Consider the following 975,175-nt stretch of genomic DNA (forward strand, 5'->3'; position numbering starts at 1 on the left):
CAAATGAAGAACAAAGGGTATTTCTGTAAGAAAATTGGCAGCTCTAGAGCTATTTGAATAAGTGACAGGTGTGAAATAACTTAGCAGTACAGGAGCTAAAATCGGTATCATTATTTCAGCTATATATCCTACATTGTTTTCTTTAAATTAAGCACTGCTTGGCATATATTAAATCACCTCACAAATGGGTCCTTTTACTAAGCTGCGGTAAAAGGGGGCCTGCACTAGTATTAGCGTGTGTTTTTGATGTGCACTGAGACCCCCTTTTAATGCAGCGGGTAAAAGCCTGTCTGTTGTTTTGGAAAAGAAATGACCGTGCAGTAAATGAACCACTTGCCACTTGGCCATTTCGGGGGAGGCACTTACCGCCACCCACTAAGGTGGTGGTAAGGGCTCCTGCATTAACCCAACAGTAACCGGACAGTGCGCGGCGCTGCCCGATTACCACTGGGTAAGCACCAGTGCTACAGAAATAGAAACTTTTTTTATAGCACCGGAAATGGTGCGTGCTGGGGTTGGTAGTTCTGGATTAGCGCACGGCAAGCCTGTTGCCGCACAACAAACCTTTAGTAAAAGGGTCCTGTGGTTTCACCCTTCTTAGGACCCTCACTACTTCTGCATTATAGAAATAGGAAATTATTGTGCTAAATAATGTGACAATGATTACTATGGGGACTTCCTACAGAAGCCCAGTGGTGACCAATCAATACACAGCCACTTTTTTCAGTAGACATCATTACAGTTCTACATTTTTAAATTCCATAGCATAACTTACCTTTGAGAACATTTTTTTACAGTAAATGCTACATTTGAATTGCTCTTTGGATTCATGATAATTACAAATACATCTATAGGGTGAGGCTAAAAAAAAAGTAACCCCCCCCCCCCCCCTCCAGATGTTTTTGCCGTTTTCTCAACAACCGCTTTGAATTTAAACAAGAATTTTTATATAATTATTTAAAACAAAAAGAACAGCACCACGGGCCTTTAAAAATGGAACACAGCTCTTTAATGAATGAGCCTTGACAAAAAGACCCGACACGGGCCGTGTTTCGGTGATTAGCACCTGCGTCAGGGGTCACAGTGATGACGTGGAAAACTTGGGGAATAACTCAAATATATTCCTCTACAATATATTATTCCTTACCCACAAAGTACCAAGGCACTTTCACTTTCTGTATCCATTTGGATACAGAAAGTGAAAGTGCCTTGGTGCTTTGTAGCTTTTACTATATGAGACATGGGGTAAGGAATAATATATTGTAGAGGAATATATTCGAGTTATTCCCCAAGTTTTCCACGTCATCACTGTGACCCCTGACGCAGGTGCTAGTCACTGAAACACGGCCTGTGTCGGGTCTTTTTGTCAAGGCTCATTCATTAAAGAACTGTGTTCCATTTTTAAAGGTGCTGTTTTTTTTGTTTGGACTTTAGTTTGTACTTCGTTCCCTCTCTTTTGTTATATATAATTATTTAGTCATCATACTTAGGTATTACTATTAAACAACATTTAATTATCTTAAGCTATGTTGATGTTACTGACATTTTAGAATTACTACCTAGAAATGTTTGCGCATTAAAAATGTTTGAGCTATAACACAGTAAAATAATGTCATTCAAACGATTCAATTAACAATGTGGCAGAATTTTGCAGTCACTGTGAATGCTCAAAGTGCCAAATTCTATAAATGGTGTCCTATTCAATTCCCACTGCTGCTCCTTGTGATCTTGGGCAAATCACTTTAACCCTCCATTGCCCTAGGTACAAAATTAGATTGTAAGCCCTCCAGGGACAGGGAAATACCCAGTGTACCTGAATGTACCTCAACTTGAGCTGGTACTGAAAAAAGTGTGAGCAAATCCAAATAAATAAATAAACTAAAAAGCACTGTTTGCAATAGATATAAAATAAAATAAATACCTAGCATATCCAACTACAGAGTATGAAACATACATAAATAAAAGCATAAAATGTGCTTACTTACATTCTATACAGCACTGCTGTAAAAAATGATGTCACACATACGTATCCAATGAACTAACGGAGGCCATTTAATCCTATCACAATCACATTGACATCTTTTGAATAAGACATACAGTCATGGTGTTTAAAATCTTGAAAGAACTTTTTCATATAGACATCTAAAAATCTAACAGCAGACCTCAATCATCAAAGGTCATTCTATAGCCGGAACCTATGAACTATTGAATGCCAGAGTCTGCACAAATAACTCAATCCCTGCAAAGATTTTGAACATGTAAAAATGGCTGGGTGATCACACTAAAAAGTCTGTAACTTTGTCATGTTTAAAGATAATCCTATTCCACTTGGCACCTAAATGTAGATAGTAACAGCAAATAAAGCTATAAAGTTTCATGTTGAAATTCCAAGCAGTTGCTGAAAAAATAGTAAAATAGTATGGACACACAAAAATACATTGAAGAAGGGCACAGACAGCTCTCAGACAATACATACTACAAGAAACTAACTGAGGATCCCACACAGGATTATACAAAGCAGCTGAAAGACCTTATCAGAACATTTCCTAAACAAGTACAGCCACATCTGAAGAAACTCATACCAAACCAGCCTTCAGTGGGCACATTCTACATGCGACCCCAAATCCACAAACCTGAAAACCCTGGCAGACCAATCATATTGGGTATTGGCACACTCATGGAGGAAATATCTGAACTCATAGAGGGAATTCTGAAACCTCTGGTGCACAAAACAAACAGCTTCATACAAGACACCACAGACTTTCTGAATAAATTGAAAAATATCAAGCAATTACCACCGAGTACCCTTCTGGTCACGGTGGATGTAGAATTACTATACAGCAACATTCCCCATGCGGATGGCATAACTGCATGTGAGAAGCTCCTAAAAATATCCACACTGGACCATCAATACTCACCAGAAACTATTACAAAATTAATCAAATTTATTTTAACTCACAACTATTTCCGCTTTAACAATGATATCTATCTATCTACAAATAATGGGCACTGCAATGGGCACCAGGACAGCACCCCAATATGCCAACCTCTTTATGGCTGAACTGGAAGAGACATTTCTGAATATATACCAGACCAAACCCCTAAAATACTACCGGTACATCGATGACATTTTTATGATTTGGACTGAGGGGGAAGAAACTCTGAAACAATTTTACAATTCCTTCAATACATACCATCCTAGAATCAGATTCAAAATTGACTACTCCCCAGAAAAAGTCGATTTTTTGGACACCACAATCTCAATCAGTGATGGCTATATACAAACATCCATATAAATGAAACCCACAGACAAATGCAGCTACCTCCACAACTCCAGCTTCCACCTTTCACATACAAAAAGATCCATTATTTACAGCCAAGCCACAAGATACCACCTTATCTGCTCTAACCCAGGGGACAGAGACAGACACCTTGAAATCCTGACTGCATCATTCCAACAGAAAGGCTACAACCCCAAAATAATCTCCAAGAATATTGCCTCCTCCCTCAAAAAACCCAGGGAAAATCTGCTACAGTACAAAGAAAAAAAAGCCACAGACAGAATCCCCCTTATAGTGACATACAACCCAGAGCTGGAAAAATTAAGAAGAATCATAATTAAGAAGAATCATAAAAGATCTACAGACTCTACTCCAGGAGAATGAATTACTGAAAGAGATATTCCCATCCCCACCAGTGCTGGCCTTCCGACATCCACCCAACTTAAAACACAAGCTAATTAGAAGTAAGCTCCTAACACAGACTCAAAAAGAAGAGAATGGCACACATCCTTGCAATATATCCAGCTGCAAACTATGCCAAAACATTTCACGGGACCCCATGGTCATTCACAAAGGAAAATATTCAACACAGACTCAAAAAGAAGAGAATGGCATACATCCTTGCAATATATCCAGCTGCAAACTATGCCAAAACATTTCACAGGACCCCAGGGTCATTTACAAAGGAAAAATATTCAACATTAAAGAATCTATCACGTGCTCATCTTCCAATGTGGTATATATCATTCAGTGTAAAAAATGCAACGAAGGCAGCTACATTGGAGAAACAAGTCAGATGCTAAAGAAGAGATTTAATTTACATAGACACCATATGAAAAATGCTAGTACCAATTAGGATGTCACCTCTGTGGGGCAGCACTTTACAAAACCAGAACACTGTACCTGTGATTTCATGGTAAGAATCTTGAAAGGGAACTTTAAAACAATACAGGAACGTAAGACCTTTGAAGTCAGAATGATTATATATTTTGACACCCACCAGACAGGACTTAACAAAGATCTGGGTTTTCTAGCCCATTATAAACCATAAAATTCCACTGCTCTGTCACCCTCTGATCACCATGCATATCTCCCTTTCGCTCATCCATCCAGCTCTCCCTGTCTCTCACCTAACCCACCCTCATCCTGTTAGACTGTCACTGAAATGCTTTGATGTTTCACTTATATATACTGTCATATACCAACATTTGCTTATTTCCGATCTGACGAAGAAGGGCAACCTTCAAAAGCTAATCAAGAAATGTATTAAGTTATGTTCAATAAAAAAAGGTATCATCTCATTTTCTTTTCCATGTTTTATTTTGTTTTATTTCTATTGATTACCTTTAAAAGTGGACTAACATGGCTACCACACCTCTCGACTGAAAAAATAGTAAAAACCTCTAGGGGGTTACTCTATATATTACATAGTGATGTGCATGGAAAAAAAATGGGGATCATTTTCAGAAAATAGGCTTTTCCCCGCAGATTTTTGTTGATTTCTTTTTCAGCTTATTCCAGTGGCGTTCCTAGCCTGGATGACACCCAGGGCGGATCGCCGATGCACCCCCTCCCCGTGTGCAGCGTGCCCCCCCTACAAAATGACACCTCCCCCCCCCCCCCGGGGCAGAGGGAGCTGCAGCGAATGAGCAAAGTTAGCGAACTCAGAGCTGACAGGCGCGCGCCACGGTACCCCCCAGCGGCGTGCACCCTACCGCCCCCCCCTTGGTACGCTACTGGCTTATTCCATACATTTATGTTAATAAAAATACTTTGACACACTTTAAGATCTTTCAAGCAGAGAAATCAACTGTACACGTGTTAACTAATAGGGCGATGTACATGAAATCAATTTTGTGCACACTTTTGTGCATAGGGGCCTTTTTACTAAAGCTTAGTGTTTGCTATCCAGATTGTGTGATGAATATCACCTTTATCCTGACAGTGTTGGTGGTCACTGCTGAATCTGGATTTTCAGCACCAACCACTATCTGGAAACCAAAACTAAATATCTGGATTTAATTCAGATATAATGGCTGGCATTAAAAAAACAAAAGAAAACACTAACGTCCTGGATGAATATCAGAAAAATATGACCACCTGAAACTTACGGGCACATAGAATCAAAATAGACAATACAATAAAATAAATACAATAATCACTACAGCATAATACAATAGGACAGAATAATTAACAAAACAAGTCTACTACTTAAAAAAGACATGTATATAGAAGCAGCAATTAAAGTTTAGATACCAGAATCCCTAAAAACATAAAATAATAGCTATTTCCAATTCCAATCACATACCTCCTCCTCCTTCTATAAAACCAGCACCTTCCTATAAAGCAATATAGACAGAAGGCTAGAGTAAATTCAATAACCATTAAAAAACAAACAAACACAATCTGGACTAGATGGCTCTATAAAGCAACAAAGTAAATACCAGGCATTTGACCTTGAATACACAATGCCTAACCAGGGAATTCCTGTTCAAAGACTCTCCAAATTGCATCAGAATAACTTGAGTGAAAGTAGATGATGGATTTCTGAAGAAATAGCATGTTATCGCCTAGCTGCAGCAATTTAAAAAAAGAAAAAAGCCTAATCTTGTATTCCTGTCAATCTTACTTCCTCTAAAGACAGTGCCTGTAATAAAACTTTTTGGAAAGGTCTGAACATTCAGGATGGGGACATTATTACATTCATGTTATGTCCCCCATCTCCCCCCACCCTCATTATTTTTATAGCAATAAATATAACCAGTCTGTTATATTGTCAAACAATACCCTGAGAACTTAATATTCAAAAAACCTACGTTCCTAAATGTGTCTTCTATTTTCAGCCCAGGCTCTCTCCCGTTTACAGGTCCTACAAAATACAGCAGCCAAAATTATTTTTGGTAAAAAAAAAAAAAGATTGGCTTATGCCTTACACCTTGTTTGTTGAACCTGCATTGGCTGCCAGTTAAGGCTTATACTGTATTTCCTATAAATTAGCCTACTGGGTCTACAAGCATTTTGAAGGATTCTGCCCAGAATATATAACTACATTACTTAAATTTCCTGCTTCACCTTTGCTTTCTCAAAAGGGTTGGTACTCGCCTTCTTTATTTTCCTTCTGTGTTGGGACTGAAATAGAGAAACTCTTTACAATTCTTTTTTATAGATCTTGCGGTCCGGACTTGGAAATCATTGCCCTTAGGTATTAAAACTGTGCCCATTTATTTGTCTTTTCACAAAAAGCTCAAAACTTACTTTTTTTCTGAGTTTTATTTTCTTTCTAGTGTTGAGATTGTTTCTTTTTCTTTTGTTTGTAATCTGCATTAAACCAACTTTGTTGGGAGCTGGTGGACTATAAATACAATGTCACCATCATCACCAGTAAAAAGACCACAAAGTTTTCAGTTGAAGATCCACTTAAATTTAGGATCCTACAAGTTATGTTCTTCAATTTTGGCCTGCCATTCATTTGCCTAGATTTAGGAGCCTATTTTAGGTGCCTAGAACTAAAAACTCAGTGCTAAGCTCCTAATCGTTTTCTCTGCCGTAAATCCACCCTCTTGACATTCAAAGGCCTGCTACTCAAATAATTTATACTCCTAACTTTGAAACTTATGCTGCTAAATTGACCTCTTGGAGAATGTAACCCTTGTGTTAGAGTGTCTGCCCCGTGGCATGGGAAACGGGTAAACAATCAAATTCTTGGCTGGTGGGACCAAAGCCAGGACCAGATGAATGAACAAGTGAAAGCGCATAGGGCTAGGCTGATCTTTATATGCCCTCCCCCACTAGGGAACCTATCAGTTCTTTATCCTAGATTCCCCTGAAGAGGTCAAGTGAAATAAAGCACATACACAAAATATATATTTATAAATAAAAGCAAAGGCCAATGCGGAGCAAACTCCTGAGTCTCCTGAACCGCAGAGATTCTACAGGAGTGGCTCAGAGATACAATTCTGCCCTCTTCTTTTTATTGGTAAGTAATCAAAGCCACATCATCATTAGATTCAGGAACGAATCACATGTTATCAGCATCATATGGAAAACATTACTCATTAATTATTACCTTTCTTATGAAAGTTCAGCAGAATCATGGAAAATTGTTGTAATATCAGAATATGTCAGCAATTGTCCATCTAGCATATTAGTAACAAATCTGACCACCCCCTATATTTTATCTTTCTAATTCATGTGTCAGTGTCTGGTCAGGTCATTTAATGCTGGCAAAGCTATGATTTCCCAAAAGCAAGCTATAATTAAATTCACTGATCATGGACACGGCCTGGTTCCGTGTTCTTTATCATTCTGCTAGCCTCAGCTGTTGATTTAGAAATATGTGTTATGTCTAGCATCTATTTCAAGTTATTGCAACATTAGCTCAATTTCCAGTAAATTATTATTATTTTAGTTGCTGTAAGCAGAATCATCTAGCTGCAAGCTTTTTGTCTCCCCAATTTAATTGTTACATTAAATTCCTGGGCAGCTCCTCATAATCATTTTCAACCTGGACCCAGGGGTCTCTATTCTCAGATAGATTTTCCAGACCATCACAAGCAGTTCAGATTTTTCTAAAGTTCTCCACAAAATAACTCAGCCAAATCCAATGTGCTTCTATCTGAACCAGAACCTTTACTTAATGTCTTTAAGGCATTCCAACATTTAATGGTGGCATGGCATAAAAGTGTTATCAGTTATCTCTAGATGTTCTGTGGGCAGTTGCAGCCCTACCATTAGGCCACCTGAGGCTGGGGCCTCAGGCAGCATTTTTGTGAGGCAGCATCGCCCCCACCCTTCCTTCCCCAACCCCGTTCCCTGAAATTACCTTTTCTTTTTTTGTTTTTGAAAAGAAGGCAGCGGCAGTGACTCCCATAGGCTGCCCTGCCGCCAATCCCAGCCCCTTCTCTCTACTGCGGGCAGCCCACCTCCGAGGAAACAGGAAATTATGTCAGAGAGGCAGGCCTCCCACAGTAGAGAGAAGAGGCCGGAACTGGTGGCAGGACAGCCTATGGGAGTCGCTGCTGCTGCCTTCTTTTGAAAAACAAGAAAAGAATAGAAGGGGATTAGGGCGGCAGTGGAGGATCCAGGTGGTAGCTATTTTCTGCCTCAGGCGGCAAATTATCTTGGGCCTCCCCTGCCTTTGGGTCACTATGATGGGCATAATCGAATGGCGTCGGCGAAATAGATTGCTGGCGATCTATTTTGGCGGCGCCGCAAACAGCTAGCCAGAACCGTATTATCGAAAAAGATGGCCAGCCATCTTTTCTTTCGATAATACGGTTTGGACCGGCCAAATGCCAGAGTTCGCCGTGTTTGAGATGGCCGCTTTTGTTTTTCAGTGATAATGGAAACTAAAAGCGGCCATCTCAACCTCGGATAAATCGAAGGCATTTGGTCGTGGGAGGAGCCAGAATTCGTAGTGCACTGGTCCCTCTGACATGCCAGGACACCAACCGGGCACCCTAGGGGGCACTTCTAAAAATTAAAAAAATATATACAAATAGTTCCCAGGTGCATAGCTCCCTTACCTTGGGTTCTGAGCCCCCCAAATCCCCCCAAAACCCACTCCCCACAACTCTACACTATTACCATAGCCCTTTTGGATGAAGGGGGCACCTAAATGTGAGTACAGTGGGTTTTTGGGGGGGGGGGGGTTGGAGGGCTCAACAATTACCATCACAAGTGTAACAGGTAGGCGGGGATGGGCCTGGGTCCGCCTGCCTGAAGTCCATTGCAACCAACAAAAACTGTTCCAGGGACCTGCATACTGCTGTCAGGGAGCTGGGTATGACATTTGAGGCTGGCATACAGGCTGTCAAAAAAGTTTTTTATTTTTATATTTTTAGTGTGGGAGGGGGTTGGTGACCACTGGGGGAGTATGGGGAGGTCATCCCCCATTCCCTCCAGTGGTCATCTGGTGAGTTGGGACACCTTTTTGAGGCGTGGTAGTGAAAATAAAAGGACCAAGTAAAACCGGTGAAATACTCATTAACGCCGCTTTTGTTTTTTCCATTATGCGCTGAAGCCGGCCATCTGTTAGCCATGCCCATGCCCGCCCATGCTATGCCGCTGACACGCCCCCTTGAACTTTCGCCAGCTCGGTGATGGGAAAGCGGTGATGGTGTCAAAAAAGGGGGGTTCGATTATACCAATTTGGCCACTTTTGAGAGATCGCCGGCCATCTCCCGATTTGTGTCGGAAGATCGCCAGCGATCCCTTTTGAAAATAAGCCTGATAGATTGTGATGCAAATGCCTTATTAGAAATTCACAGCAAAATTCCAGTCTTTCTTCTTTTCTCCCTTTTGGTAATAGAGCAGAATAGAAGGGAAATAGAGGGGTCCTCAAACCCTCTAATGCAAACAGGGCAGTAGTCCTGGCACCTGTACACTTCAAACTTTCTCCTGCCAGACTGTACTCTGCTGATCAGCATGATACAGCTAATAGGCTATGTACCCCAGGTACTTTGCTGACAAGGCAGATAGAAATCTCTCATTTTCCTCAGTTAGCACAGGGAGTCTCAAATACAAGACAGTTTACTTCTGCTAGATGATAAGCATATTGTTCTTCTTTCTTAGATAGAAACATAGAAAAATGAAGCAAAGACCATATGGCCTATCCAATCTGCCCATCTATGCCATCTACTCTCCCTATCACTCCCTTATGATGTATTTGTCCCAAGGTCTCTTGAATTCAGATAGTTTTTTCCTCCATCACAAGTGTTCTATGAATTCACCACCCTTTCTGTGAAGTATTTCCTCAGGTTACTTCTGAGTCTATCTCCTTTCATCTTCATCCTATGCCCCCTCATTCCAGAGCTTCCTTTCAATTGAAAACTCATCTCCTGCATATTTATGCAGCATAATGTAACCAACTGGTTAAAAAATGTATTTAAAAGTAATTAAATATGTACCTGGGCACTCCCAGGGCTTTGGGCAGACCCTGGTAGTTTTTTTACTTGGAATCCTACAGCAGTGACATCCCACCACAAAAAATCACACGTTTTGCGTGATCACAGTCGTTCCAGGCTGCAGAGAAGTGCAGGGAGTCCAGGGAAAAGAAGAAGGAAAGGCCTTGGATTGAGAAGCGGCCTTGTTGGGCCACTGACTGACATCACTTACATGCATGTGTGGAGACGTGGTGCATGATGACATCAGCAGCCACATCATTCTTGCACGCAAAAGGGAGACGGGAGAAAGCTCAGTAAGATCCAGGAAGTCCCGGTGTACTAGCAGAGGCCCTGGGGGGGGGGGGGGTCCCTTGATATTGCGTGCCACATTTGGGCATGATTCACATATAAAATGCAATTGCACATACGCAGCAAATGCCATGTTTTAGAGCAAAGTTGCTGGGAAGCAAAAGGGGGGCACAAAGGAAGCTAAAATGGCACAAATTTTCACGCAGGTACCCTGCAGTAAAGGAGACCAGCACAGAGATTAGCTCCTTACAGTAAAGTTTAAAATACAGTTTTTATGTGTTTAAAGCATTTTTAAAGCCATATTAGAGGTGCTGAGAGGTCACTAATGTGACTTTGTGTGGTTGCTAGGTGACAAAAGTGCTGCAGAAGCTTGAATTTTATGGAAATAGTACAGAGTCAAAAATAAAATTCCTAAATGTTGTCAAAGTTAAAATTTTTAGATAAAAGCAAAGTGTGGCTGCTAACCTGATTTAGTAAGGTTCAACAAAAAATGAAGTTTGGAAACATCATTTTATAAAAGGTTTTAAAAGTGACTTAAGCTGCAAGCTGATTAGCTGCACTACTCCCTGAAGGAACCTGTGTCTCAGAACACTGTTTCTAACAAATAGCAATGAGACAGGGTACCGTTGGGGAGATGTTGAGAGAAGTTTGAAGAGGCAGGAGATGCTGAAAGTATGTGTGACAGAGATAAAAAGTTAAGGGATCCTTTTACCAAGCTATGGCAGCCATTTGTGCTGCATGCCAGGGCTCTTTTTACCGCAGCAGGTAAAAGCCCTTAAAAAAAGACATGGCCATGTGGTAAGATTATTCTTACCGCGTGGCCATATGGAGGGGTGCACTTACAGCCACCCAATAAGGGTCAGAGGTGGGAGATTCAAATCTAAGGCACTATTACAAGGAGGAATCTAACCAATTACCACCGAGTTAGTGCCGAATTAGAAAATACAGAATTATTTTCCGTAGCGCCGGAAATAGCATGCACTCAAGGCAGAACTACTGCCGGCTGCCACATTGGGCCGGCAATAGTTCCGGGTTGCTGCATGGCAAGTCCATTGCCGCACAGCAACCCTCTAGAAAAAGGGCCCCTAAAAGAATTAATATGATTTGACTAGTATTTGTTAAGGAGCTCTAGTTAACTTAGAATTAGAGTGTATGCAGGCTTTTTGGAAGTCATTTAAAAAAAAAAATAACACTTTCTTTAGTGAAAGAGAGTAAGGGATTGTCTATCATATCTCCCTTCTCCCGCCTTTGTTTCAAAGTGTACATATTGAGATCATTAAGTCTGTCCCCACACACTTTATGATGAAGACCACTGATCATTTCAGTAGCTGCCCTCTAGACTGATTCCATCCTGTTTATATCTTTTTGAAGGTGCCATCTCCAGAACTGTACACAATATTCTAAATGAGGTCTCAGAGTCTTATATAGGGGCATCACCATTTTTCTACTGGCTATTCCTCCCCTAGGCACCCAAGCATCATTCTAACTTTTGCCATCACTTTGTTTACCTGTTTGACCACCTTATAATCATCACATATGTTCATACCCAAGTTCCACTCCTCTTTCATGCACAAAAGTTCTTCACCCCCTAAACCATACCATTTCCTCAGGTTTTTGCAGCCAAACTGCATAACCCTGCATTTTTTAGCATTAAATCTTAGCTGTCAACTTCCAGACCATTCCTCTATCTTCACTAAGTCCTTCCTCATGTTATCCACACCATCAGGGGTGTCTACCCCATTGCAGATTTTGGTATCATCCTCAAAGAGACAAACCTTACCAGACAGCCCTTCAGCAATATTGCTTACAAAAATGTTAAAAAGAACCAGCCCAAAAACCAAACCTTGTGGCACACCACTAGAAACATCTTTTTCCTCAGAATGAGCTCTATTTATCACTACCCTCTGTGGACTTCCACTCAACCAGTTCCTAACCCAGTCAGTCACTTTAGGACCCATACCGAGAGCACTATGTAAGCCACATTGAGCCTGCCATGAGTGGGAAAGCGCGGGGTACAAATGTAACAAAACAAAACACTAAGAGGCCCTTTTACAAAGGTGTGTTAGGCAGCACACACCTAAAAGAGACTACCGCCAGACTACTGCGCACCCAGTGGTAATTTTAGATCTGGCACGTACCCATAATGCCTAGATGATTTATTTATTTATTTCCTCCCATGAGCATCATTTCTGGCAGTAATTGACAGTTGGCACATGCCAACCGGTCACCACATGTATAGCGCATGAGCCCTTATGGCTAGATCAATGGGTGATGTTAAGGGCTCAGGCTGGTTTTGGATGCGCGCCGGTTTTAGTTTTACCGCATGCCCTCTTCCCATCCCATTAAAAAAAGCCCTTTTTTGCAGATGCGGTTAAAACTGTCCCGGCGCACGTCCAATACACTCGCCATTTACTACTGCAGGTCACTTTTGACCCCTAAATGTATTTATTAATCATCTATATGGAACAGTGTGAAAGGCTTTGCTAAAATCTAAATACACCACATCTAGCGCTGTCCCTCAATACAACTCTCTGGTCACCCAGCCAAAGAAATGAATCAGATTTATCTGACAAGACCTTCCTCTAGTGAAACCATGTTGCCTTGAGTCCTGTAATCCATTGGATTCCAAAAACTTACTATTCTCCTGTTACCTGGACCACAAAGTCTATGGACAGGGTGCCTGGGTGTAAATAACAAAGTATATCAGTTATCCCCTTCTCTTTTTTGATTATCTGAACTGCAGAGGTTCCTCAATTCCTTGGCAATATACAAAGCAGCAACATTCTGGTTCTCTTATGCTTCCCTATCACTTTAATGCCTTTGTTTGTGCCAGTTGGGGTGACTAAGCAAGGCTTTTACTTACTTTCTGAGTCCTCCATTATTCAGGCTTAGCATAAAGGTTCCTTTATTTCTGAAGGGTCAGAGGTGGGGTAGGAGATTCAAATGTAAGCCACCATTACAAGGAGGAGTCTGTTTTGTAATCAGAGGGGTGTTTGTGCTGCCACCAAAGCCATCCCACTGATTATACTAAACAATCAAATTGTTTCACAATTTTCCTGGGCCTTCTACTTCATTCTGGAAATGCACGAAGTTCGAAAGTTCACACAGAGAACACAGCTTGCTTACATGACTACCTGTGAGGTCAGACAGAATGTTTTATTCTATTGGTGGGACTACATCAGCATTACTGAAGATCATGTTAAAAGCTTCCTTTTAATGAAATTAAAACAGATTTTATCACTAAACCTACAAATTCTTTTTTATGCCAAGCTTAAATCATCAAACCTCTTAGCAAAGTAAATATTCCCTTACTCAGGGAGGCTTCTCCTTCTCTTAGAACTCCCTCAGCACTACAGTTAAATTAATGGTGAACAGCCCACGCACACAATAACAGAAAAAAAGCACAGAAGAAACATTTCCACTGTTGCCTTTCTACTTACTCCCAAATTAAATCCAAGGCATCCTGACAGAATAAGGGAATAGATATGGTAAAATCAAAGAATTAAAAAGACCACCAAGGGATTGAATTTCATGATGGAATTTCCCTCCAGATTCTATATATGGTGCACAAAATTGTGTGTACAAATTTGAGCATGTGCCCAATTTGTGCTTATAATTTAATTGAATAATGAACCAATTAGCGCCAATAATTGGATGCTAATAATTATCAGCACTAATTGGCAATAATTAGAATTTACACACACATATTACTAAGTGCTGTTCTATAAAATGTGCACGTAAATTCTGAGTAGATCTGAAAAAGGGGTGTGGTCTTGAAAGGGGCATGGCAGGTCATGGGCATTCCAAGAGTTTGCGTGCACTGTTACAGAATATGCCATTGGGATGTAGGAGGGGCCAGCATTTTTAACAGACTGGTCCCCCAGACATTCTAGGAGAGCAATGGGGCCCCCTAGAGGGTACTGTAGTGGACTTCAAATTAATGCTCCCAGGTACACACCTCACAGTTGCTCCTTTATCTTGTTTGCCGAGCCCTCCAAAACCCATCCAAAACCAACTACCCCCCCAACTGTACAGCACTACAATAGCCATTATAGGTGAAGTGGGTACCTATATGTGGGTACAGTAGATTTCTGGTGAGTTTTGCGGGGCTCACAGTTTCCACCACAAGTGTGGCAGGTAGAAGGAGATAGGGACCTGGGTCTTCCACTGCATAATGCACTGCACCCACTACTACACAATTCCAGGGACCTGTATGCTACTCTAATAGACTTGGCTATAACATCTGAGGCTGTCATAGAGGCTGGTAAGTCTTTTTTTTTCATATTGTTTTTGGAGGTGGAGGTGTCAGTGACCATTGGGGGGGATATTGGAGGGTCACCCCTGATTCCTTCCAGTGGTCATTTAGGGCACCTTTTTATGCCTTATTCATTCTAAATACAGGTCTAGCACAAAACATCTTAGTTTTAGTTCTGGACTGCTTTGTTTTGTTCCATTATGGCTGAAAAGCTACTTAGGAACACCCATATCCAGCCTTTAACATGCCCCCCAACACACCCCTTTGAGATTTAAAGACATCTGAAAAGCAGGTTTTGAAAATACAGGTTTTTGTGAGAAAAACATCCAAATGCTGATTTATGTAATTTTTTAGACATTTTTCTCCTTCAAAAATGAGCCCCATGATATGCTAGAATGAATGGCTATTAGTGAATCAAGACAACATTCAAACTGCATTGCATAACAGATTTCCCTTAATAGCTAAGTGATATGGTTTAAAGAGTCAGGATGTTCTGTATTTTCTTCACATTTCACAAATGCAGCTTATTCAAGTTCTGCAGGTTTCTATAATTCTGCAGCCACAGAATTATGCCAGTGTCCTGGAATCTAATAAGAACATAAGAATCTGCTACTTTACTGTATGTTAGACAGCCACATTCCACACTCTCCTTCTAAAATGCTGTTTCTTATAATAGGTGAATGAAGCTTGAGAAATCAACTAAAATAGTTCCATATCAAAAGCTTTTCCTGCAGAAACAAATTCAATATTTTTAAATACTGCTTTAATATTGCTATGTACACCATCAAAGAGTGAAGAGACTAAAGGCTGAGAATTTTATTGAAATTAATTTGCCTGTGAGGAAGAAGAGTGGGAGTCTAAATGTTCTTTGCTAGTGAAGTAGGCCTCCTCACAGAGACTTAGCAATGAAGCCATATAGGAGAGGTATTAGTAACGTTCAGACACTCATAAGTACATAGGATATGCCAGGCTGGGTCAGACCAAAGGTCCATCAAGCCTAGCATCCTGTCTGACAGACATGAAGTCAAATTACTAGGAAATAAGTACCTTCCAGATCCCAGAGGTAGGGGTGGATAATTGTGACAAGATATGAGGCAGTGCTCTGAGCCACATGTTTGTAGTGGCATGGTGGTTGTGGGAAGGAGGGGCCTGTGTAGTTGGGACACAGGGGGTAGTGGAGGTAGGCATTTCACATTGCATGTGTTCAATAAATGCTGCGCATATGTTCACTGAAAATGTCTCTATATGAAATCTTGTGTGTGGAGACCCAGCTGGTGTGGTGTCGTGTCAGCTCTCCTGGGGAGCAGGAGGGCCATCATTCTCATCTGGGTGCCTGCTGCTTTTGGGGCACTGGCAGGGGCTGCCTTTGTTATTGGGCAAAATTATACAATAAGCCATGAAGATCTTGCAGACCTTTTCGGGGGTGTAGAGTAATTCCCTCCTTTCCCTAAGTGGTCGAGGTAGCGAAATCTGTTCTTGAGCTTGCCAAAGGGCGTTCAATGATGTTACGTGTGGTGCAATGGGCTGCATTTTAGTGCTCCTCTGCCACATTTTGGGAGTGAATAATGGGTGTCATGAGCAAGGTGCATTGGGGGTACCCCTGTCACCTATGAAGGAGGGAGTAAAGGTTACAGACATGGTGTGTATTGGCAGTTATAGGCACCATGGAGTGAGGGAGATTGGAGCAGAGGGCTATTAGTTGATGGGAGCATCGGTGGAAACCTTTGGAGGAGTGGGGGACATGGAGAAAAGGGGGGAATCACAGTCATGGTTACCCAGGAGTCAGCCACCTGTGATTTCACCTCCTGACCAGTTAAACCATGCTGGGTTTGCTGGCTGCCTATATTCAGCAGCACTTAACCAGGTAGTACTGCTGAATATTTCTGCTAACCATCTATTCCCTACAAGAACCATGATTGGGAAATAGTTATACCGGGCTATAATCTGTTCAGGAAAGACAGTGTAGGAAGAAAGGGAGAGGGAATGGTATTATATGTTAAAGATAATATTAAAGCCACAGAATTGTAGGACCTACAGAGTAAGGAATCTGGAAAAAGGGAATAACAAATGTATTTACATAGGTGTGATATACAGGCCTCCTTCACAGAGATTTAATTGAAGATATTCAAAATACAGCTATGAAAGGGGAAGTATTACTAACAGGTGATATTAATATGCCAGATGTTGATTGGGGGTATCCCTATTGCTGGACCTTTTAGAATCAAGGAGATCCTGGATTCTCTACAAGGGAGCTATTCCAGCAGTTGATAATAGAACCCATGTGGGATAGGGACATACTTAGTGCTTAGTGCTTAGTGCTTACTAATGGGGAGAGTGTTTCTGATGTTATAGTAGGTGATCATTTGGTATTCAGTGGTGTGGTTTAATATTAAGATAGGTGTGGAAAGGGTTCATTCAAAAGTAAAGGTTCTAGACTTCAAAAAAAAATAACTTTGTTCAGATGGTGGATTACTCAAGGAATTATCTGGATGGGAAAATTTGGGAGAAGTTGGAAATCAGTGGGCAAAACTGAAAGGAGCTATTGTAAGGGCAACAAACTTTGTAGTAAGGAAAGTAAATAAAAGTAAGAGGAAAAGAAGGCCACTTTTGTTCAGAAAAGTGGTAGCTGAAAAGGTAAGGAAAAAGAGGTTAGCCTTTATAAACTAGCAGAGAACGCAGAAAGAGGAAGGCATGCAATAATATCTAGATAAGCTAAGAAAAGCTGGTAGAGTAGTCAGGAAAGCAAAATGCAAATGGAAGAAAAAAATAGTGTCACGATCCCAGGCTTTAAATAAACAGGCACAAACTCTGGAACAACGTGAGCCCTTGGCCTATTGTCGTTGGGCGGCAGCAGGAGGCAACCCCCCCCCCCCCCCCCCCCAAGCAGCACTGGACAGGATTCAGGATGCACTTGGCTTGACTGGAATCAAATGCTGGAACGGACTTGGCTTGGCTGGACTGGAACCCAATGCTGGCATGGACTTGGCTTGGCTGGAACTGGATTCAGGATACTCAAGCAGGATTCAAGATTTTCAATCAAGCTTGGCAAAAAAAGGATACAGGATACTCAAGCAGGATTCAGGATACTCAAACAAGCTTGGCAGGAACAGGAGCTGAAAGCAAACAGGGCAGAGACAAGCAGGAAGGGGACTAGAGCTGAAGACAAACAGGGCAAACATAAGCAGGATACAAAGCTGATCCACACAGACAAACAACAGAACTAAGGCTGAAGCTAAGGTAGAGGGGACAAGAACAAGGAAGGCAGACTAGGTAGGACACAAAGCTGACCCACACAGACAAACAACAGAACTATGGCTGAAGGCTGAACTTAGAACACAAACAGACCGAGAAGAACAGAAGCAGAAGTGCACACAGGCTATGAACAAAGCAACAAGAAATCAAGGCAGAAGTGCCCACAGGCACACAGACAATAAACAAGGCAGAAGTGCTTCACTGCACATGGACTAACCTGGTGACCATCGGAAAGAAGGTGAGGCAGAGAGGGATCACGACCACAGTCATGACAAATAGCCAATATGGTAAAATGGGGGGACAAGACATTTTTTAGATATGTTAATGATAGGAGGAAGTGCAAAAGTGGCATTATGAGACTCAAAGGTGAAGGAAAGGAACATGTAGAAGCTGATAAAGATAAGATGGAATTGCTTAACAAATATTTCTGTTCCATGTTCACAGCTGAAAGACTGGGAGCAGGACCACAGAAGTCAAGCACAAATAGGAATGGAGGGGTGATAGTCCCTGAACAATTTTCAGAGGCCTATGTTCATGAGTTGGTGGCTAAACTAAAAGTGAACAAAGCAATGGGGGCCAGATGGCATACATCTGAGAGTACTGAAGAAACTTAGGGAAGTTCTAGTGTCTCCACTAGCTGACATTTTTAATGCTTCTGAAGTCAGGAGTGGTCCCTGAGGAATGGAGAAAAGCAGATGAGGTCCCTCTCCACAAAAGTGAAGGAAGAGGTTGGGAACTACAGACCAGTAAGTCTGACTTCTGTGGTAAGTAAATTAATACTTTTAAAGCAGAGAATAGTAAATTTTTGGAATCCAATAGATTACAGGGCCCAGGGCAGCATTGTTTCATGAGGCAAATCTTGTCAGATAAATCTGATTAATTTCTTTGACTGGGTGAGCAAGTAGTTGGATTGCTATATGTAGTATATTTAGATTTTAGCAAAGCCTTTGACACACTTCCATATAGACAACAAATAAGTAAAATGAGATCCCTCGATATGGGTCCTAAAGTGACTGACTGGGTCGGAACTGGTTGAGTGGAAAATGACAGAGGGTAGTGGTAAATGGCACTCATTCTGAGGAAAAGGATGTTACCAGTGGTGTGCCACAAGGTTCGGTTCTTGGGCCAGTTCTTTTTAAACATTTTTATAAGCGATATTGCTGAAGGGCTGTCTAGCAAGGGTTGCCTCTTTACGAATGATACTGAGTAGACACCCCTGATGGTGTGGATAACATGAGAAAGGAATTAGCAAAGCTAGAGGAATGGTATAGAATTTGGCAGTTAAGATTTAATGCTAAAAAATGAAGGACCATGCATTTCAGCTGCAAAACCCCAGGGGAAAAGTACAGTTTAGGGGGTGAAGAACTTTTGTATACAAAAGAGAAGCAGGACTTGGGTGTAACCATGAGATGATCTTACAGTGGCCAAACAGGTAATATAAGAACATAAGATTAGCCATTCTGGGTCAGACCAATGGTTCATCTAGCCCAGTATCCTATTTCCAGCAGTAGCCAATCCAGGTCACAAGTACCTGGCAAAAACACAAATAGTAGCAACATTCCATGCTACCAATTCCAGGGCAAGCAGTGGCTTCCCCATGTCTGTCTCAATAGCAGACTATGGACTTTTCCTCCAGGAACTTGTCTAAACCTTTTTTAAACACACATATGCTAACCTCTGTTACTACATCCTCCAGCAAAGAGTTCCAGAGCTTAACTATTTGTTGAGGTAGAAAAGGTGACAGCAAAAGCTAGAAGGATGCTTGGGTGCATAGGGAGAGGAATGGCCAGTAGAAAAAAGGAGGTGATGATGCCTCTGTGTAAGACCTCATTTAGAGTATTGTGTTCAATTCTACAGACCACACCTTAAAAAAGATATAAACAGGATGGAGTCGGTCCAGAGGATGGCTACTAAAATGGTCAGTGGTCTTCATTATAAAGCATATAGGGACAGACTTAAAGATCTCAATATGTATACTTTTGAAGAAAAGTGGGAGAGGGGAGATATGATAGACACATTTAAGTCCCTACTCAGCATAAATGCTTAGGAGGCAAGTCTCTTTCAATTGAAAAGAAGCTCTGGAACGAAAGTGGATAGATTCAGAAGTAACATGAGGAAATACTTCTTCAAGAAAAGGGTGGTGAATTCATGGAACGGCCTCCCAGTGGAAGTGGTGGAGCTGAAATTAGTATCTGAAGTCAAGAGAGCTTGGGCAAGTACATAGGAGCTCTAAGGGAGTGATGGCGAGAGTAGATGACATGGATGGGCAGACTAGAAAACCATATGGTCTTTATCTGCCTAAATCTTTCTTTTGTTTCTAAGTTGCATGGTGGTGGAGTATTGCTGTTGGTGGATGTTGGAGGTGGAGCATTCAGTGCTGTTTCAGGAGCGGTGAGGGAGATCGATGCTATTGGGAGCAGTTATTTTACAAAGCTGCTCCCACACAAAACTGTGTGGGAGCAGGACAGTCTTTTTCCCCTAGGTGGAGCTGTGAAAAATCACTACTCCTCTTTGATGTGGTAAGAACTCCACATAAAGTGCTGCATGTCCTTAAATGTATTTTACATGAGGCTCGGCAATTGGAAATTGAACACGTACATCTCAGTTCCTATCTCAACATTTCATATAAAACTGAGCTTTATGTATCATTACAAAATAGGCTTAAAATAGGCACATACTGGCCTTCCCAACTGAGGCAAGCTGTTATAAAAATAACCTCCACATAGGTGTGGAAACAAAGCACTATACACACAAATATGCAAAATGCAACAAAAGTAATCATTTCAACAAAGTAACTGAGTATGCAAAATCAAGAAAATAACAGAAAGTTTCCAGAATACTTTGTTTAGCTCTGAGTCCGTTAAATGGCACCTTAGAGTAGGAGAATAAATTTAGGGGGTAATTCTATACAGATTGTCAAAAGTTAGATGCCAAGATACAGCTTGCTAAGCACAAATTCTACAACAACCTCTCTGTGCCCAGATTCTGTTACAGAATATTAGTAGAAGTTGGTATTTACATGCCAATATTTAGGCACGCCCACTTAGACCATATCAATAGCAGGAATAAATCTGTGTGCCTAAATGTGACACTTTAGCATGTAAATGTTGGTCCCATCCATGCTCCATCTGTGCTCCTTAACTGTGAATACCCCTTTGCAGTTACATGCTAAGGGGTCTTTTACAAAGGCGCTAGCGTTTTTAGCATGTGCTAATAATTAGCACGCTCTAAACCCTAGGAATATATGGGTGTCTCTAGTGTGTAGCACAAGGTTATTTTTAGCATGTGCTAAAAACACTAGCACGCCTTTGTAAAAGGAGCCCTAAGTGAGTTGCATCCGTTACAGAATAGAACTGAGCACTCACCTGGCACTTACACAAGGTGGTAGTATTCTATAAATTTAAGCAAGCAAATAGCACTTAAATTTAGGTCAACAAAACCAGAGGGAAACAGGAACACAAGCAAAATAGTAGGGGAAACAAAGAGGAGCATTTTCGAAAGGGACGTCCAAGTTTTGATGAGGACGTCCTCGCAAAACGTCCCAATCCAGGGGTGGGGAAACTCGTATTTTCGAAACAAGATAGACATCCATCTTTCATTTCGATAATACGGTCAGGGACGTCCAAATCCTTAAATTTGGTAATCCCTAGATTTGGTCATCCCTAGACTTAGTCGTTTCTGATTTTCGACGATAATCGAAACCAAGGACATCCATCTCAGAAATGACCAAATGCATGGGAGGAGCCAGCATTTGTAGTGCACTGGTCCCTCTGACATGCCAGGACACCAACCGGGCACCCTAGGGGGCACTGCAGTGGACTTCATAAATTGCTTCAAGGTACATAGCTCCCTTAACCTTGTTTGCTGAGCCCCCCAAAACCCACTACCCACAACTGTACACCAGTACCATAGCCCTTACAGGTGAAGGGGGCAACTAGATGTGGGTACAGTGGGTTTGTGGTGGGTTTTGGAGAGCTCGCTGTTTCTTCCACAAACGTAACAGGTAGGGGGGATGGGCCTGGGTCCGCCTGCCTGAAGAGCACTGCACCCACTAAAACTGCTCCAGGGACCTGCATACTGCTGTCATGGAGCTAAGTATGACATCTGAGACTGGCAATCAATATTTTGAAAGATATTTTTTGAGGGTGGGAGGGGGTTAGTGACCACTGGGGGAGTAAGGGGAGGTCATCCCCGATTCTCTCCGGTGGTCATCTGGTCATTTCAGGCACCTTTTTGTGCCTTGGTCATAAGAAAAACACGACCAGGTAAAGTCGTCCAAGTGTTCGCCAGGCACGTCCTTGTTTCTTTCGATTATGGATCGAGGATGTCCAAGTGTTAGGCACGCCTGCCTTCGCTATGCCTCCGATACGCTCCCTTGAACTTTGGCCGTCCCTGCGATGGAAAGCAGTTGGGGACATCCAAAATCGGCTTTCGATTTTACTGGATTTGGACGACCCTGGGAGAAGGACGTCTATCTTCCGATTTATGTCGAAAGATGGGCATCTTTCTCTTTCGAAAATGAGCCCAAAAGTGTAGTGGGCCCAGGTGGGAATGAAAAGGTGGAGTCTCAAACCAGAGGAAGCACCTATTTATTCAAGGACCCAACGTGGCCTGTGTTTCAACTGAATGCCTGCTATAGAGGTAGTATTATGTTAACCTCCTTAAATGACTCGGTCTGAAAGTCTCCAAATACAAAACTAGGTATGTGGTCTCCTATATCTACATCTCTTCACAAAAAGCAAGGTATCAAGTTATAGAATGAAGGCATAACCTCAAAGAACCTCTAATGAGCTAGAAGAAAAAGCACCTACATTTTAGTATTTATTTTATTTATTGGGATTTATTAACTGCCTCCAGACTAGGCTCACCAGTGGGTATCATTCGTATGATGTACTTTGGAGAGGGTGTGCTCATACGCCACCTGCCCACATTTTAGCACCAGTTTTCGGCTGGAAAACTGCTGCTAAAATGTGGGCACATGGCGTATGAGCACAAGACAAAAGCAGTCAGGTCCCTTGAAAAAGCTGGTGAGTGAAACGGGTCCCCGTCGGGAGCACTGCATTAAGCTGAGTGTTGAATGTTTGTGCTTAAATGTTTGATAATTGAATCTGATATTTTGAACTGCAGGATTACAAAAAAACAAAAAAATGGAGGTTTTTGACCAATGATTGAGCATAGCGCCTGTTAAGTGCTTAAAATTGTCTATGCTGCGGCACTAAGCATGGTAGGCTTCTGAGGTCTTTTCCTTGTCAAAAATTCTAAAAAAAAAAAAAAACCCTTTTGAGTTCATTGTGATTGTACCACAAGAGTGGAAAAATTACTTGTGTACAGTTTCAAATATTCTGGGCCATTTCCTTTAAGGGCCTTGAAGATCAGACCTAGAGTTTAAAATTTAACCCTGTATTGTACTGGTAGCCAGTAAAGTTTTTGCAAAACTGGTGTGATGTGGTCACGTCGCTTACAACCTTCTATGAGTCTTACTGTAGTCAGACCAGTGTAGAGTGCATTACAGTAATTCAGTCTATGCTATCATGGCATTCACAACTGAGACAAGACTTGCCTAAGAACAGAAGTCCTAATCATGTATAACATAGATGGGATCAGTGGAGGTGGGGTGGGGTCTATTTTCTGTATTTTTGCTTGCAGTGTTTTTGTTTTCTCTCTCTCTCTCTCTCTCTTTCTCTATGCATCTGCTGTCTGCTCTTTCTACTATAACTGTCAAACTCCTAACAACAAACAGAACGCACTAATTATCCTATCAAGACCATCTCTGTGTGATTTCTGAGGAAGAGAAGGGACCTGGCAGATGGTTTTACAGATTCAGGGCCTTCTCTGTTTACAAATTTCTTCTATAGTGAATTGTAAGAGAAATCTCAGAACAGAAACAACCAGAAGAATGAGAAGGATCTGTGAGTCAGAGAAGGGGAAACCGTCTGACGCTCAATTTTCACTGGACTTCATCATATTTCCCAGATTCATCACCAGCAACCATGCTAGTTAGAAACGAATAAATATTAGCCTGCTTTGCTACTATATGGAAAAGTATTGATGAAATAAGATAGAGTGTGTGTACCCTCAGAGCCCTTAAACCTGAGCCTTCACTGTTCACACTGACAAGTTTCTTTGCTTTTCTTGTGTTCTTTGTTTCAGCCTACCATTATCTCCCACACTGTGGCTGTCAGCGTTCAGGAAAAAAAAAAGTGTCTCCTCTTTCAGCCACCTACATATTCCCTGGTGGTACAAAAGATTACAGTTTCTGATCTGCCAGAGAAAAAATAGATTTACCAGACAACATTAGTTCAACCCCATTTTCCATAATAGTGACAGTGGGAGTATGGTAAGAATAATTCAAAGTTAGAAAATTACTTTAGAAATATAACTTTTTGCAGTGTTAATGGAAGCTTGGCCATTCTGCATATTGGTGCTGTGAATATTCAATGCCTCATTTCTTTTGACATGATGTACTGTACTTGCAAATAGAATTCTCCCTTTCTTTCTGAGTAATATAAGTACATACGTGTTGCCATACTGGGACAGACTGAAGGTCCATCAAGCACAACATCCTGTTTCCAATAGTGGCCAATCCAGGTTATACGTAACTGGCAAGATCCCAAAATAGTATAATACATATTATGCTGCTTATCCTAAAAATAAGCATTGGATTTTCTTTCAGGAAGCTAGCCAAACCTTTTTTAAATCCGCTAAGCTAACTAACTTTGTCACATTCTCTGGCAATGAATTCCAGAGTTTAATTGCATGTTGAGTGAAGAAATATTTTCTCTGATTTGTTTTAAATTTACTACTTTGTATCTTCATTGCATGCCCCGTAATCCTAGTATTTTTGGAAAGAGTAAACAAGCGATTCATGTCTACCAGTTCCACTCCACTCATTATTTTATACACCTCTATCATATCTCCCCTCAGCCATCTTTTCTTCGAGCTGCAGAGCCCTAGTCATTTTAGCCTTTCCTCATAGGGAAGTCGTCCCTATGAGAACACCTATGCAAGTAGTCTGCAGAACATGTAACACAGGATTATTCAGCCTCTATCACACAACTGCTTAGTGGCAAATTCCATCTGAGACTTACATGTGAAGGGCAGCTCTGTATCTGAGTGGTCACATTTACATGTCATTTGAGTGTGTAAATGAACAGAATATTGTCTAAGTACACATATGTGTAAATGGCAGCAAAGCACTATTCTGTAAGGACACACATAAGTTAACGAAAAAAAAAAAGAGGGAAGAACTAAACTCCACAAAAACGCACAAGTTAAAAACAGTGAAGATGACCAAAATGAACAACCAAAGAGGAAACCTGGTTCTCAATGAATCATTACTCGTGACAGTGATTGTGACACTCTACGTTGTAAACATAATTATATAATGGGTTTTTGATTTACTTGTATGTGTATTAAAGAAGCTCATTCTATGACATAGGCTCTATATTTTGAATATCTATTATTGTTTTATTAAAGACTTGAGGTCCGATATTCAGCCAGCAGCAGGCAGCGCATTCATTATCCGCTCCCGGCATCAAATCTAGATATTCGTGTCGGGCCATATCTGGCAACCAGCATTGAATATCCAGATTAATTTTGGCCACTAAAACATTAGCCAGCTATGCCAATATTCAGCACTAGCTAGTTAACGTTTTAGTGGTCAAAGATAGGCTTGTTATTTAAGCAGCCTATTTTGACCACTCAACATAGCCCGTTAGGAGCCAAATATCTGCGTCTAACTGGTTATGCCACGTGATATAGCTGGTTAACGGCTAGCCACTAACTGGGATATTCAGTGGGAGATTTATTTATTTACAAAAATCTATAATCCACCCAGATTGTATAATAAAATACCATCAATGTGCTCAATAAATGTAAACAGAGCTTTAATCTTGATCTGGGAGCCCTAACCCCCCCACCAACTATACTTCAGAGAATGCTCTCTGAAACAGCAAAGCCTTTATCTGTTTCTTAAATTCTGCCAAAGAAGTCAATTGCCGTACAGAAAGAGGAAAACTATTCCACAACTGAGGTCCAACAACGGAAAAATATCTGCACATGAACAGCCTGTAGTCGAATACTGCGGACAGAGGGAATAGTCAACAATTCTTGATCCTACGATCGCAAAGATCTTGTAGGATAATACTTCTGCAACTTTTGAACCACAGCACAAGGAGCCTCATCATGCAGTGCCTTAAAAACCAATACCAGCAGTTTAAATTGAATCTGCCAGGCAATGGGCAATCAATGCAATTCTTTCAAATGTGGGGTAATATACTCAAACTTACTTGCTCTAGGAAGGAGGTAGCCTGGTTCTCAAAGGGCCATCCACCCAATATTTAAAACTATTTTAATTATTTTTTATTTATTTATTGCATTTGTATCCCACATTTTCCCACCTATTTGCAGGCTCAATGTGGCTTACAGAGTTTTGTTATGACATAGTTAGTCCAGGATATCAGATACAATTGATAATATACAAATCTTAAGTGAGGAAAGAGAGAAGGAAAGTGTAAGGCAGGTTAGTCTAGAAGGTGGAATTTCATAACTGGGTGGGTTGGTGAGGTAGTTTTGTAGGCTATCCTGCTTATAATCAAAAGAGAAAAACGCCTATATTGCGACCCAAATCGGGAGATGGGTGTCTTTCTCCCGTGGGCGCCCAAATCAATATAATCGAAAGCTGATTTTGGGCGTTTCCAACTGCAATCCATCGCAGAAACGGGTAAGGTTGACGGGGACGTGTCAGAGGCGTGGTCAAGGCAGAACTGGGGTGTGGTTATCGGTCGAGGAAAGATGGGCGTCTTTAGCTGATAATTGAAAAAAAGGCCATTTTTACCGCGATTTTGGGTCACTTTTTGTGGACCCTTTTTTTTCACAAACAAGTCCCAAAAAAGTGCCCCAACTGACCATATGACCACTGGAGGAAATCGGGGATGACCTCCCCGGACTTCCCCAGTGGTCACTAACCCCCTCCCACCAAAAAACACCCACTTTAAAAACTTTTTTTCCAGCCTCTATGCCAGCCTCAAATGCCGTACCCACCTCCATGACAGCAGAATGTGTTCTATCCTGTGACAGCCTTTCCCTGGTTCTGAGGTGGCTCTCGGGTGAGTGTGACACCTTTTCTGTTATGTGCACTGCAGAGTCACATCAGCAATGCATTGTGGTGGGTGTAGGGTATTGGGCTCCGTGATTCCACTAGCTTGTGGCAAATGTTCACGATGTAGGCTCTACTCCCATGGTGCTTTTCCCCCTGCTTACTGGGTCAGAGTGTGCCCTGTTTTGTTTCTGGTAGTCCATGAGGTAGTGGCCATTTTTGTAAGCCAGTTTTAGATCCCTTTCACGTGTTAGCCACGTTATATAATTTAGTTCTTACCTTGAATGTTGCTGAAAGAGAGCATTGTACAGCATTCTGCCAGCTCTGACCTACTGCTCATCTCAGTACCAGGGGGACTCCTTGCCAGTGGGGCACAACCTCTGATCTGCAGTTAACTGTGAGTAAGCGTGCTTATTCCAATAAAGGACGTTTTCGGAGACATTAGTCTTCAGGTGTCAACTGGTGTGCCAATGTTATATAGCAGCAACAAGTCCTAGAGGCATGCGTGTATGCAGGTCCCTGGAGCACTTTTAGTGGGCACCACAGTGCACTTCAGCCAGGTGGACCCAGGCCCATCCCCCCTACCTGTAACACTTGTGCTGGTAAATGGGATGTCTCCAAAACCCACTGTACCCACATGTAGGTGCCCCCTTCACCCCTATGGTAGTGTTGTACATTTGTGGGTAGTGGGTTTTGGGGGAGGGGGGTTGGGTGCTCAGGACCCGTAGTAAGGGAGCTATGCATGTGGGAGCGTTGTCTGAAGTCCACTGCACTGACCTCTACGAATCGTGGCCCCTCCCATGACCAAATGGCTCGGATTAGGACGTTTTTGAGCTGGGTGTTTTTAGTTTCCATTATCGCTAAAAAAAACAAATGCTCAGCTGAAAAACGTCCATTTTTTTTCGAAAATACGGTCTGTCCCGCCTCTTCACTTACCCGTTTTCAGACATAGACGCCCATGGAGATAGGCGTTCGCGTTCGATTATGCCCCTCCACGGGTTCACTTTGTAGGCTTTGTTGAAGAGATGTGTCTTCAGAGATTTGCGAAAGTTAGTTATTTCGTCAATAGTTTTCAGGGTTGTAGGTAATGCATTCCACAATTGCGTGCTCAAGTAAGAGAAGGTAGTGGCATGTGTCAGCTTGTATTTTAATCCTTTACAGCTGGGGAAGTGCAGATTGAGAAATTTGCGAGATGATCTTATGGCGTTTCTGGGAGGTAAGTCCACTAGGTTTAGCATGTAGCTTGGGGCGTCTGCGTGAATGATTTTGTGTACAATCGTGCAGATTTTGAACGCAATGCATTCCTTGAGTGGGAGCCAGTGAAGTTTCTCTCTTAGGGGTTTTGCACTTTCATATTTAGTTTTTCCAAATATGAGTCTGGCGTATCTCCCGCTGAATATCCACAGTTAGGCATTTAAACCCTATTTAACCAACCTGGAGCCGTTCCTGGCTGAAATATCGGGTGGATGGCCCTTTGAGAACCAGGCTACCACCTTGGATGTTTATTTTTTGTCAACTCCACTGTTTTTTCCTAGGGCACGTAACATGGCAAAACATCAAATGCAAGGGGGTGTTCATATGGGACATGGGTAGTGCTTCCACTTTAGCATACCACATACTGAATACTGTAAGTTATGTGCAGCCTTGTCAAGTTTAGGCACCTGCAGTTGCATCAGGTCTACGGTTGCCCTAACTGCGAGTGCATAGATTTTAGGAATTCCAATACCAGGTTGTGCTAATATTCAATAATGGAAGCCAGGTGCTCAGATAGTAACATAGTAGATGAGGGCAGAAAAAGACCTGCACGGTCCATCCAGTCTGCCCAACAAGATGAATTCATATGTATACCTTACCTTGATTTGTACCTGTCTTTTTCAGGGCACAGACCGTATAAGTCTGCCCAGCACCATCCCCTCCTCCCAACCACCAGCACCGCCTCCCAACCACCAGTCCTGCCTCCCACCACCAGATCTGGCACAGACCGTATAAGTCTGCCCACCACTATCTTTGCCTCCCAACCACCAACCCCTCTTCCCCTCACCGGCTCCACCACCCAATTTAGGCTAAGCTTCTGAGGATCCATTCCTTCTGCATAGGATTCCTTTATGTATATCCCACGCATGTTTGAATTCCGTTACCGTTTTCATCTCCACCACCTCCCGCGGGAGGGCATTCCAAGCATCCACCACTCTCTCTGTGAAAAAATATTTCTGACATCTTTTTGGAGTCTGCCCCCCCCCCCCCCCTTCAATCTCATTTCATGTCCTCTCGTTCTACCGCCTTCCCATCTCTGGAAAAGATTTGTTTGCGGATTAATACCTTTCAAATATTTGAACGTCTGTATCATATCACCCTTGTTCCTCCTTTCCTCCAGGGTATACATGTTCATGTCAGCAAGTCTCTCTTCATACGTCTTGGAATGCAAATCCCATACCATCCTCGTAGCTTTTCTTTGCACCGCTTCAATTTTTTTTACATCCTTAGCAAGGTACGGCCTCCAAAACTGAACACATTACTCCAGGTGGGGCTTCACCAATGACATGTACAGGGGCATCAACACTTCCTTTCTTCTGCTGGTCACACCTCTCTCTATACAGCCTAGCAACCTTCTTGCTACGGCCACCGCCTTGTCACACTGTTTTGTCGCCTTCAGATCCTTGGATACTATCACCCCAAGATCCCTCTCCCCCTCAGTACATATCAGACTCTCACTGCCTAACACATAAGTCTGTCATGGGTTTCTACTCCCTAAGTGCATCACTTTGCATTTCTTCGCATTGAATTTTAATTGCCAAACCTTAGACCATTCTTCTAGCTTCTGCAGATCTTTTTTCATGTTTTCCACTCCCTCCTGGGTGTCCACTCTGTTACAAATCCTAGTATCATCCGCAAATAGGCAAACTTTACCTTCTAACCCTTCGGCAATGTCACTCACAAATATATTGAACAGAATTGGCCCCAGCACCGATCCCTGAGGCACTCCACTACTCACCTTTCCCTCCTCCGAGCGAACTCCGATGCCGCTATAGGATAGGTTCTCATTACATGGCACTAAGGTGCCTAAAAGGAGGCTCCAATTATAGAATTACCCCCTCAATATTTATTTATTTTTTTTGGGGGGGGGAAGGATCTGACCCTTGCAGGTGCTAATATAATTGAAGAGTTGAGTTCCAAATCCTGTTATGTACAAAAACCTGTTCTCTAGATAAATGCTAAATTTTATTTTCAAGAATTATATCCAACTTAATAAAAATGTTTTCGCTGAATATGAATGAGTCCTGAGGAAATTAAAAAGTCATAAGATAGGAGATAATGTCCAATTGTGGATTAAAAACTGGTTAAAAGATAGAAAACAGAGAGTAGGGCAGGGATTGTCTCTCTGTGTCAGGTTTTAATAATAATAACAATAATAATAAATTGTCAATATTCTCAATGGAGAAGGGTAGATAGTGAAGTTCCCCAGGGGTCTGTGCTGGGACTGTTGCTTTTTAACATATTTATAAATGATCTAGAGATAGGAGTAACTAGTGAGGTAATTAAATTAGCTGATGACACAAAATTATTCAGAGTTGTTAAATCACATGAGGATTGTGAAAAACTGCAAGAGAAACTTGGAGACTGGGCATCCAAATGGCAGATGATGCTTAATGTCAGCAAGTGCAAAGTGATGCATGTGAGAAAGAGGAACCCAAATTATAGCTACGTGATGCAAGGTTCCGCATTAGAAGTCACTGCCCAGGATAGGATCTAGGCATCATTGTTGATGATACGTTGAAACCCTCTGCTCAGTATGCAGCAGTGGCTAAGAAAGCAAATTGAATCCTAGTAATTATTAGGAAAGGAATGAAAAACAAAAATGAGAAAGTTATGATGCCTTTGTATCACTCCATGGTACAACCGTACTTCGAATACTGTGTGGAATTCTGGTCACCGCATATCAAAAAATAATAATAATAATAATAATGGCATTGGAATTGGAAAAGGTACAGAGAAGGGGGACAAAAATGATAAAGGGGATGGAACAACTTCCCTATAAGGAAAAGCTAAATCAGCTAGTGCTCTTCAGCTTGGAGAGGAGACAGCCAAACGGAAATATGATAAAGTTCTATAAAATACTGAGTGGAGTGGAATGGGTAGACATGAATCACTTGTTTACTCTTTCTAAAAATACTAGGACTAGGGGGCACACAATGAACCTACTAAGTACTAAATTTAAAACAAACTAGAGAAGGCGAAAGGATCAAGATGGCGTCCGTGAGAGGAAGTGCTGCCTGAAGCTCCGAGGCTCAAGTTGAGCTGTCGCAGCGTTTCTCTGTCTTTCACCCGTAATATGGTGAAAAGAAAGGGGAAGATTGGGGCTAAAGCCGCCCCTAGCCCTGCGGACACCTCAACACCGCGGCAACCGACTTTAGAAGAGTTCAGACTTCGGCCACTGGGGTCTCAAGTCCCTACCTTGGTTGGATCTCCAGAACGTTGGAGATCTTGGCATGGAAGCGGTGTTGTTGAGCCCGCCCCATCAGACTGCACTGCCGAGACCGGGTGGAGAATTAGAGCCTGCCGGAGAGCCTCAGTCGGAGTGTTCTGAGACGGGTAGCGGCCCTGTAGGCTTCTGTACGCTGGATGGTAAGACATCTGAGCAGAGGGCGGAAGAGTTGATTCTTTGCCCTCCCCCATCTTGGCACCTCCACATGTGGGACCCGGCGTGATAGTAAAACCAGCAGTCGTTACCCTTGAGGCCCTCTGGGATGCGATCCAGATTTAGAACTGGTCCCTGCTAAAAGTTTCGTCTTCATTGAATACTGAAGTGAAGGACATTAAAACTCAACAGCAACTGACGGATTCGAGAGTTAAAGTTCAGGAGGAGAAAAGTGAGTCAAATTTACTTGAAATTAAAAAATTGCAAACTCTTGTTGGTAATATAGGTATAGACAGAGGTAATATGCAAAGGAAAGTTGAATACCTGGACAATCAACTTAGGCATAACAACCTAAGATTTTTAAACTTTCCAAAAAATCCTTTGATACCACTGTTGGAAATGCTATGGAAATAGATATATTGGGAATACCAAAAGAAGCTTTTCCTCCGATTGTAAAAGCTTACTATATTACAGGAGCTAAATCAACTTCAGTGGAAGCTCCAGAATTAAATATAACATGATTTCTTGAATCATCTTTAGAGACTGTTACAGAACGCACGACTCTCCTAGTGTCTTTTGCCTTCAAAACCGACAGGAATAATGTATTAAGACTTTACTTCAGATTCATGGCAGCTCAATTTTATGGATCAAGAATACAAGTTTTTCCTGATATTAGTAAGTCTACACAAAGAAAGAGAAGAGAATTTTTGGGACTTAGGTCTCGAATTCTCTCATTGGGAGGTACACTCAAATTGAAATTTGCATGTAGATGCCTTATGTCCTTAAACAATGTTCACTATGTATTTTTTGACCCAGCAAATTGAAGCATTTTGTAACTGCTAAAGAAAGCGGTGGCGATCTAATCTCGAAAGCTCCAGAAGGGAGCTAAAACCACTGGTAGAGACTAAAACCTCATCCTCTCATTATAATATTTAGAGTTTTTCTCTTAATTTTCTTTATTATTATTACTTTGTATTTTGATCACTATGTTGTGGACTAAGTAACTAGTTATTTTCTGAATCCTTGAATATGTAAAGGATGGATAATATTTTTCCTGTGGATGTATTACCTGATTTTCCTACATTTATTTTATGTGAATGTATATTTTTGAAATTCATAAATAAAGGGGAAAAAACTAGAGAAAATCTTTCTTCATTTGTGTAATTAAACTCTGGAATTCATTGCCAGAGAATGTGGTAAAAGCAGTTAGCTTAGCAGAGTTTAAAAAAGGTTTGGATAGATTCCTAAAAGAAAAGTCCATAAGTCATTATTAAGATGTACTTGGGGAAAATCCACTGCTTATTTTTAGGATAAGCAACATAAAATGTATTATACTGTTTTGGGATCTTGCCAGGTGCTTGCAACCTGAATTGGTCACTGTTGGAAACAGGATGCTGTGCTTGATGGACCTTTGGTCTGTCCTAGTATGATAACTTTTATGTTCTTTTGTTCTTATCATATGTCTTATGAATAAACGCCTTTTAGTGCAAATATCCCACTGTAGCTCCTTGTGACTCTGGGCAAGTCACTTAACCCTCCATTACCACAGGCACAAATAAGTACTTCTATATACTATATAAACCGCTTTGAATGTAGTTGCAAAAACCACAGAAAGGCAGTATATCAAGTCCCATTCCCTTTCCCTTTCCATCCTGTGGCTAGAAAGGCAGTCTGTTTCCAGTATGAACTCAGATTAAAAAAATAAATAAAAAGTACTTATGTTTTGAAACTCACCTTTTATTGATAGTCCATTGAAAGATATGTATTATGTGAGGTGTTTGAAACCACACAGGTACCTTGTTTAGATGAAGAGTCATCTGGGGCTCCTGAATCTCTGATAGACACTGATGCAACATTAGCCCACAATGCAGAAGTCATTATCATGAGAGTGTATTTCCTGACTAATGTGATGCCATATTGTGTTCCCATCCTGTTAAACAGTATGATTGCCGACAAGTTATCTAGTTAAAAATCCTACTTAATGTAAACTGAGGAACATGGATTTCAGGGTCAATACTGTATCAGCAATTATCACCAGTCCCTGTAAAGTGATTGGAATATCTCCTTACATTAGACATCTCAATTGACCTTTAGCTTCTCACATCACATTAATGGGAATCAATTATCCATCAAGCGATCTCTTTTTAAGCAGAGTCATTTCCAGTTCTTACATGATATTTTAAAAAGCTTTATTTTAAGAGCTTCAATACAGTAGAGGTCATAAAATAGAACTTCATTCATTTAATATGCTGATCATGTATTGAATTTAAGAATGTCATATTAGAATATTCAAAACCATCAGAAAGAATTTAAACTAAGCAAGACACCAGTCTAGTTAGATATTGTGATATTTCTAACAAGCGCTTATCACGTAAATATATTTTTTTTAATGTGCTGCAGTATATATCCCTTTTTACAAATGCCTTATTGTTATTAGACATCTTAAAAAGTTCTATCAAAATGTCTTTGGAATACAGATGGAAAGATAAGGAGGGAGATTTCTGCAAAACTGTTTAAACACTGATGTCACTCATTGAGAGGTCCTTCTACTAAACTGCGGCAACTTTGCTTTTACTGCTCGAGTAATGCAAAAATTGCCATGAGGTACGTGCAAATGTTATGCGGTAAATGCAGGGGGGTGTGCCCTGCATTTACTGCATAGGGCAGATGGTTACTACAGAGGTACTGTGTTACATGCTCCCATTATATCTTTTACTGCATGTAATGCAGTGCAGGCTGATAGCAGCAAAAATCTATAAACACCAGGCCACAGCAGCTCTCCCAACCCCCTCTCACTCAGAACCTTCCTCCCGATTCATCTTCCACCAGCCCCCCACCATGACCCCGAGCACCAACACAATAAGCACCCTTCCCTAAGCCACAGCCTGGAACCTCCAACTCATACCCCACTCACTCACTCACTCACACACACACACACACACACTCAATCACTCTGACCCTCCCTTAGAAATTCAGGGCCATCTGAGCCCCTGGCAACAGTCCCCCAACCCCGCCCCCTACATCTCAGATACCCGACCCCTGTCACAGGATCCTGCCTTCTGCCCTACCTGGGGGTCTGTTGAGAAATGAGGTCATCCACAATTGCAGCGGCCCCACTCCACTGCTGCCTGGGACAGCGCCTCATCCAAAATGGAGCCTGACCCCCTAGCTGTTGTCTCAAAGTACTAAGGTAGTACCTTGGTACTACCACGAGACAACTAATAAGAGATCAGGTGCCTTTTTGGAGGAGACACTGAACCAGGCAGCAGTGGAGAGGGACCATTGCTACCATGGATGACCTCATACCTCAGTGGACACCCAGGTAGGACACGGGGAGGGGTTGAGAGGGTGGGGAGAGTGTAGGAAAGGGGGCAGGTTTCTGTGGCATAGGGTGGAGTTTCTGAGCAGCAGGGGTAGCATTTCTTTGTCAAGGGGCGGACTTGGACTGGTGGAATTCAGAGGACTGATGCTGGGAGCTCAAGAGACCCAGAATTTGTAAGGGTGGTTTAGGGTGATTGAGTGGGTTGTCCAGGTATGGTGGAGGTTCAGGGAAGGGTGCTTATGGTGTTCAAGCTCAGAGTAGGGGGGAGATGGGACATGGATCGAGAGGGTGGTACAGAGTGGGGAAAGTTGGAAGCATCACCTTACTATGTGAAGCAGCCATGCAACCAGACTTCCAGTAACACAGCTGCACTTACTGTATGACCTCCTCTTGAGGTGGCGGTAAATTTGGTTGTGCTAATGGCCTTCGAAAGACAGAACATGGTAACAACCCATGTACCAGCTTTCACAGCTGGCCACACCTTCACCTCCCGCACCTGATACGCCCAGATCCAGCCAATTCTCAAGTTGACAGTTGACAGTAGCATGGGCCATGCCGAAAACACCATGTAAGCTGCTTAGTAGAAGGGTCCCTGAATGTTCTTGTTTTTTGTTAATTATTATATATGAACTTTGAATTTGTTTTAAGCATGGATGTTCTTCGACTACTGAATTATTTTGTTGGGGGGGACTGTCTATTTATTTTGGTTATATATTAGAACTGTTTAAGTACTGGCAGTTTTACTTGTGTTATTTTATTAGAGTTTCATTATGTATTGTCAATTTATTATTGTTAATTTTTATTAGAATGGTAAACAGACACAGACTTTCGTTGAAGTGGCAACCAGTCAAGTCATGATTGTGCAGTGGAGTAATAGAATGTAGAGGCTGGGAGTATGAGGGAGAACTGTCTCCAGGATGTGATTAGCAAAGAAGCAAGAGCAGCTCATCTCCAAAGGGCAAGGGAAATAAACCTCTGTCAGATGAAAATATTTCTACAATACTTATCTTTTATGGGTGCTAAGGTGAGTGAGAGTACAGAAGTCCATGAATGATGAAACCTCCAAGACAGTAGACATTGGGAGGAGATAACTAGACATTGGAATTGTGTACAGAAAATAATATTTTGGCCCATTTTATTCTTCTCCTGATCTTGGACTTCTTTCAGTTTGTTCACACATTCTTTTTAATAAAAGAATTCACTACACAAATCATCACTACACAAATTAATTCATAGATTAATGCACATTACTTTAATTTTGAGCACAGTAAGAGGCCCTTTTACTAAGCTGCATTAAGCAGCTAGCACAGATCTTACAATGGAGTAGACAATAGTGCAGAACTTGGAGTTAAAACCAGCAATGAAGGGCCAAACCCATGCTAGACACTTAATGCAAGTAGAGGGTGGGAACTAAGCATGATGGAGGTGGGACAGAGACAATGGGCTGTCGGTGACAGGTAGCAATGTTGTGAGGCACCCCACTCCAAACATATCAGCCCCCTCTCCTTCCCCCTCCCATGGTCCTATTCCCCTGCACCCCCTATATCAGAAGCCCTCCCAATCACCCCCGATCCAAAAGCTCCCCAACCCATCACCCCTGACAAAATGCCCTATTATTTGCCAGAAAACATGACCCCACTCAAAGACCTACCCTTGAGGGGTGGAGTGTGCAGCCACATTATAGCTGGATGTACTACTGAAGCTATGAACTAGTCTCCCAGTGTGTTACCTCAGTCGCAGATAACACGGGATCCTGTGCGATCTGCCCCATTCAGATAACACACTGCCTGTGTGGTATGTGCCCTGTGTTTTAGATGCAGAGAAGATGCTGAGCATGCCTCCTGCATTTTTCTGAATAGGCTTTACACTTACTGCACCTTAAGTTTTGCATTTAAGGTGCAGTATGTGCAAAAGCTTCAGGTGGGAGTATACCCAGAAACTAGGGATATGCAGTTGGGAGGTGCATTTGGTCCATATGAGCCTAAAACTTTACCATTCAGTATTCAGCTGCTGGTTGTCAACTTCACTGACTGCCACTAGTTAACTTATATATTCTGTGCTGGGCCTTATCCAGGCACAGACACTGAATTTCCACGACTATGACAGGGTACAGCCAATATTCACTGCTGTACCCGCATAGCTACCTAGACACAGGACTGCATTTTATGTAGTCCTACATGCCTGGTTAGCTATATAGGCACCAGCACTGAATATCATTGGTGCCCACATAACCCCCGGCTCTTCCCTAACACTACCCAGATAGTGACCTAGTGGTCAGAGCAGATATGCAGCAGTGCTGTTAAGAACTGCTGAATATCAGCTCTCGGTCCAGTCAACTGCCTACTTAAACCATGCTGAATATTGACTCCTTAAACTACTGCATACAAATTGCTTGCACATTTATATATATGCAAAATTAATGCGCGTTCAAATGAATCACGTGTGCAAAAAAAGGTCCTTGCACACTTACAATGTATGCAATTAAAAAAACACCAAAAAATCATAACACAACATAAAAATCACAAAACCTTTGTTGAAAATGAAGCCTAACCGAACTGTCTTTGGCCATACACAACCTATTGTACGAGCAGTGTTAGCATCATATCTATGTCAGAGGCATAGCCAGCCCTCCGATCTTGGGGGAGCGGTGGGCCGAAAAGTGAACTGACAGGACAATATATTCCTTCCCTCCTCCCCCATGTTAAAATTAGTACCTTTGCTGACAGGGATGCCGAAGCCCTGCTGGCTAAAGAAATTCCCTGCCAAGCACTCCCTACCTCGTGCTGCTGCAGTAACCCAGAGGTCAGTGAGTGGCCTCCAACCACCAACACCGGGACTCCTCATGTGTGCTCAGTTCTTGCGAGACATCGGTGGTTGGAGGCAACCTGATGATTTCCAGGTTACTTTTCAGCAGCATGAGGAGGAAAAGTGGCTTGGCAGGGAATTTATTTGGCTAGCGGGGCTTTGGCATCCCCACAGGCCATTTAATGGGTGCAGTATGGGATTTGAGGGGGCCTGAGCCTGCACGCCCCAAGGCACCTCCATGGCTACACCACTGAAATATGTTATATGAATGTTCCATTACATGCATATTAAGGTGTTTCATTCTTATTATTCTGACATTGTATCAACTCTATGTTATATGAATGCTCTTCAATGCTGCCTATTACTATGGTATCACCTGTATTCTGATGACATTTATTATATTTCTGTTATATGATTTTTACAGTACTATTAAATGCTTATATTTCTGATACTGTATCATATTAGTCCTATCAATAGGATTCAATTTGGCCTCTTCAAGTTTATCTCATTGACTGTATTTATGCTTATATTTGGTCATTTTATTTTTGTTATGCAGTTAACTTTGTAAGTTTTAAGTTAAGCTGTATATAGAAATTAGGAAAGATGGCAAATTAGTATAATAATGAGTGATTTCAATTACCCCAGCATTGACTGGATAAATGTTATATGAGGGAGTGCCATGGAGATTTAATTCCTACCTGTAATAAATGACTGCTTCTTGGAGCAACTAGACCAGGATCCGACAAGAGGGGGGACTATTTTAGTCTAGTCCTTGGTGGAGTACAGGGCATAGTATGAAAGGTAATGATGTTGGGTCCACTGGGAAACAATGATCATAACATGATCAAGTCTGAGCTACTATCTGGAATGAAGCCACAAAGGAAATCTACTGTTGCAACATTTAATTTTCAAAAGAACGACTACAATAAAATGAGGAAAATGGTTAAGAAGAAACTAAAAGGATCGGCTGCAAGGGATACCATCTTGAAAGCTCAGACCAAATGCATTCCATGTATTTACAAAGGTGGAAAGAAGAGAAAATGACAATCAACATGGTTAAAAGGTGAAGTGAAAGAGGCTATTAGAGCCAAACGAATATCCTTCAAAAAATGGAAAAAGGACACAAACGAAGAAAATAAGAAGCAAGCACTGGTAAGTTAGATGCAATTTTAATAATAGAGGGCAAATGGTTGAAATATTTGAGATGTTGAGTTGATGTTTGGAAATTGTTCTTGTACAGTCTGTGTCCTCTTCACTGAAGCAAATGATTTCTGATGTCCACTTAGGTCCATGTCTAATTAAAGTTTGTATAAACATTGGGCAATTTAACCCATACGGTTTGCAATGCAAATTCCACTACACATTTTCTAAATTGTCCATTTTGGTCCATATGAAATAAAATGCTTTGTGAGAGTGTGTTTTATGTGAGAAATAGCACAGAATTCTGAGAAACTATCAAAAACACCACATGTCAGGAATTTAGAGATATTTTTTGTGCAAAGCAACTTTTTTGCAAAGTCATTTTACAAAAGTAGCCACAGCAGATAATAAACTTTCACATGTTTAAATGTTCTATCAATTTTCTGCAGTGCAAAACCATGAAAGTAAAGCAGCTCATTTATATAAAAACTTACAAAAAAAAGCTCACAAACAATGCTTCATGGACCTATTATCATCTAAAAAGTATTTATACATCTGTTGGTGTAGTTATTTTTACTAGAGCTGTGAAAAACTTTAATGAGGCTGTTTGTGCAGCAGCGGTGCAACGAATTAAAGCAGCCTCACAGAGGTACCCCAGACCCCTCTGTTCTGTGAGACCTCAGATCCCTAGTGGCCAGTGAGCCCAAAGGTCCACCTCTCTTGACCTATTGGGGGCATAAAAGTAACCCATTGACAAGTCCCTTCCCTTAAGGAGTATGAGGGTCTGTCCACACTTTAATTAGTCTGAGGGTCGGCCTGCCCTAGCTCTCCTCCCTAAAGGCTCCGGGGAGCAATGGGAGCAGGAAGATCCTCACTTGTTCTGACCCCAGCAGCTGCCTCTTAAAAATGTTCTCTCTCAACCCCTAGCAGAAGTCTCCTCTTGGCAGTCTTACTCCTGTCCTCATTACTGCTCCCCCTCCCCCATCATTTTCTAGTTTACATGTCACCACTATATAAACAGGTTCTCTTTTATGAATGTTTCTTGCTTGTTGCCACAGGCAATAATGGGAGAAAAATTTTGTGTGAAACTTAGCTAAGGGATGTAAATGATCCAATAATGTGTACGCACTTTGAAAGTTTTTCTGAAACTTTTACTAAGCCGCGGTAGGCTGTAAGCGCGTGCAGCATGCACCCAAATGAGACTACCGCCAGGCCAGCACACCTTCCTGCTGGTAGTTTCAGATTTGGCATGCTCCCATAATGCCTGGATGAATTATTTATTTATTTCATCCTACGCACGCCGGTTCTGGTGATAATCGGCACTTGGCGCATGCTGAACGGTCACCGTGCGTGTAGCACGTGAGCTTTTACTGTTAGATCAAGGGGTGGTGTTAAGGGCTCAGGCCAGTGTTGGGCGCACACTGGTTTCATTTTTACCGCAGGCCCTTTTCTCGTCCCATTAAAAAAAAAACCCTTTTTTGTAGACACAGTAAAAACTGGCCCAGTGTGCGCCCAATACATGCGCCTACACTTCCACAGGTCACTTTTTGCCACAGCTTAGTAAAAGGGCCCCAAAGTGCATGCACTTGTACCTGCTGTTTGAAGAGGTGTTCTGAGGGCAGGGATGCAAATAGTTATGCAAAGACATTTGGAAATTCAAATATAGAGATGGCAGATGTAAATGTGAGCAAATAGTTTTCAGACACCCCAGTGTTACTTCCACTCCCATGTGGAACCCCTGTGATGCAGATCATCCTCCTAGATATGAACCCTGCTACAGCTTGCACTTTAACCTTCCTCTCCAAAGCCATGATCATTAACCAAGGTCAATATATTGCATCTAAAGTCAAGAGATGTGCTGACTAATAGTTACACATTTGCTTCGTTTCTTCAAAGTTCTCTAGAAGCCTTTACACTTTGCAAATAAACCAATCTTATCTTTTTCTTCTTTTTATAGTTAAATTTACAGTAGTTCTCAATTCCCAACAGAGATTCACAAACAGCCATGGACTCACAAATCATATTATCAGTACACACAATCTACAGCAATTCTTCTTCTAACTCCCACATCTCATGCAGAACTCACTGTATCTATCTGAAATTCTAAGATTGCTTTCTTTTCTTTTCTACAAAAAAACATGGAGGCTCCAAAACATTTGACCCCATTAAGAGAGAACACTAATGAGCATAATTCTGAAAAGGTTGCCAAAATTAAGGTGCTAGGTTGCTGCACCCTAAGCACTAATTCTATATCAGCAATTACGTATGCAATCTCCATTATAAGGTATTAGCATAAGTGGACATTTACTTGTCAGCATTTAGGGGCCTTTTACTAAGGCACGCCGAAAAGTGGCCTGTGGTGGCGTAGGCACATGTTTTGGACGCGTGCAGGTCAATTTTTCAGCGCACCTGGAAAAAAGGCATTTTATGTGGCCGAAAATTGACTTGCGGCAAAATTAAAACCAGCACATGTCCATTTTCGGGCTGAGACCTTACCACCATCTATTGACTTAATGGTAAGGTCTCACGCGCTAACTGGGTGGTAAGCGGCCAGCACGTGTAAACTGCCAATTACCACCGGTTAAGTGCCACGTGATAGAAAATATGGAATTACCGCCCGGGGCATACGGTAGCTGGGTGGTAGTTCCAATTTGGCATGCTTTGGACACCTATAGGCACCTATGTGCCTTAGAAAGGCCCCTTAGACACTGTAGTTTATGCTATGTCACCATTATGCATATAACTGACAGTATTCTAGCATCTTAGGGGTCCTTTTACTAAGGTGCACTAATAGATTTAGCATGCAGAACAGGGAGATATGGTATTTATTTATTTATTTATTTATTTATTTATTTATTGCATTTGTATCCCACATTTTCCCACCTATTTGCGGGTTCAGTGTGGCTTACAATACATTGTGAGTCATGGAATTACATTGGTTACAATATGGTTATGGGTTATATTGAGAAGAGTTATGGGAAGTCAGTCGAAGTCATACATGTTTTGGGAAAACAAGTCAAAGTCAAACATAGCTTGGGAATGGAACAGTAGAATGTAACAATGGGGAAGTGATCGGCGATAGAACAATGGCGAGAGAACATTAGGGTATAACAGTTCCATCTGTGGGTAGGGTTTTAAGTGTGGTGAGATTAAGGGGAAGAGAGATCAGAAGAGAGTATATTGCCCTATCTCTGTTAGTGCGTAAGGACTTCATATGTTTTGATTCTTGCCATAGCTTTTCTCGAAGAGGTGAGTTTTCAATAGTTTGCGGAAGTGGGTTAATTCATAAATCATTTTCAGGTTGCGTGGTAGTGTATTCCAGAATTTCGTGCTTGTGTAAGAGAAGGTTGAGGCATGCAGTGCTTTGTATTTTATGCCTTTGCACTTAGGGAAGTGGAGATTGAGGAAAGTTCGGGATGATCTTTTGACATTTCTGGGTGGCAGGTCTATTAAGTCAGACATGTATGCAGGGGCCTCACCATGAATGATCTTGTGGACCAAGGTACATACTTTAAAGGTGATACGTTCCCTGAGTGGGAGCCAGTGCAGTTTCTCACGTAAGGGTTTTGCACTTTCGTATTTTGGTTTTCCGAAGATGAGTCTGGCTGCTGTATTCTGGGCTGTTTGAAGTTTCCTCAGTATTTGTTCTTTGCAGCCTGCGTATAGTGAGTTGCAGTAGTCCAGATGACTGAGTACTGGTACTATACTATTTTTGAAAATGAACAGAAGAAAATATTTTTTCACTCAACAAACAGTTAAGCTCTGGAACTTGTTGCCAAAGGATGTGGTATCAGCAGTTAGCATATTTAGGTTTTTAAAAGTTTAGACAAATTCCTGGAGGAAAAGCCTATAGTCTGCTATTGAAATAGACATTGGGAAAGTCACTGCTTGTCCCTAGGATCAGTATCATGAATCTTGCTACTATCTGAGATTATGTCAGGTATTTGTGACCTGAATGGGCCACTGTTGGAAGCAGGATACTGGACTAGATGAACCATTGGTCTGATCCAGTGGGCTATTCTTATGTTCTTATACATATGTAAATGATTATAATAATGGCATATACATGCCTCTGTGTGCACATATATGCCTAAGCAATATTCTAGAACTATGGATATTTCTCCGATAGAATGTAGTTTACAGATGGACATGCACATGGGTTCTTATAGTTAAGGTCTAAAACCTTGGCTGTTGGAGGCACTTTTTTCCTTTACATTTCTATGTAAATGTCTGGTTGCTTACAGGAGCAATAACTATGTTTTTCTTGACCCCTCCTAATTTGAATTGTTTCTTGTAGATAAACCTGTGCTTCAAGGAGGATTTATTTTTTCAGGTTTTTGATAATAAAGGGGACTTTATAGTTTAATTCAAGAAAACAAACAAACAAAAGCGACCAGTCAGAACAGCTAGCAAGAAAATCAACGGCAGGATCTAAGGGAATTTCGAACTGTAAATCAAATTCATCAACTGACGAGGCAGACAACGAAAGTGGCCCAAAACAGCCCAATCAAAAGGTAACACATAGCCACACATCGCCTAACCCAAGGAAAACATACTGAGAAATAGTGCAGGCAGACAAGATCTCAAACAGTCATGCACAAACAAAAACCAAGTCATGCACTAACCTCATGCACACACACACATATATATAACCCCAAGATATTAACCAAAGACTAAGCCTGAAATAACACACAAGACCAGAACACCAGACCCCACACCAAAGAAAAAAAAGTCTTATCACGCATCCAGTCATCAGAACTCGGTCTTATTAGTAGCTCACAGCGAAAAGAAACCAAAATGAATACCTTCAAACTACTCCTAATAATCTACTCCTTAACACTGATCCACTTAACACTAACCACCCCTCTTGCAGAAAGTTACATTATACGCATGCTATACAATCATCAAAGATTGATCAGATACACCACACCTCATCAAACTGACAACAACTTAAACAAAGGAATAACACCAACATGCGGACAACCATTACAGAATGCAATGAAGGGTCCAAACAAACTCACCTCAACAAAGAAATGACAACTAATAAAAGTCCACACAACACCAGACGCAGAAGACCCATTCCAAACAATCCAAGTGGGCTACATCAACGCCAGATCCACAGTAAACAAACAGCAATACTAACAGACTGAATCATGGCAGAAGACCTTGACCTACTCTTCATCAATGAAACCTGGATCCACGACCAAAAGGACCCCATAATCCTAGACCTGTGCCCTCCAGGATACAAAATCACACACTGGATCAGAAAGGAAAAGAGAGGCGGAGGCATAGCACTAATCTATCGATCCCACTTTACCACCAAAACCACTGCCAAGTCCATGACACCTCATCTTGAAATTGCCTCAATCAGAATCCACAACAAAACCCTACATGATCATTTGAATTGTGTCTTGTTTTACAGACCTTCAGGTAATTGGAACGAAGGCCAGACTAACTTCATGGACTTCATTTCAAACACATGTGTAACTAACTCCAATGTACTAGTATTAGGAGACATCAACCTTCACTTAGAACACCCAAACTCAATCAACGCATGAGAATGTAAGGAATTCCTCCACCTATGGGATTTCAAATGGCCACAAATGCAAGCAACCCACATCAAAGGGCACACAATTGATCTTATCTCACACAAGTTTTCAACAGACCAGAACCTAATAATAACAGATATTAAATGGACAAAACCCCCCTGGACTGATCACTACAAATTAAATTTATCCCTACACTGGAAGAAGGGATTACACCAAATACAAGAACACACATCCTACAGCACAAGAGGTCAAGTAGGCACGAAAACATTCTGGCAACAGATATACAACAATGAACGGACAGCACAAACAGACTCCATATATTACCTCGTGGAATGGAATAAAAGATGCAAATGCATACTAGAAGAAATAGCACCCTTAAGAACAAGATCTTCATGTAAGCATAACTCAATACCATGGTTCAATGATGAACTGAAAAAGCTAAAAACACAATCCAGGAAACTCAAACGAGCATGGAGAAAAACAAAAGACGAACACACACTCAACACATGGAAACAATCACAAAGAAAATACAAATACGCAATAAGACAGACCAAAAGATCATACTATAAAACTAAAATAGGGACAGATTACAAAGACACAAAGAAATTATACCAACTCGTGAACAAACTCCTAGACACCAATTTCGTCAATACATCAAATACAGACATCCCATCTGCAGACAAACTTGCTAAGTATTTCAATGAAAATATTGCAAACCTACGCAACTGTACTGCTATGGATTTACAGCCTGTCTCACTGACACAGACTACTCAACAATTACCGTGGATTCTTTTGGATTCATATTAGATAAATGAAACCTTTATTAGAGGTGCTAAATTCTACTATGATTAAGGTATATACAATGGTTAGCTATATAAACAATCATTACATCACTGGTCTCTACATCTAAGCAATGCTAAGAGTTCTTAGACCAGGAAAAGAAGCAATAATACACTATATACATACAACATCACTTTCTTTAAATCCCGGGTCTGCATTGTCTTTTTACCAGTAGCACACATTCATCAACATTCCCACAGCTCAGTAGTTGATGTCACAGCCCCTCTAGCCCAAGGGCACTGGACTGAAGACTCATTTCTGGGTGGGTACTGGGCGGTACTTCTAGTTCAGCTGCATCATCATTTATAAGGGTTTATTTTGTTTTTTGCATTAAAGAACAGATGGAACTAATGTTAAGATACTGGTTTACCTCACTTCCAAATGTCCTGGGCATATTGACAGGGCAGCTCACCTTGATTGGATTTCATAGAGTAAAGCATTGTAAGGCCTTTAATTAGTAGTAATATCAATAACTGATCTCAGGGGCAGTGGAACATCTTTTGGATTGGAGAGGATAAACCAATCCCCAATCCCACTCCAAACTCTCTGGTTGCTAATGCTGTGCTGGGCAAAATAATGGTGGGGTCATGGCCCCTGTGGCCTACCCCCTTCCGTAGCCTATACTTGATCTTCATTGGATCATTACATTGCTAAGATAGAATTCTGGAACAGCTATTAAGCAAAAATCTAACTCCCACTCCCCATTCAATGGGTAAGACATTCAAGTTCATTGAATATTTGATATTACCACTCATCAATAGCTTATCTAAGTAGCTTAAAGTCATCAAACATTAGCTAAACAACAATATTTTAAAAATGGAAAAAAAGAAAGGAAGCTGTAAGAAAAAGCTACATATTTTGGCACAGGAAAGAAAGATAAAGACAGAAAAAGTCATTGTGCCCTCTTCCCCCAGCCAGAATAACTACCATATGTCTCTCAAGACAGCATTCAGGAATCAAAAGCTTTCATGAATAAATGTGGTCTTAAGTCCATTCAGCCTGAAGATAGGACCCGAAGTGGTGAACTGGATTAGGAACTGGTTGACGGACAGACGCCAGAGGGTGGTGGTGAATGGAGTTCGCTCGGAGGAAGGAAAGGTGAGTAGTGGAGTGCCTCAGGGATCGGTGCTGGGGCCGATTCTGTTCAATATATTTGTGAGTGACATTGCCAAAGGGTTACAAGGTAAAGTTTGCCTTTTTGCGGATGACACCAAGATTTGCAACAGAGTGGACACCCCGGAGGGTGTGGAAAACATGAAAAAAGATCTGAAGAAGCTAGAAGAATGGTCTAACGTTTGGCAATTCAATGCGAAGAAATGCAAAGTGATGCACTTAGGGAGTAGAAATCAAAGGGAGACGTATGTGTTAGGCGGGGAGAGTCTGATAGGCACGGACGGGGAGAGGGATCTTGGGGTGATAGTATCTGAGAACCTGAAGGCGACGAAACAGTGCGACAAGGCGGTGGCAGTAGCTAGAAGATTGCTAGGCTGTATAGAGAGAGGAGTGACCAGCAGAAGAAAGGAGGTTTTAATGCCCCTGTATAAGACGTTGGTGAGGCCCCACCTGGAGTATTGTGTTCAGTTTTGGAGGCCGTATCTTGCGAAGGATGTTAAAAAAATGGAAGCGGTGCAAAGAAAAGCTACGAGGATGGTATGGGATTTACGTTCCAAGACGTATGAAGAGAGGCTTGCTGACCTGAACATGTACACCCTGGAGGAAAGGAGGAACAGGGGTGATATGATACAGACGTTCAAATATTTGAAAGGTATTAATCCGCAAACAAATCTTTTCCGGAGATGAGAAGGCGGTAGAACGAGAGGACATGAAATGAGATTGCAGGGGGGCAGACTCAGGAAAGATGTCAGGAAGTATTTCTTCACGGAGAGGGTGGTGGACGCTTGGAATGCCCTCCCGCGGGAGGTGGTGGAGATGAAAACGGTAACGGAGTTCAAACATGCGTGGGACATGCATAGAGGAATCCTGTGCAGAAGGAATGGATTCTCAGAAGCTTAGCTGAAATTGGGTGGCGGAGCAGTTGGGGGGAAGAGGGGGTGGTGGTTGGGACGCGAGGATAGGGGAGGGCAGACTTATACGGTCTGTACCAGAGCCGGTGATGGGAGGCGGGACTGGTGGTTGGGAGGCGGGAAATACTGCTGGGCAGACTTATATGGTCTGTGCCCTGAAAAGGACAGGTACAAATTCAAGGTAAGGTATACACATATGAGTTTGTCTTGAGCAGACTGGATGGACCATGCAGGTCTTTTTCTGCCGTCATCTACTATGTTACTATGTTACTAGTAGTTAATTTCTTATTGACAGAACTTGAGTGGCTGTGCATAAGCTGCTTACATTTATAAGTGAGTGCATTACATATATTCCATTGGTGAACCTGTACACCATCATCAATGCCAGAATAATACCAGCTGATGCTCACTGCCTCAGCCTTGGCAGACAAAAATTAGCATCACAAGAACATAACAAGATTCTACTGGGCACATCATGAAGGATGGAAAAAAATTTACCACTTAAGTAATTCCAACATTCTGCTCTTGCACTACAGTAGGCGATATAGATTCTCTTACAGAACTGAAATGTATGTGCAATAAAATTGTTTTCTCACAGATTTATGACATGCCCAGGGGGTTCTTGTTTTGATCTTATTTTAGGGAGAATATTAAAGGAAATATACCACTGGGAAACGGCATTTAATTTGCATAAAAATTGCTGATATTTATTTATACCTATTTCATCTAGAAAATGCAGGAGAAATATGCTGCAACTACAGGCTGTAAGACAGTTGAGATATTTATTACTTTCTTTTGTAGTGCGTAATAGAGAGAACTAAGGCAGCAAATATTTATTTGTATTAGGCAAATACTAACATATGACAGAAAGAAATTGGGGGGACCTATACAATAAAGTGTATGTTGAGGACCTTTTTGCATGCAATAAAAATAGCAAGCTATGTGGAAGGAGGGTAGTTTTTAACATGGAACCTAGCGTAGGTGCATATCTTGTGCCTATGTAATAAAGCATAAACTGAGAGAATTGTCAACAAGACAAATCTGATACATTCTCATTAGCAGTATATAATAGTCTGTTAATATTAGACTCTCATACAAGGGAGATCATGCATCACATAGAACATAAATCCCTATTTGTGACCTTTTCTCTTATGTATAATCAGTCCTTTGCTCTACAAACTTCTTCTTCAACAGTATCTTATATCAACAGTTAATGCAGCAAACTTGTCAAAGAAATATAAAGTTTAAAAATGACCTGGATTCCAAAACGTTGCTCCTGCATGATGTGGAGGGGCATAATCGAATGTCGCCGGCCAAATAGGTAGCCGGCGATCTATGTTGGCGGCGGTGCTACAGCTGGTCGGAACCGTATTATCGAAAAAGATGGCCGGCCATCTGGTTTTTTTCGATAATACGGTTTAGCCTGTCGGAGGATACAACACATTCTGCTGTCATGGAGGTGGGTACGGCATTTGAGGCTGGCATACAGGCTGGCAAAAAAGTTTTTTAGTTTTATTTTTTTAGTTTGGAAGGGGATTGGTGACCACTGGGGGAGTATGGGGAGGTCATCCCCCATTCCCTCCAGTGGTCATCTGGTCAGTTGGGGCACCTTTTTGAGGTTTGGTCGTGAAAATAAAAGGACCAAGTAAAGCCGGTGAAATACTGCTTAACGCCGCTTTTTTTTTCCATTATCGGCGAAAGCCGGCCATCTGGTAGCCACGCCCATGCCCGCCCATGTCCCGCCTTCGCTAATCTACTGACACGCCCCCTTGAACTTTTGCCGGCGAAGCAACAGGAAAACGGCGATGCAGTCAAAAATGCCGCTTTCAATTATACCGATTTCGCTGCTTTTAAAAAATCGCCAGCCATCTCTCAATTTGTGTTGGAAGATGGCCGGCGATCACTTTCGATTATAAACTGGATTATGTTTTGGCCAATCAGCTCTGCTTCAGCAAAAACCTCTTCTGCCACAATCTGCTGCTGATATTTCAATGCTATTAACAAACTTGTAAGTTTTATATTAAACTGTACCAGCTGTACAACGCCTTGGGTGAATCTCTTCATTAAGATATTTTGTTTATGGTATTGTAAACCTATTTATTGTAAACTACATTGAACTTGAGCATGATCAGGATAATGTGGGGTATAAATTTCAAAAATAAATAAATAAAGGAGGTTAATAAACCCAATAAATAAATAAATGTCTGATGTATATGAATGTTACTCACCTTGAGCTACTACTGAAAAAAAGGTGTGAGCTTAATCCAAATACATAACAGGGCACACTCTGCATACAGCCTCTAGGACTGGAAGGGAGAGAGAGAGACCAGACTGAGGGAGGGAAGAGACAAAGACCAGATTGTATGGTGAGTAGAACAAAGAAGGAGAGATGCTGGACTTACAGACAGAGAGAAGAAATTATGCCAGACCTTGAGGGGGTGCAGGGAATAGAAAGGGAGAAATGCTGGACCTGGAGTGTGGGAGGAAGGGAAGGGAGAGGGGAGGGGAGGGACAGGGCACAGACAAGAGATACTGGGAATGGAGTAAGAATAGAGACAGAGACAAGAATGCTGGAAAAGGGTTGAATACGGACACTAAGAGAACAGATGCTGAACAGGGACAGAGAGAAGAGATGCTGGACAGGGCAGATAGAGACGATGGTGAGAAGATAGATGGCAGACATGGAGAAAGAAGAAATCTCAAATGGACACAAACCAAATTGAATGGAAAAATAAAATGCTCAGACTTCAAAGGTAGAAAAAAATATTTTGAATTTAACAGTTAGAACATGTCAGCTTTGGGAAATTAGCAACTCTGATATCTTGCATTTTCATTTCTGTTTCTCTAATATTGCTGTATATGCAGAGTCTGACTCCTTGGATTTTCCAGTTCAGATTTTTGCCTTCATATCTCTATTACTGGTCTGTGAGTCCTTGCTTCATATTTGTTAATGGTCTGTCTATGTTTTGCACATGTGAGCAAAATGAGTTATTCTGTTAGCATGTAGTTTCTGTGTAGATGTCTGTAGCAATCCCATTCTGTTTTCTCACTAGATAGTTTATTGGGGTTTTAGGGTCTGGTGTAATATTTACAGTGCTGCCTTTTCACTGACAAGGTATGGTACAATAAGGTTCTGAGTGTGTTTCTGCACAAGCACATAAGTACATAAGTATTGCCATACTAGGAAAGACAAAAGGTCCATCAAGCCCAGCATCCTGTTTCCAACAGTGGCCAATCCAGGTCACAAATACCTGGCAAGATCCCAAAAAAGTACAAAACATTTTATACTGCTTATCCCAGAAATAGTGGATTTTCCCCAAGTCCATTTAATAATGGTCTATGGACTTTTCCTTTAGGAAGCCGTTCAAACCTTTTTAAAACTCCGCTAAGTTAACCGTCTTTACCACATTCTCTGGCAACGAATTCCAGATTTAATTGCACGTTGAGTGAAGAAAACGTTTCTCGGATTCGTTTTAAATTTACTATATTGTAGCTTCATTGCATGCCCCCTAGTCCTAGTATTTTTGGAAAGCGTAAACAGACGCTTCACATCTACCCGTTCAACTCCACTCATTATTTTATAGACCTCTACCATATCTTCCCTCAGCCACCCTTTCTCCAAGCTGAAGAGCCCTAGCCGCTTTAGCCTTTCCTCATAGGGAAGTTGTCCCATCCCCTTTATCATTGTTGTCGTCCTTCTATGCAACTTTTCTAATTCCACTATCTCTGTTTTGAGATGCGGCGACCAGAATTGAACACAACATTCGAAGTGTGGTCGCATCATGGAGCGATACAAAGGCATTATAACATCCTCATCTTTGTTTTCCATTCCTTTCCTAATAATACCTAACATTCTATTTGCTTTCTTAGCCACAGCAGCACACTGAGCAGAAGGTTTCAACGTATCATCAATGATGACACCTAGATCCCTTTCTTGGTCGGTGATTCCTAACGTGGAACCTTGCATGGCGTAGCTATAATTCGGGTTCCTCGTTTCCATATGCATCACTTTGCACTTGCTCACATTAAACGTCATCTGCCATTTAGACGCCCAGTCTCCCAGTCTCGTAAGGCCCTCTTGTAATTTTTCACAATTCTACTGCGATTTAACGACTTTGAATAACTTTGTGTCATTAGCAAATGTAATTACCTCACTAGTTACTCCTATCTCTAGGTCATTTATAAATATGTTAAAAAGCAGCGCTCCCAGCACAGTCCCCTGGGGAACCCCACTAACTACCCTTCTCCATTGAGAATATTGACCATTTAACCCTACTCTCTGTTTTCTATCTTTTAACCAGTTTTTAATCCACAATAGAACACTACCTCCTATCCCATGAGCCTCCAATTTCCTCTGTAATCTTTCATGAGGTACTTTGTCAAACGCCGTCTGATAATCCAGATACACAATATCAACTGACTCACCTTTATCCACATGTTTGTTCACCCCTTCAAAGAAATGTAGTAGATTATTGAGGCAAGATTTCCCTTCACTAAATCCATATTGACTTTGTCTCATTAATCCATGCTTTTGAATATGCTCTGTAATTTTGTTCTTAATAATAATCTCTACCATTTTGCCTGGCACCAACGTCAGACTGACCGGTCTATAATTTCCCAGATCTCCTCTGGAACCTTTTTTAAAAAATCAGCGTTACGTTGGCCACCCTTCAATCTTCCGGTACCATGCTCGATTTTAAGGATAAATTACAAATTACTAACAATATTTTATTTATTTATTTATTTATTTATTGCATTTGTATCCCACATTTTCCCACCTATTTGCGGGTTCAGTGTGGCTTACAATACGTTTTGAATACTGGAAATGCAAATGGTCATAATGTGATTATAGGTACATTGTGAAGAGTTGTGGGAAGACAAAGTCAAAGTCGAAATATCATCTAGGAATAGAAACAATAGAATGTGACAATGGGGAAATGAATGGGCGATAGGACAATAACGAAGGATATTAGGGTGTAACAGTTTTATCTGTAAGGGTGGTTTTAAGTGTGGTGAAAGTATGGGGAAGAGATTTCAGAAGAGATTGAATACGTGCTTTTCTATGTGTGAATTCAGGTGTTTTGGTCCTTGCAGTAGGTGTTCTCGAAGAGATGAGTCTTCAGTAGTTTGCGGAAGTCAGTTAGTTTGTAGATTGTTTTCAGGTTGCGTGGTAGTGTGTTCCAGAATTGTGTGCTCATATAGCTCCACATGCTCAGTTTTCAGTTCTATCAGTACTCTGGGATGAATACCATCCAGTCCAGGAGATTTGCTACTCTTCATTTTGTAGAACTGTTCCATTACATCCTCCAGGTTTACAGAGAATTCATTAAGTTTCTCCACTCACCAGCTTCGAATACCATTTCTGGCACCGGTATCCCACCCAAATCTTCCTCGGTGACCGAAGCAAAGAATTAATTTAATCTCTCCACTATGGCTTTGTCTTCCCTGATCGCCCCTTTTACTCCTTGGTCATCTAGCGGTCCAACCAATTCTTTTGCCAGCTTCCTGCTTTTAATATACCTAAAAAAAATTTTACTATATGTTTTTGCCTTCAACGCAATCTTTTTTTCAAAGTCCCTCGTAGCTTTCCTTATCAGCGCTTTGCAATTGACTTGACATTCCTTATGCTGTTTCTTATTATTTTCAGTCGGTTCCTTCTTCCATTTTCTGAAGGATTTTCTTTTAGCTCTAATAGCTTCCTTCACCTTACTTTTTAACTATGCCGGCTGTCATTTGGTCTTCCATCTTCCTTTTTTAATACGCGGAATATATTTGGCCTGGGCTTCCAGGATGGTGTTTTTGAACAGCATCCACGCCTGATGTAAATTTTTGACCCTCGCAGCCACTCCTCTAAGTTTTTTTTTCACAGTTCTTCTCATTTTATCATAGTCTCCTTTTTTAATGTTAAACGCTAACGTATTTGATTTCCTATGTATACTTACTTCAAAGCTAATATCAAATCAGATCATATTATGATCACTGTTATAAAGCGACCCCAGCATTACCATTACCTCCCGCACCAGATCATGCGCTCCACTAAGGACTAGGTCTAGAATTTTTCCTTCTCTCGACAGCTCCTGTACCAGCTGCTCCATAAAGCTGTCCTTGATTTCATCAAGGAATTTTACCTCCCTAGCGTGCCCCGATGTTACATTTACCCAGTCAATATCGGGGTAAGTGAAATCACCCATTATTATTGTGTTGCCCAGTTTGTTTGCATCCCTAATTTCCTTTAACATTTCTGCATCCATCTGTTCATCCTGGCCAAGCAGACGGTAGTATATTCCTATCACTATCCTTTTCCCCTTTACGCATGGAATTTCAATCCACAGTGATTCCAAGAAGTGTTTTGTTTCCTGCAGAATTTTCAATCTATTTGATTCAAGGCTCTCGTTAATAAACAATGCTACCCCTCCACCAATTCCATTCACCCTATCAATATGATATAATTTGTACCCCGGTATGACAGTGTCCCACTGGTTATCCTCCTTCCACCATGTCTCAGAGATGCCTATTATATCTAATTTTTAATTTAGTGCAATATATTCTAACTCTCCCATCTTATTTCTTAGGCTCCTGGCATTCGCATATAGACATTTCAAACTATGTTTGTTGTTCATATTTACAATATGCTTAGTACTTGACAGTATTAATTTGCAATCTTTTGTCTGATTTTTATTTTTATTTAAGGACACCTGATCTACAGTCTATTTTGCAACCTCACTATCAGGATACCCTATCTTCCCTGTTTTGGTGATATCTTTGAAAGATACCTTATCCCGAACCATGCGCTTTTGATCGACTGTCGGCCTTTTTTTTTTTTTTTTTTTTTGTTACATTTGTACCCCGCACTTTCCCCCACTTTTATTTTAAAAGCTGCTCTATCTCTTTTTTAAATGCCGATGCCAGCAGCCTGGTCCCACCCTAGTTAAGGTGGAGCCCATCCTTTCGGAATAGGCTCCCCTTTCCCCAGAATGTTGCCCAGTTCCTAACAAATCTAAAACCCTCCTCCCTGCACCATCGTCTCATCAACACATTGAGACTTTGCCTGTCTCTTGGGCCCTGCATGTGGAACTGGTAGCATTTCAGAAAATGCTACCCTAGAGGATCTGGATTTGAGCTTTCTACCTAAGAACCTAAATTTGGCTTCCAGAACCTCTCTCCCACATTTTCCTATTTCATTGGTATCCACATGTACCAAGACAGCCAACTCCTCCCCAGCACTATAAAATCCTATCTAGGTGACGTGTGAGGTCCGCCACCTTCGCACCAGGCAGGCAAGTTACCAGGCGATCCTCACGTCCACCAGCCACCCAGCTATCTATATGCCTAATGATCAAATCACTAACTACAAGAGCTGTCCTAACCTTTACCTCCCGCAGTGGCGTTCTGAGGGGGCGCTGGCACTCGGGGCGGATCGCCAATGTGCCCCCCCTGTGCAGCACGACCCCCCATGCAGCGTGACCCCCCAGCGAAGGGACACCCCCCACCCCGACAAAAGAACCCCCCCCCCCAGGTGCATGCCGCTGGAGGGGTGCCGTGCGCCGGTCAGCGTTGTTGGTTTCCATGCTCCCTCTGCCCCGGAACAGGTTACTTCCTGTTCCGGGGCAGAGGGAGCATGGAAACCAACGACGCTGACCGGCGCACGGCACCCCCCCAGCGGCTGCACCCGGGGCGGATCGCCCCCACCGCCCCCCCCCCCCCTCCCTTGGTACGCCACTGCCCTCCCGGGCAGCACTTGGAGACATATCCTTGGAGTGAGAGGATAGTACATCCCCTGGTGGGCAGGTCCTGGCTACAGAAGTACTTCCTACGTCACGAGGGTGATGCTCTCCTTCTAGGAGACCTCCCTCCTCCAAGGTAGCACAGGGGCTTCCAGACTGGAGGTGGGACTTCTCTACAACATCCCTGTAGCTCTCCTCTATGTACCTCTCTGTCTCCCTCAGCTCCACCAAGTCTGCTACTCTAGCCTCAAGAGAACGGACACATTCTCTGAGAGCTAGGAGCTCTTTGCATCGGGCACACACATATGACATCTCACCAACTGGGAGATAATCATGCATGTGACACTCAATGCAAAAGACTGGATAGCACCCCTCTCACTGCTGGACTGCTGACTCCATCTTAGTGTTTTTGAGTTTTTCAATAATTTAAAGCTTGCTTCAGTATTAAGGATAATAGCCTAATATAAAAATGTATTTTAGTTTGTATAGTATATTGTATAATTTATTTAGTGTTTCCTTCTTAGATGGTAATGAAATGTATTTAAAACTCTGTGAGCACTCCTTGCTTGTTACCCTAATTACAATAACTGACTATAAATGAAGAGTTGTCCTAGGGGTGGGCGGGAAGACTGAACTAGATCCTGCAGTGCCTACTAGATTCTATCTGTTAATGCTGTGGTACAAAGTTTTTAAAACTAAGTGGAAAAGACTATGGAGATTAGTTGATAAAATTTGCTTTTTATATTTTTATTTTGCCTATCACTAACCTACAATTCCTCCTTTAAACCCGTCTTTTATTTCCCAAAGCAAAATAGTGTTCACTTACCAGAGAAATGTTCTATTCTCTCGGAACTTCTCAGAAAGGGGGGAAAGGGAAATGGGACTTGATATACCGCCTTTCTGAGGTTTTCGCAACTACATTCAAAGCGGTTTACATATATTCAGGTACTTCCTTTGTACCAGGGGCAATGGAGGGTTAAGTGACTTGCCCAGAGTCACAAGGAGCTGCAATGGGAATTGAACTCAGTTCCCCAGGATCAAAGTCCACTGCACTAACCACTAGGCTAATACTAAACTAGGACCTGCTTTCTTTTCCTTCTCTCTCTCTCTCTTTTTATTCCCCCTTAATACTAAACTAGATCCTGCAGTGCCTGCTAGATTCTATCTGTTAATGCTGTGGTACAACGTTTTTAAAACTAAGTGGAAAAGACTATGGAGATTAGTTGATAAAATTTGCTTTTTATATTTTTATTTTGCCTATCACTAACTTACAATTCCTCCTTTAAACCCCAATCTTTAATTTCCCAAAGCACAAAGCAAAATAGTGTTCACTTACCAGAGAAATGTCCTCTTGTCTCAGAACTTCTCAGAAAGAAAGTTCAGTGGGGCCTTTCCACTTTATATAGTTTGTGCTTACATGTTAGTGTTCGAAAATACATATGAGATGGATGTCCATTTGGGATGTTCTGACTTGAATATCCTTTTGAAAATGCCCCTCTAAGGCTGGTTGACCAAAAGTGATGGATGGCTGAGCTGGCTAGATGCCAGCTACTAGACAGAAATCCCAGTGTAGGATTTGAACTCAGGTCATAAATACAGTAGACAAGCAACCTACCAATTGAACCAAGAGGCCTCCTGGTTAATTTACAGATACTAGTAATCTTATGTTTGATGTTAATCACTGCCAATAGACCATGGTTCCTGTCATTGTAAGGAGGGTAGGGATCAAATGTAATAAAGAGGCACCTTGACTTTACCTGACAAATGTATCATGAGGCAATTGGGCAATTAACTCCATGGCTCAAAAGCATCTCAGCTTCATTTGGCACACGTCCTAGAACCCTGATCCCTGGTGTGCCAAGGACCTGAAGGTGTAGGGTTCATGGATCTTCTGCTGACAGGTGGAGAAGGCCCCTGGTTACACATTCAATCCAAAAGGAACTTAAAAGTCCACATAGTTGCTGTAGTCCTTTTGCTAATTTGGATTAAGGAATCAACCTCTGCAGCAACTTCCCAGGTGTTAGGGATCCTAGTGGGGCCCAACACTATGCTATAGGATTATGAGGCCTATGTACTCTGCATTTTTTCATAAACACAGTGTGAGTGAAAAACCTTTAGTGCCTAAGCCCCAAAATTTATGCAAATTGCATAGGAAACTAGTTTTAAAACAGTCAACAGTTTTTCTACAAGCGGCTAACTCTTTTTAAAAAATACTCAGCAGAATTGCCTGGACAGTGTTCATTTTAGATGAATTTCTTGGCCATTAATGGGTAAAAATCAGTAAATAGTGATTTTGTTCTCTAACTCATTCAATCTGCTGTGTGCATTCTGTCATTTGATAAATCCCTTATGCTTTTCTGGCAGAGCATGGTAGAACGCCTGATGTTTCGATCTCTGTGTTCAGCATGTTCTTTAATACAGGATTACTTCTATTTGATTACTTGGCACTGGGAACTGCATTTCATTGTTTCAGAAAATTTACCTCTGCTTCGTTTAATAATGTATTTAAGAGAAATGGCCATGTATACAAGTTTTAAAGAATACCTTGCTTCAGAGAGATACATAGAACATTAAGGTATTTATGTATTTTGGATTCACAATATAAGACAAGATATGTAAAAGATGTCAGACAGTGATGCCAATTTCTACTCAATAGTTTCCAGTATAATCTGAATATGAAACGCCTGCCATCTAGTGTCACTCAGATTCTTATTCATTTTGCTCAGGGCTTTATTTATTTCACCATTTTCACTACAGTTCTTTAGAGAAATGAAAGCCTTTCTGCATTGAAACTGGCGCTCAGGATAGTGCTGCTGTCATCTTGGTTTGACTATTTGCTCGAAATACCAGCTTTTTCATAGCCGAAAGACAGCAGGATGGCTGATGCTGTGTACTTCCAGAAGCTGTTACAGTGCCCTGTAGGGCATCCTAGCTGTTGCCCTAAATTGAGATGACAGTGTTGCTCATATTAAATTGCCTTCGTGCTTGGCATGGCATGCTGGGATCCATATCTATTAATGCAGGAGTGTCCAAAAGTCCTGCTAGGAAAGCAATTTGTTCCTCAGTGGGGTGTCAGAGAAGCAGCTGGTCTTAGAAGCCATGAGAGGTGATGTTGGGGGCAAGTTGTGTTTTTCTTGATTTAATGGAAATTTTTACAGATCTTTCTCCTTGCTTATCCCTACCACTTGTCAACAAGGCAGCACATATCCATCTTCAGCCCCCTCCCAAGTCTCCCCATAGGTCTGTCATCTCTCTCTTGTGGAGAGACAGCCTTTCACACAGCCTGAGCTTCCTGCTAGACACTCTGACAAACATGTTATTAATGGATTCCTTTTCTAAAGCCCTGGAGAATCAGTATGATTTGGAACATTTCTATTAAATGACAGGTTTGGGGTTTTTTTTAAGACACAGAAGCCCTTCTTCTGAATTTTATCAAATGAAGCTGTGTTTTCAGCTGCTTTGATTATATGCAAAAAGGAACGGAATACACCATTTTCCAGTAGAAAAAAATAAAGTTCCAATTCAAGAAGTCTAATACAACGGAAGCCATTATCTTAGCATGACCGCTTAGAAATTTGGTTCAGGTCACCTAAAGTTAGGCCCCTGAATTCCAAAAATCCCAATAAAGTGTGTGTGCTAAGTGCAAATTCTGTAATGACATTTAAGTGCTTAATTGCTGTTATAGAATATTAGAATAAGTCTACAGTTATGTGCATAACTTTAGAAGCAGCACAAAGTAGAAAAAAACCCTATGAGATGAAATCCAAACAGACATAAAGTAGGTCAAGGGTTGTCCTTATTTGTTCTTCTGTGCTTGCACACTGAAACTTTTCTTACAAGTGGTATTGCTGGGTTTTCTTCACCTGACGGGGGTATTTGCCAAATTTGGTATTGGCGGTTTTCCAGAATACCCCATGGCTAGCATGACAGAACTGAGCATGTCAGGTCCTTTTTTCTACTGTTGGTGCTTTGCAAATAAACTTTTCTCTTGGAGCCCTTTTTGGCCTTTTGTGGTTTGTGTTAGGTGCAGGCACTTACACTAGCTCTACAGCATGTGTAAATATGTATAATTAAATGTAGCAGTTCTGCACATAACTCACAATATTCAAAGTTTAGTGTGGCCACCCCTGCCCTGCCCATTCCCCTCCCATAACCACATCCCTCTCGCAGTTACGTGCTATAGAACTTACATGCTAACATTATAGAATAGCGTCTAACTATTGTTACACGCTGTGATAAGTAGAGGTCCTGCCCTTGAGCTCTCCCAGTCAAAGGCCGGTGTAATGACCTAAAAGAGCCACTAGAGGGAGTTCCATCTTACAGATGACAGCTAAAAGTCAGAAGGCTGGAGGGAATTAAGGGTAGGAGGGCCCACCACAGAATGTAAGAGGGCATTTCCCTTTAAACTGGTGATCCTAGTTAAGAAGGTTCTAGGCCCTTCCAGAAGCAAGAGGAGGGGCCCAGAAAGGGATGAAAAAGCTATTAGCACTTCCCAGGAGGAGGAATTCAGAAGGGAAAGGGGCCTTGAAGAAGGATGGAGTCCTGTGGTTATCCAGAGAAGCTGACTGGAATGGCCTGAGAACCCTGTGGCATGGACTCTAAAGAAGATGCTAAGTAAAGCTGGAATAAAGAAGGTACTTACCTGAAAGACTCAAAGAAAGAAGAGTTTTTTCAATGTACTTTGTGATAGATGCCAGTGTGAAGAAAACACTGGATTAGCATAAGACTTGGACTAACAACCGGGGGGTGGAGGACAGAACCGTAAGGTTATGAAGAAAGTTAAAGACCTGTCCAAGGGGTAGTGGCTATTTTAACTGAGACCCCACTTCTCTAGTGAAAGAGGGCTCAGTTGGAAGATCACTGTCTGTCTGAAGAAGAATCTCCCCCAACAGAGTGGTTAGTGAAGGCTAGGTGGAGCTGATCTGCATATCAGTAGCCTAATTTGCATAGCATCTGAAGCCTGCTACCCAAGTATATTTATTCATATGAGAGGTGCCAGGGGGGTGCATAAGATATACCAGAGCTGGACTACTGTAATATTGTTTATATTTGTTGTACTATTATAGTTAGTCCTGAATACAGCTGCTCGGTTGATTTTTTCTTTAAGTAGATTCGATTCAGCTTCAGAATTGTTGCAAAGACTTCACTGGCTACCCATATACGCAAGATCTAAATTCAAACTTTGGGGTATGTTTACTAAGGTGTGTTAGCATTTTTAACGTGCCTTTAAAGTTAAGGTGGGTTAGCGTTTAATGTGCGTTAACCATGCTAATGTGCTTATAGCGCCCTTAATAAACATAGGCATTTGTACGTTGACATTTAAGATTATGGTGAGGCCCCTCTTTATTTGACGGATTGGATTACATTGCTGCATATGAAAACTGGAGTTACAACTAGAAAGTTAATGTTATTAGCTTTTCATTCTGCTGGATGTGTTATCAAATTTAGGATATTTAATTCTTTTCTTTATTATCAAGTTGTTTCTGTATGGAACACATTACCATTACATCCTCATATCTTGTCCAATTATTATGTTTTTAGGAACACTCTTAAGACATTTTTATTTACAAAATCAATATAAACTGATTTTAATTCTGGATTATGTATGCTGATTTGTGATCAGATTATTTTTGTTTTTATTGTGATCCACATTCAGCCATTCGTGGATGAGGTGACTCAGGTGAGGGACCAGATCCAGAGGGAGGAAGGAAGGAAGGAGAGCCGGCTCGTAATCAGGAACAACCGGCTCGCAAGTCGGTACAAAATGTAACAACCGGCTCTTGCGAGCCGGTGCGAGCCGGCTCCAGCACACCACTGGTTATAACAATGGCAATCCAGAATGCATACCACATTCACTTAGCCATACAGTGAAGGTTCAGACAGTCAGTGTGGGAGGCAAGGCAAGGTCAATCCTATTCTATCTTCTTAAAGGTGCAGTGGTTCACAAACAAATGGAACTGACCCCGGGCCTTTACAGTAGTGCACTCCTATGGCAATCCAAGTTAGAGGCAAAATCCAACATACAGAACACAAAGAGGGGCATTTTCGAAAGGGACGTCCAAGTTGCGATTTGGACATCCTTGCAAAACGGAAAAATCTAGGGGCGGGGAAACCCGTATTTTCAAAACAAGATGGATGTCCATCTTTCATTTTGAAAATACCGTCAGGGACGTTCAAATCCTTAAATTTCACCGTCCCTAGATTTAGACATCCCTAGACATGGTCGTTTCTGATTTTCGGCAAATTTCGAAACCAAAGATGTCCATCTCAGAAATGACCAAATGCAAGGCATTTGGTCATGGGAGGAGTCAGTATTTGTAGTGCACTGGTCCCCCTGACATGCCAGGACACCAACTGGGCACCCTAGGGTGCACTGCAGTGGACTTCATAAATTGCTCCCAGGTACACAGCTCCCTTACCTTGTGTGCTGAGCCCCCCAAAACCCACTACCCACAACTGTACACCACTACCATAGCCCTAAGGGGTGAAGGGGGCACCTATATATGGGTACAGTGGGTTTGTGGTGGGTTTTGGAGAGCTTGCTCTTTCCTCCACAAATGTAACAGGTAGGAGGGGTATGGGACTGGCTCCGCCTGTCTGAAGTGCACTGCAGTATCCACTAAAACTGCTCCAGGGATCTGCATGCACTGTCATGGACCTGAGTATGACATCTGAGGCTGGCATAGAGGCTGGCACAACATATTTTTAAAGATGTTTTTTGAGGGTGGGAGGGGGTGAGTGACCACTGGGGGAGTAATGGGAGGTCATCCCCGATTCTCTCCAGTGGTCATCTGGTTATTTTGGGCACCTTTTTGTGTCTTAGTCGTAAGAAAAACAGATCCGGGTGAAAATGTCCAAGTGTTCGTCAGGGACGTTCTTGTTTTTTTCGATTATGGGTCAAGGACGTCCAAGTGTTAGGCATGCCTAAGTTCCACCTTCACTATGCTTTCGACATGCCCCTTTGAACTTTGGCCATCCTTGCGACGGAGTGCAGTTGGGGACGTCCTAAATTGGGTTTCGATTATACCGATTTGGACGTCCCTGGGAGATGGACGTCCATCTTCCGATTTATGTCGAAAGATGGATATCCTTCTCTTTCAAAAATGAGCCCAATAGTCTCAGAGCTGGATATAAATAGCAGCAGTACAGAGATAGTTCTTTTATTGAAGATGAAAGCAATCATTGAATTTAAAAATCGCCTGACACGACCACATTTCAACACATGTAATTCCTTACCCCTGACGCAGGCGTACACCAAATCATGGCTGCATCATCTTCAATAAAGGGACTATCACCGTATTGCTGCTCTTTGTGGTTTATATCCAACTCTGAGATCTTCTGTAGACTGCTATAGGATTTGCTGCTGCTTAAATGAAGTAGTGGCCAGAGCACTTTATGAGGAGAAGGAGGAGGTCAAGAGAACTATGATCTGAGATATGTTGTAAAGGAGGAGGAAGGCACTTAGAAAAGTAGTAGCCTGAGTTAGCTGTGAGGAGAAGCGGAGGGGGACAGGAGAAGTAGCAGTCAGCGCGGACCACAAGTCAAGGTTAGTCCAACCATCTAGGAACAGAGGCAGCAAATCTATGAGGTATAGGGCAGCAATAGCAGCAGCAGACCGTTCATTAAGATAAGGAGAAGAGCCTGAGAGAGACTGGGGGAGGAAAGATTAGGGGAAGGGGAATTGGGACACTAGAGGCTAGATTCAATATATGGTACCTGGAAAATCCATGCAGAAATCATTTTCGCATAAGGTGGAAGGAAGAAGTGAGACTGAGAGAGAGAAGAGGGTAGAGAGAGGCTCCTTAATCTCCCATGGCCAATTCATTACCATATTGTCTCTACATGCTCATACCACCCCCCCCCCCCATTCAGATACACACAGTCATTCATTCCCTGCCCCTCCCCCTATATGCAAACTCCTCATCCATCTCTCATGCAAATAAGCTGGGTGGGGGTGGAGGTATACTGCACAGTATTATAAAATATTCTGCCATTCATAAATGCAAACACTCTCTCTCTACAAACACATAGATATTTAAAGAAAATGCATGATCCATGGCAATAATGAATTGTGTTATTTAATATTAACTGATTTAATGATATTTTGTGCAACAAAGGAAAAAGCTTCAGGGAAATATATAATTCATCTTCAATTCAGCTGGGGTGATTAGCAAGAATTCATTCCACACCTGATTCAGTATAATTGTCTCCAAACAATACCCAGGAACAGGTACAGGCATAGAAACAGAAAAACAGAAATAAAGCTGCTGGGGGGGGGTCTGGATAGATTCACAACTAACCACGTCTGTGCAAATAAATAATGTTGTACGCAAATGCTTCTGCAAACTTAAGCTACCGATGGAAAGTATGGTAGCCAAACAACTTACAGATTATATAAACAAATCCTATATAATAAAACCCACCTCCAACGTTCTGAAGCTGGCAGCGTGGACAAAAACCTTGAAGCATTCATGCTTCTGTATCCATCTCCTCAAAAGATGACGTCTTCCGACAGTGGCCAATCACAACATGGCAGCGCGAGCAACCTGCAGCTGCACATGAACAACGTCTGCTATCAGCACGAGACCAACCTGGTGCGTTTCATGCACTTCAAACCTATCGGCCTGCTAGGCGCCCTGCGTACTTCCGCGAACGTCAAAACCACGAGGCCCCGCCCCTGCCGCCCTAGCCGCAACACCACGCCCCCAGGTCCAATGACAGCAGCACAAGACCACGCCCCTGCCGCAACGCAACACCACCCCAGGATGAACGACAGCAGCACGAGGCACCAAATAACATGACAACCAACACAAAAAATATATATATTACAACACCAAAATGTAAATTAATCATTAACATGACAACACAATTATCCTAAATAGCCCTTTCAAAACATTAATTGCAGAAAACAAATACCTTATTAGCGCCCATTCCATTGGTCTCAGAAACGGGCCTTTTTTACAAAAAAAATATATACTGCACACAACACAAAAATGTAAATTAATCATTACCAAGAGAACACAATTATCCTAAATAGCCCATTCAAAACATTAATTGCAGAAAGCAAATACCTTACTACTACTACTACTACTACTACTATTTAGCATTTCTATAGCGCTACAAGGCGTGCGCAGCGCTGCACAAACATAGAAGAAAGACAGTCCCTGCTCAAAGAGCTTACAATCTAATAGACAAAAAATAAAGTAAGCAAATCAAATCAATTAATGTGAACGGGAAGGAAGAGAGGAGGGTAGGTGGAGGCAAGTGGTTACAAGTGGTTACGAGTCAAAAGCAATGTTAAAGAGGTGGGCTTTCAGTCTAGATTTAAAGGTGGCCAAGGATGGGGCAAGACGTAGGGGCTCAGGAAGTTTATTCCAGGCGTAGGGTGCAGCGAGACAGAAGGCACGAAGTCTGGAGTTGGCAGTAGTGGAGAAGGGAACAGATAAGAAGGATTTATCCATGGAGCGGAGTGCACGGGAAGGGGTGTAGGGAAGGACGAGTGTGGAGAGATACTGGGGAGCAGCAGAGTGAGTACATTTATAGGTTAGTAGAAGAAGTTTGAACAGGATGCGAAAACGGATAGGGAGCCAGTGAAGGGTCTTGAGGAGAGGGGTAGTATGAGTAAAGCGACCCTGGTGGAAGACGAGACGGGCAGCAGAGTTTTGAACCGACTGGAGAGGGGAGAGGTGACTAAGTGGGAGGCCAGCAAGAAGCAGATTGCAGTAGTCTAAACGAGAGGTGACAAGGGTGTGGATGAGGGTTTTGGTAGAGTGCTCGGAAAGAAAGGGGCGGATTTTACGGATGTTGTAAAGAAACAAACGACAGGTCTTGGCAGTCTGCTGGATATGAGCAGAGAAGGAGAGAGAAGAGTCAAAGATGACCCCAAGGTTTCGAGCTGAGGAGACAGGGAGAATGAGAGAGCCATCAACAGAAATAGAAAATGGGGGGAGCGGGGAGGTGGGTTTGGGGGGCAAAATGAGAAGCTCGGTTTTGGTCTTATTTAATTTCAGGTGGCGTTGAGACATCCAGACAGCAATGTCAGACAAGCACGCTGAAACTTTGGTTTGGATGCAAGGTGAGATATCAGGGGTAGAAAGGTAGATTTGGGAGTCTTCAGCATAGAGATGGTAGGAAAAGCCATGGGATGAGATTAATGAACCAAGGGAAGAAGTGTAGATAGAAAAGAGGAGGGAACCAATAACAGAACCCTGAGGTACGCCGACAGGCAGAGGGATAAAAGTAGAAGAGGATCCACCAGAGTGAACACTAAAGGTGCGGAGGGAGAGGTAGGAAGAGAACCAGGAAAGGTCAGAGCCCTGGAATCCAAGTGAGGACAGGGTATCGGGAAGTATGCTGTGATCGACAGTGTCAAAAGCAGCGGAAAGATCAAGAAGAATGAGGATGGAATATTGACCTCTGGATTTAGCCAGTAATAGGTCATTGGAGACTTTAGTAAGCGCAGTTTCGGTTGAGTGGAGAGGGCGAAAACCAGATTGTAGTGGGTCAAGAATAGCATGTGAGGAGAGAAAATCAAGGCAGCGGCGGTGAACAGCACGCCCAAGTAATTTGGAGGGAAGGAGGGAGATGGGTCGGTAATTTGAGGGACAAGTAGGGTCGAGTGAAGGCTTCTTAAGGAGAGGTGTGACCACAGCATGTTTAAAGGCAGCAGGGACAGTCGCAGTGGAAAGTGAGAGGTTGAGAATGTGACAGATAAAAGGAATAAGAGCAGGAGAGATGGCATTAAGAAGGTGGGTGGGAATGGGATCAGAGGAACAGGTGGTACATTTTGAGGAAGAAAGGAGAAGTGTAGTTTCCTCAATAGTAACTTCAGGAAAGGAGGAAAGGGCATGAGGGGAAGGAGAGAGAGGGGAATGGACTAGTGGAGGGAGAGGTGGTGAGGTAGAGAAAGCAAGGTTTATCTTTTGAACCTTGTTGTGAAAGAATTCAGCAAGGGTCTGAGGAGATAATGAAGGGGGAGTTGGGGGAGGGGGCACCTTGAGGAGAGAGTTCAATGTGGTGAAGAGAAGTCGAGGATTAGAGCCAAAGAGAGTTGGTCAGTTGGATATAATAATCCTGTTTGGCACGTAATAGAGCAGATTGGAAGGAGGTCAGCATGAACTTAAAGTGTAAGAAATCAGCAAGGGCCCGAGATTTCCGCCAGAGGCGTTCAGCGGAGCGGGTACAGGAACGTAGGTAGCGGATATTAGAAGTCAGCCAAGGTTGGGGTTTTGTACGCCTTACAGGGCAGGTCATCAAAGGTGCAAGAGTGTCTAAGGCAGAGGATAGAGTATTGTTGTAAGAAGAAACAGCCTCGTTGACAGACGTGGATGGTGCCACAGTAGAGAGGAGGTTTGAAACATGGGAGGATAGAGATGAAGGGTCAATATCATGAAGATTCCTACATAAATACTAGCGCCCGTTTCATTGGTCTCAGAAACGGGCTTTTTTACTAGTTCTCAATATTACACGAATCACAGTCATGTTCTCACCCCTTACACAGCACAGAAACAATACTACTCACTCTCCTAGCCAAATTCAAGCAGGAAATAGCAACAGGCAAAAATATCCTCCTTCTCCAATTCGACATGTCTAGTACATTCAACATGGTAAACCATAATATATTAATAAGATTACTAGATAACGTCGGGATTGGTGAAAACATACTTAGCTGGATCAAAGGTTTCCTAACCACAAGAACATATCAAGTAAAATCAAACTCAAACATATCATCACCGTGGAAAGCAGACTGCGGAGTACCACAAGGATCACTGCTATCACCGATCCTTTTCAACCTAATGATGATCCCTCTAGCCAAGACCTTATCCGGCCAAGGCCTTAACCCTTTCATCTATGCAGACGATGTCACAATATACATTCCTTACAAATCTAACCTGACAGAAATCACCAACGAAATCAAGATCAGCTGGAACATCATGGACTCTTGGGCAAATGAATTTTAACTAAAACTCAACAAAGAAAAAACACACTGTCTTGTCGTCCTGGTTCTCCTCTTATCTCTCCCACCGTACCTTCAGAGTATATTCTCATGGTTCTTCCTCCACCCCCATCCCGCTCTCTGTTGGAGTTCCTCAGGGATCTGTCCTTGGACCCCTTCTCTTTTCAATCTACACCTCTTCCCTGGGCTCCCTGATCTCATCTCATGGTTTCCAATATCATCTTTATGCTGACGACACCCAGCTTTATCTCTCCACACCAGACATCACTGCGGATACCCAGGCCAAAGTATCGGCCTGCTTATCTGACATTGCTGCCTGGATGTCCAACCGCCACCTGAAACTGAACATGGCCGAGACCGAGCTTATTGTCTTCCCACTCAAACCCACTTCTCCTCTCCCTCCACTCTCTATCTCAGTTGATAACACCCTCATCATCCCTGTCTCATCTGCCCGCAACCTCGGAGTCATCTTCGACTCCTCCCTCTCCTTCTCTGCGCATATCCAGCAGATAGCCAAGACCTGTCGCTTCTTCCTCTATAACATTAGCAAAATTCGCCCTTTCCTGTCTGAGCACACCACCCGAACTCTCATCCACTCTCTCATTACCTCTCGCCTTGACTACTGCAACCTACTCCTCACTGGCCTCCCATTTAGCCATCTATCCCCCCTTCAGTACGTTCAGAACTCTGCTGCACATCTTATCTTCCACCTGGACCGATATACTCATATCACCCCTCTCCTCAAGTCACTTCACTGGCTCCCGATCAGGTACCGCATACAGTTCAAGCTTCTCCTACTAACCTACAAATGCATTCGATCTGCAGCCCCTCCTTACCTCTCTACCCTCATCTCCCCTTACATTCCTACCCATAACCTCCGCTCTCAAGACAAATCCCTCCTTTCAGTACCCTTCTCCACCACCGCCAACTCCAGGCTCTGCCCTTTCTGCCTCGCCTCACCCCATGCTTGAAATAAACTCCCAGAGCCCATAAGCCAGGCCCCCTCCCTGCCCATCTTCAAATCCTTACTCAAAGCCCACCTTGTCAATGTCGCCTTCGGCACCTAACCACTATACCTCTATCCAGGAAATCTAGACTGCCCCAACTTGACATTTCGTCCTTTAGATTGTAAGCTCCTTTGAGCAGGGACTGTCCTTCTTTGTTAAACTGTACAGCGCTGCGTAACCCTAGTAGCGCTCTAGAAATGTTAAGTAGTAGTAGTCTCATCACAACACAACGTAGACAACCCCACAATTATCAACACCCCAGATTACACCCTCCCTATCTTGGACAGCCTGAAAATACTCGGTGTTACAATAGACCGCAATTTAACACTAGAGAGCCAAGTGACATCCACAACAAAGAAAATGTTCCACTCAATGTGGAAACTCAAATGCGTGAAACAATTCTTCCTGAGGGAAACATTTCGCAACCTGATACAATCAATGGTACTAAGCCATGTAGACTACTGCAATGGGATTTATGCATGATGCAAAGAACAAACCTTAAAGAAACTTCAGACCGCTCAAAACACGGCAGCTAGACTTATCTTCAGAAAAACGCAATTCGAAAGCGCAAAACCCCTCCGCAAAAAACTATTCTGCCTCGCAATCAAAGAACGAATTGCTTTCAAAATTTGCACTCTGGTTCACAAAATTATCTAAGGTGAAGCCCCGGGATACATGACAGACTTGATCGACCTACCAAATAGAAACACATCCGAATCAACTCGAACGTACCTAAATCTGCACTACCCAAGCTGCAAAGGACTCAAATACAAGTCAACTTATGCATCCAATTTTTCCTACATAAGCACACAACTGTGGAATGCATTGTATTGTATTGTATTGTAACATTTATAACCCGCGCTTTCCCACCTGTAGCAGGCTCAATGCGGCTTACATAATAAAACAAATTTACAAGATAGCACAAAATGGATAAAACATTTGAATAAAATATATAAAGAGGTGGACTAAGAAAGGATAAGGGAGGAAGGTGGTAGAGGTAGGGAACGGAAGAGGGTGTAAGTTGGGTAAAGTGTTGTGAAAAAGAAAGAATGTATAATAATGGTTCGGAGAGGGATGAATTCAAAAGGGAAAAAAAAAACATATTACCAAAAGCCTTGAAAACTACATATGACCACCTACACTTCCAGAGAACACTAAAAACTTACCTGTTTAAAAAGGCATACCCTGCCAATCCAACATAAATGCCTAATCTCTGCAACACGACAAAACTAAAATACGTAATGGACATAACACAACTCTTCCACTGTACGATTCCCTTATGTGGCTGTACCACATGAACTTTATCTTACCACATCATCACTTTGTATTTGTTTACACCAGAGTCTGCAAATGCCTCTCTAGCACTATGTAAACCACATTGAGCCTACAAATAGGTAGGAAAATGTGGGATACAAATGTAACAAATAAATAAATATCAGAGATCTACTGGATACAAAACACTTCCAGATTATCGTCCAAACACTAGTCATAACGATCCTAGATTACTATAACATAATGTATCTATGCCTCCCATATAAAATAATAAGGAAGTACAGATTGTCCAAAATGCAGCAGCCAAACTAATCGGAGGAGGAAAATGGAGAGAACACGCTGCTCTATTCCGTTAACTAACACTAGATTGATTCCCCCAAATAAACACATATGCCACCTTAAAAGATCATCCAATACAACATTGAAAAGCAAGGACCCAGAACTGTGGAACTCATTACCTATAAAGATCAGACAAATACCAGACTATCTGAGCTTCCCTAGAAAAATTAAAACATGGCTTTTTACAAATACTGTGAGCCACAAACAAACTCAACCTAGAAGTCAAATGAACTTCAGCCACGGAATCAGTGACTCAGTGAGCTTCTGCAGAAAATTAATAGTCATGGCTTTTTTACAAATACTGTGGGCCACAAACAAATTCAACTTAGAAGCCACATGAACTTCTGACACATACTCAGAGGGTCTTTTACAAAGCGGTGGTAAGCCCAACGTGGGCTTACCGCTCGCTAATCTGGAAATACTGCTGGCCCAACGCGGCTGCCAGCTGTAGTTCTGGCTGGAGAGCATGCCATTTTCAGCACTCCGTAAATTTTTTTTCTGTAGCACAGCGGTAACCTGGTGGTAATCAGGCATTACTGTGTACTGCCAGGTTACCACCGGGTTACCGTGGGAGCCCTTACTTCTACCTCAATGGGTGGCGATAAGTGTTCCCCACCGCATGGCCAAGTTGTAAGGGTTATCATACTACATGGGTATTGGGGGGGGGCATTTTACCCACTGCAGTAAAAACTGCCCTGGTGCACAGGAAAAACAGCCCCCACCGCTACCGCAGGGCCCTTTTTCCTGCAGCTTAGTAAAAGGACCCCTCAGTGACTCCAAAAGGAGTCGATCGAAGGATACATACAAACATGTCTAAGTAATGACAAGGCTACCATTACCTTGCATTTACTTTTCAGCCACCATGTTCTGACAAGCACAAACTTTGCTCTAATTTTAACAATTTTGTCCTTTGTTTTATGTAACGATATTTACCTCTGTTTTAATTTACCAGTTTTACAGTTATTCGAGTTTCAATGTAAAATGTGTTTCTAACTGGATTTGTCTTCTACCTAGAACTTAAAAGTTGAGCGGACTATAAATTCCAAAATTAAATTTAATTAATTAAATTAAATATTTCCATCATTATGAAATAGATTTTTGATGGAAATCAACTTTTGTATAAAAAATTCTGCCAACTCAGAAGTTGATGGTCCTCTTTCAGATTCAATAACCATAGCTGACATGGAGGGGCATTTTCGAATGGGGACACCCATCTGTAAGGGTGCCCATCTCTAAGGACGTCCCCGTGAAGGAGCAGGGCATCCTGTATTATCGAAACAAGATAGGCGTCCATCTTTCGTTTCGATAATATGGTCGGGGACACCTAAATCTCAACATTTAAGTCGACCTTAGAGATGGTCGACCTAAATGTTGAGAAGATCAACCTTAGAGATGGGCGACCTCGGTTTTCACCAATATTGGAAACCGAGGACGCCCATCTTAAAAACGACCATATCCAAGCCATTTGGTCGTGGGAGAAGCCAGCATTCGTAGTGCACTGGTCCCCCTCACATGCCAGGACATCAACCGGGCACCCTAGGGGCACTGCAGTGGACTTCACAAATTGCTCCCAGGTGCATAGCTCCCTTACCTTCGCTGCTCAGCCCACCAAACCCACTCCCCACACCTGTACAACACTACCATAGCCCTAATGGGTGAAGGAGGGCTCCTACATGTGGGTACAGTGGGTTTCGGGTGGGTTTTGAAGGGCTCACATTTACCACCACAAGTGTAACAGGTAGGGGGGAAAGGGCCTGGGTCTGCCTGCCTGAAGTGCACTGCACCCACTAAAAACTGCTCCAGGGACCTGAATACTGCTGTGATGGAGCTGGGCATGACATTTGAGGCTGGCATAGAGGCTGGAAAAAAATGTTTTTAAATTTTTTTTTTGGGGGGGGGGGGTAGGAGGGGGTTGGTGACCACTCGGGGAGTAAGGGGAGGTCATCCCCGATTCCCTCCAGTGGTCATCTGGTCAGTTCGAACACCTTTTCTAGGCTCGGTTGTGAAAAAAATTGGACCAAGTAAAGTCGGCCAAATGCTTGTCAGGGATGCCCTTCTTTTTTCCATTATCGACTGAGGACGCCCATCTCTTAAGCATGCCCCCGTCCCGCCTTCAATACGGTGCCAACATGCCCCCATGAACTTTGGTCTTCCCCGCAATGGAAAGCAGTTGAGGACGCCCAAAATCGGCTTTCAATTATGCCGATTTGGGCGACCCTGAGAGAAGGACGCCCATCTCCCGATTTGTGTCAGAAGATGGGCGTCCTTCTCTTTCGATTATGCCTCTGATAATTAAAACTTTAAGATCTAAAATAGAGTATGTGTTGCATTATTTTCTACTACTACTACTATTTAGCATTTTTATAGCGCTATAAGGCGTACGCAGCGCTGCACAAATATAAAATCAACCTGTGTTGCTTGATTTCTAAGGAATCAACCTGTGTTACTTGAATTTCCCTTTCATAACCATGATCTTGCATGGTCTTTCTAGCTTTTTACAATCATTTTTAAATTATCAAGAGGTTTAGTGAACCATGGTGAGGGATAAGTTTGATCCTGAACCCATCTTAAAGGACATTTGGATTTATAATATAAACTTTCCTTTCTCTCTTCTCCTCTTTCCCCTCCCCATCTCCCTTTTCTTTCCTTCTCTTTTCCTATTTCCCTCCATCTCTTTCCCCTCTTCCCCCTCCCTCACCCTCACCCTCCTTTTCCTTTTCTTCCTTTCTTTTCTCCTTTTACTGCCTTGTCCCCCTCTTCCCTAAATTTAAACAGTTTAAAAAAAATCAGTATTTTTTGATGTTGCAGTTTGCCTATGTTTATTATATACTTTCAAACACAATTTATTGTATCCTTATTATCCTGCCGTCTACTGGAACATAACGGAATTGAAAATGTATGGATGCTCTTTTATTTATTTTCTCTGTATAATGTAATTTCTTTTAAACATATTTTATTGTATGTAAACCGCTTTGAGGGTCTGACCCTGTGGTTAATCAAATAAACAAACCTTGAACCTTGAGAACTGGCCAATAGTATTTATTTATTTATTTATTAGAATTTACTATACCATCTTTAACTGCCACATTGCAGATCAAAACAGTTTGCAATCTAAAATCCAATAAAAGGAAAGGCTAAAGCAGCTAGGGCTCTTCAGTTCGGAGAAGATATGGCTGAGGGGAGATATGATAGAGGTCTATAAAATACTGAGGGGTTCTTTTACTAAGCTGCAGGGAAAAGGGCCATGCAGTATCAATGGGGGCCGTTTTTCCTGAGCACCAGTGCCCTTTTTACTGCAGCTGGTAAAATGCCCCCCCAAAAGATGGCCACATGGTAAGATAACTAGTATGGGATATCAACCTCCACCTGGAAGACCAAAAAAACAGACAGCACCAAATACTGCGACCAATTCCTCAAACTATGGGACTTCCAACGATCACCATTGAATACTATGCCATAGACCTACTAGCTTATAGATTCTCACAGGAAAACAACTTCAAAATACAGGCCCAAGATGGACACAACCCCTTGGTCTGACCACTTCAATCTAAACCTAACCCTGTATTGGAAAGAACACAAAATCCCACCTCCACAAACATGGAAAGATCAATTCAACCAAATTCTGGACCACCATATATAAAGATCAATGGTCACCAACAACAAACACAGATGAATTCCTAGATGAATGGGATAAAAGAAGCACCAATACACTGGATGAAATAGCCCCAATGAAAACAAAAACCGGACAAAGATGAAGTACTACCCCATGGTATGACGAAGAAGTGAAACGGAGACTTGAACGAGCATGGATGAAAAACAAAAATCAAACAAACAAAACCGCATGGAGGGATGCGCAAAACAAATGCAAGATCAAAATGAGACAGGCTAAAAAACAATACTACAAGGAACAAATAGACTCAGACTGTAGGGACACAAAACAATTATACAAAGTTATGAACAACTTAATAAACATCAAACCTTTGATAACAGCGAATTATGCCCCCTCATCAGAAAATGATCTTGCTAGATTCTTTGAAGAGAAAATACTCAACCTAAGAAATAACCAAAAACAAAATGACACAAACCCTGAACCCCTCATAGATGAACTTGACCACCCTCCAGAAGAAGTCCCAGTTGACAGTACATAGACCACCTTCACACAACCCACCAATGAAATAGTAGCACAAATGCTAAGAAAATTCTCCTCTACCCACTGCATGCTAGACACATGTCCCAATCACATAACAAAACTTGCTCCTAACCGATTCATAGACCACCTCACCTCTTATCCGACTAACATGTTCCAAGAAGGCCATTTCCCTCAGAAAAAAGACAGCACACTGCTTACACCTATCCCAAAAGACCCCCCAAAAATATCAATGACACCTCAAACTACAGGTCTGCATCATCCATACCGCTAACAACCAAAATTATGGAAGGCATAGTTGCCAGCCAGCTAACTGACTACATCAACAAATTCTCCATACTAAATGAATCTCAATCAAGCTTTAGATCCAACCATAACACCGAAACAGTGCTAATCAAACTATTAGTGAACTTCAAAAAAGAAATATCACATGGAAGAAACATTCTCCTTCTACAGTTCGACATTTCAAGCACATTTGGCATGGTTGACCATCAAATCCTCAAAAGAATCCTTGACAAAATTGGCATAGGAGGTGGGAAGGTGCTCAAGTAGATACTAAGATTCCTAACCATCAGATTCTACCAAGTAAAGATGAATACCACCCTCTCCCATATGTAGAAAGCTATATGCGGAATCCCACAGGGCTTGCCACTCTCACCAATATTATTCAATTTAATCATGACCCCCCTCGCCCGGACACTATCCAAACAAGGATACAACCCACTCATATACGCCGTTGGCATAAAAATCTTCAAATCTTTTAAAAAGAATCTGCATGAAATCATAACTAGGATTACAGAAGCAATAAACTTAATGGAATCCTGGGCTTCAAAGCTCAAACTCAAACTAAACAAAGACAAAACACAAAGCCTGATAATCACTTCACCCCACAACACTGGCCGATTCCCAAACATCTCCATCATGGATGCATCCCTCCCTATATCTGACAATCTAAAAATCCTAGGAGTCGCCATAGACTGCAACCTGACCCTTGACACACAAATATCAATCACTACAAAGAAAATGTTCCACACCATGTGGAAACTGAAGCGCATTAAAAGCTACTTCCCAAGAGATGCATTCCACACACTAGTACAATCCAGGGTCCTCACTCTTGCTGACTACTGCAATGGAATCTATGCAAGGAACACTCACTAAAAAAGCTGCAAACAGCACAAAACACAGCACCAAGACTAATATTCGGAAAAAAAGGCTTTGAAAGTGCACGCCCATTACTCCAAAAACTACATTGGCTCCCAGTCAAAGCACGGATATCCTTCAAGATATGCTTGCTTGCCTGCAGAATAATCTTTGGCCTTGCACCAGAATGCATGTGACACCTAATAGAACTACCTATATGCAACGCAATCAAAGGCGCTAGAATCTATCTCACCCTGCACTTTCCCAAATGTCAAGGAATACTGTACAAATCTTCGTACTCAACCAACTTCACATATATCTGCCCCAAGATATGGAACACATTACCAAAAGTCTTCAAATACATGAACAACTACTTAGCATTCCAAAACACATGAAAGCCCACTTCTTCAAACAATCCTTCTCTGATGACCCCCCATAAACAAATCGACCAACAATGATACACGATGGCATCAGATCTCGAACAGGAACTGTACCAGACAAGCGCCAACACATAACTCTGTAGCATGCATAATTAAAGTAACTTGTAAGCCACATTGAACAGATTCCATATTGGAAAATGTGGGGTATAAATGCAGAAATAAATAAATAAATAAAAATAACTCTTACTGCGTGGCAGTGCGATGGGAAGCACTTACCGCCCCCCATTGAGGAGCCAGTAAAAGCTCCCATATTATCTTTGCAGTAATTGGGCGTTGCCGCACTAGGGAATAAAATTTACTGGAGCACCAGAAATGGTGCTTCCTCCAGCCAGAACTACCACCAGCAGCCACATTGGGCCAGCGGTAGTTCCGTTTTAGCGTGCATGTTGGACTTAACACCACTTTGTAAAAGTCCCCCTGAGGGCAGTGGAATGGATAGACATGCATTGATTGTTTACTGGTTCCAAAAATACACTAGGGGGCATGCAATGAGGAGTGTGAAAGATTACAAAAAGACCTCATGATACTGGGGGATTGGGCATCCAAATGGCAGATGAAGTTCAACGTTGACAAGTGCAAAGTGATGCATGTGGGAAAGAGAAACCCTAATTACAGCTATACGTCATGCAAGCTTCCGCTTTAGGAGTTACGGACCAAGAAAGGGATTTGGGAGTCATAGTTGATAGGACGTTGAAATCTTCAGCTCAATGTGCTGCGGTGGCTAAGAAGGCGAACAGAATGTTGAGTATTATTAGAAAAAGGGATGGAAAACAAGCATGAGGATGTTATAATGCCGTTAGATCGCTCCACGGTGCGACCACACCTGGAGTATTGTGCTCAGTTCTGGTCGCCTCATCTCAAAAAAGATATAAAGGAATTGGAGAAGGTGCAGAGAACTACTACTACTACTACTACTACTTAACATTTCTAGAGCGCTACTAGGGTTACGCAGCGCTGTACAAATTAACAAATGAGGACAGTCCCTGCTCAGAAGAGCTTACAATCTAAAGGACGAAATGTCAAGTTGGGGTAGTTTAGATTTCCTGAGAGGAGGTGTAGTGATTAGGTGCCAAAGGCGACATTGAAGAGGTGGGATTTGAGTAATGATTTGAAGATGGGTAGGGAGGGGGCCCGGCGTATGGGCTCAGGGAATTTGTTCCAAGCATGGGGTGAAGCGAGGTAGAAAGGGCAAAGCCTAGAGTTGGCGGTGGTGGAGAAGGGTACTGAAAGGAGGGATTTGTCAAGAGAGCGGAGGTTACGGGTGGGGACATAAGGGGAGATGAGAGTAGAGAGATAAGGAGGGGCTGCAGATCGAGTGCATTTGTAGGTGAGTAGGAGAAGCTTGAACTGTATGCGGTATCTGATCGTAAGCCAGTGAAGTGACTTGAGGAGAGGGGTGGTATGAGTATATCGGTTGAGGCGGAAGATAAGACGTGCGGCCGAGTTCTGGATGGACTGAAGGGGGGGATAGATGGCTAAGTGGGAGGCCGGTGAGGAGTAGGTTGCAGTAGTCAAGGCGAGAGGTAATGAGAGAGTGGATGAGAGTTCGAGTGGTGTGCTCAGAGAGGAGGGGGCGAATTTTTGCTAATGTTATAGAGGAAGAAGCGACAGGTCTTGGCTATCTGCTGGATATGCGCAGAGAAGGAGAGGGAGGAGTCAAAGATGACACCAAGGTTGCGGGCAGATGAGACAGGGACGATGAGGGTGTTATCAATTGAGATAGAGAGTGAAGGGAGAGGAGAAGTGGGTTTGGGTGGGAACACAATAAGTTCCGTCTTGGCCATGTTTAGTTTCAGGTGACGGTTGGACATCCATGCAGCAACGTCGGATATCACCCCTCAGCCTCCTCTTCTCCAGGGATGATAAAAGGGATGGGACAACTACCCTATGAGGAGAGGTTAAGGCGGCTAGAACTCTTTAGCCTGGAGAAGAGGAGGCTGAGGGGTGATATGATAAAGGTCTACAAAATAATGAGTGGGGTAGAGCGGACAGATGTGAAGCGTTTGTTTACACTTTCTAACAATAATAGAACCAGGGGACACAAGATGAAACTAGAATGTGGTAGGTTTAAAACAAATCGGAGAAAGTTTTTCTTTACTCAGCGTGTAGTTAGACTCTGGAACTCATTGCCAGAGAAGGTAGTGACGGCAGCTGGCCAAGCTGAGTTTAAAGGGGGTCTGGACAGATTCCTGAAGGAAAAGTCCATTGATCATTATTAAATTTGGGGGTTTTGCCAGGTTCTTAGGGCCTGGATTGGCCGCTGTCGGAGGCAGAGTGCTAGGTTTGATGGACCTATGGTCTTTTCCCAGCGTGGCGGTGCTTATGTACTTATGTACTAGGCAGTAAACTTAAAACAAACTGGGGAACATAAGAACATAAGAGTAGCCATACTGGGTCAGACCAATGGTCCATCTAGCCCAGTATCCCGTTTCCAACAGTGACCAAGCCAAGTCACAAGTACCTGGCAGAAATCATTCAATGCGTAAAAGAAATCTGGATGTCGTTGTCAGAGAATGTGGTAAAAACAGTTAACAATGGGGGTTTTTTAAGTTTTGGATAATTTCCTAAAAGAAAAGTCCATTCCTCCGATATTCAGCGTTATTTAACCGGTCAGAACAGCCGCTGACTGGTTGAATAGCGCTTAACCGGCTATCTGCCGATATTCAGCGGGGAATAACCGGCTATCCCCTACTGAATATTCCAGTTTAGCGGCTAGCAGATAACCGGCTACATTGTCCGAAATAGCCGGCTATCTGCTGATTTTTAAATCGGGTTTTGCGGTCAAAAGAACCTGGTATATCTTTGGGTGGTTTAAAGATAACTGGCTAAGTCTTAGCCGATTATCTTTAAACTGCCTAAAAATAAACCAGATATTCAATACCGTTCACCAGAAATGGTCCAGCATTGAGCATTCAGGCTCAGCGACAATCGCAGGAGTTAGCCGGTCTAACTCCCTCAGTCTGAATATTGGCCCCCAATATGCCATTATTAAAATAGACTTGGGGAAATCCACTGCTTATTTCTAGGAATAAGCAGCATAAAATCTGTTTTATTGTTCTGGGATCTTGCCAGGTTCTTGTGATCTACATTGGCCAAGGTTGGAAACAGGATACTGGGCTTGATGGACATTTGGTCTGTCCCAGTATGGCAATGCTTATGTTCTTATACAAATTCAATAAGTATATTAGGAAAGTAAAATCAATCATCCAAAATAGAAATCAGACATTATTTTTTAATTTATGTTTTGTTTCTAATTTGCTGGTTTGTTTCTATATTGTCACAGTTAAGTAAATTTTCATCAGATTCAGGGGCCTTTTACCAAGCTGTGTTAAGCATCAAATGCAGGGTGCAGAGATTGGTGAGGGAGACCTTCTCCAAAGCCTTACATAACTACACAGTCTGATCACTTGTCTCTTACACGCCACTCCCAATGAAGGAAGTGACTGGAAATAACTGCAGCACACAATGATGTATAATTGAAACTCCTCTGTACTGAGAAACCTGTATCAAAAAGTCAATGTACAGTATCTTTGAAGAACACTCCTACAGTATTTACAGTTCTTACAATATGGCTGTACATAGACACTAATGGTCTGATATTCAGCCAGCGGGATGCAGCCCGCATAAGTGCTGCAGTCAGTGCAACTTCAGATATTCAATGCCAGGCCATTTCCTGTGACCGGCGTTAAATATCCGATGTCATTTTGGGCCACCGGAACTTAACCGGTTAAGCCGCTATTCGGCACTAACAGGTTAAGTTCCTAGCGGTTAAAGATAGGACTGCTATTTATGTGGTCCTATTTAACCACTTAACCCAGCACTAAATGTTGCATAATATAGCTGGTAAGCCACTATCCCCTGGATTCTATATATCACACTGCAATTTACACATGGGCATCGAAGCATATTCCATAAAAATGTGCACAATTTAATTAGTTAACAAGCTAATAGCACTGAATGTTAACCATCAATTATCAGCATTAAATAGCATGAATTAGAATTTATGTGCACTACTTGCTAAGCAAATTCTGTAATGTGGTGTGCATATATTCCAAATCGCATAGTTAAAAAGTGGGCATGGTTTTGGGCATGGAATGGGAAGGTTGTGGGTGTTTCTAAAATCTATGCACGATGTTATAGAATGCACCTGCTCTGCACCTAATTTAGGTGTTGGGATTTACGTTGGCGTAATTGACTGTGACTAAATTTATTCACGTGGACCAGCGTATTCTATAAAGTACACCTCAATTAAAGCGTACTTTATTGCATACACTTCAATTTCTGCATGGAAATCTCAGCATGATATATAAAATCTAGTCCTATATGCTAACCATGAATACTCAGAGGAGATAACCCAGCTATCTCCCATGAAATATTAGCGGTTAGCCGGCCAAATGTTATTTAATTAACCAGGAGCTGTTCTTGGCTGGATACATCGCGCTAAATATCAGGGGACTTCTTTCTTTGGCTTCCCTACATTCTCCACTCTTTCAATTGCACATTTGCCCTCTCATTTGTATTTGGAACTCCTTTCTTTTTTAACTTTTGGAGGACACCTCTTCCCAGCACACAGTTGTTTTAGTTCCACACGGGTTCCACCTTTTCAGCTTGGTTCCAGCACTGTACCACTAGGCTCCTCACTAGATAACCAGTAGCACGATTCCTTCCTAGTGAAAAACTTCCAGGTTTTCTCATTTCCATCGATCTAGACCAGGGCAGAGGTACCCATTAAGCACAATAGGCACATTGCCTAGGGCCCATAAAAATGTTTTCATTTTTTTTAAATTAAAAAATGTGAGGCTGTGTTGTGAGTTTCAGGATATTTTCAAAACTTGAGTGAATCAGTAGTTAAAATATAATGCCAAGAACTTCAGAGTGATGCACTTGGGGTGTAAAAATCCAAAGGAGACATATGCGATAGGAGATGAGAGATTGATAAGCACAGCTTGAGAGAGGGACCTTGGAGTGATGGTGTCTGATGTGACAAGGTGATGCCAGAAGAATGATAGGCTGCATACAGAGGAGTAAAACCAGCAGAAGAAAGGAGGTGTTGATCACCCCTTTTATAAGTCGATGGTGAGGCCCCACCTGGAGTATTGTGTTCAATTTTGGAGGCCATATCTTGCTAAGAATGTAAAAAAGACTTGAAGTGGTTCAGAGAAAAGCAATGAAAATGGTATAGGGTTTGTGCCGCAAGATGTATGAGGACAGACTTGATGACCTGAAGATGTATAACCTGGAGGAAAGGAGAGACAGGGGTGATATACAAACAAACCTTTTCCAGAGACAGGAAGGCAGTAGAATTTTGGTTACAGTTGGACCAACTCAGGAATAACTTCAGGAAGTACTTTTTCACAGAGAGGGTGGTAGATACCTGGAATAGCCTGGGATGTGGTGGAGATGAAAACAGTAATGGAATTCAAACCTGCATAGATAAATACAAAGGAATCCTGTATGGAATGAATGGAACCAAACAAACTTAGCAATGCTTAGATGGTAACTCAAGTAATTGGGAAGCAATGCCAGTGTTGAGAAGACTTGATTAGGGCACAGACTGTAGAAGATTCAAGTAACTGGGAAGCAAAGCCAGTGTCCAGCCATGATTAGGGCACAGCCGTATGGTCTGTGCCCTAATCATGGCTGGACAGATTTGGATGGGCTGGAGTGGGGTTTTAATGACAGCTTCTATAGTTGGAAAATGCCCAGAAAATGTCAAGGACAAATCAAGATCAAGAATGCATATGTAGTATACCATCATACCTTATGCTATATCATGTTGGACAGACTGAATGGATCCTACAGGTCTTTATCTGCTGTCATCTACTACATAAGTATTACCACACTGGGAGAGATCAAGCCCAGCATCCTGTTTCCAACAGTGTCCAATCCAGGTCACAAATACCTGGCAAGATCCCAAAAAAGTTCAATACGTTTTATGCTGCTTATCCCAGAAATAAGCAGTGGATTTTCCCAAGTCATTTTAATAATGGTCTTTGGACTTTTCCTTTAGGAAGCCAACCAAACCTTTTATAAACCCTACTAAGCTAACCACCTTTACCACATTCTCTGGCAACAAATTCCAGAGTTTAATTACATATTGAGTGAAGAAACATTTTCTCCGATTTGTTTTAAATTTACTACTTTGTAGCTTCAACTCATGCCCCCTAGTCCTAGTATTTTCGGGCAAGGGACCAACGGTTTTTCCAAACTCCCAGGCTGATGCAGCAAGAATTACATCTACTGGGGGTGAGCCGATTGCTGCAGTGAGCAGGAAGTAAGTCTTTATGTCCAAGAATTGGTGCCTTCCTCACAATTTCCTTTATTTTTGTGTAGTAAACCATCTGACGTGACCTTGGACAGTCTTTGGGCTCTAATTGTAAACTTGGGCAAGGAACTGTGTCCTCAGATTCAAGAGTTGGAGCAACATATTATCTTTCAAGAGAAAAAGCTGGAAACTGTTGACTCTGAATTTAAGCAATTAAAAGAATGGGTTGAAAAACAGGAGAAAGAAATGGAAAATATTCAGAAGACACAGGCAGTTATAATTAAAGATACATCTGATCTTTGCAGGAAGATAGAAACACTGGGGAATATAACAAGAGCTAATAACTTACGTTTTTTGAATTTTCCTAAGGTTTTTTCTATATCCCCAAAAGAGATGTTAAAGCGTTACATTAGGGAAATCCTAGAGGTTTCGGAAAATAATATACCCCCGTTTTCTCAGGTGTATTATCTACCAACAAAAGTTTTGGAGGGTCAGCAAAAATACTTGGCTCAAGATAATTTACCTTTCAATGTCTCAGATATTTTAGAGTCTTCGGACACTGAAATTGCGAAATGCTTTAACTGTTACTCTTGCTCCAGATAAAAGCTGGCTGATGAATTCTTCAAAAATCGAGAAAACCCCTTTTTGGGTTTTAAAATCCAGATTTTTCCAGATGTAACAAAAGAAACTCAGATGAAACACCAACAGTTTATTTTACTTAAACCAGGTGTCCTTCAGATAGGAGCTACATTTTACTTACAATACCCCTGTAAATGTGTAGTTAGGCACCAAGCTGTAAAATATATCTTTTTTTAACCTTCTCAACTCACAGTTTTTCTTGCAGGCAAACTGATTGTGGTGGTGTGATTTTACCTTCATGATAGCTCTAATTAAGTATGGGATTTCTTAGTATCTCAGGTGTTAAATCTTCTAATTACGCAACCATATGTAGTCTTGGATCCAGAGTTGTGGACTTGAGTTAAACTACCTTAATGGACATCTTCAGTAATAGGAAAATTTTTTCTTCTTCTTTTTTCTTTTCCTTATAACTAATTATGTTGGATAGTTATACTTTTCTATACAAGAGATTTCTTGGTTGGAAAAATTTTAAATGATGAATAAAAATTTTTATTTAAAGGAAAGAGTAAACAAACGATTCACGTCTACCTGTTCCACTCCACTCAATATTTTATAGACCTCTATCATATCTCCCCTCAGCCGTCTTTTCTCCAAGCTGAAGAGCCCTAACTGCTTTAGCCTTTCCTCATAGGGAAGTCGTCCCATCCCCTTTATCATAATGTTACTATGTTATGCTGCTTTCAGGGTTGTACTACCTCTACAAGGGCATAAAAGAGAAAATTTATCCTCAGCTGCAAGGGTTTTAGTGACACCCAGGTCACAGGTGTAACAACAGAGGGACAATCAAAGCGAGATGCGTGACAGGCCATATTCTCCAGGATTGTAGTTGTCTTGTCTCTCTTGAACACATTTGGACTTTCTGCTTCAGTTTCTTTCAACTGAAAGATTAGTATTATAAATGTAAGGTGTTCCTGTTTCACCTCCCTTCCAGGTAACAGAACCAGTGTGTTATATTCAGTACCTGTGTGCAGGACTGAATTATTTATTTCTTATTGTGAAACCTCCTCCTGGGCATAATGAATGATACAAAGAGCTTGTTGCAGTTAAAACCCAAAGTTCCCTTGCCAGCTACAAATATTTGTGAGCTATTTACATATATTTTTTCTGATAACCATGGTAATTTAGAAGTCGGGGTTATCCTGAAAACCAGACCTCATTGAGGGACCTTGAGGACTGAATTTGAGAACCGTTGCCTTAAGATAATAACCATGCAGGCTTCAGCTTTAATGTAATGGCTTTTTCTCATTTACCTTATCATCCCTTGATGACTGTTTTGCAGCGTAAACTGCCAGTGTTAGTATAACAGTGTAGTCAGAAAATGCCAGCATGCAATCCACGGACTTGGTATACCAGCTAATATTTCTACATAGTTTTGGGTGAAATCTATGCAGATTAGACACATGTTGCTCTTTTCACACTACATTGAGTTTTTTTTTTATGTGGTTAAAGTGCACTGTGTATTTAGGGTATAATTTTATAAAGCACTTTCCATTCCATCGGGAATTTTTAGAGTGCACTAAATTGAATTAATGCACGCTAACCAATGGAAGGCATGCTAACTTGATTAGTGCATCTTAAATCAATTTAGTGTGCACTACATTTTAAGGCACACTAATGAACAAAATGTGCACTAGCAAATGCACACCCCTACTAGTTAAATGAGTCATCGTGCCCAAGGAATTTTGCTTCATCCACCCATATCCAGATATTGGAGATGTTAGCAGGTTGACAGCATATTAGACCAGCAGTTCAGAAAGATGTGCAGCTTTATTAGAAACAATCACCCAACGTGGACACTTTTCACCCACAGGTTATGTCAGAGGTAGAAACTAATATTTAAACATCATAAATTAAAATCATAGAAATCATAAAATTAAAATCATTTAAATCATATAAATAATACAAATACTAAAATCACATAAAACGAAGAGATGGAGCTAATATTTCTTTAAGGTTCTCATTTCTCTTAAATGCAGCCATAATTTCTTTATGCTCAAAAATGGTATGCATTGTACAATTTCCAAGTGTTTCTTGATGATTTGTATAATATCTTTCAGTGCTTCTTTTTCTGTATTTAATAATGTACACTGTCACTACTGTGGTTTACATAGATGCTGTGCACAACAATAATATGTTTGATCCTGTTTAAAAGTTGGGCTCACTGCTGTGAAACATTTTGAAATATGTGGCTGCGCACCTGGGAAGCAGTGACCATCAAACGGTTTGTTTTGATATAACGGCTCATGTGGTTAGCGGCCACTCTAAACTCAAAGTCCTGGACTTCAAGCGAACTGACTTTAACAAAATGGGGGAATACCTGAGGAAGGAGCTGATGGGCTGCGAGAACGCACAACACGTGGAAGGACAGTGGTCCAAGCTGAAAGAAGTAATAAACAGGGCCACAGACCTTTATGTAAGGAGAGTAAATAAAAGCAAGAGAAAAAGGAAACCGATATGGTTTTCAAAGCAAGTGGCTGAGAAAATAAAGGCTAAAGAGTTAGCATTCCAGAAATACAAAAAATCTCAAGTAGAGGAACACGGGGAGGAATACCGGATGAAACTGAAAGAAGCCAAGAGAGAGGTACGTCTGGCGAAGGCGCAAGCGGAAGAACAAATAGCTAGAAATGTACGGAGGGGAGACAAAAACTTCTTCAGGTATATTAGTGAAAGGAGAAAGACTAAAAAGGGGATTGTGAGACTAAAAGATACAGCAAAACGCTACATAGAAAATGATGAAGAAAAAGCCAATTTGCTAAATAGATACTTTTGTTCTGTTTTTACTGAAGAAAATCCTGGAGAAGGACCGAGAGGGACTGTCAAAAGTACACCTGAGAATGAGGTGGATAGAGCACCGTTCACGGAAGAGAGTGTGTATCAACAACTTGGAAAGCTAAAGGTAGACAAAGCCATGGGGCCGGACGGGATCCACCCCAGAATACTGAGGGAGCTCAGAGAGGTTCTGGCGGGTCCTCTTAAAGATTTGTTTAATAAATCCTTGGAGACGGGAGAGGTTCCGAGGGATTGGAGAACGGCGGAGGTGGTCCCTCTTCACAAAAGTGGCGATAGGGAAGAAGCTGGAAACTACAGGCCGGTAAGCCTCACTTCGGTAATTGGAAAAGTAATGGAAGCCATGCTGAAGGAAAGGATAGTGAATTTCCTGGAAGCCAATAAGTTGCAAGATCCGAGACAACATGGTTTCACCAAAGGGAAATCGTGCCAAACGAATCTCATTGAATTCTTTGACTGGGTGACAGGAGAATTAAATCAAGGACGTGCTATGGACGTCATCTACTTAGATTTCAGCAAGGCTTTTGACACGGTTCCCCACAGGAGGCTTTTGAATAAACTAGAAGGGCTGAAGATAGGACCCGAAGTGGTGAACTGGATTGGGAACTGGTTGATGGGCAGACGCCAGAGGGTGGTGGTAAATGGAGTTCGCTCGGAGGAGGGAAAGGTGAGTAGTGGAGTGCCTCAGGGATCGGTGCTGGGGCCCATTCTGTTCAATATATTTGTGAGTGACATTGCCGAAGGGTTAGAAGGTAAAGTTTGCCTTTTTGCAGATGACACCAAGATTTGCAACAGAGTGGACACCCCGGAGGGAGTGGAAAACATGAAAAAAGATCTGAAGAAGCTGGAAGAATGGTCTAACATTTGGCAATTAAAATTCAATGCAAAGAAATGCAAAGTGATGCACTTAGGGAGTAGAAATCCAAGGGAGGCGTATGTGTTAGGTGGGGAGAGCCTGATAGACACGGACGGGGAGAGGGATCTTGGGGTGATAGTATCTGAGGACCTGAAGGCGATGAAACAGTGCGACAAGGCGGTGGCCGTAGCGAGAAGGTTGCTAGGCTGTATAGAGAGAGATGTGACCAGCAGAAGAAAGGAGGTTTTAATGCCCCTGTATAAGATGTTGGTGAGGCCCCACCTGGAGTATTGTGTTCAGCTTTGGAGGCCGTATCTTGCGAAGGATGTTAAAAAAATGAAAGCGGTGCAAAGAAAAGCTACGAGGATGGTATGGGATTTGCGTTCCAAGACGTATGAAGAGAGACTTGCTGACCTGAACATGTATACCCTGGAGGAAAGGAGGAACAGGGGTGATATGATACAGACGTTCAAATATTTGAAAGGTATTAATCCGCAAACGAATCTTTTCCGGAGATGGGAAGGCGGTAGAACGAGAGGACATGAAATGAGATTGAAGGGGGGCAGACTCAGGAAAGATGTCAGGAAGTATTTCTTCACAGAGAGGGTGGTGAACGCTTGGAATGCCCTCCCGCGGGAGGTGGTGGAGATGAAAATGGTAACGGAATTCAAACATGCGTGGGATAGGCATAAAGGAATCCTGTGCAGAAGGAATGGATCCACAGAAGCTTAGCTGAAATTGGGTGGCGGGGTGAAGAGGGGTTGGTGGTTGAGAGGATAGGGGAGGGCAGACTTATACGGGGTCTGTGCCGGAGCCGGTGATGGGAGGCGGGACTGGTGGTTGGGAGGCGGGAAATACTGCTGGACAGACTTATACGGTCTGTGCCCTGAAAAAGACAGGTACAAATCAAGGTAAGGTATACACATATGAGTTTATCGTGGGCAGACTAGATGGACCGTGCAGGTCTTTTTCTGCCCTCATCTACTATGTTACTATGTTACTATAGTGATTTTTTCACTGTCACTTAATTTTTTAAGCTATTATTGTCTGTCTGATTAAGTATGATTTTACATTGATTTGGTTTTGATGTTTTCTTTTTAAATTTGGAGTCTTCAATTTTAAGGTTAACTTTTATGTTTTATATGATTTAAATTATTTTAATTTTTATGATTTGTATGATTTTAAATTTACTGAATTTTAGTTTCTACCTCTGACGTAGCCTGTTGGTGAAATGTGGACACGTTGAGTGATTGTTTCTATTAAAGCTGCACATCTTTCCAGATTGGTGGTCTACTTGTCTTCTATTATTACACCTAGGTTGGAGATCTTCATCTCTCCTTTCTGCTATGACAGCATATTTGCCATGTGGGAGCTGCAGATTTAACCACTGGGGACATTACCAGTATTTGCTTTTACAAGTGCCATGTTAAATTTGCAGATAGCGTAGAAGCCCTTACCTCCAGGTTCTATGTAGTGCGACTAAAGTTGTGTGCACAAATACAGTCGTATTCTGTATTTGTGTGTGCAACTTGATTAGTTAGCAAGCCAATCAGCGCAGATAATTTCTACTTAAGCAATTATTGACACTAATCGGCATTAATTAGAATTTACACATAGAACTATCTAAGGGGGTCCCTTTACTAAGGTGCGCTGAAAATGGGCTGTGTTAGTGTAGGCGTGTGTTTTGGGCATGCACAGATCCATTTTTCAGCGCGCCTATAAAAAAGGCCTTTTTTTGCCAAAAATGGACATACAGTAAGATCAAAATTGGCACGCAGCCATTTTGAGTCTGAGACCATACCATCAACCGTTGACTTAGTGGTAAGGTCTCATGCATTAAGCATGCGGATGACGATTGCCGCCTGGTTTCTGCCATGCACCAGAGAATAAAAATTATTTTCTGGCACGCATAGCAGACGTGTCAAAAATGAAATTACCACCAGGGCCATATGGTAGCTGGGCAGTAACTCAAAATTTACATATGTTGGGCGTGTGTAGGCAAAAGAGACCATAGTAGATCAGGTGTCCTTAAATAAAAATAAAAATCAGACAAAAGATTGCAAATTAATACTGTCAGGTACTGAGCATGATGTAAATAGGAACAACAAACATAGTTTCAAATGTCTATATGCAAATGCCAGAAGCCTAAGAAATAAAATGGGAGAGTTAGAATATATTGCACTAAATGAAAAATTAGATATAATAGGCATCTCTGAGACCTGATGGAAGGAGGATAACCAGTGGGACACTGTCATACCGGGGTACAAATTATATCATAGTGATATGGTGGATCGAACTGGTGGAGGGGTAGCATTGTATGTTAAGGAGGGCCTTGAATCAATTAGATTAAAAAATCTGCAGGAAACAAAACACATCTTAGAATCCCTATAAATTGAAATTCCATGTGTAAAGGGGAAAAGGGTAGTGATAGGAGTGTACTACCGTCTGCCTGGCCAGGATGAGCAGACGGATGTAGAAATGTTAAAGGAAATTAGGGACGCTAACAAACTCGGCAACACAATAATAATGGGTGATTTCAATTACCCTGGTATTGACTAGGTAAATGTAACATCATGCTAGGGAGGTAAAATTCCATGACGAAATCAAGGACTGCTTTATGGAGCAGCTGGTATAGGAGCCAACAAGAGAAGGAAAAATTCTAGACCTAGTCCTTAGTGGAGGACATGATCTGTGTCAGGTTCTCAGGTTCAGAACCTGCGGGGCCAGGCTCTGGAGCAAGCTGCCGAGGAGTGACAGCAGCAGGCAAAACCCACCAACCAACACTGGGCAAGCACACCGGCAGGAACTGCAGGCACCGCCCAGCGAGCCGGAACACCTGAACTGGAATCCCCCGGACTGGAGGACACAGGACTGGAACACTGGACGGGAACACACCGGACTGGAACACCCCTGACTGGAGCTCACCGGACTGGAGCACACTGGACTGGTCCGTACAGCTTCACCTGCACTTAGCCACTGCCCCCCAAGGGTTGAGCCCTTGGGTTCGAGTGGCCAGCAGGACTTACCGGATACAGGATGACACAGGGACCAGGATACTAGAACAGGCTTGCAACCGAAGTGCTCCTAAATCCTAAACTGACATAAGTGCTCCCAAGCCCTAACCAACAGAAGAGTTCCTAACAGTAAACTAACAAAGTGTTCCTAACCACAGTGCACCTATGCGCTGAACTACCACAGTGTCCCACAGCACTAAACTACCAAAGGTGCTTCCTAAGCACCAAACCAACATAAGTGCTACAAAAGGGAAAGCAGGAGGGCCACAAGGGAAAAGCAGGAAAGCTACACACATAAGCTAACGCAGGTGCTTCTAAGCACCAGGCTACAGCAGTGCTCCACAGCACTAAACTAACCAGGGGAACACAGTGGGGCCACAGGGGAAAAGCAGGGAAGCTAAATACATAAACTAACCCAGGTGCTTCTAAGCACCAAGCACAACAGCTCTACAACCCTAAACTAACTAAGGTGCTCTTAAGCCCCAAAATACCAGCAGTGCTCCTAAGCACTAACCTAACACAGGTGCTCTGAGCACCAAGCTACAGCAGAGCTCTACAACCCTAAACTAACAATGGTGCTCCTAATCACCAAACAACTGAAGAGCTCCTAGCACTAAAAGGGAAGACAGGGGAGCCATGAGGGAAGAAACAGGGAAGCTAAACACATAAGACAGCAGTGCTTCCAAAGCACCAAACACAGCAGAGCTTCCAAAGCCCTACACACACAACAGAGCTTCTAAAGCCCTTACATACAGCAGTGCTTTCAAAGCACCAAGAGGGAAAAGCAGGGGAACCACCAGGGGAAAGCAGGAAAGCTAAACACACAAGTTACAAGTGCACACTGCACTAAACTAACCTGGACCTAAAGCAAGAGTAGCAAAAGCAAACACAACCGTTGCAAAGGCCCTGAAGGGAAGAACACCACTTCCTTATCAAGGCCCTCCCAGATGATGTCACACTCCCTAGACCCAGGCAGACAGCACACTGAAAACCCGAGAGGCCTAACCCACACCAATGCAGCACCGTGAAGCTCTTGAAGCCAGTACACCCAGAGAGAGGTAGAGCCAACTCAGTCCACACACACAGCTGCAGTATAGTGAAACAATTAACCCCATGCTGGCAGCAGCCAGCACAGAGAGAGAGAGCTAGCTCAGAAAGGACAGACAGAAGAAACGGAAGCCAGCTAAGAAGCTGACCACCAGGAAAAAGGTAAGTTTGAGAGGGGTTCTGACCACGATCATAACAATCTGGTGCGGGAGAAAATGGTGCTGGGGCCACTTGATAACAGTGATCATAATATGATCAGATTTGATATTAGCTTTGGAGTAAATATATGCAGGAAATCCAGTACATTAGCGTTTAAATTTCAAAAAGGAGACTATGATAAAATGAGAAGAACAGTGAAAAAAAAACTTAGAGGAGCAGCTGCGAGGGTCAAAAATTTACATCAGGTATGGATGATGTTCAAAAATACCATCCTGGAAGCCCAAGCCAAATATATTCCACGTATTAAAAAAGGAGGACGGAAGACCAAACAACAGCCTTCATGGTTAAAAAGTGAGGTGAAGGAAGCTATTAGAGCTAAAAGAAAATACTACCATGGTGGGCTTCGAGATAACATAGGGGAGTTTAACTATGAAATCTTAGCTAGTAAATGGAACCAAGAGCTATCTATTACTCTCCAAGATCATAAAGTAAAATCCTGTCTCTTGAGTGTCCAGAAACTTATGGAAAGTGTTATGCACAGAGAGATTCATTAGAAGTTCATTATGCGAATGTACATATCCCCGCACAGAGCTTTCAGAGCACCATTGAGATCTGATGATGTATGTTTGAAGTGTTCCGGCTCCTCTGCAGACCTGGGCCATATGTTTTGGTTTTGCTCATGTGTCAGTAATGTGGAGGATACATTGGCGTCCATATCCGCGCCAACTATTTGATTTTTTCACTGTTTCTCCATTTTTCCTTAAGGGGCTGAGGCCTTTTTTAAAACGAGTAGTTCTTATTGCTAAGATGGTGAGGTATTCTGCAATATTGGTTATCAGCAGATGTTCCTTCTTTACAGCATTTTTGGTCTGCCATGATCCTTTTTTGTGCGTTGGAATGCAGGGGTGTTGGTGACTTATCTACTGCCAAGGGGGGCATTTTTTGTCAGACCTGGTCCCTGTTTTGGGATTCCTTGACTCCAGTGGTTCACAGTAGGATTTTAAATTCTTAGTTCCTCCAGAACCAGTTTTGTGGGGGGGGGGGGGGGTTCGGGGGGGAAAGATTGGGGTTTAAAATGTTGAAACTTTAGGGTCTCTACATATTAATATTATCTTGTTTTGGTTTATATTCTTTATGTGCTATGTATGGCCCTAATAAAATTCTTTAAATATATTTTTAAAAAATTAGGTGTATTAAAGCAAGAAGCTGGCAAAAGAATCAGTTGGACCGCTAGGTGACTGAGGGGTAAAAGGGGCAATCAGGGAAGACAAAGCCATAACAGAGAGATTAAATGAATTCTTTGCTTCAGTCTTCACCGAGGAAGATTTGGGAGAGATACTGGTGCCAGAAATGGTATTCAAAACTGACGACTCAGAGGAACTGAATGAAATCTCTATAAACCTGAAGGATGTAATGGGTCAATTTGACAAATCAAAGGGTAGCAAATCTCCTGGACCGGTTGGTATTCATCCCAGAGTGATAAAATTGAAAAATGAACTTGCGGAATTATTGTTAGTAATATGTAATTTATCTTTAAAAGTCGAGCATGTTTCTGGAAGATTGGAGGGTGGCCAATGTAACACCGATTTTTTATTTATTTATTTATTTATAATTTTCCATTAAACTCACAAGCACAAACTTGCATAAGTAACATGAGAACAATATCAATTAAGGCATAACTATGAGAAATAAGGCAATTAAATTCTCTTCTTAGACCACTAAATAATAGGGGAGAATCCAGAAAGTTGAGAAGAACACATTATCATAACATTTCAAAAAAAAAGAAAAAGGCCTGGACGTAAACCACGGTATCTTATACATTTCTCTCAAAACTTTTGCCTGGGGATCACTGGGCAATTTTCTTTAAATCAACAAAACTCTTAAGCTGTTCCGGGTCATAAAAGGTATACTTAATACCTTTATATTTTATCAGACATTTACAAGGATAGGATAATAGGAAAGTAGCACCTAGTAACTTAGTCTCTTCCCTCAATGCAAGAAATTTCCTACGCTTATCTTGAGTCGTTCTTGTTACATCTGGGTATATCCACACACGGGCACCAGGAATTCTTTTGAGGCATTTCTAAAATACAATTTAAAAATAGAATTAACATCTCTTTCAAAGACGAAGGATACCAACAAAGTGGAACGTGATTGGACTTCCGTCAAAGTCTGTTCCAAGAATAAAGTCAAATCTTGTAATCCAGTAGGTTGTACAACTTGTTTCTCTAATTATCTCTTTTGCTCCTCTGTTTGCGGTATTGGGAGATCGTATAACTTATTAATCGGAGGAATCATATCAGAGGAGAAATTGAGAATTTCGATCAAATATTTTTTAAAGAGTTCAAGAGCACTCAATTCTTGCATCTTTGGAAAATTTATTACTCTCAAGTTAAGTCGCCTATTGAAGTTTTCTAACTGGTCTAATTTGTTATGCAAAATAATTTTGTCCTTAATCAAGCTCTCCGTTGTATTTTTTAAGGTGTTAATGTCTCGTTGAAAATCATTTCTTTGAGAGCTTACCTCTTGGTGTATTTTCTCTATTGATTCATTGAGAGTCGACTTTAGCTACCAGGGAATTAGTTTCTGAAGCAGTTTTAAGGATAGTTCTGTTCAAATGCTGTAACATTGCCCAGATACTTCCCAGGGTCACCTCCGCTGGAGTCGAAGACTCCTGGTGTAATTCCTCTGCAGCCATTCCGGGAGAGGCGCCATCCACCGAGTAAATCTCGGCGCTACCTTCAGACGTCGTTGAAAACTCCGCCTCAGCCCTAGTCTCTGCAGGACACAGAGGAGGATTGAGATCGGGCAAGGAAAGGGTGGTATCATGCCCCAAGGGAATCGTCGCTCCTCCGATCGTTCCCGTAGCAGGGCTCCTCTGTGCCTTTTCCCGCGGCGTACTTGTAGTGAAGCCTTCGAGAGTCATCTGGACTAACCGGGCAGGCTCCGCTGTGGACGGCAAGCGTTTGACCACCCCCTTCCGTTTGGTATGTGGCATTTTTAAAGGTAAATGGTAAAGAAGAAATGTTTAAATATATCAAACAGAAGAAAATCCAGAGAGTCTCGAGGAGCTCTATCAAGCCGCGTGCACCATCTTGGCTCCTCCCCCGTAACACCGATTTTTTTAAAATGTTCCAGAGGAGATCCAGGAAATTATAGACCGGTGAGCCTGATTTCGGTGCCGGGCAAAATGGTAGAGACTATTATAAAGATTACAGAGCATATTCAAAAGTATGGATTAATGAGACAACGCCAACATAGATTTAGTGAAGGGAAATGTTGCCTCACCAATCTATTACATTTCTTTGAAGGGGTGAACAAACATGTAGATAAAGGTGAGCCGCTTGGTATTGTGTATCTGGATTTTCAAAAGGTGTTTGACAAAGTACCTCATGAAAGACTCCAGATGAAATTGGAGAGTCATGGGATAGGAGGTAGTGTCCTATTGTGGATTAAAAACTGGTTAAAGATAAAAAGCAGAGTGTAGAATTAAATGGTCAGTGTTCTCAATGGAGAAAGGTAGATAGTGGGGTTCCTCAGGGGTCTGTGCTGGAACTGCTGCTTTTTAACATATTTATAAATGACCTAGAGATGGGAGTAACTAGTAAGGTAATTAAATTTGCTGACGACACAAAGTTATTCAAAGTCATTAAATTGCGGGAGATTGTGAAAAATTACAAGAGGACCTTATGAGACTGGGAGACTGGGCGTCTAAATACTACTACTACTACTACTATTTAGCATTTCTATAGCGCTACAAGGCATACGCAGCGCTGCACAAACATATGGCAGATGACATTTAATGTGAGCAAGTGCAAAGTGATGAATGTGGGACAGACGAACACGAATTATAGCTATGTAATGCAAGGTTCCACGTTAGGTGTTACTGACCAAGAAAGGGATCTAGGCGTCATCGTTGATGATACGTTGAAACCCACTGCTTGGTGTGCTGCAGCGGCTAAGAATGTTAAGTATTAATAGGAAAGGAATGGAAAGCAAAAATGAGGACATTATAATGTCTTTGTATTGCTCCATGGTGCGTCTGCACCTCGAATATTGTGTTCAATTCTGTTCACTGTATCTCAAAAAAGATATAGTGGAATTAGAAATGGTACAGAGAAGGGCAACAAAAATGATAAAGGGGATGGGACGACTTCCCTATAAGGAAAGGATAAAGTGGCTAGGGCTCTTCAGCTTTGAGAAAAGATGGCTGAGGGGAGATATGTTAGAGGTCTATAAAATAATGAGTGGAGTGGAATGGGTAGCCATGAAGCATCTGTTTACTCTTTCCAAAAATACTAGGACTAGTGGGCATGCAATGAAGCTAAAAAATAGTAATAGTAGTAGTAGTAAATTTAAAATGAATCAGAGAAAATGTTTTTCACTGAACTTGTAATTAAACTCTGGAATTCGTTGCCAGAGAATGTGGTGAAGGTTGTTAGCTTAGTAGGGTTTAAAACAAGTTTGAACTGCTTCCTAAAGGAAAAGTCCATAGACCATTATTAAAATGGACTTGGGGAAAATCTACTGCTTATTTCTGGGATAAGCAGCATAAAATGTTTTGTACTTTTTGGGGATCTTTCCAGGTATTTGTGACCTGGATTGGACCTTTGGTCTGCCCCAGTATAGCAATACTTATGTAGTAAAAGGGCTCCTAAGCATATTCTATAACGTGATGCACCTAAATTCTAAGTGGCATAGTTGAAAAGGGGACATGGTCATGGGCATTTCTAAAATCTATGTGCATTGTTATAGAATGTTCCCAGTCCACGTATAATTTAGGCATTGGCATTTACATCATGTTTTATTTGGTGTAATTAGCCATGACTAAATTTAGTCGTGCGGATGAATGCTGGTCGTATTCTATAAATCGTGTGGAGCTTTAAGCATATTCTATCAAATTTAGGCGTACTTTACAGAGTACACCTAGATGTGTTTTTGTTCCATGCAGAATTTTCAGGCGCCGTGTATAGAATCTAGCTGTTGGCGCCTCCTATTTAGGAGGCAGTAAGTGGCTCCATGCTAATTGCAAAAATGTTGTTTAGCATGTGTTATTTGCAGTGCACTAATTGCAAAACACTTTCCATGCCCATTCTCTGTCTGTGACATACCCCCTAACATAAAAAGCACTTAATGCATGGTTTATCTCACACTAACTGCACAAATACCACAAAACCCCTTAATGCAGCTCTCCGCTAGAAGTAGCACTCAAAGGGCCCCTTTAAGCGGCAGTAAGCCCAACGCGGGCTTACCACTCGCTAACCAGGAAGTACTGTTGGGCTACCGCAGCAACCTGGCAGTACTTCTCACCCCTAACGTCTCGTCATATCCACTGCTACAAAAGTATATTTATTTTTGTAGCGCCGGGATGTACCCAGTGGTAAGATTACCACCAGGTTAGTATGGGAGCCCTTGCCGCCACCTCAATGGGTGGTGGTAAGGGTTCCCCTCCCCCCGAAATGGCCGTGCAGAAAGTGCTTTACTTGCCACATGGCCATTTCCTGCCAGAAAGAAAGACTTCCCTTTTACTTGCTGTGGTAAAAGGGGGCCTCGACGCACATGAAAAACACGCACTGATGCCAGCGCAGGCCCCCTTTTGCCACAGCTTGGTAAAAGGGGCCCAAACATTAGTGCTCAAAAAATCAAGTGTAAGCACTATTGTATATAGGGCACTTTGGGATGAGCATCCTTTATGGAATAGCTGTTAGAGTCGATTTCCGTGTTGAAAGTTCAGCGCCGGTATTTATGCCAGCTTAAATCTAGTGTAAATGCCAGCATCCAACTCATTGCAAATTGGCATGTAAATGGCACTATTCAATTACACTGTGCACAACTTTTCAGCATGCCTGTTCCCTGGCCACGCCCCTTTTGAGTTGCATACAATGGGATTTAGTCACCTGTTATAGAATAGCATACAGGCAGATGCGTACAAAGCCAAAGCGATGCCAATTAACTTCAATAATTGATTGTTAAGGTTACTTAGTTGATCGTTAATGGCTTGTTAACCAACTGTTTGCATGTGCATCTTGGATTCACACTCAAGGGCCCTCCAGAACTACCACCAGTCCAATGCAGATGCCAGTGGTGGTTCCACCCTCAGCATGCAGCATTTCCAGCACTAGCAGAAAGATTTGAAAAATATTTCCACTGGGGGTTACCCGGCAGTAATCGGGCTGCGCCGCACACTGGTTAATTACCACCAAGTTAGCACGGGATCCCTTACTGCCACTTCATTGGGTGGTGGTAAGTGCTCCACCCCCGCATGGCCACACAGTATGTTCAATCTTACCGCATAGCTATTTCTTTTTTCGGCCTTTTACCCGCTGCGATAAATGGGCCTCAGCGTGTGGCAAAAATGGCCCCCACTGCTAGCGCAAGGCTCTTTATACCACAACTTATTAAAAGGGCCCCTGAAATTTTGGCAACATATATAGAATTAGGAGGTAGGTGTTTAATATAGCTCAATAAAATGGCCCCCCATTTGTTGTGTTATTTGAGCAAGAATTTGTCAAAAGAAAATATATGTGACAGCGTGTGCTTGACTTTGTTGGAGTTTTGCACAGCTTCTAAGCTGCATTTTAGCATAGGATGTTATTCATATTCACAGAAGTTGGTGAATATCTTTTGAATGTGAAGTTTTCTAAGTCATGAATCTGGTTGAATTCTTTTCTTCTGAAATTACAGCCTGAATATATTTGCATTTGATTAAAACATGACATTCTGTTTCTCAAATCTTATTTTTAAATTTAGAAATGAGATCTACAGGTTTTGTCCAGTCTGGAAATAAACTTCAGGAGCTACAGCTTTCTAAGGGAAAGAGCAGTAGCTGTTTATTTCAATATGGATTGTACAATTTTCTGATCGTGTCACAATTTTTTATGAGGCCATTTATCTGAGCGCCTTTGTCATACATATATATATATATATACCTTACATCAGCTCTAAACAAGTCATGCATCTCAAGTTTACAATAACCTAGCTTTTGTTTGTGTAACAAATGATTCCCATGATATTGAAATATAAAGGCTGGTTTAATAAAGTAAGATGAGAGTTTAAAAAATACAAGCTTAAAATATAGGGGCTGCTGAGCTCAGAGCTCAGAGCTCCTAATTCAATGAAAATAGTATAAAACTGTAATAATGCATAAGTATAGGAAAGAATGGGTTATGGACTTTTGTTTGTTTGAGCAATGAGGAGATTTATTTTATTTTTAGTTACATTTGTACCCCGCGCTTTCCCACTCATGGCAGGCTCAATGTGGCTTACATGGGGCAATGGAGGGTTAAGTGACTTGCCCAGAGTCACAAGGAGTTGCCTGAAGTGGGAATCGAACTCAGTTCCTCCGTTTCCCACCTTTAGATTCACCTTTAGTTTGGTTTCTTTTGTGTTGTTGCCTGAAAGCCTTGTAACATGTTAGTTTATTTATTTGTTAGGATTTATTTGACATAAATGAGAAAAACTCAGACTGGATTGGTTTGTGGCCATGACATGGAGTTATGAAATGTGCAGAGTACTGGCCTAAGCAGTGCTGAGCCCAGGGATTTGTCTCACACTAAAGACAAAAATAGAAAGTAAAACCCACTTACAAAATAAACTTGTGTCCACAGAGTATACCCTGTACTATCAAAGAATAAAGTAGTCATAGTGATAAAATTTGTATGTTATATAAAGAGCCATACCCACAATGAAATTAAAGACAAAAAGAGTGACAAAGTGGGATAATCTGTTTTGGAACAGGTATGGCTGCAGGGCTATTGTTGAACAACAGCTATAAAATTGTTCGTACCCATGAAATGCCAAATTATGCCCTGTGGCATCTGACTTCCCAATTTGTGTCTAAGAAGACATTCTCAGCTTGTGTCTTCTGTTCAGTGTCACAATGGTCCTTCCTCATTTCTCCATCTACCCAGCATTTCATCAAAACCATTGCCCCAGGCACGGGGTAATGTGTGCTTACTCTATACCCGTTCCCAAATCCCAACGGTCTACGAGGTAATCTCAACACATCACTTCCTCCATGGTCACCTGCATTTTATTATTGAAAACAATTTTGCCTAATATCTGAGAGATGGATGTTGTCTACACCCTAACAACCCAGGCTTTCAATATTGACCCACAGACACATGATCTGCTATCCACCCAGCTGAGTTGTCCATACACTAATCTGTCTTTTCACTTTATGCCCCCTGCTCCAGTTCCTTACACTGCACCAATCTGAGTATAATGTCTGACCACAGAAAATGTGCTATACTGAAAAACTATAGTAACTCTAGGAGATCCTTTTTATTAATTGCAACCATCGCCTGCAGAATATTCTTCTCCAAGTCATTCCCTCCCAGATGGGATTATATTGGTGTCCGGTTTTGTTGTGACTCTTGCCTTATACCACATCTTAGTGAATATGTGCTTCCAGTGCCCATAATCAGTGTGTTATGCCATGGGTAGCTAATCCCAAGTGCTGCTATAGGGTCACCTGTCCAAAAATGAAGACATGCTTCAAAATGCAACCTGTCCTTCAGTTTTAAAGAAGGCCTGCAGAACAAGAAAAACAAACCAAAATTAGCTATCAGAGGCCTATTATCCTGGATTCCAACAACTAATTAGCATCTAGGGCTCTTCAGCTTGGAGAAGAGACAACTGAAGGGAGATGTGATAGAGGTCCATAAAATAATGAATGGAGTGGAACGGGTAGACATGAATCGTTTGTTTACTCTTTCCAAAAATGCTAGGACTAGGGGGCATGCAAATTTAATACAAATCGGAGAAAATTTTTCTAAACTTGTAATTAAACTCTGGATTTCGTTGCCAGAGAATATGGTAAAGGCAGTCAGCTTAGCGGGGTTTAAAAAGGGTCTAGACGGCTTCCTAAAGGAAAAGTTCAAAGACCATTATTAAATTGACTTGGGAAAATCCACTGCTTATTTCTGGGATAAGCATCGTAAAATGTATTGAGCTTTTCTGGGATCCTCCAAGGTATTTGTGACCTGAATTGGCCACTGTTGGAAACAGGATACTGGGTTTGATGGGCCTTTGGTCTGTCCCAGTGTGGCAATACTTATGTACTTAAGTACTTATGATATTAATTAGTACCCATTAAAATTTGCATGTGCATCTGGCTGTGCGCTATTCTATCCTGAAAGGCACCCAACTACCATATCATATATCTCAAAAAGGGGCATGCCCATGGGAGGGGCATTAGCGTGTCAGGGGCATTCCAAAGTTACAAGCTTAAATATAGAATACTGGGGAGGAGTGGCCTAGTGGTTAGGGTGGTGGACCTTTGTCCTGAGGAACTGAGTTCAATTCCCACTTCAGGCACAGGCAGCTCCTTGTGACTCTGGGCAAGTCACTTAACCCTCCATTGTCCCAGGTACAAATAAGTACCTGTAAGCCGCATTGAGCCTGCCATGAGTGGGAAAGCATGGGGTACAAATGTAACAAAAAAAATAACTTGGACACCAGCATTTATACCAGGTTTCAGCAGGCATAAGTCTGGCAGCTGAAGTTAGGGCATTGGAATCAATGCTAAAAGCTATTCTGTAAAGAGAACATGCCAATTTTTTGTGGCAACCATTTTTGAGTGCCATAAAATCCAGCCCATTATACTTATCTCATGTACGATTTATGTGCAAATTATTTGCAACACCTGATCCTTTGAATTATGTGTGTGAATAATCTGGCCTGTGCTGTACTGGTGGTTGCACTGAGCCTCAAAGAGTGACTCCCGAACTGTGTGACCTCCATGCTCGGCCTGACAGTTTGCTTTAAAAACTGTGGCAAACTGGAAATTTGTGAGACAATCTAGACTAAAATGTACCAGGAAATGCCCACCACCTTTAGTAGGAGCATATGACAGGTTTATAGAATATTGCCCCTCACCATTAAGAAAAGTCCCTCTCTAACTTACCTGGGCCATCTTTAGAACACTGATCCTGCCCGGGGATGGCTGGAGTCAATACCTGGGAAGTTTAAAAGACAGGGCCAGGCTGAGGGTAAGGAGGTCCAAGGAAGAACTGAAGCCTAGTCTACGCCATTACTGAACACCAATCTTTTATTTGAAGAATTGTGAGCCTTGTTCTGCAAAGAGAGAAAGAGAAACCTAAAAACTGTGTTTGTGGCGTGGCTGTCCCAGGCCAAAGACAGTGTTTTGGGCCCTGTAGGCCACAGGCCCATGCAAACTCTTTTCCCCCTCTGAAGATAAGAGACTTTTCTTTTGTCCTAGGTCTGTGAAGGAACATGCCTCAGATTTAAGTCAATAAAAGCCCTTATTTTATGTTTACAATCTTGTCTGACTGTGTTATTGACAGGGCCATCCCATAACCCTCACCTTGGGTCTCACAGGGCACTCAGGTAATATAATATAATTTCAGTTTGCACACGCCTTCTGTGGCAAAGCCCACACACAACATGTGTTACAATTGGCCTAAAAGAAGTACATGCATAACACCTGAGTTTTGCGTAGTTTGTCAAGGTCAGAACAGTGGCATCCAAACTGGGACATTCAATATGTACAAAATAAGTTACAAATGGCTTACTGAACAGCAAATCCAAAGAGAACCAATTTCACATTTCAGATGCTTTTGAACACCATCACTCCTCCAAACCCCAGCTCCAAATAGGCAAGTAACTAACACTTATATGCACCTTGGCACGTGCATAAATGCTGATGAGGAAATGTTTGTGGTATGTGAGTAATTCCATTGCAAGATAGAAAATATATATGAAGGATAAATGCAAGTTTAAGATTTTCTTTGTGTGTGTGGGGGGGGGGGGGGGGGTTAAGCTTTAGTGGAAGAATATTTAGTTTATCTGTAAGAGCTAGTGTAAGTAGATGTGCCTGGAAGGCCCCCTTGGACATTGCAAGATAGGAGGTTAGCACTATCTATGGGAAAAAGGGAACATTTACATGTGACTCGGGATCAGTCATATGCACCAGTAGCTGCTATAGGCTGTTCAAATGATATCTGTTTTTAAAATGTTTTGGAAGCTTGTGAAATCATGACTTTTTACAGTGTCCTGTGGCTAGACCATGGGGTGAAGTAGTGATGTATGATAACTATTTGTATGTTTATTATTGATTGATCTATTGATTTGATTTATTATTTATTATTGTATTTTAACACTGTTGTTTTGTGAGTTGCTACCAAGGGCGCTCTATCCCACTAAATCCCTTATTACAGGTTCAGAGCAGGTTTACAACAAAGAAAACTCACATACAGTACATTAATACAGTACACATTGTCCCATAATTCACATATAATTAGCTATCCATGCTAACACCCCCTTTGTTTCCCCAAAAAAACCCTCAATGGTAGTAGTGGCCACTAAATACAATAAATGAAATTAAGGGGTCTTTTTATATGCGAACTAATTGCAGTAGTGTGTTAAGTGCCATGCAGCCCATAGGTATACAAATGGCTGCATGGCGTTTATCATACTCTAATTGTTATTGCATGCTAAATCCATCAGTGCACCTTAGTAAAAGGTCCCCTAGATGAGTTAAGTAGTTTTCAGATCCGCCCAGAATACACCCTCTTCAAAATTCTGCATTCCACAGGTATACATATATACAATAAGTTGAAGGTTTTCTAATATCACTATTTAATGCGTAGGACTTACAAGAAGGAGGTTACAGTCCTGAGTTTATAAAGAAGATAATATTAACCTTACCAAGTTCTGGGGTTTTCCTTCCTTGGTTGGAGTAGAACCAGAAACAGATGCTGTGCTGCCTGCTATGGGACTCATGTACAAAACCTGGAGTGGATTCATTTAAACCCTGTCAGTGGAATTCACAGAAAGTTGCTGGACTCATTCTGACTTTACCAGCTGTAACTTCCACAGACTATTTTGAACTCTGAGTTGTGGCTGATGCAACTGTGGAATGATAATTGAAAAACAAAGCCAAGCCAGAGATTAGAGGTTAGGAAGTTAGGTTACCTGGAGGGGCATTTTTGAAAGAAATGTCTAAATCAGAATTTGGACATTTTACAAAGACGTCCAAATTCTGAACAGGAAATAAGGTCATTTTCGAAAAACATGGACATCTATCTTTTGTGTTCGAAAATACCATGGACGTCATGTGCTTCGGACATCTTTTGTGATTTGTACGTCCTTTGTTTTGGTCCATTTTCGAGCAAAAGACGTTCAAATGCAAGACATCCAAAACAGAGAAGGAATGGCTTAATGGTCAGTGCAACGGGCTTTGATCCTGGCAACATGAGCTCAATTCCCACTGCTGCTCCTTCTGATTTTGGGCAAGTCAAATGCACAAGAGGCATTTTTTGATATCACATCTAAGTCTGAATTTGGACTTTTTTGTAAAAATTCCAAATTAAGAACAGGAACGGTCATTTTCTATTAAAAAAAAAACTCTATCTTTTCCTTTTGAAAGTGTTGTTTCGAAAAATGGTTTGTGATTTGGGGGAATAAGGGAGGTGATCCCTGAGTCCCTCCAGTGGTCATCTGGTCATCTGGTCATTTGTGGCACCTCTTAGGTGGAGTAGAGGAGTAGCCTAATGGTTAATGCAGCAGACTTTAATCTGGGGGAATGGATTCAATTCCCACTGCAGCTATTCGTTATAAAAACAAGTCTAGCTCAAAACATCCAAGTTTTATTCTTGGACGTCTTTGTTTTGTTCCATTATTGCTGAAAGACATCCTTGTCTTAGTTACGCCCAAGTCCCGCCTTGAGCATGCCCCTGGCACGCCCCCTTGAGATTTGGATGTCCTTCTGACAGACTTTGAAGAAAGACATCCAAAAAGAGGTTTTGATAATACTGATTTGAACATTTCTGTGAGATAAACGTCCAAATGCTGGCTTGTGTCATTTTTTGGCTGTCTATCTCTTTTCAAAATGAGCCTGCTGGTGACAGGAAATGAAGGCAGAAAAAGACCTGCGTGGTCCATCCAGTCTGTCTAACAAACATATTCATTATCAACTCATGATTGAACCAAAAATCCAATAGTATTACTAACAACATTTTACTCATTAAGTTTCACTTTAAGATGTCTTCCCCTATCCCACTGAGATATACAGGACCTGTACTCATAGCATACGATATGAATGTGATATAAAATATGCATACTTGATGTGTTCTTGCCATTTTCAGGGCACAAGGGGTCTTTTACTAAAGCTTAGCTCAAGTTATCTGCAGCAGGGCCCATAGGAACAAAATGAGCCCTGCTCCAGATAACTCAAGCTATGCTTTAGTAAAAGACCCCCCTCAGACTGTAAAAGTCTTCCTGGAACTGGCTCTACTTCCCAACTACTAGAATTGCCAACGAAGCCCAATCAAACCCATCCTGATCTGTTTTGCCATATATATGACACAGACAGTAGAAGTCTGTATGGCACTGTCTCCCCATTGCTGAAGTTGCCATCTAAGCACCACTCCTGTCCATCATAAATGAACTCTTAGCTGCTGATGTGTTAAGTTTGTTTTTTGTTTTTTTTTAATTAATTTTTATTGTCACCAATGCGATACATAGGCACATCTACAATGTTGCAGGTAGTATCAAAAGCAATTCCATACAGTAGATAGCCTGAACAGCATCCAATAGTAAACAAAGATTTAACAACTTAGGTTTTGTAATGCCATAAATGTGTCGGCTTTTTAAAATACCCCCTATCCATTCATCTCAAACATCCCATTCCCTCCCATTCCTTCTCACACCAGTCGCTTCAGAAACACACCCTGCCTCCTCTTTCTGTTTAGGGATTCTTTATTTGTATCCCACACAATAATCCACAATACTGAGCTCTGATTCCCAGGAAGTGCAGCAAGCAAGAGAATTTCCTAAAAGAAAGGTAATCAATAGAAATCAAACAAAATAAAACATGGAAAAGAAAATAAGATGATACCTTTTTTATTGGACATAACTTAATACATTTCTTGATTAGCTTTCGAAGGTTGCCCTTCTTCGTCAGATCGGAAATAAGCAAATGTGGTAGATGACAGTATATATAAGTAAAACATCCAAGCATTTCATTGACAGTCTAACAGGGTGGGGATGGGTAGGAGGTATGCATGGGAACATCAAAGCATTTCAGAGGTAGTCTAACAGGATGGGGGTGGATAGGTGAGAGGAGGGTGATAAACATAGCAATACAACTTTATGGTTTATAATGGGCAAGAAAACCCAGATCTTTGTTAAGTCCTGTCTGTTGGGTGTCAAAATATTCAATCATTCTGACTTCAAAGGTCTTACGTTTCTGTATTGTTTTTAAAGTTACCTTTCAGGATTCTTACTATGAAGTCACTGGTACAGTTATCTGGTTTTGTAAAGTGCTGGCCCACAGGGGTGGGAACCCGGCTGGCACCAGTATTGTTCATGTGATGTCTATGTAAATTAAATCTTGTCTTTAGCATCTGGCCTGTTTCTCCAATACAGCATCCTTCATTACATTTTTTACACTGAGTGATATATACCACATTGGAAGATGAGCATGTGAAATATTCCTTTATGTTGAATATTTTTCCTTTGTGAATGACTGTGGGGTCCTGTGAAATGTTTTGGCATAGCTTGCAGCTGGATATATTGCAAGGATGTGTGCCCTTCGCTTCTTCTTCAGTCTGTGTTGGGAGTTTACTTCTGATTAGCTTGTGTATCAAGTTGGGTGGCTGTCGGAAGGCCAGCATTGGTGGGGCTGGGAATATCTCTTTCAGTAATTCATCCTCTTGGAGTAGAAGCTGAAGATCTTTTATGATTTTTCTTAATTTTTCTAGCTCTGGATTGTATGTCACTATAAGGGGGATTCTGTCTGTGGCTTTTATTTCTTTGTATTGTAGCAGATTTTCCCTGGGTGTTTTCAGGGAAGAAGCAATATTTTTGGAGATTATTTTGGGGTTGTAGCCTTTTTGTTCGAAGGATGCAGGCAGGATTTCAAGATTTCTGTCTCTGTCCCTTAGGTCAGAGCAGATACGGTGGTACCTTGTGGCTTGGCTGTAAATAATGGATCTCTTTGTATGTGAAGGGTGGAAGCTGGAGTTGTGGAGGTAGCTGCATCTGTCTGTGGGTTTCTTGTATATAGATGTTTGTATATAGCCATCACTGATTGAGACCGTGGTGTCCAAAAAATTGACTTTTTCTAGGGAGTAGTCAATTTTGAATCTGATTGTAGGATGGTATGTATTGAAGGAATAGTAAAATTGTAAAATAGTAAAATTGTGGGCCAGCACTTTACAAAACCAGATCACTGTACCAGTGACTTCATAGTAAGAATCCTGAAAGGTAACTTTAAAACAATACAGGAACGTAAGACCTTTGAAGTCAGAATATTGACAGGACTTAACAAAGATCTGGGTTTTCTAGCCCATTATAAACCATAAAGTTGTATTGCTATGTTTATCACCCTCCTCTCACCTACCCATCCCCACCCTGTTAGACTGTCAATGAAATGCTTGGATGTTTTACTTATATATACTGTCATCTACCACATTTGCTTATTTCCGATCTGACGAAGAAGGGCAACCTTCGAAAGCTAATCAAGAAATGTATTAAGTTATGTCCAATAAAAAAGGTATCATCTTATTTTCTTTTCCATGTTTTATTTTGTTTGATTTCTATTGATTACCTTTAAAAATGGACTAACATGGTTACCACACCACTCTACTAAAAGAAAGGAAAACTGGGCTACCACCTAGCTTCAAATTGAAAGGAGAAGAAAGATATTTGCCAGCTCCTCTGGCAGAGTTGAGCCACATTCTGCCTGATAAAAACAGAACAGAGATAAGGAAGAATCCCAACCCCAAACCAGACATAACCTGTGCAAATTTCACTCAGAGACTGGGAAAAGGGAGTGAACTGGATTGGGGATCAGTCTTAGAATATAAAAAATGTGGTACTGGAATCTTGAATTCAATTATGATTCTAAATGACTGTAAAGATAATATAGTCTTGAAAAAGACTGTTGTAAAGTGCTAATCTGGAAAAATAGGCAGCAGAAGGCCTGCACATAAAATCCATATTACAAGACTCCTGAGGCAGGCATCTACGTCGAAACATGGTACTGTGTCAAGTCCTTTTTTGAAATAAAGACCTTTTGTTTGGACACAAACCTTCATCCTGTTGTTTTTTTGTGGACGTGTCCTGTTGGTTACACTACTCCTTTCCTCCTGCTGCCATGTTTGTAGTGTGGAATCTTCCAATATTTACATGCTAATCATATGCATAAATTATTAGAATAAATGATGAAGGAATAAAATTCTATCTTTAAATTTTCATGACCACTTATATATGAGATCTAAATGGATCCTCAGGTGGCCCTTAAGGGAAAGGGGACATGTGTTTTTTTACAGCTACATTCAAAGTGGTTTACATATTATACACAGGTTCTTATACCTGGGGCAATAGAGGGTTAAGTGACTTGCCCAGAGTCACAAGGATTTTTATCAGGGTTGAGGCACCATAATCTCAAACTGTCCATCTCATGGCCCATTCTCCACAACCGGAAGATTAAGGTGCATCGACCCTGACGAAAGTCTTTGAAATATGAATTCATGTCGGGAGAGGTGGCCAATTGTATACAACACAAAGGAGCTTTAAGATGTGTGTGTATGAGTAGCACACTTGTAAATGCCAAAATTCTATGTATTTTACAGGTAGGTATACATACTTTATTCTATTCAGAATATGTATTTTATTTATTTATTTCAATCTCTTCTATACTGTTCAATCCAACAGTTCATGGTGGTTTACACTTTCACGTACACAATGTACAACTTACCAACATAAAAACATACAAAAAAAACTTTAAAACATTTTAACTAACTGCCATCATGCTCTTTATTTATTTATTTAGTTAGTTAGTTAGTTAGTTAGTTACTTACAACATTTGTATCCCACATTTTCCCACCTATTTGCAGGCTCAATGTGGCTTACATATTTCCGTAATGGTGATTACCAGTTCCGGAAAAAAAGAAATACATAGTTAAGGTAGAGGAGACAGAATGGAGTAAGTATTCAGGAAGGAAAGTTCATCTTATAATAAAAATCGGGGTAACTTAGTTTGAAACAATCATGAATATTAAACTTCAAAATTAGTATGAGCGATAGGAAATAAAGAATTAGATATTGTGAAAGTCCAATCCTTTCTCAACTCCGTAAGCACAAAAAAGTGAGTTTTGAGCTCTTGCTTAAACTGAATAATTTCTTGTATTTTTCTTAGCTTTAATGGTAGACTATTCCATAAAATGGGACCTGCAACATAGAGGGCTCTGTTTACTAAGCTGCGCTGTAGGTGCGCTAGTGTTTGTAGTGCACACTAATGCTAGAGTGTTTTTAGTGTACGCTAATGCTAGAAACACCCATATATTCCTATGGGTGACTCTAGCGTTAGTGTGTATTAATTTTTAGTGCACGCTAAAAATGTTAGCACACCTTAGTAAACAGGGCCAAGAATATGGTAGTTCTGTACTTGTTTAAGCATATAGCACGATGTGAAGGCACATCCCAAATACACTTGCTGTGCAGGTCTCAATGAACTTGAGGGCTGATAAATACTTATCTTTGCCGATAATGTCTCTGACACCTGGCCTGTTAAAATCTTGAATACCAAAAAAAGTATTTTAAATTTAATACAGAACTCAATTGGTAGTCAATGTAAAGATTTTAATTGTGTAATGTGCTCATATCTACCAGCATTCATTAGAACTGTTTCCATTGAGTTTTGGGTGATTTGTAAAGCTTTAAGTTGTGATTTAGAAAAGCCAAGTAGCAAACTATTGCAGTAACCAAAGTACAGCATTACATAGTTTTGAATCACAGTCCTGAAATTTTGTGGAATTAGCAATCTTTCTTGATGCCTTAACAAGCATAATTTAAAGAACACATCTTTCACAATCTTATTTATGTGCAACTTCATGTTCAGATTTGAGTCCAGAATAATCTCTCAAACGCTCTTCTATCACTATTACTGAGCCCTCAAATTGAAAACAATCTGCAATATCCACTGAAATAAAAGGTGACAAACAACAGCAAAATCTTAGTCTATTTAGCTTTAAGCAGTTTGCTTTCAACCAACACATTGTGACTTTCAAAATCATTGTTAATTTACTAAAAATTATCTGAATTGAATCATCAATTGGAAGCAAAAATTGGATAACATCAGCATAAAGTCTAAAATTCAGATCCAGAAAATTTAACAATTGACACAATGGCAATAAAAATATATTAAAAAGCACGGCTGGCAAACATGATCCTTGTGGCACTCCAGTATTCAATTGCTTCCATCTAGACATATCTTCACCTAGAGCTACAGAAAAATAACTGTTCTCTAAAAAAAGGAGGCAAACCAAAGCAATACCTTATTACTAATCCCTATTGATCTTAATCTAATTATCAAAATTATGTGATTTAATTGTGTCAAATGTCGAGTTACTAACAAAAAATGTTTACCTTCACTAAATCCAATTCAGATTACATCAAACATTGACACTAATAGAGTTTCTGTGTCATGATTCAATCTAAAACCAAATTGATTGGCATCCAAAGTATTGTGTACTGTTAAAAAAGTCTGATAAACCAGTATACACAATTCTATCTATTACTTTCGCCAGAAATGGTACATTGGATATTAGTCTAAAATTGTCCACTTGTTCCTTATTTCCTTTTTATCTTTCAGAAGTGGTCTAACCACTGCTTTTTATATATATATATATATATATATATATATATATATATATATATATATATATACACTCAACTGGCATACCACCTGTATTTAAACTTTTATTCACAATTTCAGTAAAATCTGGAGCTACCAGATCCTTCATTGCTTTTAAAATTACTGGTTGACAAACATCAACATAAGTACATAAGTATTGCCATACTGGGAAAGACCAAAGGTCCATGGAGCCCAGCATCCTGTTTCCAACAGTGGCCAATTCAGGTCACAAATACTCGGCAAGATCCCAAAAATGTACAAAACATTTTATACTGCTTAGCCCAGAAATAGTGGATTTTCCCCAAGTCCATTTAATAACGGTCTATGGACTTTTCCTTTAGGAAGTTGTCCAAACCTTTTTTAAACTCCGCTAAGCTCACTGCCTTTACCACATTCTCTGGAAACGAATTCCAGAGTTTAATTACATGTTGAGTGAAGAAAACGTTTCTCCAATTCATTTTAAATTTACTACATTGTAGCTTCATCGCATGCCCCCTAGTCCTAGCATTTTTGGAAAGCGTGAACAGAAGCTTCACATCTACCCGTTCAACTCCACTCATTATTTTATACAAGTCTATCATATCTCCCCTCAGCCGCCTTTTCTCCAAGCTGAAGAGCCCTAACCACTTTAGCCTTTCCTCATAGGGAAGTCGTCCCATCTCTGCACCTTTTCTACTTCCACTATATCTTTTTTTGAGATGCAGCGACCAGAATTGAACACAATATTCGAGGTGCGGTCGCACCATGGAGCGATACAAAGGCTTTATAACATCCTCATTTTTGTTTTTCATTCCTTTCCTAATAATACCTAACATTCTATTTGCTTTGTTAGCCGCAGCAGCACACTGAGCAGAAGGTTTCAACGTATCATCAACGACGACACCTAGATCCCTTTCTTGGTCCGTGACTCCTAAAGTGGAACCTTGCATGACGTAGCTATAATTCGGGTTCCTCTTTCCCACATGCATCACTTTGCACTTGCTCACATTAAACGTCATCTGCCATTTAGACACCCAGTCTCCCAGTCTCATAAGGACCTCTTGTAATTTTTCACAATCCTCCCGTGATTTAACGACTTTGAATAACTTTGTGGCATCAGCAAATTTAATTACCTCACTAGTTACAGTAGCTATTCTTAGCTTGATTAAAAGTCTTCTTGATCACATCTGCTGTTACCAAAGTAAACTCAGACCATTTTTCATCCTCGCTCAAAGCACATATAGGTTCTACTGGTAACTGTGAATAATCAAATTCATCTATTTTTCCACTTTTGCCTGAAATACCACTGCAAACTCATCACAAGAAATATTGGGTAAAGAATTATTATTACTTTCCACCTCATTAGTTAATCTAGTAACAAAAGCAAACATTTCTTTGATGTTAAATGAGGCCTTCTCAATGGACTCATTGAAAAAAGCACACTTAACCTTACTCACTTTCTCTCTATAATCCACTAATTTCTTCAAATATCCAATTTGTGTATCTCTAAAAGGAAACATTCACCAATGCTTCTCATTTCTACGTAATTCACATTTCAACACATGCAAATCCTCATTAAACCAAGGTGTTTTTTAATTTCTTACTACTTTTTTGTTGTCTAAAAGGAGCCACTTCATCAATCACACTAGATAAAATATTATTCCAACCATTAAAACAATCCTCAACTGTATCTTCTTTGCCTCAACTTCAAACATCTCGAGACCCATTTTCAGCTTTTCCTGCAATTCTTGCAGTTCAAATGAGTTTCTCTTTTTGACCCAGTTCTGAGATTTATTAAACCATAGTTTTTTCTTCCAACTCAATTTTAACAGTTACTACTGCATTATCAGACCATGGAACAAAATAGATGTCTTCAATATAATATGTATTCCCTCTTGCACTATTTATTCACACAAAAACAAGGTCTAAAGTATTGATATCACACTATCAATAAAGAGTCTAAGCGGGTTACATAAATTCAAAACATATACTGAAAAGTTAAGAAGGCTTACAAAATTAGACATTCAGATATTTACCAAAAAAATAAGTTTTCAATCCCTTACAGAATAATAAATAACCTGAAATCACTTGAATTTGTGTAGGTATAGAGTTTCACAATTTACTGGCCTGAAAAGAAAAGAGCCCTCATGAACCCTCTTATAATGAACTTTCCTAGCAAACGGAAACCCCAACAACAGAGCAAAATAGAATGAGAATTTTCTTGAAGCACAGGATAAGCTATCAAATTTGGAAAGAGAGAAAAACAGTTCCCTTGTAGTATACTAAATACTATGCAAGCTGTCTTAAAAACTATCTGAACAGAGATTGGTAGCCAATTTAGCTTTTTAAGCACTGGTGTTGCACGATCATAATGCGAACCGCCATAAAATCAATTTGGCTGCAGTATTTTGAAATAATTGCAACTTATTAAGTAATTCTAAAAGTAATCCATAATACAAAACACTACAATAATCCATCTGAGGTAACATAATGGCCTGAACCGCGAAAATGTTCAATTAAAAAAACAGATCGCTCTTAATTGACGTAACTTAAAAAATATCGTCTTGCTCAGATAACTAATCTGTAAGTCCATCATCAATTATGAATCCAAGATAATTCCCAAAACCTTGGAAGATTTTTTTAACCTTCAACTGTTCTCCAGAAGCTATAGTCACACTACAAGGAACTGAAAAGACATCATTACAAAAATATAGCAACTTAGTCTTAGCTGCATTGAGTTTCAAAAGATGGGAATTAGCCCAAGAATGGACCAAAGCAATGCAATTAGAAATGGAAATCTGTAATGTGGAAAAATTTGATATTAAACAGAGTCTGGGCAGGACATAGGTGAGACTCATACAAATGTAATATATGGAGTAATATAAGTAACACACATATCTCTGGCATTTAGGCAGAACATTTACACTAGCTCTATGCATTTATGGAACAGGCACCATATATGTGCATTATTATAGAATCACCTCCTGAAAGGGCTGTTTGGAAGCACAGAGGACATAGAGTCTGCATGACTTTGAAGTGTTTTATCCCAAGTTAAAGATTCATCTGTTTTTAGAGCATGCATGGAACTGCATAGGAGAACTAAAATCCCTATAATTTCACAGTGGCCATCAACTTGCTGGACCCTGTTAACCATGTGGCTGGCCAGAGTAGCTTAGGGTTAGTCAGGAGCAGGGCAGGCAGTCAGTATGGCTTTTTATTAGGTCATTTAAAATATAATAAGAATTCTCGTAGGCGTTCTGGAGGGGGATTGGATGGGTGGGGAGAGTGGGTCAGGCTAGCTACAGGGTTATAAGTAGTAGCCCCCTGAAGATCAGGGCATTCCTGCTCCTTGGACATTGCTTTAGCATCATGGTCAGATTGAGCATGTCAGAGATGTTGGTGGAAGATAGTGCCCAGGAGGAGTTATCGTTGTGCGCGAGTGACTTCTTGGATGAAGGTAGGAGCCCCGAACAGGTTTGTTTTCCTCCCCTCTCATCAGATGCTCACCAATTGCCTGCCCAGCAGTCAAAAAAAAATTGCTCACACAGCAATCATGGTGGAAGCGGTGGTGGGGACTGGTGAGAAGCGCATCAAAAAGGGGGCCTCTTCCTTGGGGGGTAAAAATTAAGTTGGGCCTGTTTGTGTTAGCTCTGTGGTGCAGGGTTGTCTCTGAGAGGTGGGGGTGTCTCCAGTTTGCCCTACCTTGCCTGGTTGAGTGAAGACCCCATCTCAGGTGGCATAGGCGTCCCGTATAAGAGGCTTGGGGAGGCTAAGCCTCCCCAGCCCAGCTGTGACCTTCCCCGCAGCCCCGCCTCCCTCCCTCTCCAAATGTAGCCCAAGACTCCTGATGAAATCTTCTGCTACCGTCGCTTCTATTGAGCAGCGCAGAGGCAGCCAGGAATGACACCTAGGCTGATCCGCTACCGCCGCTTCTCTCGGAGCCAGCATAACATAAGAAGAAGAAGAAGTGCGGGGCCGCAGCAGCGTTCAGACATGCGCTGTCGGCTCTGCCAGTCTCTGCCCCGTGACGTCAATTTCCCGTTCCGGGGGCAGAGGACAAGCAGAGCTGACAGCGCATGTCTGAAGGCTGCTGCGGCCCCACTCTTCTTTTTCTTCTTTTGTCAGCGCTGTTGTAAAGAGGCCCAGGCTGGAGGGAGAGAAGAGAACATGGCCACTGGCTGGAAACAGTAAGAGGAGAGAGAAGGAGAGCAGGGGAGAGCCAGGGGACATGGACAAGAGCAGTGGAAAGCCAGAGAGCGATAGGGAGAGAAAGAGGGGCCATGGAAAAGAGCAGGGGAGAGCCAGGGACATGGAAAAAAGCAGGGGAGAGCCAGAAAGAGATAGGTAGAGAAAGAGGGGCCATGGAAAAGAGCAGGGGAGAGCTAGGGACATGGAAAAAAGCAGGGGAGAGCCAGAAAGAGATAGGTAGAGAAAGAGGGGCTATGGAAAAGAACAGGGGAGAGCCAGGGACATGGAAAGGAGCAGGGGAGAAGCCAGAGAGATATGGGGAGAGAAAGAGGGGCCATGGAAAAGAGCAGGGGAGAGCCAGGGACATGGAAAAAAGCAGGGGAGACCCAAAAAGAGATGGGGAGAGAAAGAGGGGACATGGGCAGGAGACAGAGAGAGAAGCTGCTGGGGAGAAACTGGGGAGACCCTAGCTGTCAGACTGAGAAATGCTGGCTGGATGAAAGCAGGGAGAAAGAGGAAAAATGCTGGAAGGAGGGAAGAAACTGGTAGGGAGGGAAAAAGGAAAGACACGAAGGATGGGGTGAGAGAGGACATGCTGAATGGAAAAGGGTCAAGAGAGAACTGTCTAGAAGGAAGGGGAGATAGAGGAAGACAATGGACAGAAGGATTGGGAGAGGATAATGGGTGGAAGGATAGAGAGAGAAAGAGGGATGACACTGGATGGGATGGTAGGAAAGAAAGAGGGAAGGTGCTGGACATGGATGGAGGGGAGTGAGGAGAAATGCTGGATATGAGTGGAGGGGAAACTGTTGAATTTAAGAGCTGGATCGGGATACTGAAGGATAGGGACAGGGCTACAGATGGTAGACAGGACGCATAAGGACACAGGAGGATGGTGGACATGATGAGAGAAAAAATATCAAATGGAAAGAAGACACTGCATAAAACAGAAGACACTGGGACCAAAGCGAATAGAAAAACTAAATGATCAGACAACAAAGGTAGAAAAAAGTATTTTATTCAGAATTTATTAACTGGAATATGTCAGGTTTTGGAAATGTGCATCTGTGATGTTTTGCATGTAAATTTCAATTTTTCTAGTATTGCTGCATGCTGAGTCTGACTTCTTGAGGTAACTTTCCAGTTCAGTATTTTGCCTTCATATCTGTTGTGTCATGTGTTTTTCATGTGTGATCAAGGTGCAGTATTCTGCTAGCGTGTAGCATTTTCGGCCCTTTTTGAGTTTTTTTTTTTGTTTTGTTTCACTAGGTTGTGCACTGGTGTTTTAGAGCCCGGTGTAATTAAAGTGCTGCCTTTCCACGCATAAGGTTTAGCTCGTCCTGTCCTTGGAATTAGTACTGTTACGGTTTGGTAAGGCTATGAGTGTGTTTTTGCATAAGTTTGTGTATAGTGTTTTGCAGTGGAGAGCTTGTGTATTGGCCTTACTGAGGTGGCACCAAATCATCAGAAAGGGTTTTAGAGCCTAAATCATGACACACTACCTCTTGAAGGATCTACATATGGTCATTCATAAAAGGAGCTCATTGTGAACACTTTCCACCCTAAAAGGGTGTTTTGTGGCTCTACATGAGAATTGTGATATTATGATCCCTTGTTTCATATTGTTGATGGTCTGCATTTTCCGTATGGGTGGTACAGTAAGGTTTATGAGTGTGTTTTTGCACAAATTTGTGCATAGTGTTTTGCAGTTGAGCAATTGTGGTTAGTACATGCTTTGAGCAACCACTTTATTTTTTGACATATGATACATATTTAATATCTAAATTTAATAAAAGGTATTAATTGTGACTTATTTTTACTTTTTTTTTTTTCTGTGTTGTCAGACAATTATGGATGTAAGCCCTGCCCCTGGCCCCATCTCTAATCCCGCCCCCTTTAGCCTCCCCAAACAGTTGGGCCAACGACCGCCTGTGTCAGGTGGCCTCGGGTCCTTGAACTGCCGGTGCCAGTGGGCATGTCAGGAGCAGGGGCTGCTGCTTTACAGGCCTCTCCTTCTCTGCTTGGTGATCTGGAATGCTCACTTCTGGCCCAACTGCCTCAGGCCCCACCTCCTGCAGTGTCGGGTGTCAGCAGTGGAACTGTGGAGTTCAGGGGATCGTTTCCTGCTGGGCTTGCTTTAGAGGGGGGAGGTTGTCCCACTGCCTTCATGCATGGGAGGGGGGCTTCTGTTCCAGGGCTTGCACCTACTGACCCTGCTAGCTGGTATGCAGCCCTTATATAGCTTTGGGTTGCAGTGAGGCAGTGCTTGACAGCAATACTTCTGGCCTTCATGGGTGGGTTTTCCCTCAGCAGGCCCATTGGGCCTGTGGATGGGTTTCATCCCACTAATGGGTGGCCATCCTCAACCTGGGCTTTCAAATGGGGGTGGGGCACTAGTGGTGGACCCTTGCACAGTTTCTGCCGGTGTACCTTTTGTGTTGCAGCTAGTTGGTGGACAGGGGCCAGAGGCACCCAGCACAGACCAGGTTACGACAAGACTTGAGCCATCTCAGCATTTGGAGGTGGACCACGGCCCTCAGGCAGCCTGTACAAGTGGTTCTTCAGGCCAGAATATTGCTGTGATGGAGGACACTGCCGCATCTTTGGCAAAGGACATGGCAAAAGGATCGGCTGCGGAAGGCCCTCCTTCAGTCCCTAGGACATCTCTGGTGGGAGCTGGCACCTCTGGACCAGGTAAAAGACCTGCGCCTATGTTACCTTACTCCGATACTGGATGTATTCCAGCACCTTGGTGGATGGTCTTGGCTCAATTATGATGAGGCCTTCCATGACAAGATGGAGGAGAACCTCCATATGTCATAGAGAACACAGGATGCTAACCTGTGGTTAACTCACATAGGCCATCGTTCACTGCCAACTCCTGGCACTGGTAAGGATGGGGCATCAACATCAATGACAATGTTGATGTCAATACACACTTATATACCACCACCCTCCCCCAGTAGATCCGGTGTGGTTTACTCATCAAGAATAATAATATAAAAACAATCTAAAATACAGTACCAAAAAAAAATTAAAAATCATCAAATTGAAGTTAGGAAAACAAATGTCTTAATTTTCTTATGAAAAAAGAAGTAATTAGCATCTATCCTTGATTGATTATATTGTTGGGTAGTGCCACATATTCTCCTATATCTTAAAAATTGTGAAAAGGGACAACTGTTCTTAAGATGAACCAGATGCATACTTTTATATGCTAAAAAAAGATTTCTATCTGTGGGTTTGGAATAAACTTCCATGCTCAGATAACTGCCTTCTTTTTTAATCCACACATCTAGAAAATTGAAATGTTCATAATAGAAATTACAGTCAAACTTGATGGTAGGATAACATCCATTAAGTTCTTCCACAAATTGGAATAACAGCCAGTAGTATTCCGTAACAAAAATGTCATCTATGTAACTCCCCCAGTATACAACCTTATTGTACCCTGGTGTGGGATAACCACACCTGATTCACTTCTACCTCATTTGACCACAACACAATCTTGTATTTGTTATCAACCGAAATGGCAAACGCCATTACGGTACTTTGTAAGCCACATTGAGCCTGCAAATAGGTGGGAAAATGTGGGATATAAATGTAACAAATAAATAAATATCCTAACATCAGTGGAAAGAGCATTCCAAAAAGGAATCATACAATTTGAAAAAATAGTCTTAGCATTCAGTCTGGATAATCGGACATACTTATGTTCATTGGGCTGGATACAGAGTGGCGCGTTGACCTTGTGGTGTCCATCTATGCCTGTTGGGTCAGGGAATTCATATCTCTTGGCTTGGGGAGTGCAGAATCAAATGGTGTCAGCTGCCCCCCCTTTTTGTATTAACTGCACACTAAACCATGACATCCACACATCATGATCATTCATCTTGGGGGAGAACGATGTCGTTACCTGGACAGGCAAGAGACTTATAGACACAATTAAGGATGATCTTACATTTGTACTGTCTTGGTTTTCCTCTTCCAAGATTGTATGGTCTGACATGATTCCCAGACCTGCTCACCTACCTACAAGAAAATGGACTAGGGGCTTGACCAAAACCAATAGACAGGTGGGTGTCTGGTTGCTGGCACGGGGGGGGGGGGGGGGGCAGCCAGATCCAACATGACTGGGTGGATGCACAGTGTGTTAGGCTTTTCAATAGTGGGAGCATTCATTTGTATGATATTGGGTTACATCTTTTTTTTCCCCGAAATTTTATTGAGGTTTTCAGATAACAAAAAAAGTAATATAAACAGTAAAGTGGAACAATAAAGATAGGACATATTGATAATGGCTGGAGAAGTGATTCAGAACAGTATCCTGCTTATAATCGAAAGAGAAAAACGCCTATATTGCGACCCAAATCAGGAGATGGGCGTCTTTCTCCCGTGGGCGCCCAAATCGGTATAATTGAAAGCCAATTTTGGGCGTTTCCAACTGAAATCCGTCGTGGAAATGGGTAAAGTTGACGTGGGGGGGGGGGGTGTCGGAGGCATGGTGAAGGTGGAACTGGGGCGTGGTTATCGGCCAAGGAGAGATGGGCGTCTTTAGCTGATAATTGAAAAAAAAGGCGTTTTTACCGCGATTTTGGGTCACTTTTTTTGGACCCTTTTTTTTCACATACAAGTCCCAAAAAAGTGCCCCAACTGCCCAGATGACCACCGGAGGGAATCGTGGATGACCTCCCCGGACTCCCCCAGTGGTCACTAACCCCCTCCCACCAAAAAAAACCCACTTTACAAACTTTTTTTCCAGCCTCTATGCCAGCCTCAAATGCCGTACCCACCTCTATGACAGCAGAATGTGTTCTATCCTGTGACAGCCTTTCCCTGGTTCTGATGTGGCTCTCGGGTGAGTGTGACAACTTTTCTGTTATGCGCACTGCAGAGTCACATCAGCAACGCATTGTGGTGGGTGTAGGGTATTGGGCTCCGTGATTCCACTAGCTTGTGGCAAATGCTCACAATGTTGGTAGTTGGTAGGCTCTACTCCCATGGTGCTTTTCCCCCTGCTTACTGGGTCAGAGTGTGCCCTGTTTTGTTTCCGGTAGTCCAAGAGGTAGTGGCCATTTTTGTAAGCCAGTTTTAGATCCCTTTCACGTGTTAGCCACGTTACAGAACTTAGTTCTTACCTTGAATGTGGCTGAAAGAGGGCATTGTACACCATTCTGCCAGCTCTGACCTACTTCTAATCTCAGTACCAGGGAGACTGCAGTTAACTGTGAGTAAGCGTGCTTATTCCAATAAAGGACGTTTTCGGAGAGATTAGTCTTCAGGTGTCAACTGGTGTGCCAATGTTATATAGCAGCAACAAGTCCTAGAGGCCTGCGTGTATGCAGGTCCCTGGAGCACTTTTAGTGGGTACCGCAGTGCACTTCAGCCAGGCAGACCCAGGCCCATCCCCCCTACCTGTAACACTTGTGTTGGTAAATGGGAGGTCTCCAAAACCCACTGTACCCACATGTAGGTGCCCCCTTCACCCCTAAGAACTATGGTAGTGTTGTACATTTGTGGGTAGTGGGTTTTGGGGGAGGGGGGTTGGGTGCTTAGCACCCGTGGTAAGGGAACTATGCATGTGGGAGCGTTGTCTGAAGTCCACCGCACTGACCTCTAGGGTGCCCAGTTGGTGTCCTGGCATGTCAGGGGGGCGAGTGTACTATGAATCGTGGCCCCTCCCACGACCAAATGGCTCGGATTAGGACGTTTTTGAGCTGGGCATTTTTAGTTTCCATTATCGCTAAAAAAAAAACAAATGCCCAGCTGAAAAACGTCCATTTTTTCGAAAATACAGTCTGTCCCACCTCTTCACATACCCGTTTTTGGACATAGACGCCTATGGAAATAGGCATTCGCGTTCAATTATGCCCCTCCACATATACTAGCATTGAGAACAGATAAGAAATATTAACCAATTGAGTGACTATAGTCCGTTAAAGGAGACCATGTCAATGTTTTTTTGTTGTAGGATCCAGTAAAACTTGCAGAGGCTGTTTCCAATTTGTGATATGATAAAATTGACTGCCACCAGAAATGTTCATTGAGCATTGATGCGTTTTTCCAGTTCGTTAAAATCGTAAATTGTCCGATAGTTATCAAAATATCAAATAAAGCTTGTTGTTGTTCTGTTAGATATAGTTTAGGGGAACAAGATTTAAATATGATTAGTGAAGCATTAAGCTTGACATTGATGTGAAATACAGAACATATGGTTTCCCAAATTTTTTGCCAAAACATCTTAATTTGTTTACAATCATAAATCATATGAACAAGCGTGCCTACTTGTGTTTGACAATGTCAACAAAGGTTGGAAGTTGCAAGCTTAGCAATGCGAAGTTTATGTGGAGTCCATGTAACCCTATGATAGAGAAAAAACATTGATTGCATAATATTGGCAGAAGCAAGAGGTTAATCAAGGATCTCTACATGCATGGATGTGTAGATTGTGATAGAACATGGTCAGCATCTGCTTCCCATACTTCTCTAAGTGAATGACTATGTTTGTAGTAATAAGTAAGTAAAATTTTGTAAATAGATGAAGCAACATGTCCATTATTAATCAAGGATATAGCAGTCTGATAAATAGAGGGTTCATGGAAATCAGTGATTCTAAGTGTGCTTGTAGACTTAATACAGTGAATAAGTTTCATCCATTGAAAGAAGTGTGTTTTGGGGATATGCTTATTTGTATGAAGTTCTTGAAATGTTAATAAAGTGTTCTTCCCTTTTGCACAAAGGTCTTCAACGGTCCAAATTCCGCAGTTAATCCAGGACTTCCATAAGAATGTTTTTTGGTTGATGCGGAATCTGGGGTTGTTCCAAATAGGTACTGTAGGTATAGGGTGGAAGGGATTGGAGAATCTAATGTTTTGTCTAGATTAATTAGGCAAGTTTTAGTATTATGAAAAACAGAGTTACCAATTTCAGGTGAGGTAGGCATCATGTAGATAGTTAAATATAATGGTATTGGTGAAGATATGAGTTGTTCAAATTGGAGCCAGACTGGTACATCTTTTATATCCAGGACTTGATTGAGAGATTTTTCCTTGGTGAGGGGCTGTAGGCCACAGCTTTGTCCATTGGTAGGAGGTTGGGAGTCTTTGATGGATGTCAAAGACCCCCTGTGTGGACACCTGAGCTACAGGGGTTGTGGCTTTTGGGGAAATGAGCCATAATGGAAGGCAATGACAAGACTAGATGATATGAATGGGTCATGAGACCCGGGTAATGGACATGGAGGTTCATGCCTGCATCAGGGCTCTTGCTGACAAGACGAAGCTAAAAGGATAAGATCAATTCAAAGTGGGCTTGCTGCTTTGCTGACAAGATGAGCAGCAGGGGAGTTGGGTATTCCTGAGCATGTTAACTGTAGTTCAGGAGTGTTATTATTCTGAGTTGAGTTTCAAGTTGAAGTGTTGTAATAAACAAAGCTGTGGCCTACTGTTTAATTCCAAAAATGTGTTGTGGAGTTATTTGTAATAACATGGGTACAGTTCCAAATATGTGTTAACTAAAGGGTATTGACTAAGGAGATAATGGGTAGTTGGGGGGGAGGGATAAGATGGAACTGGCGAGCTAGTCCCAGCTCCAAGGTTTAAGAAATGAGGCAGTTCCTACTGTAAGACTTGAACAACCAACAAGCCACTGTCCAAATGTTGTTAACCATAGTCCCAGTCCCAAAATGCTCAAGATCTGCTAATAGTCCTGTGATAATATTTATCCCAGGCATATGAAAGGGAAAGGGGATGGGCAATGGAAGGTTAAGTGACTTGCCCAGAGTCACAAGAAGCTGCAGGAGGAACTGAACTCTGTTCCCTAGGTTCTCAGCTCACTGCATCAACCATTAGGCTACTTCTCCACTCCACCTATGAAAGAACATCAAAATATAAGAAAGTTATTTGAGGGAATTTTTAATTGTAAATGCCATGATTCTACCATCATTGTCCTTTCAAATGCTGTAAAAGAACAAGACAATCTTTAGACTTATCTGTCAATCAGATCAATAATGTCATTAAACGAAAGACAGAGAGAAAAACTGGAAAGTGATCATTTTGAAATGTTGATATCGTGGCATGAGGAGACAGAGCGAGAAAGAAAGAGCCACTGACAAGGCAGAGCATTTACACCAGGGTTAGTGCTTTGCTTTGCTTGTTAAAATTGCAGCATCCTGGGAGGGTCACATGCTGTTGCTAAGGTGAAGAAGATTAATGGCACTTCGCATGCTGGTGGCTAGTGCAGACCACATTGACCCCTGTGCAAACTGAGTCTGACAGGAGTTTGTGAAGTGCACCCTTAGGCTAATTTACTCTTGCAGAAATGATTCTGTTGGGAGTCAAAGAGCAAAGTATCACTCTGCAAACTAACAACCAAAAAACAGCACTGAATCAAAAGTGTGTCAGGAGACTCTGGTTTCAGTTATCCTTATAATGAAATTCTGGACCTAGGCCTTGAAAAAAAGCAATGAATTATCATTTGTTTCACTTTGAACAGAAAGGAACGGTTTAGATTTTTTTTTTTTAATGGATGCTAGGTATGTTTATACAAAAGATATAATTCTAGTGACTATCCACTGATGGCAGAGTCAGCAGTAAGCAGAGATTTTACACTGAGCTCACAAATATGTTGCCATATCCTTTGGTGAGGGAGAAAGAAAGAACTTCATTAATTTCTGTTTTATGGATGTAAAATCACTTTGGGGGCAGCAGGAAACCATGCAAGTAATTAACTTTGCAGTCACCAACAAGTCTCCCTGGGCTGGCAGGGAATTCATAACGAGGCTACCTGACATAGTGTTATTGTGTACTAATCATGTCCTTATTCTTAAAGGAGATCTAAACGATAGCTAAACAAGTTTCTGCATAATAATAAAAGGCTTGTTGTAAATCTTGCATTTTAGAATAAACTTTGGTTTTCATTAGAAAAGTATAATGATACCACAAAATTGCAAGGCGCCCTTTGAAAAAACAGGTGTACTTGTGAAAATTTTGTATCAAACCATTGTCCTTGTGGAATGAACCTCTCCTATTACAGAAGAGACACATTATTGGCTCTAGTAAGGTACTGTGGTACTGTTCTCTAATACATTCCTTATGGTGTCATAGTAATTCACTATGGTATATTATGTTTACTGAAGTAATTTGTAGTAACATAGATGATTATTTTTTTTATTTCAGTCTTGATTATCTAATTTTTTGTGCCAATTCAAATTATAAACAAATTAGAAACACACATTATAACATTAAAAAGTGCAACACCACTAACCCCTTGATACGTTTTCACATACTGAACCCTTGTTTCCAACCTATACTAATAATATGTGAGTTCATGTTTATGCACTTACCCCCAGATTACATAAGAACATAAGAGTAGCCATACTGGGTCAGACCAATGGTCCATCTAGCCCAGTATCCTGTTTTCCAAACAGTGACCAAGCTAGGTCACAAGTACCTGGCAGAAACCCAATTAGCTGCAACATTTCATACTACCAATCCTGGGGCAAGCAGTTGCTTCCCCATGTCCATCTCAATAGCAAACTATGGACTTTTCCTCCAGGAATTTGTCCAAACCTTTTTTAAACCCAGATACACTAACTGTTGTTACCACATCCTCCGGCAAAGAGTTCCAGAGCTTAAATATTCGTTGAGTAAAAAACTATTTCCTCCTATTAGTTTAAAAGTATTTTCATGTAACTTCCTCAAGTGTCCCCTAGTCTTTGTACTTTTAGAACGAGTAAAAAATCGATTTACTTCTACTCTTTTTACACCACTCAGGATTTTATTAGACCTCAATTATATTTCCCCTCATCTGTCTTTTTTCCAAGCTGAAGAGCCCTAACCTCTTTAGCCTTTCCTCATACCAGAGGAGTTCCAATTCTATTAAAAATGCTAAAAATTGTGTGTGCAAATTTGGACACACTCCCAATCTGCATACACAATTTAATTGAATAACAAGCTAATTAGTGCTAATAATTAGCTTGCTAACAAGCTATTATTGGTACTAATTGATTTAATTTAATTGTACATGTGTAAAATTAGGCGCCATATCCGCTCCTAAATTTTACATGCGAGTCTAAAAAGGGAGCGCAGAAATGGGAGGGTTGGGGCAGATTGGGGGCGTACCTAGAATTTATGCATGTAATTAAAGAATAAGGGAGTTCTGCACCTAATTTAGGCACAAGGATTTGCACCACATTTCAGTTGGTGCAAATGGTTGCACTTAAAGTTTGGCGCGATTCCCAGGCATAAGTGCTATTCTATAATCCAAGCCTAACTTTAAGCATAGTTTATAGAATAGCATTTTTTTCAGCACAAGTTTTTTTAGGTGCTATATATAGAATCTAGCCCTTAATTCGCTGTGGTCTCTGTTTACTACAGTGCAGTAAAGCTTTGCAGTTGCTGTACATTTATTTCCAGAACTAATGAAAGGTAATTACAGAATTTCTGTGTTTAAGCATTGAGGGCATTTCCAGTAGTTTTTGATTTTGGGCTGTCATGTAGCAAGCACAGAGGAAAAATGGCTACCGTACATTAAGAAGGTCAGACAGAGTAGGGACGGACTATGGTTTCCCAACAAAGGAGAAAAAAGGCACTAGAGGTAAAGCATTAATTGACAATTATTTTAATCATCAACATCCAAGTAAGTCAAATCAGTATTTCTCAACTGCTATATAAAGTCCACCAGAAAGTAATGTAATAGAACTGCAGAACCATGTCAGAATCAGTATAATCTGAATAAAATCTACATAAGTCTTAAAAATTGGCAGTATTGTAGGTTCTTTTTGAGATTTCTATTATGGAAACTGGTATAGTGTAGATACATATTCCAATCATTGAGTTTCGTATATACAGATGTCTTAAATTCATTGGTGTCCTTCTTGATTAGAATGTCCAAAATGTTTATCTCCTGATGGTGGTGTTGCATTGTGAAAGTAAGGTTGTTATCTCTGGTGTTAAACCAAGAGTGAAATTGTTGTAATAAATCAAGATCTCCCTTCCAGAGAAGAAAAATATCATCCATATATCACTTGTAGAAGCAAATGTGATTTTTGAATAGATGTTCTTGCGATAAAGAGTTTTCAAAGGATGCAACTTACAAGTTAGTAATATTGTGGGTTTTTTATTAAACCACGTTAAGCACTAAAACACACTTATGTGGAAAAAAAAGTCCTACCACAAAATGCTTTAGTACATTTTGTAGTAATTTTCCCTTATGTGCTTCCTAACTGTCTGGTATTTTATTATTATTATTATTATTTATTTTGAAAGGGGGCATGTCGGGGGCAAAAAATGGGTGTGGAAGTGCTATTCAGATAGCGTGCTTACATAAGTGTGTACTAACCAAATAAAACAAGGTTAATGCAAGCCCTTAGCGCCTCTTAAATAGGAGGCGGTAAGTGCTCCCGTGTTAATTATTTGCAGTTGCCTCTAATGACAATAGTGCTCATGACCTGCCAATAAAAAAATTAAAAATGTCCTATTTTATGGGAATGTCCCATGTTAGGATGTGCTGAACCCATTTTATATCTCATCTTAGCAAAAGGGCCCCTTAGTTTCCTGTGTTCCTGCTGAATTATTTTTCTCTAGTCCATTCAACTAGGTCTGATATAGATGAGCGATCTCAGTCACTGCTTTCATCTTTGGTGGTGGCTTATTTGAACCTATTGGTTAAGCACCCAATCCCCCAAGGATGAACACACTTTGGATCTGGTGTTTGTTACTGAATCCCTGGAAATTCAGTATGAAGGGGGCATGCGATGAAGCTACAAAGTAGTAAATTTAAAAGGAATCAGAGAAAATTTTTCTTCACTCAACGTGTAATTAAATTCTGGAATTCGTTGCCAGAGAATGTGGTAAAGGCGGTTAGCTTTAGCAGAGTTTATGAAAGGTGTGGATGGCTTCCTAAAGGAAAAGTCCATAGACCATTATTAAATTGGACTTTGGGAAAATCCACTATTTCTGGGATAAGCAGTATAAAATGTTTTGCACTCTTTTCGGATCTTGCCAGGTATTTGTGACCTGGATTGGCCACTGTTGGAAACAGGATGCTGGGCTTGATGGACCTTTTGTCTGTCCCAGTATGGCAATACTTATGTACTTATGTACTAGGAAGGGAGACCAGTAATATTGTCTGGCTATTTATTGTTTTTTTTACATGAAGTAGAGTGTTGAAAGGAAAATGGAAGGCTAAAAAGGAAGTTAAATCGATTAGAGTGAAGACTGATATTGAAAAATGGAAAACATTTAGCCTTGGCAGCTCAGAGAACTAGTTCAATAGATTCAATTTAATTGCAATTAGAAGACTAGCAGCAAGTAGTAAATTCTTCCTTAGATAAAGTTGCTTTACATGAAGTCATTCCACTGATAATATGTAATGGTTTCAAACACTCTGTGAAAAAAAAAACAGAAAATTAAGTTACATAGTTTAGAAAGCTATTGAAGAAAATCTTTAGAAACAAGTAAAGTACAAGAAAGTACCAAGGGTCATCAAGTTGGGGTAGTAAAGAATCCTTTATTGATGAACCCAACACAGGCCGTGTTTCAGCATCAATCGCTTGCGTCAGAGATCAAGCAAAATCCAGACTCTAAATCATATGCTAAAAAATGGTCTTGCAGCTCATGAAACTAGAGAACCTGAATCAAGTATAATTTGTTAGCTTTTTACCAAAAGTTTGCTGCAATTCACTCAGGCTAACAAATTATTCTTGATTCAGGTTCTTTAGTCTCATGAGCTGTAAGACCTTTTTTTTGGCATATGGTTAAGTGCTAGGACTACTACTACTACTACTATTTAGCATTTCTATAGCGCTACAAGGCGTACGCAGCGCTGCACAAACATAGAAGAAAGACAGTCCCTGCTCAAAGAGCTTACAATCTAATAGACAAAAAATAAAGTAAGCAAATCAAATCAATTAATGTGTACAGGAAGGAGGAGAGGAGGGTAGGTGGAGGTGAGTGGTTACGAGTCAAAAGCAATGTTAAAGAGGTGGGCTTTCAGTCTAGATTTAAAGGTGGCCAAGGATGGGGCAAGACGTAGGGGCTCAGGAAGTTTATTCCAGGCATAGGGTGCAGCGAGACAGAAGGCGCAAAGTCTGGAGTTGGCAGTAGTGGAGAAGAGAACAGATAAGAAGGATTTATCCATGGAGCGGAGTGCACGGGAAGGGGTGTAGGGAAGGACAAGTGTGGAGAGATACTGGGGAGCAGCAGAGTGAGTACATTTATAGGTTAGTAGAAGAAGTTTGAACAGGATGCGAAAACGGATAGGGAGCCAGTGAAGCGACCTGAGGAGAGGGATAGTGTGAGTAAAGCGACCCTGGTGGAAGACGAGATGGGCAGCAGAGTTTTGAACCGATTGGAGAGGAGAGAGGTGACTAAGTGGGAGGTCAGCAAGAAGCAGATTGCAGTAGTCTAAACAAGAGGTAACAAGGGTGTGGATGAGGGTTTTGGTAGAGTGCTCAGAAAGAAAGGGGCGGATTTTACGGATGTTGTAAAGAAAGAAACGACAGGTCTTGGCGATCTGCTGGATATGAGCAGAGAAGGAGAGAGAAGAGTCAAAGATGAAGCCAAGGTTTCCAGCTGAGGAGACAGGGAGAATGAGAGAGCCATCAACAGAAATAGAAAACAGGGGGAGTGGGGAGGTGGGTTTGGGGGGGGGAATGAGAAGCTCGGTTTTGGTCATGTTTAATTTCAGGTGGCGTTGAGACATCCAGACAGCAATGTCAGACAAGGACTAACTTGCTTGACCCCAAGGGGGTGTGTCGGTAGGGTAGTGAAGGCGGGACGGGGGCGGGATGGGGGCGTGCTCACGAGATGGCCGGCTTTGCCCGATAATGGAAAAAAGAAAGCCGGCCTTGATGAGCATTTCGCCAGCTTTACTTGGTCCCTTTTTTTTCACGACCAAGCTTCAAAAAGGAGCCCCAACTGACCAAATGACCACCGGAGGGAAATGGGGATCACCTGGCAAGATCCCAAAACAGTACAATATATTTTATGCTGCTTATTCTAGAAATAAACAGTGGATTCTCCCCAAGTCCATTTTAATATTGGTCTATAGACTTTTCCTTTAGGAAGCCATCCAAACCTTTTTTAAACCCCGCTAAGCTAACTGCTTTTACTACATTCTCTGGCAACGAAAATCCAGAGTTTAATTACATGTTGACTGAAGAAATATTTTAAATTTACTACTTTGGAAGGGGGTTGGTCTTTACTCCCAGTCCTTGATGATATTATGGTTAAAACATATTTGGGCCCAATTTTCAGTGGCAACTATGATCATATTAATTTAAATGCCATTCTCAGTATTTAAATTGATATGTATATTTAGGGAAAGGGACTTGATATACCACCTTTCTGTGGTCTTTGCAACTACATTCAAGGAACTTTATATAAGATACACAGGTACTTATTTGTACTTGGTGCAATGGGTGGTTAAGTGACTTGTCCAGAGTCACAAGAAGCTTCAGTGGGAATCAAACCCACTTCTCCAGCAGCAAAGTCCACTGCACTAACCACTAGACTACTCCTCCACTCCTATATGGACAGTCAGCAATGCTGACTATAATGCAATCAACACCAATGCTACTATCTATTTAGTTTACGCCTGCTATTCATGATGACATTCAAAGCTTTGTGCCATCAAAATCCTAAATATCTAACATGCCAGTTACAGTGGTACATTCTGGGCAGATGTTTACACTCGTCTCAAGGTCATCTTTTGTGTGCCATTACTGCAAGTAATCCTAATAGCTATTTCTTTTGTTTCTACCCCACACAACTATGTTGAAAAGACGAGTCTGACCACAGTGGTCCATACCCACTGCAAATTGGACACATGCCCCAGTCATCTTCTCAAGTCTGCCCCAGATCGCTTCATAGCAGACCTTACATCCCATCTAAACTTCATGCTACAACAAGGTCTCTTCCCTGAGGAACATGGCAACATCCTACTCACCCCAATAACAAAAGACGCCAAGAAAGGCACAAACGATCTCACCAATTACGGCCCAGTTGCGTCTATCCCATTAGTAGTAAAAATGATGGAGAGCTTCGTGACTAAACAGCTTACGGAATACCTGGACAAGTTCTCAATACTACATAATTCACAATCAGGATTCTGATCCCACCATAGCACCAAAACTGTCCTAGTCACCCTCCTGGCCAAATTCAAGCAGGAGATTGCCACAGGCAAAAGCATACTCCTCCTCCAGTTCGACATGTCGAGCGCATTCGACATGGTAAACCACAGCATACTACTAAGAATACTAGGCCACTTCGGGATTGGAGGAAATGTACTTAACTGGATTAATGGTTTTCTAACCACCAGATCTTATCAAGTAAAATCAAATTCAAACATATCACCACCGTGGAAAACAGTCTGCGGAGTACCTCAGGGATCACCATTATCACCAATGCTCTTCAACATGATGATGATTCCACTGGCACAGTCCTTATCCAATCGAGGCCTTAACCCATTCATGTATGCAGGTGATGTTACAATATACATCCCCTTCAGACATGACCTAACAGAAATAACCAACAAAATCAATGATGGCCTGAACATCATGGACTCCTGGGCAAACTCATTCCAACTGAAACTGAACACTGAAAAAATACACTGCCTCATCCTCTCCTCTCCATATAACAAATACAAACCCATAACCATAAATACTCCAGGACATACCCTCCCTACCTCGAACAGCTTGAAAATACTCGGCGTCACACTTGACCGCAACCTTACCCTAGAGAGTCAAGTAAATTCTGTAACAAAGAAAATGTTCTATTCAATGTAGAAGCTCAAACAATTAAAACCTTTCTTCCCAAGAACAACCTTTCAATACCTAATACAATCAATGGTCCTAAGCCATGCAGACTATTGCAACGGAATCTATGCGGGCTGTAAAGAACAACTCATAAAAAAACTTCAGACCGCCCAAAATACAGCAGCCAGGCTGATATTCAGCAAAATATGCTTCGAAAGTGCTCAACTCCTCCGAGAAAAGTTGCATTGGCTCCCAATCAAAGAACGGATCATCTTCAAAATCTGCACTTTAGTCCACAAAATCTTATACGGCGCAGTCCCAGGATACACGACAGACCTTATAGACTTACCAATAAGAAACAAAGTCAGATCGTCAAGATCCTACCTAAACCTACACTACCCAAATTGCAAAGGACTGAAATATAAAACAACTTACGCATCCGGCTTCTCCTACATAAGCGCACAACTATGGAATGGCCCAAAAGCTGTGAAAACACTCCACGACCACCTGAACTTCAGGAAATCACTAAAAACCAACTTCTTCAAAAAGGCCTACCCCAACGACTCCACGTAACCTTCTTCACCTACCAACACAGCATATCTATGATCAAACAGGACAACACACAATCTTCACTCCTTCCGACCCGCCACTTATACCTCATTCGATCACTATACAACTATGTATTTATTATCAACCGACTGGGCAAACACAATGTAAGCCACATTGAGCCTGCAAATAGGTGGGAAAATGTGGGGTACAAATGCAACAAATAAATAAATAAATACCTTGATAATATGGCAATGGCTCAGGTATTCAATATATCCCTAATGAATATGCATGAGAGAGATTTGCATGCCTAACACCCCCATTCTATATAAATGTTTCTCATGCATATTCATTAAGGATATCCTGAAAATCTGACCTGTTAGTAGCAGTTGAAGAACAGGAGTGAATATCACTGATCTAGGCAATTTTCAATAGCATAAAACAAATCCACGTTTACAATTTAATTAAATCCATGGGTATATTACAGATATGTAGTAGGAAATATAAGCATGGAGGGGCATTTTCAAAAAAATGTCTAAGTTCAAAAAAACATCCTGCTCATAATGTCCAAAAAAATGATCATCTCACCTCCATAATCAAGCAGGAAAAACGTCTATATTTCCTGTTTGATTATGGCTGTGAGATGGCCATTTTTGCACTGAAAATGTCCTAAATGAATAGCCATTTTCCAAAGTGAAAGGTCCAACTTTTGAATGGCTAAAACCAGGAACATGAATGTCTGACTATCATCATTTTCAGAAATTTGGCCACACAGACATCCCTGCAAGTTTAATAGAGATTTTCTAACCCACCTAACAATACAAACCACCTAGACGACTTACAATCTAATATAAGGGAAGAACAAAAATTCAAATAAGCAACAACAAAATACACAAAATTGCAAGAAGTGTGGAATTACAATTGTTGATAGGAAAGAGAGAGGGACGGGAAGTACTACTACTACTTAAGATTTCTAAAGCGCTACTAGGGTTACGCAGTGCTGTACAGATTAACAAAGAAGGACGGTCCCTGCTCAAAGGAGCTTACAATCTAAGGATGAAATGTCAAGTTGGGGCAGTCTAGATTTCCTGAATAGAGGTATAATGGTTATGTGCCGAAGGCGACACTGAAGAGGTGGGCTTTGAGAAAGGATTTGAAGATGGGCAGGGAGGGGGCTTGGCGTATGGGCTCAGGGAGTTTATTCCAAGCATAGGGTGAGGCGAGGCAGAAAGGGCGGAGCCTGGAGTTGGCGATGGTGGAGAAGGGTACGGAAAGGAGGTATAGGCGGTCGGTGGCCCAACTGTTTGGGGAGGCTAAAGGGGGTGGGGTTAGGGGTGGGGCCAGGGGTGGAGCTTAAATCCATAATTGTCTGATAACATACAGAAAAAATAAATAAATAAAAATAAAAGTCACAATTAATACCTTTTATTAAATTTAGATATTAGATATGTATCATATGTCAATAAATAAAGTGGTTGCTCAAAGCATATTCTAAGCACAATCGCTCAACTGCAAAACACTATGCACAACTTTGTGCAAAAACACGCTCAGAACCTTACTGTACCATAAATATTACACTGGGCAGAACCTAATACATCAATATACCACCCATACGGAAAATGCAGACCGTCAACAATATGAAACAAGGGATCATATCATCACAATTCTCATGTAGAGCCACAAAACACCCTAATTCATGTTTAATGTGGGATAAAATGCCATAAATAAGTAAATAAATATAAACTTTTAATGTTGAGCACCTGATTCTCAAAGTGGACATATTCCAAACACTATAATAAAAATAAAATTATCTTTTCTACCTTTGTTGTCTGGTGACTTTTTCTGATCATGCTGGTCCAGTATCCGATTCTGCTGCTATCTGTCCTCAGTGCAGGTCAGGAAGTCATCCTCGTTAAATATCTCCCTGGCAACCCAGGACACTTCCAGCCAACCCCCCTTGCTCTCCCAGCAGTAAGGTAAACAAACCATAAACCAATTTCTACAACTGGTTACACAAGGCTAGAGGGCTTTCACTGCAGCTCCTGCTGTGAGGATGGAGGTAAATCAACAATTTAAACCCCTCAGAGCACAGCAGAGGAGGCTTAGCCTCTCCAAGCCTCTTATACCGGGCGCCTATGAGAGGAGAGATTTGACCTGTGAGCGGAGGTTTCGGGTAGGAACGTAAGGGGAGATTAGGGTGGAGAGGTAATGAGGGGCTGCAGATCGAGTGCATTTGTAAGTAAGTAGGAGAAGCTTGAACTGTATGTGGTACTTGATCGGAAGCCAGTGAAGTGACTTGAGGAGAGGGGTGATATGGGCATATCGGTCCAGACGGAAGATAAGACGTGCGGCAGAGTTCTGAACGGATTGAAGGGGGGATAGATGGCTAAGTAGGAGGCCAGTGAGGAGTAGGTTGCAGTAGTCAAAGCGAGAGGTAATGAGAGAGTGGATGAGAGTTCAGGTGGTGTGCTCAGAGAGAAAAGGGCGAATTTTGCTGATGTTATGGAGAAAGAAGCGACAGGTCTTGGCTATCTGCTGGATATGCGCAGAGAAGGAGAGGGAGGAGTCGAAGATGACTCCGAGGTTGCGGGCAGATGAGACGGGGAGGATGAGGGTGTTATCAACTGAGATAGAGAGGGGAGGGAGAGGAGAAGTGGGTTTGGGTGGAAAGACAATAAGCTCGGTTTTGGCCATTTTCAGTTTCAGGTGGCGGTTGGACATCCATGCAGCAATGTCAGATAAGCAGGCCGATACTTTGGCCTGGGTTTCCGCAGTGATGTCTGGTGTGGAGAGATAAAGCTGGGTGTCGTCAGCATAAAGATGATATTGGAAACCATGAGATGAGATCAGCGAGCCCAGGGAAGAGGTGTAGATTGAAAAAAGAAGAGGTCCAAGGACAGATCCCTGAGGAACTCCAACAGAGAGCGGGATGAGGGTTGAGGAAGATCCATGAGAATGTACTCTGAAAGTACGTTGCGAGAGATAAGAGGAGAACCAGGAGAGGAAAAAGCCCTGGAACCTAAATGAGGACAGTGTGGCAAGAAGTAAGTTGTGATTGACAGTGTCAAAAGCGGCGGATAGGTCGAGGAGGATGAGGATGGAGTAATGACCTTTGGATTTGGCAAGGAACAGGTCATTACAGACTTTAGATAGTGCCGTTTCTGTCGAGTGTAGAGAGCGAAAGCCGGATTGAAGCGGATCGAGGATGGCATGAGAGGAGAGAAAATCAAGGCAACGGCTGTGAACGGCGCGTTCAAGTATCTTGGAGAGGAAGGGCAGGAGGAAATGGGGTGGTAGTTGGAGGGACAGGTAGGGTCTAGTGAAGTTTTTTTGAGGAGCAGTGTGACTACAGCATGTTTGAAGGTGTCAGGGACAGTTGCAGTGGAGAGAGAGAGATTGAGGATATGACAGATGGGGGGGGTGACAGTAGGAGATATGGTGTTAAGTAAGTTGGTGGGGATGGGATCAGAAGAACAGGTGGTGCATTTCCAGGAAAAGGAGGATAAGAAGGCCTGGGTTGGTTGGTTGAGAGAGTGGGTTAAAGGGTGAAGAGGAGGAGGAGGCTTGGTGGTGAATTCGAGGTTGATCTTCTACACCTTGTCGTGGAAGTAGTCAGCCAGTGATTGAGGAGAGAGTGAGAGGGGGTGGGAGCGGAGGGCACTTTGAGGAGGGAGTTAAGTGTGGCGAAGAGACGACAAGGGTTAGAGCTGAGAGAATTAGTCAATTGGGTGTAATAGTCCTGTTTGGCAAGGAATAGGGAGGCCTGGAAATAGGATAGCATGAATTTATAATGAATGAAATCGGTATGGGTGCGAGATTTCCTCCAGAGGCGTTCAGCCGATCGGGCACAGGAGCGAAGGTATCGGATGCAAGGGGTCAGCCAGGGCTGGGGATTAGTATGCCTTGTGGGACGGGAGATAGATGGTGCAAGGGTGTCCAGGACAGAGGAGATAGTGGCATTGTAAGCGGAGACAGCCTTGTCGACAGACTCGGAGGACATGATGGAAGGGAGGAGATTAGAGATACTAGAGGATATTGTGGGAGGGTCAACAGCCTGGAGATTCCTGGAAGTAGTGGTTAGTGTTGGGCAGGACTGAGGGGGAGGGTGATGAAGTGTGAAGGTGATCAGGTGATGGTCTGAGAGAGGAAGAGCTGAGGCGCAGAAATTGGAGGGTGAGCAGGTAGAGGAGAGGACGAGGTCAAGACAATGGCCAGTTTGGTGAGTAGGGGTGGTGGAGCTCAGTTGGAGGTTGAAGGAGGAGGTCAGAGTGAGGAACTGAGAAGCGTAAGAGTCGGATGGGTCATCAGCGTGTATGTTAAAGTCTCCAAGAATGAGGGACGGGGATGAGGGTTCAAGAAAAACAGAGAGCCAGGCATCGAAGGTGAGGTGTGTAGGCAGGAAATTCCATAGTTAAGAGCCAAAACAGAGGAGTAGCCTAATGATTAGTGCAGTGGACTGTAAGATAAGGGATTCAAACCCTACTATAATTCTTTTTTTTTTTTTGTAAATGTGATCCCGCCATAAAAATATCTACTGTACCTGAATGTACACCACTTCAATAGCCTTCAGGCTTTCAGGTGTCTTATATATTTAGGTACAGTAGGTATTTTTCTATTTCTGGAAAGCTCAGAATTATATAAATTGAAGTGGGACTTGAATGTGTCCCTTGGTTCATAGTCCACTGCACTAACTACTCCTCTGACTTGGCTGCTGCTTTATAAGAACATAAGAGTAGCCAAACTGGGTTAGACCAATGGTCCATCTAGCCCAGTATCTGTTTTTCAAACAGTGACCAAGCCAGGTCACAAGTATCTGACAGAAACCCAAATCGTGACAACACTCCATACTACAAATCCCAGGGCAAGCTGTTGCTTCCCATGTATGTTTCAATAGCAGATTATGGACTTTTCCTCCAGGAATTTGTCCAAACCTTTTTTAAAACCCAGATATGCTAACCGCTGTTACCACATCCTCTGGCAAAGAGTTTCAGAGCTTAACTATTCGTTGAGTGAAAATATATTTCCTCCTATTTGTTTTAAAAGTATTTCCATTTAACTTCCTCGAGTGTCTCCTAGTCTTTGTACTTTTGGAGCGAGTAAAAAATCAATTTACTTCTACATCACTCAGGATTTTGTAGACCTCAATCATATCTCCCCTCATCTGTCTCTTTTCCAAGTTGAAGAGCCCTAACCTCTTTAACCTTTCCTCATATAAGAGGAGTTCCATCCCCTTTATCATTTTGGTCACTCTTCTTTGAACCTTTTCTAATTCCGATATCTTTTTTGAGATACGGTTTGGTGCTGAATATCTGTGCCTAACTGGCTATGTCGTGCAATATAGCTGGTAAGTGGCTAGCCAGTATCCGGGATATTCAGCAGGAAATAACCAGTTATCTCCCACTGAATATTGGTGGTTAGGCAAGTTACAGACCCAGTTGCCTAGTATGATAAAACAGTAGATGATGTAATCGTGTCAGATCCTTCTGGATCCTGGCACTCATTTGATGTCCCATCTTTTGTACAATTTCAAAAATTACTATCAAGCCTCTCCATCACTTATTGTTCATTAGACCCTATACCCTCAGCTTGGCTTAAAATTCTCTCCGTGGGTCTAACAGCCCATTTATACTCGATGACAATAAAAGGTCTTACAGAAGCTCCGTTTAAACTATACTTGAAGAAACCCTCACTCAACCCCCTCTCTCCAAGTAATTACCGTCCAGTTTCCAACCTTCCATTTCTGGCTAAGATATTGGAATCTATTGTGTTTTCACAATTATAATCGTTCTCAGAATCTATTAACACATTACATCCTAGACAATCAGGCTTCAGGAAAGGCTACAGCACAGAGACAGTACTAGCAGCCCTCCGAAGCGAATTACATTCTAGACTTGAACATGGTCATATCACTTTGATTATCTCTCTGGACCTATCAGCAGCGTTCGACCTGATTGGCCATAGCCTACTACTTCAACATCTGTGGGAACTGGGCGTCTCTGGCACAGTCTACAATTGGTTCTCCTCCTTCCTTAGCAACTGTTCTTTCAAAGTAGTACAGAACGCGTTCACTTCAAAATCCCATTCCATTTCTTGTGGGGTACCACAAGGATCAGTCCTATCACCACTATTGTTTAATTTGTTTGTCAGTCCACTGGCGTTACTCATTCAGTCTTTGGGAATTAGCTCGTACTCTTATGCAGATGACTACCTTTTGATTCATTATGTAAACCCATTGAGCATAGATTTAAAGCCAGTTCAGGACTGTGTCAACAAGGTCGCTAGGTAGCTCTTCAAACACTGTTTGATATTAAACCCTGATAAGACCATAGTGTCCTGGGTAATGGGCCATACACACATTGTTTAACAGACAAATAGTTCCGGTACAATCGTTTAAATATCTAGGTGTGATTATAGACTCTGCTCTTTCCTTCAATGACCAAATATCTGATGTAGTAAAAAAGTCTTTTTACCATCTAAGGAAATTGTGTTCTACCAGAAATGCTATTGATAAAGATTCCTTACGTATCCTAGCTTATGCCTATATTACAACACGTTTTGATTACTGTAACATTATTTATGCAGGTATTATCAAAACCAACTTTAAAAGGTTACAAACAATTCAGAATACGGCTGCTCGTATCATCTGTTGAGCCTCAAGATATGACAGGGCCACACCAATTCTATATCATCTTCATTGGCATCCGATAGTTTATAGAGTAAAATTCAAGGTTCTCATTTGGACATACAAAGTACTCCATTTAACAACTCCATATTACCTTGCCAATTTTACTATTCCGTACACACCAACATGATGACAATAGAATAGTGATCCCTCCACCCTCAAGGGCTAGGTGGGAGTCCACACGTACCTCAGCTTTTTTCTTTTTATCCCCCGCACTGTTGAACTCCCTTCCAAAATCAATCAGGGAAGAAGAATCATTCACTCATTTCCATATATCTCTAAAAACTTATTTTTTTAAAATTGCTTTTGAAATATGATCTCTTCTGTTGATAAAGAAAACCACACAGGTATGACAAATTGTTTACGCATTAAGGAGGGCTATAATTTAGATAATTATGTATGACTGATGAAAATGGCTGTCGTTATTATCTCTTGTATGGATGCTTCGTTTGTGCTATCCTAACAGAAAATGGATTTCCCAGTTTAAATTATATACTTTGTTATTGTATTTTTTTAGATGTGTAAACCGTTCTGATTTGCAATGCAATAAGTGACGGTATAGTAAACAAATAAACAATAAACTATTTAGCCGGCCAGGAGCCATTCCTGGCTGGTTAAATAGTTTTGAGTATCGGGGGGAGCAAATTCAAGGAGATGTGGCTTGGGTGTGGTTAAGGAGTAGGTGGGTCAAAAATAAATCCACCCAAAATGCAAAGTAATTTAAATGGGCAGGAGAGGCTCCAGCCTGCTTAAATTGTACTCTGCAGGCCGGATGCCAATATTCAGCAGCACTTAACCAAGCAGTGCCACTGAATATTGGTACTAACTAGCCATTTATAATGTGGGCCAGAGAGGGGTGTTCCAAGGACGGTTAGGGAGGAGCTATCGTTATGTAGAAGCCAGCACCAGTCCAACTTCCCTTCAAATTCCACATATTCACATGTTTACAAATGGAGGAAAGAGAAATGTGCCATATTGTTATTCTACAAGTGTGCACTTTTCAACCTGCTTTTTGTTTAACCCATTAGTGCCCAATGTTACCATAATAAGCCATATGGGAACAAATTGATTTGTATGGGAACAGTGGGCACTAACGGGTTAAAGCAAAACAAACAAAACTGTATTCATTTATTGCATTTTCCCATTCATTTCCAAATGAATGCACACCCTGAAGAGCTACAGACATATCTGTAATCAAGAAAATCTTACTGCTGTTCCAAATAACTCAAGAGCTGTCAAGGGCTTGGTGTGCACTTTGAGTACAGAAAGAAATTAACTGCTCGGGCACTTGTGGGTAGATCTATTAGCTGTGCCTAAAGCAATGCCAGAAAACAATCAATAAGGGGTCAATTCAGTAAAGTGTAGGTGATTAATACATAAGGTATGAAAATGTGCAGACACTGACACATAAGCCGAAAGGCTATTTATGTGGGAGTCATGATAAGACAGAGGTTTGTATGACCAAACAAATATTTTGAGCTACTACTGAAAAAGGTGTGAGCAAAATCCAAATAAATAAAATGTAATGCAACCAATGAATACTTAGTGTGAAAGTCATAGCTCACAGGTGTGCCAATGCAAATTAAGAAAAGCAGCCCAGGGCAGTATCACCAAAATATAGGTAAACCTGTGAATAGACACCTTGAAAGTGATTTGTTTCATGCCAGGAACACTGCCCGACAACTCATTAGTTTCATCATCGGTCTCAAAACATTTCAGAGTAATCCACTTTAATATAAAATATTTCAGTATCAGGATATTGTTTTGTTACCTATATTTTGGTGATACTGCACTGGGTTGCTTTTCATAATTAATTCTTAAATGCCCCCACAGAAAAAAGATTTGGAAGTTTTTGGGACATTTTTAAATTTGGTGTCCATTCTACTTACACATGTGAAGGGAAATCTTATAACAGGTCTATGCTGATAGGGCAAAAATGCTTTTATTAGACACCTGAAACTCAATTTTTAATAGAATAATGCAGAGGCTTTTGTAAAATACATATAAGGATGTATAGGCATGTACATGTATTTTCCAGCACATACAGAAGGAGCAGCCATTTCACAAATTTACATGTGCACAAAGAGCAGAATAACCTCCGCATTTTTCCATGTGTACATGGCAATTTTGTAATAATATGTGTAACTTGACTGAAGGAGTAGCCTAGTGGTTAGTGCAATGCACTTTGGTACTGGGGAACTGGGTTCAATTCCCGCTATGGCTTCTTGTGACTCTGGCCAAGTCACCTAATCCTCCATTTTCCCTGATACAAATAAGTACATGTAATATAGTAGGGAGCTCATTTTCAAAAGAGAAAAACATCTAAAAAGTGGCATAAAGCAGCATTTTTTTTCTCACAAAAGACATCTAAATCAATATTTTCAAAACCAATTTTAGATGTTTTTCTATGAAGTCTGTCAGAAGTGCATTCAAAACACAAGGGGGTATGTTGAGGGTGTATTAAGGGCGGGATTTGGACATTCCTAAGACTTGGTCATTTTACAGCTATAATGGAACAAAACAAAATCATCCAGGACTAAAACTAAGATGTTTTGAGCTACACCTGTTTTTATAATGAACAAGGCACAAAAGGGTGCCCTAAATGACCAGATGACCACTGGAGGGAATCAGGGGTGACCACCCAATACCCCCCCCCCCAGTGGTCACAGACCCCCTTCCACCCCCAAAAAATGTGAATAAAATATGACTTCCCTGCCTCTATGACATTGAGATGTATATCTGGGAGCATGTTTTTGAAGTCCACTGCAGTGCCCCCTAGGGTGACCCATTTATCTCCTGGGATGTCTGGGGGACCAGTCTACTAAAAATGCTGACTCCTCCTACATCCCAATGGCTTGATTTTGTGCATTTTGCACTTTGACATTTTGTTTTTGAAAATGGACCAAAAAAACAAAACATCCAAATCACAAAACCTTGTTCGAAACAGTATTTTCTGTTTGGAAGAAGAGGTACTTCCTGACCTCATTACATTGAATCGTTTTGTCATAGCAAATGGGACAGTTTCCTATTTTGATTAAGAAAACTTGATCACTGCACATAATACTTATGTATTATGTGACCCCTGACACAGGCACTGTGCGCCAAAACACAGCCTGTGTCGGGTCTATACTTGAACACCTATTTTTTTCAATAAATAAAATTGTATCCCGTTTCTGAAGGCCCCTGGTGCTTTTTTGTTGGATTTTGGAGTGTGTTTTGTACTTTGGACCCTCTCTGTACTGCTAAATAAAGAAAATAAAGATAGACATTTTTCTTTTTTGAAAATGAACTTCTTTTCTATTCAGATTTTGGACGTTTTTTTGCAAAATGTCCAAAGCTGGACTTAGACGTCATATCGAAAATGCCCCTCCATGTTAACCACTTTTGAATGTAGTTGCAAAAACCACAGAAAGGCAGTATATCAAGTCCAATTTCACTTTCCCTTTCAAGTATAACTGCCCACATGTAGCCAGTCCCATTTTACAAACCTACATGTCTAAATGCCATCAACTGAGTAGTGGGGCTGCAATTTGTTTTTGCTTTTTGGGGGGGAGGGGGGGGTATTTGTTTTTTATTGAGAGAGAAATAAACAGCAGAAGATTAAGGAGAATTACTTTGTTTAATAATACCCACTTAGGTGGTATTCTATAAGTCATGTGTAAAGTTCAGCACAGTTTATAGAATAAATGTTTTCTTAACCTTTGTTTTAAAAGCCCTGGGCATAACAAGCACCGGGATCCTTTTACAAAGCTGCAGTAGACAGTGGCTTACACAGGTCTTTCCCACATGCTAAAGCCATTTCTACCGCAGCTAAAAAATGGCCAATTTTCCATTTTCCAAATTAATGGCCATGTGCTAATGTTAAAGAAAGTAGTGGAGGACCAAAAATAAAACCTTGGAGTCAAAGTTTATTATAATAATAAATAAGAAGAAAACAAGCCACCTTAAATAATACGAAAATAAGCCACCATCTCTATATAAAAAGAAAAACTATACAAAAAAACAGTAGGAGTTCAGAAGAAGGACATGTTTTGGTGCAACCACCAGCATCAGGAGTCACAACAATCTGAATGGTTCTAAACACAAGTGTCTGTTGGTGGGGGTTAAATAACCCTCAATACAAAAATATCAGTATAAATGCTTTCTCTGCTAAACAAAGTTTAGGGCTAGATTCCATATATGGCAACTAAAATATCAGCGCCAAAAAATACCCACTTATGTGGTATTCTATAAGCCATGCGTAACGTTCAGCGCATTTTATAGAATAAATGCTTAAGATTGCATGTAAATTTAAGTGCTGCCAATTGCACCATAAAAACGTGGTGCAGATGTCCACGCCTAAATTTACACATGGAGCACCCATATTCTGTAATTACGTACATAACTCAAAACCACACCCCTATTCCACCCCAAAATGCCCATGACCCTCCCATTTCTGTGCCCCCTTTTTTGTACTGCATGTAAATTGTAGGTGCAGATCCTGTACCTAAATTTATATTCGCTAGTCCCAATTAAATCTAATTAGTGCCAATAATTGCTGTTAAAAAGCCAATTATTGGAACTAATTGACTCATTATTCTATTAAATATGTGCACAAATTGGGAACATGTCTTAATTTCTGTTCTTAGTGACTTTTATAGAATCAGGAGATTAGTGTATAATGACCATTAGCGCACAACCATGGAAGATTCGGCATCTCTCTCTCCCTCCCCCCCCCCCTTTCCCTGATGGATCCAGAATATCTTCCTCCCCCTGATTTCTTGAGGTCCCCCCCCCCTGGCAGAAGTGACATTTTTCCTCCCCATTTCTCTCTCCCCTTCCCCAGCAGATCCAGCATCTCTCCTTCTCCGTCTCTCCCACCAGGATAAGTTCATCAGCTCTTGAGTCTCTCTTCCTTCCTCTCCCGGTCCAGGCGGCATCTCTCTCGCTGTTTGTCTCCCCCCCCCCCCCCCCCCATGGGTCCTTCCAGCATCTCTCCCTTTCCCCCTGCACCTCCCGAGTCCTGAAATGTGCCTTTGCTGACAAGCAAGGGAGAGACATTAGATGGGCCCAGGAGGGGGTGGGCAGGAGTAGCCAGAGGCAACAGGAGAGACGTTGCACCAAGAGGGAAAAGGAGAGCTTGAGATGCCAAAGTGCCTCATCATCAGGGACAAAAAAATGGCTTTTCTACTGCTGATTTTGAGGGTCTTCTGGCAGCCAGCCTGGACATTGAAATACCGGCCAGGCCGGCTGAAAACTGGCTATTTGGAGACCCTAGTGAAGAGGGCATTTCTTTACTTGCGAAGACTCAGACCTGAGTGTCATAAGCAGAGTCAGATTCAGATTTATGCATGAGCGACTTGAACTATAATGTAGAAGCTTGATAAGAGAGAACTGTTGAAGATAAGGGAACCAGTGGCGTTCTCAGCCTGGATGGCACCCGGGGCGGATCACCGATGCGCCCCCCCCAGGTGCAGTGCGCCTCCCCCCCCCCCCCCCCCCCCCCCGCCTGCGAAATGGCCCCTTCCCCCCCCCCCCCCCCGGCAAAATGACACCCCCCCGGGTGCACGCCGCTGGGGGGGGGTGCCACGGCGCACGCCTGTGGGCTCCGACTTCGCTAACTTCGCTCGTTCGCTGCAGTTCCATCTGCCCCGGAACAGGAAGTAACCTGTTCCGGGGCAGAGGGAGCTGCAGCGAACGAGTGAAGTTAGCGAAGTCGGAGCCCACAGGCGCGCGCCACAGCACTCCCTAGCGGTGTGCACCCGGGGCGGACTGCCCCCACTGCCCCCCTCTTGGTACGCCACTGAAGGGAACCCACTGTTAATGTGACTGTTACTATGCTAAGCCTTGAGGCTGTCATCAAATAACCCAGAGTAAAATAGTGAAAGTATGTCAAATCATCCGTGTAAATAATTTCAAATATGCTTATAATTGTAATTGGACCATCAGTAACTGAACAGGTCAATGCTTGCATAGGTCAATCGTTAGTCCATAAGTTCAAATAATCATCGCACATTGGATTAAAATGTGACACAACCTCATGCCAAAACTTAACTCTGTGAAAACTTATAAACATGAAAAAGTTGTTAAATCGCAAGAGGATTGTAAAAAATTACAAGAGGACCTTACGAGACTGGGAGACTGGGCATCTAAATGGCAGATGATGATTAATGTGAGCAAGTGCAAAGTGCAAAGTGCAAAGTGATGCATGTGGGCAAGAGGAACCCGAATTATAGATACGTAATGCAAGATTCCACGTTAGGAGTCACCGACCAAGAAAGGGATCTAGGTGTCGTCATTGATGATATATTGAAACCCTCTGCTCAGTGTGCTGCAGCGGCTAAGAAAGCAAATAAAATGTTACGTATTATTAGGAAAGGAATGGAAAACAAAAATGATGATGCTATAATGCTTTTGTATCGCTCCATGGTGCGACCGCACCTCAAATATTGTGTTCAATTCTGGTCACGGCATCACAAAAAAGATATAGTGGAATTAGAAAAGGTGCAGAGAAGGGCGACGAAAATGATATAGGGGATGGGACGACTTCCCTATGAGAAAAGGCTAAAGTGGCTAGGGCTCTTCAGCTTGGAGAAGAGAAGGATGAGGGGAGATATGATACAGGTCTATAAAATAATGACTGGAGTGGAAAGGATAGACGTGAAGCATCTGTTTACTCTTTCCAAAAATGCTAGGACTAGGGGGCATGCAATGAACCTACAAAGTAGTAAATTCAAAATGAATCAGAGAAACATTTTCTTCATTCAATGTGTAATTAAACTCTGGAATTTGTTGCTAGAGAATATGGTAAAGGCAGTTAGCTTGTGGGGTTTAAAACAGGTTTGGATGGCTTCCTAAAGGAAAAGTCCATAGACCATTATTAAAATGACTTGGGGGAAATCCACTGCTTAATTCTGGGATAAGGAGCATAAAATGTATTAAAATTTTTTGGGATCTTGCCAGGTATTTGTGACCTGGATTGGCCACTGTTGGAAAAGAGATGCTGGTCTTCTTGGACCTCTGGTCTGCCCCAGTGTGGCAATACTTATGTACTTATGACCAAATGACCACTGGTCCAGTAGGTTTTTGGTGGGTTTTTAAGGGCTTCCCATACAATATAAGAGGGTAATTATGAGATGTGTACCTGGGACCTTTTATGTGAAGTGCCCCCTAGGGCACCCACTGCTCTGCTGGGATGGTTGTGTGACCAGTCTACTAAAAATGCTGGGCCGCCCCTCATACATCCCAATGGCTTGATTTTGTGTGTTTTTCACTTGGACCAAAAAGATAAATGCACTGAGCACAAAAACATCTTGCAAGTGGTCATTTTCAAAGAAGAAAAAAAAAAGAGAGGTTTTGCAGTGTAAAAAATTGTTATCTTCGCCACTCGGATTCTGGATATTTTGAGCAAAATGACCAAAGTCGGACTTGGACGTCATATCGAAAATGCCCCTTCATATCTTATACATTCTGATATGTTAAATAGTTATTTAATGAAATAATATTTTTAAATTAAGTGTGAAAGTATAGATAATCAACTATTGAATGATGGAAGGAGAACACCTTAAGAAGTCTATGTTTGTTAATGTTCTCCAAGTTTGTAAGTCCAACATGAACATGGGTTTCTTGTGTGATGTGAATTTTATAAAGATAACTCAAGTACCTATATTCCTTAACAACATAGGCACCCAGAACTATCCCCAATAGCACACAAATTCTCATGCACAAATTTACACCTGCAAGCACCCAAGAGGTGTTGTACTTACTTATTTTATAAAAGCTGCATTTACATCACAACTCTGACCCTGCTCTGCCCAAACTATACCTTGGGACAGGGGCAGCCCAAGGCAATCTGGCACCCAAGGCATGAATGAGATGCCGCCCTCGCCTGGTCTGGCATCTCTCCCCTACCCTCCTCAACCCTCTTTCCTGCATCTTATTTTATTCTTTTCCAAAAGGCAGAAGCAGCAGTAATTCCCATAGGCTGCCCTGCTGCGGTGCCACTGGCACCAGCGGCCACTTTGATCTACTGTGTCCCGCCTCTGAGGAAACAAGAAGTTACATCAAGAGCTGTGCTGAAGTAGGGAGAAGAGGCTGGTGCCGATGGCAGGGCAGCCTATGGGAATTGTTGCTGCTGCCGCCACTGCCGCCTTTTGGAAAAGAAAAAAATGAGGTAAACGTGGGGAAGAGGGTAGAGGAGGGAAGTGCCGCTCCCTGGAGAGTGCCACCTGAAGCCCCCACCTCAGATGGCCTAATGGTAGGGCCGCCACTGCCCTGGGAACATCTATATGCCATATTGTCAGCAAGCACAGTATAGGCATGTTTTCAGCCACATGATTATATAAAAGCCTTTTTTTAAGTGTTTAACATACTTTATACTTCTAAAATATTTATAAAATTATTCTTTTTTTTTTTGTCTGTACAAAAAATGCTTAGTACATAAGGCTCTGAATTTATAATTGTTCCAGACTTGTGGTTTATCTTTATCTATTGGACAGATTTCTTTAAAATATCTCAGCAGAAAATAATGCTGTTCTCTAGCTCTTCATTTTGGTCTGTGACAACAAAGAAGCACTTAGAAAGAAGCATTGCTCTCTAGTAATTAACCATACTGGTATACTAAATGCTCTTGGCTTTTCCTCAGGGTAAAGTACTTAGCTATCTGACATCATCCAAGTTAATTAACAGATCTAAAACCCACTTCCTTGTGTGCTTTTACAACTTAATTAGAGCTGCATAAAACAGTTTGCATTAAGCCCAGTTCACCTTGGCTCACCCCACAGATTTTTCACATAGGCAAAGCACTTTGAGCATGGTCTTATGTTCATAGTTGATAACACGTCTACAGATTATGGTAAACTGTGTGGCTAAACTTTTATTCATGTATTATAAGATAATCATGTAGCATGGTTGCCCATTTCCTTGTTAGTCCTCTTGAATGTGTGAAAATAAAGGTCAATCAACAAATAAAATTTATATAAGGTGATAATCATTTAACTGTGTTCAGTGTATATTTCTTGCTGTTTAGAGTTGACACTGCCTTCCTGAAGTCAAGACTAAATAAGCAGGTCAGAGCAAAATATGTTTTTTTAAATGAATATATCACCATTGTATTCTAATCTATGCTTTCTTAATATGTCTCTTTCAAATTATGTTTCAAATTTATAAAAAGCTATAAATAAGTTGAAAACTGCATTTCCCCTTCTTCCAATCACAAACTCAGGCAAATCTGTGTGGTAGACTCAGTGGGAAGCTTTAATTCTATATAGTCCCTCTAGAACTCGTCAGTCTCCTCAACTAAACCAGCTCATAATCCCAATTTGTTGTACTATAATTCATGAACATATCAGACATTTGACCTTCTCTGTCCAAGGACCACAACTCTGGAATGCCCTTCCAGGCTCCCTGAGACTGCAACCATCCCTAGCAAAGCTTAAGGTTGACCTTAAAACCTATCTTTTTAATGATGCTTTCTTCTTACATTTATTGCTTCCAGGATATTCACTGAACTTACAGAGCATCCCCTACTTTTGTGTCTCTATGATCTTTCCTATCATTATTGTAATTCCACCCCCTCCCTCAACTCTGCCATTAGTCTGTCTACTCTATTTTACTTCTTTTATGTATTAGATTGTAAACCGCCCTGAAGGCTGCCATAGGATGTGTTAAAACATTTTTAATAAACTTGGAACTTGGATGGCCAAGAGTGTCTTGATAGGACGGCAGAGGCTCAGTTGGTGGATAGATGGGATCTATATAGGTTTATGTTGTATGGGTGATATGGTATGTATATCTGTGTATAGCCAGAGAATGTAGATGTGTATCTTTGGGGATGTCGGGGGGTGTGGGGTGTGACTATGTATTGGGAAGTTTATGTTTCTAGCTCTTGATGTATAAGCATTCTGACTCCCTCCCCTGCATTATCCCCTTCCCCCTGCACTCACTTCCTCAACCTCCCACCATCACTGCACTCTCACATTTTCTCTTCCAACCCACTCCATTTGCCCCTTCTTTCCCTCCCCCAATGCTGGGAGCTAAGAGGAGGAGGCTGGAGGCTGATTTAGGGACTAGGAGAAGGGGACTGTAGGTTGATGATGGGGATGGAGGCTGGTAAAAGGAGTTCGGCATTAGTGCTGAAGCTGGAATTATAAGGCGATTCTGGGGCTGGGGACTTGGAGAAAATGACTGGAAGCTGATCCTGAAAGAAGTGAGAGGACAACAGATACTGTGAGGGAAGAGAAGCAAGGGCATATGCAAGGATAGATGCTAGGGAGGGCTTTCTATATGTATGAGGGAAAGGCAGAGGCAATGAATGCTTAGGAAAAGGGAGAAAGAGGCAGGAGGACAAGTACTGAGGATATGGGGATGCAAGAGAGCAGGGACTCAATCTTAGGTGAAGCCCTCTAGGATTACATGGGTGACCAGAAGAGGAACAGACACAGTGAGGAGATACAGAAGAAGACAAATCCTAAAACTGGCTGGTTATTGGGAGTATATGTGGAGAATCAGTGCTTGGGTAGGATTATGATTGAGAACTCAGGGACTGGGTAGGATGCAAAAGTGGGCACTTGTGGTTTAGGTGGGGGTATAGTGGGGACTAAGAAACAGCATGGAAGGAGAGTGGAGACTAGGTGATGGGGTGAAGAATATGAGTAGGGCTGTGAGAATGAGTGCAAATATCATAGTAACATAGTAGATGACGGCAGAGAAAGGCCTGTATGGTCCATCCAGTCTGCCCAACAAGATAAACTCATATGTGCTACTTTATGTGTATACCTGACTTTAATTTGTATCTGCCATTTTCAGGGCACAGACCTTAGAAGTCTGCCCAGCACTAGCCCCGCCTCCCACCCACTAGCCTCGCCTCCCCCCACCGGCTCTGCCACCCAATCTCCTCTAAGCTTCTGAGGATCCATTCCTTCTGAGCAGGATTCCTTTATGTTTATCCCACCCATTTTTGAATTCCGTTACCGTTTTCATCTCCACCACCTCCTGCGGGAGGGCATTCCAAGCATCCACCACTCTCTCCGTGAAAAAATACTTCCTGACATTTTTCTTGAGTCTGCCCCCCTTGAATCTCATTTCATGTCCTCTAGTTCTACCGCCTTCCCATTTTGCGGATTAATACTTTTCAAATATTTGAATGTCTGTATCATATCACCCCTGTTTCCTCCAGGGTATACATGTTCAGGTCAGCAAGTCTCTCCTCATACGTCTTGTAACGCAAATCCCATACCTTTTTTGTAGCTTTTCTTTGCACCGCTTCAATTCTTTTTACATCCTTAGCCAGATACGGCCTCCAAAACTGAACACAATACTCCAGGTGGGGCCTCACCAATGACCTATACAGGGGCATCAACACCTCCCTTCTCCTGCTGGTCACACCTCTTTCAGCAACCTTCTAGCTACGGTCACCGCCTGGTCTGAAGGATCTGGAGGGTTTGGGGAAGGGTTGGGAGACAATTAAAAGGGACAGACTCCTACAAAGAGGGTGCAAGACAAAGGAAGGGGACAAAGGAAGGGTGTTATTAGGAAGGGTATGGAGTCCAGGTGTGCGGATGTTATAATGCCGTTCTATCGCTCCATGGTGCGACCGCACCTGGAGTATTGTGTTCAGTACTGGTCTCCGTATCTCAAAAAAGATATAGTAGAATTGGAAAAGGTACAGCGAAGGGCGACGAAAATGATAGTGGGGATGGGACGACTTTCCTATGAAGAGAGGCTGAGAAGGCTAGGGCTTTTTAGCTTGGAGAAGAGACGGCTGAGGGGAGATATGATAGAAGTGTATAAAATAATGAGTGGAATGGATCGGGTGGATGTGAAGCGACTGTTCACGCTATCCAAAAATACTAGGACTAGAGGGCATGAGTTGAAGCTACAGTGTGGTAAATTTAAAACGAATCGGAGAAAATTTTTCTTCACCCAACGTGTAATTAGACTCTGGAATTCGTTGCCGGAGAACGTGGTACGGGCGGTTAGCTTGACGGAGTTTAAAAAGGGGTTAGATAGATTCCTAAAGGACAAGTCCATAGACCGCTATTAAATGGACTTGGAAAAATTCCGCATTTTTAGGTATAACTTGTCTGGAATGTTTTTACGTTTGGGGAGCGTGCCAGGTGCCCTTGACCTGGATTGGCCACTGTCGGTGACAGGATGCTGGGCTAGATGGACCTTTGGTCTTTCCCAGTATGGCACTACTTATGTACTTATGTACTTATGTAGGTCTTTGATGGAGGTGAGAGAGGGTAAAAATGGGGGAAGTAAAGGGGAATAATGAATGAACGAGAGGTGAAGAGGGGATAAGTGACAGGGAAAGAGCTGGGGCTGGTATGGGGATGAGAGACCAAGGAAAGTAGATTTTTGTTACATTTGTACCCTGTGCTTTCCCACTCATGGTAGGCTCAATGCCGCTTACATCGGGCAATGGAGGGTTAAGTGACTTGCCCAGAGTCACAAGGAGCTGCCTGTGCCTGAAGTGGGAATTGAACTCAGTTCCTCAGGACCAAAGTTACCACCCTAACCACTAGGCCACTCCTCCAAGATGAGCTTGGAGAAGATATACATACAGAGGGTAGAAATGAGGAACTAGAAAGTAGGTGAAAGTCAGGGTAATAGGGTACTGGGGAAGAAATAAGACAAATGTGGGGAATGGGAAGACTAGGGAAGTAAGAGTAGGAAATGGAAAGCTAGTAAGTACAAAGGAAAGAGGGAGCATGAGAACTGAAGGGGAGACAAAAAAGAATATAATGTAACTAGAGATGGATAAAAAGGCAGATGAGAGAAATTGAGAAAAAAAGATGAAACAGAAAAATCAGCATCAGAGATAGAAAGAGGGAGAACGAGAACTGCAACGGAGACACGGAAGAATGAAATGAAGCTAGAAGTGAATAAAAAGGCAGATGAGAGAAAAGGAGACAAAAGATGAAACAGAAGGATCAGCATCAGAGAAGTGGGGTGGAAGATAAGAAGACAGGTCATAGAAACAGAACATGGAAATGAGATCCTAGAGAAACCAGGGCCAACTCGATTGGAAAAATAAAATGATCAGAAAAGACAGGTACCTTCTAGTGTTGCGGTATTCTGGAGTTATGAGCCCAGAGATCTGCACAGTTCATACTACAAAATTGGCCTCAAGAAGGGCAGCAAAAGCAGAAGTTGGCTTAGGGTGCCACAACCCTTTGAGCTGGCCTTGCTCTAAGTATTCATTACAACTCAAAAGATAGTTATCTGAACTGCCCAGAGGAAAAACTCAACATAAAGGTTCCCAAAGAGGGAATTTTATAAAAGTTGCTTCAACTGGAAAGCCCAGTGGCACCTATTTTGAGACTATTTTATAACTAAAGATAGGCACCTATATGTCTTTATAAAATTACCTCAGAAAGCTGGCTCAATAGCAACTAAAATACCCACTTACATTTGCATATTTCTGACTGCTTCACATAAGTCAACTAGTTAGTCATTAATCCTAAGTAGACACCAAACACTTTACTCTCCTTCAGACACAGATCCAGGAACTGGAATTTAATGGTACAGTTCTCCATACTGTCTGTGGATTACTATCATTCATGTCAACAGTAAAAGTTTGCTGTATAACTTCTTATATATGATATAATATAGTTTTAGTGAATCTGGACCTGTGTGGAATTTCTACATCTACATCCAATAGTAGTTATTAAGTTAAATACTTTGTTAGTATCATGTTTGATAGCAAATAGCGCTCATATATTCTGAGTGAATCCTAATTTATTTATTTATTTGTTACATTTGTACCCCACATTTTCCCACCTATTTGCAGGCTCAATGTGGCTTACATAGTACCGTGAAGGCGTTCGCCAACTCCGGTAGAGAACAAATACAAAGTGATGTTGTAGTCTAATAAGGTTCATAGTTACAGACACATTGGGAATAGTAGAGAAGGAGAGATATATAGTGTTCATTACGAGGTTTGGTTATGTTGTGTTGCAGGATTTAGGCAGTTAAGTTGGGTCGGTAGGGTATGCCTTTTCGAACAGGTGGGTCTTTAGTGATTTCCGGAAATTAAGATGGTCATACATTGTTCTCACAGCTTTTGGTAATGCATTCCACAATTGTGTACTTATGTAGGAGAAGCTGGATGCATAAATTGATTTATATTTAAGTCCTTTAGAGCTTGGGTAGTGGAGATTTCAAGTATGTTCGTGTTGATCTGACTGTGTTTCTGGTTGGGAGATCTATGAGGTCTGCCATGTATCCCAGGGCTTCACCATAGATAATTTTATGGACCAGGGTGCAGATTTTGAAAGCTATGCGTTCTTTGATTGGAAATCAGTGCAGTTTTTCTCGGAGGGGTTTAGCGCTTTCAAATCACATTTTTCCAAATATAAGTCTGGCTGCTGTGTTTTGAGCGGTCTGAAGTTTCTTTAAGAGTTGCTCTTTGCATCCCACATAGATTCCATTGCAGTAGTCAGCGTGGCTTAGTACCTTTGATTGTATTAGGTTGTGAAAAGTTTCCCTCGGGAAACTCTGTTTCTTATTTTAATATCCACACCCACGGTTGGTGCCAATGGAAGTGGGATTTATTTAGAAAAGCTGTAAGCTCTGAATTTCTGCAAACAAAACAGTTTGCGAAACATAGAAATTTATACAAAATCACGTGGACTTTGAAGCTTGTCCTCTATATGGTTCCAAATTATTTTCTAGTTTTTATTTTTCAGCAAGCAAACATGGTTAAGAATGGAGCAGAATATGGTATGATCTGATTTAAGAGCTAAAGTGGAGTGTGGACAACCAAAACTCAAAGTACTAGATTTCAAACATGCTGACTTTAATAAAATGGAGGGATACCTGAAGAAAGAGCTGATGGGATGGGAGAACATAAGAGAAGTGGAAAGACAGTGGTCCATGCTGAAAGGAGTTATAAAAATGACAACAGATCTTTATGTAAGGAAAGTAAACGAAAGCAATTGAAAAGGAAAATTGATATGGTTCTCCAAACAAGTGACCAAAAGTAAAGGCAAAAGAGGGGCGAGAAGCTAATATTCAAGGACCAGGAGAAGGACCTTGGACTGATAAGGCCCGATATTCAGCGCCATTTAACTGGGCAGGAACGGCTCCTGGCTGATTAAATAGCACTTAGCTGGCTAAGCGCTAATAGTCAGCGCAAGATAACTAGTTATCTCTGCTGAATCTTAGCACATGGGGGGGGGGGGGATTCTATATATGGCATCTAAAAAACCAGTTCTGAAATCAGTGCCATCTAAAAGTATTCTATAATTGGTGCCTAGATTTAGGTGCCGATTATAGAATACACAGCTGGTATTTTAGCGCCTAAATCTACACACATCCATTTACACCAATGAAAATGTAGCGTAAATCCTAGCATATAGATATAGACACACTGGGCCATATTCTATAACTAGGCGCGTATGGCAATACTTATGTACTTATGTACTGATGCACATTTTAGAATGCCCATGGAACACCCATTCCCCCGACTATAACCATACCCCTTTTTCCGGTGTATGTTAGAAGTTCAGCGCACATCATTACAGAATACACTTAGCGACGTCCTAATCAGCGCCAGTTAGTGCTCATTATTGCTTGTTAAGTGTTATGATTAGCTTGTTAGGCTTGTTAAGTTATAGAATCCGCTCCGATTTTGGCACTGATCTCTAGGCGCACTATATAGAATCTGGGGGATAGTGAACCTGTGAATATTTAAGCTGGTTGTTTAGTGGACAAATTGGACTGCATAAATAGCAGCCTATCTTTGCCCACTATTAACTTAACCAGTCAGCACTGAATATTCACATAGCCAGTTAAGTTAGAGCCGGCCCCAAAAAAAACCCCGGATATTCAATGCCAGTCACCGGAAATAATCTGGCATTGAATATTCTGGATCAGCACCACAAGCAGCAGCTAACTGTCCAGCTTATTTTCGAAAGTGATAGCCGGCCATCTTCCAACACAAATCGGGAGATGGACGGCCATCTCCTAAAACCGGCCAAATCGGTATAATCGAAAGCCGATTTTTGGACACACTCGCCGGCATTCCATCGCGGAGGCGGCTAAACTTCAAGGGGGCATGTCGGCAGGGTAGTGAAGGCAGGATGTGGGCGTGCTTACGAGATGGCCGGCTTCAGCTGATAATGGAAAAAAGAAAAACGGCGATGACGAGCATTTGGCCGGTTTTACTTGGTCTATTTATTTTCACGACCAAGTCTCAAAAAGATGCCCAAACTGACCAGATGACCACCGGAAGGAATCGGGGATGACCTCCCCATACTCCTCCAGTGGTCACCAACCCCCTCCCACCCCCCAAAAAAAACTTTAAAACATTTCCTTCCTAGGAGGGGAAGCCAGTCGGCCAGCTCGTAAAAAAAAAAAGGATCTTGCTGATCAGTTATGTTATGACTTACTTGTTCTGGAGTGCTGTATTTTGTGATACTGTTTTGAGAAATGTTCAAGAAAGACTTCATACAAATGAAACAAGTCCCTGCCGTTCATTTTCCCTTGATGGCCGTCCCTGACGTGCACTTCCCTAGCCATCTTTCTCTCCAAAAGTGCACTTCTCATAATGGCGGGCTTTCTCCTCAAACAGGGAAATCAAAACAGTTTTGGCTCACAGTTTTTTTTTAGTAGTAACAGTGGGATTTGAACCAGCCACTTTTGTATTAGAAGAGCCATGATGTAACCACTTGGCCACAGATCTACTTGCTTGGCTGTCCCTCCCTTTTGATTATACCCCTTCAGGTCTCTCTCAGCCAATCACAGTGCATTAAGCTGTCTGTGAGTGGCTGAGAGAGACCTGAAGGGGTATAATCAAAACGCAGGGACACCCAAGTACGTGGGGCTATGGCCAAGTGGTTACATCACTGGTCTTGTAATGCAGAGGTGGCTGGTTCAAATCCCACTGTTACTACAAAAAAAAGCAGTGTGCATAAACTTTTGATTTCCCTGTGCAGGGAGAAAGACGGCCATTAAGAGAAGTGCACTTTCGGAGAGAAAGACGGCTATTAAGGGAAGTGCACATCAGGGACGGCCATCAAGGGAAAATGCACGGCAGGGACTTTTTTCATTTGTATGAAGTCTTTCTTGAACATTTCTCAAAACAGTATCACAAAATACAGCACTCCTGAACAAGTAAGTCATAACATAACTGATCAGCAAGATCTAAACATCCAGAAGTACCAGTGCACTACGAATGCTGGCCCCTCCCACGGCCAAATGCCTTGGATTTGGCCGGGTTTGAGATGGCCGGTTCCAGTTTCCATTATCGCTGAAAAACAAAGTCGGCCATCTCAAACCCGGCGATCTGTGGCATTTGGTCAGCCCCAACCGTATTATCGAAACAAAAGTTGGCCGGCCATCTTTTTCGATAATACGGTTCCGGCCAGCTGTTGCGGCATCGCCAAAATAGATCGCCGGCAATTGATTTCGCCAGCGCCGTTTCATTATGCCCCTCTGTGCTGCCTGCCACCAGCTGAATATCAAGAAGGAGGATCTGAGGATCTCAAGGCAGTAAAACAATGTAACAAGACAGTGGCTGTAGTCAGAAAAATGCTACTACATAGAGGTATAACCAGCAGTAGAAAGGAGATTTTAATGCCCCTAGAAATACAAAAGAACGCAAGAAGAGGAACACAAAAAAGAACATTGGATAAAACTCAAAGAAGCAGAGAAAGAAATATGGCTGGCAAAAATATAGACATAAGAAAAAATGAGATATAAAGATAGGTCACAAGACTTTTTTTAGGTATATTAGTGAAAAAAGGAAGGCTAGAGATACGATACAGATGTTTAAATATTTGAAAGGTATTATTATACAAACAAATCTTTTCCATACATGGGGAGGCAGGTACATGAAATGAGATTGCAGGCTGAAAGACCTAGGAATAATGTCAGGAAATACTTTTTCACAGAGAAGGTGAAGGATGCCTGGAATGTACTCCTGGTAGAGGTGGCTAAGGTAAAAACCATGACAGAATTTTAAAAATGCATGGGATAAACACAGAGGATCCATAAATTATTTATTTATTTATTTATTTATTTATTTATTTATTTATTTACTGCCTTTATTAAGAAACTCACTCAAAGTGGTATACAGTAAGAATAGATCAAACATGAGCGATAGGCAATTACAGCAGTAAAAATATTCAAATAACAATACAAAGTATGGCATAGTATATTACTCACAATAAGTACATAAGTATTGCCATACTGGGAAAGACCAAAGGTCCATCGAGCCCAGCATCCTGTTTCCAACAGTGGCCAATCCAGATCACAAATACCCAGCAAGATCCCAACAATGTACAAAACATTTTATACTGCTTATCCCAGAAATAGTGGATTTTCCCCAAGTTCGTTTAATAACAGTCTATGGACTTTTCCTTTAGGAAGCCGTCCAAACCTTTTTTTTTTAATTAAATTATTTTATTTATTCATTTTGTATTACATTTATGTCCAATACATAAATGGGAAAGAAAAGAGAAAATATCAATTAAAACAAACATTAAGGAAAAATATCATCTTTGTTAGTCCACAATTGGGGGATCCAAGATCAGGAAAACAATCTCAAAGAAAATAAGAAAAACACAGAATGGTTAATCTTACAATTCATATTTTCTGAGGGAGGAAGGTTAATCGGTAATTGCAGCCGGTACAGTGGTAACTTAAAGGCAGTTGCTGCAGAGGGTCCTTCATCTGTTCTTTTAACCCCACAAACTCTTATAATTTCCTGGGTTCAACAAATAAGTAATCAGGAAATAAAACACTTACAAGGGAATCGCTCTAGGAAGGTCCCACCTAGGGCAATGATTCTTGGCTTAAAAGCCAAGAGTTCACACCTCCTAGTCTGCGATTCCCTTGATATGTCAGGAAATATATTTATCTTTGAACCCAAAAAAACTATCAGCCATATGTTGGAAATACAATTTCAAAACATTGTTCCTATCTAAATCAAAGGCAAAAGTCACTAATAATATAACTCTATATACAGGGTATTTTAGGAAAATGTATCTTTCTCAAGTTATTTTTCGTTAATTGGTTCTCCAGAAGTTCCAATTTTTTACAAGAAACATAATTGTCCTTCATTACCAGATTAACTGATTTTCGTAGAGAAACCATTTCCAAAATCAAAGTCTTTATTTTTTTATCTTGGACTTCCACTTTGTTAGATAAGTATTGATATAAAATTTTTGACATCTGAAGAAGAGAGTTATTCACACTCTGCAGCACTTCCCATAGTGCGTCCATTGTGACATTGTTTGGCTTCACCAGGTCCAATTTCTCCACAGAAACTGCTCCAGATATCGTCGGGGGGAAGAGCTCACTCTCCAATCCCCCAGTTGGTTTATTATCCGGAGTCAATGCTGCGCCAGGACCTCCTCGGATTGCGTGAAAATCCTAACCCACTTCGGGCGTTTCCACTGTCAACCTCCATAGCGAAGCGTTACTGTTTCCGGATCTTGGAGAGGTCATGCCAACAGGGGGACTCAAAGTCACTCCCTCTCCACTGAGATTCGGCAATAAAGCCTTGCTGTTCCCCGAAGCAGGAACCGATATCCCCGACGTTATGACCCCGAATCTCTCCAAAGTGGACTGAGAAGTGGTGGGAACCCCTAATATCTTCCTTTCTAAATCGCCGGGCTCCTTGCATGATATGAGGTGTCTTCAAGGTCACATAGAGGCATATTTTCAAAGCACTTTGGGAGGCTAAGTTCCATAGGTTTCTATGGAACTTTGGGAGGCTAAGTGCTTTGAAAATGAGCCTCTTAGGGGCTCATTTTCAAAACATTAAAACATACAAAAAGCAGCACAAAGTGGCAGATAGATGTTTTGGGTTTTTTTCCAAAACATTCAAATCACTATTTTTGAAACCCATTTAAGATGATTTTCTATGCATTTCGTATGCAGTGTGTCCAAATCACAAGGGGGCATGTTAGGGGTATGTTGAGGGTGGAATTTGGGAATTCCCAGAAGCTGGGTGTTTTTCTGCCATAATAGAACAGTAAAAACGTCCAGGGCTAAACGTTAGATGGTTTGGTCTAGACCTGTTTCAATCACTACTAATTCACAAAAAGGTGTCCTAAATGACCAGATGACCACTGGAGGGATTAAGGCAAGACCCCTCTTACTTCTCCAGTGGTCACTGACCCCCCCCCTCCCACCCCCAAAATATGTGAAAGAAACAGCATATACCAGCCTCTAAGACAGCTTCAGATGTTATGGCCAGTCCTATTAGAGCAGCAAGCAGGCCCTGGACTAGTCTAGCGGTCAGTGCTGTGCACTATAGAGAAGGGGACCCAGGCCCAACTGTTACACTTGTGGTGCAAAGCATGAGCCCTCCAAAACTCAGCAAAAACCTACTGAACCCACATATAGGTGAAACCTGCAGCCATAAGGGCTATTGTAGTGGTGTATAGCTGGGTACAGGTTTTTGGTGGGTTTTGGAAGCCTCAACATACAATATAAGGGGGTAACAATGAGATGTGTACCTGGGACCTTTTTTGTGAAGTCACTGCAGTGCAACCTAGGGTGCACCATTGCTCTGCAGGGATGTCCATGTGGCCAGTCTACTAGCAATGCTGCCCACCTCCCCAATACATCACAATGGCTTGTTTTTGCACATTTCATTTCAATAATGGTCCAAAAAGATAAACACACTAAACACAAAATGTCTAGCAAGTGGCCATTTTCAAATCAAAAAGCTGGACGATTTTATGGTTTGAAATGGCCATGTTCACTGCTGGAAAACTTTTTTTTTTTTTTTTTTTGGATTTAGATGTCTTATCAAAAATGCCCCTCCAAACCAATTAACTACAGAAATTTGTAATTTTCAAAAAAACAACGTATCCTTCACAGAGCAGGCTCCATCTCACTGTAGCATTAAATCCAGAATTCTTTGCTTTCAGGATCTGTGTTCATTTGGTTCATTCAGTGCACAACTCTGTATGATGGGATGTAGGTTGTTGCTCCTACAGTAATCATTAGGGTTTAGTTTTAGTGTAGTTTAGTTTAATATATACCACTTTTCAACCAAACAGCAAAGTGGTTTACAAAAGAGCATCAATATGAACAAATGACAAACAATAAAAACATAAATAAAAACAAATCAGAAGATAACACCAGGTATCCACTGTTAATGGAGGAGTGGCCTAGTGGTTAGGGTGGTGGACTTTGGTCCTGAGGAACTGAGTTTGATTCCCACTTCAGGCACAGGCAGCTCCTTGTGACTCTGGGCAAGTCACTTATCCCTCCATTGCCCCATGTAAGCCGCATTGAGCCTGCCATGAGTGGGAAAGTGTGAGGTACAAATGTAACAAAAAAAAAAAAATTTTATCCATTTGTGAGCCCTTGAGCCTAGGCCGAGGCTTAGGAAGGATCTTGGCCAAGGCCTAGGGTGGACCAAACAGGCGCTACGCAAACCCACAGCCACAAAGCCCCACACACTCAGGACACTCAACCAGCACCAGCAGAAAAGGGAGATAGACCACTCAGGCGGGCCTCACAGTCGAACGGGAACCCACTCATACAGAGTCCAAGCGTACAGGCCTCACGGCCGATCTGGAGCCGAGTCACACACTAGGGAAGGGAAAAAGAACAATGAGGGGTCCCAGGAGGGACTGGAGCACATGCAATGCACACAGCGCTAGCTAGACACAAGGGAAGGGTGACAGACAAGAAGCTGGCAGGTACAGATTGCGACCAGGGGAAGAAAAAGCCAAGGACAGAATGGGACACAGACTCTATAGGAGCGAAGCTCCTCAGGAACACTCTAGGCTGTAACATACAGCACACAAATACACTAGGCTGTGCCACATAACACCCAAGGGAAAAGGGAAGCCACCTAAAGGAATACACAAGGCTGTGCTACACAGCACTCAAGGATTAAGAGAAACCACTTATAGGAATACACAGGACTGTGCCACTCAGCACTCACTGTTCAAGGCAAACAACACACAAGGCTGTGCCACAGAGTCAAATAACAGACACTAGACACAAAGGGAAAAGCAAGCAAACAGGGAAAGCTGCCTTTACATACACCCGACAGATAAGGAGCAAAGCTTATAGGACTCAGGAGACAACCATAGCAGACAAAGAGTTAAAGCAGGCTAAAGGGAAGGGCTGCTAACAACACTCAGGTCAGGAAGAAGCAGGGCTTACACTGTAGTCAGTGGTTTAAAGCTCACAAAGGAAAAACACAATGTTCCTACCAGAACTCAGCAGCACACAGAGACAGAGCAGACAGAGCACCCCCAGGTGCACAGGAGCAAGGTAATCAGGGAAAGCAGCTTAGCTAGGGAAACAAACAAGCATACGCTGGGAACAACCAGCACACAGAGAAGCTACGAGCAAAGAGAGGAGTAAACAACTCCCAAGAAAGGACGGTGTGCTACTAGCACAGACAGGGAGTAGGTAACAGGCTTCAGATGACCGGGATCAAACACTAAAGCACAGACTGAAGGGAAAGGTAGGCTTAAATAGATCTAACCTCTGATGTCTGCTGCTTCAGACGTCAGCGCAATCCCTAACAGGCCAATCAGAAGCGAGTCCCAGTCATTCCCCTACCTGTCTTAGCAGAATCATAACATCAGCCCCCCCCCCCTTCAAGGGCCCCCCTCTACTTTGAGACTGGGGTTTAGGCTTATGGGGAAAGAGGCAATGGAAACATCTGACCAATACCAGCGCATGCACATGAGTAGCGGCCTCCCAGGAATTTTCCGCTGGTCCACATCCTTTCCAGGAAATGAGATACTGAAGATGTCCTCTGATGCGCCAAGCATCAAGGATATCACGGACTTCATATTCCCCTTAGGAAGCTGATATAGCAGGACTAGAAGGCAATGCGGACAAGGAACCTTTTCTTAGAACCACTGGTTTGAGCAAGGACACATGAAACGTGTTGTGTACCTGTAGAATGGGCAGTAATTTAAGCTGATAGCAGACTGGGTTAACTTGTCTCAGGTTGGGGTAGGGGTCTACAAATCGTTTCGCAAATCGAGATTCTCAATTTGCGACATGATTTGTGGGCCCCTACCCCATCCTGAGACAAGTTAACCCAGTCTGCTATCAGCTTAAATTACTGCCCACTCTACAGGTACACAACACGTTTCATGTGTCCTTGCTCAAACCCGTGGTTCTAAGAAAAGGTTCCTTGTGTGCTTTGCTTTCTAGTCCTGCTATATCAGCTTCCCGAGGGGAATATGAAGTCCGTGATATCCTTGATGCTCGGCGCATCAGGGGACCTCTTCAGTATCTCATTTCCTGGAAAGGATGTGGACCAGCGGAAATTTCCTGGGAGGCCACTACTCATGTGCATGCGCCAGTATTGGTCAGATGTTTGCATTGCCTCTTTCCCCATAAGCCTAAACCCCAGTCCCGAGGTAGAGGGGGCCCTTGAAGGGGGGGTGATGTTACCAGCCTCTCCTTCTCGGATACGAGGAGATGAATGGAAGACCACGTTTAACACCCGTGATGGGCACTATGAGTACCTAGTGATGCCCTTTGGCCTGGCTAATGCCCCAGTGGTCTTCCAGTCCTTCATGAATGATATTTTCAGAGATGTCCTGTATAAATTTGTAATGGTTTATCTAGACGATATTGTAATATTTTCTAGATCAGCAGAGGATCACTATGAACATGTGAAGACCATATTGCAATGGTTGAGAGAAAATCAACTGTACGTGAAACAAGAAAAATGCGAGTTTCACCGGTCTGAATTGCCTTTCCTAGGATACATTATTTCGAACCAAGGACTATGGATGGATCCCAGTAAACTGACCGCAATTTTGCGGTGGCAACAGCCGACTGGGCATAAGGCTCTGCAACGCTTCCTGGGATTTGCAAATTATTAGAGGCAGTTCATTCAAAATTATTCATCACTGACCGCTCCTCTTACTGCCTTGACCAGGAAAAATGCTGACGCCCGTAACTGGTCACCAGAGGCTTTTGAAGCATTTGAAAATCTTAAACGGGCTTTTCCCGTGGTGCCAGTGTTACAACATCCTAATCTAACAGGGAAATGTTTTGTGGAAGTGGATGCTTCGTTGGTAAGTAATGCTTTTAATTACATTTTTGAGGGGTGGGAGGGGGGGTTAGTGACCACTGGGGGAGTAAGGTGATGTAATCCCTGATTCCTTCCAGTGGTCATCTGGTCATTTAGGGCACTAAATGACCAGATTAGGCCCCTCGGAGATCTAACTTGGAGAATATTTGGGCACCTTGAAGATGATCAAACATCTCAGAAATAAGTGGTAAGGGATATTTGTCCTTCATTGTAATAGCATTGAGCCCTCTATAGTCAATACATGGGCGCAAACCACCATCTTTTTTCTCCACGAAAAAAAATCCTGCACCCGCTGGCAATTTTGAGGGACGAATGAACCCTCGGGCAAGGTTGTCCTGTATATACTGGGTCATGGCTCCAGTTTCAGGACGAGATAGAGTATACACTCTACTGTGAGGGGGTTCAGTTCCAAATATTAATTCAATGGCACAGTCATAGGGGCGATGAGGAGGTAAGGTCGCCGCTCGTCGTTTCGAAAAAACATCTTTAAAGGACTTATACATGGCTGGTAACATCAAACTCGTTTGAACCAAGGGGAGTAAAGCTGGTACTACTACTACTACTACTACTTGACATTTGGTTATGCAGCGCTTGTCCAAACAGACTTTATGGCAGGCTGGTCCCCAAGCCAACAACTGACCCCGCTCCCAGTCAATGCGGGGGTTATGCAGGCGAAGCCATGGAAATCCTTGAATAAATAAATCAATTGCAGATGGGAGTACATAAAAGCAGATAATTTCCTTATGTAAAACTCCAACTTGTATCATCATAGGCACAGTTCTGGCGCGTAAAACTCCTTGAACTAGACACAATGCCGCTGACACGGAGATGGGATGTGGCAGATCTTCAGTAGGAATTTGATGGCTCCATACGAGGTTTTTGCTGATGAAGCTGCCTCCAGCACCAGAATCGACTAGAGCTTCTAGACAGGGAGCTCCCTTAATAGACAACAAAACTGGAACCAAAACTTGCATCCAGGGAGAGAGAGACTTCCACCCAGATCTTGTCTCCCTGGCCAGGATCAGGGCTGTTGGTTCCCGATTTCCTCCTGTTCAGGCAACCACAGACAAAATGCCCCTCTACCCCACAATAAAGGCAGAACCCCTTGGAGCATCTTCGTTGCTTCTCCTGGGCCAAAGTAAACACACGCTCAACCTGCATAGGTTCTGGCCCATCTCACAAAACCTGAGATTGGGATGAAGGGCCCTTATGTGGTACCCTTAAGTCAGCCCGTCCAAACTGCTGACTGGCGAGATCCTCATAGGCACGCTCTCTGAAACGAATGTCCACCTGGGTGCAGAGATGAATGAGGTCATCCAAGTTGGAGGGTAGCTCCAGCCCCAGAAGGTCATCCTTGATGATGGAAGATACCCCATGCCAGAATACAGCAGTAAGGCTCTGATTATCCCATCCCAGTTCTGCTCCCAGAGTTCGGAATTGAATGGCATACTCGCCCAGGAAAAGTCGACCTTGATGCAGATTCAGAAGTTGGGATGCTGCCGAGGAAGCCTTCCTGGGTTCTTCAAAAATAAGACAAAATTGTTTTAGGAACTCTGTCAAACTGTCCAATGTGGGGCCCCTCTTCTCCCATAAAGGGGAGTCCCAGGCAAGGGCGGATCCCAAAAGCAGGGAGATGATGTACGCCGTCTTCGCTCGATCCGAGGGAAAGTCCTGGGCATGTAGCTCAAAAACAATTTGGCATTAATTTATAAAGCCCCGACAAGTCCTGCTATTACCATCATAACGAGGGAGCTGGGCTACACAAATGCCTAGGCCACCCGACAACGGTCCCTGTGGCCTAGGGGTTGAAGGGTCCCCACTAGTCCCAGTAGCTGTAAGAGTGTCCACCTGTTGATTCAGCACATCAATGGCTCCCACAACCTGTTGTATCTGAGCATGCAGTTGCTGGAGTAACTGGATAGCGGAGGGTTCGGTTGAGCTCATGGCTTTAGCACTCTGTTAATCCATTCGTGAGCCCTTGAGCCTAGGCCAAGGCTTAGGAAGGACCAAACAGGCGCTACACAAACCCACAGCCACAAAGCCCTGTACACTCAGGACACTCAACCAGCACCAGCAGAAAAGGGAGATAGACCACTCAGGCGGGCCTCACAGCCAAACGGGAACCCACTCATACAGAGTCTAAGCGTACAGGCCTCACAGCCAATCTGGAGCCAAGTCACACACTAGGGAAGGGAAAAAGAACAATGAGGGCAACGCACACAGCGCTAACTAGACACAAGGGAAGGGCAACAGACAAGAAGCTAGCAGGACTGTGCCACTCAGCACTCAAGGGTCAAGGGAAACAATACACAAGGCTGTGCCACAGAGTCAAATAACAGACACTAGAAACAAAGGAAAAAGCAAGCAAACAGGGAAAGCTGCCTTTACATACACCCGACAGATAAGGAGCAAAGCTTATAGGACTCAGGAGCAACCATAGCAGACAAAGAGTTAAAGCAGGCTAAAGGGAAGGGCTGCTAACAACACTCGGGTCAGGAAGAAGCAGGGCTTACACTGTAGTCAGTGGTTTAAAGCTAACAAAGGAAAAACATAAATAATGTTCCTACCAGAACTCAGCAGCACACAAAGACAGAGCAGACAGAGCACCCACAGGTGCAGGGGAGTAAGGTAATCAGGGAAAGCAGCTTAGCTAGGGAAACAAACAAGCATACGCTGGGAACAACCAGCAAACAGAGAAGCTACGAGCAAAGAGAGGAGTAAACAACTCCCAAGAAAGCATGGTGTGCTACTAGCACAGACAGGGAGTAGGTAACAGGCTTCAGCTGACCGGGATCAAACGCTAAAGCACAGACTGAAGGGAAAGGTAGGCTTAAATAGATCTGACCTCTGATGTCTGCTGCCTCAGACGTCAGCTCAATCCCTAACAGGCCAATCAGAAGCGAGTCCCAGTCATTCCCCTGCCTGTCTTAGCAGAATCATAACATCCACATCCCAGCTCAGCAACCATCATCCACCCAATAAATACAGAACAGCAAAGAAATGATTATCAAGGCATGATTAGCTGAATATGGGGAACTAGGTGGCCAAATAATGATAACCAAGACAAATTGCTCAATATACTGGCAATAAAATCTTGAATCGAATATGGTAGACAATAGACAAACAGGTACAGAAAAGGGAAGTGGAGTGGAGGAGTGGCCTAGTGGTTAGGGTGGTGGTTAGGGTGGTGGACTTTGGTCCTGAGGAAGCGAGTTCAATTCCCTGCCGGCACAGGCAGCTCCTTGTGACTCTGGGCAAGTCACTTAACCCTCCATTGCCTCATGTAAGCCACATTGAGCCTACCATGAGTGGGAAAGCACAGGGTACAAATGTAACAAAATAAAATAAAACACCTCCAATGGCAAAGAGTGCAGAGTCTACAGAGCATCTCAAGGAACAATTAATAGCATTTTACCTTTAATAATACACAAACAGGAATAAAATAGGAAAGAGAATAACAAGGCACCCAGAAATAAAAACAATTCCTAGAACAGGGCTAAAGGTCAGGAAATCAGGAACAAGATAGGAATAATGAAGCATAGAAATAAGGATTCAGAACCAGGAATCAAAAATCAGGAAGCAATGACCAAGCCAGGAACAAGAAATACCCAGACCAGATGGTCCCAAGAAGTCCAATCGAGACACAGAAAAAGAAAGCACAGCAGATACAGACAGCAGAGTTCTGGCTAGTGGCAAACCCAAATATGAATCAGGTCCCTCAGGGAGAATGGAGGGAAAACCCCCAAGGAACAAGACTTGGTAATGCCTGACGAGAGAGAAGAGTGGCTAACAGAAATCACCAGGTCCTATTCACTGAAAACTCACAGAAGTCCCGAGGGAGAACAAATGTAGCCAGTAGGAATTCCCAGGACCTGCCAGCCAAACTTCTGGAGGATTGTTGTATTCTATTCTTCATATACCTTCCGCTGCTGCCGCTGTCCTACAGCTTCTTTCTAGCTGTGGACGGCACTGTCTGCTCTGTTGTTGACAATAGAGACAAGAGAGAGTGCCAGCCTGATGGGGCAGCTCTCTCCTGTCACACTCACCCATCTGATATCACCTGCAAGACATGTAAGTCATCGAGAAAGTTTGCCACGTAATTTTCGACTTGTGATTGCAGTTTTTAAAGTTAGTGTTTGAGATTCTGATATTGTGATAGATTTAGTTAATATTTCTTTTTCCATGACACTCCTGGAACAGTTACTAAATCCACTTATCTTTTGGTAGTATAAAATTATGTGCAATTTTATAACAAGAACACACTGCTAATTTTTGTCCCTGTGCACCATGTGACTGTCACCACTGCAGAGGTATAGAACATTAGAAAAACACAGAGATTCTCCCTAGGGGTGAAAGCTACAAAAGACCTTTTGATTGAGGTTATGTATACTGAATAAATAACACCATGGTGTCATTTTTATTAAGAGATTTCTTTCCCATCAAGTGACATTTTAATGACTGATCAGAAGTAGTAACCACTTTCTTTTTGCTGTAGGCCCTATAACGAATTTAGACAAGTCATTAACTACCTAGTAGCAGAGCAACATATTGGACATTATTCACTGAATACAGAATGAAGTTAAAAACTTGAACTGTATCATTATATGGCAAAAAGCATTTAAATCTAAAAGGCAGGCAAGGCAAATCACAGGTCTCAGAATTCTACAGTTCTAATGGCACATAGGATTGATTCCGTTCAATGAACCTGAAAGAAGTTCACAGGGTCAGCATTTTGATCTCAACCAAAATTCATGTTTTAGGCACCCCAAATTTTCCAGATATTGGTTTCCAGCTGATACATATGTTAGATGCTTTAAGATCCTAACTACCCTCTACCTAGTGTTTTGAAATACACTTATCTTTGTAGATGGAAATCTGTCCAGTGGCTCTCAGACACTGTTTTCAATTATATGGAATGACCTTTGTATCAAGGATTTTCAGAGCTCCCATCAGGTCACAGTTCTGCTACAAGGGCTCTAACTGAGATTACATAGCTTACTGTGCTCACCATAATGTTTTTATGGGTCTTCAGGACATCAAGCATGTTTGTCAGGAAGGGGTTTTTTGTTGTTGTTGTTGTTGTTGTTGTAGTTCAATAATTTGTTTTTTAGTTTGTTAACCTGGAAAGCTGTATTGGACAAATGTTTATGATGTTTTATTTTTTTTCAGCTGGGTCCCAGAGGTAGAAGGAGATAAAAGACTTCCCCAAGGTTAGATGGAGAGTCAGCAGCAGAGGGGAATCTTGAACTTATGCCCCAGGATTTCCAATGAATCAAACAAGAGCACTCTAACCACCAGGCATCTGCTCCTTCCTCTGAAACAAATTAAATCAGTGGGATGGTTCGGCATGTGATCATGTCCTGCAGTTGATTAATATGTGTGTTAGCGAGGGAGCAGCAGAGAGGGACATTAGGAGCTTACTGCTTCTGTTTTACCTTGGAGCGCAAGACAAAACAGTACATGTACAACAAATAGCCATGTACATAAATCTGTATACACACATGTAGAGATGTGAGAAGAAGTGCTAGTATACATGTATGTATCCAGCATACACAGATATAAAGGGGGACATGATTTGGGCAGACCTTAAAATTAAAGGTGTATTTCCTATTCTGTGATGGAAATATGTGTATACTTCAAAGCTTTGCCCATTGGCATGTATAACTGTCAGTTAGCTGCTTGTTTGGACCAGGGGTTTGGAGGAATGATTGAGGGGAAATTTGTGTTTACCTCTCTAGTGTTCCAAACCACCTCAAACCACAAACACTCTGCTCCCTATTTGGCTTCCCTTAGACATTCAGTTTTGCACAATTCAATACTTACATGTGTGAACACTTGCATTTACATACAGCAAAATCTGCTGCTTATTGTAATACATATCATTTTTATACTACTACTACTGGATTTCTACATTGCTGGACAGTGGTAATAAGTATCCAGGTAAAATATGCCCCTGTCTCAGACAGCTTACAATCTAAGGCATATGTTACCAGCATACAGGCACACTTAGGGGCTCTTTTACAAAGCCGTGCTACCAATTCTCGGTGCGGCAAATAAGAGGAAGCCCATTCAATTCCTATGGGCTTCCTCTCATTTGCTGCATAGGAATCACTAATGCGGCTTTGTAAAAGAAGCCCTTGAGTCATTATAGAATATTAGTGTAAAGCCACATTGGTGCCACAATTTAGGCATGCCTACTTATGACAGGTGTAAGTGGGCTAGCCTTAGTGCATCATTCAACGTGCACAACTGATGCTACTTGGAGACATGTCACTTGGAGACATGCCCATGCTCTGCCTATGTGTACACCCATGACAGGTGCGCACCAAACAATTTATTGAATAGCACCTAGCACTTGCAGTGGAGCGGAGGAGTGGCCTAGTGGTTAGGGTGGTGGGCTTTGGTCCTGGGGAACTGAGTTCAATTCCTGACACAGGCTGCTCCTTGTGACTCTGGGCAAGTCACTTAACCCTCCATTGCCCACCGCATAGAGCCTGCCATGAGTGGGAAAGCACAGGGTACAAATGTAACAAAAAAAACCTGCCAATTATTTGCACCAATCATCATATAGCATTGTGCCAAACTGCTGACCAGTGGCATAGCTAGGGTAGTTGACACCCGGGGCTGGTCATTTTTTAACACCCCCCTCCAAAATCTAGTACTAGGCATGCCGAGAATACAAAACACTCAGGACATATAGAGCAATTCTACCATACCATAAGCAGTCATTTCTACGAATCACACAAGGAAAAGGAAAGCATCTTAAACACTACAGTGAGCACTAGAACATCAATTCACCTATTGTAAAACGAAACCAGACAGAATAGTACAGATTGTCGATCCTGCACAGTCCATGCCAACTGAAAGCCATGTCTTTTTCACAAACACAGATACACCCTAATCCACTATAGAATAATAATAAACTTTCTATTTAGGCAAAAATTAAACAACCCCCAAGATGCCAGACTCTGCATACAATGGAACACCACAGAAACAGAAAATGTCCCCAAGTACTGTGCAAAATATAAAGACAGCAGATGTAAATTTGAAAAACATGTACCAATCACCATTTTACAAATTAACAAATAGAAATAAAACAAATATAGAAAATAAAATAATACCATTTTATTGGACTAATACATTTAGCTTTCAGAGGCCAAAACATCCTTCCTCAGGTCAATACAGTATAGTGCTGTTACAGGATCCTATCCTGACATGAGGAAGGGGGTTTTGTTCTCCGAAAGTTAGCCAAAATGTATTAAAATTAGTCCAATAAAAAGATTACCTTGTTTACATGTTCTATTATAAACATTTATTAACACAGCTACAATACTACTTCATCCTAAAGCAAAATATATATTTTATTTACAGTTTGTTGTCTCTGGTTTCTGCTTTCCTCATCTTCTTTTCACTGTCTTCCTTCCATCCACCATCTGTCTTAATTCTCTCTCTGCCATCCAGTGTCTGCCCTCTCTGCTGTTCCCTCCATCCAATGTCTGCCCTCTCTCCCTGCTCCTTCCATCTACATCTGCCCTCTATCTCTGCCCCTTCCATCCACCATCTGCCCCTCTCTGCCCTCTCTCTCTCCCCCTTCCATTCACTGTCTGCCCTTTCTATCCTTTCCATCCACTGTCTGCCCTTTCTCTCTGCTCCTTCAGTCCACCATTTGCCCTCCCTCTCCCAACCATCCAGGGTCTGCCCTCCCTCTCACTCCCCCTTCCATCCAGGATCTGTCTCCTCTCTCTGCCCCTTTTTTTCAGCCCCCAGTTCCAGCCCCACTATCCTACCACTCCCCAGTTTCAGCCCCAGCCCTTTTCTCCCACCAGTCCTGAGCTTCAGCCCCCAGCCACTTCTCCCTGTCCCCTTTTCAGCCCCCAGTTTCAACCCCAGTCCTTTTCTCTCACCAGTCCCGAGCTTCTGCCCCAGCCACTTCTCCCTGTCTCCTTTTCAGCCCCCAGTCCCCACAGTTTCAGCCCCTGCCCCTTTTCAGCCCCCAGTCCCAGTACTAGCCCCTTATCCCACCTACGCTCCTTTTCAGCCCCCAGTTCCAGCCCCCTTCATCCACATGCCTTGCATTAGGGCCCCCCTTTTCAGCCCAACCCATTCTCCCACCTGACCCAGGCATGCCCCCATTTTCCCTCATGACCCCTTCTCAGACCCTAGTTCCAGCCCCCTTCTCCCATCTGAGAACCCCCTCCCAACCCGTCCCCTTCTCCCATCTGAGAACCCCTCACCTCCCCGTCCCCTTCTTCCATCTGAGAACCCCTCCCCTCCCCTTCTGAGAACCCCCACAACACCCCACCCCCTTCTCCCATCTGAGAACCCCTCCCCTCCCTAGAGCCCCCACAACACCCCACCCCCCTTCTCCCATCTGAGAATCCCCTCCCCATCCCATCTGGGAACCCCCTCAACATCCCTAACCACAACACCCCTCTCCTCTCCCATCTGAGAACCCCCACCCCAACCTGCCTACCAGTGAGCTCCGTCGAGAGAGCCCTCTTCTCCTGCTCCCACCCTGCCTTAAAAAAATTTTTGTGAAACGGAGTCACAGGCAGGCAGCGCCTCGTGTCTGCCCTGCTTGTAAAAGAAGTAAACCTCCTCCTCCTCGTCAGGCCTTTCTTCACAGGGTCCCGCCCTCGCAGAAATAGGAAGTTACCTCAGAGGAGGGCGGGACCCAGTGAAGAAAGGCCCGACGACGACGAGGAGGTTTACTTCTTTTACAAGCAGGGCAGACGCGAGGTGCTGCCTGCCTGCGACTCCGCTTCACAAATTTTTTTTTTTAAAGCAGGAGAGCAGCGGGAGCGGAGCACCCCCCCACACACACACCTGCTGACACCCGGGGTGGACCGCCCCCACCGCCCCGCCCTTGCTATGCCACTGCTGCTGACTACCCTGTTTGTGATGGCAGTGTTTAATAATGAAGGAGAGTAACCTGTACAGAGTGTGGGTGTGGCTCTGGCTGCCTTGATGGGTAGACTGGATAGATCATGCAAGTCTTCATCTGCCATCATTTATTATGTTTCTATGGATAAGCGCTACTATTCTACCAAACTAGGGGTTGTGGCAGCCATTTTGGAGTCTCAGCTGCAGGGGGCAGGAGCAAGTGGGTTTCATTCCTGCCCCCGTTGCCCCACTGGACAACCAGGGACTTTGGTAAGCCCAGGGCAGGGCCTATCATGAGTGGCAGGGGGTTGGGGGTAATGCATCACAGGGGACTATCCTTACAAGGATGTCAGGGGTCTAGCATTGCAGGGGGGGACTGCTCTTGTGAGGTGGTGAGCACAGGACACATTTTTTATGCAGATTAGGTGATCCTCCTGGTAAGCCATATTCTTGGCTGGGAGGTGCATGGTGGAGGTGCCTAGCGCTCCCACCAGCTGCCTTCCAGGTGCTGAGGAGGACTTGCAGCCCATCTGCATATCCTCATAGCTTTCTCCAGTGACTACCAGGTCCACTCCATCCACTCAAGACCTTCTCTCCTGGTGCCCAGCGCTACCACCAGCTACCTTCCAGATGCTGTTGAGGACTTGCAACCCATCTGCATATCCTCACAGATTTTCCAGGGTGATTCCCAGGTCTACTCTGATCCTCCCAGGGTCTTAGCTCCAGGTGCCATGCACGATATAAGCATTTTCTCTATACACTTTGTATTTTCTCTCAGTTACTTCTTATGGCTCCAGTACACTTTCTCTTCTTGGTACTGTCTATTCCCAATCTCTTTCTCCATCTGAAACCACTGTATACTACAGGAACACATTGCCCACCTTCTGCTTTCATCATCTCACTGTCTCTTTTGTCTTCTCCCTTCATCTCAGCTCTCAGTCTTCAACATTTCCTTCCTTCCATTCAACCATCTCCATTCTATCTGAGTGAATATCACCTTCATCACTGTACTCATGCCTCTCTTACTCTTTTCTGAACTCTCTTGCTCCTTCTCCTGCTTTCTGCTAGGGATATCAATCCTAATCCTGGTCCTCCACGTCAGCTCTCATCCTATTTGTGCAGGTTACACCATGATACCTCCAGTCTAATTTCTGTTCCTCTCCTCCCCCCTTCTTCCCTGCCTTTCAATGTGCTCTGTGGAATGCCTGCTCTGTCTGCAACAAACTTTCCTACATCCATGGCCTCTTTATCTCTCATACTCTCCATCTGCTTGCCCTAACTGAGACTTGGCTTTGCCCTGAAGACTCTGCTTCAGCCGTGGCCCTGTGTCATGGAGGCTACCTTTCTCCCCACACTCCCCACCAGGTTGGCCGCTGAGGTGATGTCGGGCTACTACTTTCACCCTCCTGTAGATTTCAACCTCTTCTTCCACATCAGTCTCACTGCTTTTCTTCGTTTGAAGTCCACTTCATCCATCTATTCATTCCTCTGCCTCTCCGAGTAGCAGTCATTTATCGACCCCCAAATAAATAAGTCCCTTTCTTCCTTTCTCACTGACTTTGACTCCTGGCTTCCCTTCTTTCTTGAACCTTCTTTTCCTTCCCTCATTCTTGGGGATTTAAACATTCATGCTAATGATCCCTCTGACTCTTATGCTTCTCAGTTTCTCACTTTGACATCCTCTTTCAATTTTCAACTGTTCTCCTCTACCCCCACTCACCAGAATGGCCACTGTCTTGATCTTATCCCATACTCATGCTGACTTCATAAATTTCAAATTCTTGCTGACCTCCTTCCAGTCTACTCTTTCACTTTCCAGACAGGACTAGTACATCCAGCTGACAAATTCTCCTGGCTCAAACCCTCGATGTCTCTTTGCTACACTGAACTCTCTCCTCAAAGTGCCTTCACCTCCAACTTCCCCTTCACTTTCTCCCCAAAGTCTGGCTGAGTACTTTCATGATAAGGTTCACAAGATTAAACTTGAATTCTCAAACAAGTCACCTCCACCTCTCCTTTTCTTAGTCCATTCTCTCAAACCTCCATCAACCCTTGCCTCCTTTTTTTTCCTTTTCTGAAATCACCGAAGAGGAAACTACACATTTTTCTTTCCACTTCAAAACTAACTACCTATTCCTCTGTTCCTATTCCCACCAGTCTACTTAGAACTATCTTTCCTACTGTCATCCCTTTTATCTGTCATATGCTCAATCTTTCACTTTCCACTGTGACTGTTCCTGTTGCCTTCAAACATGCCATAGTCACACCACTCCTCAAAAAACCTTCATTGGACCCTACCTGTCCTTCCAACTATCGCGGAACAAAAAAAGGAGGGGAAAAACTCATGTAAACATGAACAACAAAAGAAAAGAGTGAGGTGGATCGAAAGAGGATAAAAAATATAAAAAAGTCTTTATTATAAAAGTCATAAAAACATTTTTATCACTTTTATAATAAAGACTTTTATATATTTTTTATCCTCTTTGGATCCGCTTCCAACTATCGCCCCTCCTCCCCCCTCTCTTTCCTATCCAAGATACTTGAACGTGCTGTTCACCGCCATTGTCTTGACTTTCTTTCATCTGAAGCTATTCTTGATCCAATTCAATCTGACTTTTGCCTTCTTTATTCAACTGAAACAGCACTTGCTAAAGTCTCCAATGACTTTGGAGATCTGGCCAGATCCAAAGTTCTCTATTCTATCCTCAACCTTCTCGATCTATCTGCTGCTTTTGACACTGTTGATCACCGCCTACTCCTTGATACGCTGTCCTCACTTGGATTTCAGGGCTCTGTTCTTTCCTGGTTTTCTTCTTATCTCTCCCATTGTACTTTTAGTGTATACTCTGGTAGGTCCTCCTCCACTTCTATCCCACTATCAGTTGGTGTACCTCAAGGATCTGTCCTGGGCCCTCTTCTTTTCTCCATCTATACTTCCTCCCTTGGTACTCTGATCTCATCCCATGGTTTTCAGTATCACCTTTATGCTGATGACTCCCAGATCTACCTCTCCACACTAGAAATTTCAGCAGGAATCCAGGCCCAAGTATCAGCCTGCCTGTCTGACATTGCTGCCTGGATGTCTCATTGCCATCTGAAACTAAACATGACCAAGACTGAGCTTCTTATCTTTACCCCTAAACCAGTGGTGTGCTGGAGCCGGCTCGCAAGAGCCGGAAGTTAAATTTATTGGCATCTTGCGAGCCGGTTGTTAGCCAGTGCGAGCCAGCTCGCCTCTGCTCCCCATCATCTCCAGTCTGCAGCTCCCATCCCCGATAGCCCTCTGTGGATAACACTCTCATTCTCCATGTCTCATCAGCTCCTAACCTTGGGGTCATCTTCAACTCCTCTCTCTCCTTCTCCGCATATATTCAACAGACTGCTAAAACCTGTCATTTCTTTCACTATCACCAAAATTTGTCCTTTCCTTTCTGAGCACACTACCAGAACCCTTATCCACACTTTTAGCACTTCTCATTTAGACTATTGCAAATTGCTTCTCACAGGTCTCCCACTAAGCCATCTCTCTCCCCTTCAATCTGTTCAAAATTCTGCTGCAGGACTTATATTCCGCCAGTGTCGCTATTGCTCATATTAGCCCTCTCCTCAAGTCACATCATTGGCTCCCATCCATTTCCGCATACAGGTCAAACTCCTCTTATTGACTTACAAGTCAAAAAGAGGAGTTTGAAAACGGTAACAGAATTCAAAAATGTGTGGGATAAACAAAAAAGGAATCCTGTTCAGAAGGAATGGATCCTCAGAAGCTTAGCGGAGATTGGGTGGCAGCGTCGGTGGTTAGGAGGTGGGGCTAGTGGTTGGGAGGCGGGTCTAGTACTGGGCAGACTTCTACAGTCTGTTGCAGGGGCATAGCCAGACACCCAATTTTGGATGGACCTGGGCCCAAGATGGGTGGGCAGAAGAACTCCGCCCTGTCCCACAAGTGATTTGGTCTCTCCCTCTCTCGCCTGCATGCCATATGATCTTTAAAAACATCCCCCTCCCCTGAATACCTTGTAAATAGCAGATCTTCGCCTGCAGCGAGCAGCGACTGATACATGCTATTTGCACCGGCCCCACAGTCTTCCCTCTGATGCAACTACCTGTTTCCGCATAGGCGGGAATATATCAGAGGGAAGGCTGTGGGGACGGTGCGAATAGTATCAGTCGCTGCTCGCTGCAGGTGAAGATCTGCTATTTACAAGGTACTGTATGCAGGAGGAACAGTTGTTGGGACATTTTAGCTGGTGGGGCTTGAGAATTCCTGCCAGCCACATCATAGGTGTACTGCTACTGGGTGGGCCTGAGCCCAAAGTGGGTGGTCCTGGGCCCACCCAAGCCCACCCTTGGCTACGCCACTCTGTTGCCTGAAAATGGTAGATACAAATCAAGGTCTGGTATACATATAAAGTAGTGCATATGAATTTATCTTGTTGGGCAGACTGGATGAACCGTACAGGTCTTTTTCTGCCGTCACCTACTATGTTACTATCAAGCTTATTTTTGAAAGAGATCGCCGACCATCTTCCAACACAAATTGGGAGATGGCCGGCCATCTCCTGAACCCGGCCAAATCGGTATAATCAAAAGCCGATTTTGGCCGGTGCCAACTGCTTTCCGTTGCAGAGCCAGCGGAACTTCAAGGGGGCGTGTCAGCAGTATCAGCAGGGTACAGAAGGCAGGAAGGGGGCGGGATGGGGGCGTGGTCACGAGATGGCCAGCTTTGCCCGATAATGGAAAAAAGATGGCCGGCTCTGACAAGCATTTCGCCAGCTTCACTTGGACCATTTATTTTTAGGACCAAGCCTCAAAAAAGTGCCCCAATTGACCAGATGACCATGGGAGGAAATCGGGGATCACTTCCCCTTACTCCCCCAATGGTCACCAACCCCCTCCCACCTAAAAAAAATTAAAAACATTTTTTGCCAGCCTCTATGCCAGCCTCAAATGTCATACCCAGCTCCCTGACAGCAGTATGCAGGTACCTGGAGCAGTTTTTTGTGGGTGCAGTGCACTTCAGGCAGGTGGACCCAGGCCCATCCCCCCCCCACCTGTTACACTTGTGGTGGTAAATGGGAGCCCTCCAAACCCCCCCCAAAACCCACTGTACCCACATGTAGTTGCCCCCCTTCACCCCTTGGTAGTGGTGTAGAGTTGGGGGGAGTGGGTTTGGGGGGATTTGGGGGGCTCAGCACCCAAGGTAAGGGAGCTATGCACCTGGGAGCTATTTTAATTTTTTTTTTTTTAATTTTTAGAAGTGCCCCCTAGGGTGCCCGGTTGGTGTCCTAGCATGTCAGGGGGACCAGTGCACTTCAAATGCTGGCTCCTCCCATGACCAAATACCTTGCATTTCGCCAGGTTTGAGATGGCCAGCCCCGGTTTCTATTATGGCCGAAAACCGAAGCCAACCATCTCTAAACCGGGCTATCTCCACATTTGACCTAAATGTTGAGATTTAGCCGACACCAACCGTATTGTCAAAAGAAAAGATGGCCGGCCATCTTTTTCGAAAATACGGTTTGCTCCGCCCCTTTGCAGAGCCGGCCATCTATTTGGCCGGCGCCATTCAATTATGCCCCTCTATGTTACAAGTGAATTAACTCTGCTCCTCAGTACCTCTCCACTCTTATCTCTCCCTACATTCCTCCCCGGGAACTCCATTTACTTGGTAAACCTCTCTTATCTGCACCCTTCTCCTCCACCGCTAACTCCAGACTCTGTTCTTTTTATCTTACTGCACCATATGCCTGGAACAGACTTCCTGAGCCGGTACGTCAAGCTCCATCTCTGGCCATCTTCAAATCTAGGCTAAAAGCCCACCTTTTTGATGCTGCTTTTAACTCCTAACCCTTACTCACTTGTTCAGTACCCATGTTTTATCATTACCACCTTAGTAATTCCCTTATTTATCCTGTTTGTCAGTCCTAATTAGATTGCAAGCTCTGTCGAGCAGGGGCTATTTCTTCATGTTCAAGTGTACAGTGCTACGTACATCTAGTAGCACTATAGAAATGATAAGTAGTGGTAGTAGTAGATCTAGCCAATATTCAGCTGGGGCCCACATAGCTAACTGGCTGAAATTAGACCAGCTTTTAAGCTGTTCTAAATTTGCCTGGTTAGCTATGCAGGTGCTGATACCTGCATAACTGCCGGCTCCTCCCCAACCCCATCTCCTCTACACCACTAACTTGCCCATTTTTGTAATGGCCAGTCAGAGGTAATTTTCAATGGTACTGCCCGGTTAAGTGCTGCTGAATATCGGCGGTTGGACAGCCATGAACAATTTAAACATACAGGAGCCTTTCCTGCCTGCACTTTGAATATTGGGCAGTAAATATCTATATGCTAGAGAGGAGAGATATGATGCAGACATTTATATATTTGAAAGATAACACTAATGCAGAAGAAGGAAGCTTTTTTCAATGGAAAGGAAATTCTAGAACTAAGAGTCACAACATGAACCTCCAAGGGCGTAGACTCATGAGTGTAGTCAATGATACCCTCTCAATGCAGCTGGTAGTGACAAATCAGCAGTGCAATGTATGAAGTAAATTCAGAAACAAGAGGGTTAGTTCACCTGCATACAGTGACATTTACAGATCAAAACAACATCAAAACTACAAGAAAGCATTGAAATAACCTGCATGGAGTGGAATTTACAACCCCAAACACAGTTGTACTGCTTTTAAAGGTTGGAGAAAGTACATGGGGAAAGAGGGAGGCAGTAAACAGATCTAACCAAAGGACAGAAGAGCAAGGAAAGGAATGGAATCTGAATTTTACTTACACTTTATTCAATAGTAGCCCAAAGAGAGATGCATTTGGATACAATGGGTATTTTCCTGTCCCCAGAAGGCTTAAAATCTAAAGGGCTCTTTTACTAAGCTGTGTTAAAAGATAATGGGCACTTAACATTGGAAACATGGCCTACCACAGAATACGCTAAAGTGATGTACATTAATTTTACCATTTGTGTGTACTAAGCATGCAGGGGTTTTTTTTTTTTGAGGGGGCATATCACGGGCAGAGAATGGGTATGGAAGTGCTAAAGTGCTAGCATTACCGGTTCACTAACTGATTAGCGCATCCATAACATGGGAACCCATGAGTGCTTCTTAAATAGGAGGTGGTAGGTACTCCCACATAAATTTTTTTAATTGGCTGCGTGCTAATGCTCGCTCCCAGCACTAGCTCAGTCCCCGCGTGGTACGGACAACTCCTCCAGACCCAGGCCACAGGCAGAAATTTCCTATCAAGATCTCCAGTCAGTCTCTCCAACTCACACAGTCACCGGTTTCACCATTCGAGATTGGGAGTGGGTAAATTGTCCAGAACAGAGATCCGCGGATTGGAAAATTAAGTGGGACTTCTTTACAGTGTCTCGCCTGTCCATGGAGCAAGCGTCATCACCCCCACTTCAAAGAAATCACACAACACTCCAAGCATGTTGATTTAATGCAAACTTAACTTTTACTGAACCTTCTGCAACCAACTCCATATGTATAGAAGAACTCCTTCTGTCCATACAAAACTGTGTATTACAATCTCCTCCCATGCTTTTACTAAACTTCACCTTCTAAGGAGCCCTTTTACAAAGGCACACTGAAAGTTGGCCTGCAGTAGTGTAGACACATGTTTTGGGCACGTGCAGAATCATTTTTCAGCGCACCTGTAAAAAATGCCTTATTTTTATTTTTGCCCAAAGGCTATGGGACTCATTTTCAAAAGAGAAAAATGTCCAAAAAAATGGCATAAATCTGCATTTGGACATTTTTCTCATTAAAAAAAGGTCCAAATTGGAATTTTCAAAACCAATTTTTAGACATTTTTCTATGAAGTTCGTCAGAAGTGCATTCAAATCACAAGGGGGCATGTCATGGGCATGTTAAGGGTGGGATCTGGGCGTTCTTAATGCTTGGACATTTTTCTGCCATAATCGAATAAAACAAAAACATCCAGTGCTTTAAGTTGGACAATTTGGTGTAGACCTGTTTTATTAACGAATAAGCCACAAAAAGATGCCCTAAATCACCAGATGACTACTGCAGGAATAAAGGAATGACACCCTCTTATTCCTTCAGTGGTCACTGACCTTCTCCCACCCATAAAGATGTAAATGAAACAGTACATACCAGCCTCTGACACTTGCAGCCATAAGGACTATTATACTACTACTACTACTTATCATTTCTAAAGCACTACTAGACGTATGCAGCGCTGTACACTTGAACATGAAGAGACAGTTCCTGCTCAACAGAGCTTACAATCTAATTAGGACAGACAAACAAACAGGACAAACAAGAGATAAGGGAATATTAAAGTGAGGATGATAAAATAAGGGTTCTGAACAAGTGAATAAGGGCTGGAGTTAAAAGTAGCATCAAAAAGGTGGGCTTTTAGCTTAGATTTGAAGACGGCCAGAGATGGAGCTTGACGTACCGGCTCAGGAAGTCTATTCCAGGCTTATGGTGCAGCAAGATAAAAGGAACAGAGTCTGAGTTAGCAGTGGAGGAGAAGGGTGCAGAAAAGAGAGATGTACCCAGTGAACGGAGTTCCCAGGGAGGAATGTAGGGAGAGATGAGAGTGGAGAGGTACTGAGGAGCTGCAGAGTGAATGCACTTATAGGTCAATAAGAGGAGTTTGAACTGTATGCGGAAATGGATAGGAAGCCAGTGAAGTGACTTGAGGAGAGGGCTAATATGAGCATAACGACACTGGCGGAATATTAGTCGTGCAGCAGAATTTTGAACAGATTATAGTGGTATATAGTTGGGTACAGTAGGTTTTTCATGGGTTTTGAATGGCTCACCATATAATTTAAGGGGTAATGGTGAGATGTGTACCTGGGACCTTTGATGTGAAGTCCACTGCAGTGCCCCCTAGGGACGCCCCACTGTTCTGCTGGGATGTCTGTGTACCAGTCTACTAGGAAGGCTGACTCCTCCTACGTCCCAATGGCTTGATTTTATATGGGGTTCTTTTGGGGGGGGGGGGGGAATGGTCCAAAAAGATAGATGTACTAAGCAAAACAATATCTAGGAAATGATCATTTTCAAAGAAAAAAGATTGACAATTTTTCTGGTTTGAAAATGATCATTTTCACTACTTGATTTTTTGGACATTTTCAGCAAAATATCTAAAGTCAGATTTACACGTCATATTGAAAATGCCCCTCCATGTGCTTTGAAATTGAGCCTTTTAGTCAACAAATTGAAAAAAAAAGAAGAAATGATATAGTTTATTCCACAAGCTATAATATGCAAAAGGTGAATGTTATGTTTATTTCTCTGTAGGTAACATTTGCCTTAATGTTAAATTTACAAAGCTATAGATCCTTTCATAATACCATACAGTAGTTTAAATGTAAAAAGCTTAGTATACTGGCAAATTATAAACAACATATAAATGAAAAGGAAGTGGGAGGCAGGCAGGTATACCTTGACAGAGGTCATGTTGCCATGATAACGTACTTTGGGGTTTGTACTGATCTGTACTGCTCTAATCTCACGCTTAGCTTAAATAGAAGTTGGCTGAGTAGTTTACATTTCATTCTTTCTACTCAATAATTAAAATTTCAATCATGCTCTGCAGTAATAATAATATTAAAAGGCAACACATTTCTGAAATCTGCAGATTAGTGTCAAAGGTTTGAGACCTTCATTAGACAGCAAGGCATTTTGCCGAGAATTCTTTATTTTGCCTCCGCTAGCTCCACTTCAGCAATACGGTAGTCTAGAATAGTTTGCTATACTTTAAAACTCTTTTTGATAATTAAAAAGTTTGCTTTTTAATTTGTGTAAGTCAAGGTATTCTGCTTAACATGGACGACAACTTATTATCCAGCCTGTGGCAGTTAGCAATTTTTTAAATGCTAACCATCACCAGATAAATTAGGACCCAATATTTAATGCCTGGTTGTGTTCAGGCACTAGCATTGAATATCAGCAGCTAAGCAGAGTGTGTCCTTGCTGAATATAGGCCAGGACCATATCACAAAACATCCCTCCCCCCACCCTGGCAACACCCTTTCCCAGCCGCCCCGAGGAAGGCAAGACTCCCTCCCATTCCCCCAGCAAGATGCAGACCTAACCCCTGCCAACCCATCCCTTATAAGGAAATACTCCTTCCAGTCCCCCTCACAGGTCCATACCCCCTCCCTCCCACACCCAGTCAGAATTGCCCCCTCCCCCCACCACCTAGGCCTACCTGAACCTGGTGGCTGCCACAACCTCTAGCTGCAGTCTCACAGTATTACCGCTAGAGTTTATGGTGGCCATTTTGACCATGGAACCACTAGGGGCATGAGCAAGTGAGGTTCACTCCTGCTCCATCAGTCCACTGGGAGTCCCGGTAGGCCTGAGGGGCCAATTCTGACTGGGGAGAGTGGGAGTGGGATCTGGACGTGTGAGGCAGCCTGGGAGGGAGTCTTGCCTTGTCATGGGGATGGGAGGGGGTGTAGACCTTGCCAGGGGGTGTGAAGGAGGGGATGAATTGGAAACGTGCCAGCCAGTACCAGAAATTAGGTGCGTGCCAGTTATTCAGTGCCGGCACCCTTATAGTTAATTTGGAAATTTAGGACTGCTTTTTATGCAGCCTACATGCTTGGTTAGCTACGAGGACACCACCATTGAATATTGCCAGCACCCACATGACTCCCAGCTCCTCACCCGACTCCACCCCTGTAACACCCCTGTGCTTCCTGGCTCCAAAATTACCAGTTGGTGCCAATATTCAGCAGCACTGCCTGCTTAAAGTGCCACTGAATATTAGTGGTTAGCCAGTTCCAAGTAATTTAAGCTTTGAATATCAGGTTATAAGTATATAATAAAAGAAAATCTGTTATGTAGTAGATAGTTAATGTTAAAAAAAGAAGGTCCATATTTAAACTCTGTGATTGGCATATCTTTTATACACCAGCTGCAGCATTTAAACATTCACCCAGATATTTAACATCGGCCAATATCAGGATATATGCACTGAATATCCAGATATAGCAGATACCAGAGTCATTTTCCAGATTACGGCAATATTCAACACCAGTAGCCAGATATTCTGCCTAGAATAGTCAATGGTTATACATTTTATAAATAAATAACAATGTGAATATCTTAGGACTACAAAAAACTGAATATCACTGCTGTTGTGATAGGGCTGGTGTTATGATTCTGCCGGTTTGGCTGAGGGGGAGGGGGGGACGTCTCTTCTGATTGGCTGCCAGGGGTGTGCTGACGTCAGGGGATAGTACTTTAGCCTGCAGCTGAAGAGTTTCTCTGCTTTTGCGTTACTTACTTGGTGGTGACAGGAAAGCCTGATAGTTTCTCTCAGAACGTGCTCTAGGTTCTGACAGGGATCTGTGTTGTATTAGAGTATTCTTTTCCTTCCCTCTGGGTTAGCTGCTGCTGTGTGTGTGTGGGTAGCTCTGTAATCAGGGTCAGCTGCTTGTTTGTTTAGTGGGGGCTGGGCATTGCTCAGCCTCAGGGGTTCTCCTTTGTTTGTTTTAAGGTTCTCCTTTGTTTGTTTTAAGGATTTCTCTTCCCAGTGTCCTGGCCTGCTGGCTCAGTGAGTTTAACCCTTTGTGTACTGTGTGTATTGTATTCCTGCCTCTGCCAGTGTGTTTGTTGGATGGGCCCCGCTCCCTCTCCGGAGGGGAAGCGTTCTCTCTGATTGTTTGTTGATTTATGGCACTCTCTCTCTGCTGGCTCTACAAGCTTAACCCTTTGTGTTCTGTGTGCCTCTGTCTACAGTGGGTTTGAGGCAAAGGCTTTCTGCCTTCCTTTTGTGTCTGGTTCCTCTGGCTTCTGCCTGGGGCTCCTACCCTGGTGGGGGGGGGGGTTTGCTGTGTTAGTTCCCCTGTCCTGCACTAGTCCCCTGGGTGGGCGTGGCCCGCTCTGGTCCTTTGTTTCCCCCTCTGCCCTATTGCTGGTGTTCAGCGCGTGTCTGGCATCTTGGGGCCCTCTGGGATCTTTCACCCCTCCCTGTGTGTGATTGGGTTCCAGTTCAGCCGTGAGGCTCGCACGAGTGGCTCTGTGTGCGTGGGTTCCGGTTCGGCCGCGAGGCCCGCCTGTATGCCTATTTCCCTTCTTCCTGAGGGACTGTGGGGAGGGGTAGCTTAAGGGGTATTGTGTAGCTGGGGTGTGCGGTGGTGGGTCGGTCTCCCCTTGGCCTGGGTCGGCGCCCTGCTGGCCTCGGCCAGGGCCCAAGGGCTTACGACCAACCCAACGGATTACAGCTGGATTCTATAAATGGCACTGAAATGTGGGCACTGGAAAATGCTGGTGCTATGTGCAATTCTATAAAAGGCACGCGGCCTCAGACTTAGTGAGCCAAAAGATAAGTGCTTCCTGCATTATTTTTCAAATTTACCACCAGTATAATGCAAATTGCTTTGATGAATTAATTATTATTGAAATAGCAATTATATGTGGAGTTATATATTATATGGATGGAGGGGGGGGGTTGTCAATGACTACAACAATCACCAAAGGGTTTTTCAAATAAATCACCACGAAGAGAGCTGTGGGGTGTTAACCTGGTTATAGATGAGACTTTTTTCCCCCTATCTTTCCATATATACATAGATTTTCATGGTGAACCCTTGGTCCATTATTTGTTGAATTGTTCTTTTGATATGAATGGACAGTATTGTGAGCCTTTGATGGATTAAGTATTCTTAGTTTATAGAATAGACAACATAAAACAAAGAAGGAAAAAACCTCCACGAATGGAATGACCCACAAAAGAAACAAAAAGTGGAGTCAATCAGACAAAAGTAAGAATCAGATGATTCTTTAATAGCTAGTATCCAAAATCAGATGATTCTTTAATAGCTAGTATCCAAAATATTCAAAGACCCCGACACAGTGTCTTACAGCTTAAGAACATGCCTGCATCAGGGATCAAAATAAAATCTTGTTAGATGACAGTAGATGGAATCATTAATTGGTTCTTAATTCTAATTCTCCTCAACCAAATAATGTAAATAGAGCACTGCAAGTGATATCACTTGATATGCTACTCAAACAGGACACAACGCTCACAGATTCTGTGAGTGGCGTGTCCTGATTGAGTGGCATATCAAGTTAATAATTCTATCTACTGTTATCTACTAACAAGATTTTCTTTTGACCTCTGATGCAGGCATATTCTTATGCTGAAACACAGCTGTGTCAGGCTCTCTGAATATTTTGGATACTATCTATTAGAGAATCATGTAGTTACTACTTTTGACTGATTGACTCCAGGTTTTGCTTCTGTTATAGAATAGACCTATTTCCCTGCCGAAATGCAGTAGGGGGTGGTGGTGGAGAGGCGGTGCAGCAGTGGGGTGGGGGCTGGGGGGGACCAATGACCTTTACTGCCCAGGGTCCCCGACCACTGTCAGTCCACCCTTGCAGTGGGGTCAGATCAGGGGGATACTAATTTTGAGGGAACCTAATCAGGGGTTTGATACATGGGGGTCAGCTGTTATGCTACTGGACTGCTGGTAGCCCAGCTGCACTTAATACCACCACTTGAGGCTATACTATTGGCAGTCATGACTGGATTATCGGCAATCATGACAGCTAGTGAGCAGGACCATCCCATTCGCTAGCTGTCAATGGCTGCCACACTCAATCACCTATAACCCACCCCTACTCATGTTAAGTAGCTAGTGCAGGATTTTTATAGTGCTGGATGTTTTTAACTTTTGGTAGCCATTAATGGCTATTGTGCACTAAACCCCTTATTAGCTGTTCAGTACAGATTAGGTAACAGTCCCATCAAGAAAGCAAGACAAAGGCAGCCCCAGAATGAAAGAAAGAACTTTATGAAGTTACTCACGATTCATGGAAAACACATCATTTGGGCTTCACAGAAAAACTGGCCCTGCAAGACAAAACAAGGGTGAGAACTCCCAAAAATTGCTAATTGAAATATTCTCAAAAACTGAATGCTTTGTAAATAAATAAATGCTCTGGCCCAGGTTATGTCAGATGACATTACCCACCTGTGAGAACTGCTATCCTGCTTGTTCTCAGAGAACAGCTGTTAAATCCAACACAAAACCTGGGCATTGGTAGCTGTGACACAAGGATGTTTAATGCTGAATTCAGTCGATCAAATTCACTGGTACAGTGCTTAAACCCCTTAAGCCTGCTAACTGCTCAATGGTTAATAGAGCCCATAGATATGTTAAAGGGACAGTATTGAAGAAAAAAAGGTGTATTGTGGAATTAAGAAAAGGAAATATTTTACTCTCATCAGTGAAGTGGAACTGTACAAATGTATAAAGTTCAAGCCCTCTTATGAGCATTCCTAGACATGTTAACCTTTTCCCACTGTTATACAGTAAAGCCAAGATTTTCTTGGTTACACTCTGGTGTGGTATGAATTGTTGATTATTTTGTAGATCCAGACTGGAATCAGTGGTGCCTCTTCAGCCTCTATGGCAAAATTATTTTTACAATTTATAAACACCTGAAAATAGAAACCCTCAATATAATAAAGTCAACCCCATGTAAATTGGCAAAGATCCTGTGATGTAGCTTCCCTATAACTCAGGGGTTCTTAACCTTTTTTTGGTTCCTGCACCCCTTTAACTGATCAATGAAACCCTCACATCCCTTTCCAAAACCATGTGACTACTGACAGCTACATATGTCGCTGTTTATTTATTTAGTTTTTGGGATTTATTAACCGCTTTGATGAAGAGATTCACCCAAGGTGGTATACAGCAGGTACAATTTAACATAACTTAAGATAGCTACTAACAGTGCTAACTCTTAACATTCTGCTAAAATTACTGTAGTATGCAGTTATTCCTAATTATTACAGATAAACATGATGGAGTTGTCATAAATTTCCCTGAGGTTAACGGAATAAAATCAAAGAAAATGTTAGAATAGTCTTTCATTTACCAAGCAAATTCTGTCTGGAATGACGGCCTTTTTACAAAGCCACGCTAGCAGCTGCCAGTGCGCTAATGCCGACACATTCACCTTGAATGGGCTGTGTCAGCATTGCCGCGCGGCTCTGTAAACAGTGGGGTAGGTTACAGACTAATTCTTTTTTTCATAAAAAAAATTGAAGACTCCTCTGTTTGGGAAATTTCTTAGGATTTGAGTTTTAATTTACAGATGTTTTGCTGTTGTTTATTATAGCATTTTTATATGATTGTACATAGACCCTCAGGTAATTTGCAGAATATAAATTTGATTTGTATTTCTATTTGTTACACTATGAATAACTGTCCTAATAACTGCCTTCACTCTTCACTAAAATTTTCTCATATTTCATCAACCTTCTCCACACTCTGTTTGACTTCTTGCACCCCTGGTTAAGAATGAATGACAACCTGGATAGTTGGATTTTGAATAAGGTGAAGACAGTGAATATACTTAAATGGCAACCTAATCAATAGGGAAATACTAAAGTCAAATCTGGAGGTAATTAATGCATCACATACTTTATTAAAGCCAACTTGATGCAAGAAAGGATGAAGTTGTTTAAGGAGCAGCAAGGACATAAGCAATATTTACAGGCCTGGTTAATGTACTAGTCACTTAGAATGACAAGATCTTGAACCTTGGGCTGTAAGTTAAATGCACTAAACCTAATCCAGCCAATCAGCTAACCACAAGTTTAGCTGAATTTAGTTTTTAAAAAGGTTTAACTGCAACACCTGGCTAATATTGGACAAAGATGAGGTTCAATTATGTAATCCTTTCATTCCTTCATTTCGTAAGGGGATTCAAAGTGAATATAGCACCAGTATTGATACTCACACTCCTGAATAAATCTACCTAGTGGCTGTACAATAAATATTAAAGAGCATGGGTTGGAGTCCTGCAGCAGTCCATCATAAGAGACAAGCCCAGCCTTCATACTATAAATTCTTAAGGCCAAAGGTGCTGCAACGATGTGAATTTCTTCCGTAAGTACCTGCCATGGTGACATCATCATACAAAATATATTATAAGATAGCAATTCTATAAATTGGTGCCTCAGTGTAGGCATCCCAATGCTATGTGCTTAGCAGTGCGTTTATTCTACCAAAAAAGGTGCCAGTACTCAAATGCTAGGCCACTCTTCAGGAGTGGGGTGATCACTGAGGGACCCACCCCACAATAGCCAGGCCCCCTGCAACCAGTCACAAAATCTATGACGAGGCAGAATTGGTGTGTAGAGCCTGAGCTCTTTCAGTAAAACTTGGGGTCCATGGGTCAACTTTAACAGACAATGGAAAAGGTGCCAGTACTCAGTACCCCCAGGTACCCCCTCAAAAAATGTCCTGGTGTTTAGCGCCAATTCTATAATGGAATCCTATCACCAAGATTCCATTTTAGAATACTAGCTTATGCCAGCATTGGCATGCCCATGTTTAGGCACGCCTTCTAATGCCATGTCAATGGCAGGTGTAAGTTGGCATGCCTAATTGCGCCAAGTGATGCACATAACACTGGCATTCGCAAGCTTTATTCGCCACTTCACAAACAAACCCAGATCCAATGACACACATGAGGCAATTATATTTCTCAAACTGGCAAGACACTGTCCGCAGCTTTATTTACTAAACATCAACTTTACAAACTTAACCTTTTTCAAACATATTATCATAAACCATTTTCACCATCCATGTAGCTAGATGGTAATGTACTAGCTTCACCATTTAACCTCCTACCTTCATACCTTTACTCACCCCATGACCCGTGGTACCACAGGGTCAAGCCCCATTCCAGTGGCAGTGACACACGTGAGACCAACGTTGTTAGGCCTAACTTAGGCCCTATGATTTGAAATTCTGCCCAAATTTACAGAAATAAACGTAATACCTCGCAACCAAGCTGCGACTCCCACAACCTTCCTGGTTCCAAAATACCCCCAAAAAAACAATTTTCACCAGGGTGGGCAAATTTCACCCACAAAGATACCCTCCCTCTCCTCTCGTCACACAACTTTTCCTTCCTGCCCAGTGTCCCTCATTCTCTCTGACTAACGCTAACCCCGCCCTCAAAGCATATTTATCCAATCCCTGCTTCCAAAACATTTTCTTTCCTCCCAATTGCCTCCCTTTTCTCAAATGTCATAATGTTCCCAACCCTTAATACATTTACATTACATTAATTATCTCTGGTATTTGAATTCCAGTGCTGTTAAATGTGTATATTTTTTATACTGTTTTATGGTAGTTCTATTATTAGGTTTCAATGTACTGTTCTCAAGTTTACCTCATTTTTGTATTTATGTCTATTCTTTGTTATTTTACTATTGATATACTGTTAACAAAATTCAGTGCTTTTTTTGTAGGAAAAAAGATGCCTGTACTCATTATAGGCAGGGTCAGCATCTATGGCTCTGCCACTATAGTAGCCATACCCTCAGTAGCCACACCCCTTATACCAGCCATCACGCATATAAACAGGCATTATTGAAAATACTATACCAGTAAAAGAGAAAAAAATAACTTGTGATTCTTTTTCATTATAAATAATTTCTGTAAGCTGTTACAGTTCCAGTATACCCAGTGCAAAATAAGACAGCAGATGTAAATTCTCAGATTGGACATATACCAAACAATAAATGAAAATAAAATGATTTTTTTCTACCTTTGTTGGCAGGTTACTTTGTTTTTCTGATCATGTTGGTCCCATTCTCTGATTCTGCTGCTCTCTATCTGTTCTCTTAACTCTGTTTCCAGAGCTTTTCCATTTATTTCTTTACTTTCCTCCTTTCTTCTTCATGTCTTGCCCTATATCCATAAGTAAAAGCTGGGTCCTCCATGGAATTGACTGAAAAAGGTATAACGTGGATCCAGCTTTTGCCTATTTTCTCCATCCATGTGCAGTTTTTCTCCTCTCCTCTCTTCCCTTTCCCTCATTTCCAACCATGTGCATCTTCTTCTTTTCTCTTTCCTCCCCTTCATCCATGTCCAGCATTTCTCCTCTCTCACATCCCTTGCGTCCATGTCCAGCATTTTCCCCTCCCCACCATCCATGTCCAGCATTTCTCCTCTCTCTCTTCCCTCTCTTGTATCCATATCATAGTAACATACATAAGTACAGTGCACTCCATTTAAGTGCATGTCAGATAAGTGCATGCTCTGTTTAACTGCATGCCATGCATGCCATACTTCGGTCCCGTTTTTGGCGCCATCAATTTCTATGGGGACAAACTTCGGTTTAGCGCACCACTGATAAGTGCAAGATTCGCTTATATGCATGGTTTAAGACCGCTCCTCTGTAGGAAAGACTCCGCATAAGCGCAATTGCAGAATATGGAAGCCAATTGGCACGTGACAACCAACGAGATTTCAAATGTACTGCCCCATTAACTGCCACAGGCAGAATAAGTGAAAGAATGTTGTTAGAGTGTACACTTGGGTCGTCGTTGCGGCGGAACTGTAAGACTTTAACACTAGCTGAACAAATAGAAGTTCTTAAAAAATTAGAAAACAAACAAAGTCAAGCATCTATTGCTAAAGAATATAGTGTCAATCCCAGTCAAATTTCACATGTCTTGAAGCAGAAAGATCAGCTTCTGGAAGACTGGCAAAACAATACAAATCCACAACGGAAACGAAAACGGGCGGGAAAAGCTGAGGAGGTAGAAGATGCTCTTCTTCAGTGGTTTTCTTTAGTCAGGAGCAGACAGTTTCCTGTCAGTGGTCCACTGCTTATGGAGAAAGCTAACCAGCTAGCTGAAAGTCTTGGACTAACTGAATTCAAAGCCACTGTTGGATGGTTGGAAAGATGGAAGGAGAGGAACAACATAAAATTCAAGAAACAGCATGGTGAGAAACAAGACGCTGATGACTTTGGTGCTGAAAATTGGGTTATTTCAGTTCTTCCTACCATCTTGAACGATTGACATTTTCAATGCTGATGAAAACAGTCTCTACTGGCGAGCAATTCCTGATGGAACACTTGCATTCAGACATGCCGAAACTACTGGAGGTAAAACGTCGAAGGGCCGACTGACGATCCTTCTTTGCTGAAATATGGATAGGAGCAGTGGCGTACCAAGGGGGAAGCGGTGGGGGCAGTCCACCCCAGGTGCACGCCGCTGGGGGGTGCCACGGCGCGCGCCTGCTCTGAGTTCGCTGACTTCGCGCATTCGCTGCAGCTCCTTCTGCCCTGGAACAGGTTACTTCCTGTTCCAAGTCAGAGGGAGCTGCAGCGAACGCGCAAAGTCAGGGAACTCTGAGCAGGCGCACGCTGTGGCACCCCCTCCCCCCCCCAGCGGCGTGCACCCGGGGGGGGGTTCCACGCTGCATCGGGGGTGCTGCACCCGGGGGGGCGGGGCACCGCCCCGGGTGTCCGCCCCCCTAGGAATGTCACTGGATAGGAGTGAGAAGTTGGAACCCCTCGTCATTGGAAAGAGCAAACAGCCCCGTTGCTTCAAGAAAGTTAAGCGACTTCCTGTGTCATACGAGGCTAATGCAAATTCATGGATGACTGGGGAAATTTGGAAGCAGTGGCTAAAGAAGTTAGACACTAGAATGTGGGCACAAAAGTATCAGATTTTGTTGCGTTGTGATAATTTTATTTAGATTTTGCTCACACCTTTTTCAGTAGTAGCTCAAGGTGAGTTACATTCAGGTACTCTGGATATTTCTCTGTCCCAGGAAGGCTCAAAATCTAAGCTTGTACTTGAGGAAATGGAGGGTAAAGTGACTTGCCCAAGATCACAAGGAGCAGCAATGGGGTTTGGACCAGCCACCTCTGGATTACAAGACCAGTGCTCTAACCACTAGGCCACTCCTCCACTGTGTTGCACACAGGCATGATGTCAGGCTGTCTAACGTCAAGGTGGTCTTCCTGCCACCAAACACTACCTCTCTGATCGAACCTATGGATCAGGGCATAATAGCCAATTTCAAACAATATTATTGGGCTCTTGTGCTACGTCGCCTGATGAGCGTTATGGATGACCAGACTGGCAAGGATAAGTACATAAGTACATAAGTAATGCCACACTGGGAAAAGACCAAGGGTCCATCGAGCCCAGCATCCTGTCCATGACAGCGGCCAATCCAGGCCAAGGGCACCTGGCGCAAGCTTCCCAAACGTACAAACATTCTATACCTGTTAGTCCCGAATTGTGGATTTTTCCCAAGTCCATTTAGTAGTGGTTTATGGACTTGTCCTTTAGGAAACCATCTAACCCCTTTTTAAACTCTGCCAAGCTAACCGCCTTCACCACATTCTCCGGAAATGAATTCCAGAGTTTAATTACGCGTTGGGTGAAGAAAAATTTACTACACTGTAGTTTCATCGCATGCCCCCTAGTCCTAGTATTTTTGGAAAGCGTGAACAGACGCTTCACATCCACCTGTTCCACTCCACTCATTATTTTATATACCTCTATCATGTCTCCCCTCAGCCGTCTCTTCTCCAAGCTGAAAAGCCCTAGCCTCCTTAGTCTTTCTTCATAGGGAAGTTGTCTCATCCCCACTATCATTTTAGTCGCCCTTCGCTGCACCTTTTCCAATTCCACTATATCTTTCTTGAGATGCGGCGACCAGAATTGAACACAATACTCAAGGTGCGGTCGCACCATGGAGCGATATAACGGCATTATAACATCCTCACACCTGTTTTCCATACCTTTCCTAATAATGCCCACCATTCTATTCGCTTTCCGAGCCGCAGCAGCACACTGAGCAGAAGGTTTCAGCGTATTATCGACGACGACACCCAGATCCCTTTCTTGGTCCGTAACTCCTAACGTGGAACCTTGCATGACGTAGCTATAATTCGGGTTCTTTTTCCCACATGCATCACCTTGCATTTGCTCACATTAAACGTCATCTGCCATTTAGCCACCCAGTCTCCCAGTCTCGTAAGGTCCTTCTGTTGCAGGAATTGATGCATGAATTACCCCTATTGTTAGCAGAATCTGTGGTACTTCAGGAGTCAAACAGCACACACCAGAGTGAGGGAGAAATCTTCTTTATTTGCCAGCAAACAGAGTAGGACATCAGTTCTAGCTCTCTTCTCTCTCTCTCAGCTCTCTGGATGTTATGGCTTCTGTCTCAGCTCCTTCTCTCCTTCTGCTGTCTCTCCCTCTTCTGTCTATTCCTTCTGACGTAAGCTGCTTCTACTCCCTCTTATATACAGTTCTAACCTCTAGCCCCCCTTACTTTCCAGATGGTAAAGAATAGATTGGTTACCTTGCCTCAGCCAATCATTACTTTAAAAATATCAGTTACATAGGTTTGATATTTCTCAAACTGACCTATGACCTGGGGCCTCTCACGCTAGACAATTTGGCACCAGTCTCTTACATTTTCATTATGATTAATTTCTCAGCTATAGCTTAAACTGAATTCATTTAGGGACTAAGGGACATTCTCATATTCCTAGTCAACTTCATACTAACTACTAACTGAACTCTGGCATTCATTAAGGGGTCAAGGGCCAGTCTTACTTAATAGCATACAGCTATAGTTTGTTATTACTTTCAGGACCATTCCTACATTTACCTATAATTAATCAAGACTTTTTCTGACCCTTTTCACCTATCAGCTCCATACATTAAACCAGCCAGGACTGCAGAAAACTCAAACCATATGCTGACCTTTTCACTGCAGCCCTACTTAGAACGTAAGGCAAAGAGTTGAACAAACATTAGATTTAAAAAGGTATTCTACATATTAACTACACAGAATAAACATATTCTAAAATAAGACATATTCTAAAATACACAGAATCAGTATTCCTTATAACAAAATCTACATATCAAGAACTTCTAAAATTATTTAACCAGCTTTAAACTACTTTTAAACTACAGCATGTCTGGCTCATGCTTTGTTCATTCATAATAGTATACAGATGTGCTAGCTAGCATTAGCAATCCATCACTCACAAGGGTGAAAGAAGTTTCTGTCTCTGACCTTTCTAACCTTTAGCCTGGCAAACGTAAAACTTCTAAATAATCTAAACCAGATGACATTCCTCCATCACTTGCAAAACTGAACCAAACTTTTAAACACCAGATTTTTAAACAGAATTAACAATATAATTTCTTATATATGTATAATTATGCCCATGCTGTCTCACTTCTGTAATTGTTCACAATCCTGTCGCAAGTTAACGACTTTGAATAACTTTCTGTCATCAGCAAATTTAATTACCTCGCTAGTTACTCCCATCTCTAAATCATTTATAAATATATTAAAAAGCAGCGGTCCTAGCACAGACCCCTGAGGAACCCCACTAACCACCCTTCTCCATACTGTCCATTTAACCCCACTCTCTGTTTCCTATCCTTCAACCAGTTTTTAATCCACAATAGGACTTTTCCTCCTATCCCATGACCCTCCAATTTCTTCTGTAGCCTTTCATGAGGTACTTTGTCAAACGCCTTTTGAAAATCCAGATACACAATATCAACCGGCTCCCCTTTGTCCACATGTTTGTTTACTCCTTCAAAGAATTGAAGTAAATTGGTCAGGCAAGATTTCCCCACACAAGCCGTGCTGACTCGATCTCAGTAATCCATGTCCTCGGATGTGCTCTGTAATTTTGTTTTTAATAATAGCCTCTACCATTTTCCCCAGCACCGATGTCAGACTCACCGGTCTATAATTTCCTGGATCTCCCCTGGAACCTTTTTTAAAAATGGGTGTTACATTGGCCACCCTCCAATCTTCTGGTACCACGCTCGATTTTAAGGATAAATTGCATATCACTAGCAGTAGCTCCGCAAGCTCATTTTTCAGTTCTATCAGTACTCTAGGATGAATACCATCCGGTCCAGGAGATTTGCTACTCTTCAGTTTGCTGAACTGCCCCATTACATCCTCCAGGTTTACCGTGAAGTCAGTAAGTTTCTCCGACTCGTCCGCTTGAAATATCATTTCCGACACCAGTATCCCACCCAAATCTTCCTCGGTGAAGACCGAAGCAATCTCTCCGCTACGTCTTTGACTTCCTTGATCGCCCCTTTTACCCCTCGATAAAAGGATAAACATGCTGTTGAACTGGCTCATAATCTATCACTGTTGGATTCCCTACATATGCAGAAAGAAACCTGGAATCATGTTACACAGGCAACCATTGTGAACTGCTACAAGCAGGCAAGCTTTGTTAAGGATGTGGAGAGGGACGAAACAGATGCAGCTGTTGCAAATGCGTCAGATGAACAGGTTATTGACATCCCAGCTGGTGTGAAGAGGAGTTTCATCGCTACATAGATGTTGATTACAATCTACAAACAGCTGATGACAGCACTGATGTTGAGATATGCGCCTACACGCAGGCAACAATGGCTGATGTTGAAACAGATGATGAAATGAGCAGCGAGGCACATGCTGATGAAATTCAACAACCTCCTCCTGTCACTTTTGCAAGAGCGCTGGAGAGTCTCAACACCATGCGGGCCTATCTGGAGGCCACTGGATGTCAGTGCTATGAGTCCAAAATAAAGGGTTTGTTTATGTTTGTTTATTATTAAGGGGCCTTTTTACTAAAGGGTGTTGAACCCTAGCATGCATTTAGGGGTCCTTTTATAAAGCTGCGGCAAAAGGGGGCCTGCGCTGGCACCGGCGTGTGTTTTTGACACATGCTGAGGTCCCCTTGTACCACAGCGGGTAAAAGGTAGGTCTTTGTTTTTTGGAGGAAATGGCTGTGCGGCAAGTGAAGCACTTTCCGTGCAGCCATTTCGTGGGGAGAGCACTTACTGACACCCATTGAGGTGGTGGTAAGGGTTCCTGCGCTAACCAATTACTGCCTGGTACACTCTGGTGCTACAAAAATAAAACTATTTTTGAAGCATCAGATATGACACATGCTGGGGGTGGGAACTACCACCGGGCTAGTACTTCCCTTTTAGCAAGCAGTAAGCCTGATTTAGGCTTACCGCCGCTTTGTAAAAGGATAGGAGGTAGTATTCTATTGTGGATTATAAACTGGTTAAAGGATAGAAAACAGAAAGTAGGGTTAAATGGTCAGTATTCTCAATGGAGAAGGGTAGATAGTGGGGTTCCCCAAGGGTCTGTGTTAGGACCGCTGCTTTTTAACATATTTATAAATGATCTAGTTAAGGTAATTAAATTTGCCAATAATACAAACTTATTCAAAGTTGTTAAATCGCAAGAGGATTGTAAAAAATTTCAGGACGACCTTAAGAGACTGGGCATCCAAATAGCAGATGATGTTTAATATGACGAAGTACAAAGTGATGCATGTGGGAAAGAGGAACCTGAACTATAGCTATGTGATGCAAGGTTCCATATTAGAAGTCACTGACCAGGAAAAGGATCTAGGAGTCATTGTTGACAATACTTTGAAACTCTCTGCTAAGTGTGCAGCGGCAGCAAAGAAAGCAAATAGAATGTTAGGTATTATTAGGAAAGGAATGGAAAATAAAAACGAGGATGTTATAATGCCTTTGTATCGCTCCATGATGCGACCGCACCTTGAATACTGTGTGCAATTCTGGTCACCATGTCTCAAAAAAGATATAGTGGAATTAGAAAAGGTACAGAGAAGGGTGACAAAAATGATAAAGGGGATGGGATGACTTCCCTATGAGGAAAGGCTAAAATGGCTTGGGCTCTTCAGCTTAGAGAAAAGATAGAGGTATATAAAATACTGAGTGGCGTGGAACAGGTAGACGTGAACCATTTGTTTACTCCTTCCAAAAATACTAGGACTAGGGGGCACACAATGAAGCTACAAAGTAGTAAACTTATAACAAATCACAGAAAATATTTCTTCACTCAGCTTGTAATTAAACTCTGGAATTTGTTGCCACAGAATGTGGTAAAAGCAGTTAGCTTAGTAGGGTTTAAAACAGGTTTGGTTAGCTTTCTAAAAGAAAAGTCCATATGCCATTATTAAAATGTACATGGGAAAATGCACTGCTTATTTCTGGGATAAGCAGCGTAAAATGTATTGTACTGTTTTGAGATTTTGCCAGGTACTTGTGACCTGGATTGGCCACTGTTGGAAACAGGATACCGGTCTTGATGGAAACTCGGTCTGCCCCAATATGGCAACACTTATATACTTATGCATAAAAAACAGGCTACTACACAAAGGGCCCCTTTTATCAAGCTAAGGCAAAAGGGGGCCTGCACTGGCATTGGCGTGTTTTTTTGACGCACGCCGAAGCCCCCTTTTATCACAGTGGGTAAAAGTTAGGTCTTTCTTGTTGGAATGTAATTGTATTTTACATGCATTGCCTGTCACCTATTATTTCTCTGTGATTACTCTGTGACCTCTGATGTGAATTACTTAGAGAGGTCACACAGCTATGCAACTTCCTGTGGGGGATAGACACAGCAGATGCAGCACATGCAGCACATGGAGCACATGGAGCTCATGATCTCTCCTAACCTGAGAGGATCTATGGTGGTGTGAGCATCCATTACCATCTAAGCACATGGAAGGAGCTGATAATACAAATGTATAGTAATATGTATATATAAGCCTGTCTGATTATAATCTAACTGCAAACTGTGAGTAAACAGATGTTTTGTTACTTCAACTTTAAAGTGACTCAGCAGTGAATTATTCAGGGGTGAATGAGAGAGAGATGAAGAAAGAAATTAACATTTCTAAAGCTGAAGCTGTGTGTACTAAAATCTGCTAATTATTTACTACAAATAATCCAACAAAAGGGTTATGGGCCCAGGGCTCAGGAATTGAAAAAGAAGAGAAATATTACCAGGCAGAAAAAAAGGCCACATTTTTCTCTTAAGTTTTAAAGGAAAGATTCAGTCTGTCTCTCTCTCCCCCCACACAGCAGACAGAAGGCTAAGAAAATGGCTGAGGGAAGAAATTCACCATTTTTCTATTCTCTCAAGGTGCCTAAATTAACTGAGTTTAATTATCGGCAGTGGGAATTAAGATTCATATGTTTCCTTCGAGCAAAAAGATTAGATATATGCTTAGACCAAGACAGAACAGCTGAAAATATGGCTGAATGGGACAATGCAAACTATTATGTGAAGTGCATGCTTTTGGAAGCTCTCTCAGAGAAACAAGCCATATTAGTGGAGGGAAAAGATACACCAAAGGACATTTTATATAAACTGAGAACTATGTATGCAACTACATATGCAAAGCAGCAACCAATTTGGCTGGCAGAGTTGAATGAAACCAAATTAAGGGATAAAAGTAAATGTAATGATCACATTATGTATCTTATGTCTTCATTTCAAAAGCTAGAACTTTCTGGAATTCCCATGTGTGATGCATTGAAAAGAGCATTTCTTTTTACCTCACTATCAAAGAAGTTTGATGTTTTTAGGTCTGTAAATGAGGCCATTGAAGGGCAATCTTTTGAACAGGCAACATCAAAACTAAGGCAGGAATGCATAATAAATGATTCTGAGGAGATGTGTTCTCAAAGTCAGTCAGAGAGAAATGAAACAAATTTCTTGGCAAAGAACAGAGGAAGGCGGAGCTATGGGAAAACTCCACCCAAGGGCAAGCTGATTTGCTACTCATGTGGAAAGGAGGGACATGTATCTAAATGGTGTAAGGAAACACAAAACACTCCCTCTAGCTCACCTAAGCCAATGGAACTAAAGAATTTTCAAACCAGGAAATGTATGAAGGACAAAGATAAACACAAGGGCTTTCTAATGGCAGAAAAATCTTTGACTATGGTAAATAATAATTCAAATGAAAGTACTTGGATTTTGGATTCGGGGAGCACATGCCATTTAACCAATTGTAAGAATTTCTTTCAGGAAATGTGTCCAGAGGAAGGTATTCTTAAAACTGCAAACGCAGGGACTGCTAAGATCCAAGCAAAAGGTATTGGATTCTTAAAATGCAAAGTGTCTAATGAAGTTAAAGAAATTCCTGTAAGTGATGTCTTGTATATTCCCCAAGCAGTTTGCAATATGCTTAGTGTATCTACATTAGATAAGAAGGGATTTGTGATTCATTTTGAAAACAGTAAGTGCACAATCTCTAAAAATGATGAAGTGTATGCTGAAGCTTTTATGCATAATGATGTTTATAAGCTGAACATTTCAGGTGAAGCCTCACATATGGCGCAAGTAAGGAAGAATGATGGTAAATATAGTCCGGAAATCTGGCACCGCCGCCTGGGACATCGTGATTCTAAGGTGATCCAGGATCTTTACAGTAAGCAACTGGCCACCGGCATTCAGATAAGTGCAGATGCTGGTAAAATGGAGAAATGCATAGACTGTGTTACTCAAAAAGGTGTAAGACCCTCATTTCCTGCATACACAGGAAATAGGAGTAATAAAGTACTGGACTTAATACACAGTGACTTATGTGGACCGTTTAATATCCCATCATTGGGAAATAACAGATTTGTGCTAATATTCTTGGATGATTTCTCTAGATATTGTGTGGCCTATTTGCTGAAAGAGAAAAGTCAAGTCACAGACATGCTGAAGAAATACGTAGCCATGGTGAGCAATAAATTTGAAAGAAAACCAAAGGTTCTTCAGACCGACAATGGTGGTGAGTTCACTTCACAAAGCATGTGCACATTTCTAGAACAAGAAGGCATTCAGCATATCACAACAGTAGCTTATACACCAGAGCAAAATTCTGTTGCAGAGAGAAAATTTAGGTCACTTGTGGAAATGACCAGATGTATGCTGTCAGATAGCAATCTCCCTAAAAGACTATGGGGGGAAGCCATTCTCACAGCAGTGTACCTACAAAATAGAATGCCAACTAAAGGCTCTGAGCGCACACCACATGAGACATGGCATGGTAGGAAGCCAAACCTGTCACACATAAGAACATTTGGAAGTACAGCATATGCTCATGTACCAAAGCAAAAAAGGCATAAGCTGGATTCCACAACAGAAAGGGGCATTTTAGTTGGCTATGCTCCAGGACACAAAGGATATAGAATTTTGAATCTGAAAACTGGCATTGTTGGCATAAGACATGTTACATATTTTGATGAAAACAAAAGGGTTGATAAAGGCTGGATTATCCCAGATGAGCCTTATCATCCAGAATATGAAACTAGAACCATAATAGACATGCCAGTGTATATAAATGCCATACCAAGGCAGATGTCTGAAAGCAACTCATCTGTATCTAACGAGGAACAGGCAGAGGAAGCAGACACAGAAAGGATCATTGAAGAAGACAGTACAGTTGGAGAAGGGGAATCAATTGGAGAAGGACTCTCAGATTTAGAGGATGCGGAAAGGTCAGACCAACCTGTTGTCAGACGCTCATCCAGGGAAAACAAAGGTGTTCCACCCCCAAGACTGTCTTACCTAACAAAGTCAGCAGAAGCTCAAGAGCCCTTAACATGGGATGAGATTGAGAAAATGCCAGCAGAAGAAGCTGCTGAATGGCATAAAGCTGCACAAGAAGAAATTGATGCATTGGATAAAAATAATACTTGGATTCTTACAAAATTACCTCCTGGCAAGAAAGCTATAGGATGCAAATGGGTATTCAAGTTAAAAAGGAATGCACAAGGAAAAGTGGAAAGGTATAAAGCCAGATTAGTGGCAAAGGGATATCTTCAAAAATATGGAGAAGATTTTGATGAAGTGTTTGCACCTGTAGTGAAACACACGACAATAAGAACACTTCTGAGCATTGCAGTCTCAAAAGGCATGCAAGTCAAACACATTGATGTGAAAACAGCGTTTCTTCACGGAGATATAACTGAAGACTTGTACATGGAACAGCCAACAGGTTTCATAAATACAAAACAAAGACAGCTAGTGTGTAAATTAAACAAAGGTCTTTATGGATTAAAGCAAAGTGCAGAATGTTGGAATGAAAAATTGCATGAAATATTGACAAATTTAGGATTTAAGCAAGGTGAAGCAGATAAATGTTTGTACACTAGGTGCACAAATGGACAATATGCATACATTTTAGCTTTTGTTGATGATCTGCTCATTGCAAGCAAAAGTGAGCAAGAGTACAAGGACATTGTAAAGTGTTTAAACCACAATGTTGAGATAAAAGAACTTGGAAATGTGTCATACTATCTTGGTATAGAAATTGAGAAACAAAATGATGGTTCTTATCTTCTAAGCCAGAAGCAGAAAATAAATGAGCTTATTGAAAGTTTAGGTATGCAAGATGCCCAAGTTGTAAGCACTCCCATGATCACTGATTTTCTGAAGGATGAAACAGTAAGAGAACCTTTACCAGATAACATCCAATATAGATCAGCCATAGGTAAGCTTTTATATCTAGCTACCACATACAGGGCTGATATAGCAAATGCAGTAGGAATTTTGAGCAGAAGGGTCAGCTCACCTACCAAATCAGATTGGACTGCAGTTAAAAGGATGGTAAGGTATTTAAAGGGTACCATTGATTGTAAATTAAAGATTTCAGCCAATAGTAATCCAAAACTAATATGTTACTGTGATTCAGATTGGGCAGGGGATCATTCTGATTATAAATCCACAAGTGGATATGTGTTTATGTATGGAAATGTACAAATTTCATGGGCCAGTCATAAACAAAGTATTGTGAGTTTGTCTTCTACAGAAGCTGAATACGTGGCCGTATCGGAAGCGTGCAGAGAACTGATGTGGATTGAAAAACTTTTGCTGGATTTTGGAATAGCTGAACAGAGACCAATCCAGATAATGGAAGATAATCAGAGCTGCATCCGACTGTCACAGAATGACAAGGTTCAGTCACGCACCAAGCACATCGCAACGAAATACCACAACGTGCGAGAGTTGGCGAAAGAAGGGGTCATCAGTCTACACTATTGTCACACCAGTGAGATGACAGCTGACATCATGACCAAACCGTTACCCAGAGAACATTTTGTGAATCTGCGTATAAAGCTTGGACTTTGTATGAATAAATAATTGCATGACAGTTATGCATGAGAAGGGGTTTGTTGGAATGTAATTGTATTTTACATGCATTGCCTGTCACCTATTATTTCTCTGTGATTACTCTGTGACCTCTGATGTGAATTACTTAGAGAGGTCACACAGCTATGCAACTTCCTGTGGGGGATAGACACAGCAGATGCAGCACATGCAGCACATGGAGCACATGGAGCTCATGATCTCTCCTAACCTGAGAGGATCTATGGTGGTGTGAGCATCCATTACCATCTAAGCACATGGAAGGAGCTGATAATACAAATGTATAGTAATATGTATATATAAGCCTGTCTGATTATAATCTAACTGCAAACTGTGAGTAAACAGATGTTTTGTTACTTCAACTTTAAAGTGACTCAGCAGTGAATTATTCAGGGGTGAATGAGAGAGAGATGAAGAAAGAAATTAACATTTCTAAAGCTGAAGCTGTGTGTACTAAAATCTGCTAATTATTTACTACAAATAATCCAACATTTCTTTTCTGCTGCAAATGACTGTGTGGCAAGTAAAACACTTGCCATGTGGCCATTTCAGGAGGGAGCCCTTACCGCCACCCATTGAGGTGGTGGTAAGGGCTCCCGCGCTAACCTGGCGGCAACTGGGCAGCTTAAGGCACTGCCTGATTACCACCAGGTACACGCTGGGGTAGCCTGGTGGTACTTCCTTTTTAGTGAGCTCACCACCACTTTGTAAAAGGGGCCTTCTAACTTCAAAGCGTTTTGCAATATTTTGCCTGTTTGCATGTGCTAAGTGCACATTGACAATTTAAAAAATATATTTTTTAGAGGGGGTGTGTAATGGGTGAAGAATGGGTGTGGAAGCATTAACTAGCTAGGAGATGCGAAGGCGGTAGAACGAGAGGACATGAAATGAGATTGAAGGGGGACAGACTCAAGAAAAATGTCAGGAAGTATTTTTTCACGGACAGAGTAGTGGATGCTTGGAATGCCCTCCCGCGGGAGGTGGTGGAAATGAAAACGGTAACGGAATTCAAACATGCATGGGATAAGCATAAAGGAATCCTGTGCAGAAGGAATGGATCCTCAGGAGCTTAGTCAAGATCGGGAGGCGGGGCTGGTGGTTGGGAGGTGGGGATAGTGCTGGGCAGACTTATACGGTCTGTGCCAGAGCTGGTGGTGCGAGGCGGGGCTGGTGGTTGGGAGGCGGGGATAGTGCTGGGCAGACTTATACGGTCTGTGCCCTGAAGAGCACAGGTACAAATCAAAGTAGGATATACACAAAAAGTAGCTAGTGTGTTCGCATTAGCATGACTAACGCTGAGTTAATGTGAGAGCACTTAGCATCTCCTAAACAGGAGGTGGTAAATGTTTCCACAATAATATTTTCCATGTCCTGCATGTTAAGGGACAAATTAGTATGGGACCAGCAAAAATAAAAAATGAAAAAGCTCCATTTTACTGCCACTTTATTTTTATAAAATGGCCCCTAAATTTGTTATACTGCAATTCATTTGTTTTGGTACATGGCTCCAAGACCATTGCTATACTATACTATACAGTGCTTCTAGTCCGCAAAACACCTGATCAGTTTGTTGCGGATTACATAATGAAGACTGGATCAAAACTTCCAGGAAATACAGTAAAAATTCAACATTAAAACAAAATTAAACTTCAAAATATTTCTTAAATAACCAAGATTTTAGCATTTTACGAAAAACCAAATAATTCTAAATAATATGAATTTCCAGAGGTAAAAGATTCCAAACTACTGGTGCCTGATAATGAAATGAAGAATTAAATATAGATTTATATCTAAGCTGTCTAATGGAAGGAAACTGCAGCAACATAAGCAGAATTAGAATAAAGTAAATTGACCCAGTTAGCAAGATAGAAAGGTGCTAACCCATATAATATTTTATGGACAAAAGAGCAGTTTAAACTGAGTCCTTGCTTCAATCGAGTGGAGTAGCTGATTCAAATCTAGAAACTGACAATATTAAGTGTACTGCAGTGTTCTGTACTAGTTGTGTTTTACTTACTAATGTCCTTAAACTACCTACAAATATAATGTTGCAGTAGTCCAATCTACTCAAAATTAATGCTTGAACCAGCAATATAAATTCCATAAAACCAAAAACGTTACATATTAATCTTAGCATTTGCATAGTATAAAAAGATTTTTGAACCATCCGTCTGCTTAACATGATCAGAAAAGGTCAGTAGACTATCCACTTCGACTCCTAAAATTCGTGAAGATTTCTCAAAGACAAAAGAATCAGTTCCTATCTGAAAATTTGGGGGAAAGCTTAGACACTCAGATCCTAGCCATAAAAACGTAGTTTCTTCTCTATTTAATTTTAAACGATTGTTGGTAATCCAACAATCTACAAGTCTGACACAGTCCTCTAAACTATTCAAAGTAGTGGCCCAATCTTTAACAACCAGTAACAGCAAAGTGATATCATCTACATATATATAAAATGGTATTTTCAGCTGCTCAAGCTCCTGTCCCAAGGGTTGTAACATTACGTTAAAAAAAGTGGGAGACAGTGCCAATCCCTGGGGTACTCCACACCCCGGCATCCAACTCATGGAAGTACAATTTTGCCTTTTTCCATATACTGTAGCTACATTCCACCAAGAAACCCATAAACCAAGAAAGTACAGCTCTGCCCAAACCCAACTGCAATCCCATACCAGGGAACAGCTTATTGAACTACTACAACTACTACTATTTAGCATTTCTATAGCGCTACAAGGTGTACGCAGCGCTGCACAAACATAGAAGAAAGACAGTCCCTGCTGAAAGAGCTTACAATCTAATAGACAAAAAATAAAGTAAGCAAATCAAATCAATTAATGTGTACAGGAAGGAGGAGAGGAGAGTAGGTGGAGGCGAGTGGTTACAAGTCAAAAGCAATGTTAAAGAGGTGGGCTTTCAGTCTAGATTTAAAGGTGGCCAAGGATGGGGCAAGACGTAGGGGCTCAGGAAGTTTATTCCAGGCGTAGAGTGCAGCAAGACAGAAGGCGTGAAGTCTGGAGTTGGCAGTAGTGGAAAATCTACAAACAGTGCAAAATACCTCAGCCTGTCTGGTCTGTGGTGTATCCAGATACGACCAAGCTACGCCACTGCTGCAGTCCCTGCACTGGTTACCCATAAGAGCCAGAGTAGTTTTCAAAATCTGTACATTCGTATATCAGGTTGTCTATGGCACAGCACCAAGTTATATGATGTCATTAGTAGAGCTACCGTCACTACACCTCAAGGAGAAACTGAGAGAACTACTTCCTCAGTTGCGAAGGGGGTAGTCTACAAATCAATCCATACTGCCAGCTTTCATTACAACGCAGCCAAATGGTGGAATGCATTGTTCAAAGATATGTCACACAGCATCTCCTATGAAAGCTTCCATAAAAAATTGAAAATGTTTTTATACAAGAAATTCCTGCTGATAGTTATGACCTAATTAGATGCAGCAAAACATCCCAATAATTAATACCTGACTGTGTTTACCTCCCCTCTCCTACTTTAGCCCTGTAAACTCATCTAAGGACGGCATACGTAGGCCTTTTACAAAGGCGCACTAGCATTTTTAGCGTGTGCTAAAAATAAGCGTTCGTTAAACGCTAGAGATGCCCATATATTCCTATGGGCATCTCTAGAATTTAGTGAGTGTTAATCATTAGCACGCACTAAAAATGCCAGCACACCTTTGTAAAAGACCCCCTCAATGAGCTATATGCCCTCTACCAGGTCTACTTCCACAATTGTGTTTCCACATATCTATCCGCTCACTGACTATCATGCATCCTTATCCTGTATTTGTATACCTGCCTGAATTGTTTTAAGCCACATTAAACTGAGCTCTCAACTCAGATGATTGTGGGGTATAAATCCAATAAAGTAAAGTAAAGAAATAGCTTAAATAAAAAAGAAAGAAAGAAGCCTGGGTAGTGAAGAAAGAATGCTACTGGCACCAGAATCCAGCACTTGTCCAGACTGAGCTGAAAGATGGAGAAAGAACGAATTAGGCCACAGTAACTTTATATATGCAGGGTTCTTGGAGACTGTGGGTACTGGTATTAGCCCAAAATTTAATGGGGTCATTTTATAAAGAATTCTTCACTTGTAACCTTACTCTGTGTGTGTAAAAACGTTTTCTAAAATTACCCCATGATACATGCTCATGAAAATACATGTAGTGACATGATAGTTGTGTTCTTTTATGTGGCCTGAGTATAGGCATGTTTTGGGGCATAGTTTGAGTAGAATATTGGCAGTCAAGAAGTATGCACATAGGTTATAAAACGTGCACCTACACACCTACTCAACACATGTGCATACACACCTGTCCTGAGCTAGTGGAAATGTGTGCAGCTTCCTGCCCACTTAAATCATTCCTGGCAGCTGCGCCATTTAACCGGGCAGTGTCGCTAAATGGCACTAACCAGCTGTTTTGAAAGTTTGCAGAAGTGGAGAGTTCCAGGACGGAGCTCTGGATGTGCCAGGAGCTATGCAGATGCCGGTAATTTGCGGTGCCAGTGCCTGCATAGTCCTAACTATGGCCGCATATCTATGTGGGTGCTAGCACTGAACATCTGCTGGAACCCACATAACTTTTGGATACCAGCCAGCAGATCAGAAGTGACCTTGCCTCCCTCCCAGTAGCCCCGACAAGATTCAACACCTCTGGCAAGTTCCAATTCCCCACCCCCTCCTACCCCTTCAACAAGTTCAAATCCACCCTCTCACTCCTCCAAAAAGGGTCGATCCCCTTTCTATCCTTCTGATAAGTTCAGATCCCCCGTCCTCAAGATCCTAAAGTTCCCCCCCTCCCAAAGCCTGCTTTAATTGGCCTTGAGGTCTAGTGATCGATGGGGGCAGAAGCAAATTCCACTCCCTCCTGCCCCTCATGATTCCTGAATGAAAATGGCTACTCAGCCTCTAGTGGTAGTCTCTAGTGGTAGCACCACAAGACTTACCGCTAGAAATCATGGCAGCCATTTTCAATCAGGAGCCATTAGGGGCAGGAGGGAGTGGAATTTGCTTCTTACCCTATCGATCAGTAGACCACCAGGCCACTTACGGAAGGGGCCTGATGAAAGTTGGAGAGAGGCAGGAGAGGGGATCAGAGCTTGTTGGAGGGGCAAGAATGGTAATCAGCTCTTGTTGGGTGGTGGAAGGGAGATTGGAAATTGTCAGGGGGTGGGAAAGGGCAGATGTAAACTCCCCTTATGTGGGTTTTGGCCGGTATTCAACTGGGACCACATAACTCCCTGCAGCCACAACATGTGGCCAACATTGAATAACCAGGGATAATTAGGCTGGCCACAGTCAGTGCTTGAAAGAATGCTGATCACTGCCAGCCGAATATCGATTGAACTAGATTTTATAATTTTATAAACTGTAAAGGTTCTTTGTAGGCACAACAAAACTGGTGATTGCTAAAGCTTTTGTGCCACAGGTACTGTATTATTGCAGAATACCTTTACTGGTGGAATCAAATATGTATGTTTGTGTCAGTTAGGAATCATCAGTGCAGAAGAGACACAAAATCTGAGACAAGCCCGGGAGGGGTGAGAGTACCAATAAAGTGTAGTTTTTCCAGTGTTTATTGAATAAATACCCATTTTATTGTTTTTGCTTTGAGGAGTGTCCTATCAATGTTTATCGATTAAAAGCTAAAATCAAGCCCTAAATATAATCTGTAGTAAAGCAAAATTGATATGGGCTTTTTTTCACTTACCTAAAAAAACAGCCATTTTTTTGCCCTTTGTGTGGGGAATAAAGTAGATATATTGGTACATAGCCAGCATAAGAAGGGTCACATTCAGGGGTTCAAAGAAAAAGAAGGCATGTAAGCTGGGGCTCACTGGAATTGTACATATTTCCTACAGCTGATCATCAGAGAGGCATTGGCTGTTCAGTTTAGAGGAAGACGCATGTCAACATCACGTAAGCTGTAACTATGGCAACCGTGCAGTGAGAAATGGGGAGGAAAGAAGCAATCAAAAAGAAATGCTCACTGTTCATTCTCTACAGTGCATCAGTTGTCAGACTAGGGTAGTGAAGCCATCGGTCTTATGTTTCAAGAAACTGCCCATTCACCTGAGATTTCTTATCCTAGACACTTTTATTTAAATAAAGAGTGAAAAATCACTTACTGAAATGCAACTTATTTTGAGCCATTGTGTTGCAAGATTTGTGTGCTATATTTTCTAGTTCTAAGTAAAAATTAAAGAGATTGTATAACTCTTCTGTCAAGTGCTAGAGCTACAGGTAACCTCTTTAGTGCGAATTTGTGCTGGCAAATGAGTGTAACTCTATATCATTCTGAACTCTCAGGGCCAAAGATCCCTGGGAATATCAACTCCTTGTTATTAAAGGGTAGCACAGAAAGAGGTCCCTATGTATGCATGTATCTAGAACATGGCTGTGTGCCAAAAGCTGAGAGAGACTGCCATAAATCACCAGCCAACTGCAACCAGCCATAGAAATCCACAGCAGCTCCAGTTATTTTTAAAACACTCTGTTTTGTATTTAAGTTCTTGGAAGGTTCAGGTGGATCTCAATTGATAAGTTTGTTAAAGTTTAGGAGAAGCTCTAGGAGCTTTAACTATTTGATGATGGCGTTTCCTTTGACTAAGAGTATACAGCTTAAAGCTACCTTTCGTCACTCTTTTTTCTTTTCGACTTCAGAGTTACGATTAATGAATCATTATTTATTATTTTGAAAAGCTCTGAAGACATCTCTTTTCTAGATTGGGGGGGATTGTGATTTTCTGTATGTTTTTACAGTTTAAATGTAATTTCTGATTGATTGCATCAGTTTCTTCTTATATTTGATGTAACTCGCCTCGAATACTGATTAAGAAAGTTAGCAAGTAATAAGCTTCTGATAGCATAGCATAGTATACTGTCCATGGAGTCATTATCAGTGTGACCATATAGATGCGTGTTTTCAGTAGAAGACATCAGGGAGCTGATTCACTAAAGTTCAAGCAAAAGCATTTTAGCATGAAGATAATATAACTGTCAGGGTGTATGCTAAAAATGAATTTAGCATTCAGTTAAACTAACATAGGGGCCCTTTTACAAAGCAGTGGTAGGGTAGGGCTAATGCGGGGGTAGCGCATGCGAAATAGGCACTACTGCCGGGGTAGCATGGGCACTCAGCAGTAATTCCAAAGTTGAGGTGCGCTGGTTCCTGGGGTAGAAAATAATCTTCTACCATATGGGGCATTCCTGTAGATAATTGGTAGCACATACCACATGATTACCGTGTGACGCTGCTAGGTTAATGACTGGTGGGAAGGGAAATGGGACTTGACATACTGCCTTTCTGAGGTGTTTGCAACTACATTCAAGGTGGTTTACATATATTCAGGTACCAGGAACAATGGAGGATTAGGTGACTTGCCCAGAGTCACAAGGAGTTGGAGTGGGAATTGAACTCAGTTCCCCACGATCAAAGTCCACTGCACTAACCACTAGGCTACTCCTCCACTCAGGAAGTAAGGGCTCAGGCAGTAGATAGCTGTGTGCTACTTCTAACTGTAGCACATGGCCATTTACTGCCCCCATTGAAAAAAAAAAAAGCCTTTTTTTCCCCAGATGTGGTAAACAATGGCCCAGTGCACACAAAAAAAACGCGCCTACACTACCAAAGGCCACTTTTTACCACAGCTTAGTAAAAGGACCGTATAATGAATGCAGAGTCTACAATTGCTGAAAAAATTTTAATACACATGGTAATACATGTTAAGTGCACACAAGAGTTTCAGTAAATGGCAATTACATTTAAAGGCTCTATGCACAATTTATTTGAGTGCATGTGCACAATTGCCATGTACATAATTCTATGTTTCCCCTAGTGCAACAACATAAAAAAGTCACTATCAGATTAATTTACATACCACTTGCACGTGTAAATGTACAGAACACCAGCACTTTCACGAGTAAGTGCACACTTACACGTGCAAGTAACAACAAAGCAACTGCTATTCAGTAAGGCAGAACACCTACTAAAGATGCTGGTTATGGCACCTGTTTTAAGCTTATTCTACATAAAAAAGTAGGTCCCACTTTTCTGGGACCAGAATGGTGAAGGTAGCTGAAAATGAACTTAGATTCAAAGTGCAAGCACGTACACCAGCCCTGTAACTGGCATAAATGCCCGTACCTAACTGTGAGCTGAAACATGCATGAATTATGCCCACATTCCATCCAAACGCCACCCATGCACATGCCCACTGGTATAGTACAGTAAATGCCATCAGATCATGGTGCACACTTGTCCGCTGGTCAGTATAAAGTCATTTATACATGAAAGTGGCCATATATGAGCCTAAATAGCTAAGGGGCCTTTTTACTAAAGGGTTTGCCATGTGGCAACGGGCTTTCCGTGCAGCAACCTGGAACTACTGCTGGCCCAACGCCGGTGCCAGCAGTAGTTTCACACCCACTATGCAGCATTTCTGCAGGGGTTTATCCAGCAGTAATCAGGCAGCATTGCAAATTGCCCAGTTACTAACAGGTTAGCGCAGGAGCCCTTACTACCACCTCAATGGGTGGCAGTAAGTGCTCCCCCTGAAATGGGCACACAGAAAGTACAAACAACGCACAGTCATTTCATTTTTTGGCCTTTTTACCTGCTGTGGTAAAAGGGGCCCTGGTGCATGGCGAAAATGGCTGCCGTCACTAGCACAGGACCCCTTTTACTGCCGTTTAGTAAAAGGGCCCCTAAAACAACTCCATTTATGCACCTTCTTGCCACCTACAACTAGGTGCTGTGGGTTAGTGGATCCCATGGTAAATTTTTTATGTGTTGCTGGGAATTGCTGTTATCTGGATAGTAGGCACTTACTGTCTGGATATTCAGTCCTGGCCACAATGCAGACACCATCATTGAAAATCAGACTATTGTAACTGCCACAAAAAGATGAGCTCACCAGCTGAATATCACGTTGTCTGAAACCACAACAAGAAGGATAAAATCAGTGTTCCAAAGGATTTCCAAATTATGATCTAGGCATTTGTGTCTACAGGGAAAGAATGACAAGTTGGTTAATGTTCCTTTCAGGTGTTTATTTTTGTCTTCAATAAAGGAAAAAAAAGAGCACTTTGTAGAACATTCTCTTCACTTTTATTTCAGGCAAGACATGCTCATTTTAAAAGTGCCACTCTTTCCCCATATTAGTTCTTTCTGTAAACATCAACCTTTCCAGGATATAGTCATCAAAACACTGAGGGCCTTATTATGTAATATTCTATGTCTTGGAACTACACAGTGTGATTCCTAAGGCATGCATTGAAATATTCTTTTACTCCTAATGCAGTAAACTAATAGCATGCAGAATGCCATGGTGTTAAAAATGTGCTCTGACTGAAGAGCAGCACACACTACTGCAGCAACGTGCCAAACGTTTCTGCATCCAGGAATCCTTTTCTTCTTTCTACTTGCCTATCGATATGCTGAACAGGGATTGACCCAGGCACTGAAAGGAAAGTAGAAAGAAAAAAAAGACTTCCCTCAAAGCCCTTGAACAGAGATCCCCCAAAGCTATTGCACCCTCATGGAGCAATAATACTTACCTGGTCCCAGGGAACTATCCAGCAGCATCCTTATCTATTGCCACAATCTTGGAAAATGGCAGTGCTGCTAAAACATACTGCTAGGGGTCAGAGTGCCAAAAAAGAAAGTGCTCCATTATTTGACAGGTTGACTTCTAGCCGTACATTCAATCATACCACTAGGAGTCAAGTGCAGTCATTTTTGTAAGATAGTAACATTGGAAGCAGAAGCCAGTTCTCATTAGTTCTGCCTCCAGACATAAAAGGTTGGTTGGAGGGGGGTGTTCAGAGCCCACTTAGACCTCCAGAGATTTTTGGGAAGAAGAGAGAGGTAGGTTTCAAGGCCACCAGGGATTTTGTTTAGGAAAGGGGGAGACTGGCTTTGTGGTCCACTTGGGTAAACAAGGACTGTTTTGAGGGAGGGAAAGGGGAATAGGGCTTTGCGACTCACTCAGTTACTAGGGATTCTTTTGAGAAGAGGAAAGGAAAATTTTGGGACCCATTTCCTTTACTTTACAGGATTTGACTTTTCGCTTCACCAATTCAGCTCAAAGCAAATTTCAATTAATAAAATAGCACATATTAAAATTACATTAATCAGTACTTTTTCTACATGCTATATCCTCAACACTAAATGCAAAACCATTAGTCTCATTTTCCCATATCCTTTCTACAATCAACTAAAAATTATTTTATAAAACAAAGTTTTTAGGTTTCTCCAGAACACTGAAAAACACAGACATTTTTTGAGTAGAGTCATCTGAAGTGAAGTGCTGTACTTTTTATGTTCCCTTCTGCTTTTTTCCTTCTGGCAAGGGTTTTAGATGCTATAGGCAAACATTCAGCTTTGCACCCATTTATCCCCCTCAGTTTTCAGGTCCATAGCATTACCCCTCCCCACTCAGCAATCATAATGACACCAACACCATCTCTTCTAGAATTAGGACATCATACTTTTAAATAGTAAAGCCAATTTTCAAAAGCCATTTTCCTGGGTTAATGGGCTATTTAAAATCTGCTCACCATCCCTGCAAGTAAAAATACACAGTCACAGTTCTTTGAATTTTAAGTGGCTGTCAGAACCAATTATTTTGCTTTCACTGTAAATGTTTTTTGCAAGTCTCTACAAAGTGCCACTCTAGGCAACCACATAGTCTGCCTCATGCTTGTGCCGGCCCTACTTTCTCCTCATCCTTCTTGCCTCCTCTTCCTACCTATACCTTTATTTTCATCATTCTCCAACCTTTTCTACTGCATTATCTCTGCATTCCTTCCTTCCCCTTATCCAGGTTTCTCTTCTCTGTTTCCTGCCATCTCTGACCATCTCTCTGTCCCTTATCTTTTTCTCTTCTTCCTCTCCCATGCACTCATCCTCATCTCCCACCTTTGCTGTTCCTCCCTATCCTGCTGTCTCCTCACTAGCCACTCTCATCCACCCTAAACACTCTTTCTCTCCTCTCTCTCTCATTTTCTCTGCTGTTCCCTCCAATTATTTATCCTTATTGTCCCTTCTAATTCACTTCCATCACTTTCTTACTCTTTCTTCTTTTTTCTCACTCTCACACACATGCATTCTCTATTCTCACTGCTGCCTTTCAAACTCCTTTTCTCTCCTTTCTGCCTGTCCACACTCATTCCCTTCCTCTCGCCTTACTCTTGATCTGTCACCTCACTAACACACAATCTCTTGCTTTCTCTTCTCTATGGTGTTCCCATCCCCTATTTTTTCCTATCACTGTTCCCCCAGAAAACACTCTTGCTTTGTCTTCCCTTCTGCCCCTCCCACACTCGCATCTCTTGTTCCTTCCCCTTCTACCCCTGGATCTCCCCCTCTCTCACTCTGGCTTTTCTCTGACCCCTCCCCATACACACACACACACACACATACATGCTCTCTTTCCCCTCTCTTGATCTCCCACTCATATACACCTAATCTCATGCTTTCTCATCTAGGTATCCCCACCTCACTCATTCACTGTCTTGATCTCTACTCTCTGTGCCCTCACCCTCACTCTCTCTTTGCCCTTTCCTCTCATTGTCCACCATAGGAGCCAACTTTTCAAAATTATTGGGGGTGCTAAGCCCAATGGAAATGACCCCTCCATGGACACATACAAGGAATTTTCTCAATATTGGGGGTGCTCAAGCACCCACAGCACCCACAAAGACGGCTCCAATGTTGTCCACCCCCAGACATACAGACACACTCTATTGTTCTAACCTCTCTGCTCCCCCCCCCCCAATCCCCCTATATTCACACTATTGTTGTCTTGCCATTTTTGGTCTTTCCCTCACACCTACACAATCTCTTGCTCTTAATGTCTCCCTAGTGGTTAGTGCAGAGGACTTTAATCCTGGGGAACTGAGTTTGATTCCCACTGCAGCTTCTTAACCCTCCATTGTCCCAGGTACAAATAAGTACCTGTATATACTATGTAATCTGATTTCAATGTAGTTGCAAAAAAAAACACAGAAAAGCAGTATTTCAAGTCCCATTTCCCCTCCCCCTTTCCCTTAATTACCACCATCATAGGAGCCAACTTTTCAGAATAGCTGGGGATGCTAAACCCACCACAAATTACCACTCCTTGGATAAAGTTAAGGCGTTTGCTCAATATTGGGGGTGCTCAAGCACCCACAGCACCCTCAGAGCTGGCACCTATAACCAACATACTTTCAAACTACACAGTCCCTTGCTTTGTCCTTTCTGTGTCTTTTCTGCTACTTGCTCTCTTTCTCCATTCACTGCTCTCTTTCAGACAACACTCTAGTACTCTCCTCTCTGACCCTTGCCCTACCCCATACTCACAGTCATGAAACTGTCCCTCACTGTTCTCTTCTATGTCTCCCTCCATCCCACCCCTTCACACCCTCATTACCACTGCAAAAGCTGGCTGAAGTGTTTCCTTACCTCTGACTGCTGATTGATCCCAGCCAGAAGAATAAGCCAATCAGAGACAGGAGGCACAAAATTAGGAGAGAGCTTCTTCCCATTTCTTTGATGGTTTCCATCCTACTACCTACCCTGCTTTTGGCCTATATTTCGGCTTTTGTTTACCCTCCTGTGTTTTGGAAAGGTTTAGACTCTCCAAGCCTCTTAACAGGCATCTATGAATGTGCTGTATTTTATCGTCCTAGCCTATGTTATATTTTTATTCTAAATTGTCTCCCTGGCCAAATTTATTGCCATCTGGAGGCATAGTGCATGCTATCAGTTATAAGAAAGTTCTGAAAATGGCAACCTGCCTATAATAAAGTGGATAACAAAAAGTGATAGAAAATTGATGTATGAGAGAGTTCAATGGATTTCTACCTTCATATAACTAAGTTGAAATAATCCTTCCAATGTAAACTTTTGAAATGGAGCCTAGCTTCACATCAAAACAACAAAGCTATATAAGGAAATGTTTGTTTTTTTTAAATCCCAGGATACCATACCGGGCACCAGAGACCATGTAATAAGCACAGGGCAAGATGCATTAACAATGGTACACTGCAGGTGCTCCATGCCAAACAGTAGAACTGCAAATCTGGCAGGACCAATAGTTTTACAGCTGTAGTAAGTAAATTGAATGGTCGATGATGCTGAAGCAGGCAATACATCAAGAAGCATTAGAAACTTCAGCTTCCTGAGTCCACGTATGAAGTAAGTGATTGCTTATTCCAGCCATTCGGGTATCAAGCTCAGAGACTAGGCAAACAGCCAGATCTGACTTTTATTTTCCAAAAGGTTTCTTTTGACATACCAAATTGATAGCCTTGGGGGGCGTACACAGCCCTAAAGACTTTTCAGGGGGATGAGAGTACTGAGATGTGTCAGTTACAATTCAAGCTATTATGCTGCAAACCCTTTGTATAAGGAGAAACAAATGCAGGCCAAGCTGAAGCTGGTGCAGTACATCGGGACAGGGGAAAATTGTTAAACTAATAATTATATGCAGTACAAGTAGTTTCACAGGGGTGATGGCTAAACAGTTTTTATAAGAGCTTAGTATGTATGTATTCATTCTAGAGCTTTCTTTTTTCTTTCAAAGAAATAATCCATTACCAACACGAGCTGGGATGCTGTACATCTTTATCCTTGGAGACTCACCTTCAAATTACTGTTTTTAGACTCTACTTCCAAACAAGGTCACCTTCTCTATCCTCTCTGGCAATGACAGCATTTAGGATGAATAAAACCAGCTAGTGTTTATCATCGTTTGCTGACTTCCATATGTCCTAGATGCTCTTTGTCAATTTTGCCTTTCATATATTCAACCCTACCCATTAGAGTTGTGAGTAGCAAGAGGTATATCGAGCTTATTTTCTATGTTGTGGCATTCATTAAATCTGGGTGGCAGCCTATTCCACAATATTGTCAATCAGATTCTTGAAAAAAAATGAAGCAAAGATTTCCTCGGTCCGTTTTAACTTGGAGGAAGCAGGTATTCTGGTAGTTAGTCAATTAGAAACCAGGAGATCCAGGTTCAAATCCTGATTGTGCCACTGACATGTAGCATAACCTTGCAAAAGTCATCTCTTCTTCTGCTGCCTTATCTATTTATATAAACTATAAATACTTTGGGGAAGGAACTGACTATACTGTACATCATTTACTGTAAGCCACCCTGGTATGAGTGTGTTATATAAATTATGAAATAATACCTTATATCCTGCAGTTTCTCCAGTTTTGAACAAGCCTCATTTTATACTGTTATCATATCCTTTTAGAAGCCGGCAGGTGCATACACCCTCATTCTATAACATGGTACCTAAATTTACACACCAACCCCAGACTCTATATAGCGCGGCTTCAGTTGTACTTGCAAATCCAGTCATATTCTGTTCTTCATGTGCAGATAGATAGTGGTTTAATATTAAAAGCTGCAGCTGCCACAGAGATGCGGGTGTCAGAGGAAAGGAAAAAGACACATTGAGAGGAGAAAGAAGAGAGAAGTGCACAGCACATGTGCAGGGAAGTTCTATAAATTGGTGCCTAATAGGAGGATATTCTATAAAGGAAATAGGTACCTATTTTCCTTCATAGAATATTAATATAACCATTTACCATTTATTAAAATTTTCTATACTACCTAGGCATTGATGATCATGATGGTTTACAATTATAAAAAGTCATAAAACTAAAGAAATGCCATACAGCTGGGGTTGGTGAATGATGATTCAATACCTGTCTCGGGATGATTTTCTTGCAGATATTTTTGTAATGTTTGTATGTCTTAGTTTGTTTTTATATTGTGTATGTGATTATGCAGTCCTCAGAGAACTTTGGATCTAGCGGAATAAAAGTTTTTAAATAAATAAATAAGTAGAGAGGAAAGACCTATCTCACACACACAAGAACAGACATCCCTAAAACATTCTATCAACTATCTAAAATATATAGGACTCTAACAGTCTTCATTAAACTTCTAAAAATCCTTAAAATCTCACCAATACCCGTAATAGTTCCTCCCTTCTGACGTGCCAAGAGATTGTATTAAAAAAATAGGCCTCCAATCATTTCTTAAATTTTGGCAAGGATGCCAGTGTCTGAAGATCAACCGTCAACTGATTCCAGAGTGTTGATACCAACCACAAAAAAGTGCTTTCATGAGTAGAGGCCCAACGTGCCTGGCCTATAAGAATCTATAGATCTCAACAACCATGAAGGAACATATGGACCAAACAAAGAACTCAAGTAATGTGGTGTATGATCATAGTACACCTTGGCATGAGCCAATACTGTTTTCATCTCCACGCAAGGAAGGTGGTGGAAATGAAAATGGTAATGGAATTCAAATATGTGTATGATAAACACAAAGGAATCCTGTTTAGAAGAAATAGATCCAAAGAAGCTTAGTGGTGATTAGATGGCAATCACTAGTAATTGAGAAGCAAAGCCAGTGCTGGGCAGACTTCTATGCTCTGTGCCCTGATCATGGCCGGGCAGACTCAGCTTCAGAAGCTGGACAACAAGGCCAGTGCTGGGTGGACTTCTATGATCTGTGCTCTGATCGTTGTTGGACAGATTTGGATGGGCTGGAGTGGTGCTTCGATGACAGCTTCAGAAATTGAAGAACAAAGCCAGTGCCAGGCTATGTCCTGAAAATGGTAAGGACAAATCCAAGATCAGTTATACATATGTAGTATCACATTATACCTTATGCTATGAGTTTATTTTGTTGGACAGACTGGATGGACCATTCAGGTCTTTATCTGCTGTCAACTACTATGTTACTATCAGGCTCATTTTCAAAACAGTAGACATAAGTGACATAAGCCAGCATTTGGATGTTTATCTCACAGAAACGTCCAAATCAGTATTGTCAAAACCTCTTTTTGGACGTCTTCATCTGAAGTCCGCCAGAAGGACGTCCAAATCTCAAGGGGGTGTGCCAGGGGCATGTTCAAGATGGGACTTGGGCGTTCCTAGCACATGGACATCTTTCAGCAATAATGGAACAAAACAAAGATGCCCAACACTAAGTTTTGAGCTAGATCTGTTTTTATAGCAAAGAGCTGTGGTGGGAATTGAACCCATGACCCCAGGATTGAGGTCTGTTGCACCAACCACTAGGCTACCCCTCAACTCCACACAAGAGGTGCCCCAAATGGCCAGATGACCACTGGAGGGACTTGGGGATCACCTCCCCTTACTCCCCCAAATCACAAAACATTTTCCAAACAGCATTTTCAAAAGGAAAAGATTTTTTTTTTTTATAGAAAATGACCTTTCCTGTTCTGATTTTGGACATTTTACAAAAAATGTCCAAATTCAGACTTAGATGTCATAGCCAAAAATGCCCCTTGTGTATTTGACTTGCCTAAAGTCACAAGAGCAGTGGGAACTGAACCCGTGTTGCCAGGACCAAAGCCTGCTGCACTAACCATTAAGCCACTTCTCCTCTGTTTTGGTTATCTTTGGATGGCTTTGTAAAACATCGGAATTCTGATTTAGCCATTTCTTTCAAAAATGCCCCTCTATGTTAATCTAATTTGATTTTAAAAAACAGGACTAACCATATAACCAGATGTATATGCTCATAAGTGCTTAGGCACAAGCACTTACACCAGCCATAAAGCTACTATACATGTGTGTGCCTACATTTCAGAGATACACATGTAACTTATAGTATTCTGTAAGATATATGCATAACTAAGTCATATAAATGACTATCTTACATTTTGTAAACTATTAAAAACTTACTTGGTAGGTTTATTTCTCAGTACCGAAGATAATTAATTCACTGGATAATCTTTAAGATTTTTCATTCTTGTTAATTCTACTATATTATTCTCATTAATTGCAATGTATTATCACAAGCTTTGAATGTATATTTAATATAATGTAATCTGAACTTGTTGTCATTTAGTTTAATGTTTTATGTGAACCACATTGAACCTGAACTTGCTCGAGATAATGTGGGATACAAATGTCATAAATAAATAAAAATAAATAAACTTGGCACCCCACCCAGTCTCCAACCAGCCACTGGCCATGCGTGCAACCTCCTAAAAACTACATGCTATCAGAGTTATATGTGTAGTTACAGAATACAGCTGAGGTGGAATTCCAGCCTTTTTGCATTTTTGTGCACACATACGCATGTAAATGTCCTTATTCTAATTCTTTACAGGCATATCTGGTGTCTAAATGTAGGTGTCTTCTTCACAGATAGGCACCCTTGATGCTGTAATTTTCAGCAGTACTACTGAGCCATCAGAAAACTTTGCAACAACCGGAAACCCCTTGCCAATGCTATTCCCTCAAGAGAGCAAAGCAATTGTGAAAAATTTGAGAATTTTATTCTTCAGGTAATATTTTATCATATTTAGTGTGCACCGTTAAAGAGAGAAACGCCAAAAGGAAAAGAGCTGCAGAGCAACACAGAAGAACCAATGAAATAGCAAACAGCCATTTGAAGGTTGCTCGGAACTCAGATAAAATTTGGCAAGATTAGGGAGTTGGCTAAATTTCAGCTGACAGAAGCTTTAATAAAAGCAGACATATCTCTGGAAAATGTAGATAACAGTAGATAATTTCAGAAAAGAAACTTAAAATTGTCCAGTACAGTAGTACTGTATAATCAGCCAGCTGGCTAAGAAAATGCTATAGGTTGAACATTTTTGAAGCCCAAAAAGATGGTTTTAAAATTTATTCTAAAAGGATGGCTGTCTGTGGTGGTAGATGACATGACAATAAAGGTCACTATGTGCTGAATCTATCAGAACAGTCCACCACTGCCACAGTCTGTGTTCCCAGAAAAACTGGATGGAGTAGATAGAACAGGCATTTGCCAAATAAGGTTTTTATTTCTCAAAATGCAACAAATATGAAGCGATGTGACCAGTAATGTTATAAAGAACATGACTGCAAAATCCATTCATGTCACCTGCACAGTGCATACTTTTACATTACATAGAGGGGCATAATTGAACGAAAACGTCTATCTCCATGGGCGTTTATCTCCGAGAACGGGTCCGTGAAGGGGCGGACCGAACCGTATTTTCGAAAAAAATAGACATCCATGTTTTATTCGACAATTTGTGAGCTGGGCGTTTTTGTTTTTCAGCGATAATGGAAAATGAAAGCGCCCAGCTCAAAAACGAATAAATCCAAGGCATTTGTTCGTGGGAGGGGCCAGGATTCATAGTGCACTGGTCCCCCTCACATGCCAGGACACCAACCAGGCACCCTAGGGGGCACTTTTACAAAAACAAAAAAAAAGGTAAAAGAGCTCCCAGGTGCATAGCACCCTTCCCTTGGGTGTTGAGCCCCCCAAATCCCCCTCAAAACCCACTGCCCACAAGTCTACACCATTACTATAGCCCTAAGGGGTGAAGGGGGGCACCTACAGTGGGGGAAATAAGTATTTGATCCCTTGCTGATTTTGTAAGTTTGCCCACTGACAAAGACATGAGCAGCCCATAATTGAAGGGTAGGTTATTGGTAACAGTGAGAGATAGCACATCACAAATTAAATCCGGAAAATCACATTGTGGAAAGTATATGAATTTATTTGCATTCTGCAGAGGGAAATAAGTATTTGATCCCCCACCAACCAGTAAGAGATCTGGCCCCTACAGACCAGGTAGATGCTCCAAATCAACTCGTTACCTGCATGACAGACAGCTGTCGGCAATGGTCACCTGTATGAAAGACACCTGTCCACAGACTCAGTGAATCAGTCAGACTCTAACCTCTACAAAATGGCCAAGAGCAAGGAGCTGTCTAAGGATGTCAGGGACAAGATCATACACCTGCACAAGGCTGGAATGGGCTACAAAACCATCAGTAAGACGCTGGGCGAGAAGGAGACAACTGTTGGTGCCATAGTAAGAAAATGGAAGAAGTACAAAATGACTGTCAATCGACAAAGATCTGGGGCTCCACGCAAAATCTCACCTCGTGGGGTATCCTTGATCATGAGGAAGGTTAGAAATCAGCCTACAACTACAAGGGGGGAACTTGTCAATGATCTCAAGGCAGCTGGGACCACTGTCACCACGAAAACCATTGGTAACACATTACGACATAACGGATTGCAATCCTGCAGTGCCCGCAAGGTCCCCCTGCTCCGGAAGGCACATGTGACGGCCCGTCTGAAGTTTGCCAGTGAACACCTGGATGATGCCGAGAGTGATTGGGAGAAGGTGCTGTGGTCAGATGAGACAAAAATTGAGCTCTTTGGCATGAACTCAACTCGCCGTGTTTGGAGGAAGAGAAATGCTGCCTATGACCCAAAGAACACCGTCCCCACTGTCAAGCATGGAGGTGGAAATGTTATGTTTTGGGGGTGTTTCTCTGCTAAGGGCACAGGACTACTTCACCGCATCAATGGGAGAATGGATGGGGCCATGTACCGTACAATTCTGAGTGACAACCTCCTTCCCTCCGCCAGGGCCTTAAAAATGGGTCGTGGCTGGGTCTTCCAGCACGACAATGACCCAAAACATACAGCCAAGGCAACAAAGGAGTGGCTCAGGAAGAAGCACATTAGGGTCATGGAGTGGCCTAGCCAGTCACCAGACCTTAATCCCATTGAAAACTTATGGAGGGAGCTGAAGCTGCGAGTTGCCAAGCGACAGCCCAGAACTCTTAATGATTTAGAGATGATCTGCAAAGAGGAGTGGACCAAAATTCCTCCTGACATGTGTGCAAACCTCATCATCAACTACAGAAGACGTCTGACCGCTGTGCTTGCCAACAAGGGTTTTGCCACCAAGTATTAGGTCTTGTTTGCCAGAGGGATTAAATACTTATTTCCCTCTGCAGAATGCAAATAAATTCATATACTTTCCACAATGTAATTTTCCGGATTTAATTTGTGATGTGCTATCTCTCACTGTTACCAATAACCTACCCTTCAATTATGGGCTGCTCATGTCTTTGTCAGTGGGCAAACTTACAAAATCAGCAAGGGATCAAATACTTATTTCCCCCACTGTACATGTGGGTACAGTGGGTTTGGGGGGCGGTTTGGAGGGCTCCCATTTACCAGCACAAGTGTAACAGGTGGGGGGGATGGGCCTGGGTCCACCTGCCTGAAGTCCACTGCACCCCCTAATAACTGCTCCAGGGACCTGCATACTGCTGCCAGGGAGGTGGGTATGACATTTGAGGGTGAAAATAAAAAGTTGTGAAACGGCATATTTTGTGGTGGGAGGGGATTTGTGACCACTGGGGGAGTCAGGGGAGGTCATCCCCGATTCCCTCCAGTGGTCATCTGGTCATTTAGGGCACTTTTTGGGGCCTTATTCGTGGAAAAACAGGGTCCAGGAAAAGTGCCCTAAATTCTCGCTACAAACGCATATTTTTTTCCATTATCGGCGAAAGGCGCCCATCTCTGATCGCCCGATAACCACGCCCCCAGTTCCGCCTTCACCACGCCTTCGACACGCCCCCATCAACTTTGTCCGCATCCGCGACGGAGTGCAGTTGAAAACGTCCAAATTCGGCTTTTGATTATACCGCTTTATTCGTTTTTGTGAGATAAACGTCTATCTCCCGATTTGGGTCGCAATATAGACGTTTTTCTTTTTCAATTATAAGCTGGATAGTAACATAGTAAATGACCTCAGATAAAGACCTGAACGGTCCATCCAGTCTGCCCAACATGATAAACTCACTTTACATGGTCTGTGCTGGGCAGACTTATACGGTCTGTGCCCTGAAAAGCACAGGTACAAATCAAAGTAGGGTATACACAAAAAGTAGCAAATATGAGTTATCTTGTTGGGCAGACTGGATGGACCGTGCAGGTCTTTTTCTGCCATTATCTACTATGCTACTAGGTTACTGTCCAGCTTATAATCGAAAGACAAAAATGCCTATATTGCGACCTAAATCGGGAGATAGGCGTTTATCTCCCAAAAACGAATAACGCGGTATAATCGAAAGCCGAACTTGGACGTTTTCAACTGCACTCCATTGCGGAAGCGTACAAAGTTGACGGGGGCGTGTCGAAGGCGTGGTGAAGGCGGAACTGGGGCGTGGTTATCGGCCGATCAGAGATGGGCACCTTTTGCCGATAATGGAAAAAAAATATGCGTTTTTAGCGAGAATTTAGGGCACTTTTCCTGGACCCTGTTTTTCCACGAATAAGGCCCCAAAAAGTGCCCTAAATGACCAGATAACCACTGGAGGGAATTGGGGATGACCTCCCCTGACTCCCCCAGTGGTCACAAACCCCCTCCCACCACAAAATATGCCGTTTCACAACTGTTTATTTTCACCCTCAAATGTCATACCCACCTCCCTGGCAGCAGTATGCAGGTCACTGGAGCAGTTATTAGGGGGTGCAGTGGACTTCAGGCAGGTGGACCCAGGCCCATCCCTCCCCTACCTGTTACAATTGTGCTGCTTAATGCTTATTAGTCGTCCAACCCCCCAAACCCACTGTACCCACATGTAGGTGCCCCCCTTCACCCCTTAGGGCTATAGTAATGGTGTAGACTTGTGGGCAGTGGGTTTTGAGGGGGATTTGGGGGGCTCAACACACAAGGGAAGGGTGCTATGCACCTGGGAGCTCTTTTACCTTTTTTTTTGTTTTTGTAAAAGTGCCCCCTAGGGTGCCCGGTTGATGTCCTAGCATGTGAGGGGGGACAGTGCACTACGAATCCTGGCCCCTCCCACGAACAAATGCGTTGGATTTATTCATTTTTGAGCTGGGCGCTTTCATTTTCCATTATCGCTGAAAAACAAAAACGCCCAGCTCACAAATTGTCGAATAAAACATGGACGTCTATTTTTTTCGAAAATACGGTTCGGTCCGCCCCTTCACGGACCCGTTCTCGGAGATAAACGGCCATGGAGATAGACGTTTTCGTTCAATTATGCCCCTCTATGTGATACTTTATATGTATACCTGAGTTTAATTTGTCCTTGGCATTCTCAGGGCACAGACCATAGAAGTGTGCCCAGCACTCTTCTTGTACCAAGTTCTGAAGCTAACGTTGAAGCCCATTCCTATCAATTCAGTCATGATCAGGGTGTAGACCATAGAAGTCTGCCCAGCACCGGTTTTGTTTCCCAATTACTGGCGTTGCCACCTAATCTCCGCTAAGATTCCGCGGATCCATTCCTTCAAAACAGGATTCCTTTGTGTTTATCCCACACATTTGAATTCCATTACCATTTTCATCTCCACTACCTCCCACGGGTAATTAATAAAACAATAAAGTTGTATTAATTACAATAATAAACAGAAAGAATATAGTCACAATACTAGTGTATGATCCTGTAAGCCAGGTTTCTCAAATTTCGGTCCTTGAGGACTGCAAGCCAGTCAGCTTTTCAAGATATCCCCAGTAAATTTGCATGAGACAGATTTGAATAAAGTGAAGATTATGGGCATGCTACTACTACTACTACTACTACTAATCATTTCTTAAGCGCTACTAGACATACGCAGGGCTGTACACTTGAACATGAAGAGACAGTCCCTGTTGGACAGAGCTTACAATCTAATTAGCACAGACAAACAGGACAAACAAGAGATAAGGGAATATTAAAGTGAGGATGATAAAATAAGGGTTCTGAACAAGTGAATAAGGGGTAGGAGTTAAAAGCAGCATCAAAAAGGTGGGCTTTTAGCCTAGATTTGAAGATGGCCAGAGATGGAGCTTGAGGTACCGGCTTAGGAAGTCTATTCCAGGCATGTGTTTCAGCAAGATAAAAGGAACGGAGTCTGGAGTTAGCAGTGGAGGAGAAGGGTGCAGATAAGAGAGATTTACCCAGTGAACGGAGTTCCCGGGAAGGAATGTAGGGAGAGATGAGAGTGGAGAGGTAGTGAGGAGCTGCAGAGTGAATGCACTTGAACTGTATGCGGAAACGGATAGGAAGCCAGTGAAGTGACTTGAGGAGAGGGCTAATATGAGCATAACGACACTGGCAGAATATTAGTCGTGCAGCAGAATTTTGAACAGATTAAAGAGGAGAGAGATGGCTAAGTGGGAGACCTGTGAGAAGCAAGTTGCAATAGTCTAAACGAGAGGTGATAAGAATGCGGATGGGGGTTCTGGTAGTGTGCTCAAAAAGGAAAGGGCAAATTTTGCTGATATTATAGAGAAAGAAATGACAGGTTTTAGCAGTCTGTTGAATATGTGCAGAGAAGGAGAGGGAGGAGTCGAAGATGACCCCAAGGTTACGAGCTGATGAGACAGGAAGGATGAGAGTGTTATCCACAGAAATAGAGAATGGAGGAGGAGGAGAGGTTGGTTTAGGGGAAAGATGAGAAGCTCAGTTTTAGTCATGTTTAGTTTCAGATGGCACTGGAGACATCCAGGCAGCAATGTCAGACAGGCAGGCTGATGGCCTGGATTTCGGCTGAGATATCTGGTGTGGAGAGGTAGATCTGGGAGTCATCAGCATAAAGATGATACTGAAAACCATGGGATGAGATCAGAGTACCAAGAGAAGAAGTACAGATGGAGAAAAGAAGAGGTCCCAGGACAGATCCCTGAGGTACACCAACTGACAGTGGGATAGAAGTAGAGGAGGATCCACAGGACCGTGCCAACACGGTAAGCGGGGTAAGCACGGCAGGGGGGCGCCGTCCTCTGGGGGGCGCCACCGCACCATGCTTACCTCGCCCTCCTGCTCCCATTGCCCAACTGCCCACCCTCTTCTCTCCCGCAAGATCCCTTTACTTTTTTTTCTCCTTTTAAATTTACCTCCGTCCGGCAGCACAGCGTCAGTGAAGGAGGTGGCGCTCCCAACGTATCTAGCCTTCCCTTCGCTCAGTGTTCTGCCTTCTTCTGACGTCAAGGAAATGATGTCAGAATAAGGCGGGACACTGAGCGAAGGGAAGGCTAGACACGTTGGGAGCGCCACCTCATTCACTGGCGCTGCGCCTGCGCTGCTGGACAGAGGTAAATTTAAAAGAAAAAAAAGGAAAGGGATGTTGTGGGGGGAGAAGAGGGCAGGCAGTTGGGACATGGGAGCGGGAGGGCAGGGGAGAGAGGAGCATGGATGGGAGGGCAGGGCTCAGGGAGAGAGGGGAATTGCTGGATAGGGATGAATGGAGGGGGGCAGGGGACAGAGGAGTATGGATGGGAGGGCAGGGCTCAGGGAGAGAGGAGAAATTGCTGGACATAGAGTGGAGGGAAGAGAGATGAAGGAGATGAAATGAGGGGAAAGGAAGAGAGGAGAAAAACTGCACATGGATGAAGAAAATAGGCAGAAGCTGAGGACCAGAAATGAAGAAGAAAGGAGGAAAGGAAAGAAATAAATGGAAAGGAAGCCCTGGAAATGGAGTTAAGAGGACAGATAGCAGCAGAATCAGATACTGAGCCAGCATGATCAGAAAAAGAAAGTCACCAGACAACAAAGGTAGAAAAAATTCATTTTATTTTCATTTTAGTGTTTGGAATATGTCCACTTTGAGAATTTACATCTGCTATCTTATTTTGCAATGTATAGCAATTTGTTTCTAAGAATATTGCTGACAATTCCTGGCAGTGAGGCAAGTGGTGAGCGATCATTTTCACGGGGGGGGGGGCACCAGAGACCCCAGGCACGGCCCTGAGGATCCACTAGAGTATACACTAAAGGTACGCTTGGAGAGATAAGAAGAAAACCAGGAAAGAACAGAGCCCTGAAATCCAAGTGAGGACAGCGTATCAAGGAGTAGGCTGTGATCAACAGTGTCAAAAGCAGCAGATAGATCAAGAAGGATGAGGATAGAATAGAGACCTTTGGATCTGGCCAGGAACAGATCATTGGAGACTTTAGCAAATGCTGTTTCAGTTGAATGAAGGGGGCGAAAGCCAGATTGAAGTGGATCAAGAATAGCTTGAGATGAAAGAAAGTCAAGGCAACGGTGGTGAACAGCAGGTTCAAATATCTTGGATAGGAAAGGGAGGAGGGAGATGGGGCGATAGTTGGAAGGACAGGTAGGGTCCAATGAAGGTTTTTTAAGGAGTGGTGTGACTACGGCATGTTTGAAGGCATCAGGAACAGTCGCAGTGGACAGTGAAAGATTGAGGATATGACAGATAAAAGGGATGACAGTAGGAGAGATAGTGTTAAGTAGATGGGTGGGAATAGGATCAGAGGAACAGGTAGTTAGTTTTGAGGAGGAAATAAGATATGTAGTTTCCTCTTCAGTGATTTCAGAAAAGGAAGAAAAGGAGGCAGGGGTTGGAGGGTTGAGAGAATGGACTAAGGGAAGGAGAGGTAGAAGTGACCCTCTTTTGTCCAGCAGCTCTCTCCCTTCTCTTCAGCCCATTCCTCCTCTCCCTCCCATGTCCAGCAGCTCTCTCCCTTCCATCCAGATCCCCTCCTCCTCTTCCTCCCACATCCAGCAGCTCTCCCCCTTCCCTCCAATCCTCTTCCTCCCACAAGTCTGGCAGCACTATCCCTTCCCTCCAGCCCCCATCCTCCCCCCCCCCCCCCACCCCAAGTCCAACACTTCTGCCTTCCTCCAATCCATCCTGCCCCAATCCAACACCTTTCCTGCCTTTTCTCCCGCGATTCCGGGTCTGGCCATCCGGGAGCATTGCCTGCCTCAAATTCTTTTCCTCCCCGCCACTGCCTCAGTCCCTGCAACATTCTTTTTTTGGCCCGTCGCTGGCAGCACTGTGTTTCACACACGCAGCTCCTCTCCCCCCTGCCATGCCCATCCCACCCTCTCTGATGCACTTCCTGTTTACGTAGGGCCAACTGGATGCGGAAGGGGGGAGCAAAGCTGCCTGTGTGAATTGCAGCACTGCCAGCAATGGGCCAAAAAAAGAATGCTGCAGGGACCGAGGCCAGCGGCGGGGTGGAGCAGAATTTGAGGCAGGCAACGCTCCCGCACGGCCAGACCCAGAGCCTCGGGAGAAAAGGTAGTGAGGGATGTTGGGTTGGGGCTAGTTACTGCAGGCCTCGGGCAAAAGTGGCTGGGCCCGTTGCTACGCCCCTAATTTAGGCGCCTTGCTTTATAGAATATGCTTAGGGATTTGTACGCGTAAATTCAAATTAATGCCAATTAGTGCTTATTATTGCTTGTTAAGTGCTGTTAACAAGGCTGATTAGCTTGTTGAGCCAAATAATACACATTGTTATAGAATCTACCTGGATTTCTGTGTGGAAATCTAGTCGCTCTATATAGAATCCAGGGTGTGAATTCTGTAATGACAGTTTCACATAAGTCCACAGTTCCGTACCAAACTTTAGACATGAGGACATACGTCAGCCAAATACTAGTATTGTATAACCCATGCACTTAACTCCTAGGCACACCCCTAACCCACCCATTCCTCTCCCAGGTCAAAACCCTTTCAGTTGCATGCTATGGAACTTGTACACCCAGTTTATAGACTATCAACTAAGATCAGTTACGTGCCTAACTGCAAAGTAGAGTCAATTAGCTCAAATTAACATCAATAATTAACAAATATTTATTGTTAAAACCAATTAGCATCTAATTAAACCAGGGGCATAGCCACAGGCGGGCCTGGACAGGCCCAGGCCCAGCCACTTTCCCTCCAGGCCTGCCCGCCCACCCAACATCTCTCGCGTGTCGCTGCCGGCCAGCTGGGAGCGTTCAGCTTTGCCTGCCCTGAAATTCTTATCCTCCCCACCGGCGCTGCCTCAGTACCTGCAGCATTCCTTTCTTTGCCCGTCGCCGGCAGCGCTGCTATTCACACAGGCAGCTCCGCATCCATCTGGCCCTATGTAAATAGGAAGTGCATCAGAGAGGGCTGGATGGACGCGGCAAAGGGGAGCGGAGCTGCCTGTGTGAATAGCAGTGCTGTCGGCGATGGGTGAAGAAAAAAATGCTGCAGGGACCGAAGGTAGCATGCAGGGTTACAGCCCCGCGCACATTTTTTCATTCTGTTTTGCTGCCGCGGTGGGACACAGGGGTGGTGGAGAGAGAGGCAGGGAAGGGCAGAGCATGGAAGCTTGCGACGATTCCTCATGGCCGTCACAGCAGTGGCCAGGAGGAGAAGCTAGTGGTGGTTGGGCATCAATGTCCTTGCCCCTGCCCCGTGAGGGGGGGAGAGAGGGAGCAAGAGGTGAGGCCGGGGAGAAGAAATCCTGGATGGTTATAGCAAGGAAGGGGGAGTGAGAAAGGAGATTCTAGATGGAAGGGAGAGACACTGGAGGGAAGGGGGAAAGGAGAGACACTAAATGGAAGAAGACAGAGAGAGGGGAGGCAATGGCAGGTAGATAGAGGGGAAGATGGTGGAGGAAAGGGGAGACAATGGATGAAAGGGGATGAACAAGAGTGATGGGAGATGCCGTAAAGAGGGAGAGAGGACAAGATGCTGGATGGAAGGGGGAGGGTAGACACTGGAACACAATAGAAGGGGAAGATGCTGGAGGGAAGGGGAGACACTGGATGGAAGGGGATGAATGAGGGAGATGCTGGATGGAAGGGGAAAGGGGAGACACTGAATGGAAACAGTGGCGGGGAGGAGGAGAATTTCATGCACGCAGCCAACGCTGAATGCTCCCGGACAGCTGTACCCGGAGCCACGGGAGAAAAGGCAGTGACAGCGAGGGATGTTGGGCTGGGGCAGGGTCAGGAAGGCAGAACTAAGTGCTGGACTTGTGGGGGGAGGACGGGGGCTAGAGGGAAGGGATAGTGCTGCCGGACTTGTGGGAGGAAGGGGATTGGAGGGAAGGGAGAGAGCTGCTGGATGTGGGGGGAAGAGGAGGAGGGGATCTGAATGGAAGGGAGATGTCAGGTTCTCACGGAGAAGTCTGGAATTGTAAGCCCTTGGGCTGCTGACGGGGGCGGCAGCAGCAGGCAAAAACCCACCAACTACGACTGGACAGGATACAGGATTCTCAAACAGGCAGGAAACAAACACAAGCTTGGCTAGAACAGGGTACAAGGTACAGGGTCTCAAACAGGCAGGAAACAAACACAAGCTTGGCTAGAACAGGATACAAGGTACAGGGCCTCAAACAGGCAGGAAACAAACACAAGCTTGGCTAGAACAGGGTACAAGGTACAGGGTCTCAAACAGGCAAGGAATACAGACTAAGGACACTAAGAAACAAGGCTAAACAAGACAAGGCAGAAGTGCACTAAGCACAAACACCAACCTGGACCTTTGGCGTTGCAAAGGCAAAGCAGAAAGTTTCCAGGTGGCTAAGCCCGTCTGAGGCTCAGCTGCAGCAATCTCAAGGCAGCTAAGGGTGAGGCTAGCTGCCAAACTTCCAAGCAAGACTGAAGGGCTAAAATATCTGAACCGGACCGAAAAGAGAGTCTGGAAAGTCTACAGCAGCCACCGGTTCTGGCCACCAGAGGGCAAGAGGAGCACAAACCAAGAAAACAGTCACAATCGTGACAGGAGAGTTGCTGGAGGTGTGAGGAAAAGGAGGAGGGGATCTGGATGGAAGGGAGAGAGCTGCTGGACATGGGAGGGAGAGGAGGAATGGGCTAGAGAGCTGCTGGACAAGGGAGAAAGAGGAAGAAGGGATTGGAGGGAAGGGAGAGAGCTGTTGGGAGGAAGAGGGGGAGGGGACTGGATGGAAGGGAGAGAGCTGCTGGAGGAAGAGGAGGAGGGGATCTGGATGGAAGGGCTGCTGGATGTGGGAGGAGGAGTGGGAGGAGAACTGGAGGGAAGGGAGAGAAATGCTGGTACAGCACAAGGAGGGAGACAGAGATACCAGACCAAGGAGATGAAGGAAAAGGGAACAAACACTAAACCTACAGCGTGAGGGACGGAGGGAGGGCAGGCAGGAAATCAAACAACCAAACCAGATGCTGGAAAGGGGAGGGAGTGAGAGGTAGAGAAGCTGGATGGGGTAGGGTCAGAGAGGGTAGAGATATACTGGCACTGGGGTCAAAGAGAGGGGAGAAGCTGGACAGAGAAATATAGGGACACAGAGAAAGGGAAATACTTAACATGAAGGAAGATAGAGGTACAGAGATGGAAGAAGATGGATAGTGGACATGGAGAGAGAGTAGAAATATCAAATGGACATGAGACCTTGGTGAGTAAGTAAAGAGAAGACAGAAGGATGTAGAAACCAGAGCCTGGGACCAACATGACTTGAAAAATAAAATGAGCAGACAGCAAAAGGTAGAAAAAAGAATTTTATTTTTCTATTTTGTGACTAGAATATGTCAGATTTGAAATGTACATCCTGCTACATATGGCTGGGGCCCAAGGCAGAAATTTGGGAGGGGACACAAAAGCTTACTAACAGGCTGCACCTTCTTTACTTTCCAGCTGGCCTGGGGTTCTCTCTGGCTAGTGGGCCAAACACAGTTGTCCTAGTTGTACCTCCCCTAACACTGTCTCTTGCATGTACTATCATATTTTGCACAGTATTGGAGAAAATGCATCTCTTTGTATTTTTCGCTGTGCTAAATGCAAGGTTTGGCCTCTTGGGATTTTGATTTAATTTGTTTATGGTTTGTGGTCACTTATTCTGTATTTGGCATTTGTGTTTTGTGTGTGTGACCAAAGTATTTTGTTAGCATCAATTTTCTATGTAGTATTCTATAGTAACATAGTAAATGACGGCAGAAAAAGACCTGCATGGTCCATCCAGTCTGCCCAACAAGATTAACTCATATGTGCTACTTTTTGTGTATACCCTACTTTGATTTGTACCTGTCCTCTTCAGGGCACAGACCGTATAAGTCTGCCCAGCACTATCCCCGCCTCCCGCCACCGGTTCTGCCACCCAATCTCGGCTAAGCTCCTTAGGATCCATTCCTTCTGAACAGGATTCCTTTATGTTTATCCCACGTGTGTTTGAATTCTGTTACCATTTTCATTTCCACCACCTGGCTTGTTCAGTTTTCTTGATGTATTAATATTTTAGGGCCCCACTGTAATATTTAGGGCATATTTGGGGGAAGCATATGTGTGTTGGAGGACCGTGGCTCAGTGCAGGATGAAGTGCACCCTCTTATATTTCCCCTAGCTCTCAATGTGGCCTGCAGCCACTGAGGCCAGCACTGCTACTCTCATTGAAGTTATTGGGAGTGGGGTAGGTGTGCGGTAGGAGTAGGGGTGTGGGCAGGGTATATCAGGTGGCAGGTGTTTCTCTAATGCCCATCCATCCAACCTGTTGGCCCACCCAAAAATTGCCTTCTGGCTACACCACTGAATTAAACAATTAAGTTAGGCATGTAACAGACCATGTTCTATAAATTTTGTGCGCAACTTTCCATGCTGAGCGTAAAGTTGGGCACCCAACTTTATAGAGTTATAGGTATAAAGGGTAATTTTAGTTGTAGGAGTGACCAATGCATGTAAATGTTGGTATTTTAGTCATTTACCTGTATATCTAACAACATGACCTCTTATAAAATACCAACCAATGTACACAGTATGCTGAAATCTTCTGCCCAGTGTGCGGCAGTGGCCAAAAAAGCAAACAGAATGCTAAGCAGTATTAGGAGAGGGATGCAAAATAAGATCAAGAATATTATAATAGTAACATAGTAGATGGCGGCAGAAAAAGACCTGCAAGGTCCATCCAGTCTGCCCAAGAAGATAAATTCATATGTGCTACTTTTTTATTTGTACTGTCCTCTTCAGTGCACAGACCGTATAAGTCTGGCCAGCCCTATCCCCGCCTCCCAACCACCAGCTCTGGCACAGACCCTATAAGTCTGCCCAGCACTATCCCTGCCTCCCACCACCGGCTCTGGCACAGACCGTATAAGTCTGCCTAGCACTATCCCCGCCGCCCAACCACCAGCCCCGGCACAGACCGTATAAGTATGTCCAGCACTAGTCCCGCCTCCCACCACCAGCTCTGGCACAGACCGTATAAGTCTGCCCAGCACTATCCCTGCCTCCCACCACCAGCTCTGGCACAGACCGTATAAGTCTGCCCAGCACTAGCCCCACCTCCCAACCACCAGCTCTGCCACCCATTCTAGGCTAAGCTCCTGAGGATCCCTTCCTTCTGCACAGGATTCCTCTGTACGCTCCATGGTGCAATCTCACCTTCAGTATTGCGTTCAAATCTGGTTGCCATATCTCAAAAAAGATATAGCGGAATTAGAAAAGGTTCAGAGAAGAGCAGCCAAAATGATAGAGGGGAAGGAACTGCTCCGATATGAGGAAAGGATAAAGAGGTCAGGCCTCTTCAGCTTGGAAAAGAGATGGATGAGAGAGATTAATTTTTGAGGTCTACAAAATCCTGAGTGGTATGGAACGGGTGGAGGTGAATCGATTTTTCACTCATTCAAAAGTACAAAGACTAGGGGACACTCAATGAAATTACATGGAAATACTTTTAAAACAAATAGGAGGAAATATTTTTTCACGCAAAGAATAGTTAAGCTCTGGAACTCTTTGCCGGAGGATGTGGTAATGGCGTTAGTGAATCTGGGTTTAAAAAAGGTTTAGACAAGTTTCTGGAGAAAAAGTCCATAGTCTGTTATTGAGGTGGACATGGGGGAATCCACTGCTTGCCCTTGGGCATGGAATGGTGCTAATAATTGGTTTTCTGCCAGGTACTTGTGACCTAGATTGGCCTCTGCTGGAAGCAGGATACTGGGCTAGATGGACCATTGGTCTGACCCAGTATGGCTATTCTTATGTTCTTATCGCTTGCATGATGCATACTTTCACTGAGGAAGTGCACAAAGATGGAGATTGGGCAGAGCGTGAGAGATGTGAGAAAATATGCACATGAATTATAGAATGCTATAATTTGCACATATTCTTGCAAAATATAGGTGCAGTCATTTACAGCAGATGAATTGAAGGTCCCTGAAATGTAGGTGTGTTTTCGGTGTTATAGGTGTGTTATAAAATAGGACTGAAATAGGTGTTGTTTTGATGCCTTAAATTCGGCACCTGGTTATAAAATTACTGATCTCCTCTCATTTTATCACTTGAGAACCTAAATGCTAAAGTTGTAGAAAACTAGAATGTGGTATTGTGGTCAAGAGTGTGTCTTGGATTGGGTACAAAGTCAGTCAGACACACAGGGTTTGCAAGAAAAGGGGAAACTATTTTATTATTTGACATACCATATGCCCGCTGTTACTTCACAGGCTTTCATCCAGCACAAGTCCAGTCTCTAATTAGGGCTAGCTCCCAACCTAGCCCAACATATTGTCTATTCACATCAAAACAAGTACTTTCTGAATGTAACTCAAGGTGTCTCCTACCTTGCCAGTCAATGAAGCCTGAGCAACACCACTTCCCCGATTGTCTCCTCAGGTGCTACAGCTCAGCTTGCAGTGGAGTCCTCTTCTTTCTGGACCTCCCTCCTAGAAACCTCTATATCGTGGCCTCCCTGAGTTATTCAGCCTCAGGGATTTTAGCTCCAGCCTAATCTGAGCCCCGCCCCTCTGACTCAGCATCAGCCTCAGCCTTGGCAGACTAGCACCTCCTGCTACAAGGTGTCTGAACTGTATCGTTCGTGAGGGAATGCTCTTCCTTATACTATCCATTTCCACAGATAGCACTTACATGGGTGAATGGACATTTCCATGCATAAGTGTTAGCTGAAAGCTCAGCACTATTGTATAATTTAGGTGCTCAATTAGTTTAACACATAAATGCAAGGAGTTTATATGTGGGCAGAATCTAAGCGGAGCATAGGTGGAGACCCCACATACAAGGATAACTTATAAAATATTGTAAGTTATATCTTAAAGTGTTGCATTCAAGAGCATGCATGTACCTCTGCTATTGGAATGGTGTAGATGGGTGCGTCTAATTGTAAGCTTGTAGATACCAATTTATGTTGTATTCTAGAATGGAATCTTGATACCCAGATGCAATTAAGGAATTTCTGCTCAGGATGATGCATTTACGCACCTAACTTTGGCACCCTGTTAAGGAATTTCCCCACAATGCCAAATATATAACTCCTTATACATCCAGAATTACACATAGAGAAAAGAAGGTGTGCTTTTGGCATTCTACGGGCAGACCATACTTTATATATAAACTATCCCCCGGATTCTATATAGATCGCCAAAAGTTGAGTGCCCAAATTTGAGCATCTAGGGCAGATGCGTTCACAAATTAATATGTTATATAAACCCCTGGCAGTGGAGCAAGGTATTATAGTGATGTTACATAATATACCAAGGTGTTTCCCCAAATGAGCTCTACACCAATCAGGGAGTTTAACAATAAATATACATTTTATTTGCAAGTATTTAAGTGAACCAACAACAATTTTTACCTATTTTACTCTTTTACAAGGTTCTCAAATAACACCAGTGTAACCTTTTTTTTTTTCTTACATTTGTACCATGTGCTTTCCCACTCATGGCAGGCTCAATGTGGCTTATGTATTGTATACAGGTACTTATTTGTACCTGGAGCAATGGAGGGTTAAGTGACTTGCCCAGAGTCACAAGGAGCTGCTTGTGCCTAAGGAAGGAAATGAACTTAGTTCCTCAAGACCAAAGTCCACCACCCTAACCACTAGGCCACTCCTCCTCAACCCTCATAAATAACCAAAAAAATATTCAACATTTTCAAGTCAGCATCAGATAAGTATCTCATTTTAGCAACAGTGTAAAGTTAAATTAAAGTTAGCTGATTTCATCAATTAACCCTAGGTTTCAATACTTTGCTTTACCTTCTGTTTTATAGGTCTAATCTCTGCACTGGTACCCAAACAGGTAAGTATCATTATATTTTTGTTTCTTATACTTTCCTCTCTACTAGTGTTTTTTTAGTTCTCTTTCTCTTTATTCCACAGGCTCTAGGTTCAGGAACTTAGCTTCCCGCTCTCTTGAATATTTTTCCTTTTTTCATCTTTCTTTCAGTAGGTACCATTCTTCCTCTCAGCAGTGGCCAGGAAACAGGAGTACCTACTACTCTGACTAAATAAACTAAATAAAAAAAATTAAAACCTATTCCCTAACCAGTAAAGTTATCTATTTTATTCATGTGTGCAAAATTTAATTATTTCTTTACTTTCACTAGCTACCCAGAAAGAAAAAATTAATTTCATAGGCCTAAGCTAGCTCTCCCATTCTATTTAGTAGAATTTTGTAATCATTCACAACCACTTTCAGTTCACCTCTTAATTTCAGGTCTCCTACCAAAAAAGCCAATTTGCAGTATGTTTACTCTCAGATATCTCCGCTTCAGTTCTTCTTAACTCTACAAGAACAATAACAGAGTACCATCTTAGCTCATTAAAAATTCTCAGCAGTACTTCTGAGAATTAATTTTTCCAGGGTAAGCTCCAATATAAATTGTATGTAACTCCCATATTCAATATTTCTTAATTCAGGAACCAGAGTTATGACATCCAATAGCTTATATTCAAGCGACACTGTCAATTAAATTTCCTTCTCTATCATTTAGTTCTATTGACAGTCCACTGGGGTAATTAAAATGTTGTGAAACGCTCAGCAGCTATAAATATAACAACAACTATGGTTGCTGAACTTCCAAAAAGACTTCAGATTCCATAAGAATATAATGTTAAGATTCCTTTCTCAGCCACTCTCACTCTCATTCACTCAACTCTCCAGGCACCTATATCCTTATACAAAATACAGCAGCAACCATATGCTTATATATATATATATATATATATATATATATATATATATAATCCCTAAATGGATCATCAGAGATCACAGCATCAACGTTGCTTAAACTGGACTTTCCAGAGCGGCAATGTGCACAATGGAAGGTGGGATGTGCATGGTATTGACTAAAAAGGCTGCAAGCCCTGACAAGGTAGGATAGGGGGAAAATGACTTCTATTTTGAAGTAAATTTCTGCTTGGTACCTGTTTGATACCTGCTTGGTGCCCCTCCCAACTGCCAGAAATTGACAGTTCAGAACTTCTAGCCCAGGATTCCAAGGATCCATAGCCCAGTATGTGCTGCATGTAAACTTCTTCTTTAAAGTGTCATTTTTAAAAATTATAATTCTTGAAAATTAGGTGCCAGCATTTACAACAGGTTGGAGCAGGCATAAATGCTACTGCCTAATGTTAGGCACAAAATCTGCACTATGCTATATTCTGTAAAGGGTTCATGCCATTCCTGTTACCTACACTGACTACGTAGTCTGTTACCGTTAGATTGTAAGCTCTCTTGAGCAGGGACCGTCCCTCCCCGTGTTTAAACTTGTACAGCGCTGTGTAACCCTGGCAGCGCTATAGAAATGCTAAGTAGTAGTAGTAGTAGTAGTTTACAGAATACTAGTTTAGCACAGATCTTTCTGGCATCTAATTTTGGATGCCATTATAGAATCCAGCCCAAATGTTTTTCCCCATCCTAAATCTGTCTCGTGGAGGGGCATAATCGAATGGCGCCGGCCCTCCCATAAGTGTGGCTGTAACTTCCAACTAACCTCCTCTGAGATGAATGAGATGACATGCCTCACTTCTGTATCCCCCTTTCTGGGGTGGATACTCTTTCATGGTATTGCTGCCTGAGGTCCTACTCTTAGTGGATGTCATTGCCTCACATAAAGTTATGTGCTTCCCCGCCCCCCCCCCCCCCCCCCCCAAAAAAAAAAAAAAAAAAACCCAAAATGGTCAGCCAACCATAGTCACAAATCATAATACAAACATGTGTACTCTGAGTCAGACCAGCATCCAGGGTTCCCTGTCATGTCATCTCATGCATCTCACACCCCATGGGTATAGCCCAGGGCTCACCACACCTTTCCCCATCCCCCGCCTCAGGCCAGCCAGCTCCTGCACTATGCAAGCCATGTTGGATGTGCTGATCTCAAAGACAAATCCTGTTACATACACAGGGAGGCAGCAGCGGCAGGAGGAGGCCCAGGAGGAGGAGGAGGGCGAGGCCCAGGAGGAGAAGGAGGAGGCCCAGCCGGATCCATGGGCAGACATGCCTCCCCTTGAGGGGGATGATAACGACGGGTCAACACCCCCCGCCCTCTCCACCCCACCCCCAGCCCCAGCACTGCGCCTCCTGCAGCAACTGGTCGATACCGAAAACCAGTTGCTGCAGGAGGTGTCAGCGATCAGGGTGGAGATGGCGGCAATGCGGCAGGCTAACGAGCAGCATTTCAGGGCACAGAGCCTGCTCCTGGTGCTGCTCGTTAGCCTGCTGCAGAAGGCCATTCAAAGACAATAATGCCTCCCTTGAGAGACGTGTTTGTACATAGTTAAATTTGTTTGTTTCTTAAATACACATTTTATATTTTTATATATAACAGGGTGTGTGTCTCTACTTTGTGCACTACATATTAGCAAATGCTGGGGTTGATTTGAGAGGAGGCAGCAATCTGGGTTGCATGACCGGTGTGACAGAGAAACTTTGGTATATATGTGTGATAACTGTGGCCATACAGAAGGCCACCTGTTCCTTCCAAACTGCATGGCTGTATGGTAAGGGGGGGGAGGCTGGGTGGGTATTTCTGTTGAGGAACACAAATGCCTACCCAGCCTCTCCCCCCTTACCATAGAGCCCCACAGCACAGAGTTGTGTAAATAATAGGTATGTTGTCTAGCACTAGTCATCTGCCAAGTAGAAACTTGCAGTTAACCATAGGTAGCGCATGGACAATGTTTGCTCTCTGATCGCCAGACACCCTTACCCACAACCAAACCTCATTGGTGAGGGCCAGGAAGGAGCTACAAACTGCTGGGTCATCTTTTCACATTGAATGTATCAGCAATGGTATATAGTGCTGAGGAGAAAAGGGAAACCAAGGGTAAAAGCATTAGATGGATGTTTACTTCATCACAATTGCAATACAATACATCGGGTACAGAAGGGCACAGGCTACGGGAATTATATAGGCACCGGGCTGTAGCCACCTGCAGGTAATTTTGAATAGGAACTGTAACCAGAACCCCTCTCCCTCACCATGACTTAAGGGCTCAAGGCCGTGGTAGGCATTCACCTGTGGCCACCTTGAAAATAGTTTGCAGGATAGAAGTTAGAAATGTTGTTCCATAAATATGGAGGATTGTAGGACTGTGTTGAATAATGTGGAAAAGACATTCATGGCATATATGCTTTCCCCCTTTCCCATCCCCAACAACCCTGAGAATGGGTGGGCACTTCATAACAGGGGACTGGGGTTCACCACATAAAGAAGGATGGAACCTAGCAGGGAGACACATGAGGTGCAAAGTGGGAGAAAAACTACCAGCTGTGGATACCCGTGAACCTGGTGAAAATAGAGGTAAGATTTGAATGCAGAGAACATAGAGAGAATGGGGAACCCTTGACTATGAGGGATGCACACATCCATTCTCAGGGCCTCTTCCCCTCCCCCACCCCACCCCACCCCACCCCACCCCACAGGCAGCCACAACTGAGTGTGTCCAATAGAGAACAAGACATCTGTACAATGAATTGGGTAGAAACAATCATGGCTCTCAGAGTCTAGTGTATTACAGTCCACTGCTGTCCTTTGCAATCCTCTTGACCAGCTGTCCTGCAAGATGCAAGAAGTGTTTGTTTAGCACCTACATAGCAGAAAGGGAAGAAGTGGCTGAGAGGTATGAGCTTACCTTGAACTTGTGGTGCAAGAATGTGCTAACTCCAAGGGACCAGAGGCTGCCTGCTTCAACAAAGGAGAGAGAGAATGGGGGGCAGTGAGGGAACACATCACACACAACAATGAACTCCTGGAGGGTAGAGAATGGAGAGCTGATCACATGTAGAAAATGCAGAATATATGCTAAGCTACCGGCTAACACCCAGTCTGAAACAAAACCCACACACCAGTTATCTTTCAAGAATTGGCAAAAATGTTCCACGACCAGCACCCCCCCCCCCAAAAAAAAAAAAAAACCACAAACAAACAAGTGTACACAAGCATACAGTGGGAAAAACAAGGTTTACTATAACTGGAGCTAAGCTTTCAAATACCACCCCATAATGTAAGGAAATACCTCTGAAGTGCAAGCACAGAGTAAGGTGTTATAAAGAGGCACCAATAAAGCAAATGCAAGCTTCCAAATAGGAAGAGCAGCTGGGGACGTTTATCATTATCACTCTTAATACAAATGAGGACACCCAAAACATAAAGCAGCTAGGGCCGCCCATAGTTCCCAACCTATAATCGAAATTAGGCCGGCCATCTTTCGAAGATGGCAATCTTACGTTTCGATAATACGGTCGGGGCCGGCCAAATCTCAACATTCGGGCACCCTTAGAGATGGCCACCATTGGTTTTCGCCGATAATGGAAACTAATGGCAGCCATCTCAAACCCGGCCAAATCCAATGCTTTTGGTCATGGGAGGAGCCAGCATTTGTAGTGCACTGGTCCCCCTCACATGCCAGGACACCAACCAGGCACCCTAGTTGGCACTGCAGTGGATTTCACAAATTGATCCCAGGTACATAGCTCCCTTACCTTGTGTGCTGAGCCCCCCAAATCCCCCTCAAAACCCACTCCCCACAACTGTACACCACTACCATAGCCCTTAGGGATGAAGGGGTACAGTGGGTTTTGGGGGTTTCTGAAGGCTCCCATTTACCACCACAAGTGTAACAGGTGGGGGGGATGGGCCTGGGTCCACCTGCCTGAAGTGCACTGCACCCACTAAAACTGCTCCAGGGACCTGCATACTGCTGTGATGGAACTGGGTATGATATTTGAGGCTGGCAAAAAAATGTTTTTTATTTTTTTATTTTTGGGTGGGAGGGGGTTGGTGACTACTGGGGGAGTAAGGGGAGGTGATCCCCCACTCTGTCCGGTGGTCATCTGGTCAGTTGGGGCACCTTTTTGAAGCTTGGTCGTGAACAAAAAGGGACCAAGTAAAGTCGGCCAAATGCCAGCTTTCTTTTTTTCATTATCGGCCAAAGCCGGCCATCTGGTAACCATGCCCCCGTCCCACCTTCAGTCCACTGCTGACACACCCCCTTGAACTTTCACCGGCTCTACAACAGAAAGCAGTTGAAACTGGCCAAAATCGGCTTTCGATTATACCAATTTGGCCAGCTTTAGGAGAAGGCCGGCTATCTCACGATTTGCGTTGGAAGATGGCCGGCCTTTTCGTTCAAAAATAAGCTGGATAGACACCTACTTGTTAGGAGCCTTAAGGTAGGGACTTAGTTTCACTAGACACTTAAATGTAGAGATTCATCCCTACTAAATTTTAAAAGACGCCAGTTTAGAAACCTGTCAACAGTAGGAGCCTAAACCCTTTGAGTTCTGATCTTTTTGAGTTCAGGCCTATTCTTGCTAGAAGTGTTTGAGTATCTTCTAGTTTAGATTAGTATGACAACTTAGACAAAAAGATTCACTGAGAGGATATAATAAGCAGATGATTTCTAGGTCAGAAATGAAACATACGAGTCAGGTCATTCATAATTTCCTGCCTATTTTATAAAAGGGACCTGTATGCTCATGTGTAGATGATTCAGGCAATATCTTTAGAGAAGTGAAAATGAGAATGACTGGGCAGACTGGCTTGGCTGATTGTCCCTTATTTGCTGTCATGTACTGTGTTACTATGATCTACTGTTAATGATTAGATTTGCCTTCTGTTTGGATCATGAGAGTGTCTTGATTGATGATAGCTGTCTATTAAGACATTAATGTTTAATTATACAGAAATTATTATGCTTAAGAATATTACGTAAGCACTCAAACTGCCAGAATTATGCACTTATATGAAGGTTTGGAGGAGGGAGTTGGAATATTTTTTCCTATAGAAAATATACACCACTTGCTACAGAAGCTGAGCATAAAGCATAGCTAAATATAAATCCCAGAGTACGTACAATTCAGCATGGCCTGGCAATTCTAAATGCAGACTCGACGACATACAAAACAATGTGCTTGAATAAAACTGCACCTGAGAGGCTAAACATTTACTTTATATTTAATTATTCATTTTGCCTTTTCTTTTATGTTTCAATTCAGAGTTTTCCAGAAACACAAACTTTGCAAAAATAACAAGAAAAAAACTTATACTGTGCATGACACTCCCATTACTCACAAAAATATGGCCCATGCATTACCCCCAACCATCCCTATTTCATACATCGCACAACCAAATTTATTTTTATTGCAGAATTATTTAAAATGTATGTTTTCTATTTGAGTTAAGGCTATTTTCAGGAATTTTCACAAGTCATTTTGAGGTGTGCATGTTACTGTAAGATAACACTGAAGGGTCATTGAAGGCATTTGACTCTACTTTGTACTTCAGAGTAACCCTAAGGCATGTGTTATCTCATAGGAACATACATCTTGCCAGGTCTTATTGCCTCAGTATGTGATAAATAGGCTTCCTGTCAAGATCTCAATAGAAAACTAATTTTAAACATTTTACAGCTTACCCATTGTCCACAATTCAGTGCTTAAGATACACAGTCTTCAAATATCAGATGTGCATAAGGAGAAATTTCTTGACCCACTGTGAAGCAGCAAAGAGCCATGTTTAAGCTACAGGCATTTGTAAAGTATGAAGTTGTGCCTTTTGGTTAGCTTCTTTTATCCAGTGAGGTCACTAGTGAAAAAACAAAGGCTAACTGGCCAGGTCTTAACTGGGGAGTGGAGGAGTAGCCTAATGGCTAGAGCACTGGGCTGCAAACCAGCAGAGGCCAGTTCAAATACATTCACAGTTCCTTGTGACCTTGGGCAAGTCAATTAAACCACCATTGGCTCAGGCTCAAAGCTTAGATTATGAGGCATCCAAGAATAGAAAAATACCTATTATACTTGAATGTACACCACTTGAGGCAGGGGCAGCCAAGGCAATCTGCTGCCCAAGGCAGGGATGAGATGCCTCCTTCCTTTCTCTTCCCTGTGTTTACCTTATTTTTTTCCCAAAAGGTGGCAGCAGCAGAGATTCCCATAGGTTGCCCTGCCGCTGGAACCAGCCTCTTTGCTACTGCGTCCCGCTTCTGAGGAAACAGGAAGTTCAATCAAGAGGCAGGCTGCAGTGGGAGAAGAGGCAGGTGCCAGCAGCAGGGCAGCCCATCAGAATCGCTGCCGCTGCTGCCTTTTGGAAAAGAAACAAAAAAGGTAGAGCAGGGATGGGAGAATGCCACTCCTGGAGCATGCCGCCTGAAGCCTCCACCTCAGGTGACCTAGTGGTAGGGCCACCACTGTCTTGTGGCCTTCAGGCATAATATAAGAAGCTAAAATATCCAGGGGAGAAAGGGCTCAATTCCTAGTACAGCTCCATGTGATTCTGGGCAAGTCAACCCTCCATTGCCCCAGGTGCATATACTTAGATTGTGAACTTACTAGGGACAGAGAAAGTACCACCTTGGTTGTACCACAGAAAGGCAGTATATCAAATGAATCGCCTTTACCCATACCCATAATAATAGGCCAAGCAGAGGAACAAAAATAGAGCTAGCATTTATCTGTTTAGTGCAGAGGTTCTCAGATCAGTCCACAGGGCACACCTAACCAGCTGGGTTTTCAAGACATCCACAATGAATATGTATGAGACAGATTTGTATGCACATCTGTCTCATAGATATTCATTGCTAATATCCTGAAAACCTGACTGGCTTGGTGTGTTTCAAGACTAGGATTGAGAACCACCAGTTTAAGGCAATGTTCATCTGCTAAACAAATAAGTTTTCTATTTACCTTGGTCTGCCAAACAGCATACCTGAAGTAAATGGTAGTGGCATAGCTAGGTGGGGTGCCAGGGGAGCGGCCGCTCCCCCAAATGGAGTTCTGCTGGCGCCTATTTTTTTTTTCATCCTGTTGCAGTGAAAACGTGCGCCAGCGGAAGTCCACTCTTGCTCCCCCTGCACCGTCATCTTGCCTCATCCTGGCTCCACTTCTGGTAAATGGATGCCTGCTGGTGTAGTCACCACTTACATGTAATTGCAGCCTTGCTAATTAAAAAGGTGAGGAGTAATTCTATAAAGTATCCGACCAATATTCAGCGCTATTTAACCAGCCAGGAACAGCTCTGGGCCAGTTAAATAGCACTTAACAGGCTATCTGTGAATGTTCAGCAGGAGATAGCCGGTTAATTCCCACTGAATATTCGTGGTCGGCACATAGAGCCAGATTCTATATAAGGAACCTAAAAGTCACGCAGTAAAAATTTCCACATAAGCATATTGTATAAGCGGTGCCTAGATTTAGGTGCAGTATATAGAATACGCTTAGTTAATATCCCAGTGCTTAAAACTATGTGCCTCCATTTACATCAATGAAAACTTGGCGTAAATCCCTGTGCATAGATTTACATAAGAACATAAGTGTTGCCATACTGGAACAGACCAAAGGTCCATCAAGCCCAGCATCCTGTTTCCAATATTGGCCAATCCAGGTTACAAGTACCTGGCAAGATCCCAAAAAAGTACAAAACATTTTATGCTGCTTATCCCAGAAATAAGCAGTGGATTTCCCCAAGTCCATTATGGACTTTTCCTTTAGGAAGCCATCCAAACTTTTTAAAACCCCGCTAAGCTAACCGCCTTTACCACATTCTCTGGAAACGAATTCCAGAGTTTAATTACACGTTGAGTAAAGAAAAATTTTCTCTAATTCATTTTAAATTTACTACTTTGTAGCTTCATTGCATGCCCTGTAGTCCTAGTATTTTTGGAAAGCGTAAACAGACACTTCACGTGTACCCATTCCACTCCACTCATTATTTTATAGACCTTTATCATATCTCCCCTCAGCCGTCTTTTCTCCAAGCTGAAGAGCCCTAGCCATTTTAGCCTTTCCACATAGGGAAGTCGTCCCATCCCCTTTATCGTTTTCATCGCCATTCTCTGCACCTTTTCTAATTCCACTATATCTTTTTTAGATGCGGTGACCAGAATTTAACACAATATTCGAGGTGCGGTCGCGCCATGGAGCTATACAAAGGCATTATAACATCCTCATTTTTCTTTTCCATTCCTTTCCTAATACCTAACATTCTATTTGCTTTCTTAGTTGCCGCAGCACACTGAGCAGAGGGTTTCAACGTATCATCAACGACAACACCTAGATCTCTTTCTTGGTCTGTGACTCCTAACGTGGAACCTTGCATTACGTAGCTATAATTCGGGTTCCTCTTTCCCACATGCATCACTTTGCACTTGCTCACATTAAACAGCATCTGCCATTTGGATGCCCAGTCTCCCAGTCTCGTAAGGTCCTCTAATAATTTTTCACAATCCTCTCGTGATTTAACAACTTTGAATAACTTTGTGTCATCAGCAAATTTAATTACTTCACTAGTTATTCCTATTTCTCGATCATTTATAAATATGTTAATATGTTATGCGTACTGAACCATATTCTATAACTATATGTGTACATTTTTGAACGCCCATTTCCCTGCCCATAGCCACGCCGCTTTTGAACTGCACACATTAGAATTTAGGCGCAGCTCATCACAGAATACGCTTAGCGAGTTGTGCGCATAAATTTAATTATTACCAATTAGTGCTCATTATTGATTGTTAAGTGCTGTTATCAATGCTGATTAGCTTGTTAAGCCAATTAAGTTATGCACGTTGTTATAGAATACGCCTGGATTTCGGCATGGATCTCTAGGTGCACTATATAGAATTCGGGGGATAGCAGCTAACAGGTTATACCACACAATATAACCAGCTATCCGCACATATTCGGCGCTTCGCCAGTCAAGTTAAGCAGCCAAATTGGGCGAATATTAACTTAGGTCTTCTTTTACAAAGCTATGCTAGTGAGTCCCGCACGGCAAATGAGAGACAGCCCAGAGAAATTGAATGGGCATCCTCTCATTCGCCGCACTGAGATTCGGTAGTGCAGCTTTGTAAAAGAGGCCCTTAGCTAGTTAAATTTATAGTGGCTAAAAAAAACCTGGTTATTCAATGCAGGTCAATGGAAATGGCCTGGCATTGAATATCCAGGCTCAGGCTGACCGTGGGACTTAGCTAGCCTGCCTCCCATGGGCTGAATATTGGTCCCTATGTTATGCACCAATTATTCAGGTAAATCATTAGAATAATGGCATATATGCACATATCTGTGCACATATGTGCTTAAATGTCAAAAATTTACCTAAGCACTATTCTGTAAATATGCACATAGCAAACATAGCAAACATTTGACACAGGGCATACACAAAGCAGTTTCTGAGCAGAGCATGGGTAGGACGGTGCATAACTTACAGAATACTAAAAGTTACACACGTATCTCTGACATTTAGGGGGTCTTTTACTAATCCTTGGTAGCGTTTGTAGCTCACGGTAGAAGTCAACTGGCAGTAAACACCGAGACACCCATTATTTTCCTATTGGCATCTCAGCATTTACCGCCAGCTGATGTCTACTTTGAGCTAAAAATGCTACCACGGATTAGTAAAAGGACCCCCTAGGCAATGACATTTACACCAGTTCTATGGCTGACATAAATGCTTAAATGCCTAAATTATAGCCTCAAAATTTTGCACCTTCATTCCTTTAAAGAATAGGCTCCTACCAAGCACCCTCTGGGTGCCTAATTGCAGGCTCACAGTTATCTGCATAGTGCCGAGGCTGCCACTTACCTTTTGTTGTGAGCCACTGAGTGAAAAAATACCAGAAGTGGGATATGTGACTTATTTATATCACAAGGTAGAGGGATATCAACTGCATAATCATGCAAAATTTCAGCTTCAGGTATAGACTAATTATGTCTCTAAAAACTGAGAAATGTTTATCAATAAAAAATACATTTGAAAAATAACAAACTGAAAACATCTATACCTCTGAAATCCAAAGTTGTGAAAAAAATTACATAGTCCCTTTCTACTGACCCTATAGTATACAAAACTTTCAAAAATGAAAACTGCCCAAATTTACCCCTCCAAACCTTATAGCCTTTATCTCTGTTATTTATAACCCCATGTTTGGTACTTTTTTGCTCAGCAGGTCACATATGATAACCCCCTGAGCTGAATATTAGGCCAAGTCTTTTGGGAGTTCTAATAATCACATTCCTTCGGCTTCAAAGAAGCTTTTCCTGTTATCCAATGTATATTATTGATATTATTTATTGTCATTACCACTCTAGATAAGAAGTTGAAGTTGAAATGAGTAAGATTTCCTTGCCATAATTATTTGGCTACAGAAAAATAAGAGGCTTGACCCTGTAGATGTGTGTCTCTGAGGTCCTCTAAGGATGGTAAATAGCAAAGTATCCTATGACACATTGACTAAAGCATCTGTCTGGTAATAAATGTCACTTTGAAGACATGAGACCTTGCTAGTTACCTTTATGTACCTCCTCTAAGGCTTCCAGTTCATCTTGTACAATAAAAGCAGCTTATGAATCAAAGTGTGTTGTTTCTTCTGGTGACAGAGAATCTATTGGCAATTTTTTGATAATGTAATTTACAAAAGGAAAGTTCTTAGCATGATTTTCATAAGACATTTAAACTGTATAGAGGGGCTTTCAGCTTGGAGATGGGGGTGCTCTAGCTAGCTGCTTTCATTTAAGGATGCTGGCCCATTTAAAGCCCGGGCCCTGCAGCTTTGTGGCCTGATGCTCCCAGGTGGTAAAATCACCTCAGCTTTTAGCCAGGGTTATTTTACCAGCTATAACAGGAGGAAGACTTTTTGGCCAGGTCTGGTTTTAAATTTACATCTCAAAGCAGTACAGGATTTTAGTCCCCGATTCTATCCATTTAAGGGGTCCTTTTACTAAGGTGCGCTAACAGATTTAGTGCGTGCTGATACGCTAAATGATAAGATGCCCATAGAAATAGAGAAAGCCACTGCTGTCCCTGGGATTGGTAGGGTTACCATATGGCTCCAGAAAAAGGAGGGCAGATTGAGCCAGTCTGGGTTTTACTTCCATTGCTTTCAATGGAAGCAAAACCCGGAGTGGATCAATGTGTCCTCCTTTTTCTAGAGCCATATGGTAACCCTAGGTAGGATGGAATCTTGCCACTACTTGGGTTTCTGCCAGGTACTTATAACCCTGATTAGCCAATGCTGGAAGCAGGATACTGGGCTAGATGGACCATTGGTCTGCCTCAGTATGGCTATTCTTATGCTCTAATGGAATATAATAGGTGTCTTATCATTTAGCACATGCTAATCATTAGCACGTGCTAAAACCAGTGCTGCAGGTCCCATAATGCATCAGGGTGAGGATGTCAGAAATCTAGGACTCACCAAAAATCTCCTTCCTAGAACTAGGTAAATTGGAAGCTCTGGATTGGGCCATGTCTGAAACAGATCATAAAGGACCAGGAAACAACCTGACTAGACTGTGACTAGGAAGGAGGGTTGAGTGGAGTCCAACATTACCACAGACTAGATCACAGCTGGGAATGGGCTCAAGAGGAGCCAGAGTGCTGCAGCAAGGGATCCACAATTTAGAGGGTGTTTGGAGTGAGCAAAGTGCCACCACAAGATGAGCAGAAATTGGGAGGCATTTAAGGAGAATAGAATATGATGACAAGGTACATCATGTCTTAGCTTGAGAGTTGCTGCAAGGGGGCTGTCAGGTAAAACTCCATGCTGATGGTTCTTTGAGTTTATATAGCTGTCAGAACCTATTGTTTGGTCCTCCACAAAAGTTGTCACCCTAGGCAACTACGCAGCCTGCCTAATGGTTAAGTCAGCCCTGCTTCCCAACTCTACTTCTGAACTTATCCCTCCATGCCACCACAAGCCTCCCATACTATCCTAATCCCTGTTGCTCCTGCTGCTTATTTTTCTTTCTTTTCTTTTCTTTATGTTTTGTTCATAGTCTATCATTCTGTTCCATGTAGAGAATGACACGGGGACGGGGACCCACGGTAACAGTGAGGATGGGGCGGGAACAGAGCCTGAGGGGACAGGATAGGGACGGGAATAGATCCCAAAGAGATGGGGCGAAGATGGGGACTGAGCCTGTGGGTATGGGGACAAACTTTGTCCCCGTCATTCTTAACTTTGAAGGCAGTTAATGAATTGGACAGTTACTTATGTTCGAGAGATGCAGACAATGATGTTTTCACTTTTTGGAAAAACAAGCAAAAGTGCTGGCCACAATTGGCAAAATTTGCAAGGGGGATCCTGTACATTTTGCTACGAACACATTTTCTGAGAAGACATTTTCTATTGCAGGAAGATCTATGGAACACAGGAGAGCTAGACTGAATCCTTATTCATCCACAGATTTAAAAAATCACAACAGTGTTTCACAGGCATATTTCTCCTCTACTTGGGCCTACAGAATGGGTTATATTTTGTACCCCTGGACATTTTAACAGGGTGGATTAGGGTTCCTTGGGGAATGGTAGAGGGTGGGGGGTTATTATATTTGCTTGTTGTTATTATTGTTTTCTATTTGTGATTTATAAACAATTGCACATCATATTGTTCCTTTTTATACTTTAATAAAAAGATTTAAATATAAAATCATAAGTGTTTATGAGGGCAGAGCCCACGGGGATGGGGACAGAGCCTTCGGGGACAGGATGGGGATGGAGTCAGAACCTGCAGGGAATGGGGTGGGGACAGGGACAAACTTTGTCCCTGTATCATTCTCAAGTTCCATGTACTAATACCAGTCTTATTATTATCTTATACATATTCGCCTTTAATGACCAAGCCTGGATTCCCTTATTGTAAGTGGCACTACTCACTTTTCTGCACTTTAGCCATGATCCACTCCTCCTTGTGATCGCTCTTACAAGGGATCTGTTTGCATGTATTATCACTCCTCAGTTCCTCGACTACAATTTCTTCTCTCCAAGTATCACACCTTCCATCTCGTCTCTTTCATCACTCTATACTTCCATCATGTGCTCTGACCCCATTATTTTGATCTTCAATCCTCTTTCTTCCATGCATATATTCATCTTCAGTGATCTTTCTCCAATTCATCCCTGCTCTCTGCGTTTAGTACAGTGTCAATGACAAACAACATGTGCCATCAGGGTTCCTTCTGGACAGCATTCATCAGTGTAACTTTTACTAATATAAAGATAGGACTTTTCTTGTCTTATTTGGGCCTCCAGTAGAAAACTATTTGTTTTAATTTCTTAGATAGCACCTGCAAGCCATCAAAGTAATGTACATTCAGGTACAAAAGGTAATTTTCTGTCCCTGGAGGGCTCACAATCTTTCAGGCCGATGCTGAGAACTCCCACGGTAAGCAGAAACCATACCGCTGGAACAGCGTAGAAACCTAGCTCACCAATGCTCAGAGGAAATAGTATTCAAAATTATATGTGCGCTGTAAAAGCAAAAGCAAGGAGGGAATGTGCCTGGCACATGCACAGAAGAGTTTTGCGGTAAGCTCAGCTCCTGTGTACATGTGCCAGGCAAACCCAAAGTGAAGCACACATTGGCGTCTGTGTTCTGCACCTTTAAACATAAGCATTTCTGTTTTGTTTTTTGTTTTTCTTTTACTTGGAAGGCTTATATTTAAACACAGAAAACAGACGCCAATGTGTACTTTCACTTTTGGGTTTGCTCTGACTCATTATCAGAGCTTAGGGACTTGCACGGGCTTCCTTCTGCTTCCAAATTAAATAAAAACCATCAGATTTTAAAGAAAGAACCAGAGAAATCATTTCTTCAAACATTCTAATGCCTGCTCGAGCTGGCATTATTTTTTCAGTAGTAAGGTGACTTTGTTTTGTGCACTGTTCTCTAAGCATTGGGAAAGAATAGGAAATGACCGCATTAACATCCATTTGACTATATCAGCATGCTATTTGCGGTAATCTATGGTACACACATTGTATCCCACGCTAGAGCCTTTTAGCATTCTGTGCTCAGAGTCCGGGGCTAATCGCCTCTAGCGCCCATGTTTGGTTCTGAGCATCAGCCTGTAGGTTTGTACCTGAAGCAATGGAGAATTAAATGACTTACCCAAGATCACAAGGAGCTGCAGAGGGATTTGACCCAGGTTTCCCTGGTTCTCAGCCCACTGCTCTAACCATTAGGTTACTCCTCCTCACCTAACTCTGGTACATGCCCTTCACCAGTCATATGTAAGTCTCAAATGCACAGCACTTTTTCATGATCTTTGTGTATCATGTCAAAATACTTTTTCCTGATCAAACAATTTGACTCTGTTCAGTGGTGTGCTGGTAAATTTTTAACAACAGGCTCTCTCCCCGGTCCACCTCAGCGCCCCCCCCCCTCCCCCCGTCCACCACTGCGCCCCCCCCCCCATCCACCTCTGCGCCCCCCCCCAAAAAAAAAATTACAGAGCTGGCTATAGCAGGGTAGGGGGGGCAATGCATTACTCTCTCCAGGGAAAAAAATTAAATGATCCCAGGTTCCAATCTAATTCATGTTTAATGTGGGATAAAATGCCGTAAATAAATATAAACTTTTAATGTTGAGCACCTGATTCTCAAAGTGAACATATTCCAAACACTATAATGAAAATTAAATGATTTTTTTTCTACCTTTGTTGTCTGGTGACTGTTTTTCTGATCATGCTGGCCCAGTATCCGATTCTGCTGCTATCTGTCCTCTTAACTCTGTTTCCAGGGCTTCCTTTCCATTTATTTCTTTCCTCCTTTCTTCTTCATTTCTGGTCCTCAGCTTCTGCCTATTTTCTTCATCCATGTGCAGTTTTTCTCCTCTCTTCCTTTTCCCTCATCTCATCTCCTTCCTCACTCTTCTCTCCCCTCCATCCATGTCCAGCATTTCTTCTCTCTCCCCTCCTCTCCCCTGCCCTGCATGCACCCATGTCCAGCAGTGACCCTCCTCTCCCCTGCCTTGCATGCACCCATACCCAGCGACCCTCCTCTGCCCTGCCCTGCATGCACCCAGATGTCTAGCAGTGACCCTCCTCTCCACTGCATGCACCCATGTGCAGCAGTGACCCTCCTTTCCCCTGCCCTGCATGCACCCATGTCCAGCAGTGACCCTCCTCTCCCCTGCCTTGCATGCACCCATACCCAGCGACCCTCCTCTGCCCTGCCCTGCATGCACCCAGATGTCCAGCAGTGACCCTCCTCTCCCCTGCATGCACCCTTGTCCAGCAGTGACCCTCCTTTTCCCTGCCCTGCATGCACCCATGTCCAGCAGTGACCCTCCTCTCCCCTGCCCTGCATGCACCCATACCCAGCGACCCTCCTCTGCCCTGCCCTGCATGCACCCAGATGTCCAGCAGTGACCCTCCTCTCCCCTGCATGCACCCTTGTCCAGCAGTGACGCTCCTTTCCCCTGCCCTGCATGCACCCATGTCCAGCAGTGACCCTCCTCTCCCCTGCCCTGCATGCACCCATGTCCAGCAGTGTACCCTCCTCTCCCCTGCCCTGCATGCACCCATGTCCAGCGACCCCCTCCATCCACCCATGCCCAGCAGCAACTCTCTTTTCCCCCCTGCCACCCCCTCCCGAGTTGTTTTGTGAATTCTTCTTCTCCTCCCTCCCTCCCTCCTGATCCGGTCCCTCACCGTCTGCTTGTTTTTTAAATTCTTTGCTTCCAGCGCCGAGTCGCTGACTGTCCTGAGTCCTCCCTTGCCGATTTGCGCTTCAAAATGGCCACCGAGACTTCAGCTGAAGTCTCGCGAGGCCGCCTCTGGAAGTCTCAGCGGCCATTTTTAAAGCGCAAATCGGCAAGGGAGGACTCAGGACAGTCGGCAACTCGGCGCTAGAAGCGAAGAATTTAAAAAACAAGCGGGCAGTGAGGCGGATCTGGAGGGAGGGAGGAGGGAGGGCGGAGAGCCAGAGCTGGCTCGCTATTTTCAACAACCGGCTCGCAAGCCGGAAGAAAATTTAACAACCGGCTCTTGCGAGCCGGTGCGAGCTGGCTCCAGCACACCACTGACTCTGTTCTACTTTTTAAAACTCTGAGGGGGTAAAAATTCAGTCAGTGACAGTAAGCATTTTGTTGACCTCTATCGGCATTATTCCTAGATATTCAGTGCCGGGCTATGTCTGGGCTTCGGCATTGAATGTCGGGTTTATGTGAAGCCAGCTAATGCATAGCCAGTTAAGTAAATATTTATTTATTGATTTATTTATTGAGAACATTTATATCCCACATTTTCCCACTATGGCAGGCTCTATGTGGCTTACAACATGTTATGAAAAGAACATCATAGTAAATCTAGTTCAAAACAGAAAATAAGGTACATGAAGGGGAGGGAGGGAAACAACAGGAGAAACGAATGAGGGACGGCAAGAAGTTAAGCAGCAAAGGAGTAAGATCTATCACAAAGATAAGTCTTTAGGGATTTCTTGAATAGATTGTGATCGGCAGTCTCTTTTAATGTTGATGGTAGAGCATTCCAGTAGCGAGGACACATTAAGCAAAAAGAGGAGGCGAAGAGTAGTTTGTATCTTAGGTTCCTGCAGTTAGGATAGTGTAGATTGAGATAGGTGCGGGACGGCTTCTTGGAATTTCTGGAAGGGAGGTCAATCAGGCTGAACATATAAGCTGGAGCGTCCCCGTATACGATCTTGTGGGTAAGAGCACAGATTTTGAATTCGATACGTTCTTTAATTGGGATCCAGTGGAGCTTCTCTCTAAGGGGTTTTGCTGCCTCAAACCTAGATTTGCCAAATAGTAATCTCGCCGCCGTATTCTGCACCGTCTGGAGTTTCTTAAGGGTGTGTTCTTTGCAGCCAGTGTAAATCCCATTGCAGTAGTCGAAATGGCTCAATACGAAAGAGTGGATTAGAGACCTGAATAGGTCAAACGGTAGGAACTGCTTGATACGTTTAAGGGACCTCATGGAGAGGAACATTCGCTTTGTAATAGACAGAACTTGAAGGTCAAGAGTCAAGTGGGAATCCAGAATGACCCCAAGTAGCTTCAAACAGCAACCATGCCCGGTATAGACTTATTGAACTGGGAGGAGAGAGTGAGGCAATGTGTTTTTTCTTTATTAAGCTTAAACTTAAATGCGTTAGCCCAATTGACCATGATGGCGAAACTGTTCTGTATTTCTGCTGAGATTTCGGTTAAGGAAGATCTAAAGGGGATGTAGATAGTTACATCATCAGCATAGATGTAAGGATATTCAGAATTTAAGCAGCTATGAGTTACCACATAAAGATAGAACTGTGTTTTATGCAGTCCTATTTATGCGGTTACTCTAGCCAGTTAAGTTTTGAATATCAGCACTTCATCGGTCAACTGATGACTCTGCCCCTGGAATGCTCCCAAAATAGCCAGCTTTCACTTAAGCGCTGTCAATTTTCACTGGTTAAGTGTGGCTGAAAATTAGCAGATAGCCTCAAACACATAATTTAACCGGTCAGCGGCTGTTTCTGGCTGGTCAAAATTTTGAATATTGACCAGTATGGTGTCAGAAGAGTTACACTGAGGTCCCTGAAGAGTCACATGGAGATCCTGAGCTACAGACTGAAACTCTAGATTCAGAACTTTTCCAGACCTGCACGCTTAGGAAGCAAGAGTTAAAGAATTGAAAGTATTTGTTTTCAAATAAACTCAGATCCATCAAAGCACTTATGTTGATATGTGTAGTACAGGGTAGCTCTTGATGGGTAATGGTGCTCTATGAATGATACAATACCACTAAAAGCTAGGAAACATTCTTATGCTTATGTTTGTTAAGTTTTACTTACTGTACCATCTCTCTTGTCATGTACAGCAAAGTGGGATGCAAGGTAAAATTAAGGAAAGGAGTGCCAATAATGCTACACGAACTGACAGATAGAAAGGATTAGAAAGTCATGTCACAAGTATATTCAAAAGATAAGAAGCTAAAAGGTTGATGGACTAATACTGAGTCAGCAGTCATTAGCATTTTAATAAACCCTGGCTAATTTAGACCCAGAGATTCAGTGCTGGGTCATATCAGGGCACTAGAATTGAAAATCTAGGCTAGCAGCAGTATCTAAAAGTTATGTGGGTATGGCTGATATTCAGTGCCATACCTACATAGCTAACCAGGCAAAGTTAGGGATGTTAATTACAGTGCTGCCTGCCCACTTAGCTGTGCAGGCACTGGCACAACTCCTGGCTCCATTCAGTCTCTACCTCCAGACTGACCCATCAATGCCGGAGCAGTGCTGTGACAGTCAGAGGGGATATTCAGTGGGACTCCCCAGTTAAATGTCTGAATATTCCCTCCTGACCGACTCGGTGCAATTTAACTGGGCAGGAGTCTCTCCTGCCCAGTTAAATCATTTTGAATATCTGGCCCTAAGTTGCTAGTGGTGCCTTTCTAGAAGCACATTAATATTTAAAATACAACATCTTTGTGGTTCACTACTGATAGTGCTTTATTAATTCTTTTCCATTTTAAAATAATTACAAACATAGGTCCCATCCCCTTAAGTGCTTTGGAAAGATTCATTGCTATTCTGCTGGATAAGGTTCAGACAGCTGGGTACACTGATTAACTGAAAGCTCTGACACTTAGGATTGCAGCAAGTTTCTGATCGGGGTGGGAGCAGTGGAAGCCAAGACAGAAGAGAGTTGCAGAAAAAGGCCCCCCAGGCCCATTTTTGCTATCCCTTGCAGTCTATTCTTCCTTATGGCTCTCCCCACCTTATGGCTCTTTCCTAGTGTATATTAATTTATACACTAGGAAAAAAGGCCCGTTTCTGACACAAATGAAATGGGCGATAGCAAGGTTTTCCTCGGAGTGTGTGTGTTTTACAGAGTGTGTGTGAGAGTGAGTGTGTAATAGAGAGTGAAAGTGTGAGTGTGTGTGACAGAGAGAGTGAGACTGTGTGCGAGAGTGTGTGTGTGTGTGTGTGTGTGTGTGTGTGTGTGTGTGCGCGAGAATAAGAGTGTGTGCCAGGTGCCCCCTCCCTCCCTCCCAGTTTCAGGGTCCACCCACCCCCCTCCAAGTTCCAGGGTCCGCCCTCCCTCCCACCCACCCAGTTCCAGGATCGTTGCCCCCCCTCCCTCCCAGTTTCAGGGTCCGCCTGGCCCCCCTCCAAGTTCCAGGGTCTGCCCTCCCTCCCACCCACCCAGTTCCAGGGTCATTGCCCCCCCTCTCTCCCTCCCTCCCAGTTCCAGGGTAGTTGCTCCCCCTCTTCCCCCCCCCCCCCCCCTCCAGCCACCCTGCGATGTTTAAGTGAAAAATTAGGGAGCTGTGTAGTGTATTAAAATGCACCTGCAACATTGTGAAGCTGACTCCGTGGCTTCATTGAAGTGAAGGGTGTTGGAATGTAATTGTATTTTACATGCATTGCCTGTCACCTATTATTTCTCTGTGATTACTCTGTGACCTCTGATGTGAATTACTTAGAGAGGTCACACAGCTATGCAACTTCCTGTGGGGGATAGATACAGTAGACACAGCAGATGCAGCACATGGAGCACATGGAGCTCATGATCTCTCCTAACCTGAGAGGATCTATGGTGGTGTGAGCATCCATTACCATCTAAGCACATGGAAGGAGCTGATAAGACAAATGTATAGTAATATGTATATATAAGCCTGTCTGATTATAATCAAACTACAAACTGTGAGTAAACAGATGTTTTGTTACTTCAACTTTAAAGTGACTCAGCAGTGAATTATTCAGGGGTGAATGAGAGAGAGATGAAGAAAGAAATTAACATTTCTAAAGCTGAAGCTGTGTGTACTAAAATCTGCTAATTATTTACTACAAATAATCCAACAAAAGGGTTACGGGCCCAGGGCCAGGAATTGAAAAAGAAGAGAAATATTACCAGGCAGAAAAAAAGGCCACATTTTTCTCTTAAGTTTTAAAGGAAAGATTCAGTCTGTCTCTCTCTCCCCCCACACAGCAGACAGAAGGCTAAGAAAATGGCTGAGGGAAGAAATTCACCCTTTTTCTATTCTCTCAAGGTGCCTAAATTAACTGAGTTTAATTATCAGCAGTGGGAACTAAGATTCATATGTCTCCTTCGAGCAAAAGGATTAGATATGTGCTTAGACCAAGACAGAACAGCTGAAAATATGGCTGAATGGGACAATGCAAACTATTATGTGAAGTGCATGCTTTTGGAAGCTCTCTCAGAGAAACAAGCCATATTAGTGGAGGGAAAAGATACACCAAAGGACATTTTATATAAACTGAGAACTATGTATGCAACTACATATGCAAAGCAGCAACCAATTTGGCTGGCAGAGTTGAATGAAACCAAATTAAGGGATAAAAGTAAATGTAATGATCACATTATGCATCTTATGTCTTCATTTCAAAAGTTAGAACTTTCTGGAATTCCCATGTGTGATGCATTGAAAAGAGCATTTCTTTTTACCTCACTATCAAAGAAGTTTGATGTTTTTAGGTCTGTAAATGAGGCCATTGAAGGGCAATCTTTTGAACAGGCAACATCAAAACTAAGGCAGGAATGCATAATAAATGATTCTGAGGAGATGTGTTCTCAAAGCAAGTCAGAGAGAAATGAAACAAATTTCTTGGCAAAGAACAGAGGAAGGCGGAGCTATGGGAAAACTCCACCCAAGGGCAAGCTGATTTGCTACTCATGTGGAAAGGAGGGACATGTATCTAAATGGTGTAAGGAAACACAAAACACTCCCTCTAGCTCACCTAAGCCAATGGAACTAAAGAATTTTCAAACCAGGAAATGTATGAAGGACAAAGATAAACACAAGGGCTTTCTAATGGCAGAAAAATCTTTGACTATGGTAAATAATAATTCAAATGAAAGTACTTGGATTTTGGATTCGGGGAGCACATGCCATTTAACCAATTGTAAGGATTTCTTTCAGGAAATGTGTCCAGAGGAAGGTATTCTTAAAACTGCAAACGCAGGGACTGCTAAGATCCAAGCAAAAGGTATTGGATTCTTAAAATGCAAAGTGTCTAATGAAGTTAAAGAAATTCCTGTAAGTGATGTCTTGTATATTCCCCAAGCAGTTTGCAATATGCTTAGTGTATCTACATTAGATAAGAAGGGATTTGCGATTCATTTTGAAAACAGTAAGTGCACAATCTCTAAAAATGATGAAGTGTATGCTGAAGCTTTTATGCATAATGATATTTATAAACTGAGCATTTCAGGTGAAGCCTCACATATGGCGCAAGTAAGGAAGAATGATGGTAAATGTAGTCTGGAAATCTGGCACCGCCGCCTGGGACATCGTGATTCTAAGGTGATCCAGGATCTTTACAGTAAGCAACTAGCCACCGGCATTCAGATAAGTGCAAATGCTGGTAAAATGGAGAAATGCATAGACTGTGTTACTCAAAAAGGTGTGAGACCCTCATTTCCTGCATACACAGGAAATAGGAGTAATAAAGTACTGGACTTAATACACAGTGACTTATGTGGACCGTTTAATATCCCATCATTGGGAAATAACAGATTTGTGCTAATATTCTTGGATGATTTCTCTAGATATTGTGTGGCCTATTTGCTGAAAGAGAAAAGTCAAGTCACAGACATGCTGAAGAAATACGTAGCCATGGTGAGCAATAAATTTGAAAGAAAACCAAAGGTTCTTCAGACCGACAATGGTGGTGAGTTCACTTCACAAAGCATGCGCACATTTCTAGAACAAGAAGGCATTCAACATATCACAACAGTAGCTTATACACCAGAGCAAAATTCTGTTGCAGAGAGAAAATTTAGGTCACTTGTGGAAATGACCAGATGTATGCTGTCAGATAGCAATCTCCCTAAAAGACTAAGGGGGGAAGCCATTCTCACAGCAGTGTACCTACAAAACAGAATGCCAACTAAAGGCGCTGAGCGCACACCACATGAGACATGGCATGGTAGGAAGCCAAACCTGTCACATATAAGAACATTTGGAAGTACAGCATATGCTCATGTACCAAAGCAAAGAAGGCATAAGCTGGATTCCACAACAGAAAGGGGCATTTTAGTTGGCTATGCTCCAGGACACAAAGGATATAGAATTTTGAATCTGAAAACTGGCATTGTTGGCATAAGACATGTTACATATTTTGATGAAAACAAAAGGGTTGATAAAGGCTGGATTATCCCAGATGAGCCTTATCATCCAGAATATGAAACTAGAACCATAATAGACATGCCAGTGTATATAAATGCCATACCAAGGCAGATGTCTGAAAGCAACTCACCTGTATCTAACGAGGAACAGGCAGAGGAAGCAGACACAGAAAGGATCATTGAAGAAGACAGTACAGTTGGAGAAGGGGAATCAATTGGAGAAGGACTCTCAGATTTAGAGGATGCGGAAAGGTCAGACCAACCTGTTGTCAGACGCTCATCCAGGGAAAACAAAGGTGTTCCACCCCCAAGACTGTCTTACGTAACAAAGTCAGCAGAAGCTCAAGAGCCCTTAACATGGGATGAGATTGAGAAAATGCCAGCAGAAGAAGCTGCTGAATGGCATAAAGCTGCACAAGAAGAAATTGATGCATTGGATAAAAATAATACTTGGATTCTTACAAAATTACCTCCTGGCAAGAAAGCTATAGGATGCAAATGGGTATTCAAGTTAAAAAGGAATGCACAAGGAAAAGTGGAAAGGTATAAAGCCAGATTAGTGGCAAAGGGATATCTTCAAAAATATGGAGAAGATTTTGATGAAGTGTTTGCACCTGTAGTGAAACACACGACAATCAGAACACTTCTGAGCATTGCAGTCTCAAAAGGCATGCAAGTCAACCACATTGATGTGAAAACAGCGTTTCTTCACGGAGATATAACTGAAGACTTGTACATGGAACAACCAACAGGTTTCATAAATACAAAACAAAGACAGCTAGTGTGTAAATTAAACAAAGGTCTTTATGGATTAAAGCAAAGTGCAAAATGTTGGAATGATAAATTGCATGAAATATTGACAAATTTAGGATTTAAGCAAGGTGAAGCAGATAAATGTTTGTACACTAGGTGCACAAATGGACAATATGCATACATTTTAGCTTTTGTTGATGATCTGCTCATTGCAAGCAAAAGTGAGCAAGAGTACAAGGACATTGTAAAGTGTTTAAACCACAATGTTGAGATAAAAGAACTTGGTAATGTGTCATACTATCTTGGTATAGAAATTGAGAAACAAAATGATGGTTCTTATCTTCTAAGCCAGAAGCAGAAAATAAATGAGCTTATTGAAAGTTTAGGTATGCAAGATGCCCAAGTTGTAAGCACTCCCATGATCACTGATTTTCTGAAGGATGAAACAGTAAGAGAACCTTTACCAGATAACATCCAATATAGATCAGCCATAGGTAAGCTTATATATCTAGCTACCACATACAGGGCTGATATAGCAAATGCAGTAGGAATTTTGAGCAGAAGGGTCAGCTCACCTACCAAATCAGATTGGACTGCAGTTAAAAGGATGGTAAGGTATTTAAAGGGTACCATTGATTGTAAATTAAAGATTTCAGCCAATAGTAATCCAAAACTAATATGTTACTGTGATTCAGATTGGGCAGGGGATCATTCTGATTATAAATCCACAAGTGGATATGTGTTTATGTATGGAAATGTACAAATTTCATGGGCCAGTCATAAACAAAGTATTGTGAGTTTGTCTTCTACAGAAGCTGAATACGTGGCCGTATCGGAAGCGTGCAGAGAACTGATGTGGATTGAAAAACTTTTGCTGGATTTTGGAATAGCTGAAAAGAGACCAATCCAGATAATGGAAGATAATCAGAGCTGCATCCGACTGTCACAGAATGACAAGGTTCAGTCACGCACCAAGCACATCGCAACGAAATACCACAACGTGCGAGAGTTGGCAAAAGAAGGGGTCATCAGTCTACACTATTGTCACACCAGTGAGATGACAGCCGACATCATGACCAAACCGTTACCCAGAGAACATTTTGTGAATCTGCGTATAAAGCTTGGACTTTGTATGAATAAATAATTGCATGACAGTTATGCATGAGAAGGGGTTTGTTGGAATGTAATTGTATTTTACATGCATTGCCTGTCACCTATTATTTCTCTGTGATTACTCTGTGACCTCTGATGTGAATTACTTAGAGAGGTCACACAGCTATGCAACTTCCTGTGGGGGATAGATACAGTAGACACAGCAGATGCAGCACATGGAGCACATGGAGCTCATGATCTCTCCTAACCTGAGAGGATCTATGGTGGTGTGAGCATCCATTACCATCTAAGCACATGGAAGGAGCTGATAAGACAAATGTATAGTAATATGTATATATAAGCCTGTCTGATTATAATCAAACTACAAACTGTGAGTAAACAGATGTTTTGTTACTTCAACTTTAAAGTGACTCAGCAGTGAATTATTCAGGGGTGAATGAGAGAGAGATGAAGAAAGAAATTAACATTTCTAAAGCTGAAGCTGTGTGTACTAAAATCTGCTAATTATTTACTACAAATAATCCAACAAAGGGTTCATAAGGTTCGTCAGATTCGTCAGTCTGTCACCATCTCTCTCGGCCCCGCCCTCGCGCCTCTGATAGGTCCGCCACCCTCGACGTCAAAACAGAAGTGTTTAAGATGCTTTCCTTTTCCTCGTGTGACTCGTAGAAATAACTGCTTATGGTATGGTAGAATTGCTCTATAGGTCCTGAGTGTTTTGTATTCTCGGTATGCCTAGTACTGGATTTTGGAGGGGAGTGTTAAAAAATGACCAGCCCCCGGGTGTCAACTACCCTAGGTACACCACTGCCGGCGCCGCAGTCCCCTCCTCCGCCTGCCCCCCTCCGTCCACCACCAGGCCAGACCCCCATGAATTCAAATCATAGCGCCTCACCTCGACCTCGCTCCGTGTGAATGAAGTGCAGCAGCGGCAGTCTGCAGATCACCTCCTTTTTGGCCTTCCCTCCCTGTGTCCCACCCTCGCGCAAGTTACGTCAGACAAGGGCAGGACACAGGGAAGGAAGACCTGAAGGGAGGCGATCTGCAGACTGCCGCTGCTGCGCTTCTTTCACACGGAGCAAGGTCGAGGTGAGGTGCTATGATTTGAATTCAGGGGGGCCCGGCCTGGTGGTGGACGAAGGGGGGCGGGTGGAGAGGGGGGCGGCGATGATGACAACCTCGGGGAGCGGCGCCGGCGGGGGGGGGGGGCCCAGAGGTGGCCTTGTCCCGGGCCCGGCCCAGTCTCTCGGTAGCCCTGACTTGGAGCATTGCAGGTGCTTGGAACAATACAATGCAGATAGTTTCAACATGCGAGTTCACTGGGAAATAGTCAGCCTGGTGATATGCAAATACATATTGACTACAACTTGGAACATTACATGTGCTAATAGTTTCAGCATCTTAGATATGTATTTATTTATTTATTTTCGGCACTTGATATACGCAAGTGATCCCTGAGGCAAATATGCGGTTTACAATTTTTATTACAGGTACTTGTCACTGTCCCTAATGGGCTTACAATCGAAGTTATATATTGTACCTGGGGCAATGGAGGGCTGGGTGACTTGCCCAGGGTCACACAGAACTGCAGAGGGAATTGAACCCAGTTACCCAGGATCTCAACCCACTGCTCACCGTCGAGATTATCGATTTATTCACTTGAACAGCAAAAGGAAACTGTTCATGGAAACGTCTTGTAAAAAGGCTTCCTCTGCATAGACACCATCTATAGTAGATAATCTTCCCTGGAGAAGCCCCCAGCCTCTTTATTGACTGCAGCTTGGAACATTCCATGTGCTAATAGCTTCAGCATCTTGACTTCAGCCGGGATAGCCCAGGTTGTAGTGATAGTGGGAGGTGTTCAAGAGTTGCTACGGATGGTTCTTCGGCGATGTTTGGTACTGCAGGAGTGAATCAGCCTCATACAGGGTGGCTATTCGGTGATGCTGAGAATGAGTTTGGCGCACTGACTCTCATAGGTTAGACAGATTCACATAGGATATGGTGATGCTTTACCAGCCATTCTACAAATTGTTCTAGAAGAAGAGGATAAGAAATGAAACCTGTGAGGCTGGTACACAAAAGACCATGATACTCCATGCAACACAAGGAGGTCCGCAAAGACAGGGGCAATGGAAAAACACACACGCTTAATATACCCATTAGGGGCTAAGTCTTCTTATGTAGATGGATATATAAGAGAGCCGCCTATCACGGGCTATGAATACCTAAGGTTTTCTTTGAGCAGTGCATACATAAGTGTCAGAGCTGGAAGAGGCCACAGCTAGGAGTAAGTTTGGTGGGGAGACTGAGACAAGCGAGGTGTCGCTGTTTCGGTCTGTGGCGGTGGGTCCTAGTCTGGTAGAGTGCACAGCAGTATGTCTCAGACCAAAGCAAGGTCAAATGTCAAGTGGTTGTTGTCCCATGCTAGCAGTGGCATGGATGATATCTAAGGCTAAAGTCAGTTCCCCCTCTTGTAAGGGTGGGGGCAGTGCCAGAGTAACAAATGATCAGCGGTGCGTACCTCAGACTTGGACTGAATGGGAAGGCTGAAGGCTTCAAGTAAGAAAGTCAATGGTTGCGAATGGGGAAGATGCTTTTACAGCAATCGCCCGAGCAAAGCTGGGATGTCAGCGCATAGGCATGTCAGCAGTACATGCCCCAAGCACAACAGAAAATATACATCATGATTAAGGCAAATAGAGGCTGCTGTGTGACACAAAAAGGCTAATGCTCTAGATAGATAATAGAGTCATATATATGATTGCTTTTTACTGTAAGATGTAGACAGGAATGAAATTGTTCGATACTGTGAATGTATTTATATTATATAAATTGTAGAATGCTGCGACCATAACAAATTCTCGGATGTCTTTGTTGATATATGTTATGTATGGAGTAGGCATGAAAGGAGAGTGCTAGGTGTCACTTGCCCAGTTTGTGCCTAATGGGAAAGTTACAGTTATTGGTTTGTCAGAGTATAACCTCTTTTAACCTCATGCACCAGGTGAGGTGCTGCTGTCAGCTGTATAGTGTCAGTTGTTAATGCAGATAGGTCTGGGGTCCATTGTACAGTGACTGTGGTAGAAACTAGAACAGAGAAGAATAACAGGAGAAAGAACTGTGTGACTGGCAGTGCTATGGAAGTGTTACCACCCTTACACCTGAAAGTAATCTAGCATCTAGCTCACCTTTCCTCATTATAAGGATCAGTGGCAGATGTCGGGATTGGAGCCCCAGGAACGCAAAAGGTGTAAAAGCAGAGCCACTGTGTCAAGTACAAGCAGTCAAAAAGCAGGGGTGCTGCCTGAGTGAGGAAAACCAGAAGACAGCTTGAGGCCAAACAGTGCTTGAGCACTGGTTGGTGAAAAAAGTCTTGCACAGAGGCTGAGGGAGCAAGTGATTTATAAATAAACACCAGAGAAACAGCAATGGAGTCAGTGCAGGAGAGGCATGTGATTGCAACAGAGAACAAAATCCTGCTGGAGGGCAAATCCATTCTTGTGATCAGGAAGACAGAACAACAGGACAATAGACAGCAGTAGAGTGAGTCTCCCATAGAAAAACATCGGGACAGGAATACCAAATTGCAAGGAGGAAGGGAAAGGAATGGGGCAGTCTCCCAGATTTCTGAGAACAGTTATGTGATGTCAGATTGGCACGTGCTTCTTCTGGGCTTCAGAAGCAGTGAGTGGCAGTGGATTGTACCTAAGACAACACAAACTGAACCAGCAGCAACCTACAGGCAAGGGGTATATGTTAAACATTTTATCAGTCATGTGCTAAAACGTTTGTAGTGCTACTTTTCTTACAGAGGACCCAAAGAGTAGAGTTTCAGCACAATATAATACTGAATTTTCCAGAACTGGGAAATCTTGATGTACTCCTGTGTGTTATTATCAGACTAGTGAAAAAGGCCCGTTTCCGAAACCAAGGAAACGGGCGCTAGCATGTGGCTTTTTGTGTGTGTGTGTGTATGTGTCACAGAGTTATTTTGTGTGTGTGTGTATGTGTGTGAGGGTGTGAGGGTGCGGTGTGTGTGCAGGTTGTTGATGTGTGTCTTTTTTTGTTTTGTTTTGTTTTTTGCTTGGGGGTTGGGGGATGTGCTGTGCTGTCCTTGGTCGCTGTTTGCTGCTGGCTGGGTCGCGGGTAATCCTTCCAGCTGGGCCGCAGCTTGTCCTGTTCGCCCACGTCCCAGATGGTGATGGGCACGTTGTTTTCCGGCTTCTCTGACTCCATGTCAAGCGATCCCAAATATAGTCTGTGCTATAGGCCCTCTGGCACTCTTCAGTACTGGCATTAGGCATTTAAAAATTTCTCCCCCCCCCCCCCCCCCGGTCTATTTTTGCACATACCCACAGCAGGAATATTCTTCTCTCGTTCCAGCAGTGGTTCTGTGCTCTCCGTGTTGCACAGATAATGAGCCATTATGCTGGGGAATGCTCCTCCCTTTTTGTCACGTAGTTTCCTCTGATTTGTCCATCTTACGTTGCCTAGTGTTGCCTGGGAACGGTGTTGTGATGGTCCTTTGTGTTTCAGAATGTTGAGGGTGTTTTTTCTGATTGGTACGTCATGCGAGGGCGGAGCAGAGAGACACAGTCAGTGTTGTGGCTTCACCACCATGAATCCATGAACCCTTCAGGGAGTGACTGAGTGACTTCAGAACGTTGTCTTCAGAACGTTGAGGGTGAGTTTTATTATAGTAGATGATCTTTTAAGTGTTGGCCTGGCTCATGTAATATTGGGCACTTGATCTCTTTAGCTAAGCAGATGAATTAATTTATTTTCATCCATTGTACAATAAATTGCACTAGCCTTCAATCCAGTATCACTCTAGCTCACTCTTTTTCCCATTATTTCCTCTTCAGCTGCTATTACAACTCTTTCACTGCAGATACTCAGGTTTTCCATTCTTTCTCTCACCTTCCCTAATTGGTTTCCTCCCAGCTCGCATATCAACGTTCTACTCTTTTCCCATGGATGAAACTCCACTTTCTAACACAAAATCCCTCTAAACCAGGTGTGCTCTTGTATTGCCTCATGTCCGTTCATCAGCACCTCAAGCCTCAACTGCAACCTCTCTCTGACTCTAGTCAATCAGCATCTTCCTCCTTCCTCTGCTATCTCTGCTACTGCCACTTCCCAGGACCTGCAACAGTAGCAAAAAAAAAAAAAACAGAAAAAGAGGTGTGGGATCATAGACTGTGTACACCACTGCAGCTCTGCTGATTCTGCCTCTTAGTCTTCCTGTTTCTGAGGAGTGGAGCAGCCAGCAGAGCCTGCAGCAGCACACACAGAGACAATAGCCCTGCATCTCTTTTCTACTTTTGTTGCTGCCACAGGTCCTGGAAAGCAGCAGCGGAAGAGGTAGCAGTGGCAGTAGACGAGATGCTAACCTCAGCATGGGGAAAGAATATGCATGACCAGAAGTGGCAGAAAAACAAAATATGCTAGCGCTAAACTGGGTGAGAGAGGAAAGAAAAGAGATACAGTAGCTTGAGGTGAAGGAGGACACAGGGGGTAGGGTGCTAGATGGGATATGCTGCCTCAGGAGTAGGCAAAGGAATGCTAGGGACACAAGGGGGGGTGGGCAGCATAAATAGGGTGATAGAAGATGCAGGAAACAAGGCGGGGACAGAGGGGAGATGCCTGATGGATGGGAAGAGAAAGAAGAGATGTTGGATTGAAGGTGGGGCGAGAGAAAGAGAAGAGTTAATGAAAGATTGGGGAATAAGAGGAAGAAGAATAGGAGGGCCAGGGTGACGAAAAGAGATGGAAAGCTGCAAGCAGATATAGTAAAAAGAGGGAGATCAAACCTGGAAAGTAAGTGAATTAAATCTGAATGGACAGAGAAGCAGAGAAATAAATTTATGAAAGTTTAAAGAAAAGATCTATGTCATAGATAAATGTAGAAGATGGAGGAAATAAAAAAGACAGGATGAAAGAGAAAAATGACAAATGGACCGGAGACTCTGGAAACAGAAGTAAGAGGAAATCAGAAACCAGAGACTGGGACCAACACAATTAGAAAAATTAAATGGCCAGACAACAAAGATAGAAAAAAGAATTTTATTTTTAACTGAGGGGATTGGCATGTCATTTGTTGAAATTTACATCTTTTTATTTTGCTTAGTACTGGAGGATTTTACATTTTAGATTTAGTTCATGCTTTTCTCACTAGCAGCTCTAGGTGAGTTATATTCAGGTACAGCAGGTATTTACCAGTCCCTGGAAAGCTTACAATTTAAGGACTCCTTTTATGACACACCACTACTGATTAGCGTGTATGAATGCGAAGAAGCCCATTCAATTCCCATTAAATTCACAATAAACTGGGGAGGTACAAAGACTGTGACAAATAGCAAAAACCCACCCAAAAGGATAAATGAACTGGTCAAAAACAAAATCTAAGAAAATGTTATTGTGAAATAGTGGAAATTCATCAGTAAGGACTCACCCGAGCCCGAGAGCTTAACATAAAATTGCCTCAATAATAGGTCGTTCAATGTGCTCACCTTACATCACAGAAATCTCCACATAAATAAAGTGTCAGTGAAGTGTGTGTATATAATTCAAAAACAGTCCACAATCCATATCAAAATTTCAAAAATATAACAATAGACAGCCATCACTTCTGACAGAATGTGTAGAAAATGATGCCAAAGTATATGATAAAACAGCACTTATCTCAAATAAATAGAAGCAGGGCATTGCTCGATAGAGTCTGTTTTATATTCTGAAACAAACTTCAGCATGCTACGACAATTCAGCCATGGCGGGTATTCAATCCATCCATGGGTGGGCCTTGGCCTACCCACTTTAGGCTCAAACCCACCCAGCAGCGGTGCACCCTTGCTGTGAATGGTGGAAATTCCCAAGCCCTGCCAGCTGAAGACCTGATCCAGTCGTCTGAATCCTCCCAATGTCCCAGAATGCCATGCCACCAAGCTGTGCAGTTGGCTTGGTGGCAGCATTCATGATTCCCAGTCAGCACCTAGCATATGCTCATGCCTCACACATGCTTAGTTTTCTCACCATGGTGACATGGTGTTCTGGGCTGCTGACAGAGGAATAGAAGACATCTTCAACTGGCAGGGCTTGGCAATCTCTGCTAGATCAGGTATTTATATTGTGAGTTAAGAGGGGAACCGGGGACGGGGAGCAGAGAGATGGAGAGGACATTTTGTGAACACCCATTTTGCCCCTAGGCCCACCCACAATTTGCTGTCTGACTGCACTACTAATTACTCCTCTGCTCTTCTAACACTTCCAAAAGCTTGGTTATAGTATTCAAACCAACCATGACCCTCCACTATCCATTACCTTGAGTGCTCCATTCCTCACCCGCTTTATAAAATTCACAGACATGTCCTCGCTACCACTGAATATTGCCATTTACGTGAACCACTGCAACTCATTTCACTCTTGCCTCCCTGCCTCTGCATCCCATCTCTTTCAAAGTCTTGCTGCTTACCCCTACTCACAATTTCCTTTCAGGTGCTCCCCATCAAATACCAGATTATGCACAGACTCCTAACCAGCACCTATAAATGTTTCCATTGTCCTGCAACTCAATATCGACCCTCACTACCCACCCTTTGCTCTTTCCTTCAGCACTAGAAATCCTTGTTTTCCATTCCAAGCTGTCTCACATTTTCTATCTCACCTAGCCTGACTCTTGATTCTTCCATTTCATATTTTTCTCTGTACTATTATTACATCTATTGAACTGTAACTGGCCCCACTGTAAGGCAGCCTAGTTAGGGGCACCCTATATTTTAATACTTGTATGGAAATATCTATCATGTAATACACTTTTGTTGTGTTCAACTTAGGCTAAAGGAGATGTTGTATAAGACAAAGAATATTTTAGAGAAAACAGTCTACAAAACATGCCCCGGGCATCTTGTCTCCTGCAAGTAAGCTCTCCTTGAACTGTAAAAAAGAAAAAAAAATACAGAACAGAAATGTATTTCATGTTTAATTCACTGTAGAAAAGTCTGATTACCATGTTAGAGCACTGGCCAATTTAAGAAGTCTTACAAGAGTTTCATGTCTTCAGGTGGGGGAAAGCACATCTTCGAACAAATTGTCCTTTCAAAATGTTTCTGTGTTTGACTTCCATTTCTGCTTTTATAAAAATAAAAAAAAATCCTCCTCTCAGAGCCATATTAGCAAGTTTGTGCTCAGCCTTAGTGCTTCTACCATTTCCACTGCAGAGTTCCAAGCGCTGTGTAGGTTTAGACCTTAATCCTGAGCTTTTGCTACCACCTTGTGGAATAAACTGTCATCGTTCATCACTCAAGCAAACAAAAAAAATGCATTCTTTATGCAAAGCTTCAAGTACAAGAATTAATGTTGCAGAAGTTCATAAATCCATCATGTTAATTATCATACATTTCCCACTATTTCTGTGCAATGCATTTTGTGACCCGGAATGTGAAGCAGTATATAAAATAATGATTTGTACTGGAACAGTACTTTTTCTATCTGAACAGAATGCCAGAGTGCCTGTGTTTATTTTCTAAGCAATGAAAAGCAACAGAATATGCATTAAAGGATATTCAATTACACCAAATATTTCAAGACTGACTTGAAACACAGTAGAATAGGGCCTGCAATGTACAGCCACATCTTTCTGACTTCTCTTTTTCCTCTGCTGGTGCCAAGCATGATGGTGCCTGCAGCCTCTTTCCTTAGGGTGGGATCATGTTCCTTCCTATGTGGGTAAACAGGAGATAAATTCCTAATTACTACTACTTGTCACTTCTATAGTGCTGCAAGGCATACGCAGCGCTGTACACTGTACATGAAAAGACAGTCCCTGCTCAAAGAGCTCACAATCTAAATAGGACAGGCAAACAGACAGAACTAAGAGGTAAGGGAATTAAAGAGGTGGGGATAAAAGGGTACAGGGCAAGTGAGTAGTGGTTAGGAGTCAAAAGCAGCGTTAAAGAGGTGGGCTTTTAGCCTGGATTTGAAAACAGCCAAAGACGGGGCTAGACATACAGGCTCGGGAAGTCTATTCCAGGCGTGAGGTGCAGTGAGATAAAAGAAATGGAGTCTGGAATTAGCAGTAGAGGAGAAGGGGACAGACAAGAGAGATTTATCTACAGAAAGGAGTACCCGAGGGGGGTGTAGGGAGAGACAAGAGTGGAGAGGTACTGGGGAGCGGTAGAATGAATGCACTTATAGGTCAGTATGAGAAGTTTGAATTAAATGCGGAAACGGATAGGGAGCCAGTGAAGTGACTTGAGGAGAGGGCTAATATGAGCATAGCGACTCTGGTGGAAAATGAGTTGCGCAGCAGAGCTTTGGACTGATTGAAGAGGAGAGAGATGGCTAAGTGGGAGGCCGGTGAGAAGCAGGTTGCAATAATCTAGGCAAGAGGTGATAAGAGTGTGGATAAGGGTTCTGGTAGAGTGCTCAGAGAGGAAGGGACGGATTTTGCTGATGTTATAGAGAAAGAAACGACAGATTTTGGCAATCTGCTGAATGTGAGCAGAGAAGGAAAGAGAGGAGTCGAAGATGACAAGGTTACGAGCTGATGAGACAGGGTGAGTGAGAGTGCCATCCACAGAAATAGAGAAAGGGGGGAGAGGAGAGGCCCTTTCCTCTCTGAGCACACCACCAGAACTCTCGTCCATGCTCTCATTACCTCTCACCTTGATTACTGCAATTTACTCCTCACCGGCCTCCCACTCGGCCATCTATCCCCCCTTCAATCCGTTCAGAACGCTGCTGCACGTCTTATATTCCGCCAAAACCGATATACTCATATCACCCCTCTCATCAAATCACTTCATTGGCTTCCGATCAGATATCGCATACAATTCAAGCTCCTCCTCCTTACCTACAAATGCACCCAGTCTGCGGCTCCTCACTACCTCTCCACCCTCATCTCCCCCTATGTTCCCGCCCGCAACCTCCGCTCACAGGACAAAGCCCTTCTCTCAGTACCCTTCTCCACCACTGCCAACTCCAGGCTCCGCTCATTCTGCCTTGCCTCACCCTATGCCTGGAACAATCTTCCTTTACCCATACGCCATGCCCCCTCCCTACCCATCTTCAAATCTCTGCTCAAAACTCACCTCTTCAATGCTGCCTTCGGCGCCTAACCGCTCGAGAAATATAAAATGCCCCAATCTATCCACCCTATCAGATTAACTGTTCACTCGTCCTCTATGTTCACTTGTCTTTAGTTTGTTCTCTTGTCTTTTAGATTGTGAGCTCTTTGAGCGTAACCCTAGTAGCGCTTTAGAAATGTTAGTTAGTAGTAGTAGTAGTAGGGTTTAGGGGGAAAGATGAGAAGCTCGGTTTTGGCCATGTTAAGTTTCAGATGACATTGAGACATCCAGGCAGCAATATCAGATAGGTAGGCTGATACATTGGTCTGGATGCTGGTTGAGATTTCGGGGGTAGAGAGGTAGATCTGTGAGTCATCAGTATACAGATGGTATTGAAAGCAATGGGATGATATCAGAGAGCCAAGGGAAGAAGTGTAGATGGAGAACAGGAGAGGACCGAGAACAGAACCCTGAGGTACACCGATTGGTAGTGGGATAGAAGTGGAAGAGGATCCACCAGGTGTAATTCAAAGAAATTCCTATTATATGCAGGAACATAAGAATAGCCATACTGGGTCAGACCAATGGTCCATCTAGCCCAGTATCCTGCTTCCAGCAGTGGCCAATTCAGGTCACAAGTACCTGACATAATCCCAAATAGTAGCAAGATTCAGGCTACTGATCCCAGGGACAAGCAGTGGTTTCCCCATGTCTATCTCAATAGCAGACTATGTTCTTTTCCTCCAGGGTATTGTCCAAACCTTTTTAAACCCAGATACACTAACTGCTGATTCCACATCCTCTGGCAACGAGTTCCAGAGCTTAACTAATCATCGAGTGAAAAAATATTTCCTCCTGTTCATTTTAAAAGTAGTACCATATAACTTCCTTCAGTGTCCCCTGGTCTTTGTACTTTTTTGAAAAAGTGAAAAAATGGTTTACGTTTACCCATTCTACACCACTAAGTATTTTGTAGACCTCTATCATATCTCCCCTCAGCCATTTATTTTGCAAACTGAAGAGTTTTAACCTCTTAAGCCTTTTCTCATATGAGAGGAGTTGCATCCCCTTAATCATTTTGGCTGCCCTTCATTTTTTTTAAAAATTTTATTTATAAGAATTTAATTTTACAAGCACTAAAATAACTTGCCAGAAATACAGACAAAATAATACAAGAATTATTTCAATCAGGTAATTATAAACTCTTCCTTAGACCACAAAATAGGGAGAATGAAACAAGACAAGGAGATCAATTAAACAACAGTAAACAAAGAAAACGTGCTATTAACCTGATTATTCCCAGTTATTTATTATCTGAATCATTATTTCACATTGATCGTCTGGTTGGCTTCTTCAAACCCAAAATAGTGTATAGTCAATTTATTTCCTTGGAAACATACTTATTGTCCAATATTAGTGGAAATAATACAACTGATTTCATTTTTTTCTCTTTTAAAACCAGAAATTATTTAACAATACAAACACTTGAGTCTCTAATCCAATTCCCACTGATTAAGGTAATCCCAGTTTCACAGGCTTCACTCCTTTTGAATAAATATACTAAGAGGAATCATTTCAGAGGAAAAAACTTTAGGAGTCATACCCGGAACTCTGGGAAAACAACAATCCCGATATTAATCATCTGTAATAATATTCATTTTGTTCAAATTTTTCTGGTCTATTATCATCTTCAAAATCTTAACCATTTCCTATTCCTGTAGAACTTAATTTGCTGTATCAATTTTTCATTCTCAAAGGATTCAATTAGATTATCCATGTGGCTCACTAATAAGATTATATCAGAAGCAAACTTATTTACTACCACCGTTAGGTCCTGGAGCGCCTTCCAGATGATATTCAATGTAACCTCCACGGGAGCCAAAAACTCCAAGCTGATGCGGGTTTAGGAGTGGCACTGCCGACACGAGTTCAGCTGTAAACGACTTCCGTTTCAGCATACACTCCTAACTCACTCCTCCACTCCTTTGGACATGGTGGTTAAATGATTCAGGAGCGATGAAGTTGTTTCCAGGTCCAAGAGCGTCGACGCTCCTTCGCCGGTGCTAATCAAAGGACTCACCAACCCAGTCATCTGTGGGCAGCTCGTCACGCAGCGGTCCCACACTTGCTGCACAGGGGACAAAACGCTGGCCATCGGCGGCTGACCACCCGATTGTCCCCTTCCTCTCAGTTAAGGTAACTGCAATTGCAGAGAGGAAATTTCAAGTAAACAAAGACAAAACTTCAGAGGTCAGCTGGGCCGTTGAGTGTACGAGCTTCAGGTCGCCATCTTTTCACTCTCCCTAATTGGGACACTCTTTGTCTGGTTTCTCCTCAGAGGCCTGTCTGATATGGGTAACCCTTCAGCATAGCCTTCTGAGTCATTGAAACACGGAAGCCCTTCCACCACTACAAGCTGGTGTCCCTTCGGAGGGGTTGGCTGCCCTTCTTTAAACCTTTTCTAATTCTGCTATATCTTTTTTAAAGATATAGCATTGAGAATTGCATACAATAGTCACGGTGCAGTCACACCATGGACCGATACAGAGGCATTATAATATTCTTTGTCTTATTTTCTATCCCCTTTCTAATACTTCCTAGCATACTATTTGCTTTTTTGTCCGCCACCACACACTGGGCAGAAAAAGTTTAGCATATTGTCTACAATGACACCTAGATCTTTTTCTTGGGTGCTAACTCCTAAGGTGGATCTTAGCATGAAGTAGCTATGATTTGGATTATTCTTCCCAATGTGCATTACTTTGCATTTGTCCACATTAAATTTCATCTGCCATTGGATGCCCAGTCTTCCAACTTCCTAAGGTCTTCCTGTAATTATTTACAATCTGCATGCGGTCTAACAACTCTGAATGGTTTTGTGTCATCTGCAAATGTAATCACCTCACTCGTCATTCCTATTTCCAGATCATTAATAAATATGTTAAATAGTACCAGATCCAGTACAGATCCTTGGGGCACTCCACTATTCATGCTCCTCCATTGACAGATTGGCCATTTAATCCTACCCTCTGTTTTCTATCCATTAAACAATTCCTAATCCACAAAAGAACATTGCCTCCTATTCCATGACTCTTTAATTTTCTCAGGAGTGTCTTTGTCAAATGCTTTCTGAAAATCTAGATACACTACATTGACTGGCTCACATTTATTTATGCATTCAAAGAAATGAAGCAAATTGTTGAGGCAAGACTTCCTTTGACTGAATCCATGCTGACTCTTTTCCATTAAACCATGTTTGTCTATGTGTTCAGTGATTTTATTCATTATAATAGTTTCCACTATTTTGCCCGGCACTGACATCAAGCTTACCGGTCTGTAATTTCCCAGATCACCCCTGGATCCCTTTTTAAAATAGATGTTACATTGGCCAACCTCCAATATTCAGGTACTAGAAAAGATTTTAACAACAGGTTACAGATCATTAACAGCAGATCTACAATTTCACATCTGGTACAGGTACATAAGTATCTGGCAAGATCCCAAAACAGTACATACTGGGAAAGACGGAACGTTTATCAAGCCCAGCATCCTGTTTCCAACATTGGCCAATCCAGTACACAAGTACCTGGCAAGATCCCAAAACAGTACAATACATTGTATGTTGCTTATCCTAGAAATAAGCAGTGGATTTTCCCCAAGTCCATCTTCATAATGGCTTATGGACCTTTTTTAAACCCCACTAAGCTAACTGTTTTTATCACATTCTCTGGCAATGAATTCCACAGTTTAATTGCACATTGAGAGAAGAAATATTTCCCCTGTGCTACTTTGTAGCTTCATTGCATGCCCCCTAGTCCTAGTATGTCTTACATCTTCTTCTGTAAAGATCGAGACAAAGAACTCATTCAGGCTCTTGCTATGGCCCTGTTCTCCCTGAGTGCCCTTTTACTTTCTGCTTCTGATATACCTGAAAACATTATTACTAAGTGTTTTTACCTCTGAGGCAAGTTTCTCTACATATTCTCTTTTGGCCTTCTTTATCAATGCTTTGCATCTAACTTGCCAGTGCTTATGTTGCTTCTTGTTTTCTTCATTTGGATCTTTTTTCTATATGCTGAAAGATGTTCTTTTGGCTCTAATAGCCTCTTTTATTTCTCCCTTTAACCATGCTGGCTGCTATTTGCTCTTCTTTCATCCTTTATTAATACATGGAACGTATCTGGTCTGGGCTTCCAAAATGGTATTTTTGAACAACGTCCATGCTCAATTTAAAGTTCTAACCTTTGCAGCTGAGCATTTCAGCTTTTTGTTTTTAACCATTTTCCTCATTTTATCATAGTTACCCTTTCAAAAATTAAATGTTGCTACTGTAGATTTCCTTAGTGACTGCACTCCAGTTAATAAGTCAAATTTGATCATGTTATTATCACTATTTCCCAGCGGACCCAACACCGTTACCTCTTGTACTAAGTGCTGCATGCCACTAAGGATTATATCTAAAATAGCTCCCCCTCTTGTTGGTTTCTGGACCAGTTGCTCTAAGAAGCAGTCATTTATTATGTCTAGGAATTTTAACTCCCTAGCACTCCCTGTTGTGGCATTTAACCAATTGATATTGGGGTAATTGAAATCACTCATTATTATACTGCTGCCAAATTTGCTAGCATTTCTAATTTCTGTTAACATATCTTCATCTGTCTGATCACTCTGCCCTGGCGGACGGTAGCATAGCCCTACATGTATATTCTTTCCCTTCACACATGGAATTTCTATCCATAAGGATTCCACCTTGCTGTCTGTGTCATGCAGAATTTTTATTTTGTTTGACTGAATTCCCTCTTTAACATACAGTGCAACCCTCCCCCCCCCCCATTTGATCTACACTATCACTGTAATATAATTTATAGCCTGATAACACAGTGCCCCATTGATTGTCCTCCTTTCACCAGCTCTCTGAGATGCCTATTTTATCTACCTCTTCATTTAGTCCTATATACTCTAACTCTCCTATGTTATTTTTTAGGCTTCTAGCATTTGTATACAGACACTTCAAAGTGTGTATTTTCTTTGCATCTACAAGCTGCTTAGAAGTTGACGGAATAATTTGCAACCTTTGCTCTGTTCTACCCTTAAACACTCCTGGCTTTCTTTCACCTTTGTTGAAACCTCTCTATTGAGATTCCCTAAATCTCCTGTTATAATAGTATCCTTCAAGGATACCTCACTCCAAACCATGCACTCCTGAGCAACTGTCAGCTTTTCCCCCTTTCTAATTTAAAAGCTACTCTATCTCCTTTTTAAATGTTCGCGCCAGCAGCCTGGTTCCATCCCAATTAAGGTGGAGTCCATCCTTTCAGAATAGGCTCCCCCTTTCCCAGAATGTAACTCAGTTCTTAACAAATCTAAATCCCTCTTCCCTGCACCATTGTCTCATTCACACATTGAGACTTTGAAGCTCTGCCTGCTTCTTGGGTCCTGCGCATGGAATGGAGAGCACTTCTGAAAATGCTACCCTAAAAGTTCTGGATTTTAGCTTTTCTATATAAGAGCCTAAATTTGGCTTCCAGAACTTCCCTCCCACATTTTCCTTTGTCGTTGCAGGAGAACAGGCATGTATTATACTTCCTCGATGAACTCTGCTACACAGGTATACAACAGACACATCTGGGAACTGCAACTAAAACATTTATAAAATTTATGACAGAAACAGGAATTTTTATTATTTCAAGACACATCATGTGATTGTGTGCCACAATTGTTTCAAATATAGCCAGAGGTGATAATCAATGAAGTTTAACAATGGTCAACAGCATTATGATGTACTAAAATGCCTTCTTTTTGTATTTATTTTTATGCAAAATTTTAACAAATCCAATTTCAAACCTTCTTAAAATAAAATGACATGAATATGTAATAATTTTAAAAGCGGGCAAAAAGAATAAAAATAAAAGGCCTCTGACAGAGTATATACAATAAACTCAGGAGCCCTTTTGCCAAGCTGCGGGAAAAAGGACCCTGTGCTGGTGGCAGGAGCCGCTTTTCCTGCGTGCCAGGGCCCTTTTTACCACAGTGGATAAAAAGACTTCAGGCACACTTGGCCATGCAATAAGAGAGCCCTTACTGCATGGCCATGTGATGGGAAGCCCTTACTGAAACAGCGAACAAAGCAGGGGATCCCTCTATGACAAAGAATCACAGCAGACAAAAGTAGAGGCTGACAAAAGACAAATCACCACTGGAGATATAGTCCAACAGTCGTTATTGAAGCAAATAAGGAAAGGACCCAACATGATCCGTGTTTCGGGGCATGTAAGCGCCTACATCAGGGGTCAAGTAATAAACTCTATGAGTCAAGAGATAAATAATTAACACATATATAATACTGTTCAAAAATACAACATGATTGAAAATATTTGACAAAATAAAAAGCAACCAATTGGCAACATATACATAAATTAAAAGTATATTGAAAATTATATATAAACATGTACATATATTGTTAAAGAACAATTGTAAAATCTATATTAGTAAAACATAAAATAAAAACATATAATGTAAACCTTGATGAAAAATAATAATGAGTCATATTTATACAGAAACGATGTTGAAAAAAACTCAACACATATAAAGTAATTCAGAACAAGCAAGTTTTCTAGTGTATTGCCAAATGTATAAAAAATGTGCTAATAGCAGAGAGTAAAGTAACGGAACGATTCAACAAAATATGAATACAAATTAAATAATGAACTTGGAAACTGCAACCCAAAAAGTTTTTTAAAAACTTATAAAATAATCCTTTTTAAAGAATGTTTTTTTTTAAACAAAAAAGGAAGTGCAATATTAAGGCTGCCGCCAGATGAAAGTTCGAGGAACTATTGCACTATACGAATGCAAACTGAGAGCAAACTTAAGCAATATAAAATTTATGTAGAGACTAGCCATAGCTCAATCGTCAATTTAAAGACACCAAAACTGTGTAAGATTAAAACTGAGTGATCAATTCTGCATTTTAAAAAATATATACCGCAAACCCATGGTGGTAGATGTAATCTAAAAATAGCAACAAGAACAGTACAACCATTTCTCTTACCTGGACGGAGGAGCAGGTATTTCGCTCTGCACATATACAAAGAGCGGAGAGTCAATGTATCTAAGCATTGAACGGTGTAGAGGTACAAAACATTTAATAGCAAGCTTATAAAAATTGTGCTGGATTGTTTAAGTGTTAAAAAGCCTCTATTTTAAGAGAATGTGGGTTAATGCTGAAAGCATATATATAATATTAAAAAGCGTTGTGCAGAGAAAGCGCACCAAAAGTACTTGGTGAGGAACGCCAACATTAGAGAAAAGGAAAAAAGAACTTGTTCTTTTAAACAGATCAGCCAAATAAGAGATGAGTATCTATTCTATGTGGAGGGGCATTTTCAAACGGGGACAACCATCTCTAAGGGCGCCCATATAAGGACGGTGCCACGAAGGGACTGGGCAACGTGTATTATCAAAACAAGATGGATGTCCATCTTTCGTTTCGATAATATGGTCGGCCCAAATCTTGACATCTAAGTCAACCTTAGAGATGGTCATCCTTGGTTTTCGGCGATAATGGAAACCAAAGACGTCTATCTCAAAAACGTCTAAATCCAAGCCCTTTGGTCGTGGGAGGAGCCAGCATTTGTAGTGCACTGGTCCCCCTCACATGCCAGGACACCAACCGGGCACCCTAGGGGTCACTGCAGTGGACTTCACAAATTGCTCCCAGTTGCATAGCTCCCTTACCTTGGGTGCTGAACCCCCCAACCCCTCCCCCAGGTCCGCCTGCCTGAAGTACACTGCACCCACTACAACTGCTCCAGGGACCTGTATATTGCTGCAATTGACCTGAGTATGGCATTTGAGGCTGGCATAAAGGCTGGCAAAAAAGTATTTTTAAACTTGTTTTTTATGGTGGGAGGGGGTTAGTGACCACTGGGGGAGTAAGGGGAGGTCATCCCTGATTCCCTCCGGTGGTCATCTGGTCAGTTTGGGCACCTTTTTGAGGCTTGGTCGTGAAAAAAAATGGACCAAGTAAAGTCGGCCAAGTGCTTGTCAGGGACGCCCTTCTTTTTTCTATTATCAGCCGAGGACGACCATCTCCTAATCACGCCCCAGTCCCAACTTCGCTACCCTGCCAACACGCCCCCGTGAACTTTGGTCATCCCCGCGACAGAAAGCAGTCGAGGGTGTCAAAAAATCGGCTTTTGATTATGCCGATTTGGATGACCTTGCGAGAAGGACGTCCATCTCCCAATTTGTGTTGAAAGATGGGCGTCGTCCTCTTTCGAAAATAAGCGTAATAGTGTATAGAGAGGTGACTTACCTAGTGAACCAACACTAGCAAAGACTGTAGAAACAAAATGCGCAAAGGAGGAAGTGACACCAGTATCACCTGATTTAAAGGCAGTACATTACCTATGTATGAGCTGTTAATGAATTATGCATTAACTGGCTTCCTGTGAGACCCGTGCTGAAGACAAGAAGTGTACGTCACATAGAATCTATTTCTACTGAAAATAGAAGATTGTATAAAGATAGTATGCATACATTTATGAAAAGACAAATAAGGTCATAAATCAAACAGAACTTGGTTAGAGAGGCAGAGAGTAGCAGAAGAAAAATCCAGAATGATGATGAGGGCTGCCCCAGAGGTCTTCAAGGGCTGCCACTGGCCCCCATCATTGTCATTTCTAGCAAAATTAGTCAAGAAATTGGATTTCTGTCAGTTGATGGATTTCATTGAGTCACAGAATCTTATAGGCACCTTTTAGTTGCGTTTTGGCCCAAATAAGGAACGGAAACGTTGCTGTCTGTGTGTGGCAGAATTAGATAAGGCTTTGATAGAGAACAGAAGTTATTTCTGATTTCTTTAGATCAGTGATTCTCATCCCTTTTTTCAATCAGAACACACCTGGTGGGTGATGCTAGCATACGTGACACATTGCATACATGACCCTCATGGACCTTTGTCTGATACATTGTGGCAGTTCTGATCAACTAAATGTAAACATACTCTGCATCCAGAAAACACTATCTCCCCAAAAAAACAGATGCAAATCAGAATTCACACATTTTCTCCATGGAAGTTACCATACCAAAAAAAAAATATCTATATCTATCTCTTGCTCTCTCTATCTGTATATAGATAGATAGATAGATAGATAGATAGATAGATAGATAGATAGATAGATAGATAGATAGATAGATAGATAGATATTCTGATTGTCATGTCATTTGAGTCATAGCACCATAAATCTTTCAACTACCAGGCATATTGTGAAATAATACAAAACCTGAAATATCTTAAGTCAACATTAGCACTAATCATAACATTAATTCCTATGATTCAAACATGAACCCTATCAAAGATTAGGCAGCACTCCTAATATTTACACCAATATGCCTACTATCGGTAAAATAGAATAAGTGGTACTGCTATAAATCTCAACACATTAACTACATGCAAAGAGAATACTGCACCTCAGTCACACATAAAACACAGACAGACCCTCACCAAATACAGAAAAGGGATCACAAATTAGAAATAGAAAGTGAAAGAAAAAACTGAACTGGGAACCCCAAGAAGTCAAACTAGGGAGTACCACAACATTAAAGATGTGATGCACATTTCCCAAAGCTAATATATTCTACCTAATAAATTCAAAATAGAACACTTTTTTCCTACCTTAGTTGTCTGAGCATTTTATTTTTGCAGGCATGTTAGTCCCAGTTTCTTTTTCTGCTCTCCTGTCTTTCCTCTGCTCGCTTTCCAGTGAGTGCTGTCCATTTGTGATTTTTCCACTTACCTCCTATCTTCTTCCATTCCTACACTATATTCATCTCTGACATATTTCCTCACTCTCTGTATCTTCTGTCTGCTCACTTAGATTTCACCCTCTCACTCTTCAGTCCTCCATCTACACATTTCAACTTTCCATCTCCTCCTCTCACCCCCTAGCTCTCCTGTCTCACTCCTTCCCTGGCATCATATTCCCTTCTCTTTCAACAGTTTAACGGCATAATTTAAGTCTTTGATTCAGTTTATAGCCAGTGGAATCTGTGTGGTTCCGTTTCTTTAGCCAGAATATACCACATATTCTCTAATGGTGTCCAATAGAAGAGGTTTTGAATTGGGAGTAGTATAAACAAGAATGTTATCCACATATGCAGAGAATTTGACAGAGGTCTTGCCACAAGGAACTCCTTCTATTGATAGCCATTTTAGCCGTTCCTCGTAGGGAAGTTGTCCCATCCCCTTTATCAATTTTGTCGCCCTTCTCTGCACCTTTTCTAATTCCACTATATCTTTTTTGAGATGTGGTGACCAGAATTGAACACAATATTCGAGGGTGTGGTTGCACCATGGAGCGATACAAAGGCATTATAACATCCTCATTTTTGTTTTCCATTCCTTTCCAAATACCTAACATTCTATTTGCGTTCTTAGTCGCCACAGCACACTGAGCAGAGGGTTTCAAAGTATCATCAACGATGACACCTAGATCTCTTTCTTGGTCGGTGACTCCTAACATGGAACCTTGCATTATGTAGCTATAATTTGGGTTCCTCTTTCCCACATGCATCACTTTGCACTTGCTCTCATTAAACGTCATCTGCCATTTAGACGCCCAGTCTCCCAGTCTCGTAAGGTCCTCTTGTAATTTTTCACAATCCTCTTGCGATTTAACTATAATAGATAGATAGATAGATAGATAGATAGATAGATAGATAGATAGATAGATAGATAGGGAAAAGGACATCAGTAACCAAAATGTAGATCTACAAACTTTGTCAGTCTGCATTTATAAATTGGTTCCTTTATCTTTCATTGGTTTTTAAAAACCCACATGTACCTTTTATTTCAATGTGCAAAAATCTTATTATATCAAAACTTAATTGTCCATAATTCACTGTGCAAAAATCTTATTGCATTAAAACTTATTTGTCCATAAAGAATTGTGAAATGAATCCCTTATCTTTTGTGTTGCAAGAACTCAATGGGGCCTGTTTCACCACACAATAGGCTTCCTCAGGGGTTGCTTTAAGACTCATAAACTTTATCGATTCACCACATATACTGCTACACAGCTAAATGGTGATTTGTTGAAGGTTCCATCAATGTTTGAAATTTCTTCATCCAGTAATAAGTCAACTGATTGGGACAATACCACCTAGGAATGCCAAAAGATCATCCCACGCATTCCTTGATCTGCACTTCCCCAGCTGCAAAGGAATGAAATACAAACTAATGCATGCGTCAAACTTTACCTACCTGAGCACACAGTTATGGAATGCACTGCCGTGCAGCTTGAAATCGATCTACGAAAGAACGAACTTCTGCTCATTACTGAAGACCCATCTGTTTAATAAAGCGTACCACAAAGATCAACCAATGTGAATATGCACAACTCGCCCATCTATATTCAGAATTGTCTGTTAATATCTGCTTGTATACTATTACTTTGTTTTATTTTCATCATGTTGACCAAAACCCTGCAATACTAAATGTTTATTTACTAACATTCTTCCACTACTCATGATGTATTGTAAGCCACTTTGAGCCTGCAAAGAGGTGGGATAAAGTGGGATACAAATGCAACAAATAAATAAATAACAATTGGATTGAAAAATATAAATCAATGGTGAAAACAGAGGTCAACAGTGCTACTATGCTAATTGAATACTGTAAATTAGAAAGAATACCACAAGTTTTAAGAATGCACACAGGACCACAAATGTTTTTTTAGTTCAAAAACTTTATTAAATTTTATAATTCAATAAAAAGAACAGTGAAGAACAGCTCATGAGGAAGCAAACACACTTCCTAAATAAACTGAACAAGAGAGTAACATGAAAAACCAGGGGAAATCATGAGTGCACCCAAAGTTCAGTACTAATCACTAATACTCATCATGCAATGGAAACCTAACTAAGGGCTTAACTACATAGGCAGCAAAAATTATATATAACATGTATGTGATAACATGCTCAATAATTACTCAGTTAATAGGGCAATATATTATAGTCCAGTAAACGTTCCCATATCTTTTGGAAAGTAGTTGTTGCACCACGCTTTTCAGCAGAGATCCATTCATATTTGGCAGTAATGCAAACTGTATTCCACCAGACATTATAACCAAGGATGTGTTATCTTTCCAGTTATGTAGTATTATTGCAATAGCAAAATTTTCAGTAGGGCAGCCTTAGCGTCTGTTAAAGGGGGCATCTAGACCCAGATGACATAAAAGATACAATGCAATAAGTCAGTTTTTCATTGATATTCATAAGAGCTAATGGTTTTCCACACCAATGCTCAGAACTTATCTAGGAGCGTGTAGTGAAATAACAGGTGCGATAAAGTTCCCACCTCCCGGTTACAGGACCAACATTTGCCATTTTTCTTGATTTTGAACTTAGATAGTTTACATGGAGTCCAGGTGGCCCTGTGTGTAAGAAAGAGAATGCATTGAATTGATGCTGAAAAACAAAGAGTTTTGAAAGCAAATAACCAAAAGTGTCCCCATTGTTCCTCAGTTAGTTTAATTGAAAGGTCATTCTCCCAAACTCCTATGCCAGTAGGCCTTGTAGAATCTTATACCATTTAGATACAACACCCTTGAAGGATGAAATTAAGGTGAAGAATCCAAGAAAGCTCGGTTCAGAATTTACCAAAGGTAAGATTCTATCTGACATTGTTAGGCAATGTATCAGCTGAAGCCATTTATAATGCTGGTTAGGATGGATATGAGATCATATTTTCTCTGTAGGTCACTAAAAGAACGCCAGGCATTATCATTTCTTAAATGTTCTACAACCCATATTCTACCATTTTGCCATGATCTCCAATGGATTGATTAGCCATGAATTTTAAAGTTGGGATTGTTCCATATCAGAGTTTGCATTGCCTCTGTCCACTTAAGTTTTATAACAAATTCAATCTCTTTGATGACCGTTGTGGCACTGTTTGTTATTACATCTTTCCAGATGGGATCCGAAAAGGATGAGAAAGGTATGAGTTGCAGAGGATATGCATTCCATTTTTCCTGTTCAAAAGAAGTCTGGTTGGTTGTGAACCAGTTTCTGGTTCACTAATCCAAGACGTGAATTGTTTTAGAAGAAAGGCAGTGTGATAAATATAACAACATGGAAAATTGACACCACCGTTTTCTTTACTGGCTTTCAGTTTCTTTATTCAAATCCCCAGATGTTTGTTTTTCCATAGACAGGCCACTAATAATTTTTCTATTTTATTGTGGAGGAGTGGCCTAGTGGTTAGGGTGGTGGACTTTGGTCTTGGGGAACTGAGTTCAATTCCCACTTCAGGCACAGGCAGCTCTTTGTGACTCTGGGCAAGTCACTTAACCTTCCATTGCCCCAGGTACAAATAAGTACCTGTATACAATATGTAAGCTGCATTGAGCCTGCTATGAGTGGGAAAGTGCAGGGTACAAATGTAACAAAAATAAAAAAATATTGAGGGGAATAATCGAACTGCACTGTTGAAATAGATTGCCAGCAGTCTATTTTGGCAGCGCCACAAACAGGTGGCCGGAACCGTATTATTAAAAAAGATGGCCGGCCATCTTTTCTTTCGATAATACGGTTTGGCCCAGCCAAATGCCAGAGTTCGCTGGGTTTGAGATGGCCGGTTTTGTTTTTCAGTGATAATGGAAAAAAATGCCGGCGATCTCAAACCCGGTGAAATCCAAGGCATTTGGTCATGGGATGAGCCAGCATTTGTAGTGCACTGGTCCCCCTGACATGCCAGGACACCAACCGGGCACCCCAGGGGACACTTATAAAAATTAAAAAAATATATACAAATACCTCCCAGGTGCATAACTCCCTTACCTTGGATGCTGAACCCCCCAAATCCCCCCAAACCCCCCTCTCCCCACAACTCTACACCACTACCATAGTCCTTATGGGTGAAGGGGGGCACCTACATGTGGGTACAGTGGGTTTTGGGGGGGTTGGAGGGCTCAACACTTACCACCACAAGTCTAACAAGTGGGGGGGGATGGGCCTGGGTCCGCCTGCCTGAAGTCCACTGCAACCAACAAAAACTGTTCCAGGGACCTGCATATTGCTGTCAGGGAGCTGGGTATGACATTTGAGGCTGGCATACAGGCTGGCAAAAAAGGTTTTTATTTTTTTTTTTAGTGTGGGAGGGGGTTGGTGACCACTGGGGGAGTATGGGGAGGTCATCCCCCATTCCCTCCGGTGGTCATCTGGTGAGTTGGGGCACCTTTTTGAGGCTTGGTCATGAAAATAAAAGGACCAAGTAAAACCGGCGAAATACTGATTATCACCGCTTTTTTTTTTCCATTATCCGTGAAAGCCGGCCATCTGGTAGCCACACCCATGCCCGCCCATGTCCCACTTCGCTACGCTGCCAACATGCCCCCTTGAACTTTCGCCAGCTCAGCAACAGGAAAGCGGCGATGGTGTCAAAAAAGCAGCTTTCGATTATACTGATTTCGCTGCTTTTGAGAGATCGCCAGCCATCTCCTGATTTATGTCGGAGGATGGCCAGTGATCACTTTAAAAAATAAGCCCGATTGTGATCCAAATGAAAAAAAAGCATGCTCAAGATCTAATTAATCTTGGGGGTTATCCCCCTCCCCCCATCAACTTAGTCATAATGGGGAGTCTGGCATTCTACAAGGATCAATACTGTCACCAACATTATTTAACATATTCCTGACACTTTTGTTACTCTTGGTACAATCTTTAGGCTTCACTGCTTTTGTTTATGCAGATGATATCCAAGTACTCATTCCAGTAGATACATACAGTGGGGGAAATAAGTATTTGATCCCTTGCTGATTTTGTAAGTTTGCCCACTGACAAAGACATGAGCAGCCCATAATTGAAGGGTAGGTTATTGGTAACAGTGAGAGATAGCACATCACAAATTAAATCCGGAAAATCACATTGTGGAAAGTATATGAATTTATTTGCATTCTGCAGAGGGAAATAAGTATTTGATCCCCCACCAACCAGTAAGAGATCTGGCCCCTACAGACCAGGTAGATGCTCCAAATCAACTCGTTACCTGCATGACAGACAGCTGTCGGCAATGGTCACCTGTATGAAAGACACCTGTCCACAGACTCAGTGAATCAGTCAGACTCTAACCTCTACAAAATGGCCAAGAGCAAGGAGCTGTCTAAGGATGTCAGGGACAAGATCATACACCTGCACAAGGCTGGAATGGGCTACAAAACCATCAGTAAGACGCTGGGCGAGAAGGAGACAACTGTTGGTGCCATAGTAAGAAAATGGAAGAAGTACAAAATGACTGTCAATCGACAAAGATCTGGGGCTCCACGCAAAATCTCACCTCGTGGGGTATCCTTGATCATGAGGAAGGTTAGAAATCAGCCTACAACTACAAGGGGGGAACTTGTCAATGATCTCAAGGCAGCTGGGACCACCGTCACCACGAAAACCATTGGTAACACATTACGACATAACGGATTGCAATCCTGCAGTGCCCGCAAGGTCCCCCTGCTCCGGAAGGCACATGTGACGGCCCGTCTGAAGTTTGCCAGTGAACACCTGGATGATGCCGAGAGTGATCAGGCGACCCTCAGGGGGAGGAATGCTGGCTTCGGCCTAACCCCTGGTAATTTCCTCAGCTGAGAGGTACCCACCTCTACCACCGGCTGCCTTTCAGGTGCTGTGGAGGACTTGCAGCTCATCTGCATATCCTTACAGCCTTCTCCGGGGTGACACCCAGGTCCACCCTGATCCACTCAGGGCCTCCGCTCTAGGTGCCCAGCGCTCCCACCAGGTGCTGTGGAGGACTTGCAGCCCTTCTGCATTTCCTCACAGCTGTATCCGGGGTGACTCCAGTTCCACCCCGACCTTCCCAGGGCCTTCTCTCCAAGTGCCCAGAGTTCCCAGGTGCTTTTTGGCTAGGATCAGGCGACCCTCAGGGGGAGGAATGCTGGCTTCGGCCTAACCCCTGGTAAGCCTTTCCTCAGCTGAGAGGTACCCACCTCTACCACCGGCTGCCTTTCAGGTGCTGTGGAGGACTTGCAGCTCATCTGCATATCCTTACAGCCTTCTCCGGGGTGACACCCAGGTCCACCCCGATCCACTCAGGGCCTCCGCTCTAGGTGCGGGGCATTTTTCTCTTTGTATCTAATCTTTTTCCAGTTGCTAAAGTACCTTAATCGTTTATGGCCCCTATTCACATTCTCTTCCTAGCTCTGTCCCTTCCTAATCTTTTCCCTCACCCCCTACCTCTCTCCGCTACAGGAACTCACTTCCCATCCATTGACTTCATCACCTCACCTTCTCTCCTACCCTCTTCCTCCTTTTTGGCTTTTAATCTCCGTCTCTTTCTTTCCTCCATTTTGCCTTCCCCATTCCACCTAAATACCTCTCGCCTTCGACGCCTTCGTGGCCACACCTCTCCTACTCTCCTCCGCTCTCTTTTACTCCTTCTCTTACTCTCAGCTGGTGACATCAATCCCAATCCTGGCCCTCCTCACCAACTATTATCCAAACTCTACAGATCTCACCGTGACCTCTCTAACCTCATCTCTATTCCTCTACTCCCCTCCTCTTCTCTGCCCTTCTCTTGCGCCCTATGGAATGCCCGCTCTATCTGTAACAAACTCCCCTATATCCAGGACCTCTTTATCTCGCGTCACCTCCATCTGCTCGCCATAACAGAAACCTGGCTCTGCCCTGATGACTCTGCTTCAGTCGCAGCCCTGTGCCATGGCGGTTATCTATTTTCACATACTCCTCGCCCTGCTGGCCGTGGGGGCGGTGTTGGACTACTTCTCTCTCCCTCCTCCAGATTTCAACCCCTTCTTCCACCTCAATCTCACTGTTTTTCCTCCTTTGAAGTCCACTCTATCCGCCTTTTCTCTCCTCTGCCTCTTCGAATAGCGGTCATTTATCGTCCCCCTGATAAGTCCCTTTCATCCTTTCTCAGTGACTTTGATGCCTGGCTTGCCTTCTTCCATGATCCTTCCTCCCCCTCTCTCATCCTTGGTGACTTTAATATTCCTGCTAATGATCCTTCCAACTCTTATATTTCCAAGTTACTCGCTTTAACGTCGTCCTTTAATCTCCAACTATGCTCCACCTCCCCCACTCATCAAAATGGTCACTGTCTTGATCTCATCTTCTCCTCCAACTGTTCACCCTCTAGTTTCCTTGCCTCCGATCTTCCCCTCTCTGATCACCATCTTATAACTTTCACACTTAAATCTCCTCCCTCCCAGTCCCGTCCTATCCTATCTAATTTATCTAGGAATCTTCACGACATTGACCCTTCATCTCTATCCTCCCATGTTTCAAACCTCCTCTCTACTGTGGCACCATCCACGTCTGTCAACGAGGCTGTTTCTTCTTACAACAATACTCTATCCTCTGCCTTAGACACTCTTGCACCTTTGATGACCCGCCCTGTAAGGCGTACAAAACCCCAACCTTGGCTGACTTCTAATATCCGCTACCTACGTTCCTGTACCCGCTCCGCCGAACGCCTCTGGCGGAAATCTCGGGCCCTTGCTGATTTCTTACACTTTAAGTTCATGCTGACCTCCTTCCAATCTGCTCTTTTACGTGCCAAACAGGATTATTATATCCAACTGACCAACTCTCTTGGCTCTAATCCTCGACTTCTCTTCACCACATTGAACTCTCTCCTCAAGGTGCCCCCTCCCCCAACTCCCCCTTCACTATCTCCTCAGACCCTTGCTGAATTCTTTCACAACAAGGTTCAAAAGATAAACCTTGCTTTCTCTACCTCACCAGCTCTCCCTCCACTAGTCCGTTCCCCTCTCTCTCCTTCCCCTCATTCCCTTTCCTCCTTTCCTGAAGTTACTATTGAGGAAACTACACTTCTCCTTTCTTCCTCAAAATGTACCACCTGTTCCTCTGATCCCATTCCCACCCACCTTCTTAATGCCATCTCTCCTACTCTTATTCCTTTTATCTGTCACATTCTCAACCTCTCACTTTCCACTGCGACTGTCCCTGCTGCCTTTAAACATGCTGTGGTCACACCTCTCCTTAAGAAGCCTTCACTTGACCCTACTTGTCCCTCTAATTACCGACCCATCTCCCTCCTTCCTTTTCTCTCCAAATTACTTGAGCGTGCTGTTCACCGCCGCTGCCTTGATTTTCTCTCCTCACATGCTATTCTTGACCCATTACAATCTGGTTTTCGCCCTCTCCACTCAACCGAAACTGCGCTTACTAAAGTCTCCAATGACCTATTACTGGCTAAATCCAGAGGTCAATATTCCATCCTCATTCTTCTTGATCTTTCCGCTGCTTTTGACACTGTCGATCACAGCATACTTCTCGATACCCTGTCCTCACTTGGATTCCAGGGCTCTGTCCTTTCCTGGTTCTCTTCCTACCTCTCCCTCCGCACCTTTAGTGTTCACTCTGGTGGATCCTCTTCTACTTCTATCCCTCTGCCTGTCGGCGTACCCCAGGGTTCTGTTCTTGGTCCCCTCCTCTTTTCTATCTACACTTCTTCCCTTGGTTCATTAATCTCATCCCATGGCTTTTCCTACCACCTCTATGCTGATGACTCCCAAATCTACCTTTCTACCCCTGATATCTCACCTTGCATCCAAACCAAAGTTTCAGCGTGCTTGTCTGACATTGCTGCCTGGATGTCTCAACGCCACCTGAAATTAAATATGACCAAAACCGAGCTTCTCATTTTCCCCCCCAAACCCACCTCCCCGCTCCCCCCATTTTCTATTTCTGTTGATGGCTCTCTCATTCTCCCTGTCTCCTCAGCTCGAAACCTTGGGGTCATCTTTGACTCTTCTCTCTCCTTCTCTGCTCATATCCAGCAGACCGCCAAGACCTGTCGTTTCTTTCTTTACAACATCCGTAAAATCCGCCCCTTTCTTTCCGAGCACTCTACCAAAACCCTCATCCACACCCTTGTCACCTCTCGTTTAGACTACTGCAATCTGCTTCTTGCTGGCCTCCCACTTAGTCACCTCTCCCCTCTCCAGTCAGTTCAAAACTCTGCTGCCCGTCTCATCTTCCGCCAGGGTCGCTTTACTCATACTACCCCTCTCCTCAAGACCCTTCACTGGCTCCCTATCCGTTTTCGCATCCTGTTCAAACTTCTTCTACTAACCTATAAATGTACTCACTCTGCTGCTCCCCAGTATCTCTCCACACTCGTCCTTCCCTACACCCCTTCCCGTGCACTCCGCTCCATGGATAAATCCTTCTTATCTGTTCCCTTCTCCACTACTGCCAACTCCAGACTTCGCGCCTTCTGTCTCGCTGCACCCTACGCCTGGAATAAACTTCCTGAGCCCCTACGTCTTGCCCCATCCTTGGCCACCTTTAAATCTAGACTGAAAACCCACCTCTTTGACATTGCTTTTGACTCGTAACCACTTGTAACCACTCGCCTCCACCTACCCCCTCCTCTCTTCCTTCCCGTTCACATTAATTGATTTGATTTGCTTACTTTATTTATTTTTGTCTATTAGATTGTAAGCTCTTTGAGCAGGGACTGTCTTTCTTCTATGTTTGTACAGCGCTGCGTATGCCTTGTAGCGCTATAGAAATGCTAAATAGTAGTAGTAGTAGTAGTAGTAGTGATTGGGAGAAGGTGCTGTGGTCAGATGAGACAAAAATTGAGCTCTTTGGCATGAACTCAACTCGCCGTGTTTGGAGGAAGAGAAATGCTGCCTATGACCCAAAGAACACCGTCCCCACTGTCAAGCATGGAGGTGGAAATGTTATGTTTTGGGGGTGTTTCTCTGCTAAGGGCACAGGACTACTTCACCGCATCAATGGGAGAATGGATGGGGCCATGTACCGTACAATTCTGAGTGACAACCTCCTTCCCTCCGCCAGGGCCTTAAAAATGGGTCGTGGCTGGGTCTTCCAGCACGACAATGACCCAAAACATACAGCCAAGGCAACAAAGGAGTGGCTCAGGAAGAAGCACATTAGGGTCATGGAGTGGCCTAGCCAGTCACCAGACCTTAATCCCATTGAAAACTTATGGAGGGAGCTGAAGCTGCGAGTTGCCAAGCGACAGCCCAGAACTCTTAATGATTTAGAGATGATCTGCAAAGAGGAGTGGACCAAAATTCCTCCTGACATGTGTGCAAACCTCATCATCAACTACAGAAGACGTCTGACCGCTGTGCTTGCCAACAAGGGTTTTGCCACCAAGTATTAGGTCTTGTTTGCCAGAGGGATTAAATACTTATTTCCCTCTGCAGAATGCAAATAAATTCATATACTTTCCACAATGTGATTTTCCGGATTTAATTTGTGATGTGCTATCTCTCACTGTTACCAATAACCTACCCTTCAATTATGGGCTGCTCATGTCTTTGTCAGTGGGCAAACTTACAAAATCAGCAAGGGATCAAATACTTATTTCCCCCACTGTATACACCCTGGAGATCTCTTGTCATTAATCAAAAATTGTTACGGTTGTCAGTTCTTGTGCCCGTTGGAAGTAAAGGGGTGACGACTCAACCTCGCGCTCCGTTAGGCAGCCGAGCAACCTGTGGTGACCACCGTTCCCCGAGGGTTGAGCCCTCAGGTGCAGGCGGCCGACAGGGCTTCTGGATACAGGCAGAGGTTGGGTCAGGCAGCAGGCAACGCGTAGTTCGGTGTTCAGGCAAAGGTCAGGTCAGGCAGCAGGCAAAGCGGAGTCCGGTGTTCAGGCAAAGGTCAGGTCAGGCAGCAGGCAACGCGGAGTCCGGTATTCAGGCAAAGGTCAGGTCAGGCAGCAGGCAAAGTGCAGTCAGGAATCCAGCCGAGGTCAGATAAGGTCAGACAACAAGCAAAAGACGAATTCACAATCCAGTCTACAGAAAGTAGAAACCGAAGCACTGTGGACAGGGTTAGCTGCTCCTAAATAGCCCCCCCCCCTTCGAGAGCAACAGAAGTCAGCTGTGCCAGGAGGCTCCGGATTGGCTGGCAGCGAGGGATGGGTGGAGCCGCGGTGCGAGTGCCCAATCTCGGCAGCCAGAGGTGGAGCCAGACCTCCCATGCTCCCAGGTCCTGCACCCGGAAGAGAAAAGGTTATTGAGGCACTGGCACTGCTCAAAATGGCCGGCGCCTCCACACAAGGACCAGGATGCCCTCATGGATCTGTGCCCCCAGTCACAGACGTGGCCCGATGCCGCAAGACTATCGGCCCCACCACACGAGCCGATGTCCGACGCTCCCCCCCACAGAGGTGCAGAACGGCGCGAGCAGGGAGCGGGGCAGGCGACGGAAGCACTGTTGAGAAGGAGCATGACAGTACCCTCCCCGGAAGACCCCCTCTCCCTCTTGGTCCGGGTTTCAGGGGATAGCAAGTATGAAATTCGTGGACCAAGTCTGGTGCATGGACATTGCTGGCTGGTTCCCAGGAATTATCCTCCGGCCCATAGTGTTTCCAGGACAGTAGGTACAGTAGTTGTCTCCCCCAGCATTTAGAATCCAGGATCTCCTTCACCTCGTACTCCGGATCCAGTTCAGTTTCGGGTACTGCTTCTCTCGTGGGCTCCGGATGCCATCTATAGGTGAGGAATGGTTTGAGCAGAGACACATGGAAGACATTGTGGATTCGAAGGGTCCTACATAAACGGAGCCGATAAGTAACAGCCCCCACCCGGGACTGAACAGGAAAAGGTCCAATGAATCGGGGGGCAAATTTGAGAGAAGGCAGCCGAAGCTTCAGATGTTTAGTGCTAAGCCATACCTTTTGCCCCGGCTGGAAGGTTGGTGCTGCCTGTCTTCTTAGATCAAAAAAGTGCTTGGATCTGGTCGCGGCCCGCTGGAGGTGGAACGTGGTGATGGTATGGTGCACTTGGGCGGAACTTGAGTAGGAGCAATGGGTGGAGGTAGTCGAGGATGACATCAGTAAACGGTGTAGAATGTGGAGGTCTGAGAGGCAGAATGCAGGCTATTGTTATAAGCAAACTCAGTCCAGGGCAGCAAAGAGGTCCAGTCATCCTGACGATGAGTAGTGTATGCCTGAGTCTTGAGTGTCTAGTTTGCTCTTTCCACCAAATCATTAGTCTGGGGGTGATAAGCCGAGGAGAAATTGGTAGTGACGCCAAAGGTGGAGCATAAAGTCCTCCAAAATCTAGATGTAAACTGGGAGCCTCTATCACTGACGATTCGCTGGGGTAAGCCATGCAGACGAAAAATGTGCAGGATAAAATGGGATGCCAAAGTAGCCACCGTGGGTAGCGATCCCATTGGTACAAAATGGGCCATAAGGGAAAACCGGTCAATTACCACCCATATGACCGTGTTCCCCTGGGAGGGAGGCAAATCGGTAATGAAATCCGTGGAAATGTCTTGCCAGAGTTGTTGAGGTACCGGTAAAGGTTGTAATAGGCCCCAAGGTTTCTTGTGTGAAGACTTGCTCCGTGCGCAGACAGGATAGGATGAAACATATTGGAGAATGTCTTGAACCATGCGAGGCCACTTGTAAGAGCAGGAGCTGAGATGAAAAGTTTTCTGAACTCAAAATGCCCCGCAAAGGCAGACGAGTGGCCCCACTGAAGGACTTTCCTCCGAAGTCGTGGACACTCATCTGCCTTTGTGGGGCATTTTGGGTTCAGAAAACTTTTCATCTCATCTCCTGCTCTTACAAGTGGCCTCGCATGGTTCAAGACATTCTCCAATATGTTTGAGGGCCAGCAGCTCGCGATCCCCAATAGTGTAATTCCGTTCCGCAGGCGAGAATTTTCGGGAAAAGAAAAAGCTTGGATGTTGTTTGCCAGAGGACAGGGTCTGGGATAACACTGCCCTGGCCCCCAGGGACGAGGCATCCACCTCCACCAGGAAAGGTTTAGACGGCTCCGGGCTGCGAAGCACCTGAGCAGACAGGAAAGCTTCCTTCAAGGTGGAAAAGGCTGAAAGTGCTTCGGGGGACCAATTCCTGACGTCCGCCCTCTTCCTAGTGAGAGCAGTCAGAGGCGCGGTGATCAGAGAGTAGTTCTGAATAAATTGCCGATAGTAATTAGCAAATCCCAATAATATAATAACTCGGTGACACTCACAAAACAACAGTAGTAGAAAACTAATAACTGGTAAACCAATATGTTCCAATGATATACCAGAAAGCTGAATTTTTTTATTTTTTTAAAAAGTATGCAAGTATCTAAAGTTCAATTTTATGGGGGATGAGGTGGAGAGTTCAGTATAGGCTGTACATACAGCCGAGCACTACGTTTGGGATCTTACAGTGAATGAGTGTTGATACTGGGATGAAGAATCCAGATAAGTCTGCTCCTGTTTGTTCCCTTTAGTTTCCAGTGGGGACTTGAGTTAATGTAAGAAAAGTTATCTTCACTCATCATTAGGAGTTTTGCTTTGTGCCTCCTTGAGGTGATCTCGGACGACACTAGAACAGTAGTAGAATTCTTAATTAGTTGATTTTGGTAGTGGTTTTTTTGCACTTGCACTTATTCACTTTATTGAAAAATTGGGGGTTGCTTTTGGGGGAGTATTTGATTGGTTCTAAGAAAACTAGAGAACACCCAATCAAATTAAAGTAGAGAACACCAGTCAATCTCGGAATTAAGTTTGCCAGGATGAAGGGTATGAAGCTGAAAAATCCACCGCTGTTCTTTAAAATTCAGTAGCTGACTAACATTCCCATCTTCCCACCCTAGTTGTACATGATCTATAATTCTCCATTTGATTTCACTTAACAGATGGTGACATCAACAGCGGTGGATTTTTCAACTTCATACTCTTCATCCTGATGGACTTAATTTCGAGACTGACTGGTGGTCTCTACTTTAATTTGATTGGGTGTTCTGTAGTTTTCTTAGAACCAATCAAATACTGTGTTTTTGATCAGCTGTAGCCTATTTAAAGTTGAAGCCCGCGCTGAGACACCGCGGCCATTTTTTTCTAATGCAGGAGCATGTGTACCATGGAGTTCTGAGTGTTACTGCTATCTATTATGCTAGTAAGAATGAAAAGTGAGGGATCTGTTATTATTGATAACTTGACAATTTTGGGATTATTCTTTGCCCTTTTAGAGAGCCTCTTCCCTGAGGAAGTTTTTCGAAACCTGGCCAAGTCGGCGGAGGTTCTCCTGTTGTTAAAAGTTGCTGCCGATTTAAAAGACAAGTTTTGCTGCTCTACTATGCAAGTTTTGGATAAAGATAAGTGCTGCTGCTCTACTATACACGTTCTGGATAAATGTTTTATATTGAAAATGCACATTCGAAAAATATTGAGGGGGATCTAATGACGATTTGCGCCACAACCATTTTTTTCTCTATAGAAGAAGGAACGCTGAGTTCCTATGGTGTGAGCTGCAGTAGTATCTGATGATCCCCATAAAAACAGATGATCCTTATACTAAATTTGATAAAAGTGACATAAGATTGATTGAATGGCACTCCTGGTTAGAATCTTTACAAAACAAATCCTGGTTCAATATGTATGAGGTTACAAGATTTATAATTGAAGTGCTATTGTTTGGGACACTATCCACCTTATAATCGAAAGAGAAAAACACCCATATTCCGACCTAAATCGGGACATCTTTCTCTCGTGGGCGCCCAAATTGGTATAATCGAAAGCCGATTTTGGGCGTCTTCAACTGCACTCCGTCGCAGGAACGAATAAAGTTGACAGGGGCGTGTTGGAGGTGTGGCGAAGGCGGAACTGGGGCGTGCTTATCGGCCGAGGAGAGATGGGCGTCTTTAGCTGATAATCGAAAAAAAAGGCGTTTTTACCGCGATTTTGGGTCACTTTTTTTGGACCCTTTCTTTTCACAAACAAGTCCCAAAAAAGTGCCCCAACTGACCAGATGACCACTGGAGGGAATCGGGGATCACCTACCCTGACTCCCCCAGTGGTCACTAACCCCCTCCCACCAAAAAAAAACCCCACTTTATAAACTTTTTTGCCAGCCTGTATGCCACCCTCAAATTCCGTACCCACCTCCATGACAGCAGAATGTGTTCTATCCTCTGACAGCCTTTCCCTGGTTCTGATGTGGCTCTCGGGTGAGTGTGACACCTTTTCTGTTAAGGGCACTGCAGAGTCACATCAGCAATGCATTGTGGTGGGTGTAGGGTATAGGGTGATTCCACTAGCTTGTGTTAAATGCTCACGATGTTGGTAGTTGGTAGGCTATACTCCCATGGTGCTTTTCCCTCTGCTTACTGGGTCAGAGTGTGCCCTGTTTTGTTTCCGGTAGTCCATGAGGTAGTGGCCATTTTTGTAAGCCAGTTTTAGATCCTGTTCATGTGTTAACCACATTATAGCACTTAGTTCTTATCTTGAATGTTGCTGAAAGAGGGCATTGTACACCATTCTGCCAGCTCGGACCTACTGCGAGACTCATTGCCAGTGGGGCACAACCTCTAATCTGCAGTTAACTGTGAGTAAACATGTTTATTCAAATAAAGGACGTTTTCAGCGAGATTAGTCTTCAGGTGTCAACTGCTGTGCCAAGGTTATACAGCAGCAACAACCAATGTCCCTGGAGCACTTTTAGTGGGTACTGCAGTGCACTTCAGGCAGGCAGACCCAGGCCCATCCCCCCCCCCCCCCACCTGTAACACTTGAGGTGGTAAATGGGAGGCCTCTGAAACCCACTGTACCCACATGTAGTTGCCCCCTTCACCCCTAAGAGCTATGGCAGTGTTGTACATTTGTCCCTCCCACGACCAAATGGCTTGGATTAGGACGTTTCTGAGCTGGACGTTTTTATTTTCCATTATCGCAAAAAAAAAAACGCCCAGCTCAGAAAGGACCAAATCCATGGCATTTGGTCCGTCCAAACCGTATTTTCGAAACAAAAGATGGACGCCCATTTTTTTCGAAAATACGGTCTGTCCCGGTTCTTCACATACCCGTTTTCGGACATTGACGCCCATGGAGATGGGCGTTCACATTTGATTATGCCCCTCCACGTAAAGTATATTGGTATTCAAGTCCCCACATATACAACATACGGTCCATTAATTTGAACATAGGAATATATGGGCATCTCTAGCATTTAGTGCACTGCTACTCTATTTCTCATACCGGAAACCAGCTTACCATAGTCAATTAGCTTATTGTTATTACTCACTATATCATTCAGGAACTTCAATGTAACCCCATTATGTATGTCACCTTTCCCTTATTGCAATACTACTTGTAATTTTCTATCCGTAAATGGCGATCGCCACTACGGCATAATGTAAACCACATTGAGCCTGCAAATTGGTGGGAGTATTTTCCGGCGCTGCTTCCCCTCCTCAGCTGTCTTCCTGTTTCGGAGGAGGAGTCCCGTCTCGACGCCGGCCAGCTGTTTCCTGTCAGCAATCCCCTTCTCACCAACTGATCACTGCTGCGGTTTCGGCGTCTGGGGATTAAGGAGAGCGGCCCTGCAGGCCATGGCGTGTACTGGGATCGTTGATGCGGTGGGGCTTCTGTTGTCATCCTCTTGGCTCACTATCCTCTTCGCCTGCCTTACCGAGATTCGGCGAGTCAAGACCTGATTTCGGACTTTCTTTCCCTTTTTTTCCCTTTTCCTTTCCCCTCTTTTGCTTTCCTTTCCCTACTTACTTTTTACTTTGTTTTCAGATTGTATTTATATTCCCCTCCTCCCTTCCTCTCTCCGTTCCTATCCTCCTTGTAACCTATTTATTTTATGAGTTCATTGTAAGCTGCTTTGGGGCTGCACAACTGTGGCAAAAGGCGGGGTATAAATGACCTTAAATAAATAAATAAATAAATAAATAAATAAATAAATATAAATGGCAAGTGACCGACTCACCTGCAAATGTGCAGTAGAGACTTCCCTCTCTGTCCCGCCCCCCCCCCCCCCCCGCGTCAAGATGTGATGACGGAACAGAGAGGGAAACTGCGCCGAGGAGTGCACCACATGGAAGGAGAGGGAACCACCGAGGTCACTACCGCTCCCCCCCCCCCAAGGGTCGCCGCCAGCTTCCCTCCACCAGTGCCGGGCCCTCTCTTCTCCATTGAACTTACAGCGCCGAAACCACAGCAGGCAGATCAGCTCCCGCCCGCCTTCCTTCCCTGCCTGTGTCCCACCCTCGCCGACGTTACGTCACACGAGGGCGGGACACAGGCAGGGAAGGAAGGCCGACGGGAGGCGATCTGTCTGCTGCGGTTTCGGAGGTGAGGCGCTGTACGTTTAATGGAGAGGAGAGGGCCTGGCCCGGGTGGAGGGGGCGGCGGTAACCTCAGGAGGGAGGGGCGACGGCAGCGACCCCAGGGGGAGGAGGGGGAAGGGCAGGAGAAATGCTGGACATGGGAGGTCTCAGAAGGAGGGGGGCCTTGGAGCTGGGAGGGAGGGACGGAGGGGGGCCTTGGAGCTGGGAGGGAGGAGGGGCTTTGGAACTTGGGCCTTGGAGCTGGGAGAGGAGGGGGCCTTGGAGCTGGGAGGGAGGGACAGAGGGCCTTGGAGCTAGCAGGGAAGGAGGGAGGATGCTGGACATGGGAGGTCAGATGGAGGGGGGCCTTGGAGCTGGGAGGGAATGGGGCCTTGGAACTGGGAGTGAGGGCGGGGGGCCTTGGAGCTGGGGGAGGGGCGGCGGCAGCAACCTTGGGGGGAAGGGCAGGAGAAATGCTGAACATGAGAGGTCTCAGAAGGAGGGGGGCCTTGAAGCTGGGAGAGAGGGAAGGAGGGGGGCCTTGGAGCTGGGAGGGAGGAGGGGCCTTGGAACTTGGGCCTTGGAGCTGGGAGGGGAGGGGGAGCTGGGAGGGAAGGACAGAGGACCTTGGAGCTGGCAGAGAAGGAGGGAGGATGCTGGACATGGGAGGTCAGAAGAAGGGGGGTCTTGGAGCTGGGAGGGATGGACAGAGGGGGGGCCCTTGGAGCTCGGAGAGAATGGGGCCTTGGAGCTGGGAGGGGAGGGGGGCCTTGGAGCTGGCAGGGAAGGAGGGAGGGCAGGGGGCCTTGCAGCTGGGAGGGGAGGGGGGAGGGAATGGGGCCTTGGAGCTGGGAGGGAGGGAGTTAGACATCAAAATAGAACATACCAATACTCGCCCGTTTTAACGGGCTTAACGGCTAGTAAATAAATAAATTAAATAAATCCTAATTATTAGCACATGCTAAAAACACTATCATGCCTTAGTAAAAGACCCCGTAAGTGCTTTATTTATGAAACTAAAGTTGGACTTGCAAATGTTTATTTGCTCGATTTAAGGAAGGGTTTTTTGCCCATGATTAGAATATTGAGTAGGTGAAGAACTTAAAGAAGTAAAAGCTCTATCCTGCTCACTGATACTTTTTTCTTTCCTTAATTAATATATGACGTGATATTTAAGTGACGTGGAGGGCATAATCGAACGGGGTACCCAAGTTTTCATGAGAGTGTCCTCGCAGGACTGCCCCACAAAGGGGCGGGGAAACCCATATTATCGAAACAAGATGGGCGTCCATCTTTCATTTTGATAATACAGTAGGGGACACCCAAATCTCAACATTTAGGTCGACCTAAAACCCCCCAAAACCCACTCCCCACAACTGTACACCACTACCATAGCCCCAAGGGGTGAAGGGGGGCACCTACATGTGGGTACAGTGGGTTTCGGGTGGGTTTTGGAGGGCTCACATATACCACCACAAGTGTAAGAGGTAGAGGGGATGGGCCTGGGTCCGCCTGTTTGAAGTGCACTGCAGTACCCACTAAAACTGCTCCAGGGACCTGCATACTGCTGTCAGGGAGCTGAGTATGACATTTGAGGTTGGCATAGAAGCTGGCAAAAAACATTTTTGGGGTTTTTTTTTAGGTTGGGAGGAGGTTGGTGACCACTCGGGGAGTAAGGAGAGGTCATCCCCGATTTCCTCCGGTGGTCATCTGGTCAGTTCGGGCACCTTTTCACGGCTTGGTCGCAAGAAAAAATGGACCAAGTAAAGTCGGCCAAGTGCTCGTCAGGGACGCCCTTCTTTTTTCCATTATCGGCCGAGGACGCCCATCTCTTAATCACGCCCCAGCCCCGCCTTCGCTACAGTGCCAACACACCCCCGTGAACTTTGGTCATCCCCGCGATGGGAAGCAGTTGAGGATGCCCAAAATCGTCTTTCGATTATGCCGATTTGGGCGACCCTGAGAGAGGGACGCCCATCTCCCGATTTGTGTCGAAAGATGGGCGCCCTTCTCTTTCGAAAATAAGCCTGAAAGTATATAGTAAAGGTACAAGCATAACCATTTTTTTTTCATCAGCGGAATGCCAGTGCGAGGCTAAAGACACCATCTACATTGGTGCCATTTCATTCAAAATGAGAAATTTCTCTCATTATGCCCCCTCTCACATTCACATGAATTAGCAAGGAGAGATCACACTTTCCCTGTCCCCCTTCTCTAGGCCTGACACAACCACCTTGACCTTTTCAAATTTTTCAAAGCCCAGCTCTTTCTCCCTTGCTCCCCCCCCCCCCCCCCCCCCCCGGCCCAATGTGGACCTTAGAAATACACAAGCTCTACAAGTAGAAATGCAGTATAAGGGAGTCAAAATCTCTGACAGTGATAGCAAGTAGTTTCATACTTTTCAGAGTAATTTCTTAAGATAACATAGTAACATAGTAGATGACGGCAGAAAAAGACCTGCACGGTCCATCCAGTCTGCCCAACAAGATAACTCATATGTGCTAATTTTGTGTATATCCCTACTTTGATTTGTACCTGTGCTCCTCAGGGCACAGACCGTATAAGTCTGCCCAGCACTATCCCTGCCCCCCAACCACCAGTCCCGCTTCCCACCACCGGCTCTGGCACAGACCGTATAAGTCTGCCCAGCACTATCCCCGCCTCCCAACCACCAGCCCCGCCTCCCAATCTTGACTAAGCTCCTGAGGATCCATTCCTTCTGCACAGGATTCCTTTATGCTTATCCCACGCATGTTTGAATTCCATTACCGTTTTCATTTCCACCACTTCCCGCGGGAGGGCATTCCAAGCATCCACTACTCTCTCTGTGGAAAAATACTTCCTGACATTTTTCTTGAGTCTGCCCCCCTTCAATCTCATTTCATGTCCTCTCGTTCTAAACAAAAAAAAATAGCACCACGGGCCTTTAAAAATGGAACACAGTTCTTTAATGACACGGGCCGTGTTTCGGTGACTAGCACCTGCGTCAGGGGTCACAGTGATGACGTGGAAAACTTGGGGAATAACTCGAATATATTCCTCTATAATATATTATTCCTTATCCCACGTCTCATATAGTAAAAGCTACAAAGCACCAAGGCACTTTCACAGAAAGTGAAAGTGCCTTGGTGCTTTATAGCTTTTACTATATGAGACGTGGGGTAAGGAATAATATATTATAGAGGAATATATTCGAGTTATTCCCCAAGTTTTCCATGTCATCACTGTGACCCCTGACCGAAACACGGCCCATGTCATTAAAGAACTGTGTTCCATTTTTAAAGGCCCGTGATGCTGGTTTTTTTGTTTGGACTTTAGTTTGTACTTCGTTCCCTCTCTTTTGTTATATCCATGTCCTCTCGTTCTACCACCTTCCCATCTCCGGAAAAGGTTCGTTTACGGATTCATACCTTTCAAATATTTGAACGTCTGCATCATATCACCCCTGTTTCTCCTTTCCTCCAGAGTATACATGTTTAGTTCAGCAAGTCTCTCCTCATACGTCTTGTAATGCAAATCCCATACCATTCTTGTAGCTTTTCTTTGCACTGCTTCAATTCTTTTTACATCCTTAACAAGATACGGCCTCCAAAACTGAACACAATACTCCAGGTGGGGCCTCACCAACGACTTATACAGGGGCATCAACACCCCCTTTCTTCTACTGGTCACACCTGTCTCTATACAGCCTAACAACCTCCTAGCTACGGCTACCACCTTGTCACACTGTTTCATTGCCTTCAAATCCTCAGATACTATCACCCCAAGATCCCTCTATCCATCCGTACCTATCAGACTCTCCCCGCCTAACACATACATCTCCCGTGGATTTCTATTCCCTAAGTGCATCACTTTGCATTTCTTCGCATTGAATTTTAATTGCCAAACCTTAGACCATTCTTCTAGCTTCCTCAGATCCTTTTTCATGTTTTCCACTCCCTCCCGGGTGTCCACTCTGTTACAGATCTTAGTATCATCCGCAAATAGGCAAACTTTACCTTCTAACTCTTCGGCAATGTCACTCAGAAATATATTGAACAGAATCGGTCCCAGCACCGATCCCTGAGGCACTCCACTACTCACCTTTCCCTCCTCCGAGCGAATTCCATTCACCACCACCCTCTGGCGTCTGTCCGTCAACCAGTTCCTAATCCAGTTCACCACTTCAGGTCCTATCTTCAGCCCATCCAGTTTATTTAAGAGCCTCCTGTGGGGAACCATGTCAAAAGCTTTGCTGAAATCTAAGTTCTATGTTTTCAAGGCCCTCACCTCATACAAAATAGTAGACCACAAAAAAACAAGCAGACAAAAAACTGAAATGGAGACCCTCTTCCCCTCTGCCAAAGAAAGCCAGACTTTATATGCAGTGCAATTCTGGTAAAACGAACAGAGACGCATTTTCTCCTGTACTCTGCTAAAGTACAAAAAATTGATAAGATGTACTATTTTTCAAAATGGACACATTCTAACCATTAAAAAGAATAAAATAAAAAATAAATGTTTCTACCTTTGTTGTCTAGGCATTTTTCTAATTAGGTTGGTCCCAATCTTCACTTTTTGTGTCGGTCTTCTCCTGAATTCTTGTCCAAGTCTGCCTTTCCATTTCTTCTCTCTTCTCTTGTCCTTCTTCCCTTCGTTCTTTATATCCATCTGGCACTAATCTTTCTTTTTTTTCTTCTCAGCCTCTATATCCACCTATATTCTCCCTATCACCCTCTAGCCTAGATTCCATTTCACCTCTCATCTACCTACCAGCTTTTTCCACCTCCCTCTCATCCCCTCTCCAGCAATCTCATTGCCCCCTCTGTCTTTCTTTTGCCCAAGTTTCATATTCCCATCCTCAGTCCCCCATTTCCATCTTTTGTACTCATCTGCTCTCTACTGCCTCTCATCCCTTCACCAGCCCCAACGCCATCCCTGTCTCTCCTTCCTTCCTTCCTTCCCTTGCCTCCAGGCCATTCTTCTATACCCCATATCCTATTGCCTCTCTTTCACCATCTTTTTAACCCTATTTCCACCCTCACTCAATCCCTTGGGACATCCCATCCCCATCCTCTCATATTCTTGTCAAGTACCCCCATCCCTTTTTAATGCCTCTCATACTCTCTCTATTCTTCCAAGTCATTCACGCTTCATCTCAATCTTTCCCCACATTTTATCCCCGTTCTCATACCCCTCATTTCTCACTCTCACTCATTCTCAACCCATTAACATACCCACACTCATATCCACCAATTGCCAAGTATTCACTATCCGCTTGCAATTCCCACTCCATCTCTCTCATGCATTCCTAGCACTCTCACTTTCAATTACCCAGTCATTTTCTGCTCTGTTCCCCTCCTTCCATCCCTAGTCCCATCCATGTTCTGCTCTGTTCTTCTTCTCTCCAAAGTACCATCTACCTTCTGCTGTGTTCCCCTCCTTAGTTTCATTCATCTTCTGCTCTTTCCAGGGTCTCCTGCCTATTTGATATTTCTTCTCTTTCCATGTCCACTGTCATTCTGTGTTCCTATCTGTCCTGTCCCTCGCCTCTGTGTCCTTGTTCCTCCCCCTCACTTCCGTTTCTCTAGCATTCCCACCCTGGGGCCAGCATCTCTCACCCCTGCCCCCCTCCCCATGGTGTAGCATCTCTCTCGCTCTCTCTCAAAACTGTTTTGGTCATACCACAGAAAGGCTGAGTATCAAATCCATGACCCTTTACCATCTGTTTCACTTCTTTCCCAGGTGCAGTCTCTCTCTCTCTCTCTCTCTCTCTCTCTCTCTCTCTCTCTCTCAGGCTCTGCTGGAACCTCACCTTTGGCAGCAGGAATTGCCATCACAGGGCTCTGTTCTGGCAGCTTTTTCTTTTTAGAGCTCAGAACTACTGTGGGAAGGAGCCATGTGTGGGGGGGGGGGGGGGGGAGAGTTGTGGACCATGGGAGATAGGGGACCAGAAGGGATTGTGTTGATGGGAAGAGAGAGAAGGATATATGCTGAGGCATGTAGGGAAGGGGAAGATAAGTACATAAGTAATACCACACTGGGAAAAGACCATTGAGCCCAGCATCCTGTCCACGACAGCAGCCAATCCAGGCCAAGGGCACCTGGCAAGCTTCCCAAACATACAAACATTCTCTACATGTTATTCCTGGAATTGTGGATTTTTCCCAAGTCCATTTAGTAGTGGTTTATGGACTTGTCCTTTAGGAAACCGTCTAACCCCTTTTTAAACTCTGCCAAGCTAACCGCCTTTACCACGTTCTCTGGCAACGAATTCCAGAGTTTAATTATGCATTGGGTGAAGATGAGGGGGGCACCCAGTCCAGAAGCGTTTTGGGGAGCAATGCCTCCTTGCCTCCCCAAACTACACCCATGATTTTTAGTGTCCCTATCCTCCCCTTATACACAGCATTACCCTTCTGTGTCCCTATCCTTCCCCTATGGTCTGCAGTACCCCTCTTTGTCCCTATCCTGCCCCCATGATCTGCAGTGTTCTTCTGTGTTCCTAACCCATCCCTTTCCCAGCACTGCCCCTCTGTGTCCCCATCTTTATACTTACTCTATGCCCAGCATCTCTTGTCTGTGCCCTGTCCCTTCCCTCTCTCTTGTCTTCCTCTCATACCCCATAACCTGAAGCCTGGCATCTCTCATTCTCTCTTCCCTACACCCCCCTCATGGTCTGGCATAATCCTCTCTCTCCCTCTGTGGTCAGCATCTCTCCTCTTCTGTTCCATCCCCCAACCCCCTACTGGTTTCTATCTCTTCCACCCCCCCCCCCCCCCCCCCGTCCAGTCTGTTTCTCTCCCTTTTTATTTTTTCCTTCTCGGGAGGTCAAGCATATCTCCACCTCCTCCCAACCCCCTTCTCCTGGTCCAGCACATCACCATCTCCCTCATCCCCCCCCCCCCAGGGTTTAGTGCATCTCCATCTCCTTCCAGTGCACCCCCCAGGTCCAGCACATCTCCATGTCCCTCCAGTTCTCCCCCCCCCCCCCAGGTCCAGCATATCTCCATCTCCTTCGCTTCCTCCCAATGGGTCCATCTCTTTCTCCCTCCCTCCCCTCGAGTCTATCATCTCCCCCTCCCCCTCCCACCCCAGGTCCACCAAATCTGCCTCAATCACCAAGAGCAGCAGAGATTAAGGCACACTGCTCTGGGCAGTGTCAGGGCCTTCCCTCTACCGGGTCCCACCCTTGTGGAAGCAGGAAGTTACCTCACAGAAGGCGATTTAATCACTGCCTGCAATTGAGAGAGAGCGAGAGTGGCACTGGCTGAATCTGGGAGGGGGAGAGAGAGGGACCACAAGGTTGTGGTAAAAAAAATCAGCTTTTGTTTGACTGGTTTTAGGGGTCTGCCATTAGTTCAAAAAATAGAAAATCATCCATTTTACTGCTTCAGTAAAAATGGTCTTAGTGTATGGGAAAATCCCATGTAAGGGCAAGCTAAAGCCACTTTTTACTGCAGCTTACTAATAGAACCCCTTAGTGCCTAAATTGCAGGGGGAAAAAACAAACAAACCCTGAGAAAAGTGGTTTCCTGTTCTGCATGCTTTTTTGGCTAGCAAATACAGCAGCTTCTGGATCTATGAGGAGACAATGACGAAATGCACAGCTGGGGATGCATCTAATCTGCTATTTGAGGTCAATGGTGAAACTTTAAATTTCCCGTTTCTTTTCCGCTGGACTACTTGGCTGTTATTGGATTTGTTGTACTTGGTTGCCAAGGAAAAGAGGGAAATTGGAATCGAGCAGGTTTTAATTGACTGTATGAGATGAGTTAGATTTCAGCAAGGCTTTTGACACGGTTCCCCACAGGAGGCTCTTAAATAAACTGGATGGGCTGAAGATAGGACCCAAAGTGGTGAACTGGATTAGGAACTGGTTGACGGACAGACGCCAGAGGGTGGTGGTGAATGGAGTTCGCTCGGAGGAGGGAAAGGTGAGTAGTGGTGTGCCTCAGGGATCGGTGCTGGGGCTGATTCTGTTCAATATATTTGTGAGTGACATTGCCGAAGGGTTAGAAGGTAAAGTTTGCCTATTTGCGGATGATACTAAGATTTGTAACACAGTGGACACCCCGGATGGAGTGGAAAACATGAAAAAGGATCTGAAAAAGCTAGAAGAATGGTCTAAGGTTTGGCAATTAAAATTCAATGCGAAGAAATGCAAAGTGATGCACTTAGGGAATAGAAATCCACGGGAGATGTATGTGTTAGGCGGTGAGAGTCTGCTAGGTACGGATGGGGAGAGGGATCTTGGGGTGATAGTATCTGAGGATCTGAAGGCGATGAAACAGTGTGACAAGGCGGTGGCCGTAGCTAGAAGGTTACTAGGCTGTATAGAGAGAGGTGTGACCAGCAGAAGAAAAGAGGTGTTGATGCCCCTGTACAAGTCGTTGGTGAGGCCCCACCTGGAGTATTGTGTTCAGTTTTGGAGGCCATATCTTGCTAAGGATGTAAAAAGAATTGAAGCGGTGCAAAGAAAAGCTACGAGGATGGTATGGGATTTGCGTTACAAGACGTATGAGGAGAGACTTGCAGACCTGAACATGTATACCCTGGAGGAAAGGAGGAACAGGGGTGATATGATACAGACGTTCAAATATTTGAAAGGTATTAATCCGCAAACGAACCTTTTCCGGAGATGGGAAGGCGGTAGAACGAGAGGGCATGAAATGAGATTGAAAGGGGGCAGACTCAAGAAGAATGTCAGGAAGTATTTTTTTACGGAGAGGGTGGTGGATGCTTGGAATGCCCTCCTGCGGGAGGTGGTGGAGATGAAAACGGTAACGGAATTCAAACATGCGTGGGATAAACATAAAGGAATCCTGTGCAGAAGAAAGGGATCCTCAGGAGCTTAGCCTAGAATGGGTGGCAGAGCTGGTGGTTGGGAGGCGGGGCTAGTGTGGAAAGACACATACGGTCTGTGCCAGAGCTGGTGGTTGGGAGGCGGGGATAGTGCTGGGCAGACTTATACGGTCTGTGCCAGAGCCGGTGGTGGGTGGCAGGGATAGTGCTGGGCAGACTTATATGGTCTGTGCCAGAGCTGGTGGTTGGGAGGCGGGGTTGGTGGTTGGGAGGCGGGGATAGGGCTGGCCAGACTTATATGGTCTGTGCACTGAAGAGGACAGTACAAATAAAAAAAAGTAGCACATATGAATTTATCTTCTTGGGCAGACTGGATGGACCGTGCAGGTCTTTTTCTGCCGTCATCTACTATGTTACTATGTTATACTATGAGTTCTTTCTCCCTCTGAAATTCAGGGTATTAATAAAGTACATTTAAGTAGAAAATATCATGCACATAGAGAAATGAGAACAGAGAAGGTATGTAGTAACCTGAAATGAAATCCCTTCCACACAGAAGAGGCCAAATATCCAGAGATAAAATGGCAGTATATGATTATTGTTTTGCACTGACTAAATGACTAGTGTGGTAAGTGTAAGACTGTGTTGAATGAACATATGAATTACAAAATGATTGTTATTTAGTAAGTTATATGATTTTTTGCATCTGCTTTCCTTATATAATTATGTCCATCTGCTTAAAGAGAACTGAGGTAATAAACACAACCCACATCACTGATCTACTCTACAGGTCCAAGTGTCTACTCATCCACTTTTCTATTGCCTAAAAACATTCTAGTCTTAGAGACTTTAAACATTGATGTGTTCATATTTTTCAAATGTTTGAACATGTTTGCATCTTCAAATACTAGTAAATAGTCAATCCTCTGTTCAGGAGCTGCCTAGTGGTTAAAGCAGAGGGCTAGGAAGCCAGGTTTCAAATCCCCCTCCTGGTCCACTGCCTTAGCTATAAGCTTACATCATAAGCCTCCCCAGGGACAGGAAACTACCTACCATACCTCAATATAACTCGCCTTGCGCTACTACTGAAAAGCATGAACTAAAGCCAGATTGCTTCCCTTCCCAGCACAGACCCCAAGCACACAGAGCTTTGATAATATATCATAAAAAGACATTAAATCATACACAACAGCTTGTAGTTTCTTTTATGGTCATTAGTATGTTAAGACTGGATGCCAGTTAATTATACTTGTATCAACTTTCATGAGGAAAACAACTGGCAATCATTGTGGGTTGAGGGAGAAAAGTTGCATTTGTTACACAGGTGGCACTACTGAAACAACAGCTTTCACTGCAGAATCATAAGAGAATTAGTAGCATAAGGCAGAAGTCAATGTTGTACTCATTCAAAAGATTTGTGTGATTTTTGTTTATAGAATAGCTGTACTCACATCAAGTCTTCTATTCATCCATAAGCAGTCTGACATCTTTATTGCACATTTCAATTATTTCCACAGCCCTTTGACAATTGTCTACAGGAGAAAGTGTTGATCTAAGGATGTACTGATTACCCTATGGTATTTGGAGTCATAAGATAAGAACATAAGAATAGTCATACTGGGTCAGACCAATGGTCCATCTAGCACAGAATCCTGCTTCCAGCAGTGGTCACAAGTACCTGGCAGAAACCCAAATAATAGCAACATTCAAGCTTCCAGTCCCAGGGCAAGCAATGGTTTTCCCCATGTCCATCTCAATAACAGACCATGGACCTTTCCTCCAAGAACTTGTCCAAACCTTTTTTAAAATCCAAATACTCTAACTGCCTTTACCACATCCACATTTACGATGGGCAGAAAGGTCAATATTCAAAAGCACTTATCCAGATAAGAGCACGTGCTATCTAAAAGTGGGGTCCTTTTACTAAGGAGCACATAAAAGTGGCCTGCGTTGGCATAGACACGTGCTTTGGACGCACGCAGGTTCATTTTTCAGCGCATCTGCAAGAAAGGTCATCTTTTTTTTTGGCCAAATATGGACGTGCGGCGAAATGAAAATTGGTGTGCATCCATTTTGGGCCTGAGACTGTACCACCACCCATTGACTTAATGGTAAAGTCTTACACGTTGACCAGGTGGTAATCATCAGCACATGTACAATACTGATTACTCTCCAATTAGCGCTGCGTGCCAGAAAATTTGGACGCACGTAAAAAATGAAATTACTGCCTGAGCCACGCAGTAGTTCCGATAGGTGCACATTGGGCGTGTGTAGGTGCCTATACAGCTTAGTACAAGGGCCCATAAGCACTTCTGTGCTATTCAGATAGTGTGCTGGGGTGGCGCATGGGCAGCCCCAAAACTTATCTGGATAGTGGCAATATTCAGGGAGAAAGTTCTCAACATGAGCTACTGTTAAGACACCTTATTTTACTGTTAACTCCAGTTATTAATAACCAGGAGCCAGATATTCAGTTCCTAAATTTATGCTCCTACATAAACCTTCTAAATGTATTTTCAGTCAAATTTAAGAGCAAATATTTTCAGGTTGAAAATTCTTCTTCATTTAGGAGCTTATGCTCATAAATTTAGACCTGTCATTCATTTGCCTAGATTTTTGAGCCTGCCCCCCCCCCCCCCCCCCCCCCCCAAAAAAAAATATTCAGCGCTATTTAACCAGCCAGAACAGCTGCTGAATGGTTATATAGCACTTAGGGGCTCTTTAACTAAGACACGTAGACACCTATGTGCGTACAACGTGTGTCAAATTAGAACTACCGCCCAGCTACCGCGTGCCCCTGGCGGTATATGCATCCAAAACACGCAACAAAAAATAATTTCTTATTTTCTACTGTGTGGCGCTAACCAGGCAGTAATCGGCAGTGTATGTGCGCTGACGATTACCGCCCAGTTAACGCGTGAGACTTTACCACTAAGTCAATGGATGGTGGTAAGATCTCATGCCCAAAATGGACACGTGCTGATTTTTATTTTGCTACATGTCCACTTTCTGCAAAAAAAAAAAAGGCCTTTTTTGCAGGTATGCTGAAAAATGGACTTGCGCATATCCAATACACGCATCTACGCCAGCGCAGGCCATTTTTCAGCACACCTTAGTAAAAGGACCCCCTAACTGGCTATCCCCCACTGAATATCCCCGATTAGCAGCTAGCAGCTAGCTGATAATATTGCACAATATAACCATCTAACCACAGATTTTTAAAGCGCATTTAGCAGACATATTATCTTTGGCTGGTTTCAAGATAACCAGCTAAATCTGAATATTGACTTAGCCAGTTATCTTGAAACCGGCCAAAAATAAATCGGATATTCAATGCCAGTCACCAGAAATAGCCCAGCAGTGAATATCCGGGCTCAGCACTGACCGCGGGAGTTAGTCAGTCTGAAAATCAGCTTCTAGATCTCCCTGCAGAAAATGGGACCTGTGCTTAAAACGCTAGTGGTAAGATAACATTTCTTAACAGTAGCCCACATTGATAACTACACCCCTGAATATTTCCACTATCCAGATAAGTTCTGGCACTAACCATCTTATCCTTATATTCAGTGTTGGCCACTATCCAGATAGTGATACTGAATATCCAGATATTTTTTGACTGCCGCAGCCAGCATTTAAAAAAAAAAACACTGACTGTGGCAGCTGAATATTTATCTGTTTTTTGTCTGGATTAGTCATGATACTCAAAAGAAGGTTTGACTCTGTGGATTTCTTTTATTCTTTCAACATAACTGAATCTGTCAGATATCTGAATCCTCATATGATGGCCCAAGATAGAGGACTGTATTAGAAACTAGTTACAAGAGAGACAACAGAGGGGCCCTTTTACTAATCTGTGGTAGACTCTACGCGCATGCAGCGCAAGCCCAAATGAGACTACCACCAGGCCAGCATGCCCTCCTGGCGGTAATTTCAGAATTGGTGCACACCCATAACGTGTGAATGAATGAATGATTTATTTCCTCCTACACACGCTCTGACCGGTCACCACGTGTAGCACATGAGCCTTTACCACTAGACCACTAGATCAATGGGTTGCGTTAAAGGCTCAGGCCGGTCTGGGGCACACACTGGTTTCAGTTTTACCGTAGGCCCTTTTCCCGTCCCATTTTTAAAAAGCCCTTTTTTGTAGATGCGGTAAAAACTGGCCCAGCGCACGCCCAATACACACACCTATACTACCACAGGCCACTTTTTACTGCGGCTTAGTAAAAGGGCCCCAAAGTTTGGTGGTAAATGGAATTCATCCTGGGAGAGCAGTGAGTCGTGGAGGGTCTCAAGGATCAGGCCTGCTTGGGACTACATCTGTTTGATATCTTGTGAGTGATATTGCAGGAGGGGAGGGGTGGTATGAAAAGGAAAAGTTTGTTTGTGGTCAGTACTAATAAAATCTACAACAGAGTAGACACCTTCGAATGAAACAGACTGAATGAGAAATGAACAAACAAAAGTTTCAGGATTTGGCAAGTTCTGGCAGTCAATGCAAAAAAGAGAAAAATCATGCATTTGAGATGCAGAAATCTGTGGTAGTGGTACATGATAGAGGGTGAGATACTGATGTGCACTATCCTGGAGAGAGAGACCATGGGTAGATCTTGTCTTGTGATCTCAAAGTAACATTATAGTTTGATATGAAGATGACCAGATCCAGAGGGATGCTGTCTTGCTCGGAATATTGGGCCCTAAATCATTTATCCTTTATTGAGGCTTGATATACCACCAAATCAATACAGGTCAAGATGGGGTACAGTGCCCCAAAATGCATGCAGCAAAAATGAACTGCAAAGTATGATAGGAAAGCACAAAAACACCCTCACAACAAAAGAAAACAACACACCACAAAGTAATCAACAAAAAATCTCTTCTACAGCCATTTTGTAGTAGATGTACAGTAAAAGTCAAAAAATCCAGATGCCGGAAATCTGGACCTCTCTAGAATCCAGACCCCTAAAAACTATGATATCTGGACCGGCTGAGAATCCAGAGACTACACCTTCCCCCCCCCCCCCCCCCCAAACCACAGACTGGCGTCTCTCCCTTTGCTGCAGGCTCTACCCATGGCTCTCTCTCCCCAGTATACAATACATGTACAGTACATGTACTATACCTTTTCAGAAGTCTCCATGCTGCAGCGGCAGCCTTACTCACAGGAGCCTCCAGCCTGCACTAGGCCTTTCCCCTCTGACCCATCCTGCCCCTTCTGATACAACTTCCTGTTTTCATAAGGGTGGGATGTTGGATGGGAAAGACAGATGCTGCATAGGGAAGAGAGACACAGGCGCTGGATGGGGAAGAGAGACACTGGATGGGGAAGAGAGACACAGATGCTGGATGGAGAAGTCTAGTGGGTGTGTACTAAAAATCAACAAAATTTGCCTGTTCATCTCTTTATTCTTCCTTAAATTTGAATTTTAAAAGTACTAACTGAGAATCCAAAACTCCAGTCTCACCCAATCCCCTGTACGTGAATGCTTATGGTCAATGAATTGCTGCAGAACACACTTTCAGTTCAGCTTCAGTTCACAAATGAATAGTTTGACATGCTCCTCTAGAATTTTCTGATATAAAGCAACATTCTTGTTCCATCAATGATGGCAAGCCATATAGATTCTGATGCTGCAAAGCAGCCCCACACCCTGGAACGCAGTGTTTGTTTTTCACCAAATAAGCATTTGTTATTGTGACCAAAAAGTTCAATGTTTCCATGAAAGAGTATTTTCTTCGATACCTCCTAAGCCTATTTCCTCTTAACTTCATCCTGTGACCTCTCATTCCAGAGTTTTCCTTCATTTGAAAAAGGCTCACCTCCTGTACATTAACGCCATTGAGGTATTTAAATGTCTCTATCCTCTCTCCCATCTCTCTTCCAGCGTATACACGCTAAGGTTCATGAGCCTATCACTATATGTTTTATGACTGAGACCGCTTACCAATTTGGTAGTCATCTTCTGGACTGACTCCATCCTGTTTATATCTTTCCGTAGGTGCAGTACTCTAAATGGGGCCTCACCAGAGACTTATACAAGGGCATTATCACCTCTTTTTTCCTTCTGGTCATCCCTCTCCTTATGCACCCAAGCATCCATCCTGCTTTGGCCATTGCATTTTCTACCTGTTTGGCCAACTTAAGGTCATCAGACACAGTCACTCCTGTCCCACTCTTCTTTCATACATAGAACTTCACCCCCTATATTGTATTGTTGTTATGTCCCTCACCTGTTCAACGCTCCTCCCAGCTGTCATTCCTCAGCTCCGTCCAAAAGGGACAAGGTTCAGTCTTAGGAGGGTCTGTTTCAGTTTCCCAAGTCTGGCAGCCGTCATCTGGCTTGGAGCAAGAGCAGCAGCCATCTTGGCTAGCTCAGGAGGGGGCAGCCATCTTGTATTAACGAGAACAGGAAGGAACTCCATATTTGGTCTTGGGAGGATCTCCTATGGGGGCAGCCATGTTGGATTCACCTTGGTTTGCTCAGATTGCTTCACTATTTAAAGCCCTGCCTCCAGGCCTTCATTGCTTCGGCCTCAATTGTTCTGAGGAGTTGCTGTTCACCGAATATCTTCTGTTTCTGTTTTCCTGTGTACTGGACCTTGGCTAGTTTTCTTGGATTTTGCTTGTTTGCTGCCTGCCTTGACCCTGGACTGCTTTTGACTATTCTTTCCTATTGGAGTTCTGGTTCTGGACTGTGTCTGTTCTCTGCCATTCTGGTCAGCGGCTGTGCAACCCCGCCGGTTCCAGAAGTCCTGGTGGCCACCTGCAGCTGGAAGCTCAACTCTCGGTGAACGGTGGTCGCTTCCCAGGTGAAGCTAGGGGTTGTCTGGCTGCCTGACCGAGTGCGGCATCACTCCATCTCAGCCGTGCTCAGTCGGGGCACAGGGGCTTACTTCTACTGGGTCATAACAATTGTGCCCTTGGATTCTTGTAACCCAAGTACATGACCCTGTATTTCTTAGCATTAAATTTTATCAGACCATTCTTCAAACCAAACCAGATTTATGTCCAACTTTAGAGGACACTATTAAATATAACTGTGATCAGATTCTTACTTTAGTTAAAAACTTACTTTATGCATGACACCCTCTCCATTTCTCCTGGTAGGGTTGCCTAGAAACTGTTAAGATGATGGTTTTTCCCAAGCTTAATTTTATTAGGAGTATGATCCCTGTCTTATTTCATCAGTCCTTTTACAAGCAGCTTGATAAACTCCTCACTTCTTTGGGATTTTAAACAACCCAGCATCGCTTTAAAAAAATTAAAATGTACAAAGGCACTTGGTGGCGTTTTATTTCCTGACTTCATTTCCTACCAAAAAGGTTTACATTTTACAACAAGGATGCTGCTGGTTTTTCTCTAAAGCTGATTATAATCCAATCTAGTTGACATTGAAAGAATCAGTTGCGCACTCATTACTTTCCCGAATGTTATTGTCAGCTTTCTCTTTTCCTTCTGATAGGTTAAACCCAGTCATCAGTTCTACTGTTAAATGTTTATTTGATTTTGATACAACATTGACTCATGCTACTAATTCAACTATTCATTCCTCCTTATGGTATAATCCACATGTCCTTATTAAAAAATAATAAACCTTTTTCTGAAAAGAGTGGATAGATAAGGGAACTGACACCGAGGGAGTCTTTTACTAACACCGAGGGAGTCTTTTACTAAAGAATAGCTTAAGTTATCTGTAGCAAGGCCAGTTTTATTCTTATGGGCCCTGCTGCAAATAACTCAAGCTAATCTTTAGTACAAGCCCCCCCCCCCCCCCCCCCACAAGTTCCTTTCTTTTCCTGAACTACAACAACATTTCTCATTGTCTGCATCATATAGGTACAGACTCTGTACTACAGAGAGGGTCTAAAGCACACCAATCAAACAGAACAGAAAAAAGCACAAAGGGGCCTTCAGATGCAGGAAAATGTGAATTTTTTAATTCAAAAAAGACCCAACAGGGGCCATGTTTCAGCGACACCTTGCCTGCCTCAGGGGTCTAACAAAAGACAAAACGTATACAAATAAATATTACATCCATAAAATTGTAAAAAATATAATACAAATATAAACAATAAAAATACTAATAAAAATACATTCCAACATATACATTTATATAGGCAAATCTGATTCGCATAAATAATAATAAAGCATATGTTTTAATAGCATATACCATTAAAAACTACAACCAAAAATACATTTACAGTTTAATTATGTTCTTGATGTTAAAACTGGCTTGTAATGATGGATATACATTTATTTCTGTGGAGTAAAAAATTAAATAAATAACGTATATAAGAATATATAAAGTGCATAAATCAACACTCTAGAGGAATGAGAAGTACACATATTATCTAAACTCCACAAAAATAAATGTATATCTATCATTAAAAGCCAGTAATGACATCAAGAGCATAATTAAACTGCAAAGGATAACAGACATCTAAAAACATCTATGTAACTATATCAATTATGAAAAGCGAATTGTGAGATGCCAGAGAATGTGTCTCAAAAAAAAGCAGCATTATGAGAAAAGGTATTTTAGATATAAATCATGTAAATAAAGCTACATCAAAAGGAATATCAAAAGGAATTACATCCACCACAAGAATTAATCAAATCCAAAGTATTAATCAAAGATATATTAATACAAATTTAAAATGAATTATAGCATCTCAGAGTTGAAACTACAACAAATAGCATAGTACTGTATCTAAAAACGTATGCCAATGGCACTGTTTACAGGAACAGCAGCAAAGTGAAAGCATAGCATCAAAATAAAGAAAAGTCAAAGGTATAAAAAAAATATAGTTGTCAATGAATGGCAAATCCCAATATGTGGAATTGTGTGGCATAGCAAGGGGAATAACGTCACATAAATATAAACATCTCAGAGTAAAAACTATAAAACTATAGTGAAGCATAGCACTGTGTATAGAAAAGTAAGAAGAATGAAAATAATGCACAAAAGTGAAAAAACTATAAACAAATTGCATGGCACTGCATATGGAGATAGCAACAAAGTAGAAGCATAGGTGTTATGAAGAAGAAATATCTTGGCTAAAACTAAGCACATAAATGAGAAAAAGAGAGATAAAGAAATATAGAGAGAGATAGATACTCGGTGAGTAACACCTGGTATAACGCATCCAGAATATTTTGCCTATAAATGAAAAGGGGGAATAAAATAACCAGAAAACATTCAAAAAACCTCAAAAGAACACCCACTGGACATAAAGAAAAGGAGCGTCACTTACCTTAGACAAGTGCTGTAAAACAGCTGTATCTCAGCAAAAGGCAACTGATCTGTCAGTGATGTTTTATTTTAAAAATATGACATCACTCGTAATGCCAAAATAAATAAAAAAAACTCTCAAAACAGTAAAAGAAAAGGAACAGTGGAAAATCAAGAGTATGGACATGAAGTGCATAATAATTAAAAGTAATAAAATTAAATATATATATATAAACGCTATATAAAAAAGCCAATATAAATGATAGATAAACACCACTACTATGCTATGCTATGTTATGTTACACAGTTCTACTCCGCAATACCAAAAATAGTTTAATGCAGATTACAATAACAAGATAACTGGTTAATCTGAGAATTTACAAAAGATATAAAAATACAGAGAATACAGTAATTGTAATATTATTACATTATGAAAGGTATTTGTTGACAAAATAAGTTTTAATTTCCTTTCAAAAAATGAAATAATTCAGAAAAATGCAGATCTGTATTGGTAATGAGTTTCACACTGACACCATCTGATAATGTATCGAAGAGTCAAACACTCGCTGTTAAAAGAATTTTACCAATGATACTCATGAACACCATGAGACCAAGTCAGGCTTAAAGCAGTTTTATTTCTTGCAAGGAGACAAATCCAGCATACCCTCATGAAGTTGTCTGCCCTCCCCATACCTTCCCGTTTCTTATATACCTTTTTAGACTCTCATCTACGTGCAGCTGTACATGAAGCATATCTTTTAAGCTTGGATGAACATGTTACAGTTTTAGACCATTAGGAGGTTTTTACAAGCTAGCCAAAAAGCATATCTAAGAACATTCAGTTCTTCTTGTAACACACAAGATCAGAAGCCGTTTCTTTTCTTATAATCTACACTTGTTTAGTATATGTTAAAATGATTAACTCAATAATTTCCCTACACTCGCCACTGTTTAACTTGCTTTACTGAAAAAAAACTGAGTAGCATTTGATTGTGAGTTCTGCTAATAACTAATATATTTGAAAGAAATATTACCTTATCAGTCAAGTATAATGGGGCATTTCCAAACATGATTTTATAGGCCAGAGTACAAAGTTTAAACCTTACTCTTGCCTGTATAGGCAACCAATGAAGTTCTTTCAAGAACAAAGATGCTGAACAACAGCTTGTAGCCTAAAATATTAACCTAGTGGCTGTATTCTGAACAAGTTGGAAACATTTTATTAAAGATAATGAACAGCCAGTACAAACAACTTTACATTAGTCAAGTCTTGACAATATTAATGCTTGTACAAGCAATTTAAATTTCTCTGTCTCAAAATACTTTTGAATCGATCTTAGCTTCTTCAACATATAAAAGGACTTTGCAACCACCGATTTAACTTGAGTAGAGAAAGTGAAAAAACTGTCCACCTCAACACCTAAAATTCTTGAACAGGACTCAAAAGAAAAATATTGTTACCAATAGAGAAATGTTGTGATAATTCTATGGAATTAGATGGACTCAATCAGAGAAATTTAGTTTTTTCAGTTACTCATAATTCAGTGTTCAATACTTTGTACACAGGAAGTTATATCAGAAAACATAGATGTCCAATCATCAGAAACTGGGAATAACATAGCAATGTCATCTGCACATATATAACATGGGACTTTAAATTTTTCCAAGATAGCACCCAATGGCTGCAGGAGAATATTAAATAATGATGGAGATAAAGATGATTCTTGTGGGACCCCATAGTCAGGGCACCAATTAAAGGGAAAAGTTCCATCTTTCTGAACTTTTTAACTTCAAAAGGACAAAAAAAAACTCATAAACACAAATGTAGATAATGGAGAGAGTGCAAAAGATAAAAAGAAGTAAGGACATAAAATAAATACTCATCAAAAGTGATAAGATGTATAAAAAAAATGGGCCCTGTTTACTAAGCCCTATATAAAAAAATACTGTATAAAAATCAACACTGTAAATGATGACTAAGAACACTACTACCTTATAATCAAAAGTTTAGATGACTGATGAAAAAATTCCATTAGATAATTAATTATAAATAATTCCATGTAGAAGATGGTGGGAGAAAGAAACACCTAACATTATATAAATCAGGTTATAAGTACTATTGGAGGGGACCAAAAAAGTCTAGATCTGAAAATCACCCTTACAGTTGGGAAAAAAAAAAAGAAAAAGAAAGAAATAAAAAAAACTGCCATTATTTCATAGAAAAAATATAAACAACAAAAAATGTCACTAAGTGAAAGAAATGTATAAGTACACTAATGAATGTGTGAAACTATGAGGCTGCAGAGGAAAGTGATGTCAGAGCTCTGAATGGCTGCCTAGATTACTAGTTCCTTCACCTCCCTGCTCAAATTAAGCATCCCTCGACATCATCCATGCTTTTAATACTAGTAACCAGCGAACATCATTGTGAGACCTGTCAGTGACCATGAGTAAGATTCCCTCTTCTGGGGGCAGAGATGCGGAAACGCCATTCAGTACGCCAAACCGGTAAGGCCCCTCAGTGCCATGTGTCGCCAACTCTTCCTTCTCCCTCGGACTCGGACTCAGCAGTTTCCATAGCAGACACTAGTGCTTCGCAGTCTAAGCGTCTCTCCTCTAATTCCCTGCAACAGGGCTTGATTAACATTCAGGCGGCGATTAAAACCTCTAAGGAGGAAATTTTGGAAAAGATGGACATTCTAAGTGTCGATCTTAAGGAATTGGGGGGGCAAGTGGAGGATCTGGAGGCTCGTGCTCTGGAACATTCTGAACAAATAACTCATGCTGCTTTGCGTCTGGTGCGCTTGGAGGATCGGGTGGAGGATTTATACTATAAAATTGACGTTCTGGAAAATCGTGGGCATAGGAAGAATTTGTGATTTTGAGGTGTCCCTGAATCAGAGGACTCAGAGGATATTCCTACTATTGTCCGACTCCTGTGTGAGCAGTTGCTGGGAGAGGGCGGCAGTGCTGCTTCCATTCTGTTAGAAAGAGCACATCGGGCTGTCGGGAAGCCACTCGGAAATCAGCCCAGAGACATTGTTGTTCGCTTTGCAAACTTTACTGATAAAGAAAGTCTTCTTCAAAGAGCTCGACAGGTTCCCAATTTGAAGTTCAATGATGCCAAGGTGTCGGTGTTTCAAGACCTGTCTCAGTTTACATTATCTCAAAGGCGAGCCATGAGACCGGTACTGGACATTTTATCTAAAGAAAAAATCAATTAACCCTGGGCTTTTTCATTTGCCTTGTGTTTTTCCATCCAGGGGAAAGCATATAGACCACATCGGCTGGAAAAGGCTTGGAAGATTCTCTTGGATACTGGTGTGACGGCTTCCCCAATGTCTAAACTGTCTGTAGCCCCAGTTACCAAGGCAAAACTTCAGCAATGACAGAGGGTGTCTCCGAAGCACAAGAAAGCTCCTCAGCATGGATAACTCTGCTTTCTTGCATTGTCACTTGCTGATAAAATCCCAATCCTTGCACGTAAGGCATTCTGCTAAAGGATATCTTGCAGTGTTAACAATATAACAGCAGTGGAACAGTGGCAATATTTAATGGTTATCACGATTGCTCACTCAGACAGAGATGTTGCTTCACAGCTCCTCAAGCTGCTTGTGTAACTGTGAAAAATTACTGCCTGCAGACTGATCTAGATGTTAATACAACTTGAAAGCAGAGGGTGAAAATATTGTTGTTCCCTTAAGGACATCTTTTCAGTCCCTGAGATTAATAATTTGCACTAAACCTGACATACTGTATCTCCTTAAGCATAGAATCATTTTAAGAAATATAATCAAATCCATTTTGCCAAAAAAAACATCTGAAACAGTTGCCCATAATTTGTATTTATTTATTGGGATTTATTAACTGCCTTTATGAAGAGATTCACCCAGTGCTTTTATTGTGCCGGTATGCAACAGTACGGCGTACCGACACCGTTTTTTGCCCCCCCCCCCCATCCGCTCCCCTGCCCTCCCCCTCCAGGCATCCATCCCCACCCCGCGATTCCCTTTGCTCCCATGCCCGGCATCCATCCCCACCCTGCGATTCTCCTCGCTCCCCTGCCCGGCATCCATCCCCACCCCGCGATTCCCTTCGCTCCCCTGCCCGGCATCCATACCCACTCCGCGATTCTCCTTGCTCCCCTGCCACCATCGCAGCTGCCGTAGTGAAAGGCCATCAGCCTTCCCTTCGTTTCCTGTCGTGTCCCGCCCTCGCGCAATGATGTCAGAAGAAGGCGGGCAGGGGAGCGAGGAGAATCGCGGGGTGGGGATGGATGCCGGGCAGGGGAGCGAAGGGAATCGCAGGGTGGAGATGGATGGCTGGAGGGGAGGCAGGGGAGCCAAGGGAATCGTGGGGTGGATATGGATGGCTGGAGGGGGGGACAGGGGAGCCATGGGAATCACTGGGTGAGTATGGATGGCTGGAGGGGGAGCAGGGGAGCCGAGGGAATCGCGGGGTGGGTATGGATGGCTGGAGGGGGGGCAGGGGAGCCATGAAAATCGCTGGGTGGGTATGGATGGCTGGAGGAGGAGCAGGGGAGCCATGGGAATCGCTGGGTGGGTATGGATGGCTGGATGGGGAGCAGGGGAGCCAAGGGAATCGTTGGTGGGTATGGATGGCTGGATGGGGAGCAGGGGAGCCAAGGGAATCGTTGGTGGGTATGGATGGCGGGAGGGGGGCAGGGGAGCGAAGGGAATCACTGGACATGGGTGGATGGAGGGGGGCCAGGTGAGAGGAGGGTTGCAGGACATGGATGGAGGAGAGGGAAGGGAGAGAGAAGAAATGCTGGACATGGATGGAGGGAAGGGAAGAGTGAGAGATGAGGTGAGGGGAAAGGAAGAGAGGAGAAAATCTGCACATGGATGAAGAAAATAGGCAGAAGCTGGATCCACTGGACGGTGAAGTCTGCGGAGGACCCAGCTTTTACTTACGGATGTAGGACAAGAAATGGAGAAGAAAGGCGGAAAGTAAAGAAATAAATGGAATGAAAGCCCTGGAAACGGAGTTAAGGAAACAGATAGAGAGCAGCAGAATCAGAGACTGGGACCAATATGGAAAGAAAAACAGTCACCAGACAACAAAGGTAGAAAAAATCTTTTTATTTTCATTTTAGTGTTTGAAATATGTCCAATTTGAAAATTTACATCTGCTGTCTTATTTTGCACTGGGTACACTGGAGCTGTAACAGCTTACAGAAATTATTTCAAATGAAAAAAAATCACGTTATTTTTTTCTCATATACTAGTATAATATTTTCAAGGATGTCTGTTTATATGCGCTATGGCTGGAGTAAGGGGTGTGGCTAATGTGGGTGTGGCTATCATAGGGGTGAAGCCATATGTGGTGACCCCGCCCATAATGAGTACCAGCACCTTTTTTTCTACAAAAAAAGCACTGGATTCACCCAAGGCAGTGTACAGCAGATAGTTTTGTTAACGCAATAGTAAATTGACCAAATTCTATATAATAATTCTCACCTCCAACGTTCTGAGGCTGCCTGGAACCGTGGAACCAGCTGGAGGTTGGTGGAGTAGATAAAAGTGACGTCATACCACCAAGACAACTGAGTGGCGAAACCAATGAAGTGGCACGCGAACAAGAACAATAAAACAAAGCTCGAGCCTGTCTGCCAACCTACCGCGCACACTAACGTGTTTTGTGAGAGCGGTTAGTGACTAACAAACCTGCAGATGGAGCACCGTCCCAAATCTGCCGTACTCCTCAACAACAAAAAAACCGCTAAACACACTGACACTCGATCTCCATAACCTGCAGCACTGATAAAGAAAAAAAACAGCTGACGTACTCCGGCCAGCAAGAAATGAACCAGCCTGCAAAAAAAACGCCGTCACGACGAAACTGCCGTACTACTTAAAAAACAAAAAAAAGAAAGCCAGTTCACCACACTGACCAGTCGCCCTCCCGAACCTGCAGCGCGAATAAAAAAAAAAAAAAGAAACAGCTCCCCTACTCCCAACAGCACGAACCCTCAGAAAAGTACCGGATTCAAAATACACAAAAAACCACCTGACAAGACTGACGCCCTGCACAAGGTGCCTCAGAAAACAACGAAGAAAAGCTAGAGAGCTGTCAAAAAGCCCTCAATACCCAGCAATGACAGCAGAGAGAAGTGATGCTGCCATGAGACAGGTGCATGAGACACAACTGAAACAAGAAAAAGAAAAATATTTACCTACTACTCCAAACCCTGAAACTGAACTGGGTAAGTGTCATACTGTTTATTATGCCATTCAAGGGGGGGGGGGGGGGAACTTCATTCAAAATAACCTTTCACTGTCAGTCAAACATGAGGGAGAGGGGGCATCAACTTGGAACTAAGAGAGGGGGGGGAACATGCACCACTGACAGAAGGAGGGGTTCATGCACACACACAGACACATATTCTGCCCCACACAGACACACTGTGATGGAAAATATTAAAAATTGCTTTTCAGTCTTGCTTTAATCGATAATGCATTTTTAAAATCCCCTGTCTTTGACCCAAAAGTGACTTTCCTGGTATATCTCAAAGAACAAGCTGGTATAAGATAAGGCACCTCCCAAGAACAATGTATGTCCCTGAAGCCAGCTTGTGCAGAAGGGGGGCGGGTACTCTTGAGGTTCGGTAAATGATTCACCTGGCCAGTGGTTTGTTTTCTTGAACTGAGAGAGTGTGACGGCATCCCCATTAACATTTCTGGATAAGTTGTAGCTTAAAAAGGGGGCTTGTTGCGGTGGAACTCTGGGGTTCATTCTGTGGATGGACACATCGTGCAGAAAAGACTTGTTCATGATCTGGACGCTTCAGGCTTTCGCTGCAACGGGCCTCCCAGCTGATGAGATAAGGGCCTGAATGATGTAATTCCTGACTAGTGATGATGATGTATGTATATATATAAATCTTTCTTATTTTACTTTTCTATAGCCTTCCTTTAGTAATGTACTCGATTAGTGTGTGTATTTCTTAATCATTGAGATGCAGTAAAATAATGACTTATACACTCTCCAATTAAAGTGCAAATAAAGAGTTTCATTTACCCAATACGAATCTAAAAGAATCTGTAGTATTTTATTCTGTGAGCAGTCTGTGGTGATCAAGTGAGCAGGCTGCAATACCGAAGCAATACACACACTCTGTCTCTCTTTCACACTGACACACATAGTCTTTACAAAAAAATAAAAAAGACTAAAAGGAAGGGGGTCCTGAACTTCGGATTGATGGAGGTGGTCATGGAAATACACACACACGTTCTGTCTCAAACACACACAACCAGTCTACCACTGTATGTGTCTCAATGTTACACACATGTTCTCACATACACACACACTCTTGGACTGTCACACCCACGCTCAGACATACACATACACTCTTGTCTCACTGACCACTGCTGTGGTCCTGCAAGGGAAAGGACTGTGGAGCTTTCAGGACGAAATGAGCAATACAGAACACACATACATTGCCACAATCACAACTCTGATACACTCTATATCTGCGTCACACACACACACACTCTCTCTCTCCCAAACAAAGAGAAAAAAAGAGAGGAGCAGACATTCAAACAAGTACGGAGAGGGGGCACAGTCACACATGAGGGGGAGGGGCCATCAACTGGGAACTGAGAGGGGGGGGAACATGCACCTCGGCCAGAAAGAGGGGTTCATGCACACATACACACACACACTCTGCCACACATACACACTCTGTCTCTCTTTCACACTCACATGCACAGTCTTTAGAAAAAAAAGGGGAAGGGGATCCTGCACAGTTTACTTACACGAGTTACATGTCTTACAAACACTTTTATACAAACTATATGGTTACAAACAAAAACTAAAAACACCTTGCTAGCGCCCATTTCCTTTAAAACGGGCCTTTTTTACTAGTATAAATATAAATACAATAAATGACGTAAATTTTGAAAATGGTCAATTGCAAGCTAATAATAGAACTAACATTTAACAGTTTCAGAAATATTTATTTATTTATTTAGATTTTGCTCACACCTTTTTTGTAGTAGCTCAAGGTGAGTTACATTCAGGCACACTGGGAGCTCTTTCCCTGGAGGGCTCATAATCCAAGTTGGTACCTGAGGCAATGGAGGGTTAAATGACTTGCCCAAGATCACAAGGAGCAGTGGTGGGATTTAGACAGGCCATCTCTGGATGTCTAGCCCAGTGCTCTAACCACTAGCCCACTCCTCCACTGCAGAGCAACCATATAACAGAAATATGATAAATGTCAGTACAATACAAATAATACCATAATAGACATCATGGAAGAACATTCCAATAACTTAGATATAATATGAGGTCAGCATACTATCAATTCGTCACTGCTACAACTAACAACTTCCTTCAATACTGAAGTTAAGGATTTAAAAGATTTTCGTCGAACGATGGAATTAAAGGCTCAGGAACAAGAAGTAAAAAGTGAGTTAAATTTGCAAGAAATAAAGAATTTACAGACTGCTGTTGCTAATATGGTCGTTGAAAAAGATCTGACTCGAAGGAAAATTGAATTTTTTGATAATCAACTCAGGCGTAACAACCTGAGATTTTTGAATTTTCCTAAGACTCCTTTAATATCATCCATAGAACTGCTGAAAACATATTTCCTTGAAGTACTTGGTATTCCAAAAGAAGCCATGCCTCCTATTGTGAAGGCTTTCTATGTTACAGGAGCTAATGTAGCCCAGATAGAGACTCCGGAAATGAATCTGACACAACTTTTAGAAACCTCATCTTTAGAAGTTGTAACTGAGCGCACGACTCTTCTTGTCACCTTTGCTTTTGAAACTGATCGGAATCATGTTTTCAGACTTTACTTCAGACATATGGCTGCCCAGTTCTTTGGATCAAAAATACAAATTTTTCCCGATCTCAGTAAAAATACTCAGAGAAGGAGACGAGAATTTTTGGGACTTAGGCCCCGGGTTCTCGCTCTAGGGGGCACATTTAAATTGAAATTTGCTTGTAGATGTATAATTTCCTTAAATACAATGTTCTATGTATTTTTTGAACCAGATAAGCTGAGACAGTTTATAACTGTTAAAGAGAGTGGTGGCGAAAGAGTTCTGGTCACCCCAGTAGGGAGCTGAAACCGCAAGCAAGAACTGGGCTCTACCCTTATAATTAGTTTTCTTTTTCTTATTTGAACATTTCCTTATATCTTGATCCCATATTGTGGACTAAGTAACAATGTAATTTCTTTTATTACTCCTTGAGTTATAGGGGTGGGGGAAAATATGCCTTTGAATATTTACCTGATTTTCCTATATTTACTTAATGTAAATTTTATTTTGAAAATGATAAATAAAAATTAAAAAAAAAAAATATGTTTGAATAACAGAGATATGATGCTAATGCTATTCAAACAATGCAATATGAAGCATCTTACCATGTAAACTACCCTGTATACCTGAATGTAACTCACCTTGAGCTACTACTGACAAAGTGTGAGCAAAACCCAAATTAATAAGTAAATGTAGCCAGGGGCCAAGTGCAGATGTATAGACGGGAACGAGATGGGTTGTAGAGTTAGTTGGGATAAATAGATGAGTGGCTAAACACAAAGCAAGTTCTTTGTACAGTTAAACAAAATATGAGGAACTGGTCTATGTTACAGGATGTGCAGCAAGCTCGTCCAGGTACAGAGTGAGTGTATGGTCAGTCACCATATGTATTAAAGGCTTGGGAGAAGGGTCAAGCTTTCACCTGCTTTCTGAAGTAGAGGTAGTCTTGAGTTAAGCTGATTGTTGCTAGTTGATAAGAGCTTCCAGAGGCACGCATCTGGCTAACAGTACCTGCTAACTGGGTAAGTACCAGTGACCAGGATATTCAGCATGTAGCGTCCATTTATGAGTGCCCCTGGGTGCAGGGCTGACCTACAGGAGTCTCTCTCAGGCAGGCTCTGTCAGGATTTTAAGTAGCATTCTATGGGTAATGCCACTGAATATCCTTACAGACTGCTTCGGTACTATCCAGATAGTGCCCGGGGGAGTCTGTGGGCAGCGTAAGGGCAGTGCCCAGAGTTATCTAGTTAATGGTGATATTCAATCTGCTAACCAGATAAAGCTAGGATCTCCTCCTACCTTTATCCAGTTAGCTATCTGGATAGAGGGCTTATATTGCCTCCATCCAGATAGTACATTGCAGCCAGACAGGGGAGGTGCTTCAATATTGTGTTTTCAATCGCTAGGGCAAGGCAGGTTCTCTGGATTCCTGCAGAGCTTGCCTGTCACTCACTATTGAAAATGTGGTAGTGAAACATCACCCCCCCCCCCCCCCCCCCCCATTGGCAGGACTGTAAGTAGAGAACTGTTGCTCAGCTTAAAGGGAACAATGGCACTAACAAGCAGATGATCAAAACCCTGCGCTGTTCCAAACAGCGCTCCAAAAATAGCGCTGGAAGAGCGCAGGGCATTCTTAGACCTATGATCAGAGATAATTGCATGCAAATTTAAGCACGCAATTATCTCTGATCATTGGGTAGAAGTGCGGGAGAATTGTGCCTGAGCATGCGCTCAGCACAATCCTCCCGCACTTGTTTGGCAGGTCTGGGCTGTTAAAAGCCCAAACCTGTCAAACACAGGAGCTGGAGGTCCATGGGACCACCAGGCCCCAACTACCCCTGCCCCGAGCAACGGGGGCTGGAGGTCCGGTGGACCTCCGGTCCCCCACGACAATCCCCCCCCCCCCCCCAGGTTCAGGGATGGCTGGAGATCTGGTGGGTCTCCAGCCCCACTAACCCCCCCCCCCCAGCAAAGGGTCCCTGGTGGTCCAGTGATCAATTCACCCCTCTCTACCCACCCGCCTACCCACCCCCCTACCTTGTGGGTTGGAGGAGGGAGGTAGCCTGCCTCCTTCCTCTTCCTTCGACGCTGCAAAATGGCTGCGCCCAGCCCTGCCCAGCCCAGTGTATCCTGGGATATGCTGGGCTGGGCTACACACCTTATAAGGGAGTTTACTATATGATTTATAGTAGTAGTAGTAGTTGCATTCAGAGCCCTTGAGCACGTTGTTTCACACGCTCAGGGACTCTGATCATTGGGCGGTAGCAAATGTCGGCACTAGTATGGCGCTAACAGCCTCTAGCGCCGGCGTTTGCTTTTGATCATCCCCGTGTAACTGCCTTTTCCGAATACTTAGCACCAGGCACAATCCAGGTGCCAGGGTTGAATATCTGGATTTTTTAGTCTCAGCAGCCATCATTTAAAAAGAATCAAAACGCTGACCACCACAGCTTGATATTGATCCTTTTGTTGATAGTTTGACCAGTCTTTCCCTAGTGCTACTTTACTTCTGCAGTGTGGACCTCTGAAATGAAAATTTTATTTACATTTGTTTAGATTTTTAAGACATTTACAGGTAATCCGATCTTTTTGTTGCTTTGGAATTTATTTTCATAGAAATACATTCATAAGATATTCCCAGAGTTTTGCAGGAATGAAGTAAAAGTTTATAGTACACAAGTATATATAATCTGGGAGTCCCTCAAAGCAGTCTAATTATAAAAAATGTACCACAGGCATTGCCTAGACAGTTTTAATGAAAGACTTTTAAGGACCTGCTGGTACTTCTGACAACACAAGACAAAAGGTAAGGTAAGGTGCTGCACTTACTGTGCCCTGAGAAAGGCAAGGACAAATCAAACTCGGGTATACATTTTTTTATTACATTTGTACCTCGCGCTTTCCCACTCATAGCAGGCTCAATGCGGCTTACATATTATATACAGGTACTTATTTGTACCTGGGGCAATGGAGGGTTAAGTGACTTGCCCAGAGTCACAAGTAGCTGTCTGTGCCTGCAGTGGGAACCGAACCCAGTTCCCCAGGACCAAAGTCCACCACTCTAACCACATACCATGTAAAATGAGTTTATCTTGATGGGCAGACTGGATGGACCATACAGGTCTTTATCTGCCGTCATTTACTATGTTATTAAGTTACTATCAGGGCCGCCGAGAGACACAGCTGGGCCCAGAGCGGGACCACCCCTCCCACCATGGCCGCTGCCACCCCACCACGCCCCCCCAAAACTTGGGCCACTCCCCACCCCCTTACCTTCCTGTGCCTGCTCCTCCCTCTGTCTGTTGACTCCTGCTCTTGTGTGCTAGGACCTGGGTTATGGCGTTAACGCAATCATCTGGGTCCTGGCACACAGGAGCAGGAGAGAGACAGACAAGGAAGCAGGCAGGCAGGAAGAAGTTTCTACTTCCTTGAAACCTTGCCAGTGCTGCCCCCCCCCCCCCCCTCCTCTTGGAGGCTGGGCCTGGGGAATCTCCCCCCCCCCCCCCCCCCCCCACTCAGCAGCCCTGCTGTACATTAGTTGCAAAAACTAGCACATGGTAAGTGAAAAGCTTGTGCAGCATGGTACTGTGTTACCTACAGTGTCAGATAGCATAGGTGCCTGCGCTATCTGCCACAGCAAGTAATGTAGTGTGGACCCAAACATAAATAATAGAAAACAGATCTGTGGCAGCGATCCCACCGCACACATCCCTACACATCATCTGATCTCCCTTCTGAATCCTCCCCAATCTGATACCCCAGGCATTTCCCCATCACATCCTCCAATCCCTCAACACCCCAGTCACATTCTCCAACCTCCCAATACCCACGATGTGAACCCCCAACCCTACATATACCATCATGTGGATAAACTCCTCCCCTGAACTAAAGCCCTACCCACATGTGCCAAAGGAAACCATCCCCTGAGCTCCTGCTGTTCCCCAACAACCACCCAGACTTACCTAGATATGATCCATGGTGGTGTAGTGGACTGTGACAGGAGTGATTGCCCTCCACTCCCAGTCTATCTGTCTCTGGGGATCAAAATGGCTGCTATAAAACCAGTGATATTCTATCAGTACTGCCACTAGGGGGGCAGATTTCCATATAAGGAGGCAATCCCTTTATATGAATGGATGTCCCTTAATGGTAGTACCGTAAGACTACCGCTAAAGGGTCATGGCAGTCATTTTGATCCTCAGAGTCAGACGGGGAAGAAGTGGAGGGGGACCACTTCTGTTCTGGCCCCTACACCACCAGGGATCACTTCTAGGTCAGTTCAGGGGATATTGGGAGGATCAACAGGTGGAGGGAGGGTTTCCTTTGCCACATATGGGCGGGTTTTGGGACTTGGGTTTTGGGGAAGGGCTTGTCCTTATGTTAGGGTCACATCAAGGATATGAGGGGCAGAAGCATGTCATTGGGGATGTCAGATGATTGAAAGATTGATTGGAAAGTGTTGGGAGTCTGAAGACGTTGGGGGATCAGAATCAAGGGGGGGGGGGGACCTGCACCATTCAGTCTGGGGCCGTGCTACCAGACTGCCAGTAATGTGGCTACACTTAGCCACCTCAAGAGGAGAGGAGTTAAGTGCAGCCACACTATCAGCAGTCATGACAACTAACACACAGCACTGAACGCCAGAAGCTTAGCCAGGTGGGGCGCAGGGGGAGCGGTCGCTCCCCTAAGCAGCTGTTTAAAAAAGTGGCACCTATGCGCCTCAACCCGATAAATTTTTTTTTTCTGCTCCCTCTTCTGCCAGCACTCTCCCGTCGGCGCGGTCACTTTTACTTCCTGATGTGTTCTCCCTCCTGCGCCGGTGATTATCAGTCAGTCTGCCAGCGTCGGGGTTTCTGCTGCTTCTCCTCCTCAGGCACGTGTCCCACCTCTGCGCAAAACAGGAAGTTGCTTAGAGTAGGCGGGATGCGCGCCTGAGGAGGAGAAGCAGCAGAAGCCCCGACGCTGGCAGGCTGACTGATAATTGCCGGCGCAGGAGGGAGAACACATCGGGAAGTAAAAGTGACCACAGACGGGAGAGACGGGCAGAAGAGAGGGTGAAGCCAATTTGTAATCTAGTATGCTGGAAGGAAAGGGAGGGAGCAGGGAGCTGGATGGGAGGGTCAGAGTGAGAAAGGGAAGGGACAGGTGCTGGTTGGAAAGAGGAAGAGAGGGGCTGGATGGGATCCTGAAAGAAAGAGTCAGAAAGAAGGAGAGGAGAAAGATCTAGAAGAGACAGTTACTGAATGGAGAGTGGGAAGGGACAGGTGCTGGTTGGAAGGAAGAATAGAGGGGACAAATACTAGAAAGAATGGTCAGAGAGAAGGGGCAGGTGCTGGAAGGAAGAGTCAGTGAGATGGGTTAGAAAGGGGACAGATGGCGAAAGGAAGGTGGAAGAGAAGGGACAGACTCTGGAAAATAGGGAAGAGAGAAGGGAGAAAGGGGGCAGACATTGGATGGAAGGGGAAAGAGTGCAGGCTGGATGGAAAAAGTAGAGGAGGCACACACTAGGTGGAAGAGGGTTAGGGGCAGACACTAGATGAAAGGGGGGGGAGAGATGGGTATCCTATTATTTCACAGTTTTTTTTGCTAACTCTCCCCCCTTTTTCCAGCACCTTCACTTTCCTCCCTACTGTACAGCACCTCTCGTGTTTTCTCTCACCCCCTCCAGCATCTCTCCCTAACACTGCATCCAGCTGGATTGAAGGTGATAGGCCTCTAAAGGGGTTGAGTGAGGGCAATTGCTGGCTTGGAAGAGGGAGGGAATATTGGAGGATGCTAGACATGAGGTGAGTAGGAAGACGGGGGAGATGCTGGACAAGGAGGAATAAAAAAAACAGAGGGGGGTACTGGACATTACACAGGGATGAGGACCAAGAAGGGGTATGCTGCACATGGGAGGAGTAGGGATATAGGGGAGATGCTGACATGGAAAGGAGAGAAGGACAAGCAGGAATGCTGCATACGAGGGGGAGAAGGGTGTCAGGGAAGAGACAGTTACTGAGGGAGAGATGCTGGATGGAGGTGAGGGAAAGAGGACATCCTGGACGGAGGGGGGGTAAGAGAAAACGAAAGAGAATATACTGGTCAGAGGAGTGAAAATAGAAAAAGGGTATTGTACAGAAGCGAGGAAAGAGAGACAGTGATGGAAGAGAGGGGATAGCAAAAAAGCCCTATGAAATAGGATGAAGAATGGGAGGGCTGGAGTAAGGGAGATGAAAACTGTAGGCAGATGTGGTTAAAAATAAAAAGGAAGATTGAAGACTAAGTAGTAAAAATGAATGAAGTCTAAGAGGCAGAAAACTAAATGAAGGAAAGCTGAAAGGAAAAGATCAGTTCAGAGGTGGATATAGGAGAGAAAGTGAAGAAGGCAGGAAGGGAGAGAAGAAGTGGCAGATGAACTGGAGATCATGTGAAGAAAGGTAAGACAAGCCAGAAACTGGAGACTGAGACAAACATGATGGGGAAAAAGAAAACAAAATGACCAAACAACAAAGGTAGAAAGAAAATTTTTATTTTTAATTCACTGAATGGAAAATGTCAGTTTTACAGTAAGTTTACACTGCTTTCTTTATATTTTGCAGAGTGCTGTTTTGATTTCTCTTTCTCTAGTGTTGCAGTGTGGCTTCTTGGGTTTTAAGTTTAGTCTACATATTCATATTTTAACTTTGTGATAATTTATTCTGTACCTGGCAAGGGTGTTCAGTGTTTGTGACTGAGGCCAGGTACTCTGTTTGCTCCTAGTTTCTGTTTAAGCATCTGTAAGAATTCAACTTGTTCCAGTTTTCTAATGGGCATATTGATGTTCTAGTTCCTACTGTAGTATTTCCTGTGTTGCATTTTTTCTAGATAAGGTCTTTGTTGTGTTACTTCTGTAAATCAGTGGTGTTATGGTCAAGTAGATTATATAGATTTTGAGTGACTTTTGTAGGCTTTGTATTACAGGTACAGCTGTTCCTCGGTAGAGTACAGGGGCATTCCTGCTAATGGTGTCACCAGACTCATGGCTGAAGAATGGAGTGTTGGTTCTCCTGAACCACAGAGGAAGGGCCAGCGCCAGTGGCACCAGCACTGCACTCTTCAGTCATGATCATGACAACACTAGCAGCACGAGCACTCCTGGTTGACAGAGTATGAAGTGCAGCTAAGTGGGGTGAGGATGCTCTAAGTTAAGAGTGTGAATGGTAAATGACTGCAAATACTTTGCTTCATAGTTCAGGAAAAATTCAGTGAAAAATGTTTCGGCAATTCATAATGTGTTACCGAGCAGCATTCTTAGATGACTATCAGCTAACTAACCATAACAAAAATAATATCAATTTTTGTATTGTGCAATGCATTTCTCCACTACCAGGGAAGTAGACACATACTCATACTGTTTCCTGTGGTTTCCAATTTGACTTCTGCTAGTTCAGTTGTGTGATCGTTGCTGGCACCTATTTTACAAAAGTCTGCTCCCCCTGACCTTAAAACCTAGCTACGCCTCTGCTGAACGCATATTAGCTTTCATAGCCAGCCACTACTCTGACCCACCAATGTTACTCCCAGCTCCTGTCCCTACCCTTATTAAGCAGCTAGTGCTGGTTTTGTTATTGTGCTGCTCATTTTAACGCATGGTAGCCATTAGTACAGTCCGTGCTATCATCAGTGCATTTTTTCTAGCAAAAAAGGTGCCGGTACTCAAATGCCAGGCCACATTTCAGGGGTGGGGTGATCACGGAGGGACCCACCTCACAATAGCTAGGCCCCCTGCAACCAGTCACAGAATCTATGGCAAGGCAGAATTTTGAACCTGAGCTCTTTCATTAAAAGTTGGGGACCATGGGTCAATTTTAGCAGACAATGGAAAAGGTGCTGGTACTCAGTACCCCCTCAAAAAAAGCCCTGGCTATCATCTATAGTGAGGTAAAACCTACACTACTAACTTAACGCAGTTTAGTAAAATGACCCCAAAATCTCCAGTAACCTGCTTCAGTCAGACTATCCAAGGACATCAGAATCAGAGAATGAACTTAGATTGCATTTTTATTGGACACTGCGTGAGGCCCAAAAGTGGCAGAACCAAGATCATTTTTAAAGTTGTTAAAATTGTTTTGAAGTTTAATTTCAAGAAAGTTTAAGTATCTGCCCAGCAGAGGAATGAGAGTTCTTACAAATTAGGCTTGAAAAAAATGCACAGAATTTTTTTAGTCAAGTGGGAGCCCATAAATGGATGTAAATGGTAATTTACAGTGGCAGATTTGTATTATAAATATAGCTCCATTTGTAGTATAATGATTGTAGCAATATAATGAGATCACCCAGGCAATGAAGCTTATAGCATGTAATCACATGTTGCCATTGAATTAATCACACACTCTAATTAGCTTAAGAATCAGGTTTTTCTTTAATAATGTATGCATTATGGAGCTCATAATCAAAAGAAAAAAAACATGCAAAAATGGCATAAGAGACAGATGGATGTGTTTCTCACATGAAAACGTTTACATTTTTAAATGTTTAAGTCTGATATTTGCTGAAAGAAAAACATTTTGAGAGTGGGCATTTTGGGGGGGTGTTGTGGGTATGAGATGGACATTGTTATGAGATGTTCATTTTTTTGCGACAACAGATAGCACAACAATTTCCTTGTGCCGGAAAGAAAAATGTCATGACTTAGACCTGTTTTAAAAGTGACTAACTGAAGACCAAACTTGTCCTTGGACCTTTTTTGACATGGAACAATGCCCAGGAATATATATACATACATACATACAGTGGCGGATCAAGGGTGGAGCAGTGGGTGCGGTCCGCCCTGGCTGCATGCTGCAAGGGGGTACAGGGAGCAGCCACGTGCCTGTTGGCTCTACCGGTTCCCTGCTCCCTCTGACATTACGTCTTGTTCCAAGGCAGAGCAGTCAGCTGCACAACTGATCCCTGCACTCCCAGGAGGTAAGAGCGATGCGCTTGGTGGAGTGGAGGTGATGCTCCGGCGAGGTGGTGTGATTTGCAGGGGGTGATTCACCGGGGGGGGGGGGGGGGGGGCGCAGCAGCGATCCACCCCAGGTGGCAGCCGACCTATGAACACCACTGTCTACACTGTATAGATAGATAGATAGATAGATAGATAGATAGATAGATAGATAGATAGATAGATAGATAGATAGATAGATAGGCAAATGCAATATATACATTTACACCTAATAATAATAGTACCCTGGCTCAATCATTTCATTCAACTTGAGCTGGGGACATCCCTCGGATCAGCACAAATCTAGGAATCATTAAACTGGAGTTCTCCAACAACTCGTCAGCCCCGGAGATGAATTTCAGCTTCCGGAACTTTGCAGCCAAGTAATACAATAGTGTGTCTTCCTCATTCATATCCTACCTGTCTGAATCAGCCTGCAAGACTCAGACAGGCATGCTTTGCTTAATTCCTTTTATGGGTCCCCCATGGCCACCGAAAGACTGAACTGGGCCCAGGGCAGGGCCGCAGCCGCCCCCCCCCCCCCCCCCCCAGATCACTGTCGTAATTGAAATACCTTGTTGGCTGGTGGGAATCCCGAGGCCCCATCAGCAGAAGAAGTCTTCCTCCAGCGCTGCTCTTCTTCCGATAGCCTGCCCCTGTGGCTGCTTTTTCTCTCAGGGCATGCTCGGTTTCAAATCCGAGCATGCGTACATAAGTACATAAATACATGCCATACTGGGAAAAGACCAAAGGTCCATCGAGCCCAGCATCCTGTCCACGACAGCGGCCAATCCAGGCCAAGGGCACCTGGCAAGCTTCCCAAACGTACAAACATTCTATACATGTTATTCCTGGAATTTTGGAGTTTTCCAAGTCCGTTTAGTAGCGGTTTATGGACTTGTCCTTTAGGAAACCGTCCAACCCCTTTTTAAACTCTGCTAAGCTAACTGCCTTCACCACTTTCTCCGGCAACGAATTCCAGAGTTTAATTACACGTTTGGTGAAGAAAAAATTTTCTCTGATTTGTTTTAAATTTACTACACTGTAGTTTCATCGCATGCCCCCTAGTCCTAGTATTTTTGGAAAGTGTGAACAGACGCTTCACATCCACCTGTTCCACTCCACTCATTATTTTATATACCTCTATCATGTCTCCCCTCAGCCGTCTCTTCTCCAAGCTGTATAGCCCTAACCTCCTTAGTCTTTCTTCATAGGGAAGTCATCCCATCCCCGCTATCATTTTAGTCGCCCTTCGCTGCACCTTTTCCAATTCTACTATATCTTTCTTGAGATGCGGCGACCAGAATTGAACACAATACTCAAGGTGCGGTCGCACCATGGAGCAATACAACGGCATTATAACATCCTCACACCTGTTTTCCATACCTTTCCTGATAATACCCAACATTCTATTCGCTTTCTTAGCCACAGCAGGAAAAGCAGCCACTCAGCTGGGCAGAAGAGCAGCACTAGAGGTGCTCCTTCAGTTCCTCCCCAGCCTCCAAGGGGGAGCCCGGCTGCGGCGCCAAAGTTTTTTCTCTCCTGCTCCTGTCGGGACGTGATCACTTAGGTCCCATGAGGAACAGGAGAGAGAGAGAGAGAGACCCCGGTGCTGGGCCCCCCTTGGAGGCCTGGGTCTGGGGAATTTTGCCCCCCCTGCTTCCCCCTCTCGGCGGCCCTGGGTCTCCCTCTTAGTGAGCATGCAGTGCACACGTTTACATCATGATCTGAACAAAACATAACATAAAGCTATAAAGCATGCACAAGATGCTAGAGTCAATTACAGGATAGCAGATGTTCTTAGAGTCAGCTGACCTGTTTACATAGTGTAGGCCAGAGAGCAATGGACAATAATTTAAACTATTACCACTACAGGACCCATTTGTGATTTTGCTGAGTTGGAGAGTGGAGAAGTGAAATTGTTGGCTTGTATAAAAGAGCAAGGTGGGCAAGATGGCATCTGAGGGCCAGATGCACTAAATGAGCCCTTAATGAGCCATTAACGAGCAAGTAGTAAACCCTGGCATGCACTAAAGACTTTTTTCTGACGACGGTAGCAGCTAACAAAAACGAAATGCAGATGAGCAAATTGTGTAGAAACCCTATTGTAATGAGATGCACTAACGTTTTCCGATTGCCTTAATGCTGGAAAATCTAACGAGAGGTCTGTACCTCTCATTGGGGCTGCGCATGATAAAACTTGGCCCAAAGTAACAAAAAAAATTGGGGAACAAAAAAACGTCGTTCACTCAAAAGAACGCCCAACTGCTCATCAAACCTCCCCCCCCCAAAAAAAAAAAAAAAATTGTGCTCCGCTTCAAAAAAAACGTCCATTTTGGGTGTCATTCGATGCAGGGCATTCAGGCCGCCCATCCATAAAGACGCCCATTTTGGCCGTCATTCCCCCCCACCCCAAACAGTCTTTAACCATGCTGCTGAACCCTGAAGAAGAAGAAGAGGTTTCCCTGCTCATCACCCCCCCCCCCCCCCCAATAATAAAAATGGCATTTTTGGATGTGCTTCACTCAGCTGAGAGACCCGGAAGTCTCTGAGCCAATTACAGCGCGTTTAACTCAACAAGAGGCTATTCAGAAACAAATAAGAAACTGCTTCAAAGAGATGTCCAGTTCCTCTTCTCCTCCCACCTGAAAGATCCTTCTAAAGGAGCCTGCCTGCAACACCACAAAAGATCAAAGACACCAGAAGACACAGAGTCTGCACCTAACCAGGGTTACCATACGTCTGGATTTACCCGGACATGTCCTCTTTTTGAGGATATGTCCGAGCATCCGGACGGATTTTGGCCAGCCTGCCCGTTTGTCCGGATTTCTGGACAAACGGGCTGGCTGGCGGAGGCGGGAGCGGAGGCGGGCGCGGGACTCCCTTCCCCTCCCCTTACGCTACTATCCCTGGTGGTCTAGAGGTACCTCTTCGCTGCTAGCTGCCCTGCTGCATCCTGTGCGAGTCCGGCTCTCGGCGTTTCAAAATGGCCGCCGAGAGTTGAAGTCTCGCGAGGCTGCTTCAACTCTCAGCAGCCATTTTGAAATGCCGAGAGCCGGGAAAAGACCAAAGGTCCATCAAGCCCAGCACTCCGTCTCCAACAGCGGCCAATCCAGGCCCCAAGAACCTGGCAAAACCCCAAAATGTAATAAGGATCAATGGACTTTTCCTTCAGGAATCTGTCCAGACACCCTTTAAACTCAGCAAGGCTAGCTGCCGTCACTACTACTACTTAACTACTACTTAACATTTCTAGAGCGCTACTAGGGTTACGCAGCGCTGTACAAATTAACAAGGAAGGACGGTCCCTGCTCAAAGGAGCTTACAATCTAAAGGACCTTCTCCAGCAATGAGTTCCAGAGTCTAACCACACACTGAGTAAAGAAAAACTTTCTCCAATTTGTTTTAAACCTACCACTTTCTAATTTCATCTTGTGTCCCCTGGTTCTATTATTGTTAGAAAGCATAAACAAACGCTTCACATCTGTCCGCTCTACCCCACTCATTATTTTGTAGACCTCTATCATATCACCCCTCAGCCGCCTTTTCTCTAGGCTAAAGTGTCCTAGCCTTCTTAACCTCTCCTCATAAGGTAGTCGTCCCATCCCTTTTATCATTTTCGTCGCCCTTCTCTACACCTTCTCCAATTCCTTTATATCTTTTTTGAGATGAGGCGACCAGAACTGAACACAATTCTCCAGGTGCGGTCGCACCATGGAGCGATATAACAGCATTATAACATCCTCATTTTTGTTTTCCATCCCTTTTCTAATAATACTCAACATTCTGTTCACCTTCTTAGCCACCGCAGCACATTGAGCGGAAGATTTCAACGTCCTATCCACGATGACTCCCAGATCCCTTTCTCGGTCCGTAACTCCTAAAGTGGAACCTTGCATGACATAGCCGTAATTCGAGTTCCTCCTTCCCACGTGCATCAGTTTGCACTTGTCAATGTTGAACTTCATCTGCCATTTGGACGCCCAATCCCCCAGTCTCACGAGGTCCTCTTGTAATCTTTCACACTCCTCCCGCGACGAGACGACCCTGGATAACTTTGTGTCATCTGTGAATTTAATTACCTCACTAGTTACTCCCATCTCAAGGTCATTTATAAATATGTTAAAAAGCAGCGGTCCCAGTACAGACCCCTGAGGGACCCCACTAACTACCCTTCTCCATCGAGAATAATGACCATTCAACCCTACTCTCGGCTTCCTCACAGGGGGAGGTTCCAGGCAGAGCTGTCTGTGAGTGAGTATTGCAGCACGTGGCTCTGTACCGGCAGCTCTGGGTTGTTTTTTTTTTTCTGTGCACAGAATTGCTGGGGAAGGAGCCTTAGGGAGGTAGAGAATCGGGCAGGCAGCCAGGTAAGAAAAAAAGTGAGGGGGGCACCGGCAGGGAGAGGAAGATACAATTTCTTTTTGCGCCTGCCCTGAATTCGAGGAGGGCAGGAGGTACTGACAGAAGAGGCAGGAGAAGGTCATGGTTCGGCTGGGGAGGCTTAGCCTCCCCAAGCCTCTTATACGGGGCACCTATGTCCTTTTCCAAAAGAAAAGAAAAAACACATTCTCACTGGCAGGCAAGCTATAGGAAAAAAAACATGCTCACTATTATTCAAGCTATGGTATATATATATTAAGTTCTACAAATTACTATTTACTGTCATGTACTTATATGTGTGTATTTAAAATTATGAACAAAAGAAACGTTTCTCTGTTTATATGACCTACCAGATACAATCAGTATAGGGAATGTATCTGATCTTTTTAGTTTACTCTGTATCACAACCAGTGTATACACAATCCAGCTTATAATCGAAAGAGAAAAACGCCTATATTTCGACCCAAATCGGGAGATGGGCGTTTTTCTCGCAAAGGCGCCCAAATCAGTATAATCGAAAGCCGATTTTGGGCGTTTCCAACTGCACTCCGTCGTGGAAAGAAATAAAGTTGACGGGGGGTGTCAGAGGCGTGTCGGAGGCGGGACTGGGGTGTGGTTATCAGTCAAGGAGAGATGGGCGTCTGTAGCTGATAATCGAAAAAAAAGGCTTTTTTACCGCGATTTTGGGTCACTTTTTTTGGACCCTTTTTTTTCACGAACAGTTCCTAAAAAAGTGCCCCAACTGCCCAGATGACCACTGGAGGGAATCGGGGATGACGTCCCCGGAATCCCCCAGTGGTCACTAACCCCCTCCCACCAAAAAAAACCCCACTTTAAAAACTTTTTCCCCAGCCTGTATGCCAGCCTCAAATGCCTTACCCACCTCCATGACAGCAGAATGTGTTCGATCCTCTCACAGCCTTTCCATGGGTCAGATGTGGCTCTCTGGTGCACTACAGGGTCACATCAGCATTGCATTGTGGTGGGTGTAGGGTATTGGGCTCTGTGATTTCATTAGCTTGTGTTACAGTCTCACGATGTTGGTAGTTGGTAGGCTCTTCTCCCATGGTGCTTTTCCCCCTGCCTACTGGGTCAGAGTGTGGCCTGTTGTGTTTCCTGTTGTAGTCCATGCGGTAGTGGCCATTTTTGTAAGCCAGTTTTAGTTCCCTTTCCTGTGTTAGCCACGTTAGACAACTTAGTTCTTACCTTGAATGTGGCTGAAAGAGGGCATTGTACAGCATTCTGCCAGCTCTGACCTACTGCTAATCTCAGTACCAGGGAGACTCGTTGCCAGTGGGGCACAACCTCTGATCTGCAGTTAACTGTGAGTAAACGTGCTTATTCCAATAAAGGACGTTTTCGGAGAGATTAGTCTTCAGGTGTCAACTGGTGTGCCAATGTTATACAGCAGCAACAAGTCCTAGAGGCCTGCGTGTATGCAGGTCCCTGGAGCACTTTTAGTGGATACCGCAGTGCACTTCAGCCAGGTGGACCCAGGCCCTTCCCCCCCCCCACCTGCAACACTTGTGCTGGTAAATGGGAGGCCTCCAAAACCCACTATGCCCACATGTAGGTGCCCCCTTCACCCCTAAGAGCTATGATAGTGTTGTACATTTGTGGGTAGTGGGTTTGGGGGGAGGGGAGTTGGGAGCTCAGCACCCGTGGTAAGGGAGCTATGCATGTGGAAGCTTTTTCTGAAGTCCACCGCACTGACCTAGGGTGCCCAGTTGGTGTCCTGGCATATCAGGGGGGCCAGTGTACTAAAATTTGTGGCTCCTCCCACGACCAAATGGCTCGGATTAGGACGTTTTTGAGCTGGGTGTTTTTAGTTTCCATTATCGCAAAAAAAAAAAACAAACGCCCAGCTCAAAAACATCCATTTTTTTCGAAAATACGGTTCGCCCCACCCCTTCACGGACCCGTTCTTGGAGATAAACGCCCATGGAGATAGGCGTTTGCGTTCGATTATGCCCCTCCACGTCTCTCTCTGGAATGAAATATTGGTTGTGTGCAAAGCACAATTAATATATCTCGTCTAACACTCTTTATAACACTAAACACATAAGTATTGTCTATTAATTTACTACATTGAACACTGCTAAAGCAGATAAATATTGTAACCTTTTACTACACTCACTACCCATACATGGTTTCTCTCTGAAAAATACTTCATGGCACCATACCATGACTCTGTTTTTGCTTATTTGGTCAATGATTAAGTAGATATTGTGGTATATGATTGATAAAAATAATTATTTTGTGTGTGATAGTAACCTAGGAAATTATTATGATAATTGCATACCTATGCCTTTCATATTTCTAATGATAACAGTAGTATAGTAGTTCCATATTCCCATTCTTGTTTATGTATTAGAAGTATCTGTCCTTTTATTATTGCTATTAATACACCAGTTAGCTTCTGAAATAGAGAACATAGGGAAACATTCATAGTGGGATATTTTCCTTGGAAGGTCAAATAATGGGAATAATGACTGAATAGATTGTTCCATCCCATTGTGGTGGTATTCATTGGTCAGATGCTCACTCTCATGCTAATGATTTGGCTAGCATGTTGGGTAAGATATCTTGTGGCATAAACTTGGGCGCAGCCTATGTCCCTGAGCAGGTGGTGAAAAGTAGCTGGTCTCTGGGGGTGAAGCAAGATGACACTGATGTAATTAAAGGTGCATGTAAGTGTAATTGCAAGCCTATTTTAAACCAGGGCAACGCCAGACTCTTGCCGCCTGCCTGAATAGGAGCCGAATGGAACAAATGCCAGGTGACCACAGAAAGCTTAAACTAGCTACCTAAATGTAAGGCATGAGAAAGAGCGAACAAAAGTAATAACGATGAGCTATTTGCTTATAATAGCCACAATTCCTATTAACTGACATGTTCCAAGATTCATAGTAACATAGAGGGGCATAATCGAACTTTGCCGGCCAAATAGGTCGTCGGCGATCTATTTTGGCGGTGGCGCAACAGCTGGCCGGAACCGTATTATCAAAAAGATGGCCGTCCATCTTTTTTTTCGATAATATGGTTTAGACCGGCCAAATGCCTTGGATGTCACTGGGTTTGAGATGGCCGATTTTGTTCTTCAGCGATAATGGAAAAAAAATGTTGGCCATCTCCAACCCGGCAACATCCAAGGCATTTGGTCGTGGGAGGAGCCAGCATTTGTAGTGCACTTACATGCCAGGACACCAACTGGGCACCCTAGGGGTCAGTGTGGTAGACTTCAGAAACAGCTCCCACATGCATAGCTCCCTTACTGTGGGTGCTGAGCCCCCCCCCCCCAAAACCCCCTACCCACAAATGTGCACCCACTAAAAGTGCTCCAGGGACCTGCACACACTCAGGTCTCTAGGACTTGTTGCTGCTGTATAACCTTGGCACAGCAGTTGATACCTGAAGAATAATGTCTTTGAAAAAGTGCTTTATTTGAGGTTGTGCCCCACTGGCAAAGAGTCTCCCTGATACTGAGATTAGCAGTAGGTCCGAGCTGGCAGAATGCTGTACAATGCCCTCTTTCAGCAACATTCAAGGTAAGAACGTTCTGTAACGTGGCTAACACATGAAAGGGATCTAAAACTGGCTTACAGAAATGGCCACTACCTCATGGACTACCGGAAACAAAACAGGGCACACTCTGACCCAGTTAGCAGGGGGAAAAGCACCATGGGAGTAGAGCCCAGTACCCTACACCCACCACAATGCATTGCTGATGTGACTCTGCAGGGCACCTAACAGAAAAGGTGTCACAGTCACCCAAGAGCCACATCGCAACCATGGAAAGGCTGTCAGACGAAACAACACATTCTGCTGTCATGGAGGTGGGTACGGGATTTGAGGCTGGCATACAGGCTGGCAAAAAAGGTTTTCATTTTAACTTTTGTAGTATGGGAGGGGGTTGGTAACCACTGGGGGAGTAAGGGGAGGTCATCCCCCATTCCGTCCGGTGGTCATCTGGTCAGTTGGGGCACCTTTTTGAGACTTAGTCGTGAAAATAAAAGGACCAAGCAAACCCGGTCAAATACCGCTTAACGCCGCTTTTTTTTCCATTATCGACGAAAGCCAGCCATCTGGTAGCCACGCCCATGCCCCGCCTTCGCTTCGCCGGCGACACGCCCCCTTGAACTTTCGCTGGCAAGGCGATGGGAAAGCGGCGATGCTGTTAAAAAGCCAGCTTTCGATTATACGCTTTTAGCCGCTTTTGTGAAATCGCCGGCGATCTCCCGATTTGTGTCGGAAGATCGCCGGCGAAAAGTTTCGATTATAAGCTGGATAGTGACATAGTAGATGACGGCAGGAAAAGACCTGCACGGTCCATTATTTGTGATTCTCCATTCCAATATTGTTTTAATATTGTCTCTAAGAATCAAGAGAGGGAAATATGTAGCATGATATGAGTTAATTGTCAGAATTAAATGTGTAGCAGCAGAGTTATTGATTTTGCTGGATCAGATACCAATATAAAAGGTAAAATTATGTATCATACCTGATAATTTTCTTTCCATTAATCATAGCTGATCAATCCATAGACTGGTGGGTTGTGTCCATCTACCAGCAGGTGAAGATAGAGAGCAAACTTTTGCCTCCCTATATGTGGTCATGTGCTGCCGGAAACTCCTCAGTATGTCGATATCAAAGCTCCATCCGCAGGACTCAGCACTTAGAGAATTACACCCACGAAGGGACACTCTGCCCAGCTCACCACCGCCGAAATGGGGGAGGGGAATTAACCCAGCTCATCCCCACACAAGTGGGGGAGGGGAATCTGTCCAGCTCATCCCCGCGGAGCGGGGGAGGGACACCACCCCGCCGATGCGGGGGGATCTGGCTTATCCTGCAACCGCAACCGCGGGAGGAGCTGACTGACCCTAACACCGCCGAAGCGGGAGGGGTACAAAGCTGCCCTACAGCCGCACGAAGCGGGAGGGAGTGCCGGCAGAATTTAAATCTCAATCCAGCCCCGTAAAACGGAGGGGAGAGGAATGCAGCAGCTCACTGTAACACAAACTCGTCTCAACTCTTGAAGAATCCAAGTGAAAAAACTTGAACACGAAGTCTTCCTGAAGTAACTGAAGACTAAACTTGAACCTGAAATGCAACCAGAATAAAAACAGTACAGATATCTGGGAGGGGCTATGGATTGATCAGCTATGATTAATGGAAAGAAAATTATCAGGTATGATACATAATTTTACCTTCCATATCATCAAGCTGATCAATCCATAGACTGGTGGGATGTACCGAAGCAGTACTCACCCAGGGCGGGACATTGAAATCCCTGACCTCAACACTGAAGCTCCAAACCGGGCCTCCGCCCGTGCAGCCACAGTCAAGCGGTAATGCTTGGAGAATGTATGAGCCGAAGCCCAAGTTGCCGCCTTGCATATCTCTTCCAAGGAGACGGACCCGGCCTCTGCCATCGAGGCCGCCTGAGCTCTAGTGGAGTGAGCCTTCAGCTGGATAGGCGGCACCTTCCCTGCGGCCACATAAGCCGCTGCAATGGCTTCCTTGACCCATCTTGCCACTGTAGGCTTAGCAGCCTGCAGACCCTTATGAGGACCTGCAAACAGGACAAACAGATGATCCGATTTCCGGAACTCATTGGTCACTTCCAAGTATCTGATGATGACTCGTCTCACATCCAGATATTTAAGAGCAGAGTACTCCTCTGGGTAGTCCTCCCTACGAAAGGAAGGGAGACAGAGCTGCTGATTCACATGGAAGCGAGAAACAATCCTGGGCAGGAAGGAAGGCACTGTGCGAATAGTCACTCCTGCCTCAGTGAACTGCAGAAAGGGCTCTCGACATGAGAGTGCCTGGAGCTCGGAAACTCTTCTGGCTGAAGTGATAGCCACCAAAAAGACTGCTTTCAACGTCAGGTCTTTCAGAGATGCCCTCGACAAGGGTTCAAAAGGCGGCTTTTGCAATGCTCTTAGCACCAGGTTGAGATTCCACGCAGGCACCACTGAGTGCAGAGGAGGGCGCAGGTGATTAACTCCCTTGAGAAAGCGCACCACATCTGGCTGCGAAGCCAGGGAAGCACCCTTCAGGCGGCCCCTGAAGCAAGCCAGAGCCGCTACCTGGACTTTAAGGGAACTGAGCGACAGGCCTTTCTCCAGACCTTCTTGCAGGAACGCCAACACTGAAGAAATTGGAGCAGTGAAGGGAGAAAGTGAGCCTGCTTCACACCACGCTGCAAAGATACGCCAAACCCTGGCGTAAGCAGTAGAAGTAGAGCGCTTCCTCGCTCTCAGCATAGTGGCGATGACCTTGTCTGAGAAGCCCTTCTTTCTCAGACGCTGCCGCTCAATAGCCAGGCCGTAAGACCAAAGGGGGAGGGATCTTCCATCACCTCGGGACCCTGATGTAACAGGCCCTGCTCCACTGGCAGCCGCAGAGGATCGTCGACTGAGAGCCTGATCAAGTCCGCATACCAGGGACGTCTGGGCCAATCCGGACCCACCAGGATTACCCTGCCGGGATGCTTTGCCACCCGGTCTAGCACCCTGCCCAACATGGGCCAGGGCGGGAACACATAGAGAAGCTCTTGAGTCGGCCACTGTTGGAGAAGAGCATCTACTCCCAGGGATCGAGGGTCCCGTCCTCTGCTGAAAAAGCGCGGCACTTGGCAATTGGCCGATGACGCCATCAGATCTAGGCTCGGCTGGCCCCAGCGCTTCGTGATGTCCAAGAACGCCTGAGCAGATAGCTGCCACTCTCCGGGCTCCAAGGTATGGCGACTGAGAAAGTCCGCCTTGACATTCATGACTCCGGCAATGTGGGCCGCTGACAGCTGCTCCAGGTTCGCTTCTGCCCACTGGCATAGATTCATAGCCTCCTTGGCTAGAGGGGCGCTCTTGGTACCTCCCTGATGGTTGACATAGGCCACAGCCGTGGCATTGTCCGACAGGACCCGTACCGGCTTCAACACCAGTACCGGGATGAACTCCAAAAGCGCCAACCGAATGGCTCTGAGTTCCAGGAGGTTGATAGACCACTTTGCCTCTGCAGGAGACCAGAGCCCCTGCGCTGTCCTTCCCAAGCAGTGGGCTCCCCAGCCCGACAAAGAGGCGTCCGTCGTGACGACAATCCACTCCGGGGTCACCAGAGGCATTCCCGCAGACAACTTGTCTGTCTGCATCCACCAGCTCAGCGCCTTGCGCACTGCTGGGTCCAAGGGAAGGCGCACAGCATAATCCTCCGACATCGGAGTCCAGCGCTGCAGCAGAGATTGTTGTAGTGGTCTCATATGAGCCCTGGCCCAGGGCACTACTTCCATCATGGCCGTCATAGAGCCCAACAGCTGCACATAGTCCCAAGCCCGAAGAGGAGAGGCTACTAGGAACTGGTCCACCTGAGCCTGAAGCTTGACAATCCGATTGTCTGGCAGGAACACTCTGCCCACTTGGGTGTCGAATCGAACTCCCAGATACTCCAGGGACTGAGTCGGGCGCAGCTGGCTTTTCTCCCAGTTGATGATCCATCCCAGGGAGCTCAAAAGAGCAACTACCCGGTCCACAGCTTTGCCGCACTCTGCATAAGAGGGGGCTCGGATCAACCAGTCGTCCAGATAAGGATGGACTTGTACTCCTTCCTTTCGCAGGAAGGCCGCGATGACCACCATTACTTTGGAAAAGGTCCGCGGAGCAGTAGCCAACCCGAACGGGAGGGCTCTGAACTGGAAGTGTCGGCCCAGGACTGCAAAACGCAGAAAGCGTTGATGAGGAGGCCAGATGGGAATATGCAAGTACGCTTCCTTGATGTCCAAGGATGCCAGGTACTCCCCTGCCTTCACTGCCGCTATAACAGAGCGGAGAGTCTCCATGCGAAAGTGCCGCACTTTCAAGGCCCGATTGACCCCTTTGAGGTCGAGGATAGGCCAGACAGAACCTCCTTTCTTTGGTACCACAAAGTAAATGGAGTAACGCCCCTTGCCAAGCTGACTTTCTGGCACTGGAACGACCGCACCCAGGCGGATCAGATTGTCCAAAGTCTGCTGCACTGCCACAGCTTTGACCGGAGACTTGCAGGGAGAGAGTACAAACCCGTCTCTTAAGGGTCGGCAGAACTCTAGCTTGTAGCCATCTCTGATGACTTCCAGCACCCAAGCGTCTGAAGTTATTGTGGTCCACTCGCCCAGAAACGAGGACAGCCGTCCTCCAATCTGCACTGGGGCGTGGACCAAGGCCCCGTCATTGGGTACGAGACCCTGGGGGAGGACCGGAGGGAGCACCTCCGGGACGGCGGTCTCTGCGAAAGGAATGCTGCTTGGGGGAGAAATTCCTCTTAAAGGAAGAGGGGGCAGAGGAACCCGACCTGCCCGGGCGGTACCGACGGGCTTCCTGAAACCGTCCTCTGGAGGTACCGGGACGAGTACTAGCCCGAGCCCTGACCTCTGGTAACTTCTTGCCCTTAGACGTGCCGAGATCGGTCACGATTTTGTCCAGCTCGACCCCAAAAAGCAGCTTGCCTTTAAAAGGCAATCTAGCCAGGCGGGATTTAGAGGCGTGGTCAGCAGACCAATGTTTCAGCCAAAGCCACCGCCGCGCAGAGATTGTCTGAGCCATGCCTTTAGCTGAGGCCCTCAAGACATCATACAACAAGTCTGCCAAATAGGCTAAGCCCGATTCCAGGGCCGGCCAATCAGCCCTCAAGGAATGATCCGAGGGGGAAGCCCGCTGCACCATAGTCAGGCACGCCCTGGCCACATAGGAGCCACAAACTGAGGCCTGCAAACTTAAAACAGCCGCCTCAAAGGACGACCTTAAGGCCGCCTCCAATCTTCTGTCTTGGGCGTCCTTTAGGGCCGTGCCACCTTCCACCGGCAACGCCGTTTTCTTAGTCACCGCAGTGATTAAAGAATCCACGGTAGGCCACAGATAGGCCTCACGTTCACTTTCAGTCAAAGGATAGAGGCGGGACATAGCCCTAGCCACTTTAAGGCTCGCTTCAGGGACATCCCATTGAGCCGAAATTAAGGTGTGCATGGCATCATACACGTGGAAGGTTCTAGGCGGGCGCTTCGTCCCCAGCATAATGGCAGAGCCAACAGGGGCTGAGGGAGAGACGTCCTCCGGAGAGGAAATCTTCAAAGTGTCCATGGCCTGTATCAACAGGTTGGGCAAATCCTCTGAGCTAAAAAGCCGCGCTGCAGAGGGGTCATCCGCTCCATCCGAGCGGGGATCCGTCTCCTCCAAAGAATCCGCAAAGGACCGTTGGGAGAACTCAGATACGCTGCCCTCATCTACATCGGAGGAGACAAAGTCCTCCAAGGCCTGGGAATCAACCCGAGGGCGTTTACCTCTGGGAACCTCAACCTCTTTACCAGACGAGGGAGCAGGGGCAGCGTTTTGCATAAGGAAGGCCTGATGCAGCAGCAAAACAAACTCGGGGGAGAAACCCCCCAGACTGTGCACTTCCGCAGCCTGGGCTACAGCCCTAGACGCACCCTCAACCATGCTGCGCATCCAAAATGGCGTCCGGCGCGACACTCCGCGAAGGAGCCGCGCGGGAAGAACGGCGCTTAACTTTAGCCGCTTTTGTGCCGTCGCCCAAATTAAGGGCGTTCATGGCATTAATGTCTCCAACCTCAAGGGCGGCCCAAGAAGAAGTCGTCCGAGCCGTGTGGCTGGCCAAGATGGCGGAGGCGAGGAGCGGGGGATGGGCGTTTATGGCGGGAAAAACCGCCACGCCGGAGGAAGGACCGGGACATTCATCGGTCACGAAACTGTCACCCAACATGGGCGAATCAGGCTTTAAGACCCCCGCATCCCCTCTAGAAGCGCTCAAGCGATCCGGGGAGCGACTCTTTGCGCCCTCGCCCTCCGACGCCATATGCCACGAGGAGAAGAATCGGGGAACCCCCTGCCCGCTATAAAAAGGTAAAAATTACCTGCTTGCCGCTCCGAGCTGTAACGACCTGGTGTCCCAGTGAGTAGCTGCAATAAACGTTTAAATAAGGATGTTCAAAATTTTTTTTAACGGAGCCAGCGGGAGGGGGGAGAAAAGGAGGGACCTGGCACCACCAGGTTTGCACTTGCTCAAAAGAGCCCTCAACCCCAGGCACTCAACAAAACCTAAGAATTAGGCTTGGAGGCCTAGCCAGAGCTGCTGCTGTGTGTGACCACCACCTGCTGAGATAGAGAACATACTGGGGAGTTTCCGGCAGCACATGACCACATATAGGGAGGCAAAAGTTTGCTCTCTATCTTCACCTGCTGGTAGATGGACACAACCCACCAGTCTATGGATTGATCAGCTTGATGATATGGAAATACAGCTTTAAAGACTTATTGGGACAGAATCAGATAAACTGGTATGGCTTTCATCCCCACCTTTTCCCCCCTTTGGTAACTACTGATAACAAAAGCTTGGCTGGGTGGTTACATAAAGCCATCAGCACATCTACTCAACAAGAGGCTATTCAGAAACAAATAAGAAACTGCTTCAAAGAGATGTCCAGTTCCTCTTCTCCTCCCACCTGAAAGATCCTTCTAAAGGAGCCTGCCTGCAACACCACAAAAGATCAAAGACACCAGAAGACACAGAGTCTGCACCTAACAAAAGAATCCACCTATGACTCAGACTGAAAGCCCACCTACCTATTCACAGACAATGATTCAGGCTGGGGCTAAAACAAAAGACACTGATCATCTATAGAAATACAGCTGGCTACCTCAGACAAATCTTATCAGATGTGTATCTGCCCCCTCTCCCCCCATCAACTATCAGACCATGCTCCTCTGCAACTACATTACCCAAGACTCAGTGTAAGACTATGATCCTTTGCAATTTACCCAGGAGTCAGTGCATCTAGACCACAATCCTTTGCAATACCCAGGATTCAATGCACCAACCATGCTTTGCTGCAAACAACAATACCTTGGAGACATTGTAAAGGCAAACAGCACCGACTGCTACAGGACAGACTCTCCACTCTCTGCCCTGCTCTTCTCTTCTCTTCCATCACTGACTGCAGAATTCCTGGGCTCCTCTTACCCCATGCTGCTCATCAATCAGCTGGACAACAACAAGGACTTTTGTTAGTTAACTTTTGATTTGAACCTGTTGTCTTGTGTTAAAGCACAAATTCTCCTGTAAAGATTCTAAAGCTACCTCTTATTTGTAACTATTACATTACCTGCACTGTAAATAAACCCTTTTCTGCAGCTAAATATATGGTCTTTTTGTGTTCTGAGTACATGCTTTTAAATCTTGCAGTACAGGCTAGTGCAATTCAACAGAGATAACATTTAATTCCTTTGTATTCTTGCAATTGTAAATCTTATTATCTTATAGGTAATTGGTGGAGAATTAATCAAAATATATATAAATACAGCGCATGTTCTTAAAAACTAAAAATATTATCACAAGCTCTGAGTAATTCCCCCTGTTCTTAAATATCATATTAGAACTGTAACATATTTAATGGATATTAAGAAATGTGAATATTTCTGTAACAGTCCCATTCATCTTTTGCTCCCTCTCCCTCCACCAAGTACCACTCATCTTCTTCTCTGTTCCCCTTCTCCCACACCCCTAGTTGCATCCATCTTCTGTTCCCTCCCACCCCCTCTAGTCCCATCCATCTTCTGCTCCTTCTCCCTCCCTCCACCCACACCCTCTAGTCCCATCCATCTCCTGCTCCATCCCCTCACATCCCCTAGTCCCATCCATCTTGTGCTCCTTCTCCATCTCTCTCTCTTACTCTCCCCCCCCCCCCCCCGTGGTCTTTTTTTTTAACCCTTCGCCAGCCGATCTCGTCCCTGCCTCTTTCTTGCTTTCCTTCCAGCACACACACACCCCCTCCGCCACCAGCACTGGAGTCTTCCAGTTCTTTCTCGCCTTCCAGCCCCGTGGTGCCCGCTATCACCCCCCCCCCCAAGTCTTCCAATCCCTCGAGTCGCCAGCAGCTTCAGCGAGAAAGCTGTACACACACTGCTTTAGACCTAACCTGGAAGCCTTTCTCTCTCTCCTACAGTTTCCCTCCTACGCAGGAACAGGAAGTTGAAGAATGGCTTCTGGGGGCAGGTCTAAAGCAGCGTGTGTACTGCTTTCTCGTTGAGGCTGCTGGCGGCTCGGGTATTGGAGGATTCAGGGGCAGGGGGGAGCAATACCGGGTGCTGCGATGCTGGAAGGAGAGAAAGATGGATGCTGCTGCAGGTCGTTTAGGGGGGGCAATTGGGCATTCTCGAGAGCTGCTCTTTTTCCTGTTGGCTGTGCACTGATTGTTGGAGGAGTAGGGAAAACTGGGTGGGCCTGAGCTGTGATTGTACCCATAGCTACGCCCCTGCCAGGAGGAGATTCTCATGCCCAGGTTACTGAAGCTAAATGCAGGGAAAATGGCATTGATCAGTTCAGCTGGCCACCTCCCCAGCTCTCCAGAGGGACATCAACTGAGCTCTGGCTGTAGGGCATTTGTGAATGGGGCCTTTCCTGAGATAAGACCTTGGGCCAGGTATTTCCCTGCCAGGTCCTAGGAGCATCTCAAGCCTTTAGGTGGTGAGGTGCCCAAGGAATCTGTCTGAGAGACTTATGCAGGCACTGGCAACCTCCTCTGACTGCCTGACTGTTTTTGAAAGGAGCTAAGATAGGTCTTTTTTGAATTACTATAACAGAATGGTTATTTAAAATGAAATTTTTGCTATGAGGCTTATTTGAGAATCACCGTAATTCACAAAATCAAAAATTAGATATTTACAGATCTATGAAGAACCATGGTGGTAGCTCTTTGATAAGATTTTCAATGAAGCACACCCTCTGATGATCCAAAATATATAAAAATATATTATAAGGGGGAATGATCTGTTAGTTATTTTATAAAATATGCATGTAAATTGCAACTCTGCTGTGGTCTGCTTAGAACACACTTTCACATGAGCTATGTAAAAGCAAGCACCTTCTGGCCAGCATGTCTACTTCTAAATGAGCTGGGGTAATTATATAAAAGCCCTTTTATCATGTGAAAAGTCTTTTATAAAATTACCCCTGCCCTTGGTGGTAATTACACTATATCACCTGAGGGGGGCACTACACTGATAAACAGCATTAATATTTATATAAAGGCACAAAGAGGAGTAGCTTAGTGGTTAGAAGAGTGAGCTAAGAACCATGGAAACCAGTGCTCAAACCTTGCTTCTACCACTTGTGACCTTGGGCAACTTACTTCACCCTCCATTGCCTCAGATACAAGGAAATAACTCATGTACCCAAATGTGACACATTTTCAACTACAACTAAAAAAGGTGTGAGCTAAATTCAAATAAACAAGCACACAGGTTATCTAGAGGATTCATTAAACATATTCCACTATTAAATCATCCCTGTGTTGTATCTAGAAGTTGACAGGAATAACATATATTGCAAAACAATGTGTTTCTTAAGTGGTATGTTATTTTCTTCATTATCTCTGTGAGCTATGTTGTGCACTGTAATAGGACAGGGTACTTCAGGCAGCATTGTCAATGAAGGCCAATTCATCCTGACAAACTGAAGAAGCTCCAGGGCATTCTTCCATCACAGAACTGACCTAACATCTCATTCATCATCTTACATTTTGTAACAGCCTGAGACATTAGGAGCTTCTACTGAGAGCAGTGGGCTGTAAGAGTTTGAATAGTGCAGTCTAACTTCACTTAAGAGAATCACTGTCTATAAAGCCATCTGTGGAAGACCTTCCCTGGCAATTAAACAAGAGAAATGTAAGGCGTGCCTGTATTAAGCAGCTAAGGCATATATTTTCAAAGGTCTGCCTAACTGCAAAGGCATGCATATATTTTCCAGTAAATAAAAATTCACTGCCTGGATATGGTTGACAGTCAGATCAACTGCTTTTTTTACCTGCTCAAAATGTCCTGCTCTGAAAAGATATATCCCAGAATTCACAAAAATCATTTTATCATTCGACATAGTTTAAAGACCATGTTTAGTTTAAAAATGAAGTCTAGCCAAGTGAAATGAGAGAAATATATATATTTTATTTTATATTTATGCATTTTTTTACTTTTCATTGCAGAAAATGAAAACAGAGAAAATACATCATAAATACATAAACTCTGGAATTCATTGCCAGAGAATGTGGTAAAGGAGGTTAGTTTAGCGGGTTTAAAAAACGTTTAGATGGTTACCTAAAGGAAATGTCCATTGACCATTATTAAAATGGACTTGGGGAAACTACGCTGCTTATTTCTGGGATACTGTCAAAATACTATCAGGCGTTCTACTTACTATGTCCAAAAGAACACAACAGGTACAGTGGTGGAAATAAGTATTTGATCCCTTGCTGATTTTGTAAGTTTGCCCACTGACAAAGACATGAGCAGCCCATAATTGAAGGGTAGGTTATTGGTAACAGTGAGAGATAGCACATCACAAATTAAATCCGGAAAATCACATTGTGGAAAGTATATGAATTTATTTGCATTCTGCAGATGGAAATAAGTATTTGATCCCCCACCAACCAGTAAGAGATCTGGCCCCTACAGACCAGGTAGATGCTCCAAATCAACTCGTTACCTGCATGACAGACAGCTGTCGGCAATGGTCACCTGTATGAAAGACACCTGTCCACAGACTCAGTGAATCAGTCAGACTCTAACCTCTACAAAATGGCCAAGAGCAAGGAGCTGTCTAAGGATGTCAGGGACAAGATCATACACCTGCACAAGGCTGGAATGGGCTACAAAACCATCAGTAAGACGCTGGGCGAGAAGGAGACAACTGTTGGTGCCATAGTAAGAAAATGGAAGAAGTACAAAATGACTGTCAATCGACAAAGATCTGGGGCTCCACGCAAAATCTCACCTCGTGGGGTATCCTTGATCATGAGGAAGGTTAGAAATCAGCCTACAACTACAAGGGGGGAACTTGTCAATGATCTCAAGGCAGCTGGGACCACTGTCACCACGAAAACCATTGGTAACACATTACGACATAACGGATTGCAATCCTGCAGTGCCCGCAAGGTCCCCCTGCTCCGGAAGGCACATGTGACGGCCCGTCTGAAGTTTGCCAGTGAACACCTGGATGATGCCGAGAGTGATTGGGAGAAGGTGCTGTGGTCAGATGAGACAAAAATTGAGCTCTTTGGCATGAACTCAACTCGCCGTGTTTGGAGGAAGAGAAATGCTGCCTATGACCCAAAGAACACCGTCCCCACTGTCAAGCATGGAGGTGGAAATGTTATGTTTTGGGGGTGTTTCTCTGCTAAGGGCACAGGACTACTTCACCGCATCAATGGGAGAATGGATGGGGCCATGTACCGTACAATTCTGAGTGACAACCTCCTTCCCTCCGCCAGGGCCTTAAAAATGGGTCGTGGCTGGGTCTTCCAGCACGACAATGACCCAAAACATACAGCCAAGGCAACAAAGGAGTGGCTCAGGAAGAAGCACATTAGGGTCATGGAGTGGCCTAGCCAGTCACCAGACCTTAATCCCATTGAAAACTTATGGAGGGAGCTGAAGCTGCGAGTTGCCAAGCGACAGCCCAGAACTCTTAATGATTTAGAGATGATCTGCAAAGAGGAGTGGACCAAAATTCCTCCTGACATGTGTGCAAACCTCATCATCAACTACAGAAGACGTCTGACCGCTGTGCTTGCCAACAAGGGTTTTGCCACCAAGTATTAGGTCTTGTTTGCCAGAGGGATTAAATACTTATTTCCCTCTGCAGAATGCAAATAAATTCATATACTTTCCACAATGTGATTTTCCGGATTTAATTTGTGATGTGCTATCTCTCACTGTTACCAATAACCTACCCTTCAATTATGGGCTGCTCATGTCTTTGTCAGTGGGCAAACTTACAAAATCAGCAAGGGATCAAATACTTATTTCCACCACTGTATGTTTAAAGTAGAAAGTTGTGCAACTTAGTACTTCTCTAAAAGAATGTCAGGGACGTCTCATATAGTCACATTCGGCTATGCATGCAAAAATGTATTCTTGTGTCTTTTAGCTGTGACAGTCTTTAATCATTGACGACCCCCTACCATCCAATTCATTTTTATAAATATTTTTGATGCAAAAATCATTAATAAGAAAGTACTTGGGGCACACACTTTGAAACAATAGGAAGATTTCTGTTTTCACCCACAACTATTTGTGCTACACTGTGTGAAAACTTTGACACTTATCAACTGTGTGAAAACTTTGACACTTATCTGTATGCGTATTTCTGGGATAAGCAGCATACAATGTTTTGTACTTAAATGCTCAAGATTAGTATAGGCATGTGTCCCCCCCCCCCTCACCCCCCATCACAAAAAATGTAAACAAGAAAACTATGCCAATAGCATTTGCCTATGGGCATAACACCAAAACTTTTCTACCTAAGAGAAAGAGACAGGTATAGAAACACAGTCATTCTTTGTCCATGAACTAGAAATTCTCTGTTATAGAAAGAAAGTCTAAGACTTAAGCCCCCAGTCTGACTCCAAAACATGGATGAATATAGCACAGTACAATTTGCTGTTTCTTCCTTAGAAGTCCCAGGATCTAATTTAGGTTGTCAGCTGGGTCTATCTGACAAATAGAGCCAGGGACATAACACATCATGAAATGTAGGAAGGGCATCAGGTCAAATCTTTAACCCTCCAAGAGATATTTCTTTAATATTTCTAAAGGAGATATCTCAGTCTGTTGAAAGGAAGGCATGTATAATTTATAATCTGGGAAGATATGCAGCAAACCTTCATTGTTATGTTCCTTTATACAATGGCTTTCTAAACTTGTGCTAGGGACCACACCACGTTGCAGGAAATCCACAAAAGTATACATGACATAAATTTGCATTTGCGCCCCTGGGCTTCCAGTATATGCAGATTTTTCTCATGCATATTCATCACACACTAAGAAAGGACTGAAGCAAATATGCTGATTTAAGTAGGTAAAAATACAGAATTATTTATACTGTGCACCTCAGTCCTTTGGCTTATGTTGTCTGGTAAGGGACAGAAAGCCTGGAGTCCTCTTGTCACTTGCAAAACAAATTTTTAACATGTAGGGGGCAATGTTATAAATGTTTTACCATATGAAAGTATGTTTTACATGCAAAAAAAAAGACTTTTTAAACACAGTGTGACCATTTACATGTATAAAAATTATGCACGACAAAAGATCACATGTACGTTTCCAGGAACTACACTGGGGTATAGTTTAGGTAGACTGGAGGAGGAGTTGCAATGCCTGTGCATATTTTACAAAATACACAGGTACACAAGTAGAATGTAAGCACAAATTTATACCATCTTTGGAGGTGTAATTTGCACATGCAAATTTGCATGCTGTTGGGGCTGGTTCTGTGCACCTATTTTATAAAAGGCACAGACATCTTTTTGGACTTTTCATCTAGACACCTATTATAAAATTACCTCCACATGGTGCAGTCTCTGAGACTCATTCTTAGCCCTGTATAGCATACGTGGGTAAGGCTTGCAGAATGAAAATGTGGAGGCACATGGCACAAACTCCAGGATATGATGAAGACAGGAGGCTCCCAGGGTTTGCATCAGCAACAGTGTTGTGCCTGATATCCAAAAGCTTCTGACCTTCCCCCCTGTTTACAAAGATGTGCAGCAATGCTGACACAGCCATTCAAAATGAATGGGCTGTGTTGGCATTACCGCAATGATAGGCTCCTAAATTGGACTTTCTGAAAATTTAAAAGAGCTGAGTGACTAAATTTTTTTTAATATCTTTATTAGGGTTCTCAATCATACAATGTCAATATGAAAAACATTACAACACAAACCAATAGTAACACGAATACAGCTACCGGTACAACCCATATTATTCCTTTTCAATTTAGACCACTGTCTCATCCACGTCATACCCTGTAGCCCCAGTACCCCAACATATAATCCCGCAACTTGAGAAAAACTCCCCATTTTCCCCATTTTGTAGAAACACAACTCCCCCTCCCCCCACCCCCTCTACCGCCCTTGCCCCCCTCCCTGCCCACAACTCCCCCCCCAGAGACCTTCTGAAACTTAACCTCTCCCTTGGGCTATTTAAACCTATTTCCTCCTCCAGACAACATACCCCTTCTAGGCATTACCTCTACTCCACTGCCCCCTTAATTGCCAGCCCCTCATTCTCACCCATTGAGGATCAGACTATGCTCCCTATGAGGCAGTATGTCCCAATAGGGCTCCCATATGCTCTGGAACGGTGCCCACCTACTCTCTCCACAATTACCCAACACCCTTCTTTCAAATATTGCCAGATCAAAGAGCATCTGCTTCCACATTTGGAACTTTGGGACCTTGCGCATGCGCCAGTGTATAAGAATTACTTTCTTTGCTAACAAGAGCACTTTTGCCAGAAACAACTGCTTTGCCTCCAACTCCCCTTCGGTCTGCATTCCCTCAGCAAACAGAAAACCCACCGAGGTGGCATCTGGCAACCCCCCCACACACAGTGGGACAAGAAGGTACCCACCTTGGCCCAGAATATTTGCGTCCGCCCACATACCCAAACCATATGACCCAAGATGGCATTAAGCTCCCCACATTTGGGTAATTCCCCCCACCTGTGCGAATCCTGCCCTAAACGCCCACCATGGAGCAATGTACATTCGTAATAAAAATTTATACTCCTGCTCCCTGTAAGTTTCATTTATGGAAATTTTAAAGATATTCCCCAGGAACCTCTGGAGCATCTCCACCTCTACCTTGACTTCTTCTCCCATGCTACTGCTACTCCCACTAACGTTAAATCTGGGAGCTCTTCACCTAAAATCTGCACATAATGGCAAAGCCGAGGCCTCCGCTCGTCCTCCAGTCTTAAACTCTCCACAGCCTTTTGCCCAAAACCATTCGTTAGCTCCGCCGCCGACAAGGAATTCACATAATGCCGCACCCGCAACTATCCAAAATAGTCGGAAGCTTTTAAACCAAATTTCACACAGAAAACTTCAAAGGGTAATACTTTGCCATCCACGTCAAAAAGATCTCCTATCCACCGTAATACCTCTCCTGAGCCGCCGCGAAAAGGCATGCCATGCTCACCCCCAGATCCAAAATCTAGATTCCCTCATAACGATAGAAACAGCGAAACGAATCTGTTCCCTCCAAATACCCTACAAAACTCTTTCCATACATGCCGCATATAGTCCCAGACCACATGTCTCTTTACCTCCTCCGATAACTGCTCCCCCCTCGCATGCAACATGAAAGACGCCGATAACGGTTGCAAGAAACTTTTTTCCATCTCCATTGGCGTGAACCCTGAGGTGCCCATGAGCCAATCCCTAAGATGCCGCATACCACATCCTAAATTATATCTCCTCAAATCCATTAACCCCATTCCCCCCTTTGTTCTCAGACGCATAAGCGTATCTAAGGATATCCTTCCCCTCTTACCCTTCCACAAAAACCTCCACAACTCTTTATTTAACTCCTGCAGATCCATCTCCCGCAGCCATAAAGGTAGGATCTGAAGCTGGTAGAGCCACCACGGCACTATAATCATATTATACAAGAAAATCCGCCCTTGTAAATTAAGCGGCAACCCTGCCCACATGTTTAAACATTCCACCGTTTTTCTTAACAACGGTCTCACATTCACCTCATACAGTGTTCCAATGTCAGACAGAATTACCGCTCCCAGGTACTTCAACGAGCCCTCTGCTTTCTTTAAAGGAAACTTATGTCCCAAGTCTTCATACTGCGCCTCTGATTTGGAGACATTAAGCTTAAGCCCTGAAAGCTGTCCCAACTCACTAAACATCTGCAGCACCACCGCCCATGTATTGCCTGGGTCCATCATCAACAACATAATATCATCCGCAAAGGCCATACATTTCAAAGGAGCATACCTCTGGGATACCTCCAAACCCGTAATCCTCCGCTCCTGCCTAATCTGCTCCAAAAAGGGCTCCAAAAACAAAATGTATAGGAGTGGCGACAAAGGACACCCCTGCCTGGTGCCTCTCTCCAAGGGGAAAGTCTCCGATGCCACCCCATTAACTAACACCGCTGCTGTTGGGTTAGCATACAGCATTTTTATAGCCTGCACAAAGAACCCTCCCATACCGTAATGTCCCAAAAGCGTGAACATAAAGGACCACTCCACTCTATCGAAGGCCTTTTCAGAGTCAAAGCTTATGGCCAAGGCTGGAATATGCAGCTGTAGACATCTCTCTAGCCCTAATAACAACTTTTGAACATTCATACCCGCCACCCTCCCCTTCACAAAACCAACCTGATCCTCCCCCACCAGTTTAGGCACCACTAAAGCCAGTCTTTCCACCAGGATTCATGCTAGCACCTTCAAATCCACATTTATGAGAGAAATGGGCCTATAGGATCCCGGTTGTAGTGAGTCTTTCCCAGGCTTGGGGAGCACTGTGATCAACGCCTGGTTAGCCCCCTGGGAAAAGTGCCCCCTCTCTAAGGTGCTCTCATAATAGTCACCCAAAACACCCAGAACCCTATCACCCAAAATTTTGTAGAATTCACCACTCAACCTGTCAGGTCCCGGTGATTTGTGTAATTTTAGACTTTTAATAGCCCTGTGCAACTCCACCCCACTAATAGGTTCATTTAACCTCTTCATTTCCTCTTCCATCTGCCTAGTCAGATTACATTTCCTAAAATAGTCTTCCACCTTGTCCTGTTGCCCCCCACCCTCTGCAGTATAAAGAGCTCTATAGACCTGGGCAACTATCTGTTCTAGCTGCTTCTGCTCCGTGACCACCTTGCCTCCTACCTCTCGCAGCGCATCTACTCTAGACTGGCCTGACCAATTTTTAACCATGCCAGCCAGTAGTTTTCCCGGTTTATTTCCATATTTTAAAAGCCGCAACTTGTAATAAAAAGCGTTCTTCTTAGCTTGCTCCTGCAGCATATGATCTAGCGCCCCCTGCACCCTTTCCAGAGCATGCTTGCCTGACGAGAATTCCACTGCCTCTTTAAACTCCTTATCTTCCTCTCCAGGTCTATCATTTTACTGGCCTGCTGCCTCTTCTGCTTATCTTCAAAGGCGATAATATCGCCCCTAATAACAGCCGTCCCTGCTTCCCATAATAATATAGGTGTGCAAATGTGTTCTCTGTTATTGGTAAGATACTCCTCCCATTTCTGGCTAAGATACTTCCGAAACCCCTGGTCCAAGTATAAATGCACCGGAAATTTCCACCTTCCCCTGGGCCCCCTTCCTACTCCTCTCAGTTCAAGGTGAATAGAAACGGGCGTATGATCCAAAATTACTAATGGCCCTATTTCCGCTGCCTGCACAGCATGAAATAGATCCCGGGTCACAACGATATAATCGATTCTGGATTTCATGTTATGGGCAATATTCTCCAGGGATCAGCCAGGTCTAAACTTTTTAACATTACTCCCAAGCCCTCCTGGGATCTCGGCCTTGCCCTCTGCGCCCCAGCACTCATGTCCAAACTCTGATCAAAAACTGTGTTAAAATCCCCCATTAAGAGCTTGGGCCCCGCAATCAAAGACAGCCTAGCGATCAGATTCCTGAAAAATCCCTTCTGGGACACGTTGGGGGCATATATTGTCACTATTGTAAGTGGTGACTGACTTAATTTTCCTTCCACAATCACAAATCTCCCCTTATCATCCTTCATATTTCTATGATGGGTGAATGGAACATTCTTACGTATCAACAGTGCCACTCCGGCTTTGCTTTTTGGAGCAGAAGCATAAAAGCATTGTCCCACCCAGGAGCGTAGTAGTTTCTGATGCTCCACATCATTAAGTTTTGTTTCCTGCAGACCCACAAAATCAGCACCATGCGTGCCCAAATACTGCAAGATCTTTGCCCTCTTAATGGGCGAATTCACCCCAGACACATTCCACGAAATACAGTTAAACCCCTTATGAGCCCCCATCATATCCCACACACACTCTCGTATCTATAACATTCACTACTCTTACCACTTGTCCATACCGCGGGGCCCAGCCTTCTCCACAGTGAATTTCAAGCATCCATCACACAACTCTTACTCCAGACTCCTGACAATGCCCCCACTTCATACACCACTGCCCACCGCCCCCTCCCATACCCCCTCCCCCTGCCCCCAATACCCTATCCCCCTCCCCCTTGATTCGCTTTCCCCCCATTACAGAGACCAAAACCATGATGCAGATCAACCCCCCTCCCCCAGACCCCACCTTCTCATACTCCAAATCATGCAGTTTTATTACTCCCAATGCCCTTATCCCCCTGCCAAACTCTGCCACATAAACATTTAAAGGAATCCTGGTACTCAAACAGTTCCCATCCAATCCCCCACCCCACAACTCAATCAACATTCCCCAAAATATAAAACAGCAATCCCACTCGTTCCTGTGCCACAGATGTTCAGTCCCTTCACCTTCCTCCACCTAATGTCTCATAGGTCTTCTCCCAATCAAATCAGCAGCCCCATCAACACACCCAATGTGTTTTGCTCAACTTGGAAACCACTGGGAAAGCTGCTTCTTCGCCGCCTCGCTGGTTTCAAAGATGTGGGTCACGCTGGAAACTGCAGGGTGAATCTCAGTTGCTTTTCCACCAACTGCTTACACACTTCCGAATACCCTTTTCTCAGCTGTGCCACTGCTGCCAAATAATCTTGGAACAATAGTATTTTGGCATTCTGGAAAGTCACTCCCTGCTTGGCTCTATATTTGCGCAAGATGTGCTCCTTCTGTGCAAAGTTCAAAAACTTCGCCACCACTACTCGCGGCCTCACCGCATTGTCTTGCCAGCGCCCCACGCAATATGCATGCTCAATCTGAATAGGCCCTATGTCAGAATGAGACTCCAGCATCTCCGCAAACCACTTTTCCAAAGTCCCCTTCAGATCTTTTTCGTTCGGCGTTTCAGGTATGCCCACAATCCTCAGATTGTTTCTTCTTGACCTGTTCTCGAGGTCATCAAGTTTTGTAGTGCACCCTGCCACCACCTTTTTGAGGGTTGCCAGCTCATCGAGCACCTCTTGCAATCTGTCCTCAGCCGCTCCCACCCTCGTTTCCAGCTCTGTAACCCTGGAATTAAAATCCGACACAGCATGGGTGAGCTCCTGGACGCTAGATTGAATTCCGTCGAGGCGGGTGCCAAGCGCTGCTACCATCACTGCTGTGAGCTTTTCAACCATCTCTTCCGTCGCTCCCTGGAATTCTCCCACCTCCGCCGCCACTTTGATTTTGGATACCGCTCCCCCGCGGCTCTTTGTATATCCCTTTTTTCCACTCTTAGCAACCATCTCCGCTCCCCCTTTTTGAAGAAATTTGTCCATAAAGATGGGGAAGCTCTGCTCCGCTGCTCGAGAAGGTAAAATCGCAATTATCTTCTCTCCACGTTTTTAGATAAGGAGAGAGGGTCGAGGAACTCAAGGTGAACACAACCTCTCAGCTCAGACGCATCACGTGACCCCCGAGTGACTAAACTTATGCTCAAAAGGTTAGTAAAAGTCTTAAATTTAGGGGCATAAAAATTGGGTGGCAATACAGGAAGATGTAGGGCTGGGAAAAGAAGCTTAGCACTGATTTTCAGCACTAGGCTTGTAAATTAGAGTATAAGGGGGGAATTCATCGAGGGGCGTTATAGCCTTAACATACATTAAGGGAATTAGCACGCACTAAATGCCAAAGTCCATTATATACTTATGGGCTTTTAGAATTTAGCATGCACAAATTCTCTTAACATGTGTTAAGGTGCATTAAGGCTATAACACCCCTTGATGAATCCCCCCCCCCCCCCCCCCCCCCCCCCCCCAAATCTGTCTGTATGCAAATGCCAGAAAACTAAGTAATAAGATGGAAGAGTTAGAATATATTGCACCAATTGAAAAGAGACCTGGTGGAAGGAAGATAACCAATGGGACACTGTCACACTAGGGTACAAATTATATTGCAGTGATAGGGTGGATCGAATGGTAGCATTATGCGTTAACGAGGGTCTTGAACTGAATAAACTAAAAATTCTGCAATAAACTAAAAATTCTGCAAGACACAAAACACATCTTGGAATCCCTATGGATAGAAATTTCATGTGTAAAGGGGAAAAGGATAGTGAAAGGATTGTACTACAATCTACCTGGTCAGGATGAACAGACAGATGCAGATATGTTATCAGAAATTAGGGAGGCTAACAAACTGGGTAACAAAATAATAATGGGTGATTTCAATTGCCCTAATATTGACTGGGCAAATGTAACATCAGGGCATGCTAGGGAGGTATGATTCCTTGATGAAATCAAGGACTTTATGGAGGAGCTTGTTCAGGAACCAATAAGAGGGGGAACAAATATAGACAGTGCTTTTTTTGTAGGAAAAAAGGTATCGGTACTCATTATGGGCGGGGTCATCATCTATAGCTCTGCCCCTATGGTAGCCACACCCACAGTAGCCACAGCCCTTATACCAGCCATGGCGCATATAAGCAGTATCATTGAAAATACTATACCAGTATAGGAGAAAAAAATAACGTGATTTTTTTTTCATAATAAATAAGTTCTATAAGCTGTTACAGCTCTAGTATACCCAGTGCAAAATAAGACAGCAGATATAAATTATCAAATTGGACATCTTCCAAACACTAAAATGAAAATAACATGATTTTTTTTCTACCTTTGTGGTCTGGTGACTTTATTTTTCTGATCATGTTGGTCCCAATCTCTGATTCTACTGCTCTCCATCTGTTCCCTTAACTCCGTTTCCAGGGCTTCCTTTCCATTTATTTCTTTACTTTCCTCCTTTCTTCTTCATTTCTTGCCATACATCCATAGGTAAAAGCTGGGTCTTCTGCGGACTTGACTGGAGGAGGTATAGAGTGGATCCAGTTTTTGCCTATTTTATTCATCCATGTGCAGTTTTTCATCTTGTCAGTAGGCATCTCCTTCCTCTTTCCATCCACGTCCAGCATTTCTCCTCTCTCCTTCCCTCCATCCAGCATTTCTCCTCTCTCCTCCCCTCCATCCATGTTCATCTCACTTCCTCTCTCTTCCCTGCCCTCCATCCATGTCCAGAATTTCAACTACATAAGTACATAAGCACTGCCACGCTGGGAAAAGACCAAAGGTCCATCAAGCCCTTCACCTTTTAAAGCACTGCCTATCCAACTGGAACTGCTTTAGACGTTTTACAGACAGACCACACATAGACAGTCATTTATTTCTAATAATCTTTTCCTATTGTTTTCAATAGCATTTGCTGTTGTTTTGGTTGTACTAAAACGGCAGCAAGCTCTGCCTACTGATTACAGCCCACACAATGGACTAGATAGACTCACCCCATCTCCTGTTTTCATCCAAGCTCGTTGGTCTCAACCACACATTGAGACTGTGCAGTTCTGCCTGCCTCTTCAGTCCTGCACATGGAACAGGGAGCACTTCTGAAAAAGCTACCCTGGAGGATCTGGGTTTCAGCTTTCTACCAGGAACGTAGGTAGCGGATTCTAGAGGTCAGCCAAGGCTGGGGTTTGGTACGTTTTACAGAATGGGGAATGGGAGGAGCGAGAGTATCCAGAGCAGAGGAGAGAATAGTATTATAGGAAGAGACAGCCTCATTGACAGACTTGGATAACATAGTGGTGGAGAAGAGATTTGAAACATTGGAGGACAGAGTAGAAGGGTCAATAGCCTGAAGATTCCTAAATGTATTGGTTAAGACTGGACGGGACTGGGGAGGAGGATGTTTAAGTGTGAAAGTTATCAGATGATGGTCAAAGAGGGGAAGAGTTGAGTCACAGAAACTGGAGAGTGAGCAGTTTGAGGAGAGGATAAGATCAAGACAGTGGCCGTTCTGGTGAGTGGGGGCAGTGGAGCACAGTTGAAGATTGAAAGAGGATGTTAAAGCAAGAAACTGCGAAGCATGAGTCAGAGGGATCATTAGCATGAATGTTAAAATCCCCAAGAATGAGGGAAGGAGATGAAGGTTCAAGAAAGAAGGAAAGCCAAGCATCAAAGTCAGTGAGAAAGGAAGAAAGAGGTCACACCACATACATGAACACACAACATACAACACAAGAGGCCAAATAGACCCGGAAGCATTCTGGCACCAAATGTACAATAATGAATGGACAGCACAAACGGACTCTATATACTACCTCTCAGATTGGGACAAAAGATGCAAAAACATACTAGACGAAATAGCACCCTTACAAACAAGAACATCACGTAGGCAAAATTCAATACCATGGTACAACGAAGAACTAAAAAAACTAAAAACACAATCCAGGAAGCTTGAACGAGCATGGAAAAAATCAAAAGATGAACAATCACTCAACACATGGAAACAAATTCAAAGAAAATACAAATATGCAACAAGACAAGCCAAAAGGTCATATTACAAAACCAAAATAGGGCCTGACTACAAAGACACGAAAAAACTATACCAACTCGTGAACAAATTACTAGACACCACCGTGATTACCACAACTAACATAAACACCCCATCTGCAGTCGCACTTGCCAAATATTTCAACGAAAAAATTGTAAATCTACGCAACACGCTACTTCAGAATACCACCGACATCGATAACTTCTTCGAGTGTATGGACCCAATCCCCGGCGAATACCCAGCGGACAGACTCTGGACTACCTTCGCTCCACTCACCACTGAAACAGTCAACCAAGCGATTAATAGGTTCTCTAAGACTCACTGTAAATTGGATGTCTTCCCCAGTTACCTATTAAAATCCGCTCCCCACCACTTCATAGTAGACCTCACATCCCACTTAAATTACAGGCTTCGACATGGTCTCTTCCCAAAGGAAAACGGCAACATCCTACTTACCCCAATACCAAAAGATACCAAGAAAAAAACAGACGATATCACCAACTACCGACCAGTAGCATCAATTCCACTGGTAGTCAAACTGATGGAAAGCATAGTAACCAAACAACTTATTGACTACACAAACAAATTCACAATACTACATGAATCACAATCAGGATTCCGCTCCAACCACAGTACAGAAACAGTACTAATCACTCTACTAGCCAAAGAAATCATACTCAGCTTGAACATCATGAACTGATGGGCGAACGCATTTCAACTAAAACTAAACACTGAAAAAACACACTGTCTAATCCTCTCATCCCAATATAACATGAACAAACCCTCCAACATAACCACCCCAGACTACACCCACCCTATCTCAGATAGCCTGAAAATACTCGGAGTTACAATCGATCGAAATCTCACACTTGAAAGCCAAGCGAAAGCTACAACAAAGAAAATGTTCCACTCTATGTGGAAACTCAAACGAGTGAAACCATTCTTCCCGAGGGAAATATTTTGCAAACTGGTACAATCAATGGTAGTAAGCCACCTAGACTATTGCAATGGAATTTATGCGGGATGCAAAGAACAAATCATAAAGAAACTCCAAACTGCCCAAAACACAGCAGCCAGACTCATATATGGAAAAAAACAAGATTCAAAAGCGCAAAACCCCTAAGAGAAAAACTACACTGGCTCCCAATCAAAGAATGTATTGCGTTCAAAATCTGCTCCCTCGTTCACAAAATCATCAACACTGAAGCCCCGAGATACATGTCAGACCTCATAGACCTCCCAATCAGAAACACATCAAGACCAACAAGAACTTACCTAAATCTCCACTACCCAAGCTTCAAAGGACTCAAATACAAATCAACCTACGCATCTGGCCTCTCCTATATAAGCACAAAACTATGGAATGCACTACCAAACGCCGTGAAAATAACATATGACCACTTAAACTTCCGGAAACTACTAAAAACTTACCTGTTCAAAAAGTCATACCCGAACAACACAACTTAAATGCCTCAACTCTGCAACACAATAAAACCAAAACTCGTTTGGACATAAATTACCTCTTCCTCTATGATTCCTAAATCTGACTGTCACACACGAACTTTACTCTACCACAACTTCACTTTGTATTTGTTCATACCGATATTGGCGATCGCCTCAATGGTACTATGTAAGCCACATTGAGCCTGCAAATAGGTGGGAAAATGTGGGATACAAGTGTTACAAATAAATAAATAAAAATAAATGTCAGGAGTGGAGAATGGACATGGATGTGCACATTACTGCCACGCTAACTGGTTGGCGCATCCATAACATGAGAGCCCTTAACACCACCCAAATAAGAGGTGGTAATGCTTCTGCAGTAATTTTTTTAAAATGGACGCATGCTAATGTTAACATTAGTTCATGGTCATTAACAAAGCTAATTGAAAAGAAGTTCTTTTTTATAGCCATTCTGGAAATGGGCTTAGCACAGCTCAGTAAAAGGACCCCTAAATTAACAGGTTTATTTTTGGTTACATCAACATATTTCTCTAAACTCCCCTAGCAGAATAAGCTCAAATCAAAAGTTTACAGTTTATATCTGCACCCTGTTAATCAGATTTTCATGTTACCTTACATCTAATATTTAATAAGGGGAAAACTACAATATCTCAGAGTACTAGCTTTTAACATACACCAATAACGTACTCTTGTCAAATGTTTCTAATTAATTTATTTAGTAGAACATATCATTTTCATTCACACACACTTAAACAAATACTACCTACTAAGGAACTCCCTCATTCACCCCTTTCACTTCGCCATTGAGCCCAACTATGTACTCCACACAAACCACCATTCTATACTTTCAACATCAACTCTTACTTGCGACAATATCTTCTTAATAATTTAAACATTTTTCAAAGAAATCTTTTACATTAACACCCCTACTTAAACCCAAAATAGCCTAAGTTGTAATCGTAATATCTTAATGTTCATAAAGACTGCTTGAGTTCAAACTGTCCCAAATTTTTAATTTTCTTTACTGGTCTTGTTGCTTATTCCAGCACTTTGTTGCAAATAAGTTCCAATGATGTTTCTAGACACACTCTATAGACATCAAACATTCACTCTATCAGAGCTTCTTAGATGTCCTTGATGTTATACACTCTCGACTCAGTGACTCAGCGCAGCATGAAGAGGGCTTCCTTTCAGCTAAACAAAGCTGACATTATAACTTGTCTCCAGCCTTTCGCTCCTCGATGCGAGACCGCATTTCAGAAAACCGTTCCTCAGGAGGAACAATACCCCGCACCTATAACAATAAAACATTTAACCACTACACTCCTATGCCTTAATTCCATACTCATTTACAATTAAAGTATTCTTTATAATACTATTCAAATCAATTGTGTGGAAGCCTACCTTCAGGGAAAAAAAGCCATCCAACCAGACCCTCCTGTTGAGCGCCTCAGTTTCTACATAATAAAATTGCACCAGCCATCTTTATTTATACCCCTTAAATATACCTACTTCGCCTACCAGAGGGGGGAGCCAATAGATCAAATCCACTCTACCTCTAAGTTTAGACCCCTAGGAGCCACCGTATCCCAGCTAAAAATAAGCCTTTGTTCCATAGCCAACAATTTCGCCGTCACAAATTGTTGGCTGTGGAACAAAGGCTTATTTTTAGCTGGGATACAGTGGCTGGGAGCCGGTGGTGGGAGGCGGGGCTGGTGGTTGGGAGGCGGGGATAGTGCTGGGCAGACTTATACGGTCTGTGCCAGAGCAGGTGGTGGGAGGCGGGACTGGTGGTTTGGAGGCGGGGATAGTGCTGGGCAGACTTATATGGTCTGTGCCAGAGCCGGTGGTGGGAGGTGGGGCTGGTGGTTGGGAGGTGGAGATAGTGCTGGGCAGACTTATACGGTCTGTGCCCTGAAGAGGACAGGTACAAATCAAGGTAGAGTATACACAAAAAGTAGCACATATGAGTTTATCTTGTTGGGCAGACTGGATGGACCATGCAGGTCTTTTTCTGCCGTCATCTACTATGTTACTATACATAGTAGGGCTCAATGGCGAGGTGGAAAGGGTGAATGAGGGTGTTCCTTAGTAGGCAGTATTTGTTTAAGTGTGTGTGAATGAAAATGATATGTTCTACTAAATAAATGAATTAGAAACATTTGACAAGGGTATGTTATTGGTGTACCTTACATCTAAGACAGAAACACGTAAGACTGTGTAAGGTTATCTGGTAGCCACTAGAGGATGCTCTAACATTAGCTTACGAATATGATGTTCATCTCATAGTGCTAGACACAGTAGAGATACAATAGGAAGATCATGGAGAACATTTTTTTCCCATTGCAGATATGACTTATGAGAGCTGCTGTAGCAGATTTTTCTGGCTTTGCTTTTGTGCAAAATTGTAAGCTTTGTATTTGTAAAATTACCTTCCAGGTCACTGACATATTTCCTAAAATACACATTTACATTCTTCCTGTGAAAGTACATCTTGCAGGGCTTGCAGTTGACTTTGCTCCAGGCATGAGGCTATTTATGGCTTTGTTAGATGTTCTGATATATGTTCTGGCTGCTACAAGATTGTTTTCTCTTTTATGCCTTTCTAATGAGTGTTAACTTTACAGATGCTCTGCCCATGGATCAAACACAATCCACTCAATGGTCTCTGACTCTCCCACAGGTAAGCCTTTAGTCCTTGCTGAATAAGGGGGCTGTTCCTCTCACAGATACTCATCTCTAGCCTTCACTCCAGTTTGAGTAATCTTCCTTCCTCTGTCACTAATCCCCGCGAACTATTACCTTTCTTTTGCCCTCTTTAGAGCACTGGGGCTGCTCAAGGTTGGAATTTTGACCCTTACTTGCCAGAGAACTCCACCCCAAACTTTCTAATCCTTGCCAGGAGTGCATTGCTTTTATTGTTTGTTTGGTTGGTTTTGTTTTGTTTTGTTGTTTGCTTTTTTGTTTGTATGCTTGTTTCTCTGGCCTTCTCCCTAGATACTATTCTTGAGTGCCTCTGTGCCACTTTGCTTTCTGACCTTGTTTGCTCTGGGGTAGGGTTACCGTATTTTGTCCTCTGAAAAAAAGGACACATGTCACGCCCCCTGCCCTCCCCCTGCCCACCCACACCATGCCCATGCCCTGCCCACACCAAATGCCCGCCCCTGCCCCGCCCACACCACATCCCTTTCGGATCCTCATCCCGCCCCCTGTCACATATTCCCCTCCCGTCACCTCCCCTCCCCCTTGTCACATATTCCCCTCCCCTCCCCTTACTATCTACTGCCCTGGTGGTCTAGTGACCTCTTCGGGGCAGAAAAGAGCCCCCTCTGGCCCTCTTTCCTGCCCGGAGCACTGCCTGCCCTTGCCCTGCATCCTTCTCGGTCTCGGCTGGGGATTCAAAATGGCTGCCGAGAGTTGAAGCAGCAAGGCAGCGCTCCGGGCAGGAAAGAGGGGCTCTTTCCTGCCCCGAAGAGGTCACTAGACCACCAGGGCAGATAGTAGAGAAGGGGAGGGGAAACCCACGGCGCCGCTCGCCCCCCCTCCCCCCCGCCCGTTTGTCCAGAGATCCAGACAAACAGGCGGACGGGGCAAAACCCGCTGGACGCCCTGGACATGCCATTAAAAAGAGGACATTACTACTACTACTATTTAGCATTTCTATAGCGCTACAAGGCGTACGCAGCGCTGCACAAACATAGAAGAAAGACAGTCCCTGCTCAAAGAAATCCGGACGAATGGTAACCCTACTCTGGGGGTCATTTACTAACAGCATGTGTGAAGGTCATTAATGCATGTTGTTTGTCACAAATAACACGTTAATAGTGTTAGCATGCGTTGTTGGTAAATGCAAAACAACTTCCGTAGTATTTTTCAATTGTTTCACTCTGAGCTTTTTCTAGCCAAACGTGCGTTTTTCATTTGATGCCTTTCCGTATTCTTCATTTTTAAATCTCGTCTTCCTTCAGTTCCTGCTTATCTTTCCTCTCTTTTAACACCCTATGTTCCTTCTCAAACTCTTCGGTTGGCCTCTGGTAATCTACTTACAATACCCTCTCTACCCTCCTTTCGTCTCTCAATATCTCATGAGACCAATTTCAGCTTTCTGGGACCTTCTCTCTGGAAATCTCTACCATCTCACATCTGTTCTGAAACATCTTACCCCAAATTTAAGGTTTTAATCAAAACACATCTGTTTCAAGAATATTTTGGTACATCTGCATAACTGTTTGTTCCTTTCTGTGTCTGTACACTAGTTATTTTGTATTATAAACCTCATAGTTGCCATGTGGACACCTTTACGGTATATCAAGTGATGGGAAATAAATAAAACCAGCACATTCAGGGCTCCTTTTACTAAGTGGCACTAAGTCCAACACGGGCTTACCACTCACTATACAGGAAGTACCGCTGGGCAGTACTTCGCACCCCTGGCAAGCCGTCATTTCCGACAGTACAAAATGTTATTTATTTTTGTAGCACTGGAGTGTACACGGCAGTAATTGGGCAGTGCTGCACATTGCCCAGTTACCGCTGGGTTAACGCGGAGCCCTTACTGCCACCTCAATGGGTGGCAGTAAGGGCTCCCCCCTGAAATGGCCGTGCGGCAAGTGCTTTACTTGCCACACAGCCATTTCCTGTAGGAAAGTGAGACTTCCCTTTTACCAGTTGCAGTAAAAGGGGCCCTCAGCGCGCATGTAAAACAACGCTGATTGCAGCACCAGCCCCCTTTTGCCGCAGCTTGGTAAAAGGGGCCCTCAGACACATGGAGCATAATTGCATAACAGGGCACCATGAGTAGTTACTTACATATTGCCTACCTAGGCACTATTGTATAAGGATTAGTAGGCACCTACTTGTCTTATAAAGTACTAGCATATGTGACAGAGAACACGCCTGGAATGTAAGCGTTATTTCTTACACTTGCTCCAGAGCTGGTGTAAATGAAGGTTTGTAATTAATGTACGTACACATAGATTAGTGTGTTTTATCATCTACATGCATGCTTGTGAATTTTCCTTTGAAAAGTGCTGGGCATTTAGAGTGTGGGGTTCCCTGAAAAAGCGATATACGAAACATGGGCTATGTTGGCAGCTTCTATAGTGATCTTTCATAAGGATTTTTATTACTTTTGAAATAAGTGCATATGAAACATCAGTGTGATTTGAACCAGGTACCCCTGAATGTCAAGGCCTTCAACTTATAAAACATTGATATGGGATGTTGCTGTGGGCAGATGGAAAGAATCTGCACTTACAGCCCCTGAATTTATAGAATTGCCTCCATAAAAGGTAATTTCGTAAACTATTTTATTTATTTTCAGCATTTGATGTACTGCAAGTGATCCCTGAGGTGACTATCCAGCTTATTTTCGAAAGAGAAAGACACCCATATTTCAACCCAAATCGATTTTGGGCGTCTTCAACTTCAATCTGTCACGGAAACGGCCAAAGTTAGCGGGGGCGTGTTGGAGGCGTAGTGAAGGTGGGACTGGGCGTGTTTATCGGCCGAGGACAGATGGGCGTCCTCGGCCGATAATCGAAAAAAGGCGTTTTTAGCAGGAATTTGGGTCACTTTTTTTTACCCTTTTTTTTTTCACGAACAAGTCCCAAAAAAGTGCCCTAAATGACCAGATGACCACCAGAGGGAATCGGGGATGACCACCCCTGACTCCTCCAGTGGTCACTAACCCCCTCCCACCCAAAAAAAACAACTTTAAAAACTTTTTTTCCCAGCCTGTATGCCAGCCTCAAATGTCATACCCAGCTCCATCACAGCAGTATGCAGGTCCCTGGAGCAGTTGTTAGTGGGTGCAGTGGACTTCACCCAGGTGGACCCAGGCCCATCCCCCCCTACCTGTTACACTTGTGGTGGTAAATGGGAGCCCTCCAAACCGCCCCCAAAACCCTCTGTACCCACATCTAGGTGCCCCCCTTCAGCCATAAGTGTTATGGTAATGGTGTAGAGTTGTGGGGAGTGGGTTTTGGGGGTTATTTGGGGGGCTCAGCACCCAAGGGAAGGGAGCTATGGACTTCAGAGGTAGTTAACTATTTGTTTAATTGTTACAAGTTCCCCATAGGGTGCCCGGTTGGTGTCCTGGCATGTGAGGGGGACCAGTGCACTACAAATCCTGGCCCCTCCCATGACCCAATCCCTTGGATTTGTTCGTTTTTGAGCCGGGCGCCTTCGGTTTCCATTATCGCTGAAAAACGATACCGCCCAGCTCAAATCCGCACAAATCTGATGCATTTGACTGGCACAAACCGTATTATTGGAAAAAAGATGAACGCCCATTTTTTTCTAAAATACGGTTTGTCCCGCCCCTTCACGTACCCGTTCTCGGAGATAGACGCCCATGGAGATGGGCGTTCGCGATCAATTATGCCCCTCTATGTGGTTTGCAATTTCTATTACAGGTACTTTGCACTGTCCCTAATGGGCTAACAATCTAAGCTATAAATTGTATCTGGGGCAATGAAGGGTAAGTGACTTGCCCAGGGTCACATGGAACTACAAAAGGAATTGAACCTGATTCCCCAGGATCTCAACACACTGCTGACTATCAGTGTTTTTGCAACCTCTGTAACCTGCTGCACTAACCATTAGGCCACTCCACCACTCCAAATACAGCTCTCAAGTGTCACAGCTGCTTACAGAGCAACAAAAAGATAAAGACTTAAGCTTTGTTTTGTGTACAAAGCTGCATATGTCTAGTAATGTTATAGAAATAAGTTATAGTAGTAATAACAACTACACTGCCTGCCTCCTTACATTGAGAAGGCAAGCCTTGTCTCAGTTGTGAATGCCATGATAACATCAAGACTGGATTACTGTAATGCGCTCTATACTGGTCTGACCACAAAAGGTCTGCACCAGCTCCAATTGAATCAGAATGCTTCAGCTAGAATAGTAGATGGCTGTAAGTAACATGACCACATCACATCATTTTTGCAAAAACTTCACTGGCTACCAGTACAATACAGGGCCAAATTTAAAACTCTATGTTTGACCTTCAAGGCCCTTAAAGGAAATGGCCCGGAGTACTTGAAGAACAGGATCTCTTTCTACACACCTCCAAGGTCACTAAGGTCCTCCCAAAGAGTATCCCTAACCACACCCTCTCCAAAGAACATCACACAATGTGATATACATAGAGGGGCATAATTGAACGCGAACGCCTATCTCCATGGGCGTCTATGTCCGAAAACGGGTACGTGAAGAAGCCGGACAGACCGTATTTTCGAAAAAAATGGGCGTCCATCTTTTGTTTCGAAAATACGGTTTGGACGGACCAAATGCCATGCATTTGGTCCTTTCTGAGCTGGGCGTTTTTGTTTTTTTTTTTGCGATAATGGAAAATAAAAACGTCCAGCTCAGAAACGTCCTAATCCAAGCCATTTGGTCGTGGGAGGGACAAATGTACAACACTGCCATAGCACTTAGGGGTGAAGGGGGCAACTACATGTGGGTACAGTGGGTTTCAGAGGCCTCCCATTTACCACCACAAGTGTTACAGGTGGGGGAGGGGATGGGCCTGGGTCTGCCTGCCTGAAGTGCACTGCAGTACCCACTAAAAGTGCTCCAGGGCCAGGGCTTGTTGCTGCTGTATAACCTTGGCACACCAGTTGGCACCTGAAGACTAATCTCGCTGAAAACGTCCTTTATTTGAATAAGCACGTTTTCTCACAGTTAACTGCAGATCAGAGGTTGTGCTGAGGAAAGGGGGAGTAGGAGGAGTAGGCTCTTGAGCAACACCAGTAGGCGACGTAGATAGGAACAATCTCTTTATTTAAATATACACATATACACTCGATCAGAGGTTGTGCCCCACTGGCAACGAGTCTCGCAGTAGGTCCGAGCTGGCAGAATGGTGTACAATGCCCTCTTTCAGCAACATTCAAGGTAAGAACTAAGTGCTATAACGTAGCTAACACATGAACAGGATCTAAAACTGGCTTACAAAAATGGCTACTACCTCATGGACTACCGGAAACAAAACAGGGCACACTCTGACCCAGTAAGCAGAGGGAAAAGCACCATCGGAGTATAGCCTACCAACTACCAACATCCTGAGCATTTAACACAAGCTAGTGGAATCACGGAGCCCAATACCCTACACCCACCACAATGCATTGCTGATGTGACTCTGCAGTGCCCTTAACAGAAAAGGTGTCACACTCACCCGAGACCCACATCAGAACCAGGAAAAGGCTGTCAGAGGATAGAACACATTCTGCTGTCATGGAGGTGGGTACGGAATTTGAGGCTGGCGTACAGGCTGGCAAAAAAAGTTTGTAAAGTGGGAGGTTTTTGGTGGGAGGGATTTAGTGACCACTGGGGAGTCAGGGCAGGTGATCCCCGTTTCCCTCCAGTGGTCAACTGGTCAGTTGGGGCACTTTTTTGGGACTTGTGTGTGAAAAAAAAGGGTCCAAAAAAAGTGACCTAAAATCATGGTAAAAACGCCTTTTTTTCGATTATCAGCTAAAGACGCCCATCTCTCCTCGGCCGATAACCACGCCCTAGTTCCGCCTTCGCCACACCTCCGACATGCCCCCGTCAACTTTATTCGTTCCTGCGACGGAGTGCAGTTGAAGACGCCCAAAATCGGCTTTCGATTATACCAATTTGGGTGCCCGTGAGAGAAAGACGTCCATCTCCCGATTTAGGTCGGAATATGGGCGTTTTTCTCTTTCGATTATAAGGTGGATAGTAACATAGTAGATGATGGCAGAAAAAGACCTGCACGGTCCATCCAGTCTGCCCAACAAGATAAACTCATATGTGCTACTTTTTGTGTATACCCTACTTTGATTTGTACCTGTCCTCTTCAGGGCACAGACCATATGTCTGCCCAGCACTATCCCCGCCTCCCAACCACCAGCCCCGCCTCCCACCACCAGCTCTGGCACAGACCATATAAGTCTGCCCAGCACTATCCCCGCCTCCCAACCACCAGCCCCGCCTCCCACCACCGGCTCTGGCACAGACTGTATAAGTCTGCTCAGCACTATCCCCGCCTCCCATCACCAGCCCTGCCACCCAATCTTGGCTAAGCTCCTGAGGATCCACTCCTTCTGAACAGGATTCATTTATGTTTATCCCACACATGTGTGAATTCTGTTACCGTTTTCATTTCCACCACCTCCCGCGAGAGGGCATTCCAAGTATCCACCACTCTCTCTGTGAAAAAATACTTCCTGACATTTTTCTTGAGTCTGCCCCCCTTTAATCTCATTTCATGTCCTTTCATTCTACCACCTTCGCATCTCCGGAAAAGGTTCGTTTGCGAATTAATACCTTTCAAATATTTGAATGTCTGTATCATATCACCCGTTTCTCCTTTCCTCCAGAGTATACATGTTTAGGTCCGCAAGTCTCTCCTCATACGTCTTGTAACGCAAATCCCATACCATTCTCATAGCTTTTCTTTGCACCACTTCAATTCTTTTTACATCCTTAGCCAGATATGGCCTCCAAAACTGAACACAATACTCCAGGTGGGGCCTCACCAATGACTTATACAGGGGCATCAACACTCCCTTTCTTCTGCTGGTCACACCGCTCTCTATACAGCCTAACAACCTTCTAGCTACGGCCACTGCCTTGTCACACTGTTTCGTCGCCTTCAAATCCTCAGATACTATCACCCCATGATCCCTCTCCCCGTCCATACCTATCAGACTCTCACCGCCTAACACATACGTCTCCCATGGATTTCTATTCCCTAAGTGCATCACTTTGCATTTGATATCCACAAGCAAGCCTTCTCCAGTGTAGCCCCCACACTCTGGAATGCACTCCTTGAAAGCCTGTGGTGGGAGGCGGGGCTGGTGGTCGGGAGGCGGGGATAGTGCTGGGCAGACTTATATGGTCTGTGCCCTGAAGAGGACAGGTACAAATCAAGGGTATACACAAAAAGTAGCACATATGAGTTTGTCTTGTTGGGCAGACTGGATGGACCGTTCAGGTCTTTTTCTGCCGTTATCTACTATGTTACTATGTTGAAAGGCTTTGCTTTACACAAGACTATCTATATTTCAAGAAGCAGGTGAAAGCTTGGTTCTTCAACCAGGCCTTTAATGGAATAAGTAAATAACACTGGCTGCACATACTATAACAGGACATGTTTACCCACCCCTACCCTAGCTAAGATAATGTTCAAGCACCTTTCTGAATTCATTTGCAACTTTCTTTAAATTAATCCCCTTATTTTCTTACTCCTGTTACCCTACTTTATCTATCTATGGGGCCCTTTTACACAGTCACGGGAGGGCTAATGCGTGGTTAGTGCACGCCAAATCGGCACTACCACCAGGGTAGCATGTGCACCCGGTGGTAATTCTGAGTTTGGTGCACACCGAATCCTTGTCAGAGGCATAGCGAAGGTGGGACTTGGGTGTGCCTAACACATGGACGTATTTGACCCATAATCAAAAAAAACAAGGACGTCCCTGACAAACACTTGGACGTTTTCACCCGGACATGTTTTTATTATGAATAAGGCACAAAAAGGTGCCCAAAATGACCACATGACCACCGGAAAGAATTGGGGATGACCTCCCGTTACTCCCCCAGTGGTCACTAACCCCCTCCCACCCTCAAAAAACATCTTTAAAAATATGGCGTGCCAGCCTCAGATGTCACACTCAGGTCCATGACAGGGCATGTAGGTCCCTGGAGCTGTTTTAGTGGGTACTGCAGTACACTTCAGACAGGCGGACCCAGGCCCATACCCTCCCTACCTGTTACATTTGTGGAGGAAACAGCGAGCTCTCCAAAACCCACCACAAACCCACTGTACCCATATATAGGTTCCCCCCTTCACCCGTAAGGGCTATGGTAGTGGTGTACAGTTGTGGGGGGTGGGTTTTGGGGGGTTCAGCACACAAGGTAAGGGAGCTCTGTTCCTGGGAGCATTTTATGAAGTCCACTGCAGTGCCCCCTAGGGTGCCCAGTTGGTGTCCTGGCATGTCAGGGGGACCAGTGCACTACAAATGCTGGGTCCTCCCACGCTCAAATGGCTTGCATTTGGACGTTTTTGATATGGACGTCTTTGGTTTCGAAAATCGCCGAAAGTCAGAAATGTCCATGTCTACGGATGTCCAAATTTAAGGATTTGGATGTTTTTGTTTCGAAAATATGGGTTTCCCCACCCCTGGATTTCGCAATTTTGTTAGGACATCCAAATCACAACTTGGACATTTCTTTCGAAAATGCCCCTCTATAAGGCTCATTTTCAAAACAAAAGAACACCTAAAAAAAGACAGGAGGATGTTTTTCTTTCAAGAAGTTCAAGCTGCAATTTTTGGCAGCACCAAAATATAAACAAACAGAAAAAAAACGCCACTGAGGGAAAGAACCAAGCATCAAACAGTAGAGAAGAAAGAGGAGGAATCTTAATTAAACAACAATCTTCAATACACAATCAAAATGGCCGCCAAGAGTTGAAGCAGTCTCGCAAGACTTCAACTCTCAGCGGCCATTTTGAATCGGCGCTGGGACCGTCAGCACTCAGCATTGCAAGGGGAACAGGATGCAGGACAGCGCTCCGGGCAGGAAAGAGGCTGCTCTTTCCTGCCCCAAAGTCACTAGACCACCAGGGCAGTAGAGTAAGTAAGGGGAGGGGAGGCTAGGATAGGACACCATTAGGCCCACCCACCAGTGTGCCCGTTTGTCCAGCAGGATGGCAAAACCCACCCGGTTGCCCGGCCATGTCCTCAAAAAGAGGACATGTCCAGGTAAAACCGGACATATGGTAACCCTACCTAGGCTAGCTCTACTTAGAAGGTGGCTGTCTCTGCATCTGAGTGGCTCAGGTTTGAGCCTTGCTGGACCACAAATTGACATCAAATATTTTATAATTGTATCTTTTCTCACTGACCCATAAAGGGTTGCAAAAGAGATGTTTTGGAGACAGGAGAAAAGATAGTTGTGGGTCTTACTGGTGTGTACTGTCTGAAAAATAGCCCTGGAGTTGGCAGACCTCTGTATAAGATATGCAACCTGGGCTGTAACAGTGTGCATGATCTTATCTCTATGCCGGCAGGCGATGTCTCGGCCACCAACACCTGGCACAATTTCAGGGCCAACTGTGGCTAGCACCTCTCTCTCTAGGGCTGTGAGGGTAAACATGGCTGCTGGGTCCCTGTTGCCTTCGCCTCAGGTCCTTGTTCTGGGCTCTGCTGCACAGTTCCCTCCAATTTTTCTTTAGGTCCTCCACATCCCGATTATTGTGATAGATAGCGTTCAGACACTTGGCAATGAGGTACTACATTGCCAGTTTAGCACTAGCGCTTGACAAACCGGCTGCAATGCCATACAGGACATTGACGTTTGCAATAACTTCCTGTACCAGGAGGTGCAGTTCAGTGGCTTCCTGAGACTACTACTTTGAGCCATGCTGACTGCACCTCGTGTACTTGTGGTGTAGGATGGTTTTTATAAGAAAGCTTTCACTCAAAGCTGAGAAAAAATAAGTGTTCTACCACCTCTCAAATAAAGTGAAATAAATCACTATTACAATCAAAATGAATGTACCAATAATAATAAGGAGGAAAAAGACCTCAAATGTCCAGACAGTGGCAGCAAGTAAAATATCTTAGTGTCTACATTGATCGGACTCGATTTTTCTCATTGGTCTCAAAAAATTTCCTTATTAATTTTTTATTCACTAAAAGGAGCATGCAGGACGTGAGGGGGAAGAGAGAGCAGGGCAAGCAACTCGGCAGCGTCGGAGACCAGTGCTGGACAGGGCTTCAGCTGGCGGGGGTTGGGGACCCCTGCCAGCAAAACCAGGGGCCTGGAGGAAATTTGGGGGGCCCAGGCCCCCGTGGCCCCACATAGCTACGCCACTGCTTGGGACAAGTACATAGGATCTCCAAAGGAGGGATAGGGAGAGTAGATGGCATAGATGGGCAGACTGGATAGGCCATATGGTCTTTATCTGCCTATATTTTTCTCTGTTTCTATAACATTAGGATGACAGTCTCTCTCCTCTGCCTGCTTTGCACCTTTCATTCCATTGTTGCCACTTTCTCCTTTGTGTGGTGCTTTGGGGTCTTTCCTACACAATTCATGGAGAAAATGATTGCTATACCTCCTAGTCACCAGCTATCAATTACTTCTAAGATAATATTTTCTAACTAACCAATGTTAGTACCTCTGGAGACCTTGAGTATTCATGGCACTTAAAATGCTGACCTATCCACTGAACTCCAGTGTTCAAATCTTCGGGGATAACCCTCAGCCATGCTGAACACCAATGCCCAAACCTTTTTTTCTCAGTCACAGGATCTATATGTCAATGTTGTGCTGCTTCATCCTTCTCCCTTTGCCTTGGGTCTTCCTGCTTTATTCCTCACCAAGATCTGGCCGCAGAGTGGTATAGGAGTTACTGACCTCCTATCCTCTTCTGGACTAGAGAGCTGCACAGGAACGGGGTTAGCGGGAATCCCTCAATTCCCATGGGGATCACCTCCAGATCCACGGGAATCCCACAGGGATTGACCCATGTCCTGCAGGGTTCCCAAGGAAGTGTAGTGCCTAATCTACCTATCCTTTCCTTGTGTTTCTAAGCTAGCTTAGCAATTATAATAGCACTAAAAATATTAACGGGTAGGGTTGATAGCATTGAAATCCCCATAAGCACTGAGAAGGGAAGTATCAACATGAGCTACTGTTTGTTTGTTTTTTATAAACTGTTTTTATTATCTCACAAGTCCAGGTACAGGCATCACAAACAACAACATCATCATCATCACCAACATCACAACAGTAAATACATAAAAACCTTTCCATCAGCAGCCCCCTGTATCTCATGATTTCCTTTTACTCCCATATAAACCCCCTCCCCCTTCCCTCCCCTCCCTCCCTCCCTTCCCCTTTACCCCTCAGCCCCTCCACCCCTCCCCCCTCATTCATCTGGGCGCTCAACCAGCACGCAACCCAGCTGTCCAGAGTCATGTCCATGCCTTAAAAGAGAATTATACGCTCTTCCCCACAGATCTCGATATTGATAGGCCCCCAGAGAAGCCGAGAATTTGTACCTGATAAGTACCCAGCTGGCCATCTCAGCCATACCGCTCTTCCATGCAGCCAGCGCTGCGGGTTCTGCATCCACCCATCTCTTCAACACACACTTTTTAAGCAGAATCATTGCTAAGAGCACAAATTTGCATTGTGGTGCCCTGAACCCCTGCTCTTTAAGAGCCTTTCCACACCCCATCAAGGTAATTGAGTATTGCCATTCCACTGTTCTCTGCAGGATCTGTTCCACTAGTCCTAGCGCCCCAGACCACAATGCATGCAGGGACGGGCATTCCATAAAGGAATGCAGAAAAGTTCCCACCGCTGCCCCACACTTGCCACATATGTCACTGTCCCACATCCCCAAAACTTTCCCCCGCGCCTTAGTGATGTGCACCCTGTATAAAATTCTGTACTGAATATCTTGCAATGCCACATTCGGGATAAGCAGACTCAGGCCTCGGAATACTGCACCTAATCTTTCCACCGAGACCTCTTCTACTATGTCCTTACTCCGTATCTCCACTAGCGCGGTCAGGTGTGGCGCCTGTAACCGCTCCCTAATCATCTGGCACCACCCTGTCAACCTGTTGCAAGGCGAGGGTATCTGCATAAAAATGTGATCTAGCTGCGTAAATCGCACAAGGGCCTTACTTTTGCGCTCCACACTCATTATATAATCTTGTGCCTGTAGGTATGCGAAGAACTGGAAGCCAGGGATCTGCAATTCATTTCTCATCTTGTCAAATGTGGGAAAAACATCCTCCCCCTCCCTTCTGAATTGCCCTATGAATCTACATCCTTTGTCTTTCCATCCCTCAAATACTGAGCGCCCTAGTCCCGCCAGGAAATCCATGTTCCCCACTAGCGGCAAAAAGGGATTAGCCCTCACATTCCCTCCTGCTTGCCCTCTCCACCATCTCCAAGCCATTTGAAGGGCCATTACATACGGGTTACCCACTTTCTGTCTTGCACCTTGCACTGCTCAGGATTCTGAAACAGTAAAAGGGTCGTTTGGCCTGCACCAACTGTCCCAAAATTCCGAGGGGGCAAAAAACCCGTCCCGTGATCAGCTCATGTATCCACCGCATCAGTGCCACTACGTTATAGATCCGGAGATCCGGTAGCCTGAGTCCCCCTCTCCCGCTATTCCTAGTCAACTTAGCGATAGCTATCCTCAGGCGCTTAGCATGCCAAATGAAGGTCCCCACTATATTCTTATTAAGACGGTCCTCCGAGGTCCTCACCCACAGAGGGAGCATCTGCAATGGATAGAGTAACTTTGGCAGAAACACCATCTTGACCAACGCTATCCTCCCCATAAAGTTCACTGGCAAGTCTTTCCACCTCTGACACAACTTTTTCACCTCATCCAACCTATCTAACACATTTTTTTTGTATACCCACACCGGATTTGCGCTAATATAAATCCCTAAATATTTAATACCCTCTGTGGCCCATTGCAAGGGAAATGTGTCCAACGCCCTACTAACACAAGGGTTACTAACTGGCAGCGCCTCCGATTTATCAAAGTTTATATTAAGGCCCGAGAACTCCCCAAAGGCCCGAATGATGGACATAACCAATGGTAGCATACGAGTCGCCTCATCTAGCAAAAGCAGCATATCGTCTGCGAATAGGTTAATTATATATTCCTCTCCCCCTATCTTCAAACCCTTCAGCCTTTCCTCTTGCCGCAACTTTGCCGCCAAGGGTTCTAGGGTGAGTATGAACAGTAGGGGCGACAGTGGGCAGCCCTGCCGTGTTCCCCCCCCCCCCCCCCCCCCCCCCCCAGGTGAACCACCTCCGTCAAGGAGTCATTGACCAGAATCTGCGCTGTTGGATTACAATATAGCGCTTGGATCCATTCCAGGAATTCCCCCTGGATTCCATAACGTCCCAGGACCCAGAACAAGTACCGCCATACCACCTTATCAAAGGCTTTTTCCGCGTCAAGACTCACCACTATCGAATCTCCTGTCCTTCCACTACCCTCCAGCAGTGCTCGACTCACTTTCAATATATTGGCTGATGCAAATCTCCCCTTAACAAAGCCCACTTGATCAGGGCTTATCAGTCCAGGGACCACTCGACCCAATCTGTCCACCAACACCGCTGCTAATATCTTTACGTCTTGATTCAGCAACGAAATGGGTCGATAAGAACCCACAAGCTCATTATCTTTCCCCAGTTTAGGGATAAGTACAATATGAGTGTGATTTAATACAGATCCCAGCGTGCCCGCCTCTCTTACCTCTTCACACATGGCTATGAGGGGCGCTATCATGACGTCTTGCAAGATTTTGTAGTATTCCGCCCCAAGACCATCTGGGCCTGGTGCCCTCGCCAGTTTAAGGCGTTTAATAACATGCTGCACTTCCTTCCCCTGGAGGGGCGCATTCAGCCCCTGTCGCTGTTCCTTTGATATCGTGGGCAGTCCTACTCCCCTGAAAAATTCCATGCATTTATCTTCTGAAAATTCCCCTGCCTGATATAACTTCGCGTAATATTCGACAAACTCTCTTTGGATATCCTGCAGTTGAGTGCTAGCCTTACCCTCTTTATTCCTTATTTTATTTATGTACAGTGGTGGAAATAAGTATTTGATCCCTTGCTGATTTTGTAAGTTTGCCCACTGACAAAGACATGAGCAGCCCATAATTGAAGGGTAGGTTATTGGTAACAGTGAGAGATAGCACATCACAAATTAAATCCGGAAAATCACATTGTGGAAAGTATATGAATTTATTTGCATTCTGCAGAGGGAAATAAGTATTTGATCCCCCACCAACCAGTAAGAGATCTGGCCCCTACAGACCAGGTAGATGCTCCAAATCAACTCGTTACCTGCATGACAGACAGCTGTCGGCAATGGTCACCTGTATGAAAGACACCTGTCCACAGACTCAGTGAATCAGTCAGACTCTAACCTCTACAAAATGGCCAAGAGCAAGGAGCTGTCTAAGGATGTCAGGGACAAGATCATACACCTGCACAAGGCTGGAATGGGCTACAAAACCATCAGTAAGACGCTGGGCGAGAAGGAGACAACTGTTGGTGCCATAGTAAGAAAATGGAAGAAGTACAAAATGACTGTCAATCGACAAAGATCTGGGGCTCCACGCAAAATCTCACCTCGTGGGGTATCCTTGATCATGAGGAAGGTTAGAAATCAGCCTACAACTACAAGGGGGGAACTTGTCAATGATCTCAAGGCAGCTGGGACCACTGTCACCACGAAAACCATTGGTAACACATTACGACATAACGGATTGCAATCCTGCAGTGCCCGCAAGGTCCCCCTGCTCCGGAAGGCACATGTGACGGCCCGTCTGAAGTTTGCCAGTGAACACCTGGATGATGCCGAGAGTGATTGGGAGAAGGTGCTGTGGTCAGATGAGACAAAAATTGAGCTCTTTGGCATGAACTCAACTCGCCGTGTTTGGAGGAAGAGAAATGCTGCCTATGACCCAAAGAACACCGTCCCCACTGTCAAGCATGGAGGTGGAAATGTTATGTTTTGGGGGTGTTTCTCTGCTAAGGGCACAGGACTACTTCACCGCATCAATGGGAGAATGGATGGGGCCATGTACCGTACAATTCTGAGTGACAACCTCCTTCCCTCCGCCAGGGCCTTAAAAATGGGTCGTGGCTGGGTCTTCCAGCACGACAATGACCCAAAACATACAGCCAAGGCAACAAAGGAGTGGCTCAGGAAGAAGCACATTAGGGTCATGGAGTGGCCTAGCCAGTCACCAGACCTTAATCCCATTGAAAACTTATGGAGGGAGCTGAAGCTGCGAGTTGCCAAGCGACAGCCCAGAACTCTTAATGATTTAGAGATGATCTGCAAAGAGGAGTGGACCAAAATTCCTCCTGACATGTGTGCAAACCTCATCATCAACTACAGAAGACGTCTGACCGCTGTGCTTGCCAACAAGGGTTTTGCCACCAAGTATTAAGTCTTGTTTGCCAGAGGGATTAAATACTTATTTCCCTCTGCAGAATGCAAATAAATTCATATACTTTCCACAATGTGATTTTCCGGATTTAATTTGTGATGTGCTATCTCTCACTGTTACCAATAACCTACCCTTCAATTATGGGCTGCTCATGTCTTTGTCAGTGGGCAAACTTACAAAATCAGCAAGGGATCAAATACTTATTTCCACCACTGTACCTTCAAGCTGCTTTCTGTTTATCTAGGGATGCCAGCAGCTTGCCCGTCTTGTTACCCCAACGGTGAAGCTTATATTTGTACAACTGAATATTATAAAGCGCCCCTTCATCTAACACTACCTGCACCTCCTTCCTGCTTGCCACGTATATTTCCCTATTGGCCTCTGAGGGGTGCCACACAAACGCTCGCCTAGCCTCCCTTAATTTTTCCGTGAGAACCCTCACTTTTTCCCCACGCTTCTTATTCTGCGAGGCCACGTAAGAAATGATCTTACCACGCAACACTGCCTTTGAGGCTTCCCAGAAGATACTACTACTACTACTTGACATTTCTAAAGCGCTACTAGGGTTACGCAGCGCTGTACAATTTAACATAGAAGGACAGTCCCTGCTCAAAGGAGCTTACAATCTAAAGGACAAATGTACAGTCAGTCAAATAGGGGCAGTCTAGATTTCCTGAAAGGTATAAAGGTTAGGTGCCGAAAGCAACATTGAAGAGGTGGGTTTTGAGCAAGGATTTGAAGATGGGTAGGGAGGGGGCTTGGCATAAGGGCTCAGGAAGTTTATTCCAAGCATAGGGTGAGGCGAGGCAGAATGAGCGGAGCCTGGAGTTGGCGGTGGTGGAGAAGGGTACTGAGAGGAGGGATTTGTCCTGTGAGCGGAGGTTACGGGCGGGAACGTAAGGGGAAATGAGGATAGAAAGGTAATGAGGGGCTGCAGACTGAGTGCACCTCTGGGGTTCACCTCCTGTACTTCATTTTCCTTAATGTAATCCATCCAGCTTCTCCTCAGATACGTGTGGAACTCCCTGCTTTGCTATAGCACCGGGTTCATTCACCAACGACCTAGCCCCTCATACCCTCCCCATTGCAAATCCATCCATACCGGCGAGTGGTCAGATACCTCTGGCTCCCCAATTCCCGACTGGCATACCTTCAGCGCTGTCGCATATGAGACTAGCAAGTAATCAAGACGAGAATGAGTTCTATGTGGGTGCGAGAAAAAAGTAAAATCAGCCTCGTCCAGATGTTGATGGCGCCAGATGTCTACTAAGTCCAACTCTTTAAGCAAAAAATTTACCCCTCTGTCGTCCTGATCTGCTCCTACCCTTCTTGATGGCCTGCAATCTATGGAGGGGTCGCTGACAATGTTAAAATCCCCTCCTATTAGCAGTTGATATTGATCAAACGTTGTTAACTTAGCTGCCAACAATGTGAAAAACTTATGGGAATACACATTAGGGGCATATACACTGCACAGTCCTACCTTTTTACCTTGCATCTCTCCTGCCACTATGATAAACCTCCCTTCTGGGTCTTGGTACAATCTATGTAGATCAAATATTATGCTTTTCTTAATTAGTACCGCCACCCCTCGCTGCCTCCCATTATAAGATGCAAAGAAGACGTCTCCCACCCAATCCTGCTTAAGCTTTAGATGTTCCGTTCTGCTCAGATGTGTTTCCTGCAACATAGTTATATCTGCTTTTTGCCTCCTAAGAGCTTGCAATATTTTTTTACGCTTGATTGGGGAATGTACTCTGTCAACGTTCAGGGTCACAATCTTTAAATTAGCCATATGGGTCCCCATTCAACCAAGTCATCTGCTCATTATTCCTATGTCTTATCCGGGGGTCCACCAGTCAACCCCCCAGACCACTCACCCATTCCTTTATCTCCTCGCATTGTTCGATCCCAATCCTCTTTGTCTCCTCTGTCCTAGCCCTCTGTAGTTGCTCCCGTGCTGCCCCCATTAATAACCCAAACCTCCCCTTCCCTGTTCCTCCCTCCCCCCCTCCCCTGATCCCACCACCATACTTAATACTCAACATACATACCCACATCCACATCAGCACACTCATACTCCCTTCACCACCAACCCCCCTAACCCCATATTGCTACCCATTCCCCTTACACAACCAACAGTTCCCAGAACATTTTATACCCGCATCAACATCGTAACCATTCCCTCCCCCGCAATCTAGAAATGATCTAACAATCTAAGTAAACTTTTTGAAACCTACAAGTGCTCGCAATTGAGAGAAACATAGAAACAAAGCACAAATTAGACACAGCAACACGGAGAGGGAGAAAGGGCGCTCTCAGTAATATCAACTAGCTGTACGAGTCTGCCCTCGCGTCATGGCAGCTCCTGCGCACCAAGTATCCAATCCAGCTCTGGCAAGACCGTTACAAAGGCCTCCCGCAATCCATGGTGTCACCCGACCTCCGCCTTCATTGAGAATATCATTACCAGGCACCAGCAGTGTTAAACTCGTATTGATAGTCACATCCCACCATCCTGTGTCAGAACCACTGTAATGGCCAGCAGTTCTCATATGAAGGTGGTCCACAACCATCTGCATTAAAGTCACATAGCTGCCACTCAGCTTCAGTTTGTTCCCCCTCTCCGCCTCTTCCTCTCCAAATAGTGCTCTGTCCAGGTAAAGAGTCTCAGCGATGTTACCGCCCCATCCAATCTGGTCTATAAATGGTCCACATACAATCGGAGCTCATTAGGGTCAGTGAAGAAAAGTACTTTATTGTCTTCTATGATCCACACCTTTGCCGGGAAGAGCATGGCAAACCTCACTCCCTTCTCATATAACCTTTTGCAGTGTTGGCCCATCTTTCTGCGCTGCTCTGACACCGCTGCCGAATAATCTTGAAAGAGTAGAATTTTAGTGCCATTATACTCCAATGCTCTCTTCTTTCTGAATGCCTGTAATAACCTCTCCTTGTCGGCATAATTGAGAATCTTTGCGATCATAGGCCTTGGGCGACCATCTCCCTCTCTCACCGCCCTGATCCTGTGGACGCGCTCTATTCTAATCACATCCCCCGAGCCCTGCAGTCCCAATTGCTCCGGAAGCCAGTGTTCCACCAGCTTCCACAATTCTGTTTCCTTTACTGCTTCAGGCAGACCAATGATCGTCACATTGTTTCTGCAGCTCCGGTTCTCTAAATCATCCACCTGTTGTATTAACTTCCCACACTTACTTTCCAGTGCAACAATCCGCGTGTCTGTCGTTTCAGCCCTATCTTCCTGCCTGGAGACTCGTTCTTCCACCTGCTGGATTCTGGCGCTTTGGCGCTCTACTGCTTCTCTAATGGACTCTACTGCCGTAACCTGCTGTATAAGGCCCTGAAACGCTTCTACAGGCTGGCCAGCTGCCCCCGCAGTTTCCGGCAGCGCCGCCATTTTGTTGTTTTCGTCGGGCACTCGCAACTTCTTGAGCTTCTGGCTCTTTGTGGGCATACCACTCTCCTGCCACCGACAGGTCCTTCTCGATGCGGCTGAAGGGAAGCGCGGAGCTTCTCCAATCCTTGCAGGTATTTAAATATTGTGTCTTCTGAGTTTAAGCAGGCGAATTAACAAGATAAGTGGAGTTGGGAGCGGAGCTAGGTCTCGAGGCGTCCGCTCAGCTGCTCCGCATCACATGACCCCGAGCTACTGTTAAGTTGGGTTATTTTACCACAACTCGGGTTATTTTAGTACAGGGGATGGGCGGGGATGGAGGAGATTCCAGTGGGAATGGGCGGGGACAGGTGAAATTTCTGTCCTCGTTCAACTTTCTATTCTGAACACTGATACATCAATTTTCAAGCAGTTACTCTCATACTCACATCCTTTGTCACTGAATATTTCAATTATATTGCTTAGAAATATCAGGACAATTGTGCCTAAGCTTTACATATCTGATTGCAAGACAAACTTATCTTTGTCTAGAAATCAGCAAGTGGAAAAGCCAGGAGTCAGACTGAGTGATCTCTATGAATACCAATGAAGTAGCAAAAATATGCAGAACATTGCACAGACATACACATTGTACACACAAATACACAATACAGCCTATGTTTATGCATTCAGTTATCATATAGTTTATTTTTCTCTGAAAAAGTATTTAAACAGCAAACCTACCAACTATATCTTTTTGCTAATGGTTTAAGAAATCTCTTCAATCCATTTCCTGATCTATTTTTTTTATCACTATCGTAATAATTGCTAGACTTACAAAGATGGGAATTTAGAAATGTGGGATAATTTCTCTCTGTGCTCAACCTTGCAGAATCAGGGTAAAGGTGAAGAATTTATTCTTTGAGTCCTTTTTGGTTGAAGCAATTTGTTTTAATTTTGTAGGACACAGTTCAGAGATTTTACAAAGGAATATTCAAGGTTAAAACCACAAATTGGCAAAATACAAAGTCTGAATTCATTTCTATGAAACAACGGTGGCATTCTTTTTAATTTAATCTTGATTACATTTTCAGGAAATATGACTAAAAAAAACAAAAGTTCAACAGACTTTAACAATAAGACTATTCACGAGCAATCAAAATAATAGCTGCAGAACAATCAAAAGAAAAAGAAAGCAAAGTCAGGTCCGTAAGAATAGCTAACAAAAGAAATCATTATTCTTAGTTGTCAAACATAAACTGGGGAGAAGGATAAATACAGGAAAATTGCAATAGGAAAAACAAGAATTAAGCATAATTCCAAATTAAAATTACCCAGTCTATATGAAGCTCTATACACCAGGGTATCACTTCCACACTAATTATTCCCAGCAGGTATTGAAGAAACTGCATCGTCTTGTGACTGTATCAATGCTTTCAGAAAGATATATTTCTTCCCAGTGTATTTCACAATACACTTCCATGCGAACTGTAGAAAAACTGTCATGACTAGATCAATTGCATGAGGACAGAGCTGTACATTCCTAAAGTTCTGAGCATCACAACATTCAGTGGCACTTAAGCATTTAGTACCACTAACTGGCCATCTTATAACTGATTAGTTTGGGGTGAGGCAGGGGTGGAGCATGGGCACTAAGGCCCTCATGATCAAAAGCAAACTCCGGCGCTAGAGGCTGTTAATGCCATACTAGCGCCGGAGTTTGCTGCCGACCCATGATCACAGCCCTCGAGCACCTGAAACAACGCACTCGAGGGCTCTTAGCGCAAGTAGCATGCAAATGCATGCTAAACAGGGCTCTTAGCGCATGCTAATCAGCGCTTAACACATTCATCCCCAATGATCAGCGTCCAGCGCGCCAAAGATTGGGTCACTGGCAGAGGCAAAATCAATGCCAGCTCCAAGCTGGCGTTAGACTTTGCGGATCATTGGGGAGGAATGGTGAGCCCTGTCCAGCATGCAGTTGCATGCTGGCAGGCCCCCATTCCCCCCCAAGGCACAATTTCTGGGGGTTTGGGGGGGGGGGCTGGAGACCCACCGAATCTCCAGCCCTCCGTGAACATGGGGGGGGGGGATCGTCGGGAGGACCAGAGGTCCAACGGACCTCCAGCCCCCTGTTCGCTCTTCCACCCTCAGCATTCTCCTTTCAATCCCTGGTGGTCCGTGGTGACAACCGTCCCTCCCGGCCCCCCTACCTTTCATTGGAGGAGGGACGCAGCCCGCCTCCCTCCTCTTCCAGTCGACGCCGCTGCAAAATGGCGGCACCCATCCCCGCCCATTGCATCCTGGGGATGCGCTGGGCGGGACTACAGACCATGTAATGGAATCCCAGGATGCAATGGGCGGGGCTGGGTGCCGCCATTTTGCAGCGGCGTAGACTGGAAGAGGAGGGAGGCAGGCTGCGTCCCTCCTCCAACGAAAGGTAGGAGGGCCGGGAGGGGGGGTTGTCACCACGGACCACCAGGGATTGAAAGGGGAACGCTGGTGGGGGGAGGAGTTGGGGTGGGCTGGAGGTCCACCGGACCTCCAGCCCCCACCCCCGTCGCTGGGTGGGAGGGTGGGAGAGCATTTGGCCAGAGGCGGCCACTTCATAATTTCTGGGGGTTTGGGGGGGCTGGAGACCCACCGGATCTCCAGCCCTCCCTGAACATGGAGGGGGTGGGATCGTCAGGGGGACCGGAGGTCCGCCGGACCTCCAGCCCTCCCCCCCTGTCACTGAGTGGGTGGGTGGGAGAGGGTTTGGCCGTGGCCGGCGGTGGCCACGACGTTTTCTGGGGGTTTGGGGGGGGCTGGAGACCCACCAGACCTCCAGCCCCCGTTGTTCGGGCCTCGGGGCAGGCTGTTTGACAGGTTTGGGCTTTTGACAGTCCAGACCTGTTTACAAGTGCGGGAGGATTGTGCTTAGCGCATGCTCAGGCACAATTCTCCCGCACTTCTACATGATAATCAAAGATAATAGTGCTGCTTAGATTTGCATGCATTATCTTTGATCATCTATGCAGAAAAGCTCTGCGCTCTTCCAGCGCTATTTTTAGAGCGCTGTTTGGAACAGCGCGGGGCTTTGGATCATGAGGGCTTAAGTGGCTAAGTAACCGTATACTTTGGGCCCTGTTTACTAAGCTGTGCTAGAGGCGAGTTAACTTTTTTAGCGTGCGCTAAGCATTAGCGCATGCTAACCATGTAGATGCCCATAATATTCCAATGGGCATCTACATGGTTAGCCTTTTAGCATGCACTAAAAACGCTAGCGCACCTTAGTAAACAGGGCTAATGCTAACCAGGCATCAGTCTCATTATTGGCTAGTGAACGGTTAACTTCCAGGTGATTACCAATACCTGGATATTCCATGCTGCGAGTCACACATGCCCCAATATTGAAAACATACCCAGTGTCAGTTCAGTCCTCAGCAGTGTTCAGCTCAAACGCTGCTTAACGCTGTGAGCTGAAAATCAGGCAGATTGTTTCAATATCTCATTTGGTTAAATCAAAAGATTTTGAGAAACATTTAAAAATCTCAAATTATTAGCAATTAGAGCATTTTCTGCTTTCTCTACTTTTTCCAATTTAAGGAGGAAGTTATCAAATGGGCTACTATTAAGATGGGTTAATTTACTCTTAATCTGGGTTATTAGCAGGGCTTTTTTTGAGGGGGTACTTGGGGGTACTGAGTACCAGTACGTTTTCCATTGTCTGCTAAAATTGACCTATGGACCCCCCAGTTTTAATGAAAGAGCTCAGGCTCTACACACCAATTCTGCCTTGTCATAGATTCTGTGACTGGTTGCAGGGGGCCTGGCTATTGTGAGGTGGGTCCTTCAGTGATCACCCCACCCGTGAAGGGTGGCTTACCATTTGAGTACTGGCACCTTTTTTGCTAGACAAAACACACTGGTTATTAGTAACTAGATCTCATTACATAAAATGGGATCTCTGCTAAAATAACATCAGTTAATGGTAAAATAACCCATCTTAACAGTAGCCCACATAGATAACTCCCTCCCCTCCCCCCAGTCTCCAACAAAGCATTACTCTTAACCTGAAGAAAGAAAATAGAAGTCCTGTGGTAATACCTATTATGACAGATTTTAACAATTAGGGGCCTATTTTCTAAGATCTGGTTTGATGTACTCCTCTAGGTGGCTGCCTAGTGCATGCCCTGTGGAGTGAGAACTGAATACACAATTAAATTTATTTATTTTGGGACAAAGGCTGAGATTGGATAAATATCTAGGAAGTCAAATAAGCAATTCATACTTTTATAAATCTCCACTCAATAACTCAGTCGACTTCAATAAAGTTGATCTGAACTAGGATTTTGACTAAGGTATTTCAAAGAGGGGCATAATCGAAAGGGACGCCCAAGTTTTGTTGAGGACGTCCTCGCAAAACGTCCTGATGGAGGGGTGGGGAAACCTGTATTATCAAAACAAGATGGACGTCCATCTTTCATTTCGATAATATGGTCGGAGAAGCCCAAATCTTGAAATTTAGGTCATCCCTAGAGATGGTCGTCCCTAGACTTTGTCGTTTCTGATTTTCAGCGATAATGGAAACCAAGGATGCCCATCTCAGAAACGACCAAATGCAAGCCATTTGGTTGTGGGAAGAGCCAGCATTTGTAGTGCACTGGTCCCCCTGACATGCCAGGACACCAACCGGGCACCCTAGGGGGCACTGCAGTGAACTTCATAAAATGCTCCCAGGAACATAGCTCCCTTACTTTTTCTGCTGAGCCCCCCAAACCCCCCCATAAAACCCACTACCCACAACTGTACACCACTACCATAGCCCTTATGGGTGAAGGGGGGCACCTAGGTGTGGGTACAGTGGGTTTGTGGTGGGTTTTGGAGGGCTCGCTGTTTCCTCCACAAACGTAACAGGTAGGGAGGGGGATGGGCCTGGGTCTGCCTGCCTGAAGTGCACTGCACCCACTAAAACTGCTCCAGGTACCTGCATACTGCTGTGATGGACCTGAGTATGACATCTGAGGCTGGCATAGAGGCTGGCAAAAAATATTTTTTAAGATGTTTTATGAGGGTGGGAGGGGGTTAGTGATCACTGGGGGAGTAAGGAGAGGTCATCCGCGATTCTCTCTGGTGCTCATCTGGTCATTTCGGGCACCTTTTTGTGCCTTTGTCATAAGAAAAACACGACCAGGTAAAGTAGTCTAAATGCTCATCAGGGACGCCCTTTTTTTTCCATTATGGATCGAGGACGTCCATGTGTTAGGGACGCCCAAGTCCCGCCTTCGCTATGCCTCTAATACATCCCCTTGAACTTTGGCCGTCCCTGCAACAGAAAGCAGTTGGGGACGACCAAAATCAGCTTTCAATTATACCGATTTAGACAACCCTGTGGACGCCCATCTTCCGATTTGTGTCGCTAGATGGGCATCCTTCTCTTTCAAAAATGAGCCCAAAAGTCACATATAACCAGTGCTTTTTTTGTGCCGGTACGCAACGGTACGGCGTACTGGCACCTTTTTTTTTTGCTCGCCCCGTGAGTCCATGTCCCGCACGCAGTGCCAGCCCCCATTTCCGGCCGCTTCTGCTTCTCCTGTTGAGCAGCAGCGGCCGCTACACAAAGAAAAAGATTTTTTTTTAAAAAACTTCAAACCTGGCTGAAACGCGGCACCCCGGCACTTTAGACAGCCATTAGGCATTGGCTGTTGCCCCGCAGCCGCTCCTCCTCTTGCCTCTACGTCACTACGCTCCTCCGGGGTCTTCCTCCAGGGGCAGTGACGTAGAGGCAAGAGGAGGAGCGGCTGCGGGGCAACAGCCAATGCCTAATGGCTGTCTACAGTGCCGGGGTGCCGGGTTTCAGCCAGGTTTCAATTTTTTTTTAAAACTTCTTTTTCTTTGTGTAGCGGCCGCTGCTGCTCAACAGGAGAAGCAGCAGCGGCCGGAAATAGGGGCTAGTGCCGTGTGCGTCGCGACTTTGCGCCGTTCGCGGGAAACTTGGCAGGGAGAGGGAAACCAACAGAGGGAAGGATTAGGGACAGAGAGAAAGAGGGAAACCAACAGAGGGAAGGATTGGGGAGAGAGAGAAAGAGGGAAACCAACAGAGGGAAGGATTGGGGAGAGAGAGAAAGAGGGAAACAGAGGGAAGGATTGGGGAGAGAGAGAAAGAGGGAAACCAACAGAGGGAAGGATTGAGGAGAGAGAGAAAGAGGGAAACCAACAGAGGGAAGGATTGGGGGGGAGAGAGAAAGAGGGAAACCAACAGAGGGAAGGATTGGGGAGAGAGAGAAAGAGGGAAACCAACAGAGGGAAGGATTGGGGAGAGAGAGAAAGAGGGAAACCAACAGAGGGAAGGATTGGGGGGGAGAGAGAAAGAGGGAAACCAACAGAGGGAAGGATTGGGGAGAGAGAGAAAGAGGGAAACCAACAGAGGCAAGGATTGGGGAGAGAGAGAAAGAGGGAAAACAACAGAGGGAAGGATTGGGGAGAGAGAGAAAGAGGGAAAACAACAGAGGGAAGGATTGGGGAGAGAGGGGAAAAACAGATGGAAGGATGGGGAGAGAGAGGGAAAAACAGATGGAAGGATGGGGAAAGAGAGAGGGAAAACAGATGGAAGGATGGGGAGAGAGAGAGGGAAAACGGAAGGATAGGGAGAGAAAGAGGGAAGACACTGGATGGAAGAATGCAGAAAGAAATAGGGGAGACACTGGAAGGATGGGGAGAGAAAGCAGAGCTGCTGGATGGAAAAGGGGAATAGAGAAAGACTGGAGAATAAGAGAAAGGGGCATGGGGAGAACAAGGGTGAGGAAAAGATGAAAAGCCACAGGTAGATGAAGGAAATTAAAGAATGGATAGTAAGAATGAATTAAATCTGGACAGAGAGCGAGCCTGAAAAATATTGAAGAAAGCAAAGAAAAAGGAGACAAAAATGACAAATGGCACAGAAGAGTTAAGCGAAAACAAAGGAAAGGAGAATCACAGACTGGGACCAATATGGAAAGAAAAACAGTCACCAGACAACAAAGGTAGAAAAAAAAATCATTTTATTTTCATTTTAGTGTTTGTAGTATGTCCAATTTGAGAATTTACATTGGCTGTCTTATTTTGCACTGGGTATACTGGAGCTGTAAGAGTTTACAGAGATTATTTATAATGAAAAAAAATCACATTATTTTTTTCTCCTATAGTACTGTAATATTTTCAATGATGTCTGTTTATATGCGCCATGGCTGGTATAGGGTGTGTGGCTATCATAGGGGTGGAGCCATATGTGGTGACCCCGCCCATAATGAGTACCGGCACCTTTTTTTCTACAAAAAAAGCACTGCATATAACTCCAACAGCACAAAAGCAACATACATGCAGCAAACAGAGATTAACTGTAGCAAAAGTATGTACAATGTCTCTCTAGAACTTCACTCATATATCAACAGTGCTGTTCTTCTTTAACTCCTACATCCTACCACTGAGGGTGGCAGGGTCAAACACAGTTCTCCTTGTTCCTGTTCCCACTGCAGGGTGCAGATAGGATTATCAGTTCTCTTAATAGTTTATCACTTATAGTTGGCTGGTAACCTTGATGAAACTCAGGGGGAGAATGAGCTCAAACAATGTCTCTATGATTGGGATCCTTTAGCTGTACTGGAACCCACAGATATTCCTACAGAACTAATAAGTACTTTAATCCTTCAGCTCTAAGATATTTCTGGACCACAAAGGATTGCTTTGTGGCATTCAAGATGTCAGAATAAACTTTCCTCCCTGGAATCTCCCTAAAATTTCCTTGGACTGGATATCACACGTCACCATTATTGCAGGCCTCAGGATACGTAGAAAACAGGGGTGGAGCTTGTCATTGAGGTCCATAATCAAGATGTCTTATCAAAGAGGGAACTGGAAAAGGGGTGGGGTTTGTTTTTTTTGGATGGGGTGATGGTTGGTGTGTGGAAGGTATGTATGGAGTACGGAAGGTTGAGATCTTGCTAAGTGGTGAGTAAATGAGGGAGGGAATTTTACTAGTGGACTTCTCTGCATTCTGATAAGCTTTCATTCCTGTGTATTGGGCTTGCACTTTGTCATTTATCTCAGAGTAAACAGGCAGCAAAGGGAATAGCTAAGTAAACTACCGGTATGTTGAAGATACTAATGTTCTCTTTACTTTGGCTAGGATGGACTTTGCTAATGGTTAACGTAGTATTCAAAAATTGCTAATGGTTAATACAGTATTCAAAAGTAGCTAAGAAGAAAGTTGCATTCATTATTGCTGAAAATGATGCAAAGGTGGTGACTGCTGGGTGGGGAAGAGCAGACCTGCAACATTTCCAGTTGGGATTGGAGGCAGTTGTGAGCACTGTGGGTAATGGTGAAGTGGAAAAGTCCAGTTATGTGGCTTTCAACTACCTGATTCCCTATTCTGCTCTCCCCAGCCTGCAGGAACACATGATTGTTAAGGAAAACAAGGGCTTGCTCTCTGTCACATTTTTGGTGACACACCTTTCACCTCTTGGTGACACACAAGAGTGTCCCAACACACTGGTTGAGAACCACTGTTTCAGATCAATGGTGTTGATCTCAACAATTTTATTAGGTGACCAGTCTAGCAAAAACAACAAAAAAAACCCCAATACAATTATTACTGATCTATTCAATACAATTCCTTCAAAGCCTTTTTCAGATGGAATGGCAAAATTCATATTTTTCTTCCTAGTAGGAGCTGGATACTAGATATGCCCTTATGGTGCTGTAGTCACCAACAGGGAAACATTTATTAAAGAAAAGCTCATAGTCTTCAGCAATCACTTATGTGAACCAGGTAATGAGAAAAACAATAGACTCACTGTTATGGAGCTGTGCATGCCTCTCAGGTGGAGACGAGAAAAATAAGTCATTTTCTCTCAAAATCATCCTGTCACCATGTCTGGAAAGGATGAACATGCAGCTTTATTGAAAAATATGGGTCGTGTATGCCGATTTAGGTGATATCAAAAAGACACACCACGCTTCCCTTTAAAAATCAATAATTGTATCCTTTCTTACATTACAACCTATCAAGAATCATGCTCAATATAAAAAAACCACCAAATACTAAGCTCTTAAAAATCTGACCAGTAGGCCCTACCTATATCCGCTATCAATTTCCTATTAACAGTTATTAACATGTAAACATACAGTACATATAATATCCTTATTCTCATATGCAATTGTCACGAAACCCCTAGCCACCCACTTGGGGTTACCCCATGGACACTTAGAGGGTCTTAACCCCAGTACAGCTCAGGTTAGCCTGCACTTGCTGCTTGTGCTCTACACTAGTACCCTACCCTACCTGACTGGGTCACAATGGCCTCTGAGCGAGTCTCCCACTCTCCAATTATCCCCAGTGATTTCTAGGTCACTAGAGCCACCCTCCCAGTGGTCCCACAGTTCCCAGAAAGCACTCACAGACCTAATACACAAACCACCAGAATTCTTTGTCAGTCCAGACAGAGAGGCAATAAACTAAATATTGTTTATTGTCTTAAACATTGAACAGTGGAACAAACAAAGTGCAATTAGCAAACAACAGGTAACTGAAATATGGATCAATTATAACACTAACTAAACATTTGCATATGATCTAAAACAGTACCTGGGTAGATCAGGATACATAATTCACCAAGCCTCAGCAAAGAGATCTGTCTCTCTTTTCTCCCGGGCTGACTGAAGCAACAACCAGGCAGCAGCAACAACTGCTGGGTAATTTTAAACTCTAGGCCAATCAGAGCCCAGTCAACAAGTTTTAAAAATATACAGCTCACAGTGCTGTAGATTCATTTCTTTGCTAAGTGAAACTAAAAGAAGCCTAGTGGTTAGTGCAGCAGACTCTGATCCTGGGGAACTGGGTTCGATTCCTACTGCAGCTCCTTGTGACTCTGGGAAAGTCACTTAACCCTCCATTGTCCCAGGTACAAATAAGTACCTGTATATAATATGTAAACCGTTTTGAATGTAGTTGGAAAAAAACACAGAAAGGCAGTATACAGCTTTAACTTAAAACATGCACCACCTGCTGGCTAAACTAGAGAAATGCATTTCAGAAATAATAAATCAATTTTACAGGCATAAAACACACTGTTCTGTCACACCTCCCTCTTCAAGAGAGGGACCCCAGACTGCGGCTTCCACAGACCGCTGATCGGGTCTCGATAGTCCAGTGTCAGGGTGGTTCTGGCTCTTCCTTTATGGAGAGACCATCAGCGTTACTGTGTTCACTTCTTTTCTGGTGCTGTATGGTGAAGTTGTACATTTGCAGGGACAGGCTCCACCGGAGTAGCTTCCCATTCTCTCTTGAGACCCCCTCTTCAACCAGACTAACGGGTTGTGATCTGTGATGGCAGTAAAATCTCACCCATACAGATATGGTTGTAACTTCTTGAGGGCCCACACTAAGGCCAGACACTCCTTAGTGTGGGCCCTCAAGCTACCTCTCTGTCAAGGAGCTTGCGACTTAGATACACAATGTGCTCCTCCCCTCTGCTAGGCATCAGTCTGTACCACTAATCTTTGCTGGTAATCAGGTGCAGCTAGTACCTCTCACAGATGGTGTCCAAAAAACTTCTTTATTTCAGTAAACTTCAAAAGCAATAAAGGAGACCCGACACGACTCGTGTTTCAGCCCTACTGGCCTGCATCAGGGGTCAAAAAAATACAGAAAATACAACCAAATAAAAATCTACACCATATAAATAATTTTTTTTTTAAATGTATAATATATATTTTAAAAAATTAAGCCATATAGATCATAGATAAAAATAAAATAATGTGTAAAAAAAGGGGGGGTTCCTACCTAGGAATGTGTCATATCTTACATATTTCCAGAAAGACCATTGGAAAAAGCCTCCTATTGACAATACAAAACTAGATATAAAATGTAGGACTTTTTAAAAACTTATACATATATACTTATTCTTTAAGAGACACAAAAAGGTCACAAAATGATGAATAAAAAGAAAGGTATGTAGGTAGAAGCAGTAGACCTGTGAAAGTCCGGCTCAGTGAGCATAAATCCAAGACCACCACGCAAGCAGATGAAGCGCCTTTGGTCCACCATTGGACACAAATGCATCACACTGCAGCTGACTTACGTTAGAGAATTATTGATTCTGTCACTAAAACTTGCACAGAGAGGTAATACCGATCTGGTTTTAAACTATAAGGAGCAAAACTGGCTCTTTAGATTGAATGCTGTTGAGCCTACTGGGCTCAACAGAGAAACTTAATGGCAATCTTTAATTTGACATGTTCTGTTATTGGCTGGGTGAGTCATGTGAATATACCTTTAAAAAAAGCACTAAATAAATGCCGTAGCCATGTTGGCAGCTGTGGTTTTAAATGGTGGATACTCGTCTCGAGACATAAAGGTAATAGACCATTAAGATATAGTTATAACTTGATAGAGATGTTAGATAATATATATTCTATTCTCCACCAATTACCTATAAGGTAATAAGATAAGAATAAGAATATATATATATAACATATTAGATGACGGCAGAAAAAGACCTGCACGGTCCACCCAGTCTGCCCAACAAGATAAACTCACATGTGCCATTTTTTGTGTATACCTTACCTTGATTTGTACCTGTCTTTTTCAGGGCACAGACCGTATAAGTCTGCCCAGCACTATCCCCGCCTCCCAACCACCAGCTCCGCCTCCCACCACCGGCTCTGGCACAGACCGTATAAGTCTGCCCAGCACTATCCCCACCTCCCAACCACCGGTTAAGCTTCTGGGGATCTCTTCCTTCTGAGCAGGATTTCTTTATGTTTATCCCATACATGTTTGAATTCCGTTACCGTTTTCCTCTCCATCACCTCCCGCGGGAGGGCATTCCAAGCATCCACACTCTCTCCGTGAAAAAATTACTTCCTGACATTTTTCTTGAGTCTGCCCCCCTTCAGTCTCATTTCATGTCCTCTAGTTCTACCGCCTTCCCCTCTCCGGAAAAGGTTCGTTTGCAGATTACCATTCAAATATTTGAACATCTGTATCATATCACCCCTGTTTCTCCTTTCCTCCAGGGTATACATGCTCAGGTCAACAAGTCTCTCCTCATACGTCTTGTAACACAAATCCTATACCATTCTCGTAGCTTTTCTTTGCACCGCTTCCATTTTTTTAACATCCTTCACAAGATACGGCCTCCAAAACTGAACACAATACTCCAGGTGGGGCCTCACCAACGTCTTATAAGAAAAGGGGGAATTAAATATTATATTTGTTGAATTACATTAACCTGCACTGCAAGGTTTAAAGACATGTGCTCAGAACATAAAGACCATATATTTAACTTTAAAAATGTTTATTTACAATACAGGTAATGTAATAATGTTACAAGAGAGAGAGGCAGTTTTAAGAATCTTTCACATGGGAAATGTGCTTTTCAAGATTAAAAGGTCTGAATTATAAATCATGCTGGATAATGGTAACTCACTTCGATAGATACTGCTGGGTGGAGTGATGAAGATCCTTGCTGAAACAGAAGTCTTTTCTTGCAGAGTTGTTGTTGCCTGGAGAAAATCATCAGGTTGTGTGTGAAGTCCAGCAGAGAGGCAGGAGGCAGATCCCCAGAGAGAGAGCTGGGCAATTTCCAGGCTTTTTATATTTTCTTGCTGGACCCTAGGCTGAAGTCAGGTGGGGTGTCTGAGAACTGGTTTCATCTAGTTTTGAGATGGAGCATGGTAACTGGTCACGTTTAATGACATCATAAGACTTTCTGTATGGACATCTGCTGTGATATACACATAGGTGGGCTTCTTTTGTCAGATTAGATAGCTATATGGGCTTTTCAGTCTGAGTCATTGTCTGAGAATAGGTGGAGTTTCACTGTCTCTGTGATTACTGTCCATCTTCAGAGTTTTGTTCTTTGGAGATGTGTTGATGGACGTAGGTCTCCACCCAGCTAGTTTTTGTTATCAGTAGTTTCCAGGGGGAAAGGGGGGGAGATGAAAGCCAGACCCAGGGCCGGTCTTAGCAAGTGCGGGGCCCTATGCAGACCAATTTGGTGGGGCCCCATCCTAGCCCCGCCCCTATCCTAGCCCCACCCCCGCCCATTGATAAGATTATTCAATTTTTAGAAAATTTTTTATTTATGAAATTTCAAATAAAGACAAATGAAGCTAAACTTGTACAGAAAAACTGATTGAAATAATAAGCACAATGCTATCATGAAACCCCCCCCCCTCCCAAGAAATTATTCAGTTCAAGTCCACAATTAGTAGTTCAAATTCTCATAACCTCGGGGGGTCAGAGGTGCGGACACACAATCTCTCCACTGCAAAACACTATACACAAACTTGTGCAAAAACACAGTCAGAACCTTACCAAACCATAACAGCACTAATTCCAAGGACAGGATGAGCTACAACCTTATGCATGGAAAGGCAGAACTGTAATTACACCAGGCTCTATAACACCAATACACTACCTTGTGAAAAAAAAAAGGGCTGCAAATACTACACGCTAGCAGGATACTGTACCTTGATCACACATGAAAAACACATGACACAACAAATATGAAGGCAAAATACTGAATGGAAAGTTACCTCAAGAAGTCAGACTCAGCATGCAGCAATACTAGAAAAATTGAAACTTACATGCAAAATATCACAGATGCACATTTCTAAAAGCTGACATATTCCAATTAATAAATTCTGAATAAAATACTTTTTTTCTACCTTTGTTGTCTGATCATTTAGTTTTTCTATTCGCTTTGGTCCCAGTGTCTTCTGTTTTATGCAGTGTCTTCTTTCCGTTTGATATTTTTTCTCTCACCGTGTCCACCATCCTCTTGTGTCCTTATGTGTTCTGTCTACCATCTGTAGCCCCCTGTCCCTATCCTTTCTCCAGTTTCAGCATCTGCCTTCAAAGTGTTCCGATCCAGCCCTTAAATTCAACAATTTGCCCTCCATCCACATCCAGCATTTCTCCCCTCCACTCCATTTCCAGCAATTTCTCCTCTCCCTGGGCCCTGCCATCCCATCCAAGTCCATCCTTGGCCCTCTCTACCCTTCCCTCCTCCATCCACATCCAGCAATTCTCCTCTCTCCCCTCCCCTCCATTTCCAGCAATTTCTCCTCTCTCTAGGCCCTGCCATCCCATCCAAGTCCATCCTTGGCCCTCTCTGCCCTTCCCTCCTCCATCCACATCCAGCAATTCTCCTCTCTCCCCTCCCCTCCATTTCCAGCAATTTCTCCTCTCCATGGGCCCTGCCATCCCATCCAAGTCCATCCTTGGCCCTCTCTGCCCTTCCCTCCTCCATCCACATCCAGCAATTCTCCTCTCTCCCCTCCCCTCCATTTCCAGCAATTTCTCCTCTCTCTAGGCCCTGCCCTCCCATCTGTTCCTCTCTCCCCTGCCCCCCTCCATTCACCCATGTATCCAGCAATTCCCCTCTCTCCCTGGGCCCTGCCATCCCATCCAAGTCCATCCTTGGCCCTCTCTGCCCTTCCCTCCTCCATCCACATCCAGTAATTGTCCCCTCTCCCTTCCCCTCCATTTCCAGCAATTTCTCCTCTCCCTGGGCCCTGCCCTCCCATCTGTTCCTCTCTCCCCTGCCCCCCTCCATTCACCCATGTATCCAGCAATTCCCCTCTCTCCCTGGGCCCTGCCATCCCATCCAAGTCCATCCTTGGCCCTCTCTGCCCTTCCCTCCTCCATCCACATCCAGTAATTGTCCCCTCTCCCTTCCCCTCCATTTCCAGCAATTTCTCCTCTCCCTGGGCCCTGCCCTCCCATCTGTTCCTCCCCTCCCCTGCCCCCATGTATCCAGCAATTCCCCTCTCTCCCTGAGCCCTGCCATCCCATCCATGTCTCTCTTTCCCCTGCCCGCCCTCTTCTCTCCCCCACGATGCACGATCGATCATCGATCCCTTCCCTTTCCTTTTTTGCTTTTAAATTTACCTCCAGTCCGGCAGCGTCAGTGAAAGCGCTCCCAGCCAGTAAAAGCGCTTCTCTTCGCTGTGCCCCGCCTTCTTCTGACGTCATGACGTCAGAAGAAGGCGGGACACAGCGAAGAGAAGCGCTTTTACTGGCTGGGAGCGCTTTCACTGACGCTGCCGGACTGGAGGTAAATTTAAAAGCAAAAAAGGAAAGGGATCGATGATCGATCGTGGGGGAGAGAAGAGGGCGGGCAGTTCGGATGAGCGGCGGCGATCCCCGGGTGAAACTAGGTCAAGGCTGACTGAGGCGCGCCGCGCGGGGCCTCCCTAAGCGCGGGGCTCTATGCGGCCGCCTCGGCCTAAGACCGGCCCTGGCCAGACCAGTTTATCTGATTCTGTCCCAATAAGTCTTTGCAGCTGTATTTTTAAAATATATATATATACATTTGTATCTGATCCAGCAAAATCAATAACTCTGACAAATAAAATCATATCATGCTACAGAGATACCATTTTCCAGATCAAGATCTGATTATTCTGTTTTTTTAATAGGGTCATACCTTGAAAAAGCTTTGCTGGCGAAACACATGTTGGTGTGTAGCCCTATTTTTCAGCTTCACAAGAACCATGAAAGCATAAAGCTAAGTAAAAGAAGTTTATTTTCTTATGAATATAGATATTTTGAAAAATAAGAAACATAATATTGGTGTATAAAAACATATTTTGTGACCTATGACGAGAAGGGTACTAACCCTGTCACCATACATAAAACAGTGTTATGGTGACTAACAAGTGACTTTGGGTCTAGGTCTGATGGTCCAAACAGAAACAATATACAGTAATTATTTGTTAAGCTGTGTAAAAAGAAAGAAAAACATCTTGTTATAAATCACTATCATAGTCTCATAAAGGAATCATCAAATATGTGAACAACAGTGTTATAACTTCATAGAGATCATAAGATTTAGAATAAGGTATATAAACCTTACCTTTTAAGTTTTACTTTTGAGACAATAAATCTTTCAGTGGCAGAAAAAAATGATGACATATAGTCATACATGTCTATTGTAACTTCAAAACAAGATGGCTATCATATAAATAAAATAAGTATATATCTTCATTATCCTAAAAATAAAGGTAGAGCAAATTGTTAATGGGCATCATAGTGTGTATATCTGTAGTGGCTTAAAAAACTTGAACACTCAAGTAAGCTTGGATGAAAAGTGTATAAAAAACAATAATACTAATGTTATGATTGTGGTCATAACCCCTCACAAACTTACCTTTTTCCTGGTGGTCAGCTTGGCTGGCTTCTGTTTCTTTCATCTGTCCTTTCTGAGCTGGCTCTCTCTCTCTGTGCTGGCAGCTTCCAGCAGCATGACTCTAATTGTCTCACTTTACTGCAGCTGTGGGTGTTGCCTGTGTTGCTCTGCTCTCTCTTTGGGTGTACTGGCTTCAAGTGCTTCACAGTGCTGCATTGGTGTGGGTTGGGCCTCTATGGGTTTCAGTGTGCTCTCTGGGTCAGTGTGCTGTTGCCTGGGGCTAGGGAGTGTGACATCATCTGGGAGGGCCTTGATAAGGAAGTGGTGTTCTTTCCTTCAAGGCCTTTGCAACGGTTCCGTTTGCTTTAGGTACGGTGGTGCAGTGTGCACTTCTGACTTTGTGTCTAGTTTCCCTGCTTGCTTTTGCTAAGGTCCAGGTTAGTGTTAGTGCAGTGTGCACTGGTGACTGTGTGTTAGCTTTCCTCCTTTTCCCTTGTGGTTCCCCTGCTTTTCCCTCTTGGTTTTGGAAGCATTGCTGTGTGTAGGGCTTTGGAAGCTCTGTTGCTGTTATAAGTACTTCTGGGTTTGGTGTTGTTAGGAACACTGCAGTTTGCTGTTAGAAGTACTTCTGGTTTTGGTGCTGTAGGAAGCACTTCAGTTTGCTGTTAGAAGTACTTCTGGGTTTGGGTGCTGTTAGAAGCACTGCAGGTTTGCTGTTAGAAGTATTTCTGGTTTTGGTGCTGTTAGAGGCACTTCAGTTTGCTGTGAGAAGTACTTCTGTAGCTCGGTGCTTAGTGGCACCTGGGTTAGGTTAGTGCGGTGGTGCACTGCTGTAGCATGGGGGCTTAGGAAGCTCCTTTGCTAGCTTGTGTATTTAGCTTTCCTGCTTTTCCTTTGTGGCTTCCCTGCTTTCCCTTGTAGTGCGTGGTAGCACTTCTGCTGTGTGTTTAGTGTTTAGTAGCACTGCTGTTGGTTCACTGTTAGGAACCTCTTGTTAGTTTAGTACTTGGAGCACTTCTGTTGCAAGCTTGTTTAAGGATCCTGGTCCCTGTGTTATCCAGTATCCGGTAAGTCCTGCCGGCCACTCGAACCCAAGGGCTCAACCCTGGGGGGGTAGTGGCCAAGCGCAGGTGAAGCTGTACGGACCAGTCCAGTGCGCTCCAGTCCAGTGTGTTCCGGTCCGGTGTGTGTTCCAGCCCTGTGTCCTCCAGTCCTGGGGATTGCAGTCCAGTGTTCAAGTCCTGTGTCCCCCAGTCCAGGGGATTCCAGTCCGTGTGTTCCGGCTCACTGGGCGGTGCCTGCAGTCCCTGCCGGTGCCGGTGTGCTTGCCCAGCGTTGGTTGGTGGGTTTTGCCTGCTGCTGTCGCTCCTCGGCAGCAGCCCAAGGGCTCACGTTTGCTCCAGAGCCCGGCCCCGCGGGCTCTGAACCTGAGAACCTGACAACTAATATATATATATATATATATATATATATATATATATATATATATATTGGGAGGCTGAGACACTATGCAAGAAAAACTGATGAATGGGAATGAGGGTCTCTTGAAACACTATGCAAAAAAGATGACGTTTAATGTGAACAAGTGCAAAGTGATGCATGTGGGAAAGAGGAACCCAAACTATAACTACGTCATGCAAGGTTCAGCGTTGGGAGTCACGGACTGAGAAAGGGATCTAGGTGTCGTCGTTGATGATACGTTGAAAACGTCTGCTCAATGTGCTGCTGCGGCTAGGAAAGCAAATAGAATGTTGGGTATCATTAGGAAAGGGATGGAAAACAAAAATAAGGATATTATTCTGCCATTGTATCGCTCCATGGTGTGACCACACCTCGAGTATTGTGTTCAATTCTGGTCGCCACACCTCAAAAAAGACATAGTGGAATTGGAAAAGGTTCAGAGAAGGGCGACAAAGATGATACAGGGGATGGGACGGCGTCCCTATCAGGATAGGCTGGGGCTCTTCAGCTTGGAGAAAAGGCGGCTGAGGGGAGATATGAGAGAGGTCTATAAGATAATGAGTGGAATGGAATGGGTCAATGTGGAGCGTCTGTTTACACTTTCCAAAAATACTAGGACAAGGGAGCATGCGATGAAGCTGCAGTGTGGTAAATTTAAAACAAATCGGAGGAAATTTTTCTTCACTCAACGCGTAGTTAAAATAGTTTTCTACTTTTTGGGATCTTGCCAGGTATTTGTGACCTGGATTGGTCACTGTTGGAAACAGGATGCTGGGCTTGATGGACCTTTGGTCTTCCCAGTATGGCAATATTTATGTACTTATGTAAACTCTGGAATTCGCTGCTGGAAAAGGTGGTTAAGGTGGTTAACTTAGCGGACTTCAAAAAAGGGTTGGACAGCTTCCTGGAGCAAAAAGCCATACAATGTTATTGAATGGATGAGGGAATACAGTATTTCTAGGATGGGCGGGACAAATTGCTTGTTCTTTTGGCCGCTGTCGGTGACAGGGTGCTGGGCTCGATGGACCCTTGGTCTGTCTCAGCATGGCGATGCTTATGTACTTATATCACCTAAATAAAAGTAGTCTCCGTTCCTATGAACACAGGAAACCCGAGCCATACGACCAACGGTGAATGAAAGTGGGGCTCTCTTAAAAACCCTGAGTAGACCAAACGAAGGCCATCCCTGTTCCTATGGGCACAAAAAGTTCAAAGAATATAGTCTGTGGTGATTGAAAAGGTATAGACCATGGTGACACTAAGTAAGAAATGCACCAAGAAGTATATCATAATTAGAAGCTCAGCTGCACCATGAAAGGAAAAAATGGGACCTGCGAGTTACCGATACCAGAAAATAAAGATTGAGCCGTCATAAGAAAGGAATAGAGGTACATACTTACCACTTGGTAATCACTGAAAGAAAAACATTGGACAACAACCCACTAGCTAAACGTGGTATACATAAAGTAAAGGAGAGCTCGATTCTGGTATTCTATCCTTATGACGTAAAAATCATGACGTCACAAGCTTGAAGAATGCGCCAAAAAGTTTGTGCAGAGAAGCTTATCAATAGAAATCAAACAAAATAAAACATGGAAAAGAAAATAAGATGATACGTTTTTTATTGGACATAACTTAATACATTTCTTGATTAGCTTTCGAAGGTTGCCCTAGAAGGGGGCAAGGGAGAGTGTGATATAAATGGTAGACCAAAAGAAAAATATATATAAATATATATAAAAAGGAAAAGAAACTCAATAAAAGTGAAAGGACATGCTCAACTCAAAAAAGTGTCCAGATAAAAAAAGGAATATAATGGGTGTCTTTTTAGAGCAAGCTAATGATACAGTATGCGCGGCTAGTTCAACTAATTGAGTTCCACATGCAATTCCAGAATATGACCAAATTTGCACACGTAACTTAAGTCGCATTATATAGAATCTAGGGGTATGTGCAAAGAGGGCACAGGCTTTCTGAAAGCTAATTAGTGCCAATAACTGGATATTAATTGGCATATAAGTATGTAAGTGTTGCCATACTAGGACAGACTGAATGTCCATCAAGTGGGATATACATAAAGAAATCCTGTGCAGAAGGAATGGATCCTCAGAAGCTTAGCTGAAATTGGGTGGCGGAGCAGGTGGGGGGAAGAGGGGTTGGTGGTTGGGAGGCGAGGATAGTGGAGGGCAGACTTATTGCATGTGGGATGGGAGGCGGGACTGGTGGTTGGGAGGAGGGGAATCCTGCTGGGCAGACTTATACGGTCTGTACCCTGAAAAAGACAGGTACAAATCAAGGTAAGGTATACACATATGAATTTATCTTGTGGGCAGACTGGATGGACCATGCAGGTCTTTTTCTGCCGTCATCTACTATGTTACTATGTTAAGCCCAGTATCCTGTTTCCAACAGTGGCCAATCCAGGTCACAAATACCTGCAAAGATCCCAAAATAGTTGTCAGACCTGTGAGTTCTTGTACCAAGTAGAGTGCTGCCGAGCCCGGTAATTGGACCAGGTTCTGCTTGGCGGCTGGACAACCCCGGGTTTCACCTGCGCTGACCGCCGTTCCCCAGAAGTTGAGCCCCCTAGGTGTGGGCAGCCTGCAGGGCTTACGAGATGGAGCAGGAAGCAGGGTGATGAATATGACGGCCAGACAGGCAGCAGGCAAGAGAGTGATCCAGGTACAGGCAAAGTCAGTAGGCAGGCAGCAGACACGAGAGTAATCCAGGTTCAGGCAGAGTCAGTAGGCAGGCAGCAGACACGAGAGTAATCCAGGTTCAGGCAAGGTCAGGAGGCAGGCAGCAGACACAAGAGTAATCCAGGTACAGGCAAGGTCAGGAGGCAGGCAGCAGACACAAGAGTAATCCAGGTACAGGCAAAGTCAGCAATGAAGAACAAAGTAGAGGAGAAGCACACTACTGAGCAAGTAACATCTACCAAAGTAGAAGCCGAAGCAAGGAGTCTAGGGAGAGCTCAGCTGATAAAGTGCTGGCGTCTGACATCAGCAGGGAGAAGGGGCACAGCCATAGGACAAGAGCAGGGGAAGGAGAAACTGGAAGACCAATAGGAGAGAAGCAAGGGAAGTCAGGCAGAGGAAGAGCAGACCCAGGTGGGTGGAAGCAAAGCAATCAAGGAGCCTGGAAGCCAAACAGAGAGACAGCAGAGCCAGGTGCATGGAAGAAAAGCAATCAAGGAGCCTGCAGCCAGAGAAGAACTACACACACATGGCTCAGGGCTGTGCCAGTCAAGTGTGCGTGTCGACAGGACCCTGCGCAGCCCGAGGACGCAGCTTGCGTTGAGGTAGGGGACATGGCAATAGTACAATACATTTTATGCTGCTTTTCCTAGAAATAAGCAGTGGATTTTCTCAAGTCCATTTTAATAATGGCTTATGGAGTTTTTTTTAGGAAGCTAGCCAAACCTTTTTTTAAACCCCACTAAGCTAACTGCTTTTACCAAATTCTCTGGCAATGAATTCCAGAGTTTAATTACACATTGTGTGAAGGAATAGTTTCTCCGATTTGTTTTTAATTTACTACTTTGTAGCTTCATTGCGTACTCCCTAGTCCTAGTATTTTTGGAAAGAGTAAACAAGTGATTCACATCTACCTGTTCCACTCCACTCATTATTTTATAGACCTCTATCATATCTCCCCTCAGCCATCTCTTCTCCAAAATGAAGAGCCCTATCCATTTCTGCCTTTCCTCATAGGGAAGTCATCCAATCCCCTTTATCATTTTCTAATTCTACGATATCTTTTTTTAGATGAGGTGATCAGAATTGCACACAGTATTCAAAGTGCAGTCACACCATGGAGCGATACAAAGGCATTATAACTTCCTTGTTTTTATTTTCCATTCCTTTCCTAATAATACCTAACATTCTATTTGCTTTCTTTGCCGCCGCAGCACACTGAGTAGAGGGTTTCAAAGTATCGTCAATGATGACTCCTAGATCCTTTTCCTGGCTGGTGATTCCTAACATTGAACCTTGCATCACGTAGCTATAGTTCGAGTTCTTCTTTCCCACATGTACCCAAATCCCATAGCGTGCAATCCAAAATGGGGCATGGCCATGGGAGGTGCATGGCAGGGTCAGGAGAGTTCCTAAAATTTACAGTGCTATAGAATATTGGGGATGTACACCCAAACTGGGCACCAAGAATTACACCTGGTTTCAACAGGCATAAGTCCTGGTGCCTAAATTTGGGCGCTGAGATTGGCACTCAATGCTGTTCTATAATGGGTGCTCATCTTTGACTGCCCATTTTAGAACAGCATTGATTGCTGAACTTTACAGCACCGATTTTTGAGTGTCATTTACTGAAACTGGCCCTGTAAGTACATTTCTCTGCTTATAACTGCCTGTTTACTTTCTGCTGGTAGCACAGAGGAATTTCTTTTGCATGCACCATTAACACCCACCTCGTTTGGTATGAAGCCTGTTTAGCAGCATAGTCTTGCTCACTCTCTTTATATTTTATTCTCTTTTTTACAGCAGTTCGTGCAGTTGCATACTTTGGTATGTTTTTATGCTTTGTTTATTTTCAGGAGTATTTAAATGGTTTTAAATTTTCTCCTTTTTTAAAGCCCTCATTAAATATTTTCACAGTTTTGAGAGCTTTGATACAGTTTTAGAAAGGGACTGCTGAATGTTCAGCACTCATATACTTGGCATGTACATTTCTCAACTTTTAACTGACTTTTTTTGCTCACATCACAGAAAGAAATTGTTTTTGTTTGCACCATACTCATTTGAGAGTAGTTTTACCAGCACTCACTTAGTTTGATATGTAGCTTTTCTAGTGGCACAGTCTTGTCCATTTTTTAGGTATTTTTTTATGTTATCTTATTCAGTTATCCAGTTGCACTTTGTATAAGTTTATTTCCTTATTTATTATGCCTGTTCTCACTTTATGTTTCATGGTTACTGTATTTAGTTTTAACTGGATCCCTCACACTTTGCTCGTTGTATGTTTTGAATGACTTTATTTTATTTTATTTTATTATATATTTGTATGTATCTTATGTTAATATTTATTTATTTATTTATTTATGGTACATTTTATCCCACATTTTCCCACTAGAGCGAGCACAATGTGGCTTATAATGTTACAGAAGGTTACAAAGCAATGAGGGTAATGACAAGTCAGAAAGACGGGAAAGAACAGGAGGATTATACAAGGATGCTTGAATAGGGTGGAGTAGTAAACAAGTATAGACAATTAGAGATAGTCGGGGATTAAGCGTTAATTGGTAGGATAAGCTTTCTCAAATAAAAATGTTTTTAATGATTTCTTGAATAGCTGGTGATCGTCAATCTCTTTTAGATGCCTTGGTAGAACATTCCAGGACTTTGGGCTGACGTAGGAGAAAGCAGTTTATATTTAACTGATTTGCAGCTTGGATAGTGTAGATTAAGGTAGGATCAAGCAGGTACCGAAGAATTTCTGGATGGCAGATCAATTAAATCTAGCATGTAAGCAGGGGCTTCCCCATAAATTATCTTGTGAGTCAATGAGCAGATTTTGAAGGTAATACGGTCTATAATGGGGAGCCAGTGTAGGGTAAAACGAAGAGGCTATGCATGATCAAAGCGTGATTTGCCTAATATTAGCCTTGCAGCTGTGTTTTGAACAGTCTGGAGCTTTTTCAGAATGAAATTTCGGCAGCCTGCATAAATTCCACTGCAGTAGTCAATATGTGATAGAACCAACCAATATAATTTTATGATTGTTTTTAGTACAATACCCCTGAGGCAGCCCATGTATGGGCGAAGCATGGACCACATCTGATGATTTTTTAATAAAGATTTCTGTATTGACTATTCCTGGACCTGCATACCTGCTCTCCTACATGGCTGCAAGTGTTCTGTTAGGGAGACAGCCACTTTTCTGTCAAATTGCAGGAATCAAAGAAGTTAGTGGAGAAACTAGGGTGAAATGAGATCAATGAGCAGAGTTAAAACAATGAACAGTGGTGTGGAGGATTAATGCCAGTGAGGCTTTGAAGATTGATAGTATTTTGCATTGGATATGCCATTTGTTATAACTGGTTGGAGATCTTATATTGGCTACTATCTCAGCATGAAGTTCTACTGTGGGCAGTGCAATACTTGTAGATTCCTCTATTGCTGGTTCTTAGGTAGCTGTGGATTTGTATCAATGGAATTCCTATAGAGTGACATCCCTAGAAAGTGGCATCCTTTCTACTTTACTTGACACTGGATGTAATCCTGCGTGAGCACCCAACTTGGCTGCCACTGGATTGACTGCTTGTGCCCCAGTGAGTACTTTGAAATAATGGTTGTCCTAGTTTTTGGAGTTTAAATTTATGACCTCCTAATTACAGTGTGGTTGTGTCACGTCTGTGGTTGTGACCCCTCACAGCCTCTCCCTGATTTCTGGGGGTCAGCTTCTGAGCTGGCTTCTGCCTAGCCTTTCTGGAGTAGTTCTGTCTTTGGGAAGATCTGTTTCGGTTTCCTATCTCTGGCAGCCGTCATCTGGGTTGGATCAATGGCGGCAGCCATCTTGGATAGCTCAAGGGGTACAGCCATCTTGGATAGATCATATCATAGGAAGCTATCTTGGAGTAACGAGGACAGGAAGGAAGCCCATATTTGGTCCTTAGAGATCTCCTGTCCTCCATAGTTACTCAGATTTGCTGCAGCTGCACCTCAGGTGTGGATGGGCTTTATTAATCACCTAGAGACTGCAGTCGGTTGCCTTTGCATTGCGTCTAAGGTCCCTGGTTTGTTGGTGCTGTGCTGCACTTCTACCTAGTCTGATTTCCTGATTCTGGCTTTGACTCTGCTTGTCTACTGGACTATTCTTCTGACTGCCGCCTGCCTAGACCCGGATTGATATTGGACTTTTCTTTTGCCTGCTGCCTGCCTAGACCCGGATTGTTATTGGACTTTTCTTCTGCCTGCTGCCTGCCTAGACACGGATTGTTACTGGACTATTCTTGCTGCCCGCCTAAGAGACCTTGCCTGGATTTGCCGGTACGTTTGTTCTGCCTTGCTTCTGGTGTGGGGTGGTTTTGCCTGCCGCTGCTGCCCCTCAGCAGTGGCCCAAGGGCTCACAAACCCAGTTCCTGTTTAGTAACGTGACAGGTTGGCTCTTTTAGGGCAACTCCATAAGGAATGGTGGACTAGCCTAGTCGTTAGACCATCAGGTTGACAACCAGCAAAGCCAGGTTCAAATCTCCCTGCTGCTCCTTGCGATCTTGGCGAGTCACCTTAGCCTCTATTACTTCAGGTGCAGATTTAGGGGTCCTTTTACCAAAATGTAGTAAAAAGTAGCCTTAGCGCATCCTTATGCAAGTCGCTGTCATGCACTGAGGCCATTTTTTCCGCATGGGTAAAATGGCCGCTTTTTCTATATTTTTAATTAATGGCTGCATGGAGCAACCACAGAAGAACAAAACTCCATAGTAATGCACACAGAACAAACACCAGTGGAGATAACAAAACCAGGGCCGCCGAGAGCCAGAGCCAGGCCCGGGACAAGGCCGCCTCCGGGCCCCCACCACCACCCGAGGTCATCGTCGTCGTCGCCGGGCCCCCCCACCCAAGGTCGCCACCCCCCCTCCACCCGCTACCGGGCCGGGCCCTGCACTAACCTTAAACACCTCCTTTCAGCACGTTTGCAGCAAGCAGCATCAGGGCAGACCGCTCCTTCCTTCCGTGCCCCGCCCTCATGGACGTTACGTCAGGCGAGGGCGGGACACGGAAGGAAGGAGTGGCCTGCCCAGCTGCTGCTTGCTGCGAACGTGGTGAAAGGAGGCATTTAAGGTTAGTGCTGGGAGCGACGGAGGGAGAGCGGGTCGGACTTTTGTCCCTCCTGTCCCCCCCTCTCAGCGGCCCTGGACAAAACCACCAAATCTCGTGTCCTTTATTGGCAACTTTGGTTCAAATCAATTCAACACAGTCCGTGTTTCATCTTAAAATCCTGCAACTGAACAAATTAGGATTTAGAATTAGACAAAACACAATTGCAAGGAGCCAAAACCAATATGACTGAAAGCACACTCAGGACAATCCAGCAGACATGCTGACTGCTCCGTACAACATGTTTGCTGGATTGTCTTGAATGTGCTTTCAGTCACAACAGGTTTTAGTTTTAGCTCCTTGCCGTTGAGTGTGATTGTGGTTTGTCTAATTCTAAATCCTAATTTGTTCAGACTCCTGATGCAGGCTTTTCGACTGAAACACGACCTGTGTTGAGTTGATTTGAGCTAAAGTTGCCAATAAAGACATTGATGAGATTTGGTGGTTTTGCCATTTCCACGTGCTAATTTTCCCATTAATGTGTGGTCATTAGCACATGAGCACCTACTGCCACCTATTTTGTAGGCTGTATGGGCTCACATGCTAATCACGCGCCAATCAGTTAGCGCACAGCAATTTAGTTCACTAAGAGGGTCTTTTACTAAGGAACCAAAATTGTGGGTGCACTAAACCTGAGCGTGCCTTAGTAAAAGACACCCTAGCTGATTAGAACTGAATACACCTACTCTCCGCCCCCCAGACCCACCCCCAGTATGCTCTGCAGTAAGGCTTTTTTTTTGCTGCGGTAAGCATGCGTTAATGCTTACTACAGCTTAGTAAAGGACCTCTTAGATCATAAGCCCTCTGGAAACAGGGCAATACCAATACTTGAATGTAACTCACCTTGAGCTACTACTGAAAAGGCATGAGTCAAATCCAAATAAACATAAGTTTATATTTATCAAGTCCCTGTGAGATTAGGTAACAACAACATGTTGTACTGTTTTCCCTGTATCCTACGAATGGTAAATAACACAAAATTGTGTGAATGTCGGTAGACAGTTACTACATAGGGTCTATTTTTTTTCAAGCTAGGGTCTTTCAAGCCAAGTGTGCACACACTGGAAGATGTCAAAAATATTAATTTAGAGGAGGCATGTTGGAGCACTTTTAGAGATCCCCATTAATTCAAGTATATTGGCATAAGATTATTTATTATTTAGGCACAGTCATTGGTCAGTCTGTTTGGGTGTCACCTGGGAAATTAATTTTAGATTTGCCAAGAGCATTGGAGGTTAAGGAAGATTTGCACAGTTGTTGATGAAGGTGGCTAGTTTAATGGTGAGAAAATTATATTGGACACAAGAAGAACTACCCTTCTGTTAGCCATGGAGGAATGGGTTGCACAATTTTATGTTAATAGAACTACAAGAAGCTAGAGACATTTCAAAATATTTGTTTAAAAACCTTAGCTGTGTGGGAAGACTATCATTCCTGTTAAAGATGAAGATGCAGAGTATGGAACTTATTACTTTTTGAAGTAGCTCTTGAGAGTGTGACGAGTGGGAAATGAGTGAGGTGGTGCATGTTAATGGATGGACATCTGGTCCCAGGGTGTGGGTGAGGTATATAGGTTGCAGAGTATAAGTGAATTTGGTAATGTTTACTGCTTGGGGTGTTCCTAGGAAAACAATTAGCAAAAATCCTGTGACAGAATCAGTTGGACTGCTGGATGACCAAGGAGTTAAAATAGTACTCAAGGAAGATAAAGGTGATAGCAGAAAAACTAAGGTGCCAGTATGCATAGTAACATAGTAAACATAGCAGCTCAACAACTACCTAAATAAATTCTCAATTCTTCATGACTCTCAATCAGGATTTCGGGCTAACCACAGCACCGAAACAGTACTACTTACTCTCCTGACTAAATTTAAACAAACAATCGCAACTGGCAACAACATACTTCTCTTACAATTTGACATGTCCAGTGCCTTTGACATGGTCAACCATGAAATACTACTACACATCCTGGAATATTTTGGAGTTGGAGGTAATGTTCTTAATTGGTTTAGAGGCTTCCTGACCACGAGGTCATACCAAGTGATACTAACGCGATCACATCAGCCCCATGGATACCTGAATGTGGAGCCCCTCAAGGATCTCCCCTCTCGCCGACCCTCTTCAACCTAATGATGACACCCTTGGCCAAGTTACTATCCAATCAGAACCTCAATCCATACATATACGCAGATGACGTCACGATCTACATCCCATTCAAACATGACGTAAATGAAATCACCAATGACATGAACAACAGCTTCCAAATCATTCATTCATGGGCGGATGCATTCCAATTGAAACTTAATGCAGAAAAAACACATCTCATACTTACTTCACAACATAACACAAGTAAATTCACCACTATAATCACACCAAACTTTTCCCTCCCCGTGTCAGACACTCTGAAAATTCTCGGAGTTACCATTGATCGAAATCTTACACTTGAAAGTCACGTGAAGAATACAACTAAGAAGATGTTCCACTCAACGTGGAAACTTAAAAGAGTAAAACATTTCTTCCCGAGGGTCATCTTTCACAACCTGGTACAATCGATGGTGCTAAGTCACCTTGACTACTGCAATGCACTCTATGCTGGCTGCAAAGAACAAATCATCAAAAAACTTCAAACAGCCCAGAACACTGCAGCCAGACTCATATTTGGAAAAGCAAAATATGAAAGTGCAAAACTCCTAAGAGAAAAGCTACACTGGCTGCCACTTAAGGAACGTATCACGTTCAAGATCTGCACACTAGTTCATAAAATCATTCACGGAGATGCCCCGGCCTACATGCTAGACCTTGTTGACTTACCACCCAGGAATGCTAAACGGTCAGTCCGCACATTCCTTAATCTACACTTCCTAAGCTGTAAAAAACTGAAATACAGACTAACACATGCGTCCAGCTTTTCATACACGAGCACAAAGATGTGGAATGCACTACCACGTAATTTAAAAACAATCTATGAACTAACTTTTGTAAATCTCTGAAGACATATCTCTTCAACAAGGCATACCATAATTCAATAATTGTGACTGTAACACATCACCACTCTACCTTTATTTTGACTGGTTCCTTCTATGCCTGTCTGCTTATTTTTATCATGTCAACCTATTCTCTATGTAACACCAACTGTAATTTCGACTCTGAAATGGCGAATGCCATAACGGAACATTGTAAGCCACATTGAGCCTGCAAATAGGTGGGAAAATGTGGGATACAAATGCAACAAATAATAATAATATAGACCTGTATGGTCCGTGCAGTCTGCCTAACAAGATGGCAGAGTTGTACCTGTTGATCTGTGCAGATTACACCCCTCTACATCCTGTTTGAAATGTGAAGATCATTTAAATTTTGCTTTGATTCCATCCTTTTTCTATATAGGGATTTTCTGTGTTTATCCCATGTGTTTCTGAATTCCATCACTATTAGTGTCCTTACCACCTCCACCGAGAGCATTTCAGGCATTCACCACTATCCCCCAGTGGTGTAGCCACAGGTGGGCCTGGGTGGGCCAGGGCCCACCCATTTAGGGCTCAGGCCCACCCAACAGTAGCACAAGTTTTGTGGTAGCTGGTAGGATCCCAAGCTCGGCCAGCTGAAGACTGCGAATGTTCAGTTTTCAGCGCATGCCTGCTGCAGACTGCCAAGATGGAAAGAAGCGTTTTCCCACCAGCTGAGATATTTTTTGGGTGGTGGTTGGGGGGGGGAGAACAATTGGTGCCCACCCACTTCTCCCCTAGGCCAACCCAAAATCTGTTGTCTGGCTACGCCCCTGCTATCCCCATGAAAAAGTACTTCCTGACGTTACTCCTAAATCTACCATCCTGCAAACTCAATTCATGTCCTCTAGTTCTACTGCCTCCCCATCTCTGAAAGAGATGTCTACATTATATCTCCCCTATACTTCTTTCCCTCTGCTATTCAAAGGCACTTACTCAGTTAGGAGGCACTGCTAACCAGGACCTGAGGCATTCAGAGGATATATTCAATGGCACAATCTGGACAGTGCAGAGGTGGTCAGTAGGTAGATCTTGAGGTTAACTGATTAGTGGCAATATAATTATTTTTTGGGATTTAGCTCATACCTTTTTCAGTAGTATTTCAAGGTAAGTCACATTAGGTATTTCCTTGTCAAGCTGACAGTCTAAGGGCCCTGTTTACTAACAGGTTTATTTTTGAAAGTGATCGCCGGCCATTTCCCAACATAAATCGGGAGATGACCGTCGATCTTTCAAACGCGGCGAAATCGGTATAATTGAAAGCGGCTTTTTTGACAGGATCGCCGCATTCTCGTTGCTTCGCCGGCAAAAGTTCAAGGGGGCATGTCGGCAGCGTAGCGAAGGCAGAACATGGGCGTGGCTACCAGATGTCCGGCTTTCGCGGATAATGGAAAACAAAAAAGCGGTGTTAAGCAGTATTTCGCCGGGTTTACTTGGTCCTTTTTATTTTCACGACTAAGCCTCAAAAAGGTGCCCCAACTGACCAGATGACCACTGAAGGGAATGGGGGATGACCTCCCCGAAGTCCCCCAGTGGTCACCAACCTCCTCCCTCAAATGTCATACCCAGCTCCCTGACAGCAGTATGCAAGTCCCTGGAGCAGTTTTTAATAGGTGCAGTGCACTTCAGGCAGGCAGACCGAGGTCCACCCCCCCTACCTGTTACACTTGTGGTGCTAAGTGTTGAGCCCTCCAACCCCCCCCCCAAAACCCACTGTACCCACATGTAGGTGCCCCCCTTCACCCATGAGGGCTATGGTAATGGTGTAGAGTTGTGGGAAGTGGGTTTGGGGGTGTTTTGGGGGGCTCAGCACCCAAGGTAAGGGAGCTATGCACCTGGGAGGTATTTGTATATTTTTTAAAATTGTTAGAAGTGCCCCCTAGGGTGCCCTGTTGGTGTCCTGGCATGTCAGGGGGACCAGTGCACTACAAATGCTGGCTCCTCCCACGACCAAATGCCTTGTATTTCGCCGGGTTTGAGATGGCCGGCATTTTTTTCCATTATCGCTGAAAAACAAAACCGGCGATCTCAAACCCGGCGAAATCCAAGGCATTTGGCCGGGCTAAACCGTATTATCGAAAAAAAGATGGACGGCCAGCTGTTGCGCCGCCGCCGAAATAGATCGCCAGCGAACTATTGCACCGGCGACATTCGATTATGCCCCTCTAAGATGCACTAGCGATTTTAGCGTGTGATAAAAATTAGTGTATGCTAATGCTAGCGACACCCATAGGAATGTATGTGTGTCTCTAGCTTTCACACGCTAATTTTTAGTGTGCACTAAAAACACTAGCACACCTACAGCACGGCTTAGTAAACAGGGCCCTTTGTACCTGAAGCAATGGAGAGTTAAGTGATTTGCTCAATATCACAAGGAACAGCAGTAGGATTTGAACTGGGAACATCTGGATAACAAATGCAGTGCTTTAACCATTATGCTACTACTCTGCTCTTCAGAGCACTAACTGGATAACTAACCCAATAAAGTTAGGACAGCAAAAAGGCCATAGCCAGAAGGATGCTAGGCTGCATAGAGATAGGCCTAACCAGCAAACGAAAGGAACTGCTGATGCCCCTGTAGAAAGCTATGACTGCAGAGACAGAGATGAAAGTAACAGAAAAAAGATGAAGGGCCAATATTCAACCAGCAGCAATCAGCACTTTGCTGACTGCTACCAGCATTATCTCCAGAAATTCAATGCCGAGCCATGTCCGGGCTCCGGCATTTAACTTACAGGTATACGGAGCTAGCAAAAACAAAACTGCTTAAGTGTGATATTCAGCACTTAACCGACTACGGTGAACCACATAAAGATAGGACTGATTTTTATGCAGTCCTATTTATGCAGTTACCTTGACCTGTTAAGTGCTGAATGTGAATAAACAGTGTGTTTTAAGCCTGTAAAATGTATTAGATATTTTCTTGTTTTAAATATTTCCTGAAGTTTATTTCTCCTATTTGGTCAGCAGGTGGTGTTTCTTTGCTGTAAAGCTGTTAAAGGGAACTGAATGTCCTTTTCCTTTAACACAAGCAGGAAGCAAGCAGCAGTATACTTTTAAAACTTGTTGACTGGGCTCTGATTGGCCTGGAATTTGAAACCAAGCAGTTGTTGCTGGTTGTTACTTCAGTCTTAGTCCGGAGAAAAGAGAGACAGATCTCTTTGCCAAGGCACTGTGTACAGATATATGTCCTGATCTTCCCAGGTACTGTTTAGACAATATACAAATGTTTAGTTAGTTTTCTAATTGATACATTTTTCAGTTACTTGTTAGTTACAATTAGCTGATTGCACTTTTTTTTTTCATTGTTCAAGTTCTGAGAATTAACATATTTGTTTGTTCACCCTGCTTGTCTGGACTGATAAAGAATCCTGGTGGTTTGTTTGTTGGGTCTGTGAGTGATTTCTGGGAAATGTGGGACCATTGGGAGTGTGGCCTCAGTAACCTAGAAATCACTGGGGATAATTTGAGAGTGGGAGACTCACCCAGAGGTGGTTGTGACTCAGTCGGAGGAAGGAGGGTGCTAGTGTAGCGCACAAGTGGCAGGTGCAGGTGGACCTGAGCTGTGCTAGAGATAGACCCCCTAGGTGGCCGCGGGGTAACCCCAAGTGGGTGGCTAGACATTTTGTTTTTTGTTTTTTTTATTTATTTATATATTTATTAGTTATTTTTCCTTTTTACATTTACATATTTAAAACATAAATGTGGAAATTCAGAAAAAAAAAATAGTAAGAAATATAAAGATAACATATTTTACATCAGTAAATATATTATTGAAATATAATTTTACTTTAGTCCCCAATATCAATATCTGAATCAAAATACTAGGATATAGAAAAAGGAAAAAGTAAATCAAATATAAGCAGTTTGGGACAACGGAGCCCGAAAGCCGACTTTACAGCATTTCCTATGAGGTCGTTTCCAGGGGTCTTCTCGCTTTTTCTTTAAGTTCAATAAATTCCAACAATTTCCTTGGGGTATAGAATACATAATTAACTAAATCTAAAGATATACAACATCTGCAAGGAAACTTTAACACAAAAAGACCACCTAAATTCAAAACCCTGGATTTATATAAAAGGAATTCTTTTCTCCTTTTTTGTGTGTTTCTTGCAATGTCCGGGAAAATCTGGATCTTACCCCCAAGGAAAGAGTCATTCAAATGACGAAAGTAAAGTCGAAATATATTATTTTTATCAGGTTCCAGAGCAAACGTTACAATTAACGTTGTTCTTTCAGTAATTATCTCAAGAGAGTTTTCAAGGAATTCTGTTAAATTAAGATCATCTTGATTTGGCCCTTTAGATCCCTTTATTCCTGATAGATACTGGGTCCTCGTAATGGGCGGATAACCCTCCATCGGGATCTCCAGTATTTCTCTAAAGTATTTCTTAAGCATTTCACCTGCGGGTATCAATGGGCACTTTGGAAAATTTAACAGCCTCAAGTTATTCCTACGAGCATTATTTTCCAAATATTCAATTTTCCTTTCTTGTAGCTCTCTTTCTCTTATCAATTCTGAGGTAGTATTTGGTAACTTTTCCAGTTCCCCATCAAAGTTAACACTTTTTTCAGTTTGCTCTTGTAATTTAACAGACAAGTCCTGGTAAGATTGTTTCAATTCCGAAATTTCATTTTTCGTAGAGGTATTCACTTGTAACAAAACATTACTCACACCCTGTATAGCGTCCCATAGGGTCTCCAGCGTGACTACAGCAGGTCTTGTAATTCCTCCAGAGTTCCCCGGCACCAAACTCCCAGGAGTAGAAGAGCAGGGTTGACTCAGCCCCTGTTCCGCTGTTTCACTTCCTGGGGTTAAAGTTCCCCTGGGTCCTCCATCCACGGCAATGGCTGGGAGCTCCTCCATTCTCCGCGGCCCCAGCGGGGAAAACACGACACCGGGCTGCTGGGGCGCTGCAAACGAGGGAGGGCTCAATGAGACTCCCTCAATGCTGTGCTCCGCTTCCAAAAGAGCAGGGCTAGTCGAATCGGAGGTCCGTTGAATCCGGGAGGCGATGCCAAAGCTGTCGAGAGTTGTCTGACGGGTGGATGGCGTCGAATGCGGGACCAGGGAGGTAGGTGCCGCAATTTTCCCCTTCCGCTTCCCCATCTTTCAGACGGAAAGCAGAGCCCACACGGCAGATTACTCAGCAACTTACAGAGCGTCGCGTCCTTGCTACTGCTCAGAACGCCATTTTGATTCCTCCGCTTTACTCTTTAACCGTGGCTAGACATTTTGTGACACTTAATATTGGCACTTAACCAACAAAGTGGTGACTCCACCTTAGAACATCCCCATAATAGCCAGTTTTGCACTGAATATGGCCAATTTAACTGGCCAGGAGCCATTCTGGCCAGTTAAATTACTTTGAATATCGACCCTGAAAAGGAAAAATCAGTGTCAGATATGTAGGAAAAAGATAGAAAGAGAGAGAAGAAATGGAAAGAAAACCCTAAAAAAGAGCTTAGAAGATAGACACAAAGGAAAGTGGAAGAGAGAAACTGGCACAACCGGCTCAGAAAAATAAAATGCCCAGACAACAAAGGCAGAAAAGAGTCCCTAAATTTGGACTCCTAAGTTAGGGCACAAATTTACTACTACTATCACTACTGCTACTTATCATTTCTATAGCGCTACTAGATGTACACAGCACTGTACACCTGAATATGAAGAGACAGTCCTTGTTTGACAGAGCTTACAATCTAATTAGAACAAATAGGAGCTAAAAACAGCCTCAAAAAGGTGGGCTTTTAGCCTAGATTTGAAGATGGCCGGAGAAGGAGCTTGACGTACTGACTCAGGAAACCTACTCCAGGCGTATGGTGCAGCAAGATAAAAGGAACGGAGTCCGAAGATGGCAATGGAGGAGAAAGGTACAGATAAGAGAGAAATATACCCAATGAAAGGAGTTCCCGGGGAGGAGTGTAGGGAGAGATAAGAGTGGAGAGGTATTGAGGAGCTACAAAATGAATGCACTTGTAAATCAATAAGAGGAGTTTGAAATGTATGTGGAAATGGATAGGGAGCCAATGAAGTGACTTGAGGAGAGGGCTAATATAAACATAGTGACACTGGCAGAATATAAGTCATGCAGCAGAATTTTGAACAGATTGAAGGGGAGAGACATGGCTTAGCAGGAGACCTGTGAGAAGCAAGTTGCAGTAGTCTAAGCGAGAGGTGATAATAGTGTGGATAAGGGTTCTGGTAGTGTGCTCAGAAAGGAAGGGATACATTTTGGTGATACTATAGAGAAAGAAACAACAGGTTTTAGCAGTCTGTTGGTTATGTGTAGAGAAATAGAGAGAGGAGTCGAAGATGACCCCAAGGTTATGAGCTAATGAGACAGAGGATGAAAGTGTTATCCACAGAGATAGAGAATGGGGGAAGAGGAGAGGTGGGACTAGGGGGAAAGATAAGAAGCTCAGTCTTGATCATGGTTAGTTTTAGATGGTGGTGAGACATCCAGGCAGCAATGTCAGATAGGCAGGCTGATACTTGGCCCTGGATTCCTGCTGTGGAGAGGTAGATCTGGGAGTCATCAGCATAAAGGTGATACTGAAAAACATAGGATGAGATCAGAGCAACAAGGAAAGAAGTACAGAGAGAGAAAACGTATAGTGGGATAGAAGTGGAGGAGGATCCATCAGAGTATACACTAAAAGTGCAATGTGAGAGATAAGAAGAAAACCAGGAAAGAACAGAGCCCTGAAATCCAAGTGAGGACAGTGTATCAAGGAGTAGGCGGTGATCGACAGTGTCAAAAGCAGCAGATAGATTGAGAAGGATGTGAGTGGAATAGATACCTTTGGCTCTGGCCAGGAACAGGTCATTGGAGACTTTAGCAAGGGCTGTTTCAATTGAATGAAGAGGGTGAAAGCCAAATTGAAGTGGATTAAGAATCGCTTGAGATGAAAGGAAGTCAAGACAATGGCAGTGAACAGCACATTCAAGTTAACTTGGATAGGAAGGAGGGAGATGGGCATGATGTAAATAGGAACAACAAACATAGTTTGAAATGTCTATATGCGAATGCCAGGAGCCTAAGAAATAAGATGGCAGAGTTAGAATATATTGCACTAAATGAAAAATTAGATATAATAGGCATCTCTGAGACCTGGTGGAAGGAGGATAACCAGTGGGACACTGTCATACCGGGGTACAAATTATACCGTAGTGATAGGGTGGATCAACTTGGTGGAGGGGTAGCACTGTATATTAAGAAGAGCCTTGAATCAAATAGATTTCTGCAGGAAACAAAACACATCTTGGAATCACTATGGATTGAAATTCCATGTGTAAAGGGGAAAAGGATAGTGATAGGAGTATACTACCATCCGCCAGACCAGGATGAACAGACGGATGCAGAAATATTAAAGGAAATGAGGCACGCAAATAAACTGGGCAACACAATAATAATGGGAGATTTCAATTACCCCAATATTGACAGGGTAAATGTATCATCAGGGCATGCTTGGGAGGTAAACATCCTTGATGAAATCAGGACTGCTTCATGGAGCAGCTGGTACACAAGCCAACGAGAGAAGAAAAAATCCTAGACCTAGTCCTTAGTGGAGCACATGATCTGGTGCGGGAGGTAATGGTGCTGGGGCCACTTGATAACAGTGATCATAATATGATCGGATTTGATATTAGCTTTGAAGTATACAAAGGTTATCAATAGAAATCAAAGCATATCATTGATATTCTAACAGGATGGGTGTGGATAGGTGAGGGGTGGGGTGATCAACAGAGACATACAGCTTTATGGTTTATAATGGGTTAGGAACCCCAGATCCTTGTTAAGTCCTTTCTGTTGGGTGTTAAAATATTCAATCATTCTGACTTCAAAGGTCTTACGTTCTTGTATGGTTTTAAAGTTACCTTTCAGTATTCTCACTGTGAAATCACTGGTACAGTGTCCTGGTTCTGTGAAGTGCTGTCCCACCCCTGCTGTCAGCTAGCACATTTGCTTATTTCCGATCTGACGAAGAAGGGCAACCTTCGAAAGCTAATCAAGAAATGTATTAAGTTATGTCCAATAAAAAAAGGTATCATCTTATTTTCTTTTCCATGTTTTATTTTGTTTGATTTCTATTGATAACCTTAAGAGTGGACTAACACGGCTACCACACTCCTCTACTTAAGTATACAAAGGAAATCAAATACGTTAGCATTGTCAGCCGGTCTTCATCCACGGTCTGGCCTAGGTCAGCCCTGCTTAGCTTCCTCAGACGCACTGCCAACTGGACGGGTCCACCACACTCTGGTCTTTATTTAACTCTTTATTCAGCTTCAGTCCTTACAGCCAGTATTGCTGCTCTTTCTATCCACAAATGCACACCAACGGCAAGACTTCTTATAAATGAAAGTTTATTTGAGCAATCCATAGCAGTACTGCTTACAGTTTCACAGTGGAACTTCTTTCTCACTTCAGTCCTGCACACAGCTGGAGGAAGCTTTACTGTGCCTTTACTTTTCAGACACTGTTTTCAAACTCTCAGCAGTTAATGTGCTTCTACACCTTTACAACATCAGTATATGCCTTCACGTGGTCACAGTTCATCAAACAAATCTCTTTAATTTCTTCTACTCCGGTGCTTAATCTCTGCAACACCCCTTTCTATTCTCTGAGGCAAATTACCAGGCACATCTTTCCCACAGGGTTTTTCCCCATTACCTCAACCTTCTTTCTCCAGTCTTCCACAACTGGCTCAGAGTGGCAGCCAGGAAACCTCTCACTGCATTCTCCTTAGTTTGAGCCAGAGCTGCAATCTCCATACCTTCCTCCTCTAGCTCCTCAGCTACCTCCATTTTATCATAATCCCTAGTCCCCTCCTCCCCTGGCTCTCCCACCTGTTCCTCATCACTTCCATCAGAAATCATTTCCCAATCCCCGCCTCCCAGCTCCTGTGTGACTTGCCTAGGAAGAGAGGGTTCCTGGGACTGGTAGTTCCTCCCCCTCTTCAATACTCGGGCTGGTCTCTCAGCCACTAGGGGGCGAATCCTCGGTGTACTGGGAACTTGATACTGAAACGTTCTCTTTCTGTAACCTCCTACCTGCTTGAGCCCCTGTTCCCGTATTCTTTTGGTCCTACTTTTCCCTCACCCCTTACAGCGTTTAACTTTAAAAAAGGAGACTATGATAAAATTAGAAGAACTGTGAAAAAAAAATGTAAAGGAGTGGCTGCAAGGGTCAAAAATTTACATCAGGCGTGGATGCTATTCAAAAACACCATCCTGGAAGCCCAGGCCAAATATATTCCGCGTATTAAAAAGGAGGACGGAAGACCAAACGACAGCCGGCATAGATAAAAAGTGAAGTGAAGGAAGCTATTAGAGCTAAAAGAAAATCCTTCAGAAAATGGAAGAAGGAACCAACTGAAAATAATAAGAAACAGCATAAGGAATATCAAATCAAAGGCAAAGCGCTGATAAGGAAGGCTAAGAGGGACTTAAAAAAAGATTGCATTGGAGGCAAAAACACATAATAAAATTTTTTTAGGTATATTAAAAGCAGGAAGCCAGCAAAAGAATCGGTTGGACCGCTAGATGACTGAGGGGTAAAAGGTGCAATCAGGGAAGACAAAAACATAGCGGAGAGATTAAATTAATTCTTTGCTTCAGTCTTCACTGAGGAAGATTTGGGAGAGATACCGGTGCCAGAAATGGTATTCGAAGCTGATGAGTCGGAGAAACTGAATGAATTCTCTATAAACCTGGAGGATGTAATGGGGCAGTTATACAAATTGAAATCTCCTGGACCAGATGGCATTCATCCCGGAGTACTGATAGAACTGAAAAATGAACTTGCGGAGCTATTGTTAGTAATATGTAATTCATCCTTAATCTTGAGCGTGGTATCGGAAGATTGGAGGGTGGCCAATGTAACATCGATTTTTAAAAAAGGTTCCAGAGGCGATCTGGGAAATTATAGACCAGTGAGTCTGACGTTGGTGCCGGGCAAAATGGTAGAGACTATTATAAAGAACAAAATTACAGAGCATATTCAAAAGCATGGATTAATGAGACAAAGCCAACATGGATTTAGTGAAGGGAAATCTTGCCTCACCAAACTATTACATTTCTTTGAAGGGGTGAACAAACATGTGGATAAAGGTGAGCCAGTTGATATTGTGTATCTGGATTTTCAGAAGGCGTTGACAAAGTACCTCATGAAAGACTCCAGATGAAATTGGAGACTCGAGGGATAGGAGGTACTGTCCTATTGTGGATTAAAAACTGGTTAAAAGATAGAACACAAAGAGTAGGGTAAAATGGTCAATATTCTCAATGGAGAAGGGTAGTTAGTGGGGTTCCTCAGGGGTCTGTGCTGGGACCGCTGCTTTTTAACATATTTATAAATGACCTAGAGATGGGAGTAACTAATGAGGTAATTAAATTTGCTGACGACACAAAGTTATTCAAAGTCATTAAATCAGAGGAAGATTGTGAAAAATTACAAGAGGACCTTATGAGACTGGGCATCTAAATGGCAGATGACGTTTAATGTGAGCAAGTGCAAAGTGATGCATGTGGGAAAGAGGAACCCGAATTATAGCTACATAATGCAAGGTTCCACGTTAGGAGTCACTGACCAAGAAAGGGATCTAGGTGTCGTCATTGATGATGTGTTGAAACCTTCTGTTCAGTTTGTTGCAGCGGCTAAGAAAGCAAATAGAATGGTAGATATTATTAGGAAAGGAATGGAAAACAAAAATGAGGATGTTATAATGCCTTTGCGTCGCTCCATGGTGCGAACGCACCTCGAATATTGTGTTCAATTCCTGTCACCGCATCTCAAAAAAGATATAGAAGGGCATAATCGAAAGGGATGTCCAAGTTTTGATGAGGACAACCTCGCAAAATGTCCCCATCCAGGGGCGGGGAAACCAGTATTTTCGAAACAAGATAGACATCCATCTTTTGTTTCGATAATATGGTCAGGGACGCCCAAATCCTGAAATGGACATCCCTAGACTTGGTCATTTCTGATTCGTGGCGATAATGGAAACCAAGGACGTCCATCTCAGAAATGACCAAATGCAAGCCATTTGGTCATGGGAGAAGTCAGCATTTGTAGTGCCCTGGTCCCCCTGACATGCCAGGTCACCAACTGGTAAACCTAGGGGGCATTGCAGTGGAGTTCATAAATTGCTCCCAGGTACATAACTCCCTTACCTTGTGTGCTGAGCCCCCCAAAGCCCACTACCCACAACTGTACACCACTACCATAGCCCTTACAGGTGAAGGGGGGCACCTAGATGTGGGTACAGTGGGTTTGTGGTGGGTTTTGGAGAGCTCGCTGTTTCCTCCACAAACATAACAGGTAGGGAGGGAATGGGCCTGGGTCCGCCTGCCTGAAATGCACTGCAGTACCCACTAAAAGTGCTCCAGGTACCTGAATACTGCTGTGATGGACCTGAGTATGACATCTGAGGCAGGCATAGATGCTGGCCATCAATATTTTCAAAGATGTTTTTTGAGGGTGGGAGGGGGTTTGTGACCACTGGGAGAGTAAGGGGAGGTCATCCCCGATTATCTCCGGTGGTCATCTGGTCATTTCGGGCACCTTTTTGTGCCTTGGTCGTAAGAAAAACACGATCAGGTAAAGTCGTCCATGTGTTCGTCAGGGACGTCCTTGTTTTTTTCGATTATGGGTCGAGGACGTCCAAGTGTTAGGCACGCCCAAGATCCTGCCTTCGCTACACCTCCGATACGCCCCCTTGAACTTTGGCTGTCCCTGCAATAGAAAGCAGTTGGGGGCGTTCAAAACCGGCTTTCGAATATACCGATTTGAACAGCCCTGTGAGAAGGACATCCATCTTTCGATTTGTGTCAAAAGATGGGCGTCCTCTTTTCAAAATGAGCCCGATAGTGGAATTAGAAAAGGTGCAGAGAAGGGCGACGAAAATGATAAAGGGGATGGGACGACTTCCCTATGAGGAAAGGCTAAAGTGGCTAGGGCTGTTCAGCTTGGAGAAAAGGCGACTGAGGGGAGATATGATAGAGGTAAAGGTGGTTAGCTTAGCAGAGATTAAAAAAGGTTTAGATGCCTTCCTAAAGGAAAAGTCTATAGACCATTATTAAATTGGATTTGGGGAAAATCCACTATTTCTGGGATACGAAGAATGGGGTGTTTTGTACTTTTTTGGGATCTTGCCAGGTATTTGTGACCTGGATTGGCCACTGTTAAAAACAGGATGCTGGGCTTGATGGACCTTTTGTCTGTCCCAGTATGGAAATACTTATGTACTTATGGGGTGATAGGATAGGGAGTAGTGAGGAAGGAGATGGGGCGATAGTTGGAAGGACAGGTAGGGTCTAATTAACGTTTTTTGAAGAGTGATGTAACTATGGCATGTTTGAAGGCATCAGGAACAGTTGCAAGGAAAGTGAAAGATGGAGTATATGACAGACAGAAGGGATGACAGCAAGAGAGATAGTGCTAAGTAGATGGGTGGGAATAGGATCAGAGGAACAGGTAGTCAGTTTGGAGGAAGAAAGAACATGTGCAGTTTGCTCTTCAGTGATTTCAGAAAAGGAAGAAAAGGAGGCAGGGGTTGAAGGAGAGTTGACAGACTGGACTATGGGAAGGGGAGGTGGAGGTGACTTGGTTGAGAACTCATGGTTAATCTTGTGAATCTTATCATGAAAGTTCTCAGCCAGAGTATGGGGAGAAAGTGAAGGTGGGGTTGGAGGTGAAGGTACTTTGAGGAGAGAATTTAGTGTGGCAAAGAGACATTGAGGGTTTGACCCAAGAGATTGTGTCAACAGGATGTAGTAGTCCTGTTTGGCAAGTGAAAGAGTAGACTGGAAGGAGGTCAGCAACAATTTGAAATATATGAAGTCAGCATGGGCATGGGATTTCAGCCAAAGGCATTCAGCAGCTTGGGCACAGGAACGTAGGTAGCGGATTCTAGAGGTCAGCCAAGGCTGGGGTTTGGTACGCCTTACAGAACGGGGAATGGTAGGAGCGACAGTATCCACAGCAGAGGAGAGGAGAATAGTATTATAGGAAGAAACAGCCTCATTGACTGGCTTGGATAACATAGTCTTTGAGAAGAGGTTTGAAACACTGGAGGATAGACTGGAAGAGTCAATAGCTTGAAGATGCCTAAATGATTTGGTGGAGAATGGACGGGACTGGGGGTGAGGATGTTTAAGTATGAAAGTTATCAGATGATGGCCAGAAAGGGGAAGAACTGAAGCGCAGAAACTGGAGAGTGAGCAGTTGGAGAAGATAAAATCAACACAGTGGCCATTCTGGTGAGTAGGGGTAGAGGAGTACAGTTGAAGACTGAAAGAGGATGTTAAAGTGAGAAACTAAGAAGCATAAGAGTCAGAGGGATCATTAGCATGAATGTTAAAATCCCCAAGAATGAGGGAAGGAGATGAAAGATCAAGAAAGAAGGAAAGCCAGGAGTCAAAAGTCAGTGAGAAGTGAATAAAGGGACATCAAGGGGTCGATAAATGACTGCTACTCAAAGAGGTAGAGGAGTGAATAGATGAATGGAGTGGACTTTGAAGGAAGGAAAGCACTAAGACTGAGGTAGAAGAAGTTGAAATCTACAAGAAGGTGAGAGTAGTGGCCCGACACCACCTCTGCAGCCAACTGGGCGAGGAGTATAGGAGAAAAGGTAACCTCCATGACACAGGGCCGCAGCTGAAGCATTGTCTTTAAGGCAAAGCCAAGTCTCAGATCAAGCAAAGGGAGAGTACGAGAGATAAAGAGGTCGTGGATGTAGTTAAGTTTGTTGCAGACAGAGCGGGAATCCCACAGAGCACATGAAAAAGGCAGAGAAGAAGGTGAGAGAAGAGGAACAGAAATTAGATTGGAGACATAATGGTGTGACCTGCAGAAATAGGATGAGAGCTGATGTGGAGGACCAGGACTGAGATTGATATCCCCAGCGGAGAGCAGGAGAAGGAGCAAAAGAGTACAGAGAACAGTAGGACAGGCATGATAGCGACAAAGGGAGATGCACTCAGCAGAATGGAGATGGTTGAATGAAAGGAATATTGACGGTTGAGAGCTGAGAAGAGAGAATACAGTGGTTTCAGATGGAGAAAGAGATTGGGAAGGAACAGTACCAAGAAGATATTGTACTGGAGCCATTGGTAATAACAGCAAATTTGTTAAACAGCCTTCCAGTGGAAGTGATGGAGATGAAAACAGTATCTAAATTCAAGAGATCTTGGGACAAGTACATAGGATCTCTGAGGGAGTGATTAGGGGAGTAGATGGAATGGATGGGCAGACTGGATAGACCATATGGTTTTTATCTGCCTACATTTTTCTCTGTTTTTATGTTTAATTTAGGAGCATAACTCTCAAAGTTAGGATTAGGAGCATAAATCACTTGAGTATCAGACCCTCCCGATTTTATATTGAGATTCTTTCCCATGTTGTATAAAACCCATACTTCACTCCCATTTAGAAGAATTTAGTTGAATGTTTCTCCCAAATAATTATAATGGCTTGGGGGAGGGGGATGGTTCTTTATGCATAGAAGGCCTTGGAACTTTTTCTTATAGGTCCAATATAGCTATTTTAAAGGAAAGGGGAAGAGGCTGTAATGTGGTGGGCAGGATGCACAGAAATTTTGGTTTGTCCCTTTCTATACCTAGCTTACTCACTTTGGGCTCCAGCCCCATGGCCTTCCCTCTGATGCAACTTCCTATTTCCACATAAACGAGACATCAGAGGGAAGGCCATGGGGCCGGCATGAGCAGTGTGTATTAGTTCCTGCTCACTGCTGGCGAAGAGCTGATGTTTAAAAGGTACATGGAGGGGGAAGGAGTTGAGAGACCTGGAGGGGCATTTTCAAAAGGACGTCCAAATCTGAATTTGGATGTCCTCACGAAGACGTCCAAAATCAGGTAGGTATAATCAAAAAATAGTATAGACATCTTTAGACATTCCAAAATTGCAGCATGAAACATCCAAATCAGAGACATCCAAAGTATAGTAAAAAGGACGTGTTTCTTGTAGATCTGCTGAAGGACGTCCATCTTACAGAACCGCCAAAGGACGTTCATAAGACAAATGTTGGCAACTACATTCACTGTTCTTGCCAACATTTGTCTCGTGAACATCCTTCGGCAGTTCTATAAGATGGACGTCCTTTGGCAGTTCTGTGAGAAACATGTCCTTTTTACTATACTTTTGACTATGAATGTTCCTTATATTTCCCGTACCTGGATGTTCCGCAACTACATTCACTGTACTTGCGGAACATTCAGGTACTAGAAATATAAGGAACATTCATATTTTATTGTATATATGAAGAGGTTTGCACACTTGATAATGATCCATATGAACACATAATCATCCATATAAGGCCCCGCACGTGTGAAGACGGTCTATGCACGTGATTGACGCCCATGCGTGATGGTTGTCCACGTGCTGACCTGCCATATATGGGTTAGATCGTCCATGGATGTGCATGGGCTGACCATCTATATATGGAGCTGTGCATGTAATGATGTCCATATGTGTTGGACGTCCATATACGGCAACACACGTTTTACAACATTTATTCACTGAGAAACATGACTCTGAGAAGAGAACCCAATTTCAGTGAGCCAGAAAGCATGCCTAGTGCACCTTTGCCTGAGGCACAGAAGGTGCCTGTACATGCAACACCACCATCTGCCCCCAAGGACCATCTCCATTAGAGTATGGATTCTAATAAGGGACACTTTGGAAAGGTAACTGTTTGGGAATGCCCTCCCCCCTCCCCAGCACTGGGCATGGGCTATCAGATTCCCCTCCTGTAGCACCACATATAAGAGCTCCCTCTGCAATGTAAGCACTAACTGTAATCTGCATTCAAGTGTAATCAGTGGTATGTGCACACGCACATCCATTAATAGAATCAATGTACTAGAAAGGAAAACCATTCCCACATCCCTGCAATACAGCACAGAAACGGTACTCTCTGTCCTCATGTCCACCTCAATGACATCACCTGTACCAATGTAATGTTGTTCACCCTCCCTCCATCAGTGTTGTGTGTCTCTCCAATTTGGCTTCCAAATGAATTTGTGTTGTGAAGGCAAGAAGGGCCATCCCCTGACTCCTGGTGTACAAACTTGTATCTTGCAGAAGATGTGGCATAAGGAGGGACCTGGAGGCCCTATGGCGCAGGTTCCAGAGAATAAGGAGGGAGAGCCCTGAAATAATCAGGAGAGTGTGGCGGTGCCTCAGGGCTCGACGTAAGTATTATAAACACGGCACCTGTAGTAATTTGTAAATGTATTTATTTAATAATGCAAATTTCATGTACAATATCAATTTCCATGTGGCTAATTGGCAAATAAGTCATAACACCTCTGTCCCAGATCAAGGCCTGAGGTTGCAGCTACCCTCCCATGAGTGTGGCTGCAATTTCCAACTAATTTCCAACTAACCACCATACCTCTATTCAGGAAATCTGGACTGCCCCTACTTGACATTTCGCCCATTAGATTGTAAGCTCCTTGGAGCAGGGACTGTCCTTTTTCTTAATCTGTACAGCGCTGCGTAACCCTAGTAGCGCTCTAGAAATATTAAGTAGTAGTAGTAGTGAGATGAATGAGATGACATGCCTCACTTCTGTATCCCCCTTTCTGGGGTGGATACTGTTTCATGGTATTCCTGCCTGAGGTCCTGCTCTTAGTGGATGTCATAGCATGATTTTAAAGTAATGTAAAGAAACAGTGCTTCCACCCCTCCCCCAACAAAAAAAAGAAACTGGTCATCTCATACATCTCACACCCCAGGCGTATAGCCCAGGGCACACCACTGACCACACCTTTCTCTATCCCTTCCTCATGCCAGCCAGCTCCTGCACTATGCAAGCCATGTTGCATGTGCTGATCTCAAGGACAATCCTTTTAAATACAGAGGCCCAGATGCACAAAACCTAACGAGCCCACAACTTGCGTTTTAAACTGGTTCCAGCCAGTTTAAAACGCAAGTAGTTCACCCCGGGCATTCACTAAGGGCATTTTCCCTGCCACGGTAGCAGGCAACGAACAGGGCCGGTCTTAGCAAGTGCGGGGCCCTATGCAGACCAATTTGATGGGGTCCCGCCCTAGCCCCACCCCTAGCTCCGCCCCCTCCCTAGCTCCAGGGCCGGCCAACCCTCCCTCCAAGCTCCCAGACCACTCCCTCCAGCTCCAAGGCCCCCAGCTCCAGGGCCTCCCTCCCTCCCAGCTCCAAGGCCCCCCTCCCTCCCTCCCTCCCAGTCATTTTAAACACTCAGGACCTATAGAGCAATTCTAGCATACCATAAGCAGTCATTTCTACTAATCACACAAAGAAAAGGAAAACATCTTAAAACACTACAGTGAGCACTAGAGCATCAATTCACCTATTGTAAAATGAAACCAGACAGAATAGTACAGATCGTCGTCGATCCTGCACAGTCAATGCCAAGTGAAAGCCATGTCTTTTTCACAAACACAGATACACCCTAATCCACTATAGAATAAGTAGTAATATTAAAACTTTCTATTTAGACAAAAATTAAACTGAACCCCCAAGATGCCAGACTCTGCATACAATGCAACACCACAGAAACAGAAAATGTCCCCTAGTACTGTTGCAAAATATAAAGACAGCAGATGTAAATTTGAAAAAAAACGTAACAAATACCAATCACCACTTTACAAATTAACAAATAGAAATAAAACAAATATAGAAAATAAAACAATACCATTTTATTGGACTAATAGATTTAGCTTTCAGAGGCCAAAACATCCTTCCTCAGGTCAATATAGTATAGTACTGTTACAGTATCCTATCCTGACCTGAGGAAGGGGGTTTTGTTCTCCGAAAGTTAGACAAAATGTATTAAAAATGTATTAAAATTAGTCCAATCAAAAGATTACCTTGTTTACATGTTCTATATTATAAACATTTATTAACACATCTACAATACTACTTTATCCTAAAGCAAAAAAATAAAAATATATATTTTATTTACAGTTTGTTGTCTCAGGTTTCTCCTTTCCTCATCTTCTTTTCACTGTCTTCCTTCCATCCAGCATCTGTCTTCGGTCTCTCTCTGCCATCCAGTGTCTGCCCTCTCTGCTGTCCCCTCCATCCAATGTCTGCCCTCTCTCCCTGCCTCTTCCATCCACATCTGCCCTCTATCTCTGCCCCTTCCATGATCCATCCAACATCTGCCCCTGTCTGCCCTCTCTCTCCCCCCCATCCATTCACTGTCTGCCCTTTCTATCTCTTCCATCCATTGTCTGCCCTCTCTCTCTCTGCCCCTTCAATCCACCATTTGCCCTCCCTCTGCCATCCATCCAGGGTTTGCCCTCCCTTTCGCTCCCCATCCAGGATCTGCCCCTCTCTCCGCCCCTTTTTTGCAGCCCCCAGTTCCAGCCCCACTATCCCACCAGTCCCCCATTTCAGCCCCAGCCCTTTTCTCCCACCAGTCCTGAGCTTCATACCCACAGCCACTTCTCCCTGACCCCTTTTCAGCCCCCAGTCCCCAGTTTCAGCCTCCAGTCCCAGTACTAGCCCCCTTATCCCACCTACCCTCCTTTTCAGCCCCCAGTTCCAGCCCCCTTCATCCACATGCCTTGTATTAGGGCCCCCTTTTCAGAACCATTCTCCCACCTGACCCACGCATGCCCCATTTTCCCACCAGCCCCAGGCCCCATATGGCCCCTTCTCAGACCCCAGTGACAGTCCCCTTCTCCCATCCAAGAACCCCAGTCCCCTCCCCACCCGTCCCCTTCAACCATCCAAGAACCCCCTCCCCGCCCCTTCTCCCATCCGTGATCCCCTCCCCAACCCCAGTCCCCTTCAACCATCCAATAACCCCCTCCCCACCACCTTCTCCCATCCGTGAATACCCCTCCCACCTCAGTCCCCTTATCCCATCCAAGAACCCCAGTCCCCTCCCCACCCATCCCCTTCTCCCATTCGTGACCCCCTCCCCAACCCCAGTCCCCTTCAACCATCCAATAACCCCCTCCCCACCCCCTTCTCCCATCCGTGAATACCCCTCCCACCTCAGTCCCCTTATCCCATCCAAGAACCCCAGTCCCCTCCCCACCCATCCCCTTCTCCCATTCGTGACCCCCTCCCCAACCCCAGTCCCCTTCAACCATCCAATAACCCCCTCCCCACCCCCTTCTCCCATCCGTGAATACCCCTCCCACCTCAGTCCCCTTATCCCATTCAAGAACCCCAGTCCCCTCCCCACCCATCCCCTTCTCCCATCTGTGACCCCCTCCCCAACCCCAGTCCCCTTCAACCATCCAATAACCCCCTCCATTCTGCCGCCCACCACCCTCACTGCCTTTAAAAAAACAATTTGGAAGCGCTGAAGACAGTGACAGGCAGCGCCTCGCGTCTGCCCTGCTACTAAAAATCTCTTCGACGTCGTTCGGGCCTTCCCCACATTGAGTCCCGCCCGCCCTCGCGGTAATTGGAAGTTACCTCAGAGGAGGGCGGGACTCAATGTGGGAAGGCCCAATGACGTCGAAGAGATTTTAGTAGCAGGGCGGGCAGACGCGAGGCGCTGCCTGTCACTGTCTTCGGCGCTTCCAAATTGCGTTTTTAAAGGCAGGAGTGACAGGAGAGCAGCGACTTGGAGCACCCCCCACCCGCTGACATCTGGGGGGAGCGGACCGCCCCCACCACGCCGCCGTCGCGCATCGGATTCGTTGGGAGGGAGGACGGAAGGACGGACTGGAGCTCGGGCAGGGCGACCTGAGGCGCGCGCGGGGCCCTATGCGGCCGCCTCGGTCGCCTCGCCTTAAGACCAGCCCTGGCAACAAAAACGGAATGCAAATGTTTGAAAAGCTATTATAATGAGCTGCAGTACCGTTGCAGCCCATTATAATCAGATGCACTACCGTTTTTCCGATTCCCTTACCGTAGGAACCCTAACGAGATGTCTGACCTCTTGTTAGGGCTCCTGTGAGGGAATCGGAAAGGAAAAGAGCCCCCAAAAAAGATTAAAAAGAAAAAAAAAAAAGCAGGGAGCGCATGTGAGGGGCGTCCTTTAAGGACGTACTCTCCCTGTGCTTCTGAGAGACGTTTTTTTTTTTTTTTTTGCAGTTTTTTGTTCTGCCGGCGCTCGTGTTTTTTCCCCCCCCTTCTTGAGAGTCTTCGCCGCGCCACTTACCCCTCCACAGCGAAATTTTTCTATTTTCCTGGTTGCCGGAGAATCGGGACGTCCCTTTACATTAGGCTCCTCTTCCTGGTCTCTTCAGCCAATCAGAGCGCGTTTCGCTGACAACAGCCAGCTAAGCCCGCTTTGATTGGCTGAAGAGACCAGGAAGAGGAGCCTAAACTAAAGGGACGTCCTGATTCTCCGACTCAGGTACTGAAGGACTAGAGAATGCAAGTGAGCTACAACGAGTAGCTCATTTGCATTCCCTATCGTTGATGCATTCCCGTTCCCTACTGATTCGCTATGGAATCGATAGGGAACGGGAATTACCAATGTCTTTCATGCATCTGGGCCAGAGGGCGGCGGCAGCAGCAGCAGCAGGAAGAGGAGGCTAAGGAGCAGGAGAAGGTGGCTGAGGCTGAGGTGGAGCAGGAGGAGGAGGAGGCGGAACTGGAAGTGGAAGAGAGGACCACCCCCCAATGAGGAGGCATAGGAACAGGTGGTCCACATAGAAGGTGGGGAATGGGAGATGCCACATGGGCCCAATGAATGGTTTGCAGGATAGAATTTAGAAATGTTGTTGTTCCATAACTATGGAGGATTGTAGGACTGTGTTCAATTATGTAGAAAAGACATTGAGTGCATATATGCTTCCCCCCTCTCCACCCCCAGCAACCTTGAGAATGGGTGGACACTTCATAAAAGAGGACTGGGTTTCACCACATAAAGAAGGATGGAATCTACTGGGGAGACACATGAGGTGCAAAGCGGGAGAAAAGCTACCAGATGTGGATACCTGTAAACCTTGTGAAAATAGATGTAAGATTTGAATCCAGAGAACATACACAGAATGGGGAGCCCTTGACCATGAGGGATGCACACAGCCATTTTCAGGGCCTCTTCCCCTCCCCTACCCTACAGGCCAGTGGCGTAGCTAGGTGGGGCGCCAGGGGAGCGGCCGCTCCCCCAAACAGAATTCTGCCGACACCTATTTTTTCTCAAGTTGTGTTGCATTGAAAACGTGCGCCAGCACCAGTGCACTCTCGTGCCGTTTTCAATCCCCCCACACCATCAACCTGGCTCCACTTCTGCCACAGGCAGCCACAACTGCGTGTGTGCAATAGAGAACAAGACATCTGTACAATGAATTGGGTAGAAACAATCATCACTATCAGAGTCCAGTGTATTAGAGTACACTGCTGCCTCTTGCAATCCTCTTGACCAGATGCAGTGCTGTAACCTGTCCTGCAAGATGCAAGAAGTGTTACATAAGTACATAAGCACTGCCATACTGGAAAAAGGCCAAGGGTCCATCAAGCCCAGCATCCTGTCTCCGACAGCGGCCAATCCAGGCTTCAAGAGCCCGGCAACCCCCCCCCCCCCCCCCCCCCCAAAAAAAAAAAATATATATATATTTTTTAAATAATGTTCAATGGACTTTTCCCTCAGGAGTCTGTCCAAATCCCCTTTAAATTCCATAAGGCCAGCTCCTGTCACTACACTCTCCGGCAACGAGTTCCAGAGTCTAACTACACCCTGAGTACAGAAAAACTTTCTGTTTTAAATCTACCATATTCTAGCTTCATCTTGTGTCCCCTGGTTTTGTTGTTGTTTGAAAGTGTAAACGCTTCACATCTGTCCGCTCTACTCCGCTCATTATCTTGTAGACTTCTATCATATCACCCCTCAGCCGCCTTTTCTACAAGCTGAAGAGCCCTAACCTTCTCAGCCTTTCCTCATAGGGAAGTCGTTCCATTCCATTTATCATTTTCGTTGCCCTTCTCTGCACCTTTTCTAATTCCTTTATATCTTTTTTGAGATGCGGCGACCAGAATTGGACACAATACTCGAGGTGCGGTCGCACCATGGAGCGATACAACGGCATTATAACATCCTCGTGTTTGTTTTCCATCCCTTTCCTAATAATACTCAACATTCTGTGCACTTTCTTAGCCGTGGCAGCACACTGGGCAGATGTTTTTAACGTCTTATCAACGATGACTCCCAGATCCCTTTCTAGGTCCGTAACTCCTAACGCAGAACCTTGCATGACATAGCTGTAATTCGGGTTCCTCTTACCCACATACATCACTTTGCACTTGTCAACATTGAACTTTATCTGCCACTTGGACGCCCAATCCCCCAGTCTCACAAGGTCCTCCTGTAATCTTTCACACTCCTCCTGTGACTTGATGACCCTGAATAATTTTGTGTCATCTGCGAATTTAATTACCTCACTAGTTACTCCCATCTCTAGGTCATTTAGGTTTGTTTAGCACCTACATAGCAGAAAGGGAAGAGATGGCTGAGAGGTATGAGCTTACCTTGAACTTGTGATGCAAGAATCTGTTTGCTCCAAGGGACCAGAGGCTGGCTGCTTCAACTAAAGAGAGAGAATGGGGGGCAATGAGGGAGCGCATCAGACACAGCAAGCAGCTCCGGGAGGGTAGAGAATGGAGAGTTGGTTAGATGTAGAAAATGCAGCATATATGCTAAGCTGCCAGCTAACACCCAGTCAAAAACGTTTTGAAAGGAAAGGTGCACAGCCAACACACCAGTTATCTTTCAAGAATTGGGCAAAAAGTGTACTCCCACAAAAAAAACAACAAGAGGTGTACAAAAGCATACAGTGGCAAAAACAAGGTTTACTATAACTGAAGCTAAAACGCTTAGAAATACCACCCCATAATCTAAAGAAAAACATCTAAAGTGCAAGCTCAGAGAAAGACGTTTTAAAGAGGCACCAATAAAGGGAATGCAAACTTCCAAACCAGAAGAGCAGCTGGGGACGTTTATCATTTTCACCCATAATCAAAATTAGGACATCCAAAACACAGAGCAGCTGGAGACGTCTATAGTTCACACCCATAAGCAAAATTAGAACGTCCAAATCGGCAGAGCAGCTGGGGACGTTTATGGATTGTGCCCATAATCGAAATTAGGACGTGCATCTTGGGGACGTCCATCACGCTCTTACATGGACGTCCTTGGGAAAGTATTTAAACATCCTTCTTAGTATTTTTGAATTTTTTGGATACCATTGTCAGAATGGCACCAAAACAGGTACCCACCCGCAAGGGTAATTTCAGTGAACCTGAAATAGAACTGCTGGTGCAAGAAATAGAAAAAAGGAACACACATCTCTTTGCTCCCAGGGGCCAGAGGCTGGATGCTTCAACAAAGGGGAGAGAATGGGAGGCAGTGAGGGACCGGGTCAACGCAGTCTTCCACTGTGGCAGGGATGTGGAAGACTGCAAGCGGAAGTGGCGCTAGCTGAAGTGTGATGTGAAGAAAAAGGCTGGTGCCAACCCCCCAGCAGATGACACTGCTACCTTGACCCCCCTTGAGTGCATTGTTCATGGGCTCTTGCCCCAGGAGGGGATCCATGGCATTGGTTCCCTTGACACATCAGCACAGCCTGAGGGTTCAGGTAGGTTTACCATTAGGAAGCTGAGGTATCTGTTGTGCTGCACTACAAGTGGGGACAGTGTGGTGCTCCTAAGTAGGGGAGGGGGGGTGAGAACACCACATGTAATACAAATAACTATCCATATCAACTGTACTCCAGAATTTTTAAGTTTGTCAATAACAAATATTCAACTTTATTTAATTGCTATTTAAATACAATACATGCCTTAAAAATTCACATTCATCATAACCCAAACTACTCTACTATACCATACCATACACTTTTCATTCACTTCCTCATTCACCACATAACCTTCTTTTCATGGGGTTGTTTATATTCCCTTCTAATGCCAATTATAAAATCATTTTACATTTTCCCTTTAACATTTTAACTTTCTCAAGAGTTCATCAGTTCAAACCTTACCTTAGCTTACAGGTGGTCTTTTCCAACTTCAGTAGTCCCTTGTTGCTGAATAGCTCCTTCCCTTGAGTCACACAAGACTTTCCAGCTACGATAATCATTTGCTGTTAAATTTTTATTTCATCCGATATTCCTCTGATCTTTGGAAATAAAAAATTAAGCGTATTCCGCTTTCCATCTGATATCTCCTCACTCCATGTCCATACTAGACACTCAAAAGAAGGAATCAAGTCCCCCTCGCAGTTATCATACTTGTTGCATCTTCCCGACTAGAATTTCCACATCATTTTCCCATCACCAAACTGCTTTCCACACCTCCGTGCTGAAGCCACTGTGTCCTCTGCACTCCTTCCACAGTTCTATGTCTACCCACCTGCCTGTGTGGCTCTCTTGCACATCAGTATCGGAAGTACACGGCACTCCTCATCTCCAGCTCTGTACCATGTACAATGACATCTGTGGGTTGCCTGCCAATCCCATTCCTCACCATCTGTTTGCTGGGTCTTCATGTGTAGGGCTATGTATATGAATGCTGCAAAACAAAAGTGGGTTATTTTGACCAACACACTTCCTCCCCTTTTGCTATGCAGGTGATGACTGCCAGTCAGATGCAGAAGCTGGCCCTAGTGGCCACCAGCCCCAGTACACTGAAGAGCAGAGAGACCAGCAAACCAGTGGGCCTGGAGGTGTGACTGCACAGGAAACCACACAGGAACACTCACATGGGGTGGAACCACAGGACACAGCAGCAGCAGAGGATCTCCCTCCCCCACAGAGGAAGAAGAGGCAGAAGAGGGGGGGGGACTCATTCTGAGCAGAGGCCATCCAGCCAGAGGCAGCTGCTGCACCTTTCAACCCAATTGCTGGACCACAATGTGCAGCTTGAGGATTACCGGCACCAGAAATTGGAGCTGCAAAGGGAAGCGGTACAGCAGCTCCAACGGCTGGAGCAGAGCATCGAGGGCCTACGACGTGACCTCCACAGAGCCCTGATGCAGCAACAAGTGCCGTCTCCTTCCACCAGTGCACAGCACCACCGGCAACGAAGAGGAGGTTGACATCCTCAGCCCCCCCAGCCACTAGTCCAGTAGCCACCACACCAGCTCCCCTTCTGGGTCCTGTGCCCAGGTTGCAGGGCAAAACAAATCACAAGGTGGCCGGACTTCCAGAGGGCAGCTGAGGCAGCAGGCTGCCTTGCTGAGATAGAGGACAGTGGCACCTCATCAGGGGAGGACTCTCAACAGAGTTCCCCAGCAGCACCAACAGCTGGACTGCCACCAGCTGCTCAGGAACAAAGTGGGAGGGGTAGGAGGGGACGGGGCCAGGGGAGGGGGCGGGGAAAGTAGACAAGAGTGTATGTGATGGCACATGCTGGGAGGTGGGAGGAAGGAGTGTGAGGGTTGGAGGGAGGGGAATATGCACAGAGCGGGTGATGGTGGTGGTAGGGGGTGGTGGTGGTGTGTAACTAGTATGTGATTGCAATAAATGTTTACTTACTCTCACACAAAACCTGTCTCAATGAGTCTTTGCCTGGTGGGCACTCTGCTCTGCTCTGTAGCCTCTTGATCTGGGGCCTACTGCTCTGGTTTCTGTGGCTCTTCTGGGAGGGGCTGTCCTCTGCACAGGGCCAAATTATGTAGAATGCAGCAGGCCATAAAGATCTTAGCCACCTTTTGGGGGCTTTACAGGAGCTCTCCTCCAGAACGATCAAGACATCGGAACCTGTTTTTAAGTTGTCCAAAGGTGCGCTCTATGATGCCACGTGTGGTCCGATGTCTGCTGTTGTAGGTTCTCCTCCGGCCCTGTTTGTGGGTGCACTATGGGGGTCATGAGCCAACTCCGCTGGGGGTAGCCTATGTCACCTTTGGGGAGAAGCAGGATGAGAAAGATGAGTGTGCATTGTTTGGAGTGGGTACCTTGTGGAGGTGGGGTAGGAATAGTGGGTTGTGGAGTGAGCTGGAGGGAGACAGTGCTGAGGGTTGCCGGGTGGAGGAGGTATAGTTTTGGCAGATCCATGCTGCACTTACCTAGGAGCCATCCACCGGTGACCTCCCCTCGGTCAAACCTGCGGAAGATTCCTGAGTGCTGCAATATGTAGGCGTCATGGGTTGAACCTGGGTATTGGGCACACACGTCTAGATTCTCCCCCTGGGCATCACACACAACTTGCATATTGAGTGAGTGGAATGCATTCCTGTTCCTATAGGTGGCCTCTCATGCCAGGTGGGATCTGAGTGCAACATGTGTGCAGTCAATGGCGCCTATGACCAAGAGGAAGTGAGCTATGGCATAGAAGTCAGCCATGTTGTTCTGCAGGGCCTGGGGGGGGGGGGGGGGAAGGTGATGTACTCTGAGGTGTGGGTAAGAAAGGCATCAAGGAACTGGGTGAGGTAGTAAGAAATTAAAGGCTGGGTGAGGCCCGTGTTCACAGCTAGCAAAGACTGGAAGCTCCCAATGGCCAAAAAAAAAGAGAGAAGCAGTGATCTTGAGGTTCACAGGGATGGGATTGTTCCTACGGGTCCTGGGTGTCACGGTCTCAGGCTCTCGGACACTGGAACAACTTGAGCCCTTGGGCTACTGTCGAGGAGCAGCAACAGCAGACAAAATCCCCCCAACCAGGACTGGACAAACGAGCAAGGATGGAGCTGGAATCTGGAATGGACTTGGCTTGGCTGGACCCAACTACTGGAACGGACTAGACTGGAATAACAGGACTGGAGCAATCGGACTTCACCTGCGCTGACCACCGTTCCCCAGAGGTTGAACCCCTAGGTGCGGGTGGCCTGCAAGACTTACAGGACGGAGCTGGTAGACAAGAAATGCTGGACCAGACTAACTGGAACAACAGGATTCTCACACCAGACACTAAACAAGCTTAACTGAACAGGGACTGAAGGTCAGAGGGGAAAAGAACAAACAAGGCAGGCTAGGCAGGATACAAAGCTAGGCCACACAGACAAGCAAAAGAGCAATGGCTGAAGGCTGACAGTCAGCCACAGAGAAGGATACACAGACAAGGAAAAGAGCAATGGCTGAAGGCTGACAGGCAGCCACAGAGAAGGATACACAGACAAGCAAAAAGCAATGGCTGAAGGCTGACAAGCAGCCACAAAGAAGGATAAAAGCAGTAGTGCTTAAGAGCTTAACTGCACACAGACTAAACAAGAACAAGGCAAGGCATACAGGCAAGAAATAAAGCAAGGCAGAAGTGCTACACAGCACACCAACTAACCTAGAGACCTTTGGCGTTGCAAAGGCAAACTAGAAAGTTCCCAGCTGGTTAATAAAGGCAATCTCACAGCTGAGATCACCAGTAAGGGTGAGGCATAGTACCAAAAATCCCAAACAAGTCTGGAAGGCTGGAAGATCTGGACCAGACTGGAATGACTTCTGGAACATGCTTGAGAAACAGGAACAAGACAGTCCATAGCAACCACAGGGTCCGGCCACCAGGGGGCAAAGTGAGCAGAGACATGGAAAATAGTCACAATTGTGACACTGGGCTACAGGAGGGGTTGGAGCTACTCACAAAGGCGCTGAATGGCAGCCCTGTCAAAGTGGTACCTAGTGAGACACTGCAAGTCAGTAAGGTCTAGGAAACTGCTACAGGGCCTGAAAACTCTGGGGTGTAAGTAGCTCCTGCGGTGCCTCTCCTCTTCCTCCAACATGTGAGCCACCTGTGCATTTAGTGCCTCTATTTCCCCACACTACAGGTGCAATGCAGTGACACCAATGCTCACCTCTCCCTACCAACCTGGTGAAACCCACCACCAACAAACACAAGCTGATACTCACTCTTCCACCACCAACAATGCAGTCACACACAGCACAGCCAAACTGCAAGCACTCTCTTACCCACTACACACTCTCCTGCCACACCCTCTAGCCACTCACTATCCAAGCAGCAACCGTCAGTCTTCACACAGGACAAAGAGACAAACAAAGACAACAAACAGGTAAGGGAATGAAATGTGAACTTGGGGACAGTGAATGGAGAGGGATGGGGGGAGGGGATGGGGGACTGAGGAAGGAGTAGTAGTGTCTAGGGTTGAGGGTTAGAAGGAGTAGGGAAAGCTGAAAAGGTAAAACACAAAAAAGGCAGGTGAGGGTGAAAACGTTCTGACTAGGGCACATAGACAAAGGTAACAGGTACTCAACAACTCTCAGCTTTCTCTTCAAACAACGATTCCGCCACTCTCCAACTCCACAAAATCGCTAATGGGTCTAAAGACGACTTACCCCTTAACCTAAACGCTTTTATATCAGGTCTAACTAAGGACGTCCATGTTCCGGCCAATGCGAAAGCATTTCGCTATCTGTTATACATTGGAGATGTCCATCTCATAACGCCACCCAAACTATGCCTCTAGCATGCCCCCTGTGGAGACATCCATAGAGGGACTTCCTTGCGCTCAGGACATCTTTACAGCCCTGTTTCGATTATTGGATTTGGACGACTTTCTTTCACAAGGACGTCCATGTGCCTTTTATGTCGCTTTTTGGACGTCCTTCTCTTTCGAAAATGAGCCTGCTGATCACCTGTGTGTGTGTGGGTGGGTGGGAGGAGTTGAGAGACTGGATCACCGGGGGGGGGGGGGGGGGAGAAGGGAGAGATGCCTCACCCACTTTGGTCTCAGGTGCCCACCCACTTTGGTCTCAGGCCCACCCAAAACTGGATGTCTGGCTACAACAGTGACATAGGAAGGGGGGGCGGTCCGCCCCGGGTGCACGCCGCTTGGGGGTGTTGGCTCCGTGCTGGTGCACTGCCCTCTCTGCCCCGGAACAGGTTACTTCCTGTTCCGGGACAGAGAGAGCAGTGAACCAGCGCGGAGCCGACACACCCCAGCAACATGCAGTCGGGGCGGATCGGCCCTCCCGCCTGTCCCTCGCCGCAGATATGCGCTCCAGGGGGGGAGGTATGCGCTCCGGGGGGGGGGGTGCGCTCCAGCGGGAGGAGGGTGCGCCGTGCTGCGCCCGGGGGTGGTGCGCAGCGGCGACCCGCCCCGGGTGTCAGCTCCCCTCGCTACGGCTCTGGGCTACAACACTGGCTTGCATCCATTTTGCAACCCCAAACACTTCTGTCTAGAGCAGGGGTTGTCAATCCAGTCCTCAGGACACACCCAACCAGTCAGGTTTTCAGGATGCCCACAATTAATATGCATAAGATAAATTTGCATACACTGCCTCCATTGTTCAACAGTACCTCTGATCTCATCCTCACTTGAAGGCAGTGTTGCCAGGTGGGCGGTTTTACCGCCCAATTGGGCGGTTTTCCGCGACCCGCCGCGGGAAATTTTTGCCCGCGGCGGGTTGCGGTTTTTTGGGCTGTTTTTTGGGCTTCCGGGCGGTTTTTTGTGCGGCTTTTTCGGCCGCGGGGGGCGGGGTTAGTGACGTTTTTGGGCGGGGTTAGTGACGTGGGAGGCGGGGCCGATGACGTGGGAGGCGGGGCCGATGACGTGGGAGGCGGGGCCGGTGACGGCGGGGGCGGGGTTAATGACGGCAGGGGGCGGGGTGATGACGCAGGGGTGGGGGTGTCAGGGGCGGGGTTTGAGTTTGGGCAGGTTTTGGGCGGGTTTTGTGCTGGATTGGGTGGGAAAAAAATTTTCCACCTGGCAACACTGCTTGAAGGAAACCTTCACATCACCAAAGCAATTGTTCTCACAGCAATAGAAAATACAAGAAATACTCCTCTAAGTCATATCTGAAAAATGTTGAGGATTGCAGTGTTAAACACAATTTAATGTCATAGCAAATGATGATATTAGCACTGAAGTACAGTTAGGTTCCTAGGTTATTTATACACATTTGTAGCACTAAATGTTCTTTTCTTCTTATGGCTCAATGTGAACCTTTGATTGGATAGATTCCCCAAAAAGAACAGTGAAGGGAGAAAAGCTTTTGCCCATCTATTCACAAAACAGCACAAGAAAAAATCCTGAACACCTTACTCCTGCTGGAATTCTACATGACTGGGCAGTGCAGAATTTCGGCAGAATTCCCCAGCTGCGCATGATTTGCTATTTTTCCCACAGAATCTACTGCGGGAATGGTGGCTGGCTTGCCCCACCCCCATCTGTGAGCCTCAGTGGGCCCTCCCCGGGCCAATCTTAACACCCCTGGTGGTCTAGTGGCCTCTTCGGGACAGGAAAGAACTTCCCACTTTCCTGCCCACTGCAGCTGCTCTGTGCTGGTACTGTCACTTCTTCAGAATGGCCACCGAGACTTCAAACGGTAACCTCGTGAGGCTGCCACAGGAGGTCTCAGCGGCCATTTGCAAGAAGCAGCGGTACCGGCCCTGAAGAGGTGCTCCCGATGCAGCTCCTCCTCATCGTAGATCACTGGTGAGTGCACGTGGGTGCAATGTGTGTGTGCGGGGCTGGAAAAAACTATGGATGGTGTGTGGGTGCAGGGTGGCTGGAAAAAATGGATGGTGTGTGGGTGTGGGAGGGAGCTGAAAAAAGGACAAAGGTGGATGCTGTATGTGGGTGCAGGGAGGGGGCTGGAAAAAAGGTGTATGCTATGGTGCAGGGAGGGGAGAAGGAAACAAATAAGGATGGTATCTGTGTACAGGGAGGGGGGCTGTAATATTGCTTAAATTATGACCAATAAACTTGCAGAATTTGCAAATTTTGCATACAGAATTTTGATTTTTTTTTTTGGTGCAGAATTCCAGCAGGAGTAACTCCTACAGAAGGAACAGTTTCTCCCAGCAGCAACATCACAATGCCTTATAAGCTGTTACCTGTTTTTATCTTTCAACTCTCACTGTTTTGTGTCAACAATCTTTATTAACATGACAATATTAATTTAAGCAGGTTGCTGTAGTGAGCCACACTGCTCTAAGGACACATTTCGCTGTGGATCAGAGCTTCTCTGTTCACAAAGTCTCTGCAAACTCACTTAAGTACAGACTTTCACTCTTCAAAGTGTTCACACACAAGTAACTCTTAGGCACTAAATTTGCCCTTATATCTCCACAGTGTTCACAGATCCCAGAAGGTTTCAGAAACTTGTCCCTCAACATAGTAACATAACATAGTAGATGACGGCAGAAAAAGACCTGCATGGTCCATCCAGTCTGCCAAACAAGACAACTCATATGTGCTACTTTTTGTGTATACCCTACTTTGATTTGTACCTGTGCTCTTCAGGGCACAGACCGTATAAGTCTGCCCAGCACTAACCCCGCCTCCCAACCATCAGCCCCGCCTCCCACCACTGGCTCTGGCACAGACCGTATAAGTCTGCCCAGCACTATCCCCGCCTCCCAACCACCAGTCCTGCCTCCCAGCACAGGCTCTGGCACAGACCGTATAAGTCTGCCCAGCACTATCGCCGCCTCCCACCACCGGCTCTGGCACAGACCGTATAAGTCTGCCCAGCACTATCCCTACCACCACCGGCTCTGGCACAGACCGTATAAGTCTGCCCAGCACTATCCCCGCCTCCCAACCACCTCCAACCAGCCCCGCCTCCCGATCTCGACTAAGCTCCTGAGGATCCATTCCTTCTGCACAGGATTCCTTTATGCTTATCCCACGCATGTTTGAATTCCGTTACCGTTTTCATTTCCACCACCTCCCGCGGGAGGGCATTCCAAGCATCCACTACTCTCTCCGTGAAAAAATACTTCCTGACATTTTTCTTGAGTCTGATAAGTCATAGTTTAAGCCTGTTTCCTTAGTCCTTTTTTGCAGGAGAAAGTTTGTCAAAGCAGACTGGAATCCTCTTTGCAAGAAACAAAACACAACTTTTTTAGGATTCTTCCTGACTGCACACCACACACTGTGCTGGGAACTTCCACACTCCCTTCCTTCAGAGGTTCCTACTCCAGTATACCATGAATCCATCCATCTGACTTCCCTCCTCAACAAGACTACTGGGAAAACAATATCGCTCAACTGCAGCAGGTGTTTTCTGTAGACAGCAGGACTGATAAAACACATAAGTGAGTGGACTAGGATGGAACTGCTCTCCCAGAGCTTAGTACAATAAGTACATAAGTATTGCCACACTGGGACAGATCAAAGGTCCATCAAGCCCAGCACCCTGCTTCCAACAGTGGCCAATCCAGGTCACAAATACCTGGCAAGATCCCAAAAAAGTTCAATACATTTATGCTGCTTGTCCCAGAAAAAAGCAGTGGATTTTCTCCAAGTCATTTTAATAATGGTCTATGGACTTTTCCTTTAGGAAGCTGTCTAAACCTTTTTTAAATCCTGCTAAGCTAACCGCCTTTAAAGTTCTGAGCATGCATCAGTCCCACATACAGCTGTCTCCTTCATTGCAAAACTCTAATTCAGGCAACTCTTAGAGAGAGGTAGGAGGGATTATGCGCCCTACCAAACTTGCTGTTAGAGGTGAGCAAGGTTGCTTTTCTGTCCACAAGCAAGACTGAATCAGACACACAAGTGGGTGACTCCCAAGCTTAGGCTGTGCAATATTTAATTGTTCTAGCTATGGGACCAGCTCACACAGTCAAAATGTGAGAGTTACAAGTTCTGAAGGACAGACTGGCCAGCATTTTTTGACTGAAGGCACTGCTCTGTGCTGAAGCCTGATTCAAAGAATAGTGCACAGTAAAAATATGAAGAGAGGACCAGATCGCTGTCTTGCAGACAGTACTCAGGAAAGCAGACTTCAGGAAGGCTACTGATAATGCAGTAGTGCTAATTTGATGAGAGATTTTGGAACTGAAAGAAATATCTGTCTGTTTATAACAGAATTGCATATATTAAGAGACCAACCAATTTGCCAGAGTTCTTTTTGTAACTGGTATAACAGTCCTAATTGAACTGAAAGAAACGAAAGTTGGGTTGACTTTCTCAAGGATATATTTCTCTGTAAATTGCAGGTTAGAGCCTCTTTACAATCTAGAGTACGAGTTACTCGAGAATTTGAATGAGGCTTAAGACGGCACTGTTTCTTCATTCAGGTAGCAAGGCATGACAACCTTACCTTAAAACTTTAAACAACTTTGTGATGAAATCAATTGTCGAAACAAATAACTTTCACAAATCTCTGCAGACACACTTCTTCAACAAGGCCTACAAAGAGAACCAATAGCTTCACTGACCCACTTTACCAACCCACCCAGCTATGAAAATCCACCTCCACAATCACCCGCCTAATCACTTCTTCTATCTTCCCTTACTCAATCTCTGCACACAGAGTATCTGATATTCTGGAATGACAATGTCATAACAAAACTATGTAAGCCACATTGAGCCTGCAAATAGGTGGGAAAATGTGGGATATAAATGCAATAAATAAATAAATGATGGAAGTGGGTGTATGTCTCATATGTTACTAATATCATCAATACAACATAGGAATCAAAAAGATAATGACTTTCTCATATTATTGTTGGATTATTTGTAGTAAATAATTAGCAGATTTTTATACACACAGCTTCAGCTTTAGAAATGTTAATTTCTATTCTTCATCTCTCTCACATACACCCCAGAATAATTCACTGCTGAGTCACTTTAAAGTTGAAGTAACAAAACATCTGTTTACTCACAGTTTGTAGTTAGATTTATTTTCAGCAGTCTTATATAACATAATATAATACATTTGGATTATCAGCTCTTTCCATGTGCTTAGATGGTAATGGATGCTCACACCATAGATCCTCAGGCTAGGAGAGAGACCATTAGAGCTCCATGTGCTTGCTGTTCCGAACCCCCACAGGAAGTTGCATGGGTGTGACCTCTCTAGGTAATTGACATCAGAGGTCACAGAGTAATCACAGAGAAAAAAAAACATTGCTGAAAGACAATGCATGTAAAACACAATACATTATTCCAACAAACCCCTTCTCATGCATAACTGTCATGCAATTATTAATTCATAAAGTCCAAGCTTTATTCGCAGATTCTCAAAACGTTCTCTGGGTAACGGTTTGGTCATGATGTCAGCTGTCATCTCACTGGTGTGACAATAGTGTAGACTGATGACCCCTTCTTTCGCCAGCTCTTGCACGTTGTGATATTTCGTTGCGATGTGCTTGGTGCGTGACTGAACCTTGTCATTCTGTGACAGTCTGATGCAGCTCTGATTATCTTCCATTATCTGGATTGGTCTCTGTTCATCTATTCCAAAATCCAGCAAAAGTTTCTCAATCCACATCAGTTCTCTGCATGCTTCTGATACAGCCACATATTCAGCTTCTGTAGAAGACAGACTCACAATACTTTGTTTATGACTGGCCCAAGAAATTTGTACATTTCCATACATAAACACATATCCACTTGTGGATTTATAATCAGAATGATCCCCTGCCCAATCTGAATCACAGTAACATATTAGTTTTGGATTACTATTGGCTGAAATCTTTAATTTACAATCAATGGTACCTTTTAAATACCTTACCATCCTTTTAACTGCAGTCCAATCTGATTTGGTAGGTGAGCTGACCCTTCTGCTCAAAATTCCTACTGCATTTGCTATATCAGCCCTGTATGTGGTAGTTAGATATAAAAGCTTACCTATGGCTGATCTATATTGGATGTTATCTGGTAAAGGTTCTCTTACTGTTTCATCCTTCAGAAAATCAGTGATCATGGGAGTGCTTACAACTTGGGCATCTTGCATACCTAAACTTTCAATAAGCTCATTTATTTTCTGCTTCTGGCTTAGAAGATAAGAACCATCATTTTGTTTCTCAATTTCTATACCAAGATAGTATGACACATTACCAAGTTCTTTTATCTCAACATTCAGGTTTAAATATTTTACAATGTCCTTGTACTCTTGCTCACTTTCGCTTACAATGAGCAGATCATCAACAAAAGCTAAAATGTATGCATATTGTCCATTTCTGCACCTAGTGTACAAGCATTTATCTGCTTCACCTTGCTTAAATCCTAAATTTGTCAATATTTCATGCAATTTGTCATTCCAACATTTTGCACTTTGCTTTAATCCATAAAGACCTTTGTTTAATTTACACACTAGCTGTCTTTGTTTTGTATTTATGAAACCTGTTGGCTGTTCCATGTACAAGTCTTCAGTTATATCTCCATGAAGAAATGCTGTTTTCACATCAATGTGGTTGACTTGCATGCCTTTTGAGACTGCAATGCTCAGAAGTGTTCTAATTGTCGTGTGTTTCACTACAGGTGCAAACACTACATCAAAATCTTCTCCATATTTTTGAAGATATCCCTTTGTGACTAATCTGGCTTTATACCTTTCCACTTTTCCTTGTGCATTCCTTTTTAACTTGAATACCCATTTGCATCCTATAGCTTTCTTGCCAGGAGGTAATTTTGTAAGAATCCAAGTTTATTTTTATGCAATGAATCAATTTCTTCTTGTGCAGCTTTACGCCATTCAGCAGCTTCTTCTGCTGGCATTTTCTCAATCTCATCCCATGTTAAGGGCTCTTGAGCTTCTGCTGACTTTGTTAGGTAAGACAGTCTTGGGGGTGGAACACCTTTGTTTTCCCTGGATGAGCGTCTGACAACAGGTTGGTCTGACCTTTCCGCATCCTCTAAATCTGAGAGTCCTTCTCCAATTGATTCCCCTTCTCCAACTGTACTGTCTTCTGCAATGATCCTTTCTGTGTCTGCTTCCTCTGCCTGTTCCTCATTAGATACAGATGAGTTGCTTTCAGACATCTGCCTTGGTATGGCATTTATATACACTGGCATGTCTATTATGGTTCTAGTTTCATATTCTGGATGATAAGGCTCATCTGGGATAATCCAGCCTTTATCAACCCTTTTGTTTTCATCAAATATGTAACATGTCTTATGCCAACAATGCCAGTTTTCAGATTCAAAATTCTATATCCTTTGTGTCCTGGAGCATAGCCAACTAAAATGCCCCTTTCTGTTGTGGAATCCAGCTTATGCCTTCTTTGCTTTGGTACATGAGCATATGCTGTACTTCCAAATGTTCTTATGTGTGACAGGTTTGGCTTCCTACCATGCCATGTCTCATGTGGTGTGCGCTCAGCGCCTTTAGTTGGCATTCTGTTTTGTAGGTACACTGCTGTGAGAATGGCTTCCCCCCATAGTCTTTTAGGGAGATTGCTATCTGACAGCATACATCTGGTCATTTCCACAAGTGACCTAAATTTTCTCTCTGCAACAGAATTTTGCTCTGGTGTATAAGCTACTGTTGTGATATGCTGAATGCCTTCTTGTTCTAGAAATGTGCGCATGCTTTGTGAAGTGAACTCACCACCATTGTCGGTCTGAAGAACCTTTGGTTTTCTTTCAAATTTATTGCTCACCATGGCTACGTATTTCTTCAGCATGTCTGTGACTTGACTTTTTTCTTTCAGCAAATAGGCCACACAGTATCTAGAGAAATCATCCAAGAATATTAGCACAAATCTGTTATTTCCCAATGATGGGATATTAAACGGTCCACATAAGTCACTGTGTATTAAGTCCAGTACTTTATTACTCCTATTTCCTGTGTATGCAGGAAATGAGGGTCTCACACCTTTTTGAGTAACACAGTCTATGCATTTCTCCATTTTACCAGTATCTGCACTTATTTCAATGCCTGTAGCAAGTTGCTTACTGTAAAGATCCTGGATCACCTTAAAATCACGATGTCCCAGGCGGCGGTGCCAGATTTCCAGACTACATTTACCATCATTCTTCCTTACTTGCGCCATATGTGAGGCTTCACCTGAAATGCTCAGTTTATAAATATCATTATGCATAAAAGCTTCAGCATACACTTCATCATTTTTAGAGATTGTGCACTTACTGTTTTCAAAATGAATCACAAATCCCTTCTTATCTAATGTAGATACACTAAGCATATTGCAAACTGCTTGGGGAATATACAAGACATCACTTACAGGAATTTCTTTAACTTCATTAGACACTTTGCATTTTAAGAATCCAATGCCTTTTGCTTGGATCTGAGCAGTCCCTGCGTTTGCAGTTTGAAGAATACCTTCCTCTGGACACATTTCCTGAAAGAAATCCTTACAATTGGTTAAATGGCATGTGCTCCCCGAATCCAAAATCCAAGTACTTTCATTTGAATTATTATTTACCATAGTCAAAGATTTTTCTGCAATTAGAAAGCTCTTATGTTTATCATTGTCCTTTGTACATTTCCTGCTTTGAAAATTCTTTTGTTCCATTGGCTTAGGTGAGCTAGAGGGGGTGTTTTGTGTTTCCTTACACCATTTAGATACATGTCCCTCCTTTCCACATGAATAGCAAATCAGCTTGCCCTTGGGTGGAGTTTTCCCATAGCTCCGCCTTCCTCTATTCTTTGCCAAGAAATTTGTTTCATTTCTCTCTGACTGTCTTTGAGAACACATCTCCTCAGAATCATTAATTATGCATTCCTGCCTCAGTTTTGATGCTGCCTGTTCAAAAGATTGCCCTTCAATGGCTTCATTTACAGACCTAAAAACATCAAACTTCTTTGATAGTGAGGTAAAAAGAAATGCTCTTTTCAATGCATCACACATAGGAATTCCAGAAAGTTCTAACTTTTGAAATGAAGACATAAGATGCATAATGTGATCATTACACTTACTTTTATCCCTTAATTTGGTTTCATTCAACTCTGCCAACCAAATTGGTTGCTGTTTTGCATATGTAGTTGCATACATAGTTCTCAGTTTATATAAAATTTTGTTTGCTGTATCTTTTGCTTCCAGCAATATGGCTTGTTTCTCTGAGAGAGCTTCAAAAAACATGCACTTCACATAATAGTTTGCATTGTCCCATTCAGCCATATTTTCAGCTGTTCTGTTTTGGTCTAAACATATACTTAATTTCTTTGCTTGAAGGAGACATTTGAATCTTAACTCCCATTGCAGATAATTATATTCAGTTAATTTAGGCACCTTGAGAGAGTGGAAAAATGGTGAATTTCCTCCCTCAGCCATTGCTTAGCCTTGTTTGGTGTGTGGGGGGGAGAGAGAGACAGACTGAATCTTTCTTTTAAAACTTAAGAGAAAAAATTTGGCTTTTTCACTGCCTGGTAATATTTCTCTTCTTCCTTTTTTCAATTCCTGGGCTGGGCCCATAACCCTTTTGTTGGATTATTTGTAGTAAATAATTAGCAGATTTTTATACACACAGCTTCAGCTTTAGAAATGTTAATTTCTATTCTTCATCTCTCTCACATACACCCCAGAATAATTCACTGCTGAGTCACTTTAAAGTTGAAGTAACAAAACATCTGTTTACTCACAGTTTGTAGTTAGATTTATTTTCAGCAGTCTTATATAACATAATATAATACATTTGGATTATCAGCTCTTTCCATGTGCTTAGATGGTAATGGATGCTCACACCATAGATCCTCAGGCTAGGAGAGAGACCATTAGAGCTCCATGTGCTTGCTGTTCCGAACCCCCACAGGAAGTTGCATGGGTGTGACCTCTCTAGGTAATTGACATCAGAGGTCACAGAGTAATCACAGAGAAAAAAAAACATTGCTGACAGACAATGCATGTAAAACACAATACATTATTCCAACAATTATACATTAAGAAAAAAAATAGAAAGCCTAAATACAATTATAAATCTATATAAATAAAAATGTAAATGTTCGTTTGTTCAAAATCTTAAATCTCTGAAAGTTCTTCACCGATTGCTTTCAAATTTGGACACAACGTTGCATTCGAATATGCGCATGTTTTTATATACCATTATATAGATGTCACAGCTGTCGTACTCGCGGAGTGGAAGCAGTGCGATGAGTAATTGCAAATCAAACTGAGGAAGAACGGCCATCAGCGAACGAGCGAAACAGACAAAGAATGGCTCAAATACGTGCCGAGGAAGCAGCAGAGCGACGTGCAGCCAGACTTCACGATGCACGGTTGCGAGCACGGCGATCGTGTTCTGCAGCTTCAGATCTGCTTCGTTCTCAACAGAATCAACGTGACAGGCTGAGAGTGGCTTAAATCTCCGAAAGTTCTTCACCGATTGCTTTCAAATTTCGACACAACATTGCATTTGAATACGCGCGTGTTTTTATATACCTACAATTGCAAATCAAACTGAGGAAGAACGAGCATCAACGAACGAGCGAAACAGACAAAGAATGGCTCAAATACGTGCCCAGGAAACAGCACAGCGATAAAAATCGCTCGAGGCTCTTGATCGATCATTGCAAGATTTGTGTGGAAACATCAGACCATTTGGGAACACATTAATATTGCTTGCAGGAGATTTCAGGCAAACATTACTTGTAGTTCCTCGATCAACACCAGCGGACGAAATAAATGCTTGCCTAAAATACTCTACTTTGTGGCAACACGTAAAGACGTTAAACTTAACTACAAATATGCGTGTCCAGCTGCAAAATGATCAATCAGCTCAGATATTCTCACATCAATTGCTGAAAATTGGGAACAGAAAGGTGCCGGTTGATCTGACCTCAGGACGAATTTCATTGCCTCATAACTTCTGCAATTTAATGACCTCAAAAGAACAATTGGTTGAAAAAGTATTTCCCAATATTCAAACCAATTATAACAATCACGATTCGCTGAGTCAAGGAGCTATTCTTGCGGCCAAGAACAAAGACGTCTATGAACTGAACAATATTATTCAGTCTAACATTCAAAGTGAGCCACTCACATACAAGTCCGTCGACACTGCTCTGGACGCAGATGAAGCGGTTAATTATCCAACAGAATTTTTCAATTCACTCGTGCCACCACACGTACTGCAATTGAAAATCGGCGTGCCAATTATCATGTTGCGAAATATCAACCAACCAAAGCTTCGCAACCACACACGGCTTGCAGTAAAAAAATTAATGAGCAATGTCGTACAAGCAACAATCTTGACAGGACCTTTCAAAGGTCAAGATGTCCTCATTCCTCACATTCCTATGATTCCAACAGATATGCCATTTCAATTTAACAGATTGCAATTCCCAATTCAATTGGCGTTTGGAATCACCATCAACAAAGCTCAGGGCCAATCTTTAGAATTCACCCGTTTACATCTAAACACGGATTGCTTCTCACATGGACAATTATATGTTGAATGTTCTACAGTCGGCAAACCAGACAATCTCTATCTGTGCACACACAATGGAACAACAAAAAAATATTGTATACCCACAAGCATTGTCAAATTAAACATATTAGAAACGTGCGCTTCCTCTTTTCTTTCTTTTCCATTTAACCAGACTGAGCCACAGCAACGCGTGGCCGGGTAGAGCTAGTAATATATAAAATACAAACTTCAAAATCAGAACATTAGTCCATCATAAAGTACTCTTGGAAAAATCTTATATTTCTCCAGAAGTTATCTCCCAGAGTCGCTGTATTCTTCTCAGTTCTTCAAAATGATGAAAACCTTAATCCACTTGCAATAACTCTGAAAATAAACTATTTTCAGTCCAGAAATACAAGATTTACAACTATGAGGATTTTTCCAAGAGTACTTTATGATGGACTAATCCAGTTCTGATAACTGACTGGGGGGTAAACTTTACTGTGTACGTTTTAATATTGAAGTTTGGTTGGAGTGTTTATTATTTCATAATAGTTTGTATTTTATATATTATGTTGTACTTAGATTTAGTATTGGATTTAGGCTTTCTGTTTTTTTCCTCATATGTTACTAATTCCTGAAGTTCACTAGTTCTCCTAGCTGAAGTGATAGCTACTAAGAATAGCACTATCCATTTTAGGAACTTTAAAGCTACTTTTTCTTGAGACTCAATAGGAGAAGTCATGAGTGACATGAGGACTAAATTTAGGTTCCAAGGCACAAGGGGCTTCTGTAGCAGAGGCCTTTCATGAAGCAGGCAACCAGCTGTGATTGTGAAACAGAGGCTATTCACTAGAGCATGGTATGCCAATAGTGCACTAAGATGTACTTTGATAAAAGAGTTCTGAAGACCAAGAGGGACACCTCCTCGCTCTCCTGAATGAGTCAGCCCTCCACGTGGAGGAGCAGGACAGCACCAACCTGAACCACGAGACGAGTCCTTGGCAAGCTCAACCGCCTCCCAGAATGATCAGCAGATCCTAGCAGTGACTGAACCCGACCGGGCTGCTTGCCACCATCACCGGAGCGGACCCACACCACCTCGCCACTCAGGGTGGCGGCTAAGGCGGCTCCGGGGAGACACACATCCAATGGTGAAACTCTCGCATCTATAGGGACTCACGTGGATCCAGATCTGACCACCAGCAGAGGCCCTCCAAAACCACAGCCTGCAGGCCTCAGCCCGCAGCCAGAAATGAGGCTGCAGCCCGCAATGAAGCATTGTCTCTTTTGTGACTTACCAAACCTTTCATATTATATATCTTACGTTTAATCAAAATCTTAACATGTGTTTATACAGATCAATTGAGGTAATCTCAAACAGAGGACAACGTGGACCTCACACTAAATCATGTACATTTCGGAAAAAACCCTCCGGTGTTACACCAGCTCTAAATAAACATGCATGTTCAAGTAGATGCAACCACTGACCTGAAAGTAGGCCTACTAAACGCAAGGTCAGTACGTAATAAGATTATACTGGTGCACAACCTAATTGTTCAGCATAATTTTGAAGCGTTTTGTGTTAGAACATAAGAGTAGCCACAAGTGCCTGGCAGCAAACCAATTAGCAGTAACATGCTACCAATCCCAGTGTAAGCAGTTGTTTCCCCATTTCTGTCTCAGTAGCAGACTATGGACTTTTCCTCCAGGAATTTGTCCAAACCTTTTTAAACCCAAATACACTAACCGCTGTTACCACATCCTCCGGCAAAGAGTTCCAGAGCTTTACTATTCGTTGAGTGAAAAAATATTTCCTCCTATTTGTTTTAAAAGTATTTCCATGTAACTTCCTGGAGTGTCCCCTTGTCTTTCTACTTTTGGAACGAGTAAAAAATCGATTTAATTCTACTCATTCTATACTCAAGATTTTGTAGACCTCAATCTTCCCTCAATCGTCTTTTTTCCAAGCTGAAGAGCCCTAACCTCTTTAGCCTTTCCTCATATGAGAGGAGTTCCATCTCCTTTATCATTTTGGTTGCTCTTCTTTGAACATTTTCTAGACCAGAACTGAACACAATACTCAAGGTGTGGTCGCAACAAGGAGCGATACAAAGGCATTATAGTATTTTTGGTCTTATTCAGCACCCCTTTCCTAATAATTCCTAGCATCCTGTTTGCTTTTTTGACCACCACTGCACACTTAGCAGAAGATGTTAAGGACTTAACAGATTCTTGAACAAACTAGTTGTGTCAAGTACATGACATGGATATGTAATTTTTTTAAAACATTTTTATGCATTATGATGTAATGGAAGAGAACTGTGAATGAATTTAGGATATAAACTGTATTTCTTTTATTAGCCCAACTATTGCATTATTAATTGGACATTAATATTTAGACAAAAAATATGTTAAGCTTCATTAAAAACTTATTTTTTTCAGCAGGCCTGGTTAGATTTTGCAGCAGGAGTCAGGGGTGTTAGATGAGAACTTTATTTTTGCTTTATATATATATACTTTTTATCTCTTGTATGATTGAATTATGTGTGAATGGCAAAGGTAGTTAGGTTTTTCCTATCTTACACTGGCGTTCTTTTTTTTTTTTGTTTCTTGTTACTTTAATTTGCTTGCAACAAAAACAGTATAGCAAAATGTTAATAAACGATAAATGATTTAGACAGTATTTTCAAATAATTTTGTTAATCTGACGCTCCTTTGACATGTAACAAAGTTAACAATAATATAACCTATGAATGATGGCTTTTTCACAGGAAGATATCTAATACAAGAACCTGCTTTTGTAAAAAAATTGATTTTTGTGGCTTTTCAAGGTTTTTGTACATGCTCTTCATATTTGGGGGAAGGGTGGAAAGAATTCCGTGAGCCCTGCTCTGCATGCTTTCTTTATTTGTTGCTTCTGGTTTTCCCTCACAGCATACTTGCAGCAGCAGGAATACCTTCGGGTAGAAGGAAAGAGAGGAGTCACCCAACCTTTCCTTCTACCCCACCCCCCAGTTGCTAATGTCAGGCAGTGCAAAAGTTGTCTGGGCCAAGTAGTAATATTAACTCTGTATCAGTCATTGTGGATTGTATGAGACCTGCTCCAAGAACCTATGGTAAAATTTTACAGCTTTGTAGTTTCTCAGTTGGTAGAAGGTATCTGTCATTACAAGTACAATGGGCAAAGGTTGTTAAGCAAATGTGCGTGGGTGGTATTACACAAGGTCCCTGAATTGTAGTATTATACTGTATGTTTAGAATAGATACCCTGTTAAAGTTTTTTTCATAATGGAAAAAAATGCATCCCTTTAATAATAAACATATTAACAAAATTCACTTAAAGGAGCAACTGGCAAAGACGCTTCGGCATGTGCTTAGTAGCGACATTGAACGACAAAGACAGTTTTCTGCAAAAGAAAGAAAAATGCAGAGCTAAAAGCAAAAAAAATAAAAAATACAATAGCTTTTTGTTCCGTTTCAAATGTAAAGCAAAACGAGTGGCCGATTTTCCCTCTAATTATTGGTTAGGCAAGGCTTAAGTCACGCTAGAGCAGTCTCACCGTCTACCTCGGCTACTTGTAGCTTTAAAAGGAAGTGACCTGTGATGGGGAGAGACGTTAGCTGAGGATCGCTTCTTTCTCTCTGGTCCCCCCCCCCCCCCCCTTTCTTGTTTTCCCAGCCCACCCCTGGGTGGAGTCTGGCTGGCTTACAGCTCGTGCAAACTAGTGGCCGTGGCCGTGCCTCCTGCCTTTTTCTGCTTCCTGGACTGTGTAAAGCTATAAAGCTAGCTATATGTCTATCCAGTGCTGGCAGACACGCGGTAGGTGACGGTAAATGCTCCCTTTAAAAAAACAAACAAACAAACAAACAAAACAAAACAAAAACCTAACGCGGAGCTTGGGAGGGAGCGCTTGCCACGCCTGGGGCAGCCCCTTCTTTCTGAAAGGCGGCGAGCGAAGAAGTAAAAGTCAAGGCTGGGAGAGAGCCTTAATCAGCTTTCGAGAAAGGACTTTGTGCTCCGGGTTTCTTTTCCTCTCTGTGTAAGTGCCTTCTTTTATGTGTTATCATTTGTCCGTTTCTTTAATGGTGATGATGCTTGGAATAGCTCTTAGCTGGCGTGGATGGGCCCCCCCCCCCCCCCCCCCCCCCCCTTGCTGCTGGTTGGCCCCTTTGTGGCAGGCAGCGTTCCCTTTCATTTTCCTACGTTTCCATGGTAACCACAAAAAGTGATCAGGGGCCGAGGCATAGGACGTGAAGAAGGAGGTGGGGAAGAGCGTTCGAAACATTTGGAGTGGGTTTAGCTGGGCTCTGTCTGAGCCTTGCCAGTTCAGTGGCTTGGTTTATATGTGTGTGTAGGAGCAGGCGAGGCTTTGTTGCTTGTTTCCCCAGATTTTCTTTCACAAAAGAAAAGGGAGGAGAAGGGTTACCATGGAAACAGACTGGTGACAACCTAGTTCCAGCTGTTAGCATGAATCTGTTTTCCACATCCACAGGATGGTTTGCTTATGTCTAAATGATCACCATAGGCACACACACACACATGTATGCATGTGTAAACGTGTATACCTAGGACGTTACTTCTCTGTATGTGTGAAAAAGGGATCTTCAGGCAGATTCAGCAATTAATTATAGGTTTGTGAGTAGGACTCAAACAAAGCTGCTTTTTTTTGTAAAGTATATTACTGAATCTGATGTGTGTAGGTGCATAATATTCTTAAAAATGGAGTGAAGGAGTAGCCTAGTGGTTAATACAGTGACATGAGAACCAGAGGAACTAGGTTCAATTCCCACTGCTGTCCTTGTGACTTGGCAAATCACTCCATTGCCCCAGATACAAAAACTTAGGGCCCTGTTTACTAAGGTGCGTTAGCATGTGCTAAAGAATAGTGCACGCTAATGCTAGAGATGCCCATGGAAATATATGGGTGTCTTGAGCATTAGCTTGTACTAAAAACGCTAGTGCGCCTACAGCGTGGCTTAGTAATCATGGCCCTTAGACTGTGAGTTCACTAGGGATAGAGAAAGTACCTTACCCATTGTAGAATTATTTTAAAAGTTATTTTGCCTATTGACTACTAGTTAGGTTTTCCAGTTAATTGGTATGGTAAAGTAGCAATAGGCCTGCTTCACCTGTATCGGTACACTTTCCATATGCACTGTTTTTATTTTTTAATTTTTAGAAGATCTGTTCAAGGGCATCCAGAACTGAACCATATTTCAACACTTCCATCAGCTATTATGCTAAATAAAATTCTCAGTGACTTTAGAATGACATTTATATTCCATGGGCTTTCATGCAATTGTGAATACTCTGGTGTGGCTGCTGCTGTCATATAGGTGGTTTGTTAAATGAGTAAAAGGAAATAACATCAGTTTTAATTAGCAATCACCACTTAGTAAAAATGGAATACAGTGCTCTCTATTTAAGTGCACGTCGGATAAGCGCATGCTCTGTTTAACTGCATGCCGTACTTTGGTCCCGTTTTTGGCGCCATCAGTTTCTATGGGGACAAACTTTGGTTTAGCGCACCACTGATAAGTGCAAGATTCACTTATATGCATGGTTTAAGACCGCTCCTCTGCAGGAAAGATTCCGCATAAGCACGCGCACGGAATATGGAAGCCGATTGGCACGTCACAACCAACGAGATTTCAAATTTATCGCCCCTTTAACTGCCACAGGCAGAATAAGCGAAAGAATGTTGTTAGAGTGTACACTGGGGTCATTGTCGTCGAGCAACTGTAAGACTTTAACACTGGCTGAATGAATAGAAGTTCTTAAAAAATTAGAAAACAAACAGTCACGCATCTATTGCTAAAGAATATGGTGTCAATGCCAGTCAAATTTCACGTATCTTGAAGCAGAAAGACCAGCTTCTGGAAGACTGGCAAAACAATACAAATCCACAATGGAAACGAAAACGGGTGGGAAAAGCTGAGGAGGTAGAAGATGCTCTTCGGTGGTTTTCTCAAGTCAGGAGCAGACAGTTTCCTGTCAGTGGTCCACTGCTTATGGAGAAAGCTAATCAGCTAGCTGAAAGACTTGGACTAACTGAATTCAAAGCCACTGTTGGATGGTTGGAAAGATGGAAGGAGAGGAACAACATAAAATTCAAGAAACAGCATGGTGAAAAACAAGACGCTGTTAACTTTGGTGCTGAAAATTGAGTTGTTTCAGTTCTTCCTACCATCTTGTTTGCACCTTGTGACATTTTCAATGCTGATGAAAACGGTCTCTACTGGCGAGCGATTCCTGATGGAACACTTGCATTCAAACAAGCCGAAACTACAGGAGGTAAAACGTCGAAGGACCGACTGACGATCCTCCTTTGCTGCAATATGGATGGGAGTGGGAAGTTGGAACCATTCGTCTTTGGAAAGTGCAAACAGCCCCATGGCTTCAAGAATGTTAAGCGACTTCCTGTGTCATACGAGGCTAATGCAAATTCATGGATGACTGGGGAAATTTGGAAGCAGTGGCTAAAGAAGTTAGACACTAGAATGCGGGCACAAAAGTGTCAGATTTTGTTGCTTTGTGATAATTGTTCTGCACACAGTGATGATGTCAGGCTGTCTAACGTCAAGGTGGTCTTCCTGCCACTAAACACTACCTCTCTGATCCAACCTATGGATCAGGGCATAATAGCCAATTTTAAACAACATTATCGGGCTCTTGTGCTACGTCGTCTGATGAGCATTATGGATGACCAGACTGGCAAGGATAAACTTGCTGTTGAAATGGCTCGTAATCTATCACTTTTGGATTCCCTACATATGCAGAAAGAAGCCTGGAATCATGTTACACAGGCAACCATTGTGAACTGCTACAAGTGGGCAAGCTTTGTTAGGGATATGGAGAGGGATGAAACAGATGCAGCTGTTGCAAACGTGTCAGATGAACAGGCTGTTGACATCCCAGCCTGTGTTACTGAAGAGGAGTTTCATCGCTACGTAGCTGTTGATTACGATCTACAAACAGCTGACGACAGCATTGATGTCCAGATATGTGCCTACACACAGACAACGGCTGATGATGAAACAGATGATGACATCAGCAGCGAGGCACATGCTGACGAAATTCAACAACCTCCTGTCACTTTTGCAAGAGTGCTGGAGAGTCTCAACACCGTGCGGGCCTATCTGGAGGACATTGGATGTCAGTGCTATGACAATTTTTATCGTCTGGCAGACATAGGGGCTCATTTTCAAAGCACTTAGACTTACAAAGTCCTATAGGTTACTATGAAACTTTGTGTGTCTAAGAGCTTTGAAATATGCCTCATAGTCTGTGGAACTCACAGACACAAGAGTGTACAGAGGACTATGACTGGTTACTTCAAGTAAGCCTAACATCAGTTAACGGAGACTGTATAACGTCAGTTAACAGAGACTGTATACTGTATTTATAATAGTACCGTACATATGTTTATCAGATATCAAGCTTCTTTGTGTCACAACAAGTGCATGCTCTGGTTAATTGCATGTATTTCTTTGGTCCCAGACCCTTGAACTTAAGCGGATTGCACTGTATCTGTAATTGAGGTGAGTATTTGCAATTTGTTCTGAAAAAAAGTATTGGGCTTATTTTCAGAGCACTTAGATTTAAATAGTAACCTCTGGAACTTTGTAAAGTCTAAGTGCTTTGAAAATATGCCTCCACGTAAATTTTCAAATTCTACTGCATTTAATATATCTGGCAAAAGAAAAGTGAAATTTGATAAGAAATATCAGTGAATAAGGTAAAGTGTTTGGTTTTCTCTTTAAAAAAAAACCAACCTCGCCATAGAACTTTAGAATGTGAAATATGGAAGTTTGGTATTCTGCCCATGATGTTACATAACTACATAAGTATTGCCATACTGGGAAAGACCAAAGGTCCATCAAGCCCAGCATCCTGTTTCCAACAGTGGCCAATCCAGGTCACAAATAACTGGCAAGATCCCAAAAAAGTACAAAACATTTTATACTGCTTATCCCAGAAATAGTGGATTTTCCCCAAGTCCAATTTAATAATGGTCTATGGACTTTTCCTTTAGGAAGCTGTCCAAACCTTTTTTTTAAACTCTGCAAAGCTAACCACCTTTACCACATTCTCTGGCAACGTTACACGTTGAGTGAAGAAAAACTTTTTCGGATTCGTTTTACATTTACTACTTTGTAGCTTCATTGCATGACCCCTTGTCCTAATATTTTTGTAAAGCCTAAACAGACGCTTCACTTCTACCCGTTCAACTCCACTCATTATTTTATAGACCTCTATCATATCTCCTCTCAGTCACCTTTTCTCCAAGCTGAAGAGCCCTAGCCACTTTAGCCTTTCCTCATAGGGAAGTCGTCCCATCCCCTTTATCATTTTTGTTGCCCTTCTCTGCACCTTTTCTAATTCCACTATATCTTTTTTGAGATGCACGGCGACCAGAATTGAACACAGTATTTGAGGTGTGGTCGCACCATGGAGTGATACAAAGGCATTATAACATCCTCATTTTTGTTTTCCATTCCTTTCCTAATAATACCTATTTGCTTTCTTAGCTGCTGTAGCACACTGAGCAGAAGGTTTCAACGTATCTTTAATGACGACACCTAGATCCCTTTCTTGGTCAGTGACTCCTAATGTGGAACCTTGCATGACGTAGTTATAATTCGGGTTCCTCTTTTCCACATGCATTACTTTGCACTTGCTCACATTAAACGTCATCTGCCATTTAGATGCCCAGTCTCCCAGTCTCGTTATGTCATAAGTACATAAGTAATGCCATACTGGGAAAAGACCAAGGGTCCATCGAGCCCAGCATCTTGTCCACGACAGCGGCCAATCCAGGCCAAGGGCACCTGGCAAGCTTCCCAAACGTACAAACATTCTATACATGTTATCCTGGGATTTTGGATTTTTCCAAGACCGTTTAGTAGCGGTTTATGGACTTGTCCTTTAGGAAACCGTCCAACCCCTTTTTAAACTCTGCTAAGCTAACCGCCTTCACCACATTTTCCGGCAATGAATTCCAGAGTTTAATTACACGTTGGGTGAAGAAAAAGTTTCTCCGATTTGTTTTAAATTTACTACACTGTAGTTTCATCGCATGCCCCCTAGTCCTAGTATTTTTGGAAAGCGTGAACAGATGCTTCACATCCACCTGTTCCACTCCACTCATTATTTTATATACCTCTATCATGTCTCCCCTCAGCCGTCTCTTCTCCAAGCTGAATAGCCCTAGCCTCCTTAGTCTTTCTTCATAGGGAAGTCGTCCCATCCCCGCTATCATTTTAGTCGCCCTTCGCTGCACCTTTTCCAATTCTACTATATCTTTCTTGAGATGCGGCGACCAGAATTGAACACAATACTCAAGGTGCGGTCGCACCATGGAGCGATACAACGGCATTATAACATCCTCACACCTGTTTTCCATACCTTTCCTAATAATACCCAACATTCTATTCGTTTTCCTAGCTGCAGCAGCACACTGAGCAGAAGGCTTCAGTGTGTTATCGACGACGACACCCAGATCCCTTTCTTGGTCCGTAACTCCTAACGTGGAACCTTGCATGACGTAGCTATAATTCGGGTTCTTTTTTCCCACATGCATCACCTTGCACTTGCTCACATTAAACGTCATCTGCCATTTAGCCGCCCAGTCTCCCAGTCTCGTAATGTCCTCTTGTAATTTTTCACAATCCTGTCGCGAGTTAACGACTTTGAATAACTTTGTGTCATCAGCAAATTTAATTACCTCGCTAGTTACTCCCATCTCTAAATCATTTATAAATATCTTAAAAAGCAGCGGTCCTAGCACAGACCCCTGAGGAACCCCACTAACTACCCTTCTCCATTGTGAATACTGCCCATTTAACCCCACTCTCTGTTTCCTATCCTTCAACCAGTTTTTAATCCACAATAGGACATTTCCTCCTATCCCATGACCCTCCAATTTCCTCTGTAGCCTTTCATGAGGTACCTTGTCAAACGCCTTTTGAAAATCCAGATACACAATATCAACCGGCTACCCTTTGTCCACATGTTTGTTACTCCTTCAAAGAATTGAAGTAAATTGGTCAGGCAAGATTTCCCCACACAAAAGCCGTGCTGACTCGGTCTCAGTAATCCATGTCCTCGGATGTGCTCTGTAATTTTGTTTTAATAATAGCCTCTACCATTCTCCCCGGCACCGACGTCAGACTCACCGGTCTATAATTTCCCAGATCTCCCCTGGAGCCTTTTTTAAAAAATGGGCGTTACATTGGCCACCCTCCAATCTTCCGGTACCACACTCGATTTTAAGGATAAGTTACATATCACTAGCAGTAGCTCCGCAAGCTAATTTTTCAGTTCTATCAGTACTCTAGGATGAATACCATCCGGTCCAGGAGATTTGCTACTCTTCAGTTTGCCGAACTGCCCCATTACGTCCTCCAGGTTTACCGTGAAGTCAGTAAGTTTCTCCGACTCGTCCGCTTGAAATACCATTTCCGACACCGGTATCCCACCCAAATCTTCCTCGGTGAAGACCGAAGCAAAGAATTCATTCAGTCTCTCTGCTACATCTTTGTCTTCCTTGATCGCCCCTTTTACCCCTCGGTCATCCAGCGGCCCAACCGATTCTTTTGCCGGCTTCCTGCTTTTAATATACCGAAAATTTTTTTTTACTATGTTTTTTTGCCTCTAATGCTATCTTTTTTTCGTAATCCCTCTTGGCCTTCTTTATCTGCGCCTTGCATTTGCTTTGACACTCCTTATGCTGCTTCTTGTTATTTTCAGATGGTTCCTTCTTTCATTTTCTGAAGGCGTTTCTTTTAGCCCTAATAGCTTCCTTCACCTCACTTTTCAACCAGGCCGGCTGTCTTTTGGAGTTCCGTCTTTCTTTTCTAATTTGCGGAATATGTATGGCCTGGGCCTCCAGGATGGTATTTTTGAACAGCGTCCACGCCTGTTGTACAGTTTTTACTCTCTCAGTTGCCCCCCTAAGTTTTTTTGTTACCGTTCTCATTTTATCATAGTCTCCTTTTTTAAAGTTAAACGCTAACGTATTTGACTTGCTGTGTACAGTTACTTCAAGGTCGATATCAAAACTGATCATATTATGGTCACTGTTATCAAGCAGCCCCAGTACCATAACGTCCCTCACCAGATCATGCGCTCCACTAAGGACCAAGTCTAGAATTTTTCCTTCTCTCGTCGGCTCCTGCACCAGTTGCTCCATAAAGCTGTCCTTGATTTCATCAAGGAATTGTATCTCTGTAGCGTGTCCCGATGTTGGATAATTGAAGTCACCCATTATTATCACATTGCCCATTTTGTTCGCGTCTCTGATTTCTTTTATCATTTCTGTGTCTACCTGTTCATCCTGGCGAGGCGGACGGTAGTACACTCCTATCACCGTTTTTTTCCCTTTTATACATGGAATTTCAACCCACAATGATTCAAAGGTGTGATTTGTGTCCTGCTGAATTTGTAATCTATCTGAGTCAAGGCTCTCGTTAATATACAATGCTACCCCTCCACCAGTCCAGTCCACCGTATCACTACGATATACTTTGTACCCCGGTATGACAGTGTCCCACTGGTTATCCTCCTTCCACCAGGTCTCAGTAATGCCTACTATATCCAATTTTTCGTTCAGTGCAATATATTCCAACTCTCCCATCTTATTTCTTAGACTCCTAGCATTTGCATATAGACATTTCAGAGTATGTTTGTTGTTCTTATTTGCATGATGCTTAGTACCTGACACTATTTGTTTGACATCTTTTGTCTGATCTTTAGTTGTATTTAAGGGCACCTGGTCTACCACGGTCTGTTGTGCAACCTCACTATCCAGAAACCCTATCTTCCCTGTTTGTGAGGTATCTTTGCATGTGTCCTCTTATAATTTTTCACAATCCTCCTGCGATTTAACGACTTTGAATAACGTGTCGTCTGCAAATTTAATTACCTCACTAGTTACTTCCATCTCTAGGTCATTTATAAATATGTTGAAAAGCAGCGGCCCCAGCACAGACCCCTGGGGAACCCCACTAACTACCGTTCTCCATTGGGAATACTGACCATTTAACCCTACTCTTTGTTTTCTATTTTTTAACCACTTTTAATCCACAATCGGATAGTTCCTCCTTTCCTAATACTCTCCAATTTTCTCTGGAGTCTTTCTTGAGGTACTTTGTCAAACGCCTTCTGAAAATCCACATACACAATATAAACCGGCTCACCTTTATCCACATGTTTGTTCACCCCTTCAAAGAAATGGAATAGATTGGTGAGGCAAGATTTATTTCCCTTCACATGTCCTCGGATGTGCTCTGTAATTTTGTTCTTTATTAGCCTCTCCCATTTTGCCCTGGTACCAACATCAGACTCACTGGTCTATAATTTCCCAGATCTCCTCTGGAACCTTTTTTAAAAATCCTCCAATCTTCCGGTACCAAGCTCGATTTTAAGGATAAATTACATATTACTAACAATAACTCTGCAAGTTCATTTTTCAGTTCTGTCAGTACTCTGGGATGAATGCCATCCGGTCCAGGAGATTTGCTACTTTTCAATTTGTAGAACAGCTCCATTACATCCTCCGGGTTTATAGAGAATACATTGTTTTCTCCGACTGGTCAGTTTTGAATACCATTTCTGTCACCAGTATCTCTCGCAAATCTTCCTTGGTGAAGACCGAAGCAAAGAATTCATTTAATCTCTCTGCTATGGCTTTGTCTTCCCTGATCGCCCTTTTACCCCTCGCTGGCTTCCTGCTTTTAATATATCTAAAAAATTTTTTACTATGCGTTTTTGCCTCCAACGCAGTCTTTTTTCTAAGTCCCTCTTAGCCTTCCTTATCAGAGCTTGGCATTTGACTTGACATTCCTTATGCTGTTTCTTATTATTTTCAGTCGGTTCCTTCTTCCATTTTCTGAAGGATTTTCTTTTAGCTTTAATAGCTTCCTTCACCTCACTTTTTAATCATGCCGGCTGTCGTTTGGTCTTCCATCCTGCTTTTTTAATAAGTGGAATATGTTTGGCCTGGGCTTCCAGGATGGTGTTTTTGAACAGCATCCATGCCTGATGTGAATTTTTGACCCTCGAAGTTTTTTTTTTCACTGTTCTCATTTAATCATAGTCTACTTTTTAAAAGTTACACGCTAACGTATTTGATTTCCTATGAATACTTCAAAGCTAATATCCAATCAGATCATATTATGATCACTGTTATCAAGCGGCCCCAGCAACATTACCTCCCGCTCCAGATCATGTGCTCCACTAAGGACTACGTCTAGAATTTTTCCTTCTCTCGTCGGCTAGTGTACCAGGTGCTCCATAAAGCAGTCCTTGATTTTTTCAAGGAATTTTACCCCCCCCCCCCCCTCCCAGCATGCCCTGATGGTACATTTACTTGTTCTTTGCTACACTGAGTAGGAGCTTTGGAGAAAGAAGGGGAAAAAAAAGGCTTCTTTAAGCTGCTATGGTTCACATAGGGAATAATTGATTTAACAAGTAGTATGTGGCTTAAACTCGCTACTCATATTCAGCCTTAGAATTTATCCAGCTCTTTTTCTGTACATTTTAGCTCCTTAATTTTAAGTGGGTTTGGACTTGGACACTGTCATTCTTAGCACACCTAATACTAATGTGTAACATACCCATTTCCTTTGCCTGTCAACCTTTTGTTATCAGAGAGCCATTGCCCCATCAATATTTTGCCTGACACAGCATTGCTCCATCAACATTTTGCTTAACACGGCATCAGCAACTATAACTTGGATGTGGAACTGGAAATTGGTTTGTTTGGTGCTTCCAACAAAACGTGTTCCACTGCCCCTGATTAGAAACCCTTGCAGAGCTGTGGGCATAAAGACAGCATCAGCAGAAAGCCATACTGAATTGACCACGTGATCTTTATTTCTACATGCCTACTGTACTATCACAGGTCTTACTTGATCTGTAGTGTTCTCCCTCCCTCCATCACCAAAATATGTTGGTATCTATCCTATGCATTCTTGAATTCTGCTACTGTTTTAACTCCTGTGATCTCCACTATTTAAACTCCTGTTCAGTGTTGTCCAGCACCCTTTCAGTGACAAAGTACTTTCTCACTTTTTTTTAAAACTTAAATCTTTTCAGTTTAATGTGGGAGAGAGGGATTCCCAGAGACTTGCAAAAGATAGCGTTACATCCCCTCTTTTTAATGCACCTGAATGTATACCAGCCTTTACCGACTGGCCTTGTGTGACTGTACAGATGATGACTTCTAGGCCCGTTTCTTGTTTGGTGAATGCTAGTTCTTTACATCCAAAAAGATATTTGGCTCTTGGATTTCTGCATCCCAAATGCATGATTTGTGTGCTGGATTACAGTACATGTGCCATATTTTTTTATCATTTTTGTTATGTCTTGGCCTAGCAATTTCTCCTAATCTCTTTTTTTTTTTTTTTTTTCAGCTCAATAATTGCTGGCTTTTATTGGACTATGTCATGTTCACAACTGTTGTTTTGTTTGTTTTTAACCCTATATCCCCCTTTCAACTCAACCCAGTCATTACAATGTTGTCCTCCGTTCTGGTAATAGCTCTCTCCAGAACTCATTAACAAGGCTCCTAAGTCTTGCCTCTAGTTGTTATTGTTGTGCCATAGCCGAGTCTTGCTTCTCCTACAGGGATTATAAACTATTTCTTCCAGAGCATCTCCAGTCGCCCCAGGGAATTGAAGTCCTGATCTAGAAATTGAATCCGGGATTTCTGTGTGATCTTCCACACAGTACTGCCTCTGGGCCATCCTAGTTTTTTCAAACTTTTTAAATAAATTAGTGTGGCTGCTGTGTTTAGTCCAGTGCACAAAAATAAAGGTTGAATTTAAAAATTAAATCTGAAAGTTTGAAAAAGATTTCACTAAATACGTTTCATGGCTAGTTTTCAGGGGCTAACGCTCTCTTTAGGTCACTACACAATGAGCAAACGATATTATCCTGAAATAAGTGAATCATAAAAGGTATTACAGTCATTGACTGAAGGGGAAAGACTTAAAGGGGGTAGACATGAGTTTGTTGGGTGTTCAGAAAATTTTAGGTAATGGAATTTTATGACTCATAATGAGTTAGGGTTCATATTGTTAGAGGATTTTTTGATCCCTAAAACTCACATCAGATTTCTTTGGCAACATTATCTCCTTATGAAACCATGTTTCCTATTTATTTATTGCATTTGTATCCCACATTTTCCCACCTCTTTGCAGGCTCAATGTGGCTTACAATACATCATGAATGGTGGAAATATATAAGAAAATAGACATATAGTATTACAGAATGATACTGTAACCCACTCCCTTCAAGGTATTGCAGTCTAGCCTATTCAGCAGTGCTTACATTACTTTGACATTGGGTTTCTAGTTTCCTCTGGGAAGGATGGATGTGCATTTCCACCAATGGGCAGCTAGAAGTCTATTATGTCTTTCTCATGTACTAGACTGCATACTGCTTCAGCCTTACAGATTGGTATTCCCACTTACATCTTTGCCATTATCTCTGACCTTTGCTTCAGAGGTACGCTCAAGACTTTTCTGAATCTGATTTTGATGATTGTTGGTCCCTTCCATCTATAAGCAGGGGATTGGTTGGTTGCTATTATGAGAGCTACCAGAAACAAACCAACTCTCCTCTACTGCAGAAAACTGTAAACCATTGGACTAACGACTTTGGATCCTATTCAGTGGAAAATATTTTGCGAAGTCTGAAAACAGGCCCTCAAGCTGCAGAGATTGTCTGATTGCATGAGCTTTACATTTTTTTTTCTTCAGATGTATATTCAGCCTTCTAGAGCTCAAAAGATGGGTCTCCTTTCAGATGGCAACTGTCTGAAATGGAGAGCATTGAATGCTTCCTATAAGCATTATATTTGGTTCTGTCTGCCCATTTATCAATTCTGGACTGATGTTTGGCTCTAGTTTGGGTAGCCTATTGGGCTCATTTTCTAAAGAGAAGGACGCCCATCGTTCGACATAAATTGGAAGATGGACGTCCTCACAGAAATGTCCAAATCGGTATAATCGAAAGCTGATTTTGGACGTCCCCAACTGCACTCCGTCGCAGGGACGGCCAAAGTTCAAGGGGGCATGTCAGAGGCGTAGCGAAGGTGGGACTTGGGCGTGCCTAACACTTGGCTGTCCTTGACCCATAATCGGAAAAAAAGGACATCCCTGACAAGCACTTGGACGTTTTCATCCGGACCTGTTTTTCTTACGACTAAGGCAAAAAGGGTGTCCGAAATGACCACATGACCACCGGAGAGAATCGGGATGACCTCCCGTTACTCCCCCAGTGATCACTAACCCCCTCCCACCCTCAAAAAACATCTGTAAAAATGTTGCCTCTATGCCAACCTCAGATGTCATATTCAGGTCCATGACAGCAATATGCAGGTCCCTGGAGCAGTTTTAGTGGGCGAGTGCACTTCAGAGAGGCGGACCCAGCACCATTCCCCCACCTTATCTGTTACGTTTATGGAGGAAACAGTGAGCCCTCCAAAACCCACCAGAAACTCACTGTACCCACATCTAGGTGCCCCCTTCACCCATAAGGGCTATGGTAGTGGTGTACAGTTGTGGGTAGTGGGTTTTGGGGGTCTCAGCACACAAGGTAAGGGAGCTATATTACTGGGAGCATTTTATGAAGTCCACTGCAGTGTCCCCTAGGGTGCCCTGTTGGTATCCTGGCATATCAGGGGACCAGTGCACTACAAATGCTGGCTCCTCCCATGACCAATGGCTTGCATTTGGTTGTTTCTGAGATGGACGTCCTTGGTTTCGAAAATCACCGAAAATCAGAAACATCCATGTCTTTGGGAGGTCCATATCTAGGGATGGCGAAATTTAAGGTTTTGGATATCCCCGACTGTATTTTCGAAACGAAAGATGAACGTCCATCTTGTTTCGAAAATACGGGTTTCCCCGCCCCTTGATTGGGACGTTTTGCAAGGATGTCCAAATCGAAACTTGGACGTCCCTTTGGAAATGCCCCTCCATATAACTGTCAATGGGAATCAACCCCTGAGCATTGTTTATTGGGTGATGTCACAGACTTGTGGAAGCGTTCACGTTTCTGGTTCGTTCCTCAGCACAGCCATTCTAGGCCTCTTCGTTTGGAAAATGATGTATGTTATTACAATGGATCCAGACTACCCCCACCAACTCTTACCCAGTGGCACAAGCAGATGCACAAACCTTTGAGCATGGCGGGACTTTCAGTGGACTCTTAGGATAGTAGGGCTAAAAAGAGATTTCTCCAGCTGTGGACCCCGTATATAAGTGCCCTAACCTTGTGAGAGCTATCAGCGTTCTTGAATACTTTAGTTATGTGACAGTCCACAACAGTACTTTCCAGATTTTGTTTTACCATTTTTATTTTCTTTTAATTCTATTCAGTTTACAGGGATTTTTTTTTGGGGGGGGGGGACGAAAGGGGGGACTTTTTTTTATGTCTGGCAGTAATCATTTTGATGTTGGCTGTTATTGCTTCATGGCATCTTTATTGTGTGTTTTTTTTTATGGCATTGCACTTTTATGTATGTTGCACTGAGTTTCACTTTTTGGTTTATCAATAGAAATCAAACAAAATAAAACATGGAAAAGAAAATAAGATGATACCTTTTTTATTGGACATAACTTAATACATTTCTTGATTAGCTTTCGAAGGTTGCCCTTCTTCATCAGATCGGAAATAAGCAAATGTGCTAGCTGACAGTGTATATAAGTGAAAACATTCAAGCATTACTATGACAGTCTGACAGGGTGGGAGGATGGGGGTGAGTAGGAGGTATGCATGGGGACATCAAAGCATATCATTGATATTCTAACAGGATGGGTGTGGATAGGTGAGAGGAGGGGTGATCAACAGAGCTTTATGGTTATAATGGGCTAGGAAACCCAGATCCTTGTTAAGTCCTTTCTGTTGGATGTTAAAATATTCGATCATTCTGACTTCAAAGGTCTTACGTTCTTGTATGGTTTTAAAGTTACCTTTCAGGATTCTCACTGTGAAATCACTGGTACAGTGTCCTGGTCCTGTAAAATGCTGACCAACAGGGGTGGGAGCCCTACTCGCACCAGTATTGTTCATGTGATGTCTATGTAAATTGAATCTTGAAACAGGCCAGATGCTTAAGACATCTGTCTTGGTCTGTGTGTTTATTTTATTTTATGTTTTGCCTAGTGGTTAGAGCACCCGGCTTGACATCCAAGGTAACTAGGTTCAAATCCCACTGCTGCTCCTTATGATTTTGGGCAAGTCACTTAACCCTCCACTGCCTGAGGTACAAATTTACCCCCTGTTTACAAAGCCACATAAGTACATAAGTATTGCCACACTGGGACATACCAAGGGTCCAACGAGCCCAGCATCCTGTTTCCAACCGTGGCTAATCCAGGTCACAAATACCTGGCAGGATCCTAAAAAAGTTCAATACATTTATGTTGCTTATCCCAGAAATAAGCAGTGGATTTCCGCCAAGTTGTTTTAATAATGGTCTAAGGACTTTTTCCTTTATGAAGTTTTTCAAACCTTTTTTAAACCCCGCTAAGCTAATTGCCTTTGCCACATTCTCTGGCAACGAATTCCAGAGTTTAATTACACATTGAGTGAAGAAACATTTCCTCTGATTAATTTTAAATTTACTATTTTGTAGCTTCATCGCTTGCCCATTAATCCTAGTATTTTTGGAAGGAATAAACAAACGATTCATGTCTACCACTCCACTCATTATTTTATAGAACCTCTATTGTATCTCCCCTCAGCCGTCTTTTCTCCAAGCTGAAGAGCCCTAGCTGCTTCAGCCTTTACTCATAAGGAAATCATCTCATCCCCTTTATCATTTTCATCGCCCTTCTCTGTACCTTTTCTAATTCCACTATCACGCTTATTTTCGAAAGAGAAGGACACCCATCTTTCGACACAAATCGGGAGATGGGCGTCCTTCTCGCAAGACTGGCAGAATCAGCATAATCGAAAGCCGATTTTGGTCGTCTGCACCTGATTTCCATCACGGGGACGGCCAAAGTTCACGGGGGCGTGTCGGCAGGGTAGCGAAGGCGGGACTGGGGCGTGATTAAGAGATGGCCGTCCTTGGCCGATAATGGAAAAAAGAAGGGCGTTCCTGACGAGCACTTGGCCGACTTTACTTGGTCCATTTTTTCTTGCGACCAAGACTCAAAAAGGTGCCTGAACTGACCAGATGACCACTGGAGGGAATCGGGGATGACCTCCCCTTACTTCCGCAGTGGTCACTAAAACCTTACCACCATAAAAAACAAGTTTAAAAATACTTTTTTGCCAGCCTCAAATGCCATACTCGGGTCCATCGCAGCAGGTCCCTGGAGCAGTTTTAGTGGGTGCAGTGCACTTCAGGCAGGCAGACCCAGGCCCATCCCCCCTACCTGTTACACTTGTGGTGGTAAATGTGAGCCCTCCAAAACCCACCAGAAACCCACTATACCCACATCTAGGTGCCCCCTTCACCTGCAAGGGCTATGGTAGTGATGTACAGTTGTGGGTAATGGGTTTTGGGGGGTCTCAGCACACAAGGTAAGGGAGCTATGTTCCTGGGAGCAATTTGTGAAGTCCCCTAGGGTGCCCAGTTGGTGTCCTGGCATGTGAGGGGGGACCAGTGCATTGCCAATGCTGGCTCCTCCCACGACCAAAGGACTTGAATTTGGCCGTTTTTGAGATAGACGTCTTTGGTTTCCATTATTGGTGAAAACCGAGGTCTGCGATCTCAACATTTAGGTTGACCATCTCTAAGGTCGACCCAAATGTTGAGATTTGGCCGACCCCGACCGTATTATCGAAATGAAAGATGGACGCCTTTCACGGCGCCGTCCTTAGAGATGGGCGCCCCCATTCGATTATGCCCCTCCACATCTTTTTTGAGATGCAGTGACCGGAATTGAACACAATATTCGAGGTGCGGTCGCACCATAGACCGATACAAATGCATTATAATGTCCTCCTTTTTGTTTTCCATTCCTTTCCTAATAATGCCTAACATTCTATTTGCTTTCTTAGCCGCTGCAGCACACTGTTCAGAAGGTTTCAATCCAGAGACGAATGGGTTATGTCCCTCTACCAGCAGGTGGAGATAGAGAGAACCTCAGAGTTTTACTATATGTGGACCTGTGCATCCATCTTAGCCTCAGTATTCTCTCTATCTGAGTAGGTGGCTGGACATATCCTGTGCGGCTCTGGTTGGTGCTGGCTCTTAGCCTGTTACCTCAGGTTTAGTTGAGCTGGGGGTTATGGCATGGCGCTGCCGTGATAGCCTGTGGGGGTACACCTAGTGGTGCCAGGTCCCTCCCCTTCCAACCATACTGCCCACTTCAGAGTCGGGTGTTCTCCTGTCCTCTTAAAAAGCACCTCTCTTGGCTGGGAATTTGTCTGTTCTGCATTGGACTGCTTCATTCCTGTATGGTTTGGTATAATTTTCTATTCTTTGTTTACTGGGGCTCTCGCTGTAGCCTTTTCTGCTGCTGTTAGCTTCCCTGTCTGTGGAGGCACATGCTGTATGGCTTTCCCTCCAGACGGACTCTTATGGTTTTCATGTTTTCAGGGCTTTGTAACAGTTCGGTGGGAGGTCTTTCTGTCAGCGGCAGTAGTTTCTGGCGGGCTTCGCTTTATTTCTGCACTCTGTTCCTCTTCTGGATCAGGCTGCTTCCCTATCTTGACAGAAGCTTCCCGCGGTTTCAGATGGTTTTTCAGGAGCAACTACAGTAGCTTGGTCTTCTTCAGCTGCGGTTGTCAACTCTGCCCTCGTCTGTTCGCTTTGGTGGCAGTGTTGGTTGGGGGGGGGGGGTGGTTAGGTTGCAGTTGGCTCGGGCTGCGGTCGGCTCATTGTTCCCGTGCTATTTGGTGAGCAGTTGCCTTCCTACAGCCCTTCTCAGATTCTTGGTGAATTTTATCTCCAGAAAGGGAGAGCAACTCCTTTTTCTAGTCGGGAAGTTGGTGAACATCGGATATTAGTCCCTCGGCTGGACCCTGTGTTTATAAAAAAACAAAAAAAAAACTCCCCGACAAACAGCTGCAGCTGTCCTGCGCCTTTCTGCCTTCTTCACTGCTGGCCTATGCTGCAGCTCTCTGGCCTCTCCCTGAGTTTTGCTTGCTGCCGGGTCAGGTTTCTTTCTCCGGTGTTTCATGCTGGGGCGCTGTGAGGGTCGCTGGGGCTAGTCTTTAGTCCCTTTCTTGACTCCTAACGTGGAACCTTGCATTACATAGCTACAATTCGGGTTCCTCTTTCCCACGTGCGTCACGTCATGTCATCTGCCGCCATGGTGTTTCCTATATTACAAGTACTTACGCTGAGATTCCAAATCAGTGAAGAAGGGCAACTGTTGCTTTACAACCATTTTTGAAAAACTAATTATGACAAAGTAGGGATTAGGACTATCAAAATCTCTTTTGATAAATGAAATAATAGGGGTCCCCTCTCTAACTTCCTTTAATCTCTTCCTTTTTTTTTTTCACAGTCAGTGTGCTTGCTTCTTTCTCACAACAGGAAGCTGCTTATAGCTTCCTAACCACAAATCCATCCCCACCCCAAGTTTGTTAACCTGAGGTCTAGCTGTGGAAGGCTTTTTATGAAGCATTGATAACAGGGCTCACAACACTGAGACAAATCTTTTAAATAAAAACAAATACATAAACAAACCCACCACTTTTTCTGAGAAGGTATCTGCAGTATTTTAAACTCTTTTCTGCAATCCAGTGTGCAAACTCTACTACTACTACTTAACATTTCTAGAGCGCTACTAGGGTTACGCAGCGCTGTACAAATTAAACAAAGAAGGACGGTCCCTGCTCAAAGGAGCTTACAATCTAAAGAACGAAATGTCAAGTTGGGGCGGTCTAGATTTCCTGGGTAGAGGAGTAGTGGTTAGGTGCCGAAGGCGACATTGAAGAGGTGGGCTTCAATGTCATACAAACTCCTGTTTTGTATGACAGTCTCTGACTCAGAGCCAGATGCACTAAAGTCGTCGTTAGAGCCGTTCCCTACCGAATTCCATAGCGAATTGGTAGGGAACGGCAATGCATCAAAGAAAGGGAATGCAAATGAGCTGCTCGCAGCTCACTTGCATTCTCTAATCCCTCGTAAAACGGTCAGAGAATCGGCCGGTAGAGCTTGCGCAGAGCAGCCAAGCGTTATGCTGGCTGCTCTGCGCATGCCAAGGACGTCAAAAAAACAAACAAACAAAAAAAAAAAAAACGACGAGCCTATGGATGTCCTTTGTGGACGACCTTTATAGACGGTCTCCGCTCCCCCTGAGGTCGCCGCCACTCCCCCCTCTCTTGAAATGACAGCTTCCCTGCCATCCTCTGCACCCCCGTGGCCCCGCCCCTGAGGTCGTTGCCGCCGCCGCTCCCCCCTCCACCCGCCCCCCTCCGTCTGCCACCGGGCCCTCACAGCGCCTCTCACCCCTGTGTGAAGGCGCTACACCGGCCGCAGCAGCAACAGCTGATTGCTTGGCTTCGGGACTTCCCTTCTTTCCTCCTTGTCCTGCCCTCGTCTGACGTAAGTAACTTACGTAGGTAACTTACGTCAGACGAGTGGGGGCGAAGGAGGAAAGAAGGGAAGTCCCGAAGCCAAGTGATCAGCTGTTGCCTGCTGCGGCCGGTGCAGCACCTTCACATGGGGGTGAGAGGCGCTGTGAGGGCCCGGTGGCAGATGGAGGGGAGTGGGTGGAGGGGGGAGCGGCGGCGGGGATGACCTCAGGGGGGGGGCAGCGGGGGGGGGGCCACGGGGGTGCAGAGGATGGCGGGGAAGCTGTCATTTCAGGAGAGGGGAGCTGCAGAAAGCTCTTTCAATGCAGGGGGAGGGGGAGTGGCGGTGTCCTCGGGCGGGGGGTGGGGGGGCGTCGGAAGGGAAAAAAGAAAGCAGTGCTCGTCAGGGAGGCACAGAGGCGCAACTTATTTTTATTTCCTTTCCCACAGCTGCCCCTGCCTAAGGAGAGGGGGAATCAGTAAACGTTAGTGCATATCATTATAATAGCCTTGCAATGGTACTGCAGCTCATTATAATGATTTGCATTCCGTTTTCGTTAGCTGCTACTGTGATCGGGAAATGGCGTTTGGTGCATGCTAGGGTTTACTACTTGCTCGTTAATGGCTCTTTATTGGCTCGTTAAGTTTAGTGCATCCTGGCCTCAATACAGCTCTGAAGCCAGCATTTTGTAGCTGTCTGGGTGTGGCTGCCATGTAGCTTGGTGCTTGTCAGTCTTTTGTGGCTGTGACCTCTTAATAGTGGCCAAATAAAACTATGTGACTCCCTGGAAGTGCAGCATAATGATGCACCTGTGGAGAGCCCACCTGTCGTGACCCCAAATGTGGATTTTGTAACCCTTGGGTCCTGACCCACAGGGAAGTTTGGGAAATTCTGATGTAGCTTCAAGTTGTGCTGTACGTACCGAACTACAGCACATTGAGTAAGGTATTGTATGTATCTGATGAAGTCATATTTTTTATGTAGGACATTCTCTTCCAGTATATGTCGTCAAAATCTGAGACTCAGTTTATGTAAAATACTAGCTGTTAAGCCCATTAAAATGGGCAAGTATTGGTATGCTCTATTTTGATGTACAATTCCCGCCCTCCCTCCTTCCCTCCCTCCCAGCTCCAAGGCCCCCCTACTTTAGACCTCCCATGTCCAGCATCCTCCCTCCTTCCCTGCCAGCTCCAAGGCCCCTGTCTCTCCCTCCCTCCCTCCCAGCTCCAAGGCCCCATTCCCTCCCCTCCCAGCTTCAAGGCCCCCCTCCGTCCCTACCCTCTCTCGCAGCTCCAAGGCCCCCCCTCCTCCTGAGCATTTCTCTTGCCTTCCCCTCCCCCCCGAGGGTCGCCGCTACCGCTCCCCCCCCCCCCCGAGGTCGCCGCCGGCCCCCCTCCACCCGGGCTGTCTGTTGTACATTTAACTTACAGCGCTGAAACCGCAGGCAGATCAGCTCCCATCGGCCTTCCTTCTCTACCTGTGTCCCGCCCTCGTGTGACGTAACGTCGGCGAGGGCGGGACACACAGGCTGGGAAGGAAGGCCGACGGGAGCTGATCTGCCTGCGGTTTCAGCGCTGTAAGTTAAATGTAGAACAGAGGGCCCGGCCTGGTGGAGGGGGTTGGCTGCGACCTTGGGGGGGGGCGGCGGCGACCTGCAGGGGGGAGCGGTAGCGGCAGCGTCGACGTCCGTGTGGCAGTGACTGCACTCCTCCTCAGCGCAGAGTTTCCCTCTCTGTTCCGTCATCACGTATTGACGTGGGGGCGGGACAGAGAGGGAAGTCTCTACTGCGCATTTGCAGGTGAGTCAGTCACTTGCCATTTATATGTTTGATTCCTCTTTTGTGTAGTAGTGTAAAAACGTTTATACTTATACTAGTAAAAAAGGCCCGTTTCTGACACAAATGAAACGGGCGCTAGCAAGGTTTTCCTCGGAGTGTGTATGTTTGGGAGAGTGTATGTGAGAGTGACTGATTGAGAGAGTGAAAGTGTGAGTGTGTGTGTGTGAGAGAGAGAGTGAGTCTGGGTGTGAGTGTGTTTGTGAGAGAGTGTGTGTGTGAGAATGAGAGTGTGTGCAAGTGTGTATGTGAGACACAGTGTGAGAGAGAGTGTGTGTGTGTGGGCGAGAGAGAGAGTGTTTGTGAGACACAGATTCTCTGTGAGAGTGAGTGTATGAGACCAAGCGAGTGTGTAAGTGACTGTGTGGCACATAGAGAGTGAATGTGATACAGTGTGAGAGTGAGAGTCAGAAAGACATTGTATATGAGAGAGAGAGTGTGAGCCCTGCCCTCCCAATCCATGCCCATCTGTCCCCTGCCCCCTCCATTCATCCTTTTCCAGCAATTCCCCTCTCTCCCTGAGCCCTGCCCTCCCAATCCATGCTCCTCTGTCACCTGGCCCCTCCATTCATCCCTATCCAGCAATTCCCCTCTCTCCCTGAGCCCTGCCCTGCAATCATATCCATCCATGCCATCTGTCCCCCTCCATTCATCCCTATCCAGCAATTCCCCTCTCTCCCTGAGCCCTGCCCTCCCAATCCATGCCCATCCATGCTCCTCTGTCCCCTGCCCCCTCCATTCATCCCTTTCCAGCAATTCCCCTCTCTCCCTGAGCCCTGCCCTTCCAATCCATGCCCATCCATGCTCCTCTGTCCCCTGCCGCCTCATTCTTCCTTTTCCAGCACGTCCCCTCTCTCCCTTCCATGACCCCCCTCGCATCCATGCTCCTCTCTCTCCCATGTCCCAGCCTGTCCCGCCCTCTTCTCCCCCCCCTTCGCATCCATGCCCCCCCTTTCGCATCCATGCTGTCGTTTCTCCCCTGGCCTCCCGCTCCCATTGTTCTTCTTTACTGGCCACCCTCTTCTCTCCCCCCCAACCTTCCTTTTTTTTTTTTTTTCTTCTTTTTAAATTTACCTCCGTGGCGGTTCCGGCAGCGAAGCGTCAGGGAAGGAGGCGGCGCTCCCGACGTCTAGCCTTCCCTTCGCTGTGTTCCGCCTTCTTCTGACGTCATCCTTGACGTCAGAAGAAGGCGGAACACAGCGAAGGGAAGGCTAGAGACGTCGGGAGCGCCGCCTCCTTCCCTGACGCTGCGCTGCCGGAATTGTTTGGTTTTTTTTTCCGCCCTCGACGTCATGACGTTTGACGCGAGGGCGGGGCAGAGACGACTGGCTGGCTTCAAGGCTTCACACCATGAATCCACGAACCCTTCAGCCTGGGAGTGACGTCAGATGGCTTCAGAACGTTGTCCTCAGAACGTTGAGGGTGCGTTTTATTATATTAGATAAGAATAGCCATACTAGGTCAGACCAATGGTCCATCTAGCCCAGTATATGGCTTCCAACAATGGCTAATCCAGGTCAAAAGTACCTGGCTGAAACCCAAATAGTAGCAATATTTCATGCTACCAATCCTAGCGCAAGCAGTGGCTTCCCCATGTCTATATCAATAGCTGACATGGACTTTTCCTCCAGGATCTTGTCCAAACCATTTTTTAAACCTAGATATGTTAACAAAAATATTTCCTCCTATTTGTTTTAAACGTATTTCCATATAATTTCATTGAGTGTCTCCTAGTCTTTGTAATTTTTGAAAGACTGAAAAATCAGCGCTTTTATCTGTTCTCTCTACTCAGAATTTTATAGACCTCAATCATATTCCCACCTTAGCCATTTCTTTTCCAAACTGAAGAGCTCTAACCTCTTTAGCCTTTTCTCATTTGAGAGAAGTTCATCCCTTTTATCATTTTGGTTGCTCTTTGAACCTTTTCTAATTCCGCTATATCTTTTTTTGAGATATGGTGACCAAAACTGAACACAGTACTCAAGGTGGGGTCTCACCGTGGATCAGTACAGAAGCATTATAATATTCTTGATCTTATTTTCTATCCCTTTCCTAATAATTCCTAACATCCTGTTTGCTTTTTTGACTGCTGCCACACACTTGGCAGAAGATTTCAGCGTGTTGTCTACAGTGACACCTAGATCTTTTTCTTGGGTGCTGACTTTAAGGTGGTCTCTAGAATCAGGTAACTATGATTTGGATTATTCTTCCCAAAGTGCATCTCATTGCATTTGTCTACATTAAATTTTCTTTGCCATTTGGAGGCCTATTCTTCCTGCAGTTTTTCACAGTCTGCATGTTTTGTTTTGTTTTTAACAACTTAGTTCTACAAATGTAATAACTTCGCTACGATTTCTAGATCATTTATAAATATGTGAAATAGCACCAGTCCCAGTACAGATCCATATGGCACTATTCACCCTCCCTCTGTACAGAAAAATGGCTATTTAACCCTACCCTCAATTCCTAATCCACAACAGTATATTGCCTGCTATCCCATGACTTTGTAAAATGTTTTGCATTAATCTTTCATGAGGAACTTTGACAAAACCTTTCTAAATGATCTAGATATACTACATCAAGTGGCTCACCTTTGTTCATATGTTTATTCACACCCTCAAAGAAATGATACAGATTGATGAGGCAAGACTTCCCTTGGCTGAATCCATGCTGACTGTGTCCCATTAAACCATGTTTCTCTGTGTTCCATAATTTTATTCTTTATCATAGTTTCCACTATTTTGCTGGACACTGATGTCAGGCTTACCGGTCTGTAAATTTCCAGATCACCCCTGGAACCGTTTTTAAAAATTGGCATTACATTGCTGCTACTACTACTACTACTTATCATTTCTATAGCGCTACTAAACGTACGCAGCACTGTACACTTGAACATGAAGAGTCCCTGCTCGACAGAGCTTACAATCTAATTAGGACAGACAAACAGGACAAACAAGAGATAAGGGAATATTAAGGTGAGGATGATAAATAAGGGTTCTGAACAAGTGAATAAGGGTTAGGAGTTAAAAGCAGCATCAAAAAGGTGGGCTTTTAGCTTAGATTTGAAGAAGGCCAGAGATGGAGCTTGACGTACCAGCTCAGGAAGTCTATTCCAGGCATATGGTGCAGCAAGATAAAAGGAACGGAGTCTGGAGTTAGCGGTGGAGGAGAAGGGTACAGATAAGAGAGATACCCAGTGACGGAGTTCCCGGGGAGGAATGTAGGGAGAGATGAGAGTGGAGAGGTACTGAGGAGCTGCAGAGTGAATGCACTTATAGGTCGATAAGAGGAGTTTGAACTGTATGCGGAAACGGATAGGAAGCCAGTGAAGTGACTTGAGGAGAGGGCTAATATGAGCATAACGACCCTGGCGGAATATTAGTCATGCAGCAGAATTTTGAACAGATTGAAGAGGAGAGAGATGGCTAACTGGGAGACCTGTGAGAGAAGCAAGTTGCAATAGTCTAAGCTAGAGGTGATAAGAACGTGGATGAGGGTTCTGGTAGTGTGCTCAGAAAGGAAAGGGCGAATTTTGCTGATATTATAGAGAGAGAAACGACAGGTTTTAGCACTCTGTTGAATATGTGCAGAGAAGGCGAGGGAGGAGTCGAAGATGACCCCAAGGTTACGAGCTGATGAGACAGGAAGGATGAGAGTGTTATCCACAGAAATAGAGAATGGGGGAGGAGGAGAGGTTGGTTTAGGGGGAAAGATAAGAAGCTCAGTCTTGGTCATGTTTAGTTTCAGATGGCACTGAGACATCCAGGCATCAATGTCAGACAGGCAGGCTGATACTTTGGCCTGGGTTTCGGCTGAGATTTCTGGTGTGGAGAGGTAGATCTGGAAGTCATCAGTGTAAAGATAATACTGAAAACCATGGGATGAGATCAGAGTACCAAGGGAAGAAGTATAGATGGAGAAGAGAAGAGGTCCCAGGGACATGAGGTACACCAGCTGACAGTGGGATAGAAGTAGAGAGGATCCACTAGAGTATACACTAAAGGTACGCTGGGAGAGATAAGAAGAAAACCAGGAAAGAACAAGAGCCCCTGAAATCCAAGTGAGGACAGCGTATCAAGGAGTAGGCTGTGACCAACCGTGTCAAAAGCAGCAGATAGATCGAGAAGGATGAGGATAGAATCGAGACCTTTGGATCTGGCTAGGAACAGATCATTGGAGACTTTAGCAAGCATTGTTTCAGTTGAATGAAGGGGGCCACCCTCCAATTTTCAGGTACTACAATTTTAATGACAGGTTACAGATCACTAACAGCAGATCAGCAATTTCATGTTTGAGTTCTTTCAGTATCCTGGGATGCATGCCACTGTACACATTATATGCAGATATTTTCTCTGTCCCTTGTGAGCTCACAATCAAGTGTTTGTATGTGGGGCAATGGAAGGTTAAGCTAGTTGGAGTCTTCTCTCTCTCTGTATGCAGGGCAGAGGAGAATGGCTGGACATGGATGGGATGGGGGGGAGAATCGCTGGACATGGAGGGGAGGGCAGAATCGCAGGACATGGAGGGGATTGCAAGGCAGAAGAGAATCGCTGGACATGGATTGGATGGGAGGGGGAGAGAGGAGAAAATCACTTAGACGAGAGCCTTCCTAGGGCCCGTTTCATTTTTCACGAAACGGGCTTTGTTGCTTGTCCTTATATAAAAGATATTGATGCCTGGTGAATGATACAGTAGGTACAAACTGAAAAGCTGTTGAAGTATTCATGACCTAAATAGTTAAGCACATTCTAGCTTGACCAGAAGTTATGTCATTTAGTTGATGCAATACAGCAAAGCGTCTCCAAAGGAGTCTGTACAGCTTGTTGCATCAGATTTTCAGTTGACCTGTTCTTGTGCCATTAGCTGGAAATACTGTTACTATATATTTGGTTAATATCCTTATAGGACAGGCTGTTTGTTGTGACACAAGTGGTTCCCAGATGGCACTAGTCTTCATACTAGTTAATCCTTTAGCGATAAGTTTAGTTGTGTTTTATTTTGCAAAATTTCATATTCTGCTTCTGGTAGATCACAATGAGCTACATTTTGTTTGTTATGTGGAGGGGCATAATCGACAGGGTGCCCAAGTTTTCTTGAGGGCTTCCTCGTAGGAGTCCCCCGCGAAGGGGCGGGGAAACTGTATTATCGAAACACCATCTTTTGTTTCGATAATACGGTCTGGGACACCCAAATCTCAACATTTAGGTCGACCTTAGAGATGGTCGACATAAATGTTGAGATGGTTGACCTTAGAGAGGTCGTCCCCGGTTTTCGGCGATAATGGAAACCGAGGACGCTCATCTCAAAAATGACCAAATCCAAGTCATTTGGTTGTGGGAGGAGCCAGAATTGTAGTGCACTGGTCCCGTTGACATGCCATGACCACCAACCAGGCACCCTAGGGGGCACTGCAGTGGACTAACTGATGCAATAAACTGAACGGAAAAAGGCATACAGTGGTCACTAACCACCCTCCCACCCCGAGGAAAAAACAACTTAAAAAACTTTTGCCTTTTTTTTTTTTTTTAGAGTATGGGTGAAGGCTGTCCTCTCGCTATGCCTCCTGCGACGCAGTTGAGGACGTCCTTCGCTATGCCTCTGTCCCTGGCGTTGGCAGTTGAGGACGTCCAAAATGTGGATGTTTCCGTTAGAAGGACCGTCCATTGCCTGGATGTTTCTGTGAGAAGGACGTCCATGCCTTTGCTATGCCTCCGACACCCCCCTTATTTATTTGGATTTTGGATCACAAGTAGCAGCAGTGGATTTGAACCGGCCACTCTGGATTGTAAAAACCAGTGCTCTAACCCACTAGGCCAATCCCACCTCCACTCCCTTGAAATTTGGCCATCCCTGTGAGGGGGGCAGTATGCCGGTCCCTGGAGGGGGGAGGTATGTGTGTGTCAGTGGAGGCATAACGAAGGCTGTGGACGTCCTCAACATGGATTTATTGAAGGGAAGTTTTGCCTCACCAATCTGCTGCATTTCTTTGAAGGGGGTAAACAAAACATGTGGACAAAGGTGAGCCGATTGATATTGTGTATCTAGATTTTCAGAAGGCGTTTGATAAGGTCCCTCATGAAAGACTGCAGAGGAAATTAGGGGGACATGGGATCGGAGGTAGTGTCTTACTGTGGATTAAAAACTGGTTGAAAGATAGGAAACAGAGAGTAGGATTAAAAGGTCAATATTTGCAATGGACAAGGGTAGTTAGCGGGGTCCCTCAGGGATCGGTGCAGGGACCTCTGCTTTTTAACATATTCATAAATGACCTAGAGATGGGGGTAGCTAGTGAGGTAATCAAATTTGCCAATGACACAAAGTTATTCAAAGTAGCCAAATCATGGGAAGATTGTGAAAAACTACAAGAGGACCTTAGGAGACTGGGGGGACTGGGCGTCTAAATGGGCAGATGACGTTTAATGTGAACAAGTGCAGAGTGATGCACGTGGGAAAGAGGAACCCAAACTATAACTACGTCATGCAAGGTTCAGTGTTGGGAGTCACGGACTGAGAAAGGGATCTAGGTGTCATCATTGATGATACATTGAAAACTTGTGCTCAATGTGCTGCTGTGGTAGGAAAGCAAATTTGGTATTATTAGGAAAGGGATTGAAAGCAAAAATAAGGATATTATTCTGCCACTGCTGTACTTGTGATCCCAAAATCCAAATAAATAAATAAAGGGGGGTGTCGGAGGCGTAGCAAAGCATGGACGTCCTCACAGAAACATCCAGGCATGGACGTCCTTCTCACAGAAACATCCACATTTGGACGTCCTCAACTGCTGCCGCAGGAACGGAGGCATAGTGAAGACAAAAGTTTTTAAAGTTGTTTTTTTTGGGGGTGGGAGGTGGTTAGTGACCACTGGGGGAGTCAGGGGAGGTCATCATCGATTCCCTCCGGTGGTCATTTTAGAGCAAAGTTTTGTGGCTTGGTTGTAAAAAAAAATAAAGGACCAAGTAAAGTCGGCCAAGTGTTGTCAGGGACGCCCTTCTTTTTTCCATTATCGCTTGAGGACGCCCATCTGTTAGGCACGCCCCAGTCCCATCTTCGCTACGCCTCCAACATGGCCCTGGTAACTTTGGTCGTCCCCACGACGGGAAGCAGTTGGGGACGCCCAAAATCTGCTTTCGATTTTGCTGATTCGGGCGACCCTGAGAGGACGCCCATCTCCTGATTTGTGTCGAAAGATGGGCGCCCTTCTCTTTCGAAAATAAGCCTGATAATGTGTTTAGTGTGTACATGGTTCTCCAAGGACAAGCCGGATATAGGATTCTTACATATGGGTATCGTCGCCAATAGAGCTGCAGTGTGGATGCTGGCCAACATTCCAAAGTTTCTAGATACCTTTGGCAGGTTCCCAGTGTGAGTAACTTCCCACTTGCCCAATTCATGCGGGACCTGCAGTTTTCATTTCTCTGTGGAGCAGTGCCGACCTCTTCCATTGCTAATGCAAGTTTTTCCACCTCATTGATACTTTCTGCTTTCCTGCCTCTTGTTTTTGCTGTGAATAATTGCCTCTTCCTTAGCGTCCCTCCGGATCGGACCAGGATTGGACTAATGGGTTGTGCACGGCCTACCAGCAGGTGGAGACTGAGAAAAACTGTGACTCTAGGAAGCCAATAAGAGCCCTGTCAGGTGACCCTAGCCCCAGTATTTCTCAGTCTCCCAGCAGGTAGGAAGTGAGCCCTTTAGTCTCTCTCTTTCCTCTTTCTCTTTTAGAGGTTAATAATAAGAACAAAAATGCTACTTCTTCTTCTGTGCCTAGGAATTCTCTGTTAGACGCTGGGTCAGATAGAGATTTCTTTTACTTTCTTTCTTTTACAGCCTCGGGGGTGTAAACTCGGGTGTCCCCGAGTCCCTCCCCCCTTCCTCCTCATCTCCCTTACTTAGCTGGGAAGGGCTACCCTTTGTTTAGAAAGGGTGTATGTCTTTGGGAGAGGCAGCCACTATAGCAAGTTAAAAGTACAAATATTTTTCCTTCCCCAGCATTTTAACGAGCAATCTTGTTTTTGCTGTGTGTATTGCGGGACTCTCATTTTATTTAGTTTCTTAACCTTTCCCGTGGCTTCTTTTATTTATTTATTTTTTTTGGTCACTCTTATTTTTTGTGGCTCGCGGCCATGTTAAGCCTGGGGACTTAAAAAGAAAACACAACCCAATCCTTCGTCAGTTGAGCTGTTTGATTTTGCTGTGGCTATTTTCTAGTGATGTCCCAGAAACCTGCCAGTGGGTTTAAGTGGTACACAACTGTTGTAGGACCATGTCTGTGACTGATCCTCTTGGACATGCCCGTTCCTTAAGTCCTCTAATTGTTCTCTTTGCATTCAAATGCGGAAGAGAACCCCCAAAAAGTCAAGAGGCCCTGTTGTGAGAGACTTTTTGGCATGCAGAAGTTCGATCTATCCGCATTGGCATCAAAGGCATCTATCCCTATGGCTTCAGGAGCTGCACCCGACAGTGGAGACACCATCAACATCAGGCGGTCTCCCTCTGCCTCAATGTTGGGTGCCAATAGCGCCTGCGGGCTGAGCATCCTTTGACCTGACTCCAAGGACTTTCATGGATTCTGCATCATCCTTGGCACCGAGGGTCTCTGATGGTTGGGCACCAAGTAAAGGTGAAGAAACACCAGCATCGGTCCTTATTCCAAAGCATGGTGCCAGGAGTTCCGGGATACCAGCATTGCTGGTACCTGAGTAGCACTGGCACTGTGAGGACTGCTACCCTTCCTTAGAAGCGGTTGCCGATGTGCCAGTGTACCCGAAGCTGGGATCCCACCTCTGATTTGGCACTGACATCTTTACAGACTGTCTACACACTGGTACTGGCCCACAGCCTTTACCAATTTGTGCCCTCAGAGTGTTTTTAAATTAATGCTTGTCTTTTACCACCACCCAAATCATTATGTACAGTCACTCTAAATTTGGAGGTGAAAAAAAGACCAAGAAGGCCACGTATGAGAAAAGCAATTTTATTACTTATCAAAATACAAATACAATTAATAGATTCTCATGGAAGAACAGCGCTGCTACACATAGGTGTTTTCTGTCACTGTCTCTCCAAAGTAATGTTCTGATTCAACTGCTTATATACTTTTATTTTTAAACAACGCTTCACTAGGTTTAGCAATTTATCTTCCTCAGAGTTCATTCTGTTTCTTTTCAACACCATCTGTTTCCCTTCAAGTGCTAAACCACATTTTCTTGTTATTGTAATTGCTCTTTTCCCATGCCTGCTTGCATGCAGGAATGTCTTATCAGATCCTGAGTTCTGGTTTCACATGCTCATCAGTTTTTGCCCTTTGGCCCTGTTCCATGGTGCATGACCTGTGCTCATTATTTACATCTCCCCCCTTGAAGGCCTTCGAGAGGTAAGGGCTTCATTTTGTTTTGAACTTTTGCTGTAGTCCCATCCATTCCAGAGAGGAGCAATAAGTTCCTTTTCAATGCATGTTAAGCTTAGGGAGATTGTGAGTTTAAGTCCCAAGGTCAACTCCTTTTTACAGGTATCGGGCTATAGATAACAAGAACAGGTGGTTATAGTGAGATGTAAGTTGCCCCTCTTCAACCTTCACCGGGCCTTATGTTACTTACAATACCTACCATCTAAATGATCCTAGAGGAAGACATAATGCAAAATAAAGTATATCACAAAGAAATTACACATATCTCCAACATTTTCAATGTCTACGTTAATGTGTTGTCCTTTCATACAGTACATATGCATGGTCCTATAGGTTCTCTTTTACTTAAAACAGTTTCAATTAGCTATCGCACCAAGCTCCTTATACAGGATATTACACATAGCCGAGAAGTACAAATACAGCAATAATTATTATTAGTAGTAGTAGTAGCATTTGTATCCCACATTTTCCCACCAATTGCAGGCTCAATGTGGCTTACATTTGCCATAATGGCAGTTGCCATTTCCGGTTAGCAGAATTACAAATGGTGTACATTAATGGTGCATACATACATGGTACATAGCATATATGGAACTAAACATGGTATATATATATATATATCTATATATATATGTGTTGTTCTGTTATACAAAGACTCCAGTATTTTTTTTCATATCACAAAAACGTTTTATTGTATTGCAAATGCCCACTAACCTCACCAGCACTGCTACCTGATGTTAAACCTCACACATTCATTCCCTCCACTCACCTTGCACCACCTGTATTTGAATACAAAACAACTGGTTTTACATTTTATACTGCATACTATGCTGTTTCTTATTTTACATATGTTTTACCATACTTATACATTATATCATGCACAAATGATCAGAACTCAGTCCTGCCAGCTAGATAGTCCTTTCCTACAGACTCATGCCTTCCGCTTGGACGCTGTAAAAGTGTTTCCACATAAACGCGGATGACTGCTCTTCATGGAACAACACCTGTATGTCTATTGACCCTCCGTTGGCTGATTAAATACGCCACCTCCAATCATCTGTATGCATCACATACAAGTGCTGTGTGTCTCGATGACTAACTCAACAGTCCACCATATCTGTTTTCATATTGTGCCGGTTCCCCAATGCAGGACCGCATTTCACAAATCTTCCTCAGGAGGAACCACCATCAAATCTATAACTTCCATATCATCAAGCTGATCAATCCATAGACTGGTGGGTTGTGTCCATCTACCAGCAGGTGGAGATAGAGAGCAAACTTTTGCCTCCCCTATATGTGGTCATGTGCTGCCGGAAACTCCCTCAGTATGTTCTCTATCTCAGCAGGTGGTGGTCACACACAGCAGCAGCTCTGGCTAGGCCTCCAAGCCTAATTTTTAGGTTTTGTTGAGTGCCTGGGGTTGAGGGCTCTTTTGAGCAAGTGCAAACCTGGTGGTGCCAGGTCCCTCCTTTTCTCCCCCCTCCCGCTGGCTCCGTTAAAAAAAAAAAAATAAATAAAAAATTTTGAACGTCCTTAAAGGCGTTTATTTTCGACGTTTATTTAAGCGTCTATTGCAGCTACTCACTGGGACACCATGGTCGTTACAGCTCGGAGCGGACAGCCAGGTAATTTTTTACCTTTTTATAGCGGGCAGGGGTTTCCCCGATTCTTCTCCCGTGGCATATGGCGTCGGAGGGCGAGGGCGCACAAGGGTCGCTCCCCGGATCGCTGGAGCGCTTCTAGAGGGGATGCGGGGGGTCTTCAAGCTGATTCGCCTGTTGGGTGACAGTTTCGTGACCGATGTATGTCCCGGTCCTTCCTCCGGCGTGGCGGTTTTTCCCGCCATAAACGCCCATCCCCCGCTCCTAGCCTCCCCATCTTGGCCGGCCACGCGGCTCGGACGGCTTTCTTTGGGCCGCCCTTGAGGTTGGAGACATTAATGCCATGAACGCCCCTTAATTTGGGCGACGGCACAAAAAGCGGCTAAAGTTAAGAGCCGTTCTTCCCGCGCGGCTCCTTTCGCGGAGAGTGTCGTGCCGGACGCCATCTGGATGCGCAGCATGTCCTCCCCCGCTCTTGCGAGCGCCGGTTGAGAGTGCGTCTAGGGCTGTTGCCCAGGCTGCGGAAGTGCACAGTCTGGGGGGTTTCTCCCCCGAGTTTGTTTTGCTGCTGCATCAGGCCTTCCTCATGCACAACGCTGCCCCTGCTCCCTCGTCTGGTAAAGAGGTTGAGGTGCCAGAGGCAAACGCCCTCGGGTTGATTCCCAGGCCTTGGAGGAATTTGTCTCCTCCGATGTAGATGAGGGCAGCGTGGTCTGAGGTCTCCCAACGGTCCTTTGCGGATTCCTTGGAGGAGACGGATCCCCGCTCGGTTGGAGCGGATGACCCCTCTGCAGCGCGGCTCTTTAGCCCAGAGGATTTGCCCAACCTGTTGCTACAGGCCATGGACACTTTGAAGATTTCCTCTCCGGAGGACGTCTCTCCCTCAAGCCCCTGTTGGCTCTGCCATTATGCTGGGGACGAAGCGCCCGCCTAGAACCTTCCACGTGCATGATGCTATGCACACCTTAATTTTCGGCTCAATGGGATGTCCCAGAAGCGAGCCTTAAAGTGGCTAGGGCTATGTCCCGCCTCTATCCTTTGGCTGTGAGTGAACGGTGAGGCCTATCTGTGGCCTACCGTGGATTCTTTAATCACTGCGGTGACTAAGAAAACGGCGTTGCCGGTGGAAGGTGGCACGGCCCTAAAGGACGCCCAAGACAGAAGATTGGAGGCGGCCTTAAGGTTCGTCCTACGAGGCTACTGCTTTAAATTTGCAGGCCTCAGTTTGCGGTTCCTATGTGGCCAGGGCGTGCCTGACTATGGTGCGGCGGGCTTCCCCCTCGGATTCTTCCTTGAGGGATGATTGGCCGGCCCTGGAATCGGGCTTGGCCTATTTGGCAGACTGCTGTAGATGTCTTGAGAGCCTCAGCTAAAGGCATGGCTCAGACAATCTCTGCGCGGCGGTGGCTTTGGCTGAAGCATTGGTCTGCTGACCACGCCTCTAAATCCCGCCTGGCTAGATTGCCTTTTAAAGGCAAGCTGCTCTTTGGGGTCGAGCTGGACAAAATCGTGACCGATCTCGGCACGTCTAAGGGCAAGAAGTTACCAGAGGTCAGGGCTCGAGCTAGTGCTCGCCCCGGTACCTCCAGAGGACGGTTTCAGGAAGCCCGTCGGGTACCGCCCGGGCAGGTCGGGCTCTTCTGCCTCCTCTTCCTTAAGAGGACCTTCTCCCCCAAGCAGCGTTCCTTTCGCAGAGACCGCCGTCCAGGAGGTGCTCCCTCCGGTCCTCCCCCAGGGTCTCGTACCCAATGACGGGGTCTTGGTCCACGCCCCAGTGCAGATTGGAGGACGGCTGTCCTCGTTTCTGGGCGAGTGGACCACAATAACTTCAGACGCTTGGGTGCTGGAAGTCATCAGAGACGGCTACAAGCTAGAGTTCTGCCGACCCTTAAGAGACGGGTTTGTACTCTCTCCCTGCAAGTCTCCGGTCAAAGCTGTGGCAGTGCAGCAGACCTTGGACAATCTCATCCGCCTGGGGGCGGGTCGTTCCGGTGCCAGAAAATCAGCTTGGCAAAGGACGTTACTCCATTTACTTTGTGGTACCAAAGAAAGGAGGTTCTGTCCGGCCTATCCTCGACCTCAAGGGGGTCAATCGGGCCTTGAAAGTTCGGCACTTTCGCATGGAGACTCTCCGCTCTGTTATAGCGGCAGTGAAGGCAGGGGAGTACCTGGCATCCTTGGACATCAAGGAAGCGTACTTGCATATTCCCATCTGGCCTCCTCATCAACGCTTCCTGCGTTTTGCAGTACTGGGCCGACACTTCCAGTTCAGAGCCCTCCCATTCGGGTTGGCTACTGCTCCGCGGACCTTCTCCAAAGTGATGGTGGTCATCGCGGCCTTCCTGAGGAAGGAAGGAGTACAAGTCCATCCTTATCTGGACGACTGGTTGATCCGAGCCCCCTCTTATGCAGAGTGCGGCAAAGCTGTGAACCGGGTGGTTGCTCTTTTGAGCTCCCTGGGATGGATCATCAACTGGGAGAAAAGCCAGCTGCGCCCCACTCAGTCCCTGGAGTATCTGGGGGTTCGATTCGACACCCAAGTGGGCAGAGTGTTCCTGCCAGACAATCGGATTGTCAAGCTTCAGGCTCAGGTGAACCAGTTCCTAGTAGCCTCTCCTCTTCGGGCTTGGGACTATGTGCAGCTGTTGGGCTCTATGACGGCCACGATGGAAGTAGTGCCTGGGCCAGGGCTCATATGAGACCACTTCAACACTCTCTGCTGCAGCGCTGGACTCCGATGTCGGAGGATTATGCTGTGCGACTTCCCTTGGACCCAGCAGTGCGCAAGGCGCTGAGCTGGTGGATGCAGACAGACAAATTGTCTGCGGGAATGCCTCTGGTGACCCCAGAGTGGATTGTCGTCACGACGGACGCCTCTTTGTCGGGCTGGGGAGCCCACTGCTTGGGAAGGACAGCGCAGGGGCTCTGGTCTCCTGCAGAGGCAAAGTGGTCTATCAACCTCCTGGAACTCAGAGCCATTCGGTTGGCGCTTTTGGAGTTCATCCCGGTACTGGTGTGGAAGCCTGTACGGGTCCTGTCGGACAATGCCACGGCTGTGGCCTATGTCAACCGCCAGGGAGGTACCAAGAGCGCCCCTTTAGCCAAGGAGGCTATGAATCTATGCCAGTGGGCGGAAGCGAACCTGGAGCAGCTTTCAGCGGCCCACATTGCCGGAGTCATGAATGTCAAGGCGGACTTCTCAGTCGCCATACCTTGGAGCCGGAGAGTGGCAGCTATCTGCTCAGGCGTTCTTGGACATCACGAAGCGCTGGGGCCAGCCGAGCCTAGATCTGATGGCGGTCATCGGCCAATTGCCAAGTGCCGCGCTTCTTCAGCAGAGGACGGGACCCTCGATCCCTGGGAGTACATAAGTACATAGTACATAAGTAGTGCCATACTGGGAAAGACCAAAGGTCCATCTAGCCCAGCATCCTGTCACCGACAGTGGCCAATCCAGGTCAAGGGCACCTGGCACGCTCCCAACGTAAAAACATTCCAGACAAGTTGTACCTAAAAATGAGGAATTTTTCCAGTCCATTTAATAGCGGTCTATGGACTTGTCCTTTAGGAATCTATCTAAACCCCTTTTTAAACTCCGTCAAGCTAACCGCCTGTACCACGTTCTCACGGCAATGAATTCCGAGTCTAATTACACGTTGGGTGGAAGAAAAATTTCTCCGATTCGTTTTAAATTTACCACACTGTAGCTTCAACTCATGCCCTCTAGTCCTAGTATTTTTGGATAGCGTGAACAGTCGCTTCACCATCCACCCGAGCCATTCCACTCATTATTTATACACTTCTATCATATCTCCCCTCAGCCGTCTCTTCTCCAAGCTGAAAGCCCTAGCCTCTCAGCCTCTCTTCATAGGAAAGTCGTCCCATCCCCACTATCATTTCGTCGCCCTTCGCTGTACCTTTTCCAATTCTACTATATCTTTTTTGAGATGCTCTTCTCCAACAGTGGCCGACACAAGAGCTTCTCTATGTGTTCCCGCCCTGGCCCATGTTGGGCAGGGTGCTAGACCGGGTGGCAAAGCATCCCGGCAGGGTAATCCTGGTGGGTCCGGATTGGCCCAGACGTCCTGGTATGCGGACTTGATCAGGCTCTCAGTCGACAATCCTCTGCGACTGCCAGTGGAGCAGGGCCTGTTACATCAGGGTCCCGTGGTGATGGAGGATCCCTCCCCCCTTTGGTCTTACGGCCTGGCTATTGAGCGGCAGCGTCTGAGAAAGAAGGGCTTCTCAGACAAGGTCATCGGCCACTATGCTGAGAGCGAGGGAAGCGCTCTACTTCTACTGCTTACGCCAGGGTTTGGCGTATCTTGCAGCGTGGTGTGAAGCAGGCTCACTTTCTCCCTTCACTGCTCCAATTTCTTCAGTGTTGGCGTTCCTGCAAGAAGGTCTAGAGAAAGGCCTGTCGCTCAGTTCCCTTAAAGTCCAGGTAGCGGCTCTGGCTTGCTTCAGGGGCCGCCTGAAGGGTGTTTCCCTGGCTTCGCAAGCCAGATGTGGTGCGCTTTCCTCAAGGGAGTTAATCACCTGCGCCCTCCTCTGCCACTCAGTGGTTGCCTGCGTGGAATCTCAACCTGGTGCTAAGAGCATTGCAGAAGCCGCCTTTTGAACCCTTGTCGAGGGCATCTCTGAAAGACCTGACGTTGAAAGCAGTCTTTTTGGTGGCTATCACTTCAGCCAGAAGAGTTTCCGAGCTCCAGGCGCTCTCTTGTCGAGAGCCTTTTCTGCAGTTCACTGAGGAGGAGTGGACTATTTCGCACAGTGCCTTCCTTCCTGCCCAAGATTGTTTCTCGATTCCATGTGAATCAGCAGCTCTGTCTCCCTTCCTTTCGTAGGGAGGACTACCCAGAGGAGTACTCTGCTCTTAAATATCTGGATGTGAGACGAGTCATCATCAAATACTTGGAGTAGTGACCAATGATTTCCGGAAGTCAGATCATCTGTTTGTCCTGTGTGCAGGTCCTCGTAAGGGTCTGCAGGCTGCTAAGCTACAGTGGCAAGATGGGTCAAGGAAGCCATTGCAGGCGGCTTATGTGGCCGCGGGGAAGGTGCCGCCTATCCAGCTGAAGGCTCACTCCACAAGAGCTCACGGCGGCCTCGATGGCAGAGGCCGGATCCGTCTCCTTGGGATGAGATATGCAGGCGGCAACTTGGGCTTCGGCTCAGACATTCTCCAAGCATTACGTTTGACTGTGGCTGCACGGGCGGAGGCCGGTTTGGAGCTTCAGTGTTGAGGTCAGGGATTTCAATGTCCCGCCCTGGGTGAGTACTGCTTCGGTACTCCCAACCAGTCTATGGATTGATCCGCTTGATGATATGGAAGGTAAAATTATGTATAATCATACCTGATAATTTTCTTTCCATTAATAATAGCTGATCAATCCATAGCCCCTCCCAGATATCTGTACTGTTTTTATTCTGGTTGCATTTCAGGTTCAAGTTTAGTCTTCAGTTACTTCAGAAAGACTTCGTGTTCAAGTTTTTTCACTTGGATTCTTCAAGAGTTAAGACGAGTTTGTGTTTACAGTGAGCTGCTGCATTCCTCTCCCCTCCGTTTTACGGGGCTGGATTGAGACTTAAAATTCTGCCGGCACTCCTCCCGCTTCGTGCGGCTGTAGGGCAGCTTTGTACCCTTCCCGCTTAGACGGCGGTGTTAGGGTCAGTCAGCTCCTCCCGCGGTTGCGGTTGCAGGATAAGCCAGATCCCCCCGCATCGGCGGGTGTGGTGTCCCTCCCCCGCTCCGCGGGGGATGAGCTGGACGGATTCCCCTCCCCCACTTGTGTGGGGATGAGCTGGGTTAATTCCCCTCCCCCGTTTCGGCGGTGGTGAGCTGGGCAGAGTGTCCCTTCGTGGGTGTAATTCTCTAAGTGCTGAGTCCTGCGGATGGAGCTTTGATATCGACATACTGAGGAGTTTCCGGCAGCACATGACCACATATAGGGAGGCAAAAGTTTGCTCTCTATCTCCACCTGCTGGTAGATGGACACAACCCACCAGTCTATGGATTGATCAGCTATGATTAATGGAAAGAAAATTATCAGGTATGATTATACATAATTTTACCATTTTAAATAATGCCATTACTATCATCTTCAATGTTTCTCTTACAATCTTATAACACTATAACATTCCAACTAACACTTACTTCTTCTACACATCAAATGAGTTATGACAGCGCACCGAAGTTGCTCTATAGATTGATTGCATTGCATCCAATGCTTCACCAAAGGGTTTTCCTGCCTGTTATGTCGCAAATTACTAATGTGTTCTGCCAAACAATTTTTAAGTTGTCTTTTTGTATGCCCTATGTAGTATTGCCCCATTGCAGGATGAGATCCAGGGTCATAGGGATGATTTATTTCATAAACAAAATGCGATGAAGGGAGCCCAGGATAAAACAGCATTTGAAAAGAGCCCCATGTGGCAAGTGCGTTTATTGTATATATCAATGGGACACCCTCCACCATCCCTATTACTCACACCAGCAAATGGCATAGTTTAAGACGTCACACCTCATGTAATACGGAACGTGTTGTTTATTGTATTAGATGCCATTGTGGTTATACTACATAGGGCATACAAAAAGACAACTTAAAAATCGTTTGGCAGAACACATTAGTAATTTGCGACATAACAGGCAGGAAAACCCTTTGGTGAAGCATTGGATGCAATGCAATCATTCTTTAGAGCAACTTCGGTGCGCTGTCATAACTCATTTCCCTTTATCTAATAGGGGTGGTGTTGTTAGTGCCAGGTTGCTGGTGACCTGAACAACGGTATATTTTTTTATGGGGGACAGTAGCTCCGAATGGGCTTAATCTGGAGGTTGAATGGGTGTAAGGCATTTCCCCTTTAAGGATGGAGGGAGGTGTTCCAGTGTTACCCTTTTAAATGCGATTTGCTACGTGCAGTGATTTCCTGTGCGGCGGCTGTGGCTCAGTCCTGAGGGAGTTTCAATTCGGCATGCAGCCATTTGATGTGTAGAAGAAGTAAGTGTTAGTTGGAATGTTATAGTGTTATAAGATTGTAAGAGAAACATTGAAGATGATAGTAATGGTATTATTTAAAATGTTATAGATTTGATGGTGGGTCCTCCTGAAGAAGATTTGTGAAATGGGGAACCGGCACAATATGAACAGATATGGTGGACTGTTGAGTTAGTCATCGAGCACACAGCACTTGTATTGTGATGCATACAGATGATTGGAGGTGGCGTATTTAATCAGCCAACGGAGGGTCAATAGACATACAGTGTTTTTCCATGAAGAGCAGTCATCCAGTGTTTATGTGGAAACACTTTTACAGTGTCCAAGCGGAAGGCGTGGCGTCTGTAGGAAAAGGACTATCTAGCTGGCAGGACTGAGTTCTGATCATTTGTGCATGATATAGTGTATAAGTATGGTAAAACATATGTAAAATAAGAAACAGCATAAGTATGCAGTATAAAATGTAAAACCAGTTGTTTTGTATTCAAATACAGGTGGTGCAAGGTGAGTGGAGGAATAAATGTGTGAGGTTTTAACATTAGGTAGCAGTGCTGGTGAGGTTAGTGGGCATTGCAATACAATAAAACGTTTTTATGATATGAAAAAAATACTGGAGTCTTTGTGTAACAGATATTAAAAGTGACTCTGGAATTAAAAGAGTTATCCCCTAATTAGTAATTTTGGTATCAAGTGATATAGGGGTATGGCTGCAGCCGGATGGGAATCCAAGGCGGGGGCTAACCGACGACCACATTTCGGAATTGCTGGGAGGTGCTCGATTATTCACGGGTGAACAGCGGGGAAGATGAGAGTAGCTTGGACGAAGTTTTTAGAGTCCATACGGCGTTAATACGGGCTGAGCTCCATTCAGCGTCACTGATCGAATATTGTCATGCTCAGAGGGTTCCACGTGGTCTTCGGATGATGAAGGAGCCAAGATTTTTAGGGAATGATCAGTACGTGGCTAGATGGAATTCATATTGCAGTGTTCCCTGGACCTCATGCTGCTCACCATAGATGCGTTGCAGGATGAGATCCAGGGTCATAGGGATGATTTATTTCATAAACAAAATGCGATGAAGGGAGCGCCAGGATAAAACAGCATTTGAAAAGAGCCTAAGTGAACACAATGTAAAAATTGAGGCATAGAGTAAGGAACAACGAGCTATCAAAATAGCCAATTTAAGAGGGATGACTATGACTATACCAGAGGATACGTTCTGTAGTTGGATGATAAAGAAATGGCGGGCACGAAAGGGAAGAACAGGTGGCAGGAAGGTGCAGTTAAGCTGTCTCGAGTGAATCCTCAGGGGAGGAGGACAAAGTTCAAAAGCAAATAAATATCAATCCGTGAATACATTGAAAGTCTCAGATTCTAATATGTTACCTGATCTTTTTAAGATTGCCAGATCAGGCGACTGTTACAGTAATAGAGCCCAAGGAAGGGAACAAGGTGTCCAAAAGTGAAGAAAACCTTAAAGAAATAAATATTATTAATATTTCAAAAGAAACCTTGTCAGTGGAGCAGGAGAGTGTTTTGGCCAAGGGGCTATCGTTTGTGCCGTCTAATCGATATGACGCTTTCGAAACCAGGCGGGGTTTGTATAGATTTTTTAGGGATCTTAGACTGCGGTTGCATTTTGGCAGCACCAATAGGGGTCAGGAGGGTATCACCAATTTGCCATCCACAGGCCATCGATCTCAATGGGTTGCCCCTGGTCCTGTGGATGCGTCATTATGGCTTACAAAAGGTTGGTTTTGGCCGATGTAGCCAAGATAGAGGAGCAGCGGTTTCAGGGGTGGTAGTAATATTTCAAACATTCAACATCAGGGGATTCAGCAATTAGCTGACAATGACCGTATTATTATTTCAGAGAGCTGACAAGGGTGGTCCAAGGTTGTTATGGATAGGGACAAGTATCTGCAGGAAGCATCTCGTCAATTACAACAAGTTCAATATTATAGACAATTGATTATGATCCATCCAAATGGTTGCAAGGTGAAATTGCGAAGTGTGTGGGTCAAGCTGTTATTGACGGTATTTTTGACTAGATCTGAACAAGATTTTTTATGTCATCCTTGTCCAAAGGTACCCTGCATTTACTTTGTCCCAAAAGTCCATAAATCACTAGTGGACCCACTGGGTCGCCCCAAAGTGTCCACCCGTAACTCAGTATTAGAACCTGTGTCTAAATACATGGACATGTTGCTTAATCATTTGGTTAAGCAGGCGGAATCCTATGTTAGGGATTCCATGCACTTCATTCAATATTACTGGAGGAATTGCAAATACAGCCTGATGAGAACCTCTATATGGTGGGCCTTGATGTCACCGCTCTCTATACTCAAGTACAAAAGAGAGGGAAAACAGTATACAAATACAACAAGGTAAACAAAAAAAGCAAACACTGGGCCTTCAGGATTGAGAAAAGATGGAGTCCTTTAATATACAGATACCCGACACGGGCCGTGTTTCGGCGTGCAACCGCCTGCATCAGGGGTCAATAGACTCCTATCGGTCAATTTGCAAAATGCAGCGCAAAGGTAAGTAGAAATATCGGGGTGTAAAACTCCAATAGACTCCTATCGTTTAATTTGCAAACTGCAGCGGAAGAAATGTGGAACAATCGGGGTAAAACTCCGGGCACGGCCCTTCCCTACTTCACTTCCGGGACACACACAAACTCCTCACACAGAGCTACAACTACAGATCCCGGCATGCTCTCTATACTAACATCCCTCAAAATGAGGCCATTGAATTGGCCACTGACCACTTTGCCAACATAGGCGTACCTGAATCTAAAATTAATGTGTTGGAAACAGCTGATGACTTTTGTCATATCTCATAATTATTTTGAATTCAACAACAGATTTTATATACAGGTCGCAAGGGGTCACGATGGGGGCGACTGTAGCGCCCTCGTTGGCGTGCCTCTATATGACCCAGTTTGAAAACAGGTATGTGTATTGTTCTTCTTGGTTTGACAGGGTGGTCTTGTGGAAGAGATTCATTGACGATGTTATTTTATTCTGGCGGGGCCCTTTGGACGAGCTGCGGGTCTTTATTGAGTATTTAAACAACGGTGAATCCTCATATAAAATTTACTTCTAGAATCAATGATGCAGAGCTTGAGTTCCTGGATATTAAAATTATGAGATCTAAGGAGGGTGAGTTCACCACTACTATTTTTCGTAAGCTGTTATGCTGTGAGAGCCTGCCTAGCTTGGCTGCAACAGGCAGTGGCTCCAGCCCGGAGATGGAGCGGAGCCCTTCTTGGATGTGGCTCCGCGGATGGAGGTGGCCTTGTCCTTTCTGGCTGATGCCCTTTATGACCTTGTCAGAGCTTCGGCTAAACAAATGGCAGTAGCAGTGGCGGCTCGCCATCGTCTGTGGCTACGACACTGGGCAGCGGACATGGCCTCTAAGCAAAGGTTGATGAAGTTGCCTTTTCAAGGACTTCTCCTATTTGGTGCGAGGGTTAGAGAAAATTGTGAAAGGGCCCTGGGTGATCCAACAACCCCAGCGCTTGCCCGAAGATAGGCAGAGGCCTCCTCTAAGGGCCAGGCAGTCACTCCTCATACAGACCTCGCTTCCGTGAAGCTAGAAGTACCGCCCGGGGCGTTCTGCTGGGTTCACTTCACGTGCCCGTGGTCAGCAGAGGAACTCTTTCGCTCGGACAAGCGTTTTCAGCAGCTGGTGGCTCAAGACCAGGAGTTCAGGGGTGCGACCCTCTCAATGATGGTGCGCCGGCCCTCTCCTCGAGCTGTCATCGGAGGACGGCTTTCCCTCTTTGTCGAGGATGTGGGCCAAGATTTCCTCAGATCAGTGGGTTCTGGACCTGATCAGAGATGGATACAGAATAGAATTCAAGCCCCAGTAAGAGACGTGTTTGTGGAGTCCGATGCGGTTCTGCCGTCAAAACGGGCGGCGGTGGAGGAGACTTTACAAGGTCTGATTCAGTTAGGGGCAGTGACCCCCGGTGCCTACCGCCGAGCAGGCTGCGGCCGATACTCCATCTACTTTGTGGTGCCGCGAAAAGGTGGGTCCTTTCGCCCTATTTCTGGACTTAAACGAATGAACAAGTCCCTGATCGTGCGGCATTCCACATGGAATCCCTGCCGCTCCGTCATTGCGGCGGTTTTCAGCCAGGAGAGTTTCTCACGTCTCTAGACCTGAAAGAAGCTACTTGCACATACCGATTTGGCCCCCGCCCCCAGAAGTTTCTGAGGTTTGCGGTATGGGAAAACATTTCCATTTCAGGGCCTTGCCTTTTGGCCTCGCCACAGCTCCACGAACCCTTTTCGAAGGTAATGGTGGTAGTAGCTGCTTTTCTCAGGCGAGAAGGTATCAGGGTTTCCACCCGTACCTAGATGACTGGCTCATCAGAGCAGACTCTGCAACAGAGAGCTTACAAGCTACAGCCAGAGTGGTCTCAGTACGCAAATCTCTAGGCTGGGTCGTCAATATGGCCAAAAGTCACCTGTCCCCTTCAACAATCTCTAGAGTTTTTGGGGGCCAGGTTCGACATAGTCTCGGGCTATTGTGTTTCCCTACCCGAGCCAAGGCGGGCCACGCTTCAGAATCAGGTCCGTCTGCGCCTGAGGATGCCCTGCCCGCGAGCTTGGGACATTGTCCAGCTGCTGGGATCCGATAACAGCCACGATGGATAGTGGTACCATGGGTGAGAGCGCACCTGAGACCTCTACAGTATTCCCTACTCGGAGATGGTCTCATATTTCTCAGGATTACAATGCAGACTTACTTGGCTCCCTGCGGCCCGCTCTCAGCATGGAGTGGTCGGCTCTCGGACAGCATGCCTGCGGCGAGGAATGCCGCTGACGCTCCCGTTTGGTGCCTGGTGGTAACAGATGCCAGCCTGAAGGGCTGGGGCGCACACTGCAAGGGAAGCATGCCCAGGGTATATGGACACCCGAGGAGTCGGAGTGGTCCATCACCCGCCTAGAGTGAAAGCGGTGTTTCAGGCGCTTCTGGCCTTTCAAGTGACCTGGAAGGATTGGCCTGTCAGAGTGATGTGGACAACACGACAACGGTGGCTATATAAATCGACAAGGCGGAACAAGGGCAGAGCACTAGCCGCGCAGCGCCGAAACTGATTTGCCACATGGGCCGAGCTGCATCTTCAGTGTCTGTCGGCAGTTCATATTGCAGGTCAGAGCAATGTGCAGGACGATTATCTGAGCAGGCATCAGATCGATCCCAGCGGAATGGAATCTGGCAGACGATGTATTCTGCAGATCTGTGCAAATGGTGCAAAGCACGTGAGGATCTAATGGCGACAAGCTGCCAATACCAAAGTCCTGTGCTTCTTCAGCAGACGGAGAGATCCTCGCTCGGCGGGGTTGGATGCCTTGGCTCAACCTGGCATCCGGGTCTACTTTATGTGTTTCCCCATGGCCCTTGATAGGGCGCCTCTGCTCTTGCGGATTCGGCTGCACCCAGGAGAAGTGGTCCCTCATCGCCCCCGGATTGGCCAAGGAGAACTTGGTATGCAGGACCTCTGACAGATGCTCCTGGAGGCTCCTCTGCCGTTACTATGGTACGAACCTGTTGACTCAGGGACCGGACGGTAGCCATGGAGGACGCCGGCCGCTTTTGGTCTTACGGCAGGCTATTGAGAGGGCGCCAATTGAGGGCTAAAGGTTATTCCAATAAAGTTATTTCCACTCTCCTGCAAGCCCGCAAGCGGTCCACTTCCGTGGCTTATGCCAGGATTGGTGCCTGTTTGAGTCTTGGTGTGCTTCCAGAGCCATTGTTCCAAGGCGGGCTCCTGTCTCGCCGATTCTGGACTTTTGCAGGAAGGTGTACAATAAAGGCTTGGCCTATAATTCCCTGCGGGGTGCAGGTGGCAGTGTTGGCCTCCCTTCGTGGTAAGGTGGGAAGGCGTGTCTTTGGCTGCTCACCCAGATGTGGCACGGTTCTTAGAGGGGTGCTTCGGCTCCGACTCCAGTGCGAGCACCCTGTCCAGCTTGGAACCTGGGGCTAGTTTTGAAAACCTGCAGGCATCTCCTTTTGAGCCGCTTCGGCGAGCATCGGAGAAAGACTTGACACTGAAGGCCGCTTTTCTGGTGGCCACTTACCTCGGCGAGACGGGTGTCAGAGCTCCAGGTGCTGTCCTGTAGAGACCCATTTCTGCAGTATTCAAGAGTCCGGAGTCACGGTTCGGACCGTGCCTTCCTTTATGCCTAAGGTGGTTTCAGCCTTTCACTAAACCAACCTATTTTCTTGCCCTCTTTTTCAGAGGAAGAGTTTCCAGAATCTTTTTTGGGCAAGCTGCACCTTTTGGATGTGCGCAGGACTCTGCTGCAGTATCTGCGGAGGTACTTACACTCTTTCAGGACTTCTGATCATCTGCTTTGCTTTTGCTATCTGGTTCTCGCAGAGGGGTTTCTCCGCGTCTAAAGCCACTATTACCCGCTGCGCTCAAAGAAACTATCTTTTTCAGCTTATCTGCTGGCCGGCAGGGTTCCAGCCTGTAGCCTTTAAGGCACATTCTACTAGAGCGATTTCTTCCTCTTGGGCTGAAAACGGAGCACTCTCTCTTCAAGAGATATGCAGTGCAGCAACATGGGCTTTTAAGCTCTCCTTTGCCCGACATTACAGGCTGGATGTGGCTGCCAGGAGGGATGCGCGTTTTGGTGCACAAGTGCTAGCGCGGTGGTGTGGCTTGTTCCCACCCTATCTAGGGATTGCTTTGTTACATCCCATACGTAATGGCTTCATCTGCTTGATGACAAGGAAGGGAAAATTAGGGTCTTACCTTGGTAATTTTCTTTCCTTTAGTCATAGCAAATGAAGCCATGAGCCCTCCCTGTATGATTGTCTGTATGCTGTGAATCTGTTTTTCAGGTTCTGTTCTAATTTCCTGAAGTTCCTTCCTTGGGAGAAAGTTAGAAAACAATCTTCAGGATTCATGTTCAGTTTAAATTTAGAAGGATGTGTTCATTCCCTCCAGCATGTTTTTTTTGGAGAATGTGTTGATTCTCTCCAGGAGGCGCGTGTGTTCCCCTCCAGCTCTATAAATAGGAGGATGAGTTCATTCCCTCCAGTGTGTTGGGAGGATGTGTGATTCCCTCCAGGAGGCGCGTGTGTTCCCCTCCACTTATATAATAAGGAGGATAAGTTTATTCCCTCTAGGAGGATGTGCATTCCCTCCTTTATGAGTTCATGCCCTTGTGATGGGCCATCGTTCGCTGTGAGGAAAGCTCTTGTGATTCCCATTGCGGTTTGCCATACTGCCTTGGAAGCTTCAAATACTGAAGAGGCAGTGGAGCTAGCTGGCCAAGAGGGCACTGTGAAAGTTTGAGTGCTCTCTATCTCCCCTGCTGGTTGATGGACATAACCCATACGTAATGGCTTCATCTGCTATGACTAAAGGAAAGAAAATTACCAAGATAAGAACCTAATTTTCCCATTGTGTATAAAATCCAGGGTAAGGATAGAGGGCAAAGGATAGTTAACATCCTCTCCACATAATAAAAGAAAGAAGATTAGAAAACATCAAAATCAGAACCTGACTGTTAAGGACTAAAAAACAGAGTCCCAAACTAGCTATAGTTACAACAGATTCCAAGTCAATATTGTTAAGTTACAGCAGAGATAAAGGTTGTTCCCAAAGTTGCCCACAAAGGTGCACATTAAGGTGCGTATCACGCCTCTTAGGCGGCGCGCCTCAGACCAGGCACATTGATAAATCCTTCTGGAAGGAGCACGTTGAGGGTGCCAATGATGTCATTGGTGGGTGGGGCGTAGTGCCACGCTGCCAAACAGAAAGGTAGACAAAGTCCCAGATTGAAAAAAGGCTCACAGAGCAGTACCTTCTGTTTGCTGGTGTGTGTAGTCGCGGGAAAATTGGAAATACCACAGACCAGGCATGTTGATAAAGCCCTCTGGAAGGAGCACGCTGAGGGCACCGATGATATCACTGGTGGGTGGGGCTTAGCGCCATACTGTATCTTTTGGCTACTTAATATCCTTTCCTTCACATTAGTTTTATTAATGGTGTCCAGTCCTTTTATTACTGAGATGTTGTGTAGTCACTGACTCCATTGTAAAGGAGATGTGCATTTGCCAAGTTTGTCCCTTTCATAAAGTGACACAAGACAGTGTTAGATAAAAGTTAACAAGATATTCCTAAACAGTTGACTGTAAAGGAAACTTACTGAACTTGGCTTCACATCTTGATAGTTAAGTACCAGTAGGTAACCTGAGACAATGCTGTAAGAGAATCCTCTCTTCTTTTTTTTTCCCTTTAAGTGTAATTGTGAAGAAGCAGGTATCAGATAGAGGAGTAGCCTAATTGTTAGAGAACTGGGCTGACACATAGGGAAGCCTGGTTCAAATCCTGCTGCTGCTGCTGCTTGTGATTTTGAACAAGTCGCTTAATCCTCCATGGCCTCGGGTATAAATTTAGATTGAAAGCCTTCCAGGGACAGGAAAATACCTAGAGTACCTGAATGTAACAGCTCACCTTAGCTTCTACTTAAATATATAGACATAATGATTTCAGACTTAGAACAAACTTCTGACCATTTGTATGTGTTCATATGGTAGGCTCAACAGTCATGCTTGATATCTAGAGCATAATGATACAATAGCATTATTTTCTTTTAGGAGTGGAGGAGTAGCCTTATATTTAGTTCAGCAGCCTGGGAACCACGGTCAATTCCCACTGCAGCTCCTTGTGACACTAGGCAGACATGTCTAGAATCTATTTCCAGCTGGCTGAATGACCATAGCTTGCTGGAAAACAGGCCAAGAAGATTCTCCTGTTATCACTTTTTTTTATTTAGAAAGCCTATACCTTTGGTGGCAAGCGTACATTATTTATATATAGTTTTTGACTATAAACTATCTTTTGTTGAACAGTTCTCATTACTTGTAAGAGATTTTATGTTTTGTGCCAATTGAGATGAATAAAGCATCTTTTTAATGAAGCCACATTACATTTTTTATTCTTTGATCTCTCATCTTGATTATGGCAATTTAGTTTATGCTGGACTATCCCAGTTTACTTCAGAATTTATTTTAAAATTCTTACAATTTCCCATAGGGCTTTCTATGAGAGAATTTCTACATATTTGAGTAGTCTTGCAATTCCTTAAACTCCTCTGAGAACTCTGAGGTCTGATCAGGATTTTGGAATGGTTCTTCTTCATACAGCCAGTATGCAGTGGGGATCTACAAGTTCTAGTGCTTTTGCATGGTTAGCTCCCTTATTATGGAATAATTTATCTAAATCTATTCGGGCTGAAATGTCTCTAAAAAAAAATTAAAACGTTTATTAAAAGGTATTTTTCTTACCCTGGCATTTGAGGTTCAGGCTGTTGAGGAATTGAACATCTATTAGCACCTTTGGGAAACACACTGCAGTAATATATTTTTATACTGCAATTTATTTTATGATTTGTTTTGTTTTTCTCTTTGAATGAATGAGAGAGGTCTGTCCTTTCGTTATGGATTTCTTTTCTTAAATGATTTTACATTTGATTATAAACCGTTCTAATCTACATAGTCTGAGCAGTATATCAAATTTTAATAAATTGTAAACTGTAAGTCACTTAACCCTCCATTGTCCCAGGTACTTAAGTATCTGTATATAATTTGATTGCAACCTCAGAAAGGAGGTATATCAAATCCCATCCCCTTTCCCTTTACTTTCCCTTATATCCTGTCATATAACATGTTTTTCCTTCTAATTAGAATAAAAAATATTTGGACCGGTCTTAAATCTTTCTTTATAACCTGTTCTCTATTACAGCAGAAGTCTTTCTTTTTTTTAATAGTTTTTGTTTTGTCAGTTGTAAGAGGAAATGATTCCTTTTCATGTGGACTGTACTGTCCTGAACAAGTGGGTGTTAAATCTCTTTCCAGCAGATCAAGGTAGAGAAATTGATCTTTTCCCAGTGACATCACAGGTGTAACTCGTGAGTGCTCGATGGAAAAATTCTAATATTTTTCTACTTGAAGCAGATGGTAGGTTGTTCAGGCTGGTGCTTCTGATCCCTGACCTAGCTCCCTGCTCTGCAGGCTGCAGCCGCACAGCTCGGTTGAGTCTAACTTCTGCTCCAAAATTCCTGTGGACTTGGATCTGCACTTGGACCCCCAGTTGCACTTGTTAAAGTCCACTGGGCACGGCGCTTGTCTCAGCCCTGTGGGGCCCTGCAAAAGTGGGTGTGGGGCTTCATTGCCTGCCCCTCCCCCTTATTGCCCATGCACCCTGTTTGATTGCTTTTCCCCTGTGTCCCCCTGCTGTTCCCAGGCATAAAAAAAAATCCTAATTTAACTATGCCTGGATTAGCTTTTATTCTATTGCAGGGGTCTGCCTGAGCTGGCCTGAAGTCTCCCTGCATGGATACATCGGAACCCACAGTCCTGAATGGAACGGCAACCAGTTTGCAAACAGTGGACTTTTCTCCTGCTGCATTTTCCTTGCTGCTGGAGCCTTTTCAGCCCCCATCATGGTTCAAGTGGGTATGTAAGATTTCTCACACCTTGGGTCCGATTTGTGAGTGAGACCCCGATAGGGCCACTGCACCCTTTTTTGATGGAGCTTGACAGAGATGGTCAATCAAGCTCTGTGGGTGGGATCAAGCTATTCACCTGGTTGGAGGTTTCCTCTGGGCCTCTCTCCAGGGATCAAGAGCTGTAGGAGGTACCGAGTGGCAACTGAGGTCCCTGTGGGGCTGGTTTTCCTTCTGGAGATATCTTAGATCCCCAGTGACCCACAGACTCTGACAGTGGCAGAGCCTCCTCCTTGGGAGGAGGAAGAGGGGAAGACCCAGGTAATTCAGTTCTTCATGTGGGATGAACTTTCCCAGCTTATTGATGCAATCTTGGAGGCTCTTGATCTCTCTAAGACTCTCGCTACAAACCTCTCTGAGGGTGACCTTCTAGAAGGTCTGGTAGGGCCCCAAAGCATTTTCCGCTTCACAAGGTGCTCTCATGCATGATGCTAATGGAGTGGGAGACACCAGATGGGGCTGTCCTGGATATCAGAGCATTGGATAGGATTAAACCCTTTTGCCTCTGAAGAAGTAGATAGATACTGGATGTACCTCAAGGATGATGCCCTTGTTGGAGCAGGTACCAAATCAGCGGTGCAGGGGGACTACACTCTCAAGAAGATTCACAAGAAGAGGGAGCAGCAGTTTAAGATGAGTTTTGCCTCGGGAGATGCTAATGTTAAGGCTGCCATTTGTGGTGGTAATATGGCTAGAGCTATGCTGCATTGGCTTCAGCAGTTGCCGAAGGCCTCTGAGGTTTCCCGTCTGAAGTCAGGTGCTCTCTTTTTTTTGCAGATGTGTTGTATGATCTGGTCCAAGGAACCAAGGAAGAAGTAGGGGATGACACAACGACTTCCAATGGGCTAACTTGATATCAAACCAATTTTTAAGCAAGCACCAATACAGGACCTGACACGGGACCTTGTTTCGGCAGATAAAACCGCCTGCCCCAGGGGTCAAGCACGGTACGTAAAAAATAAATAATTACAAATAAATAAGTAATACTAAAATGAATATATTCTTTAGTTTTATGTTTGTTTGTTTGTATTTATTTATTTATTTATTTTGTATTCAGCTTATTGAAGTTTTGATTTCATTGTCATCTGTTGTTATTCATTGGTCATTTTTATATTCATTTTAGTATTATTTACAATTGTTTATTTTTTATGTACACTACTACTACTAGTTATCAGTGCTTGACCTCTGAGGCAGGCGGTTTTATCTGCCGAAACATGGTCCCGTGTTGGTTTGTATATTGGTGCTTGCTTAATAAAGATCGGTTTGACATTGTTTGCCCACTGGAAGTCATTGTGTTATCCCCTACTTCTTCCTTAGTTCCTTGGACACGTCGTACGATTTTTCTTCCTGCCTTCTGTTATGCGTATGATCTGGTCTGTTTGTCTTCCCTTTCGGTGGCTTCCATGGTGGTTGGCTGCTTATGATTGTGTCTGTGCTTCAAAGAAACTCTTCACCAGCTTCCCATTTGGGGGTGATCTGGAAAAATTAGTTGAGGACCTCTTCATCTCCTGGAGATTCAACAGTGGAGTTCTAGTGGCCCAAAGGTCAGTACTTCTTGCCTCATAGCTACAAAAGGCTTTCCTTCATTCTTGAGTTTATGTTGTTACATCAGGATATATCCATACCTTTTACCACAGAAAAGAGCTTAAGAGTTTAGTAAATACAATTTCATAACTGCAATTAAGTCCTGCTCAAGAACAAATGATAATAACATCATTGTCCTTTCAGAATCCTCAGTCAAAGATGATTGCTGGTATATTTAGATCCTCAGTGCTTCGAATTTAAACCATTGCCTCTGGCTGATCCCCTGACAATAATCTTGAAGGAACATAATAGATCTTATTTAATAGAGGAATAGGTTCAGCAGGAAACTTTAAAACTTCTATTAGATACCTTTTAAACACTTCCAAAGGAGTAGACCCAGAAGACCTTGGAAAATTCAAAAAATGAAGGGCTAATCTTCCATTATAATTTTCTAAAAATTCTATTTTTCTGTGGATAATCAATTTATCCGTAAATATAGCTGCAGATGTTGCCTGCAAAGTTTTTTTGTTTTTGTTTTTTTTTACCTCCTCTTTAAGAGACGTAATCTGGACAGAATACTCACCTTTAGTTTCATCCAATTTCTTGGTTAAGTCATCAAATGTACTCACAAGTATTGGAACTTCTTGAGATTGTCACTGTTGAGTCCAGCCTTTGGAGAGTCTCCCAGATACTTTCCAGAGACACCACCCGGGGAGTCATACTATCAGCACCCATTGCTGACTCCTCCACAACGTTGACAGTTTCTCCAGCAGAACAAACATCAACATTACCCCTGACCAGGGTATCCAAATAAGCACCTTCTGCAAGAAGAAGCCCTTCCGCAAGAAGAAGCCCTACAGCTGCCATCAAAACTGATGGGTGGGGCAATAGGTAGCACGCCAGAGAAGAGAATGACACGTTGGACCCTGAAACTGAAAGTGCTCTTTCACTCCAGGTTAATGCCAGGGATTTTTCTTCTCCAAGAGTTGGAGGGGAGGGGGCTCTGCACACAAAGCACTCAATCGTCTGCTGATGAGGTGAGGAAGTTGTGGTGGCTGACGGAACCACCTTAACAGTCCTTTTCCATTTGGTATGAGACATATTTGTTAGAAGAAGCTAAGAAAATCAGCAGAAAGATAGAGCTCTTCCAGATGCGACTAGCTTCATGTTGCCATCTTGCCACTCCCCCTCCCCCAAACAACACATTTAAAATAATATAGGAGCCCTCACAGGCAGCCAATAGAGCTCAACAAACAAAGGTGATACATGATCATACTTCAGTTTACAAAAGATTAGCCTAGTAGCTTATTTTGAATTAACTGAATCCTATTTAACATTTTTGAAGTAATGCCAAAATAGGATTGCAATAATCAATATGTGATAAAGCCAGTAACTGAACAAGCACCTTAAAATGATTGACAGAAAATAAAAGCGAACCAGGCCCAGCTGTTAAGCTTGAAAAAGGCCTTCTGTATTTGATGCTTAAGTTGAAATTCCATAGTTAACAAGGAATCCAATATCATCCTTGATACTCTACTATAGAAGTCTTTCTCCACAATACAGTCCATTCTCGCTATGTGCTGGGTCTAGGATCCTAGAAAAACCCATGGGTACTGAAAATACAAATATGGAACCATTGATCCTATGGGAAAAAGGGGGTTAGGTTCCTGTGTGACCCTGTTAGGTAGCAAAAGTATACAGTGGACACCTTAAACTCGTCATTTCATGTAGCCTTCTTGTAACGAACAGCTTACTTACTATATTGTGCATTTTATAAATGTATTTTATACACTGTGGTTATTTTTGTAAAAGTACAGTAAGTACAGATTTTTGATGTGGCAATGCTCACACACAGCTCTATAAATTATTTTCTTCCTCATGAGAACACACTTTCATTTGCACTTGTACTATACTGTGCATGCCGTGAATAAGCGAAAATGACCATGAATGGCGAGAATGGGTTACATTTTATCTTCCGTGAATAAGCGAATCCGTGAATACCGAACGCATGGATAGTGAGAAAGGACTGTAAACAGAGTCCCATCATTACAAGGAATATATTCTTGAATATTACAAAGATTTAAACTGAACCAGAGTATCTTGGTCATCAGTTTTAAGCTTAAGATAATGGGAGAAAGACCAATCTCTAATTTTCAGGATCATCTATTCCTCTGGATTCCCCATCCAGAGTTGTGGTAGCAATGATGGATGCTGGTCTGTTGTGCCCACTGCCTGGCCCAAGTGGCTCAGGGCCGCTGGTCACAGCTGAAAGCGTCGCACATTATCAACCGGTTAGAGGTGAAAGCCATCCGGTTGGCTCTCCTTCACTTTATTTAATTTATATTAATATAGGTATTTATAGTGTGCTTTACCAGTACAGTTCAACGTGGAAAACATTAAGAAAAGATACAGTTAAACTTGCCCCCCTGCTTACTAAGTAGCGCTAGTGGCTGGCGGTTTCTAATGCTGACACATCCCATTCAAAGTGAATGGGCGATGTCGGCATTGCTTTGCGGCTTAGTAAACATAGAGTGGCATTTTCGATGTGACATCTAAGTCTGACTGAACGTTTTGCAAAAAACGTCCATAATCTGAATAGCAAAGAAGGTCATTTTCAAGAAAGAAAAATGTCTATCTTTTGTTTTCGAAAATAGAAGGTTTTATGATTTGGATGTTTTATTTTTTTATCCATTTTCGGAAAAAATGATGCAATTCAAAATAAGGAATTCCAAAAACAAAAACCGTTTAAAAAAACAACAACAACAACAACAACAGGCAGTTCAAAGAAACAAGCACTTCCAAACAGGCAGTTCAAAAACAAGCAGTTTAAAAATCCCCCCAGCAGTTCAGAGGGAGAGAGCCTCCAGGGGTCCCACCCTTCTCTGACCAGCTCTATCTCCTGGCTTCCTCCCACTTGACCCCGTCGCTTCCTGGCTGCTCCATGATAGCCACTGCCTTCCCTTTTTGACCCAGCACCATTACCTACTGTTTGAACGTTCCACCTTTGGATCTTGTCAGAGCTGCAATATCCATCGGCTCCTCTTGCCTCACTTCCTCCTCCTTTTCTTCCCCCTTCCATTCCTTGGGCTCCTCGCCCCACCCATTCTCCAGCTGATCCTCCTCCCCCTGATCAGTTCTGCTTAGAGGCTCCCCCTCCATTCCTGGCCTCCCGACCGTGTCTTGGGTTTCACCTTTACCTCCCTTTACCTTGGGCTCCACTGGGGGCTGCTGGGATAGGAAGTCTTTAATTCTGTTGTAAGACCTCCTCAAGGGCTGATGGGAATTGTAGTTTTTACCCTGCCTCCAGCCCTCAGGGGAAAATGATCTATGCCTTCTCCTGACATGTGGAACTCCCTGAGCTAAGAATCTGGGTTGTCCCCTCCTCTGGGCCTTATCTTCTCTGCCAGTACCCTCCCACCCCGCACCCTCTCTGTTCCCTTATCCCCTTCTTCACAATAGGCAGTGCCTTATAAGGTGAAGGAGAAAAGACATAATTGAATATCACTAAAACAACTTCAAAAATTATTATAGTAGTAGAAACAGCAATTATAAATTCTGTAGTTTGTGCTCATTTTTCTTCACTGTTATTCTATACAATTCAGATGGCCAGATTTCATTGAGAATATTCTGTTTTCTGATGGGTTCATCTTAACTGGTGTTTATAAAGACGATAGAATATATTGAAATTAAATGGGAGTAGAATTAAACTCTCCTTTCATTGGGGCACATGGAATCACATCTTCATCTGTTTTGTAGAAGTTTACCCTGAACATGGATGGGAGGGGAGGGCAGGGGAGACAGGAAAGTTGCTGGACATGGATGGATGGAGGGGAGGGCAGGAGAAATGCTGGACATGGATGGAGGAGAGAAATAATAGACAACACTTAAAATGTAAAAACGTAAAAATATTTATTAACCATAAAAAATAGGGAGAACAGGACTTGACACAGCTGTGTTTCGGCCTAACACAGCTGTGTCGAGTCCTGTTCTCCCTATTTTTTATGCTTAATAAATATTTTCTCCGAGGATAAGCAGGCTGCTTGTTCTCACTGATGGGTGACGTCCAACGGCAGCCCTCAGACCGGAGATCTTCCCTAGCAACAACTTTTGCTAGGCCTCGCGAGAGCATGCATGATACGCATGCGCGACCGCCTTCCCGCCTGTACGAGAGCATGCTCACCAGTCTTCTTTTTTCCACGGCTCAAGATGGCTGTTTACAGTCGTTCTGTGCCTCAAGGAGACCCTCGCGTGTTTTTTCGTCGGTTTTTTCCTTTCGGAAGCGTTCGGAAAGTTCTCCATTCGCGTTCTTCTTCATGTTCTTGTTTTAAAAAAAAAAACGTTTCCGCTATTTTCTAGTGTTTTTTCCCCGTCAAGTTTCCTTTCGTCGTCGGAAGCGGCCTTTTCGGCCGCCCGCACGGGTTTTTTCATGTTTTGGTGCTCTCTTTTGGCATCATCGCGGATTTTGATTTTGCCGGCGTGATTTTTTCGCCCATGTCATCGAAGCCTACCAGTGGCTTCAAGAAGTGCACGCGGTGCAGCCGGACGATTTCGCTCACTGACAGGCACGTTTCGTGTCTTCAGTGTTTGGGGGCCGGTCATCGTCACCAAGCCTGCACTCTTTGTCTTCTGCTGAAGAAGAGGACTCAGGCGGCGAGATTGGCTCAGTGGAATCTTTTGTTTGGAGCTTCGATGTCTGCAGTACCGAGGTCATCGGAAGTATCGATGTCGTCGGAGGGTGCATCGTCATCAGGAGCACAGGTGAGGGCTGTCCATTCCCCTGCTGGTAGTGGTGAGCTCTCGAGTAGGTCTCCGTCTGTCTCGAGGGTTCCTGCGGTACAGACCCCCCGGGATCGACCTGTTTCGGACCCGGCCCCGAGGAGGCGTTTGGATTCAACGTTCTCCTCTTCGGTACCGGGAGGTACCGGTGATGTGCTTCGTGCGAAGGCAAAAGAAGCATCGTCATTGGTCGCCTTCCCGTCGCGGTACCGAGAGCTCCGGGTCACCGAAGGATTCGGCACCTGCTAAGTGTCGGCGCCGGGAGGACCGTTTGCCCTCCATACAAGAAGTGTCGACGTGCTCTACTATGGACTGCCCTGTACCGCCTCCGCGCACCAGACAGATTCTGAGCTCGTCGCCGGTACCGGACCCCTTCCCTTTCTTGACAGCCGCTCTGAACGAGAGCCTCTGGGCCATCCTTCCAGGGATCCTAGAAGACCTGCTGTGCCCTTCCGCTCTGGTACCGAGGGGTGCTTGCGCTGCTGGTGCCGTTGAGAGAGGTGGCGGCTGGCTCCTCGCCCCTGGTGAGGTCTCCGGTCCTGGTACCGCTTGCGGTACCCGCATCGGCGGCCTCCCAGGCTGACTCCCCGATGACATCAATGGAGGGAGCTTCATCGCCGCCGGTGCGGGAGTCTTCCTCTCGGCGTACCCACCGTGGCCACGTTTCCACGGAGTCAAGACGGGCTTGGCTTCGGACTGAGGTTCATGAACTGGTGTCCGATACCGATGGTGAGGCCGTCTGGGAAGCAGGAGGAGGACACAAGATATATTCTCTGACGAGGAGTCTTGCGGTCTTCCCTCTGATCCTACTCCCTCTCCTGAAAGGCAGCTTTCTCCTCCCGAGAGTCTGTCTTTTGCGGCCTTTGTCCGGGAAAATGTCTACGGCCATTCCTTCCCTGTGGTTACGAGGATGAGCCAAGGGCCGAGATGTTTGAGCTTTGGACTGTCCTTCGCCACCTAAGGAATCTTCCACAGTACCCATGCTCATGTCCTCAAACAGACATTGCTGGCGAAACTGGGCAAAGCCTTATCCCACATTCCCAAGAAATAGAATCCCAATATCTGATCCATGGGGACCCAGAGTTAATGAGGACCAGTTGCCTCATGATTCTGGTGTGGTGGATCTGGCCCTTAAGAATGGTCAAGAGTTCTAGGGAGTACGCGTCGGGCGCCCCGGGCCGTGACTGTAGAATGCTCATTTCCAAAATCCAGTCATACCAGCTCTACACGAGCATTCATATGCGGAACAATGTGCGGCAGTTGGCGGACGTGGTGGACAAGCTCCCTTCTGAGCAGGCCAAGCCTTTTCAGCAGGTGGTCAGGCAGCTGAAGGCGTGTCGTAATTCCTGGCCAGGGGTGTTTACGATACTTTTGATGTCACGTCCAGGGCCACTGCTCAAGGTGTGCTGATTCGCAGACTCTCATGGCTGCGTGCCTCCGACCTGGAGAATAGGATCCAGCAGCAGATTGCGGATTCTCCTTGCCGGGGGATAATATTTTTGGAGAAAAGGTAGAACAGGTGGTAGAGCAGCTCCACCAGCGGGACACCGCTTTCGACAAATTCTCCCACCGGACGCCTTCAGCCTCTACCTCAACTGGTAGACGTTTTTATGGGGGACGGAGGACTGTTCTCTATTCTACTAAGTGAAGGTACAATCCTCCCTCTTGCCAGCCTGCTGCCCAGGCCAAACCCCAGCGCGCTCGTTCCCGTCAACAGCGTGCGCTTCAACAGGCCACAGCAGCTCCCCAGCAAAAGCAAGGGACGGGCTTTTGACTGGCTCCAGCAGAGCATAGCCAACATCAAGGTGTCCATGTCGGACGATCTGCTGGTCGGGGGGAGGTTAAAATTTTTTCACCAAAGGTGGCCTCTCATAACCTCCAACCAGTGGGTTCTTCAAATTGTCCGGCTAGGATACTCCCTCAATTTGACTCCAGACCTCCAAATTGTCCACCGGGAGCTCAGTCCTTCAGCTTCCAGCACAAGCAGGTACTTGCAGAGGAACTCTCCGCCCTTCTCAGCGCCAATGCGGTCGAGCCCGTGCCACCGGGGCAGGAAGGGTTGGGATTCTATTCCAAGTACTTCCTTGTGGAAAAGAAAACAGGGGGGATGCGTCCCGTCCTAGACCTAAGGGCCCTGAACAAATACGTGGTCCGAGAAAAGTTCAGGATGTTTTCCCTGGGAACCCTTTTTCCCATGATTCAGGCAAATGATTGGCTATGCTCTCTGGACTTAAAGAATGCTTACACTCACATCCTGATACTGCCAGCTCACAGACATAAGTACATAAGTAGTGCCATACTGGGAAAGACCAAAGGTCCATCTAGCCCAGCATCCTGTCACCGACAGTGGCCAATCCAGGTCAAGGGCACCTGGCACGCTCCCCAAACGTAAAAACATTCCAGACAAGTTATACCTAAAAATGCGGAATTTTTCCAAGTCCATTTAATAGCGGTCTATGGACTTGTCCTTTAGGAATCTATCTAACCCCTTTTTAAACTCCGTCAAGCTAACTGCCCGTACCACGTTCTCCGGCAACAAATTCCAGAGTCTAATTACACGTTGGGTGAAGAAACATTTTCTCCGATTCGTTTTAAATTTATCACACTGTAGCTTCAACTCATGCCCTCTAGTCCTAGTATTTTTGGATAGCGTGAACAGTCGCTTCACATCCACCCGATCCATTCCACTCATTATTTTATACACTTCTATCATATCTCCCCTCAGCCGTCTCTTCTCCAAGCTGAAAAGCCCTAGCCTTCTCAGCCTCTCTTCGTAGGAAAGTCGTCCCATCCCCACTATCATTTTCGTCGCCCTTCGCTGTACCTTTTCCAATTCTACTATATCTTTTTTGAGATACGGAGACCAGTACTGAACACAATACTCCAGGTGCGGTCGCACCATGGAGCGATACAACGGCATTATAACATCCGCACACCTGGACTCCATACCCTTCCTAATAACACCCAACATTCTATTCGCTTTCCTAGCCGCAGCAGCACACTGAGCAGAAGGTTTCAGCGTATCATCGACGACGACACCCAGATCCCTTTCTTGATCCGTAACTCCTAACGCGGAACCTTGCAAGACGTAGCTATAATTCGGGTTCCTCTTACCCACATGCATCACTTTGCACTTGTCAACATTGAACTTCATCTGCCACTTGCACGCCCATTCTCCCAGTCTCGCAAGGTCCTCCTGTAATCGTTCACATTCCTCCTGCGACTTGACGACCCTGAATAATTTTGTGTCATCGGCGAATTTAATTACCTCACTAGTTATTCCCATCTCTAGGTCATTTATAAATACATTAAAAAGCAACGGACCCAGCACAGATTCCGTCTGGTAACACGGCATTTTCAGTACTGTGTGCTACCCTTTGGTCTCGCCTCTGTGCCCAGGGTGTTTACAAAATGCCTGGCTGTCGTAGCGGCGTCTCTGCGCAGACTGGGAGTGCACGTCTTCCCTTATCTTGACGATTGGCTGGTAAAGAACACCTCCAAGGCAGGAGCTCTACAGTCCATGCAGATGACTATTCGACTCCTGGAGGTACTAGGGTTTGTGATCAATTATCCAAAGTCCCACCTTCTTCCAGTACAGAGACTAGAATTCATAGGAGCTCTGCTGGACTCTGACGGTTCGTGCCTACCTCCCCGAAACGAGGGCCAACACTCTTCTGTCTCTTGTTTCTTGGGTCCGGGCATCACAGCAGATCACAGCTCGGCAGATGTTGAGATTGCTCGGCCACATGGCCTCCACAGTTCATGTGACACCCATGGCCCATCTTTACATGAGATCAGCTCAGTGGACTGAAAAACAGCCAAACACAATCCAAAGGGTTGTGTGGAATGAATGTAAAGAAATGAGGAAAGTGGGAAATACCCTCAGAAACCAAGGCTTCTGCCAAGGTCTAATCAACAAGACACTATTATCTATAAAAGACTTTGTGCCCGTGATCAAGTTTCTTTCATGGGGTAAATATATTCCCTACTCCACTCAGTCAAAAATGCCCATATAGGAGCATCATGCAAAATTGCCCATAATAGAGCACAAATTTTTTTTAATACAAAAAAGCCCATAATAGAGCACAAATATTAAAGATAACTGAGTAACAAAAATTGTTCAAGCTACAGCATGGCATGCATCAACTTAGCAATAAATGCTGGCTTGACAACCCTACAATTCAAATGTTGTTTTTCAACGGGGCCCGATTCGTTTCACCCATAACAGGGCTTCATCAGAACCACTCAGTTGGATCATACTGACAGGGGTATCGGTCTCAAGATGACTAAACTTCTCTTACAACCTGTCCTCCCCCGGTCCGCATCTCTCTCTCTCTCTTTCTCTTTTCACTCCTGCACCTGCCCCACGGTCTGTGTTCTCTCACTCTGCTTCTGTCTGCCCCTCTCAGCCCTCTGACCGTGCCTTTAGATCTGAAGACATGCTGCTCCTTTCACCTGCCTGAAGACTCTCTGTAGTGTCCCACTCCAGAAACAGGAAGTTTTGTCAGAGAAGGTAGGATGCTACAGAGAGGCAGGTGTGTGAAAGAAGTAGCACGCATTCAGCACTAAAGGCAAGGTCAGAGGGCCAAGAGGGACAGGTAGGAGAGAGAGAACATGGTGCACAAGCAAGGGCTGCAGCCTTCCATTCCAATGGGTTATCTCTTCCGGGCCCCACCAACGCTGCTGCACAGAGCCTCTCCTGCCTTGCCCCGGACCCAAAGTGCTGCAAACTTGTGCCTCCTGGGTGCGCAGCTCCACCTTCCTCACACTGTTTGGTAGCTCTTCTGACTGACAGCTGCCTCTTTCCACAGCAGCAGAGCCAACCTGGGACTCAGCAGCTAATCTCTGCAGCACAAGTGAAACTGGGAAGCAGAGCAATGCTGGATCATTATGGGTGAGGGAGAGAGACCGGCCGTTAATGTGCATTAAATGGTTAATGTGTATTAAAAATTTTTAACGCATTAAATGTGCAGCTGTATATTTAAGATGTCTACCCCTCCCCCTTGAGTTGTACAGCACCCTTACATCATGTGATAATATGTACTGGAGTTGCTGAATCTTCATCTGTCTTTTGCCATTTGCGGGATGCAGACCGTAGAAGTCTGTCCAGCATTGACCTTAGTTCCTCAATACTGGAGTTGCAGAATCTTCATCTGTCTTTTGCCATTTGCGGAACATAGACAGTAGAAGTCTGTGTGGTATTGGCCTAGTTTCCACTACTCTTACCCAACAGCCATGTTGTATGTCCATTCCAGTGCTTTTTTTGTGCTGGTACGAGCTGGTACGGCATACCAACACCTTTTTCCTAAGGTCCAGCTCACCTGCCTGCTCCCTTCCGTTTGTGCTCCCTGAGTCGAAATATTTTGTTTACTTGAAGTCGTGGCGAACTGGCAGTGAAAGCAGCAGGCAGGCAAGCAGGCTTGTCTTGTTCGCTTCCCTTCCCTCTCAGCTCGTCCTGCGCTCGCGGAAAGGAAATTACATCAGAGGAAGGTGGGACGCGCTGAGAGGGAAGCGGTGAGGAGACGAGCCTGCCTGCTGCTTTCACTGCCGGTTTGCCGTGACTTTGGGTAAACAAAAGATTTCGACTCAGGGAGCACGGGTGCACGAACGGAAGGGAGCGGGAAGGCAGGGAAGAGAGAATTGCTGGACATGGATAGGAGGGGAGGGCAGGGGGGAGGAGAATCGCTGGACATGGATGGGAGGAGAGGACAGGGAAGAGAGGAGAATCGCTGGACATGGATGGGAGGGGAAGGCAGGGAAGACAGGAGAATTGCTGGACATGGATAGGAAGGGAGGGCAGGGAAAAGAGAATTGCTGGACATGGATAGGAGGGGAGGGCAGGGGAGAGAGGAGAATAGCTGAACATGGATGGGAGGGGAGAGCAGGGGAGAGAGGAGACATGCTGGACATGGAGGGGAGGGGAGGGGAGGGAAGAGAGAATTGCAGGACATAGATGGAGGGGAGGAGAGAGGAGAAGTGCTGGACATGGATGGAGGGGAGGAAAGAAAAAAGAAGATGCATATGGATGGAGGTGAGGGAAAGGGAAGAGAGGAGAAAAACTGCACATCGATGGAGAAAATAGGCAAAAGCTGGATCCACGTTATACCTTCTCCAGTCAATCCAACGGAGGAGGACCCAGCTTTTACTTATGGATGTAGGGCAAGAAATGAAGAAGAAAGGAGGAAAGTAAAGAAATAAATGGAAAGGAAGCCCTGGAAACGGAGTTAAGAGAACAGATAGAGAGCAGCAGAATCAGAGACTGGGACCAATATTTATTTATTGGTCCCATAAACCCCCACACCCAGCAACACAACATAATTAATGATTGTACTGGACAATTTACTATACTCTTTTGCCTCGACCCCTAACCTCTGAATCACTTCTGCCTCTTTTGACCACAACACAATCTTGTATTTATTATCAACTGAAATGGCAAACGCCATTACTATACTTTGTAAGCCATATTGAGCCTGCAAACAGGTGGGAAAATGTGGGATATAAATGTAATAAATAAAATAAATTTATTTGGATTTTGCTCACACCTTTTTCAGTAGTAGTTCAAGGTGAGTTACATTCAGATACATTGGATATTTCTCTGTCCCAGGAGGGCTCACAATATAATTTTTTATCTGAGGCAATGGAGGGTTAAGTGACTTGCCCAAGATCACAAGGAGCAGCAGTGGGATTTGAACCAGCCACCTCAGGATGTCAGGACTGGTGCTCTAACCACTAGGCTACTCCTCCACTCCACTGGATAGACAAACAAGTCACCAGACCCTGCAAGTGGAAGGGAGCAGACTGAGCTGGAGATGATGCTACATTGGTTATTTGTTGGCATACCACTGTGGTATACAAATGAAGTGACATGTTTCTTATTGGCACATCATTTGCTACTTTTTTTAATGGTTATAGTTTTATTTATTATTTATTGAATCACTCAAAAATGTGAAGTTAACACAAAATACCTTTGATTTAATAATGAAGTTTTCATTGGACTTAAGTTTAAGGTTGCATACTTTATGGTGTAATTATAAAATCTGCTGAATGATTTCTCCTTTGTTTCTTTTTTAGGTTTCCTTTTGACCTGGATTGCGTTTTGGAACATTTGTTTACAAACCCTTTAGGAATAATGGACAGCCTTAGCTTTCTGAAAACACAGTTCATTTGTCACCTTGTCATCTGCTATGTTTTTATAGTATCTGGACTAATAGTTAACTTTATTCAGCTCTTCACTCTCGTCCTCTGGCCAATCAACAAACAACTCTATCGGAAGCTTAATTGCCGTCTGGCCTACTGCATTTCAAGCGTAAGATGCTTTTTTGAATACTTCACTTCTTTTTTTCTGAGAAGCAATGCTAATTTGCTCTGATATGTGTTATGATAAAATACTTTCATATAGAATATGTTTATTTGAGGCATTTGTTTTATCATGCTACAAGCAGCATGCTATTCTAGACTCTGTTTGGGGATGGGATTGTTGTACTGTTGTAAAATTAGCTAAAAAAGCAAATTGTGTGTCCTCTATGCAAAACAAATGACCCCTGACAAAGGCATAGTGCCAAAACTTGGCTGAGTCGGGTCGTTGTACAATAGATTTGCATGTGCCAAACCTCCTCAGATTATCTTCTCCTTCTCTGGACTACTTCTGCTGTCAGTTGCTGCTTGTGTCAAGTTTGCAGAGTGTTTTGCTTCTGTTTGTTGCTTTGGTCTTGTTGAACCTTCAGACCCTGGGATAATGTCCTTAGCTAAACAGAAGACAAATTGAATGACCTTCTTCAGAAGCCTTCATGTTTCACAGATGATGAGACCAGTGAGGAAGACTTTGCTGACCTGTAGTCTGAAGTGGTCAATATGACGTTAGAATAGCCACATTGGTCAGACCAATGTTCCATCTAGCTTCAGTATCCTTTTTCCAACAGTGGCCAATCCAGGTCACAAGTACCTGAGAGAAACCCAAATAGTGGCAACATTCCATGCTACTAATCCCAGGACAAGCAATAGTTCTCCCTTGTCTGTCTCCATAGCAGACTATAGACTTTTCCTCCAGGAACTTGTCCAAACCTTTTTTAAACCCAGGTAAGCTAACTGCTGTTACTACATCCTCCAGCAAAGAGTGCCAGAGCTCAACTATTCGTTGAGTGAAAAATATTTCCTCCCATTGTTTTAAAAGTATTCCCATGTAACTGACTTGAGTGTCCCCTAGTCTTTGTACTTTTGGAATGAGTAAAAAATCAACTCACTTCTACACCACTCAGGATTTTGTAGCCTCAGTCATATCTCCCCTATCCATCTCTTTTTTCCAAGCTGAAGAGCCATAAGCCCTTTAGCCTTTCCTCATATGAGAGGGTTCCATCCCTTTTATCAACTCCATTATGGCACTGTTTTGGAATATCATAGATCACAAAGAATCCTTTTGTGGTCTGAAGGTTCAAAAGAAGCCCACTGTTTATGGACAACCAGGAGATTTAGATCAGTGGTGTTTTACGTTAAATAATGTGCTTTGGATTTCATGATTACTGTTGATTGAAACTTCAAAGGATTGATGAAATTAAATCTGAGGTTAAGAAAAAGATTGATGTTCTATGAATTGTGGACAATAATAAGATGTAGTTGATAATCTATGGAAAAAGATTTAAAATTATAGGAAAGAGATTAAAGTCACTAAAGTAAATAAACTCAAACATGACAAACTAGATATAGGAGAGGAAATATATATCCGTGGTCTAGAGCCAAGTCCAGATTCAGATTGTTGTCTAGACCCATGTTCCTTCTTCAGATAGGATTCATAATAAGAAATCCAAGACAGAAATATCAACAGCTGATCAAGGGAACAATATATTGAGGGAACACGTTTAAAAGAAAAAGTGTGTAGCGCCAACTGATGAGCTCTTTACATTACCCTCTCCTCCACCCCTATTGACACCCCAGTAGCAGGGCCCTTCCAATGTTTTTTTAGAAAAAATATGGGAGGATTGCTCAAACCTGTGAGATTACAGATTCAGCCTATAGAAGACCCCTAGATTTATTTGGGTGGGGGGGGGGGGGTGATGGAGGGGCAGAGGGAGGATATTAGGTCAGTACATGAGAAACAATTGGAGATAGGTGTCTATCTATCTTCAATTTTCTGATTATGATCTTAATGATTCTGAGACCAGGGTACTACGTTAGAGTCTTACATTTGTTCCCACCTCACAATATAATGCTTTTTAAACCAGAATTAATTTGCTTCAAGTTAACTAGGAAATTATAACTTATTTAATTTTTTTTCACAAAACACACCATCACACATTGACCTTTTCTATAGTCAAGAGAAAATTGAAATGGGTACTCCCCGGTCCCCCAGACCCATTAATTTTTTAAAAAATTTATTAGAAGCCTTTATTGAAGACTGAAAAATCCCTGTACATTGGACTCTGCTTGATTCAATCACAACAATGGTGCATAAAATCAGTCCACAACTTAGAACACCAACCAACACACTTATAGAAAATATGTAACAATTCCGTAACAGTAAAATTTCCCATTCATACAACTACACAAACAGTAGCTCTAGTTTTTAGATCTTTACTAAAGTGTCCTAACCCTCCCACCAAACCCCTCTATCCCCCCGATTAAACCAACTGTCCACCCCCCTCTAAACCTAAACCTCCTCCCCCATCCCCCCCTAGCATTTATAGTGTTTCAGGAAGGGCTCCCATATTGCCTCCCACTTTGCTTCCGTGCGGTTTTCGCACGGCCCGAAGTCTCTCCATTTTCACATATGAACCAAAGTTTATTCAACCATCTCATCAATGGGGGAGCAGTGGTTGATTTCCAACACCCTGCAATCACAACTTTCGTTGCCACCATCACCTTGTCTAGTCAAGAGAGCTTATGACGCAGTCAAACCTGGTGGTTGTTTGCAAAAATAAAGAACTCAGGAGACCACTTAATAGGCCTTTGGAATCATTGTCGTAATCTATGTTGTATTGCTTTCAGTAGGTTCGCATTTTAAAGCCAGGTCCACCAAATATGATCATCATACCCCTTTCACCACACCATACCCCTTTCACCACACCCACGCCAACACATTGGTGAAATCCCAGGAAACATATGATGTAGCCTAGCGGCGTCAAATACCACCAGTAAAGCACTTTGACCAGATTCTCCTGAAAAGGAACTGAGATAGAGATCTTGGACCAGTTGTTCTCAAAGGGACCAGTCCCCCTCCTCAGTAGTCACCCCCAGTTCCCCCTGCCACCGTTCCCTATGAGCTAGGTTAGGACCCAGCTGCGCATGCATATGAGAGTACAAACACGTAATGAGACCCCTGGTAGTTTTAGAGTCTTCGCACAAGTCCTCAATAAATGTGTTGTCATGTATTATGGATTGCTGAATCTCTTTTGAGCTAAGGAAGTGTCTCAGTTGACAATAAGCAAAGAACTCTTTGGGCAAGATATTATATTATTCTTGAAGAGAAGCAAAGGTAAGCAAACGATCTTCATCAAATAATTGGCCCCATGTGCTCAATCCCATTGAACGCCACCTAAAAAAGGGTCCTAGGGAGAGTCCCTGGGGAAAGAGTGGTTTGTGTGCTATCGGCGAAAGTTTTGATAACACATCCTCCTGTTTAGCAAACATCCCATCCCAATAAAAGAAAGTAGACAAAATCGATGGACATATATCCTTACATAATAATCTATGTTTACGGGGAATCCACATCATAGCGCGAAGCGGACACACTCCAACCTCATTCTGTTCCAATTTCACCCATAATTTATGGGGATGATCCTGATACCATTCGAATGCCGCCCGTGCTTGGGCCACCTTATAGTACCATAAAACATTTGGGACCCCCAGAGCCCTTTTCCTTTTGTCTTTATACAATAATGCCCTAGGTTATTGAGGGCGCTTATTAGCCCAAACAAAGCGAATTAACTTGTCTTGCACCCCCATCAAAAAGCTTCTAGAAATCCTAATGGGGAGGACCTGGAAAAGGTACATCAACCGTGGTAACACATTCATCTTCAATACCGCGATTCTACCCAGCCAAGACAAATCTATGTGTTCCCACCTCTCTAAGTTTCTATAGATAGCTTTTAAAAGTGGCGGGTAGTTGGCTAAGAACAACTCTTTGAAACAGGAGGTTATTGTAACCCTCAGGTAGGATATACCTCCCTTCGCCCATTTAAATGAAAAAGAGTGCTGAAGGGACTCCAATACCTTAGGTGTAATACCAATCGCAAATGCTTCCGACTTACTCATATTCAATTTGAAACCTGAGATTGCAGAATATACCGACAAGCCTGTCATCAAATTTGGTAGTGAAATTAAGGGTTTTGTCAAAGAAAGAAGCACATCCACAAAAAGCGCTAGCTTAAACTCCTGATTTCCAACCTGAATACCTCATATATTAGGATCTGATCTAATGTATATCGCAAGGGGCTCCATGACCAATGCAAATAGCAGTGGCAAGAGTGGGCATCCCTGTCTAGTCCCCCGGGACAAGGGGAACATCTGAGAATTGCCACCATTTACCCGTACACAAGCCCTGGGTGAGGTATACAACGCCCGAATCCATCTACAAAACCCGAGCCAAATCCAAAGCGTTCCAACACTTGAAACATAAAAGGCTAGTGGACCCTATCAAAGGCCTTTCAGCGTCCAGGCCCAACAAGCAAACAAGAAGGTTTAGTTTCCTGGAGACATGTAGCAAATTAACTATTCTGCGTATATTTTCCATTGCCTTCCTATGGGGAATAAATCCCATCTGGTCTGGATGAATTAGGTCAGGCATAACTTTTGCAAGACGGTTAGCCAAGACCTTTGCTAAGATTTTTTATATCAGAATTTAGTATGGAAATGTGCCGATAAGAGGCACAATCAGTCCTATCCTTACCAGGCTTGGGAATAACCGCTATCCAGGCTTCCATCATAGACTCGGGAAATTCATCTCCTACTAAGATCTCATTTATAATCTCTGTCAAGATAGGTGCCAGCTCCCCCTGAAATACCTTATAAAATTCGTTGGGTAAGCCATCAAGACCAGGCGATTTCCCCGCAGGGAGAGCCTTAATCACTTTAACTACTTCATCCACCGAAACCCTCCCATCCAATACCTCTCTCTGAGCTACTGTAAGTGTAGGAAAAACACAAGTCGACAAAAATTTCTGTGTCATTTCAGGCGTAACCGCAGTTTCCGAAGTGTAAAGTGATTGATAAAACTTTTGGAACCGCTCCCATATCTGCTGAGAATTGGTCACCGCTTTACCAGACGTGTCTTGCACTTTAAGAATAGTCCTATCAGCTCTTGATTGTCTCAGTTTAACAGCCAGGGCCCTACTAGGTTTATTACTATAAACAAACTGCGAGTGCTTCTGTTGTTCATTTAAGAGCTTTAACTGATCTGAGTAAATCTGATCCAATTTCAGGCATAATGCCTGAATTTCCCTCAATGTTGATACTGAGTGTGTAAATTTGTGTCTTTCTGAATTCAATTGTGTTAAACATTGAGCAATCTCCGCCTTTTGCTGTTGGGCCCGAAAACTAGCCTTCTGAAGGAAAAACCCTCTAGAGACCGCCTTAAGCGCGTCCCAAACAATCCCCAGAGAAGGTCCCGAAGCCACATTAAACTCCAGATAGTTATGTAGAGTCTTCCTATAACCAGCTAAAATTTCCTCCTCCCTCACCAAGTTAGAATTCAAAGACCATCACCTCTCCCTCTCCTCCCCACTTAGCGATGGTAGACTAACCCAAACTGGTGCATGATCAGATATGGTGGGTGTACCTATGTCCGACCCCAGCCAGCATGGGTCAATGATACGTCCACGAAGACATAATCAATACGAGAATAAGTGTGAGAGTAAAACGAATAATCCCGGACTCCCGGGTGTGAGACACACCACACATCTATTAGCCCCAAATCTCTAGCAAACCTATTCAAGGCCTGAGAAATCGTAACATTGACTGCCGATGACTGGCCCGACCTGTCTAGCGCCAGATGTTGCGTGGCGTTGAAGTCTCCCCCCCCTATAAATTTCTCCTGAGCACGCAGTAAAGTGACCCACCAGTTTGTTCAAAAACCCCCTCTGTGCCTTGTTGGGTGCATATACTGATACCAGTGTTACAGCCACATCCCCCAATGTAAGTCTCAAGAGCAAAAATCTCCTCTATCTCGCTTCACTTTCAGCACCTGAAATTGTAATGAAGAGTGTAGTAGGATGGCCACCCCCCTTTTCTTAGACCCATCTATGGCTGAGGCACAGAAAATGTGGGGATATTGAAGATGGGATTGAAACTTTTCATGGTCCCTTCTCAAGTGAGTTTCCTGGAGAAATACCACTTGTGGCTGAAAATGAATTAGTTCTTTACATATCCTTGGACACTTTTGCGGAGAGTTCAGGCCTTTCACATTGTAAGACAAAAACTTTAGATCTTTGGTCATATCAAACAGTTATATGGCAATCTTACATCTCGTGCTGTTATACATGGGAGCCCTTCATATTCACAATTAGAACCAATCAACTCCCCTCCCCCAACAAGACCCCAACCCCCCTTCCCTTTACCCAACCTTTTCCAAGCTTCCCCTCCACCCTCAATATATCCCCCCACCAGACAGCACCCTAAGGTCCTGAATGGGAAAAAAAACCAGGAAGAGCACCCCGTAAACCAAATAGACCCCCTCCCACTTACCCATTACCCCCTACACATTCCCCCAAACACACACGTAGAGTAACCTCAGTTGTACCATCCGTCCACGCACCAGGACCCACACAGAACATCTCCTAGCGCTCATATTGTTTACCCACGTAGGCTTATCCTTTATCCCCCCCACCTCAAACAGATCGCCTTAATTCCTTACAAAGCCCAGAGCCCACAGAAAAAAGACAAGTAAGACATAGTCAGTTTTGGTCTCATTGCTTCTTGAACTTCAGAGGGACTCGTTTCCATTTCTGTAGCTGAGCCCTCGTGGCAGGAGCCAATTCGCCTGGTGGAGCCATCGCTGTTGTCAGACCTGCCTCATGTAATATCTTCCAAGCTTCTACCAGCCTATAGATCTGGACTTGCTTTCCACTTATTGCAAAACACAGGGCAAACGGGAAAGACCATCTGTATGCGATTTTTTTTCCTTTAGCAATATGTCTAGAACAGGCTTCTTCGCCCTCTGTTGTGCCAAGGTAAACAACGATAAGTCTTGGTAAACTGACACCCTTGCTTCGCTGTATTCTATTGGTGGTTATTGGCGCGCTCTCATCCACAATTTCTCCTTGAAGGCGTATGAAGTAAATCGCACTATAATGTCTCTGTGTCTATTGTCCCTCGGTTTGCCAAGTGCCCTGTGTGCACGGTCCTTCTCTGTTGCCTCAGAATCCAGGGTTTCTCCCAAGATTTTCTCACATAACAAACGGTCCACCGCCAGTACACCCTCCTTGTTGTCGTTTTCTGGTACCCCGCGGAACCGGAGATTATTCCTCCGTCCGCGGTTCTCCAGATCATCCATTTTGTATTGCAGCTCTTCTGTCTGATCCAATAACTTTTGAATGCGGGTATCAATCTCTGTAAATCCCTCAGCCTGTTCTTCAACTCTCTCCTCCAGGCTCTCGACCCGGCCCCCCAGCTCTCGTAAATCACAGCTTATAGCATCCATATGCTCCAAGATCTCTAACAGAAGCCTTGATCTCCGCTCTGATTTCTTCAAGGCATTTAGTTAAGTCTTTAGGAAATCCTCTTTTAGAGATCAGGCATCTTAAATCTACTTGCGAAGCCACCACCTCCGAGCCAGAGGAACGGTCCGGTGCGGGGGACAAGTGGCGCGCAGGGCCCCTCACCGTCTTTCTTGCTGAACTGCGCTCTCCTTCACGGGGCTGCGATGCCAAATTCTTACTCATTTTGAGCACCCGGCCTTCGCACACCACATTTATCAAGTTGAAGCGAAACTGGAACCCAATAACAGCAGATTTAGCAATTGAGGTGCAGGGAAGTATAGGAGCTAAAAGCTCAGGCATCCATTTAGCTTCGTGACGTCACTTCCTCCTCCCAGACCCATTAATTTTAGCATTCTAGCAATGTGTTTATTTATTTATTTATTACATTTGTACCCCACATTATCCCACCTATTTGCAGGCTCAATGTGGCTTACAGAGTGTTATTATGACATATTCATGAGGGAATAGTAGATATAGTCAGTGGTAGGATGAAGATATTTAGAGAAAGAGAAGAGGGTGTTAAGTAGGGTGATGTAGGAGGTGTAATTGGTTGTGTGGGTGGGTTGTATAGTGATTTGTGTTTTTAGAGGTTCTTTTTGTAGGCTCTGTTGAAGAGATGTGTCTTCAAGGATTTGCGAAAGTTATTTAGATTGTCTATGGTTTTTAAGGTTGGGGGTAGCGCATTCCATAGCTGTGTGCTTCTATACGAGAAGGTGGTGGCGTGTGCTTGCTTGTATTTAAGCCCTTTACAGCTAGGGAAGTTCAAGTTGAGGAATTTGCGGGCTGATCTCTTGGCATTTCTGGGCGGTAGGTCCACTACGTTAGACATGTAAAGAGGGGCATCTGCGTGAATGATCTTGTGTACAATCGTGCATATCTTAAATTCGATGCGTTCTTTGAGTGGTAGCCAGTGAAGGTTTTCTCTTAAGGGTGTCGCACTTTCGTATTTGGTTTTACCAAATATGAGTCTGGCTGCGGTATTTTGGGCTGTCTGGAGTTTCTTGATAGTCTGTTCTTTGCAGCCGGCGTACAGAGCGTTACAGTAGTTCAAGTGACTTAGTACCATAGAGTGTACCGGGGTGCGGAAAATGCTTCTCGGGAAGTAAGGCTTGACTCTTTTTTGAGTTTCCACATCGAGTAGAACATCTTTTTTGTCGTGTTCTTCATGTGGGTATCGAGAGTGAGGTTTCGGTCTATGGTAACTCCGAGAATCTTCAGGTTTTCTGAAATAGGAAGGGTGCAGTATGGTGTGGTAATAGTGGAGTAGTTGTTTGTGTTATATTGAGGAGTACTAGGCATTGAGTTTTTCCAGCGTTGAGTTTTAGACGGAATGAGTCTGCCCAGGTGTGCATAATTCTGAGGCCTTGGTTGATCTCGTTGGTGATTTCGGTTATATTGTGTTTGAACGGGATGTAGATTGTCTGCATATATGAAAGGGTTAAGGTTGTGATTGGCTAATAGTTTGGCTAGTGGTATCATCATTAAGTTGAAGATGGTAGGTGATAAGGGGGATCCTTGAGGAACTCCGCATTCCGGTGTCCATGGAGGTGATCTTTCGGCATCTGTTATTACTTGGTAGGATCTGGTGGTGAGGAATCCTTCGAACCACTTGAGGACCGGGCCTCCAACTCCGAAGTATTCTAGAATATGAAGTAGTATTTCATGATCAACCATGTCGAAGGCGCTTGACATGTCAAATTGCAGTACTAGTATGTTCTTGCCGGTTGCAATTGTTTTTTTGAATGAGTTCATTGCCGCCACTAGTAAAGTTTCAGTTCTGTGATTTGATCGAAATCCTGATTGTGACTCATGTAGAATTGAGTGTTTATTTAGGTATTCAGTGAGTTGTTTCGTAACTATACCCTCCATTATTTTAGTAATGAGCGGTATAGACGCAACTGGTCGATAGTTAAGTCCATTGTGCTTTTTTTAGCGTCTTTTGGCAGAGGTGTGAGTAGGATGTTTCCTTTATTCGTGGGGAATAGGCCGCTTTGGAGTCTGTGGTTGATTTGGTCCATAAGGTCTTTCTTGAATTGTTTTGGAGCGGCTCTTATTAGGCTAACAGGGCAGATGTCTAGTTTGCATTGAGACTTGCTATATTTTTTAAGCCATTGTGAGAGTTCATCTGCTGAGATTTCATCGAAGTTGGTCCACGAACGATCAGCTGGGTATTCCCCAGGTTTTGGATCTAAGCAGTCAAGGATTTTTGTGTAGTCGGTGGTGTTGTTTGGTATCATGCGCCGGAGTTTTATGATTTTTTCGTTAAAATAATTCGCTATGTTAGTAGCGGATGGGGTGTCTGTGTTGTTAGAAGTAACCGGTGTAGTGTTTAGGAGTTTGTTCACAAGTGAGAAGAGCTTATGTGCATCTTTGTAGCTTGGTCCTATTATGGTTTTGTAGTACATTCTTTTAGTTTGTCTGGTTTTGTATTTGTATTTTCTTTGCAGCTGTTTCCAGTCATTAAGAGTGATTTTGTCTTTTCTTTTGCTCCATATTCTTTCCAGTCTTCTGACCTGTGTTTTTAAGTCTTTCAGTTCTTCATTGAACCATGGTATGGAGTTTTTTCTTTTTGAAGATCTAGTTTGGAGCAGTGCTATGCTGTCTAGTATTGCTGTATATTTGTTGTCCCATTCTTGTAGAAATTGGGGTGAGTCTGTGGGAGTTGCCCATTGGTCAGTGTAAAGTTCTTGCCAGAATGTTAGTGGGTCTATTTTGCCTCTTGTGGTATAGGTTCTTTTTTCCTGTTTTCGTTGTGACCCTTTTGTTTTCCATGAGAGGGAGGTATTAGCTTTGTAGTGATCTGACCATGGTGCAGCTGTCCATTTTGTATCTGTGATAGTGAGGATGGTCTTTGATGAGAATTTGTGAGTTATAATGTCTAGTGTGTGTCCTTTTTTGTGGGTGGGTTGCATATTAGGCCAGTGGAGCTCCCATAGTTGGATGAATTCCTTGCATTTGTTTACGTTAATTATATTAGTGTCTTCAAGGTGTAGGTTGATGTCCCCTGCTATAAGGATGTTCTGGGAGGACACGCACGTGTTTGATACGAAGTCCATAAAGTGTGTTTGTGAATCTCTCCAGTTGCCCGGGGGCCTGTAGAAAATGATTAGGTTTAGTTGATCAAGTAATTCAGGGTGGTTAATTCTGACTGAGGCTATTTCAAGTTGGGGTAGGATGGATTCTGCTGTTGTAGTAACTGTAAATTGTGATTTATAGATTATTGCTATGCCTCCTCCTCTTTTTTCTTCTCTTGTCCAATGGGTAATTTTGTAACCTGGTGGACAGAGTTCTAAGGTAATAGGGTCTTTGGAGTCATGGATCCAAGTTTCGCTGATGAGTAGGAAATCAAGGTGGTCTTCCATGATCCAGACGGTCAATGTTGTGGTTTTTTGGATTATTGATCTGGCATTAGTGTAGCCTATTTGTACTCGTTGGTGTTCTTCTTTTGATTTCGGGTTCGTGGTAATGTTTATTAGTTGTCTTTCTCCTTGATGTGATGAATTAGAGCGTTCTTTCTTTCCTATTCTGTGATGGGGTTCGTGGGTGGTAGGTTTTCCATGTTTTGCTTTGTCTTTTTGGGTGTGCATGTTATGTTCGAGAATTGTTTGTGGATTGTGAAGTATGAGGCTGTTGTTGTCTGAGTCTGGGGTGGTAGGTGTGTGTAGTAGTAGGGTGAGGCAGTAAATGGTTAGAAGTATTTTACTGGTGTGCATGTCAGTGTTAGTGTGCACGTTAGTTTGTGTGTTTAGAGTGTTAGGGTTTTGGCAATCATGTAGGCAGGATCTAGATCAGTGTTGTCATTATATTCAGGACAGAGCGAGCAAAGATTAGATCATTGCAGACAGTGCATTTGGGTTAAAGTAGGCAAAGGCATTAGAGGTAGAAGCATTATAAGTCTTACAGTCTTTTACTTCGCATGTAGAGCGTTTAAACTGGTAAGGTGCCTAGCATGAAAACGGTGATTGATTGTCTGCTAGGCAGCCTGGCGTATAAACAGTGTTTACAGCATAACGTTTTATAGCATTTAAAGGGAGTTTTAGAGCATTTGGAGAGAAAAAAAAATTTTTTTTTCTCCCAATCTGCTACAGTGTTATAAGTGGGTGTAGCATTTAAATCAAACTATTACAATATTATTAAACAAGCGCAACATTTAAATCAGATTGCTACAGTATTGTTAGATATGCATTTAAGTCAGATTGCTACAGAGTTATTAAGCTAGCACAGCATTTAGATTGCTACAGTATTGTTAAGCATGCATTTAAATCAGATTGCTACAGTGTTTTAAACTAACACAGCATTTAGATTTTTTACAGGAGGCAGCACAGATGTTTTTCCGCCTGTGGAAGCGTTGTCGATTAGGTAGAGTGTTTCTTTTGTTCCGAGGGAGTGTCTATCGGTAGGCCTTGGATGTAGCCAGCAGCTCTGGTTTTGCCGTCGGGTTTGGTACCAGGACTCTTGACGGTGGGACACGTTGCTGGGGTTGAGCGTCTGTGAGGCAGCTAGGTCGTGTAGCTGCAGTTGTGGGTTCCGTTCGACTGCGGCGGCTGCTTTATCGGAGGTTAGCGGGGGGCCCGGTCAGTCGCCCGATTCGGTCCTACCTCGTAGCCAGTCCGACAGGTTTGGCGAATTCCTCGCCTGTAGCCGCACTATCTTGACCTTCTCGATTTATAGTCGTGATGCAGGGCTAGTACCACATGCTTCTCTATTGTAGCTGTGTGGTTCTTCTCCGTCTGCCAAGTGACCGCGTGGTTGGATCCACCGCTGTCTCGCGACTTGGTCAGGCGGGTCGTTCTTCCCACTGATGTGATTGCTCGGGGCTCTGGATTGCAGTTTAAACTATGCGCTATTATCTTTGCGCCGTGAGTTGTTCGGAGCGGTCCTCAGGACGCAGTCCATAGAACTGGCTTGTTTCTCAGTGACCTGTTGGCCGGGTCCCCAGCGGTCCGTAAGTCCACGTGGGTTGCGGTTCTGAGGGATGTCTCACTACTGGAGCAAAAAAAAAGTATTGTTTATTGTATTCTTAGCAAGGAAGAGTATCATGCTATTTATTTATTTGGATTTTGCTCACACCATTTTCGGTAGTAGCTCAAGGTGAGTTACATTCAGGTACACTGAGTATGTTTCTGTCCCTGGAGGGCTCACAATCTAATTTTGTACCTGAGGCAATGGAAAGTAAAGTGACTTGCTGAAGATCACAACATAGTTATAAAGCCGGCTGACAGAGGAAGGAGTAGTGATTCTTAATAGAAGTGCATATATCAAAAAAATTGAGAGACAGATCAATGATTGTAATTATTATCGCAGACTTGAGTTATCTGCAGCAGGGCCCATAGGAATAAAATGGGCCCTGCTGCAGATAACTCGAGCAGAGCTTTAGTAAAAGACCTCTTAAGGTCATTATGAGGGGCATAATCGAAAGGGATGCCCAAGTTTTGCTGAGGACGTCCTCGCAAAACGTCCCGGTGGAGGGGCGGGGAAACCCGTATTATCGAAATAAGATGGACGTCCATCTTTCGTTTCGATAATACAGTCGGGGACGCCCAAATCCTGAAATGTAGGTCGTCCTTAGAGATGGTCGTCCCTAGACTTGGTTGTTTCTGATTTTCGGCGATAATGGAAACCAAGGACACCCATCTCAGAAACGACCAAATGCATGGGAGGAGCCAGCATTCGTAGTGCACTGGTCCCCGTGACATGCCAGGACACCAACCGGGCACCCTAGGGGGCACTGCAGTGGACTTCATAAATTGCTCCCAGGTACATAGCTCCCTTACTTTGTGTGTTGAGCCCCTTAAATCCCCCCCCAAAACCCACTACCCACAACTGTACACCACTACAATAGCCCTTATGGGTGAAGGGGGGCACCTAGATGTGGGTTCAGTGGGTTTGTGGTGGGTTTTGGAGGGATCACATTTACTACCACAAGTGTAACAGGTAGGGGGGGATGGGCCTGGGTCCGCCTGCCTGAAGTGCATTGCACCCACTAAAACTGCTCCAGGGACCTGCATACTGCTGTGGTGGACCTGAGTATGACATTTGAGGTTGGAAAAAAATATTTTTAAAGATATTTTTTTTACATAGTAACATAGTAGATGACGGCAGAAAAAGACCTGCACGGTCCATCCAGTCTGCCCAACAAGACAACTCATGTTTGCTACTTTTGTGTATACCCTACTTTGATTTGTACCTGTGCTCTTCAGGGCACAGACCGTATAAGTCTGCCCAGCACTAGCCCCGCCTCCCAACCACCGGCTCTGGCATAGACCGTATAAGTCTGCCCAGCACTATCCCCGCCTCCCACCACCGGCTCTGGCACAGACCGTATAAGTCTGCCCAGCGCTATCCCTGCCTCCCAACCTCCAGTCCCGCCTCCCACCACTGGCTCTGGCACAGACCGTATAAGTCTGCCCCGCACTATCCCCGCCTCCCAACCTCCAGCCCCGCCTCCCACTACTGGCTCTGCTATCCAATCTCGGTTAAGCTCCTGAGGATCCTTTCCTTCTGAACAGGATTCCTTTTAGGGTGGGAAGGGGTTAGTGACCACTGGGGGAGTAAGGGGCGGTCATCCCCGATTCTCTCCGGTGGTCATCTGGTCAGTTCGGGCACCTTTTTGTGCCTTGGTCGTAAAATAAACAGGACCAGGTAAAGTCATCCAAGTGGTCATCAGGGACGCCCTTTTTATCCATTATGGGTTGAGGACGTCCATGTGTTAGGCACGCCTAAGTCCCGCCTTCGCTACACACGTATCAGGAGAGACTGATATGATACAGGAACAATCCATATATGGCACAGATACCTAATGATTCTAGTTTAGGAGAAATCACATGATTTGGGAGAAAACAAAACATACAACAGTATATATGTGACGGCTGGGAAAGTGTTAGCTGAGCAGACTTTGCTATTCAGTGTTTGCATCTGGCTTTGCTGTATGACAACTTTCTCCAGAGAGAGCGATTACTTTGTATTGGCTTAGTGATATACCAATAAAGATTTTTACTGGTTGCGCCTATATCTAAGCCTAATTGACTCTCTTATTTTCAGTCCATTGGGCTGAAGTGTCTCCCCTCCCTAGGGACAAGGGACAGGGAAGTACAATATATATATATATATATATATATATATATATATATATCATATGCTTTTTTTAATTCTAAATTTATAATGACTTTATTTATTTATTTATTTACTAGTAAAAAAGGCCCGTTTCTGACACAAATGAAACGGGCGCTAGCAAGGTTTTCCTCGGAGTGTGTATGTTTGGGAGAGTGTATGTGAGAGTGACTGTTTGAGAGTCAGAGTGAAAGTGTGAGTCCAATCCATGCTCCTCTGTCACCTGGCCCCTCCATTTTTCCCTATCCAGCATTTCCCCTCTCTGCCTGAGGCCTGACCTGCAATCCATATCCATCCATGCCCATCTGTCCCCTCCATTCATCCCTATCCAGCAATTCCCCTCTCCCTGAGTCCTGCCCTTCCAATCCATGCCCATCCATGCTCCTCTGTCACCTGGCCCCTCCATTTTTCCCTATCCAGCATTTCCCCTCTCTGCCTGAGGCCTGGCCTGCAATCCATATCCATCCATGCCCATCTGTTCCCTCCATTCATCCCTATCCAGTAATTCCCCTCTCCCTGAGTCCTGCCCTTCCAATCCATGCCCATCCATGCTCATCTGTCACCTGGCCCCTCCATTTTTCCCTATCCAGCATTTCCCCTCTCTGCCTGAGGCCTGCCCTGCAATCCATATCCATCCATGCCCATCTGTCCCCTCCATTCATCCCTATCCAGCAATTCCCCTCTCCCTGAGTCCTGCCCTTCCAATCCATGCCCATCCATGCTCATCTGTCACCTGGCCCCTCCATTTTTCCCTATCCAGCATTTCCCCTCTCTGCCTGAGGCCTGCCCTGCAATCCATATCCATCCATGCCCATCTGTCCCCTCCATTCATCCCTATCCAGCAATTCCCCTCTCCCTGAGTCCTGCCCTTCCAATCCATGCCCATCCATGCTCATCTGTCACCTGGCCCCTCCATTTTCCCTATCCAGCAATTGCCCTCTCTCCCTGAGGCCTGCCCTCCCAATCCATGGCCATCCATGCTCCTCTGTCCCCTGCCGCCTCCATTCATCCTTTTCCAGCAAGTCCCCTCTCTCCCTTCCATGACCCCCCCCCCTCGCATCCATGCTCCTCTCTCTCCCTTGTGCCAGCCTGGGCCGGCCTCTTTCCCCCCCCCCCCCCGCTTGCATCCATGCTGTGGTTGGCCACCCTCTTCTCTCCCCCCAACATGCGTTTTTTTTTTCTTCCACCCCCTCCCGCGAACCTGTCGATCCCCCCCCCCCCCCGCCGGAACGCCGAAAACTGCCGCCGCCGTTGTTGTACTACCTTCCCTTCCCGTAGGTTGTTGAATCATCTTAGAAAGTTTAACTCGCACGGAGTTAAACTTTGTAAGATGATTCAACAACCTACGGGAAGGGAAGGTAGTACAACAACGGTGGTGGCAGTTTTCGGCGTTCCGGCGGGGGGGGGGGGGGGGGGGGGGATCGACAGGTTCGCGGGAGGGGATGGGTTTCGAGGGGGCCATAGCGCGGGGGGGGGGGGGGGGGGTTGACAGCTGATTCCGTTGGAGGTGAGAATTATTATATAGGATTGCATTTGTATCCCACATTTTCCCACCTCTTTGCGGGCTCAGTGTGGCTTACAATAAGATATGAATAATGGAAATACAATATGGTACAACTTGGTTATGGATTACATTGTGCACAGTTGTGCGAGACAATCGAAGTGTCGTTAGGAATATAACAATGGGACACAAACAATGAAACATTGGAAGGAGACAGTGGGAAGTTTAAGGGCAGAGTTAAGACATGATGATGTATGGTGTACATATTTCTGTGAGTAGGTGTGTGAGTGATGTGAGATTATGGGGGATGAGAGATATAAGTGGATGTATGGTGTATTGAAGAACAGTGAGTGTGGACTCTATGTGTTTTGGCTCTTTCCGTAGATTTTTTCAAAAAGATGGGTCTTCAGTAATTTGCGGAAGGAAGCTTGCTCGTGAATTGTTCTCAAGTTGCGCGGCAGTTGATTCCAATACTGCGTGCTCATGTAGGAAAAGGTTGATGCGTGTAACGTCTTGTATTTCAAGCTCTTGCAGTTAGGGAAGTGGAGGTTGAGGTACGTTCGGGATGATCTTCTAGCGTTTCTGGGTGGCAGGTCTATCAACTCGGACATGTAGGCTGGGGCTTCGCCGTGTATGATCTTGTGGACTAAGGTGCATACTTTAAAAGTGATGCGTTCCTTAAGTGGAAGCCAGTGTAGTTTCTCTTGTAGTGGTTTTGCCCTTTCATATTTTGGTTTTCCAAAGATGAGTCTGGCTGCTGTGTTCTGGGCTGTCTGAAGTTTCCTCAGTATTTGCTCTTTGCCACCTGCATATAGTGAGTTGCAGTAATGCAGATGGCTGAGGACGAGGGATTGCACCAGGTTGCGAAAGACTTGGGAAGAATGGTCTTATCCTTTTCAATTTCCACATGCAGTAGAACATCTTTTTAGTTGTGTTGTTTGCATGGGTTTCGAGTGTTAGGTGGCACTTTCACGTAGTCTTACCTTTTATATTTATTTTATTATCTTTATGCATATTTATTAGTACAGTTTTATACACCGTTAACACTTATATTGTATATTGTCACTGTTTTAGCCACATTTTTACTGTGCTTTAAGTTTATTATTTTTACAGATTTTACTATTTATAATTATATTTATTATTTTAAATATATTTTAGTATTTATATTCATAAATATTACTGTAGTTTTGGTATCATTTATTATTTTTTTAGTTACATTTTTAAAAAGGACTCGAGTGGAAGGCTTGTGAGCCGAAACACGGCCCAAACACGGCCCATGTTGGGTCTTACTCCTGTTGCTGTTTTGAGGTTTAACCAATTCTGGACATGGTTACTTTTAGCCTTTTGACTTTTAGTCTTGAACATTTGAGTTTTGGTGACTTCCACTTTTTTCTTCTTTGTGGAAGACTTTTCCTTCTTTTTTTTTTTTTTGTGATTTGTTATTTGGACAATACACCATGTCCTTCCAACCCTGGGAAAATATTCTTAGTTTCCCCGAGGATCAACTTAATTTTCTTCTATAAAACCAGAGACCGCTAACAGATGAAGAGAGGAACCTCCTACCTCTTTACTGGACCAATTGTCTGAACTGATAGATTTGAAAAAGGATATTATGAAGAATGAACTACATTTTACTTTTTTACTAGAATATTGTTGGTTTAAGAGGAATCCTACTACTACTACTACTACTACTACTATTTAGCATTTCTATAGCGCTACAAGGCATACGCAGCGCTGTACAAACATAGAAGAAAGACAGTCCCTGCTCAAAGAGCTTACAATCTAATAGACAAAAAATAAATAAAGTAAGCAAATCAAATCAATTAATGTGAACGGGAAGGAAGAGAGGAGGGTAGGTGGAGGCGAGTGGTTACAAGTGGTTACGAGTCAAAAGCAATGTTAAAGAGGTGGGTTTTCAGTCTAGATTTAAAGGTGGCCAAGGATGGGGCAAGACGTAGGGGCTCAGGAAGTTTATTCCAGGCGTAGGGTGCAGCGAGACAGAAGGCGCGAAGTCTGGAGTTGGCAGTAGTGGAGAAGGGAACAGATAAGAAGGATTTATCCATGGAGCGGAGTGCACGGGAAGGGGTGTAGGGAAGGACGAGTGTGGAGAGATACTGGGGAGCAGCAGAGTGAGTACATTTATAGGTTAGTAGAAGAAGTTTGAACAGGATGCGAAAACGGATAGGGAGCCAGTGAAGGGTCTTGAGGAGAGGGGTAGTATGAGTAAAGCGACCCTGGCGGAAGATGAGACGGGCAGCAGAGTTTTGAACTGACTGGAGAGGGGAGAGGTGACTAAGTGGGAGGCCAGCAAGAAGCAGATTGCAGTAGTCTAAACGAGAGGTGACAAGGGTGTGGATGAGGGTTTTGGTAGAGTGCTCGGAAAGAAAGGGGCGGATTTTACGGATGTTGTAAAGAAAGAAACGACAGGTCTTGGCGGTCTGCTGGATATGAGCAGAGAAGGAGAGAGAAGAGTCAAAGATGACCCCAAGGTTTCGAGCTGAGGAGACAGGGAGAATGAGAGAGCCATCAACAGAAATAGAAAACGGGGGGAGCGGGGAGGTGGGTTTGGGGGGGAAAATGAGAAGCTCGGTTTTGGTCATATTTAATTTCAGGTGGCGTTGAGACATCCAGGCAGCAATGTCAGACAAGCACGCTGAAACTTTGGTTTGGATGCAAGGTGAGATATCAGGGGTAGAAAGGTAGATTTGGGAGTCATCAGCATAGAGGTGGTAGGAAAAGCCATGGGATGAGATTAATGAACCAAGGGAAGAAGTGTAGATAGAAAAGAGGAGGGGACCAAGAACAGAACCCTGGGGTACGCCGACAGGCAGAGGGATAGAAGTAGAAGAGGATCCACCAGAGTGAACACTAAAGGTGCGAAGGGAGAGGTAGGAAGAGAACCAGGAAAGGACAGAGCCCTGGAATCCAAGTGAGGACAGGGTATCGAGAAGTATGCTGTGATCGACAGTGTCAAAAGCAGCGGAAAGATCAAGAAGAATGAGGATGGAATATTGACCTCTGGATTTAGCCAGTAATAGGTCATTGGAGACTTTAGTAAGCGCAGTTTCGGTTGAGTGGAGAGGGCGAAAACCAGATTGTAATGGGTCAAGAATAGCATGTGAGGAGAGAAAATCAAGGCAGCGGCGGTGAACAGCACGCTCAAGTAATTTGGAGAGAAAAGGAAGGAGGGAGATGGGTCGGTAATTAGAGGGACAAGTAGGGTCAAGTGAAGGCTTCTTAAGGAGAGGTGTGACCACAGCATGTTTAAAGGCAGCAGGGACAGTCGCAGTGGAAAGTGAGAGGTTGAGAATGTGACAGATAAAAGGAATAAGAGTAGGAGAGATGGTGTTAAGAAGGTGGGTGGGAATGGGATCAGAGGAACAGGTGGTACATTTTGAGGAAGAAAGGAGAAGTGTAGTTTCCTCAATAGTAACTTCAGGAAAGGAGGAAAGGGAATGAGGGGAAGGAGAGAGAGGGGAACGGACTAGTGGAGGGAGAGCTGGTGAGGTAGAGAAAGCAAGGTTTATCTTTTGAACCTTGTTGTGAAAGAATTCAGCAAGGGTCTGAGGAGATAGTGAAGGGGGAGTTGGGGGAGGGGGCACCTTGAGGAGAGAGTTCAATGTGGTGAAGAGAAGTCGAGGATTAGAGCCAAGAGAGTTGGTCAGTTGGATATAATAATCCTGTTTGGCACGTAAAAGAGCAGATTGGAAGGAGGTCAGCATGAACTTAAAGTGTAAGAAATCAGCAAGGGCCCGAGATTTCCGCCAGAGGCGTTCGGCGGAGCGGGTACAGGAACGTAGGTAGCGGATATTAGAAGTCAGCCAAGGTTGGGGTTTTGTACGCCTTACAGGGCGGGTCATCAAAGGTGCAAGAGTGTCTAAGGCAGAGGATAGAGTATTGTTGTAAGAAGAAACAGCCTCGTTGACAGACGTGGATGGTGCCACAGTAGAGAGGAGGTTTGAAACATGGGAGGATAGAGATGAAGGGTCAATGTCGTGAAGATTCCTAGATAAATTAGATAGGATAGGACGGGACTGGGAGGGAGGAGATTTAAGTGTGAAAGTTATAAGATGGTGATCAGAGAGGGGAAGATCGGAGGCAAGGAAACTAGAGGGTGAACAGTTGGAGGAGAAGATGAGATCTAGACAGTGACCATTTTGATGAGTGGGGGAGGTGGAGCATAGTTGGAGATTAAAGGACGACGTTAAAGCGAGTAACTTGGAAATATAAGAGTTGGAAGGATCATTAGCAGGAATATTAAAGTCACCAAGGATGAGAGAGGGGGAGGAAGGATCATGGAAGAAGGCAAGCCAGGCATCAAAGTCACTGAGAAAGGATGAAAGGGACTTATCAGGGGGACGATAAATGACCGCTATTCGAAGAGGCAGAGGAGAGAAAAGGCGGATGGAGTGGACTTCAAAGGAGGAAAAACAGTGAGATTGAGGTGGAAGAAGGGGTTGAAATCTGGAGGAGGGAGAGAGAAGTAGTCCAACACCGCCCCCACGGCCAGCAGGGCGAGGAGTATGTGAAAATCGTAGTCTCAGGATCATGAAAGGACCTACAATGTATCAAGATGATCACGTGTTTTTAGATAAATGGGTCAAAATTTTGAACAAGTGTTCATTAGATTTAATGAGTTTTAATTGAAATTTCAAAAAGTAGAATTGATCGTGCTAAAATAGATAATCAAATAGACTTAAAATAGCAGATAAGAATTTTGAATTCATTGTACAGGATGTGGATGAATGGATTGATGAGACTAAAAGATATTAGGACAGGTAAGATGAATAAGTTCAAATGAGACATAGATTATGAAAGAGGCCCTACATACCCCTGGGTGATCTCTGGGACTTCTTTGAACAATAAGAGATGTCCTAGATCTTTTTCTAGACATACACTTGAGAGATTGTATCACAATAAATCTCACAGTGGAGACAAAGAAAACATAGTAATAAGTCCAGATTTGGAAAAACTAATAGGTCAGAAGTGACAAGACAGAATGATACTTCATCACCTAACAGAGAGAGAAGGGAACGTAATAGGAAGAGAATCCGAAGAACATCTGTTGATGATGTATTTACATCACCACCCACTAGTTCCTCACCTGCACCAGGGCCATCCCAAAGTTTTGTAGATCAACTGTGGGAACAAGACAAGCCATTTCACAAAGAACCCCCATCGGATCCCCCCAATCGATATCAGAGAGGCCCCTACAATTATAGAGGCAAAGGTCGGGGAGAGGCACTAGCAGGGGCAGAGGCAGAACTTTTTTGACAATGGGACGTTGGTAGCTCAGTTTTTAATCTCTATAATATTACTTTGACACCTATTGAGTATGCTAAAGAAAGGCCTTTCCTCTGTACCCACTACATCATACTACTCCTTTAAGACAAAGATTGACATTTATAGGTTTAGCCGGAAATTACATATGAAACACTTTTTTATCAACCCAATAGCAGTACATTGGACATGTCTGTTCTTAAAAATGACTCCAAATGGATTCCCCCTGGTTTGCTAGAACCCCTCATTAATGCCTTCAATCGTAGTTTTGCGAAACATAGAAGAACTTGAGATTAGTAGTTCCAAATGTAACATAGTAAATGACAGCAGATGAAGTCCTGTACGGTCCATCCAGTCTGCCCAACAAGATAAACTCATTTTACATGGTATGCGATACTTCATATGTATTCCCGAGTTTGATTTGCCCTTGCCATTTTCAGGGCACAGACCGTAGAAGTCTGCCAAGCACTGTTCTTGTACTAAAAGTTCTGATGTTAACGTCAAAGCCCCTTAGAATTTACACTTCAGCCCATCCATATCTGTTCAGTCACGATCAGGGCACAGACCATGGAAGTCTGCCCAGCACTGCTTTTGCTTCCCAATTGTTGCCAACCAATCTCCGCTAAGATTCCGTAGATCCATTCTTTCTAAACAGGATTCCTTTGTTTTTATCCTATGCATGTTTGAATTCCATTACCATTTTCATCTCCACCACCTCCCGTGGGAGGGCATTCCATGTATCCACCACCCTCTCTGTGAAAAAATACTTCCTGACATTATTCCTGAGTTTGCCCCCCTTCAACCTCAATTCATGTCCTCTAATTCTACCACCTTCCCGTTTCCGGAAAAGGTTTGTTTGCAGACTAATACCTTTCAAATATTTGAACATCTGTATCATGTCACCCCTGTTTCTCCTTTCCTCCAGAGTATACATGTTCAGGTTGGCAAGTCTGTCCTCGTACGGTTTGCAACACAAATCCCATACCATTTTGTAGCTTTTCTTACCACTTCTAGTCTTTTTATATCTTTAGCAAGATACAGCCTCCAAAACTAAACACAGTACTCCAAGTGGGTCCTCACCAGCGACTTGTAGAGAGGCATCAACACCTCCTTTCTTCTGCTGGTTATACCCCTCTCTTTGCAGCTTAGCATCCTTCTGGCCACGGCCGCCGCCTTGTCGCATTGTTTCTTCACCTTCAGATCTTTGGACACCATCACCCCAAGGTCTCTCTCCTGAATTGAGCTTACTAATCTCTCCCCTCCTATCCGGTATCTCTCTTTTGGGTTTTTGCATCCCAAGTGCATCACTCTGCTTTTCTTGGCATTAAATTTTAACTGATGAACTGTTACAGAAACCACGAATGATTTTAACATATTAACATCGAAAAAAATATAGTAAAAATAAAAATGAAAATTTTTTTCTTATATAATATTGTGTGCTCAGTTTTTTTTGGTGTATTACAATGACGCAAATATTTAAGATGTATATAAACACCTTGCTAACATCATTGCACACCCTTCCTCCAACCTAATTATAGCATTCAGCAGCAAAACAATATAATGGTAGAAAATATATATCGGCTACTTAGCTTGGGTGGAATATTTTTACTATATTTTTTTGATGTTAATATGTTAAAATAATTTGTGGTTTCTGTAACAGTTCATCAATTGTGATATTAGAAACCAACCTTTATAGGACACCCAGAAATGTGGTTAGTTTATTAAATTTTGACTGCCAGACCCTCAACTATTCTCAACCATTCTTCTAATGTTTGGAGATCCCTTCTCATTGTTTTTACTCCCTCCATTCTAATGGCTATCATCGTGTCATCTGCAAAAAGGCAAACCTTTCCTTCCAACCCTTGAGCAATATCTTTCACAAATATATGAAACAGAATTGGCCCCAGCACTGACCCTTGAGGAACTCCACTGCTCACCTTCCTGTCCTCCAAGAGGATTCCATTTACCACCAACCTCTGCCATCTGTCAGTCAACCAGTTTCCTATCCAGTTCACCACTTTTGGTCCTAAGTTCAGCCTTCTCAGCTTATTCACAAGTCTTCTGTGGGGGACCGTATCAAAGGCTTTGCTGAAATCCAAGTAGATTACATCTCACGCACATCCTTCATTCAGTTCTTTGGTCACCCAGTCAAAGAAGTCAGTAAGATTCATTTAGCAGGATTTTCCTTTGGTAAATCCATATTGCCTCTGATCCTGTAACCTGTTGGCTTCTAAGAAGTTAACTATCCTTTCTTTCAGCAGCTACTCCATTATTTTTCCTACCACTGAAGTGAGACTTACTGGTCTGTAGTTTCCCACTCTTCTCCGTCTCCACTTTGTGAAGAGGGACCACATCCACTCATCTCCAATCCCACAGAACCTCTCCTGTCTCTAAAGGGAGTTTTCATAATTTGAACAAGAGTGAAAAATGAGCTTTACTCTGTCTTTCAAAAAATTCAGATATTGTAATCAAACCCGCCGATAAAGGTGGGGGGTTAATAATTTTAGACCAAGATAAATATGTACAAGAATTCCTAAGACAAGTACAAGACCAACCAGTAGTTGGTACAAGACCAACCAGTAGTTCCCACTATCTTATATGCTGTCTAAAATCTATTGTGGACCCTCCAGTTAGACCTATAATATCTGCTAGGGATCTGTATTGGAGCCCCTGTCAAATTGTATTGACATCTTTTTAAGACCCTTTATACCGCTTATTGAGTCATATGTTCGAGACTCTATGATCTCTCTTTTAGAAGATTTTGATGGTGACCTTACTGACTGATTTCTTGTGACTTTAGACATTGACGCTCTTTGTACTAATATCCCTCAATTAGAGTCTTTATTGATCATATAAAGAACTTTGGCAAATAGAAGTACTCACAGACTTGCACCAAATAGGTTGATCCTTATTTTAGTAACCGTGGCCATAATTAAGAGTTACTTTTGTTTTGAGGGTACTTATTACCAGCAAGTAAAGGGCACCACTATGAGGGCTTCAATGGTCCCCAACCATAGCCCAATATTTTTGTTTATATACTTGTCCCGCCACGCTCCATTGTATGTTACGATATACATATGTTATGTAATTTTTCACAATCTCATAATTGTAGTACACGTCATCCTTAGGTCACCTCACCCGTTTTTCCCGCACTTTTTTCTTACAAAGGCGTTCACTGTTCATCAGCTGTTTTTCAACATCACCGATCAGACTGTCTCATTTGTGATCTGGCAAGAATTCATATAAACGGTCTTTTTGAAGGTAAGATCCATTTAATGGCACAAATTAATACAGGCCTATCCATTCCGTTTTTGTAGAAAACTTTATTCACATCAGTACCAAACTGCATGTGTTTTCCATCATCTTATTTTCCCAGCACTTCGCTTTTGCAGCACGGTCCTGTAGCCCACTCACAGTATTTATTTATTTATTTATTTGCTGCATTTGTATCCCACATTTCCCCACCTATTTGTGGGCTCAATGTGCCTTACAATGTTCCTTTATGGCATTTGCCACTCCAGAGTAGAAAGGTACAGTTAATATTAAATAGAGAACAGGATGACATAATAGATTATGTGAATAACATAATGGATCGCCATTACAGAGTAAAAGAGACAGTTGATATTACCTAAAGAATATTGATGACCTGGTAGATTAAACAGATAGATTAATTTAACGTCATTTCAGAGTATAGATGCAATTTGTATACTACAGAGAATATAGATGATCTACAAGAACTAAGCAATAAGCATAGGGAGAAAACATTTTGGATATCAAGTGATGCATTACTAGCGACATATCGTCACTTTAGGATTGGCTCACAGGTCCATTTGGATCTGTTGTGCTTGTTTTAATATTTTCTATATATAGAATTCAGGATACATATATTTATATATTATTTCATATCATTTGGCGTTTCTTCTGCATTCTTTGTCATATTGTTCACTTTTTCCCACCTATATATTATACTACTAGTAAAAAAGGCCCGTTTCCGGAACGAATGAAACGGGCGCTAGCAAGGTTTTCCTGAGAGTGTATGTTTGAGAGAGAGAGCCAGAGTGAATGTGCGGGTGTGTGACAGAGTGAGACTGTTTGTGTGACAGTGAGTGTGTGACAGGGCCCCCTCCTCTGTTCCTAATGCCCCTCACCCCGTTCCCTCCCCTCCTTTTCCTCCTCCTTCCCACACTTTGGTTTCCTTAAGGCTTTCAAAAGTCTATGTACCCCCGTGGCCCTAACGCCCAGTATCCGGATACCCCACCGCTTTCCTCCTCACCCCTCCCCCAAGATGTAATACTTTCACGTCCTTCATTTTTTTAAAAAAAGTGTCCTGTGTACCCTGTGTACAAATGCCCGGCATTCAAATTGTGTTCCTCTCGTAAATTTTCATTTCTTTCATTCATTCAGAACTTGCCCCCCCCCCCCCCCCCCCCCGAACACTTTTGGTTCCTTCAGTCTTTTAAAACTCTCCTATGTACGCTGTGTGCTAATGGCCAGCATTGAGATTGTTTTCCAGTCCCATATTTGCATGTCTTTCAGTCATTCACAACTCCTCCCCCCCTTCTCCAGTTTAACACTTTCGTTTCCTTCAGTCTTTTAAAACTCTCCTGTCTACCCTGTGTCCTAATGGCCAGCATTCAGATTGTTTTCCTTTCCCAAATGTTCATGTCTTTCAGTCGTTCAGAACTCCCGCCCTCCCCCCATTTAACACTTTCGGTTCTTTCAGTCTTTTAAAACTCTCCTATCAACCCTGTGTCCTAATGGCCAGCACTCAGATTGTTTTGCTTTGCCAAATTGTCTGTCACTGATGTCACTGAGGTCAGTGCATGCCTGCCTAGCAGACCACTTCCGGCAGGCACGGTCCCAAGCACATCCTGTTGGAGGTGAGAATTATTATATAGGATATCATTTGGCGTTCCTTCTGCATTCTCTATTTACTTTTTTCCCGTCATTTTATCATTTTATTATTCATTGTTCTACTTTTATTTCCACCACTGTGTTTTTCAAATTTTAAATTTCGCTCTTCTTATAATTTATATGCAAACACCAGCCTATTATGATTCTTTTAGCATTTGTGTTCTTATTTCTTTAGACCACCATAATCCATCGTCGCTACTTCTGGACTCTCATCTTTTGTTTAAGTATACAGCTTAGTCCTTTTTTAATTTTACTTTGCTGTGACAAACACACACTTTTTGATTTTTTCCACCTTGATACCCCGTTGCATTGAGGTCAGATTTTATATATATATATTTCCTTGTCATCAAGCAGATGAAGCCATTACGTATGGGTTGTGTCCATCAACCAGCAGGGGGAGATAGAGAGCACTCAACTTTTCACAGTGCCTCATGGCCAGCCAGCTCCACTGCCTCTTCAGTATTCTCTATCTCCCCAAGCAGGGTGGCTGCAGCTTCTTCGAGCTCCATCAAAAATCTGCCTGGGGGTGGCTCCTGGCTTGCCAGTTGTTAGCCGGGGTGTTAGAGGCTATAGCAGCTTCACTTTGAAGGCACATAGGTTAGCCCTTTCCCTGCCTTACCCATGCCCCCGTGGATGTGGACATATTAGCTTGCTTTTCCCTGTCCTTTCCCACTCAGTGGATGCAGGCACATTGGTTCGCCTTTCCCTGCCTTTCCCACTCATCTGAGCCTCCAGAGTTCTTATTACCTCTGCTTTCCTTACAGCGTTAATATATATATATATATATATGGAACAGAGGTTTCCATATCATCATGCTGATCAATCCATAGACTGGTGGGTTGTGTCCATCTACCAGCAGGTGGAGATAGAGAGCAATCCTTTTGCCTCCCTATATGTGGTCATGTGCTGCCGGAAACTCCTCAGTATGTTCTCTATCTCAGCAGGTGGTGGTCACACACAGCAGCAGCTCTGGCTAGGTCTCCAAGCCTAATTTTTAGGTTTTGTTGAGTACCTGGGGTTGAGGGCTCTTCTTGAGCAAGTGCAAACCTGGTGGCGCCAGGTCCCTCCTTTTCTCCCCCCTCCCGCTGGCTCCGTTGAAAAAAAAAAAAAAATTTTTGAACGTCCTTAAGGGCGTTATTTCGACGTTTATTTAAACGTTTATTGCAGCTACTCACTGGGACACCAGGTTGTTACAGCTCGGAGCGAGAAGCAGGTAATTTTTACCTTTTTATAGCGGGCAGGGGGTTCCCCGATCGATCTCCACGTGGCCTATGGCGTCGGAGGGTGAGAGCGTGAAGAATCGCTCCCCGGACCGCATGTGCGCTTCTAGTGGGGATGCGGGGGTCTTAAAGTCTGACTCGCCCTTGTTGGGTGTCAGTTCGGAGGCTGGTCAGTGTCCCGGGTCATCCACCGGTGCGGCGGTTTTTCCCGCCATAAACGCCCATCCCCCGCTGCTCGCCTCCGCCATCTTGGCCGGCCACGCTGCTCGGACGGCTTCTTCTTGGGCCGCCCTTGAGCTGGGAGACGTTAATGCCATGGCCGCCCTTGATTTGGGCGATGGCAAAAAAGCGGCTAAAGTTAAGCGCCGTTCTTCCCGCGCGGCTCCTTCGTGGAGTGTCGCGCCGGACGCCATCTTGGATGTGCAGCATGTTTCTCCCACGCTCTTGCGAGCGCTGGTTGAGGTTGCGTCTAGGGCTGTGGCCCAGGCGGCTGAAGTGCACAGTCTGGGGGGTTTCTCCCCCGAGTTTATTTTGCTGCTGCATCAGGCCTTCCTTATGCAGAACGCTGCCCCTTCTCCCTTGTCCGATAAAGGGGTTGAGGCCCCCGGAAGTAAACGCCCTCGGGTGGATTCCCAGGCCTTAGAGGACTTTGTCTCCTCTGATGTAGATGAGGGCAGCGTATCTGAGTTCTCCCAACGGTCCTTTGCGGATTCCTTGGAGGAGACGGATTCCCGCTCGGATGGAGCGGATGACCCCTCTGCAGCGCGGATCTTTCGCTCAGAGGATTTGCCCAACCTGTTACTGCAGGCCATGAGCATTTTGAAGATTTCCTCTCCAGAGGACGTCTCTCCCTCAGCCCCTGTTGGCTCCGCCATTATGCTGGGGACGAAGCGCCCGCCTAGAACCTTCCACGTGCATGATGCCATGCACACCTTAATTTCGGCTCAATGGGATGTCCCGGAAGCGAGCCTCAAAGTGGCTAGGGCTATGTCCCGCCTCTATCCTTTGCCTGAAAGTGAACGGGAAGCCTTTCTTTGGCCTACCGTGGATTCTTTAATCACTGCGGTGACTAAGAAAACGGCGTTGCCGGTGGAAGGTGGCACGGCCCTAAAGGACGCCCAAGACAGAAGATTGGAGGCGGCCTTAAGGTCGTCCTTCGAGGTGGCTGCCTTAAGTTTGCAGGCCTCAGTTTGCGGCTCCTATGTGGCCAGGGCGTGCCTGATGATTGTGCAGCAGGCTTCCCCCTCGGATCCTTCCTTGAGGGCTGATTGGCCGGCCCTGGAATTGGGCTTGGCTTATTTGGCAGACTTACTGTATGATGTCTTGAGAGCCTCGGCTAAAGGTATGGCTCAGACAGTCTCTGCGCGGCGGTGGCTTTGGCTGAAACATTGGTCTGCTGACCACGCCTCTAAGTCCCGCCTGGCTAAGTTGCCTTTTAAAGGCAAGCTGCTCTTTGGGGTCGAGCTGGACAAAATCGTGACCGATCTCGGCACGTCTAAGGGCAAGAGGTTACCAGAGGTCAGGGCTCGGGCCAGTGCTCGCCCCGGTATCTCCAGAGGACGGTTTCAGGAAGCCCGTCGGTACCGCCCGGGCAAGTCGGGCTCCTCTGCCCCCTCTTCCTTCAAGAGGAATTTCTCCCCCAAGCAGCATTCCTTTTGCAGAGACCGCCGTCCCGGAGGTGCGCCCTCCGGTCCTCCCCCAGGGTCTCGTACCCAATGACGGGGTCCTGGTCCATGGCCCAGTGCAGATTGGAGGACGCCTGTCCTCGTTTCTGGGCGAGTGGACCAGGGTAACTTCAGACGCTTGGGTGCTGGAAGTCATCAGAGACGGCTACAAGCTAGAGTTCTGCCGACCCTTAAGAGACGGGTTTGTACTCTCTCCCTGCAAGTCTCCGGTCAAAGCTGTGGCAGTGCAGCAGACCTTGGACAATCTGATCCGCCTGGGTGCGGTCGTTCCGGTGCCAGAAAATCAGCTTGGCAAGGGACGTTACTCTATTTACTTTGTGGTACCAAAGAAAGGAGGTTCTGTACGGCCAATCCTCAACCTCAAAGGGGTCAATCGGGCCTTGAAAGTTCGGCACTTTCGCATGGAGACTCTCCGCTCTGTTATAGCGGCAGTGAAGGCAGGGGAGTTCCTGGCATCCTTGGACATCAAGGAAGCGTACTTGCATATTCCCATCTGGCCTCCTCATCAACGCTTTCTGCGTTTTGCAGTCCTGGGCCGACACTTCCAGTTCAGAGCCCTCCCGTTCGGGTTGGCTACTGCTCCGCGGACCTTCTCCAAAGTAATGGTGGTCATCGCGGCCTTCCTGCGAAAGGAAGGAGTACAAGTCCATCCTTATCTGGACGACTGGTTGATCCGAGCCCCCTCTTATGTAGAGTGCGGCAAAGCTGTGGACCGGGTGGTTGCTCTTTTGAGCTCCCTGGGGTGGATCATCAACTGGGAGAAAAGCCAGCTGCGCCCGACTCAGTCCCTGGAGTATCTGGGAGTTTGATTCGACACCCAAGTAGGCAGAGTGTTCCTGCCGGACAATCGGATTGTCAAACTTCAGGCTCAGGTGGACCAGTTCCTAGTAGCCTCTCCGCTTCGGGCTTGGGACTATGTGCAGCTGTTGGGCTCTATGACGGTCACGATGGAAGTAGTGCCCTGGGCCAGGGCTCATATGAGACCACTACAACACTCTCTGCTGCAGCGCTGGACTCCGGTGTCGGAGGATTATGCTGTGCGCCTTCCCTTGGACCCAGCAGTGCGCAAGGCGCTGAGCTGGTGGCTGAAGACAGACAAGTTGTCTGCAGGGATGCCTCTTGTGACCCCGGAGTGGATTGTCGTCACGACGGACGCCTCTTTGACGGGCTGGGGAGCCCATTGCTTGGGAAGGACAGCGCAGGGGCTCTGGTCTCCTGCAGAGGCAAAGTGGTCTATCAACCTCCTGGAACTCAGAGCCATTCGGTTGGCGCTTTTGGAGTTCCTCCCGGTACTGGCGTTGAAGCCAGTACCAGGTCCTGTCGGACAACGCCACGGCTGTGGCCTATGTCAACCGCCAGGGAGGTACCAAGAGCGCCCCTCTAGCCAAGGAAGCCATGAATCTATGCCAGTGGGCGGAAGCGAACCTGGAACAGCTGTCAGCGGCCCACATTGCCGGAGTCATGAATGTCAAGGCGGACTTTCTCAGTCGCCATACCTTGGATCCCGGAGAGTGGCAGTTATCGGCTCAGGCGTTCTTGGACATCACGAAGCGCTGGGGCCAGCCGAGCCTAGATCTGATGGCGTCATCGGCCAATTGCCAAGAGCCGCGCTTTTTCAGCAGAGGACGGGACCCTCGATCTCTGGGAGTAGATGCTCTTCTCCAACAGTGGCTGACACAAGAGCTTCTCTATGTGTTCCCGCCCTGGCCCATGTTGGGCAGGGTACTAGACCGGGTGGCAAAGCATCCGGGCCGGATAATCCTGGTGGGTCCGGACTGGCCCAGACGTCCCTGGTATGCGGACTTGATCAGGTTCTCAGTGGACGACCCTCTGCGGCTGCCAGTGGAGCAGGGCCTGTTGCATCAGGGTCCCGTGGTGATGGAGGATCCCTCCCCCTTTGGTCTTACGGCCTGGCTATTGAGCGGCAGCGTCTGAGGAAGAAGGGCTTCTCAGACAAGGTTATCGCCACTATGCTGAGAGCGAGGAAGCGCTCTACTTCTACTGCTTACGCCAGGGTTTGGAGTACCTTTGCAGCGTGGTGTGAAGCAGGCTCACTTTCTTCCTTCACTGCTCCAATTTCTTCAGTGCTGGCATTTCTGCAAGAAGGTCTGGAGAAAGGCCTGTCGCTCAGTTCCCTTAAAGTCCAGGTAGTGGCTCTGGCTTGCTTCAGGGGCCGCCTGAAGGGTGCTTCCCTGGCTTCGCAGCCAGATGTGGTACGTTTTCTCAAGGGAGTTAATCACCTGCGCCCTCCTCTGCACTCAGTGGTGCCTGCGTGGAATCTCAACCTGGTGCTAAGAGCCTTGCAGAAGCCGCCTTTTGAACCCTTGTCGAGGGCATCTCTGAAAGACCTGACGTTGAAAGCAGTCTTTTTGGTGGCTATCACTTCAGCCAGAAGAGTTTCCGAGCTCCAGGCACTCTCATGTCGAGAGCCTTTTCTGCAGTTCACTGAGGCAGGAGTGACTATTCGCACAGTGCCTTCCTTTCTGCCCAAGATTGTTTCTCGCTTCCATGTGAATCAGCAGCTCTGTCTCCCTTCCTTTCGTAGGGAGGACTACCCAGAGGAATACTCTGCTCTCAAATATCTGGATGTGAGATGAGTCATCATCAGATACTTGGAAGTGACCAATGATTTCCGGAAATCGGATCATCTGTTTGTCCTGTTTGCAGGTCCTCGTAAGGGCCTGCAGGCTGCTAAGCCTACAGTGGCAAGATGGGTCAAGGAAGCCATTGCAGCGGCTTATGTGGCCGCGGGGAAGGTGCCGCCTATCCAGCTGAAGGCTCACTCCACTAGAGCTCAGGCGGCCTTGCTGGCAGAGGCCGGGTCCGTCTCCTTGGAAGAGATTTGCAAGGCGGCAACTTGGGCGTCGGCCCATACCTTCTCCAGGCATTACCGCTTGACTGTGGCTGCTCGGGCGGAGGCCCGGTTTGGAGCTTCAGTGTTGCGGTCAGGGATTTCAATGTCCCGCCCTGGGTGAGTACTGCTTCGGTACATCCCACCAGTCTATGGATTGATCAGCATGATGATATGGAAGGTAAAATTATGTATCATACCTGATAATTTTCTTTCCATTAATCATAGCTGATCAATCCATAGCCCCTCCCAGATATCTGTACTGTTTATATTCTGGTTGCATTTCAGGTTCAAGGTTAGTCTTCAGTTCCTGTTCAGGAGAACTTCGTGTTCAAGTTTTTTCAATTGGATTCTTCAAGAGTTGAGACGAGTTTGTGTTAGTGAGCTGCTGCATTCCTCTCCCCTCCGTTTTACGGGGCTGGATTGAGACATAAATTCTGCCGGCGCTCCCTCCCGCTTCGTGCGGCTGTAGGGCAGCTTTGTACCCCTCCCGCTTCAGCGGTGTTAGGGTCAGTCAGCTCCTCCCGCGGTTGCGGTTGCAGGATAAGCCAGATCCCCCCGCATCGGCGGGGTGGTGTCCCTCCCCCACTCCGCGGGGATGAGCTGGACGGATTCCCCTCCCCCACTTGTGTGGGGGTGAGCTGGGTTAATTCCCCTCCCCCGTTTCGGCGGTGGTGAGCTGGGCAGAGTGTCCCTTTGTGGGTGTAATTCTCTAAGTGCTGAGTCCTGCGGATGGAGCTTGGATATCGACATACTGAGGAGTTTCCGGCAGCACATGACCACATATAGGGAGGCAAAAGGATTGCTCTCTATCTCCACCTGCTGGTAGATGGACACAACCCACCAGTCTATGGATTGATCAGCTATGATTAATGGAAAGAAAATTATCAGGTATGATACATAATTTTACCTTTCCTTTGATTCTTCTATTGGACCGGAGCTGTGATACTCGGTCCGGTGAGGTAAGAGTGTTTTGTAACTCCTCCGGGGTGGGCCCGTGATCGGGGCGTTTTTGGCGCAAAACTGCCATTTTGAATTTTCCCGCCGTTTTCGGCGATGGCTGCAGAGAATGTAAAGCGCTGTTCCCGGTGTGGCAAGCGCAAATCAGCAGCGGGGCTCTGTAAATCGTGCTGTACAGGCGTAAGAGCCTGGCCCGAGCATGGCGAGCGATGATTCTTCCCGCTCAGAGCTGGCAGTGGATGCCATTTTGAATTCTCCGCATGGCGCGGCCTCCGTAGAGACGGAGAGCCCTGAGCCCGTGGGGGGGGGGGGGGGGGGGACCTCGAATTGAGGCTATTCAGGGAGCGGCTAGCCCCGGACGGGATCTGGGTGCCCAGGGCGAGTTTTTCTCCCCTGATTTTGTGTTATTATTGCATAAAGCATACATGCTGAAAAGAGCTCTCCCTCAAGGGTCGTCTGAGGTCCCTTCTATTGTCCCCACTGGTGGATTCTGGCCTGGGACTGCCCGCTGAGGCTATTTTCCCTGATAATTGGCATAAAGAAAAGCGTAGAAGGGTTAATTCCCCTTCAGATTGTGGTGCACCTCCTCCCCCCCCCCCCCCCCCCCCCCCCCCCCAGTGGTCGGGCTGTGAGGATTCGGAGAGTTCTGGCAGGCCTTTGTGGTCTGAGGAGCCAGAGTCAGGTGCAGAATTACCACAGGATCTGGATGATCCCTCCGCGGTGAGGATTTTCCACCGTGATGAGCTGCCAGCGCTTATTTCAGATGCCCTACAGGTCCTTTCTATTGAAGAGCCTGACAGTGGTACGGCCTCCTCTGTGAATCCTAGGATGGCTAGTACCAAAAAGCTTGCTCGAGCCTTTCCTTTGCATGACTCCATCCAAGAGCTTATTTCCGCTCAGTGGGCTGACCCCGAGGGACCTTTGAAAGTTTCCAGGGCTATGGGGCAATTATACCCTCTGCGTGAGGAGCATTTGGCTTGCTTTGCAATGCCTAAAGTAGATGCCCTAGTCACTGCGGTGACAAAGAGAACTACCCTCCCTGTGGAAAGAGGAGTTGCCCTGAAGGATATACAAGACCGTAGGCTGGAAGCAGCACTTAAACTGTCCTTTGAAATTGGAGGTCTTACTGTTTGGGCGTCTGCATGCAGTTGTTATGCTGCTAGAGCCTGCCTGGCATGGTTGCAACAGGCAGTGGAACAGCCCGGAGATGGAGCGGAGCCCTTCTCGGATGTGGCTCCGTGGCTGGAGTCGGCCTTGTCCTTTTTGGCTGATGTCCTTTATGATATCGTCAGAGCTTCGGCTAAACAAATGGCAGTAGCAGTGGCGGCTCGCCGTCTTATTTGGCTACGACATTGGGCAGCGGACATGGCCTCTAAGCAAAGGTTGGTGAAGTTGCCCTTTCAAGGCCTTCTCCTATTTGGTGAGGAGTTGGGGAAAAAAAATTGTTAAAGGCCTGGGAGATCCTAAACCCCAGCGCTTGCCCGAAGATAGGCTGAGGCCTTCCTCCAAGGGCCAGGCGGTCCACTCCTCTTATAGACCTCACTTCCGTGAAGCTAGAAGGTACCACCCGGGGCGTTCTGCTGGGTTCACTTCTCGTGCCCGTTTTTCAGCAGAGGAACTCCTTTCGCTTGGACAAGCGTTCCGCAGCCAGAGGCTCTAGGCCTGGAGTTCAGGGGCGACCCTCTCAATGATGGTGCGCCGGCCCCCTCCTCGCTTCCTGTCATTGGAGGACGTCTTTCCCTCTTTGCCGAGGAGTGGGCCAATATTTCCTCAGATCAGTGGGTTCTGGACCTGATCAGAGATGGCTACAGAATAGAATTCGACGCCCCAGTAAGAGACGTGTTTGTGGAGTCCCAATGCGGTTCTGCCGCCAAACGGGCGGCGATAGAGGAGACTTTGCAAAGTCTGATTCAGTTAGGGGCCGTGTCCCTGGTACCCCCCCCCCCCGGCGAACACGGCTACGGCCGATACTCCATCTACTTTGTGGTGCGAAAAGGTGGGTCTTTTTGCCCTATTCTGGACTTAAAAGAATTAAACAAGTCCCTGAGAGTGCGGCATTTCCACATGGAAACCCTGTGCTCCGTCATTGCTGCGGTACAGCCAGGAGAGTTTCTCACGTCTCTAGACCTGAAAGAAGCTTGCTTGCACATACCAATTTGGCCCCCGCACCAGAAGTTTCTGAGGTTTGGGGTGTTGGGAAAACATTTCCAGTTCCGGGCCTTGCCTTTTGGCCTCGCCACAGCTCCCCGAACCTTTTCGAAGGTAATGGTGGTAGTAGCTGCTTTGCTCAGGCGAGAAGGTATCAGGGTTCACCCGTACCTAGACGACTGGCTCATCAGAGCAGACTCTGTAACAGAGAGCTATCAAGCTACAGCCAGAATGGTCTCAGTACTTCAATCTCTAGGCTGGGTCGTCAATATGGCCAAAAGTCACCTGACCCCCTCGCAATCTCTAGAATATTTGGGGGCCAGGTTCGACACAGACTCGGGCTATGTATACCTACCCGAGCTAAGGCGGTGCAAGCTTCAGAATCAAGTTTGTCTGCTCCTGAGGATGCCCCGCCTGTGAGCTTGGGACATTGTCCAGCTGCTGGGATCGATGACAGCCACATTGGAAGTGGTGCCCTGGGCGAGAGCGCACCTGAGACCTCTACAGTATTCCCTACTTCAAAGATGGTCTCCAGTTTCTCAGGATTATCAATGCAGACTTTCTTGGCTCCCTGCGGCCCGACTCAGCATGGAGTGGTGGCTCTCAGACAGCATGCTGCGGCGAGGAATGCCGCTGGCGCTCCCCGATTGGTGTCTAGTAGTGACAGATGCCAGCCTGAAGAGCTGGGGCGCACATTGCAAGGGGAAGCATGCCCAGGGTCTATGGACACCCGAGGAGTCGGAGTGGTCCATCAACCACCTGGAGTTGAAAGCGGTGTTTCAGGCGCTTCTGGCCTTTCAAGTGACCCTGGAAGGATTGGCTGTCAGAGTGATGTCGGACAACACGACAGCAGTGGCCTACATAAATCGAGAAGACGGCACTCAGTGCAGAGCACTGGCCGCGCAGGCCGAACAGATTTGCCACTGGGCCGAGCTGCATCTTCAGTTTCTGTCGGCAGCTCACATTGCAGGTCAGAGCAACGTGCAAGCCGATTATCTAAGCAGGCATCAGATCGATCCAGCAGAATGGGAACTAGCAGACGATGTATTCCTGCAGATATGTGCCAAATGGGGCAAGCCCGTGATGGATCTTATGGCGACAAGTTCAAATGCCAAAGTCCCGTGCTTCTTCAGCAGACGGAGAGATCCTCGCTCGGCAAGGTTGGATGCCTTGATTCATCCCTGGCCTCCGGGCCTACTATATGTGTTCCCTCCGTGGCCCTTGATAGGGTGTGTGCTCCTGCGGATTCGGCTGCACCCAGGAGAAGTGGTCCTCATCGCCCCGGATTGGCCCAGGAGGCCTTGGTATGCGGACCTCTGACAGATGCTAGTGGAGGCTCCCCTTCATTTACCTCTAGTACCGAACCTGTTGTCACAGGGCCCGGTAGCCATGGAGGACGCCTGCCGCTTTGGTCTTATGGCATGGCGATTGAGAGGGCTCAATTGAGGGACAAAGGCTATTCAAACACAGTCATTTCCACTCTCCTGCAGGCTCGCAAGCGTTCCACTTCCGTGGCTTATGCCAGGATTTGGCGCCAGTTTGAGTCTTGGTGTGCTTCAAAAGCGATCACACCCATGCGGGCTCCTGTCTCGCCAATTCTGGACTTTTTGCAGGATGGTGTACAAATAGGCTTGGCCTATAATTCCCTGCGGGTGCAAGTGGCAGCATTGGCCTCCCTTCGTGGTAAGGTTGAATGCATGTCTTTAGCTGCTCATCCAGATGTGGCACGGTTTCTTAGTGGGGTGCTTCGGCTCTGGCCTTCCATGCGAGCACCCTGTCCAGCTTGGAACCTGGGGCTAGTTTTGAAGGCCCTGTAGGCTTCTCCTTTTGAGCTGCTTCGGTAGCATCGGAGAAAGATTTGACACTAAAGGCCGTTTTTCTTGTGGCCATTACTTCGGCGAGACGGGTGTCAGAGCTCCAGGCGCTGTCCTGTAGAGACCCATTTCTGCAATTCTCAGAGCCCGGGGTCACGGTTCGGACCGTGCCTTCCTTCATGCCTAAGGTGGTTTCAGCATTTCACCTAAACCAGCCTATTTTCTTGCCCTCCTTTGATAAGGAGGAGTTTCCAGAATCTTTGGGCAGTTGCACCTGTTGGATGTGCACAGGACTCTGCTGCAGTACCTGCGAGTTACTATCTCTTTCAGGATCTATGATCATCTGTTTGTTTTGCTATCAAGTCCTCGCAGAGGGTCTCCAGCGTCTAAAGCCACTACTGCCCGCTGGCTCAAAGAAACTATCTTTTCAGCTTATCTGCTTGCCGGCCGGTCTCCGCCTGTAGCCTTTAAGGCGCATTCTGCCAGAGCGATTTCTTCCTCGTGCTGAAACTGGAGCACTCTCTCGTCAAGAGATGTGCAGTGCAGCAACATGGGCTTCTAAGCTCTCTTTTGCCCGACATTACAGGCTGGATGTGGCTGCTAGGAGGGATGCGCGTTTTGGAGCACAAGTGCTAGCGTGTGGTGTGACCTGTTCCCACCCTATATAGGGATTGCTTTGTTACATCCCATACGTAATGGCTTCATCTGCTTGATGACAAGGAAGGGAAAATTAGGTTCTTACCTTGGTAATTTTCTTTCCTTTATTCATATTAGATGAAGCCATGAGCCCTCCCTGTATGATTATCTGTATGCTGTGAATCTGTTTCAGTTTCTGTTCTTGTTTCCTGAAGTTCCTTCCTCGGGAGAAAGTTGGAAAACAGTCTTCAGGATTCATGTTCACTTATAGGAGGATGAGTCCATTCCCTCTAGTTTATGTTTTAGAGGATGAGTTTATTCCCTCCAGGAGGTTGCGTGTATCCCCTCCAGTTATACAATAAGGAGGACGAGTTTATTCCCTCCAGGAGGATGTGTTCATTCCCTCCTTTTGAATTCATGCCCTTGTTAAGGGGCCATCGTTCGCTGTGAAGAAAGTTCATGTTATTCCCATTGCGGTTTGCCATACTGCTTTGGAAGCTTCAAATACTGAAGAGGCAGTGGAGCTGGCTGGCCATGAGGCACTGTGAAAAGTTGAGTGCTCTCTAGCTCCCCTTGCTGGTTGATGGACACAACCCATACGTAATGGCTTCATCTGCTATGACTAAAGGAAAGAAAATTACCAAGGTAAGAGCCTAATTTTCCCATATATATATATATTTTTTTTTAATTGTTTATCTCTTTATTTATTTTTCAGCACATTATCATTAGTCTTTCGTTCTTTGCACCAAGCACATATGCACACATACATATGTATGTTTCACTTACACCACAGCCATTTATTCATTCATTTGGGGTTAAATGGACAGTATTCACAATGGAGAAGGGAAGTTAGTGAGGTTCTACTGCTTTTTAATATATTTATAAATGATTTAGAGATGGGAGTAACTAGCAAGGTAATTAATTTTGCTGATGACACAAAGTTATTCAAAGTCGTTAACTCGCGACAGGATTGTGAAAAATTACAGAAGGACCTTACGAGACTGGGAAACTGGGCGGCTAAATGGCAGATGACGTTTAATGTGAACAAGTGCAAGGTGATGCATGTGGGAAAAAAGAACCCGAATTATAGCTACGTCATGCAAGGTTCCACGTTAGGAGTTACGGACCAAGAAAGGGATCTGGGTGTCATCGTCGATAATACACTGAAACCTTCTGCTCAGTGTGCTGCTGCGGCTAGGAAAGTGAATAGAATGTTGGGTATTATTAGGAAAGGTATGGAAAACAGGTGTGAGGATGTTATAATGCCGTTGTATCGCTCCATGGTGCAACCGCATCTTGAGTATTGTGTTCAATTCTGGTCGCCGCATCTCCAGAAAGATATAGTAGAATTTGAAAAGGTGCAGCGAAGGGCAACTAAAATGATAGCAGGGATGGGACGACTTCCCTATGAAGAAGACTAAGGAGGCTAGGGGTTTTTAGCTTGGAGAAGAGATGGCTGAGGGGAGACATGATAGAGGTATATAAAATAATGAGTGGAGTGGAACAGGTGGATGTGAAGCATCTGTTCATGCTTTCCAAAAATACTAGGACTAGGGGGCATGCGATGAAACTACAGTGTAGTAAATTTAAAACAAATCGGAGAAACTTTTTCTTCACCCAACGCATAATTAAACTCTGGAATTCGTTGCCGGAGAACGTGGTGAAGGCGGTTAGCTTAGCATAGTTTAAAAAGGGGTTAAACAGTTTCCTAAAGAACAAGTCCATAAACCACTACTAAATGGACTTGGGAAAAATCCACAATTCCAGGAATAATATGTATAGAATGTTTGTACGTTTGGGAAGCTTGCCAGGTGCCCTTGGCCTGGATTGGCCGCTGTCGTGGACAGGATGCTGGGCTCGATGGACCCTTGTTCTTTTCCCAGTGTGGCATTAGTTATGTACTTATGATTGCTCATGTATAATCAATATTTCTGTGACATATCCATGTTTTATTATATTTTAGCAAGTTTGATCAAATTTTACTGTATTTGATTCATGGTTGTCCCATGAAGTGTGTATAATCATGTGTTACATTTGTGTTATGATTTTGTGTTGCATGTATATTATAAATAGAAACGCATACAATCATAGGTCGTTATCTGCCATTATTTACTATGTTACTTTGTATGTTATGTTACTTTATATTATTGTTCAAACTTATGTGTATTATTTTTTGGTTTGCATTTTGCTATTTCATGAGTTTCTTTTTTGTTTTTGTCTGAATTTTATTTTTACATATTGTTTTTAATTCATAGACTCCTGATGTAGGCCTTCTGGCCGAAACACAACGTTGTGTTGAGTCAGTTTGTTTTTCCAATAAACTTCACTGTATTGAACTACTTCAGTGGTCCTGTCTCTGGAAGGTCTGGTTCTCACTCCCACTCCTCTTTCTTTGTTGTGTTTCTCCGTGGGACTGCTTGAGTTCTCCATGCATGTGGATTCTCTGTGGCCGATACATATGAAATACCATTCCTTGATATTTTATTTATTTATTTGTTACATTTGTATCCCACATTTTCCCACCTATTTGCAGGCTCAATGTGGCTTACATATTACCGTAGCAGTGTTCGCTGGTTCCAGTCTGAGCAAACACATAGTGTGCACAAGTGCAAGGTGTGATTGTGGTAGAATAAGGTTCATATATGTTAGCTATATTGGGAAACATTCGGTAGGAGGGGGGAGATTGGGGTAAGTCCTTTAAGTTCTTGATGTTGTTGTGTAGCAGGTTCTCTGGTTCTTATGTTGGGTTGGTAGGGTATGCCTTTTGGAACAGGGTCGTTTTTAGTTTTTTCCGGAACTTTAGGTAGTCGTATGTTGTTTTTACTGTTTTTGGTAGTTTGTTCCGGGTTTCTCTACCACATTGTATAGGAAACCAACAGATAAGAACAACTGCCTACGCTTTTCTAGTTATCATAATAGACAACTGAAGCGCAATCTTCTGTACTCTGTTTCTGATGTTGTGTAAATTATGTTCAGAGCCTGCAGAATTTCAAACTGAATCTAGGATATTAGTCAATAGGTTTCAAAATAGATGTTATCCTAAACAATGAATTACAGATGGTTTCTTAAAAACCAGTGCACAGACTAGGATAAAAGAAACGGTCTCCACCAGATCTATTTTGAACTTAAGATTTTCCTTCTTGTCACAGAACATTTGTAACATTATATTGAAGAATTGCCATATTTTACAGACATATGTATGTTTTAAGAATATGAAACCAACCATAGCCTATTCACAAGATCGGAATTTGAGGAATTATCTTGTTCCATCAGTTTTACCAATAAAATAGACACAGGTTACACACAACACAGGATATAGCCCGTTTGCTTCCAATTCATGTTCAGTGTGTAAACATTCACTCTAACTGAATTTATACATCCTACCTCAGGGAAGGTTTACAAGATGAACTTTTCTAGTAGCTGTAACATCATCAATGTTATTTGCCATCATCTGTCCCTGTAGACTGTAGGCATAAGCATCAGATGTCACTTGACCTATTCATTTGGCAATCTCTTAGCACACAGTGCCAGTGGGTCAGAGAAGTCTTACATGTGCGCACTAGCGTGTTCATTGCCTGTAGTGCTGTGGCTCGAACCCAGAGAGCAGACAGGAATTATTTTTTTTAATGTACCATTAAATTCTGGCGGGGACGGGTGGGTATGGGTTAAATGCTCCACGGGGACGGGTTAGATTCCCTACGGGGACAGATGGAGACTGGTTAGATTCCAGCGGGGACGGGTAGGGATGGGTTGGATTTCTTTCCCCGTGCAACTCTTTAGTTGAGAAACAACACTGTATTGGTGACTTAAAATGTTTTATTTTAAAAACTGTAAAATGCAACTGGAGGGGTGTAACTGTAGATAATGCACTTTTGAAATTAGAACAGAGAATGATTTATGAATTATGTATTTATTTATTTAATTTATTTATTTGCTGCATTTGTATCCCACATTTTCCCACCTCTTTGCAGGCTCAATGTGGCTTACATTATGCTACTTGAACACTGTTAATCCTATTTGATCCAGGCATTCGAGTAGTAATGTGTGATCTACTGCATCGAATGCCGCCGATATATTGAACTGGAAAAGAATTACTTGGTCGCCTTTGCGTAGATGTTGTTTGACATATGTAGTTAGAACTAGCAGCAATGTTTACGTACTATGTGACAATCTGAAGCCAAATTGTGACCAGTGTAAAACAGAAAATTTTTCCAGATATAAACTAATGTAGGTTTCTAATACTTAAATAAAAAGAAGTATGCTTGCCACTGCATGGTAGTTTGCAGGCAATGTTACGTCTAGTCAGTAGTGTAGTGAGAACAATTTTGCCCATGTCAGGAGGAAGAGAGCCAGTTTTAAGCAGCTCATTGAGATTATCGAGTAGCCAGTTTGCTGCTTTCATAAGGATGGATTTGAGTAGGTGTTTTGGGCATTGATCCAGAGAGCAGTTGGCTCAGTGCCATTTCAACAGCATTGATCTTACATTCTCCTCAATTCTTAGTGGTTGAAAAGATTCCCATTTTTAGTCATTTTTGAGTCCTTGGGTTGTAGGTTCAGCAGCGATTAAGGTTGAGCTACGGGTAGGACTATTTTCTTCTGTTGGTGTAGCTTTAAATAGTTCGGACCTAATTTAGAGGATCTGACAAAATGATCAGCTAGGTCTTGGGCACCAGGACATGTTTTCTGTGAATGTTCATCCTTATTAGTGGAAGCCAGTGTTTTAACTCAGGAGAAAAGTTTTTTGTTGTCAAGATCATCTTGACCTATTAGGCTGCTATAGTCTTGGCATTTTGAGTCGGCTACTTTCTTTTTGTAGTATCGGAAGGCTGACTTCCATTTGGATTTATCAGTAGTATCTTTGTTCTTTCTCAATTGCTTTTCAAGGTGTAGACATTCCTTTTTTAGGATGGATAGTTCCTCTGTAAACCATGGCGAATTTCTGGATATCTTGACCTTTTTAGTGGTAAATGGAGCAATTTTGTCTAGTATGGCTTTCACCTTGGTGTCCCAGTGGGATCTGATCAAACCATGTGTAGGAGATGAAATAGTGAGGGATCTGTTAGCTCAGATCACAAAATGGCCTTGTTGATTTTACCTCAGGCGAAGATGAGTTTGGATGACTTGTGTCTGGTTAAGCTTGACATACAGATATCAATGGTGAAATCCAGTTGGAAGTGGTAAGACCATGAACTAATCAAGCTATTAGGATAGGAAGTCATGAAGTCTAACATATGGCCTTTTTCATGAGTTGCACCCTCAGAGAATGTAGTTAGTTCACAGTCCTTCAGGAATGATTTGAAGTTGTGGACACTGGTATCTTCATCATTTTCCAAGTGTAGCTTTATGTCTCCCACAAAAATAATCCTTGAAAATTGTGACATGGAAGAGGAAGTAATCTCTTCAAGTACAGGTTCTGCCTTGGACCAAGCTCCCAGACGGTAAATGAGGAGTAGGTCAATTTGATTTGCCTTTTTTGAATCATCACAGAATTTGCACAGCATGTATTCCAGTTCAGGGAAAACCACAGAACTAACTAAAGACACGTGGAAAAAACTCTTAAAGAGCAAGTCCGCCTCCTTTTTCACCCTGTCTTGGAGAATGAAGAATACCATAACCGGGTGGATGGATGTGGGGGCAGTATCGGACTATCAACTTCTGTGAGCCCTTTGGACTGAGTGGTAGAAAAAGAACCGAGGAGACTGCGTTCTCGCGACAGGTGGGAAGGCACTTGCACATGCGCTGTGGAGCTTGTCTTGCACTTCAGAAAGCTCTACTTATGCTTTTCATAAGTCCTGGACTGAGTGACTTGGGCTAGCGTTACCCACTTGTGAGAATCTATAAGCCTGCTTGTCCTTTGACAATACAAGTAATGAGGTAGCACACATGATACAAAATACTTTGGACAAAGGAAAAAGGAGTACAATATATCATTGCTCAAAAGTTATCCGCAACTGATAAAAATGTAAAAATGTGAAAAAAGTATAGTAAATTCCGCAAACTAAGCCGCTGATACACTGTCTACTTGACAATTGCACTATTTTTAGAGAGCAGGATAAACTGCTAATACTATCATATCCACACTGCGAACGAATTATAATAAACTAGTAAAAAAGGCCCGTTTCTGACACAAATGAAACGGGCGCTAGCAAGGTTTTCCTTGGAGTGTATATGTTTGAGAGAGTGTGTGTGAGAGTGACTCTGTGAGAGAGAGAGAGAGAGAGTGAATGTGCGAGTGTGTGTGAGTGAGACTGGGTGCGAGTGTGTCTGTGAGAGAGAGAGAGTGTGTGTGTGTGAGAATGAGAGTGTGTGCCAGGGTCCCCCTCCCTCCCAGGGGTCCCCCCTCCCTCCCAGTTTCAGGGTCGTCCCCTCCCTCCTTCCTTCTGAGTTTCAGGGTCCTCCCACCTCCCTCCGAGTTTCAGGGTCCCTCCCTCCAAGTGTTCTTCCTGCTGCACTACTGGCGCCTGATGAGCCGGTGGCGGGTGCGGCTCCTGATCACTGCGGCCTGGCTGCTGCCGCCCGCCCTGCTCTTTCCCATTGCCATCCCCGGCGGCGCCGTGCTCCGAGTCTACTTCTCACGGGCCTCGCTGCTCTGTAACCCGGACTACACTAGCAACATGCCCTACTCGCTGCTGCTGACGGCGTTCATCTTCTTCCCCTGCTCGGCCATCGTCACTGTGACCAATGGGCACCTTTTTTCACAGGTTCTGATGTTGACATCATAATGGCCACGGTGACGTCAGCCTGTGCTACGGATTCTAGCAGACCAACTCCGAAGAAGTCACGAACACAGGCAGCAAGACCCATAGAACGTTGGAGGTGAGAATTATTATATAGGATATTAGCTTCTGATGGTACAAAAAGAAAATATGCTACAATGTAGAAAGATGACCAGAGAAGGCACTTACCTAAAGGACTGCACTGAAACAAATTGCTCATACAGCATTTCTGGATACAAACAAGATGAAGGGTCTTCCCGCGGTATTCAAAAAGGATAAACCATTGACATCAGGGCTAAACATTATTATGAACATTCAGGAGCACAATGTCATTTATAAATATTCAGGGGGTCTTTTACAAAGCGTTGGTAAGCTCAACACTAAATCGGGACTACTGCTGGACCAACACAGCCGCCGGTGATAGTTCCGCCCCGACTGCACGCCATTTCCGGGGGGAAAAAGAAAACCCAAGGGAAATGGCTTGCGCGGCGGTAACCCAGCGGTAATTGGGAATTGTGCTGCCCAGTTACCACCGGTTTATAGCAGGAACCCTTATCGCCACTTCAATGGGTGGTGGTAAGGGCTCCCCACCGTATGACCACGCAATAAGAGTTCGCCTACCACATGGCCATGTTTGTCTGAGGGCTTCTTACCCGCTGCAATAAAAAGGACCCTGGCGCACGGAAAAAAGGCCCCCGCTGCTAGTTCAGGGCCCTTTTTCTCACAGCTTGGTAAAAGGACCCCTCAATTAGCTAATATAATGTTAAAGGGACAGGAGAACCTAGAACAGATAGTAGTCTATTTGTGCAATGTATTTTAAAAAAAATGACAATAGAAAGTGTATGTGTGTACATTTTATAAATGAATATGAATGATGTCATGACCATACAGCTTAACAAGCCAATTGTAAAAAGAAACAAAAGAAAAGATGTGCCTTTATGAGTTCAAGCCTGACCACGGTATGAACACATTATAATAAAAAAGTAGCTTCTGATAATGCAATGAAACAATTCTACAATGTAGAGAAAAGTCCGAAGTAAACGCTTACCTATTAGACTGCAGTGAAACAATAACTTGCTCATACAACGTTTCCAAATGCAAACAAGGTGGGGAATGTTCTCACAGCATTCAAAAGGGTAAAACAGTGACGTCAATGATTAACGTCAGGCATAAATATAACAAAACTTTTGAATATTAAACCAGCAGGTATTATGTAAAATTGAAAGAACTAGAGAATATAGAACAGTCAGTGATCTATATGTGTGATGTATAAAAAATAATGTGACACAAATTTGTGTGTACTATATAAAATAAATAATATATAACCTTATATCATTAACCTACTAAATTGTAAATAAAATATGATTTTACGAGCACATAATCAATCTTGACCTGTTAACAGTACATAGACTGTTATTCATTTCTGCTCTTAAACATACTGTAACAGTAATGTACAACTAGGTTTTATTATTATTATTTTTTAAACATTCTGAAACACTTAGGGGTCCATTTACTAAGCTGTGGGAAAAAGGGCCCTGTGGTAGCGGTGAGGGCCGTATTTCCCGTGCGCCAAGGCACTTTTCACCGCATTGTGTAACCCCCCCCCCCCCCAAAATGGCCATGCAGCAAGATAACTGTTACCGCGTGGCCATACAGCCATAACTGGGCGTCAAGTGGAGATGCACAATTACAGCCAGGTTAGCACCAGGCAAAAAAACAAAAAAAATTTTACGGAACACCAGAATTGGCATATGCTCAAGATGAACTTCCGCTAGTGGCCACATTGGGTCTGTTTAAATGCCCCCTCTTGTAGACCTCCTTCTGACTCTTTCCCACGGGGGGCTAAAGGTACTTATTTCATATAACAGGTTCTGTATAGTTTCTCTGACCTCCATTGTCACCCAATCACAAGGGGGTCTGTTCTGGGGTGGCATTAGGAGCCGTAATTGAAAACTAATTCCCATAACTACTGCTTTCTGTCTTTCTGGATCTAGGTATACTCTGGGCCATTTATGTTCCCATATAAGACCTATTAAAAATCTGTCTAAGTTTCTCCAAAGACTGAGTGTCACTTGTATGTGATCTGCCTTGTAGGCTAAATAAATGTAAGGTAAAGAGAAGATAGAATCAATAAAAATAGAGGCAGAGATAGGTTTAGATAGATAGGTACATTTTATTTCTTACCCAAAGACAAGTCTTCAAGTTGGTACAAATACAGACATCAAACAGATTCTGGGTTCATCTGCACAGGGCCCTGCCGTCTGAGAGAAGACTCCGACACTAAGGCAAAATCTCCCCTCTTTTATACACAAACCTCTCCATAGAAGTAAATGGTGAGATACCTTGCTCTCAATTTCTGAGATGATACTTTCCCACGCGGTCTTATCAGCATGTTTTGGGAACAAGTTCTTTTTCTCATCTCACGGTCGAGATGCCAGTTTCACATCTCCCAATACTTTTCACACCATCTTATGAACTGATGAGTAATAGTAAGGTCCAGGCATTCCAACCTAAAACAGCCTGCAATCTGAGTACTAACTATATATTTGTTGAGCCACCATAACAATGCTTGATCAAAACCACTATTCCTTCCGAGGACCACTGAGATAGATACATTGGATTATCTCCCCATGTACTATGCAACAGATATAATAGAAGTCATAGCAAAACCTGAACGTATTAGTATGATACCTCACCTGAACAACATCAAAATAAAGAAAAAAAGGGATATAACAAACCTCCATCACTAGTAAACAGACAACTAAGAAAAATCAACATAATCTCCAACCTAACTGTTCCCTTTCAAACAATCCAATTAGGATATACAAATGCCAGATCAGTTGTTAATAAAGCTACAATAATAGCAGATTGGATTACTGATGATAACCTGGATCTACTAATTATCAATGAAACCTGGATTCACGATCAAAATGACCCAATAATACTGGATCTTTGTCCACCAGGCTACAAAATTATTCACTGGTCAAGAAAGGGAAAGAGAGGAGGAGGCATTGCACTAATCTATAAATCTTATTTTACAGCAACAACTAAAGCTGAATCCATAACACCACAACTTGAAATTGCCTCGCTTAACATCAATCACCCTACCTTGCTTGACCATTTGAACATTACTCTGTTTTACAGACCACCAGGAAACTGGCAAGAATGCCAATCACAACTTATGGACTTCATTTCAAATGCCTGTGTAGCTATTTCTAATCTTCTAATATTAGGGGATATAAACTTGCATCTAGAAGACCATAATGCAAAAAATACTCGAGAATGCAAGGATTTTCTCCAACTATGAGAATTTAATTGGACTAATACTCAAGCAACACATGTTAAAGGTCACATGCTTGACCTCATCACACACAAATTCTCTTCAGATCAAACCCTTATATTAAAGGACACAAATTGGACAGACCATTTTAAATTAAACATATCCATGCAATGGCGGAAAAAAAATCTGGTTCAGAAACAAGAATGTAAAACTTACACCACAAGGGGCCAAATTGATCCGGTACTATTCTGGAAACAGTTTTACATGAACGAATGGACATTACAGATTCCAATCAATACCTCTTAAATTGGGGCAATAAATGCAAGAACATACTTGACACATTAGCACCATTACAAACAAGAACATCGCGAAGGCATAGATCACTACCTTGGTTTAATGAAGAACTGAAAAAACTAAAAACCCAAGTAAGAAGACTGGAACGAGCATGGAATAAAAAGAAAGATGATTGCACATTTAATGCATGGGAACAAATGCTAAGAAAATACAAATATACAATCAGACAATCTAAAAGATCATATTACAAATCCAAAATCGAGCCAGATTATAAGAATACACACAAGCTATTCCAATTTGTACATAATTTTCTTGATACCTCACCGGTTACCACAATTAATACAGATACCCCATCAGCTAATGAACTAGCTACTTACTTTCACAAGAAAATTATTAAGCTACGATCCACCTTATCACTTAACCCCACTGACTATGAAAAATGTATTAACTGTTTGGATCCAGCCACTGGATGAATATCCAGTAGACCGAACTTGGACAAATTTCGATTTACTGATGGAGGAAACAGTCACTCAAGCGATCAACAAATTCACCAAGTCCCATTGCAAATTAGACACATGCCCCAGCTACTTAATAAAATCTGCCCCACAACGTTTCATGACAGATCTCACCACCTACCTAAATTACACGTTTCAACATGGATCCTTCCCTATGGACAAAGGCAATATATTACTTACACCAATTCCCAAAGACCTAAAGAAAAAATTAAATGATATAACTAATTATCGCCCAGTTGCATCCATCCCTCTTGTAGTTAAGTTAATGAAAGTCTAGTTACTAAACAACTTACCGATTACTCAATCTGGATTCCGAGCTAATCGTAGTACCAAAACAGTACTTATAGCACTCCTAACTAAATTCAGACAGACAATTGCAGCTGGCAATAATGTTCTCTTCTTACAATTTGACATGTCCAGCGCGTTTGACATGGTTAGCCATGATATTCTACTGTACATCCTTGAATATTTTGGAATTGGAGGAAATGTATTGCATTGGTTTTGCAACTTCCTAACTGCAAGAACATACCAAGTAATATCAAAATCGATTATATGATCCCCATGGAAACCCGAATGTGGAGTGCCTCAAGGATCACCGCTTTCACCAATCCTCTTTAATTTAATGATGTTACCATTGGACAAATCACTATCCAACCAAGATTTAAACCCATTCATCTATGCTGATGATGTTACGATATATATCCCATTCAAAAATGACTTATCAGAAATCGCAAATAAAATCAATCTCCGCTTCCAAATAATGAACTCATGGGCGGATGCATTCCAACTAAAGCTTAATGCAGAGAAGACACCTTATCCTTTCATCGCAATATAATAGAACCAACTATACTAATATAAATATATCAAACAATATTCCTGTTGCGGATACTCTGAAACTTCTGGGAGTCACAATTGATTGAAACCTTACTCTAGATAACCACACAAAAAAAGTAACAAAGAAGATGTTCCATGCAATGTGGAAGCTTAAAAGAGTGAAACCTTTCTTCCCAAGGGAGGTATTCCACAATTCGGTGTAATCACTAGTATTAAGCCACTTGGACTATTGCAATTCCATCTATGCCGGATGTAAAGCCCGAATCATTAAGAAACTCCAGACGGCCCAAAACACTGCAGCCAGACTCATATTTGGAAAAACGAATTTTGAAAGCGCAGAACCCCTCAGAGAAAAATTACACTGGCTCCCACTAAAAGATCGAATTACATTCAAAATCTGCACCCTGGTTCATAAAATCATTTATGGAGAGGCTTCGATATATATGTCAGAACTTATAGACCTACCAGCAAGGAACACAAAAAGGTCTTCACGCACCTTCTTAAACCCCTACTAACCCAACTGTAGAGGATTCAAATACAAATCGGTACATGCATCCAGCTTCTCGTACATCTGTACGCAACAATGGAACGCACTACCGAATGCCATAAAAACAATGTATGATCTGACAGCCTTCCAAAGGTTACTGAAGACCAACCTGTTCAAAGAGACTTATAAAAAGAATCCTTCATAAAAGACTTTAACACTAAAACTGTATCCGAACTAGCCAATATTGAACACTCTAATTTGACAACTTTAATCATATGGTTATTATTGAATGTTATACTTTATCCTGATCTCATATCCCTGATATGAATTATTCACTTATTTATTTCTAATTTGCCTGATATTTTATATACCTTAATTGGCAACAATACTCTGTACTTCTCAAGTGGTTCAGCAAATTCCTTTCAAATCAAAGTTATTCTGTCAAGCAAAACAACCAACTTTCTAACTGCTGTTCTCGGTCCCGCAGGGATCTCCCCTCTCACCTATCCTGTTCAATCTCTTTATGTCATCCCTTGCCTCAATACACTTGGGACTTAATGAACTACTATTATTCTATGCGGATGATATCCTGCTTCTCTTACCAGTGGCAGCATCAAACATAGATCCAACTCAGTCTGTAGCGAATGGTATGACTGCTGTCAGCACCTGGGCCCTGACCAATAAACTGAAATTGAATGCGCAATCAAACCAAGGTCTTATGGTTCCAAAATGTGGGGTTTGCGGTCCCATCATCAATATCTTTGACCAATGGTCAAATCTTTACAATTGAATCTGAAGCCAGAGTATTAGGGGTCTTGCTCGACTCTTCACTCACCTTCGCTTCCCAGCTATGTCTAGTCAGATCATTGTTTGGCCAAAAAGCCTTTGCACTACTAGTCCAAATGTTAGTCCTACCTCACTTGGATTACTGCAACATTCTATTTCTTGGTATTAAGTGCCAATATCAGAAAATACTTCAAATCATACAGAACATAGCTGCTAGACTAGTATACAGATTGAATAGGTATACTAGTGTTTCAACTAATCTGAACAAACTGCACTGGCTTCCCATAGCAGAAAGATCCAGATTCAAAGCTGCTTATTTAGTTTTTCAAATCCTACAGGGCTTCACCTCTGAACTGCTAACTAAGATCGCTTTGCTGTGTCTGGTCCAGTCTAACAGACTGAAACAACAACTGATGTTAGCATCACCATTCCAAAAGACAATTAGAAATCAGAAGATTTTCAGCTCTCTATTCCCCCTTCTTGAAATCAAAATATGGAACTCTCTGCTTATTCCCATCAGAACAGAAAACAGTTACCTCAACTTCAGGAAGAGGTTAAAAACCTTTCTCTTCCCAAGACTGCTTCATAACAATTCATCATGACTTCTACCTTCTAGTATCATCCATTATCCTTTCCTTAATGTTTTTAGTCTCATGCATTAATCCGATGGTCTCTAATGTTTCTCAAACCTCACACTAACACTATTTGTTTTTGTGTCACTTAGAATATAAACCACACTGAACCCTGGAAAGGGGATATTAGTGGTATACAAGAATTGATTTGCATTGAATTGAGCATCTCAGCAGGTCTCAGCTTGGCAAATGTTGAGATTGTTGTGCCACATGGCTTACACAGTGTATGTTACACCTATGACATGTCTTCACATAAGATCAGCTCAATGTACCCTAGCTTCTCAGTGGTATCAAGCCATGAGGAGCCTGGAAGATGTCATTCAAGTATCCCCAGAGCTTTTATGTTCCTTTTAGTGGTGGACCATTCAATCTAGTTTGGTTCTGGGACTTCTATACCAAATTTGTTTGCTGGTTCACCCAGCAAACAAATCTTCAGATCAATCTCCTGGTGCTCCTGGCAATCTGGAGTGCTCTAAAGGCTTTCAGAGATCAGTTATCTCATCAATTTGTGCTCATCCAAACAGACAAAATGTATTACACCAACAGGCAGGGGAACACTGGATCACACTCTGTGTCAGGAGGCTGTCGGGATGTGGCATTAGGTTCACTACCACGGTATGTTCCTTTGAGCCACTTATCTAGTGGGCAAAAACAATACCCAGGCCCACAGACTGAGCAGGATAATGCAACCACACAAGTGGTCTCTCAATATGGGCATAGCCCACAAGATCTTCCGAACATGAGGCAACCCCTCGATAGATCTTTTTGACACTCAGATCGACCACAATATCCCTCATAAGTGCATAAGTACATAAGTATTGCCACAGTGGGACAGACCAAAGGCCTATCAAGGCCAGCATCCTGTTTCCAACCATGGCCAATCCAGGTCACAAATACCTGGCAAGATCCCAGAAAACTAAATACATTTTATGCTGCTTATCCCAGAAATAAGTAGTGGATATTCCCCAAATCAAGTTAATAATGGTCTATGGACTTTTCCTTTAGTTCTGTTCTAGGCTTCAGGCCCATGGCAGACTAGCATCAGATGCCTTCCTCCTCAGTTGGGGGACAGGTCTTCTGTATGCATATCCTTCCATAACGTTAGTGGGGAAAACTTTGTTGAAACTCAAGCAAGACTGTGGAACTATGATCGTGCCATACTGGCTGTGATAGATATGGTTTCCTTTACTTCTGGAGTTATTCTCCGAAGCATTGTGGAGATTGGAGTGTTTTCCGACCCTCATCACACAGAATGAGGGGTATTTTCTACATCCCATTCTCCAGTCTCTGGCTCTCATAGCTTGGATGTCGAGAGCCTAGAATTCGCTTCCTTGGGTCTTTCGGAGAGTGTTACCTGGGTCTTTCTGGTTTCCAGGAAAGACTCCACCAAGAGGTGCTACTCTTTCAAATGGAGGAGGTTTGCTGTCTGGTGTGAGAGCATGACTCTAGATCCCCTTGCCCTACACAGACACTGCTTGAATACCTTCTACACTTACCTGATTCTGGTCTCAAGACAAACTCTACTACTACTACTACTACTAACTAGCATTTCTAAAGCGCTACTAGGGTTACGCAGCGCTGTACAATTTAAACATAGAAGGACGGTCCCTGCTCAAAGAGCTTACAATCTAAAGACAAGAGAACAATCTAAAGACAAGTGAACAATCTAGAGGACGAGTGAACAGTTAATCTGATAGGGTGGATAGATTGGGGCATAAGGGTTCATGTTAGTGCAATTAGTGCTTATCATCATCGTGTAGAGGGTAAGCCCATTTCTGGACAGCCTCTAGTTGTTCGCTTCATGAGAGGTTTGCTTTTGTTAAAGCTCCCTATCACACTTCCTCCCATGTCATGAGATCTCAACGCTGTTCTCACCCAGCTGATGAAAGCTCCTTTTGAGCCACTGAATTCCTGCCATTTGAAGTACCTGACCAGGAAGGTCATTTTCTTAGTGACTGTTACTTCAGCTCATAGAGTCGGTGAGATTCAGGCCTTGGTGATGGATGCATCTTTTACTAAGTTTCATCAGAGTAGTCCTTTGCACGCACCCTGAGTTCTTACTGAAAGTGTTGTCAAGTTCCATCTGAACCATTCGATTGTCTGCAAAGTCCTGAATGGTGTACAAACACTAGAGAACACTCAAAGTTACATGGACATACTTTTAAAACAAATGGGAGGAAATATTTTTTCACTCAACAAATAGTTAAGCTCTGGAACTCTTTGCCGGAGGATGTGGTAACAGCGGTTAGCGTATCTGGGTTTAAAAAAGGTTTGGACAAATTCTTAGAGGAAAAGTCCATAGTCTGCTATTGAGACAGACATGGGGAAGCAACTGCTTGCCCCGGGATTGGTAGCATGGAATGTTGCTGATAATTGGGTTTCTGCCAGGTACTTGTGACCTGGCTTGGCCAATGTTTGGAAAACAGGATACTGGGCCAGATGGACCATTGGTCTGATCCAGTATGGCTACTCTTATGTTCTTATGTATGCTTTTTCCTGACCTCATTCTCATCCTGGCAAAAGCACCTTGTACACCTTAGATTGCAAGAGGGCATTGGCCTACTATATGGAGCGGACCAGGCCCCACAGACAGTCCGCCCGACTTTTTCTTTCTTTGGATTCCAAGAGGATGGGGGTTGCCATCGGGGAAACACACCATTTCTAACTGGCTGGCAGATTGCATTTCCTTCACTTATGCCCAGGCTGGGCTAGCTCTAGAGGGTTATGTCATGATTCACAATGTCAGAGCCATGGCTGCATTGGTAGCTCACTTGAGGTCCGCCTCCATTGAAGAAATTTGCAAGGCTGCAACGTGGTCTTCAGTCCACATATTCACATCAGAGTACTGCCTTAAGCAGGATACCCGATGCAACAGTTGGTTCGGGCAGAAAGTGTTCCAGAATCTGTTTGGGGACTAGAATGCAACTCCACCCTCCTAGGCCCATTTTATTCTGTTTCAGGCTGCACTCTCATTCAGATTGTATATAGTTTCAGGTTAATATGTGTTACGTCCTTGCCGTTGTGAGAACCAGTTGACCAATGTTTCTTGTTTTTGGTGAACCTGGATGCTAGGGATTCCCTACTTGTGAGAATCTATAAGCCTGCTTGTCCTCTGAGAAAGCAAAGATACTTAACCTGTAGCAGGTACTCTCCAAGGACAGCAGGCTTTATATTCTCACAATCCCTCCCGCCTCTCCTTGGAATTGTCTCCTTTTTTTATTTTTGCTCAGTCCGGCCCTTCGACATCGGTACCGACGTCGGCGGGGTCGACATCAATAGGAGCATCGACGTCGGGAAGAAAGGTAATGGCTGCTGAGAGATCAACTTGTGCTGGGAGCAGTGAGGCATCGAGTGGGTCTCCACCTGCCTCGAGGCCTCCTGTTATGCAGGCCCCCGGGACCGACGTTTGTCGGACCCGGCCCCAAGGAGACATGAGGATTCCATGTCGTCATCGGTACCGAGGAGTCTCGATGACGGGCATTGAGTGAAGAAGAAGAAGCACCGTCATCGTTCTCCTTCGACACATGGTACCGGGATCTCCAGGGCGTCGAGAGAATCGGCACCTGAGAAGTGTCGGTGCCGAGAGGATCGCTCCCCCTCGATAAAGGAGGTGCCGATGCGTTGGTCTCCTAGCAGCCCAATATCTGCTCCCGAGCCTTCACAGATTCTGACACTGCCTGTTCCACCGACCCTGCAGCCTTCTCCGATGGCGGCTCTCGAGCACATCCGGGCCTCGTTTCCAGAACTTCTGGAGGGACTGCTACGACAGTCAGCTTCAGTGTTGGGGGTGCTTGCGCCTTCTGTACCTGCTACTGCAGCGGTGTCTGGCCCTTCGCCTGTGGTGAGGTCCCCGACCGCGGTGCCACTTGCGGCATCCACGTCAGCTGCCACCCATGTCGATTTCCCTTTGACATCGGTGGAGGGAGCTTCGCTGCAGTCGGACCGGGCATCGGCCTCTCGACATCGCCATAGAGGACATTGTTCCTCGGCGTCAAGGCAGGTTCAGTGTCAAAGCACCTTAACTCAGGTTCTATCCAGTACTGAGCAGGAGCGTTCATGGGAGTCAGAAGAGGTACTTCTTTTCTGATGAGTCCTTTGGGATTCCCTCTGATCCTTCCCCTCCACCAGAAAGGAAACTATCTCCACCGGAGAGTCTGTCCTTTTCCTTTTTTGTCCGGGAAATGGCTACGGCTATTCCCTTCCCTGTGGAAGTTGAGGATGAGCCCAGGACTGAGATGCTCGAGGTCCTGGATTATTCTTCTCCACCTAAAGAGGCTGTGACAGTTCCTCTGCATAAGGTACTGAAGGAAGTCCTTATGCGAAACTGGTCAGCCCCTCTGTCTGGCCCCGTGATCCCGAAAAAAGCTGAATCCCAGTATCGGATCCATGGTGAACCTGGGTTGATGAGGTCTCAGTTACCCCACAATTCCATAGTGGTGGACTCCGCTCTCAAGAGAGCCAGGAGTACTAGAGACTATGCTTTGGCGCCCCTAGGCAGAGAGGCTAGAACTCTTGACTCTTTTGGCAGGAAGACATACCAGGCCGGTATGCTCGCCACCAAGATCCAGTCTTAGCAGCTCTTCACGAGCGTGCACTTGCGGGACTCAATACGGCAACTGTCTAGCTTGGTTGATACACTCCCTACGGAGCTGGCCAAGCTTTTTCGCCAAGTGGTCAGGCAGCAGAAAGCGTGTCGAAAGTTCCTGACCAGGGGTACATTTGACACTTTTGACAAGGCATCCAGAGTTGTTGCTTAAGGTATAGTGATGTGCAGACTCTCATCACTGCGTGTCTCTGACCTGGATCATTCTGTCTAGCAGTGGATGGCAGATGTTCCTTGCCGGGGGGATAATCTTTTTGGTGAAAAAGTAAAGAATGTAGTTGATCAGATCAGGAAGCATAATGATGCTATGGATTCTCTCTCCCACCGGATGTCTTCTACTACTGCCTCCTCATCTAGGAGGTTTTTTGGTGGGAGGAGGAGTGCTCCCTATTTCTATTCTAGGCATAGGTACACTCCTGCTTCTCGGCAGCCTGCCCAGGCTCAACCCCAGTGCGCTCGTTCTCGTCAACAGCGTGCGACTAAGGCCCATACTGCACCCCAGCAAAAGCAAGGGACGGGCTTTTGACTGGCTCCAGTTAAGCATAGCCTCAATAAAAGTGTTCGTACCGGATGACTTACTGGATGGAGGGAGGTTGATATTTTTTCACCGACCGGTGGGTGGGTTCTTCAAATAGTCTGGTTAGTATACACTCTCAATCTGGAATCCAAACCTCCAAATTGTCCACCGTGTTCTCAATCTTACAGTTCCCAGCACAAGCAGGTACTTGCAGAGGAACTCTCCGCCCTTCTAAAGGCCGGTGCAGTCGAACCCATTACACCTGGGGAAGAAGGGCTGGGATTCTATTCCAGGTACTTCCTTGTTCAGAAGAAAACAGGGGGGGTATGCGTCCCATCCTAGAGCTAATGGGCCTGAACAAATTTCTAGTTCGAGAAAAGTTCAGGATGGTTTCCCTGGGCACCCTTCTTCCCATGATTGAAGAGAACGATTGGCAATGCTCTCTGGACTTAAAGGATGCTTGCACACATATCTCAATCCTTTCAGCTCACAGGAGGTATCTTCGATTTCAGCTGGGAGCTCAGTACTTTCAGTACTGTGTGCTGATCTTTGGTCTGGTGTCTGCGCCCAGAGTATTCACAAAGTGCCTGGCGGTATTCGCAGCATCGCTACACAGACTGGGAGTGCATGTGTTCCCTTATCTCGACGATTGGCTGGTGAAGAGCACCTCAAAGGCAGGCGCTCAGCAGTCCATGCGAATGACTATTCAGGTGCTATAACTACTGGGGTTCGTAATCAAGTTCAAGCTTATCTTCCAGAGAAAAGGGCGGACAACCTCCTGTCCCTGCTGTCCACAGTTTGAGCGTCTCTACGGCTCGGCAGATGTTGAGACTTCTGGGGCACGTCTACACATGAGATCGGCTCAATGGGCCCTAGCTTCCCAGTGGTATTAAGCTGCGGGGAGTCTAGAGGATGTAATCCAACTGTCCACTGACTTCTGGAATTCTCTGCAGTGGTGGGCGATTCGATCCAATCTGACCTTGGGGCGTCAATTCCAAATTCCTCAGCCACAAAAAGTGCTGACGACGGATGCATCCCTCCTGGGGTGGGGAGCTCATGTAGATGGTCTTCACACTCAAAGAGCCTGGTCCTTTCAGGAAACAGATCTTCAGATCAATCTCCTAGAATTGCGAGCGATCTGGAACGCTCTAAAGACGTTCAGAGACCGGCTGTCCAACCAAATCATGTTGATTCAGACAGACAATCGGGTTGCCATGTATTACACCAACAAGCAAGGGGGCACCAGATCTCACCTTCTGTGTCAGGAAGCCATCCAGATGTGGCTTTGGGCGCGTCAGCACGGCATGTTTCTGCAAGCCACTTACCTGGCTGGCGCAAAGAACAGTCTGGCTGACAGGCTCAGCAGGCTAATGCAGCCTCACGAGTGGTCACTGAACATGGGAGTAATCCGCAAGATCTTCCGAGCGTGGGGCACCCCCCTCGGTGGATCTTTTTGTCACTCAGATCAATCACAAGGTCCCTCAGTTCTGTTTCAGGCTACAGGCCCACAACAGACTAGCGTCAGATGCCTTTCTCCTACATTGGGGAACAGGCCTTCTGTATGCGTATACTTCCATACCTCTAGTAGGGAAGACTTTGCTGAAACTCAAGCAAGACTGCAGAACCATGATTCTGATAGCTCCTGTCTGGCCGTGTCAGATTTGGTTCCCTCTTCTTCTGGAGTTGTCCTCCAAGAAACTGTGGAGAATGGAGTGTTTTCCAACCTTCATCACCCAGAATGAGGGGTCGCTTCTACATCCCAACCTCTAGTCTCTGGCTCTCATGGCCTGGATGTTGAGAGCTTAGAATTCACCTCCTTGGGTTTTTCCGAGGGTGTCTCCTGTGTCTTGCTTGCTTCCAGGAAAGATTCCACGAAGAGGTGTCACTTTTTCAAATGGAGGAGGTTTGCCGTCTGGTGTGACAGCAAGGTCCTAGATCCTCTTTCTTGTCCTACACAGACCCTGCTGGAAAACCTTGTCAGAGTCTGGTCTCAAGACCAATTCCGTAAGAGTTCACCTTAGTGCAATTAGTGCTTATCATCGCCGTGTAGAGGGTAAGCCTATCTCTGGACAGCCTTTAGTTGTTCGCTTCATGAGAGGTTTGCTTTTGTCAAAGCTCCCTGTCAAACCTCCACCAGTGTCATGAGATCTCAACTTCGTTCTCACCCAGCTGATGAAAGCTCCTTTTGAGCCACTGAATTCCTGCCATCTGAAGTACTTGTCCTGGAAGGTCATTTTCTTGGTGGCTGTTACTTCAGCTCTTAGAGTCAATGAGCTTCAGGCCTTGGTAGTGCATGCAACTTATATCAAGTTTCATCACAACAGAGTAGTCCTCTGCATGCACCCTAAGTTCCTGCAGAAGGTGATGTCGGAGTTCCATCTGAACCAGTCAATTGTCTTGCCAACTTTCTTTCCCCATCCTCATACCCGCTCTGGCGAAAGCAGTTTGCACACCTTGGAGTGCAAGAGAGCATTGGCGTTTTATGTGGAGCGGACGAAGTCCTTTAGACAGTCCGCCCAGTTGTTTGTCTCTTTTGATCCCAAGAGGAGGGGAGTCGCCAGTGGAAAACACACAATCTCCAGTTGGCCAGCAGATTGTATTTCCTTCACTTAGGCCCAAGCTGGGCTGTCTTTAGATGGCCATGTCACGGCTCATAATATTAGAGTCATGGCTGAGTCAGTGGCTCACTTAAAGTCATCCTCCATTGAGGAGATTTGCAAGGCTGCAATGTGGTCATCAGTCCACACATTCACATCTAACTACTGCCTTCAGCAGGATACCCGACGCGACAGTCGGTTTGGGCAGTTTTGGCAGTCAGTGCTGCAGAATCTGTTCGGGGTTAGAATCCAACTCCACCCCCCTAGACCCATTTTTGTTCTGTTCCAAGCTGCACCCTCAGTTAGTTATTTATGGTTTCAGGTCAATCTCTGTTATGTCCTCGCCGTTGCGAGGCCCAATTGACCAATGTTCATTGTTTTGAGTGAGCCTGTGTGCTAGGGATACCCCACATGTGAGAACAAGCAGCCTGCTTGTCCTCGGAGAAAGCGAAGATACTTATCTGTAGCAGGTATTCTCTGAGGACAGCAGGCTGATTGTTCTCACAAACCCGCCCGCCTCCTCTTTGGAGTTGTTCTTTTTGTTTGGGCGGGAAGTCATCTGCGCATGCATGGTGTGTGCAATTCGTGCACTAGAAGACTCTAGCAAAACTTTGTTTTATTTTGCTGGCAAAATGCCGATTCCTGGGCCGACGCGGACATTGACCCACATGTGAGAACAATCAGCCTGCTGACCTTGGGGAATACCTGCTACAGGTAAGTATTTTCGCTTTATCCATATGTGCAGCGTTTATTGGTTATGTTCTTCGGTTTCATTTTTTTTCATATATTGTCACTTTTGACACACTATGGGGGAGATTCTATATATTGCGCCTAAAAAATCAGCGCGGAAGTCAGTACCGACTAAACGTATTTTATAAGCGGCATTGTTAAGTTGGCATTTTTTATCAACTGCATTATAACCAACATCCATCCCGTCAGTTAAGGGTAACTGTATTATGGTAAAGGCAGGGTGCTGAGTTGCTAAAATGTTTCAGTTGGGTAAGGTCAGTACTAATACTCTTGTTTGATGCTTCATTAACTCTTAATAAGAAATGTTGTGCATGCTTTCCAGAACAGTATGGTATAGACAGTACAGCTTTGTGCTTGATATTTAATACCACTGAAGGGTTGCACTTTCATTTAAGCTAATACTGACAAGATTGAACATTGATGTAAACAGCAGTAAATCATTTGTGCTGCATAATTGATTTCTTGGAACAGCCTGCATCTCAGTGGGGTGGCCTAGGAACAATATTTAGTTTGATTCCCAAGCAAGGTCCTCAATTCGTTGAATGGAGATGTGGGGTGAGGGCAATTAAAAAAGGGAAAACAATTCCTGGGTAAAGGTGAGCAAAGACATGTGGTGCCAGAACCCCAGTCCTGGTTCTCTTTGACCTAGATGTCCAAAGGAGTAGGAGGATGCTGCCCTCCACCCCCCACCCCCCCCCCCCCCCCCCCCCCAAATGAAAAGAAAAGATGTTTTTATGTCATTTTAATGCACAAAAGAGGTTCATGTATCTTATCTTTTGTATGCATAGTGGTAACTTTTATAAAACATTTTCTATGTGCAAAACGTGTTTTATTTGTGGAAATTATCATAAAATTACATGGGTGAATACATATATACAAGTATGTGTACTGGGAAAAGCATGCATACTTTTATGTGATCTACATGCAGGGTTCCCTGGGGATGATTGAGCAGAGCCTTGGCAGAGTTGTGAGGTACGTGCATATCCTCATAGGGCCAGATTCAGTAAATAGTGCTCAAAAATCAGCACTGGAAAAAAATTGGCGCTCAGTGCTATTATATATTTATTTATTTGAATTCAAAATGTTACAAAAAGTATTAAACTTGAAGAGAAAATCCATTCCATCAGTAGAAAATAGGGCTGTACATCAATTAAAAAGTTTAATCTCAATGTTAAACACGATTAACATTTTTAATTGCGCAAAGTGTCCCTCCCTCGCATTTTCTTCTGTACAGTGCAATATATATAGATAGATAGCAGATGTAAATTCTAAAAACTGGCATATTTCAATTACTAAACTAAAAATAATATCATTTATCTTTTCCTTGTTGTCTGGTGATTTTATATTTCCAGGCATCTCGTTCACCATCTCTGGTTCTACTTCCCTATTCTCCCATCACAGTTCTGTGCTCTGAACTCTGCTTCCAGGGCCTCCTGTCTATTCACTGTTTCTTTTTTTCTCCTCTTTCTCATCCTGCTCTATTTCCATCTTTCACATTCAGCTTTCATCTATTTTTCCTTCTTTTTAAATCTGTCCAGTTTCCATCTCTTTCCTTCCCTTCCTTTCATGGACACCATCTCCTCTATTCTCTCTTCCTTTCCTTTCCTTTCTCTTCCCTGGGCACCATCTCCTCCTGGCTCTCTTCTCGCCCCTCCCCATCTCTTCCTATGTCTCTTCTTTGCCCGTCCATTTCTTTCCCTTCCATGGGCACTGTCTGTCTTCTCTCCCCTTCCTTTTCCTTCATTTCCCTTCCATGGGCACTGTCTCCTGTCTCTCTTCTCTCCCCTTCCCTTCCTTTCCCTTCCATGGACACCGTCTCCTCCTGTCTCTCTTATCTACCCTTCCCTTCCATAGTCACTGTCTCCTCCTGTCTTCTACTCTCTTCCTTTCCCTTCCCCTCCATAATCACCATCTCCCTTATTTTTTCCATCCCCTATTTCCAGCATCTGTCCCTTTCACACATCTCTCTCTCTCTCTGCCCTCTTTCTCCCAGCAAATCTTCCTGTGCTCCTGAACCCCTCCTCCTGCAGTCCCCATTTTCTCTGTCTCTGTCACTCTCTCTTTCAAATATTTCTGCACTCCTGAACCCCCCCCCCCCCACCACTCGTAGTCCGCATTCTCTCTCTCCTTATACCTGATCCTCCTTCTTCGACCTTTCCTACTAGTAAGATATAGTAACATAGTAGATGACAGCAGTATATCCAGTATATCCAGTCTGCCGAACAGATGAGTTCATTACATCAGGTATGATCTGATACTTCATATGTATACCTGATCTTGATTTGTCCTTGCCACTTTCAGGGTATGGACTGTAGAAGTCTACCTGGCACTGTTCTTGTTCTAAAAATTCAGAAGTTGTCATCGAAGCCCCTGAAAGCTCCACTCCAACCTATTCAAATCTATTCAGACAGGATCAGGGCCACAGACCATAGAAGTATGCCCACTGGCCTTGTTCTCCAACTTCTGAAGCTGAATCTGTCCAGCCACGATCAGGGCACAGACCATAGAAGTCTACCCAGCACTGGCTTTGCTTCCCAATTACCAGTGTTGCCACCTAATCTCCTTTAAGCTTCCATTCCTTCTAAACAGGATTCCTTTGTATTTATCCCAAACATTTTTGAATTTCATTACTGTTTTCATCTTCAGTACCTCTCACGGGAGGACATTCCAGCGAGATGATGGTAATCTCAGTGAAACAATACTTGCTGACATTATTCCTGAGTTGGGACCCCCTTCAACCTCAATTCATGTCCTCTAGTTCTACCACCTTCTCGTCTCTGGAAAAAGGTTTGTTTTCAGATTAATACTTTTCAAATATTTGAACGACTGTATTGTATCACCCTGTTTCTCCTTTCCTCCAGGGTATACGTGTTCAGGTCATCGAGTCTCTCGTACATCTTGCTATGCAAACCACATTGTATTTTTGTTGCTTTTCTTTGAACCACTTCAGTCCTTTTACATCCTTAGCAAGATATAGCATCCAAAAACTGATCACAATACTCCAAGTGGGGCCTCACCAGTGACTTGTTCAGCGGCATCAATACCTCCTTTCTTCTACTGGTTATACCCTCTCTGTACAGCTTAGTATCCTTCTGGCCACAGACACCACCTTATCAAATTGTTTTCTCACCTTGAGATCCTCTGACACCATCACCCCAAGGTTTATCTCCTGAGCCGAGCTTACCAATCTTTTCCCACCTATCTGGTACATCTTTTTTGTATTTCTGCACCCCAAGGGCAACACTCTATATTTCTTGGTATTAAATTTTTTTTTTTTTAATTTGAAAAATGTTTTTTTATTCCGTCATATTGTTCCAAAATACATACACTTATTCAGCTAACAGCTGTACAGCATTTACCAATACAATGAACTTTAATATAAACCTTTGAGAACATATTGAGTTTTTTCTCCCCTCCCTCCCCCCCTCCCTCACTTTATGGCTGAATACTCTGTATATTAGTAACAACAGTCCATAAGCACTCTAAATGCGTCCACTCCTCTGCATCAGGGTCAAATCTACCCCTCCGTCTGTCCGTCATTTGCTCGAGTCCCATTATGGTTCGGAGCCTCGTTTTCCACTCTTCAATCGTAGGGCCCACTCTCTGTTTCCAGTGAGCTGCTATTTCTAGCTTCGCAGCTGATAAGCATAGTCTTTTTAGCCGCTTCTGCCATTTCTTGCCCCTTTTATTTCCCCACCCCAGTAAGCACCACTTTGGTTCTGCAGGAAACTGCGTACCCAGTATAGAAGTCAAGCACACAATAATATCATCCCAAAAGGAGCGTACTAGAGTGCAAGACCACCACACATGTATAAAACTACCCAGATCATTATCACAACGCCAACACCTGTCTGAAGCATTAGCGTACATTCGCTTTAACCGATCTGGCGTGTAATACCATCTGCTTAAGACTTTGTAGGCATTTTCCTTTATTAATACACACACTGATGCCTTTTTTACCTCTATACATACTCTTTCCCATTCCTTCACACTCATTTCACAGTTCAAATCTCTCTCCCATGCTTTCATATAAGGTAATTTATTCATTGTGCTACCTCTGATATAATTGTATAACCTGGTTATTCCTCTCCTCCCCATTCCCAGTGTGACCCATATGTTTTCTAGGGGCTCCCTTTCCCTCGGGTCCGTATGCAACCACCCCTGTTTACTCATATAATGTTTGACCTGCAGATATGCATAATTGTCAGACTCTCGCAGGTCGAACTTCCTCCTTAATGTCTCAAATGTCCTTAGTGTACCATCTGACATCAAGTCCCTAAATCTCCGCAAACCCTTTCTATTCCATTCATGAAACGTGCCCCCCTCTTCTCCCGCTGGGAACTCTGACTCATGAGTAATATGGGCCATTGTTGAGGTTTTAACTCCCTTTTTAAATTTGCGCTTTAGCACATCCCATGTGTGTAACAAATGCCCTATAAATGGGTTTTCAGTTTCCCTACGGGAGGTGCTCATCCTTCCAGATCCCCACAAGCCCCTTTCCAGATTACACTTAGGCTCCAATAGTTGCTCCAATACGGCTACTGGTGCCCCCTCCCCCTTACTCCATTCCGCCACCTGCTTCAGTTGTGCCGCTTGATAGTACCACGTAATGTTAGGCATCCCCCTCCCTCCTTCCTCAACACCACTCCACATAATTCGCTTAGATAACCTCGCCCTTTTCTCTCCCCAAGCGAAGTTAGACATATCGGTCTGCAATCTGTTCAGGGTACCCGAGGGTACTTCCAATGGCAATGTCTGAAAAAGGAATAACAACCTCGGGAGGAGGTTCATCTTGATAACCGCTATTCTGCCCCACCATGAGAGCAACCCATTTTTCCATCTACTTAAATCTACTCTAAGTTCTCTAATCAAGGGGACATAGTTAATCCCATATACAGTTGTAAGGTCCCGAGGAAGCCTTACCCCAAGATATCGAAAGCTCTCCCTGGCCTGCTTAAAAGGGAATCTGGTTAACAGATTACTTATATCCATATTGGGACCCGCGATGCCCAGCACCTCCGACTTATCATAGTTAACTTTGAATCCAGATATAGCTCCAAACGCTCTAAGCTCCGTGCATATAAAGTTTAGGGTCTCCTCCGGACGACTTACATAGAACAGAATATCATCTGCGAATAACGCCACTTTGTGCTCTTGATTACCCACCCTGATCCCCTCAATGCTGACCGTCTCCCTAATTCTCTGCGCCAGCGGCTCAATTGCCAGAGCAAAGAGCAAGGGCGATAGGGGACATCCCTGCCGCGTGCCCCGCTGTATCCAAAACTGATCGGAGTATCCCCCATTCACTTTTATACTAGCTTTTGGTGTTGCATATAACCCCTTGAGCCATGTCAATACCCCTGGGCCAAACCCCATAAACTCCAACACCTCCCATAGATAATGCCACTCGACCCGATCGAAGGCCTTTTCTGCGTCCGTTGTTAAAAGTACAAAATCCTCCCCCCGACGTTGGGCCTCCCATATTATGTTTAGGGATCTCCTTATATTATCCGCAACCTGCCTGCGCGGGACAAAGCCAGATTGATCTTCATGAATCAATTGGGGCAGAAATTTATTAATCCGCTCCGCCATAACTTTGGCCAATATCTTAATATCTATATTTATAAGGGATATAGGCCTGTAGGATGCACATAGTGTGGGGTCTCTCCCCGGCTTGGGAATTACCGAGATTCCCGCTTCATACATACTCCTTGACAGAGTTCCTGATGTGAAGCACTCGTTCCCTACCCGGACTAACAGTGCCCCTACCTCTTTGCTCATTAACTTATAGAATTTAGCCGTGTACCCATCGAGTCCCGGCGCTTTCCCTCCCCTTTAACCCATCTATAACTCCTTTTATCTCATCTAATGTTATGGGCTTATCCAGTGCCTCTCTTTGTGTCTCTTTTAGTTTCCGCAATCCCAACCCGCTTAGATATTCTTTAGTCTTTTCCCCCGATTCCCTACTTCCCTTAGTATAGAGAGCTGCATAAAATTGGGCAAATCGGTCTCTGAGCTCTTTATCTTGATATAATAACGTATCCCCCTCCCCCTTTATTTTCATGATAGTATTGCCCACCCTTCTCCGGCGGAGGTAGCGCGCCAGCATCCTACCCGATTTATTACTATATTCAAAAAACTTTTGCTGAGCTAACTTTCTTTGAAAATCCATCTGTTTAATTTGAATTTGACATAAGACCGCTCTACATTCCCTCAGCTCTACAAATACTTCAGGGCATTGTCCTCCTTGATGTTGGGCCTCTAGGGTCGCTAATCTTTGTCTACCTCTAATTCCCGCCTTTGCCCCTCCCTCTTCCTTTGACTGCCTTTTTGATCAGATGTCCTCTCACCACCGCTTTAAGAGCGTCCCAAAGTGTCCCCTCTGCCACATCCCCCGTGTCATTGTAAGCTAAGTATTCTTTTATCACCCTCCGGACTTCTTCACAGTCCTCCACTGAGTCAAGCAGAGATTCATTCAGTCTCCAATAAGTGTGACCCTTTTCTCTCCCCAACCCCCCCCCAAGATGCCCATATAGGGGCATGGTCTGACACGTGAATACTTCCTATACCGGGAGTCCTCCCACCTTCCCCCAGATAGATCGGGAGCCCCAAATTGCATCAATCCTGGTATATGTTTGTTGTGCATGCGAGTAGAATGTGTACGTCCTCTGCCCAGGATGCTGTAATCTCCAAACATCTATCATGTCGAGATCCCTGACCAGACCCAATAATTTGGTCGTATTTGCCGAAACTCCACCCTTTTTCTTTCCCTTAGAGTGGTCTAAATCCGCTACAGCCCAATTGAAATCCCCTCCTAGAATCACTTCCCCTCTCACAAAGTTTGTCAACTCTAATCTTAATTTTTCAAAAAATGCACCTTGTCCATCATTAGGTGCATATATATTAACTAGGGTGATCTGTTGTTCATTGATCTTTCCCGTGACCGCAATACATCTGCCTTGGCTCTCCATGAACGTTTGCTCATGCACAAATGGTACTTTTTCCTTAATATAGATCGCCAAGCCACCTTTTTTCCCCCCTCTAGGGTCCGTCAATATATAATTCTGACCCAAGTTTTTATATTGAATAAGCCTAACATCTTTCCTTTGAATATGTGTCTCCTGCATCATAATAATATCCCACTGCATTTGTGTATCTCCTTGCTTACAATGCTTCTTTTTCTGGTGTATTCAAGCCATTACATTCCATGAGCCCACTGTGATCCCACCCTCCCTCCCCCCTCCCTTCCCCACCTCCCCCCCCCCCCCTACCCTTCCCCTCGACTGGCCGCTACCACAAGCTGCCAGATGTCCCCTAAGGAAGTGTCGTCCCCTGGAGAACCAATCTCCCATTTTTCCCCCCCACTTTCAATCCTTCCACCCCCTACATTGATTCCAAATATAATCTGTCCAAATCGTAAACATATGATCAGTTAAACATTACCAACATGGTATCACTTACTACAACTGGTCAAGTGACCAAACTTAGCACCCGGGCATCTGCCCCTCTGCATTTGTCCATTCAAGTGTCCCCTTGCTGTTCCAGGCCTCTCTCCTTTCTCACTCTGTTTGTGCTGTTGCCCCTTTTCCCCTGCTGAAGCCATCTGCCTGGGCTGGCTCTTTTCTCTCCATTACCATCTTTAGTGGGGGCTCGCAGCTCCTCTGGTAGATCCATGCACCCCATGTTCTCCAAGATTTTCCTAGCTGCAGTCGGATGTTGTATTTTCCTTGTCTGATTCCCCACCGTGACCATAAGACCACTGGGGAAAGTCCATCTGTAGCGCAGTCCAGTCTTTTGCAGATATCTCGTCACTTCGCGAAATTCCCGCCTCTTTTGTAAAGTAGTTTTCGCCAGGTCTTGGAAAATCTGTATTTTAATGTTCTGCCATTGTATATCACCCAAAGCACGGGCTTTCTTCCAAACATTCTCTTTCACCTGGAAATCATGGAAGCAAGCAATGATATCCCTGGGGTTCTCCCCTCTCTGTGGTCCCAGACTCCGGTGTGCTCGGTCGATTTTAATTTCAGACTTATCTGTACTCTCCTGGGGGTCTCTCCCTTGGCTCAGAATGAAGTTGCAAATCTCTTGCACCACTTTCGCCGCTTCCATATATTGGGCCTCCTCTGGTACTCCTTTAAAGCGTAAATTCCCCCTCCGAGAGCGATTCTCCAGATCTTCCAACCGAGTCTCCAATTCCTCACGTTGCTGTTTCTCCTCTTTAACTGTTTTCGCCAGGCTCTCCACCTCCGCCTCCCATCTCCTCCAGGCGATCCTCAGTCTCTCCCACCGCGGTTACCAATGTCTTTTACTTCTTCACGCAGTTCTTTAACAGCAGCGTGTATACTATTTCTAGTATTAATCATCTCCGTTTTCAACTCCTGGAACCATTTTTATAATTTCGCTCCTCTCAAGTTCCGCCTCTCTGCCGCTCTGTTCCTCGGTTTCGGCATCCGACTCGGGCTCCTCCGGCGCCATTTTGTTTTCGCGCGGAGGTAACCCTGCCGGCCCTCTGCTTCCCGCTTTCGCCGATTCAGCCGCGAACTTAAATTTGAGAGTTTCTTTCTGGCTGCCATGTAGTCTGGTAAGTTCAACCTATCGTCTAGGAAACTAAATCCTCGTAATATAGGGGTTTAACCGCTGTTTTCTGCGCGTCCCCGCGGAGCTCTAATTTGAGCTGCCGATCCATCGGTGACGTCACTTCCTCCCCCCTTGGTATTAAATTTAACTGCTAGATGTTTGACCATTCTTCTGGTTTTTGGAGATCTCTTCTCATGGTTTGTAAACCCCTTCAGGGTATCCACTCTATTGGATTTCTTCCTGTCATCTGCAAAAAGGCAAACTTTTCCTTCTTACCCTTCAGCTATGTTTCTCACAAATATATTAAACAGAATTGGCCTTGGCACCAACCCCTGAAGCACTCCACTACTCGCCTTCCTTTCCTCCAAGCAGATTCCATTTACCTCCAACCTCTGCAATCTGTCAGTCAACCAGTTTCCATTCCAGTTCACTACTTTGGGTCCCAAGTTCAGCCCTCTCAGCTTATTCATGATTCTTCTCTGAGGGACTGTATCAAAGGCTTTGCTGAAATCCAAGTAGATTACATTTAGTTCATGTCATTTATCCAAAGACTAAAAAGGGAATTGTGAGACTGAAAGATGCTGCGAACCGCTATGTAGACAATGATGAAGAAAAAGCAAATTTGCTAAATAGATACTTTTATTCTGTTTTCAAGAAGAAAATCCTGGGGCAGGACCGCGATGGACTGGCAAAAGTACATGTGAGAATGGAGTGGATATAGCACTGTTCACAGAAGAGAGTGTGTATGAACAACTTAAAAATCTAAAGGTGGACAAAGCAGTGGGACCGGACGGGATCCACCCCAGGATATTGAGGGAGCTCAGAGAGGTTCTGGCAGGTCCCTCTTAAAGATTTGTTTAATAAATCCTTGGAGACGGGACAGGTTCCGTGAAATTGGAGAACGGCGGAGGTGGTCCCTCTTCACAAAAGTGGTGATAGGGAAGAAGCCGGAAACTACAGGCCGGTAAGCCTCACTTAGATTATTGGAAAAGTAATGGAAGCGATGCTGAAGGAAAGGATAGTGAATTTCCTAGAAGCAAATAAGTTGCAAGATCCAAGACAACATGGTTTCACCAAAGGGAAATCGTGCCAAACGAATCTCATTGAATTCTTTGACTGGGTGACCGGAGAATTAAATCAAGGACGTGCTATGGATGTAATCTACTTAGATTTCAGCAAAGCTTTTGACACGGTTCCCCACAGAAGGCTCTTGAATAAACTAGACAGGCTAAAGATAGGACCCGAAGTGGTGAACTGGATTAGGAACTGGTTGACGGGCAGACGCCAGAGGGTGGTGGTAAATGGAGTTCGCTCAGAGGAGGGAAAGGTGAGTAGTGGAGTGCCTCAGGGATCGGTGCTGGGGCCGATTCTATTCAATATATTTGTGAGTGACATTGCCGAAGGGTTACAAGGTAAAGTTTGCTTTTTTGCGGAGGACACCAAGATTTGCAACAGAGTGGACACCCCGGAGGGAGTGGAAAACATGAAAAAAAGATCTGTGGAAGCTAGAAGAATGGTCTAAGGTTTGGCAATTAAAATTCAATGCGAAGAAATGCAAAGTGATGCATTTAGGGAGTAGAAATCCACGGGAGACATATGTGTTAGGCGGGGAGAGTCTGATAGGTACAGACGGGGAGAGGGATCTTGGGGTGATAGTATCTGAGGACCTGAAGAAGACGAAACAGTGTGACAAAGCAGTGGCCGTAGCTAGAAGATTGCTAGGCTGTATAGAAAGAGGTGTGACCAGCAGAAGAAAGAGCTTTTAATACCCCTGTATAAGACGTTGGTGAGGCCCACCTGGAGTATTGTATTCAGTTTGGAGGCCGTATCTTGCGAAGGATGTTTAAAAAATGGAAGCGGTGCAAAGAAAAGCTACGAGAATGGTATGGGATTTACGTTACAAGACGTATGAGGAGAGACTTGTTGACCTGAACATGTATACCCTGGAGGAAAGGAGAAACAGGGGTGATATGATACAGATGTTCAAATATTTGAAAGATATTAATCCGCAAACGAACCTTTTCCGGAGAGGGGAAGGCGGTAGAACTAGAGGATATGAAATGAGATTGAAGGTGGGCAGACTCAAGAAAAGTGTCAGGAAGTATTCTTCACGGAGAGAGTGGTGGATGCTTGGAATACCCTCCCGCGGGAGGTGTGGAAATGAAAACGGTAACAGAATTCAAACATGCGTGGGATAAACATAAAGGAATCCTGTTCAGAAGGAATGGATCCTCAGGAGCTTAGCTGAGATTGGGTGGCAGAGTCAGTGCTGGTGGTTGGGAGGCAGGGATAGTGCTGGGCAGACTTATACGGTCTGTGCCAGGGCTGGTGGTTGGGAGGCAGGAATAATGCTGGGCAGACTTATATGGTCTGTACCAGAGCTGGTGGTGGGAGGCGGGGCTGGTGGTTTGCTCACAGTTTTTTTTTAGTAGTAACAGTGGGATTTGAACCAGCCACCTCTGCATTACAAGAGCCATGATGTAACCACTTGGCCACAGCTCCACTTACTTGGCTATCCCTCCCTTTTGATTGTACCCCTTCAGGTCTCTCTCAGCCAATCACAGTGCGTTAAGCTGTCTGTGAGTGGCTGAGAGAGACCTGGAGGGGTATAATCAAAAGGAAGGGACACCCAAGTAAGTGGAACTGTGGCCAAGTGGTTACATCACTGGTCTTGTAATGCAGAGGTGGCTGGTTCAAATCCCACTGTTACTATAAAAAAGCAGTGTGCAAAAACTTTTGATTTCCCTGTTCAGGGAGAAAGACGGCCATTAAGAGAAGTGCACTTTCGGAGAGAAAGACGGCCATCAAGAGAAAGACAGCTATTAAGGGAAGTGTACATCAGAGTCGGCCATCAAGGAAAATGCACGGCAGGGACTTTTTTCATTTGTATGAAGTCTTTCTTGAACATTTCTCAAAACAGTATTTATTTATTTTAGTTAGATTTGTACCCCAACGCTTTCCCACTCATGGCAGGCTCAATGCAGCAGGCAATGGAGGGTTAAGTGACTTGCCCAGAGTCACAAGGAGCTCCCTGTGCCGGGAATCGAACTCAGTTCCTCAGTTCCAAAGTCCACCACCCTAACCACTAGGCCACTCCTCCACTAATAGAGCACAAAATACAGCACTCCTGAACAAGTAAGTCATAACATAACTGATCAGCAAGATCTAAACATCCAGAAGTACCAGTGCACTACGAATGCTGGCCCCTCCCACGGCCAAATGCCTTGGATTTGGCTGGGTTTGAGATGGCCGGTTTCCAGTTTCCATTATCGCTGAAAAACAAAGTCGGCCATCTCAAACCCAGCGATCTGTGGCATTTGACCGGCCCCAACCGTATATCGAAACAAAGTGGCGGCCATCTGTTTCGATAATATGGTTCCGGCCAGCTGTTGCGGCGCCGCCAAAATAGATCACCGGCCGATCGATTTCGCCAGCGCCATTTGATTATGCCCCTCTGTTACAATTATTTGGTCACCCAAAGTCAATCAGATTTGTTTGGCAGGATTTTCCTTTGGTAAAGCCATGTTGCCTCAAATCCTGTAACCCATTGGCTTCTAGAAAGTTAACTATATTTTCCTTCAGCAGTGAATCCATTATTTTTCTGAATACTGAAGCGAGGCTTACTGGTCTGTAGTTTCCCACTTCTTCTCTGTCTTCACTTTTGTAAAGAGGGGCCACATCAGCTTGTCTCCAATCCCGCAGATCCTCTCCCGTCTCTAAAGATCTATTAAATAAATCCTTAAGAGTTCTCACCAGGACTTCTCTGAGCTCCCTCAATACCCTGGATGTATCTCATCCGGCTCCATAGCTTTGTCCCCTTTCTGATTTCAAGCTGCTTATATACACTTTCTTCCATCAACTGCACAATATCCATTCCATTCCCAGATTTACTCTTGGCAGCCAACTGCAGTCCTTCTCCAGGATTTTCTTCTGTGAACACCGAAGAGAAGTATTTGTTTAGCACATTCGCTTTATCCTCATCACTGGCCACAAAGCCATTCTCAGAATCTTTTAGTCCTACAATTTCATTCCTTCCTTTCTCCTTTCCCTAATATTTCTGAAAAAAGGCGCGTCACCTCTCTTTACATATTTAGCCATTTTTTTCCTCTGCACTTTTGCTAGCCATTAAACCAGCAATCTTTTCCATGATCCTTTTGTTGCATTCTTCTGTATTTCTGGAACGAAGCTTCTTTTGACCTTATTTTTTTCAGCCATTTGTTTGGAAAACCATATACGCTTCCTGTTTACTGTCCTTATGTAAAGATCAGTTGCCATATTTAAAGCAGCTTTCAGCATGGACCACTGCGCTTCCACTTCACCTGTGCCTGCTCATGCCATCAGCTCCTCCTTCAGATATTACTACTACTACTACTACTATTTAACATTTCTAGAGCGCTACAAAGTGTACGCAGCGCTGTACAAACACAGAAGAAAGACAGTCCCTGCTCAAGAGCTTACAATCTAATAGACAAAAGTAAAGCATTTAATTTAAATATTTAAGCAGTCAAGCACAAGAGAACAGTCACAGAAGGACAGAAGATGTTGAAGGGTGGTCAGTGTGATTAGGTGTAACTCTGGTTGGAGTAGTGGGAGAAGGTGATAGAAGAATAGAAATGGGTGAGGTAAAGTAATGAGTGGGTTGATAGGGGGGTTATATAAGACAGGTCACTCTAGGGGGGGGTGGGTAGAGGGGTAGGGTGGGTAGGATTAAGTCTAAAGCAGGAGAAGGTATTCTCTGCAGCCTATCTGTGAGATGGAAAATGCTCTCTGAAGCTGCTGCTATAAGTTGTTAGTTTTCCTCTCCCTGAAAGAGATCCAAGCCACACCCACGAGTTCAAACTGTCAGTGGGGAGGGTGGGGGAGGAAATGGCAGTGCTTGATGAAAAAGAGAGCTCAGTTTGATAGGAGATATACTATAGGATGTCATTCTGAGGCCAGGCTAAGTCTAAAGCAGGAGAAGGTATTCTCTGCAGCCTATCTGTGAGATGGAAAATGCTGTCTGAAGCTGCTGCTATAAGTTGTTAGTTTTCTCTCCCTGAAAGAGATCCAAGCCACACCCACGAAATCAAACTGTCAGTGGGGAGGGTGAGGGGAGGAAATGGCAGTGCTGATGAAAAAGAGAGCTCAGTTTGATAGGAGATATACTATAGGATGTCATTCTGAGGCCAGGCTAAGTCTAAAGCAGGAGAAGGTATTCTCTGCAGCCTATCTGTGAGATGGAAAATGCTCTCTGAAGCTGCTGCTATAAGTTGTTAGTTTTCTCTCCCTGAAAGAGATCCAAGCCACACCCACGAAGTTCAAACTGTCAGTGGGGGAGGGTGAGTACTTTGAGTTTTGTGCGTCTGCACTCTACACAACTTTGCTCTTATGTCAAATCATATCGTGTAATGATCACTATTGCCTAGGTGAGAACCCACCCAGACATTGGAAGCAATTCCTCCATTTGTGAACACTAGATCCAGAGTCAACCCTTCCCTCGTGGGTTCTGTCATCATTAATCTGAGCAAGGTAGTGATATTTTCTGTCCTTCTTTGCCTCCCGAATTCTAATCCTTATCCCCTCCCACCGCACGGCTTTACCTCCCCCCCCTTGCCAATGTGAATCGCTCTCTCCAGATTGGGCTGATCAACGCTTGCTGTCTCTGGCATAAGGGCCTTCTCCTCACTGACCTCTTTTCCTCCAAAGGTCTTGATATTCTTTGAGTCACTGAAACTTGGCTATGTGCTGGTGACACTGCTTCCCTTCTTGGTGCCTGTCCCCCAGGGGTTCTTTCCCTGCACACTCCTTGCCCTGCTTGCCATGGTGGAATCGTTGCTTATTTCTTTTCCTCTTCCTTACGGGTTTCTTCCTGTTCTTTCAAACCCTTTTCTATTTCTGACACTCTCCTTCTTCTCCCTACCTCTTTTTTCTACTTATTGTTAGTCTGTTCTGTCCATGAACAATCTTCTTGCCTTTACCTTATTTATTTATTTATTTATTTATTTATTTATTTGATCTTATAGCCCATCCTACCAACCATGCCCAGAAGGGTTACCTTGTTTACATCCATAATAAAAATACATATACAGTACACATAACCAAACATAAAACCAATCTGCCAGTTTAACAATTAAACAGTCCATCAAAACTAAATATAACAAGTGAGTTTTTACAGCCTTGCGGAAACTTAAAAGATCATTAATGGATCTTACTGCAGAAGGCTGCTTCTTCCATAACCAAACCAATGAATAAGAAAAACCTTGTAAATGAGCACATTCCAGCTGGAAAAGACTTGCAGAAGGCAAAAGAAAACATCTCTCACATTGAGAGTGTAACACCCAGTTTGGTGTACAGTGGTGGAAATAAGTATTTGATCCCTTGCTGATTTTGTAAGTTTGCCCACTGACAAAGACATGAGCAGCCCATAATTGAAGGGTAGGTTATTGGTAACAGTGAGAGATAGCACATCACAAATTAAATCCGGAAAATCACATTGTGGAAAGTATATGAATTTATTTGCATTCTGCAGAGGGAAATAAGTATTTAATCCCTCTGGCAAACAAGACCTAATACTTGGTGGCAAAACCCTTGTTGGCAAGCACAGCGGTCAGACGTCTTCTGTAGTTGATGATGAGGTTTGCACACATGTCAGGAGGAATTTTGGTCCACTCCTCTTTGCAGATCATCTCTAAATCATTAAGAGTTCTGGGCTGTCGCTTGGCAACTCGCAGCTTCAGCTCCCTCCATAAGTTTTCAATGGGAATTAAGGTCTGGTGACTGGCTAGGCCACTCCATGACCCTAATGTGCTTCTTCCTGAGCCACTCCTTTGTTGCCTTGGCTGTATGTTTTGGGTCATTGTCGTGCTGGAAGACCCAGCCACGACCCATTTTTAAGGCCCTGGCGGAGGGAAGGAGGTTGTCACTCAGAATTGTACGGTACATGGCCCCATCCATTCTCCATTGATGCGGTGAAGTAGTCCTGTGCCCTTAGCAGAGAAACATCCCCAAAAACATAACATTTCCACCTCCATGCTGACAGTGGGGACGGTGTCTTTGGGTCATAGGCAGCATTTCTCTCCTCCAAACACGGCGAGTTGAGTTCATGCCAAAGAGCTCAATTTTTGTCTCATCTGACCACGCACCTTCTCCCAATCACTCTCGGCATCATCCAGGTGTTCACTGGCAAACTTCAGGACGGGCCAGTCACATGTGCCTTCCGGAGCAGGGGGACCTTGCGAGCACATGCAGGATTGCAATCCGTTATGTCGTAATGTGTTACCAATGGTTTTCGTGGTGACAGTGGTCCCAGCTGCCTTGAGATCATTGACAAGTTCCCCCCTTGTAGTTGTAGGCTGATTTGCTAACCTTCCTCATGATCAAGGATACCCCACGAGGTGAAGATTTTGCGTGGAGCCCCAGATCTTTGTCGATTGACAGTCATTTTGTACTTCTTCCATTTTCTTACTATGGCACCAACAGTTGTCTCCTTCTCGCCCAGCGTCTTACTGATGGTTTTGTAGCCCATTCCAGCCTTGTGCCGGTGTATGATCTTGTCCCTGACATCCTTAGACAGCTCCTTGCTCTTGGCCCTTTTGTAGAGGTTAGAGTCGACTGATTCACTGAGTCTGTGGACAGGTGTCTTTCATACAGGTGACCATTGCCGACAGCTGTCTGTCATGCAGGTAACGAGTTGATTTGGAGCATCTACCTGGTCTGTAGGGGCCAGATCTCTTACTGGTTGGTGGGGGATCAAATACTTATTTCCCTCTGCAGAATGCCAAATAAATTCATATACTTTCCACAATGTGATTTTCCGGATTTAATTTGTGATGTGCTATCTCTCACTGTTACCAATAACCTACCCTTCAATTATGGGCTGCTCATGTCTTTGTCAGTGGGCAAACTTACAAAATCAGCAAGGGATCAAATACTTATTTCCACCACTGTATATATTGGTAGCTTTTTGGACACATAGATTGGAACCATATCATGAAAGACCTTAAAAGCTAGTACCAGAATCTTGAAGGTACATCATTTACTGATAGGAAGCCAATGTAATGATAGAAAAGAGGGTGAAACATGATCATAAAATGCTAATTTTTCAAAAGCCGAATTCCCAAATTCTGAACCCGCTGAAGCCTCTTCAAGCTCCTTACTAGGTAACCCCACAAACAGCATGTTACAATAATCTATGCAGAAGATTACATATACATACAATTGGGTAAAATCTGACTTGGAGAAGTAACCTTGAATCTTATGCAACTGATGCAGATAATAAAAGGAAGAAGAAACCAGTTAAGAAATATGGTTATGAAAAGTTAATCTCACATCCAAAAGTTTACTACGAACCTGATCCTGTACTCTTTTTTCGCCTCCGTTCCCATCCATGTCCAGATTCTCCTCTGCCCTGCCCTCCCATCTCATCTGTGTCCAGCGATTCTCCTTTGCCCCTTTCCTCCCCTCCCAATAATGTCCAGCGATTCTCCTCTCTCCCCTTTCCTCCATGTCCAGCGATTCTCCTCTGCTCTCCCCTCCCATCCACGTCCAGCAATTTCTCCTCTCTTCCCCGCCCTCCCTTTCCATCTATGTCCAGCTATTTTCCTTTGCCCCGTATCCTCCCCTCCATGTCCAGTAATTCGCCCCCAGCCTTCACCTGCCCCCCTTTTAAGCCCCCATCGAGTTCCAGTACCCCCCAGCCCTACCTGCCCACCCTTAGCTCCCTGACAGCCATGCTTTCTGTTCCTGCCACCCCGTGATGTGTTTAAATCTTTTTTTTTTTTTTACCTGAAGTCGCAGAGCTGGCATTAGTGAAGGGACCAGGCTCACCTCCTCCAGCCTTCCCTTCATATAGTAACATAGTAACATAGTAGATGACGGCAGAAAAAGACCTGCACGGTCCATCCAGTCTGCCCAAGATAAACTCATGTGTATACCTTAACTTGATTTGTACCTGTCTTTCTCAGGGCACAGACCGTATAAGTCTGCCCAGCAGTTTTTCCTGCCTCCCAACCACCTGTCCTGCCTTCCATCACCGGCTCTGGCACAGACCGTATAAAGTCTGCCCTCCCCTATCCTCGCCTCCCAACCACCAACCCCTCTTCCCCCCACCTGCTCTGCCACCCAATTGTAGCTAAGCTTCTGAGGATCCATTCCTTCTGCACAGGATTCCTTTATGCACATCCCACGCATGTTTGAATTTCATTACTCTTTTCATCGCCACCACCTCCCGCGGGAGGGCATTCCAAGCATCCACCACCCTCTCCGTGAAAAAATACTTCCTGACATCTTTTCTGAGTCTGCCCCCCTTCAATCTCATTTCATGTCCTCTCGTTCTACCGCCTTCCCATCTCCGGAAAAGATTTGTTTGCGGATTAATACCTTTCAAATATTTGAACATCTGTATCATATCACCCCTGTTCCTCCTTTCCTCCAGGGTATACATGTTCAGGTCAGCAAGTCTCTCTTCATACGTTTTGGAACGCAAATCCCATACCATCCTCGTAGCTTTTCTTTGCACCGCTTCCATTTTTTTGACATCCTTCGCAAGGTACGGCCTCCAAAACTGAACACAGTACTCCAGGTGGGGCCTCACCAACGTCTTATACAGGGGCATTAAACCTCCCTTCTTCTGCTGGTCACACCTCTCCCTATACAGCCTAGCAATCTTCTAGCTACGGCCACCGCCTGTCACACTGTTTCGTCGCCTTCAGGTCCTCGGATACTATCACCCCAAGATCCCTCTCCCCGTCCGTGCCAATCAGACTCTCCCCGCCTAACACATACGTCTCCCTTGGATTTCTACTCCCTAAGTGCATCACTTTGCATTTCTTCGCATTGAATTTTAATTGCCAAACGTTTAATTGCCAAAAGCTTCTTCAGATCTTTTTTCATGTTTTCCACTCCCTCCGGGGTGTCCACTCTGTTGCAAATCTTGGTGTCATCCGCAAAAGGCAAACTTTACCTCGTAACCCTCGGCAATGTCACTCACAAATATATTGAACAGAATCGGCCCCAGCACCGATCCCTGAGGCACTCCACTACTCACCTTTCCCTCCTCTGAGCAAACTCCATTCACCACCACCCTCTGGCGTCTGCCCGTCAACCAGTTCCTAATCCAGTTCACCACTTCGGGTCCTATCTTCAGCTCATCTAGTTATTCAAGAGCCTCCTGTGGGGAACCGTGTCAAAAGCTTTGCTGAAATCTAAATAGATTATGTCCATAGCACGTCCTGATTTAATTCTCCCGTCACCCAGTCAAAGAATTCAATGAGATTCGTTTGGCACGATTTTCTTTGGTGTGAAACCATGTTGTCGCGGATCTTGCAACTTATTTGCTTCCGGAAATTCACTATCCTTTCCTTCAGCATCGCTTCCATTACTTTACCAATAACCGAAGTGAGGCTTACCGGCCTGTAGTTTCCCGCCTCTTCCCTATCACCACTTTTGTGAAGAGGGACCACCTCCGCCGTTCTCCAGTCCCTCGGAACCTCTCCCGTCTCCAAGGATTTATTAAACAATCTTTAAGAGGACCCGCCAGAACCTCTCTGAGCTCCCTCAATATCCTGGGGTGGATCCCGTCCGGGTCCCATGGCTTTTTCCACCTTTAGCTTTCCAAGTTGTTGATAAACACTCTCTTCCGTGAACGGTGCTCTATCCGCTCCATTCTCAGGTGTACTTTTGCCAGTCCTAGCAGTCCTTCTCCAGGATTTTCTTCTGTGAAAACAGAGCAAAAGTATCTATTTTAGCAAATTGGCTTTTTCTTCATCATTTTCTACATAGCGTTTTGTTGTATCTTTTAGTCTCAGAATTCCGTTTTTAGTCTTTCTCCTTTCACTAATATACCTGAAGAAGTTTTTGTCTCCCCTTCTTACATTTCTAGCCATTTGTTCTTCCGCTTGCGTGTTCGCCAGACGTACCTCTCTCTTGGCTTCTTTCAGTTTCATCCGGTATTCCTCCCCATGTTCCTGTTCTTGAGATTTTCTATATTTCTGGAACGCCAACTCTTTAGCCTTTATTTTCTCAGCCACTTGCTTGGAGAACCATATCGGTTTCCTTTTTCTTTTGCTTTTAGTTACTCTCCTTACATAAAGGTCTGTGGCCCTATTTATTACTTCTTTCAGCCTGGACCACTGTCCTTCCACTTCTCGTACGTCCTCCCAGCCCATCAGCTCCTTTCTCAGGTATTCGCCCATTTTACTAAAGTCAGCATGCTTGAAATCCAGGACTTTGAGTTTAGAGTGTCCGCCCTGCACTTCAGCCGTCATATCAAACAAACCGTTTGATGGTCACTGCTTTTCAGGTGTGCACCCACTCTGACATTTGACACACTATTCCCATTTGTGAGCACCAGATCCAACGTTGCTCCCTCCCTCGTGGGTTCCGTCACCATTTGTCTGAGCAGAGCACTTTGGAAAGCATCCACAATCTGTCTACTTCTTTCAGGTTTGGCAGATGGAACCTTCCAATCTACATCTGGCAGATTAAAATCTCCCAACAACAGCACCTCTGTTTTCTTCGCCAACTTATGAATATCAGCGATCAGATCTTTATCTAGTTCCTCCAATTGTGTCGGGGGTCTGTAGACAACGCCCACGTGGACAGAGGTTCCATCCTCTCTTTTTAAGGTGATCCATATCGCTTCTTCCTTTCCCCAGTTTCCTGTCATTTCAGTCGCTGCGATATCATTTCTCACATACAGAGCTACTCCTCCACCTTTAACGCCCCTCTCTGTCCTTCCTAAAAAGATTATAGCCTGGTATGTTTACATCCCATTCATGGAAACCATTGAGCCATGTCTCTGTGACTGCAACTATGTCCAAGTCTGCCTCCAACATCAGGGCTTGAAGGTCATGAATTTTATTGCTTAGACTATGAGCATTTGTGGTCATTGCTTTCCATCTACATTTCCTAGTATGTGTTCCCTCTCAGTGTCCCGCACTTGTGGAAACAGAAAACTACGTCAGAGGAAGGCGGGCAGCAGGAACAGAAAGCAGGGCTGGGGAGCTAAGGGCGGGCAGGTGAGCTGGCCCTAGGAAAAAAAGGTGCCGGTACCGGCACGTACTGGCACAAAAAAAAAAAGCACTGATTATTGGAATCCAAGTTTGTAAGGATTAGGAAAGAGTGGTAGGTCAGATGAAAGACGTATGTGTTTTACTGAAATGATTGTGAAAAAATAGAGTATTCATCTTGTCTTGAATTTTATGCCTGTTACGTATTTTATGCTCACTTCAAGAGAATCTCTCCCCCCTGTTCTGCTTTCTGCCCAGCTGAAGTGAGACCTGATAATGCAGTGAAGAAAAATGAAGAGCCACCTGCTCATAAGAGATGGGAACTATGGCTACTGCAACAGATTCTGCCTTGTAACTGAAACTTGACCACTCTCCTTGTTCAGAGGTGAAGCTTCTGGATTAGGGAATGGAATACTGAAAGTGGGAATATAAGATTCCAGCATGGTTTAACCCTCACTCTGATAGCTCAACTTGTGAGCACAGCCTGAAGAAGTCCAGAATAACCCAGTCTGCACTGGTTGAAGCCTTTTTAGGAGAACATGTGCATCAGTTCTTTAGAAGAGTTTGTTGAATTTTTCTTATAGGTGCAGTAGTAAGCTCTGGACAGGATGACAGGATGTGTATGTGTATATATATATATATATATATTATATATTATATATATATAATATATATATATATATAATATATACATACACACACAAGATTAGCTCTGTGATCAAAATAGGCCAGCCATTTGTATTGTAGTCAGTATGATTATGATCCGAATGTACAGTAACTCCTGGCCTTTCAACACTTGAGCAAAAAAGACAGGGCGCGACTTAGGAAGTCAGTTGGTCCCCAGATACAAAGAAAATAAGAAACAAACATCTGAGTCCATCGTGAGGGAAACCACTAAAAGCCAAGCACCTCCTCCTAAGAATGTATCAACTAGAAAGCATCAAGGAATCCTGTATCTCCCAGATTGGCCGAGATCCTCTCTGTGCGATATCCAATTTGTTTGTGTCAGTTGCTAACCATTTATGTTTGATTCAGTGGATTTGCAGTTATGTTCGTTTTGCTCACTCTTGACTCTGAGTTGCTATTTGGATCTAGATACAAACATTTAAAATAAATAAATAAAGAGAGAGAACGTACTATGCGGTTGTGCATAAGTACCTTATTGAGGTTATTCACTCAGCATGATGTAGTTGAGATATTCAACTGGTTCCAGCAGAGTTTCTTTCTCTGTAGGTGGCTGTATGAATCGAGTGGTGCACAGATGACAGGTTCTTTTCTGTCTTTCCTTTTGCTTTTCTATGTGACTACTGAGGCTTTCAGGGGCTGAGCATGGGTCTTATAGGCTTGCTCAAGAATTAGTGTTCTCAGTCTCCACCTGCTGGTAGGCATGCATAATCCATCAGTCATTCTGGGCTGGTCCAGAGGGACTAAAGGAAAACAAATTAGCATGTACGACCTAATTTCTTCTTCAGTCTTATAATAAGAAAATTGTTTAAGCATAAACTCTTTACCAGTTAAGGGGTTAGTAAATGTTTTAGTGTTCATATTAACTTTACACACAAAACAATTCCCACACTTAAAATGTCCCACTGGCAATTTTCTTATTCTAATTTGCTATTAACAATCCCTTATTAGAGAAGGGTTCTAAGCTTTGAATAATACCAGTGTTCTTTTAAAATCTTAGCAATGTGACTTGACATACATGTGAAAGATAATGTACAGACAACCTTATCAATTCTTTTTTTTCCTTCTGGTTTAAGCGGATTCTTTCTGTTGCAAGCTAATTCTTATTGAAAACACTTTTCAACACATGAGACAGGGTAGCCTCTTTCTTTTGAATCTATTTTTCATATCATGGGATCTCTTCCTAAAGGTTGCAGACTCTGAACATAACATTTTCAAATGTAAGAACTGACTATAAGGTAAATAATAAAAATGGTGTCAGAGATGACACATTTTAATACTTTACAGAGCACTGTGTGTTGTGTCTGGCTGAATGAAAAAATAATTGAGGCTTTGAGAAGACTGCCATATGAGGCAATGGCCATGCTTGTTCAGAACTTAACACTTAAACTAAAGTTCTGAGCTCTGGGAGAGCAATTCTGTTTCTATACCAGTTGGGAACATTTTAATCTAGCCAGCTTTTTATTGATTCTACTTCTGTTGAAATATTTCTTTTAAAATTTGCTTTGGATGGTGGAACACATGGCTATAAATCTCACCTTCATGCACCAATGGAGAAAAGGGCTTCTGTACTCAAAACAGTTATGACTATAACCAGTTCACCAGATAATACTGAAAAATGATGAATGTATGTCCTCTGCATGCCCTCTTGCACTTCAAGGTGTCTTAGTTGCTTGCACAGAAGGAAAATTGAGCTTATGTTCAGGGCATCTGAAGGCTAACAGTGATGAAGCACAGTATAAGTACAATAGTCTGTGAGTTTGCTAGTCTTCCTTTCAACTTTATGAAGGCCAGTTGGTCACTCATTAAATTTTATAATTCATTTAGACACCTATGGGCCAATGGTCAGAACTCCAGTACTGTAAGGAACGGTGCCAGGAAATACTGTGGGAGCAGTTCAGAAAAAAACTTCCCAATGCTTAACACTACAATTGCATGCAAATTATATGTGTGCTCATAGCATTGAGCATTGGGAAGTTAAGTGGGAGGAACGTGCCTGGTGCATTTGCACAAGAGCTGTGAGTAAGCACAGCTCTTGTGCACATATTCAGTCAGAACCAGAGGCTGAAGGTGGTGACTGGAATGGTATCACCAGGCAAATATTTAAAAAGATGGAGCTTTTGAGCTAACTTCAGGACCAATACACAGAGGTGCAAAAAATCATCCTGTCTGGGAATTACAAAAAAAAAAAAAAAAACTATAGTCACTTCCCACTTGTCCTGTACCATCTTATTTTTAAACTTGAGCGTCGGTGTCATCCTTCACTTGCTCCCCATGAAGCATGTACAGGTTGGCGCATGAGAAATCTATCTTCAGGTACCCTAATGCCAACTCTGAGCTAGCATTAGGTTTTCAGTAGTAAGGGCCAGGTTTGTTTTGTGCGCTATTTCTGAGCATTGAGAGAAAATAGCTAAGGACCTCATTTGCATAGGATTGACTACATTTTATTGCTGCTTGTGGCCATCTTTGGCACTCATGTTGTCCCCAGCATTAGTGCCCTCTGAGCATTCCGTTCAGCCTGATGCTGGTCCTATTCCGGCACTAATAGCCTCTAGCGCCAACATTAGGTTCTGAGCATCAACCCATGCAGTTCCTCACACACTGCTTATGTTTTAACTATTTTCAGTAATTTTGTATTATCTGTAGATTTGGTCACCTTACTCACTGCTGCTTTTCCAGATCATTTATGAATAAGTTAAACACTGATTCCAGTACAGATCTTTGCTGTGCTACATTTTTGATGGTTTGTTTAGCAGTCTGTTTTGTTTCATTTATCATTGTAAAATTAATTTTAACATTTTTACAATTAACTGTATTTAGTTTCAGTGTTGACCTGTTTATCCACTACTACTCTAGCTGAGATCATTTTCATGTACCTTTTTTGACTCCATGTGTAAATTTCCTTTTTTTATTTGTCTATATGATCCACCTCCATTTAACACCCTATACTGTCTGTTAAGATGTTTAGTATCTAGTGAACCTGAATGTAACTCACCTTGAGCTACTACTGAAAAAGATGTGAGCTAAATCTAAAACAAATAGATGAATAAATAAAAGTTTATTGTGTTAGCATTGTAAGCAACATACTATGCCATAATGTGTACTATTATTTGAATATTTTTATCGCTGTAATTGTCGACTATCTAGGCTTGGCTTACTCTTGTTGTAAACCACCTTGGGTGAATTTCTTTAAAAAGGTGGTAAATATATCCTAATAATTAAATAAAATAGATAAATATCTCACCCTTCATTTTTTGAAGCTGCTTGTAATTATTTCTGTTGAACCTTAACAATATAGGTTGCTCTTTTGTGCAAGTCATTTAATCCTCCATTGCCCCGGGTACAAAATAAGTACAGTGCAATCCGCTTAAGTGCAAGGGTCTAGGACCAAAGAAATACATGCATTCAACCGGAGCGTGCACTTAACCGTTGTGACCCAAAGAAGCTTGACATCTGATAAACATTTGTACAGTACTGTTTATTATTATACGTACAGTATACAGTCTCAGTTAACTGACATTAGGCTTACTTGAAGTAATCAGTTATAATCCTCTGTACACTAATGGGTCTGTGAGTTCCATAGACTATGTCTGCCAGACAGTAAAACCTGTCATAGCACTGACATCCAGTGGCCTCCAGATAGGCCCGCACGGTGTTGAGACTCTCCAGCGCTCTTGCAAAGTGACAGTGGAGGTTGTTGAATTTCATCAGCATGTGCCTCGCTGCTCATTTCATCCTCTGTTTCATCATCAGCCGTTGTTGCCTGTGTGTAGGTGCATATCTCCACATCAGTGCTGTAGTCAGCTGTTTGTAGATTATAATCAACAGCTACGTGGTGATGAAACTCCTCTTCAGTAACACCGGCTGGGATGTCAATAATCTGTTCATCTGACACGTTTGCAACAGCTGCATCTGTTTCGTCCCTCTCCACATCCATAACAAAGCTTGCCCGCTTGTAGCAGTTCACAATGGTTGCCTGTGTAACATGATTCCAGTTTTTCTTTCTACATATGTAGGGAATCCAACAGTGATAGATTACGAGCCAGTTCAACAGTACGTTTATCCTTGCCAGTCTGGTCATCCATAATGCTCATCAGACGACGTAGCACAAGAGCCCGATAATGTTGTTTGAAATTGGCTATTATGCCCTGATCCATAGGTTGGATCAGAGAGGTAGTGTTTGGTGGCAGGAAGACCACCGTGACATTAGACAGTCTGACATCATCCCTGTGTGCAGCACAATTATCACAAAACAAAAAACTCTGACGCCTTTGTGCTCGCATTCTAGTGTCTAACTTCTTTAGCCACTGCTTCCAAATTTCCCCAGTCATCCATGAATTTGTGTTAGCCTCATATGACACAGGAAGTCGCTTAACTTTCTTGAAGCAACGGGGCTGTTTGCTCTTTCCAATGACGAAGGGTTCCAACTTCTCACTCCCATCCATATTGCAGCAAAGGAGGATTGTCATTCGGTCCTTCGACGTTTTACCTCCAGTAGTTTTGGCATGTTTGAATACAAGTGTTCCATCAGGAATCGCTCGCCAGTAGAGACCGTTTTCGTCAGCATTGAAAATGTCACAAGGTGCAAACTCGTTCAAGATGGTAGGAAGAACGGAAACAACCCAATTTTCAGCACCAAAGTCATCAGCGTCTTGTTTCTCACCATGCTGTTTCTTTAATTTTATGTTGTTCCTCTCCTTCCATCTTTCCAACCATCCAACAGTGGCTTTGAATTCTGTTAGTCCAAGACTTTCAGCTAGCTGGTTAGCTTTTTTCACAAGCGGTGGACCATTGACAGGAAACTGGCTGCTCCTGACTCGAGAAAACCACCGAAGAAGAGCATCTTCTACCTCCTCAGCTTTTTCCGCCCGTTTCCGTTGTGGATTTGTATTGTTTTGCCAGTCTTCCAGAAGCTGGTCTTTCTGCTTCAAGACGTAAAATTTGACTGGGATTGACACCATATTCTTTAGCAATAGATGCTTGACTTTGTTTGTTTTCTCATTTTTTAAGAACTTCTATTCGTTCAGCCTTACAGTTGCACGACGACGATGACGACCCCAGTGTACACTCCTAACAACATTCTTTTGCTTATTCTGCTTGTGGCAGCTAAAGGGGCGGTAAATCATTTCTATACTGCTACTAGTTGTACACAGCGCTGCACACATTACATGCAGGTATTTTATCTGTCCCTAGAGGGCTCACAATCTAAGTTTTTGTACCTGGGGCAATGGAGGGTTAAGTGATTTGCCCAAGGTCACAAGGAGCTGCAGTGAGAATTGAACCCAGGTAGATGTTATGATTCTGCCGATTTGGCTGAGGGGGAGGGGGGACGTCTCTTCTGATTGGCTGCCAGGGGTTGTGCTGACGTCAGGGGATAGTACTTTAGCCTGCAGCTGAAGAGTTTCTCTGCTTTTGCGTTACTTACTTGGTAGTAACAGGAAAGCCTGATAGGTTTCTCTCAGAACGTGCTCTAGGTTCTGACAGGGATCTGTGTTGTATTGGAGTATTCTTTTCCTTCCCTCTGGGTTAGCTGCTGCTGTGTGTGTGTGTGTGCGTAGCTCTGTAATCAGGGTCAGCTGTTCGTTTGTTTAGTGGGGGCTGGGCATTGCTCAGCCTCCGGGGCTCTGGGCTGAGTGAGAGCATTCTCCTTTGTTTGTTTGTTTGTTTTAAGGATTTCTCTTCCCAGTGTCCCGGCCCTGCTGGCTCAGTGAGTTACCCTTTGTGTACTGGTGTATGTATTCCTGCCTCTGCCAGTGTGTTTGTTGGATGGGCCCCCACTAACTCTCCGGAGGGGAAGCGTTCTCTCTGATTGCTTGTTGATTTATGGCACTCTCTCTCTGCTGGCTCTACAAGCTTAACCCTTTGTGTTCTGTGTGCCTCTTGTGCACAGTGGGTTTGAGGCAAGGCTTTCTGCCTTCCTTTTGTGTCTGGGTCCTCTGGCTTCTGCCTGGGGCTCCTACCCTGGTGGGGGGGGGGTTGCTGTGTTAGTTCCCCTGTCCTGCGCTAGTCCCCTGCATGGGCGTGGCCCGCTCTGGTCCTTTGTTTCCCCCTCTGCCCTATTGCTGGTGTTCAGCGCATGTCTGGCATCTTGGGGCCCTCTGGGTTCTTTCACCCCTCCCTGTGTGTGATTGGGTTCCAGTTCAGCCGTGAGGCTCGCACGAGTGGCTCTGTCTGCGTGGGTTCCGGTTTGGCCGCGAGGCCCGCCTGTATGCCTATTTCCCTTCTTCCTGAGGGACTGTGGGGAGGGGTAGCTTAGGGGGTATTGTGTAGCTGGGGTGTGCGGTGGCGGGTCGGTCTCCCCTTGGCCTGGGTCGGCGCCCTGCTGGCCTCGGCCAAGGCACAAGGGCTCACGACCAACCCAACGGATTACAGTAGAAAGGTACATTTTGAGGCTAGTGCACTCCTCTCAGGTTTCTGTCAGTCTCCATGGTAATCCTGCACTCTCTGTGCTGCACTGGTGGCATTTGCTCTGTGTGCACTGTTTACATCAAATTAGTTTTATTCAGGAAGGTGGCTGGCCTTTCTGCCTGAAGGGTACAGGTTGAAGGCTGGTTTATCCACCCTATTAGAATATGCCCCATTGGAAACATAGCTTAGTCCACAGCTTCTATTTCACTCTCTCTTAAAACTGCTTGCCTGGCTGGAACAGTTATCACTACACTACTGTACTAAAGATTGCCCTCCTCTCTCTTTTTGCACACTGATACTGGCCACACCTTTGCATGCTAGCTCCAGTTAACCCGGTATCTGCAGCGTACGTAGTACCTCTAGTTGCTTCTATGGCATTTTTGGCATCGTTTCATGGTATGGGGCATCTAGATTTCATGAGGAGTGGTCCAGGACCTACTTCAGTGTAGAGGTAGCTTAATAGTTGTGCAACCAGCTGAGAGTGAGCACAGAGCAATAGAGGTGACACTGAACGGCACGCTGCAGCTTGCTATCTGTAGTGTGTAGTGGTGCAACAGCCATATTCTGCTATGCCATCTGGTTATGGTTCTCAGCTGCAATTGTTAGCTCGAATGCGCAGCAGTTCTAGTGCACAGTCACACCAGCCAATTCTTGACCTCTCTGCAAGAAGTTAGCACTGGCTTAGGCATCAGACCACTGATGTGGCCTTCAAGTCACATTTGGCAACCTGCCTTTAGAAGTAATCTTGGTGACTGGAGAAGATCTAGGGCAGTTGGGTAAAGACCTGAGGGGACTTGCACGTCTCAGAAATTGCAGGGGATGATTCTATGGATGATTTTTGATCCTCTCTGTTTTGTCGTAGGTTTCATGGGACCAGGAAAACCACTTCAGGGTTTCCACTTCCACTACAACAAGCTGCCTGGCTGCTGGTAGAATGAGCTTTGTTTTCAACTCCATGTCTACTTTATACCTGCTGCACCTCCCAATGATGAAGTCTCAGTTCACTTCTCAGGCAGGACTTCTCTATGGGTTTCGAGAGGAGTGACCAAGATTGCCTCAGCTCAATGCGTCTTAGTTTTTCTATCGCATGGTTACAACCCGGACTTTACAACAGGTTTTTCTTGGAGTCTACATGCAAGCTCAAATGCTAATATCAGGCAGTTCTTGCCACCTTGCTAACATTTCTGCTTTTAGGCACAGTCGAGTCTGTCCCCAGTTGCAATTGGGGGAATGGGAAGTTCCCTTTGCTTTGTAGTTCCAATGAGGGAGCTTCCTTCTAGCTGAGTTTGGACGTCATAAGAGTCTAGGGTGTTCACGGTTCATCTTTTCACAATGGGAACCTTGCAGTGTGTAATAGTTCAGTCTGGTGGAGAGAGTTGCTAGCCTCCCTGGACCTCTAGGAAATGTGCTTCATATCCCAGTGTTCCTTCCCCCAGAGGGACCTTAGCGATTTATGATCATGTCATTCAGCCTTTCCACATTGCCAACAACATTTTTTTCAAGGTCATGGTGGTAGTGGCAGGTTCATCCATACCTTGTGACTGGCTGATTTGCAGCTCTCTCTATCAAGAGAGTCTGCAGATTTCATCCAAGATGCCTACTCTTCTTCAGTCTTTAGGATTGGTAATCAATATCACCAGGAATCAGTTGTTTCCAGCATAAATCTGGCTTATCGGGGAGTGATGTTCATATAGGCTTGGGAAGTCCTTTCTCCTTTTGCCTGCTCAGCAACAGGTGCAACCCACATCAGGTTCTACTTTCCATACCAGATCTAGGATATGGGAATAGGTTCAAGTTATGGGCACAAAGGATCTCTCTCTGGACATTCCTCCTTGGGACTGATTCCGTATCAGATCACTTTAGGGGTTCCTTCTGCTTTGGTCCTCATCTCTATTGTTTCCTTCAGCCAACTTAGTTTCAATGGGTGATTTCAACACAGCCTTCCGCTGACATTTCAGAAGTACTCTCTCTCTCTCTGGAGGTGGCTACCTGGCAACTTGTATGGCTGAAGGCTGCTAGGTGTGCCGTAGCTGGCGGAAACAGATTTTGGATCCCTTACAGAGGTGAGTTGAGGCTGGCTTAGTTGACAGTTTCTTCTATGATTTGTTTCGGGCGTCGAATAAGCAGATGTTTTTGGTGGTCACAGGCCTGTTGTTTGATGTGGTTGCACTGCTGGATGGCAGATGCAGCTTCTAACAATGGGTGATGCAGCTTCCTTTCAGGGCAAGCTATTGTTTTGAGGTCTAAGTGAAGTTGGAGGAAGATCTGGGTGACTCATAGACTCAACGTCTTCCTGAGGACATGTACAGTGGGGGAAATAAGTATTGATCCCTTGCTGATTTTGTAAGTTTGCCCACTGACAAAGACATGAGCAGCCCATAATGAAGGGTAGGTTATTGGTAACAGTGAGAGATAGCACATCACAATTAAATCCGGAAAATCACATTGTGGAAAGTATATGAATTTATTTGCATTCTGCAGAGGGAAATAAATATTTGATCCCCCACCAACCAGTAAGAGATCTGGCCCCTACAGACCAGGTAGATGCTCCAAATCAACTCGTTACCTGCATGACAGACAGCTGTCGGCAATGGTCACCTGTATGAAAGACACCTGTCCACAGACTCAGTGAATCAGTCAGACTCTAACCTCTACAAATGGCAAGAGCAAGGAGCTGTCTAAGGATGTCAGGGACAAGATCATACACCTGCAACAAGGCTGGAATGGGCTACAAACCATCAGTAAGACGCTGGGCGAGAAGGAGACAAACTGTTGGTGCCATAGTAAGAAAATGGAAGAAGTACAAAATGACTGTCAATCGACAAAGATCTGGGGCTCCACGCAAAATCTCCCTCGTGGGGTATCCTTGATCATGAGGAAGGTTAGAAATCAGCCTACAACTACAAGGGGGAACTTTGTCAATGATCTCAAGGCAGCTGGGACCACTGTCACCCCGAAAACCATTGGTAACACATTACGACATAACGGATTGCAATCCTGCAGTGCCCGCAAGGTCCCCCTGCTCCGGAAGGCACATGTGACGGCCCGTCTGAAGTTGCCAGTGAACACCTGGATGATGCCGGAGAGTGATTGGGAGAAGGTGCTGTGGTCAGATGAGACAAAAATTGAGCTCTTTGGCATGAACTCAACTCGAGTGTTTGGAGGAACGAGAAATGCTGCTCTATGAACCAAAGAACACCGTCCCCACTGTCAAGCATGGAGGCGGAAATGGAAATGTTATGTTTTTGGGGGGTGTTTCTCTGCTAAGGGCACAGGACTACTTCACCGCATCAATGGGAGAATGGATGGGGCCATGTACCGTACAATTCTGAGGGACAACCTCCTTCCCTCCGCCAGGGCCTTAAAATGAGTCGTGGCTGCGTCTTCCAGCACGACAATGACCCAAAAACATTACAGCCAAGGCAACAAAGAGTGGCTCAGGAAGAAGCCACATTAGGGTCATGGAGTGGCTAGCCAGTCACCAGACCTTAATCCAATTGAAAACTTATGGCGGGAGCTGAAGCTGCGAGATGCCCACGCGACAGCCCAGAACTCTTAATGATTTAGAGATGATCTGCACAGCGGAGTGGACCAAAACTTCCTCCTGACATGTGTGCAAACCTCATCATCAACTACAGAAGACGTCTGACCGCTGTGCTTGCCAACAAGGGTTTTGCCACCAAGTATTAGGTCTTGTTTGCCAGAGGGATTAAATACTTATTTCCCTCTGCAGAATGCAAATAAATTCATATACTTTCCACAATGTGATTTTCCGGATTTAATTTGTGATGTGCTATCTCTCACTGTTACCAATAACCTACCCTTCAATTATGGGCTGCTCATGTCTTTGTCAGTGGGCAAACTTACAAAATCAGCAAGGGATCAAATACTTATTTCCCCCACTGTATACCCGTTCTTTGCAGTTGGGTCAGGCTTGCCCTTATCTTTAGGACTTAAATAAACAATAGGATGATACCACTATGTTTGAAACAAATGAAATTTTACCATCCAAAGTGGCTCAATCAATTAACAGTTGCTATTCAACTTTTTTTTAAATATACACCTGTTTTTGAAATATTCAACTTTTTAAAACTTTTTTAATATGTGTAAAAATAAGGAGGAAAAAAGCCTCTGTATTCCCGTTTCAGTACATATTTGTGTCTGTTAACCGGGATGGAATCTTCATAGGCTAAAAAACCTCCTCATACTTTTAATCAACAAAAACACATCATTTTGACGAACACTTATCTTTTAGTGCCGTCCTTGCCGTTGCAATTTGGCTTCACTCTAATATGCCAACGGGGTCCCGTTTCGCCGTGCAGGCTTTCTCAAGGGAAACATCTCTTGCTACGATGTAAATCTGCTTTAACAAATAAAAGCATGAATTAGCCCCTGCTCTAATGCCACACTCCTGCTTTTAATAACGCTTCGTAATTTTTCTTATTCTGACCTGCTTGTTCAGCCCTGCCGTGCTCATTATCTGAACATCGCTATCCTCGAAAATGGCGCCTTAACACTACTCTACTCTGACATCACTATTCTGTGATTGGCTGGCCCCTTGTCTGAAAAACTTCAGACTAAATCTTAAAGGGCCCCTGTTATAAAAACGTGGCCCATTGAATCGTGGTGTTCAAACCATTAGGTTCAAGAGACTTGAGTCTAAAGATCCACCTTTGTTCTGCTTGTAAAAGTAATTTAGCTCTATGGCCCCCCCTGATGTCCACCGCAACCTGATCTAGTACTGTACATCGGAAATCAGCAAACTCATGCTTAAAAATGTTGGAATGGGCTACCAGGGGGGAACCTAATTGTTTTCTTTTCAAGCAGGATTTATATTCTAAAAGTCTTGTATGCAGTTGTCTAGTGGTTTTGCCTATATAGATCTTAAAACAAGGGCATTGTAATAGATAAACAACATGGTCCGATTTACAATTCGTGTACGAATTGATCTGGTATTTTACTAAATCAACCGGATTTACAAATTCCTTGCATTCCAACACCATAGAGCTAAATTACTTTTACAAGCAGAACAAAGGTGGATCTTTAGACTCAAGTCTCTTGAACCTAATGGTTTGAACACCACGATTCAATGGGCCACGTTTTTATAACAGGGGCCCTTTAAGATTTAGTCTGAAGTTTTTCAGACAAGGGGCCAGCCAATCACAGAATAGTGACGTCAGAGTAGAGTAGTGTTAAGGCGCCATTTTCGAGGATAGCGATGTTCAGATAATGAGCACGGCAGGGCTGAACAAGCAGGTCAGAATAAGAAAAATTACGAAGCGTTATTAAAAGCAGGAGTGTGGCATTAGAGCAGGGGCTAATTCATGCTTTTATTTGTTAAAGCAGATTTACATCGTAGCAAGAGATGTTTCCCTTGAGAAAGCCTGCACGGCGAAACGGGACCCCGTCGGCATATTAGAGTGAAGCCAAATTGCAACGGCAAGGACGGCACTAAAAGATAAGTGTTCGTCAAATGATGTGTTTTTGTTGATTAAAAGTATGAGGAGGTTTTTTAGCCTATGAAGATTCCATCCCGGTTAACAGACACAAATATGTACTGAAACGGGAATACAGAGGCTTTTTTCCTCCTTATTTTTACACATATTAAAAAAGTTTTAAAAAGTTGAATATTTCAAAAACAGGTGTATATTTACAAAAAAGGTGAATAGCAACTGTTAATTGATTGAGCCACTTATCTTTAGGACACCAGGACTATCTTCCAAGGCAGCCTAGTTTTCTTCAGTAATCCAGTACAGGCAGGGTCTCAGAACTCCCGACTTCATCCATTCGAGATCCTCCGGATTTCTGCTGAAGGGGTGATGGGGCAAGCAGTCCTGTCTTTTCTGCATAAGGTGGTTTCTGCCTTCCATCCCATTCTACCTTTGTCTCTTCCCACTTCTTGGATGTTCACCATGTACTCCTATACTATTTAGAAGTGACCAACGAGTTCTGTTGGTCAAATCTTTTTTTCATGCTTTGCTAGGGACCTTAGGAAGCTAATGCAGGTTCCAAAGCCACACGGCTCTCCATTTTTAGATCGGTAGATGCGGGGCGTAGCGGTTGTGATGTCAGGGGGAGCAGACCTTTTGTAAAATAGGCATCAGTGTGAAGCTGAAGGTCTTTTCCGCAAAGGCATCATTTTATTCAAAATCTATTTAGGGGAGCAGCTGCCCCCCTTGCACCCCACCTAGCTATGCCTCTGCATAACGGGGCAATGTGTAGGGTGACCCACTGAGCAGAAGTGCCTTCCTACATGGCCTCATGCACTGGTAAAGACTGAAGCGGTCTTCTAGGGCTCGACATTTTAAGGTTAGCAGATGCAGTGGTGGCAGGATCAGAAGCAGACATATTCAGAACCAGGAGAGCTTGAGGTATATAGTGTGAGCACTCCGGAGGGCTGGTGCGAGGGAAAGGGGATAGTGGTTCTTTCAACTGGCATCATCCCCGGTCATTCAGCCCAGCTAGGAGAGCAGTGCACCCTCTAGGGATCAAACGGCCAGGGAAAACTGTAATGCAGGAGAAAAACTACACTCCCAGAAGCCAGTGCAGGGTCAGCTGAACTCCCAGGAGGGGGAGGGAGGAATGACTGATTGGGAGATGAGGTCTGATCCTGGAGATGGGGAACAGCTGGTGGAGCTTGGGGAGGAGGAGGACATGGAGTGGAATAAAGAAGAGGTAGAAGGAGCAGGTAGGGAGGAATGTATGGAGGTGGGTGGTTTGGACCTAACCCGTGCAGACAGGGTGAGAGCTTGTGTGGCCTCAGCGTTGCCCTGGTTGTGGAGTTGGGGGAAGCTGGGAGCAAAGCAGTGGGGAAGCAACTGGAAAGCACAACTTGCTACCATATTGTCTGTTCCCAAGAGGTAGTGCTGTGGAAGGTGGGAAGGGATTTAAGACAGGAAGGCATGTGCATTTTGAAACTTAAACTGTAGGAGCTGAGAGAGGAGGTGGTTCCAGCTAAATCTCCAAAACTATCTGCTGTGAAGATAGTGCAGCTGGAGGTTTGGGGGAGGATTTAAAACAAAAGCCTGTAATTGAAACTGAATTTAAGTTTGCTGATGGTTGGAGGTGTTTAACTAAGGCTCACATCTGTAACAATAAAGAACTTGGATTGCTCTTATCGCTGGAATGGGACTGAGTTTCTCAGCAGCTGGCAAGGTGGAGAGCGGGGAGATAGCGAAAGTGCGGTGGCTGGCTAGGAAAGTGGTCGGAAGCTGGTGGAAACTAAGCAGGGTCGACCCTGGCTCCCACCTGGAAGGGTGACCTGGTTACAATAGAAAAGCAGCGACTCCTTACGAAACACCTACACTGTGGTGGGATCATCAGATTCCTGACCTGCTGAGCAGAAATGCCTCCCGGCATAGCCTCATGCTGTCCTCTGGCTGGTCACAAGAAAGGGGATCTGGTTTCGAGAGCCATGGTGGCCATTGGCTGAGAGAGGCAATTTCTTCAGCTGGCCTCTATATGGGATAGTCTGTCCCATTACAGGTTTTAGCGCTTTCTTCCAGATTGCAGTTGACTTCCTTTTCCGAGTCCCGTCTGGCTTCCGTGGCTGCCCTTTGCAGTTCGGCCACTTGGTCCTCTGTCCTGCCGTGGATGGCTTTTGCCGATCGTCCACTTGATCTGCTGTCCTTCCCTTGGTAGGCTTTGCATGCTTGGTTTGGCAACGCTAGGCATTCCAGACTTGATGTGGCAGCGCATTTAGCTGCAGCCTGTGGAGCATTGCTCCATTCTGCTGAGGTTATAGTACCCAGCCCCACTTGAAGACTGCTTTGGTACATCCCACAAGTCTCTGGATTGATCTGTGGGATGCTATGGAAGGTAAAATTAGTCTTTACCTGATAATTTTATTTCTATTAGTCCGTACTGAATTACATTCTCTCACATTGTTGGAATATTGTCGTAACAAAATGATCCCAAGAGGACTAAGAATTAATAAGGAACCGAAGATGTATAATGAAGATTCGGACTTTTTACTTAAATGGGAAGCAATCCTTAATAAGTGTTCTCTGGACTTAATGATTTTGATCATACAAACAGCGAACAAGAAAACAGAAAAATTAAAAGAAGATCTTGATAAAGAATTGGTCTCCTTAAGAGATAATGACTTATGCTTTAAAGATCTGTTTGAAAATTTTAATTTGCAATTAGAGCGATTCAAAAAAGATGTGAAAAGCATGAATATGATAAGTATAAGAGAGATGAAACAGATTATAAGTATAATAATGTGTACCCATGGCATCGGAGAGATAATAGGAATAGACAATTTAGGAATAGAAACATAAATTATGCTGATAAATTTGATAAACAGAATAATACTTTGCAGAAGAGTCCTATCATTGAACGTAAATCCAAAAGAATAAGAAGCGATAATGAGGAAGTATTTGATCCATCAGCACCCTTATACACCTCACCTCCTAGATCTAACCTTTCAGAGCAGGTTTTTCAGCTAGGGAAAATTTGGAAAAAGGGTTCAACAACAGATTCATCAGTACCACCGAAAGAACAAAGAGGAAGGTTACCTTATTATACGGGAAGGGGACGAGGGAGAGGTGGAAGGAGAGGTCGAGGCAATTCAGTGAACAGACAATTTGCAAACAGACAAGCTATGAATCAACAAATGAGACAAATAGAAGATTATTGGAAATAAAAAATGTTAGGCACACAGCTTCATTACATGACAATATTATCAATTTATCTAAAAGGAAATTAAATCAACATGAGCGTTCAATTCTCAATAAAGGGCTGTCTTTTGTTCCAATAGCACAATATAATGCATTCAACACACGCATCGATTTATTTAAATTAACTAGGAAATTAAGAATTATGGATTTTTTTTCAGATAAACATGTATACGAAAAGAATGAATCTGTAATTATGAAAAATAGTGTTTGGATGCCCCCCGCCCAAATCAATCCCATGATACAAGCTTTTGAACAAATGGTTATTAGGGACATTGAGATTTTGGAAAATAAGAATAAACATCCATTCTTTAACATCTCTAAAAACGAGAAGAAAGCAATTGAGACATTGAAGAAAGATAACAGTTTTGTGATTAAACAGGCAGATAAAGGGGGTGCAGTTGTGCTATTAGATAAAGATCAATATATTGAAGCAATTAAGAGACAATTAAAAGACAAAAATTTTTATTTACCTTTATCTAAAGATCCAACCAGTAATTTAAAACATAAGATTGATTCTCTCATTGATATTGGGCTTGAAGCTGGTTTTCTGACAACCAAAGAAGGTATTTTTCTTAGAGTAGAACACCCACGCATCCCAACCATGTATATACTCCTAAAAATTCACAAATCCTTGATTAACCCTCCAGGGAGACCTATTGTGTCAGGCATAGGTTCTCTTTTGGAACCACTTTCCAAATTTACTGATGTATTTTTAAGACCTCTTGTTCCATCCATCCCCTCATATATTAGAGACTCAGCACACATCATTAACATATTAGAACATCTACAAATTAAAAATAAAGATATCATTCTTGTTACATTTGATGTGGAGTCTCTCTACACTAATATCCCCCAGGATGAAGCTCTAGATGTGATTAGGAAAGCATTATCAAATAGGTGTGTGTTTAGAAGGATACCCACTGAGTTTATCATGGAACTTATCACTATAGCATTGAAAGAAAACTATTTCTTTTTTGAAGGTACTTTTTACAAACAAATAAAAGGTACCGCCATGGGTGCAATGGTAGCACCTTCATTAGCTAATCTGTTTATGGCATGTTTTGAAGAGAAATTCTTGCAGAATAATAATTTCACAGAGAATATTATGCTTTGGCGAAGATACATTGATGATATTTTTGTGGTCTGGGCTGGTAGTGAATCACAGTTGATGGATTTTTTCAAATGGCTTAATACAAGAGATAGCAATTTGAAATTTCAGATTAACTTTTAGATATTAAAATTCAGTTGGAATCCGGTAGATTTATTACCTCACTATATAGAAAACCTACTGATAAGAACAAATTCCTACATTTTGATAGCTGTCATAGTCATGCCTTAAAGTGTAATCTTCCTTACAGCCAATTTTTAAGAGTAAAAAAATTATGTTCAGAGGATCGTGATTGTAAAGGGCAAATAGGAGAAATGGCTTATAGATTCACGCAAAGAGGCTATCCTGTAAAATATATTGAAAAGGGTATAGCAAGAGCAAAACAGGTCCATAGAAAAGACCTTTTGCAGAATAAGGAAAAGAAACATAATGACCAAAAGGTTATTTGCACTTTATATTATGATTATCTATCCTCTGATATCATTAAAATATTAAGATCTCATTGGCCATTGATCCAGAACATTCCATCTTTTGCAAATAAAGAATTGATGATTGAATACAAAAGAAATAAGAATTTGAAGGATTTTTTGTCACCATCAGCATTACCAGTCCCACTTCATAAGGATAGAGTAAGGGGTCATTACCCATGCTTAAATTGTTCCGTTTGTCCAGTCAATTTGAAAACAAAATGTTTTGAACACCCTGTTACAGGAGAAATATATCAGTTAAAACATTACTCAAATTGTAAGACTTCACAAGTAATATATGCAGCAATTTGCCCATGCGGGCTTATTTACATTGGTAAAACTATAAGAGCATTTAATAAGCGCATCTTAGAACATAAAAGCGCAATAAAGAGAGAGGTATTAGATAAACCTTTAGTGGCACACATGTGTGAATTTAAACATGATTTTAACCAGTTAAGATTTTTAGTTCTCTTAAGAATATATTCAAATTGGAGAGGTGGAGATGTGAACAAATTGCTATTGCAAGCTGAACAACGTTTGATTTATAGATTCAAGACTTAAACCTTTTGGGTTGAATCAAGAAACTGATCTCTCAGTGTTTTTATAGTACTACCAGCAGATTGCCATTATGTACTGCTCAATCCAATGTTTGACCAAATCAGCCACCTGGTGGTCAGTATATGTTACTACATGTCTCCAATGCTTGTTCCATATCCTTTGCCTGGAAATGTCACATGACAGATTTTTTAAAAATAATTATCTCTGTTTCTTAAAGTTTTAAAGTTTTTTTGTTTTTTCTATTTGTACTTTCACTTATCTGTTTTTGAGATATCCATAGTATTTTATATACACTTTTATTTGGATTAGTGGGTTCTTGTTCTAGAATTTTCTTTGACCTTTGAACTCTCAAAGGGGATATTTAAAGGACTAATCAGAGTGTTTGTTATAATGCTGCCAGTCAACATAGCATTGTGAAGTTTGCTGAGTAAGCTTGGGGAAGCACTTATGTAAGGTAAGATATAAGATACTCCATATGGAATTTAGATGGTGGTGTGTATTGTTTAAACAGTTTGGCTTGCTTTAAATATGTTTTGTCAGTGCAAATTCTAAGTCAGTTATTTTTTCTAAGCTAGTTGCTTGTTGCTCCATGTCTGTTTTATTGAAGTTTGTGTAATCTGATCAGCTTAGTGCTGTTAGCTTCAATACTTAGAGGGGGTTCAGGATGTTGCCACAGTTATGATTGAAACAGATGATTGTATATCTACCTATTCAAGTATCAGTAAAGAGCACTGCATTACATGCCAGTTGTGCTGAGTGGGATTGCTAAATTCTTTCTAATGATAAAATCATTAGGGTTTATGTATGGATATCCACCCATTTAAATAGCAACATAAAGCACTGGATTGCCTGTGAGTTTGGTTGAGCGCCTCTGAATCAGTATTGCTACATCCATTACAAAGTTTTTTCTAATGGCAACAGCACAATTTCAATTGATGTTTGTACATTCAAACAACAGCAATGAGTGCTGGATTGCCTGTGAGTTGTAATCAGTTTTTTTATTTTTTTTTCATGGCCACTGTGGAGTTCTTTTGAATGATATCATCATCAGGATACATGTGATTGTCATAGAACAGTATGATGTTTTTAGGTACTTTGTATCAATTTCTATTGATTTGAGTTGCTATCTATTAGAACATGGAAACCCACTGATTCTCACTTTTTTAACAAAGTGAATATTAATTTCAATATTTTTAGATCATTGAATGTGCATAAAAGACGGCAATTGAGGCCAAGCATTGTGAGATTTTATTTATTTATTTCATTTTGTATTTTTAGGTGGTTGTAGGACTACTTTTAGGGGTTCACTTTGCTTTTTACCCCTATTAGGTAGGTGATATTTAGTATGTATGGTCATTTAGTTATTTTAGTGTTGTATATCTCCACCTATCTGTCCGATGCAGTTCTATTGATATACTTTTAGTGTTGATATTATTATATTTTGTGTTGATATCATGTCTTGTATTAAAATTATTATTTTATTGCATTCATATTTAATCTGAATGTTTTTAACTGATATTGATTTGATATTATATTTTATTGTATTATGTTTTTAGATTTGATCTGTTTTTATTTTATATGATGTGATAGTGTTTTTAGATATGTTTTATTATCAAATATACAATGGTGAAGTTTGTTTTACTCATTATGTATTTTTATTTTGTAGTTTTTTTACCCCTGACGCAGCCTGAGGGCGAAACGTGGCCACGTCGGGTAACTTGTAATAAACCACTTCTTCTGTTACCCTCCTGTTCTATTTTTTTGTCTTTTTTGATCTGCTTTTTTTCTTTTGATTTGCCATTTCTGTGGCAGATCTTTGCCTTTTTTTTGTTTCTGTCTTGTACAAAACAGATACAACTATAAATCTTGATATTCAAAAGTGCAACTTATCAGATCTTATACATAAAAGTCAGTAAGATAAAGCCCGTCTTCAAATTATTTTCCGATTTTCCCCTCTCCTCCTGTCCAAATCCCTTTTTATGACAAACCTTTTTATCAGTGTGGACAAAGGCAGTATGGTATCAAAAGCGAAACATTATGAAAACCCAGTCTATCCTTTTTCCCCCTTCCCCTCCTCAACCCGCTATTATCATGAATACAGAAGTGAGTCCAATACAGAATCCATCCCCTATCCCCCTTCCCACCCCCCACATGAACCTATACTGTGCATCTTTTCCATCCACACGCCCCAAGGAGTCTGTATTCTTATAACCCCCCCCCCCCCGGGGGAAGCAGAGTGGCACTTCAACAAAGTAGTCCCTAAATCTCTTATCTCCTTCCCCCCAGTATCATCAATCAGGGCTATCAAGAGAGTAAGGCCAAGTAATAGTACGGAGAATGTCATAAGAAAGGCCATTAAGATAAGACTTCTACTCCTGGGGGGCAACAAGCCCAAATGTGGGCTCCAGATCTTCAAAAATCTAGTTTCCTTAGCATCCCTCCAGCCCAGCCCGGCCCAGAATGTGACTGATGGGTTGTGTACGCCTTCCAGCAGGTGGAGACTGAGAAAAAAGTTGTGACTCTAGCCAGCCAATAAGAGCCCTTGTCAGCTAGAGAAAGATCCAGTAATCTCAGTCTCCAGCAGGTGGAAGGTGGTGAGCCCTTCAGTCTCAGTCTTTTCTATACTTTTTTCTCTTTTGGTTAACTTTTAAGTGTTGATATGCTTTTTGTTCTGTGTTCCTGTGCATTTGTTTAAAAATAACATAAAAAACAAAAACTTGCTATTTGACGCCTGAAACCCCTGTGGGTCCCTCAGAGCCTTGGGGGTGCTGCACTCGGAAGGCCGAGTCCATCCCCCCCATCCTCCCTGGTGCTGGCTCATTTGTTTTCGGCTAGCCTGTTTGCTTTCTCAAGCAATTTAAGAGTTTCCTAAAGCCCCTCGAGAAGGGAAGCTTTAGAAGAGGGAGAGGCAGCTTCTGTTTAAAAGAAAAGAAAAAGCCTCCCAGTCTGCTGTGTAAGCAGAGCCGTTTCTGGGCAGTAAGAAGGAGCAAGGCAGCTCCCTAGCGATCAGCTGTTAACTGATCAGCTGTTTCTTGTTTATTTTGTTTTGATGTAAGGGAACTGTTGCTATTCAGTTGCAGGGGCGAGGTTTAGGGGCTGCTGTGTGGTCTGTTTTCTGTTCAATTCTGAAGGACTACCAGGGTGCTGGTTTTTTTCAGTGTATCGTGGGTGCCGTTGGGGCGGGGGTCTGACTTGATTGTTTTGCCGCCGGTCGCATCTTCCTCTCCGGTGCCGATTTCGGCGGGAAACGCCACCATTTTGAATGGTTTTATATAGGAGGGAAGAGAACTGCGGAATGCAGCGAGAGAGACAGTTGTCTGATGTGGAGAGCCTAGTGCTTGGTATTTCAGACGGGAGCATGTGGCTAGGGAGGTTTTTAGTCTTCCTAGCGTTTCTTTTATGGGTGTTTTTTGACACATATATTCACTACATTGCTCATTACCTGGCAGGGTCATGTAGCTCTAGGCATGGCACACGATGTAATGCATGAATCAGCTGCTGTCTTTGCCCTCTCTGGGCAAAACAGCAAGGGAAACATCTCAGATAAGCAGGCTAAGCTCATGTCTCTAGCTTCCTGGGATAAAAATATTTTCGGTTGCCCATTCAATCTATGCTATCAGCCAAGGTTTGCTCTGCAGCATGTTTTGCATGGCTTCCTCAATTTTAAAATGGTTTCTATATTTCAATGGAGTGGAGGAGTGGCCTAGTGGTTAGGGTGGTGGACTTTGGTCCTGAGGAACTGAGTTCAATTCCCACTTCAGGCACAGGCAGCTAGCTCCTTATGACTCTGGGCAAGTCACTTAACCCTCCATTGCCCCAGGTACAAATAAGTACCTGTATACAATATGTAAGCAGCATTGAGCCTGCCATGAGTGGGAAAGCGCAGGGTACAAATGTAACAAAAATAAATAAAATAAAAAATGCTGTCAGCCACATTGAGCTTGCAAATATGTGAGAAAATGTGTGATACAAATGCAGCAGATAAATAAATAAATGCTGTGGCTATGTTATTTTTATGCTGCTGAGATCTGTAATGTCATGCAGTTCTACAGATGGCTAGTTTGGGGGTACAGCCAGTTTGGTTGTCCACTGTCAGCAATTCTCTTGTGGGGAGCACTATATATATATTCAGATGGTTTCAAGCTCATCTTTCTGTTCTCTTTTTTTCCCCCCTCCCCCTCCTTTTTTCCACCTTTCAGTGGAATAGGTCTGGAATACGTAGCTTTTAAGGCAGTCTTATCAAGCTTCACTTTACAATTTTTTTTTGTATAACCTTAGTCCAATGCTGGGCTAGCTCCAGTAAAAAGCAGCAGCATTGGATTTCATGGGGGTGTGCACAGCTGTCTCTTACCTGTTTTAGTGTCAGCACTGACTTCTAACTAGCCAGTTCGTTTCAGCCATAGGTAGGGCTTGTAGTCTTTTTTGTATGATCAGATTCATGCGCTAGAAGCTGAATGAGAATATAAGAGCATAACTGGTTGTCATTCTTGGACAGACAGTAGGTCCATCACGCTCAGAGTCCCGCCTCCAATAGTAGCCACTTCTGCTCCCAGGCGGTCCATTGAATGTCTGGTTTTGGTTTTAGACACTTAGTGCTGATTTTTGCAGCACTATCCAGTTAATTCTCTTTGAATTCTGATTCCTTTGGGGGGTTTTCCCCAACAAGTCGCCTACCAGTAAGGTTCTGTATTGACGCAATTTCAGGTGTTATAGCATTTTGGCATACCTCTGTTTTTATATGTCTTACTACTGTCACACGCATGCTAATTAGTACTCCTGCTCTCAGCAATGAAATTGTGCAGGTTTAGTCTCTTCTCCCTGTTGGCGCTTCTTGGTGGGGCCCAGACTGCTTTGGCTCAGTGGGTCTTGGAGATTATTCAAGTAGGGTACGCGTTATTCGCTCTCCCTTTGCTGGTGGTTTTCCGCAGAATCTCCTTACCGTGTTAGCATCAAATGCTGGGGCCGTCAGAGCTTCTCTCTGCAGGGTTCTGCACTTTCAAACCATTTCTCCTGTCTCTTGGGAGGATCAGTGTCAGATCTTTACTCCATTTGCTTTCTAGTTCACAAGAAAGAGGGTTCTTTCCGTCCAATTTTAGATCTCAAGGCGGTTAAGCTAGCCCTTTAGGTGCTCTCTTATCGGTTGGTACCTTTATGGCTCGTTTATTATTTTAGTGCAGGTCAGGGGAGTTTCTGACCTCTCTTGATCTTACAGAGGCCTGCTTTCACATTCCTGTTCGTCCTGCACATCAATGTTTCCTTCGTTCTTTTTGGTTTGCAAGGCTAGTCCACCATTTTCAGTTGGCGTCTGTTCCTCGTGCCTTTACTAATGTCAGGGTAGTTGTGGTGGCGGTTCTCTCAACGGAGCCCATTGTAGTGCATCTTTATTCGGACGATTGGTTGCTGGTACAGTCCTTGCAGACCCTAGGTTGGGTAGTCGATGTACAGAAAAGCAGTCAATGTGCAGAAAAGCAGTCCTACTTTCTCAGTTCATTGAGTATTTTGGGGTCAGGTTCGACACGAGGCAGGTTCGCTTGCTCTTCTGTCGGCTCCAGTCAGCAGGTTGCGGACTCAAATTTGTCATTTTGGGCTGATTTCCAGCCCGCCAGCAGTAAGTTCTCTACAGGTTTTGGTAGCTATGTTGGTAGCGATCTAGGCGGTGCCTGGACCTGGACTCAAGTGACATATTGTCAGAGCTCACTGTTGGTCAAGGTGCTCATCTCAGAAGTTTTTTTTCCCACATCAAACTTTGCCTCTTTCGCTCCAAGTGAAGACCAGTCTACGTTGGCGGCTTCGGGAGTCCAATTGATCCAAATGTATTCCTCTAGCTCAGTCCAGCTGTTCTGTAGTGCCAGCAGTTGCCAGTCTCCTTGCCTGGGGAGCTCACTGTCAGAGGCAGTTTGCTCTCACTTTTTGATCTCGTCAGAATACATTGTTTCAATCAACCTTTTTGGGACCACAAACATTCTTTGGATTTACAGAGGTGTTTTCTTCTTCTCAGAGGCCGAGCATTCTTTTTTTTAATTTTAATTTATTTATTTATAATATTTCAAACCTTATTCACAAGATATATCTTGTACAAGAAACACAGAGGTATTATCTGAAATAACAAAGAAATATTCTAAAGTAATATTCCTCTTTTCTTAGACCACTAAATTAGAGGGGGAAGTCAGTAAAGTTGAGGAGAACATATATCACATTAGTTCATAATAGGCAATAAGGCCTGGACCCAAACCACGGGCTATTTTACAATTACTTTACTCAACACTAGTCCTGAAAGTCTTTTGGTAATTTTCTTAAAGCAGTAAAGCTTTTCAGCTGATCCGGTTCATAGAAAACGTATTTGTTACCCACATATCTTATCATACATTTGCACGGGTATGCCAGTAAAAAACTGGCCCCCAGTGCTTTAGTATCTTCTCTTAATGCAAGAAACTTTCTCCGTTTTTCCCGAGTTGTTCTTGTAACATTCGGGTAAATCCAGATTCGTGCGCCCAAGAATTATTTTAAAGCATTTTTTAAAATATAACTTCATTATTGAGTTCAAGTCTTGCTCGAAGACTAAAGAAACCAACAAAGTAGAGCGAGTGTGGATTTCGGTTAAGGATGCTCTAGGAATGCAGTCAAATTTTGTAATCTGGAAGCTTGTTGCTTTTGATTCTCTGGTTTTCTCTTTTCCTTCTCTCTCCTTTTTTGCGGTATTGGAAGATAGTAGATTTTGTTTATTGGGGGAATATGGTCAGAGGAGTAATTGAGAATATCAGACAAATATTTTTTAAACAATTCAAGAGCACTCAGTTCTACCATTTTAGGAAAATTCAATATTCACAAATTGAGCCGCCTGTTAAAGTTTTCAAGCTGATCGATTTTGTTATGGATAATAACTTTATCCTTAATCAGGCACTCAGTTGTAGTTTTTAATGAACTTAGTTCTTGTTGGAAAGTATTTTCTGGCTATCAGTAAGTATCTTGCTTAATTTTCTCTACAGAGTCAGACAAAAGATCAACTTTAATCACCAAAGAGCAGTGTCCGAAGCAGCTTTTGTAATTGTCTTATTCAAATGCTGTAACATTATCCAAATGCTTCCTAGGGTACCTCTGTGGGAGCTAATAGCTCCTGCTGTAAATCATCTGTAGGCTTCTCAGGCGAGGCTCCATCCTTCGAGGATTCCTCAGCCCCCCCCCCTTTGGAGGCTTCTGAAAACTCTGCCTCACCTCTTGTGCTTGCAGAGGAGGGTTAAGATCTGGCGAGGAAAGAGTTGTTACTAGCCCCAGGGGAGTCCTCGCTCCTCCAGACATTCCCACGGCAGGGCTCCTCGCCTCCTTCTCCCGTGGCGTGCTCGTAGCAAACTATTGAGGGTCGACTGGACTAACTGGGTGGTTCCTGCCACGGATGGTAAGCTTTTTACCACCCCCTTTCCTTTTTGTATGAGGCATCTTTCAGAGAAAACTATTATGTTTAAGATAGAAAAGGAAAAAAATCCAGAGAGCCTCGATGCATGCTAACAGGCAACATCCGCCATCTTGAAACGCCCCTCCCCCTCCACATGCATCATATTGCACTTGCTCACATTAAACGTCATCTGCCATTTAGATGCCAGAGGCCGAGCATTTCCAGTACGGTCGGACAAGGCCACAGCGGTCGCAATTTTCAATTGCTAAGGAGGAACAGGGAGTCTCCCGTTGGAGCGAGAGGTGCTGCTACTGTTTCAATGCATGGAGGTCCATCTGTTGGTTCTTTCAGCGGCTCAGGTAGCAGGGATCCTAAATGTTCAGGCAATTTTGTCTCTCTCGTCACATACTCGATTCTACAGAGCGGGTCACTCAGTGAGGTGGCGTCTCGGCTGTTAGTCGATTTTTTTTTTTTTTTGGGGGGGGGGGGGGCTCCCTGAATGGATTGGTTTGCCTTCTCTGGCAATGCAAAATTTCCTCTATGCTTCGGGTCTGTCGAAAGGATCCCTTAATGCAGGGCGTGGAACGATCTTCTACAATCCTGCTCAGCGGTCTAAGGTATGCTTCTGATAAAGCATTTTCGTGAGAAGGTACAGACGCACAGGGGATGTCTGTCTTTGGTGGAACCGGACCTGGCCTCAAAGCACGTGATGAGCCGACCTTCGACGTCGTCTGGATGACATTCTCTTCAGACTTCCGGTCCGTCGATATCTCTTGTCGTAGAGTTCTGTCGTTCATCTGCTTCGGATTGATTCTGTCTAACGGCCTGGCTCTGGTTCGTGCTAAACTGGTTAGGTAAGGTTATTCTGAGCAGGTCGTTGAGTTTATGCTTTGCTCTCGTCAAAGTTCTATGTCGTTGAGGGTTATGCGCACTAGGAGCATATTTGAGTACAGGGGGTAAAGGCTTTGGCCTATATCTTTTTAGTGTTTTGCTTCCGCAAATTTTGGATTTTTCGCAGCAGGGCTGTGACAAAGGCCTTCCTTTGGCCTCTCTTAAGGTGCAGTTTCCGGCTTTGCCGCCTTTCCGTGGTCATATCCAAGGGAGGTCTCTAGCTAGTCATCCGGATGTGGTCTGTTTGTTTTTGAGGAGGGTTAATATTCTTTGCCCCTCCTCGCAATTTTCCTTTACTCGTTGGGATCTGATTTTCTGTTGTTCTGCTTACTGTTCTTGCTAAGACTCCCTTGGAGCTTTGTTGTCCTCTTCTTGAAGGACTTGTTTATGAAGGCAGTATTTTGGTGGCTGCTGTTTTGGTTAGGCGAGTTTTCGTGAGTTGCAGGCACTGCCGGGTGGTTTCTGTTTTTACAGTCCGGGTCCGATCGAGTAGTGGTCTGGGCTGCCCTTTTTCTTTCTTCCTTAGGTGGTGCCTCGGTTTTCATATTTCTCAGCCGGTGCTATTGCCTGTCTTCGGTTCTCTTTCTGGATCTGAAGAGCAGCGGCTTTTGAGGTATTTGGGTGTCAAACAGGTGTAGTACCACAATATTAGGTTTACTGATGACATCCGGTATTTTGATCGTTTCTTTCTTCTGATTGGAGGTGCACATAATGGGTTCAGGACCTCTAGCTTCTCTATTTCTCGATGGCTCTAAGTAATGATTGCTGCAGCTTATTCTTTTTCTGGGACGTCTGTTCCAGGGCATTTCAAGGCTCGCTTTACAAGAGATCAGTCAGTCTCGTCAGCAGAGGGTTGTCTGCTGCCTTTAGAAGATATTTGTAAGGCGGCATCTTGGTCGTCTCTGCATTCTTTTTTCTCAGCATTACTGTTTGGACGTTCTTGGTCGTTGTCAAGTTGTTTTAGACCGCGCATTGGTCCCTCCCATATTTTCACTGCCTTGATACTTCCCATCAGTCACATTCTGGGCCGGTCCGGAGGGACGCTAAGGAAGGGTAAATTAGACCTTACCTGCTAATTTGCTTTCCTTTAGTCCCTCCGGACCGGCCCAGATCCCTCCCTTCAGATATTGGTGTTCGTTCGGAGCGGTATTGTTAGTTCTTGATCTGTATAGTAAGAAAAAACAAAGAAGAAAAATCTTTCTGAAATGTCCTCTATGAAGGACCATGATATGTTTGAAGGCACTCACCCATTGTTGGCAATGTGCCAGTGGCTGCTCAGGTTTTGGATGCACAGGGTCTGTGTTTTTACTATGGTTTTCCTTCTGCTTTGGTACTTTATTACTGGATCTTTCTCTAGCTGGCAAGGGCTCTTATTGGCTGGCTAGAGTCACAACTTTTTTCTCAGTCTCCACCTGCTGGAAGGTGTACACAACCCATCAGTCACATTCTGGGCTGGTCCGGAGGGACTAAAGGAAAGCAAATTAGCAGGTAAGGTCTAATTTACCCTTTATGTTTATAAGATCCTCTCACCTCCTTCGCCTCCCATGTTATCAAAGTATGTGTTAATCACCAGTGCCAAAATATAGGTGGGTCAGCTGAAGTCCAAGACTGCAATATACATTTCGAAACACTAATGTACAGGCGGCAGTGGGGCCCATAGAGGATTCCGTACTGGCAGCAGTGGGGCCCGTAGAGGATCCCGGGCAGTCCAACACTAGCTGTGCTGGAGTACCCCCAATCCTACAATGCAGAATTGACTCCAGGTATGTAACCATTTTGCTCCAAAACCTTCTTATCGCAATACAGTCCCAAAAAGCATGGTAAAAAGTATTATCTGACACTTGACATTTTAAGCAAATGGCAAGCGCCCCCCCCCCCCCCCCCCCGTGCAAAACAGACGAGCTTGAGAACAATAAGCCCAAAATAGGATTCAAAAAGAACATTCTCTATAGATGGCATTGCTAGTGAGTCATGGTATTTCCTGAATAGACGATAGTATATCCCATGAATCCAGGGGTACCCCAAGATCTCTCTCCCATTTATGTCAAAGGGGTTCTAAGTCTCTAGCACTCTCAACTTCCACAGTGCCTTATGAAGCCCTGAGACAGTTGTCATAGGAGGTGAGATAGCATCAGAAAACCCTGTATACTGGCCCCAATATGAAGCCGCAGTGAGTCCTTAGCTAGGGAGAGCACATAGTGTTTTAACTGGCAATAAGTGAATGTATCTCCTCATTGAAGACACTCCTGACCTCTCAGGTGTGCTAGTGGCTGGAGATCACCCACCGGATCCACAACGTGTTCTAAGAGTCCCAAGCCCAAGCTCTCCCACGGACAAAGACTGGAGTGTCCAAACTGGGTTGATAGTGAGATTGCCTCGCAAGGAGAGCAGATCAGTAACCCGCGGGTCTCCGCCTATTCCCTTCACTAATATACACCACACTTCTCTCAAAGGGCTTAAAAGCACACTGTTTCTCAAATTCCTAGGGATTACAGACTGATCAACCTGCAAAAGAGAGAGCAAGTTGTAAGGGGCAAAGTATGCCATCTTGAACTTCAAAGGAGTAAAACAGCTTTGGGAAAAAAGCCAATCCTGGACATGCTGTAACAAACAGGCATTGTTATATAACAAATTAGGCAAACCCATCCCTCCCTGAGTCCAATTCCCCAAAAGGTATGGTAACTCATTTCGGCTTCTTTTTTACCCAGCAAAAGAGTTGAACCAAATGATAGAACTTCCGAAGTCTTTCTGTAGTAAGCGTAATGGCAATGTTTGAAGCATATATAGGCATCTAGGCAAGATCACCATCCTAATAAGACAAATCCGCCCTACTAAAGGCAAAGGTAGCAACTTTCAACTTTCCAGCTGCCACTCTGTTGTCTCCATCATCTAGTTCACATTGAGACAATATAGTTTCAGCTACATTCAGTGTTAGGAGAATGCCGAAATATTTAAAATATCTATCTGCCCTCTGTAACGGAAAGCTCTCCAACCAGAGAAGTTGAACGTCCAGAGTAGATGCCAGTGCTTCTGACTTATCTAGATTCAAACAGAACCCCGCAAGTCTCAAAATTCAACAAAAGTCTCCAAAAGAACGCTCAAGGACCCACGGGGTTCCATTAACAGAATCAGCAAATCGTCAGCAAAGGCCGCCACTTTGAAAACCTCTTCTCGGATTAGAGTGGATATCGCGAAGAAGAGGCGACAAGGGGCATCCTTGCCAGGTCTCCCGCCCAATCAAAAACTCCCCAGTCTGTTAACCATCACTCGGGCCCAAGGAGAATAGTAAAGTGTCCTAACTGCTGATACAAACCAGCCTGCAAATCCATAGGCCCCTAACGTGGCAAACAAAAAATCCCAACGAACCCGGTGGAAAGCTTTCTCAGCATCAAAGCTTATTAATAAGGACGGTTGAACACAAGTAGTCACTTTTTCCAATGATACTAATATGCGCCTGGGATTCAAACCCTACTTGAGATTCGTGAATAAGAGAAGGCAGTACTCGCCCCAACCAGTTGGCCAGGATTTTTGCAAACAATTTCACCTCGTAATTTAACAGCGAAATTGGTCTGTATGATGCTGGGAGGGTAGGATCCCGGTTCGGCTTAGGTAGGACAATAATTTGTGCTAAGTTCAGATGATTCGGAAGATCCACCCAGGCATTAAACATATTATTCAAAGGGGTAACGATGGAATCACGCAAAATTTTATAAAGCTCTGCCCTAAAACCATCGGGGCCCAGCACTTTGCCCAACTGGCTACGACTAATCGCCCAGTGTACTTAATCTGAATGAATTGGTGCATTTAAAAAGGCACAATCCATAGTAGACAGGTGAAGTAAATCTAAACTATCCATATAAAGGTGACCAGGGAGCCCATCGGTCTGAGGGGGGGGGGGCATATATAGAGTTTGATAATAAGTTTTCAAAATATCACAGCTGCGTTGGTATGCGCCAGATTCCCAGAAGTTTCCTTAAGAGTAGTAACCGAGCTGGTCGCCTGTTTCCTTGCTATCATTTTCGCCAACAATTTGCTACTCTTATTACCATACTTATCCAACTGAAATTTATAAAAAGTCTGTGATTTGACTGCACATTAATGGATTAATGTGTTCAGTGCTACTTGCATCGATAATAATTCCTGCTTAGTGGCCGCGTTACGGCGGGCCACAAAATACTTGCGCAAACTGATTAAATGGCTTTCCACCTAAGTAGCTCTCAGTCTTTGGCTTTTTTAAGGTGACTAGAATAACTTAACATCTCCCTCGCAAGATGCTTTAGCTGCCGCCCAGTAAAGAACCTGCATTAGAGGCAGAAGCTTGGTTAAAGGGCTTGCACTCATTCCAACATGCTAGTAATTTTTCCTGAAATTGCACATTGCGATATAAATGGCACGGAAAGGTCCAAGCTCTAGAAAAGTGCATCGCCTCAGAGGGCGGCCATTCCAACCATACTGCCTGCACAGTCAGAAATTACATAAGGACCTATCTGAGCATCAACAGTATCTGATAGACTATCTCCTGGTTTCATGCTGTTTGCTATCTGTGACTGCATTGCGGGCGCGCACAAATGTGTGTATTCTTTGTCTAAAGGATGCAGCATGTGCCACACATCTAGGAGATCGAGCAAATTGGAGAAGTTTGGCAGCTCTCATGTAGCCGAAGTTTTTAGGTAGGCCGAGGGATGGAACTTATCTAGCTCTGGATTCAGAACCATATTAAAGTCACCCCCCAGGAGTAAAGGAACAGAACTTTCACCAGATACAAATACGTTTATAAAACGAGATGTCTAATTGGTTAGAGGCATAAATACTACCCACCAACACACTTTGTCGAGCTATTGTGTGGAGGAGTATCCTAGTGGTTAGTGCAGTGGATTTTGATCCTGGGGAACTGGGTTCAATTCCCATTGCAGCTCCTTGTGACTCTGGGCAAGTCACTTAACTCTCCATTGCCCCAGGTACAAAATAAGTACCTGTATAATATGTAAACTGCTTTGATTGTAACCACAGGAAGGTGGTATATCAAGTCCCATCCCCTTTCCCTATTGTAGTCTTGCAAAAGATATTTTGATTACATTATGTACCTGAGTAGCTAGTCCTTTTTGAAATAATATGGCCACCCCACCTTTCTTTCCCACTGCCGGGGTGGCTACACGGTGTCTCACCCACCATCTCACCTACTTGGAGTGCTCCAGGGCATTAAGGGCGTTTTCCTGCAAGAGTGAAACATCCGCTGTAAGGCGTTGAAGCCGTTGCAGAACCTTAGAGCGCTTGATGAGGGAGTGGTTGCCCCCTACATTCCAAGTAATAATAACAAAAATTCTCACAGCTTATATCTCACAATATTCCTATGAAAAGGGGGGAGGCTGTGCCCAGCCTTCGACCTCCACCCCATAAGTACAAAGAACAAAAAAAGAACAGCCCAGTATTATTATTATTATATTTATTGCATTTGTATCCCACATTCCCCCACCTATTTGCAGGCTCATGTGGCTTACATAGATTTGATAACATTGTCATTACTGATATCAGATCGGTTACAGTTAGTAATGTGAAACGATTGGGAAATGAAAAGAAGAAGGAAGAGAGTGATTAGGGTAGTTATAGAAGGTAAGCAATCATAATTGGGTGGGTTGGTGGGGTGACTTAGTGAGGTTGTAGGTTCTCATTGTAGCCTTGTTGAAGAAGAATGTCTTCAAAGATTTCGAAAGATAGTTGTTTCGTTGATTGCTTTCAGGTCTGTTGGTATGCATTCCATAACTGCGTATATGTAATACATGATAACAGTCTCTATCTTGACAAATATAGCCCTTAGTCCCAATCTGTCTCAAAACCCACACCCATACCCTCCCCCAAACCACCCCCCCTACCTAGCTTCCCAAAATTGTCCCCTGTTCCGCAAACGAAAGTTCCAAATCGGAACAGATCACTCTTCAATGCCTTCCCCATCACAAACCCCGCATTGTCTACTAGATAAGAAACCCATAAGAAACAACAACTACAACCCATATAGATCCCACCAAAGCCACTCTGTCACAAACCAACCAGGTCCCAAGAAAATCCACCCTTTGTAAAGTCATCTCCCCAAGCAAGCAGCCATACCCCCATACACTCCATCTCCACATTCCAATAATAGCAACAAGGTATCCACCACTAAGAACCTCTCGAGCAAACATACATACAAGCACACATACCATCCGCACAACCCAGTGGTAACTGAGTAATGCCCCTCATTCAAGAGCTTCTCTAGCAACATACAGTTGTACACACATCCTCATCTCCCCTACCCAAGAATGGCAAGGGGACTCCCTTGCCCGAGCACCCTCCTAGCATTCGCATGGTGACAAGACTTTAAAAAAAATTTAAAAAATAAACACTCTGGTCCTTCTTTTTTCTGTCTCTTTCTCATCTATGAAATGAGTCAATACAAAGCCAACATGCAAAGGCAGGCTCCTCAAACTGGTTAAACTTCCTCTGCTGTACTCCACAGAAGGTGCCAGGACACTAATGGCCAGTAAGGCCGAGTCAGTGCAAACTTTTCCACAGAGCACCAGGGTAGGAGTCTCGTCAATGATTCCATAGCCAGAATGCCTCTAACATAACAAACTCTGCAGTAGATAGTGATCAGGACTCTCTCCACAGGTGTGTTGTGGTTCCAGTGTGTTCAAAAATTTCTGTGCCTCCTCCACCGAAGAATACATCTTGGTTTCAGCTTGATAGGTAACATCTCTCTGGAAACACAAATTTTTTTGATTTTCATAGCAAAGTTCTTTCTTCCATGCAGAGCCTGTAGGATAGTAGACTTATGGGCAAAGTTAAGCAACGGCAGATGACTACTCGGGTCTTGTGGATGTCTGTTGGCGGGGACCCACTCGCTGAGGCCCGTTCCACTTATATTAAACCCAGCGAGGTCAGAAGGTTCAATTGTTGGGACAGCCAAGACTCCAAAAAGCCTCACAATTCCTGGTCCTCGAGGGTCTCAGGCAGACCCACAAAGCGTCTGGATCTGTTTTCAGATGCGTAATTTTATCCTCGTATGTGGCCACTAATTTCTGCAATCGAGAATGTTCTTCCTCCATTTTAGTCACTCAGTCCTCAAGCTCCACGTGTCTGTTAATATGTTGCCAGATCAGTACTGAGCCGTTCCAAATTACTGTGCAATCGCTCCAACTTGGAGTCAATAGGGCTTAAATAGTTTGTCCAGCAAAGTTTCCATAGCCCCAGTTACCTCGGCTGCTACCTCTGTCACCCAGGCTTACCCGATTGTGGAGGCAACCGGGGCTTGCAGGGACTGCCATTTTGTCATCATGCGGTCTGAGTTTATCTTTGTCTTTGTGGAGCCCTTTCGCAGCCATAGATGGTAAAAAAGCTAACCAAACTCCTCTGTAGCAAACAGGGATCCAGCCCAGGCTGATGGAGCAGAGAAATTTGGGTCCAATATGCTGTTATCCATGGGATTTGTGATGAGGCGGCAGGAGCAGAGTTTTCAGCGACCGCTCCTGATCATGGCATCACACGACCTCGCCTAAAACAAATTCTTAAAACAATCCCTCCTCCTATTTTTATTTCTGTAGTGGTACTACAGTAGACATATGCAATACTATACAATACAGAGGGTCACTCTTGCTCCATGGTACTTATTCTAGTGAAGAGGGACAAGAGATTTCAAGATTTCTCCGAGGACAAGCAGGCTGCTTGTTCTCACATGTGGGATCGGTGTCCACGGCGCCCCCAGGAACGGAGATTTTCCAGCAAAATCTAAAAAACTCTGCAACGGCCATCTTCCCACCCGCACACGTCCATTCCTGCCTCAGTTTTTTTCCTTTCCGCGGTGGAGAGTGGCTGCGTGTCGGTCTCTCTCCCTCAGGTCCCAGGAAAGACTTAGGCGTCTTTCGCATTCTTGTTTACCGCTTTCTTTTTATTTACGTCGCATTTTTTTGCTTTTTCCATTCCAGTTTAAAAAAAAAAAAAGGAAACCCTCTTTTTTCTTAGTTTTTGTCCCCTGGTAAGTTTCCTTTTGTTTCCGTTGCGGCCTTCTTTGGCTGCACATCCGCGGTACTCCTTTTTTGTGCCCTTGGTTGGCACAATCGAGCCGTTTGATTTCGCCGCTGGTATTTTTCCGCTGATGTCATCGAAGCCTCCCAGCGGCATCAAGAAGTGTGCTCGGTGCCAGCGGATCGATCTCAGGCACTGACCCGCACTCCTGGTGCATCCAGTGCCTTGGGCCCGACCATCACCCAGACACTTGCAAGTTGTGTCTCCGTTTGAAGAAATGGACACAGGTGTTGAGAAGAGCTCTTCGGGACTGTATTTTCGGAGCTCTGAGTGATTCCTCGGCGTCGATGTTGACATCAGTACTGAGGTCGGCGGTGTCGATATTGGCACCGGGGATGGCATCGACATCAGGAGTGAAGGTAATGGCTGTCCGAACTTCACCTTTAGCTGGGAGTAGTGAGCCGTCGAGTGCATCTCCACCTGTCTCGAAGGCTCCTGCTCTGCAGGCCCACCGGGACCGACCAATGTCGGACCCGACCCCGAGGAGGCGTGTGGATTCCATGTCCTCCTCGTCGGTACCGAGGAGTACCAGTGACGTCTTTCGAGCGAAGGCGAAGAAGCATCGGCACCGGTCTCCTTCGAGACACTGTACCGGGAGCTCTGGGGTGTCGAAGGATTCGGTACCCGGAAAGCGTTTACGCTGGGAGGAGCGCTCACCCTCCATACAAGAGGTGTCAGTGCGTCGATCTTCGGACAGCCTGATACTGCCTCCTAGGCCTTCACAGATTCTGACTTCGACTCTGGTACTGGCCCCGCAGCCTTCCTCAACAGCGACTCTGAAGGAGAGCATTCGAGCCATTCTTCCAGGCCTTCTGGAAGGGCTGCTGCATCAGTCTGCTCCGGTACTGGGGGTGCTTGTGCCCTCGTACCATCGATGGAAGCGGCAGCTGGCTCCGTGCCTGTGGTGAGGTCCCCGATGCCGGTACTGCTTGCGGCATTGGCTGCCACCCAGGTCGACTCCCCGTCGACGTCGTTGGAGGGAGCTTCATCGCCACCGGCATGGGAGTCGACTTCTCGTCATTGCCATAGGGGACATGGTTCCTCGGCGTCGAGACGGGCCCGGTTTCGAACTGCAGTTTGAGAACTCTTGTCCGATACCAAGGAGGATGCCTCCTGGGATGAAGGGGAAGATCCCAGATATTTCTCTTCTGAGGAGTCTTGTGGTCTTCCCTCTGATCCCACTCCTTCACCTGAGAGGAAGCTTTCTCTGCCGGAGAGTCTCTCCTTCTCGTCATTTGTCCGGGAAATATCTGTGGGCATTCCCTTCCCGGTGGTAACTGAGGATGAGCCCAGGACTGAGATGCTCGAGGTCCTTGACTATCCTTCGCCACCTAAGGAGTCATCCACTGCCCCTCTGCATAATGTCCTTAAGGAGACATTACTGAGGAATTGGATGAAACCGTTATCTAATCCCACCATTCCCAAGAAAGCAGAGTCCCAGTATCGAATCCATGGAGAACCTGAGTTGATGAGGTCACAGTTACCTCACGACTCTGCGGTTGTGGATTCCGCTCTCAAGAGAGCCAGAAGTAGTACAGATTTCGCCTCGGCGCCCCCGGAGCAAGAAGCTAGGACTTTAGACTCTTTTGGGAGGTAGGCCTACCAGTCCTCTATGCTCATGTCCAAAATTCAGTCCTACCAGCTCTACATGAGCATTCACATGTGGAACAATGTTAAGCATCTGGCAGACTTGGTGGATAAGCTCCCTGTGGAGCACGCTAGGCCTTTTCAGGAGGTGGACAGGCAGTTGAAGGCGTGTTGTAAATTCCTGTCCAGGGGTGCTTATGACACTTTTGAAGTTGCATCCAGATCCGCTGCTGAAGGTATAGTGATGCGCAGACTCTCCTGGCTGCGTGCCTCTGACTTGGATAATCGGACCCAGCAGCGGCTTGTGGATGTTCCTTGCCGGGGGGATAATATTTTTGGTGAGAAGGTCGAGCAGGTGGTAGAGCAGCTCCACCAGCGGGAAACCGCCCATGACAAACTCTCCCACTGGGCGCCCTCAGTATCTACCTCAACAGGTAGACGGTTTTTCAGGGGAAGGAGGAGTGCTCCCTACGCTTACAATAGGCGTAGGTACAATCCACCTTCCCAACAGCCTTCTCAGGCTCAACCCCAGCGTGCTTGTTCTCATTAACAGCGTGCGCCAAGGCAGGCCCCTGCAGCTTCCCAGCAAAAGCAAGGGACGGGCTTTTCACTGGCTCCAGTTGAGCATAGCCGCTATAAAAGTACCTGTGCCGGACAATCTGCCGGTTGGAGGGAGGTTAAAATTTTTTCACCAAAGGTGGCCTCTCATAACCTCCGACCGGTGGGTTCTTCAAATAGTCCGGTTAGGGTACTCCCTCAATTTGATCTCTAGACCTCCAAATTGTCCACCGGGAGCTCAGTCCTTCAGCTTCTAGCACAGGCAGGTACTTGCAAAGGAACTCTCTGCCCTTCTCAGCGCCAATGCGATCGAGCCTGTTCCACCAGGGCAAGAAGGGCTGGGATTCTATTCCTGATACTTTCTTGTGCAAAAGAAAACGGGGGGGATGCGTCCCATCCTAGACTTAAGGGCCCTGAACAAATATCTGGTCCGAGAAAAGTTCAGGATGGTTCCCCTGGGCACCCTTCTTCCCATGATTCAGAAAAACGATTGGCTATGTCTCTGGACTTAAAGGATGTTTATACACACATCCCGACACTTCCAGCCCACAGGAAGTATCTTCGGTTCAGTCGGGAACACGGCACTTCCAGTATTGTGTGCTACCCTTTGGTCTCGCATCTGCATCCAGGGTTTTTACAAAATGCCTGGCAGTAGTCGCAGCGTCGCTACACAGACTAGGAGTACATGTGTTCCCTTATCTCGACGATTGGCTGGTGAAGAACACCTCAGAGACAGGAGCTCTACAGTCCATTCAGGTGACTACTCGACTCTTGGAGCTACTAGGGTTTGTCATCAATTATCCAAAGTCCCTCGTCTTCCAGTTCAACAACTAGAATTCATAGGAGCTCTGCTGGACTCTCAGACAGCTCGGGCCTATCTTCCCTAGATGAGGACAGACAACCTTCTGTCTCTCGTTCCATGGCCAGAGCGTCTCAGCAGATTACAGCTCGGCAGATGTTGAGACTTCTAGGCCATATTCCTCAGTTCATGTGACGCCCATGGCACGCCTTCACATGACATCTGCTCAATGGACCCTAGCTTCCCAGTGGTATCAAGCTGTAGGGAATCTAGAGGATGTGATCCAACTGTCCACCGAATTTCACAATTCCCTTCAGTCATGACAATTCGATCCAATTTGGCCTTGGGACGTCCCTTCCAAATTCCTCAGTCTCACAAAGTGCTGATCACGGATGCATTTCTCCTGGGGTGGGGGGGGGCTCATGTAGATGGCCTCCACACTCAGGGAGCTTGGCCCCTCCAGAAATCAGATCTTCAGATCTATCTCCTGGAGTTGCGAGTGATCTGGAACGCTCTAAAGGCTTTCAGAGATCGGCTGTCCAATCAAATTATTCAAATTCAGACAGACAACCAGGTTGCCATATACTACATCAACGAGCAGGGGGGCACCGGATCTCGCCCCCTGTGTCAGGAAGCCGTCCAGATGTGCTTTGGGCTCGCTCGCTGTCACGGCATGTTTCTCCAGGCCACGTATCTGGCAGGCATAAACAGTCTGGCCGACAGATTTAGCAGAATAATGCAACCTGACGAATGGTCTCTGAACTCAGGTGTGGTACGCAAGATCTTCCGGAAGTGGGGCACCACCCCTCGGTGGATCTTTTTGCCACTCAGATCACTTACAAAGTCCCTCAGTTCTGTTCCAGACTTCAGGCCCACAACAGGCTAGCGTCTGATGCCGTTCTCCTTCATTGGGGAGGGGCCTTCTGTACGCATATCCTCCCATACCTCTGGTGGGGAAGACTTTGCTGAAACTGCACAAGACCGCGGAACCATGATTCTGATTGTGCCCTTTTGGCTGTGTCAGATTTGGTTCCCTCTTCTTCTGGAGTTGTCCTCCGAAGAATCGTGGAGATTGGAGTGATTTCCAAAACCTCATCACTCAGAATGAAGGGGTGCTTCTGCATCCCAGCCTCCAGTCTCTGGCTCTCACGGCCTGGATGTTGAGAGTGTAGACTTCGCCTCCTTAGGTCTTTCAGAGGGTGTCTCCCGAGTCTTGCTTGCTTCCAGTAAAGATTCCACGAAGAGGTGTTATTCTTTTAAATGGAGGAGGTTTGCCGTCTGGTGTGACAGCAAGGCCCTAGATCCTCTTTCTTGTCCTACACAGACCCTGCTTGAATACCTTCTACACTTGTCAGAGTCTGGTCTCAAGACCAACTCCATAAGAGTTCATCTTAGTGCGATTAGTGCTTTCCATTATCGTGTAGACGGTAAGTCTATCTCTGGACAGCCTTTAGTTGTTCGCTTTATGAGAGGTTTGCTTTTATCAAAGCCCCCTGTCAGACCTTGTTGTTTTTTGAGACCTCCACCAGTGTCATGGTGCCAGTTGGCTAGCGGATTGCATTCCTTCACTTATGCCCAGGCTGGGCTGACTCTTGAGGGTCATGTCATGGCTCATAATGTTCGAGCCATGGCAGCGTAAGTGGCCCACTTGAAGTCAGCCACTATTGAAGAGATTTGCAAGGCTGTGACGTGGTCATCAGTCCACACATTCACCTCTCATTGCTGCCTTCAGCAGGATTCCCAACGTGACAGTCGGTTTGGGCAGTCGGTGCTGCAGAATCTGTTCGGGGTCTAGAATCCAACTCCACCCCCCCTAGGCCCATTTTTATTCTGTTCCAGGCTGCACTTTCAGTTAGTTGTTTCTTCGTAGGTCAATCTTTGTTATGTCCTCGCCATTGCAAGGCCCAATTGACCTTCTTTCTTGTTTTGAGTGAGCCTGGGGGCTAGGGATACCCCACATGTGAGAACAAGCAGCCTGCTTGTCCTCGGAGAAAGCGAAGATACTTACCTGTAGCAGGTATTCTCCGAGGACAGCAGGCTGATTGTTCTCACCAACCCGCCCACCTTCCCTTCAGAGTTGTTGTTTTATTCTTTATGTGCTTTTCATTTAACTGAGGCGGGAACGGATGCGCACGGGCGGGAAGATGGCCACGCACGCGCAGTACGACCATCCCGCCCCTACTTCCGTATTGCTTGTCTTGACAAGCAGTTCTTTGCATAGCTGGAACAGCTTACACTATGCTACAGTGCCACAGGTTAGTTGTGGTGGTTTCCCACAGCAGCTCTGCTCTTCTAGTATTGCACTCTGACACTGGTCAAACCGTTGCATACCAGCTCCAGTTTCCACTGTATCTGTGGCACCTCTAGCTAGCTGTATGTTGCAGTGTCTCTAAGGCTTTTATTGCACGTTTGCATTTTTCCTTTGTATTGGACAGCTAGCTCTATTGCACAGCTACTTCAATTTAGTATTCTTCCCTGCACTTCTCCGCTAGGAAGCATTTCTGCTCGTTCCTCTTTGGCTCCATCATCTGGGGTTTCTCTGGTTGGCCGTTCTGGACCCTCATGTTCAGTTCCAGGCTTTGCCTTTTGGCATGGCTACGGCTCCATGCATCTTTACATAGCTTTGGTAGTGTTGTGGCATTCTCCACAAGAACGACATCAGAGTGCACCCCGCTCTAGACGAGTACCGAGAGTTAATCTTCCTGAGTCTTCTCACTGTTGAAATCCTTCAAATGAGCCATCTCCTGTCCCAGACAGCTCTGGTATGGTTTTTTTGACTGAGGACTTGGAGGATCTAGCTTCAAACTCAGGTGTGCAGTCTGCTCGGGACGTCACGTCTTCAGGCCTGGCCGTGTGTTCATGTCTTGGATTCTGTGGCAGCTACTTTGAAGGTAGTGCCATGGGCTGCGCTTACATGTGACATCTACAGCTGTCTTCTGGTCTCAGCGGAATGGTTATTCCGCACCAGTGTTTCTTCAGTTTGGCCTCAGGTAGAGAGCTCTGGAGGTAGAACTGATGGTGTCCCAGCTGGACACCAAGGTGCCTTCTTTCTTTTGTCATTGGAGAGAGGGCAATTTGGCAGGGCTGGTTGTTCAGCTGCTTCTTTAGCCGGAGGACATTCTTTGATAGTGTTTCCTCTCTGGTCTCTCTGCGGCCGAGCTGTTTTCGGATCACTCATCACTGGGGTCGAGTCATTCTGTTAGCTCTGGATTGGCCATCGTGTCCTTGCTGTTCTCATCTGGTGTGGCTCCAGGTGGTGCCTCTGTTTCAAATTCCGCTCCTCTCTGGGCTCTTCTTTACAGAGTGGAGGATCCCTCTTGCTTTGGTCTTACAGCCTGGGTTTTTTGAGAGGTCGGCTCTAAGGAACAGAGTTCTTCGGACAGAGTGATTTCTGCACTATTGTGAGCTTGTATGCGGTCCACTTCGACCGCGTATTCTCGGGTGTAGAGGATTTTTTGAGGCATGGTTGCGGCCCACGCTTGGTTTCCATTGCGGATGTCTGTTCCTCAGCGATTTGATTTCTTTCTGCAGGACAGGTTGCAGAAGGGCCTGGCCTCTAATTTGCTTCGGGGGTATTTGGCGGTATCCTGCTTCTGGGAGACAGTGTCGGGCTCTTCTCTGGCTTTGCACCTGGATGTGGTGCATTTATTACAGAGTGCTTTGCTCCTCCGCTGCTCCGACCTTGTTCGCTTTGAAACCTCGTTCTTGTTCTCTGAGCCTAACTTAGGGCTTTGGACTCCTTTTGATCCTTTGCAGAAGGCTTCGCTTAGGGGCTTACTCACAAACGGTGTTCTTGGTTGCCAGTTCTTCGGCACACAGAGTGTCCAAAATTTTAGCTCTGCCGTGCCAAGCTACTTTTCTGCAGACTGTGGAGTGACCTTGCCTATGGTTCCTCCTTTTTTTACCATCTGCATTTGTGAACTGTTTGGGCCTATATCTAGAAGTCTCTGTTATAGCACATAAGTAACTCTGTTGCCTTCCCCTCCCCCACCTTTGATTTCCTTTCCTTCCTCCCTTCTTTTCCCTTCCCCCTTTCCCTTCTACTCTCTCCCCTCTACTTTTCCTCTCCTCTCTGCCACTTTCTCTTTCCTCTTTACAATTCAACTAACTAAAGCGCGCCCACATGATTCTTACCAACGAGTGTTTTTATTGACCTTGTTTTCCATAATCCTTATTGCTATCCCTTATCTTTTCCTCTCCATCTATTCCTCTTCATCTTCCTACACCTACCTCCTAACGCCCATTTCCTTCTACACCTAATTCCTTCTACACCTAATTCCTCCTATGTTCAAATTAATCCTACACCTAATTCCTCCTATGTTCTATTTACTTATCCGTTAACCCCATCATTATTACGTTTATTATAAATTGTATATTTATTGTTGCTATGTAAGCCACATTGAGCCTGCCATGTGTGGGAAAGCACGGGGTACAAATGTAATAAATAATAAACACATTTACATTTCTTGCTTATTTCCCCATCCGCCTTCCCACTTTCCCTCCCCCATATTTTCTCAGGTACTTTTTTTTCTTGCCTCTTGTTTCTCTGTTTCCCCGTTTCCCCTTCCCTTTCCCTTCTCTTCTCTTCTTTCTCCTCCCCCCCCCCCCCCCCCCCCCCCCCCCATTTAAAAAAAAGTTCTAAATCTTTTTAAAGTAATTTTTCCCATTTATAAGGTTCTTTTAGCACAGTTTTTGAAGTTTTTTGTAATTATTTATTTCTCGGTACCTGCAACATTTTTACGCCTCAGTATTTTATATTTTACTAGAAGGACAATAACGAGACCTCTTTTTGCACTTTGCTCTCCTTGATAACACGTACAAGTTAGTATGGCTTACCAATATGGGTTATAATGTTTTTTTTAGTTTCACATTTCCTTTCATCATTACGTCTCCCCAGAGCTTCATTTGCAATCACAAAGTTTTAAAGTCCTCCTGCATTTTAGCACCACTTTCATTTTAGAAGAGCATGTGTGGTGTCATCAGTCTCATTTTCCTATTTGGGACAACGTTCATACGGAGAGTAATTTAAAGGTCAGTACTCTTTTTAGCCACACATTTTTAAGTATACCACAGCGTTTTTAGGGCTCGTTTTACTAAGCTATGGGGAGAAGTGGTCTTAAGACGCCCTTATGCAGGTCTTTCCTGCAGGCTAAGGCTGTTTTTAGCATAGCCAGAAAATGGCAGATTTCTTCCATTTTCCAAATTAATAGCCATGTGCTCATGTTACCCTTAGTATGCGGCCGTTAACAAAACTTAGCACATGAGCACTTACTGACACCTATTTTGTAGGTGGTAGGGGCTCACATGCTAATTCTGTGCTAACCAGTGTGTGATAATGTAGCTGCGCTAACTGATTAACACAGAAACACCCACTCTCTGCCCCGCAGACATGCCCCCTGTGCAGAAAAAAAAATTTAGCGCATAGTTTGTGCACAAACATTGCAAAATTACCGTGGGACACCTCAGCACGTTCTGCAGTAAGCCCTTTTAAGCTGCGGTAAGCATGTGCAGTTTAGTAAAAGGATCCCTTGTGTTTTAGGGCCAGGATTTTAATTGAACAACTAATTTTTTAGCACATCTGTTTTAAGTAGCAGGCACAAAATTGGGTGCATGATCATTTCAGTATTTTAGTACCATTATTGTAGGTTTTAACAGTAGTCTGTCTTTGTAGCGTTTTTTTTATATTTCTCAGTTCTTTATAGATATTTTTCCATCTCCATACTTTGTACCTCAGTGGCTCATTAAACAATTTGCACGTGCATTTTCACTCCACACCAAAATTTCAGCACCCAAATTTGGGTGCCATATATAGAAACCAGGGGTATGTGAACTCATACATGTATAAGTGTGTGTATACTATAAATATAGATAGATATGTGAGATGTGCATTTTATGTATTCTTTTGGACATTCTATGCTGTTAAATGTAATTTGTTGTAGCTGTTAATTGTAATTTCATTTTGTAAATAATTGACCTGCTTTTTCCTGTTTTATTGTTTCAGAGCTGGTGATGTTGTTGGAATGGTGGTCAGGCACTGACTGTACTCTTTATACTGACCCAGAAAGTTATGTCAAATATGGGAAAGAAAATGCCATTGTGGTCCTTAACCACAACTTTGAAATTGATTTTCTCTGTGGCTGGAATTTCTGTGAAAGATTTGGGGTTCTAGGGGTAAGTCTGGACAGTATTTAAAATAATAAAATTTTCTATGAAGCATATTTTAAATTTATCCTTTATATAGTATAAATAGGAAAGTGTAGATTTAAAGTTCAACAAGAGCTTGTGAAAAGTACATAAACTACAACTAACAGCAGGTTTTTTTCTTTTTTTAATATATCTCTATGGAGTATGTTTTGGTACAGTGTCTCATAGCTATACACCTTGCAAGATGATGGTCGCTTGAGAGGCCTGCTCCATTCGGCCATCTCGCTTCTCAGGTCCATGCTGATTACTGGGCCAATGAACTGCCGTTCAGCTTGATCGGGAACTGCATCAGGACCTGAGACAGACCCGCCAACTTCGGGAGGAGAGGTGCAGACCGCTCTTCTAGCACAGAGAGAGCCGCTTTTGGCAGCCCATCAGGAGCATAGCCGTGCGTCCCCATGTCAGAGGACAGCAGTGAGGGATCAGGAGGCGAGAACCGGGGCAGTCATCGGAGAGAGGGGTGGATCCTTGTGACCCAGTCGAGGGACATGTGCAGACTCCGGGAAACAGGCACCAAGACAGCACCCGGAGAAAGAGATAGCTCCCTTCCGACACCGCTAGCACGTGGTGAGGCAGATTGGCAGCCCAGTGGGCACTGCGCCACCCTGCATTGAGGGTCAGTCGTATGGGACCAAGTGGTGGGGCCGGTGTGGCGCTTGGGGAGAACAACCCGACCGAGCAGCATCCTGAGGCTCCACGGTACTGGCACACACCTGAAAACACAGGCATAGAAGCAGGAGCTGAGCCCAAACAGGGTAGAGCTCACATGTGGCCAGGTAAAATCCAAACCACCCTGTATCACTCCTCAGGAGCAACCTAGGTTATTCTGCAAACCGGTCCTGGAGCGGCACAGTGAGGAATGGCACAGAGTAAGGGAGGCAGTCTTCACTTGTGACGAGGGATCCATACTGGATGCTGGGAACAGCCTGGAACAGCAGAGGACATTGGCTGCTGAGAACGGAGAAGAGGAAGTCCAGGAACCAGCACTCCTAACCTGATGTCCTCCACAACTGATGAATAGAAGCACTAACCCCCTTGCAGACCAGATCCTTCCTGGAAACCTAGAGTGGGAGAGCAACTCTGAGCAGCAGGACATGAACCTAATCATCACCACAGTTGCTTGGAGTTGGCCATCTTCCTTAGATACCACATCAGTACTAGCAGAGACTACTCAATATACTGACGAACCCAGCAAGGGAACATCACCTCAGGTAATAAACCCCCCCCCAGTAGAATAACAACAACAAAAAAAAAAACCCTAGGTGTGTGCAGGAAAGAGCTCACCTCACATCTATCAGACACTGACATTACACTGCAGCGCTTTTTATCTCCACTCTAGAAGAACAAAGACGGTCATATACTGCCTCAGGCCTAGCTCATCTCTAGGGGCAAACTGCTATAAAAATACATTCTCCGAGGACAAGCAGGCTGATTGTTCTCACGACTGGGTTGACCTCCACGGCAGCCCCCACCAACCGGAACAAAACTTTGCGGGCGATCCCGCACGCAGGGCACGCCCACCGCGCATGCGCGGCCGTCTTCTCGCCCGTGCGCGACCGTTCCCGCTCAGTCTTTTCTTTTCCGCGCTGGAGAGAGCCGTGTTCGTCTCTCTCTCCGTCAGCCCCGGAAACCGGATCGCGCCCTTGACGCGAGTTTTTTTCTTCGATTGTTTCTTTGATTGTTTTCTTTTGTTCTGTTAAAAAAAAAAAAAAGAAAAACTTTGTTTCCCATCGTACTTTTAGCGGGGGCGCCTCATTGTGGCCTTGCGGCCGCGCGGTCGATTTATTTTTCGAGGTGTGATTTTTACCGCCACCATCGACGACTTTGATTTCGCTGACGCGATTTTTCCGTCGATGTCCTCGAAGGTCCCGAGTGGATTTAAGAAGTGTGGTCGGTGCGGCCGGCATATCTCGCAGACCGACACTCACGCTTGGTGCCTCCAGTGCCTCGGGCCGGAGCACGATACTAAGACATGCACCTTGTGTCTCGGTTTACGTAAACGGACACAGGTGGCGAGTCAAGTTCTTCGGGACCGTCTTTTCGGAACTTGCACCGGCCCCTCGACGTCGACTTCGACGGCATTGGTGTCGACGGCCGGATCTTCGGTACCGGTACCGATGTTCACAAAATCGGCATCGACCCCAGGCGCACAGGTCCCGTTGGCCCGCCGGTCCTCCGGAGAAGGCAGGGGTGAGCGGCCGCGTGGGCAATCGGCCCCGGTCACTCCCTCTACCCAGGGCCCTCGGGACCGAACCCTGTCGGACCCGATCCCTTGAGGCCGAGGGGGATCTACCTCCTCCTCTTCGGTACTGCCGAGCGCTGATGACGGGCACCGGAAGAAGGCTAAAAAGCACCGTCATCGGTCGCCCACGGCGCATGTGGCTACAGGCGCCAGAGATGACTCAACGCCGAGGAAGCGGCAGCGCCGGGAGGAGCGTTCCCCCTCGGTGGTAGAGGTATCGCTACGTCAGGGCACCAGCACTTCGGTGCCGTCACCTGGACCCGAGCAGATTCCGGCACCTCTACCGGCCCCCTCGCCTTTCCCGACAGCGGGCCTTGACGAGTGCCTCCGAGCCATCCTTCCGGGGATTCTGGAAGGGCTGATGCGCCAGACTGTGCCCCCGGCGCCGGCGTGCTCTAGCCCGGTGCCGAGGCCTTCTACGCCGGCGCCGCTTGCGGTTCCGGTCTCGACCGCCACACAGGTGGAGTCGACGTCGATGGAGGGAGCTTCATCCCCGCCGGCGCAGGAGTCCACCGCTCGACGACGCCACCGAGGACTCGGTGCCTCGAAGTCGAGCCGGGCCCGGTTGAGGTCTGAGCTACAGGAGCTCTTGTCCGACACCGAGAAAGAGGCCTCGTGGGGGGAGGAGGAGGACCCCAGAATATTTCTCCTCAGACGGAGTCTGTGGGCCTTCCTTCCGACCCCACTCCTTCACCGGAGAGGAAGCTCTCGCCACCTGAGAGCCTCTCCTTTGCCTCCTTCGTCAGGGATATGTCTATCTGCATTCCCTTCCCCGTGGTCTCTGTGGATGAGCCGAGGGCCAAGATGCTCGAGGTCCTCGACTATCCATCACCACCTAGAGAGTCCTCCACGGTACCGTTGCACATTGTCCTCAAGGAGACACTGCTTCGGAACTGGTTGAGACCTTTATCTAACCCCACCATCCCCAAGAAAGCGGAGTCCCAATACAGGATCCACTCTGACCCAGAGTTAATGCGGCCTCAATTGCCTCATGACTCGGCGGTCGTGGACTCTGCTCTCAAGAGGGCACGGAGTTCGAGGGATACCTGCCTCGGCGCCCCCGGGGCGGGAGTCTCGCACTCTGGACTCGTTTGGGAGGAAGGCCTACCAATCTTCAATGCTCGTGACCCGCATTCAATCCTACCAGCTCTACACGAGCATACACATGCGGAATAATGTGAAGCAACTGGCGGACCTGGTTGACAAGCTCCCCCCGGAGCAGTCCAGGTCTTTTCAGGAGGTGGTCAGGCAGCTGAAGGCGTGCAGAAAGTTCCTGTCCAGGGGTATATATGACACCTGTGATGTGGCATCTCGAGCTGCGGCCCAAGGTATAGTGATGCGCAGGCTCTCATGGCTGCGTGCCTCTGACCTGGACAACCGCAACCAGCAGCGGCTGGCCGACGTCCCTTGCCGGGGGGATAATATTTTGGTGAGAAGGTCGAGCAGTTGGTGGACCAACTACACCAGCGGGAAACCGCACTCGACAAGCTCTCCCACCGGGCGCCTTCAGCATCCACTTCAGCAGGTGGACATTTTTCCTGGGCCAGGCAGGCTGCGCCCTATGCCTACAACAAGCGTAGGTACACCCAGCCGGCCCGAAGGCCTCATCAGGCACAGGGACAGTCCCAGCGCGCTCGTTCCCCTCAACAGCGTGCGCCTAAGCAGCCCCCGGCACCTCCACAGCAAAAACCGGGGACGGGTTTTTGACTGGATCCATGGGAACATAGCCGCCATCAAAGTGTCCGTACCGGACGATCTGCCAGTCCGGGGGAGGTTAAAACTTTTTCACCAAAGGTGGCCTCTAATAACCTCCGACCAGTGGGTTCTCCAAATAGTGCGGTGCGGATACGCCCTGAATTTGGCTTCCCCTCCACCAAATTGTCCTCCGGGAGCCCAATCCTTCAGCTCCCACCACAAGCAGGTACTTGCAGAGGAACTCTCCGCCCTTCTCAGCGCCAATGCGGTCGAGCCCGTGCCACCCGGGCAGGAAGGGCAGGGATTCTATTCCAGGTACTTCCTTGTGGAAAAGAAAACAGGGAGGATGCGCCCCATCCTAGACCTGAGAGGCCTGAACAAATACCTGGTCAAAGAGAAGTTCAGGATGCTTTCCTTGGGCACCCTTCTACCAATGATTCAGAAAAACGATTGGCTATGTTCCCTGGATTTAAAGGACGCATACACTCACATCCCGATACTGCCAGCTCATAGACAATATCTCAGATTCCGCCTGGAGACACGGCACTTTCAGTATTGTGTGCTGCCCTTTGGGCTGCCCTCTGCCCCACGAGTGTTCACGAAGTGCCTCGTGGTGGTCACGGCGTATCTGCGCAAGCTGGGAGTGCATGTGTTCCCATATCTCGACGATTGGCTGGTCAAGAACACCTCGGAGGCAGGAGTTCTCCGGTCCATGCAGTGCACTATTTACCTCCTGGAGCTGCTGGGGTTTGTGATAAATTACCCAAAGTCCCATCTCCAGCCAGTCCAATCTCTGGAATTCATAGGAGCTTTGCTGAATTCAAAGACAGCTCAGGCCTTTCTCCCCGAAGCGAGGGCCCACAACCTCCTGTCCCTCGCTTCCCAGACCAGAGCGTCTCAGCAGTCACAGCTCGACAGATGTTGAGCCTCCTGGGTCATATGGCCTCCACAGTTCATGTGACTCCCATGGCTCGTCTTCACATGAGATCTGCTCAATGGACCCTAGCTTCCCAGTGGTGCCAGGCCACCGGGAATCTAGAAGATGTCATCCGCCTGTCCCTCAGTTGCCGCAATTCGCTGCGCTGGTGGACACTTCGGACCAATTTGACCCTGGGACGCCCATTCTAAATTTCGCAGCCCTCGAAAGTGCTGACGACGGATGCATCTCGCCTGGGGTGGGGAGCTCATGTCGATGGGCTTCACACCCAGGGACTGTGGTCCCTCCAGGAAAAAGATCTTCAGATCAACCTCCTGGAGCTCCGAGCGGTCTGGAACGCACTGAAGGCCTTCAGAGATCTGTCTGTCCGAATTTGGATAATTTGATAGGACAGCCATCAGGTTGCAATGTATTACATCAACAAGCAGGGGGGCACCGGATCTCGCCCCCTGTGTCAGGAAGCCGTCGGGATGTGGCGTTGGGCCTGCCAGTTCGGCATGCTTCTTCAAGCCACATACCTGGCAAGGTGTAAACAGTCTGGCCGACAGACTGAGCAGAGTCATGCAACCGCACAAGTGGTCGCTCCATTCCAGAGTGGTACGCAAGATCTTCCGAGAGTGGGGCACTCCCTCGGTGGACCTTTTCGCCTCTCAGACCAACCACAAGCTGCCTCTGTTCTGTTCCAGACTACAGGCACACGGCAGACTAGCGTCGGATGCCTTTCTCCTCCATTGGGGGACCGGCCTCCTGTATGCTTATCCTCCCATACCTTTGGTGGGGAAGACCTTACTGAAGCTCAAGCAAGACCACGGCACCATGATTCTGATAGCGCCGTTTTGGCCCCGTCAGATCTGGTTCCCTCTTCTTCTGGAGTTGTCCTCCGAAGAACCGTGGAGATTGGAGTGTTTTCCGACTCTCATTTCGCAGAACGACGGAGCGCTTCTGCACCCCAACCTTCAGTCTCTGGCTCTCACGCCTGAATGTTGAGGGCGTAGACTTTGCTTCGTTGGGTCTATCTGAGGGTGTCTCCCGTGTCTTGCTTGCCTCTAGAAAGGATTCCACTAAAAAGAGTTACTTTTTCAAGTGGAGGAGGTTTGTCGTTTGGTGTGAGAGCAAGGCCCTAGAACCTCGTTCTTGTCCTGCACAGAACCTGCTTGAATACCTTCTACACTTATCCGAGTCTGGCCTCAAGACCAACTCAGTAAGGAATCACCTTAGTGCGATTAGTGCTTACCATCATCGTGTAGAGGGTAAATCCATCTCTGGAGAGCCTCTAGTCGTTCGATTCATGAGAGTCTTGCTTTTGTCAAAGCCCCCTGTCAAGCCTCCTGCAGTGTCATGGGATCTCAACGTCGTCCTCACCCAGCTGATGAACCTCCTTTTGAGCCACTGAACTCCTGCCATCTGAAGTACTTGACCTGGAAGGTCATTTTCTTGGTGGCAGTTACTTCAGCTCATAGAGTCAGTGAGCTTCAAGCCCTGGTAGCTCATGCTCCTTATACTAAATTTCATCATAACAGAGTAGTGCTCCGCACTCACCCTAAGTTCCTGCCGAAGGTGGTAGTCGGAGTTCCATCTTAACCAGTCAATTGTCTTGCCAACATTCTTTCCCAGACTGCATACCCGCCCTGCTGAACGTCAGCTGCACACATTGGACTGCAAGCGAGCTTTGGCCTTCTACCTGGAGCGGACACAGCCCCACAGACAGTCCGCCCAATTGTTTATTTCTTTCGACCCCAATAGGAAAGGGGTCGCTGTCGGGAAACGCACCATATCCAATTGGCTAGCAGATTGCATTTCCTTCACTTACGCCCAGGCTGGGCTGACTCTTGAGGGTCATGTCACGGCTCATAGTGTCAGAGCCATGGCAGCGTCAGTGGCCCACTTGAAGTCAGCCACTATTGAAGAGATTTGCAAAGCTGCGACATGGTCATCTGTCCACACATTCACATCTCATTACTGCCTCCAGCAGGATACCCGACGCGACAGTCGGTTCGGGCAGTCGGTGCTGCAGAATCTGTTTGGGGTTTAAATCCAACTCCACCCTCCAGGACCCGAATTTATTCTGGTCAGGCTGCACTCTCAGTAAGTTGTTCTTCGTAGGTCAATTTCTGTTATGCCCTCGCCGTTGCGAGGTTCAATTGACCTGTGTTCTTGTTTTGAGTGAGCCTGAGAGCTAGGGATACCCCAGTCGTGAGAACAAGCAGCCTGCTTGTCCTCGGAGAAAGCGAATGATACATACCTGTAGCAGGTGTTCTCCGAGGACAGCAGGCTGATTGTTCTCACCTACCCTCCCTCCTCCCCTTTGGAGTTGCGTTTTTACTCATTTCTTGCTTGTCATTCAAGTGAGCGGGAACAGTCGCGCACGGGCAGGAAGACGGCTGCGCATGCGCGGTGGGCATGCCCTGCGTGCGGGACCGCCCGCAAAGTTTTGTTCCGGTTGGTGGGTGCTGCCGTGGACGTCAACCCAGTCGTGAGAACAATCAGCCTGCTGTCCTCGGAGAACACCTGCTACAGGTATGTATCATTCGCTAACAGGTAAACGTAGGATCAACAAATGAAAGACTAAGGTCAGTGATAAACCCAGACGTAAGCTACCACCTGTAACCTAAAACAGTTCAAAAATGGCTAATATAAGGATATGTCTGCTCTACTAGCTGATATTATTATGGATAACCATACTGCAAGTTGCAGCACTTAATGAATGGAACAAATTCCCAGTAATTGCTAGACGGCGCTCGTATAATCTTGTAGATTGACCAAATTACAAACATCACAACAAACCAGAGGACAATATGCTAACGAACAGCAAACAGATGAATCTGAGTGACAATCAAAATGAATATAAGGTCAAAAAAAGAGAGAATGCATAGACATATGTCCCAATCCCTATAGGCTATATCAATGCAAGGTATGTAGTAAATAAGTCAACCATAATCAGAGACTGGATTGAAAATGAACTAGGATTATTATTCATAACAGAAACATGACTGCATCTCAAAGACAACCCGGTTATACACGGCCTATGCCCACCAGGGTATAAAATAATATACATCAACAGAACCAAAAAGAAAGGAGGCAGGGTTGCTTTAATATAAACTTTAATTGAACTTTTGGCATGCAAAATCACAGATACAACACCAAAGAGACCATTATGCTGCATACTTTTCTGTTGTGCCTCGAGAAGTTGGACTAACGCTCGAGAGAACTCTATGGATTTTGTATCAAACAACTGCTCTAACTTCTCGGATTTACACCTTTTAGGCGTTTGGGAAGCTTGCCAGGTGCCCTTGGCCTGGATTGGCCGCTGTCGTGGACAGGATGCTGGGCTCGATGGACCCTTGGTCTTTTCCCAGTGTGGCATTACTTATGTACTTATATCAACCTGCACCTAAAAAAGCACCACGACCACAGCACCAAAATCTTATTAACCTTCCTGATCCAATGGGACCCCATATCTATTGCTTTTAAGCAATCTCAGCAGTCACATCAAGGAGTTTCAAGATTCTATGAAAACTAAGAAGGATCAGCGATTCTCCGAGGACAAGCAGGCTCAATATTCTTACATGTGGGTCGTCATCCGCGACGGCCCAGGAGACGGAAGAAACCTTCAAAAGCTAAAGAACCTTTCCGAATGTTCCGACGCGTGGGCCGAACCACTGCGCATGCGTGGGCGGCTTCCCGCTTGTAATGCGAGCATGCAGTGATCAGTTCTTTTTCATCCACGCTTCGAGAGAGTTGTGCTTGCCACTACTCCCTTGTTTTTTTTTCTTAGGAGAACTGCTTTTTTCGCATTTATTGCGCCCTTTTTCTTCTTTTTATTTACCTTCTCAAATAAAATTTTTTAAAAAAAGAGTTTTTTCCCTTATTTTTTAGTTTTTTCCTCACTTTTTCAAGTTTCCTTTCTTTTTTCGTTGCGGCCACCTTTAGGTTGCTCAGCTGCGTCTTTTTTTCCCTTTTTTTTGTGCCTTTTTAATTGGCACAATCGAGCCTTTTCATTTCGCGGACGCTATTTTCCCGCCTATGTCATTGAAGACTCCCAGCAGCTTCAAACGCTGTACTCGCTGCAACCGGACCATCTCGGGTACCGACCCCCCACGCGTGGTGCCTCCAGTGTTTTGGGCCCGATCATCTTCCAGCTGCCTGTAAGCTGTGTAAGTTAATGAAGAAAAGGACCCAGGTGGCTCGAGAGGCTTAGTGCGAGAGACTTTTTTCTGTTCGGTCCGGTCCTTCGACATTGATACCGAGGTCGGCGGTGTCGACGTCGAGGGAAGCAGAGACACTGAGAGTCCAGGAAATGGCTGCCGAAAGACTGCTTCGAGCTGGGAGCAGCAAGGCATCGAGTGGGACTCCACCCGTCTCGAGGCCTACTGTTATGCAGGCCCCACGGGACCAACCTTCGTCGGACCCAACCCCGAGGAAGCGTGAGGATTCCTCATCGGTACCGAGGAGTCTCAGTGACGGGCGTCGAGCGAAGGTGAAGAAGCATCGTTATCGATCTTCCAGGCATGGTACTGAGAGCTCTGGGGAGCTGAGGCAGTCAGCACCCGAGAAACTTTGGCAACAGGAGGATCACTCACCCTCCATTCAGGAGGTGCCGATGCGTTGGTCATCCGGCAGCCTGGTACCAGCTCTCGAGCCCCCTCAAATTCTGGCACCGACTCCTGCACCGGCCCCACAGCCTTTTCCGATGGCAGCTCTCGACGAGCACATCCGGGCCCTTCTTCCAGAGCTTCTGGAAGGTTTGCTTCGTCAGTCTGCCTCGGTGTCGGGGGTGCTTGTGCCTCCCGTACCGACTGCTGAGACGGCATCTGGGCCATCACCGGTTGCCACCCGGGTCGACTCCCCCTCGACTTTGGTGGAGGAAGCTTCACCGGAGTCCAGGCAGGGGTCGACTTCTCAACATCCCTCACGAGGTCGTCGATCCCCGACGTCAAGGCAGGCTCAGGTTCGGGCTGCTGTTAGGGAGCTTCTGTCCGATACCAAAGAGGAGTGCTCATGGGGAGAAGAGGAAGACCCCAGGTACTGATCCTACTCCACCAATTGAAGTAAGGATGTCTCCGCCTGAGAGTCTTACTTTCTCTTCCTTTGTAAGGGAAATGTCTAAGGACATTCCATTCCCTATGGAGGTTGTGGATGAGCCGAGGGCTGAGATGCTCGAGGTCCTGGATTATCCTTCTCTACCAGCAGAGGTTACAACAGCCCCCCCTCTGCACAATACACTCAGGGAAGTGCTGATGCGGAATTGGTCTTGCCCTCTCTCTAATCCAGTGGTCCCCAAGATGTCCGAGCCCCAGTACAGAGTCCATGGAGAGAATGTAATGGTGAAGGCCCAACTTCCTCACGATTCCATGGTGGTGGACTCTGCTCTCAGAAGAGCCAAGAGTACTAGAGACTATGCAGGCAGAGAGTCTAGGACCTTGGATTCTTTTGGGAGGATGTCACGTCTGTGGCCGTGACCACCCTCAGACTTACCTTATTTTGGGGGGTCAGCTTTTAAGCTGGCTTCTGCCTATCCTTTCTGGAGTAGTTTTCCTTCTGTGTGCTGGCTGCTTCCAGCATGGCTCTAATTACTCCACTCTACTGCACCTGGGGGTGCTGCCTGAGTTAGCTTTACCTCTCTCTCCAGCCTGGCTCTGTTTGCTCCTCTGTGCTGCACCTAGGTATTCTAAGTCTTTCTATGTTCTGTGTGCACTCTGCCTGCTCCTTGGTTTGTGCTCCTCTCACCCGCTGGTGGCCAGAACCAGTGGCTGCCATAGTTTGTCTTGCTCCTCAGGTGTTGAAGGGCTTTATTAATCACTTAGAGACTGCAGCATTTGCATCATCTAAGGTCCCTGGTATCTACCTTGTCCAGTTCAGTGTGAGATTCTAGCTTGTTACCAGTAGCTTGGGCATAGCTTTTCTTGTTGGCTTGTGTACAGCTTTACTAGTTCTCCTGTGTGTTGTGTTGTGTGAGTTCCTAGCGTGTGACTAGTTAGCTTGGGCATAGCTTTGCTTGTTAGCTTGTGTACAGCTTTACTAGTTTTCTTGTGTTTAGCTTTCTGGTTTTCCCGTGTGTGTTTTCCTTTGTTTCTGGAGCTTCAGCCCTAGTCCTGTCCGCTGCCAGTACTCCATAAGTACATAAGTACATAAGTAGTGCCATACTGGGAAAGACCAAAGGTCCATCTAGCCCAGCATCCTGTCACCGACAGTGGCCAATCCAGGTCAAGGGCACCTGGCACGCTCCCCAAACGTAAAAACATTCCAGACAAGTTATACCTAAAAATGCGGAATTTTTCCAAGTCCATTTAATAGCGGTCTATGGACTTGTCCTTTAGGAATCTATCTAACCCCTTTTTAAACTCCGTCAAGCTAACCGCCCGTACCACGTTCTCCGGCAATGAATTCCAGAGTCTAATTACACGTTGGGTGAAGAAAAATTTTCTCGGATTCGTTTTAAATTTACCACACTGTAGCTTCAACTCATGCCCTCTAGTCCTAGTATTTTTGGATAGCGTGAACAGTCGCTTCACATCCACCCGATCCATTCCACTCATTATTTTATACACTTCTATCATATCTCCCCTCAGCCGTCTCTTCTCCAAGCTGAAAAGCCCTAGCCTTCTCAGCCTCTCTTCATAGGAAAGTCGTCCCATCCCCACTATCATTTTCGTCGCCCTTCGCTGTACCTTTTCCAATTCTACTATATCTTTTTTGAGATACGGAGACCAGTACTGAACACAATACTCCAGGTGCGGTCGCACCATGGAGCGATACAACGGCATTATAACATCCGCACACCTGGACTCCATACCCTTCCTAATAACACCCAACATTCTATTCGCTTTCCTAGCCGCAGCAGCACACTGAGCAGAAGGTTTCAGCGTATCATCGACGACGACACCCAGATCCCTTTCTTGATCCGTAACTCCTAACGTGGAACCTTGCAAGACGTAGCTATAATTCGGGTTCCTCTTACCCACATGCATCACTTTGCACTTGTCAACATTGAACTTCATCTGCCACTTGCACGCCCATTCTCCCAGTCTCGCAAGGTCCTCCTGTAATCGTTCACATTCCTCCTGCGACTTGACGACCCTGAATAATTTTGTGTCATCGGCGAATTTAATTACCTCACTAGTTATTCCCATCTCTAGGTCATTTATAAATACATTAAAAAGCAACGGACCCAGCCATAGTCTTCCTGCCTGCTGCCTGACCCGACTACTGCCTGAACCTCGATAATTGCTGCCTGCTGCCTGACCCGACTGCTGCCTGAACCCGGATATTCTCTGCCTGTGGCCAGACCTGACTATTGCCGGAACCTGGACAGTCCCTGCCTGTCTGCCTTGCTTTCACCTAGGTGCCTGGGGGCACTTCTGTATCCTGATTCCTGTTGTTCCTGCTTGCTAGTTCCAGTTCCGGTTTTCCTGTAAGCCCTGCCGGCTGCCCGAACCTGAGGGCTCAACCCTCGGGGAACGGTGGCTAAGCGTAGGTGAAGCCTAGGTCCAGTATGTTCCTGTCCAGCGGGTTCTGGTCCCGTGTGTTCCAGTCCAGTGGGCTCCACTCCAGTGTGTACCAGTCCAGTGGGTTCCAGTCCAGTGCGCACCTGTCTGGTGTGTTCCAGTCCTGTGTATTCCAGTGCAGAACTCCGGTCCGGGGTTCCAGTCCAGCCTTGCCTCGTCTCTGCTTTGAAGGTGACCTTGCCTGCCACTGCCGTTCCATGGTAGTGGTCCAAGGGCTCACAAACCCAGTGCTTCCAGGGAAGAAGCCTGACAGAGGAGAACGTATCAGGCCGCAATGCTTGCCGCCAAGATCCAAACATACCAGCTCTACACAAGCATTCACTTACGGAACTCGGTGAGGCAACTGTCCAGTTTAGTTGAAGCACTTCCCTCACAGCTTGCTGAACCTTTTCACCAGGTGGTCAGGCAGCAGAAGGCGTGTCGCAAATTCCTGGCCAGGGGGTCTTATGACACTTTTCATGTAGCATCCCGAGTAGCTGCTCAAGGTATAGTGATGCACAGACTCTCATGGCTGCGTGTCTCTGACCTGGATCACAAGACCCAGTAGCGAATGGCGTATGTTCCCTGCCAGGGGGAATATTCTTTTTGCAGAAAAAGTAGAGGATATAGTTAATCAGATGAAAAAGCATCATGATGCATTGGATTCTCTCTCCCGCCGGACGTCTTCTGCTACTGCCCCCTTTGTAGGAGGTTTTTTGGAGGGAGGAGGAGTGCTCCCTATTCCTATAATAGGCGTAGGTACACTCCTGCTTCTCGGCAGCCGGTTCAGGCTCAGTCCCAGCATGTGCATTCTCGTCAACGCCGTGCGCCTAAGGCTCCTAGGGCTCCCCAGCAATAGCAAGGGACGGGCTTTTGACTGGCTCAGTTCAGCATAGCCGCAGTAAAAGTGTCCATACCAGGTGGCTTGCCTGTCGGGGGGAGGTTGATATTTTTTCACCAAAGGTGGCGTCTCTTAACCTCTGACAGGTGGGCTCTTCAAATAGTCCGGTTAGGATACACCCTCAATCTGGCATCCAAGCCTCCAAATTGTCCACTGGGAGCTCAATCCTTCAGCTCCCAGCACAAGCAAGTACTTGCAGAGGAACTCTCCGCCCTTCTAAAGGCCAATGCGGTCGAACCCGTTCCACCAGGGGAAGAAGGGCTGGGATTCTATTCCAGGTACTTCCTGGTGCAAAAGAAAACAGGGGGGATGCGTCCCATCCTAGACCTAAGGGCCCTGAACAGATTTCTGGTCCAAGAAAAGTTCAGGATGGTTTCCCTGGGCACCCTTCTTCCCATGATTCAGGAAAACGATTGGCTATGCTCTCTGGATTTAAAGGATGCTTATACTCACATCTGGGTACTTCCAGCTCACAGGAAGTACCTTCGATTTCAGTTGGGAACTCAGCACTTTCAGTACTGTGTACTGCCCTTTGGACTAGCATCTGTGCCCAGGGTCTTCACAAAGTGCTTGGCAGTTGTTGCAGCATCGCTATGCAGACTGGGAGTGCATGTGTTCCCTTATCTCGATGATTGGCTGGTGAAGAACACTTCGGAGGCAGGAGCTCTACAGTCCATGCAGATGACTATTCAACTGCTGGAGATACTGGGGTTTGTAATAAATTATCCCAAATCCCATCTTATTCTAGTGCAGAAATTGGAGTTCATTTGAGCTTTGTTGGATACACGGATGTCTCGAGCTTATCTTCCCCAGGCAAGAGCAGACAATCTTCTGGCCCTAGTTTCCTTGGCTCGAGCGTCTCAACAGATCACAGCTCGACAGATGTTGAGACTTTTAGGGCACATGGCCTCCACAGTTCATGTTGACTCCCCTGGCACGCCTACATCTAAGATCAGCTCAATGGACCCTAGCTTCCCAGTGGTGCCAGGCCACAGGAAATCTAGAGGATGTAATCCATCTCTCCACCGATTTTTGCAGCTCCCTTCAGTGATGGACCATTCGATCCAATCTGACCTTGCGATGTCCATTCCAAATTTCTCAGCCACATAAAGTGCTGACGATGGATGCATCCCTCCTGGGGTGGGGAGCTCATGTAGATGGACTTCACACTAAAGGGGTTTGGTCCTTTCAGGAAAAGGGTCTTCAGATCAACCTCCTGGAATTGCGAGCAATGTGGAACGCTCTCAAGTCTTTCAGAGATCGGCTGTCCAACCAGATCATCCTAATTCAGAGAGACAATCAGGTTGCTATGTATTACACCAACAAGCGGGGGGGGGGGGGGGGGGGGGGGGGCAACAGATCTCGCCCTCTGTGTCAGGAAGCCGTCAGGATGTGGCTTTGGGCCCACCATCATGGTATGTTTCTCCAGGCCACATATCTGGCAGGTGTAAACAACAGTCTGGCCGACAGGTTGAGCAGGATCATGCAACCTCACGAGTGGTCCCTCAACATGGACGTTGTCCGCAAGATCTTCTGAGCACGGGGCACCCCCTCAGTGGATCTTTTTGCCACTCAGACAAATCACAAAGTCCCTCAATTCTGTTCCAGACTTCAGGCCCATGACAGACTAGCGTCAGATGCCTTTCTCCTTCATTGGGGAACAGGCCTTTTGTATGCGTATCCTCCCATACCTCTAGTAGGAAAGACTCTGCTGAAACTCAGGCAAGACCACGGAACCATGATTCTGATTGCACCTTTTTGGCCACGTCAGATCTGGTTCCCTCTTTTTCTGGAGTTGTCCTCCGAAGAACCGTGGAGATTGGAGTGTTTTCCGACCCTCATCACCCAGAACGAGGGGTCGCTTCTTCATCCCAACCTCCAGGCTCTCATGGCCTGGATGTTGAGAGCTTAGAATTCACCTACTTGGGTTTTTCAGAGGGTGTTTCCTGTGTCTTGCTTGCTTCCAGGAAAGATTCCACAAAGAGGTGTTACTCTTTCAAATGGAGGAGGTTTGCCGTCTGGTGTGACAGCAAGGTCCTAGATCCTCTTTCTAGCCCTACACAGACCCTGCTTGAAAACTTTCTACACTTGTCAGAGTCTGGTCTCAAGACCAATTCCGTAAGAGTTCACCTTAGTGCGATTAGTGCTTATCATCGCCGTGTAGAGGGTAAGCCTATCTCTAGGCAGCCCTTAGTTGTTGATTTTATGAGAGGTTTGCTTTTGTCAAAGCCCCTGGTCAAACCTCCACCAGTGTCATGGGATCTCAATGTCGTTCTCACCCAGCTGATGAAAGCTCCTTTTGAGCCACTGAATTTCTGCCATCTGAAGTACTTGACCTGGAAGGAGTAGCTGGGTCCCCCTTCCAGGGCCCAGCCAGGCTCGACCCTGCTTAGCTTCCTTCCTCACACGACTGTTGCTTTGCTCCACACCACCTTGGCCTGTTCTGGGACTCAGCGCCAGATCCCCTGAGAGCTCGCAGGACTTCCTCCTCCCTCTATTGTTTCCACAGAGGCTCAATCAAGGCAAAATGTTTATAAGAAAAAAAACCTTTATTTTCTTGCTTCCATTCAGCATAAACACAAAGGGAAACACCTTAATCCCAGGTTGTTAAGGTTTTTTTTTTTTTGTTACATTTGTACCCCGCGCTTTCCCACTCATGGCAGGCTCAATGCGGCTTACATGGGGCAATGGAGGGTTAAGTGACTTGCCCAGAGTCACAAGGAGCTGCCTGTGCCTGAAGTGGGAATCAAACTCAGTTCCCCAGGACCAAGGTCCACCACCCTAACCACTAGGCCACTTGCTGCCACAGTCTGAGTCAGGTTTTAAACAGTCCATATAACTTCACTCCTTTTAACCAAAATTACTTCTCTTTGGAGCAGAGCATATCCAGAAAGGCAACCCAGTAGCTCTGTATTTTGTAGCCCCAGCACTTTCCAGTATCAAACAGTTTATACAGCTTTTCCTGCTTCATCTTACAGCACAGATAAACAGCACCTTTCCCACCTTGGTCATGCTGGGGTTTGGATTGTACTCAGCTCCTGTCTCTTTCTGGAGGCCAGTGGCGTACCAAGGGGGGGGGGGGGCGGTGGGGGCGGTCCGCCCCGGGTGCACGCCGCTGGGGGTGCCGCGGTGCGCGCCTGCTGCGAGAGTTCGCTAACTTCTCTCGTTCGCTGCAGCTCCCTCTGCCCCGGAACAGGTTACTTCCTGTTCCTGGGCAGAGGAAGCTGCAGCGAACGAGCAAAGTTAGTAAACTCGCAGCAGGTGTGCGCTGCGGCACCCCCCCCCCCAGCGGCATGCACCTGGGGGGGGCTCTTTCGCCGGGGGGGGGGGTCAGCGCTGCGCCGGGGGGGGGGGGGGGCGCTGCACCGCCCCGGGTGTCCGCCCCCCTAAGAATGCCACTGCTTGAGGCCAGCACCTGTCCCCTCTTTAGCAGAGACCTTCCCCAGGGCCTCAGCCTCTCTTCTCCGGTCTTCCACCACTGTCTCCAAGGAGCTGCCAGCCACTCCCTCACAATACCTTTCCTCGTTTGGGCCCAAGCCCCAATCTCCATCTGCTCCTCCTCTAGTCCTTCAGCAACCTCCATTTTATCCTCCTCCCCAGCTTCCTCCGCCCCCAACCTCTCCAGCTGGCCCTCATTACCTTCCTCAGAAACCATTTCCCAATCTTCTATCTCCTCCCCTAGCTCCTGCACAGCCAGGTGGGGAACAGAGGGATTCTGGGAATGGTAGTTCCTCCCCTTCTTCCTTAACCCTGCTAGCCCTTCAGCCTCCGGTAGTCCGGCTTTCTGAATGCCAGAGTGGTGATTATGAAATCTGCCCTGCTGGGGTTCCCCTGATCTCTGCACCCCCTTTCCTCGTGACTTCCGTGATCCCTTTTCACCTGCCTGCTCACAAAGGTCATTTTCTTGGTGGCTGTTAACTTCAGCTCGTAGAGTCAGTGAGCTCCAAGCCTTGGTAGTCCATGCACCTTATATTAAATTTCACCATAACAGAGTAGTCCTCCATACTCACTCTAAGATCTTGCTGAAGGTGGTGTCAGAGTTCCATCTGAGCCAGTTAATTGTCTTGCCAACATTTTTTCCCCATCCACATACCCGCCCTGGTTAGGACAAGTTGCACACCTTGGACTGTAAGAGAGCATTGGCCTTTTATGTGGAGCGGACAAAGCCCTTTAGACAGTCCGCCCAGTTTGTTTCTTTTGATCCCAACAGGAGGAGAGTCGCCATCGGAAAACGCACCATCTCTAATTGGCTAGCAGATTGCATTTCCTTCACTTATGCCCAAGCTGGGCTGACTCTAGAGGGCCATGTCATGGCTCATAATGTCAGAGCCATGGCTGTGTCTGTGGCTCACTTGGAGTCAGCCTCTGTTGAAGAGATTTGCAAGGCTGCAACATGGTCATCAGTCCACACATTCAGATCTCACTACTGCCTTCAGCAGGATACCCGACGCAACAGTTGATTTGGGCAGTAGGTGCTGCAGAATCTGTTCGGGGTTTAGAATCCAACTCCACCCTCCTAGGCCCATTTCTGTTTTGTTCCAGGCTGCACTCTCACCTAGTTGAATTTATTTTCAGGTCAATCTCTGTTACGTCCTCGCCTTTGCGAGGCCCAGTTGACCAGTGTTCTTTGTTTTGAGTGAGACTGGGGGCTAGGGATACCCCACATGTAAGAATATTGAGCCTGCTTGTCCTCGGAGAAAATGAAGATACATACCTGTAGCCGGTATTGTCCGAGGACAGCAAGTTCAATATTCTTACAACCCTCCCTCCTCCCCGTTGGAGTTGTTTCACTTATATTGTTTTGCTTTTTATTAAACTGATCACTGCACGTTCGCGTCGCGGGCGGGAAACTGCCCACACATGCGCGGTGGGTCGGCCCACGCGGCGGAACGTTCTGGAAGGTTCTTTAGCTTTTGAAGGTTTCTTCCGTCTCCTGGGCCGTCACGGACGATGACCCACACGTAAGAATATTGAGCCTGCTGTCCTCGAAGAATACCTGCTACAGGTATGTATCTTCATTATATTTCCCCAGACAATCTTTTTGTCTAATACTACAATGAACGATATTGACCCAACTAGATTATTGCAATGCAGCATATGTAGAATGCACAGAAAACATACTAAAATCACTGCAGACCATACAAACACAGCAGCAAGACTGATTTTTAAAAATTCAAAATATGAAAGAGCAACACCACTGCTTGCAGAGTTACACTGGCTCCCAATCAGGGCCAGACTGTTTTTCAAAGCTAGTACTCTTATTTTCAAAATGTTGTTCAGAATATCACCTAATTACATGTTAGACTTGCAAGTCCAGAAACCAGCTGTTACTTATTACTCTATCTGCACATCTGTAGAAACATAACCTTCAAATCCATCTATATGGCTGGTTTCAGTTACCTGGGTTCTAAATAATGGAATTCAATTCCCAAGGCCATAAGAAGCACTACCAAATACCTTCAGCTCAGAAAATATTTAAAAACTTAAATTTTTAGGAAATTCTATGGATAACCATACATGATACAAAGTTCTACATTGAGTGTAATTGTAACTGTAAATGCAAAAATACTGTAGTTTCTCAACACTTGTAATTTCTCCTAACTGATAATTGTAAGCTATATTGAACCGAAACTTGTTTTTGGATAATTGTGGGATATAAGAATGAATTAATAAAGTTGTTTTAAATACTTTTTTTACCCTTTGGGTATCACCATGGGTTGTCTCAACATTATACAGTGATTCTAATCTAAGAGATTTAGTGTTTCATGTTCATAACGTACTTTCAGGCCACATGTCTGGCTATTTTGTTGAATTTATAAAATGTGTAATTAATGAATGCAACCCTTTTTTGTTTCTCAGTGATGCTACTTATGCTTTTCTAATGCAGAAATTCTGAACTAAAGTTGTTAGTGCACCAAAAACCCTAATGCACTTTTCTTTTAAATGTAGACTGGGATATTTGAAAGTTGTCTGATCGTCAGTCTATATAGTCTTTCTACTGTCGTTCACTAGGCTACTACACTAAGCAACCTCAGCTTACAGACTTGCTCAAACACTTACCCTAAAGATTATGCTTCTTTTATTGGCCTCCCTGGAGTCCTGTAGGCCAAATATATTTGCTTCTATTCTGGTCTGGAATGTTTCAATGATAGACTACTGCTGCAGTTTACCAGTTTTGTTTTTATCCTGTATAAACTTCAAGGTTTGGTACATCTCAGTACAAACAATGCAGAGAATACTGACAGAATCGGCTGTATTATTTGTTACATACCAGCGATGTTATTAGAATCTTCAGGTTTTTTCCTCTGGTCTAACCAAGTAAAAGAATTCCATATTAAGCATTCATTTTTATTATTATTTTTAGGTATAAATGTTTAATGTACTTTAATGTAATTATTAGGAATAGTTTTATATATTTGTTTCCTGCAGCTGGTGCAGCAGGAGTTTTGCAGTAACAGGCCTGACTCCCTTGGACACATCTTATGGCCTGTGTCCAGTGGTTGAGGCTCCCAGGAGTTGGATTATGATCCTTCTCCTAGTTGAGCCAAGGTTTTCTTCCCTGCTGTAGCCTTGAGCCCTGGCACAAGGGCCTTTGCTCAGCAAAGCTATCTGGCATAGGTTCCTCTGGGGCCTTGCCAGAATGTCTGTCTGCCTCCTGATCTAATCTTTCCGCCAATTCCCATGTAGGCCCATTACAGAATTAAAACAAGGAAAATACCAGCCTAGTTTCCTGGGAACACTGAAAATAGTAATGTAGTAAGTGATGGCAGATAAAGACCCATACACTTCATCCAGTCTGCCCAACAAGATAAACTCATTTTACATGGTATGCGATACTTTATATGTATACCTGAGTTTGATTTGATTCTGGATCAGTTGAGTACCTTTAGTGTGGTGCAGATGCCAAGAGTTTGGGATTATCTTCAGTTTCTTGGTTCTGTAGTGGCACAGTAGAGATAACAATGTGATCAAGAGTACACATGAAACCGCTGGAATATACATTATCATTGAGGTGGTTTCCTCACTCTCAGAAGTTCAAAGCTTCTTCTCAAGGCAGCTAACTTGTTGGGCTAGTCTATAATATCTTTTGAGAGGCATCCCTCTGGAACCCTTGGAGTGAACAGATGTAACTACTACTACTACTACTACTATTTAGCATTTCTATAGCGCTACAAGGCATACGCAGCGCTGCACAAACATAGAAGAAAGACAGTCCCTGCTCAAAGAGCTTACAATCTAATAGACAAAAAATAAATAAAGTAAGCAAATCAAATCAATTAATGTGAACGGGAAGGAAGAGAGGAGGGTAGGTGGAGGCGAGTGGTTACGAGTCAAAAGCAATGTTAAAGAGGTGGGCTTTCAGTCTAGATTTAAAGGTGGCCAAGGATGGGGCAAGACGTAGGGGCTCAGGAAGTTTATTCCAGGCGTAGGGTGCAGCGAGACAGAAGGCGCGAAGTCTGGAGTTGGCAGTAGTGGAGAAGGGAACAGATAAGAAGGATTTATCCATGGAGCGGAGTGCACGGGAAGGGGTGTAGGGAAGGACGAGTGTGGAGAGATACTGGGGAGCAGCAGAGTGAGTACATTTATAGGTTAGTAGAAGAAGTTTGAACAGGATGCGAAAACGGATAGGGAGCCAGTGAAGGGTCTTGAGGAGAGGGGTAGTATGAGTAAAGCGACCCTGGCGGAAGATGAGACGGGCAGCAGAGTTTTGAACCGACTGGAGAGGGGAGAGGTGACTAAGTGGGAGGCCAGCAAGAAGCAGATTGCAGTAGTCTAGACGAGAGGTGACAAGGGTGTGGATGAGGGTTTTGGTAGAGTGCTCGGAAAGAAAGGGGCGGATTTTACAGATGTTGTAAAGAAAGAAACGACAGGTCTTGGCGGTCTGCTGGATATGAGCAGAGAAGGAGAGAGAAGAGTCAAAGATGACCCCAAGGTTTCGAGCTGAGGAGACAGGGAGAATGAGAGAGCCATCAACAGAAATAGAAAACGGGGGGAGCGGGGAGGTGGGTTTGGGGGGGAAAATGAGAAGCTCGGTTTTGGTCATATTAATTTCAGGTGGCGTTGAGACATCCAGGCAGCAATGTCAGACAAGCACGCTGAAACTTTGGTTTGGATGCAAGGTGAGATATCAGGGGTAGAAAGGTAGATTTGGGAATCATCAGCATAGAGATGGTAGGAAAGCCATGGGATGAGATTAATGAACCAAGGGAAGAAGTGTAGATAGAAAAGAGGAGGGGACCAAGAACAGAACCCTGAGGTACGCCGACACTAGTTTACAGGGTTCTGGAACTCATTGCTCACGGAAGTTGGTTCATGGGCATTGATCATCTCAGGAAACTTTGTGTCCCCTTCTAAAGGGGAGAGCAGCATGAGTTTTATCAACAATGCCACCGTGGTAGCATATGTGAACAAATGGGGGAACAAGGAATACACTGGTGTCTTTTGAGATTGAGCTTTGTGCTTGGGCAGAGGATCAATTCTTGGAAATATCAGCTTCCATATTCAGGAATTGGCAATGTTCAGGTAACATATAGTAAATTAAGGCAGATAAACACCTGTATGGTTCATCCAAACAAGATAAACTCATTTTACATGGTATGCGATACTTTATATATATACCTGAGTTTGATTTGTCCTTGCTATTCTCAGGTTACAGACCGTAGACATCTGCCCAGCACTCTTCTTGTACTAAAAGTTATGAAGCTAACGTCGAAACCCCTTAAAATTTACACTCCAGCCTATCCATATCTATTCAGTCATGATCAGGGCGCACACCGTAGAAGTCTGCCCAGCACTGGTTTTGCTTCCCAATTACCGGTGTTGCCACCCAATCTCCACTAAGATTCCATGGATCCATTCCTTCTAAACAGGATTCCTTTGTGTTTATCCCACACATGTTTGAATTCCATTACAGTTTTCATCTCCACCACCTCCCGTGGGAGGGCATTCCAAGTATCCACCACCCTCTCTGGGAAAAAATACTTCCTGACATTACTCCTGAGTCTGGCCCCTTCAACCTCAAATCATGTCCTCTAGTTCTACAGCCTTTCCGTCTCTGGAAAAGGTTTGTTTGCAGATTAATACCTTTCAAATATTTGAACGTCTGTATCATGTCACCCCTGTTTCTCCTTTCCTCCAAGGTGTAAATGTTCAGGGTGGCAAGTCTCTTCTCATATGGTTTGCATCACAAATCCCATACCATTTTTGTAGGTTTTTTTTGCACCGCTTCCAGTCTGTTTACGTTTTTAGCAAGGTATGGCCTCCAAAACTGAACACAATACTCCAAGTGGGGCCTCACCAATGACTTTTAGAGGAGCATCAACACCTCCTTTCTTCTGGTTATACCCTTCTCTATGCAGCTTAGCATCCTTCTGGCCACACCTGTCGCCTTGTCACATTGTTTCTTCACCTTCAGATCCTCGGACACCAACACCCCAAGGTCTCTCTCCTGAGTCGAGCTTACTAATCTCTCCCTTCCTATTCGGTATCTCTCTTTTGGATTTCTGCACCCCAAGTGCATCACTCTGCACTTCTTGGCATTAAATTTTAACTCAATATGGTCTTTAGGGTTCCACTGAACAAATCTGGTATTAGTACTATAAATAGTGTTCATATATTTATACCAGTCTGTAACTTCAAAACCTATCTCTACTTGCGTTTTCTAACACAAGCAAGCTTTAAAAAAATTTTTTAGAAATTATTTTAAAAAGTTTTTTAGTGCTCAGTGTATATTTTAGTGCCAATTCACCATTTGTGACGGCTCTGGCTTAGAACACCGCATTATCAAAACATCATTGCACTGAACCCTGCCTATCCCTTCCACATATACTCCTAGGTGTTATTTCAGTTCATATGAGTCTCTAACTGGCTTCAATTCTAAAGCCCAATTTACTTATCTTGTCAGATGTAGGCAGTTCTCATGTCCATTCTTAAGAGTTCAGTGTGCTCTCATATAGTGTTCTCCGTTCGCCATTATATATCCGTGCTCCCCGATTCCCTTATTCTCTCATAGAAAATGTTTGCTGTTCCCAACGGAAGCAGGAGGGTGTGGGTGATAGATTCCAGCCCTAAGATGACCGAATGATCGTTTTGCACAAGTTCTCCTGAAGACGCAGTTGTGACAAAACGTGATCTCATGTTGGGAACAGCAAACATTTTCTATTTACACATCATGAGGCATATTTTCAAAGCACTTAGACCTACAAAGTTACATATAGGCTCATTTTCAAAGCACTTAGCCTCCCAAAGTTCCATAGAAACCTATGGAACTTAGCCTCCCAAAGTGCTTTGAAAATATGCCTCATAGTAACCTATGGAACTTTGTAAGTCTAAGTGCTTTGAAAATAAGCCCCATCTCTTTTATAGATCCTAAGTACCATTTGTATTATATTAATATATATTCTTTTGATATTAGTTTTCTTTTAATAGATTATCATTTGTGTAGTTTTTCATGTGCATATTTTGGTGCTCTCTCTCTCTCTCTCTCTCCCTATCCCTCCAATGCAATAAATAGAGGGATAGGATGAACCAGAGAGCAAGCACCAAAATAGGTCAATGTTCATCATTCACATACGTGATTTGTGGGGGTTTTTTTTAATGAAGTCATTTAATTTTGTGTTATTTGTATTTATAAAGTTCATTTATGGGTTTTTTAAATCAATAATTATTAGCTATATTTTTACTGTATCTATTATTTTATATTTTTGAGACTGAGTTCAAATAATTTTGATGTTTATTCTTTAGACTCCTGATGCACACCTTTTAGCTGAAACATGGCCCATGTCAAGTCGAGCAAAACTTGTAATAAAAGCACCTTGAAGCACTTTGTCCTTTGCCATCTATACTGTTTCTTTTGCTTTGGTTTTGTTGTGGAGGATTGTTTTTCTGTGTGGCAGGCAAGTCACCAGGCGATCCTCACGTCCACCAGCCACCCTGCTATCTATATGCCTAATGATTGAATCACCAACTACAATACTTGTCCTAACCCTTCCCTCCTGGGCAGAACTTCTTGAAGACATATCCTCAGTGCGAGAGGATAGTACATCCCCTGGTGGGTAGGTCCTGGCTACAGGATTACTTCCTCTTTCACTAGGGTGATGCTCTTCTTCTAGAAGACCTCCATCTTCCAAGGCAGCACAGGGGCTGCCAGACTGGAAGTGGGACTTCTCTACAACATCCCTGTAGGTCTCCTCTATGTACCTCTCTGTCTCCCTCAGCTCCACCAAGTCTGCTACTCTAGCCTCAAGAGAACAGACCCGTTCTCTAAGACCTAGGTGCTCTTTGCATCGGGCACACACATTTAACCGCTCACCAACTCAATGTGACACTCAATGCAAAAGACTGGATAGCACCCCTCTCGCTGCTGGACTGCTGACTCCATCTTAGTATTTTTGAGTTTTTAAATAATTTAAAACTTGCTAAGGTATTAAGGATTTAAACCTAATATAAAAATGTCTTTAGTTTATATGGTATATTGTGTGATTTATTTAGTGTTTTCTTCTTAAAAAGTAATAAAATGTAATTAAAATTCTCTGACGACAAGCAGGCTGCTTGTTCTCACAGATGGGTCGACGTCTGCGTCGGCCCAGGAAACAGCAATTTTGCAAGCAAAATGAAAAAGAGTTTTGCCCAGAGTCTTTTGGCAGGTGAATCACGCACACCGCACATGCGCAGACGACTTCACGCCCGTCGCGTGAGCGTGCCCCTTAGTTTTTTATTTTGTCCGCGACGAGGTGACAGGATTTCTTCTGCTCTCCTCGATCTTGGCCCAGGAACAGAGTCTGACAACTATTTCTTTTATTTATTTTACGTAGTTATTTTTAGTATTTTTTCCATGGCTTCCACAGTTCATGTAACTCCCATGGCACGTCTACACATGAGATCAACTCAATGGACCCTAGCTTCCCAGTGGTGTCAGGCTGCGGGGGATCTAGAGGATGTGATCCAACTGTCCACCGACTTTCGGACTTCAAAAAGCTATTTTAAGTTTCCTTTGTTTTCGACGCGGCCGGCCTTTCTCCCTTTTTTGTGCCCTTCCCTTTTTTGGCACAATCGCATCGTTTGATTTCGCCGAAGCTGTTTTTCCTTCCATGTCATCGAAGACACCCGGCGGTTTTAAATGTTGTACTCGGTGCAACCGGACTATCTCGGGTACTGATATCCATGCTTGGTGTATCCAGTGCCTTGGGCCCGACCACAGCCCAGCCGCTTGTAGTCTGTGTCTTCGCATGAAGAAACGGACCCAAGCGTCTCGAGAGGACCCCCGGGACCGACCAGCGTCAGACCCGGCCCCGAGGAGGCGTGAGGATTTGACGTCCTCATCGGTACGAGGAGACTCAATGATGGGCGTTGAGCGAAGGCAAAGAAACACCGTCATCGATCTCCTTCGACACATGGTGCCGGGAGCTCTGGGGTGTCGAGGGAATCGGCACCCGAACAGCATCGGCGTGAGGGGATCGCTCCCCCTTTTTACAGGAGGTGCTGATGCGTCGGTCTCCTGGCAACCCGGTACCTGCTCCCGAGCCTCGACAGGTTGTGCCACCGGCTGCTCCATCGATCCCGCAGCCTTGTCCAACGGCGGCTCTCAACGAGCACATCAGGGCTCTGCTCCCAGCGCTTCTGGAAGGATTGCTGCATCAGTCTGCTTCGGTGTCGGGGGTGCTTGCGCCTTCTGTACCATCTGCTGCAGCGGCGTCTGCCCTTCGCCTGTGGTGAGGTCCCCGACCGTGATGCTGCCTGCAGCATCGGCATCGGCTGCCACCCAGGTCGATTCCCCTTCGACGTTGGTGGAGGTAGCTGCACCACAGTCCAGGCGGGGTGTCGACTTCTCAACATCACCATCGAGGACGTCGTTCCTCGGCATCAAGGCAGGCTCAGTCTTGGACTGCCCTGAGAGATGTCTTGTCCGATACTGAAGAGGAGCGTTCATGGGAGGAAGAGGAAGATCCCTGGTACTTTTCTTCTGATGAGTCCTATGGGATTCCCTCTGAACCTTCCCCTCCACCAGAAAGGAGACTATCTCCACCGGAGAGTCTGTCCTTTACCTCCTTTGTCCGGGAAATGGCTACGGCTATTCCTTTCCCTATGGAGGTTGAGGATGAGCCCAGGGCCGAGATGCTCAAGGTTCTGGATTATCCTTCTCCACCTAGAGAGGCTGTAACAGCTCCTTTGCATAATGTACTGAGGGAAGTCCTTATGCGAAACTGGTCGTTCCCTCTGTCTAACCCCGTGATCCCGAAAAAAGCCGAATCCCAGTATCGGATCCACGGTGAATCTGGTTTGATGAAGTCTCAGCTATCTCACAACTCCATGGTGGTGGACTCCGCCCTCAAAAGAGCCAAGAGTACTAGAGACTATGCCTCGGCGTCCCCAGGCAGAGAAGCTAGGACCTTGGATTCTTTTGGGAGGAAGACGTATCAGGCCGCTATGCTCGCCGCCAGAATCCAGACATAAGTACATAAGTAATGCCATACTGGGAAAAGACCAAGGGTCCATCGAGCCCAGCATCCTGTCCACGACAGCGGCCAATCCAGGCCAAGGGCACCTGGCAAGCTTCCCAAACGTACAAACATTCTATACATGTTATTCCTGGAATTGTGGATGTTTCCCAAGTCCATTTAGTAGCGGTTTATGGACTTGTCCTTTAGGAAACTGTCCAACCCCTTTTTAAACTCTGCTAAGCTAACCGTCTTCACCACTTTCTCCGGCAACGAATTCCAGACTTTAATTATACGTTGGGTGAAGAAAAATTTTCTCCGATTTGTTTTAAATTTACTACACTGTAGTTTCATCGCATGCCCCCTAGTCCTAGTATTTTTGGAAAGCGTGAACAAACGCTTCACATCCACCTGTTCCACTCCACTCATTTTATATACCTCTATCATGTCTCCCCTCAGCCGTCTCTTCTCCAAGCTGTATAGCCCTAGCCTCCTTAACCTTTCTTCATAGGGAAGTCGTCCCATCCCCGCTATCATTTTAGTCGCCCTTCGCTGCACCTTTTCTAATTCTACTATATCTTTCTTGAGATGCGGCGACCAGAATTGAACACATACTAGCACGAGTGTCCACTTGCGGAAGTTGATAAGGCAACCGTCCAGCTTGGTTGACACACTCCCTCCGAAGCAGGCCAAGCCTTTTCGCCAGGTGGTCAGGCAGCAGAAGGCGTGTCGAAAGTTCCTGGCCAGGGGTACATACGACACTTTTGATGTAGCATCCAGGATCACTGCTCAAGGTATAGCGATGCGCAGACTCTCATAGCTGCGTGTCTCTGACCTGGATCATTCGGTCCAGCAGCGGGATGGCGGATGTTCCTTGCCGGGGGGATAACCTTTTTGGTGAGAAAGTTTGCCAGATCAAGAAGCATAATGATGCTATGGATTCTCCCTCCTGCCGGGCGTCTTCTGTTACTACCTCTTCATCTAAGAGGTTTTTTGGGGGGGGAAGAGGAGTGCTCCCTATGTCAATTCTAGGCGTAGGTACATAAGTACATAAGTAGTGCCATACTGGGAAAGACCAAAGGTCCATCTAGCCCAGCATCCTGTCACCGACAGTGGCCAATCCAGGTCAAGGGCACCTGGCACGCTCCCCAAACGTAAAAACATTCCAGACAAGTTATACCTAAAAATGCGGAATTTTTCCAAGTCCATTTAATAGCGGTCTATGGACTTGTCCTTTAGGAATCTATCTAACCCCTTTTAAACTCCGTCAAGCTAACCGCCCGTACCACGTTCTCCGGCAATGAATTCCAGAGTCTAATTACACGTTGGGTGAAGAAAAATTTTCTCCGATTCGTTTTAAATTTACCACACTGTAGCTTCAACTCATGCCCTCTAGTCCTAGTATTTTTGGATAGCGTGAACAGTCGCTTCACATCCACCCGATCCATTCCACTCATTATTTTATACACTTCTATCATATCTCCCCTCAGCCGTCTCTTCTCCAAGCTGAAAAGCCCTAGCCTTCTCAGCCTCTCTTCATAGGAAAGTCGTCCCATCCCCACTATCATTTTCGTCGCCCTTCGCTGTACCTTTTCCAATTCTACTATATCTTTTTGAGATACGGAGACCAGTACTGAACACAATACTCCAGGTGCGGTCGCACCATGGAGCGATACAACGGCATTATAACATCCGCACACCTGGACTCCATACCCTTCCTAATAACACCCAACATTCTATTCGCTTTCCTAGCCGCAGCAGCACACTGAGCAGAAGGTTTCAGCGTATCATCGACGACGACACCCAGATCCCTTTCTTGATCCGTAACTCCTAACGCGGAACCTTGCAAGACGTAGCTATAATTCGGGTTCCTCTTACCCACATGCATCACTTTGCACTTGTCAACATTGAACTTCATCTGCCACTTGCACGCCCATTCTCCCAGTCTCGCAAGGTCCTCCTGTAATCGTTCACATTCCTCCTGCGACTTGACGACCCTGAATAATTTTGTGTCATCGGCGAATTTAATTACCTCACTAGTTATTCCCATCTCTAGGTCATTTATAAATACATTAAAAAGCAACGGACCCAGCACAGACCCCTGCGGGACCCCACTAACTACCCTCCTCCACTGAGAATACTGGCCACGCAATCCTACTCTCTGCTTCCTATCTTTCAACCAGTTCTTAATCCATAATAATACCCTACCTCCGATTCCATGACTCTGCAATTTCTTCAGGAGTCTTTCGTGCGGCACTTTGTCAAACGCCTTCTGAAAATCCAGATATACAATATCAACCGGCTCCCCATTGTCCACATGTTTGCTTACCCCCTCAAAAAAATGCATTAGATTGGTGAGGCAAGACTTCCCTTCACTAAATCCGTGCTGACTTTGTCTCATCAGTCCATGTTTTTGTATATGCTCTGCAATTTTATTCTTAATAATAGCCTCCACCATCTTGCCCGGCACCGACGTCAGACTCACCGGTCTATAATTTCCCGGATCTCCTCTGGAACCTTTCTTAAAAATCGGAGTAACATTGGCTACCCTCCAGTCTTCCGGTATTACACTCGATTTTAGGGACAGATTGCATATTTCTAACAGTAGCTCCGCAAGTTCATTTTTAGTTCTATTAATACTCTGGGATGAATACCATCAGGTCCCGGTGATTTACTACTCTTCAGCTTGCTGAACTGACCCATTACATCCTCCAAGGTTACAGAGAATTTGTTTAGTTTCTCCGACTCCCCCGCTTCAAATATTCTTTCCGGCACCGGTGTCCCCCCCAAATCCTCCTCGGTGAAGACCGAAGCAAAGAATTCATTTAATTTCTCCGCTACGGCTTTGTCCTCCTTGATCGCCCCTTTAACACCATTTTCGTCCAGCGGCCCAACCGACTCTTTGGCCGGTTTCCTGCTTTTAATGTATCTAAAAAGTTTTTACTATGTATTTTTGCTTCCAACGCTAATTTCTTCTCAAAGTCCTTTTTTGCCCTCCTTATCTCCGCTTTGCATTTGGCTTGGCATTCCTTATGATCTATCCTGTTACTTTCAGTTGGTTCTCTTCTCCACTTTCTGAAGGATTGTTTTTTGGCTCTAATGATTTCCTTTATCTTACTGTTTAGCCACGCCGGCTGACGTTTAGTCTTTTTTCCCTTTTTTCTAATACGTGGAATATATTTGTCCTGAACCTCCAGGATGGTGTTTTTAAACAGCATCCACGCCTGATGCAAGTTTTTTACTCTGCGAGCTGCTCCTTTCAGTCTTTTTTTCACCATTTTTCTCATTTTGTCGTAATCACCTTTTCTATAGTTAAACGCTAGCGTACTTGATTTCCTAGTTTCACTTCCTTCAATGCCAATATCAAAACCGATCATATTATGATCACTGTTATCAAGCGGCCCTCGTATCGTTACCCCCTGCACTAGATCATGAGCACCACTAAGGACTAAGTCTAGTATTTTTCCTTCTCTTGTCGGCTCCTGAACTAGCTGTTCCATGAAGCTGTCCTTGATTTCATCAAGAAATCTTATGTCCCTTGCGTGTACAGATGTTACATTAACCCAGTCTATATGCGGGTAATTGAAATCCCCCATTATTATTGTGTTGCCCAGTTTGTTTGCGTCCCTGATTTCCTTTAACATTTCCGCATCCGTCTGTTCGTCCTGGCCAGGCGGACGGTAGTACACTCCTATCACTATCCTTTTCCCCTTTGCACATGGAATTTCAATCCACAGTGATTCCAAGGAGTGTTTTGCTTCCTGCAGGTACACTCCTGCTTCTCAGCAGCCTGCCCAGGCTCAGTCCCAGCGTGCTCATTCTCGTCAACAGCGTACGCCTAAGGCCACTGTGGCTCTCCAGCAAAAGCAAGGGACGGGCTTTTGACTGGCTCCAGTTCAGCATGGCTCCAGTTCAGCATAGCCTCAGTAAACGTGTCCGTACTGGACGACTTGCCGGTTGGGGGGAAGTTAATACCTTCAGCGGTGGACAATTCGATCCAATTTGACCTTGGGACGTCCATTCCAATTTCCTCAGCCACAAAAACTGCTGACGAGGGATGCATCCCTCCTGGGGTGGGGAGCTCATGTAGATGGACTTCACACTCAAGGAACTTGGTCCTTTCTGGAAAAGGGTCAATCTCCTGGAATTGCGATCAATCTGGAATGCTCTAAAGGCTTTCAGAGATCGGCTGTCCAACCAAATCATTTTGATTCAGACAGACAATCAGGTTGCCATGTATTATACCAACAAGCAGGGGGGCACCGGATCTCACCCTCTGTGTCAGGAAGCCATCCAGATGTGGCTTTGGGCGCGCCGTCACGGCATGTTTCTCCAAGCCATTTATCTGGCAGGCGTAAACAACAGTCTGGCCGACAGGTTGAGCAGGATAATGCAACCTCACGAGTGGTCACTGAACATGGGCGCAGCCCGCAAGATCTTCCGAGCGTGGGGCACCCCCTCGGTGGATCTTTTTGCCACTCAACTCAACCACAAGGTCCCTCAGTTCTGTTCCAGACTTCAGGCCCACGACAGACTAGCGTCTGATGCCTTTCTCCTTCATTGGGGGACGGGCCTCCTGTATGCATATCCTCCCATACCTCTTGTAGAGAACACTTTACTGAAACTCAAACAAGACTGCGAAACTATGATTCTGATTGTTCCCATCTGGCCGCGTCAGATTTGGTTCCCTCTTCTTCTGGAGTTGTCCTCCGAGGAACCATGGAGATTGGAATGTTTTCCAATCCTCATCACTCAGAACGAGGGGTCGCTTCTACATCCCAACCTCCAGGCTCTGGGTCTCACAGCCTGGATGTTGAGAGTTTAGAATTTGCCTCCTTGGATCTTTCAGAGGGTGTCTCCCGAGTCTTGCTTGCTTCCAGGAAAGATTCCACGAAGAAGTGTTACTCTTTCAAATGGAGGATGTTTGCCATCTGGTGTGACAGCAAGGTCCTAGATCCTCTTTTTTTTTGTCCTACACAGACCCTGCTTGAATACCTTCTACACTTGTCAGAGTCTGGTCTCAAGACCAACTCCATAAGAGTTCATCTTAGTGCGATTAGTGCTGCTTATCGCCATGGAGAGGGTAAGCCTATCTCTGGACAGCCTTTAGTTGCTCGCTTCATGAGAGGTTTGCTTTTGTCAAAGCCCCCAGTCAAACTTCCACCAGTGTCATGGGATCTTAATGTCGTTCTCACCCAGCTGATGAAAGCTCCTTTTGAGCCACTGAATTCCTGCCATCTGAACCCCCACCTCTCCTCTTTCCCCATTCTCTTTCTCTGTGGATAACACTCTCATCTTCCCTGTCTCATTAACTCGTAAACTTGGGGTTATCTTTGACTCCTCTTTTTCTCTGCACATATCCAACAGACAGCTAAAACCTTTCATTTCTTTCTCCAAATAATCACCAAAGTGACTCTGGGCAAGTCACTTAACCCTCCATTGCCCCATGTAAGCCGCATTGAGCCTGCCATGAGTGGGAAAGCGCGGGGTACAAATGTAAGAAAAAAAATGTGTCCCTTTCTTTGTGAGCACACTACCAAAACCCTTGTCCACACTCATCACTTCTCGCTTAGACTATTGCAAATTGCTTCTCACAGGTCTCCTTCTAAGCCATCTCTGTCCCCTTTAATCTGTTCAAAATTCTGCTGCACAACTTATATTCCGTCAGTGTCTCTATGCTCATATTAGCCCTCTCCTCAAGTCACTTCATTGGCTCCCTATCCATTTCTGCATATAGTTCAAACTCCTCTTATTAATTTACAAATTTATTCACTCTGCAGCTCCTCAGTACCTCTCCACTCTTATCTCTCACTACACTCCTCCCCGGGAACTCCGTTCATCGAGTAAATCTTTTACCTGTAGCCTTCTCCTCTACTGCCAGCTCCAGACTCCGTTCCTTTTATCTTTCTGTAGCATATGCCTGGAATAGACTCCCTGAGCTAGTACATCAAGCTCCATCTATGGCCATCTTCAAATCTAGGCTAAAAGCCCACCTTTTTGATGCTGCTTTTAACTCCTAATTCTTACATATGTACAGTACCCATGTATGGTTTTTTTTTATTCCCACCTTAGTAATGTCCTTATCCCTTATTTGTCCTGTATGTCTGTCCTTATTAGATTGTAAACTCTTTTGAGCAGGGATTATCTCTTCATGTTCAAGTGTACAGTGCTGCCATCATTTGATGCAATGAATTATGTATGGCCACAGAGTTACCAGGAATTGTTCTATGAAGATACAAAAATTGCCAAAATCCAAACCTTTCTGGTCCTCCTGAGCCTCTGGGTCCTGTTATCAGATCCCCTTCTTACTCAAGGTGAAAGTATTCCACATCTAGAAACACTCTTCCAGGTCACCCCAGATAAGTCCTGGGGCTTCAATTCTCCCCCCTCCAGGCCCTGAGAGCCAATGGGTCCAATTTCTCGTCTCTGGGCTTTAAATTAGTCCAAACTCTTGGTTAGTCCAAATATGCAAATAAGCCTGCAGATCACTTTTCAAGTCAACCTTTTATCTTCCACATATTCTTGTCTTGACACTAATCCACTCCCCACCTTTCAGAACTGGGTTAGTCTGTCCCTGCCACCTCCTGTGTAGTCTCTACCCTTGGACTACCACCACCCCTGCAGGATCCCAGGAGTTTACCTGAGTATGATGAAATGGATTAAACCCAAGTGGTCTTTCTATGGTTGGCTGGAAATATCTTCTTTTGTCTGGGGAACCTATCTCCTAGTGACAGGATGTGCACCCTATCACAAGAGGATTATAAAGAATTCTATGAGCCATGCTGTGACTCCTTTCCCCACTTGTTAACGTGGGGTAAAATCTCAAAAGGTCGTCTAGAGTTAGCAATGGGATGATACACGCAAAGTGCAAATTCTATTTGTGTGCAACAGTTTAGAGAATATTAACATAAGTCTGTATTTATGTGCCTAACCTTGGGAATGAGTACTTAACACCAGTAAAATGGCTAGCATAAATTTTCATGCTTAACTTTATTCAAAATTCACTTGCATAACTGCCTGACATGCCCCTGACCCACCTATGCCCCTCTTGTCCCACACCCCCTTGAAGTTGCGCACAATGGAATTTGAGTGTACAGTTTATAGAATAGTGACTGTGGGCAGTTACATGCATAACTGCTAATTGGTGCCAATGATAGCCAATTAACAGCCAGTTATTGAATTAACTTATGTACATAACTGACCTTTTTCTGTAATGTGCATTCCAAAATTTGTGGAAATTTGAGTGTGCAAATGTATAGAATTAGGGGGTCAGTATATAAATATTTTTATTTAGAGTAGTCGACGAATATTTCTGCTGGAATTTTTGGTGGATTTATACCATTGTTGGATAGTAAGTAAGGTAGTGTTGAATAAGATAGGTAACTCCTTATTGAAATCTGGTATCTTTAAACTGGCTAATATTTTTCTTTTTCAGAGCTCAAAGGTTTTGGCAAAGAAGGAGCTGTCTTACGTACCTCTTGTTGGCTGGATGTGGTATTTTCTGGAAATCGTTTTTTGCAAACGGAAATGGGAAGAAGATCGTAAGACAGTAGTTCAAAGCTTGAAAAATCTCAGGGATTACCCAGAAAACTTTTGGGTATGTACAAACAGTAGAACCTATTTTTGTTTATTAAGAACTGCCTTTGCTCAGAGGTCAAAGCGGTGTACATTAACATGTAAAACCAGAAAGGAACTCCAATAAAAATAGTAAAGTATCATTCACACATAGGGAGAGTAAAAAGGAAGAAGGGAATGGGAGGAGAACTGTGTGACTGCTTTACCCAAAAGGATTAATTAACTGGGAATAAAGCCAAAAGCTTTTTGGAATAAATGGAGCTTAAGCTTAGTTTTAAATCTGGACAGGGAAAGTTGATATCTAATATCTGCTGGTAATCTGTTTCACAGAAAAGAAGTCAGGAAGAAAAATGAAGAGTGACAGTAGATTCATAGTGGGTGTGTTTGTGCAAGGGCAGTAGTAGGCGATTAGCATCCAAGGACCTAAGAGCGCGAGAAGGAGTGCATGGGATAATTAAAGTGGCTAAGAAATGAGAGTTGCTAAGGTGAAGAGTCTTATGGGTAAGTAGAAGAATATTAAATTGTATACGTAAAAGAGTGGGAGCCAGTGTACATGGCTAACAGAGGAGTGATTGAGTCAAAGCGTTTAGCCCTAAATAACACATGTAGTGGGTCACATGATGCTGTGTGCAGCTCCAGGTGTGTGTTTGGAGGCTGCTTTGGGATCCCCCAATAAATCGCTTTAATCTGCACCCCGGGACCATCTATTTAACACCAACTGGATATTAATAGCTTCTGGCACCTGATGCAGCTCCTCAATGGCACAAAAGCAGCATCGCAAAGGGGAGAGGCTTGCATCAACAGAGCACCAACAAGATGGCGGAGTCGCCTCGGCCCTGTTGATGGCCTATTTTACAGCGATGTTTATGTAATTTACTGAGGCAGTAATGCATGCACTAGACCCTCAGTTTCAACAGCTTTTGTTGCGAATTGCCAATCTTTCTTAACTCACCCCTGATATATCTCGGTGAACTGGAGAACTTGAATGTTGCATATCCAGTGTTGAAAATACAGCGGAGACACAGGCGTGAGAGTTACATAGTAACATAGTAACATAGTAGATGACGGCAGAAAAAGACCTGCATGGTCCATCCAGTCTGCCCAAGACAAACTCATATGTGTATACCTTACCTTGAATTTGTACCTGTCCTTTTCAGGGCACAGACCATATAAGTCTGCCCAGCAGTATTTCCCGCCTCTCAACCACCAGTCCCGCCTCCCATCACCGGCTCTGGTACAGACCGTATAAGTCTGCCCTCTCCTATCCTCGCCTCCCAACCACCACCCCCTCTTCCCCCCAACTGCTCCGCCACCCAATTTCAGCTAAGCTTCTGAGGATCCATTCCTTCTGCACAGGATTCCTCTATGCATATCCCACGCATGTTTGAACTCCGTTACCGTTTTCATTTCCACCACCTCCCACGGGAGGGCATTCCAAGCGTCCACCACCCTCTCTGTAAAAAAATACTTCCTGACATCTTTCCTGAGTCTGCCCCCCTTCAATCTCATTTCATGTCCTCTCGTTCTACCGCCTTCCCATCTCCGGAAAAGATTCGTTTGCGGATTAATACCTTTCAAATATTTGAACGTCTGTATCATATCACCCCTGTTCCTCCTTTCCTCCAGGGTGTACATGTTCAGGTCAGCAAGCCTCTCTTCATACGTCTTGGAACGTAAATCCCATACCATCCTCGTAGCTTTTCTTTGCACCGCTTCCATTTTTTTAACATCCTTCGCAAGATACGGCCTCCAAAACTGAACACAATACTCCAGGTGGGGCCTCACCAACGTCTTATACAGGGGCATTAAAACCTCCTTTCTTCTGCTGGTCACTCCTCTCTCTATACAGCCTAGCAATCTTCTAGCTACTGCCACCGCCTTGTCGCACTGTTTCGTCGCCTTCAGGTCCTCAGATACTATCACCCCAAGATCCCTCTCCCCGTCCATGGCTATCAGACTCTCCCCACCTAACACATACGTCTCCCTTGGATTTCTACTCCCTAAGTGCATCACTTTGCATTTCTTCGCATTGAATTTTAATTGCCAAATGTTAGACCATTCTTCTAGCTTCTTCAGATCTTTTTTCATGTTTTCCACTCCCTCCGGGGTGTCCACTCTGTTGCAAATCTTGGTGTCATCCGCAAAAAGGCAAACTTTACCTTGTAACCCTTCGGCAATGTCACTCACAAATATATTGAACAGAATCGACCCCAGCACCGATCCCTGAGGCACTCCACTACTCACCTTTCCTTCCTCCGAGCGAACTCCATTCACTACCACCCTCTGGCGTCTGTCCGTCAACCAGTTCCTAATCCAGTTCACCACTTCGGGTCCTATCTTCAGGCCGTCTAGTTTATTTAAGAGCCTCCTGTGGGGAACCGTGTCAAAAGCCTTGCTGAAATCTAAGTAGATGACGTCCATAGCACGTCCTTGATTTAATTCTCCCGTCACCCAGTCAAAGAATTCAATGAGATTTGTTTGGCACGATTTCCCTTTGGTGAAACCATGTTGTCTCGGATCTTGCAACTTATTGGCTTCCAGGAAATTCACTAATGGCTTCCATTACTTTTCCAATAACCGAAGTGAGGCTTACCGGCCTGTAGTTTCCAGCTTCTTCCCTATCCCCACTTTTGTGAAGAGGGACCACCTCCGCCGTTCTCCAATCCCTCGGAACCTCTCCCGTCTCCAAGGATTTATTAAACAAGTCTTTAAGAGGACCTGCCAGAACCTCTCTGAGCTCCCTCAGTATTCTGGGGTGGATCCCGTCCGGCCCCATGGCTTTGTCCACCTTTAGCTTTGCAAGTTGTTGATACACACTCTCTTCCGTGAGTTGAAACACATGGTGGAACTTCTTGCAGCTCAACAACAAAAACTCAGTGATCAGGAAAACAGGTCGCAGAGAGACAACATATGATTTCTTGGGTTCTCTGAGTCTGTCCCTGACCGGTCTCTCCGCCAGACAATGGAAACCTGGTTGCAGGTGACATTCTCTGAGGTGGGCGCAACTTTACCAATTACATTGGAGCGGGCCTATCGTGTCGTGTTGGGCCTGTTCATGCGGGAGACACCAGGCCACACATCATAGTGGCTAAGTTCTACCGATACAGTCAAAAAGCTGATTTGCTCAGAGCGTACAAAAGCTGTCGCGAGGCCATACACTATGATAACATTCCTATTAAACTGTTTCAGGACTACTCTATGGAGCTTACAAAGAAGCATCGGGCCTTTGGCCCGGTATGCTCAAAACTCTTTGAATGTAAATATCACTTTACACTTCAGTACCCACAGGGCCGGCCCTAGGGTTTCTAGCGCCCTCCTGCAGTCTATTAGTCGGCGCCCCTACCCTTCCAGAGGCGGGATCACTATGGCTCCGCCCCCACAGTAGACACACCCCTTTTACCAGCCATGGCATCATTGAAAATATTACACCAGTATAGAAGAAAAATAACTTAGCACACAGAACAGGAATTAGGAGAACAGACAGTCTTGCTAACTCTGAAAAACAATGTGTTATCAAAATTTCAGAATCTAACAAACAGATCCCTATTCAGACACTTGGCCTTGCAGTCACACATGTAGAACAGAGATAGCCCCTCTTCAAATTCTTCAAAAATTAACCTGAAATCCTAAGAAGTTAGACTCTGCATGCAGCACAATACCCTTCCCATCAAGCACAGCTTAGGATCTAGCTAGGACAGACTTAATCAGCATAAACTAACATATTCTACAATCTGAGTTGGACAGACTAACAGGAATTACTGAAGTTGGAATGAGAGATAGGTGATGGTTAGGAATTGAAAGCAGGCATCTAGCCCTCCTGTCCTGTGAATTGCTGTGTTGGGGGTGGAAAAGGGTGGGTCAGGTGCAGCACTAAACAGCAGTCTCTGACAAAACAAGGGTCCAGGCTCTGCTGTGCTGTCTCTGTCTGAGCCCTCTCTGGGCAGAAGTTAGCTGAGCTCCCACAAGTTATTTCAGAGCCAGATTCAGTTGGAGCAGTGACATCCTCTGACAAACACAAGGAGGATATTTCTCTGCTTGGGAAGGGGGAGAGGACCTGACAGGGAGCTAGACTGAGATGAACAGCAGAGCTGCATAGCCTGCTTACTGCGTTTGACCGGCCCTGAGTACCCGGCCACACTTAGTGTTTAGAGATGGCCTTTGGGCAACATATTCTTCTCCAGATGATGTAGCTGCATGGCTTAATGAACCTGATCCAGTGTGAACTTTATCTTTATTTTTTTTTCTTCAGTTATGTTTAATTCTACGGATCCAAGATATTACATTTCCTAATTTGTGGTTTCATAGCCTATGGTGAACCATATGAAGCTATGTGTAATAACCTAGGAGACCTGGCAATGCAAAACTTTATGGATCAACACCTCCATCCCACCAAGCCTACAGTCAGTGGAAGAGTAGAAGGTCTCCCCCAATCAACCCTTACTTAATTTCCAGTGTTCCTGGTCCATCAAATGGGTCTGACAAGCCATATCTGCCTTGCATGATTTCAAACAAGTTAGAATCTTAGTCCGCTTGACGGGAGAGGACACACCAGAAACATTCCATGATACAATCCTGGTGGAGCCTATATGCATAGAAAGAAGTCATTGTGGAACAAGTGTGCAAGACCAGTGAAGTCTGCTGTCAGCTTCAGGCGCCCAGCCTTGCCCAGAACATGGAGAGAATAACCCAGCCTATACACCACATTACAACTTTCCACATTTATTCATTTCCCTTTAGGAGTGTATATTCTGCATCCATTTATCTAATCTGTAGTAAGGGGGGGAAACGTCACCTAGCATCAAAAAACGTGACGGCTTCACTTTCTTCACAGTATGGAGGGTGTCACACAGGGCCTACAAAATGTGGGGCGGGTAAGAGGGAGTGAGTGGGGAAATTCTTAACTTTGGTGTTTTTTTAGATTTGGTCTGTGGGAGTTTGGGGGGATGGAATGCTTGTTTTATGAGTAAGGTAGTATGTCTTTGTCAAGGAGCTTTGCAGGTCCTCTGTTGTCTGTATGGGACGATCTGTTTCTCTTCAGCACTGGACATGTGGTGTGCTGGACTTGTTGTGGAAGGAGGAGGCTGCAGGGAAGGGAGATGTTTCCTGGACGTTGTGGGAGTTGGGGGGGCTGCAGGGAAGAGAGAGGTGTGCTGGACTTGTTGGGAGGCTTCAGGGAAGGGAGAGGTGTGCTGGGCTTGTTGTGGGAGGAGGGGGGCTGCAGGGAAGGGAGAGGTTTGCTGGACTTGCTGTGGGAGCTGGGGGGCTGCAGGGAAGGCAGAGGTGTGCTGTACTTGTGTGGGATGAGGGGCTTGCAGGGAAGGGAGAGGTATGCTGGACTTGTGTGGGAGGAGGGGCCTGCAGGGAAGGAAGAGGTGTGCTGGACTTGTGTGGGAGGAGGGGGCTGCAGAGAAGGGAGAGGTGTGCTGGACTTGTGTGGGAGGAGGGAGCTGCAAGTAAGGGAGAGGTGTGCTGGACATGTGGGAGGAGGAGGGCTGCAGGGAAGGGGGAGGTGTGCTGGACGTGGGAGGAGGAGGGCTGCAGAGAAGGGGGAGGTGTGCTGGACGTGGGAGGAGGAGGGCTGCAGGGAAGGGGTAGAGGTGCTTGGCCTGCAGGAGGGGGGAGGGAAGGGAAAGGAAAGAAATGCCAGACCAAGGGGATGAACAAAGTGGTGCTCAATACTGAACCCACAGCAGGAAGGGGGGGGGGGGGGACGGGCAGACAGGCAAGCAAGCAAGCAAGCCAGATGCTGGAATGATGGGGGGGGGGGGGGGCGAAATGGAGAGAAGCTGGATGGGGTGGGGTTGGAAAGGAGAGAGACACATTGGCATGGGGGAGGAAGAGAAAGGAGAAGCTGGACAGGGAAATATAGGGACACAGAAAAAGGGAGATGCCAAACATATAGGAAGATAGACACAGAGATGGAAGAAGATGGATAATGGACATGGAGAGAGCAGAAATGTCTAATGGATAGGATACCTTGGTCAGCAAGTTAAGAGAAGACAGAGAAGCAGAAACCACAGCTTGGGACCAACATTTGAAAAATAAAATGACCAGACAATAAAAGGTAGACAAATAATTTAATTTTTCTATTTTGTGATTAGAATATGTCAGATTTAAAAGGGGCGTCCTGCCAGAGCTGATGTTAGACATGGTTGGGACCTAGGGCAGAAATTTGGGAGGGGACCCCAAAGCTTACTACCAGGCTGCATCTTCTTCAGCTTCTAGCAGGCTTGGGGCTCTCCCTGGCCAGGGGGCGAAGGGCAGTTGCTCTAGTTTTACCCCCTAACACCATCCCTGGCATGTGCTATCTTTATTTCTCCGAGGACAAGCAGGCTGCTTATTCTCACTCATGGGTCAATGTCCGCGTCGGCCCGGGAATCTGCGTTTTGGCACAGCAAAAAAAGAAAAACGTTTTGCTGGAGTCTTCCGGCGCTCGTGCTGTGCACACCGCGCATTTGTGGAATGATTTTCTGGTCTCCCCCAAGCGAGCACGTACCTCAGTAATTTCTTTTTGTATGACGAGGTGCGGCAGGTTCCTCCTGTGCTCCTCGTTGAGGTCAGGGAAAAGGAGTCTTTGTTTTCATGAGTTTTTCGCTTACTAAATCGTTTGTTTGTTTAAAAAAAATATTAATCCTTTTAGTTTTACCATCCTTAGTACCTTTCTCCTAATTTTTAAGTTTTCTCTGTTTTCAACGTGGCCGGCTTTTAGGCTGCGAGGTCGGGGTTCTCTCCCTTTTTGTGCCCCTGTTATTTTGGCACAATCGAGTCTTTTGATTTTTGCCAAGGCCGTTTTTCCTTCCATGTCATCGAAGACAGTGGCTTCAAACATTGTACTTGGTGCAACTGGACCATCTCAGGTACTGATACCCATTTCTGGTGTATCCAGTGCCTTGGGCCCGACCACAGCCCAGCTGCTTGTAGTCTGTGTCTTCTTATGAAGAAACAGACCCATGTGACTCGAGAAGCCCCGCGAGAAAAACTTTTGGGGGCTCGGTCCGGTCCTTCAGCGTCGGCATCGACATCGGTACCGAGGTCGTCGACATCGAGAGAGGCGTCAACGTCAAGCAGAGGTAATGGCTGCTGAGAGACCAAGTCACGCTGGGAGCAGTGAAGCATCGAGTGGGTCTCCACCTGCCTCGAGGCCTCCTGCTATGCAGACCCCTCAGGACCAACCATCGTCGGACCCGACCACGAGGAGACGTGAGGATTCCACGTCGTCCTTGTCGGTTCTGAGGGGTCTCAATGACGGGCATCGAGCAAAGGCGAAGAAGCACCGTCATCGATCTCCTTCTTCACACGAAGGGTTTGGCACCCAGGAAGCGTCGGCCCCAAGAGGATCGCTGTCCCTCTATACAGGAGGTGCTGATGTTTCGGCCTCATAGCAGCCTGGTACCTGCACCTGAGCCTTAGCAGATTCTGCCTCTGACTGTTCCACCAACCTCACAGCTTTCTCCGTTGGCGGCTCTCGACGAGCGCATCAGGGCCTTGCTTCCAGAGCTTCTGGAAGGACTGCTGCACCAGTCTGCTTCGTTGTCGTGAGTGCTTTTTGCCTTCCGTACTGTCTGCTGCAGCGGCGTATGGCTCTTCACCTGTGGTGAGGTCCCGGTGTCGGCTGCAACCCAGGTCGACTCCCCTTAGTCGTCGGTGGAGGAAGCTTCGCTGCTGTCCACGCGGGCGTCCTCTCAGCATCGCCATCAAGGACGTCGATCCTCAGCATTGAGGCAGGCTCAGTCTTGCAGTTCCCTGAGAGAGGTGTTATCTGATACTGAAGAGGAGAGTTCGTGGGAGTCATAGGGAGATCCCAGATACTTTTCTTCCGATGAGTCGTATGGGATTCCCTCTGAACCCTCCCCTCCACCTGAAAGGAGACTGTCTCCTCCTGAGAGTCTTTCCTTCATATCTTTTGTCTGTGAAATGGCTACGGCTATTCCGTTCCCTGTTGAGGCTGAGCCCAGGGCTGAGATGCTTGAGGTCCTGGACTATCCTTCTCCACCTAAGGAGGCTGTGACGGCTCCTCTACATAAGGTACTGAAGGAAGTCCTTATGCGGAACTGGTTGTTCCTTCTGTCTGGCCCCGTGATTCCGAAGAAAGCTGATTCCCAGTATCGGATCCACGGTGAACCTGGGTTGATGATGTCTCAGTTGCCCCACAATTCCATGGTGGTGTACTCCGCCCTCAAAAGTGCCAAGAGTACTGGAGACTATGCCTCAGCACCCCCAGGCAGAGAAGCTAGGACCTTTGATTCTTTTGGGAGGAAGACATATCAGGCCGCTATGCTCACTGCCCGTATCCAGTCATACCATCTCTTCATAAGCGTACACTTGCGGAACTTGGTGAGGCAGCTGCTAGCTTGGTCGATGCCCTCCCTCCAGAGCAGGCTGAGCCTTTTTGCCAGGTGGTCAGGCAGCAAAACGCGTGTCGTAAATTCCTGGCCAGGGGCGCTTACGACTCTTTTGATGTGGCATCCAGAATCACTGCTCAGGGTATAGTGATGCGCAGACTCTCATGGCTGTGTGTCTCTGACCTGGATCATTCGGTCCAGCAGCGGATGGCCCACCCAAAAATTGCCGTCTGGCTACGCCTCTGAGACATAGCAAAAATCATTTATGATTATGTCAGTCACATGTACAGCATTACTAACCTGGAAGAGGGCCCTAATCTTATTGACTATTTGGAGGATTCAGTGATGCCTAGACTATTCAGAGGTGATTACACATCTTAACTCCCCTATTTAGGCCAGCGAATGCCAAAAACCTTAAGGCACATAAGAATTGTACAGCTCCCGGACCGAATGGCTATACGTCTGAATTTTAGAAATTCATGATGGCACAGGCCTGTGGTCCCTTGCTTTTGTATTATAATACCTCCATCTCAGCAGGTGCTCCACCCTTATATGCCAACATGGCGTTTATAACTTTGATACCCAAGTCTGGTAAACCCGCTGATATTCCAGAATCCTATCGTTCTATATCCCTAATGAATGTTGATATCAAAATATTGTCTCAGTTACTGGCAGATCGCCTGGCCACTCATCTCCCTAAGATTGTCTGCCTAGAACAGGTAGGGTTTGTCTCTGGGAGACAATGAGGGGGTTAATCGAACGGGGGCACCCATCTCTAAGGGCGCCCATATCTAAGGACGGCTCTGTAAAGGGCGGGGCAACCCATATTATCGAAACAAGATGGACGTCCATCTTTCGTTTCAATAATACAGTCGGGAACGCCCAAATCATGAAATTTTGGTTGATCTTAGAGATGGTTGTCCCCGGTTTTCAGCGATAATGGAAAGTGAGGACGTCCATCTCAGAAACGACCAAATCCAAGCCATTTGGTCTTGGGAGGAGCCAGCATTTGTACTGCACTGGTCCCACTAACTGAATGGAAAAAGCCCTTCCCTTACCGATCCGGAAAGGAACGGGCATGCATGAAGGAAATTGCATGCAAATGAGCTGCTCGCTGTTAGCTCATTTGCACACGATTTCCTTCCTAAGGAGGGGAAGCGACGGCAGTTGGACGTCCTTCCCTGTGACAGCAGTTGAGGATGTCCAAAATGTGGATGTTTGTGAGAAGGACATCCTTGCCTGCTATGCCTCTGACACCCCCTTTTATTTATTTGGATTTTCAATCACAAGTAGCAGCAGTGGGATTTGAACCAGCCACCTCTAGATTGCAAGATCAGTGCTCTAACCACTAGGCCACTCTTCCACTCTACTCCACGCCCTTGAAATTTGGCCATCCCTGTTGGGGGCAGTTGAGGACATCCAAAATGTTTGAAAGAAGGACGTCCACGCCTTCGTTATGCCTCCGCTGACACACACATACCCCCCCCCCAGGGACCTGCATACTACCCCCCCCCCCCCACAGGGATGGCCAAATTTCAAGGGAATGGAGTGGCAGAGTGGCCTAGTGGTTAGAGCACTAGTCTTGCAATCCAGAGGTGGCTGGTTCAAATCCCACTTCTGCTACTTGTGATCCAAAATCCAAATAAATAAATAAATAAGGTGTTGGAGGCATTGCAAAGGCATGGATGTCTTTCTCACAGAAACATCCACATTTTGGACGTCCTCAACTGCCGTTGCAGGGACAGAGGCATAGCGAAGGACATACTCTAAAAAAAAAATAAAATAACGACAAAAGTTTTTGAAGTTTTTTTTTTCGGGGTGGGAGGTGGTTAGTGACCACTGGGGAAGTTAGGGGAGGTCATCCCTGATTCCCTACGGTGGTCATCTGGTCAGTTCGGGCACCTTTTTGATGTTTGGTTGTGAAAAAAAATGGACCAAATAAAGTCGGCCAAATGCTCGTCAGGGACGCCCTTCTTTTTTCCATTATCGGTTGAGGACGCCCATCTGTTAGCCACGCCCCTGTCCTGCCTTCTATACACTGGCGACATGCCCCCTTGAACTTTGGTCGTCCCCGTGACGGAAAGCAGTTGAGGACGCCCAAAATCGGCTTTCTGTTATGCCCATTTGGGCGACCTTAGGAGAAGGACACCCATCTCCTGATTTGTGTCAGAAGATGGGCGCCCTTCTCCTTCGAAAATAAGCAGGAATCTGTCCTTAACGTCCACAAAGCCTTATTGGTGTTGCCCCATAGTATATCCACACGTACCCTAGCAGTTTTAGTGAGCTTAGATGCAGAAAATGCCTTTTATAAGGTCCACTGGCCCTATCTGTTTAAGGTCTTAAATTATATAGTGTTGGATGGTTGGTATTTGCAAGCCCTGAAGACTCTATTCTAATCCCACTGCTAAGATCTTAGGGGATGGTAACCCCACTGCATCCTTTCCTGTCTGGAGGGGTACTAGGCAGGGTTTCTTCCTGTCCCCCCCCCCCCACCCCTCTTCTTTTTGCTCTACTTGGAACCATTATTGTGTACCATTCAGAGAGATGCAGACATTCATGGGGTAAACTTGGGTTCTTCCATTGTAAAGGTGCTGGCATTTGTGGATGATAATTTGTTGGTATTAGCACAGCCTCAGCACTCAAAACAATCCTTATTACATGCTGTGGAATAATTTGATTACTATTCAGGTTTTGTTCTTAAACAAAAGTCTTTGGTGATGCCCTTGCCATTATCAATCAAGCTGAACTGGGTGGGCCCTTTTCCCTTTGGGAGGATGCCAGCATCAAATACTTAGGAATTAGACTACCTAGAGACCTGACAGAACTATATTCTCTTAATAAGTCCTCGGCTCAGAGCACTGGTTCCCAAACCTGGTTCTGGAGACACCTCAGCCAGTCAGGCTTTCAGGATACCTACAATGAATATTCATGAGACAGATTTGTATGCACTGTCTCAACTGTATGCAAATCTATCTCACAAATATTCATTGTAGGGTTAATTTCAGGTCAAAAGGAGAAAGGGGATATATTAGTAAGATATCATCAGCATATATGAAAAAATGAATATTATGGTCCTGTAGTAGAGTTGCAAGCGGGCTGAAGAGGGATCCCCGCAGATGTTCCGGAAGGAGTAGTAACAGAAACTGTGATTCAGTAGGGAGGAAGTAAACCAGTCAAGAGTGAGATTACCTAAACCAATAGATTTAAGATGGGATAGACGCAGAGAATGGTCAACAATTTCAAAAGTTGGTGAAAGGTTGAGAGAAATAAGAGTGCAATATGACAGTTGTCTAAAATAGAATGAAGATGACTATTCTGTGCAGTGATAGTCTCTGTGCTGCTGTTTGCTCTAGAACTAGTCTGCCTGGGGTGTAGTATCTTATGCTGGTCAACATTGCTTAAGAGTTGATCAAAGACAACTTTCTCGGTCATTTTTGAGGCAATACAGAAGTTAAAAATTGGTCGATAACTAGAGGGATTAGACTGGTTCAAGGTGGAATTCTTAAGAGCAGGCTTGATTACGGGCATGCTTCCAACATCAAGGAACGGATCCTGTGGAAAGACTCGAAATAATATGAAGTAGTAATGGTGAGTGACCTTGGCGCTGTATCCATAGCCAACCTGATGGAAAAGGATCGAACAGTGAGGTGGTAGGACGAGTATGTTTAATGATGTTGTCTAATATAGTGAGGGTAGGAATTGAAAATGTATTCCAAAGAGTAGTAAATGAAGGTATTTAAGGAACCAATGAAGGGTATAAATGGGGTGAAGTAGAGCTAGGGCTGTGGGGAAGTTACTGTTAAAGAGTCTGAACTTTAGCTTGAAAGAAGAGATCAAAGGAATCTGCTTCTGGCATACTCAGTCAACAAATGAAGAAAAGAATTGTTGCCGGCTTAGTTCTGTATTTTAGACTCAAATTGTGTGAGCTGGGAATAATGCTAAGTATTTTTTTAATTGTATACAGGAAATGATGATCCAAGAAATCCTGTTAGGTGAATATTTTCAAATGCTAGCATGTAACAAAATAGAAGCGAATCAGTGCAGCTGGAGTAGAGAGTTGAGGCCACAACTGATCCCAACCCAGTACAGCTTTATTTGTAGAAAATTATTGCAAAAGGGGGATGTCTTGGGATGGAGGAGAGTGGCTGAATTGTTTATAATCTGTTTTTCATCAGTCTTCTGAAAAATAATATAATATGGTTAGTATACACGTTTAACATTGATACCTTCTACATTCTCTGAAGTTTTATTTAGTGAATAGAATCTTCAATCATTTCCTTTTGTAAAGTAAAGAAAAAGATAACTCAAACTGATTTATTCATAAAAATAGTTGTTTTGGTTTTATCAATATTTTATAACAGCTGAATTAGCAGAGATATTTTTGATAATTCAGTTGGTAGTATTTTAAGCTCTTACTGCTTCAGCAGTCAAGCCATTGCATGAATCTATTTAAATACAGGAGCTTCTATATGTTGATCCTTTCGAAAATCAACAAGAGCCACTGCAATAGGGGGCTTTTACAAAGGAGCACTAGCATTTTTAGAGTGCTCTAAAAATTCACATGTGTTTAACGCTAAGATGCCTGTAGGAATATAATGGGCATCTTAACATTTAGCGCAAGCTCATTTTTAGCACACACTAAAATCGCTAGTGCACCTTTGTAAGACATGAGTAGCTGAAAGGTTCAGAAGGAAAGGGAATGGGACTTGATATACCACCTTTCTGTGTTTTTTACAACTACATTCAAAGTGGTTTACATAATATATGCAGGTACTTATTTGTACCTGGGGGCAATGGAGGGTTAAGTGACTTGCCCAGAGTCACAAGGAGCTGCAGTGGGAATCAAACCCAGTTCCCCAGGATCAAAGTCCACTGCACCAACCACCAGGCTACCCCTCCACTCTGTAAAAATATTAGATATGTCCATAATTTATCTCAAAGACTTGATATACTGCCATTTGAAATGATCATAACAGTATAGCAATTTATAGTGAGCAAATACATAACATTATTATTCCACTTTTTTTTCCAGAAGGTAACAAATTAAGGGATAAGACAGCAAGATTAAAACCAAATGAGGAACCAGTGGAACCAAGAAAAAGCAAAAATAATAGTATTGCTGCTTTAGGGGGCTAGTTCTCAGACTGTACATGTTAATGTAGGGTGATTTTATGACAATTTTCAAAGGGGAAGTTCTTCTCCCTTAGAAAATCAACTTTGGAGAAATATGTAGACAAGTCTTGCCCCAGCTGTTTACATGGGAAAAGTATCTAGAGAAACAATATATATACTTCTACAAATGCAAAAGTAGGCACATAAGCACCAACTCTGCGCAAACACTGCCCAAAGAAATGCAGCCCCTATATGTCCTTGAATTTATCCATGTAGTGGCACTGTGCCATTAACTTTTACACTTATATAGGGTGGGCAGTATTCAAAAAGACCATTTCTGTGCTTAAATCCCTGTATTATACATGAATATGTTTTTGAAAATTGTTTAGTTGACAAGTATGGACTAGTTCTATTCCAAAAAAACATTCTGAACAATAATACTTTAGTAGAAAATATTAAGAAAATATTTTAAAATGCTTGCATAAATACTAAAACATCAGAGCTGAATGTTTATAACACTTAGGGGTATGTTTACCAAGGTGTGTTAGCGTTTTTAATGTGCCTGTAAATTTAAGGCGAATTAAATGCTAACGTGTCTATACACTTCTATGGGCACATTAGCGTTTAGTGCGCGTAAACCATTTACACGCATTAAAAATGCTAACACGCCCATAGCGCCGCTTAGTAAAACTAGCCCTTAGGGCGTCTTTTTCAAAGCTGTGCTAGCGATTCCCACACGGCAAATGAGAGGAAGCCCATAGGAATTGAATGGACTTCCTCTCATTTGCCGCACCGAGAATTGGTAGCACAGCTCTGTAAAAGAGGCCCTTCATAAATCACAACCTGTGTATCATCAACTTAGTCCATGCTTACGACACCATCCAAACTGAATTGACTCTCATTCACTTATCTGTTTAAAAAGTCCAACAAACAGTGTTCTCCACCAGGGCATGCAATATTTATCAATTAAATTTCCTCATCAAATCAAACTGAATGCTCCAAATCTTGCTAGTTGTTGATGGTACATTATTGGTACAACTTTCCAAATAGTTATTCAGACAGCCTCTGGACCATGTGATACAGCGTTATGAAGACCATCCAAACATTTTATGATCATGCAGTTCTGTAGTTTTAAATTCTCCGAGGACAAGCAGGCTGCTTGTTCTTTTTTTTTATTATTATTTATTTATTATTTTCAAAATAAACATTTACATAATATAAATGTAGGTAATTCAGGAAATTATATAAGAAAACATTCGTCCTTTAAACCAAGGAGAAAGAAATCATATTGTTACTTAGTCCACAATGATATGGTCAAGACACAAGGAATTATCACTTTATAATACAGAAAAGAAAAAGGGAAAAGAAACGAAAAACTCTATGAGGGAAGAGTCCGTTCACAGCTTGCGGTTTCAGCTCCCTTCTGGGGCAACCAGGCCTCTTTCGCCTCCACTCTCTTTGGAAACTATAAACTGACGCAGTTTATCGGGTTCAAAAAATACATAATATACAGCATTCAAGGAAATTAAACACCTACAGGCAAATTTCAATTTAAAAGTACCGCCTAAGGAGAGAACTCGAGGCCTAAGACCCAGAAATTCTCTCCTCCTCCTCTGGGTATTTTTACTCAAATCAGGAAAAATTTGTATTTTTGCTCCGAGAAACTGGGTCGAAATTTTTCTGAAGTAAAGTCTAAAAACATGGTTTCTATCAGTCTCAAATGCAAAGGTAGCTAAGAGAGTTGTACGCTCCGTTATAGTTTCTAACGATGTTTCTAACAATTGTGTCACGTTCAATTCTGAAACCTCTGTTCGAGCTATATTAGCTCCTGTGATGTAGAAAGCCTTTACAATTGGTGGTATGGCTTCTTTAGGAATGTCAAGTACTTCATTAAAATACTTTTTTAACATCTCAATCGGTGATATCAAAGGGGTCTTCGGGAAATTTAAGAACCTCAGGTTATTACGCCTGAGTTGGTTATCAAAAAATTCCATTTTCCTTAAAATTGAGTCTTTATCTATTGCCATATTGGTTACAACTGTTTGTAATGTCTTTATTTCTTGAGAATTTGACTCACATTTTCTCTCTTGCTCCAGAGCCTTTGATTCCAACGTTTGCTGAGAAATTTTTAATTCCTTCACCTCAGAATTGAAGGAGTTAGTTAGTTGTAGTAGGGACGAATTTATGGTCTGGATTACCTCCCAAAGGGCTTCCAGGGTAACAGCTGCAGGTCTACTCCTCATGCCGAGCGAAACAAGCGGGGTTTCCTGGCAGGGAGAGAGCGGGGAATCAATACCTCCCGCACCCTCTCCAGATGGCATTCCACCAGGGGTTGAGGATCCAACAGGGCCGCCGCTAACCTCCAAAGGACCTGCCTGAGGTTCTCCCATTGGTCCTATCTTGCCGTTCGGCCTCGGCGGTGCAGCTTGAAGAGGCGGACTTAAAGACACTGCCTCTAAGCTAAGATCCCCCTGTTGTCCTGGGGATCCAACCAAAGCTGATAGCGGAGCTCCCGATGCACGAAGGCCAAAAGCTTCCAGGGTCGGCTGCCGGAGCATCGAATTTCCGCCAGGGCTCGCGGCGGCTTGTGCCCCAACTTTCCCTTTTCTCTTAACCATAATATCAGGTAAGAGAAAATATACGCTACTGGAGCAGAGCCTGGAGTTTAAGAGCCGACTAGCAGCGCTCCCTCATACGGACGCCATCTTGACCCAGGCTGCTTGTTCTCATGACTGGGTGACATCCGCGCATGCGCGGCCATTTTCCCGCCCATCGCGCGAGAGTCCCGCTTAGTCTTTTTCTTTCCACGATAAGGGAGCGGCTGTTTTTCAGTCTCTCTCTGTGCCCCTTTTTTTTCTTCATTTCTTTCTTTTTTGCTCTGAGCTGTTTCCAAAAAAAAAAAAAAAAAAAAGAAGTATCCCTTATATTTTTAGGTTTGTGTCCCTTCTTAAGTTTCTTTTCGTTGCCGTCGTGGCCCTCTTAAGCTGCGCGTATGCGCTTCTCATTTTTGTGCCCTTCTTTTTTGGCACTATCGAGAACTTTGACTTCGCCGCCGCTATTTTTCCATCCATGACATCGAGGATTCCCAGCGGCTTCAAGAAGTGTGGTCGGTGCAGCCGGGCAATCTCAGGTACCGAGCCCCACGTGTGTTGTATCCAGTGCCTTGGGCATGACCATCACCCAGACGTATGTAAGTTGTGTCTCAGCCTTAAAAAGCGGACACAGGCGTCAAGACAAGCTCAGCGGGACCGTCTGTTTGGAGCTTTGCCCGGCACTTCTGTGTCGACGTCGACAGTGGTACCAGTTTTGGCGGCGTCGATGTCGGCACCGGAGATGGCATCAACATCGGGAGCAGAGGTAATGGCTGTCCAGAGGCCACCACACGCTGGGAGCAGTGAGCCATCGAGTGGGTCTCCACCTGTCTCGACGGCTTACGCTGTGCAGGCCCATCGGGACCGACCTCTTTTGGACCGAACCCCGAGGAGGCGTGTGGATTCAATGTCCTCCTCGTCGGTACCGAGGAGTACCGATGCCGTGCCTCGAGCGAAGGCTAAGAATCATCGCCATCAGTCTCCTTCCAGACACGGCTTCGGCCGCCACTCAGGTCAACTCCCCGTCGATGTCGTTGGAGGGCATTTCATCGCCGCCAGCACGGGAGTTGACCTCTCGATGTCGTCATTGAGGACGTGGTTCCTTGGAGTCGAGACAGGCTCGGTTTCGAACTGCAGTTCGAGAACTTTTGTCCGACACCGAGAAGGATGCCTCGTGGGGCGAAGAGGAAGATCCCAGACTGCAGAGTCTTGTGGTCTTCCCTCTGATCCCACTCCTTCACCAGAAAGAAAGCTTTCTCCCCCGGAGAGTCTTTCTTTCTCTTCATTTGTCCGGGAAATGTCTGTGGCTGTTCCCTTCCCTATGGTAACTGAGGATGAGCCCAAGACTGAGATGCTCGAGGTCCTTGACTATCCTTTGACACCTAAGGAGTCGTCCACTGCTCCTTTGCATAATGTCCTTAAGGAGACATTGCTTAGGAACTGGATGAAACCATTAACTAATCCCACCATTCCCAAAAAAAGCTGAGTCCCAGTATCGGATTCACGGAGAACCTGAGTTGATGAGGACGCAGTTACCTCACGACTCTATGGTTGTGGATTCCGCTCTCAAGAGAGCCAGGAGTTCTAGGGATTTTGCCTCGGCACCCCCGGGACGAGAATCTAGAACCCTGGACTCTTTTGGGAGGAAGGCCTACCAGTCCTCTATGCTCGTGTCCAAAATTCAGTCTTACCAGCTCTACACGAGCATTCATATGCGGAACAGTGTGAAGCAGCTGGCGGACTTGGTGGACAAGCTCCCTGTGGAACACGCCAGGCCTTTTCAGGAGGTGGTCAGGCAGCTGAAGGCGTGTCGTAAATTCCTGTCCAGGGGTGCTTATGACACTTTTGATGTTGCATACAGGTCTGCTGCTCAAGGTATAGTGATGCACAGAGTCTCATGGCTGCGTGCCTCTGACCTGGACAATTGGACCCAGCAGCGGCTTGTGGATGTCCCTTGCCGGGGGGGGATAATATTTTTGGCGAGAAGGTCGAGCAGGTGGTAGAACAGCTCCATCAGCGGGAAACCGCCCTCGACAAGCTCTCCCACGGGGCGGCTTCAGCATCTACCTCAACAGGTAGACGCTTTTTCCGGGGAAGGTGGAATGTTCTTTGTACTTACAATAAGCATAGGTACAATCCACCTTCCTGACAGCCTTCTCAGGCTCAGCCCCAGCGCGCTCATTCGCGTCAACAGCGTTCGCCCAGGTCGGCTCCTGAAGCTCCCCAGCAAAAGCAAGGGACGGGCTTTTGACTGGCTCCGGATGAGCATAGCTGCCATAAAAGTACCTGTGCCAGACGATCTACCGGTCGGGGGGAGGTTACAATTTTTTCATCAAAGGTGGCCTCTCATAACCTCCGATCGGTGGGTTATTCAGATATTCCGGTTAGGGTACTCCCTCAATTTCATTTCCAGACCTCCAAATTGCCCACCAGGGGCTCAGTCTTTCAGCTTCCAGCACAGGCAGGTACTTGCAGAGGAACTCTCCGCCCTTCTAAGCGCCAATGAGGTCAAGCCCGTTCCACCAGGGCAAGAAGGGCTGGGATTTTATTCCAGGTACTTTCTTGTGCAAAAGAAAACAGGGGGGATGCGTCCCATCCTAGACCTAAGGGCCCTGAACAAATTCCTGGTCCGAGAAAAGTTCAGGATGGTTTCCCTAGGCACCCTTCTTCCCATGATTCAGGAAAACGATTGGCTATGCTCTCTGGACTTGAAGGATGCTTATACACAGATCCTGATACTTCCCGTTCAAAGTAAGTATCATCGATTCTGTCTTCCAGTATTGTGTGCTGCCCTTTGGTCTCGCTTCTGCGCCCAGGGTGTTTACAAAATGCCTAGCGGTGATTGCAGCGTCACTACGCAGACTGGGGGTGCATGTGTTCCCTTACCTTGATGATTGGCTGGTGAAGAACACCTCCGAGACAGGAGCTCTACAGTCCATGCAGATCACTATTAAACTCCTGGATCTATTAGGGTTTGTTCTAAATTATCCAAAGTCCCATCTTCTTCCAGTTCAACAACTAGAATTCATAGGAGCTCTGCTGGATTCACAGACGGCTCATGCCTATCTCCCCGAGGCGAGGGCAGACAACGTTCTGTCTCTTGTTTTCATGGCCAGAGCGTCTCAGCAGATCACAGCTCGGCAGATGTTGAGGCTTCTCGGCCATATGGCTTCCACAGTTCATGTGACTCCCATGGCTCGTCTTCATATGAGATCGGCTCAATGGACCCTAGCTTCCCGGTGGTATCAAGCTGTAAGGAATCTAGAGGATGTGATCCAGCTGTCCACCGACTTTCACAATTCCCTTCGGTGGTGGACGATTCGATCCAATTTGACCTTGGGACGTCCTTTTCAAATTCCTCAGCCACAAAAAGTGTGGACAATGGATGCATCCCTCCTAGGGTGGGGAGCACATGCAGATGGGCTTCACACCCAGGAAGTTTGGTCCCTCCAGGAATCAGGTCTTTAGATCAATCTCCTGGAGTTGCGAGCAGTCTGGAATGCTCTAAAGGCTTTCAGAGATCGGCTGTCCAATCAAATTATTCAAATTCGGACAGACAATCAGGTTGCCATGTACTACATCAACAAGCAGGGGGGCACCAGATCTCGCTCACTGTGTTGGGAAGCTGTCCAGATGTGGCTTTGGGCGCGTCAGCACGGCATGCTTCTCCAAGCCACGTATCTGTGGCAGGTCTAAACAACAGTCTGGCCGACAGATTGAGCAGAATAATGCAACCTCACGAGTGGTCGCTCAACTCGGGCATGGTTCACAGGATCTTCCGAGTGTGGGGCACCCCCTCGGTGGATCTTTTTGCCACTCAGCTCAATCACAAGGCCCCTCAGTTCTGTTCCTGACTTCAGGCCCACGACAGACTAGCGTCGGATACCTTTCTCTTTCATTGGGGGAAGGACCTTCTGTACGCATATCCTCCCAAACCTCTGGTGGGAAAGACTGTGCTGAAACTCAAGCAAGACTGCGGAACCATGATTCTGATTGCTCCTTTTTGACCACGTCAGATTTGGTGCCCTCTTCTTCTGGAGTTGTCCTTCGAAGAACCATGGAGATTGGAATGTTTTCCAACCCTCATCACTCAGAATGAGGGGGCGCTTCTGCATCCCAACCTCCAGTCTCTGGCTCTCACGGCCTGGATGTTGAGGGCGTAGACTTCGCCTCCTTGGGTCTTTCTCAGGGTGTCTCCCGAGTCTTGCTTGCTTCCAGGAAAGATTCCACAAAGAGGTGTTACTCTTTCAAATGGAGGAGGTTTGCTGTCTGGTGTGACAGCAAGGCCCTAGATCCTCGCTCTTGTCCTACACAGACCCTGCTTGAATACCTTCTACACTTGTCAGAGTCTGATCTTAAGACCAACTCCATAAGGGTTCATCTTAGTGCAATTAGTGCTTTTCATTATCGTGTAAAGGGTAAGGCTATCTCTGGACAGCCTTTAGTCGTGCACTTCATGAGAGGTTTGCTTTTGTCAAAGCTCCCGGTCAAACCTCCACCAGTGTCATGGGATCTCAACGTCGTTCTCACCCAGCTGATGAAAGCTCCTTTTGAGCCACTGAATTCCTGCCATCTGAAGTATTTGACATGGAAGGTCATTTTCTTGGTGGCAGTTACTTCAGCTCGTAGAGTAAGTGAGCTTCAAGCCTTGGTAGCCCATGCTCCCTATACTAAGTTTCATCATAATAGAGTAGTCCTCCGCAGGCACCCTAAGTTCTTGCCGAAGGTGGTGTCGGATTTCCATCTGAACCAGTCAATTGTCTTGCCAACATTTTTTCCCCATCTTCATACCCGCCCTGCTGAACGTCAGTTGCACACATTGGACTGCAAGAGAGCATTGGCCTTCTATGTGGAGTGGACAAGCCCCTTCAGACAGTCCGCCCAAATGTTTGTTTCTTTCAGTCCCAACAGAAGGGGAGTTGGTTTCGGGAAACACACCATTTCCAGTTGGCTAGCAGATTGCATTTCCTTCACTTATGCCCAGGCTGGGCTGACTCTTGAGGGTCATGTCACGGCTCATAATGTTCGAGCCATGGCAGCGTCAGTGGCCCACTTGAAGTCAGCCACTATAGAAGAGATTTGCAAGGCTGTGACGTGGTCATCAATCCACACATTCACATCTCATTACTGCCTTCAGCAGGATACCTGACGCGACGCGACAGTCGGTTTGGGCATTCGGTGCGGCAGAATCTGTTCGGGGTTTAGAATCCAACTCCACCCCCCCTAGGCCCATTTTTGTTCTGTTCCAGGCTGCACTGTCAGATGTTTCTTTGTAGGTCGATTCTTTTTATGTCCTCACCATTGCGAGGCCCAATTGATCTTTCTTTGTTGTTTTGAGTGAGCCTGGGGGCTAGGGATCCAGTCGTGAGAACAAGCAGCCTGCTTGTCCGCAGAGAAAATGAAGATACATAGCTGTAGCAGGTATTCTCTGAGGACAGCAGGCTGATTGTTCTCACATACCCGCCCACCTCCCCTTAGGAGTTGTCTTTTCCTCTTTGCTTTGTTATTCTACTAAGCGGGACTCTTGCGCGACGGGCGGGAAGATGGCTGCGCGTGCGCGGTGCATGCACCCGAAGGTTCTAGCAAACTTTTGTTGCTAGGAAGAATTCCGTTCTGCGGGGCTGCCGTGGACGTCACCCAGTCGTGAGAACAAATCAGCCTGCTGTTCTCAGAGAATACCTGCTAAAGGTATGTATCTTCATTCTACTGTCCATATTCAAGATTGTCCTCAATATAGATCTGCATTTCACAGTGCGCTTCCTCAGCAGGAACAATCTACCATCCTAAAAAATATAGAAAACATGCAAAGCATTTACGAAATACTATAATATCATACAAAATCATCCATCATCATAAAACAATAAATGTAAGAGTTATGCTTGTGTAGTTGAGGCGAGTGCTATTCAGTGGTTTTTGGGCAGTTGCTGTCCAGCTAGGGGTTTGGTTATTGTGTCCTCCTGGTAGGTAGCTGGTTTATATTTATGAATAAAAATAAATTGTTTTTAGGTCACGTGCTAGCAGGCAGGTGCTGGTGGGAAGAGCTCCTGTGCCCCAACCTCTAAATCGATTTATTTTGAGGTGTATTTCTGGAATATATTGTGGTCATTTGTAAGTTACTTAACTATGTCTATAAAGCTGAAATTGTACAGGCTATCCGCAGTAAGGGGGCTACTCACCTATGAAAATAAGCCCATATTGTGCTTTCAGGATTTCTCTTCAAACGTTTCTCGAAGAAGGCGTATGCTTCAGTATGTACGGAGCTGCATTTGTGCCATGTTCAATTTGCTCTTTTGTATCCAGCACATCTCAAAGTGTTTACTGAAGGGAAGCCACAACGTTTTGAGTCAGCAGAACAGGCTAAGACATTTCTTCAAACTTTGCCGTTCTCGAGCAGCCATCTCTAACAGTGAGAAATATAACGCATAGGCTTCAATGAACCTTTCTCTGGATTTATACTATTCTGCACCACGGGGGTGGAAATAAGTCTAGCCTAATTTGGTTAACTGCTCTACAGCGCTGGTTTTATTGCTCTTCCTGGGGATATTAATGGGGCATGTATTGGACAATGAGTTGAATATATGAGCACTATTGTGATTGCAGTCAGCATTGACGAGATACCGAGATTCTGCCTTAACTTGGAAGATGCTGCGGACGCAGCTTCTTTTGAGAGCTGATTTGTCTAAGTCTTGTACTGCGGCATATCACCGAGATTGGATATTTAGTGGCAAAAGTGGGCAACTACCCTTTTTCACAGCAAATACTTTAATATATCCTCATGGAGACTGTCAGGCTTATGTTCGAAAGAGAAGGGCGCCCATCTTTCGACACAAATCGCAAGATGGGCATCCTCCTCCCAGGGTTGCCCAAATCGGCATAATCGAAAGCCGATTTTAGGCGTACTCAACTGCTTTCCGTCGCAGGGATGACCAAAGTTCACGGGGGCGTTTCGAAAGCATAGTGAAGGCGGGACTGGGGCGTGGTTAAAAGATGGGCGTCCTTCGGCCGATAATGGAAAAAAGAAGGGCGTCCCTAACGAGCACTTGGCCGACTTTACTTGGTCCATTTTTTCTTGCGACCAAGCCTCAAAAAGGTGCCTGAATTGACCAGATGACCACCAGAGGGAATTGGGGATGACCTCCCCTTACTCCCCCAGTGGTCACTAACCCCCCCCCCCCCCCACCCTAAAAAAAAAAAAACTTTGAAAGTATTTTGTGCCAGCCTCAAATATCATACTCGGGTCCATCACAGCAGTATGCAGGTCCCTGGAGGAGTTTTAGTGGGTGCAGTGCACTTCAGACAGGCGGACCCAGGCCCATCCCCCCCTACCTGTTAAACTTGTGGTGGTAAATGTGAGCCCTTCAAAACCCACCACAAACCCACTGTACCCACATCCAGGTGCCCCCCTTCACCCCTTAGGGCTATGGTAGTGGTGTACAGATGTGGGGAGTGGGTTTTGGGGGACTCAGCACCCAAGGTAAGGGAGCTATGCACCTGGGAGCAATTTCTGAAGTCCACTGCAGTGCCCCCTAGGGTGCCCGGTTGGTGTCTTGGCATGTCAGGGGGACCAGTGCACTACGAATGCTTGGTCCTCCCATGACCAAATGGCTTGGATTTGGTCATTTCTGAGATGGGCGTCCTCGGTTTCCATTATTTCTGAAAACTGGGAACGACCATCTCTAAAGTCGACCTAAATGTTGAGATTTGGGGATCCCCGACCGTATTATCGAAACGAAAGATGGACGCCCATCTTGTTTTGATAATACTGGTTTCTCCGCCCCTTCACCTGGACGTCCTGCGAGGACGTCCTCAGGAAAACTTGAGCACCCCGTTCGGTTATGCCCCACTGTATGTCAGTCCGAGCTGATATGGGCATTCGCAGCCATTTTGTTCTTCTATATCTTTGTCTGAGTTATGATTTTGTCTGCATGGCATTTAAGTGAATTTTTTTTTTTTTAGAGATCTCTTGCAGTAGTGCCAGGACATTACAATTGGCGCTGCCTCGGGACTTATGCCACAACCATGTTACTTATAGGTCACTATCCTGCTTATTTTCGAACGAGAAGGTCGGCCATCTTCCGACACAAATCGGGAGATGGCCGGCCATCTCCTGAAACCGGCGAAATCGGTATAATCGAAAGCCGATTTTCGCCAACTTCAACTGCTTTCCGTCGCAGGGCCGGCCAAAGTTCAAGGGGTGTTTCGGCAGGGTATGGAAGGTATGGTTATGAGATGGCCGGCTTCGGCCGATAATGGAAAAAAGAAGGTTGGCTCTGACGAGCACTTCGCCGGCTTCACTTGGTCCATTTATTTTTAGGACCAAGCCTCAAAAAGTGCCCCAACTGAGCAGATGACCACCGGAGGGAATCGGGGATGACCTCCCCTTACTCCCCCAGTGGTCACCAACCCCCTCCCACCCCCCAAAAAAATTAAATATCATTTTTTTGCCAGCCTCAAATGTCATACCCCGCTTCATGACAGCAGTATGCTGGTCCCTGGAGCAGTTTTTAGTGGTTGCAGTGCACTTCAGGCAGGTGGACCCAGGCCCATCCACCCTACCTGTTACACTTGTGGTGGTAAATGCTGCTTTCCAGGGCCCTCCTTAGAGATGGCTGCGCATATAGATGGCCAGCCCCGTTCGATTATGCCCCTCTGTCTTGTTTTCTTCGTTTTTATGTAAGTTTTATCCCTTGCATTGACTACATTGATGTGTACTATTTGAAATGTTTATAATTTTGTACAAGGTTATGTGGGGTCTGTGCTATGGGGCTAATGTAGAACACTTCTCAGAGGACAAGCAGGCTGCTTGATCTCACATGTGGGTCGACATCCTCATTGGCCTGGGAAACCAGCAATTTTGCCAGCAAAATATATAAAAACTTTTCCAGAATCTTTTGGCGTGCGTGCAGCTCGCACCGAACATGCGTGGCCATCTTCCTGCCCATCGCGTTCCCACTCAGTTATTTTTTCTCTGCGATGAGGTGCGGTTGAGTTTTTCCCCGCTCCTCTCAGGCCTGGGAAAGAGTTTTCTGCGTTGTCTTTTGACTTTTTGTCTTTTTCTTTCTTTTTTGTTTTAATTTACAGTAAAAAAAAAAAAAACTCCCATAGTTTTTTCTTTACTTTTTTGCCCCTTTTTAAGTTTCCTTTGTTTTTCGACGCAGCCAGATTGCTGCATTCTTTTCGTGCCCTTTTTTCTTTTACAGGCACGATCGCGTCTTTTGATTTCGCCGAAGCCATTTTTTCTTCCGTCATTGAAGACACCCAGCGGCTTCAAACGTTGTACTTGGTGCAACCGGACTATCTCGGGTGCCGATACCCAAGCTTGGTGTATCCAGTTCCTTGGGCCCGACCACAGCCCAGCCACTTGTAGTCTGTGTCTTCGCATGAAGAAATGGACCCAAGCGTCTCGAGAGGCCCAATGAGAGATGCACCGTCATCGTTCTCCTTCAACACACGGTACCGGGAGCTCCGGGACGTCGAGGGATTCGGCACCTGAGAAGCGTCGACGCTGAGAGGATCGCTCCCCCTCTATACAGGAGGTGCCAATGCGTCGGACTCCTGGCAGCCCGGTACCTGCTCCCGAGCCTCGACAGATTGTGCCATCGGCTGCAGCCTTATCCAACCCTGCAGCCTTATCTGACGGCGGCTCTCGACGAGCATATCAGGGCTCTGCTTCCAAAGCTTCTGGAAGGATTGCTGCGTCAGTCTGCTTCAGAGTCGGGGGTGCTTTCATCTTCCGTACCATCAGCTACAGCGGTCTCAGGCCCTTCGCCTGTGGTGAGTTCCCAGACCTCAGTGCCACCTGCGGCATCGGTGTCGGCTGCCACCCAGGTCGTCTCTCCTTTGACATTGGTGGAGGAAGCTTCACCGGAGTCCAGGCGGGCGTCAACTTCTCAGCACCGCCATCGAGGACGTCGTTTCTTGGTGTCGAGGCAGGCTCAGTTTCGGACTGCTCTGAGAGATAGCTTGTCCGATACTGAAGATGAGCGTTCGTGGGAGGAAGAGGAGGATCCCAGGTACTTCTCTTCTGACGAGTCCTTTGGGATTCCTTCTGAACCTTTACCTCCTTTGTCCTGGAAATGGCTGTGGATATTCCCTTCCCTATAGAGGTTAAGGATGAGCCCAGTGCTGAGATGCTCGAGGTCCTGGATTATTCTTCTCCACCTAGAGAGGCTGCAACGGCTCCTTTGCATAATGTACTGCAGGAAGTCCTTATACGAAACTGGTCGTTCCAACAACAACAACAACAATCATTTCTAAAGCGCTACTAGGGTTACGCAGCGCTGTACAATTCAAACATAGAAGGACAGTCCCTGCTCAAAGAGCTTACAATCTAAAAGACAAGAGAACAAACTAAGGACAAGTGAACAATCTAGAGGACGAGTGAACAGTTAATCTGATAGGGTGGTTAGATTGGGGTATTTTATATTTCTCGAGCGGTTAGGCGCCGAAGGCAGCATTGAAGAGGTGAGTTTTAAGCAGAGATTTGAAGATGGGTAGGGAGGGGGCCTGGCGTATGGGTAAAGGAAGATTATTCCAGGCATAGGGTGAGGCAAGGCAGAATGAGCGGAGCCTGGAGTTGGCAGTAGTGGAGAAGGGTACTGAGAGAAGGGCTTTGTCCTGTGAGCGGAGGTTGCGGGCGGGAACATAGGGGGAGATGAGGGTGGAGAGGTAGTGAGGAGCCGCGGCCTGAGTGCATTTGTAGGTAAGGAGGAGGAGCTTGAATTGTATGCGATATCTGATCGGAAGCCAATGAAGTGATTTGAGGAGAGGGGTGGTGTGAGTATAACGGTTTTGGCGGAATATAAGACGTGCAGCAGCGTTCTGAACGGATTGAAGGGGGGATAGATGGCAGTGGGAGGCCAGTGAGGAGTAAGTTGCAGTAATTGAGGCGAGAGGTAATGAGAGCATGAACGAGAGTTCTGGTGGTATGCTCAGAGAGGAAAGGGCGAATTTTGCTGATATTGAGGAGGAAGAAGTGACAGGTCTTGGCAGTCTGTTGGATATGCGCAGAGAAGGAGAGGGAGGAGTCGAAGGTGACTCCGAGGTTGCGGGCAGATGGGACGGGGAGGATGAGGGTGTTATCAACAGAGAAAGAGAGTGGAGGAAGAGGAGAAGTGGGTTTAGGAGGAAAGACAAGGAGCTCGGTCTTGGACATGTTCAGCTTCAGGTGGCGGTTGGACATCCATGCCGCAATGTCGGATAAACAGGCCGATACCTTGGCCTGAGTCTCCGCAGTGATGTCAGGTGTGGAGAGGTATAGCTGGGTGTCATCAGCATAAAGATGATACTGAAAACCATGAGACGAGATCAGCGAGCCCAGGGAAGAGGTGTAGATTGAGAAGAGAAGGGGTCCAAGGACAGAACCCTGGGGAACTCCAACAGATAGTGGGATGGGAGTGGAGGAAGATCCATCGGAGTGTACCCTGAAGGTGCGGTGGGAGAGATAAGAGGAGAACCATGAGAGGACAGGGCCTTGGAACCCAAAAGAGGACAGCGTGGCAAGAAGTAAGTCATGATTGACAGTGTCAAACGCGGCGGAAAGATCGAGGAGGATGAGGATGGAGTAGTGACCTCTGGATTTGGCCAGGAGCAGGTCATTGCAAACTTTAGAGAGTGCCGTTTCAGTCGAGTGCAGAGGGCGAAAACCGGATTGAAGTGGATCGAGGATGGCGTGAGAGGAGAGAAAATCAAGGCAGCGGCTATGAACGGCGCGCTCAAGTATTTTGGAAAGGAAGGGTAAAAGAGAAATGGGGCGGTAGTTGGAGGGGCAGGAAGGGTCAAGTGAAGGTTTTTTGAGGAGAGGTGTGACAACGGCGTGCTTGAAGGTGTCGGGGACAGTTGCGGTGGAGAGAGAGAGGTTGAGGATGCGACAGATGGCGGGGGTGATGGTATGGGAGATGGTGTTGAGTAGGTTGGTGGGGATGGGATCAGAGGAACAGGTGGTGCATTTCGAGGAGGAAAGAAGGCGGGAAGTTTCATCCTGGGTGATCTCAGGGAAGGAGGAGAAAGAGACCTGGGTAGGTTGGATGGGGGAGAGGGTCAGAGGGTGAAGAGGAGGTGGTGGCTTGGTCATGAACTCAAGGTTAATCTTTTGCACTTTGTCGCGGAAATAGTCGGCCAGTGATTGAGGAGAGAGAGAGGGGGGAGTAGGAGCGGGGGGCACTTTTAGGAGGGAGTTAAGGGTGGTGAAGAGACGACGAGGGTTAGAGCTGAGAGAATTGGTCAATTGGGTGTAATAGTCCTGTTTTGCACGGAATAGGGAGGAGTGGAGGGAGGATAGCATGAATTTGTAGTGGAGGAAGTCTGAAAGGGTACGAGATTTCCTCCAGAGGCGCTCAGCGGATCGGGTGCAGGAGCGAAGGTGACGGATGCAAGGAGTCAGCCAGGGCTGGGGATTGGTGCATTTTGTGGGACGTGAGATTGAAGGTGCGAGGGTATCCAATGCAGAGGAGAGAGCGGTATTGTAAGCGGAGACCGCTTTGTCGACAGTTGCGGAGGACGTGATGGAGGGGAGGAGATTAGAGATAGTAGATGATAAGGTGGAGGGGTCAATAGCCTGGAGGTTCCTGGAGGTGGTGATTAAAGTTGGACGGGGTGAAGGGGGGGGGTGAAGAAGTGTGAATGTGATCAGGTGATGGTCGGAGAGAGGAAGAGCTGAGACGTGGAAATTGGAGGGTGAGCCGGAGGAGGAGAGGACGAGGTCAAGACAATGGCCGTCACGGTGAGTAGGGGTGGTGGAGCACAGCTGGAGGTTGAAGGAGGATGTTAGGGTGAGGAACTTAGAAGCATGGGGGTCGGATAGGTCATCAGCATGTACGTTAAAGTCTCCGAGAATGAGGGACGGAGATGAGGGGTCAAGAAAGACAGAGAGCCAAGCATCGAAGTCGGTAAGGAAGGAAGGGAAGGATTTATCAGGGGGGCGGTAAATGACTGCCACTCTGAGTGGTAATGGGTGGAATAGCCGGATGGAATGGGCTTCAAAGGATGAGAAGCAGTGAGACTGCGGAAGGTGGAGGGGTTGGAAACTACAGGAGGGTGAGAGTAATAGCCCAACACCTCCGCCGCGGCCAACTGGGTGGGGCGTGTGGGAGAAGAGATAGCCCCCATGGCAGAGGGCTGCAACTGAGGCGCAGAGTCTTCCGGGGAGATCCAGGTTTCGGTTAGGGTGAGCAGTTGAAGGGAGCGAGAGATAAAGAGATCGTGGGTGAGAGGCAGTTTGTTGCAGACTGAGTGGGCATTCCACAAAGCGCATGAGAAGGGGAGGGGAGGAGGGGGGAAGGAGGGGAATAGAGACGAGATTGGAGACGTCCCGGGATCGTTCGCAGGGATAGGATGGGGACAGTTCCTGCCGGGGAACGGGCGGCCGGACTTGCCCCGGACTCGGCGAACTCGGCGCCCGACAGCACGCGGCCGCCTCACAGCCGCAGCCGAGCCGCAACGATGGAGAGCCTAAACCGTCCCCAAACCGTCCCCCGACGCGGCTCCCGGAGTCGGCAAACCCGGGCAGCGCCGGATCCTCTGGGGGGGGGACCGGAGCGGAGCACCGGGGAATCGCTTGGAGTCCGAAGGAATCGACTCCGGATCGATCCACGGCGGAGCTCCGCACGGCATGTCCTACCAGTCGGCCATCTTAACCCCGTGATCCCGAAAAGAACTGAATATCTATATCGGATCCATGGTGAATCTGGTTTGATGAAGTCTAAGCTACCTCACAACTCCATGGTGGTGGACTCCGCTCTCAAAGGGACCAAGAGTACTATGGACTATGCCTCGGCGCCCCCAGGCAGAGAATCTAGAACCTTGGACTCTTTTGGGAGGAAGGCGTATCAGGCCATTATGCTCGCTGCCAAAATCCAGACATACCAGCGCTTCAAGAGCATCCACTTGTGGAACTCGGTGAGGCAACTGTCTAGCTTGGTTGGTTGATTTGTTCCCTCCGGAGCAGGCCGAGCCTTTTTGCCAGGTGGTCAGACAGCAGAAGGCATGTCGAAAATTCCTGGCCAGGGGTACATATGACACTTTTGATGTAGCATCCATCGCTGCCCAAGCTATTGTGATGCGCAGACTCTCATGGCTGCGTGTCTCTGACTTGGATCATTCTGTCCAGCAGCGGATGGCAGATGTTCCTTACTGGGGGGATAACCTTTTTGGTGAGAAAGTGGAGGATCTGATTGACCAGCTCAAAAAGCACAATGATGCTATGGATTCTCTCTCCCGCTGGGCATCTTCTGCTACTACCTCCTCATCTAGGAGGTTTTTTGGAGGGAAGAGGAGTGCTCCCTATTCCTATGCTAGGCATAGGTACACTCCTGCTTCTCAGCAGCCTGTCCAGGCTCAGTCCCAGTGCTCTCGTTCTCGTCAACAGCTTGCGCCTAAGGTCTCTGTGGCTCCCCAGGAAAATGAAGGGACGGGCTTTTGACTGGCTCCAGTACAGCATAGCCTCAGAAAAAGTGTCTTTGCCGGACGACTTACCGGTCAGGGGGGAGGTTGATATTTTTTCACCAAAGGTGGCCTCGCATAACCTCCGATCGGTGGATTCTTCAAATAGTCCGGTCAGGATACACCCTCAATCTGGAATCCAAACCTGCAAATTGTCCACCGGGAGCTCATTCTTACAGTTTCCAGCACAAACAGGTACTTGCAGAGGAACTGTCCGCCCTTCTACAGGCCCAAGCGGTTGAACCCGTTCCACCAGAGGAAGAAGGACTGGGATTCTATTCCAGGTACTTCCTTGTGCAAAAGAAAACAGGGGGGATGCGTCCCATCCTAGACCTAAGAGCCCTGAACAAATTTCTAGTCCGAGAAAAGTTCAGGATGGTTTCCCTGGGCACCCTTCTTCCCATGATTCAGGAAATCGATTGGCCATGCTCTCTGGACTTAAAGGATGCTTACACGTACATCTCGATACTCCAAGCTCAAAGAAAGTACCTTCGATTTCGGCTGGGAACACAGCACTTTCAGTACTGTGTGCTGCCTTTTGGCCTGGTGTTTGTGTCCAGAGTGTTTACCAAATGCCTAGCTGTAGTCGCAGCGTCGCTACACAGACTGGGAGTGCATGTGTTCCCTTATCTTGACGATTGGCTGGTGAAGAGCACCTCGGAGGAGGGTGCTCTGGAGTCCATGCGAATGACTATTCAGGTGCTAGAGCTACTGGGGTTCGTCATAAATTATCCCAAGTCCCATGTCACCCCAGTCCAAAAATTGGAATTCATTGGAGCCCTGTTGAACACTCAGTCAGCTCGAGCTTACCTTCCCGAGGCAAGGGCGGACAACCTTCTGTTCCTGGTGTCCATGGTTCGAGCGTCTCAGCAGGTCACGGCTCGGCAGATGTTCAGACTTCTGGGGCACATGGCCTCTACAGTTCATGTAACTTCTATGGCACCTCTCCATATGAGATCAGCTCACTGGACCCTATCTTCCCAGTAGTTTCAAGTTGCAGGCGATCTAGAAGATGTAGTCTAACTGTCCACCGACTTTCGGAATTCTCTTCAATAGTGGATGATTTGATCCAATTTGACCATGGGGCAAGTTTCTCAGCCACAGAAAGTGCTGACAACAGATACATGTCTCCTGGAGTGGGGAGCTCATGTAGATGGGCTCCACACTCAGGGAGCCTGGTCCTTTAAGGAAAAAGGTCTGCAGATCCGACCTCCGGGAATTAAGAGCGATCTGGAACGCTCTAAAGGCTTTCAGAGATCGGCTGTCCAACTAAGTCATCTTAATTCAAACAGGCAATCAGGTTGCCAACAACAAGCAGGGGGGCACCGGATCTTGCCCTCTGTGTCAGGAAGCCGTTCAGATGTGGCTTTGGGCACACCGCGACTGCATGTTTCTCCAAGCCACTTATCTGACAGGTGTAAACAACAGTCTGGCCGACAGGTTGAGCAGGGTAATGTAACCTCACGAGTGGTCTCTAAATATGGGCGTAGTCCGCAAGATCTTCCAAGCGTGGGGCACCCCCTCGGTGGATCTTTTTGCCACTCACATCAATCACAAGGTCCCTCAGTTCTGTTCCTGGCTTCAGGCCCACGACAGACTAGCATCAGATGCCTTTCTCCTGCATTGGGGGACAGGCCTTCTGTATGTGTATCCTCCCATACCTCTAGTAGGGAAGACTTTGCTGAAACTCAAGCAGGACGGCGGAACCATGATCCTGATAGCGCCTTTCTGGCCACGTCAGATTTGGTTTCCTCTTCTTCTGGAGTTGTCCTCCGAAAACCTGTGGAGATTGGAGTGTTTTCCAACCCTCATTACTCAGAACGAGGGGTCTCTTCTTCATCTCAACCTCCAGTCTCTGGCTCTTACGGCCTGGATGTTGAGAGCTTAGAATTCACCTCCTTGGGTCTTTCAGAGGGTGTCTCCCGAGTCTTTCTTGCTTCCAGGTAGGATTCCACAAAGAGGTGTTACTCTTTTAAATGGAGGAGGTTTGCCGTCTGGTGTGACAGCAAGGCCCTAGATCCTCTTTCTAGTCCTACACAGACCCTGCTTGCTTACCTTCTACACTTGTGAGAGTCTGGTCTCAAGACCAACTCCGTAAGGGTTCACCTTAGTGCGATTAATGCTTTTCACCGCCCTGGTCAGCCTTTAGTTGTTCGCTTCATGAGAGGTTTGCTTTTGTCAAAGCCCCCTGTCAAACCTCCACCAGTGTCATGAGATCTCAACTTCGTTCTCACCCAGCTGATGAAAGCTCCTTTTGAGCCACTGAATTCCTGCCATCTGAAGTACTTGTCCTGGAAGGTCATTTTCTTGGTGACTTTTACTTCAGCTCTTAGAGTCAATGAGCTTCAGGCCTTGGTAGTGCATGCACCTTATATCAAGTTTCATCACAACAGAGTAGTCCTCTGCATGCACCCTAAGTTCCTGCAGAAGGTGATGTCGGAGTTCCATCTGAACCAGTCAATTGTCTTGCCAACTTTCTTCCCCATCCTCATACCCGCTCTGGCGAAAGCAGTTTGCACACCTTGGAGTGCAAGAGAGCATTGGCGTTTTATGTGGAGCGGACGAAGTCCTTTAGACAGTCCGCCCAGTTGTTTGTCTCTTTTGATCCCAAGAAGAGGGGAGTCGCCAGTGGAAAACACACAATCTCCAGTTGGCCAGCAGATTGTATTTCCTTCACTTAGGCCCAAGCTGGGCTGTCTTTAGATGGCCATGTCACGGCTCATAATATTAGAGTCATGGCTGAGTCAGTGGCTCACTTAAAGTCATCCTCCATTGAGGAGATTTGCAAGGCTGCAAAGTGGTCATCAGTCCACGCATTCACATCTCACTACTGCCTTCAGCAGGATACCCGACTCGACAGTCGGTTTGGGCATTCGGTGCGGCAGAATCTGTTCGGGGTTTAGAATCCAACTCCACCCCCCTAGACCCATTTTTGTTCTGTTCCAGGCTGCACTCTCAGTTAGTTGTTTATGTTTTCAGGTCAATCTCTGTTATGTCCTCGCCATTGCGAGGCCCAATTGATCATTGTTTTACGTGAGCCTGGATGCTAGGGATACCTCACATGTGAGAATAAGTAGCCTGCTTGTCCTCGGGGAAAGCGAAGATAAATACCTGTAGCAGGTATTCTCCGAAGACAGCAGGTTGATTGTTCTCACAAACCCACCCACCTCCCCTTTGGAGTTGTTGTTTGTTGTTTATTTGCTTTTTTATTAAACTGAGTGGAAACGCTGACGCGACGGGTGGGAAGACGGAAGCGCATGCTCGGTGCACACTGCATGCGTGCCACAAGACTCTGGAAAAGTTTTTATATATTTTGCTGGCAAAATTGCCGGTTTCCCGGGCCGACGCGGACATTGACCCACATGTGAGAACAATCAGCCTGCTGTCCTCGGAGAGTACCTGCTACGGGTATGTATCTTCGCTTTATGATTCACATTTCTGGGAATCCAGAGGTGCTTTCTTTTCTTTCATAATATACAAGTTTTGCAAAGAGGTTGGGATTCAGGGGGTAGAGTTCCTTCATGGGCCAAATCCTTCTTAGGATAGTGTGAGATGGGTGGGGTTCAAGTGGGAACGTTGGGGGGAGGGAGGGTGGGGAGTCAGTGGGTATTTGGTAAGTGAAGGGACTTGAAAGGGTGTGTTTCTTTTTTTGTTCTGATGTTTTGGTTTTTTCCTTTTTTTTTTTCCTTTCTTTTTATTGTTTATTTTTGGCAAGTGTCTCTCTTCTGATGTGGGGGCATGTGTGGTATGGAACTGCAATGCTGTGTTATTTTTTCTTTCAGCTGTTTTGGGTAGTGGGACTGCTGGCTGGGACAGTTCCACAGTCTTTCATAGCATATGGGATTTTTGAAGTTCACATTCACTTTATTTATTTTGTCTTCATTTAAAGCAATATTATGGAATGTTAACGGTGTAACATCTCCAATTAAGAGGCAGAAAATCCTGCAGACTTTGAACCGGCAGGGAGCGGACCTGGTTATGGCCCTAATGTGTGTGATTGCAACTTTTTAAAGATTCTCACTCATCGGTTGCTAAGCATACCAGATATTCCTCTCCTTATGGGAGGAGGTTTCAGTATGGTGGATGACCTGCCTTTGGACAGATCTCCCAGTTCTGCGTGTGAGGTGGGTAACCCTGCGAAAGGTATACCTTGGTTATGTTCCACTTTGGATCTTCTGGATGTTTGGAGGGCCTTGCATCCTTTGGAGCGAGATTATACCCATATGTCTAGAGCTCATGGATCCCAATCTAGAATTGATTGTTGGCTTGTTTCCACAACGTTTTTTCCATCAGTACTTGAAGCAGGCATAGGACCGTATAGTGTGTCAGACCATGCCTTGGTGTGGTGTACTTTCAATTTTGCAGTCCCAGGGTTTCCTCCCTCCCTTTATTGGGATTTTGAATTTCGTGAATATCTGTCACATAAATGGGCGGAATATCATGTTCATAATGCGGGGCATGTGCATATGTCTGTACTCTTCTGGGAAGCTGCTAAGGCAGTTTTAAGAAGGGACATCCTGGCATACACTTCTTTTAAGCGGAAAGCGCAAGATCGAGAGATTTTTGAGGCTCGAGAAGCAACTGTGTAAGGTGCGCATCCAGTATGGCTCGGATCCTTCTCCACATCATCGCAGTCTCTTGTTGGCATTTCAAACCTCTCTAGGTGAACTTCTTCATGCGCGGGCAATGAAATCAATACAATATTTTAGATATCAGTTACATTCTCATAGTAATAAATCGGGGAAACTTTTGGCAAAGCGTGTTAAACAGGCTAGAGGTTCCTTCACTGTTTCCCAGATAGATCTCGGAGATGGAGTGTTGGTGAGAACTGATCAGGAGATATCATCTGTATTTCAGAAATATTATCAACATTTGTATGCATGTCCCTTGGAGGGGAAATGGATGGAGAACTGTATTTAGTTAGTCTAGAGTTGCCATGGATTTCTGAGGATTCTAAGTGTAAGCTTGAGGCCCCCATAACAGAGGATGAGGTGGCTTTAGCAATTCAACAAAGTGCCTTGTACAAGGCACCTGGACTGGATGGCTTTCGGGCAGAATTTTATAAGATCCTATCCCCCTCCATTGTTCCCACCTTGCGGTCTTTATTTACACAATTTGTGGCAGACGGTGGTCTCCCTCTGTCTCTGCAGTTGGCACAGATTATCTTATTATTGAAACCAGGGAAGGATCCAACACAACCTTGGTCATATAGATCTATCTCTCTTTTGAATGTAGAGACTAAATTGCTAAAATTCTGACTAATCGGCTGGCCCAAGTATTGCCATCATTGATAGCTGAGCATCAGGTTGGCTTTGTTCAGGGCGCACAATTACAATTGCAGTTGTTACCTCTTCGATTATTGAAACGGGATTTAAATACTTTGCAAAAACTTTTATCTAAATTTTGCTGGGCAGGCAGGAAGCTGAAAATGGCTTTTAGATATTTGCTTGGAGCCTGGAAATATGGAGGTATGGGACTTCCAAACTTACGGGGATTGGTTCCTCAATGATCAGGGATTCACACCGGTGGAGTATGAAACTGCATTTTATTCTCCATGGCATATTAACTCTCTTTTGCAGTTCCCCTTGGGTTCCTTGCCGCCTTGTTTTCATCGAAGTGTACTTTGTCCGTTACGGGAGGTGTGGCGGCACTTGGTTCTCCTCTTGGGGGGAAATCCGGAGGTCTTTGATCAACTTTCTTTCAGAGGAAATATGCAATTTTTACCAGGACTTGATCAAATCAGTTTTCAGCGATGGACATCAGAAGGTATTTTTCTTTTGTATCATGTATTGGGAGATTGCGGCAAGATGTTATCTTGGGAGCAGTTGCAGAGTAAAGGAGTGGTGGAGTTCAGAGATTTTTATGCGTATCAACAGCTGTAGCATTATATTCACTCGTTGGATGCAAACAGTCTGGTATTCCCCTTGGGTAGTCACTTGCAAAAAAGTTTTGAAAAATTCCGAAATGGAAATTTGTCAATTTCTTCTCTTCACAGAGAATTGCTTTTGCTTACTTCTGCTCGGTCTCGGGAGGATTTGATTAATAGAATCAGGAGGCAGGCTTGCCTGTTTCCTCTTTAGATTTTGGCAAGTTGATTGCACGTATACCCGAAATCTCAGTGAGCGCAGAATTGAAGGAGTGTCAGTTTCGAGTGTTACACAGGGCTTATTTTACATAGGAACAAGTATTTAGGATTGGTGGGGTGGGAACACCAATCTGCTCGAAATGTGATCAGGATCATAACTCTTTTTTTCATGTTTTTTGGAGCTGTCCGAAGGTAGAGCTATTTTGGAAGTCCATCCTGCGCTATTTTGAGGGACTCTGGGGCTGCTCCCAGCCATTCACACCTGTGGGATTGCTTTTGGATAAATATGAAACTGTTCATGTTGCTAATCGTCATCATATTCTTCTCATTCATAAAGCAGCAGTGTTGGGTAAGCGAGTTATATTAGGGGCCTGGATAGGTGAAGCTGCACCCTCTTATTGGACCTGGAGGAACCGTTTGCATGCCCTGATGCTGTTGGAGCAGAGACAAGCTAAATGCTCCCCTAAAAAGAAAAAATTGTTCTTGACAGTATGGGACATATATATTCAGTCTTTCCCACATAAAGCTAGAAGTTTGATTTTGAATAGTTTTTGAGTAGTAGTAAGGTGTCAGGCTTCTCACGGAAACACTGGGTTGTGAGCCCTTGGACCACTGCCGAGGAGCGGCAGCGGCACGCAAAACCCCCCAACCAGCACTGGGCAAGCCGGAACACACGGACTGGAACACACTGGACTGGAACTAGGCTTCACCTACACTTGACTGCCGTTCCCCAGGGGTTGAGCCTCTAGGTGCAGGCAGCCAGCAGGACTTACTGGACGGAGTGGATCAAGACAAACTTGACTCAACAGGGTACAAGATACAGGGACTCAAACAGGCAGGAAACAAACACAAGCTTCACAACCAGAAGGGAAAGGAAGCCAAAAGCAGGCAGGGAAGGAGCAATCAGGACTGGATTGAAGACAGGATACAGGAGACTCAAACAAGCAAGGAAACACAGGCTAGGAATACTAACTAAGAAAAAGGCAAGACAAGGCAGAAGTGCTAACTGCACAAACACCAACCTGGACCTTTGGCGATGCAAAGGCCCTGCTGAAAGGGCCCGGTGCCTAATAAAGGCAATCAGCAGCTGAGTCGCAGCTGCAGGAATCTCAAGGCAGCTAAGGGTGAGGCTAGCTGCCAAACTTCCAACCAAGTCTGAAAGGATAGAATATCTGGACCGGACTGGAATGAAAGCCTGGACTGCGTAGGGAGACAGCAAGACAGTCTATGGCAGCCACCGGTTCTGGCCACCAGAGGGCGAGGTGAGCACAGGCAAGGAAAATAGTCACCATCGTGACATAAGGTGACGGACATTAGAGGATGGGAGGTGGGCGGTTGGACCTCATTTGATTGCCTGGTCCTTTTTCCTCCTTTAGTTTCACTGGGGGATGTTGGATGGAGGAACTTTTTCTCCTTCCTATACTTTCGTTACACAGTGGAGTTTCCAAGCTGCACACGCCTCCTCTCTTCTCTTTTTTTTTTTTTTGTCCTGAAGTTTTTAAATGGCGACTGAAGGGAATAAGAACACACCCCTTTGAAGGCTGCAAAACTACTGTAAGCCTTCTTCTAAAAGAAACCCCTCCCTTTTTTTCAGTGACTGATTGTTGTTAAGGGTTGTACTACTTATCACTTGTACTATGTTATACAGGGATAGGGGTAGGGGGTAGAAAATGTTATAAGTTAGATGACTGTTTATATTCTATCCTTTGTATATATGTTTCGGTATTGGCATCTCTGTTTGTTCATTGTGAGATGTGTTTCTTTTGTAAGTCATCAATAAAAAATTGTTATACCATAAAAATAAATTGTTTTATGAGAATACTTCTCTTGCTGCCCGGTTTTCAGTGTCATTCCTCCCCTGTGCAACAGTCTGCTACTCGGCCTCAGATGGCCTCAACTCCAGTCCTCGTCAAATGAATTATCTCAACTGATTTCACTGCTCCTTCCAGAGCAACCTCATTAGTTCCTGCAGAATATGTTAAAAACAGATTCATCAAATGGTACTATAAAGGCTTGCCAAATATTCCATGCAGTGCATTTTTTCTATCAAAAAAGGTGCTGGTACTCAAATGCCAGGCCACCGTTCAGGGGTGGGGTGATCACTGAGGGGCCCACCCCATAATAACCAGGCCCCCTGCAACCAGTCACAGAATCTATGACGAGGCAGAATTGGTGTGTAGAGCCTGAGCTCTTTCATTAAAATATGAGGACCATGGGTCAATTTTAGCAGACAATGAAAAAGGTGCCGATACTCAGTACCCCCTCAAAAAAAGCCCTGATTCCATGTAAACAGCTTAACATAACACTGTCTCAATCTACTGGCATAACTTCTGTACAGAGAAAATTAGTCTCTGTACTCTGTACTTCAGATTCAGAACTTCATGAATTCCATTTGTTACTACCCTCCTCCCAGCTTTCTGAAATTTCACAATGTGTTCTGGATTTCATTTCTCAAGAATTCTCTGGGGTCGGCGGCGATATCCCAGTCCTCATATTTTGTATTTCACCGAGCCTACTGGACCCCTGCTCGAGTAGCAAGCATTACTAAGACTACTGCCTTCAAATGTTGGTCTTGTCAGGAGACGGATGGATCCTTGGCGCATATGGTTTTTTTCTGCAAAAACGTTAGAGCATACTGGGGACTTATTTGGGTGAAATTGTGTATTATTTTTCATCTGCCTGAGACTGCAGCAATCTCCTATGAGGTTGTGATACTGCGTGCCTCTTCCCCTACTATTACCCTTCTTGAGTCAGATAAGAAACTGTTTAATATTCTGTTAGCTGTTGCTTTGCATTTAATTGTTACACATTGGAAAAATAATGCGCATCTGAATTATAACGAATGGTGGAGTTACGTATGTGTGATCCGAAAATATGAAGCATTTCTTGCCCATAAGCATCACAGAGTGCAGTCTGTCTTGAAGACCTGGGCTCGCCTAGACTTATTTTGTCAGGCATCTCGTAGCACTACTTGATCTTGGCCTCTAGGTATTGTCCTGGAACGTATATGTATTTGCACTTGGAAGCCATGGTGGGTTTTTTTTTTGTTTTTTTTCCCATTCTTTTTGTTATGTGTTGTTTGCTTTTGTGTATACTTTTCTGTTGTATTTTGAAAACCTTTAATAAAATGTGATACAAAAAAAAAAAAGAATTCTCTCTTGAAGCACAGAAGTATTCTACAGGGATTCCATCTTATCCATCTCCAGAATGAAATGAGTCTCCTACATAAGATTCATACAGCATGTGACAAGAGAAGTTCCCTCTTCAGGAGGAAGCAGAACCATGTGTTCATGTTTTTGGACTCCTGAAGTTCATAAAGACCCCAAAAGCTACCATGGATATACCAATTTTTAGCCTCCTATAAGAATAACATTTTCATATGTTAGACCTGCTTACCATTCGATCTATCTCCAAAAGATAGATGTGAAGTATAAGATCCAGCCAGCACCTAGTCCACCTTTTGTATTCTTCAGTGGTAGTTGTTGGCCATGAAGAAAGAAAATGTGGAACGTTTTTCAGCATATCACCTAGTAAAGACCATAAACTCTGGGACTGTTTGGGCAGAAGTGTAGTCCATGGGTGCTGCTTGCCTGCCTGTATTGCTGTTTATCAACTCTCTATGTTGCAGTATATCCATGTGATCTTTCAAAGCATTCCAAGTTTATTGTCCAGCCTGTCTCATATATATTATTTACTAGTAAAACAGGCCCGTTTCTGACACAAATGAAACAGGCGCTAGCAAGTTTTTCCTCGGAGTGTGCATGTTCGAGAGAGTATGTGTGAGATTGACTGTGTGTGAGAAAGAGAGAGTGAATGTGCGACTGTGTGTGTGTGTGACAGAGAGAGAGTGAGACTGCTGGGTGCGAGTGTGTCTCCTCTGTCCCCCCTCCAGCCACCCAGCGATTCTCCTCTCTCCCCTGCTCCCCCTCCAGCCACCCACCGATGCGCTTCTCTCCCCTGCCCCCCCTCCAGCTACCCAGCAAGTCTTCTCTGTCCCCTGCCCCCGTCCAGCCATCCAGCGAGTCTTCTCTATCCCCTGCCTTCCCTCCAGCCACCCAGTCTCGTCTGTCCCCTGCTTCCCTCCAGCCATCCAGCGATTCTCCTCTGTTCCCTGCCCCCCTCCAGCCATCCAGCGATTGTCCTATCTCCCCTGCCCCCCACCAGCCACCCAGCAATTCTCCTGTGTCCCCTGCCCCCCCCCCTCCAGCCACCCAGCGATTCACCTTAACAGGTGTTCCTTCCCATTGATGTTTGATGACATCACTAATGTCTGTTCCTGATTAGTTCTGCTGTCTATGGAAAGCACCTATACAAGTGAGGAACAGTGTTTATTACTTCTGAGATGCCCATGATATATCACACACTAGCATGTATTCTTGTTTAAGTGATGAATTGAGGTGGAAGGAATAAAAAACCATACCAGACTTGTCCTATTTGACAGTTATAGGTCTTCAGAAGATGAAAACATCTATAAATGGTTAGACTGTAGACTGAGATATGAAATAAAAAGGCACTGCAGCTGTTAGGATGTAAAGGCACAGAAGGGCAGTACAATCTATCTAAGAGCACATCTACTATAATAAAACACACCTCATGTTCTGAAGCTGACTCCGTGGCTTCAGGGTTCGTTAGTCTGTTAGGGTGTCACATCTCTCTATGCCCCGCCCTCGCGTCAAAACGTTATGACGTCGAGGGCGGGTAAGAAGAATGCAGGAGGACTGACGGAACGAATGAACTGACGGAATGAACATGGGCGGATAAGAAGAGCGCAGGAGGACTGACGGAATGAACGTTGGCGGGTAAGAAGAATGCAGGAGGACTAACGGAACGAATGAACTGACAGAATGAACGTTCTGAAGCTGACTCCGTGGGCGGCCAGGGATTTCAAGAACGCTGCCGCTTCGGCTGCATGGCTGGAGGGGGGGCAGGGGACAGAGGAGAATCGCGGAGTGGCTGCAGGGGGGGCAGGGGACACACGACAATCGCTGGGTGGCTGATGGGGGGGCAGGGGACAGCATAATCGCTGGTTGGCTGGAGGGGGGCAGGGGAGAGAGGAGAATCGCTGTATGGCTCGAGAGGGGGGTGCAGGGGATACAGGAGAATCGCTGGGTGGCTGGAGGGGCAGGGGAGACAGGAAAATAGCAGGGTGGCTGGAAGGGGGACAGGGCAGAGAGCAAAATCGCTGGGTGGCTGAAGGGGGGGCAGGGGACAGAGCATATTCGCTGGGTGGCTGGAGGGGGGGCAGGGGAGAGAGAGGAGAATCGCTGCATGGCTCGAGGGGGGCAGGGGATACAGGAGAATCGCTGGGTGGCTGGAGGGGGGACAGGGGAGGCAGAAAAATAGCTGTGTGGCTGGAAGGGGGGCAGGGCAGAGCACATTCGCTGGGTGGCTGAAGGGGGGCAGGGGACACAGCATAATCGCTAGGTGGCTCGAGGGGGGCAGGGGAGAGAGCAGAATCACTGCTCGAGGGGGGCTCGAGAGGGGGCATGGGTTACAGGACAATCGAGTGACTGGAGGGCTAGCAGGGGACAGCAGAATAGCTGGGTGGCTGGAGGGGGCAGCGCAGAGAGCACAATCGTTGGGTGGCTGAAGGGGGGACAGGGGACAGAGCATAATCGCTGGGTGGCTGGAGGGGGGCAGGGGAGACAGAATAGCTGGGTGGCTGGAGGGGGGCAGGGCACATGAGAATCGCTGGGTGGATGGAGGGGGGCCAGGGGAGAGAGGAGAATCGCTGGGTGGCCGGAGGGGGGCAGGGGACAGAGGACAATCACACACATACACTCTCTCTCACAGACACACTCGCACCCAGCCTCACTCTCTGTCACACACACACAAACTCGCACGGTGCTGCCAACCACGCAGAGGGGGGGGGGGAAAGGCAGGGGGTCCTCACACAACAGGATAGGGGAACACAGAGAGGGGGAGGGGGTCCTCAGACCTGAGAGGGGGGAGGGGGGAGGGGATCCTGAGACCACAGGGAGGGGAGGAGAGGGTGCTGAGACCACAGAGGGAGGGGTCACACACACACACTCTCTCACAGTCACTGTCTTTCTCTCTCTCACTCTCATACAGTCTCTCACACTATGTCTCACACTGTATCACATTCACTCTCTATGTGTCACACAGTCGGTCTCACACACTCGGTCTCACAGACAGTCTGTGTATCGCACACACACTCTCTCACACAGTGTATCAATGTGTGAAACACACTCTCTCACACAGTCACTGTGTCTCACATACGCACTCGCACACATTCTCATTCTCACACACACACTCTCATTCTCACAGACACTCGCACCCAGACTCACTCTCTCTCTGTCACACACACACACTCGCACTTTCACTCTCTCTCTCTCTCTCACACATTCACTCTCACACACACTCTCTCTCAAACATACACACTCCGAGGAAAACCTTGTTAGCACCCGTTTCATTTCTGGCAGAAACGGGCCTTATTTACTAGTATCCTATATAATAAAATGCACCGCCAACATTCTGAAGCTGACTGCATGGCTGAGGCATTCCTGCTCTCTGTATCCATCTCCTGAATTGACATCACGTACTTAGTCACAAGCAGAAGTGACCAACCACACGAGGTTTCTCGGCTTCAGAATGTTGGAGGTGCATTCTGTTAAATAGGATTGGTCAGTTCCTTGAAGCACAGCCAGAGCTCAGCGTCCTGCACAGTAACGCTCAGACACTAGAGATAGAGATGGGGGGGGCCTGACACCAGAGAGGGGGGGTATCTCTGTCACACACACATTCTCTCTCTCTCTCTCTCTCTCTCTCACACTCAATGTCTTTCTCTCTCTCACTCTCACACACTCTAGGTCTCACATTGTATCACATTCACTCTCTAAGTGTCACACAGTCACTCACACACTCTCTTGGTCTCATACACTCAGTCTCACAAAGAGTCTGTGTCTCGCACACACTCTCTCTCTCACACACACTGTATCTGTGTGAAACACACTTTCTCTCTCTCACACTGTCTCACATATGCACTTGCACACACTCTCATTCTCACACAGACACACTCGCACCCAGACTCACTCACTCTCTCTCACACACACACACACTCGCACATTCACTCTCTCTCTCACACACAGTCACTCTCACATACACTCTCTCAAACATACACACTCCGATGAAAACCTTGCAAGTGCCCGTTTCATTTGTGTCAGAAACGGGCCTTTTTTCTAGTTTCTATAATATTAAGCTATAGTTTGACCCCATCCTCAGAGTACTGTATGTAGTACTAGTTGTCTCAGTATCAAAGAGATTATGAGCAGCCTGAAAATTTATAGCATAGAGTAGTCTAATGTCAATATATTGATCTGGAGTGGAGGACAGAATGAAATCTGTCAACCTGTCAAATTTCAAAGTGTTTTTTTCCTGGCTTACTCATGGAAAGAGCCCTGCTGAAAATTGCCACTTTTTAAATTTTATTTCTGAAAACAAAATCATACAAATATGTAATAAACTATATTCTGCACCGTAACTCCACAATGCAGTGCATCAATAGAACATGTGAAACTTTTAACATATCAGAACTATTATCATGTTTTCTTTTGTCCCATCACCTTCCCCTCACCCCCTGCCCAATATTCCAGCTTTATACTCTAGTGGATCATAGTTGGGTAAAAGTACTTAGGCTGTTCACAGTATAAAAGGGCTGGGGGAGGCGAAGCCCTGCAAGAACTTTCCATGGGTAGAATTACACCTATTCAAAGTAGGTACAAATGTATATAAGTGTATTATACTCTGTCACACAACGCCTAGCCACCCGCCTACGGCTACCCCACGGCCACTTAGAGGGTCTATCCCCAGCACAGCTCAGGTCTGCCCGCACCTGCTGCTTGTGCTCTACACTAGCACCCTCCTCCCACCGAGTGGGACTCAACTGCCTCTGGGTGAGTCTGCAGCTCTCAAATTATCCACAGTGATTTCTAGGTTACTGGGGCCACACCCCCAGTACCCCCACAGGTCCTAGAAAGCATTCGCAGACCCAACACACAAACTACCAGGATTCTTAAGCAGTCCAGACAGGCAGAATCAATAAACTGAAAAATGGTTATTGTCTGAAAAATTAGAACAATGAACAGAAAAAGTGCAATCAGCAAAACAATAACAGGTAACTGAAATATGGCTCAATTATAACACTAACTAAATATTTGTTTACTATCTATATAATTTCTGGGGAGATCAGGACATATAGTTGCTCACAAGTTATCAAATATATCTTTTCAGAGCTTCAGTAAAGTGATCTCTCTCTCTCTCTCTCTCTCTGAAACTGGAGCAAAAAGCCAGTAACTCCTGTGCAACTTCAAACTCCAGGCCGATCAGAGCCCAGAACAACAACATTCGAAAATAGCTGGCCATATCACTGCAGGCAATTCCTCTTTGTGCTTAAACTGGAGGAGGAATCATTCACTTACATGCACCACCTGCTGGCCAAACTAGAGAAATACATTGCAGGAAAATATCAAACCAATTATCACAGGCTTAAAAACCCACTGTTCTGTCACACCTCCCTCCTCAAGAGAGAGACCCCAGACTGCGGCCTCTACAGACTGTTGGTTGGGTCTCGATAGTCCAGTGTCAGGGTGGTTCTGGCACTTCCTTCCTGGAGAGGCCATCAGCGTTACCATATTCACTTCCCTTCCGGTGCTTCTAAGAGAAGCTTTTACCACATTCCAATGGTATGAATCCTGTATGCTTCATTTTATGAATAATAAGGAGTATCTTCTGACAGAAGCTTTTACCAAGCTCAGCACATGTAAATGGTTTTACTCCTACGTGGATTCTGTGGTGCTTTGTTAGCTGTGATTATGAATAAAGCTTTTTCTACATTGTGCATATAAATGGTTTCATTACTGAATGGATTCTGTGCTGCTTTGACAATAATTTCCGGCAACTGAAACTTCTTACACTCCGTACTTGAAACTGGTATCTTTCCTGGGTGAAATTTTGTATTTCTTGTGGAGCTTTCTTCCTGGTTGAAGCTACTGTCATAACCAGGACATGAAGATATTCTCTTATCAGTGTTTTTCTGAAATTCTGTAATGTTTGCATTATTGATACAGCTTTTCCCATATTCTATACTTGTACATATTTTATTTATTTATTTATTTATTTATTGCATTTCTATCCCACATTTTCCCACCTATTTGCAGGCTCAATGTGGCTTACAGAGTATGGTTATGACATAATCATTTCGTGATAACAGATACAATTCTAATGTTTGAGGATTAGGTAAGGGAAGATAGATATAATTATTTCATGGTAACAGATACAATTATTAAAGTTTGAAGATTAGGTAAAGCAAGATAGCCGGAAGGTGTTAAGTAGGATATGGGTGAACTGTAATAATTGTGTGGATTGTTGAGGTAGTTTCGTAGGCTATGTGTTTTCTTTGTAGGCCTTTTGGAAGAGATATGTCTTCAGAGATTTGCGGAGGTTAGTTATTTCGTCAGTAGCTTTCAGGTCTGTAGGTAGAGCATTCCACAGCTGCATGCTCAAGTATGAGAAGGTGGTGGCGTGTATCAGCTTGTATTTTAGTCCTTTACAGTGGGGAAGTGTAGATTGAGAAATTTGCGGGATGATCTTACAGCGTTTCTGGGAGGCAGGTCCACAAGGTTTAGCATGTAGATTGGGGCGTCTGCGTGAATGATTTTGTGTACAATCGTGCAGATCTTGAACGCCACGCGTTCTTTGAGTGGGAGCCAATGAAGTTTCTCTCTTAGGGGTTTTGCACTTTCATATTTAGTTTTTCCAAATATGAGTCTAGCAGCGGTATTCTGGGCTGTTTGGAGTTTTTTGATAGTCTGTTCTTTGCAGCCGGCGTATAGTGCATTACAGTAGTCCAGGTGACTTATTACCATTGACTGTACCAGGGTGCGGAAGATATGTTTCGGGAAGCAAGGTTTTATTCTTTTGAGTTTCCACATGGAGTTTCTTTATTATATTTCAGGTGCTGCATTAGCTCTTTCTTCATACTGAAATCTTTCTCATACTTACAGCATGTAAAATGTGTCTCTTTTATACATGTTTCCTGTTCTAAGTCTCCCTTTTCATTGAAGGTTTTTTTCACAGTCTATATATTTAAATAGTCTCTCTTCAGTGTCAGATCCCACTGGTAATGTCTCTGCTAGGAGGTCAGATTTGGGTTCAGTATCCTGACACTCTTCTGGAAGACTACACACAGCTAGTGCCATGGCTGTGCGATTTGCATAGCTCTTTAACATATTTACATGACAGGTATGCTGCTTTCTGTCTTGAGAGTCTATAGATACAACAAAGTTTGTATCATTCAGGCACCTTATGACCTTACGAGGTCCCAACCAATTAGCCTGTAATTTATTCTGATGTACTGGGACTAAAACAAGCACCTGCTGACCCTTTTGAAACTCTCTATTTTGGGCCTTGCGATCATACTAGGTCTTTTGCTTAGTCTGAGCTGCCTGTAAGTTATCTCTGACAAAACCCACAAGGTCATCTAATCTTCTGCATATTAACTACATATTCAATTACAGGAGTGTCAGAGGTGTCAACTTTCCCCTCCCAATGTTCTCTTAGGTCAAGGGGCCCTCTCACTCTCCGACCATAAAGCAGCACAAATGGGGAGAACCCTATAGACTCCTGAGGTTCTTCTCTATATACAAACAGTAGGTAGGGTAAGTATTTTTTATTTATGGCATTTATATCCCACAATATTCCCACCCAGAGGCAGGCTCAATGTGGCGTACAGTAGTCGATTAAGCCTCCTGTCTCTACAAAAGTCTTTAACATATGCTTTAATGTGGTATTAAATCTCTCCACCAACCCATTAGTTTCAGGGTGATATGGGGTGGTATGTACAGATTTCACTCCACAATGTACCGACAGATTTTGGATCAGCTCAGTCATGAACTGTGTACCTTGGTCTGAGAGTATTTCTTATGGATATCCTACCTGGGAAAATATTTCTAGCAGGGCAGTGGCAATTTTCTCTGCTTCTATTGAGGATAAGGCTACCCCTTCAGGATATGTGGCAGGAAAGTTCGCCACTGTCATTATCTTTTCCTAGTCTTCCTAGGGACAGCTAGAGACCCCACTGTATCCATAGCTATTCTCTCAAATGGCTCACTGATAATGGGTAAAGGTTTCAGGGGAGCTTAGGGGTGATCTTGGGTCTTACCCACTCTTTGGCACGCATCACAGGTTCAACAATAGTCAACTACGGCTCAAGATACTCCTGGCCAATAGAAGTTCTGGGTCAATCTAGTGCACAGCTGTGTCATCCCTTGATGTCCTGCTAGTGGAATATCATAAGCAATCTGTAGGAGTTGTTCTCTGTATGCCCTGGGCACTATAAGCTGCTTGCCTGCTGTCTAGGGCCTATTAGGATCAACAGGATCAGTCTCTCTGCACAAGCTGCCCCCTTTACATGGTTGACTAGCCCTCTGCCTCAGGGTTCCAGGGCAGGGTCAGAGCACTGTGCTTCCTGAAAAGCTTGTATCTGTCCTATATAAATATCCATATCTGGAAGGGTCTCTGCTGGTGACTCTGACAAATCAGGGTCAACAGTCTGATCAATAGGTGTGTCAGTTAAGTCAGGCTGTTCTATACTCACAACCCCGGTCACCTCTGGAACTTATGCTGCTGGAAGCACTGGAGCGCCTCCTCCTCTCATTTGGTCAGCTGCTTCCACCTGGACTGGCTCAGGATCTGGAATTGGAGAGGTGATCTCTGCTGCTTTTGCTTGCTGGGTCTCCCGGGTCTGACTACAGGTCACCATAGTGGAAATGCTGACTCCACTATCAAGCGTAATGTTCACTGGACCCATGTCAGTCCCCTGTAGCATTGGTACCGGCATGTTTTTCATTATGCCTACTTCTCTGTGTCCAGGCTTAGGACACCAATCCAGTCTCTCTGGATTCATTGGCTAACATAAACTTCTGCAGTGCACCCTGGAAGAATAGCATTTTCCGGCACTAGCTCTGGTTGTAATAAAGTCATGCTACAGCCAGTGTCCACAAGCCCAGCTGCCTGGGTCTGATTCGCAGTTGTGCTGCGGCAACTGTGTGGGTCTCCTTCGTGGTACTTGAGCCACCCACGAAAGCCGCAAGCTTAGGTGCAGGGAATGAAAGGCTCTTTAGTGCAGGCTAGGGATTACCTGGTCAATCCACTTTGAAATGTTCTGTATGCCCACACTAGTAACAAGGATGTTCATGCCTAAAATCTTTAGGTTTTGGGGGAACGCTGGAGGGTCTGCTGACAGTCTCTGAGGTTACAGGAATATTTGGCTTAGAGCCCTGGCTGCCATTATATCCCAGTTGCTGCAGATAACAACAGCTTCTCTTTGCCAGCCAGGGACGGTTAGCCATAAAGATGTCAGCCAACTCGGCCACCTCTGGAATACGGAGCTGGTGATCTTGAGCATGTTCCCTCACCTCAGGACGATAACACTGAAGAAACTGCTGCAGGACCATCAGGTTTTGGCAGTCCTCCAGGGTTTTAACCTCAGCTCCACTGAGCTATCACTGATGCTGGTATCTTAACTGGATTACAAACTCGCTGTGAGTGTCATCTGCCCCTTTTTGCAAAGTCCAAAACTTTAGTCTGTAGGTCTCGGGGGTAATAGCATAACAGTTCAACAAAGCTTTTCACACCTCATAAGAACATAAGAGTAGCCATACTGGGTCAGACCAATGGTCCATCTAGCCCAGTGTCTTGTTTTCCAAACAGTGGCCAGTCCAGGTCACAAATACCTGGCAGAAACCCAAATTGTGGCAGCACTCCATACTACAAATCCCAGGGCAAGCAGTTGCTTCCCATGTCTGTTTCAATAGCAGACTATGGACTTTTCCTCTAGGAGTTTGTCCAAACCTTTTTAAAACCCAGATACACTAACCATGGTTACCACATCCTCTGGCAAAGAGTTCCAGAGCTTAACTATTCGTTGAGTGAAAAAATATTTCCACATATTTGTTTTAAAAGTACTTCTGTGTAACTTCCTTGAGTGTCCCCTGGTCTTTGTACTTTTGGAACGAGTAAAAAATCGATTTACTTCTACTCGTTCTACACCACTCAGGATTTTTTAGACCTCAATCATATCTCCCCTCATCTGTCTGTTTTCCAACCTGAAGAAACCTGTTTAGCCTTTCCTCATATGAGAAGAATTCCATGCCCTTTATCGTTTTGGTCGCTGTTCTTTGTACTTTTTCTAATTCCGTTATATCTTTTTTGAGATATGGCAAACAGAACTAAATGCAGTACTCAAGGTGCGGACGAACCACTGAGCGATACAAAGGCATTATAGTATTTTCGGTCTTATTCAGCATTCATTCCTTTCCTAATAATTCCTAGCATCCTGTTTGCTTTTTTGGCTGCCGCCGCACACTGAGCAAAAGATTCCAGCGTATTATCTTCAACGACACCCAGATCTTTTTCTTGAGTACTAGCCGTTGAGCCCGTAAAAATGGGCTAGTATAGGAAGGGGGGAGTTGAAAGCCCGCCGCCACCGAGTTCGCCGCTGCCGCTCCCCCTCCGAGTTCGCCCCCCCCCCGGAGCCGTCGCCACCCAACTTCCACCCGGTCGGGCCCTCGCTCCGCTATTGAAACAGCGAGGGCACGCAGCACACAGCTCTGCTGCTGAGCTGCCGTGGCCTTCCTTCTTCTTCTCTGCCTGTGTCCCGCCCTCGTGTGACGTAACGTCATCGAGGACGGGACACAGGCAGAGAAGAAGAAGGAAGGCCGACGGCAGCTCAACAGAGCTGTGTGCTGCATGCCCTCGCTGTTTCAATAGCGGAGCGAGGGCCCGACCGGGTGGAAGGTGGGTGGCGGCGGCGACTCTGGGTGGGGGGAGCGTTAGCGACGGCAGTGTCCCTCGCAAATGCGCAGTAGAGACCCTCTCTGTTCCGCTCCCGTCATCACATATTGACGCGGGGGCGGGGCAGAGAGGGTCTCTACTGCACATTTGCGAGTGAGTACGACACTCGCCAATTATATATATTGATTGACTCCCAAGGTGGACCCTAGCATCAGGTAACTATGATTAGGATTATTCTTTCCAATGTGCATCATCTTGCATTTGTCCACATTAAATGTCATCTGCCATTTGGATGCCCAGTCTCCCAATTTTCTAAGGTCTTACTGTAATATTTCAGTCTGCACATGTTTTAACAACCTTGAATAGTTTTGTATCATCTGCAAATTTAATCACCTCACCATTCCAATTTCCATATCATTTATAAATATGTTAAATAGCACCGGTCCCAGTACAGATCCCTGCGGCACTCCACCCTCCTCCATTGAGAGATATGACCATTTAACCCTACCCTCTATTTTCTGTCCAATAACCAATTCCTTGTCTCCTATCCCATGACTCTTTAATTTTCTCAGGAGTCTCTCATGAGGAACTTTGTCAAAAGCTTTCTGAAAATCTAGATACACTACATCAACCGGCTCACCTTTAGTCACATGTTTATTCATTCCTTCAAGGAAATGAAGCAAATTGGTGAGGCAAGACTTCCCTCGGCAGAACTGGCAGTTAAAATTTAATGTACTACTTAAATTACTGGGTTTCCTATGAAGATCAGTTGCTAGTAACTCAGCTGATAAAATATTTCAGAAACTAAACCATACATGAATAAATATCGAAAAAATAAGAAAATATAATATTGTATTGTATTGTGCTCAGTTTTTTTGGTGTATTACAATGACCCAAAGACTCGGGATGTGTAAAAGCACCTTACTGACATCATTGCACACCCTGCCTCCAACCTAATTGTAGCAATAAAGCAACAATAAAAAATAATGAAAAAGGTAGAATAATAATAAAATACCAGCTACTTAACTTAGGTAGAGTTTAGAGGGTGGAGTAGTCTAACGATCTTGATATGATGGGTACTGTAGATAATCCAATTTAGGAAATGATGTAAGGCCCCGGTCAATGCAATACTTTTAAAAGTATGAATCTGTGTATAACTTCTCTAGTGGTCTATACAGTCAGTATACAAAGTTCCCAGTTCCCTACATGGACCATATTTCACCTAAATAACGTCGTCTTCAGGGGAACTGATCTGCAAAAATGAAACCAGAAACAACTCTAAATAGTGTTGAAAAAAATGAGCTATTAAAATCAAACAAATTACCTTCTTCAACCTAAATTATTTCCAATCCGTAGAAACACATAGAATTTGTTGACACTTATTTACTTACAGTTTGGCCCAAACCAGGAAGGAGCTCCATCCAGCCCGGTAAGAAACCTGCAAAAAACACCCACACATGCGCAGTGTTTATATAGATAGCTGATTTACTAGCGCGGGAAAAGTTTTTTTTTTTGTCAGGTCAGTGCTTGCCACTCTATTTCCCTGTTCAGGCCACTAGGGGCCACTGTTTGCCAGTGATAAATAAATTCTTGTTCTTTTCTAAGGAGAATCCGTGGTACATCTCCCCCCAAAGGCAAATTAATTTGTGTAAGTACAACAAATCTTGAATCCTTGATGGTATGTTGAGCTTGTGTCCAATGGTCTACCAGCGTGCCTCACGTTTACAGTACCTCAAGTTGCTTAAATGATCCCCAATCCTTTGTTTGATTTGTCTGTTGGTGTGACCTGTATACCACTTAGTACAGAGGCATAGAATACCGTAAACAACTTGGGAGGAACTACAATCCGTGGAATGATAAAGAAAAAAAGGTTTACCAGTGGTGTTATAACCAATAAATAATATCGGTATTTATTCAAACTATATCCACGTACATCATTTATATATTTTCTTCCAAAAATTCACAAAACTTTAAGACAACCCCCGGGACGACCAGTAGTTTCGGGGAGTGGAAACCTCAACGAACCTCTCTCTCTCAATATCTGGATTTTTATTTGCAATCTAGAATGCATCAGATACCTTCTTATCTCAGAGACTTGCACAAATTAATTTGCCTTTGGGGGGACATGTACCACGGATTCTCCTTAGAAAAGAACAAGAATTTATTTATCACTGGCAAACAGTGGCCCCTAGTGGCCTGAACAGGAAAATAGAGTGGCAAGCACTGACCTGACTCCTGGGGAATGGCGGTCAAGCACAGGTGAAGTCTAGTTGTTCCTGCTCTTCCTGTTCCAGCTTGTTTGCCTCAGCTGCAACTCCAGTCTGGGGTTCCAGTCCTGTTCTGCCTTGTCTCTGGTTTGGGGGTGGTTTTGCCTGCCACTACCACTCCACGGCAGTGGTCCAAGGGCTCACAAACCCAGATTCTGCCTTGAAAACCTAACACCTTTTTCAGAGACGGGAAGGTGATAGAACTAGAGGATATGAATTGAGGTTGAAGGGGGCAGACTCAGGACTAATGTCAGGAAGTATTTTTTCACGGAGAGGGTAGTGGATATGTGGAATGCCCTCCCGCGGGATGTGGTGGAGATGAAAACGGTAATGGAATTCAAGCATGCGTGGGATAAACACAAAGGAATCCGGTTTAGAAGGAATGGTTCCATGGAATCTTAGCGGAGATTGGGTGGCAAACAAAATGGGAGCTGGGCAGACTTCTACGGTCTACGCCATGATCGCGACAGAATAGATAGGGATGGGCTGGAGTGTAAATTTTAAGGGGCTTCGATGTTAGCTTCAGAACTTAGTACAAGAACATATTAGGCAGACTTCTATAGTCTGTGCCCTGAGAAAGGCAAGGACAAATCAAACTCGGGTATACATATAAAGTAACATATACTGTGTAAAATGAGTTTATCTTGTTGGGCAGACTGGATGGACTGTACAGGTCTTTATCTGCCGTCATTTACTATGTAACTATGAACTCATGCTGACTCTGTCCCAATAAACCACGTTTGTCTACGTATTCTGTTATTTTATTCTTTATAATAGTGTCCACAAACTGGGATCATGTCTCTATGGACAGTCCTTGGAATGCCTCAAGTGCTCTACCAGTGAGCTTTCCTCCCAGCTAACACACCCAGTCTTTCTGAGGAATCTCATTGAGGTGGCAAATTTTTTCAAAGGCAGTTAGATATCCATCTGTGTTACCTCGGGTATCGTCAAACTGCGAAATCAATTTGAGCCCAATCTGGGCTATAGATCCTGCCTCGGGCCCTTGTGCAGGGGTTGGGTTGGAGCTTTGGATGTGAGTCATTTCCATCTGTATTTTCTTCAGCTGGAACTCCCTCTCAATGCTGCTGTTCCCGCTTTTCTTGCTGCTGTCGCTCTTCCCGTTGCTCTCGCCAGTGCCGCTCTTTCCATTCCTCATGCCACAGCTGATCTAGCCTAACACTACCAAAAAAGAACTGAACAGGAAAAGGACCCTATTGCTATTGCACTTGTTCACTGTGCTCTGTGTCTGGAGGTTGACTGAGTGCACTGTGTCTGCACTCAGTGGTTCAGATAAAAAAAAATCTGAACCACTGAGTGCATGGTGACCCTCACTCCACACACTGAGTCTGACAATCCCATCACGCTGCCACCAAAAAAGAAGTACAAAGGTCTGTCATGGTATGTTCTAGGGGTCCCACGAAGTTCGTTGCCACTCTTTCAAACAGGGTATTGACAATGGATATGGGCATGAGATGGACGGGTGGAACCCTTGCAGGACTATTCAGCTGGCAGGTTGGGCAAGACTGAGAAGAGAGCTCAACTTGCTTGAATACAGCCGGCCAGAAAAACTGAGCCAGAATCTGTTCCCAGGTCTTCTTCTCTCCCAAATGACCTCCTAACAGGTGACTGTAGGATAATTACATAACCTGCCTATGGTAGGGTTAAGGGACTAACAGTTGCTCTACCTCTTCCCCCTCCAGGGTTCCCTTGGCCACCCTGTACAACAAGTCACTCTTTATTATGAAATATGGAGTACTACCTGGCTGTCAATGGGATTCCCATCTACCATAACAGCCCTAGCTCATGCTGCTCTAAGGGGCTCATCCTCTGACTGTTCTCTTTTTAAAGTTCCCTGTGTATCTTCACTACTCCATTCAGGTAAACTATCTAAAGGGTCTGGGAGGTCCGGGATGCCATCTTCCCCTAGTGCCGTGTCTCCATCTAATGTAGCTCCTAAATTCAGAGAGCAACACAGTTTCTGTAGCCACCACTGACGTGAGGTTTAGGCAGTTTGGATTTTCAATATATGTAAGGGTCCTCCAGTGGGAAGATCTCAGGGAACAACTCTTACTCCTCCTTTGGGCCAGCTACCAGCGGGGTCCAGATAACACTAAAATTTGGAAATAGTCCGGATCATCCTCCGGCACTATCTTCTTTTAATACTAGAATTGGAGGGGTCGCTTGCAAGCTGGGTGCTTGGAGAGCCATTCGTGCTTGGGCCTATTGTAACTCTACCAACTTCTGCAATACTTGCTGCTGCACCTGTTGCTGTTACTGTTGCTCAAAATGCACTCTCAAAAACTTCCTTCTCCAAGGCAGCACAGGGGCTGCCAGCCTGGAAGTGGGACTTCTCTACAACATCTCTGTAGGCCATCTCTGTGTACCTCTCAGTCTCTCTCTCAGCTCCTCCAAGTCTGCTACTCTGGCCTCAAGAGAACAGACTCGTTCTCTGAGAGTTAGGAGATCTTTGCATCAAGCACACACATAAAACCTCTCGCCAACTGGGAGATAATCATACATGTGACTCTCAGTGCAAAAGACTGGATAGCACCCCTCTTGCTGCTGGACTGGTGTCTCCATCTTAGTATTATTGTGTTGTTAAAACTTCTTAAGGTACTGAGGATATTAGATTAATACAAAGATTCTTAAGATTATGTGATATATTGTGTGATTTATTTAGTGTTTGCTTATCAGATAGTAACTAAATATAATTAAAACTCTAATTAGGCCGGATCCAAGATGGCGCCTGGAGTAGAAGTGCATTTTGTTAGCTTCTGACTCCCAGTGAGATCCTGACAAATGGGTTAACCCTCGGACCAGAAATGGGAAAGAAGAAGGGGAAAGCCTGTATACCCACCTCCACGAGCAGGGGTGAAGTGCGACAGACGACACTGGAACAGCTTGAGCTACAAACGCCGGGAGCTCAGGGAAACACCTCGAGGGGACCAACGGATGAACAGGACCATAGCCTAGAGGGAGTGATGCTTAGTCCTCCCTCATTTAAAGCACCTCCGAGACGTGGAAGAGAACTGGTGGCAACAGAGTTACAGCGGCCCAAGTCACCCGGAAGGGGAAGAATCTCGGTAACTGAGAGTGGAGGACCCACAGACGTCTCAACGCCTGTGGAAACAAATCAATCGGGAAGGCAGATGCGTTATCCTCCCTTACCCGTAACAGCACAGAGTAGTTCTACTGGAGTGAATGGTGAATTATCAAAACCAGCTGTAATTACATTAGAACTTTTATGGAATGTAATTCAGGGAATGAGTAATACCCGCCAACAAATTTCAAGCTCCCTTCAGGGAGACGTGACGGAAATCAAACAAACTCAGAATCAATTATCCGGGAAGATAGAGGAGCAAACCACCAAGGCTGAAGTTCTGGAAAATGAGGTAAACTCTTCTAAAAACACTATTATAGCAATAATAAAAGACAATAACTACCAAGAACGCAAGATTGAATATTTAGAAAATCAGGCTAGGAGGAATAATGTATGATTATTAAATTTCCCCACGTCTTCCCTTATTCCGGCATTGGAAATGCTGAAGAAATACTTTAGGGAAGTTTTGGGAGTTCCATCTGAAGGCTTCCCACCAGTAATAAAGGCCCAATATATTACGGGAATTATGAAAATGACTAATACTTCACAACTTGATTTAAATCTTTCAGATTTTCTTGAAAGTTCAATGAAAGTTATTTGCGAAAGAACAACAATGTTGGTGTCATTTGCCTTAGAGCCTGACCGGAACAATATTTTTAGATTATATTTCCGCCACATAAATGCTCATTCCTAGGTTCCAAGATACAGAGGTTTCCAGATTTATCAAGAGATACTCAAAAAAGAAGAAAAGAGTTCTTGGCATTAAAACCAAGAATCCTTAGATTAGGAGGAGTTTTCCTCCTTAAATTTTCATTGAATTCTTCTATTTTTTTTACACCTGGGAAATTACTGGAATTTATAAATAGTAAAAAATAAAATGGGGACATTCTCGATTGCAGTTGTGCTACTCGGCTGTATATTCTTGAACTTCTTCTACTCTATTGATTATTACTTGAAATGTGAATAATTAACATTAATTGTTGTTTCTTAGTACTTGGATCACCTTATTGTGGACAAAGTATTTGATTGCATTTTTTTTCTTCTCTTTTTTTATTTAACTTCCTAATTTTGGAATATTTTCTGTATTTCATATATTTGTGTTATTACATGATTGTAAATGAAAAATTCATAAATAAATAAAAAAACAACTCTAATTAAAATAACTATTAGTTAAGATAAATGAAGAGATATTCTAGGGGTGGTGGATGGGAGTAAAGACTGAACTAGGCCCTGCTGTGTCTTCTAGAGGCTATCTGTTAATGCTGTATTATGTGGTTCAAGTTTTAAAAACTATGAGGAAAAGAGAAGGAAGACTAGTTAATAAAATTTGTTTTTCTAAATTCTGTCTTTATCAGTAAAACCTACCTTAAGTCTTTTAAACCCCAACATTTAAATCACCAAAGCACAGAGTACAAAAAAATTTCACTTACCCAGAGAAATGCCCTCTTCTTTTAGTTCTGCTCAGAAAGTAAGTTTTCCGGGACCTTTCCTCTCTGTACACAGACCCTTTGAAGCTAACACAGTAATCAGTTTGCCCTAGTAACCTTTGCAGCTATTCTGCCTTCTTCACACCTTAATTAACACCTAATTCAGATCAGTAGTACCACTACATCTCTTCCAGGCAAAGAACAGAAAGTAACTTTCTTTTAAGACAAAGTTTATACCCTGCTGTGCCTTCTAGAGGCTATTAGGGGTCCTTTGACTATGGTGCACTGAAAAATGGCTTGTGGTAGTGTAGGTCTGCGTTTGGGCGTTCGCCGATCCATTTTTCTGCATGCATGTAAAAACGCCCTTTTTTTAAAAATTTGCCAAAAATGGACATGCAGCAAAATCAAAATTGCCACGCGTCCATTTTGGGTCTGCAACCTTACCACCAACCATTGACCTAGTGGTAAAGTCTCACACGGTAACCGTGCGGTAATGACGTACATACGCCAAATGCCTCTTGGCGCACGTCCAATACACGTGGCTGAAAATAAAAATTAATTTTCGGCCACGCATATCAGATGCGTGCCAAAAATGAAATTACCACAAGAGCCACGCGGTAGCCGGGCGGTAACTCCAGCCTTACATGGCTTAGTAAAATGGCCCCTTAATGCTGTATGCTATGGTTCAAGTTTTAAAAACTATGGGCTAAAAGGTAGGGAGACTAGTTAATAGTTTGCTTTTTTAAATTCTGTCTTTATCAATAAACCTACCTGACCTCTTTTAAACCCAACCTTTAAATCACCAAAGCACAGAATACAAATAATGTTCACTTAACCAGAGAAATATCCTCTTCTCTCAGAGCTTTACCCATGGAAACGCCTTTATAAAATATAAGAATAGAGTAAAACGTATGGCTAATTTGACAGAGTTTTTACACCCAGGTTACTTGAAATTCTTTGTCTAATTGTATTCTGTCACTTTCAGTTTTTGATCCACTGTGAGGGTACGCGGTTCACAGAGAAGAAACATAAAATCAGCATGCAGATAGCTGAAGCTAAAGGCCTACCTAAACTGAAATACCACCTGCTGCCACGAACAAAAGGATTTGCTGTCACAGTGCAATGTTTGAGAAATGTAGGTAAGGAAAACCAAATACAACATATTCTATTTTGTTTCTGTATTAACTATATCTATAAATATAAATGTGTGTGTATGTATATATAATATATACACATTTTTATTTATTTGTTATGGGTGGGCATTTAGTGCACTAGTAACTTTAAGTACCATTAAATTTTTTAATCATGATCAAAATTTTTAACTGCTGTCTGTTGGCTAGCATTGCTTTCTTTCCCTTGCCTATCCTATTTCACGTTGGCATAACATAACAGAGGGAAGACATTGCCGTCAGTTGCAAGTAGCATGTGGGAATCGCAGCCAGAGAGCCTACTGGGAAAAGACCAAGGGTCCATCGAGCCCAGCATCCTGTCCACGACAGCGGCCAATCCAGGCCAAGGGCACCTGGCAAGCTTCCCAAACGTTCAAACATTCTATACATGTTATTCCTGGAATTGTGGATTTTTCCCAAGTCCATTTAGTAGCGGTTTATGGACTTGTCCTTTAGGAAACCGTCCAACCCCTTTTTAAACTCTGCTAAGCTAACCGCCTTCACCACTTTCTCCGGCAACAAATTCCAGAGTTTAATTGTACATTGGGTGAAGAAAAATTTTCTCCGATTTGTTTTAAATTTACTACACTGTAGTTTCATCGCATGCCCCCTAGTCCTAGTATTTTTGGAAAGCGTGAACAGATGCTTCACATCCACCTGTTCCACTCCACTCATTATTTTATATACCTCTATCATGTCTCCCCTCAGCCGTCTCTTCTCCAAGCTGAATAGCCCTAGCCTCCTTAATCTTTCTTCATAGGGAAGTCGTCCCATCCCCGCTGTTATTTTAGTCGCCCTTCGCTGCACCTTTTCCAATTCTACTATATCTTTCTTGAGATGCGGTGACCAGAATTGAACACAATACTCAAAGTGCGGTCGCACCATGGAGCGATACAACGGCATTATAACATCCTCACACCTGTTTTCCATACCTTTCCTAATAATACCCAACATTTTATTCGCTTTCCTAGCCGCAGCAGCACACTGAACAGAAGGTTTCAGTGTATTATTGACGACGTCACCCAGATCCCTTTCTTTGTCCGTAACTCCTAACGTGGAACCTTGCATGATGTAGCTATAATTCGGGTTCTTTTTTCCCACATGCATCACCTTGCACTTGCTCACATTAAACGTCATCTGCCATTTAGCCGCCCAGTCTCCCAGTCTCGTAAGGTCCTCTTGTAATTTTTCACAATCCTGTCGCAATTTAACAACTTTGAATAACTTTGTGTCATCAGCAAATTTAATTACCTCGCTAGTTACTCCCATCTCTAAATCATTTATAAATGTATTAAAAAGCAGCGGTCCTAGCACAGACCCCTGAGGAACCCCACTAACTACCCTTCTCCATTGTGAATACTACCCATTTAACCCCACTCTCTGTTTCCTATCCTTCAACCAGTTTTTAATCCACAATAGGACATTTCCTCCTATCCCATGACCCTCCAATTTCCTCTGTTACCTTTCATGAGGTACCTTGTCAAACGCCTTTTGAAAATCCAGATACACAATATCAACCGGTTTCCCTTTGTCCACATGTTTGTTTACTCCTTCAAAGAATTGAAGTAAATTGGTCAGGCAAGATTTCCCCACACAAAAGCCGTGCTGACTCGGTCTCAGTAATCCATGTCTTCGGATGGGTGTCTGTGTGACAGGTGTAACAGGTTTAGCAGGAGAAGGGAAGTTGAAGGGGAAGGATACAATAGGAAAGGATAAAGGTAGGTACCTGTATGGAGGAGAAGGGGAGCAATATGCTATGGGAGGGAAGTGTGAGCCTGTATTCCCATCAGAACTGCTGAGCTCCCACTCTCACTGTAAGCCTGCATTTACTTTAGAACTGTTAAGCTCCCACTTTTACAGCAGTCTACACATTTATTAGAACTGCTGAGCTCCCATTTTTACAGTATTCTACACTCTTATTAGAGCTGCTGAGCTCCAACCTTTATTGTAGCCTGCTCTTGGGGAAGGCTTTCCTCAGCCATCATCTTTCACAACATAATTTCAAACCAGGCAGACGGTTGGTGATACCAGAAAGCACCTCCCACAATAGGCAGCTTGCTTCTGAGGCTCTACTTCTATCTCTATCTCTCACTCTCACTGTGAAGCCTGTATTACCATCAGAACTGCTGAGCTCCCACTCTCACTGTAAGCCTGACTTATAGGTGTCCAGGACTTCACTCCCGAGCATCTGACTGTGAGTAACCTATATATCCTAAACTGACACCAAAATGAATACAATCAAAATACTTCTGGTAATCTACTCCCTTTCACTGATCCACCTAGCACTACCCATCCCACTCACAAAACATTACTTCATACCCACCCTATAAAATCACCAAAGACTGATCAAACATTCCACACGCCACCAAACTGACTCTCATCACACTAAAGGAAAACTATCTAAACGAGGAAAACAAGAGGAACAACAAAACGAGAGGAAAGACCACAACAAACACACATCACCCAAGGAACGACAACTAACAAAAATCCACATAACACCAAACCTAGAAGCCCCATACCAAAACATCCAGGTAGGCTACACCAATGCCAGATCCGTAATCAACAAAACAACAACAATGTCAGATTGGATCACCTCAGAAAACCTCAATCTCATCTTTATCAATGAAACATGGATTCACAACTAAAACGACCCCATAATCCTTGAACTTTGCCCGCCAGATTTCAAAATCACCCACCAAACCAGATCAAAAAAGAGAGGTGGAGGCATAGCACGAATATACTGAGAAAACTTCACCACTGAAACCACAGCCGCCTCCATAACACCCCAACTAGAAATTGCCTCATTTAGAATCCATAACAACTCCCTATCCGATCACCTGAATTGCATTTTATTCTACAGACCACCCGGCAACTGGAAGTAAAGTCAGCCCACCTTCATGGACTTCATATCAAACAACTGTGTAAACAACAACAACAACATACTGTTACTAGGCGACATTAACCTTCACCTAGAAGACCCCAACTCCACAAACGCACTTGAATGTAAAGACTTCCTACAGTCATGGGATTTTAAATGACCCAAATGCAAACTACCCATATCAAAGGACATACATTGGACCTCCTATCACATAAACTATCTACAGACAATAACCTATTAATAACAGACATCAAATGGACAGCAATACCTTGGACTGACCATTACAAACTGACCCTAACTCTACACTGGCGGAAGAAGGGCTCAAACAGTACACCAGAACGTACTACTTACATTACAAGAGGGCAAATCGATGCACAAATATTCTGGCAACAAATATACGATAATGAATGGACAACACACACTGATTCCATACTTTATCTCAACCACTGGGATGGCAGATGCAACAGCGTACTAAACAAAATAGCACCCTTAAAAACAAAAATATCAAAAAGACAAAACACGATACCTTGGTTCACTGACGAACTAAAAAAACTCAAAACACAATCTAGAAAACTTGAACAAGTATGGAGAAAGACAAAAGATGAACACACACTCAACGCATGGAAACAATACATAGAAAATACAAATATGCAATAAACAAACCAAAGGTCCTAAATTAGGACCGGACTACAAAGATATGAAGAAACTGTTCCAACTCTTAAATAAGTTACTAGACACCACCCCTATCACCACAACCAAACACAGACATCCCACCCGCAGACAACTTGCTAACTACTTTAACGAAAAAAATAATAAAACTATGCAGCACACTTCCTCATCACAATACCGACATCGAAATCTTCTTCAACGATCTGGACCCATCCTCCGAAGGATACCCAGCTGACTGCATTTGGACAACATTTAATCTCCTCAGTACCGAATGAGTTACACAAGCGACTCGCAGGTTCGCCAAGACCCACTGAAAACTGGATTCATGTCCCAGTCATCTACTCAAGTCTGCCCCAGACCGCTTCATAGCAGACCTTACATCCCATCTAAACTTCATGTTACAACAAGGTCTCTTCCCTGAGGAACATGGCAACATCCTACTCACCCCAATACCAAAAGACGCCAAGAAAAGCGCAAACGATATCACCAATTACCGCCCAGTTGCATCTGTCCCAGTAGTAGTAAAAATGATGGAGAGCTTCGTGACTAAACAGCTTACGGAATACCTGGACAAGTTCTCAATACTACATAATTCACAATCAGGATTCTGATCCCACCATAGCACCGAAACTGTCCTAGTCATTCCATAAGCGCACAGCTATGGAATGGGCTCCCAAAAGCTGTGAAAACAATCCACGACCACTTGAACTTCAGGATATCACTAAAAACCAACCTCTTCAAAAAGGCCTACCCCAACTCCTCACCTACCAACACAGCATGACTATGATCGAACAGAACAACACGCAATCTTATCCATTCCGACCCTCTACTTATACATTATACGATCACTATACAACTTTGTATTTGTTATGCACCGACTGGGCAAATGCCTTTGACAGTACTATGTAAGCCACATTGAGCCTGCAAATAGGTGGGAAAATGTGGGGTACAAATGCAACAAATAAAATAAATAAGTGTGTGTTTCAACTTTTCATTGTATTCAGCAGGTTTAAAAAATTTCCATGCAGTGGGAATTTACCAGTACCAAGTCATCCAGTCCAGAGGTTAGACTAATCATGTGATTAAAAATTTTAATACCCTGATTATTTTGATTAAAATTTTTTATTGTTGCCCACCCCTAATTGTATAGCATGTTGTAAAGGATAATCAGCCATGCTGAGCATTTGTTCAAAAGGACGTTTGGGTTAACATTAAAAAAAAAATTTGAAAAGCATGTGTCCAAAATGCATGCCATGATGAATCACACAATAAAAATGTTTAAATTGCGTGATTGATTGCGATTAAAATTTTTAATCGGTGCCCATGCTAGTGTGTATGTGTGAGAAAGCGCGGGGTACAAATATAAATACACACACACACACACACATAAGTGGAATATTGGTATAAATTTAGCTTTATGAATAGATTGATTGCATTTCTATGGCGGTGTCACTCATGTCTAGTGTAGGACTCTCTCTCTCTCATATAAATTAATAAATATCTTGCCTTGTCAGTGACACAGTGAGTTCTGGATTTCATTTCTCCAGGGTTCTCAGCAGAATTCATAGAATTATGGAAATCTGACAGGACCCATATTGTGAAATCTTCCATAGCCCATAGAATAAAACTGTGACCACTATCTCATTTCACTTAGCTGCGATTTCAACCTGCCATCTAAAGATAACGCTGTGATCATTCCCCTTGTCAAAAATCATTGGCAAAGGTTGAACTATCCAGTCAAATTGGCTAATATATTTCTTTCTGGTGACTATCGCTTTGCTGGACAATGAAGACAAGACACTGCTGCACAGATAACCGTAAATACCACAAAGAGGCATATTTTCAAAGCACTTTGGGAGGCTAAGTTCCATAGGTTTCTATGGAACTTTGGGAGGCTAAGTGCTTTGAAAATATGCCTCAAAGTAGCTTAGCCCTAGTAAATACATTAATCCATCAAGGTCAGCCTTTGAAGTGTCCTAGCCTCCCATTAATTCTGCTGCTAAAGATATGCCAGTTTCTTTTCAAACATCTTTGGCTAAAGTATTATGGCTGCCCTGAAATGAAGGTCAAGAAACACAATCTGAAATAAAATCTTTGTATTGGACTAACTTAATATATTTCTTGATAAACTTTCAGAATGTACACTCCTTTCATTGGTTCAAAAAAGAATGATCAGGTCAAGACAAGAGATAGTGTTACCTGAAATACTCTTGTAAATCACAAATTACATTACAGTGGTGGTGTAAAGGGGAAGGGACAGAAGTATTAGAAAAAAGATAAGTTGACAGAGGTTAGATGGTTGCTGGTCTTTTATGATTTTTCTTATAGTCTTCCAGATCCGGATTATATATTGCTACAAGAACTGCTCACTCTGTGGTTTTCCTTTGAAAAGTCATAAAAACACTACTGCTGGTGGATGAATCAGTGAAAGAAATAATCTCTGCTCCATTGAATCTGGCCTTTGGGCAACCACCCAATCTGAAGGAAAAATTGGTGAAAAGCAGGCTTCTAACAGCAACTCAACAAGGAGAATAGCACAAATCCCTATAATAGACCATACTGCAACCTATGCCAACATAAATCACTGGACTTCGATGAGTTCTTCAACACAAGGGGATCGTACTCATGCTTACAGTATATTGTTTGGGTATATGTTATACAGGGGCATTTCTACACCCAAAACAGGTGCCTACCCTATATATATGTAAGCATATGTGTGTAGCACTGCATATAGAAGAAACACTGCTATGGGTGGGATTGGGGCATGGTTGATACTTGTGTGCTCTTTTGCATTTTAAAAAGTATGCACATGTGTTTCAAGTTTATTTATATCTTGATATACCACCCATGAGCGAGCCATCTGAGCAGTTTACAACTTAAATAAAATCTCTCTATATAAAAAGCAACACCAAAGTTCTATGAAGCCTGCAGCCGGAAGTGTGAAGGGGGCGAGATATCCGGTTTCCCTATGAGTGTCTGCCCCGCCCTCTCTGTAACACAGTCAGTGAAGGAAAACAGCAGAGCACGAAATCAAATCGCTGGCTCTGTAACAGTGAAGGACTCAGAGGGGGGAGGGGAGAGAGGCCAGAGGGCAGGGACACACACACTCCCACAGAAAACATTGCTAGCCCCCGTTTCATTTGCATCAGAAACGGGGCTTTTTTACTAGTTCTGAAATAAAAACAAGAAAGGAACTACAATTGTTGGTAGAAAAGGATATGCAAAGAACGAAAAGGATAAAATTAGGCCAAGGTGACAGGAAGGTGGTAGCTGATGCCCTGATTTTGAATCTAGGAGGGGCGAAGGCCCACATAGGTCAATATAATCTATTCCAAGTATGAAATGCATCTTGAAATAGAAATGTTTTTAATGCTATTTTAAGTGTTGGGTGTGAGAATTCTGACCTTAAGAATGTTGGCATGGAATTCTATAGAATTGGTTGTTATAGTCAATTACATTGATATGTTTATTAAATTACCAAGTTAATGATCTAGATGAGTTCTACAGCATCCCAGTTTTTGACTTCTCTGAAAGGGCCTATTTCGTATTTTTATTTACAGACTTTTTGGTCTCTGAGAGCCAGTTGCTTAAACACCCTGAAAGTTTCCTTCACTTCCTTTGTGGAACTCTTTCTATTGGCAGTATAGGTATTGTCTATGGGTACACCTGGTAGGTTGGATGGTGGTGGTCACAGATGCAAGTCTTTTGGGCTGGAGAGCCCTTTGCCTTCTTCTTCCGCCTCCAGGGTGGTGGATGACATGTGAAACGGTGTGGCCAATCTCCAGCCTGGACCTGTTTTGGTGCTGTTTGTCTTCTAGCCTATCAGGACTTGTTGCGGGCCAGGCGGTGCTTGTGCCGTTGGAGAACACGATGGCGATGGCTTCTTTTCAGAGTCGGGCCCTAGCCAGCAGGGCGTCATCCCCATAAACCTTGTGTACCGTTTCTCTGCGGGCCACTTTGCAAGCTTTTTCTATGGTGAGCTCTCTTTTTCTGCCGTCTTCTGGTGTTGGCAGAATGGTTATTCCACACCAGTGCTTCTTCAGTTTGGCCTCAGGTAGAGAGCTCCGGAGGTAAATCTGATGGTGTCCCGGCTGGACGCTGAGGTGACTTCTTTCTTTTGTCATCGGAGAGAGGGCGATTTGTCAGGGTTAGTTGTTCAGCTGCTTCTTTAGCCAGAGGATGTTCTTCGATACTGTTTCCTCTGTGGCCAAGTTATTTTCGGATCGCTCTCCACCGAGGTCAAGCCATTCTGGTAGCTCCAGATTGGCCACGACGCCCTTGGTATGTGGATCTGGTCTAGCTCCTGGTTACAGAGTGGAGGGTTCCTCTTTCTTTGGTCTTATGGCCTGGGCTTTTTGAGAGGTTGACTCTGAGGAACAGAGTTCTTTGGACACAGTGATTACTGCTTTATTGCGAGCTTTTATGCGGTCCACTTCGACTGTGTGTTCTCAGGTGTGGAGGATTTTTTCAGGAATGGTTGCGGCCCACACTTGGTCTCCATTGCGAGTGTCTGTTCTTCAGCGATTGATTTCTTTCTGCAGGACGGTTTGCAGAAGGGCCTGGCCTCTAATTTGCTTCAGGTGCAGGTAGCGGTAACCTGCTTCTGGGAGAGAGTGTCGGGCTCTTCTCTGGCTTCACACCCGGATGTGGTGCATTTTTTGCAGAGTGCTTTCCTCTTCCGCTGCTGCAACCTTGTTCGCCTTGAAATCTCATTCTTGTTCTCCGAGCCTAACTTAGGGCTCCTTGTCTACCGAGCATTGCTCCTTTTGATCCTTTGCAGAAGGCTTCGCTTAAGAGCTTACTCGCAAGTGGTGTTCTTGGTTGCCAATTCTTCAGCATGCAGAATATTTGAATTTTTAGCGCTGCCGTGCCGAGCTGCTTTTCTGCAATTTGATGACTCTGGCGTGACCTTGCATATGGTTCCTCCTCTTCTTACCAGCTGTGGTTTGGCTTTTCTTCTTTATCAGCCTCTCTTTCTTCCCTCCTTTCGGGAGGGGGATTTTCATTCAGAGTACATGGAGCTTTGTCTTTTGGATGTTTGGAGGGTTATCCTCCAGCATTCGCAGATGTCGCATGTTTTTCAGCTTTCTGATTTTCTCATTGGTTTTTGCCATGGGACGGCAGCCTCTGATCCTGCTATTTCGTGTTGGATTGCAGATACTTTGTTTCCGTGGATTTTTTGGAAGGTTGCGTCCCGCCAGTGGTGTTGCAGGCTCCATTCCAAGAGGTTGCTATCTATCTCTTGGGCAGAACGGATATGCTTTCACTATTCGGATGCTGCCATTGCAGTGGCTGTTCTCTCTGAGGGAGTTGCGACTTCCCATCCTAATTAGGGATTGCTTTGGTACATCCCACCAGTTCCTGAATTCATCTGCTGCATATGCTAAGGAAGGTAAAATTATACCTTACCTGTAATTTTCTTTCCTTTAGTAGCAGCAGGTGAATCCAGGATCCCACCCTCTGTCAGCTGCGTTTGTTTTGTTGTCTGTTCTTGTCCTGGTCTTTAAAAAAAAAAAGAGAGAGCGAGAACAGAAGCCACTGAAAAGGAGTCCATTGCAGTCATGGGTTCTCTAAGTCGGACTGACGAGTTTCTGTTGTGTTTGGTTGGTGAGGAAGGCTTCCTGGTTTCTTGTCTGATTCTGCTTGGTGATGAGACATATACTGAAGTGAAGGAGGAGCTGACCATCTGGTATCACTGCCTTCAGCTTTGTAATCTCTATCTCCACCTGCTGGTAGATGGACACAACCCACCAATTCCTGGATTCATCTGCTGCTACTAAAGGAAAGAAAATTATCAGCAGGTAATTTTACCATAGTTTGCCCCTGTGAGATCCCGAGCAGGGATTGGGCATGGCCTGAGGAAATTATACAGATGGACAAAAAGGAGAAAATGAAAAATAAATATTTATTCGCAAGAACTGAAATTCCCAGGCCTGTTTCTTCACAGAGCCAAGTAGTAGTAGCGAGGGTAAACCCCTGCGGTTCAAGAACACAGTTATTAGTATTTATTGTCATGTACTCTCAGGCCTCGTTGCTTCACAGAGCCCAAGGCATAGAATGGGGGAAACCCCGGCGGTTTCAGCAAACAGCAGTAAGCCAGCCTCTGGTGGAAGGCTCAAAAATAGTCTACGGCTGCAGGGTTGCCACACCCCAAACACATCCTTCAGTTCTACTCTATGTATCTGGTCTGGCTTCAGCCAGACCGCTAGCAAACTTGCAAAGTTCAAATAGTTAGCAGAAAGGTCACAGCATTGTGATGTCTTTAGTCAAGGCACTCGCTGGGGCCTGTCCTCTGGCCTCTCTCTAACTTCTGCCTAACCCTGCGTTTTGAACTTCCCCCTGACCAAGCAGCTTAACTTTCCTATAATGCACTGGCTCTGCTACAATAGCTCTGCAGTTCAGCCTCTGACCAGCAGGGTTAACTGGCTGAACTGCAACACCCCACAGGGAATATCTCTAGAGATGTCCCCACTATGTCCCTCAACCATTATCGTCCTGTGTCTCCAACGTCTGTTTTATATTCATAGTTCTCAAAAAAATTGTGTTCACTCATCTTACATCTTTTTCGGAAAAAATACTGGCTCTCCATCCTCGGCAATCAGGATTTCTAGCACATTGCAGTACGCAAACCATCATGACCACTCTCATCAGTGAGCTTTCAGTTCCACTTTGATGAACACAACAATGCCTTAGCTGTTTCTTTAGACCTCTCTTCAGCTTTTGACTTGGTTAACCACTCTCTTTTACTTTCTCATCTGTCTTCTCTAGGAATTTCAGGTATAGTTCTATCCTGGTTCATTTCTTTTCTATCCCACTGCTTATTCCAGGTTATTATTTCTGATACCTCTTCTGAACAAAGAGATTTGCATTGTGGGGTGCCCCAAGGTTCAATCCTCTCACCTCCTTTTTAATCTTTTTTTGAGTCCTCTTGCTGACCTCATCCACTCTTTTGTAATCTCAGTTTACTTTTACATGGATGACATACTTCAATTATACCTTACCTTTCCATCCTCGCCCTCCCTTGCTCTGCTTCATGCTTGCCTCGAATCAATTACCAGTTGGCTTAGAGACCATCAGTTAGTACTTAATACCGAGAAAACTGTCACATGCTAGTTCTCTGGTGCACCTGTGCCCCCTCTGTCCCCTGTTACTCTCTTCGGCATGTCAGTAATTCCATTTTTCAGTTTTCAATATTTAGGCATTATCCTTGACTCTTCTCTCTCTTTTTTTTCTGCCCAAAGTTTCACATTTAACTAAGGTTAGTTTTTTGGTTTTCCATCAACTTGGAGCAATTCAACATCTGTTTGACATCTCAACATAATTAGATTAAAAAGCCAATTAGCACTGATAATTGTTACTTAATTAGAATTTACACACACAACTTTCTAATCGTATTCTAAAAGTTTATGCAGCTGAAAATGGGGCGTGGATTGGGTGGGTCATGGGCGTTTAAAAAAACTATGTCCACTATTATGGAATACACGATCTACACGTAAGTTAGGCCTGGTTTTAGTTAGCCTAAATGGGTGCGCCTAAAATTTAGTCGCGAGAATGGCGCATGAGCATATTCTATAAACTCCTAACTTTAGGCGTAGTTTATAGAATCACATTTGGTGCGTGGTTTTTCAGCACCAATTTTTAAGGTGCCATTTATAGAATTTGACCCATAATCCAAGCCATGGCAGTGTCAGTAGATGTGTTTGTATGTATAAATAAATTTCGAAAGGATAGTTGCCACCAAAAATATGTTGGATATCTGCCTGTTTATTTTCTTTTAATTTGAAAGCAGCCTATAGCTAGGAGTTTAATTTGTGGTGATTTGCTATTCTTTTTGTCCTCAGAGAAAACTAAGTTACCTTCAGCAGATGTTCTCTTTGAACAGCAAGATACAAGTCCTCACATAACCTCCCACCTTCTCTTGGGGATAGGGGTGAGAGTTGGGTCTCAAGGGGAGGTTACCATGTGTTGGGAGGTTGTCTCCCTAGAAGGAGAGTGAACCAACAGGGGCTGGCATCCGGTGAGATAGTTGTCTTGGGAGGGGGCAAGAGAGTTTGGATATCAGGAGGCCGGCATTTGGGGGAGCTGTAAATACCAACATTATCAGTTTCACTACAGACATTAATTCTCTGTGTGAAATACAGAATCTACATCTGTATTGTAGAACCACCCAAGACAGTCCCTCTCCCTGCCCAACCCATGCCCCCTTGACATCTTATGTAATGGCCTTGTGTTACACATTCCAGAACAAACTCAACAATACCTCCTCAACTAAAATGTAATAATCTGCTTAGTTCATAAATCAAGCAGGCAACAGTATACTTGTCACGATTGTGACTATTTTCCATGTCTGTGCTCACTTTGCCCCCTGGTGGCTGGATCCTGTGGTTGCTATGGACTGTCTTGTTCCTGTTTCTCAAGCATGTTCCAGAAGTCATTCAAGTCCGGTCCAGATCTTCCAACCTTCCAAACTTGCTTGGGATTTTTGGTACTATGCCTCACCCTTACTGGTGATCTCAGCTGTGAGATTGCCTTTATTAACCAGCTGGGAACTTTCTAGTTTGCCTTTGCAACGCCAAAGGTCTCTAGGTTAGTTGGTGTGCTGTGTAACACTTCTGCCTTGCTTTGTTTCTTGCCTGTATGCCTTGCCTTGTTCTTGTTTAGTCTGTGTGCAGTTAATCTCTTCAGCATTATCCTTATTTGTGGCTGCTTGTCAGACTTCAGCCATTGCTCTTTTGCTTGTCTGTGTCTGGAATTCGTTGCCAGAGAATGTGGTAAAGGCGGTTAGCTTAGCGGAGTTTTTTTTAAATTTATTTATCATTTTAATATTAATATATTTAATATATATTAATATTAATATTTATTGCATTTGTACCCCACATTATCCCACCTTTTTGCAGGCTCAATTTTACTTAATTACATTCACATTTATCACGTAAATGTAAGGAAAAACAGAAATTAATATAAGGAAAAGAAAAAACATTTTCTCTCAACAATATATATAATTGTCCACAATTGGGGGATCCAAGATGAGGAAAACAATCTCAAAGAAAATAAGAAAAACACCAAGTGGTTAATCTTACAAATTCATATTTTCTGAAGGAGGAAGGTTAATCGGTAATTGCAGCCGGTACAGTGGTAACTAAAGGAAGTTGCTGCAGAGGGTTCTTCATCTGTTCTTTTAACTCCACAAACTCTTATAATTTCTTGGGTTCAACAAATAAGTAATAAGGAAAAAAAAACACTTACAAGGGAATCGCTCTAGGAAGGTCCCCCCTAGGGCAATGATTCTTGGCTTAAAAGCCAAGAGTTCACACCTCCTAGTCTGCGATTCCCTTGATATATCAGGAAATATATTTATCTTTGAACCCAAAAAACTATCAGCCATGTATCGGAAATACAATTTCAAAACATTGTTCCTATCTAAACCAAAGGCAAAAGTCACTAGTAATATAACTCTATATATAGGGTATTTTTTTTTTTCATTTTAATTTCCTTATTGTTTCAAAATAAACATTTACATAATATAAATGCAGGAAAATCAAGAAAAAATAAAGGAAAAATATTTTGTCCTTTACATCAAAGAACAAATAAGAAATTATATTGTTACTTCGTCCACAATAGTATGGTCAAGACACAAGGAAATTGTACATTGAAATGTAAAAGTAAACTATTTAAACTGTGAGGGCAGAAACCATTACCAGTTTGTGGTTTCAGCTCCCTACTGGGGTGACCGGGCCTCTTTCACCTCCACTCTCTTTAGCAACTATAAACTGACGCAGTTTATCTGGTTCAAAAAATACATAATATACAGCATTTAAAGAAATTATACATCTGCAGGCAAATTTCAGTTTAAAGGTATCGCCTAGGGAGAGAACCTGAGACCTAAGTCCTAGAAATTCTCTCCTCCTCCTCTGAGTACTAATGACATAGGAAAAGTACTAATGACATAGGAAAATGTGGGAGAGAGGTTCTGGAAGCAAAATTTAGGCTCTTAGGTAGAAAGCTGAAATCCAGATCCTCCAGGGTAGCATTTTCTGAAATGCTACCTGTGCCACGCGCAGGGCCCAAGAGACAGGCAGAGCTCCAGAGTCTCAATGCGTGGATGAGACGATGGTGCAGGGAGGAGGGCTTTAGATTTGTTAGGAACTGGGCAACATTCTGGGAAGGGGGAGCCTATTCCGAAAGGATGGGCTCCATCTTAACCAGAGTGGGACCAGGCTGCTGGCATCGGCGTTTAAGAAGGAGATAGAGCAGCTTTTAAACTAGAAATGGGGGGAAGGCCGACAGTCGCTCAAAAGAGCATGGTTCGGGATAAGGTATCTTTCAAAGATATCACCATAACAGGGAAGATAGAGTATCCTGATAGTGAGGTTGCAAAAGAGATTGTAGTAGATCGGGTATCTTTAAATAACAATAAAAATCAGACAAAAGATTGCCAATTAATACTGTCAAGTACTAAGCATGATGTACTTAGGAACAACAAACATAGTTTGAAATGTCTATATGCGAATGCCAGGAGCCTAAGAAATAAGATGGGGGAGTTGGAATATATTGCACTAAATGAAAAATTAGATATAATAGGCATCTCTGAGACCTGGTGGAAGGAGGATAACCAGTGGGACACTGTCATACCGGGGTACAAATTATATCGTAGTGATAGGGTGAATCGGATTGGTGGAGGGGTAGCATTGTATATTAACGAGAGCCTTGAATCAAATAGATTGAAAATTCTGCAGGAAACAAAACACTCCTTGGAATCACTGTGGATTGAAATTCCATGTGCAAAGGGGAAAAGGATAGTGATAGGAGTGTACTACCGTCCGCCTGGCCAGGACGAACAGACGGATGCGGAATGTTAAAGGAAATCAGGGACGCAAACAAACTGGGCAACACAATAATAATGGGGGATTTCAATTACCCGCATATAGACTGGGTTAATGTAACATCTGTACACGCAAGGGACATAGGATTTCTTGATGAAATCAAGGACAGCTTCATGGAACAGCTAGTTCAGGAGCCGACAAGAGAAGGAAAAATACTAGACTTAGTCCTTAGTGGTGCTCATGATCTAGTGCAGGGGGTAACGTTACGAGGGCCGCTTGATAACAGTGATCATAATATGATCGGTTTTGATATTGGCATTGAAGGAAGTGAAACTAGGAAATCAAGTACGCTAGCGTTTAACTATAGAAAAGGTGATTACGACAAAATGAGAAAAATGGTGAAAAAAAGACGGAAAGGAGCAGCTCGCAGAGTAAAAAACTTGCATCAGGCGTGGATGCTGTTTAAAAACATCATCCTGGAGGTGCAGGACAAATATATTCCACGTATTAGAAAAAAGGGAAAAAAGACTAAACGTCAGCCGGCGTGGCTAAACAGTAAGATAAAGGAAATCATTAGAGCCAAAAAACAATCCTTCAGAAAGTGGAGAAGAGAACCAACTGAAAGTAACAGGATAGATCATAAGGAATGCCAAGCCAAATGCAAAGCGGAGATAAGGAGGGCAAAAAAGAACTTTGAGAAGAAATTAGCGTTGGAAGCAAAAATACATAGTAAAAATTTTTTAGATACATTAAAAGCAGGAAACCGGCCAAAGAGTCGGTTGGGCCGCTGGACGAAAATGGTGTTAAAGGGGCGATCAAGGAGGACAAAGCCGTAGCGGAGAAATTAAATGAATTCTTTGGTCTTCACCGAGGAGGATTTGGGGGGGGACACCGGTGCCGGAAAGAATATTTGAAGCGGGGGAGTCGGAGAAACTAAACAAATTCTCTGTAACCTTGGAGGATGTAATGGGTCAGTTCAGCAAGCTGAAGAGTAGTAATCACCGGGACCTGATGGTATTCATCCCAGAGTATTAATAGAACTAAAAAATGAACTTGCGGAGCTACTGTTAGAAATATGCAATCTGTCCCTAAATCGAGTGTAGTACCGGAAGACTGGAGGGTAGCCAATGTTACTCCGATTTTTAAGAAGGGTTCCAGAGGAGATCCGGGAAATTATAGACCGGTGAGTCTGACGTCGGTGCCGGGCAAGATGGTGGAGGCTATTATTAAGAATAAAATTGCAGAGCATATACAAAAACATGGACTGATGAGACAAAGTCAGCACGGATTTAGTGAAGGGAAGTCTTGCCTCACCAATCTAATGCATTTTTTTGAGGGGGTAAGCAAACATGTGGACAATGGGGAGCCGGTTGATATTGTATATCTGGATTTTCAGAAGGCGTTTGACAAAGTGCCGCACGAAAGACTCCTGAAGAAATTGCAGAGTCATGGAATCGGAGGTAGGGTATTATTATGGATTAAGAACTGGTTGAAAGATAGGAAGCAGAGAGTAGGATTGCGTGGCCAGTATTCTCAGTGGAGGAGGGTAGTTAGTGGGGTCCCGCAGGGGTCCTGTGCTGGGTCCGTTGCTTTTTAATGTATTTATAAATGACCTAGAGATGGGAATAACTAGTGAGGTAATTAAATTCGCCGATGACACAAAATTATTCAGGGTCGTCAAGTCGCAGGAGGAATGTGAACAATTACAGGAGGACCTTGCGAGACTGGGAGAATGGGCGTGCAAGTGGCAGATGAAGTTCAATGTTGACAAGTGCAAAGTGATGCATGTGGGTAAGAGGAACCCGAATTATAGCTACGTCTTGCAAGGTTCCGCGTTAGGAGTTACGGATCAAGAAAGGGATCTGGGTGTCGTCGTCGATGATACGCTGAAACCTTCTGCTCAGTGTGCTGCTGCGGCTAGGAAAGCGAATAGAATGTTGGGTGTTATTAGGAAGGGTATGGAGTCCAGGTGTGCGGATGTTATAATGCCGTTGTATCGCTCCATGGTGCGACCGCACCTGGAGTATTGTGTTCAGTACTGGTCTCCGTATCTCAAAAAAGATATAGTAGAATTGGAAAAGGTACAGCGAAGGGCGACGAAAATGATAGTGGGGATGGGACGACTTTCCTATGAAGAGAGGCTGAGAAGGCTAGGGCTTTTCAGCTTGGAGAAGAGACGGCTGAGGGGAGATATGATAGAAGTGTATAAAATAATGAGTGGAATGGATCGGGTGGATGTGAAGCGACTGTTCACGCTATCCAAAAATACTAGGACTAGAGGGCATGAGTTGAAGCTACAGTGTGGTAAATTAAAACGAATCGGAGAAAATTTTTCTTCACCCAACGTGTAATTAGACTCTGGAATTCGTTGCCGGAGAACGTGGTACGGGCGGTTAGCTTGACGGAGTTTAAAAAGGGGTTAGATAGATTCCTAAAGGACAAGTCCATAGACCGCTATTAAATGGACTTGGAAAAATTCCGCATTTTTAGGTATAACTTGTCTGGAATGTTTTACGTTTGGGGAGCGTGCCAGGTGCCCTTGACCTGGATTGGCCACTGTCGGTGACAGGATGCTGGGCTAGATGGACCTTTGGTCTTTCCCAGTATGGCACTACTTATGTACTTATGTACTTATGAGTATTTTTACTAAGGTCAGGAAAAATTGTATTTTGATCCGAAAAACTTGGTTGAGATATTTCTGAAGTAAAGTCTGAAAACATGGTTTCTATCAGTCTCGAACGCAAAGGTAGCGAGGACAGTTGTGCGCTCCCTTATTATTTCTAAAGATGTTTCTACAAGTTGTGATACATTCAATTCTGGAGCTTCTGTTCGAGCTGTATTAGCTCCTGTAATGTAAAAAGCTTTTATAATTGGAGGCATAGCTTCTTTAGGAATACCAAGCACTTCAATTAAGTACTTTTTTTTAACATTTCTATTGGTGATATTAAGGGAGTCTTTGGAAAATTTAGGAATCTCAGGTTGTTACGCCTGAACTGGTTGTCAAGAAAATCAATTTTCCTTTGAGTTAAGTCTTTATCTGTTACCATTTTAGCAACAATTGTCTGTAAAGTCTTTATCTCATGCAAATTTGACTCGCATTTCCTTTCCTGCTCCTGAGCCTTCGATTCCATTGTTTGCTGAAATATTTTCAAATCTTTAACTTCAGAGTTAAAGGAATTAGTTAATTGTAGTAGAGATGAATTGATGGTCTGAATCACCTCCCAGAGGGCCTCCAAAGTGACTGCTGCAGGTCTACTCCACGCCGAGCACACTGAGCGGGGTTTCTTGGCAGGGGGAGGGCAGGGAATCAATGCCTCCTGTCCTCTCTCCAGATGACGTTCCTCCTGGAGTTGAGAACCCAATAGGGCTGCCACTAACCTCCAGAAAACTTGTCTGGGGTTCTCCCATTGTTCTCTTCTCACTGCTCGGTTTCGGCGGAGCAGCCTCTAAGCTAAGATCCCCCTGTTGTTATGGGAATCCAACCAAAGCTGGTGCCAGGGCTCTCGATGCACGGAGGCCAAAAGATTCCAGGGTCGGCTGCCGGAGCGTCGGATTTCCGCCAGGGCTCGCGGCGGCTTTTGCCCTGACTTTCCCTTTTCTCTTCACCATAATATCAGGTGAGAGAAAATACACGCTGCTGGAGCGAAGCCTGGAGCTTGAGAGCCGATGTGTAACGCTCCCTTACACGGACGCCATCTTGACATGAATCTATATATAGGGTATTTTAGGAAGATTTATCATTCTCATGTTATTTTTCCTTAATTGGTTCTCCAGAAGTTCCACTTTTTTACAAGAAACATGACTGTCCTTCATTACCAGATTAACTGATTTTCGTAGAGAAACCATTTCCGTAATCAAAGTCTCTATTTTTATATCTTGGACTTCCACTTTGTTAGATAAGTGTTGATATAATCACATATTTATTCCTGAAAAATTTTTGACATCTGAAGAAGAGAATTATTCACACTCTGCAGTACTTCCCATAGTGGGTCCATTATGACATTTTTTTGGCTTCACCAGGTCCAATTTCTCCACAGAAACTGCTCCAGATATCTTCCGGGGGGGGGGAAGAGCTCACTCTCCAATCCCCCAGTTGGTTTATTATCAGGAGTCAATGCTGCGCCAGGACCTCTTCGGATCGCGTGAGAATCCTAACCCACTTCGGGTGTTTCCACTGTCGACCTCCATAGCGAAGCGTTACTGTTTCCGGGTCTTGGAGAGGTCATGCCAACAGGGGGACTCAAAGTCACTTCCTCTCCACTGAGATTTGTTGATAAAGCCTTGCTGTTCCCCGAAGCAGGAACTGATATCCCCGACGTTATGACCCCGAATCTCTCCAAAGTAGACTGAGAAGTGGTGGGAACCCCAGCCGTGTTCGAGGAGGACAACACCACGGCTTTGCCTTTTTTCTTCCCCATTCTCTGGGGAGCGCGCCTACTTCTTCAGGTATTCTGGTGTAAAACGGGAACTCAACTAACGTATGTCCTCCCTCGACGCCATCTTGGATCCTCCAGTTTGGGACACTCTTTGTCTGGTTTCTCCTCAGAGGCCTGTCTGATATGGGTAACCCTTCAGCATAGCCCTCTAAGTCATTGAAACACGGAAGCCCCTCCACCACTTACAAGGTGGTGTCCCTTCGGAGAGGAGCTTAGCGGAGTTTTAAAAGGTTTGGACAGCTTCCTAAAGAAAACGTCCGTAGACCATTATTAAATGAACTTGGGGAAAAGACACTATTTCTGGGGTAAGCAGTATAAAATGTTTTGTACTTTTTTGGGATCTTGCCAGGTATTTGTGACCTGGATTGGCCACTGTTTGAAACAGGATGCTGGGCTTGATGGACCTTTGGTCTTTCCCAGTATGGCAATACTTATGTACTTATGTATATGTACTTATCCTTTTCTGTGGCTGCCTGTCAGCCTTCAGCCATTGCTCTTTTGCTTGTCTGTGTATCCTTCTTTGTGGCTGCCTGTCAGCCTTCAGCCATTGCTTTATTGTTGGTCTGTGTGGCCTAGCTTTGTATCCTGCCTAGACTGCCTTGTTTGTTCTTTTCCCCTCTGACCTTCAGTCCCTATTCAGTCAAGCTTGTTTCAGTATCCTTTACCCTGTGTGAGAATCCTGAGTCCTGAATCCTCAATCCTGTTTTAGTCAAGCTTGTTTTGTATCCAGTGTCCGGTGTGAGAATCCTGTTGTTCCAGTCAGTCTGGTCCAGCATTTCTTGTCTACCAGCTCCGTCCTGGAAGTCCTGCAGGCTGCCCGCACCTAGGGGCTCAACCTCTGGGGAATGGTGGTCAGCGCAGGTGAAGTCCGATTGCTCCAGTCCTGTTATTCCAGTCAAGTCTATTCCAGCATTTGGTTCCAGTCCAGCCAAGCCAAGTCCATTCCAGCATTTGGTTCCAGTCCAGCCAAGCCAAGTCTGTTCCAGCATTTGGTTGGGTCCAGCCAAGCCAAGTCCATTCCAGATTCCAGCTCCATCCTTGCTCGTTTGTCCAGTCCTGGTTGGGGGATTTTGTCTGCTGCTGCCGCTCCTCGACAGTAGCCCAAGGGCTCACGTTCCAGGCGCTCTACAGTCCATGCGGATGACCATTCGATTGCTAGAGCTACTGGGGTTCGTGATCAATTATCCCAAGTCCCATCTTGTCCCAGTTCAAGAATTGGAGTTCATTGGAGCTCTGCTGGACACACGGACGTCTCGAGCTTATTTTCCCCTGGCAAGGGCAGATAATCTCCTGGCCCTCGTGACCATGGCTAGAGCCTCTCAACAGATCACAGCTCGGCAGATGTTGAGACTCTTAGGACACATGGCCTCCACAGTTCATGAACTCCCATGGCACGCCTACATATGAGATCAGCTCAATGGACCCTAGCTTCCCAGTGGTGACAGGCCACAGAGGATATGATCCATCTCTCCACCGACTTTTGCAGTTCCCTTCAGTGGTGGACCATTCGATCCAATTTGACCCTGGGATGTCTATTCCAAATTCCTCAGCCACAAAAAGTGCTGACAACAGAGGCATCCCTCCTAGGGTGGGGAGCTCATGTAGATGGACTTCACTCATAAGGAGCAAAGAGTCTTCAGATCAACCTCCTGGAATTACGAGCGATCTGGAACGCTCTCAAGGCTTTCAGAGATCGGCTATCCAACCAAATTATTCTGATTCAGACAATCAGGTTGCTATGTATTACACCAACAAGCAGGGGGGCACCAGATCTCGCCCTCTGTGTCAGGAAGCGTCCAGATGTGGCTTTGGGCTCGCCGTCACGGCATTTTTCTACAAGCCACATATCTGGCAGGCTTAAACAACAGTCTGGCCGACAGGTTGAGCAGCATCATGCAACCTCACGAGTGGTCACTAAACATGGGCGTTGTTCACAAGATCTTCCGAGCATGGCCTCGTCAGATCTGGTTTCCTCTTATTCTGGAGTTGTCCTCTGAAGAACCATGGAGATTGGAGTGTTTTCTGACCCTCATCACCCAGAACGAGGGGTCGCTTCTACATCCCAATCTCCAGTCTCTGGCTCTCACGGCATGGATGTTGAGAGCTTAGAAGTTGCCTCCTTGGGTCTTTCAGAGGGTGTCTCCCAAGTCTTATTCTTTCAAATGGAGGAGGTTTGCCTCTGATGTGACAGCAAGGCCCTAGATCCTTTTTCTTGTCCTACACGGACTGTGAGGGCTTGCTGAGAGGACGGCTGTAGGGAAAGCGCGAGCGGCCCAGGAAGGAGCAAGGCAGGCAAGCAAACATCCCATGTGGTCAGGAAGCTCACCCCCTGGTGGATAAAAGATTGGTGAGAGTGAGGAATAAGGTTAGGAACTACCATCCCCATAATGCACCTGACCCAATACAGCACTTGCAGGAAGTGGAGGAGGAGGGACAGGATTGGGAGATGATTTCCAATCAGGAAGATGAGGAGCAGCTGGGAGAGCCCTGGGTGGAGGAGGAAGTGATGGAATGGGATAAATTGGAGGAGGCAGGTAAGAGTGAGGAGGAGAGAATGGAGGTGTCTGTATAGCCTAGAATGGGTGGCAGAGCTGGTGGTTGGGAGGCGGAGCTAGTGTGGGCAGACATATACGGTCTGTGCTGGGGCTGGTGGTAGGGAGGGGGGACTAGTGCTGGGCAGACTTATACGGTCTGTGCCAGGGCTGGTGGTTGGGCGGCGGGGATAGTGCTGGGCAGACTTATACAGTCTGTGCCAGAGCCGGTGGTGGGTGGCAGGGATAGTGCTGGGCAGACTTATACGGTCTGTGCCAGAGCTGGTGGTTGGGAGGCGGGGATAGTGCTGGGCAGACTTATACGGTCTGTGCCAGAGCCGGTGGTGGGTGGCAGGGATAGTGCTGGGCAGACTTATACGGTCTGTGCCAGTGCTGGTGGTTGGGAGGCGGGGTTGGTGGTTGGGAGGCGGGGATAGGGCTGGCCAGACTTATATGGTCTGTGCACTGAAGAGGACAGTACAAATAAAAAAAAGTAGCACATATGAATTTATCTTCTTGGGCAGACTGGATGGACCGTGCAGGTCTTTTTCTGCCGTCATCTACTATGTTACTATGTTACTATTGGCTCAGGCTGCTGGAGCTAAGGTGAGGTGTTTACTGGCTGCTGTATTTCCTCAACTGGTTGGAATAGGAAGGAGAGAATTGAGGCAGCTGGGGAAGAAGTTGTGGTAGAAAGTAACCCAGTGCATTAGGAGAAGAGGAGAGTGAAACTGCAGGCTGAATGAGCTTTTGGAATCAGTTGGACATGTGTAGGTACCTGGGAGGATAGAAGGTAGCATTGAAGTGCAGTAAACTGTAGCCAGCAGGGTGAAGGATGAACTCTCATTGAACACTGTGAATATAAACAAATGTCAATGACTGAGGATGAAACGGTATAAAATGCTGTAAGAATGATGAACTTTGGACTGTAAGAAATAAAAGAAGAAAATCCTTTTATGATATGACTGGAGTTGTTGGTCATTTTTGTGAAATGCTATTCATATGCAACCGTGAGGAGCCTCTAAACTGAAGGGAGGCACGAAGGTGGGAGTCAGAACTGAGAAACAACTGGTGCCAGAGGGAGCAGGAGCCGGTGTTGAAGCAGTTTGGCTAAGCAGGGTTGACCCTGGCTGAAGAGTGGAAGGGAGACCTGCTGACAGGACCCTGCTTGAATACCTTCTACACTTATCAGAGTCTGGTCTCAAGGCCAACACCGTAAGAGTTCACATTAGTGCAATAAGTGCTTATCATCAATGTGTAGAGGGTAAGCCTATCTATGGACAGCCTTTAGTTGTTCGCTTCATGAGAGGTTTGGTTTTGTCAAAGCCCCCAGTCAAACCTCCACCAGTGTCATGGGATCTCAACGTCGTTCTCACCCAGCTGATGAAAGCTCCTTTTGAGTCACTGAATTCCTGCCATCTGAAGTACTTGACCTGGAAGGTCATTTTCTTGGTGGCTGTTACTTCAGCTCGTAGAGTCAGTGAGCTCCAAGCCCTGGTAGTGCATGCACCTTATATCAAGTTTCATCATAACAGAGTAGTCCTTCGCAAGCACCCTAAGTTCTTGTCGAAGGTGTTGTCGGAGTTCCATCTGAACCAGTCAATTGTCTTGCCAACATTTTTCCCCATCCACATACCCGCCCTGGTGAGGACAAGTTGCACACCTTGGACTATAAGAGAGCATTGGCCTTTTATGTGGAGCGGACAAAGCCCTACAGACAGTCCGCCCAATTGTTTGTTTTTTTCGATTCCAACAGGAGGGGAGTCGCCATCGGAAAACGCACAGTCTCCAATTGGCTAGCAGATTGCATTTCCTTCACTTATGCCCAAGCTGGGTTGACTCTAGAGGGCCATGTCACGGCTCACAATGTCAGCCATGGCTTCGTCAGTGGCTCACTGAAAGTCAGCTTCTATTGAAGAGATTTGCAAGGCTGCAACGTGGTCATCAGTCCACACATTTGCATAAGTACATAAGTAATGCCACACTGGGAAAAGACCAAGGGTCCATCGAACCCAGCATCCTGTCCCCAACAGCGGCCAATCCAGGCCAAGGGCACCTGGCAAGCTTCCCAAACGTACAAACATTCTATACATTTATTCTTGGAATTGTGGATTTTTTCCCAAGTCCATTTAGTAGTGGTTTATGGACTTGCCCTTTAGGAAACCGTCTAACCCCTTTTTAAACTCTGCCAAGCTAACCGCCTTCACCACGTTCTCCAGCAACAAATTCCAGAGTTTAATTATGCGTTGGATGAAGAAAACGTTTCTTCGATTTGTTTTAAATTTGCTACACTGTAGTTTCATCGCATGCCCCCTAGTCCTAGTATTTATGGAAAGCGTGAACAAACGCTTCACATCCACCTGTTCCACTCAACTCATTATTTTATATACCTCTATCATGTCTCCCCTCAGCCGTCTCTTTTCCAAGCTGAAAAGCCCTGGGCTCATTAGTCTTTCTTCATAGGGAAGTCGTCCCATCCCCGCTATCATTTTAGTCGCCCATTGCTGCACCTTTTCCAATTCTACTATATCTTTCTTGAGATGCGGCGACCAGAATTGAACACAATACTCAAAGTGCGGTCGCACCATGGAGCGATACAACGGCATTATAACATCCTCACACCTGTTTTCCATTCCTTTCCTAATTATACCCAACATTCTATTCGCTTTCCTAGCTGCAGCAGCACACTGAGCAGAAGGTTTCAGTGTATTATCAACGAAGACACCCAGATCCCTTTCTTGGTCCATAGCTCCTAACGTGGAACCTTGCATGACGTAGCTATAATTTGGGTTCTTTTTTCCCACATGCATCACCTTGCACTTGCTCACATTAAACGTCATCTGCCATTTAGCCGCCCATTCTCCCAGTCTCGTAAGGTCCTTCTGTAATTTTTCACAATCCTCTTGCGAATTAACGACTTTGAATAACTTTGTGTCATTAGCAAATTTAATTACCTCGCTAGTTACTCCCATCTCTAAATCATTTATAAATATATTAAAAAGCAGTGGTCCTAGCACAGACCCCTGAGGAACCCCACTAACTACCTTTCTCCATTGTGAATACTACCCATTTAACCCCGCTCTCTGTTTACTATCCTTCAACCAGTTTTTAATCCACAATAGGACATTTCCTCCTATCCCATGACCCTCCAATTTCTTCTGTAGCCTTTCATGAAGTACCTTGTCAAACGCCTTTTGAAAATCCAGATACACAATATCAACCGGCTACCTTTGTCCACATGTTTGTTTACACCTTCAAAGAATTGAAGTAAATTGGTCAGGCAAGATTTCCCCACACTAAAGCCGTGCTAACTTGGTCTCAGCAATCTATGTCCTTGGATGTGCTCTGTAATTTTGTTTTTAATAATAGCCTCTATCATTTTCCCCGGCACCGATGTCAGACTCACCGGTCTATAATTTCCCGTATCTCCCCTGGAGCCTGTTTTAAAAATCGGCGTTACATTGGCTACCCTCCAATCTTCCAGTACCACGTTTGATTTTAAGGATAAATTGCATATCACTAACAGTAACTCCGCACGCTTATTTTTCAGTTCTATTAGTACTCTAGGATGAATACCACATCTCACTACTGCCTTCAGCAGGATACCCAACGCGACAGTCAGTTTGGGCAGTCAGTGCTGCAGAATCTGTTCAGGTTTTAGAACCCAACTCCACCCTCCTAGGTCCATTTTTGTTCTGTTCCAGGCTGCACTCTCTTAGTTGTGTTTCTTTTCAGGTCAATCTCTGTTATGTCCTCGCCGTTGTGAGGCCCAATTGACCAATGTTCATTGTTTTGAGTGAAGAAAACCACAGAAGCACCAAGAGCCTTAGGAAAATGGGACACAATTCTTTATTATCAACTGTTGATATTCCAAGATAGACCCGACACGTAGATCTCTGAACTAAACACGAAGGGACTCGCCTTTCCTGTCAAATCGAGCACAACTTGCTTTGAATCTACACGGATTGTTATCCAACTTGGTAGGAAAGAAGTTTCTGTCTTGAAAAACACCAGACCCCTGACGCAGGTGCTAGGCGCTGAAACACGGCTCGTGTCGGGTCTATCTTGGAATATCAACAGTTGCTAATAAAGAATTGTGTCCCATTTTCCTAAGGCTCTTGGGCCCTCATGATCAAAAGCAAACTCCGGCGCTAGAGGCTGTTAACGCCATACTAGCACCGGAGTTTGCTGCCCACCCATGATCAGAGCCCTCGAGCGCCTGAAACAACGCACTTGAGGGCTCTTAGCGCAAGTAGCATGCAAATGCATGCTAAACAGGGCTTCTAGCGCAATTAGCTTGCAAATGCATGCTAATCAGCGCTTAACGCATTCATCCCCAATGATCAGCGGCCAGTGCGCCAAAGATTGGGTCGCTGGCGGCGGCAAAATCAACACCAGCTCTGAGCTGGTGTTAGACTTTGCGGATCATTGGGGAGGAATGGTGAGCCCTGTCCAGCATGCAGTTGCATGCTGGCAGGGCCCCCTTTCCCCCCCCCCAAAGCAAACGCAAACAGGGGACTGGAGGTCCGGTGGACCTCCGGTCCCCCCTACGATCCGACCCCTCCATGCCCAGGGAGGGCTGGCGGTCCGGAGGGTCTCCACCCCCCCCCCCCCCTGAACCCCCAGAAATCGTGGTGCCGCCTCTGGCCAAATGCTGTCCCACCCTCCCACCCAGCGATGGTGGGGGGGCTGGAGGTTCGGTGGGTCTCCAGCCCCCCAAACCCCCAGAAATCGTTGTGGCCGCCTCCGGCCAAAGGCTATCACACACTGTTATCCATCGCCGGGGGGGGGGGGGGGCTGGAGGTCCACCGGACCTCCAGCCCACCCCAACTCATCCCCCCCAGTGTTCTCCATTGATCCCTGGTGGTCCGTGGTGACCCTCCCTCCCGGCAGGCCCCCTACCTTTCGTTGGAGGAGGGACACAGCCTGCCTGCTCCCTCCTCTTCCTGTCGACGCCGCGGCCACCACGATTTCTGGGGGTTCTGGAGGGGGGCTGGAGACCCACCGGATCTCCAGCCCTCCCTGGGCATGGAGGGGGTCGATCGTCAGGGGGACCGGAGGTCCACCGGACCTCCGGCCCCCCGTCGCTGGGTGGGAGGGTGGGAGAGGGTTTGGCCGCCGGCAGTCTCGAGGTTTTCTGGGGGTTTGGGGGGGCTGGAGACACACGTTTTTCGGTCCTCCAGCCCTCGTTGTTCGGGGCCTCGGCAGGCTGTTTGACAGGTTTGGGCTTTTGACAGCCCAGACCTGTCAAACAGGTGCGGGAGGATTGTGCTGCGCGCATGCTCAGGCGCAATTCTCCCACACTAAAACATGATAATCAAAGATAATAGCGCTGCTTAGATTTGCATGCATTATCTTTGATCATTGATGCAGAAAAGCCCTGCGCTGTCCCGGCGCTATTTTTAGGGTGCTGTTTGGAACAGCGCGGGGCTTTTGATCATGAGTGCCTCGGTGGTTCTGTGGTTTTCTGTACTTTTTGGACTTTGTTCCCCCTCTGTACTTTTTTCATTGTTTTGAGTGAGCCTGGGTGCTAGGGATACCCCAATCATAAGAACAAGCAGCCTGCTTGTTCTCGGAGAATGTGAAGATACATACCTGTAGCAGGTATTCTCTGAGGACAGCAGGCTGATTGTTCTCACAAACCCACCCTCCTCCCCTTTGGAGTTGTTCCAGTTTTCTGTTTTGCTTTTTATTAAACTGAGGAGGGCACGCTCGCGTCGTAGGCGAGAAGCTGTTCGCGCATGCGTGGTGTGTTCTTCCTGCACGACGGAGCGTTCTGGAGAGTTCTTTGTTTTGCTGTGCAAATTTTGCTGGTCTGCTGGGCCGTCGCGGACGACGACGACCCAATCGTGACAACAATCAGCCTGCTGTCCTCGGAAAATACCTGCTACAAGTATGTATCTTCACTTTATAAGATGTTGTGAACCAAGCAGCCATTTCCCTCCTTATTTATTTATTTAGATTTTGCTCACACCTTTTTCAGTAGTAGCTCAAGGTGAGTTACATTCAGGTGCACTGGATATTTCTCTGTCCCAGCAGGGCTCACAATCTACGTTTGTACCTGAGGCAGTGGAGGGTTAAGTGACTTGCCCAAGATCACAAGGAGCAGCATCCTTGGATGCCTCGGACCTTAAATGGTCTCAGGACTTAGAATCAGAAATGTTTAAACGTTTGATTGTTACATATTCAACTAAAGTGATTAATACCAATTTCAGGGAACAGAACCACAAATTTGTTTTTCAGGCTTACACCTAATAAAGCTTTTAATATGGGTATTGTTCAAAATGATTGTTGTGTAAAATGTGGAACAGCAGGGGCTATATTAGGACATTTATTTGTTCTTGTGTACCTCTTCAGTAATTTTGGGAATGGGTGCACTGATGCATCATTCACATTCTGTACAAAAATCTCCCTTTTGAGCCTCGACTATCTTTGTATCATGACTGTTCATCAGACACTCAACTTTGGCAGCAGAAAAAGAGCTATAATTTTACTTGTTTCTCCTCGCACAAAAATGTATTCTTATCCAGTGGAGAACTGATTTTTCGCCTGATGTGATGCAGTGGTAGAATTTAGTCTGTGCCCTGATGGTGTTAGTGCGGTATAGAGTGGGCTGGAAGGATCTGAGATGATGGGTTAAATTTTTAGAAATATGGGAACCAGTATGTCTTTTCAGGCATGTAGTTGGGTTTTAAACTATTAGGTAGGAAGGTCTTGTATAACTAAGAATGGTATTCCCATATTTGAGTCCGGCTTAACTTATTACCGAGAAAGGTGGGGTGGAGGAGGGGTGGGAGGCCACAGTATAGCGTACAAAAAATTAATAGTTTTGGTCCTTTGGGAATCTTTTATACTTTACCTGTTGTGCTTGCTGTGTTCATTGTTTTTCATGTTATCTTGAATTTTTTTATGTTCACTGAATTGTAATGCAGTCATCAGTTTGTTTCTTCATCAATAAAAATTATTTACAAAAACAAAATTACATAGACAAATATTAAGTGTTCCTGAAAATGCCTGCAGATTTTTTTGTTCTTTTTCTGACAGTGACCATAATGTTCTCTGTTTGTAGTTTCTGCTGTATATGACTCAACACTGAATTTTAGAAATAATGAAATTCCAACCTTATTGGGGGTATTAAATGGAAAGAAATACCATGCAGATCTTTATGTTAGGTAAGTGGTATCTATTCATTATTAGCATTTTTAGTTTATTATGGTGTACAGAATGTGTATCATTCCAGTAATTTGACATGCTGTTTTAGACTACAGCTAATAAACTTGCCACATATGAAGCCTGGAATCCTATTTCTGTTTCACCATTTAATTATTTTGTGCTCAGTTAGCTCAAAATAATTGTGTCATTTGGAGGCAAATATTGGAAAAAGAAACTAAATAGCAATATACATACATAGTTACTTTAAGTCCTATATATTAAAATGTAATTTTTTTTCACAAAAGAGACCAACATTGATAAAACACAAAGTCTAGAAACTTAAAAATATTCAAAAATGTTGGTGTTTTTGCAAAATTCCCTCTTAACTAGTAAAATTTGTATGTAATCTACTATATACAGAATTCTACTGAAATTCTGCATTAACAAGCTGCTCCAATGTAGTTTTTATAGTCTGTCTCATAGCAAAATTTCTCATGCAAGTTGCTATAGAGCTCATTTTCATCCATAGTAAACTTGTGTAGGAAAAACCCTCTGGACATGCTCCAGGTTAGTACATCGGCCTTATAGTTCATAGGTTAAAAATAGACCAGAGGCCCACTGAGTCCAACTGTTTGATTATGTGGTAATCAGGCAGTGTGTGCTAATGTCAATTACTGCCGGGAACACCTCCCGCGGTAGAAAATAGAAAATTATTTTCTACCGCGGGAAACAGCGTGTTCCAGCTTTGAAACTACCGCAGGACACCCACACTACCCCTGTGGTAGTGCCGATTTGGCGCTCACTACCTGAGCGTTAGCCCTACCACTGCTTAGTAAAAAGGCCCCTGAATTAGCAATTTTGTTTGATTTGGTGGTGTAGCCAAATTGTGAATAAAAATCTCTCATTTTGAAGGTGGTAAAATGTTACTGTTGAGTAAGATTTATTGCTCCTTTGGTTTAAAAACAATTGCCTGTGAATTCCCAGTGGGATCCATTCATTTGTAGAGTGTAGTTAAATCTCCCTTTAAATGCTTGTGTTTGATTCTGCAAGTGTGCAGCATTTCCTTTTTGATAGCTTGTAGTATCTTCCCTGGAGTTATGAGACCAGCAGTTTGAATTGCCTGGTTCTGTTTTAGATCACATTGAAAATTTGAGTATTACATGTGCCATTTACCAAAGAGCCCTTTGTCTTTAAGTGACTACTGAGGGTTGTCTGATGACTGTATGGCATTGCTGTCATATAGAGGACCTGGTTTTGATTCCCAGATCAAATCTGTTGTTGGACTAGCTGTAACTGAGGATGCTCTAGAGCAGGGCTCAACAAACCTCCAGGTGCCAAATCGCCATGGCGCCTGGGATTTGTATTCCGAAAACACTTTTATTTTTTGGTCTTTCCTGCAGTCCCTCTCTCTCCCCTGGCCGGGACTAGCTAGCATCTCTTTCCTTCTTGCCATCTTCTCACTTGGCTTGGCTCTGCCCCCCCCTCCCCCCCCCCCCCCCCCCTGGTTCTCTAAGCTCATCTCGATTGCCAGCAGCGATTAAGGCAAGTTGCTTTGGCTGGCACTGGGGCCTGTCCTGTGCCTGGTCCTGCCTGTGCAGAAGCTGGAAATTACAGAAAGTAAGGGCCCTGAAGTGCACAGGCAGGCCCTGACGCTGGCCAGAGCAGCTTGCCTTAATCGCTGCCTGCGATTGAGGTAAGTTTAAAAGATCTGGGAGGGGGAGGTAAGGCACAATGACATGTGCTGGACTGGGGGGGGGGGGGCTGGAGGAAGAGGGACATGTGCTGGACCCTGGAGAGAGGGGAGCTGGAGGGAAGAGGGACACATGCTGGACCCTGGAGGGGGGCTAGAGGGAAGAGGGACATGTGCTGGACCCTGGAGGAAGGGGGAGCTAGAGGGAGATAAAGATGTGCTGGACCTGGAAGGGAGCTGTGAAAGAGACAGACCGGGTTGAGTGTTGGGGGTGGGGAGGTGGAACAAAGATGGAGAGACACTGAACTCAAAGATGGAGTTATGTCAGACCATTAGGGGGTGGGGGAGAGAAGGAGATATGCTGAACCCAGGGTGTGGGAGGAAGGGAAGAGAGAGAGGAAAGACATAGATAGAGGGATACAGGGCAAAGCTGGAAAAATGGTGGGATAGGAACACACAAAAGGGCGTTGTTGATCACAGAGGGAAGAATAGGGATAGGGACACAGAGAGAAGATGGATGGCAGACAGACATGAAGAGAGAAATGTCAGACAGGAGAACCTGGAAAGTCAAGAAAAGCAGAAGAGAGACAGACCAAATCAAATGGAAAAATAAAAATGCTCAGACTACAAAAGGTAGAAAAATATTTTGAATTTATCAATTGGACCATGTCTGCTATAGGAAATGTACTTCTCTGATATCTTTCTTTTCCATTTGTTTCTCTAGTATTGCTGTATATGCAGTGTCTGACTCCTTGAGGTTTCCAGTTCAGTATTATGCCTTCATATCTCTATTACTGGTCTAGGGTTCCTTGTTTCATGTTTGTTGAGGGTCTGTCTGTGTTTTCCACATGTGAGCAAGGTGCAGTATTCTGCTAGTATGTAGTTTCTGTGTAGAGATTGTAGCCGTTCATTCTGTTTTTTCACTAGATGGTGTATTGGTATTTTATGCAAGGAATGACCACAGGAGGTGGAGGAACCCTCAATTCCTACGTCAAAGTAGTGCAGCAAAAAAGGAGTAGGATGGTCTGGCCTTTGCAATAACCCAGGGAGACGTATAAAAATTAAGTCTTTATTAGGGAGCATCAAATGACTCGACACAGCAGTCTCCCTGGGTTATTGCAAAGGCCAGACCATCCTACTCCTGTATTGGTATTTTAAGTCACATGTAGGAGAAAGATGGAGCCTCTTGCAACCACAAACAAAAATAAAACAGGGCAATAAAGCAGAAGAACCAGTCCAATAAAAACTGAAAAAGTAATGTTCAGCCATGTAGTGCTTCAAGGTGTCAAACTGCTTGAGCAATGGACAAATGTAAGCAGATAAATATAACTGTGGCCAGTTATATTTGTCTGCTTACATCTATCTGTTCTTCACTCAAGCAGTTTGTGACACCATTTCTGACGCAGGCACTGGTTGCTGAAACACTGCCTTACTGAGTTCTTTGAGTCTCTCGTTTGTGCCACAAGACATATATTGATGGATTGAACATTAAATGCTTTTTACGCTTTTATCAGTCTGGTTCTAATGTTTTCTGTATCAATATTTTAGGCACGGTGCAATATTTATGGTGCTTCCTCTTCAGGGATATATTTGTGGCTTTTTGAGTCCTGGGAGTTAATGCTACTATGGTACAGTAAGGTTCTGATTGCATTTTTGCACGAGTTTGCGCTTAGTGTTTTGTAGAGGAGGGATTGTATGTTGGCTTTACTACGATAACTTCAAAACTTTCATTTAATGTTAGTTTGTCATAATATCAGACAGGGTTTGTGAAATAGTAAAATAGTAAATGACGGCAGATAAAGACCTGTACGGTCCATTCAGTCTACCCAACAAGATAAACTCATTTTACATGATATGTTACTTTATATGTATGCCCAAGTTTGATTTGTCCTTGCCTTTCTCAGGGCACAGACCATAGAAGTCTGCCCAGTACTGTTCTTGTACTAAGTTCTGAAGCTAACGTCAAAGCCCCTTAAAATTTGCACTCCAGCCCATACCTATCTATTCAGTCACGATCAGAGCGTAGAAGTCTGCCCAGCTCCCGTTTTGTTTCCCAATTACCAGTGTCGCCACCCAATCTTCGCTAAGATTCTGTGGAACCATTCCTTCTAAACAGGATTCCTTTGTGTTTATCCCAAGGATTTTTGAATTCCATTACCGTTTTCATCTCCACCATCTCCCACTGGGAGGGCATTCCACATATCCACCACCCTCTTTGTGAAAAAATACTTCCTGACATTAGTCCTGCGTCTGCCCCCGTTTAACCATAGAATGTGTATACATGTGTCATTTTTTTCCTTCTGAGATGCCAATCCTAGTATGGACAGTTGGTTGTAGAGGGTAAGGGAAGAGTGTAACAGTAGATGTGGCAAGGGACTTGAGGAGGGGCAGATGTCTGATTTTTATCTGTGAGAGTTGGCATCCCTACCCACTACAACTCCCCAGTGGACACTGAATAGAAGTAGAAGGAAAGCAGAGCGGCTGTATGTCAGGTTACAGTTTCCTCTGCAATTCAATACAGAATGTAAAATTTGAACCACGTGATACAAGTTTTGAATTTAATGCCAAAGAGACAGAGGAGGAGGATGTGGCCTGAAGAACAGCTACTTTTCTTTCCTTCTGTTGATTCTTATTGGGACAGAGCTGGGAGGCATGGTCAAGAGAGTGAGAGGTTGGTGAAGCTGAGCCACCCAGATACCTGATTGCTGATTAGGTAGTGGGATTGTTTATTTGTGCAAAAACAGGTATTGTACAGAGAAAGGAGTGATACCCACTTAGGCCAGCCTGATCAGCTATGTTTGCCACGATCATATGCTATCACAGTCAAAGAAGAATAACTCTGTGGATACAAATACAGCAAGAAAGAAAGAAATAGTTGTGCAGTTGCAGAAGATAGAAAGCTGGAGAGCAGTATTGAGAATTCAGTTTTGGGGGGATCATCATTGGGAGACATCTTCTGGGGTGAGGAGTGTATTCTACAGGAGGGTATATAGGGTGGTGATTGACAGAGATCTGGGGGGTTGTTTTTGGGGGGGAGGCATAGAGACGGAGAGCTGTGGGTTTGTGTGTGCATGTGTGCTGGGGGGAAGCAGAGAAAGAGCTGTGTGTGTGTGTATGTATAGATCCCAGCTCGGTGGATGCTTGAGCACCCCAAATATTGAGCAAATGTTTTCACTTTGTCCAAGAGGGATAATTTGTAATGAGCTGTAGGTGGGTGGGCAAAAGGGAGAGCAGTTGCTTCCTATCTTATCCTTACCTGCTACTGTCTTAAATAACTTGCTGTGCACCATCCTGAGCACATTATGAATGTGTAGTTTATAAGCTTGCATAAAATGAATACAAATTCCAGTTAATCCAAGCCTGGCACCTAGATTTTTGGGCTGGCTCCTAGATCCTAAGAAACTTTGTCAAGCCCTGCTCTAGAGGCAGTGCTCATAGCCCGTAAGGAGAGAGATGGTGCTATTAATCAGTGATGACACATATACCTGAATCCTTAAGTCCATCTGCTAAGTTCTAGAGGGAACCCTAATGTCACGGAACCTGGGATGGTGAGCCCTTGGGCTGCAGCAGACAAGTCCTCTGGGGAGGCACAGAGCAGAGGCGAACCAGGCACTGAATACAAACAAGATACCAGACATGGCAAATAGACAGAGCACACTCAAGACAAGGTGAAACCAGAGCCTGACTAAAGCGAAAACCAGGAACGGAACTTAACAAAAGCAGGAACCAGGACAAAGGAAGGACACTCATGCAGGCCGCAAGGCCGAACTGGAACCTACCTGTAACAGAGTCCAAGCATATGGGCTGCAAGGCTGAACTGGAATCCACTCATACCAGCGGGAAGGGAAAAGAAACAGAATGGAATCTCTTGAGCAAGAACTACTCAAGCAGTGCACACACTACACTAAACAGAGCCACAAACAAGTGGTCAAAAGACACTACACACAAGCACAAAGAAACTGAAGGGGAAAGGACAACCCCACTTACACTCCCATGGTAGAAACCACATGTAAAAGATAAGAAAACCACACAGGGAGGTAGCACAGGGCTATGCTTAGAACCACAGCTATAAACGAATAGTCCTAACCAAGTCAAACAGAAATCACACAGAGAGGTAGCTCAGGGCTGAGCTAGTAGTCCCAGCTAAACGAAAGAGCTGTCCACTCGTGCCACACAGAGAGACAGCTCAAGGCTGAGCTAGTAGTCATAGCTAACAAAAGAACCACCCGCTCAAACACAAACAGAATCAAACAGAGAGGACGCTCAGCGCTGTGCTAGTAGACACAGCTAAACGGAAGAACAGCCCACTCAAACTCAAAACAGAAACCTCACAGAGAGGACTCAAACAGAAATCACACAGGGAAAACTCGAGACAAGGCCACACAGCCATAGTAAAGGAACACTCATAGCTGTGCAACACAGCACTCAAGGAAAAAAGGAAGCCATTCATAGTATAATTAGACCAGGTCCCTTGTGCCGCCCAAGAGGCTTCAGGAGCCAGAACTGCCCTACCCAGAATCCATCAGGGAGGAGGGAGGGAGTCAAAACCAGCCAGGGACTCTTTATCCGGGAGCAGGTCTCAGCAGGAGCAGAGCGATCCGGAAGCAGGTGTTAGCAGGAGCAGAGAGGGAAAGTCAATCTCGCCAGTGGCCAGCAGGGGGAGCGTGAGCCAGGAGGACCAGTTCCCTTGGATAAAGAATCAATATAAAATCCCTGTCACCTATGAGGGGGGGAAGCCTGCATTCCTCAAGACTTTGAGGGAAGGAGGTTTGAGAGAGATTGGTGGTGAAGAGAGAGGAGAGATGGAATGGGAGGAGAGCCTACAGCCTTCCCAAGCGGTTGCACCACATTCGGAGGAACAAATGGACATGAAATGAGTAAAGATAAGCGTCTTGAACTGTATTTGGAGAGAGAAGTGTGTGGGTGGCCACAGACTGATTGGTATGGGGCAGAGGGGGAAGCACTGCTACAGCAGGGAACCAAAGTGCTAAGGTTTTGGCTGAAGGAAAAAAGGTGAACTGCACTTTAAAGAAACTGTAACCGTGAATTGTAAAACAAAGTGACAACTTTAAACCAAGGAAAAAGAGAACTGTCCTAGAGCATTTTTTCTGTTGGAGGAGGGGATAATTTATCTGGGGATTAACTGACTGACTGGCTGGCTGAGGGAGCTGAGTCTCAGCCCAAACTCCTTTTTTTTTTCTTTTTTCTCTTGCCCTGGATTACACCTTTCTAGAGGCAGGAGAACTGTGTTACGTGCATCTTTTTGGGAGTTTTTGGTGAGAACTAATTAATGTGAGAACTAAAATAAAGAGGATCTTCTGGTTTAACCGAGTGTGGAGGTGTTGTGTGTTGGCAGAGGTCCTTCCTATTGTGAGCTGAGCCCAGGAGGAAAAGACCCCGCAAGGCCAGGGGCTTTTACAATAGGAACACTCTTAATCTGTACCATACAGCACTCAGGGAAAAGGGAAGCCACTCAAAGGAATACTCAAGGGTGTGCCACCAGACACTCAAGGAAAAAGGGAAGCCACTCAGGAATACACAAGGCTGTACCACACGGCAATCAAGGATAAAGGGAAGCCACTCATAGGAATACACAAGGCTGGCGACACAGCGCTCAAAGATAAAGGGAAACTATTCATAAGAATACAGAAGTCTGGTCACACAGCACTCAAAGGTAAAGGGAAGCCACTCATAGGAATACACAAGGCTGTGCCACATAGCACTCAAGGATACATAAGTACATAAGCACCGCCATACTGGGAAAAGACCAAGGGTCCATCAAGCCCAGCATCCTGTCTCCGACAGTGGCCAATCCACGCTTCAAGAACCCGGCAACCCCCCCCCCAAAAAAAAAAAAAAACAACCTTAATTCTTAATAATGTTCAATGGACTTTTCCCTCAGGAATCTGTCCAAACCCCCCTTTAAATTCCATAATGCCGGCTGCTGTCACTACATAACAAGGGAAGCCACTTATAGGAATACACTAGGCTGTGCCACAGAGTCAAATAACAGACACTACAGACAAAGGGAAAAGCAAGCAAACAGGGAAAGCTTTCTTTACATACATAAATCAGATAAGGAGCAATGCTCACAAGAATCAGGCGACAAACACAGCAGACAAAGAGTTAAAACAGGCTATAGGGAAGGGCTGCTTCTAATACACAAGTCAGAAAGAAGCAGGGCTTACACTGCAGTCAACGGTTTAAAGCAAACAAAGGGAAAAACAAACAATGTTCTTACCAGAACTCAGCCAGCACACAACTGGGTCGGGAAAGGAAAGTCAGGCAGAGACAGAGCACACACAGCTGCACGGAAGCAAAGTAATCAAGGAAAGCAGCTGGACTGGCAACAACCGGCTCTCTGAAGAGTGAAAGGTATCAAGGGAAAACACATAAGGAAACAGAATAGGCTTATGCTGGAGAGCCTAGATAACAAGGAAGTAATCCATTCAGGTTCAAACCAGAACCACACACACAGAAAAACAGAACAGGGCTTTGCTTGGGAGCAAAGTTACACGCAAGTAATCCATACAGGTTAAAACCAGAACCACACACACACAGGGAAACAGAAGAGGGCTTTGCTTGAGAGCAAACCTAACAGGAAATTAATCCATACAGATTCAAACTAAAATCACACACACAGGGCTCAGGGCTGTGCCCAGAGGCACAGCTTAACAAGAAGACCATTTCCCTCAGAATCAAACAACAGTACAACAAGAAAATGGAACATAGACCTGTTGCAAAGGCAACGCAGGAATGCTCCCTGGGTCCTTATAAAGGAATAGGCTGATGATGTCACAAGTAGGAAATGAAGCAGAAGCAGGGAGACTAAAGCAAAGCTTGGCTTCAGGGACACCAAAGCAAGGCTTGGCTAACAGGAAGAACAACAACAGGAAAAAAGGCAGACTGGAGAGGTCACAGAGCTAGATACAGAGAAAAAGAAGGTCTGGACATAAGGACAAGGCCACAACCGTGACACCCAGTCTATGATCCAGGCCGATGACTCTCACTATAATGGATAGGCTAGATGGGAGTATGGGGAATATAAGATAGAGGAAAACTGCTTGGTAGTTCCAAATGAAGGCTTATGGTACATTAGCTCACCAGACGCCAGTTCAGACTCATCTGGAAGCCCAAAGAAGCATAAGGGTACTGTAAGCATTAATAATAATCCTGATCCTGCTAGACCAACTCAGACCTTTCAGTTATGTCCCCTTACAAGTTATTTAAAAAACAAAACTTAAAGGGCTGCATATGTGTTTGCATGTCAAGTGGTGTTTAGATGGCAACTCTGGCTGTATCAACTATGGCCATTGCTGGGCAGTCTTGTACAGTCTGTGTCCCACATATAGCAATCCAGTTTAGGATGGGCTGGAGAGAGCTTTGATGGAAACTCTAATAATTTGGAATGTGAGGACAGTGCCAGGCAGACTTTTACAGTCTGTGTCCCACAAATGACTAGGTCAAAGCCGGGTGGACTTCTACGGTCTATGACCCAGAAACAACAAAGAAAGACCAAGATCAAGTATATAATATCACGTTCGTTGTTGATTTAATCTTGAATTGATAATGAATGTGACTGTTGTGAAGACTGGATGGACCATTCAGGTCTTTATTGGCCGTCACTTATTGTGTTACTAGACTTGAAGATTCCCATTTCCAGATGGACTCGTTACAATTGGTTTTCTCAACAGTATGTCCCAGGGAGTTTCTGACCTCTCAATCTTTGAACACATTGGACTCATGTGTTAAAATCTCTATCCATTCGACCACTAAGATACAACTTTGGAATAATCCAAAACTAAAAATTAATGGAATGTGTTTTGCTTGGCCTAAATGGATTGAAGCAAAAATATGGTTTCCACATCAACTATTGGATAATCACAAGTGGCTACCTTTTTCTACACTACAGGCAAAGTATAATTTACCTAACCACTGCTACTTTCAATGGCTACAACTAAAACACTGCATTTCTGCAAACTTCGATATTAACTCATTAAAGGACGAAACTCCAAGTTGTCTAACATTATGTCATCAATTGTCTAATGGGAAGAAAACGGCATCTAAATGGTACAAAATCTTCCAAGAACACTCTTCTCACTCTCCTTCAGCCTTACAAAACATTTGGAACAAAGAACTCAATTCTCAAATAACTGCAGAACAATGGGAAAAAATCTGGACATTACTATATAAATCCTCAAAATCATCTGCTCTTACCCAATCATCATTCTACATCTTGCATAGAGCTATGTGGACACCTTACAAACTTTCCAAAATATCTAAAGAAGTCTCAAATAGATGCTGGTCTTGTAACAACCATGTAGGTACTTTAGACCACTTAATTTACAATTGTCCTATACTGGATGAGTATTGGTCTCGTATAGAGGACACTATTTCCCATATTCTAGATTTTAAGATCCCTCTAACATACAAAATCATAATCACGGGAGAATTTGGTTTAGACACGGTAATACAACCACACATAGCCAAATTATTACGTATATTGATTCAAGTTGCTTTAAAACTGATATGTCAAAATTGGAAGGACTTTACGAAGTTATCTTATGATATGTGGTGGAATACAGTATGTCTTTACGCTAAATATGAAAAAGCTGCTGCAGAGAAATGCGGCTCCCTTTTAGCATTCAATAAAACCTGGTCTCCTATACTCGATTACTCATCCAGTTAATATTAATTATTATAATCTATGCAAATATAAATGGGTACTAATTACATATATATGTATAGTTTCTTGTCTTCACCTCTAACATTTAGTAATATGCTTATTCCTATAGATATACAATACCTGTAATGAAACAGAATCAGGGATCCTAGAGTTGATGTAAACAATGTCTATAATTCTTCTACAAGTCAGTGTACATAATCAAACTTGTTAAACTATTATTAAGTCTCTGGTACTTAATTTCCTTTCTTTTTGTTATTTAAAAATTAATAAAAATGATTGAACAAAAAAAAAAAAAAAGTATACCCATGTAACCTCATCGAGTGTCCCCTAGTCTTTGTACATTTTGAAAGAGTAAAAAATCAATTCACTTGGGACATCTTTTTTGGGGGGCGTTCCAAGATGGCGGACGTTGTTTGTTAGCACGCATCGAGGCTCTCTGGATTTTTTTTTCCTTTTCTATCTTAACCACAATAGTTTTCTTTGAAAGATGCCGCATACAAAAGGGAAAGGGGTGGTTAAAAGCTTACCATCCATGGCAGGAACCACCCAACTAGTCCAGTCGACCCTCGATAGTTTTGCTACGAGCACGCCACTGGAGAAGGAGGCGAGGAGCCCTGCTGTGGGAGCATGTGGAGGAGCGAGGACTCCCCTAGGGCTAGTAACAACTCTTTCCTCGCCAGATCTTAACCCTCCTCTGTGTCCTGCAAGCACAAGAGGTGAGGCAGAGTTTTCAGAAGCCTCCGAAGGGGGGGCTGAGGAATCCTCCATGGATGGAGCCTCGCCCTGGAAAGCCTGCAGATGATTTACAGCAGGAGCTATTAGCTCCCACAGAGGTAACAATAGGAAGCATTTGGATAATGTTACAGCATTTGAATAAGACAGTTACAAAAGCTGCTTAGGACACTGCTTCTTTGGTGACTAAAGTTGATCTTCTGTCTGACTCTGTAGAAAACATTAAGCAAGATACTGATAGCCAGAAAATACTTTTCCAACAAGAACTAAGTTCATTGAAAACCACAACTGAGTGCCTGATTAAGGATAAAGTTGTTATTCATAACAAAATCGATCAGATTGAAAACTAACAGGCGGCTCAATTTGCGAATATTGAATTTTCCAAAAATGGTAGAACTGAGTGCCCTTGAATTGTTTAAAAAATATTTGTCTGATATTCTCAATTACTCCTCTGACCATATTCCCCCGATAAACAAAATCTACTACCTTCCAATACCACAAAAAAGGAAAGGGGAGGAAAAGAGAAAACCAGAGAATCAAATGCAACAAGCCTCCGGATTACAAAATTTGACTGCATTCCTGGAGCAATCCTTAACTGAAATTCACACTCGCTCTACGTTGTTGGTTTCCCTAGTCTTCGAGCAAGACCTGAACTCAATAATGAAGTTATATTTTTTAAATGCTTTAAAAGAATTCTTGGGTGCACGAATCTGGATTTATCCGGATGTCACAAGAGCAACTCAGGAAAAACGGAGAAAGTTTCTTGCATTAAGAGAAGATACTAAAGCACTGGGGGCCAGTTTTTTACTGGTATACCCGTGCAAATGTATGATAAGATATGTGGGTAACAAATATGTTTTCTATGAACCGGATCAGCTGAAAAGCTTTATTGCTTTAAAGAAAATTACCAAATGACTTTCGGGACTAGTGTTGAGTAATGTAATTGTAAAATAGCCCGTGGTTTGGGTCCAGGCCTTATTGCCTATTATGAATTAATATGATATATGTTCTCCTCAACTTTACTGACTTCCCCCTCTAAATTAGTGGTCTAAGAAAAGAGGAATATTTACTTTAAATTAGAATCTTCTTTTTGTTATTTCAGATAATATCTCTGTGTTTCTTGTGCAAGATATATCTTGTGAATAAGTTTTGAAATATTATAAATAAAATTAAAAAAATCGATTCACTTGTACTCATTCTACACCACTGTGGATTTTGTAGACCTCAGTCATATCTCCCCTCAGCCATCTCTTTTCCAAGCTGAAGAGCTCAAACCTCTTTAGCCTTTCCTCATATCACTTTGGTCACTCTGCTTTGAGCCTTTTCTAGTTCTGCTAGGCAAAGTGAGGTCCCACCATGGAGTGATATACAGGCATTATAGCATTCTTGGTCTTATTTACCATCCTTCTGCTAATAATTCCTAGCATCCTGTTTGCTTTTTTGGCTGCTGCCGAACACTAAGCAGAAGATTTTAGCGTACTGTCTACAATGAGAACTAAATCTTTTTCTTAGGTGCTGACTCCCATGGTGGACCCTAGCATCAGATAACTATGATTTGGATTATTCTTCCCAATGTGCATCACTTTGGGAAGTCAACATAAAATTTCATTTGCCATTTGGATGCCCAGTCATCCAATTTCCTAAGTTCTTCCTGCAATTTTTCACAGTCCGCACGTGTTTTAACAACTTTTGAATACTTTTGTGTCACCTCACTTGTCATTCCGATTTCCTGATCATTTATAAATATGTTAAATAGCACCGGTCCCAGTACAGATCCCTGTGGCACTCCTGTTCACCCTCCTCCATTAAGAAAAATAGGTATTTAACCCTACCCTCTGTTTTCTGTCCAATAACCAATTCTTAATCCACAACAGAACATTGCCTCCTATCCCATGACTCTTTAATTTTCTCAGGAGTATCTCATGAGGAACTTTGTCAAGAGCTTTCTGAACATCTAGATGCACTACTTCAACTGACTCATCTTTATTGACATGTATATTCATGCCTTCAAAGAAATGAGACCAGTTGGTGAGACAAGACTTCCCTTGTCTGAATCCATGCTGACTGTGCCCCATTAAACTATGTTTATCTATGTGTTCCATAATTTTATTCTGTATAATAGCTTCCACTGTTTTCCCTAGCACTGAAGTCAGGCTTACCAGTCTGTAATTTCCCGAATCATCCCTGGAACCCTTTTAAAAAATTGACATTATATTGGGCAACCCTCCAATCTTCAGGTATTATGGACAAGTTTAATGACCGGTTACAGATTACTAACAGCAGATCAGCAATTTCATGTTTGAATTCTTTCAGTACCCTTGGATGCATGCCATCCGGTTATAAGAACATAAGAGTAGCCATACTGGGTCAGACCAATGGTCCATCTAGCCCAGTATCCTGTTTTCCAAACAGTGTCCAAGCCAGGTCACTAGTACCTGGCAGAAACCCAAGTTGTGGCAACGCTCCATACTACAAATCCCAGGGCAAGCGGTTTTCCATGACTGCCTCAATAGCAGACTATGGACTTTTCCTCCAAAAATTTGTCCAAACCTTTTTTAAACCCAGATACACTAACAGCTGGTCCAGGTAAATTACTGATCTTTAATTTCCCAATTTGGCTTAGTACGTCTTCCAGGTTCACTGAGATTTCTTTCAGTTCCTCCACGTCATCACCCTTGAAAACCATTTCTGGTACAGGTACCTCTTACATCTTCTTCCATAAATACTGAAGCAAAGAATTCATTCAGTCTTTCCGCTATAGCATTGTCCTCCTTTAATGCTGCTTTTGTTCCTTCATGATCTGACGGTCCCATGGATCCCCTCACAGGCTTTCTGCTTCTGGCCTTGCTTCAGTTCCTCTCTCTGGTTCAGAGTCAAGTATTGTCTGATAATGCCACAGCCATGACATATGTCAGTGAACTGTGAGCCACCAGGAGTGTATCCTTGGAGTTGGATGAGCTGTGTGGATGGGCAGAGTTGCACCTGCTGGCACTCTTGGTAGCCCATTTAGCGAAGACAGACAATATTCCGGTGGACTTTCTCAGCTACCAGCCAGTGGAACTAGGAGAATGGGTATTGAGTCTGGCAGCCTTCCGTCTGGTGGTGAAACACTGTTTGACTTGATGGCAATCTGCCAGAATTCCAAATGCCTTTGGTTCTTCAGGTCGACAGGGCTAGATGCTGTGGTGCAACTGTGGTCTGAGCTTCTGCTACTGTAAATCTTCCCCTGTGGCCCTTGATAGGTGGGTGATATGCAGGTTTGCAAGGTATTTTTGTTCTTTGTTGTCGTGCTCCTCAGCAGTCTTTAAAATGAAGAGCATATCTATTTGCTAAACATAATCAGACCCGAAACAGTAAGATATGTGAAATATAAATACAAGCCTACCTTTTCAGTAGTGGTCATAACTGCATAAATACACGTGTACTTTGAATAAGAAAAAGTAGAGGCTGACAAATGCGCAAACCAATAGGGAGATAATATCAAAAACCAGTTTATTCAGAATATTCATATCAATATCAAGGACCCGACATGGTCCGTGTTTCGGCGCCAAAGCGCCTGCCTCAGGGGTCACAATCAACTTTCTCTGAGAAGAAGCTGATAGGCTTGAATTCCTTTATGTATGCAAGTTAATCCACAAAGAGAACAAAAGAACAGCCAACCGATCAGCAAACACCATGTCACATGAATATTCTGAATAAACTGGTTTTTGATATTATCTCCCTATTGGTTTGCGCATTTGTCAGTCTCTACTTTTGCTGTTTTGCTTTGACTTTCCGTGGAGGCTCCTCCTGTCTTCTTGGATTTGCTTTGAATAAGAAAACCACCCTCAAGTTTTAAGCACAAATTAGAAAACACAATTTGACTTTGAAAACTGGCTCAATATGCATTTCACAAAATAAATTTTTGCACAGCTGTTTCAATACAGGGTTTAATGTTTAAAATAACATAAATAGTACACCATTTATGTATTTAATAGGCCCAAAATGCAAAGCCTTTTATGCAAATAAGGGCAGTGCTATCCAGATAAATCCATGGATATTCAGCAGCCCTTGTCGGATAGTTCTGCAGAATATCCTTACAGACTGCGTCAGCACTATCCAGAAAATGCTGGAGAGATGCGTGGATGGAACAGAAAGTTATCCAGTTAGCAGAAATATTCATACCACTATCTGAATAAAGTCAGGACAAAAAGAATTGTTGTCCTAACTATCCTGAGAGCTATCTGATAGTGGTTTGAATATTGCAGCTGTCCAGAAAGCGGCAACGCTGCCTACCATGGAGTTGAAATATTGACTTGAATATTTTTCAGATGTGTGGCACATGCAAACTCCTGAGTCCCCTAAGACACTCCTGCAAAATTATGCATCTAGGAAGCAATTCTATAACAGGGTGTCTATTTTTTAAAGTCAAAAACATGTACAAAATTCCACATATATAAAGAGGTTTCACAAAACAATCATCATCAGCCACCCCCAAAATATACCACCGTTTGTAGAAAAAGATATTTTCGTGTTGCATAAAAAAGCATTATAATGAACCATCAAAAGTGGGAACCTTTATATTACACAAACCGTTGTGTAGTCTTCAGCACTAATATATCATTATCAGTTCAGCATATATATTCATTCACAAATTTAAAGCACCATACAAACACCCAATTTCACAAATCATCATAAAAAAAGCTTTTCAGTTATCTTAACATTAAAAAATATTCTCTAACTCTGTAAGACATCCACCATGATACCATGTTTTAAGCTCTGCATTGGGGATCTTGCAGCGCTCAGTCTGTTTTCTGTGAACTCCAAATACCAAAATGATGTCAGGAAAACACAAGTCAGGAAACTAGAACGTGCATGGAACAAAAAAAGAGATGAACAAACACTAAATGCCTGGAAACTACTTCGGAGGAAATACAAATCTATATATATAAAAGGCACCACTGAAGCCTCCAGCCGGAAGTGTGAAGCGCCAGAGATATCCGGTTTCCCCATGAGTGAAGGAAAACAGCACAGCACGAAATCCCTCTCTCTGTAACAGTGAAGGACTCAGAGGGGGGAAGGGGGAGAGAGATGCCCTCACGCTCTCTGTAACACAAACACAGAACAGCAGGAAACTTAACACTGAAGGACTGGACTCGAAGGGGAGGGGGAGGGAGAGAGGGCAGAGGGCAGGGACACACACACTCCCACATGCACACTCTGAAGAAAACCTTGCTAGCCCCCCGTTTCATTTGCATCAGAAACGGGGCTTTTTTACTAGTATACCATAAAACAAACTAAAAGACTACACTACAAGACAATAATAGGACCAAACTACAAACTCTTCTACCTTGTGAACACACTGTTAGACACCACACCAGTTACAAGCAAAGATATACCAGACGTTGACAACCTTGCGAAATACTTCAAGGAGAAAATTATACAACTACGACTCAAAATACCTGCCAGCCCTATTGAATACGCCACACGCCTAGATTGTCTAGACCCAGAAGACGGAATATACCCAGCAGACAGAACCTGGACCGAATTCGAACTACTATCAGAAGACCTCATCTCTGAAATACTTAAAAGATATGCCAAATCCAACTGCAAACTAGACATATGCCCAAATAACCTCATGAAATCAGCTCCTCAACAATTCATAATAGACCTAACGAACCACGTAAACTTCATGCTACAAAATGGACTCTTCCCAAAAGAAAAAGGAAAAATTTTACTCACCCCAATACCCAAAGACACAAAGAAAAGCGCAAGGGAAATAACCAATTACAGACCAGTAGCATCCATACCACTAACAACCAAAATAACCGAAGGAATGGTAACTAAACAACTCACAAACTATCTAAACAAATACTCAATACTGCATGATGCCCAATCAGGATTCCGATCGAATCACAGCACAGAAACAGTATTAATTACCCTCATGACTAAATTTAAACAAATGATTGCTACCGGCAACAATATACTCCTCCTACAATTTGATCTGTCAAGCGCCTTCGACATGGTTGACCACGGAATCCTATTACACATACTTGAATATTTTGGCATTGGAGGAAATGTCCTAAACTGGTTCAAGGGGTTCCTAACCCAGCGTTCATACCAAGTCACATCAAATTCAGCCACGTCTGCCGCATGGACACCAGAATGTGGAGTACCACAAGGATCACCCCTCTCACCAACCATCTTCAACCTAATGATGATCCCCTTGGCAAAACTCCTATCAAACCATAACCTCAACCCATATATATATGCCGATGATGTAACAATATACATCCCTTTCAAACAAGACATCAAAGAAATCCTCAATGAAATCAACCAAAGTCTACATATCATGAACACCTGGGCAGATGCATTTCGTTTGAAACTAAATGCAGAAAAAACTCAGTGCCTGATACTTACCTCCCAATACAACACAAAAGAATTTACCGCTATAAATACACCAAAACTAAACCTTCCAGTCTCAGAGACGTTAAAAATCCTTGGCGTTACCATCGACCGCCACCTAACACTCGAAAACCCATGCAAACAACACAACCAAAAAGATGTTCTACTGCATGTGGAAACTGAAAGAATAAGACCATTCTTCCCAAGATCCGTCTTTCTCAGCCTAGTACAGTCCCTCGTACTCAGCCATCTGGATTACTGCAACTCACTGTACGCAGGCTGCAAAGAGCAAATCCTGAGGAAACTTCAAACAGCCCAGAATACAGCAGCCAGTCTCATCTTCGGAAAACCAAAATATGAAAGTGCATAATCCTTACGAGAGAAGCTACACTGGCTCCCACTCAAGGAACGCATCACTTTTAAAGTATGCACATTAGTACACAAAATCATTCAAGGCGAAGCCCCAGCCTACACGTCTGAGTTAATCGACTTACCACCCAGAAATGCTAAAAGATCATCCCGAACTTTCCTCAACCTCCACTTCCCTAACTGCAAGGGCCTGAAATACAAGGCGCTGCACGCGTCAACCTTTTCTTACATGAGCACGCAGTTCTGGAACACACTGCCGCGGAACCTGAAAACGATCTACGAACAAACCAACTTCCGCAAATTATTGAAGACACATCTTTTTGATAAAATTTACGGAAAGAACCAAAACACATAAAGTCCACACTCACAGTTCAGTAATACATCAATACATCCACTTATGAATTCTCAACCCCCAAAATCTCACCACACTCATACCTTCACTCACAGAAAAATGTATACCATATGGTTTTTGTTATTATATATTGCCCTTTAATTTCCCGTTGTTTCCTTCCAATGTTTCAATGTTCTTTTCCATCGATATATTCCTTAACGATACTTTGATTTTGTCTCGTATAACTCTTCACAATGTAATCCATAACCGAATTGTAACAAATTGTATTTCCATCATTCATAATGTATTGTAAGCCACACTGAGCCCGCAAAAAGGTGGGAAGATGTGGGATACAAATGCAATAAATAAATAAATCTTACATAGTATCATGGATCAACATTAGTCAGCCAATTATGTTTAGAATTACTGAACATGATGATTTACACCAGTGACATCCACTCTGAGCATTCAAACTGGTACTGGAAGATTGGAGGGTGGCCAGTGTAACACTGATTTTTAAAAAAGGTTCCAGAAGTGATCTGGGAAATTATAGACCAGTGAGCATTATGTCGGTGCCGGGCAAAATGGTAGATGCTATTATAAAGAACGAAATTACAGAGCATATTCAAAAGCATGGATTTAGTGAAGGGAAATATTGTCTCACCATTGTATTACATTTCTTTGAAGGGGAGAACAAACATGTGGATAAAGGTGAGCTGGTCAATATTGTGTATCTGGATTTTTAAAAGGCATTTGACAGAGTACCTCATGAAAGACTCCAGAAGAAATTGGAGAGTCATTGGATAGGAGGTAGTGTTCTTTTGTGTATTAAAAATTGGTTAAAAGATAGAAAACAGTACGGTTAAATGGTCAGTATGCTCAATGCAGAAGGGTAGATAGTGGGATTCCCCAGGGGTCTGTGCTGGGACCACTGCTTTTTAACATATTTATAAATGATCTAGAGATGGGAGTAAGTAGTGAGGTAATTAAATTTGCTGACGACGCAGTTATTCAAAGTTGTTAAATGCAAGAGGATTGTGAAAAATTACCTCACAAGACTGGGAGACTGGGCATCCAAATGGTGCGACCACACCTTAAATATTGTGTGCAATTCTGGTCACTGCATCTCAAAAAAGATATAGTGGAATTAGAAAAGGTATAGAGAAGGCCAACAAAAATTATAAAGGGGATAGGACGACTTCCCTTTGAGGAAAGGTTAAAGCAGCTAGGGCTGTTTAGCTTGGAGAAAAGATGGCTGAGAAGAGATATGATAGAGGTCTATAAAATAATGAGTGCAGTGGAACGAGTAGAAGTGAATTGCTTGTTTACTCTTTCCAGAATTACTAGGACTAGGGGGCACACAATGAAGCTACAAAGTAGTAAATTTAAAACGAATTGGAGAAACTATTTCTTCACTCAACGTTTAATTAAACTCTGGAATACGTTGCCAGAGAATGTGGTAAAAGTAGTTAGCTTAGTGGGGTTTAAAAAAGACTTGGATAGCTTTCTAAAAGAAAAGTCCATAAGCCATTATTAAAATAGACTTGGGGAAAATCCACTGCTTATTTCTAGGATAAGCAGCATAAAATGTATTGATTGTACTGTTTTAGCATCTTGCCAGGTACTTGTAACCTGGATTGGCCTCTGTTGGAAACTGGATGCTGGGCTTGATGGATCTTCAGTCTGTCCCAGTATGGCAAAACTTATGTACTTAACAGCATTTAGATGATATATCGAAAATTGCTCCCTAAATTTTAATTGCTCATGTTTGTCCTTCCCCCACCCCCCCCACTACTAATCAAAAGGTACATGGTCAATAATCCACTGTTAGTAAAGATACAATCACTGTCCACTGTCAGTTCATCTTAATTAAAAATATTAAACGTTAGATGCATGGTATGTGTAAACAAGATGCATGCTTCAGGGCTCTTAAAAAAAATACATATAGCAACAATGTCAGGGCAGTATATCATATAACAGAGTAATGAGAAAGACCCACCAAATTTGGACATACAAGGATAAGTATAAAACATGTAAACAGCCTCTCCTCGGCCATTTGGCAACAATTTCTGTTTGATACTGCTAGACTGCGGTAGATCTTCTGACAAACTAAAGCCTCCAAATTTTTTCCACACTAGTGAGCAAAAATAGCTTGTAACAAATAAACAAGATTGGAATAAAGGAGAATACAAACCAACTAATCTTCCACGTCAGATGTCCAGTATTCTGCCTTGCAATAGTAAAAAGAAGTGTGAGATCCTTTTACATACTGCCATGCAATGGCAAAAGGAAGCAAGTGCTTCAGTAAAAATTGGCACTCGCTTCCTTTTGCCATTGCATGGCAGTATGTAAAAGGATCTCACATACAGCATAATGCACATGGAGATAAGTTTTGGGGAAGGAAAAAATCAACAAAACAAGGCAAGATAACACAAGAGGTGGCCTAGGTTACAGCATCATTATTAAAATGATTTAAAACTAAAAACAGCACGGTTACTCATAATACACAATAGATAGCTTTACTGGATTCCCCAAAACTGTGAGTGATTACACAATTAGATAGAAATGTAATCCTCATAGCGGCTGAAATGTAAGAGTAAAATTAGTATGTTTTCAAAGCTGACAAAATTTGGAAAAGACAGCTTCAATCAAATGTCTAATGGTAGGCTGTTCGAAAGGTGTGGGGGCAAGAACAGTAAAACAAGTGTCTTGTGTCATCAGAAAAGATTTATTGAAATGAAGGAATGATCAACAGGTCAGAACACTGCAGACAGATTATTATTTGGTTGTAAGAAATATGATCATGTGTCACCTATTTTGAGAGAACTTCATTGTTTGCCAGTGAAAACCCAGGTGCATTTAAGATTTTTACAGGTGATTGTCCAATTTCTCACAGTCAGACAGTCAGTTATTAACTTACTCTTCTAGTAGAACAACAGTTCGCTCTACTTCCTTCTTAAGATTAGTTTTTTTTTTCTGTCAGAAATGTGAGATATAAAAGTATATGCGATAATTCTTTTGCTTAACAATCTTGTAAGATTTGGAATATTATTCCTGTCTTTATTCAAACAATTTCAAGTTATTTAAAGTTGAGTCAAGCTTTGGAGTCCTATTTGTTTGTTAATTATTAAGAAAATTTTTAAAAATTAATTTAGTATATCTTTCTGTAAACCGCTTTTATTCCTTGGTTGACTTATGCGGTATATAAGCAACGGAATGGAATGGAAAGATTATGTCTAGAGGAATGAAGAGACCTAGAAGGCATCTTAGGAATAAGGCAACTGGAGAAAAAAATAGAGGTTTACCAGTATAAAGAACCTAAAGACCAGTAACTAATGTTAAATCAGATACGATGGGAGATAGGAAGCCAGTGTTCTTCTCATAGGAGTGATATAACATGGCCAAATTTTCTAGCTTCGTAGAGGAGCTTAGCTGTAACATATGAATAAGGGAAAGATCTAACTTTACCTGACCCTTATTTTAAACTGTATTTGTTTAACATCTACCAGACTTGACGATCGCCTTTACGGTATAATGTAAGCCACATTGAGCCTGCTAATGGGTGGGAAAATGTGGGATACAAATGTTACAAATAAATAAATCTATTCCTTGTAATAGTGAATCACAATAATCAAGACATGGAAGAACAAAAGAATGTAAAAGCAGACTTAGTGAATGCTATTCTATAAGGGGATGCACAGCTCGTAGCTGCCGTAGGACAAGAAATGATTTTTTTCACACCGAGGAAACGTGCAGTTTCATTGACAGCGTGCTATCAAGAATAACCCTCAGGATTTTAACAGAGGTTTGGAATGGAATCTGTATATCTATATGTGGAACCCTGTCAAAGGCTTTGCTAAAATCTAAATACACCACATGTAGCACTCTCCCTCGATCCAACTCTCAGGTCACCAAGTCAAAAAAATTAATCAGATTTGTCTGACAAGACCTGCCTGTATTAAAACCATGTTGCCTGTGGTCCTGTAATTCATTGGAGTCCAAAAACTTGACTATTCTCTGTTTTAAAAGCGTTTCCTTTCATTTATTTAACACAAAAGTCAGACTTTTAAAAAAGGTTCCAAGGGAGATCCGGGAAATTATAGACCGGTGAGTCTGACATCGGTGCCGGGGAAAATGGTAGAGGCTATTATTAAAAACAAAATTACAGAGCACATCCAAGGACATGGATTACTGAGACCAAGTCAGCACTGCTTTAGTGTGGGGAAATCTGGCCTGACCAATTTACTTCAATTCTTTGAAGGAGTAAACAAACATGTGGACAAAGGGTAGCCGGTTGATATTGTGTATCTGGATTTTCAAAAGGCATTTGATAAGGTACCTCATGAAAGGCTACAGAGGAAATTGGAGGGTCATGGGATAGGAGAAAATGTCCTATTGTGGATTAAAAACTGGTTGAAGGATAGGAAACAGAGACTGGGGTTAAATGGGCAGTATTCACAATGGAGAAGGGTAGTTAGTGGGGTTCCTCAGGGGTCAGTGCTAGGACAGCTGCTTTTTAATATATTTATAAATGATTTAGAGATGGGAGTAACTAGCGAGGTAATTAAATTTGCTGATGACACAAAGTTATTCAAAGTCGTTAACTCGCGAGAGGATTGTGAAAAATTACAGAAGGACCTTACGAGACTGGGAGACTGGGCGGCTAAATGGTACATGACGTTTAATGTGAACAAGTGCAAGGTGATGCATGTGGGAAAAAAGAACCTGAATTATTGCTACGTCATGCAAGGTTCCACGTTAGGAGTTACGGACCAGGAAAGGTATCTGGGTGTCATCGTTGGTAATACACTGAAACCTTCTGCTCAGTGTGCTGCTGCGGCTAGGAAAGTGAATAGAATGTTGGGTATTATTAGGAAAGGTATGGAGAACAGATGTGAGGATGTTATAATGCCGTTGTATTGCTCCATGGTGCGACTGCACCTTGAGTATTGTGTTCAGTTCTGGTCGCCGCATCTCAAGAAAGATATAGTAGAACTGGAAAAAGTGCAGCGAAGGGTGACAAAAATGATAGCGGGGATGGGACGACTTCCCTATGAAGAAAGACTAAGGAGGCTAGGGCTTTTCAGCTTGGAGAAGAGACGGCTGAGGGGAGACATGATAGAGGTATATAAAATAATGAGTGGAGTAGAACAGGTGGATGTGAAGCGTCTGTTCACGCTTTCCAAAAATACTAGGACTAGAGGGCATGCGATGAAACTACAGTGTAGTAAATTTAAAACAAATAGTAGAAAATGTTTCTTCAGCCAACGCATAATTAAACTCTGGAATTTGTTGCCGGAGAATGTAGTGAAGGCGGTTAGCTTGGCAGAGTTTAAAAAGGGGTTGGACGGTTTCCTAAAGGACAAGTCCTTAGACCGCTACTAAATGGACTTGGGAAAAATCCACAATTTTGGGAATAACTTGTATAAAATGTTTGTACATTTGGGTAGCTTGCCAGGTGCCCTTGACCTGGATTGGCCGCTGTCGGGGACAGGATGCTGGGCTCGATGAACCTTTGGTTATTTCCCAGTATGGCATTACTTATGACTTAGTAGCCTATAGTTCCCAACCTCTTTCTTCCACTTTTGTGGAGAGAGACCACATCTGCTCTTTTCCAGTCCTCTGGGACCACTCCCGATTCTAGATAAGCATTGAAAAGGTCAGCCAGCAGAGCTGCTAGAACTTCAGTACCCTCAGATGTATGCCATCCATCTCCATCACTTTCTCCACAGAAACATAGCCCTCTGAAAATTATTGAGGGACCTCCACCCCTCCGTTCCTATTGTGTTTGTCTTCGTTGGTTGTGCTTCCAGCCCTTCAGCTGTGAACACAGAACAGAAAATATTTGTAAGCAATTCCACCTTATCTTTATTTATACGTATTCCTCCCCTTCACCTTTGAGTCTCATAATGCCACTTTTGCACTTCCTCCTAACACTAACATAAAAACTGTCTTGTCCCACCGCTTTACCGTATTGGCTAGTTTTTCTTCCATTTGCATCTTTGCTTTCCTGCCTACCCGTCTTCCTTTTTCTACGATCTCTTGTATTTTATAAAAAGCTAACCTCTTTTCCTTATCTTTTCAGCTACTACTTTTGAGAACCAAAGCGGCCTCCTTTTCCTCTTACTTTTATTTATTTCAGTTTTGCCCACTGCTCTCCAACTTCATCCTGATGTTCCCATCCAGACAACAATTGCTTGAGGTAATCCCCCATCTGAACAAAGTTAATTTTTTTTGAAGTGTAGAATCTTCACTTTTGAATTAACCCCCTCCACACTGATCTTAGTGTTAAACCACACCAATTGGTGATCACTGGATGCCAGATGATCACCCACTATAACATCACTTTCCCCATTAGTAAGCACTAATTCCAGTATGGCACCATCCCACATGAGCTCCATTTCCAACTGTTGAAATAGTTCCCCTTATAGAGAATCTAGGATCTCCCTGTTTCTAAAAGGCCCTGCAGTAGGGATACCCCAATCACACATCTGGCATATTAAAATCATTTTTTAATAGTACTTCCCCTTTCACAGCTATATTTTGAATGTCTTCAGTAAAAATCTTTGTATATTTCTTTTGTCTGTGAAGGAGGCCTGTATAACACACCAGTATGAATATATTTGTCATTTCCTCTTTCCAGATTAACCCACAGTTCCTCTTCCTTACTCTGTAGGTCCTGCAATTATGTGGCTTTAATATTATCTTTAATATCTAATGCCACTCCCCCTCCCTTTCTTCCTACCCTGTCTTTCCTGAACAGTTTGTAGCCCGGTATAACTATATCCCAGTCATAGTTTTCTTTGAATCATGTTTCTGTGATCGCCACTAAATCCAAATCAGCCTCTTCCCATACTTCGGCCATTAGTATATACTGCTTTCTTGTCGTTGCCCCTTTTTCCCTTTTGTGTAGAGGTTTTAATGTTTCACTTACCTGAGGCTTGTACTTTCCTGGGGCTTTGATCACCCTGCCCCAACGATTGTAGTTTAAAGCCCTCTTAGGTTAGCCAGTCTGCTGCCGAAGACAGTTCTTTCCTCTTTTGATAGATGGACACTATCTCTGTCCGCAGCCCTTGGAAAAGCATACTATGGTCCAGGAAGCCAAATGCTCTTGATGACACTATCTACACAGCCACTAATTCATCTCCAGGATGCAAGCTTCTTTGCCTTGGCCTTTACCCTCAATAGGGAGTATCGACGAGAACACCACCTGTGCACCTGTCTGCTTCACCTTCTTTCCCAGAGCCATGAATTCACTTTTGATACGTTTGGAGGGGAACCTCAAGAGGTGCAGGGTATGCACTTGGATGGTCTTTTTTTGGTGGCAGTTGCTTCAGGCCCTAGTAGAAGATCCATGTCATATGAAAGTAGTTCTCAGCTGCCCTAAGTTCCTTCAAAAGGTAGCATCTGAGTTCCATCATAATCAGTCAATCATTCTGCCAACATTCTTCCCAAAACCAAATGCTCATCCTGTTGAAAGCGCACTGCGCATCTTGGACTGCAGGTGACCCTTGGGCCTTTTACGTGGAACGGACTAGGTTCTATAGACAGGCCACTCAACGTTTTGTTTCTTTTGATCCCAACAGGATGGGGATAGCCATCGGTAAAAGCACTTTTTCAAATTGACTGACAGACTTTATCCCTTTCATTTATGCCCAAGCTGGACTGACTCCGGAGAGCTCTGTCATAATGTCAGAGCTATGACTGCGTCAGTACCACACTTGAGATCAGTCTCCATTGAAGAGATTGCAAGGCTGCAATGTGGTCATCAGTCCACATATACACATCTCACTACTGCCTTGAGCAGGATACCCAAAGTGCCAGCTGGTTTGGTCAGACAGTCCTGCAGAATTTGTTTGGAGTCCAGAATCCAACTCCACCCTTCTTGGCCCTTTTTATTCTGTTCCAGGTGCATTCTCACAACCAATGTGTATATACTTTCAGATTAATTGATTTTACCTCACCCCTAATGTCCTCATGTTTTCGGTGAACCTGGGAGCTAGGAATTCTCACTTGTAAGAAAAATATGGCCTGCTTGTCCTTGGAGAAAATGAAGCAGGCCAATTAGTCTTACATACCTCCCAACTCCCCGAGGAGTTAGATTTATTATTAGCTATGTTACAGTACTGTTGGTCCCATGCTCACAACTCGGGCGGGAAGGCATTCATGCATGCGCGGTAGGAGCTTCCTCTCAAACTCCTAAAGTAAAACTAACACTAGGCATCTTTTAACGAACCAGCCTATGGATGATGTCACCCACATGTAAGAGTAAGTGGCCAGCTATCTTCTGAGAACACCTGCTGTAAGTAAGTAACTTTGGCTTTTCATACCCTTATATCTTATTAAACATTACATGGAAATTTCAAGGTAAATTGAGCTCCCAACTGATTAACTCTTTGTCTCATTAACAAAAAAATGTCTCCGTCAGGCCCCGAGTAGACCGTGCTACATCCGAAAATACCAAAAGTTTATATTGGTCTCATTAACAAAAAATGTCTCCGTCAGGCTTGAGTAGACCATACAATATCTGGAAATACCCAAAAGGTTATACTGCAAAATAATGTTGGTAATTTCTGAAAAAAACTTCTCAATATCATATCGTGATCCACAGTTTCCACAGATACAGCAATTAGAATAGCTATTTGTTGTCCCAGATTAGGATCCAAATCTAAACTATCAGAAAGTTCCAGAGAGGTTGAATTAGATTTCTTGTTTATTAGTTAAAATAGTTGGAACATAATAAACTTTGACCAAACTTGGCATATCAATCAGATTTAACACTTTTTTGAAATCTTTCTTCAACATCAACTTAGCAGGAAATTCTGTTCTGTTTAGGAAAGTTAACAAACCTAAGATTACTTGCTCTAGTAATATTTTCAACTGCTTCCAATTTCCTTTTGATCATGATAGTATCTTTTTTTATAGCAGCCTCTAAAGTTTCTAGTTTATCTGTTTTAAACAATATCTTCTCATTTCCAAGTTAACAGAGAAACTGAGGAACTTTTAATATGAGCATTTTGCCCTTGGAAATTGGGTCTAACAGCAACTTTTTCAGACTCTCAAATAGCTAACCATAAAGTCTTCATTGTGAATACTTGTGGTTGCTCAATCAATGTAGCACAAGAACCCAGATCCATATCCTTCGATGTTCCTGCACACTCCTGTTTTGCAGCTTTTGCAGACTTCATTCCCTCCTGGGGGGATCAGATCAAAGGGACACAATCTTTCCCAAACTTGCTCTGCACCCAAAAATGATGTGAGGGGAGGTGGTGGCTATCTACACTCCTCCAGACTGAGAGAAACTTTGGAGACCAGATGTGGCTTAGATTTCCAGATAGAAAATTAAAGTTGTTAAATCACATGCAAATTCTAAGAAATTAGGGAAAGGACCTTGGGAAACTGGAAGACTGAGCATTCAAATGGCAGATGAAATTTAATATGGGCAAGTATAATGTGATGCACATAAGGAAGAATAACCCAAATTATAGCTACACAATGCTGGTTTCCACATTGGCAGTCACCACACAGGAAAAGGAACTCTTTGTAATCATAAACACACTGAAAACTTCTGCTCCATATGTGACAGCTACCAAAAAAGTTAACGATGCTAGGAATTATTAGGAGAGGAATTGGGAATAAACCCAAAAACATAATGCATCCTTTTTAAAAAAAATATCTTTATTGATGCATGGAGACAAGTACAGTTGTTCACTTATAAAACATTTCCAATCCTTGCGACACAACATAGCGGTACACACTACAGAAATACAACTGTGGTTACACCAGCCTCCACATCTGCTTTCATTTTTCCCCCTCCCCTTCCCCTTCTGAACTAAGAACATAGTAACCAAAACCAACCCCCCCCACCACAGAAATACCTCTTGCCCCTTCGCCCCCCATCCCCCCCTTACTGTCCATTCATCATAGTTTCCGCAGCTTCGACTGTGGGGCCGTTGGCAAGACAAGGCAATCACCCTCCCCCATATATCACGATACTGGCGTTGCCCCAGGGGAACAGAAAACTTAAGCGCGGTGAGTACCCAGTTAGCCATCTCCGTCATGGAATTCTTCCACAAGTCAAGGGATGGGGGCACTGTGTCAACCCATGCCCGCAGAATACACTTCTTTGCCAATAATGTCGTCAACAGAGCGAACTTACATTGGACTTCTCCCAACCCCTGCTCACGAAGTGAGTTGGTGCATTCCATTTTCACAGCAGAGTACCTCCACACCACAATAATGAAGCGTCCCTCTGGATCTTGATACATCCTGTGCATGGTAAACGCAACAGCGTTTCGTATTAATATAGCTACTCCCCTTTGTCTTTAATTATATGCAGCGAAATATAGATCGCCCACCCAATCCCTCTTCAATTTGAGATGCTCTAATTTCCCCAGGTGCGTTTCCTGTAGCAGTGCTACGTCAGCCCTTTGCCTCTTGAGTGCTTGCAGAATTTTAGTTCGCTTTATAGGGGAGTGCACACCATCAACATTGAGCGACACTATCCTAAGATTAGCCATGTGCCCTCTTCGCCCAGGGGAGCCATTCTCCAGTAACAATAACACTCGTGTGCCCTGAGAGACCCCAGCTGAGCTCCCAAGACGACCACATCCTTATGTACCCGAGGAAGAGACACTAAGCCACCTCCCACAAGGGCCATGCCCCCACTCCCAGCCACCCCTTGGTTCTTGAATTTGATAGACTGGACAGTACCCTCCCCCCCCGCCCTTCCCCACCTTCTCCAATACTCAAGTACCCGCAACCCCCCCCCAAACCAAAACCCCGAGCCCCCAACGGTTCTATACATACCCCTTTATCGCACCAGTTCACAACCACCCACTCTTTCCCTCACACACACACCAACTCTCCCGGACTCCTCCTCCCGCGCCCTTCCTCCTTCCCCCACTAATATCCCCCAAACTGACTTACTTCTGATAAAAGAGAGAAAAAGGAAAGAAAAAACAGTACTTTCTGACAATATTGAAAACCTTCTGTATATATGCGGCTGTCCACAGAAAGCATTTCCCTCAGATCACAGAGGCTGTATGCCTCTTCTGCTGTCCTTGCAACCCCGCCTTTCAGGACAATGATGATTATGTCCGAGGCACCCGTGGGTTGAGCTCTCTCCACGCCTCGCAGCGAGTCCCCAATGCTCCTGCAGCCACGTCTCTCTCAGGTGCCCCTTCTCCCTCAAACGCCATCGCTACAATCTGTCCACAAATGTTCCCAGCTCCGCGGGTTCTGTAAAGTATAATGTTTTATTGTGCAGAACGCATACTTTTGCAGGATACAGCAAGAGCAAAGCGAATGCCCTTGTCATATAGGCGTTTGCAGTGGCAGCCTATTAATTTCCATTGATCCGACACAATTGCAGAGAAGTCCTGAAATAATAGTATTTTTCGCCCCTCAAATTCAAGGCCATGTTTTCCTCTGTACGCCTGCAGGGCTTTTTCTTTGTCCATATAGTTGAAAATCCTAGCCAGCACTTGTCGCAGCCTGCTGTTGTTCTCACGTGTGGCTCCTACTCTGTGGACCCTCTCCGCACGCATTATGCCTTCTTCCAATTGTAGGCCCAACTGCGTGGGAAGCCACTGCTCCACAAACTTCCATAGCTCCGGTTCCTTTAACCAACTCAGGGATGCGGACAATCCTGAGATTATTGCGCCTGCTGCGGTTTTCAAGATCATCTGCTTTCCTTGCCAGCTGGTCACACTTTTGTTCTAGCACTGCCACTCTCCCATTTGTGCCTTCCACCATGTCTTCATACTGCGACACTTGCTCCTCCACCTGCTGCAGTCGTGCACTTTGTCTCTCAAAAGATTCTCGAATTTAGTCGACCGAGCACTGTAATTTAGACAGCTTTTCCTCCAGCACTTCTGAAATCTACTGGACCAGGTCGCGTATTATGTCCGCTGATAGCGTCCATGTAGGCGAGGTCTTGGGCACTGCCGCCATCTTTGGCTGCGTACTGCACACGCCCTTCTTCTTCCCCCGCGGGGTCTTTGCGGGCATACCCACCTTCCTTCCAGCAGATTTGGTCTCGCAGCCCAGCACAACAGAAGCTCTCGTCTTCAAATTTACTACTTGGCCATCTAGGGACCAATTCAGGGGTTGTATTGTCGATAAATTTGCAGTTTTTTGGACCTCTGGGTCGGAGCCAGTTTTAGAAGCGTCCGCTCAGCTCTTCCACATCACGTGACCCCCCCCCCCCCCCCCCCCCCCATCATAATGCATCCTTGTGCAGTTCTGGTCGACATATCTCAGAAAAAAATATATAGCTGAATCAGAAAAAGGTGCAGAGAAGGTCAGCTGTAATGATTAAAGGGATGAAACCTCTTATATGAGGAAAGGCTAAGGAGGGTTGGTCTCTTCAGTTTGGAGAAGAGAGAGTTGAGAGGAGATATGATAGAGGTCTATAAAATTCTGAGTGCAATGAACAGGTAAATGTGAAACATTTGTTTACTTTCAAAAAGTGCAAAGATTAGGGGACATGCCATGAAGTTATCAAGTAGTACATTTGATATGAATAGCAGAAAATAATTCAGTGCATAATTAAGCTCTGGTACTTGTTGCCAGAGGATGTGATAAAAGCAATTAGTGTAGCTGGATTTTAAAAGTTTTGGACAAATTCCTGGAAAATAGGCCATTATTAAGATAGACCTGGGGAAAGCTACTGATAATTCCCGGGGGTAAGAAACATTGAATCTTGCTTGTGTTGGATATCCTGCCAGGTAGATTGGCTAATGTTGGAAACAGAATGCTGGCTAGGTGGTTCTTTGTTCTGACTTAGTATGGCAGTTATGTTCTTCTTTAAGATCTGTAACTTATTATTGCAATAACCGTTGCTAACCACCTCCCTTCAAAGTCAGATTTCTAATGCAGAATTTGAATGTTTGATGACTTTTTAAGCATTTTCGGCCCACACATTCAGATCTCACAATTGTCTTGAGCAGCATACTCGAAGCAACAGCCAGTTTGGTCACAGTGCTGCAGAATTTGTTTGGTGTCTAGAATCCGACTCCAAGTTTCAAGTTTATAATAAATTTAAATATACCACTTTTGTAGACTCCTGATACAGGTGTTTTAACGCCGAAACATCACCTATGTTGAGTCTTTTGAGCTATTTCTGTAAAGATCACTTTTTTGAACCTATTGAGCTTATTTTCGAAAGAGATTGCCGGCCATCTTCCGACACAAATCGGGAGATGGCCGGCGATCTCCTGATGCCAGCCAAATCGATATAATCGAAAGCCAATTTTAGCGGGCCCCAACTGCTTTTCGTCGCGGAGCCGGCCAACCTTCAAGGGAGGGTACAGAAGGCGGGATGGGGGCGGGGCGGGGTGGGGGCGTAGTCACGAGATAGCCGGCTTCACCCCATAATGGAAAAAGATGGCCGGCTCAGAAGAGCATTTCACCGGCTGCACTTGGTCCATTTATTTTTAGGTCCAAGTCACAAAAAAGTGCCCCAATTGACCAGATGACCTCCCCTTATTCTCCCAGTGGTCACCAACCCCCTCCCGCCCAAAAAAAATTAAAAAAAAAGTTTTTTGCCAGCCTGAAGTCATGCCCAGCTCCCTGAAAGCAGTATGCAGGTCCCTGGAGCATTATTTAGTGGGTGCAGTGCACTTCAGGCAGGTGGACCCAGGCCCATCCCCCTCCTACCTGTTCCACTTGTGGTGGTTAATGTTGAGCCCTCCAAACCCCCCCCAAAACCCACTGTATCCACATGTAGGTGCCCCCCGTCACCCCTTAGGGCTATGGTAATGATGTAGAGTTGTGAGGAGTGGGGTTTGGTGGGGATTTGGGGGGCTCAGTACCCAAGGTAAGGGAGCTATGCACCTGGGAGCTTTTTTTTTAAATTATTTGTAGAAGTGCCCCCTAGGGTGCCCGGTTGGTGTCCTGGCATGTGAGGGGGGCCAGTGCACTACAAATGCTGGCTCCTTCCACGATCAAATGCCTTGCATTTCGCCGGGTTTGAGATGGCCGGGCCCGGTTTCCATTATGGCTGAAAAACGAAGCCGGCCACCTCCTCTAAACCCGGTGATCAATTTAGCCGGCCTCAACCGTATTTCGAAAATACGGTTGGCTCCGCCCCCTTGCGGAGCCGGCCCCGAAGATGGGCGGCCATCTATTTGACCAGCGCTGTTCGATTATGCCCCTCTATGTCTCCCTTGGTTTTCTAGAAGAGCCTATTTACCCTACTCCTTGGACCCTCTTGGGCAGACTTGATGGACTTCAGGTCTTATCTGCCATCACTTATTGTGTTACTATGATTGTGGAGGAAGAATTAAGGATTGATAAAAAAAAATCTGGGTGGTCGAAATGGAAACTGACAGTATTATAGTTCTGACAGGGACTACTTTGTATTGAAATTAAATTTTAAAAGAAGAAGCAGTATAGGTTTGTGAGCTCCCAAAGCAAAATTTTGTTGAAGGCCTCCCGTGCATGGGGCAAGGGAGAGAAGAGCTCATCCCTCCCATCTCCTTCCCTCCCACCCCTCCCCCTCAAAATTTAAATAAAACACTGTCACTATCAAACATTTCTTTACAATAACTTACTGTGCTACATTCCTCTGCCTCTCATAAAAGTACTCCTGCCCAGCAGATTGAAAACTACCTCCCACTGTTATCTCATGATTTTAGCCCAGCAGCAAGAGGTGCTTCTCTGACTGCTATGAAAGAGTACTTTTAATAGAGGTAGAAGGAGGCAGTGCAGCAGGTTATTTTAAAGAAAACATTTCTTTCCATGCTCTGTCTGCTGCTGCTGTGGTCACTGGTCTGAGTAGGCCCCCTTCTTTCCTGCTCCCCACCCCCACCTCTGTAATGTGGGGTCTGCTTGGCTTTAGTTTATGCCACTGAACAGGGAATTAGCTGGGACAAAGGGGAATATTTCAGGGTTTGTGTTTTGGCAGGTATCTTATTCTTCATATCATTCCTCTACGCTGATATCAGTCTCTACCCCTGTTTCAGATGTTGCCCATATCAAGGAAGCGACTCACACATCATATAAGGGATAATATGCTCATGTGTAGAAAAATGAAGTAAATAATGCTTTGCATTATTCTGAGTATGGGCTGTTCTTAAAATCTATGTGTACATGAGTTTCCTGAGGTAGGTAGGACTTCTTTCTGAAAGAAAGTTTACTATAATCCTGAAGATGAGTGAATGGTGTACATAGAATATGATAATTTTTTATTATGTTATTTCATGCATGTTGATTCTGGATATCATGATAGCCTTACTGGTTATGGGCTCACCAGGGCAGCTTTAGGAAGTATTGGTTGAGTCTTCTTAGATATGAGTTATCACTTTTGTTCTTCCAAAGAAAGACACAGTACAATATAAATTAAATCCACTTTAAGAAGTATAACATCTTGAAAGAAACTCGAGACACTTTAAGCTTAGGTCCCTTTTGTTCACATTATTTAACAGACTCCTTAAGTGTTTCAGAGTTTTCCAGTTACCACACATTAAATGCAAAAATCAGCCCATGAATGTACAAAGGCTGTGTGTTAACTGTTGAAGGTATTCCCAGTACACAGAAAAGTTCATTACTGTGCATTAGGTATATTTGCAATTAGTATGGATACACTTAACTCTCTACTACTTAGGTAGCCATAAGTGCATCAGCACTAACTGCACAAGGGACAGCGCACAGTACAGTACTGTGTGCTAACTGTAATGTGCAGTCTGCACACATAACCCACCCATTTTCTGCTCCATAACATGCTATGCAGTTAGCATGTGAATTAGCATGTGCTGTCATGCTATTGTGATAATGGTTTACCATGTTTGTGTACTAATTTACAAACAAAACGGCAATTCTATAAGGTGGCACCTTAGTCTATGTGCTTCAATGCTGTGCAGTTAGCACCAATTCTGTAAAGACATCTTTGGCACCAAGGTTCCATTATAGATTACTAGCATAAGGTCAGCATTGGCACACCCATGTGTAGGTGCGCCTTCTTATGCCATGTCAATGGCAGGCGTAAGTTGGCATGCCTAGATGTGCCGAGTGATGCATGTAGTTTACAGTATTCTATTAACTATACATGTAACTGGGAGACAAGCCCATGGCCCTTCCTTTCTGTTAGGTGCTACCTAACTGTTAATGTGATAGTATCTTTGATGCGCGTAAGTGGCACCTACCTCTAAGCACCACTGACCCCTAAGAGAATAATTCTATAATAGGCTGCCTATTAAAGGTGCTAGTTATGGTGTTTTCAAAACTTTTCTGTAAAGAAAAGTAGGTGCCTATGTTTCTTTATAGAATACTAGCAGAAGTAGTCAAAAATGCACTTAAATATATACGCAATCACTTATTCTAGTCCTATAGCTGGTATAAATGCCTGCACCTAGATGTGTGCAAGAATGTGCTTAAATTATAGTGTTCTATAATTTACTAGTGTACCTGTATACCCTGCACACATTTCACCCAAACTACACCCATGCACATGCTCATTGGCAAAGTATGTGCCATCAAATCAAGACACATACTTTTCCACTAGTTGATATTCAATTACCCCCAAATTCTGTATATGGTGCCTTAAGTTGTGCATGCTAATTTGTTGCACGCACAACTTAATTGATTAACAAGCTAATCAGCGCCAATAATTGGTACTTACATGTATGTGTATTTTATATCACATTCATATCACGTGCTATGAGTGTATCTCAGAAAGGGAGGGGAAGACACCATAAGGTTGATTAACGAGTAAAATGTCAGTTTGCAACATTGTTGGATTGATTTCTGCATTTGTACCCCACATTTTCCTTGGTTTAATCAGGTACTGACAATGAATATGACTGTGTTGCTGCTGTGAGAGTAACACCAGTAATTTACCACTAGGCATGGTAGGACACAGGTGTGTGTAAAATAATTTTTTTGCACACTGTAATAATAACAAAACCACATCTCCAATTCAGCTGACCTTGTTCTCTAGCCCTCTGGATATATACTGATAAACTCTAAAAACACATGTAATCAATAATAATAACAAAGAAAGGTTTATTTACAAGAATAAAACATAATCGAAAATGACTAGGATTTTAAAATGTATAAATGTTCAGAACGTAACAGAATAAAGGTTTAGAATAAAAGTTATTTACTTGTCAGGTACTGGGTATAAGAACACTCACTCCTTTATGGCACAAAAATTATGCCACCTGCTTGTTACCTGTTAGTGATTACAGATCTTCACTTATACAATTGTGAAACTAGAGGAATTGAGGTTGTGGGGTAGTAGACTTAGGAGTAATATCAGGAAATTCCTTCTCCCAAAGGAGGTGGTAGAGACAAAAATGGTGATGGAATTCAAAATGGCATGGGACGAACACAGAGGATATCTATTTATTTTATTATTTATTTATTCATGACATTTATTATTATTATTATTACATTTGTAACCCGTGCTTTCCCACATGGCTCAATACCCCACATTAGCCCAAAATAGATTCAAGTTCAATGTGGCTTACAAACAATAAAGTGAATAAAACATAATAATGTACAGAATATAACACAAATTGCAATAAGTTCAAGAAGCAAATTAATGCATATTTAGTAAGTGTCACGTCTGTGGCCGTGACCACCTCAGACTTACCTTTCTGGTGGCCTTTGTTTGCTTCTGTGTTAGTTCTGTCTCTGCCTTGTGTGGTGATTGCTTCACTAGAGGGCACCTGTGTGGGCTATGCCTCTCTGGGGAGCCAACATCTAAGATGGCTCCCGCCTGTTCTGTTCCTGCTTCCAAGATGGCTCCTGCCTGTCCTTCCTATGTGTTCCAAGCCTCTCTTTGGTGTGAGTGTGTTCCCTGCTCGTGACATCATCATGGAGAGTCTTCATAAGGAAGTGCTGTGCTTGCATTCAGGGCCTTTGCATTGTGTGTGTTATGCAAAAGTTTGTCAGGTTAGTGAGTGTTCTGTTGTGCTGCCACAAGCCTGTCTTTCCGTGTGGGCTCTGGCCCTTCTGTTCTTTGTGTCTGTGGACTGCTAGTCCTTCTGTGTGGGCTCCTGCCCCTTCTGCTCGGTGTCTGTGGACTGCTAGTCCTTCTGTTGCCTTGCTCTGTGTTTGGAGTCTGAAGCTTCAGCCTTTGTGTACTCCCTGTCTGTGTTGGGAGCTGCTGAAGCTCCAGCCTTGACTCTGTTATCCCTGGTTTATTCCTCTGTCTGCTGCCAGCCCCAAGACTTTGCAATCCCTGGTTTATTCTATTGTCTGCTGCCTGCCCTAAGACTCTGTTAGCTCCTGGTTTATTCTATTGTTTGCCGCCTGTCCAAAGACTCTGATAGCTCCTGGGTTCTCTCTGTTTGCAGCCTGCCCCAAAGACTCTGCTAGTTCCTGGTTTATTCTTTCTGTCTGCAGCCTGCCCCAAGACCCTGTTAGTTCCTGGTTTATTCTCTCTGTTTGCAGCCTGCCCAAAGACTCTGCTAGTTCCTGGTTTATTCTCTCTGTTTGCAGCCTGCCCTAAGACTCTGCTAATATCCTGGTTTATTCTCCTGTCTGCTGCCCAGCTTATATGTTGCCCTGAACCTGTTGCTGCCTAGCTAGTGTGTTTATCCTGAGTGTATATCCTGAACCCTGCTTCTGCCTAGCTAGTGTGTATATCCTGAGTCCTGCATATCCTGAGTGTATATCCTGAATCCTGCTTCTGCCTAGTTGGGTGTGTATCCTGAGTGTATATCCTGAACCCCGCCTCTGCCAAGCTTGCATGTCTATCCTGAACCCTGTATATCCTGAACCCCATTTCTACCAAGCTTCTCTGTATATCCAAGCCCCTGTTTCCGGCTAGCCTTTGTGTATGCCCTGTCTGCTTAGTCTGTCTTGTGTATGTTGCTAGTGGCTGCATAGCAGCTTTCAGTCCTAGTCTAGTTTAGTTCTGTGCCTAGCCTCCCTCGTGTTTCCTAGACCCATAGTGGGTCCTCTGGATCTTCAGTTCCTGCTCTGTCCTACAAGTCCTGCCGGCCACCCGCACTCCGGAGCTCAACTCCGGAGGAACGGTGGTCAAGCACTGGTGAAGCTGTCCTGTTCTGCCTGTTCTAGTTGCCTGCCTTTGTTACTACTCCAGTCCCAAGTTCCAGTCCTGCTCTTCCTTGTATCCAGTTCCAGGGTGGTCTTGCCTGCCTCTGCCGCTCCTCGGCAGTGGTCCAAGGGCTCACGAATTCCGGTCCTGCCTCAAGGTCCTGACAGTAAGTAACCAGATATTTAGACTATCTCAAGGACAAACAAATAATTAAGGGTGGCTAGGTGAAAACATAATTAGGTAAGACTAGATGGGAAACGAGATTAAGAAAAAGTGTGTGAGTAAAATTCAAAGGGTGTGGGTATTCAGAAAGGCCAGACTGAAGAAATTGTTTTTAGAAGACATCTAACGGTTAGGTAATCATCTGTAAACTTGATTGATTTAGGAAGAGAATTCCAAATTTTGGTGCCTTGATAGGAGAAATTAGCAGAGTGAATTGTTTTATATATCACATTCTTACAGATAGGGAAATGTAACGCAAGATATTCTCTAGATGATGAAATAGCGTTACGAGGGGGTAATTCATTGAGATTATTCATATATGATGGGGCTTGACCGAACAGAATTTAGTGAATGAAAACAAATAATTTGAAAGATATTCTATGTCTTATTGGTAACCAATGTAGCTCATATATAAGAGGAGTGGCGCTGTGATTGGCTCAGAGACTTCCAGGTCTCTCAGCTGAGTGAAGCACGGCCAAAAAGGAAGTTTTTATTATTTGGGTGTGAATAATGGCCAAAATGGAAGGCAATTTTTGTGATGGACGCTTTCAACTGCACTTTCCGATATCAGCTGATTGAAAACTGGCCAAAATTGAAGGTTTCTTTGTGTGATGGACGCTTTCAACTGCACTCTCCAATATCAGCTGATTTAAAAATGGCAAAAATGGAAGGCTTTTTTGAAGTGGAGCAATTTTTTGTTGTTGTTGTTACTTTTATAGCAGTTTTTCAATCCAGCGCAGCCCCAACAAGAGGTAAGACCTCTCGTTAGATTTTCTAGCGTTTTCCACCGTTAAGGCATTCGGAAAAGGTTAGTGCATCTCATTACAATAGGGTTTCTGCACAATTTGCTCATCTGTATTCCGTTTTCGTTAGCTGCTACCGTCGTCGGAAAAAAGTCTTTAGTGCATGCCAGGGTTTACTACTTACTCGTTAATGGCTCGTTAAGTTTAGTTCATCTGGCCCTTAGTTGGAAACTAAGGCTAGTTTGGGTATTTTTAGGTATAGGAGTCAAAATAATATTGCCATTGTCAGAGGGAACGAAACCTTGAGACAACATCAAAGTAAGATTTGAGTGCAAATGATGTAAGAGTAAATCAGGAGCTGACTTTAGGAGATAAGTAGGGCACGTATCAAGCAGGCAATGTGAATTTGTGTTGCGTAATGCGTGATTGAACTGATCAGTAGTGATTGAATGAAAAACTGACCAGATTCTATCTGCTTGAGAATGAGGCAGTAAATGATCATGTACAGTAAATAGAGGAAACAGTCTGTAGAAGAAGGGGTATTGTTAAGTTATAGTCTGATTTTAGCTATTTTCTGTTTAAAATAAGTAGCCAAGTGGTCGGCAGTAGGTGTGGGATCAGTTGAATTGGTTGTTAGTTGAGTGTCCAATAAACTATTAACTAATGAATAAAGTTTCCTTGGGTTGACTACTGTATCACCAATGAATTTGGAATAGTAGGAGGTTTTCACTTTGGTGATCATACATTTGTAGATTTTCAAAAGTTTTTTTCAAGCGATCCATTGTTCAGCGGATTTGTCCTTAGCCCAAATTCTCTCTTGTCTCCTGCATTTACGCTTCATTTGTAAAAGATCATCATTGAACCAAGGAGATAATCTTTTTGGATGAGATTTGTTAGTCACATGTGCAATAACATCAAGGACTGCTTTACAAATATCATTCCATTGCTGAATGAAATTTAAGGAGTGGTTTGAGGTAATGCATGGAATGACTCATTGGACCATAATTTTAAAAGGTCAATTTTACCTCTAGTGTTACAAGAATGTAACAAATTTTAGGATTTGGAATGACAATTTTCTTCCAGTACAGTTTAAAAAGAGGCTACTGTGATTTGACCAAGGTATTAGGGTCCAATGAAAATCTGAGATGAAAAAAGTAGTTGGGTCTGTAAATTTAGTTCCTAATACATGTAATTGATGACCTTTAACATGAGAGGACATTCTGTTGAAAAGCGAGAATTGCCAAACATTAAGGAATTCTAGAAAATTCTTGGTGTATTGGTTGGTAATGTTTTCAAGATGTAAATTAACATCTCCAATCATAATGATATTATCATTATTAATACATGCGTTGTAGATGAATTCGGTAAGATCAGCCTCAACTAAGTTCCAACAATTAGGAGGACGATATAGCATTAGAAGGCATATAGGTTTAAATAAAGAATCACAAGATACAGAACAAGTAGCAATTTCCAGATTAGGAGGTTGAAATTCAGAGATCGTTTTTACCTCAAATAAAGATTTATAGATGATAGCTAAACCACTTTCCCTTTTTTTAGCTCTAGGAATTGAAGAATGGAATAACTGGGTGGGCATAGCCAAGTTTCAGAGATTATAACAAAATCAAATTGAGCATCAGTTATCCAATCTTTAATAATTACAGCTTTGTTAACAACCGATCGAGCATTGTTATAACCTACAGAAAAATAGAACAAGTAAAGTTGCTCGACAGTGGGACTTTAATCAAGTGGCATTTATTACAAAAGGTTTTTGAGACTTTTTTAGTATGATGTTTAGTAGAAGGCACAATGTTCGGATCATTGTGATTCAAATAGCTAGGAGCAAAACCAGAGGGATTCCTTTGGTGATAAATTGGTAAGCAATAAGGATAATAATATCTTGTAGAATATAACACTGGGATAGGAAAATAGGAATCAAACCCATTAGTAGAATGAATTAAGTGTCTAGATAGAATGAGAAAAAAAATAAACAATATAGCAGGACTCTTAGCATACTTTAAGGAATACTTTGAAACAAGCACTCAACATGTGGAAGCAGGAGTGACAGGAAACAGCTGTGAGTTCAGTCAGCAAAACTGCAGTGATTATAAAGCCCTAGAGAGTGTGCAGGAAAACAGGGGATCCAAATTGGTCAGTTCAAATTTCACAGCACAGGAAGGATTCCGACGCCTCAGAAGTGGGCTGGTTACTGAGAACCTAGAACTCAGTATAAGAATCTTTATCATTTACCCTTTGTTTCTAGGCATGCTGCCTTCTTTGTAGCTCCATTGCTTTGGAATGCTCATCCTCCCTTATTTATGTTTATTAAACTTGATATACTGCCTATTTGATGTGGATTCCTCTTAGCTGTTTAAACGGATAAAAACACTGAGCCTGATATTCAAAGTGATATAACTGGACAGGAGAGGCTTCTACCCAGTTAAATTGCACTAAGTGGGATGGCTGCTGATATTCTGCCACACTTGTCTAGGCAGTGTTAAGTAATGGCTCTGACCACTGTGGCAATATTCCGTACTGATGTATGCATAGCTAGCTGACCAAGTAGGACTGCACAAATGACAGTCTTAACTTTGCCTGGTTATCAGTGCAGGTAAGGAACAGAACATTAGCTGTACTCGCATAACTTCTGGGTATCACTGCTCACCCAAATATTTAATACTGGTACCTGGACATGGCCTGACACTGAATATCCATGTCTAATTTGGTGGGGGCAGTGAGTACTTTAAAAATGCTCACCACCATAGGCTGAATATTGACTGGATCTTTTTTTTTTTAACACATAAGTTTTTCGAGATCTCTGGAACCCTGGAATCTGAAGTGTTCCTTTGCTTATGTGCACTAAAACACAAAGTGCATCCAAATCAAGAAAGCATGAATAGAGCATAGCTGATACAAATTTAAGTCTGTCATCAATATAACATTACAAGACTTTCAAAATTTCAACAAGGAGAGTGGGAGAACCCCCTAATAGGTGATTCAGCAATCCACATGGCTTGACGCTTATTCAAGTTCAGTTTAAGCATGTTAGCATCAAGCCACTGTGCAATCTTATCAAGGCAAAAATTTAGAGGAACAAGGTCTGGAGCCCTAGGATCTGTGTAATAAAACAGTTTTATGTCATCAGTATAATAATTACATATATTTAAGGTATATTTTCCAAAAACAATATTACCAAATTATGCCTAAAACTATTAAATCATAAATGTGAATATATTCACATTTATGATTTAATAGTTTTAGGCATAATTTGGTAATATTGTTTTTGGAAAATATACCTTAAATATATATAATTGGTTTGGGAGGTATAAGTTTGTTTAATTTCCTATTGATATATTTTGAGGTCAGTATAATAATATCATAGATGCCACAAAAGTTTAAATTAGATTGGCAAGGCAACTCATAAAGATGATAGAGGATCAGAACCGGAAGAGATCCTTGAGGAACCCCATATTCTAGGACAAAGGGTAGAAAACAATCATCCCTATAAGCCACCTGATATAGTCTTTTAGAGAGAAAAGAGGCGAACTAGTTCATAACCTTGTCACATAGTTTTGTGTCCATCAGATAGGCCAACCAGAGAGCATAACTAACCATGTCAAAAGCCAAGGAGAGATCAAGGGAGGTAAGGACAGTCACTAACCCACTTTCTAAGGCACTATAAATATCATTGAGACTAAGACTGTCTCCATGTTAAAACCCAGCCTAAAGCTAACCTGTCTAGAATGCAAGGCATTGGTTTAATTAAAAAACAAAAAAGTGAGTTGGTAGAGAACTTCCTTCTCTACAACTTTAGAGGTAAAGGGAAGATTACAAATTGGTCTGTAATTCACCAGGATAGTGGAATCAGCTTTGGGTGCCTTGAGAGCTGGCCTACTAATAGCCTGCTTCCAAGAAGAAGGGGACTACACCAGAGAGCAGACTAGTGTTAACTACTGTACTCGGAGTTGATAGACACCATACTGGGTCTTTTATCCACTTTCTGTGGGAACAGATCTATCAAGGTGGTTGGAGATTTCACCATGGAGAGTTGCTTTCCTGTACTGTAGGCAGTGGTCAATTTGAACGAGGACCAATAACTCAGAGGATGGCTGTTGATATCAAGTGGCCCATCCTGACTCAGAGTAGGGTCCAAAGTGTTTAATAAAGGGTTGACAAGACCTTGAATATCGTCCAGGAATTGAATATTATCCTGAGTGCCAGTAAAAGATAGATTAGCATTCCAAGACCTAATGGAACAGTCTGTCTGTGGCAGTGTCAGGGAAGAAGAGAGAAAAGAGGAAATAATTTTATAAAGTGATTCTTGTTCATATGTGGCCATATATTCATATAAATGACCTCTTTAACATTGACTGTCATAAAAGTATGAACCATGGCATGAAGGCACATACTTTGCCAATGGGCGGTCATAGTGGTGGAGTTCAGGAGGAGCACAGGTGGAATTAGCATGTATATATGTGTAGTATAGGAAATAACCTTGCTCTACAGGTATAGGTGTCTAAAGTAAGTATATTGATTTACACCCACTCTCAAGCAGGTATAAGTAATTGCACCTATATTCCAGGTGTGTTGTCTGCCACATATGCTAGTATTTTATAAAGACAGGTAGGAACCTACTTGTCATTATAAAATAGTGCCTCCATATGACACCCTGTTATTCTCTATATGTAAACATTTGGTTCCAACTAGCACAGTAAATCAAGGTTGGGAGTATTACCAACAGCTTTAGCACTGGGAGACAGAGGATGTTTGTGGACCTCTGATGCTATTAGTCCTTAAAAAGGGATTTCTGAGTTCTGAAGAGCTAGTAGAGGGTGTATTGGTCTTCTTGAGTCTTCTCAGAAAGTCAGCTAAGCCCTCTGAGGCAGGTTGAAAATGAGGCTTTGCCCCAGGATGCAAGCCTACAAAATGGAATGGTAATAAATTGCATATTAAAACAACTGTAATGGATGTGATATTGTTTATTGTGTGGAATTTTAATAGATATAGCCCTGTTTCCTCTAGATGTTATGACCTCATGGAAAGAGGGAGATAGAGAGCGATGTCAGGGGAGTGTGGGTATATTTAAGGACCATAATTAAGCTCTGGTATTCATTGTTAGAATATGTGGTAATAGCTGTTAGTTTAGCTGGGTTTAAAAAGGTTTGGAAAAGTTCCTGGAGGAAAAGTCCATAAACAGTTATTAAGGTAGACTGAGGAAAATCCACTGCTTATCTCCACAACTATATAGCTTGAAACCTGTCTACCTTTTGGGATCTTGGTAGGTACTTTTGACCTGGGTTGGTTACAGTTGGAAACAGGCTAATAGGCTGGATGGACATTTTAGTGTGACCCAGTAATGGCATCTCTTATGTTCTTATGTAAGGAACTTAAGGATCTTATTTCCATGTTTTGTATGACTGCTGAAATTACCATTTTTATTTACCTAATATTTATATAAGGATCCACACGAATCTTAAGGAAAGAGTGTAGTGGATCATGCCTAAACATTTTCATAAAGTATGTGCCATTCCCAGAGTTAGGGGAGTTGTCTGCCTCCAGAGCACTGAATTCGGCTTTGCTTTGCTGTCTTAAAGGTTGCAGATCCTTAGAAGGTTCTTAGCAGAGGCCTCTAATAATGTAAACATATAATAGGTGTGTTATGTGAAGGACAATTCTATAAATGCACATGTTTACTTATATACACCATGCCTGTATAAATGCTGAGATAATTGGCATTTATACACATATGTGCACTGTTCAGTAAAATAGCAAGGAGGGAGGGGCATGGGCATGTCAACACCTTACACATGTAATTTATAAAATACTATTGGGCATTTTTGAAAGAGAAGGGCGTCCATCTTCCAACACAAATCGGGAGATGGGCGTCCTTCTCTCAGGGTCGCCCAAATCGGCATAATCGAAAGCCGATTTTGGGCGTCCTCAACTGCAGTCCATCGCGTGGATGACCAAAGTTCACGGGGGCGTGTCAGAGGCATAGCAAAGGTGGGGCTGGGGCATTAAGAGATGGGCGTCCTTGGCCAATACTGGAAAAAAGAAGGGCGTCCCTGACGAGCATTTGGTCTACTTTACTTGGTCCATTTTTTTTCACAACCAAGCCTCAAAAAGGTGTCCAATGACCAGATGACCACCGGAGGGAATCGGGGACGACCTCCCTTACTCCCTCAGTGGTCACCAACCCCCTCCCACCCTAAAAAAATTTTTTTTTAATTTTTTGCCAGCCTCTATGCCAGCCCCAAATGTCATACTCAGCTCCATGACAGAAGTATGCAGGTCCCTGGAGCAGTTTTAGTGGGTGCAGTGCACTTCAGGCAGGCGGACCCAGGCCCAAACCCCCCCTACCTGTTACACTTGTGCTGGTAAATGTGAACCCTTCAAAACCCATCCGAAACCTACTGTACCCACATGTAGGTGCCCCCCTTCATCCCTTAGAGCTATAGTAGTGGTGTACAGTAGTGGGTTTGGGGGGGGGGAGTTGGGGGGCTCAGCACCTGGGATCAATTTGTGAAGTCCACTGTAGTGCCCCCTAGGGTGCCCGGTTGGTGTCCTGGCATGTGAGGGGGACCAGTGCACTATGAATGCTGGCTCCTCCCATGACCAAATGCCTTGGATATGGTCGTTTTTGAGATGGGCGTCCTCGGTTTCCATTATCGCTGAAAACCGGGGACGGCCATCTCTAAGGTCAACCATCTCAACATTTAGGCCAACCATCTCTAAGGTCGACCTAAATGTTGAGATTTGGGTGTCCCCGACCGTATTATCAAAACGAAAGATTGACACCCATCTTGTTTCGATAATAGCGGTTTCCCTGTCCCTTCGCCGGGACGTCCTTAGAGATGGGCGCTCTTAGAGATGGTCGTCCCTGTTCGATTATGCCCCTCTATGTTAACACCCATGTCATACCATTAAGACGTGTTTTACTTTTAACCCCAGTTATTAGTTACTAGGTCCTAGATCTCATTGCATAAAATAGGACCTGTGCTAATATAACATGATAGTAGTAAAATAGCTCATCTTAATGTGAGTCCATGTTGATAACTCTCTTTGGTGCAAACATTCACAGCTACCATTGATCTGGCACAGCTGTTAACACCTAACCTTTGGTGCCTCAGTGCAGTATTATTATTATTAGTGTTAGTATGCTATAACAGCAGCTTAGCACACATGCTTTTATAGATGTGGCAGTCATGCTCGGCATTGGCACGCCTTCCGTGTTATAGAATTGCCCTCATATTTTAATTAAATATATGTTTGTGTGTGTTGTGTGTGGGGGGGTTACAATCAAACATATAAATGGCAAGTGACCGACTCACTTGCAAATGCGCAGTAGAGACTTCCCTCTCTGTCCCGTCCCCGCATCAAGACGTGATGACGGAACAGAGAGGGAAACTGCGCTGAGGAGGGAACCGCCGAGGTCGCTACCGCTCTCCCTGGGGTCACCGCCACCCCCCCCCCCCCCCCCGAGGTCGCCGCCGGACCCCCTCCACCCGGGCCGGGCCCTCTCTTCTCCATTGAACTTACAGCGCCGAAACCAAAGCAGGCAGATCAGCTCCCGTCGGCCTTCCTTCCCTGCCTGTGTCCCGCCGTCGCCGACGTTACGTCACACGAGGGCGGGACACAGGCAGGGAAGGAAGGCCGATGGGAGCTGATCTGCCTGCTGTGGTTTCGGCACTGTAAGTTCAATAGAGAAGAGAGGGCCCGGCCCGGGTGGAGGGGGGCAGCGGCGTCCCCGGGGGGGGGGGGGCGGGGAGCGGTAGCGACCTTGTGGGGGGGGGGGAGGGCAGGAGAAATGCTGGACATGGGAGGCCTCAGAAGGAGGGGGGCCTTGGAGCTGGGAAGGAAGCAGGGAGGATGCTGGACATGGGAGGTCAGAAGGAGGGGGGCCTTGGAGCTGGGAGAGATGTACAGAGGGGGGCCTTCGAGCTGGCTGGGAGGGAGCGACGAAGGGGGGCCTTGGACCTGGCAGGGGGGAGGGGGGCCTTGGAGTTGGGAGGGAGGGACGGAGGGGGGCCTTGGAGCTGGGAGGGAGGGACAGAGGGCCTTGGAGCTGGCAGGGAAGGAGGGAGGGCGGGGGGCCTTGCAGCTGGGAGGGGAGGGGGAAGGGAATGGGGCCTTGGAGCTGGGAGGGAGGGAGTTATACATCAAAATAAAACATACCAATACTCGCCCGTTTTAACGGGCTTAACGGCTAGTACTTAATAAAAAGAAAGTTAAAAGGAGAATTGCATTTTTAAAAAATGAAATTCTCCATTTTCTAGTTAGAAATTCTACATTTATAAATTAATTGATAAGTCCTATTTTTAAAGAACTATAGAGGTAAACAGCTTTGTGTTGAATTATGTTTAAATCATTTTTAACAGTAAGCCAATTGAACATCAGCCACAGCACCAACCGGCCACTGTGGAAACGAATGTACATACATTTATTTTTATCTGCTAACAACTTAATCTACCCCCTCTCTCCCTCCCCCTTTCCTCCAACCCCACCCTTCCCTCTCTCCACCCCTTCCCCCCTCCCCTTTCTCCCCCCTCCCCTTTCTCCCCCTGTTAAATCCACCCTTATCAGTCCGCGAGCAATTTATTAACTGTCAGTTCTTCACAGTGTCTGAGGGTTGACCTGATCGCTTAATATTCCAGTTCAGTTTTTGGAGTATCCTGTGTTTGAGCAATGGTTGAAGTGTGTTCCAAAATCTCTCCCAGACCCCCCGAAAGGAGTCCAACTCTTTCTCCTTAAGGTTCTCAAGACCACACAACTCAAGATGTAATAACTCAATCATTTTAGATCTCCACAAATCCTTAGTTGAATTATATGAATATGTAACAAAGTGACAAACTTTCTAATAGTATCATTTAAAGGTCAAATTTGTAGGTCTTCAAGGTGATTGTTGTGCTTCCTTTATTAATTAGAATTTATTACTTTAAATATAACCTGTAATCACATTTTATATAAGGTTATGATTTTAGAACCACACTTGTTTAAAAAGACAGTCTTTACTTTTTGTTTTCCAACATATGGAATACTAAAAAGGCTTATAAAAGGGATTAATGTCCTTCTGTCTCATTGCATAATAACTCTTCAAAAAAGAGACAGAAAGTCATCAAATTTGGCATACAAAGAGAAAATGTGAATATGATGTTTGAATTTGAAAATCAGTGGTCTCTGATCAGAATTTTCAAGGAACCGATCTTCTCATTAAGGGCCATGTTTACTAAGCAGCTTTATAGGCGCATTAACATTTTTAACGTGCGTTAACCATGTACGTGCCTACAATATCCATATAGGCGCCTACATGATTAGCATACATGCTAAGTGTAGGCGAGCTAAAACTCCTAACCCACCATAGTAAACAGGGCCCTAAATCATCTTTGCTTTGTATGGGGAAAATATCCTTATTGCTTTCTTTGCAAAAATGTTACAAGCTGTTAGAACTTTAAGGATCCCTTTTACCAGACAGTGGCAAAAAGTGGCTTTAGTGCATCCTTAGGTGGGTCATTCCTGCACTCTAAGGCCATTTTTACTGCTAGGGTAAAATGGACGATTTTTCTGTTTTCCCTATTAATGGCCACATGCTAATTTTCCCATTAGTGCATGACAATTAGTTTATGAGCCCACTACCATCATATATTCTTAGCACATGGGTAACATGCGCAAATCCCAAAATTTATTTATTTATTTATTTTTGTTACATTTGTACCCTGCGCTTTCCCACTCATGGCAGGCTCAATGCGGCTTACATGGGGCAATGGAGGGTTAAGTGACTTGCCCAGAGTCACAAGGAGCTGCCTGTGCCTGAAGTGGGACTCAAACTCAGTTCCTCAGGACCAAAGTCCACACCCTAACCACTAGGCCACTCCTCCACAGGATGCCTGAGTGCACCCTACATTAAGGCATTTTTTGCTGTGGTAAGCAAGCGTTAGTGCAGCTTTGTAAAAGGGCCAGAATGCTGACCACCACTATCTTCCAAAAGCACCTCTCATATTCCAGCACTTTGCCCCAGAATTACATAGGCAGACAAACAGAGAAAGGTAACTGAAACAACTGGTTAACCATAAAAGTCTTCTCCTCCACACTTCTAAGTCATAAGCACATATAAAATTTAAATACCCCCCTCCACACACACACACTTAGACATAAACTATACCCACATTACTCCTGTTGAACTACAACCCATACATTCCATTGGTCACATATCCCAACTTTCCATAAACTTCCACTCACCTGCCATCCATACGACATGGATAAACCATTACCAGCACATCTATATCCATGCAATGCCTACACACAAATACACCCTGACCTGCACACTATACACCCACTCAATCCTACATCTCCACTCCTACCAAATACATGCTTACCTATACCACACACTTTCATACCTCCACATGTGCTCATCCATCCCCATTCGTCTGCCACTTATACTATTAAAGTTTTCTATACCGCTGTTATTCCAAAAGGATTCATGCATATGCTGGGTATACATTCTAAAAACATAAGTCATGCCATGCTGGATTGGACCAAAAGCCAATCGACTTCAACATCTTTTCTCCAATAGTGGCCAATTCAGGTCATTAGGTAGTACTTGGCCAATGTCAGAGAGATCCATATTTTGCTGCTCATTCCAAGGAATTAGTGATACTTTCCCAAGTCAGTCTGGCTGGTAATTGTTTATGGACTTTTTTTCAAGGAACTTGTCCAATCCGTTTTGAAATCTGCTATGCTAGATATCTTAATCACATCCTCTGGTTAAAAAAAAAAAGTCCACAGCTTGCTTGTTCAGTGGGTGAAAAAATACTGCATCCAGTTCATTTTAAATCTGATATCTTAGTTTCATGGAATTGTTTCCTTGTCCTAGTCCTACTTGAAACTTGAGTAAATAGCCACTCCTGTTTACCTGTACCTCACCACTTATGATGTCTTCTTGAAGCTATAGAGCCATAACTTGTTTTGTCTTTCTTCATAAGGGAGAATCTGATAGGTACGGACGGGGAGAGGGATCTTGGGGTGATAGTATCTGAGGATCTGAAGGCGACGAAACAGTGTGACAAGGCGGTGGCCGTAGCTAGAAGGTTGTTAGGCTGTATAGAGAGAGGTGTGACCAGCAGAAGAAAGGAGGTGTTGTGCAGCGCTATGTTTGTGCAGCGCTGCGTATGCCTTGTAGCGCTATAGAAATGCTAAATAGTAGTAGTAGTAGTAGATGCCCCTGTATAAGTTGTTGGTGAGGCCCCACCTAGAGTATTGTGTTCAGTTTTGGAGGCCGTACCTTGCGAAGGATGTAAAAAGAATTGAAGCGGTGCAAAGAAAAGCTACGAGAATGGTATGGGATTTGCGTTACAAGACATATGAGGAGAGACTTGATGACCTGAACATGTATGGAAGAAAGGAGAAACAGGGGTGATATGATACAGACGTTCAAATATTTGAAAAGTATTACTCCGCAAACGAACCTTTTCCGGAGGTGCGAAGGCAGTAGAACGAGAGGACATGAAATGAGATTGAAGGGGGCCAGACTCAAGAAAAATGTCAGGAAGTATTTTTTCACGGAGAGAGTGGTGGAAGCTTGGAATGCCCTCCTGCGGGAGGTGGTGGAAATGAAAATGGTAACAGAATTCAAACACGCGTGGGATAAACATAAAGGAATCCTATTCAGAAGGAATGGATCCTAAGCAGCTTAGCCGAGATTGGGTGGCAGAGCCAGCCGGTGGTGGGAGGCGAGGATAGTGCTGGGCAGACTTATACGGTCTGTGCCAGAGCCAGTGGTGGGAGGCGGGGCTGGTGGTTGGGAGGCGGGGATAGTGCTGGACAGACATATACGGTCTGTGCCCTGAAGAGGACAGGTACAAATCAAAGTAGGGTATACACAAAAAGTAGCACATATGAGTTTGTCTTGTTGGGCAGACTGGATGGACCATGCAGGTCTTTTTCTGCCGTCATTTACTATGTTACTATGTATTTCTTCCCACTTATCATTTTGACACCCTTCTTCATACCTCTTCTAGTTTCTCTAAATGACTTCTGAGATAGCTTGATAATGCCTTTTGAGAGGATGCCTGGTGTAAGTGTATTCTCTAAAGGAGTGCAAGTGTCTACTTTCCTTTATGGAATACTATCTTAACAGGGTAGATACACACATGTATGTATCCAAGTTCCAGTGAAATGTGAATAACTTACAGTATTCTGTAAGTTATTTGCCTGACTGTGCACCCTGCCCAAACATCACTCAGACACTGTCCCTGTGCATGCTTATCTTCAAACTACACACTATGTAAGCTATGCACATAGTTATAGAGCACCACTTAGGTGGAATATTGGCACAATCGCACATACATACGTATATTATATGCAGTGGTGTGCTGGTAAAGGTTTAACAACAGGCTCTCTCCCCGGTCCCCCTCTGCGCCCCCCCCCCCGGTCCCCCTCTATGCCCCCATCCCCCTCTGCACCCCCCCCCCCCAAATTGCAGAGCTGGCTATAGCCAGGGAGAGAGCCTGGGGGAGGGTGGCAATGCATTACTCCAGGAAAAAAAATTAAATGATCCCAGGTTCCAATCTAATTCATGTTTAATGTGCGATAAAATGCCATAAATAAGTAAATAAATATAAAGTTTTAATGTTGAGCACCTGATTCTCAAAGTGAACATATTCCAAACACTATAATGAAAATAAAATGATTTTTTTCTACCTTTGTTATCTGGTGACTGTTTTTCTGATCATGCTGGCCCAGTATCCGATTCTGCTGCTATCTAACTAACTAACTACTAACTAACTAACATTTCTAAAGCGCTACTAGGGTTACGCAGCGCTGTACAATTTAAACATAGAAGGACAGTCCCTGCTCAAAGAGCTTACAATCTAAAAGACAAGAGAACAAACTAAAGACAAGTGAACAATCTAGAGGACGAGTGAACAGTTAATCTGATAGGGTGGATAGATTGGGGCATTTTATATTTCTCGAGCGGTTAGGCGCCGAAGGCAGCATTGAAGAGGTGAGTTTTAAGCAGAGATTTGAAGATGGGTAGGGAGGGGGCATGGCGTATGGGTAAAGGAAGATTGTTCCAGGCATAGGGTGAGGCAAGGCAGAATGAGCGGAGCCTGGAGTTGGCAGTGGTGGAGAAGGGTACTGAGAGAAGGGCTTTGTCCTGTGAGCGGAGGTTGCGGGCGGGAACATAGGGGGAGATGAGGGTGGAGAGGTAGTGAGGAGCTGCAGACTGGGTGCATTTGTAGGTAAGGAGGAGGAGCTTGAATTGTATGCGATATCTGATCGGAAGCCAGTGAAGTGATTTGAGGGGTGATATGAGTATATCGGTTTTGGCGGAATATAAGACGTGCAGCAGCGTTCTGAACGGATTGAAGGGGGGATAGATGGCCGAGTGGGAGGCCGGTGAGGAGTAAGTTGCAGTAATCAAGGCGAGAGGTAATGAGAGCGTGGACGAGAGTTCTGGTGGTGTGCTCAGAGAGGAAAGGGCGAATTTTGCTGATGTTGAAGAGGAAGAAGCGACAGGTCTTGGCAGTCTGTTGGATATGCGCAGAGAAGGAGAGGGAGGAGTCGAAGATGACTCCGAGGTTGCGGGCAGATGGGACGGGGAGGATGAGGGTGTTATCAACAGAGATAGAGAGTGGAGGAAAGACAAGGAGCTCGGTCTTGGACATGTTCAGCTTCAGGTGGCGGTTGGACATCCATGCCGCAATGTCGGATAAACAAGCCGATACCTTGGCCTGAGTCTCCGCGGTGATGTCAGGTGTGGAGAGGTATAGCTGGGTGTCATCAGCATAAAGATGATACTGAAAACCATGAGACGAGATCAGTGAGCCCAGGGAAGAGGTGTAGATTGAGAAGAGAAGGGGTCCAAGGACAGATCCCTGGGGAACTCCAACAGATAGTGGGATGGGAGTGGAGGAAGATCCATGGGAGTGTACCCTGAAGGTGCGGTGGGAGAGATAAGAGGAGAACCAGGAGAGGACAGGGCCTTGGAACCCAAAAGAGGACAGCGTGGCAAGAAGTAAATCATGATTGACAGTGTCAAACGCGGCGGAAAGATCGAGGAGGATGAGGATGGAGTAGTGACCTCTGGATTTGGCCAGGAGCAGGTCATTGCAAACTTTAGAGAGTGCCGTTTCAGTCGAGTGCAGAGGGCGAAAATCGGATTGAAGTGGATCGAGGATGGCATGAGAGAAGAGAAAATCAAGGCAGCAGCTATGAACAGCGCGCTCAAGTATTTTGGAAAGGAAGGGTAAAAGAGAGATGGGGCGGTAGTTGGAGGGGCAGGTAGGGTCAAGTGAAGGTTTTTTGAGGAGCGGTGTGACAACGGCTTGCTTGAAGGTGTCAGGGACAGTTGCAGTGGAGAGAAAGAGGTTGAGGATGCGACAGATGGCGGGGGTGACAGTATGGGAGATGGTGTTGAGTAGGTTGGTGGGGATGGGATCAGAGGAACAGGTGGTGCATTTCGAGGAGGAAAGAAGGCGGGAAGTTTCATCCTCGGTGATCTCAGGAAAAGAGGAGAAAGAGATCTGGGTAGGTTGGATGAGGGAGAGGGTTAAAGGGTGAAGAGGAGGTGGTGGCTTGGTCGTGAACTCAAGGTTGATCTTTTGCACTTTGTCGCGGAAATAGTCGGCCAGTGATTGAGGAGAGAGAGAAGGGGGAGTAGGAGCGGGGGGCACTTTTAGAAGGGAATTAAGGGTGGTGAAGAGACGACGAGGGTTGGAGCTGAGAGAATTGGTCAATTGGGTGTAATAGTCCTGTTTTGCACGGAATAGGGAGGAGTGGAGGGAGGATAGCATGAATTTGTAGTGGAGGAAGTCTGAAAGGGTACGAGATTTCCTCCAGAGGCGCTCAGCGGATCGGGTGCAGGAGCGAAGGTAACGGATGCAAGGAGTCAGCCAGGGCTGGGGATTGGTGCATTTTGTGGTGCTATCTGGCCCCTTAACTCCGTTTCCAGGGCTTCCTTTCCTCCTTTCTTCTTCATTTCTGGTTTTCAGCTTCTGCCTATTTTCTTCATCCATGTGCAGTTTTTCTCCTCTCTTCCTTTTCCCTCATCTCATCTCCTTCCTCACTCTTCCCTCCCCTCCATCCATGTCCAGCATTTCATCTCTTTCCCCTCCTCTCCCCTGCCCTCCATCCACCCATGTCCAGCGACCCTTCTCTCCCCTGCCCTGCATGCATCCATACCCAGTGACCCTCCTTTCCCCTGCCCTCCATCCACCCATGTCCAGCAGTGACCCTCCTTTCCCCTGCCCTGCATGCACCTATACCCAGCAACCCTCCTCTCCCCTGCCCTGCATGCACCCATATCCAGTGACCCTCCTTTCCCCTGCCCTCCATCCACCCATGTCCAGCAGTGACCCTCCTCTCCCCTGCCCTGCATGCACCCATACCTAGTGACCCTTCTCTCCCCTCCATCCACCCATGCCCAGTGACTCCCTTCTCACCCCTGCCACTCCTCCCGAGTTGTTCAGCGGCGACTTCTCCTTCCTCCCACCGAATCTATCCCTTACCGACCTGTCCTTCGAATTCTTCGAGGCAGGCAGTCTTGCCTGCCCGCTGCCAGCGCTGACTCTCCCCTGCCTTGTCGCGCTTCAAAATGGCCACCGAGACTTACAAGGGCGGCCTCCAAGACTTCAGCAGAAGTCTCGCGAGGCCGCCTCTGGAAGTCTCGGTGGCCATTTTTAAAGCGCGAACCAGCAGCGGGGGAGAGTTAGCACTGGCAGCGAGCAGGCAAGACTGCCTGCCCCGAAGAATTCGAAGGACAGGTCGGTGAGGGACGGATCCGGAGGGAAGGAGGAGAGCCAGCTCGCGGGTTTTAACAACCGGCTCGCAAGTCGGAAGAAAAGTTAACAACCGGCTCTTGCGAGCCGGTGCGAGCCGGCTCCGGCACACCACTGATTATATGCTAGTATTACAAACATTTTTCAGGAATTCCCCCATGCAGATAGGGCAAAAATAATCTAATGTGCTCAGGAGAATTTACTATAGCAATGCAAAATCAATAGCAAAAGTCAATAATTATCAAATGATCCTTAACTGAGGTCAGTAATATTTAGTGTGCTCAGAAAAAATGAGACCAGCATGGGTAAACAGATCCTAAGTGAAGCCTCTCAATATTCAATCACTGCACACAAAGGGCTCCCTTTACAAAGCCGCACTAGCAATTCCAGAGTGGCAAATGCGACGAAGCCCATTCAGTTCCTATGGGATCGCTTTCGTGGCTTTGTAAAATGAGCCCAAAGTGTCAAGTGTCCATAAAGTGATATCAAATTCAAATACATCATCACCATGGAAACCAGAATGCGGAGTACCCCAAGGATCACCGCTTTCACCTACCCTTTTCAACCTAATGATGACACCTCTAGCCAAATCGCTATCCAACCAAGGCCTTAATCGTTACATCTACGCAGACGATGTCACGATCTACATCCCGTTCAAACGTGATCTAACAGAAATCACAACTGAAATCAAACACAGCCTCCAAATCATACATTCATGGGCGGATGCATTTCAATTAAAACTTAACGCAGAAAAAAACACAATATCTCATCCTCTCATCACAATATAACACGAACAAACCCACCACTATAAACACCCCAGACTACACTCTTCCTGTTTCAGATATCCTGAAAATTCTCGGAGTTACAATTGACCGAAATCTCACACTAGAAAGCCATGCAAAAAATACAACAAAGAAAATGTTCCACTCAATGTGGAAACCCAAAAGAGTAAAACCTTTCTTCCCAAGGGAAATATTCCACAACCTGGCACAATCAATGGTGCTAAGCCACCTAGATTATTGCAATGCAATCTATGCAGGATGCAAAGAACAAATCATTAAGAAACTCCAAATTGCCCAAAACACAGCAGCCAGACTCGTATTTGGAAAAATGAAATATGAAAGTGCCAAACCCCTAAGAGAAAAACTACACTGGCTCCCTCTTAAAGAACGTATTGCATTCAAAATCTACACCCTGGTTCATAAAATCATTCACAGCGAGGCCCCGATCTACATGTCAGACCTCATAGACTTACCAACCAGGAACACAAAAAGGTCAGCACGCACATTCTTGAATCTCCACTACCCCAGCTGCAAAGGAATAAAATATAAATCAACATATGCATCCAGCTTTTCCTACATAAGCACGCAACTATGGAATGCACTACCATATGCCATAAAAACAATGCATGGCCTAACAAACTTCCGAAAATCACTAAAAACCAACCTGTTCAATAAAGCATACCATAATGATCCATCCTAAATAACCATACAACGAAACTTATACCAGAACTGGACAAAACCAAACTCTCTATACTTGACTGCTTCATATACTTGTCACTAATGAACTTTAATGCAATACCACTTTATTTCTCATTCCGGAAATGAATTCTCTATACTTGACTGCTTAATTTACTCTGTCACTTATGAACTTTAATGCAATACTACTTTGTATTTATCATCCCGGAAATTGCGATCGCCATTATGGAATAATGTAAGCTACATTGAGCCTGCAAATAGGTGGGAAAATGTGGGATACAAATGCAACAAATAAATAAATACCTGTATGATTTAAAAAAAATTGTCCAATGTTCAGTATCCGTTAGACACAGTAACAACTTGATGGACCATGTTTCACATGCTGCTGCTTCAGAGAACCTGAACAGAAATTCCCTTTTAGTATCTGTTAAATAGAACTGTGGTCTTTGTGGAAAGAGTATACCATGTTTAAACACCATGAAATACGAGACTAAGAATTAACTTACTAAAATTTCTGAAGGTGCTATAAATTGCATTTATTGGCAGTCTGTTGGTGGTTACCTCACTCTATAACTATTCAAAGAGGTTTTATGGGAATGCCATCCACCTAGGGAGGCCTCGTATTTGTGAACAGGAAATGATGTCAATTAAACCAGCATGGGAGATTGGATGCAAGAGTGAAGGGCACCAGATTGCACCATGATAATAAAACAATTTGAATAGAAAATACATCCACCATGCAACCTCTCGATTTAGACAATGTGGTGTGACCGTATGCCAACGATAAATCCATCTTTGATCCCTTTTCCATAGGGTAGGTCGCCGCCTCGACTTGGCGCTTCATGTACAATTATTATTATTATTGTTATTATTATTACATTTGTATCCCACATTATCCCACCTTTTTGCAGGCTCAATGTGGCTTACAATTCATCGTGGATACTGGAAATAGAAAAGAATGTATATTTGGTTTTACAGCAAGTTTTGGGTACATGATGATGAAATACATAATACTGGAAATAGCGGAGATCTGATATTGCATGATTCTTACCTATCCAGTGTTGTACCAACGGAGCATCTGCCACAGTATTTTGTATGTGGCTAAGATGTTCAACAATTTTGAGTATGAACAGTCCACGTTGTATGTCTGATGTAAAGCAAGGGGCACAGGCAACTAACAAGGTACACAGCCCTGCTGGTGCCACAGTTAGTGTTTTGTCCCAAATGGCAAATGAATTGCAGTGTAGGGTGTTGAACCTGGTCAGCAACCGTTGCATGTGTCACGGTGGTGACTGTTTCCTTGTCTGTGCTCACCTTGCCCTCTGGTGGCCTGAACCAGTGGCTGCTATGAACTGTCACACATTCCAGACTTCAGCCCAGTCCGGTCCGGATCTTCCAAGCTGCCAGACTTGCTTTTCTTGTTTGTGCCTGAATAGCACCCGTAGCTGCCTTGTGATTCCTGCAGCTTGAACTTCAGCTGCTGATGGGCTTTATTAGCCATCTGGAAACTTCTGTGTTTGCCTTTACATCGTCTAAGGACCCTGGTATGTGGGTGTGCTCTGTGCACTTCTGCCTAGTCCAGTTCTAGTCTGAGTTTCTTGCCTGGTTCTAGTTTGTTTGTGTGTAGTTAGCTTTGGTTTTATTGCTTAGTTCCTAGTCTTGTTTCTGGTCTGCATTTCCTTGTCTTGTGTCTGTATTCGTTTTTAGTGGCTTTTTGGCAGCTTTCAGTCCTGACTCTCACCTGTCTGTGTTTCTGTCTTAGTGGCTGCCTGGCAGCTTTTAGTCCTGACTCTGTTGTGTGTTTCCTGTTGGTATCCAGTTCCTGCCCTGTCCTGTAAGTCCTGTCAGCCGCCTGCACCCAGGGGCTCAACTCCTGGTGAATGGCGGTCAAGCACAGGTGAAGTCTAGCTATTCCTGCTCTGCCTGTCCCAGCTTGTTTGCCTCTGCTGCAACTCCAGTCCGGGGTTCCAGTCCTGTTCTGCCTTGCCTCTAGTTTGGGAGTGGTTTTGCCGGCCACTGCCCCTCCACGGCAGTGGTCCAAGGGCTCACAAACCCTGTGCTTCCATGAGAAGCCTGACAGAATGCAAAGGCCATGAGCTCAGCAAGATCATCCTTCCAGCTGGCTTTTCTGCCCATGACTTTTTCTCTTTTGACAATCCGGGGCTCAGCCCGGGTTCCGCTCCTAGTTCCAGTGTGGATTCCGGTCCCAACCCAGTTTCTGATCTTGATTGTTGGATGACACTCCAGAATTACCGCTATAAACTTTGTTCTGATCTAGCCTTGAAGAATACTCCTGAAGCTGCAGCTGAGAGAAAGCGTCTTTGGAGGCTTGGGTTCTTTATAAACCCAGTTTCTGCTCTTGATCCTTCTATCACACTCTTCGAGTATCACTGCAAACTTTCCTTGGATCCAACCCTTTGGGATATTCCTGAAGCGGACACTGAAAGAAGGCGTTAAGGAAGCCCCAAGTTCAGGGCTCTTATGCAGGTTTTGTGGAGCCTTCCAGGTCCCGGTCCAGCTTTGGTTCAAAGTTCCGCTTCTAGCCAAGCCTCTGATTCCAGCCCAAGTGGCGCTGCCAGCCAAGCTTCTGACTCCAGGTCTGACTCCAGTTCTGATTACAGTCCGAGGCCCAATTCCAGCCGAGATGCTGAGTCCATGCTGAGTTCCAGTTCCAGCCAAGCTACTGAGTCCAAGCCGCGTTCCAGTAACAGCCAAGCTGCTGAGTCCAAGCCGAGTTCCAGCTCCAGCCAAACTGCTGAGTCCATGCTGAATTCCGGTTTCAGGCGAGATGCTGGGTCCAGGCCGAGTTCCAGTTCCAGCCAAGCTGAGTCCACACCGAGTTCCAGTTCCAGCCAAGCTGCTGAGTCCAGGCCGAGTTCCAGTTCCAGCCGAGTTGCTGAGTTCGAGCCGAGTTCCAGCCCTGATGCTGAGTCCACTCCGAGTTCCAGCCAAGATGCTGAGTCTAAGTCGTTCCAGTTCCAGCCAAGATATTGAACCCATTCTGAGTTCCAGCTCCAGCCAAGAGGCGAGGTGCAGTCCTGATGCCAGTCCGAGGTCCAGTCTTGACTCTTAAATTTTAGTCACTCAGGATGTTCTATAAACTGCGAAGAAATATAGGTGTTTTCTATAAAGTACGCCTAAATTAAGGTATACTTTATAGAATATGTTAAGCGTATTTCATTTTGACGCTGATTTTTTAGGCGTGATATATAGAATCTAGTCCATATTGCATTATAGAGATGAATGGAAAATAAAACAAGATATTTCCTAATTCTAGTCTCTTTTGGTTTGTTTTTGTTTTATTTTTTTTTACCTCTCCCACAGCTGCATGCTGTACTGAGGATTTCATAGGACAGAGTCAAGTACAAATTGCCATTATTAATGAGAACCACAAAATCCTTAAAAATAATTAAATATGAATGAAGGGCCTTGAAAACATTTTGCAGAACCCTAATGCAACTGAATAAAAATAGCTTATTAAGGATTTCAGCATGTTGTCTGCAATGAATCCAAGATCTTTTCCTGGGTGGTCACTCTAATACAAAGTCTATAGAGAATTATTTTTCCCTGTATGTGTTGCTTTTTGCTTGTCCACATTAAATTTAATTTGTCATTTAGACACTCAGTTCTTTAGTCTTATAAGGTTCTTCGCAGTTAGCTTACGTTTTGAATACTTTGAATATTTTTGTGATATCTGCAGATTTGATCTGTTTACTTGCTACTCCCTTTGATTATTAATGAGAAATCTGGCCATTCAGTCCTACTCTTTTGCTTCTGATCTATTTTCCCTATTCCCAGCATTCACATTCTACACCCACACACACCCCAGTCACCTATAAATATAATAAACTTGTCCACATACCTGACATGCAGCCCTTTGACGTGTACCCTCATTGCCGGGCCTCCAAGCACCATCACTACAACCCCATTCATACCCACAGCCATACATGGAGGATCATCTTCAATATGGCGTCTGTCAGACTTTGGACGTTTTGTGCTAAATGTCCCAAATCCGGCTAAGAAATAAGCACATTTTTGAAAAAAGAAAAGCGTCTATCTTTTTTTTTTTTCTTCCAAAAATGCCATCTCGAACAAGATTTTGTTCTTTGTACATTTGGGGTGTGGGGGGGGGGGGGGGGGGGGGGGAATGTGCAAGTGCAAAATGTACAGAATTGAGCCACTGGGATGTAGGAAGGGCCAGCATTCTTAGTAGACTGGTCCCTCATATATCCCAAGAGAACAATGGGGCACCCTAGGGGGCACTTCTGTGGACTTCATATAAATGCTCCCAGGTACACATCTCACCATTGCACCTTATCTCGTCGGCTTAGCCCTCCAAAACACACCACCCCCAACAGTACACCACTACAATAGCCCTTATGGGTAAAGGGGGCACCTATATTTGGATACAGTAGGGTTTGGGTGAGTTTCAGAGGGTCATAGTTTCCACCACAATTTTGAGAGGTAGAGGGGGATAGGGGCCTGAATCACTAAACTACTCCAGGGACCTGCATTCTGCTCTAATAGACCTGGCTATCATAGAGGCTGGCGAGTAATACTTTTTTTCACATTTTTGGGGTGGGGTGGGAGGGGATCAGTGAGTATTGGGGAGTCGTCCCTGATTCCTTCCAGTAGTCATCTGGTCATTTAGGGCACCTTTTTGTGCCTTAATCGTTTTCAAAACAGGTCTACCCTAAACCATTTAGATTTTTGCCCAGGATGTGTTTATTTTGTTCCATTATGGCTGTAAATGTCCAAGTGTTAGACTTGCCCTTAGCTCATAATCCCGCCTCCGCAACACCCCCGACACTCCCCCTTGTGATTTGGATGCATTGGGGATGGAATGCATAGATAAACATTTGCAGAACAGGTTTCTGAAATACCAATTTGGACTTTTTGAGATGAAATGTGTCCAAATGGTGCTTTATGACACTTTTTAAACATTTTTTTTCTTTTGAGCTCCATACTCCTACAAGTCTATGTTGGAAAGCATTCCTGAATTCATGCTTTTACATGCTTTCCTTACTTGTTCTGCATTTTATAATGTGCTGCTTTTTAATTTATCGCAGTAATACTGTGGTAAAGTAAAAGGCTTTCTCTGTTGCAATGTTAATTTGCTCAAAAAAGACAAAGAATTGTAATATAAATTAACATTTAAAAAAAGAAATGTTTTTTAAATAGTTGCTATTTCCAAAATCACGACCACTTACAGTAAATGATTACAACTGTTAAGGTAAGATTCATTAAGAAACAGTGTGCTGCAGTACGATATCACAGAGTGAAATAAATTTGACTATGTGCTAACAAAAATGAAACTCGGCACATCAGCTATTTAATATTCAGTGTAAACAAAACCAAACAATTGAATTTCAGCTGAAATTCAACCATTCAGAGCAAAATTTTAGTATAACCCTGTTGAGGTTTGCAACCAGAGAAAGACTTCACAGAGATATTAGAAGTGAAAACACAAAAAGTAATCCACTTCTTGAAAAGTAAAGTGATCTGCTGTCTAATAAGGGTGATAATGTTGATCCCAGGTTTTGTTCTTGGTGTTTTTTCTTTGATTTCTTCATTTTACTCTCTGACTAGACGGATTCCATTAGAAGAAGTCCCAGAAGATGAACAAGAATGTGCCAAATGGCTTCACAGACTCTATCAGGAAAAGGTCAGTTTATTGTTTGGGGACCATTTGTGAGGTATCAGTTGGTGATAAATTATGTATTTAAAAGACTAACGTTTTATACCAAGATCAGAGGTCACATGCAAGACTCTGGTCAGCCATATATACTTTAAAGCTGCAATTAAAGATGATGTAACATCAGAAGAAATTAAAGGCATACACAGATGGCTTATGTTTATACCCTTCATGTCAAACACATTAAAGAAGAAATGATAGCTAATTAGCCTACCTCCTAATAGCCTGAAGAAAAGAGAATAACTGGAGTATGACCATGGGTATAACCACCAAAGTATCCTCCTGTGGGCTCAATTGGCAGAATGCCTGGCGTTGGAGATGGAGGTTTTTTATATCTTTATTATTCCAACTTTCCACAACAGACTCACAACAAGATCTTTCTCTCCTCTTTTCCCTGTTGAATTGACTCGATAATGTATGCAGTGATTTCCATATTTATAGAATTCTAAACACTAGGCTACAACTGCCACTGCTGGCTCTTTATTTCTTAAGAAAGATCATACTGGCCGATATTCAAAATGATTTAACTGGCTGGAAACAGCCGCCAATTGGTTAAATCGCTTGTTCACAGCTTTCTGGACACTTTCAGCAACACTGCTAAAAATGACCAGTTAGCACCAGATTCAAAAGTGGTTAACTTGTGGGCATTCCAGGGGTAGAGTCAGGTTAAGTGCCGGTATTCAGCCCTTTACTGCATAAATAAACAATTCAATCGGGCTGCAAAAATAGCAGTCTTATTTTTATGCAGTGAGGGGCTAAGATTGACGTAACCAGCTAAGTGCTAGCCAGCTTTAAAAAACAACAAAAACAACCCCCAGATAGTGCCGAATCCCAGACGGAGCCCGGCATTGAATATCTGGGACTAACACCGGTAGTGGTCAGCAAAATACTCACTGCCACCAGCTGAATATTGGCCCTTATCTTTATTTTCTAAATCAGTATTATTTCAAATATTTGAAAAGAAAAATATACTATTCCACTGTTAGGCAGGTCCACTGTTAGACATGCTTGGGCGAAGAGATCACGTGACGCCATGGTGCAGGGCAGACGCTGGTAAGCTCAGCTCTGTGCCCACTTAACCCAATAATCGGCTGAATCGGCGAGCCCACGGCGGAAAAAGGCACAGCTTTGATCTCATCAGCTGGGGGAATTGACCCACGATCGGAAAGACCGAGAGAGGAAGCGGAATGGCGACAAAAACAGTCAGAAAGGAGCGAGATAAACTCAAGCAGGCTGACAACAAGATGGCCGACCAGCGTGATCTCGGAGAACTTACAGCAGGCTCTGTATGGATGACGGAGATCACTGCCGAGATCACAGCGGCGGTTGAGGCGGCCCTAGATAAGAAATTACAACAACTTTATGATAGAGCGGAAGAAGCTCATGAGCGCATCGATAGCATGAGTTTGGAGCTGGACGAAGGACTGCAGCGAGTATCGGAGGTCGAGGAGGCAGCAGAGGCACAGAAGGAGATCACCGTGAAAATGGAGAAAAGGGTGCAGAGCCTGGAGGCCAAGCTCGACGACTTAGAGAATCGCAGCAGGCGAAATAATTTGAGGTTAGTCGGGCTCCCAGAGTCACTAATGGACAAAGAATTACCTGCATTCTTGGAGGGGTGGCTGCCACAGTCCCTGCATATAGAGGACAAAATACATCATTTCTGTGTGGAGAGGGCCCATAGAGTGGGGCCTCTACGTCCATCAGAGACCAGGTCACGAGTGGTGATTTTGAAAATCCTCAATTTCCGACATAAGCAAGCTATATTGGAAGCGATACGTGGCGGAGGCACCCTGACTTATCAAAGTAAGAAAATCCTATGCTTTCAGGATTATTCTCAACAGGTGCAAGCATTGACGAAAACTTTTACGCCATTGTGCACGGACCTGTTCCAGAAAAAGATAAAGTTTGCACTCCTATATCCTGCAAAGCTGCGTATCTCTATTAATGGAGTTACAAAATATTTTGATAAAGTGGAGGCAGCGAGAGAATATGTGCAGCAACACGGGAATGTGCAGGATACGCCATGAAAAAACCTAGAAGTGAGATATTGAAAGCTGGGAAGAGTGAAGATCAGTTTGCAACACAAGTGGATAGAGCCTCGGGGGTCCGGTTTGCGGGCGTTTGGACTGAGCTCCGGATGGAGGTTCGCGGCTGAACGAGCATATGGGATAATACCAGTTTTTGAGTTTAAGGTTTTAGATACGTTTATAAGTTGGAAGCATGCACAGAACTATGATCCAGAGATTCCAGCATTCCCTTAGAGGGAAGGACAGATAAAGTTGGATATAGTAGCTGGGATATTTTTGGCCAGAGTATGTCAAACGAAATTGGAGAGAAAGTCCCAAAGAAAGTGTGCAGTTGGAGAGTCTGAGTGGATGAGCTGGATTGGAGTAGATCTCCGGAGTGAGCACGAGCCTGATCGAGATTATTTGCAAACGTGGGAATCTGCAGATTGTACAGTGGATTCTATGTATGCTCATCAGCAGGAGTCCTGAGGATGCATGTGTATATGGGATTATAAAAATGTCTAAGTTTTCTGTTGGGTTTTATTTGAAGGGGTCTATACAGTTAAATGTATCTGGAATAGGCTTCTGTCTTCCGAGAGGGAGACAGATAGCTAAAGATTAGTATGATGGATGATATGAGGTAGATGTGCCTGTATAATATGCTGGGAATGGGAGGGGGAGTTGATGGGTAGGGGATATGTTGATTGGGAGAGTGTGGGTGTTATATCGTGATTACCTTTTGGAACGGGAGGGGGGGAAGGGGAAGGGGAGCTGGGAGGAGGGAGGGCCTGGGGGGGGATAGGGAGGTGTAGGACCTGGGTAGTTGAATCTCAACGGGCAATACAGTGTACACAAATGGAGGTGAGGGAGCGGATTAATGAGCATTTGTGGGGCAGAACAGCGGGAGCGGCGCTGCTGGGACGCCGGACCTGCTGGTCACTAGATGTAGTATACTTGACAAGGCCAGCGTCAACAGGTATAACGTAATGGGACTTAAAGTTTACTCCTGGAATGTGGGGGGTATATCTTCTCCTATAAAAAGAAAGAAAATACTTCATAGCCTCAAAAAGAAAGGGGCCGATATAGCGCTCCTACAAGAAACACACTTAATGTCCCAGGAGCATGCAAAGCTTCAAACCTGGTGGGTGGGGACCATGCTAGAAGCCCCAGCGGTAGGGAAAAAAGCAGGAGTGGCGATATTATTCCATAAATCTTTGCAGGTGGTGGTAGAAAAATCATGTCTTGATGAGGAAGGGAGATATATACTGGCTCAGGTAAAGGTGAATGGTAATTCATTTCTAATAGTGAATGTATATGCTCCTAACGTGTATAGTAAACAATTTTATCAGACCCTCATAAGTAAAATTCAGCAGTTTGATATACAGCATAAAATAATAGGGGGAGACTTTAATGTGGTAGCGGATCACAAGATGGATAGATCTCATACTAGTGCGGGCAAGGCAGTTGGAGCTAATAAAGGCATAAACCTGATATGTGGCGCATTGGGGGTGGTAGATGTATGGAGGTTATTACATCCAAACCTCAAAGATTATACGCATTATTCTAGAGCTCACCACACACAATCACGAATCGACTATTTACTGATTGATGAAGAGAGTTTTGCAGAGATATTGGAGGCCGATATTGATCCGACGATAATATCGGATCATGCGGCTATATATATCAAATACAGGGATCAGCAGCTACAAAGCAAACAGTATCGCTGGATCTTCCCCTTGGATCTGTATTACGATCCAGAATTTTGGACATATATCAGGGGGAAATGGAAAGAATATACAATTCATAATGCTCCCCATGTAAACACACCGATCCTTTACTGGGAAGCGGGGAAGGCTGTCTTAAGGGGCGAAATAATAGTGTTTAGTGCCAGGAAGAAGAAACAGAGAAATCAAGCAATCATAAGACTGGGGAAACAGTTAGTACATTTAAGAAGGGCATATGGGCAACATTCTGGGGGTCATGTCGGGGATGAACTCTTGGCCACACAAGCGTCCTTGAATGAGTTGCTGCATCAGAGAGCAAGTAAATCTGTTGTTTATTATAAATTTCAATTACATAAGTTCGGCAATAAGCCAGGGAAAATGATGGCAAGATTAGTGAAAAGAGCGAGGGGACAGAGAAGAGTGATGGCGATCAGGACTCGGGGGGGGGGGGGGGGGGGGGGGGCACTGGTACACACCGATGCAGAAATTCAGAAAGTGTTTCATGATTATTATGAGAGGTTGTATGCAAAGAATGACACTGATGATCTAGACCCAGATATGTATCTTGAGAATGTCACTTTGCCTAGAATTACGGGGCAACAGAGGATGGAGCTAAACAAACTGATAGAAGTGGATGAGGTGCTTAGAGAAATCAGAGGTAGTGCACTACATAAGGCAGCAGGGCCGGATGGCTTTAGGGCAGAGCTATATAAAATACTAATGTTAGATATAGGAGAATCCCTTGTTAATGCTTTCAATACTTCGGTTGAATCGGGGGAGCTCCCGCAGTCCTTGCGTCTTGTGGATATTATGGTTTTTCTGAAACTAGAGAAGGACCCGACATCCCCTGACTCCTATAGACCAATATCTTTAATTAGCTACGAGGCTAAATTATTGGCGAAGATACTGGCATCGAGATTGGCCAGAGTACTACCTAGGATAGTGGCAGCCCCTCAAGTCGGGTTTATTCAGGGGAGACAGAGTGTGAAAAATATTAGACTGATTTTAGCCACAATGGACAGGATGCGTAGGGAAGGAGGGGATTCATTATTAATTAGTTTCGATGCCGAAAAGGCATTCGATAGGGTTGAGTGGGAATTTTTATTTGCCTCACTGCGAGCGTATGGATTTGAGGGATATTTCACTCAAGCGATTTCAATACTGTATAAGAATCCGGCGGCGAGAGTGTTGGTTAATGGGTCGTACTCTCAAAGTTTTGTGATTAACCGAGGAACTAGACAGGGGTGCCCCCTGTCCCCATTACTTTTTGCCATCACATTGGATCCCTTGATTCGGGAAATCTTAGGGAACCCAGAGATTGAAGGAGTGAAATTGGGTAGCAGGGAATTTAAGATCTCGGCCTTTGCGGACGATCTTTTAGTCCACCTGGCTCAACCGGAGCAGTCGTTGACGGTGTTGATGGAGGTGTTCGCCGAATATGGGGCATTCTCAGGTTTCAAATTGAACACCCAAAAATCGGAGGGATTGCCCACCTCTAATATAGTAAGAGAGCAATGGAGAGGAGAGTTCCCGTTGAGATGGGCGGATAATGAGTTTAAATATTTGGGAATCATTCTAACAGGGGATTTGAGCCGATTATATAGAAGGAATGTGGATGAACTGTTACATCATACGAAACACCAGTTGGCTTTGTGGGAGGGATTGCCTTTATCGTTGGGCTGTTTGCCATGATGATTTTTCCAAAATGGCTATATGTTCTGCGACAGCTGCCAATTCTGTTACTAACAAAAGATCTTAAGAAACTCCGTAGGATGGTGTCCCGGTTCTGCTGGGGAGGGAAGAAGGCCAAAGTTAAGTTGGAATTTCTGTATGGGAGAAGAGTAGAGGGGGGCCTCGGATTGCCAGACATTACACAATATAACTGGGCCTGTTTGTCGAGACATTTGGCAGATTGGATATTAGAAACAGAGGAGTATACAGCATGGAGCTATGAGAAAGAATTGTTCTGGCCATATCATCCGTATTATATGCTACATGCTAAGAGTGAAGTGCTCCCTAAGGGATGGAGCCAACATGTATTATTACAACCCATGAGATGCACATGGCAGTATATATTAAAACGTTTGAATAAGAACCCATATAGTACGGATATGCTTCCATTAGCGGGGAATGCGGACTTTGGGCAAGGGGGGAACCAAAAGAGGTTAATTAGTTGGACACGGGAAGGAGTAGTGTTGGTGGCGGATGTGATACAGGAATCGGGGGAGATTATCACTCGGGAGGCCCTAGTGGATATGGTGGGAACAGAGCATGTGAGTTGGTATGACTATTTTCAGCTCCATAGCTATATATCGCACTTGCACAGGGACAAGTGTGATAGAGGGATATATGACTTATTGTCGAACTTATTCTTGCCTCCGGGCAGAGAGCAGACCTCGGTGTCTGTACTTTATAGACAACTGGGTATGATAACGGTGCAGCGAGATTACGGAGAGGTGGCCAGGAGGTGGTCAGCGGATATGAGGGTGGAGGTTAGGAGTGGTGACATTGCCCAGTTTCTGAAGGAGATTGCATACAAGGTGACCAGTGCTCGACACAGGGAGATACAATTTAGGATAATCTTGAGAGGGTATTTCTCCCCCATACAGGCATATTATACTGGAAATATACAAGAGCCCAAGTGTATTAAATGTAATTTTCAGAGAGCGTCCCTATATCATATGCTATGGGAATGTCCTGAAATTAAGAAGTTTTGGGGTAGGATTATGGAATTCTGCGAGTCCCTGCTATATAAAAAGCTAAGTTTGCTGCCACGAAGCATAGTGTTAGGACTAGGTGGGAGTGGGAAAGATTTGCGACCTATGGAGAGATTATTCCTCTATAAGGCTATTTTGATTGGGAAACAATGCATACTGCAGCATTGGACCCAGGACATGGGGCCCTCATACTGGCTATGGAGAAATATGTTGCATTCACTGGTGACAATGGAGGCACGTAGTGTGCACAGTAGTCCAAGAAGTAGACGCCGCTTTTGGGAGATTTGGGAACCGTACGTGCAGGCGCTCTCGGGTAGAGCTCGTAGCTTATTGGTTAACTCACTCACATGATAGGTTGGTGCCAGTTGAGGGGAGGTAAGCGTAACGAAGATACCTGGGTGGGAGGGTAGGGGGGGAGGGATGGGGGAAAGGGGGGGAAGGGGGGGGAATAAAGTTTAATATGGTCTGCATACAATGGTCGTTAGCACTCTGGAATGTTTTGGAGTATCTGCCATGATGATGTAAATGTGTTATATAATGTTTGTATGATCTTCAATAAAAATGATTAAACATAGACATGCTTGGGCACAGGACAGAAACTTGTAAGGGGCCCTAAATCCAACTGGCAGGTTGTGCTTTCTTCAACTTTAAACTAGCTTTGGGTCCCCTGTGCCATGGGGACCCAGGGCAGTTGCTAGGTTGCCACCTTCTAATGCCAGCCCTGTTATGTTAACTTTGGCAGTTTTTTGCTATAGTCGGTTATAACATAGAAATTAAATTTGAATTTGACATTTCGTTGTCATCAAGCAGATGAAGCCATTACGTTACATATGGGTTCCATATCATCATGCTGATCAATCCATAGACTGGTGGGTTGTGTCCATTTACCAGCAGGTGGAGATAGAGAGCAAAGCTTTTGCCTCCCTATATGTGGTCATGTGCTGCCGGAAACTCCTCAGTATGTTCTCTATCTCAGCAGGTGGTGGTCACACACAGCAGCAGCTCTGGCTAGGTCTCCAAGCCTAATTTTTAGGTTCTGTTGAGTACCTGGGGTTGAGGGCTCTTCTTGAGCAAGTGCAAACCTGGTGGCGCCAGATCCCTCCTTTTCTCCCCCCTCCCGCTGGCTCTGTTAAAAAAAAAAAAAAATTTTTTGACGTCCTTAAGGGCGTTTATTTCGACGTTTATTTAAACGTTTATTGCAGCTACTCACTGGGACACCAGGTCGTTACAGCTCGGAGCGAGAAGCAGGTAATTTTTACCTTTTTATAGCGGGCAGGGGGTTCCCCGATCGATCTCCACATGGCCTATGGCATCGGAGGGCGAGGGCGCGAAGAATAGCTCCCCGGACCGCGTGTGCGCTTCTAGCGGGGATGCGGGGGTCTTAGTCTGATTCGCCCTTGTTGGGGGTCAGTTTGGAGGCCGGTCAGTGTCCCGGGTCTTCCTCCGGTGTGGCGGTTTTTCCCCGCCATAAACGCCCATCCCCCGCTGCTCACCTCCGCCATCTTGGCCGGCCACTCGGCTCGGACGGCTTCTTCTTGGGCCGCCATTGAGCTGGGAGACGTTAATGCCATGGCCGCCCTTGATTTGGGCGACGGCAAAAAAGCGGCTAAAGTTAAGCGCCGTTCTTCCCGCGCGGCTCCTTCGCGGAGTGTTGCGCCGGACGCCATCTTGGATGCGCAGCATGTTTCTCCCCCGCTCTTGCGAGCGCCGGTTGAGGGTGCGTCTAGGGCTGTGGCCCAGGCTGCTGAAGTGCACAGTCTGGGGGGTTTCTCCCCCGAGTTTATTTTGCTGCTGCATCAGGCCTTCCTTATGCAAAACGCTGCCCCTTCTCCCTTGTCCGATAAAGGGGTTGAGGCCCCCGGAAGTAAACGCCCTCGGGTGGATTCCCAGGCCTTAGAGGACTCTGTTTCCTCTGATGTTGATGAGGGCAGCGTATCTGAGTTCTCCCAACGGTCCTTTGGGGATTCCTTGGAAGAGACGGATTCCCACTCAGATGGAGCGGATGACCCCTCTGCAGCGCGGATCTTTCGCTCAGAGGATTTGCCCAACCTGTTAGTGCAGGCCATGAGCATTTTGAAGATTTCCTCTCCAGAGGACGTCTCTCCCTCAGCCCTGTTGGCTCCGCCATTATGCTGGGGACGAAGCGCCCGCCTAGAACCTTCCACGTGCATGATGCCATGCACACCTTAATTTCGGCTCAATGGGATGTCCCGGAAGCGAGCCTCAAAGTGGCTAGGGCTATGTCCCGCCTCTATCCTTTGCCTGAAAGTGAACGTGAGGCCTTTCTTTGGCCTACCGTGGATTCTTTAATCACTGCGGTGACTAAGAAAACGGCGTTGCCGGTGGAAGGTGGCACGGCCCTAAAGGACGCCAAAGACAGAAGATTGGAGACGGCCTTAAGGTCGTCTTTCGAGGCAGCTGCCTTAAGTTTGCAGGCCTCAGTTTGCGGCTCCTATGTGGCCAGGGCGTGCCTGACGATTGTGCAGCGGGCTTCCCCCTCGGATCCTTCCTTGAGGGCTGATTGGCCGGCCCTGGAATCGGGCTTGGCTTATTTGGCAGACTTACTGTATGATGTCTTGAGAGCCTCGGCTAAAGGTATGGCTCAGACAGTCTCTGCACGGCGCTGGCTTTGGCTGAAACATTGGTCTGCTGACCACGCCTCTAAGTCCCGCCTGGCTAAGTTGCCTTTTAAAGGCAAGCTGCTCTTTGGGGTCGAGCTGGACAAAATTGTGACCGATCTCGGCACGTCTAAGGGCAAGAGGTTACCAGAGGTCAGGGCTCGGGCCAGTGCTCGCCCCGGTAACTCCAGAGGACGGTTTCAGGAAGCCCGTCGGTACCGCCCGGGCAAGTCGGGCTCCTCTGCCCCCTCATCCTTCAAGAGGAACTTCTCCCCCAAGCAGCATTCCTTTCGCAGAGACCGCCGTCCCGGAGGTGCGCCCTCCGGTCCTCCCCCAGGGTCTCGTACCCAATGACGGGGTCCTGGTCCCTGGCCCAGTGCAGATTGGAGGACGCCTGTCCTCGTTTCTGGGCGAGTGGACCAGGGTAACTTCAGACGCTTGGGTGCTGGAAGTCATCAGAGACGGCTACAAGCTAGAGTTCTGCCGACCCTTAAGAGACGGGTTTGTACTCTCTCCCTGCAAGTCTCCGGTCAAAGCTGTGGCAGTGCAGCAAACCTTGGACAATCTGATCTGCCTGGGTGCGGTCGTTCCGGTGCCAGAAAATCAGCTTGGCAAGGGACGTTACTCCATTTACTTTAGGGTACCAAAGAAAGGAGGTTCTGTACGGCCTATCCTCGACCTCAAAGGGGTCAATCGGGCCTTGAAAGTTCGGCACTTTCGCATGGAGACTCTCCGCTCTGTTATAGCGGCAGTGAAGGCAGGGGAGTTCCTGGCATCCTTGGACATCAAGGAAGCGTACTTGCATATTCCCATCTGACCTCCTCATCAACGCTTTCTGCGTTTTGCAGTCCTGGGCCGACACTTCCAGTTCAGAGCTCTCCCGTTCGGGTTGGCTACTGCTCCGCGGACCTTCTCCAAAGTAATGGTGGTCATTGCGGCCTTACTGCGAAAGGAAGGAGTACAAGTCCATCTTTATCTGGACGACTGGTTGATCCGAGCCCCCTCTTATGCAGAGTGCGGCAAAGCTGTGGACCGGGTGATTGCTCATTTGAGCTCCCTGGGGTGGATCATCAACTGGGAGAAAAGCCAGCTGCGCCCGACTCAGTCCCTGGAGTATCTGGGAGTTCGATTCGACACCCAAGTGGGCAGAGTGTTCCTGCCGGACAATTGGATTGTCAAATTTCAGGCTCAGGTGGACCAGTTCCTAGTAGCCTCTCCGCTTCGGGCTTGGGACTATGTTCAGCTGTTGGGCTCTATGACGGCCACGATGGAAGTAGTGCCCTGGGCCAGGGCTCATATGAGACCACTACAACACTCTCTGCTGCAGCGCTGGACTCCGGTGTCGGAGGATTATGCTGTGCGCCTTCCCTTGGACCCAGCAGTGCGCAAGGCACTGAGCTGGTGGCTGAAGACAGACAAGTTGTCTGCAGGGATGCCTCTTGTGACCCCGGAGTGGATTGTCGTCATGACGGACGCCTCTTTGACGGGCTGGGGAGCCCACTGCTTGGGAAGGACAGCGCAGGGGCTCTGGTCTCCTGCAGAGGCAAAGTGGTCTATCAACCTCCTGGAACTCAGAGTCATTCGGTTGGCGCTTTTGGAGTTCCTCCCGGTACTGGCGTTGAAGCCAGTACGGGTCCTGTCGGACAATGCCACGGCTGTGGCCTATGTCAACCGCCAGGGAGGTACCCTCTAGCCAAGGAAGCCATGAATCTATGCCAGTGGGCGGAAGCGAACCTGGAACAGCTGTCAGCGGCCCACATTGCCGGAGTCATGAATGTCAAGGCGGACTTTCTCAGTCGCCATACCTTGGATCCCGGAGAGTGGCACTTATCGGCTCAGGCGTTCTTGGACATCACGAAGCGCTGGGGCCGGCTGAGCCTAGATCTGATGGCGTCATCGGCCAATTGCCAAGTGCCGCGCTTTTTCAGCATTCGGGACCCGCAATCTCTGGGAGTAGATGCTCTTCTCCAACAGTGGCCGACACAGGAGCTTCTCTATGTGTTCCCGCCCTGGCCCATGTTGGGCAAGGTACTAGACCGGGTGGCTAAGCATCCGGGCCGAATAATCCTGGTGGGTCCAGACTGGCCCAGACGTCCTTGGTATGCGGACTTGATAAGGCTATCAGTGGACGGCCCTCTGCGGCTGCCAGTGGAGCAGGGCCTGTTGCATCAGGGTCCCGTGGTGATGGAGGATCCCTCCCCCTTTGGTCTTACGGCCTGGCTATTGAGCGGCAGCGTCTGAGGAAGAAGGGCTTCTCAGACAAGGTCATCGCCACTATGCTGAGAGCGAGGAAGCGCTCTACTTCTACTGCTTACGCCAGGGTTTGGCGTACCTTTGCAGAGTGGTGTGAAGCAGGCTCACTTTCTCCCTTCACTGCTCCAATTTCTTCAGTGCTGGCGTTCCTGCAAGAAGGTCTGGAGAAAGGCCTGTCGCTCAGTTCCCTTAAAGTCCAGGTAGCGGCTCTGGCTTGCTTCAGGGGCCGCCTGAAGGGTGCTTCCCTGGCTTCGCAGCCAGATGTGGTACATTTTCTCAAGGGAGTTAATCACCTGCGCCCTCCTCTGCACTCAGTGGTGCCTGCGTGGAATCTCAACCTGGTGCTAAGAGCCTTGCAGAAGCCGCCTTTTGAACCCTTGTCGAGGGCATCTCTGAAAGACCTGACGTTGAAAGCAGTCTTTTTGGTGGCTATCACTTCAGCCAGAAGAGTTTCTGAGCTCTAGGCACTCTCATGTCGAGAGCCTTTTCTGCAGTTCACTGAGGCAGGAGTGACTATTCGCACAGTGCCTTCCTTCCTGCCCAAGATTGTTTCTCGCTTCCATGTGAATCAGCAGCTCTGTCTCCCTTCCTTTCGTAGGGAGGACTACCCAGAGGAATATCTGGATGTGAGACGAGTCATCATCAGATACTTGGAAGTGACCAATGATTTCCGGAAATCGGATCATCTGTTTGTCCTGTTTGCAGGTCCTCGTAAGGGTCTGCAGGCTGCTAAGCCTACAGTGGCAAGATGGGTCAAGGAAGCCATTGCGGTGGCTTATGTGGCCGCAGGGAAGGTGCCGCCTATTCAGCTGAAGGCTCACTCCTCTAGAGCTCAGGCGGCCTCGATGGCAGAGGCCGGGTCCGTCTCCTTGGAAGAGATATGCAAGGCGGCAACTTGGGCATCGGCCCATACCTTCTCCAGGCATTACCGCTTGACTGTGGCTGCTCGGGCGGAGGCCCGGTTTGGAGCTTCAGTGTTGTGGTCAGGGATTTCTATGTCCCGCCCTGGGTGAGTACTGCTTCGGTACATCCCACCAGTCTATGGATTGATCAGCATGATGATATGGAAGGTAAAATTATGTATCATACCTGATAAATTTCTTTCCATTAATCATAGCTGATCAATCCATAGCCCCTCCCGGATATCTGTACTGTTTATATTCTGGTTGCATTTCAGGTTCAAGTTTAGTCTTCAGTTCCTGTTCAGGAGGACTTCGTGTTCAAGTTTTTTCAATTGGATTCTTCAAGAGTTGAGACGAGTTTGTGTTACAGTGAGCTGCTGCATTCCTCTCCCCTCCGTTTTACGGGGCTGGATTGAGACATAAATTCTGCCGGCGCTCCCTCCCGCTTTGTGCGGCTGTAGGGCAGCTTTGTACCCCTCCCGCTTCGGCGGTGTTAGGGTCAGTCAGCTCCTCCCGCGGTTGCGGTTGCAGGATAAGCCAGATCCCCCCGCATCGGCGGGGTGGTGTCCCTCCCCCGCTCCGCGGAGATGAGCTGGACGGATTCCCCTCCCCCACTTGTGTGGGGATGAGCTGGGTTAATTTCCCTCCCCCGTTTCGGCGGTGGTGAGCTGGGCAGAGTGTCCCTTTGGGGGTGTAATTCTCTAAGTGCTGAGTCCTGCGGATGGAGCTTTGATATCGACATACTGAGGAGTTTCCGGCAGCACATGACCACATATAGGGAGGCAAAAGCTTTGCTCTCTATCTCCACCTGCTGGTAGATGGACACAACCCACCAGTCTATGGATTGATCAGCTATGATTAATGGAAAGAAAATTATCAGGTATGATACATAATTTTACCTTGTGTCCATCAACCAGCAGGGGGAGATAGAGAGCACTCAACTTTTCACAGTGCCTCATGGCCAGCTAGCTCCACTGCCTCTTCAGTATTCTCTATCTCCCCAAGCAGGGTGGCTGCAGCTTCTTCGAGCTCCATCAAAAATCTGCCTGGGGGTGGCTCCTGGCTTGCCAGTTGTTAGCCGGGGTGTTAGAGGCTATAGCAGCTTCACTTTGAAGGCACATAGTTCAGCCCTTTCCCTGCCTTACCCATGCCCCTGTGGATGTGGACATATTAGCTTGCTTTTCCCTGTCCTTTCCCACTCAGTGGATACAGGCACATTGGTTCGCCTTTCCCTGCCTTTCCCACTTATCTGAGCCTCCGGAGTGATTTTATTTACCTCTTTTGCCTCTGCTTTCCTCACAGCGTTAAAATAAATAAATAATTAAAGTCGCGTCACGCTTTAGCACAGCAATCTTGGAAAATAAGTTTTTTTCTTGAGATTCTTCTGCAGGACCGGAGCTGTGATACTCGGTCTAGTGAGGTAAGAGTGTTTTCTGACTCCTCTGGGGTGGGCCCGCGATTGGGACGTTTTTGGCGTGAACCACAATTTTTTAATTTTACCGCCGTTTTTGGCGATTGCTGCGGAGACTGTAAAGTGCTGTTCTAAATGTGGCAAGCGCAAATCAGCAGCGGTGCTCTGTAATTCGTGCTGTACAGACGGTAGAGCCGGCCCGAGCATGGCGAGTGGCAATCTTTCGCGCTCTGAGCTGGCAGCGGACTCCATTTTGGATTTTCCACATGGCGCGACCTCCGTTGCGACGGAAAGCCCTGAATCCGGGGGGGGGGGGGGTCCTCTGAGTGAGGCTAATAATAGAGCTGATAGCCCTGGGCAGGATCCAGGCGGTCAGGGAGCGGTTTTCTCCCCTGATTTTGTTTTAATGCTGCATAGGGCATACATGCTTAAAAGCTCTTCCACAGGGATCTTCGGACCCTCTGCCCGCCCCCCCGGTGGATCCTGGCCTTTTGGAGTTGGCTTTGCCTGTTTCTTATCCTCCTGATAAACGCAGAAGGGCGAATTCCCCTTCTGAGTGTGGCGCACCCCCCTTTTCCCCCCTGTGGTCGGGCTATGAGGATTCTGAGGGGTCTGGCAGAACTTCTTGGGCTGAGGAGCCAGAGTCGGGTGCAGACTTGCCACAGGAGCTTGATGATCCATCTGTGGTGAGGATTTTCCACCGCGAGGAGCTGCCAGCGCTTATTTCAGATGCCTTACAAGCGCTCTCGATTGAAGATCCTGGGAGTGACACAGCCTCCTCTGTTAATCCAAGGATGGCTAGTACCAGAAAGCCTGCTCAAGCCTTTCCTTTGCATGACTCCATCCAAGAGCTTATTTCAGCTCAATGGGCTGACCCCGAGGGACCTTTGAAGGTTGCCAGGGCTCTGGGACAATTATACCCTCTGAGTGAGGAACATTTGGCTCGCATTGCAATGCCTAAAGTGGATGCCCTGGTCACGGCTGTGACAAAGAGAACTACCCTCCCTGTTGAAGGAGGTGTTGCCCTGAAGGATATTCAAGACCGCAGGCTTGATTCAGCTCTGAAGCGGTCCTTTGATTTGGCAGGTCTCACTGTTCGGGCATCTGCATGCAGTTGTTATGCTGCTAGAGCCTGCCTGGCTTGGTTACAGCAGGCAGTGGAACAGCCCGGTGATGGAGCGGAGACCTTATCTGAAGTGGCTCTGCGGATGGAGTCGGCCTTGTCCTTTTTGGCTGACGCCCTTTATGATATGGTCAGAGCTTCGGCTAAACAAATGGCTGTAGCAGTGGCGGCTCGCCACACTCTTTGGCTACGACATCGGGCGGCGGACATGGCCTCTAAGCAAAGGTTGGTGAAGTTGCCCTTTCAAGGCCTTCTCCTGTTTGGTGAGGAGCTGGAAAACATTGTTAAAGGCCTGGGGGATTCCAAACCTCAGCGCTTGCCTGAAGATAGGCCGAAGCCTTCCTCTAAGGGTCAGGCGGTCCGCTCGTCTTACAGACCTCGCTTCCATGAAGCTAGAAGGTACCGCCTGGGGCGTGCTGCTGGGTTCACTTCTCATGCCCGCTTTCAGCAGAGAAACTCCTTTCGCTCGGACAAACGTTCCGCAGCTGCCAGTTCAAGACCTGGAGTTCAGGGGCGACCCTCTCAATGATGGTGCGCCAGCCCCCTCCTCGTTTCCTGTCATTGGAGGAAGACTTTCCCTCTTTTTCGAGGAGTGGGCCAAAATCTCCGCAGATCAGTGGGTCTTGGACCTGATCAGAGACGGATACCGAATAGAATTCGATGCCCCGGTGAGAGACGTGTTTGTGGAGTCCCGATGCGGTTCTGCCGCCAAACGGGCGGCGGTAGAGGAGAATTTGCACAGTCTGTGCCAGATAGGGGCTGTGACCCCGGTGCCTCCCGCCGAACAAGGTCTAGGCCGCTACTCCACTTACTTTGTGGTGCAACGAAAAGGCGGGTCTTTTCGCCCGATCCTGGACTTAAAAGAGCTAAACAAGTCCTTAAGAGTGCGGCATTTTCACATGGAAACCCTGCGCTCCGTCATTGCGGCGGTACAGCCTGGAGAGTTTCTCACGTCTCTGGACCTGAAAGAAGCTTACTTGCACATACCAATTTGGCCCCCGCACCAGAAGTTTCTGAGGTTTGCGGTGTTGGGAAAACATTTCCAGTTTCGGGCCTTGCCTTTTGGCCTTGCCACAGCTCCCCGAACCTTCTCCAAGGTAATGGTAGTAGTAGCTGCCTTTCTCAGGCGAGAGGGTATCCGGGTTCACCCATACCTAGACGACTGGCTCATCAGAGCAGACTCAGAAAAAGAGAGTCATCTAGCTACAGCCAGAGTGGTTTCAGTCCTTCAATCTCTGGGCTGTGTCATCAATATGGCCAAAAGTTACCTGACCCCCTCGCAATCTCTAGAATATTTGGGGGCCAGGTTAGACACATCCTCGGGCTATGTGTTTCTTCCCGAGCAAAGGCGGTGCAAGCTTCAGAATCAGGTCCGTCTGCTCCTGAGGATGCCCCGCCCGCGAGCTTGGGACATTGTCCAGCTGTTGGGATCGATGACGGCCACCTTGGAAGTGGTGCCCTGGGCGAGAGCGCACCTGAGACCTCTACAGTATTCTCTACTTCAACGATGGTCTCCAGTATCTCAGGATTATCAGTGCAGACTTTCTTGGCTCCCTGCGGCCCGCCTCAGTATGGAGTGGTGGCTCTCGGACAGCATGTTGTGGTGGGGAGTGCCGCTGGCGCTCCCCGATTGGTGCCTGGTGGTGACAGATGCCAGCCTGAAGGGCTGGGGCGCACATTGCCAGGGGAAGCATGCCCAGGGTCTGTGAACGCCCGACGAGTCGGAGTGGTCTATCAACCGCCTGGAGTTGAAAGCGGTGTTTCTGGCTCTTCTGGCCTTTCAAGTGACCCTGGAAGGATTGGCTGTCCGAGTGATGTTGGACAACACGACAGCAGTGGCCTACATAAATCGACAAGGCGGCACTCAGTGCAGAGCTCTAGCCGCGCAGGCCGAACAAATTTGCCACTGGGCCGAGCTGCATCCACAGTCCCTGCCTGCAGCTCACATTGCAGGTCAGAGCAACGTGCAAGCCGACTATCTAAGCAGGCATCAGATCGATCCAGCGGAGTGGGAACTAGCAGACGATGTATTCCTGCAGATATGTGCCAAATGGGGCAAGCCAGTGATGGATCTTATGGCGACCAGTTCCAATGCCAAAGTCCCGTGCTTCTTCAGCAGACGGAGGGATCCTCGCTCGGCAGGGTTGGATGCCTTGGCTCAACCCTGGCCCCTGGGCTTGCTGTGTGTCTTCCCTCCATGGCCCTTGATAGGGCGAGTGCTCCTGCGGATTCGGCTGCATCCAGGAGAAGTGGTGCTCATCGCCCCGGATTGGCCCAGGAGGCCTTGGTATGCAGACCTCCGACAGATGCTGTTGGAGGCTCCCTTTCCGTTACCTCTGGTTCCGCACCTGTTGTCACAGGGTCCGGTGGCCATGGAGGACGCCTGCCGCTTTGGTCTTATGGCATGGCAATTGAGAGGGTGCAATTGAGAGATAAAGGCTACTCAAATAAGGTAATTTCCACTCTCCTGCAGGCCCGAAAGCGCTCCACTTCCGTGGCTTATGCCAGAATTTGGCACCAGTTTGAAGTCTGGTGTGTTTCAAGAGCGCTTTCTCCGTTGCGGGCTCCTGTCTCGCCGATTCTGGAATTTTTGCAGGATGGTGTACACAGTGAGGAGGCGCAGAGAGCTATGGCAATTCAAGAAGGACTTTCAAAATAAAGATTATCAGGTGAGCTTGTGGTATCCCGCTTGTGGTTGTGACTGTACAAGGGTGCATAAAATGTTTAAGGCCTTACTTAAAATGCTTGCTCAATCTGGAACTGAGGCTACTCGGTGGAATGGCCATCATCTTTCTGAGCTGGGGTGCAGGCATCTGGTTCTACCCCGCAGAACGGATCGGAAAGCTCAGGCCAGACCATCTGTGGGCCAGCAAAAATCACACTTGATGGATTGGGTCACAATAGAGGAGGCGCAGCTCAGCCCTTCTGAAGGAGCTGCAGAGGCCATGGATATGTCTTTGGTCTGAGATCCCTTCCCCCCCAGACATCTGGAGGACAAAGACATGCTGGAGAATTCTAGTCATGGCGATAGTTCCTCGACTGGAGCTCAGTGACTTTCTAGGCAATGAGCTGAAGAACTTTTAAGTTTGAGTCCTAGCAGACAGGGGACAGTCTATCTGAGACATGCTGGGGATATGTAATTTTTAAATTTCGAGTAGGAGTGTTTGGGGAAATGTGATTGTATATTAAGGGATATGAATGTGGTATGGATGAAGGGTTAAGGGGGAGATGGGGCAGGGGGTTGGGGTTGGCTTGTTCTGGGGGTTGGAATTTGTGGGGTTAGAGATATGGTGTACTGGAAGAGTTTGAAGGACTGGTTACCAAAGCTGGGGTAGGAAGAGGGGATTGCTGCAATGGATAACTGTGGTGGCCCCGGTGATGGGTCGGGGGGGCTGGATGCTGGGCTGGCCCTTGTCATTGGGTACCTGTTGGGATGACTTTATATATCTGGTCCTATAGTATACTTGTACATTTTTATGACACCTGATTATTAAGTGTGTACCTTGGAATGTGGGGGAGACTTCCTCTCCCATAAAGTGACAAAAGATCCTCCATGCCTTGAATAGACACAGGGTATGAGTAGCCTTCTTGCAGGAGATACATTTTGAATGCTCGGGAACACGCTAAACTGAAAACCGATGAATGGCACAGTATATTGACTCCCCTGCTGTTTCCAAAATGGCAGGGGTCATTATCTTCTTCAGGAAAGGATACAAAAATTAATTTCTGATACTGAAGGCAGATATATCATAGTGCTGTTAACTATAAAAGGTAGCCCCCTATGTGCTGTGTAATCTTTATATCCTAATATTTATAGTAAAACTTCATTTGATAATATTTTGAAATGATTATATAAATGGGGGGACAGGCCCTTGATTGTGAAGGGGGGAATTTTAATAGAGTGGCTGGCCCTACTTTAGTAGAGACCTCTAACCCACATTTGGAACACCTAGATATCACAAAAAGTGTTTCTCTTCTGTGCAGTGCTCTTGATTTGTTGGATACATGGAGGTACATCCGTCTCAGAGATTTTATCCACCATTCCAGAGCTTATGGACTATATCTTGGTTTTCCAATCTCTGTTCCCTTGAGTAGGAATGGCAGAGATTGGACCCATCGCAATATGTGACCATGCCATAGTTTGGATTACTTTGGAGGTAGGCACCCGCAGATCTGAAAACATTGGATATAGATTTCTATTGGATCTATATTTGAATCCTGTATTTGAGGGGCAGGTACTATATAGATGGAAGGATTTTGCAAAGCATAACCAATTGCACGTAAATGTTTATATTAAGAGATGGCTAAGGCGGTTTTGTGTTTGGGGGGAGGGACATCATTGCCTATACAAGTCACAAGAGATAGGGAGATACTCTGCGTGGAAGGGGCCCTGCAGCATTTGAGGAGGCATGTGGGGTTTGCCTTAAGACCCAGTTACTTGCCACCCAAACAGCTTTAAATGAGCTACTACTACTACTACTTAACATTTCTAGAGCGCTACTAGGGTTACGCAACGCTGTACAATTTAACAAAGAGAGACAGTCCCTGCTCAAAGAGCTTACAACCTAATAGACAAGTGAACGGTCGGTCCGATAGGGGCAGTCAAATTGGGGCAGTCTGGATTCACTGAACGGTAAGGGTTAGGTGCCGAACGCAGCATTGAAGAGGTGGGCTTTAAGCAAAGACTTGAAGACGGGCAGGGAGGGGGCTTGACGTAAGGGCTCAGGAAGGTTGTTCCAAGCATAGGGTGAGGCGAGGCAGAATGAGCGGAGCCTGGAGTTGGCGGTGGTGGAGAAGGGTACTGAGAGGAGGGATTTATCCTGTGAACGGAGGTTACGGGCGGGAACGTAAGGGGAGATGAGGGTAGAAAGATAGTGAGGGGCAGCAGACTGAGTGCATTTGTAGGTAAGAAGGAGAAGCTTGAATTGAATGCGGTATCTGATCGGAAGCCAGTGAAGTGACCTGAGGAGAGGGGTGATATGAGTATATCGGTTCTGGCGGAATATGAGACGTGCAGCAGAGTTCTGAACAGATTGAAGGGGGGATAGATGGCTAAGTGGGAGGCCGGTGAGGAGTAAGTTGCAGTAGTCCAGGCAAGAGGTAATGAGAGCGTGGACGAGAGTTCTGGTGATGTGTTCAGAGAGGAAAGGGCGAATTTTGCTGATGTTAAAGAGGAAGAAGCGACAGGTCTTGGCTATCTGCTGGATATGCGCAGAGAAGGAGAGAGAGGTCAAAGATGACTCTGAGGTTGCGGGCAGATGAGACGGGGAGGATAAGGGTGTTATCAACTGAGATAGAAAGTGGAGGAAGAGGAGAAGTGGGTTTTGGTGGAAAGACGATAAGCTCGGTCTTGGACATGTTCAGTTTCAGGTGGCGGTTGGACATCCAGGCAGCAATGTCGGATAAGCAGGCCGATACCTTTGCCTGGGTCTCCGCGGTGATGTCTGGTGTGGAGAGATACAGTTGGGTGTCATCAGCATAGAGATGATACTGGAAACCATGAGATGAGATCAGGGAGCCCAGGGAAGAGGTGTAGATTGAGAAGAGAAGGGGTCCAAGGACAGATCCCTGGGGAACACCAACAGATAAGGGGATGGGGTGGAGGAAGATCCATGAGAGTGAACTTTGAAGGTGCGGTGGGAGAGATAGGAGGAGAACCAGGAGAGGACAGAGCCCTGGAACCCAAATGAGGACAGTGTGGCAAGAAGTAAGTCATGATTGACAGCTACTGCATCAGATAGCTGTAAAGTTGGCTAAATTTTATCAATACCAGCTTTATCGTTTTGGACATAAGCCGATGAGACTTATGGTTAGACTTGTGAAACAGTGGCAGGGCCCTGCCTGAATGACATGTCATAGAGAGGGAGATCACCTTCCTAGAACTGATGAGGATGTTGCTTAAGCTTTTTTTAGAACATATTTTGTTACACTCTATGCTAAGGAAGGAATAGTATGGCCTACTTAGTGGATAGGAACTTGCCATCTTTAACAGACTAGCAGAGACAGAAGTTAAATGCTCCCGTAGTGGAGGAAGAGGTGTCTTGGGCAATCAGACAGTGTAGACTGGGGAAAACCCCTGGACCAGATGGTTTCCAGGCTGAATTTTGTAAACTCCTGGAAACAGAACTTCAGGGTCTCTTAACTGCCCATTTTAACACCATTATATTGTTATGACCTGGTAAATGTGAGCCCTTGTGCCCCGACTGAGCACGGCGAAGATGGAGTGACACCGCACTCGGTCAGGCAGCCAGACAACCCCTAGCTTCACCCGGGAAGCAATCGCCGTTCCCTGAGAGTTGAGCCCTCAGGTGCGGGCAGCCACCAGGACTTCTGGAACTGGCGGGGTTGCACGGCCACCGACCCGACAGGCGGAAGTAAACACAGTCCAGTTAGCAGTGCAGCGAGTAATCAGTAAACAGTCCGAGGTCTGGGCAGGCAGCAACACAACGCGAAGTCAAGAAACAATCCAAGGTCTGGTACACAGGAAACACTGGAACAAGATAGCCGTCCAGGAACACTATGCAGCAGAAGCCGAAGCAACGAAGGACTGGAGGCAGGGCTTTAAATAGTGTAGGAATCAGGCTCAAACATGTGCAGCTGATCCAAGATGGCTGCCCCCATCAGCAGAGAAGCCCTATGCCCAAATATGGGCTTCCTTCCTGCAGCTGCCCACTCCAAGATGGCTGCCACAACCTGAGATGCCCATCCCAAGATGGCCAATCTATCCTAGAGATACCACATCCAAGATGGCCGACTATCTCCGCCGGACCGCGATTCGTCGGCGAATCGGCCGCGCAGGCCTGGAGCCAAGTGAGGAACATAACATATCTACTAAGAGACTGTCCAATACTCTTAAACAGGCCCAAATAATAGTGTTGACAAAACCGGGAAGAGACCCTGCACTGGTGGAATCCTATAGACCCATATCGTTACTCTGTATGGAAAATAAGCTGATGGCCAAGATACTGGCGAATTGCCTGGCACAGTTTTTACCTTCTTTGATAGCATCTCCTCATGTTATATTTGTGTGTAACAGGTGCGCAGTTCAGAACATCAGTTTGATCTTGGCCTTCTTAAAGGAGGTCAAAGCCCGATCAACACCTTCCCTGTTAGTTTTGATGCAGAGAAGGCATTTGACTGGGTGGGCTGGAAATTTTTACATGGCATCCTTAATCAGTATCCAATAGATGGTGTTAGAGTCTCAATGGAGGGGGTATCTTAATATATCACGCAAATATTACCCAGCTCCCATAGATATCATTAATTATATTTATAGTCAAGGATATTTAGAGACATTTATTCCATGGTGTAGGATCCATCAGAATTTTCCTAACGCCACCACACAGGCTATTATTGTGAGCCAGGCACTTTTTTATGGTGGGTAGGTATTCCTCATTTGATCCACATACTTTAATATCAATTAAATCAATATTTTTTTCTTCTATTTTTTTATATATATGTATATTTAAGCAACTTAGCTTCTATCTGTAACGTCACTCAGGACTCCTTCCTTTAGGTACTTTAAAGAAGTATACTGTTCATTCATCTCGGAGATCTCATACCGACATGAATTCATGTTTCGCAACTAGTGCTGTGTCAAGGTATATCTCCTGAAATTAGAGAAATCATTATCAACAAACATATCTTTATCCCTTTATCAACTTTCTATATAAGAATTCTCCAAATACCTCCAATTCGCACGGAGAAAGTTCCCCATTTTCTTATGCATCTCTTTTAAAATGGCTGCGGCGTTCATACTCCTTAAATAGTGGAGTTCCTAACTGCTTACGTCAGTGCTTTTATAACAGCCAATCCCAGAGTTCATCCACTAAAACTCCTCCTCCTCCATTTAAATTACTGACATCCATTCGATCTCTCGGTTTAAACCTTTTGGCTGCACCGAATTTAAAGAGAAAATCCACGATTGTTCTTTATAATTTAAAAGGTTTTCCATATTGCCACCCTCCCACCCTACTTTTACATGATCAATTATTCTCCATTTTATATCTGTAATTTTATGATCCAGTTCCATCCAATGTTGTACAAGGGGAGCTTCCTCCTTTTTAGTAAGAATACGAGACTTATGTTCAATTAATCGTATTCTAACAGGACGTTTACTTCTCCCCACGTATATCTTATCACATGGGCATATTATTACATAGACTACCATAGCTGTAGAACAAGTAGTTACTGAGCGAGATCTTAATATTTGTTTAGTTTGAGGATCCATCCATTCAGGTCCAGATATCGTTTGATTACACCATTGACATTTTCCACAACTACTATGTTGTAAGCATCTTATCTGCTCTTGAAGTATACTTTTTTTCTTTTTTGAAAGTAATTCTCCTATATTTTTGAATCTAGAAAAAGTAATCAGTGGTTCCTCACAGAATATCCCATCCAACTGCAGGATATACCAATTTGTTTTTATAGATTGTGCCAAGAATCTTGACAAGGAAGAGAAAGGAAGAACACATACCAATCTCTCATCATCATTATCTTCAATTAATTGTTCCTGAAGTAATAGATCCCTCTGTGCAAAACGTGCACGGAGATATGCTCTTTTTATAGTCCTCTCCGGGTAACCCCGTAGTCTAAAGCGATTTTTCAATATCTCCGCCTGCATTTTAAAATCAGCTAGTGAGGAACATAGTCTTCTCAATCTCAAAAATTGTCCTATAGGGAGATTATTCTTCAGATGATACGGATGGAAGCTTGTAAAGTGAAGATAGTTATTACGGTCCGTTTCTTTTCGAAAAATAGATGTAACAATTTTTCCAGCCTTCTTTTCAATATGGATATCCAAAAAATTAATACTTTTTTGATCAAATTCAGCAGTAAATCGCAGATCAGGATTTATGGTATTTATCCATTGTAAAAATTCAATCAACAGTGATTCTGAACCCGTCCAAATCAAAAAAATATCATCTAAAAACCTTTTCCACATATTTACTGAAGAAAACCTACTAGATGTATATATTAAGTTTTCCTCAAAATCTGCCATGTATAACGCAGCTACCGAGGGGGCCAACGTAGCACCCATCGCAACTCCATATTGCTGACCATAATAAGTATCATTATTCCAAAAATAGTTCTTCTTAATCACCAATGTAGCAAGCTCCATTAGAAATTCAGTTGAAATTCGTGGTGAGGGGGAACGTTTTTCTAGGTTCTCTTTAATAATATCCAGAGCAGCATTTTGGGGAATATTTGTATATAGCGCGGAAACATCCATGGTAACAAAAAATGCTTCATCGGACATATCAACATCTTTCAAACATCGCAACATATCTGATGAGTCTTTAACATATGATTTAATATTTTTAACCATTGGTTGAAGAAAAATATCTACCAATTTTGATAATGGCTCCAGAACCGAATTTACTGTAGACACAATCGGTCTCCCTGGTGGATTCGTACAACTTTTATGCACTTTAGGCAAGAAGTAAATATAAGGGACCGAGGGGCTCTTATTAACCAAAAATTCCGCTTCTTTCTTGGTGATCATTCCCCTTATAAGGGCATCCTCCACAATCAGTGCAATATTCTCCGCAATCTCCATTGTAGGGTCTTTCGCTAGGGGGGTATAGGATTTAACATCATCCAATTGTTTCTTAGCTTCAGCTTCATACATCTGTCTAGTTTGAAGAGTAACCCCTCCTCCTTTGTCTGCACGTTGTATATACAAGTCTACATTCCCTCGTAATTCCTTCAAAGCTATAGATTCTTTTTTCGACAGATTATATATTATCCATTTCTTTGAGGGATCTTTTTCAATCTTCAATAAATCTGAGAATATTAGTTTTAGAAAAGTATAAATAACCGGATCCATAATTTGAGGATACCATTTTGATTTGGGTTTGACCACTGAAATATCCGCATTAGAGGCATGATCATAAAAAAATTTTTTTTTATTTGCAGGAGTCTAATAAATCGATAAATCGCCACCCTAGTTTTAAAAGGGTCGTACATCACTGCAGGTACAAAACCCAATCCCAAATTAAGGATGGTTTTCTGATCTTCTGTAAGGGTAACATTCGCAATATTGATTATAGAGGTTTCAGATCTCAATATGTCCCTCTGCTTGTTGTACCTCTGTCCATCTGATTCTTCAGCCGACCTCTGCGGGATCCACGCCCCCGTCCTCGTTCTAAAGGGCCTTCCTGGTGCTCATTTACTCGCACCATCCTTCTATCCCGTCCATCATCACTGCTTCTATCTGAATCACCTGATGAATTTTCAAAAGTTTGTTCAACCCTTCGTTCATCATATCCCGGATATTTATTCTTCCAGGAATAAACTTTATCTTGATGGTAATCCCTCTCATCTCTCTTATATTTCTTAATCTTGACTTGTCTAATCGAATCTCTAAATATCTTAATATTTTTTTGTAAATCAGCATGTTGTTTTTCATATTCCTCAATCGGAAATGATTCTTTTAATTGTTGTTCCAACAGATTTATTTGTTCTTTAATCTCGCATTCGGTAGAGCTGGTTTTTTCCACTATCAACAGCATTAAATCACGGCTGCACTTATTTAAAATCGCTACCCACTTATCAACAAATTCTTTATCTGATACAAACATTTTCGGTTCTTTTACAACTCTCAAGCCTCTTGGAATCATAGATTTTTTCAAATATTGCACCAAGGTACTTCCGTGCAATTCCGCCCTAATTAGCCTTTTATATTGATTTAAACAGTCAGTCCATGAACCCTGGGAGGTTTTGCCAGCCTCATTATCTAACAAGGCCGGTCTCTGTAATATACGGGAGACTTGCTCCTCTGTAAACCCTTCAAACATTATTAAAGTATTGAAATATTCAATCACCTAATTATTTAACAATCCAATAGATGGTGTTAGAGTCTCAATGGAGGGGGTATCTTAATATATCACGCAAATATTACCCAGCTCCCATAGATATCATTAATTATATTTATAGTCAAGGATATTTAGAGACATTTATTCCATGGTGTAGGATCCATCAGAATTTTCCTAACGCCACCACACAGGCTATTATTGTGAGCCAGGCACTTTTTTATGGTGGGCAGGTATTCCTCATTTGATCCACATACTTTAATATCAATTAAATCAATATTTTTGTCTTCTATTTTTTTATATATATGTATATTTAAGCAACTTAGCTTCTATCTGTAACGTCACTCAGGACTCCTTCCTTTAGGTACTTTAAAGAAGTATACTGTTCATTCATCTCGGAGATCTCATACCGACATGAATTCACGTTTCGCAACTAGTGCTGTGTCAAGGTATATCTCCTGAAATTAGAGAAATCATTATCAACAAACATACAGTGGGGGAAATAAGTATTTGATCCCTTGCTGATTTTGTAAGTTTGCCCACTGACAAAGACATGAGCAGCCCATAATTGAAGGGTAGGTTATTGGTAACAGTGAGAGATAGCACATCACAAATTAAATCCGGAAAATCACATTGTGGAAAGTATATGAATTTATTTGCATTCTGCAGAGGGAAATAAGTATTTAATCCCTCTGGCAAACAAGACCTAATACTTGGTGGCAAAACCCTTGTTGGCAAGCACAGCGGTCAGACGTCTTCTGTAGTTGATGATGAGGTTTGCACACATGTCAGGAGGAATTTTGGTCCACTCCTCTTTGCAGATCATCTCTAAATCATTAAGAGTTCTGGGCTGTCGCTTGGCAACTCGCAGCTTCAGCTCCCTCCATAAGTTTTCAATGGGATTAAGGTCTGGTGACTGGCTAGGCCACTCCATGACCCTAATGTGCTTCTTCCTGAGCCACTCCTTTGTTGCCTTGGCTGTATGTTTTGGGTCATTGTCGTGCTGGAAGACCCAGCCACGACCCATTTTTAAGGCCCTGGCGGAGGGAAGGAGGTTGTCACTCAGAATTGTACGGTACATGGCCCCATCCATTCTCCCATTGATGCGGTGAAGTAGTCCTGTGCCCTTAGCAGAGAAACACCCCCAAAACATAACATTTCCACCTCCATGCTTGACAGTGGGGACGGTGTTCTTTGGGTCATAGGCAGCATTTCTCTTCCTCCAAACACGGCGAGTTGAGTTCATGCCAAAGAGCTCAATTTTTGTCTCATCTGACCACAGCACCTTCTCCCAATCACTCTCGGCATCATCCAGGTGTTCACTGGCAAACTTCAGACGGGCCGTCACATGTGCCTTCCGGAGCAGGGGGACCTTGCGGGCACTGCAGGATTGCAATCCGTTATGTCGTAATGTGTTACCAATGGTTTTCGTGGTGACAGTGGTCCCAGCTGCCTTGAGATCATTGACAAGTTCCCCCCTTGTAGTTGTAGGCTGATTTCTAACCTTCCTCATGATCAAGGATACCCCACGAGGTGAGATTTTGCGTGGAGCCCCAGATCTTTGTCGATTGACAGTCATTTTGTACTTCTTCCATTTTCTTACTATGGCACCAACAGTTGTCTCCTTCTCGCCCAGCGTCTTACTGATGGTTTTGTAGCCCATTCCAGCCTTGTGCAGGTGTATGATCTTGTCCCTGACATCCTTAGACAGCTCCTTGCTCTTGGCCATTTTGTAGAGGTTAGAGTCTGACTGATTCACTGAGTCTGTGGACAGGTGTCTTTCATACAGGTGACCATTGCCGACAGCTGTCTGTCATGCAGGTAACGAGTTGATTTGGAGCATCTACCTGGTCTGTAGGGGCCAGATCTCTTACTGGTTGGTGGGGGATCAAATACTTATTTCCCTCTGCAGAATGCAAATAAATTCATATACTTTCCACAATGTGATTTTCTGGATTTAATTTGTGATGTGCTATCTCTCACTGTTACCAATAACCTACCCTTCAATTATGGGCTGCTCATGTCTTTGTCAGTGGGCAAACTTACAAAATCAGCAAGGGATCAAATACTTATTTCCCCCACTGTATCTTTATCCCTTTATCAACTTTCTATATAAGAATTCTCCAAATACCTCCAATTCGCACGGAGAAAGTTCCCCATTTTCTTATGCATCTCTTTTAAAATGGCTGCGGCGTTCATACTCCTTAAATAGTGGAGTTCCTAACTGCTTACGTCAGTGCTTTTATAACAGCCAATCCTTAATCAGTATGGCATCACTGGGTCTTTTCATGATTCTGGAAGTACTTTATATCAGAACCCGACGGCATATTTTCTAGTAAATGGGTTTTGCGGTAATATATTTATTGTTTGGAGAAGAGTGAGGCAGGGATGTCCCTTCTCCCCACTATTGGTCGTGCTGGTAATGGACCCTGTGATACGGGAGGTGCTAAGTAACCCTGAGATCCAGGGAGTCCACCTGGGAACCAAGAATTTAAGATTGCTGCATTTGCAGATGATTTACCTGGTCATCTAGTGGAGAAAACGCAGCTGAGGGGAGATATGATAGAGGTCTATAAAATAATGAGTGGAGTTGAAAGGGTAGATGTGAAGCGTCTGTTCACGCTTTCCAAAAATACTAGGACTAGGGGGCATGCGATGAAGCTACAATGTAGTAAATTTAAAATGAATCGGAGAAACATTTTCTTCACTCAACGTGTAATTAAACTCTGGAATTAGTTGCCAGAGAATGTGGTAAAGGCAGTTAGCTTAGCAGAGTATAAAAACGGTTTGGATGGCTTCCTAAAGGAAACGTCCATAGACTGTTATTAAATGGGGAAAATCCACTATTTCTGGGATAAGCCGTATAAAATGTTTTGTACATTTTTGGGATCTTGCCGGGTATTTGTGACCTGGATTGGCCACTGTTGGAAACAGGATGCTGGGCTCGATTGACCTTTGGTCTTTCCCAGTATGGCAATACATATGTACTTAACCCAGGCAGTCTCTCCCAGTATTATTGGAAAGTTTTACAGAGTTTGGGATTTATCGGGGTTCCAGTTAATTATCCATAATCAGAGGTTCTACCTATCTGTCCAAATTTAAGAATGGGGTGGGGAGAGTGCTTTCGGCTACATTGGACAATGGACAGTCTTTTCCTCCATATATGAGACTGGGTCTTGGAGATTTTAATTTTTACACCAGTATCCATTGAACAAGCATGGGTGGCCCCATTACATCTTAACTATATATTGCATGCAGGTTCTTTAGCCCTACCCACCTCCATAAGGAGCAGCATCCTTGTGAAACTTTTTCTGGATGTCTGGAGAAGAGTACTAAAACTTTGGGGCAAAACCTGATCGTAACGGATCTCTTGCCTGTTGAAAGGAATCTTGATTCCTCCTGTGATGGAGGGATTTTTTGTAAGTGGGCCTTACAAGGCTGTTCTCTCCTTTATCATGTAGTGCGAGAAGATGGGTCTATGAAATCGCTGGAAGAATTATTTGGAGGTTTGGGAGCTGGAGGGCTAAATGTGTTTGCTGATAATCAACTAGCTCATTATATTTCCTCCTTACGTATTGTGGGGGGAGTCGCCACCAAGATGAAAGATTTTTTTCAAGGATGATTATCCTGAGCTTCAGGCTGAGCTTCACAGGGCTCTTCAGGAGCTTCTTCCTATAGCAGACTACTTAGAGGTGATACGGAAGTGGTTTGTGGAGCTAGGGATCCAGCTCCCAAACCAGGATTTTGTGACATTGTTGTGAAAATCCCTCTCATAACATGTAATGCCATTTTGAGAGAATATCATTTTTGAGTGTTAACTAGAGTATATTTCTCACCAGTGCTAGCCCACCATTATGCAGGCATTGTATCCTCCTCTGTGTGTAAGAAATGCCATATTGGGGAGGGCTTTTTGGCACATGTTGTTTGGCATTGTCCAACCATTCAAATCTTTTGGTCCCAAGTGGCAAGGTATCTAGGTGGTTTAGTGGGGCGAAGATTGTGCCTTTCTCCCAGGGGCTTGCTTTTTGGAGGACCCTTTGCTTGTGGGCCCTTGTCAAGGAAGGAACAACTTTTTTTTTTTTAACTAAGGTGAACCTTATTGGAAGGAAATATATTTTGGAATGCTGGACTAAGAGAACTGGCAATGGAGAAATGCACTCTATTCAGGGCCGGCTTAACCAGGTGAGGCTCTGGCCCAGGGTGCCAGTGATCAGGACACCAAAATACCCAGCCTCTGTTGTGGAGGAGTGGCCTAGTGGTTAGGGTGGTGGACTTTGGTCCTGAGGAACTGAGTTCAATTCCCAGCACAGGCAGCTCCTTGTGACTCTGGGCAAGTCACTTAACCCTCCATTGCCTGCTGCATAGAGCCTGCCATGAGTGGGAAAGCGCGGGGTACAAATGTAACAAAAATAAAAAATAAAATAAATACCTGGTCAACAGTTTGGGGAATTTATTTGGGGTCCAGTAAATGGGATCAAATAATCCTAGACTGGAAGGGATATGGTGTGAATGCTAGAACAAAATAGTGTTTAGGATGATCTAAGCTCCAAAATGGTACAGTATTATAGATACCTCTTAAACAGATTTGTACTGGAGAAATAGGGGAAGTAAGATCTTTCTTCCACATCCTTTGTTATTTCCAGCTGGAAAATTTCATAATCAAAATCATTTATTAGAAAGCTAATAGGCCATCAGCAATGGAAAAAGTTAGGCTGGTCACTGCTACACTGTGATCTAGACAAACCTAACCCTAACAAATATGATTGACTGACCATGCTTCTGGGTTTGTTCATCCATGAGAACTTTGTACCTGCAAACTTTGCACTGATTTGCAAAACAAACATGCATATGGAATTTCGCTTTAAACTTGCTGACTATAAAATACCTGCAGACTTTTGCACCTATATTTGTGAGTGCTTTTTTATAGGAAATAATGGAAGTAGATCTGAAAATGTGATCTGAACACGTTTTTCCTCCTCACTCCTCCTAAACATGCCTCTGAGAACACCTCCTCTTGATGAAGCTAAAAGTATGTTTTTTAGCTGCAGTGAGGGAAGGCAGCTGAACTGTTCTCAGAGGCATGTGTAGGTTGAGTGAGGAAAAACATGTTTTTATTCATGTAAATTTATTTATTTATTCAGACTTGCTATACCGCCTTTGCTAATGTATAGTTCAAAGCGGTGTACAAATTTAAAAATAAAGCATATAACACACAGAAAAGGAGCTACAATTTAAATAGGAAAGAACAAAAGTAAAGAACAGACAAAATAGCTTACCAATAAAAAAGAGGATTGTACACAGTAAGACATTGAAAACACTTTTTTTAAGTTGTGGAAAAGGGAGGGTCATGTGACGCTATGCACAGGAGCAGACGCTAGACGAACTGCTCCTGCCTTCTCCTCAAGAATCGCGTTAAGAAACTCACTCTAAAGCCTTTTTTTGATTGTTACCCACAAGAGGAAAGATCTCTGAAAAGACAGGGGACCTAATAATCATCGACTCTGATGCTAATGGCGACTAAATCAACCAGGAAAGAGAAGGACAAGAGTCGACTGACTGAGGACAAGATGGCGGCACCAGTGAGCCCGGGAACATCAGCGGTTGGATCCGCATGGGCTGCCGAGATAGTGGGCGAAGTCACTCAAGCCCTAGAAGCCATTTTAGAGAAAAAACTCAGCTCTTTGGACACTAAATTAGAATCGCTACATAGCAGTGTAACTCAAATTCAGCTAGATATGGTGACTTATCAACAGCGAGCCAGCGATACTGAAGATCGAGTTGGTATTTTAGAATCTGAAGTAAATCAGCTGAAATAAACACTTGCCTCATATGATGAAAAGCTCGAGGACTTAGAAAACAGGTCCAGACGAAATAATCTTCGTATTGTGGGTCTGGCTGAGGGGCAAGGAGACCATGACTTGAGCAGATATTTAGAAACATGGCTGGCAGATGAACTCGAGTTACCGGAGACACTGGGCCCGCTAAAAATCGAGAGAGCGCATCCTTTGGGTCAAAAGCAGATGGTGGATGGCAGACCACAAGTGGTCATATGTAAAATCCTTAACTTTGCTCATAAAAATGCGATTTTACAAGCCTTGAGAAGCGGAAAAGAGCTGCACAGTGGGAACCGCAAAGTATTATGTTTTCAAGATTACTCGGCAGCAGTGGCAGCACAAAGAAAAAAGTTTTTGCCAGTCTGCTCTGAGCTCATCAGCTGGAAAGTCAAATTTGCACTGCTATACCCGGCAAAATTGAGAGTTAATCATCACTCGGGCACAAAGTTGTTTAATTCAGTGGAGGAAGCAAAACATTTTGTACAACAGATGGAAACGGGACAGTAATGCTGGCGATATGCTGCGTTGTTACAGAATCTGAGATTGAAAATCAATGAGAAGGGGACTGGACACGGGTAATTGTTGCATCGAGGAATCCCGTAAAGTTTGAATATAGTACTATACGCTGTGCCTCTTTGGTGAAAACATGAGAGGCGGGAGCTCTATTACGTGATACTGCACTAATACAATTTGTTAATGAGAAGATCTGAGAGACCAGGTTTATACCAACAAGTTATTTGCGTTTTGATATGTGGCGGTCATCGAGGTCATAACGAACACTGTGGGAGTACCGGATTATAACTTGGACAAACGCCGTTGAAATGATATGACGAATGCTGGAAATCTGGACTATTTAAACAATATCTTAACAACTGAAGACGGCATTGCTACTTATCAATCCTGGTAAAAACGACAGAAGTAAAGGCGAACTGTAGATAATTATTTCATGTATAGTATAATGTGTGTGTGTGGGGGGGGGGGGTTAACATACCTGATGTTGATACGGGATGGTCAGAAGGGAATGGATATGTAACTCGGAAGATAAAGATTTAAGCTCATTCTGGTTATGTATAATAGGACGGGTATGGTTGATTGGATAGAAGCATAGATTAATGTTGTTTGATGGGGAACATACATCAGTAACGCCAAAACGTCAATGGGTGAGTAATTGAGAGGAGGATAGGCCATAAATGAGGGGAGGAGGGGTGTCGAAAGTGACCCGATTCCTTAGGGAACGGAAGGGACAAGGAGGGGGGAACTGGGAGGGGATGAGAGGAGGGGGGATATTGAGCTAAGAAAGGGGTCGGGTGGGTGGGGATTAACTCATTCTGCACTATACATGCGACTATTGAAGCTTGCAGGAGACTGGTACTCACGAGAGGGAGGCTGGACTGGCTTCTCTCAAAAAGAATAGATGAGTCGGGGATAGATTGGCTGGACACTGGAAGGTAACAGATTAAGGTAGCTTCTTGGAATGTAGGAGGTATACACTCCCCCATCAAGCGTTCCAAGATTTTACGGCATCTTAAGCGTCTTGGAGTAGATATAGCGATGCTGCAAGAAACGCATTTATCAGATGTTGAACACACCAAATTGGCTAAGTGGTGGGTTGCGGATTGTGTGGCAACTGCAGCCCTTGGTCGAAAAGGGGGGGGTGGCAATACTTTTTAGAAAAGGGATAGCAGTCCAGGTGCACAAAACGATAAAAGATCCGGAAGGCAGGTTTGTTTTCTGCATTGCTACTCTAAATAGACAAAAACTAATTTTGGGTAGCATTTATGCTCCTAATATACTAGATTTAAAATTCTATAAGAAGTTACTTAAGCAGATCACGCAGCTAGAAACATTGCCCATGTTGCTGGGAGGAGATTTTAACATGACCTGGGATCCTATACTAGACAGATCGCATCCCCCAACTGATTTACGACGGATAAGTACTAGGGGCTTACCGGATCTATGCACAACGCTCGAGCTAATTGATGTCTGGAGGACACTGCATCCACTAGACAAAGAATACACACATCAATCTAGAGCACATGGCACCTCTGCCAGAATTGACTACTTGCTTGCCTCCCGCACACTATTAACAGACATTACCGAGGCACATATAGATCCTTGTGTTATATCGGATCACTCGGTGATCCGAATGTGCTGGACTGGAGGAGGGGAGGAAGAGAAATTAAACAGTTGGACGTTTCCGGCATACTTGCTCAGGGACACACGGTTTGGGGAACATTTACAAGCTAAGTGGGCCGAGTATAAACATTTTAACGAGGGCTCGGTTGCTAGTACTAACTTCTGGGAAGCTGTGAAAGCAGTATTAAGAGGTGAAATAATAAGTTATGTGACACAATATAAACGTGCAAGAGACAGAGAAATCGTGCGGCTTGAAAAGCGGCTAGTTAAATTGAATAGACAATATGGTTTAACCCCATGTAATAAGATTAGACAAGAGGTGATAGAACTACAAACAACTTTGAACTCCCTGTTACATGATAGAGAACTGAAATCTCACGCCTATTATCGGTTCCAACTATATAGGCATGGGAACAAGGGAGGCAAATACCTAGCTAGACTTATAGCATCTAAATATGCTTCCAGAAATGTAACAGCTATTAAAAACATGGAGGGGAATTATGTTCACTCTAACCGAGAGATTCGATTACCATTCCAGACATATTATCAAAGTCTTTATAAGGCATCAGAACAAGAGGGACTTTCGGGTGAGCTATATTTAGAAGGGGTTCAGGCCCCTAAACTACAAATTAGGGATTGTACCCAACTGAATGCTAGAATTAGTGCTGATGAGGTGGCTTGGGTAATAGCTCAGAGCAAATCGGGTAAAGCCCCTGGTCCAGATGGATATAAAGCAGAATTTTACAAGTTGATGGGAGACTCGGTGGTCCCTACCTTGGTTAAAGTGTTTAATGAATGGATGGAAAATGGTAAGATGCCAGAACACTTAAATTTGGCCCGGATAGTGGTGTTTCCTAAACCTAAAAGAGATGAAAAGCTGGTAACCTCTTATAGACCCATCTCATTATTTAATCAAGAAGCAAAATTATTTGCCAAAATTTTAGCAAATAGATTGGGACGGGTACTACCTCATCTTATCCACACAGCTCAGGTAGGATTTGTACAAGGTAGATCTGTCACCAAAAATTTGAGGAGTATTTTAGCATCATTGGAAGGATTGGGCCACTCCCATACACAGGCATTAATGATAAGTTTTGACGCGGAAAAAGCGTTTGATAGAGTGGAGTGGCCCTTTCTGTACTCAGTGCTAGAGAAATATGGATTTCAGGGTAACTTTGTGCAAGCGATCAGAGTATTGTATTACTTACCTAGAGCACAGGTGCTGGTAAATGGAAATATATCGGGTGAAATCCAGATTAGTAGGGGTACTGGACAAGGGTGCCCATTGTCACCTCTACTCTTTGCGCTGCAATTAGACCCTTTAATTAGAGACATATATGACTGTGCAGCGATTCCTGGGGTACAACTTAGAAATCAAGAATTTAAGCTTGCTGCGTTTGCGGATGACCTACTGGTGGTCATCACGAAACCGAAGGAGACCCTGCAGAATCTATTAGAGGTATTTCGTGAATACGGAGACTATTCGGGCTTTAAACTAAACATAGACAAGTCCAAAGCTCTTGCGATAAATCTCGACATCCAAGCTATTTGGCCGGATGGATTTCCTTTGAAACGGGCGAGTAATTTTTTTACATACCTGGGGATTATGCTACCGTCTAGACCGAGGGAGCTCTATACTTTAAATGTTACAAGACTACTGGAACAGACAACTCAGCAGTTAGACTCATGGGGCACCTTAACATTGTCCTTAGCGGGGAGGATAAGTCTTATTAAAATGGTGATATTGCCGAGATGGCTTTATACATTACAGATCCTGCCCATAGTGTTACTGCAGAAAGATATCAAACGCTTGTATCGATTGATGTCCAGATTTTGTTGGGCAAAAAAATGAGCTAAGATGCAGTTGAAATATATGCTGGGTGGATGGAGACAAGGGGACTTGGGAATACCTAATATTAAATTTTACAATATGGCATGCCTCCTACGCCAGACGCGAGATTGGCTATTCCAATCCCAGGAACATACACCTCTAGAGATGGAAGAAGCGTTGTACAGTCCATATCATGGGATAACATTAGCACATTTACAGAAAAAGGAGATCCCACATAGACTTAGACACAATGTTCTGATTCTATCACTCAGAGCAGCGTGGAGATTCTTAGGGGAACTACTGGGTGGAGATCCGAGGGTAACTGAATACATAAACATCAAGGGAAATCCGACCTTTGTGCCCGGGCTGGAAAATAAAACTTTTGATAGGTGGGCACAGTCAGGAGTGACTTGTTTAGCAGATGTACTGGGAGAGAGCGGGGATATACTGCCTCTGCCACAATTATTGGTTCAGGGGGAGCAGGGATGGGGTGACACGTACGTGCATTGCCAACTTAAACACTATATACAAACATTAGATAAAACAGCATTGCATTGTAAATTGGGTAACAAAATCAAAAAATTCTTTGACGAGATCTCTGAAACTGCTCCATCCATATCCCAGATACATCAGAAGCTGTGGGGGCTGGCTCCGGGGAAGGAGATGACCCTGATTAGACAGAAATTGGAAAAGGATGTGAGCTGCAATTTGGAATCTTGGGATATTACTGCGCAGATAAAAGATATACCAAGAATAATTGGGGGTGCAGATTACAGGGAATGCGCGTACAGGATGCGCCATAGAGCTTATTTTACCCAAGTTCAATTATATAAATCAGGGGGCATTGAGACAGCGCTCTGCTTGAAATGTAATATATATGATAATTCTTTGTATCATGCGGTGTGGGGATGTGTAGTAATACAGAGATATTGGAGACAAATAGTTACTTATCTGTCTTGTGTTTTGTGTAGTAGAATAGACATGAATCCATTGCAGTTGGTACTAGATCTGAAAGAAGCACCATTAATGCTGACAAAACATTATTGTATCGAAAATTATGTCTGGTAGCGAAGAAATGTATTATGCAATATTGGACTGTAGCCAATTCGCCATCTTATTGGCATTGGCGTAACAGGGTACACCAATTGCTGGTGTGGAAGGCGAAAGAGGCAAAAGGACACTGCAAAAGGAAACTACGGTTTCTTAAAATATGTGGATGCTACCTAGAAAAAATGACACAGAAAGGCCGAAGTCTGGTTGTTAATACCTTATAACTGTGCAATGTTTAATCATAATACTGTGTTGTGTCAGACATGAGTTAATCGAGGGGGGAGGGACCAAGAGGAAGTAGAGGGGGGGAGGTTGAGGGAGAAGGGAATGGGGAGTAGGGTAGGTAATTAGGTACGGGACTTTATATTTTCTTGGGGATGTTAGCTGTTCACTCTGTACTACAGCAGAATACTGGTTGTTTTTACAATTGTACACCTATCAGTTATGAAGTTTATTTTGTACTGTCATGCTTTAATTATAATAAATCGTTGAAATATAAAAAGTTGTAAGGAGGGGAGGGGGGCAGGGGGAGAAAATGAAAAAAGTGATTGACGATGTTGGGAATGTTGTTGGAATGCCGATTTGTATACTGATCCATGTTGTATGAATAATCCAAGTTGAATTGTATTATACATATCGTCAATAAAACAGTTTAAACATAAGTTGTGGAAAAGGCTTGTTGAAAAAGCCAGGATTTAAGTAAGGATTTGAATTTCTTTAGAGATGATTCTGCTTGGATGGGGGGATGGGGCAGAGAATTCTAAAGGGCTAGTGCTGCAAAATAGAATGCTCGATGTCATGTAGATTCTAGAATGGCTTGTTTCAGATTAGGGAGAACAAGACGATGGTCATTAAGCGAACAAAGGGAGCAGGACGGACAATAGGGAATAATGAGGGATGAGAGATAGAGAGGAATGCTGATACGAAGGGCTTGAAAGGTAAGCATTTGAACTTTGAAAGTGACCCGTTCTGTTGGAAGACAGTGGTGTGATTTAAGAAAATGAGAAATATGGTCAGACCGATGTACATTACAGAGAAGCCTCAAAGAGGTGTTTTGTAAGGTTTGCAATTTCTTTAATAGTGAACGGTTACAGCCTAAGTAAATAACATTACAGTAATCTAGTCTCATGGCAAATAGTGACAGGATCAAAGCATGTGGTGGTTTTGAAACTTGGCCTTATACTTCAAGGAGTAGATATTCAAAAGGATTTAACTGAGCAAGAAAGGATTCTGCCCAGTTAAATCACAGTGAGAGGGCCATCCCTGAATTTTTAGCAGCACTTAACTGCATAGTGCCGCTGAAAATCCAGTGTGACCACCACAACACTTATCCAGGGAATGCCAGGGTGGTTAGGACAGCAGCAGGATTTCGGTGGTTGGGACAGTAGCAGGATTTACCCAGTAGCAAAGGTATTCACCTATTAACCCAAGTGCCCGGATAAAATCTTTTGCCATCCAAGCAGCCAGATTCTGGAAGGACATTGCCGTAACATTCTCCCCTTCACAATCATATCTCGTGTTTTGAAGAAAGATTAAAACTCTTTTAAGAAGTATGTATTATATAAGAATCCCACTGAACCCCAAAGCAATCCATTGTAATTCTTAGAGGAATGTTCTGAACTCTACAACGCTTTAAGATGTTTGTAAACCGCTTAGAACTAAACAGGTGTTAGCAAATTATAAGCCCTAATGTAATAAAGCTAGGACAGCAAACTTTAGTTTATTAAAAATTTGATATACCTCCCTTCACAGGGGTATCAGAGCGGTGTACAAAGCAAATTAGAAACAGGCAGGAAAGGCACTACAAAATTGCAAACAGAAATAGGGGAAGAAAAAAAAAAAGGCTATTCTAGCTTTATCTAGACACTTGAGTACTGATCTAAACATCACCTGTACATGGATAGTACAGTGGCCACCTATGACCTAGATATTCAGTGCCAGTGCAGGATTAGGCCCAGCATTAAATATCTGGATCAAATTCAACCAATAGTCCACATCTTTTAAAACACTGACCACTGCCGACTGAATATTGGGGGAGGGTAGATATTTATTTTCCCTAATTATTATTATTATTATTGTTGTTGTTGTTCTAGCAAATTCTAAATATTGGTTTTGTTATTGGTGTTAAACAGCTTCTTTGCATCAGCTTTTTACTATTGTGCTGATCTAAGTTCCATGGTACGCTTTAGTCTAATATTTTTCCTGAAGCTGTAGAAGCCATATCAGGCATATTTTGTTTCATAATACAGCCTCTGACATTTGAAGAGATCCTTAATTGAACATTTCTATTGCAGCAGTTAAGTTCTCAAGATCATTATTTACAATTTGTCAAGTTAACAGGGTTGGCTGCTTCAGAAGCTGCATTTTCCTCAAGGTCATCTGTACTCTATAGTGTTCAAGATTTTATAGTTAAGCTTAATTTTGGCCCAGATTACTACCCTGCTTTTAATGGGTTGCTTTTCTTCCCATCATGATTTCTTCCACAAATCAATTCTGTATCTATAGTTACATAGTAACATAGTAACATAGTAGATGACGGCAGAAAAAGACCTGCATGGTCCATCTAGTCTGCCCAAGATAAACTCATATCTTGAATTTGTACCTGTCTTTTTCAGGGCACAGACCGTATAAGTCTGCCCAGCAGTATTTCCCGCCTCCCAACCACCAGTCCCGTCTCCCATCACCGGCTCTGGTACAGACCGTATAAGTCTGCCCTCCCTATCCTAGCCTCCCAACCACCAACCCCTCTTCCCCCACCTGCTCCGCCACCCAATTTCAGCTAAGCTTCTGTGGATACATTCCTGCTGCACAGGATTCCTTTATGCATATCCCACACATGTTTGAATTCCGTTACCGTTTTCATCTCCACCACCTCCCGCGGGAGGGCATTCCAAGCATCCACCACCCTCTCTGTGAAAAAAATACTTCCTGACATCTTTTTGAGTCTGCCCCCCTTCAATCTCATTTCATGTCCTCTCGTTCTACCGCCTTCCCATCTCCGGAAAAGATTTTTTTGCGGATTAATACCTTTCAAGTATTTGAACGTCTGTATCATATCACCCCTGTTCCTCCTTTCCTCCAGGGTATACATGTTCAGGTCAGCAAGTCTTTGGTCATACGTCTTGGAACGCAAATCCCATACCATTCTCGTAGCTTTTCTTTGCACCGCTTCTATTTTTTTAACATCCTTCGCAAGGTACGGCCTCCAAAACTGAACACAATACTCCAGGTGGGGCCTCACCAACGACTTGTACAGGGGCATCAACACTTCCTTTCTTCTGCTGATCACACCTCTCTCTATACAGCTTAGCAACCTTCTCGCTACGGCCACCGCCTTGTCACACTGTTTCGTCGCCTTCAGATCCTCGGATACTATCACCCCAAGATCCCTCTCCCCCTCAGTACCTATCAGACTCTCCCCGCCTAACACATACGTCTCTCGTGGGTTTCTACTCCCTAAATGCATCACTTTGCATTGAATTTTAATTGCCAAACCTCAGACCATTCTTCTAGCTTCCTCGGATCCCTTTTCATGCTTTCCACTCCCTCCCGGGCGTCCACTCTGTTGCAAATCTTAGTATCATCCGCAAATAGGCAAACTTTACCTTCTAACCCTTCGGCAATGTCACTCACAATATATTGAACAGAATCGGCCCCAGCACCGATCCTTGAGGCACTCCGCTACTCACCTTTCCCTCCTCCGAGCGAACTCCATTTACCACCATCCTCTGTCGTCTGTCCGTCAACCAGTTCCTAATCCAGTTCACCACTTCGGGACCTATCTTCAGCCCATCTAGTTTATTTAAGAGCCTCCTGTGAGGAACCGTGTCAAAGCTTTGCTAAAAATCTAAGTAGATTACGTCTATAGCATGTCGATGATTCAGTTCTCCAGTTACCCAATCAAAGAATTCAATGAGATTCGGTTGGCACGATTCCCTCTTGGTAAAACCATGCTGTCTCGGATCTTGCAGCTTGTTGGCTTCTAGGAAATTCACTATTCTTTCCTTCAGCATGGCTTCCATTACTTTTCCAATAACCGAAGTGAGGCTTATTGGCCTGTAGTTTCCAGCTTCTTCCCTATCACCACTTTTGTGAAGAGGTACCACCTCCGCCGTTCCCCAGTCCCTCGGAAACTCTCCAGTCTCCAAGGATTTATTAAAACAAATCTTTAAGAGGACCCGCCAGGACCTCTCTGAGGCTCCCTCCAATATTCTGGGGTGGATCCCGTCCGGTCCCATGGCTTTGTCCGCCTTTAGCTTTCCAAGTTGTTGATACACACTCTCTTTCCGTGAACGGTGCTATATCCATTCCATTCTCAGGTGTACTTTTGCCAGTCCCTCGCGGTCCTTCTCCAGGATTTTCTTCAGTGAAAACCGAACAAAAGTATCTATTTAGTAAATTGGCTTTTTCTTCATCATTATCTACATAGCGGTTCGCTGTATCTTTTAGTCTCACAATTCCCTTTTTAGTCCTTTTCACTAATATACCTGAAGAAATTTTTGTCGCCCCTCCTTACATTTCTAGCCATTTGTTCTTCCGCTTGCGCCTTCGCCAGACGTACCTCTCTCTTGGCTTCTTTCAGTTTCATCCGGTATTCCTCCCCGTGTTCCTCTTCTTGAGATTTTCTATATTTCTGGAACGCCAACTCTTTAGCCTTTATTTTCTCAGCCACTTGCTTGGAGAACCATATTGGTTTCCTTTTCCTCTTGCTTTTATTACTCTCCTTACATAAAGGTCTGTGGCCCTATTTATTACTTCTTTCAGCCTGGACCACTGCCCTTCCACTTCCTGTTCGTCCTCCCAGCCATCATCTCCTTCCTCAGGTATTCCCCCATTTTACTAAAGTCAGCACGCTTGAAATCCAGGACCTTTGAGTTTAGAGTGGCCGCCCTCCACTTCAGCTGTTATATCAAACCAAACCATTTGATGGTCACTGTTTCCCAGATGTGCACACACTCGCACATTGACACACTATCCCTATTTGTGAGCACCAGATCAGCATCGCTCCCTCCCCGTGGGTTCCGTCACCATCTGTCTGAGCAGAGCACTTTGGAAAGCATCTACGATCTCTCTACTTCTTTCCGATTTGGCAGACGGAACCTTCCAATCTACATCCGGCAGATTGAAATCTCCCATCAACAGAACCTCTTTTTTCTTTCCTAATTTTTGAATATCTGCAATCAGATCTTTATCTAGTTCCTCTAATTGTGTGGGGGGTGTGTAGACAACACCCTTGTGGACAGAAGTTCTATCCTCTCTTTTTAAGGTGATCCATATCGCTTCTTCTTTTCCCCAGGTCCCTGTCATTTCAGTCGCCATGATATCATTCCTCACATACAGAGCTACTCCTCCACCTTTACGACCCTCTCTATCCTTCCTAAATAGATTATAGCCTGGTATGCTGCATCCCATTCGTGGGAACTGTTGAGCCATGTCTCTGTGATTGCAACAACATCTAAGTCTGCCTCCAACATCAGGGCTTGAAGGTCATGACTTTATTGCTTAGACTACGAGCATTTGTGGCCATGCTTTCCACCTATATTTCTTGGTATGTGTTTTAACATTAGTGATTTGGGGGTGTCTTTCACTTTGGGTAACCTTCATGTCTTTTGTTCCAACTTATTGCTTTTTTCCTCTGCTTCAGTTCTATTTTCAGGAGCATTACAGTGCTGTAATGGAGCAAAAGAATTCTTTAGTGGCAACACTTGTGCGGGTGGATGCTTCTGTGTCACATGACGAAGTCTGCCTGAGCCTACTGTGAACCATCTGTTCTTATGTGGTTTTATTCTTTGAGGGAGTGGTGAGAAGCTATTTCTCTGTGCAGTCCTAGAAGCTGCTTTAATTGTATCCAATTCTTGCATTACTTTACTGAGCTCTTGTTTAAAACTAGATAGTTGAAGACAGATAGGGCAAGCTTTAAGTCTCCAGATGATTGGCCTTGAAACTAAAGTACCACAATTATTGCAGAGAATAAAAAGTCATCCTGATTCTTGAATTGGGTATGAACAGGTGTACTTAGTTGGGGTTAACAGTCTGTAAGACTGCCTGTGTATAATTAAGTTAATGAGGTTTGGTTTGTCTATAAATGAGTGGAAAACCCTGGGGCGGGTGGGATTATAAGTCCCAAGTGCCAGCTAACTACTGTTAAGGCAATTCTCTGGGTGGGACCAGAATTTTCAAATGATTTAACTTCCAAAATTGCCCTAGAATATAAAAAATAAACTTTCCTTGTTGTAATATAAATCCAGATATTCCCAATAATTATATCAGTTTCAACAATGTAAAATGCACTTTAGAGCCCCAATACAATACAGCCTCCCTCTCAGAGCTTGGTAGGAAGAGAAAAAGAAAGAAAATAAGAGGTTTCATAGGGCAAAATTAATTAAGCACTAAGCATTAAATTAAAGAGAATATCAGGAATCTCACCTATAGCCAGAAAGTTGAGAAGTTTGGAATTTAAAAGGTCCAAATTTGTTATACTTTGGAGGAGTTTGCTTCAGGTACAGACAGAGAGGTCAGCACCTGAGCAAAGTTAGAAATGGTTTGACCCCTATTCAGAGCTCAACCCTTACCTCCTGCTGTGTAATGATTAAGTCCCAAGTGCCAGCTAACTACTGTTAAGGCAATTCTCTGGGTGGGACCAGAATTTTCAAATGATTTAACTTCCAATATTGCCCTAGAATATAAAAAATAAGCTTTCCTTGTTGTAATATAAATCCAGATATTCCCAATAATTATATCAGTTTCAACAATGTAAAATGCACTTTAGAGCCCCAATACAATACAGCCTCCCTCTCAGAGCTTGGTAGGAAGAGAAAAAGAAGAAAATAAGAGGTTTCACATGGGCAAAATTAATTAAGCACTAAGTATAAATTAAAGAGAATATCAGGAATCTCACCTATAGCCAGAAAGTTGAGAAGTTTGGGAATTTAAAAGGTCCAAATTTGTTATACTTTGGAGGAGTTTTGCTTCAGGTACAGACAGGAGAGTGTCAGCACCTGGCAAAGTTAGAAATGGTTTGACCCCTATTCAGAGCTCAACCCTTACCTCCTGCTGTGTAATGATTAAGTCCAAGTGCCAGCTAACTACTCACCATGCTTACTAATGTTACAAAGCATGCTGCTGTCATGTGCAGTTAATATATATTTTTTTTCTTGGACAAACTGTAGTTCAAGAATTTTCTATACTACTGATGATATCACAAATGAAAGAAAGAATGAATTTAACCAGAGAAATAATGCAAAAAATGAAATATCGTTAGTAGAGTTTCTTGTAGTTTGTATCAGCTCAAAGAACTATTCAGGCTGCCACCATGACAGAAACTAAATGTTTGGACACATACCCTAAAAACCAGAGACCAATTACCAAAACTAAGGATATGTCATATCCCCCCCCCAAAAAAGAGCACCTCAATAGACACTAAAGTTTGGAGCCAATATGCAGAAGGTAAAGGTGCCTTAAATTATATTCAGAATATAGGTGTCGTCGAGGCAGATTTTAGAAAGGACATACAAATCGGAATCGAGGCATCCAGGTTGAGACATGTCAAGTGCTGCTGGTATTATAGAACAGGATCTGTCAACATATGGCTTGTTCTAAAATACATCCAGGAATGGACATCTATGCACCGGTTATGTGCAGTGAGAGCATCCATTTTACAAGCTTCAGCATCTAAATTATTAACGGGATCAACAAGGCAACATAAACATGTATGTGCTGGTGCATACATGTGCATGTTGGTATTTTAGAACATACACATATATGTGCTGGAACATACATATGTATGCAAGCCTTTCTTGCATCAGTGTGATCTTTCTCTTAAGATTTGCATAGTGTGCTGATCTAAGTTCCATGGTATGCTTAGTCTAATATTTTTCCTGAAGCTATAGAAGCCATGTCAGGCACATTTTGTTTCCTAAATCAGACTCTGACATTTGAAGAGATCCTTAATTGAACATTTCTATTGCAGCAGTTAAGTTCTCAAGACTATTATTTAGAATTTGTCAAGTTAGTAGAGTTGGCTGCTTCAGAAGCTGCATTTTCCTCAAGGTCATAGGGAGAGTAAATGGCAGGGGTGGGCAGACTTGAAGCCAGATTTATATATTGAAAATGTTGAAAGTTCCAGCTTAGAGTTGCACCTTCTAACACAGCAACTAGCGAAACAAGGTGCCCTTGTTGGGGTTTAATGAACTGCACATTAGCTCTTCATCTCAAATGCATCTCAAATAGTAGAGTCTTAACGATCTATGCACAGTCTTGTTTGGAACACAGTTTCACAGTGAGAGGTTTTGTGATTGCATTATTGTGGTAGTGCAGGTTTTTTTGGAACAGCCGTTTTTCTCTAGCAGAGGCTATAGTTTTTGTGGCTGTTATTTTTTTCCCCTTCTTTCTTGAAAGCAAAGACAGTATTGGGTCTCCATAAGGTAGGTTGACGCTGATGAAAGATTGAGTGTTGCCTGGTGCTTTGAGGTTTCTTTTGTTAATTTTTAATACCCCAGTACATTGCAATCCCTCCCAGTGTTGGCAAACTAACTTTGTTTTTGTATGGTATATATAGTTCTCAGTTTAAATTTTTCTTATAAAAATAAAATGTGTAGTCTCTCTACTTAATTGACTGCACTTATAGGACTAAGTATGCAAAACTGGACAGTTGTACGTGAAAGTTGCAAAATGCTGCTGCCACATAGAAACTGCTAGGTTCATGCAGGGGTTTTTCCCCATATGTATTTGTAAACCTGCTGCTCTTGCAGTGCATGCTAGCATAGCCTAGAAGGGTTAAAAGTTTTTGTTACCTGGGGGGATGGGATCAGGCTGCGCTGGATAGTGGTGCAGAATGGGTCTGGATGTCAGGCTGGAAAGGGCTGCGGGCTGCATTCTTGCAACGGAAGCAAGATCCAGTCTGGGGAAGCTGAAGAGTAAGGATCGCGGCAGACCACATGTTAAAAAAACAAACAAACAAGTAGAGGATGTCATGGCAGTAGTGTTGGTAAGGGGCTGAGGTGGTGATGGGCCTTACTCCTTCGCGTATTCAGTGGTGTCACGCGTATGCACAGTGATGATGTCTTGCATGCATGGAGACGTAGCTGGACATGAGGCCTTAATGGAGTGCCGGAGACAGATAGACGACTCTGATTAGCAGGAAAAAGCTGTTGGGTGGTAAGAGAGAGTCCTGGAGGAATCCATGGGAGTTTTGGGGACTTGATAGTCTGGCAGGAGCGGCGCAGGCCTGTATCACTGTGTGTGCATTCGCATTGAGAGGTACCAGTGGCAGCGGAAACCAGCGTGAAGAGTGTGTCAATGCCTGAAAGCGGTTCGTGGCAGAGCCGTGTAGCTGTTGCATTCTGGATTAATTTAGAATAACACATACTTTTGGAAGAAAAGGTACATTAAAAAAACAATAAGTAAATTCTTTTGTTTAATGACACTGAAGCAGTTGGCGGTGTTAAAGCTGTAGTTGTAAAAGTTCTACAGAAGCTTCCTATTGGTGACTGCTGTCCATTTAATAATATATATATATATATATATATATATATATATATATATATATATATATATATATATATATATATATATATATAAACTTAATTTAGGTACTGTTCTTAAGCTTGTTATTTAAATAACTTGTAAGGGGAAGAAAGTATTTTGTTAGGCGGGTTTCTAGCAGAGACATCGATTAACTTTTACTTTAACTAGACAGTTAGGGAAAGACAAGGAAAACTCCTGTTTTTAAGACTTACCTTCGATAGTTTAGTGCTTTTCCTCTGAGTTTGTAAAGGTAGGGAATAGGGTACAATGAAGACCCGAAGAGAGCTCCAACGTTAAAGAAAGGTGAAAGCAGAAGGCATTAAAGAAAGAAGAAGAGTGGTGAGACTGAACTTTATTGATATTGAAGGGGAAAGACTTACCTGCAGCCCGGGAGTCCGTAGACCAATAGTTCTGGGGAAAAAAAAGTAGCACACAGAATCAACTTCTTATTAAAGTAGTAGGAAAAGCTTAAGTTTTAGGATTTTGTCTCTGTTCTCATTAGACTTGTACACTGGAACCAGTTAGGGCTAAAAGAAAAGGTAAATTGTATTTTTAAAACATTTACCTTTGAGTTTGTTTTTTTTCCCTAATGAGATACTGGTATTTGACTGCCCTGTGTTGTCATTTTGTCTGTGCTCTTTACCTTTCCGGAGAACATCACACCTGAGGTAGTGTGTGGTTGTTTCCAGAAGGTTCAAGAGTTACACTAGCAAATAAATGTGTACTCATCCATGTCGTCGTGGATTCTGTACAAAAGGTTCTGGGTTTGACAGAGCCTTTTGGAAATTATTGCTGGAATTGAGCATATCCTGACCTGGATGTCTGTCTCTAAAAAAAGTTCACCCAGCTTTGTGTTTCCTGTGATCTCAGTAAACCTGGTAGTAGTATTGCTAAGCACATTGGAGATAATGTTATAATGCATTTTCTTCATATAAGGGATGTTTTACACTAAATAACTCTTACAATAAGGTGTCAGAATATACATGTGCATGTACATTCAAAGTACGTAGGAATTTCTGGTGGTGTAGTTTGGGCAGAGTTGCAGTGTTGTATTTTACAAAATATGTATGACATAGGCCACTAAATCAAAGATGACTTTATTTAAAGGAAAATGGCCTCAAAGAGCTCCAAGATTAATATCAATCTCATGGAGCTTAAACAGACCTAACGGTCTTATCATCATCATTGACCAAAAAACCTTATAATGCCACAGATCTAAATCCTCTTCTAGTATGTATGGTCGAAAATTATCCTAAGTGATGTTGTAGACGTAGATCACTACTAAGTCACTGTGGAGTGTCCATTATACACAATTACACTTATCTGTTTAGAAGTGGTGCTTAATGGATTAAGCTGCTCTATGCTGTGTAATCCTTCCTCCGGGCTCAGAGCGGGAAGTGAAGGATTACACAGCAAAGAGCAGCTTAATCCATTAAGCACCACTTCTAAAAGTAATTCCACACCACCAGTAATTTGTTTCTTTGACATAGATAGAGCACACAATACATTTACACTTTCTTTAGAGCACGTGTAAATTTGTGTGAGGAGAAGTCTATTTTATAAAGGCACATAAACACCAATGTTTCCTTTATGACATAGCATAAAATAGGTAATGTTTGGACATTTCTCATAGGCATCCCATTTTGAAAGTACCTTCATAATGTCTAATTGGATAGCATACTGCATCTCTTTGTTATGCCCAAGCAGAGCCTTAGTGGTTGGTATTGATGGCCCACCTGAGGTTGGTCTCCATGAAAGAGATCTGTAAGGCTGCAATGTGGAGTTCTGTTGATACATTCACATCACTTTATTTTTTGGATAACAACTCCCAACGGGACAGTAAATTAGGTTACTCCGTCCTGATAAGTCTCTTTGAGCTTTAGAATACAGCTCCAGCCCCCCTCCCACTACACACACAGATAAAATGTTAAGTGGCCTTCTGCCAACAAACACATTCAGATCAATATTCAAAAAGCTCCTTGCTGAACATTAAAACTGCTTTTTAAAAAATGTTTTTTTGTTGTGTGTTTTTTTTTAATTCTGGGTTATTCTGCATATAGGTGGGTTATTTTAGAATCCCTATTCATGCCAGCATTTACATGTAAATCTACACCATGTTCAAATTCCAAGCGGGCAAGGCTTGGACGGAACCAAAATATATCAATATATTCCCCATTTCAGAAAGGAAATGGCATATGGATGCCTAAATATTTCAATGTCTGAATTTACAGCTGTTCCTGGGCATGTATAAGCTTTTTTTTTTTTTTAAGTGCTCATATTTGGACAGCTTTTTACAAGAGGGATTAAGGATCGCCTTCTTAATTCCCATTGTTCCAGTTCCCCCACCCACCCACCCACCCACACACACTCAAAATTGAAAGTGCTGAAAGATGTTGGCATCAGCACTTAATTGAGAGGATTTATATGTGTAGGTTTCTAATATAGCAGACATATATGTGTAAGTTCTGAAACATCCTTTTACATGAGTAGATGTTGGGCAGTTATACATGCAAGTTGCCGAGTTGCCTCCAGTGATGCTTTCCATGTTCACACCTGTAAAAATGAATTTTCCCATTGCACATATCCACAACATACATGTGCATTCCTGTATGTATTTTAGAAGAGCCTCTATGTTGACATATCCTTTTCTACATCACTACTGGAATTTGACAAATCCCAGCCTGAACGTATCCATTCTGATTTCTACATTCTATCTAAAAAATGGGCCTTATAACATCACAAGTATTTTCAGCTATATGTGTAACTCCATAAGTAGAGCAAGGAAGGCAGGGTTGGGACATTCTGGAGTTGGCTATGGGTAGACCAGGGAGGGCAAGGTTGGGATGTTCTGGATTGGGTCCACAAATCCAAATAAATTATAAATATAGGTGCCCCAAATGTGAAACCAGCAAGGGATACCAGGCTGTATGACAGCTTCAGGTTCTATGGACATTCTTAAGACAACAGCCTGCAGATTTGAGGAGTAGCCTAGTGGTTAGTGCAGGAATTGAGACCCATTGATCCCAGGTTCACATTACACTTCAGCTTTAATGTAATTTTTTAAATTGTGAACCCTCCAAGGACAGAAAAATAAACTGTACCTTAATATATGACACCTGCAAGCCTAAAAGCTATTGAAGTGGTGTCATTCAGATATACTACTACTACCGTGTTTCCCCGAAAATAAGACATCCCCTGAAAATAAGACCTAGTAGAGGTTTTGCTGAATTGGTAATATAAGGCCTCCCCCGAAAGTAAGACCTAGCAAAGTTTTTGTTTGGCCCCGAATGGGACATGGACACAGAAACCTTAATTTTTTCGCTGCATACCAAAGATGAAATAACATTAAAGAAATGCAAGAAACAAGACTGAGGTGGAAAATCTATCGTCCAGCGGACTCCTACCATCCTCCTTCACGCTTTTGTGAAGATCAACTACCGGTAAGTGAGCCCGAAAAAAAAAGAAACATCCCCCTTGCAGAAATAATAAAAGAAAATGAGTAACCGAGCCCTTTTGGCGCTGCTCCATCGCCCAAGGGCTAAGTCAGACTAGAAGGATGGAAAGTGTTGCGAATGTACAGGAGGAGCGCATAAAGTGCCACCAACGGGGAACGGAGCTACCGTAGAATTTGTTTTTAACGTTTGTAATACGGTAGGGATGATCCTGCGCCCTAAGCCCTCTCACAACCTCCCGAGACCCCCAGCCAGAGCAGCCCAGCCCCACATTCCATTACCTTCCCTAGTGCACACCCCTCCTCCATTCCCAGGGCAGCTCTGCTCCGCTCGAGTCCTGCGGTCACTGTGGGCAGATAGGCGAGCCGCAGCCTACTCCTGCAGGATACCGCCCCCCACTTCAATACTGTTCCCGACCACCACAGTCCCCCTACTACTCCCGAGCCCGGCCCGCTACTACAGAGTACTACGGTATCCTCCGAGCTACAAGAGGACTACTCGTGCACCCACGGTAACCCGGGAGAAGGAAATTTCCGTCTTACCATGGTTCCACCACTTCTACCCGGTTTTTCCTCCTTACCTCCACCATATTGGTACCTTTAGGCGAACGAGCAGCTATTGCCCCAAGTACCCAGATGAGGCAGCTGAGCCATTGGCAGCCGAGGTGGAGGAAGGTGTCTGCTGGTCCAGCGGAGGTGAGCTCTGGTGACAGAGGATTTTGGAAGACCGAAGTAGAACGCACCCATACCAGTAGGAGTCGGTCCCAAGGGAGTTTTGCTCTTTTTCAAGGGAATTTGAGTAGAACACTTTAAAAGAAAACACCACAAACTTAGTGAGGGATTAGTTGTGACACAGGTGCTGAGGTCCGTTGACAGCTGCCTGACTCAGGCCAGTTTGCCAACGCGGTAAGGTTTTGGGGTTTTTTTTTAAATAAAACTCGACGGCGCCCTTGAAGGCAGGCGCCCCCCTGCAGCGCTTACCCCGCTTACCGTGTTGGCATGGCCCTGGCCCTAGACATGAGCGCAAAAAGAAAGAGCTATTCCGTCGAGTTCAATGTGATAAAGTCACCTCCAGGATAGTTGGGTTAAGGCAGCTTCAGTCTGAACTACAAGTCCCAGAAGGCATTGCAGGCAAGGAGCCAGGAGGTGAGATGGAAAACCCGGACTGCACTCCTAGCTGCAATAAGGGAGGACATGGGTGTAAGCTAACAGTAGGTGTAGATTGGCTGCCACTAGGGGGAAAGAGAGATAGGAAACCCTGTGTGCAGGATCTCCTCATTAGGCTCATGCTCAACTCAGCTGGTATGGGTGTGTAGAGAAGCTAAGGAGTGAGAATGATTGGTTATGAAGGCAGAAGCCAGGGATTGATTAGGCAGGTGGGAAGGAGTCTCAGGAGTTCAGTTCAGGGAGAGCAGCAAGGAAGGGGAGAAGCAGTGGCAGGCTGAAAACCTTTGGGCAGGGAGGTCCCTAAAGTACTGAAGTCTGAGAGGCAGTTGCAGGCTGAAAACCCTTGGGCAGGGAGGTCCCTAAAGTACTGAAGTCTTGGAAGTATTTGCAGGCTGAAAATCCTTGGGGTAAGAAGAAGTCCCTAAAGTAGTGACCTTACTAGTGAAGCTGATGTAGGGGAAAACCCTTGGGTAGAAGGAGTCCCTAAAATATTGAACTCTCCTGAAGGTAAAGAGGATAGAAGGTAGAAACTGCTGCTTGGTGACTGAACTGTGATGATGAACTGAAAGAACTGTTTGTCATGGGAATTGAATTACTGTTTATTGTGCACTGGATAAAGAGCCCAGACTGGAGCCTGTAAGCCTGTATTGAATCCTGGTATGTGCTATGCTGCTGTTGGAACTGTGTACTAGAAACCTGCATGGAATAAAAGTCCTTAAGATTGAAGTTACTGGTGGACATCTATTTCTTCATTGTGCCGGGAGCCTGTGGCTGGAGGAGATTGTTCTATCCTTGGCTGCACAAGAGAGGCGCCTGGTTACAACAAGAAAGGAATAGTGAAAGTCTCTTGGGGCAAAAATCTTACTGCTTTCTGCAAAGAGAAGATGTTTAGTATCCGATTGGTCCGAAAATGGCGAGCAGATTACGGTAACTTCAGTCAACAAGTGGACAATGGAAATGCTAAAAAGCGCAAGTGTGGATCAGGTCGGCAACCATTATTTTCCGAGCTGGAAGACCTGATCTGTGAATGGGTTGTTGACAGGAGAGCAAAGGCTTTGGTTGTGAATAGGGCTCAGATTCAAGAATTTGCCCTTGCAATGGCACCACAGTTCGAAATAGCCCCCGAAGAATTCAAAGCATCACAACACTGGCTGGATAATTTCCTTCAGCGAAGTGAACTGTCTTTAAGAAGATCCACAACACTGTTTAGGCTGGAAGATGCTGAAATTATTAAACGTGCATTTGCATTCAAGTCCTTTATTGATGACGCTGACTTCTCTAAATACAGTGTTTCCAACATGATTGCTATGGATGAAACTGCAGTGTTTATGGGCCAAGAATCTCAAACAACAATTGAACAGCGGGTGCCTCTACTACTACTACTACTATTTAGCATTTCTATAGCGCTACAAGGCATACGCAGCGCTGCCTCCTCAGTGTACATTCCCTCCACTGCTTATGAAAGTGCACGTGTTACCTGTATTTTGGCAATTCATCTGGATGGCACTAAAGTCCCACCTTTAATAATTTCTAAGGGCAAGAAGGATAAGATTGAATATGTTTCAGGCATTTTATTCTTGAAACTGAAAAAGCCTGGGCCACACAAGCAGTTATAAGGAAGTGGGTCGATTTAATGTTGCCGCTTGTTATGCGAGGGAGCCAAAGAGGTCTGCTAGTCTGGGATTCAGCCAGCACACACCGCGCTAAAGACATGAAAAAATTCTTCACAAAAGAAAAATAGATCAAACAATGATTCCCGCAGGAATGACGGCCTAGCTCCAGATTCTTGATATTGCAATAAACAAGCCATTCAAGGACAATTTGCGTATGGAAATTGACTACATTGAAAATAGAATGGAGAGAAATTAGCGTGGAAACTTTGTGAAGCCTAAACTGCAAGAGGTTGTGACTTGGGTGAAGAATTCATGGGAGAAAATCACTGACAGTTGCATTGCAAATGCACTACGAGCAGGCTATCTTGACAAGAAGTACTCATTTAAGGACAGTGCTATTGCTAGACATGAGAGATTTGGGCCAATGATTCTGAAAGAAACAGAGTCACAAGAAATTCACCAGGAAATTCAGGGTTTGGATTGTTATGAAGATGTTCCAGAAGATGATGACATGATTGTCATTGAATAAATCTTGCTTTGTGTTCATAAATATCGGGATCGGTAAATCTACCATAGATTGTTGTACATGGAAATAATGGTAGTAACAAGAAATTATTGATAGGATTCACAGTTTGTCTGGTTATGCTGGTTTGTGGTGACAACTACGGTACAATATATAATAAATGTTCATTTTTGTTGTGGTGAAGAGACGACGAGGGTTGGAGCTCCCACGTAGCCATCTATCCCCCCTTCAATCCGTTCAGAACTCTGCCGCACGTCTTATCTTCCGCATGGACTGATATGCTCATATCACCCCTCTCCTCAAGTCACTTCACTGGCTTCCGATCAGGTACCGCATACAGTTCAAGCTTCTCCTACTAACCTACAAATGCACTCAATCTGCAGCCCCTCCCTACCTCTCTACAGGAACAGAAAAGTACCTACTAATGATTTGTAGTAGTACCCTGTTTCCCCAAAAATAAGACAGAGTCTTATATTAATTTTTGCTCCCAAAGATGCGCTAGGTCTTATTTTCAGGGGATGTCTTATTTTTTCATGAAGAAGAATTCACATTTATTGTTGAACAACAAAAATGAACATTTATTATATACTGTACAGTAGTTGTCATCACAAACCAGCATAACCAGACAAACTGTGAATCCTATCAAGAATTTCTTGTTACTACCATTATTTCCATGTACAACAATCTATGGTAGATTTACCATAGATGTTTCAAATTTTTTTCATCCTGCTCAAAATTGACACTGATAACTTTGCCCCTTGACTTTAACATTTTCCTTTTTTGTTTTATTTAAAAACAAACTGTAGCTAAAGATTTCCATATATAAGGATTGCTATTCTGCCACTGTCCTCAGAAAGAGAAGTAGCTTATGTGTAACAGACATTCAATTGTATGAAGTTAGCAGGATACCAGTCCTCACAAAACACTCCCCATTCAGTTGACATCTCCAGGAAATAGCAGTGAATGGAACAGATGTAGTCTGCATTGCTGTGATATTTCAGAAACTCCAGCACATAACACCAGAACTCTCTAGATAGCTTTAAGCATTGTTTACAGTTGCTTCAGCCTTCGGCTTCATTAAATGATGTCCCTATGTGTGAGACTGGTATCCTGTTGTCTACAGAGAATACCTATTACAGGTAAAGCACATGTGCTTGTGTAGGAAATGTTCTGATAAGATCTTTTAGCTGCTTTGTATAATCCTGTGTGGGGTCTTATCAGAACATTTCCTACACAAGCACAGCCACATCTGAAGAAACTCATACCAAACCAGCCTTCTGTGGGCACATTCTACATGTTACCCAAAATCCACAAACCTGGAAACCCGGGCAGACCAATCATATCAGGTATGGCACGCTCAAGGAGAAAATATCTGGACTCATAGAGGGAATTCTGAAACCTCTCGTGCACAAAACTAACAGCTTCATACAAGACACCACAGACTTTCTGAATAAATTGAAAAATATCAAACAATTACCACCAAACACCCTTCTGGTCATGATGGATGTAGAATCACTATACAGCAACATTCCACATGCAGATGGCATAGCTGCATGTGGAAGACTCCTAAAAATAACCACACTGGACCATCAATACTCACCAGAAACTATTACAAAATTAATCAAATTCATTTTAACTCACAACTACTTCCACTTAACAATGATATCTATCTACAAATAATGGGCACTGCAATGGGCACCAGGACAGCACCCCAATATGCCAACCTTTTTATGGCTGACATGGAAGAGACATTTCTGAATACATACCAGACCAAACCTCTAAAATACTACCGGTACATCGATGACATTTTTATGATTTGGACGGAGGGGGAAGAAACTCTGAAACAATTTTACTATTCCTTCAATACATATACCATCCTACAGTCAGATTCAAAATTGACTACTCCCCAGAAAAAGTCAATTTTTTGGACACCACAGTCTCAATCAGTGATGGCTGTATACAAACATCTATGTACAAGAAACCCACAGACAGATGCAGCTACCTCCACAACTCCAGCTTCCACCCTTCACATACAAAAAGATCCATTATTACAGCCAAGCCACAAGATACCACCGTATCTGCTCGGACCCAGAGGATAGAGACAGACACCTTGAAACCCTGACTGCATCCTTCAAACAGAAAGGCTACAACCCCAAAATAATCTCCAAGAATATTGCCTCCTCCCTCAAAACACCCAGGGAAATCTACTACAGTACAAAGAAAAAAAAGCCAACGACAGAATTCCCCTTGTAGTGACATACAACCCAGAGCTGGAGAAACTGAGGAAAATCATAAGAGACCTACAGCCACTACTTCAGGAAGATGAATTACTGAAAGAGATATTCCCATCCCCACCAGTGCTGGCCTTCCGACAGCCACCAAATTTAAAACACAAGCTAATCAGAAGTAAACTTCCAACACAGATGGAAAAAGAAAAGGGCACGTTCATGTGTAACACAACCAGCTGCAAACTATGCCAAAACATTTCACAAGACCCCACAGTCATTCACAAAGGAAAAATATTCAACAAAAAGGACTATTTTACATGCTCATCTTCCAATGTGGTATATATCATTCAGTGTAAGAAATGTAACGAAGGATGCTATATTGGAGAAACAGGCCAGATGCTTAAGACAAGATTCAATCTACACAGACATTACATGAAAATAGCCGGTGCCAGTCAGGCCCCCACCCCTGTGGGCCAACACTTCACTAGACCAGAACACTGCACCAGTGATTTCACAGTAAGAATACTGAAAGGTAATTTTAAAACAATACAGGAACGTAAGACCTTTGAAATAAGAATGATTGAATATTTTGACACCCAACAAACAGGACTTAATAAGGATCTGGGTTTTCTAACTCATTATAAAACATAAGCTGTATTTCTCTGTTTATTTCTCTGTTTATTAAGTACATAAGTACATAAGTACATAAGTAGTGCCATACTGGGAAAGACCAAAGGTCCATCTAGCCCAGCATCCTGTCACCGACAGTGGCCAATCCAGGTCAAGGGCACCTGGCACACTCCCCAAACGTAAAAACATTCCAGACAAGTTATACCTAAAAATGCGGAATTTTTCCAAGTCCATTTAATAGCGGTCTATGGACTTGTCCTTTAGGAATCTATCTAACCCCTTTTTAAACTCCGTCAAGCTAACCGCCCGTACCACGTTCTCCGGCAATGAATTCCAGAGTCTAATTACACGTTGGGTGAAGAAAACTTTTCTCCGATTCATTTTAAATTTACCACACTGTAGCTTCAACTCATGCCCTCTAGTCCTAGTATTTTTGGATAGCGTGAACAGTCGCTTCACATCCACCCGATCCATTCCACTCATTATTTTATACACTTCTATCATATCTCCCCTCAGCCGTCTCTTCTCCAAGCTGAAAAGCCCTAGCCTTCTCAGCCTCTCTTCATAGGAAAGTCGTCCCATCCCCACTATCATTTTCGTCGCCCTTCGCTGTACCTTTTCCAATTCTACTGTATCTTTTTTGAGATACGGAGACCAGTACTGAACACAATACTCCAGGTGCGGTCGCACCATGGAGCGATACAACGGCATTATAACATCCGCACACCTGGACTCCATACCCTTCCTAATAACACCCAACATTCTATTCGCTTTCCTAGCCGCAGCAGCACACTGAGCAGAAGGTTTCAGCGTATCATCGACGACGACACCCAGATCCCTTTCTTGATCCGTAACTCCTAACGCGGAACCATTGCAAGACGTAGCTATAATTCGGGTTCCTCTTACCCACATGCATCACTTTGCACTTGTCAACATTGAACTTCATCTGCCACTTGCACGCCCATTCTCCCAGTCTCGCAAGGTCCTCCTGTAATTGTTCACATTCCTCCTGCGACTTGACGACCCTGAATAATTTTGTGTCATCGGCGAATTTAATTACCTCACTAGTTATTCCCATCTCTAGGTCATTTATAAATACATTAAAAAGCAACGGACCCAGCACAGACCCCTGCGGGACCCCACTAACTACCCTCCTCCACTGAGAATACTGGCCACGCAATCCTACTCTCTGCTTCCTATCTTTCAACCAGTTCTTAATCCATAATAATACCCACCTCCGATTCCATGACTCTGCAATTTCTTCAGGAGTCTTTCGTGCGGCACTTTGTCAAACGCCTTCTGAAAATCCAGATATACAATATCAACCGGCTCCCCATTGTCCACATGTTTGCTTACCCCCTCAAAAAAATGCATTAGATTGGTGAGGCAAGACTTCCCTTCACTAAATCCGTGCTGACTTTGTCTCATCAGTCCATGTTTTTGTATATGCTCTGCAATTTTATTCTTAATAATAGCCTCCACCATCTTGCCCGGCACCGACGTCAGACTCACCGGTCTATAATTTCCCGGATCTCCTCTGGAACCCTTCTTAAAAATCGGAGTAACATTGGCTACCCTCCAGTCTTCCGGTACTACACTCGATTTTAGGGACAGATTGCATATTTCTAACAGTAGCTCCGCAAGTTCATTTTTTAGTTCTATTAATACTCTGGGATGAATACCATCAGGTCCCGGTGATTTACTACTCTTCAGCTTGCTGAACTGACCCATTACATCCTCCAAGGTTACAGAGAATTTGTTTAGTTTCTCCGACTCCCCCGCTTCAAATATTCTTTCCGGCACCGGTGTCCCCCCCAAATCCTCCTCGGTGAAGACCAAAGAATTCATTTAATTTCTCCGCTACGGCTTTGTCCTCCTTGATCGCCCCTTTAACACCATTTTCGTCCAGCGGCCCAACCGACTCTTTGGCCGGTTTCCTGCTTTTAATGTATCTAAAAAAATTTTTACTATGTATTTTTGCTTCCAAAGCTAATTTCTTCTCAAAGTCCTTTTTTTGCCCTCCTTATCTCCGCTTTGCATTTGGCTTGGCATTCCTTATGATCTATCCTGTTACTTTCAGTTGGTTCTCTTCTCCACTTTCTGAAGGATTGTTTTTTGGCTCTAATGATTTCCTTTATCTTACTGTTTAGCCACGCCGGCTGACGTTTAGTCTTTTTTCCCTTTTTTCTAATACGTGGAATATATTTGTCCTGAACCTCCAGGATGGTGTTTTTAAACAGCATCCACGCCTGATGCAAGTTTTTTACTCTGCGAGCTGCTCCTTTCAGTCTTTTTTTCACCATTTTTCTCATTTTGTCGTAATCACCTTTTCTATAGTTAAACGTTAGCGTACTTGATTTCCTAGTTTCACTTCCTTCAATGCCAATATCAAAACCGATCATAATTATGATCACTGTTATCAAGCGGCCCTCGTATCGTTACCCCCTGCACTAGATCATGAGCACCACTAAGGACTAAGTCTAGTATTTTTCCTTCTCTTGTCGGCTCCTGAACTAGCTGTTCCATGAAGCTGTCCTTGATTTCATCAAGAAATCTTATGTCCCTTGCGTGTACAGATGTTACATTAACCCAGTCTATATGCGGGTAATTGAAATCCCCCATTATTATTGTGTGCCCAGTTTGTTTGCGTCCCTGATTTCCTTTAACATTTCCGCATCCGTCTGTTCGTCCTGGCCAGGCGGACGGTAGTACACTCCTATCACTATCCTTTTCCCCTTTGCACATGGAATTTCAATCCACAGTGATTCCAAGGAGTGTTTGTTTCCTGCAGAATTTCAATCTATTTGATTCAAGGCTCTCGTTAATATACAATGCTACCCCTCCACCAATCCGATTCACCCTATCACTACGATATAATTTGTACCCCGGTATGACAGTGTCCCACTGGTTATCCTCCTTCCACCAGGTCTCAGAGATGCCTATTATATCTAATTTTTCATTTAGTGCAATATATTCCAACTCCCCCATCTTATTTCTTAGGCTCCTGGCATTCGCATATAGACATTTCAAACTATGTTTGTTGTTCCTAAGTACATCATGCTTAGTACTTGACAGTATTAATTGGCAATCTTTTGTCTGATTTTTATTGTTATTTAAAGATTACCCTCCTCTCACCTACCAACACCCATTCTGTTAGAATATCAATGAAATGCTTCGATGTCCCCATACATACCCCCACCCTCCCACTCTGTCAGACAGTCAAAGTAATGCTTTGATGTTTCTCTCATATATACTATCTGCTACCTCATTTGCTTATTTCCGATCTGAGGAAGAAGGGCAACCTTCGAAAGCTAATCAAGAAATGTATTAAGTTATGTCCAATAAAAAAGGTATCATCTTATTTTCTTTTCCATGTTTTATTTTGTTTGATTTCTATTGATAACCTTTAAGAGTGGACTAACACGGCTACCACACCTCTCTACTTTTTAAAACAGTACATTCGGTTAATAATATTGTATTTTGTATCCCTTGTGTCACTTTTAACGACATTAAATATATGGGCTCATTTTTCATACATAGCCATAAACATGGTCTGTCAGGTGTGTCACAATAGAAGAAAGGTTTAGAACCACTGTTCTTACTTGACCTAATTTATGGTCAGAAATTAATGCTGGAGAAACATAGAAAGGAACTAACCATTCGGATCAAACAGCAATGCAAAGAGTGGAGACAGCCAAAAGAGAAGCAGTCATAAGCCAACAGCCTTTATTTGATGGTCAACAACAGCTGTGTTTAAACAAATGCCTGCATGAGGGATTCAAAAATCTGACAAACATAAAGCCATACAAACTGTACATGGAAAACTCAGAATGTGCATGATTTGTGATTTTTAGATCAATGAAGTTTTCTATGGATACTGCAAAACAAAACACTAAGGGGATAATATTCAACCTGCAGCATTCAGTGGTTTTAAATCCACTAACCATTGCAGGGTGAACTGAGCCTGGATATTCGATGCTGGGCCAGGTCCAGGCACTGGCATTGAATATGTGGGTCACAGCATCCACCCAGAAGCTAACCACATACTGGTTAATATTCAGATCAGTGTGTAGTTAGCTTGGCAGATAAAATTATGACAACCTTTTTTACTGTTCTAACTTTATCTGCTTACTTAACCAGTTAGCGAACTGAATATCGCCACTATCCAGTTAAGTACCAGCTCCACCCAAGTTCCGCCAATGGACCACCCCTGTAGTAACAAGACAGTGCCACAGCAGTCAGAGCTGATATTGAGCAGCAGGGCATTGTTAAGTGCTGCTGAATACCAGTGGCCAGGGTGCTGAGCTTCTTCTACCTGGTTAAATGGTTTCAGTGTTGGGCCCTAACTCATGTTTTGTGCTTTGCAAAAAGGAAGCTTGGCAATCTAATGCACATGTCAAGAACTGAGATAATATTGGCCAGCAATGTAACACAGTAGTTAAAGCCTACACACAGACACCATGGTTACCCTTCCCCTACCCATCACTCAACAAATACTTTAGCTTAAAGGTTAAACTTTTTAGTGCACGTGGCAGTGTTATGACTAATGAAGACTTTTATATTTTTGTACTGTACCCAGGATATCTTTCAAGAGGGATACTACAGAACAGGAGTCTTTCCTGGCACTCCTATTGTTTCACCTCGGAGACCATGGACTCTTTTAAACTGGCTGTTTTGGGCCTCATTATTGCTATATCCTCTATTCCAGTTACTTGTCAACATGATCAGCAGTGGATCATCACTAACACTGGCCGTTTTTGCACTCCTCATCATTGTAGGTAAGGTGCGTGATTGTGTGAAAGGCGTGGAAATGCTAACGTGTGCCTTAACAATGAGAGAAGAACTTTGATTTTGAAGTAAGCTTGTGACCATTTCTTTCTATGACAAGGCCAAAAGCATATATCTTCTGAGAATGCTGTCCTCTAGGAAGCCAGATATGGTATCAGCCACTGATAACTTGGTAACATCATTCAGAATCCAAGGATTTACCTTTGGGTACACACAGGGCCGGTCTTAGGCAGAGGCGACCAAGGCGACCGCATAGGGCCCCGCGCCTAAGGGGGCCCCGCGCTCAACTCTGCCTCGCTCGTGCCTCCGCTCCGACCTCCACCGCCTGAGATGATCCCCATTCCCACGGCTCGGCCGCTCCGCTCCCGTCACCACCGGCGTGGTGCCCACTCCCGGCTTGGGCCCGCTGAGCCCACCGTCAGCTCCCGAGTCCCCGGACCCCGGCGACTAACTGAGCGATGCCAGCGAGCCAGCCCAGGCAGCGACGGCCCCGCCCCTGAAGGCGACGACAGACAGTTGCAGCGCGATGGCTCACCTCCAGGCTCCAGCTTCCCGCTCAATGTCCCGCCTTCTGATGTATTTCCTGTTTCTGGACGTGAGGGCGGGAGTCACTGAGCGGGAAAAGCTGGAGCCTGGTCGGAGTTGGTGAGGACGTGAGGTGAGCCATCGTTGCTGACGCCAACAGTTGTGCACTTATGCCAAATCGAAATTGGATTCCATGCAGGCAGGAGATCAGGAGAAGTCTCTCTCTCATCTAACGACGCTTGCGGACGGTGCAAGGGTTGGAAATGTCTGCCTCCCTGAGAGGAATTTGGCCCAACAACATTAGTTGCTGGAGAAGCTGAGCAAGTAAGATCTTCTGGCTTGGAAGAGGCTGTTTCTAACATATCTGGGTTATTTTCACATAGATCTGCAGATATTTCTCCTGATAAAAATTTGGATGGCAATAGCAGATTTAGCTAAAACACTGCTTCCAGTAATTAATGATATGACACCTCGAATTAATCATTTGGAAGCTAGACTGCAATCACAGGAAGAAAAGATTACTAAGCTAAAATCTGAGAATGGAAATCATGAAGTAGCAAAATCTGATATAAAGTAGGTACAATCAGTTCAAACTATTTTAGTAACTGATGTGGCTACTTGCCTCTCTGGTTTGATGGGTTACAGAATAATAGGGGCATTTGAAAGTACTGGATCTTTTCTTAATATTTTTCCTTTATTCTCCTTTGTTATGAGAATTGGAACTACTAATTGTAGTGGACTTGAAAAGAATAATTTCTGGGGAGGGGAGGTTTCATGATAGCATTGTGCTTATTATTTCAATCAGTTTTTTTGTACAAGTTTAGCTTCATTTGTCTTTATTTGAAATTTCATAAATAAAAAAATGTTCTAAAAATGGAATAATCTTATCAATGGGGTGGAGCTAGGGTGGGGGCAGAGCTAGGGTGGGTGGGGCTAGGATGGGGTTCCACCAGATTGGTCTGCATAGGGCCATAGGCGCCCGGTATAAGAGGCTTGGGGAGGCTAAGCCTCCCCAGCCAGAAGTGCAGCAGGGGCGGACCGGACCGCCCGGGTGCAGCTCCCGCTGCCTTGAACATCTCCCCCCCCCCCCCCCCCCCCGACTGGTGCGTGGACCTGCGATCTTTACCGCCCCCCCTCCCCCGACTACTGCCGTATCACTCTCCCCCTCTGCTCCTGTCCTATCACGTCGTCTTTGAACGTCAAGGATTCCTTCCAGTAGCAGCAGCAGCATCGCAATGATGTAAGCGCTGCTTTCAGCCTGCCCCGGAAGCACTCTCTGGACAGCGTCCCTCCTACGCGGGAAACTGTACAGAGAGTGCTTCCGGGGCAGGCTGAAAGCAGCGCTTACATCATTGCCGATGCTGCTGCTGCTGCTACCGGAAGGAAGCCTCCAAGTTCAAAGACATGACAGGAGCGGAGGGGGAGACCGATACCGAACTAGTCCGGGGGGGGGGGGGAGCGAGTGGTGGGGTGATGCATCATGCCAGCCAGCTGCCACACCAAAGGGAAAGGGGTGGAGAGAGGAGGATGTGAGGTGCCACATCTAAGGGGAAGAGGGAGGAAGGAAAGCAATGGCAGGGAATGGGAAAAGGGGGTGGAGAAAGGAGTGAGAGTGATGGAAGCAAGAAGGGGAGGGAAGAGAAAGGTGGGATGCATGAGGACGCTGGAGGAGAGAGAGAGAAAGTGAAAAAGTGCAGGGGAGAGCCAGGGACATGCAAAAGAGCAGGGGGGAGTCAGAGAGAGATGGGGAGAGAAAGAGGGGACATGGAAGAGAGCAGGGGAGAGCCAGAGAGAGAGATGGGGAGAGAAAGAGGGGGCATGGAAGAGAGCAGGGGAGAGCCAGAGAGAAGATGCTGGATAGAAGAGGAGAGAGAGAGAGAGATTAGTGGAAAGATGGGGAGAGAAAGAGGGGACATGGGCAGGAGAGAGAGAGAAGCTGCTGGGGAGAAACTGGGGGAGACCCTAGCTGTCAGACGGAGAAATGCTGAATGAAAGGAGGGAGAAAGAGGGAAGACACTGGACGTAAGGGTAGGGAGGGAAAGAGGAAAGACACTGGAAGGATGGGGATAGAGAGGACATGTTGAATGGAAAAGGGTCGAGAGAGAGAACTGTTTAGAAGGAAGGGGAGATAGAGGGAGACAATGGATGGAAGGAGAGGGAGACAATAGACGGAAGGATTGGGAGAGGGTAATGGGTAGAAGGATGGAGAGAGAAAGAGGGATGACACTGGATGGAAGGGTAGAAGGGAAAGAGGGAAGGTGCTGGACATGGATGGATGGAGGGGAGGGGAGGGAAGAGAGGAGAAATGTGCTGGACATGGATGGAGGGGAGGAAAGACAGAGGAAGTTCATGCACATGGATGGAGGGGAGGGGACACATGCTGGATATGGATGGAGGGAAAATTGCTGAATTTAAGGGCTGGATTTGAACACTTTGAGGGCAGATGCTGAAACTGGAGAAAGGATAGGGACAGGGCTACAGATGGTAGACAGGATGCAGAAGGACACAGGAGGATGGTGGAAATGTTGAGAGAAAAAATATCAAATGGAAAGAAGACACTGGGACCAAAGCAAATAGAAAAACTAAATGATCAGACAACAAAGGTAGAAAAAAGTATTTTATTCAGAATTTATTAACTGGAATATGTCAGCTTTTGGAAATGTACATCTGTGATATTTGCATGTAAGTTTCAATTTTTCTAGTATTGCTGCATGCTGAGTCTGACTTCTTGAGGTAACTTTCCAGTTTTGCCTTCATATCTGTTGTGTCATGTGTTTTTCATGTGTAATCAAGGTGCAGTATTCTACTAGTGTGTAGTATTTACAGCCCTTTTGGGGGTTTTTTTTGTTTCACTAGGTAGTGTACTGGTGTTTTAGAGCCTGGTGTAATTACAGTGCTGCTTTTCCACGCATAAGGTTGTAGCTCGTCCTGTCCTTGGAATTAGTGCTGTTATGGTTTGGTAAGGTTATGAGTGTGTTTTTGCACAAGTTTGTGTATAGTGTTTTGCAGTGGAGAGATTGTGTATTGGCTTTACTGAGGTGGCACCAAAACATCAAAAAGGGTTTTAGAGCCTAAATCATGACACACTACCTCTTGAAGGATCTACATGTAGTTGTTAATAAAAGGAGCTCATTGTGAACACTATCCACCCTAAAAGGGTGTTTTGTGGCTCTACATGAGAATTGTGATATTATGATCCCTTGTTTCATATTGTTGATGGTGTGCATTTTCTATATGGGTGGTATATTGGTGTATTAGGGTCTGCCTAGTGTTATGGTACAGTAAGGTTCTGAGTGTGTTTTTGCACAAATTTGTGCATAGTGTTTTGCAGTTGAGCGATTATGGTTAGTATATGCTTTGAGCAACCACTTTATTCTTTGACATATGATACATATCTAATATCTAAATTAATAAAAGGTATTAATTGTGACTATTTTATTTTTACTTATTTTTTTCTGTGTTAATTGTGGCTATAAGCTCCGCCCCTGGCTCCACCCCTAACTCCACCCCCTTTAGCCTCCCCAAACAGTTGGGCCACCGACCGCCTATGCATAGGGCCCCGCACTTGCTAAGACCGGCCCTGGGTACACAGAGTTATGGTTTATTGATGGAGGAGAACTGTAGTTCATTTGTTTTCAGTTGTGGAATTTGTTGTCAGGTATAGTACTAGCTTTAACCATAATTTCACATTTTAAAAGAGGTATGAACAAGTTTCTGAAGGAGAGGTCTATAAATAATTATTAACCAGACCAACTTTGGTGTCTCTATCTCTTCTGGGGAAACACCGTATGAAATAGAGTTTCCTACTGAAATCTGCCAGGCACCTTCCAAGTGACCCGCATTGGCCACTGTTAGACCAGTCCAGCGTCCTATTTCTAAACCAGCCTGGCATGTCATGTTCTTATCTGTCCTTATAGTAAAATCTAAAAAAAAAAAAATTGTGTTTTTGATGTCCTTAACTGAAACTACAACAGAAATTAATTGTATGTAGGGTGTATAAATGATAGTTCTAGTATACCTTTACTACTTGAAACAGCAATGCATAATATTGACAAGCAGGTTATTCTGTGGCAGAAGAAGCTGAGGGCTTTCACTGTAATATTTGAATATTTTCCTGTTGTAATTGTTTATTGCCTATGTCTAGGTTATACTTGCTGTGCACTGCCTTGGGTGAATTATTTCAAAAAGGTTGTAAATCAGGAATAATAAATACACATCCCTACAGGAAATTCATACATGCAGTAACATTTAAGAAAACAAGTTTGCATTATTGTAATACAATATTGAAAAATGATAAAATGGAATGGGGTTTTCTAAAATCAGATTCTTCTGGTGGTGTGTTCATATAGAGCACAGTTTCAAAAGAATTTTACAGCAGTCTCCTGTTAAAATTTCCATTTAGAAGGGAATATTATAACAGGTCAACTAAGTTGAAAAGACAAGTAGAATTTGTAAATAGTAAGGGTAAACTGATCTGCATCAACGTTCTCTCAAATTTTACTGTATAGTGTGCAAAGGCTGTTCAGAACTGCAGGGGGTTTGGCCACCCTACATTTACCGCACAGGGCAGTTAACGTTCTATCAGACACCACATATAACATGGTGCAGGCCAGAATATAAATAAATAAATAGCTCACCAGGCTGCGGCAGTACTCCCAAACCCCTCCCCCACACACACATACATACAGTACTTCCCCCTCCTGACTCATGTTTTGTTGGCCTCCACCTCAATCTCAAGCATTGACAAAGGAAGTAGCCCTCCCCAAATTAGAACCCTGGCCCCACCAGCACAAGTGCCTCATCCCTCTCCCCTGTAACAGATACCACTCCATCCCCTCACCGAACCCTACCTGGGGGTCTGCAGAACTTCTAATAGAGCCGCGGCACCAGTGATCCCTTTTTGCTGTTGGTCAGGTCAGCGCCTCCTTCAAAATGGTGCCTGAAACCTCATGGTACTATCGCTAGGAGTCACCCTTCCTTATATGGTTTTAATTTGAATTTTGCTCACACCTTTTCAGTAGTAGCTCAAGGTAAGTTACATTCAGGTACACTGGATACTTTCCCTGTTCCTGGAGGGCTCATAATCTAAGTTTGTACCTGATGCAATGAAGGGTTAAGTGACTTGCCCAAGATCGCAAGAAACAGCAGTGGAATTTTAACTGGCTACCTCTGGATATCAAGACCTGTGCTCTAACCACTAGACCAGTCCTCCACTCATTTGAAGGAGATGCCGACCCAGGTGGCAGCAGAGAGAGACCACTGCCACCGTGGCAGTCTTAGAAGATTTGTGGACTCCCGAGTAGGGTTCTGGAGGAATAGGGGGAGGGTAGGGCAGGGCATGGTATTTGTTCTGGGGAGCTTCTGGAGCCCTGGAGGTAGAAGGGCTGAAAATATCTCAAGAGCAGGAGAAAACAACGTTCAAATATCCCAAAGCTGCTGGATCAGTAGCCAATAAGAAGTGAAAGGTAGTGGTGGTTGGTGATTCTCTTCTGAGGGGTATAGAGACATGATGTCCAGGGAGGTTATTGTGCTGTCTGCCTATTGCCAAGATTCAAGATGTAGCAGAAAGTTTGCCGAGACTCATCAGGCCACTGTCCTATATTGCTCATCCATGTTGGCACAATTTGATACTGTTAGGTATCCTACTGAACTTATCACGTGAGTTCAAGGCTCTGGGACAGGGGGTGAAGCAGTTAGGTGCTGTCAGGTCCTCGAGGCAGGAACTAAATTCATGAGCCCTTGGACCACTGCCGAGGAGCGGCAGTGGCAAGCAAAACCATCCCCAAACCGGAGACAAGGCAGAACAGGACTGGAACCCCGGACTGGAGTTGCAGCTGAGGCTAGCAAGCTGGAACAGGCAGAACAGGAACAGCTTCACCTGTGCTTGACCACTGTTCCCCAGGAGTTGAGCCCCTGGGTGCAGGCGGCCAGCAGGACTTGCAGGACAGGGCAGGAACTGAAGACCCACAGGACCCACACTGGGTCTAGGATACACGAGGGAGGCTAGGCAAAGTACTAGACTAGGACTGAAAGCTGCCAAGCAGCCACTAGGCAAGAAACACAGATAGACTAAGCAGACAGGGCGTGCACAAAGGCTTGGCAGAAGCAGGGGCTAGGCTATACATACAAGTTGGCAGAAGTGGAGGTTAGGATGTACATACAAGCTTGGCAGGAGCAGGGGTCAGGAAATATATACAAGCTTGGCAGAAGCGGGGTTCAGGATATACATGCAAGCTTGGCAGAAGCGGGGTTCAGGGTAAACACACAAGCTGGGCAGGAACAGGGTTCAGGATATACACATAAGCTGGGCAGAAGCATGGTTCAGGATATACACACAAGCTGGGCATAAGCAGGGTTCAGGCTATACACACACGCTGGGCAGAAGCAGGGTTCAAGATATACACACAAGCTGGGCAGAAGCAGGGTTCGGGATATACACACAAGCTGGTCAGAAGCAGGGTTCAGGATATACACATAAGCTGGGCAGAAGCAGGAGAATGGCTGAAGCTCCAGTAACTAACAAACACAGACAGAGAGCAGAGCAATGGCTGAAGCTCCAGTAGCCACAAACACAGACAGACTAAGGGCAGAGCAATGGCTGAAGCTCTAGTAGCCACAAACACAGACAGACTAAGGGCAGAGCAATGGCTGAAGCTCCAGTAGCTACAAACAGAGACAGGGAGCTGAGCAATGGCTGAAGCTTCAGTAGCTACAAACAGAGACAGGGAGCTAAGCAATGGCTGAAGCTTCAGGAGCTAACAAACACAGACAGAGAGCAGAGCAATGGCTGAAGCTCCAGTAGCCACAAACACAGACAGAGAGCAGAACAATGGCAGAGGCTCAGTAGCTACAAACACAGACAGGGAGCAGAGCTCTGGCTGAAGCTCCAGTAGTAGGCAAACACAGACAGAGGGCAGAGCAATGGCTGAAGCTTCAGTAGCTACGAACACAGACAGGGAGCAGAGCTCTGGCTGAAGCTCCAGTAGTAGGCAAGCACCGACAGAGAACAAGACAACAGAAGGACTAAAGTCTACAGACACGACAAAGCAGAAGGGCAAGAGCCCAGAGCGAAGCTAAGAAACAGTGCAACAGCATACCGACTAACCTGACGACCTTTTGGCAATGCAAAGGCCCTGAATGCAAGTAAAGCACTTCCTTATAAAGGCTCTCACTGATGATGTCACCTACTGCAGGACAGGAGCAGGGAACACACTGACACCAAGGAGAGGCTTGGAACACTTAGGAAGTGAGCACACAGGAAAGACAGACAGGAGCCATCTTGGAAGCTGGCCAGGCAGGAGCCATCTTGGAAGTCGAACATCGGGAAATTAGGTGAGCAAAAGGGGAGTCACAACCACGGACATGACAGGTGCACAGGTGGTGTTTTCATCAATCCTTCCTTTGAGGGTAAAGGCTAAATGAGAGAAGCTTGCATGTTAGAGCTGAACATGTGACTGTATGGATGGTGCCAACATGAGCACTTTGGTTTCCTAGGCTATGGGATGATGTTCCAAGAGCTACTGAGCAGAGTTGGTGTTCATCTATCAAATAAGGGATGAAGTGTTTTCCGTAACAGACTGGCTAATGTACTAAAGAGGACTTTAAACTAAATTCACTGGGGATGGGTGAGAAAAGCCCCAAAGTCATTAAATACCCTCCGGAATGTAAAACATCAAATACCTTTAGGGAAATGGGAGGGGGGAAGAGTAATATCTGGAGAGCTTTCTATATCAATGCCCTTTCTAGATCTACAGGTAATGGTAGAATCTGACTTAGATTTAGTGGCAGTCATAGACACGTGGTTCACGGAGAACCATAACTGGGCTATAGTTATGCTTGGCTATAATCTATTCAGGAAGGAAAGGGTAGGGGAAAAAGTGGAGGAGTGGCATTATATGTTGAATAATATTAAAGTGACAGAATTTCAGGACATACGAGATAAGGACGAAACACTGAAGGTTAATTTGGAAAGAGGGAATGGAAATTTATTTACATTGTTGTGATATACAGTCATCCTTCACAGTCAGAAGAAATAGACAGAAATTTAATTGAAGACATTCACAAGATAACTACGAAATGGGAAGTATTACTAATAAGTGATTTTAATATGCCGGACGTTGATTGGGGCATCCCTGCTGCGGGGTTGTCTATAAGCAAGGGGATCTTGGATTCTCTATAGGAAGAATTGTTCCAGCAGTTGGTAACAGAACCAACGCAGGATGGAGCTTTTCTAGACCTGGTGCTTACAATTGGGGAGAGTGTTTCTGATGTTACAGTGGGAGATCATTTGGCATCTAGTGATTACCGAATGGTATGGCTCAATATTACAGCACAGGAGGAGAGGGCTTATTCAAGACTGAAGGTCTGTCAGGCTTCTTCCCTGGAAGTACTGGGTTTGTGAGCCCTTGGACCACTACCGTAGAGCGGCAGTGGCAGGCAAGGTCACCTTCAAAGCAGACGAGGCAAGGCTGGACTGGAACCCCGGACTGGAGATCTGCACTGGAATACACAGGACTGGAACGCACCGGATGGGTGCGCACTGGACTGGAACCCACTGGACTGGTACACACTGGAGTGGAGCCCACTGGACTGAAACACACGGGACTGGAACCCGCTAGACAGGAACACACTGGACCTAGGCTTCACCTATGCTTAGCCACCGTTCCCTGAGGGTTGAGCCCTCGGGTTTGGGCAGCCGGCAGGGCTTACAGGAAAACCAGAACTGGAACTAGCAAGCAGGAACAACAGGAATCAGGATACAGAAGTGCCCCCAGGCACCTAGGCGAAAGCAAGGCAGACAGGCAGGGAATGTCCGGGTTCCGTCAATAGTCAGGTCAGGCAGCAAGTATCGGGGTTCAGGCAGTAGTTAGGTCAGGCAGCAGGCAGCAAGACTATGGCTGGAGCTCCAGTAGCAAGGAGTACTGGCAGCGACAGGACTAGGGCTGAAGCTCCAGAAGCAAAGGAAAATACACATGAGAAAACCAGAAAGCTAAACACAAGAAAACTAGTAAAGCTGTACACAAGCTAACTAGTCACAAGCTAGAAACTCACACAACTCAACACACAGGAGAACTAGAAAAGCTGTACAAAAGCCAACAAGAAAAGCTATGCCCAAGCTACTAGTAACAAACTAGAAACTCACACTGAACTGGACAAGGTAGCAGTGCACAGAGCACTCTAACAGACCAGGGACCTTAGACGATGCAAAGGCTGCAGTCTCTAAGTGATTAATAAAGCCCTTCAACACCTGAGGAGCAGCTGCAGCCATCAGTAAGCAACTACGGAGGCTGTCCAGGCACAGATAAGTCCGGCAGCCTGGAAGAACCGGACCGGACTAGGCTAAAGTCTGGAACGGGTAGGAACAGCAAGACAAACTATGGCAGCCACTGGCTCTGGCCACCAGCGGGTGAGAGGAGCACAAACCAAGGAGCAGGCAGAGCGCACACAGAACATAGAGAGACTTAGAATACCTAGGTGCAGCACAGAGGAGCAAACAGAGCCAGGCTGGAGACAGAGGTAGAGCTAACTCAGGCAGCACCTCCAGGTGCAGTAGAGTGGAGTAATTAGAGCCATGCTGGAAGCAGCCAGCACACAGAAGGAAAACTACTCCAGAAAGGATAGGCAGAAGCCAGCTTAAAAGCTGACCCCCAGAAATAAGGTAAGTCTGAGGGTGGTCACGGCCACAGATGTGACAAGGTCCTAGACTTCAAATGAATGAACTAACTTTGCTGAGGAATAGCTCAAGGAAGGGTTAGTTGGATGATAACAGCTGAGAGGAAGTAGAACATCAGGAGCTATTTTAAAGGCAGCAAACCTTTGTTAGAAAAGTACATAAAAGTAAGTAAGAGGAAATGATCACGTGACGCCATGCAGGAGAGAGGATGTGAGTAGTTGGCTCTCCTGCTATCTTTCTCCCAAAAGCCAGCATTTTGCCAGTTGGAGGTTATCCACACCAGCCTAATTATTCCTCTCGGTCTCCTGAAGTCTCTGGGAAGGGTGGTAGCAGTGCTTTGGCCGGTGGTGAGACTAGCACGTAAAGATCGGGAGTGAAATCGGCCACCTGATGACAAAATGGCAGCTCTCGAGAGTCCGACGGGCTCTTCACCTAGCTCCGCATGGGTTGCGGAGGTGGCGGTGCAGATGGAAGCTTTACTGGATAAGAGGCTGCAACCACTGGAAAATAAGATTGGTAAAGTACAAGGCACCCTGGAGGACAGCAGCAGCTTATAGGGGAGCTGGAGACCTGACTGCAGGTGGCGGATTATTCACTTTCTCAGGCACGTAAAGACCTTGTGGTGTATCAGGAGTGCCTGGAGGATCTGGAAAATCACTCTAGGAGGAGGAGCAACTTGCAGCTCTTTGGGCTCCCAGAGTCAGTTTTGGAGCCTGAACTCCTATGTTTTCTTGAGGCATGGTTTCCGAGAAAACTTATCCTTCCTGATCTCTTACAGGCTCATTTTTGAAAGAGAAGGATGCCCATCTTTTGAAACAAATCGGAAGATGGACATCCTTCTGACAGAACTGCTTTCCCGTCGCAGAGACGACCAAAGTTCACGGGCGTTTCGGAGACATAGTGAAGGCGGGACTTGGGCACTTGTAACACATGGACGTCCTCGACCCATAATGGAAAAAAAAAGGGTGTCTCTGACGAGCACTTGGACGACTTTACCTGGTCATGTTTTTCTTACAACCAAGGCACAAAAAGGTGCCCAAACTGACCAGATGACCACCAGAGAGAATCGGGGATGACCTCCACTTACTCACCCAGTGGTCACTAACCCCCTCCCACCCTCAAAAAATATCTTTAAAAAGCAGTTTTAGTGGGTGCAGTGCACTTCATGCAGGTGGACCCAGGCCCATCCCTCCCTACCTGTTACACTTGTGATGGTAAATGTGAGCCTCCAAACCCACCACAAACCCACTGTACCCACATCTAGGTGCCCCCCTTCACCTGTAAGGGCTGTGGTAGTGGTGTACAGTTGTGGGGAGTGGGTTTTGGGGGGCTCAGCACACAAGGTAAGGGAGCAATGTACCTGGGAGCAATTTCTGAAGTCCACTGCAGTGCCCCCTAGGGTGCCCGGTTGGTGTCCTAGGGACCAGTGCACTACAAATGCTGGCTCCTTCCACAATCAAAGGGCTTGCATTTGGTCGTTTCTGAGATGGCCGTCCTTAGTTTCCATTATCGCCAAAAATCAGAAACGACCCATCTCTAAGGACCACTAAAATTTCAGGATTTGGGCATCCCTGACCGTATTATCGAAATGAAAGATGGACGTCCATCTTGTTTCGATAATATGTGGGTTTCCACGCCCCTCCATCGGGACGTTTTGCGAGGACGTCCTCAGCAAAACTTGGGTGTCCCTTTCGATTATGCCCCTCTTAGGCTCTCTGCATATTGAGAGGGCCCATAGAGTGGGAGCCCGGCAGATCTCGAATGTATGCCCAAGGGTGGTCATGCTAAAGTTCTTAAACTATGCTTACAAGGTGGCCATTATGTGGGTAATTCGGGACGGTAAAACACTCTCCTGTGAAAACAAAAAGATCCTCTGTTTTCAGGACTATTCCATGGGAGTCACAGCTTAAAGATGCACCTCTTCAGTGGTGTGTTCTCAACTGTTTGCGAAGCGAGTCTCCTTTGCCCTGCTGTATCCTGCCTGTTTAAAAGTCATGCATCAAGGCCGCACTCAATTCCTGAATACACCAGAAGCTGCACAGACTTTTCTGGGATCTTTGGGTGCCTCATCAAGCCCACAAAGTGAAACGGCTAACTGATACCAGATGGCCCCTGAATTGTCTTGATAATTACTGGGGTCGGGCTCTCTTGTGAGCAGAAGACATGTGGGACTTTAACTTGTAATTTGCTTACTGCATTGGTACACGGTTATTTCATTTTTGTATGTATGGCTCGGTGGGAGTATGAATGGGAGGAATAGATGTTGGAGTTTTTCAGTTTAGTGGATGGTTGTGGTAGAGTGAGTGCATGGATTTGGCTTCTATGGAAGGAGTCCCTAGGACCACAGCCTGTGCAGGTGCTCCCTAGGGACTGCCTGCATGGGGTGGTTCTTTGGAGACTCTGAGATGTGGGGGTATGAGAAGGGGTAGGTCATAGGAGGTTCGGTTTGAAGATAACTTATGGAGAATGTTCGTAGGAATTTGGTTATACTTGTAGGTTTATGAGAGTGGATGTAGATGGATATCTATGCGGTCTGTATAGGGTTGTATGGGTATGGTGTGCTTGCAGTACTAGGTGGGGGGGGGGGTAACCTAAAGCTTTTCATGGCTCACGTAGTGGGAGCAGGGTTGGCGTTTAAAGTGAGGGCCCTTAAGGTTGGGCCTGGTTGCTAGAGGGTTCGGGGGCTTAAGAAGGGAATTGGAAGGGAGAAGGAGGAGTGTTTTCATGTTTGGGTGGGGGCTTTGGGGCATGTTGTTGCTCCAATGCTGGAAAAGGTATCTGATTGTTATTTGTGCTATTATGATTGTTCAATGTATTGATTGCTCGGGGGACTAGAGGCTGGGACGGTCTCCTGGCCAGGTGGTATTTTTGATCATGCAGAGGAACATGCGAAATTACAGAGATGGTGAGTGGGGGATTGTGTTTCAGCGGCAGCACAGGGGAAGAAAGGGGGTGTAGCCACCTTATTTCGTAAAAGGTTGGTAGAACAGGTCAAAGTGCTGAGGTCAGATCCTGGGGGTCATTTTGTGGCATGTCAAGTTTCTGTAGCGCATCAGCTGATTATTTTGAGTTCTATATATGTTCCCAATCACTTAGAGCCTCCTATAAAACTAACCGCTATGCTGCTGTCCTTCCATCCAAGCTCGATTATAGTGGGGTGAGATTTCAATATGGCATGCAATCCGTAGGTTGATAAATCCTCCTCAGGGGTTTGGAACAATGGGGAGATACTGTTGGCCTCCCTAATATGTGTTAGACATGGTGCTTGTGTGGCGGGTGCTACACCCCACAGAAAGAGATTATACACACATGTTTAGAGCTTACTCCACACAGTCAAGGATATATTATCTGATAATTTCCAAATCTTTGTTTTCAGTCATTTTTTTCAATTGGACCCTACGCTATTTTCTGATCATGCGTGGGTTTGGATGGAATGGGAACCTGTAAGTCAGAGGGCTGGAGGTTGGTCTTGGTCTTTCCTGATGGTTTTGTACTCTGATTCTAAATTCAGGGAGAAGGTGTATACCTGGTGGTAGAATTACAAATTCCATAATGAGCAACATGAGCAAGACTCTGTCCTCTACTGGGAAGCTACAAAAGCTGTGTTGCAAGGCCGCCTAATCAGCTGTGTTAGTCACCGTAAGAAGGTAAGAGACCGTGAGATTATATGCTTGGAACGGTCCTTACAGCAGTTGTGTAGAAAGCTTGGCCACACTCATGACCAGATTAATCATCAATGACTGTTAGAAGTCTAGACAGCTTTAAATGAAATTGTCCATGAATGGGTGAGTAAATCTTTGAATTATTTTTGGTATCGACTATACAAATTTGGAAGTAAAGGAGGTTTCATTCTTGCCAAGTTATTGTCTCATAGTCAAGGATGTCGACGAATATTGACACTTCGAGACGGAGCGGGTCATCAGACCAGGAGAGACTCATCTATTAGTAAAATATTCACGACCTACTATTTATTTATTTATTTATTTATTTAGATTTTGCTCACTATGAACGTTTATATGCCCAACCGGCTGAAGAGGGTCTTCCAGGTCAGTTATATCTCTCTGGGCTATCTCTTCCTTCCCTACAGGCATCAGACCTGACCCGCTTGAATGGCCCAATTCAGGAGGTGGAGATACGGGAGGCTATCAGCCATTGTCCCTTGTTTGAAAGCTCCTGGGTCTGACACGTTTAAGGCTGAGTTCTATAAGATCATGGAAGAGGCAGTGGTGAAGCCCCTCACTAATAAGTTTAATGTCATGGTTGATGCAGAGGCGTATCCCCCTCCCCCTGTCACTTTACCAAGAAAAGATTATAGTGCTTCCGAAACCGGGGAGGGATCCATCTTTACCTGAATCCTACCAACCGATTTTGCTGCTAAATTTTGAGACCAAGTTATTGGCCAAAATTATGGCAAACAGATTAGCCAAGGTGTTGCCTGAGTTGCTTCATGAGTCTCAAGTAGGTTTTGTCCAACGCCATTCCTTCGCTAAAAGAACTCTGCAAGATGCTTCTTTCATTGGAACAGAGAGCACAGGATAGGGTGCATCTTTATTGGTTAGCTTTGATGCGGAGAAAGCATTTGACAAGGTACGGTGGGATTTCATGTATGCTATATTAGAAGCCTATGGCTTTCAGGGCTGCTTTGTTTTGGCGATACAGTCGCTATATTCTGATTCTCGCACATTTGTTTCAATAAATGACTGCTCTTCAGCGGATCTTTCCATTTTACAAGGTACTAAGCAAGGTTGTCTGCTCTCCCTACTCCTATTTGTGTTGACATTGGACCCTCTGTTGACAGACCTTCAAGGGATTCAGATTGGTGTGGTCTGTTTAAGGCAGCAGCCTTTGCGGAAAATATTTTGGGCCACCTGTCGCAACCCAGGGAGTCTCTAGACACGCTTTTGGAACTTTTCGGGAATATGGTGATTACGCCGGGTTTAGCCTTAATTCAACCAAATCAGAGGCATTGGTGTCCTCTGAACAGGTATGTGACCTCTGGGAAACTCAGTTTCCCCTCCACTGGGCTGAGAGTTCCTTTAAATTCTAGGCATTCTCTTACCCATGAATGTGTCCTTTTTATGTTCTATCAATGTTTCGTGAGTTATGGAAGTGACACGCTCACAACTAGAGAGTTGGCAGGATTTACCTCTGTCCTTGGGCCTCATTCACTTTATTCATATGATTATATTTCCCAGGTGGTTCTGTTTGATGCAGATTCTTCCCCTCAGTTGAAACGTAAGGATTTGGATTGTTTATACCATATCATCAGTCGCTTCTGTTGGGGGGGGGGGAGGGGGGTAGAGAGCCAAGGATCAGGTTAGCGTCTTTACTGGGTAATTGGGCCAGGGGAGGTTTGTGTTTACTGGATTTTAAATGGTATAATTGGGCCTGTGCTGTTTGCGAGATTGGATCACTTTGAAATGGAAATTTACCCCATTGGAGTGGGAATCTGGTTGCTCTTATTTACAGCATTTATATCCCACATTTTCCCACCCACAGGCAGGCCCAATGTGGCTTACAGTAATAATTTTTCCCCTTATAACTGTCTTTACGTTCTTCATGCACAATCTTCTAGACTTGCTGGGTAGTTGCAGCATGATGTACTTCTTAGATCTTTGAGTGAGGTGTGGAGTATGCTTCTTCGACTTTTAGGGGAGAACCCTAGAGCCACAGATCAGTTACCACTTCGAGGGAATGATGATTTTGTACCTGGGATGGACAATGTAGCCTTTTTGGATTGAGAACTTCAGGGGATAGATAGGTTAGAACAGTTGTTTGTGGCAGAGGGCAAGGATATTTCATTTGAGACTCTTTAGCAGTGCCTGGGGGCCCGTTAGGGGTATAAATTTGCTCATTGTCAAGTCAAACATTATATTGCTTCTTTGGAGGGAGGTATGCTGAGGAAGGGGGCATGGGCCAAGTTGCGGGATTTTTTTTCACAGTATAGCGGCACAGGGTGTCTCCATTTCCAGTCTTTACAGGGCACACCAACGAGTCATACCTAGCCCCTCATTTGTGACGCTGAAAGATCTGTGGGCTAAAGACTTGGGATATACCCTGGATAACTGGGAGGTACAAACTGCTGTAAGTTGGATTCCATGACTTATCTCGTTAAGATCCCTTTCGTCAAAATGTGCTCTGTTTACTGCTACCCTCTGTCACCTTCCACAAAACCAGTTCCTAACCCAGTCAGTCATTTTAGGGCCCATACCAAGGGCATTAAGTTTATTTAGTCGTGTGAAAGGCTTTGCCAAAATCTGAGTACACCACATATAGAGCTTTCAATCAGGCAGGAGGAAGGGGTAGCACTAGACATCAGGGAATTTTTTTTCATTATCAGGGTGAGGGTAGTTGAGTCAGGTCCACTCTGGTAAGGGGAGGGAGGCAACAGTGTAGAAAACTAATGGATAAGGGTGGTCAGGTTGGGCTAGGCTGTCCTGGACCTGGCAATTCAGGCATTAACATGCATCAGAGGCCACAGTTTTTTTCTTTTCTGCATTGCCACAGCATACTTAATGGCCTCATATGTATTCAGTTGAATGCAGTGTGTAGCCATGTATGCTGTGTGAGTTAAACCAGCCCCATTACTGCATTATTTGGCCATTCCCTTGCGCATATACCACATGGTAATCATGCATCTGTGTTTGCGGTAGCTTTCTGCATCGGCCCCTAGCTGAGAAAATGCATTCTGCCTAGCCAGGGCCACTGAGAAGGAGAGGGCGGGGGGGGGGGGGATAAATTTCTATGAGCCTAGCCTCCAAAGGGGGGGGGGGTGCAGGCAAGCTTCTTCCTGCCTGCTTCCCGGATGGGTTCGTCTTCTCTTGGTCTCTTGCCTGCTCCTACTGCATGCCGCCCATGACCCGAATGATTGTATTAATGTGATCAGAAACACCTTGGACCAATCACTACAAACTAAATCTATCCATAAACTGGCGGAAGAAGGGATCTTCCATACACAAGAACCCACAACCTACAGCACAAGAGGCCAAATAGACCCAAAAGTGTTCTGACAACGAATGGGCAGCACGTACAGAATCCATGCACTACCTCTCTGACTGGAACGAAAGATGCAGAAGCGTACTAGACAAAATAGCACCCTTAAGAACAAGAACATCAAAAAAACATTACACAATAACATGGTTCACTGACGAATTAAAAAAACTCAAAACACAATCCAGAAATTCTTTGCTTCGGTCTTCACCGAGGAAGATTTGGGTGGGATACCGGAGTCGGAAATGGTATTTCAAGCGGATGAGTTGGAGAAATTTACTGACTTCACAGTAAACCTGGGGCAGTTCAGCAAACTGAGGAGTAGCAAATCTCCTGGACCGGATGGTATTCATCCTAGAGTACTGATAGAACTGAAAAATGAGTTTGCGTAGCTACTGTTAGTGATATGGAATTTATTTAAGCCGATTTATTTACGACGATTTTTTAAAAAGGTTCCAGGGGAGATCCGGGAAATTATAGACAAGCGAGTCTGACGTCGGTGCCGGGGAAAATGGTAGAGGCTATTATGAAAAAACAAAATTACAGAGCACATCCAGGGACATGGATTACTGAGACCAAGTCAGCATGGCTTTTGTGTGGGGAAATCTTTCCTGACCAATTTACTTCAATTCTTTGAAGGAGTAAACAAACATGTGGACAAAGGGGAGCCGGTTGATATTGTGTATCTGGATTTTCAAAAGGCGTTTGACAAGGTACCTCTTGAAAGGCTACAGAAGAAATTGGAGGGTCATGGGATAGGAGGAAATGTCCTATTGTGGATTAAAAACTGGTTGAAGGATAGTAAACAGAGAGCGGGGTTAAATGGGTGGTATTCACAATGGAGAAAGGTAGTTAGTGGGGTTCCTCAGGGGTCTGTGCTAGGACCGCTGCTTTTAATATATTTATAAATGATTTAGAGATGGGAGTAACTAGCGAGGTAATTAATTTGCTGATGACACAAAGTTATTCAAAGTCGTTAACTCGCGACAGGATTGTGAAAAATTACAGAAGGAACTTACAAGACTGGGAGACTGGGCGGCTAAACGGCAGATGACGTTTAATGTGAGCAAGTGCAAGGTAATGCATGTGGGAAAAAAGAACACGAATTATAGCTACGTCATGCAAGGTTCCACGTTAGGAGTTACAGACCAAGAAAGGGATCTGGGTGTCGTCGTCGATAGTACAGTGAAACCTGCTCAGTGTGCTGCTGCGGCTAGGAAAGCGAATAGAATGTTTAGTATTATTAGGAAAGGTATGGAAAACAGGTGTGAGGATGTTATAATGCCGTTGTATCGTTCCATGGTGCGACCGCACCTTGAGTATTGTGTTCAATTCTGGTCGCCGCATCTCAAGAAAGATATATTAGAATTGGAAAAGGTGCAGCGAAGGGCGACTAAAATGATAGCGGGGATGAGACGACTTCCCTATGAAGAAAGACTAAGGAGACTAGGGCTTTTCAGCTTGGAGAAGAGACGGCTGAGGGGAGACATGATAGAGGTATATAAAATAATGAGTGGAGTGGAACAGGTGGATGTGAAGCGTCTGTTCACGCGTTCCAAAAATACTAGGATGAGGGGGCATGCGATGAAACTACAGTGTAGTAAATTTATAACAAATCGGAGAAAAGTTTCTTCACCCAACGAATAATTAAACTCTGGATTTCGTTGCCGGAGAACGTGATGAAGGCGGTTAGCTTGGCAGAGTTTAAAAGGGGTTAGACGGTTTCCTAAAGGACAAGTCCATAAACCACTACTAAATGAACTTGGGAAAAATCCATAATTCCAGGAATAACATGTATAGAATGTTTGTACGTTTGGGAAGCTTGCCAGGTGCCCTTGGCCTGTATTGGCCGCTGTTGAGGACAGGATGCTGGGCTCGATGGACCTTTGGTCTTTTCTCAGTGTGGCATTACTTACGTACTTATGTAAAACTCGAACGAGCATGGAAAAAAATGAAAGATAAACATTCACTTAACGCATGGAAGAAAATACAAATATGCAATGACAGACCAAAACTAAAATAGGAGCGGATTACAAAGATATGAAGAAACTATTCCAAATCGTAAACAAACTACTAGATACCACCCCAATCACCACAACCAACACAGACACCCCATCCGCAGACAATCTTGCTAAATACTTCAATGAAAAAATAATAAAACTGCGGAACACACTCCCTCAGCACAATACTGAAATCAAAAAATTAATCGATGGCATGGACCCAACCGTTGAAGAATACCCAGCAGATCGTTCCTGGTCAAAATTTGCCCTCCTCACCGTTGAATCAGTTACACAGGCGACTAAATAGGTTCTCCAATACCCACTGCAAATTGGACACCTGCCCCAGCCACCTACTTAAATCCACCCCAAATCGCTTCTTAGTGGACCTCACATCCCACCTAAATCATACGCTCCAAAATGGTCTTTTCCTTGTGGAACACAGCAACATTCTGCTCACCCCAATACCAAAAGACACCAAGAAAAAAACAAACGATCTCACCAATTACCGTCCAATCGCATCTATCCCACTAGTAGTCAAATTGATGGAAAGCTTAGTGACCAAACAGCTTACTGAATACATGGACAAGTTCTCAATACTATATGAATCACAATCAGGAATCCGCCCCCTCCATAGTACTGTCCTAGTCACTCTCCTGGCCAAATTCAAGCAGGAAATATCCACAGGTAAAAGCATACTTCTCCTCCAGTTTGACATGTCAAGTGCATTCAACATGGTAAACCACAATATACTACTAAGTCTACTAGACCACTTCGGGATCAATGAAAACACACTCAATTGGATCAAAGGTTTCCTAACCACCAGAACATACCAAGTAAAATCAAATTCAATATATCACCGCCGTGGAAAGCAAACTGCAGAGTACCTCAAGGTTCTCCATTATCACCAATACTCTTCAATATAATGATGATCCCACTGGCCAAGGCCTTATCCACACAAGGCCTTAACCCGTTCATCTATGCCAGTGATGGCGAACCTATGGCACGCGTGCCAGAGAGGGCAAGCAGAGCCCTCTCTGTTGGCACGCGCACCATCGCCTCAGCCAGTTCCAGCCGCCCCGCCCTCCGAGCACCAGGGCTCACCTCTGAATAAAAGTCATACCTGGTTGGGGTTAAGGCGGCGTCAGCAGCAGCAGCAGTAGTGAAAAGCGTGCTGACTCGGCACACCTTCAGCCTTCCCTTCTGTCTCTCAAGCTCTGGTCCCGCCCTCATTTCCTGTTTCCGCAAGGGCGGGACCACGGAGCTTGAGAGACAGAAGGGAAGGCTGAAGGCGCGCCGAGTCAGCACACTTTTCACTGCTGCTGCTGCCGCCACTGCCTTAACCAGGTATGACTTTTAAATTTCGGAGGGGGGCCCTGGTACTCAGACGGAGGGAGGGCTGCTCTGGAAAAGCTTTGTCTTTGACGCCATTGGTTTTCATTGTCAGACCAGCCTTTATGTAGGGTTGTTGGTGTGTTTTCACTATAACAGCACTGCAGGATTAAATAAAACACCGTTCCGTTTGTGGGGCACAAAGATTGGTTACCACAGTAGTAGGAAAATGCTGATAGGAGAGAGTCATTGAATGAGCAGCATTCTGGTTCCTCCCACGACAACCCTGGAACTGGGAGAGAGGGGAGGGGGGACCCTGGCCCTGGGACTGGGAGAGAGAGGGGACCCTGTGGCACTGGGAGAGAGGGGACCCTGGAACTCGGGGGAGATGGAGGGGGACGAGGGAGGGGGACGAGAGGGGGAGGGCGAATGGCACTTTGCGATAAATAATTAGATTTTGGGTTGCTGTTTGGGCACTTGGTCTCTGAAGGGTTTGCCATCACTGATCTATGCAGATGATGTCACAATCTTCATCCCCTTCAGACACGATCTGACAGAAATCACCAACGAAATCAAGCTCGGCTTGAACATCATGAACTCATGGGCAAACTCATTTTAACTGAAACTGAACACTGGAAAAACACACTGCTCCATCCTCTCATCTCAACATAATAAATACTATCCCACAACCTTAAACATCCCAAACCACATCCACTCTTTTTTAGATAGCCTAAAAATACTCGGCGTCACAATCAACTGCAACCTTACTCTTGAGAGCCAAGTAAACTCCATATCAAAGAAAATGTTCCACTCAAAGTGGAAACTTAAACGACTAAAACTTTTCTTCCCGAGGGCAATATTTTGCAGTCTAATACAATCAATGGTACTAAGCCACGCAGACTACTGCAATGGAATCTACGTGGGATGTAAGGAACAACTCATAAAGAAACTTCAGACCGCCCAAAACACAGCAGCCAGGCTGATATTCGGTAAGACATGATTCGAAAGTGCCAAACCCCTTCGAGAAAAAACTGCATTGGCTTCCAATTAAAGAACGTATTACCCTCAAAATCTGCACCCTGGTCCCAGGATACATGACAGACCTCATTGATCTACCATCCAGAAACAGAACTCGATCATCACGAACTTACCTGGACCTCCACTACCCAAGCTGCAAAGGACTCAGATACAAAACATCCTACGCATCCAGCTTCTCCTACATAAGAACACAACTATGGAACGCACTGCCAAAAGCAACGAAAACAACCTACGACCACCTAAACTTCAGGAAATCACTAAAAACCAACCTGTTCAGAACAGCATACCCTACTGACCCTACATAAATGCTTACACTCTGCAACGCAGCTAAACCAAAGATCGTACTGGACACTTTTAACCTTCCCCTCTTTGACCCCATTATGCCTGTATCAATTGTAACTTATTCAACCACAATATAACCTTGTATTTGTTTCTCTACTGGTCTAGGCTTACGCCTTACGGTATTATGTAAGCCACATTGAGCCTGCAAAACGGTGGGAAAATGTGGGATACAAATGTAACAAATAAATAAATCATCCCAGTCTTGGGCGGCATGCACAGCAGAAGAGGACAACAGCATTCGGTAAGGGGGCGGGTGGCACAGGTTGGTGCGGCGGCGGTGCACCCTGAATGAGGGAGGCACAGTGGTCCGGTCCTGCCCCGGGCCCAGCTGGGTCTCTCAGCGGCCCTGTCCCTAGCATTTTTGAATCCTTAAGTGCAATTACAATTAGGGGAATTTAAATGTAAGATTATGAAAAATACATGTTTTGGTGATTAAAGGCAATCCAAAACAGAGAAATTAAACCTAAACGTAAGAAAAGCCAGGACAAGGCCCATAGAGTCCAGCATCCTGTCTCTGATAGTGGCAAATCTGAATCACAGATACCTAGCAAATGCCAAAAAGTAGATCTATTTCTGATAACTTGTTTCTAGGAATGAGTAATGGCTGGCTAAGTCTAGCTGGCTAATAATTTATGGACTTTTCCTTCCAGAACTTAATCCAGATTTCTTCTGAATCCTGCTATGGCCACATCCTCTGGCAGCAGATTCCACAGCTTAATTATACATTAGATGAAAAAAATTAAATTTCTACAATCGGCAGATCATTAGTTTTTTTTGTTTGAAAGGTTCAAAGACCATTCTGTATTTATCCATTCCAAACAAAAGGAGTGGAAGGCACCAGGACAAAGTCCAAGATAAACCAAAAAAAAATCCTTGTATTTCTTTAAAACCAAATGGAAGTAATCACAATACAGTTTTCGCATGCAGTGTACAGGATGCACTTGACAAAAAAATCCCAACACATACAGTGGTGGAAATAAGTATTTGATCCCTTGCTGATTTTGTAAGTTTGCCCACTGACAAAGACATGAGCAGCCCATAATTGAAGGGTAGGTTATTGGTAACAGTGAGAGATAGCACATCACAAATTAAATCCGGAAAATCACATTGTGGAAAGTATATGAATTTATTTGCATTCTGCAGAGGGAAATAAGTATTTCTCCGAGGACAAGCAGGCTGCTTGTTCTCACTGATGGGTGACGTCCACGGCAGCCCCTCCAATCGGAAACTTCACTAGCAAAGTCCTTTGCTAGCCCTCGCGCGCCCGCGCGCACCGCGCATGCGCGGCCGTCTTCCCGCCCGAAACCGGCTCGAGCCGGCCAGTCTTCTTTTGTCCGCACTCGGTACGGTCGTGTTTTCGCCGTGTCGAGCCCCGGAAAGTCGACCTCGCGCGTCCAATTTGTTTTGAACGTGTTTTTTTCCTTCGGGAAAGCTTTGTCCTAGTCGGGAAGTGCTCCGGAAACCCCCCGCCGGGTTTCGTGTAAATCCTCCCCGTACTTCCAGCTTTTTTGCCCCGGTAAGTTTTCTTTCGTCGTCGGGGTAGGCCTCTTTTCGGCCTCGGTCGAGATTTTTTCTCCCTCTAAATTTGGTGCTTCAAATTTCGCCATTTCGGCTTTTGATTTCGCCGGCGTGATTTTTCCGCCCATGACATCGAAGCCTTCCAGCGGCTTCAAGAAGTGCACCCAGTGCGCCCGGGTTATCTCGCTCACTGATCGACACTCGTCGTGTCTTCAGTGTCTGGGGGCCGAGCACCGCCCTCAGAACTGCAGTCTGTGTTCCCTGCTTCAAAGGCGGACTCAGGTAGCGAGACTAGCCCAGTGGAACGTGTTGTTCTCGGGCTCTTCGTCGGCATCGGCACCGGGATCTTCGAGTGCATCGACGTCGTCAGCGTCCAGACCATCTTCCTCGGCCGCCCCTGCATCGAGTGCATCGAGGCATCGGGCCTCTGCATCGGCGCCGAGACATCGGATAGCTGCATCGACGTCGGTGGTACCAGGACCTCGTCTGCTGATGTCGTCGGACGGTGGTGCATCGGGTGGAGTGCAGGGGAGGGCTGTCCATTCCCCTGCTGGTGGCGGTGAGCCCTCGGGTGGGTCTCCGCCTACCCTGAGGGCTCCTGCGGTACAGCCCCCCCGAGATCGACCTTCTTCAGTCTCGGCCCCGAGGAAGCGACGGATGGATTCGACGTCCTCCTCGTCGGTGCCGGGGAGCTCCGGTGACATGCTTCGGAAGAAATCGAAGAAGCATCGACACCGGTCTCCTCCCCGTGTCGGCACCGAGAGCTCTGGGTCGCCGAGGGATTCGGCACCCAGCAGGCATCGGCACCGAGAGGACCGCTCACCCTCTGTTCAGGAGGTGTCGATGCGCTCCGCTCTGGACAGCCCGGAACAGCCTCCACGCCCGGAACAGGTACTGACGTCGACGCCTGCATCGACCTCTCAGCCTTTCTCTGCAGCCGCTCTAAACGAGAGCCTCCGGGCCGTTCTCCCAGAGATTCTGGGAGAGCTGTTGCGCCCTACCCCTCCGGTACCGGCGGTGCTTGTGCCACCGGTACCGTCGAGCGTGGCGCCGGCTGGCCCATCGCCCAGGTTGAGGTCCCCGACGTCGGTACCGCGTGCGGTACCGACCGCGGCCACCTCCCAGGAAGGCTCCCCGACTACGTCGGCGGAGGGAGCTTCGCCGATGCGGGCGAGGGAGTCTACCTCTCGACGCCCCCATCGTGGACGGGGTTCCACGGAGTCGAGCAGGGCGAGGTTGCAGACACAGGTCCGTGCACTTGTGTCTGACACCGAGGGTGAGGCCTCGTGGGAGGAAGAGGAAGATCCCAGATATTTCTCTGACGAGGAGTCTGAGGGTCTTCCGTCTGATCCCACTCCCTCTCCTGAGAGACAGCTTTCTCCTCCCGAGAGTCTGTCTTTTGCCTCCTTTGTCCGGGAGATGTCTACGGCCATCCCCTTCCCGGTGGTTGTGGAGGACGAGCCCAGGGCTGAAATGTTTGAGCTCCTGGACTATCCTTCTCCACCTAAGGAAGCGTCCACTGTTCCCTTGCACCATGTCCTGAAGAAGACATTGCTTGCGAACTGGACCAAGCCATTAACTAATCCCCACATTCCCAAGAAGATCGAGTCCCAGTACCGGATCCATGGGGACCCAGAGCTGATGCGCACTCAGTTGCCTCATGACTCTGGAGTTGTGGATTTGGCCCTAAAGAAGGCTAAGAGTTCTAGGGAACATGCTTCGGCGCCCCCGGGCAAGGACGCTAGAACCTTAGACTCCTTTGGGAGGAAGGCCTACCATTCCTCTATGCTCGTGTCCAAGATCCAGTCTTACCAGCTCTACACGAGCATACACATGCGGAATAATGTGCGGCAGTTGGCGGGCTTGGTTGATGCTCTTCCCCCTGAGCAAGCCAAGCCTTTTCAGGAGGTGGTCAGGCAGCTGAAGGCGTGCAGAAAAATTCCTGGCCAGAGGAGTTTATGACACTTTTGATGTTGCGTCCAGGGCCGCTGCTCAAGGTGTGGTGATGCGCAGGCTCTCATGGCTGCGTGCCGCCGACCTGGAGAATAGAATCCAGCAGCGGATTACGGACTTGCCTTGCCGTGCGGATAACATTTTTGGCGAAAAAGTCGAGCAGGTGGTAGAGTCTCTCCACCAGCGGGACACCGCATTCGACAAGTTCGCCCGCCGGCAGCCTTCAGCTTCTACCTCTACAGGTAGACGATTTTTCGGGGGAAGGAAGACTGTTCCCTATACTTCTGGCAAGCGTAGGTACAATCCTCCTTCCCGACAGCCTGCGGCCCAGGCTAAGCCCCAGCGCGCTCGCTCTCGTCAGCAGCGTGCGAATCAGCAAGGCCCCGCGGCTCCCCAGCAAAAGCAAGGGGCGAGCTTTGACTGGCTCCAGCAGAGCATAGCCGACATCCAAGTGTCAGTGCCGGGCGACCTGCCTGTCGGAGGGAGGTTGAAAGCTTTTCACCAAAGGTGGCCTCTTATAACCTCCGATCAGTGGGTTCTCCAAATAGTCCGGCAAGGATACACCCTCAATTTGGCCTCTCAACCTCCAAATTGTCCACCGGGAGCTCAGTCCTACAGCTTCCAGCACAAGCAGGTACTTGCAGAGGAACTCTCCGCCCTTCTCAGCGCCAATGCGGTCGAGCCCGTGCCATCCGGGCAAGAAGGGCTGGGGTTCTATTCCAGGTACTTCCTTGTGGAAAAGAAAACAGGGGGGATGCGTCCCATCCTAGACCTAAGGGCCCTGAACAAATATCTCGTAAAAGAAAAGTTCAGGATGCTTTCCCTGGGCACCCTTCTCCCCATGATTCAGCAAAACGATTGGCTATGCTCTCTGGACTTGAAGGATGCCTACACACACATCCCGATACTGCCAGCTCACAGACAGTATCTGCGATTTCAGCTGGGCGCACGCCACTTCCAGTACTGTGTGCTACCCTTTGGGCTCGCCTCTGCGCCCAGGGTGCCTAGCTGTGGTAGCAGCGGCGCTTCGCAGGCTGGGGGTGCACGTGTTCCCATATCTCGACGATTGGCTGGTGAAGAACACATCCGAGGCAGGAGCCCTGCAGTCCATGCAGATGACTATTCGCCTCCTGGAGCTACTGGGGTTTGTGATAAATTACCCAAAGTCCCATCTTCTCCCAGTGCAGAAACTCGAATTCATCGGAGCCCTGCTGGATTCTCGGACGGCTCGCGCCTATCTCCCAGAGGCGAGGGCCAACAACTTGTTGTCCCTCGTCTCGCGGGTGCGAGCGTCCCAGCAGATCACAGCTCGGCAGATGTTGAGATTGCTGGGCCACATGGCTTCCACAGTTCATGTGACTCCCATGGCCCGCCTTCACATGAGATCTGCTCAATGGACCCTAGCCTCCAGTGGTATCAGGCCGCCGGGGGTCTAGAGGACGTGATCCACCTGTCCACGAGTTTTCTCGAATCCCTGTATTGGTGGACGATTTGCTCCAATTTGACTCTGGGACGTCCCTTCCAAATTCCTCAGCCTCAAAAAGTGCTGACCACGGATGCGTCTCTCCTGGGATGGGGAGCTCATGTCGATGGGCTTCACACCCAAGGAAGGTGGTCCCTCCAAGAAAGCGATCTACAGATCAATCTTCTGGAGTTGCGAGCGATCTGGAACGCTCTGAAGGCTTTCAGAGATCGGCTGTCCCACCAAATTATCCAAATTCAGACAGACAATCAGGTTGCCATGTACTATGTCAACAAGCAGGGGGGCACCGGATCTCGCCCCCTGTGTCAGGAAGCCGTCAGCATGTGGCTCTGGGCTCGCCGTCAAGGCATGGTGCTCCAAGCCACATATCTGGCAGGCGTAAACAACAGTCTGGCCGACAGGTTGAGCAGGATTATGCAACCTCACGAGTGGTCGCTCAATTCCCGTGTGGTGCGACAGATCTTCCAGGCGTGGGGCACCCCCCTGGTGGATCTCTTCGCATCTCAAGTGAACCACAAGGTCCCTCAGTTCTGTTCCAGGCTTCCGGCCCACGGCAGACTGGCGTCGGATGCCTTCCTCCTGGATTGGGGGGAAGGTCTGCTGTATGCTTATCCTCCCATTCCTCTGGTGGGGAAGACTTTGTTGAAACTCAAGCAAGACCGAGGCACCATGATTCTGATTGCTCCCTTTTGGCCGCGTCAGATCTGGTTCCCTCTTCTTCTGGAGTTATCCTCCGAAGAACCCTGGAGATTGGAGTGTTTTCCGACCCTCATCTCGCAGGACGAAGGGGCTCTGCTGCATCCCAACCTCCAGTCCCTGGCTCTCACGGCCTGGATGTTGAGGGCGTAGACTTTGCCTCTTTGGGTCTGCCAGAGGGTGTCTCCCGCATCTTGCTTGCTTCCAGGAAAGACTCCACTAAGAGAAGTTACTTCTTTCATTGGAGGAGGTTTGCCGTCTGGTGTGACAGCAAGGCCCTAGATCCTCGCTCTTGTCCTACACAGACCCTGCTTGAATACCTTCTCCACTTGTCTGAGTCTGGTCTGAAGACCAACTCCGTAAGGGTTCACCTTAGTGCAATCAGTGCATACCATTACCAAGTGGAAGGTAAGCCGATCTCAGGACAGCCTTTAGTTGTTCGCTTCATGAGAGGTTTGCTTTTGTCAAAGCCCCCTGTCAAGCCTCCTACAGTGTCATGGGATCTCAATGTCGTTCTCACCCAGCTGATGAAACCTCCTTTCGAGCCACTGAATTCCTGCCATCCGAAGTACTTGACCTGGAAGGTCATTTTCTTGGTGGCAGTTACCTCGGCTCGTAGAGTCAGTGAGCTTCAGGCCCTGGTAGCCCAGGCCCCTTACACCAAATTTCATCACAACAGAGTAGTCCTCCGCACTCACCCTAAGTTTCTGCCAAAGGTTGTGTCGGAGTTCCATCTGAACCAGTCAATTGTCTTGCCAACATTCTTTCCCCGTCCTCATTCCTGCCCTGCTGAACGTCAGCTGCACACATTGGACTGCAAGAGAGCATTGGCCTTCTATCTGGAGCGGACACAGCCCCACAGACAGTCCGCCCAATTGTTTGTTTCTTTTGATCCCAACAAGAGGGGAGTGGCTGTAGGGAAACGCACCATATCCAATTGGCTAGCAGATTGCATTTCCTTCACTTACGCCCAGGCTGGGCTGGCTCTTGAGGGTCATGTCACGGCTCATAATGTTAGAGCCATGGCAGCGTCGGTAGCCCACTTGAAGTCAGCCACCATGGAGGAAATTTGCAAAGCTGCGACGTGGTCATCTGTCCACACATTCACATCTCATTACTGCCTGCAGCAGGATACCCGACGTGACAGTCGGTTCGGGCAGTCAGTTCTTCAGAACCTGTTTGGGCTTTAGGATCCAACTCCACCCCCCGAGGGCCCTGTTTGTTCTGTTCCAGGCTACACTCTCAGTTAGTTGGTAAATTTTTTAGGTCAATCTCAGTTATGTCCTCGCCGTTGCGAGGCCCAATTGACCAATGTTGTTGTTTTGAGTGAGCCTGGGGGCTAGGGATACCCCATCAGTGAGAACAAGCAGCCTGCTTGTCCTCGGAGAAAGTGAATGCTACATACCTGTAGAAGGTATTCTCCGAGGACAGCAGGCTGATTGTTCTCACAAACCCGCCCGCCTCCCCTTTGGAGTTGTGTCTTCCCTTGAAGTGTATTGTCTTGCTACATACTGGACTGGCCGGCTCGAGCCGGTTTCGGGCGGGAAGACGGCCGCGCATGCGCGGTGCGCGCGGGCGCGCGAGGGCTAGCAAAGGACTTTGCTAGTGAAGTTTCCGATTGGAGGGGCTGCCGTGGACGTCACCCATCAGTGAGAACAATCAGCCTGCTGTCCTCGGAGAATACCTTCTACAGGTATGTAGCATTCGCTTTAATCCCTCTGGCAAACAAGACCTAATACTTGGTGGCAAAACCCTTGTTGGCAAGCACAGCGGTCAGACGTCTTCTGTAGTTGATGATGAGGTTTGCACACATGTCAGGAGGAATTTTGGTCCACTCCTCTTTGCAGATCATCTCTAAATCATTAAGAGTTCTGGGCTGTCGCTTGGCAACTCGCAGCTTCAGCTCCCTCCATAAGTTTTCAATGGGATTAAGGTCTGGTGACTGGCTAGGCCACTCCATGACCCTAATGTGCTTCTTCCTGAGCCACTCCTTTGTTGCCTTGGCTGTATGTTTTGGGTCATTGTCGTGCTGGAAGACCCAGCCACGACCCATTTTTAAGGCCCTGGCGGAGGGAAGGAGGTTGTCACTCAGAATTGTACGGTACATGGCCCCATCCATTCTCCCATTGATGCGGTGAAGTAGTCCTGTGCCCTTAGCAGAGAAACACCCCCAAAACATAACATTTCCACCTCCATGCTTGACAGTGGGGACGGTGTTCTTTGGGTCATAGGCAGCATTTCTCTTCCTCCAAACACGGCGAGTTGAGTTCATGCCAAAGAGCTCAATTTTTGTCTCATCTGACCACAGCACCTTCTCCCAATCACTCTCGGCATCATCCAGGTGTTCACTGGCAAACTTCAGACGGGCCGTCACATGTGCCTTCCGGAGCAGGGGGACCTTGCGGGCACTGCAGGATTGCAATCCGTTATGTCGTAATGTGTTACCAATGGTTTTCGTGGTGACAGTGGTCCCAGCTGCCTTGAGATCATTGACAAGTTCCCCCCTTGTAGTTGTAGGCTGATTTCTAACCTTCCTCATGATCAAGGATACCCCACGAGGTGAGATTTTGCGTGGAGCCCCAGATCTTTGTCGATTGACAGTCATTTTGTACTTCTTCCATTTTCTTACTATGGCACCAACAGTTGTCTCCTTCTCGCCCAGCGTCTTACTGATGGTTTTGTAGCCCATTCCAGCCTTGTGCAGGTGTATGATCTTGTCCCTGACATCCTTAGACAGCTCCTTGCTCTTGGCCATTTTGTAGAGGTTAGAGTCTGAGTGATTCACTGAGTCTGTGGACAGGTGTCTTTCATACAGGTGACCATTGCCGACAGCTGTCTGTCATGCAGGTAACGAGTTGATTTGGAGCATCTACCTGGTCTGTAGGGGCCAGATCTCTTACTGGTTGGTGGGGGATCAAATACTTATTTCCCTCTGCAGAATGCAAATAAATTCATATACTTTCCACAATGTGATTTTCCGGATTTAATTTGTGATGTGCTATCTCTCACTGTTACCAATAACCTACCCTTCAATTCTGGGCTGCTCATGTCTTTGTCAGTGGGCAAACTTACAAAATCAGCAAGGGATCAAATACTTATTTCCACCACTGTAAGTACATAAGTATTACCATACTGGGAAAGACCAAAGGTCCATCGAGCCCAACATCCTGTTTCCAACAGTGGCCAAGATCCCAAAAATGAACAAAACATTTTATACTGCTTATCCCAGAAATAGTGGATTTTCCCCAAGTTCATTTAATAACGGTCTATGGACTTTTCCTTTAGGAAGCCATCCAAACCTTTTTTTAAACTCTGCTAAGCTAACTGCCTTTACCACATTCGCCGGCAACGAATTCCAGAGTTTAGTTATTTTTTTTTTTTTTGTTACATTTGTACCCCGCACTTTCCCACTCATGGCAGGCTCAATGCGACTTGCATATTGTATACAGGTACTTATTTATACCTGGGGCAATGGAGGGTTAAGTGTCGAGAGTCACAAGGAGCTGCCTGTGCCTGAGGTGGGAATTGAACTCAGTTCCTCAGTTCCCCAAGACCAAAGTCCACCACCCTAACCACTAGGCCACTCCTCCACTCCCAATTACATATTGAGTGAAGAAAAATTTTCTCCAATTCGTTTTAAATTTACTACATTGTAGCTTTATCGCATGCCCCTAGTCGTAGTATTTTTGGAAAGCGTGAACAGACACTTCATGTCTACCCGTTCCACTCCACTCATTATTTTAGAGACCTCTATCATATCTCCCCTCAGCTGCCTTTTCTCCAAGCTGAAGAGCCCTAACCGCTTTAGCCTTTCCTCATAGGAAAGTCGTCCCATCCCCTTTATCATTTTCGTCAGCCTTCTCTGCATATTTTCTAATTCCACTGTATCTTTTTTGAGATGCGGCGACCAGAATTGAACACAATATTCTAGGCGCGGTCGAACCATGGAGCGATACAAAGGCATTATAACATCCTCATTTTTCTTTTCCATTCCTTTTCTAATAATACCTAACATTCTATTTGCTTTCTTAGCCACAGCAGCACACTAAGCAGAAGGTTTCAACGTATCATCAACGACAACACCTAGGTCCCTTTCTTGGTCCGTGACTCCTAACATGGAACCTTGCATGACGTAACTATAATTCGAGTTCCTCTTTCCCACATGCATCACTTTGCACTTGCTCATGTTAAACGTCATCTGCCATTTAGACTCCCAGTCTCGTAAGGTCCTCTTGTAATTTTTCACAATCCTCCCGCGATTTAACGACTTTGAATAACTTTGTGTCATCAGAAAATTTAATTACCTCACTAGTTACTCCCATCTCTAGGTCATTTATAAATATGTTAAAAAAGCAGCGGTCCCAGCACAGAGCCCTGGGGAACCCCACTAACTACACAGTCCATGTTTCAGCACATATGCCTTCATCAGGGGACCTGTCAAAGTGGCATCAGTCTCAAAAATGTAAGTTGCTAGCATCTATTTAGCACAAGCTCACGATGTGCTAATCTGAAATTCACAGCACAATTAATATACCGATGTCATCGGTTTCACTACCGGTATATCAGTTGTGCTGTGACTTTCAGATTAGAACAGTGGTTCCCAAACCTGATCCTGGAGGCACCCCAGCCAGTCAACTTTTTGGGATATCCACAATGAATAATCATGAGAGAGATTTGCATGCGGATATCTCTCATGAATGTTCATTGTGGATATCCCAAAAACCTGACTGGCTGGGGTGCCTCCAGGACCAGGTTTGGGAACCACTGGATTAGCACATTGTGAGCTTGTGCTAAATAGACACTAACAACTTGCAGTTTTGAGACTGATGCCACTTTGACAGGTCCCCTGATGAAGACCTATGTGCCAAAACATAACATTACATTACAATATATCTCTATACCGCTGATACCTTCTAGTTCTTAGCGGTTTACAATAATTAAAAAATGAGTGTGGATGAGTGTTATGTATGTGTGTTCTACTACTTGCATTGGTGTGAAGACGATCAGTTAGCATGTAGGTGGGGGGTTCTCCCAGATTTGGTACATCCGGACCAAGTGGGTTTAGTGACTAAGCGTCAAGCTATGGACAATGTGTCTGAGGGCTGTTGTAGTGGTGGACCTTTTAGGGTACAGTAGGTTTTCTCTGTTCCTAGAGGGCTCACCATACAATTTGAAGGTGTTTAGGTGGGATTTGTGCCTGGTTCCATGTATGTGAAGTCCACTGCACTGATCACTAGGCTACCCCTCTGCACTGCTGGAATGTCTGTGTGGCCAGTTCTCTAGGGATGCTACCAGACAGATGTCCCTATAGCTTGTTTTTCTACGTTTTTCCCTGGGACTTTTTTTTTTTCAAAAATGATATTTAGAGACGGACACGTTCAGCCTGAAAATGCCTAACTCAAAGTCATAAATGAACCAAAAATGTGCATGTTTTTCTTGTTCGAATATGGCAGTGTGCTAGTAGTTGGATTGAGACGTTTTCCGCAAAACATCTCAATTCAGATTTAGACATAATATCGAAAATGCTTCTCTTTGTGTCATCCACAAATGTGATCATGTCACTTCTCACTTCAGTGTCAAGATTATTTAGGAATATATTGAACCAGTACAGACCCTTGGAACACTGCAATACTACCACTTTTCCATGTGGATAACTGACCATTTAGTCCTACTGTGTTTCCTGTCTTTTAGCCAGTTTGTAATCCACAAATGGTCTCTTGCCCCATGGCTATTTAATTTCATAAGGAGCCTCTTATGAAAGACTTTGTCAAACAGCTACTGAAAATCCAGATACACTGTATCAACTGACTAACCTTTATCTGTTTGTTTACATCTTCAAAAATATTTAATAAATTGGTAAGGCAAGATGTGCCTTTGCTGAGCCCATGCTGACTCATTTCTATTAAGCTGTGTCTCTCTATATGTTCAGTAACGTTGAGGGTTTTTTTTCCCCAGTGTAGCTTGAACTGTTTTTCATAGCATCAGTGTCAGGCTCACTAGTCTGTAGTTTTCTTGATCATCTCTTGAAGCCCTTTTTAAAAATTGTCAGTATATTGGCCACTATCCAATACTCAGATATCAGGGCCATTTTAAATGGTAGGTTACTAGCAACAGATTAGAAGTTTTGTGTTTGAGCCCTTTCAGGACTGGAGCTAATACCATCTGGTCCTGGTAATTTGTTGTTCTTAAGATTTGTAAATGTCAATTTGATCTATTATATGTTCCAGACTTACAGTGATACACTTTAGCTCTGAATGGTCACCATCAGAGAAGTTTTCCAGTGTGAGAATGACCCCAACATTCTCCTCAGTAAAGACTGAGGCAAAGAAATCATTTAATTTTTCTGCTATTACCTTATCTTTCCTGAGCACTCATTTTTCACCTTTGGTTGTCCAGTAGTACCACCAACTCCTTCACTGGCTGTTTATGTCCTATGTACTTGAAAAGGTTTTAGTATTAATTCTTGCTTCTACAGCAAGCTTCTTTTCAAAAGTATCTTTTGTCCTGTCTTATTACCTTTTTCTTTAACCTTTAACTTACGAGTGCTGGTACATATACCTTTTTTGAAAGATGCCCTTTCTGGCTTTCACTGCCTCTTCCACCTTAAGATTAAACCGTGCTGGCCATTGGTCTTCCTTCAACCTTGTGATGCTTGTTATATATTTTATTTAGGCTATCAGAATAGTCTTTTTAAATTATGTCCTTGTCTCATGCAAACTTGACCCTAGCTCCTTCTAGCTATCTTCTGTTCTCCTTATTGCATCATAAACTTCCCTTTTAAAATTAAGTGCAACAGCAGTAGTTTTTTGCATTGTGATCATTGTTGCCTAGATGCCTCTGCAACAGATCCTGTCTTACCAGTAAGGACTAAATCTAAAGTACTTTCAGTTCTGGTTGGTTACTGGATCAACTGCTCCATGGCACAGTCATTTATGGCATCTAGAAATATTACTTTCCTTGCATATTCCAATGAGACATTTACCCAGTCAATATTGGAGTAATTGAAATCTGCAAGTTCGCGGAATAAGTAGAATATATTATCAAAAATTGTCCCACAATTCTACCCTATACACAACGTGTTTGTGGGCAACTATGGCAGGCAATGATGAAAAAAGTGGAGAAAAAAGACTTCAGAAAAATCAGAACTTCTTCGTTCTTAAAGGACACGCCTTTTGTATAATGAGGGAACCACTTCAATCATGCGTCTTCAAAAAAAACTCCACTATATCAACTTCACAAAAATACTGCCATTGTGCCCTTACAAACACTTGTATGGAGACTCAGTTTTCATCAAACAATGTCTTGGAAAAAGTACTTATCTTAGATGACGATCTCTCCATGAAGTTTTATAATGTCCAGCCTTATAACAATTGTACTCTCAAATTCCATAAAGTCCCGACAGGGGAACCCTGTTTCGCTAAAATGTAGCTGCTTCAGGGGAAATCTCTTATTATAAACATATCCAAGTAATTGACATGTCCCATAGTCTCCGTGTTACCCTGGTACAGAAAATGGCAGATGGCTTCTTTTTCAAACGAATTGCTTAAATACTCAGCGTCTGACGTCAAAGACGTCTCCTCCAATTCAATAAGCAATGCAATTAAAGAAATGCTTTCAATTCGATGGATATGTTTAAACCTTTGGGAATGACAGTCTGTAACATAAATATCCACCGTTGCTCTCTTTGTCATAATAATCGCCTAATATCTCCCCTCCATTTTGTTACTTTCAACTGTTCCACCACAATGCATTTCAGATCTGAAAATTGATGATGTTTCTTTAAGCAGTGAGATGCCATGGGTTCATAAGTTTTTTCAGCCTGGATACAGTGTCTGTGTTCTATTAATCGTATTAGTACTCTGCTGCTCCCCAGTATCGCTCCACACTCGTCCTTCCCTACACCCCTTCCCGTGCACTCCGCTCCATGGATAAATCCTTCTTATCTGTTCCCTTCTCCACTACTGCCAACTCCAGACTTCGCGCCTTCTGTCTCGCTGCACCCTACGCCTGGAATAAACTTCCTGAGCCCCTACATCCTGCCCCATCCTTGGCCACCTTTAAATCTAGACTGAAAGCCCACCTCTTTAACATTGCTTTTGACTCGTAACCACTCGCCTCCACCTACCCTCCTCTCCTCCTTCCTGTACACATTAATTGATTTGATTTGCTTACTTTATTTTTTGTCTATTAGATTGTAAGCTCTTTGAGCAGGGACTGTCTTTCTTCTATGTTTGTGCAGCGCTGTTTACACCTTGTAGTGCTATAGAAATGCTAAATAGTAGTAGTAGTAGTTCTCAAAGGATGAGATGTCTGTCCTACATAAAGCAGTTTACACGGACAGCTTATGATGTATATTACATTGTCAGAAGCACAATTGGTTATAGAACACAAGGGATAAACTTTATCTGAACGTATATCCAAAAATACATTCGATTCTATCATGATACTGCACACAGAACAATGACCACAGGCTCTGTGTAACCCTTCATTCGGTCTCCTGACACTTTCACAATTCCAAATGTCCGCAGGGCATAATACATCATTAAGGTTATTATTCCGTTGAAAAGCAAAAATCACTCGAAGATTCTGAAAGCAAGGGTGAACTTGCAATAAAGGTAAATGTTTTCTAATGATATTAGTCGTCTTATTCAAATGGGCATTAAATCGTGTAACAAATGTCAACACTTCTTCTGAGTTCTGAGGCATCGGTCTTGGGTGTAATAGCCATTCTCTGTGATTGTTTCGTGCTCTCTTTTTGGCTGTTGAAACTCATTTTGTAGGATAACCTCTATCGATCAGTTTCAATTCTAGCTGATTAGCATGTTGTTGGTATCCAGCTTTAGAAGAACAAATCCTCCTATATCTGAGGAATTGTGCAAAGGGATTGTTCGTTCTGCAATGGTGTGGATGCATACTATTATATTGCAACGTAGTATTTCTATCTGTAGGTTTAGTGTACACAGATCTATATGATCTTGATGTAAACTGACCCATATGTCAAGAAATGCAATCCCTGAAGAACTGTGTTTAGCTTCAAACTTTATCTTTATGAGGGGGAGGAGGTAGGGTGCCAGGTGCTTCTGCCATGTGAGAGAGAAAAGTGGTGAAGGAGGATCCTGAAATGTGCCTGTGTCCAGCCTGGACTGCTCTCATTGCATACTGGATGGGGGAGAGGCCTGGCCTCTACTCCTCAGTGGCAGGGAAGGGTCTCTGCACAACTGAAAATTGTATTTATTTGGATTTTCTTGACACCTTTTTCAGCAGTAGCTCAAGGTGAGTTACATTCAGGTACACTGGGTTTTTTCCCTGTACCTGGAGGGCTCACAATCTGAGTGACTTGCTCAAGGAGCAGCAGTGGGATTTGAACCGGCCACCTCTGGATGTCAAAACCAGTGCTCTAACCACTAGGCCACTCCTCCACTCCAATGAAAGGAGCTTCATGGTGGACCCTCACAAAGGAATCAGCAATCTGTTAAAGCTGGAGGAATGTGCATGCCAGAAAATGGGAGAGGAGCTGACCATATCCTTGGATGGCTTTCAGGGAGAAGGAGCTGACCCCCTCTGCCTGCATTCAGGTTCCTGGGAGAGCTGATGAGTGCCTCAGCTTCACCATGCTGATGATAGACTCCTGGGGGGCTTCACCCCACTAACCAATAAACCCTCTTGAGGGGCCCAAAAAGGAAGGGAGGAATTGCTTTGCCCGAACACCAGACCGGCCCACAAGGGTGCTCCCTATTGGCTCAACTATGCCAATCGATCATTGGTACCCCCCCCCCCCCCCCCCATGCACCAAAATAGTCAGTTCTTCCCAGCATTGTCTTAAATCTTAACTAGGTGGTGCACGAGGTCCACCACCTTTGCACCAAGCAAGCAAGTTACTAAGTGATCCTCATGCCCTCCAGTTACCACTATTTATATTCTTAATGATTGAATTACCAACTACAACTTCCATACTAACCCTTCCTTCCTGGCTACAAGGCCGATGTTGCATCACCTTAAGTGCAAGTCCTGGCTACAGAACTACTACCTGCCACATCAAGGCAATGCTTTTATTCCAGGTGACCTTTCTTCTCCAAGGTAGGATGGAGACTGCTAGACTGAAGGTGGGACTTCTCTACTTTATACATGAAGGTCTTCTCTACATACCTCTCTGTCTGCCTCAGCTCCTCCAAGTTTGCTACTCTAGCTGTCAAAGGTTGGACTATTCTCTAAGAGCCAGAAAATCTTTGCACAGCATGCACACATACAACCTGCTGGATTTTCTCGGTCATGTCACCAATTTTGAGAGATTTACGCTGGCTTCTGATACATTTTCGAGTTCATTTTAAAGTACTGCGCCTAATTCATAAGGCTTTTAATGAAGCACCCTCTGAATATATCATCCAAACCGCAGTTTAAGATCTGAAAGACTACTTCTGGATATCCTTACTTTCAGACAACTAAGACTTGATATTATCATTCTACAATGGTTCCAGTGAGTGCTTGACTCTGGAACACTTTGCCATATGAGATTCAGAGTATTAGCTCAGTTTTAGAGTTCAGAAAGCAATTGAAAGCTTATTTGTTTTCAGAAATGTATGGCTTCTGAGCTTTTTAGATTTTACTAGCATACTTGCTGGTTGGATTGTGAAAGTAACACAATGGGTGTAAGATCTGATTAAGTAATGTTTTGTTGTGATCTTGATCTAGTTTTTTTTTATTGATTTTTATGTGTGTTCTATTTTGTACACAACCTAGAATTGTCAGATAGTGTAGTTTATAAATATTTTAAATAAATAAAACCGATAATAACATATACACTACTGCATGCAAAAGACTGTTTCCTTGTCATCAAGCAGATGAAGCCATTACGTATGGGTTGTGTCCATCAACCAGCAGGGGGAGATAGAGAGCACTCAACTTTTCACAGTGCCTCATGGCCAGCCAGTTCCACTGCCTCTTCAGTATTCTCTATCTCCCCAAGCAGGGTGGCTGCAGCTTCTTCGAGCTCCATCAAAAATCTGCCTGGGGGGCTCCTGGCTTGCCAGTTGTTAGCTGGGGTGTTAGAGGCTATAACAGCTTTACTTTGAAGGCACATAGGTTAGCCCTTTCCCTGTCTTACCCATGCCCCCGTGGATGTGGACATATTAGCTTGCTTTTCCCTGTCCTTTCCCACTCAGTGGATGCAGGCACATTGGTTTGCCTTTCCCTGCCTTTCCCACTCATCTAAGCCTCCGGAGTTCTTATTACCTCTGCTTTCCTCACAGCGTTAAAAAAAAAAAAAAATGGAACAGAGGTTTTCCTTTGATTCTTCTATGGGACCGGAGCTGTGATACTCAGTCCGGTGAGGTAAGAGTGTTTTCTAACTCCTCCGGGGTGGGCCCGCGATCGGGGCATTTTTGGCGCGAAACCGCCATTTTGAATTTTCTCGCAGTTTTCGGCGATGGCTGCAGAGAATGAAAAGCGCTGTTCCCGGTGTGGCAAGTGCAAATCAGCAGCGGGGCTCTGTAAATCATGCTGTACAGGTGTAAGAGCCGGCCCGAGCATGGCGAGCGATGATTCTTCCCGCTCAGAGCTGGCAGCGGATGCCATTTGAATTCGCCACATGGCGCGGCCTCCGTAGACGGAGAGTCCTGAGCCCGGGGGGGGGGGGGACGACCTCGAATTGAGGCTATTCAGGGAGCGGCTAGCCTCAGACGGGATCTGGGTGCCCAGGGCGAGTTTTTCCCTCCCCTGATTTTGTGTTGTTATTGCATAAAGCATACATTCTGAAAAGAGCTCTCCCTCAAGGGTCGTCTGAGGCCCCTCTATTTGTCCCCCCCACCAGTGGATTCTGGCCTGGGACTGGCCCGCTGAGGCTATTTTCCCTGATAATTGGCATAAGAAAAGCGAGAAGGGCTAATTCCCCTTCAGATTGTGGTGCACCTCCTCCCCCCCCCCCCCCCCCCCCCCCCCCCATGGTCGGGCTGTGAGGAGTTTGGAGAGTTCTGGCAGGCCTTCGTGGTCTGAGGAGCCAGAGTCAGGTGCAGAATTACCACAGGATCTGGATGATCCCTCCACGGTGAGGATTTTCCACCGTGATGAACTGCCAGCGCTTATTTCTGATGCCCTACAGGCTCTCTCTATTGAGGACCCTGCCAGTGGCACAGCCTCCTCTGTGAATCCGAGGATGGCTAGTACCAAAAAGCCTGCTCGAGCCTTTCCTTTGCATGACTCCATCCAAGAGCTTATTTCCGCTCAGTGGGCTGACCCCGAGGGACCTTTGAAAGTTTCCTGGGCTATGGGGCAATTATACCCTCTGCGTGAGGAGCATTTGGCTCGCTTTGCAATGCCTAAAGTAGATGCCCTAGTCACTGTGGTGACAAAGAGACTACCCTCCCTGTGGAAGGAGGAGTTGCCCTGAAGGATATACAAGACCGTAGGCTGAAGCAGCACTTAAACGGTCCTTTGAAATTGCAGGTCTTACTGTTCGGGCATCTGCATGCAGTTGTTATGCTGCTAGAGCCTGCCTGGCGTGGTTGCAACACACCGGAGATGGAGCGGAGCCCTTCTCGTATGTGGCTCCGCTGCTGGAGTCGGCCTTGTCCTTTTTGCCTGATGCCCTTTATGATATTGTCAGAGCTTCGGCTAAACAAATGGCAGTAGCAGTGGCGGCTCGCCGTCTTATTTGGCTACGACATTGGGCAGCGGACATGGTCTCTAAGCAAAGGTTGGTGAAGTTGCCCTTTCAAGGCCTTCTCCTATTTGGTGAGGAGTTGGAAAAAAAAAATTGTTAAAGACCTGGGAGATCCTAAACCCCAGCGCTTGCCCGAAGATAGGCCGAGGCCTTCCTCCAAGGGCCAGGCGGTCCACTCCTCTTATGACCTCGCTTCTGTGAAGCTAGAAGGTACCGCCCGGGGCGTTCTGCTGGGTTCACTTCTCGTGCCCGTTTTTCAGCAGAGGCACTCCTTTTGCTCGGACAAGCGTTCCGCAGCCACTGGCTCAAGGCTTGGAGTTCAGGGGCGACCCTCTCAATGATGGTGCACCGGCCCTCTCCTCGAGTCCTGTCATCGGAGGATGTTTTTTCCCTCTTTGCCGAGGAGTGGGCCAACATTTCCTCAGATCAGTGGGTCTTGGACCTGATCAGAGACGGTTACAGAATAGAATTCGACGCCCCCGTAAGAGACGTGTTTGTGGAGTCCCGATGCGGTTCTGCCGCCAAACAGGCGGCGGTAGAGGAGACTTTACAAGGTCTGATTCAGATAGGGGCCGTGTCCCCGGTACCTCCCGCCGAACACGGCTGCGGCCGCTACTCCATCTGCTTTGTGGTGCCGCGAAAAGGAGGGTCTTTTCGCCCTATTCTGGACTTAAAAGAATTAAACAAGTCCCTGAGAGTGGTGCATTTTCACATGGAAACCCTGCACTCCATCATTGCTGCGGTACAGCCAGGAGAGTTTCTCACGTCTCTAGACCTGAAAGAAGCTTACCTGCACATACCAGTTTGGCCCCCGCACCAGAAGTTTCTGAGGTTTGCGGTGTTGGGAAAACATTTCCAGTTCCAGGCCTTGCCTTTTGGCCTCGCCACAGCTGCCTGAACCTTTTCGAAGGTAATGGTGGTAGTAGCTGCTTTGCTCAAACGAGAAGGTATCAGGGTTCACCCGTACCTAGACGACTGGCTCATCAGAGCAGACTCTAACAGAGAGCTATCAAGCTACAGCCAGAGTGGTCTCAGTACTTCAATCTCTAGGCTGGGTCGTCATATGGCCAAAAGTCACCTGACGCCCTCACAATCTCTAGAATATTTGGGGGCCAGGTTCGACACAGACTCGTGCTATGTATACCTACCCGAGCTAAGGCGGTGTGCAAGCTTCAGAATCGGGTCCGTCTGCTCCTGAGGATGCCTCGCCCGCGAGCTAGGGACATTGTCCAGCTGCTGGGATGGATGACAGCCACATTGGAAGAGGTGCCCTGGGCGAGAGCGCACCTGAGACCTCTACAGTATTCCCTACTTCAAAGATGGTCTCCAGTTTCTCAGGATTATCAATGCAGACTTTCTTGGCTCCCTGCGGCCCGACTCAGCATGGAGTGGTGGCTCTCAGACAGTATGCTGCGGCGAGGAATGCCGCTGGCGCTCCCCGATTGGTGTCTAGTAGTGACAGATGGCAGCCTGAAGGGCTGGGGGTGCACATTGCAAGGAGAAGCATGCCCAGGGTCTATGGACACCCGAGGAGTCAGAGTGGTCCATCAACCGCCTGGAGTTGAAAGCGCTGTTTCAGGCGCTTCTGGCCTTTCAAGTGACCCTGGAAGGATTGGCTGTCAGAGTGATGTTGGACAACACGACAGCAGTGGCCTACACAAATTGACAAGGCGGCACTCAGTGCAGAGCACTGGCCGCGCAGGCCGAACAGATTTGCCACTGGGCCGAGCTGCATCTTCAGTTTCTGTCGGCAGCTCACATTGCAGGGTCAGAGCAACGTGCAAGCCGATTATCTAAGCAGACACCAGATCGATCCAGCAGAATGGGAACTAGCAGACGAAGTATTCCTGCAGATATGTGCCAAATGGGGCAAGCCCGTGATGGATCTTATGGCGACAAGTTCAAATGCCAAAGTCCCGTGCTTCTTCAGCAGACGGAGAGATCCTCGCTCGGCAGGGTTGGATGCCTTGACTCAGCCCTGGCCTCCGGGCCTACTATATGTGTTCCCTCCGTGGCCCTTGATAGGGCGCGTGCTCCTGCGGATTCGGCTGCACCCAGGAGAAGTGGTCCTCATCGCCCTGGATTGGCCCAGGAGGCCTTGGTATGCGGACCTCCGACAGATGCTAGTGGAGGCTCCCCTGCCTTTACCTCTGGTACCGAACCTGTTGTCACAGGGCCCGTAGCCATGGAGGACGCCTGCTGCTTTGGTCTTATGGCATGGCGAATGAGAGGGCGCAATTGAGGGACAAAGGCTATTCAAACACAGTCATTTCCACTCTCCTGCAGGCCCGCAAGCGTTCCACTTCCGTGGCTTATGCCAGGATTTGGCGCCAGTTTGAGTCTTGGTGTGCTTCAAAAGCGATCACACCCATGCGGGCTCCTGCTCGCTGATTCTGGACTTTTTGCAGGATGGTGTACAAATAGGCTTGGCCTATAATTCCCTGCGGGTGCAAGTGGCAGCGTTGGCCTCCCTGCGTTGTAAGGTTGAAGGCGTGTCTTTAGCTGCTCATCCAGATGTGGCACGGTTTCTTAGTGGGGTGCTTCGGCTCCAGCCTTCCGTGCGAGCACCCTGTCCAGCTTGGAACCTGGGGCTAGTTTTGAAGGCCCTGCAGGCTTCTCCTTTTGAGCCGCTTCGGCAAGCATCGGAGAAAGATTTGACACTAAAGGCCATTTTTCTTGTGGCCATTACTTCAGCAAGACTGGTGTCAGAGCTCCAGGCACTGTCCTGTAGAGACCCATTTCTGCAATTCTCAGAGTCCGGGGTCACGGTTCGGACCGTGCCTTACTTCATGCCTAAGGTGGTTTCAGCGTTTCACCTAAACCAGCCTATTTTCTTGCCCTCCTTTGTTAAGGAGGAGTTTCCAGAATCTTTTGGGCAGTTGCACCTGTTGGATGTGCGCAGGACTCTGCTGCAGTATCTGCGAGTTACTATCTCTTTCATGATCTATGATCATCTGTTTTGCTATCAGCTCCTCGCAGAGGGTCTCCAGCGTCTAAAGCCACTATTGCCCGCTGGCTCAAAGAAACTATCTTTTCAGCTTATCTGCTTGCCGGCCGGTCTCCGCCTGTAGCCTTTAAGGCACATTCTACCAGAGCGATTTCTTCCTCTTGGGCTGAAACTAGAGCACTCTCTCGTCAAGAGATATGCAGTGCAGCAACATGAGCTTCTAAGCTCTCTTTTTCCCGACATTACAGGCTGGATGTGGCTGCTAGGAGGGATGCGCTTTTTGGAGCACAAGTGCTAACGCGTGGTGTGACCTGTTCCCACCCTATATAGGGATTGCTTTGTTACATCCCATACATAATGGCTTCATCTGCTTGATGACAAGGAAGGGAAAATTAGGTTCTTACCTTGGTAATTTTTTTTCCTTTAGTCATAGCAGATGAAGCCATGAGCCCTCCCTGTATGATTGTCTGTATGCTGTGAATCTGTTTCAGGTTCTGTTCTTGTTTCCTGAAGTTCCTTCCTTGGGAGAAAGTTGGAAAACAGTCTTCAGGATTCATGTTCACTTATAGGAGGATGAGTCCATTCCCTCCAGTTTATGTTTTGGGAGGATGAGTTTATTCCCTCCAGGAGGTTGCGTGTATCCCCTCCAGTTATACAATAAGGAGGACGAGTTTATTCCCTCCAGGAGGATGTGTTCATTCCCTCCTTTTGAGTTCATGCCCTTGTTAAGGGGCCATCGTTCGCTGTGAGGAAAGTTCATGTTATTCCCATTGCGGTTTGCCATACTGCTTTGGAAGCTTCAAATACTGAAGAGGCAGTGGAGCTAGCTGGCCATGAGGCACTGTGAAAAGTTGAGTGCTCTCTATCTCCCCCTGCTGGTTGATGGACACAACCCATATGTAATGGCTTCATCTGCTATGACTAAAGGAAAGAAAATTACCAAGGTAAGAATCTAATTTTCCCATTGATGAGTTGTTTAGTTATTTAAACTTGTTAAGAGAGTAGAGATAATAAAACTTAATAGACCTTACATTTAAATAGGTGTATTTTATTCTATTATTTTATATTTGCCTTAGAGCAGGTGAAAATGCAGATGGAAAACGTTACAAAATATGTGTGTGCTTCCTGTTATAAAATGGGAAATATAAGTGTATTGGACCACCCAAACTACGCTCAGAATAAGTCTCCTTTTAGAGGATGACCAAAGCCATTTTTTTTTTGAGGGGGGGTTTTGTTTTGGCCCAAACCAAATCTGTGACCGAATTTTATTGCTTAGTTTTGACTGAAACAGGCCACCCCTAATCAGCACTGCACCCCTCCTTCCCTACCAAACAACTCACCTCCCTAGCCCAACTCCCCCAAACAAAAGCAACCCCTCTCCTGGACCCCCATCACCATTTGTGTGCCCCCTTCTCCCGGGGCCTATCTTACAAACGTTGGTGGTCCAATGGTGCAGCCTGGGCAGGAGTGATCCCCACTCACTCCTGCCGGCTCCATTGTCAAAATGAGAGCTGTTGAGAGATTGGAGCCAGAATAGATAGGCAATCTGTCCTACCCTTGCTGGCACCACTTTCAGGTACACCGCACAATTTATTTCAGCAAAATCACACTTTCATTTTCAGTCAAAACAAGACCAAATTCAGTTTCTGCACCAAAACCAAAATTCAGTCAGCCTCTATCCATTTACATCTGTGTATCCTGGGAAATCTACATGTGTAAATAGCAGCATTATAAAATTGGCATTACATTTGTAAATGCTGCTATTTTCACTTGTAGATGATAGGCAACTCATCTAAAATGACCTCCTTTATATTTGAAAAAAAATAAAACTAAATATGATTTGCCAGTCCTCAGTCCTTGCCATTCTAGCCCTACAATCTTTTGATTTAGTTTTTTCTTACCTTTCAAAATGCCTACCATTTGGTTTAGTCTTCAGTAATCCCTTCTATATCCTGTCATGTATAAAGACCAATTGACAGACACAGACACATACTGAGGCTAAAGGAACAGGAAACAGCTCCCACAGAGCTACTCACTGCAGTATTTTATTATTTGATATGTACTCACCCAACCACAGGCCCTCAAGGCAGTTTTACAAATACACTTAACATTTAACATGATCTTCCTTCCATCTTTAGATATCACCCAGCAGTGCTACATGTCTGGCCTAGCTGACTTAACAGGAGCCTTAACTACAGGAGTAACTACTGTGCTGTTTGTTTGTTTGTTTGTTTGTTTGTTTGTTTTCTTTCTTTCAATCTCATCTGAAACCCCATCCTTCCCTTGCCTTTGATTATATACCTTACCTCTAGCATCTCACTGTCCAGACCCTAGAATTTACATAACTTGGTACTCCTTAAGTTCTTTGCTTTGAGTGTATTTTAATACTGAATTTATCTGTTCTGTTTTGGTTGGAAAGCTGGGATTTGCATGAAATAATGTATAAAATAAAATTGCTTCACACTATAACCTGATTCAGATTTCTGCATATCAAAAAAGAAAAGCTGTTTAAAAGATCAGAATATTGGGAAAAAGTAAAAAGCATGCTGGTCCATCAGTCAAAGCACAGTGTAAAAACAGAGACCTAGGTTCAATATCACCACTTATTGTTTACTGTTTAGCCTTAGAAATCTCTTAATTCCCTGTGCTCATCCATTTTTTCTGTGCTTTTGTCTCCTTGAAATGTGTTTCACAGATAGCCCAGTCCTTCTGGTGTGCTCAGGACACTTCTACTCAGAGTTCTCTTTTCCTTTCTCAAGATCTATCATACCCATTAATATCATCATTATCCTGTTGCTTTTATTTATTGATTCAGACTTTTCCACCAGCATCCCAGTGATAGATTTTGCTTACTGTATTTTGGAAACCAATTTTGAGACGGGGCATATTGAATGATTGATATTGGTCATCAGCCTTTAACCTTGAAATCTTTTGTCATGCCAGTAATTTGAAATTTATATTATGGGCAATTCTGTAACTGCGCGTGTGTAGTCTTGCATGTGTAAATGTTGAGATAATTGACACTTAACACGCATATGCAGCATATGCTATTTTATAAAGTAGAGTATGAGCACATTAGCATGTAACTGCAACAGGGCAACAGGGGCATACACGTGGGTGGGAGCAGAGGCGGAACATGGACATGTCTCCTGTGTACACACATGACTTACATCTGTGTGCATAGCTGCCATGTTAGAATTGCCACTTGGCATACACCATTGAGGCACCTAACGTGGCACCCAGTTATAGAATTGCCCCCATTGTATTAAATACTACCAAGTAATTGTTGCTTTCCAAGCTCTCTCTACATGCCAAGGTCAATCAATCATAGAACAGTGCAAGACTGAGAGTTATGAATATGCATGCCACTGCCCTGCACAGAAATCAGCATGTCCATTGCATAAAAAGACTAGGCATTTTCCTACTGAACTAATATGAAAGAATAATTTGTCCAAGTTGTTCTCTTATGCATCTCTTAAATTGCAGTTTGTGCAGTACTCTATGTTTCTAAGCCCCGCTCATCTGCTAGCTGGTCCTGTAAAAACAGCAGATGCAGTGGTATGAATGTGCATGCAGCAGGCCTATATGGAATGCAGCATTTACTTTTCATAGGAAATGAAACTGATGTCTCTCCATGTATGTCTTTAAATTGCAGTTGTCCAGTGCATACTTCTCTAAACTGTGCCAGCTGTCAAACTACTGGTTGTATGTGGCTGGTAGTTAATTTTTTTTTTCAAAAAGCACCTTAGCTTGTGTATTCATCAGAGGGTCTTGTAATTTGCACAAAGCCACATTATATGAAGCACTGTTGTTGTCTTGCAACCTTCAGTGACTTGTGCTTTAAAATCAATCTGGTTTTCAGAATTCCACAATGATTATGCATGATATCTGTGTGCATACTCTGTGTCCAAGGTGTATGTGATCACTGTTGTGGATGAGTTCCAAACCTTTTTCTGATTATCATGTTCAAGTGAAAAATGGTTCCGCAGTCATAGCAGAGACCCAGGCCCAATATGATACCATGGGACAGGGTCAGTTCTCTCTTTGACTAGGAAAATGCTTTTCTGGAACTTGCTCTCCTTTTTTTCCCACCTCAGTTAAACTTACACCCTGATCAAAATAAGTATGGTCCAAGGCATAGGGTGGTGATTATAAAATGCCAACCGATTTACAAGAAGAGGATAATCAAGTTATTTAAAGTCTAAAGCGAAAAGCCCCTCTATGAAGGAAAAGCATTAGTAGCACAGCCCTGCAGCCATCATAGGCCTCCAGGCAGGAGCAATAGAACACCCTTTTTTTTAGAGGGGCCAAACAAACAAGTTACTGATGCTGGTTTGGACAGAATATTGGTGATGCCATGACCCTGGTGGCCTATTCCATTCTGCTCCTTATGCCTAGGCATACTTAACCTCAATTATTGGCAGCAGATCTATATACTATTTATACTGGATACAGTCAAATATATCATCAAAACGTCTTTATATCCAGTTAGAATTCATCCACCATCCTTTCGTTCAAGTATAAAGCAATTTCCCAGTTCTTAATATATGAAAATCTGTACTTATTAGTAATCTCTTATAAAGTGACCTCAGTGACGCTCACCGTCCACCACCCTCGCAGGAATTACGTGGCGGTATTATAAGCGTCAATCATCTTCACCAGTACACTTTTCTCACAATATTTTCAATATCAAAAAACTCTTTCAATAATTATTCATTTAGTTACTTATCTTTTTAAGACTTTACTTAGTCGGACCCAGGGGTTCAAATGTCCGACATGTTTCGCTCCCTACACGAGCTTCCTCAAGGACAACCCCCTATGATCTAAGTTTGCAGAGCTGGCGCTGATAAAGATCATAGGGGGTTGTCCCTGAGGAAGCTCGTGTAGCGAGCGAAACATGTCGGACATTTGAACTCCTGGGTCCGACTAAGTAAAGTCTTAAAAAGATAAGTAACTAAATGAATAATGATTGAAAGAGTTTTTTGATATTGAAAATATTGTGAGAAAAGTGTACCGGTGAAGATGATTGACGCTTATGATACCGCCACGTAATTCCTGTGAGGGTGGTGGACGGTGAGTGTCACTGAGGTCACTTTATAAGAGATTACTAATAAGTACAGATTTTCATTTATTAAGAACTGGAAAACTGGGAAATTGCTTTATACTTGAATGAAAGGTAGGCATACTTAACATCATCAACAGATGCAAGAAAATGCTGAAGTATAAAACCAATAGAAAGAATGAACAAACATCTACCAGTATATAGGAGAGAGGAGTACCTGAATGCAACTCGCTTTCACCTTCTACTAAAGAAAAAGGGTAAGCTAAATCAAAATAAATAAATTATAAAGTAAATAATCATTTTGACAACAAGAGGCTCTTTAAAGAATTATACTGGCAAACAAAGAAAAACAACAGGCTCAAGCACAAATACAATGAGAAAGTTACATCACAAACCACAAGTAGATCAAAACCTAGCATGTGAGTAATTCAGGAGAGACGAATTTAAATCTAAAGTTAAGAAAGAATTGCAGCACTGGATAATAGACGATAGACAAGATGGTTAACAGCCACTATAGGGAAAAACTATTTTAAAAAAAAAAGACAAATATAGATCTTGTAGCACTGAACTGGAAACAGTTGCACATACCATTAATGTGTGTGACATGCTGATGATGAGAACGCCTGTATACAGATAGGCACAATACGGTAGTACCTTTCCTCAACTGGAAACTATATAATTACTATAATACCATTTGAGAAAAACACTGGGATCCCAATGCAAAGAGAATTGTGGAGAATGAAGAAGCTCTAATCACTTAGGCCATTCCTATTTCCACCAATAAGAAGCTTGGCACAAGAAAATTGGACATTGTGGTGAAGGAGAGAAGCACAAGGGCAACATTACTTATTCAAGTGCCAGTACCAGATGGGCATGTGATTGTATTGTTCTGCAACCCATATTTTCCTGTTCTTGCAATTCAATAAAAATATCCACTTTGCTTCAGAACAGGAGAATGTTATTTTTCAAGCGTGAAAAGTTAAAGCCCTGAATTGTGTTCTTGATGTGAGTTATCCTCAAATTTCTCTAATATGCATTCTTTTCAGAATTAAAGGATAAATGAGACCTCTCCCCATATTCACCTGTTATATTTACAAACTAGTAAAAATGGCCCGTTTCTGGCACCGATGAAACGGGCGCTAGCGGGCACGGGACTCCCTTCCCCTCCCCTTCCGGTACCTGTTCCGTCGGCCCAGGAAAGAAAGAGCCCCCTCTTTCCTCCCGTAGCGGTGGCTTCCTTGCTGCATGGTGTGGGAGTCCGGCTCTCGGCATTTCAAAATGGCAGCCGAGAGTTGAAGTCTCGCGAGGCAGCTTGAACTCTCGGCGGCCATTTTGAAACGCGAGAGCCGGACTCCCACACCATGCAGCAAGGAAGCCACCGCTACGGGAGGAAAGAGGGGGCTCTTTCTTTCCTGGCCGACGGAACAGGTACCTCTAGACCACCAGGGAGACACGCTTAAGGGGAGGGGAGGTGACAGGGAGGGAGGGAGGTTGGTGAGGTTAAGCGTGTGCTACCGTGGGCGGGGCTATGTGGCGAAAGGGGCGGGGTTCATGTGCACGTCAGCGGCGGCTGGGATTTGTTGGAAGGGGAGGAGTAGGGAAACATGCTCCGCGTGTTTCCCTACTGCTCCCCGTGCGTAAATTTGTTTTCGTGTTCCGCCCTCGACGTCATCACGTGTGACGCGAGGGCGGGGCATGAAGATGTTGTGGTGGCTTCACCACCATGAAACCACGAACCGGTGTGTGAGTGACTTCAGTGACGTCAGTGTCCTCAGAACGTTGAGGCTGTGTTTTATTATAGTAGATGTCATATTGTTATGTTTTTAAAGAATAATCAAGGTGGCAGGGAGACCAGTGGATCTCTTTATTCACAAATCTCCTCCTGGTTTCAGTTCAATTATTTTGGTGGTATAAAATATCTACTGTAATAAAACTCACCCTCAACGTTCTGAAGACAACGTTCTGAAGTCACTCAGTCACTCCCTGAAGGGTTCATGGATTCATGGTGGTGAAGCCACAACACTGACCATGTCTCTCTGCCCCGCCCTCGCATGACGGACCAATCAGAAAAAACACCCTCAACATTCTGAAACACAAAGGACCATCACACAACCGTTCCCAGGCAACACTAGGCAACGTAAGACGGACCAATCAGAGGAAACTACGTGACAATAAGGGAGGAGCATTCCCCAGCAGAATGGCTCATTATCTGTGCAGCACGGAGAGCACAGAACCACCGCTGGAACGAGAGAAGAATATTCCTGCTGTGGGTATGTGCAAAAATAGACCGGGGGGGGGGGGGGGGGGGGGGGAAGAAATTTTTAAATGCCTAATGCCAATACTGAAGAGTGCAGAGGGCCATAGCAAAGACTATATTTGGGATCGCTTGACATGGAGTCAGAGGAGCCGGAAAACAACGTGCCCGTCACCATCTGGGACGTGGGCGAACAGGACAAGCTGCGGCCCAGCTGGAAGGATTACCCGCGACCCAGCCAGCAGCAAAGAGCGACCAAGGAAGGAGGAGGAGTAGGGAAACACACGGAGCGTGTTTCCCTACTCCTTCCCTGCCTAGGAATCGCTGGAGACTGGCTGCCAAACTAATGAACCAACCGCACACCGATGCACCACCTCCATCATTCAAAAGGCATCCACCTCTTTCTTCAACAGAAATGCAAACTAATAATACAAAACAAAGAATATCCGTTTCCCACTCAGCTACAGGTAACTCCCCACCCCTTCCTCTTCCCCTTTTGCCAAAGCGGGCCGTGCCCAACCATCCCCAGCCTCAGGCAAGCCGTCTCCCACCTCGGGGATTCCCTGAGCACCCGGAAAAGACGGCGCAGCTTCCTGCAGCGCATGTTCCAGCATTCCCCTGCAGCCGGCCTGAAATGGACCGAACATACCGGATCACCACCCGATGGCCCGAGACTGTGCTCCTCTCCCTTCCGCCAACTTAAAACAACCATCCCCGTCCTCAGGCAAGCCGTCTCCCACCTCCAGGATGCCCAGAACCCCAGCCCAACGGAAAAAGACGGCGCTGCTTCCCACAGCACATTTCTCTTCCAGTGTTCCCCTACAGCAGCCCTGAAACGGCCAAAAAATACCGACAGACCAAGAACGTGCTCATCTACCTTCCGCCCATCTAAAACAACACTGCTGCCTCAGCACAACACAAAAAAAAAAAACGGAAAAAACAATCCACCACTCAGCAAAGGCTGACCCCCCTACAACCACATTTACATTTCACCAACAGAAAGACCCCCCTCCACAAACCTCCTTGACAGACAAAACCACACACACACAATACAACAGACACAGACCCTCAAAGCCACACACCAATCCATCCCACTTGCCAGCATAGCACAGCACATCCCCAACCCCCCAAGCAAAAAAACAAAACAAAAAAAGACACACATCAACAACCTGCACACACACCCCACCCTCACCACACTCACACACACACACACACAAAATAACTCTGTGACACATACACACACACACACACACACACAAAAAAACACATGCTAGCGCCCGTTTCATTGGTTTCGGAAACGGGCCTTTTTACTAGTTTATGAATAATATCAAGATTCCATCGACGACTAAGAATCTTGAAGTTTTTGAGCAATACTTTACATATATGTTCAAAGATAAATCTCAGATTTGTACTGTTTAGAGCAGGGTTTCTCAGCCCATTCCTCAGGGAACTCCATGCCACTGAGGTTTTCAGGATACCTACATGAATATGCATGAGATACTTGCATGCACCGCCTCCGCTGTTTGCAAATTCATCTCATTCATATTCATTGTGGATATCTTGAAAACCAAACTGGCTTGGTGTTCCCCGAGGACTGGGTTGAGAAACTCTGCTATAGAAAAAAAAAAAGTAAACTGTTATACACGTCATAGGGGTTTTCAGTTAAAATGCTTTGACCCTAATAATTGATTTAACTGTCAAATAGATCACGATATTTGTTGCATTTGTTTTATATTCTGCTAAATTTGAATAGTTTGGAGGTAAAAAATCTTGTGAAATATTAAACTTATCACTGGGGCAATTGTTCATTTAAGCTTAGAAAACTATGCTTGGTACAATAGGTGAAATGGAGTAGATTACTTTTTGAGATCTGTTGTGTACTTGTGACCCAGACATTCAATTGTCAGAGACAGGAGCTGGGCTCAGTGGACTTTGGTCTGACTCAGCATGGTTTTTTTTCATGTTCTTATGAGTTTGCTAAAGGTAAACAGATCATTTACATTGTGCTACTTCTGGTTAAATAAGCTATCATACAATGTGGATATCAGATCAAACACTCACTTTACAGTTGTGGAATTAGTTAATGACCAACTCAAGCATTGTTTAGTAGCCTAGTGGTTAATGCAGTGGACTTTGAGCCTGGGGAACTGAGTTTGATTCCCACTGCAGCTCCTTGTGACTCTGTGCAAGTCACTCCATTGCCCCTAGTATAAAATAAGTACCTGAATATATGTTAACTGCTTCGAATGTAGTTGCAAAAACCTCAGAAAGGCGGTATATCAAGTCCCATTTCCCTTTCCCTTTAGAGAGTAGGGCTGAAGTAATTGCAAGAAATGCAACAGTGCAGCTCTCCTCCCCACAGATCATACTAACTAGAGGCACCATAGAGCAGTGCCCTAGTTGGAGTCCTCTGACAGATTGTTAAAAAAGCATGCTTAAGTTTGTAGTGTAACACCTCTTTCTTTTACATTTTAAACTGTCTTAATACAAGAGCTAGCGTCTTTATTTATTTATTTATTGCATTTGTATCCCACATTTTCCCACCTCTTTGCAGGCTCAATGTGGCTTACAATACATCATGAATAGTGGAATTACATAGAGAATAGACATTTAGTGTTACAGAAAGATCATTTGGCAAAATGATAATAAAGAAACATGATAGTAGTATAACAATCAGATATTATATGACAATGCTGAATATATGTGGAGGAGTTGTGTATGTTTACATTGGTTGATCTTTGTGGTATGCCTTGTTAAAGAGATAGGTCATTTTTAAGTTGCGCGGTAGTGCATTCTATAACTGTGTGCTCAAGTAGGTAAAGTTTGATGCGTGCATTAGTTTGTATTTTAGACCTTTGCAGTTAGGGAAGTGTAGATTGAGGAATGTGCGGGATGATCTTTTGGCATTCCTGGGTGGTAGGTCTATTAAGTCTGACATGTAGGCTGGTGCTTCTCCGTGAATGATTTTGTGGACTAGGGAGCATATTTTGAACGTGACGCGTTCTTTAAATGGGAGCCAATGCAGTTTTTCTCGTAGAGGTTTCGCACTTTCATATTTTGTTTTACCAAATATGAGTCTAGCTGCAGTGTTTTGGGCTGTTTGAAGTTTCTTGATTATTTGCTCTTTGCAGCCGGCATTATAGCTCATTGCAGTAGTCTAGGTGACTGAGCACCATTGATTGTACTAGATTACGGAAAACAGTCCTTGGGAAGAAAGGTCTTACTCTTTTTAATTTCCACATTGAATGGAACATCTTCTTGGTTGTGTTTTTCGCGTGGCTCTCAAGTGTTAGGTGTCGATCGATAGTAACTCCAAGAATTTTTAGGGTGTCCGAAATAGGAAGGTTCAGATTTGGTGTGTTGATGGTGGTGAATTTGTTCATGTTATGTTGAGAGGTGAGTATTAGGCATTGGGGTTTTTCTGCATTAAGTTTCAGCCGAAATGCGTCCGCCCATGAATGCATGATCTGGAGACTTTGGTTGATGTCATTGGAGATTTCCGTTAGGTCTTGTTTAAATGGGATGTAAATCGTTACATCGTCCGCGTATATGTATGGGTTAAGGTTTTGTTTTGATAGTAGTTTGGCTGAGGGTATCATCATTAGGTTAAACAGAGTTGGCGAGAGGGGGATCCTTGTGGGACTCCGCATTTAGGTATCCATGTGGCTGAGGTGGTCGAGTTAGATGTCACTTGGTATGATCGTGTGATTAGGAATCCCTTGAACCAATTGAGAACGTTTCCTCCAATTCTGAAGTACTCAAGGATATGTAGTAATATTCCGTGATCGACCATATCAAAGGCGCTTGACATATCAAATTGTAGGAATAGTATGTTCTTTCCCATTGCGATCATTTGTTTGATTTGGTCATGTGAGAGTGACTAGTGCTGTTTCAGTACTGTGGTTAGACCGAAATACTGACTGGGAGTCGTGGAGTATTGAGTATTTATTTAAATAGTTTGTGAGTTGTTTGGTCACTAGTCCTTCCATTATTTTGGTTATTAAGGGAATGGATGCTACTGGTCTGTAGTTGGTTAGTTCACTGGCACTTTACAGTGTGAAAAGTGTGAATATAAATGTGTTAAGTGTGTTTTGTGTTGGCTATCTTTAGTGTTTTTCCTTGTATTTGGAAGAAGGGCTATGACATGGAGATAAATCTGTCTAGCTGTGCAATTACTGTTAATTCTGCCATGTTTCTCTTTGTCACTACCTCCATAAATAAAACTTTTAAAAAATTGTCTGTACTAAGTGACTATTTTATACTCTGTGTAGAGAAAGGAAAAAAATTCTGAATAGTACCAACAAATGCTGTCAGGGAGCAAGACAAAGTAGTCAACCGATACACATTGTCTTTTTTTTTTTTTTTTTTTTTTAATTTCTGAAGGATGGCAGAGAGAATATACCACCTTTTCCTGGAGTTAGAGTTGATGTTAAGTTGATTGAAAAATGAACTGTGGAAATATTGTTAATAATGTTTAATTTATCTTTAAATCAAGCATAGTTCCGGAAGATTGAAGGGTGGCCAATATAATACTGATTTTCATAAAAGGTTCAGTGGTGATCCGGGAAATTATAGACTGGTGAGCCTGACATCGGTGCCGGGCAAAATGGTAGAGACTATTATAAAGAACAAAATCACTGAGCATTATTTATTTGTTTTATTTTATTTATTTGTTGCATTTGTATCCCACATTTTCCCACCTATTTGCAGGCTCAATATGGCTTACAATGCTCCATTTTGGCATTCACCATTCCAGAGTGAGAAAGAATACAAATTGGTATTTCATTGAAAAATAGAAAGCACAATAGAATTAAACAGTTATACATGTAAGTAGAAAGCATAATAGAATTAAGCAGTTATGCAATCACATCTTGAAAGAGATCAGTTCAGAGTATAAGGTACAGTAGCGATGTATTGCGATTATAGTTGTTACTCATTGTGGTATGCTTTGTTGAAGAGGTAGGTCTTCAGAGATTTGTGAAAGTTAGTTAGTTCGTAAATTGTTTTTAGGTTAAGTGGTAATGCGTTCCATATCTGTGTGCCTAGGTAGGAAAAGCTGGACGCATGTGTTAGTCTGTATTTTAGTCCTTTACAGTTTGGGAAATGAAGATTGAGGAATGTGCGGGATGATCTTTTCGTGTTCCTGGGTGGTAAGTCGACCAGGTCTGACATGTATGCAGGGGCTTCTCCGTGAATGATTTTATGAACTAGAGTGCATACCTTGAACGCGATACATTCTTTGAGTGGAAGCCAATGTAGTTTTTCTCTTAATGGTTTTGCACTTTCATACTTTGCTTTCCCAAATATGAGTCTAGCGGCAGTGTTCTGGGCTGTTTGAAGTTTCTTAATGGTTTGCTCTTTACAGCCAGCGTAGAGTGCATTGCAGTAGTCTAGGTGACTCAGTACCATAGACTGTACTAGGTTGCAGAAGATGGTCCTTGGGAAGAAAGGTTTTACTCTTTTGAGCTTCCACATTGAATAGAACATCTTCTTAGTTGTGTTCTTTACATGATTTTCCAGTGTAAGATTTCGATCTATGGTAACTCCAAGAATTTTCAGGGTGTCTGAGACGGGAAGGGAAAGGTTTGGTGTAGTTATTGTGGTGAATTTGCTTGTATTATGTTGCGATGTCAGTATGAGACACTGTGTTTTCTCTGCATTAAGCTTTAACCAAAATGCATCCGCCCATGAGTGCATGATTTGGAATCCTTGGTTGATGTCGTTGGTGATTTCCTTTAAGTCATGTTTGAACGGGATGTATATCGTGACGTCATCTGCGTATATGTGTGGATTGAGGTTTTGATTGGATAGTAACTTGGCTAAGGGTGTCATCATTAGGTTAAAGATGGTAGGTGAGAGGGGGGATCCTTGGGGGACTCCACATTCAGGTTTCCATGGGGTTGAGATGTTAGTTGTTACTTGGTATGCTCTTGTGGTCAGGAAGTCTCTAAACCAGTTTAGTACTCTACCTCCAACTCCAAAGTATTCTAGGATGTTTAGTAATATTCCATGATCAACCATGTCGAAAGCACTTGACATGTCGAATTGCAAGAGAAATATGTTGTTGCCGGTTGCAATTGTTTGTTTAAATTTTGTCAGGAGGGTGATTAGTACTGTTTCGGTGCTATGGTTCGATCGAAATCCTGATTGAGAGTCGTGAAGTATAGCAAATTATTCAAGTAATTGGTGAGCTGCTTGGTCACCATACCTTCCGTTAGTTTGGTTATCAGAGGGATAAATTCTACTGGGCGGTAGTTGGTTAAGTCGCTTGTACTTTTCTTTGCGTCTTTAGATATAGGGGTGAGTAGGATGTTTCCTTTATCCTTTGGAAGAGTCCATTTGTAACATATAGTTCAAGTATTTTGTGAGGTCTGATATGAATTGTTGAGGGGCGAATTTTATAAGGTTATTTGGGCATATGTCTAGTTTGCAGTGGGACTTGGTGAATCTCTTTAGCGCTTGGGAGATGGTATCCTCCGAGAGTGTGTCGAAATTAGTCCATGTTCTGTCGGCTGGGTGTTCGCGAGGAGTTGGGTCCAGGCAGTAAAGGAGTTTTATGTAGTTGTTAGCGTTGTCTGGTATTGTGAGTCGTAGTTTACATTTTCTCTCTGAAGTATTTTGTAAGATCGTCTGCTGTTGGTGTGTCTGTGCTGTTAGAAGTAACCGGGGCAGTATTTAGTTATTTGTTCACGAGTTGGAAAGTTTATGTGTATCCTTGTAATTTAGTCCAATTTTAGTTTTGTAGTATGATCTTTTAGTTAGTCTAATGGCGTATTTGTATCTAATGGCGTATTGTATTGTAGTGGCTTCCAAGCGTTTAGTGCAGAGTCATCTTTCTTTTTGTTCCATGCTCGCTCTAACCTTCTGACTTGTGTTTTTAGTTTTTTCAGTTCTTCGTTGAACCATGGTATTGAGTTCTTTCTGTATGAGGTTCTGGATTGAAGTGGTGCAATATTGTCTAATGTGTTTCTGCATCTATTGTCCCATTCTTGAAGAAATTGGTTTGAATCTGTTAGTGCTGCCCATTCATTGTTATAGAATTGCTGCCAAAATGTTATTGGATCTATTTTGCCTCTCATGGTATAGGTTGTTCATTCTGTCTGTGTGGTGGTCCTTTCATTTGCCATTGTAGGGAAAGGTTTGCTTTGTAGTGGTCAGACCATGGTGTGGGTGTCCATTTGTGACTGTTGGTAGTAGATTTAAATTGGAGGAGAATTTGTATGTAATGATGTCTAGTGTGTGTCCTTTAATTTTGGTTGGCTGCATAATGGGCCAGTGAAGATCCCATAATTGGAAGAAATATTTGCATTCATGTGTACTTGTTGAGTTAGGGTCTTCAGGGTGAAGGTTGATGTCCCCTATTATCAGAAGGTTGGAGATGGAAACACATGTATTTGATATAAAGTCCGTCAAGTGGGTTTGGCAGTCCTGTCAGTTACCTGGTGGTCTGTAGAACAGGACTACGTTTAGGTGTTCATTTAGGGCTTGATGATTGTCTCATTTAGAATCAATTCAAGTTGAGGAAGGATGGATTCGTCTGTGGTTGTGACTATGAATTGAGATCTATAGATTGCAGCTATTCCTCCTCCTCTTTTTCCGTTTCTTGTCCAATGGGTAATTTTGTAGCCTGGGGGCATAGATCTAGAATTATAGGGTCTTTGAGGTCATGAATCCAAGTTTCACTTATGAATAGGAGATCGAGATTGTCTGTTGTGATCCAGTCCGTTATTGTTGCTGTTTTGTTAACTACTGATCTGGCATTAATGTAACCCAGTTGGATAGCTAGGTATGGTTCTGTTGGGGATGCAGAAATATCAATTTTTATTAGTTGTCTATTCTCCTGGTGTTTGGATTTGTTGTGTCCTTTTTTCCTTTTTGTGATTGTGTTCGTGTGTAGTGGGTTTTATTTTGATTGGTTGTTGTTCTTTTGGATAATTGTATTATATTTGAGTTGTCTGGAGAGTTTGTGTAATGTGGGTATATTATTGTCTGCGAGAGGGGTTGTCAATGCGTGGAAGGCTAGGGTGAAAAGACAGATTGTTAAAAGCAGTCTGCTGATATTCATCTTGGCGTTGAGTTGTTTAATACAGTTGGAGCTGGGCACCGGTGGTGATTACTCGTGTAAGGCAGCACTATCTGAGCAACTGTGGTGATCACTCGTATATGGCCGTAGTAGCTGATGAATTATATAGTCGGTGGTGTAGTTTTGTATGATGTAGTACGGTGTAGTGGGAGGGTTAGGGTTGTCAATAGTGGTCGGCAGTGCAAGGCGATATTATAATACAAATACTACAATACGAAGTCATCAATATAAGTCTGTACTATACTTCCTTAATAGTGACTCTTCATTAATAAGTGATTCTTCACTTCATTAATAGGTTTGGGATCAACAGATAGACGGAAAAACGTTCAGTATATTACTATCAGAGTCAGCATTAGTATGCTATATGCTGCTATAAGATGCATAAAAAGTATTTAGATGTTTAGAGTCGGTAAATAAGACAGTGGAACAGTTCGATATATTACTATCACAGTCAGTAGTGTGGGTAGTACTAGAGTTCAGTATAGTACTATAGGATGCGTAGACAGTCTCTCCCCGCGGTCATGTGTATTTATTGTGAATGGCCTAAAAACCCAGCTATCAGTGGGTTTCCCAGGACAGGTATGGGAAGCCCTGGCTTAGTACATCTGGCTTTCCATGTTTGTATCCCAAGAAGTAACAAGGCGGATGATCCTCAAACGTTATGTGTAGGGTTTCCAGAGGTGCATGTGCTGCTCCAGTGGTGGGACTAAGGGTCGAGGCGTTTAGCAGCTTGGATCGCTGATGATCCTGGGTGTTGGGTTACCTCCTCATCTCTGGGTTTCCTGGGGTGCATGTGCTGCACCAGTGGTCGAGGCGTTTAGCAGCTTGGATCGCCACTAATCCTGGGTGTTGGGTTACCTCCTCATCTCTGAGTCATGAAGTAGGTGAGGAAGTAAGCTTGTTGAGTCTGCCTCCTTATCTCTGGATCATGTAGAAGGTCCCCAGAGATGCCGTCTGGCTGCACCTTGCTACTGTCGTGGCTCTTTTAACTTTGCGCGTGCTGCGATCCTCTTTTGCCTCACTGCAGCTAAGTCAGGCTTCTAGCCATGTCGGGTGGTCGTTTCGCTCGGCAATCCCCCGGATACGAGGTGTGTACAGGGGTGCCTACGTGTACTGCTCTCCTTGTCCGCTTCCTACCATCCCGCTGCTAAATTTGTGCGGCGCTCGCTCCCTCCCCTGCTGGTCACCTCCCCTCGCAGTCTTCAACTCCGATGGCCCGGTCGGCGGTGCTGGAGACGGGTTCGGCAGGTGATCAGCTGGCCATGAGGTGGGCTTCGGCAGGTGGGTGGCATCAGCGATGCTTGGCGGCAGAAGGTCGGCACCGGTGATGCTCGGCGGCGCAGGAGGTGATGCCAGAGTTGGATGGAAATCGGGCGGTCGCCAAGGCCAGGGCCGTTCAGCAGCGCGGTTGTGGGCACTCACGTGTGGCAGGCTCAGTAGACTTTCCGCAGTGTTCCGGCCCGGGTCAGGCGATTGAAAGCCACCACAGGCTCCGTGGCATCTCACGATGCACCTCCCGGCAAGATCGGGCCAGTCTGTGGCCGTTATAGTCAAGTCAGCCGAGGGTCCGCAGAGGGTCTTCGGAGCGACCATCTATGCGGCGGCCATATTCAAAGACATCCAGGGCAAAAAATTCAAAAGCATGGATTGAGACAAAGCCAACATGGATTTAGTGAAGGGAAATCTTGCCTCACCAATCTATTACATTTCTTTGAAGCGGTGAACAAACATATGGATAAAGGTGAGCCAGTCAATATTGTGTATCTGGATTTTCAAAGGGTGTTTGACAAAGTACCTCATGAAAGACTCCAGAGGAAATTGGGAAATCATGGGATAGGAGATAGTGTCCTATTGTGGATTAAAAACTGGTTACAAGATAGAAAACAGATAGTAGGGTTAACTGGTCAGTATTCTCAATGGAGAAGGGTAGATAGTGGGGTTCCCCAGGAGTCTGTGCTGGGACCTCTGCTTTTTAACATATTTATAAATGATCTAGAGATGGGAGTAACTAGTGAGGTAATTAAATTTCTGATGACACAGTTATTCAAAGTTATTAAATCACAAGAGGATTGTGAAAAGTTACAAGAGGACCTTATGAGACTGGGAGACTGGGCATCTGAATGGCAGATTACGTTTAATGTGAGCAAGTGCAAAGTGATGCTTGTGGGAAAGAGGAACCCGAACTATAATTACGTAATGCAAGGTTCCACATTAGGAGTCACTGACTGGGAAAGGGATCTAGGCGTCATCGGTGATGCTATGTTGAAACCCTCTGCTCAGTGTGTGGCGCTGGCAGCTAAGAAAGCAAATAGAATATTAGGTGGTATTAGGAAAGGAATAGAAAACAAAAGTGAGGACGTTATAATGCCTTTGTATCGCTCGATGGTGTGACTGCACCTCAAATATTATGTGCAGTTCTGGTCACTGCATCTCAAAAAAGATATAGTGGAATTAGAAAAGGTACAGAGAAGGGTGATGAAAATGATAAAGGGGATGGGATGACTTCATTATGAGGAAAGGCTAAAGCGGCTAGGGCTCTTCAGCTTGGAGAAAGACGGCTGAGGGGAGATATGATAGTGATCTGTAAATAATGAGTGGAGTGGAATGCTTGTTTACTCTTTCAACAAGTACTAGGACTAGGGGACACGCAATGAAACTGCAAAGTAGTAAATTTAAGATAAATCGGAGAAAATATTTCTTCACTGAACATGTAATTAAACTCTGGTATTCGTTGCCAGAGAATGTAGTAAAAGCAGTTAGCTTAGCAGGGTTTAGGCTTGGATAGCTTCCTAAAAGAAAAGTCCATAAGCCATTATTAAAATGGACTTGGGGAAAATCCACTGTTTATTTCTAGGATAAGCAGCATAAAATGTATTGTTTTGGGATCTTGCCACGTACTTGTAACCTAGATTGGCCACTGTTGGAAATAGGATGCTGGGCTTGATGGACCTTCGGTCTGTCCCAGTATGGCAATACTTATTTACTTATTTCAAGGGGGCATGTTGTATTTGTGTTTTGGGTAGGACTAGGATGGGGCTAAGGCGGGCTTACAATTTGGACATTTTGTAAAAACATCCAGGGCAAAAAATAGGATGTTTTTGGCCAGACCTGTTTCAATAACAATTAAGTTCCAAAACATTGCCCAAAATGGCCAGAATGCCACTGGAGGGATAATGCATTACCTCCAGTTAATCCCCCAGTGGTCACTGACTCCCTCCCACCCACCCCTAGAAGGTGAAAGTGACAGTTTCCTTGTCATCAAGCAGATGCAGCCATTACAGATGGGTTGTGTCCATCAACCAGCAGAGGGAGATAGAGAGCACACTTTTTTCAGTGCCTCATACCAGCTTGCTCCACTGCCTCTCTTCAGTATTCTCTATCTCCCCTAGCAGAGTGGCTGCAGCTTCTCGAGCTCCATCTAAAATCTGCCTGGAGGTTGCTCCTGTGCTTTTGCCAGTTGTTAGCAGGGGTGTTGGAGGCTATAGCAGCTTCACTTTAAAGGCACATAGGTTCGCCCTTTCCCTGCCTTACCCATACCTCCGTGGATGTGGACACATTGCTTAGCTTTCCCTGTCCTTCCCCATCAACAGTGGATGCAGGCACATAGGTTCGCCCTTTCCCTGCCTTTCCCACTCACCTGAACCTCCGGAGTTCTATTTACCTCTGCTTTCCTCACAGCGTTTAAAAAAAAAAAAAAAAAAGGAACAGAGGTTTTTCCTTGCCTTTTTCTGTGGGACCGGAGCTGTGATACTCGGTCCAGTGAGGTAAGAGTGTTTTCTGACTCCTCCGGGGTGGGCCCGCGATCGGAGCAATTTGGCGCGAACCGCCATTTTGAATTTCACCGCCGTTATCGGCGATGGCTGCGGAGACAGTAAAGCGCTGTTCCAAGTGTGGCAAGCGCAGATCAGCAGCGGGGCTCTGTAAATCATGCTGTACAGACGTTAGAGCCGGCCCGAGCATGGCGAGCGACGATTCTTCGCGCTCTGAGCTGGCAGCGGACGCCATTTTGAATTTACCACATGGCGCGACCTCCGCTGAGACGGAGAGTCCTGAGCCCGGGGGGAGGCCTCAGAGTGAGGCTCATATGAGAGCTACTAGCCCCGGCAGAGATCCGGGTGCCCAGGGTGAGTTTTTCTCCCCTGATTTTGTCTTATTAATGCATAAAGCATACATGCTTAAAAGAGCTCTCCCACAAAGCCCTGCAGGGGCCTCTTCTAATGCCCCCCCCCCCCCCCCCCCCCGGTGGATTCTAGCCTGGGTATGCCCTCTGAGGCGTTATTCCCTGATAATTGGCAGAATATGAAGCGCAGAAGGGCTCATTCCCCTTCAGAGAGTGCTGCACCTCCATTTCCCCCCCCCCCTCCCCCCGTGGTCGGGCTGCGAGGATTCGGAGGACTCTGGCAGGCCTTCATGGTCTGAGGTACCAGAGTCTGGTGCAGAAGTGACTCAGGATCTGGACGATCCCTCCGCGGTGAGGATTTTCCACTGTGATGAGCTGCCAGCGCTTATTTCTGATGCCTTGCAGGCTCTCTCTATTGAGGACCCTGCCAGTGGCACAGCCTCCTCTGTGAATCCTAGGATGGCTAGTACCAAAAAGCCTGCTCGAGCCTTTCCTTTGCATGACTCCATCCAAGAGCTTATTTCCGCTCAGTGGGCTGACCCCGAGGGACCTTTGAAAGTTTCCAGGGCTATGGGGCAATTATACCCTCTGAGTGAGGAGCATATGGCTTGCTTTGCTATGCCTAAAGTGGATGCCCTAGTCACAGCTATGACAAAGAGAACTACCTTCCCTGTTGAAGGAGGTGTTGCCCTGAAGGATATTAAAGACCGTAGACTGGAATCAGCACTTAAACGGTCATTTGAAATTGCAGGTCTCACTATTCGTGCGTCTGCATGCAGTTGGTATGCTGCTAGAGCCTGCCTGGCTTGGTTGCAACAGGCAGTGGAGTGATGGAGCGGAGCCCTTTTCAGATGTGGCTCCGCAGACGGAGTCGGCCTTGTCCTTTCTTGCTGACGCCCTTTATGATATTGTCAGAGCTTCAGCTAAACACATGGCAGTAGCAGTGGCGGCTCGCCGTCTTCTTTGGCTACGGCATTGGGCGGCGGACATGGCTTTTAAGCAAAGGTTGGTGAAGTTGCCCTTTCAAGGCCTTCTCCTGTTTGGTGAGGAGTTGGAGAAAATTGTGAAGGGCCTGGGTGAGGCTAAACCCCAGCGCTTGCCCGAAGATAGGCCTCGGCCTTCCTCTAAGGGTGCGGCAGTCCACTCCTCTTACAGACCTCGCTTCCGTGAAGCTCGAAGGTAACACCCGGGGCGTTCTGCTGGGTTCACTTCTCGTGTCTGTTTTCAGCAGAGGAACTCCTTTTGCTCGGACAAACGTTCCACAGCCACTGGCTCAAGGCTTGGAGTTCAGGGGCGACCCTCTCAATGATGGTGCACCGGCCCTCTCCTCGAGTCCTGTTATCGGAGGATGTCTTTCCCTCTTTGCCGAGGAGTGGGCCAACATTTCCTCAGATCAGTGGGTCTTGGACCTGATCAGAGACGGTTACAGAATAGAATTCGACGCCCACATAAGAGACGTGTTTGTGGAGTCCCGATGCGGTTCTGCCGCCAAACAGGCGGCGGTAGAGGAGACTTTACAAGGTCTGATTCAGATAGGGGCCGTGTCCCCGGTACCTCCCGCCGAACACGGCTGCGGCCGCTACTCCATCTGCTTTGTGGTGCCGCGAAAAGGAGGGTCTTTTCGCCCTATTCTGGACTTAAAAGAATTAAACAAGTCCCTGAGAGTGCGGCATTTTCACATGGAAACCCTGCGCTCCGTCATTGCGGCGGTACAGCCAGGAGAGTTTCTCACGTCTCTGGACCTGAAAGAAGCTTACTTGCACATTCCATTTTGGCCCCCGCAGCAGACGTTTGTGAGGTTTGCGGTGCTGGGAAAGCATTTCCAGTTCCGGGTCTTGCCTTTTGGCATCGCCACAGCTCCCCGCACCTTTTCAAAGGTTATGGTGGTAGTAGCTGCCTTTCTAAGGCGACAGGGTATTCGGGTTCACCTGTACCTGGACGACTGGCTCATTTGAGCAAACTCTGCTGCAGAGAGTCAGCATGTAACAACCAGAGTGGTCTCAGTACTTCAATCTCTGGGCTGGGTCGTCAATTTGGCCAAAAGTCACCTGACCCCCCTCGCAGTCTCTAGAATATTTGGAGGCCAGGTTCGACACAGCCTCGGGGTATGTGTACCTACCCGAGCAAAGGCGGTGCAAGCTTCAGAATCAGGTCCGTCTGCTCCTGAGGATGCCCCGCCCGCGAGCTTGGGACATTTTCCAGCTGCTTGGATCGATGACAGCCACCATGGAACTGGTGCCCTGGGCGAGAGCGCACCTGAGACCTCTACAGTATGCTCTACTCCAAAGATGGTCTCCAGTATCTCAGGATTACCAATGCAGACTCTCTTGGCTCCCTGCGGCCCGACTCAGCATGGAGTGGTGGCTCTCAGACAGCATGCTGCGGCGAGGAATGCCGCTGGCGCTCCCCGATTGGTGCCTAGTGGTGACAGATGCCAGTCTGAAAGGCTGGGGCGCACATTGCAAGGGGAAGCATGCCCAGGGTCTATGGACACCCAAGGAGTCGGAGTGGTCCATCAACCGTCTAGAGTTGAAAGCGGTGTTTCAGGCGCTTCTGGCCTTTCAAGTGACCCTGGAAGGATTGGCTGTCAGAGTGATGTCGGACAACACGACAGCAGTGGCCTACATAAATCGAAAGGCGGCACTCAGAGCAGAGCTCTAGCGGCGCAGGCCGAACAAATTTGCCACTGGGCCGAGCTCTGTCGGTAGCTCACATTGCAGGTCAGAGCAACGTGCAAGCCGATTATCTAAGCAGGCATCAGATCGATCCAGCGGAGTGGGAACTTGCAGACGAAGTGTTCCTGCAGATATGTGCCAAGTGGGGCAAGCCAGTGATGGATCTAATGGCAACAAGCACCAATGCCAAAGTCCCGTGCTTCTTCAGCAGACGGAGAGATCCTCGCACGGCGGGGTTGGATGCCTTGGCTCAACCCTGGCCTCCGGGCCTACTGTATGTGTTCCCTCCATGGCCCTTGATAGGGCGAGTGCTCCTGCGGATTCGGCTGCATCCAGGAGAAGTGGTTCTCGTCGCCCCGGATTGGCCCAGGAGGCCTTGGTATGCGGACCTCCGACAGATGCTCGTAGAGGATCCCCTTTAGTTACCTCTGGTTCCCAACCTGTTGTCACAGGGTCCGGTGACCATGGAGGACGCTGGCCGATTTGGTCTTATGGCCTGGCGATTGAGAGGGTGCAATTGAGAGGCAGAGGCTATTCCAATAAAGTAATTACCACTCTCCTGCAGGCCCGCAAGCGTTCCACTTCCGTGGCTTATGCCAGGATTTGGCGCCAGTTTGAAGTCTGATGTGCTTCCAGAGAGATCACACCCCATGCGGGCTCCTGTCTCACTGATTCTGGACTTTTTGCAGGATGGTGTCCAAAAAGGCTTGGCCTATAATTCCCTGCAGGTGCAAGTGGCAGCGTTGGCCTCCCTGCGTGGCAAGGTTGAAGGCGTGTCTTTAGCTGCTCATCCGGATGTGGCACGGTTTCTTAGAGGGGTGCTTCGGCTCCATCCTCCCGTGCGTGCACCTTGTCCAGCTTGGAACCTGGGGCTAGTGCTGAAGGCCCTTCAGGGTGCTCCCTTTGAACCGCTTCGGCATGCTTCAGAGAAAGATTTGACACTGAAGGCCGTCTTGTTAGTGGCCATTACTTCGACGAGACGGGTGTCAGAGCTCCAGGCGCTGTCCTGTAGAGACCCTTTTCTGCAGTTTTCAGAGACTGGGGTCACGGTTCGGACCGTGCCTTCCTTCTTGCCTAAGATGGTTTCAGCGTTTCACCTAAACCAACCTATTTTCTTGCCCTCCTTTGTCGAAGAGGAGTTTCCAGAATCTTTTGGGCAATTGCACCTGTTGGACGTGCGCAGGACTCTGCTGCAGTATCTGCGAGTTACTAACTCTTTCAGGACCTCTGATCATCTATTTGTTTTGCTATCAGGTCCTCGCAGAGGGTCTCCAGCGTCTAAAGCCACTATTGCCCACTGGCTTTAAAAAAATCTATCTTTTCAGCTTATTTGCTTGCCGGCCAGCCTCCGCCTGATGCCTTTAAGGCACATTCCACTAGAGGAATTTCCTCTTCTTGGGCTGAAACTGGAGCACTGTCTCTTCAAGAGATTTGTAGTGCAGCAACATGGGCTTCTAAGCTCTCTTTTGCCCGACATTACAGGCTGGATGTGGCTGCCAGGAGGGACGCACATTTTGGAGCGCAAGTGCTGGCGCGTGGTGTGGCTTGTTCCCACCCTATCTAGGGATTGCTTTGATACATCCCATCTGTAATGGCTGCATCTGCTTGATGACAAGGAAGGGAAAATTAGGTTCTTACCGTGATAATTTTTTTTCCTTTAGTCATAGCAGATGCAGCCATGATCCTTCCCTGTCTGATGCTATCTGCTGTAAAACTATTTCAAGTTCTGTTCGTGTTTCCTGGAGATTCCGTCCTTGGGAGAAAGTCGGTAAACATTCTTCAGGATTCTTGTTCAATTAAAGGAGGATGACTTAATTCCCTCCAGTTTCATGTTTTGGAGGATGAGTTTATTCCCTCCGGGAGGATGTTTCATTCCCTCCATTCTGAGTTAATGCCCTTTGTTGTAGGGCCATCGTTCGCTGTGAGGAAAGCTCATGTTATTCCCATTGCGGTTTGCCATACTGCTTTGGAAGCTTCAAATACTGAAGACAGGCAGTGGAGCAAGCTGGTATGAGGCACTGAAAAAAGTGTGCTCTCTATCTCCCTCTGCTGGTTGATGGACACAACCTATCTGTAATGGCTGCATCTGCTATGACTAAAGGAAAGAAAATTATCACAGTAAGAACCTAATTTTCCCACATACCTGGCTCTATGACAGTTGCATATATTAATGGCTGTTTTTCTTAGAGCAGCAAGCAGGTCTCTGGAGTAGCCTAGTGGTCAGTGCAGGGGACTATAGAGAAGGGGACCATATCCCACTCGAACAGGTACACTTGTGGTGTAAAGTGTGAGCGCCCCAAAAGCCACAAAATACCTATTGAATCCTCATATAGGTGACACTTGCAAGCATAAGGGCTGCTGTAGTGGTGTACAGTTGGGTGGTTTGCTATTTCTGGAGGGCACACCATACAATATAAGTAGGTTATTATGTGATGTGTACCTGCAACCTTTTATGTGAAGTTCATTGCTCTGCAAGGATGTCTCTGTGGCCAATCTAGTAAGATTGCTAGCCCTCAGACATCCTAATTGCTTGGTTTAGTGTGTTTTCCCTTGGATGGTTTTTGTTTGAAAATGGCCCTTAAAGAAAGACTTACTTGAGCACCAAAACATCTAAAATAGGGTGATTTTCAAACCTCCCAAAATAGTCATTTTTCTGGAATGAAAATGACCGTGTTTGGCACTGAATTTTTGGAAGATTTTTGCAAAACGTCCAAAATTGGATTTGAACGTTATATCAGAAATGCTCCTTTTGTCAAATTATGTAATTGGTGGTTTTTACCATGCCTAATTATTTGTAATCCACCTTGGACTTTACAGTTAAGGCAGAGTCTAAGAACTATAATTACATGAAATACCTTAATTGTATTGGACATTACTGGTCTGATTAAAAAATTACCAAATGCATCAATACAGAATGAAGGAATAGCCTGAGAGAGAAGCTAGGGTTCAAAGTCCACTACTGCAATCTAACCTCCATTGCTTCGGGTACAGAGTAGGCTAGATTTACTTACTAAAGTGTTACCAAATTAATACGTGCTAAAACCATTAACCCAAGTTATTAGTCAACAGAGCCTATTGTATAAAATGTGCCCTGTGATAAACAGTTTACAGTAGTAAATCTAGCCCTTGGATTGTAAGCCTCTGGAAATAGGGAAATGCCTACTGTAACTGAATAACTCACCTTGAGCTACTGAAAAGGTGTGCACAAAAGCAAAAAAAAAGAAAAGTGGCATGTATATATTATACCTTATGAATTCTAAATAAAGGCTCTCTTCAGCATAGTAAAAGTGCTGAGCTGAGCTGAGCATTAGCAGTACATCTGGGAGACTGAGATCATCTCCAGAGTACCCTGACATAGGAAAGAGGTTCATTCCTATCATGGTACAAATACCAAATAAGAATTAATATTGATATACAAATTTAATAGGACAGGATTGTTGTTTTGTTTTTACCTATAATTTTAACTTCTAGCCCTTTAAGTGTATCAGTTAAACCAGTGTTCTGAGATCTTTCTCCTCACTTACACTATAGCAAATATTTATCTAGAATAAGGTATTATGCCCAGAATTAACTATTTGTAGACATTATCCCAAGTGCATCCAAATAGGACAGTGCAATACAGCCAAGATATGCCACAGCCAGCATAGAAAAAAAAAAGATTAAAACAGACAGATGCAGATTCTGAACTGGAAATGGTCACGTATCTCATTGCTGAATGTGATGTGCTTTACTCAGAAAAACCCATTTGGAGACACTGGACAGTGAACAGCCAAAAAGCTTACTGAATACATTTATTTCTGGAAGGACGAGCACTACTACTCCATACCATAAACAGTCTCCCAGCTGAATTGTTGTTGAAACCTCTAGTGAGGCAGTGTTTTCAAACTATGATTCCCACTAGGAATTTCTGTAAGCCATTTAGCCTAATATTAGAGTAATCCATTTATCTTCATGAAGTCACTGCAGCCCTACCTCCAAGTGGCATCTCTCAATACAAGCCTCACTATAAATATCCAAAGGATGCTACTAATGACATCATCAAGACTTAAGTCATGGTGTACCATTGATGTTAGTAGCCCCAGGTCTCTTCTTTTTGAGTGATGGGTCTACTACATATACCTACTGTATATGCCTCATTCCTTTTCATTGTGTAATAAATAGAAATAAAACAGAAAAGAAAATAAGCTGATACCTTCTTTCATTGGACTAATTCTGATCTGAAGAAGGATTACCTTCGAAAGCTAATCCAAAAATGTATAGGTATCATCTTATTTTCTTTTCTGTGTTTTATTTCTCTTTATTAACTTTAAAAGTGGACTAACATGACTACCACATCACTTTACATTTTCATTGTGGAAATCCTGAAAACCAGATGTTTGTAGCCCTTGAACTGGAATTAAGGAACTCTCCTTTACAGTTTTCATTGCAATTTGTTCTTCAAATATGCAGACAATAATAATGACACTGGATGCAGCAATAATTAATCAAATCTTTTAAATACAGTTAAAAGAAATGATGGTATAATTAATATTTTGATAGGTTTGTCAGTCAATAAAAGGACAACTAGTGCCTTGTATCAAAAGCAATGCTGTGTTCTTCCTTTCCATGAGACATCTTGTTATAATGCTCCCTTCCCTATTGTGGCTAATTGGTATGGTATCCTTTTACAGGAGATCCTTTTCCTTCCACTAGCAGTTTCCCTTCGAAAGAGCTGGCATTTATGATTTTATTTATATTCTAGAAAACTGTAACTTACTACATTTCAAAATACAGCATATCAAAAAGTATTTCGCCTTTGGCACAAAACCCTCTAAAAAGCTATTCCTACTCAAGATGTCTGATAGCAGAGAGGAGTTGGTATAGTGCCAGATAGTACCCAAACCCATATTTGCCATGTGGATTGAAGGGAAACATTATCATATGCATTAATCATTGTTATGGAAGAAGAGAATGGGATTAAACTTCCATGGGGGAAAACGTTGCTTGCTCAGTAGGAAGTTGTTTTAATGTGCAGCAATGCTATCTGTGCTGTATAACTTCTGTCTTTATATCTGCAAAATTCTTTAAAATCACCTCTAGGATGTTAAGTAAGTATGCTTGCTTGCTTTTTATATTACTGAGTTATATGTAGAGTGTATTTAATGTGAAAAACTGACTTTCAATTGTGGAATTCAAATCCAGAAACAGCCTTAGATGAAACATGAAAAACTTTCTAAGGTGGACTTGAATGTGCTACATGGACCACTGTAGTTTGTGATCCATGTAGTAAATGAAGAAATGATATGTAATACAAATGCATAATTGAAATGGCAAATGATAGAGGTACCAAACTCTTCCTCTTTAGGAAGGAAATCTCTCTCTTTTTGGATGAATGCTACCATTTTCCATGTCTCCATTTTAAAGATCCTCTCCCCCCCCCCCCCCCCCCCCCCCCCCCCCCCCCCCCCACTTTATCCCTGTTAGAAGTTATAAGGTGACAGTTGTGCATTTTATTTTTTAGCTCAGAATACGTTACAAATGAATACCATAATAACCTCCCACAAGCAGTTATGAGTAGATTTTCAAAGGTAATTATCCAGTTAGCAAGTGCTGCTAACCACATAAGTGCTGGTGAGAGGGATTTTCAGTGGCTCTTACCAGATAGTGCTGCTGAATATTTCCTCTGACTGCCTCTGCATGATCTGGACAGTGCTTGGGTGGATCTGAAGGTTATCCTGTTGGCGGCCATATCAGATCACTAACCAGATAAAGTTAGGACAGCATTAGGATTTCTTGCTGTTCTAATTTTATCCAGTTAGTTATCCATTTAGCAGTCTGAATGTGGCTGCTAACCAGATAGCACTTCCAGGTTGGCACCCGTTAATCACCATGGTTAAATATCAGGTGGTATAAATCCAGCAGGCCTTATTGGAGCGCCACAGAGTTCTGGACATGGATTCCCTAGCAGGCAGACGTTTTACTCAGACTTGGGAGCTCTTTTGGACTAGTTTAACACCATTGGCCAGAAACCGTTTACTCAATGCCTGATTTACTATGGTAATTGCACCTCACATAGAGCTATAATCAAAGGTGGGTGAGTTTTGGTGGAAGTTAGGTTGGGTGGGTTTATGGTATTCTTCTTTAATGGAAATTTACGGATCTGAGGTTGTATTATGTTCCTTATGAACATGTGACTGTACTTGCATTAAACCAATAAAAATGATTTAAAAAAATATATCAGGTGGTATGTTGCTGAAAACATTCGTTTGGTGTGTTTAGGATTCAGTCTTTTACATGTTGTCTCATGGTACTTGTAACTGATTCAAGTACTGCAAAAGTTAGAAGTGTGGTGTGGAGGAGTGGCCTAGTGGTTAGAGCACCAGTCTTGCAATCCAGAGGTGGCTGGTTTAAATCCCACTGCTGCTCATTGTGATCGTGGGCAAGTCACTTAACCCTCCATTGCCTCAGGTACAAACTTAGATCGTGAGCCCTCCTGGGGCAGAGAAATATCCAGTGTACCTGAATGTAACGCACCTTGAGCTACTACTGAAAAAGGTGTGAGCAAAATCTAAATAAATAAATAGAAGTGGGCTTCCTGTGTCATGAAGGAATTTAGCTCCATTTGTAGAGCTGTTGTATATATTTGATATGTTCAGTTACAAGTCCAGTTCCCACTATTGAAATACTACATTAAAACTATTTCTAAAAAAAATATGCAGATCGATATTGAAAAGCACTTACACAGTAAGCTCCTCTAATGCTAACTGCATAAGTGCTTTTTTTATTCTGTGCCAACTAACTGATAAAGTTTGGCCAGACAGCTCAATGTCCAACCGAAAATTATATCCATTTAAATTAGGAGGAACCTGGTGTGTTACTGAGATGGGATCAAACGTTATCCGGAGTACAGAGATATTCAGCCATTATCCACATAAGTTTATCCTAAGTAGGGGCACTGCACTTGCAGCAACCCTAAGTTACTGGAATGGTTACTAAACTGCAGTAAAATATTGCATTTTACCACAGTAAAACTTAATGTGAAAGTCACTAACCTGTCGTGTCTCCCTACAGCAAGATAACAATTTGTACTGTAAATTTCTTTTTGCATTTCTGCTGTAAGCACCTTGTACATTCCTGGCCATAGCAACAGAAATATAGCAGGCCCTAAATCTGGTTTACTATCATTTAAAGGGGCCAATGGTTTAAACACAAACCCTTGTCCCTGAACATACACCCTCTATAACCATGCCCCCACTTTCCCTTCATCTACCAGGGATCTCCTTGGAAGTGGGGATCGAAATGGCACTGTTTGACCCCTACCTGGAATATTGAAGCTGCCAAATAACAGGGGGATCAGGGGATTAGCGAGTTCTTTTCTAGACTACCACACCTTTTAAGAGTTCTATTGGAAGTATCAAACTGTTCATTAGCAGCCTAATGCTCCTGGAGCACAAGGATAATGCCAGCTGGCATTATCTTTCCATGAATAACACAGCTTGCAAGGTTAAATATAGGCTGTGTTCATTTTGTTTAATAAGGAGGTGCCTTCATGCAGAGTACTACAAAGACATGCAGTAAGGGCAATTAACACAATTTTGCCAGGTTGACATGCATGTTTTGGCAAAAAAATCATGTTATTCCCTTAACACACATTAGTATCTACCCCTATTAAATGGATAGGGGCGCTGAATATCAGGCATAAAGATAAGTAGATAAATCATCCTTTTATATTTATGCAGCAGCTGTGAATCTGGCTCATGGATGTTTTGTTTTTGGAAATAACACGCTTTCTAAATTTGATCGGATGTGATAGGAAATTATCATTTTCGATTTGCTAGACCAGTGCACACCAGTGGGTTGTGTCTCTTTCTAACCAGCATATGGAAGTAGAGAACCTAAATTGTTCCGGTGACATCACCAGTATAAAGGCTGGTGCATGCTAGAACACTTCAGTATTTCTGTACCTCCAGCAGATGATGTTGGGCTGATACAGTAGGCCTACTATAGATAGGTTAAACCTGATGGGGTACAGTTCACAGCCTGTGTCCGCTGTGGTCGAGTCCTAGGGTCTGAAGGGATTCAGGCCACAATTTCTACCCAGTAGAGCATAAGTGTAACTGCTGACTTCTTTATTGTCTCACTTTTGTCTGGGACAATAAATTGTATCAAGAAGAAAAAGACATTAATTGTTGAAGTTATGATGTCCTACATGAGAGCCGGAGGCTTCAGGAGTGATCCCAGTGCCAGAACTGGTGAGACAAGTTCAGTAGATGAGTCAGCTAGACATCTTGTATGGGAAGATGACGTTCATGCAGTGGCTTAGCCATGGCTGGGCCTAGACCCTCCTCCCAATTTGAGCTTAGGCTCCCTTCAAAAATTGCAGATTAATGACTGGTGGGGATGCTCAAGCCCCATAAGCCAAAGAAGATTCGTGGCCCAAGCCCCTGCCCATGCTGTCTGAGCAGCAGGAAGCTGGCGTGGGTCTCCAGCCGCTGATGCCAGCACTTCCATGTATACTCAGATCAGCATGTGCAGAAGTGTTGGCATCGATGGTCGGTGCATTCTGCTGGCTTTCTCACTGCTTCTGTAGGATGGGCAGGGACTTCAGCAGCGAATCTCTAGCGCTGGCGGAGCTTGAGTATCCCTGCCAGCAAGGTATGATTCAGCATCAGGGGAGGGGAGACTGAGAGGAAACGCTTGGCTCCCTCACCCCCAGGCTCCCCCAGGACTGAGTTCTGGTTATGCCCCTGCACTGATGCCTGGTCTGTGGAAGTGCGGGTCCTGTGGGAGCTGACAGCTTAGCAGGGCTGCTGGTTGTTTATGCTCTATTTCCACTAGAGCTCCTTTGGGATTTTCCCTCCCGTGGCAGTGGAGGATTCCACTAAAAAGCTGATTAGGGGGAAGGGCCACAGCACATGCCAACCTGCCAGATCTTGTGAGGGACCTGTGCCCAAGGGGAGATCTAGAGAGACTCCTCCATGTGGACAGATCGCCTTCCAGGTGGAACTCCACACAATGAAGCTTCTGGGTGCCCTTGGCCCAGAGTGGGTCCAGTCCATTGAGCACTGAGTGCACAGCCTTCTTGTGGGAATACTTGGCCAGAAAATGGGAAGCTTTACTTGGAGTAGGATATTGAGTCCATCTGTATCGGATAGTCATCCATATAGGGGTGCACTGAGAAGCCCTGCTTGCAGAGAAAGGCTGCTACTACCACCCTGACCTTGGAGAAGGCTTGGTGTACTGTCATCAGGCTGAAGGACTGTAGGGCAAGCAGCTGAGGTACTTATATATTAGATAACATTACCAGATAGCAATGAAATGAACTCGTGTCTAGGGAGGGGTACCTTTATAGTCTGTATGACATGCTAGCTATGTGAGGAAATGAACAATGCCACAGAAGAAATATGTATTAATTTATTTGTAAGGTAAAGAAAATATATATATAAATATTTCTGAAGCAAAGTGCCAAGCAAAATACAAAAATAACTTGCTATAAAATTAGATTATCACCAAAATATATTACCATCTGATTATCCTAATGCACTAACTAAAGGAGTGATTATACAACCCAGTACAATCATGAATTCCTAATGATTGTTATAAGAACTTATCACACGTCTTATGCAAAACACAGTGATCAGCTGACTACACAGACCAGAATTCCTGCTGTAAACCTATCTGTCTCAGATAAACTAAAGACTAATTCCCCAACTATAGGTAATATATACGGATATCTCACCTTGCTGTCTGACCCAGACTCCCAATAGTAGAGAAGCGGAGTTCCTCTGACTCGAGCTGAAGCCTCAGCGAGTCAGTCCAGGAATACGTCCAAGAATTGATTCTCTGAAGGTAGATTACACAGTCTTCTATAGGGCCTTGTGGTGGCTGAGCTAACCTTGAGTTTGTTATAAGGCATGCAGTTCACTGGTATTAGGAAAACAGTCTCTTGCTCTCTCTTTAGAGCTTTCTATCCACCTGCAAGTTCTCCGGTGTTTCTCCCTCTGGTGTTCTTTCTTGTCCTTCCAACTCCCTTCACTCACTGAACTTTCTTCAGTCCAAACCTTTGATATCCAAGCATCAGATGATTCCTGTGGACCAATCACAAACGAGGAAATAATGTCCAGCCAGATTCATAGTTGTTATAGATGACATGCAAACTCCAGTGTTCCCAGAAGATAACGGGGCTAGTTTGCAACAAACAGTATGTCCTTGGAAGTAATCTTGCAATGCTCAGCAGTACTTTTCCTTTGCAAGAAAGCTGGATTCTGCTAGTTACAGATGTATTCAGGTCACAGGTTGCAGAATCCATATTGTTATAAGAATGGTTCAGGCTTGTATAGGCCAAGACCAGCAAAGGTGAGATCTCAGGACAAGGCTGTCAACTAAAAATGTTGTCCCAATACACAGCAGCACAGTAACTTCCTGAATAGCTTCCGACTTTTCTGAGGACCTGCAGGGAGACACCATAAAGATGTTAAAAGGGTGCTAGATGAAGCCTGCCACACCACTGAGGAGCCTGTGACCATTACTGTCTGCTTTTGGAGACTGAGGTGCCAGAGGAGGTACCCACTTCTGGGGCTTGACCCCTTGGGCTGCTCCCTCAGCTTTCCTAAGCTGACAGAAGGTGCCCTTCATAAAGCTCAGTGAGGGCAGTCCTCCGGGAGCCTCTGTGGCTTAGTTTCCTTTAAGTCCTTGACCAGCTTCTCCAGGTCCTTGTCAAAGAGAAGACAGCCTTTAAAAGGCAACTTACTCAGGTGGATCCACCATCTAGCACAGCCACCGGTGATGTCACTGGATCAATTTAGATTCTCTACCTCCATCTGCAGTTTGGGAAGGGACAAAATCCATTGGTGTGGACTAGTCTAGCAGGACTCAAGGAAAGGAAATTAATAGGTATGAATAAATTTCTCCTTATGGTGGTGTGTTTTTTTAAGTCAATGATAGCGGGAGATGTTTTAATGAAGATAATCTCACATGATATTGCCGTTCATGTAGATTTCAAATGTGGCATATATGTGTTTCTGTTAATGAAGACTACAGAAATGCTGTTGTACAACTCATTTGAGAGTGGCCCATAGTCTCATGTTTTTGTTGCCCATTCAAACCCCTTTATAGGTGAATTTACTGAAACAATAAACATTCATACAGATTTCGTTTCCTTTCTCTGCTGCTGGTAAGGCCTCACAGGGACATCAGGAAGCAGTCTAGGGCTGAAACAGTCATGGTTTTGTCCCATTGTTATTATGCACAATGGTGTTCCAGCCCTCTATGGAAGGTAGGAATACTAGTCCAGAGATTCAGCAGGACAAAACCTAGACTCCCACAAAAAAAAGAGGAAAACAAAAAATCTTCCACAAGAAGTCCACAGACAAACCAAAGCAAAAGAGGAATTCACCAAAGGAAAAAATGTTCAAGACAGTAAAAAAACATCAGTAGACCAATAATGGAGTCTGTGCGCTTTTGTTTCTTCATAATTGGTTAAACCTCAATGCAACTGAAGAAACCAATTATGAATCAAATCAAATCAGGGCTTATATACCACTAATCTCCTCTTATCAGGGTTCAGTGTGGTTTACAATAATTAAATCAAAAAGTCGTTATAGTGTATACAGAATCGACAGAAGACATCAGAGGAGGAGGAATGTAGTCACTGGTATAGAGTCAGAGTTATTGGCCACACAGGTGAAGGTGATTACATGATAGATTTTAGGAAAACAAATGGTTTTAGTTTTTTCCTAAAGCTGAGGTATATGTTGTTTGTTCTGATGGCAATGGGGATTGAGTTTCATAGGGAAGTGCCCGCCACAGGGAAAAGAGATTTGAAGTATCTCTGATATCTTAAGCCCTTGTACACCTGGGAGGATAGGAGTAGCTGATCTCTTAGTCAACAAATGTGATGGACTCCATTATTGGTCTATTGATTTTTTTTTACTATCTTGAGTATTTTTCCCTTTGGAGACCACCTAGACTCCAAGAGTTTATGGTTTATCTAGTCAGGTGGCAACCTTATCTGGAAAAAGCCATAAGATATAGAGGGAAGTTATTTTTGCCTCCTACGATTGCACTAAAGGAACTAGTGCCTCATAGGTAACTTACATCATAGTAACGTATAGTAACTTAGTAAATGATGGCAGATAAAGACCTGTCTGTTCAACAAGAGATATCAATCATGTTTCATTAGTGTGTGTGTGCGTATTTGTGTATGTCTGGTAGTGAAATGGTTCAGATGATAAGCAGTAAGTTTCAGCTTACCACTAAAGTTTTCCTCATTGACCCTCACTTTCAATAATTTATTTTTGTTACATTTGTACCCCACGCTTTCCCACTCATGGCAGGCTCAATGCGGCTTACATACTATATACAGGTACTTATTTGCACCTGGGGCAATGGAGGGTTAAGTGACTTGCCCAGAGTCACAAGGAGCTGCCTGTGCCTGAAGTGGGAATCGAACTCAGTTCCTCAATTCCCCAGGACCAAAGTCCACCACCCTAACCACTAGGCCACTCCTCCACACATTGTAATGAAATTGCACTATAAACTTGCATTTTGTTATCCTAAGTAGTTTCTCCAATTATATATATCTGGCCCTATTTCAAACCAGACTAATATTGTGCTACATGCTGCTAGCAAAGAAAGGAAACTGGAAAAGTTGAGAAAGGCTAAACAAAATTGTTTGTTTTTGCATTCTTCTGTTTTTCCAATATTCCTGAAGATGTAATGGTAATTTTTTGTCCCTTTTATTATTTCTTATGTGCATGTTTGCAGCATCGGTTGGTGTTCGAAGAATGATAGGAGTGACTGAAATAAGCAAAGGTTCTACGTATGGGAACAATGACAACAAGAGAAAACAGCAGTGATATCTTCAGAGACTGCTTAGAATCCAAAGGGAACAAATCCAAGTTCTGAAAACTCTCCTTACTACATATCATTCACCTTCAACTGTGGGGGTGGGGTGAGCAAAGTACTGGACATGGCTTTGGAAAATTATCCTGTTTTGGGGTTGGGTGTTAGACATATTTGCCACAAGGGGGGGGGAAATGCACTGCTTAATAGCTCTTCAAAACTGTTCCTTTAAGTGTCTTATACTTTTTGAAGAAAATAGAGAGAATTAGAATAAAAGGAGAAATACTTCTATATCTGTGCGGGCATTTGGTTCATGGATAGGTTGAAGCCTACCATTATTACACTGAACTGTTGCCAGCTAAAAATGGGGGAGGAGAATGTGAACTGTATTTCTGAGGATTATGCTTCAGTGTATATTAAAATGAATATTTTTATGTTTACATTGTGGTGTTAGTTTTTACATATACCATTTTCATCTCTGTTTTCATGTAATCTGGCTAAAGGTACAGTATACTTACCAAGTCACAAAAAGAAAAAAGGTTAGACAGGGATCTCAACACATCATCTGGTTGATCTTCTGCCTCAGGACAAGACTGTCTCTCTCTCTTTCTCTCTGCCTAGATCAGTGCAGACCTGCAGGTAAATTTTCAGTGATGGAGATTCTCACACTTCTAAATCACTTCTTTTTGTAATGCTTGATTATTCCTACCCCACTATTCTTGGTAGATGTATGACTGCACTTTTCATCTTCAACACCATCACCACACTATTTTCTAACAATAAAATATAGCAGTAATGTACTGATAGTGGAGGTATATATCAGAAATGATGGGAGGTAATAGCTTCTACAGTGGTGGAAATAAGTATTTGATCCCTTGCTGATTTTGTAAGTTTGCCCACTGACAAAGACATGAGCAGCCCATAATTGAAGGGTAGGTTATTGGTAACAGTGAGAGATAGCACATCACAAATTAAATCCGGAAAATCACATTGTGGAAAGTATATGAATTTATTTGCATTCTGCAGAGGGAAATAAGTATTTGATCCCCCACCAACCAGTAAGAGATCTGGCCCCTACAGACCAGGTAGATGCTCCAAATCAACTCGTTACCTGCATGACAGACAGCTGTCGGCAATGGTCACCTGTATGAAAGACACCTGTCCACAGACTCAGTGAATCAGTCAGACTCTAACCTCTACAAAATGGCCAAGAGCAAGGAGCTGTCTAAGGATGTCAGGGACAAGATCATACACCTGCACAAGGCTGGAATGGGCTACAAAACCATCAGTAAGACGCTGGGTGAGAAGGAGACAACTGTTGGTGCCATAGTAAGAAAATGGAAGAAGTACAAAATGACTGTCAATCGACAAAGATCTGGGGCTCCACGCAAAATCTCACCTCGTGGGGTATCCTTGATCATGAGGAAGGTTAGAAATCAGCCTACAACTACAAGGGGGGAACTTGTCAATGATCTCAAGGCAGCTGGGACCACTGTCACCACGAAAACCATTGGTAACACATTACGACATAACGGATTGCAATCCTGCAGTGCCCGCAAGGTCCCCCTGCTCCGGAAGGCACATGTGACGGCCCGTCTGAAGTTTGCCAGTGAACACCTGGATGATGCCGAGAGTGATTGGGAGAAGGTGCTGTGGTCAGATGAGACAAAATTGAGCTCTTTGGCATGAACTCAACTCGCCGTGTTTGGAGGAAGAGAAATGCTGCCTATGACCCAAAGAACACCGTCCCCACTGTCAAGCATGGAGGTGGAAATGTTATGTTTTGGGGGTGTTTCTCTGCTAAGGGCACAGGACTACTTCACCGCATCAATGGGAGAATGGATGGGGCCATGTACCGTACAATTCTGAGTGACAACCTCCTTCCCTCCGCCAGGGCCTTAAAAATGGGTCGTGGCTGGGTCTTCCAGCACGACAATGACCCAAAACATACAGCCAAGGCAACAAAGGAGTGGCTCAGGAAGAAGCACATTAGGGTCATGGAGTGGCCTAGCCAGTCACCAGACCTTAATCCCATTGAAAACTTATGGAGGGAGCTGAAGCTGCGAGTTGCCAAGCGACAGCCCAGAACTCTTAATGATTTAGAGATGATCTGCAAAGAGGAGTGGACCAAAATTCCTCCTGACATGTGTGCAAACCTCATCATCAACTACAGAAGACGTCTGACCGCTGTGCTTGCCAACAAGGGTTTTGCCACCAAGTATTAGGTCTTGTTTGCCAGAGGGATTAAATACTTATTTCCCTCTGCAGAATGCAAATAAATTCATATACTTTCCACAATGTGATTTTCCGGATTTAATTTGTGATGTGCTATCTCTCACTGTTACCAATAACCTACCCTTCAATTATGGGCTGCTCATGTCTTTGTCAGTGGGCAAACTTACAAAATCAGCAAGGGATCAAATACTTATTTCCACCACTGTATGCCTATAGCCCCTTTCCCTGACAGCAGTAGCAGATAAATGGCACATGCATGTCTACCCCTCTTTCTCTGACTGTATGCTTACACCATTGCTCTGTCACACATGCTTTCACTCATTTCCTCTACAACAGTGCATGTACTTCTACCTAGCTTTTTCAAAATCCATATACTTACTTTTATTTATTTATTGGGATTTATTAAATGCCTTTATGAAGAGATTCACCCAATGTGATGTACAGCAGGTACAGTTTAACATAAAAACATAATTTTATCAACATGACCAAATATAAACATAAATATCTGATCTGAAGGAAAGCTGGGGTTGATGAGGTTGCATGGTCCTTGACAAACATTGGTGGAAACCTGGCATGCTGGTCCCCCAGTCCACATGCTGGACACTGGAACCAAGTTCCCATCATAGGTGTCCCTTGCCAAAGATCTAGGTAGACATTTGTTGACCACAATTTGCCTACTCTAAGCATTTCCCTGTCCATATCTACTGGCTCACCGTTATCCATAATGTGTGTATGCACAGCATTTATGCTTTTACCCATTTCTGTTACATCATCACCTTTTTGCACCATTTCTCCATAACAGCGCACATATTCTTACCTTATTTTGCTACTGCATCATGTGTACTTCCATGTTCTATGTAGTAGTATACATACTTTTACCGAGGGCTTAATTTGTAGACAAAAAAAATGGTAATTGTAGAGCTTAGGGGATGGGTGGGCTGGCCTGGCCAGGGGTAAGAGCAACAGAAGATGAAGGGCTAGATCATGAATTAAGTTGACTTTTCTGTGCTCTGCTCCAGTCTCAACACCCCCCTTCTCTTCTCTGCAGGCTGTCTGGAAGGGAGAGACTGGAGCAAAACACCTCTGCTACTCCAGAGTCTGGAATGAAGTGGTGGAATTGTTTTCTATGCCATTCTTCCAGAAATTAACCCCTGTTTTTAACTTATTTTCTCACAACAGTGATTCACCTCATTTGTCTATAACCGCATGGATACTTTTACCCTATTTCTCCATTACAGCATGTTCATAACAAACACATACACAAAAAAATAAAAAGCAGTTTTAAATTATTTCTCCCTTAATTCACGTTACTGAGGGACAATTTTAGATGGAATACCAAACGAAAATGGAAGCAACCAAAATGAATCTGCTAAAAGAAGATACCAGATATCCTTTTTTGAATATGACAAATTTACACATCCAGTAATTTATAGAGAGAGAGAGAGAGAGAATGGGTAATGTGCAGTATAAGTGATTCTGAAGTATTTTTTAGTATTTTAGAAGATAATCTTAAAGATTTTATTTATGTGAGAGGAACAAAAATATTGACATCAAATAAACTCATGAAGTTAAGGAAAGACTAGTTCCAAAGGATTAGTCCATACTTGTAAGTTGTGCCCATCTGCCAGCAGGTAGAGATACTTTTATTACTTTTAAAGTGTAAACCGCCTAGATGGCAACACCGTAGAGTGGGATAAAAAGTGTTGAATAAACTTGGAAACTTAGAGAGCAAATTAGAATTTTGCCACATAAGGCTGCCATACACTAGGTTCCATTCAGTGTCTCTCTATCTCTAGCAGGCAGTAGAACTTCGCTGTGCAGCTCTGCTCAGGTTCCTGTGATGGGCTCCTGTTTCCTTTCTGAGGTTTCAGTTGAGCTTCTGGGCTAAAGGCTTTGTAAAATTGCTTTCTGGGTTTAAATCTGATGGTGCCAAATCTCTCCCCCCCCCCCCCCTCCCCTCCACTAACGCCCCTTTCCTGTGGTGGGCTCCTGGCATTTTCCTGGGACTTCAGTTGAGCTTCTAAGGAAAAAAGCTTTCTCTCTTAGCATTTTGGGTGTAAACCTACTCATGACAGGTCCCTCCCCCTGTCCCGCTCCTCAGCTTCTCCCGCCTCTTAAAAAAAAAAAAAAAAGTCTGAGCCTGCAGAGACTTTATTTGGGGAGTATTCTCTGCCAAGGAATTTTACTTCAGTGCTTTGTTCCAGGGAACCAGAAATGTTTTCTTCACTGTGGTAAGTTATTCAGAGTTTACTTATGGTTGCAGAGTTGGTTTATAGTTTATTTATTAAAAGACTTTCTATACCACCTTTTCTGGATAGGTCAAAGAGATGTACAGACTAATTATGGAAAAAAAGAAAGGAACGCCATTATTAAAAGGAAAGAGACAAAACAAAGGGCATTCAGTCAAGAAAATAGGTTAAAAATAAAACATACAAATAAGTGGGGGGGGGGGGGTCCCTTTTAAAAACATAAACACATTAAAAAAGAGGTAAACTGAATTTCCTTCACTTAACAGACCACTGTTTCAGTGTAGGAGCCAGCAAACAGCATCAGGGCAGTGCACCACATGTGTTAGGTCCTCTGAAAGTGCCTATTTAGTGTTCTTATATTCTTATATACCTTTCATTTAGAGAGCTTTGAGTTACCTCAGTTTTTTGACAGGGCAGTTTCTTTAAAAAAAAATAAAAAAAACCCACTCTGAAAGTTTCCCTCATTTCATTTGTGGAAACTTTTTTTTTTGTTACCAGAACTCTATTTATATTGGCAGTACAGGTGTTCCTTTTTTCAGCACCTCTACAAAGGAGTTTAGTATAGAGTCAAGTTTAGTGCTGTTGGCTACATGTTTCTGTGAGAAGTTTAACATTTTGAGTTTTTTCTGAGGCTAGTGCACCATTCCCATGTCTCTCCTGGTCTCTGTGGTAGCCATGGAAGAGTGGGAACCTCAGTTCTGCCATGGTGGGATTTTCTCCAGGTGCAGTGTTAGTGCTTTGAGAAGCAGAATAGTTTATTCTGAAAGATGGCTGGCTTTCAGCCTGAAGGTCACAGGTTCAAGGCTGGTTTGTGCATAATATTGGAAGCTGTGGAACTCAGCTCTATTTCAAATGGAGCATATTTTACTTCACTCTTCCCATATTGCTTGCCTTGACAATCAGTGCATTGCATGGCTGTGGCAGCTAACACTATGCTACAGTGCTAAAGGTTAGCTGTATTGATTTTCCACAGCAGCTCTGCTCTCTGGTATTGCACACTGACACTGTCCAAAACTGTTGCATACCAGCTCTCACCACCACTGTTTCAGTGGCACTACTAACTGTATGCTGTGGTGTTCCTGTTGCACTTTTGCACCTTTTTAAAAGCTTAATAAAATCATTTATAGCACTGAGCTATTTATTTAGAGCATCAAATTAGCTCTGTAATATCGCTAGCTGTATTGGGCAGCTAGCGATATTACAGAGCTACTTCAATATAGAAGAATAGCTCAATGGTTAAAGCAGCCAGATGCAAGTGAACACCGAGATCTAGAGGTTGCTGGTTCAAGTCCAATTGCAGTTTGCCATTAATAGTTTAAAATGGTACAAATGGTCATATTCTGCTACACCATCTAGCTCTGGCTCCCAGCCACACTAGTTAGCTCCAATGCATAGCCATGCCAGCCAATTCTAGTGCATAGCCAGATCAGCCAATTCTTGACACTCTCAGCAAGAAGATGGTTCTGGCTTAGGCATTGAACAACTGATGTGATTTCTAAGTCACATTTATCAAGTTAGTTAAAGACCTAGGGGACTCCAAGTCTCACATTGCCAGAGGACAAGCCTAAAGATTCTTTTAATTCCTCTCAGTCTCGTCTTACATTTCATGAGGCCAAATGCTACAGACCAGGCCATTCTAACTTTCAGGATTCCCACTTCAACAAAGACAAGCCTTTTTTCATGCTGACAGAAAGAACTCAGCTTCAGGTCTACCAATGCCTCCCAATGATGGGGTCTCGGTTCACTCCTCGAGTTTCATCATAGCAGGATACCTCTCCATTACCTCAGACCAATGTGTCTTGGCAATATTAAAGCAGGGTAGCAAACTGGAGTTCTCCCCATTCCATTGCAGATTTTTTTCTTAGAATCTCCATGTAAGGCTCCAGCCCTAATGTCAAGCAGTTCAACCATGCAAACACTTCTTTCTTTAGGTACAGTAGAGCCTGTCTCTAGTTGCGATTGGGGAATAGGAAGTAATTCCATTTACTTTGTAGTTCCAAAGAAGGGAGATTCCTTCCATCTGGGTTTGGACTTCATAAGCGTCAACAAAGCGTTAAAGGTTCAACATTTCACAATGGGAACAATACAGTCTGTAATGGTTTCAGTCCAGCAGGCAGAGTTTCTAACCTCCTTGGATCGCAAGGAAATGTACTTTCATATTCCCATTTGACCTCCCCATGGAAGATTTCAGTGATTTACAATCCTTAGAGAACATGATCAATTTATGGCCATTCCATTCAGCCTTTCTACTTCACCAAGGACATTTTTCCAAGGTCATGGTAGTAGTGGCAGCCTTCCTTCACAAGGATGAAATTCAGGTTCATTCATACCTTGATGATTGGCTGATTTGTGGCTCTTCCTATCAAGAGATTCTGCAAGTTTCATCTAGCTGCTCATCTTTGGCCCTTAGGATTGGAAATCAATTTCTCCAAGAGTCAGTTGTTTGTTTCCTACACCAATCTTGGGAGTATCTGGGAGTGATATTAGAGATAAAATTAAGGAAGATATTTCATATTTCTTCCTGTTGCTCATCAGCAAAAAATTCACACCCAAGTCAGGATCTACTTTCCCTTCCATGTCCCAGGATCTTGGACTATGTTCAAGTTCTGAGCACAGTGGCCTGTATCTCGTTCTTCCATGGGCCAGATGCCATATCAGACCACTTCAGTGGTCCCTTCTCAGCTGTTCATCTCCATCTCTCTTGAACCGACCAAGCCAAACTCAGCCTCATTTGTTGGATTCAGCTCAGCCTTTGTCTAACAATTCGGAGTTGGTTTGTAGTCAAATCAGATGCCAGCTTGTCGGGCTGCAGAACTTTTTGTCTGTTTGTCAGTCCAAGGCCGATGGTCTCCAGTCAAAGCCTCTTGGTACATCAACTGTGCAGAGCTCAGAGCCATTCAAGAAACCTTGTTTTCTTTTGCTTATCATCTCTGAGGGAAGCAAGTGAAGATTCTCTCAGATAGCATGACATCGGTTTCCTAGATCATCAGGCAGTGGAGCCAAGAGTGTTCATCCAGCCACAGAAGCAGAGATTCTTTTCTGTTGGGCCGAGGCCCACATTCTTCTAATTTCAGCAGCTCCTATTGCAGGAACTCCGAATACTCAAGCAAATTTTCTGAACAAACTTTCTCTGGATCTGGGGAAGTGGCAGTTACTGACAAAAGCATTCCATCTGATTACATCATGTTGGGGAATCCTGGGGGTAGATCTAATGGCATCCAGAAGGAATGAATGCTCAAGTCCGCAGGTTCTTCAGCCATTGGAAGGACCCCAATGTGAAGGGGCTGGATGCTCTTCTACAACAGTGGCAAACAGACCACCTATATGTTTTTCCTCCGTGGCCAGTGTTATTCAGAAAACTTCTTTGCATTGCTTATCCAGGGAAAATGATCCTTGTAGCTCTGGATTGGCCAAGACGTCTTTGGTGCGCAGATCTGATGCAGTTGAAAATTGACACTCCACTGTCTCTACCCAATTGTAGAGGCCTTCTGATTCAGGGTCCAATTCCAATTGACAATCCCTCCCTGTTTGGTCTTATGGCATTCTTTTGAAAGGTTAAGCCTAAGGAAGAAAGGTTAATTTAAAGAAGTCTTTTCTACTCTTCTGTAAGCCTAAAAAAAAAGCTACTACATATGTAATGGAAGAGTAGCCTAATGGTTATGGTTAGTGCAGCAGGCTTTGATTCTGGCGACATAGGTTCAATTTCCATTGTAGCTCCTTCTGACCTTGAGCAAGTCACTTAACCCTCCCTTGCCCCAGGTACAAAAAAAATGGACTTAGATTGTGAGCCCTCTAGGGACAGAGAAAGTACCTGCATATAATGTGTACAGCACTTTGTATAACTAGTAGCGCTAGAGAAATTATTAGCAGTAGTATATGCTCAGATATGGAGAACCTTTGAATCTTGGTGTTTAGAAAGAAATGTTATCTTATCAAAAGTGTCACTGCCACAAATTCTAGACTTTCTTCAAGAAGGGATTAAGAAAAGTAATTCCTTCAGAGTTCAGGTAGGGGCTCTGGCTTGTTTTTTTGGTCGTATCCAACAGTCTGACAACACATTCAGGTGTTGTGCGATGTTTGAGGGGTGTCAATCATCTTAGGCCCCCTTCTGCACGTAGGGCCCTTCAAAAAAAAAAACCCTTTTTGAACCCCTACACAAATCTACTCTTAAGGATCTTACTTTGAAAATGGTTTTCTTAGTATCTATTACTTCTGCCAGAAGGATCTGAGAGCTTCAAGCCTTATCTTGTAGAGACCCCTTTCTGTGTTTTACTGAAGCTAGGGTGTCTATACAGTCCCTTCCTTTTTACCTAAGGTGGTTTTTGCTTTTCATGTTAATCAAACACTGTATTTACACTCCTTTTCTGAAGAGGATAGTAGATAAGAATTTTCCTCCCCATCTTTTAAATCTTCTCTTGGGACCCAAAAAGGGTTTGTGCACTTCTAAAGCAACTATAGCTTGTTGGTTAAAGTGCACTTTAGCTTCAGCCTATTTGTTAACAGGAAAAAGAACTCCCTTCCATCTTAAACTCACTCTCCAAGGGCGCTATCTGCTTTCTTTGCGAAAGCCCATATTGTTTCTGTAGATGAGGTTTTTAGGGCCACCACATAGTCCACATTTCATACATTTCCTAAGCATTATCTTCTAGATGTGGCAACTAGGGCAGAAGCTTCCTTTGAAGTTTCTGTTCTTTTGAAAGAGTTATTGCATTCTTTCCCAAATTGAGGACTGCTTTTATACATCCCACAAGTACGGACTAATTCTTTGGAGACGCTAAGGAAGGAAAAATTAGTTCTTACCTGATAATTTTCTTTCCTTTAGTCACAAAGGATTGGTCCAGATCCCACCCTTCTCTTCTCTTGTTTTTTTGGGTTATTTGTTGATTTTCTTGTATCTTACGCACAAGGTTAGTGTTGTTCTTCAACGTTTATAAAATGTGTTAAAGAGGCAGGATTTCTTTCTATTAACTTCTTACTAGGCTATTCGAATACTGAATAGAACCTAGTGCACAACAACCTTATGTGGCAAAGTTTGGCTGGCAGAGAGGTTTTTCTATTTGCAGAGAGTAGTTTGGGGTGGAACATGGAGAGAGTCTGGCCTTCTGTGGAAATTAAGAGGGTCCAGCTAGAGAAAGTGAAGTCTGCTTATAATGTCTTGTTGGGTTGAAGGACCAGAGGTCTTCTGGTGCATAGTAATCCAATCACAATTCAGAGACAATTGAAAAAATGTAATATGTAACAAATGCAGTGAAAACGATTGTTGGTTCTCGAGGGCCTTGAAAGAGGTACGTAGAAGAGTAAGAGTTGCTGAGCAAGTATGAAGGAAAACCATAGACAAAGATTATCGTAAATCATACTTATTGAAACTGGTAGAATATAAAACTTTCTGTGAACAAACTAGACGTGCTTATTATCAAGATAAGATTAAGAGTGCCATAAATCAGCTTGAGTTATTTCAGGTTGTGAATTTTTAAATTAATGATGATGATGATAAGACTGGTAGACAGCTGGCTGTGGGAGGGCCCAGGGATGGAGGCCTGGCTGCTAGAGGGTGGTGGGAGGCTGGCTGGGGGTCATAGCACTAGGATGGATGCAGGAAGGGCTTAGTGGTGTGGCTTGGCTAGATGCTGGGGGAGAAAGGTGGTGAGGGTTGTCTGGATGCCCTCCAGGGTACTTTGCTTGCCTGATTGACTGGTCCAATAGTATGCAATTTAAGAAACATTTTAAAAAACATCGTTTTTTAAAGTATTTTGGTGATGACTATCTCAGATTAGGACTTTTCTCCCAGGTATTTGCAGCGTAATGTTTTGATATATAGTAACTCTTGGTGGTAATACATCAGGTGCCAATTCATCCTGGTTTGTTCTCACCACCTTAGTAGACAAATAAGAACAATTAAATATAGGCATAGAGTCAGCATCAGAAAAAAGTTAAATTGCCTTCATATATTTCCTCAAAAGTATCTCAGCGGATAGAAGCGGACAGATAGGATCATTGCCAGCCAGCAACAATTGTTATAATTCTTATATCCAGCAAAACCAATAATCCAGTAAAGTTATCACATCACTCTACAGAACAAAGTATCAGTGCCCTTACTTGTTAAAGAAAAATATATGTATGCACCCGTTATATTCCAACTCTGTCTTCTTTTGTGGACCAGTTCAGACCCACAACTAATTCACTTTTGACATAATATAGCTAAATTTATTGATATGCTACTCAATCCTCTGGTAAAACAGGCAGAGTCATATGTCAGGGACTCTATGCACTTTATTAAGCTCCTGGAGGAAATGAAACCCCAGTTGGGTGATGATTTTTATATGGTGGGCCTGGATGTTACCGCACTCTATACAAATATACCTCAGGATGAGGCTATACAACTGGCCAAAGACCACTTTGTTAAAATCCACATACCGGAGTCCAAGATTAAGGTATTAGTTCAGCTTATATCCTTGGTTGTAAGCCAAAATTATTTTGAATTTGATGGCAAATTTTACAGGCAGATTAAAGGGGTAGCGATGGGGGCGTCTGTAGCGCCCTCATTGGCCTGCCTCTATATGACCCGGTTTGAGGAGAGGTATGTGTATACATCCCCATGGATTAACAAGGTGGTAATGTGGAAGAGATTCATTGACGATGTTATACTATTTTGGCGGGGCTCTTTACGTGAATTGCGGACCTTCATTGAGTACCTAAATTCGGTGGATATTAATATTAAGTTTACCTTTAGAATCAATGATGCTGAGCTAGAATTTTTGGATATTAAAATTATGAGAACCCAAGAGGGGGAGTTCTCTACTACTATTTATCGAAAGCCTACCGACCGTAACACTTTGTTACATTATCAAAGTTTTCATCATAGAGCCCTTAGAAATGGTGTTCCAATTGGGCAATTGTTGCGGTTACGGCGATTGTGTTCATCTACAATCGAATTTAAGAGACAGGCCAGCATCATGATTGAGAGGTTCTTGGACCGAGGGTACCCCATGGGAGTCCTCAAAAGAGCGTATAAAAGGGCTCTATATGCCCATCGTCCATGGTTGTTATCCACGGGGCCAAGGTCCCCCTGTAGTCCCCTGGCATGCGTCATTCCTTACTCTTCAAAGGCATCAAGGATTAACGCCATAATCCATAAATATTGGCAGGTACTTGCGGTACATCCCGAGTTTAGTGAGGCCCCTAGAGTAGCGTATAGACGTCAGGCTAATCTGGGTGAATTACTTAAGAGACCCAATAGGAATTTAGTGATTGGCAGACATTCTTCATGTGGTAGGTGTGTATATTGTTCTTATCAATTGGACACCTCGACTATTCCCATTCCTCATTCCAATAGGGTACATACTTTAAGATATAAGACCATGTGCAATACTAATTGTGTGGTTTACTGTATTATTTGCCCATGCAACCTATATTATATAGGACATACTAAGAGACAGTTGAAGATCAGATTAGCAGAGCATATCAGTAACATTAAGCACGATAAACAAGAAAATCCTTTGGTAGCACATTGGTCGTTATTGGGTCATTCAATAGATCAACTCCGCTGCGTGGCAATAGCGCATCTTCCCTGCTCTAATAGAAGCGGTGACGTTAGTGCTAGGTTGTTAGTTATGGAGCAGCGGTTTATTTTTTCATGGGGTACAGTTACCCCTGACGGCCTTAACTTGGAAGTCGAGTGGGTATGAGGACTGTCTCTTTAATTAATGGGGAGGAGCCCCACATTAGACTCTTTAAATTACGATATGCCGTCAGACGCAGTAGCTCCTGATGCGGCGTCATGAGGCCCTGGCCTGAGGGAGTTTCTAATCGGCGTGTAGCCGAATAAAGGTATGAGAAAGAATGTTTGTTTAAAGCATATGGAGATATTAGGTTTATAATATAGAGGAAAAATGATGGTTATAATGAGGTTATTGTTACCTTATTGTAGATATAACGGTGGTTCCTCCTGAGGAAGATCTA

At 44.5% G+C, this 975,175-nt stretch overlaps 1 protein-coding gene across 6 annotated transcripts; it reads left to right on the plus strand.

The window, feature by feature from the left end:
* The first annotated feature begins 455,745 nt into the window (after positions 1–455,745).
* On the plus strand, positions 455,746–963,172 carry AGPAT4 (1-acylglycerol-3-phosphate O-acyltransferase 4). Of its 6 annotated transcripts, XM_030198097.1 has the most exons (11): positions 504,642–504,651; positions 510,409–510,412; positions 518,306–518,540; positions 641,800–641,969; positions 676,133–676,294; positions 734,433–734,586; positions 763,023–763,125; positions 824,115–824,190; positions 884,359–884,557; positions 898,277–898,412; positions 962,655–962,729. In XM_030198097.1, the coding sequence occupies exons 4-10, from the start codon at positions 641,808–641,810 to the stop codon at positions 898,384–898,386; spliced, it is 966 nt and encodes a 321-aa protein (XP_030053957.1). In that variant the 5' UTR covers positions 504,642–504,651; positions 510,409–510,412; positions 518,306–518,540; positions 641,800–641,807; the 3' UTR covers positions 898,387–898,412; positions 962,655–962,729. The 6 variants fall into 6 exon arrangements, with proteins under 6 accessions (XP_030053960.1, XP_030053955.1, XP_030053958.1 ...); XM_030198100.1 differs by lacking the exons at positions 504,642–504,651; positions 510,409–510,412; positions 898,277–898,412 and adding exons at positions 455,746–456,099; position 522,821 and having other exon boundaries at positions 962,655–963,172; XM_030198095.1 differs by lacking the exons at positions 504,642–504,651; positions 510,409–510,412 and adding an exon at positions 455,746–456,099.
* Positions 963,173–975,175: the final 12,003 nt, after the last annotated feature.

The sequence above is a fragment of the Microcaecilia unicolor genome, chromosome 3 (genome assembly GCF_901765095.1).
Source record: "Microcaecilia unicolor chromosome 3, aMicUni1.1, whole genome shotgun sequence".
NCBI classification, from domain to species: domain Eukaryota; kingdom Metazoa; phylum Chordata; class Amphibia; order Gymnophiona; family Siphonopidae; genus Microcaecilia; species Microcaecilia unicolor.

Bases quoted from the DNA above. Each gene is read 5' to 3' on its own strand.
- AGPAT4 (XM_030198100.1), top strand. From the start codon at position 455,894: ATGCTCCCTTTAAAAAAACAAACAAACAAACAAACAAAACAAAACAAA. The intron at 641,970-676,132 runs GTAAGTCTGGAC...TTTCTTTTTCAG, and splicing joins AAAGATTTGGGGTTCTAGGG to AGCTCAAAGGTTTTGGCAAA. The intron at 676,295-734,432 runs GTATGTACAAAC...TGTCACTTTCAG, and splicing joins ATTACCCAGAAAACTTTTGG to TTTTTGATCCACTGTGAGGG.